At 39.9% G+C, this 1,125,512-nt stretch overlaps 7 protein-coding genes, 4 long non-coding RNA genes, 1 other non-coding gene and 1 pseudogene across 20 annotated transcripts; 6 read left to right on the plus strand and 7 right to left on the minus strand.

Moving 5' to 3' along the window:
• Positions 1-16,900: 16,900 nt before the first annotated feature.
• On the minus strand, positions 16,901-17,398 carry LOC122213115 (annotated as a pseudogene).
• A 48,432-nt stretch (positions 17,399-65,830) lies between these two features.
• On the plus strand, positions 65,831-568,964 carry TAFA1 (TAFA chemokine like family member 1). Its single transcript, XM_042929933.1, has 4 exons — positions 65,831-65,993; positions 450,067-450,207; positions 561,887-562,011; positions 567,790-568,964. Exons 1-4 carry the CDS (start codon positions 65,876-65,878, stop codon positions 567,805-567,807), a joined length of 402 nt encoding a protein of 133 aa, XP_042785867.1. The 5' UTR covers positions 65,831-65,875; the 3' UTR covers positions 567,808-568,964.
• On the minus strand, positions 170,648-176,438 carry LOC122214547. Its single transcript, XR_006199948.1, has 2 exons — positions 176,225-176,438; positions 170,648-170,806 (listed from the first exon to the last, which is right to left on the minus strand). It is a non-coding gene; the product is annotated as an uncharacterized LOC122214547 (long non-coding RNA).
• Positions 186,220-189,589, plus strand: LOC122214546. The gene is made up of 2 exons (XR_006199947.1): positions 186,220-186,790; positions 189,358-189,589. It is a non-coding gene; the product is annotated as an uncharacterized LOC122214546 (long non-coding RNA).
• Positions 568,965-702,591: 133,627 nt separating the features above from the next.
• Positions 702,592-729,912, plus strand: LOC122214550. The gene is made up of 3 exons (XR_006199950.1): positions 702,592-702,668; positions 729,267-729,462; positions 729,824-729,912. It is a non-coding gene; the product is annotated as an uncharacterized LOC122214550 (long non-coding RNA).
• TAFA4 (TAFA chemokine like family member 4) lies at positions 727,600-900,774 on the minus strand. Of its 8 annotated transcripts, none has more exons than XM_042929937.1 (6): positions 900,526-900,774; positions 855,590-855,726; positions 849,103-849,218; positions 753,112-753,267; positions 735,538-735,621; positions 727,600-727,902 (listed from the first exon to the last, which is right to left on the minus strand). In XM_042929937.1, the coding sequence occupies exons 3-6, from the start codon at positions 849,215-849,217 to the stop codon at positions 727,715-727,717; spliced, it is 543 nt and encodes a 180-aa protein (XP_042785871.1). In that variant the 5' UTR covers position 849,218; positions 855,590-855,726; positions 900,526-900,774; the 3' UTR covers positions 727,600-727,714. The 8 variants fall into 8 exon arrangements, with proteins under 8 accessions (XP_042785871.1, XP_042785869.1, XP_042785868.1 ...); XM_042929935.1 differs by lacking the exon at positions 900,526-900,774 and adding an exon at positions 877,601-877,728; XM_042929934.1 differs by lacking the exon at positions 900,526-900,774 and adding an exon at positions 877,561-877,728.
• On the plus strand, positions 851,417-860,405 carry LOC122214549. Its single transcript, XR_006199949.1, has 3 exons — positions 851,417-851,511; positions 857,159-857,292; positions 860,155-860,405. It is a non-coding gene; the product is annotated as an uncharacterized LOC122214549 (long non-coding RNA).
• Positions 900,775-940,135: 39,361 nt separating the features above from the next.
• On the minus strand, positions 940,136-976,179 carry EOGT (EGF domain specific O-linked N-acetylglucosamine transferase). Its single transcript, XM_042929943.1, has 17 exons — positions 976,088-976,179; positions 975,047-975,267; positions 972,241-972,464; positions 970,997-971,097; positions 969,532-969,640; positions 966,465-966,559; positions 966,019-966,123; positions 961,918-962,024; positions 958,590-958,693; positions 952,905-952,997; positions 952,480-952,551; positions 952,247-952,333; positions 951,658-951,726; positions 946,936-946,997; positions 943,910-944,029; positions 941,639-941,741; positions 940,136-941,063 (listed from the first exon to the last, which is right to left on the minus strand). Exons 2-17 carry the CDS (start codon positions 975,054-975,056, stop codon positions 940,917-940,919), a joined length of 1,608 nt encoding a protein of 535 aa, XP_042785877.1. The 5' UTR covers positions 975,057-975,267; positions 976,088-976,179; the 3' UTR covers positions 940,136-940,916.
• An 8,161-nt stretch (positions 976,180-984,340) lies between these two features.
• On the minus strand, positions 984,341-1,017,946 carry TMF1 (TATA element modulatory factor 1). Its single transcript, XM_042929945.1, has 17 exons — positions 1,017,802-1,017,946; positions 1,013,464-1,014,659; positions 1,011,602-1,011,705; positions 1,010,871-1,010,997; positions 1,007,991-1,008,096; positions 998,855-998,997; positions 998,450-998,616; positions 998,006-998,162; positions 994,700-994,792; positions 993,859-994,015; positions 990,278-990,470; positions 989,419-989,488; positions 989,060-989,152; positions 987,336-987,437; positions 986,661-986,813; positions 985,366-985,491; positions 984,341-984,627 (listed from the first exon to the last, which is right to left on the minus strand). Exons 1-17 carry the CDS (start codon positions 1,017,941-1,017,943, stop codon positions 984,484-984,486), a joined length of 3,273 nt encoding a protein of 1,090 aa, XP_042785879.1. The 5' UTR covers positions 1,017,944-1,017,946; the 3' UTR covers positions 984,341-984,483.
• A 2,422-nt stretch (positions 1,017,947-1,020,368) lies between these two features.
• Positions 1,020,369-1,045,122, minus strand: UBA3 (ubiquitin like modifier activating enzyme 3). 2 transcript variants are annotated; one of them, XM_042929946.1, is made up of 18 exons: positions 1,045,057-1,045,122; positions 1,044,829-1,044,870; positions 1,042,862-1,042,982; positions 1,041,487-1,041,567; positions 1,037,722-1,037,804; positions 1,034,773-1,034,853; positions 1,030,911-1,030,954; positions 1,030,501-1,030,565; positions 1,030,043-1,030,198; positions 1,028,985-1,029,087; positions 1,028,702-1,028,815; positions 1,023,478-1,023,531; positions 1,022,682-1,022,718; positions 1,022,514-1,022,595; positions 1,022,078-1,022,178; positions 1,021,882-1,021,945; positions 1,021,687-1,021,741; positions 1,020,369-1,021,158 (listed from the first exon to the last, which is right to left on the minus strand). In XM_042929946.1, the coding sequence occupies exons 1-18, from the start codon at positions 1,045,074-1,045,076 to the stop codon at positions 1,021,073-1,021,075; spliced, it is 1,389 nt and encodes a 462-aa protein (XP_042785880.1). In that variant the 5' UTR covers positions 1,045,077-1,045,122; the 3' UTR covers positions 1,020,369-1,021,072. The 2 variants fall into 2 exon arrangements, with proteins under 2 accessions (XP_042785880.1, XP_042785881.1); XM_042929947.1 differs by lacking the exon at positions 1,044,829-1,044,870 and having other exon boundaries at positions 1,045,057-1,045,118.
• Positions 1,045,123-1,049,151: 4,029 nt separating this feature from the next.
• On the plus strand, positions 1,049,152-1,069,021 carry ARL6IP5 (ADP ribosylation factor like GTPase 6 interacting protein 5). The gene is made up of 3 exons (XM_042929948.1): positions 1,049,152-1,049,649; positions 1,065,068-1,065,285; positions 1,067,398-1,069,021. Exons 1-3 carry the CDS (start codon positions 1,049,474-1,049,476, stop codon positions 1,067,568-1,067,570), a joined length of 567 nt encoding a protein of 188 aa, XP_042785882.1. The 5' UTR covers positions 1,049,152-1,049,473; the 3' UTR covers positions 1,067,571-1,069,021.
• Positions 1,052,476-1,052,579, plus strand: LOC122214674. The gene has a single exon (XR_006200052.1). It is a non-coding gene; the product is annotated as a U6 spliceosomal RNA (small nuclear RNA).
• Positions 1,069,022-1,072,244: 3,223 nt separating the features above from the next.
• Positions 1,072,245-1,086,441, minus strand: LMOD3 (leiomodin 3). Its single transcript, XM_042927533.1, has 4 exons — positions 1,086,312-1,086,441; positions 1,085,530-1,085,853; positions 1,081,218-1,082,630; positions 1,072,245-1,072,548 (listed from the first exon to the last, which is right to left on the minus strand). The coding sequence occupies exons 2-4, from the start codon at positions 1,085,821-1,085,823 to the stop codon at positions 1,072,522-1,072,524; spliced, it is 1,734 nt and encodes a 577-aa protein (XP_042783467.1). The 5' UTR covers positions 1,085,824-1,085,853; positions 1,086,312-1,086,441; the 3' UTR covers positions 1,072,245-1,072,521.
• Positions 1,086,442-1,125,512: the final 39,071 nt, after the last annotated feature.

A 1,125,512-nucleotide genomic window follows, 5' to 3' on the forward strand; every position in this document is an offset into this window, starting at 1 on the left:
ATCCCCCTAATAGGGATGTTCACTCTCACCACTGTTATTCAGCATAGTGTTGGAAGTCCTAGCCTCAGCAATCAGACAGCACAAAGAAATAAAAGGCATCCAAATCAGCAAGGAGGAAGTCAAACTTTCACTCTTTGTAGACGACGTGGTACTCTATGAAGAAAACCCAAAACTCCACCCTCCGCAAAATGCTAGAACTGATAAAGGAATTTAGCAAAGTCACAGGATATGAAATCAACACACAGAGAGTGGTTGCATTTCTGTACACCAAAAATGAAGCAGCAGAAAGAAATTAAGGAATTCTTCCCATTTACAATTGCACCAAAAACCATAATATACCTAGGAATAAACCTAACCAAAGAGGTAAAAGATGTATACACTGAAAACTATTGAAAGCTTATGAAAGAAATTGAAGAGTACACAAATGGAAAAATATTCCATGCTCATGGATTGGAAGAATAAATATTGTTAAAATGTTGACACTACCCAAAGCAATCTACATATTTAATGCAATCCCTATCAAAATAACACCAGCATTCTTCACAGAGCTAGAACAAACAATCCTAAAATTTGTATGGAATGAGAAAAGACCCCAAATAGCCAAAGTAACGTGGAAAAAGAAAACCAAAGCTGGAGGCATCACAATCGCGGACTTCAAGCTATATTACAAAGCTGTAATCATCAAGACAGTGTGGTATTGGCACAAAAACAGACACTCAGATCAATGGAACTGAACAGAGAACCCAGAAATGGACCCACAAATGTATGGCCCATTCATTTTTGACAAAGCAGGAAAGAGTAGCCAGTGGAATAAAGACAGTCTCTTGAACAAATGGTGCTGGGAAAACTAGACAGCGACATGCAGAAAAATGAACCTGGACCACTTTCTTATACCATACACAAAAATAAACTCAAAACGGATGAAAGACCTAAATGTAAGATAGGAAGTCACCAAAATCCTAGAGGAGAAAACAGGCAACAACCTCTCTGACCTCAGCCACAGCAACTTCTTACTTGACATGTCTCCAGAGGCAAGGGAAACAAAAGCAAAAATGAACCATTGGGACCTCATCAAGTTAAAATCTTCTGCACAGCAAAGAAAACAATTAACAAAACTAAAAGGCAACCAATGGAAAAGGAGAAGATATTTGCAAATGACATATCAGATAAAGAGTTAGTATCCAAAATCTATAAAGAACTTATCGAACTCAACACCCAAAAAACATTACAGTGAAAAAAAATGGGCAAAAGACATGAATAGATACTTCTCCAAAGAAGACATTCAGATGGCTAACAGACCCATGAAAAAATGTTCACCATCACTCATCATCAGGGAAATACAAATCAAAACCATAATGAGATATGACCTCAAATGTGTCAGAATGGCTAAAATTAACAACTCAGGAAACGACAGTTGTTGGCAAGGATGTGGAGAAAGGGGAATCCTTTGCACTGTTGGTGGGAATGCAAACTGGTGCATCCACTCTGGAAAATAGTGTGGAGGTTCCTCAAAAAGTTAAAAATATAATTACCCTATAATCCAGCAATTGCACTGCTAGGTATTTGTCCAGAGGATATAGGGGTGCTGTATCAAAGGGGCATGTGCACCCCAATGCTTATAAGTCGCACTGTTGACAACAGCCAAGGTATGGAGAGAGCCCAAATGTCCAAGAACTGACAAATGGGTACAGAAAATGTTATATACATACATGCATACATATAATATTATATAATATAATATGTATATATATATATATATATATATATATATATACCTATACCTATACATACATACATACATACACATAGTGGATTATTACTTGGCAATGAAAAATAATGAAATCTTGTCATTTGTGACAACGTGAATCAACTATAATGCTAAGTGAAGTAAGTCAATTAGAGGAAGATAAATATCATATGATTTTGCTCAAATGTGGAATTTCAGAAAACAGATAACGTAGGGGAAGGGAAGCCAAAATAGATAAAAACAGAGACAAACCATAAGAGACTCTTAAATACAGAGAACAAACTGAGGGTTTCTGGAGAGGTGCTGGATGGGGGGATGAGCATTAAGGAAGGTGCTAGTTGGGATGAGCACTGGCTGTTATATATAAGTGATGAATCACTAAATTCTATTCCTGAAATCATTATTACACTATATATTAACTAACTTGGATCTAAGTTTAAAAAAAATAAAACTTTTTTTTATTTTTTTTATTTTTATTTTTTTTATTCTTTATTTTTTAATATATGAAATTTACTGTCCAATTGGTTTCCATACAACACCCAGTGCTCATCCCAAAAGGTGCCCTCCTCAATACCCATCACCCACCCTCCCCCCTCCCACCCCCCATCAACCCTCAGTTTGTTCTCAGTTTTTAACAGTCTCTTATGCTTTGGCTCTCTCCCACTCTAACCTCTTTTTTTTTTTTTTTCTTCCCCTCCCCCATGGGTTTCTGTTACGTTTCTCAGGATCCACATAAGAGTGAAACCATATGGTATCTGTCTTTCTCTGTATGGCTTATTTCACTTAGCATCACACTCTCCAGTTCCATCCACGTTGCTACAAAAGGCCATATTTCATTCTTTCTCATGGCCACGTAGTATTCCATTGTGTATATAAACCACAATTTCTTTATCCATTCATCAGTTGATGGACATTTAGGCTCTTTCCATAATTTGGCTATTGTTGAGAGTGCTGCTATAAACATTGGGGTACAAGTGCCCCTATGCATCAGTACTCCTGTACCCTTGGATAAATTCCTAGCAGTGTTATTGCTGGGTCATAGGGTAGGTCTATTTTTAATTTTCTGAGGAACCTCCACACTGCTTTCCAGAGCGGCTGCGCCAATTTGCATTCCCACCAACAGTGCAAGAGGGTTCCTGTTTCTCCACATCCTCTCCAGCATCTATAGTCTCCTGATTTGTTCATTTTGGCCACTCTGACTGGCGTGAGGTGATATCTGAGTGTGGTTTTGATTTGTATTTCCCTGAAAACTTTTTTTTAAATAAAAGAATGTTTTTCCAGTTTGAAAAGAAGTATCATTAAACTTTGGTTTGAGAATGCATCACAGTAAATCCATCATTTATTTTCACATTCTTTACCATAAGAATAATAGCTGTCATTTACTGAGCACTTATAATGTGTAAAATACAACACCTAAAGCATTGTATATACATTTATCTTTCATTTTTAACACTACAACATAAGAAACCAATCCCATTTTCCAGACAAATAGACTGAGGTTCATCAGTTGATGGTAAATGGCAGATCCAGCCACTGATTCTAAATTCGTGTGGCTATAAAATTCAGACCTCTGCATAGTACAATGGAGTCCATGTGTGGGATTAATCTTTGTGAATTCATGTCTTGGTGCACTGCACTGGGGCCAGGATTGGAGATAGAAGAGAATGAAAGAGAAAATAATTTAAATAATATGGATAATCCAAGTAGCCATTTTATCCAGTGAATATGTATTCCACAGCAACTCTGAGATGGGCGCTATAAACCTGCTATGACCCAGGTCATTTGAGCTCCCAGATGCCTGTGAGGCTGATGTGTTCCCGATACTTTTGTCTCCTCTTAATAATATGGCTGTGAATGTAAGCTAGCTTCTTTATCTCCTGTTAAATCAAATAAAAAATCATTGAATTGGTAATAGAGGTATCTTGTAGAGACTGTGAGTTGTAATTCCGTCCCTGGTGGACCACACTATTCAGGACCTTTCAAGGATAATTTTGTGTCTACATACTTTTCATTTTAAGAAAAAAATTCTGACATTAAACCTCAAATGGTTGTAAATTCAGTTAACTTTGTCTTATTATCTGGAGGAGTGGATTTTAATGTTTGTGTAATAAAATGCCTTTCTGAAGTGGGATAATAGAATATTTGCTCTGCAATCTTCAGGTGTGTTAATCCAGTTAAAGCCTATTCCAAAAAAAAGGAGGTGGGGGGAGGATATAACTATTCTGCTATAGCAATGCGATGAAAGCCCTACTCAATGCATTTTGTAGAAGTCGATTTTGCTTTGTGTTTTATGAGCCATTAGTTAACTTACCAATAATATTCTGCAGGGAAGGTGAGAGTTGTGTTATGAAGTTCTCTTGGCTGTTGACTGTCATAAAGTTAACATGGTAAACAATATATAAATTGAAGTGAGTAAACACAATTATCACAGCATTTTGCTTTTTAATACTAAATTTTTATTGAAATACAGTTTACATAGAGAAATATACTTGCACATGAAAGTTTACAGCTCAATACATTTTCACAAACTGAACATACCTGTGTGAACAGCATTCACACCCAAGCACATTATAAGACCCTCATGCTTCTTTCCGGACCGATGCCTCCCACCTCCCCAAGTAACCACGAGTCTTGAACAGTGTAGATATTTTTTCTACATCGTATTTTATATAATGGAGCCACATGGCATGTACTTTTTTGTGTGTCTGACTTCTCTTTTTATTTAATTATTTTTATTGAAGTGGAGTTTACATGTAATACTGTATTAATTTCAGATGTACAGCATAGTGATTTGACATTTATAATACATTACAAAATGCTCACCATGATAGGTGTAGTTACCATCTGTCACCATACAAAGTTATTACAGTATTATTGACTAAGTTCCTTTTACTGTATTTTACATTCCCACAACTTGCTTATTTTATAAATAGAAGTTTGTCCTTAGTAATCCCCTTCAACTACTCCGCCCCTCTCCTCACTCTCCTCCTGTCTGGCAACCACCAGTTTGTTCTCTACATTTATGACTATATTTCTGTTTTATTTGTTTTGATTTTTAGATTCTGCATGTAAGTGAAATCATATGGTATTTGTCTTTCTCTGTCTGACTTATTTCACTTTGCATAATACCCACAAGACCCATCTATGTTGTCACAAATGACAAAATCTCATTCTTTTTTATGGCTGAATAATATTCCATTATATATATAATGGACATTCTTCCATTCTTCATCCATTCAACATGTTGCTTCCATATCTTGGCTATTGTGAATAATGCTGTGATGAACATAGAGGTGTATATATCTTTTCAATTGAGTGTTTTTGTTTTCTTCAGATAAATGCCCAGAAATGGAATTACTGGATCATGTAATCTTTTTAGTTTTAATTTTTGGAGGAATCTCCATACCATCTTCCATAGTGGCTGCACTAATTTACAGTCCCAAGAATGATGTGCCAGGGTTCTCTTTTATCCACATCCTCACCAACACTTGTTATTTCTTGTCTTGTTGATTCTAGCCATTCAGTGTGAGATGACATCTCATTGGTTTTGACTTGCTTTTCCCCGATGTTTAGTGATGTTGAAAATCTCTTCATGTGTCTATTGGCGATCTGTATGTCTCCTTTGCAGAAATATCTGTTGAGATCCTCTGCTCCTTTTTTAATCAGGCTTTGTTGTTGTTGTCGTCATCGTTGCTGGATTGTATGAGTTCTTTATATACTTGAGAAATTAACCTCTTACTGAATATATCATTTGTAAATATCTTCTCTCATTTAGTAGGCTGCCTTTTCATTCTGTTGATTTTGTTTTGCTGTGAAAAATCTTTGTAGTTTTATGTAGTCCCAGTAGTTTATTTTTGCTTTTGTTTCCATTTTCAGAAGAGGCAGATTCAGAAAAAGATTGTTAAAGCGTTTGTTCAAGAACTTACTCTTCATGTTCTTTTAAGGAATTTTATGGTTTCAAGTCTTATAGTTAGGTCTTTTTTTAAGTTTTTAATTAAATTCCAGTTAGATAACATACTGTTTAATATTAGCTTCACGTGTACAATATAGTGATTCAACACTTACATACAATATTTGGTACTCATTACAACAAGTGCACTCCTTAATTCCCATCACCTGTTTAACCCATTCCCCTCCCCCACCTCCCCTCTGGTAACCATCAGTTTGTTCTCTATAGTTAGGAAACAAAATGAGCACACATAGGGAAAAAGAGAGAGAGGGGTGCGAACCAAGAAACAGACTCTTAACTATAGTTAGGTCTTTAATACATTTGAGTTTTTTTGTGTATAGTGTCAGATGGGGTTTGGTTTCTTCTTTCGCATGTACTTGTGCAGTTTCCCCGACACCATTTACTGAAGAGACTGTCTTTTTTCCCATTGTATATTCTTGGTTCCTTTAACATAGGTTAATTGACCATATAAGCATGAGTTTATTTTTGGGCTTTCTATTTTATTCCATTAATTTAAGTGTCTATTTTTGTGCCATACTGTACTGTCTTGATTATTATAGGTTTGTAGTATAATTTGAAATCTGAGATTGTGATACCTCCAGCTTTGTTCTTCTTTCTCAAGATTGCTTTGGGTCTTCAAAGACTTTTCTGGTTTCATACAAATTTCAGGATTATTTGTTCTGACTTCTACTCAGCATTGAATTTGTAAATTGATCCATGAGACTTCATACATTGCAGTTGGCTCATTCTCATTGCTGATGAGTGAATATCCATTCCACTAGGATGGACATCTGTGTAGTTTTCAGTTTGGGGCTATGAAAAATAATGCTGCTATGAATGCTCAAATACATGTTGTTTTATAAACATGTGAACATTTTTGTTGCAAATATACCTACGAGTGGAATTTTGGGGTCGTGGACTGTGCATGTTTCATCTGTAGCAGAAAATGCCAGTTTTCACAAGTGGTTGCCACTTTATACTCACATCAGAAATATATGGTGATTCCTATCACTTGGTATTTTCTCTTTCATTTTAGCCAGTATGACTATCTATCTCTTACCTAAAATATTATAATTGAAATTTCCTATGATTAATATGTATAATCAATTGGAAGTTTTCAGGTTAACAATTCCAAGAAGATAATTATTTAGAAACTCCCAAAACTTATTATTTTTATAGGGAAGATGCTGTTTTTAACAGAGTTACATTGAAACTCACCTTCATGAAAACAGAACACAAAAAAATTACAGATCTATTTAACTTAAAAGTGATGGCAGCTGGTTTGTGTTTATTTTTTGGCATTCTTCCTTATCTTATCAAACTATAGGAATGACTAACCCATGCTTTATATTCATTAAAAAAAACTTTTATTGCAACAATCTTTCCTTTTTATCACTGTATTCAATGACTTTCGGTTTTCTTTCCTAAAATATGATCACAGTGTGATGAAAGTTAGGAAACAATCCTTTCAAAGCAGTCTGTGCATTACAATCCTAAGACCAATTCTCTGTAGAAGAAACACCTGCGGTTTCCTTTTCTTAGCATGTGTTTAAGTTTTCCTATACATGTAAGTTCCCCTTTTGCAACTCAAAAAATATAGCATTTCTTAAATAAAAAGTCTCTAGAGAGTGTGTGATTTTTGGAGAATTAAAATTTTTATCAATATTTGATTAGGGAGTTACGATTTATAAAGTCAATAGTAGCATTTTTGTGAATTTCTCAATAAATTATAAATAGATGAGAAGGTTAAAATAATAGAAGTTATAGTAAGGCAGTGTTATTCCACAAAAACAATGGTGGTAAGACTTTAAAAGCTGGTGTTTATCAGTTGTATGTACTGTGTTGCAAAGGGCTTTATAAATCAAGAATAGAGTCATTTTCAGATGATATTCATTATTATTTTTTTTGATTGTATGAGTTGGTTCATTTCTGTAACCTAAATGAAAGGTCACAAGAAGTATTATATCTTGTACAGTTTAATCACTAATTATTTTAAGTATTTCTTTAAAAAGCCAATTAAAAGGAGACTATTCATAGTCATATGCAGGTCATGACTTCTCTGAACAGTATGCTTTAATCTTATGGGTGAATAGAACCTGCTAAGAGCAGAATGTCTTTTAAACATGTAAGCCATCTTTGGGGGAAGACCAAAAAATAAATAAATAAATAACACCCCAAAACAAGACATTACCAAATAATATCAAAAATATTAACATCTCTAAAGAAAATGAAACATCAAATGTAACTTTTCTTAGACGTTACCATATTAACATGTTTAGCATCCTACATGGCATTTAGGTTACCAGTGAATGATAACCAAAAAAAATTTAAAAAAAAACATGTTAAGTGCTGTTATTATTTCTGTTTTTTTTTAAAAAAAATTTTAATGTTTATTTATTTTTGAGACAGAGAGAGACAGAGCATGAACGGGGGAGGGGCAGAGATAGAGGGAGACACAGAATCAGAAGCAGGCTTCAGGCTCTGAGCCATCAGCACAGAGCCCGACACCGGGCTCGAACTCACAGACCGCGAGATCGTGACCTGAGCTGAAGTTGGACGCTTAACCGACTGAGCCACCCAGGCGCCCCTACTTCTGTTTTATAAATAAAGATATTGAAGTACAAAGGAATTAGAACAAGTAACTTACTAAATCCCACAGATAACGGTTTTCCCACGGAGGATTCAAATTATTAAACAATAGCAATGCCTTCTTTTAAATGACCTACATGTGTAGATGAACTCAGTGAAGGCAAAGTGATCAACATAAATGAGGAAAGGGATTGTGATGACAGTAGGAAGATGTTCCAGAAGAAGTGACATCAGCAAAGCTTCCGTTAAAGGGACTCTTGAAGGGTTACTTGGCTGGCTTAGTCTGGTAGAGCATGCAACTCTTGGCTTGATCTTGGGGTTGTGAGTTTGAGCTCCATGTTCGGTGTAGAAATTACTTAAAAATAAAATCTTAAAAAGATTAAAAAAAATAAAGAGACTCTTGGAGATCATTCATGACATTGAAAGCTGAAAGCTTAAGGTGAAAGTGTTGCAAGGTGACTCATATTTAGAAAGGAGTATGAGAATTTGCCAATACATAGGAAAGATGCTAACTCAGTATCATAAGTTCTGTGAGGAGAAGAGGAAGGCAATACAATTTTTTAAATAAATATATAAAACATTTTGTCTTAGCTTAGGCTGCCATAACAAAATACCATAGACTGGGTGGTTTCAACAACAGAAATGTATTTCTCACAGTTCTGGAGGCCAGAAGGTCTATCAAAGTGCTGGCAAGGCAGGTTTAGCTCTGATGCCTCTTGTCCTGTTTTGTGGGTGACCATCATCTTCCATATGCTCACATGAACTCTTGTTTGTGAGCTTGCACACAAGGAAAGAGATAGCTCTCTTCCTCTTAAAGTGGAGTTGTAACCAATCCTAACAGTTTGGGGCCCCACCTAAGCTATCTATTTTAAGGACAGAGATGTATTTATCCATCCACTCCCAGCCCTCAATGGTCAGAAGTAACCCTGTGGACATGAACTACCTCACTCCTCCAGAAAGTAAGTGAGTTCTTGTAGGAAATTTCATCCTATGATGTCTTATAAGTTTTCAGGAAGGAAGCAAGAGGGATGTGAAGTATGGCATAAACTTCACCTTAAAGGAATTCCTGGAGCTATTTAATGACATTGAACATGCAAAGGATAAAATATCAGAAAGGGAGACAACCTTAGAAAGCAATGAGTCACTGTGAGCTTGCACCATCAAAACTTGGAAGAAGCTATCATCATATCAGTGACTGAAGTGAAGGATGAAATAACAAGAATTTAAAGTGCTGTATTCTACACCTATTCTAGGTGTCTCGTATACTATCAAGAGATTACATATGAATATATGTGTATATTGTTTATCTCTAAATTTCATAAGAATAGGACTACCAAAGGTGATTAGATGAGCAGAAGCTGAGATTCCTAGTTTAAGTTTGTGGCCCCTGAAGGGTCTAAAGTCATCCTAGGCTTGTAACATCTCCTGGCTTTCAGCAGAAGTGAAAGCAAATTCTCCATGGTGCAAAGTATCCTCCAGGGGTAGCCACCCAGGTTCCCAATTCATTAAAGTAAATCAGCAGGAGCTCATAAACCACCATGAGTGAGTCAGCAAAAGCAAGCAAGCAATCAAATTTAGATACCTAATTATTTGATCTAGGAATATCATATATAGAATATAAATTACTGTATGAACACATTAAAGAAATGAAAGATGCAATGAAAATGAGCAAGCAACTTCTGAAGTTATCAAGAATAACCAGATATTTGACGAGTCAAAGTCTATTTTTGCATCAAGTATGGCCAGCTTTTTAATATTGGGGCAGTTTTATAAAACAAAGATATGTGGTTCCTATACATAAATATGTATAGAAAAGATTAATGGAAAAACTGTTAGGGGAATGATATCACCAAGATGGCAATATTGTTGTTCCTGGCTTCAGTCTTCCTCACAAAAAGGACAACTACTCAAAAACAAGACACAACTGAAACAGTCTTAACACACAGGAGGTGAAGCTAAATTACCTTATATAACAGAGAGCAAGACAGCCTGTGTTAGAAGGGTAAGAGAAGGAGCTACCTGTTGACCCCATTGCCCCTCCCCTGGCCAGCACAGCACCATATGGAGAGGTCAGTGTCACCAGTGGAAAAAGAGAACCCAGGGAGTATAATCAGTAACTAGCATTTTGAGTTGCTTTGCAGGAGTCCTTGCTCTGGTCTTGCACCACAAGAGTTGCAAGGGTATGTTGCATTGGGAATCAGACTGTGACAGGGAAGAGAGAAGGGGCTTGCAACAAACAGTACAAGGATCTTGGCAGACCAAGTTCATACTGCAGTGTCCAAGTTATAGTCCAAACCAGCAGTTTTGCTGCAAAATCGTTGCATCTGCAAAATGAAGTTGGGATCTCACTTTAACCAGGGAAGTCAGCAGGGTTTAGATGGGCCTGATTTGGATCCTCAAACAAGGAGGTTTGCCAGCCCTAGAGCCCAGTTTGCCCATGTCCAGCAAGAAGCTGAATCCCAGCCCCACACCCTGTGGAAAGTGCATTCTGGCTCCATCTGACTAGAATGACTGGCAACAGCTCCTGGAAGTTGTGTGGCCCAGTGGCACTTGGGCCGAGAGATGAGAAGCCAGAGCAGATTGCTCTAAGGGCAAAGCTAGTGTTAGATGTGGAGATGTTCCATGCTATGCACAAGCAAGGCAATTAATTCAAGGCTTATGCTGAGAGTAACTCAGCCTCTGCCAACTGGAGAGCCTGTCTGGAAACCTGAGAGTAGCCTGGAATGGCCCCTCCTTCTTCCACCCAGGCAAGATATCTGAGACATAGTCCCCACCTGCTGTGGTGTCTTTCACCCTGTCTGACCAGAAGGGTGAATGACAACTCCTGGAAGCTGTGTGACACAATAACACACAAGCTGAGAGAAGGGTGAGCAGAGCTGATAGTGTGCAGAAAAAAGCCAGTGGCCCTGTTTGGCTAGGGAACTTAGGGTGCAGTTTGACTTAAGGCAGCAAACAAAGAGCTTTACCAGCTTTAGAGGGAACATGCCTCAATGTAATAAATATAAATATAATAAAGTCCATGGCTAACATCATACTCAATGGTGAGAGGCTGAAAGCTTTTCCTCTAAGGTCGGGCACAAGACAAATCTGCCTTCTCTTACTCCTTTTCTTTAACATAGTACTAGAAGTCCTAGCTAGAGCAATCAGGTAAGAAAAAAGAATTAAACGTTGTTAGAATTGGAAAGGAAGAAATAATATTTTCTCTATTTACAGATGATACAATTTTGGAAGTAGAAAATCATAAAGACTCAACCAAAAAACTTTTAGTCAATGAATTCTGTCAAGTTGTAGATAAAAAAAAAATCAGTAGTGTTTCCATGTACTAGCGATGAATTTCCTGAATAAGAAATAAATCAATCTCACTTGCAATAGCATCAAAAACAATAAAATATTTGGAAATAAATTTAACTAGGGAAGTGAAAGGTTTCTACTCTGAAGACAGTAAGACATTGATGAAAAAACTGAAGACACAAGTAAATGGAAAGGTGTCTTATGTTAATGGATTAGAAGAATTAATAATGTTAAAATGACATTAGTACGAAAAGCCATCTAGAGATTCACTGCAATCCCTATCAAGTTTCCAGTGACATTTTTTTACGGAAACAGAAAAAAAGAATATAAAGATTTGTATAGAACCACATATGACCCTGAATAGCCAAAGGAATCCTGAGGAAGAAGAACCAAGTAGGAGGCATTATTACTTCCTTATTTCAAGCTATACTATAAACTGTAGTAATCAAAACAGTATGGTATTGTCATAAAAACAGAATTGAGAGCTCAGAAGTAAAGCCACGCATATACAGTCACCTGACAAGGGAGCCAGGAATACTGAATGGAGAAAAGACAGTCTTTTCAATAGTAGGTGTTGGAATAATTGGATATTCATATACAAAAGAATGAAACTGTACCCATATCTTACACCACTCACAAAAATTAACTATGCATTGATTAAAGACTTAAATATATGACCTGAAACCATGAAATTTCTGGAAGAAACATAGGAAGAAAGAAAGAAACATAGGAAGATCCTTGACATGGGTCTTGGTCACGATTTTTTTTTGGATTTGACACCTAAAGCACAAGCAACAAAATAAAAAATAAGCTACATCAAACTAAAAAGCTTCTGCACAGCAAAAGACAACATCAACAAAGTGAGAAGACAACCTATAGGGTGGGTAAAAATACTCACAAACCATAAATCTGAGAAGGGGGTAATATCCAAAATATATAAAGAACTCAAACAAGTAAATAGCAAAAAACAAAAACAAAAAACCAAATAACCTGATTAAAAAATGGACAAAGAAATTGAATAGACATTTCTTCAAAGAAGACATACAAATGACCAATGAGTACATGAAAAGGTGCTCAACATCACTAATCACCAAGGAAATGCAAATCACAATCACAATAAATATCCCCTTACAGTTCTTAGGATGGCTATTACTTAATAAGCAAAAGTAAATGTTGGCAAGGATGTGGAGAAAAGGGAACTCTTGTACAGTGTTGGTGGAACGACAAATTGGTGCAGCCACTATAGAAAGCAGTATAGAAATTACTAAAAAAATATTAAATGTAATTACCATATGGTACAGCAATTTCACTTCCGGTATTCATCCAAAGGAATTGAAATTGGAATCTTTAAAAGATATCCACCCTCCCGTGTTCATTGCAGCATTATTTGCAATTGTCAAGGTGGGGGTGAGGGGCAAACTCAGTGTCCATTAACAGATAAATGGATAAAGAAAATGTGACATGTTCCTACAAAGGAGTACTAGTTAGCCTTAGAAAGAAATCCTGCCAATTGTGACAACATGGATGAAACTTATTTCCTTACATGCTAAGTGAAATAAGTCAGACACAGAAGGCCAACTGCTACATAATACCCCTTACATATGGAATTTAAAATTGTCAAATTCAAGAAAAGCAGAGAGTGGCATGGTGGTTGTCAGGAGCTGGGGGAAGAGGCAAGAAACAGGAGTATTAGTCAATGGAAAATGAAAATTTCCATTGTGCTAAATTAATAGGTGCTAAAGATCTTGAGTACATCACAGTCCCTATAGTTAATGACGCTCTATTGTATAATTAAAAATTTGCTAAGAGAATACATCTTATGTGTAGTGTTTTTGTCACATATAAAACACTGGTAAAGAAGATGGGAAGAAACTTTTGGAAGTGATAGATGTTTCTAGCATAGATTGTAGTTATGGTTTCACAGATGTATACTTACCTACAAACTCATCAAGCTGTATGCTTGAAATATGTAACTTTTTGTAAGTCAGTCATACTTCACTGAAGTGATTTAAAAAATCTTTGTTTAATTTTCCACACTAGTGTGTTTAAGGATAAAACACACATGATTTCAATAAATATCAAATAATCATTTAATACATTCTACCCTCATTTGCAATAAAACTTTTGGCAAACTATGAATAGAAGGAAATTTTTTAATCTCTTAGAGTACAAAAACCCCACAAAAGTCTACAGCAAACATAATTCTTAATTGTAAAACAGTAGAAGCATTAAATTTAAAACTAGGAAACAAGACAAAGGTGTCCAATTTTACTGCTTGTACATAACCTTATCCTGGAGGTCGCAGACAGAGAAGCAAGGAGAGGTAAAGATACGAAGAGTATAAGGGTTGGGTGCCTGGGTGGCTCATTTTGTCAAGCGTCTGACTCTCGATTTCAGCTCAGGTCATGATCTTAGGGTTCGCGAGTTCGAGTGAGCCCCACATTGGGCTCTGCACTGACAGTAACCAGCCTGGTTGGGATTCTCTCTCTCCCTTTCTCTCTCTGCCCCTTTCCTGCTCACACACACACACACACTCTCTCTCTCAAAATAAATAAATAAACATGAAAAAAAAGAATGAAGAGTATAAATGTTGCAGAAGAAACCATGCTGTCATCATTTTTGGCATGTAAATATAATGACAAAATTTAGCAAGGTGGGTATAATACCAACAATAAAAGTTTGCATGTATATACACCAACCAAAAATTTATAAAACATAATTTTGAAAATATTACATTAGCAACAAAGAATGGACGGCACCTAGGAATGAATTCAACAATAAATGTACAAGACTTATCTGGAGAAAATTGAAATGTGTTATTAATTTATTTTAAAATGTAAATAAAAATATATAACTATTTTTATAAATAGATAAGCTTAATATTGTAAAAATGTTAATTCTCCCAAGTGATCTATAGGTTAAATGAAATTTTAATCCAAATCTCAACGGACTTCTAAGAAAAGCTTTACAAGCTTATTTTAAATTTTAATGGAAGATCATATACCCAAGAATAACCAAGAGACTTGTAAAGAAAAAAAAGAGAATTGTGAAAGCATTAACTCTACTAGATAGGAAGAATGATAATAAATTTACAATAATGAGCCTAGAATAGCATGATAGGCAAAGTAACCAATGAATAGACTCAGAAGAGCACGAAAAGAAGCCCAAACTTTTATGGCAATTTCATATATGGTGGAGCCTTTGAAAATTAATGGAGCAAAGATAAACCTTTCAGTTAATGGTGCTGGGACAGTACATTATCCAAACAGAAAAACAAAACAAAACAAAGCAAAGCAAAAACCCAATAATATGGGATTCCTACACATGCCCATAAACAAAATCAGTATTTTATGGATTAAAAACTTAAATGTGGAGGCAGTATTTAAAGTTTTAGAAAATAATATACAGGGTATCTTCATAGCTTTAGGATTTAAAAAAAACATTCTTTTTTTTTTTTTTTTAATGTTTTTATTTATTTTTGAAGGAGAGAGAGAGAGCATGACCGGGGGAGGAGCAGAGAGAGAGGGAGACACAGAATCAGAAACAGGCTCCAGGCTCTAAGCAGTCAGCACAGAGCCCAATGCAGGGCTCGAACCCACAAACTGTGAGATCATGACCTGAGCCGAAGCCAGATGCTCAACTGACTGAGCCACCCAGGCGCCCCTAAAAAAAATTCTTAAAACAAAAGTTGTTAACCATTATATTAGCTTCTCAGGGCTGCTATAAAAAATTACCACATCCTGGGTTGCTTACAGCATAGAAATTTATTTTTTGGCAGTTTTGGAATCTAGAATTTTGAAATCATGATGTCTGTAGGGCCATGTGCCTTCTGAAACTTCTAGGGAAGAATCCTTTCTTGTTCCTTCCAGGTTCTGGTGGTTGCTGGCAATCCTTGATGTTCCTTGGCTTTCCATGGTAGCATTCCAGTGTCTACCTCTGTTGTCATGCAGTCTTCTTCCCTGTGTCTCCTCTCTCTCTGTGTCTAATTGTTCGTTTTATAAGAAAACCAGTGATTTGTTTAGGGCCCATCCTAATCCAGTGTGACCTCATCTTAATTTGATTATATCCAGAAAGACCCTATCTGTAAAGTCACATTCACAGGTTCTTAGTAGACATGAATTTGGGGGGCACTATTCAACTCAGTACAACTATGAAGGAAAAGACTGATAAGTCTTTTGACTATTCACTGTAAAGAGAATGTAGAGACAACACAAAAACTGAGAGAAGGTGTTAGTAATATAAATAATGGACAACTTTATATAATTACACTATATATAATATATAAAGAGCTGATAGGAATCAATAAGAAAGATAAATAACTCAATAGGAAAATTGACTAGGTTCATGATATGCAGTTCACAAAAGGTAAAACATATATAGTAGATTGCCTAATGGAAATGTGCCAAACCTTGTTATTAAGCAGAGAAATTCAAATTAACATCATAATAAAATATTATTTTACTTATGATGATATCTGACAATACCAAATATTCCTAAGAATGTAGCATAATATGAGATACCTAGGAATAAACTTAACCAAAGAGGTGAAAGACCTGTACTCTGAAAACTTTAAAACATTGATAAAAGAAATTGAAGATAACACAAAGAAATGTAAAGACATTTCATGCTCCTGGATTGGAAGAATAAATATTGTTAAAATGGCTGTACTTTCCAAAGCAATCTACAGATTTCATGCAATCCCTGTTAGAACACCAACAGCATTTTTCACTTGACTACAACCAACAATTATAAAATTTGTATGGAACTGCAAAGACCCAATTAGACCAATCTTGAAAAAGAAAAGAAAAGCTGGAGGCATCACACTCCCAGACTTCAAGTTATATTGCAAAACTATAGTAAGCAAAACAGTATGGTACTGGCACAAAAATAGACACATATATCAATGGATCAGAATTAAAAAACCAGAAAAAATACACAATTATATAGTCAGGGGTCTTCCACAAAGCAGGAAAGGATATCCAAGAGGAAAAGAACAGTCCCTTCAACAAATGGTGTTGGAAAAACTGGACAGAAATATGCAAAAGAACGAAACTGGACTACTTTCTTACACCCTACGCAAAAATAATCTCAAGATTATAATCTCAAGATTATAACCACGATGTGGATTAAAGGCCTAAACGTGAAACCTGAAACCATAAACATCTTGGAAGAGAGTACAGTCAGTAATGTTGCTGACATAGCCTGTAGCAACATTTTTCTTTTTTCCTTCTTTCTTTCTTCCTTCCTTCCTTCCTTTTTTTTTTTTTTTTTTTTTGGTTGGTTGTCAAATGATCCTTTATTAAAATATTTTCCTTTTGTCGTTCTTAACTAGGTGGACATTCCACTGCACCATTATTGATGTCATCTATGATGTCATGAGGGTGGCCGCCATCAACATTGTAGCCCATGGACTAGGCGGTCCCCAGAATCTCTATAATGGTTCCAGAGAGTTCCCTGCCTAAAGGTTGATCCCGCATCTGTTGGGCAATGTTGACAGTCTCATCAAAAATGATACTTCCACTGTGTTTAATGTTTTTCTGCTTCTTTCTGTCTCTTGGCAGCTCCTTGAGGGCTTTGATAATCAGGGCAGAGGCAGAAGGTACCACTTCAATCTGGGCCTGTCTGGTTATGAATGGTCGGGTTCACTGTAATTCCCAGACCTTTCCAGTCACCTGTTGCCTTGGCAATGTCATCACCAACATTTTTTGGAGACAGACCCAGTGGCCAATCTTCAGGGCCAGAGCAGACGTGGCACTGAGTTTGCCACCGGTGCACCTCAGGTATATGACTTTGATCTAGTTGGGGTCGAGCTTAGGAGGCATGTGGGAGGTAGTTGGTGCCAGCGGTTGGTGTCAGATGAATCCAGATTTGGGATGATCAAAGACTGTTGCACCGTTGCCTCCTCAAAGCTGAAAGCCAAAAACCTTTTTCTAGATACATCTCATAAGACAAGGAAAATAAAAGCAAAAATAAACATTTGGGACTACATCAAAATAAAAAGCTTCTGCATAGTGAAGGTATAATCAAGAAAATTAAAAGGCAACCACTGAATGGGAGAAGATATTTGTACCTAACATATCTCATAAAGGATTAGTATCCAAAGTGTATAAAGAGCTGATAAAACTCAACTTGAAGAAAACAAATAATCCAATTGTAAAATGGGCAGAAGACATGAAGAGGCAGTTCTCCAAAAACACATCCAGATGGCCGATACACATGAAAAGATGCTCAACATCACTCATCATCAGAGAAATACAAATCAAAACTACAATGAGATATCATCTCACACCAGTCAAAATGGCTAAAATCAAAAACACAAGAGACAAAAAGTGTTGGAGAGGATGTGAATAGGAACTCTCTTACACTGTTGGTAGAAATACAAACTGGTGCAGCTATTATGGAAAACAGTATGGAGTTTCCTGAAAAAGTTAAAAATGGAACTACCCAATGGTGCAGCAGTCAACGATACTGGGTATTTTCCCAAAATATACAAAACACTAGTTCAAAGGGATACATACACCCCAATGTTTATAGCAACATTATCAACAATAGCCAAACTATGGGAACAGCGCAAATCTCCATCAATAAATAAGTGGATTAGGAAGATGTGGTGTGTATGTGTGTGCTTATATACACACACACATATATGTATATATACACAAAGGAATATTATTCAGCCATAAAAAAGTTATGTTGCCATTTGAAATGATCTGAATGGAACTAGAGAGCATAATGTTAAGCAAAATAAGTCAGTCAAAGAAAGACAAATACCATGATATCACTCCTATGTGGCATTTAAGGAAAAAAAGGAAATGACCAAAGGAAAAAAAGGGAGAGGCACGCACAAACCAAAAAACAGATTCTTAATTATAGAGAACAAATGAATGGTGGCCAGATGGGAGTGAAATGGGTGATGGATATTTAGGAGCACAACTCGCTGGGATGAGCACTAGGTGATGCATGGAATTGTGGAATCACTAATTTGTACACCTAAAATTAACACATCACTGTAGGTTAAGGAATAAAGTAAAGTAAAATAAAATAAAATAAAATAAAATAAAATAAATAAAATAAAATGAAATAAAATAAAATGAATGTAACATAATACAAACTTTCATACATTACTAGTGAGATTGTTCACAAAAGCCTTATTTTTAATAGAATGACATTAGAAATAGCCCAGTATTCATTGGTGGGATAATATATATATTGTGATACATTCACGAAATTCACTATTATACAACAATTTAAAACATGAAATAACTATAGGTACACGTGATAGCACAGTTGGGGGTTCAACCAAGCAAAACTATTTGATATATCCGATCAATATAATTTTTTTATAAAACAAGAGAATGATAAATATAAAATTCTAGATAATGGTTACCTTCAGGGAAGAGGGGGAAAGTTGATACAGAAAGGATCACACAAAGATATTGATAATGTTCTCATTCTTGGGTGGTGGGTTCATATGTGTTCATTTTACTAGGTGCCTTGTACAAAGCAAGTATTTCATGATATAAATAAAACAAAATTCATACATTTTTTAAGTGTCATGGTATAGGAACCCGGACATATTCAACACTTTGAAACTAGTCCCATTTTCATTGCAGTGCTGATGGGCCAGGATTTAAGCAGTGATTAGAATGTACTGGCAAATTTTACGGTTCCTGGAGTCCCACTGTCTATCCTGGAATCTTGACTCTGCCATTTACTAGCTGTAGGATTTGGGGGAAGTTTCTTAACTTCTCTTTACCTGCATGTCCTTGTCTTTAAAACGAGGATAAAAATGAGCCTGGCTTCACAGGGTTGCTGTAAAGATTATGTAAAAGAACGGGGTAAAATAAAGCTCTTAGAACACAGTTGCTTGAACACAAAGTTAGTTCCTAGTAAACAGGACCCACAGGGATTAAACCAGAGGCCTGAAATATGATCACACACATGCCCTCTTGCACTTCTTCTGTTGCCATGAGCAGGCCTTACCCATAGGTAGCTGCTTTTCTCCTTGCCTGGACTCCAGAAGAAGCACATGTGAGCCCAACCCACCATAAGAAGAAAGGTCAAGTGGGCCTGCCATCTGAGGCAGAACTACGTGTCTGAGCCCAACCTCCCTGTCTGAGCCCAACGTAGATGAACCAATGCCCACCCACCATGCAGGTTGAGAACTGAGAATAAAAAATCATTTGCAAGGATAGGAGTCTTAGAATATTTTGTTGGCAAAAGTGGTTGATGGACATGTGAGATGCTATTATTATTATAATAGTAATTATTCAAGTAGTTCACTCATATATGAGATACTACGGCTGTAATCATTATTATTATCGGTATTGAACATTTTAAAAGAGAGTTGTTCCTGGGTCTGCAAGGTTTATCTCACTCACATTTTACCTCGTCGGGTTAGACTTAGTGCCTTAAAATACTGGGAATTTTTAGTTTCTGTCTTGAGCGGCTGCCTCAAGGATAAATATCTTGCTCCCATTGACCTCATCCCTCCTCTGGCTCCAGAACACATAGACTTGAGCTGGCTTTGTTTCGGCACGCTGCCGTTGTCAAAAAGACCTGACAATAGAAAAGAGACACACTATCCCTAGTGCGGTAAACAGTCAGCCTTGTAACTAGCTATTTGACATCTCTATTATGAATGTCTCCCTTTATTGTCAGAGCATCCCACAGTTCATAAACCACCCGTGCACAAATCGTCTTATTGATCTACGTTGCAACCTGTCTGGTAGCCAGGGTCAGGATTAGGTTGCCTCCTGCGTAATGAAGAGCTCTAATCTCAGAGCAGTTATAGTGACTTGCCCAAGGCCACAGAGCTTTTAAATGGTACAACTGGACTCAAATCTCAAAGTTCTGATGCCAAATATTGCTTTTCTTTCACTGCTCCATGGATGCCTTTGAATACCTCCAGTTTTCTTGCTTGAGAATATACTTTTCAACAGGTTACATCACCAACAGATTGGGTCATTCTCTTATGTCACACTGGTGCCATGGGAAATGGGCAGTGCATGGATAGCAGCAGACTGGCATTCCTATGTTAGCCCCTGGAAGTCAGACAAACACACAGATTCCAGAACAGTACCTCCTGTGACTCTAATGAGAGAATGCAGAATCAATGCACTATTGCCCTTTTTCATAAACTTATTTGGAAATTAAGGTATCATGTGAGATGAACTGATAAATGAATTTAACATATTTTCTTTAAAACATCCGCACAGGGGCGCCTGGGTGGCTCAGTCGGTTGAGCGTCCGACTTCGGCTCAGGTCACGATCTCATGGTCCGTGAGTTCGAGCCCTGCGTCAGGCTCTGGACTGATGGCTCAGAGCCTGGAGCCTGCTTCCGATTCTGTGTCTCCCTCTCTCTTTGCCCCTCCCCCATTCATGCTCTGCCTCTCTCTGTCTCAAAAATAAATAAATGTTAAAACGTCTGCACAAAGCTTTCCAAGGGACTGCACTATCAGATGTTCTTGTTTTCAAAATTCTTTTCAGTGATGTTACATTATTGTAAATCACACACGTCATTTTTGCCAAGACGGTAAGAGTTTCTAAAATAGTCTCTTGTTGCAGGAAGAGAACTGGGTTCTGTGATTCAATGTTAGGGGGGAAGGCTCAGGCATTTGACCACCTAAATTGCTGTCTCATTTCCACAATTTGCTGGTTGGGTGACTTTGGACAAGTGACAAGATCTCTAGACATAAGGTTTCTCATCTATAAAATGAGACAACTAATAAGACCTTTCTTATAGTTTTTATGAAGACTAAACAAGAATTCATACACAGTGCTTAGAAAAATAACAAACGAGTCAGTGTTCAAATACTAGAAATTTATCATTAATTATTTCTCAGACAGACATTAGCTGGGTGTGACCTTTGGCAAGTGATTTCATCTTTGTCATTTGCTTCGTCTGAGCTGCATATCATATGGATTGCTTTACCTGAGTATTATGCAGTGTTTAAAAGTTTTGATTTGAGTCAGATTGCTTAGGCTTCAGATTCCATGGGCAAGTACCAGAGTATCTCTAGGCTGTGGTGCCCTTTTTTCTTAAACGATGAAAATAAGAGAACCTACCTGATAGGATTGTTCAGAAGATTAAATGAGAAAATTGATGGTCAACACTTAGAATGATGCCTTACATGTGCCATTACTTAAAACATGGTACTGATAATACAACAGTGAGGAAGTTGGAATAAAGGGCTAAAGTTATTATCCTTGTCTCCCTTGGTCTCAAAGAGTTGACTCTCGAAACCAAGCAAGAATACTTTAGAATCAAGACATTGACATCTTTGTGATGGTAGTCACCTGTCCCTGGGTTGTTAGTTTCTGGCTCCTGCTGGGTAGTCCGGCCTGCCCTTGGCTTTGGGCCCTCCCTCCCTAAAGGGGCATGTTTGGGGCTGAGCCAGAGTCCACATACACACGGTGGGTCCCACAGCTCACAGCTGCTGCCAATATGTTGCATAGAACACACTCTCCTTCAGAGGTCCTCTTAGCTGTTATTCCAGAAGTGTTTGGTAGAAGATACCCCTCAAAAATCCCTTCCTCCTACATGAGATTCTCCACTTCTCACAATTCTGGAATGGCCTTTCTGTTCATCCCTCGCCCCAGCCCAGCTACATGTTATCATCTCTGATCCTTTATCCATACCTGGAACACTCTCTCATCTCAGCCTGTAAAAATCCAGGCCTCTCCATCTTTAAAGGGCTAGCTAGAAACATGTTTTTCTTCACAATTAATCAGAAATCCTCCCCTTCATCTAAACTTCTCATCACCCTGAAAAAAAAAATGTGACCCCTCTACTCTGGCCTGTAAGGATCTATGTGATCTTGTGATCTGCTCTTGCCTGCCTCTCTGAGACCGTTTCCTGCTTCTCTGCTTTAGGTGCCCAAGCCTTCTGTCGGTTCCTTTAGGATTCCAAGTTGATTGTCACCTTTTTTTTTTTAATTTTTTTTTAACTTTTTTTTTAATTTATTTTTGAGACAGAGAGAGACAAAGCATGAACGGGGGAGGGTCAGAGAGAGGGAGACACAGAATCTGAAACAGGCTCCAGGCTCTGAGCTGTCAGCACAGACCCCGACGCGGGGCTCGAACTCACGGACCGCGAGATCATGACCTGAGCCGAAGTCGGCCGCTTAACCGACTGAGCCACCCAGGCACCCCAGATTGTCACCTTTTTGTCTTAGTACTCACTGTTCAACTCTGCCTGGAAAGCTTTCTTCCAAAATCGTTTTCTCATCTTTTTTTCCCCCCTCTTCATTTTTAAGCCCTCAAAGAGGCCTTCCCTGAGCACCCAAGAAAAAGCCAAACCAGACCATACAAAAACCCACTTCCATTCCGGTCACTCTTGCACTGGTTCTCAGCTGGAGGTGATTTTGCACCCCTAGGAGATACTTGGCGATGTCTGGAGGCATTGATGGCTGTCATAACTGAGAAGGTGTTATTGGTAGTTCGCGGGTACAAGCCAGGGATGTTACCAAACGATGTACAGCCCAACCCCCACAGCAAACAATTGTCTGGCACAATATATCTGTAGTCCTAAAGGTGCAAAACTGCATCTAACATATAGTCTTGTTTTATTTTCTTGAAGGAATTTGACCCTTTGAAACTCTCACTCACTCCTTTTCCTGGCTTTGCCTACCTCCCGCTTTAGGATGTAGGCTCCGTGAAAGCAGGAATCTTGTCTGTTTTGGTCAATACTGCATCCCCAGGGTCTGGCAGGGTGCCTGACACTTGGTAGAAGCTTGAAAACTATTAGTTGAATTAATAAAACAGTCAGTGAATAAATGTTGGCAGGAACTTTTACCATGCATAGTGCTTACTCACACTGGTTACCAACCAGGTGTTTGTTATCTGTGCTTGTTCTTGAATTACATAGTTGGTGGCAGGGATATGACCTCACAGCGACAAGCATGATGAATAAATGCAGGATGGCCGAAATTAGCTCATTAGAAAGAAGTACCCAAAGTAAGCGTATTTTGCTTTTCCTCTGTGTCTAAGTATCCACGCAGCAATTCTCCATATCATAGGCTGCTGGTTGCCTTACCTGTGTTCTGCTGAGTGCTGCCGGGTTCCTCGTATATTTAATCCTGATTTTGTTTATAACTGTGTTTTTAGCTACCTAACAAATTAATAAAAACCAACATACATTCTCATAATTCCTGGGAACACATTAAAATTCCTAACACTGAACTTTGGTGACCAGGTTAACGAGTCCTTTTCTCCAGACGTTGGAATCTCACCTCCACCCTCTGGCCTACACACCCTACTTCTGTGCATATGCAATGTTTGAAATCCCAAGGACATGTTAATGATTTGGGATTAATTCTAAAGTGTCAGTGGATTAAAATTCCAAAGCGCACTTGTCTGCTCTTTTAAAACCAGGCAGGTGAGTGCAGGCTCAATGAAATGGCAGTGATGTTTCTTTGGTACAGTTCTCCTAAGAACAGAATCGCACACAGTGTGGTGACAACAGGGTCATATGCATGAGCACGGTCCACTTGGGATAGCTTCAGCAATTGTATTTCAAGCATGATAGAATGTAGCATTGGACTTTGCTTGTTGTCATGGAACTAGGGCCTATGAACCCCTTTGTTCAAAAGGAAGTCAGCCAAGGGTATCCACGTAAGGCGTGTTAAGAGCTGACCGTGTCTTTATCATTTCCATGCTTCTCCTATAGCCTCTGTAATCAGAGGACTAGATGCGCTCCTGAATTCATAAAAAGAGGAAGCTGTGCTATGGGTTTAACCCCTTCTTCTGTAAAGGACGGCAGGGATTCCAGAAAACCATGTAGATATTGGGCTTATGAGATCAAGGTTGCTAATTTTGTTGTTTGATTTTTCTATATTTTTGCTAAGTCTTTTTCTGCTTGTACAAAAGGTACGTCATCTTTCTTCTCTGATGGTGAATTTGCTTATTTTTCATCTTGTAGTTGTCATTTTCTACTTTATGTATTTTGAGGTTATGGTTTTAGGTTTATACTAGTTTAGAACTGTCTACCTTTTTAGTGAATTAAATTGTTATTATGGTTAGTATCAAATGATCACTATTGGAATGAATTATTTTTGTCCTAAGGTCTATTTTGTCTGATATGATTACTTCTATACCCATTGTCATTGAGTTACTATTTACCCGGTATGTCCTTTATCTTTTAACCCTTCTGAATCTTTATATTAAGATATATCTCCGGGGGCACCTGGGTGGCTCAGTCGGTTGAGCGTCTGACTTCAGCTCGGGTCATGATCTCACAGTCTGTGAGTTCGAGCCCTGCGTTGGGCTCTGTGCTGACAGCTCAGAGCCCGGGTCCTGTTTCAGATTCCGTGTCTCCCTCTCTCTCTGACCCTCCCCCGTTCATGCTCTGTCTCTCTCTGTCTCAAAAATAAATTAACGTTAAAAAAAATTAAAAAAAAAATGTATCTCCAATAAATGGCAGATGCTGAAGTTGTAAAAAACAGGCAGTTTTGTATAAGTAGACCGCAGAATTTGCTAGAGAGTTAAGCCCGTTTACATTCATGTGATTTCTAGTATATTTGTGTTGATTGCTGTCATCTTATTTATGCTCTGTAGGTCTTGCTTTTCTTTCTCCACCCCCCCCCCTTTTTTCTCTTATTTTAGATTTATGAAATTTTGTTTCCTTAGTTCCATTTTAACCCTTGATTTTTTTGGAACTTCTAGGTCATATATCTATTATTATAGTAATGATCCAAGCTATTATAACATGCCTATCTTAATGACACCCGAAGTTAACCAGTATCTTTATCACACTGCAGAATAATAAGAACTTAGAGCATTTTACTCAGATCATCTCCCTTACAACCTACATATTACCATTTTTTATGTGTGAGTTTTAATCCCTCCCAAATTAGACAATATTATTATATTCTTTACTGTTAGTGATTTTTTATTCACCTTCTTGCAACTCAGCCCTTCCATGTGATAAAATTTTCCTTCTGTTTGATAGACATCTGTTAGAGTTTCTTTTAGTGAGAGTCAGAACCTTCAATAAATCACTCAGTTTTTGTGGTATGACTCTTACTCTCAGGATAGCATGTGTGAGCAAATTCTTGATATTGTTAGTGATTACACCTTGAAGCAAATTTGACTGTATTTCTATTTCACATTTCTGGATGCTATAAATTAAAGGGAATGGAAAGAGCACAAGTGGAGATATTAAAGAAACACAAGCCCAATTATAACCATTAGCTTGATGCGATGTTTTCTTTTTTGCTGATTAAAATTGGTCAAATGAAGAAGATCTTATGGTTTACCCTAATATTCATAGCAATTCATATATAAAGATACAAACACAGAGAATGAGACCCCAAGATTGGCAATAATCTTATTTTAAATATTTTATTTTTTTTTTTAATTTTTTTTTTCAACATTTTTTATTTTTTTTATTTTTGGGACAGAGAGAGACAGAGCATGAACGGGGGAGGGGCAGAGAGAGAGGGAGACACAGAATCGGAAACAGGCTCCAGGCTCCGAGCCATCAGCCCAGAGCCCGACGCGGGGCTCGAACTCACAGACCGCGAGATCGTGACCTGGCTGAAGTCGGACGCTTAACCGACTGCGCCACCCAGGCGCCCCATTTTAAATATTTTATTTGATCCAAACTGCCTTCTTATTGATGGGCTTTAATAAGAAAACATATATTTGAACATGACATTAACTGAAGCTAATAAAAAATTGCTATAGTTTCTTTTATATATTGAGGTTCTACAAAATCTATCATTTGAGAAGACAGTTCCTCTAACTAAATGATACCAGTGATGAAGGATGTATTTTATCATTACACTTGTGATTCTTTACCAGCTTATTATTCTTTGAGACAGAACCTTAAAGGATACTGTTGTTACTTTGTAAATAAAGAGTAGGTTTAAATATTGCCTGCTTTACTGTAACTAATTGAAACAAAGTTTCAGAAAAACTTCTACAAAAATGTAAGTTAATGCAGGCTTTTCTCTCATGGATCTATGCCTGGCATTTCTCTCACCAAAAGGGAAGGTAAATGCAGTTGACATTGTGTCTAAAACTCTTCAATTCCTTGTTAGCATACAATCATGTACTCTTACTGAGGAGAGGATTTGATGTTTGTGATTAAACCAATCTAGGACAAATGAATTGTTACCAATCCGGCTAATGACAATAATTAACTGCTACTTCTTAAAATTTCCCGTTTCCTGATTAAATATAATAGCTCTCTAGTTTACCTGTTTTATTGACACAAGTATTGACGTAATTATTTTTTATAATAATGTAGTCAAAATGATTTTTTTAGCTATATTATACTTTCATTTCATATAACTCCTTATATGAATATATGTATATTCATATATCCTAAATTATAGATATATAAATCACCATTTCCATTAAGTTTCCATGCGTACTTCCTCTATCTTTTGATATATATATTTAGAACTAAAGATCCAATTTTTATGAATAAATAAAAGAAGGGAAACTATTAAGCAAATTCAATCATTATGTAACTGCATGGTAATTCTACTTTTAATAATTTTATAATTGAATGATTCAGCCAAAGCTCTATTCATTAGAATTATTCTTCTTTGGAAGGATTATTTGATATAGATTTTAGTTTAAAAAGAACAATGCTGACATCATCATCATCATTACCACCAACATTATCTCAACAACAATCATAGTCGCTATTCTTTATATCATATTCTTTTTTTTTTAAGTTTATTTATTTTGAGAGAGAGTGTGTGTGCATGCACTCATGAGTGGGGGAGGGGCAGAAGGAGAGGGAGAAAATCTTAAGCCCCGAAGTGGGGCTCGATCTCACAACCCTAGAATCACGGCCTGAGCCAAAATCGAGAGGTGGACACTCAAGCAAATGAGCCACCCACACGCCCCTATATCCTATTCTTTTCTACGAGTTCATTTAAATTATTTCATTTAATTCTCAAAATGTGATGCAGGGAAGTAAATAGAACATGTAATATGTCCCAACTGAGAGATGAGAAAAATGAGTTCTATGTATTTCAAGTGACTCAACGAAGCTAAGACTTGATTCCAGGCCTTCTGTTTCTGCCTAGTGTTCTCCTACTGGATGCAATCCCAATACTTGTGAAACCCAAACCTATCACCTGTACTAAGCAGTGAATTCTATGTAACCTACAGATACCTTCCTGAAACAATTTTTGAATCTCGAAATAGAAGTACATGTATGATTTTTCATAGATTAACCTCTTCTCACACCTTGGATATTAGCTACAGATTTGGATAGACTTAAACCTGTATTGTCTGACCTGGTAGTCACTAGTTACCTATCACTGTTAAGCACTTTAAATGTAGAAAGTCTGAATTGTTTTAAGTATCAAAAACGTGAGATTTCAAAGACTTACTACGACAGAAAGTAAAATATCTCAATAATTTCTAATATTGATTATATGTCAAAATGAAAATATTTTGGATGTAATGTGACTAACATATTACTGACAGTAATTCCACCTGTTTTTAAAAATTCTTTTAAGGTAGTTATTAGAAAATGTATAATAATATATGTGGCCTACATGCACACTTCGCGTTATATTTTTATTGGACAATACTGTTGTAGAGTTTTCAATTTTCTTGGGTATATTCCCCTGATTTTATTCTTTATTTAGTATGTTTTCCCTTTTAAAATGATTTAGACTTTTATGCCAGTATTTAAGGCTCATATTAACATAGTCATCTGTTTATTGCCTATATTTGGCATTCTACACTTTAATCTGGACCGTGTTATGCTATTTAAAAGTTTGTTAAACCTTCCTAAATTTGAAATGACTTTCAAATGAGAATTTCATATGTGTTGTAAAAGTCTAAAGTGTTCTAAAAAAAAAAAAGTATAAAGGTAGAGGGGGAGGGTTAGGTTACAAAGCAGCTTTATCCTATAAAAATAGAACTTAACAATGAAGTAAAATTGTACTGAATAATTACAATGGAAAGTTCTACCTGAGTTTCTTCTCTACTGTAAATGTAAAATATATACTCTCCCTATGTGTACGTATATAATAGATAATATATATATTCAGTTCTTATATTAATTATAATACATGATATATATAACATGTATAATATATATATAATATATAATATATACTGATATTATATTAGAATACACACACATATATGTATATATAACTTTCCCAATTTGTGTGTAAATGTGTGTGTGTACATATATATGTATATATACATGTGTTTTTCAAGGACCAGATGAGTGAATGAACACACAACACTTCAGAACAGTGTCTGCCATAAACAATAAATATTAGCTTTTATTTTGTTACACATTTTGATTGAACAAACCTCACAGATCAACATACCCCCATCTGATCCATGGCACCAAAGAACTTCACAGCTAATATGGGAACAAGTATTAATAAAAAAGAGTTGGAGAAACACATCTAAATACATTATCGTCTTTCCATACCCTGTAGCCTAAATATCTCTTCACTTTTGCAATTGTCTGTTTTTATTTCTGTTGCTTTAAGAATTTCACTACTAAAGGGGAAATAATAGGTTATTATTTAGTCAAACTCTCTTAACAAATGAAGAAGATGACCCCAAAAGAAATTAAAGAACATGTCTTGCACTCAAATCGTTATTTAAGAGATGCAAGAAGCATTTTATAGAGCGATTGCCACAGACTAGGGTTATGTAGAAGCTTTGAAGACATATCTTATTTAATCATCATAACAGACAAGCAAAATAAAGACTGTTACTTCTCCCTTTGCATAGGTTTGAAAATGGGAGCTGGAAGTAATGGAGTCGATTGTCCAAGGTCACACATTAGGGAGAATGGCGGCCAGCGGATAAACCCCAGTTTGATTCCAAATCTTGTGGGCTTGACCTTGTGTTATGCTGCTTTCCTTGTTAGTTGTTTTGTTTGTTAGTTTTTACTTTATGTTATTATTTTATTTTATTTTATTTTATTTGAGAGAGAATGCAGGCATGAGTGGGGGAGGGGCAGAGGGAGAAAGAATCTTAAGAAGGCTCCATTTCCAGCAGGGAGCTGAATGCAGGACTTGATCTCACCACCTGAGCAGGTATCAAGAGTCAGAGGCTTGGGGCGCCTGGGTGGCTCAGTCAGTTAAGCATCTGCCCTCGGCTCAGGTCATGATCTTGTGGTCCGTGAGTTCGAGCCCTGTGTTGGGCTCTGTGCTGACAGCTCAGAGCCTGGAGCCTGCTTCAGATTCTGTGTCTCCCTCTGTCTCTGACCCTCTCCTGTTCATGCTCTGTCTCTCTCTGTCTCAAAAATAAATAAACGTTAAAAAAAGTTTTTTTTAAATAAAAAAAAGAGTCAGATGCTCAACCAACTGAGATACCCAGGCACCCCTGTTTGTTTATTTTTAAAGAAAAATGACAAAACACAGAGATTACAAACTAATGATCCCTGGTCAGTCTTGGGTGGAGGTGAATTTAGGGCATTTGCCCCCTCTAGACTCTCACTGGTGACAAATGACCACACAGAAAGGCGGCAGCCCAAGTTTCATGGTTATGGAGCCCTAAGCAGACACCCCATGGAAACCCTTGATCTTTTCCCTCCAGCGAGAATGAACAAACAGGATGAGGAGTTAACAAGATTATGATGCACAAAAATATATAGACATACTTCCTTGAGGGACATGTAAACTGATGTAAGGAACAAAGAGAGACAGAATGTGAAAACGGTTGTGAAAATGATTTTTTACTTCTTCTCTGTCTAGAGACACCAGAGCTTAGCTTTTATTTTTCAACAGAATCATCAAGTTATAAGAACAAATCTCTGGATCTTCAGTGTAATAGACCCAGTGTTAATAAATTAAAATAATTTTTAAATTGGGTAAAGTCAATCCAGTTAATTTAATTGCTTATTAAAGGAAAACATCAACTTCTCCCTTTATTATTAAACTGTCTTAAAACTTATATTAAGTAATTATCTGAAGTAATATGAGGTCTACCGGACTTAATGATTTGAACAGTCAAATTTGATTAGAAAATGTCATGAATTACTTGAGTCCTTCCAGCCACCACAACTGTTCCACAGATAAACCTCTCAATCCCAAACTGAGGGCGTGGAAGGAAGAATGGAAGATAAGTCGATTCATCCAAAAGTATTCTTCTGCTTGCCTGGATCCAATGAGTACAAAATGAGATAGTTCTAGACAAGTCACATGAGAAGAGGCTACTCCTGGTAAGAATGGGTCTATTAATTTCATATTGCTGTTACACCAAATTGCCACAAACTTAGTTCGTGGTTTAAAACAGTCAAGATTTGTCATTTTAAGGTTCTGTATACCAGAATTCTTACTGGACTTAAAATCCAGGTGTCTGCAGGACTGGGATGCTTCTGGGTACTTTGGAAAATAATCCATTTCCTTGTCTGTCCAGCTTCTAGACCTGCCTGCATTTCTTGGCTTGTGGCCCTGTGCCATTATCGTGAGGGCCAATCATGTAGCATCTTCAAGTCTCCCACTCTCTCTTTCTCTGTCTCCATCTCTGTCTCTCTCTCTTCTGCCTCCCTCTTCCACTTATCAGGACCCTGATACAACCAGCCTTCACCACAGAAATACAATTGCCTCATGCTGTCCCTTTCACCCCTGTGACCAGCCATTCCTTATCGCAGTCTTCCTGCATCCCCTAACATCACGTATTGGTAACCACAGTTGGTTAGCCTGCTTTAATTTAGTGTGTTCTCATTTAGATGAATGACCATTTTATTGTATTCCATTATCACCCAAGAAATCTTATCCACCAGGAAACAGATTTATCCGAGCTGAAATTTGTTTGGTCATCTGATCTTTTGGCTAACCCACACTCTTGTAACGATGGCTTTGTTCATCCCACCCATACCATATAATTTGTACTATTCGTGGAACTATCTGGCTGAATTCTCGGTCTTCATTTTCATTTTGCCACATGTATAGTTGCTTCCAATGTCTGTGTATATAGCGACACATAATAATATCTGGATGTATACAGATGCTCACAATATCTGGGTATGTGGACAGATATGCACAGTATCTGAATATGTATACAGATATACATGTAGAAATTTATATAGTGTATGGAGGTAAATATTTGGCAAAAACACACTCACTTAAGGGAAGACTGATATCCAGTGCTTGTACTGTCTGTTCAGAAAGTTTGGAAGATGAGTTATGTGGAACCAGTTGTGGTAAAATTATGTAGATAGTTGTCTCAAAAGACATGGGTAGACAGAAGACCATGCTGTCTATATAAATACCAAATCTTGGTCTCTGAGACCCAGATAGGTCTCACTGGTAGAAGGTAAATCTTATCACGAGATCTGAAGAATATTTAAACACCAGTGAATCAGCTCCTAGAGGTAAGATCACCAGTAACATCACTACTGGTGAATTAATGGTAGACTCTAGATGTTATTTTACCATGGACATAGTCTCTTAATATAAACCATGTTGTAAAAGAAATAAGCCCATAAGCATTATATTCAGATTCAATAAATAGTAATTTTTTTATGTTCATGTTTGGTAAATAATTTGACAAATCTCCTACCAGAATCCCATGGAATTCCAAATAAATCAGTAGATTTCAGTTTAGCTGTTTAGTACTTGTAATGAATTCTTAATGTCTAACAGCGTCTACTGTTTACATTTGCCTGGGGTCTCTAAAACTTTATGAGATGAAATGATTTTTCTGGTCCGTGGTGTATGGTTGTCATAGAATTAAAGTGTTTCATGAATTTCATATTTGAGCAAATGACTTCCACTCTTCAGTCTCTTATGGGAAAGGAGAAGGAGGTGGAGTTGCCTTTAATGGTCTGCTGTCTTGTCTAGATTGAATTTGTTATGAATCACATGGGTCTCAGTTGTACTCTCATGCGTCCTTAAAACAAACCACAAATTCTATGGGACACATATTTTGTTCTTTGCTGAACACTGAATATATAAATGATGATTTAAGGGGCATGAAACTGAAGTCGGTATAAGGCTACAAACAGTATGTTAATTTTGTTGAGAAACATAAAAGAAAGCTTGTTTTGAATATTCTTAAAAGTTTAATAAGAGTGCCTTTCAAGCCACTATAGAAAAGAGGCTCACAGGAAAATAGATATGGATCCCTTAGCTTTTGCTCAAATGTACCCAGATTTCCAATTATAAAATTCGTGTAAAGTCAATGATTTTCTCCTTTTAGGATCACTTAAAACAAGTGGTAAGAGTTATACTGTTATTTAAATGGGGAACATTCATGTGTCTCGAAAGGATTTCTGTCTAAACCTGGGAGACTGCAAAACTCATGCGTGATTCTATTTGAACACTTTGGGGTATTCATCAGAAGAAATCAAAACAGCAGAGAGGAGTGAGCTGGCTGACTGGCCTCAAGGGAACAGTGGCTCATTAAGCTTTTCTAGAAACTCAGATTAACTAAGTTCATTCAGCCTCCGCTGAGGTCCTATTAGGATTATACTTGGCTCTAGCCACTGGGGATACAGTGCTGGATATGGTAGGCAATGTCCCTGCCTGATGGCATTTATCTTCTTTGGGGTGACAGACAAACTCATAAACAAATTGATATGTAATATATTGTCACAGAGTTATTTATAAGCGCTGTGGGGAAAAATCAAGCAAGGTCAGGGCCCAAAACGATAAAAATGTCACCTAACTGCCCCAGGTTTACTTTTCCTCACAAGGAACTTTATGATTTCTTTTTGCACAGGAATTTAAAGTAGCTTTTAAAAATACACAAGGCTCAGAATAATTCCTTAAATATTTGAGGAAGTTGGGCACGAGGTCAGAAAACTATTACATCCTGGGGTTAAATTAGATCATGGAAATGTAAACCTTATAGTCTGGTACGGTGGCTGCACAGGAGCCATAAACTTGGCACTGAACCTGTTGTTTCAAGCAAAGAGAACTATTCAAGCATTTCCTTAGATTGGCTATCGCCAAAACATGAATACCATCTAGGGGTTCATGTGGACATTTTACCAGCCCAGAAAGACTTTCTGGTATGGAACGGATCCCGTGTCCTAGAGTGGGCGACTCTTTGATAGCCCTCATTGAAAGCCCTCATTGAAAGTAGTTGATCAAAAAAAAAAAAAGAAAAAAGAAAAAAAAGAAAGTAGTTGATCACTTGAGACCAGTTGCCAAGGTGATTAAAGATCACATTATTTCAGCCTGAGTGTTCATTTCTTCTTGGACTTGGGGTATGTATTTGTGCACGGTGTGTGTGTGTATGATGTGGGGGAATGTCTCAGATCTTTCTGAGAATTTAACGAAAGCTATGGACTCTGTGCCCTAAGTATGTCCACCCATAATTTGGCACACAGTATCAGGGCATCAAGGAGTTTCTGAAGACCAAGCCAAAATCATTCCCCTCTCATTATAATATTACGAAAACAGGAAAAGGAGGCTTACTGTCATAGGCTCTGATTAAAAAAAAATTAACATGCAAATATTATTTGGCCAGTTATTAATAGAACCATATACTTTGAAAATTAAGATCTTCTATGGAAAGGTAAGTAAGCAAGACACTGGCATCTCTAACAGTATGTTAACAGGTTGGACAAGCCAACTCTCATATTGCACCTAAGTCCATTGCCATTTATATCTATACTGTCTAGGTGTCTGCTTTTTCTTTTTATTTTATTCACTTTTATATTTTTAAGCAACCTGGAGAAGATTTCTGTGACAGTGTGATATCTGCTTGTCAGTATGATTTCATATCCCAGGAAACGGAATTAACTAGCTAACTAATAGAATAGAACGGAATACAGTTTAACAAAATCCCTCTAGTTTAGCCAAAATTGAAACTCAAATCTCAGAAAGTTCTGTCATGACAGTAAAGAAAAGAACACCAATATAGATGGATAAATCTCTTAATTGCAAAGCATCAGTTTTTAACCCTCAGGTTTGGCATCATTAGCAGGATTTCAAATAATTTCACCGACGGGGACTCATTTGACCAAGTCTACATTTATACACCTCACTTGTCTAAATAAAATCAAATGAATCTGAGTAAAAATGCTCATTGCGACATGGTATAACTTTACCCGTTATTTTTCAGCAGTTCATTTTCTCGTTGCTCTTGTTTTTCCATTTTCTTCCCCTTGGCATTCAAAACCCGTGTTGGAAGACAAAAAAGCAGATCATGGAGGAGTCATTAGTTACCATAAAAGACAAGCAAGGTCTCTGTGTGGGGCACACAAGTCTTTGGTACTCAAGTGTGGTACTGAGTTAACAAACTATAAATGCCTGCTTCTGTTTTAGAGCCCCACAATGGCAGTGCCCAGTAGGAGAGAAAAGTATATTTTCTAAAAGAACATAATTCTATTTAGTGTAAATCTCTCTTCAGGTACACTTGCATAAGTACTTGTTATATGTAAGTGGCTCTTTTGATATACGGTGGGTGTGTTTCTTGAAAGTTCAGTACCCATGAGACGTTTTTAACTCGAGCCCTGTTTTTCCAGATAATTTGAGAAGATGTTCAGAAAAGAAAACTTTTAATTGGTGACTTGCTAGTGGGCTGATCATTGCTTAAGAGAATCATACACTACACTCAAATAAATATATCATTAACGGCTACTAGGTCGGGAATATTTGCTGGGGTTGCCCATGTGTGAAGCAGCATGCGGCAAATCATTGCCCAAGATTCAAGGTCTCTTCCCTCAAGACTGTTCACTTGGGCATGTACTTGGGGCACAGTTAAGTGTTCTGTCCCTTAGTATATTGAAATGTCATGGTTTCATCTTCCCAATCTTTAATTTGCTTATTAGAGCATAGAGTACAAATAGCATGTGTGGCATAGACAAGGATTAAATGAATTGATATATGTAACACACATGGAATACTTCTGTACATAGACGGCACTCGCCACAGCTGGCAATTGTGAAGATCATATGTTTCCTCTCTGGCAAACATATGATGGCAAATTCGTAGATTTCTCTTCGTACCTCCATTCAGTTCTAGCTACTCTGAAGGATAGCATCCTATCTTTCTGATGGATCCCAATTTTGCACACCTGCTTTCACAAGTTTTTTGGGTTTTTTTTTTTTTTTTTGGTTTTGTCTGTTTGGTAGTCAACTGTAATAGTTAACTGTAACTGTAATTGTCGTTGCAAATGTGATGGGTCGTTCCTATGATGTTCTGGGATCCTACCTAAAATGCCTCCAGGATCTCTCTGCTCTTGTGCCTCCAAACTTTTTCCAGATCTATGAACAGTTCTTACTATGCTGGGAAGGTAACGCCCACAGCAAATCTCAACTGCTCCAGGATGAGAGTCTATATAGAAATTTCCCAACCTCTCCACTTTTGGAGAGACCCATTCTGAAACATATTCTACAAGGTTCTCAGTTCCAGGTAGGAATGAGCCTAGTTTCTCATACCCATCTCCAGTAAAATAATGCAGCTTAATTGGCATTTTCTGTCCCCATTCTTCCTGCTTCCTGGGATCATGTCTCAAATAAATTACCTGAGACTTTGTCTCAGGCTGTTTGATGGCAGAATCCAACTTGACATGCAGAATATAGCTTACATTTTCACTCAGGCCATCTCAACTGTAGTCTCCAAAAGTGGTGAAAATTCATCCCCTTATTTTCTTGTGCGCTGCAGTAACAAGGAGAAAAACTGGGGAATCTAATTTTATTTATATAGAAAATCCATAAACTTAAATACCTTTTCTTGAAATTTTTTATGAAGCTCCACATAATAAGTGAATTATCATTAATAAACACGTAGATATGTGAAAGATGCTTACTTCTTAATCTTATTAATCTTTCTTTCAAAGCAAAAGCCATATTTATAATTTTAATTATATCCTCACTTGTCTCTTTGCCAGGTTTGGGAGAGATATTGGGGCAGCTGTGACTTATGACCAATGAGTAATTTCATGTTGAAGCTGTGAATGAACAGAATCTATGGGAGAAATATAAATTGAAGGAAAGGAAAAGAAGATACATTTTCATCCTGTGGCCAGGTTGATTGATCAATCACCCCAACCATGACTTCTGCTGTTCACCATTTGGCCAATTGAACTGAGCAGTAATAGAGCATATCTTGATTTAGGGCTAGACAGTTCAAATCTCAGCTAAGCCTCCTCTACAAAATCAGTTTGTGTTGTTCTGTAGTCATTTTTACATATCCTGTGTCTGTCGTTCTGCCTATCTTTGGCTATTATGAATGCTTTATTTAACTTTTTCCTTGGAGGGGTATGCATGAGATTGGTAGTTATTTTTCAACAAGAAAATAAATTAAGATAAGGACTCATGCAACCTGATCCTCCCTTTATGGAAACTTCCATGCAACAATAATCCCTGAAGGGATGAATCTTAACCAATATGGCTTTCATCGTGCAAACTAACAGCTTGTAGATTGGATTCAGCTGGAAGATTTGTTGGTTCGGCCTGCCCAATGATGGTGATGATTTTAATTTTAATTACTTGTCATTTAAAAATCAAGGCGGTTTTTTTATGCCTATTTTATTTTTAGCTTAGTTTCAGGAGTTAATGGTGTTATATTAGTTTCAGGTGTACAATATACTGATTCAACAGTCCCATTTATTACTTAGTGCTCTTCAAGATGAGTGTACTCCTAATCCCCTTCACCCATTTCAACAATCTGCCCCATGCACCTCCCCTCTGGTAATCATCAGGTTAAATATCAAGGTGTTTTAAACAAAAATGAATATTTAGAGCTTGTAAAGCATTGGGAACTCTAGCAAATCCAAGTCTCTGTGTCTAGTATGGACACATAGGCTGCAGCTCAGTATCAAATATCCTTCATTTTGAGGTCATCATGCGCCTCCCCCATCCCTGCCCCCCGCCAATACATGACCACTTCTTGGTCCTTGACTTTGTTTCCTTTGTTCATTTGCTTCACTCATTTATGCTACCAGCCTATTCTTTGTAAGTTTTGAATTTGGGTCAAAGTTCTTATAACAGAGAGAACACAAATTAAAATAACTTCCCTTTTTTTTTTCTTTTTATTTTATTATTTTTTTTTAACGTTTATTTTTGAGACAGAGAGAGACAGAGCATGAACGGGGGAGAGCAGAGAGAGAGGGAGACACAGAATCGGAAGCAGGCCCCAGGCTCTGGGCCATCAGCCCAGAGCCCGACGTGGGGCTCGAACTCACGGACTGTGAGATCGTGACCTGAGCCAAAGTCGGACACCCAACCGACTGAGCCACCCAGGTGCCCCTTCCCTTTTTTTTTTTAAGCCAAAATAAATCTAGGCTACAATGGTACAGTTTAAATCAGCAAATTCTCCAGCTTACTAGGGCCTTCACGATTTGGTCCAAACTCCCTTAACTTAGTGATATGGACGCTGAAAAACAGAAGTTAATTTCTACCTTAGGGTCACATAGCTAATGATAGAGTATGTCAGCATTCCATTGGTCTAGATAAGACTTTGAGGATGCTTCACTTTTTCTCTTGCAGCAGAAAGGCTATGTCTTTCTCCAGGATTCTGGTTATTTAAAAAGACTTCATTTTTTAAGTCAAGGTCTTTAAAAAAACAATTACAAAATAAAAATGTCTTTCAAACAGTCAAGAAATAAAACCATTATGTTTTGAAGCAGTCTGGGTAGATGTTATGAGCGTCTTGTCAAGATGATAGATCAATAGGAAGGTGAGAGCACACACTGAGTGAAAAAAGAATGTGATAATAGAAATCAAATGCTCTGTAAAGGCTGGATGTATTATTCCTTCTAAATATTACTTTTTGGTCATTATTAACCCTAGTATTTTGTTTCATTCTTCACATTTGAAATTTCTTCCACTGTAAGGTTTAGGCTTTATATAAAAAGATACATATATTCTAATCTATTTTAGGACCTTCTTAAAGGTCATTGTGGGAATGATCTGAGAGCCTTAACAGGACATATGTATTAGAGTCCTCATTAGCTACTCAAGCAAAAACTCTTAAAATTCAAAGAATTCTGGGTTGGTGTTAGGATGGAGGAAAGAGACCTTTTTCTCTTTTAAAAGCAATCCAAGAATTCAAAACTCCAGTGGATGGCCTACAGAGCCCATTAAAAATTTCAAGATGTGACATGGCCTTGATTGCTGAATTGGCTGTGCATGGAGGTGACAAGAGGGAAGGTAGTGCTGCTCAGAGGTAATATAACTCATATTAAATAAGAGTTGTCCTCTAACAATGCCAAGCTCTCAAGGCACCAGGTAACTTAGGTCTCTTAGTTATATATTTATTTTCTGTGGACTAACCCACATGCTCCTGCCCTCTCCAAAAAAACCCTGGGTCATATGTAACACATACTAAGTGATATCTACTTTTATTTTTTTTCAATTTTTTACTTAGATTCTGGTTAGTTAGTATACAGTGAAATATTGGTTTCAGGAGTAGAATTCAGTGATTCATCACTTACATACAACACCCAGTTTGTATTTACTTGCCCTCCTTAATACCCATCACCCATCTAGCCAATCTCCCACCCGCCTCCCTCCATCAATCCTGTTTGTTCTCTTTAAGAGTTGTTCATGGTTTGTTTCCCTCTCTCTCCCCCTTCATATGTTCATCTATTTTGTTTCTTAAATTCCATACATGAGTGACATCTTATGGTATTTATCTTTCTCTGACTGACGTATTTCCCTTAGCATAATATACTCTAGCTCCCTCCACATCATTGCAAATGGCAAAATTTCATTCTTTTTGATGGCTAAGTAGTATGCCATTGTGTGTGTGTGTGTGTGTGTGTGTGTGTGTGTGTGTGTATCTCATATCTTCTTCATCCATTCATCAGTCATTGGATATTTGGGCTCTCTCCATAGCTTGGCTATTGTTGATAATGCTGCTATAAACATTGGGGTGCATGTACCTCTTTGAATCTGTATTTTTCTATCCTTTGGCTAAATACCTAATAGTGCAATTGCTGGATCATAGGGTAGTTCTGTTTTTAACTTTTTGAGGAACCTTCATACTGTTCTCTAGAGTGGTTGCACTATTTTGCATTCCCATCAACAGTATATGAGGGTTTCCCTTTCTCCACATCCTCACCAACACCTGCTCTTTCTTGTGTTGTTAATTTTTCATATCAACTTTTAAATACATGCTTCACATTATTTCAATAATGTCATAACTGGTCTCTCTGCTTCTACCTGTCACCTCTTAGAGCCTATTCCCAACCCACGAACACAGTATCCTGCTAAAATAGAGGTCATATCATGTCACTCCTCTGCTTTGACCTTGTAATAGCTTGTATCTTAACTCAGAACAAAGATCTAAGTCATTATGATGCTCCACAACCATGCTTCTCAAAGATAGTCCCTGGACCAAAAATATCGGCTTCAGAAATGTGTTAGACATGCATATTCTTAGGCTTGACCCCAGATCTACTTATTCAGAAAGTCTGGGGGTCTAGGGGTGGGCCCAGCAATCTATGTTTTAACAAGTCCATCAGGTAATTATGATACCCAGCTAAAGTTTGAACACTACTGTGCTACAAGACTCTATGGTATTTAGAACTCATTACCCTTGGATTTCATTGACTATACCCCCTCTCCTCACCCTACCCCAGCCACTGTGGCCTCCTTGTAGCCACATGAATATACTAAGTCTGCTCCTACTGCTTTGCCTTTGAAGTTTTTGTTCCCTTTCCCCCAGATAGCCACACATGTGGCTTGATCACCAACTTCAAGTCTTTTGATGTCATCCTCACAGTTGAGGGATTCTCCCAGCCCCTCCACTATGTTAGTTTCCTAGGGCTTCCATTACAAAGTGCACACCAGCATGACCTCATCTTAACTAATGACATCTGCAAAGACTATTTCTAAATCATGTCACATTCTGAAATACTGGAGGTTAGGACTTCAGTGTACCTTTGTGATGGGCTGTAATGGAACCCATAAGCACCCTATCCATTAAAAATTGCACCCTGCCCTCATCACTGCCTATCCCACTGCTGTTCTTTGTTTCTTTTCTTGCTGTTTATCACCTCCTAATACACCCTGTGTTTCAGTTGTCTGTTTGGCTCACTACTGGCTCCCTCCTTTGGAATTTAAGTTCTACAAGGTCAAGGATTCTTGTCTGGTTGGTTTGTATCCTCAGAGTATCCACAGCTCTTATACCTGGCACACAGTAGGAACTCAAAAAATATTTTTTTGTATGAATGAAAATGATAGACTATTAAATTTAATTTTTAAGAAGTCTGATGATTTATCTTTAATTTAAAGCACAAAAAAGCAATCTCTGTTTCCCCCCACCCCTTTATCCCTTGGAGGCTAGGTATGGAGAAAATAGTATCAAACTATCATGAGAGGAAATTCATTCTGAAACTAATGGTAAGCTTGTGGGTGGACACAGATTTTTCAATAAGGGGGAAAGATCCAAGGGAAGCTTTGGGGTGGAGATTTTGTTAGGTTAATAAATAAACTGGCAATCACAAACCAGGCAATGGACAGGTATCTGTAGTATAATTGGTGAAAGCAAGACATAGAGTGAAAGTCTCCTACACTGAGGTCTCTTGAAGTCACTAAGCCTCTGTTCATTCATTCACTCATTCATTCCTTCAACAAATACTTGAATATCTAAGCGCCAATCTCTGGGCTCCAAGCATGGCTATAAGACTGGATCTCGGAACTTCTGGAAACTGCACTGTGGTATGGGATCAAACATAAGGGAGAGTATAGTTATACACGTTAGCCTTTTTTATGGGGCAAAGCTTGCATGAACTCTCTTTGTCTCCGCCCCAAAGAAAATCAGTTTCCCTCCACCTGGTCTAGGCACAAAATAATACAGGTGTTTAGTGGCCCGGTGGGAATTCACCAAAATGGAAGCCTGGATTGGAATTTCAAAGATAACACTGCTCTTTTCAGGCCTTATTATTAAACTCATTGCTGAAGCATTCCCTTTGAGCAATGCATTTAAGTGCAGGAGCTGATTAGCGAAGTATGTTAACACGTGAGGCTGTAACCTTACACCTACGTTTGCATTTCTGCTCTGCTGTGTGTGAGCCATTAACTTTGGAAAAGCTACCTAACCTGAGTCTCTGTTTTCTCATCTATCAATGGATCTCACAGTTGTGTGAGATTAATACAGATAAAGACTTTAAGCATTTAGTACAGTGACTGGTCCACCTTAAGCACTCAGTATAAAGGAAAACACAAATCCAGGTGTGGAATTATTTAAGTTTGGAGCATCTCTGCTTCTCTTTGGTGGCATGTGGAAATAAAATGGGGCCATAAAAGCACATTGAGGCAGAGACCTGAAAATGAGAAACACCCGTACAAAACAAAAGATGGACAGTGGTGTCAGGAATGACACAGAAAATTATAAACTTCTCCTAGATTTCATTTTTAGGAGACCATCTGAATTCAATCCGTCATATGAGTTTGGGATGACAAATTTAAGGCAAATTTCATAAAACACTACAGGGAAGTGAACCATAATATCAAAGCATGAGGATTCATCCTGGTATTGTTAAAATTAAGCAGAATGGCTTTGGAGCCTTTCTCTTTAGCAGCTTGCTTAACCATGTTGCTTATAAAAGGCAGCAGTGAATTGAAACTGAACAGTAAACTGTGCTCTCACCATCTGTCTTAAAAGGAATATGACATAGGAGTGACTGTCATTCACACTGTTTGTAAGGCAAAACCACTTCTACGTTTTTCCAGCCTTGAGTTGAACACCCTATACAGAGTTGGAACCAGACAATTAAAAATGCCTCCGAAGGTTATTTCCAGGGCTTACATTTCAATAGGAATTCTTCAACAATGATGTTTAAGCTGTTCAATGATAATTCACGTTACTTTATTAGATTGGGCTAATTAAAACACTGAAGATAACCCACCCTCTGCCATTCTCTCCTGTCCTGTTTTCCCTTCTAATTTCCTCTAAGTGATCATTGAAATTTGGATAGGCTGTGGAGGTGACCTGACCAGTCACTAAATAACCACCATGGTCTTTGCTTTGTTAACCTGGCAGCTTTTAGAAAAACCACATTGGTAGCCACAATCTGGTTTGAACCTAAGAATAATAGCATTGCTTTGAAAATTCAGTACCTAGACAAGCAAAGTATCCTTTTTTAGAGCAATTAGGTCAGTATTCTAGAGACGGAGACAGGGAATGAATGAAAAGCCCAAGGACCCTCCATACTTCTTCACTAGATTCTCCAGCATGCTGTCCCGATAGTTTGCTGGCCCACTTCTGACTAAACATAGAGATCTTTTCTTGCAGGTAAAGCATTTGATATACATTTTTCCTTTCTGGAAACGTGAGCAGTGGCCTTTTTAGGTCAAATATATAGGTCTACATTATGGATGGCCCACAGTGCCTGCTTCTGTAAACTGATTGCTGTTCTGTCCTTGCTTACCCCAGAGCAGAGAAGATGTTCAATCTAAACAGGCATATTTCTGCTAAATGACCTTTGCTCAGCCTTGTGTTCATTATAACTTCACAACATGTCTACAGAATTGGATTAAACTAGGTTCAGTGTCTATTTGGTAATTCCTTGCGCAGCCGATTTTTTTTTTTTAATTTAAAGCAATACTGAAGAACTCTGCTTTACTGCCAATAGCAGGGGGACTGTTTTATGAGGAGACATAATTTGACTTAGAATATTCCCCCTTCTTCTAACAGTGTGCTGTATTTTAATAGCGTTCCCATATATTATGCAAACGAAATGTTTTACAGACTTGTCACAGATGGCAGTTCGAAGTGACTATTGGACGATCACTCCATACCACCCTCTTCTTCAAAACAACAAGCTTGATTTGTCTCCCCGTGGTCCCTAAGTTGAGGAGCATAAGCCACAGAATTAAGAATAAATTCTGAAGAGTTAAGCAGGGGTGGAAAACAGAGTGTTCTTTAAAGAATGACTAGGGAAAAATGCGTTCCGGTGTGGTTCCTGAAGGAGAGAATTTCATGCCTCCACTAATAAGAATTATTATTTTTCACTATATATCATGCATTGTGCTGGGAGAAAGATGGGAGGAGGGGAAGCGAAGTGCTTGAGAGCTCCGGGGGCTGTTGATTTCCCACAAAGTTGAGTGCTTCTCATTAGCAAAACTGTGGGTCACATGTTCTCATTCTAGGCTTCTCTTTTAGGCTTTCCAGAGCAATTTTGGAGCACCTCCAAATGGTGCGTTTTGTGGCATCCATTTTTTTGGCTACAGGTGCCTTTCAAAACTCTGTGTGCAAGCAACTCATGGCCCTCTGACCTCTATTTCCTGAAAGCAAAGTCTTCCCCCCATTTAAAACAAAAATTGCTCCCGTTTCTAAATCTGGTCACCATGAACATTTCCACGGAGTTCAGCTTATCTATTGAATGAGTCACACTTTGTGACTGCGACGTGGCTGAAAGAAATCCAGTTAAACTAACTCAAGTAGAAATGGGGGCTGTGGACAGAACATGGAAATTTCATAGATCTCAGGGATAGGAAATACTGTAATGTCAGGGCCTCATGGAAAATGAAACTGGAAAGTGAGTCTGGATCTAAACAGCTCTGGGAGACTCAGTAGTCAGAACAGAAAATTAATAGACTTCATTCAAATTTGTCATCATTATGCTTTGGCAGTCTTTTATGTGTCCTTAATTTTTGGCCTTGCCACCAACCTATCATGTTTCACAGTCCCAAATCCAAATTTCTTGGAAGCCAATATGTTGGCCTGACTCACCTTTTCTCTTCATTTCCAGATCCGTGGCCAAATTATGGTTGATGCTTATTTGAGTTAGGTGTTTTATTTTCCTGATCCAATCAGATGTGGATGGATTGGGGTACTCTGGAGGGGGAGAATACAGAAAAAGAGTCACATACTGTTGTAATATCAGAGGCTGTGGCCAGTAATAGGTAGTTTGGGAGAAGGGTGTGGGTATATCTTCTAACATAAAGTAGTCACTTTTGTTCCTAGGGACGCTTATGGAATAGACTAATTGTATTTCAGCAAAGGTAGAGTTGTTTGAAAAGGCAAGGTATTTTTCACTTACATCAAAAACATATTAAGTATGCATTTTTATTTTGCTCTGGGTCTGTTCCTTACAGCAATCAAAAAACAAGAGACTTGGTGTGCCTGGGTGGTTCAGTCAGTTGAGCGTCTAACTCTTGATTTTGGCTCAAGTCATGATCCCAGGGTTATTGGATGGAACCCGCATCCAGCTGTGCACTGAGCATGGAGCCTACTCGAGATTCTCTCTCCCTCTCTCTCTCTCTCCCTCCCTCTGCCACTCCTCCACTCACACTCTTTCTGCCATAAATAAATAAATAAATAAATAGATAGATAAAACTTCATACACGCATCCGGTGTGTGTGTGTGTGTGTGTGTGTGTGTGTGTGTGCTTGCATGTACATGTGCTTATATGCATGCACATACAATAAGAACAGAAGAGGAAATAGTATAAACTTTTAACGCCTAGAGAGACCTTACAGATTCTCCGACCCAACTCACACATTTCACAGATGAAGAAATCCAGACTCATAAAGTTTACATGGCTAGCTTAGGGGCACGCAGCTATTATAAGCAGCAGCGAAGAAATCCAGATCTCTTGAGTCCTCATTCAATGAGCTTTATAACCCAGATCTATTATTTTTTTTTGTCTCCAGAAAGGAAGTCTTTATTAATTTAAACAGGCCTAAACATATATCAAACCGTGTCAGTGCATGGTTTGCTTCTTACCTTTCTGGTCCTAGCTCAAAGGTCCCCACCACAATGGACTACCTGACCACTGTCTAAAGTCAGTCCCATTCTTCAACCCTCAGGTTTTCTAGTGTATCATTGTTTTCATAGCTTTATTTCATTTACCCCAGTCTTTAATCACCTCATGTATTTGTTTTCTCATTTTTCTCCTTCATTAAAATAGGAGATTCCACGAAGATAAAGACCATTTCTCTTCTTCGCACCTGTATCCCCAGGCCCTGCAATCCTACCCAGCATTGTAGGCACACATAAATAAGTCACAACTGTATACATTTAATAAATATAAATAATGAAAGAAAGAAATATTAGAGGGAAACACATAGACCCCTTTCAGAGCACATGTACTTCCTAATGATTGAGGTCACACAAAGTTTAATATCCCTACAATATTCCATTTTTCTAAAGGTCTCTACATATTTTTGTGTGCCACATAACAATTTCAATCGGAAACAAAACCTGGAATTCATAGCCAAGGGAGCCAGCAACATCTGACTCAGATGTGACTTTACCTGTGTGGGTGTATTACACATAAACTGTGAGTGTGTGCATGACAGAGTAACTTGGCTTAGAAAGGATGCACCCCAAATAATCTCTTTGTTTGTGAATGTTCCTCTGACTCTCTGACAGTAAGAACTGTTCATTCTTATTTCTGGCTCTTGGCAGCCTACAGATGCTTCCTGTTAGTGCTCCTGGCAGGTTACTGGTGGGGCCTGTTGTTTATTGCCCTATCTATCAAGTCCTATTTATTTTTAAAATAAACTTTAAGTATACTGTAAACTCCCTTCACAAACAGATTTTTCCTCCTCTTTTACACTTGACAAGCCTCTAAAAGGAATAGTAACTCTGTCTCATAAATATTTGAACCCGAACCTTTTAGGAAAGAATTATACTTAAGGCACTCAAGAACAGGAATAGTTTCAGTCTAAAATCTCCCTTACAACTACTCCTTCTCTCTCATTCACTCACTCTCTCCCTATTTCTCTCTCTCTCTTTCTCTCTTGATCACTGTTCTTTTCAAATTATATTACCTCATCCTGATTCTCTACTGACCTTCCCCCTCCTTAGTCATTCCACACTGAGTCCAATTCTCTAGTCAAAAATCACCCTCCATATCTTGCTTAAACATTGATTAAATATTGTAAATTTTCTTAACAAAAAGTTAAAGTGCTTACTATTTCCAAGCTCATTAGGCCTATATCTCTTTCTCAGTCCTCTGTCATGCAACCTATTATTCCTTTCATTGGTAAACTGTACTATTTTCCAGATGAAGCTGATGAGGGAAGATAACGATAAGGTACGACATAAAAGGGCTTGGAATTTAGAGTCCAACTGACTCAGTTCAATACAACCACTACTACTTGTTAGCTCTGACTTTGAAGAAGTCCCTTAACTTCTCTTACTGCGTTTCTTCATTGGAAAGGTGAGAACTAACAACACCTATCTGGGTAAACACTCCCGCCATTCTTTAAATATTTCCACATCTTCTCCTCCTGAGCTCATGGTTGTATTACATTCCACCAATGCTAGTCACAGCTCTACGTCTTCTTTTGGTTAATAAAATCTGAGAAGAAGTGATGTGTTTTACTCACGAATGGAAGCTTGTAGAGTCATTGTGTCATTTGCTATGGTCCCCTAGTTCAATGAGTCAAATATGGAAATGTGTGAAGAAGGAGCCTTTACCATCTGGGGTTTGGCTGTCAGCAATAAGCAGGGTCTTCTGCTGATACGCTTTGGAAATGGGGCATGAGATATTGGGGTTGTTTGTTACTGCAGCAAAACTTATCCTATCCTGACTGATACATTTACTTTGCAAGGTTGTTTGGAGGATGAGTGACAATATACATAAAGTAGCAATGTAATATGCAATCAATGAATGGTAACTGCCATCATCAGTAACATTATTATCATCATTATTCCACTGTTATTTTGTTTGATTTATGTGTTCTTTCTAATTCTGTATTTTGGGTCCCCCCCCATCATCTTATTGTGCTATAAATATGTATTTGTATTTCTGGCAATTCAGTGAATTGTAAGGTCTTTGAAAAGGACAAAGATACTTTATGTGTCCTTGTTCAGGCATTCTCAGTCAGGTATGGCATCTGCACCAATTAAACTCTAACATAGTACTCTAAAAGCAGATATAGACAATACATTAAAAAATGGGTGTATGTGTTTGGCAATAAAACTTAATTTACAAAAACAAGAGACAGACCTTAGTTGGCTGACCCCTGATTTGGACTATTCCTACTCCCCTCCCTCATTCTCCTTTTCCATTTTTCATTCATTTGTCTCTTTCTCATCTGGGTATGACTATATTCCCTGCTGCCACAGGCAGATTTTTTCCTCACTGTCGATGGAAATGGCACCAATAGCCACCAGTCTTTGTCATATGGGAAATAAATCTCTTTCTCCCTAGTGTTCTTCTTGGGTAATACGCCCGGGCTTAGAACAGTCTCTGTTGGCAGGGCATGGGAATTCCTGATTGGTCAGGCCTGAGTCCTATGACTACCCCTATGTTCGGAGAATAGTTGAGGCGCTGTGACTGATGAGCCTTTCAGTAGAACCAAGGTTAGGGATGGGAGAAGGAGTGGCGCTTGGTAGACACAACAGGATGCTCATTACAAGCCTCTTTCCTCCTCCAGATGTAGAGAAGCAGGGAAGAACCAAGTTCAGAGAACCATCCCTAACAGTCCCTTACTGTGTGGTACACTTGATACTATATACCCAGTCCCCATGCTTATTCCTCAAAGACCTCCTGCGTGGTCTGGAAACAAAAGCACTGGTTAGGGTTTCTGTTGGATCGTATGTGAGAAGCAGGAAAGAGAGCAACCAAGGAAGATCTTAAGTGTCTGTCATTAAGTACTTGGGTGAGTAGAGGCACCCTGTATTTGGATGGTTAAAAATCATTCCTCAAACTGTGGGGGGGGGGGGGCAGCAGATGGGGACGCAGTAACATGGATAATCCCCAATTGGCTTGCAAGTATTTTTCTAATCTAAGAAAACTCACAAAACTTTATAAAAGGTAATAAACAAAGCAATAGGATGGTATATGAGTCAGGATTCTCTGGAAGCTCTCCAAATTCCTCTCTGCAACATGGGGGAACATCTGCAAATTCCTAATAGGAGATGCCATAATTAGGGGAAAAAAAACGTATTCCTATTATTCCTGGCCACATAAATTCTACCTAAAAGGCATTACTGGCTACTACAGATGCGTGTTGGGCACTCAAAAACTGAGTCAGTTTGGTACACCAATACCTCCTCTATTTTTACTTGGCTCAGAAAATTTAATGAAATTATACAAATCCCCGAAATCTAATATTTTTATGTGATAAGATTGTGTAAGAGGAGGGGGTGGAAGAGAAGTTTGGAAAATGTGGTGACAGATGGCAAGTGGGCTCAGGCACACAGTGTTCCTATATATAGGGGAGGGGACAATCTGGTTAATCAAGGGGGGGGAACATTTTTAAATTTAGATTCAAGTATTTTATATATTCAGCAACATAATTTACTGAAGCAGCCTAACTGGATAGAACTTTTAAATATTTTTTTTTTTTTTTTGGTTGGGGGTGGGTTGCGTGATACATATTTTCTACAGTTTTACATATTCTTTCATGACGTCTACATTTAAAAATCAGATGGTGTCTACAGGCTTTGAGGGTGTCTTTAAAGAGAGTGCTGAGAATATCTATTTCTAGAGAGAGTTCCTTCCAAGGAAATTTAATGGGATTTTAAAAATTAGGGTCATCACAGCTAATTTAGCAACATTGGAAAATTAAAGTGAGTGCTCACAATGAAGATAACTTTCTACGTCAGTAGAATGAACAATGGATTGGCAATGAGGACACTTGTGATTAAGACCTAAATCTAGGTAAACATAAAGTGAGGTCCTTTGTGTCACTTTGCACAAGTCAGATCAGTGGTTTGGGTCTTAATCTTCTTATTTTTAAAATATGAGTTTGGGGGCGCCTGGGTGGCTCAGTCGGTTGAGCGGCCGACTTCGGCTCAGGTCACGATCTCGCGGTCCGTGAGTTCGAGCCCCGCGTTGGGCTCTGGGCTGATGGCTCGGAGCCTGGAGCCTGCTTCCGATTCTGTGTCTCCCTCTCTCTCTGCCCCTCCCCCGTTCATGCTCTGTCTCTCTCTGTCTCAAAAATAAAAAAAACAAAACAAAACAAAACAAAAAAACCCAAAAAATAAAATATGAGTTTGGATTTAAAAGTCTCTGGGGCATTTTTAGTTTTATGTTTCCATTGTTGTAAGCTGTCTATTAACGCTCTGTTAATTAGGATTGATTCTTTTGGTTGCACGTAACAGAAAGCCCTACTCAAACTGCCTCAAACTATCCCAGGGAAAGTCTAGTATGTGTTGTGTGGACTTGGATGGTTTGATTCAGCGAAGAATATTTTTACCATTAGGCACTTGGCTTTCCATGGCAGCAGCCTCGTGTTAAGGGTGGCAACCTCTTTAGAATGTCCACATGCCTTTAATGACTTTGAGTCAATGACCTGCTTCATTGTTCAGGTCTGGACAAAAAGAGAAAATCATTTCCTGAATCTTAGATGAATGAAGAACTGTTTTTATAAACCTGTCTTTGCGTATCATTGGCACCCATTGACTTCTTTGCTCATCTCTGACCGTGACCGGGGAATCCGACTGCCCTGAGCCATAGGAGAGACTCCTACAACCAGCATTTAGCCCAAGCAAAAGGGTTGTGGCTACTAACCGATTAAAAATCAAGAAGGGAGAATGTAGGTAAGCGGGAAACCATGAAGTTTACTAACCATTTAGTGCTTAGAAAATCTAAGGTTCACATAATCCTCACAGTTAAATAAGAGCTAAGAAAAAAACCCCCAAATTAACAAAATAGAAGTTTATATGGTAACTATTATCATATTAAGCACTTAATAAGCTTTCAATAAAAATGCAGGCATTGGGCTAACCTTAAAGCAGATAAACACAGAGAAGGTACTTCTTAGTTGGCAACTAATTAACAGAAATCGTGGGTATTTCTGGAGTTGCTATAGTGACCAGAGGCCTACTGCAGTAAGTTTTTGTTTCAGTACAGTGGTTTTCAAACTTGGCTGCAAATTGGAACCACTTAGGGAGCTTTGAAAGATACTGTCGCCTGGATCCCAGATCTAGAAATCTTGGCATGATTGATTTGGGGTGGAGGTCTGGACGTTTAGAGTTTTTAAAACTCCCCCAGGTTATTGTAATCCATAGTCAAGATTGGGGACCTCTGGTTTAGGGCATCTAAGTGGGGGCACGCAAAAATGCTTTCTACCCCCTTCAGTCACATCCAAGCTTCCCTTGAACTCCTTTTTATAATTCTCTTTTCCTCTTCTACTCTAAACTAGTAACTACTAGATTCCCCTCTCTAAGCTGGGACTCCCAGAGATACCACATGGTCCCCATTACAGTATGAAAAAACCTGAATGTGAGGGTGGAAACCAAGAGTGGGGAAGGCCTACTGTCAATATGGTGTGTTAGGAGAAAGGGACAAAAGGGTGGATGAGAGAAAACATGAAGTGGTGCAAAAAGCCTTTCTTCCTGGCACTAGGATGTGGTTGGTGATGCACATGTAGGCATTCTCAGACTCAGATTCCCACACAAACACCCATACACATACAGACACATCATCTGAAATTCTTCCCTGCCTCCTCCCTGTGCATCCCACTGCCAACCGCTTGCTCAGAATTTTGCTGCAAATTCGTAAAACCCCTAAAACATGAATAAATGAGAAATGGTTATGTTTATTCATTCACTCACCCTTTCATTTACTCATCTATTCTAGAACTGTTTACTGAGCACCTACTATGTGCCAGGTACATTGCCAAATGGTGAGTGAACAGTGGTAAACAAAACAGAAATGTATAGCATGTACCAAGGCCCTGAATCTGGAAAGTATTTGGAGTGTGTGAGATGGCACAATGATTATCTTGGTCACCCGTTCTGGAGTTCTAGTCCCTGTACCTTGGTCGTTGAGTGAATACTTGCTGAGTGAATGAATGCCTGAATGTATTACTGAGGGAAGACCACAGTGACTGGAGTATGGCGAGGGTAGAAGTGGGTAGGGAGGACTGGGATGATATTCACGTTGGAAATATGGGTATAAATGGCTTACGCTGGGCCTGCAGTCTATGGCTTGAAAACAAAATCTGACATATATTCTGTACATTGGAAAACGAGGGTGTATTTTTTTTTTTTTAACGTTTATTTTATTTTTGAGACAGAGAGAGACAGAGGATGAACGGGGGAGGGGCAGAGAGAGAGGGAGACATAGAATCGGAAGCAGGCTCCAGGCTCTGAGCCATCAGCCCAGAGCCCGACGCGGGGCTCGAACTCGCGGACCACGAGATCATGACCTGAGCTGAAGTCGGACGCTTAACTGACTGAGCCACCCAGGCGCCCCACGAGGGTGTATTTTCAAACAAGAAATGATAAGGACAGGGAAGGCATCTCTGAAACCAGAGGGATTCAAAAAGCGCCAAAGAATAGGATGTAAGAATGTTCCAGAAAGAGGGTACAGGATGTGCAAAAGCTGGGAGCCAAGAAAGGCATAAGAGGTTTGAAGAACAGAAAGGCACTATGTTTACCTGAAGATATAGAGATGAAAGATAGTCTAGTGGACAGACAAGTGAATAAGTAAATATGGCACGGAGCAGAGATGCTGGGGCGAATGCAGCAGGCACTGAATTGCGTAGGGTTGCAGAGGAGGAGTGTCCAGTCTAGACTTGGGAAGCCAAGAAATACTCCATGGAGAATGTAGTACCAAAACCAAATCTACAAAAGTGGGTTGATTTACGAGGTGGAAGGGGAAGAAGAAAGGTACATAGAAATGGAAAGAGGATGGGCGCCTGGGTAGTTCAGTCGGTTGGGCTTCTGACTTCAGCTCAGGTCATGATCTCGCGGTCTGTGAGTTCGAGCCCCACGTCGGGCTCTGTGCTGACCACTCGAGCCTGGAGCCTGCTTCGGATTCTGTATCTCCCTCTCTCTCTGCCTCTCCCCCTCTCATGCTCTGTATCTCTCTCTGTCAAAAATAAATAAACATTTAAAAATAAAATAAAAAAAAAGAAATGGAAAGAGGAACAGGATGTTTCAAACAGAAAACGTTGAATGTACAGAAGCACGGAGATGTAACAAAGTATCTAAAAATTTAGAGCTAAATCTTAGTGACACATATAAATCAAATTTAATTTTAAGAGTTTATGGAGACTTAGAATTTCAGGCACCCTGGTGCACACCCTAACAATCTTTTGAATTAGGTGTCAGTCAGGCAACTGGGGGAAGGTATTTGCATAGGATCTAATGGTGAGTTTGTGGTGTAGCTGAAATCCAGAGTTCATTCTCTTAGCTTTTCTATTATAGTGTGTTACTGACAAAGTCAAAAAATAAAGAAGGAAAAGGAAGGAGGCCCAAAGAATTATGGATTATACATATTATATTATATTATATTATATTATATTATATATGAACACACACACTTCTATTTTTCTGTATTGTTTCTATTTCTGGAAATTATCTTCCCCCATTATTAAAATTCAAACCAGAAGAAAGAGATAATCAGCCATATTGATAATATGACAAAGACCAGAAAGGAAATTGACTTGAAGAGAAGTTAGAGACAAACTTAAGGTGTCAAGAAAACTTAATGGAGTTTAAGCCCACACCAGCCAAAGGTGATTTATGATTGTCTATTGTAGTTTAACCATTGGTATCATGTAAGATCCTATAGAAAAAGAAAAACATTCCTGTTGTTAATTCTTGGGTCTTGCATAGCAGGAAATTTACTGGCACAGGAGTGAGATCAACTACAGTTTACAAGCAACAAATATTTAGGGAAAGGAAAATACTTTAGGTTGGTTATGTAGACTAAGGTCATCTTTAGAGGAATAAGTTAGTGACATTGGAAAATGTGATATATTTCAGAGAAAAAAAGCAAATCATAAAACATATTGTATATTAAAGTACAATTTTTAGAAAAGCAACAAAACCAAGTAGGGATGTTTGGAAAAGTTTATGTACACTTAAATGTAAGTACTGGTAACTTACATGTGATAAATTATAGTTGACTTTAAAAGTTTTCAATTTATTTATTTTTTATTTTTTAACGTTTATTTATTTTTGAGAGACAGAGACAGAGTATGAGAGGGGGAGGGGCAGAGAGCGAGGGAGACACAATATCCAAAGCAGGCTCCAGGCTCTGAGCTGTCGGCCCAGAGTCCAACAAGGGGCTCGAACCCACAACTGCGAGATCATGACCTGAGCATTTCAGGTGCCACAAAAGTGGCAAATAGAAATATTTATTTATCTATTTTTATTTTACTTTATTTATTTTATTTTAATTTTTTTAATGTTTACTTATTTTTGAGAGAGAGATACAGAGTGCGAATGGGGGAGGGGCTGAGAGAGAGGGGACATGCAGAATCCGAAGCAGGCTCCAGGCTCTGAGCTGTCAGCACAGAGCCTGATGCGGGGCTCGAACCCATGAACCACGAGATCATCACCTGAGCCAAAGTTGGATGCTTAACCACCTGACCCACCCACTGGCCCCAAAAGTTTACTATTTAGATCTTTAGTTTTCTACCTTTTAAAATATGAATATATTACTTTCATTAAAAAAAAAAATCACTTATGCTTGGCCAAGTCACCAAACCAGGGCTTAATACCTCACCTAATATCAGTTTTAACCTTTCCCAGAAATGTGGTCTTAACTGAGTCCGGAATTTTCTGGTCAGCACCAAAGAGGTAGTCTGTCAAAGGACACTTCTCCATCCCCACCCCCAAGGAAAATGAGGTAATTTACCTAATAAGACCCCCTGCACTTCCGCAAAGAGAATATGACCTTGCCAGAAACACTCTTTCCTTTTCTTTTGTGAACAACTTCTTTGCCCCACCTTCTTTCTTACAAAATCTTCCATTTTGGACATCTCCTTGGAGCTCCCCTCCGAATCACTTAATAAAACCAATTAGATGTTCAAATTTTTTGTTGTTTAACACTTTATATGTAGGAAAAAAAAATCAAAGTACGTCAGTTCTAAAAATACATATGAAACCATTATTAGCTTTAGTCAACACAATGGTCTATCTTCAATATTCATTTCCTCTTTATCATTATTGTCCTAATTTTCCCTTAAGTACCACACTCACCTCACTCCATGCAACTCTTCTGGCAGAAACTGATTTCTTTCTTGATTTGGGCTTGGAGAGTGTGGTGTGGCTCTAAGCCTAGCAATATGATCTTTTTTCCCTTGGCCAAGCAAGGTACCTGGCTCAAGTCATTGATTACCAGGAGCAGTAAGTGACCCAAGTTAATTTAAAGCCATACGAGAAGTGGTTTGCTAGTGGAAGCTGAAAAAGAAACTTCCTTGCTCATCTGACAGAAATCAAAACAGTTCTTTCTGTTGCCATTATGTGGATGAAGAAGCTCATAACTGAGACAGCTGTGGGCAGCTATGCTTGATCCATTGTGGAGAGCCTGCCGTAGGATGCACTACTGGAAAGACAAGAGAGAGAGTTGAAAATGAGTTAGGTCCTTGAAGTCTTGCTGGAATTACTGAATCAAAGCCACGGAGTTTAGGAGGTGAGCCCCACCTGTGAACTCTCAACCTTTAAGAAATCATTCATTTCTGGGACACCTGGGTGGCTCAGTGGATTAAGTGTCCAACTTCCACTCAGGATCTCATGGTTCATGAATTCGAGCACCGCGGCAGTCTCTCTATTGACAGCTTGGAGCCTGCTTTGGATTCTGTGTCTCCCTCTTTTTCTCTGCCTCTCCCCCACTCAGTCTCTGTCTCTCTCAAAAATAAACGTAACAAAAAAAAATTATAAAAAAGAAGTCATTCATCTTCTTTATTATTCATCGTAGCTTGAATTGTTGTTGTTGTTTTCCATTAACTGAAACCAAGCATATCTTATTTCCTTCTTTCTTTGTTATCCCGGTCCTGAAAGGTTACTATCAGGTAATTCAAGGTCTTCCAGTTTAATAGAAAATTGTTTGATGTTACTGGTTTTATTTTCCTTGACCTAGCTGGCACATTCCAGAACTGTGTTATCCAATACAGTATCCACTAACCATATGTGTCTACTTAAATTGAAATTAATTAAGATTAAATTAAATTAAAAATGCATTGCCTCGGTTGTACCGGCCACATTTCAAGTCCTTAATAGCCACATGTGGATAGTGGCTGCCATCTTGGCTGGCACAGACATAGAACAATTCCAGCATTACAGAGAGTGCTACTGGATAGTGCCTACTAAGAGAGAAAGAGAGACAGTAGATGGTTAGAAAACTTGTGTTCTAACATCACCCAGGCCACTAAACTCACTATATTCCCTTCGGTAAGTAAGCTTCTTCCCTTTGTTACATCTTTTTATTTCCTCTAGAGCAGAGAGGTTGGACTAGGAGGTTTTGGAGGGTGGAGGGATCTCTTCTAGTTTCAATATGATGAAATTCTAAGTGCTTTCTTTTGATTTTTAACATTTGTAGACTTTTCTTTATTCTTCAGGGGTCAGCTGTGCGCTCTGTCATGAGATCATACTTAGAGATCAAATGCTGAGAACGAGGACTGAAAATTCAGGGCAGTTTCATTTCTTTTCTTCTAGCAAAAAAAGGAAAAGAAAAAAAAATCCAACACAGATTTAGTGGCAGGTAAGTATGGGTTTAAACAGCGTATGGGCCAATTTCCTTGACTAAGTGTCATAGCAGTTGACTAACACAAATCAAGGCAGTCATCCTGAATATGTGTCACTTTGTAAAAGCATGCTATTGGCTACCAAGAGAACTAGCAAAAGGTATTGGGGAAGGCACACCATCTACTTATTTAGAGAAAAACAGTTTGTTGTGTATGCTGTCATGATAGTGAACTCATATTTTACTTTTGATTGACTTATTATTATTCATTTGTTTATGCAAACAGTTGAGTGTATACTATAGGCCAGGTACTACATACATGCTCAATTCTGAAGATACAGTGGTAAATAAGATACTGGTTTTCCTTGCTCTCATGGTGACTCTAGGAAAGAGATAAAGCAGATAACAAGCAAGTAATACCAAAAACAGTTATTTACAATGGTGGTTAAGGCTACAGAGATGATACCCTGAGGGCTGCAGGAGCATGTAGCAGAGGGACTGGATCTCTTTTGGAGCAAAAGGCTACCAGGAGGAAGTTTCCCTGTCCCATTCAGGGACCCAAGAGCAAACTGTAGCACGAGTCAAGAGTGAGAGTGCTGTAAGATGAGGCCGGAGATGTAGACCGGGGTAGTGATACAGAGCCTTCTCAACCATGGTCACGAATATGGGCTTTATTTTAGTCTCAATGGAAAACTACCAAAAGGTTTTTAAATACAAGAGTGGAATGATCAACATGCATCTCAAACACATTGCCTCTTACTGCAGAGTGGGGACTGATAGGTGGGAGGAGCACATATATTAGGAAAGTATTATCATAGTTGATGAAAGATGATGGTTGCCTAAACAAGGGTTGGAATGGAGAGGGAGAGAATGGATAGATTTAAGGCATAGACAGAAAGTCAAAGTAATAGGAAATGACACAATGTGGAAGTTCATAGAGAGGGAGATGGGAAAGACAGTCTTCATTTTTGGCTTGAACCATTCATTGGGATTAGGCAACAATGATGATGAATACAACTATGGATGTGTGAGTTTTATGAACCAAAGAAATCATTACTGTTTTTATAATTATCATCAAAGCAGTCATTTTCATGACCTTTATGTGCTTATATGTTCATATTCTTGTAATAAAGAGGCCACTTGGTCTCTAACTCACTAGTTTATTTATTACTTTGATCATAGAGAAGAAAGTGAAGCTGTTGTTTCAACTTTCTCTCTGTTCTAAAAGAAAAATAAAGAGACGAGAAGTAGAAGAACAAAAGAAATGACCTTGTTCTTTCTTTTTCTTCTGCCTGGAAGACAGACAAGATAAGCAATGAGGAATTATAATTGATAAAGTAATTGTAGAGATAGGCTGCTAGAGGTGAAAAATGAGATTCCTACATGAAGGTTATCTTTCCTTCCAGCCTAAGAAAAATTTTGTCTCCCATTTCCCTTTTCTTACAGTTCCTGAAAATTCTGCCTTATGTATCCAGATTCAAATATAGACCTAAGTATCACTAGTTTTATAGGAAATGATTTAGGTTCTGTTCATTCTTTGTTACTATTAATGATGCTTATTCTCTCTTGAGCAGAGTTTGGCTTTTGATTTGTTTCCTTGTTTGCTTTTGTCTTGTTTTTTACCTTGTGGATGCTATAGATTTTTAAGAAACAATTTTCTCTTCTTTACTAGTTGGAAACTTAGAGTCAAAATAATGCTTTTTGTGTATCACTTGACAGTTTACATTTCATGTTCAAACTTTACATCAGGCTCATCTTTGTTTACTTGGTCTTTTATCTTTATTATGCAAAATGTATTGTTTCTTACTAATACTGCTTATCTGTATTTGGTTGATTGGAGCTTAGGTTCTGGGAACTAAAGATAAGTCTGAATCTTAGTTCTTCAATCTTATTAGAGGTGTGATATTAGTTCAAATACTTAACTTCTCTGAAATTTGATTTTCTACCCATAAAATAGAGATCAATAAGATATAGATCTATTCGCAATTTTGTAAGTATTAAATGAGACAGTGAATGTAAAGGCTCAGCCAGGGTTTGGTATATAGAAAGAGTCCCCCCCACCCCACCCCCAGCACCCCCAAATAGGTATTAATAGAATAGCACTGTCATCATTATTATACAAATTTTTTAATGTTTATTTTTGAGAGAGAGAGAGAGGGAGACAGAGCAAGAGTGGGGGGGAGGGGCAGAGAGAGAGAGGGAGACACAGAATGTGAAGCAGGCTCCAGGCTCTGATCTGTCAGCACAGAGCCTGACACAGGGCTTGAACGCACAAACTGTGAGATCGTGACCTGAGCCGAAGTTGGACGCTTAACCAACTGAGCCACCCAGATGCTCCTCATCATTATTATATTATATTTGATTATATTCTTAATTATAATAATATTGTTATTATATATGTCATATATTATATACCATCAATCATCATCAATATTATATATTATCATTATAACTCCTATTCTCTTATTGTGCTTCATTTACTTTCTCTTCATCATCCTTTCCTTCTTCTTAGCTTAAATATATTTTGAATCATGGCAGGTGATAAGAGAAATAAGGCAAGTATATACATGCTATTTAGGTCCCAAAGGTAAGACTGACAACTAGGGATAACTGCTGTGTATCTGGTATAGATAAACATAGGACTGTTTGGTAAACTGGAAAATTTCAGGTGAGTTCTAGAAAAAAAAGTAAAATAACACAAATGATTTATATACACAAATGGAAGAAAGATAACATTATTACTTAGCTAAGGGAAAAGGTATATAGCCTTCTCATGATCATGATTTAAAATAGACATTTTCAGCCACTTGATAGGTAGCCCCAGTGACTATAGAAAAAAAGAAATTGGACTTCAGTGCTACAGAAGGCATATAGTTGAGATAGAAAGTACCATGACAATTGTCCTTTTATCCATGCCTCCATTTTCATTAACCAATTGAAATGAAATAAGAAAAAACATCAGGGTTGGGAAATCACAACCAAAATGTGTTATCTCAAGAAATGCGATTTAAATGGTATACATCTAAGCCACTTTAATTTGCATTGGATTGAAACTTGGCATGTTTCTTAGTCCAGATGTAATTTATTTAAATTCCTTTAGTTGTTTTTCAATTTAGAAATATGCATAGACATAAAATCTTGCCTGTCTCAAATTTTTTTCCTGCACATTTGTGAATTAAAATTAGCCAAATTATTAAGTGGACTGTTCTTAAACTGAAGTATGATGGCTTTTATTTCTAATGCTAAGAAGTAAGAAGTGTGGCAATCAGGGGACTGAGGGATTCTTTCATGGTACTTTATGTCAGGATACAGGAAATAGCCCCTTCAATGGGTTTCCCAGGAAACTTAATAACTAACACAAAGTATAGGTGAGTTTTTTTTTTTTTAAGACTTTTATAATCATTTGGTGAAACAGGGAAGAGTCACACTCCATAGGATATAGTTTTCCACCAAGAAATCCCCTTTGGACATTTCTGTTCTAAGGCCTCTTCCTGAGCCTCTAATATATTTCTGTCTCTGCCTCTCTACCTCCCACCATTTTTTTTTTCTCCCTCCTGGTTTTCTCCTTGTCATATCCTCTATCACTCATCCCTCTGCCCACTGCTTCTTATTATACAGGGCAATTCGCTGAGTATTCTTGGCTATTTAACCATTCTGAGTGTTTTAGCTTTTACCCCCAGTTACTTTCATCGGTCTTTTCCTCTGAATTAAAGTGGATTTCTCCATGGGGCAGATAAATAGGCTAATGAATAGACTTTTCTCTTCTTTACATAAACAAATGTGTATATACATAGATACTATGTTTGAAATGTAGATCTTTAGGAGTTTGGCCTGAATCATGGTTTGAACACGCAGCTACATAGGTATCTTGAATTAATTAAACTGAATGGGCTAAAAAAAATGCTGCTGTAGTCCTTGGCCATTTGTAAATACTGTGCCTGCATAACAAAATGGCTGAGTAGGACACAGCCATGGGCCACATGAACAATCAGTCTATAACTCCTGGTTTCTAAGAATCCTAAGGGATTCCAGCAGCAACAATCAGTGCTTTGGGTTTATCGCTGCTCTGATTAAAAATAATAATAAAAAAACTTAAAGTCTCCAATGGATTTCTATTGCAAGGAGATCTGAAAAGGCAGGAACTTGGTTTGATGTGTGTACTGCTGTCTCCACAGAGCTTAAGGCAGTGTATGGACCATAAAAATTCAGTTAATACATGAATAATGTAAGTTAAAGTCCTCATCAGTCAGAGTAGAGTAGGTTATGCTGCAGTAACAAATAGCCCTCAAATCTCACTTGCTTAAAGAACAAAACATTTCTTATTCACTGTGTATATCCATTTTGGGTTGGTGGGAAAAGGGGAGGGCCTGTGCTCTGTGATCGCTCAAGAATCTAGGCTGAGAGTGTGGCTAGTCCCTGTTCATCAAGCAAAGGCAGATGCTGCTTCAACAAATAAATGTTTCAGCCTCAAAAAGACACCATCAATTCTGCAGATACTTCATTGGCCAGAACTTTATGGCCCACTCAACCATAAAGGAGTTCGGATACTCAGACAGTCCTTGTATGGCCAGAGGGTAGAAAGACCCAACTTCTTTGAAAGGTGTGAGAATAGTTTTGCTATCACAAAAAAGTTGGGATAATGGACTAAATCGCCTTAAATGCCAATATTTGTTGATGCCTATAGTATTAGGACAAATGGTCATTGGCTGCAATACAATGGACTGCAAGGTATTTGGGAGAAAAAACTGGAACTACGTTGATATTCTTGTTCCATCATATACATGTATTGAAAGTCACTTAAGCTTGAAAGAGCAAGTCTTTCTTCCAGTCTTTTTTTGAAAAATTAACAATGCTTATCTGAGTGCCTTGAACATAATCCATTACTATGTCTTTCAAGCTTATTAAACTGAACTAATTTGTAGATAACTATGTTTAGCTTTTATTTAATCCCTAGAAAGGAAGAACATAATGGTTACTTTTTCAAAATGGTAGCCTTTATTAGTAAATGTGAACCTCCTTTTAATTTGAATGCATTAGCATAGCAAAAACAAAACCAAAAAAAAAAAAATCATAGAGACTACCTTACACACATCTATATTTCAAAAGCCTGGAATGTACTCAATATATACGTCTTGAATGAATGAATAATACTTTTTTTGAGACCATCTTAAAGGTAAGGAAATAAGAAAATGTAATGGTTAATTTTGGGGTGTTGTTTTAACCATGAAATATTTTATGAGATGGGTTCTTGAGCCAGATCACTGGAGTTTGAAACCTGCTCTAAGGCTTACTAGCTATATTACCCTGAGCAAGTTTTTAAATCTCCCTGTTCTCCCTCCGGTTACTCATCTTTGAAATGGAGATAAGAATGATAACACTTATCCTATGGAGTTAGTAAAAAGGATTAAGTTATACCTTATAAACAACATCATATAGAGTAATGCTACTCATAGCAAAAGTTTAATGCACATTAGCTGCTGCACTGCCAGTATTATTTTTTCTTGAGATTGCACTATTGGTGTAAAATTTCTGTAGGTGTCACCAACACAACAATCATGAACCACTGAAATGAAACACACACTACTAACTAGAACTTTGGTGTTGTTACATATGTAATGTGCAATGGGAAAGACCAGTGGGGAAGAGCTCCGTGTCTGCAGGGCCTCTCACTCTTTCACTCTGTAACATGAAAAAAGGGGATGGCTTCCAAAATAGCATGGTAGCAGCATTGGCCCTTCTTTTTTTTTTTTTTTTTTAATTTTTTTTTTCAACATTTTTTATTTATTTTTGGGACAGAGAGAGACAGAGCATGAACGGGGGAGGGGCAGAGAGAGAGGGAGACACAGAATCGGAAACAGGCTCCAGGCTCCGAGCCATCAGCCCAGAGCCTGACGCGGGGCTCGAACTCACGGACCGCGAGATCGTGACCTGGCTGAAGTCGGACGCTTAACCGACTGCGCCACCCAGGCGCCCCAGCATTGGCCCTTCTTTATGACACCTGCACAAGGCAAGAGTATTCTGCGGTATTTCCAAAGGTTTGTGAACAAGGAAAATTATGGGAACCACTTTGATTTTCAAAAAAAGATGAAAGACTAAACAGTACTGATGAAATTTTGGGGTGATGGTGGGTGGTCTGGGCCGACAGCCAAGACAGAATTCTTGAAGACGTCTTTGGTACAAAAAGGTGATTTTATTAAAGCACAGGGACAGGACCCGTGGGCAGAAAGAGCTGCACTGGGGTTGTGGCAGGTAAATGATTATATACCCTCAGGTTGGGAGTTAGGGATAGAGTTAAGTCTCTAAGGTATTTTGGAAGCAAGATTTCAAGGACCTTGGGCTAGCTGTTGCTAGGGAAACGCCATTTATTACTGTTGAATACAACCTCAGTCATGAGACCCTTCAGATGTGTTTCGGGGGGCCATAAACTTGGAGTATGATTGCCATCACATATCTCGGGGTAGTTGAGACAAAGGAAGTAGACTTACAGGATCTCGGAGGTTGGGATAATGTTAAGCTAAGATTCCCTTTTGCCCCAAGCAAAGTGTCCTCATCAAGGCAGCTGAGCTCCTAGAGGGAGGTCACTCTCCTGGTGTCAAGGACTTGTCAATGGGCTATAGGCAGTAAAGGAATTCAGTTTTTCATTTGCTGTAGTTTCCCACATTACCATGGCAAGCACTTAAACCCCCTTCCTCTGTTCTTGGGTAGCCAGGAGTGTCTGAGGAATATCACACATGTTCCACCTGGGAGGCAGGGGTGCCAGCCTGTTTTTGCCCTCAGCTTGTCCCATGCTCCCTCATCAGTATGACCTGTAACAGTGGCGACCACATTGGTTTTGTTCTCTGCCTTGTCCAAGTGTCTAACACATAGTAGGTGCTTTATAAGCAATTCATGAAATAACTGAATGAGTATTTCTGAGAATCAGTGCTCATGCAGTCTGTAAGTGAAAACTAGGTCAACTTGCGTGCATCGTTGACGTTCAGGTACAATCACACTATGTTTCCAAAGAAGAGAGTGTCCAAAGCATAGTACTAGAAACAAAATATCCAATTTCTGAGTGTTTTCTCTCCCCACACCAGCATGTTATTAGAGGGAGAGGGAAATTTTTTAAAAAATGCCTTGAGCATATTTATTTGTCATAACCCAGTCTTTGATGCTGAAAATGACATGTTTCTATTTATTAAACATGTTCAAAAACCTCAGAAGGTTTCTATCGGGCTTATGCATATATTGTATTCCAAGTATACCATATTCCCAGATTTAGCTGCCAAAACAATCGACAGACTTAAATTTGTATAAGCCTAACAATATTTTTGGTTAACGTACTGGTTCAAAGAACGTGAAGAGGTAAGAAATGGCTTGCAGTTCACTTTTGCATTTATTGTTACAAGTCTAACCCCCATTAACACTATCAATATTAGCAGAATGCTTTTTCTTTTGTTTCTCCTTCCCTCTTCACTCTTTTGGCAAATGAAAGGCATCAGTAATAGCTCTACATAACATACCAGGCAATACAGTGTTAAAGTGCTGCTTGAGTTGTTGAAGAGTTAGTGGGCAGGCATTACAATTCACTGTAGCTGTAATAGAGGGTAATGTCACTTTAAGACATGTGATACTTTACAGAGGAGGGATGTATCGAAAGAGACTACCAGACTACTGCTACTTACAGCACCGTATAGCAGCCCTGCTCCTGCATTTTGCTGCCTTACTCTGCCCTGAATGCACAGGACCGGGGATGGTCCGTCATTAACTGTAAACTGACTCTCATCAGGAAACTGCACATTATTCCACCATCCCTTCAAAGGTCTCATCAGGCAGAGGTGACGCCAGGAGATGATTTAAAGGTGAAAATGACAAGGTTTCCACCCCTCAAACCTTGGCTCCTTTTCTGACAATACAGTCTGAATGCACCCGATGTCTTCTTTACTGTGGAAATAGCATCGGAAGAAAAAACATATTTTTTAATCCTGATAAAGAAGATTATTGGGAAGCTCTTTTTTTAAAAAAAAGATCTCCAATTGTGCACAGATGGATTTTAGAAAGTGTTAGAGCTTTCCAATGAACACTAATAGAGTACTCTGCTCTTGGCTGGATTTTTCAGGTAAGAAGCCTCTTTAAGGATTTAAGGTTCAGAAAACAGATTTGTAACCTGTTCAGTCATATCTAGGGAACTATGTAAGGCTGGATGCATTATTTTGGTGGAAGACACTTATTAACATGGAGACAAGCTCTTGGTAAGAGTAAGCCATGAGAGTGATAATGCACGAGCCTTGGAAGTGATGCTAAGAATGAAAGAAAGTTAAATTAAAAAAGGAAAAAGAAGGAAAATACTGCAAATGTGAAGTCACAGTAATCTTTTTAAGTGCTAAAATATATGTGGGTGAATAAATGAGCAAGAGAAAGCACAGTCATTGAAAAACTGTTAAGTTTTGATTGTGGTAGGCTTTTTGAAAGTTGAGATGAATTCCTAGTGCATTTTAACTGAAATTCACAAGTAGTCAATGCATGCCACAGTCACCTCTATTTTGTCTTTCTACAATTTGCAGGGTATTTGAAAAAGGCCCCCAAACGCATTCATTTCAAGGTTCACAAAAGGGGTGTTGCTATTTATCTGTGCTGAAGAGAATGCATCTATGTTATATTGATAGTTCTGAAGACAATGAAGCTAAATCTGTTGTCTACAAAAGTAAACAGTGGGCAGTGAAAGTAATTATAAAGTGAATGGTCCATCTGAATCACAGAGTGAGGCATGAAAGGCACCATGCTGTTGCAAATAATGTTTTCCTACTTTGCACTTAATTATGGTTGTCACCATTTGTCTATTATAGTCCTAAACCCTTCTTAAAGACTGCATCTCTCTCCTAAAGCCCATAAATTATCTTCTATTATGTCTGTATATACATGTGTGTGTGTGTGTGTGTGTGTGTGTGTGTGTATCTTTCTGCTTTCTGAACATCAGTTTTTGAAAGAGTGCCAATTTCCGTGAATAAAGAAACCACACTGGGAGGTCACTAGCAGGTTTTAAATGTATAGTTGAAATACTTGTAGTGTGTAATTTGACAGTAGAAAATGTTAAAAAGGAACAATCTGGGTTCCGGAGCTCTAAGAGAAAAGCATACACTTAACTGGATTCTTGTAGAGAAAATGCTTCCATATCACTGGCTGAGTAAGGACGATGCTTCAAGTTTGATTAATTTGGCAATATGAAATGCAGCATAAGGTGTTGTTTGAGAAATTGGACAATATGTAACACAGTTGAGTCTCTGTAGCTCCTAAGATCCTTATAGGTGCAGATAAGACTGTCAAAGTTTCAGCGCCTGAGAAAAGGTACATGTTCATCCATAAATACATACACCACCTGTATATGCATATTCATCAACACTATACAACACATGCCACAATGGGATCTTAGAAGGCAAAGCAATATTGTAAATTATGGCTCGCTCTAGGATAGAAGCATAGATGTTGCATCTGAAACTCATTTTGGCTGAGGACAATTCCTTCTGATTCTAAGTCCAGCCAGAAAGACCGGTTCTATCAGGAGATTACAACATGCCTCTGAGAAATGATTACTTAGTTTAGAAGACAGCAGAATGATTAAAAATTCATGACTGTAGAATTAAAAAAAAAAAAAGAATCCACTCTTTCCTTTCAGGCTTATGTCAGACTTACAATGAAGTTAGAAGGAACAGGAGTCTGCAGCTTTTCACTGCCTGGAATAACTATAGTTTAAAGATCATTGCGCAAAACAGGATGTATAGTCAGGATACTATCTTGCAAACTGCCTAACCCAAAGGCAAAAACTTGAATTTATTTCTGTGTTTTGGCAAGCCTTGGAGTTGGGTTTTGCAGAATTTCAAAAAGAATTCACGATCTCTTGGAGAGAGCTTTCCGTCAGTCCCATTTCATGGCATGACCTCTGCTGGGTTATTAATTCCAGCCAGCAAAGTAGCAAAGGGGACATGACGTCTGAGACCCCCCCCCCCCCTCCTTCTTTCATCATTGGGACTGACTGAGCTGGGGGCTTGAAGCTGGAGGTAATCCTTGCTGTCTCATGTTGTCTTTAGAGAATGGCAATGGTCTCTGCAATGTCCTGGGTCCTGTATTTGTGGATAAGTGCTTGTGCAGTGCTCCTGTGCCATGGAACCCTTCAGCACACCTTCCAGCAGCACCACCTGCACAGACCAGGTAAGTCGGAAGCTGGCTCCAATGCAGCCTCCAGTCTCGCTGCTGTCACCTTAACAGATGGTGGAATGTAAGTGACAGAAAGTGCTATGATGCGGGCAGCTTGCCTCTGAATTCCAAGACATATTGTTGGCTGGATGCTTGTGGGGGGGGGGGGATCCTAAAATGCCTCAGAGGTATTTCTATTAATTTCTCAGGAAAAAAACAAAACAAAACAAAAAAAGGTCTTCGCTGAGATCTCCCTGCCCTCTTCCTCACGCCTTAAAAAGTAGAAGTCATGGTTTTTTGGGGTACTTTGGCCAAGAGCAAAATATTCTGCACAAGGTGGGATAACTTGCAAGACTTGAGGATTTTTTAGAGGCAAAACATGATCTTTGCTACCAATAAAATAATGTGTATATATTCCCGGGATAGCCTATCTAAGTGTAGATACTCTAATGTCGGTGTCTATGCAGCTCAGAATTTTGGGGGGATGTATGTGCCAAAATTAACTTTGGAAGTAGTTTGTCAATGAGAAAGAAATTTAAAAATAACTTACTATTTCTTGTCTGGTTTAATTTGTCTCCTTTCCTTTCTCCCTTCACTTTCTGTTCTTCCAGTTTGTTCGGCGGCTTTTTTTTTTTCTTTCTCTTTCTCTCTCTCTTTCTTGACACTTTCAGGAACACGTTGCCTGTAGCCTGATTTTCCCCCCTATGTTGAATTTTGATTTCCGGACGCATTTTTCTTTCTTTGCCTTTCTGTTTAAAGTACATTTCTCATCCTTCCATGGCCTCACTCTTCAGTCTGGATTTTTTTTTTTTCTCCTTCTTTGCCTTTCTCGTTACTGTCCCCCAGCTCGATTGTCCTTACCCTCCCTGGTTGTCTGAAAAGATTTCTTTCCACATTCTGTTTAATTTCAGCCTTTGCGTTGGTTTACTCCCCCCTCCACCTGCGCCTGTCCCCCCCCCACACTCCTCCCCCCACCCTCATCCCCAAGTCCGGGCTCGGGGGGACTAGTTGCGCGGCAAGCTCCAGATCCTCAGTTCTGAAACGCTCCCAGCCCTCCAGCCCCTCTCCAAATTCTTCCTGGCCTCTTCCCAAACGTTCGGCTCGTTCCAGCTGCGCGGTCCAGCGTCCACGCCTTAGCCTTTCCCTGGCTCCGCGAGCGGCCTGGGCACCAATCCCGGGCTCCGGGGCACAGTCGTCCAGCAACATCTCCCGGGGCGCCGCTTGCTGCCTCCCCGGGCTGATTCCGGGCTGCTGGCAGGAAGGAGCGCGCGAGGGTGCAGCCCTGGGTCCTCCCGCGCGCCCGCACGGGGCTGCAGGGGAGCGCGCGAGCCGCAGGAGCCGGGCCACCAAGGGAGGAGGGGGAGGGGGCGGGGGCGGGGGCGGGGGGAGGGGCTGGGGGCGTCCTGAACCCCGGGCTGCGTCTGGGCCCCAGCCACCCTCACTCCCCACGCCCCGGGTCTGGGAGGGAAGGCGAGCGGGCGCTGGTGCCCCTGCAGGCGTGTATAGAAACCGCTCTGCCGCCCCTGCCGCGCGCTCGCATTTCTGCCTCGTGGGTCCTGAACCCGGAGCGGGGACCGCCACACCCCCAGGCTTCCGCGCCGAGGTGGAGGAAGAACAAACGTAGGTTTTGGAATCTTCAGGTTAGTCAGTTAATCGCCAGTCTGTTGTGGCGAAAATGCCTTTGACTTGTTTCAGCCGTACAAATAACGCGGGAAATCTTCATGCATTGTAATACTGAACAATAAGACTTCCTAACAAACGTAACTGTTGTGAGTGTTTCAGGCACAGTGTCACGTTGTCTTAGTCCCCATGCAAGTAGGTTCTGCACCCCACCGCCCCAAACGTAGCGCTGCCCTCCCCCCCCCCCCCCCATCCTGTTGCCCAGGAGACCGAAGTTCTGAGGGATCTGGTGACTAGTGCGAGAAGGCACAGCCAATAACTGCTAGTGGAAGTCAGGACGGTCTGATGTCACCTCCCTGCCCTGTTTCCCAGGGAGGGGGTAATGCCTCCCAGGGCACAGAATGGCCATGCCAAGTAAGTAGCCTCTTTGAGGAGGTCTGAACGGTTTTCCATAATTTGTGAAAACTTCCAATCTATGTTAATCCCTGGACTCCTTTAAATTGCAAACCCATTTTGAAAGGTGGCTCCCCGCAGAGGCAATCGGTGGTGTCCTTGGTTGGTGTGGAGCTCGGGCCGGTCCTCCTCTCGGTGACATAACATCAGGTGGCATGACCTTGGGAAAGTCACTTTTCTTCTCTGAGCCCAGTTTCCCATTTAGGGGTATTACGGGGGCGTAAATAAAATCGTCTTTGCGGAAGTGCTTTGCAAACCTGTGAAGCTTTTCATAAATATCAGCGATTACTGACGTGTCCCCTTAATGGACTGCAAAGGTACTGGTCAGAAACGCTGAATGAGTCAAGTTTTGCTGTGCACACAGCTAATAATCCACCTGGGACAAAAATCTCGTTTTACTCTTGTGAATGTTTTTTGTTTGTTTTTTTAGCTCTTTGATACCTGGCTAGAATATATCACCAAATGTCATGTGTCTGTTACACTCAGGTTGTATAGTTGTGAAATATAGTACGCTTTGCAATGCACGCTTTCACTTAGACTATCTCTGTTAATCAGTTAATACATGAGGTTTTTTTGGTCAGGTGTTATGGCCATGCTACTTGTAAGTAAATCCTTATGGGGCTTGTTATCAAAATATTATAATCTTAAACTGAGAAACATTAAGTTCTGACTAAAATGAAACTCAGTGTTTGTTTTCTCCACTGTCGACTGATACAAATTGCTTCTCATCATCAATGCGTGGTTGATCCGTGTGTCAAATACCCTAAGAAATTTTAGTGCCCAAACCAGTTTCAACTGAAGTGCTTACACATTTGAGTTCCATTTCAGATTCATTGATGAAATTAAGAAACTATATCTACTCCTTTCTCGATGCAGAAAGATTAAAATGATATCAGAGTGAAAGTCCAATTGTTCTACCTAATAGGTTTATTCAACTTTCTTGGGTTTTCAACAATAGCTGCGAAGATTAAAGCGATAGATCTTGGACATAGCAATATTCTAGATTCTTTCAGTCAGAAATACAATCTCCTTTAATACAATCTGTTTTGATTTTAAGAGTAAATATATGCTTTTTGTGATGAGAGTTGTGATGTTTCCCTTTGTGGGCCTTAAATCTTCAGGGACACTAATGAAATGTGTATGAAAACAAGAGAGAAATCAGGACCGGTTATCTGTGACAATCCACCCCTAAATGAGCAAATAAATAAATAAATAGCTGGATAAATGAGCAAAAAGGAAAAACATAATCTCATTTTCTCAAATCAGTTAAAACAAGTGACATGATGAGAAAAAATGAGACACCAGGCAGACCCTGAGCTTTGCCACATTTGCCTAAGCTTGAAAAATCGCCTCTTTCATAAAGCAGGAGCAGGCGGACACAGCGTGCATACCAAGTATCCGGGAAATGTGAAAAATGACAACTCTTTCCCTCAGAGCCCTGAGTGGGGGAGAGGGAAGGCTTTACAGCTGCCTCCTCACCTGCTTAGGAGCGGCTGGTCCCCCTCTTGCCAGCCTCTTACCGGCAGCCCCTTCGCCATCCCTTACACAGTAAGATTGATGGTCTTCCCATCCTAAGTAGCCAATTTCAGTCTCTCAAGAAATAATCCACTACACTGACAGATGAGTGGAATTTGACGCGACGTTCCCCTTGTCAGACTGTGCCGCACCTGGATGGCACCAGCCGGCCAGGGTCCTGTAGGGGAAATGGTTGGAGATTTGGGCCAATTTCTGCTGTCAAAACATGAAATCGGGACAATGTTTTTGCGAGCCCGTGAATTTGAGATCTGTCTTCTCAGTACAGTGGGTTAGTACACAAACAGAATCAGAGTAGGTTAACTGGAAAACGGGCTGGTTTTAATAGATTTCCCTGTAGACCCAAAGTACTTTCTCTTTTCCGTATTTCTGGTATTAGGAACACACCATTTATTTTCACTTACTAGTTAAGGAGGATTAAAATAGTCAATCAAATGGAAGTGAATTTTAAAAGTACACAAATGTGTGAAATGAGCTGTACGTTAACAGATTTGTAATGTCAATATTTTAATATTTGGTCAAACCAAGTTTTTATTTTGGTAACGATGTCGGAAATTGCCATCATAACTTGAAGAATACCTGTGCCCTTATACACACACACGCACACACACACACACACACACACACACACGCAGACACACGCACACGCACACACACACACATACTTTTATAAAGGAAGACTAAACAACGAAAACCCAAAAGTGGTGTTCTCTTGTTTCGGGTTAAAAAAGACAGCTTCAACTCTTTATGATCGTTAGTGATTGTGTAACAGGTGAAAAAGGATGAATGGTTCGCTAGATGTAACTATCTAAATTTAGAATTAGTTTTTCTCCCTTATGGATATATGAATTATGACAGTAAGTTTAATGGTTACTTAATTTTGAGTGTGTGGGTATGTGTGTGGGGGGTTGTTCTTGAAACTTAATGAAATATGGATCATTTCAAAATACTTTAGTAAGAAAAGATCCTTGGGATTCTTTAGTAATTTAAAATTATAAAGATAAATTACATGAGACAAGAAGTTTTGAGTGCCTAATGAATCATTTATTCTTGAGTCGCTGCTATTGTATTGACAGGTGTATATGGAAATGATATATGAAAAGATTACACTTAATAGAATTGTCTATGTAACTCATACTTGGCCTGATTTAAAACTGTATTAAGCAAAACTGTGTATTTAGAGGTATTCGTTTATGACTTAATGATTACATAGGGAATATCACCATCCATTTAAAAGTGTGGTGTTTTTGGTTAAAATATTAAAAAGCTTTCTCGTATATCTTATACTTGTTTTTACCTTACTATTCAATATTACTTTACTGAAAGTTGCTTAAGGAATATGCATTAGAATACCCTGGCACATTACAATAAAGCATTGTTTTACAATTATAATATAAAAGAAATTGTCAGAACAACAGTGGTTGTGTGTTGGCTTTTTAAGAATTTGTACCACTACTGGATTGCTAAGTGTAGCGAATTGACTTGAGGATTAGAGCAGACAGGTTGTTATTTGGTGTAAGCTCGTTCTAGTGATAATCCATTGATCATCTGATTGATGATATTGACCTTGCCTCAGAGTCAGCTGTGGACATTTGATAAGACTTCAAATTATCCAAACCAACTAGAGATGCAAATAAATATTTCCTGTCAATCTCATGAATTTATAGGAGAATTATTACAGTGCTATATGAATATTGTTATTTATGTGAGCTCGAGCCTATGGCCTCAATTCATAGTTAAGGAAAATAAATATTATACCACACTGAAAACAAGTATTTAGGAGTGGCCCCAAGCACCATTAGAGTTCAGTTGTCAATTTCTTAAAGATCATTTGAGATGACAACTTGAACTTTTTGAAAAACTGTCCCAGTTTTAAGCTGTGTGAAAATCTCAAAGTTTGATTGTATACCTTGGTATACCATTTTTTTGAAAACAATTCGGCAGTGTGTCCCAAAGTGTAAAATGTGCGGATCCTACGTAATTCCATTTTGGTATGCTTATCTAAGAAAACGATTGGACAGGTTTAGAAAAGTGAATGTTAGGATTTTGTTATTTTAACGGCAAGTAGTTGGAGGAGAGTTTTATCTCCGTCAAAAGGAGATTGGTAAAGTAAGTCATTGTACACCTGAACAGTGGGATTCAATGTAGCCACTGCAAACGGTGAGATGGATTTATATGCACTGTTAAGGAAAAATGCCCATGATGTACTGCTGAGTGAAAAAAACAAGGAACGAAATATACAGTTTCAAAACAATTTTGGAAAAAATATTAGCGCAGGCATAAAATAGTGCCAGAAAGTATATAAACATTCCCTATATAGTGTTAGTTAAACCTGGTGTTAGGCTAGGATGACTTAGACTTTTTATTTCCTATACTTACGTGTTTTATGGATTTGTTTTTAATGTGGGTATATGTTACTTTTTTAAAAGAAACTTAAAATATTAGCTGTAGAGAGTTTTATGGTAAAATTAGAAATGTATTGGGGCGCGTAGGTGGCTCAGTTGGTTGAGCATCCTATCTCAGCTCAGGTCACGATCTCATGGGTCATGGGTTCGAGCCCTGCGTGGGGCTCTGTGCTGACGGCTCAGAGCCAGGAGCCTGCTTCAGATTCTGTATCTCCCTCTCTCTCTGCCCCTCCCCTGCTCTGTCTCTCTCTCTCAAAAATAAATAAACATGTTTTTTAATTAAAAAAAAAAGAAATGTACCACACTGATCCTAGTTTAAGGAGAAAGAAAAACAAAATTGTCATGAGGCCCTTTTCCTTTTTAGAGCCTTAATCCAATAAAATGTCTAGGCCAGCATTTTCCAGTTCACAAAATGCTGTACCCTCACGATGCTCCTTGGAAAAAAGCTGTTAAGTGTTGGGGCAGTACTGACTGTCTGGTATGTTCTCCTCTCGGAGATTTGCAGTGCATGTGATGTGTATACAAGTTCTGGAAAGATTTGCAGATAGGAAACTTGATTGTGTTGAACTAAAAATTTCCAAACACTTTTATTTTACTCGGGCAATGTCTCAAGTATCTATCCTTATCACATGCATTGAGAACCGTGACCCGAAATAATTCTAGAAACCTGTGCTATTCATCTTCTTATCTCTCACTTTTAGTAAGGAATTTCACATATAATAGGTGCTCAGAAAATAGTTGTTACGTTATTAAGTGAAGAAGGAATGAATGTTCTGGTAAAATCTGAACCTCTCCCTCATTTGTTACTACTTGTGTGTGAGTGTGTATGTATGGATGGATGTATATGTATATGTGTGCATGTTTGCAATTCAGAGATAACTCAAATGGAGAGTGATGTAAATATTAAACTGTCAGTATAGCATATGCGTGTGTGTGTGTGTATTTACAATATCTTTGTGTAGCTTTTTACTCTATTTAATATTTGACAGCACTTCCATTAATCACAATAATCCAAAGAATATGCTTATGGGTGTAGTACAAAATTAAATCCCTAAGGTTTTCAGTCACAGCATGGGTTTTTTTCCTATAGATTTAGAAAATATTGTAAGTGTGGTCTTCAGGGACTGAAGAGAAACTTCACTTAGCAAATAAGGAAAGGCCTTCTGCTCTCAAATTGTTTGATAGCAAGAGAAAAATTCACTTCATCTTTGTAGCAGGGAGAAAATAACAACAGACAGCAATTTTTCCTTTCTTTGGGGTAGAAAGAAAATGAATTATTTTGTTAACAATTTGTGTAAACTAATTGGATTTTTCTAAAGATAATGTCTTCAAAGCACTTAGGGGACCATGTTGGCGCACTATTTCTTTCTCCTTCCCCCATCTTTATAAAATAAAGGTTCAGAGAAAGAAAAGACAAATGATATAATCACAGCAATTTTCTCTCAGAAGATGGATGGATATGCTGAGTGATGTGGCTATTCATTAAGCAGATTCTTCCTCCATGCAGGGAAGGAGTCAAACCAAATCTCACCCAGAGTCCAGAAGGGAGGAAGAGCCCATCCTCAGCCAAGGTCATTGTTCTGCTGTTGCCATCACCTGTATTTACCTTTACTGTGTCCTGACTAGACCTACTCTTTTAGGCATGCTTCTATTTTACCCAAGAATAAATGCAAGCTGAGTCTGTATACACCCAAAGGAGTGTGTGTGTGTGTGTGTGTGTGTGTGTGTGTGTTTCTCCCGAATGTAGATGAAGAATGGATGGATTGAGTCATAGGCTCTGAAGTGACTACAGTATGTCAGCCCCCAGGTTTAGATGAGCTACCACACAGTAGGAGGAAAAAGCCCTTCAGTGCTCTTGAAATTGATAATATATCTTAGATTAGGGTCAGCAGGCTGGCAGATCATACTTCTCACTGAATAAATGTTGTGTAAATATTCAATAAGTATTTTTTTATCAACTAGGCAAGAACTTTACATCCTTTAAGAATGCGTATACTGGCAGGAAAACACCACATTAAGCCTTTTTTATATGGAATGGTAATGAGAAAGGAGCCTCAGAGTAGGGGTAGGATACTGGAGCATTGAGATCTCCCATAAGTTGTCGATTGCAGGTCTCCAGTAAGAGGGTGGATGGAAACAATGATTTTCGTATTCTGTATAGATGTCCCAAAGAGGCCATCGGTGCATCCTGCAAACATAAAGTATATTCTTGTCCATCATAGATGGACAAGGCGAATACCTTCATAGACCAGTTAACAAAAATGATTGGATCCGCCTAGGGGCCAGACATTACAAAATGGTGACAACCGTAGCAGCTCAAGAGCACGTGTGCATCTAGAGGGCACATTGCATCCTTAGCTATGCCCAAAATGGGCTCAGTGTGACCAGATCATCCGAAAGATCAAGGCACGCTGGGAACTTAGAATCTTATGTGTAATTTCCTTATCTTTTAAATGTCAGGTGGGCCAGACAAAACTTGACTCACGGCTATATCCCACCTGTAGGCTGTTAGTGTCTGACCTCAGACAAGATTATCTCCAGCTCCAACATTTTTTGATTTCTAATGAATTTCTCAAATCCTTTTATGCAAGAAGGGTAGAGAAAGGTGAAGGCAGTGGGGCTAAATGGGGGATTTCTATGCACATCTCTCTTGGCTTGCTTTAAAATCATGCCTGCAGTTTTGGCCTCTCCTGACTTATCCCCAACATGCCTAAAGCGTTGAGTCTCTGGGCATTTTGTATACAGCTACTAACTGGTATCCCTGGGAGTCTGATAAACAAAGAGCATTTATATAATGAAGTCAATGGCCTGAAAAGAGGTCTCCTTTGAATCTTAGCTAAAAATAAATTAATTTTCCTTTGGATTAAAGTTTGGCAGAAGGAATAAACTACAAATGTAATGAAACAGAGGTTAGCATCAGGCAGAGTACTATTGCCTATATAAAATGCTGAATTTTAATACTTTATTAAAGTTTTCAAAATGCAGTCTGCAGTCCACTAGTAGGTTATAAATTTATCTTGAAACTCAGCATTGTTTTGGGGTTTTTTGGTTTGTTTGTTTTTGTGTTTTGCTGTTCTTCTGCTTTTAAGATCTCATGTGCATTCATTTTGTATATGAATAGTCTACTTATTAGTATACCAACTGAATTATCCTTCTATTAGAATGACATGTAACTAAGGTTTACTGAGCTTTCTTAATTCAGTATTCTATTAAGAAAACTGGCTGCCAGCTCTTGGAAACATTGCAAAGTGTCTGCATGCAAATAATTAGAATTCATGCAATTTGGGGAGGGATAATTTGTTACCAGTGTAACTTGAGTGTTGTTTGAGTTGTTAGTGATTTTCAATTGCTGTGGTCTTTGCTTTTTAATTATAAATTAGCGTTGGTTTAGTTTCATCATTATCAATTAAATTTGCTGTGGCCTGTTTCATTAACCGTATAGTCTGTAATGATGCATATTTGCATGTTTTGGATTTTAGACTTACCAAAGAGTAGACTTTAAGACATTCTTGAATTGTGGTTCAGAAATGAATAACGTATATCCATATTTGAAAACACGTAAATGTAATCACTCTCAAACTATTTCTATGGTGACACTTATATAGTGGCATTGTTTAATACTGCCTGTTAACTTCTATAACAATAGTTCTCAAGATAAGTAACATTTTCGGTTTGTTTTTATAACCACAGGACATCATGTTATAACAAATGAGCATGTTAATAGGCTCATCTTATTTTATAAAAATAATTAGTGATTCCTAAGTGTATCTTTCCAAATATTTATTAACTGAGTATTTTCCCACTGGGAAATGGAAACAGGTTGGAATTGGATATTTCATGTTTTTGATGTACTGTGGGCAGGAAAGTCTGAACACGAATATTTAATGAAGAAGTTGTAACTAGAGAAGCCCTATGTATAACTCTGAATTAAGAAATATGTGGCATGGCAAAAAATAAAAATAAAACTGTTTTTTTTTTTCTGAAATAAAATGTTAAGTTATAAGACAAGAGAAGGTGCTATGGAAGCTTCTCAGATGAGGTCTTATTAGGTGAATTGTTTTTGTAGCTTCTTATGTGTTTTCATCTGATGAAAATGCAAGATGCCATGTATCAGACATGTGCTTGAGAAACTAGGTCACTGGGTGAATATTTGTAGGGCAACATTTTTGACAGCTACTCCCAGGATTGTTTAGAAGTAAGAGCAGATTTATGGCATACAAGCTGCCAATCTCCAGCCCTCCATCTATCACAGGCCCAGGTCATCAATCACAGTGATTATTCCCACAGAGCCAGGATGTGATTTCAGAATCTTTCTCAATCTCTTCGCCAAACACCGCCTATCCATTGATGGTCAGTGGTGCGCAAGTTGGGAGTCTTTGTCGATCTCTGTTGTGGGTTAATTGACTGACCATCTCAAGAATCTGTTTCCTATCCAAAAAAAGTACACGCCATGAAACATTTCATTAAAAAATAAGAACGATGAGCCAAATGGAAATTAAATCAAAATCTAAAGAGCTGCATATGTCTCGTAGCTGCTGTTTAAGATAGTGCGGCATTAGATAATTCTCTCGAATAGTGAGAGTTAAACAAAACTCTCTTTTCATTTCCTCTGGAAGTTTTTCATTCCTTTCTCCATTCTTCTGTATCTCTAGGTCTAAGATGCTGAGTGGTTTATGATAATGAGCTCTAATCAAATAGCATGCTGTATGATCAAAAAGCATGAAGCCAATTCTGAGCAGACTGGATTTGGGAAGCTCTCATGGAGGGGGGATTTTGTGTTGGGCTTTGAATGTTGGAAAGGAAGTCAGCTAACAAGAGACGATCGAGGGTAGCCTGTTCAACTAGAAGGAACAGAACAAGTAAACCTGAAGCAGGTAGTGGGGATGTGGTGGGCTAGGGACTTGGATGGATATTGGCCCTAAACTGGTTGGAGAAACTTTGTATTATTCCAATTAAAGGGAAAGCAAGATTTACTTTTTCTTTGTCACCATTTTATATTCTGAGGGCTGCCTTTTCAATGTACACTGATGACCGCAGTTGGAGAGCTAGGTAAGATGGAAGGAAAGAGTCCCAGTATCTACAATTAAGGTCTCTATGGAAAGCAAATCAGTTAACTACGAAAAACCCAGGCACTGCACTCTGGACAGATTCTCTGAGTCCCCATCGTGAGGCCTTTCGCACCTTTGAATTGTTGTTACCTTTGTGTAAGGAAGGCAAAATATGTTACTACGGTTGACTTGAAAAGTCTGGTTGTTATATTAGAGAAAACTGCATATCTCTAAATCAAAATCTGAGGATAAATAATTTTTGATTTTTAACAGACAACCGATGTAATATTCATTTATCTACAAATGTTTGCTGACTGCTTACTAGGTACAGAGCACTATGCTTCCACAGTAACAGTAGTGATGCCGCTTTATTGTCACTGGTTTAACTGTACTTTCCCCACTAGATTGTCAGTTCTGTGAGGGTAGGGAGCCCCCTGCCCCCCGCCCTGGTCTGGCAATGCCTGACACGGTGTCTGCTATGTGGCGAGAGCCAAATAAATAACTGCCGAATGAGTGGATGAATGGATGAATGATGCTAGGAATTTGATGTCTCATTGAATCCTCACAATAAACTTGGGAGGTAGATCATCTTTGCATTGAGCCAATGAAAAATATAAACTGAGATAACTGATTTATTCAAAGCCATGTAGCTTGGGAGGGCAAATTGAGAATGTTTCCAGCCTCTGAATAACAGCCCAGTTTACTGAGTGTTTGCTGTGGGGAGGTCCTGATACGGGCTGATTCTTAGAATATGACATTTGAACTCTGCCCCAACCCTATGTGGTTGGTGCTGTTACCTCCGTTGTACAAAACACTGCAGAATTGTGCATTATAGTTATAAAGCTGAGAGGAAAACTTAGGTTTGCCACTGACTCGCACTCAGGTAGTCTTTCCATCACAGCCAAGTACTGCTATAGCCCTTAGGAATATCAGGAAGTTAGTCCTGGTTAATTTAAATTACAAAACAAATTTCTGTGTTAAGAGCATTAGGGTAGCTAGGTCACTTAATAATTTTGAGTCTTGTGGCTGAGTAATGCTTTAGTCTCAATTTTGCTGTGCAATACCCCTGGCTGAAACCGTGTTCTCTTACTGGGTTAACAGCACCTCATTTTCAAATATTTTTTACAGTCTCCTAGTATTTTGTTTTGTTTTGTTTTTGTTTTTAGATTTTGGAGACCCTTTTTGCGCTCCATGTAGCAAAGCAACAACATAGGATAAATCTACATTTATTAGACTCGGTCTTAGTGTAGATTTTCTGTTTCACTTCAAATGAAGTTGTAAATCATTCACACTGGAAAAGAATTCTCCCTAATGGCAGTTTAACTTTTTGATAAGATTTTTTTTTTGGTATTCATCATATTGAGACTTTATAAATTATCTAGAATATTGTAAAGTGGGCTGACCTTTCTGGTAAGTGGTTTGATCATTTGTAGTAGTGTCTTTTTGCTAAAGTATGAAATTTGCTGTCTTTCACATTAAACTTGCTAGATGCATAGCCCAGTAACATGCTAGGTAGAAATTGCTTATATAATCGAATCTGAAGCCTCCCTTTTATTTTTTTTTTTCAATTTTTTTTTTTTAACATTTATTTATTTTTGAGACAGGGAAAGACAGAGAATGAACTGGGGAGGGTCAGAGAGAGGGAGACACAGAATCCGAAGCAGGCTCCAGGCTCTGAGCTGTCAGCACAGAGCCTGACGCGGGGCTAGAACTCATGGACCGCGACATCATGACCTGAGCCGAAGTGGGACGCTTAACCGACTGAGCCACCCAGGTGCCCCTGAAGCCTCCCTTTTAAATTCCTCTCATCATCAAAATAAATCTTTGTTCCAAAAATATCCCTGTGGCTAGTGATGGCAGATTCCCGATACAAAGCCCACTCTCCTATGGTTATACCATTGAAGGGATTGCTAACCAACCCAGATTCAACCTCTGAATCCTTCCAGGTACAATGCTTCAATCACTGAGTTGTTAAAGGAGATACTGATGATTTCAAAAACAACCACAACCTGGGTGCCCAGGTGGCTCAGTCAGTTAAGTGTCTGACTCCTGATTTTGGCTCAGGTGGCTCCATTGGGCTCCATGCTGACAGCGTGCAGCCTGGGGGATTCTCTGTCTTCCTCTTCCTCTACCCCCCCCCCCCAACCCCCCCAGGCACACACGCGCTGTCTCTCGTGCGCTCCTGCACATGCACTGATGATCTCTCAGAAAAATAAATAAATAAACATTAGAAAAAAACACAACCGCCCCAAAACTATCATCACTTAGCATATATTATGTCACATTCTGTGCAAAGTGCCTTATATGGATTTATCTGTTTAATTTTAAGATGAAACATATTGTCCATTAATGGTCTAGGCTGTCTTTATATGTAATTTAACTCACCTCTCAAGGTGGGCCATGTTATTCATTTATAAATAATGATTGAAATAATTTAAATAGTCAAGGTAATATATAGCACTTGGAAAGGTTCCCACAACAGGGTAAGTCCCCCTTAAGGCAAGTATAGCATCTCCATACATCTTTGAAAATTGGGTAGAAAGTTGACATGCCTGTAGGTGTTTTACCCCACCTCCCCTCTTTGTTACCAGTTACTCTTGGCACAAGGAACCTATAGAGAGAGGAGCAGTTTGGTGTACAAGGTGAACCAAGGTTTTGCATTCCACCTCTATCATTATTATACTATTAGCTCTAAATATGGGCAAATGAGTGTAGCTCTCCTTGCCTCATCCATAAAATGGGGATCCCTGTTTACAAAATCCCCACTTTGCAGGTTTGCATGAAGAATAGAGTGATGTCTATTCTATACGTGCCATACGGTAGGTATCCAGCATATGGTATCTCATTATATTGTCATGTACGTATATGAATGTCAATGCAAAGATGGCCGAGAAGAGCTTGATACTAACACGTACCTTGTACAAAAAAGGATGCCCATAGAAATTTTGCAACTTGAATTTACTTTCATTTTATGATCACACCTGAGTCTTTTGTTAATAAAATCTATATACTTAGCACAGTTTAAAGATAGCGATTTTATAGACAATCTCTATGTAATGGGTAGGCATGGGTGCTAAGTCAGTATGAACAGGTCAGTACTTAATAGCATCCTTCCTTCCAAAGGCATTTCTCTATGTAGTTACTGATGAAGGTGCTTTAATCCATAAGTTTTGGTAGAGTCTGTGTGATGCCAAATAATAGTGAACTTTGGTTAATTAACTTAAACATCTGGCCAATAACTCATTAGTGGCAAATAGTCTAGAAGTCAGCATTGGTGCTTTGTGATTCTCAGAATGCATTATATCCTTATTATAACTCTATTAAAAGAGCCACTAATCAACTGAAATCTGATACTATTTATCTGTGTTTCCTCCAGTGTTTTTTCTTTCCACTATTTGACTTCTTACAATAACCCATCCCTTCTTTTTCATAGACCCCATCAACCAAAGGAAGAAACCCAAGCATATACTGATAAACACATTAGTACCTAAATGGTCATAGGTTTCATTACATTTATGTGTACTCATACATGTACCTCATATTTTCTATCCTGAATACAAAATTATATCTTTGTGTGTTAAGGATTGCCTGAGCATCATTGTATCTCTTATTTTGAGAATTAGCAAAAACAAACCAAAAAAAAAAAAAAGAAGTGCCATGGTTAGTGTTTTATGTTTTAAGACACTAGGGAACCCGAGTTAGCATGAGTGGGTAGCCTATAAGGTTAGAGACATGGATTAAAGATAATATAAGAGGATGATAAATTTGCACTTAGTGTTTCAGAGTCTCTTAAGAACTATACCCACCAGGCGAGAGCTCTCAACTGAAGAGGTCAAAGCCTTACAAAAGCCTTGCTCAGTTATTTGATAAAACTTTATTATCTCCTTTTTACTGTCCTCATTAACATACTTCAAAACTGCTGTTAAGTATTTCTAGCAAGCAGAGCACTGAAGTAATTTTACAGCACTGTAAAGGATTTATTAATTTTAATCTTTTCAGGAGTCTATTTATATTCAATTGTGACATTAATAGGTTGCCAAAACAAACTAGAGTTAATTGTATTTAATTAAATTGTTGAAAACAAGTAAGGGTAGTTTATTATTATTGTAAGCAGAAGGCTCTATTGATGTACTTGTTTGTGTGAGTAAGATCTTGTGGAAAGTTCTTTCTTCTGGGCATGGTATTATTCGGCAACATAAAGCAGCATAAAAATGCTAATTAAAGAGAGTTGTCATTATAATAGAACATTTGGAAGGGAAGCTTCACATAGTATTTGTTATCTTAAATCCATTGTTAGGTAAGAATACTGGCGTTCTGGCCAAGGCAGACATCTCTTTTTACTATGTCCCCTGAGGGGCTCCAAGACCATCTTTCCACCTCCCCTTCCTTCCTTGGAGGAATTGTTTGGTGGTGAGAAGAGTCTAAGATCTGGGTCAAGGCTTCCATGAAAAAAAGGGGCTTCGGATGAGACTTGAAGAAATAAGAAGAAGTGTACCAACAGTTAGGGATGGGGTTTGGGTAGCAAAGAATTCGAGGCAAAGATAACAGCATTGTGAAGGCAGATGCATAATCCGGGGAAGATTGTGCTATCAGGGAAATGGGACTCCTTTGTCATGGATTAATGCATGCAAATACTTTGAAGGCAGCAAGAGACCCAGTGGAAACTTACTTTGGAAGAAAAAATAATAATAATTTAGCCTTAAAAAATTAACTTCTTCATTGTGTCTGATGTATAGATACATTAAATAGATTTTTATTTAGTAGTTACTACGTGCCTGACACTGTGCCAAGAATTCTATTTTATTTCATTAATCTTACACTTATCACTGTGAGATAACTATTCTTGTTGTCTTTTTCCACCAATGAGGGAAATAAAGTTGAGAGAGTTTAAATGACTTGCCCGAAGGGCACTGGTAATAAGTGTGAAGCCAGGATTTGAACTGAGGTAATCTGATTCCAGATCCCACCCTCCTAATGACTATACTACTTGAAATTCTTTGCTTCTGCCACTATTGTTTTCATTGTGATGGACAGTATCTGGAGGAAATCGATGTACCTCACAATAGGCCAGGTGATACTGTGGTAACCAGTCAGCTCCAAATCTCAATCGCACGAAGCAATTTTGTATTTTAGCAAAGTTTATGTCTCACTCGTGCTGCTGTTCCCTGAGGTTGGCTAGAAGCTGTGCTCCATGTTATCTTCAATCCCCAATTAAGAGAAGCATCTATTTGAAATAGTACTGTTATCATGGCGGAAAAAAAAGAGACAAGAGTTTTGGAGGTTAAGATCTACAAATCAAGAGTCCAGCCTGAAAGTGGTGCAGGTCACTTCGGCCCACAAGTCATTGGCCAGTCCTGGTACTGTGACTCATCCTGATGGCTAGGGGCTCCAAGGTGCATCCCTACCACGTGCCCAGAAAGTCAAGAGTGGGCAATGTTGGGTGTATGTAGAGCATGCATGCCAACCATAAGATGCCTTAGTGGTTAGGAGATGATATTTTCTTTGTTGTGGTACTCTTCCACTCCCACATATCCAGTCTTACACATCTTATCTTATTTCACTATTTGGAGAAGGCTCCAGAAACTTCAGTCCTGCAGTCTATAAGCAAGAGGATAATTCAGTGAGGGAGTCAAAAAAAAAAAAAAAAAAGTCAAATCAAAATACAATGTGACACCGAGCATCTAGTTTTGTTTTGTTTGTTTACACATAGCTGACTGTTGAGTAAGTGGGTGTTACCAGCCAGCCCCACAGCGGAGTGAATGTGAAATAAACCTTTGAGACAATGAGAGTTCCTGACCTATTCTTCAGCTCAGTCTCTTTCCCCAAGCAAACACCTAAGGCTCTTGCTTGCTCCTTCTCTCCCCTTCCCTCCCTCCACGCTCTCATTTCGCTCTCATTTGTAGGAATCTAATCTGTGAGCTGATTTTCAGTTTTAAGAATGGTCACCCATGAATAAAAGGTCAAAGCGTTCACTACTACACTATCTGGGATGCTGTTTTTTTCAGATGAAACTTTTCTAGGGCATATTGAGCAAGTGAGTGATATTTTTATATTTTCCTAGGTATGTTTAATTCTTTTTATTTTCGTTTTCAGCACCCTATCTGTTTCTAGTTGTCGGGCAGAGAAATCAGTTATGGATCAAGTGCATCCATTTGTCATGGATTAATGCATATAAATGCTTTTATGACAGCAAAAGACAAAGGCTTGTAAGGGTGGATGCTGACTTTGAAAAGGAAAAATTAATGAAGCTAGGAAACAGTGATAGCAGAGAACATTGCAGTTTTAGGTGCTAAATGACTTATTTTCAAACCCTAGAAGTACAGTAGTGTTATTCCTCTCCCCCTTCCTTTAATAAAGCATTCTCATAATCCATAGTGACCTCAGCTGAAGAAACGTTGTTTTAGGGTGAATTAGGTTTCCTGAGAGCTGTTTTTTTAAGGAACAAGATTTCTCCTGATTAGCCAAAGAAAAAGTCTGTGTTGATGGGAAGAAAAAGCTGTAATTCTCTATTGTGAATCTGAGGGAAGAAAAGAAAAAAATAGGAAGACTAGCTTGGTCCATCATCACTTTATCTGTCCCGATGTCATTAGCAAGTGTTGCTTTCCCATGGATGGTTCAGGAGGACGGTACTCACCCATCTGGGTTAGGTTTGTGAAACTTGGCTTTCATGGCTGACCTCCCACCTCTTAGAAGTGAGATAAAGCTTAGGCAATTATTTTGTCAAGATTTGAAAGGACTTTCTACATTATCTCCTTGCTACACACACACACACACACACACACACACACACACACTCCTTCATGTAGTGTTCAAATATTTTAATATCATACCTAAGTAACTTAAGAGTTGGAAATTACTTTAGCAATCATCCAAACCAAGCTGTCATCAGTCACTTTATTTGCCTCAAAATACCCCCTTCCAAGTGGTTGTTGATTCACTGGTTGGATCTTACCACCATATTGACTTGGGGCATGCTGAACTTGGGACTTGTTCTCTGGCCTAATTAAAATTCTTTCAATCATAAAACAGATCTGCTGCTGTCCCCAGACCTCTTCCATTCATAGTTTTCTTGATCTCAGCTCATAGCAATTCCATCCTGTCTGTTCTTCACATCAAAAATCTTGGAATCTCTCTCAGCTCCCTTTCTCCATATCTCACATTCAATCTCAGCAAAACGATCTCTGCTCATTTCAGAATATATCTAGAATCCAACCACATCTTACCACCTCCATTGTTGCTATCCTGGGGCCAAACCCCTGTTTCTCTGAGGTGAATTGTTTCAGAAACCTATGGTGGTGTTACCGAATCCAATTTCGGCTACCCTCACCAGAAAGATCATTAGTCAAAAGATGAGTTTTGATTGAAAAGGATTGGGAGCTTTATTTAGGAGGCCAGCCACTTGAAGAGAAGGCGACTCTTGTCCAAAGACCAACTCCAAGGTTTCTGCCTGGCTCAGGGGCTTTTAAAGGGATTTAGGGGAGTTAATCAGTAAAGAGAGTGTGGTGACCTTCAGCATTTCTCAATCATGTGCAGACTCGATGGGCATTATCTCAGTGCTCGGGAATTGTGCTAGGGGGTGTGGTTCTTGTTTCTTGATATACAGGAGGACTCTGTTCTATCTACAGAGGAGAGCAAGGTCTATAGATATACTAAGGGAGGTCAGTAAAATCATTTCTTTGACCTAAAAGAAAGAAAAACACTTTGCTAGCAAAAATTGCTGGGCTAATCAGAAAGCCAAGGCCGTGTCAAACAGATTTGCTGGCCTCTGGGGCCTGGGAATTTCTGGTCCTTCACTCCTCAAGGCCAGTGGTCTGCAAATCTCAAAGAAAGTAAATTAGTTCTGTTACAGATCAAGGGCCTTAGGTCAGCAAGTAAGGAGTGTGTTAGCTTGTAGCAAGTTAACCCTTAATGCCAGCCCGAGTGTTGTGGCTGTGGGTCTCTTGCTTTCACCTGTGCTGCCTACAGTATACTCTCCACAGAGAAAGCAAGAATGGGTGGAAAGACTGAAAAGTCAGTCAGATCTTTGACTCATCTCTCCAAGACTCTCACTGGTGTCATATTTCTCTGAGGGTTAGAGTCCATGGCCCTACGCAATGTGCCCTCGTCTTCCCCCATTACCTTGGTGACATCTACTGTGCCTTTGTTCCCTCTCCTGAACGCATATTGCCTCTTTGCTGTCCCTTCAAAGATGCACACTTCCATGTTCATTGGCTCTTATCTGCCTATAGTATGCCTCCCCAGATATCTGCAAGATACACATCCTTGCCCCCTTTCAAGTGTCTGCTCAAATATCACCTCCTCTGGGACCGCTCTCTTGACTACTTTATTTATATTCATTTCACCCTCCTCTGAGATCTTTGGATCCCCTAACTCCATGCTACTTTCTGCAAAAGCATTTGTTGCCTTTCAGCATACTGTGTCGTTCACTTCCCGATTAAATGTAATGTTTGTCTTTCCCCATCAGGATGTAGGTTCCATAAGGGCAGAGATTTTCATCAGGTCTCTTCTCTGGTGTATCACAGGGCACCAGAAGGCTCTTAGGAATTATTTGTTGACTGGGGTGCCTGGGTGGCCCAGTCAATTAAGCGTCTGACTCTTGATTTCAGCTCAGGTTATGATCTCATGGTTCTGAGTTCAAGCCCCACATCAGGCTCTGTGCTGACAACGCTGAGTCTCTTGGGATTCTCTTTCTCCCCCTCTCTCTCTGCCCCTTCCCTGCTGGCATTCTCTCCCTTTCTCTCTATCTCAAAGTAAATGAGTAAAAAAAGAAAAGAAATATTTGTTGACTGACTGACTGAATGAATGAATGAATAGAAGAAATTTTAGGACTTCATGAGATAGAGACCATTTCCTCTTCTCCCCATCAAATGTTACACAATAAATATTCATATCTTTCCCCCACAGCCTTCAGGTCTCCACCAAAAATGAAATTGTTTTCTAGTTTCAATAGTCTCTACCCCTGGCATGACTGTGGGCCATGGCAGTGAGCATGGGGGTTGGCCTGAAGCCAGTAGCCCATGGGAAGACCCTGTGACAATATCCTGAGGAAGTAAGAACTTTCATTACCCTTTTTTTTTTCAAGTCAGGAAAAAGTTCAGAGAGATTATGGAAATTGCCCAGTGTCACACAGCTAGTAAATGACAGAGCTGGGATTCAAATCCAGCCAGTCTGAATCTATAGCTTGTGCTCCTAACCACTGTTTTATCCTCTCCCATGTATGTACCTTGACCCTGGAAAGGGGTACACAGTTATCTTGTGATGTCATTCATAAGGCAAATTAATAACATTCTCAGGCGGCGCCTGGGTGGCTCAGTCGGTCAAGCACCCGACTTCGGCTCAGGTCATGATCTTGTGGTTTGTGAGTTCGAGCCCCACGTTGAGCTCTGTGCTGACAGCTCGGAGCCTGGAGCCTGCATCAGATTCTGTGTCCCCCTCTCTCTCTGCTGCACCCCTGCTTGTGCTCTTTCTCTCTTTGTCGTGCAGAAATGAATAAACATTAAAAAAATTAAAAAAAAATTCTCAGACCCCATAGAAGGCACTTTCTTATATTTCCTCTGAGACATGGAAAGTTTGCTACCTTTTGTGGTAGTGCATTTCAATACTGGAGAAGCTAAAAAATACTAGCTAGATTTCTACCCCCTGATACTTGGTAGAATCCTGAGGAAATTGGGACTGGGGAAGAATATCCAGATTGTTTTAAACCTGATGGTGGGAGCAGAGCAAGCTCATTGTGTCTTCCATAGAAGAGCCTTTCAGATGCAAAGATAACTTAATACGTTTCCCCTTTGGACATCCCTTTTCCAGGCTAGTTGATTGTCACATGAAATGGTTCAGTTGTGGACTGGAACAGGACTATCAATTGTAGAACCCCAATTTTTATTTAAATAGCCCAAGGTCACAATAGTTATTTCAGCATCTCTACCACCCTGCCAACTTAGATTTGAGTTTATCATCAGTAACCCTGCCCCAGGTCCCTTTCACACATGCTGCAGTGAAGACACATCTTCTCAAGTCTCTGTTTTCACAGCTGGCTACATGAACTCAAGTGTGGCCTTTAAATTTGTCCCTGTGACTTTCCATCTTATTAGATTTCAGCCTTTATGTCATGTTACTGGAAACTTTAAACATTCCAGGTCTCCCATCGGATATATTCATTAGACTTACAAGCTTAATGTTTTTGAATGAATAGAGCAATCTATCAATTAAATATTAAAAGTTAATTTCTGAACATGGATGGAGCACTACCACATTCCAGGAATGGTAGTCGTATGCCAACATTGCATCATTTTGTGCATTAAACAAGATCTTGAAGCTTCTTCTTCCATATGTGACCTAAGAGATGGAAATTTCAGGAAAAATATTTGAAGAGATAGTCAACCTCTGATAGTTTGTTTTAGAGAAATGGGATGTCATAGCAATATAATGAGAGGCACATATATAATTTGACATGTTCCAGTAGCCGCATTTTAAAACATTAAAAAAAAAACAGGTGAAATGGATTTTAATAACATTTTTACCCAGCATATCCAAAATATTATTTTATTGGTTTCCTGTAACTGCTGTAACAATTACCACAAACTGGGTTACTTAACACAATAGAAATTTACCATCTCACGGATCTGGAGACCAGATGTTCACAACCCAGGTACATGCAGGGCCACGCTCTGTGGTTTCTCTGGAGAATTTTTTGCCTCTTTCAGCTTCTCCTGGCTGTTGGTGTTCCTTGACTTGTGACCACACCACTCCAATCTTTGTTTCTTTACTGTTACTTCGTCTTCTGCCTGCCAAATCTCTCTTGGCTCCAGTCTTAAAAGGGCACTTGTCGTTGGAATTAGGGCCCACCAGGATAATCCAGGGTACATGCCTCATTTGGAGATCCCCCCACTCCTTTTTTTTCCTCTCAAGATTCTTAATCGCATTTGTTTTGCAGATAAAGTAATATTCACAAATTCTGGGGATGAGGACAGGACCTATCTTTTGAGGAGGGGACATCATTCAGCCCACCTCCATGATCATGCCAGTATGTAATCAATAAAACGAACTGTTAATGAGATCTTTTACATTCTTTTTTTTTCTGTACTAAATTTCTTAAATCTGGTACGCGTTTTATACTTACAGCACATCTCAATTCAGACACCAAATTTTCGTTGGACATTATTGATCTCTATTTAGAGTTTGTAAAATTTAAAGTTGAAAAAAGTTGATTCACATACTTGAGTTCTTCCAAGCATATTTCAAAGTTTTCCGGTGAGAAATCAAATATTAGTTTTAAAATTTGAACTAAACGAAATAAACAAACGAAAAATTTGTTTCCTTACATTTCAAGCTTAGTCGCCAAATGTAGCGAGTGGGTGCTGTGTTGTACATTGCAGTGATAACACTTCAGTTATTACAATTTAATAATACATAATAGTGACATATGCCATTATATATTGCTGACCTTAGCCATAAGTGACATTAAGTGTTGTCATTTGTGGTGCGAGTATTTTTGAGCCCCTAAAGTGTGTCGGGACCTGAGAATATGGTGATAAACAAGATAGACAGGACTCCCTGCCTCTCATGGAGGAATGTGTCTGAACTCATATTGGTGTTCTTCCCTTGCCCGTGCCCCATGAGTCAGATGTTTGTATGGATGATAAATAAGGGAACCGATGAGAAAATACGTCTGAAGACAGTTGTATTTGGCCCAAGAAGCCAGTTTATTTGAAATTTCAGTGCTTAGAACCTCAGCGGAACTTTGATTTTGGGTTTTCATCCAACATGATCTGAATGTCCTTCTGATTTCCTCTAATTAACTTCTCTTCAGGACGTTAACTTGATGTTTTGTAAAATGAAGAAATAAGAGAATATATTTAAAATGTCAAGAGAGTGACTATAACTGGAAATAAAGTGAATAGCATTATTAATAATGGCAAACAGTAATGTCACATCAGTAAAACAAGTTATAAAGACAAAACAAGTTCATACTTTTTTTTTTAAACAGAACACAACTTAATGGAGTCTTAAGCCATATATCTTTTAAATAGTGCATTTTGCCTGAGAGGTTTACCAAATAAGATGCCAATTATTTGCTCTTAATAGCAATCCTAGGCTGAAATGTACCCTTCTTAGGAAGGGAAAGGATGTCCCCTTTTTAGTGGTTTTAAAAAGACCACAAGTCAGCTCATATATTACATTATAGCAGCTTAGATTCAATACCAGAAAGAACTACACCAACAAAAAATACTGTGGCTGTGGAGATGGTTAAGCTACTCAAACGTGCTGCTAATATTGGGCTGGCAAGCATCAGTTCTAATCTTTGGAACTATTTTCTCTACCAGCTCAGAAGTTCCCATCCAGAACCAATGCTCAGCAAATTTTTAAGAAAAACAGCACAAAACAAAACAAAAAACCCCAACCCTTATTTAAAAGTAGAAACTAGCAGGTCTCCGGAATATTTTAATGCAATCATTTTTGGAAGAAGATAAATATTCAGTACAGATTGGGGCCTGCAGTTATCCATGTCGAGAAACTGACGTTGAAGTAATTTTCTAGTGGGATAGCCGGTGACCAATTTCTTGTCCTATCTGATTCTGATTTCATTCCTCCAATATTTACGTGGTGCTGTGCTAGAACTGGTGTGCCATAAAAGAAGATGAGTAAAAGATCTTTTCACCAAAGGTCTTATGATGTAGTGGGCAATGCCTAAAGAATGAACAATAAGATCAGGCAAAGAGAAGTAATTGTTGAATAAAGGTATGAGGAAGAGAGAAGAATAATGACACTACCTGGTGTTGGGGGGAGAGCTCATTCTTGGAGTAGATGCAGTGGAAGTGAGCCAGGAAGAAAGATCACAATAATAATTCCATTTGTCAAGTTGTTAATGTCTGGATGGGCTTGCCATAAATCCCAAAGTCTTGTATAGGGCAACTAATCATTCAAAAGAGTAGTGAATAAATGAGACATGTGATCTGAAAAGTTTTATTGATAAAGACACTTTAGGCGTCATTGTGTAAACATCCATTCCGAATAATGCAGAACGATAGTATTTTTGTGAGAGGGTTGGTTTCGATGACTTGTGTCTTCTGTTAGATTTCCTGTGGACTCTATTTTCAGTTCTAATCTAAATACTGCTTGGGTCATATCCCATTGTGATAAACTACGCCAGAATCCAAGAGCCATGGTGTTCATTCTTAATCTCTAAATTATACCTATTTGTATTTTCTTATAGATTTTCCTTCTCTAAGCTGTAGGGTTTATTTACTCATTGCACACACTAAAAATTGAGTCTTGGTATTTTTCTCTCTCAGAGATTTCATTGTGTTTGGAATCTTAAGCCTCATGCAGGTACCCTTGACATCTTTTCGGATTGATTTTGGGTTTGGGCAGCCTCGTCTTTGTAGAACAAAGCAAGAGCTTCTTCAGTCTGTATCTGAGGTTCACTAGTTGAAGCTCTCAAAATTATTTTGAATTTTTACAGTGCTTGAGAAGGTAAACAAATGCTCTCTCTCTCTCTAGGTGAGCAAGTGCACTAAAATACCAAGAAGAGATATGCATACAGATGTGCTAAAATTATCAAATGGTGGCAGATTTAGTTGACTGTTGTTTTGACCTCTTATTCTTCATCTATCCCTCCTTCTGTCCCTCGCCCCATCGAAGTTGTAGACATGTAGCTCTGCCCCCAAAAACCCATCTCATCCTATGAATACACATAAATGAAATACTAATTCATTGGCAAAAGTTTTAGAAGGTAACATAGGGCTTTGCTGACCTACCTTTGTAGCGCTAAGACAAAAGTAATTGCACCTTATAACATGGAGTGAGACTTCGCTAAAATCCTCCTTTTCGGTGTAGTCTTCCCAATAGTCACCTGTGTCCTTGTCCATGTTTTTCCAAACCCTCCTCTCACCGTCACCTGGTCCGCTTCCCTCCCCACATGTCCCTGTCCTCCCTTGCCTTGCTTCACCTGTCCCAGACTCCTCTGCTATTTTCTTCAGGGAAACCCTAAACCATTTCTCAGGTACAGAAATCTGTTCCTCTTCAGTTTAGCCCTCATACCCTCCTGCCCATTGAAGGAAAAGGATCTTTCTTAGGACCGGCATACCTGAGGACTTGGGGGATGTTAACACTTAATGAATCACTGGCTCTGCTGCACTTCTGTCCTTACCTCTTCACCCTTATTCCTTCTGTCTTCCCATCCAGATTCCTCATTCCATCTCTTGCCCTTTCTGTGTGTGATAGCTTTTCATTTCTCCCAAAACTAAGCCAGAGGAAAGAACATTTATATGTATGATTATATAGTTGACACAAAAAATATGTACTTCATATATAAATATTTATAAATACTAAATATATATACTAATACACATAATTATGTATATGTAATTACATATAATACTAAATGTATATGTATTTGATACTAAATATGCATACTTAACAGTCATTTAGGAAGGTCATGCCTGGTTGTGGAACACTTTTATGATAATGAAAAAGTGACTAAATTGCCTTCAATGTTCGGCAAAAATAGATAACCTCTCTTATAATTTTCCACATTTTCCATTGACCTAGTTGCTGTTTGATTGTATGAAATCGGGGACTCATCCATTTTTCTATGTCTGAGCTTTCATACCCACTTCCTTTCTGCCAACTTGCTCAGCTGTTCCAATCTTCACCTTCTCTCTGTCCTCACAGTTGGGGACTGTACTTTTACTTTCAACACCTGACATATCTGGAACAATCTATCTCAAAGTCATTCAACTTTATATTTTTCCTTTAGGAGCATAGGATTACTCGTGGCTTGTTTTTAATTTTTTTTGTTGTTGTTGTGGCGTGCATGTGTTTTTTTAAGGCATTCACAATGCAAGTATTTAGCTTCTGACATTGATATTGACTTTGCATAATATGTTAAATGTTTCTCTTTTAAAAAAGAACATTCTCCATCCAATTTTAATACTCCGTCTGATAGTATGGTACTTTTGTATGCATATAAGCCAATAGTAAAAAAAAAAATTTTAAATAGGCCTCATTTATTCTTTACTGGAGAAATAATATATTTCCCTGTCAAACAACCTTACAGAACAGGTTTTTTAAAGAATGTTTATTTATTTTGAGAGACAGAGAGAAAGTGTGAGTGGAGGAGGGACACAGAGAGAGAGACACAGAGTCCAAAGTAGGCTCCAGGCTCTGAGCTGTCAGAGCAGAGCCCTACGCATGGCAGGGCTTGAACCCACAAACTGTAAGATCATGACCTGAGCTGAAGTCAGACGCTTAACTGACTGGTTCTTCCAGGCACCCCTGTCAAAAAATCTTTATTAGTGGAGATCTCTACTGGTGTCTAAATGCTAGAAATATAATTTACAATCTCAATGGGGTTAGAGTAGATGGACAAGTAGACATTATGTTTGGGTTTCCAATTGCACCTTTCAGTTTTAAGTTACATGTACTTTTCATATCAACCCTTTAACAGCAAGGTGGGTAGGTAACAGTATCACTATGAACCAAATGAGAAATGACCACACTAACAAGGAGCAAAGCAATGTACTCAGGAGCAAAAACAGTCATTGTGACCTCTCACCTTTGACCTATAAACTAGACACAGTGGTGACTTTTGTAGGTATAGCACTATGTGCTAACCCATACCTCCCTGTAGTGCACATGACCTAATTTATAAATGGAGCCAAGTAAATAGTAGCTTGGATTTGTAGCAGAAATAAGGCCATGTGATTTTAGCATCAAAGACTTACATCCCTTAGAATACTTCCTTCACTTGATATATGATGATATTAATTGTAATAATGATAATCAACTTAAGAGTAGTAATAGTTAATATGCAACATGGATCATGATCATGTTCCGGTATTCTGGGCACTATTCTAATCTCTGTACTTGTGTACATCCATTTAATCTTCACCAATCTTGGTACTTCAAGGCACTCACGTTATTCATCCCATTTGACATAATAGGATCCTGCAACACGGTTTTCCATACCTTGCCCAGCAGCATCACATGCCTAGTAATTGAGGGGTGGGCAGTGGGATTTGAGCCCAAGCAGTTAATCCCAGACCCCCAGCTCTTAAAGATGACCTTGAACTGGCCTATTGCAGAAAGCCTAAAAGGGTTGCTTGACAAAGTTGCTCCTTTCTGCTTTTCGTTCTTGTGTTCCTGGGACTGGAGAAGGAGAAAGTCACTATTATCATTGCATGTCTCTGGTGAGTACAGATGCTTTATGTTCTAGGGTGTAAGGCCCAAAGCACTTCTGTCCCTGTGCACATGACAGCTTGGAGGTGAGAGAAACTGGGAGCACTATAGATTGGTAAAGACAGGAGTACTGGGATGAATGTTTGAACACGTAGGCGGGCAAATATCTGACACTGTCCTAGAAAGGGGAAATAAAAAATCTACACTCCAAAGTAGGTATATCATCTATTCATTATGGTTTACACATCCATCTGTATGGTGGTGCCCAGGTTGGAGGCATCTTAAGGTTTAATCACAAATCCTTTTTCTTTCGATTTGAAGATTATGCCTCTGGGTCAGCCATTCAACATATACAGATAAACCTGCTTATACAGTGGATTTGGGCATTCCCTCTGTTCACAATGACATTAGCTTGACTTGTGTGTGTGTGTGTGTGTGTGTGTGTGTGTGTGTGTGTGTGTGTTTTAATTATAATTCCCTTCTCAGATCTTGTCTCATCTCAGATTTTAAGAAAACAAGCATCCCTTGGTTTTGTCATCTGAACTCAGACTTTTCTTTCCAGAGATTTGTGGTCCAGTCTAGCCTACTTGCCATGTTGAGACATCCTCACTTAGCACAAAGCTTCTATTGCCTTTAGAATCATGCTCCCTGTTCTGAAACCCCAGACTCCCTATGTATGTGATGTCTTTGCAATTTTCCTTGAATGAAGAATTTAATATATTTGGTAAAAAGAACCCCTCCACTGTAATTACATCATTACTACTACTAACTCATTTTATCATTTTATATGTAAGTTTTGTATACCTGTTTACAAGTCCCACCTTCTCTTTCCAAGCATCCCAGTTCCTCTGATTAGAATGACAAAACAAAAACAAAAACAGAAACAAAAACAAAAAAAACCTGGCAACACCACGTGCTGGTGAGGCTGTGAAGCAACTGTATGGCAACGAAAACTGGCACAATTTCTTCAGAAAACGGTTTCACAGTTTTGTACAAAATTAAACGTTCACTTTCTATATGACACAGCAATCTGACTTCTGAGTATTTGCCCAAGAGAGATGAAACTCGTGTTCACACAAAACCCATACTTGAGCACCTCTACAAGTTCTCTTTATAATCATTAACAAGGGAACAATGCTCTAAATGCCCTTTAATGAATGAGACGACACAAACCACACTGTGGTATGTATGCGCAATGACAATAGTATCGTGCATCACGCTAAATGAAGGAAGTAAGACACAAAAGACACCATCCTGTAGGATTCCATTTATAGGACCTCCTGGAAAAGGCAAAATTATAGAGACAGAAAACTGATCACTAGTGTCTGGGGCTAGGGTTGGGGGATAGGGGTGGACCACAAAGTGGCCGCATGAGGAAATTTGGGGGGACTAATGGAAATGTTCTCATATTGTGATAGTGGTGATAGTTACATGACTGTATGAACTTGTCAAAACTAGAACAGTTCGCCCAAAAGGATGAGTTTTACTGAAAGTAAATTTAAAAATAATGAATCAAAGTGTAAAAAGGAAAGCTATCCTGGCGTATTTATAGATTGATAGGATGATTTGTATGACGTCCTGGAGCCTGTCACCTCTTTGTTTGAACCTTCTCTCTTTAAGTTGGGTAAAAATCTATGCGTCTACCAACTGGAGGGTGTGACACTATTTGGTTGTAGCTGACATTCAGGTAGGTAGGGCCTGGTAAATTCCCGCAAGGTCAGGCTAGCTGTACAAGTATTGGTGAAGATGGACCATTTACCTTTATTCTCCTCATCTATCTGCTCTGCCCCCAGATCTTAGCCCTTTTCTCCCAACTAAATGTTAGAGCATGAAGTCTGCTTTGCAGATTTCCAAAAAGGTATTGACTTTTAGGACAATCCTTCTAGTTCCTCAAGGGTTTCCAGAAATCCAGGAAATTATTTCACAAAACCGCGTCTTAGATAAGAAGAACCCAGTCTGTTGCCACTTCAAAATCAACGGGATTTTTATTGCTCTCCTGTCATATTGAATTTCCTCTTTATCTTTTCATTTGTGCAATCATTCATTTATTTACCACTTACCTAGCACCACTAAGTGCCAAGTCCTGGGCCAGGAACTTAGGATGTAGAACCAAGTCCTACCCTCTGGAGTCCATAGTCAGGTGAAGCAGACAGACGTGTAACTGATGGCAGTAAATTGGCATGGAATGGTGAGGGGCAGTGGTTAATTTCTTGCTGGGGGAGGTCAGGGAAGAATGAAAAGAAATCATGGTAGCTACACTCAGTCTTGAATGATGAATACATTTTTTTCCAGGCAGAGAATGATGGGAGAAGGGCACTCCAGGCAGAGAGAAAAGTATGTTCCAGGAAAGGCAAGTTGTGCAGAATTGCTAGACGGTGACATATAAAGGTGCTTGTGTCTGCGGATGACACCAGAGATTTGAGGGCCAAATTTGCAAGGTCTTGGATATTATGCTCAGGAATTCATATTTCAATTTTGCAAGCCTGTGATGATGGGTAACCCACAAGCCACAGGCCCCATATAACTCTATCAAAGCCCACTATCTAGTTTTCTGGTTGAAAGATTAGAGAGCTACCCTCACGGTGCTTTTCACAAACGTCTAGGTATTAACTTTCTCTGTGTAAATGGCAGCTTCAATCTTTTCCAATGACATTCATCTATTCAATAAAGCAGGTAATCCATTTTGGAAGAATATACAATACATGCATGGGATTTGGTAAAACTATTTTCAGTTTTAGTGGGAAAAAACTCAGCCTGTAAATATTCTAATCTTTTCCTGTGGTAGGTGGAAGGGATCCTTTTAAATGGTTTTCAGAGAAGAGACACAGTGAGATTTGCATTTTAGAAAGATCGCCCCAGAGGCAATGTGGAGAGGGAGTCTGTAGCAAGATATATTTTACAGCTCTGGAGTCTCAATTTAAGCAAATCCTTTTTTAAACATCTTATGGCCAGATAGGACAGAGGAAGAAAACATATCCTTGCTGTGTACCATTCTGTGCAAGTAGGCATGCAATCCCCATAAAAATATGTGGTCTCTCTCCTCCTCTCTGACACAGACGAATAAGGAAAAGAAACACAAAGAAAACCACAAAGAACCTTTCCATATAATTGCATAAAAGCCTGATGTCATTTGAATTATTATATTATAAATGACTGTCAACTGATTGTGCCATTAACAGACCACAGGAGCAGCATTAGGAAATTCCAGAGCAATGCTGAATTTTGCCTACAGTATATTTAGCTTAATGTACTCTTGTTTTGCCTTGTGGAATACTTTACCATATTTTATCATAATTTTAAAGACTGTCATTGTCACATTTAAGAACAATAGATCATGGAGTCTGAAAAGTCTTCCTTATGCTTTTTTAATGAGTCACTTTGGGAAGGTGATGGGAAAGAATGGATTTAGAAAATTGAGACAAGTAATTAAAATCTTTTGAAAACCGAAGTTTTGTGTCACATTAATCTTCCCTTAAGGTTGGGAAGGTCTAATTTCAGTACAACCAATAGAGAGTTCTCTACTGAGCTCAGTGTAACAACTTAGGTCATACTTTGCTTTATCAGTCCTCTGTTCTGGACTAGAAGCCCTAGGAGCCCAGGGGCATGTCTCTCTCAGCTGAATGCACAGGATTTGGCACAGAGCATGGATTCCAGCAGAAATACAGTAAGTGGCAATTGCAGGAATGACCGGGATCAAGATGGCTGCAGTACTGACCTAACCACTGAGTGGTTCAAAACACTGATGAGATGAGGAAGGGTAAGCTAGAAACTGATGTAGGTCAGATGGAGATTGCTCAAATAGGAGTTACAAGTCATTTTAGAGGCCGTCTCTTAAAAAAAAAATTAAGAACTACACAACAGTCAATGCTTGCAGGAGAACGTTTACATTAAATGTGGAAAAATAAACACCTCTAGTTTCTTACAGACTTTAACCAAGATGGTTTTGAATGAATGTCACTGCCCTGAGATTGTTACTGTTACCGTTTCATTATATAAGCTCCTATCTTCTTTACACTGACTCAATATATTTCTTTTTGCACTTGTTTTTATGAAAATGAGATACTAGGAGCACAGAGGTGGCTCACACAGTTAAGTGTCTGACTCTTGATTTCACCTCAGGTCATGATCTCGTGGTTTGTGAGACTGAGCCCCGCTTCTGGCTTTGTGCTGACAGTGCAGAGCCTGCTTGGGATTCTCTCTCTCCCTCTGTGCTCCTCCCCCGCTCCCATGGGGACACGGGCCTACGCGCACTCTCTTTCCCTCAAATTAAATAAATAAACTTAAAAAAAAAGAAAATGGGATGCTATTGTACCTACTAGTTTGTGGCCTACTTTTTTCTACTGATTTGTCACAAGTATCTGTATTTTAACTCACATACAACTCATACTGTACAAGATTCTGCGTTAGTGTCTTCCTTCTTCACCAGACTATAAACTCTAGGTGGACAAGAATTATGCCTCCCTTGTCCTCAGCTCTGTAACCACACCCTGCATTGGTTGATTGCTGACTACTCTTTTGTTTGTACTATTTGCATGGTTTCTTACCTTTGGAATATGCCGTCATTCATTTATTTTAATCTTCTATTATTGGTCTTAAAATTGTTTAAATGTTTATTGTAATGTTCTTTTAATGCTTATTTATTTATGTTGAGATAGGGAGAGAGTGGGGGCGGGGCTGGACAGAGATAGAGGGAGAGAGAGCATTCTGAGCAGGCTCCACATTGTCAGCACAGAGACCGATGTGGAGCTTGAACCCAACGACTGTGAGATCATGACCTGAGCCAAGCCGCCTAACCGAGTGAGCCACCCAGGCACCCCTAAATATTTATTTTAATTCCAGTGTAATTAACATACAGTGTAATAGTAATTTCAGGTGTACAATATGGTGATTCAACACTTCCATACATCACCCGGTGCTCATAACAAGTGCCTCCTTAATCCCCATCACCTGTTTCACCCATCCCTCTACCCATTTCCCCTCTGGTAACCACCTGTTTGTTCTCTACAGTTAATAGTCTGTTTCTTGACTGGTGTCTCTCTCTCTCTTACTTTTTACCTTTGCTTGTCTGTTTTCTTCCTTAAATGCCACACACGAGTAGAATCTTACGGTATTTGTCTTTCTCCGTAGAGGCTTAAACTTGTTTCTGAGTCTCAAACTTTTAATGTTTTCCACAGGAGCATAGATGAGTGATTTCACTCCTATCAATATTAGAAATTATGCCTACAAGATAATACATAGATATATTTACCATGTAAAAATGGAAACATTACAAATAAGGCCCAAGTACTCTTTATCAAACACATTTCCTTGAAGGGAGGGTCCTAGTTATTGGTGGATTTGAATTTTTCTCATCATTTTCTCAGCCTTTCCATGATATATATGAATTCATAAAAGTATATACTATCAGTTTGTGTGTATATATTTTATTTAACTTAAACAATGTTATTCTTACTATTCTACATATCTCTGCCCACTCAGTGATTATGTTGGATTTCATCTTACAGATACACAATAATGGGCAATTCATTTTTCTTTCCTCTTCCTCCCCCTCCCCTCCCTCCCCCTCCCCCTCCTCCTCCTCCTCCTCCTTCTTCTTCTTCTTCTTCTTCTCCTTCTTCTTCTTCTTCTTCTTTTAGTGATCTCTACATCCAGTGTGAGGCTTGAACTCATTACCCCAAGATTAAGAGTTGCCTGCTCTGCTGATCAACCCAGCCATCTGCCCCCTCTTTCTAATTATTTTAAACAAGGTTTTGGTGAACAGCTGGATTTCTCCAGATGAAGACCTTGAAACAAGGATTAAGGTCAGATAGTTCACTTGGAGGTGACTGGTGATCTTAGGAGAGACCAGTATGAGAGTGGGGAAATAAGACTGGAAAGGGAGGGGAGCCAACGGTATTGTTCCCATAAGCGTTGCTTGGGATCATTGCTTGGGACAAGTGGGACTCAGTCCCCTTGGGGCCTTCTGGGGGTTGTGTAGAACATGCCTCAGAGAAATCCTATTTGAGGTAGGACTCCACCAACTTCAGTTTATCATTGGCTATGGGTTAATCTCGGAGTACTGACTCCAGAGCACTTCTGACTTGTCCTGTGATTGGGCTGAGCATGCCTTTGCATTCATGTCCACAGCAAGTTCTCAATCTAGTGCTCACCGAAGGAAGCTCTGGGTGTTCGGGAACAGTGTTTTTAGAAAGGATGTGGGCAGGACGTGGAGACCACCTGCTACGGCATCCTTGTGCCACCTTCTTGTGCATTTGTGTTTATGCTTCAATAAGTATTTTTGAGAAACAATGTCAAATTATTCTTTTAACACTTTTACCTGGATCCTGCGTCTTGGTTCTGTGGTTTCTTGTGAAAAACGCTTATTGCAAGGCAACGTTGCTCACCTTCTCTGTGGTTCAGTTCTGCAAAGCTGTTTTTATACCTTTTTAGCTTCCTCTCCTGCTGAGTCAGCCATTCACTTTAATTATCTTGAAACACTCTTTGGCTCTCCTGATACACAACCCAACTCTTTAACATTCTCCCAGGGGAGGTTCATGGCTCCTCTAGGTGGGTTTCAAGTGAATTGAGTCAAGAAACTCAGTCACTGCTTTAATGACTCTGAAGCTGAATGCAACCTGTGTGTCCAAGAAAATGTCTTTTATAGCACTAAGCAGGATGTAATTTTTGCTGGTGTTCCAATGGTGGATGAATGATTTATCCAGAGCTACCACAGCTTTATTTTGAAAACAGTGTTATGCTTTCCTCGTGTCCAGTGGCTCACAAGGTGTGGTCATTATACCCACAGCATCTGTATCACCTGGGAGTTTGTTCAACGTGCACAGTCTTGGACCCTCCCTCCTCCACATCTACCAAGTCAGAATCTCTGGGATGGGACTTAGCGATATGTTTTAACAAGCTTTCCAGGAGATTTTGATGAGCGCGAAAGTTTCAGAACCATGGTTGTTGTCATTTACCATTTACATTTGTCCAAGTGTCTGTGGCAAATTAATTTGTATAAGAGGAAAGTTCATTTTGTTTTCTGAGGAGAATAGCAAATTCCTACCCTTCTTAACAACTTTTTTTCCCCTTTAGTAGCACATCCCTAATGAAGATTCCAGTGTCCTCAACCTCTGCACATTTATGGATTATGCAAATTCAGAAATTATTTTGAAACTCATATTACGTCAATGCCTCTGTTTCTTCCAATACATCAAGGATTATTGCAATCATACAAATTGATTATTTCATGATTATATCTTTTAAAGCATTTTCACAAAATGAATGATAACATTTGCAAGTATTATGGCTGGGAATTAAAAAGGCATGTGCTTCACTATAAAGAAATCTGTAATTCAAAACCAAAAAACTTTTATTCCAGTACCTCTTTCTCCCCTCCATCCTGTGTTGTTGTTCATATTCCCAAAAGTGCCTTGTTGAGGTTCTTTTTACATAAAACATACCCTCTTTGCTTGTGAAAGAATCCGGCTAAAAAATATTGAAACTAACTTACTTGGTTTGCCAAAATTCAGTTTGTCTGCTCTCCAAGAATTTATACATGGGTTAAAGTCAGAGAACACACATATATGCCCTTGAGTTGTCTGGAAACATTTGTAATGAGAACCTGAAGCTGCCCATATAGGTTATTTCATGCATCTTTGCTGTATCCCTGTGAAGTACACATTTTTTGTCTCCCATTTTCCCTATAGGAATAACCTAAGTGTGGGGAGGTCCAGAAAATGAACCTGGATTGAAAAGCTTTGGAACTTAACACTTTGCTGGTTTCATCATTCATTCTTTGAAAAACAGGTGTCGACTGTCTACTGTGTTGGGCATTCTGCTAGGTGCTGGGGCTGTGTGGAGAAATAGGACAGACACAGGCCAGCTCCCAGTCCAAAGTGGGCAAAAAAACCATACTCTCTTCTCTACAGACCAATGTTTTCCCACCATTTTATAAGCACTTAATCCATTGATTCAAAATGCTTCTTATCTAGAAGTTCAACATCTAAAAGATAAAATTTGAGTTACTCTGGTGAAAGGCAGTTCACCTTGGATAGTAAACCCAACTTGTGGTCCATTGAATGCAGGCATGAGTCTGAATCTTCCAGCCCAGCTCTGGATCTTATACGTAGCATGGTTTGAAAACTAATGACCTAGACTGGAGGTTGTAAACATTTATCACAGAGAGGTTTTGCTGGATGCCCTCAGTATTGTAATCATATTGAAAACATTTTAATTACTTGCCAATATTATAAAAATTCAGAAAAAAAGCTAGAGTTGTAGCCTCTCTGAGAGAATTGGCAGATCTGGCTACAGGGAGCCTTCATTTTCCCATGATTGTCTGGAATTCACTACAGACCACACCATCCCCAGTTTTATGGCTGCTCTTCTCTTACTCTATTCTATTTCACCTACTGTGAACCTATGGGATGTTCTGCTTATCGCCTTAACTTCTTGTCTGAGAACCTAAGCAACATGTATTTTTCATGCATGTTTGAGATAGTAATAATCCTTCACGTTGGTATAGTGATTACATTTCTCTGACTTTATGCAGAGCAAATACTGTTTTCAATTTTGATTAATGGGAACATTGATTTTTACATATTTATATTTAAATGGAGTACTAGCTGTACTTGTGCATAACCTAGATATCTGCGTATTTATTTAATCAGCACATCTCTTAGAAGAATACTGTTTTTCTCCTGTTTTACACATGAGAGGCACAGAGGCTGGTGACTCTGGTTCAGGTCCCTGAAACTTCAGGAGTACATTAATTTCCACTTCAGTAACCACTTACATTGTGCTGTTCTGCATTTATGTGTTAACAGGAGAGTGGAGTGTTTTCTGTAAAAACAACCAAACAAAAACAGAAACAAAAAAAACTAGCAGGTTCTGACTTTTGCCAACCAATTGCTGCGTGACTCGGGTATTAACTTGCTGGAAGGGGAAGGTGGTGATGGTGGAAGGTGAGAAGGAACTGATAAAACTGTCTTCTCAAAAGGGGTTGGGTGGTTGGCTCAGTCAGTCAAGTGTCTCCCTCTTGATTTCAGTTCAGGTCATGATCTCACGGTTTTTGAGACTGAACCCTTTGTAGAGCTTCACACTGGATGTGGAGCCTGCTTGGGATTCTCTCTTTCCCCCTCTTTCCACCCCTCCCCTGCTCATACTCTCTCTCTCTTTCGCTGTCTTTGTCTCTCTCTCTCTCTCTCTGTCTCAAAAGAAGTAAATAAATATTTTCTTTGAATTCTCATTTCTCTTCACTTTAGATCTACCCAGGTTCCTCCCCTGAGTCTCTTTGAGTTCTTCTGTTTGGGGTGGGAGAAGTATTTTTAAGAATTGATTGAAAGATTAACTGTCTAAAAGAATTTCCTTCAAAAGTAAAGAACTATCCACGTATATGAGTCAATAGTATTGATTTTCTAAGAAATTACTCATACATTATTATTTTTGGTGAGATGCGTATATATTTATTTCAATGTGTGTTTTGAAAGATAATTAAAAGATTAGCCAAGCCAAAACATACAAATGTCTAGTCTATCTCAGAAACTACTCATTTCCTTTAATAAATATCAGAATTCTTCAAAGTAATTGATATTTCTCTTCCTGGCGAAGAAAAAGCAGAATCCACAACATGAAAAATAAAAATCCAAGTTCATTATTCATAGAATTTTCTATGAGTTCTTTTTCTCTAGCATCTTAAAAGTAAGGCTTGAGTTTTGCTTTTTTCCATGCAAATCCTAAAAAGAAGCTGGGGATGCTTGTAGGATTTAAACATTTTTTTTTCTCTCTTATATTTCTTTTTCTTGGGTCATTCTAATATATGGGCTCTTTGATGGTGTTTGCCAGAGTCAAAAGCTGCCTACGTTGTTGGTGATGGTATTTCTTTTGAAGTACGTTATTTCTACGGGACGCACACAGGGATGCTTCAAGGAAAACTCATTCTCGTTTTCTGATCTAGAACCCCCTTCCCCATCTTTCCAGCCACCCTTTTGACTCAGACATAAAGGTGAGAACATTCATAGCCCTGAATTTTAGGATTCTACTCTTTGATCATGTATAACAAGCATGCCATGCCCTTAGATTTGGATGGGAATCTTTTCTATCATCTTGTTCATTCATTCATCCAATCATTCCTTCAATTTGTTTCTACTTCGGGTGCTCAATGTATTATGTACTCTTCCCTTGTAGCACTAATGTCAGTTATATTTTTGTTTTTGGCTCTTTAAAATTTTTTTTAAATGTTTATTTTTGAGAGAGAGAAGGGGAAAGAGAGAGAGAGAGGGAACAGGGGAGGGGCAGAGAGAGACAAAGAGTCGGAAGCAGGCTCCAGGTTCTGAGCTATCACCACAGAGCCCAATGCAGGACCCACACCCATAACTGTGAGATCATGACCTGAGCCAAAGTCGGCCACTCAACCCACTGAGCCCGGCAGGTACCCTTTTGGCTCTTTAATTCGTATTTTGTTCTTGTCCCCTGCATTGTAAAGTCAACAATGGTAGGGACTTTGTCCTTTCATTGCTCACCATTGAAACCCTAGTTGTCTAGTGAAGTGCTTATTAATATCTGCTGAGTGACTATATGAACGAGCACATTCTGCACTCCCCTTTTCATGGCCCTCCATCTTGCTCAGAGTAAAATCGGAACTTGCTAGAGTGAGCTGAGTGGCCCTGGATAACACAGCCTCTGGTCCTTTCCTGGACCACACGTCCTACTATTTTCCCTTTGCAAACTTCCTTCTGGCTTTGAAATATAGAAATATAGAAATATATCAATATATATAGAAATATAGAAATAGAAATATAATAGAAATATATCAATAGAATAGAAATATAATAGAAATATATCAATAGATATATTGATATTGATAGCTAGATAGGAGATGAAAAGAGAGAGTAAGTATGGTATTTAAGAAAGAACATGGATTTTGGAATTTACAAGTTCAAACCATAGACCAGCCATTTACTGGGTGTTAGACCTTGGGCAAGTTTTAAAATTTTCTGGATCTCATTCCTGATTCTCTAAAATGAGAAATAAGAATACTGTTGCAGATCTTTTGCGAAGATTAGACATAAAATGGCAAAATGCCTGGCATATAGAAGTTCTTGAGATAGTAATCATCATTATCTTATGCATAATTATATCAGTCAGCTACTGCTGTGTAACAAATATCCACTTAATCACAGGGTATAAAGTATTGGCTTCTTCCCCATTCAGGCTTCTTTGGATTAACTGCGGGCACCTTACAACTGATCTTAGCTGGCCTACTTATGCAACCAAGAGTCAGTTGATCTTGGCTGGGAGGCATTCCTCTGAGCTATGGGACCAGCCAGCTCAGATTTATTATGTCTAACACGAGCACTGGAGAGGGGAATGATGGCACAGGTGATTTGTACTTATTATGTATCACATATTGCTTATTCGTCAGCTCATAGGTTGTCTCTTAAGTCTTTTCAACTTTCTAATTATTCATTTTATTATTTTTCCAAGTTTTATTCCATTTTTAAAATGAGGTGCCAAAATTAATAAAGGGGAACATTCTTATGGTGGAGCACACCTTATATCCTACAGAAGATTTCATTCATAGATGATTATCAACTGTAAAGAATCTGCAGTAGTGTTCTGGTGATATTGCCATAAGTTAATTACTAAAGTTTTGGGAATTAGTTTAGTGACAAGTTTTAATTAACTTGTCCCATTGACAGCATATTTTACCTAATAAGTTTACTGTTCCTCTTAGATTTACAGTAATTCCTTCATTTTTCTCTTGTCCCCATTATTTATGTAAGCCATATTCCCATGGGGGATACTCACTTGTGCAACCACGGTGTTGAGTAGCATAGTTATTTTGGCAGTGGTTTTCAGGATTTGAAACAAATCCATATCTTTATTTAGTTTCGGTACTAAACCGAAAAATTGAAATGCGGGTCTAGATATTTTCTTTCGGAATTTGTTGCCTATGATGATAGGTTTATATTTAGGTGACTGACTGCAGAGTGTAAAACAATTCTTCCTCAAAACAAAGACACGGTAAATAGGCCCTTGAAAGTATTGTAGCTTCCTTCATCCCAGAGTTTACTTCTCCTTCAGGTAACTCTAGGGTGTGATATGGGTACTATCATCTCTTTCAGCATAGGAAGCTGGTATAGAAATTCGAAACAACCCTCATCAGATGGTGACGTATACTAACATAAATGAACCCAGGTATGAAATAATTCTGACACAATCTTCCAGGGGAAATAAAACACACAGCAAATATGAGAAAAAAAAGTAAGTTCAAGAAGGGGTTCATCACAAAGAAATAACATAGTCGGCTGAATCTTCATGGAAAGCTACAAGGGAAAAGTTATTTTATATGGGTAGCAGGTACTTTTAAAGAGGACTGAAAACCCTCATCTCGGGAATGCACCAGAATTAACGGTTTCTGTTCTTTCTTTGAAATGCTCTGTGATTTCGCTGGGTTCAAACTGTGGTGGCAGAAACATCCTTTTCTAGTAGCAGCCAACTGAGTTGTTTAAATGATTTGTTTACAAGGAACAGAAACTCACTCAAGTTATATTAAGTTGTGGGGGATAGGGATATATTAGAAAAATTTATATGTTAGGAACAAAAGAACCAGGCTTCAAGAAGACACCAACTACTGGGTGATTCTAGATTTGAAATAGCCCTGCAAAGCTCAGAAACCTAAGATTCTGACTCCAACACTTTATTTCAAAAGAGGGGGACTCAGTTACTAACAGGGTCACTCAGACCATGTGAATGCATTAAGATGGCCAACTGTTTATGAGAGATGATGTTTAGAGCTGGCTTCAGCAGCCATCCTTTGACCGTGAGGCGGAAGCCAAGGTAATTCCAGAGAAATCAACACAGAGCCTAGATATCTTAAAATCATGAAGGTATCAAAACTTTGAACTACCTTCTTTCTTTTCTTCCTACTTTATGAAATACAAGTGCTATTTTTGAGTACTCTGTAACTGCCACAAAGAAGCACTCTGGTACTCTGAAATCAATGATACTGAATAATATAGTAGTTACGATTGTAAGAATGTACTGGGCAAGACAGATACATATGAGGTTTATGAACCTTGGAGATGGTCTTAAGGCAGGGATGCTACCTATAGTTGGCCAGAGTTTTCACTGAGCAATCAATTCGAGGGAGTCCCAATCACATGGTCCACAATGTATAACTATTTGTATTGGCCCTGGCTTATTTCCGCATTTTCTCTTTCTAGCCACTCATCTTCCCATAAATTTCCTTTTTATAACACATAGGTTATGGAAAGAAAAGAAACCCCAAACCTTTGCCTAAAGTGTCTAAGATAGGGGCAAGTCAAGGGTCTCTACTGAAGAAGGACTTTTCCCCTGAGGAGCAGCCTTTATTCAGCCCCTAGGCAGGATGTATGCATGACAGGCAGAGGGATTTCAATGTCTCTCATTATTTGAGGACTGTAGGCTGTGGTTGAGGGATTATGGCCGTGGTAAATCAATCAAATTTTTTTAATCCCTAAGAGAAAAGAGAATGGCAGTCTTTTTCTACACTGAAGAGGAATAGAAACATAATTTGCGTTGGTAGGCCCACACGGATTCTATGTCTCAGTAATGGAATCTGGACAGAGCTTTCATATCTATTAGAAGGCCTGGGGAAATGGGAATTCTGATTGTTTACATGGAGCTTGCGGGAAAATTTTGGGTAAGGCTGGTAATGGAGCACAAGCAAAGGGAGTATATAGATGTGACTTTCTAAGATGTGAAAGAGAAAAAAGTTTGCCTCTGTCCCCTGTCTTGGGTTTTGAGACAGAAATTGACTCTCCCCCGTAGATAGGGAGGGGAGGAAGCTGAGAGAATGCTCTCTCTGTGTGTGTTTTCCCCCTGAAATGACTTCTATTTCTCCCTGAATAAATTCTGGGTGTTCATGATTATGATTATTTATTTTTCCTGAAAAGTAGAGAAAGAATAGCAGAAATATCCAGATGCCCCCAAAATGGCTGTTACTTGGGAGTGCTTTGTTAAAGGGTATGGACTCTGGAGCCAGCTGGACGGCCTGGTTCAAATCCTGACACCACCATTTCCCAGTGTGTGGATTTGGGGTAGTTGCATAACCTCTCTGGGCCTTAGTTTTCTGCTGAGAAAAATGGCATATCTTGATTTTAGTTCCCTCAAATACGGATTCTGACATCGGAATTCAAGTGCAAGTCGTTTATTTGGGAAACGTTTCCAGGAAACATGGGTTGGAAAATGGGGAAGTAAGAGAGGGAGAGGAAAAAGTCAATAAAGGCCGTGTTATTAAACCTACAACTGGGAACTTGGTGTGAGTGTAGAAGAGACCTCAAATTTGTCCCATTCCAGGGAAAAGACTCTCAGAAATGTATCGCTAAGCCTTTGGTGGTTGCTTTTGTATCAGTTATTTCCTGGCACTTCCCACTTTCCCTGTGTTTGGACCAAATGTGCTCCCAAAGCAAGGAAAGAAAAGCCCTCAGTGTGTAGATGTGAAAGCTGTGGGGCTATGGGCTGGGCACTAACAGCATCTGTGATGACACATCCTAATACTTCATTGGGTTACTTGAAGTGAGTTTCCATGTGGTGCTTAGTGGAGTGCCGGGCACATAGTAAGCCCTAGCTCTGAGCTGGGGCCATGCCTATTGTGGTGCTCAAAAGAGCCCTGTGGGTTAGAGCCAGGGCATGGAATTGGGCTGCATTCAAGTTCAGGCTCTACCACCTACCCCTCGGGAAGCCAGATCCTCAGCATCTAAAGCAGGGGTCAGCATCAAAAACAAACTTCTTATGGAAAATCAAGGTAGTAGAGTTTTCATCTTTGTGAGCCCTATGGTGTCTGTCTATACTACTCAACCTGGCTTTCTAGAGTGAAAGCCCCCTTAGAGAAAATGTAAGTGAATGAGCATGGCTGTGTTTCAATAAAACTTGACTTACTAAAACAGGTTATGGGTTGGATCTGACCCCTAGACCATTGTTTCTCCCATAAGCCCAAGTATCTTTTTCCACAGCTGTCTAACGTGTGATAAAGAACAGGGTTGACTTCACAGGAGACCATAGAGTGTGGACATTACAAGTAGTGTCTGTGTCAGCCTGCCTGGTTTTGGACCTCAGCTGGTGTTCTTTCTGCTTTGGTGACTTTATGCAAAGCATTTCTTCTCTCCAGCCCTCGGTTTTCTCATCTGCAGAATGGACATGATAAGAATGTCTGCCTCCTAGGGTTCTTACGGGGGTTAAATGCATTAATCCACATCCAGTTTAGCACAGTGTTTGACAGACAGAACTTAATAGATGTTTCCATTACGTTAATTTTGATTTCTACTACTACTTTGCTTTCTCATTGGAAGATTCCGCTGGAATTCTATTGGGGAAAGATAACATGATAGTTCTTGAGATCCTTGGTAAGATTTGGGTCTGGCACAAATATTTGCCAGTTACATTTGACTAAACTGTTATAACTTCCTAGGCTTAAATCGGTAGTTCTTAAATAGGGGTGACTTGCTTCTCAAGGATTATTTGGCAATATCTAAAGATTTTTTGTTTCTCCTTACTGGGGGAGAGGGGACTCCTTGCACCTTGTAGGTAGGGGCAAGGATACTGCTAACCATTCTACAATGCACAGAATAGTTCTATACAACAAAGATTTATCTGGCCCCAAATGTCACTAGTGCTGAGAGTGAGAAAACCTGGTTTAGATTGGATATGTCACTTCTGAACTTTTACCCTCTAACATTTGGTACTGTGTATGTCACAGTATTTCAGATGATTTTTAAATTGTCATCATGATTTGTCAGCTTCATAGGCTTCAAAAAGATGCATGGGAATATTTTGTCAAGATAAATAGATTTAGGTGTGGAGTGTTATTTTTTGAATGACACTATCATTTAAAAAAAAATATGCCAGGTGCCTGGTTGACAAAACCACATACTTCATTTTCTTCTAAAACAATTTTAACTGTTGAAGAATCTTTCTAACAATACAAATGATGTTCTTTACATTCCTTATCTTTCTATCAATCTAGGACAGCATTTGAGATGATGAAGGGCAGCCTCCCCAATCCATCATCTATGTTGTGATTTAAGGAAGACTTTTCTCCATAAATTACCGAGCTATCTGGCAATGAGAAGAATGCAAGGCTATTATTTATACCTGTTTAACTTCCAATATTATGACAGCATGATTTTTGAAATGGACTGTCCCATTTCAAAATGCTTTCTGTTCTGAATTGCACCACATTGGAGTGATTGTTAATAGCTCTTCACTGTTGAGAAATCACCATGAACTCTTCTTTCTCTTATTTTTTAAGTGTTGAGATCTTCTCTCAACTTGACAGATGAATTTGCTAGAGAATTTGTATTAAAAAAATTGCAGCTCTAAATAGGCCATCTCCATCAATATATCCCTTCTCAATGACAGCCTTTTTTGTTTTGGGGGCTCAGCTTACACCTGAATCTCCCTAGATTTCCATGACTCCTTGGTTCTTCCAATGTCCTTACACTGTTCTTGCATCTTCCCCTGGTCCATGTGGAACCTTTGGGGTATAAAGAAAGGGATCTTTTACTCTGAGGAAATAATCTCCATAAAGCAGGACACAGAGCCTTGATGGGGAGCTCTTGAACTATGCACAGCTTGTATACTCTTACAGGACATTCCTAAAAGTTATATCCTAACCAGACCTGTCCCCTGGCTTTCTCTCCTGTTGCATCATCTCCATTTATTTTATTTATTCATTTATTTGATCATGTATTCATTCAGCCAACAGTTATCTATTGAGTTCCTTCTATGTGCCTGGCACAACAGTGAACAAACAAAGTCTCCTATCAGGTTCTGAATCTTGTGTCTAGCATTACTTAATTTTTGAAGAGGGAAAACCATGACTCCCACACACAGAATGAAAGCACATCAAAGATTTTATTTAACTCTTTAATTAGGGAACCAGTAATATTTGATACTTAGTTTGAATGGGAATTGGATTTACGAAGAATTATCATATCTTTGGCATGCTATTCATTTGCATTGCCATGAGCAGGTAGCTTTTGCCTTGCTCTCTGAAGAATGCATTGATTTCACCAGCACTGTCTATAATTTAACTTTTTCTTCTCAGAGTTGCAAAATAGATTGGTGAAAGACAATGAAAGGTATATACTCCACACAATCGTATTATCCCTGGAGGATCCGTTAGACAGCATCTAGCATTCTACAGCAGTTATTGTGGTTCATTCCAAAGTCTTCACAAATTCTCTCAGACGATTCCTAGCCCAGACAATTTTCAAACATGCAAACATTTCAGATGATGAGGACAGAAGTAAATGACAGAAATAAAGCGACGTGATGTGAAACAGGGTGCTAGGTCGGGGTGGGACCTTATTTAGACCAGAGAGCCAAAGGAAATCCTACTGAGAATTGTTTCAAGTTGCACTCCCAGTAGATTGCCTATTTAAATTTAGACAAATGAGGGGTGCCTGGGTGGCTCAATCGGTTGGGTTTCTGACTTCCGCTCAGGTCGTGATCTCACAGTCCATGAGTTCGAGCCCCGCGTCGGGCTCTGTGCTGACAGATTGGAGCCTGGAGCCTACTTCAGATTTTGTGTCTCCCTCTCTCTCTGCCCCTCCCCTGTTCATTCTCTGTCTCTCTCTGTCTCAAAAATAAATAAAAAACATTAAAAAATTTAAATTAGACAAATGTGATAGTGACTTTATTCTACAAGTGACAGTGTCCACATTTAAGGCATGAGTGTAGGCTGTTAGTAGATTCTTCTGGTACTTTTTCCAATAGCAATGAAAGCAAAATCAGGTCTATCTCCTACTCTCCTCCATCTCTTTGCATTCTTCCTCCCAAACCTCGGTGTCCATATTTTATTTATTTATTTATTTTTATTTAAAAAAAAAATTTTTTTTTTAACATTTATTTATTTTTGAGACAGAGAGAGACAGAGCATGAACGGGGGAGGGTCAGAGAGAGAGGGAGACAGAATCGGAAGCAGGCTCCAGGCTCCGAGCCATCAGCCCAGAGCCCGACGCGGGGCTCAAACCCACGGACCGTGAGATCATGACCTGAGCCGAAGTCGGACGCTTAACCGACTGAGCCACCCAGGCGCCCCTCGGTGTCCATATTTTAATGTATGTATTTGTTTTACTTTCATCCAGTGGAATCTGTCTCTGCCTTTCATTTTGCAGAATTTTATTTTATGGTAATTTGTGTGGTATAGAATTACCCAAATGGCAAATTAAGCTTTCAGCAAAGCAGGGCCACCAAAAATGAGAAGATGTTTTTTTGTTTTTGTTTTTAAGTAGTATAGTTTTTAAAAAGTGGCCATCAGATAAATCCGAACTTTTTCTGGACTTTGTCCATTTGAAGTTTTCGTACGATCTGAATTTTGATTTGCACCAGAGTTTTCAGACTATGGCTTGTATGGTTTGCAAACATCGGCCAGATACAGCCCACTGCCTTTTTTGTTTTTTTTGTAAATAAAATTTGTTCGGTCACAGCTACTCTCATTTGTTTACATGTTCTCTGTGAGTACTTTCCCATTACAACAGCAGAGTTGGCCGACTGGGATGGAGACTCTGTGACCTGCAAAGCTAAAAATAGTCATTATCCAGCCCTTTATGGACAGAGGTTTGCCAGCTCCTGAGTTATATAATTGGTGGGAGTTAATCTTTTCATCCATTCATTTGTTTATTTATTTATTGAACAAATATTTAATAAGTAGTTACTGTGTGCCAGTGTTCTAAGATCTGTAATGACAACATAATGGGAGCCACAATTTTATGATTCAGAAGCATTTAATCTGGCGTAAATGGGGTAGATGTATTTCTTTTTTCCTTCTTTTGACTTTTAAGAGGAGAGATTAAAGAATGTGCTGCAAAATTTTAGTAATGAGATCTTTTCCTCCATGTTTTGGTTTTGGTTCTCCCAAAAGTAGACTCTCAGGTAAGGATTTAAGCGTGGGCATTTTATTTGAGTGGTTGAGGAGTGGGAAGGTAAGAAGGGGAAGGGAAAGCAGTCCATAGAAGATGTATTACTAAGCCACCTACCACAGTGGGTGACTGGAGCTGAATCCCAGGAGGAAACTCAGGGAAATGTGTAAAACACACACCTCAGAAATGGCCCACCTGAGACAAGAGGGTGGAAGGGGCTATTGATGCATTAACTCTCAGGAGTCATTAATAGGTCTGTGTGTGTGTGTGTGTGTGTGTGTGTGTGTGTGTGCACCCGTGCGCTCACAAAAGTGTGAAGTGTGAGGGGGGAGTTTTAATTTCTTGGTGTTTCTGGCTTTCCTCATGTGGGATGTGCCTTGATAGCTACAAATTGCCCCTCATCCAGGGTTTTAGTTTGTTCCCCTCCCTTACCTCACAGTGTAGTCTCCACAAGAGTCACGACCGAGCACGTTTACTCAGTTTCTACAGGTACCGGGTAGCCAGGTCCTAAAGCTCTATTGCCGAATAATTCTTGTCTTCCTGAAGCAAAGTTGGTACTTCTCCAGTGAAACTTCACACTGGGTGCTGACATATGGGAAGGTGAGGGCAGGTCTCGAGGAAAGAAGGCATCATCTTGCAAAGCCTTCTCTCAAGCGAACCTTCTGCTTGCTCTCCAGGCAAGGAGAGAATATTATCTTCTAACCGTGGGGTGTGGGTGATTTCTGTAGTCCCAGAAGTCCAGAGGAGTCTGAGGGTTCAAGTGTCCAGGGTACCTTTACCCAGATGAATCTATCCCATATCTCATGGTCCCCCATTTGCTCAATCAGTTCCTGACTATAACATAGCATGCTTGTTGGGACTGTGACTTAAACAGTCCCTGCAATGATTCTTTCACATCACATCCTAAGCCCTAATTTTCAACATGATCTTCCCTTAACCTGCAGAAGGTGAGTTTCTTTAAATGTTGTTGGAGAGATATTCTGGCTTTCCCACTGTACCATGGTTTGGTGTTCAGGTCACTTGAGCCTCTGCCATTTTCTTTTTTTTTCAGCTCCCTTATGGTACCTGACCCAACTCTTCAACCCCGGGACCCTTCACTGGTCATTGCCGTGATATGTCTCAAATGTTAGAGAGATTGCACAAACTGGTGTGGCCTCTTCTATCTGTCCCATCCCAATTCAACCTCAAGTGACAGTTTTAGTAATTATGACATAGCACACCATTCACCTTGGTACCAACAATGGTGGTTATATTGCCATTCTGCTGGTTTAGCAACAGAAGCCGATTCTAAAGGTTTGTTTCCTAGGATGACTTTGTGTTCCAGTGAGGGTGACAAATTCATCCTGGTTTGCCTACTGCTATCTGTAGTAGCACTGAAAGTTCCATGTCCTGGAAAAAGTCCTCAATTTCAGGTAAATGTGGGATGGTTTTTCCAGGACTTTCTTGGTTTTGACATTGAAAATCCCTTCCCGAAATCCCCTAAATCTTGAGCAAATCGGGATAGTTGGTCACCCTATTTCCAACTGTTTTATTGCTGCAGAGGTGGACCCTGGAGTCCATCCAGATTTGTTCAGAAGGTATAGTGAATAATATGATATGTTGAAGGGAAGACAGCCAATCAAGACAACATTATTAAGCCAGATACCACAGTAAGCAATCAGATCTTACTCTCATGGAAAACTGGAAAGTAGGGCAAAACACATGCACCAGAAATTTCCCAGTAGAGATGTAAGGACCCTGGGAGGTTTGCCTACCAATCCTTCAGAGTCCTTGGGAAGGACTGTTCCTGGAGGGTGTTAAATTCTGGGTACTTCCAGCCTGTTGACCAGGGTCAGAGTGTTCTTGTTATAGTTTCAGAGGCAGAAAAAAAGCTCAGGCTCAGGAATGAAGAGGTTGGCAGCTGGTATTTGACTGGAGACACCGAAAGATCTGGAAGATAAGTGAGGCAATTCGACATTTGGTGTTCTTACCCCTGGCAGTTCTTGGATCCACATATGTTAAGTTGACTTTGTCATAGTTAAAGGGGTGGCTGGGCAAGACTTACAACAGGAGGTTTAATGGGAAAAAGCTACAGGACTCTCTTAGACCTGAGCCACAACTGAAGGGGCATCCTTTCCCAAATCAGAGTCATTGTATAGTCTACAACCCTGAATTGGGAGACAGGGATATAAATCCATAGTTTGCAGATTTGCCACTGTGATAACTCAAATGATGTCTGATGGTTTACAGCTAGAGATGCTCCATTAGCTGTGGCATGTGGTCAAATACCATCCCTTGAAACAATTCCTACACCCATCCAAAGCCAGCCCCCTTGTATTAGTGTTGGAAGAGGTGATACCAGGGTGTTCCTCATTCACTCTGCTGCTGACCTCACATCATTTTATTAGCTTGATGAGTCAACATCAATTTTCCTACCTCTCTCACACATGGATCTTTGTTACAGAAATGATGGTAGGATAGAGTCAATTTACTTCCTTTCCATTTGTATATATTAGAAGCAGTTCTTTAGTTGTAAGGTTATAACTTGGCCATTGGAGCATGTGGAAGGCAAAATAATTGCTCTCCCAAAGATGTTCACATCCTGATTACTGTAACGTATTAATATATTTCCTTATATGGCAAAGGGAAGTCGCAGTTATGATTAAATTAAGGATCTTGACGCAAGGAGATAATCCTGGATTTTTGGGAAGGCTCAATATAATCACAAGTATCCTTGTAAGTGAAAGAGGGAGGCTCCAGTCAGAGTCAGGGAAGGAGATGCAGAGTCAGGGAAGACAGAAGCAGTGGTCAGGCTGATGTGATTGTGGCTTTGAAGATGGAGGAAAGAGCCAGGAACCCAGCAGAGGGGACAGCCTCTTTGAGTAGGAGAAGGCAAAGAATACTCGAGAGCCTCTAGAAGGTGTGCAACCTCACTAACACCCTGAATTCAGCCCCCATTAAGACCATTTCAGACATCTGACTTCCAGAACTGTAAGATAATACGTACATGTGCATTGTTTTGAACAACTAAGTTTGTAGGAGTTCGTTACAACAGCAACAGGAAACTAATGCACAGAGTATAATAGATGACAATGATCTTGGGAGCTAAAGTGGAGGCACTTCTATTTCTGGTGGAAGTCTAGTGTAGATGTTAAAAATTCAAGAAACCGAATTCAAGTTCCATGGCCCTATCACTTAATTGCAGTGACCTTCAGAAAGTGAAGTAGCAACTTTGAACCATGGTTCCCTCATCTGTGAAATAGGCATTGTAATGATATGTCAGGTATAGTGTTGTTATGAGCATTGAACAAGATGATGTATATAATGCATTTAGAGGAGTTCCTGGCATGTAGTAAGAGCTCAAAAGCGTTGGCTATCATTATTGTAATGTAACAGCAATGATCATTATACTTATGATGATCTCACAGTTTACAGAGCTCTTTCAACATATTAGTTTAAACTTAAATCAAGCCTGTGGGGTTGTTTCCCGCTTCTCTCCCTTGCCCTTTACCATATAGATGCATAGGATCTTGGAAGGGATAACGGCTTTGCATAAGGTCTCCAAGTCATTAATAGGTGTGGTTGAGAATGTCTCCTAACCCATTGTTCTTTTCACTTCTGGGTTGAATTTCAGAAGTAAAGGAAAACAAGCTTGGTTAAATAATGGCCCACCCACAGCCCCACGGGTTTACTATCTCAGAATGCACTTGGCTTCTGTTTGTTGAACCGAACTGTGTACTGATATCTAGGTTTTAGGCTTCTAGAAACCTTAGAGTTTGATGACTTTTCAACAAATAGGCTGCAGGAAAAAAAAAAGGCTCATATAATAGTCTCTGCTGCTCTATCTCGGGGTTGAGTCACACTGCCTGGAGAGATGAGGTCCGGTGGCAGAAAAACATCCCAAATTGAGAAGTTTCAGGATCAGAAGCCACGCAGTGATGGCTGAAGATGGAACCAAATTGTGGAGCTGTTCACTATTCGACATGCTAAGTGAGTAATACGTAATTGTCCCTGTCACATTCAGTGTTGAATGGTGGTATCATGGTGCCTCTCTTTCCTGCAACCTCATATTTACTCCAAGAGCTGAGAAAACGTATTGGGGAAAATTCATGCTAATGGCTGGAAGCACGAGACCATGTGATAAGGATTATTGTCCTAGATGCTATTTGTCATAACAGTAATAGCTAACGCTCATTGAGTGTTTGGAAAGTGCCAGGCACTGCTGTAATCCTGCTATATATATAAATACGTTTATTCCTCATAACAACCCTGCAAGGTGGGAACTATTAGTTATCTGATTTTATAGATGAGGGATGGAGGCAGAGAGGCTAAATCACTTGCTTAAGTTCCCTGAGTTAGTAAGTGGCAGAAGTGGGATTTGAACTCCAGTGACCTGGCGCCAAGAGCCCACGTTCCTACTCATTAGTAAGTTACCTTGTAATGTAGACAACAGACATCAGAGAACAGCACACAGCATAGATGAGTTTTGAAAGCAAGAAGGGAGGATGGTGGGTAGAGAGTACAGACCCAGTTAAGGTACCATCAGAGTGTCTCTGATCACTGTGGGAACAAGGGGTGCTCAATATATGTTTGTGCAGTGACAGAAGGGGGCTGGGATGGAGGGAAACGAATTGAAACGAAAGGTCCCCCGGATAATCTTTCTCTATTCCACCATTTAGCCAAGGGCAAGCCCTAACTAAATGAATTAAGATTCAGAGGAAATAGGTCTTTGTTAAAAAAGAAATGTGTTTGTTTGATTTACCGACTCAGTTGGGAATTATTAACCCAAGTGCCATGGTGGAGGAGTGTAATTGTTTTTACTTGTAAGAGCACCTGAGCCTAAATTGCTGGCTGCAAATAAATCTGTTTGTGTGAGGCAATTGGGGGCTCCGTGGGCCTTGTTCCTGGCTTCCTCCCGTTCAGGAGACTAACCTGAGAGAATTTGCTCTGGATACTTAAGACGGTTTGTTCCTTTGGTAATCAGGGCTTGCCCAAGCAAAACTGGGAAGAGAAAGTTTATCCTTGATGCCTCCCTATTGTCCTGTAACCCACATGCTTGCTGCCTCAGAAGTCTACCATTGCAACCGTGTGTGTGTGTGTGTGTGTGTGTGTGTGTGTGTGTGCGCATGTGTGTGCATGCATGCATACAGCAACTTAAATTACCTCAGCCTTCCTTCATCAGGGTTTGTACACCTGCTGCTTGGACTGCATTGTGTATAGACACCGGGTGTACAAATGACCAATGTAGCTTCAAGTTGTTGTTGCCCCCAGGATGGGTGTTTTTATTTCCATAAGACATTATTTGAGGCCATGCTGCCTTGCTTTGAAGGGCTGAAGCCAGAATGGTAGCATTTCAGACAGAGAAACAGGAAGGTGGGAGAATATTCTGGACCAGCAGGTGAGGTTATGGGCCTTTCACAGACATCTATGTGTTGTGTTTTTACGGTGAACTCCCTTTTTGTGTGTGAATAGCATTCCTTTTGTCCCTATGAATGTGGAGACACTGGCTCTCTCTGGGACTGTTCTTGGGCCAGCTGTCTCCGGAGCCCAGTGTCTTTGTCATGATGTCAGGCACGTATGCCTTACAGGAAAGAGAAAAGAGTTGGAGGGGCGGGCTGGAGAGAGACTGTATAATTTTATTGAGCAATATTTCTTCTTTAAATGGGCTCATGGATAATTCAATTAGCTGGCTTTTGATTGCTCTTCTTAGCAGGAAAGCTCCATATAATGAACATGTGGATTCTTCAGGTCCCAATGTCACACACCATCTTGCCAGGATGGATGATTCCACTTGTTCCCTTAGCGCGTTTTGATACAGGTTCAAATTTGTACTGACTACATGTTACTCTAGTGTGCATACACACACACACTCTTTCTCTCTCTCTCTCTGGATTTTTTTTTCCAACTGACAGTTGTAGAAAGTAAATATCTGCTTAAACTGAGCGGACAGTAGCCAGTGAAGAGACAGGGAAACTTCCCAGCAGGAAGCTCTGTGACATGGGATGTGTAACTCCGTCATTCTCATCAGTGCCCTGTGCAGATGGCATATATCCGGTGGCAGAGTTTGAGGACATTTATTAAGGTTGAGAGAGGTTTTTGCAACTTGATTGTCCACATGGCAAATCAAGTAATGAAAGTAAATTTCATTAAAAGGATGGTGCTTGATAAGTTTCTCTGTTCATGTGGACTTTCCATACCAAGAATTCTACATTTGATTCCATTTGTGTGCCTCAAGGAGGGCAGAAAAGGCAGGATAAATCCTGAGAAAAGAGACTGAATAAGTTCAACGTGATGAGCAAGTTTCTTTATGAGAGAAGGCTAGAAAGGCACAGTGGGAGTCAGTGCAGGGATACTGGGTCTGAGTGGAAATGGTGTAGCCATGCACAAAATTAGAAAGGGGCCAGGCATGATAAATGTACACTTGTTTATCACATCCTTGAAAACTGAGGGTTTTGCTCGAAGCTTGAAAGTGGTGATTTAAGACTAGAGTAACGGATGCATTTTGCGCAGGTCATAAGCACTATTGATCATGTGCAGCAGCTTGAAAGAGAAGCAGATTCCAAAGAAGGGCAGATAAGTAAGTGAAGAGTAAAACTGTAGTTGATGATTAAAGGTACATTAAGAACATTCAGGAAACATCTCTATTTTGGAGGATGAAGTCATCTCTCTCCACAAAACACCCTTCACGGAAGGAGGGGGAGGTGGAGGCCCAGCTATAGCAAGATTACTTTCTTTTTATGTTCCCTGGATGGATTACATTTATTCCTCATCAAAATGGCATTTTCCGTTTTATGGGCAAATGTAGAAATGATACCTTAAAGAGTATAGTCTCTCTTCTCATACTCATGGAAGAGGTTCCAATGCTTCCCGCAGACATATAGGAGGTGTATTATTTTGGAAGCTGTCAATGTATCTTTTGCTGCTACATTTCTAACAGTCAAATCCCTTGGCTGACTGTCACTTGTATATTTTTTTCTGTAATAATTTTGTCTTTGTATAGATTGGGTGGTCTCAAGCCAAGAAACATAGGAGGGGCCAGACAGGCGAGTCATAAGGACTGTTGAGATGAATCCAGGGTACTTACTAAGGAAGGGTGAGGACTGTAGCAAACTAGAGATCATATTCCATTGTTAAGGGAGGCTGCTACTACTCAGTTTCAGCCAATAGTTTCCATGTGGGGCTGTAGACCCAAAGTTGTGATCCCACACAAATATTTTCAAGAGATGCCAGAAATATGGTCAAAGTAACAAAGTTTGCTGCCATTTGAAATGATACACAGGCCCTGAAACTCTAATTGTGACTTCTAGAGAATGACTTGTTAAGCGGGTTTAACACCAAATAAATAAACAGCAACAGCAAAGCATCAAGAAAACAAAATACAGGTTCTCGACCAAACCAACTCAAATAAAATCAACAAGTAATTAATGTCTTTCTATATGTGCAGTACTCTAGGGTTTGCCCACTGGAAAATCTAAACCATAAGCCAAAACATGTACTCTTTGTTAGCTACACATGGAGAGTAGGGGCAAATATTTCAGTTTCGAGTAAAAGAGGATGATTCATGGTCATATTTGATTTATTATTTGAAATATGAATATTAGCTGGCGAAGAGCAAAAAATAATAATAATAACGAAGAAGAAGCAGTCCTGAAATGTTGAATGAAGGAAGGGAAAGCCCCATGGTATAAAGAGCTTCTAACACCCTTCCTGGGACAATGGCAACATCACTTCCATTTGAGTAAAGAGCTCGTGAAAACAATTAGTTGAAGGCACTAGTTTTTGAGAGTTTGAAAAGGCAGGCAAAGGAGGATGAGCTTTATCTTCTAGCAGGCGGTTGCCAACTCAAACACCCACAGGAGCCAGGAAGGTAACCAAAAATGACAAAATTATTTTGGAGGTGGGTTGGGCACTGTATCTAGATAAGAAACAGACTTAGGTCCAGTGGATTGTTGCCATGTAGAAATGCAGTGCCAGCCATGCCCATGAGAAGTCTAAAATCTGGGGTTTTATTTGAAACTTACAGTTTTTAAATGTTGGCAGCAAATTCCCATTTAAAAAAAAGTGTGAAGCAAAGCTTATTTGGAAGTTCATATGTAAAATAAACCTAGAGTTGCTGGGCGGGGGTGGGGGGGGGTGTTGGGGGGATGAAGGTTATTCATGCCCTAAGTCCTCAGTCTACATTCTTTCCCTTCTTGAGCCAAGGGTAGTCTCTTGTCCTCAAGCGTATTTTAAATATTACTGCTGTCTATAATGGGAGACCATTGAGGCTAGAATAAACTTGGCATGCGTTATAATTACAAATATGTAAAAAAATGCATGCACATGGACAAGAAGTATAAAATGAAAATAGTTTTTTGTGAGTAAAAAGATGATTTCATTTCAAATGTTTCCTAATTATAGTATAAAATTTAAATTAGGGAAACATTAATTAAAAAATCTTTTTAGAAGTCTAGGAATTGTTGTTCCTCCAAATCAGTAGTTTAAGCCTAAGAGCATTCTCAGTGGGTGGGGGGTACGACCCTGAAAAAAAGCATAATTGCATCTTTATTTTCATTATCCTCGAATTGAAGTGTAGCACTTCCTTCCATTACGAAACGGTTAACAACCCACAGAAGCCTAAGCTGTACCTCTGCAACTTTGTCTCCAATCGAAATCCCAGGTATTTTCAGTGCTGAAATGCAGATGGCTTAACATTTAACTTATTTCTACAGAGACTTTGAAACCACAGTGGTTAGCAGACCCACATTGGATCATGTTCTGTAAAGTATTCATAAAGAAGCACATATATCAACCACTGTGTCACATATCTAAAATATAATATTTCACTATAATTAGTTCCATTTTTAATCCCATATTTTATTTTAAGGATTAAAAAACATTACTGTGAGCAGGAGTTCACTGACTTCACCAAGACTTCCAAAGAGGCTCAGGACATGAGAAAAGTTAAGTAACCCAGCTTTGACGAGCATAACAGTAGATAAAAAGGTGATCTGCTCTGGAGATAGTAGGCTGGCTTTCCTTTCTGTAAGCTTTCCTACCTGGGAGACGGACAACCCTTCCAGGAGAGTTTTCTGTTGCTCCCAGGAATTCAGGAGTAGTTGGGATCATTCACTGTTATGACAGAGAACAAAAATGAATTAAAAAATAAAGATTTTTGAAAAGGTTATGTTACTGAACCAGAGCCTGGGGTTCGCCCAACAATGGAAATTGACAAGGCCATTCTGGAAGTTCCAGGCAAGGCTTCGCTAGGAGTTGTGCTTGAGCACAGCGGAGACAGCACAAAGGGAAATGTCCTCAGGCTGCTTCTCAGGAGCAGGGGTCTGGAGAGGTCCTTAGAGGGATCTCTGAGAGTCCTTAGGCAGGAAAAGGGTGCTGTCTAAACAGGTAGGGACGGGGAGTTCTTTTGTGCTTAGGCATTCAAGCGTCATGCTTCTTCATGCATCACGTGCCTAATTAACATGTTAAATCTCTACCCCTGGGTGTGATTTTCACTGTTATAAAGAGAGAGAAAGTAGGTGAAAGGTCAGCGCTGGGGTCCATCTTGGAGTAGACTGGTTTGGTCTAGCTCTTGCAGCCAAGCTTCCCTTTTGGGTGAATATCCTACTTCCCAGTTCCATGAGATACATGACTTAAGAGGCAGGTGGCTCAGCATTTTCTTCTGTGGACTTAGCCAAGGAGCTCTGGATTCTGTGTTTGGAGGTGAGAGAACCCCACAGTCCCTGCTCTGTCTCAGTTACATTGCAATGTGTAAAACCAGGGTCAGGGACAACTGACAGAACCTTGCCGAGTGGTTGTCTGTAGTGAACCAAAGTGGAGACAGAAAAACATGATGATGTTGGACCTAAAGATGGTCAAGCTGGATCATGAAAAAATGATCTAAGGGTGTATTTTCTTAAAAAGGAAGTAGGGCTTCAATATTCTGAATAGTCGTTGGGGGTGAGAAGGACTCTCTTAGCTCTTTTAGAAAAAGTATCTTCAGAAGCATTTTTTTTCACCTGTGTAGTGATTAAAGACAGAGTTTCTATCTCCCATGGAAATGTACTGACTGTGACCAGATTAGCTCTGAATTTGCTATTATTTAAATGCAGTTTCTTGTATTTATTAAAATGAAGCGACTGTCATATTAAAATTGAAAAGGAGCAGTTGCACATGCAAATTATTTCTAAAGTTCAACCGCTGCTAAATGAGACGCAGTGCTCCTAAACTCAGAAATGCTTAACATAAATTATGACCTAATTAACATTTGCATGGTAATCCGGACTTCCTACAGCTTATTCTGCTAATTAACACATGACAAATGAGCACACATTAATATTTTATTGTAACATAACTTGTCCAAGAAAGCTTCTTAACTCCTTGGAAAACATTGTGTGTGTGTGTGTGTGTGTGTGTGTGTGTGTGTGTGTGTGTGTGTGTTTTCAATTTTTTTTTTTTTTTTGGCCTAAAATGTATCCTATTGTGGCTTATGCTATTATATAATTTTGATGATAAAATTATTTTGTGTTGTAAATTTAATGAGAGACAAAGACGCAAGCTCTAGGGTGTCTTTTTTCTTCATTTAAGTTCTTTTTTCCGTGCTTTTCTGAAAATACCTGCACTTTTGAGAAAAAAAAATTGCCTTGGTATGTACTTCTTGGCTAGTTACCGCTTGCCATGGTTAAGTGTACATTATATGCCCACGATGTCATCTCCTGGAGCTGTGGGGTAGTGAGTAAATCCAGACCCATGGAGTAGAGCAAACAGATTGTAATACTGAGGATTTTGCACTTTGCAAGTGGCTTCCTGTTGGTCATATATCCAATTAGTTTGTGCCGTCGTCTTTCATGTCAGTTGTAACAGCTCTCAATTTAGGGAGATGCTTCTTCCATCTCTACCAGGGACAGGAAGCACATATCAGTGTCCGTTGTAACTTAGATTGTTGTTGGGTGACTGTGTTTCAGTTTTGATGGGCTTTCTTGGCATATTGTAGGGGGTTTGGTTTGTTTTACTTAGGATTTTACAAGAGTGATTGCGAAGTGGCTCCTTACTTGATCACGTAAATCGGAACATGTACTCTCTGAGCTCTGGGAGAAGATTTTCTAAACTAGAACCAGAGCAATTGGCTGTGTTGGGCAATGTCCTATAACGTGGAAGCACGTTATAAGGGCGCCTCATGAGTGATTGGGAGGGTGCCTAGTGTCTTGCCCTCTTTTTTAAAGATGCCATTGGGGTAATTGAGTAACTTTTCCTACTTAATCCTTGAATCCATGGTCTGGTCTCCCAAACCTATTATTCTTCAAATGCTGGGTGTCTTACAGTTCAATTCCCATCCCATGATAACTACCTGGAGTTAGGACAGATCCTATAGGTAACGGCTCAGTCCCACAGGACTGCCTTCACTTCAGACACCAGTCAAAAGTTTCAGGCCTCCTGTACGTCTGATGAACTGGCTACAAATCATGGATTCCTACACCCCCCTCCTATGGCTCCACAATTTGCTAGAATGGCTCACAGAACTCAGCGGAACACTTTGCTTATTGTTACTAGCTTATTATAAAGTGTACAAATAAGCATCTAGGAGAGAGGGTCACAAACACAAGAACTTCTATCCCAATGGAGTTGGGGTGCCCCACGCTCCTGGCACAGGGATGCATTCTGGCACAGGGATGCATTCACCAATCCGAAATCTTTTTAGATCCCACTGTTTAGGGATTTTTATGGAGGTTGCATTACGTAGGCATGATTGAAGAAATTGTTGATGATGGAACTGAACCTCCAGCCCCTCTCTCCTACTTGGAATAGGGAATTGGGGCTGAAAGTTCCAACCTTCTAATCATGCCTTGGTCTTTCTGGTATCCAGCCTCTAATGTAAAGATACCTAGGGGCCCTGAGCCACCAGTAATCGCATTAGTATACGAAAAACACTCATCACATGATATTTCAAGGGTTCAAGGTGCTCTTGTGCTAGGAACCAGGGATGAAGACAAAATATGTATTTGTTATTGTATCACAGTATCATGACTGTTAACTTCCTTCTACTTAGAACTCCCAAAAGAGCCAGTTAAAGTGTTGGAGAATGCAAATTGAATGGAGACATATGTGTGTTCCATTTAATCTATTAATAATATGTACGTATGTGTGTGCGTTTCTATTTGTGTGTAGATGGATATAGATATATATACATATGTACATATGTAAATATATAGGTGCACGTATATGTGTATATCTATGCATCTATCTGTTTATATAAACTGGAAACAATTCAAATGTCCATCAACAGGTACATGGAGAAATAAACTTTAATATTCATACAAAGGAATACTCCTTAGCAATTAAAAGGGTTGAACTGTTGATACATGCAACAATATGGGTGAATCTCAAAATAATTATACCAGATGAAAATGAGCACATACTTTATGATTTTATTTATATAAACTTCTAGAAAATATAAGCCAATCCAAAGTGATAGAAAGTGGGCCAGTGGTTGTATGGGAGGGGGTTGTGGGGAAAGATTTTATTTTATTTTATTTTATTTTTTTCTCAATACATGAAATTTGTTGTCAAATTGGTTTCCATACAACACCCAGTGCTCATCCCAAAAGGTGCCCTCCTCAATACCCATCACCCACCCTCCCCTCCCTCCCACCCCCCATCAACCCTCAGTTTGTTCTCAGTTTTTAACAGTCTCTTATGTGGGGAAAGATTTTTAAAGGGGCAAGAGGAAACTATCTTGATTGTGCTAATGGCTTCACAGGTGTGTACATATATTAAAGTCTATCAAATTGTACACTATTTACAATTTGTTGAAGGTCAGTGGAGCTGTATAGGTGTCTGTGCATTTACATGTGTGTGCACATGTGTTCCCTTTTCTGTAAACAAAGAACATTCACTCCATGGAAGCAAAGGATTTTTTTTTATCACTGCTATTTTCCCATAACTTAGAATTGTTTCTGGCACTTAGTAAGTGCTCAGTAAATATTTGTCTAAAAAAAATAAATTAGGGATGTCTAGGTGGCTCAGTCAGTTGAGCATCCAGCTTCAGCTCAGGTCATGATCTTGCCGTTCACAAGTTCAAACCCCACATTGGGCTCTGTGTTGACTGTTCAGAACCTCCAGAACCTGGAGCCTGCTTTGGATTCTGTCTCCCTCTTTCTCTGCCCCTCCCCTGCTCGTGCTCTCTCTCTCTCTCTCTCTCTCTCTCTCTCAAAGATAAATGAATCTTAAAAAAATAAATAAATGCAAGAAAAGGGTACATAGCTCCGTAGATATAAATCTTCTATTCCTTCTTTTGAATGTGTATTGTGTGAAAATCATTATCATCTTTTTCTTTCTCTCAATATAGTAGGAACATTTCCAGATGGCCCTGGAAAATGTAAAAACACACAAAAAACCCACCCAGGTGACAAAGAACTGAGCACTACCCCAATCACAGAATAAACAGGTAGAAGGAGAATCCAGCTGTAGGTTGAAAGACAAAAGATTAGCCAAATATTTCATGAGAGGAGCTGACCATACAGAGTTAACTTCTAATTTTCAGGAGATGAAGCCTCTGGTCATTTTAGGAGCTATGGTAACATTATAAAAGTCATCAACAGGTAATAGTAAGGGCAAGATATCCTGAGACCAAAATTTGGTGGATTCGGGGCAGAGAGGAAGAGAAAGAAAAGACCAGGGATAGAACTGGAGAGGAACCCCATGATGTCTACAAGGTATATGCCTGTCATGATTCTGGATTTCTATCAGAGTGGAAGAGCGATAGTTTTCCTTGAGACACATGGTCTTAGAGGGAGTTTAAATAAAAATGGTCATTGGGGCGCCTGGGTGGCTCAATTGGATAAGCGTCCGACTTCAGCTCAGGTCATGATCTCACAGTTGGTGGATGCAAGCCCTGCATGGGGCTCCGTGCAGACAGCTTGAAGCCTGGAGCCTGCTTCCGATTCTGTGTCTCCCTCCCTCTCTGCCCCTCCCCTGCTCATGCTTTGTCTCTCTCTGTCTCTCAAAAATAAATAAATGTAAAAAAAAATTTTTTTAAATAAAAATAGTCACTTGTATAGAGTCTTCAATATGGTACCAGGCAAGATGGTCAACTCCACATAGCATAACTGGGAAATAAATGTTCTGGTTAGAGTTGATTTGGGAAGAATGACATAGAACTGTAGCGTAAATTAAAATTGTTTCCATTATACTGGCCGGGATTCAAGCTTGAGAATCTACAATGAGATAATTTTTCCTCAGATTAACCCCAAATCTACTTTCTTGTGACATCTATGTTTGGGTCCTTGTTTTACATTGTATAACCATCCTAAATATGTCTAGGATTTACCTGTTCAATTGGTTTAGACCACCTTAACATTCTTCCTAATTTTCTTTGCGTTCAACATCCCTTTATCTATTCTTCATAACATAATTCATATTTTCTCACCAGCTTTGCTGTTTTTTACCCCACCACCATCATGTACTTCCCCCTTTGCCGTAGAAAATTGACTTTCATCTCAAAGTTAAAAGTCTTTCCCCCTCCCAAACTGAAGGTTCTGTGAGTGTTAAGGGTGTGGCTATCCTGTTCTTATTTGATAAATATCAACATTTATCAAAATGTCTTTCATCTGCTGGGTTCTCAGAAAATAGAATGAATTAACAAGTTGTCACTCTCTTCTGGACACAAAATTGGACCTAATCCTTTAGATATGGACTGTCTTTTGAAGAACACTAACATTTCCCATTTGGGATTTTATATTTCTGTCAATGTAGCCTAAGTTTTTGCTATTTTTTATATCACATTTAAAATTTTATGGCCAATTTACCCACTTCTCATTCACTATTCATTGCCAGCATATACTTGAATTTGTGTCCAATTTCTATTCTTAAACATCTTTTAAATGGGCTGCTCTGAGCCATGTGTCTTGTCTCAGTGTTGTGCAACTGAATTTGGATACTTAAGTACATGGCTTGATAGGTAATACAAGCACTTAGGTTTAGAATCCAGCACATTGCCCAGCACATGGTAGACATTTACATTATTGCAGAGGCAATGGTTTTTGTAAAAATAGTTTTTATTGTGTTATTCTTGTATGTTTGGAATTTGCATCAATATTAATTAAATTGTAAATTATGGTCATCCATTAATGAACTTTCCTTCCTCCCTCCCTCCCTTCCTTCCTTTTTTCCTTTCTTCCCTCCCTCTTTCCTTACTTTGCCCTTCTTTCCTTCCTTCCTTCCTTCCTTCCTTCCTTCCTTCCTTCCTTCCAGCTCATTTAACAAGCATTTTTTGATCGACAGCTCTATGCTACATATTGTGACACAAAGTTGAATGAGGCCCTGGCCCTGCCGTCAAAGAGCTGGCAGAAAGACAGATGCATAAACAATTATGATATAATTAGAAACATAATTCTTCTAATAAAGGAATTAGGAAATGCTCAAACAACAGTGTGAAGATTGGCATGGTTATTCGTTTGTGACCAGCATCGCACTTCCTGTTGCTTCCTCTGATAGTTGGTGTCCTCACATATCTTCAGGCTGCAGCATTGCTTTTGATGCCTAGGAAATACAACTCATTGCAGGTCTCCTGGCTCTGGGCACTGGCTACTAGACATTAGGAACTAACCCATACAGGGGCACCTGGGTGGCTCAGTCAGTTAAGCATCTGACTTCAGCTCAGGTCATGATCTCAGTGTATGTGAGTTTGAGCCCTACATAGCTCTCTGTGCTGACAGCGCAGAGCCTGGAACCTGCTTCAGATTCTGTGTCTCCCTCTCTCTCTGCCCTTCCCCTGCTTGTGCTCTGTCTCTCTGTCTCTCTCTCAAAAAGAAATAAACATTAAAAAAAAAAAGAGAGAACTAACCCATACTGGACAAACACTACTTACTTAAAAATAGTTTCAAATTGACTTTTAGATGCCAGGTAAGCTAAATAACTGGTTTCAATATGTGATGCATATAACATAACAGGACATGGAATGAGATTTGAGGTTGTGCAATACCATGCTGAAGATGTCACTTTGCCCATCAAGGACTTTAATATACTTTTCATGGGTTAAACTATCGTAGATCTTCTTTTCCAGAATCAGACACCTATTTCTAGCACAGACAGATTCCTCTTGTTATGGTATCTGGCTATTTCTGCTGTTCTGAGTCTTGAGACATCACGGTATGACCATGCTGATGATTCTAAGCTTTTAAATCTTTAATCAGTCCAATTCCTGCACTTGGGGTCATGTTACTTAAGTAGGCGCCACTGTTCTCAGGAATAAACCTGCTAAAATAAAAATGTATCTATGTCTTTTCTTCCCCTGTGGTTTACCTAAAACAAACCCCAAAGAACATGGAACTGGAAACCACGAACTTCTTATTTCCTCCAAAATTGGTCATTGTCTGCTTACGAAAGACCCTGTATTATGGTTTGAGTAACATGCTTGCTGTCTCCCTTTTTCTCCCTCATTTCATAGTATATAGAAAAGTTATTTTTATTTATTGTCTTTGGATCAAACAGTAACAAAGAAACCATACGATAATAGTAGCTAACACTCTGAGTGTTCATCAGGTGAGAATCTACAAGCTAAGTACCTTACACACATTATCTGATTTCATCCCCCTCATTGTTATACATAAGAATATACTATGTGTGTTATCTGTAATGCACATTCCTGGCTTTGCCCTTGGAGATTGCAGATCACTAGGTCTGGGTTAGGTGCAGCACTCTGCATTTTTTGGATGGTTTAAAGAAAGGGAGTAACTTGAAACCTGTAGTTTTTAACATACATGCTGGATCATTTCGATGAAGATGTTGCTAAAACTGCCCTTCGGGAAGCAATGGAGCATGGATAATATAACAAATAAATTGCTAGAATGGAAAACAAGAGGCTGGATCTGCCAGTAACTATGTCTTGTTGGTGGGATAGGTAGGGTGATAACTGATAAATCAGGGAAGGCTTCCTAGAAGAGGTGAGGTGAAATGATAAGGACCAGTACTCTGAAGCCAAGCAGCGTGAGTTCCAGCCCAGCTCTGCCACTTGCTAGCTGTTTTACCTTGACTAAGTCACTTAGTCTTCCTGTGCCTTAGTTTCCCCACACGTAAAATGGGAATAGACATAGTACTTGACTCATGTGGCCATTGGAAGAATTGAATGTGTTCACACCTGCAATTTGCTTAGAACAGTGGCTGGCACTTTGTAAGTGATGTTTAGTTATTTGCTCTCGTTGTTTTTTTGCTCTTCAAGGGTATCATCCTTAAGCTGAGGCTTACGGGATACGGAAGAGTCTAGCAGGTGATTACCAGATGTGGTATTAGCAGGTGGCATTCCCAGCAGAGAAACATTATGCACAAAAGCATAGAGATGAGAAACAGCCTCGTGTTGCCCAAGGAGAAAATCTGGGATGCGAGGCCAACGAAGTAGGCAGGGGGTCAGGTCCCAAATGCCCTGGGCTCGTACCATTGATTTTCAAGTGATGGAGAACCTTCACAGGAGTGTCAGAGAGCGGTATTTTTGACAGCACTCTGATGGATCTGCGGAGCTTGGGTTTGAGGGAAATAAGATGACAGGGTGACTAGTTAGGAGGACCTGGGGGGATCCAGGTGACAGAGAAGAGATATAATAGAGACACTAATGAAAAGGTGGAGGGTGAGTATTTTTTAAATATTCGGGAGATAATACAGACAGTTCTTGATTTTATGGGGCCAGGTTAACAAGAAGAGAGGGACAAAAGTCAGGTTTCTGTCTTGGGAATTGGGTGAATTGGCCATGCCCCCGATGGAGATAAAGCATCAGGGAATGTGTGTGCAGATTCAGTGAGTTCAGTTTGGGTTGTGGAGTCTGTGATGGTATGTTGTCCACATAAAGACAAGCATTATCACAGAGCACGTAGGGGCTGGACATGATGCGTGTACAGTTTGAGTCACTGCTTTGGTCTGAAGCTTGGAAGGTGCGACCGGATAGATGCAGATGCTCCGATAAATTGCAGAAAAACCCCCTGCACATATAAAGTATTCAGAGCAGTGCTTTCCTATTGCCGCAGTCTTCAGCAATAATTAGTTTATGTTAGAATACAAAGAACTCCAATGAAATTTTTCTAAAAAGAAACAATATACTCTTTTCCCAGCTCATTAGAAGGATTTCTGAAAAGAAAACACCGCGTTCAGTGACATGCATTCAAATTCTAGACCTCCAAAGGCAATTTCCAGACAGGCCATCCTTGTTCTTGGTTAATTAGAAAGTAAGGAGATAAACCAGCAGAAGAGATCCGTGGTTAGACTTTTCCATTTGTTGTGGGCTTATGGGAGGATCCCTTCTACCTATGGCTTTATTAGAAGAAGAAGGCATGTTTATGGATTCACACAGTATTAGAGTCAGAAGCAGCCTGGTATTATAGTGTGTGTGGAAAAAAAAAAAGTGCTTTCCTGAGGCCGAGTGATCTGCTCCAGATTTCACAGCAAACACATGACAGGACCAGGCACTCGGAACGAAGTCTGCTGGATTGAGGCACTGGGCGTCCTCAGTGTTCCCTACATTATTTTCAGTATTGAAACGCATATATCTTTGCACCCTCCTTAATTCTGTTCCGCCCTTTTTTCTATTTACCTTCCAGCCAAGGAGAGCATCAACTATGAATAAATATAGCCCTGCTGGAGCGGAGTGGACACATTGGCTTGGAAAGCTCTTCTCAGCAAAACATAGTATACTAGTTTGAAACTGTCCCGTAAGGTTTGGTTAGAAAATGCTGTTGGGTTGAAATGTTTCCATATTTAAAAGACAAACGTCACATCCTCCTGCCCATTCTTTTCCTGAAAGTGTATTAATTATGCAAGCGGTAGCAGCAGGAATGGTAGTAGCTATAGTTGCACGGTCATGGTGAAATTAGTAACGATGGTGATGGTAATGGTGAGGATGATGATAGACATTTATTAAGCTCTTTCTGCAGGCCACCTGCCACATGCATAAGAGGCTGTGCCAAGGTATAATTGAAATCTTAACACATTCAGGTTCAAATTCCTGGGATCATATCCCAGTGCAACCATTTTCTAGGTATATGACTTTGAACAATAACTTCAGTTCTCGACATCTCACTTTCCACATCAGTATGGATAACGAAAATAAAAGTGCCTGGTTGAAAGAGATGCGGTAAGACTGAAATGAAAAACACATGTACATGAAACATCTGGCGAAGCTTATAGCCCTAACTCTAACAGGGAGGCATTATTATTGTTCCCATTACACATAGTAGCAAGCTGAGGCTCAGGGAAGTGAAATAATCCACAAGTCTGCCTTATGGTAGAGCAGGAATTCAAATCCGGGTCTGTCTGACTCCCAAGCTTGTTCAAAACCACGACTGCCATTTTCTTTGAATAGATCACTTCAGTTTCAAATCTTGAAAATTACTTGTTAAATCTTGAAGAAGATCTTATTTAGACATCTTTGTGTTGTTATCCAGGACATTTTCAACATTGGAATGTTCCATAGAATGTTCCACTGATGAATCCTCTGGAATGGTTGCAGATGCCTGTTTTAGCTTTAGTGTTTTTCGGATCACAGGTGACTGATTGGTCTTTCTCAGGAAACTGACAGTTGACAAAAGGTGCACATTTAGCATGCAAGACTAGACAAAGTAGAATCACAGAAGATGGATCCAGGCTCAATCAATACTATTATTGGAACAGTATTTAAAACTCTAAATCTGACTGCTTTTTTTTTCTGTATACAGTATTGTGTTGAGACTGGCCACATTGGATCCTGTTTTATACGGGCTGCACAGTTACTCCGTTCCCTACTAATTGGCACTGGGATAAAATTAGCTGCTTTTTGACTTTCCACTGAAGTCTGGGACCCCTGTGACTCTGAATCTTACTCTTAGGCTAATAGACTGTTAGTCAACTTCAGTGAGTTTTCTTCCTCTCTGTTCTCTTTCCATAAACTGATTCAGAAACCAGCTTGTAGTTTGTGATAAGAATATTGAAAAACCTAACTAGGATGTTACATTCGACTCTGCAAAGAAAAGATCACTTCAGTAGAATTATAATGAATTGTTTTCATTTTACACCATTGTAAGTACCAAAGACTTTAACAAGGGGGCTGTTAAAAGTAAATGCTGTTTTATTACACATTGTGAAGAAGCAGCAATTGTGATGTTGTCTAAGTAAGTTAACCTCCTAATCTTTAGACATCTTCCAAGTGTCTCAAGTGGGTGGAATGGTAAAGCCAATGTCAACATAACTGTGACTGGACCAAGACCGTTGTCTCTCATAGAAAAAAAAAATCCCTCTTAATCATCTAACTAAAATCTCCGTTAGCAGAATGACATGATCATTGTAGAAAATGTAAGTTTTTTATTGTGATTCCACTGCCATTTAAATATTCTTGGTGTAAGATGGGTGGAAAGCTAGGACCTGAGCCCAGGTATTTTGACTCTCGGTCCAGTTGTCTTTAGGGATCAGAGTTTGACAAAAGAGAGCAAGACTCCAAAGGAACCCCCACAAAAACCCATAAGTCATAGGAGTCTTTATATTATTCCTATTTCCTAATTAATATATTCCTTATTTTTGTTCCTGATGCAATGTACATACATCTTAAAAAGAGGAGGCCCATCAATACAGCAGTTATAAACCTGAATTTTGCTGTCTCATAAACCTGGGTGCAAGTTCTAACCATGACATTGTCTAGTTTTGTAACATCAGGTACGTTATTAATCTCTTGAAGTCTTATTTTCACATCTATAAACTGGGGCCATTGATAGTGCCTAAACTCTGGCTTGTTTGAGGACTGAAAGATGGAATTCACATGAAGAAATTAAAACAGTCTGAAAGCATACTCTGTGTAGATGATGATGGTGACGATGATGATGATGATGATGATGATGATGGAGATATCCTTTGTATAGTGTGTGCTAATTTATGTCTGCCTTTCCCACTAAGCAGTGAATGCCTTGAAGGTAGGAGTGAATTATATTCATGTGTGTTCTCAGAGACAGTTTTGGCCATCTTGAAGGTATTTAATAAATACAGGACTGAGTTGAATGAATTGGAGTTAAAGAGTAAGCAAGGCATAGCTTGTCCTTACTGACTATGCTGCGATTTGACATTGAGGACATCCCTGCCCTCTTGGGCTTATCCATTTTTTCCATAAAGAAGGGGTAGCCTACCTGCCCTTCAGAGATGCTATAAAAATGCATGTAACACTTAATGCCAAATTGTATCTTAATTTGTGAGGGATTAATATTTAATATTAATGGCATTCATAGCCTACCATTTCATTTTTTTTTTGTAATTGTAAAGTGCTCCAGCATAAAAGAGCCCAAGTGAAAAAGTGTGAAGGCGGTGCCTTATGTCATGCTCAAACCAAATAAGGGAGAGCCTCTCAATTCAGAGGAGGGATCTATCTAGCAAGAAAAAGCATGGTGAGTCATCAGAAAGTTGATTGAGGCACTTAACTGCACCCAGCCCCCAACCCTCACCTATTAATTTCTAAGCAGTTCCACATTTTAGTTGATACGTTTGTCTTTGTTTGAATTCTCTGGATTTTAATTGCCTCTTTTCAATAGGTTTTACGTGAAAATCATTTAAAATAAAATTATACATCAAAAAGACTGGAGGTGAATACCCCAAAATGATCATTATGTGTGAGCGGTGAGATTATAAGTGTTTTCTCTCTTCTTTCTAAATTCAAATTTGCTTTAATTTAGTTTCTGTCAGTGGCATGGAACAGACTTATTCAGACTGGCCCAGTTGTGTGAATGCTTGTGGCCAGTAAGCCAGTGGGGCTTTCTTGAGGACCTGTGCTCAGGCATCATGGGAAATGCAAAGGAAGGAACAGTGTCCCTGCAAACCTCATTAATAGTTCCCTCTTCACTCTGGCAGTTACAGGCTTCAACTGCTTTATTGGGTTTGGCTCTTTTTGGTGTATTTTCTTGCGCCTGGTTCGTTCTCAACTAGACTTCTTTCAATCGTTGCTTACTATCTTTCTCTCTCAGCTTCTACTCTCTCACCATCTCTGCTTTTTCAAAAAGTCAGCTCGTTCACCAAAACACACAGTTTCTTAGGAAGTTGTCAAATATGCCTCTTAAAGGCGATCACAACTCCTGACCCTTATGAGAGACAAAAGATCAACATACTGCTTTCTGCAGAGCTTAGAAGTGAAATTTACTTGTTTTTAGCTTTCATCCACTCCCACGAGCATATCTACCTACTGCAATAATGTAAGTTTCTGTCACATATTTGAAATTCACTGGGACTCCCAGGTCTCTCAGGGACCAGGACAAACGTTGAATACAATGTTAGATATTCTGTAGTTTCAGTAGGTTTTCAACCAATTCCCCCCTACCCATGCAGACTTTGATATTCTAATGAGGGCATATGTATTCTTATGGAGGCTGTGCTTTCACCCAATCTCTTTCCACACTGAATGTGGTGAAGCTGTCACACACCGTACGTCACCACCTGAACAGATGTGTCCAACATGGAAAGCTCTAGCCCCAGGTCTTGATCTTTATTTCAGAAGCTGAGCAATAATTCTGGTATTTGAGAAAACCAACAGCTGATACTTGTTGAAATTCACAATTCTCCCTACTACCCTGAAGGCATTTTCTCTCCTCACAGGAGGCACAGCCCATTTATTTGCAAATACTAAAATGGACAGTCATTAACCGAGACATCTGGAAGTAGAGAATTACCTGATGTGCTGATCTGGTTTGTGGGTAGTCCGGGATGCAAGCCTTTGAAGGTCACTTCCTCTCCTATCCCAAAGTGTTTTATGCTCATAGACACTTCCAGAATATGGCCCAGATTATTGGGGGCACTGATCAGTGACTTCATCTAGGGGCTTGACCAATGTCAGGTGCCCATAACTATGTAGAGCTCCGGGTACGTTTGGAGGTTCTTGGAGATGTGAAGTTTTTTCCTAGGGGTTCCAACACGATTGACTGAGCTTCTTATCTGTCTCTTTGCCTTTTCATTTCAGCAGTGTGAGCTGTATATTTAATATATGTCTTTGGAGGCACGTGGGTGGCTCAGTGGGTTAAGCATCTGACTCTTGGTTTCGGCTCAGGTTATGATCTCATGGTTCATGGATTTAAGCCCTGCATCGGGCTCTGCGCTGGCAGTCCAGGGATTCTGGCTCTCTCTCCCTCTCTCTGCCTCTCTGCTGTGCTCTCTCTCCCTTTCTCTCAACATAAATAAATAAAACTTAAAAACAAATAATATGCTTCTATGGCCGGATTGTCATAGGTGTGTCTGATTAATCATTGCCCGTTAAAACAACATTCTTGCTCATTTTCACCTATTCTTTAGTAACTGCATAAAAAAGCATTCTGACTATAATTTCCCCCTTCTGATTTCAAGATTTTTATCCTGACTTGGTCTTATTTTTTTTATTATTATTCTGTAATGAGAATGTGGAGAAGATGAGAAAACATTATTTATTTCTAATTTACCCTTAAAGAGCGGTGGCAGCCTGATGCCAATAATCATGATTTTGAAGTTGTCAGACTTATTGTGGGGTAAACCCATTTTCCCAGATAGTGGCCTGGTGGAGAGAATTCTTGAATGTTATTAGATAACAAAAGACGTTAGGTAGTCTTCTCTTAAAGGGTTCACAAAAAGAATCTTTCCCCTTGATCAGGACCATTGAGGTTAGCAGGAGATGTTACAGCATAATTTTGCCTGCAAGATCATCGTTTTATCAAAATACAAAGGGTCTTCAACAAGACACCCCACAAATCCCAAGACAATAATTACATCCTTGGAACTGGAAATCTTGCATGTTTGCAGACATTGTAGAGTTTGGCATTTGTGGCTTTTTGCACACTATGAAATATTTATGCATTGTTCAAATAACCCTGCCTAGTTACCATTGGATACCCACTGTTGTGCAGGAATTGCATTTAGAAAGGAATTCAATCTGATTTGCAAAATCCATAAAGCTTTCATACCCAGATACTTCAGTAGAAATCCTTTTTGAGACAATAGCTGAAAATGCTGGGAAATAGATGTTCACTTGGTTTGGAGGGCTTTTTGGTATTGTGTTAATCAAAGAAAATAATTACTCTCAATATTTTGCATTTGCTTCAGAGGACATGAGGTTGCCAATGAAATTTGCCTCTCTGTGCTGGGCATTTTTTAAAACAATGATTGATCGTGTAAGCAATTCATTTTAACACAAAAACATAAAAATACAGATTATTTAATACTATCACCTAGAGAAGGCATTTTAGAAAATACCCTTTTGTATTGTGTTTTGTTTTTCTTTCTTTACTTTTCACCCTTGCTTCCCTCCTTGTCTTCCTCTTTCGTTCTTTCCCTTCTTCCTCTTGCACTCCCTCCCTTTTTCCGCTTCATCCAACCATCCTCATATTCAAAACTTAATATTATACTAAACCTGAACTTTTATAACTTGCTTTTGTAATAAAGCAGCATACTTTGAATGTCTTCCAAGCCAGTAAATACATTTCTAGTTCACGGGAGTTTTATTTTGTTGTATAAATGTGCCATAAATTATATATCGGATCTCTTACTACTAGGCATTTATATTGTTTCTAAGTTTTGTCTATGATAAACATTTCTGTGATAAATGGCTTCCATGCAATCATTTCTTCAATAAATATTTGTTGTGCTAGTACTACGTGCTGGATTCTTTAGCTACAACAATGTTAGACACAACTCGTGTTTCTGTCTTCCTATGCTTCCATGATAAATAAAATAAGGTCGTTTAAATTTAGTTTGGGGAAACAATATTTATTTTTACTGAGACAACCTTTATCATGAGTTAGAAGGTTAATAGTTCTGGTTTTTTATTTTCCAAGGTCATTAAGAGACTTTGTATAAATAACATTGTAATATGGGCTTGGAAATAATAATATGTACTCACAGAGCATCCATAGCCTATCTTAATTTAACTAAAAATAATGTAACAATTGTATTATCCGGCTCTCTTCACAGCCTGAGTCAAAAGGTGGTATCAGGCAAATACGCAGAATTTATCTTTCCATTGATTTTGGTTTTATTGATCACTTGTGGTTTTGACACATACAGAGGTTTCCACTCATAGCCACCAGGTGGGTGGAGACAGTGTGGCATCATGTATAAAGCCCTGGCCAGGAGCCGCGAATTCTCACTATGAAACTGCTTATTAGCTGCTTAACCTTGAAGGTCATCAGATATTCCTGAACTTCAGTTTCCTGCTCTGTAAAATGAGAACATATCACTAAATAATTTCTCAGTTTCTAGCAATCCAGCAATCTTTAGCCTTTGGGTTTTTCGATATTACTGCTGGAAGTTACCACCAAAATGCTCTGAGATCCTAATACGAGTACGGATTCCTTCAATCTGAGCTATGCTAAGAGATAGGGATGACAAAATAATAAATACAATGAGAGTTTTGAGCCAAGGAGTGATTCAACATTTAAAATTTTGAAAGATTAGTATCGCTCTGGGTGTTTGAATAGACTATAGAAAGCCACGTGTGAAAGTGGAAAGACCCATTGGAAAAAGCACTTACGGTTGACAAGGTAGAGATTACAGTGGCATCACCAGAAATGGCAAGAAATAGTCGCATTCTGGCTCTATTTTGAAGGTAGAGTTGATCAGATATGCAGATGGGTAGCATGTAGGGTGAGCAGGAAGGAGATGTTCCCAATGACTCTACAGTTTTTGGCCTGAGCAACTAAAGAGATTCTGGTTGTCAGTCACTGAGATGGGGGATAGTGAGGGAGCAAAGGTTTTCATGGGGCTGGAGGGAAGGGTTGTCAGCATTTTGGTTTTGTATATTCTCTGGGGTGCTTATTAGACATGCCGCTGGAGATGTTCAAGGGGGAAACTAGATATATGGGTCAAAACCTCAAGAGAGAGAGGCCAGCACTGGCAATTTAAATTTGGGGATTATCAGCATTGGCTAAATGCTCTTAATCAAGGCAATGTATCTTGCTGTGCCTCAGCTGAATCATTTGTAAGATGTATATAATGCTTTTTGTAAAGATTAATTGAGGCGATATGAATTTTATGAAGTTTTCAACACATTCTCTGTTGTATAGTAAGTAGATGATAAATATTAGCTCCTTCTCCTAATCGTGATGTTACATGGATGGATCAATTGGCAATGAAGGTATTAGCCAATAAGAACACTTCTAAAATCCAATTAGAGACTTGGAGAAGGTGGAGAAAATGTGTGTTTGTCTAGCTTCTGTGTAGGGTATAGAGGGTAGAGGAGAAAAGGCAGATCCTAAAATTTATTTAGATTAGAGGTTGAATAAATAGGGGCTATTAATTACACTTTTCAGGGAAACCAAGCCATGAATCCCAGGGTCCATATTATTATGGTTGACTGTGCCAACTCTAATCTTTGTGGTTGGAGTGTGGTCCTGACCCTCCTCACCCAGATGGAAGTGTTAACTTGAAAAGCCTTGTATAGTCCTTGACATGCTCAGAGAGAATCCTTTTAATAATTCAGCCATCTGTATTTACATGGTCCCTTGATGTCTGGGCTAGGCCTTGTTAGGAATAAAGGATAAAATATTAAAGAGAGAAATATAAACAATCCTGGCTTGAATTACAATTTCTAGTTAAAAAACATGTTCATGACTCACAGAAGCTATTATATGTGTGATCTCTGAAAATGAAATTGGCTGGCTGACCTCTCAAGAACCCTTCATAAACACTAAGTGAATATTTCACCACAATGACCAAGACTTTGCAGTTGAGATTAGCAACCTGAGCCCATGTACTCACTAAGAATTCCCTCCTTCATTCAATCACAAAGATGTCAAGAGCAATTAATGTGAACCAGACATCCTACTAGCTGAGAATTATAGTATTTTGGGGGTTGTGATGGCAGAAATATCGGTCATTTGTTGATAACTCAAGAGTATGCTCCTCAACACATAAAACAAACAAATCCCTGTAAGATATATGTTTCATTTTTTTAATTAAACCTTTATTTTGAGATTCTTGTAGATGCACATACAGAGAGATCTTTTGTACCCATTACCCACTTTCCCCCAATGGTAATAATCTTGCCAAACTATAGTTATTATCATAGCCAGGATATTGACAATTCATCTTTATATTAAGATTTGGAATCTTAAGATTACATTGAGATTTGAATCATTGGAATTAAAAATGTAAGATTTGAAACTACAACTCTAAAGACATGCAAAGACATCTCAGCTAATGCTATTATCCTGGGTTTTTTTTACCCTATGCTGTTCCCCTCCAACTGTGACCCTATGGGTCTGGATAGATTTCCTATATGCACTCTGGTAGTATTGTGTACTTTGCCTTTTGTAACCCTCAGCTCACTAGTAATCTTTGTTCAGTATCAGCTTTCCTTTGTGACTATAACCTCAGAGGGCAAAAATTACATTTTTCTATTCACTACTGTTTCTATGGCACCTGGCAAAGTTTCTGACACCAGGAGAGGCTGGATGAGTTTCATCTGGATGAGATAATCAATTAACCTACTCAGCAACACGTCATAGAAAACTAGGACATTAGTGGTGATGCTACTGAAAATCAATGTCAGTAAGACCTTTGTTTCTCTGAGCCCAAATCTGTTCTTAGAAGATTTCCATCCCCCAGAAACCAAAATACATATGTGTCCTAACACATGGGAAAAATTCTTACTCTGTTAAAAAATCCGATGTCAGTTAAATATCAATGAGCCAACTACTGAAATGTCTCAAAATCAAGTCTGAAAAAAATGATCTATTCCAGAATGGCTTTCTTGATGAACATTGTTTTGGTTGTCGAATGTTGTTCTGATCAGCTGGACAATTGTAGGTGAATGATTTTCCCGCCTAAATGACAATATAAGTTAATGCTTCTTGAAATCCTCTTTGTGATCATCCAGGATACCCACAGGCTTCCCTCTAGGGATGATGGAACATTGATAATTGGGCATTTTAAAAAGCTTGGCAGGTTCTCTGAAACAAACAGTCTAAGAAAAAAAGTAGACCCTAGTGGTTAGCTCGGCGGGCATATGGTATGTCTTAAAAAACTTTTTGTTGAAAAGTTTTGCTTTTTGAAGTCTGGACTGAGTGGCTGACTTTCTATCCATTCTCATGTCTCCAGTGTTGTGAGCTAGAAGATGTAATGGAATTATTACATGTCTGATTTGAGTGAGACCTTCCAAGACTTCTCAATCCACTGGGTGCTTTCTTCTTTGGCACTGAACAGTCACTTGGGATACAATAATGAATCAGTTAGACATGGTATCTTTCTTTTAGAGCTTATTTCTAATATAAGAAATGGATGAAATATCAAGCAAGCAGACCAATTAATGAACTAATTATCAATTTTGATAAACTACTACAGCTGAGTAAATAAATGACCAAACTGAGCAAGGGAAAAGCAGCACTGAAAATTGGATTTTCTCTGTTGAACATAAGGAATTTCACAGAACATCAGCATCAGGAAGGTCTTTCTTTGACTCTAATTGATCAAGACAGTGACTGTAATCATTTCTGAATACAGACAAAAACATGAAGAAACCACCAAAATGACCAAGTTAATACTCTATATCTCAATTACCTAATCCCAAATTCTAGAAGAAGCCCTTTCTAACAGCCTCCTTACTCAACCCACTTACCCATGTGTTCCCTATGGAGCTGAATTGCTGAGTCAAGGTTTGGAATAAGACCTACTAAGATGTAAATTAGTCAAAGTAACTTGTTACAGAGAAGAAGAAAGTCCTACTCAGAAAGGAAGGCTCTGAGCAGATGGAGATAAACAAATGATTGGAGATGAGGGCTATATTTGTCTAGGTAGACACTATGAAGAATAAGGACCGGCATGGTGAGAGATTTCAACTTATTCAAAGGAAGTTTAGATAGATGAGTGATCTCTTGTAATGCGCAAGAGAAAAAGAAATTGAGTCCTGTTGTGCCAGTCAAGTCTTCCTTCTCTCTGAGGTAAATCTCTCAGGGAGCTTATTAAGTAGTTTTCCTCAAAGAGTTTACAGGTATATCAACAGGCAGAAGAACACTTTTTCCTCTTTCCAAAACAACCAAAAAAGCAAAACAAACAAACAAAGAAAACAACAACTCCCAGCAGTCATAAACAGGAACTCTTAGTATCTGGAGACCTACCCCAATAGCGATGGTACTTCTCAAACGTGCCAAAATAAAACCAGCTGGCCCCATGTGCATATAGGATAATGTGGGATAAATCATAATTGCTGAGTCAGTAGCCCATTTACACAGTGATCAAGATTTACACCGTACAACTCAGCGTTATTGTCTCTAGCTGAACGAGGTTGCCTGGGAATAGCCTGATTGTAGGTATTTCATTCCCTGCTGGTTGTAAACTGTCTCTTTCAAATTAGTTCAGCCTCTTTTGGGTGAGTATTCACGAAGGAATGGTTGAAAGTCCCTTTCATCTATGTTTATTTTCTCTCAAAAGTTTCCCCTGTCCTTCCTGAAAATCCAAGATGGCGTTAGGCATAGATAAAAAGCTTTTCTGTACTCACGGTGATGGAGAAAGGAAAACTGCAGTAAGCATAAGCAGCAAGACTCTTGCCTGGGTTCTTATTTAGCTCCCTTAACATCATTCTTGTTCAGCCACCAAGTTCACAGCTGGTGACGGTAGTCTTTTCACCCAGTGGATCATAGTGGCTGTCCTTTCCACCTCCCGTTTTCCATGCTATAAATTGGTCTCATTTTCTTACTGATGGCTCAGGAGATCCTCTTGCGTCAGTCTCCCTCATTTCAGCTATGAGAAAGACCTTAAAAATTATCCTGGTGTGTCTGTGGCAGGTTCTTGGTTCTTAAATCAAGCAACCCAAGAAATCCTTTCAGATATTTTCTGTATCATAAGTGATCCATGAGGCCACACGGTAGATTCTGGGGAGGTGGCTCAGTCTGATGGAGTCATTTTCTGACTGCCTTTGCCCTGTATCCATTTATAATGTGTGGTGGCTATCCCATATCAGAAGGGTGCATACTGTTAGCAACACTTTCTTGAGTTACAAGTGAAAAGATGCTCACAGCATCCTGTGTCAATATATCTTATGTTTTTATGACTCCTCCTGGAGATTGGTCCCCAGCAGTGGAAAGGGGTTCATGAGAAATAAGAACCCTAGTTTCCGACCTCCCTGGAAGCATTCTCTATTCCCCGCTTAGATGGGAATTTACATTATGTTCTATCCTGAGTTTTGTCTACTGCTGGCAGTCATCAGACTTGTCTCTTGATATGGAAAGGAAGTTTTGAGAATTTTTTTTTTCTTTTTTGACAATGCCTGACTGTCAGAACTATGATCTTGTTATGGACTCAAACTAAGCCTAATTTGACAGTCAATATGGAGCAAGGATTTTGTTATTCTAGGTGATCCCTGCCCTTTCTCTGAGGTGCTGAAACCCTTTAGGGTCAGCGAGGGAGACCAGGGTATGGTGAGTTAAGAGGAATGAAAAGTACATCAGCTGAATATTTTCAAAAACATTATACTTATCCAAACTCTAATTCTATTAAGTTATGATTTCCAACTTCGATGGGTTCATGGGTGGTTAGATCATTCATCTCCTCTGGATCAATGAATCTTTCTTGGACATCCTAAACAATTTGTTTATTTATTCGGTTTATCACTTATTGTCTCACTTCCTCCTTGAGAATATAAGATCCACAAGGGCCTGAAATGGATGATCCGTTGGTGCCGGGAACCTACTAGGGTCTCATAACTGTTTGTTAAATAGGTAAATGATGAATGGATAAAAGAAACAGACTCCCTTATGTCCATTTAGCAACAAATACTAAAAAGAGTCAGGTCTTGCATATAAGTGAGAAAGTATGTTGTCTTAATAATACGCATTAAAGAATGCTTAGAAAGTATCAGACACTGAGGTGACAATGTGGAACAAACAGACACATGTCAGTTCTCATGGAAGGAGAAAAGGGGAAGATTAACTTTTATCTTGTGTCTGCCACTTCCTAGCTATGTGATATTGGGCAAGTTGTTTAACTGCCATGAACCTTAGTATTTTCATCTGTAAAGTGGACATAGGGTTACCTATCCTACAGTGTTGTGCCTGAATCGTAGCTTCCTTCTATTTCCTTCCCCTAGGTATCAGCCTGTAGGGTGATATGAAAAATCAGAGGAAGGAAGGGAGGCAAAAGAAATTGAACAAGGACTCTGGTGCTCAACAATAATTGAAAGTTGCTTTCGCTCTTCCTGGCCATTTTTCTCCAGTTAATGAGGAGTCATCTTGTAGAATAACTCTTGGGAGTCTCAAAGAATTCCTCCAACAGCAGTGTGTGCAAGGCCACCCATCACAGGAAATGGACCGTGACCCTCTCAGAGGCCCTTCACCCCTCAGTAGCTTGGCCTCAGGCAGGCAGCATTCTGGTCCCTCCTCTTCAGGCCAGAGAGATCTGATCGGCTGTTTTCCAAGTTGTGTCTACAGCTCCCCAGACACTCCTGTTCTGCCCACATCGGATACAGCTCTTAGGTTCTGAACTCTTCTGCTTACACATTTTCTCATTTCTCACTTCCCATGAGAAGAAATTCCTGGTTCTTGATACCAATCCAAATGGAAACATGCCTGAGTTTAAGTGACCTTACCATTAATAAAAATTTTTATTAATTCAAAGAGTACTATTCAGAGACATTTTTGCAATGAGATTGCTTGGCCTGGTGCTATCCAGCACTCACACTTGAAGAGCTTTTTATATTAGTCTTGGAACTCCCTGGCTTTTCATATCGTGGGTTTAATGTCTTGTTATTTAATAGCAAGTCCTTCCTTCCCTAGTGGTATGTCTTTACTCCGTGGAGATTTCACCCCCAAGTTTCCATGATAGCTATCCGTAAATATTAAAGAATTTTTAGCTCCCTAGCATCTGGGCTGAGGAAACATTTGTAAACCCTGGTCTCTGACTTACAGTAGATTATCAGGTGATGATGATGATGAGGATGAGGATGATGGGAACAACACAGTACTAACAGGTAACATTTATGGAACACTTACTATGTCTTAGACACTAGGTTAAACACTTGCTGTGCGTTAAGTAGTTCAATCCTGGCAAAATTGCCTATGAATTAGGTACTCTCAGTATCCCCCTTTCACAGATGAAGAAACTGGGCTCAAAGAGAGTAAATGGCTTGCCAAAGGATTAGAGCAGGCCTCAGAGATTTCCTGCCTCTCGCTGTGCTGAAAATGTTTAGGGTACGTTATCTTATTCTGTTCTTGGAGACACTTTGTGAAGGAGGAGCACTAGTTGTGTTTTCCAGCTTTGGAAACTAACTCTCAGGGAGGTTAGGTGACTTCCCTAAGACCACCCAGTTTGTAAAAGGCAGAGCTGGGATTTGGAACAACCAAGCCTCTACTCTTAAATCGCAGATTAGACTATTGTAGGAGTTTGATCTTTAACAAAGACGACACTGTCATTAACATGTCTAAATAATATACAAACATGTGTCCATACCCTACACTTTTGTAATCACAGAATTGTAATCACAAAGCACTTTTATCTAGGATAGACGTGAGAGTTTGGAGAAGTTATTCTGAGAGATAATGGTAAAGAGCCATCAGATGAATTGGAGGGTTTTGAAAACACCTAATTACCATCTAGCAGGTGTCTGCCCCCAGGCACGCTCAGCAGGTAAAATGGTATCTGGGGAACTGATGAATTCTTCTTTCACTACCCGTGCCTTTCTGTCTACACTGTGCTTCTGTGAGCTGAGGGATTCAGTAACAGATGCTCTGAGATTATTCTTATTAAAGTAAAAGGATTGTCTTTTGTCGCCATCGATGCATTTCCCATCCTTGTGTTCACCATGAGCACACCGTAAGAGAAATGATCATCTCATACACAAGCACAGTAGAGATCATAATGGGGGCATAACCCAGGGTTGGGTTTCTCGTGATTATAATTACAGAATCTCAGCTTCATTAACATAGGTTTTTACACATGATGCTTCTTTCTGGTAATAAACCTCATTTGAAATGAACACCTTTAAGCCTCGAGGCCACAACGATTATGTTCAGGTTGAAGAGCAATTAGTTTCTACTTATGTTTGAGTAAACAAAATAAATTATTGCCTGTGTTTGTTTTCCTTCACAATCTGCATTTGATCCTGCGTTCCCTGCATGGCACACCAATACTAAACAGTTCTCATTTGTCCTGAAATAAGCATTGGGTGAAATGTCTTTGTGTATAGCTTGAGCTTGTATTTTGTTGTCTCGCAGCAATTATTCAGTGCTTTGAATCTCAGTAGATTTAATTATCTCATTTATGCAAGAATGAAGGGAGAGGGAGGAAGGCAAACATATCCCCTGTCTTTATGCAGCTTACATTTCGACCAAAGGACAGGGTGGGCTATTTTATCTGTCTTCTTCACTGCTGTGCCCCATGCCTGGGACTTAGTAAATGCTCAGTAAATAGTTGTCTGGTGAGTACCTTCACGGGAACGTGTAGTAAAGGTCTATGATAAAGGGGTAGCCTGAGAGCCATGGAAATGTATGATGCTAGACCACTTTCCCCAGAGGAAGCTCTCCCTGCCATTCTTGACAGCCCCCTGGAAAACAAACCCTCACAGCATGGCAGTCCAGAACATGCCTCCACTGTCAGGTAAATGTGAATCTCTACTCTGTTTCCCTACTTTCTATGCATGAAAGCATTGATAGGTATCTCTCCCAAACCTCAATTTTCTCTTTTGTAAAATGGCAAATGATTCATGTGGATGCTCTTAGTGACTAGCACAGGTTAAGCAGTCAATAGCTATAATTACTATTGACCATGCGAGACTGGTTGGGTTCTCACTGCATAGAATTATGTTATTCCTCTGAAAGGAAACTTTGTGGTGTCTTAACAGAATCATGATGGAAGTCAATAATCGAATGCATCAAATAGAAAAAGGGAGAAAAAAAATCACAACCTCCCAACTTAGACATTTTAAAGTGTGATTATGTTTTATGTGGAACAATTATAAAAACAAAAGCTGATTCTTTAGAGGCAGGAAAAACATGCCATCTGAAAGATTCTATAGAATCTGATGCAAGGAAAATCTGAATGATTTGAGAGCTTAAAACCTTTTCTATAACAGTTTACATTTACATATTTTGCAGATAAAATACATTAGCATAACAATAATATCCATATGAAAAATTGTTTCCAAATCTCAGTTACTATCTGATTTATTCCAATAATTATTATAACAAATTTTCAATAAAGTAAAACATGTTTTATAGAAAAAAAAATAAAGTGTGATTATGTTTTAAACGTTTCTCTTACATCCTTCCAAATGACTAGTGTTTCCTTAAGAAGAGCCAAATTTTCAGGGGCGCCTGAGTGGCCTAGTTGGTTAAATGTCTGACTTCAGCTCAGGTCATGATCTCACGCTTCATGAGTTCAAGCCCCGCATCAGACTCTCCGCGGACAGCTCGGAGCCTGTAGCCTGCTTCGGATTCTGTGTCTCTGTCTCTCTCTGCTTCTACCCTGCTCGCACTGTGTCTCTCTAAAACAAATAAATGCTTAAAAAACTTAAGAAAAAAAAACGAGCAAAATTCTCTAGTACACTGTGCTGCTTCCTCACTCGTGACTTGGAGGTATAGCTACTGGGCCTCTAGGAGTTTCAGCTTCCAAAGCTCTAAAATGAGAAGAATAAAAATAAATTTATAAAGCCATTAACTTCTGGGGCACCTGGGTGGCTCAGTCGGTTAAGTGGCCGACTTCAGCTCAGGTCATGATCTCGCGGTCCGTGGGTTCGAGCCCCGCGTCGGGCTCTGTGCTGACAGCTTGGAGCCTGGAGCCTGCTTCTCTTTCTGTGTCTCTCTCTCTCTCTGCCCCTCCCCGTTTGCGCTCTGTCTCTCTCTGCCTTTCAAAAATGAATAAATGTTAAAAAAAATTTAAAAAAAAAAGAAAGAGTATTTAAAAAAATAAAATAAAATAAAGCCATTAACTTCTATATCTCAGTGCGTTTTTAAGAGACCCGTGTCTGAGTAGGGCCTCTGTCATTAGTCCATCTGTTGACAAATGATTTATGGTCACTAGTTATACCCAGTGCTCCATGCCACTCCTATGATGGCATATCTGCCTTGGAAGAGCACATGGCAGGGAGGTGAGAGAAGACAAGCCCATGCACAAATTATTACATGGGAGGGCAGTTAAATTCTATGCAGGGAGATACCAAGAGCGATGGACATGTGGCAAGAGCGTCTCGACATAGCACGGGACTGTCATGTGCACCAGATGGCTCCGTTGTTTTCTAGTCTCCATTCCAAATGCAGGGTTTGATGCTACTTGTCAGGTTCCATGCTAAACATTCCTTCATAGGTCATCATTCGTCATTCCAAATACCTGTTTACCGACATCGATTTAATAATCCATAAAGGGATATTTCCTGAGCATGGGTTGTGTGTCACGTATGCTGCTCTGAAATCAGTAAGGGGTGAGATTTCATCTCTCTTTTTAAGAAGCTCCCAGGTTAGGAAATGATGTAGGAAAAAATGTAGATCACTGGAGCCTGACTCAGAATATGGTAAAATCATAGACCTGAAACAAAGGCTGGGAAAAAACGTACGCCTGAGTTTTCATCCCTTGCTAGTACCACGTGTTACCATGTGTTTAGTTACCTGCCCCACCAGACACTGGAAGTTCAGCCACTCTTTTGGCTAAGGGAGAGGAGACAGGTGAGTTCCTGAAGGGAGGTGAGAGCTTCGAGGATTTGGATGCCGGGTTCCAGAGATTATCCGGTAGGAAGAGTCTTATCCATTTCTGAAGCAAAAGGGGAAAAGGGGAGCACAAGCAGAACTAGAAAGCAGCCGTGCCCAGGTCTTGTGAGAAGACAGAGACTGAGAAACACAACTGCCAAGAGGTGTTGCTGCTAAGTTCTCCTGGGGTTGGTTTCTCTTGAGGGACTCCAGGCATTTCAGAGTAGAGCCGTGTGAGACTGGCAGCTTCTCCCATCATCCAAGCCTTGAACAGCTCATGTAGCTCTGCCTCTGTGGCCAGTTATTCCTGAAGCATCCCTCCCCAAGTTAACAGATCTCAAAGTGGATGACTCTGAGCTGGACAAACTTGCAGGAGGAGCTAGGCGTGTTAGAGTAGCTAATAGCTTTTTCTCTTCCATTGACTGCATTCCCTATGCTGCACCTTTATTCCCATCACTTATTCATTCCATAACTGGAAGCCTGTATCTTTCACTGCCCTTCATCCATTTTGCCCATCCCCCAACACCTCTTCCCTCTTTGCATTTACAGGTCTGATTCTGCTTTTTGTTTGCTTATTTGTTTGTTTTTTAAATTTCACATATAGGTGAAATCATATGGCTTTTTTCTTTCTCACTCTTATTTCACTTAGCATAATACCATCTAGGTCTATCCATGTTGTTGCAGATGGCAAGATGACATCCTATCTAGAAAAAATATGTTATACACACACACACACACACACACACACACACACCCCACATCTTTATTCATTCATCTATCAGTAAACAAATAAACACTTGCCTTGCTTACATATCTTGGTTATTGCAAATTATGATGCAATAAACATAAAGGTCCATATGTCTATATATCTTTTCAGATTAATGTTTTTGTTTCCTTTGCATAAATACCCAATAGTGGAATTCCTGGTTCATATGGTAGTTTTACGTTTAATGTTTTGGGGAACTTCCATACTGTTTTCCACAGTGGCTACACCAATTTGCATTCCTACTGAAAGATCAGAAGGGTTCCTTTTTCTTCACATTCTCATCAACACGTGTTATTTCTTGTCTTTTTTTATTCTAGCCATTCTGCTAGGTGTAAGGTGATAATCTCATTATGGTTCTGATTTGCATTTCCCTCATGATGAGCGATGCTGAGTATCTTTTCATATGACCGTTGGCCATCTCTTATGTCATCTTTGGAAAAATGTCTATTCAGGTCCTCTGCCCAATTTTTATTTGTATTATTTATTTATTTTTTGATGTTGAGTTGTATAACTAGTTTAAATATTTTGTATATTAATCCCTTATTAGATATATCATTTGCAAATATTTTCTTCCATTCAGTGGATCAAGTTTTTATTTTGTTGACAGTTCCCTTTGATGTTTAAAGCCTTTTATATTGATGTAATCCCAATAGTTTATTTGCTTCTTTTGTTTCCCTTGTGTTAGGGCTAGTAACATTGTGAAATTTCAAGTCTGGAAGTTATCCTGGCTTCAGATGGAAATGCTTCCTTTCTTTCCTTCTGTCTAAATTATTCTAGGTGGAAACATCCAGGTTGGCTTGAACTGTGAGGCTGATGGGGATCTCTTAAAATTGAGAAGGCTGTAAACTCTTCTGTGATCAAAGTTCTCAAACCACTTCCCAATTCTTCAAATACCCTATACCTAGGATTTAAAAGGCTTCTGTTTTGCTGCTATTTAATTATCAACTTCTCAGGTAATGTGGTATGATCATTTTGCAACATCCTGTAGCTCTGCCCTACCATTCAATTATGTATAAAGCAGGATTTTTACACACCCCTAATTAGTAGGAAAACTGGGTAGAGACATTAATGTCACTTAAATAATAATATGTATAGAAAGCTGGTCCTTAAAATATTGCTCCCATATGGAATTGCTATATATACACATAAAATTTTACATGGGGCTGACTTTTGGGCCAGTACTCATTAAAAAACAAGACAAATAGCTTGCTGTTATGTATTATTATCAGTTTCTGGGAACATAGGAAAAGAAGATGTCTAGACTTACACATACTCTCAGTTATTAATCTACTTCAACCACTTGCCTGGCAGAAAGCCTCATTATTTCTCTGATTCTTAGATCTGGTTCATCAACCATTTGTAGTCAATACAACCTTAGACCCAGACCACTGGTCCCACTCTAGGCCTTGAGCTTTAGAGGGAAGCTCTGGCCTCTTCTGGTTGAGCCTCTCCCCATGAGAATCTTTGCGCTAAGGGAACGTGTCCATCCAGAACCCATGCCCCCCACCCACACCATGCTCTGGGTATTTGAGACCCTCAGATTCTTAGCACAAGTGGCCCTGAACCTGTTTTCAAGTTCCTTTTCTCATGAGTTTATTACCTCAAGGTCAGAAAGGAATTCTGGGAGTGTGTGTATATGGGATCACCAAAGAGTAGATATTTCTAAGGTGGAGCTGAAGGGCTTTGTTGTCCAAAATCATGTGCTTAACTCTTCCTAGTACAGACTGGAGTTGGGCGAGGAGAGGCCGGTGGGCTGGGGAGGTGGTCTCCATTTGTGCTCTCGCTTCAGGCCCTGCAAGTGTTGGGGCAGGGTTTGTTGGACCTGTTAGTGCCCCCTCTTTAAAAGGGGGTGCAAGGAAGTTAGCTGCAGGAGAGTAACCTAACATTTTTGAGAAGAAAATGCTAGGGGCTGGGGGAAGGGATGAGTATATTTAAAGGTTTTCTTTAAAGCGATTTTTCCCAAACCCAGAGTTAATAAGTAGAGGGTCAGAATTTGAACCCAGGTCTCTGATTGTCTCTTCCAATTAGCTTAGGGTTCCCACTTCATTTGCATATGCCTTTTGTCAGCCTGATTTACTCATTTTACCGTTCATGTGTCTCCAGTGCTCTATAGAAATTTGAAGACTAATGTTAGACTATCTTGAGTGTATCATTAATCTTTATTCCCCTTACTATTATAATGGTTGCATTCTGGACTCAGTAGCCATCATTATACCAGTCTCCTATTCTGGTCATTAAGAGGTTTGGGAGATTGCTAGCATTTATACTCATATGGTCTACTGTGTTTATTTAGATAACTACCAAAGTCATAAGCTTGCATCAAACAATTCCGAGGACAGTTCCTCATTCAGTTACCTCATTCAGTTGTCTTTATTTTTTTTAAATGCATGGCAAAATACACAATTTTTAAATGAGAAAAAAAATATAAAAATTGTGATATATATTAACAGGAAAAATTCATGACTTTTATACTGCTGTTAAAAATACCACATTCCTGGGATGCATGGGTCGCTCAGTTGGTTAAGCATCTGACTTCTGATCAGGTCATAATCTCATGGGTTGTGAGTTTGAATCCCACATCAGGCTCTGCCTAAGAACACGGAGCCTGCTTCAGATTCTCTGTCCACCCCCCTCTCTGCCCCTCCCCAGCTTTCACTCTCTCAAAAATAAATAAACATTAAAAAAAAAGTCACATTCCTAGAAATCACTTGAAAGGAAATGAATAATCTTTACGTTTCATTTATTTTTACACAAATTGCACTGAAATTTTAAAGAGTTGGAGGAAAGAACTTTAACACTAAATCAGGGGTAGGCAAACTACAGCCTGCAAGCCAAATCTGGCCCAGAAGCTGTTTTTTTTTTTTAAATTTTTTTACTGTTTTTATTTATTTTTGAGACAGAAACAGAGCATGAGCAGGGGAGGGGGCAGAAATAGAGAGGGAGACACAGAATCTGAAGCAGGCTCCAGGCTCTGAGCTGGCAGCACAGAGCCCGACGTGGGGCTCGAACCCACGGACTGTGAGATCGTGACCTGAGCCGAAGTTGGATGCTCAACCGACTGAGCCAACTAGGCGCCCCCAGAAGCTGTTTTTATAAATAAAGTTTTATTGGAAGACACTCAAGCTCATTTGTTTACATATTATCTGTGACTGCTTTTGTGCTGTAACAGCACAGTTGAGTGCTGGTGATTCAGATCATATGACACCGAAAGAGTAAAATATTTACTCTCTGGTCCTTTATAGAAAATGTTTGAGGACTCCTGCTCTGAACAGTTTGTACAGACTGAATTGTTGGTTGATATACACAGTTCAGTAATACTTCAAAGTTACCTAATATTGGAGACTTTCCAAATGGACAAAAAGCACAGCTGTGTCAAAACAGTGTTGGGACTCTGAAATGTTCAGCCTGTTCAAGAAACCCATAATCAAGTATTTACTTTTTCTTCTAAAGCAGAATTAAAATGTAAACTTATTGAAAGTAAACAAACAAACCTCCTCACACCTGTTCCATTTGCAGAGGACAACAAAGGTCCATTTGCAGAGGCCCATCTCTTGTACATAAGGGGCCAAAGTGAGGTTTTCCTACCTTGATCAGATTATTTGGTAGTTTCTTTGCAAGAGGCAGAATTGCCCTTTCATTTGAGCTGCCTTTCTATATAAACCAGGGCTAATTCCCTAAGGCCTACTGGACACGATGTCAGAAACAGGTGCTGATTCAGGAGACCAAGGGCAGTAGGGAATGCAAATGTGACCTGGTGAATTTGGTGGGCCTTACTCAACTAGTTTCAGGCATGTAATATTTTATCCCCAGGTATACCTTTTTTTGCAAGAAGTTAAAAAAAATGCCAAAGGGAAGCCTTTGTGATTAACTTTCACATACAAAATTTACAAAGTAATAAAAATGAAAACAGATTTTTTTTTAAATGTCACTTGAACAATTTGAAATTCATGGGCAAAACCAAAAACTCTACTTGTACCTCACACCATCTACAAAAATTGACTTGAAATATACAGAGACTAAATGTAAAACATACAACTGTAAACTTGTAAGAAAGTGCTTCTAAGGGTCGCCTGGGTAGCTCAGTCGGTTAAGCATCTGACTTTGGCTCAGGTCATGATCTTGCGGTTCCTGAGTTCGAGCCCGCGTTGGGCTCTCTGCTGACAGCTCAGAGCCTGGAGCCTGCTTCACATTCTGTGTCTCCCTCTCTCTATGCCCGTCCCCCACTCACGCTCTGTCTCTCTCTCAAAAATAAATAAACACTAAAAAAAAATGTAAGGGGTGCCTGGGTGGCTCAGTCGGTTGAGCGTCCGGCTTCAGCTCAGGTCATAATCTCATGGTTGGTGAGTTCGAGCCCCGCGTCGGGCTCTGTGCTGACAGCTCAGAGCCTGGAGCCTGCTTCAGATTCTGTGTCTCCCCCTCTCTGAACCCCTCCCATGCTCACGCTCTGTGTCTCTCTGTCTCTCAATAGTAAAGAAACATTTAAAAAAAATAAATAGCTGCATGTGGATGTTGGCTATTGTATTGGACCTCTGAGTTTTAGAAGACATTACAAGAACAAATATTTATAACTGGGGTTAGGCAAAGATATCTTAGATAGGATGAAAAAGCACAAACAAAACAAAAACATGACAAATTGGACTTTATAAAAAGTTTTTAAAAGTTTTGCTTTTTTAAAAGACTGTGGTGAGGGAATGAAAAGACAATTTGCTGGGGGGAAAATATTTACAAGCAATTACCTGATAAAGGGCTTGTAGCCAGAACAGGGAAGAGAAGTCTCAAATTGCAATAATAAGAAAACAAAATGGGCAAATGACTTGAACATATACTTCAATGAAGAGACACAAAGGTAAATAGCACAAGAGAAGGTCTTCCTTAGTAGTCATTAGGGAAAGTAAAAACCACAATGAATAGAATGTAACATGCAAGAGACTTTGAGTGGTTGATGAGGGTTTCTCTCTCTGTCTCTGTCTCTCCGTCATTTAAAAATAAAACTACAAGGCACCTGGGTGGCTCAGTCAGTTGAGCATCTGACTTGGGCGTAGGTCACGACCTCACCATTCCCCGGTTTGTGGGTTCAAGCCCCATGTCGGTCGGGCTTTGTGCTAACAGCATGCAGTCCGCTTCGAATTCTCTGTCTCCCTCTCTCTCTCCCCCTGCCTTGCTCTTTTGTTGTCTCTCAAAAATAAACATTAAAAATTTAAAAAATAGAACTACAAATATGAATTAAGCTAAGTATTTCCCTTGGGACCCTAATCCAAAATACTTTATTCCAATAAAGCTTCACATTGCCCCAATTTTTTGAGCATGAAACTTACTTCTGAATTCCCAGACAGGCTATAATTACAGTTAATCCATTATGTGAGTTTTCAGGGACATGTCATATCTTAGACTAAAAAGCTTGAAATTTTCAATCTTGATCAAGTTCCTAGGAGTGGCTTGATTTCATATGATTTCTGATACTCAGACAATAGCATCAAATAACAAAGTCTAGTTTTAAATCCAAATTTAAAGGGCTAAAGTCTTTTAGCACATAATTTAATGTCTATTCCAATTTCTTTCTTGTGTTTTTATTGATTTTACAGTGGCCTTTGGATGATTCTGCCCTAGTCATCAGGGTACTAATTCTGTTAAACACTTATTAACAATGAAATTACCTATTCATGCCTAACTTTGATGATTCAATGCTAAAATGTATGGGTGGAGAAATACAGAGTTTAACAAGCTGGTAGGATTCTCTTCTAGTCATATTATGTTCCCACATTTCTGAGCAAGGTTTTCAAGGTTTTGGAGTTATTGAAAATAAAATAATCTTTAAAGATAATTATTGTATAACTCTTTAGGACAAATGTGTGAAATAGTGTATAATCGCTTATTATTTCTGTCCTTTTAAGTGTTTATTTTAGGGGCACCTAGGTGTGCGACTCTTGATTTCGGCTCAGGTCATGATTTCGTGGTCATGGATCGAGTCCCACATCCGACTGCATGCTGAGTGTGGAGCCTGTTTAAGATTCCCTGTCTCTCCCCCTCTGCCGCTCTTACCTACTCATGTGCTCTCGCTCTCTCTCTAGAATAAAAAGATAATGATGATAATAAAGTATTTATTTTATATTATAAAATGTCAACTTGCTCAGACAAGGGCTATGAGAGCTATTTTTTAGTGATTTCCAATTGAGCTGACTTGTAATAAGTAATGTGGTTTTTTTTTTTAATTTTTTTTTTAAACGTTTATTTATTTTTGAGACAGAGAGAGACAGAGCATGAACAGGGGAGGGACAGAGAGAGAGGGAGACACAGGATCTGAAACAGGCTCCAGGCTCTGAGCTGTCAGCACAGAGCCCGACGCAGGGCTCGAACTCACAGACCGCGAGATCATGACCTGAGCTGAAGTCGGGCGCTTAACCGGCTGAGCCACCCAGGTGCCCCAGTAATGTGTTTTTTTTTAATGCATCAATAGGTCCTAGACCAAAAAAAAAAAAATAGGCCAAAATATGTTCAAATTAGGTAACTTCGCTTTCCGGAATGTCCAACGTAATAAAGCCAAGATAAAGTAGTGGAAAAAATGTCTGATTTGAGGCTTTTGTATACAGTAAAGTTAAGGATTACAATATGCTCTCTCTATGCTGGCTGCCATACCTACCTGTTGGGCTGGGGATATCACAGTGTTGTTTGGTTAAGGGGTGAGTTTCCTGGCAGAACTTGCCACACTAGACTTGAAGCGAGGAGAGCAAATTGATCTAGACGGCATAGAGCTTTACAAGTGCATTAGTAATTTTTGATACCTTGGGAATAATGTCATTGCTGATTAGATAAAGATGTAAAAACACAGCTACATGCAATGATCAAAAAATCATAGGGTATGGTTTTTAAAATCTGAGTGGGCTTGTTGGGCTTTTGTTATTATTTAAAAAAACATAATACATAAGTAAAATATTAGAACATAGCAGGGATTTGGAAATACAAAATAACAGTCTTTGCTCAATGTCAATTTCACTCTGTAGACACAACTTCTGTCTATATGTGTACATAGAGAGAGGTATTTTAAAAATGAAAGCTTTACCATAGTATACATCTACTTGTACATTTTTTAATGGACAATTTATCATTAACTTTTTCTGGTAAAATCCCTCCAGGTCTACCTCAGGGCAGTGTATAATTAGGCTTTAAGATACAATATAATGTACTTGCCCAGTCTCTCTTAAAGAATATTTAGGTTTTTCATTTTCCCGCTTATTACAGGACACATGTTTGTACCCAATTATTTGCTCACTTAAGTGGAGACTGCTTGTTTGGATATGTTACTAGAAACAGTTTTTTTTTTTTAGTTGAAAAAAATGCTGTTTTCTTGAGAAGGAAACTGGGTGATATCAAAGGAGAGATTTGAAATGAAGGATAAAAGGAAAGAGAATCAGATTGCTGCATGAAGCATGAATTCATAAGACCATGACTGGATTAATGATTTATGTGTGATATCCAGAGCTTTGTGTTTTCAGTTTCAGCAAACGTATTTAAAACTATCTTCTATGTGCCGGCATTGTGCCACATGCTTTTATGTGTAATTTCTTTTTGTTGACTTAGTTTTTCTCATCGATTATGACATTCAAGCAGTCTCCTCTATAAAAAAAAAAAAGAGGCCTTTTCACATTATCTTTGACTGAAATTTGTTGCATGTAATAAAAAGGAAACTTTCAGGGAGTGGTAAATGTTTTGAACAAAATTAATGGAGTAATGCACAAAAGAGTCACTGAAGGAGGAGAACTTTAGCTAGGATGGTAAGGACTTTGTGAAAGAGAGAACTTTCAAGGAGAAATTGAATGGCCAAGAGGAGCCAACCATGAGATATACCAAGGGGGAAAAACCAGTTTTGTTTTTGTTTTTGTTTTCTGATAAAGGAAAATACACAAAGAAACTAAGGAAGGGACTAATTTGGATTATTCATAGATCAAAAATTATTCTAGTATGTCTAGAGAGAAACACAGGGGCCAGACCATGAAAAGAGCATGAGAAGGTGAGAAGGTAAGAAGTTTGAATGTTGGGAAACAACACACTTCAAGTTCAGTGGGAAAGCTATGGGCGGATTAAGCTGGGAGCCTCATAATCTGATTTATGTAATTATGTGACTGGTTTTAATTGTTCAGTGAAATGACTAAAGGAAGCAAAGGTGGAAGCAGGGAGACAAGGTAGGATGATAATTGAGGTCATGCAGTTAGGAGGTGCTGGTGGCATTGAAGGCTGAGAATAGTCATGAGTTACAGATATGTTTTGGAGATAGAATACAGTACTTGCTGTAAAACTGATTGTGGAATACAGTAGATAAAATATGGCCATCTTTCAATCTTAAAAGAGGAGGTTCTCAGACAGATCTGGGCTTCTAGCAGCTCCTAGTACTGAAGAGAGAAAAAAAGCTGGAGTCGAGAACCCATGAGGAGTGGAGTCCATTAAAAAAATCCTTTTTGCTTGGTCTCGAATCCTGAAGGGTGCCATCCTGGGAGTAAAGAGGAGACATAGGGCAGGACATGTAACAGGATAGTAGATTACATTAACAGAAATAGATCAATAATTGCATTAAGTGCCCCAAGTAAAAGCTAATTATATTTCAGATGGCTATTTCACTAAAATAGGCAAAGAAAGTCCATAAAACGCTAACCAAATAAAGCTGGTGTAGCCATATCAATATCAGATAGAGCAACTATAAGGCAAAATTACCAGGGACAAAAGGTGGCATGGCATCATCATAAAACACACAGTTCACCAAGAAGATAGAACAATTCTAAATATGTGTGCACCTAGGAACATGGCTCAAAATATGCAAAGAAAAATGGTTACAGTCGTGAGCGGAAATAATTATACAGTCATAGTGAGTGATTAGAAACTTGTCTCAAATGTGTTTTATTTTTTTCATAATCCTTGTCTTTTTGTTTGTTTTTCATGCTGTTATTCTGGTGAATAAATGGCATTGTTCATCCTGTACCATGCCTATATTCTGTATTTGACTTATTGCTTCTTCATCATGTTGTTTACCTTGTTTTTCTATCCCTCTTTCCCCATCAAGTTGGTAGGTAGTTCTGGAGACTTGATCTGACTTTGGTTCAATTTGTTTTCGACTAGATTTCTTCCTCAGTGGTGCTATATATTTTCTATTGCAACTTTTCCTGAGGCTTATAATTGACCAATGGCTTCTGGTGAATAGTAGAAAATTTTAACACTTCTTGCTCGGTAATTAATATAACAAGCAGATCAAAAATCAGTAAAGATATAGAATATTTTAAAAGTCAGTGGATATGTTTAATGCTATATCCAGTAACTGCAAGAAACATATTTTTTCAGCACATGTAGTGCAGTTGTTAAGACTTACATTATTTTAGATCAAGTAATTCTCAACTAGTTTCAAAAAATTAAACTTTCAGAGTATATGTCCTCTGACTGGAGTTTGATTACTGTAGGATTGAGAACACACAGGTAACTAGAAACTCCCAACTGTTTGAAAATTAAACAATACATTCCTAAATAGTCCATAGTTCATAGAAAAAAATATAATGGAAATTAGAAAATATTTACATTTGAATGACAATGAACCTAGCATCAGAAGTTGTGAGATGCAGCTATAGTCATGCTTTTAGGGAAAAACTAGTCTTCAATGCATGTATCTGAAGGGAAAGTCTTTCTCTGAAGGTCCTTCTCAGAAGTTAAAAAAGGAGGAGAGGGAAGGAACAGAATAAATTCAAAGAAAGTAGAAGAAAGAAATAATAAGGGTAAGAACAGACATTAATAAAATACAAAACAGGGGTGCCTAGGTGGCTTAGTCGGTTAAGTGTCTGACTTTGGCCCAGGTCATGATCCCGCAGTTTGTGAGTTCGAGCCCCACGTCGGGCTCTGTGCTGACAGCTCCGAGCCTGGGGCCTGCTTCGGATTCTGTGTCTCCCTCTCTCTCTGCCCCTCCCCTGCTCATGCTCTGTCTCTCTGCCTATCAAAAATTAATAAAGTGTAAAAGAATAAAAAATTTTATTAAAAAATAAAATACAAAACAATAATAATGAACATTTGTGCAATCAAAAGTTAGTTTTTGAGAAGATTAATAAAATTAATAAGCCTCTAGTGAGCTTAATTTTTAAAGGGGGGAGTAATATCAGGGATAAAAATGAGAACCTAATCATATATCCTACAGCTATAAATTTAAGGGACAGTTTATGAGCTTTGTGCCAATAAACTTGACAATGTAAATAAAATGGAAAACATTCTGTAGAAATACAATTACTTAAAACTGATACAGAATGTTCATACTAAGTATGCATGGTCCTATGGCAATGAAAGAAATTCTATCTGCAGAGAAATAAATTTTGCCAAAAAGACACTTGATGCTTGGGTTGATTTGTCAGTTCAACCATTTAAGGGAGAAGTAACATAATCTTAAACAACTAATCTTAAAATATTAAAAGTTGCCACAATCCCAGTTCATTTTAGGAGGTATGCGTAATTAGTCAAAACTCAAAAAGGGAGTTACAGAAAGTGAAAAATATAGGGCAGTCTCATGTGTAAGTGTAGATGCAGAAATCCTAAACAATGTTAGCAGACTGATATATCCTGCCATGTAGAGGTTATTCAGAAATTTAAAGTTGCTTAACTTTGATAGATTTTAAGTCCGATATAACACATTAACAGAATAAAAGAGGGAAGTCATTTCAGTTAATGCAAAGATGTGACAAAACTATAAGTTATTTCATAGTTTAAAAAACTCTTAGGAAACAACAAAAAGAGTATATAATCTAATATAGTCACCAAAACACAAGTAGATATTATATTTAATGATTAAATGCTGAAAATGTCCTCTTTCAGTTTGTTTTAAATTACTAAGGTGTGGAATAGTTTGTTACTCAGCAACAATTAACTGATGCAGTTAAACAATAGACAAGCAGGCACTGTGCACAAAAGTATATACAAGTGACCAATAAACATCTGAGAAGAAGGTCAATCTTGTTAATCATTAGAGAAATACACAACTACAATGAGACTCCTACCAGAATGGCTAGAATTAAAAGTTAACAATGCCAAGTTTCTGATAAAGATATGAAGCAACTTTAATTTTCATAGGATTCCCGTAGGAATGTAAAATGACACAAACACTTTGATAAACAGATTGAAATCAGCTAACACAGCTGAAAATACAAATACCTTATGGATTAGCAATTTCCGTTTTAGTTACATATTTAAAGGAAACACATGCATCTGTATACTAAGAGACATACACAGGACTTTTCATAGCAGCATTATTTATAAGAGTCTTAAACTGAAAACAACCAGTATCCATCGATTTATAAATGGATAAACAGCGATATATTCATAGAATGGAATATTATACACTTATGAAAAAGAAAACTACAATCAAGAGCAGCAACACGATGTATCACATATGTTGAATATGGCACAGAAATTTATAACGGATATAATTATATCATTGAAATAGGCAAAACTAAACTATAGTATAATTTATAGTTCACTGGAGATAAAAGTATAAAGAGAAGCAAGGAAGCCATGACTATAAAAGTCAGGATTATGGTTACATTTATCAGAGAGGGAGGAGATTTTAAGTGCCAGGGGGCAGCCAGGAGCCTTCTGGAATGCTGGCAAAATTTTATTTGTTGGCCTGGGGGAAGATTACATGAAGGTTTGCTATATGGTAATTTATTAATTACTGCAATTATGTTTTATGCATTTGCAGAAAGCATGTTATACTTCATAATGAAAATGTTAAAGAGACAGTGAGGCATCATGGGAGTTCAATAGCAATTGTGGGCAAAAAAAATAGCAGTGACGATGTTGCTGAAAAGCCAAGCAGTCTGTTACCGTTCCCCCTGCTATGACCACAACTACTTGGTCTATAAAGTAAAAGGCTGGTTGACCAGATCGCTCTGAGTCGTCCTTTAAATGTTGAAGTAAGATGCTGGTACAGCAATTTTGGCACAGAGCCCAAATATTGAGCCCCCGAATTAGCGAGAGATGACATCTGATGGACCAGGTTGAGGTTTTTTACGTGATCTAAGTAGCAACCCACATTAGCTGAGGTAGTTCTTCGAGGCTTTGCTCCCTGATCCCTGGGCAGTTTCGGCCATGCTGGATGTGTGTCCCCGTCTCTCAGTGTTATGGACGTGTCAGCAGAAAACACAGCCGGATGCAAATCAGGAAGTGCCTGTACCTTATCAGTTTTTTCTTATGAGCTGTTGCCATGTCTCATTTTTTTATGACAAGAAGATTGTTTTATTTATCTGATTCAAAGCCCGTTGAGTGTATCTGGGGACGATTTGGAATTGCTTGTAATACTCATGTAACACATGCCCTGTTGTTACCATAAAATATTTCTGGTAAAAACGAAATTCGGGGACAAACTACCCTGTGGTATAGATATGTACAATTATCCTCTGACAAAAATACGTCAGGTTGAAAAAGCCTAAAAGAAGAACATAGAATTCATATCTTGCACGTAATGCAAATGTGTTTAGCTTTCTTACATAAAAGAAGGACGAGTATACCATTTAGCTCTGCTACTTATAATAATGCACATGTGTTGGCCTTTGTGTGTTGAAAAAGCTATTTATTATTTGAACATTGATTCAGCTTATTTCTCTGTTTTTCTCTCAATGTTATTAACAATTAATAACTTATTTGTTAATTAACAATTGTTAATTGTTATTAATAATTGAGTTGTTATCAATAATACTTACAGAAACAAAAGTTGTTTAATCAGAGATCTCACCTGAAGAACTTTTTAAAAGGGATGCTCTTGGGGCCCTGGGTGGCTCAGTCGGTTAAGCATCCGACTTCGGCTCAGGTCATGATCTCACGGTCCGTGGGTTCGAGCCCTGCATCGGGCTCTGTGCTGACAGCTCAGAGCCTGGAGCCTGTTTCAGATTCTGTGTCTCCCTCTCTCTGACCCTCCCCCGTTCATGCTCTCTCTCTCTCTCTGTCTCAAAAATAAATAAATGTTAAAAAAAAAATTAAAAAAAAAGGGACGCTCTGCAAGCTGTATCCTAGAGGTCTGTGGTAGGTCTACTTAATTAAAAGTTTTCCCAGATGAAGCCCCGTAGTCTCAATTTTTGACAAATTTTTCTGCCAATCTGTTGAATTGCCAGATCTTAAAACCTTTAGTTTAGAAGATGTTGGAACATTCTGTCATTAAAGAGCATAATGTCATGTCACTTAATAGCATCTGAATATGTATGTATGTATGTATGCTTTCCCCTTGCCTCTTTACTGGAAGGTAAGCTTCATGAAAATAATATTACCGGGTTTACTTCCATATTATTTTCTAATATATACAACAGAAGTTAGCAACTATGGCTATGGGCCAAATCCAGCCCACCTGCCTATTTTTACAAATAAAGTCATTGGAACACACCATTGCCCATTGGCTTGCATATTATCCATAGCTGCCTTCATGCTACAGTGGCAGGGTTGAAAGGTTGGAGACAGAGACTGTATGGCCTGCAAAACCTGAAATATTTACTATCAGCTCCTTTACAGAAACAGTGGCTGATCCCTGATCTAGAACAATAACTATAATATAGTGGGTTCTCCGTAATTGTTGAATACTGAATGAATGAAATAATCATTTTATTAGTGTCTCTAAGCATTTCTCTTTTGCCCAAATACATTTCTTTTTGCATGTTACCTTTAATTAATTGTTTTATTATACTGTGGTCTGTGTTTGCAAACTTCCTTTCCTCACTGCATTAAGTGCCCTTCATTTTCTCTTGCAGCCAGTCTGGGGTTTTGGTTATGCTAAAGTACAGTGAGGTCTGGGAGTATGAGAATCAAGTTAAGCATAACTTCTCAGGAGCACATTAATTATGTATATGAGATTTGGTCCAGTTCTCATTCTCAGAAAACTGGCAATAATATATCAGATTATGAGTTCAGTGAAAAGCCAAGTTAATAAGGATGGAATGTGGTATATTAGAGTGGATAATATGATTTGTTATAACCCCCAGTTGGATTCCATGGTAGGTTATCAGCATTCAGGGATAAAAGTACATTAGCTTTTAATAGATAGTTAACAGAATGTACAGAGGACTGGTCTCTAAGTTTGTAATCCCATTAGCTCTGTATAAACTTGTGAAGTGGGACCCATCTCCAAGCATTATTTCTCAGCTTTTTCTTTAATAACTGGAAAAAGCTTGGTTACTTGATATTTATAGTTCCTTATAATTCTATTACTTTATAAACACAAAACTTGATAACAAATAACCAGGAAATATAGTAGAATGACTGGTTAATGTAAGGATTCGGTTTTAATAGTTTTCATTACTTCATAATGAAAATTTCCTATCGTCAGAACTAACTTTGATTTTTTTCTTAAGTGACTCGTCAGTTTTTTTTTTTAAGTTTATTTGAGAGAAAGAGAGAGCGTGAGTAGGGGAGGGGCACAGAGAGAGGGAGACAGAGAATCCCAAGCAGGCGCTGAGCTGTCAGCATGGAGCCTGATGCGGGGCTCGATCCCACAAACTGTGAGATCCTGACTGGAGCAGAAATCAAGAGTTTGACACTTAACTACTGCAGCCACCCCGGCTCCCCCAGTTTTTTTAAATTGTGGTAAAATACATATTGTGTAAAATGTACGATCCTAACCACTTTTAAGTGTGCAATTCAGCCAAGGTAACTATGTTCACACTGTTGTACAACCAATCTCCAGAACTTTTTCATCTTTTCCAAACTGAAACTCCATGCCATCAACAGTAATTCAGTATTTCTCTCTCTCCCCCAGCCCCTTTCAGCCATCATCTGCTTACTGTTTCTATGAAGTGGACTGTTCTAGGTACTTTGTATCAGTAGAATCGGACAATGTCTTTTTTGCCGACTTATTTGACTTAGCATAATGTCTTCAAGGTTCATTCATGTTGTAGCAGGTGTCAGACTTTCCTTCCTTTTTGAGCTAAATGGTATTCCATTTTCTGTATATACTACATTTTGTTTATACATTCATCTGTCAATGGATCCTTGGGTTGCTTCCACCTTTTGCTATTATGAAAAACGTTGATATGAACGTGTGTACAATTGTCTCTTTTGAGACCATGCTTTCAGTTCTTTTAGGTATATTATACTCAGAAATGGAATTGCTGAATAATATGGTATTCTGTTTTTAATTTTTCAAAGAACAGCCATACCATTTTCCAAATGATTATACCACTTTGCCTTCCCAGCAACAGTGCACAGAGGTTCTAGTTTTCCTACTATTTTCTGTCTTTTTAAAGAAAAGAGTAACCAGGGGTTCCTGGGTGGCTCAGTTGGTTGAGCATCTGACTCTTGATTTCAGCTGAGGTCATGGATCCCAGGGGCGTGGGATCCAGCGCCCCATCCAGACTCTGCACTGAGCATGGAGCCTGCTTAAGATTCTCTCTCCCCCTCTGCGCCTCCCCTGCATGCACACTCTCTGTGTCTCTCTAAAATAAAAGTTTAAAAATTAAACAAAATAGTGACTGTTCCAATGGATGTGAAGTCATATCTCATTATGGGTTTGATTTGCATTTCCCCAATGAACAGTGAGTGGTGCTGAGCATCTTTTCATGTGCTCATTGGCCATTAGTGCAGCTTCTCTTGAATAGATGATATCTACTCAACTCTCTTGTCCATTTTTTAATTGAGCTGTTTTTCTGTTATTGAGTAGGAGTTCTTTATGTATTTTGGATATTAATCCCTTATCTGATGTATAGTTTGTAAACATTTTCTCCCATTCTGCTGGTTACCTTTTCATTCTATTGACTGTGTCCTTTGATGCACAATTTACACTTTATACGGTCTGATTTATCTATTTTTACTTTTGCTTCCTGTGCTTTGGGTATCCCATCCAAGAAATCATTGCCAAATACAATGTCAAGAAGACTTTCCCTTATGTTTTCTTCTAAGAGCTTTATATCTTTAGCTTGGATGTTTAGGTCTGATACATTTTAAGTTAATTTTTATATATACTATATGGTTAGGATTAAACTTTTGCCTTCTGCCTTCTTTTGCACGTGGATATTCACTTATTTGTTGTAAAGACTGTCCTTTGTGCATTGCAAACTCTTGGTACCCTTGTCCAAAATCATTTGACGATATATGCAAGACTGTTTCTAGGCTCTGTATTCTATTCCATCGGTCTATGTGTCTGATTTGATGCCACTACCAAACCATTTTTTTTAACGTTTATTTATTTTTGAGAAAGGGAGAGAGACAGAGCGTGAGTGGGGGAGGGACAGAGAAAGAGGGAGACACAGAATTGGAAGCAGGCTCCAGGCTCCGAGCGCTCAGCTCAGAGCCCGACGCGGGGCTCGAACTCACAGACTGTGAGATCATGACCTGAGCCCAAGTCGGACGCCCAACCGATGGAGCCACCCAGGCGCCCCCCAAAATCATTTTGATTTCTGTAACTTTGTAATAAGTTTTGAAATTAGAAAAGTGTGGGACATCCAGCTTTATCCTTCTTTTGCAACCTCGTTTTGATATTCAGGGTCACCAACATGGTGTAATATGCATAGTTCCCTTCAATCCTATAAAATACATTTATGTAAACCACAGTTAGAGGTGAAAACAAAGGGAAAAAGTATATCCATATGTAAATGCCCAGTAGGAATTTTCATTCCATTCTTCTTTTAAGAGAACTATGGTATCCTTAACCTCGAGAGTGAGTGGAGAATACTCAAGTGGCCCTTTTTGCTTGCAAACTACACCAGTCAGTTTTCACATTGCCTCCACAGCCTTAACAGTTGTGTCTGGATCTGTTTCCCATCCTGAGAGTTACAGAGATGATATGGCCTCATCTTACCTGTGGTGAGGTTTCTAACTATTGGGTAATGGGCCTTTTGAAGATACCACTCTCCACCTTCAGGTTTCTGTGTGGTGGGTATTTGTTGTAGGCCTACTCTTTTATGAAAATTCATGGAAAAAACTTGTTTTTCCATGAGGCTTTGGGGGTGGTTATTCTAGAACATATGATAAGAGATATCCCCAGAGGACTCAGTTCCCCTAAGAGAATAAAAGGATTATGTGAAGTACTAAAAGTGTTAAAGTATTTTTCTCAAATCCCTATCACCTTTAGGAATATGAAGGTCTGGCTCCATTTTTTATTGTCAAATGCCTGGAAAGTTAATTAAAAGTCATTTAAGAACTTTATATGATTTATATGATTTTAGCTTAGATGGAGCGCTAAATTGCAAATTCAAATCCTGCATGGAGTCAATAGTGTCTTCTTTCTTCCAGTAGCTTTTTTTATTTATTTATTCATTTATTTATTTATTTATTTATTTATTTATTTATTTATTTATTTTTTTGATTGCAGCTTTTTCCTATTACTGAGTCAGCAGTATGGGGATGACAATCCAGGGTGTAAATTTCTCCAAGTCTTAATAAAGAAAAGAATACTGAGTTTCCTTGCTAATAATGTTTCAGCGTGGGCTGAAAAATACTCTTTATAATGCATTTCATCCTAGTTTTTCATAGGACACGATTTGATGTAGAATTTTAAAATATACCCGAATATAGGTACAGAATGTGAATAATAATATCATTATATATATAATACATAATATACATACGTATATATATATATATATATATATATTCCTCAGGATATTCTGGCTAAATCATTATTAAATAATACAAAATATGAATATTTTCCTCTGTTTTTAAAATTCTTGCAGTACTCATTATTCTGTGTCAGTGGATCTTTCACATAATCAAGCTTATTTTTGGCGTTCCAAGAAATTTGAAGTTCACTAACAAGGTTTTTGAAGAACACTATTGAACTGAATGTACAGGCTGTAATTGAATAAGAACAGTATGTGTCTGGGGTGTGAATGAACCAGCTGGGATACTAAGTCCTCCGTGGTGTTCCTAATTCAATCATCATGTGTTTTCCAATTCTCCCACAATGAAGCAGTGCTCATGACTGAGTATAAAAATACTAACATAAATGGACATAATTTATTATTTTGTTCAATATCATACCTTTGTCATCTAGATCAGTTAAAATACATGCACTGTGATTTGTAACAACAAATGATAATCAATTAAAAATGGAGTACCCTTCTTTCCCTCCAGAAGCTTAAGTATGATTTTTGATTGGAATTTTGTACGGGGTCATCATTTGAAAGCATAGAGGAAGGTTAATTGCAGGATGTTTACAAATATATTGTAGTCCTTTGTATCTGATAATAATGGCAGCCAGTGTTTCTAGAGTATTCCATATGTGTGTGCCAAGCACTCTGCTAAGCCTGAGGTATATAGTCCCTTTATATTCACATCTATCTCATAAAGTAGGTGTTCTTTTTATCTCCATTTTAGAAAGAAGAAAGCTGAGGTCTCTAATAAGTCATGTCTCTGGGTTTCAAAGTTCATTTTATCTAACTCCAAATTTTCATGATGTTCTATTCTGTCTGGGTCTCTGATACAACTGTTCATTGTATCATTTAGTTCCAAGGCTTTCTATGTAATCTAACTTTCCTAATGATTTTGAGAATTTCCTTTTCAATTATACAGCCAGTCTTTCATCTCCGCCAAGGCAATGACGCCAATAACTGGGGGAAGTTGTCCCTATAATGTATAGATTTCATCATATTTATAAATACAGTGGCCCAGTGGGAGTTCTGTCTTCTATGCAGTGTAAGTTATAAAAGATTAAATAATCGCATATGTCCCAGGAGAAGTGCAGGTTGGAATGGAATCATAAATGAGGTGACGATAATAGAATGAAAAGGATTATATGGAGCTACACATAATGTGCAGCTTAAGCAATCCACATGACAGGAACACTTACTCCTGTATGAGGAGAGAAAATAAGTTAAATATGAATTTAGGGCCATGTTCTGATGAAAACCAATGTCAAGATAAACCCAGTAGTTTGCCATTGGCATATTTTATGTGTTCATTGTAAAAAGCAAAGCCTGGAAAAAGCAAGTTGCTTAAAATTCCATAAGCAGAACTTGAAATAAATGAGAAATTTATTTATTTTTATATTAAGACTTCAGTTGCTTTTATTCACCTTAACTTACTTCATGGCATTTATGTGTGTGTGTGTGTGTGTGTGTGTGTGTGTGTGTATTTTCATGACTCATTGAAATTTCATGACTCACTGGGTACTGGGGGCTGACCCACTGAAAATAGCAGTAAAGAAAATAACCTTCATTTTTGAAAATACTTCTATAGATTCCTTCCTCCTCCCTTCCTCCGTTCTTCTCCTCCTTCCTTTCCTCCCCACCCTAGATAGCTCTCACGCAAGCGTTTCCTCTTGCCGTAGGAAAATGTGTTATTTTTCTCCCTTGGCAACTCTCCATCATGCTCATTTTCAGGTTCACCTCCTTAGATGCTAAGATGCATTATAAGTGCAGAAAAGTTAAGAAGGTAAGAGGTACTCACCGGGGAAAAAAGTTGACAAGAAGCATAGAAAAAGGGGGCTGCTGCCTTTGGTACCTTTAAAGGTTTGCCAAAGGCTCTACTTCATTTAAATATTTCCCAGAGTGCCTGAGGGATGTTGTCTATTAGGAAGAGATGGGTGAAGGACTCTAAAGGGAAAAATGGGAAGCAGTCGTTTCCTCTTGCACAATTTGCACAAAACCCCTAGAAGAGCCCTTCCTAAGATAATACAGAATTCTTCCTATTGTATACCCAAGACAACATGGTGCATAGTCAGGTATGCAGTGGGACCTCCAGGTCTGGTAAGACTCTTTCAGTTGTCTGAAATGGCAGAGGTCTGTTCTTGAGAATTTCAATTAAATAGTTGGACTTATTTCATTCAGCCTGAGTTCATCTCTTCTCATTTAGCATAGTGGCTTGGTCTGCGATAGGTTTAACAACCAAGTGGTATAACAGTGTGTCCACGGGAATTATTTCTAAATCCGTATAGTTGCTCACCTGATATTTGGTTGTAGGTTTAATAATAGAGTAGTTATTTGTTCGGATACTATGGGCTACCTTTGCTTTCTTAATTAACCAGCTGTACTATGAGAATATCTCTACAACGTTTACACTTTGATAAAGAACGAAACTTATTTTTAAAGTGTGTTTGATTCACTACAGACTTTAGGAATCCCTCAACATATCCCTGTGTGGCCCATAAGGATGCTTAGTAGGTTTTGATGTCCCTGAGACCGTCTGAAACATTAGGTACATATGTGCATTTGTGAGGAAGATATGTTCATAGCATCATGAATTTTTTTAAATTTTATTTATTTATTTTGAGAGAGAGTGAGAGAGAGAGAGCAAGCACTAGTGGAAGAGGGGTGGAGGGAGGAGGTGACAGAGAATCCAAAACAGGCTCCTCACTGTCAGCATAGAGCCCGATGTGGGGTCAAGACCTCATGAACCGTGAGAATATGGCCTGAGGTGAAATCAAGAGTTGGATGCTTAATCAACTGAGCCACTTGGGTGCCCCACATCATGAACTTTTAATTGGAGCCCCAACTCTCTAAGTTAGGAGCATGAGCTCCTTTCATAAAGGGTATATGACAGTGGAGGGAATAAGCATAATAGCCAATGCTTTCCAAGTTTAAGAGACTGTGCTACAGAATTTGTAAATACTATCTAACACGTAAGACACTATTATCATGCCCATATTGTAGGTAAGAAAATCAATGCTTTGGAGAACTTGCGTGAGTCAGATTCAAACTCAGGAAGTCTGAGTTCAGAGCCTGGGCTCCTAGAACCTTTACTAATAAACAAGAGTTTTGGAACCTGCTCTATCCCTACCCATGGAACTTTTGCTCTCTTGGAGCATCTGTAAATATGGGTAAGGGGGTAAGGACAAAGGGTGGGGGGTTGAGGTTGGGGTCATAGTGGATGAGCTCTGTATTTCTTTTCAGTTCTAGAACAGAAACAAACAACTTTCTGCCTCCACCAGGCATCGATTGAGACTCATGATATCTGAAAGCACTTGACTATATAGAAGAAATAGGTGTGAAAAAATGCAGATGATTGGAACGAGGGGCAACGCTCAGGTTCTCCATTAGGCTTCCAGACACAGAATGCTGTAGTGAGTGAAGACTCAAATCTGACTGTGGGTTTCAGTCTTTGCCTTGCATCTCACTGGCATATCTTATAACTTCTTGTAACCTTTGTTGCCTCATCTACATAATGGGGATGATAATAATGGTACCTATGTCATTGAATTAGTGGAGGTTAAATAAAAGAGATGATATATGTAAAGCTCTGAGAGCCTGGTACATAGAGTCATTTGTCCTATTGGTTTTTTGTGTGTTTTTTTTTTGTGTGTGTGCATGTGTATTTTTTGCCATTATCACCATTATTATTATTATTACTACTACTACCATTTTTTGTTGTTTTGAAAATTAACATTTAATATGCTTTAAAAAGGGACAGTGAATCTCATCACCAGAAAAGTTTCTTTGGTCTGTGGCTATGAGCTGAAAGATGTTCTCAGTGTGCTGGAGAGATACAGTCCCTGCCTAAAGATGGGTATAATTGGAGATGTGGAAGCCCTTTGTCTTTTCAAGCTCACAGACAGTATCCTAGCAAAGGGCCTGGAAGCGGGCCCTCATTAAAGCTTCTTAAAGAATGACAGTCACTGGGTTTTGGTGTCTCAAGTTGCGGTTCCCCAATTTACCCTTCATTTTAGCCACAGCTGTGGCGGGCGGTGCCTCAGGGGCTCAGATTCCCTTCATGCTGGCAGCACCTGCCTCAGGGGTGCTCATTGCCTTCCTGCTTTCTGTTTCAAGGTCTTTTCCAGGGAACCCACTCAGCCCGTGTATAACGGTAGCCTGCAAACAACCCTTAGCCAATGGAGACAGTGCTGACTAGTGGGTAAACACTGCAGCCTTCCAACTTTCCTGGTGGACAATTCTAGAAAGTGCCGTGTGTGCTATTCAGAGGCCCCAGTGGGTTCTCAGCAGCCCCTACTGCCTTCAACACAGACTTTCAAAACACTCACTTATATTTGACTTGCTCTTTTATTGTGTCACTCTCCTTCTTCCCTTGTTCTTGTCTCACAGAATTACTTTCACAATAAACTACCTGTACATAAGTCCTTGTCTCAGGCTCTGATTTCTGGGACCCAAACTGAGACACATATGCTGCTCTAAAACTCTAATGCCAAAGCCGGTGCCATTGTGCAAATCTGTAAATTCCATTTCCTTTATTTACTGTTGAGCCCCCAGTGCCTAGCACACTATAGGCACTCAGCCAATGCTAGTTGAATGACTCAATCAGTGAACAAACAAATAAATATGCCTCGTAGACTTTGATAATGAGCACATCAGTTGTGCACTGCTCAATTTTCTTTACTAAGTGCTATACCAGTAACTTGGCAGCTGGTTGTCAGAATCTTCCTTGGAAGGCTCTCATGTCTTGCTTGGTTACTTCCATCTTTAGTCTTGGAGATCATTCAGTTCTCCTCTGTAATCCTGAAGGAAAACAAATAGTGAATTTGATGGCTATGTTTTCAAAAATTATATATTTCCAAACATAAACATGCTTTACATATCAGCAAATATCCATTGATTTTCTGTTATGGGCCCTGTCCCAGGCTGGAATAATAGACAAAGATGGAGCTTATAGATCAAATACAGAGCAAGAGGGAGCTTATAGACAAAATACAGAGTTTATAGGCCAAATGCATAGTCAAGAATACATCATGGGATGATATTTGTACCCTGGGAGGTTATAATGTGAGGCACATCATGTTAGATGGGGGTTCATTTGACTATGCACCTCATTCACTAACAATAATGACCCAGCAATCCTGCCAGCCTGACTTGAGAATGTGGAATGTTCTTCACTGAGTGGTCATGTTCCTGTTTCATTACAGAAGAGCAGTTTGTGTGAACTCTTCAATATAATAGGCTCATAATTTCTGTCTTTCTAAAAAGAGGAAGATGGGAGTTTTAGAGATTTAGTCTGCAGAATCTGATGAACTCAGTATTTTTGAATATTGGTTTAGAATAATGATATTACTACCTACCCTGAAAATATAAAATGTGTACAACAGGGTTTCACTGCAAGAACAGTTAATATAAACTGAAAACTCATGAATGAGCTTTATTAACTGATTTTTGCTATATCAGACCCCAAGCAAAATTCAGCAGTCATATTTCTGAAGATCCTGAGTAGATCTGAGTAGACTCATTTGGTAACTAAAGGGGAGGAGAAATCTTTACAGATAAATATTTAAAAGACGATGAGTCTCATTTAGGGATTAACCAGAAAATATGAAGGCCATTGATAGTGTATGAATGTCAGAAAAGGGATGGAGGGCAGAACATTTGAGTTAAGCTATCTAAATTAGGCAGAAATAGGGGTTGTTAAAGACCACAGCTAGCTGCCACAATGGCTCTTGATTAACTTCCTGTTAGGCTTAAAATTGCTTTTACTTGTAACATGGAAAACATAAGCACAGGTTAAAATGGGCTTGGGAGAAACGAAAGAAGATAAGGAGATATTAAGTGGATCTTGAAGAATCCTTCAACACAGACTTTCAAAAGAATCGGGCTTATAGGTTTGTGTGGACTTTGACATTTTTGTTGCTGCTGACAGTGGTAGTGCTCATGGTGGTGAAGATGGCGGTGCTGCTGGTGGGGATGGTGATTGTAGATTTGTGATGGTGTTGATGATGGTGGTTGTGATGGTGGTGGTGATGACAATTGTGGTCCTGATGGTGGTGGTGATGGTGATGATGGTGGTAATGATGATGGTCATGGAGATGGTGGTGATTGACAGTGGTAATGATGGTGGTGGTGATGGTGATGATGGTGGTAATGATGATGGTCATGGGGATGGTGGTGATTGATGGTGGTAATGATTGTGGTGGTGATGGTGATGATGGTGGTAATGATGGTCATGGCAATGGTGGTGATTGACAGTCATGATTGTGGTGGTGATGGTGATGATGGTGGTAATGATGATGGTTATGGCGATGGTGGTGATTGACAGCGGTAATGATTGTGGTGGTGATGGTGATGATGGTAATGATGATGGTCATGGCAATGGTGGTGATTGATGGTGGTAATGATTGTGGCGGTGATGGTGATGATGGTGGTAATGATGGTCACGGCAATGGTGGTGATTGACAGTCATGATTGTGGTGGTGATGGTGATGATGGTGGTAATGATGATGGTGTTGCTGATAGTGGTGGGAATGGTGGTGATTGATGATAATAGTAATGATTAATGGTGGTGGTGATGGTGATGATGGTGATGGTGATGGTGGTGACAATAATGATAGCGAGTGTTTATGATCCAGGTACCCTACTTTTCCTTTAATGCTCGTAATCAGGTACTGATGTCGTGTAGTTATTATTATTATTATTATTATTATTATTATTCAGGTATTCAACTGAACTAACAGGCTTAGAGAGTTTGCCTTTAGTAGTGGAACCAAGACACAAAGTCAGGCAGGCTGACTCCAGAGGCCGAACACTTTGTTCCACATAGTCGTTATACTAATCTAACATCTTGTTTTCCAATTTAAACTCATCAAGATCAGAGGCCATCCAAATCCAATTCTAAGCAAGACTCTACATCTTTCTGCTAAGAGACGTAAGAGTGTAATGAATAGAAGACTGTGCTCAGATCCTGAAGTTAATGGCTAAGAGGCAGGACTTCAGCCACAACTTTATGAGCCAGGCAACAATTTTATTAAGTAGACAAGCAATTCACAGGGGACTGTGAACAAGATGATATTGTTTTTTAAAGGTCAAAAACTGGATGCTTGTGGATTTAACTAAGGCGAGAATAGGTATGATTTTAAATCAGCAGCTTTATTCATAGTCACAACAGACTCCCTCCACACATATGCACACATGTCATTCCTGGTTGTCTACCACATTCTCATGATCCGTTCTTCCCGTTCTTGTCCCCACCTGCTATTATGTGGGCACGCTCCACGGAGAGAAAATCTGGTACTTAGAGCAATACTTTGGGAATCATTTAGACATCCGGAGCTAAGTCTTTATCTCTCACTAGGTTTCCAATTTTCTTCATATTGCTCAGGCTCAGTGAGTTAACTTTAAACTGAGTGCTCCCAGAAAAAAAAAATAATAGTCTTTTACTCAAAGCTGATTTCTGGAAAAAGATAGTCTCCCTAGATTAAGTGAAAATGTGTAGCTTTTGTGCTTTGTCACTTAAACCTTGACTTTGACATCAGAATAAATCATGCTAATCAAAACTCTGAAAAGTGTGAAGCTCTTCCTCATCTTTTGGCACCCAGAATTCCCGCAGGGGGCCTTTGCCCCTGAAACATCCCAAATTATACATACAAATTAAATATCCTATACAAAATAGTAAGCAAGACTGAATACTTAATAGGGTCTCCCAATGTGCCTGGAGCTGAGCTAAGTACTTTTTTGTCCCATTTCATCCTCATAACAAACCTAAGAGTGGATGGGGGGCATTGTTACTATCTTTCTGGTGCAGAAGAGTTAGCCAGGGCTCAGAGAGGTTAAGCAACTTGCCTAACATCACACAGTTGGTAAGTGGGTAAGCCAGGGTTTAAATAACCCTTGACAGTCTTGCTCTCTGCTGCTCCTTGTGGTTAGAATTGGAACAGGTGCCACACTAGCCAGTTGTGGAATGAATAAGTCACAGGAATAAAAGGCACAGTGTGGGGAATATGGTCAATGATACTGTAATAAAGTTGTATGATGACAGAGGTAGGTGCACTTGTGGTGGGCAGAACGTAACGTGTAGAAACTTGAATCATTATGTTGTACATCTGAAACTACTGTAACATTGTGTGTCACTATACTCTGTTTTTTTTTTTTTGTTTTGTTTTGTTTTGTTTTGTTTTTAATGAGCCTTTGGTATAATGGTTAGAAGTTCCCTTCTTGGTTTCACATTAGTTGGATGTACTGATGTCGGTCACTCAACCCCTTCAAGCCCAGTTCTCTTATCTGTTACGTCGAGATCAATACGGCTACTTCACAGGTTTCGTCTATGGTTTATGGGAGGCTCCATTTCTAAAACGTGTTACCTAGGCATCTCTTTTCTTCTTATTGTGTGATCAATACCTTATGTATTTGGCACCTAGGCAAGATGCTGACTCCCTAACCTGGTAATTCTTCTCCAAAGCCCTGACAATTATAAGTTGTGCAATACATGATCCCTGCTAGCAGATTCTGGATTTTAAAAGGGCTCCTGGTGTCTCAGTAATAGTCTTTTCCATCTCTGTAATACAGTGTTTGCCAAACTGGGTTCCATGGCAGTTGCAACCAGGTGGTCTGAGAGGGGAAAAAAAAAACCTCCTTCTTGAAATAATTTTGAGAAATGCAGTATAATATTGGCCGGTAACATACCCATTAATTCATTAAAGGCTCTGATAAGTCCTGTGATATAGAAGCCTATACCTGTGTCTGACTACGCAGTGTTTATTTTCTTATTTCTTGGGACAAACATGTTTTGGTTTGGGAAATATTGGCCTAGAGCCTTAAAGGCTTTTACTTTATTTGTTATTAATTAGTTAACTTTTCACAACAAACCTTCCAGGTAGCCTGGGACAGACCCTGGGATGTAAAACCCACCGCACCTCAGTTAGTTTAAAGAGTTGGCCAACAACAAAGCAGCCATGCATTCAGGAAGCTGAAGCTGGAAGCAAAACTTCCTAAAATCTCTGCCTTGAGTTAGTTTTGAACATAACCCGTTCTCTTTTTTAATTATATAATTTCAGAAATTTCAGGCACTTGAACAGCTTGCTGCTGACATTTGGAGTAGCGAGGCCTTTGGGTAAAAGCCACAAGTGGTTCTTTCTCCAAGATCAGCTCAAATCCTGCCATTTGTTCCCATGTCTGCCGTTGCCCAGACTCACTTGAACCATACAGGCCTCCACAGCAGCCTCTTAAGTCGTCTCCCTGTTTCTCTTATTCCATTGAATCCAAGCCACAGCAGAGCTTGGGGCTTGCCCTTGCAATGCTCTAAAACCTTCCTTTGTTAGAGTAAAACCTTGAGTTTGTACTCCAGCCTCCAAAGCTCTTCCGATTTGGCTCCTGTCCACTTCAACCTCTCCTGTCTCGGTTTCCCTGTATTGTCATAGTTCTCTTCCCCAAGCACACCAAGTCTTTTCTGCCTCAAGGCCTTTGTACCTCTGTTCCTTTTGCCTCCAAGACTCTCTTTGCACTAGATCTTTGCAGAGATGGTTTCTTCTCATTGTGACTGTCTCAGCCCAAATATTATGCCCCCTGTAAAGCCCTCCCTGTCACCTCTCCAGCTCATCTCCAGCCCATCACCCTGTCCTTTTCCTTCATAACCTGTTATTCTCTTGTTCATTCATTGATGGACTTGTTTGATGTCGGTCTGTCCCAAAGGATGAGCAGCTCCATGAAGGTAGAGACTTTTTCTGAAGATTCACCATTTTATCCCTAGTACCAGCATAATGCCTTAATAAATATTTTAGGAAACCAGTCCATGTGTAATGAATGAGTTGGGGAATTAGGGTCTCCCTGGGTAATTGTTTGCAGCGACATGGGACTGGTTGCACATGTGATCTTTGAAACCATCATGAAGTAGTGGTTATTTATTTATTTGTTTGTTTATACTCATCAGTTATTCCTACAGCTCCTCTTGGGAGATCCCACATTCTCCCACACTCTGGATGATGCATGATGTCATCTCTCTAGAATCACCCCTGGACTCATACTCATTCCCAAAAGGAGAGTCTGGCTCTAAGGTGGCTGTCAGAACTGTTTGAGCTGGCAGTCAGTTGCCTCTATTCTCCCCAGAGGAAGAGCATAGGTGAATTGCCTTCAAGTCCCACCTTTCCAGCACCTTTATGTTTATTTTCAGATTTCTCACCACCATGCTGCTGCCCTTCTTCAATCTGCTGCTGTACTTACTAGTGTTGCTCTGAGGTGGTTTAAGCAAACGTTTTCGCTGTTGCTGTGGACTGTTAAATCCACAGAGCGAATACAGGTTTCAGCTACTGAGCGCAGGTGGGTGTTTGGTGTTTGGGTGTCTTGCTGCAGGGCGTTGGGCTGCATACAACCTTCAGCATTCAACCTCATGTCTTAGAATCACTGTAGCATTGTGGTTCAAGTTCAGTTTGTAAAGCCCCAGGGGCTGGATGGAATGCAAAACTTGGAGGCATTTCTGATGTCATAGTGGTTGGACTGGACTCTTGGAGAGTGTGGGATTGGGGCTGGGCATCAGAATAAGAGTGGACATTCATTGAAATGAATAGTGCAATGGAGACGACTGATTAATTGGATTGGATTAATTAATTGGATTAAAAGGAGATCCCTGATTAATTGATTGGAGTAAAGGCAGAGCTAAAATAAGTGTTGCTATGAGATTGAATTTTGATGGAGTCATACAACCAAGGCCACCAATATTTACTGATTGAGTATATCTCACGAAGCTTATACTATGCCAGGCTTGTTAATCTGTAACCTCATAGAATCTAGCCAACAACCAGATGAGATTTTATTCTTTTATTCATTTACCAGTGGGGGTACTGTGGCTTTAGAGAAGATTAAGCAGCTGTAGAGCAATGCCTTCTAGTTTTACAAAATGTTTGTTTATTTATTTTGAGAGAGAGAAAGTGTGTGTGCATTTGGACAGGGGAGGAGCAGAGAGAGAGCGAGAGAGAGAGAGAGAGAGAGAGAGAGAGAGAGAGAATCCCAAGCAGGCTCTGTGCTGCCAGTGCAGAGTCAGACATGGGGCTCGATCTCACTGACCAAACCATGAGATCATGACCTGAGCCGAAATCAAGAGTCAGACGCTCAAACGACTGAGCCACCCAGGTTTCCCAAGGCATGTGCAAGAGGAGAGAGTAAGTATGCAAACTAGGCACTGGGGGTGGGGGGGAAATTTGGAGATTTCAAAAGCAAATAGATCCAATGGCCTGAAAGGGAACAAGGCCATAGTGAGTCCTTAGAGGGAGAAGGGGGTTCAATCAGGAGACCGACACTCAAGTTGCCTTCAGACTCTTAGTGGGATGAGTTTCTACAAGGACCCCTGATAGGTGTGTGTTTGTGTGCACGTGCATGTGTGTGTGTGTGCGTAAAAAGTCGTTTCTTTGCCAACTATAATTTAAATATCCACATATTTCCTTTGTTAGCCAGTGTCGTTTTGAGAGACAAATTTAATTCTGGGTTGTTGTTTTCTTCAGGTAGATGGTGCTTACTGTCAGTCAGTGTCAGTGGCCTATTGGAATCCATCCAGGGTATATTTTCTTAAAGTATTTAAATTGGGTTTAGCTTTAAAAAAAAAAATGACATCCGGAAAGTTAGACCTTCCTTGGCTCTTTTCTAAAGTATCTACTGGCTTAAGTAAGCAAGTGACTATAGACTCCGCTGTTTATCTGGAAAAGTTCTGGGTATTGGGGGAAGCAAAAAAGGAGATGTAAGCGATAAGGTCTCTAGCCTCCGGGACGCTATCATCGCACTGGGAAGACAAAGGAACGAATTCTGACTCCTTTTTCTTTCTTATTCTAACGCCATGGAGGTTTCAATTGGGCTGGTTTTGACTTTGTATGACAGAAGCCCTAAGTAAAACTGGCTTAAAGAAGATTCACGGTAATTTTCTTTTACATAAACAAGAAACCAGGACTTGAATCACTGTCTTCAGGTTAGTGAAGTCTCTTAACCCCTGGTCTCTATCTTCTGAGTTCCTCTCTGATTATTATGACTTGTCACCCACCTTTCAGCCCTGAGATGGGTGTGCAGGCAGGTGAAAAAGCAAGAAGACACAGACTGGCCAAAGGAGACCCTTTTAGAAAACTTCGCTGCAAACCTTACCCGAAGCTTTTGATTACATGTCACTCACCACACATGTCTGTACAGCAGCCTGGCAAGTGTAGTAGTGAAGCTGGGCATGTTGCCACTTGTTAGCAAAGAGCCGGGGAGAGTAGATTTCAGATGGTCGTCCAGCAGTGTCTGCCATAATGCATCTCCGGGATACCTAGCCCAGGCCAAACAAAGCCTACATCATTTCTTCTCTGATGCTGTCCCAGTCCTCAGTGATGGGGCACGTGCTTTGCGTGGCTGCGGTCCCGCAGCTGAATTTTGTCATTTCCTGATTTTCTGGCAGCATGGAGGAAGAAACACACACTCTGCAGGAGTCTGCAAGACCCAGGTTTGAACCTGCAGCTTGGCCAGAGTATGGAAGAATAGGCCTTGGCAAGTTGCTTAACCGCTCTAAATCACTGTTTTCTTCTCCTCCTCCCTCCCCTCCTCCTCCTTATTCATCATTATTATTATTGTTGTTGTTGTTTATTTATTTATTTTTGAGAGAGAGATCGCAAGCAGGGGAGTGGCAGAGAGAGAGGGAGACACAGAATCCAAAGCAGTCTCCAGGCTCCGAGCTGGCGGCACAGGGCCCGATGAGGGGCTGGAGCTCGTGAACAGTGAGATCATGACCTGAGCCAAAGTCGGTCGCCTAACCGACTGAGCCACCCAGGCGCCCCTAAACCACTATTTTCTTGTTTGTAAACCACCATGGAGTTACTTTGAGGACCAAACACAGTTATGAATATAAAGGATCCAGCCTCGTGCTTGGAACATAATAGATACTTAAGAAATGTCAGTGGTATTTGTTGCATGCTCAAAGCTAGAAGCCGATTCTTGAAGGATTAGATCATGAGGGCTTGCTGAATAGCAGTTTATTTGAACAAGTCTTAACTGAGTCGCAATCACCGTTTCTTTGTTCCTTCCAAAATATCAAGATTCTCTTTCCATTTTACATTGAAACAACCTTAGGTATGATGATAGATGTATATGGTTCCTGCATATTTAGGGTATGTGTGTGTATCTCGTGCCCCCTTAAACATACTTCCTTTCTCTGAAACCTGAGCTGCTATGCTGAGGTCTAATAAAGGAACCTAAATTTACTTACATAGTCTTGAAATAATTTTGGGGGCGCCTGGGTGGCTCAGTGGGTTGGGCGTCTGACTTCGGCTCAGGTCATGATCTCGCGGTCCTTGAGTTCGAGCCCCGCATCGGGCTCTGTGCTGACAGCTCAGAGCCTGGAGCCTGTTTCAGATTCTGTGTCTCCCTCTCTCTCTGACCTTCCCCCATTCATGCTCTGTCTCTCTCTGTCTCAAAAAATGAATAAACGTTAAAAAAAATTTTTTTTAAATAAAAAAAAAAATAATAATAATTTTTAACCAGCAGAGAAAAAGGCTGGACTCCAGAAAGGTAAACTTGTACTTATTCCTCTGATTTGGGCCGATGCCTTTTTTCAAGAAAAAGAGAAGAGTCAAAACTAAAGCAGCTCACAATGGACCTTTATTTCCTTCGCACTGGCAGAGGTCCCAAGTTAGAACTCTATGAGTTGATCCCACTGTAAGTAAACCTGATGCTCTGAAACCAGAGGAAAAGCTTTAAACACAGGATTTTCATTAGGGTTCTCTTAAATACAACAGTGTCTACATGCTTTTGAAATGTGCTTTGATTTAAATACAGACAGCCAGGATGCAGCTCTTCTGGAAAGCCAGGCCCCCCCACGAAGGGACAGAGCCTTTTCTGGAGACCTGCAGAACCCTGTTGTATTTAAATGAGCAGGGGCAGAATCATGATTGCTCTGGGGCTGCGGCAGCATTTCTGCTGACAAGCTGCATGCCACTTTTCTGTAGTGACTATTCTTTACCTGGAACAGCTTCTCCATGGCAACCCCATTCACAGAGTGCATTTGTTACTTCTCTTTTTTTTTTTTTTTAAATGAGCAGGTTGGGAAGGAAACGAAATATATATGTTTTGGGTTCCTAAATGGAGAAAGGGGATGGGGTGAACAACAGACCCTGGGGGAAAAGCAGGGGATTTTTTTTCTTTTTCTTGATTTGTCTCCTTCTTGGGTAGATACAAATCAAAAAGGTGTAATTAAAAAAATCACCTGGTATGTGGGATTCTCTCCTCCTTCAGTGAGCATTCTGATGAGATATAGTGTGGATCAATTAATTTGTTTCTCAGTTGATAGTGAATTTTGGCCCAGTGGTTCGCTGAAATTTCAAAGGGTACTTTCATTCTGCTTTTCACCTGTTTGTTAAGGACCTGCCATCAGCCACTCAGGCCCCAAGGATTTGGCTGAGGGGAAAATCTCATAATAGTGTTTTCAAGGATACAAGTTTTCAAAAGACAAGAGTGAAAGCACCAGAATGATTTTTCCATTATGTCAGGGGTTTATTGTTTCCCAAACTAGTTTCTCAAGGTCTAGAAATAAGAGTACTTCGTAGGAAAATCTTTCCTTTCCCTCATAATACGTTAAGAGACTTCTAGGCACAGAAAGAAACAAAACAAAATAAACAAAAACCCTCAAGCATTCAGTCACTTCACATTGTTTCATATAAATACCTTGTTTTTTTGTTTTCTTCCAAATCTCCTGTTTTTCATTGTCCCTTCAACTTTATGATTAGATGAAGGAGTGAATGTCCTGTCAGATGACATTCAGCCAGAGAGAGTTTGATCTTAAGTCAAGAGGGCGTATCTATCCCACATCACAGCTTGCTTGTGAGTCCCGATAGCCGTAGGAATGCACAGTGGAAAGTCCACAGCACCAGCCCTGTGGCAGACATTCAGTAGTATTGCTAAGTGCTCCATTGTTGTTATTATCAATAGTTGGTTTCCATAATAGTGAGGTTGTACTTAGTTGGGCACTGAATCACTGCAAATTTTTTCAGGTAGAATTAGGATATATTTGACATTGCTAGAAGTTTCTAGGACTGGGGGACTTGACGCTCCAAATGCCATCATCCAAGGGGGAAATTGTGAAGAAAACAAGGATGTGCAAGTTCCTCTGTTCTGTGAATCACTCTCCTTGAGTGTGGCCACGTAGAATCCAATTGTATTTGTCCAATATTTTAGATTTGCACTGGTGTGCCTTTAGAATTCTGGAAACTACCAGCGTATTTTAAGTGTATTTAATGAGTTCCATGGGGAAATGAATTTCTACTACATTGTTGCATCTATCATTATATATATTTATTTATGTTAACACATGCAGATATTGACGTACCAAATACGAGATCAATTAACCTTAGGAATTAATTGTGCATTTAAAGAGCAGTAAGAGGAGAAATATGCACCATTGGAAATTAGAGTTGGGGACTGGTTCTGTAAAGTGAGCACTGTTTCAATAATATGTGGGGATGAATAATTCCCCCTGAAATACCAAAGTGACAATGTACTGTAAGCATTGCTTTCCTCTGCAGAATTTGCCAGGAATTCAGTGGGAGACAAGTGCCATTATGGGGAAATATTGATTCACTGTAGGCACAATGTGTCTTGTTATTATAAAGACAAGAGTCTGTGGTCTTTTGTCAGCTTCTTCTTTTTAAACTAAATGTATGGAATTGTTCATTGTAATTGGGATATTTAGACTGCTTTTTTAAATAGGATGAACGAGAAGGTTTCTGGAACCTCAACAATTTTTTCACAACCAGAACACCCTAAAAAAAAAAGTTGAGTTCCTACAGTGATGCCAGATCTGACTTCCGCATTTTAATAATGCCTGGAATCTGGTGTAGGATTCCCTTCCAATTAACAGCAAGCCTCATTTTACCTGCACTCATCTATTTCTGTCCCAACTCATGTCAACACAGGAAACTGAACATAGAGTGGTTAAGACTACGAGCTCTTCAGCAGTGGCTGGCTCTTCTGTTTATTAGCTGTATGTGATCTTGGACCTACAGCTCATGTTTTCGTATCTGCAAATGAGGATATTAGTGGTACTTAACCCATGGAGCGGTTGTCAGGACTAAATGAAATAAGGCATGTGAAATTCTAAATAAGTCCTTCCTAAACACTAGGTGTCAACCAACACCACTTTCCTGTGCTACCTTGGACTTGGTTTGACTCTTGCATCTCAAACTGCAGTGGATATCGTGTAGTAGATAGGAGCGAGAACAGTCTTGGGCTCCAACCAATCACATTGTCTGTCTATTCACATCTTGAGTGGGAGGGTAATTTGGGGACAACCGCACTTGATGTTAGTCATCACAATTGATTCAAAAGGGGCAGCTGATTTGGGGACCAGTGTTCTTTGCTCATTGCCTATAAAGGTGATACTATCCTAAAGCTTTGAAGGAAGAGGACAGGGTCTCTTTCAGAAGCAGCTGAGTATGTTACTCTTTTACTAGAATATCAAAATGAATTTTCTGTTCCAGAAACTCCTTCCAGATTAAACTACTGCATTTTTTTTTCATTTTTTAAAGTGTATTTATTTACTTTGAGGGGAGGGAGAGAGAAAGAAGAGAGAGAGAATCCCAAGCAGGCTCCATGCTGTCAGCGTGTAGCTCGACTCAGGGCTCCAACTCACAATCCTGAGATCATGACTTGAGCTGAAAACAAGAGTGAACCACCCAGGCGCCTCAGCTTCTGCGTTGATCAAGAATCATACCCTTTTCGGGCTAGTATCCAAAATCTATAAAGAGCTCACCAAACTCCACACCCGAAAATCACATAACCCAGTGAAGAAATGGGCAGAAAACATGAATAGACACTTCTCTAAAGAAGACATCCGGATGGCCAACAGGCACATGAAAAGATGTTCAACGTCGCTCCTTATCAGGGAAATACAAATCAAAACCACACTCAGATATCACCTCACGCCAGTCAGAGTGGCCAAAATGAACAAATCAGGAGACTATAGATGCTGGAGAGGATGTGGAGAAACGGGAACCCTCTTGCACTGTTGGTGGGAATGCAAATTGGTGCAGCCTCTCTGGAAAGCAGTGTGGAGGTTCCTCAAAAAATTAAAAATAGACCTACCCTATGACCCAGCAATAGCACTGCTAGGAATTTATCCAAGGGATACAGGAGTACTGATGCATAGGGGCACTTGTACCCCAATGTTTATAGCGGCACTCTCAACAATAGCCAAATTATGGAAAGAGCCTAAATGTCCATCAACTGATGAATGGATAAAGAAATTGTGGTTTATATACACAATGGAATACTACGTGGCCATGAGAAAGAATGAAATATGGCCTTTTGTAGCAACGTGGATGGAACTGGAGAGTGTGATGCTAAGTGAAATAAGCCATACAGAGAAAGACAGATACCATATGGTTTCACTCTTATGTGGATCCTGAGAAACTTAACAGAAACCCATGGGGGAGGGGAAGGAAAAAAAAAAAAAGAGGTTAGAGTGGAAGAGAGCCAGAGCATAAGAGACTCTTAAAAACTGAGAACAAACTGAAGGTTGATGGGGGGTGGGAGGGAGGGGAGGGTGGGTGATGGGTATTGAGGAGGGCACCTTTTGGGATGAGCACTGGGTGTTGTATGGAAACCAATTTGACAATAAATTTCATATATTAAAAAAAAAAAGAATCATACCCTTTTCTCTTCAGTCGCCTTGAATGATACCCACTACATTTGGATTGCACATTTCTTAGTGGGGGAAGTGCATATATCATTCGTTCTTCCCTCCTCAACCCACGAATGTGTTCTGATTGCCCATAGTAGGCAGACAACCCATGTCTGACCAAAACAGATTAAATCCTTAGCCTTTTACAAGAGTGAAGGGGAAAGATGCATTTTGGTCTGTTGGCCTTGACAGTGAGAGGATATATATTTGGAGCTGTTGGAGTCACCCCTGCAGAAGGCCTTGCTGAGAGCAAAGTCAACACAAAAGGAAGTAAAGCCAAGAGATAGAAACAGAGTCCCCATGATCTCTTTTCATCAGCTAGATACCACTTGGCCTAAAGCTTTGCACTGGGCTTCTCATCTGGAAGGAGAGTCCATTGATGTGTTCCTGTTTATTCCATCAGGCAGTTTTTGTTAACTTTCAATCACCTGCCATTGAAAGAGACCAGTTCAGTGAAGTTTCTCCTCATTCTGAGATATCTACCTTCACAGGTCATTTCTACTTTCTTTGAGCAGTTGGCATTATACGAGATTCCTTCAGTTGTCCCTAAAGAATCTGAGGTCACTGAGCTTACTAACTGTTGAGTTCTGCCGTTCTACCTGTAGATCAATGGGATGCCATAGATCCTGCATGCCATATTGTGAACAAACAAAAAATTTTCCAAGACAAGGAAAACAGAGATTATTTCAAGGATATTCTCTTTTATACATGGGGAAATACTAATAATTAATAGAAAATGTCTTTATATCTCATTCAAGCTTCTCAAAATCTAAAAAGAGAGGTATGATGTCAATCTCCATTGCATATGGGGAACGGCAGAGCTTGGAGAAGTTAGATAAGTTGCCCAAGATCCCATGGTTAATGGCTGCTATATCTGGGATTCAAAACCATATGATCTGATTCGCACATGACATAAAGATGAGCTAGAACCTTGTAACCTTCTTCATGCAGGGGCACCTTTAATCCAGACCACTTGTGCTTTGATGTGCAACCCAGAGCTCTTCCCTCAATTCTGTTTCCATGGTGTGCCCTGCATCGACACTTCTTGAATGTTCTTGCATCTGCTGGGGGTGGGAAGCCTTCTTCTAGACCTCAGCTTCAGATGCTGCCCACCCAACCATCTGTGGCAACAGATTTGTGTGTTATCAATTAAAGTCTAAAGGAAGTTGGTGAAGCCTCCTACTCTAACAGGATGGGCTAAAGCAGTTCCTGTTAAAACAGAAATGGGTTGTGTCTGTGATATTGGTAATTGGTAGCTTTCCAAGAGCACTTTAAATACACCCCATGCCATGAATTGCTCAGCTCTGATTCTCTTTAAGACTTTCCTCTCAGAGGTGGCTTATTTCCAAGAAGTGGACCACTACATAACTAAATAGGGTTGCCCTTGTGGGAAGCAAAGCAACATCCATAATTTGCAGAATTTACCTCTATGATTTTCTCTTTGGGACTCACTTTGGAAACCACAGTTACTTTTTATTGTATAAAATCTTCACACATATGGCACGCCATGCCCCAATTACAGTCACAAAGATTCCTTGGTTTCAACTATTCTGGAAGACTATCCATGTTTTTGAGATGCCTTACCCAGGGAGCACCAAAATATCAAGTACACAAAATAACCAGTAACTTTAAGATAGACCATCTTAGCACATGCCCTTAATTTGGTGAAAATCCACCTAGGTTTTTATATAACCAGATAATTTGATTTTTTACATAGAGACTTTTAAAACATATGAAGCATCTACCAACTGCGATTTTCTGTGGTAGACCCTGGGAGAGTAGAGATTCGCCGTATACGGTTTCTGCCCTCATGGAATTATTGTCCAATAGCTAAGCCCAGCTAGTCAGTAAAGAGTTAAGTCAGTATGACTTAAAAAAAAAGGATTCTGCATATCCTTTAAATGTCTTATGAAGAAATGTGTTTCTGAAGCATAGAACTTTAGCCTACTATGGGTAGGCACTTGTATCAACAAATATTGTGTTACCTATCTTCCCATCCACACTGTGACAGCAATATACAAAGGATGACTGCCCTTCTCTCTTCTGTAAAGTTTCTCCACCTTGGCCTATTCAATTTTGGGGCAGATAATTTTTGGCTGCAGGTCTGTCCTGTCACTGTGGGGTATGTAGCAACATCCTGGGTTCGACCTTCTAGATGCCAGTAGTGAACTCCTCTCCAGTCTTAACAACGAAAAAAGTCTCCAGACATTGTCACGCGTCTCCTGGGTGAATGGGGGGGGGGGGGGGGTGGGGAGGAGAGAAGGCAAAAAATGGTCAGTTGACAGCCAAAACCAAGACAAGATGTGTAAGAGTGGACAGGTGTTTGCAAAGTGTTGATCCACAGAAAAACCTGTCTTCCAGTATTCTGTAAAATAGAATAAACTCGCTCTATCATGGTCCATATTATTGGGGAAAGGTGAATCATTCCTGGAGACAGAGGAATGGATGCACTGACTTCTCAAAATCCCTGCTGACCCTAGAATTCTAGAACACTGTTCATCTGTGACCTGGCCTAATTCCTCTCTCTCCCTGTCCCTGTGGCCTGTACTAATGATAGGGCTTGCCGAGCTGTCGCACTATCCAGAATGCCCTTTATGTCAGCAGGAAACCTGGAGGAGACTTTCTTTTCTTCCTTTTTTTTTTTTTTTTTTTAGTAGGCTTGGCAGAAACATTTTTTTTTTCAAGAGAGAGAGAGAAAAAAATCAAATTTAAGGACTGTGGAAAAATAACTTTCTGTGCTCTTAGGTACCAGAATCGACCATTTGTCAGAACCAAATGTCTGCTAAAGTGTGAAAAATTGTTGGAAGGCATTTTCTAAATTTTGTTATTGTGGTTCTATCAATTCATTTCCATGAGCCCTCTCATTTGTGTCTGTTGGCTGTCCAGGCCAGGCTGGCCAGCTGAGAAGTGGATCTACTGTCTTTTATTCTCAAGGTCCTGACATTCATCTGACGGTTGGGAAGGTGGCTATGCTGTAGTGGAGAGAGCTCAGAGTATGAAAGTTTTAAGACCTGGTTTTGGATCTCACCATCATCACTTCCAGGCTTCAAGATCTCAGGAGAAGTTCTTAAATCCCTGGGACTTACCTTGTCCCTGAACATGTAAGTGGTGAAAGTCTCCACTGGACTATGGTGAGCGTAAAACAAGAGAGTAGCTATTTGAAGATTTTTAAATGCCTATGGAAATTATCTGTTAGTGTGATCAGACGGTGTAATCATGTAGCAAATATTTTTTCATCATTGTCTGCTTATGCAGTGTTTTTCAATTTTAAATTGGGCAAAACCTAGTCCCCTAAGAACACATTCTAGCCATGCCTTTCATATTAACCTCCCTCTTCAGGTATGATCCCTGAACTCTCCTGTAATTTCTCACCTCAATAATCTATCCTACAGATCTTTTTCTTAATTCAGCTTTTCTGTAGTAAGACCGTGGTCTCAGCATTAGATCAAGAGTCTAATCCCACGTATGTTATTATCAATTCTTTGACCTTGAGCATGACATCTTTTATAAACTCATAGCAACCTCTGTTTCATCAAAAATGAGGGCAATAACAGATTATATCTTAGAGTGTTGTCATACTGAGAATATAAAATAAAGACTGTAAAGTGACATCAAGGTGCTAGACCCTATTAAGTTCTCAAAAAGTATTAACAGTTATCGATGAGCTTGACTCAATTAAAGCTCTTTGACAGGACTCATGTATGAAGTCTCTATAATCTACATGGTATGGTGTCAATTTTGAAAATATTTCTTTGGTTGACACAACTCTGGGGGACCGTGTCTCCTTTATGTTCTTTGTGCCTGATGCCCCTGGAGTTGTGCCACCAGAGTCTGAGCTGTCCTTGTCCATCAGTGGAGGGCACAAGGTGTGCTACAGGAAGTCCTCCTGTCGACCCACTGGTGACATCTGCCTCAAAGCCAGAATGATGAAACCTGGGAAGGGGTTGAAAAAATGGTGGATTATAGCAAGGTTTCTTAAGTTTTTTTTTTTTAAATTTTTTTTAACGTTTATTTATTTTTGAGACAGAGAGAGACAGAGCATGAACAGGGGAGGGTCAGAGAGAGAGGGAGACACAGAATCTGAAGCAGGCTCCAGGCTCTGAGCGGTCAGCACAGAGCCTGACGCGGGGCTCGAACTCACGGACCGCGAGATCATGACCTGAGCCGAAGTCGGACGCTCAACCGACTGAGCCACCCAGGCGCCCCAAGGTTTCTTAAGTTTTAACGTGCCTGTGACTTCCCCGGGAATCTTGTCAAAATGCTGATGCTGCTTCCTTGGGTCTGGGATGGGACCTGAGACTCTGCGTTTCTAACCACCTCCCCAGGAGGCGGGTGAGGCTGGTGCAGGGACCTCGCTGTGTCAAGAGGCTCTAGACTAGGAAGGTCGTCTTAATCATATCTTTCTTTGGATGCAGTCTTTCTCTTTAGTAGGTGCCTTGTGGCTCCTGTTGAATTCAGAGCTGATGAAAACATCCCTCCTTCTCTCCTAGAATTCATTAGGTCAGTATGCAACAAGAGTCCCAGGAAATGTTCAACACCGAAAAGACTTTGGAGTGAAATAAGTTTGCCAAACTCTATCAACTATGGTTCCCCATCTTGGAGAGTCACATGATGCGTGAATGTATTAAAAACTCTGAGAAACCCTACTGGGGAAAAAAACAACTAACAAAACCCTTTTACATGGTCAAATGTAGAACTTCCCTTACATATTTTCCAAGTGTCTTTTGACTGGATTCGTTACATCAGATATTTGGGAGGGTGCAACCTTGATATCAATAGTTGTTAAACTCTCTCCAGGAGATGCTGATGTAGAATGGACGTTGGACAACGCTGGACAGGAGGGAGAGATTCTCCTAACAGAGTACATCTGGGGACAGCTCAGAAGTCGAAATAGCGTATCTGCTAACACATTGTGATCAGATGCTAAACGTGATAACTTCTGAAGTGTTAGACCTACCTCTATACGATAGGTTTCTTGTCTAAACAGACTTACATGACTTAAATCAGGCTGGGAACATGGGGACACTGGCACTGACAGATTGGATGGAGAAAGAGCAAGAGGACTTTTAAATACTCCCTAAAGCCTCCGTGCTATTGAATGCATGTCTCTATCTGTGTCTGCTATCGGCCCAGAGCTAAGAATTTCCTTGCAGCCCTTGAAATATTTGAAAGAGAAATGTTTTCCATACCTGCACTGGACATCAGTTCCATGCCTGGCTCTTTCATCCACTTAAAGATGCATTACTCGCAAAGACATTTAGCCCCCCTGGATGTAATATTCCTTGGGTGTCGGATGCCATTTGCATCTACCCTGTCTCCTTCTCAGACCTAGTGTGCAATTGAAATGTGAGCTTGTGTAGAGAACACACTTGGTAAACTGTTCCACCAAATGCATCTAAAATACTACAACCTGCTCTTATTCTGAAAGAAATACGTCCTCTCCCTTGCTGAGCATTAAGTAAAAGGTGTGGTGTCTTTGATTACCTGCTGCAGAAATTTGAGGAAAAGCGGGACCCTTGTGCTCCTGTCAGTGCTGCTTGTATTTGACGGCTGCCCAGTGCCTGGGTGCACAATGGTCCTCTGCGGAAGAGTCAGGAGCAACTTTGTTATCTGGTATGTCTAATTAATTGCTACAGATCAATTTGCTTATCATTTGCTTCTCTTACAGGTTACTTATTTCTGATGAATGGTTATGACCAAAGATGGATCCATATTGTGCTACAAATTTACCCAACCACTGATAAAAATATGACCTTTTTATGACCATTCCAAGGAACACGGCAGTCTGTACCTTGCTGGAAGCCTCGCGTATTTAACCTCCCTCGTCCATGTCATTCCAATGAGCATTTTCTACCTGCTGGGTCCCTCATTAACGCGCAATAAACATCGACACAAGTTCAGATGAGTTTGTCTAAGAAATTGTATGTTGTCATTACTGTGTATTTGCATTGTCCTCTCTTCCTAAATTTCAGTGTAGGAACCAGCATGCAGGCAGACTCGAGACTTAGCATCTGTGAAATGACTGGTACTTGAGAAAGTTCTGGGGAACGTTACAGAGATTTCAGACAAGCCTTTAGTCTCTGTCCCTCAAGCTTCCCAGCTTTGTCTCTGTCAGGTCCCCTGCTGGATCCCTCACAACTCTGGTAACTTTCAAAGCGGCCTCCTTGTTCACCGTCATCAAGCAGCAGAGATATCTGTGTGCCTCTGGCTAGCCCTCTTTGGAGAGGTAAAGCTAGAAGGATGCACAGGCCATCTCTTTACAGGAGAGATTTTTTTTTAAATTTTTTTAACGTTTATTTATTTTTGAGACAGAAACACAGCATGAACAGGGGAGGGTCGGAGAGAGAGGGAGATCCAGAATCTGAAACAGGCTCCAGGCTCTGAGCTGTCAGCACAGAGCCCGACGCAGGGCTCGAACTCATGGACCGCGAGATCATGACCTGAGCGGAAGTCGGACACGTAACCGACTGAGCCACCCAGGCGCCCCGAGATTTTTTTTTAATCAAGAGCAAATTTATTTGAGTCCAAGATGCCTTGTGAAAATCAAATCCCCAACATTACCTGAATCAGAATACCCAAATGGAGAAAAAAAATCTGCTAAATAAAATTAAAAGCTGAAGATGTGGGATTTTTACACAAAATAATTTTTTAATTAACAGTATTCATTTTTTGTGTCCCTTTGAGGTAAAGCTGCTGTTATTACTATGCCTACTACTGGCGGGAAAACCGAGTGCTCATATCTGGAAGTAAACTAGGCAATTCACGTGTGTTATGTCACTTCCTTGTCCTACCAACCATGTGCGATTGGTGATGTTTTTACCCCTATTTTCTGGCTCAGGAAACTGAAGCTTGGAGAAGTTAATAGTTAAGTGTTCACTAAGCTCTTAGTGCCAGCCTTTACTCCATCTTCATGCAGTGTACCTATATTAACTCAATTTTTTTTTACTTTTATTTGCATTTATCTTATGCAGCAATGTACTCCGGGACCTTAAGTTTTTGCGTCTTCAGTTTCTTCTGGGATGTCTTTTTCTTTTGTGCAACCTCCTCTTCCGGTTTAGGAACATTCTGCTCTTTTTCAGTGAGGACCATCTCGGTGTGGCAGGGAGAGCTCATGTGTGGGTTAATCTGACCGTGGACCCTGTAAGTTCTACACCGCATCTTGGGGGATTTGCATGCGTTTTTAAGCATGTGCAGTAAAAATCCAGCACTATTTTTGGGCACTGACCCTGTGTCCTGCCCCACTGTCTGGCCTGGGAGCACCTGTCACCTCTGCCATTGTAGCTTGTAGCAATGGAATGGCCCACATCGCTTCTGCAAAGCGACATCCTTCAGATACTTGGGAGCTTTTCTGATGTGCGTACCTTTGATGGCCTGGGCAGTCGCACATGTGTTCCTAAAGTGAACACGAAGATCGGGACCTCTTGATTTGCATGATTTTGTAGGGTTTTCTGGGTCAAGTGAGTAGCACACTATTTTCAGGGATCACCTCAGGTTGCTTATGGGAAGAGCTATATCAACTCAGTGAACTCAAACTTAATGACCTTGTGAGGTAGGCACTCTTGTCATTCTGTTAATACTCGAAGAGACTGAGGCGTAGCGTTTTTTAAAAACTTAGCTCTCGTTTCTAGACTTGGGTAGCAGTATCTAGACCGGACTCAGCTCATGTGTTTCTGTAGCTAGTGGGTAAGCAAACTTAGGGAATAGTAGGGAGTCAGAAGTCGGAAGCCTAGGAGGTCGAACTCGGGGCTAGGTTGTCTGCAATACTTTGGTCCTTTACCCTGACGTCCAGCTCCACGTAACAGCTGTGATTTATTTCATTTGAGATGCTGCATGAAAAATGAAGCAGAATCTCTAGTGCTGAGAGGCAAATACTGTAATCATCTGCATGACTCGATTCTCTATTCCAGTAATATGAAAATTGTCAATTATGGATGAATTATGGATGCTACAGATCCCTGTAATTTGTGGCTGCAGTTTTGTAAACACGTGCAGCTGCCTTTAATTTTATTTTACCAGTCGTGTAATTCATTAACACACACCTGTAGTTACCAAAGATACAGAAACTAATGGAGCTGGTTTCCAGTTTCCACTGTTCATGTTTTGTACACCTCCTTGTTTAATTAGCACAGAGTGGAGAAATTTGTTCAAAACAGATGCGTCCCAAGAAGGAGCCTAGTGATTATCCTTTAAGAACATACTCGAATTCCCCCCTCGGCCATTGACTTAAATCATTGCTTTATCAGCCCCAAACCAGGCATTTTAGAAAAGGAAAAAAATTGTCGAATTGATTTTTTTTTGCAACTGTTATGGCAGCAAAGGCTAATCATTAAAACATGGATTTTGGAGATAGCCAGTGGAGATCCTTAGAGTCAGAGCCGTGGTTGGTGTTTGCTCCAACATGTCTGTGGGCAAAGGCCAACCAAGTCCTCACCTATGAAACGAGGGAGTGCAACAGTGACTGACAGCGAGTACTTGTTTTAGCCTTCCTCTTGTTCCCCCCCCCCCCAGTGTACTGAAATTGATAGGTTGGGGTGTATATGATTATTACTTCTCCTCACTGTCAATGCTTGCAGAAATATCCAATGTTTTGAATCCTTTTTCCTCCTGCAAAACATCCTCATCTTGCCATTTTTTTAAATGTTTATTTAGTTTTGAGAAAGACAGAGAGAGAGTGTGAGCGGGGGAGGGACAGAGAGAGAGGGAGACACAGAATCCGAAGCAGGCTCCAGGCTCTGAGCTGTCAGCGCAGAGCCTGATGAGCGGCTCGAATTCATGGATCGGGAGATCACGACCCGAGCCAAAGTCAGATGCTCAACCGACTGAGCCACCCAGGCATCCCCTCATCTTGCCATTTAAAAAAAATCTCCACAAAAACCCACAACAATAATATTAATTACTATCGTAAATAATATTGTTATACTAAACAATACTATTGTTATTATAATACTATTATTAATTATAAATAATAATAATGGCTACATTTCAGAGCGTAGATCATATGTCAAGCCTTCTATTAGACATTTACATCATTATTTCACTGGGTCCTCAATATAACCTAACAAGATTGGCTTCATTTTTTCTTTATGTCCTGGGAACTGGAGGCTAAGTGACTCATTAACATGATGGCTCAATCTAATAAATGGGGCTTCTGTGATTTAAACCCAAGATGGCTGGCCCTCCTCCAAAGCCTGTCCTCCATATCTGGATGCCATACAAACTTACATCTTTCAGGTGTCCTCTTTATTCCTTCCACCACATTCACCATTTACATCCCCCCTCGAATACATCCCCACCTGTTACACAAGGGGCAACGTGTTTTGTGATGCTATTTTGGTCCCATCGCCTCATTCACTTTTGTGTCTGGGTAGTTATTATTTAATGTACGGAAGTTTTTGGTGGGAAGAATAAAATCATATTGGCAAGCATAATGCCCTAAGGGTTTTTTGGCCCAATAATAGATAAGATAGATATTTTTTCCCTTACAATTTTCCTGTTCTTTGTAAACCAGAACATTTATCAAGGTGAAAAGTAAAGGCTGCCTCCTTTTTTCTGCACCAAAACTTATATACCCTGTCTCATTTTTACCAGGTCTTATATGCTGCTGAATTCTAAGGAGTAATAACTGGTTTATCTGAGAAGCTAATCCATGCAAATGAATTACCAACAGATACCATTCAATGGAGCCTTTACTGGTATGATAGACTGCGCTAAATTCTTTACAATGATCTTGCAAAGCCCTCTATGATGGCTTTATTATCTTCATTTGTAAACTAGGAAGCAGAAGCAAAGAAAGATTAAGCCATTCGTCCAAGGTATACTTCGTAGGCAGTAGAAACCAGGACTTGAAATTTACATGAATATGACTTGAGTCCCTCAGTTCTGATCTGTGCGTCACAGTAATATTTCTTAAAATGTGGCTACCTGTATCAGAATCATCTAGGCTGCTTGTTGAAAATGCTGAGTTGTGGAATGTTCAAAAGACTTCCTAAATCAGAATCTGCCCATATATGGCTTAGGAATCTACAATTTTTCAAAACGTTCCCAACTCTCCCTGGAACGCATATAAATTTTACTCAGGTAAAAAGCTCATACTTTTTGAAAAGTCCCTTGAAGAGTAACTAGTACCATGGTCACATTGGTACAAGGCAGCAAGTGAGACGATTTTGGACGCCCAGAAGTAAATGATGACTGAATACACCACCTCTATGAAAATCTGATGTTGCCAGTTTAATTCAGTCCCATGGTTTTAGGCTGGATGCTTTTAGAGAACTCCCGTTCAAACGGGATGAAGCATCAAAGGAGATTCATTTGACTATGTGCAATACAGCTACACCCAGGTGCTCAAACATGATCACCAGGAACCCCCTTCTCTCCATGTTTTGGTGCTCCTCTCTTCCTTTTGGCTTCATTCTTAAGTAGCCACTTCCCATCAGTGATGAGGTGGCCCCCCACCACCTCCAGGCTTCTCTTCTGTCAGGTTAGAACTTTGGTGGGAACATAATTCCTCCAAAAACCCTAGGACTTGGGCCCAGATTGCTGCCATAATCTTCCTGAACCAAATAGAAGCTAGGGCATGCCATGCTCCCCAAGTATGGCCAAACTGGATCTTGTACACAGCCCTGAACCTGGGAGAAAGAGGCAGTGAGAGGGGGAATCAGTCGCTCATGAACCAAGTGAGGAAGACTTGGTTCTTAAAGGAAAGTTGGATCTTGCTACTACAAGCAAGAGGCGTAAATGGTGAGCACGAAAATCAATGGATATCCTTCTTACCAATGAATAGATAAAATGAGCTATACTCTGTTCAAAGCTCAGCTGTCATTTTCTCCCAGGTGACTGGGTGTAGCATAATTTTCTCAGCAAATATTTTTAAATGTCACGAAGTCTAACACGATCCGGCGCTGTGTCAGGTACGTCTCCTCATAGATCAATAGTGAACTGTTCACATCAGGCCCAATTAGCATTCTAATAGAATTTATTTCCCAGATGCTTCAAATCACTGGAATGGATAAAATGGTTTATTACAGGTCACAGGACACTTTCAAGGACCAATTAGAAACTGCTGCAGGTTGGGGAGAACGGGAAGGTCATAATTAGAAGCTGAAAACGTGGAAAGATGAGGGGCTGGAGGGAATGAGAACTTTGTTTGCAAAGCCGCAAGATACAGATAGAAATGAGGGTGTTTCTTAGAGTTTGAAAAGCTCATTTACAGCTTTGGAGGGCTTTGAAATTGAGCTCTCGGAGACAAGTCCATTTTGCCTGTTCATACCTGCAGGTATTAGTAGCATCATGCATATTTGCAGATAGGACTTCATAGAGGTGGTTGAGTCAGATGGTGTTGTGATCTATCTGTGGGCACTCTCGTGGTGAGATGACTAAGGGACAGTCACCCCAACCTTGGTGTGTTTCTGGAGAGAACCCTGTCATATGACTTCTTGAGTTGTTATCAGAACAACCCATGGTGTAAACGACTTGCCTTTTGTAACTCTTTTTGCCCATGTATTTCTTAGTTTGCTGCGTGTAAAATCCATCTTTTTGTAATAAAGTTATGCACAAATTCACGTATGACATGTATTTGATTATTTGTCTTAAATCAACTTCAATTCTGTTTTCTATCCTACACCTTTTAGGGCTGATAAAAAATTCTATGTCAGGCATTTTATTTAAAAAATTTTTTTAATGTTGATTTATTTTTGAGACAGAGAGAGACAGAGCATGAACGGGGGAGGGTCAGAAAGAGAGGGAGACACAGAATCTGAAGCAGGCTCCAGGCTCTGAGCTGTCAGCACAGAGCCCGATGTGGGGCTCGAACTCATGGACCATGAGATCATGACCTGAGCTGAAGTCGGACGCTCAACCGACTGAGCCACCCAGGCACCCCCAGACATTTTATTAATAAGAGTATTTAGGGGTGCCTGGGTGGCGCAGTCAGTTAAGTGTCCGACTTCAGCTCAGGTCATGATCTCACGGTTCATAGGTTTGAGCCCCGCATCGGGCTCTGTGCTGACAGCTCAGAGCCTGGAGCTTGCATCGGATTCTGTGTCTCCCTCTCTCTCTGCCCCTCCCCTTCTCACACTCTGTCTCTCTTTCTTCAAAATAAATAAACATTAAAAAAATTTTAAAAAAGAGTATTTAATGCAAGCCATTCTAATAAATGGCATTCAATTTTTGTGGGGTTAATAGCATATAAATTTATCTCTTAGTCTTTTTAAACAATTATTTTTCATTTTGAGAAAGAGAGAGGGCATATGCACGTGCCTGTGTGGGAAGGGGAAGTGGGGAGAGAGAGAGAGGGAGAAAGAGAATCTCAAGTAGGCTTCTCGCTGTCAGCACAGAGCCCAACAAGGAGCTCCATCCCATGAACCGTGAAATTATGATCTGAGTGGAAATCGAGTCAGATGCTTAACCGACTGACCCACCCAGGTGCCGCTCTTAGTCTTTTCATACTCTGATTACATATTTGGCAAGTGACTTTTCATGTGGCAATTCAAGGATTCTCTATCCTTCCATCCATTCTCTAACTGCATCCTATGCATAGAGTCAGCTAATGGGCAAAGACTATGACACATCACCTGAAGGGTTTTAGAGGCCTGGGACTTGTGTACATCACGTCTCCTCATTTTCCATTGGCCACATCTAACTGCGATGACCCACCTTAACCACAAGGAAGGCTGGTAAAGGTAGTTTCTCTGTGTGTTCAAGAAAAGGAAATGGATTTAATAGTATTCACCCACTTCCAACTATATAATCTTCACTCCTCTTGCTTCTAGATTAGAGTAAAATTCTAGGTAACTTGTTGCCAAAGGGGGCCTCATTAGCTTATTAGGATTGCAGCTAACACCCTTCCCATCCTCTTACTCAAACTCATGCCATTTCTTCCAGGCTCATGTTTTTCTTCTTTCCTACCCCTGTGGGGATTCATGCTGAGGCTGGAAACCATGATGTTCTCAGTTCATCTTTCTCAGGGCAGCATATAGCTATCTACCTAATGTTCTTGCTAGTATTCCAGGCTTTGCCAGAGAACACATGTAGATTTCCTTGCTCTGGAGACTCACAGACATCCTTTCTCTTTCCTGGTCTGGGGCTGGTTCTCCTCTCTCTTGCAGAACTTCTGCCATTCTCACAAGACTTCTCAGCCCTCACCTACCCCCACCCGCACCCACTCACCTAGTGCCCTTGGGACATTTAGTTTGACCGATATTTTCAGCCTTACCAAGATTCCTGAAGCGAGAAGCCTTGACGGGCTTGGCTACCATTGTGGAATGAAGACAGGGGAAAATGCCAAGAGAAAAAAATACAAATTATAATTCCAAGAAATTATTTTGCCATGAGTAAATGTTAGCATGTCTTGCTAATGTTTATGCCTATCAGAGCCCTGCCCTATGGCATTTAGTCATTGAAGCAACCCTATGAAACAGGTAACGTTTCTCCTTACTTTAAGATGTGGAAAATGGGATTGGAACAAGTTACATTTCTGGTTGCTGGACACACACCTTATTGGGTATAGTCCATGACAAGAGCCCAGGTACCATAGATACGACCGTATCACACTGTAGTTCCTGGTCAGTGGGGGAGCTATCACTGTGAAAGAGCCTCAGTAGGTTTGCTCATCCCCTGAAATTTGCAAAGGTTAGCAGCCGGTGGTGGCATATCAGCATTTATCAAGCATCAATTTATGCCAGACAGCACATCCATCAATGTGTATACTCTGTTTTGATGAGTTTCTCCAGTGTTAATATTATCCCTATTTTATAGATGAGGAAGCAGGGGTAGAGGTTATCCCTTATCCCGTTGCCTAAGGGCGGAGCCAGAACTCAAACCTTGATCCCTACCGTCCCATAGTCCCTAATCTACTGCACTGCCCTGTACCTCACTGAAGACCATCACAGCACGGCCCAAGGGAGAAGTCACCTCCCTCGCGGTCTGTGAGAGGAACAGCCACACTTCTCAGTCTTGGGCCACAAGCTGGAAATTCACGAATCATTTCGTTAATAATGGGTAAATGGAACAAGTTGGCCATGCACATGACATATGAGGATTGGGTATGATCCACACCTGAAGACAACGCTTACAGAAACCTCATTCCTGGCTCTTTTTCTTTATTTGCTGCAATCCGCTATAGCCCAGTTTCATGAAGTAATTTGGGGGGGGAGCGGGTATTAAGCTTGAACAGCTTAAAGTTATATAATTAATTGCAGTCAGCTTCAGTTACAATTTCTAATTGATCCAAGCATGCCAGCTTAGCACCTGCCTGCAGTCAGGAACACAAAAGCGAGGGCAGCAGGTGGTTGCAGTAATTAGGTTATTGCTTTTTTTCCCCTGCAACTACCTGGCTGCTCTAAACCCCAGGGTCAAGCAGGCTGCGCTCGCCTCCAGGATACCGTTTTGGATGCTGAGTGCTTTTGAAGGAACTAAGATCTGCGGCACAGTAAGCTAGTAGATGGGGATGGGGTAAATAAAGCCTAAGCGCCGGCCTGGTGTCTCTGACACAGAAGCAAAGAAGAGCATCTGGGATCCTGAGTTAAGTCTGGAAGAAGGCAGAGACTGTTAGACCAGCAGCCATGGTACCTTTGAGCGTTTGGCTTTCTGGCTTACTCCCTCTAACCAGAGTCTCTGGGAAACGAGGATGAACATCCAAAGGTAGGCATGCAGTATGAATTTATGAAGTGTTCTCTTAGTGGTCATACTCATTGGATTTGAAATCAGAGTTGCTTTTTTGCTGGCTTGTTTGTTTATTTTCCTCTGGCTTTGCTTCAAGTGTCAGGCTTCAGGTGAATTACGTGATTTCTTAGGCCTCAGTTTCCTCATCGGCAAGATGGCTAACATGCCTGTTGGGCCGACTGAGAAAATGCATCAACATTGCTTATTAAAATGTCTGCCCTGGGGCGCTTGGGTGGCTCAAGTCAGTTAAGCATTGGATTTCAGCTCAGGTCATGATCTGACAGCTCATGGGTTTGAGCCCTGTGTCGGGCTCTGTGCTGACAGCTCAGAGCCTGGAGCCTGCTTTGGATTCTGTGTCTCCCTCTCTCTCTGCCCCTCCCCCTCTCATGCTCTGTCTCTCAAAAATAAACATTAAAAAAATTTTTTTAATTAAAAAAATGTCTGCTCTACACCGAAGTGATTCATTAATGCTAACCTGTTTTATCTGTATTGTATACAAAATAGGAAACAGTTCAGTAACCTACATTTTCAGCTAGGATGATTGACCATGAATAAGCTGTGAAATGATCAATATTATCCTCATTTTCATTTCTACAATAACAGCTATAATCTTTGGAATATGAATAATGTGCCAGAGAAAACCATAAATCCAGTGCTAGCTTTAATTTATGTCCTCCCTCACCTTGAGCCAGATACTAACATACCCATTTTGTAGATGAAACCTGAGGCACAGAGAAATTACTTCCTTCAGATTTTTAGCTAATAAATGAGGGAGATGAGTTAGAACTTGGATATATTAATTCCATCACCCTTTAACCACTGCTATTTTCTGACTTAAGAAACCCTGAGGGAAATGTTCTCAGGTTCTTTTTTGCAATATTAACTAACTCTTCTATTGCACTGTAGGGTTATCTTAGCCTGGTCCTTGCGTTTTAATTCAACTTTATCTCAGAAGCAGTCAGTATGCTATGGAAAACATGCATTCGATGCGTATTCAGAAAGGGCCTGGGAAAGCTGTTGTTTCTTCATCACAGTTATCTTTGTTAGCTTCTTTCTATTTTTGCCTGCTGTCTCTGTGCTTCAAAATGGGTTCTGGAGTTTCCCGTTGAAACTCATTCTGAGGTCAATGTATTCAGTGGCAGATAGGAAACTTCGTGAGGTCCATGATCTTAAACGAGAAAGTAGAGCATTGGCAAGAGGTATTAAAAATAACTGCAATAATAATGATCGCCACTTTATCATGAATATCTGATAAATAAGCCTTATTTTTTTTATTTTTTATTTTTTTATTAAAAAAAATTTTTTTTTAATGTTTATTTATGTTTGAGACAGAGCGAGACAGAGCATGAACAGGGGAGGGTCAGAGAGAGGGAGACACAGAATCTGAAACAGGCTCCAGGCTCTGAGCTGTCAGCACAGTGCCTGACGCGGGGCTTGAACTCATGGACCACGAGATCATGTCCCGAGCTGAAGTCAGCTGCTTAACCAACTGAGCCACCCAGGTGCCCCAATAAGCCTTATTTTTTAACTGGAAACTAATTTCTGCCAAGTGCGGTAGAGAGGAGGGAAAAAGTCTTGCTTGCAAGGCACGGGTAACAAACAGGAGAAAAATACAGTTTGTTTATTTTTAAATACTTTTGAGTCCTTTGGGACCCTTTATCCAATCAATAGAAAGGACAAAGAAAGTCTATGGTCTCATCTCCCAGGTTTTATGTTTCCTATTAATTTAACCAAGATAATAAAAAAAAATCCTATGTGCTGTCTTTAGTCATTTCCAAATAGGGCTGGCATCTTTAGCTTATCTCTGAATACCTGTGACTGCAAATTTCATTTTAGAACTGTCTTTAGCATCCGCCACTGCTAGGCGGATAGCCGCATAATACCTTTGGTTTCCTTACCAACAACCAACCTCCTTGGTTTGAAAGTAGTGTGCTATAGTCATGAAAAACTGTCTTGTGTTTTTTGGCACAAGAAGAGCCACCGTGAGCGCTGGGCGGGTTTCACATTGGGTCTTTTCACTGTGAAATCAGAGCCATTATCTCCACCTTGCACTTAACAAGTTCCAGAGATCAATCAATACCTTTCAGTAAGAATCAGCTGAAATTAAAATCCATGAAGAGGCTTCCCCCAATCCCTTTACAAAATCTACCTTGAAGAGCAACCTGAATATCGAAATCCCAGACAAACCGCTTTGCTGGATCTTTATCCTCCTGACAGCCCAAGATTGATAGGAAATAGGCTTCAGATTTCAGCACGTCTTTTAGGCTGGCATGTGTCTGCCTGAAGTTGCTCTGCAGCATTGTCTGTTCAGAAGTGCCTGCCTACTCTACTGCGGGGTCCAAGTGGAGGTTCTCCCGGCATTCCTTGGGAATCCTCCTTTTTTAAAAAAAATTTTTTAATGTTTATTTATTTTTGAGACAGAGAGAGACAGAGCATGAACAGGGGAGGGGCAGAGAGAGGGAGACACCGAATCTGAAGCAGGCTCCAGGCTCCGAGCTGAGCCCAACTCGGGGCTCAAACTCACAGACTGTGAGATCATGACCTGAGCCGAAGTCAGATGCTTAACCAACTGAGCCACCCAGGCGCCCCTCCCCTTTTCATTAACTGTGCTGTCCTTGAACGTATAACATGTACAGTAGCGTGGCATGGCATCTTGTGCTGGGGTTGATTTCAGATTCAACTTGTAACGTGTAAATCGTATAAATAGCTCATAAAAATGATGCAAATGTGTCTTCAGTGAATCTTGATGACAGAGGTATTAGATACATTGTGGCCCTATTTAATGCCACAATGGAGATGGGTGTGAGGGCTCATAAATCAAAAAGGCCCGCCCAGCCGAGTTGTTAGAGTTAGTGAAGTTTGTTTTCTCTTTGTTCCATTCTGTATAAGATGAAGTCTTTGGCTTGCATATAAAAACTAGAGCATTTAACCCTGGAATGCTACTCTGAGATGAGATGGCCTAAATATGAGAGGACATCCCGAATTTGCAATCAAATTATTTTTTCCCATTTTCTCTTTCATTTGCACACTTATCTTTTTTTTTTTTTTTTGCAAAATAAATACTGTGATTTCATATAATTTAAATAAATGTATGCTGAACCTTCATGTGTTTTGTAGCAGGTCAGGGCATTTTGCATGTAGAGAGGCAAGGAGAGAATCCTGCAGTTGGAACTGGGAATACATGCATCCTTTAGAAGTCAGCCAAGCCGGGTGGTGACAGAAGGGAGAAATTCCAAGCCCCGGGAAAGGGAGTGGGTTTTGTTGTTGTTGTTCAATCACCTAGTCATTCAACAGGCAATTGCTGAGTGCCTCCCCTATGACTAGCCCTGATCTAGAGGCAACAGACACCTCACATTACTTTTGATTGATAAAATACCTCAAGATTACTACCATTAACTTTGTTTTCCTAACTTCAGTACTGAAGGTTCCTCTGCTCTTGTCTGCATGTGTTTCTTGGTGAACTAGATCAGTCTTTTCACATTAGGACTATAATTTTTCCCACCTGAATCAGTAAAAGCTAAGTTTATTTTCTTCTTCCCCTATGGCTCAAAAGTGTGGACTCTATCAGTATTCTGACTATTAAATTACTTCATTTAAGTATATTCTGGTCATTCTCTGGAAGTCCCATTAACTGTGTTTGTACCTATCCGGCATAGCGAAATTCTGAAAACACGCCAAAAGGAATATTTTGAGCCCAGGCGAGAATCAAAAGAAGGAAATATAATATACTCTTGCCTGAATGATTATGTTATCTGGAAAACCTAAAGTGCTTTATAGTGAGCTCTGTGTCCAGACTCAGAATGAGGAATGACAAAATTTTTAGATAAATTGGTTTGTAAAATATTTATGTGCACTTTAGTGGCACAGACAGGAGGTAATCTGTTTTGTATTGAATCAGCTTGGGACAGAAAAAAAAAAAGTACAATGTTAATGAGATTTTTTAAAGCCACTTTTAAATTCATGTTGGCAAAAGACAAATAGTCAAGACTTTTAATTTCTATAAACTTAACGGCTGGAGAACAAATAAAGCTTTATTAACTTAAATAAAAGTAGCTTTTCTTTCAAGGGCATAGCAATTTATTTTTCTTTCTGTGTAATCTTCTGAAGGACTGCTCTCGTCTATGTATTGATCAGCCTTTTCCAGTGCGTTTAGCTGGATTTTAAGTAAGTATTGTTGGTTGGGGAGAAAAAAAAAATGCATAGCATGACTGCAGGTTGATAGAGTGAGCAAACATGTGATGTGGGAGTTAACTGATAAGCATCTTTATACATTACTCTTGCTGTACAACCTTGGGTAGATGACAAAACCATGGGGACCCACTTTCTTAATTACTAAAGTCACAGTGTGAACAAAATGGGTTGCAAGTGAATTCTACCATCACTTCTGTCGCTTTCATTATGGCAGACATCACTAATTCATCCCTGCACCTTCTTTCTCCAGGAAGCCAATCTCAAAATTGTCCTCAATTCAGTATTCTGAACAGCTCATCTCAAGAATTAGTAGCTGCTGTATAAATTTAAATGATTTGCCAATAAACAAGTAGATGATCTCTGGGTTCTATGATGCTGTGTAGAATCATAATTTTTTTTTCCTATGTATTTTCTGTAGTTTGACATTCTGGTAATAAACCTACATTTTACAGCCTGCACATGTTAAGATATGGATAGAACCCGGAAGGGTGAATAGTTACTCGTGGTTATTTGAGGGACAATAAAATTGGAATGAAAGTTTTAACTTTGCCTTGTCCTAAAAATAAATCTGGGAGATAGGGGTGATAGAGCAGTTATAATTGTTAAAATACATTTAACATTGGTCACTGTCAAAGTAAGAATCCTACATGCAGCTCTAATTAAAAACTATGCGCTCTGTTTGAAACCCTACGCATAATAGAGAACATTGTCTAATGTTCAAAAGATTGTGGAGACAAAGAAATCAATCCCCAGGTATATTAGTGTCTTGGTATAATGGTTTTTATTGTATAAACCATACTTTGAGATAAATATTTGTGTTTGTATTAGCAAAGAAAACAACTTGTAATCTTTATAGATCTGGTCCCAGTTTTTTTGGGACCAAAAATGGGGAGTGGGTAGGTGTGTGGGGGGGAGTGGAAATCCCTTAACATCTTACAATGGAAAACTTTAAGCAGCTGCTGACATATCAAAAGGTGCCCCTAGAACTTCCCGAATTCACCGTTATGACCCGGAGGTGAAAGGCACAACCTCCATGTTTAAGGAATCAATAAAATGTTATTTCAGTGCAAAAGCTTGAACTGTACTCTAATGTCAGCACTATTACCTGAGTATTGTATGTGTCTCATCCCCGTTGGATGCTTTTCTATACTGGTGATCTAAATGAAAGAGCCTATTTGTGTACTAAAGAGGAAAAAATTCTCGTCACTTGGCATGGTTCTTCCCCCAAGGCTCTTGAGGAACATGCTTGCTCATTTTCTTGTTCCCCTCATTGTTCAGTGCCTGTCTTTGAGGATTGTCAGGAGAATTCAGGGATTCTAGCAGAATACCTGGCAAGAGTAAGTGCCCAGGAAGTGACACCTGTTATCTTTGTTGTTGATAGTGTTGTTTCCATCTTTTTTTGTGTGTTTTAAATAGAACCTCTATGGGGCGCCTGGGTGGCGCAGTCGGTTAAGCGTCCGACTTCAGCCAGGTCACGATCTCGCGGTCCGTGAGTTCGAGCCCCGCGTCAGGCTCTGGGCTGATGGCTCGGAGCCTGGAGCCTGTTTCCGATTCTGTGTCTCCCTCTCTCTCTGCCCCTCCCCCGTTCATGCTCTGTCTCTCTCTGTCCCAAAAAGAAAAAAAAAAAAAAAAAAAAAAAGTTGAAAAAAAAAATAGAACCTCTATGATGAATATTAGAGGAGTACTTAAATTTAGCTCAATTGAGATTTAATGGCTTCCTTTGGCCCCTGGATCTACCATTTTCTCTAGCCTAGATTGATACCACTTACTAAACAAAATCTGTGATCTTGAGAAACTTATTTAACTCACTGTCTTCAGATGTGAAATGGAATGTGATGGTAGAAGCTACTTGTAAAGTCTTGGGGAGAGTTAGATGATGTGGTCAAGTGTCTCAGCATAAAGTATGTGCTCAATTAGTATTTATTATTACATATCTCCCTTTTATTAGATGAGAAAATTAAGACTGTTGGTAGTTTCCTAGTTGTCAACAAATTTTCGTTCCAACCACACTCACTCTTGCCCTTGTAGTTTCTGTTTTCATACTTGCTTGCTTTTGATGGTTTCTCTGATAACTCTACGGGAGAGACCCTCCACTCACAACCTATTTGTATATATTACTTTTTCACCTACTTTAAAAATAGTTTTTCTTTCCTAATTGTTGTGTATGTCTTAACTAGTTTACAAAATAGCAAAATTTCTTGGGCGCCTGGGGGACTCAGTTGATTAAACCTCCAGCTCTTGATTTCAGCTCAGGTCATGAACTCACAGTTCATGAGTTTGAGCCCCATGTCAGGGTCTGTACTTGTGGAGGCTGTTTGGGATTTTCTCTCTGCCTCTCTCTCTCTCTGCCATCCCCCAGCTCTCTCTCTCTCTCTCTCTCTGTCTCTCTGTCTCTCTCAAAATAAATAGAAAATTTTTTAAGAATTCCAAAATTTCTATAAAAGAGAAAACAGACCTTACCCGTAGGCTGTGTTCAACTTCTAGAGCCTAGCATAGAGATACCCTCCAGGAAAATATATTTTATTTAATTGATACCTCAGAGCCTTTCTACAAACACATAGCCACAAAATCAAAACCACACAGAGGAATAGAACTGTGGTTCTCAACATCGGCATTCTTAAGAATCTTCTATTAGATTACATATCAATGCAAATTCTCATCATTCTTCCTGATTAACTGGGCCTACAGTGAAATCCTGGTAACTTTGTTTAACAACTGCCCTAGAATTAGGAAGTCAAACCCAGTAGCCACTAGCCATACACATGGTTGGTGTTAGTCTATTCAGGCTCCTATGCCAAAGTACTAGACTCCCAAAATACCAGACAGTTCTGAAGTCTCAGAGCACACATGTGGTCAGGTGAGGACCTTCTTCAGGGTCACAGACTTCGTGTGGCTTCACATAGCAGAAGGGAGCTAGGGAATCTCTCTGGAGCCTCTGTTATAAGACACTAATCCTAATTCCTAGGGCTCTACCCTCATGACTTCAGCACCTTTCAAAGACCCCACCTCCTGCTGACATCATCTTTGGATAAACCAACAGACCATAGCATGGTTATTTAAATATTTAAATTAATTACAATGAAATAAAAATTAAAATCCGATTCTTCATACTAGGGAAATCTCAAGCGTTGAACAGCCAGCCACATGTGGCTAGTGACCTATGTAAATGTTTTCATCAGTAAAAAGTTTATTAGAAAGTTCTGCCCGATACTATTTTGATGAACAGGATCCTTCAATAATACATTAAGAAATGTAGGAATAAATGTAGAGCCATGAAAATTTTGTGCTTGTTGACTTCAACTTGAAAAACTATATTTGTATCTTAATAATAGTGGTAAGCATAGCAGCTCCGCAGGTACAACAGCAGAACAAATATTGGAGCTACCATTTTACTGGGTCCATTTTTGGTGCTCTCTGTCAGGTGCATTATATATATTATCTCCTTCAAATCTCAGAGTTCATATAAGTTGATAATATTCCTATTTCATAGGAACTGAAGAAATAAATTGCAGAAAACCTTTCAACTAGCAGGTAGAGACTCAGCTTGAAGCCTGGATCTGATTCTAAGACCAAGACCTACTCTCTCCACTTCATCAGGAGGTTCTACCTATACACATTAAACTGGTTTTAAAGTCTAAAATTGATGCTGTACTTGGAATGTGTTAATTATTCTGGAAAAAGTATGCTAAAGGCTGAGTCAACCTTACGACCCTTGAGGTGAGGCTAAAAACGCTTGATTTCATTGATCTCCCCCAACCTAGGCTAAGTATCTCATTTCTGTATTCCCATAGTCCTCTCTACTTACTTCTATCTTGCGCAATTGACTCCGGGCTGAAATCACTTGCTGTGCTGACTGTACTTCCCTTGTAAATGTTGATGTTCTTGAGGATAGAAGCTGGTTCTTGATCCTCCGGGTATTCCTGTTCCTAGTATAGGGTGGATGCTAAATAAATTTCTGATAGATGAGCTAAATAAAGAGACTTAATTCTTGCCAATAAACTGGAAGATCTACTAGAAAGATGGGAATGACCATGTAAGCAGTGTCTAAATCTGCCAGGGACTGTACTAAAGAACATCCTTCTGGAACAATTTAGGCATACAGAGACTGAATGCAATCTGGAGTTACATAGCTCAAACTCTTAGATCTATAAACTGTATAATCCCTTTTAAATCTCCTGACCTTATCTCCCAATCTTGCATTTATGCAAAAATCTCCTTTCTGCTGACCGCTAGTGAAATGCTTTAGCTGGGTTGCTGATCGTTCTTCTTTTTTATTCTATAACAGATATGCTAATCTCAGGAACGATGCATTTCAGGTCTAGCATCATTAAATTAGTATCCCATTGCCTTGCTGCAATTTACTGCTGAGTCAGCATTTCCAGTACAATCTCTATTTTCCAGGGTTTCTAATTTGGCCATAAAAATTCACTCGGAGTAGAAGCTTGTCATAGGAAGTCCTGCTTCTGAATGGCATTTTTTTTCAAACAGAATCTTAAAATACATCTTTTAATGTAGGTGAACTATTGCAGAGTTTATAGATACTCAAGTGGAATTCTGGAAAGGGCCTTTAAGGCATTGTAACTTGTTCCTCGAAATGTGGACACTTCATCATGGACATGTCATCAGGCAAGGTTTGAATAGATCCCTTTGTCCTGCCTTGGGTAATTGCCCTGGGTATATCGCATAGAACATTTCCAGTTTTTGTGAACTCAGTCAATTCTCCTTTTTGCAGAATTTCTTCTTTTTCATTACATTGTTTCCCCTTTCCATTTGTTTTTGTTCTTAGTTTTTCACCTCATGATCTCATCTACTTATTTTTGCAGTGTGTGTGTGTGTGTGTGTGTGTGTGTGTGTGTGAGATTGTGGTGTAAGAAGTGTCTACATGGGGAAATTGATATCAGTGCTTATGGTTGGCTCTCAAATGTTCACGTAGAATGATCCACTTTGCAGACGGTCTATATTTCTCCTCTGATTTTAATTTCCCCACCCATCTGAAATAAAACAGATTAACTCTTCTCCCCCCACTCCAATGCACCGTTAATGATTGTAAAGGCCTTTGTAGATTCTCTGAGGTATATCATTTTGGGAATGTATTGTATTCTCCAGACTCGATAAAATCTCTTTGAAAGTCATTGACTTAAATGCTGCTCTACATATGCCACTATTTTGAAGTGTATGGGTCCCTTTTCTTCCATTCTATGGATAAGTGAAGAGTAGTTGGTCATACATGAACTCTTCGTACAGTTGTCCATAATGGGTAGTGAAAAGGATCAAGTTCAGGCCACAGTGCAGCAGCCTAAAAGAGAATCTGAACATAGATGAATTCCCAGAAGTTTTGCTATCTTGTGCATGGAGAACCATCAACTGTTGGAATTTTAGAATTTCACCTTCTCCCTGATGAGTGACTCTGAATCAACCAACAATGCTAACGGTGGAAAACATTGGTAAATTTGCAGCAACCTCCCTGGCATAAAGTGGGAACCCCCAACACCCTTTCTGCTATTAGCAAAACTGCCTAATCAGCAACAGTGAGACTCCCACTCCAAGCAGATTCTCTCCACTCCAAGCCTGTCTAAAGTCTTACGTTTAGAACAAGACTTTTTAGGGTAACACTTTGATCTTAAGCTGTCTCAGAATAAATAATTGTACAATTAGGCCAACTAAGCTTTTGAATATAAAGTGCATGGATGTAGCTAAAAAGATAAGCTTAGACTGTTTTATTTATTCAGGAGCATCTGTTCCATGCCAGGTACCTGGCTCTGGTCTAAAGATGCAAAAAGTAAAGAAGATGTGTCCTCTACCCTCAAATTGCCTGCAATCTGTTATGCAAAACGGATTCCTGACTGGTACCCTATAGTGCATTTTAGAATTAAAATAAGGTCTGTTTATTCAGCAAATATTCATTAAGTGTTATCTATGTTCAGGGCACTATTCTAGACTGTGGGAGTAGACTGATGAACTAAAAAGGCAATACCTTGCCCTCCCGTCTCCCAGGAAAGAAGAATGCACCAGTAGTCACCGTGTGTGTGTGTGTGTGTGTGTGTGTGCGCGTGCACTCACGTGTGTTCGGGGGCGGGGTGTGTGTGGCTAGTGACTTGGTTTTGCCCACTGCTATATCCCCTGCATCTAGTACAGTACCCGGTGCATAGTATATACTCAGTAAATATTTGGGAACTTGAATAAAAATAATCATGAGTAAAACAAGGTCACAGGTGCCTCAAAAGGAGAAACCTTCGCATGGCAAAGTGATCATCAGGGACGAAGGAAGGACTGGTTCCTTCTGTCTGCATCAGCTTGAGAAGTCCAGCCTGACCTTGAGTTGTTTGGAGGAGATGGAAGAGTGGAGAAAAGCGAAGCAGCAATGTCAGACGAGGGAGAGAAAAGCTCAAACAAATGTAGATGTGAAAGACCATAAGGCATTCCAGAAATTCACTGCAACCCAAGCTCAGAGACTGGACAGGTGGTTTGGAACTCGACCGTGAAAGTCTTACTTGCCAGGGACAAGGTTGTGTTCTCCCATGGATTAGTGACACCTGAAAATGTTTAAGCAGAGTAGGTCTTGAACCCATCTGCATTTCTGAGTTTCTCCTTTCCTGAGCCACCTCTACCACCATCTTGGGCAGTGTTTTGTCCTTCCTGTTAGTACATTTTCTTCCTCATCTGTCAATCATACGGCTTACCATTCCTTTGAAATTTCGTCAAATCTGTCCTTTATGGTGAACAGAGTTGGATCCTGTGTCTCCTTACTTAGAAAGTCACTAAACAACTTGGCATCTTGAAACCTCTCACAAGGAAGAGCCACCTTCCTGGAGCAGCTAACGGGACGCGTTGCAGAGTGGGTGAGAGACCAACGGTGCAATCAGTAACATAAAGAACGCCAGCAGAATCTGCCTTCTCACATTAAAAATTAACAATTTGCAATCTACAGCAAAGCCTGCCACACTCCTCCCTTGTGAAGCTCATAACGGGAGAAAGCACCCTCCCCAGAGGATAAGAAGGGAACATTTTTATACAGAGGTGCCAATTTAATCATCAGAGGAAAGTTCTGTGTATCAAAGGGAGGGCAGAACTCGCAGGAAGAGGCTGGTGGTTTAATAGCCCATTTGTGAGTCCTGAAATCCCGTTATAGGCTTGTATAAAGGCCAGAGGAAGTACATCCGCCACGAAGCCTTGCGCAGAGTAGACATGCAGTAAATATCTTCTGAATGATAAATAAGACCAAGGATGTAAACTAGCCACCTCTGGCAGATGCCTCAGCAGTAAGAATATTCTTAATATCATTTGCAGAAGCTTTACAGTTTATAAAGGCTTTCATTAACACTGCCATTTTTATCTTCATTACTACCGAGCAGGAGACAAGAATTTTCACCATGATTCACGGGGGTCTTAGGAATGGGAAGGGAACCAGTCAAGGTCACGTGGCTGCTTAGTGCTGTGGTTGGGACATGTACTCACATCTACCGAATCATAATGTAGGATGTTCCTTCTGTGCTCAAAGAGGGTAAGTCCCATACAGTAATGCTCTCATTCTTTAGGTGTGGTCTTAGGCGACTGCTTCAAAATCACCTAGTAGGAGTCAAAATGCAAACTGGAGGCCTTCACCCAATCAAACTCTCTTGAAGTAGGATCCTGGGGGAATCTCTGTTATTAACGGCAGTGCTTCAGAATTCTCACCATTGTTGTCTATTGATTGGTCCTAACAAACTTCTTTCTTTTTTTTTTCCTCTAATTTTATGTCTTTGCAAATACAAGACAAATTTGATTTGTTAAGTTCACTCTGAATCACTACACCTGGCTTTAGGTTGTATTCCTCCCAGCCTGGTGGCATTGGGTGTAACTAAAGATTCTTAAATCTCACAATTTGATGATTTAGGGTGTGCCTATCAAGTCACTTAATGTTGTTAGAGCAGATCATTCCCTGAAGTTCCCAGCATGTTCAGCACGTAATGTAGTAAACCACATAGTCATTCTCTGTTGTATATTAATATATTTGCCAACTTTGGAGCAAATAGTTAAAAACTGTACAACTTTGTATTTCTGGAAAGACTCAATCCTTAATCGCCATCACCTATTTAACCTATCTCCCCACTCGTCTCCCCTCTGGTAACCATCAGTTTGTTCTCTATAGTTAAAAGTCTGTTACTTAGGAGGTGCCTGGGGTGTTCAATCACTTGGCTGTCCAACTCTTGATTTCGGCTCAGGTCACGATCTCAAGGTTTGTGAGTTGAAGCCCCATGTCAGGCTCTGACGCAGTCTTTTGATGTAGTCCCAATAGTTTATTTTTGCTTTTATTTCCCTTGCCTGAGGAGACCTATCCAGAAAAAAAGTTGCTTGTTCTGCCTTCTAGGATTTTTATGGTTTCAGGTCTCTCACTGAGGTCTTTAATTCATCTAGAGTTTATTTTTGTGTATGGTGAATGTGGTCAGCTTTCATTCTTTTGCATATAGCTGCCCAGTTTTCCCAGCACCATTTGTTGAAGACACTGTCTTTATCCCATTGCATATTCTTTACTCCTTTGTTGAAAGTTAATTGACCATATAATGGTGGGTTTATTTCTAGGCTTTCTATTCTGTTTCGTTGATCTCCGTGTCTATTGTTATGCCAGTACTATACTGTTTTGATCACGACAGCTTTGGAATATAACTTGAAGTCTGGAATTGTGATACGTCCAGCTTTGCTTTTCTATTTCAAGATTGCTTTGGCTCCTTGGAGTCTTGTGTGTTTCCATACAAAGTTTATGATTGTTTGTTCTAGTTCTGTGAAAAATGCTGTTGGTATTTTGATAGCGATTGAATTGAATCGGTTGATTGGTTTTGGTAGTATAGACATTTTAACAAGATTTGTTCTTCCAATCCATGAGGGTGAAATGTCTTTAAATTTATTTGGGTCATCTTAAGTTTCTGTCACCAGTGTTTTATAGTCTTTCACCTCTTTGGTTAAGTTTATTCCTCGGGATCTGGTAATTTTTGGCTCTGTTGCAAATGGGATTGTTTCCTTACTTTCTCCTTCTGCTGCTTCATCATTAGTATATAGAAATGCAACAGATTTCTGCACAGAGATTTGATATCTTGTGACTTTACTGAATTTATGTATCAGTTTTAGTTGGATGGGGTATTTCAGGTTTTCTGCAAAATATATCATGTCATCTGCAAAATGGTCTAAGTGTTACTTTTTCCTTACCAGTTTGGATGAGTTTTATTTGTTTTTGTTGTCTAATTGCTGTGGCTAGGACTGAGGGTAGTATGTTGAATAAAAGTGGTGAGAGTAGACATTCTTGTCTTGTTGCTGACTTTAGGGGAAAAGCTCTCCGTTTTTGATGATGTTTGCTGTGGTTTTTTCATATATGGCATTTATTATGTCGAATTATGTTCACTCTAAGCTGACTTTGTTGAGGGTTTTTATCATGAATGGATTGTATGCTTTGTCAAATGCTTTTTCTGTGTCTATTGAAATGATCTTATGGGTTTTATCCTTTCTCTTATTTATGTCATGTATCATGTTAATTGATTTGTGAATATTGAACCACACTTGTACCCCAGGAATAAATCCCACTTGATTGTAGTGAATGATTTTTTTAATGTATTATGGAATTCAGCTTGCTAGTATTTTGTTAAGTATTTTCACATCTATGTTCATCAGGGATATTGTTTGTAGTTCTCTCTCTCTCTCTCTTTTTTTTTTTTTTTTTTTGTGGCATATTTATCCGGTTTTGGTATCAGGGTAATGTTGGCTTCATAGAATGAATTTGGAACTTTTCCTTCCTTTTCTGTTTCTTGGACCATTTTGAGAAGAATAGGTATTAACTCTTCTTTAAATGTTTGGTGGAATTTGTCTGTGAAACCATCTGGTCCTGGAGTTTTGTTTCTTGGGAGGTTTTTGATTTCTGATTGAATTTCTTTGCTAGTTGTCCATCTATTCACATTGTTTTGATTGGTTGTACATGATATCAGGGTAATTTCTATTCCAGGATAGGAATTAAATTCAGAAGACACTGGTTTTTCTTCAAATCCTACGGGCAGTTTATAATTGTGGCCAATAAATTCTGGTATCAAAGGCTTAGCTAAAAATTATTTATGATATTTGAAGTTATTTTACCTACCATGAGCTTGAAAATCTTTTTATAAAAATTTAGTTCAAGTAATCTAAATCTGCTGCTTAAGCCATTCAAGTAAGCGTATTTGGAGAGCCTGGGTGGCTCAGTCAGTTAAATGTCTGACTCTTGGCTTGGGCTCAGGTCCTCATTGCCCCATGTGGGGCTCTGTGCTGACAGCATGGAGACTGCTTGGGGTCCTTTCTCTCCGTCTCTCTGCCCTTCCCTGGGTTTCATGCATACACAAGCTTTCTTTGTCTTTCTCAAAATAGATACATTTAAAACAACATCAACAAAAAACACAAGCATATATATATATATATATATATATATATATATATACATGTATATATATTACATAATATATAAAGTCTGTACCTTAATTCTCAGAGTATACAGTCTTTATTTCATTTATAACATATCACTTATTTGCAGTAGTATTGGTACTGGAATACCTACCTTTTTCTCTGCATTAGATCTGTACTTCATTTTTTTTAATGTTTTTTTGTTTGTTTGTTTTTTTGAGAGAGAGAAAGAGTATGGGTGGTGGAAGGGCAGAGAGAGAGAGAAGGAGACATAGAATCCGAAGCAGGCTCCAGGCTCTGAGCTGTCAGCACGGAGCCTGATGTGGTACTCGAACTCACAGACCATGGGATCATGACCTGAGCCAAAGTCAGATGCTCAACCGACTGAGCCACCCAAGCGCCCCAGATCTGTACTTCCTTAAGGGAAGGGTCATATTTTTAACATCTTATATCTTGCACAAGGTCTTAAGCAAAACAGGTGTTACAACACTGGGCCTCTATCATGTCCTGAAATGATTCGTGTCTCCAAGAATTGGTGCCCTTCTCCTGTTGAATCAGAGTTGACATTGAGTGACCAACAGAATATGCCAAATGTAGTAAATGTAGTGATGTGTGACTTCCAAACCTTGGTCATAAAAGGCCCCGGAGCTTCTTCTTTTCTTGGATCATTCACTCTAGGGGATACCAACTCTCATGTCATGATGACTCTCAAACAACCTTTTGCCCATGTGGAGTGGAACTGAGGCTGCTGAATAAAAACCCAACACAAAGCTACTAGCCTTGTAGTTGAATCACCTTGGAAGTGAGTCTTTTTGACACCGCCATTACCTGACTGCAACAAAACAGAATCCAAGCTGGAATCACCCGACCAAGCAGTCCCAATTTGCTTTACCACAGAAACCACAGACCAATAGTTGCTTGATCACATAGCAACTGAACATCTGTTTAATGGATAGGACTTTTATGGCTAATGGATGATAATCATTGCTTTAAGCCAATAACTTTTGGGTAATTTGTTACTCAACAATAGAAAATAAATACACAGTTTTATGACTAGAGACAAGAGCATGATGTGAAAGATTCAGGTTATTGGACGCATGCCAGTTGCCATAATGATCATAATGTATATCTCATTCTGTTGGTTTATATGAAGATTTTAAGAGAAAAATTAGTTTTTAACTAGGTTTTAGAAGAATAGATTATGGTGGTGAGGTAGAGAAAACAACTCCTACTTGTGGTAAATTCTCAAAAGATTAAACCTTCAGTGGTTGGTCAGAAGGTTTGATATCCTGGTAATGAGAAAGGATGCCAGTTGCAGAAAAGGCAAATTTGGAAATTTAAGAAAGACCTGTCAGGAAGCCCTTCCAAAATGGTGGAATAAGTCCCTGTAAAAATCTGCTCTCTGTAAAAGCAATAACAATTGCAAACATTCTCTAAATCAGCTTGTGTAGGAATTTGGAAGTAAAGTCTTCTAATAATTAATGTAGCATTCATTCAAAGAATGCAGCTGAATGTCAGTAAGAAAAGCAAGCTTTGTGACATCTTAAGTTTTCTTATTCCCATTTCCCTGTCCAGGCAAGGTAGTAGCTGTGGAAACCGATAACCTCGCAACCATGCTATTTGTCAAAACCAACAGTTTGTGAGGCGCTGGGTAGGGCAAAACAGTTTGGGTTCTCTCAACAGCCCGATCCCTGGAGTATTTTCACTATTTTTCTTATCCAGTAGCTCCTTGAAAAAAAACAATTCTTAGGGCTTTCTTTTATGTAGTCTGATGCAGATTTGTCTGTGCAAACAGCCTATCCCGAGTGTTAAAACAGTCAGCTGCAGTGATTTAATCCTGAGGCAGGGATACAAGTGCTGACCAAAAAAATTAAAAGGAAGAACTGAGAAATAAGATGTCCATAGGAACATTTTAAATGCTCCAGCATATTTTAAATACTCGAATAAAAGCCCAGAAGTAACACACATGTTCAGGGCTGTGCCCATGTCAGAAATAAACTGAGAAGGTCCTGAACTGTGTTTTATCTGTGGGTCATATTGAGACTCAGTCCAGGGCAAAAGTGGAAAGCTAATTCAGAGTTGTAAAATGCCAGAACACTGGAGCCATGTCCTAAAACATACAGATACTCAGCAAAGACTGGGATACCTACTGGTTCCAGTTATTTAAGGAAATCGCTAACCATTCACTACCTAACAATTAAGTTCCTCAAGCAGAGATGTGAGTGGCTACATGTACACACAATTCAGACATTACACAATTAGTCTGGAAAATTCACTGAACCATCACCAGTAACAATAGCAAATGTTGTGGAGGTGTGGGAGGCACCGTAAAGCCTCCTCCCCAAAGACGTAGAAGTTCTCATGGTCAGGAGATAGGAATCTGTTCTGTTACCTGAAAAGGAGGAGTTAAATTAGCCAACAGCTGGCTTGGAAGAGATTATCCTGGATTATCTAGTTTCCAATTTAAAGGCTCTTTGAATGTGGAAGAGAGAGGAAGAAGACTTCTTCTCCGAGGGATAAAATGTGGCAAAGATTCAAAGAGCTGCTAATGACTTTGAAGAAGTGATAGGGCCACCAGTAAAAGAATGCAGGCAGTGTCTAGAAACTAGAAAAACCTTAAAAGAAAGAAAACAGATTCAATCACAGAGCCTCCGGTAAGGAATGTTGTCCCCTCCCGCCATCACTTTGGTTTTAGCCTGTTGAGACTCATTTTGGACTTAGGACCTGCAAAGCTGTAAAATGATAAATTTGCATAGTTTTAAATCACTAAATTTGTGGTAACTTGTTTCAGTGGCAAGAGGAAAGTAATATGGGGTCAGGGAGGACATGCTTTTCAGAATTGCAAGATTATATATTTAAAATGACAGGTTACAAAAAAGAGGAAAGCATGTCCCATACCCTGGAAGAAAGCCAGTCAATAGAAACTATCCCAGAGCCAGCACAAATGTCAGACTTCATAGACAAAGACTGTAAGTAAGCTGTTAAAAGCATTGAGTGAGGAAAAAAAAAGCATTGAGTGAACTACATTAAAAGTGTTTAATAAAAGTTATGTCTAAAGATGAGTGAAAAGTTCGAGAAAAATGTCTCACCAAATTGTCAATAAAGAGACATTATAAAAGAAAGAGACAAATAGAAATTCTTTGAGTTCTTGACATAATAAATGCCATATATGAAAAACCCACACCAAACATCATCAGAAACTCAGAGCTTTTCCCCTAAAGTCAGCAAAAAGACAAGAATGTCTACTGTCACCACTTTTATTCAACATACTACCCTCAGTCCTAGCCACAGCAATTAGACAAGCAAAACAAATAAAAGGCATCCAAATTGGTAAGGAAAAAGTAACACTTAGACCATTTTGCAGATGACATGATACATTTTGCAGAAAACCTGAAATACCCCATCCAACTAAAACTGATACATAAATTCAGTAAAGTCACAAGATATCTCTGTGCAGAAATCTGTTGCATTTCTATATACTAATGATGAAGCAGCAGAAGGAGAAATTAAGGAAACAATCTCATTTGCAATGGAACCAAAAATTACAAGATCCCTGGGAATAAACATTTGATCTGGCAGAAGAGAGAACAAAGAAAATTTGAATATAGATCAATTTAGTCCAAGATTTCTACTATAATCTCCCTTCCTCCCTTCCTTTCTTTAAGAATATTCTTTATTTAAGAATAAACCATTCTTAAAAAAGAATGAAGAAAAATGAACAGAACCTCAATCTGTGGGAACCTCATTACATGTACAGATATATAGATAAATGAATTAAGAAAAAGGAGGGAAACAGAAAAAATAGTGAAAAAATGACATAAATATTTTTAAATTTGATTAAAAAAACCTGAATGCCTAACAGGATAAACTCAAAGAGATGCACACCTACACATATGTTCAAGTTGTCAAAATACGAAAATAAATCTTGAAAGCAACAAGGAAAAACAGCTCATCCTGCACAAGCCTCCTCAAAAAGATTAACATCACTTTTCATCAGAAATCATGAAGCCTAGAAGGTAGTAGGGATGTACTCCAAGGAAGAAATAGATAATTCAATAATGATAGACTTCAGTCTTCAATACCACCCTGTCAATAATGGATAGAATAACACAGAAATAGAAAGCTTACAAAATAGATTTAAGAAGTATCTATACAGCACTTCAACCAATAACAGAATGTACATTTTTCTCCCAAGTACATGTGGTACATTGTCCAGGGTAAGCCATATATAAGTCCATAAAACCAGCCTTGATAAATGTAGAAGGATAAAAATCATAAGTTTATTCTCCAACCGTAAGGTGATCAAATTTGAAATAACAGAAGGAAATTGGGGAAATCCACAAATAGGTGAAAATTTAACAACATAGTCATAAATAGTCAAGGTGTCAAAGACGAAAACTGCCAATGTTACACAATACATTGTGGTAAATAAAAATGAAGATATAAAATACTAAAACTTACGGGATGTTACAAAAGCACTTGCTTAGAGGGAAATGTATAGCAATGAATACCTATATTGAAAAAGAAGAAAACATTTAAAACGTACAGCCTAATCTTCCACTTAAGAAACAAGAAAAATAATGCCCACTTTGGCAACACATATATTAGAACACTGCAGAGAGGATGAGCGTGGCCCTGTGCAGGGATGACGTGCAAATTTATGATGTGTTCCATATTTCAAAACAAAACAAGAAAAATAAGCGCAAGTTAAACCGGAAGAAGGAAAGAAGAAAGGAAGGGAGGGAGGAAGGAAGGGAGAAAGAAGGGAGGGAGGGAGTGAGGAAGGAAGGAAGGAAGGGAAGGAGGAAGGATGGGAGGGAGGGAGTGAGGAAGGAAGGAAGGAAGGGAGGAAGGAAGATTATAGTAGAAAAAAATGAAGCAGATAATAGAAAAACATGGGAGAAAATCAAAACTTTGTTTTTTGAAAACACAACAAGATTGACAAAAGTTTACCTAGATTGATCCAGAGAAGGAGAGAAGACTCAAATATCAAATTACTACAATAAGGAGTCACGAAGGGAATATCACTAATGATATTACAGAAATAAAAATACTGAGAAAATAATCTGAGTAATTGTATGCAAACAAAGTAAACAAATTCCTAGAATGAAGTTTCTAAAACTGAAGAAAGAGAAAATGTGACTATACCTGTAACAACCACACATAATACATTAGTAATCAAATAATTTCCTGCAAAGAAAAGCCCAGGCCAAGATGATTTCATTGATGATCTATCAAACCTTAAACAATTAACACCAGTGGTTCACAAAGCCTTCTAAAAAAATAAAAGAGAACATAATGCTTCCCAGCTCATTCTGAGTCTGGTAGTATTCTGGTAACAAAATCAGACAAAGCTCAATATCCCTTATGAATATAGACATATCCTCATACAAAATACTTGTAAGTAGAATCCAGGAATATATGGAAAGGATTATACTCCATCGCAAAGTAGAATGTTTCCCTAGAATGCAAAGTTGGTTTAACATATGAATATCAGTATAATAGACCATATTAATAGACTAATGGAAAACATCACATGACCGTCTCAGTAGATGCAAAAAAAAAAAAAAATTGACAAAAGCCAATAGCCTTTCCAAAACAAACAAACAAACTAAAAACTAGGAATGTAAAGGAATTTTCTAAACCTAATAAATTAGGTCCGCAAAAATCCCACAGCTAATAGCACACTTAACGGTCAAAGAAGAAATGCTTCCTTCTCTAAGATCAGTAACAAAAAAAGGATGTCTGTTCTCACCACTTCTATTCAACATTGTTTTGGAGGTTCTAGTCAGGGAAATTACAAAAGGAAAGGAAATACATGTATCCAAATCGGGCACATTGGGAAGAAGTTAAACTATCTCTATTTACTGATGCCCATGATCTTGATTTAGAAAATCCAGTAGAGTCCACTAAAAATCTTTTAGAATGAATAAATTATTATTAGAACTAATAAATGAGTTTGGCAAAATTCTAGAGTACAAGGTCACTATCAAAAAGTCTCTTCTATGGGGGCAGCTGGGTGGCTCAGTTGGTTAAGCACCCAACTTCAGCTCAGGTCATGATCTCATGGTCCACGGGTTCGAGTCCCACATCAGGCTCTGTGCTGACAGTGTGGACCCTGCTTCAGATTCTCTGTCTTCCTCTCTCTCTCTCTCTCTGCACCTCCCCTTCTCATGCTCACTCTCTCTCTCAAAAATAAACAAAAAAAATTTAAAGTCTATTGTATATTTATATACTAGTAATGGAGACTCTCAAAATTAAGAAGCAATTAAACTTTTATTAGCAACAAAATAAAATAGGAATAAACTTTTAAAAAGTGCAAGACGTATACACTGTAAATTATAAAACATGGCTGAAAAAATTAAATGTCACAGTTAATTTAAAAGATCATATGGTTATGATTGAGTTAATGTTAAGACAAAAATTTGATCCACAGAGTCAATGTAATCTCTGTCAAAATTCCAATTACTTTTTTACATTTTGAAAAGCTGATCTTAAAATTCATATAGAAATGCAAAGAACCTAGAATAGTCAAAACAGGATCATGTGTTTCTGCCATGAGGATGGAAATTATTATTATATATATAACAGAATTTTCATCCTTATGCTATATATATTTTATATATATCCTGTGTGTATGCAATAGTAATGAGAATCCAGAAATAACTCTTACATTACAGTTAACTGATTGTGACAGAGATGCCAACCAAGTTCAGTGGGGAAACAACAGTCTTTTCAACATCTAGATAAGTTAATGCAAAAGAATGAAGTTGGACCCCTACCTCACACCATATGAAAAGATACTTTATAATGGATTACAGAACTAAATGTAATAGCCAAAACTGTAAAACAGTGTGAAGAAAATGGGAGTAAATCTTTGTGACCTTGTATCAGGCAGTAGGTTAGTAGCTAGGACACAGAAAGAACAAGCAATGAAAGAAGAAATGTTGAATTCAATTTTATCAATTATTACTTACCCTTATGAATAAACTTGTATTTCAAGGACACCATCAAGAAGTGAAAATCAAAATCCAGGGGTGCCTGGGTGGCTCAGTCAGTTAAGCATCTGACTTCGGCTCAGGTCATGATCTCGCGGTTCGTGAATTCGAGCCCCGCGTCGGGCTCTGTGCTGACAGCTCAGAGCCTGGATCCTGCTTTGGATTCTGTGTCTCCCTCTCTCTCTGCCCCTCCCCCGCTCACACTCTGTCTCTGTCTTGCAAAAATAAATAAAATGTTAAAAAAAAAAAAAAAGAAAATACAGATCCAGAATGGATGAAAGTATTTTCAGATTACATACTTGATAAATGTATAGTGTCTAGAATATATAAAAAACCCTTTTAACTCAACAATAAAAAAAGTTTTAAAGTGGGCAAAGAATTTGAATAAACATTTCTCCATAGACGACTTAACACATGGCAAATAAGCACATAAAAATATGTTCAAAATAATGAGTAATTCAGGAAATAGAAATAATTACAATGAAATACAATTTCACACCTATTAAGATGATTAAAATAAAAATGATAAAAACAAGAATTAGAAAGGATATAGGGAAACAGGAAGCCTCTTACACCTAGGCATTGCTGATTGGATTGTAAAATGGTGCAGCCACTTAGGACAATAGTTGGGCAATTTTTTGGAAAAAAATTACTGTTACTGAAGTATGACATGTAGTAACCTATTTCAGCTGTACATCAAAATAGTTTGATAATTTTATATAGTATGAAATGATCACCAAAATAACTCCAGTTACCATCTATCACCATACAAAATTCTGATAATGTCACTGACTGTATTCCCTATGTTGTACACATCCCCATGACTTAATTATTTTATAACTATAGGTTTGCACCTCTCTATTCTCTTCACTTATTTTGCCACCTTCCCTATCCCTCCCCACCCTGGTCACCAGGTTTGTATCTTATATCTATTAGTGTATTTCTGTTTTGTTTATTATTGTTTCTTAGGTTCCACATATGAGGTAAATCATATGGTATTATTTTTGTCTGACTTCACCTAGGAAAGTGCTCTCGAGGTTCATCCATGTTATTGCAAATGGCAGCATTACATTTTTTATGGCTGAATAATATTCCCTTGCATATATGTATCCCATATCTTCTTTATCCATTAATTTAGCAATGTACACTTAGGTTGTTTGCATATCTTGGCTATTATAAATAGTTCTGTAATGAACACAGTGGTGTATATATCTCTTGAGATAGATTTTTTTTTGTTTTCTTTGGATTAAAAAAACCATAATCGGAATTGGTAAATCATATTGTAGTTCTGTTTTTAATTTTTTGAAGAATCTTATTTTTCTCCATAGTGCCTGCACCTATTAAACATTCCTACCAACGGTGGATGAGAATTCCCTTTTAATTACATCATCGCTAACATATTATTTTTTTTTCTTTTTGATAATAGACCATCTGATGGGCATGACCTAATATTATGTTGTAGCTTTGATTTGCATTTCATTGATAATTAGTGATATTGAGCATGTTTTCATGTATGCATTGGCCAATCTGCATGTCTTTGGAAAACTGTATATTCAAGTCCTCTGTCCATATTTTATTTTGTATTTTATTTAATTTTTAAAAAATTTTTTAATTTATATGTATATTTATTTTATTTTATTATTTGTGTTTTTGTTATTAAGTTGTATAACTTCTTTATGTATTTTGAATATTAACCTCTTATTTGATGTATGGTTTACAAATATCTTCTCCCATTCACTATGTTGCCTTTTTGTTTTGTTGATAGTTTTCTTGGGTGTGGAGTTGCTTTTTAGTTACATATAATCCCATTTGTTTATATTAGCTTTTGTTGCACTTGCCTGAGGAAAGGGTCCGAATATATATATATATATATATATATATATATATATATATATATATATATTGCTAAGGCTGATGTCCAAGAGCTTTCTGCCTGTATTAGGTGAAAATAAAATCCTTGGATGAATTTCTTCAAACTTGCTGCCCATGTTTTCTTAAAGGAATTTTATGATTTCAGGTATGGTTTCAAGTCTTTAATACCATTTGAATTTATTTTTGTATATGGTGTAAGATAGTGGTCCAATTTCATGCTTTTGCATGTAGTTGTCCAGTGTGTTTATTTCTGGGCTGTCTATTCCATTGATCTATGTGTCTGTTTTTCATATCAGTACCATGCTGTTTTGATTACTATAGCTTTGTAATGTAGACCGAAATCAGGGGGCATGATGCCTCCAGCTTTGTTGTTTCTCAAGATGGCTTTGGCTTATTCAGGGTCATTTGTTGTTCCATAGAAATTTTATAATAGTTCTAGGTCTGTTAAAAATGTCATGGTATTTTGAAAATAATTGCATAGAATATGTAGGATGCTTTAGGTAATATGTACATTTAAAAAATATTCTTCCAGTTCATGAGTATGGTGTATTTTTTCATTTGTGTTGTTTTCTTTCATCAAAGTCTCAGAGTTTTCAGAGTCCTGCATCCCATAGATTTTGGAAAGTTGTGTTTTCATTTTTATTTGTCTCAAGGTACTTTGTGATTTACTCTGCTATATTCATTCACCTGGTTTAGTAGCATGTTGTTTAGTCCCCATGTATTTATTTTTTTTCCAGTTTTCTTCTTGTACTTGATGTCTACTTTTATGCCATTATGGTTGGAAAGGATGCTTGATAAGTTTCAGTTTTCTTTAATTTATTGACTTGTTTTATAGCCTAAGGTGTGATCTGTCCTGGAGAATGTTACATGTATACTTGAAAGAAATGTGTATTCTTCAGTTTTTTGGATGAAATGTACTGTGTATATCTGTTTAGTCCATCTGGTCTGATGTGTTAAGGCCACACACATTTTTTTTTGTTTTTTAAAGGTTTTCATAGACATACACTGATTCTTTTTTTAAATTTTTTTAATGTTTTTATTATTTTTGAAAGAGAGAGACAGAGCATGAGTGGGGGAGGAGCAGAGAGAGAGAGACACACACACACACACAGAATTCAAAGCAGGCTCCAGGCGCTGAGCCATCAGCTAAGAGCCCGATGCGGGGCTCGAACCCACAAACTGTGAGATCATGACCTGAGCTGAAGCCAGACGCTCAACCGACTGAGCCACCCAGGCGCCCCTTTTTAAATTTTTTTTTAATCTTTATTTCTTTTTGAGAGAGAGAGACAGAGTGAGAGCAGGGGAGGAACAGAGAGAGAGGGAGACGCAGAATCCGAAGCAGGCTCCAGGCTCCAAGCTGTCAGCACAGAGCCTGACCCAGGGCTTGAACCCATGAACCGTGAGATCATGACCTGAGCCGAAGTTGGACGCTTAACCAACTGAGCCACCCAGGTGCCCCAAGGCCAATGTTTTCTTACTCATTTTCTGTCTGGGTAATCTATCCACTGATGATAAGTGGGGTATTAAAATCCACTACTATTATTGTATTATTGTAATTTTTACTTAATGTCTGTTAATATACACTTTATATATTTAGGTGTTTATATATTGGGTGCACAAATATCTACAAATGTCCTTTTCTTTATATGACTCCTTTATCATTTGCTATGTCTTCTTTTGTCTTTTGTCACAGTCTTGGTTTCAATGTCTGATTTGATCTGATATGAGTATTGCAACTCCAGCTTTTTTATATTTCTCTTCGCTTGGAATATCTTTACCCATCTCTTCACTTTCAGTCTGTGTGTTCTTTAGATTTGAAGGGAGTCTCTGGTAGACCACATATAGTTGGTCTTGTTTTTTTTTTTCCATTCAGCTAAACTTTGGGAGCAGTCAGTCCATTTGCATTTAAAGTAACTATGAATAGGTATGTATAACTATGAATAGGTATGTAGTATTTTGGACTTGTTTTCTGGTTGCTTTTGTAGCTCTTCTCTGCTACTTTTTTCTCTTGGTCTCTTCCTATGTGGTTTGCTGGTTATCTATAGTATTCTATTTAAGTTCCTTCTGTTAATTTTTGTTTCTATTGTAGATTTTTGGCGTGTGGTAACAATGAGGTGTGTATATATATGATATATATATTATATATATAACATATATATAACATATATATAATATATATATAACATATATATAACATATATAACATAAATATATATATAACATATATATAACATAAACATATATATATATAACATATATATATATATATATAAAACAGTCTATTTTAAGCTTATAGTCACTTAGGTTCAAATACATTCTAAAAGGACTACATTTTTACTTTCTACACACACACACACACACACACACACACACTTTGATATTATTGATGTCAAGTTTTACATCTTGTTGTTTTGTGTATTCCTAAATCGCTTAATGTAGTTTTAGTTGATCTTACTATTTTTGTCTTTTAATCTTCGCACTAGCTTTTTAAGTAGCTAATCCACTACCTTTAGTAGGAAAATACCCTTTCACTTAGGACACTTATATTTTACTTATATTTACCTTCAGTAGTGAGATTTTTTTTCTTTTGTATATTTCCTTATTTCTAGTTTTGGTCTTTTCTTTTTCACCTAAAGACGACCCTTGAACATTTCTTATAATGCCAGTTTAGTGGTGATGAGCTTCTTTAGTTTTTGTCTGGGAAACTCTGTATCTGTCCTTCAGTTCTGAATGATAATCTTGCTGGGTAAAATATTCTTGGATATAAGTTTTTCCTTTCTGGCACTTCAGATATATCCTGCCACTTTATTCTAACCTTACAAAGTTCTGCTGAAAAATCAGCTGATAATCTGATGGGGCTTCCCTTGTATACAACTCTTGGTTTTTCTCTTGCTGCCTTTCAGATTCTCTTTTATTTTTAACTTTTGCCATTTTTTTTAAAAATCATATCTTGGTGTGGATCTCTTACGGTTCATTTGTTTGAGATACTCTCTGCTTTCTGGATCTGGTTGACTGTTTCCTTCTCAAGTTTAGGGTCATATCAGCTCTTATTCCTTCAGATAAATTTTCTGCCTCTTTGTCTTTCTTTTCTCCTTCTAGACCCCTTATAATGTGATTGTTAGTATGCTAGATGTTGTCTGAGAGGTTTCTTAAACTATCCTCAGTTTCAAAAATTGGTTTTTCCTTTTGCTGTTCTGATTGAGTTATTTCCATTAATTTTTCTTCCAGATTGCTGATCCATTTTTCTGTCTTCTCTAATCTGCTGTTGATTCCCTCTTGTGTATTTTTCATTTCAGTAATTGTATTCTGGTTGATTCATTTTTGAATTTTCTAACTTGGGTGAAGTTCTGTGTTCTTTCCATTCTTTTCCCAAGTTCAGTGAGCATCTTTATGGCCATTACTTTCAACTCTTATGTTCATTTCTGTAGTTTCTTCCCACCCGTGAGGTTTTATCTTGTTTCGTGTAGAACATATTCCGCTGTCTCCTCATTCTTTTTGACTTCCTGTGTTTGTTTCTGTGAATGAAGTAGATCAGCTACCTCTCCCAGTCTTGAAGGAGGGGCCTTGTTTGGGAACATCCTCTCTGTAAACTGTGTGATCCTAGAGGTTCTGGGGGCTGGCTGGAGCTAGAGTGGGTGTAGCCTGGGGAGGTCCCAGGATGCATTGCATTGGGGCCGCCGTGGTGGGTCAGCCGGGGCTGGTACAGGTGCTCTCCAGGGGTTCCAGAGTGTGCCGTTCCAGGGCCACACTATCAGGACAGCCGGAACTGAAGAGGGCACAGACTAGGGTTCTTGGGTCTCTATTTGCTGGAGCCACCCTCATGAGATAGCTGGAACTGGAATGGGCATGGTCCAAGATGCACCTAAAGCATACTTTGCTGGAGTCAACTTTGTAGAACAGCTGAAGCTGGAGTGGGCACAGCCTGGTGGGGTCTCTGGGCATGCTTCTCTGGGGCTGCCTTGGTGGGGTCGCTTGATCAGGCATACTTTGCTAGGGTTATCTTAACTGGATGGCTGAAACTGTAGTGGGTTTTGGCTGCAGGAGGTCTTGGGATATGCCATACCAGGGCTGCCTTTCCAGGATGGATGGGCCTGGAGTGGGCATGAGCCAGAGGTTTCCTGAGGTGTGTGTTTTGTGGCTGCCCCAGTGAGACAGCTGGGGCTGGTGTAGGCATGGATGGGAGGGTTCTAGGGGGGTGCTGTATCAGGCCACTTTGGAGGTATAGTTGGGGGGGTGGATATAAAAACTGATGCTTCTCAGTGCCTCTGACCCCAGACAAAGTTCCAGCAGTTACCTGGTCTCTGGCACATGTTCTGAGGTTGGTAAATAGATTTCTTTCACTTACATTCTAGTTGCCCTTTAAAATGCTTCCCCACCCCCACCCCATTCCCTAGGGTGGATAAGTCTGCATACAGGCCCCTCAGTGATACCCCTCCCTACTCTAGGTTGTTGCAATGGAGGTAGGGTTCCTGTTACCATGCCTCCATCTGTCCTACCCTTCACTATGTGGACCCTCTACCATTTGTTGTGCAGAAGTTGTTGAAATCACTGTCACTTGTTCTTCAGGGGCAATTGTTCTATATGTAGGTTTAAATTAGGTGTGTTTGTGGGAGGAGATGAGTTCAGGGTCATCCTACATCACCTTCTTAGACTTGGCCTCTGACATGTTAAACATAGTGTTCCTGTGTGACCCAGCACTTCCACTCCAAGTTGTATACCTAAGAGAACTGAAAGCACATCCTCTGGAAAATCCAGTACACAATGATTTATAGCACCATTATGCATGGTAGCCAAAAGCAGAAACAACTGAAATGTCCATCAACTGCCAAATGTGTAAGTACAATGTGGTTTATACAACGGAATATTATTTGACTATAAAAAGGAATGGAGTGCTGATAAATGCTAGAAATGTATAAACCTTGAAAATAATATGTTACATGAACATAGCCAGTCAAAAATGCCATATAATACAGGATTCAATTTTATGAAATGGCCAGAATAGACAAATCCATAGGGACAGAAAATAGATTAGTACTTTCTAAGGCCTGGAGGTAGGGAAGAGTAAGGGGTGACTGCTACCCTAATTGTTATGGGTTTTTTTTTTTAACTGAGATGGTGACATGTTCTAGAATTAGGTAACAGTGATGTTTGCACAACCCTGTGAATATACTAAATACTGCTGAATTGTGAAATCAAAAGTGTGAATTTTATGGTATTGAACTATATCTTAGTAAAGCTGTAATATATAAAAAAGAAGAACCTTTTAAATTAAGTAACATGTCATTAAAACTATAGTAATTGAGGTTACGGAAGCAGTGTTAATTCAGGAACCAGAACAAAAGCTAGGCAATCCTTGTCCTCAGTGTGTGTGTTGAGAAACGCGCTTCACGTAAAACTCTCAGTAGAGGGGCGCCTGGGTGGCGCAGTCGGTTAAGCGTCCGACTTCAGCCAGGTCACGATCTCGTGGTCCGTGAGTTCGAGCCCCGCGACGATCTCGCGGTCCGTGAGTTCGAGCCCCGCGTCAGGCTCTGGGCTGATGGCTCGGAGCCTGGAGCCTGTTTCCGATTCTGTGTCTCCCTCTCTCTCTGACCCTCCCCCGTTCATGCTCTGTCTCTCTCTGTCCCAAAAATAAATAAAAAACATTGAAAAAAAAAAAAAAAAAAAAACTCTCAGTAGAGATGGTGCAGATTGTAGTAGTAGAGATAGTTATCAATTTGGGCAGCACAGTATCATGGTGGCACTTGGCTGTGGACCAGGAATAAGGAGAACCTAGCTGGAATTCTAGTTCAGGCTTCCGACTGCAAGTGTGTGTGTGTGTGTGTGTGTGTGTGTGTGTGTGTGTGCGCGCGCGCGCTATTTGACAAGTAATTTTATAGTTGTGGAGTAAGATGTGGAGTTTGAGTTAGACCCGAGGTGGAACAGTCTCCCTCAGGGCGCTGTCTTTGGAAATGGTAAAGGGTAGCGCCTGGTGGAGAAACTGAGAGAGGCCAGGAGAGCACAGGGACCCGAACCAGAGCAAATCCTTCTTCATCTGTTTTATACATTGTACATTGTTTTGCTTGGTGAAAAGTTCACAGTCCCCAGGCTAGATGTTTTGGAAGTGTTTTTAAGCTGTGTCACTCCATAGGCTCTGATAGGAATTTCTATTTAAATACGGTCCCCATCTCTTTTCCATACTTTCCCTGAAACCCTTGCACTCTTCCCTTCCACAATAAAATTGCACTGTCCCTGACAGGTAGAGTATAAACTCTCTGAGGTACCACAGACTTTGAATGCATGCAGTTACATTTAGACTGTGTGTGTGCTATATGATTTGTTTTATTCAAGTATAGTTCACATGCAGGGTTAAAATAGTTTCAGGTATACAATATAATGGTTCAATAATTCTATCCATTTCTTAGTGCTTATCGATATAAATGTATTACAGGGATGCTGGGTGGCTCAGTTGGTTAAGCGTCCAACTCTTTTTTTTTAATTCATTTTGAGAGAGAGAGAGAGAGAGAGAGAGCGAGCACAAGTAGGGGAGTGGCAAAGAGAGAGGGAAAGAGAATTGCAAGGAGGCTCCACACTGTTAGCACAGAACCTGATGTGGGGCTTGACCTCACAAACTGTGAGATTGAAATCAAGAGTCAGGTGACTGACTGAGCCAACCAGGTGCCCCTAAGCCTCCAACTCTTAATTTAGGTTCAGGTCATGATTAAGGGGTCTTGAGATCAAGCCCTGCCTCAGGCTCCACACTGCGTGCTTAAGATTCTCTCTTTCTTTCCCCCTCTGCCCCTCCCCCAGTCATGCTCAAACAAACAAACAAATAAACTCTTAATCTCCTTTATATATTTCACCTCTCCTCTCACCACTTCCCTTCTGGCAAGCACCAGTTCCCTGTATTAAGAGACTGCTTTTTGTTTTTTTTTTGGTTCTTTTTTGCTGTTGTTGTTTCTTAAATGGCACATATGATTGACATCACATAGAATCTGTTTTTTCTGACAGACTTATTTCACTCAGTATTATACTTTGTAGGTCCATCCATGTTGTTATAAATGGCAAGATTTCATTCATGTCTATGGCTGAGTAAAACTGCACTGTGTGCACGTGTGTGTGTGTGTGTGTGTGTGTGTGTGTGTGTGTACCACATTTTTATCCATTCATCTATTGATGGACACTTGAGTTGCTTCAATATCTTGGCTATTATAAATAATGCTATAATAAACATAGGGGTATATGTTCCTTATTGAACTTGTGTTTTTGTTTTCTTTGGGTAAATATCCAGTAGTGGAAATACTGGTTTATATGGTAATTCTATTTGTAATTTTTTGACTAACCTGTGTGCTGTTTTCCACAGTGGTTACACCAGTTTGCATTTCCACCAACAGTGTTAAGAGAATTCCTTTTTCTCCACATTATTGACAACACTTGCTATTTCTTGTGTTTTTGATTGTAGCTACTCTGATATGTGTAATGTGATATTTCATTATGGTTTTAATTTGCATTCCTCTGAGGATAAGTGATGATGAGCATCATTTCAGTGTCTTGGTCATCTGTATGTCTTCTTTGGAAAAATGTGTATTCAGATTCTTTGCCCATTTTTAATTAGATTATTTATTTATTTATTTATTTAGTATTGACTTCTTTCAGTTTTTCATATATTTTGGATATTAACCTTTTGTAAGATGTATCATTTACAACTACCTCTCCCATTCAGTAGGTTGCCTTTTTGGTTTTGGGATGGTTGTCTTAACTGTGCAGGATTTTTTATTTCATTATAGTCCCAACAGTTCAATTTTGCTTTTGTTTCCCTTGCCAAAGGAGACATATCCAGAAAACTGTTCCTGTGGCTGATGTCAAAGAGATGACTGCCTACGTTTTCTGCCAGGAATTTTACAGTTTCAGGTCTCCAATTTAATCCATTTTGAGTTTATTTTGTGTATGGTGTAAGAACATGGTCCATTGTCATCATTTCGCATGTTGCTGTCCAGTTTTCCCAGTACCATTTGTTGAAGATACTGGCTTTTTCCTATTGTATACCTTTCCTCATTAATTGACCATGAAAGCGTGGGTTCATTTCTGGACTCTCTTTTCTGTTCTCTTGATTTATGCATCCACTTTTGTGTCAGTTTGCATATTGTTTTGATTATGACAGTTACGTAGGAGGTCTTCAAATCTGGGTTTGTGATACTTCCAGGTAGATTGCTTTTTGGTAGCATGGACTTTTTTTTTTTTTTTTAATTTTTTTTTTAACGTTTATTTATTTTTGAGACAGAGAGAGACAGAGCATGAATGGGGGAGGGTCAGAGAGAGGGAGACACAGAATTGAAATAGGCTCCGGGCTCTGAGCTGTCAGCACAGGGGCCCGATGCGGGGCTCAAACTCACGGACCGCGAGATCCTGACCTGAGCCGAAGTCGGCACTCAACCGACTGAGCCACCCAGGCGCCCCTAGCACGGACTTTTTAACAATACTGGTCCTTCTAAACCCTGACCATGGAATATCTTTCTATTTGTTTGCATAGTCTTCAACTTCTGTCATTAATGTTTTAATAGATTTCAGAGTAACAGATCTTTTACCTCTTCGGTTAAATTAATTCCTCGATATCTTAGGATTTTTTGGTACAATTGTAAATGAGATTGTTTCCTAATTTTTCTTTTGCTACTTTATTATTACTGTATAGAAACGCAACATATTTGTTTATTAATTTTTTATCCTATGATTTTACTCAGTTCATGTATCAACTCTAGTAGTTTTTGGTGGAGTCTTCAGGATTTTTTTTTAATATTCTTTTTTTTTTAAGTAAACTCTACCCCCAATGTGGGGCTCAGACTTACATCCCTGAGATCAAGAGTGGCCAGCTCTACTGACTGAGCCAACCAGCTGCCCCAAGGGGTTTTTTTTATATATAGTAGTGCCATGTCATCTGTAAATAGTGAAAGTTTTACTTCTTCTTTACCAACTTGGATGCCTTTTAATTCTTGTGATTACTGTGGCTAGGACTTGCAGTACTACATTGAATAAAAGTGGTGAGAGTGGACATCCATGTCTTATGTTGGATCTGAGAGGAAAAGCTCTCAGTTTTTCACCATTGAGTATGATGTTAGCTGTGGCTTTTTCATATATGGACTATATTACATTGAGGTATGTTCCCTCTGCCCCTACTTTGTTGACTGTTTTTGTCATGAATAAAGGTACTTTGTCAAATTCATTTTTAAGAATCTACTGAGATGATCATAGAACTTTTATCCTTTCTTTTGTTAGTGTAATACATCATATTGATAGATTTGTGAACCTTGAATTGCCCTTCTGTTCCTGGAATAAACTCACACTTGATAGTGGGAAATCATTTTTTAATGTGTTGTTGGATTTGATATACTAATACTTTGTTCAGTAGTTTTACATCTATGTTCATCAGAGATACTGGCCTATAGTTCTCTTTTTCATAGTGTCTTTTTCTCTTTTGGTATCAAGGTAATGCTGGCCTGTTGGAATGAATTTTAAACTTTTCCTTCATATTCTATTTTTTTTGAGTAGTTGATGAATAGGTATTAACTCTTCTTTATTTATTTTTTCCCAATATATGAAATTTATTGTCAAATTGGTTTCCATACAACACCCAGTGCTCATCCCAAAAGGTGCCCTCCTCAATACCCATCACCCACCCTACCCTCCCTCCCACCCCCCATCAACCCTCAGTTTGTCCTCAGTTTTTAAGAGTCTCTTATGCTTTGGCTTTCTCCCACTCTAACCTCTTTTTTTTTTCCCTTCCCCTCCCCCATGGGTTTCTGTTAAGTTTCTCAGGATCCACATAAGAGTGAAACCAGATGGTATCTGTCTTTCTCTGTATGGCTTATTTCACTTAGCATAACACTCTCCAGTTCCATCCACGGTGCTACAAAGGGCCATATTTCATTCTTTCTCATGGCCACGTAGTACTCCATTGTGTATGTAAACCACAATTTCTTTATCCATTCATCAGTTGATGGACATTTAGGCTCTTTCCATAATTTGGCTCTTGTTGAGAGTGCTGCTATAAACATTGGGGTACAAGTGCCCCTATGCATCAGTACTCCTGTCTCCCTTGGGTAAATTCCTAGCAGTGCTACTGCTGGGTCATAGGGTAGGTCTATTTTTAATTTTTTGAGGAACCTCCACACTGTTTTCCAGAGTGGCTGCACCTATTTGCTTTCGCACCAACAGTGCAAGAGGGTTCCCGTTTCTCCACATCCTCTCCAGCATCTATAGTCTCCTGATTTGTTCATTTTGTCCACTCTGACTGGCGTGAGGTGATATCTGAGTGTAGTTTTGATTTGTATTTCCCTGATGAGGAGCAACATTAAGCATGTTTTCATGTGCCTGTTGGCCATCTGGATGTCTTCTTTAGAGAAGTGTCTATTCATGTTTTCTGCCCATTTCTTCACAGGTTATTTGTTTTTCGGGTGTGGAGTTTGGTGAGCTCTTTATAGATTTTGGATACTAGCCCTTTGTCTGATATGTCATTTGCAAATATCTTTTCCCATTCCATTGGTTGCCTTTTAGTTTTGTTGGTTGTTTCCTTTGCTGTGCAGAAGCTTTTTATCTTCATAAGGTCCCAGTAGTTCATTTTTGCTTTTAATTCCCTTGCCTTTGGGGATGTGTCAAGTAAGAAATTGCTGTGGCTGAGGTCAGAGAGGTCTTTTCCTGCTTTCTCCTCTAGGGTTTGGATGGTTTCCTTTCTCACATTCAGGTCCTTTATCCATTTTGAGTTTATTTTTGTGAATGGTGTGAGGAAGTGGTCTAGTTTCAATCTTCTGCATGTTGCTGTCCAGCTCTCCCAGCACCATTTGTTAAAGAGACTGTCTTTTTTCCATTGGATGTTCTTTCCTGCTTTGTCAAAGATGAGTTGGCCATACGTTTGTGGGTCTAGTTCTGGGTTTCTATTCTATTCCATTGGTCTATGTGTCTGTTTTTGTGCCAATACCATGCTGTCTTGATGATTACAGCTTTGTACTAGAGGCTGAAGTCTGGGATTGTGATGCCTCCCGCTTTGGTCTTCTTCTTCAAAATTACTTTGGCTATTCGGGGTCTTTTGTGGTTCCATATGAATTTTAGGATTGCTTGTTCTAGCTTCGGTAACTCTTCTTTAAAGGTTTAGTAGAATTCACCTGTGAAACTGTTTAGTCCTAGAGTTTTGTTTGTTGGGAGTTATTTTATTACTAAATCAATTTCATCACTAGTAATCAGTCTGTTCCTATTTTTTATTTTTTCCTGATCTGGTTTTATAAGGTTATATGTTTCTAGAATTTATCTATTTCTTCTTTGTTGTTCAATTTGTTGGCATATAATTTTTATAATATCTCATATTCGTTTGTATTTCTGGGATGCTGGTTATTTCCCCTCCACTTTGATTTTCAGTTTTTTATCTTTTTTTCTAATTAAACAAGTGTTTTAATTCTTAATTTTGAGAGAGAGACAGAATGTGAGTTGGGGGCGGGGGAGAGGGAGACACAGAATCTGAAGCAGGCTCCAGGCTCTGAGCTGTCAGCACAGAGCCCAGCGTGGGGCTCAAACCCACAGACTGCAAGATCATGACCTGAGCTGAAGCTGGACACTTAACTGACTGAGTCACCCAGGTACCCCATTAGTTTTTTATCTTCTTTTATGATGAGTTTGGCTGAAGACTTAACAGTTTTGTTGATCTTTCAGAGAATCAGCTCCTGATTTCATTGATCTATTGCTTTTTAGTCTCTAATTTATTTCTGCCATAATCTTTATTTTGTTACTTCTATTGGTTTGAGCTTTGCTTATTCTTCATTTTCTAGCTTCTGTGGGTTTAAAATTAGGTTTTTTATTTGATAATTTTCTTCTTGAGGTAGGTCTGTCTTGCTATAATCTTGCCTTGTAGAACACTTTTTGATGCATCCCAAAGATTTTAGACCTTTTGTATTTTTGTTTATATTTGTTTCCATGTTTCTTGATTGATCAGTTCATCATTTAGTAGCATGTTATTTAGCCCCCATGTATTTGTGTTCTTTGCAGATTTTGCCCTATAATTGGCTTCCAGTTTTATACTGTTGGGGTAAAAAATGATTCGTGATATGATTTGTCTTTTTGAAATTGAGACTTCCTTTGTATCCTAACGTGATCTAATGCTAGAGAATGTTCTATGTACACTTGAGTATTTTGCTCTTTTAGGTTGGAATGTTCTGAATATATCTGTTGGGTGCATCTCTACCACATCTCCAGTGTGTCATTCAAAAACACTGTTTCCTTGCTCATTTTTTCTGTCTGAAAGATCTATTCATTGATGTAGGAGGGTGTTAAAGTCCCTACTATTATTGTATTACTGTCAATTTCTTCCTTTATGTCTCTTAATAGTTGCTTTGTGTATTTGGGTGTTCCCATCCTGGGTGCATAAGTGTATGTAGTTGTTATATCCTCTTGTTTGATTGTTGCCTTTATCGTTAGGTAGTGTCCTTCTTTGTCTCTTCTTACAATCTCTGCTTTAAAGTCTATTTTGTCTGGTACAGCTTTTTGCTTCCATTTGCATGATAAATGTTTTTCCATCCCTTCACTTTCAATCTGCCTGTGTTTTTAGCTGTAATGTGAGTCTCTTGTAGGCAGCATATATATGGGTCTTGCTTTTTTATCTATTCCACCACCCTTTATGTTTTGATGGGAACGTTTAGTCCATTTACATTTAAAGTAATTACTGGCAGGTATGTACCTATTGCCGTTTTGTTACTTATTTATGGTTGTTTTTATAGTTTTTCTCTGCTAGTTTCTTCCCTTGCCCTTATCTTGCGGTTTGTTTGCTTTCCTTAGTGGTATGCTTGGATTCCTTTCTCTTTATTTTTTGCATATCTATTACATATTTTGATTTGTGATTACCATTAGGATCATGTATAACATCTTATGCATGCAGCAGTCTATATTAAGTTGGTGGTCACTTAAGTTTGAGCCCAACATAAAATTACTAATTTTTTACTCCTTCTCACCCACATTTTATGTATATAATATCCTGTTTTACATCCCTTTATTTTTTGAGCCCCTTGACTGATTTTTATAAAATTGATTTTACTGCTTTTGTGTTTTGATCTCTGTACTGGTATTGTAAGTGATAAATCTAATTTTCATGTTTATATGTAGGTGTACATATTGTTTTTCCTTTTCTTTTTTTTTCTTTTCCTTACTCCTGATTGTAGCCTTTTCTTTTCACTCAGAGAAATTTCTTGACTACTCCTTGTAAGGCTGGTTTAATGGTGATGAACTTCTTTAGCTTCTGTTTGTCTGAAAAACTCTTTATCTCTACTTCTATTTGGAATGATAGTCTTGCTGGATAGAGTATTATTGGTTGCAGGTTTTTTTTCCTTTCAGCACTTTGAATATATTATGCCATTCTGTTCTGAGGTTTTTTTGAGGAAAGTTTTTTGAGGAAAAATCAGCTGATACCCTTAAGAGGTTTCCCTTGTTTTCTTTTCTCTTGCTTTCTTAAAAATTTTCCATCATGACTTTTTGCCATTTTAATTGTTATGTATCTTGGTGTGGACCTTCTTGTGTTGATTTTATTGAGAGCTCTCTCAGCCTCCTGGATCTGAAGGTGTGTTTTCTTCACCAGATTAGGGAAGTTTTCCATTATTATTTCTTGAGATTAATTTTCTGCCCCCCTTTTCTCTCTTCTCTCTGGGATCTCTATAATGATATTATGCTTGATGATGTTGCTGAGTTCCCTTAACCTATTCTCACTTTTATTTTTTTTTCTTTTTGCTATTCAGTTTGGTTGTTTTCCATTAATCTGTCTTCCAACTTGCTGATCTAATCTTCTGCCTCTTCTATTCTGATTCCCCTAGTGTATTTTTAATTTTGCTTATTGAGTTCTTTATCTCTGATTGGTTCATTTGTATATTTGTTTTCTCCTTTTTGAAGGTCGGAGGTCCCCCACTCTTTTCTCAAGTCCAGGAAGTATCTTTATGCCCATTACTTTGAATCTTTGATGAGGTATATTGCTCATCTCCATTTCATTAGCTCTTTAGCTGTGATTTGGTCCAATTCTTTCATTTGGGACATATTTCTCTTTCTCCTCATTTTGTCTAATTCTCTGTGTTCATTTTTATGTATTAGGAAAGTCATTTATGTCCCCTGATCTTGAAAGTAATAGCCCTATGGAGAAGAAGTTCTTTGGTGCCCTGTAGTGCAATGTTCCCTGCCCGCCAGAAACAAGCACTTCAAAGGTGTCTTCTTTGCAGGTTGAATGTGCCCTGCTATTGTGGCTGAGCCACATTAGCCTTCTGTCTGTTTGGATGCGATGACCCCTTTGCCTATTATGGCCTGGGTTTGGTCCCTTTGTTGTTAAAGGAATAGTCTGGGGCCATGATGGACTCATAGTTGGGCACTGGACCAGATGCCTGCTCTCAGTCTGTTTCCTGATGTTGTAGGTCCACTGAACTTCAGGGTGCTCTCCCTGCATTGTTGCCTGAGAGGCTTTTGTTGGTGGGTGGGGCCTGCAGAGAAACTAGATGTCTGCCCCCAGTGTGTTTTTTGGGGCTGCAGTATCACTAACCAATGGGGTATCTTCCTTTGCTTTGTCCCTTGAGAGGTTTTGTTGGTGAAAAGAGACAGCAGCCAGGCCAGATGCCTGCCAGGATTTCAAATGCACTAGTTGGCAGGGTACTCTCTCTGTATTGCCAGTTATAATTTTCAGCTGCTGAGACTGCGAGTGTACTGGTGTGTGTGGTTATATTACCTTCTCCTCAGGGCAGGAGTCACTTGGGAGTGGCAGCAGTCCCTGCCAGGGCTGCTTATAATGTAAGACTAGGCAGGAGCCAGTTTGGATGGACTCCTGAGTGGGATGGATTGGATGAGACCATCAACAAGAGAATACAGGATGGGGGCATGCATTGTTAGTAAGAAAGGTGGTGAATGTTCTCGCTGGTTCCTGCAGGTGTCTGAGTATCTAGGCTGGGGAGTGTGGGAGAGATATGGTGCCCAGCAGCTCTTTTGTTCATGGACAAGTCTTCTAAAAATCCCTGCTCCTCCAGCATATATCCTAACATGTGTAAATAAATCTCCTTTATGTAAGCGCAAGGCAATTTTCTTTCCTTTTTTTTAGAGTGAGAGTATGTGTGAAGCAGGGAGTGGAGGAGAGGGGGAGAGAGAAAGAAGCTTAAGCAGGCCTTGCACTCAGTGCAGAGCCTGATGCAGGGATGCATCCATGACCCTGTGATCTTGACCTGGGCTGAAATTGAGTCGGAGACTCAACCAACTGAGCCACCCAGGTGCCCCTCACAGGCACTTTTTAAACCATTTCTATGCTGTATCTCATTGTTGTTATGCATGTTTAAGGTGGTGACTCAGTTTCCTACTGCCCTCTAGCTCTCCCAGAGCCAAGCCCACTGATTTTGAAAGTACCTGGAGTTAAGCCGCACCGTCTAGAAAAAGTGATGAGGTTAAGCCCCATTGTTTTTCAAAACCAAATGTTAAGGGAAATTGTTTTCTCAGTTGAGGCTCTCTATGTCTGGGATGCTTGATATACGGTATGCTCTTGTCCCTTCTCTGTGCATGTGATGTCCATCCCATTTGTCATTTTAGTCTTACTGGAACCTTGGTTCCCGTCTGCATCTCGGCCCTTCCTACACTTTTCAGTATGTCCTCCTCTCCATGATTAACTGAGGAAAGTCTCTTCCACCTGTCCAGGGATCATTTTCTGGGTTGATTGCACTGATGTGGCTGTTTTCTAAGTGTGTCTATGGGACGAGGTGAACTTTGGATTTCCTGCTCATCTTCCCCATGCCTCTGTGTTGCTGTATTATTAACATTTCATGTAATATGTCAGAGTTGTGAATCACACAAGTCATTCAAGAACCACTTTGCAAATACTTGAGTGGCAGCTCACACATAGAAATGTATGCGTTTTCTCAACTTGGAGATGTAATTCATACAATGAATATAACAGAATATATTCATTTCTATAGGGCACTTAAGTGGCCTCTTCACTTTCCTGTGTTGATAAATGTTTGAATTTCCCAGTACATTGGAATAAATGTGCATATTTTGAGTAAATCCTCTAAGTGTAATAGCAGTCTTATGTGTCTATGGTTTTGTTTTGTTTTGTTTCGGAGTAGGAATTGGAATCTGTCATCACACAATGTGGCCTGTTTCCTTTGTGTTGCTTTTTTATACGGACTTTGAGGACTATAGCTTTTGAGCTAACTCTCCTCCTTAGGTTTTCCTTAATGGGAATGCTATATCTTCATGTTGCAAAAGAGCAGTTGGTCATCTTAAGACATCAAGCTTGAAACAAAGAGAACCAGGGAAATAGTGTAGTGTGAGGTTCCTTGTTTTATCTTTACCTAGATTTTAAATACACATTGGTCCATAGATTTATGCAGAAAGTATGTTTTGAAATCATCAAACACTTAAGAAAATTGTGGGATTCAAGTCTCCCTTTCCTATAAGAATACATTGAAAGAATAGATGTAAATCTACAAAGGTTGGTGTTCATGCTCCTTTTTTGTCTTCCTTTCATTAACTTTATTTCTAAGTATTCTTTGCCTAAGTTACCAATATGAAATGTGGTATTTGTCGTTTGTTGTGGTATTTTTAAGCTACTCCCTTCAGTTCCAAAGTCACTGATTTTTCAGAGGCTTTCTGATGTTTTTTTTTTTTTAAAAAAAAAACAGTGCTAGAATGAATAAAGAATGTTTAGATAACAAGTTAAAGGATTTTTTAATTTTTTAAAAATCATATCTTCAACTTGTAAGGAAACACATCTTTCTGGGTGTGAATCTGTTACCCAACATATTTTCAAAGTGATTTTGAATGTTATAAAAAGAGTACAGTGGTAACCCAAATCTCTTTTAGAATTCTATTCCAAATAAATAGTAATATGGACCAGCAGCTTGGGAGAAATGCATAATCCAAGGCCCCACTCCAGATATACCAAATCACAATCTGAATTTTCATTGGATTGCACTGCATAAGCACATTATACTTTGAGAGGCACCGATTTTCATGGAACTGAAAATGGTGGCTGCTATTTTAGTTTGCGAATCGAATTATTGCTTGTTCATGATAATAGAGGAAATAATGTAAACATAAATACAGTTGACAGATAATTTTTTCTCCTTTTTAATCTTGATAAATTTTTAAATTGGGAAGATTTACAGTATTTCAAGTGTCTTCGGTAATAGCAAATGCTATCACCATTGTGATTTCACACACATTAAAATTTACATAATTCATACTTGCGCTAAAAGCTTCTCTCTCTCTCTCTCTCTCTCTCTCTCTCTCTCTCTCACACACACACACACACACACACACACACACACACACTCATACACACATCTACTAATAATCCATTCCAAAAATATCCCCCTAAAGCCTGACCAGTGCGTTTGTACATTTAGACAATGCTCCTTCTGGGATTCCCAGGCTACATAAAGTAGCCAAGGGTTCATTACAACGATGTCACCAGCATAGCGATAATTAAGGCTGTATCAGCAATTTAGGGGTTTATAACTCTGCTGTAAAGTCGTGCTCTGGGATGAAAGTCAGCACAAAAGCTCAACCTGGGAGTAGATTGTTTGCCGGATCTGGGAGGAATGTGGAGGAAAATTGATTTCATTGTTTGTGATTCACTATTACTGCTCATCTGATTCTTGGTGGCATTTGGATTAAGATATTTTATGGACTGGTGATGATGGAGAACTGGTATTTTCACTCACGTCTTCCTAGACCTTACTCAAACTGTAAATATTACAGTCACTCAGAAGGTGCCACTGTTTATATTACACAAATGGGGACAAATATGCATAAGAAAGCCATTAAAAGGGAAAAGGAGTAATTCTAATTAGGCAGAAATGGTCACATATTTCACTGAAGGAGGTTGCAGTGGATTCCTAGGTTGCCTGTATATTTCGACCAGGGAGACACCAAAGTGTGCTCCTGTGAATTTCTCTGGGATGCTTACGTGGTAAATCAATGTTGATGTTTAGAAAAGTTTAGTTCCGGCTCTTTCAGAAAACGAACATTCACATTTGACTTCTCGTAGATGTGGCTGCAGAGCTAGTGGCTGAAGGGAAGCCTTACTAAGTAAAACAATCCTGGAGTTGTCTGCTCTTCCAGCTGCTTTACGGTCACGTTGCTCTTTGGAAGAGAGAAACTTGCCATCCTGAGACTTGTAGCTGTAGTAATCAAGAATATAATAAGACTGAACTCCTATTATAGTCAATTTGTGATTAGATACATTGTCATCTTGGGTACACATTTAAATGTGGTTTTAGGCCGTTATCTAAAATGTAGTCCCCGTATAAATAATTAGGAACTCCTGATTTTCAACAAGGGATTTAATATTAATGGTGTGTGTAATAGTTACAAGCTGGAACTCCTGGGTCAGACAGAACTGGATTCAAACACTGTTACTGCTCCCTTTACTGTCTGTCTGGGCTTTGGGCAAATAACTTCAGACTTTTGAGCTTCTGTTTCTCTTTCTAAAATATCATGGTGATTATAGTAGCTACTTCAGAGGATTATTATAAAAATGAAAAAGATAATCCTGCAAAGCACAGTGTCTGGTATGTGGTAGTTACTACTGTTAAGCAATGCGGTGGCCTAACCAGAAAGGCTTTTCAATTTGTCATTTATTTATTCATTCACTCACTCCTGTGTCACACCTGTCAATTATTTTCATGTGCTGGACCCCCTGATTAGATGTTCGGTACAATGGTGACCAGAATAGGTAGAGTCTCTTGCTCATTTAGTTAACCCTCTGGTGGAAAGGATGCAATCAGATACATGATCATGAATTATAAGAGGTGTTCGGAAAGAAGCAAGCAAAAGTTGAGGTTGGAAATCAACACTGGGGAGAGGGGCATGATAATTAATTTCAGAGCATTCAGAGAAGGTTTCCAGCAAGCATTGTTTATGAACCTAATAACTGAGGAACAAGGAGTATTTGGAAGACCAGCTCAGGGAAAAGTATTCCTATTGGAGAAGCAGAGCTGTGTATGCCTTGATGTAGAAAAAGCTTGGTACGCACGAGGATCTGAAAGAAGGCCCGTGGCTGGACCATAAGGAAGATGAGGTACAATCATTAGATGAGCTTAAAGAAGAAAACAAAAGCTAGGTAGTACTGGGTTTGGTAACCCTTGTGAGAATTTTAGATTCCATTTAGAATGTAGACAGGAGCTCTAGAAGACATCGTGTCGTAAGGTTGAGATTTCAGGAGGTGCTTCAAGTTGCCCTATCAAGTATGCCTTGAAGAAAATCACCAGTGTCTCCCCAGGCTTCCTCCTTACTGATCATAGGGGAAATTTCCAAACTTCCCTATCTGGGGCTATTTTGTAGCTGATACACTTTGGGATGTTAGATGTTTTCATTGTCCATGGATCAGGGAGTGGGGGAAGGAGTGCTCATAAGGCACTTACTTGGTAAATAAGAGTAGCTTTTTATAGCAGAACCACTCACGATTGCATTTACTATTGTTTTGAAACTCACCTCATCATTCATATTTTCGTTAGGTCGTAACTTATTTCCAGAAAAACTATAGTTTCCATCTCCTTATTTTCTTTGCACGAAAACACCACTTCGGGCATTTTTAAAAATTTAAAATTCCAGGACATGTACCAGATCAGCCTATTTCTTTGATTTTTCTCCTCTCTAGGTGGAAACTATTTTTAAGCATCATACAATATGATACTACTACATGACCTTCATAACTTAATTTGAGTGCATAAGGATCACAGACTGAATGTGGGAGTCTCATTCGATTTTTTGTTTCACACTATGGTTTTTCTGCTTTTTTGGTTCATCCCTCTTTTTTCCTCATTTTAGTTTGGCATGTGTTTCTAGAGAAATTGAAGTTGTAAAAACTGAATTGAGGGCTTTCTTTTTTTGCACTCCATGTGTTGCTGAATTATTAAGTAATAATGTAATAACAGGCACTTATCTAGTACTCTATTCAAGGACTTCTTATTTGCAACTCTGTCCCTGGAGAACACTGAAAATGTTTTCTCTGTAAAGTTTCCAAAGTAACACCAACTAATCTTTCTCTTCTTGCTGTACCCCAAAAATGCTGGAGGTTTTTTTTTTTTCATGCATTAGTTATCAACTAAATGAGTTGGATGATATACATCTGTAAAATAGAACATCATCATTTCTCTTGAATTGTGTTTTAAGTCAAGTAAGGCAATCCAGCTTAAATACATGCTCTTCACATTTGGGAGGACGGCCTTCTGTATGTCCCTCATTTACCCCACCCATTCACTTATATGTTTATGTGAATGCAAATAAATCATCAACCATGGATAACCAATATAGGCAAGTCAGCTAGTGCACATCACATTTTGATACCTGGTTAAGATTTGTTCCTGCCTAGAACGGAGAACATAGAGTGTTTTAATTATCACTCTGAGCCTCACTTTGAGCTAGGCAGGTTGTAAGTCGAAATGGCAGAGGAGCCATGTAAGAGATGGCTAGGATACTGAACAAGAACCTATAAGCAAGTTTTCTTTGGCCAACCTGTGTTGTCGCAACACTTGAAATTCAGATAATTTAAGACAGAAACTAGAACTCACAGTGTCCCTTGAAAAATTAGTCAGTTGGCAAAAGGGGGCCCTCATTCCTGCTTGGCCCAAATCAGCAGGAGCTATAGTGTTTTTTCCCCCTCAAAGAGGAGGCACATGCCCCTGGTTTGCCAGGATCTCTGCATTATTTCTCTTAGCACCTGACATGCTTTAGTTGCTTACAGTCCTTGCTGGATCCCTGTAGCCTTTCAAGTGTGTGATCATTGGAACACTAACATCCCTGGGGCGCCTAGGTGTCTCTGTTGGTTGGGTGACTGACTTCAGCTCAGGTCATGATCTCATGTTCCATGAGTTCAAGCCCCGCGATGGGCTCTGTGATGACAGCTCAGCCTGAAGCCTGCTTAGGATTCTGAATCTCTGTCTCTTTGCCCCTCCTGCTGTTGGCACTCTCTCTCTCTCTCTCTCAAAAATACATAAACATTAAAAAAAAGGAAAGAAAGAACACTAACATCACCTATATGGTAGGCAGCTTTTAAATGACCCCCCAATGATAGCCTGCTCCTAGTTGTTAGGACTTTGTGTGATCCCCTCCCTTTGTGGTGGGCTGGAGCTAGTGATTGTCTTCTGAAACACACACACACACACACACACACACACACACACACACACAAATTTGACAAAATTGAAGGGATCTTCTGAGGTAGGTTATTAAAGGATATGACCTCCATCTTGCTGGCATTTTCTGTCTTGCCTTCTTAGCCTGCTTACTTGCATGAAGCAAGCTGCCGGCGTGATGAGACACACTGAGTAGGGAAGCAAGAGTGACCTGTGGCCAAGAGCCAGTTAAGAATTAAGGCCCTCAGTCCAACGCCCCATAAGGAACTGAATCCTGCCAGCAACCACACTGGTGAGTGTGGAAGCAGATCCTTCACTGGTTGAGCCTTAAGATAAAGCCACAACCCTGGCTGATCCCTTGGTTGTAGCCTGAGAGACCCTGAAACAGAGGACCAGATAAGCTATACCCAGATTCCTGACCTCCAGAAACTATGTTGTGTTAAGCTGCTGACATTCAGAGTGATGTGTTAAGCAGCAATAGATAAATATCATATTACTTCAGAGAAAAATGGTGCTTTGAGTAACCCATACAAGAAACTTATCTTGGGGGCACCTGGATGGCTCAGTTGGTTGAGCATGTTGGTTGATTGCAACTCAGGTCATGATCCGAGGATTGTGGGATTGAGCCCCTTCCAGGCTTCGTGCTGAGCGTGAAGTCTGCTTAAGATTCTCTATCTCTCATGGGGCATCTGAGTGGCTCAGTTGGCTAAGTGACTTTGGCACAGATTATGATCTCGCGGTTCAGGTGTTTGAGCCCCATGTCGGGCTCTGTGCTGTCAGCACAGATCCAGCTTCAGATTCTATGTCTGTCTGTCTCTCTCTTTGCCCTTTGCTCTTACCCCACTTGTTTTCTATGTGTGTCTCTCTCTGTCGAAAAAGTAATAAATGTTAAAAAAAAAAAAAGATTCTCTTTGTCTTTCTCCCTCTCACTCTACTCCTCACCCCTGCTTGCACTTTTTCTCTCTCTCAAAAATAATATTAAAGAAAATCTCCTTGTGATTATAAAAATCAAACCAGTGATTTTTTTTAATCTCATAACTATAGTTTTAGCATAATGACTGACATTAGAAGTACTCAGTTGCTATGAAATAAAGGTTGCCAATGGTAAGTTAACTGTCCCATGAGACTGTTACACAGAAATGTCACTTGTATAATATTACATCAGTATTGTTTGAGTAGATTTTCTCTGAAGCCCCTTCAAATGTTCTTCCAAATATTCTGATTATCTCGAATATTCTGTATGTCTCGAATTCAAAAAGGTTGAATACTATTGACTATACTAAGTTCTCAGACTATCAGACTCCTACAGGAGACTCTATGAAACTCCAGACACGTGGATGGGCTCCTCTCAGTAAGCATGGGGTGAAGAGCAGTGGTTACAACTCCCTCATCTGTAGAGTAGGATGAAAGCTAAGTTAAAAAAGAAGCAGGACAGGGCAAAGACCCTGTACTCACTAATCAGAATATGATTCTTTGATAAGAAGCTGTATAACGCTTAGTGGGTTACTCAGTGTCACTGTATAACCCGTAGTGGGTTCCTCTTTGTCAGTTGGAAAACAGGATCCTGTGCATTGCTGTATTCAGAAGCTTTGTAAAAGCCTCCAGATGGCACCAGTAATTGTGTTCCGTTTCGAGATAAAAGTTGATAAGACATGGAGTGCAATGCATGGTACCTTTAGCTTCTGAGATTATAATATTTAGGTTTTAGGGGCTACAAACAGTGCAGTAGTATTTTATTCAAAACTATTTTGACGGGTTAACATACTCAAATACAGACCTGAGAATTCGGAATGATGAATGCTATGTTGTTGCTACAACTTGTACCCCTGTCATGTCTTAATTCTCCTACTTCTGTATCATACTGAATTTTTCAGATTAACCTGAAACATCCTTTTAAAGGGCTTAATGATACTCACACACACATACTTCACTGTGTGTTGTAATGCAATCTCTTGTAGCCCTTATACCATTTCTTGGTATAAACCTTGCACTCCTGTGAACCTTACATAAAACATAGTACTTTATGCATTATATACATTTATTAGCAGGGTGGGCCAATTTATTTTCTTACTTGATAATAAATCCTGTTTTATAAACATTTTCATTTTATGCATCTGATGGTGATAAATATCACTTAGATTTAGTTGAAAATAAAAATTAATATAATTTGTATCTAGGTTCAAGCAGTTAATAGATAACATGTTAATAATGCAAATCATCAAAATCACATTTCTGTTACCTCTTGTATTAATAAACTCTCCTAAGTAATTATCCCATTATAAAGTCCTTGCTGTATTCAATACATTTGACCTGAAGGATGTGTATGTACTTTTATTATCAATCAGTAGCATCACCTGGCCCTTGCTTTTGGTGAAAATGGTAGTCTGAGATAGCTTTCACTCTTCAAAAAGTCCATTGACTAATCTTGCCCAAGTTCACCTTTTAAAGTTTTCCCAGGACCACTCATTGTCCATTAAGCATGCAAAGTAGATCAAAGGTTAATGATGCTTAATTGGGCTTCATTAAATGATAATATAAGATCTCCATCTCCTCATTAGGTTCCAGGATTGGACAGCAATGTCATAACATCAGGAAATAATGAACTAGAAGACATGCATTATCATGCATTAGAACACTCCAGCAACTTATTATGTCTCAGATACATTGTCTCAAGTGAGGTATAAAGTGAGGTGCATATTAATAGCTTGGTCAAGTTCCCATTTTGAGAATGAACTATAGTTTCGATATAATGAAGACTTTCAGATTGGAACTGTTATGATTCGGGAAGAGTCTATTGGATCCTGTTTATGTTTAGTGACTATTTATTAGCTGCCCTCAGCCACGAGAGACAAGGTTGTTTGATCATTCCACCACTTACGCAGTCCACTTAAAACATAGCTTTTTAATCATGCATCACTTTTGAATGTAAGTACTGGCCATTATTTCATTTCCTGTGTGGTGATTCCAAACCCACTTCGGTAATACAAGGGATTAAGATAGCATATTTGCTACTAAGCACATTTTATGTAGATCGGAGTCTGTTCTCTAGTTTTCATTTTGCTCAGAGAATGGGAATCCATGCATACTGAACAGTCATAACTGTAGTTAACATGTCAGGGAGAATGAATACACAAATGTGTAATATAATTCCATGTGCTTCAGAGATAACCACAATGAGGGATAATGAGCTAACCCTGGTCTTCTGTAATGCAGAGCTAATATACTCAAAAAGATACTGTCCTTCATCACAGTTTAATGTAATTTCTCCTAATCCGTAACCTGAACAATAAACTCAAACGTCTTATCCAAACACTAACATTAAGCTCCTTGTCTCCAGGATGTCAATGTGGCATTTTACATTTGTATGCCTCAGAAGGGACCTGGACAGCAAAAAGTACTTCCTGTACCGTGTTCTCCTGGAATTTTTCTATGAATTTCTGTGAATAAGGAATCAAATGACTGAGTTGATGCTAACATTTATAACTCAGATGATTGACAGAAGATGGATATGGTGATGAAATAAATCACTTCTACAAGATAACATGACAGCAATCTCAGCCTAAATCCTACACAAAAGCAAATAACAGATTTGATGGCCTTGCAGGGTTGGAGGCTTAGGAAATTATTAGAACTCCTATTTTGGAAACGCTGTGGCTAGAAGGTATACCAACATATTTTTCACATTTAAGATAAGCTTTGTGCACACACATGTGTGTGTGAGCGTGTGCATAAAAATCACACCGCAATAAAATAAGCTGAAATGTTACAAATGTATTTGGGGGATGTCTTTGCTTCTGTCTCTAAATGGGTACTATTGATTATCTCGACAAAGCAGGTGTTGAATAAATATTGGGTTTGAGTAAATGAGCAAAGATAAACTACTCACTCGTGTGGAATTGTTCTAGCAAAAGAAAGATAATGGGTCCAAAGGATATTGCCTGTCGTACGTACACACTTAGTCTTTCTCAAAGTAATGTATGGACGACTATTTTACTTGTAAAAATGTTGGTTCCTGAACCTAGCGTGATGCAGCAGATTCTCAAAGGTGGAAGCCCGGGGAAGTGTGTTTTACACCAGCGCCCAGGAAATCATTCTGCAATCTTCATTTGAATAACCAGTGGTATAAATTCAATTTCCTGTTTGGGATGCTACTTCCCCCCCACTCATCAACTTGATAAATATTTAACTACAATATGTGATAGGAACTTGGCCCAAATACTTTCTCGCATAGCTGCCAGGCTGTTAGGGATCACAGACAACTGAATACACAGCACACATGCACATAAACTAATCTGTGTTGGAGCAGCAGGAAGGGCACCCCTGAAGACGTAGCATTTGAAGGGCCTTGAAGGCTGTATAGGAGCCAGCCAAGGGCAGGCAAGGAAGGGAAGATACAGAGATGGGAGACTAGCAAATGGAGACAATCCTATGTGTGGGCCCAGAGTCAATAAAACAGGGTGGTTTTGAAACACAGAAAGCGTTAGTGGCTGGAGAATGGAATGGAAGACTGTGGCACAGAAGGGGCTGGATGAAGGTGGAAACTACAGGACAGTATAAACTTGTGCTCAGCCGTCTTCAGTACTTTGATACCGCTTTTATGATTTTGTTCCACTTGAGTACGCTTGCACTGTTAATTCCTGAATATGAGGCTCTGCATCTATTCATTTCTTTCCTTAAATGCATTTGTTTTCGGGACACCTGGGTGGCTCAGATGGTTGAGCATCTGACTTCAGCTCAGGTCATGATCTCGCGGTTCGTGAGTTCAAGCCCCACGTCCGGCTCCGTGCTGACAGCTCGGAGCCTGGAGCCTGCTTCCGATGCTGTGTCTCCCTCTCCCTCTGCTCCTCCCCTGCTCACACTATGTCACTCTTTCAAAAATAAGTAAAGATTAAAAATAAATTAAAAAAAATAAATAAAAACAATCAAATGCCTTTGTTTTAAAGAAAGACTTCACACTGCTATCTAACAGATTTAGGAGGCCACTTTCTAAATGAACCAAACTGAAACAAAATTAGATTGTTAAATGCGAAGTCAGAATTGCTGCCCTCTGAAGATGCTAAGCCTGTTCTTTGTCAAAAAGGGAGGGGAGCCAGTCTTAGGAAGGAGGTAAAGCTAGCCTAGCGCCAGTATGAAACTTTGTGTTATAAGAAAATTGATAAACTTTCTCTTCGTGCAGTCATGGTTATTTAGTGCCTCAGCCATGTACCGCCCCTTTGGAGTACTATCCACAATCATCTTGAGAGTCTTCTATAATACATTTCCCACTCTTTGGGAATAGTTATTTTAAATCATAAAGATTTTGAATTCTGTCCTAAGAGCAATTAGAAACTGTTGGAGGGCTTTTAAAGAGTTCATGGTATGCTTCCCTAACTTGTCCACCGAGTATCCAGAAAAGCCCCAATCCAAAGCAGCAAGTTGAAAATGCCTTTGAGTTCTCGTGTTCTCTTTTTAATATTCAAGTGTGATTTTGCGCTCTCCAGCATAATGCAGCCGCCTCTCATTATAATAATAGACCTTTGGGGTAAAGCTTCTTTGACGAGGATGTGAATGCAGATACTAAGCTTTTGTTTACTTTCTTTCACTGTCCTACCCCTCATCCCTGCCATAGGGACGGGCACATAGTAGTGCACCATAAATGTATGTTAGTAAGTGGACAAATTCCTGGTGTTTGTAGTGTGGCTTCTAGTGGCCTCCAACACATGCATTTTTACAGTTAAAAATCATACACTTAATGCATTTATTTCTTTCTCATACTGAAGGAAAATATGCTTTTGAATTGGCAATTGATTGATATTTCCATGTTTCAGATATGCTTCTAGGAAGTCTGGGGCATCAGTTACTAAGAGAGCAGAGTTCTGCATTCTCATTACTCCATTTAACCAATGCAATTCAGGTTGTATATTTTACATGTTGTACTCTGAGTCAGATCTCCATTGCTGAGAAGAATCCTTGTCTTGTCCCCGCTTGGAGCTAGGAAAGATTGTTGGTTCCTCTGTTGGTGACTCTACCCTTCTATTAACCCTTCTTCATGCAGACACTTAATCTGCTTGGGCTCTTTCCTTCCCTCTTCTCCCCCCCCCCCTTCCCCTTCTCCCTCTCTTTCCCTTTCCCTTTTTCCCTACTTCTCTCCTTGTCTTTCCTGCTGTCTCCAGTTCATTAATTCATTTATCAAATGTAGTGTGTGCCAGAGTTTTTACTAAGTGCTCAGGATATATTGAATTGCATTAAGCTGCTGGGAAAGCTCAAACTTTTGGGAATGGCATGCTAATTTCCCATCTTGCTAGGAATTGGCCCCTTAAAATGACCAGTGTATCTAGTCCATAAAATACACTCCTAAAAATGATCTTTCTTTCCTCTGTGGATAATGAACAGATTTTTGAAAACATGTGGAACTTGTTTAGACAATGACTCAGGCCAGTTTTCCTAGATACCCATCCCATCATTAGGTTATCACTCTGTTTCAGGCCAAACTTTTATGGAAATTAGGAATATCTGTGCAATAATGAAGCCCTGAGTCGCATGCTCAATTCATCTCACTTATCATTTTTGGGTGTGGATAAAAAATAAAACATGAGCGTTGCTTCTTTGTCTACTTTCCCAAATAATTTGAAATCCTTTCCTGTGTATAATAAGCGGCTCTTTAAAGTATCTTCAAAATTTTTATTTATAGAAGTATCACACGCAAAGAGGTGTGCAAATTATCCGTGTAGAGCTTGATGTATCATCACCAAATGAACACATTAGAGCCTTAAGTAAAACATTATCAGTGACTCAGGAGGAGCCTTTCTCATGCCCCTCCTATTTACCTCTACTTCCCACTGAAGGTACGATTCTCACTTACAACCCTACAGACTGGTTTTGTCCATTTGTGAACTTCTGGTGATGGGCTGCTACTCTGTGGTCCTATTTGTGCCGTAGTATGTTTGTGAAATTAACTACGTTAAGTGGTATAGTTCATCACTGCAGGGTAGAATTGCAGGACCATTTTTATAAATCCTCTGTAGTAGTGAATTTCAGTTTGGAGCCATTATAAGTAATGATGCCATGAACTTTTTGTGTTCTGGACGCACGTATTGCCATTGGGTACATACTTAGGTGTGGGATTTGGGGGTCATTCTATGCAAAGCATTTGTTTAGCTTTAGTAGAAAATACCAGTCAGTTTTTCAACATGTTAGACATTTATATTTATGCTAGGAGCAGCATATAACCCTTTGGGCTGGGCATTCTTGCCAGCATTTCATTCTGGGTTCTGCCAGTCTTTTTTTTTTTTTTTTTTTTTTTTTTGCCATTTTGGTGAGTGGTGCGGTGGCGTTTTGCCTTTAATTGCATTTCATTAATTCCTAATGAAGTTGAACTCTTGTTCATGAGTTATTGGCCTTTGGGATATTCTGTTTTGTGAGCTTGCTGTTTCTGTTCACATTTCTTGCCCATTTTCTACCGTATTGTCTAGCTTTGTCTTATTGATTGAGAGCAGTCATTTTATATTCTGCATATAAGACTTTTCTCATCTGTGTTGCATAGTCTGTTCTGTAGATTGCTGTCTCATTGTCTTACGGGTGTTTGCTTGCTTGGTTTTAAACTTAACAGAAAATTTTACCTTTACCACAGTCAAGTCTACTTTTTTGCTTGTTGAAAAATCCTCAGTAACAACCTACAAAATTCCATGCTGCCCAATTTTCCTGAACATTGGTAAGAGCAAGTTTGCAATGTGATTTCCCCTATCAGTGCTCAGTTAATTATTTTAAATAGTCATTTGGCTTTAAGGCATAATTTTTAATGGATTGGAATTGCTCTAAATATTTTTCTATAAAGCCATTGGAAACTAGTATCTGTTATATCTGTGTTAATGTTTACAGAAGCAACACTGGCTCTAGCGGTGAAGTCTTTGTGTTTCCATGAAGTATTAAGTGCTTTAGAGAGAAAGGACAGTAGCTTTTCTTAACTCTTAATTACATTCTTCTTGGCACTGAGGATAGAACCACGGATGAGTAAGGAAAGATGACATTTTGACACTGGCCACCATTTTAAATGATGCTTGTTTCAGTTAATGTTTATTAATCAGTGCAATTTTGATGAAGTGTATTCTTTGTGGCCTGTCATTTCTATTTCCTTAATAGATGAGGGACCAGGTGTGTGCCATGGAATAAGGAGGGCTTATGACCATGTTCAAGTCTTTCTAGATCTAGGCTGTAGTCATCAATTTTGGAGAGTCAGACTCTCAAGTTGGATCACCATGAGTGATTATACTCTCAGGGGCTTGTTTGCACCAGTTGAAATCCATGGAGCATGACCTAAACTCTTGGAATGTAAAATTATGGAATGCAAGTTGTATGAAGGTGTGATCTGTGTCTTGTTCATCATTGTATTCAAATGGCTAGGCACACGGTAGCTGCTCAATAAAAGATGCTTCAGTGAAAGAAGAATTATGTACTGGAAAGTAACTAGCACTGTCTCATCCTTGGCTCTTTTAATTTAGCATTCTCACCCATATGCTATTTTTGGCGGGGTGGGGGTAAGAAATCTAGCCCCAGAAAGTAAATTTGTTTTAAATGTTGCTCCACAATGACCTTTAATATCATCACCCCTGCACCTGTTCTTATTAACTCTATTTCATCCATTCTGGGCTTTATACTCCCAGTTTAAATATCAACTCTGGGTTGGCAACCCATTTCAGTTAGCCTTTTGTATATTTAAATATGGCTGCCCACTCACAGCCTTGCCCCAAACTCTGATTCCATGGCCTCATTGAGAGCTTCTCATTTCTAGCACTCACCCTTTAGAAGTTCACAAACTAAGCCAACAAGAGAAAGAAAACAAAATTACAGAAGCTATGTTTTATATTCAGATAAAAATCGCAATGATGTCTTGTCCACTTAATTATTATGTAGCTGTTCCCTTCATTGAAATTGATCTCTCTAAGCCTCAGTTTCTTCATATCTAAAATGAGAGCAGTAATGAGACCTCCCTCATAGAGAAGCTTTGAATATGAAATGAGACACTGTAGGACAAGGGCCTGGCACAAAGGGAGTTGCCCTAGCTCTTGTTCTTGTCAATTCTGTAATTCTTACTGGCATCATTGGTGTTCTTGGTCATCTGCTGTGGGAGTTTCTCCTGGCATGTGAGTGGACTTTGGAGACCCATTTACAGAAGAGAAGATTGCTCGGTGAGAAAGAATTAGAACAAAGGAAGCTGGTGAAGTTCATAGATGTTTATATCAGGGTCCAGGGACTGGATGAATTCTTCCTCCACTTGAAGGACATTCTGTCAAAAGAACTGCTATTAAGTGGAATCAGCCTGCTCTCTCCTTTGAATGGTGTCAGAGAGATACTAACAAATTCTAATGTTTGTCATTTTTTTTCCCTTTATTATTCATTGTCGGTCACCAAAAGCTTCTTTTATGGCTACATTGTACTGGAGTGAAAGAAATGATTAATTAGATCATAGCTTATCTGAGATTCACTACATTACAGCTTGGCAGTCTTTCTGATAGGGGGAGGCTGGCCTTCCTTTGGATAAGCTTTCGGTGATACCCGCACATCATTAGGAAAGACATTTGCAAATATTTCCTGAAGATTCTGCCACTCAGGCATCTCAACTTGATATTTAGGAGGTTTTTTTTTTTTTTTCCTGGAGACAAAATAGTGAGGTGGGAAAAGTCTGTCACCCTAAGTGAGTTGGAAGGGGTTAGTGAGAACAGAATAGGAAATTCACCACAGGAGCTGTGAATAGATATTTTTGATGTATCTTTTTGAACCAGAGAAATATAAACTTTTTATTTATTCCTAATATAATATGTATCTGGGGCTTCCTCAAACAAGGTAGTATGAACTTTGAGAGACGAGAGTTCAAATACGATAAATAGAGTGTCTGTCCCAAGACACAATTTTTAAAAATTTTTTTTTTAACGTTTATTTATTTTTGAGACAGAGAGACAGAGCATGAACGGGGGAGGGTCAGAGAGAGAGGGAGACACAGAATCGGAAGCAGGCTCCACGCTCTACGCGGTCAGCACAGAGCCCGACGCGGGGCTCAAACTCACGGACCGTGAGATCATGACCTGAGCCGAAGTCGGCCGCCCAACCGACTGAGCCACCCAGGCGCCCCACCAAGACACAATTTTAACAAACACCTCTCACTTCATGTTGACATCCTAGTACTTGTAGGTGTTTCCCCCATATTGCAATCCTCATGTTTTTGAGGTCCTAAATGCTCATCTGCATAGCAGGTTGAATTCAGAAATTTGGATTCAGCCAGTCTGAGATGTGAACTTCAAATATGCCCTAGAGGAAATCGCACGTAAGTGGTCTTGACACTACATTTAGAGAAAAGGCTAGTGAATGTTTTATGACTAATATATAGCGTGTCTATCTTGTTTGTTTTGTTTTGTTCTGTTGTTTTGTTAAACTCAGTGGCAAACACAGTACAACACATTTAATCCATATGATGTACTTTCTCGTTTAATGTCCTTCCTACGGAATCGCCAACAACTCGACAAAGAGCTGAGTACATAGTCAAGGTAGCATGTGTCATTAATTTAGACCTTAAAAGCATTTCCCCAAGACACCTAGGACTGTCATCATGGAAGTATTTATTAATCCTGTTCAAGCAGTGAAAAACCATGGTTATTGTCAAAAGAGAGTGAATTACATTCACGAGTAAATTGGAGTTGAAACTTGTGGCTTCACTAAAGAGGCAAAGCTGAAATTGTACCCAGTTATTCTTGTCTTTGCGTGTTTGTTCATTTGGCTTTGGTGTTGTTACTTGTAGAACTGACAGAGCAAAGTATTTAAGGGAATGCTATAGTTAGGTCAAGTTCCATATTAGTAAGTTGGACTTGATTCATCAGCTCAGCCTAATTCTGTAGTTGCCACAGGTTTTTTTTTTTTTAATTAAGTTTTTTTTTTTTTTTTTTTTTTTTTTTTTTTTATTACAGCGAAGGCCGTAGAATGAAAGCCTACCAAAGCCTCCTTGGCTTAAGGTCCCAACATGACAGGTAAACTTTAGGCCGTGCAGCTTTGAGGCAAATACTCATAGGTCCCTAAGCCAGATGATAATGGGCAATTGGTTTTCACCATGGGCAATTTAGGGGTCCTGATTGATGTAGTCATTATCTAGGACCTGACCTGATGGTATTGGAGTAATCTCCTCAGTCATAGTGAATGAATTACCTGCTTCCTCCTGATTCAACCATTAGGTGAATTCTCAATGCAGGGCTTCCTTCCATGTTTTAGGTTTCTGTCCTTTGCTTTGGTCTCCCTTTTGTTCCCAGAGCCTTGCGTAAATGTGTCATTAGCTTTAATTCTTAAGTATTTGTCTTCTGAGCTATGAGAATTGTGTCGCTCTAGTCCGACAACTTTTGAGTGACTACTCTGTGCCCTATGCGGGGGCTGTAAGGGAATAAGCAACACAGCTTCTATTCTCATGGAGATCACTACAACTAAAAGTAGACAAACACCTTTTAGTTATAAGATGAGTAAGTTCTGATAATCTAATATACAGCACAATGCCTATCGTTAATAACACCATATTGTATACTTGAAATGTTCTGAGAGTATATCTAAAGCATTCTTATCAAAAGAAAAAAACAAAGTAACTTTGTGAGGTGATGGACGTGACTTGATTGTGGGGATCATTTTACAGTGTCCACATATATCACATCATCACTTTGTGCACTTCAAATACATTGCAGTTTTATTTATCAGTTATACTCTGATAAAGCTGGAAAAAAGTAAACAAATGTGACTAAAATTATAATGAATATTTTAGTAGGAAAGTAAAGGAGACTCTAAAAGTGTATAGTGTTGGGCTTTATCTCATCTAAAGGAGTAAAAGATGTAGTCCCGAAGGGCATGATGGATCATGTGAGACCTGAAGCTTGACAAGGAAGTTAACTCAGGGATGGTGGGGCCTATGGTATAGTTGAGCAGAGGAAATAGAGTATAGAAATGTGCCCAGAGAGGTCCAGGATGACTGTAAATCAAACAGGACAAAATACAGTAGAGAATATGAGCCTAGATGATAGGTGGGGGTATACCATTCAGGGCTTCTTAAGCCTCATTAAAGATGCTGAGCTTTACGCCAGGGGGGAATGAGAAGCCGATGAAGTGTTGTTAAGTATGAGGAATCAGCCACAAGACCTATGTCTTACTCCTAAGTAAAAGATAAATGTTAGTGTATGTCAGGATAAGAGAGGATCAGGAAAAGTCTTCATTCAACATATCATGCTATTTTTTTAAAAGATTTTTGAATGTTTGTTTATTTTTGGGAGAGAGTCAGAGCATGAGTGGGGGAGGGGCAGAGAGAGAGGTGTACACAAAGAAACTGAAGCAGGCTCCAGGCTCTGAGCTGTCAGCACAGAGTCTGATGTGGGGCTTGAACTCACGAACATTGAGCTCATGACCTGAGCCAAAGTTGGACACTTAATGGACTGAGCCACCCGGGCACCTTTTATGTACCATGCTTAACTACAGTCCTAGAGGGGTAGGATCTGGTAAGAGAGAGATACCTTATTTTTATTTTTGGTACTTCCCTATTATTCAAACATAAGTTATTTTTGTATTAAAAGTTTTTTTTTTAGTTTCGATAGCATTGATTTCTGCTCTAATCTTTATTATTTCCTGTCTTCTGCTGGTTTGAGGTTTTATTTGCTGTTCTTTTTCTAGCTCTTTAAGGTGTAAGGTTAGTGTGTATATCTGAGACTTTTCGTCCTTCTTTAGGAAGAACTGGATTGCTATATACTTTCCTCTTATGACCGCCTATCCTGCGTCCCAGAGGTTTTGGGTTGTGGTGTTAGCATTTTCATTGGCTTCCATGAACTTTTTAATTTCCTCTTTAACTTCTTAGTTAGGCCATTCATTCTTTAGTAGGATGTTCTTTAGTCTCCAAGTATTTGTTACCTTTCCAAATTTTTTCTTGTGGTTGATTTTGAGTTTCATAGCGTTGTGGTCTGAAAATGTGCATGGTATGAGCTCGATCTTTTTGTACTTGTTGAGGAACAGAGGGTTACTGGAGATGTTGGGGCGGGGGGGTGGGCTAAATGGGTAAGAGGCATTAAGGAATCTACTCCTGAAATTATTGTTGCACTATACGCTAAATAATTTGGATGTAAATTTAAAAAACTTAAAAAAAATTAACAAGGGAAAAAAAGTTTTTTTTAAAGATGTCAAGTTAAAGGAATAGCAAAACATTATGTCCTACCTTAAGTATTTTACTAAAAATGTCAATAAAGGGAACAGCAAGTTAAATAGTATTCTAGAAAGAAAAATTGACCAGAACATTTACCATTGAAACTTAACCAAACATCAAGAAAACAAAAAGCCAGACTATGTCTTCTTCCGATGAGCCTTCTTCCCTCAGCATGAATTGATACTCAACAGTTGCTTGCATTGTCAAGGACAGGGACTTAGGCAGAGTTTTATTTGTTGAGTCTGCTGCATTCTTGAGAGTGTGGCTTTCATTATCATTTGGAAGCCAACATTTTTCCCCAGGCAAAAACATCTCTGAAATGATTATGTGAGTCAATAGGAAAATATGATTTTCCTTACACAAATTCTGTTTTCCCCAAGTTTCTCAGCTTACCTAGGCTTTAGAGCTGGGTTGCAAAAAAAAATAGAATAGATCTCCTCTGTATCTATGGTATATGGTAGCTGTATTAGATTTCTGTTCTTATGCTGTATAACAAGAAATCATCTGAATCCCAGTTTCTCAGTACTGTATATATTTATATATAGGTTCATGGGTTTGCCTTTCAGTGTGATTTAGCTGGTCTTGGCTGAATTTGGATGGGATGGGCTGTATTTCAGGCTTTGTTTCAGATTGACATTGGCTTTGTGTATATTCGTTCTGAGACTTAGGAAAGATGGTTGTCTATCTGGGGTATGTTCTTCCTGTGGCAGAGGGCTAAAGCTCATGGGGCTGGTGGAATCTTGCAATGCCTCTTAAAACCACGGGCTAGAACTGAAATATTATCACTTGTGCCCACTGTAAAGCAAGTGAAATGGTCAAGCTCAAAGTCAATAAGTTAGAGATGCATGTTCTGCTTCTAGTAAGGGGACTCTCTGCCAAGTTATGTGCAAAGGGCATGTACAGTTCTATCAGAGAGAGGAAGTGAAACATTGGGAGCAATAATCAAGCCTACCATGGTGGCTAAAGTATCATTAAATGGGAGTCTCCTTTGTTTTCTCCACTTAGACTATGCCATTGTGCAAATTGGAACTCTTTAACCACTCTGGGGCGGTGGTGGGGGGGGATGATTTGACTAACCAAAGAATTATCTCTACAGATACTCTAATGGCAGACTTGGTGTCAGTTGATTAAACAGTAAATGCTGTGCTATCATTATCAAAGGTAAACTGCATTCAAAAAAATCAGATCATACGACCAAGCAGTATGATTTTTTTTTTTTTGCCACATAATATCCACTTAAGATGTTCTTCAGGGATAAAGGACATTTGTATGCAGTAAATCAGTTAGATATTGTAAAATTAGAAATGAAAGCTGTTTCAAGAGACAAGCTTGTCATTTTTAGCTAATAGAGATAGTTTTTTAAAGCAGGATTGAGGTTGAGTTGGAAGTAATAAAGTAATAAAAACAGAGTAAGAACACAGAATAATAAACAATTCAAAAGTATTACTTTTGAATGGGAAAACATGAGTAGATTTTAGTAGTACTCAATACATTTACTCTTCAGGTTCTCTTTAAGAAAGTAATACTGCTTTTAAAAATGGTAATAAAGTGATTAGAACTAAGAGTCATCTTCTGCGTTAATTAAGCTAAAAAACAAAAACAAAACCAAAAACAAAATAAAAAGGGTAAGTTTTGCTGGGTGTCAGCCATGTATCTCATGTACCTAGACATCCCTTTATTGCATTTTGCAGCTACATTATTTATGTGCAGTGACCTCCAATCATGGCCCAGAGGTTCTGATTATAATTTACAATTCATTGTGCAAAAGGGGAAGTCAGGATGGCAGAGGAAGTAAGAGCCAGACTTTGGAAGCCTCAGTTAAGTTTTGTAACTCTCTGTGCCTCAGATACCTTTTATGTACAGCAGGGATAATAATAGCATTAGGGTCTCAGGGCTCTTAGGAGAATTGACACAATGCCTAGAACACATGTAGAAAATTGTCTAGCACACAGTGTCTCTTAATAAATAAGTGCTTGTTACATAACAGGGCTCTTTAGGTAGAGGATGTACATGGATCCTGAGTGGGAGACATGCTTACATCCTTCCCTTGGGGCAGTGCGTTGAATTGTGGCCCCGCACCCCAAAAAGACACATTGAAGTCCTCACTCCCAGGATCGGTTAAGCGAGATCTTATTAGGAAATAGAGTCTTTGCAGATGAAATCAAATTAAGACGAGGACATACTGGATTTTATTGAGTAAAGAGTATCATAAGGAGAAGATAAGTTGGAGTTAGACGCACACATATGAGGAAGAAGGCCAGAAGACAGAAAGTAGAGGGATGCACCTACAAGCCAGGGAATGACAAGGCTTGTTGGCGACTGCCAGAAGCTAGAAGGAGGCTTACGGGATTCTTCCCTAGAGCCCTCAGAAGGAGCACGGTCCTATCAACAAGTTGATTGCAACGTCTAGCTTCTGGAACTATGAGAGAATGAATTTGTTGTGTTAAGTCACCTCGTATGTGGTCTTCTGTTATGGCAACCCCAGGAAACTACTATGCTAGGTGAACAGCTCGGGGCAGAGTACTTCAGCGTATGAAAACTTCATTTCCTCTGCTTTAAAATGACAGTGACAGCAGTAGCTGTCCCATAGGGTGTAAGGACTTACGTGTAAAGTGCATAATACAGAGACTTGCATATATGACGTATTCATTGCAGGGGTAGGGTTGTCATCGACGTCATCACCAAATAGTGGTGATTGTTTTCTTCCAGATTTCTCAGGAATAGTCACTCCTTGAGTCCAGCCATTCCATGTTCTATAATCCTGCTTCAAGTGGATGTGTTCCCTGTATGCTAATCTATGTCTGGCTTTCATGTGCTTTTTTTAATGTTATCTTGATGGCAAAGGTCATTAGGAAGCAACATTTAAAACAAATTTACTTTCTGGGGCTAGGTTTCTTGTGCCCCCCGCCAAAAAAAAAAAAATGGCAGAGGAGGTCGAGGGTGTGTTCGAAGGGATTGGGGCTGTAGCCTGAAATAGCCCATAGCATTTGAAAATGTTCTTTTGAGCTTCTACCAAATTTATGTGCATTTGCTTAAATATAAATATGGGTGCTTTGAATTACTACTACGTTGCTTACTTTATTTCTAAATTCTCCAGGGGAAAGTTTATGCCCTGAGAGGATACAACATAAGGCTTCTTGTTCCCATTTAGTCCCCCTAGTCCCAGCACACTACTACAAACATGTGGACTTATCAACTTTTAATTAGAGTTTGAGAATTTCTTATGTACAGATGATTACTGTGTCTTAGCTGGAACTTCAGATAAGATCTATCCATTAAAAAAAATTTTTTTTATGTTTATTTTTGACAGAGAGAGAGAGAGAGAGAGAGAGAGAACATGAGTGAGGGAGGGGCAGAGAGAGATGGAGACAGAATTTGAAGCAGGCCCCAGGCTCCTAGCTGTCAACACAGAGCCCTACGTGGGGCTCGAACTCACAGACCGCGAGATCATGACCTGAGCCAAAGTCGGATGCTCAACTGACTGAGCCACCAGGTGCCCCAAGATCTTTCCGTTTTTCAACTTCAGTCCATTTAGGCCAGGGGTCCTCAACCAGAGGTGATTTACCCCCCAGGGAAGATTTGACAATGTCTGGAGGCATTTTTGGTTGTCATAAGGGAGGATACTACTGGAAGTTGTGCGTGGAGGCCAGAGATGGTATACAACATCTTTCTTTGCACAAGCCCCACACGCCATTAAATCCTCAGGTCCCAGATGTCAGTGCCAAGACTGAGAAACCTTGCTCCAAACCATGCCCGGGATGATCACATTGTATTTGACTGTCTCAAACCAGAGAGATTTCTACTTTGCAGTGAGGTCATTACCATATAATACTTGATTATTCCCCCCTCTGGCTCTCCATAGCTTGTTTTGGTGTTGCCTTGAGCTCCTAACACTGCTCCTGGGAAGTAGTAGATGCTCAATAAATGTTTTTTTGATGGAGTCTGCTGTCTTGCACCCAAGTGACTCTGCCCCTCGGGATGAAAAAATATATTTTCTTTCTTCCTGTCATTCAAATAGCACCAGAAAGGCATAGGATTTCAGAAACATTATGATTCTTAGAAGCTGGGTGATGCATCAAAGAGCTGAGGTTTTGGGAAAAAATGATCCTCCGACAAGGGCAAGGTGGAAGCTGGTCAAGAATGAGGGACCTGGCCCTGCCCTTCTCATCCATGGGTGAGCAGCTCTTGCCAGGCCCACATTGCTCTGTTCTCTGTAACTTAGTACTTACGCCTAGGCCCTCAAAATACCCATTTCACATATCAATGGGTAACTTGAGTTTAGTTCATTTTTCTGTGCTTGAGGCCTCGTGGAGCCATTCCCTAATTTTCTCAGCATCCAAGAATGCTTTCATCAGACCCTCAATTCTCTCTGCACACTGCAACTAAAGCTATCATTACATTGTATCAGAATAGCTTTTTGGTACATACCTTTCCCTCTCAACAGTGAACTCCTGAAGGCTTGGTCTTATTTATTTTTGTTCCCCCCAGTGCCTGGAACACGGTAGGTACCTTGCACGCATTTGAACGGGTGAATGAATCTTGGAGGCAATCAATGTATAAATCAATCAGTCAGTTTGGATGATACTTCTGTGGGTCTGCATTTGTATTGACTCATCTGTTTCCCAATGTATAGTCACCATTCTTTTAGCCGAGGAAATGCAGGTCATGTTACTGTAAGGGAAAAAACAAAGGGAGATTTATTCCCTCAAATACTTTGACAGACCTAGAATGTAGTTGCATATGGGAAGCAAAAATGATATGATCAGATTTCCATCTTTTGTCTTTCCTCCTCCTTCTGTTTTCCTGTGTTACATTTCCTGTATGATTGGAACCAGGCGTTCCAATTGCTATTGTCAGCACTGTGTCTCTGTCCATCTTACAGATGGGCCAGAAGGCCACCATCAGTCCCTGCTGAGCAATCATGCCCTGAATCTTCTTGAGAACCTTCCTAGGAAGAACTTTAATTGGTTCAGTGTGGGTCATTTGCCAGCATCTGAACCAATCACTCTGGCCTTACAGGTTGATCCCAACCATAGGACCAAATCTCTGGCTGGGGGAGGTAGAGAAAACTCCAGCCAATGGCATGGACTGGATTTCAGAGACCCAAGAAGGAGTTCATAACTAGGAGAAAGTGTAGAAAGAACTGCTAGCCAAGAAAGCATAGTGGATGCCCAGTATATCAGCTATCATATCACAGATTCACCAAGTGTTGCCTCTCTTTTTCTTCTACAAGGCCTAGAATCAAGCTTTATACCCCAGCTGTAATTGGCGAATATATATAATCACCAACTGAAGAAAATGTGTGATAATTTACTATGTTAGGTGTTGCCAGCACTCTGGTTTATTTAGAATGGTTTGCCAGCACAGTGCGTGAAAAATTCCATAGCCCATAAATAGAACATTTATGCTTGCTAAAATGTTTCCGACTGCATACTGTATGGCTTTTCTTAACAAAAAAAAAAAGGTAAAATTTAGGAGAACTAAGTGGGTATGGTATGGATTGTATGCTTTCATCAGATCAGTTATATCTTTTGGAATTACCTGGCTTTTACCTAGTACATTCTATGACTGTTCAGTCAGAAGGACAAGCTCCTTTGAGGTTGGGGGAACGCAGTGAGCATTGCATCAGGCAACAATCAAAATTCAAGACCATGGTGTCTGTTCTCCATATCAGTGGCAACATCTAATTACACAAAAGGAAATGTCAGTGCCTTTTTTTCTTAATTGCTGGCAAGGTGGTTGTTATTAAATCTAACTTCGGTTGACAGGAACTATTCCAAATTATTTTACACAAATGTACAATCAGACAAGGCATAAATATATCTTTGTCAAAACTGCACGTGAGAGCTCTTGTTTAAAAACTTAACAAATAACTGTACCTTCAGGCTTCGATGGTAAACTTTGTTGCAAACTCACTGAACCCTGAAAGAAAAGTACTTGGAGAACTGAGATCTGTTAAGTTATATATTTTCATTTTTCATTTTTCATTTTTGGTTTAATTGTTCCTGAATATAGTGGCTTGAATGCTTCTGAAACTTGAGTTACATGTGACTGAATACAATGTAACTCAAGTTCTGCTAGAATGTTAGCTCAGTGGGTACAGGAGTTTTTGTCTGTTTTGTTCAGTACTGTATCCTCAGGGCTCGCTTAGCATGTAAAACTTGTCTAATAAATATTCAACAAATGAATGAATAGTGATTAGTCTTTAAAAATCCTCACAATGTAGACCTTAATACTGGACATAGATTTCCTAGAACGCTTCATAACACATACTTTATCTACACATATGTAATGAGCACCTACTTAATTACAGCATAGTGTTCAGTTCTAGAGATTAAATAACAATTTCTGGAGATACTAATCAGAATTCAATCAGCAGCTATTCAAATTATCTTAAGTGAAGAAAGGGAATTTACTGGATTATGTTTTGGAAAGTCCACGAAAGTAAATATGACCTCAGTTATAGCTGGATCCAGAAGTCCTAATGATAAAACCTGGATTCTGTCTCTCTTGTTATATTTTCATCTCTACTTTCTTCTGGGATGGCATAATTCTTTTTTTTTTTTACGTGTATTTATTTTCGATAGAGAGAGAGAGAGACAGAGCACAAGTGGGGGAGGGGCAGAGAGCGAAGGAGACACAGAATCCGAAGCAGGCTACAGGTTCCGAGCTGTCAGCTCAGAGCCAAACACGGGGCTCGAACCCACAAACCGTGAGATCATGTCCTCAGCCGAAGTGGGACACTAAACTGACTGAGCCACCAGGCACCCCTGGTTTGGCATAATTCTTATACATCTCATAGCAAAGATGGTCATGAGAAGGCCAAGTTTCACCTGGCCTTATGGTTAGAGATCCCAGAAAATGAGTCCATTTTTCCGTCCCCCTACATCCATATGAATTAATAAGTGATTCTGATTATCTCTCTTTCATGATACTGCTCATTTCTGAACCAGTAACTGTGTCTCGAGGCGGAGATACCCTGATAGAAGAGCTTAAATCATGCACCATCACAGGGCAGGAAATGCACAACTGGGATTGGCAGCCTCTGGGACTAACATGAAGAGAAAAAGAGGTAGATCCCGCAAATAAGGACCAAATAAAAGCAACAATCCCAGAGCAGTTCAGGACAGATGTCCACCACATTCTCTCTTTGAGGTTTTCTGTATAGAGTTTGATTTCAGTGGTAAACTTTCCCAACTCCCTTATGAGTAAACTGAAATGCTCGGGCAAATGTGATTTGCTCAAGGTCATCCAGTGAGTTAATGACTAATCTATGAGATAACTAAGATCTACAGTTGCCTGGTTGAGAGCCTGTTCCCACTGTATCATTTGGCCTCCCAGATGCCCTATAAACCTACTTCCTTTTTTTCCTTTCACTTCAAGCATAACTTTTCCCATTTAGTAAATCGTATCCTATTATAGAATTATAAAGTAGATTGGCCAATTGCAGTTGCACATGCAGGATAAAACTGACCTTGTATGTAATGTGTGGGGATTCCATAACTTGGGTAAGCCCAAGAAAATGAACCATGACTTAATAACATTGCAGTGTGAGAATTATGTGAAGGAGGATTTTTAACTTATTCTGTAAGATAGGCGTGATTTTTAGACATCACACTCTTCCTGAGATGATTAAAATCAGTTCAATAACAGGAGTTTGTGCTTTATGAGCTGAAACTCTTAGTCGGTAAACCCAATGGAAATCATTGCAAGGATCGGGACTCTGGCTGTGTTCATTTCACAGCCGCTCTTTACACAGCTAGTAGCCACTGCGATATGCTAGACTCGGCCTCAAAGCCTTGAGAAGAGGTAAATGACCATAAGGGACTGTAGGAAATGGAAAAGAACATAGGGCTTGGAGTCCAACAGGGCTTTCTGACTTAGGACAAGGCACACAATCTCCAAGTCCCACTTTCTTTCTTTTTTTTTTTAAATTTTTAATGTTTATTTATTTCTGAGACAGAGAGAGACAGAGCATGAGTGGGGGAGGGGCAGAGAGAGAGGGGGACACAGAATCCGAAGCAGGCTCCAGGCTCCGAGCTGTCAGCCCAGAGCCCGACGCGGGGCTCGAACTCACGGACTGTGAGATCGTGACCTGAGCTGAAGCGGGACGCTCAACCCACTGAGCCACCCAGGCGCCCCCTCCAAGTCCCACTTTCTATATGGGTTAAGAGGTGGATATTTAGAGGTCACATACTAGGCAGGTCCATCAGTAACGGGTAGCTACGTTGCTGTAAGAGGGCAAAGGTGAACTTAGCCTGACATTAGACTCATGGAGACGGGGCAGTGTCCCTAGATAATCTTTTCTTCAAACCACTATATTTATTTGTAACTGATGTGAATTTCCAAAGGAACAGACCATAAGTGAAATACAAATTATCATAAGCTGTGCCCCAGAAACAATAAAATTACTGTTTACCTAAGCATGAATAAAGACAAAAAGAGCAATTATTCCTAGAATTGGTCCTGCTCACACTAACAAGAATATGTTAGGTAGCAAAATACTAACCTGGAGAAAGGGGAAAAGTTAGGTGGTGTTCAGATTTTCTCTTCGGTTAAATCGAGCTTTCTGGAAACATGCAAAAACATTGCATGGTTACAATGCACTGGAATCCTTTTGCAGTGGAATTAAGAAGATAGTCACCCTGATACAGCAACCATATGACTAAGGGCATGGTCTAAAATTTCCTTATCAATCCCCATGTCACATGGAGATTGGGATGATTTCAAGTGTTGTCATTCTTTGTTCTGTGTTTTATTTTAAAACTGCAGATGTACACAGATGTAACCAGCCATCTTTGACTAGTAAAGAAATTTAGAGTAGGTTTTAAATTATGTCTAACATTATGAGATAATAAAGAGATACAGTATATGCTTATTAAGGGAGTAGCATAATGGCTGATTTGAATTTACTTCCCTATCAATGTAGAGAATATGATATTTTCTTAGAAAAAATGCAGTATGACAACCAATGACAGATTAAAGCTAGTTGGCAGTCTTAAAATAAATGTTAGGGCTTCTTCTCTTTTCTATGTCTGTGATTTGTCATGAAATGCTATAAAAATATGTGTTGATAATAAGTTACTCATGTTTTATAAAAATAGAACAATTTCCAGCCCTCTTTCAGTCTCACATAGAAAAATCAACTTAAATTGGCTTAAACAAAAAAAAAGAGGATTTATTGATTCATATATATGGAAAAAAAATAATATGTCTCAGGCATAGTTGGGTCCACTTGTTCAACATCACCATTAAGCATGCTCCTATTTCTAAGCTCTGCTGTTCTCTGAGTTGGTATTGTTGTCTGGTAAGGTCTTTCTGTGTGAAGACAAGAGACCTACCCCCAACCCCCAGTTCCTGCTTTACATTCTGTCACCTTAATTACTTTGAGCCTAAGAAAACTTCTTTTTTTCAAGTGGTTTCAAACTGGGCTATATCAGTCATACTTTAACATCAATAAAATCCATAAATGCTATGTACATAGTATGCGTAGGTAATAGGTTTAAGGTCAAGGACCTTACCTATGGTAAGGACTACCCTGAGTGTTACCAACCTGCCTGATTAATGGTTTTTACAAAACAGGTAGTTTTCAGCCCCATATTAGCAAAAAATGAGGATACTTCTCACTGTTGACGAATACAGGGTGACTTCTTGGTAATCAAGATCCATACATTTATGGTTGTCTAAAACTTTCCTATTCTTAAGGCAGGGGTCCAAGATCCTACACATTGTGCTTTCTTGGGGTTTTCCAAATTAAATGATGTTAAAATGTCACAGTTAATTAAAACAGGTACTATTTCTGTAAACCTTCTGAAAAACTCATAAAAGTGAAAAATATGCCCACATGCTAAAGGGTTGACTGTGCAGAACATCGTTACCGCTTGGATTGCCTCTTTTTCTTGTTGCCCTCCTGAAGTGGCCAACTTCACAGAGTAGACTGTGGTCATGAGCATGTCATGCCAATTCTTGGGGCCCCACTCCAGGCTTGGGATCCATAACTTTGACACTGGGTCCCAGTAATGTCTCTTTAGTTGAGCCATCTATGTGCATCTAGATTCTGATGCACACTAAGGTTTAAGAACTACCAACTGCGAAACCAGCAAGCGATTTGTTGGCACAGTTTTGTAACAACAATTCCATGAAAAGTTTTTGTTCCAACAGTACTAACCCTTGTCGTAGTGGAAGTAATTACTAATCTCTTAACCGTATCCGAGGCATAATGCACGTCTCATTTGGTGATCATCTCTCTCCAATTAGGTGCTTTTATGAGTCCCATTTTATAGAAAATGGAGAGGGGAAAAAAAGTGTCTCTTCAAAGCCATACCTCTAAATAGCAACACTCTGATTTTCTCACCCATCCATCTCATTCTGTCATTTTGGCACTTGGAAAGGTGCTTTCTTCAGGTATCAATGGAATAACAATAGGCTTCATATCCCTTTTAATATCAACCCGGCTTGTTTTTTATTTTTAGTTGTATGGGAAAAGAAAAGGTAAAGTTACTATTGTTAGTTTTAATCTTACAACATTGTCCACGGTAAGACACGATCTGCCAGTCACCGCTGTGGAGAGGATGTGCATGTTGTAAGCTATCCCTTCTGTCTGCCTGGGACCTGTGCACCAGTACAAACCTCGTCATTTCATTTCAGTGCCTTCTGGCATCAGTAGAGCCCCTCATGCATTTAAATGTCGGAGCACACCCTGTGGGTTGGCTCAGTGGTGTAGCCAGCCAGGTTGTTACCGCAAGCAGAGTCTGTGCAGTATATGTGGGCACACTTTTCTCTTGACCCTGAGGCCTCTCTGGGTACACACTTCCAGAGAAGACTCTCTGTGCAGGTGGGGTCCTGCCAGATTTGAGAAAATACCTGAATCCTTTCTGCACCCCGCCTTTAGTAGTCACTGTTAAGTCACTGGTCAGGAGAACCTACTCAAATAATTTGAGTGCTTTCATTTAGGGAATGGCTGGCTCTTGAGATGAACTCAGCCCCAGCAAGGCCACATTCTTGTCTTCAGAATGAAGCTGTTTCAGTTCTCCTGGAACAATACCATAACCACCATCGTTGAGTGGCCCAGGCGGTTCCTCTCCCTGCAGAAAAAAAGAACCAAGGCAGCTCTCCTGGTGGCAGGCATGTGCCTATGCCCATGCTGGCCTTCTGTGCAAGATTCCCTCGAACCTGTATGCCTTTGTTGTAACCAAAGTTAGAAGGTGGCTCCCAAGACCCCCCTCCCCCTTCCTGGTGTCCGTGCCCCGAAGAACCCCTGCTCTTGAGTGTGACTGGGAGTTACCTACTCAGGTGAGTCCTTTAAAAGTGAGCCTAATGATCAGAGTCAGAAAAGTCTGAGAAATGCAAAACTGTAGGCTCACCTCCTCCTTTTTATGCTGTTGAATGGATAGGACCTGAGAGAGAGCTCTGGGTGCTGAGGTCCTCAACCAGCATCTAGAAAAAAAATGGGGAACCCCAGTCATACAGCTGCTAGAAAATGAATTCCGCCAACTTGAGGGTGCGTGGCATCAGATCTTTGCCTAGTCCAGCTCCCAAATGAGGATACAGGCAGCCCGTACCTTGATTTCAGCTGTCAGAGACCCTGAGTAGAGGACCCAGCTGTAACGTGCCAGCCTCCTGACCCACAGACACTGTGAGATGATCAATTTCCGTTGTTGGAGACCACCAACTCTATGGAAAGGCGTTAGGTGGCAATGGAACACAAACAGAGCCTGGAACACGTTTAGCCCTCCATCCGGAATACTCCACCGCGTAGTGGTAATTTCCGAGAACTGTTAGACAAAAACTGGATCATGTGGTTTCATAGCAAACGGAAAGCAGCACAGAAATGCTGTGATTTCTCACCGACAGTTAAGAGGCTGGCATATCATGTAGTTATTGTCCCTTCTGGCTTCTTAACCAGTTGTTCTGCTGTCTCCCACATGCACTATTATATCCTGTGTGTGGTCTCTGCCCATGGACTTCCTGGGTTTTTGGCTTCCAGGGTGTTGACACATTGATTCAGAATTGCTGTAGTATGTTTTCTTTTCGAAATCGCTGAAATATTTTCATTGAATCAATAAATACTGCAACATCCCTAAGGTGTTTTTTGTCTATGTTGTTCATGAGTGCTATATTGGAGAACTGAATATTTCAGTTTTATAATACAGATACAGCTCTAACAAAGAGTGTAAGAGCCACCAAAATTGATAACTAGTGTATCATCAGGTTGAAATGCAGGAATACATAGTCCCAAGTAATAGGCATGATGAAACCTTTAGTGACTGAAATTCTGGGCCTCTTTTAAACTCGCGTACCTCAGTTTTAATTTTTGCCTTAAATGCGTCCTTGAAAGCATCCAAGTTCATCACACATCTGTTTTGTTTTTCATTTTGCTGCCCCGGATCTGTAGAGGGCTTGTGTTTTGAGAGAAAAAGAAAGGGAGAAGATAATTGCAACGATCTCTCCTATTACTATCAGGTCCTATTTTTGAAGAAATTTCTATTATCTAACATGTTCCATTTGTTTTACCTTAGAAGTGTGATTCTGTTACCAGAACTTGAAGAAAGTGAAACTAACTTAGAAGGCTTTGTCACAAGTAGCTTGACTCAACTCAGGAAAACCAGGTTGTCACGAGCCTGAAAAACAGATCAGTGTGGCTAAAGCACAGTGACTGGGGAGGAGAGGAGTATGAGATGAGATTGGAAGGGGAAAAAAAAGGCCAAATAACAGGTGCCTTGTGGGTCATTTCTAAATGCAATGGCAGCCATTGAGCCAATGACAGGTTTTTAGTAGAGAAGCAACATGATGTTCTTTAGGTTTTAGGTTGACCAGTCTTGCCACTGGGTAGAAAATGGATGGACAGTTTCACCTGCTATTATTGTCATTCTTCTTTTTGTTTTCTTTCATTGGTTCTGCGTGTGCACACTCAGCCCCGAGGCTGAAGTAAACATGGAGCCTCTAGATGGGCTTGCAGCCCACTATTCCGGCCAAAGAGGAAGCTGTCATCTTGAGAAGCTCTCAGGATATGCTATAGTGTCTTTCAGTAAACTTTCTCAGGGTTTGACAGACATAACTTCCAAATGGTGGTATTTGTAAAAACGATTTTAGGCAGAGAAAAAATAAAACATAAACCTAGAGATGCTACCATTTTCTTTGCGCTTCAGTACCGCTTGGTACCTGATTCTTTTAGGTGATATGATCAGTTATAATAATTTGTCGTCAGTTAACTAAAAGGCAACTCAGCTAATGTAAGTAGAAAATAAATTTAGTGGATGACCACCAGGAGACTAGGGAAATTGAAGGGAATGTTGGAAAAACAATTTTTAGGGAAAAAAAACAACAACAAAACCCCAAAGAAATCATTAGCTGGCCATGATTTAAGATATAGGATCTAGTTCACACTTTCTTCGGGTTTTCGCTTCCATAATGAATGGATTTCACCACTTTTGTTATTTTCCTTTTTGCTTCATTCTCCTTAACTTTAAAAATTTTGAAAGCTCATTGATGTAGTTTGACACTGTGTACTTGGAAGAAGTAATATTCCAAAAGGAAATCATGGTGTCTTTACTACAAGTGATACTTTCCTTTCTCTTCCTCTGCCTCCAAACTCCCTACAGGGTGAGGCAAAGGAGGATATTGATGTATGAGAGATATTAAATCTTAGGGGAAATTAATCCTGTGGATTCTTCCAATCTCACACCCAACCAGAAAGAAGCCCAACTTACACGTTCAGGGTTATTTGATCAGTAAATTATGAAAAGTCATATACCATGTATTTCTGCATAATAATCTCCAGTTTAAGAATTATACCCATGGTTAATGTGTGAAACCAGAAGGTATGTCTAGCTTAAATATTCTTACCATTGGAGTCAACCAGAAAGTTTTGCTTAAACCTAGAAGAGCCCTTAGCACATTCCTCCAATACTGAATCAGTTCAACCTTGACTTCAATAAAAAAGTACTTGACTTTTGTCCATCCTTGCCTCAGATGGGTATTATTATACATGAAACATATGATTATATAAAAAAAGAGTTAACTTCAAAGTAGTTCATGTTGTTCCCACTGTCAGTTGTGTATGTATGTGTCTACTCTGCTATACCAGTGGGATGTCCTGAAGCTGTTTCTCAGTTGATTCTGACTATCCAAGTCAAACATAATAGCATTGATTTCTTGGATTAGCTTGTTAGAAAGAACAGATCACCTAAGCTATTGGTCTTTTCCTTGGCATACTTTGACAGCTCAGCATTCAATATGGTCCAGATGCTTTTGTCTCTCCTTCTCATTCCTTCCAGTTATTTATAGAATACAGTCAAACATTTTGGAGCAACATAGCTTAGTTACTAAACTGATGAGGAACCAAGCTCTGTAAATAGAAGCTATGATGTTTGGTCACTCTCCTGGCCACATAGGATAAGTACAGCCTTTTGAGTAGTCTTCCAAAATCCTCCCATCCAAACCTTAGGTGCTATGAGATCTTTCCCTTTGCAAGAAATTTGGCATGTTAGAAGGTCTAGCCTTCTAACTGCATGATTTCCATTGGGTAGAAGGGCATTGTGCTTCAGAGCAAAGGTTCTGGGTTCAGAGAGACCCAAATTCAAATCCTGATGCCATTCTGCCTCACTGTGTGACCCTGGGCAAATTAGTTCATTTATTTGGGTCTCCATTTCCTGGTTTTCAAATATAATAAGAATAACTGAGGTTAAGTAATGTAATACGTGTTCAGTTCTTGTTACTGTGTCTAACACACATCGAGAGATCAAAAAATGTTTAAAGTTACCAGCAGCTTCCCTGTCCCCTTATGACATGCTTTGCAGGCTATTCCCAGTCCCCCCATATACGAACTATCTTTGGTGATTCATTGCACTCATAAGAGAATTCTTTGCACCTGTCTTTTAAATAATAAATGCCAAATATTTGCTTTTGAAGGTGATAAGGAAAGAGAGACCCCAAAGAGCAAGTGGGGACTTCTCTACAATCTTAGCTCAAGTGTCTCAATAAGGAAGAAAGTGATAGTTTTGCTTAGAGGTTATGTGTATCTATTGCTGATCTGTGAAATGAAGGGAACTCAGATTTCTGCATTATTTAATCATAGCAACATAAAGTTCCATAAAGCTCCTTTAAATTCAGTGCTACGTTTTTAGGCCAGTATGCCAGAGAGGTTTCACCATGAGTTAGTGTGGTTATAACTGAAATCAAAACCCAAGGTAGTTGGGGCGCCTGGGTGGCTCAACTGGTTAGGCATCGAGCTCTTGATCTCAGCTCAGGTTTGTGAGTTCGAGACCCACCTTGGGCTCTGTGCTGACAGTGAGGAGCCTGCTTGGGATTCTCTGTCTCCCTTTCTCTCTGCCCCTCTTTTCCCACCCCTTAAAATAAATAAATAAAAAAACAAACAAACAAACAAACAAATAAATAAATAAATAAAACTTTAGGTAATAAGCATGCCTAAGAGGAATATTAATAGTAGCAAAAACAAAGTAACAATAATAAATAGAAAGGCAGGTTGTATCCAACATGCCCAGAGTACTTTCTATGCATTATCTCATTTAATCTTCACACAAATGACATAGTTCTGAAAAATCATAAAAGGGGGGGGGGGGGCGTCAGACAACCTAAGTTGACGTACAAGCTATGTGAATTTGGCCCAGTTATTTTTCACTCCCAATTTTGCCATTAAAAAAAAAAGGAGTATATAATTCTTAAAAATTGGAGTGTTGGAGAAAATCTAGGTTGAGTTGGGTTTGATGATAAGTTTTAAGATACAGTGCTAAAAGCGTGGGCCTCCAAAGAAGATACTGATAAATTAGACTTTATTAAAAATAGAATTTTTGCTCTGTGACAGATTTTAAGACTATGGAAAGACAAAACCACAGACCCTGGGAGAAAATGAATGGAAAACAAACACCCAGTGAGGTATAGCAAGCCATTAGAATGGCTTAAATACTAAAAAAACTTGCAAGAGCAGTTGCTGGCAAGGATGTGAAGCAAATAGAATTCTCATTTGTTGCTGGTGGGAGTAAAAATTGGTACAACCACTTTCCAAGACCATTCGACACTTTCTTACAAAGTTGAACATAATCTTACCATATGATCTAGCCATTATTCTCCTAGGTTTTTACCCAACTGATATAAAAGTTGATGTCCACATGGAAACCTGCAGGTAAATGTTTTTAACAGCTTCAGTATGTGAATGCATAAACAAACTATGGCATACCCAGACAGTGGAATATTATGCGGCATAAAAAGGAGTGAGCTTTCTAGTCATGAAAAGACACGGAGCAAACTTCAATGCATATTGCTAAGCCAAAGAAACCATTATGGAAAGGCTACGTGATGCATGATTCCTACTGTGTGGTATTCTAGATCATCTGTGGCCAGATATTCAGAATGGGGCAGGGTTGAATAGATCAAGAGCAGTGGATTTGTTTAAGGCAGTGAAACTATGACGTGTGATACTGTTATTATGGGTACATGACACTATGCATTTGTCAAAATCTATTAAAATTTACACAAAAAAGAATAAACTTTAATGTATGCAAATAAAAAAATCCTTTAGAGGTCAAGGGAATCCCAGATGAATGTAGACTAGGAAAAGAACAACAACAACCAAAAAGAATCTTATTAAAATATAGGAAACAACCTCATTGAAAGGAATAGAGAAAAACAACACTGACAAGTAGTCTTGGAAATGCATGGAGTTTGTAAAACCAGAGGTAAAAGAAATTGCACGTAAACATGCACTGTAGTTGCTAAAGGTGTATCAACACATATGGGTTAAATGTGTATATATTTGGGTTGATAAAAACACACAAATGCCCTTGCTGTAACAATGAGCAGACTTAGCATCCAGATCTTGGTTGCTAATAGTATTACCTAATAAAAGGATCCAGGACTCCTTGCAGAAGTGGCTAATTCAAGGACTAAGGCAGAAAATATACAAGATGAGCCTGGGGCATCTTATAATGCCTGAAAGCAAGGATGTGCACACACACAAAGTAAACACCCCACACTACTAGAGTCAAAGGGACACAGGCACCAACGGAGAGAGCTCCCAGCAAACAAAACCAGAAAAACAAAATAAAGTGGTTGTGGGTTATAACCCAAAGTTTAAGATAAATATCCATGAGTTCATAATGATGTAAACAAATAATTAAACCCACAAATACATGGGAAATAATAGGTCTACCATGTAGAAAACTTCCAAATAATTTGTTTAGATGCTCTCCCTTCAAGGATCTAGGGCACAACTCACTACTCTACGTGTAGGTTGTGAGTAGTGACTTCCTTCTAAAGTGAACAATATGACAATGGGGGATGGGAGGGAAGGGTGACTTGAAAGTGGTAAATTTGACGGACAACACCTCAGCCAGGTGATTAAGGTTAACATGATCAGTGATGCCATTTCGATAGTATGTGCCTTTGATGTAATCAGATGAAAATGACACTGGGGGAAAACTGGTGACTTAGTCATTTGAGCGTATGACTCTTGGTTTCGACTCAGGTCATGATCTTAAGTTTCACAGGATCGAATTCCACATTGGGTTCTGTGCTGACAGTGCACAGACTGCTTGGTATTCTCTGTCTGTGTGTCTGTCTGTCTCAAATAAATAAACTTTAAAAAAAAAGAAAATGACACTTGGGCTCTGTGGTTATCCTCTTTGAAACCCATAACCTCAGTCTAATTATGAGAAAGACATGAGATAAATCTAAATTGAGTGGTGTTCTACAAATTATATGACCAGTACTCCTCAAAACTGTCAAGGTCATCAAAAACAAGGAAAGTCTGACTAAGTGTTGCAGCCAAAAAGAACGTAAGAAGTTAAGATGATCACATATAATGTGTCCTGGGTGGTATGCTAGAACAGAAAAAGGACATTAGGAAAACACTAAGGAAATGTAAATAAACTAGGGCTTCAGTTAATCATGATATGTCAGTATGGAATCCATAATTAAGGCAAGTAATGTAGAATATTCGTAATAGGGGAAACTGGGTGTGGAGTCAGTAGGAGCTCTATATTATCTTCATAGATTTTCTGTGTGTCTAATACTGTTCAAAAAAATTTTTGTTTTAAAACTGGAGAGTTGGTAAAAGTTAAGATCGTGTATATAGTTCACACATTTTATGTGTATTAATTTAGTTCGTTCTTACAACTCTTTGATAAGTGCATTTATCTCTTGTAATGTTCACCATAACCCTTTGCATCACTTCATTTGCATTAGCTTTTATTATTATTATCATTTTTATTTCGAAGGTTATTTAGACTTGAAGACAATGAATATCCTTCAAAGTGGTGGGTGAAGCTCAGAAATGATAAGGCAAATGCTATGTACTTGTATGGCTTTCTAGGAACAGTATCCAAAGCTCCTACCATGTCTTCCGGTCATTATGGCAGATGGATCTTTACACACTAGGTTCCCTGGAGATGTAATCTGCATTCCTCAGTATTTGTTGTTTGCATTTTCCAGCAATGTAAAACTCAATGTAAAACATTCAAGCCTTTCAGGCCCCAACTGTAGAAACTCAATGAAGGGTCTCAAGATTTCCATTTCTATTTAATTACATAGATGTAGCTTTCCGGGTATCTTCTCAACATTGAATGACAGATAGTTTTAAAATACTAATAGTAGTTTAAAATACTAATAGTATAAAGTGCCAGCTGAAAGTGTGTTTCAATATAACTGTATATTTAGGGGGATCAAATGTGACTTCTTAATAGGTTAATTAATGACACTCAGGTTAATTCATGACACTTTTTAGAGGGGAGGATTTTATTCTTGATAGTCCAGATCCCTGGTTTGTGGTGATTATTTCCCAAATTACCACACGTTTGTGGGGAATGACGCTGCCTCTGTCAGTGCAGACCTTGATGTTAGAGTCTGCAGTGGTGCTTATCACTCCCATTGTCTTGAAGTTTTACATCTTAGATCTTTATGTCTTTAAGTTTCATGCCTGGCCCGATTGGTATCCATTTTATGATAGTTAGTAATACTAGCAGCTACCATCAAATGTTGGAAGTACATCCAGATAGAAGAGAGAGAACTTATTCTCTGGAGTGCCAGAAAGTAAAATTTATATAAAGGTTAACATTTACACTGAGCTAAATTTCTCTTGAATTCACCGGAGGAATATGTTGGCTTGTGAGATGGTTAGATCTCTGGCTGTGATCCTTGCTGTAGAGGAGTGTCTGAATTTGGGGTGGACGGAATGAATGGCCCCTTGGATTTCTGTCAAGATTTGAGAGTGTACAGATGTGTTTCTTTGGTACCTTTTAGTTTCTTACCGCCTCTGACCATCACAAATAGAACTTCATCTTCTCAGCTCTGAATGTGAAATCCTTTTGAGTGTCCTTGATAATGCTGAAGGATTTCTAAATAGTACTACTCCATTCCTAAGCATTCTTTTTTTTTTTTTTTGAAATTATTTTAAACCAAGATGTTCTCTAAAAGGATTTATAACTTACCATTAGAAACCTTCTTCATTGCATTTTAGCCCTTTAGGATTTTGTAGGGATTACTAAGGGGATTTCTTTTTATCACTAGGGAAATATGGCTGCAGCTATTATGTCTTAAAAAAATAAATCTTAGGCATAGCCTGACAGTGAGAAATGAATTTACATTCCTCTCCAGAACAGGTTTTCTTATAACACAAAGACATTTTAAAAAGTATTTTAATTTGACAAAACTGTAGTGAAATAAAACCCAGAGGAGTTAAATCCACCTGTGAATGTAGTTTACTAATGCAGACATCATTGAACATCAAAACATAGTTGGGAATGCACAGTATTTAGAAAGTAGTGACTTTCTAGCCCTCTGTCCCTCTTCCTTTTCAGATCTACCAAATGTAACTGCGTGCAAATACAGGTGTCTTTGTAACACCTCACCGTTGCACTGCCTCTAACCCCAGGTCCATGCCATTAGCTTTCTTGCTGGCTATCTACCAGGAGTCACTCTCAGGAGCCCCTCTGTTCTCACACATGGGTGTTTGCTTTCTCCAGGCCTTCCAGAGAGCCCATCACTGATGCTTCACCTTTTAAATGGCCCACCCGATTTGGTCAGGTTCATCCAGAATCTCCTTTATGGTTAACTTAAAGTCAACTGATTGGTAACCTAAGCAAGGGAAAACTATTCTATCGGGGTCACTGGTCCTGCTCACACCAAAATGAGGAGAACCACAGGGTGCCTCCATCAGAGTGTGGGAATCTTGGGAGCCATCTTCAATTCTGCCTGTCGCAGATGGTAACAGTTTTGGCTTAGCATTGGTTTTGAGTTCTGTGGATTTGTTACCACAATACGAGACCTTGTGCATACTGGGCAACAGATAGGAGAGCTACTATAGTCATCAAAGCATGAAGTTTTTGTCTTCCACCATCATTTGTAGATTTAATATCATAAACCAGTTTAGGGTTGGCTGGGAGGCTCAGTCAATTAAGCATCTGACTCTTTTTTTATTTTTATTTTTTTTTCAATATATGAATTTATTGTCAAATTGGTTTCCATACAACACCCAGTGCTCATCCCAAAAGGTGCCCTCCTCAATACCCATCACCCACCCTCCCCTCCCTCCCACCCCCCATCAACCCTCAGTTTGTTCTCAGTTTTTGAGTCTCTTATGCTTTGGCTCTCTTCCACTCTAACCTCTTTTTTTTTTTTCCTTCCCCTCCCCTATGGGTTTCTGTTAAGTTTCTCAAGATCCACATAAGAGTGAAACCATATGGTATCTGTCTTTCTCTGTATGTAAGAATCTGACTCTTGATCTCAGATCAGGTCATGATGTCACAGTTCGTGGGTTCCAGCCCCGTGTCAGGCTTCTTGCTGACAGCGCAGAACCTGCTTGGGATTCTGTCTGTCCCTCTCTCTACCCTTCCCCTGCGCTCTCTCTGTCCCTCTCGCTCACTCTCTGTCTGTCTCTCTCTCTCTCAAAATAAATAAAGAAACTTAAAAAAATCATAAACCAGTTTACAAGTTTTACATAGACCCACTTAATTAGGTGAGTCACAATATGAACTATAGTAGAGCACAAATTAGACCTTAGAAACAAAACATTTTTAATTAGAAAAAAATGCCATTTAGCTTCTAAATTCAGTTTGTTTATTTAGTCAATAAGACAAAATATTACAGGATCACTGGAAAGGATACCCTCAGAGAGTTTGTAGGTTTGGGATATTGTTATACAAATCTTGTCTGCAATACAAATCTGAAAAAAGTCCACGCTCAAGTAAAGTGAGATCTGGCAGATGTTAGATGAAGAAATGATTAATTCAAACTCAGTTAATTCTCACAGATAAAGAATTGCACTCAGGCTTGGAGCAGAGCAGGGTAAGGCATTTAACTCTTGATAAAACCTGAATGTGCAGAAAAGATGTAATTTCTTTAAATAATCTATAACTAATACGCTCTTCTTCCCAAGTCCTTTACCCTGTAATTAGTGAAGGAAAAAATATAACTATGGGTGAATTTCCAGTCAAGATAACAGGTCTGTCTGATCTTTTAGTTCACACAGTCTCTTTAGGAAGTGTTCAGTCTCTTATTCAAGAATGTGCTGGAAAAAAGGTGTTCAGCCTCTGATTTGTACCACTACCCCTGAGATATCCTCCAATATGGCATCTGGGTGTGTGGGTGAAGAGGAATGGCTTTCTCTGTCTCTTGGTGGAGAAGATTTTGAGGTCCTTAGGTCATGGAATTCTCTGGCTCCTGTCTCCTGAGTAATATCCCTTCTTTCTCTCTCTTTAGCTTATACTGCTGGCTTTGGGGGTGGCTGGTGGTATTGTTGACTGGGTCTGTTTTGGCTTCACTGGAGTTAGTGGTGCTCACAGCAGACTTAGACTTAAGTCATCTCCACTGGGAGAGATGCCTGTGACCTCTGCAGACTACCTGTGACCTCCATCAAGACCTGGCTTCAGTGGTTGGCTTATAGCCCTAGTAACAAAGCTGCCTTCCTCCTGCTATAGTGCCCCTGTTGGAAGCCTTCCAGTCATACCCTCAGCAAATTCTAGTCTTAGGTCTATCACACCAGAAACAAGAGTTGGCTCAGGAATGCTAAGCCTCGGGACTTCTGTCTCCATGCTCTTGTGACACACTGTGTCCTCAAACTGACGTGGGAAATGGCTTAGAAAACCATCATGTTCTAGCACCAAGTGCCCTTTTTCATTTGCCCATCTAGTCAACTCCACTCACTGGGCTTTGACCTAGAGTGAAGAAAATCCGGACCGAATTTTACTCCCCTCTTCTTTTTCTCCTTTCCATTATTTCCTTGGGCCTTAAAACAAGGGGTTTGTCCCTATTCCTGTCTGAATCTTCCTTATATGAAACTGTAACATAAAGAGACTAGATTGCCTTTTGATATGTTAAATGAGGAATAAAATAATTTTGATTATATTTTCTCAAGTAAATAGCATGGCTTGTAAAGCAATTGTTTTACAACAACCTTGATTTTTTTTTTACGTGCCAGAAGGAAAATTACCTTTCTTCTCGTCCTGCTTCTGTTCCTACATTCATTTTTTTAACTTCTTAAAAGTGTATTTATTCTTGAGGCGGGGAGGGGCAGAGAGAGAGGAGAGAGAGAGAGAGAGAGAGAGAGACAGACCCAAGCAGGCTCTACACTGTCCATGTGGAACCCAACATGGGGCTTGAACTCAAAAACTGTGAGATTATGACCTGAGTCATGAGTCAGATGCTTAACTGACTGAGGCACCCAGGCACTCCTATTCCTACCTTCCTAATACCCATCCTCTTCTACAGCAAAACAGGTGAATATACTGGAACAATGAGGTAAAAGTAAGAAAGAGTCCATGAAAAGCACCTTAATGGTTTTGAAACTCATTTCAAAGTTTAATTGGTAATTTAATCAGCGAGTAGGTAGGTAGAATAGAAAGAGCAAATATACCGTGGGGAGATTCTTAATGAATATGATACACAAAAACATGATGTGATCGTGCTATTTTCTTTCATCCCTTCTGATACGCCTTTAAAAATCATAATATTTGCAGTATAATTTGAACACACACAAAAATGTTACCTAATATGTGTGGTAGAACAAGAACTCAGAGTGTAGTTGTTGAACATTGAAATATAATAGAGAATGACACCTGGACAGTGCTTTGGGGCCAGCTATGGAGAGTTTATTCCTCAAGATGAATAGCTGCTGGTCTTGAGCAAACCAGAAATCCGCTTTTTCATTTTACTTTCATGGTCTGAATGAGAGTGAGAGGGATCAGAAGAAAGCCTGGCTCATTTAAAGTTTGTGGTTCTGATTTACAGGTGCAATGCCATGTGTCTTTTAGAACCACAGCACAGCTAAGGAATAAAGGTTGATGTGGTTTCTCTTGCCCTTTCCAGCAAACTTTATCTGATGTCATGGAGGAAGAAGTCAGCCTGTAGATAATTGTTCTTTTCACAAGAAAAATTTCATGCCAGATAGGGAAGCACTATGTTGTCCTTTGCGTCTCCTTTTCTGGTCTATCTTTATTTGCAGGGTTTAAAGTAAGGCAATTAGAGTTGGTCTCTTACCTGCTTGCCTCTCTGGCTGACAGCTTCTGAGTTCTAGGAAGAGTGGGGCTGTTTTGCTCCATTTCCATACCCTTTCACCCTTCTAGTTCCTAGCCTAGTTTTTGCTTTTTTTTTTTTTTTTTTTTTATCTTTTTCTACCTGGAGGGGATTCGATATCTATTTGATCAGTTAATTTGGTAGAATTAGCTTCCTGGAGTTTATTTGTGCAGGATCTTTGTTCCCTCTCTGTGCAGCAGATTGAGTGCTCATTCCAATGGAGGAATCATTGTTATGAGTCGTGACTTAAGAATTCTTTTTTTTTTTTTTTTAAATGGGGCATCTAGGTGGCTCAGTTGGTTGAGTGTCCGACTTCAGCTCAGGTTGTGATATCATAGTTCTTGGGTTCAGACCCCAGGTTGGACTCGGTGCTGATAGCTCAGAGCTTGGAGCCTGGAGCCTGCTTCGGATTCTGTGTCTCCCTCACTCTCTGTCCTTCCCCCGCTCACACTCTGTCTCCATCTCTGTCTCTCTGTCTCTCTCTCTCTCTCTCTCTCAAAAATGAGTAAACATTAAAACAATTTTTTAAAGGATTATTTTGAGAGGGCCTATCATTTTTTAAAGCAGAAATCACATTCTATTGAACACCCTTAATTATGACATTTTTCTCATCCTTTGTGACTTCATTTCCCTTTTGAAAGAAAGCAAGTCTTTGAAACCCGCGTTTGGTGGCCAAGTTGGGGGGGATCAGGATGAATGGTTCTCTTTCTGGTGAAGATAATCAGTGTGCTTTCCTTAAGGGCCTATTAAATGATTTTTAAGGCCGTTTCAATGTACTTAAGGGTGAGATAAGTTACCAAGCCTCTCAATATTTCCCCACACCCTTGGAGGGAAATCTCTGCCCATAAACAATCTAGAGTTTCTACTCAAAGTTTTGTTGTTGTTGTTGTTTGTTTGTTTTTTCAATTAATGAGTACTTGCTATGTCTTAGACATCGTGCTAAGTGCTTTGTATGTATTATGTTATTCAGTAGTGTCATCCAGTATTTACAACCAAGGTGACTGAGCTTTAGAAATAAAGCACTTAAGACCCTTGCTAATTTTCTCCAGTGAGTGTGTGTGAGTTACACGTAGATGCACAAAAGTCTCTTATACACGTTTCTTATCATTGCCATGCCTCTGTAATAAAAACCTAAGTCTGCAGAATTTTACCTACAAACGGATGGATAGCATGCAATTCTGGAAAGACCCTCCCAAGTTCCCTAGGTGATATCCCAAATATTTAGCCCTCTAAAAGTTTTCCCCTTGCCTGTTGATGGGATGAAGAAGTTTAGACAAATGGCTGTTATTTTATCAGGAATGTTATTTACCCAGAGCCATGACAAATGCTGGTCAGGGCAAATGTAATTCATGCCACACCTAAAGTTGTTAGCAGTTTTAGACTGAAATCAGTGATTGATCAGAGCTGTCTGGGTTTCACCCTGCTTTATGTTAAGTTCAGCATTTAAAATAGAATGCAAGGCCATACGGCCATGTTTATGTGAATGCCCCAACATCAAATACATTAATTTGCCTAAACCTTAATCCATTGTTTTCTTTGTCCAGAATGCAGTTAATGAGAATAAAATTTATTGAGCACAAATTTTATAGCCATCAACCGTGCGAGTCTTGGCAAACTGCTAGTATTTTGGGTGTATTATGTCTCCCTCCCCGATGAATGTTTTCTGGTTTGCTGCTCACATTCAACATAAAATCTGAAATATTTTGGGAAGGTTGAAATGCACATCCGAATCACCTTCAGTAAATTAAGGTAGATTTAGGCAAATGTAAGACTAGCTCATAAGTAGGAGTTAAGACTGTTACTGGCTCTGAGCCCCCTGCAGGTGGGTGCCTGCCTTGAGGCAGTCAGAACCCCCAGCTTATTTACCTCTCCTTGAAATGTAAGAGGTCACACAATCACCTACTCTTTAGGGTCCAGGCTCTGACAGAGGAAATCCTAAAACCTTAAATACATTTTAATCTTCTTTTTAAAATTGTTGTAATTGAAGCCGAAGGGCTACTAAGTTAACCTTAGCTTCTATAGGAAACCCTTTGGGATTCTACAAATCCAGGAATCAGAGGGGTGTTAAGTTTGAGATGTGAGCTTGTTTCTTGAAAACTCTATGGCCTGTGGCTTTCGATAGGAGGAAAAGTAACAGCATAGTAAAAAACAAAACAAAAAGAAACAAAAACAGATGGGCCATGGGAGTCACTGTCCTGAATGAGGTTCACAGGCTTTTGTTTTGAGCAATTCCCTTCATTGCTCTGGGCCCCAGTTTCCCCACCTTTGAAATGCAACATTTAGCCCATTGATTTCTCTTTTTTTATTGATTTATTTTGAGAGAGAGAGAGAGAGAGAGAGAGAGGGAGAGGGAGAGAGAGAGAGAGAGAGAGAGAGAGAGAATATCCCAAGCAGGCTCCCGATTGTCAGCACAGAGCCGGAAGTGAAGGTCGAACTCATGAACCATGAGATCGTCACCTGAGCTGAAACCAAGAAACAGTCTTTGAATCAACTGAGCTACCCAGGCACCCCTCGCCCAATGATTTCTGAAAGACTTTGAGCTCATACGAGTAGTCAATAATAGAAAGAGGGGATTCCAGACTTGTCGTTTGGAGAAGGGTGTAAGACATTGCTGAGGAGGACGGTGATGCTCTCCTTGGTATTTTGTATTTAAGAAACGCTTTGCCTGTAGCACTGTATTCATTGTTTGGGTGGAATTTATTTCTCTGGGCTTAACTTAGTAGAGTAAGAGGAGACACAACAGGGAAGTTTCGGACAAGCTGTAATGTCTAAGAAGGATCCTCTGCCCATACATACATAGCAACTAAACAGGGTCATCTATTTAAAATACATTTACCCACACCAAAGGAAGCATTGAGAGCAACAGTTGAAATAGATGGCCTTGGAGTTCCTGCCTGTGGTGGCAATATGGTGCCACAGAAGGAGGGCCAGCTGGCGACCTTGAGGTCATGTCTCCTCTACACATGTCTGCGCTCTCTGCCTCAGGGCACGGACCCCAATAATGACGGGACATACGTATTTCCTAAGCAACTACTATGTGCCCGGCTCTGTACCAGGCATCCAGCATGTAGAGCCCAAAACAGCATAATAAGGGAGTAGGATGTGTCCTCAGTGTCTCTGGGTTCAAGTCCTGCCTTTACTTTTACTAACCTTGAGATCTCCAGCACTGTAGTTAATTGTTGTAAACTAAGCCTGACTTCCCGCATCTTGAATTCCTCTTTGTCTGTCTCCCTACCTGCCAACGTGTGGAATCCTGAGCAAGTTTTCAAAAGTCTCTGAGCCTCAGGTAACCCGTGTGTGAAAGGGAAGAGCTAATAATACTTGCATCTCAGAATTGCCGTGAGCATTGCGTAAACATAGTCGCTATGAAAATACTTTGAAAACCATCCAGTATTATGGGAGATACTGTTTGTTCTGGATAAATTTACAGCTTATAGTTGAGACATGACTGGAAAAGTCATTTTGCAAAAACTGTATCACAGCGCTCAATGGGCATGCAGTCATTACAAGAATTGAATTTCGGGTGCCATTTTCAGAGTTCAATTTACATAGGTTCAAAGAAAGACCGATAGAAAAAATGTGATTTATTTTATTTTATTTGGTCTCGAGGTCTACCTTTCCCCACTATTTTTTAGCACTTCTTGATCAGACAATTAAAAACAAAGGGTCAGGGTATACCTCAAAAGGAAATGATTTTGCATCGTAGACAAATGCTTTTCGCTCATCGGCGGAGGCGCTTAGAAGTGTTGGACATGCTTTCATGCCCATTAACAAAGGGAGAGGAAAAACCATATTAGCACAACCACAGGGTTTCTGTCCGTGTTCTGTTTCATGTTCAGATAAATGACTCTCATGCTTCTGAGGGACAGAATTTTTATATGGGCATATGAATTGTCATTTCAAAATGTTTACTCGCCCTCCAGCCCATCCTTGCTTCCCCCATGTATCCCCATTTCTATCATGCTTTCCTGTGAGGTTCTAATATAAGAGACACAGTGGCTTCACAAGAATAAAACTTGCGCTCTATAATCTAGGACCTCAGGGAGCTTGTACTTTATTTTTTTTATTTTTTTTAATTTTTTTTTAAAATTTTTTTTAACGTTTATTTATTTTTGAGACAGAGAGAGACAGAGCATGAATGGGGGAGGGTCAGAGAGAGGGAGACACAGAATTGAAATAGGCTCCAGGCTCTGAGCTGTCAGCACAGGGGCCCCATGCGGGGCTCGAACTCACGGACCGCGAGATCCTGACCTGAGCCGAAGTCGGCGCTCAACCGACTGAGCCACCCAGGCGCCCCAGGGAGCTTGTACTTTAAGTGAGAGTGAAGGTTTAGGCACTGCTTCCCTTGTCCTTTGCCCTCCTCTTCTTCCTGTTAAGTTCCATCGTACAGCACATTTTACAAGATACACTGATGACTATTCAGTTACTTACGACAATCAGTCGACGTGAGATGTAAGCCGTGCATGAAGTACTCTCTTTCTTTTGAAATCTGAAAAACTGAAGCTCAAACATGATTTGCCCCAAGTCACAGAAGCAGTAATTCTCAGACTGGTCACTTCCCGGCTCGGCCCTTCCTGATCCTAATGCTTCCTCATTCCGCCCCACCCGCCACGCACACACGTGGGAAAACCATTCTTGGCAAAGGCAGTGACTGCCAGTGAGCACCATCAGGAAGCAGACTTGACGTTTGGAGGGGCCAAGGGTACCCAGCTTTGTCCTTAGGTGCTGCAGTGCACATGAAGAGCAGCTGATCTGGCCTCTGTCACTTAGAGAACATTTATTATTATGGGGAACCAAGATGCATAGGTGGGGTTGCAAGCCTGGAGTCAACTAGTTATTGTTACTGGTAAAACTTAGTCTTTAAGTGTTTCACACAAAAAAATTTTTTAACAGGAGGCAAATATTTCCACGATGTCTAGCTTATATATGCAAATATTGCATATATCATACGATTGCATGTAATACAGCTAAAATATGCAAATTTGGCATGTTTCATATAGAAAATAGATACTTTGAAAATTGTGGATTAGCTCGTATCCTAGCACTCTCTGTTTAGGTATCATCTAACTGGAGTGAACTAAAAATAAATCATATGTCATTAGATAACCTCACAGTACATCCATTAATTTCCCTTCCTGCTAGAAAGCAATGAAATTGTGGTTGGGGCTGTGTTAAGAACATTACATGAAAAATGAGGAGAGGGAATAAAGACAGATTAGAACATAATTACGGGGGCTGGCGTTCAGCCAGGTCCTTTCAAGCCTGGCCAAGTTGGAGACCGCCTATCTCCAGGAGAACCTGGAACATGAGTACTTCAAACTCAGAAGGCCACCTCCCACATGGCTGGACTCCACACAGCAGTACTGGTGGAGGGGGGTGGTGGAAAGAGTGCATCAGAGAAGACCACCAAATGCAAGGGGGAAAAAATTAAGAGGAAGGCTGGATGGAAATGGAGAAAAAAATAGTGATCACCTCTGTATTATAGAAAAAAGTGATGTGGTTCTATTCCAACTCTGTCAGAGATATTAACTTTCTCTCTACAGATCTGTCTCAAATCCTTAGTGAATTCCCAAACAGGGTGTGAATTTATCACTCAATATTGGGAGCATCTGGGGCTTTTCATTTTATTAAAATGATTCCTTTTTTCCCACCACAGATGCTCCATGGACCAAGGTCTGTACATTATAAGTGAAAAGTGATTCCCCAAAAGGAAATCTTTTATCACTAGCTGTAACTTAGAGTTGAACACATGCTTTATTTTGGACACTGCCTTGCAGAGAAAGCAGCAAAGGGTTGAACTTGGAGACAGGCTGACATGTGCAGAAGCTTCCAGCTTGCAGCTGGACCTCCTGAATGGGAAGATAAACACACCCTCATCCAGCAGGTGTATTTGAGGTTGGCTCATCTGTAAAAATGGAGAAAATAATAGTGACCTGACTGGATAATTATGAAGATAAAAGGAGATCATGCATGTAAAGCATAATCTCATCACCTGATGTGTTGTCAGCCCTCAATAAATATTAACTTGTACTACATCAAGGTTGCCTGATAACCAGACTCAAAAACATTTCTATAGAAAACACGTTATTATTGCTATTATATATTTTCTGTTCTTTATAGCAATACCATATGGCTCTGTACTTACTTAATTTTCTCTGGCTGCCATGGTAAGTAACTGTGTCCATATATACAAGTTTACTTGATTTCAAAGCAGCTTCTTAGTAAGTCATGCTTTGGGAAATAAGTCAAAACCTGAATAAAACCATCTAATGTGATGTCAAACTGGAAAGGGATAAGTGAAGGTTGAAGAAAGGAGGAGATTTGGGGAAAAGAAGATGGAAAAGGGACGCTATGAGGATAAAAGTGAACGGATTGCCCCAAAGAGTGCATTTTGCACAGGACACTTTTCCTCCTCTCTCCTGTGGCCACCTGCTCACTGCCCCCTCCAAATACGGCATCTATCACAACTGTTCAAAAACAGGTAGCTTGATATTCACCAATTCTAGAAATCTTGGCCACTGGCTTTACCTCTTTGAACCAAATAAGCACAATAGTGTTGGCAACATTTTGTGTTACAGTAGATTTGAAAGTCATTCTGAATGTTTCCTTACTGGTTTTCTTCACTGAGAAGGTAACTCAGATTTCCTGTTGCTCTTTCTAATTTTTTTTTTTTTTCAGTGCTCAAGAGCAACAGTTTGATCTATGTGAAATAAACATGTGTAAGAAATCCTTATATGCTAGCTGAAAAAAATGTTAAGTTCTTGCCAGGATATCTTATTCTAAAACAAAAAATACCTGCTGTTCTACAGTCTGAAATATCATCTCTCAACAATTTTTGTGGTTTGTGGTTGCCTTGGGGCAAATACCCCAAAGTAACCAAAGTAATAGCACAAAATATCTTTTTTGTTTTTTTTTTTCCCAAATGCTGCAAAATGCTTTCCTAGGGTAGAAAATGTAGAAACATAGGCTAGAAGTACAGCATGGCCAGACTAATTGTCACCTAGACAGTTGACTTTTTCCCCACAGGTGGAAGGAGACTCCTAAAATTGTGATCATTTGTCATGTGAGTTGCTCCCCAGGTACATTTGTTAGACCAGAATATAGATGGGCTTTCTTTCACGTTGGATCTGTTTCATGTTCGAACTCTTCCACTTACATGTGCATTTTAAAACCCTTTAGGCCTTAGCTTTTTCATCTGTATAAGAGAGGTATTTATAGCACATGCCTCAAACACCTATTTATAAAAACTAAATGTGATAATGTATGTAAAGTCCTTAGGACAGCACACAGCAGATATGGCGGTGGCTTAATAAGTAATTGTTTGAATATCCTTCATTCATTATTTACTGAGAGCCATCTCTAACCACAAGAATCTTAGCATATTTTGTGTATTTTTCTCACAGACGGAAGGGGGTCATTTGTTTATATTTTTTACTTAAATATATGCATGTGTGTTTGTGGATTTACACAGAACTACACTAAGAGGAAGATTCCATGCTTTCCGCCAGGCCTAGAGATACCAACTTTTGTACACATGTATTTTACCTAGCATTTCATTATGAACATTTCAATATCCAGAAACAGAGGAAAATTTAACAATAAACACTCGTTGCCAACATCCAGCTTGCACAGTTAACATTTTATATTTATCGTATATCAACAGATCCATTTGTTCTGGAATCCATTTTATTTTTGCTAACAGTTTTATTGAGATGTGATTTATATGCCTGAAAGTCCACTTGTTTCAAAACACACAATTAAATGATTTTTAGTAAACTGGTAGAGTGTATAACCATCACCATATTCCAATTCCAGAACATTTCCATCATCTTGTAAAAGATTCCTCATATCCGTTGACAGTTACTCCCTCTTCTTACGTTCAGCCCCAGGCAACTTCCAGTCTGTTTTCTGTCTCAATAGATTTGAAAGGGCATAAGTTTTAACCAACATAGCATGGATTCATGGGGTGCTCCTATATTTTGGTTCCCAGGACTACAAAGATTTTTATGAGACTGTCCAAGACCAGAGAGACCTGCTTATTATTTTCATGAGGCAGAGTTTATATGACACAAAAAAATATGTCCCTATAATTTTTGTTATCTTTCTGCTCCCTTCAATTCCTTATACCTAGAGCACGAAATCATTCCCATTTTACAGATACAAATGAGGCAAGAAAGAGGAGAAGGAGGAAAGACTGAAAGTGGCCAGAAACCCCGGAGACCCAGGCTGTTCATCATTTTGCTGATTGCTTTGAGGCTCGCTTTGCTGAATATCTCTGTACCTGCATGGAAGATCCCTAGATGGGGGAATGCACAGATTACCCAGCAGCTGATATTTCTGTGGGTTATCAGCTAGGGTGGTAATTGCTTGAACAGATCCCCCACCATGGCATTTGAGTGTGCAACCCGACAACAGCAATGGCAGGTGTTTGGAAACTGCCTTTGGAATTGGCCTCCTACAGGAAGGAGTTAGATGCTGACTTCGTGGGTGAGGAGGGAAGTCGAAGGCGTTCTCAGAGGGAAGTCGCTTCTGTGGCAGGTTTCCAAGCAAACAGATTGAGCTTTCTTTGACATTAAAATCCCCTGAAGATATAGAAGGGTGGGGAGCGGGCAACTGGAACGCCTCCCTCACACGTGGGGCATCTTTCCTTTCGGGGATAAAATTGTCACTGCCAACCCAATGGAGACGATTTGAGGGTGGTCACATCTGAGTGCAATTGAAGTATAAAAAAGCACCAGTGCTTCCAACACGTTGTACGGCTATAGTTCCCATTTTTCTGTTTCCAAAACAATTGGCCCCAGACCCATTCACAAGTGACACTGTTCTGGGTTCTTTTTTCATGGCTTTCACCTGGCCCATCGAAGTTCTGCTTGGCCTTCTAAGACCGAGTCTTCCCCGCTTAGGTTTTCTCCAAGAGGTTAATGTCTCCCACATTTTATAGTTCTGGGAAACCAAACCAAACCAAAACAAAAACAAAAAGTAAAACTGACAAAAACAGTGTCATTGGCGCTTGCAGTCAATGTACTTAGATTTCCTCCGATGATTCAGTCCCTGCAAAGCAAATGGTTGAGGGCAAAGTGACAGAGCAGGTCACTTTTATTTCAAGCATTGTAGCTTGTGTTGTCTCTTTGGTGCAGCTGGCCTTGAATTTCTCACAGACCAGACTCTCTGCTCCACCCCCGCGTGTGCATACATGTGCGTGTGTGCACATATACACCTTCCTGGGAGTTTTGAAGGTCTTGCTCTAAAAGGGCAATTGCATTTTCATTTCAGTTCAAGGTGAAGGAGCTAGTTGCTGCTTCTGTAAGGATCGTAAGTATTCTGCCTCTAATATTGCTGTTTTCTAGAGAGACTTTGGGTTCTACTCTTTAAGTAGAAATCTTACCCAGATCCAAATAAGTGTATTATTTTGAGTTAAACGCTTATTCCTCCTACATCTTGCCACATTAGTCATGGAAAGCATTTTGGAGATCATCCCCTTACAGACTGGGGCTCTTCAGGAGTAATTACTTTGTCTCTATTATATTGATAGCAGCTCTAACACCTACCAATGATAAAATCCTGGGCATGTTAATTAATGTCTTTGAGCACCAACTGTCTCATCTGTAAATCACATGTAATGATTCAAAGAAATAGGTGTATCAGGAGGGTTACATATTGGCTTATAGGTTGGTACTTAGCCAAAATAAATAGTGCATGCTGGAAATGGAGAACTTTTGTTGATGTCTATCCAACACATCTTTCCATTTTTCCTAGAGAGTCTAGGGAGTCCTTATGATTTAGTTGGTGCTGAACACACCCATTTTCTGTGAATCTGGCCAGTGAAAGCTTCCTGTGACCCTGGTAGTCCATTGAGACTCAGAGCTGGGATGCTCATGTATATGTTGGCAAAGAGAAACTGCCTTTCAGCTGGAATTAAGCTGGGGGGGGGGGGGTATAAATCTGGAGCTTCCAAGAACCACCACTCACATCGAAATTTCTTTTTTTTTTTAACTTTTTTTAAATGCTTATTTATTTTAAGAGAAAGAGAGTGTGAGTGTGTCAAGGGGAGTAGAGAGAGAGAGAGAGAAGGAGAGAGAGAATCTCAAGCAGTTTCCATGCTCAGTGTGGAGTCCAACACAGGGCTGATGGCTCAGAGCCTGGAGCCTGCTTTGGATTCTGTGTCTCCCTCTTTCTCTGACCCTCCCCCATTCATGCTCTGCCTCTCTCTGTCTCAAAAATAAACAAACATTAAAAAAAATCTTAAATAAATAAAGGCTGAACATGTGAAAGTTCATAGTTCAGTAGAGTAGAGCCAAGGGAAAGGATCGCATTATAAAAAAACTTGGGGGGAGGGACATGCCTGAGTGGCTCAATTGGTTGAGCATCTGACTCTTGGTTTTGGCTCACGTCATTGTCTTGAGGTTTGCAAGATCAAGCCCCATGTGGGCTCTGAGCTGGCAGCATGGAGCCTGCATGGGATTCTCTCTCCCCGCTCTTTGCCACCCCCCTCCTCTTTCTCTCTCCCCCTCTCTTTCAAAATAAATATTAATTAAAAAAATAAAAATGGTAATTCTGAACCATCTAATTATTCATATGTCTAATTTCTCAGGGCATACTGACTAATATTCTAAGCTTTTTGTTTAAAACATACACACACAGGGGCGCCTGGGTGGCTCAGTCGGTTGGGCGGCCGACTTCAGCTCAGGTCATGATCTCGTGGTCCGTGAGGTCGAGCCCCGCGTCGGGCTCTGTGCTGATGGCTCAGAGCCTGGAGCCTCTTTCGGATTCTGTGTCTCCCTCTCTCTGACCCTCCCCAGTTTGCTCTGTCTCTCGCTGTCTCAAAAATAAATAAACATTAAAAAAATAAAAATGTTTTAAAACATACACACACATACACACACACACATTAATGAGATTGTTTTAGTTATACGTTTATTTCAATAATTCATACTTTGAAAAATATATTTCCACATACTAGATCCTTCAGAATGAAATTACAAATCACTACCATTTTGCCTGTGTGGTTCAGTCATTTAAGCATCTGACTTCGGCTCAGGTCATGATCTTAAGGTTTGTGAGTTTGAGCCCTGCATCGGGCTCTCTGCTATCAGCACAGGGCCCACCTGGGATCCTCTATTCCCCTCTCTCTCTACACCACCCCTGCTCACTACTGTCTCTCTCTCTCTCTCTCTCTCTCTCAAAAATAAATAAAAACATTTAAAAAAAAAACACAAATTACTACCATTTCTGGAATTAGGAAATGGCATTCCTATGTAGGCGAAATACTGGGCTAAGACCAGTTAAATTCACTCCCTTTCATTATTTGTTAATGGACTCTGTGACTGGGATAATAAAAATAAGATGTGCTGAAAGGAGATATTTATGGCCCCAACTTAGGAGGCAGATAATAACCAAGTACACAATGGGAAAAAATAATTATGGGGTGGAGTTGTTTAAAACACCTCTATTGCACCAGATATTTCAGTTACAGTCTCTTATATTCACAGTGAGTTAATATTATTCATGAGAAATTGTTCCTCTTAAAGTGGATTTTAATTATTCCTGAAACTAAGTGTCAATTAGAACGTCTCTGTTGGGTCACATAAAAATGGCTTCATGAAATGACATCTTCACTGAAACCACTTCATTGAACCTCCTGGCTGAGTTGTGTTGGGAGAGGCAGTACCTTCTCATGATATCATGATTGTGGAATTTGTGGAGGAATATTGATGGCGCATCAATAGGAGCTCATAAAACGTGTGCTGGAATTAATGTGGCTTCAACAGGAATCTCAGAGATGAATTAGCTGCTCTAATCAAAATTAGGCTGTGTTCACTAAACAGTAAACCACTGAATAATTTCACAAGCATATGTTGGCATTGTAAGACACGATGCACAGCGTAGACTATTGATCCTCAAGTAGCTAATAGGCTGTCAGTTGGTTTATTTTAAATGCTACCCACACATCAAGTGCTAATGGATAATTAGGCATGTATATATAAATTCAGGTATTCATCAGTGCAGTCCATGACATTCTGGGAATAACATATCTTTGAGGCAGATTATATCATAATAAATACATAATCTATGTTTTTCTTAGCTTTTTTAAATTAATTTTTTTGAGAGAGAACACGTGTGTGCATGGGGGAGGGGCAGAGGGAGGGAGGGAGGGAGAGAGAGAGAATCCTAAGCAGACTCCACACCCAGTGTGGAGCCCAATGTGGGCCTTGATCTCAGAACCGTGAGCTGAAGTCAAAAGTCCAGGGCTTTACCGACTGAGCCACCCAGGTCCTCCTCTTTTTTTTTTAATTTAAAATTTCTCTTTGTTGTTTTTTTTCAATTACAAATATATTCCTTACTCATTGTAAAAAAATAAATAAATAAAACTATTTCAAAAGATGCTGAATTAGGGTCCAAGCATAAAAGAGAAACCACACAGTAACTGGAACAGAAATTTAACATAAAGATTTATCGTCTACAATAAGGAATTGGAGTACCATGGGATTGGCTACTAAGATTTAAAGAAACCCTAAATATAATTAGAATAGGAGATATAATGAACATTCACTACCCTTAGTGCTGAGACAGAGAACCCTTGGAGAACCTTCCTCCCCCAGGCTGAGATCTAGACCTTTTTGGGTTTCATGAACCATATTAATTTTACCAGCTAATTTGTCCTATTGGTTACATGCACTGGTTAGAGGAGAAATTCAGGATTTGCTATGAAGAGGGACTGGCAACTCAATGCCAAGTCTGGTTATGTGTTTCCTTCAGGTGAATTGTCCAGGATAAAAGCTTTAATTTTCATATGTGTAATACTTGTCTATGACCCATTAATGCAGCTAATTTTTGAAAATTTCACTTTTATGACAATGACAACTTGGTAGGGGGTTGAATGAGACTTTAATCAAACGCTGGCAGAAAGTGACTAAATACCAAAGAAAGAGTGGAATTGTTTTGTGAATTCTTTCCTTTGCCAAATTGATGGTTGATGATTCAATATTTTGTAATATCTTAATGGAAACATGGACACTGCAGACAACCATGATATTAAATCCATTTTTTGGTCTCTCTTCTCTCCATGGCCCCAGTCAATACATACGTAATTTTATAGGGGAAATTCTTCCCTGAAGGAAAACGTTACCTTATTAGTGAATATTTAAATCCATAGCTTAAGACTAGTTTCTTTCAACAGATACTTAAGTTTGAAACATGTGAAAATTAATGGTCTATGGAGTTCTTTGGGGGTCACACCTTTAAAACGTATCCCACTTTTTTATTTAGGCTGATTTCTAAGAAGTTTTCCCAAATGGAAGTTCTTGAGCTAAGTATAGCCTTTTTCATATTAAATTTTTGCTGGAGACTGATTTTAGGAGGCATAGACTGGAACCACCCTAAGAATGTGTATTTATACTTATTTGTGCCAAAACAAACTTTTATAGATAACTCAATTAAATGGGAAGTAAGGAAATCTTCTTAGTTTTCCATTCTTCTTCCTTTACCCCATTTTCCATTTGTCAAGAATGTGGTATTAAGAAGTATCATGAAGAAGAGAGTAGGGGCCAAAAAATTAGTATAGTTTAAGCAAATGTTAGAAGGCTTGTCAATAAGATGTTAGAACTCAGGAGTCTTAAGTCTAAACTCAAATAGTTCCTTACAATTACGTGCTTGGATTTGTTTCTTAATTAGCTGTCTTAAATTTCCAATTTGTGGTAGAACAGTTACCATACTTTCTTCCCTAATGTTTGGGAAGAAGGTATTTTTTTTTTTCCTGTTTGTCACTCTTTACCCAGGAGAGGCACCTGAAATTCTGTGTGAATTACACCTTCTACCCCACTCTAGCTCCAAATAAAAACATTAACCCTGATGATGATGTTGCCAGTATTTAAAGATGGGTCCAAGCCTTTCAGAGAGTTCTCAAGGCACACATAGAAGGGTGTAAGTAGTGTTTAGTGTAACTTCTAATCTCTCAGAGGCTTAGTTGCCAAAACAATTAGCAGCTTTAGTCAAGGGGAAGGAAGCAGTCCATCTGCTTCTTTTGTGCCATTTAGAGCAAACAGCCAACTGATCACTGAATCCCTCAGACAATTAGTCAGAACCATTTGTGGCCCCCATGTCCTCATGAAACCTCATTGACACGTTCATAGATGAGAAGACAGATGGTTTTGTTGTAAATGAACTTGCCTTTTAAATATATAATAGCACCTTATAAATAAATAGTGCTTTACCACTAAAAGGCTTTCTTGTGCATTCTGAAATCTGATGCGCCCAGCAGCTCTTTTGTAAAATGAGTGATTTTACAAATGAGGCAACAGAGAATTAAGGAGCTGAAATGATTGCCCAAGTTCATGGCTGAGCCAGGATTAGAATTTACTGTCTTTTGACTGCCAGTTCGGTGCTCGCTCTACTACACTTTTAGAAACGATGGAGGGAATGGGTTGCTCTTGGATATTTTATGCCGAATGATCTAGGAATACTCCTATCTTATCCTCAAGTAGTCCACCCCACTTTATGGTGTCCCTTTAAGAGACAGATGAACAGGAAAGTTGCTTCAGAACACAATAGCACTTCGTGTGCAGGTGAGCATGTGCAAAATGGCAAGTCAGAAGTCTTAACAATTAAGGGCACCTTAGGGATTTTTCCCTCTCTTTTAAACACAAAGGCAAGTTTCAGACTATTGTGATTGGTCCGCTACATGGGACACCAGAAAGCGAAGCAGAGAGAGTGCCAGAAGATGTATGATTAAGAACATCACCAAAACCTTCCTCTTTTTGTTATCACTCCAGCTGCACAGAGAGAATCAGTACCTTCACACTGTGTCACATTCGTATGACCTTTTACTACACAGCAACCTTGCCCACTGGTAAACAGGGACCATTCTGTGACATAGACATAGTATGTCCTAGAATTTGATGCATTGAATATGTATTACTCTCCTGTGGTAAGCAAGGTAGACAGGGATAAAGAGAGGCAAAATCTTGGTTCTAACATTGTGTTAGAGTTCAATATGGCTTCTGAAACTGCTTTGCATTTTATAAAGAACTTTCTCCAAAGAACTCATGGACAGTGTCTTACTGATTTGGACTACCGGTTGGGGGCGAGGGGGAGTAGATATGCTTCTCTTCCTCAGTCTAGGCTTTGTTGCCCAAAGGCAGAAAGCAACTTAGCCATAAATACAGAATTGTAAGAAATACTAAAGAAGTCTGTGTTTTCACCATATTTATCTCTGCCAAAGAAAGCTTTGAGGCACTAAAATCATCTCTAGTATGGATATTCTCGTATCTTTCTTTGAGAGGGGGGGATACAGATCTCCTCAGATATAAACCATCACAGAATATTTCTGGTTTGCCTATCGGAAATCATAATAAGAAATTTTATGTCTTCACCATGATTAGGTCACTTCTGCGAGGAGTAAAGAAAATGTTGGCATTGCAAAATGATCCTTAGATTTTTCATAAAATTGCTCATTAGAATAGTTATTTCATATAAAAAGTTTTGCTACTTGACCTATTAGAAAGAACACAAAATTGGTAAAGTCTCTTTATTACAGATTTAAATAGAAGTAAAAGAATACAGCAATTACTTGGTGATCTTTTGTGTGTTTTTTTTTTTCTGATACCGTGAGATGGCATAATTATCTTATAGGGATATTTTTGGACAAATATTATGATTCTATGAGATTTTTTTAAGGCTTTCTGGACTCAGAGTGTATTAATGGGAGAAACAATGTTAAGATGTCCATCTCTTCATGACTTTTAAAGAATTTTTTTCAGCTTGTAAATGAATTAATGCCAGAAAGAAATAGAACTTTAGAGCGAGACCCAGAAAATGACTCTAAACTCCAAATAGATGTATTTTTCCAAGGATGTAATAATGCTTTTCCTATAATGGATTGGGGTCAGACGTTGTATCTTAATTTCATCTGATACTTAAACTTCCTCATGGCTCTGTCCTGGTACCAGACCCAACTTTTGACCTCTCACAGGTCAGTTGGGGTGAGGGGCGGGGGGTGGTGGTCAACAGCTCAGTGAATAAATGAATGGGCAGAGGAAAGGGTGTGACAGACACATGTGCATTACACACAATTTATTGCTCGATACCAAGGTTTTATTTTTTTCGTTCCCAGCAGAACCCAGACTCCCCAAAAATGCATTAATCTTGGATCCAGGGCCAAAAGCAAGACCCACAGGAAGCATAGGGTATGAGAAAGACATTTTTTAAAAAATGGCCATTGGAAAATCCGGCAGCTTAGCAAATTATCTGAGTACTGAAAATGTGGATACCATTTTCAAATTTTAGAAATAAAATTTTGGAACCAGAGATTTTGTTTTGCCCCTTTGTCATGTTAATTGTAATTTTTGTTTGTTTGTTTGTTTGTTTTAATCCTAATAGCCCTGGATTTTGGCCTGACCACTTGCTCTGTCTGTGCAGTGATACAGCCTGAGGCTGGGTTATTAGGTTGGCAAGCTGGATGCCATTTAGGGTACCAACTGGAAGCTGGAGTGGGGGGGGATTCTCTTGGCATGAATGAATTTAGGGGAGTCTCTTGGGAAGGTCTAGTCCCTGTCCATACCGTATCTCAAGCATCCGTATGAAGCAATAGATAGGAAGCATTTCTAATAAACTCCTCCGTTCTTGCACATACACAAGAATTTCTAGAGTGCTCACTGTTCCTTTAATAAGTTCCTTTAATTTCTAGAGTGCTCACTGTTTAAATATTCTTAGACACTTCTTTGCAGTTTGTTTATATGGCAAATTCCTCTTTTTCTTAAATATTAAAATAAAGATACATAAAGCAGTCTAAGTTATTACAAGTTCTGAATTAATGGAATCTAAATTAATGAGGTTTTACTGTACATTAAGTATAGTACATCTCCAGCACTTGTACCTAATGAATTTTTGCTCCTAGTAGTTAGGTGTTATTTAATTACAGCTGGAATCTTTAATATCACCTAGTTTAATCACCATATTAAAAACTATTTAGAGAGTTGATTTGCTAACATCACAAATTTAGTTATAGGACCAAAAATGTGATTTCCTTCTCCTATTTCAGTGTGACTGGTCAGAACTAAGTGCAGGCACCTATCGTTACATAAACTGTAAAATTTGATGCGGACTATATAAAACTTATTGCTGTATGTGTTGTATGTAACGCTTAGCATATGAGGATTCTCAAGCAGCGATGTGAGATGTGTGTGCATGTGCAGTGGAGAAAGTATGATGAAATAAATGCTGTTTTCCATCTCTAATTTCCTAGGAAGCATTTTAAATTATTCTCTCTCCCGAACAGCACGGGTACCCGTGAGCTTCGGTGTCACAGTGGAATTTTTCCTAAAGTGCAAGGCTTTGCAAGTGCTTACCTAAAATCCTGAAATCAGCATAGTTTTTGTAACTTTTTATTGTGAGATAATCACAGATTCCAAAGAAGTTGTGACCAAATGTATGGTTTGGGGGTCATCTGTCGCACCCTTCATTCAGCGGCTTCCCCAGTGTTAACCTTGTGTGCAATTAAAGTACCATGGCAATGCTGGTCCAATTCACCGAGCGAATTCACATTTCACCAGTTGACGCCTACACTCATGTGCATGCGTGTGTGCGTGTGTGCATATATGTGAGCACGCCTATATCTATGCAATCTCATCACATGTGTAGCTTCATGGACCACCACGGCAATGAAGATACTTGATTTACTGTCATCACAAGGCTGCTTTGTGCAAACCCTTTATAGCCACACCCATGTGTTTCTCCCATTTCTAGCAGCTCACGACCGCTAATCTGTTCACCATTCTATGATTCCACTAGTCCACAAATACAACATATGTGGAATCATGCAGTATGTCACTTTTCAAGAGGGATGTTTTTCATTTGGTACAACTTCCTTGTGGTTTTTCCAGAGTGCTAGGTGTATCCAGAGTCCACTCATTTTTATTGCCACGTAATCTTCCATGATAGAGATACGCCGCAGTGTGTGTAACCATTTACTGTCTGAAGAACATTTGTGTAGTTTCAGGGTATTGGGTATTGTGAGTAAAGATGCCGTGCACATTCTAAGGAGAATAATTTTTCATTTCTCTGCAGAAAATAACCGATTGTGTGATTTCTGGATCGTATGTGGTAATTCCTTTTTTAGTTTTTAGTGCAACTGCCAAGCTATTTTCTAGAGTGGCTGTACCATTTTATATTCCAGTAGTAATGTGTGAGGGATGCAGTTCCACTGAATCCTCACCAGCATTTGATCTGACGACTATTTTTTATTGTAGCGATTCTGATAGGTGTTCAGCGATACCTTATTGTGGTTTTAATTTGCATTTCCCTAATGGCTAATGATGTTGAACATCTTTTCATGTGCTTAGTTGCCGTAGGTATATCCTCTCCAGTGAACTGTCATGTCGTTTATTCATTTTCTAGTTCCAGTGTTCGTTTTCTAATGTTGAGTTTGAGGCGAACTTGATCTATTGTAGTTTACGCCTGTTATCATATATGTGCTTGGCAAATAGTTTCTTTCAGCCCCTAATCTGTCTTTTCATCTCCTTAATGCTCTTTTGAGGAGCAAAATCCTCTTTTTGCTGAGCAGAAGTTTTTAATTTTGACCAGGTCCACTTTCTCATTTTTCCTTTCATTTACTGTTCTTTTGACATCAAGTCTAAGCACTTTTTGCTTACTCCTGGGTCCTGAAGATTTTCTTGTATTTTTCCCCCTAGACATTTTAGTGTTTTATGGTTTAGATTGAAGTCCATGATCTATTTTTAGTTAAATTTTACAAAAAGTATGAGGTTTATGTTCAGACTCATTTGATTTCCTGTGATGTCCATTGACTCTGGCAATGGTTATCAAAAAGTTACTCCTCATCCACTTCATCACAGCATGATATTTTAAAAGATACATAGTCCTTAAATAAGTTATGTGTCTCCCATAATGATAATTAGAAACTTTTGAGCACTTACTCTGTGCCAGGCATATTTATAAGCATTTTACCTTAATTATTAACTATTATTTTGCATACAAACCTATGTGCGCATTAATATCATGTTCATTTTAGAGCTATGGAAACAAAGTTTGGAAAACATTAACCAATATGACAAGATCGCAAAGATAATGTGATATAAAGAGTTAGAATCCAGGTGTCTCTGATCAAAAACCCATAACATGCTTAGTACTAAAATGTTTGCTCACCAAAGGAAGCTCAGAATCAAGGCTTTTCATCTCTCAAGTCATTATATTGCTCAGTCAGGATCAAAATGACCTCTTTGGCAGAACCTTCAAAATACGTTTCTGCAGATCAAGAAAGCAGCTAGAAGTTTGGAGACCAGTAATGAAATTCAACCAGAAGTTTGCTATTTTATCTATAACCATTTTAGAAAATGAAATGATGTCTTCATCCATAATCATTTTCTTTTTTTTAAACAAATTTTTAATGTTTATTTACTATTTTTGAGAGAGAGAGAGAGAGGCAGAGACAGGGAGACACAGAATGCAAAGCAGCCTCCAGGCTCCTAGCTGTCAGCACAGAGCCCAACACGGGGCTCAAACTCAGGACTGTGAGATCATGACCTGAGCCGAAGTTGGACGCTTAGTTGACTGAGCCACCCAGGCACCCCCAGGATCACTTTCTAAATGATACTCTTTACCCTGCCAATGGTTACAACCAGGGCATCTAACACATTTTTGCTCTTTTTTTACTCAGTTTGTATTTAACAGAAATTCTTCCAGAATCATTCTGATTTTCAACAAAGATCACATAGCTATGGATGACTTTCCTTATTTGAGTCTCTAATTCCTTTTTAAAATCTTGATAGGCTATTTTCCTGGACATTAACCTGTAGTAATGATTTCTTTGTGATTTACATGTTATACCCTCAATTTACATATATTTCTAATGTGCTAGTTTTCATTTCATGGAGGCTTGCTTAGATGTTGCCAATTAAAGCAAAGTGAACAAGAGGGTCACCTAGTGCCATATGTTGCCTGGAAGGGAATTGGCAAGAGTTCTTTTTTGTTTTGTTTTGTTTACCATAGTTCTACTTTTTTTTCATAAACATTTGGTACTTGGTCACCTTTTGCAAATAGAAAATGTTGTGGGTAGAGCAAAAAATCACAAGATGAATCGTTTTGCTTCCTCTACTGGTTACTTGCTGAATGACCTTGAGCAGCCTCCAATTCTAAACCTGCACATCTTATTAGTGTAGATCACAAAGGAAAATAATGCTTTGCTCTTGAGGGTTAGCTTTTATTGTTTTCACTGTTTTGTGCAATGTATCAGCTGGGTGTTTTCAAGCAAGAGTAAGCATGTGGGTCTTTGACAGGAGCCAAGAGAAAGCCTATTGAGGGCAGTCGGCAAGACACAGGCACGGGTAAAAGTTAACATGACGCAGTTTCCAGAAATGGAAGGACCAAGAATCTGTGTGTTTCATTCCCTGCCCCTATCTCCAAAGTCAGCAACAGAGTCTGGCATTCCCCTCTGTCTGCTCTTGGAGTTCCTTTTTCGATACCTCTGTGTGGAGCTTGTAAGGTAGTGGAATCAGTTGAAGTGCCCTGGAATTTGAGTATCTCACACTTATCCTAAGGCAACCACCCAAACCCCAGCCATCTGTTGCCTTCAATGTGCCCAAACCAACCTCGGACGGGGTCCCAACCTTCCCGGGGACACAACATTGGAATAAGAAAAAAAGGGTTTGGGATCCTCTTGGTCAGTCTGTTTTCATTGGTCTCATTGTTTTCTCTCTGTATAATGAGGTAATGACCCCAGCTCTCACTGGTCTGTTGTGAATATGAAATGGGATTATACAGGGAAAGGACTTTGCAAATGGCAGAGTGCCGTCCCCAGTCAAAGGATTGTTACTGTCTCCTAACAGGGAGTGGTACATTGTTCTGCTTCAGCTCACTGACTTGGTTCCACCTTTCACTATAATGCGAGGATTAGCGTACTTGGAAAATGGGCAAGTCTTCACTTTTCCCCCTGGGGAGAAGGATGGGAGAAAGAATAGGTGACTGATGATTCTCAAGGATAACACAGATGAAAACATGGAATGAGAAAAAACAAAGTTAGGGAATTAGGCCACTTGAGTCCCAATATTGGCCCCTGTGCTTATTGAACTTCCTGTTGCCTCAGTTTCTCCGTCAGCTAAATGCCAGAGGATAATGATTCTCGCCTCAGGGGGTTGATGAAATGAAATTATGTCAGATGATGAGCAAAATGCCTGGCACATAATAAACTTCATGACATGAGTTATTGTGTTGCTATTATTAAAACGTCGAACCACCCTACGCACCTCTTACCTGGTTCTGTCTCCCTCCTTCCTTTTCTGGAGTGTGAAAGATGAGTGTAATTAGAAACACAGAGATGTTTGTTGTGTATCGTCGTGAAGAAAGTCCACCTGGAATATCCCCTCCCACACTAACTAAATCTCTGTTTCATATGCATCCTCTGGAGGAGATTCTCTCTTTTGCTAGGAATTGTTTAATTCCTTCTCCTCCTGCTTTGAAGACTCCCCACCCCCACCCTTGCAAAAAAAAAAAACAAAAAAACAAACAAAACAAAACAAAACAAAAAAAAACCAAAAAACAAAAACAAAGGCATGGGAGGATTACTTTTTCTCATTTCACATGTCACCAGAGCTAGCACCTGTCCTAATTCCAGCCCTGGTGAGCTCCAGCAGGCCTCCTCACCTGGCCTCATTTGGAACCTTGTCAATTTCAGGATGGTTTTTGCCTGAAGCCACTTCAAGTCGCTCCCACTACAGGTTTGGCCAGGGGACCTGGAGGTGACAGGCTGGGCAGGATCCGTGCACCCTCGGGCCCGGGATTCTGTAGGGCTGTAAGCAGGGTCCTGTTTGACTCTCTCCCCAAGTGCTGCCCTCATCGTTTTAATTTGTACTTGCTGGATCCTTTCCTTTTTCCACAAATTTCTGATTGCAGCCCTGCATGGGAGAAAGGGATATCATTACGTCTGATTTAAAAAACAAAACAAAACCACCCTCGCAGCAAGGCTTTTGACTCTACCCTGGAATGTGAAGGGGAAATTCTTGCAACTGGGTGATTGAATTAAGTTCTGGTGGGCACCTTGGGCTCTGAGCTCTCTGCAGTGTTTCTGCACTGAGCCCGAATCAATTAGCCTGATCACTCTTTGTCTCCATTTGTGTGGAGAAGCGTAGAAAGTCTGTCGTTGTGAATTATGTAGTGTAACTTTGGAAAGGTGACTTAAATTCTCAGGCTGTGGTTTGTATCCTTGAAAAACTGTAGATCATTTGAATATCAAGGTACTATAGGCTAAAGGGCAGAACTAAGGGTGACCACATCTGGAATACTTAGTTGCAAAAACTGTTACAAAAAAAAAAAAAATCTCATTTTAAGATCCTTTTAAGACCTGGACTTTGAGAATCCGATGAATGTGAGCCTTGAAAACATAACTGGCTTTCAGTGCATGCTTGTCAAAAACAGTGGCTAAAATGATGGTTGTTAGGGTGGCCAATGACCCGGGTGGCAAAGAATTGCATGGAGTGGATCAACAAACAGGATAGAGTTTACTTACTCTCCAAGGGAGGAGAGGGGCCGGACCTCAATATTAGCATGGGACTTTTAAGGGGTTTGAAGGATGTGAGAGGGTTACAGCTATGCCCATAAGGGAGAGTGTGTAGGGAGGGGGTCATCTCTTGGCCAGGTAGAGTAGGAGGTGACGGTTTCCCAGGGGGCCGTCCTGGATGTGGGGTGTGGTCCAGCTGGAGAATAATATGTTTTGTAATTGTGGTCTATTTTCTGAGAATGAGGAGCATCATGACCTAGAAAAACAAAGAGTTAGGGCCAAGTACAGACACCTGTGAGTTTTGTCTGCAAGCTTGGCTGGGGAGGGGGCTTTGACTAGAACACTTTCCGTTGTGAAACACTAAAAATATTCATTGTAATAATCTCTAATAACCATTATGCAGTGGTAATAGTACAAAAAGCTTTATTTGTGAAGTCCGAGTGTGGGGCTACTTGTTTTATAAATCCAAGAAAATCCCAGTTTGGGTCATACACAACCCTAATAAGGACCACTAAGTGCAAACACTTGATAAAGCTCTGTAGTTGCAGATCATTAGTGGAGAGAAGATTTCAATCTGCCTTTAGGCTTGACATTTCTAAATAAAATTAAATTATTGAGAAAAGATTAAGGATGAGATAGATCACTTGGAAAGAACAAAGTTTGTACAATGGCTGAAACCAGACATCAAAGTAAACATCGTACTAAAGTCAGCATGCCTACTGAAGATATCCCCACACAAGCCAGCTGCTTTCAGAAACCCAATTCAAATAGGTTTAAGCACCAAAAAAAAAGTAGTAGTTCAAGTGACTAAAATAATCCAGAAATAAAACCAAATCCAGGAACTCAATGATGTCCTCAGAACTTGGTCTCCCCTAATCCCTGATCCTGCCTGTCTTACCTGAGTTTCACTACTGGGCAGAACCTTCCTGTCAAGTCAAGATATTTCAGGGGTTCCAGGCTTCACATCCACCAGGTCAGAAATTCCACTTGGGGGGCGCCTGGGTGGCTCAGTTGGTTGGGCAGCCGACTTCGGCTCAGGTCATGATCTCGCGGTCCGTGAGTTCAAGGCCCGCGTCGGGCTCTGTGCTGACAGCTCAGAGCCTGGAGCCTGTTTCAGATTCTGTATCTCCCTCTCTCTGACCCTCCCCTGTTCATGCTTTGTCTCTCTCTGTCTCAAAAATAAATAAACGTTAAAAAAAATTTTTTTCAATAAAAAAAAAAAAATTCCACTTGGGAGAAAATGTCTCTCCCAGGTGTATCAGCAGTAGTTCTGAGACTGAGTCTTCTACCTGGTTTGTGTCCCAGGACATCCCTGAGAGGTTCACGATTACCAGGGCTTGATTTTAACATTGCTCCTCCCTTGTATCAAGAGGCATAAGAATACAATAAAGGTGTTTCTCCAGAGGTGCCTGGATGGCTCAGTCGGTAAAGTATCCGACTTGAGCTCAGGTCATGATCTGGGTCCCACGTTTGTGAGTTTGAGTTTGTAGTTTGTGAGTTTGAGTCCTGCGTCGAGCCATGGCTGACAGCTCAGAGCCTGGAGCCTGCTTCAGATTCTGTGTCTCCCTCTCTGTCTGCCCTTCCCCCTGCTCAAGCTCTGTATCTCTGTCTCTCTCTCTGTTTCAAAAATAACTAAACATTAAAAAAATAAATAAAATAAATAAAGGTGCTTCTCCAGAGGAAGTAGAGCTTCTGTTACCAGAAAAAGTAGAATGGTTGCCCAAGAAACATAAACAACATGGTGTCCTGTACCGCCCCCTGCCAAAGCTAAATTTGGAAGGAATGGGATGGAAAACTGAGCACCTCAAGCCCAGGAAGGAGAGAAACACTGAAAAGAGGACATGAGATGGCCTACCTCCCCCGCCCAGTGCCTGAGATCCACTTTACCACTAGACAGAAGGGAGCAGAATAAAGCTAAGGCTGCCCAAGCTACAGAAGGTGCAGCACTGCCCCATCATGAAGCCCCGTCTCAGAGACGTGCTGGTATTTTCTGAGTACTCTCCGGGGCCGGAAGCACAGCCTCCGCTCCAATGTGGGCCCCTAGACTGTGACGTGTGTGTTTCAATTACTTGTCCTCCAAAGGCACATACCTGAAGAACACCGAACAATGAAAAATGGCTCTCTGACCGATAACTTTTTCAGGGTTTTCATCTCCCAAATGTATATCGAGATTATTAATGTGAAGGCACGCAACAAATCCATTCCGGAGAAAAAGTAGTTCAGTGAATAGGCATGCCCTGTCATTACCTATAGTCCTATCCCTGCCTCATGGTTCAATGTGGTGATTCTAATCCACACTCCTCTGCCTGCTAACTGTGTATGTAACCCTGGACAAGAGTGACTCTCAGTTTGCTTGTCTGTCCCATGGGGATAATAATAATACCCCTTGCAGAGGTTTGTTATCTTGATACTGGACAGACAGTAAACACACTTTCTGATTATTGTTCAGGCATGTTGGCATCGTTTGAAAATGGTCTCAGAATTAATCAGACCTCTTTGCTTATAATATCCTGAGAAGGTATGATATACCAATGTTCAGTATTAGGGACCTGAAAACTAGAGCAAGAGTTACATAATTCCTAGTTCAGCCTGGCCTCTGGCTCATATTTTATCCCGAGGGGGGGCCCCTACCTTGTCTATCCAGACTCTCTCAGAATAACCCATAATATTTCCCATGGTCAAGAGACTAGCTCTGTTCCCAAAGCATTCACAGACTTAGCAACAGATTATCTTGTGCCCTTTAAAATCCCCACCTATTATTTCTTTTTCAGGTGGCCAACCCCTAAGGCAAAAGGAAAATGGCTTGAGTGGGGATTCCGACAGGGACTCAGAGAGGAGAAGGAATTTTCTAACCACGTTGGGCAAACTTAAGTAGTCCTTTGGTCATTTTTCCAGCAATTTTCTTTTTCCCTGGAGCCTGACCCTACAAGACAAGGATCTATTTTCAAGTCAGTTACTATTCATAAAGGGCATAATTACACAACAATCAGAAAAAGAACCTTCTTTTCCTTATTATGGTAATGAGGTGGTAATTTTTGAAAGAGCTACAGTACATAAGATATTTGGCATTTGCTTTCTTTTGACTTCTCGCTGCTTTTGGTTTAATACCGCACCATTCCCTTATCTCCAGTTAATTAGCAAAGCAGTGATAAGTGGCAGTTTATAGATTATCTTTAAACAAGAAAACAAAAGAAAACAAAATGTGGCCATTCACTTCTCACTCAGTGCAGGTGATAGACCTTCAAGAGTTTGGGTCCTGACGGTGGGTACAGATTTAGCTGCTCACGATCCTGTTCACAGTCTCAGACACCAAGCTCCAGGACTCATCTCCAGCTCTCTGCCCTGTCTTAATACCTCCTGTCTTTTTCAGCTACTTTTTCTTTAATGTTTGCCGCGGCTATGTGCTAAGTGCTTGACACATATCGTCTCTTTGATCTGCATACTTCTCTGTTAGCAGTTCTCCTGTTCCCTTCCTTTGTGGTTTTCATTCTATCCATTCATAGCCTTCAGTGAGCATTCGCTGAGTGCCCACTCTAGGCCAGGCACTGTTCTAGGTACTGTGGATATAGTGATAAGAAAAGGCAAGGTTTGCCTTCTAGTGGGGGCACGAGATAGTAAATGAAAGACGAGACGGTGGTGGAAGAGAGGGAGTAAAAAAATGAAATCTGAGCAGAGAGCTAAGTAAAGCAACGGTGTGAGTGAGCTCCGGGGAAAGTGTTCCAGGCATAGAAACCATCCTGTGCAAAGGTCCTGTGGAAGAAACAGTGCTTGTGAAGAACAGAGTATGGCCTCTGTGAATGGAATGTGCTGAGAGGGGTAGGAGGGCCAGGGCCTTGGAGGCCAGATAAAGACTCTGGATCTCTTTCTGTGGATAATGGAAAGCCCTATGTGGGTGGAGCCGGGAAGTGAAATGCTTTACCTGCTAGGAAACTGAAAACAAAGGGATAATAAATAACTCACTGATAGGACCCATTTGAGAAGCCCACAGCCAGGGTAAGGCATCTATGCAATTCCAAAGCGTTAATCATTTATAATCACAGCATAGCTTTTTAGTTACTCAGTAGATAATTTCATATATGTGTCCCCTTTTATTGACTTTATTGACAAACTTTGAAATTAACTTCCTTTTCTGTTGACATCCCCTCACTCAAAATCTCAGCTGGCTTATTTCTTATTGTATTCCTTGCTTTCACTTACCCTTAATCCCCTCCTTCAGTCACAGATCCAGTTAATTATCCCCTATAAAATTCACAGGGTGTGGCCCTTCTTTTCCTTCAGTCCCACTATCTTATCGCCTTCCAGCTATGTATGCTCTATCTTCTTGTGATTTCCGGACCCTCAGTGATCTGACAGCAGCCTACCTTTTCAATCCCGTCTCTCCCATATCCTCAACATCTCAGATTGCTCATCTGCAGGTGATATTTTGACCATACATACCTTTTTTTCGAAATGTTTTTTCCATACAAATTAGGATACTAGATTCTCTTCTAGAAAAATCGGAAGTCACAACACCGGACCCATGTCCCCACAGGCTGAAGCTGAGCAGTGGCTGCCCATTTGGTGTGGGGCATGAGCTCTCTGGTTTTCCACAGTCTGTACCACTGTCTATAGTCAGACATCCACAGACATCATATATAACCTGTCTGGTCCTTGTAGGCATGGGCACGGATTTTGGCACTAATGAAGAATGTTAGCTCTTAGGACTTAATGGAGCCAAAATATTGGGTTGACATTCCAGCTCTCTCACTTACTCAACTTAGGATGTTGACTGGTTACTTGAAATTTCTATGGCTGCTCTGCAAAATGGAGGTAACAGTGATACCTATCTCATATCCTTGGCGTGATGATTAAATGAGTTAATACATGCAAAAACATTTAGAACAATGACTGGATGTAGAAAGCACTCAATAAAAGGTGACTTTTAAGGTTGCTGTTTATAATTTCTGCTCTGCATCAGTTAAATTGGTATAGTTTTCAAAGTGAACATGTCTTTTACAGTCTCATCTCCCTGCCAGGCACTATCCTAAGTGCCTATCCTAATCCTCATTCCCAAATTGCCTATCGATCCACTGTGATCACTGATTCCTATTCATCTCTTAAGGTCCACTTCAAATCTTACCCCTTTATGAAGCCTTCACTGGCCACCCTTGCTGGACTTCATTTCTCACTGCTTTCCATTCCTCCAGCTCTGATTTTGTGTGCTATCCCTTGTACATTCATCTACTCGTTGGCATTGCTTTTTAAAAATTTTTTCAAACGTTCATTTATTTTTGAGAGAGAAGAGAGTGAGAGTTGGGGAGGAGCAGATAGAGAGGGAGACAGGGAATTCGAAGCAGGCTCTGTGGCATCAGCACAAAGCCTGACGTGGGGCTCAAACCCATGAACCATGAGATCTTGAGCCAAAGTCAGACATTTCAACCAACTGAGCCATCCCGGCACCCCTGCATTGCTTTTTAGCTATCTTGTGTTGATGTTTTTTCTCTCTCTAGCCAGATAGGAGAATCCTCATAGAGATGCATGGCAGGTGATGATTGGGTCATGTTTCAACCTGCTGGCAGAGAGTTGGCACCAATGCTCTGCAGTATAAAATTTATTTTCTGAGACCTCATGAGGAAAATTTTATCAAGATACTTTTCTTGGCCAACAATACCAAGTTAGAAGGTCATGTTTCTCTCCAGTCAGTGGAAGGTTGGAAAAGGTAGCCAGTTACAAATTGCAAAGTTGTGGAGTTGAAATAGTTTTTCCATCCCTTTGAATGGCGGTTGAGATGGGTGGAAGGTCATGACCGTGTGACACTAATTCCAAGTGGAAGCTCTAAACCTAACCGGCAAATGTATAAAAATGACTAGGGAGTCTGTTTCTTTGGAGTTCTCGAAGTTATATACGAAACTGTATATACACATACAGAAATGACTGTGGCTCATATTGGGCCTTCGTCTTCAAGATGGATAAAAGACACAATATGAGAATTCAAGATATATTAGGTTATGTGATAGAGATAATGCAAATAATTACTGAGAAAGTGTGGAAATCAGTTACATCAAGATTGAGCCATCGAAGATGATTGTTAGTAGAGGTGGAAGATTCAAAGTGTACTTTTTGATAAATGTCAGTGAATTGCTGTGTAAAATTCAGTCAAATCTCAGAAAAAGTTTTTAAACCTGGAAGGAAGATACTTGTGCCATCATTTGCATAAGTCTCTGAAATAAAACACTATTCCATATGCCATCATGGTGGGGAGTAGGGCTATAATTACCAAGGCCATTTTCTAAATACTACTGCTGAAATCCATCCATATGGGAACCAAAGAGATCTTGTGATGGATAGTTATTACCTCTGTGGAGGAAAGCTAAAGATAAGTAGCAATATTACAAATAATCCTGGTTTTTAACAGGGGGTCTACCACAATTAAGTCCTAGTTTTCTGAAAGTGACCTTCTAGAATGTTCATGTCAGACTCTCCCAAGGACCATGGTATCTGCCATGCCGGCAGAAGGGACTAGTGAGATCATTTGATCGATCACAGAGAACCAAATTAATTCTGCTGGCAGCAAACCACACACACAATGCCAGCCTACATCGTGAAAGCAATAGAAAAGGTAATTTGATCCTCTGGCTAAAGCTAGCCCTGGAAGTGGCAGGCACTTGGCCCCACTGAAAAGGTGGGGAGGAAATGAAACTTGTAATGAATTACTTGTCACTCAAAGGTATTTGATTTTACAATAGGAAATAATAACTCCTCCAAAGAGTGACCATTTTGCCAAAAAAGGAAGCAATAAGTCCAATAAGCGCTAGTGAAACAGGTGACGAATATTCATGCATCTTTAGGTCATATGCAACTCCAAACTATTAGATTAAAGTAGGATGATTCAACCTGAGAAGTGTGACTGAGTAAAGAAGGAATAAAGAAACGGTGTGGTTTTCGTATGACCTTCTATTAAATATTGGTTTTGTTCTGTTAGCTTTGACTGACAAATCTACGTGTATAAATCTGGTTTGTGTCTAATTTAGAATAATGTAATCCATTTACATTTATTGGTTTGGTACCGATTGCAAGTAATCATTAAATCTGGGTAATGAAAAACATTGACCAACCCTTTGGTATACCAAAGAAGTATTCAAAATTGAGGACCCTTTAAAAAGTCTTGATGTACAATCAGCAGTCACCAGTCTTTTTCCTTAAATGTGACATTTATTGGGAAGGAAACTTTATATTCCACTTTATTTCTGGTAGTGTGAAGTACCTATTGTCTTGATGTCCATTCATAGGATACCACGATCAATGGCTGCAACATAGGGAAAGACCAAGGGAAAAGTAAATCCCGAGGTAGAGATCTTTACATTTTTTTTTTTTGTTCATTTGCCTGTTTTGTGAGGAATGATAATTTACTTGTTTAAGGGACCCAGAGCTTCTTGGGATTTTCTTTTGTCTAACATGTGTGTAGCAGGGATGATTGGAGGCAGGCTGATAGAAACTGAAAGGCCACTCCAGTTTCTCTGGCTGACAGACAGTTAAAGCTGTCAAAACTGAGGAGGTTTCTGTCTTAACAAACATGTTTTTATTTAAGAGAAAGGGGGTTAATGAATCTATTTACTAATAACTCATCTCGTCAGTGATTCTATTTGGGACTAATTCATTCTTTCAGAACAGTAGCTTTAACTGCTGCAATACGTACTATTTATCAAAGCCAGAAAATTGAATTAAAACATTTGTGGGATATTAGATTCTCATATCAGGCCAGATGGCTAACTCCAGCTACCTTTAAGTTGGGGCATAATAACAGCTTTTTCAGTTGTGGAGTAGAATACAAGAATTTTTATTCTCACTTGGTCTTTCATTCTCACTCGGTCTCAGGAGTTTTTAGGGCATGGTTGCTAAAGCGTTGCCACATTTTAAAAATATACTTCTTTAATTCTTCCTTTAGCCACAGGGAAATGCCAAGTATTCTGTCAAACCCAAACTCCCTTAGCACTGAGATGTGTCAGAGCATGTAGATAAACTGTGAGATCAAGACATTGATTAGGGTACTTAACATTTTTGTACTTTAGTTATCACATCTGTAAAGTGGGGATGATAATTGTACCTATCTCCTCACGTTGTAGTTAAAGTCACATCTTTAAATGATGCTGCACCTGCGGTGTTATTTATGAGCTGTTACTGTGTCCTTAAGAAAATAATGTCTCTGTCCGTTACTTAGCACTCACTGTTAAACGTCTTGAGTGTCTACCATAAAAAATAAAGATAGCATTGAAAGCATTTGTATAATTGTTTTTGAATGTTTTCATGCATATAGTCTTATTTATAAATTCATGTGCATGAACTTGACGTGAAGAATGCTTTTTGGAGACTTTGGAATGTGAGGACAACAAATTTAACTGGAGGGTGAATTACAATGTAAATCAAGCTGGGTATTATGGGAAAAGAGGGTTGTCGGAGTTTTGATGTTTTGTTGATGTGTTTATCGAGTGGGTCCATCCACTTTTCCCTCCCTCTCTCCGCTGCCACTATCTCTGCTCTACCCACATTAACCATATCTCCCAAATGCCTTTGTACCTCCTCTGGTCTGTTTTTCACACTGCAGCCCACCTGATGACTGAGGATTGTCTACCACCTCGTGTCACTCCCAAGCTGAGCATACTCACTTCTTGGACTTGGGGTAAACAGAACGCATCAAGCTCCTGCCTCCTCCCTCTCTCGCTTCATGTCCCGTCCTGCCTCGCTCAGTGCCTTTAACCACACTGTCCTTCCCTCGGTCCTTGAATACATGGAGTATTTTTAGCCACAGTACGTGTGCACATGCTGTTCTCCTATGTGGGACACCTTCCATTTGTACTTCCTACCTCTCGTTCCTGCTCATCCGTCAGATCTCAGCTAAATATAACTTTCCTAGAGAGCACTTCTTTGAAGCCCAGCCACCCTACCCTAGAATTTAAATTAGTCTCCCCATCATTAATCTATTTTTCTGAAAAGCATACTGATCTTTTCCTTTGTATAACTTACTTCCGTTAGTAGTGTTACATTTTTCTCTGTGTTTGTTTAACATCTGTCTTCCCCAGTAGACAATTAACTCTATAAGAACAGGGACTGTGTCTTTTGGTTGGTTGGTTGGTTGGTTGGTTTTTAACATTGTATTTGGATACCCAGGATATTGCCTCAGGCATGATTGGTGCTTAATGAATAGTTGTTGAATCAGTGAATGTGTGGACTAATGAACACCTACTGTGTGCCAAGCCCTGAGCCAAGGGCACAACACTCATGATTTTATTTCCTCATCACAATAACTTTTTGAGTTAATTACCTTTAGAATTGCCATTTTGCAAAAGAAGAAATGATCTATCTTCATAGAGTGGGCATAGAAGGGACGCTTAGCTTCCTGTAAAAGTTGGCTACCCTTCCCCTACAGTATGGGATGAACTTAATGACTTGCTTCCAAAGAATAGAGTATAAATGGTAGGAAAAAAGGTAAAAAACTATTACTGTGTTTACAGTGGCTAAACCTGGAAGGCACTGTCTTAACCAAGTGATCAAGGTAAATATAACCAATGCTAAAGCATTCTTATCATGCACCCCAACATGATGGGATAAGAAAGACACTCCACCTGGTTGATACCCTTCCCCCAAACTCAGAATCTCAACTTAATCAGGAGGAAACATCAAACAAACTCAATTTTAGGGACATTTTACAAAATTCCTCTTCCCAACTCTGAAGATCATGAAAAACCAGGAAAGATAAAGAAACGGTAGAAATCAGAGGAGACAAAGGACACACATATACTAAATAAAATGTGTGATCCTGGGGAAGAAAGGGACACAAGGGAAAAGGCTAGTCAAAGTCAAAGGCAGTTCTGGTTCGGTCAACAGTAATGTACCGTTGTTAATTTTTTAGTTCTAACAAATGAACTGTGATTATATAGGATGTTAATACTAGGCCAAGCTGAATAAAGGATATGCAAGAGCTGTCTGTAGTAGCTTTGCAACTCTCTATTAACCTAAAATAATCCTGGGGCACCTGGGTGGCTCAGTCGGTTGGGCGGCCGACTTCGGCTCAGGTCATGATCTCTCTGTCCGTGAGTTCGAGCCCCACGTCGGGCTCTGTGCTGACAGCTCGGAGCCTGGAGCCTGTTTCAGGTTCTGTGTCTCTCTCTCTCTGACCCTCCCCCATTCATGCTCTGTCTCTCTCTGTCTCAAAAATAAATAAATGTTAAAAAAAATTTTAACCTAAAATAATTCTAAAATTAAAAAAAAAATAACCAAAGTGGGTTAGAAATCAGGACTTGTGTTTAGCTAATATACCCTGGTTGCCTAGCTAGTATACCATGACTTAAGTTGATGCAACATGTTGGTTCTGATTGGTCAGGGCTCCTGTATGGCATGTTGTTGACTATTTTGATTCTTAGGAGTATGTTATATTGTCTCTGTTTAAAAACAAACAAACAAACAAACTTAAAATTGGCTTTCTGTTACAGAGTATTTCCTTTAAAATATTTTGTTTCAGAATAATAAGAAACTGATGTGACTTAGTCATTTTGTTTAACTGAGTGGTTGCCATGGTGAATCTAGCATTCAGTGAATATTTGCAAATCAAAATTTCTGATAATGCTATTCCACAGAACAAGAAATACCAGCTGCGGATGGTGTGATTTCAGAGTCTTGTAATAACTTTGTAAATTGATGCCTAACATTGGAAGCCTTCTCCTCCGATGTCAGGCCATGTTTTGCTTTGGATATCATCAAAGGTATCCTAGCATATTTTCCATGTAAAACACAGTCCAGACACGAGCAGCACCTGGGAGCTTTGTTGAAACTCAAATCCCAGACCCCACCCCACACTCACTGAATAAGAATCTGCAGATTACCAATAAGTTGTGAGGATGTAACGTATAATGTAGCGACGATACACAGTTGATAACACTGCACGTCCAGTTGAAATTTGCTTAAAAGAGTAGTGCTTAGATGTCTCAACCCAGAAAAAAAGTAAAGATTGATGTGTGAGGTGATAGTTATGTTAACCTGCTGGGCTGAGTCCCTTCACAATATATACAAACACCAGACCATCATGTTGGTTGTCCATTTTAAATATCTTATAATTTTATTTGCCAGTTATACCTCAGTAAAGCTGACAAAAGATGGTAAGACTTTATCGATAATTATTAAGAGCTCCTATAATAACATATGGCCCTTGTATAAAATTAGCATGTGTTATGAAAATGTACATAAAAATTGGGGGCATTTTTATATAATATTGAAGTTAGAAATTCTGGGGCTGCTTAACTGGCAATGCAAGAAACATGTTCAATTGAGTATAGTTTCCATCCTTCCAATTTTTATTTTCCCCTCATCATGGTTCTGTTTAACTCGAAAGCTTTTTTTAAAAAAGAATCTCATCAAAAACCCTTTCTGAGCCTCTGTTCACTTAGATCACAATCTCCTATTTAATTTTCCTCAGCCGTTATTAACATGTGTTGATTTCACTCTCTTTGTCTTAATCATTTCTTGCTAGGAAATCTAACCGCAGCATGCTCCCTGTGTATTCCAAAGGGGCCCTGGCCCTGCTGCCTCCAACGTCAACCTAATTTGAGAGGTCTTTTCATGTGAAAATGACTCCCCACCATCAAGGGCAACTCATTCGTTAATTAAAGATGATTTAGCACACTCACCCAGAATCCCACCAAGACCGGCCTATTGACTCCTGGCAAGGTTTGGCCACATCACACTTGATGTTCCCAGTGGGAATTTCTATGAATTCTGAAATGTCGGAAGGATGTTCTGATCTGTCCCTGTAGGGAGAGGAACTTTTCTGGGGCACAGATGCGATGTGAAGCCCGAACTTACTGAGTTCATCTTCAGTCCTTAGAAAGATCACATGAACATGAAAAACACGGCTTCGCAGCCAGTTGGAAGGAGCTGTCTCTGTGAGGCTTGTTCCAGAGCTGGCCCAAGACAGCCAAGTCCCTTCCCTCTGATGGTCTACAAGCGCTGCTGAGTGACAGAGAAGCTAAACCAGCCCTTTAGAAGGGTCTGGACCACCTGGCCCTGACGTGGCTCATTAAGGTGCCAGGCCCAATAGCATTGAGCTATTTCTCCGGGACACTTCACACCTCTCACATGTCATTTTAAAGGGTTTCTACCTTCAAGTAAAAGCTCTGAATATTGAGAAGAAAAAAATTATACAGTCGGTGGAATGCTAACGTCTTGAGTTTCTAAATTGACCGGCGCCATCAGATGAGAGTCCCCAGACGCAGTCAGCAAGTTCTTATTCCTCTTGCACATGCCAAGCTGCTATACTTTAGGGCATAAAACATTTCCTTTGTAGGGAAAAGAAAGCACCCATGATAAGGACAACATTAAAGTAAAGTGGTCACCGCTGGGGCTGAATTGAGACAGAAGTGGAACGTCATCGTGTTCATGGGGCGCGATTTCAGCTACAGCCAGGATGGTCGTTTAAATTTTGACACCATTGGAGTAAGGGTGTCCCTGCCATTGGTGAAGAGTGAAGTTTGATTTGGGGCTTAATGGAATGAGAGGGAGATAGAAAACCTCTTTAATTGGAGAGATCTCTAGGATGTGTGTTGTGGAGTTAAAGGTTTTATAAGGAACATAATTCATGTCCTTTCCTCGAGGAGGAGGTCCGGATAGACTGACCCTAAGTAAATCTCTGCCTCCTTCACTTCCACTGCTAGTGATACTGACATTTGGCTCATTTTCCAAGGTTTACAAAGAGCTTTCACAAACAGAAGTGTGTTGAATCTTTATACCTCTGTGGCGTGCCCGGGATTGCTATTCTCCTTTACCACACTTGTTCCAGGTTTGAAATGCTGCATTTCTAGAACACAGGGCTGTCCGTTCTTGGTTAGGGATTGGGAGCACGGATCATTCCAGGAGACCTAGAGTGGGAAATGTGGTTTCTAGATGCTTGGGGATGTGCAGAGAATAGGAAAGGAAGGCCAGAGAATTGGGCCACCTTTGTCCACCAGCTTATCTGGCTTCTGCAACCATCTTCCCTAGGGGATGCTGCCCAGCTCCCAGGCGTAAGTCTGTGGTTTTAATTGGCTTATTGCCATAATCTGAAGCCATGTGTCCCGCCTGACTGGTTTTTAGTGGGGCACATCCACTCTTGGGTTTAGTCAAGTGAAGGAGGCTTCTGTGGATGAATACACCTAAGTTTCTCCTGTGAATATTCCCGAAGATGCAGGGAGCATTGGGTGCCAGTAAAAACAGATTTCCCAGGGATAGTCTTCCTGCATGCGAATGAGCCTCCTTCCCAGGGGTACATTCACAAAGAGCTGAATTTCTCCTCCGGGTAACCATGTGTTCCCACCCCCTGGTGTAAACTGGGACACTGGGACACATAGACTAAGACTTCTACACCCATACTTTTTACTAAGCAGTTTGCATGTATTATTTTATTCAAACAAAACAATCCTGCGTCAGTTTTAAGGTGGGTAAACTATTGTCGTTTCATATGAGGAATCTGAGCTCCAAAAGCTGAAGTTACTCATACCAGCTTTACCAAAAAATCGAGTCTGAAGGCAAGACTTGAAGCTCAACCGTGGGACTCTAGAGCCTGTGTACCTAGAGGTCTCAAGGATTGTCCCCCTGCTCTAAATGGAAAGCTTTCTGTCACCACCTCCATGTAAGTGAATTTGTGTAGCAAATTTGTGGGGACTCCTCCTCACAAAGGATTCTCGATTACGGCAAGGTTTCTCTGGTAACTCCTGGAAATTTTGTTCTCCACTGCACAGGTTGCTTGAAGGATTTCCTTTCTAATGTTTAAGGGGTGGGGGTGGGGAGATCCAAACCCTTACGTTACTCTTTGTGTATGTAACTTTTCAATCCTGCCTTTTCTTTTCCTCTGAGGGCTATTTCCCTGTCTCCTTCTTGTTTCTTCCAGTAAGCCGTCCGCAGTAGGAAGACTACTGGCATGAGATACATCTCTGCTAGACAATTGTCAGATGTTATTAGGGCTACGAGGTGCTGCTAGGAATACGAACTGGCTAAGATGACTCAGTTCTGGAGTTTTTCACAGTCATGAACTCATTAGAAGGGCTGTGGTCCCTTGCCACTGGCAGTCCAGACAGTGCATTTGGCTTGTTCCTTGTGTTGAAATTTTCTGACTGTGTGGAAAAGGTAAGAGGTGAGACATATTTTCAGCATCATTTTGTCGCTCTCTTTTATGACACCAGCTCCAAAAATAAAGTTCTGAAGTCTTTGACAGCCATTACGTGTCCTTCTTATTTCGAGAAGATGCCTAAAGTTTTGGCACCGAAAGACAATGTTCTAAAAAAAGGACAGCCGGGTCAGGAACATAAGAAAATAAGAGGGGAGAAAACGCCATTTCAGTTTCAACAAGCAGAGATATATTTTAAGGTGTTGCCTTAACTTTGACATTTGGAGGTTTAGCACATCCAAACCAGAGACCAAAACTGCCTGGCCCCGGTGACTCAGTGCACTGTGGTGCTGACAAGTTGAGGGTGGGGGGGTGGGCAGTTCAATTGTCAGCTAAATATTAGAGCTCCTGAGGCATTTTCTTCCTCTGCTACTTGACCTCGCTTTGATGGCCATTATCATCATTGTTCCCCCACACTGGGAGAAAATAGGGCGAAGGAAATGAAAGGTGAAAGGGATAGAAAGGAAAAGAATGAACAGTGGCCAGTGGCCAGACACCCTGATGGGTGGGAGAAGAGGGTCGAAGGGTGGTTTTCTTCCAGAAACCTAAAAATACCCACCTCTTACCTGGTTGACATTTCTACTCTGCTTTCCTTATGCATATGCTGTAGGGGCTGCTATTGTTGCTTCTCTGGCTTGCTCCTTGCCCTTTCCTGCTGTTAGAAAGAAACCAGTCAGTTGAGTAATCATGATAATTGAAAAAGATGTAAACTTTCAGAGTGGCTGACACTAACTCATTACCCTAAGCTGTCTTGCCTGACTGAACTAACATTAATTCTAATCTCCCATTACACCAGGCATGTGAAAGTTTCCAGCTAATGTGAATATTTCTTCCTCCCTTGCTTTCCTTCCCTTCCACTTTCCTCCCTCCCTCCTTCCCTTCCCCCTTCCTTTCTTTTTTTCTTCCACATCTGCCAGCCTTGTTCTCATTGATGCTTATGCGGCTCTTCTAAGGACCACACACTGATAGCTTGGCCCAGACCAGTTGATTGCAAATCTGGCTGTGCATTTGCACCACTTGGCGGTCTTATTGAAATACAGATTTGGATTCTGTAAGTGTAGGATGAGGATGAGGCTGGGGATTCTCCTTTTTATCAGTGTTCCTGGAGATGACCGTGAGGCAGACTCTGGGATTACGCATTGGGAAACTTCAAGACAGGGGTCCACTCGTTTCTAGTGATTTTAGAGGTCACCGATTTTTAACAAAACCAAAGGCCTTGCCAGAACCTGTTCGCTCAGATCTTCATTTGGTGAAATAGTTCCCATCTCAACTCTGGGAAGTCTGATGCCCTTCCCCAGTGCTAAAAGGTTTCCAGGAACCACATCCAAATGTATTCTTCCCCTCTGTTGTGGTACAGAAGTGAAGTGGCTCCAAGACTTCTAGATTCCAGCAGAAGTGGATTTCAGTCTATTCTCTATTGCTTTCTAAGGTTACCTCTCTAAACCCCTGGTTAAAGGAAGTTTGAAAGTAGTAGGTGCCTAGATGGGTTTGTGGATGGCCTCAGTGGAGGGTTAGCAAGCATCAGAACACAGGAGTTCAGATGTAAGTGGTTAATATTTTGAGGTGATTGTTGTCACATTTGGTGTGGGTTTTTAATGTTTATTTATTTTGGAGAGAGAAAGAGAGAGAGAGCAAGGAAGCGAGCAAGCGGGGGAGGGGCAGAGAGAGAGACAGAATCCAAAGCAAACACCAGAGTCTGAGCTGTCAGCACAGAGCCTGACATGGGGCTCGAACCCATGAACCATGAGATCATGACCTGAGCCAATGTTGGAGGCTTAACCAACTGAGCCACCCAGGCGCCCCACATTTGGTGTGTTTGTATTTAGGAAGAAGAGGAGAGACCATTCCAACATTTCTAACATTGTCTGTACTTGGAATTAGGAAGTATTTAGTGTTACTGTATGTGGAAAGTTAGACAATGCTCAGTGTATATACAAGTGTCTTAGTGTTTTCATGCAGCACTGATTTCCCCGTCAGTACAATCATTTGGAACTTGACTCCTGTTGGTACCAAGGGTTTTTCAAGAGGTCAGGGCTATCTGTGGGCCAAGTATGAAAATGCAATCTGGAACTGCCAAATGATTCAACCACAAGTAGGCTTCTCCTTGGCGTGGAGCTTCTAACATTGGTGTTGATCCTTTGGGTGAAGGTTCTAGTGGAAAGGTCAAAAGTAACTATTTCCTGGGAGGTGTGGTAGACTAACCCACCAGCAGCTGTGGGACATATCATAGATTAAACAGTGGAGGAAAGTCAACCCTCAATCAAAATTCATTAGGGAAGCACATGGGAGCCATTTAGCTTATATGAGCCATTTAGAAAATGAGCTCAGAATGATGAGAAAAGAACAGAAAATATTGTTTTTATTGAAGACTTCTTAAAAGCATTGATTTTTGATCTATATGAATCATATGATCTATATGAATTTTGATCTATATTTTGATCTATAAAGACGATATCTCTAATAAAATCAGGGTATTATTTCAAGAAGAAAGAATGGATTATGGGCAGGAAAAAGAACTGATTTCTAAGATCTAAAAGGGAATAAAAGTGATATATTCCTTAAAAAAAAAAAACTTGGGTGAGAGAGAATCCAAGCCTTGACAAGAAAGAGTGCCTGATGTCTGTCAGAGACAAGGTGTTTTTGGCAAATACTTGACAGCTTCCAAAGGGTTAAGAGTTGAGAAGTTGGGGTGGAGGATTATACCTACCAGTATTTTGTCACTTTCCATAGTAGATTTTACTCTTATACTTGTGTGTGTGTGTGTGTGTGTGTGTGTGTGTGTGTATAAATGTATACAATAAGCTTATTCACCTCAGAATTGGGGATGTGATGCCAGCCAGAGGGTTTTACTCAAATGATGGAAATGTGGCTAAATGATTTCCAAGTATATAGCTCTTTGCACTCTGTAACTCTAAGTAGATGCCCAGGGGAAAATTCTCTTTCCCCAATCCTATTGACTTATGGAGATGTATGAGGAGATCCAAGCTCTGAGCACAGTGAAATACGGCTTTGTATTGCATTCGCTTTCTGCCAAGGATAAAAATCACTTTCCGTGAAAAGAGCCTTATTCTCACCAGGTGAAAAGCTGCTTTTTTGTAATAAAGCACAGGACTCTGGAAACCCGTGTCAGCTCCCAGGTGCCACTGGAGTGCCCTTCAAAGAGGGAGGGAAGAGGGGGGCTTGAAACCTTCTGCTTTGGCACCAATATGGCCTCCGATTGTTCTCCTGCTTGGGGACCTGCTTTGCTTGCTAAACCTCGGTTTCCTCATCTCTTCAGTGACTATGATAAAGTAACAGAAAGCATGGGGGTCTAGTCAGATCAAGCCCATTAAACATAAAACACAGGACTTGGCATACGACAAGGACACAAACAATTGGCGATCGGTAAGTATATGACTATTTGGTGTAGTAAATGGACCCTAATAATTCCATGCAAGTTGGGCAAATGGTACCTTCATTCTATTTGGGGGGATTCTGGATTAAAAAACAGACTACGTGTTGAACTAAAAACCTAAGCAGCCGTTTTTTTGTGACACTTATGGGAATGCATCCCTTTTTGCTGTAGTTTCCTCATCTATGAAACAAGAGATTCCAAATACAACCTTTAGGACCCCTTCAGACTTTAAAACTCAGAAGACTCGCAGTAAAAAACTTGTGGTAGCTTTAGTTTTTGTGTACAGTAAGAACGTGGTGAATGTTTTTGAAACAGAGCTAAACTTGACATCAAGCTAAACAATGAGTTGGTAGTGGCTGAAACTGGTAACGTATGAAAATAGCCTTTATTTTAATACTTTCAGCTTCCCACAGTTGGATATGCACTGGGTTGGGAGGTGAGAGCTTTGGATTCAAGTCCCATTCATGCTTTTATCTTACAAGGATGAACTGAGTGCCTGCTCTGTCCTTTGCTCTTTGCTCAGGACAGGGGTTATATTTTAATTGGGGGAAGGGGGTAAAACTATGTGATGGCGAAATAATAACAAATTTTGCTACATGCTATGAAGGAAAGAGAGAGACCAAGAGAAACAGAAATATTACTAATTAAGGCAGCCTTATTTTCCTATAGCAAGGCTTGTAAAAGGAAGTGAGATCTAAGTTGAGATACAGAGTAAAAAGAATTCAACTAGGCAAAGGAGAAAGAGAAGAGCATTCCCAACAGAGGGCAAAAGAAGTGCAAAGGCCCTGAGTTAAGTGCAGTCTGGATATCTTTGAAGAATCGAGCAAGTAGGGCTGAAGCAGGGTTAGTCAGGGAAAAACTGTGTAATTGCAGAAAGGAAGGGGCCATATCATATGTGATCTTGTAGTGTTGACAAGAGCTTGCTTCATTTTTGTTTTTGTTTTTTTGTGCATTGAGACACGGTTGCAAGAAACAAGTTGACTTATCTTTAACACCACTCTTGGTACTGTAGGGAAGGAACAAAAGTTTGGTACAGACGATACCATTTAGAAAGCTGTTAGAGAAATCCCCTAAGGAGACAGGGGCTACACTGGAGGGGGCGGGATGTGTGACAGTGTCACCCACAAGAAGAAACTTGCAGCCTTAGGAGTGTCTATGTCACTTATTTGCATCGCTTTCAATCTCTGGAGCTCCGTTTCACTGTAATAAGGGCATGCAGAATACAATCTCTAAGGACTCTCCTAGATCAACATTTTATTCTAGTTTATAAATATCTCTAAGCCAGATGAACCCTTCTATCAAATCTGTTTGGCTTAGGTCAGATGCGGTGATTTGCTCTGACCAGCTTCCCAGACCTTCCCCAAGGCAACAGTGTGGGAATATTGATGCACCAAAGAATAAGAAATTAGCGTGGATCCTCTTGAGAACTGCGCGGGTTGACTGGCCTCGAAACGGTGTTATTTTCTCTCTTTTCCAGTTGCAATGACTTCAAACAATGGTAACTCGGGTACACAAACAAATGTCCAATTCCAAATGCAGACTATAAAGTTCCTAAATCCAGATTATAGATTAATTAAGTTTCACTCGGGGGTGTTTAGGATGATGGTTTTCATGGAGAGGTGCAAACGAGTAAAAAGAGCTGTGATGGAAGTTTTATTAAATAAAGAATTAGAAAGAGAACACTCTCCACACCTCCTCCAACATTTTCTTTCTGGCGTTCAGATAAAAATGAAGAGCAGAACAGTGCGGGATGCCAATACGTTCAAGAAAAGCCAAAGTTCGTTTCTGCTTGCAGATTCAAATGCTGCCGGCAGATCAATGTGAGCTTCACGGCGCGCTTTGCAAAAATCGTTCTGCAACTAATATCCTCAAGGACAAGACACAGCCTGCTTTGGCTTCTCCAGGAATTGGTCTGGATTGCTGTGGGAGGGAATATTTTGTACTGGGAGGATGTTGAGGGACTGGATAGTTACACTACCCATAAATCACATCATCAGGACCTCACAAGAGCGCAGAGGCTTTTAGTGTTTGCATTTTTCCCCATGGGGCGTGTGTGTCACTAGCCTTAGAAAGTTCAGTTATGGGCTCCTGCTTCAATTCAGTGAGATTATGACCATGTGTGCATGCTCGCTTTCTCTTTTTGTCTTTTTTTTTCTTTCTCTCATTGAGTTCTATTCTCCGGAAGTGATTCTCTTAGCAAAGGACCTTTTTCACAGTTTTGTTAATGTTGCAGAATTAATATTTAGTCCGCATGTAATCTGTGGAAACACCGTGGAGGTGTGTGCCTAAAGTTAGTATTCCTTGAGCAAAGCAGACAAGGTAAGTGTTGTTAAATATTCTATTAGATTTAATTTTTCAAAACCCGTTTTATGATGCTGGATGGAGGAAGTTAATCAGTGTGCATCTGTTGAGCACATAGCCTAAGAACTGGGGTTCTGCCTTGATAGGGCTTGCGGCTAAAAGAGAAGGCAGCCAAAAGAAGCCAATAATTAAAATGTAATAAGTGGGGAGAAACATGGAAGGCAGCCCTTGGTGGATAGTGGAAGAAGTCACATTTAAAGATAACTGCTCAGGGCGCCTGGGTGGCTCAGTCGGTTAAGCGTCCAACTTTGGCTCAGATCGTGATCTCACGGCTCATGAGTTCAAGCCCCGCATCGGGCTCCATGCTGACAGCTGGGAGCCTGGAGCCTGCTTCGGATTCTGTGTGTCCCCTCTCTCTGCCCCTCCTCCGCTCATGCTGTGTCTCTTTCTGAAAGTAAATAGACTTTAAAAAGAAAAGAAAAGAAAGATAACTGCTCAAGAATGAATAGTTACCTGCCAGGGGGAGGTGGGAAGAATTTTAGGCAAATGCTCAAAGACGGTATGTTTTTCTTTTTTTCAATTTATTTATTCGAATACAGTTGATGCAGAAGGTCACGTAAGTTTCAGGTATACGACATAGTGATTGCCCATCTCCGCACACTATGCTATACTCCCCACAAGTGTAGCTACCATCAGTCACCGCAAGATGCTATTACAATATCATTTGACTCTATTCCCTGTGGTGTGCCTTTTACTGCTGTGGGAGGCAGCATGCTCTGATGAAGGAGCACAGCAAGACCAGTGTGGCTAGAAGGGAGAAAGAAGGAAGGCAGGAGGGCTTCAAGTAAGACCACCCATGTCTTCAGATGTTACATCATCCAAGGCCTTGAAGTACTGTGGGACGTTTTTCCAAAAGTCATAAAAAGTCACCATTGGAGAGACAAACACTAGAATTTTAGAGCAGGAATATGGAACGGGGCAATGAGACACAGAAAGCTTAGAGGAGATAGAAGCTAGGATAAACAGGAATATCTCTGGGAAGAGGTGACATTGGAACGGAGACCTGAATGGCGCAAAAGACCCAGCAGAGGAGAGATGGGAAGAAAGGATATTCGTCCAGCGAAAGAGCTAGAAGGTGCAAAGACCAGGAAGCAGGACTGTGGTTTGGGTCTGATGAATAGATAGAAGGCAATGGTTGACTAGGATTTGGACTTGAGTGTGTACTCATTAATCTTAATGCTCGCCAGTGCTGTCACCTGTCTGGGTTTCCTGCTTCCTGAGGTGTGGGGGCTTTTTCTCTTTCACAGAGACCACGTTTCCTCTATTCTGTACTCTCAGTGCCTGCGACAGTGCCTAGGACTCTTTAGACACTCAGCAAACATTTGTTTCACAAAGGAATCTCTCAGATAAAGTGACCATAAATCTAGGGTTAAAATTCTAAAACTAGAAAGAAATCGTTTAAATGTTGACAGTCATTAGCCATTTTGTAGTCTAATACCCCAATGTTTAAAAATCTAGAAATCAAAGCAATCAAATTACCTGGAAGGGTAGATAGAACCTAAGTAACAAGACGGGGAAAAAAATTATATAAATCAGGGTTTCTCAGCCTCAGAACTGTTAATATTTTGGACTGAACAATTCTGTTCAGCTTAGCAGCATTGCTACACCCTGCCCACTAGAAACTGGTAGCACCCCTTCAGTGGTAACAACCCACAGTGACTGCAGATATTGCCATATGGCCCAGTTAAGACAACGGGTATAAAAGTATTAATGCCGGGGCGCCTGGGTGGCTCAGTCTGTTGAGCGTCTGACTTCGGCTCAGGTCATGATCTCACAGCTGGTGAGTTCGAGCCCCGCATCGGGCTCTGTGCTGACAGCTTGGAGCCTGGAGCCTGCTTCGGATTCTGTGTCTCCCTCTCTCTCTCTGCCCCTCCACTGCTCACACACTGTCTCTCTCTCTCTCAAAAAATAAATAAACATTAAAAAAATTTTTTAAAAGAAGTATTAATGCCCTGACACTTGGTAAAATGTTGCAGAATATGTACCACCCGGAGGAGTTTCAACTGATTTGTGTGCAAAGTTTGCTCGAGAGGTAGAAATGTGTCCCCTGAATTGAAATACTGTACATCATGCATATGTTCTTAGCAGCAGCTAAACAAAGATGCTTAATTTTTTTATGATTTTTTATGGTTAGTGTTCAGACATCCATCATTGTAAAAGAAACCACTTTCAAAGTTTTTCTTATAAATATGTAATATAATTGTAGAGTAAACCTCCTTTATCATTCTGATGGGGGATCAGACTAATATTCATCTGGCATATTGAGTTTTATCAGAATTTTATTCTATTTTTTAAGTAGTTTGTTGAGGGAGGGAAAAAGGAGGAAAAAAGTTGACCTGCAATGTGTTGTATTCTGTGGAATAACACAGTTCCACTTTGTCATTAAGCTGTACCATATGGGGGCGCCTGGGTGGCTCAGTCAGTTAAGCGTCTGACTTCGGCTCAGGTCATGATCTCGCGGTTCGTGAGTTCAAGCCCCGCGTCGGGCTCTGTGCTGACAGCTCAGAGCCTGGAGCCTGTTTCAGATTCTGTGCCTCCCTCTCTCTCTCTGACCCTCCCCCATTCATGCTCTGTCTCTCTCTGTCTCAAAAATAAATAAACGTTAAAAAAAATTTTTTTAAAAAAGCTGTACCATACGGTTTTCCCATACAGTTTTAAGAATTTTTAAAAAGAGCTTTTTTCCCTAATCTTAAATATTCAGAGAATATAGGCAAGTATACAGAAGAAAATTAAAATCATCTATAAACCCACAATCTAGAGGTAACTATGTATATTATGCTTTAATAGATTAATTTATTCCCTCATTAAATTATGTGCCAGATATTGTGCTAAGGCTCAAGATTCATGGTGGACCAGATGTACAGGTACCTCTTTAGGGGAAGCCTATTTGCATATATATTAGTATGTATATTCTGCCTCTACTCATACCAGATGTACCTGGACACCTGGGTAGTTAAGGAATGCTTGGCCAGGAACTGTTGGGCTTTAAGTGGCAGAAACCTGAAAAATATTAAATTAATGGCTTTATCTTACTTACATAAAAAGTTTGAACCCTTCAGGGCTGATTCAATGAGTCCACGCTTCCCCTGGGAACCCAGGCTCCTTTGTTTTTCTCTTGTGCTATTGCTAAGCATGGATTCATTGGTCCAAAGCTTACAAAACAGCTGCCCTTTTATTCAGATGTTCATCCAGATTTTGAACTGGAAGAAGGTAAAGGAAAAAATGCAAAAGGAAGGGCCGTGTGAGTCTGATCCTGTAAACAAGCTCTCTCAGAACTTAAGAATTTTCCCAGTGATGTAGATTTCTATCTCTTGCCTAGAACTATCATGTGAATCCAGATGCAAAAGGCGAGAAGAACCCTATGAAATTGTTCAAAGTTAAAAGTGATATAAATCTTTCTAAAAGTAGACATTCTCTTTCCCTAAGATAAGCATCGACTGTTTGGAGTTAAACTTCCATATGCTTGCTTATGTATAGACAAAGAGAGTCACACACATTAAAGTTATTTTTTCTTCCCATTAAAAGGTATGGTAGACCTTTTCTTTTTCTTAACAGTCTATCATTGGCAACCTTTCAGATCAATCTGTTTAGACTTAAACCATTTAGAAATAATAATTGTATTATAGTCCCCACAGTGAATATATTATAATTGTTAAACTTCCCCATCTGAGTAGATACATAGACTTTCTCCAAATTATTGTTAACAAGTAAGGCCACAGTGTATATCTTTGTACTGTATGCATACACAAATGGATGACTTCTTTTGTACATAAGCATTCTAGAAATAGAATTGCTGGGTCAATACATATGAAACATTTTTAAACATTCTAATAATTACTGTCAAGTTGCTTTCTAAAAGGTCATAATCATTTATGCTCCCAACAATATATGAGAATTTCCTTTTCCATATCTGCATCAATGATGGATGTTATCAATATTATTGTTTTATAACAACATAGGCAATAATGTATCACTGGGTGGATTTATTTTGTAGTGTTTTGAGAGAGAGTGAGAGAGAGAGAGAGAGAGTGCATGAAAGAGAGACAGAAGGAGTAGGGGAGAAGGGCAGAGGGAGAGAGAGAATCTCAAGCAGGCTCCACACTGAGACCCAACACGAAGCTCAATCCCACAACCCTGGGATCATGACCTGAGCCAAAACCAAGGGTCAGACACTCAACCGACTGAGCACCCAGGTGCCCCCTGAAACTTTTTATCATGAAGAATATCATGGATACTCAAAAATAGAATGAATAGTACAATAAACTCTCATTGCCCATAATCCTGTTTCAACATTTACCAATATATGGCCAGACTTGTTTTATCTGCATGAGGTTTAATCCTTTGCTTGTTTTTCCTGCCATTTCCCTCTCCACTCTTTATTGTTGTTGTTGTTGTTATTGCTATCCTCGTCATCATTGTTTGGTTGTTCGTCTTTTACTTGTCATCCTAGTACCAATTTTGATTTCTTCACAGTCTTATGTATTTGGTCTTGAAACATCATATCCATGAGTCAAGTTTTCTCTCTATCACAGAGATAATAAATATGTGGCAAGAATCTCATTACCTTTCCCCTTCTGTACCTTGGTAGATATTATTAATTGAGCTATACATCTTTTTGCAGGAAGCCCCAGTGTATCCTTATGACTCTTGAGCAATGGTTCTCAAACTTCAGTATGCATAGCATTACCTGGAGAGCTTGTTAAAAACATGTTCCTAGATCCCTCCTCCATAGATTTTCATTCAGTACATTCGGTGCAGCACCTACGATTCTGGATTTCTAATAACCTGCTAGGCAATGCTGATGGTACCTGTCTATATATTACACATTAACATTTTTCTAGACCAGTGCTTCCATTGCTGCACAAATGAATCACTAGAGATCACGTTCGAATGCAGATTTGTATTCAGTGGGTCTGCTGAATAGCCTGAGATTCAGCCTTTCCAACAAGGTTCCAGTTGTATTGCTGGTCCATGGACCAAATTTCAGTATGTAGATCTTCAGTGGCCACACTGCCATAGAAAGAAGGCTTGTGAAGTTAATCAGCCAGCGATGCCTGACCGAGAAGGAAGGGCTTTCTTGGTTTCAAAGAGTCTTGAATATCACTACACAGACTAAGCCCACACGGGATACAAAATAATGAACTGCGAAACTTTTCTTAGAATTTAGACTTCACGGGCACCTGGGTGGCTCAGTTGGTTAAGTGTCTGACTTTGGCTCAGGTCCTGATCTCGCTGTTTGTGAGTTCCAAACCAGGACTTACAGCTCAAAGCCGGGGGCCTGCTTCAGATTCTGTGTCTCCCCTCTCTCTGCCCCCCTCGCTGTCTCTGTCTCTCAAAAATAAATAAACATTAAAAAAAAATTAGATTCTAGGGCCCTCCAATGAGAAATCCTGATTCATTGAGTTTGGAGTGGAGCCTGGAAATTTATCTTTCAGACAACTCTTTTGTCAATTTGAGGGCACAAGTAAGTGTTGGAGCCACTGCTTTACATGCCACAGATGATGCACAGGTGTTCTTTCTTGGATTCATCTGGTTCCTTTCCAAACCATCCATCTTATCAAGACACACATATTTGCATTGACCTTTTACATGATGCTGCTGCACGCTGTGGGCCATGCAGAGATGAATCAGGAGTTGAATCGGAGATGATCGTATCTCTCTAGATCAGAAAACCTGGTGAAAGATACAGATACAATAACACATAATCTACCTGTATAGGAAGTCAGAGAAGAAAAAGATTGGTTTTCTTTCTCTGCTTTCTCCCTTTTAAAAGTTAAATTTAAACATTTGCTCAATGGGAAACTCCCCGCTCAACAAGAAATCTCACAAAGCCTAAGAATGCCAAGGTGATGGTCCTCCATGTAATCATCATATGGGTTTTGCACATGGGTTATATTGCTGATTATTAGCTACGTTTGTAAGAATAATACAACATGTTGTTCATTACACATTGTATACGACAGGAGGAAGTGAACACCACCTAGAGAACCATAACTTTGTTCATTCTTTGACTTTGGGGGAATTTCAATTTGTAGCCTTAATGAGATACAACTGTAGTTTTTGCATTTTAAGTAATGTGCCAATTGTAGTCTTGCACCGCTTTCTTGTTTTCCTAAATTCTCGTCCTGTATAGCTTTCTATACAGGGTGTAAAAATTATGAAATGCTAATAATGTAAGTGATATGTTTACCATCTGCTGGATGGTGCTATTCACTGTCATTAAGATTCTAAAAGGATTGCTTGAGAAAACAGAATAGTGAAAAGGAAAAAGAACTGTAATCAAGCATAAAAAGACTTATAAAAGAGGGAACTGAGACATCTTTCATCAGTGACCTTTCTAACACTGATATTGGGCCGGGACTGTAATTGTCCATCATTCTTTTCAATGGTCAATACTCCACTCACCACAACTCATTCTTTCAATACCATTGATCCCTTTAACAACCTTGGTTGGCAATCACTCTTTGTAAGTTACACAGTTAGTGGCATTCTTTCTGCCCTGTTTTGTGGTTCACTGTTAAACAGTCTCAACATATATGTGTTGATGAATTCAGCCTAGTAAGTGAATTAGGAAATTCCACAGGTGGTAAAAAAAAAAAAAAAAAAAAAAAGTGGCTTTTAGGCAGGTTATCGTACTCGTTAAAAGGATGCCTAGATATAGACTGTCAGCCTTACGATCATTGCTAGAGATCTCTACCTCCATTTCTAAAGGAATTGAGCACGCCTGTACTTGATTTGGTGATCTGTCCCCTGCTGCACAGTGGGATGGTTAGAAATATTTTGATGCTGTTAGGCAACTTATTTCTTATTCTTTTGGAGTATTCTTAAGGAATAAGAAACCCATATAGTTTCTAATAAAATATTTTATAAGATTTTAGCATTTTCAAGTTTATATACATTGTCCCCTTCAGTTCTTAAAATAGGTCTATATGATAGCCATGATAAATGTTTTATTTGAGGTTTTACAGACGATTAATTTGAATCTTGGGAAGTTTAAAGACAGTGATTACAACCTGGAAGCCTTATGCATTACAAAGAAACTTAAAGTTGCACAAAAAGAAATGATATTATGAGACTAAAACCTTCATTTTCTGACTTAGTACTTTTCCTGTTACACCATTTTGCCCTTGATATTATCTTTATGCCATATTAAAATTTTATTTTTAGTGGTTTCTTTTTTATTTATTTATTTTGTGAGAAACGTGGGGGTGAGAGAGAAGCAGAAAGAGAGGGAGAGAGAGAGTCCCAAGCAGGCTCCACACTGTCTGCACAGAGCCCAATATGGGGCTTGAACTCACCAACTGTAAGATCATGACCCGAACAGAAATTAAGAGTCAGATGCTTAACTGACTGAGCCACCCAAGTGCCCCTATTTTTAGCGAGTTTTGAATAAAAAAATGCTGAAAACATGCTGTAACATGAAGCCCTAGAATCAGTTATTAAGATGTTTTGATTTGGGGAGGGCCCCAATCTCCATATTAAACACTCTAACGAAGCAGATAGCTGCTTCTTTGAAAGGAATTACATTGAATTCTCTTTATTTACAGTACAATAGTGATATAGGTGAATTGCAACCAACTTAAAATTCATATTCAGATTTTTCATTCATCTGGGTCATTGTTCACACAATCTGTCATCAGCTCCAAAATTCAATTAAAGGTATTGGGGCCTTTTATTTGATGTGATAGTTCTGTGGGAGCTGATAAATTTGACTTCTTCCATGAAAAGTTTTTACTCAGGATAATTAAAAGAGTGGATGTGTCTGTGGCACCACCATTCTACTTGTTTGATTTCCATTAGAATAAAATATCAATATATCTGATCCACCCAAGTGGGTGAATTCAGTTTGCTCTCTTTCCTTTCCTCTTCCTAATGGTGATGATCATGGACAGGTCCTGAGAACTTAATGTGAACCAGACACTATTCTGAATAGTATGTGTGTTATCTGTACATAACCCTGCGAACTACCTCATTGGGCAGCTGCAGTCATTGGGCAGTTATTATCCCCATTTTACAGATGAGGAAACTGAGAGTCAGGATAGTTGCATGATTGGTAGAACTGGAATTTATCCACTGGCTCTCCAGATCCAGCACTGATTCTTTTAGAATTGGCCAGATTATGCTGTCTTTCCCGGTATTGTATTTAATTTATTGTCTTTCCTGGTACTATAAAGCAGAGTTGTGGGCATCTCCTTGTACTTAGCAAAGAAGTATCTTTGGGTGGTGGTATCCTGTGAGAACTTCACATCATATGCCTGACATTACTTTGATTCCTTGTCATCCCAATCAACCTAACCACCCCTTCATGCAGCAAGATAATGAAATCTATTCTAAGGGCATTGCCAATGTGTAGGCTACCTCTTTAAGTCTGAAGGTAGCAATTTCTTAGTAACGTAAGATGGCAGGTTATGTCCATCTTAAGGATTGTAGAGCAAAGTCATGGAAACCACAACCAGGTACATAAATGGGGAGCACAGCCAGCCCCCTGGACAGCACCATCACAGCAGCATCAAGGTTGGGACGAGCTGTCCCAAAGCGTGTCATCTTTGAAGAGGAAAATTGTTGGCCTTCATTCTCTCGCGGGTGAAGTATTTGCCTAGTGCACACAGTTTCATGGACAAGCTGTCCGGTCTTTTCTTTCACGAAGTCAGTCTGAAGTATATCAAATTCCCGGTTAACTGATTCTGGCTCTACAGTAGCCAAACCACTGGTCGGCTGATTCATGGAAAGAGCCTTCAACTTTGAGCTTGCAATTAGGTGAATGGGTTCAGTTGGCTGTCCAATATGTACTAGACTTTGGGGCATATATATCAAATTTCTCTGAACCTTGGTTTTATTCATAATGCAATAGGAATAAAAAAAATCATGTTGTATACACAGTTTACCTTTTGGTTGATTTTGGAAGATAAACTTCCTTCCACCTATGATTCTCCTATATTGTAAAATTAATTCTCAGGGCAACAGACAGATGTAATTTATTTTATGATTAGAGAGGATTGATACTTAAATGAGTAAACCCTGCTGTAACTGTTCACCTATAGAGATTTTATAACTACCTTAAAATACAAAAAGGCAGAGAGCCCTGAGTCTGTATCTGATATCTTTTGTTCTTTCTTTTACTCTAATATACCGGTTCTCAAGCTGTAGTATACGTAAGTATTACTGTTGAGGGTTATATACATCAAGCCACTTGGCCCTGCTTTGTGGGATATGCAAAGAATTTTTTATGGTAAGTTATACATACTTTTAATATTATCTCTAAATTTAATAAAATCTCCATCCTCCTTAGAAGATAAAACTCCATGGCATTCCTATATTTCTGGGTGAATTCTGGCCCAGGCATTTACAGTAAAAGCTTCTAAATGCTTCTGAGCCTCAGTTTCATTCTCAGTAAAATGGAATAATAAAACCCACCTTGATATATTTTAGTGATGACTGAATTAGACTTAAGACTATATATACATTAAGGTTCTTGCATATTACAACAATTTTAACAGCAAAGGTCTTGACACATTGTAAATACTTGGCTAATGTCACTTTCCTTCCCAGCTTGCCTCTCCCTACTATAAAGCAGCAATGAGTGTTCATTCCTGGGTTCAAGGGCATGCAGCTGTTTTCGTTTGCTATTAACTTTTATACATTGCATAGGTGCAAATCTTGCAAAATACTCATTTATTGGCTGAATCCTCTTGAATGAATGGTTGAGTAGTTTCACACATCTTGTTAAGGTAGGTAAATGCTGTAAGTTACAAGATGAACATATCAACTTGAACAAGAAGCCAGGACTGAGATTTCTCTGGTTATTCCACATCCACCATGTGGTATTATTTGTAACTGGCCAGGTTGACATGAGACTTTTGATATTGAATCTTCATAGATGCCCACATCAGTCAAAGAATTTTGAAAGAGGAAAAAGTTTGATGAGATTTTAGTCTTTATATATTTTTTCAGCCAACAACCTTAATTACACTTTATTGATGTCAGAAGATACAACTCAGAAGACTGTGTTCCTCTTAAAGTCTAAAAACTTCTGTAAGCTGTTGGATTATTAATTTTTTCCATCACTCTGGGAATTAAAAATAAATGCCAGCACTGTAAATTCATCAGTCACTGCACCAAATTTTTCAGAATGGCCAAAATTTTAAAAATTGATAATAAGTGTTGGTGCAGCTGTGGAGTAACTGGAACGTTCGTATTTTGTTGGTGAGAATGTCAAACGGTAAACCACTTTAGAAAACTGGGAGTCATTAAGAAAACATAGGTCTCCTCTATGACCCAGCTTATGTTCATAAGATACTGAGGTAAATGTCTTCAAAAAGATCGTGCGTGTTTTTAGCACCCTTATTTACAGTAGCAAATACTGGAAACTATCCAAATGTGCATCAGCAGGAGAATGGGTGAATTAGTCATGCTATGTTCATACGATAGAAAACTGCACAGCAATAAAAAAGAATAAACTACAAATACATTGAGAAGCATGGATGAAACTCAAAAACCGTTAAGACTGATAAAAGAAGTGAGGTACAAAAGAGTTCATAATGTATAAATTCCTCAATATGAAGTACAAGGACCAGTCTATGCTGATGGCAGTCAGAATGGTGTTTGCTTCTGGGGGATAGCTGATGACTGGAAAGTGGCACAAGAAGTGTTGGGATGAAAATGATCTAAATATTGATCTGGGTGGTGCCAGTATTCAACACGTGTGTGTGTGTGCGTGTGTGTGTGTGTGTGAAATGTGTGCATATGTGCTTTAAAGATATGTAGATTTTGTCATATCCACATTATGGCTCAAAAAACTCCAAATAACCTGTCTATTGTACTAGAAGAGATTTATTAATATAAGATAGACACAGGAAATTACTGATTTTTTATGAAAAACTTTCTGAATACCCACTTTCTTCAACAAATATGGGACATGAAAAAACGGGGTAAGGGGTAACTATCACAGATTTAAAATTTTTTAATAGGCATATCAGTCAAATGCATTTTATGTGGATTTTGTTTGGATCCTAATATTTAAAAAAACCTGAAGATATTTTTGAGTCATTGGGGGAAAACTGAACATGAGCTAGTTGCTAAATGATATTAGGGGCTTATATCATTAGGGGGGATGATAGTATCATGACTCAAGGTAAAATGGTAAGGTGTCTAGGACTGGCATTAGATATTTCACCCAGTAAAGGGTCAGCAAACAAATGAAACAAGAATAATGCCCAGATGTTGAATTTTAGAAATGAAATCCATTTTTATGACTTAGGTGACCGAAATAAGTAGGGCAAAAACAATAATAAAGTGTTAGGGTGGGATGAGGGGTGAGTTAATGAGTCCATTTAAAAAATTTTTTTTTAATGTTTGTTTTTGAGAGAGAGAGAGAGCGTGCACGTGCGGAAGCGGGGGTGGGGAGGGGCAGAGCGAGAGGGAGACACAGAGTCTGAAGCGGTCTCCAGGCTCTGTGCTGTCACCACAGAGTCGTCAATGACTCAGGACTCGAACTCACATACCGTGAAATCATGACCTGAGCCGAAGTCATGCTTAACTGACTGTGCCACCGAGGCACCCCAATGAGTCCCTTTTTTGAAACAGAGCTTGATGTACCCGTGAGCTGTTCAAGAGGAGCTTGCTGACTCTGTGGGCCAAGAGCTCATCACTGAGGTTGGTCCTGGAGAGAAAGATAAAAGGACCCCCAGTTCTTCAAGTTGCAGCTCTGGGTTTGAAAGAAACCGGATACAGAGAATATTTGGAGCGAACCAAAGAGCTGGCAGAGCCGAAGATGCTTAATATGCAAAGAATAGACAAAGGGAATGGAGAGCCTAGAGCAGGCTAACTGGGATGAATGAGGTGACCCAGGAGGGGAGAAAAAAAAAAGGGCAGAAAGCCCAGGAAATTTAGGAATTGCAGAAAGCATTTTGTGAATTGCAATCAGCAAATAGTTTCTGAGCACGTCCCATCTACCCTCCCCCCCCCCCCCCCCCCCCCCCGAGCATTGAGCAGTGGAGAGGTTGTTGCTGACATCTTCCTGCGGCTGTCCCACTGGACTCTTTGGGGACTAGGGGACAAGCACAAGGTTGCAGTAATGCAGAGCAATCAGAACATGGAGTATTAAACTCTTACCAGAAGGGTGGGCACAAGAGAAAGAAGAGTGAGCCCGTGAGAGACATCTGAAGCACTCTCCACTCCTTATGCTGATAGAACAAGAGGACACCATCTCTCCAGGAGAGCCAGGCACGTGTGTTGGCATCACACTTTTAACAGTGCCATCCTTTACGCTCTGCAATCGGAATAGAGGCTCCCTGCATTTCAAGCAGGGAAACTCCACGGTCACAGGGCCCTGCAGTCAACCATGCTGCCAAGAAAAATGCCAGGAAATAGCCATTTCTCTGGCGTAGAATTAAAAGTGACCCGCTTTCATATTTCCTTGGGCTCTGCACGCCCAAGTGGAGACCCTATTTGCCAAGTCTCAGCCCACGGTTAATTTAGTTCCCTTTTATTTTTCCTTAATCCTTGAATTATCACCTTCGTGAAAAACTGCGTGTGTCATAGAAAAGCTGACACCAGCCAAAGTGGAGTATCGCAGCCCAAATGAGGCTATTATTGCCCTATTACATGGGGAACAGGCTTCCCTTTGCCCTTCATTCATCACCTGCAAACTATGGAAACCTAATCGAGCCGCTTTGTTTTAATGGCAGCTGCTCTGCCCTCCCCCGCACTGGTCTCCCCCCTCTGCTCCATGAGCAAACAGATGAGTTCCATTTGGAGTTAAAGTTATGGTGCGTGAAAATCACAGTGAGGGGCAAGAAGATTTTTTCTTTGCCTTCACGGGACAGGGAGCATCAAGCACTGTTCTCTTTCCCTTGAAGTCTATCCCAGGACACCCGGCTGCTGGGCACCCTGTGAGATCCTTTGCAGACTGGAGGACCTCACCTTTCCATTGTGCCCCCTGCTAAAGGCTTTAAAGATCACTCCTGAGGTTCCTGTGTGCATTTTAAGTGTATGAAAAATATATCTGAGGAAATGATTTTAATAGCGGATGTTTCCTAGCCTGTGTTACACATTATATACACTTCCAATTAGGATTCTTTATTATCCCTCCCTCCACGATGCCCTGAAGTAAGGCCCATTTGTGAAATCTAATTATACATGCATCTTTCCATAGATAAAGGACATTTTTAGACCTCTCAACATGTACACACTTCTTACGTCTGTAAGGTGTTTGTTGGGTAGTAGGTTTTTTGGGGCAGGGGGCTGTTTTTCTGAAAGCCCCCAAATGATTAGTGTCCTTTGATTGATTTTTTTAAACGTCAACGTTCTGAGGACATTGCAAGAGACCACGTAGACTCCTTTTAGTGACGCCCTGTCCTTGGTTTCTGAAAGCTTTTGCTCTCATTTTCCATTACTTTTCTCTCTGGTCATGGATGATCTACCCTCTCCTTGCAGGGTTGAGAGTTCATGGCTGTTTCTAATTCAGAATTAGCAGATAGAGAAAAATATGCTGCTCGAGGTAATAATTCTCCCACATTTGTGGCTGCTCACCTGTCACAGTGTAAAACAGAACGTGGCTCTAGGCCCCCGTGTGATGCCTGACATTGCCACAGGCACAAAAAGAACATTTATTTTTTTAAGCAGCTCTGCTAACATGGAGCTATCCTTGGGCTCATGTTTGTGTTGAATCTAAAGGAGGTGGTGAAGGCAGAAATGAGGCAAATAAAATGCAGATCGGCTGTGGGAAGCTCCCATTTCCTTGGCTCAGCCTACTGGAGGATTGGCCCATGCAAGATTACGAGACGAGAATTCTTTGTGTTTGTAGTCTTCCCTAACCACTATTTTTCATGATGTCTCTTAATCATTTCTCATCCAAGCATTTTTCCCTATCTGCTATCAATGCTAATGTCTCCCCATCCTGGTTTTCAAATTAAATATCGTACTTAAAATATTAATACTGCCTGTTCTTTGATTCTTTGTTTATTCATCTTATGCAAAACGCAAAACGCAACAGCGAGACCCCCCCCCCCCCCCCCCCGTCTATATTAAATGCTAGTGTATGGGCAGACACAATGCCTTATTAATGACTGTTGTATGATATGGAGAGCTAGGGCTTTATATAAGCATGCAATTCTTATTCAAAAATGCTCTGCTGGTACTACCCTGTAGGGAAAAAAAAAATGAAATATGTCTATCTTTTCAAAGAAAAAAATGACTTGTCTTGTAAAGACCATTGTAGAGGTAAGGAAGTATTTCAACCTGGCCAAGTTTCTTGAGTCCCCAAGGAAGTTAGCTCATGTCTTAAAGTATTTGGGTATGCAAATTTTTGTAACATTTATTGAAATGGAAACCACATACTGTAAACCTATAGCTCAGTGAATTAACACAAAGTATATAACCACAGCTGTGGCCAAGAAATAGTATATTTTAAAGGTGTCTTATTCGTGTGCCTAGCCCATATTCTGTTGGGTTGTTTTTGCTTCTTGTATGATTTATAGCTGTTGTTTTCTTTGTAAGGATTAGACATGGATTCTCTGTGTACTCAATGTGCTAATAAAAGCCTACTGTGTAGGCTGAATTTTCACTCTTTTATTCATATCTTTTCATGAATAGAAGTTCTTAATTTTATTGTGGTCTAATTTACAGAATTTTCTGCTATGGCCTGTGTTTTTTGTGTCCGATTGTAAAAATCTCTTTACATGAAGATAGTCTTCACTTTTACTTCCTAGAAGATTTACTGCTTGCCCTTTGGAGTCAGATCTACATTGACTCCAAAACTTATTTTGGGTGTTGATGTGAGAACGATGGGAAACCACTAGAATATTCATAGAAGGGGCTTGGCATGGCTAGTTTTTATTTGATTAAGACCTTTTTTGCCTGCCATATGGAAGATGGACAAGAGACGAAGTAGGGAGAACATTTAGAATATTCTGCTTCAGCAGTTTGGACAAGAAATGGTTATGGCTGAGATTTGGGGGAGTAACAGTGATCATAGAAAGGAATGGTTGGATTTGAGAAATGTTTCAGGAGGTAAGCCTTCAAATTTTATAGATGGGGAGGAGAGGAAAAGAAATTAAGGATGCCTCCTCGGTTCTTGAGCTGCTGGGTGAATGACAGTATTACCGATTATGATTATGCAGACAAAAATTAAAAAAAAAAAAGATTTGTAGGGCAAACTAAAAAAATCATGTTTTATTCAGGTTCAGTTTGAGGTGATTCATCTAAGTGGAAATGAATGAAAGAATGAATGAGTGATCCACTAGACTTGCATATGACAAAATAGAGCACCTAGGTGTTTTGGCCCTATGTTTAGGACTTTTCTCCATTACAGCAATATAATGCACAGAACATTCCATTGAACCTATTACAAAGCATTATAGAAAAACAAAGTAAGATCTTCTGGTCCAGTAACTTTGGATACTTTTTATACTAACTCCCTTGATGGTTTATTATATACATCACTGAAATCTCAGGGCAATTCTGTAAGAAAACAATGCTACTTTTGCTTTATTTAACCCGATATTTCTCAAATTTTTTTCTACAAAAGTGCTTTTTAGGAAGACCTGTTAACATGCCTTGAAACTAGCATTAGTATTCTGTGAAATAATCTTCAGGAAAAGTTATTCATCAGCCTGCTATCGTGTTAACACAAATGCACACACCCTGGAGACTTAATGCTACACTCAAAAATAAGCGAACAGTAAACATTATGCTTGATCAAATTTGTCTATTTCTGCAATCTTATGCAAGTGGCAAAATGTCTTTTAACTGCCCTTTGTGAAGGGCAGTTCCCTTGTGTCATAATAATTGAAAATTAAGAAGTTACGGAGTCATAATTAAATCGTCCCCTTTGAACCTTTGTTGACTAAAGCTGCATATTAACCACATCCCATTCAGACACAAGTAGCAAGAAATATTCTTAACACCAACTGCTACAAGATAACATAACAAGCTTTGACAGCTTCCTAATTACCTGACTATCCAGCAGTTAAAAACACTTTAATACTGTAGCAATTTTCTTCTTTGCACATAAGTCAAAAGGTATATCTAATTTGCTATTTAATTGATATCTATATTGCTGCTCTTAAAAGAATGTACGCTCCCCAGTATGTTTAACTATTAATTTGTAACCTTTGATCTGTATATGAGAAATAATTATAAAAAGAAATTACTCGTGATCAAGCACACTGATGTCAAGCATAGATAAATCTAAAACTGTAACCCAAAATGGAATGAGCCATTTAAAAAAAAAAAAAAAATTTTTCCTGAAGATATAACTCAGTTTCAATTGAATTTCAATTTCGATTATGTGTTATTTTTCACCCAGCTAAGCTTTACTTTTCTGACCTGTAGAATGGGAAGAATAATGATTTTAGGATCATCGTGAACATCAAATAGAAAGGATGCGTATAAAAGGATTAGAGCAGAATCTGGCCCATATAAAATGTTCAAGGAACGTTAGCTCTATCTGTCTCAGTTATAAAGACTTTTCGGTTCGACAGGAGTATGAGCTCAACATGTATTTGTTCAACTGAAATAACATTAAATCACATTGAAATTTCCCTTATGACATTAGTAGACTAACAGATATTTAGAACCAGAGTTATAGACCATAAGATACTATCCCATCTTCGATACAATTGGCCATGTAATTATGAATAGTTACTAGACCTGGAAGATACCTTTGAGAACACTGTTCTAGCATCCATACACAGAGTATACTTTACCTGTCCAGTGCTATGCTAAGCCTTTTACAAGCATGCTCTCAGTTAATCTCCATAACAGCCCTATGAGGTGGGCATTATTGTGGATCCCGTGGTACAAGAAAAACAAAATTAAGCCTAGAGACTGTAAGACCAAAGAGTGAGTAAGCGATGGAGGTAGATTTTGACCGAAGTCTCTTTGCCTGCAGAACCCATACTCTTAACCACTGTAAGCACTACTTTTGAAAGACTCTTATGAAATAAGTCCTTTCCTAAAAGAAGGAATGGAAGCTAGAGGAGGATCCACACGTAAGGTAGGGCATGTTAACACAATATGTCCATTCCCTACAGAAAGAATCTGGATCACGTTTAAAGAATTTTCGTAGTGTTATAACCCAAAGTGTTGTTGGTGTCCCTAAACCCACAAATCCCACTGGTTTGAATGCTTCCTTCCAAATAACCATGTTTGTTTAGAGAATCCTGGGTCCGCTGCTCTACAAGGAATAACAGTTAAAATGCATTCCCTGCCCTTAAAAAGCTGGTAATTGTCTAGTGGGAGATAAGAGAGTGGCAAGTGATAATATTTTTCCTTAAATATATAGGAGCTGGCTGCATGAACCAGGGCACTTCAAACCAGAAGAGAATATAACCACAGGTAAAATAGGGGGCAGCAGAACCATTCTTAAGGGGAGTGAACAAGGAGAATGTGGACATTTGTGGGAAGTGTTTTGGGAAAGGTGGCTCTTCCTCTGGGTGGGATTAGAATAGGTAGACTAACTGGACAGTTTGGCTACTTTGGGACACAAGGAGACGAGTATGGCACGGACTCATCATTTGCTCTGAGCCAACTCAAGGTAGTCAGTCTACTTGGAGGGAGATCCATTAAGATGTGAGAGAAAAAGTAAGTTCCCAGGATAGGAGTTTACATTTGAGGGAAAGCAATCTTTTCGGGATCCTTTAAAAAGTTGCACAATCGCAGGGTGCCTGGGTGGCAGGCATCTAGGTTTAGCATCTGACTTCGGCTCAGGTCATGATCTCACGGTCTGTGAGTTTGCGCCCCGCATCGGGCTCTGTGCTGGCAGCTCAGAGCCTGGAGCTTGTTTCAGGTTCTGTGTCTCTATCTCTCTGTCTCTCTCTCTCTCTCTCTCTCTCTCTCAAAAATAAATAATAAACATTTTTTTAAGCTGAACAATTCCCTTGGCTTGGAACTCTGTAAGGCTTCTAACAATGATTTTAGAAAAATTTCAGAGAAATTTACCTTTCAAAATCTTTAGAACATTATTGCTGTATTTTTACAAACATGGTTTCAACCTCCATTCATGGCTTATACTCTTCTGTTACCATTTTCTCTCCCAGCCACAATAAACCTGGGCACATTTGTAGTTTCTTTCTATATACATTATGCCAAATGTCGTATACTCTTCATGTTCGTATCCCGAGATTAAGAATCCCTCTTAGCAACCTCTTTAGTTTCCTTGATCTTGACTAGAATGTCATGGTTCACAGTATATACTCAGGATCGATGGGTAAGAGCTCAAACCTTGACCTTGTCTTTGATATTTAATCATGGGCAACTGGCCGCTCCTAGTCCCATGGTTCAGGTAAGCATCTACGTCTTTGGGCGTCCGTAAAGGATTAAATGAGATGTTGATTATGACGGGGCACAGCTTGTTGCCTGGCACATGGGTTTAATCAATGTTAACTATTGTTCTCTTCATAAAACGTTTGTAATTACTTAGTATCTAAAGCTTTTCAGTGGAAATGGAAGGCGGGGCAAAGAAGCTAGTCACGAGAGACCAATGAGGGAAACTGAAGATCAATTTCCAGGTTGAGAACTGGGGTGAGAAAGGCCCTTTTCATTTCATTTTTGAGGCCTGCTGGGGGATGCTCCCTCCAGCCCTTTTATAAAGGAGGGCAGGGAGAAAGCAAACCTTGTCAAAAAAACACAAAGAAGCAGAACTTGATCAAAGCAGAGAATCTCTCTGCAACACTATCGAATAAGATTTAGGATTTTTTGTTGTTGTTCATTTGTAGTGAAATGCATTCAGAGAAACATTACCAATCCATTCAGAGAAACTTATTTTATTCTTGCTTAGTTCTTCCCTTATTTTAGGGAATACTTGACACTACCTGTGATGGTCAAAGTATGCAATAAACAACAACAAAAATTCACGTTTTAATACTATACACAATGTTCTCCCAATGCTTCTGGAATTGATAGATAGGACAGTGTAATCCAGAACAACATCAGTCAAATGCAAGCCACATGCTTGACTTTAAATTTTCATGTGGACGCATTTTAAAAAGTTAAAGTGAAATTTATTATATCTCATTTCATCCAGTATATCCAAAGTATCATTTCAATACATACTTAATATACAAATTTGTTAATGAGATGTCTTGCATTCTTATTTTTATACCAAGTCTTGAAATCCTGTGTGTCTGTTACACTTACAATGCATCTGTCTTCTGATGCTAAATTTTCAGTGATAAAAGTAAAATGCCAAAATAATTAGGTTGTGTTTAGAGAAAAAATATTTTATATTATTTTTATTTTTAAATTAAATAAAATTAGCAGCACCTGGGTGGCTTAGTTGGTTAAGGCTCCCAGTCTTGATTTTGGCTCAGGTCATGATCGCAAGGGTTTGTGAGTCTGAGCCCCTCATCGGGCTCCTTGCTGACAGTGGGAAGCCTGCTTGGGATTCTCTCTCGTTCTCTCTCTGCCCCCGCACCTCTCTCTCTCTCTCAATAAATAAACTCAAAAAATTTTTTATAGAAATAATTTGGGGCTCCTGGGTGTCTCAGTGGGTTAAGCGTCCAAACTCTTGATTTCAGCTCAGGTCATTATCTCACAGTTTGTGAGTTCAAGCCCCACATTGGGCTCTGCACTGGCAGTGTGGAATTTTCTCTTTCTGTCTCTCTGTCTGCGCCTCCCCTGATCTCTCTCTATCTATCCAAATAAATAAATGAACTGTAAAAAATAAAAATAAATAAAATTAAAACTCCTTTCCCTGAGTGACATAGCCAATTTTGCCATACATAATAGCCACGGGTGGCTCGTGACTGCCATATTAGAGCATGGGTTTACAGGGAAGAATGTGAATTTACAGTCAGAAGCTCCAGGGGCACCTGGGTGGCTCATTCGGTTAAGTGTCTGACTCTTGGGGCACCTGGGTGGCTCAGTCGGTTGAGCGTCCGACTTCGGCTCAGGTCATGATCTCACGGTTCATGGGTTCAGGCCCCACATTGGGCTCTGTGCTGACAGCTTGGAGCCTGGAGCCTGCTTCGGATTCTGTGTCTCCCTCTCTCTCTGCCCCTCCCCGACTTGCGCTCTGTCTCCCTCTGTCTCAAATATATTTAAACATTAAAAAAAAAAAAATTAAAAAAAAAAGTGTCTGACTCTTGATTTCGGCTCAGGTCATGATCTCCCAGTTTGTGAGATCAAGCCTCACGCCGGACTCTGTGCTGATAGCATGGGGCCTGCTTGGGATTTTCTCTCTCCCTCTCTCAATGCCCCTCCCCTGCTCACACCTCCACATTCTCTCTCTCTCTCTCTCTCTCTCTCTCTCTTAAAATAAATAAATAAATTAAGAAAAAAAATAACTAGAGTCAGAAGCTCTAGATTTGAATCCTGTCTCCCACTTACTCACTGTGTGTCTTTGTACAACTTGCTTAACTTCTCTGAGCCTCACTTTTTTTGCTTTTACAGAGCCCCCTCCCCCAAGTTGTTAAATTTGTTTGTTGTGAGAGTTGAGTAAGATAATGGGCTGTAAAATGAAATGTAAACATAAGGTATTTTAAATTTAATGATAGGGAGGGAGTTAATTTTATAGGGATTTCAAATCAGATTCTACATTTGTGGAGACTGAAACAAATCATCGTCACTATTGCTAATGTTGATTATAAATCCTAAAGGTAGGATTCGGTGGGTTGTTACCTTTTTTAAAGCAGTTCTTTTTTCTGCTTCCTGTTAGCAAATTCAATGCTTTCATCTTGATTTTTAGTTCTCAAGATATAGTTTTTAAATATAAAGGAATACTTCAGAAGTTTCTGAGGAAGAGTGTAAGTGGTAGCATGGTCACAGTGGGGGGTGTGTGTGTGTGTGTGTTTGGAAAAAATACACATCACATTGTTAAACGTATTTACCCCATAGGTAGAGATTCAAAGAGGGGCTTTTCTGTTTTATTTCAAAGTCCTCTGTATTATTTCAGTTTTAAACAAAGAACATACATTATTTCTGTAATAAAAATCAGGACATGAAAAATATCATCTGATATAAAGCAGAAGCCTCTGATTCTACATTCGTAAGAGATCAAATTAATTATCTTTGGCGAATGAACCTTATTAATGTGCATGGGAATCAATGTGGAGAAATCAGTAAATCAGAGTTATTTTATATCATGAAACCCAACACCATAAAGGGGCCCGTGTGAGCTGCAGCCCCACCACAAAATCAGCCCTGGCAGTCGGGATCACGGGCCCTCCTAACTTTTTCCTTGATTCTGTATTTGGCATCCATGTGTGTTGTTCCTGTCTCAAGCATTTTAAAACATGTGTATGTCTCTTTATGGGTATATCCTCTTGAATTTCAGTGTTAGCCTCTCTAGGGGATTATTGCCTGCTTGGTTGAATTGTTCCCCAAAGCCCCCTAAATGAATTTCTGTCACATGTACCTTGAAATCTCTATACAGACCACATAATCGTAAACATTACCTTGGATCTGATGGAAATTCATCTAGATGTTTTCGTGCTATTCAGCCACAGAAAGTTAGAATCCGTTTTATGTATTCAGATTACCCTTGAAGAGAACACAAGGTAACAAGTGATGTGTAAGGGCTCAGAAAGACATCTCCTGAACAATACCTCCTGCATTAGATTTTAGTCGACTTGCTCTTAGGTCTCTGGTAAACACACTTGTCCAGATGGAAGCACTTCCTAATTTAACATACGAGTGACCCACCTGTGTGCCTGTATATTAATATACTTATACTGATTATATTAATAATTACCGAATGCTTACTTTCTTCATTCAGGCTGCTGTAACCGAATACCACAGGCGGGGTACCTTAAATAACAAAACTTTACTTCTCACAGTTGTGGCGGCTGGAAGTCTGAGGTCAGGGTGCAAGCCTGGAGAGCTCCTGGGGAAGGTGCTCTTCCCGGTTTGCAGACGGCCGTATTCTCATTGTGTTCTCCTGTCGTGAGACAGCAGTCTTCTCTCTCGTGTCTATTCAGATAAGGGCACAAATCCTATTTGCAAGGGGTCTACCCTCATGACCTGATTGCCTCCCGAGGGCCCCATCTCCGATTCCATCACGATGGGGATTTAGGCCTCAACATGTAAACTTCAAGGGGATATAAACATCCAGTTTATAGCACTTACTATGTGTACACAGTGTGTTAGGTGCTCAGGATAATGGTGAACAGACACAGATGCTGCCCTTAGGAAGCTTGTTATCACAGGGAGGCCTATTCATCCAATAACCAAATGGAAAAATTTAACCATAGCGAGAAGCAGAGAAAGGTGTCGGAAACAGTGAAACTGGAGGCTTTAGGAAGGAAATAACCTAATTGGAGAAGTCAGGAAGGCCTCTATGGTTGAACTGAGACCCAAAATATGACAAAGTGCTCACTTGACCATAGTAGATAAAAGGAGGGTGGACCCCCCAGGTAGATGGAACAGCATGTGCCAAAGTTCTGAGGTAGAAGATAGCATGGCACATTCAACGAAGACAACGGAAGCCCATGTAGCTGGAGCTTAGAGAAGAAGCAGGAGTATAACACAGGATGACGCAAAAGGGGGGCAGACCTTGCTGGGCTCGGTTGGCTCTATCACAAATGTTGATCTTGAGTCTAAGCCTTTACACCTAATCTCGTCTTTTTTTTTTTTATTAAAAAAAATTTTTAATGTTTATTTATTTTAGAGAGAGAAAGGGAGTGCGAGCAGGGGAGGGGCAAGAGAGAGAGGGAGACACAGAATCGGAAACAGGATCCAGGTTCTGAGCTGTCAGCACAGAGCCCGACGTGTGGCTCAAACCCGTGAACCATGAGATCGTGACCCAAGCCAAAGTCAGACGCTTAAGTGACTGAGCCACCCAGGTGCTCCTCTGATCTTTTTTCTAATACCCATTGTAATAAGGTAATCACTTCGGTTGTTGGGACAACTTAGACTGTCACTAGCCCATCTTCAATTTTTTAAGCAAGCCAAGAATTACCGTGGAACCTTCTCCTTGGGTCTTGAGAACAGCTACTCTCAATTTGGGATCTGCATCTTGAGGCGCTGGTGAGATTTACAGCAAATTAGGTGATAAGACCTCCTTCCCCAATTCCTGGTGATTCTGATTGCATAGACCTAGGGTGGGCACAGCCACCTTTATCTTTTAAACCTTCTCCTAGTCAATCTGATGGTCAACAAAGGCTGGAAATTCAGAATTTCAGTTTTGTGCATCACCTCTTTATTTATTGATGTCAATCTTGGCAGAATAGACGATATTACCAGTCATTTTTGGAAATCAGCTAATGGGGAAGGTTTACAGCAAAATTTTCCTCTTTTTTTTTTAAAGTTTATTTGTTTTGGGGGGGGGTGCACACAAGTGTGAGCAGAAGAGGGCCAGAGAGAGTGGGGAGAAGAGAGGGAGAATTCCCAAGCAGGCTCTGCACTGTCTGAATGGAGCCTAATGAGGGGCTCAGATTCTTGAACCATAAGATCATGACCTGAGCCAAAGTCAAGAGTCAGATTCTTAACCAACCTAGCTACCGATGCGCCCCATAATTTTCCTCCCCTGATGTCAGTGGGCTTTGTGATATTTCAGTATTTGAAGTTTCTGTGGTCATCTATATCAAGAATATTTCTCTACATTCATTTCTGTTCTTTTGCTTTCCTCAAAAAATGCTGATTCTCTTTAAGTTGGTGTTTGCTTTTACTTTGAAACAGAACTCAAGCAGTTCTTATAACAAGCTCAGTAAGTCTAGCATTTTCAGATCGTGCTGTTTTTATCTTGTTTCTCATTCTGTAAGAACTTACTATCATTCAGCTACTTTCTTACAGTCGGTATTATTTATACTTCCTGAACACTTCAGAAGTAAGACAAAGATGTTTCCTCTCAGACTAAATTAGTTCATCGGACCTGGAGATTGCTTTCCCTGTCCTTATCTGTTAGTCTGTTTCCATCCGTTATGTAGACTGAGGTATCTGCTCTTGCTGTAGACTGCCCTGGAGAGCCGGTGCCCACAGTCCACGATAAACAAAGCACAAGCCAATAATACAACTGTCTTGGCCGTGGCCGGAGCTGGACACCAGTTCTGGCAGAGGCACTTAGATACTTCTTGCAGGAATTTGAAACACGGGTCCAACATATCTAATTAGTTAGTTTGGGCTACTTGAAGTGAGAGGCCATGTAGAAATGGGACTGGGTGGGGCTATAAATACCAATGGCCAAATAGTACATATGTCATCTGCTGAGCAGATGTTGGAGGAGCGCAAGTCAAGGGAATGGAATACAATGGAAAGGACAGGAAGGGACAGAAAAGGAGAAATTGAACGGGATTGTAGCAGTGATGGAAAATCTGGGAGCTGAAGAGTGGAATGGATAGAAAGAGCGACAAAAAAACAGAGGAAGGGAGGAAAACACACACACAAAAGGGAGATTGACAGAAAGAAGACTGTAGAAGAGATAATGGGGCAGAGAGACACAGGGGATAGAAACGATGATACAGAGAGAAGTGGGCCAGAGAGAAGGAGATGTGCAGGAGGATGAGGACACAGAGAAATTGCTTTTACTGGGAAGAGTTGTATCCTGCCATGAGTCCTTCCAATTCTCTTTCCTGTCCCTGAATTCACTATCGGATTAGTGGTTAGATCCGCCCCCCTCATTTTTCTTCCAAGTGTTATTTATCTTTTTTCCTTCCCTCTTTCATTAGAAGTTTCATTTGGAAGTTTATTCAGAAGTTTTATTTTATTTCTCTTTTTCATAATGCTGATTCTTTGACATGCCCAGCTAGCTCGGTAACTTGCTTTTTAACTGTGTTTTGAAAGACTTTTAGACTCACATAGTTCCAAAAACAGGACAGAGAATTCTCATTACCCCTTGCCCAACTTCCCCCAGTGATAACCTCTTACGGGGCCATAGCACAATTAGTAAAACCAGGAGCCTGACATTGGTGTAATACTGTTAACCATAGATCTTATTTAGATCTCATGCCCTGCTTTTTTTTTTTTTTAAGTGTATAGGTCAGCGGAATTTTATCACATGTATAGATTTCTATAACCACTACTAAGATCTGTCAAATCTTTTTTAAAGGTAGTACATTCACATGGCTAAAAAATCAAAATGATATTAAAAGGTATTCAATGAAACATTTAAATCCCAACTCTACTTCCCCATTCATCTTGTTTCCTGCCTTATAAATGGTCACCTTCACTAGTCTGTGTTTTCCTTCCATTCATCCTTCTTTAAAATATAAAGCAAAACATTTATTGCAGAGAGAGCAAGAGAAAGAGAGAGTGAACAGCGTAGAGGCAGAGAGAGAGGGAGACACAGAATCTGAGCCAGGCTCCAGGCTCTGAGCTGTCAGCACAGAGCCTGATGTGAGGTTCCAACTCAGAGACCATGAGATCATGAACTGAGCCGAAGTCGGAAGCTCCACCGACTGAGCCACCCAGGTGCCCCAAAATGTATGTATTTTAATGTATATCCTCTTTATATAAAAGGTAAATTATTTATGTAAACTATTCTGCCCCTTGCTGTGTTCACTTAATATATGTTGGAGATCAGTTCATATCCTCACACTGAGAGTTCCTTGCTTCTTTTCAAGTGCACCGTGTCCCATTGTATTAACACTGTACCTTTAATTCACTTACACAATCTCTGAGTGGCTTTCTTTGCCAAAAAACACGCCACAATATATACCACAAAACAAGAGCCTTAGGGTAAGTTCAAGAGAAGCTTGCCAAATGTACACAATAACCTGGGGCCACTCTATCAAAGGCTGAGGGGCAAAGTAGCCACGTGGCTGAGAGCAGAAAAAGTAAAGAAGAATTCAAAGCAGGAGCACACCTCTGCAAGACTGAAAGGATGGATTTTTTTTTAATCAAAGAGAACACCACCTGAACTACTTGAGATAACGGGGTCATCCCTGAATTAAAAACTGACATTGGAGACTCAGCAGCACTCTGCAAATTGTCAGAAGTCTGTCAGATGACGGACAGTGCTTATGTGGAAAAGCAAGAAAGAACATCACCTAACTGTCTCAACCAAGTTGAAAGAAAGATTGCTCTAGAATGATAGCATTAATTAAATGTACATATTTTAGAGATCAACTTTTCTGCTAAGCTTATTCAACTTCATATTCTTAGTTCAGTTTATTCTCCTTCCTTTTGTTAACGACTCATTTGCTTTATGTTTTCTGATAATCAGAAAGGCTTCAGAGTTTGTTCTACACTTTCTTTCAAGTGTGTGTGTGTGTGTGTGTGTGCATAAACACACATGTAAGTCCAGTTAAGACATATTCAATCATCACTACCAGACATCAGATGTTTTCTTTTACATAATTGAAAAGGAGGGGTAAATATTCTGAGTTGGAGTTTGAATGGCCAAGGTAATGATTATCTTAGACTTCCACTCATCAGTAAAAATACTAGAAATACTAGAAAAAAAAAATACTAGAGCACTGAGCCCAGTACTCTTTCACTGCCTTAGAGATTCCAAGAATTCCTCAGAAAAGCCATTAAATTCAGTAAAGAATATTTTAGCGTCTTTTATGCATCAGGCATTAGACATATGTCCAAGGGAGAATTTCCTACTCAAAGAGTCCCCTGGTCTCTCATATAAAAATCTACCACGACTGGGGTGCCTGGCCAGCTCAGTCAATAGAGCGTATAACTCTTGATCTCAGGTTGTGAGTTCAAGCCCAACACTGGATGTAGAACTTAATTTAAAACAAGTGTGTGTGTGTGTGTGTGTGTGTGTGTGTGTGTCAGTAAATATTAGCCACTTCTATTACCAGTACCACTGTGGGAAACAAGTGAGACAGTGAAGGAAAGTAATTTCTCTTTATAAAAAGCTGTACAGGGGGTGCCTGGGTGGCTCAGTCAGTTAAGCGGCTGACTTTGGCCCAGGTCATGATTTCACGTTTCGTGGGTTTGAGCCCCGCATCGGGCTCGGTGCTGACAGCTCAGAGCCTGGAGCCCGTTTCCGATTCTGTGTCTTCCTCTCTCTCTGGATTAACACTCTCTCTCTCTCTCTCTCTCTCTCTCTCTCTCTCTCTCAAAAATAAATAAACATTAAAAAAAAAAGAAAAAAGGCTGTACAGGTATAGACTTTCAGATTGCCAAGTTACCTGCTTCAGAGACATGCATTTGTGTTCCAGCAGGAAGCTCAGTGCTTTTAACCAAATTTATGGACAAAATGGAAATCCTTCCAAATGCTGGCATACTGACAGATGAGATTTTTGAGAAAAGGAGCTTTTGATTGACCTGAACTGAATGCTGAAAAGTTTGCCATTACTCTGTCTAAAGAGGGGACAAGAAAAATGCCTTTTGGTCCAATTCTTCTGGTTATGGGAATTCGGTAGAAGAATTAAAAATATGTCACAAACAGGCAGAATTCTTAAAGGAAGCTACAGGGTTGCTGACATAAATTTGAAAAGCAGTTAAAAAAAAAACCATTCCTACCCCTTACTGAAACTTTATTTAAAAAAAAGCAAAACTAAAACATTTTATTGCCCTGTGTTTCCCTGGATATATACTCACTACAATTTCAAATATGAGGTCTGCACCTGTAATACAGTACTTTCTTAAGAAAGGTAGACATTATATTAGTGGAAAATTAAAGTGTACAGTTTTATCCACAAAAAATAAGGCAGAGCCACTTTGAAATGATAGAAATCGGAAATTGGATACTCAAATATGGCAAAATGAAGGTTTGTAAAAGCATTCTAACCATGTCTTCATCCTATCGCATATTAAAGTAGAAGATATTGGGGGAGCCTGGGTGGCCTCAGTCGGTTAAGAGTCAGACTTCAGCTCAGGTCATGATCTTGCGGTTCATGGGTTCGAGCCCTACGTCAGGCTCTGTGCTGACAGCTCAGAGCCTGGAGCCTGCTTCGGATTCTTTGTCTCCCTCTCTGCCCTTTCCCTGCTCATGCTCTGTCTGTCTCTCTCAAAAAATAAATAAACATTAAAAAAATTTTAAGGAAGCCAAAGTATGGAAGGAGCCCAAATGTCCATTGAGGGATGAGCGGGTAAAGAAAATGTGGTATATATACACAATGGAGTATTACTCAGCAGTCAAAAAGAATGAAATCTTGTCATTTGCAACTACGTGGATGGAACTGGAGGGTATTATGCTAAGTGAAATTGGTCAGTCAGAGAAAGACAAAAATCACATGACTTTACTCATATGAGGACTTTAAGAGACAAAACAGATGAACATAAGGGAAGGGAAACAAAAAAAAAATAAAAACAGGGAGGGGGACAAAACAGAAGAGACTCATAAATATGGATAACAAACAGAGGGTTACTGGAGAGGTTGTGGGAAGGGGGTGGGGTAAATGGGGAAGAGGCATTAAGGAATCTATGCCTGAAATCATTGTTTCACTATATGCTAACCTATTTGGATGTAAATTTTAAAAAATAAAAAATAAAATTAAAAAAATTTTAGTAGAAGATATTCAATAGCTGTGTGATTTAAGTGATAGATACCTGATGTGAGTATACATAAAGGAGAAGTTTGCCTTTAGAATAAACTCTGCAGGGGCACCTGGGTGGCTCAGTCGGTTAAACGTCTGACTTGGGCTCAGGTCATGATCTCACGGTTCGTGGGTTCGAGCCCTGCGTCCGGCTCTGTGCTGACGGCTCGGAGCCTGCTTCGGAGCCTGCTTCGGAGGCTGTGTCTCCCTCTCTCTCTCTCTCTGCCCTCCCCCGCTTGTGCTCAGTCTCTTTCTCAAAAATAAATGAACATTAAAAAAAATTTAAAAAAAAGAATAAACTGCAAAATTCAAATATAGCCAAGTTTTACTTGTAAAATCCCAAGTCAATATAAGCGAATACCTAACCATAGAGAAGAAATCTTTTGAAGTTTTCTTTATATGTGGACCGAGGTAAAAGTTCTTCCTGTTAATCATTTTATCTTTCTGTTACAGCTAATTTTTTCCATATGTAACTCTTTCCTAAATGGTATGAATGAGGGGTGGGATTCAGATCTGCAACATTTCCCATGCCCCCTCCAGATACTGGGATGTGCATATAGGCTGAGGATAATGCCTTGTTCCCAGGATTTGTACTAAGAAAAGGAGTGACAACCATTACTGTGGTACTCAGGAAGTAAGATAAAGCTTGTAAAGCCCTGTTCCACTTTATTCTTTTCAAACAGCCACTGAAATGTAATAGACAGATACTTTATTACGTACAGAGGTCGAAGAGAACCTTGGCAAGCCCACAGTGTTAAAATAGAGAACCAAGAAGGTACATTTCCTTTTGATGCTAATGAGTTATTTGGTTAGTCCGTAAAAGGAAGTAAAAGTGAAGTTATTGTGGGAAAAGTTTGCGAAGGAAGGTTTATTTGGTTGCTTGGTTGGGTAGTTTCATTTGTTTTGTGTGTTTGGCAGGCGAGGCAAAGAGTCATTGGAGTAGATCACATAATTACATAGTTGCTAATCCCTTTGAGGATGTGTCCATTTTGCCCCGCCCCATAGAACACAAAGGAATAAAACTAGAATACAAAAGACTCCATGAGTTCCCTAGGACTGCCAAAACAAAGTATCATAAACTAGGTGGTTTAGCACAACAGAGATTCATTCTCCTTTCTGAAGGCCAGAAATGTCAGCAGAGCCATGCTCCCTCTGAGACTCTGGGTAGCATTTTTTCTTGTCTCTGACTTTCAGCTGTAGCCATCAATTGGTGACACTGCTTGGCATAGAGTAGCATGAGTCCATTCTCTGTCTCTGTCATCACATGGTGGTTTTCCTGTGTGTCTGTTTCTTCTGGCACTTATCTTTTTTAACGTTTATTTGTTTATTTTAAGAGAGAGAGAACATGTGTGCGCATACAGGGGTGTGGGGCAGAAAGAGTGGGAGAGAGAGAATCCCAAACAGGGTCTACACTGTCAGCACAGAGCTCCCTGCAGGGCTTGATCCCGTGAACTGTGAGATCATGACTTGAGCCGAAACCAAGAGTCGTATGCTTAACCAACTGAGCTGCCCAGGTGCCCTTGACTTTCCTCTTTTTATAAGGACACCAGTCATATTGGATTAGAGCCTACTCCAATGGCCTCATCTTTACTTGATTATATCTGCCAAGATGCTATTCCTAAGTAAAGTCACATTCACAAATTCACCACCTGCCAAGAGTTAGGACCTCAGCATATTTTTGGGAGGGGGAGGAGTAGATAGCATCCAACCCCTAACAAAGACTTAGGGAAAAGGGAAATCCCTTGAAAGCATAATTTTCTAAAAGAAAAATAGTAGGCACTTTAGATCCCTGGGAAATATAGAAATCACTAATAAATCCTCTAGCTAGAGCACATAATTACAAGGATTCTTGAGAGGGAGTGTGGTGAGGGAGTAGAAGAAGGTGCCTCATGCTTCTGAAGGGTTTACAAGTATCACCAGTAAAAGAACAGAGGTAAAATTATGAAAATTGACGGGTGTGAGTCGAGTGATTAAGAACGCCAGTAAAGAGCCAGAAAGGCTGATTCACTTGTTGCACCACCACTTACTACCTGTTGGAACTGCAACATGTTAGATAATGTCTCCATGCCTCAGTTTCCTCATATAAATGGAGATAATAATAGCACAAGACAGTTGTGAGTATTAAATTGTAAAGAGAACACCTAGAATAACGTCTTGTGTGAGGCATGGTTTTAATACATTTGGAAACCATGATTTAGGGTAAGCTACTAATTAAAACCCTTTGATTATTGAGTAAGGGAGGTGAGAAAAGAGGGAGCAGTGTGTGATAGGGCACCTGGATGGCACAGATGGTTAAGCTTCTGACTTTTGCTTAGGTCAGGATCTCACAGTTTGTAGGTTCGAGCCCCGTGTCGGGCTGTGTGCTGACAGCTCAGAGCCTGGAGCCTGCTTCAGATTCTGTGTCTCTGCCTATCTCTGCGACTTCCTCCCTCCTTTCTCTCTCTCTCTCAAAAATAAATAAAAATTAAAAAAAAAAAGAGGGAACAGTGTGATTTCATATAGGGACTAGATGCCTGAAGTTGTTCTTGCAGAGAAAATACAAACCAGTGATCTTTAGATTCTAATAAAAAAATCCAACCGTTGAATCATGACTTATACTTAGTGGTTGCTTTTCTTTGAAGTTGTATTACATTGTACCTCATTTTTACTGGGTGTTTTTTTCTTCCCAGTGGATTCAGTGCTTGGAAATCACAAGTAACTATTTGGGTTTGACTTTGCCAAAAATGTAATTAAATAACAATAATTATCAGATTGCTATTACTTTTGAAACATCCAAGAATTAAATACCCCCCAAGTTTGCCTGAGTTTAGTTTTTGAACCTGTAGAAACACTCTTTAACTCAAACATCCTGTGTGTGTGTGTGTGTGTGTGTGTGTGTGTGTGTGTGTGTGTGTGTGTTCAAACGTATATGCTGTCAAAAACATGTTTTGATGGAACAGTTTAAATTTGGTCTCATACAAATTAACAAAATTTCCCCACTGGATAGACCCTGATCTCAGAGGAGCTACAGCTGGTCTCTGGAACCATACTCTGTGAAATCCTGTCCCCCCATCAGTTACCTGTCTGAAATGTCTGAAGGACTAGCAGGTACCTCTGGACCTGGCTGCCCAAGAGGAAGGCCATACCCCCTAGGTTGCTGTCATTCATGCTGAATCTTCAGGGTGTAAGAGACGGGATCTTCCTCTAGAGTATCCACATTCCAGCACCGGCCTCACCCCCATGCTTCCCCAAGAGACCAATTATGGCTTAATTTGCATATGCTCAACCAGTGTCTGCCAAATATTTGCATGCCTTTTTCTGTAAATGTTTGGTGACATTTCAAAGCAGCATTATGTAATGGTTAAGAACGCCATCTTCAGAGCCAGCAATGACTGGTCAAATGCCAGTTCCACCATATGACTTTGGAAAGCCATTTAACTGTTGTGAGGCTTCTGTTTCTTCATTTGTAAAATGCTGATAATAATAGTGTGATTGGGATACTGTATGTTAAATGTTTAACACGCTCCGCAGCACATAGCAGTGTGCCTAATCAACCTTCCCAACTTTAGCTATTATTTTTCATCCCACATTTTCCAAGGCCAAAGTCCATCTTATAATAATGAAAGAAAGTTATTTAGAATATTTATTTATACCTATCTTTATTCAAAAGTTGGGAATTATTTTGGTTAGCTTGATTTAGAAATATTTGTCTAAGCTTGGAATTCAAGATGAAAAAGAAGTTGGACACTTTGAATAATTTTTCTCATTGCCAGTCTAGAGTGGTCTAGTAGGTAAGATAATTGCCAGGTATGTAAATACACGATGGCCACAAATTCTGCAGTTCCAGAAATATATTTAGAACAGTAACATCTATTATATTCAGCAGTAATATTCAACTACCTGTATAAATAATATGACTTTCTAATTTACTCAAATATAATGGATGTATGACTTTGTCCAGTGCTCCTTTGTGGCTTTTGTTGGGAACGCGCCTCCCCTTTTCCTTAAAACAATTTTCATAGTTTACCCTTATTATTTGATGGTTACTTTGTTTCACTGAACAGGGCAAAACACTTGAAAGGATTGGAGATTGGAAGCGTATCCTAGACTCCTTCCTTGTTTTGGCATTTTCATTTCATCCGGGGATTGAGGAATTCATGAGACAGTGGCTACCCCAGGACTGGAAAGACATAGTGAGGGTGAATTCCATGTGAGAAGGTGAGCGTGAGGTCAGGGTTAGAAATTTGTAAAGATGCATAAGAAATGGATGATCATTGCACCAGAGACTCATCATTGCCCTTGTCACTTCATTGGTTTCTAATATGACTATGTTAGCCTTCTTAACTGTTCCAAAATAATTATCTCCCTTAAAGGGAAAGTGCTCGTTTTTAATACTGCCCTCTGTTGAAATTACTTGACCAAGTAGCAAGTATAGTAAGAAGTTAGGTGATCTGAATGGAAATTTCACTTCCTAAATTCAAAATAAGCCCCAAAATGTTGGAGCATTCACCCACTGAAAACCTAGGTTTTACACACCAATCCTAGTGTGTAAATTCAGATGCTCTGGCAAGGCTTCCTACCTTAGGTCATTCTACCACATACACTACTTAATATCCAAAATTGCACCTACTTTATTACATCCTGTCTTCATGAAAATGCTGCCACCCCGTACATGGTCATACTCTAAAGTTACTGGTCATTTTTGTTTGTTGGTTTGGTTTTTTTTTTTATTTTTTTAAATTTTTGTTAATGTATGTTTCTTTTTGAGAGAGAGCCAGAGACAGAGTGTGAGCAAGGGAGGGGCAGAGAGAGAAGGAGATGCAGAATCTGAAGCAGGCTCCAGGCTCTGAGCCATCAGCACAGAGCCCGATGCAGGGCTCATACTCACAAACTGCGAGATCATGACTCCAGCCAAAGTCGGACACTCAACTGACTAAGCCATCCAGGTGCCCCTGTTGGTTTGTTTTTTAAAGAGATACTTGTATTCATTTAATAATAAAAATACTTTTTTACTTTAATTTTTTTCTTTATTCTCCCTCCTGCATTTCCCAGTGAATTTGCTGTTTCCTGCACAGACCACATGAAATGGATAGTATAATAAGTAGAGGCCATCATAACAACGCAGAAAACTTTCTCCTTGGCCAGTGTGTTTATAAAACCTCATCAGCCCCCTAAAATTTAAAAATGGTGGGGTTGTTTCTATCATTGTCCACCGTGGCCTGGGAAACAAGTGATTCCATCAAGAGGATGATGCTCATTTATTTTGAGCATATGCTCATCGATGACCCACACATATATATATATAAAGTGCTGTTAGAGGGGCGCCTGGGTGGCTCAGTCGGCTAAGCGGCCGACTTCAGCACGTGTCGTGATCTCGCGGTCCGTGAGTTCGAGCCCTGTGTCGGGCTCTGTGCTGACAGCTCAGAGCCTGGAGCCTGTTTAAGATTCTGTGTCTCCCTCTCTCTGACCCTCCCCCGTTCATGCTCTGTCTCTCTCTGTCTCAAAAATAAATAAAGGTTAAAAAAAAATTAAAAAAACAAAACAAAAAGAAGTGCTGTTAGAAAGTAGTAAGTAGCCTGAATCATCTCTCTCTCTCTCTTTCTCTCTCTCTTTCTCTCTCTCTCTCTCTCTCTCTCTCTCTCTCTCTCTCACACACACACACACACACACACACACACACACACACACACACACCTGGAAGTAGCAGGTAGTTCAAAAGCACTGGTTGTACTAAAATCAAATAGAAATTAGTACAAATACTCTAGCCTTCATGGCTCTCATGATCTACTTCCTACCTACAACTCTAATTTTTAGCACCTTGCTTCTTCAGTATGTTAAGTGCCATACCAGTTTTTTCCTATCCCTGCAACATGCCCCCTGCTCTAGAGCCTTTGTCTTTGACCTAGAATTACCTTGTCATGAATCTTCACATGGCCAGTTCTTCCTCATCAGTTAGACCTAAGCTCACATCTTAACCAGTTGAAGGTACCCCTTACTCCAGACATTTAACATGCCACAATTTTATTTTATTGTCTTCTTAAGGCTTATCACGCCTAACAGCTTGGTTTGTTACTCATTTTTTCCACTCTACCATAAGCTCTGTGAAAGTGAAAAACATACCATGTCAATGATATCCTCAGTCCCCCACATACCAGGAATATATAGGTGGTGCTCAAAAAATTATTTGTTAAATATAATCACGTAGACTTCAGTAGTAAAATAAATAATCATAGTGTGTACAAAGATACCTAGTATCTTGAAGAGGAAAGGAAGAAAGGCTTTCTATCATTTACTGAGCACCTACTAAAACTAAGGTATTATAACCACTATTATAAGCACTAATGTGCTTAAATTGTCTTACTTAATTCTCATATCGTGAGAATTCACAGCATCACTAAATAACCAAGATGGATTTGAACCCATGTCTATCCTATAACAAAGCATTGTCATTTACCATTAGGCACAAATGTGGAAAGAAACCCAGAATATGTACAACGAAGGGCTCAGAGACCTATTTACCTACCTAACACTTCTCCCTCTGGCCATCAGAAGTGATTACTTGTAAATGCGCACTCCGTGAGATTTATATCATTTAGATTTTTTTGTTGTTGTTAGCAGTGGTAGAAATCTCCACTTAAATCTGCTTGAGTGAAAATATAAAATAAGATAAATAAATGTCTCAGTGCACAAAATTGAGCAGGTTGGAGGGATATCTTTAAAGGAGGCTTGACCTAGTGCTCGTATTATGACAGTAGGAGCCCATTTTTTTTCTTCCCAGTTTCCATACTCTCCTTCCTTGGTGTGCACATGGCAGGTGGGTAGTTCTAGCAGCTACAGACATCATGTATTCTCTTTCATGTCAGTGGGAACAAGGAGGTTTGTTTCCCCAGTAGTCAAAGCGCTGCCAGCCCATATGGTATGTTTGTAAAAATTAGAAAAAGGTACCCCTATCTTGAGGAAATTTCCAAACTTGGTGTATGACTCTATCAGTAATTACGGAAACATAGATGAGGCCCCCTTAAAAACAATGGTAATCATACTACTTAAAATAATAGAATAGGTACATTTTACATCACAAAAATTAAGAATCCAAAGGTATTTCCATGTATTAATTGGCAGAAAACAATTACATGGCGTCCTTTTAGAAAAACAAAATGAAATATTTTCAAAGCCTACCTGCACCAAGGGTATAACTATAGGTTTTGCCGTCTTCATAGTGAAGGTGGAGGCCACAAGTAGTTTTCCTTTTAATTTTGAAAAGCCACGTTCTTGACTGATGACCAGTATTGCCTAAGTTGAATGTATCTTAAATGTTCTAAGATGAAACCACGTGGAAATTTTCCTGGGGAATGAATATTTCATTGCTGAAACAAGAGTTGCATTGTAATATTTGTAATTTTGTATTAAAATTTATTACACATGTAATTTTGTATTATAAATGTTAGAAAACCTATAGCAAATTTACATCATCATCTTCTGATGTCCCCTCAGTACCCCATTCCTTACTTTGTTCCTCAGTCAATTTCAAGTTTATATTTTACACGATTGGAGTAGTTCTTGTTCATTATAATTTTTCAAGTTACATCTCAACTAACAGTCTCATAAACTATTATAAACTTGTATTTGAAAGGTGAATTGGTTAATGTAAAATACAGTGTAGGAAGAAATGTATTCTAAAATATAGTTCTGGGCCATAGAAAGTGAATAATAATGGTATTCATATTTGAAATGAGTCTCATATTTTCTGTGCTGGAGAACTCAATATTAATGCTAAAATATGTTACATTTATGGACCTTAAATTATATGTATTTTTAAAACATCATTTCATTTTTCTTCAAAGAATTTATTATTTCTTTTAGTGCTTTCAAATGCTTTATGCTGAAATTTGGTTGCTCATTGAGTTGTTGATAACATTAATTTTGTTTACAACTTCATGCCAAATTAACACTAATCAAATACATTTGAAAGCAAATAGTTTGGGGATTATAGTATTGTTTTGCATCCCAGAATCTGTCTACTCTGTAAGCTCCTTGCTTAGAATCAGAAATTATTTTTAATGCTGCTTCATTGGCAGAGTGTCTGAATTCTCCAGCTTGCTTATCTTTCATCAGTCAAAGCATAATGATCTATGTATACCCTGGCAGAGCAACAGTCTTTACTTTGGTTTGCTGGAAAATTGTCCTAATCGGCTGATTTTCTTAGAACAAGACATCTTAGTACCATCTGCCCCCCAAATTGTTAAAATAAATATGTAAATCATCTGTGCTGAAGCTAACAAAGTTATAAATAAGAAAAAATGTCATAATAAAGAAGATATATCAATATGAATGGTCACCCCTCAGATCTAATGTCCTTCCTCAGTGTACAACCTGGACAACTGTATACAACTGCCTGGGAAAGAGTGGGAAACAATAACAAAAACATAATATATTCTATTTGATCCTAATAGCCAGCCTTGGGTTATTCGTCTAAATCATTCACTCCACGCATGTGCGTGGTGCATGGACTATTCTCATGTGCCTTCCTTTTACTGTTAGGGACAAAGTTTAAAATCATTCTTAGTAGAAGCCCAAAGGCTAGGAATGGAGGGATGGTTTTGTTTTAAGAAACGGTGTGAATATCAGCCTGCAGAAATAACAAATGTGCTTGGCGTGTTTGATTACCAAGATAAGTAGAAACGTGGAAAGGAATCCGTTTTTTTCCAACATGAAGCAACGCTATAATTTCCACCGCATTATAACTGAGTATCCCTGCCTAGGATTAAAATGACTCCAGTCCTTGGTGTTTATTTGCCTAGGCTTTAGGATCTTGTTCAGTTTGGCGTTGGATTGTTGGTTTTCTTACGACAGCCCGTGAACTATCTTTTGGGAAGACACTACCCTGTGTATTGAACACCTGGTCCAATTAGATAGTGATGGTTGACATGTGGGCGAGTAGGCAACTCTACACTTCTTTGTAAAATTCAAATAGGAACACCTGTTCCTGCTCAGAGAGGAGCTGATCATATGTTGAGAGCTGAGTTTTATGTGGATACTTATCCATAAAGGAAATTAATATCTGCCTTTTGCAGCAGACTTACAGCAAAGTCACACTGTTGACACATAATCATTCCTTCCACTTCTTCGGTCCCCTACACTCCGATTCTCCGGCTCTTAGTGGTCCACAAATTGGTGTCTACAAATAATTCTTCCTCCATTAAAACCACATATCACTGGACAAAATAAAAACGATTGGCAAATTCTTCTCTTGATGGGATTGATTTTTGAGGGAGAAAGCATTGCTCTCCGGTCCACGTGAGTGCGGGCCTGTGCACGCGCACACACACGGTCCCTGTAATGGCCACTGAACGCACTTCCTCGCGGATACTAGTACTGCATTTGTAAATGCATTTAGCAAGAGCTTTTATATCCAAAATCTTAAAAGTTCTTTTTAAAGACATGACCTATAATGAGAGAAGTTCAGCCTCACCCCTTCAGCGTAATGAAACAGGGGAAGCTCTGGCATAGAAGCGATCACAATAATAAGGGAAAGAATATTCGGGTCCAAAATTTGGAAGAGTTGGCTAAAAGGTGACTTCCTCTGGTTAATTTTCATTCTCAGGATAGTTCTTTGCATGCATAATGATGGTAATAGTGATGTACATTACATATATCACTACACATACATCAGTGTTGGATAAAAGAATAAAATATATGAAGAAGGTCATCAGACATGGAAAAAAGCAGCTTTCTTCATTATAAGAAAGGACTGCAGTAAGTAAGACATCATGGAATATTCTTCTCTGGAAATCATGAAAGCCAGACTTCGCAGCCGTTTTCTAAAGCCAGTTAGTTCTGCTCTTCCTGGGGGAGGAAATGCCAACCCACATGTCCTTTCTCTGTTCCACTGAGCAGTAAGATTTTATGATTTCTGATTGGAAAGTGATGGAATAGGAGAGCTGCAGGATTACAGAATTAAGTCATTCCACACAAAACTGTCAGAAACAAGCTTAAATGCTTCCCAGGCTGGTGAACCCATGCTTAATTCTGTCATGTTCCATTGTTGTTATGGAAGACGATCGAGTCCTCTCCCATGGAGCTGAGAAAGGTATTCCTTATATCATAAGAAATAAGAAAGGTGAGCCTTCCTCCTCCGCTGAGCCGTGTGCGGAAAGTACATGAGCTTTGCTGGGACAGGCAAGTTGGTTTTCCCTGAAGCCCTTTGGAATTGAGTTAATGATGAATTCTTATGCTTTAAAACCCTGGTGATTTCTCTCTGAAGATATATGACTCCATTCACTTTACTCTTCTTATGCCATATGTGCACAGCTCTAAAAATCAAAAATTTCCCAAAACTTCCTTAAATAGTTTTACATACAAACTTTCAGCTATCCTAGAATCTGACAAATCAAATCATTGTAATGAACCACAGCAAACAGCTCATGTCGGAACAGCTGTAAGCACAATATGCAAATCGTGTTTACTGGTAGCTTATGCTCCAGAGAAATAATCTTTATATGACTGCTTTATTATTTACAGTAGTTTCGAAATTTAATTTTTGTCAACATTGACAGATGCCATCCATGTTAATACTTGGACGGCTATATATGGAAAAGGCTAAACATATGCAGAGATCTCGTGTTTGTGAGCTGATAATGTGGTTGACAAATGGGTTTAACAATATCCAGTCATTTCTGAGCGGGCCACGGAAATCACCTGAGGTCTGTGGTAACAGTGAGGAGGAAGGTCAGAGGAATATGAATGAAGAAGGAAGAAAGCAGTGACTCTGGAGAGCGGTGCATATAATGAAAGCATGACAGAGGATGATTAATTATATTTCAGAGCCAGATAATTCCCAGAGAATATGTGTGTACGATAAAAAGTTTCTAACCTTTGCAGTTGTAATTAAATGAGGGATTCACTCATCTAAGCGGAGTAAAGACTATTTTGTTCCATTGCCATGCTAATGCACCTATTGAAATGGTTATTTTAAATACGCGTTTTACTGCCTGCTTGTAAAGTTGACAAAGCCGAACAATAGCTGGGAGGTGAGGAAGAGGTTCGCCTTGCTAAATGGTTAAATAAATTACAGTGGCTTAGAAAATTCGCCTGCCCTGCACTACCTCAGAATTTACCCTCATGTGAAAAGGAAACAAAACTAATTATTTACCAGTACTGTTTCCTGTTGCTTTAGATTTAAACCTTTGGCTGATTAATGTGTTTGCAATGTTTGGATTTTTCAGAATGCTCTCCTTTTAGGTGCCTTACTTGCAGTGGCCTGGGGCTTTCTCTCTCTCTCTCTCTCTCGTCTTTTTCTCGGCGTTTCCTTGCAGACAGGCGAAGTAAGGGATCTCGAAAACATTGTAGAACGCTACCGTTTTGTGAGATGGATAGAGAATTTAATTCATCACATTTAATGGGTTTAAATTCATTAAATTCACATTTTTCAAAAAATATTTACGGACCGCTATAGGCGCCTGATGCTACCCTAGGCACTGGGAGGAGTCAATGCCTACAAGTGCCTGGCACATAGTAGGGCCTCAGTAGACATGTGTGGGATGAATCCATGAAGTAGAACTACATTCTAGTGTCTGAATCCGCTGACTTTAGTCAATTCTTGGCCTGCTTTTCTAAAATAAGGAGAGAAAGTAGCGAGAATATAGCTAATGAATGAATGTTTCTCAACTGTTGTGGTAAATGGAAAAATAGTCTTATATGTCCATTATTTCCTTGTACATATTTTCTATTGCATTGTGATAGTAGCATGTGAGGTCCTTGAAAGAGCTGGTGATAGAGCAAAAACTTAAGCTCCATACATAATAACTGCAGAGTCAATAAATTGCTGATGAGTTGTAGAAGGGGATAGCTGAAATTTTGCTAGATAAGGAGTTGATTAATAGGAAAAAGGATTCCAATACTCTGTTTAAAAATTGTTCTTTTCTGGTTAGAGAGAGAGAGATGTCAGAGGTCTAATCACTCATGCTAAATCTCTGGGGATTTTATAGCTCTTCTCAAGCGAAATGGAATAAATTGGTGGAATTGGGAGACCAGCTTAGATGATGGTGCGTTAACAAAGGACTCCCCTGTTACCTGCCACAACCAAAGTTTCTTTCTTAATTAGCTTGCATGCCAGCTGCAGCTTTATTCTATGTTGCTTCCCTCCCAGGACCCAGGGTAAAGAACCAATATCTTTTAAGAATATTTCCAGTCACTGCCCCGGAAGGAAAAGAGACCCAGTGAACTGTGTACCGGTTCTTGAAGTTGCTGTCCGTGAGCGACAGAACACTTGGGTCCACTGTTCATTGATGGATGCAAGTTGTATGGCCACTCCTGAGCTCACCAGGGAGAGGACGTATATTCCTGACCCTGAGATTCCTAGGAATGGAAATTGGAACACCTGATAAACTAATAATCCAATCTATCATAAGTGATTTTGCCAATTTCTCCCCGGCATATAGAGAATGTCTTCATAAGGAGTCTTTACAAGGAATGTCAGGGGTGGAAAGGGAGTGAATTAATGATGAAGTCGTTGAAAACCCCCCGTGGGCTAGAGTGCGACTTGTTTTTTCTCCTCTGGTCCCTTGTACCTAGCATGGTACCTGGAACATGCCAGATGCTCAGTGAGTGTTTGCTGATTACCGGGGCAACTACATTATTTGTGTGAAAAAAGCAAAGTGAAAAGCGAGGCCATTTATTTGAAAAATACGGGGGAGCATACCCTTTAGACTTGTGAAAGTATATTTTCCATTTTTCCTCTCTCTCTCCCTTTCTCTCTCTTTATTTGGTATCTAATTTCAAGCTTGCTCAGGCACATGGACTTGCTGGTGAGCCCTACCTACCCCACGAGGCGCACCAGCTGCCTGCTTCCCCTCCCTGCATTGTGTTAATCTGACTCTCTTACCTTCCTGCTGAGGAGCCGAAACCCACAGAAATAGAGTGAGTGTCATATCTGTGGTCATCTATAGTGTGTTGGTACAAACTTGACAAGAAATCAGCCGTCAAAACCGTCTATCTAATGTTACATTGTCTTGAATTCTAGAGTTATATTTTTCTTCCTCCTTGAGTATTTCAATTGCTTTTTGTTTCCAGTTTCCATTTGAAGCAATAGGACAGGTTGAATATTGTTCTTAAACCGTTTGATACATTTTTTTTTCACATGAAACCTAGTTCTTTTTGCATCTAAAGAATGTATTTTATGATTGCTGAAAAGATTCTAAGGGCTTATGGTCCAGATAGGTCTAGATAGAGAATTAGTTGAATTTAAGCCCTCTTCCCTAAGGATACACCATGTGATACATCTATTAACACAAGGAATGGATCCCAATATTTAAATTCATAGGTAGAAGAAAGAATTCATGACATGAATAAATACCCACTTTTTAAAGGAATTCCTCTAATGCAGATATCTCAGAAGACAGCATTTTATTTGAAGATCACTCTCCTCCCCCTCTTTCCTTCCTACCTACGCATCTTCAACAAACACATCCTTTTCGCTTGAGGTGTCTTGGGTCCCATTAGGCATACAGAAACTGAAATCTGGGTTCACTTTAAGGACATGTAGGAGATAGGTGATAAAAAGACTTAATCCCACAAAGAGATTTGATCCCCGGGTATTACTTCTTCACCAGTAGAATCCATTTCAACGTGCATGGTTTTCAAAGCTGAAAGTTGAGCTAATTCAACACAAGTGGCAGACAGAGCCAGCAGTAGCATAAGTGAGATAACTGTAAATGTCGAGAGCAGAAATTCTCTCCCAGTGGTTAGTTTGCCCCACTCCCCCGGGGACATTTGGAAATGTCTGGAGATGTAATAGTCATGACTGAATGGAGAGGCCACCGCATCTAATGGGTAGAGGCCAGGGACACTGTGAAACATCCTATGTTACAAAGGACAGCCGTCCCTTCAACAATTACCTGGCCTCAAATGTGGACTCTCTGAGGTTGGGCAGCCCTGACCTAGCTGCTCCATCCAAGGTATCCAGGAGGGTAGGTGGCTTATAAAAATGTAGTCATTCTGTCCATTGTCATCACATGGATGGATGCGTACTGGTGATGTCTGTCATTGTTACCAGTAAGGATTTTGACACAGTTAAACTCATTCCGGGCTTTGTCCCTCAGGTAATAATATTTTTTTTTTCACTTTCCCATCTCAAAATTAATTCATCATCCTTGAAATAGAGTGAGAAGGATCTTTTTTTTCTTTATAGTTCAGAAGAGATGTTTCCATATGAGAAGGATTAAATCCTTCATTCTAGTTTAGTATTCCTAGGATGGAAGGAACTAGCTAAGCCATGGTTTGGATCTAATTTATCCTACTGAGCTATTTAAAGTCTTCATTATCATAAAAATAATTGGTATTTTCATAGTAACATTAGAATGGTTGTTAGCTTTGATAAAGCAAGTAATGAGATACCTACTAGAGCAGAGTTGTTTCTAAAATAATGATTTCACCTGAATTTCACCTGAATACTTCATGTCTAATTTGAGAAAATATGTATACTTCATATACATTATAAATAGAAAATATATATTTTACATATACACATATGTAAAAAACAAGCCAACAAACAAACAATAAAGCCTTCATTGTTTGCAATTTAACCATCAGTTTTGCAGTTTGGGCTGGGGGACTGGGGGAAATAATTAACCAAGCCCTTCCTCTTCCTCCCCAAAGTCCCTGTCACTTGAAAGATAATAGAGGTCCTATAAATGAGGACTATAATAATACTTTAGCTTTATTCATGGTAAAGCCAGGTTGGGAACAAGGCTTAGCTAAGTGGCCACAGTATGGCTTTTTTGTATTTTTCCCTCCCCATTGGACTTACCCCATGTGTGGGCCTGGCTTTCTGCCCTCAGACCCACACTTCACCCTTCCCTTGCTCTGCCACGTGCAGCGTGGCTGGCTGCTGCAGGCTGCGTTTCCTTGGTTCCTTTGGCAGCTGGGTTCAGACCATAGTGGGTGCTGATGGGAGGTTGGAAGTTATTAGGAAAGGACAAACGAGTATTCCTCCTTCCTTGCCTCTGTGACGTCCCCAACAGCTCTGTCCCAAAGACACCCTGTGGTTCCACATCCTGCCAGAGAGGCCTGCCATGGTTCCACCTGTCACTGATAGACTCTGAAAGTGAAGCCCCCAGAAAAGCACCTCCTTCTGGTCTCCTTCCGGCCCAGGACCACACTTGGTTCTCTAATACTGCCAAGCCTCATTTCCTCTTTGGCTTCACGCCTTTTCCCTCAGCTCTTATAAGTAGTTTTCTGATGGAAGCCATGTTCTAAAGACTCTCTCACACTTGGACTCCCCTAGAATTCCACACGTCTCTTGCACCCAGAGCTCAAGGTTCTGCCCCAACAGCAGGAACTTGAGAAGAGAAAGTTCACGCCCCGAGAGTAGGTTCTTCCTTGGAGGAGCTACAAGCATTCCTGGTCATTTTTCCCCCCAGGCTTTTTGATCTGGTAAAAATTTCTCTTCCCACCTGGGGAGAGAGAAGACGCTGGGGAGGAGCTGAAGAAAGTCTATCCCATTTAGCTCCCCCTGGAGAATGGGGTAGAAGTTTCCGTGTTTGTTCTACACCGGAGACCATACAGACCAAAGTCATAAGAATGATCTCTAAAGCTAGACCGTCTAGGTTCACACTCACCACCTGCTTCTTGCTGGCTGTTTTATACAGGGAAGCCGACTACTCTGTCTTTACTTGGTCTCAGTATAGAAGATAGGGGATAATAAGGTTACTTCATAAAATTATCATTAGCTCTATGTTGTCTTATGCAAAAAAATTATTAGAACATTGGTTGGCACGTGGAAACCCTCTTATACATGGCTACTATTATTGTCCCTCTGGGTCTGCACATAAAATGGAGGTAAAAATAGCCCCTACATCATAGATTAGTTCAAGATTGAATGGGATAATGCACGTGCCTGGCACATAATGAGTGTTTAGTTACTTTACAATTATTGTCATTTCATCTGGGGGCCAGTATTCCCCCTAATGGTGGAGAGAGAAAAAAAAAGAGGGAAATAAAAGTATATTGGTAAACAAATTGAGATTTTTAAATATTTGAGAACGAAATGTTCAAGATGTTTCTTTTCACTTGTTTCGCTTAAGGGGTAAGAAGATAGCTCCGGTTTGTATAAGAATCATTAGGTAAGGCTGGCATGTAATAATAAAGACTGAAATTTTTAACATGCTAGGGACTTTCAGGAAGCTGCATGTTGTCTGAATATTTGAATGATAGGAAGCCATCGTTCCTCTTAATTGTCTATTCTGTCCTCTCTGCCTACCAGGTCATTCCTTCCCTGACCCTCCCCTTGGCCGTCCTCTCCCCCACTATTTATCCATCTGCATTACCCCCTCCCACCTGGCCTTCTACGATTATACATCTTTCAGCCTATCCTAGGCTCCATCTGGACTTAGAGGCCATGAAAACCGCAGGGGGACCTTGTTTACCATTTTAAAGGAAATAGCCAACTGCAACTCCAAGGTTTTCTGACAGACCCTAAATATGAATAGTCACTTTCTTCTCTCTTTGTTTAATGTCATTCATAACAGACATATTTCCGTCCTAAAATAAATTCCCATGCATTTAGGCTATAGTCTTTCCCTAAAACAGAGAGATCTTTTTCCATAGCCGTGGACACAATGGTTCTCGAACCTCACAGCATACTTTATAAATACAAAGGACAAATTATTCTTAAGGGCAGAGGAGGCTTCTTTTCTAATTTCATGGTTCTGGGGCCAATATGCCAAAAATACCTACGTAAGGGAAAATTTTCTATGATCTGGTATCATAGCTAAGTTTATGGGACGCATTCACATTTTGCTTCGGACTCCATAATTATTGTAACACAAAAATACTAGTTTGACATACTTACTAATTAAATTACTTAGTCAATCTTTAAGTAAAATTAATACTTGAGTAAGATGTGCTGGGTTTATGTCCTTCCTCTTCCTCTCAGAACCATCATCTATCCTTCCAATGACACACACTGTATTCGAGAAATCCAGAGAGCCATTGTTCGTTAATTTGCACAGTCCTGAGATGTCAGTGTAACTGTCTCCCGTTTATTCAGATCCACAGATTTGGAGAGGTGTTGCCACTTGCCCAGTCAGATTCATATAGTAAGAGACAAAGTTTGGGCAAGAGCTAAATGAATTAGGTGAAGTCTAATTTCTCCCGCTACGTCGCACAGCCTCACTGCCTCTAGGAAAATCAAAGCCAGTTGGGGTCCTGGGATCATAAACATAATTCTTGCAAAGGGGTGTCATTGCTTATATTAAAAGATGTTTTGCAAAACAAATTGTACATAAAATCCTCACGTAATTTTGCCAAGCATTGGTCTCACATTAAACCCTGGCTTCAGTGTGACCAGGGCTGCATGTCCCGGATCCAGGTGAACTAACCATATACCGGGGAGGGACGCTATCTCCTCCAGATGAAGGGAATTAGGATTTATGCATCCACCTGTGTAAAGTAATGGCTGCCACCTGCAGACCTACCCAGCTGTGTAAAATTCTCTGAAGTAAATAGACGCAAGTGGCCAGAACTTGGAAACAGGCTGGAGACTCGGCAAATAGGAGCCAACACAACTGCAAAGAAAAAGCGGGGAGAGTTGGAAGCCAAACCAAACAATGTTGACCTTCTACAAAGAGAGGAAGCAAGAGCATCCGAATTAACCACGGGTCGGTGGTTGACAATTTTCTGGCCAAAATGTATTGAATTGCCCATCTTTGTGTCTGTAACTAGATAACTTTGGCCCTCAAAATTAACATTTTTCGAGGCTGAACCGCCCATACTTGTTTGAACCTGGAAGAGGGAAGAAACGCCAACCATCCAAGGATGAAGGTAAGCCTGGTGATAATAATATTTGTTTATTCCTTTAGCCTGTGAGATCAGTTGGAATTCATTTCTTGAGAAATAATTCTCAGAAGCAGAATGTTGTAGAGCATTGTTTACCAAATGCCAGCCTTTGGTGGATTTACTGTGAGGCGAATGAAACTTTAGATCTGGAACCCTCCACCTTGGAGGAACCTTACTGTGTGCGCCATGGGGAGGGGAAGCCAGATTGTCATCAGGAGTCATTTCTGTTTAAGCGTTTCTGATAAAGTGCCTGCAGGGATATCAGAAGAAGGGCCCCTACATCTCTTAAGTCTCCAGGGAGTCTGTATTTCTTTTCTCACTCTCAGTAAACAACTTGTCTGCTTACTGTATTTTTCTTAAATAGCTTGCCCTACCCTCGAACTGTATAAGCTTTAGGCTTCCTGAAACCTAGACCTCTTCCTGGTAGTGCTGGTCCATGACAAATGTATCACTAGTCCAAAATGAAATGAGAAAAATGAGAATAATGTAGAGACTTTTCCATAAAGCTAAACTAATCATATTAATCCTACTTTGGTGAGATTTTTTTTTTTAATGCAGGGAGAAGGAGGAAATATTTCCTTACTGTGTTTTGCTGATAAATGCCCTTTCTTTTAGGAACTTGGCCATAGAGAGTAATTTCTTAAAAATTACCTTCAGGTAATAAAAAAAAAAATTTGGAAATTCTATGTCTATATAGCCTAAGGACATCAAAGAATATCAGAAACACAGCAAGAATACCGGGAACATCTACAAGGCCATGAAAGCAGGGCTCCTTACTGGGAACCACACATGTTGGGAAAGTGTAGGGACCTATAGCAAAACTGTGAGGCAGGGCTTGTCATAAGATGTATCTTGTTAGGTATCTGAGGGACGTTTCTGGTTTTGCTGTGGATTGTGTGCTTTCAGAAAACAGGGGCATTTCAGTGACTGGGTACCATGACAAGTCTTTTAAGTAGGCGAGAAGAACAAATTAGTAAATCAGTAATTAGTAAAGAAACAGCAGTCCCTCATATTAGGCGAAGGTTGCGGGGGGGGGGGGGGGGGGGGGGTCATTTTTTTGTGGCTTGATCATGTTCTTGTTTTTTCTGTGCTCAGATAGGATAAGAGGGTGGTCTCTCTTTCTTCGTCTTCATCAGGGCCACAGAGTAGCCTTAACTGATGTTGGTTGGTGTTTGAGAAATTCTTTGTATTTAGCAGGAAATTACCATGGTCTGTTAGAGCCAGTACTCCACGCTGACAGGAGTATGCCAGTTAGGGGTGTCTGTCTGCCTCTGCCTCTCCCCCTCCTCTCTGTCTCATCTCTCAATATCACAACTATTCATGAAATCCAAGTTTGGGAGCCACTGCAATACAGTCTTGATGAACATGGGTTTGAGTTTCCAGATGTGTGACCCTAGGAAAATAATGGCGCTGGACATCACTGTTAGGAGTTATAGAAGGAAGGGTGAGTTAAACATGCATTAATCCTTGTCAAGTCCTATGGTTAAGAGTGTGGATAAAAGCCACATGAATTAGTTTGAATCTTGTCCCCTGCCTACTCTATGACCTTTTGGGCTGGTTTTTCAGCCTCTTCCTCATCTGGAAACTGCTGAAGATATTAGTATGCATTTCTGAGGATTGTTCTGATAATTTAGGCAATATATGTAAAGATTTTAGAGCAGTGCCTTGCACTAAGTGCTCGGTATTTGTAGCTACCGGTATGATAGTGATGAGAAAGATCACTGTCATTATTGTGTACCTGTTATGTGCCAAATGCTGGGCTTGACATCCTAGTGAATTTCTCTCTGGGAGCTGCAATGGCAGTGAGCTTTGAGAGGAACCAGTTGAGGTTTTAAGATCTGTTGTTGTATGAATAACATGTAGTATTTGACATTTATTGACTTGTCCATCACTTTTTGTGGTTCTCATAGTTCTCTGAGGATCCCAAAAACTCCCCTAAGCTGAATGAGGCCGCTGAGACTTGAAAGAGGTTAAATAATGTACCCAATGACACATGCCTTGCTGGTGATAAAGCACACTTGAACCCACATCCCAAACTCTCAACCTCTCCTCTGGGATCACAGTGCTGTGACACGAAGGGTTCATCATGGGGCAGTAGATAGAATGATATTTTTTGGTCTTAGCTGGTGAAGGGGGTCATTTGAAATAGAGTTAGGACAAGTTAAAATGTTGAGAATCCAAGAAGATGGCTATTCCTACGAAAATAGAAGTGAAGGGCTTAGCAGAGTTTACTGGACTTTGAAGTCCCACATGCTCTTTTCCTGAAGATCCTCTTTTTTTCTTTTTTAAATTTTCACAAGACAGTAAAAGGAGTTGAAATTTTCAGACTGATAAAGAGTACTAAGTTCCCTGTTTGCCGATATTAGTATTGAGTAGAACCAACTTGTGGAGGGTCCCTTGTGTCACATGTGTGTAAAAGTATCTGCAGTTGTTTTCAGTGAGTTTTGACGTCTGCATCCTTTGGGTTGTGTCACTGACAATGACCCAGGGAAATTAAGCCTGGTAAAGGGGAGGGATATAACTGAATAGAATGAGAACCATTGGGAATTTGCTGGGTTCACTAATCATACCTGTTAACACGTATGTGTTTCCCCTTCAAATTATCTGTATATTCACATCAGCCTTGGTTTGATTACCACATTATTTGCATTCACCACATCGTTTCTGCTGATCTGCATAATGCTGCTCCATCTGTGCCACCACTAGCTAACTGCCCCCTCCACATGGCCAGTGCATCATCAGAATTGGATGTTTTGTTTTTAATTTTTTAACATTTATTTATTTTTTGAGAGACAGAGCATGAGCGGGGGGGGGGGCAGAGAAAGAAGGAGTCACAGAGTCCGTAGCAGACTCTAGGCTCTGAGCTGTCAGCACAGAGCCTGATGTGGGATTCGAACTGACAAACCTCAAGACCATGACCTGAGCAGGCCGGACGTTTAACTGACTGAGCCACCCAGGTGCCCCCAGAATCGGATGTTTGATTGGGCACCTGAGTGGCTCAGTCAGTTAATCATCTGACTTGATTTTGGCTCAGGTCATGATCTCATGGTTCTTGAGTTGGAGCCCATATCTGTGCTGACATTGTGGAGCATGTTGGGATCCTCTGTCTCTGTCTCTCTCTCTCTGTCTCTCTGTCTCTCTCTCTCTCTCTCTCTCTCTGCCACTCCCCCACGTATGCTCTCTCTTTCTCAAAATAAATAAAGGTAAAAAAATCTGATGTTTGAAAAGACACGTAAACTTTCACCCTGAAGTAGAAAAGAGTAATCATGGCAAAGTGAAAGCAAATTGGAATGTAAACAGCTCTTATTACTAGATACACACAATGCAGAGATATTTATAAATTGTCTCATTTAATCTTATTACTAGATACACACAATTCGGAGATATTTATAAATTGTCACATTTAATCCTCAAGCCTTTGGGAAGGAGATATTAACATCCCCTTTGAAAAGATGAAGAGATGGGACAGAGAGATGTTTTGTGATAAACCCACAACTATAAAACAGAGTTTGGACATCTTACTTCAAATACAAGGGTCCAACTTCTGGATGCTATGTTGCCCAAACTGCTACCTTTCCCAAGCGTATTTAGATATGAACAGGGAAAGTATTTTATGAATTTTAGGCCTTAAACTTAGAGCTTCAGCAAGAAATACATTTAGAAAAACTTCAAATTAAAATGGATGTACAACTGAGGAGAGGCAATATGAGGTTAAGTATTAGCTATGATATTAAACCAGCTTGGGTTCAAGTGCTGGCTTTACCACTAATTAGCTGTGTGAAACTCTGGCCAAAATATTTAACATCACTAAGCTTTAATTCTCTTTTCAGTAAAATAGAGATACCTACAGTAATTTTACAGCCTTGTTGAAAATATGAGATAGGTTAATTCATATATATCCTTGGCACAGTTCTGGGCACAAAATAAGTACTCACAGAAGGGTATGAGTTGGGGTATTCATTGCTTTGCCTAAAGTTCAGTATCATTTGTTTGTAATTAACTAAAATTCATGAAAATCTTCAGCCTCTCCTTAATGATAGGACTATTCATTGAAGAAGTGTTTTCAAATGGATATCATTTAAAGCAACATGTAGGGCTGCCTTCCTTCACCATCGAACTCCATTAGGAAGAATAATAGGACCAGGGTAATCTAGAAACTAGACATCCTCCAAATCCTTGAGAATTATTACTACAATTTTTTGTAATATGAGTAAAGTTTTAAATGGAGGTATCTGGATATTGAAACAATAACTTGATTACAGGGTACTACTTTGTTAATATGGTAACTTCAAGGGCATCTGAGTTATTGTAGATTATTGATCTATGAATCTGTCATTATAAAAAGATATTATTCTTTGCTGCTGCCTAGGATCTCATTTTCCTCATCTGGCTCAACTGGAAAGCTGTCCTCAACTTCTATATTTTCTACATGTCTAGTTTTCATGAATCAGCTTGTTGGTGATCAACTGGGATTTTGTGCTGCTCTCACAAATGCATTCCCCAGTGTCTGGCCCAGGCTGTGTGGAGTGTTGAAATTACCAATTTCATAAAATTGCTTTTGATGTTGGGTAAGATGCTATTTTTATTGAACACGGCAATTGCCGCCCCAGTTTCAGAAGGACAGTCTCTTCTTCTTGATGATCCTATTTAGTTTCAGATTTGTGTTTGGGGAAAGTAGTTATTACCCAGCTTTGAAGCCCCTTGAGCTGAAATTGCTGGGCAAAGTGTCTGCTGGGCCGGGAAGCTAGTCTAAGCATTTCAGCTATTTCCTGAGAGGTATTAACAAACCCGTGTGGTTGCCCTGTGCACATTTCAAGTTCTGTGGATTATCCTAAATTGTTCAGTGCATTTTCCAGGGACTTACATAAACCAGAAGGCTAATATGAGGCATGGATGCATTACCCAGTTTTCATTGTGCGGTTTACTTTGGAGTTTACTCTGTCTGAACATCAACTTACAGATAACACTTATTCCTGTACGCTCTTTATTTCTTCATTCATTTCGGAGAATAAGCTCTTTATATATAATGAATGTGTACTTAGCATTACAGCTCCAAAGAGGAGAGGCAAATGAAATTGAGCTAGAAACCAGAGCTTAATGGGAGGGAACAGTGGCATGGAAGCAAAGAAGAGAGAGTTGGTGGTAAGCAAAGAGGGGAGATTACATATAATGAAATAAAAACTAAGTAGGAAGGCAAATACAGAATGGCAGGTTAGTCGCAAGGTGTGTGAAAAATAGGGAAAAGAATAACATAATGATGTAGCCAAGTATTCTGATGCTATCTATGCTTTTCATCGTGTCTTTCAAGCTGACTTGGAGAAATAGAACATCATCTTACCTGTGGCCAATCTTAATGACTAAACTACCATGTTTGGTGTCTAGCTTCCAAAGTCTGTCCATCTTGGATCACCTGACATTCTCTGAAGTGATCGAGTCCTCAGACTGGCCAAGCTGGGTCCGGTGCTCATTCCTATGATTCAAGAATCATGGCAGCCTGACTAAACTGCATAAAATGCATTACTTACTGTGTAAAGAATTTCAGTAATCATGTAAGAAGGGACTTTGGAGTGGATATATGCCAGGCCCCCTCTCTCTGTTTTCACTTTCCCTTGATTAAGCCCTATTTTGATTTCATATGCTTGTAATGACCATTTATTGAGCCCTTATAATGCTTCGCATGTGTTAGCACATTTACTCTCCAGAACAATCCCATGAAGTAAGATATGTTATCATTTTCCCCATTTGTAGAAGAGGAAATTAAGGCTTGGAGAAATTAAGTAAATTTTCCAGGGTCACACAACCAGTGATAGAATTGGGATCGGAATCAAGTGTAACTAACTACCACACCTTCTAATCTTGTTTGTTTGTTTTTTCCATTTAACTTTGGAGATTTGTCACTCTGAGATAGAAAATTGAAAGCCTATCTTAGTGGTCTTAGTCTAAGAGGTTCTGACATTTTCTACTTTCAGTAGTTACATGTCTTTTTCCCTTACTAGGTTTAAATCTCTTGAATACAGGGAATTTCATTCATGGTTGTGTGTTTTGTTGTTGTTTTTTCCAGTTTAAAAGTGGTTCCAAAAAAAAAAAAAAGTGGCTCCATATCCTAAAGAATTGAAAACAGGTATTTAAACAAAAACTTGTATAGAAGGTTCATAGCAGCACTATTCACGATAGCTAAAAGGTAGAAAGAAAAATCCAAATGCCCATCAACCGATGAGTATATAAACACAATGTGGTATATCCATTCAACGAAATATTCAACTATAGAAAGAAATGAAGCACTTTTACATGCTACAAGGGGTGCACCTTAAAAACATTATGCTAAGTGAAAGAAGCTAAACACAAAGGCCACGTAGTATATGATTACATATCTAAAAAATAACCAGACCAGGCAATTCATACAGACAGAACATAGCTTAGTGGTTGCCAGGGGCTACAGGGAGAGAGGAATAGAGAATGTCTGCTTGAAGGGCATGGATTTCCTTTGGGGATGATGAATATGTTCTTGAACTAGACTGTGGTGATAGATGCACAACACTGTGAATGTGCAAAATGCCACTGAAGAGTTGTACACTTTAAAGTGGTTGAACTGGTGAATTTGATGCTATGTGAATTTTGCCACAAAAAAATTCCAAGCACAGAGTAGGTATTCAGAAAAATCCCTGCTGAATAAACAAATGAACAGAAACTGGTGAGATTCCAGAACTGTAAAAAAGTTTTGGAGTAACTTGGTCATGAGGACTCTACTCTACTCCGTTGCACAGAAACATGTTCTTTGTGATAAACAGAAGCCAAAGGCACCCATCTTCTAGCATGCGATTAAGAAATGTTTGTAAGACCATTTGCATGTGTTTTCCCCTCTTGATTCTTCAAGTTAGAAGGAGAGAACATTCATACTATTAAGTATAATTCGATGCAGTATAGTCATGCTATATTTCAATTACTTCTTTGCCATGAGATTTGTGAGACAGCTTTGAAACATACTGAAGAAGATTCTTAAGCAGAAGAAGGTCATGATTATTCGAGAATGCAAGATCTTTCAAATGTATCTACATTGGACAGAATTACTTTAAGCATCGTATAAATCAGGATAGACGCTCAGGGCATGTGCATACAAATCCCCTGGTGAATTTGTAAAAACGTAGCTTCTAATTTGGGGCACCGGGGTGGCTCAGTCAGTTGAGCAATCAACTCTTGATTTTGACTCCGGTCATGATCTCACAGTTGGTGAGTTCAAGCCCTAGCCGGCTCTGCGCTGACAGTGCAGAGCCTGCTTGGGATTCTCTCTCTCCCTCTCTCCTTGTTCCTCGCCAGCTTGGGTGCTCTGTTGCTCTCTCTGGGGTCAGGCCTGAGAGTCTGCATTTTTAATCTCCCAGATGACACCACCGCTGCTAGATCATACACCCAGTTTGATTTTTGTGGGAAGAAATTAATTCTGAAACGCCAGTGTTTTGACACTTAGGCTGTAAGTCTTATTTAAATGTCTTACTCATGTTACGTATCTGATGAAGTTTCAGTGAGAAACTTAGCTGTACAGAGTCACTCAGGCACCTACGTCAGTCAAAAATCTGACATCTTGTAGTTGAACCATCTAAAGGATGGGAAAGGTGAGGGTTGGTAATTTGAGCCCTAACAATTAAGTACTTTGACCTCAAGATGTCCCGTGTCTCTTTTAATCATATTTGGTTAGTTAGAACTCATCCTGTGAGCATGCCTAAGTTCAAGGAAGCAGAGAATTATAATCTTTCCATACTCAGAAGTAGAGCAGAATAATATATTAGTGAATCATAGTAACTTGTCATGTTGAGAGCCTGGGCATGGGATTGCATCATGTGAATATACTAGTTATTCACAAGTTTCAGAGGAAATACATTTGCCTTCAGGCTTTAGATACATGCTATTTACAAAAGAGTTTGGAGTGATTTTTCTTTCTCCTCATAGGATAAGCTAATAATTCTTATGGACCGATAGAGTTTGGGAGCCAAAAAGAATTGTAGAAGTTATTTCCAACCCTCTTACTTGTAGAGGCATAAAAAGAAGAGTAATCACTTTTCTTTCCAGAAAAGGAATATTAAGTCTAGAATTCAGTTGTTTTGGCTTATACTTCATGAATTTTTTATGGCACCACTGCCCATTTCTTAGTCTAAATAAATGGCAAATGATGGATGGATCATCCAGAGAGCAGTTTTTCCATATCCACGGGGAACACACATGATCTTATAAAGAATTTTGGCCCCCTTTTAGTTTTAGAACAGTTGAATTAAAATGGAACTTAGATGCTGAATAACTAAAATTTCCAGGCTCTTTCAGTGGTTCTTAGGCACAATTTTTTTTTGGAGGATATCCTAGAAAATTTAAGGATATATGGTTTTAAACCCACACAAATACAGATAATGGCATCAGAAGACACATGATCACGTTCCAAATTTGGCAGGTCATTGAGTCCACTTACTGTAAGAATTTCCATTAATTCTAAAAATGACAGGATAAATAATAGATGATGTCAGTAGCCAGAACAAACACCAAGTTGTCTTTGAATTATTTCCTCAAACAGAAATGCCCTTAGAAAGGAAGAAAGTCACATGATACATTTTGCGGGGAACACGGCAGGGTTAGTTCTAGAAAAGATTTCGTAGTTGCTTTGTCAAGTTTTGATTTGTAACCCTTCCTTGCAATTCCTGAATCCCAGCCCACTGCTTTCAGCATTTGTTGTGCTTCTCTTTCTCCTTAATATGCTGAGTTGGAAAAGCAAGCAATCATTAAGGAAAGGGAGCTTGCAGCCAGGCAGACTTGGGCTTGAAGCCCAGCACCTCCCTTTGCCAGCTGTGTGGCCTCAGGTAAAACATTGAATCTCTCTGATCGTTGGCTTTCTAATCTTACAATAAAGAGCATAATATCTACTCTGCAGGGTAGTTATGACGATTATAAACAAGATATGCAAAGCATCTAGAAGAAGGTCTAGCTCTTTACTGGGTTGTTTAAATGTTGGGTATTATTGTAATGCCATGTGAACTGGGCTCTCAGCCTGAGAGCCTTAGCTGTGACATCCTGCCCTGCCACAACAAAACCTTTGATCTCTTGGTTTCATGCTTTCATGATCTTCCAAACAGACCTCCCTGTTACTACACTTCTCCAGTGCATTTTTGTCGTGCAGAAACCTGGCTTTGCCGTAGAAACCTAGACATTGCCATATCTACTTACGTTTTAAGAAAATCCGGAAATCTGTTTATGTGACGTTTCCTCCCTTTTGGCCCTATCAAGTAAAACAAATCTGTGAAGCAATACAAACACGTGTTTGGCCCATGGGCTACTAGTTTGTGACCTCCTATTAACCTTAATTCAATATTCTTCCAAGGAGATTCCTCACCATATCTGTTTGATGATTACCTGGTATAAATAGGGGAAAAAAGGAGAGTTCCAGCCATCAGTCCAGATGGCTTAACCCCACAGACCACTGAGTCAGGGTTTGAGTATTTGGCCCAATAAAAAATTGAAAGCTTTTCACGTGATTCTGTGCCCTCTAACGTTTAACACCATAGACTGGTTGAAGGTACTACCCTTTGAGAGAAACCATAAGACAGATTCTGGGAGACACAGGGACAGGATAGTGTGGCTCCCAGAGGGATCATTACTATGTAAAGTGATACATGCATCCACCTAAGCTTTACGTTTTTGACTATATATCTATTTTGTCTCTTGCAACTGAAAAAGAGCGCTAGGGCATGTCTGAGACATTGAGTCCCTAACCAATTTCATTAATTCACTGAAGACCACATGGTTGAATTTTCTAACCACTTAGTGGGTTTCTGTCAAATTGGATTAGCCTATGTTCAAGTACAAAGCTGAAGGTTCTTTGGCTTGGAGTTCATTTAATGATGTGAGTATTTGTTTTTGCTGTACAAGCTTATGTTGAAAACTCTCCTCCCTGGTGAGCTCTGGGCTACCTGTTATGGATCTTTAGTGCCTGTTGCTAACAACTCTTGGATAAGGCCATTCCTTAATTTTTACTTATATAATGGAACTCATCCATCACATTTTACAGAGACTTTTTGATATGGTCAGTGCTAAGCAATGTTCAAAAAATAAATTCCTGTTCCAAATCTGTTTAATTCGAAAGCAATTACATTTGGCTGTGTTCTACAGTCAATACTGAATATGTTGTCTTGCAGGTGATTTTGTTTTATTAGTGATTTCTGACTCTCAACCAAAAAAATGCTTTTTCATTTCTCTTCCAGGTTTCAGTTAGTGTTAGTGCTTTTGTCAATAGTAAATGTTCGATAAGTGCTATTAAATAAAAAACAATACTTTCACCTATCAAATTTTCAGCTTTTATTATGTACCAGGTTCTTTGTCAAGCTCTTTACATTTTTTTAACATTTATTCATTTTTGAGAGACAGAGACAGAGCACGAGCAGCAGAGGGGCAGAGAGAGAGGGAGACACAGAATCTGCAGTAGGCTCTAGGCTCTGAGGTGTCAGCACAGAACCTGATGAGGGGCTCGAACCCATGAACAGTGAGATCATGACCTTAGCTGAAGTTGGACACTTAACTGACTGAGCCACCCAGGCATCCAGGATGTCAAGCCCTTTATAATAGATTATTTTATGATGAGAATTCCTAGTTCATCCTCACCAAAAACTTGTGAAATAAATATTATTGTCTTTTTATATATGATAAAACAGAGGCTAGAAGGATGATAGATAATCAAGCCATGAATCAAAATTTTGTTTCCTCATCCCCAAACCTGTACAAAAGGCTGATTTATATAAACTGTCTTAAGGAAAGTTTCAAATAATTTCTGCTTCTGCCTAATGTCTGATAACTATTTTAGTCACCTATTTCTTTTTTTTTTCTTTTTTTTTTTTTAATTTTTTTAACCTTTATTTATTTTTGAGACAGAGAGAGACAGAGCATGAATGGGGGAGGGTCAGAGAGAGGGAGATACAGAATCTGAAACAGGCTCCAGGCTCTGAGCTGTCAGCACAGAGCCTGACGCGGGGCTCGAACTCACAGACTGCGAGATCATGACCTGAGCCGAAGTCGGACGCTTAACCGACTGAGCCACCCAGGCGCCCCATTAGTCACCTATTTCTACCATAGTGCCTCTTACCAAATTATTTCAAAACTCATCAACTTAAAATGAGCATTATTGTTCACTCATGGGTCAGCGGCTTGTCTGAGGTTGGATCTGACTACAGGATGGGTTAATGTCTATTCCATGTTTCTTATCCTGGGGGTCATGCTAAGGAATGGCAGCTTTCTAGGGCATAGTTTCCTCATGGTTGGTGGCAGGAACGGAAGAGAAATGAACAATGGCTCTTGAGCACTTGGGATAGGGCGAGACACATTGTGGGCTCTACCCACATTCTCTATGGCCAATATCATCAGCAGTGTCATGGAACGTACACGGATGTGAAGTCCAAGAGTGTGAATACTGGGAGAGGGGAAGGTATATAAGGAATTACAGCAATGATTAGATACATCAGAACAACTGTTTTCTTTCTCACTGTCAAAGACATGGGATTGGATTCTAATGAGCACAGCATTAAAATCACTGTACTTATCTACAAAGTGTAACAGGATTTTATTCTGTGACTCTTATTAAAGTTATTCTAGGGGCACCTGGGTGGCTCAGTCGATTAAGCGTCTGACTTCAGCTCAGGTCACGATCTCGCGGTCCGTGAGTTCGAGCCCCGCGTCGCGCTCTGGGCTGATGGCTCAGAGCCTGGAGCCTGCTTCCGATTCTGTGTCTCCCTCTCTCTCTGCCCCTCCCCCGTTCGTGCTCTGTCTCTCTCTGTCTCAAAAATAAATAAACGTTACAAAAATTAAAAAAAAAAGTTATTCTATTATTTTATGGTGTTTTTACCACAGAAAACTTATTTATAAAAATGTGGAGAATTGTATTATTAGAGACACAGTCTCAGTCTATGTCATGATTACTGTTTAAAGATGATTATGACAATGTGGATGATAATGGCCAACTAAACTTGACAGAGAAAGTAATTGAAGGTTCAATCATTATGGAAGATATTATATATACATGAGAAATAGGAGATTTGTGTATTAAAAAGGCATTTTATTAAAAGCTCTTTTGATGTTTTATTTTGGTGAAACTAGGATTTATAATCCTCTTGTTCTCAGTAGAATCATATTTTTGCAATGCGTACAGCTCTACTCAGACATTGTCAGTGTTTTTTTAATGTTTATTTTGAGAGAGTGAGAGTGCGTGTGTGTGTGAGAGAGAGAGAGAGAGTTGGCAAGGGCCAGAGAGAGAGGGAGAGAGATCATCCCAAGTAGGTTCTGCAGCACAGAGTCCAATCAGGGCTCAATCCCATGAACTTTGAGATCATGACCTGAGCCAAAATCATGAGTCAGACACTTCACCAACTGGGCCACCCAAGTACACCAGTGAATTTGAACATAGAATCACTGATAGTCCCCTTAATGTAGATTTTTGAGGAAACAAAACGTCAATAAGAATATCTTAACCTACTTTTTTATTCTTCTTTGCAAACTATGACTTACCCTCATGCCTACTCAGTGGTGTTGCTAAACCAGTTCTCCAACAAACAAACAAACAAACAAACAAACAAGGTTTTGATTTGTCGTGTTTGCTAATTTCTGTAACATAAATATTCCCACCATGGCCCCTTTCAGTTTGCCAGTGGCTTGAGAACCAACTCACATAATGCTGCTATTAGCCAGCTCACCTGAACCTCTTCCAATATAAATAATATATAAATAATACTACTTGTTCCATTGAAGTTCCTTATCTCTTTTATTTTCTTGTAATTTTTCTTTCATATTGACTGAATTTGTTCTCATATACCATCAAAACATTGCATGATGGAGGCGCCTGGGTGGCTCAGTTGGTTAAGCATCGGACTTCAGCTCAGGTCATGATCTCGTGGTTCCTGGGTTTGAGCCCCACGTCGGGCTCTGTGCTGACAGCTCACAGCCTGGAGCCTGCCTCGGATTCTGTGTCTCCCTCTGTATCTGCCTCTCCCCCACTCATGCTCTCTATCTCTCTCAAAATAAATAAACATTTTGAAAAAACATTGTGTCATGTGTAAGTGTGAAGATCATTATGAAAAGACTGTGCTTGAAGCCTCAAAACAGGCCTCTGTGTTTCTCTTTTTTTGTTTTTAATGTTGATTTATTTATTGTGAGAGAGAGTGTGAGTGGGGGAGGAGCAGAGAGAGAGGGAGAGAGAGAGAATCCCAAGCTGACAGTGCAGGGTCCATTGCGGGCTCGATCCCATGAACCGTGAGATCATGACTTGGGCTGAAACCAAGAGTCAGACTCTTAATCAACGGAGCCACCCCAGCGCCTCAGGTCCCTGTGTTTTTGATGTACTTACCAATTACGTATTCTACGTTAGAAAGACACATAGAATTACAAGATTTTGTAGCATGCTGTCTGTTACATGTTCCTGGTTTAAGAAAGAAGCTCATGTTTTCTTTGAACTTAAATAGTCAAGGTATCAGTGAACCAAAGAACATACCACCTTTTCTGTCTGCCAGTTCCATCTGAAACGGGCTATGTGAAATCCGGATCAGTAACTGTGGATTGCACTGGGGAATGTAGTCAATATAATAGCTATCTGTGCTGCCTTGCCTCTCTTATTTGAATGGACATGGATTTGAATGGGGAAAAAATAGCCCCCCTTGCCAGGTGTTGAGCAAATTAGTTAAACTAGGTGAAGGGTACCCTTAAAGTGTCTCCCTGTGCCGTCATCTTTCCACAGCCACTGACCCCAGAGTTGAGTGATGACCTCATACTCTGTGTACTGTCCTTCTCTCCTCTTTTTTTTTTTTTTAAACAGTGTTTTATTTATTTATTTTCTAATGTTTATTTATTTTTGAGAGACAGAGAGAGAGAGACAGCGTGTGAGCAGGGGAGGGGCAGAGAGAGAGTGAAAGACACAGAATCTGAAGAGGCTCCAGGCTCTGAGCTGTCAGCACACAGCCCGACGCGGGGCTCGAACTCACAAGCCGTGAGATCATGACCTGAGCCGAAGTCAGACGCTTAACCGACTGAGCCACCCAGGCGCCCCTGTCCTTCTCTCCTCTTTACATGACTATTTCCTTGCACAGAAACAAGAAAGCTCCGTTGCTTCTATCTTAGATATATTAGAGTCCTTGAAGAATTTCTAGCAGTAACCACATATCACTTGTTTTCTCTAATTCACTAATTCATTTATTACTCACCAGTGGCAGGCTATATGCCCTCTTCTATGCTAGGAAAGATGCAAAAGTGAATTAAATCTTTTCAAAACTCAGAATCTAATCAGGAAAACACGAATCTGACCAACACCTGCATGTCTGTACTATCAGGAGGAAAGTGATGAGCACACGATCAATATTTTAGGTCCAGATCAAGTAAACAGAGACTTCCTCAGTGGGGGGTGCTGGGAGCCATTGAAGCCTTTCTAGAAAGAGTTGCATTAATAGTGGGTAAGATGTTACCATATGGAGGTTGAGAAAGGGTGAGATAGTCTTCCATAGTAGAAAGAGTTGGAGAGATGGGGGAATAGAGATGATACACAAAGGTATCCTGCTTATTCAGTTTCCCAGGAGCTTAAAACGGGAAAAGAAGAGACATGGAACAAAAACGTAGCCTTGATAAAAAGGCTTCTGGTACCAAGGTGGTTTGGGAATGAACTTCATTGAGAGCGGATCATTGAGTAGGGGCATATTATGGGAAAGGGATCTTGCTAAAGAAATTATCACCCAGGGGTTACCCCCTTCTCCTAAGGCCAGTCACATGTGTAGATGGATGGATGGAATGTTTGCACCCTTCTGACCAATTCTTCTGGAAGCTGGGTGGCCTCCAAAAGAAATGACAACTGATCCTGACAAAAACAAGGTAAAGGGAAGAAACCCACAAAATGAAGGCTGCCCCTTCCCACCAAGGCCTCAGGGATATGTCAGGGGAATTTGAGATCCAAGCCAGTTTGGAAATTAACTTAAAAAGGTGCTGGAAAACTTTGCCACCTCACTGCAGAACAACAAAGCGGGTGCCCTGTTGACTTTTCTTTTGTTTCTCGTCTCTGATCCTTGCTTAGAACCGAGGAGGATCTTCAATCAGCTCCAACAGGTTGCCAACTTGTTTATTCCCATACGAAGGCAGTCAGAGCTAGTAAAAGTTAGCTAAAACATTAGGTACCATTCAAATATTTTTTTCTCTCTTTTCTTAACTATACAAATCCCGTAGAAAATAAGATTCTCATGTCTTAATTGTGATACCGAAAGTGTCTTTTCTTCTCAGCATGCTTGAGATAGCAAAGTAATTTTCAAGCTGAATGTGATTGTCTCAGACGGTCATGATTCAAATATTTAATCTAAAGAGAAAATTCCCAGAGTGCTTCTCTCATCATTTCTCAGTTCTGTGGAGAATAAAAGCCTCAACTTTATGTGATCTGATATTATTTCCATTATTGGTATTATGCTGTAGGCAAATATCCTTCAAGAAGCAAAGTCTACTTCCCTTGTGCTTAGCACGTTACACATCACAAAGGCCCAATCTGGCCTTTACAATATGAGCTGCTGCTACCTTGTAATCTGTGGAGAATTTAATAACAATAATTTCACTTTATGCAGTGCTGCCTTTAAGATTTAATAGTAGATTCTTCACACATTCCAAGTATCTTTTATCCTTTCAAGTCCTTTTTTTATTCATGGATCAAATTTCCTATAGGCTCGTTGTTTTAACAAAGTGCTATCAGGTGGCTAATGTAGGAGTGGGTGAGAATCTATAGATTGATTACCTCGGGAATTGAATGAAAGAAAGTTACTTAGCAACCCACCGGAGGCGTTTTGAGCTTTCTCATTACCCATAATGAAGAAAAGGTCATGGGTTAACTCTGTTCTCTAAATGGCTGGCATTTTCACGCATCCCAAATAAATAAATGTTACCTCTCAGGCAGTTTTTTTTTTTTTTTTCCAACTGTAGGCTTCCGACCACCTACGTAGAAGTCTCCTGGTGGGAATAAGAATGCAGATTCCTGGGGTACTCCTCATCCCTGATGAGTCAGAATTTCTGGGGATAGCGAACCAATAATTCACATTCAGAAGAAAAGAACCCGTGTGATTCTTTGGCACACGAAAGATGGGGACTCACTGCTGGGTTTGGTAGTTTTACTACTGAATTTTATCCCCACAAATAGTTGTGTATTAGCCTCCCCAGGTTTGTAGGTAAGGGTAATGAGGATGGGCGTGGCTTATGTGTATGGTTCTCACACTGTGTCCTGCTCCATCCTTGAACACTAACTACATTGATTCCACAGAGCTTTGCAGGATGTTTTAAAATTGGGGGAAAGATACAGTGATGCTCAACGTCTCTTGAATAGTGAGCCGGTGCCTAGCTTAAGGTAGTTCGCTCTCAAATTCTGTATCATTTGTACTTTTTGCGACATTTAAAAAAATTTTTTTTATTTTTTATATTTTTTAATGTTTTATTTATTTTTGAGACAGAGCATGAGCATGAGCAGGGGAGGGGCAGAGAGAGAGAGGGAGACACAGAATCCAAAGCAGCCTCCAGGCTCTGAGCTGTCAGCACAGAGCCCGACGCGGGGCTCGAACCCACGAACCGTGAGATCATGACCTGAACCGAAGTCAGACACTTAACCAACTGAGCCACCCAGGCGCCCCTGCGACATATTTTTGAGGATATTTTGTCTTTGTATAGCTGAGTTTCCAGGAGTTGCTATGATACAAAGCATGTCCCAAGAAATAAGAGTGGTGGTGTCTCGGGCGCCTGGGCGGCTCAGTCGGTAAGAGCACCTGACTTCGGCTCGGGTCATGATGTCACGGTTCATGAGTTCAAGCCCCGCAGCCGGCTCTGTGCTGACAGCTCAAAGCCTAGAGCCTGCTTCAGATTCTGTGTCTCCCTTTCTCTCTCTGCTCTTCCCCTGCTCACATTCTCTCTCTCTCTCTCTCTCTCTCTCTCTCTCTCAAAAATAAACATTAAAAAAAAAAAAGAAAAGAAAAAAGAATGGTGGTGTCTAGTCTGATTCTGATGTCTGAGAAGTTGTGCTTCAATATAATATTTTGTCATATATACATTTTTAATACAGTAATAATATTTTGTCATATATACATTTTTATATGTATGTTCTATATTTATAATATTGGATATACTTTAATATAATATTTACATATTCCATTTAATATTATATATTATCTATAAATACAATAAATTTAAATACATCTTATATTTTTATATTTTAATTTCTTTTTTTTAACATTCACTTATTACTGAGAGACAGAGAGATACAGAGCATGAGCATGGGAGGGGCAAAGAGAGGAGGAGACACAGAATCCGAAGCAGGCTCCCAGGCTCTGAGCTGTCAGCACAGAGCCTCATGCGGGGCTTGAACTCACAAACTGGGAGATCATGACCTGAGCCGAAGTCGGACGCCCAACCGACTGAGGCACCCGGGCGCCCTGTATATTTTTATATTTTAAGTCTATTTCTTATTTAGATAAAAAATATATAAGTGTTATATATACGTTTAAATATGTAAATATGTGAAATATGTATATACTATTATGTGGGAAATATACCTTTTATAATATTTAATCTTTCAGGTTATGCGTATTATATTTTCAAATGGCTGCTAAGCTGTTAGGACATAAATATCTATGAAGTGGTTGTACTAACCACTTAATAGCTGGAAAGTTGGGCCTGGCATGAACCGTGAAGAAACCACAGAGACACTGTGGATACCATGTGACCTGACGAGGTTCGGGAACCTCTGATTTAAAGCATGTGTTTGTGGAAATAAAATACGAACCCAAGTCTGCCTGTCTCTACGTGCCATATGTCTTCTACGTGCTTCTCACATCATAACCTCATAAGAGATTTTCAGAGTACATGTGTGCATGTGAGCCAGCTCTTATGGGACAGGATTCTCAGGTCTGAGCCATTAGCGTAAGAGTCCCTCTCCTAGACAAACGGTCAAAGTGAACTGGACAGCATGTAACCTTGACTCCACCCTGACTTTGCTACTAGCTAGCTGTGTGACTTAGGCTAGGTCACTCAACTTCTCTGAATTTCTAGGTTTTAGTTCAGTCTACCACAGCTAATAACAGAGATAAGAAGGATAGGAGGAATAAATACTACAGAGCCTTTGCCTGGCAGGTAGTCTTCCAAGTGCTTTGTGTCCTTATTCTATTTAAATTGTCTGTTTGTTTGTTTGAGAGAGAGAGAGAGAGAGAGAGAGAGAGAGAGAGAGAGAGAGATTGAGAGCAGGAGCCAGGGAGGGGCAGAGAGAAAGGGGTGCAGAGGATCCAAAAAGCAAGTTCTACACTGGCAGCAAGCCCAATGTGTGCCTTGAACTCATGAGTCATGAGATCATGACCTGAGCCGAAGTCAGACTCTCAACTGACTGAGGCAGCCAGGTGTCCTCTATTTAATCCTTAAATATCCCCGAGTTAGGTTATTATCCCTATTGAACAGATATGCAAACTGAGATACTGGGAGGTGAAGGGAACAGAGGCTTTTCAACACCAGAACTTGCATTCTTAATCACTGTCTACAAGAGTGATAAATAAATTGAGTTAAATTCTATTCCAGTCTTTAAAATAAGAAAGTAAAATCAAGTGCCTCATTCATATTTAGATCTTGGGAGACTGATATCAAATGGAGTATTACCAAATATTAACCTACATCCAGGATCTGGAAGAGACCATCCAGACCAACTGTTGACCCCTCAAGACAAGCTATGTCCCACTGAATCTCCAGAGACCTGTCATTGAGGCGGGGGAGGGGGGGGGGGGCAACGGATTGAAATAAAGCGCACAACCAGGGCTGGATGTAACCTCATGGAAGTCTAGGCAAGTAGGCCTAGAAGAAGAAATCTGAACCTGGGACCAGGCAGTTGCTGCTTTGTACTTCCCATCTGCCCTTAGTCTCCTCATCACAGCCTTTCTTTATGTACCAGGATGGATATAGAAAGAGAGCTGCTCTTTTACACAGGAAAATCCTCTGACTCAAGGAAAATAGAAATGGGATTAGCAGCACGCAGAGTGTAAGAAGTCAGAGAAGAACGTGAGAAATCGGCAATATGTTGACATGAATCATAGAATGACATTTCAGCTTGACGAGGAGACCCAGGAGATCATGTTCAAGCATTTCCTTAAGGCAGTGAGATACCATCTTATTCAAATGTTTGCTCTTGCCTGGAAAATACTCTTATAGCTAGAAATTTAAAAAACAAAACAAGGAAACAGGCCTCAGTAAAAAGTGTTGTGTTTACCCGATGATAGCTTTTGAATATTTTTAATGAAGATTCTGGAAAGCCAAAGGTATCCCATTAGAAATTTGTGCAATATTTTGTGTGCATGGGGTGGGGGTGGGGGGACTGGAGGTAAAAAGGGTGAGTCAGAAGATGCACTGAGGATAATTGATCATGAAATGTACATTCTTAGAGACAAAGATGGGAAAGACTGTCAAGAAAGAGCAGCTTGCTAAGTTACATACTGGGCTCTACCAACCAACTAAAAATCTGCTTAGAATTTTTCTAGAGGGAATGGCTGGCTGCTTAGTTGCTGTTCCTTACCAACAGTTTCTCTGGGACCTTACCACCTGCATGTAGATCAAGTTTGTCTAATTAAGAAGCAAAAACATTTAAAGTGCTAGAAGAACGGGTAGCCTACCAAAATAAAATTAAGCTTTGTTTGGGGCTCTTGGGGGCCTCAGTCGGTTAAGCAACTGACTCTGGGTTTCAGCTCAGGTCATGATCTCAAGGTTCATGAGTTTGAGATCTGCATGGGGCTCCATGCAGTGTGGAGCCTACTTGGGATTCTCTCTCTATCCCTGTCTCTCTACCCTTCTCTGGATCAAGCTCATGTGCTCTCTCTCTCTCTCAAAATAAATAAATAAACTTAAAAAAAGTAAGCTTCGCATGTAGATATTAAGCAGGGTATACTGCTTACCTGTCATTTTCCTTCTCTGAATCCAGAATCCCCACTACTCTACTCACAGGGGAACCTCCCAGCATAAATATCTCCAAGTGATAGTACTCACAAGGATTCTTTATTATTTTTATGAAGTCAGCAGAAGGGTTGGTTGCAAATTATCACTAACATTTGTTGAACGTCTATTGTCTGACCATCATTATACACAGTACTTTGTATACATTTTATTTAACTGCCAAAGCTGTGGTGAGAGGTTTCAAGCCACAAAGTAACTACCCAAGTTTAGAATTTCTAACTAGAATTGTTCCATAGTCCTAAATAATGAGCTATACTGGTTTCCCAGTTGTTTCCCTTACATGATATAGAGAAATATATATAGGTTTTATATAAACTTTATTAAAACATATAATATATGTATGTATTTATTATATATTCATGTTTTATTGCATTATATATTATAATTATATTTCATTTAATTATATAATTTATTGTACATACATTTTATATATAAATATGTATAAACAACACATGTTAAAATATTCAGATAATATGTAAATATTAAAATATATTCATATATTTAAGTAAATAAACACACAAAACACATACAAAAACATCAGACACACAAAATAATTACAGAATAATGACAGTATTCTTAATGAGCATTGATGCAAAAATCCTCAACAAAATAACAGCAAACCAAATTCATCAAAATCTTAAAAGAATCATACACTGTGACCAAATGGGATTTATTCCAGGGAAGCAAGAATGATTCAACATCTGTAAATCAATGAAATACATCACACTAATGAAATGAAAGAAGAAAATCATATTATCATCTCAGTAGAGGCAGAAAAAGCATTTGACAAAAGTCAACATCCATTTATGATAAAAACTCTCAACAAAGTGGGTATAAAAGGAGTGTACCTTAACATAATAAAGGCCATTTATGACATGCTAACAGCTAACATCGTTCTCAACAGTTAAAAGCTGAAAGCTTTGTGTATAAGATCAAGAACCAAACACGGATGCCCACCTGTATCTGACATAGTATCAGAGGTCTTAGCCACAGCAATAGCACACAGCAATAAGGCAGGAAAAAGAAATTAAAAGCACCAAAATTTGAAAGGAAGAAATAAAACCATCACTATATTCAGATGACATAATTTTATATACAAAGCATTATAAAGACTCCACCAAAAAAAAAAAAAAAAACTAGAACTAATAAATGAATTTAGTGAATTTGCAAGGAACACAATATAAAAAAAAATGCAGTTTTATTCATTAACAATCAAGTATCAGAGAAACTAACAAAAAATCCCATTTACAATTCTATCAAAAAGAATAAAATATCTAAAAATAAATTTAACCAACAAGGGAAGAGACCTATATGTGGAAAACTCTAAGACACTGATGAAAGAAATTGAACTAGTTAATTGATTGGAAGAATTGATGTTGTTAAAGTGTCTGTATTACCCAAAGAAATCTATGGATTCACTGCAGTCCCTATCAAAACTCCAGTGGCACTTTCACAGAAATGGAAAAAAACAATAATAAAATTTGTACAGAATAACAAAAGGTCTCAAAACTATTTCTCTCACTGAGGAAGAACAAAGTTGGAGGCATCACACTCCCTGATTAAAACTATACTACAAATTTACAGTAATCAAAACAGTATAGTATTGGCATAAAAACAGACACATAAGTCAATGGAAAAGAATAGAAATCCCAGAGGTAAAGCAATGCATATATCGAAATTTATATATTATGACAAAGAAAGCAAGAATATACAATGGGGAGAAGACAGTTTCTTCAATATATGGTGTAGGGAAAACTGCATAGCCACATGCAAAAAAATAAAACTGGACCGCTATTATATACCATACACACAAATTAACTCAAAATGGATTAAAGACTTAAATATAAGACCAGTAACTTAAAACTCCTAGAAGAAAACACAGGTGGTAAGCTCCTTTATAGGGATCTTAGTTTTATGTTTTTGGGTGTGACTAGAGAAGCAAAAAAAAAAAAAAAAAAGCAAATATAAACAAATGGGACTACACCACAATGAAAAAGTTCTGCACACTAAAGGCAACCATCAACAAAAAGGCAGCATATTTAGTGAGAGAAGGTATTTGCAAATCATATATCCAATAAGGAGCTAATATCCAAAATATGAAAAGAACTAATACAACTCGCTAACAAGCAAAAATGGAGAAGAGCACACCCTCTTGCACTGTTGGGGATGGTATAAACAGCTACTGTGGAAGACAGTATGGAATTTCCTCAAAAAAATTAAAAATACAACTACCATATGGACAAGCAATTCCACTCCAAGAACTTATCCTATGAAAACAAAAATACCGATTCGAAAAGATACATGCACTCCCTTGTTCATTGTGGCATTATTTACAATAGTCAAGATATGGAAGTAACCAAAGTGCCCACCAAGAGAGGAATGGATAAGGAAGACGTGATATGTATGAAATAATACCACTGCTCATACATAAAAAAGAATGAAATCTTGCCAAGTGCAACAACTTGGATGGACCTTGAGAGTATTATGCTAAATGAAATAAGGCGGACAGAAAAAGACAAATATTGCACAGTTTCACTTACATGTAGAATCTCAAAACGGAACAAATGAACAAACTTGGGGAAACATTTGGCCAGTAGGACCACAGTTGGCTGATTCTTACCCTAAAATCACTAGCTTTGGGGTGTGTGTGTGTGTGTGTGTGTGTGTGTGTGTGTGTGTGTGAAGGGCCTTACATTTTGTTCATAGTATATTAGCAGTAGTCCGTCAAGATGTGCCTTTTGAAAGGGTCCCTTTTGAGGTAGCCACTGCCGTCCTACTCCGCAACATTGAGATTCCTTCTCTGTAGCTCTCTTTACTTGGAATGGCAGACTAGAAGATTTTCACATGGGGCGTGGTGTGGCATTATGGAAAGGGCACCGAAGTCAGGAAACCTGGGCTCTGTCGTGATGCTCTCACTTGCTAACTCCGTGGTGTTCACTCCTCACAGCTTGTACATCCCCTGTCTGTAAAACAGACATACTCAACAGTGCTATTGGGAAGCTGAAAGTATGAAAAACCAAATATTTTTTATTCCAGCCTATACTTCTTGTATCATCTAGAACAAGGTATTCACTTCTCTAGATCTCACAGTCATTGCGTAGAAGGTGGGATCATGTACCCTGTAAGAATCAAAGAGATAATATATGTACAGTATTCACTATAGAGCTTTGTACATAGAAAGTCCATACCAGCTAGTATTTCTATTTTTCCATATACTTATGGTGATAGACTGCTTCACGAATTCCAAACCATAGTGCAGATTTAGACACAGTATAAGTCTAATTTTTTTCTTATTGATATACTGTGATTGTCTTTTACCATCACATGTATTTGACTTCTTGAATAACAGCTTATTCTATCACAACACATGCTTCTTTGAACTAGAAATTGGGGGAATGGAAACCATTTGCCAGCTACTTACAACTTCTCTTCCTAATTTTATTCCTTGGATGTATTTGAGAGGCTAGAGGAAGGGAAATTTAGGCTGTCTTTTTTTCTGAGCTGTTATTTAACTTTGGCTCCTAAAGCACCAGTGAATTTTAGAGGATTTCCATCTTGCTACTGTTCTGAAATATTTCAACCCATGCTTCTTGATGACCCTTGTTTTCTTCCTTCTCTCTTCTACCCCCAAAACTTCTGAAAGCAATTTTTAAAACTCAACGTGAAATCTAAGAATGAATTACTGCAATCCCCCAACAGCCACAGGGATCACGTTCCTGCATGAAAAGTATAATGGTTGGAAAAACTGTAGTAGAAAAGATCAAGGACTCATATAAAATAGAGGGTAAGGGGAAAGCAATAGGAACAGGTTTTGATAATTTTAAAACACAATTCATAAAAGTTCTAGAAGGCTTTGCTTCTGAAACAACCTGGATTTCTGATGTTAAAACCTTCTTAAAAGGCATGCCAACCTGCTTGTTCTTTATAAGGGACTGATACATTTTTTTTCTTTTGGGAAACTTCTCCTGAATCATTCTCAATGTACTCAAGAAATGTGTTTAATGTCATAAAATTTGAGATAGTATCTCCCACAGTCTGTTATCTAGACTCTACCTTCTCTTTGAGGCATTTAAAAAATGAAATCAGGCTTTATTGTCTTCAAAATCCTTTGTGCTTGTTTTTTTTTTCTTTGTTTCCACCAGCAAAATCTGTTCTAATTGCCATAATGTTCCATCAAATATCACAGTACTTAAGTGCTCATTTTTCTGGACATGATATTCTTTTATGAAAAGGTGTTGCAGAAATAAATACCCCGTCTCTGTTCTGCTTCTGTATATTCATATTCCCGCCCATACAGACAAGAGGAGGGGTAAACAGTAATGATTGTTTAGTTTGTCAACATATCTGTTTTACTTGGATATGCTGTGTTTTTAGAATCTGACCTGGCATTTTAGATTTTCACACATTAACAAATCTTGATTGGGGATCAGGAAACTTAAACTGTAAAGGGCCAGAGAGTAAATATTGTAAGGCTTTGAGGGCCATATATCTCAGTCACAAATGCTTAATTGTCCTTGTAGGGAGAAAGCAGCCACTGGCAATATGTAAAGAAGAGTGTAGCTGTGTTCCAGTAAAACTTTATTTGCAAAGGCAGACGAGGGTTGGATTTGGCTCTCTGGTCCTAGTTAATGTTTATTATTTATTTTTTGAGAGAGAGCAGGGGAAGGGCAGAGAGAGAGGGAGATTGTGGATCTGAAGTGGACTCTGTGCTGGCAGCAGAAATAAGGATGCGGGGCTCAAACTCACAAACCCTGAGATCACAACCGGAGGTGAAGTTGGACGCTTATTCGACTCAGCCACCCAAGCTCCCCGGTTTGTGGAATCTTGATTTCAGTTCTCATCTTCTCTTGAGTGCAGGATGGGCAAGCGAGACCAGAAGATCAGCATCATAAGAATCCAGAGTCAAACAACAACTGTTCTTTTGAGATACAAAATTAGCTATAAATTAGCTACAGCCCCACTATCTCCTGTGAAACTCCCAGCCCAGTCGGCCTGATTCATCAGCGATGCTTCTCTGGCCTCTAGGATTTGGAGTCTGTGACAGGTTTAAGGGATATAAACTCAATCACTCATAGGCAAACATATTGGTATATATATAGCATGCATTATTTTCAAACTCTGGAGAGCCAAACTATGGATGGCAAGACTGCAGTTAAAAAGCAATTTATACATATTCAGTTAGTGATTCAATTGGCTTTGTTTGATAGAGCATTACTTGAGAAGCTGTGGCTATAATCTCTGATTTAGAAGAGCTGAGACTCCAATGTTCTACACAAATTTGGAAAAACAAAATGTCAAGTATTGCGTTATATACCATAAGAGCTAGGTGCTGTTCTCATCTGAATATTTTACACCACTGTGTGGAATCCAATGACAGGACAGGGTTCCTCAAAGTCTGGCCCCTGAACTAGTTGCATCAGAGGGAAAGTAGGAGGGAAGTATACTTATAACTTGGTAGGAACTGCTGATTCTTAGGCCTGCCACAGATTTCCCCCATCAGCCTCTCAGGATCTGCGTATTTAAAAGGCCCCAGTGTGTTTCTTATGTGGGGAGGAATTTGCAGAACTGCAATAAGATCAGAACAGACATAGTACTTCCTGTTTGTTTATTGGATGTGATTTAAATCCCCTTTTAACAGAAAAGCAGCGGGGTGCCTCTTCAGAACAGAGTCAATTACATGTAAGAACATTTATTCCAGGCACAATTAAGCACTGATGAAAGGTTGCTAATCTGTGGCAAAAAGAGTTTTGTGCCGGGTCTTCTAATAACTATCTGTGTGGCCTTGAACCAGCCACTTAACCTCTCTGGCCTCAGTGTTCTACCCGAAGGGCAGAAATGAGAGCATTGCCAAATGACCACTGAGACCCCTTCTAGCTGGCACATTGACTTTAAAATTCTATAGATTTCTTTTTCTGGAGCATGTGGGGCCTATCATATCTTGCTAGTGAGTTAGAAGAAAATCATTCCCTCTTATTAGATGGCTCACCTTTATTCCAGAAGAATGGGGCTTCTCACCCTTGGAGGCACATGGACATTGCATGGGAGCTTTTAAATCCTGATGTCCAGGCTGTGCTCAGATCATCTAAATCCAAATCTCTGGATATGGGACCCTGGCATCTGTATTTTTTCTAAGTTTATTTATTCTGAGAGAGAGAGAGTGAGAATGAGAGAGAGAATGCAAGTGGGGAGGCACAGAGAGAGAGAGAGAGAGAGAGAGAGAGTGAGTTTCCCAAGGAGGCTCCATGCTATCAGAGCGAGCACAGAGCCTGATGCAGGGCTCACACTCACAAACCATGAGATCACAACCTGAGCCCATATCAAGAGTTGGCTGCTTAACCCACTGAAGCACCCAGGTGCCCCAATCAGTATTTCTTATTAAAGCTCCCCAGGTAGTTCTCACGTGCAACCTAAGTTACTGAACATGTAGCCCAAAAGTTACTTGATCTTGAGAGTGACCTGCGTAGCTTGTTAGAAGTGTGGGCTCTCGGGCCCCTGTCTTCAACATTCTAACATTCTCATGCATTGAGCCTGCCATAGGTCCTGGGAATGTGTGTTTTCAATAAGCAAGCTAGGTGAATGTTGTGATCTGGTAAATTTGGCAAAACACCCCCCAGAGATTTGCTTTAGTACATCAATCAGAGTTCAGTGTGGGGGCAGGATTACCAAGAGTCTTAAGGAATAAGGGCTGTAGAATAGGAATAAGGAAATACACTTGAGGGAGAAGCTGGAGAAGTGAGGGTCTGAAGGAATAAGAAGGTGCAAAAAGAAGTCTCTAACCAGCCCTCCCGAAGCTCTGGTGAAGTAGGAGCTTGCGTGGAAATGTGGGAAGGCAGGTGTCCTAGCCCCTGGCGGAGAAGCCCATGGAAGGCTGTTGGCCCAGAGTCTAATGTTGGCCCTGAGGTCACTGGGGATCTGCAGGGTCACCAGCGGGGGAGAGCAAGGAAAACCACGAATCCACGTCTTTCCTTGGCCAGCACTTGAGAATCGCAGGCTTGTGTTGCGCTCAAGTCTGACTCAGTCACAAATCACAGGATCTAGAAAACCCAGCTCCTGTTAGCCAAATTGACCCAGTAATCAACCAGGACCCTTAGAAAATGGCCTCTTTGTCCTCTTAAAACTGTGCGTTTTCACAACTGGGGTTACTCCTCTCTTCTCAGTCCTTAAATTGTACCCACTCTAGTAGAGTCCACTCCACAAATGTGTTGTTCTCCTGTGTTGGAATGGTCCTTTATTCCAGGCTCCGGTTTTTCACTTTTCACTCGTCTCCTGCCTGCCTTACGAAGCTCACCTAAATCTTTTGGCCCATATTTGGACAGGCAAGAAGTCTGTAGTCTGCTTTCATAAGTCCTCTCTGTTCTGTAAGAGTCATGCTGTCAAGATGGACATGCTTACAGGCGTCTCCTTGTTTCTTTACTGAAGACACATCCATCCTCTTGGCCATGTATAGGTGATCCCGGCCTTATGGTTCTCTGCTCCACGCAAGCCCAGAATGCGACTGGTGTGGCATGAGCCTTGTAGGAATAATTCGTACTTGGCGGTTTGAAATTTTCTTGATGCTTTAATGGAGGGGTGTTTCTAAACTAGGTTTATGGATAAGCACATTGTTTGTATTCTTAGCCCACAGTTTGCTGCATAATCTGCCTTTTCATGCAACAGTGGCTTCAGGGAAGTAGGGAACAATAGAAGGAAAACTCTAAATGTTCAGGAAAAGGTGATGGCAAGAAAAATCCAGCCTGAGGCAGAGAGTGGGGGAAGAAAGCCAGTGCGGAAGGAAGGAGAGAAAGCATCTTTATCATTAGCAAGGCAGCACAACATTTCCATCACATAATGTCTTACCATATGTGATGAATTTCACCAGTAGTATCCGTAAGGTTTGCTTTATTCCAAGTGTGGACTGAGAAAGGGAAAGTTCTATTACAATTCCAGAATTTGCCAGTGGCCTGAGCAGTAGGAAATGGGGTTTCTAGACAAAACCCTGCAACTAATGCATGTGACTTGGAGCAAAGTGTTTCTGAACTTCGGGCCTCTGCTTTCTCATCATTAACTATGGTCCTTGGACTGGATTAGTGATGGCATATTAACAGCCCATAGGCTACGTATGTATTTACTGATATTCCAGTTAGGGCCTTTTCCCCCCACTTTTTATTTTATTTTATTTTTTTTATTTTTTTATTTTTATTTTTTTTTATTTATTTTTTTAATATATGAAATTTACTGTCAAATTGGTTTCCATGCAACACCCAGTGCTCATCCCAAAGGTGCCCTCCTCAATACCCATCACCCACCCTGCCCTCCCTCCCACCCCCCATCAACCCTCAGTTTGTTCTCAGTTTTTAACAGTCTCTTATGCTTTGGCTCTCTCCCACTCTAACCTCTTTTTTTTTTTTTTTCCTTCCCCTCCCCCATGGGTTTCTGTTACGTTTCTCAGGATCCACATAAGAGTGAAACCATATGGTATCTGTCTTTCTCTCTATGGCTTATTTCACTTAGCATCACACTCTCCAGTCCCCCCACTTTTTAAAAAAAAGACTAAACTCCAGATTTTTTTCAGATGTCATTTGTTTTTCTTCTAACGTCCTTTCTTTATCTCATGATCCAACCTAGGGTACCACTGTGCATGTAGTACAAGGTATTTTTTAAATTGAATTGTCAGTTCTTGAAAAGTAAAATATTTTACTTAAGAAATCTGGATTTCACACATCCTTTGAAAGCTCAGGGGTTCTAATGACTAGAGTCCTGTGTGCATCACTTCATAAGCTTGCTTATAGCAGCGAAAAGCAACCGAGTCACCAATGACTGCCCTTTTGGATAGGATGTGTGCACCTCACTTTGCCACAGGGTCCTCTCCTCTCTCTACTTCCACCCAGACAATAGGACTAGGTGACAAGCCATTAGCTCGCCTGGCACTTCCCGTGGTAGTGTGGTTGGTCAAGTGACTATGGATCATTCATTGTACAAATACCTCTGTGAACAGTGAGAAACTATAAGGAAACCCAAGAAGACATCATGTTGCAAAGAAAAAACAATGGGCAATAACAAATTTGAGAAAACCAAGATACGTTGAAATAAACAACCCACTTCATTCATTTCCATGAGCTTCCCGGCCTGCGTAGGTATTTTGGGGTGAAACCCTGGGCAAGAGCAGCTTTTCCATTTCCTCCCATTTTGGCCTTTTGACGAAGTGGTGTTGTGCTTAGTACACAGTAATGATTATTATTACCATCATTATGTTATTATCATCCCACTTTGCTGACTCCCAACAGTAGCCTCATAAAAAAAACTCTGATCCCAGAATGCTTTGCAGTTATGCAAAGATTTGTGCATGGTGAAGACTATTAGGGGGAAGTAGCTTGTGGAATTGATTAAGCATACTTTATATAACTCGAGGGAAAAATTAGGACTACATAAGCAAAAGTTAGACAGATGTTATTCCACTACAATGAAGGCCTTTCTTATTTTCAGAGATACAAAGTAACTGAATAGGCTGCTTGTCAGGTGATCAGCACCCTGTCCCTTAGGTTGTTCAAGCAAAGACTAGATGATTGTCTGTCAGGGATGCTGTAGGTCTCTTGTCCAGATATGTAGCCATGAGGTAGTGCATTTAAATTTTTACTTAGGGGTGCCTGGGTGGCTCAGTCGGTTAAGCATCCGACTTCGGCTCAGGTCATGATCTCATGGTCCGTGAGTTCGAGCCCCGCGTCGGGCTCTGTGCTGACAGCTCAGAGCCTGGAGCCTGTTTCAGATTCTGTGTCTCCCTCTCCTCTGGCCCTTCCCTGTTCATGCTCTGTCTCTCTCTGTCTCAAAAATAAATAAGTATTAAAAAAAAAATTTTTTTACTTAAATGAAATGTATAAAACAGCTCCTGAATCACACGATCCACATTTCAAGTGCTAATAGCAATAACCACTAGTGGGTAGTGGCCCTTTCACTGGATAGCACAGGCAGAGAACATTTCCGTTATCACAGAAAGTTCTGGTGAGCAGCACATTGTAGAGGGGTGTCCTGCTCTGGAGTTCTGAATCTGATTACCTGGAAAGGTCAATCCAGGAAGCATGGAACAAATGTAAAGAAGGGACAGAGATACTGAGTATACTGAGTGGCTGGTGCTGAGCCTCAGTTTCCCCAGCTCAATAACTAAAACTTGCCTCAGAGTGTAATTATGAGTATAAATGGATAAAATTCAGGCTCGGCACCTGGCAGAAAGTGGGACATCACACACTTGCTCGGTTCTTTCTTAAGCTGAAGGGAAGGAATTATGTAGAGCCAGCCATCTCCAATAGAGTAGAGCCTCCCTCTTGTCTCAGCTTCCCCCCAAAAAACCAGTAGCTACCATCAGAGAACATATAACCGTGTACCCGACTCTAAGCTAAACTCCTTGCATACAATATCTCATTTAATTCCTGCCACCGTCCTGGGAGTTAAGTACTCACGCTGTCCTCATATTGAGGAAACTGAAGTTTACAGAGTGTGATCTAACCACAGTTATAAAGGGTATGGATACAGAATTCAAACACAGATTCTTTTGACTCAGAATAATTCTAACTTCTAACAGTTAATATATATAGATTACTACCTATGACAGATACTGTGCCAAGAACATTAATACATCATGCCATTTAATTCTTATAGCTGTTTTGTAGGTGAAAATTTTTTGAATATTCAAATGCTTTGTTTTTAACCATTCTTATACAAAACAGACGCAACTTTGTGGACCCAGGTCTCTCTAGTACTAGGTATTTGCTATGTGCCCAGCCTAGCCTCCTTGTTTATAAGATAGATGAGCAGAATCTTTAGGGGTGATGTCCCTGTGGCCTTTGTCACACAAAGATGAAGATAACAGGGTGGCTGCGTGGCTTAGTCAGTTACGTGTCTGATTTCGGCTCAGTTCGTGATCTTGCAGCTCATGAGTTCAAGTCCTGCAAACTCACAACTGGTGAGTTCCAGCCCCACATCAGGCTCTCTGATGTCAGTGCAGACCCTGCTTCAGATTCTCTGTCTCCCTCTCTCTGCGCCCCTCCCCAATTAGCGCTGTCTGTCTCTCTCAAAAATAAATAAACATTTTTTAAAAATACCAATGTTTCTCTCCCCTTCCCAATGATACTATAAGCCTTTAGTAAACAAGAATTATATCTGTAACATTTGTTTCTTCTTTTTCTCTCAGAATTTACGCAACATGCAAGGATTAAACAAGCATTTGCCTAATTATATGGAGCTAAATCTTCTAAAAGGACATACTGACCAAGAAATGTTTCTTATTTAGCAACTTACTTCAGTGAAAACGTACCCATTTTCATGAAACACAACATACTCTCATTATGTATATATTCATTATCACTTGAGCGATTGATAGATGGGTCTTGTCAAGATGGAAAGATCTTCTTTTCTCAGAAAGATAACTGGGACCATAGGGGACGCAAAAAGCATTAGGTTGATATAGGACCCGTCGGTAATTTTTTGTTTTATTTTATTGTTGTTTAATTCCTTAAAAAGCTATGACATTTGTTTGTTTGTTTGTTTAAGACAGTTTTCACTCCTTCTATTGTAAAAGATCTCCCCGACCCTGGTCAGTTTCTCAGCAAGTTTCTCTGCTGAGCCAGTGGGTTAGAAAACTCCAATGAGCTCAACAATTGGTTAAGCAAATGTTTCTGAAGAGGCTGAGGCAGAGGAAGAGAGTAGCTGTTAGCAATTACACGCTTTCCAAGCTTTCTGATTCATTGTTGTGCAAAAAAAAAAAAAAAAAATTAAAGGTGGAATGACCAGGCATTTTTGTGTCCCTGCTGGAGATTTTAATGTTCCTTGGGTTTTGTGGATTTCCATTTCTATTTGTTCTGGTTCCCAAGGAATGCTGAAGAAGATGTTCCATTTTAGTTTAGATTTTTGAATCTTGGAAATTGGAGAGAGGATTTTTCTTTGAGAGATGACAGAATGATATCAGATTATGAAAAGTCTTCAAATATTACATGCAAGTGCTTAGATTTACTTTACATGTTGCTTTATGTGCTTTGTTGCTGTTTTTACAAAAGTATTATAGATTTATTAAATAGACTGTCTTATCAGCAGTTTGTTTGGGTGATATTTTCAAGGAGCCAGCATTCAACAAAGCTGTTTATTCTTACCATGGTAATAAAGCTGGAAGTCGAAGATACCTGTATCCAATCCTATGCCCAGAATTATTAACAGATGTGTGTATTTTCAGACATTTTTCTATACTTATGTGAGCTCTCTGTGTACATAATTTTGGCTTGTTTTTTTTTAAATAGAATCATTCTAGTTCTATATCTTTTTATTTTTTTTTTTTTTTAATTTTTTTTTTTTTAACATTTATTTATTTTTGAGACAGAGAGACAGAGCATGAACAGGGGAGGGGCAGAGAGAGAGGGAGACACAGAATCAGAAGCAGGCTCCAGGCTCCGAGCCATCAGCCCAGAGCCCGACGCGGGGCTCGAACTCACGGACCGCGAGATCGTGACCCGAGCTGAAGTCGGACGCTCAACCGACTGAGCCACCCAGGCGCCCCTCTTTTTATTTTTTTTTAGAGTGAGAGAGTGCACACAAGCAGGAGAGGGGCCTAGGGAGAGGTGGAGAGTGCAGTGGGGGGAGGGCAGAGAGAGAGGGAGAGAGCTAGTGAGGGAGGGGCAGAGAGAGAGAGGGAAGGAGAGAATCGTAAGCAGGCTCCACACTCAACACTGAGCCCCATACAGGGCTCTATCCCACGAGCCTGGGATCATGACCTGAGCTGAAATTAAGAGTTGGGTGCTCGACCAAATGAGCCACCCAGGTGCCCCTAGTTCTATATCTTAATTATCCTTACTTTTGTATCCTGGATATTGTTACATGTTTTCTTATTGAGCTGATAATAATATTCATAATTAAAATGCCAGACACAGCCAATAATTATTAAGGACATGCCATATATCAGGTTCTATACTCTTATATTTACATTAATCATCTCATTAACATTCCAATCCACCTGAGGCATTATCCCAGTTTTATCATTATCTCCATTTTATAGGAAGGGCCCTTGGAGCTTAGACAGGTCCAGTAATTTGCTCAAGGATACATAGCTGATAGCTGATGGACCCTCTCAAACACTATAAAATATGGCTTCACTTCCTAAATGGTTGAATATTAATCACCTGGGTGTCTTGTTATTCACCTACAACTTCTACTGACCCAGTCCCCATTGAGACTGCCCCATCCCCACCCCATGTCCCTAGACAACTCTCTGTCTCCATCACTGCTCTACCCATAGCCCTCAGCTACACGTGCTGCTGATGAATGAATGCTGCCCACCCCTCTTTTTATAGCCTTTGGAATTATAGCCCCTGTGGCCCAAGTTAGTGATATTGTTATGGTTCTTGGATACAGTTGTAGAAAACTCACCACAGCATCATGGAATAGACAATAATCCTTGCACGACTGTTAAAGCTCTTGGCGCCCATCGAGTGATCTGAATTGATTTTCTGTTTCCAGACCTAAATCTACCTTTAACTCAGCCTAAGGCAGAAGTTGCTTTAACATATGGAATTAATTGGGTATTCTCTTCTCTTATGGGTATGGCCAATCCACCACTAAAATATAACTGGGTCTTGCCACTTTAACAGAAAGTCTTTTTCTTGCGTGAATTGGGTTGACAGCATAAACTTGGTGTCCAGTACACAATTTCCTACTCTTGAACCAGACACATATCACATATAAGACGCTTCTCCTGGGGTGCCTGGGTGGCTCAGTCAGTTGAGCGTTCGGCTCAGGTCATGATCTCACAGCTCATGAGTTCGAGCCCCGCGTCTGGCTCTGTGCTGACAGCTCGGATCCTGGAGCCTGCTTTGGATTCTGTGTCTCCCTCTCTCTCTCTGCCCCTAACCGACTTAGGTTCTGTCTCTGTCTCTCTCAAAAATAAATAAACATTAAAAAAATTTTTTTAATAAAAAAAATAAAAATAAAAAATAAGACTCTTCTCCTGAAGATACTTCCTTTTTTGATTTAAGTAGACTTCACGCCCAGTGCAGAGCCCATCATGGTGTCTGAACGCATGATCCTGAGATCAAGACCTTAGGTGAAATCAAGAGTTTGGACACTTAACCAACTGAGCCACCCAGGCACCCTGATAGTTCCTTTTTTGTTGTTCACCTGTTGTGCATGTATGAGAAGTTTTTCCTATATGTTCTGTGGTAAAAGGCAAATATTCTTAAAAGCACGTTTTTCAGAAATTGCCAAAAAGATTCCAGTAGCTCTTGGGTTTTAACATCTGTGGTAGGCAGAATAAAGTCTCCCCCCACAAACTGCTACGTCCTAATCCCTGGAATCTGTGAATATGTTGTTAACTGAGAAAGGGAAACTAAGGTTGCAGATAGAAATAAGGTTGTTAATCTGCTGATTTTAGAGAGATTATCCTGGATTATCTGGGTAGCCGACTATAATCACAGAGGTCCTTCAAAATGGAAAAGGGAGGGAGAAAAGAAGATTTAAGTGATAGGTTGTGAGAAGGACTCAATCTGTCACTGATGGTTTTGACAGCAGAGGAAGGAAGCCATCAACCTTGAGAAGGTGCAAAAGACTAAAGCATGCATTCCCCCCGAGAGGCTCCGGGAGGTAACGCAGCCCGGCCAGCACCTTGATTTTAGCCCAGTGAGACCCATGTTGGACTTCTGAACTACGCAATGTCAGATAATAAATTCGTGTTGTTTTAAACCTCCAACTTTGTGGTAATGTGTTAGAATAGTAATAGGAAAGTAATATAGCCAGTAAATACCCCTTCATAGATTACCAAATCATGGCAGGAGCTCAACTTTGTTTCACTGTCAAACCAGAAGGTTTATTTCATCAAAGGAACTACCTATTTTCATAATGAGCCATTCTGTAGGTTCCATTAGTGGGGACCTTGATAGAAGACATTTCAACAAAACATGGACAAATCGAATGAGAAAACTTAAATCTTTGCTCCCTTATAAAATTTTACATCAAGAGGGCTCACGGGTTTACCGTTCGTGTTGATAGTTGTGTGTGTTTTTCAGACCCCAGTTTATATTTTTCAAAATTGAATCCATGCTGCTGTCGTATTCACAGCCATGCAATACTGGTGTAGATCCTCCCCCAACCCCCTTGAACGATACAAGTAAATAACCAACTTGAGTGGTTCTTCAATTCCATGCTTCCTAATGCTAAATGACATGGCGATTTCATGGAAGAATATTTATTCAACACATCCTCTTGGAGGCCTACAACATCCAGAGAATTCTAACTATATCACTAATAGCAGCCGTTTTGAACAACCAGTTTAACAAATGCAAAGCATTTATGGTTAACAATGTAAATGCTTCGTAGAGCATAGGTGCTTATCCTCTGTGCAAGGCTATTTGCCTAGTTACGGCCATAGTATGTGACATGATATACGTCATGGAGTCCCAGCACTGTTGTTGGCATAACTAATTCAAATTTTCCTCCCAGAGTAGGATGCCAACTTCACTTGTCACCCAACACACATTTACAAACAAAAGGGCCATGGCTGGAAGGAAGGGGCAAAATTCACATTATTCACACTCAATGGCTATGTCACTGAGTGTAAATTTTTAAAATCACAACTGTTCACTCAGTAGGCTGAAAATTTCAAATCAGTATCACTAATATTGTCATAGTTAGTCATTTAAAATACTGTCTGTATATATAAGTATGACATATGCTACTATTTAAATTCACAGCTTGGCCTCATATGAAGACACAACAATGCTAAAATCACTGACTCATATGGAAATGCTTACATTTTGTTCTAAAACAGAGATCACTGTACTATACGTTAGCATGTTGACAACATATTGCCGCCATGAAATAGGCTTTACAGTATCCCAATGAAAACTAAAATTTATGAATATCAGTTATTATTCATTGAATATTAGAGCTAGTGAGAGTCTTTTAAATCAAGAAGTTTAATGTTCACAAGGCATAATATTTCTAGTATTTTCTGCCATGATGACAAAAGTTTGGTATGATTTTAGGCTAAAGAAGTAATAAGATGGAGCACCTGGGTGGCTCAGTCAGTTAAGCGTCTGACTCTGGATTTGGGCTCAGGTGTTGATCTCACCATCACGAGATCGAGCCCCGGGTTGGGCTCCATGCTGAGTGTGGAGATTCTCTCTCTCCCTTTCTGTCTGCCCCTGCCCGGCTGGCACCCACATATGTGCGCTGTCACTCTCTCAAAATAAATAAATAAACGTTAAAAAAAGCAAATATTAAGGCAAAATACAATTTTGGTGGAAACTCAAACTTAATTACTGATATCTGAAGAATGATATCACGGATTTATTCGGGTATTTGAATAATTGTAGACGGGTAGTCAGTCTCCACTGGCTGCCTCCAGTAAGTGTTGAGCAAACATAAACAGATTAAATTGTTGCACAACAGTCTTGGGTAAGACCTAAGAAATGAAAAGAAAGAATCAATGTGTCTGAATATACACTATTTGCAACCTTCAGTGTTGTGTAATTTTGCATATTATTTAATTTATTTGTGATGCAAAAAAAAATGTGTCTTATTATTGTTTTACATGGGAAACTTGGTTTCCAAGAAAGTAACAAATTTCTTTGAGTTACAAAGTTGGTGAGTAGCAGAGTTGGCTAAATCCAAAATCAATTTGGATTAAATAGTATGAGGCAGATAGTACTGTCCCTAGTTGATAGCTGAGAAGACCAAACCTCAGAGAAGCTGAGTGACTTTTCTAAGGTCTCATAGCTAGTACATGGAAGCATGGCATACTCTTGACCTCTAAGCTATATTGTCCTACCGAGAGAGGGCAAAGAAATCTTATGTCTTCCAGACATTTCCTGAGAAACAGTAACTTGAAGGAAACATAAACCAGAAAATACATTTGTAATTTTTAAAATGCCTTCTGCCTGATTTTCTTTGGAAGACCTACCCTCATTCTTATTCTGGTTCTTTTGAAAGCATTGGCTCATTTTCTTGCCTAGAATAACTAATGCAATTCTCCAATGCATCCCCAAAGAAAGGCAACTTCTAGCTTCTTTCCATCTGGGTACCCACACTAAGGTACAGGTACCTCACCGTATTTTTCAAGGTCACAGTGATGCCAGTGCAAGGGTTTTACCTATTTCCCTCCACGCCGCAGACTGTTGGGCATTGGATGGTTTCCATCTTGTTCACCAGGACCTGAGAACTGTTTGCAGTCCATGAACTTGGGGGACTCAAAAGCACGAGTTACCAGAAGTTAGGAATCTTGGAAATGAAGATTGCACAGTGTGTTTAAAAAAAATTGTTCCCAGGAATAAGCTGAGAAATGTACCCAACGGGACTGGGAGGAGGGACAACAGGAAGTAGAATGACCAGTGTAACTGGAGGCGTGGTTACTATTTGCCGCCTCCACTTTAAGTAAATCAGCCCTTAGGACAGAGAGAGCTAGCAATAAGCATATCCTGAGGTGTTTTTCCTTAAATACAGATTCCTGAGCTCCAGCCCAGACTTGCTGAGTCTGGAATTCTGGGAAGTGCCAGGTAATCTGTCTACTTCACAAGCACTCTCAGTGAATCCTGGCACACCAACTTCAGAAACGGTGATTTGTGGCAATTAAGACCCATAGCAGAGCCTAGGTAATGTGTGTGATTCGAAAGGCCTATCTCTAAACTTTAAGAAATTAAGCTACCAAATGACAAGAGCACCTTAAAGGGGAATTTGTAGCAAAGACTTAAAGAGGGTAAGGGTGTTAAAGCTAGGGATGCATTTCAAAAGAAACCTATTTCTAGGAAGATATAATTATCTTATAAGCTGATATGCATGTAACTTTATAACCTCTAAACAAACAAGTTTAGAAACCGAGATACGTACCTAAGAATATCGTAGACTACACATTCTTCGATTCTCTTTTGCCATTGTGGATTTGGGTGCACTTAAGTGAAATAATAACAAAAGTAGCTAGCTATGTGCATGATACTAGTCCAAGGAACTCCCACATGATAATTTTCATATTACCTTTTCAATCTTCATAACAACCTTTTGTATCGTGCTTTCATAGATGAAGAAACTGAGGCACAGGGAATTTAAGGAATTTACCAAAGTTCACACAGAAAGATCCAGGCAGGGATTTGAACCCAGATGTCTAGCTGTGGAGATTCTCTGCTACATAACACTGTTGGTTGGTTGTTTGGTTGGTTGGTTGGTCGGTCGGTCGGTTTGTTGTTTTTTGGATGACAACCAGCTTGTCTATAAAGGAGCTTTTGCCCTTAATGTTGATCATAAAGCTGAAAGACTCTTTTATTAAGCAGTGGGGTGGGAGAGTCATGATCATTGTAGTTGTGTTTGCTGTAGCAGTAACATGCACTAAGCAAGCACTGTGCTTTGCCATTCATATGCTTCACCTCATGAATTGCCCAGTGAAGTAAGTATGCCTTGGTCCTTTTTGCAGATAGGGAAACTGAATTTCTTTCCGAAGTTCCTCATTAACTGCTAAAATGGCATAGATACTGAATGATGAATCCAGGTTTTGAATGTAGGTCTCTCTGGCCGGAAAGCTCGTTTTCTGGACACTGTATTGCCACTTCTTAGGGAATTAGTGTCAGCACTCAGAAGAGTTCAGACCCAAGACAAATGACTTCCAACACAAGGACCATGTCTACTGAAGTCATGTCTGTACCTGAAATTATTTGTGGAACTCACCACTTACAGAGGAAGGCAAGTTTGGATGCTCAAAAAATGGAACGCAGGAAACATTTTGACCATGATAAAGGTGCAGAGGGGGAAGAGGGAACACCGATGTGGAATAAATATCAAGGATGTGAATTACCATGTAGGACATTTCCAGTAAAGATGCATGGGTGTCCTTTCTGGTCTCCCTCTTGAGGTAGTAGCTGAGCCAGAGCCCTGCTTCAGGGTGAGTGAGTGTAATGGTTTGAATCCTGACCTCCAGAAAAGGCAAGAAGCACCACCCTTCGTATGAACAGAGAAGCTCACAGACCTCCTTTAACATCCTTATGCTGAGTCCCTGTTTTCAGACCATTACACAGTATGGTGCTGATTGGTCTTAAGCAGAAAGATCTAAAATGGAGACGGGGACTTCACTGGGTGGAAATGTAATGACACAGGAAGCAGTATAATGTAATGGATACAAATGTGGTTAATCCCTTCCTTAGAACAAGGCAGTGGTGGCAGAATTTCAAAATAGAAGTTTCAAGGCAAGACAGTGCAAACCCAACTTTGAGTTTTGGACAAGTTCCTTAACCTCTCTTAAGCCTAGATTTTCTCTTTTATAAAGTAAGAACAAGAATAGTACTTATCTCAGATTGAGGGGATCAGATGAAATAATTAAGATGAGTTGCTTAGTGTAGGGTTGGACGAATAGTATGTGCTCAATAAATAGGACCCACTGTTATTATTAGATGCAAGATTCAGCATGAAAAACCTGGAAATGTATCCATGCCTCTAAAGCCAGATCATATTCAAAGATGTTTATGTTCTTACCTCTCGTCAATTATTATACCCTGGACATTGACCATGACTCATTCAAAGCTTCAAGAACTCATTGTTTATACCTTTAATTTCTCTTTTTTTCTTTCAAATTTTTACTTAAATTCTGGTTAGTTAACATACAGTGCAATATTGATTTCAGGAGTAGAAGTCAGTGATACATACAACACCCAGTGCTCATCCCAACAAGGGCCCTCCTTAATACCCATCACCCATCTAACCCATCCCCCACCCACCTCCCTCCATCAACCCTCAGTTGGTTCCCTATCTTTAAGAGACTTTTAGGGTTTGTTTCCCTCTCTCTCTTTTTGTCTCCCATATGTTCATCTGTTTTGTTTCTTAAATTCCACACATGAGTGGAATCATGTTTATCTTTTCTGACTGACTTTATTTCACTTCACATAACACACTCTAGCTCCATCCACATTATTGCAAATGGCAATGTTTTATTCTCTTTGTTAGCTGAATAATAGTTTGGCATGTATGTATGTTCCAGTGTGTATGTATACACACACACACACACACACACACACACACACACACACACACATTACATCTTCTTTATCCATTCACCATTCATCAGGCAATGGACATTGGGGCTCTCTCCACAGTTTGGCTATGGTTGATAATGCTGCTGTAAAGTACCAAGTGAGGTTCTATGTCAAAGTGCTTCAGGCTTTGCCACTACAGAGATGGTCAGGTTGTCTATTTTTTAAGTCCCAGCTGAACCTTTAAGGGAACAATTTCTGGCACAGAAATCTCCCAGAGCCTAGTGTTTTCTGGTTCCCCCTTCGGAAATGACAATTCTTGTAAATAATCAGAGCCACTCTTGAGCAATTGCAGTCCATTTAGCAGCCCCTTACTTCACTTGATACAGTTGTTTTAGGAAGCATGCAAGATCTTTAACAGTATTGCAGTGATGGAGTGAAATAGAGCAAAAGGAAACAAAAATTGGATCAAATGACTGTGTAACCCTCTGGTCTAATAACAGCTTACAGCGTCCATCAAAGGTCATATGCCATGATTTTTCTCCATCAAATGGCAAAGGATAAACAAGAACACCACAAGTCACCTGTAAGTGAGGAGACAAAGCTGGAAGAACTGTGTTCATCCAGGTGATGCTCCTAAAATCTGAAGAAGGTCAAGCTGGGATTCCTTGGTCCACCAGCTCAGACACATATAAGAATCACCTGAGAAGCTTTTTAAAAATTACTGTAGCCCAGCCATACCCTAGACAAAATATAAGGCTCTCTCTGGTGGGAACCGTAAATTTGTTTGTTTTAAAGCTCTCCAAGGGGTTCCATTGTGAAGCCAAGCTTAAGAAATGGTGCATAAAAGTTATAATAAGGCAGGGGCACCTGAGTGGCTCGGTCGTTTGGGCATCCGGCCTCTGCTCAGGTCATGGTCTTGCAGTTTGTGGATTCGGACCCCACATCAGGGTCTGTGCTGACAGCTCAGAGCTTGGAGCCTGCTTGGGATTCTGTGTCTCTTTCTCTCTCTGCCCCTCCCCCACTTGTGCTCTGTCTCTCTCTATCAAAAATAAATAAATGTAAAAAAAATTTTTTTAAGTTCTAATAAGGTAGATTGTAGGATAGCAACAGAAAACAAAGGGCAACTGCCTGGGTGGAGGGAGTGGTTCTGTTGTTTGCAAAACTAATGTTCAACATTAATGGCTGACTTAACTGCTGCCTGTATCTGGTGGTGAAGCAAATTAACTCAAATGCAAACAGTGTATTTATATGAACATAGTCCCATACATTTATTTGAATCCCAAGCGGTGCTCTAAAAGCTAATTACAATGAAAAATATGCCATCCTATGTATAAATATACATGCAATTCTGCCAGTTAGTTGCCTGGAATTTTCATTTTGTTCACTCTCCCAAGTGAAAAGCTGGGAATTCTATCCCTCCACCCCGCCCTTGTTAAGTACCAGACAAACTGGGGAGCCTTTGAAAATGTGCCCAACCTCACCATTTTCTCCTCTAGTCTCTTAATCTAACTAAATTTACTGGATGAAACAAACCTAATAGATAGACATTAGCTATTAAACTATTAGCTTTTTTTCTGACAACCCAACCTTCTGAGAGTTTGTAAACAAGACTAGCACTGAGCATCATAGAATTTGGTCTATAAGAATAGATATTTTCCACTTCCCACAATTCAAGGGGGTCTACCAACGACCTTATTACTACACCATGAGATTATTTCTCATGGGCCGTAAAGCCCTGACATCTCTCCATGAAATGTAAAGGTAACACAGTCAAAGGAAAGAGAACCCCATTATACAGAACACTGATAGAAGTGCCTCATAAAGACAGCTGGCATGTCAATCTGACAAGTAACCCCAAACTATCTTGAGATTTTTAGTGTTCTTTGTAATGGAAAATGGAGATTCTAAATTGTCTTCTCTATTCCCTCCTTTGGTTCCTCAGCATCATTTTTAGATTTACTTATTTGCACAAGTGAAAGAGGGAAACAGAACCCCAGTATGTCCCATCTATGCCATGGTGTCTCCACCAACAAACCTTTCACCTAGATCCAAGGGAAATTGGGGACAACAAATCCTTGGGATTGGCTACAGTTTGGGAGCAGAACCTCATCACACATGAATGTATTCTGAATTCGTGGTTTATGCCTATCTTCTATTTTTTCTTCTTTTTATTTCCTCTGTGAGTAACTTCATATTAGAACGAGAACCAGTGTGTGGTGGAGAGTTAAGAAATCATTTAAGGAAAGCATTGGATGAAAATAAAATTTATTGTGTAGGAGATATCATCTCTCTATGGCTATTTTATTAGTTGATATAAACTTGTTTTATCAGATTATATAGCAGAAACTTCACTTCTCCAAAGCAGGTTCTGTGGCTCCAATACTGCTTAGTCAGGAGAAAAACATTCTGGACCATCAGTCTAGTGCATATGTGTGCACACACCCCCCCCCCCTCCCTGCCACACCAAATGAAAATAGAACTAAAGAGTCTAGTACGTAAATAATTTTGTAATGGAAGGCCATGAAACCTGCAACCATTATTCCAGTTGAGATGAGCTTTTGACATATACTTGGATCAGAATATCTTTTATCATGCATGCAAAGATAGAGGTGACATGTTGGCTTGTGTTGCATGTCAATACGTTAATGGTGAAGTTCAACAAAATTGCAAAAAAATAAAGTGCGTTTTTAAATTTTTTGCAAAGAAATCATGTGTGCAGTGAAGGTATATGCCTTTAAACAAATAATTTAAATTAGCAGAATATGGATGAGACCTAGTTTTAAAACTCAGTTGTCAACTGCTTTACGCAGTTGGTTATTAGGCATCTGCAGTCACAGTACAAAGACGATAGTGTCCAGTCTGGTTTCTGAGTGATCTTTCTTCCTTTGCCAATTCTATTTTTATAGCCCTTGTTCCATTTAAATCCTCAATTTCTTAGGGATTTGCCGTCACTCACTCTCACATTGTTTTCAATCTCAATATAAATTGGCTCTGCCTCTTGCGTTGTTTCTACAAATACTCTTCTTGTTAAACAAGAGCTTCTCTTTCTAGGATTCTTATTAAGGATGAACCCATGTCCTTCTCAAAATATTTGCAAGTGCTACACCTTTAAAACCAGGAGAAAGCCTCCCTTAAGACAATAGAGAAGAAAATAAGACCACCCATATGCTTTTAAAACACACAAGAGATTTGATGGCTGAACAAACATTTGTTTTAAATTGCACAACATTCACAAAAAAAGTTTTGTAGCCTGAATTTAACCAAAGTGGAAGAAAGAGCTGAACTTTAGTTGCCAAAAAAAACCAAACTGAATTGCTTACTACTTAAGGAAATAGGTGTTACAAATGAGATGTAGAGTTAATTTTTTTTAAGTGTGTGGGACAACAAAAGCGATGTCAAAACCCTTATAGGTATTAGAAGTTGTCTTCCTGAAGGCACATGGAAGAACCACAACAAAACTCTTAGAAAATTTGAGAATGGCTGATATCCTTGCTGAACCTCCTTCCTCTTTGTGTGTGTTTGTTTTTATTTTTGTTTATTTTTAATTGCCTGTACTCCATAATCACTGGATAAGTTGTGGGGGTGTCAGGGAGATGGTTGGGAGCAGTTAGAAGCGATGCTTACACAGTTCCCCTTATTAAATGTGTTAGGACACCTGCCATTCAGTTCCAGTTTCTAGCCAATGAGTGCACAAACAAGGCAGTCTGGTCCGGCGGAGGGAGAAAAAAAGAAACTCTGCACTTAATTGACTGTCACCATGTGGTTAAATCTTCTGGTATGAAGAAGGTATTTGGGGGTATAATCTTACAGAACACTGATTTTCCTCCCCTCCCACCTCATTCTTTAGCTACCTTTGGTTAGTTATCTTTTCCTTTAAGAGTAAACTAGTATAATCATCTAGCAATCAATGAAGAAAAAGTATGAATAGGTCAAGCAAGCCAGAAACACTTTGTTTTTCTTACTGACTCTTCTCTTAAGGGCAGACTGTCATTTTTTTTCATCTCCCCATCAGGTATCTGTCTGAGCCTTTGTTTCTTCATTGGTAAACTGCAGATAATACTTCTTTCTCGAGGTTTTTGTGAAGCTAAAATGCTTGTAATCCCCTATTCCAGATGTGTAACCTCGATTGCATACAGGATTTAAAAGTAACCAAGTGGGAGATTTAAAAGTAACAGGATTTAAAAGTAACCAAGTAGGAGATTTAAAAGTAACCAAAGCAGCCAATTTGGAGGCAGAAGTGAGCATGGTAAACAGATGAGCAGGGGCTACTTTTTTTTTTTTTTTTTTTTTCAATATATGAAGTTTATTGTCAAATTGGTTTCCATACAACACCCAGTGCTCATCCCAAAAGCTGCCCTCCTCAATACCCATCACCCACCCTCCCCTCCCTCCCACCCCCCATCAACCCTCAGTTTGTTCTCAGTTTTTAAGAGTCTCTTATGCTTTGGCTTTCTCCCACTCTAACCTCTTTTTTTTTTTCCTTCCCCTCCCCCATGGGTTTCTGTTAAGTTTCTCAGGATCCACCTAAGAGTGAAACCATATGGTATCTGTCTTTCTCTGTATGGCTTATTTCACTTAGCATTACACTCTCCAGTTCCATCCACGTTACTACAAAGGGCCATATTTCATTCTTTCTCATGGCCACGTAGTACTCCATTGTGTATATAAACCACAATTTCTTTATCCATTCATCAGTTGATGGACATTTAGGCTCTTTCCGTAATTTGGCTCTTGTTGAGAGTGCTGCTATAAACATTGGGGTACAAGTGAAGCAGGGGCTACTTTTAATTGAAAGTGGGGTACCTAGTCATCCTGGTCCCCAGATCATTATTCCCATGAGGGCACAGAGGCCCACTGTTGTCAAACATTCTGATACTTTGCAGAGAAACTAGAAACCTAGACCCTTTTTTTTTTTAAGTTTATTTATTTTGAGAGACAAAGAGAGTGTGAGCAGGGGAGAGGCAGAGAGAAGGGGAGAGAGGAAATCCCAAACAGGTTTCATGCTCTCAGCACAGAGCCCAACACAGGACTTAAACTCACAAAACCTGAGATCATGATCTGAGCCGAAACCAAGAGTTGGAAGCTTAACCAACTTTAGATAATTAAGAATTACCTAAATTCTTAAGTTATTTTAAGATATCCCTAGGGGCGCCTCGGTGGCTCAGTCGGTTAAGCATCCAACTACGGCTCAGGTCATGGTCTCACAGTTCATGGGTTCAAGCCCCGCATCAGGCTCTGTGCTGATAGCTCAGAGCCTGGTGCCTGCTGTGGATTCTGTATCTCCCTCTCTTGCCCTCCCCCACTCACATTCTGTCCCTTCCCCACTCACACTCTGTCCCTTCCCCACTCACACTCTGTCTCTCTTAAAAATGAATAAACATTTAAAATTTTTTTTAAAGATGTCCCCAAAGGTTGAAAATAAACAATCCAAGAAACCCAGAAATTTGGTGTCATTTGTTTGTTTTTAAAATACACCAGGAATCATGTTGATAGTTTTGTGGTCTGGCCAATGCCAGAAGAACATAACTCTGCACTATTTGGAGCTCGTCTAGAGCCTGGCAGCAACACAATGGTTCATTCTCAGGTGAAGATTGACATGCAAGGAAAGAGCAAGACTGTCATCGAGACTGATCAAGACCCTAATGGAGAATAATCAGTCCCAGAAAGCAACAGCATGGAAGCCCAAACTCTGAGTTAATGAGCACTTTGATGAAGAGAGCCAGGTGGGATGGGACGTGGGCTACCAATCTTTGGTGCTGCTTTGGGCATGTGCTCAAAAATGCCATTTATACTAATTGCTTACCACATGACAAATAGCCTAGTATGGAACTGGCAGACGATAAGAAAATGCAGCGTAGAGAAATTTCAGGGCATAGTACAGTAGAGCCTTGTTTTCAGATAGAAGCAAATGAAAGCTGAACTGCAAAAATACAATTTGGGGAATAAACTGCCAAGATCTGATCCAACAAAAGTTGAATCAATAAAATGAAATAGCACAACCAATCAGATGCGGGGGGTGGGGGGGCGCGAGAAGCCAGCACCAAGGAAATCCGTGATTAGAAGGAAGAACTAAAAGACACCATAGGAATAGCCTCTATGAGACACTAAACCCAGGAATCTGTCGGAAAATACAAAAGTTATTTGCAAAGCCATCCAGGTTTAATTTTTTTTTTCAACGTTTTTTATTTATTTTTGGAACAGAGAGAGACAGAGCATGAACGGGGGAGGGGCAGAGAGAGAGGGAGACACAGAATCGGAAACAGGCTCCAGGCTCCGAGCCATCAGCCCAGAGCCTGACGCGGGGCTCGAACTCACGGAGCGCGAGATCGTGACCTGGCTGAAGTCGGACGCTTAACCGACTGCGCCACCCAGGCGCCCCACGCCATCCAGGTTTATAAAGGAAACCGATGTGCAAGATCCCCAGTCTGTCTGCAGGCAGATCTCACACTGGAGATAGTAATGGATTTACTTGGCCTCAACTTCAGTGGGGAAAAATTTGGTCCCTCAGTATGTAAAGTTCACAGTTAACATATCCTTATAGTTTTAAATTGCAAGTTCCCACTACCATTTACGGAGCGCCGGGTGCTGCTCATGAGGAACGTACAGATCCTATCCTTGAAACTGTGCCCAAGAGAAAATTGTCCAAATGGCTAGCCCCTCTTACACGTGGTTGAAAAATGAGCATTGAGGGTGAAGAAGCATGTTCGTGAGCGTTGCATTTAAAACAATGGCAAACAGGGACCGCTTATGCTCAGACCAGACCTGGTTAGGGATATGTACCTTTATGGGGTCTCTTTAGTGACTCTAATGCCCCCTGAATTGCAAGCCCCAGAAAGACGTGGCCGCCACTTTTATTCACTGATTGGTGCAATTGTAGCCCTTTAACACAGTGGCTGGGACACAGCAGTCACAGCAAAAATACTTGTGGAATAAATGAACAAGTAAATGAAGTAAAAACTGAATTCACTTGCTCGATCTGGTAACTACCATATGATGAATAACTACTCTGTACCTAGCTTTTTTATAATATTACTTATTCTGATACTCTTAAGGGCAGAAAAGAGTATGGTTTTCATTTTACAGATGAGGACACCGAGGTTCAGAAAGAGAGAGGAACTGAATGAAAGTCACATAACTCCCGAGTGGCAGAAGTGAGATTTGAACCCAAAGCCGGTTAATTCTCAAAGCAGACTCCTTTCTGTATTAGTTGTATACAGATAGGCTTAGAGGAGGTGGCTCGAACAATACAAAGAAACAGAAGACTTAAATCCAGGTTATCTCCTTTAACCCGACTGCTCTTTCTATTAGATCACAGTCCCCATACCTGCTTTGTTTTCCTCCAGGAAACCCTGGCAAACAATACGTCTTGGCTTGTTTTGCTCAGCAACCATCAGCATGCTCTGGCTGTGTAATAAATGTTGATGTCAGAGCTACCGTAAGAGACAGAAGTCTTTTCATTTTACATCAAGACACGAGTCACCATCTGGAAGACTAGATATGCCAATCTTAATTTGAGGCCAGATTTTTAAATCTAACTCCAGTGTGAGGGAAATGCTTATCAGCATTCAAACTGGAAACTTGGGTCATTCTGCCTGGCAAACATTCATTTTCTTAGGACCCTTTTTCATAAGTAAAAGCAAATGGATTCTGCAAACAGCTAGAGCCCATTTCTGCATTAGTTCAGACTCTTGTCTGACAGGAATAGAAACCCACTTGAGCAAGAATAAAACAGAGGGAAGGAAATTTATTATAAGGATATGCAGTGTCTCTTCAAACCTGAGGGCAGGAATGCACCTAAGACTCAGAACTAGACCCAAGACAAGGTCACTCTCCTTTCTGAATCTCTCTTCCCTGCAAACTAGCCTTTTCTGCTTCTTAACTCACATGGTAAAACACAGCTATCCATGCATTTCGTGATTAAATTTAGTATTCAGGAGGCCAGCCACGTGTGTGCAGGAATCCCAAATCCCCTTTGGTCCAGCTTGGGTCAGCGGTCGACCCCTGGCCAATCCACCTGAACCAGGAAGCCAGAGGTCACATTTTGCAGATACGGTTGCTTGCACTATAAACATATGGGTGGAGCAGAGCGGTAAGGGGCTAGTTCCTGTACAGAAGAAAGGGGTGATGGGGAGTGGATTCTTAGCAAGTCAGCTACCTTCGGTGGTCCTCCATACTGTTATCTATACACACATGTAAAAGAAAAATGTCTCTACTGTGTATAGTTTCATACAGAGTAGAATTTGAATGGGGATGTTACTGATTGTAAGGGTTTTAAAAGATTAATGTTTCTTATGATAAACTGGCTCTTTGAGCACTCTAGAATTCAGTATGCCTTGATGCATAAAATGACTATTAAGAACCCCACAACCATTCTGTATTATGTCACCACACCCTGACTGTTTCTAAAGATCACCACGACATGCCAGCACCATGTTAAGCATTCACCTTATGGTATGTATTGATGAAACTCATTTACTTCCAGGTCTCCTAGTTGTTCAGTTACTTATTATGCTTTCTTGTGAGATAAATGTCCCCAGCCCTGCCAGGAACTCCAGCTCAGCCTTTTCATATTATCTCAGTGATCTCACGAGCTCTGTCTCTATACATTCTTTATGGATCGCATTACTTTCACTGCCTCTTATCTCCCTGCCTGCAAAATCAGCCTCCAGTGGAAAAGTAAAAGAAAAGCATTCTCTCCAACCACCTTTCTCTCTTGGTGATGGCATCATGGGCTCTCCATAGGCTAATCACATTTCAAAATAATTGTGTTTGGGGATAAATTTATCTGGTGCTGATCTTATCAAACCCAAATCTTTGTAGAAGGAGGTCCTCTTTTGACATGACTGTGCCAGACGTTTTTTTTCAGGGTTCCCACCTGAACGCTAATCCTCTCCCACATAAATAGCTCTCTGGCCTCCTGTTTTTCACTCTGTCTGCTGCTCAGCCGTTGTCACTGAAAGCGACAGCTTTTTTCCAAACAGGCTTCGTTTCCATTGTGCATCCTACTCCAGACAGCGATGTTATCACTTGATGGTGTCTATCAGGACTTTCTATTACCAAGCAAATAATTTCTAAATCTATATCAATTAAAATATGGTTCATTAAAAATCATAGGTGGTGGCTTACCTACATAAACCACATTTGAAATCAACTCAGGGAGTATATATTGCATTTGTTCCATACAAGTCACTGAGTAAAAGGAATGGAGATGAATCACATGCTGTCCCTGACCTTACGCCGATCATGATCTACACATTTTGTATATAAATATGCCCCCATCAACTCACATTGGGGGAAAGTCAATCTCAGATGAATGTATAGATGATTTCCAAGGACCACTATGAATCTTTTTTCCTTGTGTAACTTACGTTCATTAAAAACCAGCATAGTATCCGCTCCTTCATATTTAACATTCTTAGCTAATAGTAATAATGAATTTTTTTTGGCGTTCTCTATATATCATGCGCTGTTCTAACTTTGTATACACAAGTCATTCACGTCTGTGGCCATGTTGGAGACCTTTACTGCAGCCCACTCTTTATTTACACATAGGTAGGAGCACCTGGGTGGCTCAGTCAGTTAATCATCTGCCTCTTGATTTCGGCTCAGGCCACAGTCTCACAGTTCATGGGATTGAGCCCCACATCATTTCTCACTGATGGCACGGAGCCTGCTTGGGATTCTCTCTCTCTGCCCCTCCCCTGCTTATCCTCTTTCTCTCTCACACACATAAATAAACATAATAAAAAATAAATAATGTTTATATATACATATGTAAAGATTTGCCTTATCGCCGCGCACAGTTGAGGATGAGCCCCTGTGTTTATAGTGCCACCCCCGTCCAAAATGAATGAGAATCTCTGAGCAAGCAGCCCAGGCATCTCTATATTTTTAAAGCCTCCTACAGATACTCACCAGTGAGTATTTGAATACCAGTATCTTAATAAGATGATGTTTTCCATTGATCCTTCATTCCATTTCAATTTGTATCTTTTGTTTGTCCTCTGGTCTTAAGCAGGATATGGACCTTTGAGGCCCACGTGCTCCATACCCATCAGTTATATGCCATTCCTGAAAAGGGACACTTCAGGGCAGAGTTTAATTGCCTTAGTATTTTACCTTGGAGTTTAATATCTTGGGATTGTTTCCCAGTACCGGAATTTACTAACTAGGTTTGCTTGGGCAAGATAACCTCTCTCAACCTCAACTTTCTCATCTGTGATAATAATAGAGCCTACCTTACTGGACTAAATGAGATAATGCATGCATCTAGTGTGTTACAAAGAACCGGGAAAGAACTGCCTTTTGCATTGTCCTCTATAGCCTTTTGCTTGTCATTTTGAAACATTTCCAATGACTACAAAACCATATAAATCCTGGTCAACAAGTAACGTTGTTGGTTAACCAAGTTATTTTGTGTTTTTAAATGAATTGTTGATGATGGTATATTGTTTTTATAAGTGAGTATACTCCATAGTAAATTTAAAAAAAAATTTTAATTCATTTTTAAGGAAGAGAGAGTGTGAGTGAGGGAGGGGCAGGGAGAGCAGGAGACAGAGAATCCCAAGCAGGCTCTGTACTGTCAGCGCAGAGCCCAACGTGGGACGCAAACCCACCAACCATGAGATCATGACCGGAGCCAAAATCAAGGGTCAGCGCTTAAGCGACTGAGCCACCCAGGCACCCCACATAATAAATCATTCTTAAAGTTCTCTTTGACCTGAAAAACTTAGATATGCCCTATCCATCTTCATCAGTATCATCATTAGTTCATTTTCATTCACAGAATTTTACAACATTGAGAAAACTTACAGTGACTCATAGGTAGGACATGTTTCCGAGAAAACAAAGAGCAATGGTCAAAATCAAAGATAAAGCTAATAGAAATTCCTCTAGATTCACCACTTGCCTAATATACCTCACAATTATGGAGGATGTATTTCCTCAAAATTCAAATACACTAGAGTTTTGTTTGAACTTTAGTTATAGACTGGCTTTCACCTGGCATATATTTGCATTCTAACGGGTTAGTATGTCGTAGACACTGCCATAGTGAGTGGCTAAGAGGACAGACTCAAAAGCCTGAGGACGTAGGTTCAGATCCTACCTTTTCAGTTTATTAGGTCTGTAACTTTGATCAGGTTATTTAACATCTCTGGGACTGTTTAATTTTCTAAGAATGGACATAGTAATAGTTTCCATTTTATGAAAACTGAATGAGCCAATCCATATGAAACAGTACAATATGTAGCGTATTTTAAACAACTTCTAGTATTTGATATCATTAAGTTTATTTATAATATTGCAATTAAGCATATCTATAAACCATTGCAAATTATAGCCTCCAAGCCAAATTTAGCTCATCTCCTGTTTTTGTCAATAACGTTCTCTTGGAACACAGTCGTGCTCATTATTTGACACATTGTCAGGCTGCTTTTGTGCTACAGTGGCGGTGTTGAGCAGTGGTGAGGAAAGCCACTTGGCCCCTGAAGACTGAACTAGTTACTATCTGGACCTTTACAGGACTAAATTTAATCCCCATAGCATGAAAAATATTTTCTGCCAATAACACTAGGTGGGTACTATCGCTATCCCTATTTTGCATAAGGAGAAGCAAAAATTTAGAATTATTATGTAAAATGCCCAAAGTCACACAACTAGCAAATGGCAAAGAGTGTGGAACTTGAACCACTGTTTTTTTCCTTTATGACTCAAAATCCACATTTCTAACCATATTTCTCAGATTCACTTAGGTCATTCTTTGATGACAAATAGGGCTTGGGTAGCGACTCCTCTTTTACTTTGTTTCTAATCTCAGAAACAAAGATGGTACAAAGAGCGCATGTTTGAAAAGTCCACGTTTGGGCCACCCACCTGCATTTTACCTACACCAAGAACTCAGGCAGGATGATATGCTCGATCTAACTTAACAAGCCTGAACAAAGCTAGCCTGGTGACAGGTGTGTTTTCCTGCCTCCATCTTTGTTGAAAACCATCCTCCTCCTTCCAGGATGGAACACTTGGCCTTCACCAACAGTGTTGCCTCCATAAGGTCAGCTGTGTAGCTAATGAATTAATGTTACAGACTGTGGCTTCCTTTCTTATTGGCCTCTTGGATATCTGCTCTGTAACTACTGTAGTAGGTGTGGAGCTAGTTGAAATACCGAATGTCTGAAGCTTTGCCCCCCCCAGAAGCTTATTTTGTTTGAGAAGGTACCATTTTCCTTTGATTCATTTTTGAAATACGTCATGTGCATAAGAATTAGGTCCAGTGAAAGGTTTCCTGTGAGATCAATTTGCAAGAACCTTTAGTTTAGAAGGAAAGATCATTCTCTAGTGTGTATGTTGGTTTGATATGGAAATACATACACTTGCTCTACATGTAGATTGCTAGTGTGCTCCGAATTTTCTTTGTAAAGTCAGAAATTAAATCCATACACCCTGTGCCTTAATGATCCTTTTTTGGTGTCTGCATATAGACACTTTCTTAAGGATGAAGCCCTTAAGCATGAGAAGAATGTGATGGAATGAATCTGATATCTGAACCTTCAAAAAGCTGTCTTTGTTGTTGGCTGAAGGTGGGATTAAAAATTCTGGTGGCTATAAATCCAGGCATTGTATTTCCAGTGATAATTAGGTTTCTTACAGATTTCATATCCTCTATGCTCGACTCCAAATGGCAGTCTGTAGTCCACTTTGCAATGGGGATCTATTTCACAACATTAAGAAAGACATTGTTAGATTGTCAAGTGGCTTTTGGAATTTTCCATTACATTAAAAACCTCTCCTTAGGATCATTTATTAAAGAAAAATTAGGTTTAAGAAGCCTAATGTGGACTTATTTATGCTTTCTTACATTAAAAAGCACCACCTAGACTTTTTTACATGGTAATTTGTCCCAGTGTACCATGGAAATTTTATGTCTCAGTGAAGAGTCTTGGTACAATTTTACCTTGTGCTCAACCTTCAACAAACATTTACTTAGAAATAGCTCTCTGCCTGGCGTTATGCTGGTGCTGGGGAAACAAAAGAATCAGGGTGTATTAGGTCGATCTCTTTTCTCAGATTTTTCTTTTGTAAGTCTTCTTTCTCCTTTCATGCAGGACATCATTTCTTTGCCATAGTTAAGGATCCCTATACAGGGTCATCAGTAGTAAATGCTTCTTCCAACAGTGACATGAAAACTTTCTCTCTCTCTCTCTCTTTTTTTGTTAGTAGAGAGGCACACGATAGCTTCCTGAGACCTACCTTGCCTTGGAAGGTTATTTCTTATTTTTTTAATATAATTTATTGTCAAATTGGCTTCCATACAACACCCAGTGTTCATCCCAACAAGTGCCCTCCTCAGTGCCCATCACCCACTTTCCCCTCTCCGCCACCCGCTCTGTCAACCCTCAGTTTGTTCTCTGTATTTAAGAGTCTCTTATGGTTTGCCTCCCTCCCGCTCTGTTTGTAACTGGGTTTTTTTTCCCCTTCCCTTCCCCTATGGTCTACTGTTAAGGCAGGATTTCATTCTTTCTCATTGCCAAGTAGCATTCCATTGTATACATAAACCATATCTTTATCCATTCATCAGCTGATGGACATTTAGGCTCTTCCCATAATTTGGCTATTGTTGAAAGCCAACATTGTTGAAAGCATCAGCATTCCTGTATCCCTTGGGTAAATTCCTAGCAGTGCTATTGCTGGGGCATAAGATAATTCTATTTTTAATTTTTTGAGAAACCTCCACGGTGTTTTCCAGAGTGGCTGCGCTAGTTTGCATTCCCACCAACTGTGCAAGAGGGTTCCCATTTCTCCGCATCCTCTCTAGCATCTGTAGCTTCCTGAGTTGTTCATTTTAGCCACTCTGATCAGTGTGAGGTGGTATCTCAGTGTGGCTTTGATATATATTTCCCTGATGATGAGGGACATTGAACATCATTTCATGTGTCTGTTGGCCATCTGGATATCTTCTTTGGAAAAGTGTCTATTCATGTCTTCTCCCATTTGTTCACTGGATTATTTGTTTTATGGGTGTGGAGTTTGGTGAGTTCTTTATAGATTTGGAATACTAGCCCTTTATCCGATATGTCATTTGCAAATATCTTTTCCCATTCCATCAGTTGCCTTTCAGTTTTGTTGTTTCCTTTGCAGTGCAGAAGCTTTTTATCTTGATGAGGTCCCAGTAGTTCATTTTTGCTTTTAATTCCCTTGCCTTTGGAGATGTGTCGAATAAGAAATTGCTGCAGCTGAGGTCAAAGAGGTTGTTGCCTGCTTTCCCCTCAAGGATTTTGATGGTTTCCTGTCTCACATTCAGGTTTTTAATCCATTTTGAGTTTATATTTGTGTACGGTGTAGAAGGTGGTCTAGTTTCATTCTTCTGCATGCTGCTGTCCAGTTCTCCCAGTACCATTTGTTAAAGAGACTGTCTTTTTTCCAGGATACTCTTTCCTGCTTTATCAAAGATTAGTTGGCCATACATATGTGGGTTCAAATCTGGGTTCTCTATTCTAGTCCATTGATCTTTGTGTCCATTTTTGTGCCAATACCATACTGTCTTGATGATTACAGCTTTGTAGTAGAGGCTAAAGTATGGGATTGTGATGGGGAGGTTATGTCTAATATACCCTCCATTCAGCGCTATGTTTTCATGCAAAAACAATGATGATATTATATTCTTTTTGGTATCTAAGTCCTTTCTGGCTATATCATTAAAAGTCATTCATGAGATTCAAGGTAACATTTCCACTTTCCACCAAAGGAACTCACGTTATTTTATAAAAGAGTGTTAATCATTTATCACATTACAAGCATACGCTATATAGTTTGAAGAGGCATATTCAGTATATGAGTACATTGCTATTTTTAGAAATCAAATAAAATTCCTATGTCTTAACTCACATTACCAAAATTAGGGCCAAAGGAATCTTGGCTGGAAGAGATATGCAAAAAAACCCAAAAAACAAACAAACAGAAAACAAAAAACAAAAAAAAAGATTGTTAGAAGAGATTTAGGGAAGCATATGCCATTGAATAAATGCATATTAGCATCACTAGATTTAAATCTTACCTTTATCAAAAGGTAGTATGGATTTAAAGGAAAAAAAATGGCTGACATCACTAAACTAGGTACTAAGCTTTTATTAACGAAACCCACAAGCACATTAGCGATTTTAGTAACCACATCACACAGAGGGCTCATTCAAAATTCACCATCAATTTAAACCTCTCTCTCTTTTTCAAACCACTGCAGTTGCTAAGCCTCTTTTCCATCTATACTTAGGGACTTGTTTCTAATATGTCGTGTCTAACATTTATCTCTCTTGCTTCCTTCTAGCTGCGTTCAGCTCATTATCCCACCTGCAGATTTCTTTTTGGATCTTCCCACCAGTATCTTAATTTGCTCCCCAGAATAAATCCCCATCACCTTCAGACTTAGATAGCATGCCACTGTTCATGGTACCACATTCCTCTGGACCCCTTTGGTCCCATATTCTAAAACTGTACAACTGACAAACAACGACACAAAGCCAAATCAATCTTAAGAAAGACCTGCTCCTTTTTAAAAGTTTGTGGCCATTTGATTTTTTAAAATATAAACGTAGACAGCAAAAGAAGCCTTTCGAATGGTCATTCTAAAGCTTAACAATTAGCCAACAGCGCCATCACAATGGAATATAGATCTCCATGTGATTAGCCATTGATGCTTTAGCTTTACTTCAAAAATCCGTTTTGGAGAAAATTAGGTTGTAATTGTTTGCATTGTTAAGTGATATTTATCTGGGAAACTAGCCCAAGAGAATTATCGTACATCGGTGATTTGGAAAAGGGGTTTTTATTGTGCAAGTTAATAAGCCATAATACAGATCCCTTTATTTGTATTTTTTGCATGATTTTTTCTACAAGGAAAATAAGAAAACTATTCCTGATGATGGACCGAAAGGTGCAAATAACTTTTTAATTAAAAATGAAATTGTGCATTCTGCCAACTAGCGTATAGTCTGTGCTGATAAGGACAATTCTATATTTCCAAAGTTTGGGACTGTAGATAGTACGAGGGAAACAATTTCCCTTCTTCCCTTTCTAGATGTTTTTGGCTGGCCTATTAATTAAATTGACGTAGTACAAATTAATGGAGAAAAACGAGTTGTATTTTGGGTATGCAGGAGCCCCACAAAGATGGGGGAGGCTCAGACACAGTCAGGCAATGGAAGCTTATATGCACACTGAGCTAAGGAGAAGGAGGTCAGGATCTGGGGCTGCAGGGGAGGAGGATAGTGTACAGGAAGACCGGAAGAGCAAACATTTGGTAAACAAATGGTTGCCATGCCATGCAGAGACAAGGGGACACAGAGAGGGATTTGATCTCCAGGCCTTGCTGAGCTTCCCCCAGTTTACCACACCTGACCCATAGTCTGGGTAATTATCCTTGGTGATAGCTGTCTCCCTGGACCTCTAAATTCTTAGAGACAGAAAAGGAGGAAGTAAAATACACTTTGAGTCTTTGGGGCCATGATTGTCTTTAGCTCAGAATAATCCACCTTCTAAAGTGGCACACTTGGATGAGGCTCATTATGAACCCCTTCGGTAGCTATCCTGGAGAATATGTCTGGACAATTTCTACCTTGGATTAAGGAGCTCTGTATGTAGTTGTAAAACTGTCACATACTTTGCTTTGATTTTTCAATTATTCTTTCTAAGCCTAAATATAATAGGTATTTGACAGTGCGTTTTAAGCTCATGTTTGTTTGGGTTTTTTTTTTGTTTTGTTTTGTTTTTGTTTTTGTTTTTGTTTTTTTTGGTGTAGATTTGTTTGTTTTAACCAGAAGAACACATAAAAGCATTCATCAGTTTGGCCTTGTGGTAATTAAAAATATTTTATTCATTTTTTATATCATCTTCGATAACTATAATATTTTCCTATCTATTATGAATAAGGCTGCCTTGAATATCTTTGTGGATACAGCTTTGTAAACTTTTGCAAAGGTAGTGGTAGAAGAAACTTCTAGAATTCATATCACTGGGTCAAAAGCTATGTCCATTTAAATTTTTTTTAATGTTTATTTATTTTTGAGAGAGTGTGAGCAGGGGAGGGATAGAGAGAAAGGGAGACACAGAATCCGAAGCAGGCTCCAGACTCCAAGGTGTCAGCACAGAGCCGACACGGGGTTCAAACCCACAAGCCGTGAGATGATGACCTGGGCCGAAGTTGGGCGTTCAACCCACTGAGCCACCCAGGCGCCCCCAAAGCTATGTCCATTTAAATAGTGGTAAATACTGCCAAATTCTATTCTTTAAAGACGTCTTCTTGATATTTCCTAATCGTGTTTGAGAGTGTCTGTTTCTGCGTGCCCTCATCACCTCTGGATACCAACCATCCCTGTCATTTTTCCCAAACTGATTGGGGAAAATTATTGCTAGATTAACTTCAGTTTTCTTGTTTTAAAGTGAGGGTCTTTGTTTTTGTTCATTTATTTCTTTGTTTATTTTAGAGCAAAAACCCTATTGAGATGGAGATCTTTTAAAATAGGAAAGTCACAGTGTCCAGTGTTTACTTCTTTTTAAATAATTTGTAAAACGGAAACACAATATACATTAAGAAAAGCATACACGTCATGAGTGAGCAACTCAATGAATTTTCATTACCTGAACTCATTCATATTACAATTCACATCAAGAAATAGAACATTGGCAGCAATCCAGAAGTATACTACTGACCCCAAGGTGACTCTTTCCTAATTTCTAACCCCACAGGTTGGTCTTGCCTAAAACAAACAAGCAACAACAACAAAAAACCTTTTTATTTAAATTCATCAGTATACTATATCCTCTTTGATGTCTGGCTGCTTTCATTGACTGTTCGTTACTTCCAGTTTGGGGCTATTATGATTAAACCTCCTATGAGAATTCTGGGACGGTTCTTGCATAAATGCAAGATAAATTCATTATCCTTGGGTATACACCTAGAAGAAGGATGACAGTTTTCCATACAAACTTAAACATTCTTTCATGGTTTTTTTCTAATGTTTATTTTTGAGATAGAGCGGGAGCACGAACAGGGGAGGGGCAAAGAGAGAGCGGCACAGAGGATCCAAAGCAGGCTCTGTGCTGACAGCAGAGAGCCCCATGGGGGGCTCAAACTCATGAGCCGTGAGTTCATGACCTGAGCCGAAGTTAGATGCTTAACTGACTGAGCCACTCAGGTGCCCCTAAACATTCTTTTAAAACACTGCTTCAATCATGTCATTTTGCTCAGGGTCCTTAAAATAAACTGAGAACTTTTTAACATGGGTTTTAAGAATTTCACATCAGGTTATCTTTTGACCACTTTCCTTATTCTCATCTATAAAGCACCTTCCTCTGTGTTGACCTGAGTAATCTTCAGCCATCCCAATTCCTTGCAATTATGCTTACAACAAAGCCTCTTTGAACACTACTTTGCCTGGAAATTTTTCAGCTCTCTTTTGCCCTGTTGGCTGAGAAAATCTTGCTCATCGTTCAGGTTTTAAGTCGTTTAGAAAACTTCCCCTTCCCACCAAACTGGAGTTAGGTCCCCTTTAAGGTGCTTATCAAAATCATAGCATTTACATCACTGAACTGGATTTTTTTTTTTTAATTTTCTTTTTTTTATTTTTTTATTTTATTTTTTTTTTAATTTTTTTTCAACGTTTTTTATTTATTTTTGGGACAGAGAGACACAGAGCATGAACGGGGGAGGGGCAGAGAGAGAGGGAGACACAGAATCGGAAACAGGCTCCAGGCTCCGAGCCATCAGCCCAGAGCCTGACGCGGGGGCTCGAACTCACGGACCGCGAGATCGTGACCTGGCTGAAGTCGGACGCTTAACCGACTGCACCACCCAGGCGCCCCTTTTTTTTTTGAATTTTCTGTCTTTCCCACTGAACTGTAAATACCTTGGGGATATTTACATTGTTGTATCCTTTTGCCTAAGGTAGTGATGACAAACAGTAGGTAGTCTTCAAAATATTTGTTGAATGAATTAATGATTGTGCGAAGGAACAGATAAAAGCCACTCATGATCCTCAGGACCCAAAACCGCTGGCTAAAATAAGGACCCATGAAATCATAATTCTTCTACTTGAGTTTCTAGAAACTCTTCCGTACAATGTGTCTCTTTGTGTACATTCACCTGTCCTTTACCCTCCACTCCGTCATCGCATACTTACCAAACACAACACTGCACAACATAAGTGCTGATGGTTTTAGACCAATGTGAACAGTAACTTTGTATCGCTTCACTACCATGAATATCTGTCTGTATATGGAAAACCTGAGTTCGAGTCCCGGTTCCAAACCTCTCTAACTGTGCGGGGGGGGGGGGGGGGGGGGGGGTAAGCCTTCGTATTTACACAATGGGTAATAACAGAAACTAAGCCTTAAGCTTGTTGTAGGATTAAAAAAACTAAAGTCTGAAAGGTGAAGCCCTGTGATCTACCAATGTTAGCGGTCACGATCGCTCTCACAGCTTGAGGCACACCCTCTGAGATAAAGGAAGAGTGGGACACATCAACCTTTTTTCACTTAGCGGCAAAAATGTTAATTTCTGGGGCGCCTGGATGGCTTAGTTGGTTTAGTGTGTGACTCTTGATTTCGGCTTAGGTCATGATCTCACAGTTTGTGAGTTGAGGCCCCGCGATGGGTTCCGCTCTGACAGTGCACAGCCTGCTTAGGATTCTCTCTCTCCCCCTCTCACTCTGCCCCTCCCCTGCCCTCTCTCTCTCTCCCAAAAAAATTTTTTTGTGTTTTGTTTTTTGTTAATGTTAATTCCTATCTGCCCCTCACTCCACTTATCAAATGCCTAAGGGAAGAGTTGGAGTTTGAATTCAGTGGCATCAGGGTCTGGCAAAGTTTTCCTGTTAAGGGCAGGATAGAACTAATTTATGCTTTGTGGACCAAAAGACAAAACTGAGGGTATTATGCAGGTACTTAAATAACATGGTTGAGAGAAAACAAAGCTCCACAAAATTCTTTTTTTTTTTTAGTTTTTTTAAAACATTTATTTTTGAGAAACAGAGAGAAACAGAGCATGAGCAGGGGAGGGGCAGAGAGACAGAGAGACACAGAATCCGAAGCAGGCTCCAGGTTCCGAGCCATCAGCACAGAGCCTGATACGGGGCTTGAACTCACAAACTGCGAGATCATGACCTGAGCTGAAGTCGGACGCTTAACCGACTGAGCCACCCAGGCGCCCCTCCACAAAAATCTTTCTTGCTGGAATTTAAGATAAAATGACAATCGAGTAGAATTGATTTTCTCTCTAACCTTCCAAGAGAAAGAGCAGGAACGCCCTTCTGCATGCACTAAGCTTGCTCAGTTCAGCGGCTTATGCTTGGGAAGGGGAGAGCTAGAGCCAACAGTGAGTCACCAGGTACGTGGTGCTGACCCTCACCCCTCTTAGGATTGCCAGGAGTGAGCAGGCAAGAGCTAGGGGTCCTGCGTCTCCTCTTCTCCACTTCCTCCTAAATCATGTAGCCCCCATCGCTGTAGGCATCTCTCCAGGATGATGGAGGAGGTAATGATTTTCTTAGGTAATTTTAACCCAGTATTTTTTCTGCCTATTCCTCTCCATGGTCTTTAAAATTAACCCCATTGAGGAGTGCCTGGGTGGCTCAGTCCGTTAAGCATCAAACTCTTCATTTCAGCTCAGGTCATGATCTCATGGTTCGTGGGATCAAGCCCCACATCAGGCTCTGCACTGACAGTATGGAGACTGCTTGGGATTCATTCTCTCTCTCTCTCTCTCTCTCTCTCTCTCTCTCTCTCTCTCTCTCCCCTTTCTCTGCTTGTGCTCTCTCTCTCTCTCAAAAATAAAAAGTAAATGAACTTTAAAATTAACCCCAATGAACAGATGAGGAAACTGACAGTGAGAGAAATTGATCAAGGATTCCAAGGTTAAATTAATACCAGAACTGGGAATAAAACTGCACCCTGAGTGGTCCGAGTCTGTTTCCTTGGCTGCTGTTTTATATTGCTTCCCTAAGCTTTCAAAGTAGATGTGCTGGAAGAAAAAAAAAAAAGTGATGGATTCAGGGATGAGAGATTGGAAGGTGAAAAGTTGTTGGACAGGAAGGAAGCCATTCTAGGTGGACATGAAGGTCTAAGCAAAACCATGGAGTAAAAAGGAGAAAGGCATTCTCTCTGTAAGGCTCTTCCCATGAAGACCTTACATGTTCACAAGTATCCTCAGGTAATAGCATTCCTCCAAATGTCTCTATGCATTATTTTTTTTTAATTTTTAATGTTTATTTATTTTTGACAGAGAGAGAGAGACAGAGCATGAGTGTGGGAGGGACAGAGAGAGAGGGAGACACGGAATTTGAAGCAGGCTCCAGGCTCTGAGCTGTCAGCACAGAGCCCAACGTGGGGCTCGAACTCATGGACTGCAAAATCATGACCTGAGCCGAAATCGAACGCTCAACTGGCTGAGCCACCCAGGTGCCCCTCTATGCATTATTGATGTTAGCGGAAAATTGGTATGAGCCAACTAGGCCTTCTCAGTAGCTAAAATCCCCAATGTAGACCACATTAACCTGAATATAATTTGCTGTGAAGAAGAAAACTTCAGACTTAGGTTGAAATTTATGTACTTTTTGGACAGCTTTCCCTAACGTTATTTCATTACAGTTATTAACTTACTTGACTGTTTCTTAAAAGAACTTAAAACTTCAATAATCATGCTCTGCTTTTTCAAGTGATCACTCACAAATGTTTGCTGTCAAACTGACATCTAACCAAGGAAGAATGGTCATTTCTTTTTACAGGCTTCTCACTGCAGGGTCATTCATTCTTTATGTATGATTTATCTAAACTAGTGCGTTTAATATCTTAAAGAATGCGTTCTTTTACATTATGTATAAAAATATGTCTCTCATTAGTATACATAGCTTAAAAGTCAAAATTGGTCTATTTTGAGGTATTGCTTCTACATTGCTCAAATGACAGTGAATCAATGCATTTGGCCATAAAAATGTTAAGGTAACTTTGTGTTACTTTAGATGGAACTGGTTTATTCATATCAGTCAACATAATTAAAACATCAGAAGGGCTGAGGATTAGGGTGTAGTACAATCTAAGTTAGGCTGTACTGAGCAGTTCAGATTTATTACTCCATTTATTCCTTACAGTTACCTTATGAAGAAGGTGTTCCCCTAACCCCATGTTACACAGCTCAGAGAGATTAGGAAATGGATCTGTTTTACATGATGTATAAGCAGCAAGTTTGGGATTCAAACCCACATTTGGCAGATATTGAGCCCAGGAGGCTTCAAAATCACATGAATGATTTTGCCAATCATTTCATGGCTCTGTTGTTTGGGATTGCTTAACAACATAGCCTCAACCATCCAGTTGACTATGAGTCACTTCAACTGATTCTTGAACTATCAATTGCTAGGGATCGATGTGGTGAGTTATTTGGACTTCACCCGCAGTAAAAGTCACAGAAAATCAGTATCACATTGATTCTTGATCAGTTTCTCTCAGTAAATTTAGAAATATTCAACAATACTTGTAGATGCATAAGCATATGAGTGTAATAAAATTCCAGTCACTTCATAAAAAAGGGTAGAACAATAGCTATAATAATAATAATAATAATAGTAATAATAATAATAGTGGTAACAAAAATGACTACTTACTTTGAATACTTACTAGGTTCCAGGCACTGTGCTTAATGCTTCCTGTGCATTTTTAAATTTAGTCCTCACAAAGACCCTATAAAGTGTAATGTTAGAACCCTAAAACCTTAATTACTGTGGTATTCTAGAAAGATATTTGGCTTTTGCCTCCTGTTTCTGGCACATAGCTTCTGAAACCCTTGGAAATTGCCAAAGTAATAGAGTATCTTTTGTAGATTAAAGAGACGACTGGTGGCTGGGGGTGCTTAGATAGTTTCAAAATGGGGGCTGGTCACCAGAAAGACTGACACATGATTAGAGGGTTGGAAATTTCAACCTTGCTCCCCTACTTCTTGCAGGGAAGAGGGCCTGGAGGCTGAGTTAATCATCCATGGCCATTGACTTTTTCAGTCTTGTGTATGTAATGAAAATTCTATAAAACCCCCTAAATGTAAGGTTTGGAGACCTGAGTTGGTGAGCACATTGAGATGCTGGGCAGGTGGAAGCTCCATTCAAAACACTCCACCCATCCCCCATACCGTGTCCTATGCATGTCTTCCCTGTAGCTATTCCTGACTTGTACCCTTTATAATAAATCAGTAAGTGTAAGTAAACTGCCTTCCTTAGTTCTGCAAACCATTCTAGCTAGTTATTGAACCTGACAAGGGGTCTTGGGAATCCCCACATTTATCACCAAGTCAGACCGAAGTGCATGTGGTTCGGGCACCCCACTTGCGACAGGTGTCTGAAGTGAGGTCATTCTTGTGGGACTGATCCCTTCATTCTGTGGGGTCTGTGCTAACTCCAAGTAGTTAATGTCATAATTTGAATGGGATTGTTGGATATTAGTTTCTGTTGGAGCGTTGGAGGTGTGGTATGAGAAAGAAACCACAGAATTCCCAGTGGCCTACTCATGTACGGTAAAAGGAAAAAGGTATATTAGCACACTTAATAAGTTCAAAGGTAGAGCCAGCAGTATTGAAGCTCAATGTGTCATGAGGGCTTAGTCCTTTGCTATGATTCCTCTCCACTTTTCTCCATGTCAGCTTGGTCTCACACAGAATCTCCCCAAAAGTCAGCCCACAGCTTTAAGCCCAGCAGAAAAGAAAGCTTCTTTTCACATAGTACTTCCATACAGCCCTCATGTTTAAGTTCATTGAACCACCTTAGATCACAACTTATTCTCAAACCAGTCTCCGTGACTGGGATGGACCATGCAGTTTTGCCTATGCTAGGTCACAATTTCACCTTTGGAGACTTTGCTCACCTGCACTACATGGACTGAAACTAGGGTGGGGTGGTCACTCCCCAGATGATTAACTTGTTCATCAGAGAAGAGGAAATGAGTCATAGATTAGCAAGAACAGTGGATTTCAGCTACAGAAAGTGATAGTCTCCACTATCCCCATTTTATAGACAGCTACGTTAAGGTTCAAGAACTTTAGAGTGACATGTCAGTATCTGCCAGTTACTAAGATATAAAGCCAGTATTCCAGCCAGGAAATCTCAGGGTAGTTATAAAACCACAGTGAATTTCTAGGAACTAAGTCTGCAAGTAAAGATTTTCAAAAGGAGCTTGTTGCTCGTGCTTGTAAACTTAAAATAGAACAGAGTTATGTTTGGATTCAGTCAAGTAAAATTACTAACTCTGAACCAGACTCTTAAAGAGCAAAATACATGTTTTCTTATTTGTACAGATCTTATAGATGCTGTTGATTCTTGGAAGATGTCCCTAGTAACTGGAATCAAATGCCAAATGTAGTAGACATTTTTACCTGAAATTGCCTAATCCCTCATCCTTAGTGAGAATATGCACTGGGTAGGTATGAGATGACAGTCACATAGACCCTCCTCAGAGGGTAATGTAAGTAAATACTCCCAAGTTCCCTCAGGTTGTTGGCAGAATTCATCTCCTTGTGGTTGTATGACACCCAGCCAGGGGTTACTCTCAGCTCATCGGGGCCACCTGCAATTCTTTGCCATGTAAACTTTTTCAAAGCTAGCAATGGAGAGAGGGTCTCCCTAATGTCTACTAACAAGATCTTACCTAGAGATAAAGACAGAGATAACCGTGGTGTGGCATCACATCATCCTTGACACATAATGTAACCTAGTTACAAGAGTATCATCCTATTATCTTTCCTGTATTCCATTCTACAGTCTAGGGGACACTCTAGAATCTGTCACTGGCCCATCCTTTCGGCCTTCATTCAACTTGCCCTCACTACCCAAAATGTGTGTTTCCCATCACTGCAAAAACAAGCCGTCCTTGAAGGACCAAGGGCCTGCATCAAATACTTCTACTTCCCCAAGACTTACTTAGTCCATTAGGTTGAAGGAAGTATCTCCTGGTTACTTCGAAACCTCCAGTACCGATCCCTAAACTCTCTGGACATTTATTACTTTTTGTTTTGAAATACTCATTTTTTTTTCCATGTCTAAGCACTCTGACTAGATCTCTGAAGCCGAAGGCCCGCCCTTCCTTTCATTATTCATACATTTGACAAATGTTTATCCAAACCCTAATATGTGACATTGTACCAAAACTACATTAGGTTTCAAGGGACAGAAAACCCCAACCGAATGGTGGGTTAAACAGATTGGCAGGCGGTTTATTTTTTCTCATGCAATAAAAAGTTTGAACGTAGGAAAAAAAAAAAAAAAGTTTGAAAGTAGAGTTTTGGTGACATTGGTTCAGCGGTCCCAAACTCTCAAGATTAAAATCTCTGTGATTCTCTTGGCTTCTTTTTTTTTTTTTTTTTTAAGCGTTGCTTTTTCTCATTGGCACACCATGGCTTCCATAGTTCCAGCGTCAGGCCTGCATTTTGGAGAGGAAGAAACAGAAAATGGTAAATAGGAAGTTAATATGTCTGGAAAACAAAGTTTTCCTAGATAGCCTCACCAGACTTTGATTTATATTCCACTGGCAAGAACTGTGTCGTGTTTCCATCCGTAGCTGAAAGGAGAATGGAAAAATATTTTTGAACGGGTGGGCATTTAGGCACTCAGATCAACATTCTTGGTCTAGCTCTGTGAAAAAGAAGAGAATAAGCGTTGAGTCGGCCACAGTGATTTCCACCCTCAGGCACTGTGCTGGGCATTCAAGGCAACATGATCAATGAAAACAGTTATAGCCCCTGCTTCATATAGCTTTTTTCCTAATTAGAGGACACAGGCAATAATGAAACGTATTTGTTGAACACATGTAAAATTCAGTTGTAATTGTGCTGATGTGAAAAAGGTCACAGGGCTCTGAGCATTGGGAATGGGAGGAGGAGATTCGAAGGACCTAATCAGGGAAGTTAGGAAGGCTTTCCTGAACGAGGAGCCCTTAGGGTGGTTGGTATCTAGTTCAGTTGTAGCACCTAACATAGGGTCCTTCATATAACAAAGCTTATAGCAAAGAAGAAAAAATCACGACACAGAGTCTTTCGATGCCTAGTAGGACTGTACTTCGTGACTCTTTTTATTGCAAGTAGCAAAAAAATCTAATTTCACACTGAGGTTTTTTTTTTTTTTTTTTTAAAAACAGGCATGTATTCATTACGGTTCACCTTCTACCTTCTGGCACCAGGTAACATCAGGTAACATCACACATGTTGTCGAGTAGCACTATGCTTTTCCACTTGGCTTCCCTCTGTGTTGACTCCATTCGTTTGGTGCTTTTGCTCTCATGATAGTAAGGTCGTGGCGAGCTCCAGATTTACAAATTTTCATCAGAAACCCATGGAGGAAAAAAAATATTTTCCCAAGAATAAATATTTTCTAATTGGCTCCCATTGTGTGTGGATTAGGCCAGGCACCCACGCTTGGGGCAATCCCTTGGTCACCAGAAAACGCATGATCCACCTTGCAAGTCCTAAGTCTTGTGCCTTCTCCCGGACGGGGATAGAAGGAGCATCTTCAAAACTCCACGATGTGGGAATGAGGATGAAGACCGTTGGCTTCTCATGGAAAAGCAAGACGCATTCACCAGTGGGAGTGGGAATGTTTGCTGGGCAGGCAGGAGGAACAGGGGACTCCACAGGGTAGAAATGACTAATGGCTTCATTCACTGCCACAGCTAACAAAAATAATAGTAATAACATTAAGAAAAATGCTTATTTTCTAAGTGTTCCTTATTATACCTACCCATACAAATCCGTTCTACACTCCCAGCGTTTTGAAAATGTATCCAGCCTGCTTTACCCAACCCAGAAGGAAAAACTAGCTCTGAGGTTTGAAATTGGTAAGTATGAGATTCCCAGAGGATGGGGTTTTTAGCGGGACTAAAACCCTTCCCTTAGCCCTCAAGTCCACACCGTATGCCCCAGTGCTCACACACTCATGCACACATACTTCCCTCGGTGCTGATGGGCTTAGAGAAGGTCCATTAAGTGAAGCTCATTTCAAGCGCAGATGGTCCCAAGTAGCTTAACGTTTGCCTAGTGGCCAGACTAAGTGATTTCGGATGGCCTTAGACTTCTGATCACATCCATGCAGCCAGGGAGGAAATGAAACCTTGTTTATCATCTTGATAAACAGTCCCTTTCAGTGCCTCTGGACGCTGTATGTAACTCGGTAGAGTCAAATACTATTAAATTGTCATCACTGTCAAAAAGAGAAGTAATAAGTTTTTCTACCTGAGTCATAGTTAATGACTTCTACAATGTGTAACACAAATCAGAGCTTCTGTTTGTCTGCTTTCCCCCAAAATGTGTGTTTTCTGAGATTTCTGGCTGTGAACGTGAGGCACAGTCTCATGATATAAATAAGTATATACTTTTATTATCACCTCTCAGCGAAGCCAATAAAACATCAAGATGACAAGGGCCAGGTTCTTGGCTCAGGTGAGGTATGTGCACGGAGGAAACTAGGAAGCTCTATCTTGTTCTGGTTCTCCCTGGAAAGCGTAGATTTGAAAGACCATATTTCACGGGTGAAAGCCTCGGAGAGTCTGCCTCCCTAGTTACCATTAAACATATTTATAGAAGTCATTTAAACACTCTTAAGGGAGTAATATACTACTTTTACTTTAATCATCTTAAAGAGTAATTTATTAGTCGGATTAGGCCGCATTAAACCACACCAACTCACCACCCCCAAATCTGATTGGCTCATACAACAAAGGTTTATTTGTTCATCTGGCAGCATGCTTGTTGGGTTCAAAAGTGGGGCTGTGTTGATAGACGTCACTCAGGGACTAGCATTGCTGGGGGAGCCACCATCTAAAACCAAGGGCTGGGCAAACTCTGACCCAGACATCCTGTCTGCTTTGTCCTGCCAATGAGCTAAGCATGGCCTTTACCTTTCTAAATGGCTAGAAAACCTCAAAAGGAGAATATTTTGTGACCCATAAATATTGCACGAAACCCATGTTTCAGTTTCTATAAATAAAATTTTTTTGGCATACAGCCACACTCACTGGTGTAAGTATTGTTCGTGGCTACTTGCCTGATAAAATAATAGAGTTTGGTAGGTGCCACAGAGATCAGGTAGCCTACAAAACCAAAAATATTTACTATCTGGACCTTTATAGAAAAAGCGTGCCGACCCCTGACCTAAAATATTTTGGGTTGGGGACACCTGGGTGGCTCATCCGGTTAAGCCTCGGACTCGTGGTTTCACCTCAGGTCATGCTGTCACAGTTTGTGAGTTAAAGCCCCAGGTCGGGCTCTGTGCTGATGGTGCAGAGCCCCCTTGGGCATCTTTCTCCCTCTCTCTCTGCCCCGCCCCCTCTCATGCTGTTTCTGTCTCTCTCAAAATAAATAAATAAACTTAAACTAAAAAAAATATATTTCTGGGGGCGCCTCGGTAGCTCAGTCTGTTAAGCGTCCGACATTGGCTCAGGTCATGATCTCACGGTTCGTGAGTTCGAGCCCCACATTGGGCTCCATGCCGACAGCTCGGAGCCTGGAGCCTGCTTCGGATTCTGTGTCTCCCTCTCTCTCTGCCCCTCGCCTGCTTGCATTCTGTCTCTCTCCATCTCTCTCTCTCAAAAATAAAATAAAACATTAAAAAAAATTTTTTTTTTTATATTTCTGGTTATCACACCAGCAAGAAGAGAGCCTTGGTGAGTCTTGCATAGGGAATTAAAAACTCATCACGGTAGTGATAAGTCACTTTCATTAATACAGAAATAGTCACATGGCCCCACTTCCCACAAGGCGACTAAGAACTATGCATAAGTCCAGGAGGAAGAGAGCCAGAGAGAGTCATTTAGCACTCCTGCTGGCTGCCAGAGCTAAAACTAATAACAGCAAGAATATTAATAGGAGGAAATTGCATTTTTCTCATACTTCAGGCACTGATCCAAGTGTTTTGCCAGTGTTTACTCGCTTCATAGCACTTCACAACAACTTCATCCTGAAAGTACTGTTATCTTCCCCATTTTACAGATGATAAAACTAAGAATGAAAAGCTTAAGTGATATTCCTGAGGTAAATACAGTTAATCAAGGGGGAAGGCAGTATTTCAACCCAGTCAACAGAGCTCTAGAATCCCATCCAAACACTGGACTCTTACCATCGAACCACATGCAAACCCCTGGGACTCATAGAAGTGCCAGTGACTATTTCTGTATTAATGAAAGTACAGTAGAGACAGCTCCCTGACAAAACCCTTAATTGTAAAGTTCAGTAGATGCAAAATGCTACTTTTTGTTTTTGTGGGACGGATTTCCATAACGCCTGATAATTCAGGTAGGATTGTGTGTTGGAGATTCATGTGGTTTTCCTCCAGATACTGAAGGAGGAACTTGTAGTTTAAAATCGCTTTCTGACTCAGCAGGGGGACCCCCTGGTGGGCATCAGACCCTCAAGTAAGATCACTTCTTTCAGAGGAGAGTATTTTACAACCACTTTCTTCCTGGATTAACTCAAGGTGTATCTGTCTTCCTGTCTTTGCTTCTCGGCCATCTCAGGAATGTTGTTGCACGAGCATTTTTGTTGTTAGCGTTGTGTAGCTTGTGGAAGACATGTCAAAGAATACAGTCATGGCTTTGAGGTGATAGATTTGGAGCCATTCTCTTGCCTGCTTTATTTTGTTGACTATGCTTTCATGTTTTCCTAATGGAGTTTATGCATAATTACCACCCATGTTCCTATTAACATCCATCATACTTACCTGTGAAGGATAATGGAAGAATCTCATTTTAAGAGAATAAAACAAGTGTATAACTGTTGTTGGACTTCCACCTCAGAGAGTATTCCTATCTGTATACCATTGAATAAATGCTGGGAAGAAACCCAAATAGAAAGATGAATAAAGACATAGGAGCAGATAAGATTCAATATAGACAACATATCAGACCACCCACCATTGACAGGACATTCTGGAGCCTGCAAGGCAAATTCTTCCATTTTTCACCCTTTCAGAATTCTCTTCCTTTATCAAAATTCTTGTGAGAAGTAACCGCCTCCAGTGTTGTCTTTAAAACTGGGTTTCGTATTTTTATGTTTGTCATAAGAATAATGTTAGCTTTTATTTATAGTATGCTTACTGAGTGCTGTTTGGTATATTAATACACAATTTCTAATTCTCCTAATATCCTGCAGAGTTGGGCATTTTCTTTATGAAGGACCAGAAGTTAGAGATTACGATTTGTTCCTAGTTATCCAGCTAGTAACCCATATTGTGTTATTTGAAATATTTAAATATTAATGTATTCAACCTTTAAGGTCAGTGTTTCACGTAATTTTAGGGGAATTATTATAATATTATAATCAGAGGAGTTGCTCATGTAAAATAAGTTTGACTGTCTGTTTGCTAGAAATTGTTGCCCTATCATTCCCAGCCTGGAAAGCTAGCAATAGAGAAGAAAACCTGGTAACCTACCACCTAGCTGGACTGGTGATTTTGGTTTAGGCAAAGGACTTGGGGGGATCCAAGTGGGATTTAGATGAAGAAAGTTGTACCTTATAGGGGACCAGTGGACATAGCTACTCCTCTAATCCTCATTCCCTTTTAACCCTTGCCTTCATCAAAATAGTGGAGAGGCACTAGGGTGGCTCATTCAATTAAGCATCTGACTCTTGACTTTGGCTCAGGTCATGATCTCACGGTTCATGAGTTCAACCCCATCTTGTGCTCTGCACTGACAGTTCAGAACCTGCTTAGGATTCTTTCTCCCTCTCTCTACCCCTCCCCTGCTCACTCGCTCTCTTGAAATGAGTAAATAAACTTAAAAAATAGTAGAACACAACTTATTTATTTTACATCCTCTGATATCCAAACCACTACTGGGGTTTGCCCTCTCTAATGCTATCCAAGGCATCCCTGCTGGAAAAAGAGTAAAAGTTGTGTAGTATTTAAAGAACACTAATGACTGAAAGGTGTTCTTCTTACAAGCTCGTTGGTACATCTTTGGGTAAAATTTGTTTCCGTGTTGTTAGAGAAGTTCTTAAAAATAATTTTTGCAGTAGAGTTTCATCATATCCTATGTGTAAGCCATTTTCTTCCTTAAAAAAATAAATAAAGGAGAAATCTTGGGGATGGGTGATAAGCGCATTGTGGTATTTCATTACTTTTAGCAATCTTGTTTTAGGGGAATAGCAGGGTCTAAATGTTTCCCAGTGGCCCTGACTGGGAGTAGGGATACAGGTGTGAAGAATGGTCCATGTTAGTGAAATGAGGGAAAAAATGAGAAGGGTCACATTTTTTCTCAGTAATAATCCTGATTCCAATAGTATTATTAAGAGCAGAATGCCTTTCAGAGCTTATTCCTAATGAGGTATTATTATAGCTGCCTATACTTATTTAATTCTTATACTCTCTCATAGTCCTTGGAACAACTCTATGAAATTAATGCTATTATTATCCACATTTTATAGACAAGAACCTTGAGGCATAGCATGCAAAATGATCTGAAGCAGCAGATCCAGGACTTGAATTTTGGCAGCCTAGCTCTAGAATCTGCGATCTTATTCATTATGCTATATTGCCTCAAACAGGGCTTCCCAGCCCAGAATTTGTTCTTTTTTCTTCCATTCATCTGTCTTCTATGTACCCCAGAGCCCTAGGAGGGAGGAGATGGTAATTTGTTTAATCTGAAGCATAAACAAATCAAGCAGCCATTTTGCCCTCCTCGACCAAAACATGCTTAAGGATCCATTAGTGTCTCTCTTGTCAGTGATTTACAGACGAAGACACTTGGAGCTTCCTTCCAGTCTACTGGGTCAATAAAGCATTTTTAACAGAGTCTTAAATATGCATTTCTGACAGCCACTACCATACATTCCAACAGAGCTATTTATAAGGTCTTGATCAAGAAGCCCTATAAAAGTGAATCTCAGAAAAATCTGTGCTTTGTCTCCTACGTAACATCTTTTAAAGAAAGGAACCATTTGCAATGAAATGAAAATGGAAGGATCTGAGTAATTATGTCTGTGTTAACATTCCTTGCTATGTTTTATTCATTTCCTCCAGAAGTTGCCCTCAACTATAAGCAGATATATCCTGGCTTAACTCTTAATGAGGACTAAAGTTTTCTTACAGTTATTATTATTTTTTAAAGTCTGTGTGTTTATTTTGAGAGACAGGGAGAGAGAGGCGAGAGAGTGTGTGCATGCATGCAAGCAGGGGCGGGAGCAGAGAGGGAGAGGGGGAGAATCCCAAGCAGGCTCCACACTGTCAGCACAGAGCCTGATGCAAGGCTTCATCCCACAAACCATGAGATCATGACCTGAGCCGAAATCAAGAGTCAGATGCTTAACCGACTGAGCCACCCAGGTGCCTCTCTTATGATTACTTTTAATTGCAATTTCATTTTCCAGTCATTTTGCTTAGAATAATAAAAAGCTTGTCTTTTGTACGTTTTTGGCATTACCCCAAACCAAAGTTCCAAGTAGATTTTTCTAGAAGGTATATTAGGTCATTTCTTTGCAAAAATTACATCTATCACTCAAGTTTGTTTTCTTAAAAGATCTCATAGTGAATATTCAAATAGGAATAGGTCCCCCAGAGATGGTTAATTTATATTATTCTTTCTTCTTTTCCCTTCTTTTATTTCCTCTTTTTTTACTTTCTCTCTCCCCCTCACTTTTTTCCTTCCTTCCTTTGTTCCCTCCCTCTCTCTTTACTCCCTTCTTTTCTTCCTCCCTCCATTCTTTTTTTCCTTCTTTCTTTCCTTCCTTCCTTCCTTCCTTCCTCCCTTCCTTCCTTCCTTCATCATTCAGTCATTTAGCAAAAGTGATACTATTATTCTAGGCACTAAGGATAAAGAAGTAAACAAGATGTGGTCCCAGCCACGTGGAGTATGTAGCCCAACAGGATAGACACATAGTGAACCAAACATTTTTATTGGGAGATACACTGCAAAGGAGAATTTAGGCTTGCTAAGAGATCATACCATGGGGATCCAAAGCTAGTCTTTGGGGAAGAGATTTATTCAACAAATGTTTACAGACCAAACCTGGACCAGATTCTAAGGCAAATACTAGGGATAGAGTGATAAAAAAGAAAAATTGCTACCCTCACCCTTTATAGGAAAAGCAAGACATCGTTTGAAAATGCCAAAATAATACTTTGTGATATTATTGTGGGAGAATTATGTAAGGTTGTAGAATCATATAGCAGGGGAATCTAACTCACTGTATGGTTCAAGGATACTTAAAGAAGATCCTAATGATGAGTATGGGGGGCAAAAAAAAAAAGAATAAAATAAAAATATAGTACAGGGTTTAGACTTACAGTCTCTCTCTTTTTATTTTTAAGATTATTTTCTTCTCTTGTAACTTTGTACTGTCCCCTAGCATTTCCTTTCCCAGAAAACCCAGTGTTGTGATAATTTTGAATTACTTGGCTATGCTTAGTCATTGACATTAAGCCATCAACACCAAAATATACTAGTGAATGTCAAATTGCCTGGCAGATGAAAAGGATTAGACATAGCATTTTCCGATAAGTGCCCATTCTTAAGTGGCTGACCCAGTTTGTAGCCCAGAGCAATCCAGTTGCTTGGTATGAGCACTGTTAGATGACCATTCCGGGAGCAAACCCTGTTTTATGATGGCAGCCTTCAAGTTTTTAGCCATCTGCTTGCCAGTCATTTCTAACCTCATCATCCCTTTCATTCTTAACATATAATTGTCATCAGTGGGGACTCTTTTTAAGAGAAATGTTACCCTTAGCAATTCATCTTCTTTGTGTTTCCTCACATGTGCAGGGGAAGACAGTGATGTATTGAGCTGGGAAGGAGGGATCATTGCTAGGAGCATATTGGGCTTGGCATTTTTTTCAACTTCTCCAGCTCAGAGAGAGTTGCTGCCGCCAGAAATAATCTTGAAATGCTGTCTTTCCCCCCCGTTTTTGGATATTAGAAACTTTCTCTTCCTGTTAAAAATAGGTTTTGATAATGTACTCAGAGGTCTGACAAACACAAGAGAAAAAGCAGAAGGGAAAGTGGAGAGCTGACCCATAGAGCTTCCCTACAGGGGGCTGCCATTGCCACTGGGGTGAAATGGACAAATGGAGTGAGAAGCAAGGCTCCCATTTAGACAATTTGTGGGAGAGGAAGAACTGAGCAATAGATGTTCATCTAACACATCTAACATTTTGGATTGACCCATGTGAGCCGGGTAATTACTGTATTTACCTTCTAATCTAAAAGAACTATGAGGCCCCTTATGAAGTGCAATTTAGGATATGAGGCTAATTTCTTTTTTTAATTTTTTTAAAGTTTATTTGTTTATTTGAGAGAGAGAGAGAGAGTTGGGAGAGGGAGAGGGAGAGAGAGAGAATACCAAGCAGGCTCTGCACTGCCAGCACAGAGCCAGCCCGATGTGGAGCTCAAACTCATGAACTACGAGTTCATGACCTGAGCCAAAACCAAGAGTCAGACAGTTAACTGACTGAGCCACCCAGGCAAACCATGGCTAACTTCTAATATTGTATCTTAGATGTTTTCCCATGGACAAAGTCAAGTGATGATACAAGTAATAATCTGGAAATTTCTGAAGAGTACAGAAAACCTTCCTAATGTTCTTTGTGCCCCATTCTTTGCTGTTAGCTAATAGGTTACCTCATTGTCTTATGTGCTAGATATACAGATGCTGGGTGAAATCCAGGTAAAAAGCCATTTTCCAGATAATCCATAAGCAAAAAAAAAAAAAGGGAAGTTCAATTTATGGAGCACTTAAATGACTGCTGTGAGCGGCGATAGATCATTTTGAAATCATTTTGACTTGGACTGAGATAGAATTTATGAATGGATTGGCATTGGCACCAAAGAAAAGTCTGAAAGACATTTACATGATAAATATTATCATTATGAGTTTGTAATAACCTTGGCAGTTAGGTTTGAAGTGACAGTTAACTAGATAATCTTTAAATCACAGATAAAATCGATTTAAAGGGACCATTTTCTAGCTTCTGGAAAGGGTTATGACAAATCTTACTCTTCCTTTTCATCATCAGGGACAAACCTGAAGAATATTTTGGTTTGCAGTCCCCTTGTTCAAGCAGCCAGCTTGATAGAAAAATTCTATCCCTATGGTTATAAGAGAAGTTCAGAATTTTATTTCATTTCACAGGATTTGATCAGCTTCTCATTGTGTCTTGGGTAGACCAAAGTAAATGTGGGTTCCTTATATAGCCAAGAAGTAAAAAACACATAGAAATTGGGAGGGGGTAGTTGATCTTACAATCTTACTATACACTACTACACCAAAGGCATCCAAGCTTCTCAAGAAACAGTAAGTTACATATTATTTGGCTGTGTAAAAATTCATGACCGGCTCATACTAATCATTCATTTTGTTCAATCACCCATCTATCCATCCATCCAATAATATTTATCATTTGATATTAGCTTTAGAGGGCTGATCATCAGCTAAACAAAGTTGTTTCCACTTTTTCCTTTGCAGAAGCATTCCTTTAAGGAATGGATTCTTGGGGTGCTTGGGTGGCTCAGTCGATTGTCCAATTTCAGCTCAGGTCATGATCCCAGGCTCATGGGATCTACTCCTATGTCAGGCTCCATGGTGAGCGTGGAGCCTGCTTAAGATTCTCTCTCTCTTTCTCTTTCGCCCTCCTCTGCCCCTCTCCCCCTACCCTGTCTCAAATTTAAAAAATAGATTCTTGTACTCAATGTCAAAAACAACTAGAGGTGCTTCTCATTGTCTCCAGTAGAAGTGAACCCTCTTAAGTAATTCATAGAGCCCCTAAAAGCATAACTTAAAAACTTACAAACAAAAGACTAGAGATACAAGTGAGCCTTTTCCTGTCAAAGATCTAATATTTTTATTTTGTCAACCCAAGTCATTGGACCAGGGTTTCATGGTCTGGATAGATTAACTTGCTCTGGTTGGCTGTGGCCAGGTCAGTCACAAATATAAAACTTTGGAGTCAGGAGATTTGGGTATGACAGGTCCAATAAGACTTTCTGAATTTTAGGGTCCTGTGGGCTCCAGAACCTGGTTGCATATTCCACATTGGCTTACCTAAGCAGTCAGTGTAAAATGAAGCTATAGTTCAAGCTGTCAAGATCAGGTGAGCCTGTTATTTAGAGCAACACCTCTCTGGCTTCCTGTGTGCAAATCCATCATCCATGAGCCTGCGGAAGACGTGGTCTGGGGTCACTGACTTTATACACAAGGTTTTAATGCAAATGGAGCGCTTGTCAATTCCCAGTCTCTGAGTTCTTCTCCCCTTTTCACAGAAATGTCAGCATGTATGCCCGAGTGGGGCTAGCGAAAGAGCACTGCATATGGGGTCAGAAGATCTGGGCTCTGGTCCACACGCGGCCAGATAATAGTTATCTGGGTAGTTAAAACATGGGCCACTTTTTTAGCTGCTCTTGATCTCAGTTGTGTCCCCTGTAAATGGGGGTAATCATAACCTCATTGGGCTCTAATAAGCATAAAGGAAATGGACGATTTATCATGTGTCTATCATGGTGTCAGGAAAATAGTAAGTACTCAAGAAATGGTTAACTCCTATATTCCTATTGTTATCACCTCTACTTATGTGGCTGTGCCATTTGCCTGGTCTAAGTCTGCCTCCTCACTAGAAAATCAGCATAACAATAGTCCTATTTCTATCTGTGAACTACTTTGCAAGTAAATTGAAATATGCACTTAAATGTTTAAGAAGTAGACAATAAGGGTCCTTGTCCTTGAGGATATTATATTCTGAGAGGGTTGGGGGACATATAGACAATAAGGTAAGTAAATAAACTACTGACAGTAATTGAAAGTTACAAATAGTCTGGAGGTGATGAAGATAAGGACATGGAGCAAAATAAAGGAGATAATGAACGCTTTCTAAGAGAATTATGGTTTAAATAGGGTAGTCCAGTGAAACTCTGAAAAAAACGACACTTGAGAAAAGATGTGGAGAGAGTAAGGGAAGGCCCAATAGATTTGCTAAAAGAGTGTCCCAGGTGGGGCATAGTTCAACTTGTCAAGAAGATCAGAGGAGCCTCTTAGAGCAGTGCCTCCCTGAGTTTAGAGTAACCCTCAAAAGGGACCACGCCTACCATTTGGAGGCAACAGCTTGCAAGACCAGTGTCCCTAGAGCAGAGAGATGGAGGGAAGGATAGGAGCAGATGAGGGCAGAATATAATTCGAGGAGGAAGCGTGAGTTGGATACTTAACCTTGATAAGCTTCCTAAACGTAGCTTCAGACTTCCTTCTGCAAGAACTTCCAAAGAATGACAGCTTGTGACAGGATGCAAAAAAGCACCTTTGGGGTCCAGCAGGCCCAAGTCATGCTTGTGTAATTTGGGACATGTTATTCAACCTCTCCGAGTCTCAGCTTTTCATCTCTAAAATAGGGGCAAAACCTGTTATAGTTGCTGCAAGTTTTGTCAGTAATGTGGGTAAAGTGCTGAGGACAGTGCCCAGCATCCATCCAATCAGAATCCAGTCAATGTCAATGAGCACTTAGCTGGTGCAGAACTGTTCCTTTGGCTCATCTACAAGAGTGTTGGGAGAGACTGGCTTTGGGCCTCCAGTGGCCACCTCTCTGTCCACATTATTTAATTCAGGGCAACAATCTGGATGATTTGGCATGTCTGTCACTGCCTTAACTGTAAATCAAATGAGAGTCAAGATCTATCCTAGAAGCTTTTCTATGGCTTATGCTATTTTTATTCATAAATGTTGCTCTAGTCTTCCATTAAAGCCAAGTGGTGACTTAAACATTGGTGGTATTTTCATAAAGTGTAGAACCAGCTATTACCGAATTGACTGAGGGTACTTACAACTGACAATTACAAGTTAAAGCAACCTAATTGCCCTTATCTGGGTGAAAGAATGTAATGTGTGATTAGCCCTATTGTTTCATTAACTCTCATCCCAATGAAGGGCTTGTGGCGACAGTGAGATACTCTTCCCATGATCCAAGTTCAAACCCCCTTATTTCCTGCTCAGAATTTTGTATTGGCCTTATGTTTCTTCTGCTTTGCTACCTTGCACTTCTCCAATTCCTCCCTAACACAGCAGCCAGGATGGTCAGTCACTCTTGAACAATATCTAGATCCTTTCAGTTCTTGGCTTCAAAATCCCCGTTTGTGCTTTGTTCGAACAGAATCACACTGAATACTCTTTCTGGAGAGGGAAGATCTCTCCAGTTTAATCCTATGTCAGGTCCTTAGTTCATCTACCCTAAAATATTTTTTTAATGCCCCGACCAGCTCCTTAGAGAAATGACTGGTTATAGGACTGGGACGGGAAATATACAAGATGAGCCTGAGGCATCGTGTAGAGTCAGAAAGTAAGAAAGTGCTCAAAAAAAAAAAAAGGTGAAGGGCAAGCAACATGGGGAGACAGAACACAACAACCAAATGAAGGGACTGAGAGTGGCCAAAACTGGAGCATTCTGAGCAAGAAAATAAATAACGTAGTGTTGGGTTATAACCCAGTGTGTAAAATAAACATCTTTGAATCCATACTGATATGAATGATTAAGTAAATAGATGAAAAAGAAGAGACAAATCTGTCATGCACAATTCCCCGTAATTTTAGTAGATGCCTCAACCTCACAGAGGTGGAGCCTGACTCTCTACTCCCTAAGTGTGGGCTGTACATAGTGACTTCCTTCCAAAGAGGACAATATGGAAAGGCAAGGAGGAGAGTGATGTTATCTGGAGGGAATCTGACCAGCCCTGCCTTAGCCAGGTGATCAAGGTCAACATCAAGAGTGGTAAGTCATGCTGATAGTATGTGCCCTTTACCTCTGTGGTCTTCCTCCAGAAACACATAACCTCAGTGTAATCATAAAAAAAAAAAAAAGAATCAGATAAATCCCATCTGAGAGACATTTTCCAAAATACCTGAGCAACACTTCTCAAAGCTATCAAAGTCCTCAAAAAGGAAGGACTGTCTGAAACCATGATAGAGAACTATCATAACCAAGAGAAGCCTAAGGAGCTATGACAACTGAATGTAATGTGGCATCTTGGATGGCACCCTGGAACAGAAAAGGACATTAGGTAAAAACTAAGAAAATATGAATATAGCATAGACTTTAATTAATAATAATGTGTCAGTGTTGGTTCATTAATTGTAACAAATACAGCATACTAATATACGATGTTGGCATTAGCAGAATAGAAATAGGAAATAATAGGGTGTGGCATATGGGAACTGGCAGTATTAGCCTAACCAATTTTCTATAAACCTAAGACAATTCTATATTAATTAAAACGTGGTTCTAAAAAAAGGCTGTGACCTTTCACATTAGTGAAATGCTTTCCCTTCATCATAGCCTGCTGAAGTTCTCCCTTTCAACTCACAACTTAAGAAGCCTTTCAATAATTTGGCTGAGTGAAATAAGTCAGTCAGAGAAGGACAGGTACCATATGCTTTCACTCATATGTGGATCTTGAAAAACTTAACAGAAGACCATGGGATAAGGGAAGGGGAAAAAAATAGTTACAAACAGAGAGGGAGGAAGGCAAACTATAAGAGACTCTTAAATACAGAGAACAAACTGAGGGTTGATAGGGGGTTGGGGGAGAGGGGGAAAATGGGTGATGGGCATTAAGGAGGGCACTTGTTGGGATAAGTACTGGATGTTGTATGGAATCAATGAACCATGGGAATCTACCCCAAAAACCAAGAGCACACTTTACACATTGTCTGTTAGCCAATTGGACAACAAATTATCTTTAAAAAATAAAATAAATAAATAAGTAAATATTTTGATACTCAAAAAAAAAAAAAGAAGCCTTTCAAATTCTTCAAAAACAAATGGGTCTCCCCTTTGGCCTATATCCACAGAAATTGCTACTTGCCTTATGGTGTTAATTTTAGGTAATGAACTTCCTTCTTCATTCATTCAACCAACAATTATAGTGTACCTACAGCGCTTGTTGACAGTAAGGCTTACCTGGGCCCTGGCCAAGCTTTCAAATTGCCTGTGGTCACAGACGTCTGGTTACAGTTGTGTGAGACAATGTGTAGGGTGCTAAGAGAATGAGCAGTGGCAGCAGTGAGGACGCTTTCTTAAAGGAACTGACCTTTGCATTTAGTTCAGAGAAGAGTTCATGAGTGAACACATTTGAGTTGTGGGTGGAGGGTGGAAGGATAGGAAGTAGGAGGAAGTATTCTAGGACACACCATCTTTGCACAGTCACTGAGGCAGAAAAGAGGAGGAAATTGCCAAGGAAATATAATATAAATGTGACCAGATATAGTCATAGGTAGCATATACGGACATTCGGCCGTGTGTCAGGCTCAGTGCTCACCCCTCTACGTGTGTTATCTTGGTGTGCACTCATGCAACCCTTTGAGGCAGGTGTTACTATTTTTACCATTTTACAGATGAAGAAACTGAAGCACACAGTAAGAGGCAGAGCTGAGATGCAGACGAAAACTGGCTGGCTCAAAAGCCCAAGCTCTTCCTGCCATTGAGAGGAGGTAGAATTAGTTTCACTTGAACCAGAGATTCTTTTGCTTCTTTCCTATTAAACCAGGGTTTATCAACCTGGGCACTCTTGACATTTTGAGAAAGATAGTTCTTTGGTGTAGGATCTACCCTGTGCATTGTGAGTTGTTTAACAGCATCCATGGCCTTCACCTGCTGGATGTCTGTAGCACCTACCCTCCACCAACAATGACAAATAAAATACCTTCAGACTTTACTAAATATCACTGGTGGAGAGGGCAAATAGCAAAATCACCCCATCCCCAGCCCTGCCTTGAGAATCATTACATTATTTTGTGGGTTCTCAGGGTAGGATGGGGCCATGTCTTAAGTCTTTCCTGACTTCTGTCTTCCTTCCCTCCTCTCCTTCTCTCCAGTGTTTCCTAAGTGCCCCCTGTGTATGGGCTGAACCCATGTCCCTAACAATTTATCACAGAGTGACTTGTATACAGTGGTTGCTTAACAAATACTTGCTGAATTTATGCCAACTGGATCCTAAATGTTACGGGTCCATTCTTGTCAAATAAAGAACATTCTTCGTAACATAAAACTTGATACTGGGGAAGTTAATTTCTGGTTTCCGGGTACTTGGAGTATCTTTAGTGTCCCTGTAGAGCTATCCTACAGGCTGGCAAGACCCACCTGAATGCTCACCAACATTTAGACAGACCCAGCAGTGCACCTGTTAAGAACCTAGTGGAGAGTGACATACATTAGGTTGCCAATAAATGTTGAATGCATGGCTGACCTGTAACAATTAAGTGAAGCCATATGCCTAGCTCTGTAATTTGAGATGCCATTTAAAGCACATACCTATTTTCTCCAGCAATTCTTTCTATCATTTTTTGGATGAGATCTGGATTTGGGAAATGACTCCCCAACTAGATTTTCTATTCAGCCCCCTTGAGAGTAGGCGGGCATTGGGCGGGAGAGCTCATTTCTGGGCAGTTTTCCTGCCACCGCTGGTTCTGTATCACTGGAGTGTCAGTTGCTTGTCATTAAGCGGGAGCTCAGAGAATTCTAAATGGAAAGATAACATAGGATTGAGCTCCCAAAATATAATGCATTTAAATCAGATAGACTCTTTATTTTGTGTTAGCGCCAGGCATTCCCTGGTTCACCGCTTCTCAGCATATACAGCCCGGAATCGTTGCCTCTTGAGCACTATTCATTGGTGGTCTTTGGTGCATTTGAAGTATAGGGCTGTACTACCTGTCTTCTGCAGGACTGCACGTACCTACTATAGAATCTTGTATACATGTGTGTATCGATGTTACAGAGAGAGGGTGAGAGAGAATCCCACAGTAATTATACTTCCTGGAAACTTTTTCTGTAATTTCTCTTACTTTCCCCGACCCCTCCACGTGTACCCCCACAGGCTTTAATGGCCCCTCTAATCAGTGTCCCTCTTCTTTCTGTCTTGCCAGAAGGAGGGACATGTGAAGTGATAGCTGCACACAGATGTTGTAATAAGAATCGAATCGAGGAGCGATCACAAACAGTCAAGTGTTCCTGTCTGCCTGGAAAAGTGGCTGGAACGACAAGAAACAGACCTTCCTGCGTCGATGGTAAGTGGCCAGTTTTACATCTATCCTTAGGTGTTTATGGAGGTGTTCACTGCGCGTAATAAATATTTTTTGTTTCATCTACGGTTCAGGATAACGAACAAGGTGCATCCAAAGAGTTAGACGGCTGTACAAATGCCCGTCCTCAGCAGACTTTGAATTCTTGTTTCTCTGGCTGTGGAATTGTCGCATAGCTCTATTTTAATGTTTTCTTAGAGATCAAGGTACAGTAATTTTTCAAGTCAAGAAATTGGAGGGCCCCATTCATTTCGGAAGTAATTTTAGATGAGGTTATACATAATGATGATGGTGACGATAGTACTAAAGATAACAATACCTAACATTTACTCAATGCAAATATAACGAGCATTTACTATATGCCAGGCACTGCTCTGGGTTTATCACATACATTCGTAAACAGATAGAGATGCTTTGAATGCTTACGATATGCCAAGCAGTGTCTTAAACACTTACCATGCATTATCTTATTTACACCTCCCAATGATCCTATAATAGTTCCCTACTGCTGTGTAACAAATTATCCCCTCAAACTTAGCAGCTTTAAACAGCAAACATTACCTCACAAGTTCTGTGGGTCAGGAATTCAACTGAGCTGTGTGTGACTGGCTCAGGGCATTTCATGTAGTTGCAGTCAAGATCTAAAGGCTTGACTGCTGCTGGAGGAAGGTTTTAAGATGGCTCACTCACAAGACTGTTGGCATGTGAACTCACTTCCTTGCTGTGTGGTCCTCTGCAGAGGAGCTCAGTGTCTCACAACATGGCAAATGGCTTCCTCCAGAGTGAGTAATCCAAGAGAACAATATAGAAGCCACAATAACGTTCTCTTTCATAATCTAACCTCAGAAGTTACCCTTCATTGTTTCTACAATATCATATTGGTTAGTGAAGTCATCTCCATTCAATGTGGGAGTGAACTATCAGGACTTGAAGGCCAGAAGACAGGGATCATTGAGACAGATACATTTTTCCTCCCATTTCAGACATTAAGAAACAGAGGCTTAGAAGGGTTATGTAATGTTCCATTGGTCCCATGGCTGACAAGTTGTAGCTTGACTGACTCTTAAGCCTAGAGTAACTAACTGTAATACCAAGTCTTGGCCACCATCTTTAAAACAACTTTGTATGTCCTAATAGTTGAGCCAAGGCTCACAAGGACCACAAATATCTCTCCCCATCTTTATCTTTCATAATTTTAGAGCCAAGTGTGAGGTGATGTTCAAATTCTTCAGTAAGAAAATCAGGACTCAGAGAAGTGTGTCACCTGCTCAGGGTCACACAACAGCAATTAGACCCTGAATCTCTTGGCTTAGGATCCCTGGTTGTACCTCTAGAATGTAGACAGAGCAGGACACCTTCTAGACTGACTTGTGTTATTTATTTTCATTATTATGTGGTTAGAAAGAGAAACAAACTCAAGCTACACCAAGTAAAGTTGTTTTTTAAGAAAATAGAAGAATCCTGGGGAGCCCAGTTATAGGAAACCTCATGGGATTCAATTCATAAATCCTTCAAGTGGAAGCCATCTTGTTTTCTTTGTTCATGGGACACACATTTTTCTGATCTCTGTTCTCCTCATTTTTCTCTGTGTGAACTGGTTCCCTCTTCCAAGATTTTAGCTCTTGAAGCCCCATAGCTTAGGAGCTGGCGTCAAGTTCTTATTTCCATGGTGCCAACTCTGATCTCATGGGGATCACAATACAGCCCAAAAATATTTGACTCAGTTCCTTTGTTTTAAATGTGTTCTCCAAAAAGACAAAACATACCTGGCTCAGCCTGGGTCACATGTCAACCTTTGCCCAATCAGCCATAGCCAGAGAGCCGTACATGTGGCACGTACAGCTGCCCATCATGTACCAAGCTTTTCTTTTTTCTTTTTTCCAAAGGATGTGGAAAAGCCAAGTTTGGGAATATACTAAGATCAGTAAGTTCTCAATTAAGGCATTTTCAGTGGTCATTTGGCACTATTTGGAGACATTTTTTGGCCTAGACATCTGTTGCAATTATGGGGGTACTATTCACATCTGATGGGTAGAAGTCAGGGATGCTGTGAAACATCTTACAGTGCACAGGCCAGCGCCCACAGCAAAGTATTATCAGGCCCCAGACGTCAATGGAGCTGAGGTTGAAAACCTGCGCTATGATTATTTATTTCTTGTAGATCGCAGTCAACACGGCAAGGTACCTCCAGTGCAGGAAAGGCAAGCAGCTAGTCTAGAAATGCTGCTTTTCTTACTTGCAGGAGGAAACTCTTGGCCCTTGAAGCCAATAAATATTGTAAAACCGTGATAGTTTCTCACATTGTCTGCCAAAGAAAAAAACATCGAGTCTGTTCACTATAAATCTCCATTTTGTTTCCAGTTCATTTTTATCTCTAATGATCTAGAAATAGAATTGCCTTCAGGATTTGGATGTAAGACACAAAGAACAATACATTGTTTATGCTGGCAGAGGGGGAAATGGCATCTGGCCCTAAGTTTCTATGAGAAGTTAAAGCACATGATGGTAATATTTTGTCTGTTGGAACAAGTGTGCTTGACTTTGGAAACTCTGAATCCTTTAAGGTGGTAGGTTCAGGCAAGAGGGCTATTAGTCCCTATCTTCCAAGCAAAAGTCTATAAAATATAGAGTATTCTATAGGATCAAGCTGATGATTTATGTTTTCTAAAGCATTCCACTCTTCCAAAATCCTTGACTCCGTTGGCGTGTCAGAGTAAAGTCTACATGTTACTCTGGTCAACATTGTTTTTATGGGGGCGCCTGGGTGGCTCAGTTGGTTGAGCTTGGTTTCGACCCAGGTTGTGATCTCATGGTTATGAGATTGAGCCCCATGTCAGGCTCTGCACTGAGCCTGGAGTCTGCTTGGGATTCTCTCTCCCTCTGCCCCTCCCCTGCTCCTACTTACTCTCTCTCTCAAGATACATAAGTAGATATTAAAAAATTATTTTTATGAGCCAAATCTCCTCATGCAAATTAAAAATGAAGCATATATATAAACTAATAATCATTCCAGTGTAGTTATTACGATCACGAGCTGTGCCATTAGACAGACATGAGTGGAACTCAGCTACACCAATTACTAATCGAATTACCTTGGGCAAGTCACATACGCTTGTTACTTGTTCCTTAGCTCTGAAATGGAGATGGTAATTGTTTCTACTTCTCTAGTTTGGGATGAGGATTAAGGAAGTCAAGTGTGTTTTGCATAATGTCTGATTCCCATGAAGTGCTTGCAGAATGATGGCATCTGTTTCCTATCTTACTAATAAGTGTGGGTAATACTTGGAAGAACACATTGCTTCACAAAGTTGTGCTTCATTGTAATCAAACACGGTAGCATTTTAGTGCCACCTTTTCCTAAAACTGCTTCTCACTGATTATCCTGGAGTTCACTAATGCTGGTAAGTCATCTTCAGGAATTCAAGTTTATTATAGGAATTCTGAAAACTACAGAAATAATCCATACCTTAAAATCACACAGGATATTATTGCTCAGAGATTATCATTACTTTGCAAGAAAACATGTATATGTCCTCTTTGGCTTAACCCGTTACTAAAAAGAAACTCACGTGGTAGGTATTTTATTGAACTAAAATGTTACAGTGCTTTTTATCAACAGCTTGTTTCCTTTAACATGAGGTGAACGTTTCCCAATTTAAAACATATTCTTCAAAAACATTATTGTTAATAACTACATGGGGCTTCAGAGGTGGATATAAATGATTGATCTATTTCCTCCACTTTGGCATATTTACAATGTTTGGCACACTTCTCTAAGTCTAAAAATGGATGGAAACCAGCTTCTCCCCATAACAGTAGTTGACAACCCATACACCATATTTGTCCTGAATATATTCTGTTGTACATAGTGCATTTCCCATGTAAGCATTCCAATTGCTGTTATTTACTTTCCTCTGAAATTACAGGTCACTTGCCTTCCATAGCATTTTCAAAACCCGACAAACAGCTATGATTTTAAAATAAGCATATATTGTATTATTCAAAATCGGAGACCAGATGATTTAAAATGGGACATACATTTGCAGCGTAATCTTAGCAACTTATTCAAAAGTAGAATATAGGATATTGGGAAAATTTTTCAAATAGTGGCCTTTGAGTTTAAAAAGTATATTCTATCACCTAATAAGTGAAAATACCAAAAGAAACTCTCAACACTAACATTCACTCAATTTTGTGATATGTATAAAGACTTTTTCAAGTGTTATGCTCTTGGATTTGTGCCTAGCACTTTTCTGACCAAATATTAAATCATTACACTCTGATTCACACCCTCTTGTGTCTTGTTAAGTATTCTCTAACCCGAAAGGAAGGCACCTTCCTCACTATCATTGTTAACAATAATAAAAATAATGGCGGGGCACCTGGGTGGCTCAGTTGGTTAAGCATTTGACTCTTGATTTCAGCTCAGGTCATGATCTCAAGGTGGTGAGTTCGAGCCCCTGTTGAGTTCCCTGCTGGGCATGGAGGTTGTTTGGGATATTCTCTCTCTCTCTCTCTCTCTCTCTCTCTCTCTCTCTCTCTCTCTCAAAATAAATAAACATTTAAAAAATTGATGGCTAATATGTTCCTGAAGGCTCACCATGTATGTATGATTCAAGTCGTTCAAGTCTCTGTATTCATTTAACTCTATCCCCAACCCCTGAAAGTGTCTCCTTCTCTTACTTCCCTTTTGCCTGTCAGAAAATTGAGGCACAGAGATTCTGTGACTTGCTAACCATCACGCAGCCAATAGTGGCAGAGCCAGAAATCCATCCCGGGCTGTCTGACTCCAGGGCCCTATTTACCAAATGTGGGCAAACAAGGATGTAACATAAACACACGTTCCCTTCCAAAGCCTTAGAGATACCAAAATCTCTAGATGAGAAGAGGGGGGAAGCCCAACTATGTGCAGACTTTCAGAAACATCCAGTCCTTTGGACCATACCTGCCCCTTCCCTCTCTGTGTCAGAGAGGATTGACAATCCTTTCTAAGGTTGTAGTCATTGAGCAATTAGAAGCATTTTTATAAATAGTGATTTCTGTTCTATGGAATGATTGAAGTGTCATGGAGATGGGGAAGTGGCATAAAATGACTATTTTATGGGGAATTTTTCATGTGGTTTTCTCTCTTTAGGCTTTTATTCTCATGCACTGTAAATGTGAAAAAAATCATTCAAGTACTAGTTTGTAGAGAAGGGTTTTTAATTCTCTGTAGATTTTGGCATCAATCTTATTAAGAAGAGTCTACATGATAAGTTCATAGGCCTTTCCTTTTCATTCACTGTGAATTCTGACCATTTCTATGACTGATTGCTACAAACATTGTCTGCTATTGTCGTCTTTTTATACTGGATACCGGCCAGAAGCGACTAGCTTACATCACAGAACTTCCTAACTTTCACAGCTATGGAAATCCCAGATTTTTTGTTTGTAACTAAGATTTGTGTACAGTTAATGTAATGGAAAAGTAATGATATTCCTGCTTATTTCTGTGAAGACACAAACCCACAATATAAGAAGACATTTTACTGCTGGCTCATCATACATAACCTTTAAGATAAGAGCAAGCAAGAAAGAAAGATACACAAATATTCAGACCCAGAAAAACAGATAGACTTACAGGGAAGGAGACAGACAGTGAGAGAGGACATACAAAGAGGGACAAGGAAAGGGGGAGTCAGAGAAAAAGAGGTGTAAAAGAGACATGAGACAATGAGTGCTTAGAAGGTATATTAAACATCTACCTATGAAATAGCTTTATTCATTTGTCCAAACAATTGTTTGTATTCACTCTCACAGTTATGACTAATTTTAACAAAATGAAATCTACTTGGTAGATTGAGACTTTGAATGTTTTTTTCAAGTTGCATGATAAGAGATTCTGGAACCAGAATATCTGTAAAAATAGCTTCTGGAGATTGCTTCTTTAGAAAAACCATGATAAAAGTTTCTTGACCACATACCAACACATTCCCTAGAGGCAGCCACGGTCGAGAAAAAGGTCTGATAACTGAAGGAAATTTGAAATTCAGCAATAGTTTTCTGTAGAATGTTATGAAATATATATGAGAAATACTGCATATAATAACCCCTTCATAGCCATTCAAAATACGATAGCATATTAAAGGCTCTGAGAAGTTCTGTAGACAAGAAACTTGTTCAACTTTGACCCATTATGTCCCAAACTTCCTTGACTAGAGAACCTTTTTCTTTTCAACACTTATTCATATCCTGTAGACCTAATGTTCCATGAAACAGACTTTGGGCCATGCTGGTATGGACTTTATGGACTATGTTTTTGTTTTTGTTTCCAGGAATTCCTCTTAGGTCTTTTGAGACTAATAATTCCTATGCCAGTAGCTCAGTGTTTTTCCTAAGACTGGCTAACCAAGCATCGCACAACGGGTCTTGGTGGTATGTGATTTATAATATCTCTGTGACATGTCAGGCTCAGCTGCAGTTTGGAAATCATCTAGGGACCTTCCAGAGCAAACATTGTATGAAAAAGCTTAAGCCCTTATTTTTATTCACAAATATTAACCGTTTTCAAGAACAAGGGAAGATGACCTATTTTGGTTCCGCCATTTGTTACTTGTCCACACAATGAAATACGAAGATAATGAATTGCTGTGGTGGATCGGGATGGCACAGCAACAGTCTGTGGTCCCTTCATTACTGTCTCTGTTAGAAACCTGCTTTGTTCTTTCAAGGCAGACTCCAGCTTGTTTAATAGATGGGACGGTGAGCTCAGTTGGCTTCATCAAGAGGCATTTCTGAAGGGAGATCCCACTGTTATTGAAGAGGGTCTACTAAAGGATCATTAGTAAAATTGTGGCACATCTAGGTATAATTTCTGAATTACATACAAATTTGCTTTTGCTCCCCTACTTGGCACCTAGTCCTGCCCAGGTACGTGAGGGATCCAAGCCTCCATTAGCGAGAGGAAGGAGAGAAAGGATATAGAGGAACTGACAAAGCTTTTTGTACCATCTGATAAAAGGTCTGTCCCTGCATTTGTTCCTTTGCATAATAAAGACAACAGAAATTCAGCTTTCAGGTTTTCCCATGCTTCCTTTTTTTTTTTTTTTTAATGTTTATTTGTGTGTGAGAGAGAGAGAGAGAGTGTGACAGAGTGTGAGCAGGGGAGGGACAGAACGAGAGAGGAAGACACAGAATGGGAAGCAAGCTCCAGGCTCTGAGCTGTCAGCACAGTGCCGGATGATGTGGGGTTCGAATCCACAAACGGGAAGGTCGTGACCTGAGCCCAAGTCAGATGTTTAGAGGGAGCCACCCAGGTGCCCCAGATTTTCCCATGCTTCTAAAACTAAGACTGGATGTCATTTTTTTTAAAGCAGCAGTTGCCAAATGGTAGCCCACTGGCAGAAACTACCCTCAGACCTATTCCATAGGTTGGCAGAGTGATGGGGAAACCTGACTGTGTGCCTTTCAAAGGGACACTCCAGTTTTTCCTGTGCCTCTCCACTTTCTATTACACACCTGGCTGTGGCCCTCTGATGTGACCTGCCTGATCCCTGACGATAGGGGAATCCATGCTTCTTGCTGAGAGTCATTTCCCTGCTATTCTCATTAATAAAAAAATTAATTTTCTGGGGAAAAAAAAACCTGCTCTTTGATATCAAAGTGATATACATAACTTGGCATAAATAGAAGTGTACATACACAAAAACAGCAGAGAAAGGAAGAGTAAATCCCCTTCTCCCCTTTCCCATTGAACCTCTCACATCTTAATTGCCAGAAGCATCCACTGTTACCAGCTTTCTGTGCATCCTTAGAGAATATATCCATGCCCCCGCAGGCCTGTGGATAACACATACATACAACCTGATAAATCAGAATGGTGTTATATAACTGAAACATTGTTCTGAATCTGTATTTTTTTAGCATAAGAAAATATCTTCCAATAGTTGTCTTTCAGTGAAAGAATGGGCGGTACACATGGAAAAGATGTTCAGCATCACTCAGTTGAAGAAATGTAAATTAAACTCTGAAATGTAATGTTTCATCAATCAAATAGGCAGAGATAAAAAGTTTGGTGATACCCAGTATTAAGGAAGGAGAGAAAAATTACTTATAAATCATACTCAGTGATAAACAGCTTACAGACTCAATTAGTTAGCCACTTTTCTTTATTTCTTTCACCAGAAGAGAAGATAAATAGGAAATTTGGTAATGAGACTGGATGTTTGGGGAACATAATATGAACTATGTGTGTTTTAACTGTTCATGGTGACTTTATTTAGCAAGAGTTCATGTGTACATCATGCCCTGCATTTCTTCAATAAGGTCAGGTTCATCCATTTGGATATCATCTAAGACATCTTCTAAGGATTTTGATTTCATTTCCATGGGAAAACCATATATGAAAGTATATTTAGAGCATACACCTGGACACAAATGTAGGAAGTCCATTGTAAAGTCCATTAATGTAGCCACTTGGGAGATACAAAATTCTCTGCACAAGTATTTGTAGTGGTGTGTATGTCGTGTGTGTGTGTGTGTGTGTGTGTGTGTGTGTGTGTGTGTGTGTAATCATGGTACAACACCAAATTCTTGTCCCTTATCTAGTTGGAATGTACTTCCTTATACAGAATTCCAAACTCATTAAGAAAATTTCCTGAAAGTAGCTCCAAAGTCATTCATTTCCATTTATCTCCAAAAAGCTTAGATGTTTTCAAATACCTGTTCTTGTCTGATATGAGAGCACTTTTAATCAATTCTTATTTCTTTCAAAAAAGGGGAAAAATGTTGTTCTAAATCTAAGGAGTCAGCTCCTCATCCCTCTCCAGCTGGGCCTCAGCCCAGATAAGGCAAGATTTCAGGGTCCTGTGTTATTAATGTGCTGTCCATATGAATAACGAGCAAACCTTCTGAATTATTTCACACTTCTAGGAAAATCTATAGCCCTGTCCTTCCGCAACAATGCTGGAAGCCGCTCAGGATGTTGGTACATTTCTTTGTGGAGTGTTCAGATATCTTCATCTAAGAATGTGGTAAAACTTATGTCCCCTTCTGAAGCCTGTGCAGAAATTTATGCAGGTGAATAATATTTTGAAAAATTAATGATGTATTCCTCAATACACCCAAGCTAGTGGAATTTTTGAGGGCCTACTTCAAACCCAGACAACAAAACATGAATCACCCACTAACCAGAGAATAGAGGCCCAAATATTTGGTGTTTAAGTTCAAAAGCCATTCCGAGACTCCGATACACAATGGAAGAGTTCATTTATTCCTCCCCCCAAGGTAATATGATGGGTCAGCTCAGGGAGGGAGAAAGAAAGGAACACTTGAGGAGGAAAAATGTGGTCCACTGGAGTAAAGGCTGCCTACCACTACCACCAGAGTTGTGTGTCACCACCTATAGACTCACCTATCCAACCACCAGCCAAGAGAGCACTGTACATGATAACTCAACACACTGTCTTCATATCCTTTTGGTTGCCTTCCTGGGAGACCATCCACAAACGGCAGCTAGCCTGTTGCATCCTGACTCTCCAACAGCAGTCATAACCACCGGAGTCTTAGCCTTCCATACTGCATAGGTGACCTCCAGGATGCTTATGAATTCCCGGAAGTGGAAGGAGGAACTTAGGCTCCTTAATAGGTAGAGTGGACATAGAAAAGAAATTTCATGCACCAACTACCTAAGACTAGATTTCTCACCGAGCTAAGACATTGGTGGAATACTCTTACCTTCCCAACCTACCTACTTCACGTATAATCCCTGATATTATTTGGTACTTTCATCACTGTATCATTTTTTTTTTCATTTTATTTTTTAAGTCATTTCTACACCCAGTGTGGGGCTTAAACTCACAACCCTGAGATCAAGAGTCGCACACTCCACCAAGTGAGCTAGTCAGGCACCTCCCAAGATTGCATTATTTAAACAATTCAATGGAAAATTCAATGGACTCAAATTCAGCTCTAGCTAATATTACTTAGGCTGGTAAAGTGATTGCGTGGTTAACCAGCCACTCCTTCAAAGGAAGGTCCCATTTTTTCAGATTTAGAAGGGCCTGCATGCGCCTCCTCAGAAGGTCTCATTCATCATCTCCTTTGGTGCCTACACACCAGATTTGCTTTCTGCTGGACACCTGTTCTCATCAACACTCTTCAGAGTGCAGGAAACCTAAACACTCTCAGTAGTGGCTCAAGTGAGAAGCCAAGTTATTGTGAGACTCTACAGGAGTCCAAGCGCAGAGATTACTCCATAGCGAGACTCAAGGAAGCTAACACAGAACCAGGACACGTGTGCTTCTCATAGTTCTGTCTCACACATGATGTCACCTTTCGTCTGGGGACCCTTCTGGATATTGGCCTTCTCTTTTCTCTGTGGATGAGGGAGGTTAAGTCTGTCCATGTTAGCTGGAAACAGTCCTGTCAACTGTATGGTCACTAGTTATAGTACTAGTTTAAAACTGCTAGTTATACTGGCTGAAAAGTATCGAGTCCTCCTCTGTGACAGCGCCTGTGTACTACATGTGCAGCCATACCTTACTTTATTGAATGCCACGGATACTCCATTTTTTACGAATTGAAGGTTGGTGGCAACAGCAACTTTTCTCCAACAGCATTTGCTCACTTCATGTCTTTGCATCACGTTTTTTGGTAATTCTTGCAGCATTTCAAACATTTTCATTATCATTACATTTGATGTGATGCTCCGTGATCTTCGAGGTTACTAGTGCTGTTGTTTTGGGGGGCAGCATGAACCACACCTGTTAGATGGTGAACTTAATAAAGGTGTGTGTTCTGACTGCTCCACAGACCAACTCTGCTCTCCCATCTCTCTCCCTCTCCTTGGACCTCCCTGTTACCTAAAATGCAACAATATTGAAATGGGACCAATTAATAATCCTACACTGATCCCTAAGTTTTCATGTGGAAAAAAAAAAGTCACATCTCTCACTTTAAATCAAAAGATAGAAATAATTAGGCTTAGTGAGACATGTCAAAAGATGTGTCAAAAGCCAAGATAGGCAGAAAGCCAGGCCTCTTGCATGAAACAGTTAGTCAGAATGTGAATGCAAAGGAAAAGTTCCTGAAGGAAATTAAAAGTGCTACTCCAGTGAACATATGGGTGATCAAAAAGGGAGACAGCCTTATTGATGATATGGAGAAAGTTTGAGTGGTGTGGATAGAAGATCAAACCAGCCACAACATTCCCTTAAGCCAAAGCATAATCCATAGCAAGGCCCTACCTAACTCTCCTCAATTGTGTAAAGGCTGAGAGAGGTGGGGAAACTTCAGAAAAAAAATATGAAGCAGAGGTTGGTTCATGAAGTTTAATGAAAGAAGCCACCTCCATAACATAAAAATGCCAAGGTGAAGCAAGAAATGCTGATGTAGAAGCTACAGCAAGTTCTCCAGACGTTCTAGCTAGATAACCAGTGAACGTGGCTACACTACACAACATATTTTAAATGCAGATGAAACAGCCTTCTATTAAAAGAAGATGTTGTCTGGGATTCCCATAGCTTGAGAGTAGAAGTCAATACCTGCAAGCTGACACAGTCCTGTTAGGGGCTAATGCAGCTGGCGACTTTAAGTTGAAGCCAGTGTTTGTTTACCATTTCAAAAATCCTATAGGGCCCTTAAGAATTATGCTAAGTCTCTCTACGATCCAGTAATTACACAACTGGGTATTTATGCCAAGAAAACAAAAGCACTGATTTGAAAGGATGGATATGCACCCCTATGTTTATTGCAGCATTATTTACAATCACCGAATTATAGGAGCAGACTAAGTGTCCATAGATAGATGAATGGATAAATAATATATAGATACATAGATATAGATATAGGTGATATAGATGTAGATGATACAGATATAGATATAGATGAATGGAATACTATTCAGCCATAGAAAAGAATAAAATCTTGCCATTTGCAATGACATGAATGGAACTAGAGAGTTTAATGCTAAGTGAAATAAGTCAGAGGAAGACAAATACCATTTGATTTCACTCATATGTGGAATTTAAGAAACAAAACAAATGGGGGAACAAATGAGATAAATCAAGAAATAGACTCATAGACTCTTAACTATAGAGAACAAAATGATGGCCACCAAAGGGGAGGTGGGTGAGAGATGGGTGAAATAGGTGAAGGAGATTAAGAACACACTTATCATGATGAATAGTGAATAATGTATAGAATTGTTGAATCACTATATTGTACACCTGAAACTAATATAACACTGTATGCTAACTGTACTGGAATTAAAATTAAAAACTTAGAAAAAAAAGAATTATGCTAAATCTACTCTCCCTTTGCTCTAGAAATGGAACAGCAAAGCTTGGATGTTAGTACATCTGTTCATCACATAGTTTGACTATTTGAGGCTCACTTTTGAGACCTGCTCATAATGAAAGTTTGTTTTTTTTTCAAAATACTGCTCACCTGATCATCCAAGCTGTGATGTTAATGTAAAATGAGATTAATGTTGTTTTTGTACCTGCTAACACAGTATCCATTCTTCAGACCATGGGTCAAGGAGTAATTTTGACTTTCCAATCTTATCATTTAAGAAATATATTTTGTAAGGTCATAGCTGTCATGGATAGCGATTCCTCTGGTGGATCTGGGCAAAGTAAATTGAAAACCTTCTGGAAATGATTTACCATTTTAAATGCTATTCAGAACATTTGTGATTCAGGGCACCTGTGTGGCTTAGTTGATTAAGAGTCAGGCCCTTTTTTTAATTTTCTTTAATGTTTAGTTATTCATTTTGAGAGAGAGAGAGAGAAAGTGTGAGTGAGGAAGGGACAGAGAAAGAGAGAAGATCCCAAGCAGGCTCAACACTCAGTACAGAGCCCAATGTGGGGCTAGATCCCACAACTGTGAGACCATGACTTGAGCCAAAATCAAGAGTCAGATGCTTAACTGACTGAGTCACTCAGGTACCCCTAAGCATGCAACTCTTGATTTTGGCTCAGGTCATGATCTCATAGTTTGTGAACTCAAGCCCAGTACTGGTCTCTGCACTGACACTGGGTAGCCTACTTAGGATTCTTTCTCTCTCTCCCATTCTCTCTCTGCTCACCCCTTCTCTCTCTTAAAATAAATAAATAATTTTTTTTTAAAAAAGAACATTTGGGGTGCCTGGGTGGCTCAGTCGGTTGAGCGTCCGACTTCAGCTCAGGTCACGATCTCGCGGTCTGTGGGTTCAAGCCCCGCATCAGGCTCTGGGCTGATGGCTCAGAGCCTGGAGCCTGCTTCCGATTCTGTGTCTCCCTCTCTCTCTCTGCCCCTCCCCTGTTCATGCTCTGTCTCTCTCTCTGTCTCAAAAATAAATAAACGTTAAAAAAAATTTTTTTTAAAGAACATTTATAATTCATGGAAAGAGGTCAAAATACCGATATGAATAGGAGTTTGGAAGTTGATTCCAACTGTTATGGACAACTTTGAGAGGTTCAAGTCTTCAATGAAGGAAGTAACTACAGACGTGGTAGAAATAGCAAGAAATTTGGAATTAAAAATGGAGCCTGAACATGGGATGAATTGTTACAATGTCATGAGAACACTTGAGCAGATGAGGAGTTGCTACTTATGAATGAGCAAAAAAGTGTGCATCTTGAGATGGCATCTACTCCTGGTGAAGATGCTGTGAAGGTGGTTGAAATGAGGCAAAGTTTTTAGAATATTACATAAATTTAGAGGCAGGATTTGAGAGAATTGACTCTGATTTTGAAGGAAGTTCTACTGGGCGTGAAATTCCATCAAACAGCATCCCATGCTACGGTGAAAATCACTGCAGCAAATTTCTTGTCATCTTATTTTGAGAAATTGCTGCAACCAACCCACCTTTCAGCAACCACCACCCTGGTCAGTCAGTAGGCATCAACATCGAGCCAAGACCCTCTACCAGCAAAAAGATTACAACTCACTGAAAATTCCAATGATGGTTAGCATTTTTTAGCAATAAAGTATTTTTTTAATTAAGGCATGTACATTGTTCTTTAGACATAATGCTATTTCAGACTTAATAGACTACTGTATAATATAAACATAACTTTTATATGCACTGGGAACCAAAAAAATTAGTTGACTTGCCTTATTGCCACATTTGCTTTATTGTGGTGGTCTGGAACTGTACCTGCAATATTTCTGAAATAGGCCTGTATTAATTTATGTAATTCTTAAAGCAGCAGCCTTATAAGAAAGTTACTATTATTATCCCCAAATTATTGAGGAAGAACCTGATGCCATAGGGAAGTTAAATCATTTCTTCTAAGAATACCAGCAGGAGATCTGGGGCCCCAAATGAGGAACTGCTAGAAATGGTTGTAGAAGATTGTACGAGAAGCATGGATAGCAAAATTTCAGCGTACCTGCTCACTTCTTGTATTCCCTTCCTCAGAGAATGACACCACCATTCAGGCATGCTAGGTCCTTACCTAAGCATCCCCTCAAATAGATACACCATTATCATTCACATCCCATGGTTCTCAGATACTTCAATTTCTCACCATTCTCTGATTTCATTACTGCCATAGACTCTTATGTTGACCCTAATTAATGTTCCTTCAATACCATGCTCTGTATTGTCCAACTCTGAATTTGTCACCCAGCTGGAACTACCAGCTCCAGAGGGCCTCCCTCAAACCACCACACTCAAAACTAATAAATACCCTCCTCCACATCCTTGAAGCATCCTGTACAACATTTACCGTAACTTAACATATTGTACTAGATCCTTTTGTTGACTGTGATTTTCCCTGATAGACTCACCCATTTATTCAACGATTATTTGCAAAGTGTTGATGGCATCCTAGGAATTATGCTAAGCACTTAGTCACATAATGATGAACAAAGCCCTTGCTTTCATGCAGCCTACAGTCCAGCAGGGGAACACATGTTAATCTAATTACATGTTCCAATGTTCAGGTAGACATTACATGTTCAGACAGAAAGAATTCAGTCCTCAGAGAGGGTGTTATAACAAAGAATCTAAAGAAGGCTGGAAAGCTGAGGCTTCCGTGAAGAAGTGAGAGGAATTTGGAGATGGGAGATATGACTCAAGCTAGCTGGGTGAGAAGCTTTCCAGGCAAAGAGCCAGCGTGGGCAATAGCCTTGGATTTTGATCAAGAACTTCAGAGAAAGCCATCGTGGCTGAAACCCAAAGAACAATAAGATCATGTGTGAAAGGAGGCAGAAAAGATAGGTGGGGCTAAATAATACTGTTGTAATTGATCTGTGCCTCTCCAGTTCTTAATATAGTTCTTTTTTGTTTGAGTGTAGTTGACACACAATTTTACATTAGCTTCAGCTGTACAACATAGTGATTCAACAAGTTTATACGTTATCCTAATTGTTAAAACTGAGACGTGCTAATCAAATTCTTAGAGAAGGCAGCGACGAGGAATCTCTTGTGGGAAATTGGATGGTAAGTCAGCCTGGGATTTGGTACATGAGGAGGTGACTCAAGAGGCCTCTACTGCAACCAAAACCTCCTTCTGTAGTGTCTGCCAACAGATTGCAAAACTTCAACACTCACACTTCAAACAATGGCAAAGCATGGCAAATCAAATTGCCTTGTTGATATCGCCGCCTTCCTCACATGCTGTTATCCACATGGTGGCTGTCACCTGAATGTCTCACACTCTGTCCGTTCCCAACCACTCATCCTGCTGAAAGAATCCTCATAACTACCACCAAATCAAGCAAACAAAACCTTCTGATAGAAATTTTAAGTCACTGACTTTCAATTCTATTGTCTGTCATTAGATAACATTTTAACTAGTAGGTTCTTTATGCCTAGAGGGACATTAAGGCAAAAGGTTTATAATTTGGGATATACATAAACGTGGGGGCTAATTACAGGCTCAGGTTAGTTTATTTTCTTTCTGAACACTTGATTGTCTCTGACTCCAGTTCATTTCTTCATGAATTGATAATGCCACGTTCTTTGGAGCCGAAAAAAAAAAAGTCTCCCTAATACCTATACCAAAGAATGTCTGACCCCTGTGTTCTTGAAATCTGGGGTAGTGTTACAAAGCTGTAATCATCAAGACAGCATGGTATTGGCACAAAAACAGACACATAGACCAATGGAATAGAATAGAGACTCCAGAATTGGACCCACAAACGTATGGCCAACTAATCTTTGACAAAGCAGGGAAGAATATCCAATGGAAAAAAGACAGTCTCTTTAACAAATGGTGATGGGAGAACTGGACAGCAACATGCAGAAGAATGAAACTAGACCACTTTCTTACACCATTCACAAAAATAAACTCAAAATGGATAAAGGACCTGTGAGACAGGAAACCATCAAAACCCTAGAGGAGAAAGCAGGAAAAAAACCTCTGTGACCTCAGCCGCAGCAATTTCTTACTTGACACATCTCCAAAGGTAAGGAAATTAAAAGCAAAAATGAACTATTGGGACCTTGTGAAGATAAAAACTTCTGCACTGCAAAGGAAACAATCAACAAACTAAAAGGCAACCAATGGAATGGGAAAAGATATTTGCAAATGACATATCAGACAAAGGCCTAGTATCCAAAATCTATAAAGAACTCACCAAGCTCCACACTCGAAAAACACATAATCCAGTGAAGAAATGGGCAGAAAACATGAACAGATACTTCTCTAAGGAAGACATCCAGTTGGCCAACAGGCACATGAAAAGATGCTCAATGTTGCTCCTCATCAGGGAAATACAAATCAAAACCACACTCAGATGTCACCTCACACCAGTCAGAGTGGCCAAAATGAACAAATCAGGAGACTATCGATGCTGGAGAGGATGTGGAGAAACGGGAACCCTCTTGCACTGTTGGTGGGAATGCAAATTGGTGCAGCCACTCTGGAAAACAGTGTGGAGGTTCCTCAAAAAATTAAAAATAGACCTACCCTATGACCCAGCAGTAGCACTGCTAGGAATTTACCCAAGGGAGACAGGAGTACTGATGCATAGGGGCACTTGTACCCCAGTGTTTAGAGCAACACTCTCAACAAGATCCAAATTATGGAAAGAGCCTAAATGTCCATCAACTGACGAATGGATAAAGAAATTGTGGTTTATATACATAATGGAATACTACGTGGCAATGAAAAAGAATGAAATATGGCCTTTTGTAACAACGTGGATGGAACTGGAGAGTTATGCTAAGTGAAATAAGTCATACAGAGACAGACAGATAGTGTATGTTTTTTACTCTTACGTGGATCCTGAGAAACTTAACAGAAGACCATGGGGGTGGGGAAGGGAGAAAAAAAAAGGTTAGAGAGGGAGGAAGCCAAAGCATAAGAGACTTTTAAAAACTGAGAACAAACTGAGGGTTGATGGGGGGTGGGAAGGAGGGGGTTGGTGGGTGATGGGTATTGAGGAGGGCACCTTTTGGGATGAGCACTGGGTGTTGTATGGAAACCAATTTGGCAATAAATTTCATTTAAAAAAATAATAATAATTAAAAAAATCTGCGGTAGTGTATAAAATTCAAATGGGTACGCAGGCATTAATGAGTCTATTTTGTGAAGGAGATAATGGAGAAATGGTTGTTTCTCACATTACCAAGTCCTGCTCCCTTCAAAATATTCAAGCACATGCATTTGATTAACAATGTAATAAAGCCATACGTATGCTATAAAAATTATTCACTGTACTTAACAGCCCTTGTAGAAAAACTACAATAATAATTACACATATTGTAAATTATTAAGCACTATGTGTCAGGCACCTCCCTGAGAATGTGAGCCATATTTTTACATGTCATTTTACAACATGAAATGGATACTGTTATTATTGTCCCCATTTTATTGATAAGGAAAGTGAGGCTCAGAACAAAAAGGGGCTTGCCAAAGGTCACATGGCTACCCAACTGTAGAGCCAGGATTTAATCCTGGATAGTCGGATAGCAGCGTTCCTCTAAGATGTTCAGACTGTGTTGCTTCCCAGACAGAGAACAAGAAAATTTGTGTGGCAATATAGAATCGCTGCACTTGAAACATGCACAGGCCTGGATTTCCACCCTCGTTTTGCCACTGATTAGTCCACTTTCCTTCAGCATATTATTCTCCTGGAGGCGTAGTCTCCTCATCTGTTAAGCAGAGAATGAAAAAAGTACAATGTCAAAGAGTTGATGAGAGTATCCAATGAGATAATGCACACAGGGGCGCATTATCATAACCGGCTGAGTGGCTCAGTCGGTTAAGCGTCCGACTTCGGCTCAGGTTGTGATCTCGTGGTCCGTGAGTTCGAGCCCCGCGTCGGGCTCTGTGCTGACAGCTCAGAACCTGGAGCCTGCGTCTGATTCTGTGTCCCCCCCTCTCTCTCTGACCCTCCCCCTGTTCATGCTCTGTCTCTCTCTGTCTCAAAAATAAAAAACGTTAAAAAAAAATTAAAAAATAAAAAGATAATGCACACAAACCACAAAATCCCCAGGCATATCGTGAGTCCCCCGTTATATTAACTTTAATAAACTCATGATTATTTTCAGAAAACAATATTAAATTTATATTTTTGTTAATGAGTGTGCATCTAGATTTTGAGATAAGAAACCATGAGTCAGAACTGCGGTTTTGATTGAAATACCAATAGTTATATACCCCCACCTCAGTGGATTACCTCCAACCATAAAACAAGACTTTTAAGCTCCTGCAAATGTGTGTACGGAAACAAAAGAAGGTGAGATAACTAGTTAGGATCCTGTCCTCAGAGAAGCATGAAGAAAGAAAGCAAGTTGATGTGATGCTTGTTTTTCCATTTGGAATGGACTTAACTTTGGCTTTGGTCTTTTCTCAACATTCACAGAAGAGCTGCCTTCTTCTCTTGTCACTAGAGACACTCTCCCTGGGTGAGTTCATTCATTCACTCTCATGGCTTCAAAGACTTAGACGGTTGCTACCTAACCTAATCCATTTTTTCCAAACTCCCGGCCCTTTTATTCAGGCAATTATTAGACACCACCATTTGGATTTCTCAAAGGTACCCAAATTCAATATGCTCAAAATGGAGTACACATTTCTACCAGCATGGTAATGCACACGTTATTCTCACATCAGTGAACAGCACCTGTATTGCAGTGGACTAAATGTTTATGTCCCCCCCAAATTCGTATGTTGACATTTTAAGTCCTGAGATGATGGTCTTAGGAGGTAGGGCCCCTGAAGGTCATGAGGGTGGAGCCTTCACAGTGGGATTAGTGCCCTTATAAAAGAGGCCCCAGAGAGATCCCTCACTCCTGTCAGCAAGCATACAACAAGTTGACCATCCGCAATCCAGTAGAGGGCTCTCGTCAGAACCTGACCATGCTAGCACCCTCATCTTTCACTTACATCCACCACAATCGTGAGAAATAAATCTCTGCTTAAAAGTTACCCAGACTACAGGGACTCCTGGGTGGCTCAGTCGGTTGAGCGTTCGACTTCGGCTTAGGTCGTGATATCATGGTTCATGAGTTCGAGCCTCGCGCCAGGCTCTGTGCTGAGGGCTCTGAGCCTGGAGCCTGCTTTGGATTCTGTGTCTTCCTCTCTCTCTGTTCCTCCCCTGCATGCATTCTGTCTCTCTCTCTCTCTTAAAAATAAAGATTTTTTTTAAAAAAAGTTACTCAAACTATGAAAATTTATTTTAGCAGCCTGTAAGAACTAAGGCATTCATCTATTCCTCATTCAAGCCAGCCTCTCGGGAAACATGTTTGCTTTGTCTCACTTCCTCACGCCCACATCCATTCTACCAGGCATCCTTGATGCTACTGCTTAAACATCTCTCCAATCTTTTCTCTTTTTTCCATCCCTACTTCTAACAACCAGGCTCAGGCCATTGCCATCCTTAGCGTTCATTGCTGAAATGTCTTCTTGTTGCCTGAAGCCTCTCTCATACATGGCCTTCAGTAAGTAATGTAATTCTTCCTGATAGATGCTACCAGGGTGTTTTGTTCTTCCCCTTTTGTAGCACAATTCCCACTTTAAACTACATTTCAATGTTATCTTCACTGCTGTACAACAGATGCTATGCGAATGTCTTGTTCAGGCTATACGTCAGTGCCCAGCTCAATGCCTGGTGTAGACGCTCAAATAATTCATGCCTTTTACACCTAGGCTAGTGGGATCAGACAGATTTGTGTTCCATTCCCCCCTCTACTATGATTCTAAGCCTCAATTTCCACATTCCTGAAAATGGGAATTACAAGAAGACAGCTTCATGGTGAGATCATCAGGATGAATTGAGGAAATGCATGTAGAGCACGTAACATAGAATTAGTTCTCAATAGAGATTGGTTCTAACAATAAAGACCCTCCATTTCTTGTGGACCACCTGTGGGGCTCTCTACTCTTAATATGGAGAAATTAAAGTCGACACAGCAACTTTCAGCCTTACACTTGAGTAGGCGTAGTTTGTACAGAACAGAAGATTCTTTTGGCCTCGTTATTCTGCAACTTCACCTGAAATATTGCACTCCTTTAATTTTTCTCCATGGTGAAAGCAGAGGAAAGATGAATCCTTGTAATTGGTGGGAGCAATCAAAAGTCAGGTGGTTTTTAACTTCATGGAAGGGATAATCACTATCAACAAAACCAAATTGACAATGAACTCTTTTAAATATTTACTCGACCTAAAATAAATAAAATTGGTTTTTACATTGTGTTACTAATACCTGGCTGGTGGTGTGTGTTGTGGTAACTTGGGATGCTTTGCACTAAAATTTAGCTTTTTCAGTAATTAAAGGGCTATAATCTCTGGAAGGTTAGTCTCTCTCTTGCCTTTATACTTGTCTCTGAATGCAACCTCTTCTAGCTAGGCACTTGTATAAGTAACACTCACTGGAAGACAGTGTAAATATTCTCTACTACTTATAAAAAATGTTATATAAACAGATTCATCTATAGAAACTCATCAGATTCTCCACTTAAATGATTGTTTTTTTTAAATTTTTTTAACGTTTATTTATTTTTGAGACAGAGAGAGACAGAGCATGAATGGGGGAGGGTCAGAGAGAGAGGGAGACACAGAATCGGAAGCAGGCTCCAGGCTCTGAGCTGTCAGCGCAGAGCCTGACGCGGGGCTCGAACTCACAGACCGCGAGATCATGACCTGAGCCGAAGTCGGCCGCTTAACCGACTGAGCCACCCAGGCGCCCCAAAATGATTGTTTTAAAGTACATTAAAGAGCTTGACATTACTTAGCCCTTTCTTTGTGTTTATATAATGAGAACTTTTTATTCCATTTTAATGCAAACAAAAAAGACCTCAGACAGAAACATATCCCATCCCTGACTCTTCCTGTGTTCCAATGGAGATAAAACATATATGAGGATGAAGTTTACACAGAACTCTTGATCAAAGGTAGAATTATTCAGTATACTCAACAATTATTCAGGCAGGCAAGCTCTACAAATGGCTTTGTAGCCTACTGACTGGCTGGCTGACTGACAGAATATTGGTATATCTTTTAGAGTTAACATCATTTGTCTGAAACCTGTCATTTTTGATGATTTCATCTTTGAGGATCTAAAGAATTCAAGAGAAAAGTGTTTAATACCACCTCCTGTATAAACCAAAAATGATACATAAAATGGCCCAAGAAAATGCCCACCTCAAAAGATTCACTCCGCAAATACTGACTCATCCTCTCTGATCTTAAGCATCAGGGATAGAGTAACTGATAGGACATTGACCCTGCTTTAATGATTATGGGATCCAGGGGAGACAACAGTAAATGGGTGCTTTCAAAATTGGGTGATTTGTGCTGTGATGGGGATTAGCCCAGGGTGCTCTGAGAGCAGAGGTGAAGGTGCTAACCCAAGCTGGGGAACCCCATCAGAACTGACATTCACACTGAGGCCCTAAGTATCTAGGTAAGATGATGAGAAAGAATGTTTGAGGTAGAAAGAACCATACCTGCAGAAGTCTGGAGTCAAGAAGGTGTCTGATGAATCCAAGGATCTGAAAGCAGTTCAGTGCACCTGGGGAGAGATGAGCATAGGATAGGTGTGAGAAGATGTGAGACCAGAGTGGTCACCAGGGTGAGAGCTCATGCAGCATCCTGGCAGCCATGTTGCAAAAATGGAACTCTGTCCAAAATGGATGGACTCAGGCACTAAAGGATTGTGTGCCCATAAATGACATGGTTGGATTTATCTTGGAGAGTATCATTAGCTAGCAAAGGAATTAACAAGTTGTTTCTCCTATAAGAACTGCTTATAGGAGCTTATATAATGAACTGCTCTTCATTGTACTTGGGCCCATATTTCTAACCGATAGAATAAACCCAAGAAAGGAGTGCCGGAAAGGATGCCGGTCAGTTGTGATATTTGGGTCAAAGCTCGCTCAGCAAAGGTGCATCACAGTTTTGTGGGCAAAAACTCAGGGTGAAGATTGTGGAAGAGGAAGCAAGTTTCAGAGGAAGTCATGGCATTTAATTAGACCTATGACTCAAAAGCCCTGCACTGTGCATATTCAGAAGGTCTAGGATGGGATTCCAAGGTTCTTCAGGAAAACTCTTGGCAGTGTATCAACAGCACTATGGCAAGAGGAGAGTTGATTCCACTGATGTCTTCACCATGGAAGGAAGAGACCTCCCATGCTAGGAAGATTAAAGAACACTATGCATTGCCACTTAGCTACACATTAGAATCACCTGGAGAGGTTCTTAAACTACCAATGTCTTGACCACACCCCTAGGCATTTGTACTTAATTGGGCTAAGGTGGCTCCTGGCCATTTGTATTTCTTAAAAGCTCCACAAGGGATCCTAAATTGTAACTAGATTCAAGAACCAAATGTGTAGTGGCCAAGAGAATGGGCTGGAGACTAAGGTGGTGGGAGTTGGAATTACAGCCCTTTCTGGAAATGGAAGTATTTTTGCTCTTTTTTCATTTGTTTATGCATTAAAGGTGGCCTATATCGCTATATCTGACATAGGAAGACAGATAAAATGTAATGTCAGCATGAAAGGAATATAATTCTTACTCCTCTGCCTTCAGTTTCCTTTCTGTAAAATGGAAAACTAATACTATCTCCCTGGTAGGATCAATGCAAGGACTAAATGAGTTAACAAATAAAGTGATTTACAAATACCTGGCAGATAAGTGCTTGATGAATATAAACTATTTTTCTTAACCCAGATGCATTTAATAAGAGAAATGAGGACAGAGGCGGAAATCACAAGACATGTTCCAAGGGCACCAATTAGTTTGGCTGGTGCCTCAGGGAGTAATAGGGAAAAACATTTAGAAAGGCAAGTTGGGGCCAAATTGCTTTCTTGAGTTCCAGGCTAATGTTCACATTTGAGCAAGTGTTCATTAATTGATCATCTAATAACGTGGTCCCCAAATGTGAGGGAAGCAGGTGTATATTGTACAAAGTAGAATAAATTAAAGGGTCGCCCAGAGTCCATTCCAAAACTTGGACTCTGATATCAGTTTAACACAAATGTGGAACCAACAGATGTCTCTGTGAAAAGCTGAGATTAAATCAGCATAGAGCTTCAAAAATGAACAAGGAGTCACTGGGTATTAATAATCCCCGGTGCTCAGGGAGACAGATGCTCGTCTTTGTGACACCTTGGCTCTCATTCACAGATAGAGCTGACTCCACTTCTGTTGTCCAGATTCAGCCCACTTTATTAGGAACCTCTTAATGGTGCTGAAAGTGGTTTCTCTTCTCTTCATTTTTCATTTATAAATATTCAGAAAAAGATTAAAGGTAACTTGCCGGGATGCAGCCCACACATCAGGGAAAGATAAAATGTAATGTACGCATGAAAGAAGTCAGGATCCAGGGAAAGCAAGCATAGGAGACTTGTGAGGAGGCCAAGAGGGAAGTGAACACATCGAGAGAAGGTCACGGGGGCCTATAAATACGCCAGCAGTGGGCTACAAATTGGCCTTAAGCCTTCTAAGCCTCACAGGCAATGCAAAGAGGGAAACGAGATTGGTTACAAGATTTAGGAGGTTCCCAGCTTAATCCAGGCAATTTCTTAGGAGGGGAACAGCTATTCCTGGCACAATACCAGAGAGCAACCTCTCCAGGTTCAAATAAAGAGGATACCATATAAAATAATGGTATCTACAGCAAACCCCAACACCCTAATAGAGTGCTTAACACAGAGTGTCTGCTAATACATATTTAGTGAGTGAATGGAGGAAGAAAGAAAGGTTGGAGGAGCCTGTACTATATATCACAAAATTCATGGGGTGCTTTGCCAGCATTCCTTAGTGTGGGCTGATGGCCTCCCACGATTCAATAAAAGTAGTTCCAGTGGTTGTGTGTTGCACAATGACCCGGTTCATGCAGCAGTGCTCAGCTAGCCTGACTGAAACCAGAAACAGATTTTAGTTACCTAGGGAAGAGCACGGGTTATCCCACAGGCAAACTTTCCTAAAGACTGCTGCTCTGCACCAGGCATCTGATAAGAATTGAGGGGCAGAATTGTGATGTTAGCATCCTATATAACTCTGGCTTCTTGATCCAGTGGCTGAAATTCACTGCTCACTCACATGAAAACTGATTCATGGGTACGTGCATGGCAGGTGGCTCTCCTCTGTGTGGTGATTCAGGAAACCTCAAATCCTCCTTATTGTAGCTCTGTCATTTACGGCTACTGGGAGCATCTCCATCAAACGGCAGACAGTGGCAAAGACCCATCTACTTCTAAGGCCCAGAAATGGTCACATCCGTTCAACTCACATGGTCTTGGTGAGTGGTCCCACTTCATTGTAAGGAAACTGGAAAATAGAGTTTCTAGCAAGGCAGCCTTTTCTTGGTCACTTCTTTGCTCTATGAAAGAAGAACACTTCCAGAAGAGCTCTGGAAGGCAGCCGGGTGTCTCTTCCACAGTACTCATCTCCAGCCACCAAATATGTCCCCACACAGAGAACAACACCCATCCCCCTCACCAGAAGAGATAGCCAAAGTCCAGAGTCTCCTATATCGGAGTAGTTTCTTCCAGACTAGACGAGACTCATCGTCTGGCCTCCTAGAAACTATAACATGCATGATTTGACCCTCACCCCACCCCACATACCAAATATATGTGTGGAAGCAGGAACAGAAGCAATAAAAAGTGCCCTTCAGAGCAGGAATGAAAGAGAAAGAAACGGAGTCACCATTTCTTCCCAATCTGAAATCCTGCCCAACAGGCATTGTAGGGATCCCTGCTCTAGTGGTCCATGTTCCTCCATGGCCCTCCTCAGTCACATGGCAGGTCCTCCTTGTCCATCATCCCCTGTGGCCTCATCTGAGTAGAGTGCCAGGCAGAGTGGCCCCCTCGGGCTCTACAGTTTTCACGGCATATTTCTTATTCTTAGTAATTTGGGAAACTAAGGGTTGCTTTAAGCTTGGATGGCTAAATACATTTTTTTTTAATTTAAATCTGAGCTTTCTCTTATGGCAACATAGTTCCTTCAAACACTCAGAGGCTCCTGATCTATTTTTCCCTCATAACCTCTGCCTACCAGTAATCATCTCCAGTGTTACTTCTTAGAAAGGGTTCTCAAGTCTGCTTTATTTCTTTGCTCTCTCAGACTTGTGTGACGTGCATTATTTCCACCAGGAGTGGTCACGTGACCATTGCTAAATGGACTGAGTCTGGAAGTACAGTCCTTGTCTGTGCTTTCCAGTAATGATATTACACCATGGAAACATACAACTCTCCAGTGAAGAGTTGGCCATTGAACTGTTCGTCCCTAAGAATATTTGCATGAATGTGAACATTCTACCGTGTCTGTGGAATGTCCATTGCCGCTGCTGCTGTGAGCTCTTCTTGAAATTAAGATGAATCTGTGTTCAGATGCCAGATTTACCCTTTGCAACTCCTGTAATCTCAAGCACTACTCTACTACTTTTAATATCACATTTTGTAATCTATAAAATATTCACAGGGTTGTTATGGGAAGATAAATTTATCTAGTTTTACCAATAACTTTTCGGTAACTTAAAATGTGTGTGAAGAGTTCTCTTGATAATTATAGTCACCCTCTTCATTTAGTTTTTGTCGTAATCCAATGGTAATTAGAAAAGACTTGGACTTGCTGGTATTTAATCTTTACGGCATGCCGTGTGTGTGTGTGTGTGTGTGTGTGTGTGTGTGTGTGTCTCTATATAGACGCACACTGCATTTTGAGCATTTTGTTTACTGCAAAACTAGCTGGTTTACTCAGATACCTGCTTAGCAGATTATGAATAGTCCATTGTCTATTTCTGCCATTTTTAATTTTGCATCTTGGGGAAGTGGTATCAATCACTTCAGAGCAGTTAGAAGAAAGTCTTCTGATTACACCAAACAGCCTATAATTTGATCCCAATTTGTGTGGTGGTTGGATGTGCACCTTTATAGAATTGAGCACTGAAGGATTATCTGCTTTGCGAGATTATTGTTTTAATCAGTCAGCAAATGAACAAATGATCTATGCAATGGAGTATGGGCAAACTAATTTTCTCAGAGGAATTCTCCATGGATAATTTATATTGAACAAATATATAAATACTGATGCAGTTCCAGACATTGAAATTAGCATTCAGCATGAAAATTTTTTGAAATGAGTTCTAGCTGTTAACTTGGTAGGAGGGAATTCTATCTGCCTCAGACATATGGTCCCTTAGGCTAACGCAGGGGTTCTCATGCAGCAGAATTACCTAGAGGGCTTCTTGAAACACAGATTTTTGGACTTCATCTTCAAGATTTCTGATTCTGTACATCTAGGCTCAGAAACGTACATTTTTTAAAAAAAAACCTTCAAGTGATGTTGCTGTTCTTGAGATCTCACTCTGAGAACCACTAGCCTAAAGCAGAGTTCAGTGAACTATGTCTTGCACCTTCAGTCTGACATACCATCTGTTTCAGTAAATAAAGTTTTACTGGAATACAACCATGATCACTTGTTTACTCGCTGTCTGTGGCTACTTTCACACTACAATGGAAGAGATGAATAGTCCTAACAGGGACCATATGGCATGCCAACCCAAAAATATTTAGTATCTGTTACTTTATCTCAAGAATTTGCTGACCCCTGGCTAAAGAATAGGGAAGTAAGTGTGGAAGAGAATGGCAAGAGACCTGGCCCCTTCTCTTCCATCTGTACCTTATATAAGTTCCCTGTATGGCCTCAGAATTTGAATTAGCTATGAGCTCACCAACAGGACAGTAAATTATAAAGACAAATCATTTATATATGCCTGTCATTAAAGAGTGCAAATTAAAAGAAATTGAATTACACACTTCAGTACCCAATTTTTGCCAGATGGGTGGAAGCCTTACATCTAAAAGGAATCACCAGGTCAGCTTTCCTCTTAAACCCTTCACTCTTGGAAAAGACACAGTGGAAGCTTAATCTTTTGAGATGACAGAGGGGCTCAGTGAGTGTGATGAATGGTTCACTGCCATGTCCATTTAATTAGAGAGAACTGCTCATGTGGACCCAAGTCATGAGTCGCGATACAAGGTGTCCACTGGACAGAGCGCATAATCTCCATGCTGTTGCTACTTGGTGAGGTCTTCATTGGAGTCGTCAGAAAAGAAGATCTATAGCCTCGTGCTGACTCCTTGGATCTGATCACTGTGCTTTACTTAGGGCCATCAATTATCTGTCTGTTGCATTTTTGAGTTTGTTCAACAGTAAAGGATGAGCCAAAAGATTCTCTTGGGTTGTATTTGGTCATTTGGGTAAGAAACTTTAAGAGGATTATATGGTATTGGGTTGATATCCTATACTTAAAAAGTGAGGTTAAAAAAAAAAAAGGAAAGTAAATGTGCCATGTGCTGTTCTTACATTGATGCTTATCAGCTCAAGACACATCTTGGCAGCCTCATGATATTCATGGTAGCATTACTTTATTCTATAGAACAAAAAACTGAGCTTTATTTAGAGAGCTGAAAGGACTTTCTCAAGTTTACCCTACTAGTAAAAGCCATAGCCAGGATTGAACTGTGAACTAACAACGAAACTGTCAACTACTCTACTCTGCCCGTGGTAAACTCCCTCCACAAATTTTCTGAATGTGATCATTACATTCATCCATAAGCATCATTTACTTTGGTCTTACCTGTTCCCCCAGTGAGTCACTCGTCTACTCTACAGAAAACAGCCTTGCATCAGGTATCGGTGGCCACAGCTCCTAAACTCTTTAGCTTCTGGTCTGATCATGGACTAAGCCAAAAGAGTCCATCCCAAAGATAGGGACAATACGTAGATAAGTGTAGATGGTAGCTGAAATTTTTTTAAGTGTATGTTTCCACGGAGTAGTGTACCTCAAAATCAGGGGGAAGTACGCCCAGGCCCATAAACTGAATAATCCCGAGGCTGTCAAATAATTTCCACCTCTCAAGTCGCCTCTAATCAATTGTCAGTGGCTGCTGCAGTGCTATACTGAGAAGGATTCTGAAGCTCTGTGCTGCTGTAGAAGGAAAGAACATTATAAATAGTAATCAGAAAAAAATCAACACATACTGCAGGAATTGCCAGGTCCAGAACTGAACACGTTAAAATATCACCTTGGTTAATTTTACACCAGTCCTATAAAATAGGTACATGTGAAGGAACCAAAGCACCGAGTTTAATGATTTACCCCATTCACATTCAGTGTAATTAAGTAGCAGGGCCAGGATACAAGCCCAAGAATCTGTCAATGGTGTGGTCACTTCCTGCTAGAGGGCAGGAGTGTGTGTGACAGACCTTTGCATGCCTGAGGTACTCTCCTAGTGAGGGACAACATAAGAAGATAGTCTCAGAGCTTTTTAATCTGTTTTGTGCAATGGAGGCTTTAACGGTCTTGTCACATCCACAGACCCCTTCCCAGAATAATGTTTTAAATGCATACTACAAATCACATGAGGTAACTAAAAAAGTCAAATATACTGAAATCTACATGTTGAAAGTATTTGTAGAAGTCACTTTGTAAGAGAGTAGTATACATACTCCTTTATTAATGCAGTAAATAACAAGACCCATCAGTGAGTCTAATAGCAGCTATAGTTTGAAATAATGAAGAACATAAACAGAATTTCAAATAATCTGCAACAACTCTGCTGTGGCAGGAAAATCTTGGCGATTTCCATCTGGATGTAGTTGCGTGAACTTCTTGTTCTAGTGTTTGTTACCTTCTTACATAATGGAAGGAGTTGATAAATTTCACTTAAAGGTTAATGAAGGTAAAGACGTAATTTTTGTTCCTGTGAAGGTCACAGACCCTCTTATTTCCGAACACTGAATCTTTGAACTACATTAAAAGTAGTTCTGATGTTGTAAAAGGAAAACTGGATATGGGAGGCAAAAGAAGTAGAATTTAATAACTGTTTTGTAATTATGTAACCTGAATAAGTCTCCTAACCTCTCTGAGTTTCACTTTTTTTCCCACTGTAAAATGGGAACAAACCTCTGTTCTGTGGATGATGTCGATAAAAAATAATAATGTAGCTGGAAATGACCGTTTAAAGCCTTTTCTTAATAAATTCTAAGAGATCTTGATTAGTATTCAAGAAGCCACTTCCCCATTCATACTGGGGAAAAGAACAAACGAACTTTTTTTTACTGAATGCCTCCTGTGTGTCCACACGGGGATAGGGTTCATGCTGCTGAGGTATAAATATGAGTGAGTTGACCACCTTCCTTCAAGACAGTTGGAATCTACTCTGGGGAAGACAGACATATCTCCACAAAATAGTAGGGGAAATGCAGTGATAATGTGACGAGGAGAGAGGAGCCAGGGAAGACCCTCCCCACCCTTCTCGCCTTTGCTGGAAGTGATAACCAAGCCTTAAAGGTTGAATAGAAGTTTGTCAGGCAAAGAAAGAGTTATTGATGTTACAGCTAGAGGGGGCAGCATAATAAGAAATACACAATAAGAAAAGACCTTATGAATGCAGGAAATGAGACTCCTTTTGCCATCTCCAAAGCATGAATTACTAGAGAGGAGAGGGCTTTTGGAGAGATAAGAGGGGAGAAGGAGGCGCCAGAACACAGAAGTTCTTACCTGCTGTGCTAGGTTTCTTGAACAGTATTCTGTAGGGGATGGGAGACCCTAATGTTTTCTGAGTAAGTGATTGATACGATCAGAGATCAGAAAGAGAGTACAAACTGGTGATCTTCTGAAAAAATTGGTATTTGTTTGCCAAGTGTATTGACTTTCTAAAATTCTTCCTATGTTAAAAAATCAGGAGAGGGGCATCTGGGTGGCTCACTTGGTTGGGCATCTGACTTTGGCTCGGGTCATGATCTCATGGTTCATGAGTTCGAGCCCCACAACAGGCTCTCTACTGTCCGTGTGGAGCCTACTTTGGATCCTCTGTCCCCATCTCTCTCTGCCCTTCCCCTGCTCATTCTCTCTCTTTCGCCCTCCCTCTCTCTCTCTCAAAAATAATAAAGAAACATTTTTTAAAAATCATGAGACTACCCTCCTTCCAAAAAATGAAAAGATACAATATCTCTGAATTCATATTGTGCTTGGCATCATTTGGCCATGGCTGACTAGTGACTGTCTCATTTAGACTGGGCAGGAGCTGTGCAGGTGGTCTTGGTCCCACCACTCTTTGTTTCCTTGCCAACTCTGAGCCCAAATAAGTAAGACCATTTATCACCAGGTTTATGGCACTTTTCCTATAGTTAAGAAGTATTTGTCTGCACTCATGTATCTGTTGAAAGTGAAAAAGTGAAAGATACACCAAGTAGACCACATGTTTCAAGAAAAATAAGAGAGACAATATTTTCTGTCTTACTCTAGCATGCTTCACTCACTCACGATACCTGCCCAAAGCTTGACATTTGAATTTGCAGCCTGTCTTGCCATAGACAGTGCGGACTGATGGGCTCCTGGGAGATGGGTTCCAGGAGCAAACCGGAGGCAGGGAAAACAGTGGGGGGTTTCTATGTTCCAGGCAAGGCTGGATAAGAGTGAGGGTTCAAACTATGGAGCTCAGGTTGGAAAGGCGGGGTGGATTCACACGATCCTTAGGGGATGTGATCGAAGGCTTCGTGATTATTGGCTTGGAGGCTATGAGAGCAAAAAAATTACTTTCTCTGGTTTCTGCTTTGTATATGGAAACTGATGGTGGTTCTGTCGACTAAGGGAATAAGAAAGAAAAGGCAGACATAGGGTGAAGATGAGATCAGTTAGGGACATGTTGAGTTGGAGGTAAACTTGGAACACACAACAGCAATGTTGAGCAGAAAGTTGGCTATGTGAGCAGAGAGATCTGGGTGAAAAATTTGGATTTCACTAGTCAGCAGCAGATGGTTGGTAGGTGAAGCCATGTGAGTAAATTCCATCACTCAGGGAGAGCCTGACGTTCAAGAATGGCTCATTGACAGATGCCCAGGGAACAGCACATTTGAGGAAAAGATCCCACAAAATCGCCCTGGAAAAACAAACAGGAATAAAAGGATTCCAGACATAGGGTATTATGGAGGCCAGAGGAATAGATTTTTAAGAAGTGTCCAATGCATTAAGAAGAGAGAATGGCCCATTTGTCTGGGAAATTTGGAGTTCATTGTTCATTTTAGTGAAAGCAAGTTCAGTGAAGTGATAAGGACAATACCAGCTAACAATAATAATTACATAGTACTTACTACATTGCAGGCACAGCCCTAAGAGCTTTCATTTTAACTCTTTTAAAACAAAAACTTATAAGGTACTGTGGCTATCCCCATATTACAGTGAGCCCACTGAGGGGCAGAGGTTACAAAATTTTCACAAGGAAGGACAGCAAGTAAGAGGTAGGGGTAAAGTCTCAAACTCAGGCTGTCTAGCTCCAGAGTCTAGGCTCTGGATTTTAGTACTGTTAGGTTCTGTTTTCACACTGAAATGGGTAAAAAATAGAGTGATCCAGTTTATGCCTATTGTGCCAACATCCTACCTAAAAAGAAGCAGTGTCTAGATTGAGATGATATCTGATCACCCCACTCATGCAGTGAGCAGTCAAAAAATATTATGAGCCTAGACACGTCTTTGAGTCACCATGCGTTACAGATCATATAAGCTCTTGAGAAGCAGTTGTTAAATAAATGCATGAGAGGGGCGCCTGGGTGGCTCAGTCGGTTCGGCGGCCGACTTCGGCTCAGGTCATGATCTCGCGGTCCGTGAGTTCGAGCCCCACGTCGGGCTCTGTGCTGACAGCTCAGAGCCTGGAGCCTGTTTCGGATTCTGTGTCTCCCTTTCTCTCTGCCCCTCCCCCGCTTGTGCTCTGTCTCTCTCTTCTCAAAAATAAACATTAAAAAATTAAAAAAAAATAAAAATAAAAAAAATAAATGCATGAGAAATGTTGAATCTGAGTGGAGGAGTGAAATTGGTACCTAGTATGGTAAAAACTCAAACATATTAATAAAATTTTAAGGAATTTGTCAGTAGAGGAGAAACTTGAGGGAATACAGAAAGACATGTGGTGATGTCTCTAAAGGGAGAAAACGAGATGGTATTGAAGTTACTCCTCTATCACAAAAGATAAAAGCTACTAAGATCTTATCCATTGGGGCACCCGGGTGGCTCAGTCATTTAAGCATCAGACTTGGGCTCAGGTCATGATCTTGCAGTGCGTGGGTTCAAGACCTGCATAGGGCTCCCGTGCTGACAGTGGGGTGCTTGCGTGGGATTCTCTCTCTCTCTCTCTCTCTCTCTCTCTCTCTGCCCTTCCCCACTGTGCTCTCTCTCTCTTTCTCAAAATGAATAATAAATAGACTTACAAAAAAAGACCTTATCCATAAATTCATATCCCTATCATCATCTCTCTCCATCTGGACATTCTTCTATACATTCAACACATATTTATTGACTCCTAATAATGTTCTCAGCACAGAGAGGTTGAAATGGTTTTATTTGTTTTTCGAGTATAATTGACCAACAATATTACATCAGTTTCAGGGGTACAACATAGTGATTCACCAAGTTTATACATTATGCTACGTCCTCCACAAGTGTAGCTGCCACCTGTCACCATACAATGCTGTTACAATACCAATGACTACATTCTTTATGCTGTGGCTTTTATCCCATGACCTATTCATTCCATAATTGGAAACCCATACCTCCTTCTCCCCTTCACCCTGGCAACCATCAATTTGTTCTCTGTATTTATGTCTGATTCTGCTTTTTGTTTTTTCGTTGGGATTTTTTCAGATTCCACACATAAGTGAAATCATATGGTATTTATCTTTCTTAGTCTGACTTATTTTACTTCACATAATACCCTCTAGGTCCATCCATGTTGTCTCAACTGGCAGCATCTCATCCTTTTTTATTGCTGCATAATATTCCATTGTGTGTATATGTGTGTATTTATATACACATATGTGCATATATATATATATATATACTTATGTGTGTATACACATATGTGTATTTATATACACATATGTATAAGTATACACACATATATTTATATACATGTACACACACACATCGTCCTTATCCATTCATCTATTGATGGCCACTTAAGTTACTTCCATAGCTTGACTGTTATAAATAATGTTGCAAAAATCATAGGAGTGGATATATTTTTTTGAATTAGTGTTTTCGTTTTCTTTGGGTAAATACCCAGGAACAAAATTAATGGATCATACAGTATTTCTATTTTTAATTTTTTGAGGAAGCTCCATACTGTTTTCAACAGTGGCTATATGTAGCAACATGGTTCTAGATATGTCTCCTAAGGCAAGGAAAACAAAACAAAAATAAACTACTGGGACTAAGTCAAAATAAAAAGCTTTCGCATGGAGAAGGAAACCATCAACCTACAAAGGCAACCTACTGAATAGGAGAAGATATTTGCAAATGGCATATCTGATAAGGAGTTAGTATCCAAAGTATATAAAGAACTTATACAATTCAACACCAAAAAAGCAGTCTGATTAAAAAATGGGCAGAGGTCCTGACTAGACTTTTTCCAAAGAAAACATAGGGGTTGACCTAAAAAAAAAGGAAAAGGAAAATTCAACATCTAAGGTGGGGAAAATACAGGTGCAGATGTACACAGGCATGAAAAATTTATAAAGACACAGGATGGAAAATTGAGAAGGACCACAATGATGAATTATACTCACTCACTGAGGCAGGGGCCAGAGCCATTTGCTAAGAATGAGTCCTGCAAACTGAAGGAGAGAGGTGGAGTTTCAGAACAGTCAATGACGGTGAGGTAGACAGTCGGCTGATGATAAATACACGGATTAAAGGGCAATTCTGATGGCCTGATTGAGGCTGGAGACCAGGCATTGGATGAGGAAAATCCTGTACCAAAATGAAGACTTGGGATCGGTGTGCCTCGGTCAGAGAGGACGCTCTTGTCTTCCATCAGGGAGGCATTCCTGGACATGTGTGAAATTGATTGTAAATCACTTGTGTTGTTTTCTACATATTGAACATGCCCATTTAACATATTTAATGTGTTTCTGACATTTACAAAGTGTCTAGCAGGCTGTGGGCAATCATTATTTAAAGCATTTTACTAAAAGTACCCCTGAGTAGTTCCTAAACACTGCATTCTTTTTCAATCGATTCTGAATATCCCTGAAGAGGGAATTATAAATGTTGAATACTGTAGTTGTCAATCATGGGCTCATCTCCTCTCCTCTTTGAATGATAATATAAAGTCATTTGAAACACTACATGTAGCCAGACACTCATTTTTCCCCCTCACTGCTATGGCATTGCTTTATTTCACTAAGACTGAAAAACTGGATTAATCTCTAGAGACGTAAGTGTTCGCTAACCTTGAGAGTTACCCGCTCAAGATTTTTGAATTCTTTTTAAGAATGATGGGGTTTGAGTGGGTCAGAGGTGGTGCCCAAAACCCTCTGTCTTGACAAGAGAGCCATTGCAGACTCCTCTCAACCTCATGTAATTTGTGCTGGGGAGTGACAGCTCCTATATTAGGATGTGAAAATGTCTCCAATCAGAAAATGCAGCGTGTTTCAAAAATGACAGAAATAGTGCATGTTATAAATGCAACTCTTCTTCAAGCCACTTCTCACTCCTGTTCTGATAAAAATGCAAGCTGGAGTCCTGTCCTCAGTGACTGAGGTTATTCCGGATGCCCAAAATGAGTGGATGAGGAATGGACTTGAAACAGCAGGTGAGTGGAGGTAGGGAGTGGCAATGGGCATTGTCCGTGCAGAACACAAGTGCAAATCTCTTTGTCCTCAATTATATTTTGATACATTCTCTGCCTAGAATATCAATGCCATCTAATGAGAAAATGTGCAGCGAGGCCATTTGGCAATGGGCAACAGATTTTGTGTAAGCATCTGGCATAGAAGTAATTTGACAAACAGCAATATGCCAAAATTGTGTTAGATAATTTTTAAGGAACTATTTGTCAAGCTGAATACTCATTATTCCTGGGATGTTATTCATCAACCCCATGATTTAAATGACAATTAGATACAAGTCTTTCATTGCAGGGAAGGCTTTCACATTCCCCATAATCTTCTCCATGCTTCTTCATTGATAAAGATGCAACAATTTCAATGCCTTCTTGCCTTGGCACTCTGCTGGAAATCTGAACTGAACTCTGGGGCACATCTGAGTAAATAAAGCGTAAAGAGAAATACTGAAACGAAAAATTAATTCTTTGCACATTCAATGGAAGTAGAAGCAGGTTAACAGATGTTTGTTATCAGTGGGGCACCTAGGGCAACTTGGATATTTATAGCAGTGGCTGCAATTGTGTTGTTAAATGGGCATGAGTCTTCTCCAGCTTCAAATAAGAGATCTCCTATATTCGACCCAATTGTAAAAGAATTGTGCCAGCTTTTCCAGGTTTCCAGCGTTTTCTTCATAAGAAATAAGGTCACCATATATATTTCGTCTCTTAAATGTTCCCTGGCTTGAAACCTTTGTGTGTTTCGTCTATTGTGTTGCATCTATTCTGTTGCTTCTCCTGAACTTGATTCTGTTTACCCCTGGTGGAGAACCCCTTGGTCCCTCCTTATTTCCTCAGTCTGTCATCTCCTACTTGGTCCTGGTGTTCTTCCTCCCCAGTGTTGATCTCGGTGTCGGGTCTTTCAAGCAGTGTTGCTCCGTAACTGAATTTGGCAGCCTCTATCTACATTCCCTCACTGTATGCTATTTGATACAAACCCAAGCTATAGATTGTTAGAGAAGTCCATTGCCTTCAAGCCCATTCCTAAGCTTTTAAGAAGTATTGGAAGTCTTGGGCTGTTTGGACCTTAGGCAAAGCCATTTCATCCATCCACACCTCAGCTCTCAATGACAGTTCTTTGCGACTATTGTTGCTAATCCATAACAGCTGCTGGTTCAGCCCCCTTCTCCTCCTCCTCCTTCTTCTTCTTCCTCTTCTTTTCCTCCTCCTCCTCCTCCTCCTCCTCCTTCTTCTCCTCCCATTCCTCCCCCGCCATCACCTCCTTCTTCTTCTTCTTCTTCTTCTCTTTCTCCTTCTCCCCCTCCCCCTCCTCCTCCTCCTCCTCCTTCTTTTCTCCTTCTCCTTCTCCTCCTCCCCTCCCTCCCCCTCCTCCTTCTTCTTCTCTTTCTCCTTCTCCTCCTCCCCTTCCTCCTCCTCCTCCTTCTTCTTCTCCTCCTCCTCCTCCTCTTTCTCCTTCTTCTTCTTCTCCTTCTTCTTCAAAGCCCCCACACCCACCCCTGTCCTGTAACTCTTCAGGTTGCATAACAGTTACCAAGAATGTCTAGTTAAAATGCTATCTTCCTAACACCACCCCCAGAGATTGTGATTCAGTAGATGGGGGTGGGGGATCCAAAAATCTGCCTTTTTAGCAAAAATCCTGGGTCATTCTGATGAAGTTTTCCTGTGAATCATGCTTTGAAATAATTGACCATATCACTCTTATGTAAGGCAATGAATCCACGAAACATTTTAATCTTTGGTTTTATTGTGTGAATTAGTAGGCAGATATTTGATAATCCATGGTTACAGCTTTGCTTTTCACCAAGATCACTTGTTCACTATTTTATCATTTCTAAGAGCGTTCAGCAAAGTTAAATGGTCTGTCCAATTCAACACCAGGGCATAGGATTTTAATTCTGTTTGTTGTTCACCCCAGTCTTCTTAAGGGTCTCTAAAGATTCTCAACTGGGAATAAATCCTAAGATGGCAACTACTACTGTGACATTCCCAGATGTCTTATGGCCAAATACTCCATATGTAGGTCACTTAGAGTTGCTTGGCTGAGAATCTTGTGTGGTTGGAGTAGATATATTTGGAGAGTTTCTACTTTTTAAAAACTTTCTCACTACTGCTATAGGAAAGGGTAAATCACGTTATATTTAGTAATATCTTCTCAGATAAGTTCTCTGGGATACAGACTCTAAGAGAGATATGCTTGCAGAAGATATATTGAGGAGGCACCTGGGTGGCTCAATTGGTTAAGCAACCGACTTCGGCTCAGGTCACAGTCTCCCAGTCAGTGAGCTCAAGCCCAGCGTCGGGCTTTCTGTTGACAGTTCAGAGCTTGGAGCTTGCTTCAGATTTTGTGTCTCCCTCTGGCTCTGCCCCTCCCCTGCTCATACTCCGTCTCTCTCTCTCTCTCTCTCTCTCTCTCTCTCTCTCAAATAAATAAACATTTAAATTTTTTTTTTTTTAAAAAGAAGTTATATTGAGTAATGGCCCCAGGATCTGCACCTGTGGGAGGGAAGGTACAAGGTAGTCAGGATGACTGAGGCAGGACCAGAGTTGTGATGTAGTCACAGCAAACTCTACAGCCATCACCCCAGGATAGCTCTTCAGGATTTTCTCCCTTAGGCAGGGAGGTAGGCCATTCTCTCCCCACATTTGCTGCTCATTAAATGCAGGGTGACCCCTGGGAGGGATTTGACTTTGGGCAAGGAGGCTCTCTTCAGCTGAAGACAATTCCCAGTGAGCCGTGGCCCCCGCAGGATCTGGGAGAATGAGCCTCTTGGTTGTGAAAGTGGAGATCCACCACAAATATTCCTAGTCTTTAGGATAATAAGCTTCAGCAACATTTAAGAACAAAGACAATAGACAGACTTTAGAATGTTAAGAACCCTTGATAATGTTTAAAAATTCGTATATTTTTACACTTTGATCGGGAGTTCAGAATCCATCTTCTAGAAAGAAATAAGATTTTTAAAGTAGGGTCTAATTTCAAACATGATTTTTTGTTCCCTACTTCTTTTAATGCACTAGGAGAAGTAAGCAATGATTTAGCCTTGAATGTTCATTTTTGAAAAATACAAGTTCAGAGAATTGAATAAATATGACTAAATCCTGGTTCGGAGGACAAAATAAATGGAACTAATACTAGTTTTATGGGAGCTGAATGAAAGTGTTTGCAGTTGATAGAAGGTATTATCTCATCTTGGAAATGAGTGATAAGATCAATACAAAGAAATCTCATTGCTGCTTTTTCCCTAATTCCCTATTTGCCCATATAAGACTTTCATTTTGAGATGCCCCAGTCAAGTGCCCATGAAGTAATATCATCCCTAGTGAAAGAAAAGAAAAGGATAAATAAAAGTAAACTTCTCGTGTGTAATCCAAGATTCCTGAGGCTCTGGAAAACACAGTGAGGCTGTGTTAAAATCATTAACTCTAAAATCAAGCTGTGTTATCAGTATTAGTTTCTTTAGATTCACCCACTAATCACCATTTTGTGGGAAATGAATGCACTGAAGGCCCTTCATTGGGGCTGGAGAGAACACTTGTTCCATCATCTAAAATGGGGGCCTTCTGGTTTTCCCCCAATTTCCAAGTGGGCTCAAAAATTGCTTTTTTAGATATCAGAAGGAAAGGAGGAATGAGGCTTTTTTTTTAATGCTTCCTCTTTCTACAGAAAAAAAAAAAACTTAGCTGGAAACTGCTTAGGGTGGTATTGATTAAAATAAAAGAGGGGAGGAAAAAAAGTGGACATTTTCAAATCTCAGAATTCCAGATTTGGAAGGAAATTTTAGCTCATCCTGCCCCATCCCAGCCCATCTGATGCTTCACATGTTTCCCTTCTTACATCATGGAAGAAATCAATGGAAGGATGATTTTCTTTCTCCCCCTCACCACTCACTCTCTGGGGTCTAGTTTCTCCACGAATAAAGGACTTTTATTTTTCAGTGCTGTTACTCAGATCCAGAGAAGAGACAGACTTTTAGCATAATAAGGTGCAGGGTAGATGCCAGCAGGAGCATAACCATTTAATAAAAGATGTTGAGCTATATTTTTAGAGATTGCATTCAGAGGCAAGATCTCTGTGGGGATGTCTTTCTCTTCTCCACATTCCAGATTCAAAGCATCCCTTGCCCCTTCCCAGGAGTGGAGCCCCAAACACAGAGGATGAATATACACACAGAGATGCCAGTGAAAGGGGAGGCAGGTTGCTGAGTCCCTCTGCCAGAGTTTCTGGCTCTATAGAGCGGGCCTGGGGCCTGAGAATCTCTATGTCTAACAAGTACCCAGGTGGTGCTCATGCTGTTGGTCTGGGAATCACACACGGAAAACCACTATGCTAAAAACTTACAAAAAAATTTTTTTAATATATTGAAGGGCGCCTGTGTGGTTCAGTTAAGCCTCTGACTTCCGCTTAGTCATGATCTTGAGTCCTGGCATCAGGCTTTCTGCTTTCAGCTCAGAACCTGCTTTGGATCCTCTGTCTCCCTTTCTCTCTGCCCCTCCCCCACCCCCGTCTCTCAACAATAAATAAACGTTAAAAATTGTATCTGTATCTGTATACAGATAGATTTAAAAAGAAGAAGATACCTTTAAGTGAAATCTTTCTCCAAACCCCCAAATGTAAAACAGATAAAGATCTGCTCTTAGAGCCCAAGACAGGCAACCGAAAGTGTGCAAATACCTGGCCAGGATACCCTGAAGAGGTCCACACCAGTCGTGCTGCACGTGTATGTGCATAGCCTGAACTGGCCATGTGGCCCAATTTTTTTTTTCCTAGCAGCATCCAATCAACTCTCAGCTTCCCTGGCAGTCCTCACTGAATCCTGGATCTCGGTGGAAGTGCCAACCTGAAGAGGGATTGAAGGCTTGATCCATACATCTCCCTCACTTTATTTCCATCCCCTTTCCGTAACAGTGGTCTCTATGGTTTTTGTGGAAACTCTCATGTTAGAGCACAAGCTAACCACAACATATCATCATAGTGTCGTTGAGAACGAAAACCTATCTCATTTATTATGTTCATCTATTCTCAAGCAGAAGACCGTTGGCCTTGCGGTCCCATTTGCCTTTCTTCCACTGCAATCATGGTATGTCATTTTAGCAGTGCTCTCCTGGGACGCAGGGCAGGACAGTAGATGCGTCCTTCTCTGCTGGTTTTCTGGTTACTCCTGCATGACAGAGAGTACCGTGGGCACTTTTGGTTGTAATGTACAATGGGTTAACACCTTTGGAGGAAAGAAATCATCTCTCCCAGAGCTGTTTTCTGGGTTGCAACGAGGAAGTTCAAGGTAGAGAAAGCGGTAAAATCTTGCTATGTAGAAGAGAGAAAGTTAGTGATTATGAGACATTGATAAGATAGAATATGTTTTGGCTGTTAAAGGCACACTTTTGAAAACCCTGGGAAAATTCTCATTTTAATGGTAGATAAACAGGATCTAACATTTTGGTGTATTTTGAAGTATTCTTGAATACATGTACGTATATACAAAAACAATTTTTAACAAAATATCATTTAAAAGGAAATACTATGTTAAACGAATAGAGAAACGATCATTGGTACATTCTGTGAAAAGTAAGATATTCTAGTGACTTGTGTCTTATTACTACTAGTTTGTCTTAAATGGTATCATGAGGAAAGTCCACTGTCATAAAGTGACTGTTTAAGCTTTAGGTTTATTCTGTATGCTAATATCTTATGATAAATGGAATCATCTCCTTCGAGAGTAACCATGCATTTTTTTTCATATTAAATCATGGCATATGCCCAGAACTTCTTTTCATTTCCTCGCAAGCAAATTAAAATTACAACACACACACATGCACACGCACATGCACACGCGCACGCACGCACACACACACACACACACACACACATATGCATAAGCTCTATTGGTAGAGAAAATTTTACCTTTTGTTATGGGTGTGGCTTATGTAACAGTTAGTGAGTTCCAAAACTGGCAAGCCCTAAGATAGTCAAAACTACTCAAGACGTTTGTTAAATTCAATTTCAGTGATCTCTATAAAAACATAGATTAAATTTTTGTAGGTTTCTGTTGTCACTCTCTCACTTCTTCATATGGTACCTGCTTCTAAGTTCTTTGGTTTCTTGTGATCACTATCATTTTAGCTGAAAGGGCATCAGTGAGTTCTCTAGCACATGCGAGGAGGGCATAGATTTCCATCCAGGGTGACACATTGATTGAGTCAGCCAGTAAATTAACAGCGTCAGAACACCATTAAATTTTAAACTTAATTGGTTTCTTCAGTTAATTTCTATGCATATAATCAATAGATGCCAGAAAAAGTTAAAGGAGTTTTTTAGCAAGTATCTATTTCCTGGAGCATAATGGAAAAACCACTGTTTCATCCCGGAGTTATTACAAACAACTTGCATTTCAAATGCAGTCACTTACAAACCTTTTTTATCACAAGGTTTCATTTTAGTTGGGTTTTTGATTAGCCCTTTTTCTTGACGAGAAAATGAGGATTTTAGTAATATAATCAGTTAGGCTTTCTCCCTGGATCTCCCCCCCAACATGCAGAAAAGGTACCCCTGCCTATTGAATTGTTTTGCTTATTTTCTTTATATTTGTCACTTGTAAACTCTCTTTCCACCCGAGCATTGAATCTGTGTCCTGTGTTCCAGATTTACACAGAAAGGAACACTTCAACATAAAATGCCGAGCACGTCCTCATACCCAAGAATAAGCTTTGCCAGTTGATGTTGGGCATTATTATTGGCTAAAGTTAAAATCTGATAACTTTTTTTGGCAGGATTGACATTTAGTTTTATTTTCCTTGAGCCATTTCTGCTGAATTATGACCATAGCTTAGGAGGCAATTTCATAGCCTCCGAAATAGCCCTCATGAATAAGATACATGTTGTTACTATGTGTGTGTGTGTGTATATATATATGGTTATATATACATATATATGGTTATATATACATATATATGGTTATATATACATATATATGGTTATAGATAGATAGATAGATAGATAGATGGTCAAACATATGGTTTGACACAAATTCATTGATCTATTTATTAAGTGAATGGATAGGCTTATGCTTTCCACATCATTTCATAAATAACAACTGTGCTTTTTCTGACCCTTCACAGATTTGAGTCAGCACACTCTTGATGAGGTAGGATGACATTTCACTTTTGTGGGCAAATGAAATTTGATTTCATGCCATTTCTGTCAGCCAGGTAGGGATGACCTCGAATACCACCACCGTCGCCCAACTTCTTGTCTGTTTGTTGAACACCTTCCATGTACCAGGTACTGACATATTTGCTAGAGCTATGTAGATAAAGAACATGGATGATGCCCCGGCCTGCCTTCCAGTTTGAAGACAGTGGGAGTAAAACACTAAACAAGAAGGAAAAATACATCAATATTTAAATGAGATGATTTCTGATAGTAAAAATAATGAGATGAAAACAAAAGGTAAAGGTACAGAGAGGTGACGCAGAGGGAGCTCCTTTCCCCCGAATGGTCAGAGAAAGTCTCTCAGGGGAGATACATTTGAAGTGAGACCTGAAGGGACCAGAAGGAGCCAGTCAGGTAAAATCTTATGGGGAGTCATGACTCCCAGTCATAGTCTCCAAGGTAGAAATGAGTTCATCCCATTTGTAGAATGCTCAGAAGTCCCTTCTGACTGAACACAGGGAGGGAAGGAGAGAGTGGCATGAGATGTCAGACTGAAGGAAGCCGGGGTCACACGGCATAGGACCTTGTAGAGCACAGTCAGAGGTGTGGATATTTTCATCCACACAGTGGGAAGTTTTCAGTGGGTTTTAAGCAAAGGCAGTAATGTTATACGATTTGTTAAAAAAAAAAAAACCAATGTAGCTAATGTCTGCTGTTTGAGAGTCAGTTGAAGGTAGGGGGATGGATGAAAGGCAGAGCAGTGATGAGATATCCTTTTTGCGTTGCCTCTCAGGTTGTAGTTCTGTATATTTAGAACAAACATGGAGCTATATGACTTGCTAAGTACAAACGTAAAGGAGAAGCTGGGGTGCCTGAGTGGTTTACTTGGTTGAGCCTCTGACTTCTGATCTCAGCTCGTACTTCGTGAGTTTGAGCTCCGCGTGGGGCTCTGTGCTGGTGGTGGTGCAAAGCCACCTTGGGATTCTGTCCCTCTCCTTCTCTCTCTGCCTGTCTTTCTCTCTCCCTCTCTCTCTCCAATACATATATGAACATTAAAAAAAAGTAAAGGAAAAAGTAGATTCTTTAACTGCTGAGGAAGACACTGTTTCCACCTTCTTCCTTAACCTACAGAATCCTAATTTGGGGCAGCGGTTTGCTCAGGGACGGGTAGTCCATTCCTCAGTCCTGCGAGATGTGTCATGATGTCCTAAGCCATACATAATAATCCCAGCCTCCTTTTCTAATGATTGGTTTAGAAGAGGGTATGTTTAGAAGAGGTTTAGAAGAGGTTTTCTTATAGATAATGAAGGAGAAAGTTTTCGGTGGAGTGGGGTGGGAGGGAAGAAGAGCAGAGAGCTTCATAAGCTGCCATAAGGAATTTTGCTTCCCAATAAAAAGAGAGATAATGGGAGGCCCCTGCCTCTTTATGCCATAAATATTAAGTATTAAGGATTACTGCCATTACAGAAGCCATCTTATAAGTATACAGGGACCAAATCCAATGTGCAGGGGATCACAGATCAGAAAGAAAGAGCCTGAGACTATGGAGCATCAAAATTGTGGAACCATCCATGTCTAGACACTTCTAGTTGTCTTTTATGCTTAAGCCAGTTTTGATTTGGGTGTTCTATTATTTACAGCCAAATACATTCTAATTGGTATATGTGTGTATAAATTTGCTGAGCCCTATCGTGGACAGTAAAATGAGGAGTAAAGTCCCAAAGAGCAATGATTTAAACAACATAGCAGTCAGTTTCTCAGTTAAAGTCTAGATGCAGATATTCCAGGACTAGAATGGGTCTTTAATTTTATTCTTCTACTACCGGAGAACCCATTTCCAAAGTAACATTTTAGGACAAGTACCTGCTCAAGCTCCAGCTACCAAGTCCATTTTCCAACGAGCAGGAAAGAGGAAAGAGAAGGATAAGGCCTTTCCTTTCAAGGACAGCCGTTTCCACCAACATCACTTTTGCCCTTGGTCACATGAGTTCTCTTAGCTACAAAAGAGGCTGGAAAATGCCTTTTGGCTTAAGAACTGTGAATCCAGTGAAAACTTGGAGAACCAGTTACCAAAGGAAGAAGGTAACATATGGGGGGGGGGGGGAGCAGAGATGGGGGCAGTCTCTCTGGCACAGACTGTTGTATTGGCAGATTGGCAATTATTGGCGTACTGAGAACTGATCGTATTGTGTATTGCCCTGGTAATAGCTACCATCTACTGAGTGTGTCAGGCTCTGCATTTGAACTGCCTGCCAAACATTCCACTTCTTGCTCTGCGTCGGGTCATATTGTCGATTTATGCACTTCCTGCTACCCTAGAGCTTGGGAAAGGCATAAGTGAGGTGACGTGCTTCACGTCTCAGCAAAGCATTACTTACTGATGCAAAACTGTGCAGAGTTTCTCCACTGCCACAGTAGCGGGTGTTCCAGAGCATGTCTTCTCTCTTGGTCTCATTCCCAAACTGCGAACGACAATGAGATGGAGCGGACAGCCCAGCCAACCTGCAGGGGACACACAAGTGGGAAAAGAAAACTGTGTTTTAAGCTCCTGAAATTTGGATATTGTTTTCATGGTGTAACCCAGGAAGCTTAACTGATGTATGTGTATTCTCTTCCATTCTAATAGCACTGAAATGTAACTTTTGCCATTTCTCCTTTCATATGGTTAGAGAAGGTAGGAAGGTAGATAACATGTGAACGGCCCACAACTTGAAACATTCGATCTTTTTTAGGTATGAGAATCTGAGTCTTTCTCATTCTCTGTACTCCATTACAAATGTTTAACTGTTTATCCTAATGATGAATACTTTTGAAGAAACTATATTTATATTTTTCAAGGCTTTCGGGACCCTCATAGCCATGATTTCACCAGTTTTCTTTTTTTTTTTTAATTTTTTTAACGTTTTATTTATTTTTGAGACAGGGAGAGACAGAGCATGAACAGGGGAGAGTCAGACAGAGAGAGACACAGAATCTGAAACAGGCTCCAGGCTCTGAGCTGTCAGCACAGAGCCCGACGCGGGGCTCGAACGCACGGACCGAGAGATCATGACCTGAGCCGAAGTCGGCCACTTAACCGACTGAGCCACCCAGGCGCCCCTCACCAGTTTTCTTTAAACACTAGGTCTCTGACCATTGAACACTCACACTAAGACCATGCTTATGAGTGGGTAAATATCTCAAAACCTAGTCTCCCTCTCTCTCTCCCCCTTCCTCCCTCCCCCACCTGTCCCTCCCTCTCAAAAATAAACATTAAAAAATTCAAAACCTAGAGATGTTCATAAACCTTATATACATTATAGGAAAGATTTAATAAGTAGTCTGTATCTTTTGAAAATCAAAGATAACTGTACCCCTTAGTATGATGTCAGGGAGACTTTACCCAATACCTATTAAATTCTTTTAAAGGTCTTTCAGTGTCACAGGCCATTTCCACTTTTTGATGGCCCTGATACATAAAAAAAGTCAAGCAATGTTAAAACAGAGTTTCAAAACTTATAAAATGTTTGAAGACTTGTATTTAACAAGTTTTAGCTTTTGATGCAAAATGAAAGAAACATAGTATTATTGTTATTCACACCTTAATAATAGGAAATATAAAAAATATTAATTCATAGTACCTAAACCAGGAAGGTAGTGATCTAGAGACAGCATAGAAGTTTAACTATGTATGACATATACTTTCCTGTATTCCTACATTGTGCCTCTGTTACTTTGTGTATAAAACTCTTTGAAGATATTTTCGTAAGTCTAAATTGCACTTCTTTGTATTTATGAGACATGAGCCAAATTCCACCAGCAGCCCCTCAATGACAGGCTTTGCTTGTTGCATTTTCAAGGCTGAGCACCTCTGCTGCTAGGTTGAGCCAAAACAGGAAGAAGGAGATGAAACTCAAATTAGTCACATTGACCACTTGATATCCATTCCTGTCAAGGGTTTGGCCTAAGAGGGCACTGAAGCTATTGGGTAAAATGAAGTTTTTAAATTATCAGTAGATTTCAATTATAGTATTTGTGCTCTCCTAGACCTCTATTACCACCAATGGTTGAGAGTTGGCAATATTGTTGAGATTTATGATGCTTCTTCAGTGGTTAGCTACATCCAGCTTGAAGCTCACGTTATCAACACTTTTCTATTATCTTCAAATCTGGTTTCTAAGAAAGACATATGTTTGCTGCCTGCATGACTTTAAGAACTGCTAACTCATCAATAGGTATATCATTTTTAGTAAGGAATGAATTCCACGAAGTGTCAAATTATTTCTTGTCAAAGTGGTTGATCCACTGGAAAGTCACAGAAGAAAAAAAAGAAGAAGAAATGAGCAGTATGTCCCAGCAGCTCAAATTGAAGCTCTTTTCCAATCACTTGTTTAGGTCAGAGCTAGAAAAGGCTTAAAAAGTTGGAGAAAAGAATGCATTTATTTTGTTTTGTTACAGTATTGTTGAATGTTAAAAGATGGAATTTGAAAGAAACAGTCAGTTGTTCTTCAAATGGAAAGGAGGCATGTTAACAATGGAAAAACCATAATTCGTTCATCATCTCTTGCTAGCTTTTAAGTCTGGTTCTCTTGTTTTTTTCTTTTGAAAAGTCAGAGAGATGTTCGGTCGGACATTGGGAACTTCACTGGCTGTCTTCCAGGGGCATTTCCTCTTTCCTACTGGGCCAGGTGTTAAATAACTTGGGTTCAAATTCTGGTTCTGATACTTTTTAGTTATATAACCTTGGGCCATTGACTTATACTATCAAAGCTTCAGTTTTCTTGCCTGGAAAATAGAAATAGATAATAACAGCACCTATATATAATAATAGCACCTATGGGTTGGAACTTTAAAACTACACATAAAGTCCTTATGGTAATGGAACTAAATGTTCAGTTTCTTGACTGTGGTAGTGGATACATGAGCCTGTAACATGTGCTGAAATTGTTTAGGACTAAATGCACACACGCAGACACACACATACACACACACACACACACACACACACACACACACACAAATACAAGTAAAACTGTAAAACTCTGAATAAAATTAGTAGATTGTATTAATATCCATTTCCTTGTTATGATATTTTACCATATTTTGGCAAAATGTTACTATTAGAGTAAACCAAGTAATGAGCTCTCTCTATGTTATTTTTTATAATTATCTTAACTTAGAAATAATAAAATGCATATAAAGCAACTAACTTAGTGCCTGGGACATCATAAGTCCCCAGTGAATGATAGCGATTTTTAAACCAAGTGCCCACTTACCTAATGAATTACTTTGACCAATAAAATTTGCTTCTTATGTGGAACACAACATAAAAAATGAAGAATGGCATATCAGTCAAGCTTTCAACAGAAAATAGAAGCCACTCTAGATATTTTGATGAGGTTTTTATTTTCAGAAGATCCCACAGATGATAAAGCAAACCACCGTCCATTATTTCAGCTACCTGGGAATCCTCAGTAGCCCAGGAAAGCTGTTGACCTGAACTGGCTGAAACTTCCACTAGAGAACAATGGCTTTGATTTCTCATCCACCTTCCAAAACTCACTCAAATGCCTCTCATTGACTGTATCTAACCAGAAAACATAGAAATGGGATTCTAATTCTCAGCTTCTTCCCAGTGACAAAGAGGGGATATAGAAGGAAATGATGAAAATGATAATGATCATCCCAAGACAATGATAATGACAATGAGGATGAGGATGATTGTAACATGAGTCTGTGACAGAAAATCCAGGACAGATAGAAAATGAAGAATTTTCTGTAATCTCTGGATGTATAAATTGCTAAGTGGATTTTTTCTTAACTTGCCCGTCTCTTTTTGTGTTTAGCATTTATTACCAGACACTAAAGACCTAGTGGTCTTATTTGTGGATGACATTGTTTCCATAATGAAACTTGCCACCAGGTAGCAACAGCCTCACCTGTTGGATTTGCCTCCTTCTCAACTAGAATTGACCAAAGGTGGAATGATTACTTGAGATAAGGAGCATCATCTCTGCAATCTGTCTGCCATGGTAGGCCGGGCCAAGTAGCTCCAGACTTCCAGATTCCTACAAGTACAGAAAAACTCTAGAGTGACCCTCTCGACTGAGGTTAGCATACTCATTCCCAACCCCACTCCCTCTCTCACATAATTTGTTATTGTTGTTGTTTATCTTCCTTGAACTTATTACAATCTCTAATCATTTTATTTATTTACTTGTGTGCTTATTTATTCTGTATCTCCTCTCCCTTAGTATGTAATCTCCACAAGGGCTATAGCCTTTTTTAATTTGTTATGCTTTAATGAGCCAGCGCATAAGAGTTCTGAAACATGGGAAGAGTGAGATCAATATTGAATGAAGAAAGGCTTCAGGGAGAAAGTCACCATGAGCAAAGTGGATTAGCTTATGACTTATGACATGGTGCCTTGCCACCTAAATGAATAAAAGGCAAGGTTTCATTATAAGTCTTGACTATAATTTAAATGCCAAAACATTTCCTAGGCACTTGACATAGATAGGTATTTTATAATATCATAACACTATTATGAAGGCATTATAGATGGTAGATAGATAGTAAAACAAAGGGTAGAGAGATTAAGTGACTAAACCAGGTTTCTCAAATTGTTCAAGACACAAGTGCACCTGTTTCTGGACATGTGTCTTTACCACTGTTTCAGGCTATGTCACTTCTCTAAAGGGGATAGGAACAGGGATTACAATAGGAATGAAGCACTGTCCGCTCATCCGTTTGAGAATCTGAGGTTTTTCCTCAGGCTTGATTTCTACATCTATGCCGCATTACTCAAAACTATGGTGAGTTGACTGTACCATCCATGGGGGCAAGCCAGAGCTATCCAGCTGTCAGAATTTATCTACATCCAGAAGCTTTAGAACTTGTTTGGTAGAAGCCACCAGAGTAAAGCTCAGTAAGGTATGGACCCACTGTGTAGCCTTTGGTCTCTAGTGATCAAAGAGCTAAATGCAGCTTTCAGAGAGCACGGTGGTCAAGAGAGCCAACTTTCCATGGATGTATCATGGGTTTGACACTCTTAGCTTCATAAATCCTTGAAAATTGTTTCCCTAACTATATTCCCAATCATTTCTGTTACTTTTCCACAGAAATAAAATTTGACAAGGCTCATACATAGAAAGGCATAGAAGAGATTAACACAAAAGGACCCAAATAAATCATCAGTAGGATAAGGTCTCTAGCAGAAGTGAAAAAATAGTGTAAGAAGGAGAAATAATGAAAGTGGCAGAGATAACTTTGATTCCTGAGACAAAGTTCTTGCTTATCACATTAGTGTAGCTTTGTTTCTTCACTATATGACTGTTTTTCCTCTTGAATATCAGAAATGTGAAGTGTTTCTCAGAGCTGAGATGAGATCTGCTGAACTGATTAGCTAAGGTCCTACTTCCTTATCAAAGAAGCTCTGTTCCTTTGAATTTACCATTGATGTTGAAATCAAAAATCCATCTTGCTCAAGGTCAGATGTGAAAAGGTTCTGTCGCCACCCTTTGGAGCAACTTTTTAAATGTTTGGATTCTCATTTTGAAGAGCTTGACTTTCAGCTGTTAAGTCTGAGATAGTCACCATGGTCTCCAGAAACCAGCCGCCATTTAACATAGTGAGAAAGTGCTTGGTATCTGTCCTGCCTGGCATAGAGGCTATGAAAGAGAAGCATGGAACTCAACTAGTCTTTAAAAATACAGATACCGGGCACTGAAGAATTTGAGGTGACATACAATCTGTGAAGAATTCGGGTTTAACCATTTAAAATTTATACCTATCCTCCATTCACTGCCTGTTTGAAAGTATGGAGTAAGAAAGAATATTTTCATATGATTAAGGAAACCCAATAAATAGCATTTTTCTGTTAGGATGGCTTCATAGTTAGACACCTGTTGATTATGCACTGATGAGGTTACAGTATCTGATGTGAACTAGGACCTCACCTAAATTAACCCCAAGTGGATTATTTCCTAACATCTGTCTTTTCAAGCTCATAGGAATTTTTTCCCAGGATCACGTATTTTAAAAAGGAGATGTAAAACACAGTAACCTGAAAAAAGTTCTACCAGTGCTATAGTTATTAGAATTTTCAATATTGGTGATACAATGAAACAGGTAAAGTCTATCATGATAGCTATTGATTTTGTTGTTGTCTTTGTCAGTATATAACTTACATACTGAAAATTCCTGGAAATTTATAGCAAGTAAACTTACCCATGTATCCAGCACATGATGAAGAAACAGATATTATCAGCATTCAAGAAGCCCCTTTGTATTTCCTTCTACCTCCTACTTTCCCTCCCAGATATTAAGTATCCTGACTTCCAACACTATATATTAGTTTTCTAACTTCTTTTGAATGAATGAACACATTTGAACTTCTTTTGGTCAATGAAATTATATACTATTTATTCCTTTGTGTCTGATTTCTTTTATTTTTGTTTTTTAATGTCTCTTTATTTATTTTGAGAAAGAGAGACAGAGAGAAAGTGTGAGTGGGGGAGGGACAGGGAGAGAGAGGGAGAAAGAATCCCAAGCAGGTTCCATGCTCAGTGAGGAGTCCAGTGTGGGGCTCCATGTCGCAACCATGAGATCATGACTTGAGCCAATATCAAGAGTCGGTAGGGGGCGTCTGGGTGGCTCGGTTAAGTGTCCGACTTCGGCTCAGGTCATGACCTCCCGGTTGGTGAGTTTGAGCCCCGCATTGGGCTCTGCGCTGACAGCTCAGAGCCCGGAGCTTGCTTCAGATTCTGTCTCCCTCTCTCTCTGCTCCTCCCCTCCTTGCACTCTGTCTCTCTTTCTTTCTCCAAAATAAATAAACATTCAAGAAAAAAGAAAAAAAAGAGTCAGTAGCTTAACTTACTGAGCCACCCAGAAGCCCTGGTCTGTTTTTTAAACCTAGTTTGTGGGCAGGATCCATCCATCCATATCATTGTTTACAATAATTGTTTCTTCTTTTTAATTGCTGTATGGTATTTCACAGAACGAACATACCACATTGTATTGATTTATTCTACTTTTGATGTGTATTGAAGTAGCTTCTGGTTTGGGACTATTTCAAATAGTACATTTATAGACATTGTTACATACCTCTTTTGGCACACATATGTGACTATCTCTGTTGGATATAAACCTAAGAGTAGTATTTCTGGGTGAAAGAACATGCATATTTTCAGCTTCAGAAGATACCATCCGATAATTTTCCAAAGATGTTTTATCAACATATACCCTTACCCACAGTGTGTGAGAGTTCAGATTGCTCCATATATTTGCTAACACTTCGTATTATCAGGTTTTGCGGGGATGAGATGTTAAATCATATTGTTGATGTATCCTTGCCATTTTAATTTGAGTTTTAGAATTTGAGTTTAGAATGAAGGGTATGGATCATCAGTAACATGGAAACAGTTGTGCTAATGGCTTGGGGATCCTTCATCTGTTCCCAAGAGACTTAGATCTGGTGTATTATTCATAGAAAAAGGAGGCAATTTTTAAAGCACAGAATTTCAGAATTAGGAAGACTTCTGGGGATTAAGACTGAGGTTGCTCCTTGGAGAAAAATGAGCAGACACATTCCCTGTGATTCCTAAATTCTCACAGATGTCAGCCTTCGCATTTCCTGTCCCATTAGGTACTTCCAACTTGGCCACTATCTTTGTTTAACAAATTGGAACATGGGGTGGCAAGTTGACAGAAGAACTGAGAATTCTCAGCAATGTTTACATCATGTGCTCAGGACACCTGTGCATATTTAGTTGTTCTGTTCAGTTCCTCAGCAAGAAAGTCAATGGGTTCTCCCTAAATGAGAGATCCTGCAAGCCTCTCAGCAATCTGAGAGAAAAAATTCTAGTTACTTCTATGACATGAAGGGGAAGTAAAAAAAAAAAAAAGAAAAGAAAAAAAATTATTTTCAGTGAGGTTTAGAGTCTGAGAAACTTGAAACTCTTTTTCAATGAATATTTATCCACCTTCCATAAGAAGCTAAAAGCTGAAATAATCATTCTTCCCTTGAATTCTGGAATCACATCTGTGCTATGGTAGTTTATAAGCTATGGGAAGTGATGAATAAACATAAGTTTATGTAGATTGAACCTATCAATGCTAGGATTATTTTATTTTAAGTGGTCCTCAGTTTCTGTTCCACTTTGAAGCAACCAGCCCTTTTTTTCATTTACATAAGGACAACCTGAGCTCTAACATGTAACTGCACAGTGATTAAAATGTATTATTTAAATGAGTGACTGTTTTCCTGAAAAATGCATAAATGTGTTATGTATGCAAATACCAAACTCTAGTTCTACATTATAAGAGAAAAAGAAAATTCCAAAGAGAAAATTAATTTTATGATATATTTAAATACATATTCCTTCATAGTGATCATATATGCATTAATATGTGGTATATGTATATATATGTATATAAATATATATATGAATATATATTGCTATATGCTAAAAAAGCTCCATACACACAGATATACTTATGTGCTGATGTATATTTATATGAATGCATATATTTCTATTCCCTATAATAGAGAGCACAAGTTGGGGAGAGGCAGAGAGAGACAGGGAGACAGAATCCAAAGCAGGCTTCAGGCTCCGAGCTGTCAGCACAGAGCCCGATGCAGGGCTCAAACCCAAGAACTGTGAGATCAAGATCTGAACTGAAATCAGACACTTAACCTACTGAACCACCCAGGTGCCCCTAGATCTTAGTTTTTCAATGTCCTCAATGAGAATTCTCCAAGAGTTTCAGTAATCAATATCAGTACATCTCTCTTATTTTTTTAAATGGCTACATAAGTTGCCAGTACAGCCATCTCCCATAGTTCAGCTGAACTCTCTCTTCTTCTTTTTTTTTTTTTTGTTTTAATGTTTATATATTATTGAGAGACAGAGAGACACAGATCGTGAGCAGGGGAGGGGTAGAGAGAGGGAAGACACAGAATCTGAAGTAGGCTCCAGGCTCTGAGCTGTCAACACGGAGCCTGATGCGGGGCTCGAACTCACAAACTCTGAGATCATGACCTGAGCCGAAGTCAGTTGCCTAACCAACTGAGCCACCCAGGCGCCCCCGAACTCTCTCTTCTTGGTGGACATTTTGGTTCTTTGCTATTGTGTTTTGTTTTGTTTTTTTCTGTTAAAACAGTGCTGGACTCTCTCCATAGTTTTGCTATTGTTGATAATGCTGCTGTAAACATTGAGGTGCATGTATCCCTTCAAATCTGTATTTTTGTATCCTTTGGGTAAATACCTAATAGTGACACAAACACACACACACACACACACACACACACACACACACACACACACACACACACAATGGGATATTACTCACCCATCAAGAAGAATGAAGTTTTGCCATTTACAATGACATGGATGAACCTAGAATGTATTATACTAAGCAAAATAAGTCAATCAGGGAAACACAAATATCATATGATTTCACTCATATGAGGAATTTAAGAAACAAAACAGATGAATATATGGGAAGGGGGGAGAATGGAAGAAAGGGAAACAAACCTCAAGCGACTCTTAATGATAGAGAACAAATGAGGGTTGATGGAAGGAGGTGATGGGGGATGGGCTAGAGGGGTGATGGGTATTAAGGAGGGCACTTGTGATGAGCACTGGGTGTTGTATGTAAGTGATGAATCACTGAATTCTTTTTTTATTTTATTTTTTAATAATTTTTTAATGTTTATTTATTTTGAGACAGAGTGTGTGTACCTGAGCAGGGGAGGGGCGGAGAGAGAGAGAGAGAGAGAGAGAGAGAGAGAGAGAGAGAGAATCCCAAGTAGGCTTCTGGCTGTCAGGCAGAGCCAGACACAAGGCTCTATGTCACAAACTGTGGGATCATGACCTGTGCTGAAATCAAGAGTCAGCCACTTAACCAACTGAGTCACCCAGGCACCCCCAAATTCTACTTCTGAAACCAAGATTGCAATGTATATTACCCAACTAAAATGTAAATTTAAAAAAACAGTGCTGGAATGGACATCCATATTTAATATCTTTATATAACACGAGACTGTATTTGTAGGATACATTCTGGAAAATCGACATGCTCTATCAGAGGGGTTACATAAATTTTGAAAATATTTCCAGGCTTTTTGCTTGTCTCTGCAGTTAGGCATGATATCAACTCCACTCAAATCATAGGAATCAAGAGCAGGGAAAGTATTGTCATGACCACAGGAAGGAGTAACGGATGCTTTATAGGTCAACAATAATAACAACAACAACAAAACAGCATGTGTATACCTGCATGCATTGATATTCACAAGTAGACACATACACAAACTCATAGACACACATCTCCACTTTAGAGAGAAGTCCATAAATTATTATTTGCCTCATTTTCAGCTATGACATTAGCTAACATGATTTGAAACAAGTCTTTCACTTCTCTGGCCTTGGATTATCTCATTTGCAAATTAAGATACATGGCTTTCAAAATGTGATTTGGATACCACCAACATCAGCATCACCTGGAAAGTTGTTAGAAAGGTAAATTCTCAAGGTTTGCTCAGAAGCAGCTGAGTCAAAAACTCTAGAGGTGGGGCCCAATAACCTGTTTTCACAAAATCCTCCAGGTTATTCCTAAGAATGCTGAAGTTTCAGAACCATTCACCTCAATGATCTGGAATATCCCTACCAACTCATATGTTCTATGAAACTCTCAAATCCTCAAGACCCTAGGTATCTATCTCATTGCTTCCTTTTAGATTGTGAGGTTTTTGAGAGAAAGAAGGAGGCCAGAAATACAATTAATGGTAAGTGTTGCTTCTTGTAGCAAATAATGAGAGCATATTATTATAAGAATACCTCATCATCTTGGCTACCTTATCAACAATTATCTTTTGAACTTAAATGGCTGAATTCTAATATCTCTCTGATTACTAGATCTGATATTTACTCAGACTCTGTGACAACAAAGCATGAGCTCTTTATTCAACTCATGAGCATTACCTGAATTCTGACTTTGCCCGGTGCCATCAGGGAAATCTCCTGAAATCTTATGATGACAGTAGACCTTTGGGAGTCTATAAACAGTGGATGTTTTAATCTGTTAGTTTTCTGAAGAGTATTGCTATAAACAAGCGATGACTTCCTGTAATTATTAAAAGTAATTATAAACCCTAAATCGCAAAGTCACTTATTTGGGAACATGAAAGAGTTTTAGAAAAATTGTTCACTTTACATACCTCTTTTCACTTTATTGGTAATGCGGCCTTTAGTGGTAGGTATTTATTCATACCTAGATTCTGCCTTAATTCACTGCATATCTTGAACTGCTTGCTTAACATTATTGAAAATCTTTCCTTAGCTCTAAAAGTAGAATATTACTTACCTTACAGGGTACTGAGAGGCTTTAATTTGTTAATTTCTATAAAGTAGATAGCATAGGGTTTAGCACAGAAGCAAGTATCAGTAAAAAGCAGCTTTTTAAATTGGTCTAAGCTTTGGATCAATAATTTAGGAATTTGCTTCTAGATGAGTGATACAGAGAGAGAATTTCTAGACATCAGGTTCCTTCACCTTTTTCCCTACTGCCATGGCCCAGCCCCTCCTGCCATCCCTCTTCAGTTCACTCCAAAACATAGTAAGGACCTTGTAGCTTCAGTGTTTCCACATTTACCCTATAAGTCATTACCAGAGTAATCGTCCTTTGTATACTTATTCCTTACTCAAGAAAACAGTGGATAAAGTACATATTAATAAACATTTGCTCAGCATGTATTGGGTTCCTCCTTTATACCAGGTACTGTGTTTGGATACTATGGATACAAAAAGCAAAGTCCTGTCTCAAGAAGCTGAAGCCTCTGCAGGAGAGAGGCAAGTTAACCACTTATTACCATGTGGTCTAAGCAGTGCTGAGGTAGGGAAAATCCCAGGATCATGGGAGACCAGAATGGGTACAGGACTCAGCTGGAACAGTGGTGAAGGGATCAGTGAAGACTCCCAAAAGAAGATGTTGGCCTTTCCATCAAGACTTAATGGACATGGCAGTGAAACATCCATGATTTTTTTTTTAACGTTTATTTATTTTTGAGACAGAGAGAGACAGAGCATGAACGGGGGAGGGTCAGAGAGAGAGGGAGACACAGAATCTGAAACAGGCTCCAGGCTCTGAGAGGTCAGCACAGAGCCCGACGCGGGGCTCGAACTCACGGACCACGAGATCATGACCTGAGCCAAAGTCGGAGGCTTAACTGACTGAGCCACCCAGGTACCCCGAAACATCCATGATTTTTGCTACACGGTTTTCATTTCCTGATTCTCCTGGTTACAAGGTCCTAATTTTCTTGAGAAGATCACCTTCCCTACCTTCAGTTCTGCCTTCTTTTTTCTTTAATTTTTTTTGATGTTTATTTACTTTTGAGAGAGTGTGGGGGAGGGGCAGAGAGAGAGAGAGGGAGCCACAGAATACCAAGTGGGCTCCAGGCTCTGCACTGTCAGCACAGAGCCTGATGAGGGGCTCAAACCCACAAACCACGAGATCATGACCTGAGCCAAAGTCGGACATTTAATGGAATGAGCCACACAGGCGCCGCACTTCTGCCTTGTACTAGAACTGATGGCGTACCTCATTCACCACGCTGACAACTAGCCTAGATCTGAGCTCATTAAAGCAACACATTCGTTGGCCAGGGTGATGGATTCACGCAGGAACAGATGGTCCAATTGGAACCATTCAGTAACAGTCTCCCTGAGAACCTCTAGAACCTTAGGGTTGAGGGAGCTTTTGAAAGCCTTCTGCATCTGGAGCCAAAACAGAGGAGGAAGAAGAGAGCAATGGAGAGAAAGAAACCTGTGGACATCATTTAAATCCCGGAATAAAGTTAGTCCTATTTGTGTATTGCTTAATTCATAGAATCACTGAATTTAACTTCTTTCTTAAACTAGGTGGGGTCATTTCTGTTGTCTCTTGCAACCAACATAGGGTTTTGCCAGATATAGGGAAGAGAGATGTTTCCAGACTAGAAAACAAGTGCCGAAGTAAGCCCCTGAGAGAAGATGGTGCCAGCAGACGTCATCATGTAGTGTGGCTTGGCTGCAGCATCGAATGGGACAGAGGAAATGACTTGAGAAGATATTGGTGAGACAGACGAAGCTCGATTCATAAAGGATCTCATATAACTTTATATATGTATAAGAGGTTGGCACACTTTTCTATAAAGGATCAGGTAGTAAATATTTTCAGCTTTGTGGGCCAAGAGGTCACAATTCATAAAGGATCTCATATAACTTTATATATGTATAAGAGGTTGGCACACTTTTCTATAAAGGATCAGGTAGTAAATATTTTCAGCTTTGTGGGCCAAGAGGTCACATATGCTCTCTTTCAAAAATATCCGACTCCACACTTACAACACGGAGGCAACCCAATATACCATAAGGAAACAAATGAACGTGGCTGGGTTTGTGGGCTATACCAAATGGGACGCATGGGGAGACTGATCTATTTTATAATATATGTATCATAATGGTTCTGTCCAATAGAAATACGTGCGTCACACATGTGATTTTAAATTTTCTAGCAGTTACAAGCAAAAAAAAATGTAAAAAGACACAGGTGAAATTAACTTCAGTAATATCTTTCTTTAATCCAAAGGCATCCAGGATATTTTAACTTCAAAGTGTAATCAATATAAAGAATATCCGTGAGATATTTTACAATGCGTTTTACATGTTTGTACGAAGTTTCTGAAATATAGAGTACATTTTCCACTTATAGCATATCTCAGTTGGAAGCAGCCACATTTCCAGGGTTTGATAGCCACTTGTGTTTCATGGCTACCATGTTGGACATTGTAGTTCTAAAGCACCCTCTGCTGTGTAGAGAATGGATTTCCCATAGTAAGAATGTAAACAAGGGAATGAGCTAAGAGGCCCTAGCAGTGGTCTAGAGGAAAGGAGATGGTCCTGGGTAATAGAAGCAGAAAGAGATTAATTTGGAATGTGTTGGGGAGATAAGATCTAATGAATTGGATTTGAGAAATGCAGAGACGAATCAAAGAGGATTTCTACAGGTTGGCATAAACAGCTGGGTTGTTGTTTCCATTTGCTGCATGAACAAAGCCTAGGAGAGAACTAAGCTAGGCAGAAGCAAAATGAGGAATTGGGTTTAGATACATTAAGTTCAAGATGCCTATTAAGCATCCAAGAAAGCAGTTAAACAGAGTGGTGCGGTCCCAAGGATCCATCATTAATCTTATAGGCAGAGATAGTTTTTCATATTTCAAAATCTTTGAAAAAGCAAGTTTTAATCTACATATGCTTGGCCCACATTCTCCCCTTCTCCCTTCTCCTCCTCCTGTTTCGGAAGAGATTGATTTCACTTTGCATGAGATGGTACAGTATTTTCCATTTAAATAGAAACCTCAAATAAATTGGATTTAAAAACTTCTCGGGGAAAAAGGAAACAATTTGCTTGCTGGGGTTTAATTCCAAGGCAAGAATCATAACCAAGGCTATTTTAAGTCATCTCTTGATTACCTTCCATGGCGGCACATGCTCTTGAAAAGGTAGGGGGATTACTCGAATTTCAAAGAGGTGGATGTGGCCATATCTACACAGATGAAGAAGCCACAAAAGGGCTCATTGGTTGCAGTCCCCAGCACTCAAGCCTTTAGCGCTTCTAATCCACCCAGAACAAATGACTGTCCTTTTTTCTTCTTAATAATTTCCACAGCTACAGGCTAAAAAATCTCTCTGGTAGTCAATGCCAGTACTTTGTCACACACAAGCCACATGGGGGAGACGGGTAAATGCTGCCAACTCGCCAACTGGCTTTACCAGATGTTTGATTCCAGCCAGTTGGTTTTGAAATAACTACTTGTAAGAGACAATGCATTGGACTTACCCACAATGGGGCGCATAGCAAAGCATTTAACAATGGTGAACTCTCAGCTCTGTGAAATGAACCCTTTTTTGATGTTGTCAGCATAGCAATAATCCTTATAAAAAGGCAATCATTGAGTTAATTTTCCAGATGTCTTGATATCGTGGGCATTTGAACAACTGAGTTACCTATTTCTCATCTCTCTACGTGGCATTTAATCATCATGACCAATACTCATGCACTCTTTGGGGGACAAATTGGCATGTGCTGTTGGTAGGCTTCTTTTTGAAAGCATTTAATACTAAATATGAGTTTATTGTGATGATTTTTTTCCAGTAAGTTTGGACAATAAGCCAAGGACAAAATGAAATAAAATATAAGAAAGTACAGCCCTTTGGGATCAATTAACCCAAGCAAGGGCATTCTTAAACTTCTGAAAAGATGAAAATATTAGGATGGGTCAGAGTGTTTGAAAACTTCAGAATTTAATTGCAAATAAGAGAGAATGTCAATTGCTCAGATATGTGACCTAAATCCAAAATATTATAAGGTCAGAAAAGGTTTGGGGAAACTTGGTAGTTCTCACCAGCAAAGTACACATGGTTCTAATTACAGTGAGAAACCAGCAACATGGGCTTTAACCATGATATGAATTTCTTTCATTGTTTAAAACCTCTGGGTTTGACAAAAGAAAAAATAACCATGTTTGTGATTTTCGTTTTTCACAGCCAGTTAATTAGGCTTTGTTATAAATTGTGGCATGTTGGTAAAGGTGGATGTGTGTTGCTATAAATGTTGAAACTCCTGTCAGCATCAAACTGTTTGCTCTACCCAAAAAGGTAATGTGATAGAAATTAATCTTATTGAAATGCTTAGGGTCTTGTGGATGTTTTTACCTTTGCTTTTCATTGGTGCGTATTGGAGAACTTCCACATAGAAGAAATGTAGCACAGATTTCCTCTTCGTAGAGTCCCTCCACCATAGTCAATCGGTGATCAGTAGAGAGGGATATAAGCATATTTCAACACATTCCAGTACTATAGATGGATGGCAGTATTTGTGGCTTTTAAGAATAAACACTTTAGAGTCCCGTCCAGTCCCACATCCAGATACTGTGCTTGATCTTGAGCAAATTCCTTGAATTCCCTGGGCTTCATTTTTTTTCTATCTGTATAATGGCAATAAAATGCCTCCATCACAGGACCTTGTAAAGATTAAATGAGATATTCTTTATTTATTTATTCACTGATGGACAACTTTGGTTGTTTTCAGATCTTGGCTATTGTGAATGATGCTGCAATGAAGATAAAAAGGCAGATATCTTTTTAATATCCTGTCTCATTTCCTTTGGATATATACTCAGAAGTGGAATTGCTGGATTATATTGTAGTTTTATTTCTGAGGAAGCTTCATACTGTTTTCCATAGTCACTGCACCAATTTGGGCACTGCACCACCAACATTTCATGGGGATTCCCTTTTCTCTACATCCTCACCAACTGTTGTTACTTTTTGTCTTTTTGATAATAGCCATTCTAACTGGTATAAAATGATGTCTTATGGTTTTGATTTGCCTTTCCGTGATGATTAGTGTTATCGAGCAACTTTCCATGTGTCTGTTGGGCAACTGTATGTCTTCTTTGGAAAACTGTTTATTCAGCTCCTCTGCCCATTTTTTAAATTAGAATATTATTCAGCCGTAAAAAAAAGAAGGAAATCCTATGGGTGGACCTAGAAGACATTACACTAAGTGAGAGAAGTTAGAGTAAGATGAATACCATATGATTTCACTTATATGTGGAATCTTAAAAAGCTAAACTCATAGAAACAGAGTAGAAATGTGAGAGAATGGGGGAGATGCTGATTATTGGGTACAGTCTTGGCGGTTAGAAGATGTATACATTCTGAGGATCTAATGCACAGTGTTGATTATGGAAAGCTGCTAAGAGATTTATCACAAATTATAAATGAATAAAAATAATGAAATAACCAATGTGATGGAGCATACCCTCAGGTTATGTGTTCTTATTTATTTAGTCTGCATATAAGCGCTTCTGTGCTAATGTATTATGAACACATAGACAAAAACTTGAGCATACACACACACACACACACACACACACACACACACACACACACACATGATATTAGAGGATGAGATGTTTTCTGTTCTATATATTGCACCTGTAGAGACTGGTCCATGTGAGTCCCCAGTTATAATTGTGTTGCTCCAGAAAAGGCTAAAGGCTTTGTAAAAACTCCCTTCCCTCCTGTGATTGAGCCTTGATAAATTAAGAACCATCATCTTTTTCTGGCCCTATTCTATTTCCATCAGTGGCCTTTCCTGCATCAAGCCTTTTCCAGAACACTCAGTGCAGGTTCCTATGTCCCTGAAGCTTCCTTTTGTGAAAGTTAAGGCAGCAAAACCCAGGGAAGTCAGACTACAGAGAGAATTTCTGAGTGAATTGCTTCTCTGATAGTCTGCATAGCCTCCTTTCTTCTTGAGTTCATCTGATCTCTCCATGAATGAAAGAAGAAACCAATGAATGAATCAGAAAAGAGTGTTTGTTCAAGTTCTCTGTTGTTTCACTGTGGACTCTCATTCTCGATTTTATTCAGGGATGACTTTTCAATCATGAAGTTTCAAGATAAGTGACTTTGGAGTTTGAACCATAGTTTGCTTGGAATTGTTTCCATATTTATTTTGTAGAAAACACAGAAGATCAGAAAGGAAAGACAACATTTTGGGATTTTTGTTGTTGTTAGAAGGAAAGCCTTAAAAAACAGTCTTGTGAGAATGCATTTCCATCTTCAAGCTCTGGGTGAACTGAGCCTTAAAAAGAAAGCCCTTGAGGGGCACCTAGGTGGCTCAGTTAGTTGAGCATCTGACTCTTGATTTCCACTCAGGTCATGATCTCATGGTTCGTGACACAGAGCCTTGCATCTGGCTCTGCACTGACAGCACAGAGCCTGCTTGGGGTTCTCTCTTTCCCTCTTTCTCTGCCCCTCCCCTGCTTGTGGTTCTCTCTCTCTCTCTCTCTCTCTCTCTCAAAATAAATACACATTTTTTTAAAAGCCCCGATTTAGCATGTAAGAGTAGTACTTTCCATGTTATAGCTTGTTCATAAGGTTGAGCTGGGGAAGTTTTTGGACATAGATTTCTTGGTTTTATCCCAGATCTACTGAATGTAATTTCTAGGGAAAATAACTGGGAATTTTTTTTGTTTTTGACAAATACATCAGGTAATTTTTATGATCAGGCATATTTGGATACTGAGTGATTGGAAAGTTTAAAACAGATTTAAGGATAATGAACAATATTGCTAATTGCATATTGTAGATATGTGATATTTTCCTAAACTGAGCAACATTCTTTGGAGGCATCAAGCACAGAGGAATGAGACAATATCTGAAATTGATGTTGACTCTTCCCAAAAGCACCCAGTGAAGTCAAATATGGTGTAATAATGGTTGAGAGCTCATACTTAAGAATCTGATGAACCAGGATTCCATATTAGCTTCTGATTTTACTTGCCATGTAATTATTTGTGGGTTTAGCCTTTCTAAGCTTGAGTTTCCTGAAAATTAGGACTGATATTATAAAGCTTTCAGGGTTGGTGGTAAGTGTTAACTCTAACACCACATCTGGTATAAATTTCAGACCTGTCACTTACTACCTTGGTGATCAAGACTTTGACCTTGATTATTCTCAGTTCTCTCCTCTATGAAACAGAGTCAATGATAAAAATTATCTGCATCCTAGTGTGTGAGTCTCTTCTTTCTTCGTAGAATAACTCACATTTTATGCTGAATATCAAATAGCACTGCTAAAAAATATATAGCCAAGTGTGACCCTTGCAATGTAAGTTTTAGATTTTAGAAAATTATCCCAGAGAACTTTTCTCCCTTGCCACATTTGCTGCTGGAAAACAGATGTGAAGGCACCAATGGTCATCTTGGATCATGCAATGATCTTGAAAATAGGAATTACTCACAATGATTAAATTCCTAATGATAATACACAAATCTTGTGGTAATGCCTTCTAAGTCATCTTTCCTACAAGAAGCCTAAACTTTTTAAGCCTCTGTTGCAACTACTCTAGCATTTGAATGCAATTCCTACTGATATTTTCCCTCATTCAGTCACTGTAAGGATAAAATTAGATAAAGCATGTGAAACGTGTTTAACAATGCCTGGCACATAGAACATGCTTTAAAAAAAAAGTGATAATTTTTATTTAAACTGGGCTTGGATTCCTTAGTACTTTCCAAAAAGATCATGTTGATTCTCTGGACTGTGGACAATGCGGTTTTCAATGAGGTTAAGTGATAGCCGGGGTGAAAACCAAGGGAACACAGCAGAAACTCCCTTAACTGACCTCTAACCAACACACCAGGTGAACTCATACTCTCCATTCTTTCTATAAAAATGCCACCAAAAACTTTTGGCTGGCTAATAGGCCACTTCCTCGTTTATTTGAATACTTGTGTTTTCGCCGATTGAGTTGCATACGTAGCAAGATTCATTGTTTCCAAACTTGTTCATGCATATTTTATTTGCTATTGAAATAATAATTTAATTAAATATCATATAAGTTAATGAAATATGGGATGGAAAAAAAAGATTTAAATGCTTTAGAAAGTTTAAATAAAAAAGAAACATTGCCCTTTTGCAGGTGGGAAAAATTGCTTCAAAAAGTATTCATGGGAAGTATTCTCTGCTCTGCTTTAAGTTCCCACTTTAAATAAAACAAAACCTGGCGTTAAAGATAATGCATAATAAATGTAGTTTATGCAAGGATGACAACTTGGAACCTCAAAATCTGGATTCTTACTCTAAGAAAAGTTCTTGGCCTTAAATTTTTAAATTGGCAAATAAGTGTACATTTGGCTATGTTAAGTTACACTGAAATGTATATAAGGTATATGTATCAACTTGTCACTTATTGTTTTAACTGAATTTTTCGACTAATTTACTTACTACCATTCTCAGTCCTTTTGGATTAGGGGGCACATTTTCCACCCTGTCCACAGTCTACCCTGCTGCAGGCATAGCCCAAGGACAAATATCTAAAGCAAGGCAGGGTTGATTGTAAGGGTACAAAAAGATACACGCCTCTCTGGCTCCCATGTGGATCCAGAAAGAAAGGAAACTGAGGAAGGAATTTACATTAAAGTCAGTTAGGCAACTCCAGACTTCCCTCACAGACTTAAAGGGAAAAATGATCTATGTGGACATTGATTTAAGAGGCGTCCTTTGAAGTGCTCTTGTTTGTTTTGTAGGATTTTCCCAATTGCCTCTTGAAACACAATGATACTGAACCTTCTTTTTCTCAAGCAAAACAACAGCAACAAAAAAAGAATAAGAAAAGAAAGAAAGAAAAAAGAAAAAGGCAAAGAGCAGATCTTTTCAAATCAGATATCACTGTGTTTATGTTTTGTCTAACGTATGCCTAAAGTTGTTTTCCCATGAGAATTTGAAGGAGTGTATATGGCAAGGGCTGCCTTCTTAGTCTGCATGTTCAAGGTTAAAGAGTACCAGGAATGAATAAATTATGGGGAAAGATAGCATGTTAAGGTAGACAGTTTCCAAGGTGGCCTTCAGCTGTTTCTTCTCTCTGTGTGCATATTTGCTGCTCTCTATGTTGAGTGACTGAGTCTAATTCCTTACCCCTTGAACCCTGGATATTCTTCATGTTTGCTTGACCAATAGAATGTGAGAGGAGTCACATTCTGAACTTCCAGGTCACATGAAGCTTTGCATCTTGCTCTGGTATCATGGAGCACTCCTACTGGGATGATCCCTATCAAAACTCAGCTCTAGTGCTGCAAAAAGCTCCATGCCTCATGGAGCGGTCCTCCAGTCAACAGTCTCAAAGAGCACCTAGCCAACAGCAGCAACAGTCTTTGTTCCCGCAGGTACGCCATCTTGGATATCCAAACCTCTCATACCTGTAGATGACCAAAGACCCCAATTGACAACTGATTGCAGTTTCATGAAAGATCCCAAGCAAGAACCTCAAATCTGAGCCATTCAACCCACAAAATTGAGATATCGTATTGTTGTTTTCAGCTACTAAAATTTAAGTGGTAGATAACTATAAGAGATGTTGTCAAGCATAGTGGTTGAGAGCATGCAATCTGAAGGTCAGGACTGGGTTGGTATGTATCCTGACTTGGTCTTTATTATCTACACAAAGGTAGAAAATACTTACTGCTTCTGTGACTCATTTTCTTCATTTCTTCATTTCTATGGTATGGGTCATAGTATTAACTAATTCATGGGATGGTCCTGAAGACCACATATGATTATGCTGCATATAATAAACATGGCATATAGTAATGCACGAACATCATCGTCATCATCTTCTCAATTATCTTTACAGTTACCACCATTGCTACCACTACTATTAACATTGTTATTGTTTCTCACCAGCTTAGAGAGAGAGATTTCTGACTTGGTCTTCATGAAAATCCAAATGAAAAAACAAAACCAAAAACCACCACTTTGCAGTGCCTTGTACATAGCAAATATTTGGCACATATTAGCTGTTAATAATACCACTTTTTTCTGATTGTCAATGTTCTTGGGTAAACTTTTATAGTGCTCTATCAACTATTCAAAATTTCAAGATATGTTTTGGACCCTTTCTCATCTCGAAGTGGTTGCTAGAAGTCACAATATTTCAATGATTTAACATAGGTCCACTAGCACATTCAATAACGACTTATGGAGTGTCAGGAATATGACAGACCTTATTATGGGTACAGGGGATTTGGCAAGGAAGGCAGGCATATATTAAACAAGAAGTTGTAAGGGTATAATGACAGTTTTAAAGAAAGAAAAGCAAGGCAAAGCTATGTGCATATAAATTAGAGGAATCCAAGGCGATCTGGGATTGAGAGGTCTCAAGAAAGTGCTTTCTGGACAAGTTGATACCAAAAAGGAGGATGAGTGGACGTGTAAGAGCAAGTAAAAGTGACACAGTTGGGTGGGTGGCAGTGGGGGGTGGTAGTGTGTCCAACACAAGTGTCAGCCTGAGCAAATGTCCTGAGCTAGGAAAGAGCATGGTTCCCCCAGGAAATGAAAGTAGACAGAGCGGGGCTGGCTATCGTGAAAAAAAAGCTTGAGAGAAGCCTGGAAAAATAAGCAGACCCCTCAGTAAGTACTTTCCACACTCAGATGAGGATTTTTACTTTTTCCTAAGGATATATGGAATTACAGTGAAGGTTTTAAAAAATAAAATGACAGTATGGTGGGTTTGTTTGTGGAGATGGCTGTAACTGCTGTGTGTGGAAAGGATGGGATGAGTGTGTGTGTTAGAGGAAATAACTGTAGCCCAGAAGGAAAGGGATGGTTTGGACTATACGTAGTGGTGGCCTGGATGAAGAGCAATACTCAGCGGTACCCTGCCATTGGATAATTATCCCCAGTTGGTATGAATGAACTGAATTTTTCCAAAGGATCTACTTGATGATATTCTAGAGAGCATCACCTATCAGGGGTTCTGATGGCTTATCTCTGGCTTGGTGGTCAAGTATGTTCCTCATCAAGAGTGGCTTAAAGTTCAGTCCTCGGTGTTGTGAAATGGTTAAGAGATTCGGTGTTAGAGTTTGAATTCTGACTCAGCACTTACTGGTTATTGTAGGACCTTGGAAGAATCACTTCTCTGTACCCCCTGTTTCGTCATCTGTAAGATGGGCCTAAGAACACGGTCACCTTCATGCAGTGAGGATTAGAAATAGGGAAAATATTCGTGATGGAAACTGGAATGGAGAGAGGCCTTAATGATAATAATTATTATTATTTTATAATCATCCATTCCACACGTATGTATTGAACCAGGCACTGGGATTCAAAGATAAATTAGTGAATGTCCCCACTCTCACAGATACTTATAATCTGCAGGTGTTGGGTTATAAATCACATGGATAAATGGGTGCTGTGAGCCATGAACAGTGCTACGTCTGTGCAAATGTAAATACCAAACCACAAATTTTACTGAGGCTAGATGGGCCCAAGAAGCTGCATGTCTCGAAAGTGGAGTTTATTATTTTAAGAAAACAAGGCCAAGGTGACCCCTGATTGAAAACGTGGTAGTTACAGAGCCCAAGATGTCACTGGAAATGCAAGACAGCTTGAGGATGCAAAGATCATTTTCTTTTGAAAGCTGATTCAAGCAGAGGATTTTAAAAAACCTATTTTGGATCATAAAAATGCCTCCAGAAGTTTTTTGGTGGCTTTTTTTTTTGAGAGAAAACTATTTTAGTGGCCACCACGTAGAAGGAAACATTTGAAGTAGTCCCTATGTCTGGAGGATCAGCTGCCAGGGTGATTGACTTTGAAACTGTCTTCAGGGACTTTCATGAGTACAGGAGATATTTTTTAACACTTACTGGGAAATAGAGCCTTGAAAACCTGTCTCCACCAAACGGGATTTTTGACATGTATTGGCTGGAGCCTAGGAGTAAATTTTCCCTCTCCTACTTTTGCAACCGTCTTTTGCCTTTATCTTGATAGAAGTCAAAATGGTCAGCTTCTTGTCACTAAAGTGGAACTGTAGAAATTATCGAAGAGATACATTATCCCTCAACCCTCATAAAGAAGCCTGGGTATTAAAATATTGTTGGAGATCCAGGCAGAATTTTTATTTATATTAAGCAACTCATTTTATTTGTCAGGGCCAAACTGACAGGAATGACAATTATCTGGGGCAGTATTTTCCATGAAAACTCTTTATATGTTAATTCAACAAAAAAAACACTTACTGTTTATTGAAGCATTCAGATCGTTCTAAATATGTTTTAGCAATGGCATGACTTAACTGAAATTTGAATTCTCGGGAGGGACGGTATTTTTGCTTTTTGTTCTTGTGTATCGTTTAGGAGTCTTAGGTGGCTCTGTCACACAGTGGATAGTGCATTGGACTTATATGGTTTAGGAGTCCTTTTTTTCTAAGAATATGCAATACAAACTAAATTCTTGAATTCACATTTTAAATTTACAACATAAGAACCTTTAACCTACCATAAAAATGTAAGTGTAGTAATAGATTTTAAAGTTCTAATAGAAGTAAGGTAGTATTTGGGAAAACCCCATTATTTTCCTAGTTGGGGAAATGAATATATGAATAAGGGAGGTGGTTATGTCACAGTTAATCAAAGTGAAAGGTTACAAAATTTATATTTGTCAGGATTCTCTTGGTGACAAGTGACAGAAAGCCTAAACTGGCTTTTTTTTCTTTGAAGGAGCAGAAGGAATTTTTTTTGGCTTACATATAAGTGATGTCCAGTGGTGAAAACTTACTAGCTGGGGAAGCAGGTAAAACACAAGTACACAGTAACAAAGAAACTGCAGGTTTCATCAAGGTATGGTCACAGATGATGTCATCATGCTCAGTTTCTGTCCACTTCTTGGTCGAATCTTCCAATATGTTACCTTCCTTCCTAGGCCCTTTGAAACGGCTCCAGACATCTCCAGCCTCACACTTTTCTGGGTTTCTGGGGGAAGCGAGTCTCTTCATAAAAGTCTTGGGATAAGCTTAGTTTGGACTGATGAGTTTGGCTTAAGTCATGTTGTGTTCTAAGCCTTGGTGTTTCCATCACCCAGGACTTTTTAATTGTTTCTTTTTTATAACCAATCTGTCATGGAGCAATAATTTTGTGAAATACAATTAAAAATGAATTAACATAAAAATGAAAGAAAAAAATGGACTTACAAAATACAAGCCCAAATTATTATTAAATTTCATAGACATCAGATTACTCTGTCAAATTAATATCAAATTTTCTAACCACTTACTCTTAATTTCTGTACTTACGTTGTTGCAGGCCCATAACAATCACACTTTGAAGGAGCAGTACTCTAAGCCAGGGGTCAGGAAACTATAACCTACATACCAAGTCTTCACCTCTACCAGCTGTTAATAAAGTTTTATTGGAACATAGTCATGCCCATTTGTTTACATATTGAATAGGTTGCTTTCATCATATAATAACAGAGTTGAGTAGTTGGAGGAAGACTGTTGCCTTCAAGATGGAAATATTTACTGTCTAGACCTTTACAGAATAAAGTTTGTCAGTTCCTACATTAAACAATCACTGTGACCAGAAGACCATGGTTTATGATTGGATGAGCAAAAGTAATACGCACAACTCATGAAGCATATGCGTGCACGGTAAAATGGGGTGATTTTCCAATGGAAATTGAAATTCAGTTACAAGAAGAAAGGGAACAATATTCTTGGAAGCTAAGAACCTTCATGTACAAAATTTAGATCTTTCTACTTTTCTTTTCCTCTTTCCTTGATTCTACTTCAAATTGAATTATTATACAAAATGAATGCACAGTCAAAACATGCCTTAGGTGAAGTCGGGCCATAACCAAGACTGGATAGAATTTGTTATCTCAAATCCTATGAGAAATGAAGAGGAAGAAAATATGCAAAATAATAAATAAATAATTTTAAAATGGTATAATAACAAGAGAATTGATGATATCTACCATGATAGTATATAAAGTGATCATACTTACAATTATTTAACTCTAATTATCAGAAATGAAAATGAAAACTATTTGGAGATTATATTTGTTTGGAAAATATTTAATAAATACATACCATGAATACCTAAAACACTGTGCTAGACATTGGTCTTTTCAAGAGACTTGGAGGGAGGAGCAAAACTGTAATCAGTGGGTAATTAAATAAAATAACTGCAGATTATAATTTGGCTATCATTTGACCTAACCAAAAGGAGTAGGAATAGAGATCAATAATGGGGAATCTCCTTTAGCAAGGAAGACATCTGTGAGAAAGTGGCACGGAATCCAGGCTCCCCCAAAGGGGAGCAAATAGCCAAAAGAAATATAGTGTACATTTTCAAAAAAGGGAAAAGCAGTTGCCAAGTCTCTGCAGCAGGGAAATCTTGATCTGTTCTAAGAAAAAAAAGTGTGGTTGACATCGACTAAACAAGAATAAAAATAGTCCAAAAACCTTTGGCATATTTTAGAGGCTAAATCATTCCGGCAGTGTCTTAGTGCTTGCACATTCTCTACTGAATAGTAAAGTGGAAAGATACTGAAGGATAGTAAGCAGGTGGATGGTATGGCTTTGATTTATTTTTTTTAATATCAGTTTTGCTGCTATGTATTGAATGAGTAATAGTAATGATGATAATATTCGACTCCTATTAAGGGCAATGTTCTAAGCAATTTAAATGTGTTAAATGCCTTGATCCTCACAGCAAGCCTGTTATGAATTCCATTTTATAGATAATGATTATAATTACTGTTCTTATTGTCTGCTAGGAAAAATAAATTTGGGTCTTCTTGTGCTTTAAAATACATAGAAACAAGGACTGTCATCAAACACAAAATACTTGTTAATGGAACGTAGCTACAATGTCCAAATATCCTGATTTATGATAATTAGTACTAATCATTTCAGACAATTGATGGATTACTAAACATTGAGTAACTGGATAGGAACTGAACATATTACTGAAACACAGATGAAAATAGACAATCCTAGGCAAGTAGATATAATCTCTACGGTACCAATATAACAGATTATGGAGAATTATTTTTTAAATGTTTATTTATTTGGGGGAGAGAGGGGCCGAGAGAGAGGGGGAGAGAGAATCCCAAGCAGGCTCCATGCTGTCAGCACAGAGCCCAACAAGAGGCTCATTCTCACGAAATGTGAGATTATGACCTGAGCTGAAATCAAAAGTTGGATGCTTAACCAACGAGCCACCCAGGTGCCCCAGACTATGGAGAATTACATTTACTTCAGAGAGGACCCAGTTCCCATTGCCTGCATGCTTCTCCCTCCCTGACTTTGCCACTTGTACTTGGATTTGCCTTATTCACCTTCATCCTTGCAAATCAAACACCTCCTTATTCGTGCTGTCAGAAATATCACATGCAGAAAGCTATGATGTTGTCGGAACAAGTCTTGACCAAAGCATAAGACTCAAATTCAAGCCTCAAAATCATTCCAAGATCTAAAAGAATTGAAGATTTATATTCAACTTGAAGCCCTTACATGAATGTGTCTAATAACAATATTCATAGTAGCCAAAAGGTTGGAAAACCAAATGTCCATAATTAGATAAATAGGTAAGCAAAATGTGATATAGTCATACAATAGAATATTATTCAGCCAAAAATAAGGAATGAAGTACTACTCTGTGCTACAAGATACATGAACTTTGAAAACGTTATACTAGATTGCCCAGTTTGTTGGCATATAATTGCTCATAATATCCTCTTATTATTGTTTGTATTTCTGCAGTGTTGGTTGTGATCTCTCCTCTTCCATTTGTGATTTTATTTATTTGGGTCCTTTCCTTTTTCTTTTTGATCAACCTGGCTAGGAGTTTATCACTTTTGTTAATTCTTTCTAAGAACCAGCTCCTGTTTTCATTGATCTGTTCTACTGTGTTTTTTATTTTGATATCATTGATTTTGGCTCTAATCTCTTATTTTCCTTCTTCTACTGTCTTAGGGCTTTATTTGCTGTTCTTTCTCCAGATCTTTTAGGTGTAAGGTTATGTTGTGTATTTGAGACTTTCTTCCCTCTTTAGGAAGGTCTGGGTTGCTATATACTTCCCTCTTATGACTGTCTTTGCTGCATCCCAGAGGTTTTGGCTGTTGTGTTTTCATTTTTATTGGCTTCCATGTTCTTTTTAAGTTCTTCTTTAGTTTCTTAGTTAACCCATTCATTCTTTAGTAGGATGTTCTTTAATCTCAAAGTATTCATGGTCTTTCCAGATTTTTTTCTTATGGCTGATTTTGAGTTTCATAGCATTGTGGTCTGAAAATATGCAAGATATGGTCTTGATCTTTTTGTACTTGTTGAAGGCTAATTTGTGACCTAGTATATGATCTATTCTGGAGAATGTTCCGTGTGCATTCGAGAAGAATGTGTATTCTTCTTAAGGATGAAATGTTCTCAATATATCTGTTAAGTCCATCTGGTCTAGTATGGCATTCAGAGCCATTGTTGCTTATTGATTTTCTGTTTAGATGATCTGTCCACTGCTGGAAGTGGGTATTGTGAACAATTATATGCCAACAGATTGGGCAATCTGGAAGAAATGAACAAATTCCTAGAAACATATAAACTACCAAAACTGAAACAGGGAGAAATAGAAAATTTGAACAGACCCATGACCAGTAAAGAAATTGGATTAGTAATAAAAAATCTCCAACAAACAAGAGTCCCGGGTCAGATGGCTTCCCAGGGGAATTCTACCAAACATTTAAAGAAGAGTTAACACCTATTCTTTTGAAGCTGTTCCAAAAAATAGAAATGGAAGGAAAACTTCCAAACTCATTCTGCAAAGCCAACATTACCTTGATTCCCAAACCAGACAAAGACCCCAGTAAAAAGAACTACATACCAATTTCCCTGATGAACATGGATGCAAAATTTCTCAACAAGATACTAGCAAACTGTATCCCACAATACACTAAAAGAATTATTCACCACGAGCAAATGGGATTCATTCCTGGAATGCAGGGTTCATTCAAATTCTACAAATCAATCAATGTGATACATTGCATTAATAAAAGAAAGGATAAGAACCACATGATCCTCTCAATAGATGCAGAGAAAGCATTTGACAAAATGCAGCATCCTTCCTTGATAAAAACCCTCAAGAAAGTGGGGATAGAAGGATCATACTTCAAGATCATAAAAGCTGTATATGAAAGACCCACCACTAATATCATCCTCAATGGGGAAAAACTGAGATCTTTCCCCCTAAGGTCAAGAACATGACAAGGATATCCACTCTCACCACTGTTGTTCAACATACGGTTGGAAGTCCTAACCTCAGCAATCAAACACAAAGAAATAAAAGGCATCCAAATTGCTAGAACTGATACATAGGGTATAAAATCATTGTATAGAAATTGGTTACATTTCTATACACTAGTAATGAAATAGAAGAAAGAGAAATCAAGGAATCAATCCCATGTACAATTGCACCAAAAACCATAAAATACTTAGTAATACACCTAACCAAAGGCGTAAAAAATCCATACACTGAAAACTATAGAAAACTTATAAAAGAAATTGAAGAAGATACAAAAAAAAATGGAAAAACATTCCATGCTCCTGGACTGGAAGAACAAATATTGTTAAAATATCAATACTACCCAAAGCAATCTACATATTCAGTGCAGTTGCTACCAAAATAACAGCAGCATTCTTCACAGAGATAGAGCAAACAATCCTAAAATTTGTATGGAACCAGAAAAGATCCCTAATAGCCAAAACAATCCTGAAAAAGAAAACCAAAGCTGGAGGAAGTACAATTCCAGACTTCGAGCTGTATTGCAAAGCAGTAATCATCAAGACAGTACGGTACTGTCTTGAGAATTGACACATAGATCAATGGGACAGAATAGAGAACCCAAAAATGGACCTACAAATGTATGGCCAACTAATCTTTGACAAAGTAGGAAAGAATATCCAATGGAATAAAGACAGTCTCTTCACCAAATGGTGTTGGGAAAACTAAACAGCGACATGCAGAGGAATGAACCTGAACCATACGCAATGAACCTTGACCTACACCATACACAAAAGTAAACTCAAAATGAATGAAAAACCTAAACTTAATACAGGAAGCCATCAAAACCCTAGAGAAAACAGGCAACAACATCTTTGACCTCAGCCACAGCAACTTCTTACTTGACAAGTCTCCAGAGGGAAGGAAAACAAAAGCAAAAATGAACTATTGGGATCTCATCAAGATAGAAAGGAAACAATCAGCAAAACTAAAAGGCAACCCATGGAATGGGAGAAGATATTTGCAAATGACATATCAGATAAAGAGTTAGTATTCAAAATCTATAAAGAACTTATCAAACTCAACACCCAAAAAACAAATAATCCACTGAAGAAATGGGCAAAAGACATGAATAGAAACTTCCAAATAAGACATCCAGATGGCCAGCAGACACATGAAAAAATTCTTAACATCACTCATCATCAGGGAACTTGAAATCAAAATCACAATGAGATACCAATTCACACCAGTCAGCATGGCTAAGATTAACAACTCAGGCAACAACAGATGTTGGGAAGGATACAGAGAAAGAGGAACTGCTTTGCACTGGTGGTGGGGATGCAAACTGGTATAGCCACTCTGGAAAATATTATGGAGGTTCCTCAAAAAGTTAAAAATAGAACTACCCTATGACCCAGCAATTGCGCTACTAGGTATTTGTCCAGTAGATACAGGAATGCTGATTTGACGGGATACAGGCATCCCAATGTTTATAGCAGCACTATTAACAATAACCAAATTATGGAAAGAGCCTAAATGTCCATTGACTGATGAATGGATAAAGAAGATGTGGTATGTGTATGTATGTGTACACACACACACACACACACACACACACACAGAGGCAAGGAAAACAAAAGCAAAAATGAACTTTTGGGACCTCATCAAGATAAAAAGCTTCTGCACAGTGAAGGAAACAATCAGCAATATATATATCATATATATAAACAATCAGTATACACACACACACACACACACACCACACACAATAGAGTATTACTTGGCGATCAAAAAGAATGAAATCTTGCCATTTGCAACAAGGTGGATGGAACTAGATGTGTTATGGTAAGTGAAATAAGTTAGAGGAAAACAAATATCATATGACTTCACTCATATGTGGAATTTAAGATATAAAACAGATGAACCTAGGGGAAGAGAAGCAAAAAAAAAAAAAAAGATAAAAACAGGGAGGGAAACAAACCATAAGATACTCTTAAATACAGAGAACAAACTGAGGGTTGCTGGTGTAGTGTTGGGTGGGAGGATGGGCTAAAAGTGTGAGGGGCATTAAGGAGGACACTTGTTGGGATGAACACTGGGTATTATACATAAGTGATGAATCACTAAATTCGATTCCTGAAATCATTACACTATATGTTAACTAGCTTGGATTTAAATTGAAACGAAGGAAGGAAGGAAGGAAGGAAGGAAGGAAGGAAGGAAGGAAGGAATTCAGAAAGAAATGAAGAAAGAAAGAACATTATAGTAGGGGCACCATGGTGGCTCAGTCAGTTAAGTGTCAGACTTGATTTTGGCTCAGGTCATGATCTCATGGTTTGTGGGTTCAAGCAATATGTCAGGCTTTGCGCTGACAGTGCAGAACCTGCTTGGTATTCTCTCTCTCCCCTTACCCCACTCACACTATCTCTGTATCTCAAAATAAATAAATGAACATAGAGAAGGAAGGGAAGGGAAGGGAAGGGAAGGGAAGGGAAGGGAAGGGAAGGGAAGGGAAGGGAAGGGAAGGGAAGGGAAGGGGAAGGAAGAGATTATACTATATAAAAGAGCCAGAAATAAAAGGGCATATATTGTATATACATTTGTATAAAATGGCTGGAATAGGCGAGTCCTTAGAAACAGGAAGCATACTAGTGGTTACCAGGGGCTGTGGAAAGAGGGAAATGGGGAGTGATGCTTAGTGGGCACAAGGTTTCCTTTTGGGACCATGAGAATGTTCTGGAACTTGATAGTGGTGATACATATACCTTGTGAGTGCCCTAAAACCCACTGAAATTTTACTCTTTAAAATAGTTAAAATGGTTTAGTTATGTGAATTTTGCCTTCACAGCTTTTTATCAATTTTTCCAAGAATCGTTCCTGATAGGAATGCCTTTCTGGTAAAAAGCGAGTATGTGTCCATTTCCCCAGAATGAGGCCTCATTTTCTGATAACACATATCTTGGAAAGGAAGCCAGTGAAACAGCCCTGATGGATTCGTTTTTGTATTTGAACTAAGTGCTCACTGCTGACAGAAGGATTAACTAGTTGGTGATGGCGATGATCCATGGCCATGGTAGTCATCATCATCATTATACCATCATCACCATATAATCGGGATAAATTTGGTAATCAGAGAAGAAAATTAATCCGGTAGATAGAAAACTCATTTTTCGTGCATAATTGACTGGTGTTTTATAAAAGATTACATATTTGAAGTATAAACTTGAGATGAAGGGACAAGGAAAAGATAAATAACCACATGTGAATCTCATTTGTGTACAACTAAATAAAAAGAAAAGGGTAGATCTTGCCAGCCATGGAATTTGTACATGCCTTTTGTCTACTGTAGGCATTTTTCTGTAACAATGTTTCCTGTACAACCAAGTTTGTCTTGCCCAGCTCACCAGGTTGAGCCAGAGGGCTCACTAGGCCTTTGCTTTGGTAACCAGTAGGGCTTTTTTTGCTGCCCCCCAAACCTGAGTTGCTCAAAGCACAAACTCTTCAGAGTGGCTGTGTCGATTTGCCTGCCATAGCCTTGTGAGGGACCTCCTTTGACTTGAGTTGTGTTCCTGGAGCATCTTAACCAAGCTTGTCACTAGGATCCAGTCATGACAGCCAATTTTTCCTGCACTTTCCACCACTAGGTCTTTGAGCTGACTTGATTAGTTTTGCTTGAGCCATACAAGAACACAATCACAAAAGCCCTGCACCTATCCCTGCCATGCGACCATATATCAAGTGGCCTCAGATATGACTCCATCTCTTTCAAAGAAAAAGGAAATCTGTCAAATCTATATTGTGGTTATCAGTCCTTTTCTTCGCCCTTTACTACAAATTTCCCTTCCAGCCTCAAAACATTTGAGGTAATGAGCTTTAAAATGTTCCCCATCTGCATTAATAAAAACATCACTGACCACAAAATCTCTCCAATGGTAGCAAAGCCAAAGGACAGTAGTTTCAACCTTGTGCTGTGGTACACAGCTGTACCACCATCCCTTCAAAGAATCAAAATATGGTCAAGAAATGAATATTATTCCTGCTAAAACTAAAGTGATCAACTCAAAAACAAAGGTTATGACACAAGGCTGTCAGATTGTAAAATTTGTGGGTTTCGTGGAATGGTAAGGAGAGAGTATATCTTGCTGCAAGTAAAAGAAACGTGGCATTTGGCTAAACAAGGAACCAAAGGCCAAATGTGTTTACTAGAACGTGGAAGAGTACCTCCTATGTACGGAAAAGAGCAGAGTCAGGGCAGCAAATGCTTCTACTCAAACAGTGACAAGGTTTTGGAGGGTGCCCCAGTAGGTAGTGGTGGAAATTGCAGAGGCAGTGACAGTTTAATCCTTTAAAGTGTTAAACCACTGTGTTTAAAAGTGTTTTGCAAACACAGCACATTAAGAACCATGGTCCAGGATATAGTCATACGTGATGCAACCTGTATTCTTCCAACACCTTCTCCTTTTGTCTTGTAACAGGTTTTCTCACACATGACATTTTCCTATAACTTTACAATCACATTAATAATCTTATAATCACACCCTTCAATGTAAGATTCTCATTACCAATTCGCCACCACCTTGTATTATTTTTCTGTGTCTGCATAACAAATTACAAATCGAGTGACTCAACACACGTACATCAACTCAGTTTCTGGATGTCAGGAGTTCAGCCATGGCTTAGCTGGGTCTTCTGTTCAGTGTCTACCAGTCTGCTTTCAAAGTCAGTTTAGGCTACATTCTCAACTAGAGGCTCAATTAGGAAGCATCCAGTTTCACGCTTATTCAGGCAGTTTCTAGAATTTATTTCCTTGCAGCTGTCTGATTGAGGGCCCTGGCTTCTTACTGGATGCCAGATGGAACCTCCCCTCAGATCCTGGAAGCTCCTTATAATTCCCTGTCCCATGGCCCTCTCCATCGACAGTTCACACATGATGGCTTCCTTCTTCAAGTCCAGCAAGAGAATCTCTCTCTGGGCTATGAAGATAGAATCTTATATAATGAAACATAATTATGGAAGTGACATCCTCATCTCTTCTGCCATATTCTTTTTTTTAAGTTTATTTATTTTGAGGGAGAGAGAGAGCACATGAGCAGAGGAGGGGCAGAGAGAGAGAGTGAGAGAGAGAGAGAGAGAGAATCCCAAGCCGGATCCACACTGTCAGTGCAAAGCGTGACGTGGGTCTCGATCTCATGAATTGTGAGATCATGACCTGAGCTGAAATCAAGTTGGATGCTTAATTGACTGAGCCACCCAGGCTCCCCTTCCATATTCTGTTTTCTAAAATGCATTTACAGGTGCTGCTCATAAAATGCAGAGGGGATTGAAAGAGGACACAAATAATTAGCAGTCACCTTAGCATGTGTCCCCTGTGCACCATACATATAGCAAATATGCCTTATCAATTTATACTCCAAGGTAGTTTCCAATATCTGAGAGTTGGTGTAAACCTTATTTAGGCATAATACGTATTGATCTCTATATGGAGCTGCATTGGTCTGTATTTGGTTGTGATCTGACTGGCTCACTGAGGCCCATTAATTCAGGGTGAAATAACTGTCCTTGTATTGACAAAATGTTTCATATGTAAAATATTTGTCATGGAAGTTAATTTTTCAGGTTGCCCTAATTTAATACCTAACAGTGATCACTGCAATGAATTTGACAGAGGAAATATTCCTGAAAATGTCTTTCATTTTGGAAAGATTTAAATATAGCCATTCATTTCACTTAAATCATTCCCAAAAGCAGCCATCCTGCAAATGAATCAGAAACCTGTATTCCTATGGCATTACAGTATCCCACATTATTTTTTTCCGGGATGGAAGGTGTTTATTATGGCCACAAGCGAGGCCTGTGTTCCAGGAAGGGTCTTGGATATTTGAAGTTCTAGCCCATGCATAGCAAATCCATAGCTTTCATGATGCCTTCCTGCCACCCATGGGAGACACTGATAATCAGAGCACTCTTTCTTCTCAAGTTTAGACCCTGCTTTATAATCTTCAAAATTGTACCCTAAGCAGCCACTATCAATGACTGGATTGGCACTTGAGTTAAAGCCTGTTGGCCCTCCTTGGTCTGGACAGCCACCTAACTTACCTTACCATAGAACCACCTTTGGGTCCCCAAAATGAACTAAAGATGAGATAATCTGCTAAAAAACAAATAGTAACAATAGACTGATGAAGAACAGTGGTGTAATGGGTTGAGGGAAGAAAGCCTGCTATTGGTGCTACTGAGATAAAGTAGAAAGATGGTTTTATTGAAATATTATTTATATGGAAAAAGTGAGATATATGAGTATGCTTTGAAAATTATGATCTCTGATTATTTGGTAGTCAGATCTGAGCAAACAAGTTCAATTAAAACTAGGAGCTAGAATTCTTCTGCTCTTCTCCCCTTCAACGTACCCTCTGACTATAGTTAACATTCAGCTGGGCTTTGCTGAGAAATACAAGATCTAATAAGAAACACAGGGGTCCTTCTAAGTGGGCCTTACAAAGTTTTTGAACTCTAAAATTGTTACATTTTCCATAAGACTAGATTAACTCTTGAGAAGCATTTTGATGTGGTAAAGATAACTGTAGACCAAATACCTAGATATCTTAGCATATCTCACTCTGCGACCTTATATGAACCTCTTAACTCCCTTAACCCATTTTCTTCATAGGAAAAATGGCCAAATACTTGGACTGGCCACTTAAACAAAGAAATTATTTCTTACAGTTCTGGAGGCTGGAAGTCCAAGGTGAATGTTCTTATTTCTGGTAGGGTCTCTCTTCTTGACTTGTGAATGGTTACCTTCTCATTATGCCTCACATGGTCTTTTTTTTTTTTTTTTTTTTTTTTGGTGTGTACATGGAAGTGGAGGGTGGGGAAGAAAGTGAGCTCTCTGATGTCACTTATAAGAATATTAATCCTATCATATCAGGGCCCCATCCTTATGACTTCATTTAGCCTTAATTACTTCAAGTATAGCCATGCTGGGGGTCAAGGCTCCACCTATAAATTTGGGAGGACACCAAAATTGAGTACACAACAACATAGAAAAATGCCCACTGTCCAGAAAGACATCTTGGGTTTGCCTTTATATCTTTTGTAGCATATCTTGAGCTTTCACTGGGTGTCAGCCTCTTCGTTGTTTCAGTTAATCTTCATAGCAACCCTATTTGGTAGATATTGTCATTTTGCTTACTTTCTAGATGCTTGAAAAAGTCAAGCATTTGGCCCAGTGACCATGTGACTTGTGATGGAACCATTCATTCAAGACAATTTTTGTTCCTTTGTGCCAGGAACAGTCCTAAGCACCTAAGGTGCATTCATGAATAAAACAGAAAGAGATCTCTGCCTTTGAAAACTTTGCATTCCAACGGTGGGAATTAGATAGACAGACAGACAGACAGACAGGGAGAGAAGAGAAGAGAAGAGAAGAGAAGAGAAGAGAAGAGAAGAGAAGAGAAGAGGAGAGAAGAGGAGAGAACGGTAATATTTTAAATTAGGAAATTATAAGTTAATGAAAAAACAGGATGGGTGATGTTGGGTCCCAAATGCTTGGAGAAAGGGAGATAAGTAATAACATTAAATAAAATGATACACATAGAGCTCACAGAGCAAGTTAGAGTCAAATAAGTACCAGAAGAAGATGTCGGAGTTGTCCAAGCAAAGCCATGGGATGGGACAAGAGAAGCAGCAGAAAAAGCAAGAGCAGAGGCCGGAAGGCAGGAGCATGGTGGGGGTGTCAGCAGTGAGGTCAAGAATCAAATACTAGTCTGTCCAATTGGCTAATGACTGGCAGATAGGCCTCTAGGTATTGATGTGTTTCTGTTAATCTCTTCATACAAAAAGAACTATTTATTGAACATCTGGTATGTGTTAGGCACGGTCCTAGGTGACTTATATATACTCTTATGTTTAACTGTCACAAACAAATTACACAAGGAGTCTGAGGAAAGCCTGTATCGTGTGGTCCAGCGTGAAAAGAAAGAACACAAGTTAATCAAGCATTGTCAATATACGTGGCCTTGCTAGAGTTCATTTCATATTCACTCTACCCTTCAGGAAGGTAGAGAAAAAGACAGTTATACATTTAACTGAAGGACACTGGCCAGATTTTTTTCATGATCCTAGGCAGGTGTACCTGGCAGCCCTGTCTCTTGAAACCCCACATTCCATTCTTTGCTGGGTTAAGCCATTATCAAGACAAAGTGAGTATGGGGGCGCCTGGGTGGCTCAGTCGGTTAAGCGGCCGACTTCAGCTCAGGTCACGATCTCACGGTCCATGAGTTTGAGCCCCGCGTCGGGCTCTGGGCTGATGGCTCAGAGCCTGGAGCCTGCTTCCGATTCTGTGTCTCCCTCTCTCTCTGCCCCTCCCCTGTTCATGCTCTGTCTCTCTCTGTCTCAAAAATAAATAAAACGTTAAAAAAAAATTAAAAAAAAAAAAAGACAAAGTGAGTATGTTCTTAGTTTTATATGAACAAAAAGGGATTCAAAGAATTAACCAAATTTCAATTTAAATCGCGTAAAATTTAGATATGCTTATGGGCAAGGACTAATAGAGATCATGAAAAATGGGAGACTTTTTAAAAAATCACTGTTGTCATCCTAATTGTTTTTAAAACCCAAAGCCCCGTGAAAGGGTGACACATCTCATCCTTTTCAGCCATTTCCACATGCATGTAATTTACTGGTTCATTCCTCTTCAGAGAATGACACACAGCTACACGAGGAAAAGCAAAGGAAGGTTCTCAGAATGTGAACACTGCCGAGGAGGCAGAGGACAGAGGATAAACCAAAGGGAAATAGGATGTGTAAAGGAAGGATAAAATGAGGCTGAAAGGAACAACACCATTTTGTCAAGGCACCTGGCTCCACAACTAGTCCCTTTCTGGACTTAAGGGGGAAAGACCCACATTATATGTAACTTTGAGTCCCCATTATGTCAGGATAAAGTCCAATGCCATTATCATGCCTTACAAGACTTTTAATGATCTGGCCCCATCTTTTTGTTTCATGCTTCCTGTAGTATTCAGGCATTTGCAAAATTTGATCCCTCTGCCTCTGGTGCTCTTTCTTTTTCTGTTTTGCATCGCTCACAAAAATCTTCCTTATTTACCCTCTGAGGCTGAGTCTGGCGTCTCTCACCTGTGCTGCCTTAATATCCACTGCTTACCCTACAATAGACTTGTTACCCAAAATCACAACTGCCCATTGACTTGACTGTCACATCTACTGCCTTCTGAGCAACAAAGGAAAAGATCGAACAGTGCTTTGGCCAGCCTTGCATCCCAGTGCTTAGTTAGCACTTTGCCTAGTACTGGTAGACTGCCAGGCGATCAAGTGATCACCTCCTCCACTCGCCACCCCTACACACTGTCATAAACAGATACATACGTACATAGCCCTCTTTGATATTTTCCCTTCCACTCACGGGTCCTAAAGTGAAAAGTCACCCCCAGTCTTACACCTTGAGCTGTAGGAGGAAGCACAGTTTAACCCTCCTCTCTCATGAAGAATAGCTTACCTGTTAACCCAGAGAGCCACCTCTGGTCAAAGTGGTCCAATATCACATTTCCCAGTTTTGTGTCTCAGGGCAAAAGCCCTCAGCCACCTATGCTCCCAACTGTCCCTAAGATATTATCAAAATGTATATTACATTTAAAATTTAGAATTTACATCCTTTTTCTAATGTTTATTTTTGAGAGAGGGAGGGAGGGAGGGAGGAAGGGAGGGAAGCAGGAGCGAGGCTTGAGCTAAAATAGGACTAAGCCACCCAGGTGCCCCTAGAGTTCACATACTTCTTAAGGTAAAGAAATGGAGACTCACAAAAGTTGAGGAAGTCAAACAAGGTGACATGGTTCATTAACGACACAGTGCAGATGTACACTAGGGAATTCTGACTTTCAATTCACTGTTCTTTCCGCTGTAACATTTTGCATAGAGAAAAAAATGAATAAAACAAAAATAAAAATGCAGGAAAGTGACAGATATATTGGGTTCTGCAAAAGAGTAAAGGGAAGTAATAGGCAAGTTATTACTCTTCTTTGCCTATCAGGTAAATAGAAGTTACAAATTTGCTCCCAGATGTAAATCAGCTTATTATGATACATACGATTTTATACCTTTTGATTTCAGTATGGACTTGTTTATTCAGAAGAACAAGAGAAGGTCAAGTATCTAGTGTATTGATTTTCCAGGCATATATTAAGAGGACTCAAATGCAAATACGTATCTCTCCACACTGTGTTAGCTATTTTCTGAAAGCAGGAGTGGGGGTGGGGTGGGGAGAAACCTCATTAGATCTTTTATAATCTTATTTCATTTGCTTTGTATATTGAAGATTACACCCATTGCTGTTTATTTTAAATAAACATATAGTATAAATATCTGGGTAGCAGTAAATATGGAAATAAGGCTCAGCCTCTTGCTATGATGAATTTAAACATGAAGTAATGGGTATGAAAACAAATGTGAAAATAATACTGTTAGCAAATGCATTTGTCATAAATGTTACTAACGTAATTATCTCTGTAGCTTCGGTAGGTTGCTAATCACATATTTCTAGGGGAAGACAAGATGAAATAACTTATTCCTTCTAGAACTCAGAAATACACTAGAAAAGGTAGTAATTGTTCTTATATCAAAACAGTAAACCCTGAGTTAATTGAATGGAGAGAATGGGGTGTGAGCTGGATAAATATCATGAGTTTTTCACGCTATAAAATGATTCTGAGGAATTCTTTACTTAAGCTAAGAAGGGGAATATCCATAATTACTCAGTAAAAAGAAATACCTACTTTTAAATTGCAAAAGAATACTATTAGTTAAATTCAGATTAATATTCACGAGCCTTACAATCCTTTAACGTTTTCCTGGTGGTCTTAGTCACCACAGAAAAACTGAATTTGTTGAAATCCTTTGTCTTTGCTACAGTTCTTAATATAGCTTACTTATTCAAATTAAAACCAATATATCATTGTAGAGTAACAGTAGACAATAATAAATATATAAGTGATATCCAATATTAAGTTGAGCACTTATATATCAGGAATGGCTCTGAGTGATACAAGTGATGATGGCAGCCATCACCATCATCAATAACACATGCTGAATTTATAGGTGGCAGGCCCTCTTCTAACTTCTGTATTAACTGTATTAACTGTTTAATACATACTCATCCCATCAATGCTACCAGATAGGAAAATTATGATTGTCCCTGTCTGATGACAGCAGGCACCAAGGTTTATAGAAGTCACCCAATGTAATCAAAGTTACAAGAACCTTAGCCTCACTGACTCCCCAGTTAAAGTTCTCAACCAATTCATGCGCTGAAGGACTACCAGTCTTTATAAACTTCATTCTGTTTCTCTCATCACTTAGCAGACTTAGATTTATTGCCCATAATATAGAACTTAGGCACTTCCAAAAAAACTTACTGTTTAGAAAATATCATGAACTTTTCAAAGTTGAGACCATTTTATCAACATGAGAAATCATGAGCAGCCAGCTTAAGAAAATATACTTTTAAAAAATTAGATATGAGTGTCATTAACTCTCTACGATTTTCTTTACCCACCCACAGAAGTACAGATGTAATCCTATAACCCCCCCATCATGCATGTGTATTTATTGAAGGCTATGTAATGGCCTGTAGGGTGTCCAGGGCTAGAAGATTCAGCTAATAGTTTTTATTCCATCTGTGTACCAGATACAATACTAAGATTATGATATCTCATTAAATTAGCACATTGCTATTAAGTGAGTTCTTTCATTTAAAAAAAAAAAAGCTATGGTTGGCCAAGGGTCAAAAACTTGACCAAGGTCCGATTAGCTAATAATTGACTTAACTGGGATTTAAAGCAAATACATTAAAAAGAGTGTTTTATTTGGTGTGAGAGCTTGTGATCTTGACTGTTGACAATAAAATCTTGACAGGTGCCTAAGAAAAAAAGTTTAACTTTCTGAGAGCTTTGTCAGTATTAAACTTTGTACATTTTTCAAAGCACCTGTGTTCTCTCCTGTAATTTCAATAACAACTGTGTAAAGTGAGTGGTATACCCACGTTACAGATGAGAATCTGAGATTTAATGACATGACATGATTGGCTAACGTTCTCATCTACACTAGTGTTCTCTATGAGATCAGAACTCAAGTCTTAAATTCCATTCCACTGTACATCACTCAAGAGGTGCCTCCAGAGTGGTGAACACAAAACATGAAAGGGATGTGGAGAACAAAGCTGCTAACTCCTTTAGGAGTAGTGTGGGTACTGCTGGTGAAGGGGTAGGCGGGCTTATGCCAGATGATGGTTAATAATGCAGGGCAGATGTTATGTCAGGTATATTAAGAGCAGTTGTATCCAACAGAACTTTATGTAGTGAGAAATGTTCTCTTCTTCACTGTCCAGTAGGGGAACCACAGCCACATATGGTTATTAAATACTTGAAATGTACCTAGTGTGATTAAGGAGTTAAATTTTAATTGCATTTAATTTTAATTTGAGTAGTCACATGTAGCTGGTGTCTGCCCTATTTGACAATACTAGCCCTGGACTCTTAGCATCAACCTTAGGAGTCGTATCTATCTTTTCTGCTGACACAAATCATTGCCTCTTTCATAAAGAGAGGTGCAGCCAAGTAAGTCCCCCCAACTGTGAGCCCTAAACATGGTTTTATTTGCCTATTTCAAATTGCCTGTAAAAGCCCTAACTCCTTTCATTAAAAACCTTGTTAAGATGAGGAATAAAACAGGTGTTATTCCTATTTTACAAAGAAGGAAAATGGAACTCCAGCCATCCAAGTAACTTGCCCATTGAGACATGAGCTAATGGTTTTGACCATTACACTATTCTGCTTGTTTATATTTTTCCCAGCTTTTGTTAGACATACAATTAGAAAGATAAAAATGGTCTTTGGACTGAGAGCCCTCCTCTTTGGGTTTGGCAAAATATTTTTAGACGTATCTTCAGTTTGCCCCTCCTACTTCTTTTCGTGTGACTTCACTGTTAAAACAGTGCCTTTGATATTCACTTAAAATATGCACATGTATACAAATATATGTATAGGGATCCTTGATTTTATTGTTTGTAAATCTTTCCTTCTCGTTCACCTTTCTCCCCCCTAGTATAGCTTTTCTTGGTTGAATTCTCCTTTAGTGGTGAGAAAAAAATTCAACTAATTTGGACAAAATTTTATTTTCCCATGAAATGAAAGGCCAGTGCTATGACGGTTTTCAGATATCACTACCCCTCTCTCCATCTTCCTTCTGTTTTCTTCTATACTGACCTCAATCTCAAACAAGCTCTGTTCTAGTAATAAAAGAAAAAAAATGCTACCAGCAGGCCCAATTTCATATCTTACAAGACCATCACCTGATAATGAAAAGAAAGCATCTTTTTCCCAATTGCATTAGCAAAACTCCTGTAATGAATATCACTGATTGACTCAGGTCACAAGCTCATCTTTGAACTAATCACTGTGGCCAAAGAGATTGTTTTCATTTTTAGCTGCTGCATAATTACCCCCAAACGAAGTGGCTTAAAATAGTAATCATTTAATTACATGTTACTATTTTATTCGTCAGTAATTTGGATACGTGTCTGTAGGTTGATTCTTCTGTCCCACATGACATAACCAGAAGTCACCCCATGGTGTTTAGTTGGTGACTGAGCTGGGCTGATCAGAAAGTCAAAAATGGCTCATTTACAGGCTTAAAGTGGATGGCTGGAAGGATGGATTCAGCTTATCTACATTCTTTTCAGCATGGTAATCTCAGGGTAGCTGAACTTCTAACAAGCATTTACAGAGAGAGGATTCCAAGAAGCATGGGTGGAATCTACAAGGCTTTTTATGACCTAACTTAAGAAATCCTAGAATACACTTCTGCTGCTTTCTGTTGGTCAAGCACGTTACTCAGGCCAACTCAGTTTCAGCAGGAGGGAAATGATACTTTACTTTTCAATAAGAGGAGTGGCTATTTTTTTTCCTGCAGTCATTAAGCTACATGCATATGGAATGATCTGATTGGACGAGCCTAGTCATATGCCCTCTCTGTTGCCAAAGGATGGACCCCTCCACCTCCATGCAAAGCATCCGACTGACATTGTGACAAGAGTAGTTCCCCAAAGGAAAATGAGGGTATTTTTGCCAGAAGACAAGGAAGCAGATGCTAGGTACATAGAAACAACAAGCTACGTTACAAATTGATCTTGGCATCACCAAATCTGTGATTCCAACAGCTTTGTGGGGAAAAAAATATGCCAAAAAAAAAAAAATACATCAGGCTCATAAAAGCTTCAGTTTTATCCTCACTCAGCCACTAATTAGCTTGGGCTAATTATTTAAAATCTGAACCTTACCTTCCTTATCTGTAAAATGTGGATAATAATAGCCATCCTAGGGTTTGCTGTGAGCATTAATGAAGTACTGTACATAAAGTACTTGAGGTTTGTTCAAAAACGTTATCCCCTTCTTTTTCTTTCCTAGATAAACATCCTAAACTGTAGCCATGAGCTTCTCTTGAAACGAACATCCCCTTTGACAGTGGCATGGAATGTAGTATCCTAGGGAGTGTGAAGTGTGCAGAAACTAGGCATTGTTTACAGGCTGTGCTGGCCATCAGTTCCCCAAATCCATTTCACAGTGTTCACCTTGATCAATACAAGCAGATACAGTCTGGTCTCTGTTCATCTCTCTCCTATTTTATCTTCAGAATTCATCTCTCTCACAATCCTGAGCATTCAAGGCCATTGGTGTTTTAAGGAATGTTGGAGGCTGTTCAACCCATCTTAATAATGAAATTTAGGGCTGAATTTACCTTTTCTCTTTTATTGGTCATCACTGATAAAACTTGATTGCTTAATATTTTTTCCTGGACATTCAGGTCCTGGAAACTGTCTTCCAAATTCAGTGATTAAATGTGTCTTAAAATACCAGACCGATGACTTCTCAGTCTGGTGCTTTTCATCATGAAGACACAGCTAAAACTGAACTGTCCTTCAAGAAATGTCAGCCTTGGATTATACATTTTTTTTTTTAGTGTGAACGCCAACCGAAAATCTTAAGCTACTTAGGTTGCAGCTGTTTTCGTATTTTACAGCCCCATTTATTTATCTCTTCAATTAATGTGTCTAGTTCTTGGATTTGATCTCAATTAAAAGTGCTCTTGGGTTGAAAGCAATCGGGATATTGTGTGACAATTAAGGATAGAACTAATTCATGCTACCTCCTCCCGTTCTCCATGAGGTAAGCAAAAAGATCAAGAGAGCCGTAACAAGAGAGAGAGGTTGTTTTATTGTGTCTTACATCTTTAAAGAGAAGATCTCAGCTTGGTACTATCCTGTCTTTAACATCTCTCTAAAATTTACTCATTGCCAATTTTTAAAAACAAATTGAGGACTTCACCTTAGGACAACAGTATCTAACTAGATTTAGTAACCTTATTTTGTATTGTTTTTTATTTAGACCTTACAGCAAACACCCATTTTCCATTTATAACAAGGAAATAAAGTTCCCTTTTTGTATAAATTTAAGTAAAAGAAGCTATTTCTAGAAGTGACACTCTGTGGCCTAAAACTCAGGTGAAGCTCTTTGTACAGCTTCTGTTGCCCTGGCTCCTTGTTTATAGGCCAAGCATCCCAAGTTTGTCTTGCAGCCTGGGTGCAGGGAATGCTGTGGAAGCCTGCGATCCGAGGAAAGATACAAGGATCTTCTAGGTTACCTCTGATGGAGATCTGAACAGAAGGAAACATTCAGGGAGGCCACACTGCTTGCTTCTGTCAAATGAATTAATTCATGCCTAGAACCATCTACTAAATTGCACCTTCCAAATGCAGAACTGTGGCACAAGAGGAGAAATCCGTCTGACAGAGAAACGGTATCACCTGAGAGGACAGAGCTGGCACTGGACCAAAAGTGATGGTTTCCATTATAATCATGGTATCTTTGATTTGTCACATCAATTGCATTTGTCTAGTTAATTAAGAAGACTGTGATCATATTTCACAATACCTAAAGTACATCCAGCCTCACTTGCCCTCACTCACTCATAAACACACACTAGTGGTCCACAAATGCTGAACCACTCACTAATAGTTCTGGGAATACAATTTTCTAACTCACACGTCTGGGTTGTGCACAGCATTACCTCCACTCAGATGATGCTTCTCCACTTTGCTCTTTTGCAAATCACTATTCATCCTTGAGCACTTATCTCTGACATCATTTCTCTGACCTTTAATTGGCTCTGGAAAAGGTGGCTTGGGCTGATTCACACTTCTGCCTCTTACTAGCGGTGCGAGCATGGACAAGTTATGTAACCTCCCTTTGCTTCAATTTCCTCCTCCCTAAAATGGGCTAATAATGGTGCTCACATTCCAGAATTTTTATAAGGATTAAATTATAGAATCAATACAATTCAATGAGCTCAGTGCCTGGTGCTCAATAGGTGTTATGATTTCAAAGTGTTATTTATTTTATCAACCCACTGACCACATTGATTGATTAAATGATATTTTATTAAACCGAAAGCTCCTTAGGCTTAGGGTATATGTGGACTGAAATTTATTCAGTTTGTCCTTAGCCCCAACATAGTACAGAAATTCAGTACATTTATGTTTAATAGACTTGCATCCGGATGAACTCAGCTGATGCTTTCTTGTATAATAGTAATTAAAAGTAAGGTTTGTATTGGGCATTGATCTGGGGTTTTATGTGTATTGATCCCTTCAATTCTACAATCTTTTAATTTAAGTCCTATTATTATCTCCATCTCAGATATTAAAAAAAAACCGAGGCAGAAAGAAGTTAACGCCTTTCCCAACATCATACAATAGAGCCAGGATTTAAAGCAGGGGAATCAGACTTCAAAGATTTCACTTTTAACAGTCACACTTCAATGATTTTGCTGCTCAAGAAATTTATGTAACAGGTATAAGTCTGTGTGGATATGTGTACTAGATTGTTTTTAGTTTATTTCAGATGATAAGCTTTTCAGTATAATTCACAATATTACCACCATTTGCATCAAACCAGGTACTATTTATATTAATCTGGTATGTTCCGTTTGTTAGTTACAAAAGCACCAAACTGAGCAAAACAAGAAATTCCGTGGCTTGCTACTGAAAAGTCCAAATGCCAAATGAGGCACATCTGGACTCAGACCATCCGGTAGAGCTCAAGACTCGGTCTCTTGGTCACCAACTCTTGGCAGTGATTTCCTGTGTTTTGTCTTTGTTCTCAAACAGGACTATTTTATGTGGGGTCCTGGACACCAGATTTTTGATTTACGGGGTTAGCAAACTCATGGGAAAGAGACATTCTTTAAGAGCCCATCAAAGGTTCAGCACCAAGTCATGGGGTAGTTTCATTTACATCTGAACCAATCACTGAGGCACAGGGGAAGGAATATGCAGAGGTTGGGACTAGGACCCATGACCATATGAATTAAGAGAATGAGAGAAGCTTGTTTCTCCCAAGGTAAACTCAATGGGTAAACTCAGTGGGGGAAATGGAATTATTGTTGGAGAGGCCAAAATAGCAGACAAGAACAACACTGGATTCAGATTAATTTTTCTTTTTCCATGAGGCCTGCTCCTTGGTTCTTTACATGATGACAACTTTTGCAATGAATATAAATAAGGCTATATTTGATTTTGATTATCAGTAATTTGTCTTGAACTCCCAAATAGTAGAAGGTGACACGTGTGTCTATATTTTTCAAGCTGTTGAGCTTCTTGGTCTAAATTACAATCTAGAAAGGGGCTAATTAGAAGATTACTGATGATTGCCTTATAGTTTTGTATCAGCTACATTCTGTAGCATGAAACATCTCAGAAATAAATTCATATTAGGCTGTGTGTGTATTATGGAAAAAATTCTATAATACAAAGCAGTATGCCTTTACTCAGAATTTCATGTTAATCCATGTTGCACTGGTGATTGTTTTTTTCTTTAAGAAAAGTTGTCATCTCAGAAAGTGAAATAAAAATGGTTTTTTGAGCTTGGCACTTGGGTTAGAGCCAACTTAAAAAACTCAGAGCATAAAATAAGAAAAAAAATTTCTTCAGACCTGTCTTCTCCCAAAATCATATCAATTCAAAAATATTTTCAGACCCTGTTCCCATGGCTCAGATTCAGGTAGAGATAGATTTCAGTCTGCTACAGCTAAGACAGAAAATGATTTTAAACCAACAAATAAATACTAGGAGTTTCTTTAGTTGCTATTCCCCCCCCCCCTTTTTTTTTTGAGGGCTGATTTTCAGCCCTTTTCCAATTTCTTTCTTGTGCTACAGCAAGCTTCAGAAGAAAATTTCACCAAGAGAGCAATTTCTAAATACTCTCTTCTTCTTGCCCAGATAGTGCCAGAGACATGTAAGTGAATCTTAATAGTTTAGTAAAATTGAATGTGGCTTCTCTGGACCATAATAGTTAGTGTGACTCCATCGTGAGCGTATCTGGATTGTAATTAAGAAAGCTCAACATTGCCACTGACACTGAAGTGCTCTGGGAAAATGCCTCATTTACATAGAGCTATGCCAGCTCTCTATCTTCTGCATCTGGTGCGTGGTGAAGGATGATGTGATTGTACATGCAAAATAGGGAGACACATAATGAGGACCGAAAGCCACTCTCAGGATTGTCTATAGGTCAATTGAATTTCTGAGTTTTAATGCCAAAAAGGAAATTGTTCTTCAGCTGTTGTGAATATCTAGTACCTGTGGCTAGAAATGGCAATGTTCTGGTCTGGTGCAAAGAAACTACTGCATTCGTTCATTCATTCATCTATCCATTCATTCAGTTAGTCCACAAGTATTTATTGAATACCTTCACTGTTACTTAGGATTGTGTTAGGAAGCAAGTACCAGATGCCCAGTTGGAGTAGCTTGAATAATATGAATTGCTTTTTCTTGTATGACAAGAAATCCAGAGGTATTGGCTGGTGGTGTTCGTTCACTGGTGACGTCAGTACCAGGAGCAGTTTCCTGCTGTGATAGCTACTGAAGTTACAGCTGTCACAATAAGTGTTCAAGACAGCAAGCGGGAGGATTGAGGACAGGCCAGCAGTGACTTTGTGGAGCTAGAGTCAAGGATGATCTCATTCCTACATCTGCTGGTTAGTAGGCTAGTTAATCCAGGAAGGCCTCAGGTGGAATAGTCTACCTTTCATCATGGTCAGCAGGGGGTTCCAAAGAGCAGCAAACCCAGACATAAGCGCTTTCAGCCTCTTCCTGGGCCACGTTGGCTAATTTTTAATTGGCCAAACAAATCAAATGACCAAACCCAGATAGAAGGACTGAAGAAATAGACTCCATTTTTTTTAAGTTTTAATTCAAATTCCAGTTCATTAGTATATAGTGTTATATTAGTTTCCAGGGTAGAATATAGTGATTCCACGCTTCCCTACAATACCCAGTGCTCATCTCAAGTGCACTCCTTAATCCCCATCACCTATTTCACCCATCCCCCCCAACCCCCCCCCCCCCCCCACCAGACTCCACGTCTCCATGGGAGGAGAGGCAATGTCACATTGCAAAGCTCTGGACAGAGAGAAAGATTCTGTGGCCATTACTGTGATCAGGAGAGAGGATATTAGTATCACCTGACATAAAGAGATGCTAAATAGAAAAATTAAAAATGAATCCGCATGACTAAGTTCCTAGCACAACCAGTGCCACCATCTGTACCTTCTTCACAGATGCTCAGCCCTCAGATTGAACTTTGGGTTTACAATGCATCCCGCTTCCAATTTAGCTAAATTTACAGATTTTTAAATCACAAAAGAAGATATGTGCCTCAAGGCACGAACTAGAATTCTGAACTTTTTGCAAATGGCTGCATCTGAAACATTGTTATATTTACGTTACTGGTTTCCTTTGATTTTCTAGCTTTTCTGACGCTGTCATGAACATGAAGTAAATCAGTTGCAAAGTGTTGGGGCTCCTGAGTTCAGTCTGTTAAGCGTCAAACAGTTTTGGCTCAGGTCATGATCTCACGTTTGTGAGTTTGAGCCCTATGCCAGCCTCTGCCCTGGCAGTGAGGAGCCTGTTTGGGATTCTCTCTCTCTGCCCCTCCCCCCACTCATGCTCTGTCTCTCTCCCTCTTTCTTTCTTTAAAGAAATAGATAATTTTTTTTAAAAAAACACTGCGAAGTGCCAGGGCACCTGGATGGCTCAGTTGGTTAAGTGTCTGACTTCAGGTCATGATCTTGCAGCTCATGAGTTCAAGCCCTGCATCGGGCTCTGTGCTGACAGCTCAGAGCCTGGAGCCTGCTTCATATTCTGTGTCTCCCTCTCTCTCTGTCCCTCCCCCATTCATGCTCTGTCTCTCTCTCTCTCCCTCAAAATAAATAAACATTAAAAAAATTGTTTTTAATTGTGAAATGCCAGTATAGTGAGCTTTCTTTTCCCATATATGTTAGCATTTCCTAAAAGCTTATTCTGATTGTTTAAAAAATGTGTCTGATTTTTTATCAAAGTATAATTGACATACAGTATCCTATTAGATTCAAGTGTACATTATAGTGATTCAATATTTTCATACATTATAAAATGATCCCCATAATTAAGTCTAGTTATCATCTGTCACCATACAAAGTTGTGACAATATTATTGACTATATTTCCTATGCTGTACATTACCTGACTTATTTATTGTACAACTGAAAGCTTGTACCACTCAATTCCCTTTACCCATTTTGCCACCACCCCCCCTCCATCTCTTTCCCACTGGTAACCAGCTGTGTGTTTCCTGTATCTAGGTGTCTGTTTCTGTCTTGTGTTTTTGTTTGGTTTAGATTTTAGATTTAAGTGAAATCATGTAGTATTTGTCTTTCTCTACCTGACTTATTTCCCTTAGCATAGTACCCTCCCTGTCCATCCATGGAATTGTCAATGGCAAGATTTCATTCTTTGTTATGACTAATATTCCATAGTATATATACCACATCTTTATTCGTTTATCCATCAGTGAACATTTAAGTTGCTTTTATATCTTCGTTATTATAAAGAATGCTGCAATAAACATAGGGGTGCATACATTTCCTCAAATCAGTGTTTTCTTTTCTTTCTTTTCTGGTGTGTGTGTGTGTGTGTGTGTGTGTGTGTGTAAACACCCAGAAGTAGAATTGCTGAATTATATGGTAGTTCTCATTTTTAATTTTTTGACGAATCTCCATACTGTTTTCACAGTCACTGCACCAATTTATATTCCCACCAGCAGTGCACTAGGGTACTTTTTCTCTACATCCTTGCCAGAGCTTGTTGTTTCTTATCTTTGGAGACTGGCCATTCTTACTTGTGTGAGGTGATTTCTCATTGAGGTTTTCATTTGCATTTCCCTGAAGCTTAATAATGTTGAGCATCTTTCCTGTGCTTATTGGCCATCTGTAGTCTTCTTTGGAAAAATGTCTATTCAAGCCTTCTGCCCATTTTTTAATTGGGTTGTTTGTTGGGGGGGGGGGTTGATATTAAGTTATATAAGTTTTTTTATGTATTTTGGATACTAACTCCTTATTAGATGTATAATTTGTGAATATTAACTCCCATTCAGTACATTACCTTCTTGCTGATGGTTTTCTTTGCTTATATGGAAGTTTTTTAGTTCAATTAGTCCCATTTGTTTATTTTAGCTTTCAGTTGCCCTTGCCTGAGATGACTGATCCAAAAAAATTATTGCTCAGAATCCTACCAAAGCACTTACTACCTGTTATCTTCCAGGATTTTTATGGTTTTAGGTCATATGTTCAAAAGGCTTTAAACCCTTTCGAATTATTTTTAATGTTTATTTATTTTTGAAAGAAAGAGAGACAGAGTGCAAGCACAGGAGGGACAAAGAGAGAGGGAGACTCAGAATCTGAAACATATTCCAGGCTCTGAGCTGTCAGCACAAAACCCAATGCAGGGCTCGAACCTGGCTGAGTCACCCAGGTGCCCCCCTTTTTGAATTTTTTATGTATGGTATAAGATAGTGGTCCAGTTTCATTCTTTTTCATGTAGCTGTCCAGTTTTCTCACCACCATTTTTTTTAAGAGACTGCCTTTTCTGCATTGTATAATCTAGCATCCTTTATCATAGATTAAGTGACCATATATTCGTGAGTTTATATATGGGTTCTCAGACCTATGTATCTGTTTACATGCTGTACCATACTGTTTTGATTACTGCAGCTTTGTAGTATAATTTGAAGGGAGCATGATACCTCAAGTTTTGTTCTTCTTCCTCAAGATGCCTTTGGCTATTCTTGGTCTTCTGTGGTTCCATACAAATTTTAGGATTCTTTGTTATAGATCTGAGAAAAATGCTATTGGTTTTTTGTTAGGGATAGCATTAAATCTATAGAATGCTTTGGTTAGTATGGCCCTTTTGACAATATTAATTCTTCCCATCCATGACCACAGTCTATCTTTCCATTTATTTGTGTTGCTTTCAATTTCTTTCGTCAGTATCTTAGCGTTTTCAGAGAACAGGTCTCATACCTCCTTGGTCACGTGTTTTCCAAGGTATTTTATTCTTTTTGATGCAATTGTAAATAAGATTTTTTTTCTTAATTTTTCTTTCTGATAGCTATTTATTAGTGTATGGAGACACACTGGTATATGTATGTCAATTTTGTATCTTGTTACTTTACTGAATTCATTTATTAGTACTAATAGATTGTTGGTAGAATCTTGGGCTTTCTATATAAAGGGTTATGTCATCTGCAAATAGTAACAGTTTTACTTCTTCCTTTCTAATTTGGTAACATTTTTTAAAGTTTATTTATTTTTGAGAGAGAGAGAGAGAGAGAGAGAGAGCACACGTGCACAAGTGGGAGAGGGGCAAAGAGAGAGGAAAAGAGAGAATCCCAAGCAGGCTCTGTGCTGTTAGTTGTTAGCATGGAGTCTGATATGGGGTTTATTCTCAGGAACCCTGAGATTATGACCTGAGCCAAAATCAAATGTCAGATGCGTAACCAACTGAGCCACCTAGGCACCCCCCCCAATTTGGCGACTTTTATGTCTTTTTCTTGCCTAGTTTCTCTGTCTAGGACTTCCAGTACTATGTTGAATACAAGTGGCTAGATTGGGCCTCCTTGTCTTATTCCCAGTCTTAAAGAAAAAGATTTTGGCTTTTCACAATTGACTATGAAGTTAGCTGTGAGTTTCTCACATATGGTCTTTGTTATGTTGAGGTACATTCCTTCTATACCCACTTCCTTGAGAGTTTTTACCATAAATGTACGTTGAATTTTGTTGAATAGTTTTTCCTGCATCTGTTGAGATGATTAAATGATTGTTATCCTTTATTTTGTTAATAGAGTGTATCATGTTGATGGAGCCATATTCGCATCCCTGGAATAAATCCCACTTGGTCATGTTGTATGATCCTTTTCATTTATTATTGAATTTGGCTTGCTACTATTTTGTTGAGGAATTTTGGATCTGCTGCATAGTGGCCTATGATTTTCTTTTGTGTGTGTTTCTTTGTCTGGTTGTGATATCAGGCTAACACTGGCTTCATAAAAAGAGTTTGGAAGTATTCCTTCCTCTTTAATTTTTTGGGGAGGATAATTTGAGAAGAATCAGTAGTGACTTTTATGCAACTGTTTAGTAGAATTTACCTGTGAACCATCTGGTCCTGGACATTTGTTTTGGGGGAGTTTTGAAATTACTGATTCGATTTCATTATTTGTAATCTGTCTATTCAAATATCTTTTTCTTCATCATTCAGTTTTGGCTTGTGTGTATCTAGAAACATTCCTTTTTTGAGGTTTTCCAGTGTGTTGGCTTATAATTTTTCATAACAATCTCCTATAATCCTTTGTATTTCTGTGGTATCAGTTGTAACTACTCCTCATCATTTCTGATTTTATTAATTTAGGCCTTCTCTTTTTTTCCTGATGAGTCAGAGTAGAGGTTTACTTATTTTGTTAACTTTTCAGAGCCAGCTTTTAGTTCCATTAATCTTCTCTATTGCTTTTTTTCTCTATTTATTTTAATTTCTGTCCTGATCTTTATTATTTCCTTCCTCCTACTTTGACTTTTGTTTGTTCTTTTTCTAGTTCCTATATGTGTAAATTTAGATTGTTTACTTGGGATTTCTCTTATTCTTGATGTGGACCTATATTGCTTTGAATTTCCCTTTTAGAATTTTCCCTTTTTTGCTGCATCCCACACATTTTGGAAAGCTGTGGTTCCATTGTCATTTATTTCAAGGTAATTTTTTATCTCCTCTTTGATTTCTTCAATAACCCATTGGTTGTTCAGTAACATGCTGTTTAGTCTCCATGTGATTGTGTTTTTTCCATCATTCTTCTTATAGTTGATTTCCAGTTTCATACTGTCACGATCAGAAATGACACTGGATATTATTTTAATTTTTTGAAGTTGAGACTTGTTTTGTGGCCTAACATGATCTGTCTTGTAGAATCTTCCATGTGCATTTGAGAAGAATGTGTATTCTGCAGTTTGGGGATAGAACATTCCATATATATCTATCAAGTCCATCTGGTCTCATGTGTTTTTTAAGGCCAATGTTTCCTTATTTATTTTCTGTCTGGATGATGTATCCATTCATGTGAGTGGGTTGTTAAAGTCTCCACTATTATTGTATTACTATCAATTTGCCCCCTTATGTCTGCTCATACTTGCTTTATATATTTAGGTGCTCCTGTGTTGGTTATATAAATATTTACAAATGTTACATCTTTTTCATGAATTGACCTCTTTACTGTTTTGTAATGCCTTTCTTTGTCTTTTGTTACAGTCTTTGTCTTAAAGTCTATTTTTCTGATGTCAATAGTGCTACTCAGGCTTTCTTTTTGTTTTCATTTGTATAGGATATAATTTTCCATCCTTTCACTATCAATCTGTGTGTGTCTTTAGATCTAAAGTAAGTCTCTTGTAGACAGCATATAAATTAGCCTTTTTTTTAATTCATTCAGTCACCATATGTTTTTTGATTGGAGCATTTAGTCCATTTATTTTTAAAGTAATTATTGATAGGTATATACTTATGGTTATTTTATTAATATTGTTTTCTGGCTGTCTTTGTAGTTTTTCTCCGTTCCTTTCTTCTTTTCTTGGTCTCTTCCCTTGTGATTTGATATTTTTCTTTAGTTTTGTGTTTGTATTCATTTCTTTTTATTACCTGTGTGGCTAGTGTAGGGTTTTGATTGTGGTTACCTGAGGTTCATATATATTGACCTGTATATATATAGCAGTCTATTTTAAACTGATAGTTGCTTAAGTTTAAACACGTTGTAAAACCACAACATAACTACATGCGGGTGTAGCAAATTTTGTATTTTAACCTTTATCCCAACTTTTTAAGTAGCTGACTCAGTACCTTTACTATATATCTGCCTGTATTAGTAAGATTTTTTTTCTTTGATGTTTTCTTATTTTTAGTTAATTGTCGTTTCTGCTTAAAGAAGACCCTTTAACATGTAAGTCTGGTTTAGTGATGAACTTTAGTTTTTACTTGTCTGGGGAACTCTTTGTCTCTCCTTTAATTTTGAATGATAACTTTGCCAGGTAGTGTATTCTTGGTTGTAAGTTTTTCCCTCTCAGTGCTTTAAATATACCATGCCGGTCCCTTCTGGACTGCAAAATTTCTGCTGAAAATTCTGCTGGTAGTCTTATGGGATTTCCCTTATATGCGACTATTTGTTTTACTCTTGCTGCCTTTAAGGTTCTTTCTTTATCTTTAAATTTTGCCATTTTTATTATAATGTGTCTTGATATGGATCTATTTAGATTTTCTTGTTTGAGACTCCGTATTTTCTGGACCTGGATGTCTGTTTCCTTCCTCAAGTTAGACAAATTTCAGCCATTATTTCTTAAAATAAGGTTTCTGCCCCTTTCTCTTTTTCTTTTCATCTGAGACCCCTAAAAAGTGGATGGTAATACCCTTGATGTTGTCTCAGGGGTCCCTTAAACTAACTGCATTTTTCACAACTCTTTTTATCTTTTTGCTGTTCTGATTGGATGATTTTTTCTTACCTTGTCTTCCAGATTGTTGATCCATTCTTCTGTATCATCTAATCTCTTGTTGATTCTCTCTAGCATATATATATATATATGTATACATATGTGTATATACATATGTATACACATATATATACATATATACATACATATACATATATATATACATATATACATACATATACATATATGTATACATATGTATATATATATTTTTTTATTTCACTGGCAATATTCTTCAACTCTGGTTCTCTCATATTGTTTAACTCTTTATTGAAGTTCCCATTGTGTTCTCCACTCTTTGGGGAGTCCAGTGAGCATCCTTATGACCCTGACTTTGAATTCTCTGTCAGGTAAATTACTTCTGATTCATTATGGTTTTCTTCTGGAGTTTTATCTTGTTCTTTCACTTGAAACATACTTCTCTGTCTCCTCATTTTGTTTGACTTCTATTTGTTTCTCTTAGTTACATGAAACAACTACCTCTCCCTGTCTTGAAGGAGTGGCCTCATGTAGGAACCTCCACTATGTAGATTTCATGTGCTGACAGCTTTGACAGACCTCCTGGAGCTGGAGCAGGTGTGGGCCAGGGAAGTCCCAAGGTGCACCACACCAGGGCCACCCTGGTGGGTGGCTGAAGCTCCTGTGGGTGTCGAAATGGGTCCTGGGACAGGATACAACAGAGCAACTCTGGTGGGACATTTGGAGGCAGAACAGGTGTGGGCCAGGAGATTCCCCGGGCTTTCCACGCCAGTGGCACCTTGGTAGAATGGCTGGAGCTGGGGTGAGCTGGGGACTTGGGGCTCTCTGGTTTGCCTTGGAAGGCTGGCTAGGGTACCAAGACCCATGCTATCAAGGCAGAGGGGAAACGTAGAAAGTGGAGTTTGCCAGTGCCTCCCCCTCCAGAGAGAGTTCTAGCAGTTCCCCACCTTTGGGCAGTCTAAGGCTAATAAATGGATTGCCTTCACCTATAATCCAGCTGCCTTTGAAACTATTTTTTTTCCATTGTGTCCCAGGGCAGGCCAGTCAGTGCACTGGCCTCTCAGTGATACCCTTTCCTAGCTTAGATCATCATAGTGGGAGTGGGATTCCCATCATTACCATGTCTCTATCTATCCTGCCCTCCTCTATGTGGTGCCTCTATTGTTTGTGTGCAAAAGCTGTTCCGTCAGCCCTCGATTCTTCTTCAGGAGGAACTGCAGCATATGTAGGTTTAGATTTGGCGTGCCCGTGGAAGGAGGTGAGTTCTGGGTCTTCGTATTCTGCCATCTCGGTCACAACTTCAAAGCGTTTGGTATTACTGCAACTAAATGTTTAGGAATCGGGACCTTAAGATTTCTTATTTCCTCTTCTACTTTAAAACTCATATGTGACAGCTCTGGTTTGCTTTTGTGTCACTCAGACTGCCTATATCAAGTGGTGCTAAGCATAGAGTAGACAGCCTATAAATATTTTCTGATAAGGGAAGTTGAATTCTTCCAAACCATTCAGACAACTCCACACAAACAACCATGCTAGCTGTGTGGTATCTGTAGAGGAAAATAAGACATTGATTCTTATTTTCCAGTTCTCAAGGGGTTGGCAAATGAACGCACATGCTAAAGAGGTTTGGGGCAGTTCTTCTAAATTACAAAAATATTCAGTTATCAAATTATTTTGCCATTTCAAACACATACACAAGAATCACATTAGATCCGAGAGTGTTCTATGATCAAAGTTTACACATTTCATCCTCACATGAAAGGTAGGTTATGTTTTCTGAAGTTAAATTAATTATAATACACCTGAAGGTATCAGAGTCTCCCACAGAGACTGCATGAGCATAATCGCATTAGAGCATATTGTTCTCTTACTTTAGCATATATCTATGAGACAGGCAGAGAAAGCATGGAGAGCCACAGGCTTTTCATCCAGGACTCACCCCTCCCAAGGTTTCCATGTTCTCAGTTGTAATTTACTCAACCACCCATGACATCCTAATAAAATAAGAGAAACAATGTGTCTTGTTCAATTCCCCATGATTTAGCTTCTAAGGCAATAGGTGAGTTCAGGGTTAGAGACACCTCTCTCCTACTTGCTATCAATTTTTATAGATCTGAAGAGACCTAAGAGGTTTTATGTGCCCTGTCCTTTTTCCCTTGTCTGAAGTCTCCATCATTGCCAAGAGCATCTCCCTGGGAGTTTGAACTTTCCTTTAATCTAATCCATTTAGAAAATGACTCACAATTTATTGAATAAAGTAGAGAAAATTGATACCTTTTCATTAGGCTGACAAAGTCTTTTTCACTGTTGGCATCTGAAATGTGTTTTCTATTTAAATTTTATTTATATCAATCTTCTCTAGTGGGAGCAAGATTAAAATGAAAGACCTTACAATCGGCGTACAACTTTCCCATTACTGCCAAGATCGCAAGCCCTAGTTTTGCAAAGGGACTTGATGCCAAGAATTTTCTGGGAATAATTTAATATTTGGGATCAGTTGCAAAGTGGAATCAACCAAAAGTGATATGTTAATGTATTAATAACAGTAAAAGTGGTTACTTTACATACAAAAAGAGGAAAATGCACTTAACTGACATTATTTTATTATGGTAAATCTGTAGCAATTTTAGTAAAAACTGTATTATAGAATTTAATAATGACCTCACAAAGTACTTTTCCAAATTGGGAAAATACTTGTATACAAATATATTCCTCCAGTGAGCCATTTCTATTGGAAGAACACAGAGAGCTAGCACTCAAAAGATCTATACATGTGCATGTGGCTTAAAAGTTGCATATATATCTTTTTTATTCTGATTTTCACTTTGACTTAAAATACAGAGACATTTTGGAGTTCTTCCCCACAACCACATCCAGCGCCCCCGTTCTGTTACCATGAAAGTAAAAGGATCAGACAGCAACAGTGACCACAGGGAAGCCAAATTTCAAAGGGACCAACATAAATGCCTATTTTATTCTGAAATAGCAAGGTTCTCCACCTGAGTTTGCTAAGCCTAAGGTGTACGTGTGTAGTAAAGACATCCCATTTTTCAGGGACTTCCAAGAAATATCAAATTATAGGTGTGCCTAGGTGGCTCAGTCGGTTAAGCGTCTGACTTTGGCTCAGGTCATGATCTCATGGTTCGTGAGTTCGAGCCCCGCATCGGGCTCTGTGCTGACAGCTCCGAGCCTGGAGCCTGCTTTGGATTCTGTGTCTCCCTCTCTCTCTGCCCCTCCCCCGTTCATGCTCTGTGTCTGTCCATCTCAAAAATAAATAGACGTTAAAAAAAATATTTTTAAAGAAATATCAAATTACACTAAGGAATGCAAATTTTTTTGTTGTTCTTTTTTTGTATTGGTGTAGAGCCTTCATTGTTTGACCTCATTAGTCTCTCCTCACTTGTTATAGCCCTCTTGGTTAGGTTTCTTTAAGGACAAATTGAGGCTTTGTTGTCATTGTTGCTATTCTACTATTTTAGGTCTATTCTATAGATAGTCAACATGGAATATGAAGACTGACAGTAGGCTGCGTTCACTAGCTAGCTAAGAATGTGTTTCTGTACCCCCAAAAGATAAGTAAATGCTTATCTTCACTAAATACTTCACTAAAATCGTTAAGAATTCTAATCTGGTTGATACAGCCCTGCAGAGAAATGGGTACTTATGGTGAGAAACAGTGTTAGTACAGTTTCTCTGAAGGACAACTTGACAATTTATGTATCACAAGTGCTGAACATTTTTTTTTTTACCTCGGGACTCAGAAACTCCACTTCTTGGAATTTTCCCTAGGCAAATAATTAAATATATTTGCAAAGATATATGCGCAAGGGTGTTGATATAAGCATCTTTACTAATAGCAAACGGTCAACCAACCAACAACAAAAAAAGAAAAATTTCTAACACTGAGGGATTGGTTAAATAAGATGCACCCCTACTAAGGAGTATTATGTGGGCCTTAAAATAATGCATTTCATTTTTCTAGACATAGGAAACTGTTTATGATTCCATGGTTAGGTGTTGAAGAAGGGTGGCAGGCAGTATGTGTGGAATGATCTTACTTTTATTAATAAAATTATCCTAGTTAGTATATCATTTATTCAACCATTTAAAAAATACATATTGATGACCTGTTCTGTGACAAATATCCAGGTAAAGTAAACATGTCATGTGAATGCAGGGAGTAATGAGGAAAATCAAAGCAGGCGATAAGGGGAAAGAGTCAGGGTCAAGCGAGTGTGGATTATTTTAGGTAAATTATCAAGAGAGGCCACTCTAAAACAAAACAAACAAAACAAAACACAACACAGTTGAATTGTGGCTTATGAATGGGGGTTAATGGCAGTTTGGGGAGAACATTCCCTGGACAGAGGGTAAGCCAAATCAGAAAAGAGATTTACAGATTTGCAAAAGAGGTAGAGGGGCAGAGAGATTGATACAGATGGAGGGTGGGGGTGGGGCTGGTAGAAAAATACATGGTTGGAGAGAGAGGAAGAGCCAAGTAACATGGGACTTTGAAGGGCAGAGTAAGCAATGTGGAATTTATTCCTTGTGCTGGAAACCTTTGGAGAGTGTTAAGCAGAGGAATGATAGGAAATGATTTGCATTTTAAAAGATCACGCTGGATGCTGTGTCAAGAATAATCAGAGAGAAATTCTGGAAAAAACATACCCATATGTAGCAGTCTACTTCTGCCTAATGTGATAATGTTTATTTTCCTTTTGCTAATTATCTGTATGCTTTGAATTTTAGAAAAGAATATCTATTACTTTTAAAATTAGGGAGGAAAGTGGTGCCTGGGTGGCTCAGTTGATTGAGCATCTGACTTTGGCTCAGGTCATGACGTCTTTGTTGGTGAGTTCAAACCCCACACCCAACTCGCTACTGTCCCTCAGCATGGAGCCCGCTATGGATCCTCTGTCCCCCTTTCTCTGCCCCTCCCACTCGTGCTCCCTCTCAAAAATATTTAAAAAACTAGGAAAAGCAAAGGTTTCTATGGTTGGCAAAAACAAGAACATCAGAATGCGTGTGCCTCCACAGAATTACACATCACACTTTACCATAAACCTCAGAGTTGCTCTTAAATGTTTTAAACATATAATGTTAAGTTTGAGAACACAGGAATGTTCAGTAGAAAATTTATTTAATAACCATGATTCTTTGCGCTCCTTCTTAAACTTATATTTAAAGTTAGGTAGACACACAAATGAAAAAACAGAGCTAGAGTTAATTTTACAATAAAACCACTGATTTAGTGAAAGCCTACCACCCTCCAGTGTTTGATTTATAAGTGAACGCAAGGATAGAATCATCATGTAGAGAAAGTGCAGGCCAAGCCGGGAACTCCAGCCTTGGTGTCTGTAGCCCACAAAGAAGAATATCAGTACTGGCAAGAATTAGGAGCACTCCCTTGAGTGGACAAAAAAGTCTCTGCGTATTCCTTGTTACCAGAGCCGATAGTTTTTTTCAAAGCAGTACGAACTGCACCCCTACGGTCTGATAAGACAGCTTGGAACAGCCCAGGACAAGTAAAAGATTTCTTTACATTTTGTGTTTTATCTTGAAATTCCCCTGAAGCTAGGCGTCTGCCTCACAACATGTATAATTGTTTGCTTTACTATGGAAACAACTTTGCTGATGACTTAGTTATTAAATTACTTCATCAAGGAAGACCTTTATTTGTTTTTTTTTTGGTGAGCATAGTGCCCATTCCCTACCTCCCTTTCATGTGGCTGCCATCACTTTGTAGGTCTTTTTCTGACTTTTTGTTGTTGTTGTTTGTTTATTCATTTGTTTGTTTAGATGCCACATATGAGTGAAATCATATGGTATTTGTCTTTCTTAGTCTGACTTAATTCCCTGAGCATAATACTCTCTAGGTCCATCCATGTTGTTGGGAATGTCAAGATCTTACTCCTTTTATTGCTGTATAAAACTGAATGAGAGAAGATATTGGAACTGATATAGCTAATAAGGGGTTAATATCCAAAATATATAAAAAGCTGACTCAGCTCAACACTCAAAAACCAAACAATCTCATTGAAAAGTGGCAGAGGACTCAAAAAGATATGTTTCCAAAAAAGACATATGGATGCAAACAGACACATGAAAAGATACTCAACATCACTCATCATCAGGGAAATGCAGATGAAAATCACAATGAGATATCACCTCACACCTGTCAGAAAGGTTTTTTTAAAAAAAAAAGAAAGAACAAGTATTGTCAAAGATGTGGAGAAGAAGGAACCATCATGCACGGTTGATGGGAATGTAAATTGATACAGCTACTGTGGAAAAGAGTATGGAGGTTCCCACACAATGATCGAATAATTCCACTACTGGATATTTACCCAAAGAAAATGATAACACTAATTTGAAAAGATATATGCACCCCTATGTTTAATGAGGATTTTTCTTACTACCATCACCCTGACAGTCCAAATCAGATCCACTCATTAGTTTCCCTAGTACCTTTTTCATAATTTGTCACTCTGTATTATCCCACCATTATATTTAGTGTCTATCCCCCACAACAGACTGTAAGCCACTTTAGGGTAGGCTAGGAAATGTGTCTGTCTTATGTCTGCTTATGTCATTCACAGCAGTCAATGAATAACTTTTGAATGAATAAAAGATCATTTTTGTCTTCAAACACCTTCAAGGAAGATAAAATTGCCCCAGTTTGAAAAACCCTGGAATAGAATTTGTAGAAGGAAAGCAATGCTCATCACTCGTCATTAATTTCCTGTGTGCCTCTGAAATATGTTGTAGATGCTACTAATAAATACAGTCTAATTAGTAAAAAACTGGATATAAGCATCCCACAATTCATACAAGCTTCCGTTAAAGATCAGGCATTAACTCTCTGTGAAGGTAATTGGATGGATGCATACATAGCTCGATAAGGACACATGGATAAATAACAGTAATAACTGCCATCTGTTGCATATAAAGTTTATTATGTGTTACACCGAGATCCTGATCTCTAAAATTTACTGTAACCAGTTGTGATTTTGTTTAAGTGCTTTTATAACTCAATAACCTGACACTTGACCTAAGAGACTTTCCAAAGCCATGCTGTCCAGAAGTGGTGGCGTTAGTTAGGATTCACACCCAGGTCCCTCTGTCACACACCCAAGAGCTTAGAGTCTTAACCATTACATGATGTGTCTGCCCTGGAGCTTATCCTTAAATGTGGGCTCACAGGAAAGAGGGAGTTGGGCATGGCTGCAGGCGACAGTATTCAATGCCTTTAACTTTCTGTTTACTTTGATAAAGACAGTAACACAGAGGGAGCCACTGCAGGTCTTTTGAAGAAGAGCATTGTAGCAGCTGTTCCAACAACCTGTGCAAAATGGAAGGCGGGAGGGCTGTCCCAGCCTTCTAATGGAGTTCCAGCCATTGCCTAAATTGCATGACAGGTTGCACAAAAATGAGCCTGGAAATTTGTCTTGATTGATGTACTTATAACGTACTTCTGGGAACATGAATACAATCATATGTTCAACCATTTAATTTATGCTCAAACTCTCATAAGTCATAGAAGCAAGCTGGGTGTTTGGCATAATACCGAAGAACAATGGTTTACTCTCTCACTTTGTGAAGAACTGTGTTTCTGTTTTGGAGTGATTTTATTCTTTAGAATCATAAAAATCATGATGCCGATGATAATAATAGCTAATATTTATCAAACATTTATTGAATGCCAGATACGCTGCTAAGTGCTTTGAATGCATTTTCTCATGGCATTGTCACCATCCTTTGATAGAAGCATGATTTTTTTTCTTTTTCTCTTTCATTTTTTTTATTCATTCAATCATAAATTGCAAACCTGCCTTGAGTTACCGTGTGCCATTCAAAGATGAATGTGATATGATCCCTGCCCTCAAGAAGCACACTGCCTGGTGAATAGACAGGCACACGAGCTAATAATTCAAGTGCGGTGTGGTTAAGGTTATGGCTAACATAGTTGAGTTATTGCCATATGGTTTCCTCAGTTGTTCCTAACATCGCTTTCAGCTCTGCCCTTCTTCACGGTTCTGGAGGAGGCATCCAAAATCAAGACCTATCCCTTCTGTTTGAATGCACCTGTGCTCATGTGGCATTTCAGCTACTTTCTTCTTCCTCCTTCCATCTTGTACATCACTGCCAAATCCATTTTCCCCCAGTCACCCGTTAATCATGTCTTCCCTTTGCTCACAGAATCTAGAATATTCAGTGACTTACCATTCCTTTGAGGGGGGAGGGAAGCCTGAGCTTCATGCTTTCAAGAACTTCCACAATCTTATTAAGATTTTCCCTTCCCGCTCCCAGCGTGAGCCTATTCTTCCTGCACAATAACGTGCTTCCTGCCAGAGGAGCACTTTGCTCATTTGTACCTCCTTACCATAATACATGCCAAAATGCCAATAGTGCCCACAGAGAGAGAAACCTTGAGCTAAGTCATAAGCTCTCAGGGCAGGAACTATGTCATGTTCATCATTTTATCCATGTCACTAAGCCACATAGTCCTTTGGCTGCAGAAAGTGCCCAAAGAACACTTACTAAATTGAGACCCAAACATTGTTTATTGGAACGATGAAAAGGGACTTTGGCTCTTTAATAAGATAATGTATATTTGCTGTATTTATTAACTCCACTGCTTCTCAGTACCTTGTTCTCTTTACGTGGTAAGATACCACAAAGTAAACAACAATAACAGCAACAGAAGGACTTCTCTATTTAAGACTTCTCACTGAAAATTGGATTGAGTCTCCTTTTACAGTCTCTCTTTTTTGCTCTGCAGCAATATGATGATATAAGGATGAAATCAAAACTCATGATTAAAGTAGCTTTAGTAATTTTAAGAATCTTTCAAGGAAAATGAACATTCTTGACAAAGTTGAAGATCAGATATTTTCCTGAACATGATACAGTAAGAGAGCGAATTCCAAACCCCAGGGTTAAAAGGGACCTTTAAGAGCCTCTTTCCTAATCATCATAGATAAGAGAGAGTTGGTTTTTGCAGCTGATATTTAATTAACTCTGTTCTTCTAGGGGATAAAAAGTCCTCACAGAAGTTATATGTCTACCTCACAAGTTTCTTGTGGCTTCAAAAATTATTCACTACTGAGACTTTCTGTTAAAATGCTGTAAGTAATAAAATCAAGCAATATGGAGCTCTGTCTAGGAAGAAACAAATATGATATAAACTAGCTATTATGCAACTCATTTTTATGTTAATTTTATGAGAAACTACATGTTTTGTATTTTCCTCAAGCGTTTGTATTTATATGAAATTTTTTTCAATAATAAGACATCAGAGAGAATTCATTCATTCACTCAGCAATCACATGTTTAGTAAGAGTTCTCTGAATCCTGAACACAAAACTATCATAAGTTAGCACTATAATGATGAAAAACAAGGATTTTGTCATTAACCAGGCCTGCACGTAGTGTTAATTCCTACACTTCCTACCTGTGTAAGCTTGGCCAAGTTTTTTAACTTCTCTGAGCTTCATTTTTTTTTTTTCATCCATACAATGGGTTCATAATAATACCCACCGTTAGGATTGCTCTGAAGATTAAGATAATACATTTAAAATTTTTTTTTAACATTTATTTATTTTTGAGAAACAGAGAGAGGCAGAGTGTGAGCAGGGGAGGGGCAGAGAGAGAGGGAGACACAGAATTCGAAGCAGGCTGCAGGCTCCAAGCTGTCAGCACAGAGCCTGACACAGGCCCGAAGTCACAAATCGTGAGATCATGACCTGAGCCAAGTCGGTCACTCAGCTCAACCTAATGAGCCACCCACGTGCCCCTAAGATCATACATTTTGAAGTACCTAACACAGAAACCCAGAAGAGGCCATCAAAAATGTCCATTATCGGGGCACCTGGGTGGCTTGGTCGGTTAAGCGTCCGACTTCGGCTCAGGTCGTGATCTCACGGTCCGTGAGTTCGAGCCCCGCGTCGGGCTCTGTGCTGACCGCTCGGAGCCTGGAGCCTGTTTCAGATTCTGTGTCTCCCTCTCTCTCTGCTCCTCCCCTGTTCATGCTCTGTCTCTCTCTGTCTCAAAAATAAATAACGTTAAAAAAAAAAAAAAGATTTAAAAAAATGTCCATTATCATTTTTATTATTGCACTGACCATTGTAATTCAAGATATTTAGAATTATTTGTGCCTGCATTTTTCTTATAGATATCTCCATAAGAAAAATTATAAAGCCAGTTAAGTTGCATTAATATTGCATTTATTGATTAAATCTAATCGATCATTCCTCTTTCAATGATCTGAAGGTTTTAGGTGACTTCCAGTATGGGAGGAGAGAGCACAATTTGTAAATCCTCTCTGTGAATTTTTTTTTAAAATATTGCAGGAAATATGAGTATATGAAAAAATTAGGGGAAAAGACTATAGTTTGACCTAGAAGATGATGTGAAAGATATTAAAATGACCATGTAATGCATAAATCAAAAGCAAAATCAGTCTAATAGCATCTTTAGAAAAGCAACCCTGGAAGAATGAACTAGATCCCAATAAACCAGAGGGTAACGTCAAAGCATCCAACTCTGTTAAGGAGAAGCAAGTGTAATAGGAATTTTTAGAGATTACAGGCCAGTCTGGGGATGTTTTTATTCTTAGAAAGGCTTTCCTTTTTCCCTTTGAGTCAGTGGACCTTTACTCCCTTGAATTAAAGGTGATCTGTGGGTTTTGAGATGCATTCTTTTTCCTATTGTCTACATTTTCATTTAGAAGACATTAATGCTTAAGAGACAGAAACTGCTTTGTTAGCTAACAACAGAGTAGGTCAGCTCTGAGAGGGCAGAGAGCAACCTCAAGAAGAAGGAACAGCGTCCTTTAGAAGAAAGTTAGAGATGCTAAAGTTGACCCCACTGGCAGTTGTTCATTATTTGTGTGCCTCTGTGGGGAAAAAAAAAAAGTCACAAACCCTAAATGGAAGACTGTCTGGAAAGGCAATTTCCCCTCGGAGCTAAGATCAGAGGCTTTCCATTCTTGTTGATGTCGATTCAGGGCAGCAATAGTGAAATATTAGGTGGGATTTCAGGGGACAAGTGTGGCAAATGTCACCAGCCTGTTGCTGCCTGAGTGCTAACCGAAAGGACGCTTCCGATTCTAGGCTCTCAATAAACACTGCCAAACCCTGGCTTTTATCTTAGGTTACTGGAAGCTTTGCAGTTTATTTTTGTTCCCTTTTCAACGCTACATGTGTTTTTCTTGCTGCCAAAGTACAGGCTTCTCTCATTTAACATCGTCACCTATTAATTCACCTAAATAAGGTCTCTTTTACCTGTGACTGGAATCTTCCCTTATTCCACATGCTCATAGAGAACCCTGCTATTGAAAAGAAAGAAGCTCTTAGCTCTCATAATCATTTTGTACCCTGTGGAGAATTTGTGTCTTCTGTTACTACTCCATGTTTTACCAAAATATCACGTTGTCTTGCATACGGATGGACTATTTAGGAGATTTTACTTCCTATACTTGCGTGCTATATTCCAATGGAGATGCATTTTATGTGGTTCATTCTGGTCCGCACATAAGGTATAAATCAAGCAGAGGCAAAATTACCCTTGAAAAATTCCTTAAATTGACCCGATAATGGAGTAGACATGATTTTGCATATAAGATCAAATTTTGCAATCCATACGCTGGATTCCAGAGGAAGGAAAGTCCAAAGTAAGGGTCTTGTAGAAAGAAGAAAGCTTGAATATGGGCAGACGTCCCCATGTCTGTTTAAAAACCATTCTGTGTTTAAATTAACAATCTAATCCCTCTCTCCGACTGGGGACTTATAATGTACTCCTGCTTTGCTTCGGGATTTACTTCATTCCATTTTAATAAGAATCCTCTGTGATGTTAACAGATGTCATCTGGCCTCTTTGTCATTGTGAGAAGGAAACATCAAGGTGGGGACTCCCCTCCGGCAGGTGTAAGAGGCTGAAGGCGAGTATCTCTAGAACTAGGGTTCTAGTCCAGTGTGAAAACAGGCAATCAGAAAGCACGACACAAGAACCACTGGCAGACGTTTTGAGAATTTCGAATGGCAGAAATAATTCTTCGCTCATGAAGGCAGTAAGGAAGATGTGGAGCTCCTTGACTTGGGTGGAGTGCATCCAGTCGCTATTTTATAAAATCTTAAAACAAAAACCAGACTGTGCTATAAATACATCCACTCAGTTCATCGCCAGCTTCCTGTTGTGGTCATCTCTGATATCACCCTGCAAAATAGGGCTTTTTTATCAGAGGCTCAACTTTGGAAAGTTCGACCCACCTCATATCAAACATCAACAGGAAATGCAGCTGACATGAATATACCTGTGATGGTAAACAAATACTTCTATTTATTAATAACCCTTAGTTTTTATTTTGCAGATTTTCTTTTATGGTTCCAGTCATTTCATTTTTTTTTTCCTGTGGGTAGGCCTTTGAAATTCTCAAAGAAGGCCCGAGGCTGGGGGATGAACCCTAATGCCGGGTGGGTAAACTGGCCTTTCTGAAGGAATAGCTCTATCATTCTGAAGGGCAGTTACTACTTTTGTCCCCTTCCCTGAAAAGGAAGAGTAAAAGGTCCTCGGTTTGTGAAAACATAAAGTTTTCTCCAGAAAGTATACCTCCCAATGCATAGCTTTTCATCTTTCAGGGTGCGAGGGTGATTTCTGACAAACTGTTGCTTGATAAAACCATGAAATTAGAAAATCAGATTTGCTCTGTAAGACCGGTAAATGAAAATATTACTTTTCTTCATAGCGAATTCTTAGCCGGCCCTAGAAGGTTCAAGAGAAAGTAGCGTGCTTCAAAGAGAATGAACACCTAGAGGGTCACGTCACCGGTGCCCACGTTGTTTGGATGGATTGCAAACACACTTGTTTCCTGTTTTTGCACAGCCTCCATAGTGATTGGGAAATGGTGGTGTGAGATGGAGCCTTGTCTAGAAGGAGAAGAGTGTAAAACACTACCTGATAATTCCGGTTGGATGTGCGCTACAGGCAATAAAATTAAGACCACAAGAGTAAGTGTATTTCTTTCAAATATCTCATGCATGTTACCAACCATACTGTGTTGCCTTTGAGTTGCACAACAGCATCCAGGGAAGCTTTTGAACAGGAGATAAGAAGACCTTTTCCCTGACAGAAAACGTTCTTAACTGTTCATATCAGTGTCCATCCAGCAACAAGAAGTTAGACATGGAACTTGACTTTTCCCTGCTGAGCAGTTTAGCGTTTGTGTGACTGGGTCGCAAATAAAGCTGGATTAGCATAGCCAAAAGGAAGAAGAACGGTAAAGCAATTAGTCGCATAATTCAGCCAAGTACTACGGTGCTCAAAATAGATAATAAAATAAGAGTCCTGCCTAATTTGTCCAGATGGTTTGCGGAAGAGGGCTGCGTTTAAGTACAGCCATTTTCTACATGTTCTTTAAAAGAATTATTTGATGATCTTTTAAATGAGTGAAAAGTTTTTGTGATGTGAATTATCATTCCTTGGTTTCTGTGGTAAAATAAGGAGCTATCTTCAAAATACATAACAACCTATATGGTGAGGCCATCCAACCCATGAGAATTGATATCATGTTGCCAGAGCAGTTTGGAAAAGCCCAGGTAGGATAGCCATTGGCCCTGTAGATAATAGATCATGGGAAAGTATGGGAGTCCTAAAGAGGGCAGGGTAGAAAGTGTAGCTCAGAGCACTTAAGACAGTATTTATTCAAATGTAGTACAATATTTTAATTACATAATTACAATCATGTCAATATTTTAATAACTAGCGTGGTTTTATGTATATATATCATGTGGCTCTCAGCCCTGTTGTGTGTACATGTGTTTTAATGTACTGGGTATTGTTGAAAGCCAGATCCACCAGTTATAAATCCCAACATGCTGAACTTGTAGCCTTCCAAAAGGGTGACTCAAATTTCAAAGGTCATCTCTAATTCCCACCCCTATATAATGAGTCTTAAATTGATCTTTTTTCTCAGCATTATCTTCTCAAGAAATAACATTGGTACTGGCAGCCTCGTGATACAGAAAACATAATATCTTATAAAACATATCTTTCATACATAAGATAAGTGGAGACTCTTCTGCATATCCAATTTCATTGCCTATATTGACTGCATTAAGCAGTAAATTGTTATACCTCATTGGCTTGTGGCCAAGAGAGGTTCCTGAACCGTCCTAGCTTGTTAACATGCATTCATGCACCTGAGATGCTCAGCTTGGATTATCATATTTCACTTCAAAGAAACAGCCTCAGGAGAGATTATTCAAAAATGAACCCAGTTCATGACACTTACCTCCAGAAACCATCTTCATTAACTGATGGAGAGTGGATTTCATATTTCCCTTTGGTTACATTTTGCCTGAAACTAATTTTACGAAACAATCTGAAGACGCCCTTCCAAGTCAGTTTTCAGATACTCTGAATTATCATCAGTACGATTGGAATTCGATCACCATTGTTTAAAACAGGTTGCTGATGTATTTTCTGCCAAAACTCTATTTCCTCTTCCAAATGATAACTGATCTCCCTTTATTGAATATAAACCCTGCTCTTATGGTTCCTCCAGACCTGAAACTCAGTCAAGAATAAGAATACAAGTCAAATTACTTCAGGATTTGAGTATGTGAGATTCCAAGGGTACCAACTAGGAGACTCTTTGGAAAATAGAATATAAATAAACAAAACACAGAAATTGTTAATGCTACTTTTTATGACTATGTAACACTCTTTTTTTTTGGCCTCTGTAGGGTATATTTTAAAACACTGTGAATACATCCTAGACATTTTCTTTCCTCACAGAAGTACAGTGCAGGTCTGATCACAATAATAGAGGCTGGAGCACAGCCTCTGTGTTTGCTACTGTCCTGGGTGGGCTGAATGCAACCCGACAGTTGAGTGTACAAGAGAAATAAATCGCCCATGCAGTTGGTTTGAAAGCAGAGGATGTACCTGTTCTGATATGTGCATCCATTTCAAGCGAGGAAATAAGAGGTTGCTCTACAGTCGTGTGAGCAACACATCACTCAACTAATAAATCTCAACTCTGTCTTTAGAGAAGGAAAAGAAAACACTAAGCTGTACTTTTTACACCTTGAGAGGACTCAGACATTACTACTGACTTAAATTTTCTCCCCACTTCCTTACAAAGAAATTCACAGTGAAATAAGCAGTTTTAAACACAAAGGCACCAATTAACTTCAGCTGATACATACAGGAGCTTTCCATTCTGTACAAATGGCAGACCAACACCAGTCCTTAGATTATAGGCTCCAAAATAGGTTTTATATTAATTTTTCTAGTATGCCCCATGTGTTTTTCCCTGTCACAGTATAAATATGCCTGTACACTTCAAGTATTGACTCTGGCAGTTTAACTTTCAAAACAGTTGAATAAACAGATGCACTTTAATTGTGAGTCATAGGTTTTCAATGTTCTACTCTTATTTAAGAGGTAATCTTTAGGATAAAAAATTCAAGTTCTTCTCAAAGAGGAAAAATTTTTTTAAATCACCTCTTTGGTTCTTACATATAAGACTGATTCAAAGAGAGTGGTCTCAGTAAAAAACAAAACAAAAAAACAAAACAAAACAAAAAAAAAAAACACAGAAGAAACATCCCCAGATTGTTAATGGCAACTGCGAGTTTCCGTCATACTGTTATTTTTTAAAAGTAACGCCAATATGAAGATATTGCAAGATAGAGTCCTAAGATGTCATTTTCCCTATATAGGTTTTTTCAAAACCTTCCTATTATGAATTACTTCCCAAATAATCACCCTGAGTCAAAATTCTCAGCAGTCTGTGCAATGTAGATAAACAAAAGATGTTTCAAAGTGTGATCTAATTCAAAGTTGCATGGTGCTCATTTTTTAAGGCTGGTGGAGAGTAGAAATTCATTGTTTGATTTAAAGGACCAGGCACCCCAGAATATGAACTAGCCAGGACAACAGGCCACAGTCTGAAGGAGAACCTTGGGGAAACTAGATCTGGGTGACAATATAACCTACAGAAGGAAGGAGAAAAGATAAGTAGAATGAGGCACAGGCTTCCCTTTCAGGAGACTGGAGAGAATAAGTCTTAGGAAAGAGGAAGCTTCCTGAATGTCATTTTACGGAGAGAAGGTAGTCACCCTTGAGAAGTTTTCCAAAACCCAGCATGGGGTACAATAAAGCTGGTGCCAGAAACCCTCCTGGGAAGAAGCCTGGTACATCTGGGTGAAGTTTCATGGCTAGATTTTAAACTACACCTGCTCGACCATTGCTTCAATTGTTTCGTTGAATTATTTTGTTGGTAGTTTGTGGCAAGACAAACCAATCCAGATATTCACAAGAGGTAGTTTCCTATGGTTTTACATAAATATTGGTTTATTTTTTTTCTTTAAACGTAACATAAGTTTGAGGGGCCCCTGGTAGCTCAGGTCATGGGATCCAGCCCCATGTCAGCCTCCACGCAGGGCGTGGAGCCTGCTTTAGACTCTCTCTCTCTCTCCTTCTGCCCCTGTCCCCTGCTCGCATGTTCTCTCCCTCAAAAGTAGAAATAAAAATAAAAACATTTCTGAAAACAAACCAAAAAAATGCATAAGTTTGAAAGTTGGGGGCGCTGTTGGGAAATTGGCTCTACAGATTTTGGATTTGCCACTCTCCATAATCAGATGAGCTAATTCCCTATAATCAATATTATATTTAATGTATATGAAATAATAATACATAATATGCTATAATATAGTACATATTTAAAAAAAATAAGCTGGGGATGCTGTATCTAATGCATTCAGGAAGAAATGTATATACTCTGTGCATTCAAGAATAATGCTTTAATTTATAAAGACAGACTTGCCCCAGAGGAAATAAGTTGTTTGACAATGCTGTAATAATTCACATATAAAAAGGGAACATTGGCTTTGGGGGACATAACAAGGCAGGGAATGAAATGAGGAGAAAACCAAAGTCACTAGGAAGGCAAAATTAACAGGTTAAAATAGTAGAACATAATCTGGTATAATACCTGGGAAATTATCAAGCAACTTTGGATTTCCTTCAACCCAATATGTTAGTGTCTTTCAGACTCCTGGGAAAATGAGCAGTTAGATATACACAACATAGAGTCAAGTTCCATTCCCTAAAAGGCCGTGTTAGACTGCCCATCTCACCACAATGGCTGTCCAGCCAAATTGATGTTTCACACAAATGCACTACTGTCATTTGCCCACACTCACCTGGGCCCATCCTCCTAACGGTGACTCTGACCTCACATAACTCCATCCATTCTCATCAGCCAGTGTTTTTTATATTACAGAAGGGCAAACTTCCAGCTGTGACACATCCCAGCTTCATCACTCAAAATTCCATCAGGTGTCAAGGGTTATAAAAGCCTTTACTATCCTGATGTTCAGACCATTTTGTATGAACTAGCTTTAAGAGAGAAGGGTAGGAGGGAGAGTGTGGATTTGGAAATTTCCAGAAGGAAAAACAAATCAATTTATGCCGTCACAATTGCCCCTGGGTCCAAGTGAACTCATCCATTTCTTTGGCCAATAAATATATTTAAGCCTCTGCTCTGTAAAGTTAATGTGTGAAGGTCTTGGGTTGTGATGACCAACCTCCTGTTCTTACATGGAGGATAGGGCCTAAGGTTGGGTAGTGCGGGGTAGAGATGGTAAGTTGATAGAGATAAAAGAAAGACAACCCATTTCAGTTTTATAAATGTCACTTTCTCCCTCCTTTTGGTGAAAAATAAGACAGTGGAAACAGGAGGTGATACACATTACCAGAATGTAGGAAACCAAGGTTTGGAAGAATCTGTCATTTCTAAGGAGAGGATAAAAAAAATAATAAGTGTGTGAAGATTTCTTACACATGCTGCCCATGGCACAACCAACTTTTGAAAGGCAACTTTATTACTATTCCTATCCAACCTTAAAATCTTTTAATGGACTCCACCCCTGGACCCAGAACACTCAATTTCTAAGACTATAAAGAACCAAGAGATTATGAAGAAAAATGCCTATTCCTAGAACTCTAAAGTAGAACCTTCAACTCTATTAGAATCATCATTTCTGCCCTAAACCAGTGACACTCTGTGCATGTATCCTGTTGAATGTTAGAGTCTTTGGGCCATATTCAAATAGATTAAATGGCATCATTCGTTATAGGAGTATGCTCTTGGTTACTCTTGAATACTATGTCACTGAGAGGGAGAGTTCCTCAACCTGCAAAGCCCTCCTGTGTTCCTAAGAAAATGTGTTCGAACCTTGGCAGTGACTTTACCTTATGGTCACCCCTCTACCTGTCACAGCAAGGCAGCTTGACAAGGTCATGGAATGACCTACTCAGTTCAAATTCTCATCAGACATAGAACTAACTACATAATTTGAAGGGCCCAGTACAAAAATGAAAACATGGCGTCTCTAGTTTAAAAATTAGTAATAATTTCAAGACTTCAATAGAAGATCATTAAATGGAGTGTGGGGCCCTTTCCAGCACAGGGCTCTGTGCAACTGCATATGTGACATGCTCATGAAGCCAATCATCGTTATTCATTGCTCCAAGAGTCCATTTCCTCGGTTGTGGCAAAATAACTTTAATGAACTGATAAAAATATGATGGCCTGTCAGTGTGCTTTTTTATCACCATTTGAGAACTACGGTTGTAGACTAACATTTTTGGCTTCAGATCACTTGAAAGAAGCCACATACTAAAAATTCAAGATGTCCTCATTTTCTGCCTAGTCACCTTTCTTTATGCCATTTTGTTCTTTTCTCCCTGAAATTTCTTTCTGTCTTTGGTTTCAGATTCACCCAAGAACCTAATGGAAGCATTTGTTATAGTAGCAAAGGAAAACCACCTCTGCAGAAAATACATTTTAAGAATTTAAAACATCTTACACATTACAAGCCAAATGGATTTCTTATTTGCACTTTGACTGGTTACCAGAAAATCACAGTGCTTTTACTGTGTGTCATGAAGTATCCTATAGTGAGAAGACCCTGCATTTTTGGCAACACCATGGAAAGTGGGTTTAAAAAAAGGGTTTTCTCCATGAAAATTTTTGGGATTACGAAGAACGATCAACTATCTTCTAATTTGGATCTATAGTTACTTTGTACCATTTTAAATATATGTATATATATAATATTTTGAAATATTATATATTCTCTTCAAGAAATGAACAATACCACAGTTTGAGGCGGCTGGTGTACCTCTTTGAGTTTGGATGTCTTGTTTTGTTTTGTTGCATTTCTTTTTCTCTTGGCGAGGAAGACATGTGCCCTTCGGAAATTTCAACATGGCACTCACGCTGGAAGGCCAGCTACAGGTGGACTCCTGGAATCTGAGGCATCGTAACAATACTGAATCGAGAGCTTCCTTCTGTTTCTACCAGATGGCCCAAGGAAGCACATCGTCCTGTTTTATTGCTTTCTACCCTGTGCAATATTAGCATGCAAGCTTGGCTTACATAACCATACTTTATATTCAATTGATATATAATAACCATCCTAACCTCTTCCAGGAAAGTATTTTTAGAACTACTAGCTTTTCCACAGATAAGAAAAATAAGAATTCTTGAGGGAGATGCTCCACCGTGCTATTAAGACTCTGGCAAAATTATGGTAGAATACGGATCCCTGTATTAATAAGTTCTGTAAATACAATGTCTTAAGGCTTTGTATAGCTGTCCTAGACTGCAGAAATGTCCTCCAATGAAATCCAAAGTCTGGCATCATTAAGTACATAGTGCTGTAGCAACAAGTCTTATCATGGTACCTCTTTCTATGTTTGATTTGCTTTTTTCATGAGTATTCAAATCTCTTCTGGTGAGATAGGAAGACCATTAAAGCAATTAGGTTTCAAAATGATCTATGTGACCAAATGCTGGACAGCCCTATTAAAGTGGTAAATAACTTCTTTCTAAACCTACTTGTCCTCTTTATTTGCCATTTATTTTTCCTGAGTCAGTTTTAGCCAAATCCACAGAACACCCTGCTTAGAGACTCGTAGTCACCCAGAATTTTTCCATGACGTCTTTGCTACAATCACAGCCAATATTTCCAACCCCAGTATTCTGAAAATCAGAAATTCATTACTATGACTGCTGTGTTCTCAGCCAGCAAGATTAAATGTCAAATCCCATTATTGGGTTTCTGTACTGGTCACTTGGACAATACATATGGGGCTCCCATCCCGAAAAAAGAAATTCTTGTCCATCTTCTCTTTCTAAAAGTTACTCAGATAATGATTATAAAAAGGAAATAACTACTTGTTATCTACCTGGGATAGTGTAATAGTATTATACATTCCTGTTGCTTAACCTATCATATTGCAAGGATATCTACTTTTTCTCCAAAGCCTTCCCTCTAGAATACATGTTTTAGGGCTTCGTATTAGATCACCAGCACATTTGGCCGCCTAGTTTGGAGTTTTAAAGTTAAACCTCAGGTAATATCCAGAGGCTCCTTAATGTCTACCAGTATAACTTGAAGTCTGATTGAATATGTAGATACTCTAATCAGATAGATGGGTTCTCCATCTTGAATGCCTATAAAAGCATCCAGAAATGGAAATGGAATCCTAACTACAAAATCTAGGCTTTCCAAATACTTTCACAAATATTTGCCAGAAGATAGCATAAGATTCAAACAACCAAATCACAGTCTCTTGAATTTATGGTCCCTTTCCGTGTACCGAGTAGTATATTGGCAATCGACTTTCACCTGTAATTTTCAGAGTAACAACTGAGATCCTAAATGCAAAGAGTGACCTAGAACGGTACATCCCAAGATGGGGAGGAAAAAACCTCCCTAATCAAATATATTGGGGGAACATTTTTAATAAAATAAACAGACATATTTACTGAGGAAATTTTCAGAATCTTTAATGCACAAAAAGTGTTCTATGTCTTCAGGAAAGACTAAAACACGGGGAGCAAAGTAAAAATCTTCCCAAATCCAGGCATGTTAGGTGGATACTTGACTAATGGACAGCACATCCCTGCCTAGTAAGAAGGTACAAGAAATTATTTCTCTGTGAGGATATATTCACTGCCTTGTTACATCTTCAATTTTTTCCAAGAGCACCAGCAATCTGGATTTTTATGTAACATCTCCTAACATTCTTAAATAAGAGGAACTAATCTGAGATGTTTGCTATTAAAAACTCTGCAAGCATTGTTATTGCCCCAAATTCCGTGATCATGTAGTCTTTTCTATGAGATTACTGTTTCCTGGAATACCCTGTTAACAGCATTGGTCCTGAATGGAAACTCAATGTGAAGTTTGGCCTCGCGCATACAGACCCTTCTCATAATTTACGATATGAGGAACTCACAGCTTCTCCTCTTCTGTAACCAGAGCCTGTAAGTCAATGAAAGAATTAGTCTAGAGGCCCACATCTGTCAGTTCATTTCGTAGTGGTTACTTGATGCATTAGCCTCCCTTGGAAAGGCCTGGAAGAAGAGAGAAGGAGAAAAAAAGACCACATCAGAATCAGGCAACCGTCCCGTAAAACCGTGCAAATATTTGTAAATGTCATCAAATTCAATTTGGATTTATCAAGTCCCTTATACAAATGTGTGAACCGTCACGATGTGTTTAAATTGGACCCACCCCAGTTAGGGGGGGATTCAGTAGCTACCCCATGCCTACATGTGTGGTTTAAAAACTTTTATCATGTATTGCTGGTAATAAAGAGCTCAGTGTGGTATGACTAATAATGATTTTGAGCTTGTGCACCAAGGATGATGAATAATGTCATAACATAATTAGAGCAAATGGAAAGGGTTTCATCCAGACCCCGTTTCTTGGTAAAAAAGAAAATATGGCTCATTTCATAAGACAGATTTGCCAGTTAGGTAGAGCTTATTTGTTGACTTTTTTTGCCTGATTAGATTTATCTATTAATGGATTTGGCAAGCACACCGAGAAGTTTTGCTACTTGGCTCTATTCCATTATCGAATGATGAAGAATGTTTTCACCAACACACAATCCAACATCCTTTTTCTGGTGAAATCCAGTGTAACTTTCACAAAACAGTATGGTGATTTTATACTGCGGCATCTTATGCTACCTTGTCATTGTCACTGATATAAGTTATGAAAGGTATAAAAATTGTTTACATGAGGAGATCCACACATTCCTCACGTGGGATATGCACTGCGTCCCAGGAGGTTAAATAGCATGCCATAATATGAGTTTTTCTTTTAATTAAGCTTGACACTTTCATTTCAAGATCTCTTAAGGTTTCCTTGACAAAGAAATGTACCGTATTCCTTTTAACGAGCTGTCTGTCTTCTAAATAAAAGGTTTAGTGTCTAGCAAATTCTAGGGCTAACCCACCTCCATCTAGTTTATAAATGTGAGAAAATAAGATAAAAGATGTACTAAGGAAAGGGAGGACTCAGGACTAATGGCAGCAGTGATCGAATCAGATATCCTAGTGCCCGTGGACCTCAGACAAACTGTTTAAAATAGACTCACGTTCACACTTAAAAGTAAATTAAGAAGAAAGACACACGTGTGCACGCGCACACACACACACACACACACACACACCCATCTCATGTTAAAGATTTAAAACTTTTAGGGGCACCTGGGTGGCTCAGTCAGTTAAGTGTCTGACTTCAGCTCAGGTCATGATCTCACACTTTGTGAGTTCGAGCCCCGCGTCGGGCTCTGTGCTGAAAGCTCAGAGCCTGGACCCTGCTTTGGATTCTGTGTCTCCCTCTCTCTCTGTCCCTCCCCAGCTCACACTCTGTCTCTCCTTCAAAACTAAAATCAATTAAATATTTTTTTTTAAGATTTAAAACTTTTAGGTTGAATAAGCCAGGTGTTTTTTTTTCCTTTGTAAAACTTCTCAGAGGCATATCAATGGAAGCATGGCATGCTCACATCATTGGTCAGTGAATGGCTCTCATCTGTCTGTTTGTTATTTAATTTGTTTCACTTTTTTGAAAAGTGCTAAGCCCTCCTTTATTTGTTTTGGCAGCTAGTTGCATTATTTTTAAAAATAATAATAGCCAATCCTTACACAGGAAAGCCAGGACCCCAGACATAACTGACTATATTTATAGACTAGGCACTGTATCTGTAGCCCTAATTCCCACCTGTTGAGAGGCGCTAACCCAAGAATAGGCTCGCATGAATGTGCTGAGGAAAACCTGAGGCCAGACTTGCCGTAAGTCAGTGGTTGTCAACCGTTTCGCCAAGTTACATGGATGCGTGGTCATACCTCATGAAGTGGGCTGGAAGTGGCTTCTTAGTATTAATTAATAAAGTCTGCAACTATGTCTTGGAAGGAATTATAATTATCTCAAAGGTAGTTCTCAAACAAGGCCTACGAGGCATATGTGCCTACGGGAGCTAGTCAGGAAACACAAGTTAATTAAAAGGGTCACCTGTTCATGCGTAGGGCCACAGTGACGAGACTGGCGATGAGACACCACGGTTCCAGCAGCCAGCATTTGGTCCCAGACTATTGTTGCCACGCAGCAGTAGAGAGCCGGGGTGGCCCAGTTCTTCTGTTTGTTGTTGTTTTGCGAAAATCCAGAAACTCAGAGGCCTGTATAAATTCTCTAAATTTCAGTATTTATAACACATTGGATTTCCATTAAAAGAAAGTGGCTGAAGACTCTGTTCTGTCCATGAAATAACAGTCTGCAAATCTGGCCTAAAATTACGTGATTCCCATGGATTTGCATTATCATGTGCCTCCTCCGGTGGCAGAGAAAGCAACGGAGATAGAGCTTGTTTGAAGATCATTGCGCTTAACTTGCCGACTGTTTTACTTTTCTACAGAAAATACTGTGGGTGCAGCAATAGAGACCAACTATCCTTGATCGGGATCATGCCGTGGTCACACAAAGAGGTCATCTGCTGTCTAGAATGGAATAAATTGATTAATCTGTAGATTTCAGCTTGGGGGCCACGAGCTGGTGCGGGAGTAAACTTTAGGGACTGGAAGAGGGCAGTGCAAGTTCAGCAGATCCCAGCTGCTGGAGGTAAGAGATGTGAGAAGCTTGTGCGTTTAATTTGAAGAACGTTACAAATTGGGTGCCCAGTCAGAATGGCCTCTTCTCTCTGCTTCCGTGTTCCACATACCGCTGCCACACATGTGGGTTCTTGAGTTCTTTGCCCCTGATCTGGATCCTCCCCCAGATTTAGAAACTCTCAAGGTTTCTTGCCCCTCCCACCTGCCGCTCACTTCAGCATGGCTACTTTTCTCCTCTCTTTCACATTTCAGGCTGATAGGGCACTGTTTTTGGGGGGAAAAAAAGGCCTAAAATGTAAGCCAGAAAAGTCCCCCCCAAAGATTTAAGTCCTTGTTCTCCACTTACAACCTAGAAAATCCTATACCCTCTCTCTCTGAGTTTTCATGTCTATAAAGCAGAGACTGTGCACAAAGTTTAAAGGTTATGGGAGGATCAGGGAAATAGAGAAGATGGAAATGTTTTATAAATGGAAATCAGTACGTAAGCATGATTGTTTTGTTGTTCTTTCAGATTCCTATGATTATGTGTCACCTAGATGCTACCTGTGTCAATGCTAGCCCCACTCAAGGTAAACCAAAGAACAAACTTAGGTAAAACAGCCAAAATGTTATTTCATATTCTCTTTCTAGAAAGTTAAATGTCTAGACTGATCTTGCTCCACTTTGTAGGATTTGCCATTTGCCCATTACCACTGGCTGCTGTCTTTAAACCACTGGAAAATGTCAATGTAACTTACTCTCGAGCAATGCCATTGATACAAGCAAGCAATTGCGGGTTGGAGAAGGCACCTTGCTGGTGTCCAGAATGTTTATCCAGTTGATAACGATCTGAGCCATCTGGTACATAAGACAGTTTTCAGCAACTACACACGATGTTATTACCTGGCTACTTTTTTCCCACATCCAGCCTCTTGTCCCTCGGGCTAACTGTCCAAGAAGGTTCCCATAAAACCCTTGTTACTGCAGAGGTATGACCTTTCATTGTCCACTCTTACAGCTACTAAACTGGTAAAGATTGCTTTCAGTCAGTCGTCATTCAGTTAGCAAGTGTCTGTTGAGTAGTTACTGCATGTCAGGCACAATACTAGATACTGGAGATAACTTCAGAATTTACATTATTCTAGGGGAAGCAAACCAAAAATGAACAAATAATCATAAATCATGATAAAATAAATGCAAAAGGAGCCGAGAAAGTAAATAATGGGAAGGAAACATGAACTTTAGGAAGAAGGGTAGTGAGGGAGCCTCTCTTCAAGGAGGTGAAATTTAGGCTAAGAACTAGAGGGTAGCAGGCAACAGCCATGCTGTTGAGGACATGAAGAGGACAGGAAGTGAGCAGATTAGTATGTACCAAGGCCTTAGCCACGGAGGACTTCATTGTATTTGCAAAACTGAGATAAAGTCTCTTTCAGTTTGCTGTCACAGAAGTAGTTAAAGCAAAGTGACCTGAGTTTGGGGAGGTAAACTTGGAGTCAGAGAATGAGGCTATACAGAGTTTGAGTTTAATCTATATTGTGCCAGGAAGAGATGTTAGTAAAAAGGTTTTTAACCACGGAGTGGCACAATCTCATTTATACTTACACTAGACATTATTAGTGTCCATCCATATCGTCTCCTTGGTCCCATACACATGCATGGTAGACCAGATGTATCAGGCAAGAAGGAGAGCAACCATCAACCATTGGCAGATGGGACTCGATGTACAAATCTCCCAGTTTTCTCTCTCGCAGGTGGCACGACTCAGAGTCATATTCTCTATCGTGACCTGTGACCATTGAGCATTTGAAATGTGTCAACTGTGACATAAGAAATTACTTCAATTTTTATTTAATTTTAGTAATTAAATAGCCAGCTGTGGCTAATGGCTATTGTATTGGACAACCAAGTGGGATTGATCCCCAGCTGCCCCAAACCTGCTCATAAAGATGCATTTAATTGGGTTCCTCTCATTTCCTGTCTCGCTGCCTCATTTCCTTGCCAGTGCTGCGTACTTTCATCTCTCATCTATACTATTTGCACTGAAATCTCTGTCTCCCAGCCTTCCTATGGAGAGACCCACCTAAGGCAATCTTAAAGTGACCACTGTAGTCCAAAAAGGGAAAAAGATGGGAAGGGCACACAAGTGGAACTGGAGGTACCGGTAAGGAGGTTTTTATACTATTTAGTAAACATATATGAAGAATTTTCCTGTCAAAACCGGGGGCAAATCAACGAGCCATGCTTTTCCTTTTATGGAGAAGCTAAGAGCTTGCATTCACATCTCAACTACATCTGTAGATTCCATTTAATAGGCTTAGTTATCCAAGGCCATCTTGATTAGCCAATAAGGCTGTGCCACATCTCATAAAAGTGAATCATAGTGAGAAAGCTTTTAGTCCCTTGTGATTCAACCTAGCCTCATCATCAATGAGCAAAGTTTCAAGTGAATTATTAACGAGAAAATTTCAAATCTGTCTCTAATCCTGGTATTTTCTTTCACCAAATGGTAAAACAAGTATGGCATTCTAGAAAATGCAGTGAAGAACCCAAATCTCTAGGCCTAACTTAAGGAATCATTTACACTTCTTGAAGGGGTTCTCAGAAATGACATCCTGTGCAGGCAATGCCAAATCATCCCAACAGGAGAAAATGTTACCCTAAAGTTCCAGTGTGGAATTTTAAAGCACGTAAGTGAAAAATTGGTACAGTCACATAATCAGTAAAGATTATATGTATGCAAGAGTGACAGAGACCTCTAAGAATATCGTTACAAAGGTAAATGAATTTACGACTAAAATTGACTTCCAGGAATAGTAAGATCATGCTAAAAAAACTTCTTGTAGCTATGTTCAAAGCAAATGGGACAAATCTACTGCCTAAAGCCAGGAAGGTGATAGAAATTCAGATTTTTCTCAGGCCAACTATTTTGTTTCTATTTTCTTTTTTGTCAGTAAAATTATCTTCTGCCTAAAACATCTGAAAGGAATATATTGTTAAGAGAGAAACTCAAGATAGAAGAAATTTGTGGGGGCGGTTTCCCTTTTTTTTTCTTTTCCAATTTTCGTTTAAATTCTAGTTAGTTGACCTACAGTGCAATATTGGTTTCAGGAGTAGAATTCAGTAATTCATCGCTTACATACAACACCTGGTGCTCGTCACACCAAATCCCCTCTTTAATACCCATCACCATCTAGCCCATCCCCCACCCATCTCCCTCCATCCACCGTCAGTTTGTTCTCTATCTCTAAGAGTCTCTTGTGGTTTGTTTCCCTCTTTATTTTTCCCCCCTCCCGTATGTTCATCTGTTTTATTTCTTAAATTCCACACATGAGTGAAATCATATATTTGTCTTTCTCTGACTGACTTATTTTGCTTTAGCATAATACACTCTAGTCCATCCATATCACTGCAAATAGCACGATCTCACTCCTTTTGATGGCTGACTAATATAATGTATATATCACATAGAAGAAGTGGTTTGTAAGACAGCATCTAGCTCTCCTCAATGATTCAAGCACCCTGTGCAGTGATGGGGGGAGGGGGGAAGCCCTGCTTTGTACTATCCATTGATTTCTGCGCTGTAAATACTCGCATCATGGCCGATTTCAAGCTACGAATGTGAAGTAGGGAAGAGATGTGTGTGATTGACCCCCACAAGCCAGTAAGAGCCAGCTCCAGTGTATAACCACCTGTGTGAAAAAAAATCACAAAACCATCAAAAAATGACCACTCCTGACGGGGAATTTTGACATATCTGGAAAAGACACCTGAAGTCTAATATTGGTTAAGTATAGCTACAATTGTTAAAAAAGAGGAAGTGAATTTTTAAAATTATAGACCAGTGCCCCTGAAGCCAGCCCAGGGCAAGATGCTGCAGTAGATCATTTAAGGAATTTTTGTGAATAATTGGGAAAATAGTGATCACCAGGAGCCAACTTGTGTTCACTGAGAAGAAAAAAGTCATGCCAGACACCTTTTTTTCATTGGCCTATTTTCTTTAACTAGTCCGGAAGACTTTAAGAAATTGATGAATATGGGGGCGCGTGGGTGGCTCAGTCGGTTAAGCATTTGACTTCAGCGCAGGTCATGATCTCATGGCTTGTGAGTTCAAGCCCCACATCAGGCTTTGTGCTGACAGCTCAGAGCCCGGAGCCTGCTTCGAATTCTGTGTCTCTGTCTGTCTCTAACCCTTCCCTCCTCATGGTCTGTCTCTCTGTCTGTCTCTCTCTGTCTCTCTGAGAAATAAATAAGCATTAAAAAATAAGAAAATAAAAGAAATTGATGAATATGATATGTCTAGACTTTAGCAAGGTAGGTGTCCTTGGCCAAAGACTGGCAAACTATGGCCCTTACAGTAAACCTGTCCTGCTGTCTGTTTTTATAAATAAAGCTCTATTGTGACACAGCCAATTGTTTACATATTGGCTATAGCTGCACTTGCACTATAACAGCCGTTGGATAATGGCTACAGCAGAGATCTGATGGCTCAGAAAGCCTAAAATATTTAGCAGTGGGTCCTTTATAAAGCTTGCTGACCCCTGGTCTATTATGGAAAAGGCTGGATGATACTAAAAATTCGTGTGGGCGGGACACCTGGGTGGCTCAGTCGGTGAGCGTCCAGCTTCGGCTCTGGTCATGATATCACGGTTCGTGGGTTGGAGCTCCGCATCGGGCTCTGTGCTGACAGCTCAGAGCCTGGAGCCTGCTTCACATTCTGTGTCCCCCTCTCTCTCTGCCCCTCCCCTGCTCACGCTCTGTCTCTCTCTGTCTCTCAAAAATAAATGAATTTTAAAAAATTTAAAAGAAAATTGTGTGGGCTCATAACCGTAATGAATAGCCATATTCAAATGTTTCTAAATCATGGAATGATCGTATTCTGGAGGAAGGTTCCTAGTAGCAGAAACCTGAGTTCTGTCCTGGCTGTGTCCAGTGCCTTGTCTTATTACTAACCATGTGAAAGAGGGTATTCACATCGTATGCAGACAAATCTTGGAGATGGTCTATAGTCAAAGTGGTCATTCAGAATATAAGATGGTGAAATCAAGTTCAACCAAACAGGCAGGCAGAAGAAAGTAGTTTTGATGGTTATGAATAGTTGAAGGACATGATGTTTAGATTTGTGAAAAAGAATAAACAGATCAAGAAGGAGAAGGATATTTAAGGATATTTAAATATTGGAGGTTTTGTCGTTTAGAAGAGGGACTAAATTAGTTTTCTAAAGAGTGTATGGAATTTATAACTAAATATATTTCAGTTAAGGTAAGAACAATGTACCCAATAGGCTTTTCATAGGAGTTAGTGATTTTCTTGTTGTGAATGGTGTTCACACAGAAGAGAACTCTTAGGGGTCCTTTAGGAGGATTCATGCCTACACAACTTTGTACTTCCCAGAATTTGTGATGTGCTGAGCCTGATTTCTTACCAGTAGAGTAGAATAAAATTAGAGATAATTTGTACTATCAGATTCTTATGGTGCAAGACATTCTTAAACCCTGAAGAGCAACTGAATCCGCCTGTATCCAAGTTGCCTCGTTCAGATGTCCAGATATCCCTTAACTGACCCAGAAGTATTTATTGTTCACCGGCCATCAGTTTCTTCAAAGCAAGTTAGCCACACCTGGAGCAAGCCAGCTCCATTGCTCATCAGCCAGTTACAGCAATAATGAGATGATGACGGGAGTGACTTGGGGTCACAGGAATTTTACAGGAAACCGGCAGCCCTATGTTATGGAGATGGGACAAAAGATTTCCGGGATGTTTGATCAGGTATAACTTCAACTGCAAGGATGAACCAGTCAGAAGTTTGATAACAGGGAAGCAGCCCAAAAACACATAGGTCAAAACCCAAATGGCTGAAGGCAGGACTTGGTTCAAAAATGTAAAACCGAACACATCACTAAATATTTTACCCAGGGATGTCTCCACTACCTTTCCAATGGTTTATCAGATTATAGTTATCATTAAAGTTATAGTTATCATTAAAGACAGTAACATATAATTAGTGGGATACTCCATAAATGAAAATTCACCTGGACCAAAACCTCAACTCTATTTCACTTTCCTGTCTTAACATGCCCATTATGATCTCAGCATTGTTTCCAGGCATATCTAAATAAAAGACCACCAGATATTCCTTTGCCCTGGGAGAAAGTTTTGTAAGGGGAGAAAATTGTTGAATGGAAACACTCAGAGGTGCCACGTTCATTGTAAATTAATTTTTTATTGTGGTACATTTACCCCGACTTCAACAACAAAGTGCCAAATACTAGTGCTGAACAATGCCTGCCTGCATGCAAATGCCATCAAAGAAATGTGTGGCCTATGTCAGAGGAACATCGCCCTACAAAATAATCTCTTTATAATCCTGCCCTAATGCGGTGATTGTCAACCCTGAAACCTTTTGACATCACGTAAGCCTCCTGTAATGAAATTCATGGATAATACAACTTCTCTATACATGTGTTTCCAAAAACTTAATGTAGTTTGCAAGTATAATATAAAAGAGAAATGCAAGAAAATTGATGTATAATAAAAATAATATTTATTTTGACGTGTAGGTGCTCTGGCACATAATGTCAGAAAACGTAATGAAAAACTTAGAGACTTGAGCACATATACAATGACTAAGTTTAGATTTAGGAGAAGTAAAATTTATTCAGATACTGCTGATGTATTATATTTTAAATTACAGATTAAGAAAAATTTTGTGAGTGCGTGTACAAATGCTTTAAGGTATAGACAAAGTATTACAGAGAAAGACAGATACCGTATGTTTTCACTCTTACGTGGATCCTGAAAAACTTAACAGAAGACCGTGGGGGAGGAGAAGGAAAAAAAAATTAGAGAGGGAGAGAGTCAAACCATAAGAGACTCTTAAAAACTGAGAATAAACTGAGGGTTGATGGGGGGTGGGAGGGAGGAGAAAGTGGGTGATGGGCATTGAGGAGGGCACCTGTTGGGATGAGCATTGGGTGTTGTTTGGAAGCCAATTTGACAATAAATTTCATGTAAAAAAAAAAAGAAAAGAAAAAGAAAATATAGACAAAGTAACAGAGAAGGTGCGTTTACCTAAAGCCAACAATGCAGCATCTGTAAATAAAAACTGAAAGAGTTAGGTTTATTGTTGACTCAAATCCACAATCCATGTTCCTATTGCTAATGTGCTGTTTCTAAAATGGTGACTAATTCTTGGTAAAGTTCAGGACAAAGAAGGACAGTCTTTCCCCATGTACATGTTAGCCATGTTCCTGAGTAATTTTACTATATCAAAGTCATGCCAGCACGAATGCCCATCGACTGATGAACAGATTAAACAAAATGTGAAAGAAACCAGACACAAGAGGTCACATATTATATGATCCCATTTAAATGAAATGTTCAGAATAGGCAAGTAGATTGGTTGGTTTCCGGGAGCTGGAGGGAAGGGGGAATGGGAGAGTGACAGCTAGTTGTTGTTTGGGACTAACGGAAATGGTCTGGAATTAGATAATGGTGATGCACAACCTTTCTTTTCCCTTTTCTTTTTTTTTCCCCTTTTCTGTTTTGTTTTGGTTTGGTTTTGGTTTTGGTTTTGGTTTTTGGTTTTTGTTTTGTTAAGTATAGTTGGCCCACAATGTTCCGTTAGTTTCAGGTGTACAACATAGTGATTCAACATCTTGATATATTATGCTCCATTTGCCACAAGTGTAGTTGCCATCTAGATAGACAACCTTTTGAATATACTAAAAACCATTGATTTGTATGCTACTTTAAAGGGTGAACTTAGGCGTGCCCGGATAGCTCAGTTGGTTAAGCATCTGACATTGGCTCAGGTCATGATCTTGTGATTCATGGGTTCTAGCCCCGTGTCGGGCTCTGTGCTGACAGTTCAGAGCCTGGAGCCTGCTTCAGATTCTCTCTCTGCTCCTCTCCTGCTTGTGCGCTCTCTCTCTCTCTCTCTCTCTCTCAAAAATAAATAAATCAAAGGAGGAAGGGTGAATTTTATGGAACGTTAATTATGCCTCGGTTTTTTAAAAAACATGCAAAATTTCTCTTTTGTGTCTGAGTTCACTTCTGGGCTCAGATCACTTAAAACAGGTTTTCACTTACACCAACGTTCACTGTGACATTAATTATTCTTTGGGACAATGACTCTGCCTTGAGCAGCATTATGTCGCGTACTTCAGGCATACAGCATCTTTTTCTTCTCACCACATAGCAGTAGCAGCCCATAACCCCTGTAGCAACAATTAATCGTTGCACAAATTTCCACATGGCCCATAGGGTAAGGTTTTGCTCTTGTTAAGAACTATAGTCATAACAGCATGCAAAAATAATTAAGACGTATCAATACTTGGCACTGTACTTTGCTGGATTTCCATCTGACAGTCAGCCCTTACCACCCCTGAGGGATTTCAAGGACCTGTTCAAGCTGTGTCTGTTGGTTCCTTCATCTGCCTTTCCCTCCCCATCCAATTTTTAAGACAGCAATGCAGAATATATTCTTATCCCGTGATCCATGAGATGATTGCAGGTTTCTGTTTGGATTTTTTCCAAAATAAAAATTATTAAGATGTGCGGTATTCCTCAGAATTACAGCCTCTCTTAAGATTCAATAATGATATGTTTCTTAGAAGGAGCTTAACAACTTTATAGTTCAGTAGTGCTTTGAGGTAGAGGGTGCATTAAAAAAAACACACACAAAGCTTCCAAACTATTTAGGATTTTTTTTAATGTTTCTCAAAGCTTTTTCATTCTTGCTTGGGTTTTTTTTTTTTTTTCTTTTTTCATTTAAAACAGCAGTTAAGAGAGCCTCAAGGCATGGGAAGGGCTTCAAATGTGAAACTTAGTAACTGACTGATGGCTTGCAGGGTTGAAGCTGCACTGTGGGCTGCTTGGCATCACAAAAAGCAACTAAGAATCTTTTCAGTTTTTCTTTTAATGAATCGTTCCCTTCCAAATGCTGAAGGCTTCAAACCAAGATCTAAGTCATTGATTCCTAAACCAAGTTTTGGTGCACACAAAGATGTCTCTAATGGCTTCAAAGAGAGTCTAAAAGTCTCAAAATACTTTATTTTTATTTATAGTCTTTTTCAAAATAGAATATGCCCTGAGAGTAACTTAGAAAAGATGGATAATGCAACTCAGACTTTCTCAAAAATACTATCTCGGCCTGCTGGTCACTGGCCAACATCACTGGGAGCATGCTTTCTGCAGCCTCCTGTGGATGATTGCCATTTGTGGGATGGGATTTTGATGAAATAATTATTCAGCTTAAACATTGACTATAGTTCCAAAGAGAGGAGAAAAGAAGGCATTGATTTCAAAATGTCATTCTCTTCCTAAACACCACAGAGTATTTTTTTATGTTTATTTATTTATTTTGAAGGGTGGTGGACAGAGAGAGAGGGAGAGTGAGAATCCCAAGGGGGTCTCTGCTCAGCACGGAGCCCCACGTGGGGCTTGACCATGACCGTAAGATCGTGGCCTGAGGCTAAACCAAGAGATGATTGCTTAACCGACAAACCAGGTGCACCAACTGAGGATTTTTAAATCCCAGAGAAGAATTAGAGAGAGATCTTATATTTTTCATGATAATTCCATTTGGCCTCCAACATAAACACTGCAAATTCTACAACTGGATATAAAAACTCTTTGTGTCAAATATTGTAGTCTAAACATAAAATTAATGATCTCTTTGAATAAGGTGAACCCTACATTTCAAATTGCTCACATTTCACATTTATTCCAGATTGCATGTAAAAAGCATAATAGATTTGGGTCAGATCAAACACATTATTAAAAAAACTCAAGACCGGCTAAAAGTCTCTCAGGGACAGCCTTTCAATTAGCCGGGAAACAGTGGTCATTACGTTGGTTTTCTACCTTCTGAAGTATTTAACAGATGTCAGTGACATTTGACATGTGTGCATATGTAAGACATGGATTTGACAGAGGGGGCTTTGAATTTCTATGAAATTTCAGGGTTGGCAACTCAAAGCCTCGTTTAAGCGTTTAATAGAAAAGTGAGTCTTTGGGGCCCTCATTCTACCCTCTCTGCTCAGAGAACTTCCAGCTCTAAGGCCAAAGTTCCTGAACACACATGAGGACGTATAGGTCCATTACTTGTTCCATGTTGGAGCAATTGTTTTTTTCTTTTTTAACTTTTTATTATAGCAAATTTCAAGCATAAAACAAAAGTGGATGATATAGTATAATGAACACTTGTTTACCCAAAACCCAGCTGAAACAAATGGTAGTACGTAGCCCAACTTTTTTTATTCTCCACATGCCCACCAACATCCCCCACCCCAGATTATTTTGAAGCAACTCTTATCATCTCAACTGTACATCTTTCAGGCTATAAAGGTAAGGCACCTTTTAAGAAAACATAATCACGATATGATTACCAAAACTAATAAACAATTAATGAATCATTAATATCACCAAATGCCAGATCAGTGCTATTTGTGCTCTTCTGATTATCTTATGATTTTTCAGTAAGTTGCAAGATCCAAATATGGATGCAAGTTCCATATGCAACAATGGATTGATATGTTTCCTAAATCTTGCAGGTTTCCCTTCTATCTTGCTTGGTTTTTTCCATCTGAAAAAAAAAATTGAAACAGTCAGTTGCCTCTGTCCTGTAGAATTTTCCCAAAGTCTTCACTTTGTGGATTAGATCTCCATAGTATTGTTTAAAACAATCCTGTCCCTTGAATTTCCTATATATCAGTAATGAGATCAAGAGGTTGGATGAGATTCATGTTGTATTTTTTTGTTCTTTCTTCAGGTAAGACTTCTCCAACAAAGATTTATACTTTCATCAGGAGGCACATAATGTCTGGTTGCCTCTTTTTGTGATGTCATTGATCATCAGTGATTGATTACCAGTCATTGATGATCACTGCTCAGATTCACTGATTTCTTAGAAGTTAGAAATAGTGATATTTTGGGGACGCCTGAGTGGCTCAGTCAGTTGGTTGTCTGACTTCAGCTCAAATCATGATCTCATGGCTCGTGAGTTCAAGCCCCACATAGTGCTCTGTGCTGATAGCTCAGAGCCTGGAGCCTGCTTTGGATTCTGTGTCTCCCTTTCTCTCTGCCCCTCCCCCACTCATGCCCCCCCCCCCTTGCTCTCTCTCTCTCTCTCTCTCCTTCAAAAATAAATATTGAACAAATTTTTAAAAAAAGAAATAGTGATATTTTTAATTCTCTCATTCCTTCTTTGTTTATTAACTGGAATACTTGTCTAAAAAGGAAATTTTCTCCTCATCATTATCTAGAGGTACAGATTTTATAAGAAGGCATAATAAATGCTTGCTTCTCTTCATTTGTCAGCTTTCAAAATATTGAGATGTTTCATCAGCATCCTCCAAAGTAATCAGTGACTTTTTTAGTATTGTTGTGACTTTGTGGAGGTCAATATATTTGATGTCTTTTGTTTCTTTGCATGTCTCATCCTTACTGAAGCTCAAATTGCCCCCTCTTCTGCCGTTTGAAACTTATTGAGGGCTTTCCAGGGACTTTTGAAGGCAAATCAGAAAGGAATTTCAGTAGGAATTGCAAGGGCTTCCTGAGCAGCGATTAAGAGCCCCTTCCCTCTTGTTGGGGTGCCTGGGGTCTCAGTCGGTTAAGTGTCTGACTTCAGCTCAGGACATGATCTCACGGTTTGTGAGTTTGAGCCCTGCATTGGGCTCTGTGCTGACAGGTCAGAGCCTGGAGCCTGCTTCACATTCTATGTGTCTCTCTTTCTCTCTCTTAGTCCCCAACTTGCTCTCGCTCTCTCTCTCTGTCTCAGAAATAATTAATGAATAAACTTTAAAGAGAGAGAGAGAGTTCCCTTTGTAGAGTGCTTTACAAAGTGCTAACACTCTTTTGTCTCATTTGGACTCACCCATCATTTTAGCAGTGTTGGGTTTGGGTTCTCAGACAGTACCTGATGGTACCCATGTTGAATAGTAGAGGACACATAGCCCAGATGAATGAAACAACTCTGCCAGGGTAAACAAGCCTCCTTGATTGTGGAGCTGTGATGAATATCAGATCTTCTGATATCAGGGCTCTTAACACTGTGTCTTAATAAAGCTAAACCCTATTTATCCTTCTTATGGTTGTTCCCATCCCAGTCTTGAGAACAACCTTAGACACCTTCTAAGATACTTGATGACACAAGTGTGTGATTAAATCCACAGTTACCCGTTCCCACAGAACATTGGAATGTTAGGGGCCAACATAGTGAATTATACCATGTTCTATTTTCTCTTGATGAGATTCACAGTCCATGAAGTTCATCAAAAAGTCCATATCCCAGGATGAAGGAATATTGAGAAAGTGTTGCCGAGTAAGCACTTTGTAAAGAATGAACCTTTTTTTAACAAGTCCTTCTAAGTTGAGCAGGGGTAGGGAGAAGTTGGAGTTACAAGAGGAAACTCAAAAAAAAAAAAAAAAAAAGAATTTCAGGTTGGACTAGCTTTTCCTGGGAAAGGATGAAGCCTTGTGATAGGTATCTTACTACTGTCAAGCATTTTGCTGTAACCTGGGAAACTGGATCATTTTCCTGCTGCCTAGAGATCTGACATAAGCATATTTTCTTAAGCATGTTTCAAGTCGATTAGCTTCAACCGTAGTGTTTTAAATGGTCTAATGATCTCCAACCATTAGTGTTTTTGTCCATTACAGGTTGGGAGTAAATGGGAATTTGCTGAAAATTCGGGCGCGGGTTTTGTTCTCCTAGGTAATAAGATAAAATAAAATTTTCTTAATGACTCTTTAAGCAGTTGACTGAAAAAAACAATAACTGTGACTCAAATTAATATGAAGGCAAAGGCTTTCAGCTAAAGAACAACCATAGATGTTACTAACCTCCTAACATCTTTCCTTCTGTGTTCTCTGTTACTGAAATTTCTATGTTCTCAGAGATGAGCAGGGCCCTCCGGGTTGCTCAATGGATTATGCAGAAGTAAGTGGATGCCACAACAATATGAAACGTCTGAATGAAAAGCTCAGAATGAAATCAGTCTGCTTCTAACAGATGTCTAGGTATACAAGTTTCTTAAACCAATAGTTAAATCATGGGTTAGCAATCTTTTTTTGTGTAGACGGTCGGGAAGTAATTGTTTTAGACTTTGCAGGGGACTACTGAACCTGCCATCACCACTTGCAAGAAAGCATAGACAGTACATATACAAATGGATAGGGCTGTATTCTGATGTAATTTATTTACAAAGTTATTTGCAAGAGCAAGTAACAGGCTAGATTTGGTGTTTGAGCCATAGTTTGCACACCTCCAACATAGACGGGGACAGAATATTTTGCTTTCATGTGAGAATTTGACACTTAGTGGCAGATGTGAGAGGAAGGGTATGGATTATAGAATATTGTTGTTGTTGTTGTTGTTGTTATATTTATTTATTTTTATTGTAAAACTGTTTTAAAGATAGTGTGGCTCTGGTAGAAGGTCACAGATCAAATTTCTGCACGGTGAAAACTTTCAGTTACATGAGAGATGTACGTGTGTATAAGATTTTGGAAGTGGTGAGGTTAGAGTTCAGCAGAAAGAACCTGCCCTCCCAACATAAAGGGATCCTGGTACTCCCATGTGGAAATGTCCAGTGTCTCCATCTCCTCTAATGATGCGATGAAATCTCCCTATTTTTAAAGATTGGGAAATAATTGAAAAGTGTTTAAGACAATGCACAGGAAAACCAAAACAAATCTCAAGGTGTCCAGAAAAGTATCCATCAAGTACACAGTAGGTTCTCAATAAACATATGTTAGAAAGGAAGAGGAAAGGGAATAAGGGAAAGAGAGAGGGATGGAGGCAGAGAGGCTGAGAGGAAACCAAAAAGAAAAGGTCAAAGTCAAAAAAAAAAAAAAAAGGAAAAAGAAGCAAATGGTCAAAGTCGTTCCATAAACCACCAGTTTTCAAACTCCAAGCAAAAGACTACATCTGTTCATTCAGCACTGCTCTCATGATGTGGTATGTATTAGAAGAGAGGAGATGTTCTGTATTTATTCAGCCAAAATGATACGTGCCATTTGCAACCTACCAGAAATGAAACAAAGTGAAGACCAAGGCCCTGGAGAAAGAAATCTTGATTTTCATTCAAGCCCCCCCATCGTGGAAGGCAAGCAGTGCTCATGTCCAGCCTCACTGCATGAGCAGTAGCGATCCCTCCCTCACTGTATGTGGTAACATCTGGGAGCTTTGTAAGGATGCCAGTGCACGCTCTCAGAGCTTCTGAGATTCTGATTTAATGGGTCCAGTGTGAAGCCCAAGGCCTTGATGTTTTTTGCTTCTTAGTTCTCTCCATGCTATCGTAAAACACAGCCAGACACGGAACCACTAACCTCAACATGAAGGACATAGGTGGTGATGATATTAGGATGATATTTAGATTTACGAAGAATAGACAATAAAGAATTGTTTCAGATGGCCATTGAGTGATGTCTCCAATAACTCATGCAATGTTGCATTGACTCATCCCGCTAGTTGAACGGTTCACACAATAACTCTCCCTAATCTTGCCCCAAACTACCACCTGACCCATGTCTTAGACCAGGGGTTGGCAAACTTAGTTCGCTGTCTGCTTTTGTATAGCCTGTGAACTAAGAATGGTTTTTATGTATTTAAATGACTGAAAAAGAATGTTAAGAAATAATATTGGTGGCAAATCAAAATGATAAGAAACTCAAATCCCAGTGCCTATAAATAAAGTTTTATCGGAAGCTAGCCATGCCTGTTCATTCATACGTAGTCTGTGGTTGCTTTTATACTACAATGGAGGAGTGAATAATTGCAAAGGGAATGTGTGGCCTACAAAGCCCAAAATGTTTACTGTCTGACCCTTTACAGAAAAACGTTGCTGACCCATGTCTGGGAGGGTGTAGACCCTTTTATTTGCAGAGACTGACAAATATAATGAACAATTACAAAGCCTGTGTGCTAACCCAACAAATGATTATGTCCCCCTCGTGTCACAGGCTCCTTCCATGGGGCACTGAGATTCTGAATCGTTGGACCCTTTGGGCAGTCTGGAGATGTCTGTCAACTCTTTTCCAGCATCATAGTTTTCAAATGCATAAAATAAAATACACAGGATTTAAAGAAAATTATATTAAAATTCAGTTATCAAAATATTCTTTAATGTGATATAGTAATATCTGTGCCTCTTTATTAAAGCATTAAATAATAAAATCTCACGGCAGGTTTATTAACTATCATAACTGTAAAGCAGTGGTAAGTGTAAAATATTTTGAAATACCTGTAACTGTAATGTGACATGAAATACCTGTGATTTCTCTAGGTAACAAAGTCGGAGGTAGGGCTTAAACCACTGTGGTTATTTGCCCACATTCATAATAGAAGAAGATGCTAAATTTAAGTTCGAGTTTGATGCAAATAAAGATTAATGCTTTTCTAACCACGCAGAGTTTCATGAAAACAAAGATATGATGTTCTTCTAACCAGGTTAGTGGACTCCTCGAACTTTATTCATAGGCCAGCATTCATGGACTCAAGGCTAAAAATTCGTGAGAGTCTCTGTCACTTCTGGGCCCATGGACACTTGCCTTTGAGCCTCCGCTTCCCATCAGTAGACAGAGAAGAGAGAGGACCATTCTGGAATTGTTAAGGGACAGCCCTGGAAGTGGTAATACAGTACAAGAGCCCACATTCCATTAAGTAGAAATCCAGGTTATGGCCCTACATAACTGCAAGGGAGCCTGGGAAATGCAGTCCACTGTGTGCCTGGGAAGGCTGAGAGACCCACATGGTGAACCTCTGGCTCGTCTCACCACAGACTTCTCTCCAGAGCACTACACAGAATGCCTGTGGAAGCGGCATTGGTCTGCTTTGACTGCCATAACAAAACACCACAGACTGAGTAGCTTAAATAAGAGAAATTTGTTTTCTTCCAGTTCTGGAGGCCGGAACGCCAGGATCAAGCTGCTACCAATTCGACTCCTGGGGAGGGCCCACCTTGTAACTCATAGATGACTGCCTTCTCACTGCGTACTGTGGAGAGAGAGAGTGAGCTCTCTGGTGTCACTTCTTGTAAGGATGATAATCCTGTGGGATCAGGGCCCACCTCTTATGACCTTCTATAAACTTAATTACTCCTTATACTCCATTACACCGTGTCTCCAAATGCAGCCACACTGGGGGTTAGTCCTTTAACAAATGAATTTGGGGAGAACACGTATCAGTCCACAGCAGAAGCCATGTGTCAAGTTCCTCTCTAAGACTTGGAGAAAGGAGGATGTTTTTTTCAGAGACTTACTGGTTGCTTGATCCTAATATGGTAAACAGCTCCACATTTTTCCATTTTCATGTTTTATCCCAAAGCAACAGAGCATTACATTAATTGACTTGTCTTATTAATTCAATAAGCCGCTTCCAGGGTGAAATGCTTAGCTATGCTTGTTTGTTTTGGGTCCTTTTTGGTCGTTGGGAGAAAGCTTCAAGGCTCGAATCAGTCAGCTGTTTTTCACAGTCACTGAAAATTTTTTACGCACCGGTGAAGATTTGCCGCATTTGGAATTACTACAAACTGCTAGTTTCTCATTATATTATAATTTAATTCACACTTTTTGGGACGATAAGAAAATATTAGGTAGTTCACATATTATAGTCGGATATTTGCTCACGGATAGTTAATACTGTATTTTAACATTTATTTTCAATGGCATTCAGTGCAGTAAATTTGACAGCATCAGTTAAAGCCGAAAGAAACTCTTGTGTGATGATGGTCATTCTAGCCTAAAACAGTGAAATGTGGACCTCAATCAAATACTTTTTTGAAAATAAAATTAGGAAATCAACTGAGTAGTGAAAACTTCCTGCAAACAAAGTGGGGGTGGGGGGTGTAAATCTAGATATTTAATGATCAGATCCTTACATTTATACACCTTAAACTGACACACTGTTTTTTGTCATTTGTATCTCAATAATGCTGAGAGAAAATCTAGATATTTAAGAGACAAAAATCTTACAGGATTAAAATCATTCCTGATAGCGACTTTTAAAGGACTCCCCAGCCTTGTACTGTTGGTTTTCTTTTTCACAAAATCCTTCGGTATGGCACCAGAACAGTACAGATGGGTGCCTAATGTGTGTTTTTAATGAGATTTATGTTGATGATGATAAATATGCTATTTTGTGAAACCACATGGGATAGGTACTAAAGCATGGTGAAGGGATGTTTTAAACAATTGTTAGCAATTTAGATACTAATCTCAAGGACAATTTGAAATTTACATTATTAATATGAAAATAGCATTTTAAAGCAAGAGCATAGTCTCCTTTCTCCACAAGGACACAGACGTGCATGTTTTTTTTTTTTCCTTCTTTGCAAAGAGGCCATTGAACAACAGGTTTTTAGCAAAAATCCAAGAAGGTTTAAAGTGCTTATTCTAAAAACTGTCTAATATGTTGAGCCTGCAAAGCAGCTCATACTTAGAAAAGTGGGTTTAATATGAATAAATATTCGTGGCCCAGTGCCCACTTAAGCCTGGAATAAAATGTGAAGTAACCAAATATTATTTTAAGCTTTCCTCTGGTGTATTATAGCAGAACCTGATACAAATCAAAGATGAATGCATTAGGTAAAAGGGTTTTTATTGCAAAGAATTGACTTTTTAACAGGTTTTCCTGTAGTAATATTAAGAAACTGATAATGATGAAAATGTAAAATTAGTAGCTTATGTGATCTTTTTCAGGGCGTGCTCTGTTAGCTCTGGGACTTCAGAAACAACTTCCTTGCTTCCACATAAAACATAGCCAAAAGACTGGGAGCACATGAATCCATGCATTCATCTGTTCCTTTGAATATTTAATTATTCATTCATTTAAAATCCATTTGGTTATTCAGCAAATGATCTTGAATACCTACTATGCGCCAGGCTTTTTCCCATTTATTTATTTTATCACATATTATTTTTTGCCCATGCATTTCAGGAATACGTTCCCTGAGGGAAAAAAAAGCAATTCAAACAATAGCAAGCATACAAAGGAAAAAAAATCTAAACTCTCACTTCACTCTTCCCAATGCCTTCACCATAACTAACCAAGCCCCAGATTAGGAGTCAACAGGCAGTGAGCCCACAGGCTAGATTTTATTTTTGTACATTCCATGAGCTAAGAATCTTTTTACATTTTGAAAGGGTTATTTAAAAATAAAAACATGAATAATATGTAGCAGCAACTGTTTTAGGGCCTGCAAAGCCTAAAATATTTCCAGTCTGGTCCTTTAGAGACAAAAAATGTTCAACTACTGGCATAGACTTCCAGACCTTTTGCTAGGTATGTATCTATGTCTGTACATATATAAACACACAAAAAGACAGAAATCTACAGTGTTGCATATTTTTATTTGTCCATGGCTGTGCAACTTCCTTTTTTTGTTGTTGTTTTCTGCTTTATAGTGTATCTTGAAGATTGTTCTGTGTCAATATGTTTGCCTCAATTTCTTCTTTTTTAACTTCTAATAGCATTTCATACACGTTGTGTATTCCCTGCTTCTAGAAAGCCATTGCCCTCTCTTCCATTGGGAGCAACGTTTCTCTGAAAAGGCTCCCCGATGCATCTTCATTTTAGCCCTCAACCACACGTCCCTGTCGTCCATTTTAAATATGCATCCTTTCATTTATTCATTCTACAAAACTTTTTTTGATACCTACCCTATGTTGGGTACTCGTCAAGCCCCTAAGGACTCAATAGTGAAATAAACAGATCAAACTTCCTGCCTCAGAAAGCATACGTTCTACTAGAAGGAACGGAACCAGTTGGTGAAATAAAATACAAGGCAAGGAAGGACAAGATGAAATGTTAGAGGATGGGGCTTGAAATTGAGATCAAGTGGTCCTAGATGGCCTCCGTGAGAAAGTGACTCTTGAGAACAGACCCTTAGAAAATGAGGGTGCTATGAAGGACAATATCTGAAGGGAGGCATTTTGGACAGAAGGAGCAATGAGTAAAAAGGCCCTGAGGTGGGCTGATGTGTGGTGAATCTGAGGAAGATCAAAGATAGCAGGAAGATCAGAAGGGCAGAAGCAAAGTGAACGAAGAAGAGAGAGGTAGCAATGACATCAGAAAGGTCATAAGGACCTGTATTGTGTGGGACTTCTGGGCTATAGTAAGGACTTGGGCTTTTAATCTAAGTAAGATGGGAACCATGGTAGGGTATTGGGCACAAGAGTGACATGGTCTAATTTTCTTTTAATAAAATAATTCTGGTTGCTTCTTGAAAACAAATTGTAGAGGTGGAAATACAAATATAGAAGCCGCTGGACCAGTTAGGAGACTATGATCACAATCTAGGCGAGATATAATGGCAGCCCAGAATGGGGGTAGAAGTGAGGGTGTATTGTGGAGTGAATGTTTATATCCTCCTAAATTCATAGGTTGAAATTTTTTTTTTTTGAAAGAGAGAGAGGCGGAGGGGAGAGAGAGAATGAGTGGGGGAGGGACAGAGAGAGAAAGAGCAAGAATCCCAAGCACGCTCTGCATTGGCAGAGCCCGTTGCAGGGCTCAAACTCACAGAGCTTGAGATCATGACTTGAGCCAAGACCAAAGTCGGATGCTTAACTGACTGAGCCACCCTGGCACCCCCATATTTTGAAATCTTAACCCCCAATATGATGGTATTTGGCCTTTGGGAGGTAATTAGGGTTAGATGAGGTCATGAGGGTGAGGGGCTCATGATGAGATTAATGTCCTTATATAAAGAGGAGGAGATTCAGGATCTCTCTCTCCCTGCTCTCCACCATCTGAGATTCAATGAGAAGACAGCCATGTGCAACTTAGGGAGAGGACCTTCACCAAGCACCAGATCTGCTGGCACCTTGATCTTGGACTTCCCAGCCTCCAGAGCTGTGAGAAATAAATGTTTATTGTTTAAGCCCCTCAGTCTATGACATTTCATTACAGCAGCCTGAACTGATTGAGACAAGGTGGTAAGAAATGGATGCTTTAAACAGCCAGAAGAAGGGAAAACCAGCTTTGAGACTCTAGTACCTTGATCAGTAGGTAAATCCCTCTCATTCCAAAAATGATGACCTTGTGTTATAGGACAAAACTTCAGATTTCAAGGAAAGGCCAGGGTCAGCCTAGAAAATAAATCTTAATGTCTGAGATCACATCTTATATGGGCTACACATCCTTAAAGTTAGGGTTTATTAGTTATTTTAAGATCAAGGCCATGTTCTCATTAAGTGTCATTGTAGAAGATTAGTTGTAGGGTCTGTTGTGAAACCAGTCAACCTGAGAGAAGGCAACAAGGTTTCTCTTTGCAACTGTTCCAAGAGAGAATGTAATAATATGTGCAATTGCTTTAAAACTGAAATATGGAAAGAGTCTGACTGTAGGCCAAAGTACATGGAAGTTCCCAGAAAGTAGGTGAATGAGGACAGTAAACTCTTTGTCACCAAGTATTTCTTAGGATGAACTATTGGCTCAATAAGAGAGAAGAGAAGGGCACCTCGGTGGCTCAGTCACTTAATTGGTGACTCTTGATTTTGGTTCAGGTCATGATCTCACAGTTCATAAGATCAAGCCCCACATCGGGCTCTGCGCTGACAGTGTGGAGCCTGCTTAGGATTCTCTCTCCCTCTCTCTCTCTGCCCCTCCCACATGTATGCTTGCCCCCTCCCAAAATAAATAAACATTTAAAAAAATAAGAGAGAAGAGAGACTTATTATGTCTTTTATTTTTTTTATTTTTATTTTTTTTAAATTTTTTTAACATTTATTTATTTTTGAGACAGAGAGAGACAGAGCATGAATGGGGGAGGGGCAGAGAGAGAGGGAGACACAGAATCGGAAGCAGGCTCCAGGCTCTGAGCCATCAGCCCAGAGCCTGACGCGGGGCTCGAACTCACGGATTGCGAGATCGTGACCTGAGCTGAAGTCGGACGCTCAACCGACTGATCCACCCAGGCGCCCCTATTATGTCTTTTAATGAGAGACCACTGCCTGATTCTCTACAAGTGGAAGGAGATGCCACCAAGGAGCTAAGTATCCATCCTGGTGTGATACACAGGCTATCACATGGCTTCTTCCAGCACTTTCACTACTCTAGGGACTTGGGAGTCATTTCTAATTGTTAAACTAAGACTCATTTTTACCCACAGTGTTGTAGATACCTCACTTTTGCCCTTCTTTACCTACTTTTCACCACATCTCTGCCTCCAGGCTGACCTTTAGGTATGACGTCACAGGTTTCCGTATTTCCCGCCTGTCATTTTGTTCAACCAGCAGGGGACTGTTAGTCAGGAGAACACTGAGGTCAGGGAATAATCCCTGCAGGAGTGCATGGGATATAACGGACCAAACATCACCTGTTTGCTAACCCTGAACTAGAGAAGCTACAATTTCCTATCTCTTAAAATCCATAATTTCATATTTCTCCTTTCTCTCTATTCCTCCTTTTTGACTTACCTTACTTATTTTGGTATTATGAACCACAAGCGTCTTCCTTTGCCTTTCAAGCTGCTCTTCAGTTTCATTCGGCCTTAAGTTTGCAACGTCAGATTCCACACTGCCCTTTCTCGATCCCACTCTCTGGGTTTTGGGTGCATTTGGTGTTTAAAGGTATGTCACTGAGGCTGGCCGAGCTCTCCGTAACAATCCCTAATAAAGGACATCTCATATGACTCCTCTACCTGAGCTACCTTCCATCCATCTCCTTCTCACCCATTCCACATAAGGAAAGGTATTCAATTGCTATCACAGCATCTTCTGTACCCAGAAAGGCAGCTATGGTCTCTGATGCAGTTTCAGAAAGCAAAAACTGATTATATTTATTTCCTTTACCAAGACAAACAGCTGTCTCTTTCACCGGCAACAGTTATGATAGGGTTCACTTCTACCCGATGAATTTAATTGGCTATATTTCTAGAATGCCAGCATCAGCAGTGCTTCACTGGTTCATCAATAGCTGTTATTTCATCTGCCGAACACAGAGAAGGGCATAAATCCATAGCCATAAAGATGTTCAGTGGTTAAACAGTCTCTAGCATACACGAGGGCTAGATTGAAGAGTGAGCTCATAGAGAAACTATTATACTGGAAACTGGCTCTGGTATGGATCTCCAAAGAATGAGGTCAGATAGCTACAAGTGAGGGTCCTTCATGGAGGCCTATTTTAGTTTTCAAAGACCCAAGGATTTCCTCAAAAGAGGGCTTTACTTATGAGATTGCGCCGGAAAGATAGAAGTGAAAAACCACCCAGCAGGTAAAACGACAGCCTTTGGCATCTGAATGGCTTGGACTTGAATTCTCTCTTGAATTGCTTCCTGGGTAACACTAGGCAAGTCACTTAACTTTCTGAGCGTACGTGTTTCCCTTGTCTATTGATGTTAATGATTTGCCAAGTTATAGGGTTATTGGGATCCTTAAATAACTTTGGTAAGTAATTAGCATAGTGCCTGGCATAAAGTAAGTACTCAAGAAATACTTGGATTTTGATGGTTATGATGACAGTAATTATCATCATTATTTGTCAAACTGCGGGGCATTTTGCATTCTTATTTCCCTCAAACAGATCTTCTCTCCCTCTCTTTCTTCCTCTTTTATGAATATAGATATATAGATATATTGTAGCAATACATATATATTATCACCAACAAAAGAGTTCTCTCTCTAAATACCCAAGTTCATCAAGGCCCTCCCTCCCTTAAAGATCACTCTGCATGGGGACCTGTTTGGCTCAGTCTGTTAAGCATCAGACTTCAGCTCAGGTCATGATACTTTGGCTCGAGTCATGACCTCACGGTTCGTGAGTGCTCAGGTTGCGTTTTATATTAAGTGTATTCCATTACCAGGACCATGGGCAGGAGCTGCTGACAAGATTCGCTGCAGAGTTGTGTGATTTAATACAAAGTTCTTGGTTAAGGAAGTATGACAAGTTGAATCTGCTAATTTAATCGCCATTTGTTCACGTGCTCCTCCTCACATGAAGGTCTCTGCAAAAGAACAGAAAAGGAGACAAAAGAGTTGAGAATAATGTTTCTTCATGTGCTGTCTTGGAACCTAAGAGACAACATCTTGAAGTCAGAGTGGTTACTGTGTAGCTCAAAGGTTAGCAAATTTTTTTCTGCAAATGTCATGTCCTAGTTCAGGCTGCGATAACAAAATACCATAGACTGGTGGCTTATAAACAACAGGTATTTATTTGTCACAGTTTGGGAGGCAAGAAATCTAAGCTCAGGGTGCCAGCAATGGTAGAATGAGGGCTCTCTTCAAGATGGCAGACATCTTCTTTTATCTTATCTAGCTGAAGGGGCTAGGAAGCTCCCTGGGACTTCTTTTATAAGGGAATTGGGATTTCAACAGGTGAATATTGGGGAAGCACCAATATTCAGACTATAGCAGGCCAGATAGTAAATGTTTTAGGTTTTGTGAGCAATAAAATCTCAGCTGCAACTACTCAATGCCACTGTTATAGCTTGAAAATGGCCATAGGCAATACATAAACAAAGGGGTGTGCCTAGGTTCCAATAAAACTTTACTTACATACAACAGTGAGCAGCTAGACTCAGCCCAACCTCTAATCGAGTTTATCTGTGCCAAAGCAAGTCTACCTTCCGACTAGATATGACACCTGGGACATAAAATGTGGAGATACAAATGGACTTTCCTATTGGATATAGCCAACATAAGTAATAGTGGTCATTCTTGGTTTTATTTTCTGGGTTACTTAGGATCTATTTCCCTTCGCGTCATTTGGGAACCACTGTCACCCGACCCTCTGTTCACGTGCTTTTGCTTTGTCTGGGCTTCTGGCTCCATGAGTAGGGAATGTGACCAAAATCTAACCAATGAACACACCAATTCCCCAAGCCACAGTGACTGGCGCAGGGATGGGGCGTGGTCCCAAACTGTCCAACCGGGGTAAGGTTTGTGATATGTGCAATCAGAAAGAATCCCCCAGAAGCACGTCTAGAGATTAGGACTTGAGTATAAATCGTTTACCTGACAAATGATCTCAGGAAATATTGGTTGACATTATCAGGTAAATTATAAGGGAGGGGAATTGGAGCTTCATCTTGGGGGACGAGGAGTCAGTGTAGAACAGGAGCCGCCAGAGGGGTGCACATTTATCCCGGTCAGTCACTGGTAAAGGGCTGCTCCTGGGCATGTTCATCCCTCCTACCTCTGGCCCACCCTGAGTACAAGCAGAGTAGAAGTTTTAGTCACCAAAGGGTAACATCAAGCAAAGAGATACAGATGCTAGAATTTGGAAGTTAGATCCTGCTGTCCTGAAATAAGACCTAAGGAGGATATGGGTAAGGCACCTTTAGCTTTTGCTACCACGGAATGTTGTTAGTCTCCCTATTAGGGTTCTGAAGAAAGTGGGGCTTATTTGACTCAGTTTGAGCCCTTGCATTATACTACGCCTGAAATCACCCCACAGGCATTTTCGTTATGGGAGCCCAAAAATTTCCTTTTCACTTAAACCAGATTGAGTTAAGTTTCTTACCATATGAATCAACAAGGACTAAAAATGGGAAGTTAGAATTCTTTTTCCACTCATAGTGATTCATCTTAAAATCTGATAAATATTTTGAGGCATAGAGAATTCCAAAAGGATAATAGGTATGGATATAGATATTATCTATTATTATAGATACAGATCATATGTATCATATGATATCATCTATATGTCTGTCTATACTTCTATGTAGGAGTCTGAAACTGCATTCAGGGGAAAGGTTCATAAATATGTTGGTGTTTGAATAGTACACAAAGTCACCAGATCCCCACAACCCGTCCATCCACCCACAAAATACAAGCCCAGGAATATCCGCTTCCATGAAAAGAAGTAAGTGTGCAAAATTGTCCAGGAGACTTCCTGGAGCTATTTAATAAGAGGCAGATATCTATTCCTCATAACAACTTCTTTTGGTCCACAATCTCTGTGCTTGTGGTTTATCTCTCTTTTTCATTCTTTCCACTCTTATTTGCTAAAAGGAATTAAAGGATTAGAGCTGAGATGATCTGGACAAATAGAAGAGGATCAGAAGATAATAAGAACAGGAAAACCAAATGTAGTCATTTCAGGGAAAGTCAGGGAGTCAAGGAAGTAAGCAGAGGACAACACATGCTTATAAGTGCAAGAGAAGGGTCGGAAAAAAGATTAAAAGAAATTTTTTGTAATGCCTAAAGCATACACTGTGTTCTCGGATGAAGGGAATCTATTTCTGTTATATTTTTGCGCAGGCTGCTATTTCATTCTATGTGATTCTGGGCTGATCCACACGTACACAAGCTAAATAAGCGTGTGAAACCCTATGGCATCTGTGACCCATGTGGTCAGTCTATGGTATCTCATTCGGGAGGCATAGTTCAATAGCCCCGCTATAGATTAAGATGGACTCCATTTGCCTATTTAATATTTCTGTTGAATATCTTCTGTGCCAGCTGTGTTCATGCCACTAGTGATTCAACAGTGAACAAACTAAACAAAAAGTATTTTCTCATTGATTTTACACTGAGGGGAGGAAAACATATGTCAATCAAAATAAAATGTGTGACAAGTTAGATGAAAAGCGATATGGAAAAAAGTGCAGCAAAAGACGATTGGGAGCACTGGGAGCAGAGAGCTTCCTTGAGATGATGACTTTTGTCCCAAAGTATGAAGGAAGCCAGGAGAGAGGCAGTTGTCTGAGGAAAGAACATTCCGGGTAAGGAGAACAGCAAGTGTAAAGGCCTGAGGTGGGAGAATGCTAGGCCTTTCTTAGAATTACAAGGAGGCCCATAAGAGACTAGAGCCAGGATCAGCAAACTTTGTGTGAGAAGACAAGATAGTAAAAGATTTCAGCTTTGGGGTCCATACAGTCTCCATAACAACCACTCAGCTCTGCCACTGTGGTGCGAAGGCTGCTACAGACAACAGGCCATCAGTTACTGACCTCTGGTCTAAAAGAATGAGCAGGTGTAGTGATATCTGAATGTGTAGGGTCTTATATATCATTGCAACAACTTTGGATGTTACTTTGCATACCAGTCGGCGTTCCCCAGCGAAACAGAACCAACAGGATGTGTGTATGTGTGTGTGTGCGTGTGTGTGTGCATGTGTGTGTGTGGGGAGAGATGGAGAGAGAGATTATAAGGAATTGGCTCACACGATTATAGAGGCTGACCAGTACCGAGATGTGCAGTTGCCAAGCTAGAGACCCAGAAGAGCTGATGGTATAGTTCTACTCTGAAGACCAGTAGGCTCAAAATCCAGTATTCTGAGCTATTCATGCCTTCAACTGATTATATGAGGCCCACCCACATTAGGAAAGGAGATCTGGTTTCCCCAGTCTACCAATTTATATGTTAAACCCTCAAAAATGCCCTCACAGAAACACCCAGAATTATATTTGACCAATATATGTGGGTACACTGTAGCCCAGTCAAGTGGACACATAGAATTAATCATCACCATCACATTGTATATGGGATAGAGGGCTGTTAAAGGATTTGGGCAGTGTAATGGCATGATTTTATTACATGGTAGCCGTATCACTCTAGCTGGTGTGTTGGGCAGACCTAGGGCAACCAACCAGGAGGCTATGTCGATATTTTAGGCAAGAGATAATAGTGGTTTGAACAGGGTGGTAGCAGTGTAGGTGGTGAGAAGTAATCAGATTGGTTTTTGACGGTAGCCCTTACTGAATTGACTGATTATGTGATACGAGTGTGTGAGAAGACTCCAGTAGGGTGGGCTCTCAGACTTTGTCCTGAGCAATTTTAAAGGATCACAGTGTCCTCAGCTGCGATAGGAAAGATGATAAGAAAAGCTGGTTTGGGGAAAAGATTAGGAATTCAGTTTTGAACAGGCGATGTTAAAATGCTGGTTAGGTATCCAAGTGGCAAAGTAGATGTAATGATCTGTATGTTTGTGTGTCCCCTCCCACCATCACCACCCCTGCCAAATTCTCATTCTGAAATTCTCACCCCTAATTTGATGGTATTAGGAGTTAGGGTTTCTGGCAGGTGCTTAGGTCGTGAGGGCGGAGCCCTCATGAATGGGATTTAGTTCTCTTACAAGATAGACCCATAGAGACCCCTCACTCGTTCTGCCATGTGGGAATTCAGCAAGAATGCACTAGCTGTGAACCAGGAAGAGGGCGCTCGGCAGAAAGCGACCGTGCTGGCCCCTTGATCTTAGACTTCCAGCCTCCAGAACTGTAGGAACTATTGCTTTTATAAGCAACCTGGTCTGTAGTATCTTGTTATAGCAGTCTGAATGGATGAAGAGAGTCGAGCAGGCAGGGGTGTGTACTTGTTTGAAGTTCAAAGGGAAAAGTCCCTCCTTACCTGAATTCATGAGATAATTCGAGAGATCCAATTGAAAAGTTTCAACATTTACTATATCCCCTTTCCTCTTCTCTCCACATGCTGAAGACTCTTTGGAGCCCTTGTTTGCCCACTGTCCACCCCTGCCCCATCCTCTACATGCCCATCATCCCCTCTTCTCCATGGCTTCATTGTGAAGATGTAATGAACCTCTCTACTGTACCAGTTGAAGTCTTACTCTACCAATGCCCTTCTGGGTCTGCCTTTCTCTGCCATTTATTGGATCTGTCTCCTTGCATCTGCTGGCTGGGGAAAGGCAAGGAATGGATTACAAAGTAGGGGGATGAAGAGAGAATTTGGGCTGAAAATTGCCCTTTCTTTTCAGGGGTCTATGAAAACAGGATGTAGGGACCTCCTATGATAAACAATAGCAACAAAAATATGTGTGTATGCATATCAGTCATAATTGGCTAATGTTCATTATCTCAATGCTAATTTAATAGAATCATAGAATTCTAGAATTTTATCAACTCTGGAAGTTCAAAGATCATTTTGTCCCACCCTGTCTTTTCTAAATGAAGAAACCAAGATCAATAGCAGTGAACTAACTTGGCTGAGCTTCACTTTTTCTCAGAAAGCTATTCTTCTATGAATTACCATATCAGTATAATTCTTATAAAGAGGTGAGTCTAATTCACATAATTTATGGAACGTCTAAGACATGTAGCTTTTTGAAAACAGTGTTATGAAAAGTGCTTTCTATTCACCATTTCACTGAATCCTCATAACTCTTTGAGGTAAATTATCCCACTTTTACAAATGATTACCCAGAAGGCTCAAAGAGGTTCAATGTTTGGCCTTTCACCTGGCTGGGCAGTGATGGAGCCAGGACTAGAAACTTGTCTTAGTCCAGTGTCTTTCCCTGCACAGAAGTACCCTTCAATCATGGATCATTGTATGTGTTGCGCTGAGGGTAAGGGCTAAGGATGATCCACATTAGATGGTAATTTGGTCTCTCTCAATCTGTTTCAATCTGCTAAGGACATATCTGGGTGTCCCAGAGATTGACCTGGCATACTTCATAAGCTTTGACTTTCTCTGAATGACCTGGCTTTGTCTTCATGAATAGTGTTGTTCTTTTATCAGTTTGTTTGCAAGTGTTGGCAGGTCGTATAAGTGGGTATGGGATCTGTTCTAAAGACAGAGAGAAAGTATGCACATAAGAGAGAACGTGCACGCTCTATTAGGCCACAGCGTTACAACGTGAAAATCTATGACAAATGTGACTTTGACACGAACAGGTGTTAGGAAGTTGTGATAACCAAACAGAAGGCAGTAATCTTTGCTGATTCTAAACTAACTGTACTGAAATCAAGAGAAGACACAAACAAGCCACAAGTCCATTCCTCTTACCATGTACTGTGTTGTATTTTCTGGCCACATAATGTCTCCCAGGGTGGATTCTAAAATATCCTCATATAGAAGAGGGTAGGAGAGGAGTCTTAGTTCTTCTTACTAAGGAGAATTTGCTAGGAGAAAAGAGGGAAAGGTACCAGAGCTTTCTCCAGGGATGCAAACTTTTATTTTTAATTTAGCAGATGCTAACCTCATGTTTTCATTTATTGCTCCTTCTGTTTTATGTGCTCTACTTTAAAAACTCTTCCTCCTTTTGTCAATTATATCTCATTCTTCAAGACAAGCATCCAGGCAAGGAAAATGTGTGCAAATACAAAAAGAATCTTTTCACCAGCCTGATGTCTTCATGTTGGTTGGAACAGTGTGTGGCACCCAAAGATTGTGTCCCCACCTTTCCAATATTTTCACTTGGAAGGTTTAGATAAAGAGAAGGCAGTAATTGTCAAGATAACGCTTCTGGGTGTCTCATCCTTGACACTCTTGACATTTTCAACGAGATCGTTCTTTGTCGCGGGGCCGTCCTGTGCATCACACCATGTTTAGCAGCATCCCCGGCCTCTATATACTAGATGCCAGTAGCACCCGCCCCCACCCCGCCCCACCCCCGTCATGAGAATTAAAAATGTTTCTGGAGAAATGGCTGATTCTGTGGCTGGGGTAAGAATACATAAGATGAGCCTAGGGCATCTCACGGTATCAAAAAAAAAAAAAAAGGAAGTTACAAAAACACACACATACAAAATCAAGGATGGGGGGATGTCAAAGGGACCCCAGTAACCAAACGAAGAGCCCTCAATGGCCAAACCTGGGGACAATTTGAGCAACAAAATAAAGTAGCATTGGATTTTAACCCCAAGTATAAAATATATGTTCAGGAGTTTATACTGATCTAAATAAATTATCGAACAATTAAATGGGATAATAACATCTTCCCTACAGAAGAATTCGAAGTGATTTATGTAGATACTTGCCTCCAAGGAGGTGGTATTTAGCTCCACACTCATCAAGTATGGGCTGCATGTAGTGACTTCCTTCTGAAAATTACAGTGTGGGTGATTTAAAAAGTGACTTTATAGTGAAGAAACCTGACAAACACTACTCAGCCAGGTGATCAAGGTGAACATCAACAGTGATAAGTCATGTTGACACGATGTACCCTTGATATAATGTGATGAAAATCACCCTTTACTTCTGTGATCTTCCTTCCAAAACCTATAACCCTGTTCTACTCATCAAACACAGACTAGTCCAAAATGAGGGATGTCCTACAAAATATCTGACCAGCACTCTTCAAAATTGTCAAGGTTATCAAAAACGAAGAAAGTCCGAGAAACTGTCACAGCCAAGAGGAAACTAACAACTCCGATGATTAAACCTTGCATGGTACCCTGGATGGGATCCTCGAACAGAAAAGAGACATCACATAACAGCAGATGAAATTTGAAGAAGGTTCAGACTTTATTTAATGATGTATTGATATTGGCTCTCAATTGTTACAAATGTACTATGTAAATGATTAGCACAAGAGATGTTTTTAAGAGGAGAAGCTCAATATGAGGTATATGGAAACTCACTACCTTCAGATCTTTTCTGTAACTGTGAAACTATTGTAAAATAAAAAAGCTAATTTAAAACAGTGTTTCTGGATTTTGGCAAATGTCCCCTTGGAAGAGAAATCAACCCCAACTGAGAACCATTGCTGTAGAATATCTGGGTTCAAGTCCTACCTCGAGCACTTTCTAGCTGTGTGGCCTTGGGAAAATTTCTTAGCATCTCTGAGCCTCCAGAAAATGGGAATAATCACAATACTACCTTAGAAGATTGGTATGAGGATCAAGTAATGCAACATTGCAGGCTGGCACTTAACAAATACTTGATAAATTTCAGCCATGATAACACTATGGGCGATCATTATTAGCAATTCACCTTGTGTGAGTGGTGCACCACTAACATGTTCCTATTTGTTTCTAGCCCATCAGCCTCCAGGAAAATAAAATGATTTTGAGTGCAATCTGGGATTAGACAAATCTCCTCTCTTGCCTTGAGGAAAAGAATGTGCCTTTTGGACAATGACAGACCTCCCTGAACCTGCAGGCTTTCTCAGGAAAAGCCCAAACAGTGATGGACAGCAGCATTTCCTGCCCTAATATTGAGGCCGCCCAGGCAGCCTGCATGAGATTTACTTTGGTAAGACTCATATATTGAATCTCAGGGTGAGAAATGCAGCACGATGGCAGGAAGATGAAGCTGCCTGTCTGGCTGGAGACCAAGGGTAGGGGGAGCGAGAAGGGAGGACATCAAGACATCACCGTGTAAGGAGCCAGCCCCTGATGCTAGATCTGTTCAGGTGAACCATCCCTGGGGAACATTTCCAAACTACCTTTTGACTGCTCAATACTGGTGCCTTTTAAGTCATTTAAACCTTACTTTACATGTCCTGGCTTCAAAACTAGTTAGATGTAATCACCTATGCTGTTGGAGAGCTTAAGGCTAAAACAAAAAGGACAGGTGCCTGGGTGACTCAGCCGGTTGAGTGTCTGACTTCGGCTCAGGTCATGATCTCACGGTTCATGAGTTCAAGCCCTGCATTCGGCTCTGTACTGACAGTTTAGAGCCTGGAGTCTGCTTTGGATTCTGTCTCCCTCCCTGCCCTTCCCCCATTCTCTCCCCCCCCTCCCACTCGCTCTCTCTTTCTCAAAAATAAACATTAAAAAACATTAAAAAACATTAAAAGAGGGTCGCCTGGGTAGCTCAGTCGGTTGGGCGTCCGACTTCGGCTCAGGTCATGATCTCGCGGTCTGTGAGTTCGAGCCCCGCGTCAGGCTTTGTGCTGACAGCTCAGAGCCTGGAGCCTGTCTCAGATTCTGTGTCTCCCTCTCTCTGACCCTCCCCCGTTCACGCTCTGTCTCTCTCTGTCTCTAAAATAAATAAACGTTAAAAAAAAATTTTAAAAAAACATTAAAAGAAAAAGGAGAAATACATACAATTTCAATAGGACAGGGACGGAAAGAGGCTGAAGGCTATCACTCCAGCCCCTTGTCATAACTGTGGCCAAAATGAAGAGTTCAGCATCAGGCAGGGCCATGCAGCTTTTCACTTCCATGTTGCTATAGAAAAGTATAATCTTTGAAGTCAGATTAACTTGTATTTTAACTTCTCCAGCATGACTTTCCAGCTGGGTTATCTGTGGGCCAGGCTACCCTACCTCTCTGAGCCTCCATTTCTTCATCTATAAGAGGGGGATAACTGTGGAGCCTAGATGAAAAGATTTTTGAAGCTTTTTTTTTTTTTTAATGTTTATTTATTTATTTTGAGAGAAAGAGAGCATGAGTGGAGACAGGGAACAGAGAGAGGGCGAGAGAGAATCCCAAGCTGGCTCTGCACTGTCAGCACAGAGCCTGATGTAGGGCTTGAGCTCACGAAGTAAGATCATGACCTGAGCTGAAATCAAGAATCAGCACTTAACCGACTGAGCCATGCAGGCACCCCAAGCATAAATGAGAGGATTTTTATAAAATAAAACCAAGAGGTCCAAATACTAACAGCGGTCAATGAGAAGATGATAATCCTGGATGGGCTGATCTTGGAGAATGGTACCTTCCTGGAGTTCAGGGACACAGGGACAACATACTATATCTCCTAAGAGATTCTGAGTTCTCTCCAGCAAGGGACCATTTGGACCCCTTATGGCCTTTGAAATGAGGTCAGGAATGTTGATGTCATAGAATGAAATCTGTTCGATCACCTATTTCCTGTGTTGGTTACTGAGGAATAATTGGAAAGGCCAAGGGATTCAAAAATTTCAGTCCATGCAGTCTTTGCAGGGAGAATGTCCTGGAAAGCAGGCCAGCTCCGAAAGAGATGACATGTAGGGTTTCAGGGGGATCAGCTATGTGCTGTTGCGTTAACTAAGGTCCAGCTTCTTGGACCTTGACCCTTCTCTTAGATCTTGACCTCTGAAATCCTGATTTGAACCCATTTTCTAGAATTTGGCTTCATTCATTCAGGAAATAATTGTAAAGTGCTTGCTGTGTGCCTAGGCACTGAGGATACTTTAGTGAAAACAAGCAAGTTGCCAGCTGGATTCTAAAGGCAGGAAGCCCACAATATGCAAGATAAGAAACAAACAAATGAATAATGAAGACATCCTGGATGACGAGTTCTATAAAGAAAATAAATCAGGGCCACTTGAGTGGCTCAGTCAGTTAAGCGTCGGACTCTTGATCTCAGCTAAGGTCTTGATCTCAGCTAAGGTCTTAATCTCAGAGTCATGAGTTCAAGCCCTGCTTTGGGCTCCACACTGAGAGTGAAGCCTACGTGAACATCAATCAATCAAACAGGGTCAGGGAACACGAAGTGACTAGATTTGAGGCAAACCCCAGCCAGGGTTGAGGAAAGCATCTCTGGGGAGATGACATTGGAAATGAGCCCTCAGGGAAAAGAAAGAGCCAAATGCACAAAGATTTGTAGGATTATTCAGGCAGAGCTGGTAGCCTGAACTAAGGGTATCCTTGATTGCTTCTTGCTTTTGACTTACGTGTGTCTTACCCAGAGCTGATAATCTAACTTCTTTCTACTTAGGAAAGTATTTTAGACTCTTCTTGAGTATGCCATTCATTTACTTGTTCATGCATTCCCTTTTGCACCTAATTACTTATGAGGCTCCTACTACTTGCCAGATACTAGGAATAACTAACGAAGACAACAGACATGAATATTTCCTCGTGGAAATTGTGCAGATATAATCCTCCAAGTATTTCAACTAATGCACCAGCTGGTAGTACTGTCTCAGAAGGATCCTTCAGAGCTTGTCTCTTTAGGGAGTCAGCCCGTTGCTGGTAGATAGAACCTCAAAACTGGATTGCAGATGGATGTTGTGGAAACACCGGACTTTAGAATCAGAAAGAACTTGATTACAAATCCCAGGGCTGCCCGCAACCAGCTGTGAGACCTTGGCAAAATCACTTAACCTCTCCGAGCCTTAGTTTTTTCATCTTTAAAATGACTTGATTTTATGAAACTCAGCTGTAATATCTAGTAGGCTCTTCATATATGATTAAGGTGACATTTTGACCCATTTTTGTTGTCTTTCTGAGTACGTAAACTGTAGTTGTTTTCCTGAGGAGAGTAAAGCTGTGTAACCTACGTCAAGGAGTAACAGAGGTTTTTAAGGTCTACCTAGTTTAATCTGATTTACACAAAGGCAATAAATATCATATTCCCTTATAATCCAAAGGGTGTGTTTTGCCCACAGTTACCGATTTCCAGATTAACACATTCATTCTCAACATAGCTTATTACATAAGCAGCCCCTTTCCTGAGACCTGGATTCTCCAGTTGCCTATACAATAATGTTAGTTAAATAATTATCCATTGTTTGCTTGGATGGGGTGTAGAAAAAGGCTATTCTTTTCTGTGGGAAAATGGAATTGATCACTGTTGAATAATGCCATACTCACTGTTCTCTACCAAATATGGAAACTAGCAGCTGCTGCATAATGTTACCCCCCAGCATTAAACTACTGCTCAAAGAAGTTTAGCTCTAAATATGAAAAAAAAAAAAAAAAAAAAAAAAAAAGACATTCCCATCTCTCACACTTCCTGCATCTACCAGGGCTCTCCAAGAGCTAGTTGAGGGGAGAGCTTCAGGGGAGAATTAGCGCTTCGGGGAGAATTAGCTATTGGGTTTTGCAATCACCTCCTAGAATCAGGATCAGTGAAGGAAAATAGAGAGGTGTTGTATGAAGGTCAGTTTCTGGCTACGTCATGCACCAGCCCGTAACTGGCAGCAGGAGCTACTGCTGATTTGTACCGAGGCCCCAGGAGTTACTCAGCTGTATTAAACTATTAGGGGGAAGAATGAAAATCGAAATAGATCGCATCCATTTGACATGGGCTGCTCGAAATGCGTTCACTGGGAGTGTTAAATTCAATATAGATGACAAGGTCGGATGAGATCCACTGCCTTATTCCAAGCAGATTAACGTTCAAGTGCTCACCACAGGATATTACTGCACACTTCATTAGATTATACTTCTAACCTGAAACAATAACTGTTAAATTCCAAACTACATCTGAGTCTTGGAGATCGTGCCTCAGAGATACCTTAACCTTGGGAAGGGTAGCTGAATGGGAATTGATTTGTCACCTTCTAAAACTTGCTAGAGCTAAGAGTTCACAGTTTGACACTCAGATGGCATATTCTGAATTCTGCAGTCGTTGAAACTTAACTGGAGACTTGTATAGTCCTGTGCCTGGCCAAAACTGCTGCAGCCCCTTAAAATATTACATTAGAATCACACTCACAAATAGGACACTGCCCTTGCTACAGAAGGTGGTTTACGTTAAAATTATGTCTGCTTTGTGACCCTGAGGCCAAATTTGTCCTCAGCTAACTTTGGCCAAAATTCATTTTTACCTGCACCATTTTGAGGTCATAAAGTTTAACCTGACCAGTGAGAATATAACCACAAATTTTCAACCCTTTCAATTCTATGTTTCACCTTCACCTTTATGCTGCCTTGTTCTTACAGGCTGGGGGATTGTGTCCCTTAATCAATCTTGTGCTTTCTTAAAGTGACAATATTTTACCTAGACGTTATTTTTCACCTACCTAATCCTACAAGGTATTATCTATCTTCTGGACAAAAGAAATGTTTTCATGATTGCAAGCAGTGCTCAGTCTTTGCTTCAGAGAATGAATTTGTTCACTCATTTAATAAACATTAGTTGAGGATCTGCTGTTTCCAGGCATTAATTGAGGGCCTAGGGCTACAGTGATAATATTGAAGGGATCTTTGGAGCTCACATACTACTGGAAATGAGAAACAATAAATACATAAACAAAACATCTAATTTCAGGTAATGGTTTAAACAGTAAGTTAAAGAAATAGAGCATACGAGTGGACAGGGTGACCATTGAATGACTTTCTAAGAGGCGGCATTTATGCACAGATCTAAAAAGATTGGGGGGAAGAATATTCCAGGAAGATGAAACAGTAAAGGCAAGCCTTTGGAGGGAGGATCAAGTTTGGTTGATTAGAACAGCAAGAAGAGCCCAATGCAAAAAGATGACAGGCCATAGGTGGGCGGGGGCCAGATGATGTGACACCTTATTGCCAAAGGGTCAGGAGTTTGGGCTTTGTTTTCTGAGTGACAGAAAACCATCCTGGGATTTTAATAGGAGAAGGATATGATCACATTGAAGCTTTATATGATTAATTGGGCTCATCTGTAGTGACTAGATCTACAGCTTTTTGTTCAATGATAACAGCTTGATAGTAACAGTTTTGGTAATTAGATAGTTCTGAGTTCAAATCCCAGCTTTATCATGTACTAGCTCATCCTGGACAAGTGAATTTCTCACTTTAAACCATTAAGGGCAAAATGGGCATAAGAATATCTGCCTTCTTGTATAAGATCATATACATGTATAATATATAGTAAATCTATAATATATGGTAAAGGTTATTTATTCATTGACTAATTTATTCGTTTGTCTAGTCAGCCAGTAGGAATTCAGTCACTAGTATTCTGTTCTTTCAAAGTCCTGCATGTAGCAATTTTTTATTAGCTTCATTTTATTATTCATTATTTTTAGGGCATTTGATTCCCCATCATCACTCTATCTTTTTAATATGGGAGGTTCCAATCTTGCCACTGAGATATTTTTGTGCTTCCTCAAATCCCACAGCCCTCCTGAGAACCTGGAACATTAGATCCCAGATTTCCATTCACTGGGTTAATACTGAGCTTCTCTCCCTACAGCATTTTTTAAAAAAATTTTTACTGTATATTTATTTTTGAGAGACAGAGTGTGAGTGGGGTAGGAGCAGAGAGAGAGGGAGACACAGAATCCAAAGCAGGCTCCAGGCTCTGAGCTATCAGCACAGGGGCTTGAATTCAAGAACCGTGAGATCATGACCTGAGCTGAAGTCGGATGCTTACCGACTGAGCCACCCAGGCCCCCCTCTCCCTACAGCGTTTAAAGGATAGGGTTTTGTGGTGGTAAGTTAGTGATTCTCTACCTTCATAATAACAGAAATTTTGGCCACACATTAAAGCCCTTAAGAGATTGAAAGCAACAATAAATCAGTCTGTAATAATTATGGTACAATTCTATTACAATGGGATGATACCACATAGTACACATGAAAAAAAAATCATCTTATCATCTTCGTTGATTGTCTTTCAACACAATGCAGACTGTGTAGACTGTTTTAGACAACGAACGGTTTACTTTCCTAAGTTCCCCTAACATACCCACAAGGCAGAGCTCTTGAGTATTCCAAGAAACCCGACTCTTTCTTCATGCTGACTTGATATCATGATTAGCCTCTTCTTAATGTCAACATTTCTCTGCTCTACAGGGCTTCCTAAGTCTCATTCTGCACAACCCTATATCAGACAGAAATTATAATAATATGTACTCTCAGTTGAAAAAGAAATTAATTGGACACATTCATCAAAATTAGAAAGCAAACATGCAAAGGATTCATGGCACTCCAGTAACATTGTGACGTTCCTTTTGAGAATCACTAAAATAAGAATTGTCACCGGACTCCTGATTTTCATCTCAAACAGCAATAACCGCTCCTGGGATAATACCACATAGACTCTGATATTGTCAGCCCACAAAACTCCCAGCCTGGCATTTGATCAAAATTTTGCAAAGTCAAATAAAGCTCTGTTATTTCCTGAAAGTTGTCTATGTCCTAAGTCATTGCATCTAGACAAGTGTGTAAGTTATGAAAAGATTTCTCAGAATGATACTTCTTACAAATTCAGAATAATAAACACATTCCAGAGCCCTAATGCTCAGAGCATGGCAAAATAAAGTATGAGTTGAGAGGTCCTATGAACAGTGCTTCCAGACACTACTTTGTTCTTCCAGTGAAAATCCTGACAGTATGTTCAGCAAATGTTTCCTGAAGTGACCATGAAGCCAGAATGTAAGATAACAAGGCAATGCAGAAATGAGGAGCTGCTGATTTTTAGCAGTCACATTGATCGGAGTTCTTGTATTTAGATATCCATTTTTGTTCTCCTGTCAAAGTCACTTAAAAGTACCATTACAGTATTCTTCCTTCTCCAGTCATCTTGAGAAGAACTTAATATAACATGTTCTGAGAAATCCTTCTTTGTCCTTCTATAGGATGTACTTTCTGAGAGTTGTTTTCATTTAAGTAGCAAGGAAAGCATTTACTGAGACATTATTATAACAAATACTTCACCCACATTATCTTATATTTCTTCTCAATAATCCTATGAAGTAGATACCATTTTTGGATCCACTTTATAAGTAAAGAAACTGAGGCAAAGAAAGGTTAAGTAACTTGTCTCAGGTTACCACTGCTCTATTTTGGGGCTAAGGATTAGGTCATAGAAATCAAGGATTGAGCTTTCCACAGTTTGACTGGTGAACCTTTATTCGATGTTCACCTATGTGCCATATACTAGCTCTAGGGAAATCAATCATAGCCACCAGAGCCTGGATCTGGCAACAGAAATAAAGCCTGATAGGAAAATCAAGTCACTTCCTTGGAAAGGGGTGCTTAATTAGCCGCCTGAAGGAGAATTTAACTCACCAAGCAAGATTTGGTCCTTTTAGCCTCCAGAACCCTTCCTCCCATGGTGTAGCTGGACTTCCTCACTTGGGGTCACATTCATTATTGATTGCAAATCATGTGGCCTGTTTTGATAATAGGCAGTTAGTGACAATACAAGCATAAACTTGAACTGTACTTTCAAGGTTGAAAAGAGCATGCTCTAGGTAGCTCCTGCCCTTTCCTCCAGGACCACAGAACAAACTGAGCCGAACCCCAAGCCTAGAGCCATGTATAGCTGACCCATAGCTGAACGCAGAGCTGCCCAGAGGATTACAGCCTAGAACCTGAGTCACTGACCCAAGTGCCTGATAATACATAATTGTAATTTTCAATTACTGAGCTCAGAGTTCATTTGTTATATGGTATTATTGTGGCCATAGCCGACTAATACAACATCACAGACACAAACTAGAAGTTTTTTCTTAGTTTTCATGCAAATTCTTTGGCAGTGTTTCAGCATTCTCCTGAACTTGCTGGGTCACTTAACCACAGTGCTAACAATTTCTCTACTTGCCAGTAAAATTCCAGGTTCTGGGAGGTTTGGCCCAGTGATTCATGGTATTGGTCCATCGTTCAGTTCAAAGGGAATGTCATTGTGTTAAGGCAGAAATTATGACTGATCAAAAATAACCTTGAAAAGGTTATAGATTATCCCAAAGTTCAGGTCTGTGATTTTGTGTACATCCTTCTATCATTCTATGCCCATCAGAGTTTGAGAAGCCCTGAAAGAAGAAACAAGAGGGAAGTCCCTATGTAGATACCTGGACATTTGAACGTTTCAGCATGTAACATAACTAGAAAATCTTTAGCAGAAAGTGAGATATGTGGAAAACCTATAACATGCCCCTGATTGTTCAGAGTTTATGCCACTTTCCCATTAAAACTCTCTAACATTCACCTAGTAGAGATGATACAGTAGAATCTGGATGTCAGGGGCTGGTGGGGTTGGGAAACTTTTAGGTCTATATTCATCTTGTAGATTAAATGCACTCGTGCTCCATCTCCAACATAATTTCTCTTTTACCTGATAAACCCCTAGAAACTTCAAAGAGTAAATAAACTAATTTCCTTTCATATTTCCTACACCCCAGCACCGTCTTCAGTCCTCCATCTCAGGTACTGTGTCGGGGCTAGGAGTGTAGACGCCTTAAAGGGATACGTAGAGTCTTAAACTTCGTCTCAACCTACAGAAGTGCAGTACCTAGAAATTCTCTCCTCAAGCGTATGGAATGACCATCCACATAAACCAGTCAATAAATAAAATAAACTGTCCCTGGGGCGCCTGGGTGGCTCAGTCGGTTAAGCGCCCGACTTCGGCTCAGGTGGTGATCTCACGGTCTGTGGGTTCAAGCCCCGCCTCAGGCTCTGTGCCGACAGCTCAGAGCCTGGAGCCTGTTTCAGATTCTGTGTCTCCCTCTCTCTGACCCTCCCCCGTTCATGCTCTGTCTCTGTCTCACAAATAAATAAAGGTTAAAAAAATTTTTTTTAATAAATAAATAAACTGTCCCCAGCAAACATCTGGCAAATTTGAAATGGGGCCCCCTGTGGCTTGATGTCATGACAGTATGATGCTTTAATCTTCACAGCAGAGGGACGATACAGTGAATTTCTCCTAAAGCCACACTTATTCCATTTAAAGGACATTTTACTGAAGTTCTATCCTTCCTACTTTTTGTCATCCAAGTGTCTTTCTTCAAGAGAAGCCTGGTGAGAACAGATGGTAGTGTGTGTTTGTATTTGCACATGTATATGTGCTGTGTGTGCAAATGTGATGGATTTCTTTATGACCGACTTTGATGCGTGGAAAGCTGTGTCAAAAATGTATCTTGATCATTTACTTGTTTGAGAAATTCAAACACCTTGCAAGCTTTGACTTAGACTGTTAAAAGGTGTAGGCCAATCAGTTAGCCAGGGGAACTCGAAGGAACTTTCCAGTGGAAGCCACTATCCCCAGAAATATCCAGAAGGTACTAGGGGAAAAAAGTCCTTCAAAGGAAACGATAATTCGTTTAACTTGCAACCTCTCATCTACTTTATCTTAGGAGGCGGGGATGCAGAGACCATAACAGCTTTATAGCTGAAGGAATTAAGTCTCAGAGTGGTTACCTCCTACCTCAGTGCCAGAGTTAGAATTTGAAAGCAGACCTTCTAGCCAAGTAAACGATCTTTCCACTTGAGTGCACTCATATCCACTCTAGCAAACTTCAGGGGTCAACATTTTTATTGGCCGGAAGATGCTTGCCTTCACGGTGTGAGTTTCTCCTGCCTAAGATCATGCTTTTGTCTGGGATGCAATTAATAAGGATTCTATTTTTAACTTTGGAATATACCCATTTCTGCCTCCCATCACTCTTCCTCTCTTTCAAAGCACTCTTCCTGTCTTTCAAAAGCCACCTCCTTGATGAAGCCTTTTGGGAGTCTGTCACTGCCGCCTAATTAGATATACTTCATCTCTGCCGTAAGGCCCTCTTGGGCTTTGTGTTTCCCCTTTGGGTATATATCCACCTGCTACTAGTTTGCAGACATCACCAGGATGCTCTTTACCTTTTGTACCACCCCTCTTTCCTTTTGCCAACACCTCAAAATTCAGATTATTGTTAGCTTTAAACAGAAAAAATAAAATCGAAGCTCTCATTCTCTCATCAAAAAAGAATCACTCTGTTAGCCCGGAGCCAACTCCATCTCCCTCACATAAGCCTTGGAAATCAGGAGAGCTAGAAAGAGAAGGCCATCATTTGCAAGTCCTTGAGACCCTCCTTGGCACTCCATCGTGTGATGAAATGTGAAACCCTGGGCTGTAGACCCTGATGGACTTGGCTTTGACGCCCAGCTCTTATCACCCAAGCCGCATAACTTTGGGTAAATCACTTAACCTCCCCTTCCCTCCATTTTCTCATCTGTGGAAATCTTAACATGGTTTTTGAAAGGAGTAAACAAGGCATGGTACCTGACATGTAATAGACACTCAGTTAAATGGTAGTTGTTTTGTTACTGTCGTTGCTTCTCTTTTTGCTGCGGTTCTTACTAAGATAGGCAACCACACTACCCTTTGGGGAAATACTGGCTCCTATCTCTTCTGCCCCTTACAGTCACAGCCATCCCTGCCTTATCCTCTTTCCAGCTCACTCAAGGAGGCCACCAGCAGGTTTCCTGGTGCAATAGATCAGTAGTGAGTGCTGGAACCAGAATGTTAATTTAGCCTAGCCTTTATTCCAGCCTTCCCACCAGCCTGCCTTCCAGAGAGATGAACTGGAGCAGAAAAAAGGAGGCAGTGTTTTTTTCTTTACAATACGTACCAAAGGGAATTTTTTTTTTTAGTCTTTAATGAACGTTGAACTCTACCTCAAGCTCAAAGTGAGTCTCAGCAACAGAAATCATTCATGGGAAGGATGGGAAGGCTCCTGGACATCAAAGCCAAACCAAACTACAGCCGGTCCCCCTACAACTCTTTCCAGAATGGGAAAGCGGTGGTGGACAAGCTGGAGTATTGGAACATAGGGTGGGGACCAGGGTGGATAACCACCCTGGCATTCAAATAGCATTGACAGGTTGAAATCAAGAAATTCCAACCTAAGACAAACACACTGCCGCGGAGGTAACTTTTCATACTTCAGACTCCTTGTCATCCTCATGTGAAACCTGCAAGCCCATGTTAAGAGATGGTTGCCTGGAAATCGGAAGTGTTCAAGATGATGAATAAAGTTACCTTACAATGAAGTCTCTGAGCCAAGGCTGGCATCTTTTTCTTCCTGTTTAGTTTATCTTGTAGGCGTGTTAAGAATGGATCGCTCGCTCTCGAGTGTAGCTTATTATTTGGGTGGTTATGCAGAGTTGCTATTTTGGACTGCCTCTGAGTTTCTGGCTTTCTGATGGGAAGTTTAATAGCTCATTAAGTGGCATACCTACTCATTTTTCCCAACCTTACCTTCTGCTGTTTTAATGTGCCCCGAAGAATTTAGAGATGTATCCTCAATTTAACAAATAATGCTGGATAATGAGTTGTGCCCTGCCCAAACCACAGCAAAGGGTTTTTTAAATGTGTAATATAAACTCAGTTCATAAGAAGTATGTGAACTATTATTGAAACAGTGCCACATAGTCCAGACCTTTCTTATATGCCTGATCTCATTTAATTTTTATAAGGTAGAAAGTATCCATCATCCACTGAAAAATAGCTTTTTAGTTTCTACTAAGTACTAGGCATTGCATTAGCATCCTGGGTTGAGATGGTGTCATTTCTCTCTTCATTCCAGACGAGGAGTCTGGCTTCAGGGATATCAAGTGACTTTGCCAAGGTCACAAGTGAATGAGCACAACTATTAGGTCCTCCGATTGCAAATCCCATGTTGATTTCCACAGAAGAAACTTCTAGCTGAGGGGGGCCTTGGAGATTACACAATTCAGTGTTTTTACTTTGTACATGAGAAAAATAAGCATTCTGCCCAAGGTTACACTTTACAAAGAGTTGAATGCGAATGGGAACCCATGTCCCTCAGCACCTAGTACACTGCTCTTACCCACAAGAATAATTTAAGATTTACTGTGTGTTTTTAGGTCATTTCTCAAACCCACGTTCTTCACCGGAGGACATGTTCTAAAATTCTTTCTCTAATTCACACCCCTCAGAGGGCCTGATCTTACAATATAGAGGAAAGCAAGGGAATAGATGATAATGGATAATGATGATAAACATTAATAGGAAGTACCTTCTTATTTTATCCCAATGCAGATCTTAATAACTAATAGATCTGATCCACCCAAAGGTATGAGTGGTTAAAGGACCTCTGTGCAAAGAAGTATTCACAAGCTTGTTATAGAAGGCCTGGCACACAGAAGCCACTTAATCCACATTTTAGGGAGGGAGGGAAAGAACAAAGGAGAGAAAACAGGACAGAGGGAGGAACAGAGGAGGGAGGGAGGAAGAAAGGGGGGGGAAGGGGAGAGGCTAGGATTTTTTTTCTATCTTATTAACTTCTTTTCCCCCAGTGCCCAGCATAGAAGAGATAATTAGCAAATAATTATCAAATGAGTGAATGAAACACTGTGGCCAGACTTGTGTCCAAGTTGACTTCAGGCACTTGAGTCAGTGTGGAAGCTTCTTGAAGAAGGTGATGAGCATGACCCAGCTAGTGACCCCCGTTGGTCCCTTGGCATCGCCTTTTGTCTCTCTTCTGTTTGCCTGCAGTCAGAGGCAGCTTCTCAAAATGCAGATTGGATTATTAGGTGTCCCAGTGCACACAGAAGAAAATGCAGACTCCATAAGAGGTCCTGCAGTTGCCGTAAGGTGAGCTTGCTCGGCTCATTGGTCCCACATCATCGTAATGCCCGCATTGCCTCCCTCACAGCCATCTGGCCACACTGGCCCCCTGTCAGTTCTGGGATGCACCAGCTCTTTCCTGCCTTGGGGCCTCAGGATACACCTTTCTTTCTTCCTGGACTGGTCTGGACATCCTTTTACCTAGCAAACGCTTCCTCATCCTTCAAGAGCTCAGGAGAAATGAGCAGAGCAGCTCATCTTTTCAACAGCTTTCTGATTCCCTTCTCAACCAGGTCCTTCTTCCTTTACCGCCCGTCTCCCCTGTATCACACCTATATCAACTTGCCATCACATATTTATTTGTGTGGTTGGCTATTTAATAAGTTCCATTGTATGAGGGAGCATATGTATTCTTTTCACCACTATGTCCTGGCACGTGGTAGTGATGTGACAAAGATCCGTTAGATGAACACATTAATGGCCTGCTAAATCCTTGCAAATCTCGTGCGACTAAATGTGTTAGGTCTAGCCTGCATTTAGATCTCTGAAAACCAGGCGCTTGTCTTATTCATCTTTGTTTCTCCCACAGTACTTCACAGGGGTCCCCGACACGAAGCAAATGTTCAATAATGTTTATAGAAGAACACTCCCATAAAGGAATAGAATTCAGGATTATTACTGATACCAAGGAACAGCTATTCTGCAGAGGCTGCTAAGGTCCTCAATCCAACAAGAATAATTCTCCATCTCCCTGCCTGCCTCGTTAAGCAAGCTAATGTGCCTCTGTAGCTGTGCTGAGTCTTCATTTATGTTGAAAGCTGTGTTTGTGAACGTTATTTTAATTCAGGTGTCATTGGTTTAGAAAAGCTCTTACTAGCCCCTGCGCAGGCGTCTGCAAAAATATCAGCAATCGAACTGATGACAGTTATAAATCTAGACTTTTCAATGGAATAGTGGGATACAGGAATCGTGGTAACATCCTGGAGATATCAGGGCAATATTTGCACCAGACGATCCTACCTACCTTCCCAATCATCTCTCCACAAAAAAAAAAAAAAAAAGAGTTTAAGGGAATTGCACCTACAAGGGGTAGAAGTGAGGGAAAGCAAAGTACCAATGGACTGTTAAGTGGATCCGTGGCTACCACCCTACCCTTACCACCCTCTGGCAAGCCGAGCTAAAGCTTGGGGATGTCCTTGTTTGTGGTCTGTAGACCAGCGGCATCTGCATCACTAGAGAGCCTGTTAGAAATGCAGAATGTCTGCCCTCCCCCAAAACTACCGAATCAGAATCTAAATGTTAACAAGATTCCTCCAGTGACTGTGTGTACCTTTGTCTTAGAAATAAGATAAAGAAGAGAGAAAAGCAGAGAGAGAGAGAGAGAGAGAGCGCTATATACAACTGCTGTGTCTAATGTGTGCGCACGTGCCACTGGCTCCTGTCTCATCAGTGTCACGGAGAAAGAGACAATTAGGTTGGCAAAACTTGGAATTTGTTCTTCCAGTGTGGTGTACTCAATGTCATGAGAGTCAAGCAAAGTCCCCATCCCAGGCTGACTCAGAGAGACAGGCTTTCACGAGTATTTTACAAACTCCCAAATGATACCCGGTGACAAACTCGCTCCCACTAATTCCTTCAGCCAAAGACCATAAATGCCCGTGTCTCTGAGACAGAATGGGAGGAGGTGGAGGTGTGAGGAAGCTTGTCACTTCATATTTCAAAGATACAAGAATAAACTCCTTGGAACCCAATAACAGAATTTCAAAAATATAAATCCCTAGGCAAGAAAACTTACTTTTAGTCACCTTTCACATCTATACCCTTGTTGACACTGGGATATAACTGATTCTCCGAACTGAAAGTCTGAATGAAGGGGAAAATCACACTCAATTATCTGGGAGGAAAAGAAAGACAAGAAAATTCGTGCTCTTATCTGACTATCCACAGGGATCCAGTTTTGTAGATGTGAGACAGATATTAGGGGAAGAATTCTAGGTATCAAATGTGCGTTAGTTCATTCAAAGTCTATTTTAACACCGAACTTTCTTAAAGAGTTTTGACTCTGTCCCTAAATACCATATTTTTAATCTCTTGATTTGCAGTGACTCCATCCACTAGTAAATTTTCCCTAAGGCATCCTAGAATCTGACCAATAGAATTAGTATCCCCTTTTCTTGGGAGAGGCAACAAAAATGATACTGAAGAGAACTAATAAGCGCTGGAAGCCTTAAGGCAGGCTTAAAGGGGAAAATGAATTTGAAGAGGCACTGCAGTGTATGCGTGTGTATGCGTGTGTGTGTGTGTATAGATTTACACAAGAGACTGAGGGATAGGGAAGTATCTATAGATCTCAGACACCAGAGAATTCCTTCTGAGTTCGTGTCACAGCATTAAATCTGCCCCAAGCAGAGAAGAAGATAGTGTCTTCTAGATATATTTCCATTGGGTAGTAAATATTTATCACCTTCCCAGTATATTTTCTTCACTCCCATCTGAGTGAGGAGCTGCCCCGATGGATGCTTATACTTCGATACATAAATTCCCATTATCCTAATTAGCATGGTTTCACCTTCTATTGAGGTTTTCAAGATGGGATCTTAAGTGCTGATTTGGAACCTCAAGGAGCAGTAACCACATTAAACATGGAGTTGTTTTTCTTGTCAGTTAACCTGTGAGATATTTAAATCCTAAAAAAAGAAAAAAGAAACTGTGAATTTTAATCTCATAGTATTGCTAGTACATATGCAGCACCAGAAATAAGACAATAACTTATTTAAAAGAAATGTGATTGACAGTAGATTTAAATATCCTCTGCCCACACTTTGCTAGGTTGGCCAGTCCACATGGGGGTATACGGAATAAAGATTGTCTTAACAAAAGCTATGGGTTTTTGTTACTTAGAAAATTTGTAATTATGCTTTTACAGTGATCAGAAATAGTATTTTCTTAAATTATTGCCAGAATCTCCCTCCAAAGCAGGCAGAAAAAAATGTGATTAATTTTGTTTGCAAATGAGGAATTTGAGCTTAGTGGGATTAAGTGATTACCCAAAGTAGCATATCTGAGATTATAACCCAGATCTCCTGACTCTTATGTATGCCTGTGTTATTTTCCTTCTATCAAATCACCTCATCTGCTTTGAGGACAGGAGCATTTCTCTGAATTCCCTATCATGTGCTGTTGTGAGCCATGACAGACAAAACACTGCGCAATGCACGTGAAGTTTTGCAATAGGTAAAAAATTACAGCTCTGTAAATTATCTTCTATATTTTACCTGTTCTTCCTTAATAACAAGTGGGAGGGTTTTTAGAAGGGAATGCACAGACATCAAAAGGGACAAAGTTGGTGGACCACATGTGGCCAGATTTTTAATGGCCTGGCTTCTCTTCAAGGTGCTAATCTGTGATGCTTGGTGATGTCGGCAAAAGGAGCTCTGGGCCACGTTTCGTGCAGAGTCTGGAGTTTCAGTCTATTTTCATTTCATCTCGTCATTGTATAAGCATGTTCTAAGTGACTACTATACATCGTAGCAATAAATCAGAGACAAACCTGGCTCCCAAGGAGGTGTCTAAAGAGGCAAGTACCTAGGTTCCAAAGATGGAGGCTCCAAAGATGGAAGGCGTTTCATACAGGTTTGGGGGAATAGGTATGTAGCGTTTGTTTTGAAGGTTGAAGCCTTCTGTGTGAAAGAACAATGTTCATGCAAAGACATGGAGATGAGAAATCTTGTGAGCAATCATGTTCAGCTGGAGAGTTAAATAAAATATGATAGTCAAAGGTGTGGGTAAGAGTTGAACTTGTGCAGAGCCCTTTTGAAGCTTTGAGCTTTCTGGGGTGCCTGGGTGGCTCAGTCGGTTAAGCATCCAACTCTTGGTTTCAGGTCACGATCTCGTGGTTCTTCAAGTGTTGGAGCCCCACAGCAGGCTGTGCCGCTGACAGTGCAGAGCCTGCTTGGGATTCTCTCTCTCCCCTTCCCTCTCTGCTCCTCCCCTACTCTTGCCCTCACAAGCTCGCACTCTCTCTCTCTCAAAATAAATAAATAAAAACATTTAAAAATTTTTTTCAAACTTTGAGCTTTCCAAGAATGCCATTTTTGGTAAACTAGTTTTATATGAAACTATTTTCTGCATAATACTGTATTTCTTTGAGGTGCTGTCAGTCCGATCCTCTCCTGCTTCTGGTGAAATAGTGGGGTATAGTGACGAGGACTTGGGAAGAGAAAGACCCAGCTTTATATTATGACTCTGTTGCTTCTGTTTGACTTTGGATAAGTCACCTAACTTCACTACAACTGTTTCCTGTTTGGGCAATAATAATAATAATAATGTATTATTGGGGTGCCTGGGTCGTTCAGTCGGTTGAGCATCCGACTTCAGCTCAGGTTATGATCTCATGGTTCATGGGTTTGAGCCCCACGTCAAGCTCTGTGCTGACAGCTCAGAGCCTGGAGCCTGCTTCAGACTCTGTGTCTCTCTCGCTCTCTGCCCCTCCCCCACTCACATTCTGTCTCTGTCTCTCAAAAATGAATAAATGTTTAGAAAAATTTTTTTAAATAATAATGTATTATTTAGTCAAATTATATTAACCTTCTCATACCTACAAAAAACTAGGATGGTATTATCACCTTAATAAGGTTGTGATGAGAATTCTACTAGATAATGTGGCTACACCTTGCCATATATTGCCAACATTCAAGATAGTCACTGCCCTGGATTCCACAGCAGCCTTCTATCTATGCCCTGGGATTTGATAGATTGGAATTTTCCCTTTGCACAGTACAGCACTATTCGTTTTATACACCGCCATTTGGATTATTTAAAAAGTAATTTAGAGTGTATTTGAGTTCTCTTGAGACTGTCAATGTGGTTTACCAGGTTTAAACATTCTTTAATCCTAGTATTCAAGAAAGCCTTCTGAAGAGATGTGTGCATGTATGTATAGCAGGATAAGATAAAGTTGAAATGGGTATCTCCATTCCCTCCTCTCTTCTCCTACCCTGACCCCAAGATAGAACACACTCAAGGTAAACAAGGTCTGAGGTTCCTCCCCCTAGAAATTGGTTTCACTTGTAGAAAATGCTGTATTAATGACACTTTCTGAGCCATTGACTGGGGCCCCCATCTTTACCAGTCCAGGGAGAGCCAGAGAGGTAGCATTGGTTTTTAGAGCCCCACCCTAATGACTGGCTATAATGGCAGAGAGGCAGCCACAGTCTGTTTCAGAACTCACAACTTTTAGGGTGCCTCTCCCTTTTACTTTTCATCAGAAAAAGCCAGCTTTTCAAAAGTCCCTCCCCCAAGGCGATACATCATAATCTGAGGGACTTATCTCTTAGGAGATTTATTCTTCCTTAGACTCAGGCAGCAGACAAGGGAAATACTAATGCATCAACTATTTTAGCTTAATTAGGGAGACATATTTAATAAATCACAGTATTTGTCTGGCTGTTTCCTGTTGACCACTACAAAGCTGTAGACTGATTCGTAATCTTGAACTAAAATACACTTGCTGCCCCTACATGGCACGTTAGCACCAAGCTGGCTTATTATTCCAGCTGTCAAGGTTAGATAAGCACAAACAACTTGAAGAATTATCTCCTACACACTTTCTATCTGTCTTAAGAGCAGCATTCCTTTCAAGTGAGTTCTACAGAGACAGTCATGGTCCTAAGCTGGGGCAACAGCATTCATTGCCAAAGTGTATTTCTTTGTTCTTGGAATCACCCTCTGTGAAGCACATACTGGCACTCTATCACTTGTTCAACAAATTATATCATGTTACTACTCTGTGCCAAGCACTATGTTAGGATATTGCAATAAATAAAAATATATATACATATATAAATCTCTTCATTCGGGCAAGCTCACAGCCTAGTTAGAAAGAGAAAAAAAATATATTGGGATCCATTGTTATATTGGGTTAAAAACAAAGAAAAATTAAATTAATAAAACAGTAAGTGGAAGCAGGAAGTGTTGAGGAATAAGGTTGGGAGTTGTAGTTGCATGTGTGGTGGTCACGGAAGGCCAGTCGGAGATCGAAACATTTGAATAATGACTTCAAGGATGTGAGGAGGTGAGCCATGCAGACACCCAGGAAGAACAACACAGGTAGAGGAGTTAAGAAATGCAAAGGTCCTGAAGTAGGAGCATGCTTGTTGAGTTCGAGAAACAGAGGGAGGGCTGTCTTGCTGGGAAAGAATGAGTGAGTTATAGAGAACGAGAAGATAGATGAGGTTACACGAGGCGTTAGGGTCAGACAATGTAGGGCTTTGAGAGTCATCAAGGGGACTTTGCAGTTTTCTCTGGATGACATGGGAGCCACTGAAAGGTTTTGAGCAGAAGAGTGACATGACGGGTCTTACACTTTTAAGAGTCTCACTCTGGCTCCTGCATGTTCATTTAACAAACACTTAGTGAGCATATACTTACTGTCAGTCTTGAGGCCAGGTACTGGGGACACAAAATTGAGCACAATCTAGTCCCTTCTTTCAATTCACAGACTGCAGCAGCTATTTGTACAGGTTGCTATGAAAATGAGTAAATGTCCTATTAAATTCAGTCCATGGGCAAAGACCACGGGTTGTAAGTGAGGCTGTAATTTTTTTCCACTGCTGAGTGCCTCCCCATTCCTATATATTGCCTTCTGTTTGCTTGGTGGCAAACACATTTTTCACAGTCTCATCCATTACTTTCTCTAATCTGACTAATAACTCCTTTCTTAAAGCTGAACAAAGACTGGTATGTATTCAGCTAACAGTGTGGTGTAGCAAGATACATTTAATCAGATTTCAAAAAGCTAGTTTCTCTCTGTAAGAAAAATGCAAATTATCCAAAGGAGCCTTATCACTGTTTGCAACTGTGGGTTGCATTATTGAGAAGTAAGCAAGTAAGAAGTGCTAAAATAATTTCCTCTCCCCACCCACCCTATTGGCAGTTATATCACTTTATGTGAGTCCTGAGGCAGAATAAATATTGCCAGTCCAATATAGGGGTAAATTATCTGGCATAAGACCTCAAAACCAGATTTTCTAGTAACTTCCATGTTAAGAAAGTCACTTCTTGCTATTGCTTACCATTGATGTGTCTGTGACATAGTTTACAAATTCTTGTTCACCAGGAGAGAAATAAAGGAGTATGTTCTTCACACCTGGTGTATTAGTCAGCTTTTGCTGCATGACAAGCTACCACAACATCTCAGTGGCACACTGAAATCAGCAATTATCTCTTGTTCAAATTTTGGCAGGTCACCTGATGTGCTCTGCTTCAGGCAATGGGTTGAGCTAAATTCTGTCAAGGCCCAGACTGGAGAACTAAGGCGTGTTCTCACTGTAGAAGCCACAAGCTCCCAGAGTGTATTCAGTTAAATGTTGGCCTCCAAAATGGAATGTTCTGTCCTGACCCTTGAACTTATCAAGGTGACCTTACTTGGAAAAAGTATCTTTGCTGATGTAATTAAGGTGCTCAAGATAAGATGATTTGTAATCCCAATGAGCCCTAAATCCAGTGACCCAATGTCCTTATAAGAAGCAGAAGACACAGACAAAGAAGAGAAGGTCACGTGAAGATAAGAGAACACGGAGTGAATCAGACACAAACAAGGAGCGCCTGGGGCCACAAGAAGCTGAAAGAGGCAAGGAAGCATTTTCCTTTAGAGTCTTGACCGGGAGCGTAGCTAGCCCTGCTGACACCGTTATTGTAGACTTCTGGCCTCCAGAACAGTGAAAGAAAAATTTTATTTTAAGCCACTTGGTTTGTGGCAATTTGTTACAGCAACTGCAGAAAACTAATACACAAAGCAATGTGTAGAAACATACAGAATCTTATGGTATAGGCTTGGAATTCACACACTGTCCCATCTCACTTTCCATTAGCCAAAGGAAGTTATCATATCAAACCCAAAATTAACAGGGCTGGGAAGTATACTCCTCCCATGGAGGTCGGGGAGAAGTGAAAGCAAATGATTTCTTTTGCCTAATAACAACCTAATTTACCGTACTCTGTCTTCTTTCTTTGCTAGTATTTGCACACCAGATCTTCCTTCTAAACCTAGGACTCCAGGAGATAATCGAGAACTTACCCTTGGACTACTGGACAGAGTAAAAGCTGTTCCAGGATAAAAAGGACTATAAATGAATCATAGAAAATGCAGTGGATGTGAGCTAGGTCCCCAAGGAGAAGATGGTAAAGATCTCTAAGCCTCAACCAGCCCCCCATCACCGCATGGGTTCCAATACTACAGATACAAAGGGCCCTCCATGCAAATGCATCTTTTTGTTGTTACCTATAGAGTTTGCCCTAAACCATTATGCACTCTGACCCTAAGCTAATATATGTTGAAAGGCCTTCTTTTTTACTTCTTTCCTTTCAGTACATCTTTTTTAGAGTGGGCCTTGGACCACTTGTATCAAAACTCCTTAGTATGCTTTTTACATATGCACATCCTTGGGTCTCACCTCTCAGCCAGTGAATTAAAACCTAGGGCATTTTAATGCACATTGCATAGAATTTTGATTTCACAGTAAAATGTAAGCACCTCTGTTGCTTCTCCCATGCTTGTACTAAATTGCACCCATCACCAGCACCCATCAGCAGCCGTAAGTGGTGCTCTACCCTCTGGAGATATGGGGGCAACATCCTAAGCCTCCATGGTAGGAAATGTCTTTGACCTGTAGTATTTTCTCTCTAAAGCTCATGAATATTTAGTCTTCTGTACTACCGTATATTTGACCCAAGGAACACAAATATTTTCTCCTTCTGCAGCTGAGAAAGATAGATTTTGGAGACATTATGTAGCTCGCCCCAGTTCAAGAACTTTAGGCCTCAGTCCCATGCCACACGCTGATTTTGCTTGGCCTTCCCAGAATTCCCCTGGCTGAGGATTAGGGTAAAATCTCCTGACCTCTTGTAAAACCATGAAAATCACCTGAATCATCCCCCTGACAGGAGGGGACTCTGGAGAAATAGTGGGACTCTTCAGTTTGGCCCTTGGGCATCCTCTTGCCTTGTCTCACCTGTGCATTACTTACCTGCGCATTTTCCTCACATTATTTACCCATTCTTTTGTTTTGACACAAACCTAAGCATCCGGTGGAGGAAAAAACAGTATATACTATGTTTGGGGTGATAAAGCAATGAGGAAAATTAGGCAAAATGAGGAAAGAGCGGTAAGGTTGGAGCTGCTTTAAATAGAGTAGTTAGGGAAGGCTTTTCTGATAGATACATTTGAGCAGAAACCTGAAGAAGTAAGAAGAGAACCATGGGGATAACCAGGGGACAAGGTTTCCAGCCAGAGGGATGAGTAAGCCCAAAAGAAGAGCAAAGAAGTCAGGGTGGGCAAGAGACATAGCAGATGGGACCTGAGAAAATGGGGAAGGTGGTGGGTAGGTCACAGAGGGTTCTATATAGACCACAGCACGGAGTCTAGATTTCATTCTCTATTGGGAAGCCACTGGAGGGCAGAAGAAGGTCAGAGACATGATAGTGCTAAGCTCTGACAGGAATCCCTGAGACTGCAGCGTGGAGAATGAACTGCAAATGAAAATAGGGAAACCAGGAGGAAATTAGAGGTTAGTGGAAATGATATATTTTTTCCCATTGTATTTCAAGGACACCCCCTCCCCCAAACTCTGTGCAGGGACCCAAGTTAAGAATTGATGACTTAAAATGCTATTGCATTATTCCAGGTAGGAGATAGTGATAATTTAGATTATGATAAACTTGATGGGATTTGAGGGGGTGGGTCAGTGAGGGAAACCGCATTCATTCTAATGCATAGTGGCTACTTTTTTAGATCAAACAACCAGGGCATGGCCTGTCTATGCAATTCCTTTGCATTCCTATTATTTATTGAGCATGTGTGGCTTTAAGGTCATGAAGGAGGCACTTTTACTCAGTGAGGTAGGGGAGATTTTATACCAACACTCATACACAGGGTGGTCTAGTGAGCTAATCGTGCCCTGAAGTCACATCTGATTCCTCTCCCACTATCTCCACAGTGCCTCCAACTGTTGTGAAATTGATTTGAAGTAGAATTTAGACCTTTCAAAACTGTGTTTGCTCTTCCCATTGAATGGGAGTGGTGGAGTGCATTCTCAGCGGATACCAGTGCATAGACAACTAGCAAAGGTTAATTACATTTTGGCCAAGCCAGGTTCAGCAGCAAAGAGGGCTGTAATAGTGTTGCAGTTGATTAGTGATGTCTGTCATGTCCATGAGCACCGCATTTCCCCTATGCTAATGATGGGGAGTTGAAGATGTTGGGAAATGCTGCCTTGAGAGAATTTAGGGGGTAGGTCTAATTGTGACAGGGGACAATGATCCCCATAAATGGGGAAATGGTAGTGTGAGTTTGCCCAGTAATTTATTTGTATGTTCACCCTATCTCAAATCTTATATAAAAACATAGTGTATTGTGCTCTTTGATAACAACCCACCTTGGTTTTGTTTTGAGAAAAAAATGTATGCTTATTCCAACTCTCTTACCTGCAAACTTTGTGTGCCTGGGGATTTAAATGTGACTGAGAAGAAGGCAATTTTCTTTGCTATCTACTGAGCCATTGGTGATTTTCGTTATAAAATGTCATTCTCTCCACCAAGTGTCTACTTGCTACAATTTAAAATGGGTAAGTGATCCACAGTGAGGGAGAAAAAAAGGCCAAGATCTATTGGAAAGGCCGACAGAGCCTTAACAATAGCCTTGCTGCCCAACGTCACTACTGTAGTTTATAAATAATTCATTGATCACATGGCTTTGAATAGTTCTATCAAACTCCAGTATAAGGGGTGGTAAATTACTCTTCAACACAGTCATTTGTTTTAATCCGTGAAAAGTAGTGTGCATCAGTACCATGGCAAATAAGAATTGAAAGTCTAGCCAGGAAATCTGTTAGAAGAGTTTTGTAGATCAAAATCTGTGCCATACTTTATGAAACTGCCTCTCTTAGTGCTACCCCTGCATGGAGTCACTGTCCTTGTTAATTAATAAATAGGTTTGGCAGTCAACTCAGAAGTGGTTCTGAAATTCTTTATCAGTCTCCATGAAATGTTTTCACACACAAAAAAAAAAAACTAGCAAAAACATAGTTAAACCAGAATGTATAGAAAGCCAACTCTTAACTCTATGAGGAGTTCTATTATCATACTTGGTTTGGTGTGTGAATCTGTTTTCTCATCTGGCCACTAAAGAAATAAAAATATAATCACACGTAGGTCGATAGGTAGGTAGGTAGGTAGGTAGGTAGATAGATAATGGATAGAGAAGTGATAAAGCTTGGAGGGAGAAAATATTCTGTAAATCCTTTAAAAACTAGCACTAAGATACAGCATGCAGAATATCTCAAAGATTCATGTTAGTGATTCTGTTGGTCTCACTTTTAAACAAGCAAGATGAGTAAAGTTAGAGCAAAGTCCTAGAAAATCAGACGAGCAAAATTATTTCCTCCCAGTCATACCCAAACATCCACACAGGCAGACACCAAATCAATGAGAGCACTTTATATTGGCATCACTGAAGGGTGCCAATTTAGCATAATGGGCATGAATTACAAGAAGCTGAAAAGTAAGTGGAAGTAAAGAGACACTACTTTCTGTCCTAAGTGTTTGCCCTTATATAACTCTTAGAATTTCAAGTGCATTTTCTTTGTGCCAAAACCAGTATGAGCATTGAGTCTCTTATTTCCTAGAATCCTCATCATGTTGGAGGCAGCACCATAGTGTACTTGGACCATCAGATTTTAATGAAAAAGATCCAAGCTATAATCTGGCTTAGCTATTGTGTAATTTCAAATGAGTCACTCTCCTGTCCTGAAAATGAGGTGATTGGAACAGAGAATTTGCTGGATGCATTTAAACTCTGAGCACAAGGAGATAAGCTGGGGTTAAGAGGATAAGTTTTGGCAGGTAGGCCAAACCTCCCACTTAAATATGTTTGTCTATGAAGTTTCTTCACTTCTTTGGTCTCAGTTTTCTCATCTGCAAAATGGGCTTGATAATGGCCATTTTGAAAGATAATGTCTCGCTCTCAAGGAGAGAGTTGAGATGAATAACCCTGAAACATACAGTCCGTAAATACTAGCTGGTTTCCTTGGATTGTTTTGTAACAATGACTGGTTTAAATTTTTTTAAGCCAAAGGATGTTGTGGGAGAGAAATGAAGGAGAAGACAAGCCGCAAGAAAAGGAGGCTGTGCAGTGGTGACTCCCAGTCGTGCCATGTGGTAGCCCATGTCGTCGTCCACATAACCTCAGGCCATGTTGGGAGATCACAGAATACAGTTAAACCATAGTACCAAGTCCCTTTCGTGATGCTATTCTTCAGGTTTTTAGTAACGGCAGAGTGAAGGTGGGGAAAGAGCAGGAATAAACAGCAAAAAATAGCATCTCTTTTGATAGACATAGAGAGTGGCATAAAAGCTTGTTATTTGTTAAACTTTTACAAAATAAAACGTATTGATCAGGAACATGTCTACTCTCCATTTCATTTCTGACTTCTGCAGTCATGTGTCTGAGGCCTTGACACATTGTGAGGTGACAGAAATACCCACAAATTTCACTGGAACACAAATGCGCTATGTGTGGGCTTCTGAGACCTGTCCCCACAGGCACTCATTCCTATTTCTTGACTTTAGCAGACAACCCGAATGTCCCGGATGAGGAAGCGAATCCCAGGGGAGAAGAGGACAGGCCAAGTTTTCTAAAAGCAGATTATAAAATTTGAAATTGGCGTCTTGGGCCCACATGTTATGGAATACTAAAGTCTGTGCCTTGAATTAAGGGTCTCTTACCTGTTCCATGAGGCGCTTGTGTTTTCAAGAGGAGTTGTAGGTAGAAAATTAAATGGAGGTGAAACATGAATGCAGGATTTTTTCGAGATGTGTCGCTTTGAAGAAAAGTAGTTTTGTTGCTTGGGCCCGTGAGGAATTTACTTCGGTATATAGAGTCAGGTTTACTTCAACCACTGTGACAGATCTATCTATCTGGTTTTTACATAATCTTGAATAGCGTAATGCCTGGATATAAGGCAAGATATCTGCCTCAAAATTCATCGTTCAGAAAATAGGGACTCACCTCACACACAAGTCTTTACAGACTTACTCAATTACTTTATTCTCAACAACTACGTAGAAATTTGGAAAAAAACCTAGCCTGAAAGACTCTCAATCCATTCTAGTTTGAGATACTTACAGAGACCCCTGTACAGAATTAATTTCTTACACTTAGTTTCTGCTGGTCTTTGTGTAGAGATTCATTATTTCTGGAGATACGAGCCTCACAATTTCAGCGTTTCATTGTCATAATTGTGCCTTTGAAAAATCTCTTTAAAATAAAATAAAGTGGGTAGCGGCTTTGGGGAGATCACCATTGTAATCATCGTAGAGTGAATGCATCGGGGTCCTGATGTTATGCAAAAAATACTCGTAGCCGGGGATAAAATGCCAACAATTAGCAAAATGCCTGTATTCACAATGCGCTGCTTGTTTAAAACTCAGAGGTGGTCTGCTCTACAAAATGGTTAGGTAGAACCCAACGTGGTTCTAGTGATGACAAAGACTTCCTTCCAGTCAGAGATACCTCCAATTGTCAGTGCCTTCATGGTTTGCTCAGCTGCACAGAGCTGCCCCATCTGAGAGTACACCCTTCTGAGGGAAGCCCACATTCAGTGATGGGTGAAGAGGGAGCAGAAAGGCCTGGCCCAAGAAGGCACAACTCTAATGGGTCGTTTGCAATCCAGAACTCTCCAGGGAGTAAGCCAACATTTTGTTGGGTCCTTTCTGTACTCGATCTTGCTTCTCTCCCCCTCTCTACCTTCCTATCCACAAGATGCTTATCCCTACTAAATACCTGCTCACCAAACTCTGTCTCCACATTTATTTCCAGAGAACCCAACCTGCATATGCATGTTTGAAGGCAGAGAGGGAAGAAAATTAAGAGTTCTGTTTTAAACAGAAAGTGTGTCAGTTATCCGTTCGTTAGACAGCTAAAGAGAGATGTCAAGGAAGCCATTGTATGTATGAGCCTAGAGCTCAGGGGAAAGGTCAGGAATGGAGATGCAAATTGGGAGAAAACCACTCATAGGTGGTATTTAAAGCCATGGGACTGAATGAGAGCTCTTGCTGAGCAAGTATAGATGGGGAAGAGATCTAAGGACTGAGTCCCAACATTTAGAGGTCAGAAAGAAGAGAATCCAACCAAGACTGAAAAGAAGAGCTAGTGAAATAGAAGAAACACCAGGTGTGTTTGGTACTCTGGAAACCCAGCAAAGAAAGAGTTTCAAAGAAGCAATTAGCCATGTCAATGTGCTGCGAGGTTGAGTAAGATGAGGACAGAGAGAATTGTTTTGGCAACACGGAGTCATTGCAGATTTAACAAGAATGATTCAGTGGAGTGGTCCAGATAAAAAGCCTGATTGGAGTGTTTGCAAGACAGATTGAGCTAAAGAGGGGAAAAGAGGAGTATGAAGAATTCTTCAGTTTCACTATGAGAGGGGAAGGGAAGAAATGGGGTTGTAACTGGAGGGAGAAATAGGGGTGGAGGAAACCCCTTTAAGGAGGGAAATCATTTCGGTATGGTTATCAACTGATTGATATGATCCTGTAGAGAAAGAACAAATAATGACACCAGAGGGAAAGAGGAAGACTGCAGGATAAAGTCCCAGAGTGGGTGAGAAGGAAAGTCATCCAGTGCATGGTGGCAGGACCAGAAGGGATAGATGATGCCATGTATCAGGAGCAAAAGAAAAGAAATGGGTACAGATGCTGGTGGGTGGTAGATTTGGTGATGGAAACATGAGAAAATTGTTTTCTGATTGCTCCGGTGTTCTCAACGAAATAAGAAGGAAAGTCATTATCTGCGTGGGAAAACAGAGCTTGACTTTCTGCCAGTAGCATAATCTTCTACTCCTTTGTAGTCATCCTCCTGCCTGACCTCTCCTCTCAATGTGTGTGCATTTTGAAATGCTTCTGACCGACCGTGTCTCCCTTTCCTTCTGTTTGCCAATAGCCATATCCCCCTGGTTCTCTGTCCGAGTCTCCCTGATCCCTTTCGTGTTGTTCTTTTTTTTTTTTTTTTTTTTTTTTTTTTTGCGACCTCATTCTCTTAGCAACATGGCGTGACTCACATCCATGCCCGTTTCTTTACACCTGGGTCTGTCTCCCTTCAACTCTATGGCCCATCAATTTAGCTCCTTCTACCATTTGCCAGGGTGGGTTTTTTCTTGTGCTTTTGTCAGGCTGTACTCGTTACTAGCCAAGATGTGCCTCCCTGTGCAAATCCCAGAACCTGTGGAAGACAAAAAAGAAGTTGCTTCCAAATGGGAATGTTTAGATATAAAAATAATTCGTTCAGCTCTTTGAAAATGTCTGAGCCACTGGAAGCCATGGGTATTCACTTCAGTTAGTTTCTCAGAGATTCTGAACTGCCTGAATCCTGAGATAATCTCAGTACTAGAACAGGTCCACAGTCATTACCCACTGAACATTCATCCTATGACTCTCTGTACAAAAAAAGGATCCCACTGTCACCAGGGAGACTTCAGAGATCCTCAGTGCTCCTCACATGCCAGGAAGAGTCCAGGCTTCAGACTCAGACTTCCAGGCTTTGAATCTTGGCTCCACCCCTCTTACCAGTTATGTGGGTCGTCCTACCATCCTGTGCCTCCGTTCTATCATCTCCAAAATGAGGAGAGGAACACATTCAACTTCACAGAGTTGTTGTGTCAACCAAGTACATTAGTGTGCCTAACATTTTTGACACATCTTCTGGAAAGTTTTTAGTCAATAGTCGCTGCTGATTTCATGTCAAAGGCCTGAGAAATGTTATTGAGATTAAATCTTTAGCTTTGTTTAACTTTCTTCTTGTTACACTTATTTGGCCGTAAGAACCCTTTTTAAACTTTTTTCCACAGAATTCACTACTAGTGTATGTACTTATTTGCTAAAGCTATGGTAACAAAGTAACACAAGCTGGATATCAAAAAACTCAGAAATTTATTCTCCTATAGTCTAGAAGCTAGAAGACCAAAATCTATGTGACAGCAGGGCTATACTCTCTGACGCCATTGGAGAATTAGAGTGACCTTGCCTTTTCCTGTCCTCCATAACTGCCAGCAATCCTTTGTGTACCTTGACTTTGTGGCTATGTAATTCAACTCTGCCTCATTCTTCACACGGCCTTCTTCCCTGTGGCTCTTTTGGTCTTCAGCTCGCTTTCTCTTTCTAAGGACACCAAGTCATTTGATTTCAAGTTCACCCTAATCCAGTGTGACCTCATCTTAACTTGACTACATCCTCTGCAAAGACTACTTCCAAATAAGGGCATATTCACAAGCACCAGGGGTTAAGACTGGGACATATCTTTTCAAGAAGCACAGTTCAACCCACAACAGTATGTATGAGACAAACATGTCCAATCATACTTTATTGGCCAAATCACTTCCCACCCGTAAACACTGATCTAACTCAGTATTGTTTAATGTCTGGCTCAGTGATTGGCACCTTTTGTGAACTGCCTGACTAGGTCTAAGATGAAGTAAATATAGAAATAGAGAGTAAGTTTTAAATACGTCCAGAGTAATTTTACACTGCCATGCCACTCAAGCCTGTGCTCACTGAACTTAGCCTCTTTTAAAGGAAATAGGCTAGTTTGCATGTTGTCTAGCTCATCTGGTGAGTCACTCATGGCATGAGCCCTATATTGGTCATACCATGGATTGCAAAGTTTTAAAAGTTTTGCTCACTACAAATCCATTGAGATCCACTGATGTAGCTCACAGGCTGGGAACGGAAGAAAAGTTTTTTACTTTTCCATAGTTAGTTACATAAACCCCATTCACCATTCCAACCCTGGGGTCCTAAACAAAAGATTGTTATTTCTGCCAACTTATTGTTCTAGCTAATTCAAAAATCTCCCTTTTTCTTTTGAAGAACACAATCTAAAATAAACTTTCTGTAAAGCCTTCCAGGGGACAGAGTTTGTTCGTTGTTTGCAAATAACTTTGCAATTCTGTAGACATGGGTTTCTTTGTTTCAAGACATAAACCATATCAATTAGGAGCATTTTAAATGCCTTTGGTGACATAAAAGAAGTTGTTCTTCTAAAAGTGAAATATGGAGTTCATTACGTTTCTTTGTTATTTCTGCCTACTGAACACATTTGCTATTGATGATACTTTGTGTTTTCCAGCACTTTCAACTTCGCCTTCCAAATATTTATGCATTACAGCAAAGATATTAACTCTGCAAAAAAAAATCGCTATTAAATGATAGTGAGTTAATCTGAGGGGAAGAAAAGGAGCAACATCAAATTCTAATACTAACTTGCTTCTTTAGGGATGGTTGTATATTGGAGTCAAGTTTGGATTACAATTTTTGTTTGCATTATTGTCATTTTTTTTTTTGGTTTGGCTTTTAACAAAAAGTGTTTTCACTAAATATTGGCTACAAATAAATATGTAGATCAAAAAGTACAAAATGATGTGCCATGAACGATATTACTATTCTACTCTATACCCCTAGTCCCCTAACTCTTACTCCAGAGGCATTCTCTGTTAGGAGTTTGTTAGGTGTCCCCTCAAACAACCTCCAGGCACATATGTGTATATAAGCACAGGTATTATGTATATCCATAAAATCAATACACATGAGAGCATACTGTGCCTACCTTTCATCCCCTAGTGGCTGAGAGTTTATCTTGGATATAGTTTCATATGATACAGTGGAACTCTTCTAAGATGACCACAGTGACCCCCTCCTAATTGTATAGTCCCATCCCACATTGAATAGGGCTGACATGTGTTCAAATAGGACACTGCAGAAGGAATGAAGTATGATTTCCAAAACTAGGTCATGAAAAGCATTGTGGTTTCCTCCTTGTTCCTTCTTGGATCACTCTTGGGTCACTCACCCTAGAGGAAGCCAACTGCCATATTGGGAGAGTCCTCAAGTAGCCCTATGGAGGGGCAAAGAACTGAGGCATCTTGCCAATACAGTGTGAGCAAGTCACTTTGGAAATGGATCTTCCAGTCCAAGTAAGGCTTTCATTCAACATCTTACAACCTCATGAGAGACTTTGAGTCTGAATCATCCAGCTAACCTGCTCCCAAATTCATGATCAACAGATACTGGGAGATCATTAACATTTGTTTCTTCAAAGCCACTAAGTTCGGGGATAATTTTAGATAACTAAAACATACCATCATATGTCATTTCTGTTAGTTATTGCAAAGGCTAATAAAGAAACAACAATCCTAAAATACAATGACTTAAATAAGTATAAGTTTATTATGCTTCCCATAAAATAGTTTGGAGATGTGAGGCCCAGGCTGGTAGGGAAGCTGTGCTCCACGCGGTCTTTCGGGGACCCAGGTTCCTCCTATCTTGTTGTTCTCTTACCCCTAGGGTCCTGTCATCATCTGTAAGATCAAAGCTGGGTTGCTATCCTATCTATACTCCAACTTGCAGAAAGGAAAAAAAAAAAAAAAAAAAAAACAAGAAAAAGCAAGTTTCCTATAAAGTGAGAGCTGAATCCACGTCATTTGGGGAGCACGTAATCACATGGCTACCCCTAATTTCAAGGAAATCTGGGAAATGATTTCTCTAGCTGACCAGCCATGTAGCCAACAAAAGCAGAAAACAGATGTTAGGAGGACCACCATTCTTCTCCAGGTTTGTAGTATTCCTTTGTTTAGATGTACAGACTTTTATTTAGTTTATCACTAAATGATGGTCACGAGACATAGGGCTACTTAGGCCAGTGTAGCAGGCTGGTCTGAGAGTGAACAGTCCGCAGAAGAAAAGTCAACCTCACACTACAGCTGTGAGAACTCTACACAACGTGCTTCGGAAGTGCTCAGTGTGAATGCTCATGGTCCTGGACATAAGAAAGTGATGACTCATACTTGGGCACAGAAATGCAAACTTTTACCAGGAGTACAAAGTGAAACAGTCAAAGCAACCAGTGCCACAATTTCTCAATGAATGTCCATTTCACCCCAAATCTGTTAGGTGTGTAAACTCCAGAATCTGTCTCTCTACAATCATGGTTCTCAACGTGTGGCCCTTGGAAAAAACACCATCAGCACCTCCTGCACACTTAGAAATACACATTCTTAGGCCCATCCCAGACATACGGGATCAGAGACTCTGGGGGTGTGGCCTAGCCAACTGGTGTTTTAACAAATGCCGGAAAAGGATTTGTTACTTGTTAATATTTGACAGCCACCAATCTAAGACCAAAAGCAGCACGTGCCACTTAGTAGCTACATGACTTTAGGCAAGTAACCTAAACCCTTCGCCTTAATTTCTCCATCTGGGAAATGGTGACGGTAATAGTGTTTATCACTGTTAAAATGAGCATGGAAAGAGCTAACATGCATAAAGTACTTTTAAAAAATGCCTTGCATTTAGTGAGCACTCAAAAATATACTAAATGTAATTGTTGCTCTTGTTATCTTTATTTTACTGACCTGTTATTTTACCAGTTTGTGGTCGAAAATGCAAATGAAATGACTCAGTCACAAGACTTCCTACTGAGAAAATGTCTTTTTTCCCTTCCTGGGGCTGTTCCCCTCCATAATCATTCCAAGGTCCCAGGAATGCTTTCTAAGATCTGGTAGACACCGACCCCGGCAGCTGCCAAAAGATCGGCCGAACCCTTTCTGTACAGAAAAGAGTGTCAACCAGAAACCCAAGTCTAGCCAAAATGGCCAAATAGTCTTAAACGTTTTTCATTTGGGGTTCTCATTTTTATCAAGCAATATGTTACTTGATATTGTGCTGGGGAATCAGGAATGATGTCGAGAATTCCCAATACTGGTCTGGGTCTGCCTAAGAGACCTAGAAACTGGGTGACATAAGGGACAAAAGCCTGACTCTCTGTAAGAAGCCGTATGTATGAGGACTTCTGTGCCTGAGCTATTTCTCCCCGGGCCCCCTCCCAAGAAGCCGACCCTACTTAGGTGCAATGAACAAAGCTGACCTTAGGTGAAATGAGCCGCAATCCTTTCCTTTACCAAAGCATTGTCTTGAGTGGAGCATTTTCCCTGTTGTCTAGACAATGGATCAAAGGTCTGTGGACCCCACCCTGAGCTACATGATAAGGATACTTATTGCCTAAATAATCGCCTGGGACTGAGAAATGGGTTCTCTAGAGACCCCAGTCATCATTAGGGCTAATGGTAACAGCTTTAAGACTTTGAGATTTTTTGGCAGGCTTAAAAATTGGTCACACTGCCAGTTTTTAGGGTCTCTCTTTTTCTTTGCAATATAATATTGTATTAGTTTTAGTTGTACAACACAGTGAGTTGATACATGTGTATGTTGTAAAATGATCACCACAGAAAGTACAGTTAACATCCACCAGCACTCAGTTTTTGTTTTTATTTATTTATTTATTTATTTATTTATTTATTTATGTATCCACATCTGGCGTGGAGCCCAACATGGGGCTTGAACTCAAAACCCTGAGGCCAAGACCTGAGCTGAGATCAAGAGTCAGATGCTTAACTGACTGAGTCACCCAAACGTCCTTGATATTTTTTTTTCTTATTTCTTGTGACAAGAGCCTTCAAGATCTACTCTCTTAGTAACTTTCAAATGTACAGTACAGTATTAACTGTAGTCACCATGTTGGGCATTGCATCCCCTGCACTTCCTTATCTCGTAACTGGAAACTGGTATCTTCTGACTATAAGATCTCTTTCTTCCTTAGTGCTATCAAGCCATGTCAGCAGGAAGAGATAACGTTTGTCTTGAACACCGGATACCTACCTAATAAGAGAAAATGGGGCCGAACCCCGCGCAAGCATGGCTAAGTATTCTGAGGAGTCAGGCTACCTCCTGAAGGAGTTCCTGTTCTGAAATTGCCTGCATGGCCAGGACTAGCTCTGACCTCAGCCCTGGCTTTATCGAGGGATCTCACGTATTATAAAATTGTGACAATATGTTGTTTATCTCTCCAGTATCTATCTCCACTCCACCCCATGAAAGGTCAGGTCCCTGGTTTTTCTTTGGGGGATTCCTCCTCAGTCCTTCTCAGCCATGTGTTTCAGGTGGGGTTCACTTCCCACTTATATTTCCAGAGTTTCTGATTAGCCTAGCCAACCTCCATCCCCAAGGGATTGGCTCAAAAACAAGCACCTGAACAGATCAGAACCAAGAAGATCCACGGAACATTGTGGAGAAAGAGATGGTGTTCCCAGGGATGAGGAACTCTGGCTTTCTCAGCCTTATAATGGTTTTTTTTTTAATCTTTATTTTTTTTTTTAAAGTTTATTTATTTTTGAGACAGAGAGAGACAGAGCATGAATGGGGGAGGGTCAGAGAGAGAGGGAGACACAGAATCAGAAGCAGGTTCCAGGCTCTGAGCCATCAGCCCAGAGCCCGACGTGGGGCTCGAACTCACAGACCGTGAGATAGTGACCTGAGCTGAAGTCGGATGTTTAACCAACTGAGCCACCCAGGCGCCCCTTTAATCTTTATTTTTGAGAGAGAGAGAGAGAGAGAGAGAGAGAGACAGAGTGCGAGTGGGGGAGGGGCAGAGAGGGAGACACAGAATCCGAAGCAGGCTCCAGACTCTGAGCTGTCAGCACAGAGCCCAACGGGCCCCGCCCTCCCCCTCCCTCCCTCCCCCGGCCCTCCTCCCCCCTCCCTCCCCCCTCCCCCCCCCCCCCCCCAACTCATGAACTGCGAGATCATGACCTGAACCGAAGTCAGATGCCTAACCGACCTAGCCACCCGGGTCTCCTGGCTTTCTCACCCTTATAAAGCGAGGTCTGAGGAAATAGAATCTAGCACTTCTACAGAAATACTGATGCCATTACAATGAGGAATTGCTAAAGGCAAGTGCAGAGGCTAAGATGAAGGAAATTCTGCAGATGGCAGAGAGAGGAGAGCCATTTGGGTGTTGGTGATATTGTGTATGCCTTTGAATGAAACCTCCATGAAATATACTAGTGTCTAGATCAGTGGTTTCCAGTGTGTGGTCTCTGGACCAACAGAGCCAGCATTAGCTTGCGACTTAGAAATGCAAACTGCTGTGTCCCCAGTTTAGACTTCCTGAGCGTGGGTGGGGCCCTGCAGTTTCCATTGTCATAGCCCTCTGGGTGATTTGATACACACTAAAGTTTGAGAAGTGCTGCTCTTGAGTGATCCAGAGAACGGATAGAAAATCAGCTGGGATAACTCAAGTATAATTATGCTCAAGTTTTCAGTGCCACAAATGAATCTGTACCTTTCTTAGGAAAGTCTCTAGAAATTTGGCTTCTATATTCAGCTATATTCAGCTATATCTTTTTGTTCTAATAGTGGAAAATCAAATGAGCTGCCTCCTAAACTTTTCAAAACATACTGGAGTTATATGATATTTGTTCCTCAGGTTGTCTTTGTGAAGGACAGAGATTCGCCAAGGGTGTTTTGTGTACAAACTCCTTATTGTACAGATGAGAAAACAATGTGCTGTCCCTTATACTTCCCGGCTAGCTAAAATTCTTCCGATCTGGCCCTTTCCACCACCTTCAGCTCTGTGTGTGGCTGAGTAATTAAACCAGTAGGTGATGGCGTCAGCCCAACCTGGGTTTGAATTCTGACTGTGCCCACATGGGCACATTCAAGCTTTTGAGTCTCAGTTTCCTCATCTGTGAAATGGGAAAACCGGTTCTACTTTCTTTAGCTGGCTCGCGTGAGGATTCAGTGAGAATTAGTACGGGAAGGGCCACACCCTTGGTGAATGCTCAGTAAATGGTATCCACTTAGCATAGTATTGTCAAATCCATCACTGCCCCTGTGCTGTAAAATGCAGTGGCTCCCTGCACACCAGATGGCACTGAGCCAAGGAGTGTTCTCTAGGACAAGCAGGAGTGTTCTCTAGGACAAGCAGCGTCTCTGTTGGGCACTGAGTAATCCAACCCACTGATTTCCTGGGACCCTCTGAATTCTCCCAGCCAATCACCCTACTCAATGGGCTCTAATCAGCATTATAATGTAATCTCTCCCTTCAGCTTCCTACCAGAAGCAGTGTTCCTAAACCACATCCCCATTTAAGACCTTTCTTCTTAAGGGAGTGAGGCAGCTGCTGATGAGAAGCTGTGTCAAGTGCCATCAAGACAACGAAAACGTTCGGTTATTCTTACTAAAGAACCAGTCTGCTTGAATCAGCGGGCGCCTCGCTTCTTTTCATGATGCTGGATTCATGGCCGCTCCACACTGAGGGAGCCAGTTTATTAATGATTTTGACTCCCTGCCTTCTCTGGGCCATCCAGATGGTGTGCTGCCCTGGAAAGGGAGGGACAACACTAAGCCCAGTAATATTTTTATAATCTCATTTATCTTGTCTAGTTCGGGATAATTTAACTGACCTTTCGGCATGGCCATGACTTTAATGACATGCGAGGGGCATTTTGATGACACATTTTAGATGGAGCAGCATCTTACAGCCAAATGAATAAAATGGAGCTGTGTTTAATAAGTGCCTGGGTTCAAACCCCGGCTTTACCATTTAATATCTGTATTTTTTGAGCAGAATTTTTAGCCATTTGGTACCTCAGTTTATCTACCTTTGGAATGGGAATAATTGAAATTACACATAGGATAATGATTAAGTTATGGTCTATAAAACCCTTCCATAAGTAAAAATAAAGAATGATAAATAATATTTGCCATTCACTAAGAACTTACCACGTGCCAGACTTTATGCTAAGTACTTTACATGTAACATCTAAATTTATCCCAACCGTCAATCAGTGAAGTATAATAGTACAATGGTAATAATAAATCAAAGTGATGGTATCGTTAATAATAATGGCAGCAGTAATAATAATAATATATGCACTAGGCACTACAGTACTATGCCTAATCTCAGCGAACCTCATTATGGGGTTCTATTACAGTTTCCATTCTGGAGATGGGTAAACTGAGAGACAGAAAGGGAAGTATCTTGCCCAAAGCCACGTAACTAGTAAGTAGCAGAGTTGGAATTGAAATTACATCCTCCCTGACTACAGATCCCAAGATCTCAACTGCTCACCACTTCAAAACCACATAAATATTGCATCATAAAATGAAGATGTCAATGTTCAAATTTCCTAGAAGCAGGGAATGGATCAAAAATGTCAATACTATTTTTTTTTCTCCAGGCAAAATTATACCAAATGGGAGACAGATGAATGGAATGGAGAATTGTAAAAGCTCCCACTTGGCTGTGTGGCCAGCCCTGTGTGCTCCATGAAAATGAGAGATTATTTCCAACATGAAAAATGACTCCATTAAGTAACCAGTTTTAAAAAGTGTAAAGTCAGCACCTTCTAGAAGATACTCAGTTGTGTAATAAAAAAAAAAAAAAAGGTGTAGGCTTTTATAGCATCCAATTATGGGACAAGTGAGTTACATTTAAAGGTGTTTAAAAAATGTGAACAGAGGAGTATGAACAGTTGTAACTGGTCTGCATATTAAGCTCTTTCCAAGGCCATGGGGGATGTGGGGGAGTGTGCAACTGAGGCAAACTTGGTAAGGCTGAATGGAAGCAGTGGGTCCATGACCAGAGACAGAGAGAGTGAGGATTGTAGGCATCACTCATCCACCACCCACTATGCTCCTGTGTGAAGTCCTTCCACCATTTTTGGTGGCCCTTCCTATGGTGTTTTCATTGGAACCCTTATTAGCCCCATTTTACAAATAAGGAAACTGAAACAAAGACTAGTAAATGACTTTTCCAAGGTCCTACTTCCTGGTCAGGGGCCACACCGGGGTTCATACTGATGTTTGTGTACTTGAGAGCTACTGTGCTTTCTACCATGTCATATTGCCTCTTTAAGAAGAGACCCCAAGAGAAATTCTAGGATTTGAAAGCTTAGTTTTTGGAGGCAATGACTTTATTTTTCTTTGCACAGTGTCACGTTTATTTATACACAATTTTATAGATGGGGACAAATTGAAGACTCACTATTATAGAAATGCCTATGATAACACAGCCTGATGAGAAAGATTAAGGCATTCCTTCTGGGTCCTGAGTTCAAGAGAAGCATTTGTGTATTTATCTTTATATCCTAACATTTTATGCCAAGGTAGTATAGAGTACATGCTCTATAAACGTTTACTCAGTTGTCTGGAATTTTATTCTTCTAGTTCCCAAACGACTCAAGTGAAGGCAAACATGATTTAAGTTCCTTGAACCCTTGCAGGATGCCTGGCTTTTCTCCAGTACCCGTTTTTGCCCTCCAAAGCACAGTGATAAGCATGTAGATGCTCCAGTCCACGCAGTTAATACAGACGCTACAGGCAGTTCTGTTATGGTAAGCTTCAAGTTCAGTATCTGCCTTTTGGGAGGCCATGAAGTACTGAGTTGAATATTGACACCCACCTAGATTAAAATAGTAGCTGTGTTCTTGAAATTTTGATTCTTGAATTTTGATTCAGTGATAGAATAAAGAATACTAGAGATTCAAATTTTAAAAAGAAGACTCTATTTACTATAAATCTCTATGCGGAAAGAAGAAATGATGCAAGTCCCAAGAATGGTTCAATTCTCCTATCTTCTTGAAATCTTGAAGTTATAATCATTATTGTATTCAGTCTTATGTGCCATTAGTTTAGGAGCTTGAACAAGTGGCCAGCAGCTTCTTTAAAAGAATTGTCTTTCGTGTGTTGGTAGGGATGTTGTTGTTTTGATTTGTTTTTCTAGAACTGCTTTTTATTTTTCTGTAGTCTCAGGATTCTAGTAATGTATGTGCATTTGGGGCAGAGGTATCTCAGAACTTAGGGGTAGCCTACAGGTACTTGTATCAAAGGAATGGAACCATGATAGGAGAAATAACGGTTACCCAAAGACATCCGTCTCCTAATCCCCAAAACCTGTGAATGTGTTGCCTTTATATGGCAAAGGAGATTTTGCAGATATTGTTAAGGGTCTAGAAGTGGGAACATGTTCGTGGATTATCCAGTGAGCTCAGCGTAATCACAAGAATCTTTCCAAGATGGAGGTAGGGTGTTCTAAGGAGTCAGAGAAGGAGAGAGAATAATGGAGCAGAGGTCAGAGAGAAGGGATTGCTCACTTTTAAGGTAGAAGAGAGCCACAAACCAAGGAAAGCACGTATCCTCTAGAAGCTGAAACAGGCAAGGAATTAATTCTCCTCCTAGAGTCTCCAGAAGGGACATAGTGAGACTGCTGACCTCCCAAAGTGGAACATAAGGCATTTGTATTTTTTAAGCCACCTTGCATGTGGTCATTCACTACAGAAGCCATTGGAAACTAATACAAGGACTACATTCCTTACCAGCAGCATCTGCAAAAGAGAAAGTTGTTTCCTGTTTGAGCTTAAGAAAATAGCCTATCCAACAAGAAATCCAAGGGTCATTTTGGCTACTTATGATTTACCGTAAGGTTTCTCAGCCTCAGCACTATTAACATTTTGGCTGGATGATCCCTTGTTGAGGAGGATGCCCTGACCATTGTGGGATGCTTAGCAGCATCCTTGCCTTCTACCTACTGGTGGCCAGTGGTACCCTTCTCTTCAGTTGTGACAAATCAAAAATATCTCCAGACATTACCAAATGTCTGCTGGGGGAAGGAAGGTGACAAAATTTCCCCCAGGCTGAGAACCACTATTCTAGCTTAAGTATATGCTCTTTAACTATATAATTTCTGATGACAGGGAGCAGACCATCTTTCTTCCATGATCATAGTTCATAAAGTAGCCAAACCCTGAGACACACAAAATAATGCTTTATTCAGAATCTTTTTGCCACTCAATTACAAGGCAAAAAATCCTTGCCTCTGGACTAGATGGAATAATCTCATGGCTTGTACCAAGCGATCAGACAGGATTTATTTGCGGATAAAACTCAGCTGATAACCCAAGGCAAGTTATTAATCTACTCAGCTCAGCCAGCTAACACCTTAAGGCTGTTACTCTCAGTAGATGCCAAATAAAATGTTTTATCAAAATGAGTGGGGTGGCACTGTACCCCCCCTTTTTATTTGGGAAAGTTAATTGAGAATCCAACTCATAACTGTTACTGGTTCAAAAATCCCAAATTGTATTGGAATGAAATATGGTAAAGCCTGAGTAAAAGAATCAAAGTGATTCCTCTGACTCTAAGATGTGTGCATTATTGAACACAGAAGCAAAAGTGGCCTCTACAAACCCAGTTCTCCCTTCTCTGCATTAACATGCCTGCTAAAGGATGCCCGATGTCAGAAGAGTATGAGAGAGAGAGAGAGAGAGACTCTATCTCATTTTCCAAAAGCAGTTCCTATTGTGGCGTAGATAGGTTTAGCAGAGAGATATGGCAGGAAGTCAGAACTGAGGAAAGGAATATGAGAATAAATAACTCTATGAGTTAAGTTCAGCTAGAATGGAAGATAGGATGATGTTATACACTGAGTGCTTCTGCCCCCGCAGAATTCATTTGTTGAAGCTCTAACCCCCATTGTGATGGTTTTTAGAGATGGAGCCTCTGGGAGGTAATTAAGTTTAGATGAGGTCATGAGAGCAGAGGCCCCTGCTGAGACTAGTGTCCTTATAAGAAGAAGAGAGCAGAGCTCTTGCTCTCTCTCCAACATGCAAGGACACAGCAATGAGGTGACTGTCTACAAGCCAAGAAGAGAGTCCTCCCCAAGAAACCAACCATGTTGTCACGCTGATCTTAAACTTCCAGACTCCTGAACTGTAAGAAATACATATCTATTGCGTAAGCCACCAAATCCATGGTGTTTTGTCACAGCAGTGTGAGCGCTAAGACAGACAAGCAGTAGAACCACAGAAATTGTATCAAGGGCTAGAAAGATAACACATTTGAGGCTCTGGGAGTGACCCCCACCATCACCACCAACCATCGAGACCTCTGGCTTATTAATTAATGTTGTGAATTATGTAAACATAAAAGTAATGTGCTAGGTTGAAGGCAAGGGCTAGATTCTCCCACTAGCTGTATGATTGTGGACAGGCCTCTTTGTTGCTTTACGTTTTGGCTTCCGTATTAAAATGTGGCTAACAACACCTGCCTTGAAAGAACATCATGAGAAGAGAGTGAAATCATATATATGCAAGGGCTCAGTATGTGGCAGGTACTCGGTAAAGGTTAGGGGGCTCCCCTCCCATGCGGACATATCCTGGTCAATTTAAAACAGGTCAAACCTAAATGAGCTGGGTTTTGCCAACCTGTGAGTGTGAATGAAGGTATGTGAACATTTATGCGCGGTGTGGATAATTACCAATTCTTGTGCACTCAGGGATGAAGGGCAGTCCTTGTAAGGGTTTCCTTAGGGTGGATATCTGCAAAATATCTGCAAACTGGTTTTTGTAAACCCGTCTTCTAGCCCCCATTCTTCTGGAAATTGTACCTAGGTTCTCTGTGGAAAGTCACCTCTTTCTCACTCTTCATTTACGGGTTTTAGTGCAAGGTGACAACACCCTGTCCCATTCACACACACACACACACGCACACACACGCACCTGTCTCCAGAAAAGAGCACTTCCTTTGTCTGGGCAGGGAGTTTCATTACCCACCCAGACCAGAGTGAATCAATCTCAGGAATACTGTGAGCATATTAGGGAGGAAAAGGGGGACAATAAAGCAGAGCTGAAAGATGGAGAGAGACGGATAACAACAGGTCCCCTGGATACAGCCATTCCTGAAGCTCTCCGCTCCTTTGACTTCCCAGAAGTCAATTTATGTTTATGCCAGAATGAATTCAGTATCCCTACAGAGAGACGCCTGACGAATTTGCTCTCCCACAAATACTTCAGGATTTCGCCTTGGGGTGAAATTACCTGTGGTTCATGAGTTAGCTTTCTTAGCCGAACTGATATTGTAGCTGCAGTTCAAAGGCTCCTGGATCCGCCCCAGGACTAATTGGTTGGGAATGTGTAGTGATAGCCAAGCTGCCACCACCAACTTAGTAGCCTGACCACAGCTACTGTCTCAGTGCCGGTTGTAAGGAGGTTTTCACTGTCAGCCTCCTCTGCCCCAATCATCCAGAGACTACGAAAGCTAAACCATTCCTTTCTGAGAGACAAGGAGCATTCTCTTCGTGATGCTCGCTGAGTAAGGGACATAAAAATAACAATTTTATTTAACAACAAACGTTCTAGCTGTTATTTTCTGCCCAAAGTCCCCAACACATGAACCATTCAGGGCTAGTGTTCTCCACTCTGCTCCAACCATGTTCTCTTCCAGAAAGCCTAGCTGACACTTTTACTGAACTAGAGTTTGAGAGGTTTTTCTAACCGGGGAGGTAAAAGAGACAGAAAACAATAGATAAGAAAAGAAAGCAAGGAAAGCTGAAATAGAAGTGTGAGGTTCGAATAAGGTGCTGTCATGATTTGTGATAAATACGGCAACACAGCATTTAGAAAGGAGAGGCACTAATGAGAGGTTTCATTTTATTCGCGAATTTTTCCTGATGTGAAAAATGGAACTTTTTCCTGCTGCTTAACTGCCAAACAAACTCTGAAAAACATATCCAGAGGAATAATGAATCACTTGGATACTGACCCAGCCCATGACATTAAAGATGAGTGCAGATATTTAGGAACTGGCAACACCTGGGTACTCGATTGACATACCAAGCTGGCCTTTTTGTATCTGCAGTCTGTGTGTACCTTTCCATGAGCAGATACCCTTCTCTGAATTACACAGAGTGAATCCTACTGTGCCGTTTTGACCATGTTCCTTACTCAGGTACCATTTTTGTTAATTTCAAGTCAAAAATATCCTTCGAAAAGGTGGAGAGTGCCAGAAGGAAAGAATTTAAAGATGGGTAAGAGTAAGACGCTTTAGTAACTCTCTGTTTAAATAACTCCAGCAACGTTACTACTCTGTCACTTTTATACCAGTAGAAACTCGGAGTTTGAAGTGCTACTTTTGAAATAAAATTATAAAGAGGTTTTGGTAATTAAACACACTCTTTTCTCTTAACCCCTACTAGTCTTGAAATCACTCACCTGGTAAGGAATCTGCCGTGTCTCAAAACTAGACTGAAGGTTCTAAGTGCTCTAGATCTCTCTCTCTCTCTCTCTCTCTCTCTCTCTCTGGGTCCCTTTCTGCTTTTACCAAGGCTTCGTCCAAAGGCTTCAAAGCTAATGCTCTTCCTTCCTCCAAGCTAAGTGGAAATTGTGGCCTCCATCAGCCTATGTCTCTTGAAATGTGTATGTCCCAAGTTCAAGAAAAAAAGTTTGGGACAAACAGAGTAGATTACTTTTGTGTCTCATTTCCAAACCCCAAGAGGATATGGTGGCCAAAACCGGGCCAGGTGTCCAACTCTGGTCCAATCACCTCATGCAGAGAGGCGACACCATGAAATGCAAACATCATCATGAATAACCACAGGGCTATTTTGGAAGTAAGTCAGAATCACAGATGATAGCTTTTAAAAAACCGTGCCCGTCATTTCAAATTCAAACCAAAGCCCCCCTCCCCCCCAATCCCTCTGTCTGCTATGCTCTCCTGCCATCATTAGCTAATTACAGCTGTGGAGCCTGCCCTCCAAATCCGAGCCTGGAGAAAGCCTGGTTCCCTTTAAGTGGAGCTCAGCCAGCAGTTGCTTTCTCCAATGCAAATTTCCTACAAACAGGCCCTGCAACTTAAAAGGAATCTTTAAACCCCATTAAATAACACAGTTCCTTAGCAGGAATATCTCCTGGGAAGGGATGTCTTCTGTTCAAATGCTATGTTATGACAAGCATGACAGGCTTGATGGGGATCTGTTCTGACTCATGACATCGCTTAAATTAGGTTAGGTAGAATGTGTGTAGGCATTCTAAGAAAAGCTCCTCGGGGCCCCAGCCCTATTATTTTTGTTAATAGCTCTGAATTATGAGCTTTTCCAAGGGACGATAAACCCGGTTTCCACACTAGGTACATCATGGGATGTATGTAATGCATGAAGACTTATCAGCAAAGCCAGTTGGCGTGCACACATTTAATACTAATTTACTGTTGTATTTCTTCTCCTCTCTCTCCCCTTCCACTAGGCCAGAGTTGGCTTGCCTTACCACTGGAACTTTAATTTCTCACAAATGTTACAAGGCTTTCTCCTGTTTCCAATTTAATTTTCACCCCAGGGGAGAGACCTGCGGTATCTTCTCATCCCTACCATATGCCTCAAACTTGATTCACAGTCCGCTTTTGGTTGGGGGTGGGGGCAGGGTCAGAGGCTCACCTTGCATGTGATTATTATTGATAATTGTCAAAGATATAAAAACATTGGCTCCTTGGTCTCATTTACTGCATCTTATCACTTTTTGGCTGTAATGTAAATCTACCTTTTTATTTAACATTCAATGAAATTTGAGTCAGGTCTTCCTTGGTTGCAAGTTGCTAGAACTTTCTGTCTCTCCTTTTCTTGGCTCTGTCTTCGTATGCTGCAAAGACACCTGACGGTTACAGTAGCCATGTTCCCAGCTGCAAGCCGGCAGAATTTTCCAAGAAATCCAACAAAAATCCCATACTTGCTTTTGCCCCGGTTTCAATCACTGTGGTCAAGAGAACAAACACTCCGATTAGCCAAGCCGAGTTCCCAGGTCAGCCCTTGGAGCCGGAGGGTGAGGTCAACCCTACTTGAACTATAGGGAGTGATGTAAAAGGTGAGCCGGTGCTCCAAAGGCAAAATCAAGATGCTGCCATAAGAAGAAAGGGGAGTGTATGCTGGGCAGCATAAACCCAAAGTTTATTTGCATTCTGCATCTGTCATCTCAGGCTGCCATACAGAATACCGCTGACTGGGGAGCTTAAACACCAAACACTTAATTTTATTTGCTCACAGTTCTGCAGGCTGGAAGTCAAGATCAAACTGCTGGAAGTGTTAGGGGTTCCCCGGGTGGCTCAGACGATTGGACATCAAACTTCAGCTCAGGTCGTAATCTCACAGTTTGTGGGTTTGAGCCCCACATCAGGCTCTGTGCCGACGGCATGGAGCCTAGAGCCTGCTTTGGATTCTGGGTCTCCCTCTCTCTCTCTCTGCCCCTGCCCCATTGGCGCTCTGTCTCCGACTCTCAGAAATTAATAAACGTTAAAAAAAATTTTTTTTAAAGAAAGTGCTGAAAGGGTTAGTTTCTGATGAGGCCTCTACTCCTGGCTTACGGAGGACCACTTTTTCCCTGTGTCTTCACGTGGCCTTTCCTCTGTACTGACACACTGTTGGTGTCTCTTCTTCTTCTTATAAGGGAATCCCATCTGTTCTGCTGGATTAGAGCCCCACCCTTATGACTTCATTTCACCTAAACTACCTCCTTACAGCCCTATCTGCAAATGCAGCCACATCATGTGTTAGGGCATTTGACGTATGATATTCGAGAGGGACGATTCAGTCCATAACATGATCCAAACAGAATGAATAGTTGTGATAATCAAGATCATACAGTTAAAAACAGGGCTGAGGCTGGAAGTCAGATAACTCCTCCTAAAGCAATGTTCCCTTTGCCTGATTGCCCTTTGGTCTCTCTCTCTGTAAATCTCTGCCACGCTTCTTGTTGGGAGCTAGGGATCAGAAATTGTGCAAGTGAACAGCCCAGGATATGAAACTAGGTTAGTCCAAGGTTAACCTCACCACTATTAACTTTTTTGGCTCAGATAATTATTGATGATTGGGAGCCTTCCTGTGCATTGTAGGATGTCTACAAGGGTCCCTAGCCTCTATTCATTAGATGCCAGTAGTACTCCGTATGGACGAGTAAAATGGCTCTAGACATTGTCCGATGGAGAGCACACAACCCTGGATCAGAATCATTGGCCTATTCAAGCCTTTTGAGTGACTACCTCCCCCTGGCTTACTACCAAAGAGCCATTCAGAATTCTGTAGCTCTAGCTCTTTAACCTTCTTCAAATCATCGCTGTCAGAAATCACTGTGAATAAGAATCAGTTCGATTCGGGGCGCCTGGGTGGCTCAGTTGGTTGAGCGTCCAACTTTGGCTCAGGTCATGATCTCACGGTCCGTGAGTTCGAGCCCTGTGTCGGGCTCTGTGCTGACAGCTCACAGCCTGGAGCCTGCTTCAGATTCTGTGTCTCCCTCTCTCTCTGACCCTCCCCCGTTCATGCTGTGTCTCTCTCTGTCTCAAAAATAAATAAACATTAAAAAAAAAATCAGTTCCATTCTTGGGCCCTACCCACAGAGACTGTAATTAAATAGTTAGGTATGGAGTCAAATGTATTGCATGTTTTATAAGTACCTTGTGACCAGTTCCTTAGAGTACCAGCGGTCATCTTGCCACTAACTCCTTTATTCAAGATCTACCGAGCGTGTGCTGTGCCAGGAATTGTTCTAGGGGCACCTAGGTGGCTCAGTCTGGTAAGCACCAGACTCTGGACTTCAGCTCAGGTCATGATTTCACGATTCATGAGTCTGCGCCCCCCACATTGGGCTCTGTGCTGACAGTGTAGAGCCCACTTGGGATTCTCTCTCCCTCTCTCTGCCCCTCCTCTGCTGGTACAAGCTTGCGTTCTCTCTGTCTGTCTGTCTGTCTCTCTCACTCTCTCTTTCTCTCAAAAATAAATAAATAAAAATTTTAGAAATAATAATTGTTTTAAAAGGTAGAATACAGTATCACTTCCTTCAACTGGCTTTCATTCCACCAAAGGAGATAAGCAATAAACACCATAACAAATAAATAATTAATAATAAAATGTAAGTGATGTCGAGAAAAACCAAACCTAATTGTTGGGGGTGGTAGCGGGGCAGTCCCAGGTGCGGAGATGAAAAGTATATTTGTAAATAGAATAGACAGGGTGACCAAAATGAGAGAGTGATATTTAAGCAGGTACAGGGAGAATGTAAGGAAGTATGCCAGCATGCAACTGAAGGAAGAGCATATCAGAGGGAGAGTCATCAGTGCAAAGGCCCTGAGGTGGGTGTGTGCCTGATTTATTCAAGGTGGACTAAGAAGATGACATGGCTGAGGCAGAGTAGAGGGGATGAGGGTTGAGAGTAAATGGTGAGAGGCAGTGATATGACATAAGACATCGCATAAAATTACAGGGACTTCATATAACGGGAAGCCATGAACACGTCTTGAGCACAAGCATGGCACGGTTTGACTTTTACTGCTGGGTTATCATATTGCATGGGAGGCAAAGATGGGAAAAGGGAGACTAAGTTAGGAGGTCACCGGAAGTAGTTGCAAGGAATTCACCGGTGAGATTACAGAGTGGCTTCAACACAGTGCTATGGAGAAAAGCGTGGAAAAGAATGGTTGAATAAGCTCGAGGTCAAAGTGAAGACCATTAGCCTAAACTGTTCTTAGGGGAGGTTCGCTAAAGGAGAGGAGGAAAATGAGGCTCTGGGAGAAAGAAGGGATGGAATGGGGACTGTTGTAAGGCTGGAGAGACGTCTGTGCTTTCACACAGCTGGGAACAATCTTGCAGACAGGGGAGAATTGATGACGTGGGAGGGAGAGGGGTGGTTTGAGCAGGAGAGAGAAGGAGGGTGGGCACAAGGTAAGGTAATGCCCTCGGAGAGGAGCAGAGGTGGTTTACCGGCAGGGACAAGAAGGGAGACAGAGCCTGTGGAAAGGTGAGTTGATGCGGACATGGGAGATTGTGGAAGTTCTCGTGTTATTGCTTGAATTTTCTCAAAGAAGGAAACGGCAAGCTGGTCAGCTAAGAATGTTGAGCAGAAGGAGATGTTAGCATTTTGAGAAGGGAGGAGGTGTCAGGAGACAACCGGGGGAGGGAACCAAGGTACTCACGCCAGGAAGCATGGCTTACCACCAGACGATGGGTCAAGGTATAAGCAAAAGATCAAGTCATTTGCTTCTGTGTTTTGGGGGGGCGGGCAGAGGGGACAGGACAACATCTCCAGTACTGGGCTTTTTTTTTTTTTTTTTTTGAGAAATGTGCTCAGGACACAGCAAGGAATTCACTGCGTCTTGGCAGCCTAAGAAAATGGCAGGGAGGCAAACCCTGGCAGTGGTCATGGGAGGTGGGAAGCACCTGAGAAAAATGTCCTGCTGTGCTCTTTGGTGTAAATTTGATAGCGGCCTTGGGCTGGTTCCTCATCCTCTGGTAAATAAGGTTTCCTTCTCACCTACACACTGCCAAGGGAGGGTGGGGGCAGGGGGTAGCCTTGAGAAGGTATTTGAAAGCCCCTGAATTCTTTGGAGAACAGATGCTGTAAATCGTACCAGCGGTGTTGGAGAAACGTGTCTTTTAAAGTGAGGACGCTTGTAATCTAGTGGTCAATATGTGTTGAATAATAGATAGGTGACTATCTTTTCGGCAAGTAAAATTAGATGGAAATGCATTTTTCCCAAGTTAAAATTTTCAGAAGAGAACTGAGCCAACAGCTCCTCTCCATCCTTGCATAAACAAAGGCCCAACAGGATCAATTAAGCTCATTTGTTGACTCATCCTATTAACATGCCTCCAGGCCTCGAGGAAAAGAGGAGCCCAAAATGCATTGTACTCAAGGAGAAACTTGACGGATGGAAATAGATCAGCAAACCAAATTGGGTCTGGGAAGCACGATGGGAGATGGGGAAAGGCTTCATTTGAAAATCATATAAAACTTATGCTAAAGGGAGCTGATCGTATCTCTCTATGTGTTGGCTTCCGTGCAGTGCCGTAAAAAAGTGCTCTTCCTTCCTCACACTTTATAATGTATGTGTTCAGATTAGCATTGTTTCCTTCCCTGCAGTTGACTTTGAAGCTTCGTATTTATTCTTGTGGTGTTCACATGAGCTACTGTCATAACCTGCACCTGCCAGTATTAGTCCATCTCCTGCTGGGGGGATTTGACTTTCACGAGAGGCTACCAGTTGTTCAGAATCAAAGCTAACAAATAACATGGCTGATCAGATAGGAGATGTGGGTTTTTAAAGAGGAGAGGTCTGATTTTCTCATACAGTATATAAACGAAACCAATAGGCTGTTTACCAAGTTGGGATGTGATAGAAAGTTGTCACCAGAATATAAGTGTAGCCTCCTACGTCTAGATTTTCCTGTCTTTAGAAATAGCTTTGTATCTTTTTTCTGCATATTATTTAAAATTTATACAGGCAAAAATAAAGATCGAGTTTAATCCACTGCCAAGAGGTAGTGGTTTTATATATATATATATATATATATATATATATATATATATATATATACACATACAATTTTTGTTGTTAACACAGAGTTTGAAATGAGGGCCCCTGGGTGGCTCAGTCGGTTAAGCGTCTGACTTTGGCTCACGTCATGATCTTACCATCCGTGAGTTCGAGCCCCAACGTCGAGCTCTATGCTGACAGCTCAGAGCTTGGAGCCTGCTTCGGATTCTTTGTCTTCCTCTCTTTGTCCTTCCCTCACTCGCACTGTTTATCTCTCTCTCTCCCTCCCTCTCAAAAGTAAATAAACATTAAAAAAAAAAAGTAATTAAAAAAAAGAAATGAGTTGTCTTTTGTAAGTGGGATTATGATAATTTATCCTGTCATTTACATAAAATGAGTGTCATTTTGTGTCACATATAGAATTACACATCATTTTTAATGGCTTTGCAGTACTGCGCTGTAGAGAAGTCTCATAATTAATGTAGCCAGCCCCCTCCTGATGGGCTTGTAAGTGGTATCCAACTGTTTGCTATTATAAACAGTACTAGGAACATTGCTGTCATCGACAATGCTGTTACTTACAAACAGGCCAGAACTTGTCCTTCCTACTCTCAAATCCTCCCTTAGTCTTTCTTCTTGAAGGAACATGTTCTTAAAGGATGGTTAACTTACGGGGTTTCCATAGTCCTCACTCTTTGGACCTCAAAGTTCAAATACAAATGGCTTATTTCATGGTCAGCGTTGGTGTGGACATGGGGGGAGGGGAGGTTCCTGATCTCAACATTGCCCTATTGGCCAGCAGACAACAAATTCAATTAACACCTGTTGGCTTGAGCCACAGCTCTAGCTAGCTGCCCCCATGGGAACCCAGAGGACACATCTGAACATTCAGTTCCGGGTCCCTGTGTGGGGCCATGCTGCTCTGGGCTAATGTAATACAGTGATAGAGTTCATCTGAGAAGGAATAGAGGAAACTGCTTACATGTTACCTAATCCATTCCTGGCATTCAACAAACTAGATGGCCCAGTTCCAGGAAGGTGGGGCCATCTGGCCACGGTGTCGAGTAGCACATCACTGAACTGGAGACGAGGACTCACGCCTTGAGTGGTCTTCCTGCCTTTAGTGAGCACATCAGACAAACCCTAAGCCTCCGTTTGGGAACGTGAAACTAAATTCCTACCTCATCGGATGGTTTGAAGCTTATGGACTGTAGAGAGGTCTCAGTAGAGTTATTTTCTGGCAGCAGTGGAGGAGCGGTAGGAAAAATATTAGTTAGGGTTGTTGTCATACCTTGTTCCAGACGCGGGCATGCGTAGGAATAGCACTTGCCATGATTGGCTAGTAACAGCAGGGGTAGGACAAAAGTTTGCAGTTGAGATGCGTATTGTCTTGTGGTCTGTGTCTGTTGGTGACATTGTTATAGCAGTAACTGCTGTTGTGGTAGAAATCTGAGCAGAACTCAGGCTGGATTTCTCTATTATTTCTTTCATTTTACCTGTCTTACTGAAGTTCCCAAGTCATTATTTTGAACCCCAAGCGAAACGCAGAATTCCATCTGAGCTACGTACCCACGTGTGCTTCCATGAGGCCATTAATCCTCACTTTTCCCTTTGTTGGAGGAGAGCACAAAATCACACCTCCTTGTACTTCAAACTGTAATTGTCAGTTGCCTGAGGGAGATTCAAAAGTTTGGTTTGAAGCTGTACGAGTGGCCATGTGTTTAAAGAATAAGGTGAAAATGGTGTTTAGGACGCTGATCTTTTACATTTCATTTTTCTGCTTGCTTTCTTGACAAAGTGAGTTCCTTTTACAAAGTGTGTGTGTGGCTTTAAATTTTTAAAGGGTAGGGGAATAAAATAAATGTGTCCCTATATAGGCAATCGATTATAATTCTCATGAATATAACAAGTGGATCACACTCAAGGTTACACTTTGAAGCCTTGTATATGGATTTATTCCTTGACTCCCCACTGACTTAATAGGAATCACACTGATCAATTACAACACATAACATTTTTTTTTTTAAATTAAGGGCCAGACATCTGCTAGGGGTGCTCAAAATCAAATTAATTTTTTTTTCTTACGAGCATACTCAGATAAGCATTCGGAAGGAGAAAGTAATTATCTAATCCTACAAGAAGGCTCACAGAACTCTAGTACAACCCTTTGATTGGGTGCTTCCTCCACTTCATCTGCAGTGATTCAGCATCCCAAATGGTTTAAAGCAATACCACCAATGTTGGGCCCATGTTTATTGTGCGCCACACAGTGTGTGAGGGCTTTCCCCTTCTACCGGTGCCTCAGTCTAGGACAGTAGTTTGAAGCTGGGCCTCGTTTGGCCCCCATGAGATAAATGGTAATGTCTGGTGACATTTGGGGTTGTTACGACTGGAGGGAGTGCTACTGGCATCCAGTGGGAATGAGTAAGGGTTGTTTCTAAACATCCTATCATGCTCAGGACAGTGCCCGCAACAAAGAGTTATTTGGCCCGGAATCAGTTACACTGAGGTTGAGAAACTCTGGATTAGTATTTCTTTTCATCCAACAGTTGATTCCTTTACTCATCCATCAAATGTTTGTTGAGTAGCTACTATGTGTCATGCTCTGTACTAGCTGCTGAAGATATCCAGAGGTGCTGTCTCCGCAAGAAGACATTTGGAGTGCATGTACGGTTTTTCAAAGGTAGCTCGGGTGTCATCTGTGTTATAAATAGCTGGACTGACTTTCAAAATGCAGAGTTCTGGGTACTACCCTGCCGATTCTCATCTCTTAGGTTAGGATGCATGAAATTGCAGAAGCAAGAGGCACCTGGGGGGCTCACTCAGTTAAGCATCTGACTCTTGATTTTGGCTCAGGTCATGATCTCACAGTTCTTGAGATCGAGAGCCACATTGGGCTCTGCTCTGACAGCACAGAGGCTGCTTGGGATTCTCTCTCTCTCTCTTTCTCTCTCTCTCTCTGCCCCTCCCTGCTTTCTCCCCGTCCCTCTCTCGCCCTCAAAATACATAAACATTTAAAATTTTTAAAAAATGCAAGAGGTGGTACTCTTTTCTCACCCCATTTTAAAGTTTATGAACTTCAGCTATTGAAAATGTAACACATGTATCCATGCCGTATAAACATTGATACAATGAAATGTAAAGAATGATATGGAATATTTGAAAAGTTAAAAATAAATACAGGGCGCCTGGGTGACTCAGTCGGTTGGGTGTCCGGCTTTGGCTTAGGTCATGATATCATGAGTTCGAGTCCCTCGCGTGGCTCTGTGCTGATAGCTCAGAGCCTGGAGCCTGCTTGGGATATTCTTTCTTTCTCTCTGTTTCTCTCTTTCTCTCTTTGTCTCACAAATAAACAAACATTAAAAAGTTAAAAAAATAAATAAAATACACAAAATAAATCTACTTTCATTCCACCAAGCTTCCTAAATGTTAAATTATTTAACACCCACAGTAACCCGTTTGAGTAAATGTTGCTCATATTCATACCATTTTCAGATCAGCAGCATCGAGATCCACTTACCTAGGGAACTGACACCCAGAAGAGCTGAAAAATCTGAGCACAGTCACGCAGCTAGGATGTGGCAAAGCCAGGACTCAAACCGCCCAGGGACTACAATAGTCACACTGGGCTGCATATGTTTGTCCCATCAAGTTCCCCTGGTCCCTTCCCTTCTCCCTTTGACCAGCTGTCCAGCAGCATCCCATCCGCAGACCCCTCCCCAGCCCTATGCCAGCTACTTACACTCAGCAACCCAGAGTCAGGATCTTTATCTGAATAATAGATTTCTAGTCCATTTGTTGTAAGTGGCGATAAATTAATACTTATCAATGTTTGTAAAAGGAGAAATTATGGCTCTTGACAATTCTGGATTATCTTAAGAGGATATAACCGACAGAAAGGCTCAGAGCCAGTTAGGAACATGAGAAGGCACAGACAGAGACGAGAAAGTGCCCCAAACAATACATGATTCTGATGCTCAAAAAGTTTGAGGCTCACTTTTCCTGGACGAGAGAGGAACATGCAACCAGGAAAATTACGGTGTAACCAGCCAAATGTGAAAATCGATAGATAAATAAAATGCCTATTTACATTCTATTTAGCTTTCAAATCTCAATTCTTTGTACTCTGTGAAGCATTTTTGGCTGCTTCGGAATGCAATGACTTTCTAAGATATTCGTAAAATGAAACTATTCTCAAATTGTTTTTTAGTGTAAGTAAGGTTTTTCCTTTTTTGTCAGGTAACATCCTTTTGAGAATCATGGTTTTGTATTTCCCAGAGTGACTACACTGATTTACTGAGGCTCACTCAACCAGTAATTGTGGGTCATTTGACTACTGAAAGAAGTTTACTGATTTTGTCAAGGTACGGGGGGGAAGAAATCAAGATAGAACTTAACAAATTATTTTCTAAACACCAAAGTAAATTGTAGGTTGGTGTCTATCTAAAACCTGAGTCCACCTGGCCCAACCCCCTCAAGGCAATTAGCTCAATTGTAATATTTAAGAAGTCCTTTTTTATTTTTCAAGATTTTAGTTTTAAGTCATCTCTGCACCCAGGGTGGGGCTCGACCTCACAACCTCAAAATCAAGACTCACATGCTTCACCAACTGAGTCAGCCCAGCACCCCAAGAAGTCCTTTTATTTGGGTAGATTTTTCTTCTTTTCAGGATCTATAAACCAAAAATAGCAGAACCAAGGCACCTGAGTAGCTCAGTCAGGCGAGCATCTAACTTCCAATCCAGTCACAATCTTGCGGTGCATGAGTTCCAGCCTGGCACTGGGCTCTGTGCTGTCAGTGCAAAGCCGACTTCAGATCTTTTGTCCCTCTTTTCCTCTGCCCCTCCCCTGCATGCACAATCTCTCTCAAAAATAAACATTTTTTAAAAGTTAAAAAAAAATAGAACCAATCAACACTCTCTTCAGTGGAAGATTGATTACTCTCTGTCAATCTTGTCTTTACCCGTCATGGCGAAGATACCAGCTACTCAGAGCTCCCCTCTCTGTCACTGTCATCTGTGGTCCGATGGTGAACCTTCCTGAGCTGTCCCTGAGAAGCAGAGGACACCTGGCTTCTAGGGGACCCATCCCTGCCTATGGTTTCTCCAGGTAATTCCAGTCAGTTACTTCTTAAATTTGGAGAATTAGCTTTGGTGTTCAAAATGGCTCCTGAGCCCCCAGGGGTACCTTCCCCAAACCTATCATTGGGTTGGTCTGGGAGCTGGCCGTGCATCCTTTTAATCAATCACCTTTAACTGCAAAGAGAGCATGAGAGATTGGCAACAGCTGAGATTGACTACCGCCCTTGTAAACTTTGCCCACGTGACCTTAGAGAGCCCAAGGAGGCGCCCTGAGTTTAAAGTCAAAGAATAGACATCTTGGGAAACACATCCATGTTCTGAAATCCTGCTCCATAATCACTTGCCCTTTATCAGGTATCATTTTGGTTACAGGTCCACTCATTAGTGTACAAGTTGGGGTGAACACTCTATCCTGGGCCCTGAGAACAGTCATGCTGAAGCTCGTGTTTGGATATGTGTGTGTTTGTAATGTTAGCAGTCTGCAAAGCCTCTCCCACGTAGGACACAGTGGATATCAAAATGATCTTCGCCCATCCTACAGAAAAATGTTTGCCAAGAAAATGCCTTGTCTTACGAGAGACTCACACAGGTCCTTGTGGCCCCTGTCTGCTTAAAGCCTCGACAGAAAAAAAAAAAACTGAGTTGTTTTGGAGTTGCCTCGGTGATTTGCACAGATCAATTTTACCCTGGTCAATTTTGTTTCTCACACAAACACTTCAAAAGCCAGTTAGGCGGTGATTCTGTTATCTGATCCATACAGGGTCAGGGGCAATAATTGACTCATTGTAGCCCTAGAACGAATTTTGGGAGGTAGCCTATAAATACGAGTGATAGCAGAAGAAGATAACGTAGATCACAAGAAAAAAAAAGTGCTGTGACCAGGTATGGTGACAGATGTTGAGTAGAATTTTGGGAGGTAGCCTATAAATACGAGTGATAGCAGAAGAAGATAACGTAGATCACAAGAAAAAAAAAGTGCTGTGACCAGGTATGGTGACAGATGTTGCGTAGACTTACTATGGTGATCATTTGCAATGTATACAAATATTGATCCCATTGTTGTACACCTGCAACTAACACAATGTTATATATCAATTACACCTCAATTTTAATTTTTTTTCAACGTTTTTTATTTATTTTTGGGACAGAGAGAGACAGAGCATGAACGGGGGAGGGGCAGAGAGAGAGGGAGACACAGAATCGGAAACAGGCTCCAGGCTCCGAGCCATCAGCCCAGAGCCTGACGCGGGGCTCGAACTCACGGACCGCGAGATCGTGACCTGGCTGAAGTCGGACGCTTAACCGACTGCGCCACCCAGGCGCCCCTTCACCTCAATTTTAAAGGGAAGACATGTAAGGTACTATTTTAGAATAACAGAATATTTTACAATGTTTCAGGTTTTTGCCTACTGCACAAACAACCCTAATTCAGCTCTCAAACTGTGTTACAACTTCATCCACCACCATCAACCAAGCCCCTATTCCCAGCGCAATACACATGTATAAGATTGGGGCTCAAAGTATGCAAATTTGTTGCAAATCAAACAGTTGTGCGTGTGGTACCCTTGCAAATAGGGATCCAACCAGTTAACAATTTCCGTTTTATGAACTGCCTACAGCTCCCGTTCTCAGAACTGATGAGACGTTTAGACACTAATACACTTTTTCTCATAGTAATGAGGTAAAAAATGGGAAGTGATAGAAAAGGCAAGCTTTTAGTACAAATTTATTTCCAACACCTTGGTCAGGCTTTGAAATGTTATTTTTAAAGATAGGCAGTCAGAGTGCATGGTTTGGAAAAGGGCAGATAATTTTCCAAGGTAAATATACGCCACTATTTCCCTTCCTTGCCCACCATAGCAACCAAATAGCAACACTTTCCTCTGGAGGTGGCCAGTGAATCCAACAGGAATGACAAACAGAAAATGACTCCATTCAGTATTTTGTTATTGACAGTGATCCATAGAATCAGATACATGAGTGGTGTTACGAGCTATTCTTTAGAAGGCAAACATAAATGTTAACTCCCGGTAAACAAGTTAGAGAGCAAGATGCACGATACATCAGGCAAAGCCACAGGAGAGAAATCAAATTGGACGTTGTCTAGGGTCTCCTTGACAGTGTAGAGGTTTTGCTAAAAATGAGACAACACTTAAAAAAAAAAAGTCCTTTAAGGCAATAAAGCAAACTTGGGGCTTTGTGTTGGCAAATGTTTATTTCAGCGTCCCAAACACTGCCCAGATGTCCATGTTGCTATATCGGGTAAAACCTTGCTTGAAACTGTCAGGCAGACAGAAATATCTTGAGGTTCCTTCTAGACCAGTGAGAGCTCCAGCTGACCTAACCCAGACACAGGAGAAGGGCTTAGGAGTGGCTTCTGGTCTTCCAAAGCAGCAAGAATTGAGCTATTTTTCTCAAGCTTCTCCAGTACACTTCTCTCACTTCATCTTTACCTTCCTGAGATTTCTCACTTTTACCACCTTTCCTTATTTGCTATTTATACTCAGGAGGTTCTAAGCAATCACGGAATAACTGTCAAGCAAGAGGAGATGAAACCGTGCAAATCGCCATCCAGGGGCTAAAGTATAAAAATGGTATTTCTGAGAAAAATGTGCAAAGCTTTTGCACAGATGGAATATTACTTTTTATGCATCAAGATGTCAGGCAAATCAGGATCGAGCGAAAGGAAATGTCTTTGAAATAACAGTATTTGTGATTTATTCTCATCTCCTGTATTTCAAGCTAATTATCTTTGAGGTAAAAATCTAAAAAGACTTAATCTGTTTTTGAAGTTCAGCCCCATCAAATTAGTTGGAATATATATGTAGCTTCGTGTTGGTGGGAGTAGGATCCAGCAATTATTTCAAAATTAATCGCAACTGCCTTTGTTAATATTTTACTTTGTGACAAACTTCACCATTTACTGATTCCTCCGGTGCTTATAATTGTTCTGTCTAATGAACCAGCTTGCAAGCTAGGAAGCTAGTCACCTCAATTTAAGATCAGGAGAGGGAAATGGATACTTTATCTTAATGGAGTCCTTTTTAGGTAAAATGTGTAATGGATGCAAAATGTCCTCAGTGTATAGACAGTTATTCAGGCATTAAATGGTCGTGGCTGAAAGTTGAGCTCTGGAATTAGTTACACCTGAAGTATAGTACAAGTTCTGCGCTTCGGTTTATTATTTGAGCAGGTTTCTTATCCCCACCAGCCTGTTCTTTGATCAGTAAAATGGGAATAATAAAGGCTTTCTCATGGAATTGTTGTAGGTAATAATTAAGTTCCTGGCATAGAAGAAGCAAGCTTTTATTGCTATCGTTCTCTTATTTCACGAATATTTTCCCTCTGATAGAAGAAATTACGGAACACTTTCAGACTACGTAAGGTATAATATATATGTTTATTCCATATGTACCTAGAAGATGAGGGATTATGTTCCTCTTTGCCGATGAGAATGAGTAAAAGCAAGAATGCCCACAGCCTCACCACGACTATGTGGTCAAATCAGGATTTGAACTCCAGTTGTTGGATATTGAACCTCTGGGCTCTTATCCAGTACCATGCACTAATGTGTGCCCAGTGGCTTGTTCTGAAATGAGGCATTGACGGGGATTGAAGAAAACAGGGCTGTGAGAGGCTCCGTACCTTTCACAAGACCTCCCAATGACAGCACTGAAACTGAGGCCAGCCTTCTGATTCCTGCCAGTGGAGTTCCCAGGTCTTCTCAACCAGGTCTTGGAGTTTGGAATGCCCACAGTGCAGTATTTTTTCAATGCCCCTTGTCATTTATATAAGCCTACTCAAGCATTTAATTGCCGTTCCTATAATTGGGAGTAATTTCTACTCTTTAGAGGATAAGCCACGCTTTTCTAAGTGATGTTCTTTCTTCTATGAACTCAACATAATGGCTCTCTGTATTTTTAAAAAATACCTGTCAGAAGTTTGCATCAATGGAAATTGAAATTGCTTCCCTTGAAAGAGCTGTCTCCTTGAAAAGCACTAGAAATTGAGAGGGATTGTCTCAAAAGCCATCCCTGGGTCTTCTACCTAGGCATTTCGAAAATACCTGCTCTTTGGTCTCAAGAGTCTAAGAAAGCAAATTTCATCCAGACATGCTCTTCGTTTATTGCTGTTCTAAATGTATATTTCTTTGTGTTAGTCTATTGCACAGATAGGCGCTTTTTCTCAAATGTTGTTTGTGATTTGCTTATTTTCTTGGCTTAGTATTACAGTATCTACCTACAGTTAGGGTTTTGTTCCTTTGTGACATTTTTCCTGATTGTTCATAAGATGCTTTTTTTTAGAGAGAGAGAGAGGGACTTAAGCAGGATACCGTTCAGCACAGAGCCCAACACGGGGCTTGATCCCACAACCCTGGGATCATGACCTGAGCTGAAATCAAGAGTCTGATGCTCAACCAACTGAGCCACCCAGCTGCCCCTAAGATGGATTTTAATTTCCTAAAATTCAAAAGATGTCACTGGGTAAGCCTAGACATTTAGCCCTTTTCATTAATATTTTCTTACAACTTTTCTTAAAGACAGAAGAATTGACCATTCTGTACTTTTCTTCGTTACTTACTCATTCTGTTCTGACAATTCTCTTGTCTTTCAGGGATTCCTTGTATGTATTTCTTCACGTTTCCAACCTTCTGTCCCTTTATTTTTATCTGTTTGTTTTGCCTGAATTCTGAATGTATTTATTGAATTGATTTCCTAGATACTTGATCATAGATCTACTGTCTTCCTTACTGTTTAATACACTTTTGTATAAAATAACTTTTATAAACACTACATATTTCATTAAGGAACAATCCAAAAGTACAAGAAAAGAAAAAAGAAAGTACTCATGTGAAGGCACATAGAGATCATTGTTACTGTCGGTATGCATTTTTCCCAACTCTAAATATTTCTTCTATTTGAGAAATATTCCTTTTCAGATTTTGTATACATAGGTGATCACTTGCATAACATTTATCTTGTTTTATAAGTGTGCCCATATTACTTGCTACCTGATTTTTTAGCTTAACATAGAGAGGAAAACGTACCCTGATGATGTGTATAAATTAATTCATCATTGTTAATAGCTTCATATTAATCTAATTATATGAATGTTCCATAATTTCATTATCTATTATGCAATTAATATTTACCATTTTGCCAGGATTTTACTATTATTCACAGTGGTATGGTATATGTAACTTTACATATCTTCACAGAGTTACACATTTGATCCTTAAGATCACCTTACAGAGGTGAAAATGCTAAATCCACTCCACATTTAAAATTTTGTTATCTCTTGTGGAGAAAGAGGGATACTTTTATACTGTTTGTGGGAATGCAAACTGGTGCAGCCACTCTGCAAAAATGGTATGGAGGTTCCTCAAAAAGTTAAAAATAGAGCTACCCTATGACCCAGCAGTTGCACTAATAGCAATTTATTCAAAGGATACAAAAATGCTGATTCAGAGGGACATATGCATCCCAGTATTTATAGCAGCACTATCAACAATAGCCAAAGTATGCAAAGAGCCCAAATATCCATCAACACAATGAAGTACTACTCACCAGTGAAAAGGAATGAAACGTTGCATTTGCAACAACATGGATGGAACTGGAGGGTATTATGCCAAGCAAAATAAGGCAGTCGGAGAAAGACAGTTAGCATATGTTTTCACTCATGTATGGAATTTAAGAAATACAACAGATGAACCTAGGGGAAGGGAAGCAAAAATAAAATAAAAACAGAGAGGGAGACAAAGCATGAGAGACTTACATACAGAGAAGAAACTGAAGGTTGCTGGAGGGAGGAGGTTGGGGGTGGGTGTTAGAAGGGGGATGGACATTAAGGAGGGCACTTTTCAGGATGGGCACTGGGTATCATATGTAAGGGATGAATCACTGAGTTCTACTCGTGAAGCCAAGACTACACTGTATGTTAAGTAATCTGAAAATAAATTAATAATGAAAAAAGAATCTTGATATCCTTGCCATCATGATCTCGAGAAAGTAACAATTTAAGTACCCACCAGCTTACCAGTTTGTGAGAGAGCCCATCTCTTTTTCCCTTCTCCATTCCTGAGCATTTTTGGCAGCCCAAATCCTTTCCCATCGATAGGAAAAACAAACTTATTACTTAATTTGTATTTCTTTCATTATTGGTAAGCTTAAATATGTTGTTGCGGGTGACTATTTGTATTTTTTGTAACTTTTGGTCTCATACCTTTGTGCATTTTGTTATTAGGAGGCTGCTCTTTATTTTGATTATTTACTGTTCTTCATGTTTAAGAATATTAATACATAGTGGTAATATGTTACAATAATTTCTCTAGGTTCTTCTTTCTCTTTTAACTTTATGTGTGTCATACCATTTGCTATATCAAAAATTTTTAATTAAAATACACTATAACCAAAAATCCTTTTCCTCAAAATTTCTAGGCTTATTTTTATTCCAAGAAAGACCTTCCATTACCAACACTAGGAATATATTTTCATACATTTTCTCCTAGAAATTATATAATCTTTAATTCTTTAACTCAGATGTAATTAATGCTTTTCTTTATTCTTTGTTACTTAAAACAACATAGATTTATGAAGCATACAGTTATATGGGTGGAAAATTGACATGGGCTGCATGAGGCTAAAATCAAATTTTGTCAGGGCTCAAAGGGATAATCTCTTTCCTTGTGCATTTGGGCTGTTGGCAGAGTTCAGTTCCTTGAAATTCTGAGATTGAAATCCCAATTTCTTTGCTGACTGTCAGCTCAGGATCATTCTTAGCTTCTAGAGTCCACCCACATGCCTTGGCTAGGACCTGCTTCTCCTGTCTTCAAAGCCAGCAGTGATTTTTACATTTCAACGTCCTCTCTATTCTTCCATGGTGTATGGTTAACTTAGACTTTTCCCCCAAATAGATAGCTATTCTAAATTTGAAACACTAAATCTGTCCTATACCAAATTGTCAAATGTATGTGGCTCTCCTAAATCATTTCTTCTGTTTTATTAAGGCTTTTTTATCTACTTGTTACATAACATGTTCATTTATGGTGTTCTAATAAATTATTTCCGACACGACTAACATTGTGCTATTTAATATTTAGCGTTTTGTTTACTTTCATAAAATGATGTAAGATGTACATGATCCCTTCCTATTGCCTCTCAGACATCATCTGTTACTTTTCTTCCCCTTAGTGCTCATTCCACTGCAGTCAGGCTTCCCCCTGCTCTCTCTAGTGGTCCCTACTCTCATTCCTGCCTTAGAGCCTTGGCATTAATTGATCCTTCCATCTGGGATGTTCCTCCCATCAGATATCATCATGGCTCCCTCCTTCACTTGCTGCAGATTTCTGCTGAAATGTGCCTCTTCAATAAGGGTGGAGCCAACCACCCCTCCACCCCCATTTAAAATTGCAACTCACCGCTCATGTGCCTGTTCCTACATTGTTGATCTCTCTTTTACTATGTTCATTGCCTCCTAATCTACAGTATTTACTAGAATTTTGTCGAAGCCCTATCTTGCCTGGCTAGAATATAATCTCCACAAAGGCAGGAACCTTTGCCTGTTTTATTCTTTAATGAATTCAGGCAAGAAGAATGACTGGCATAATCATTTGATGAATGAATACGTGCATGACAAAATAGTTTTTCTAGTTCAAAGGCATGCTTTTCTGATTTTATTGGAGACTAAGTATTCTTACAGTGGCAAATGTTTCATCTAGGGAAACTTGATGATTGGCTTCTTCACATTTTTCAGTGATTTTCAATAATTGGTTCTTTATTTAGCTCACCTAAAGGATGCAGGTGACTCTTATTCCTAACAGTGACTCACAGCAGCTGTGTTTCCCTTCAGTGGGGCCTGTCATAATTGTGTACGGTGAATTGTTTAGAAGAATAATGATGTTGGGGAGTTGTCGTATGCCAACTTTTGTAAAGAAGAACACTTGATTTTTTGGTATATTTATCTTGTCTCCAACCACACAATTCAAATCTGTGTCTATTATAATAATTTTTCAGTTTATCATCTATTTTAGAATAGAAAAAAATACTGCCTAAACATTACCTTCTTTACTAGAATATTTATGTTTTGTTTTGTTTTGGGGTTTGGTTTTTTTTTTTTTTTTGCCTATTCATTGGCAAAGATATCCAATATAACTGAGTGAAAGCAATAATACCAGGCATCAGTAAACTTTTTCCTAACTTGAATGGCTGTACTTTTTGTATTTCCCTATGGAAATAAAAGAAAGAAAGAAAAAAAAAAAAGATGACTGCTTTCTGGGGCACCTGGGTGGCTCAGTTGGTTAAGCACCCAACTCTTGATTTCAGCTCAGGTCATGATCTCACACTTTGAGTTTGAGCCCCACATTGGGCTCCACACTGACAGTGCAGAGCCTGCTTGGGATTCTCCCTTCCTCTGTCTCTCTGACTTTTTTAACATAATTTTTACATAATATACATATTATCTATGGATGATTTTGTGCTATATTGGCAGAGTTGAGTACTTGTAGTAACACACATGGATTTTCTCACAAAGCCTAAAAGATTTGCTTTCTAGACCTTGAAGGAGATTGGGCTGTTAGTTTTTGGTACTCTTGTCCGTCAGGTCTTGAATCAGTATTGTTACTTTGGTAAAAATAAGTTGGGAAGGTTTTCATCCTGGGACTGACATAACAGATTACCACAGAGTGGTTGGCTAAAACTGCAGAAATTTTCTTCTCTTTTCTTTTTTCTTTGCTTTTCTTTTCTCTTCTTTTCTTTCTTAAGGTTCTCAAAGCCAAGACCAAGGTGAGGCCAAACAGGTTTCTGATAAGAGATTCCCTTACAGATGGCCACCTTCTTGCTGTGTTCACTTGGCTGGGAGAGAGAGCAAAAAAGCTTTCTGATGTCTCTTGTTGTAAAGTCATGGCCTCTATCAGATTGGGGCCTACTTTTATGAACTTATGTAACCCTTTTTACCTCCTAAATGTTCTATCTCCAAATACATTCACTTTGGAGGTTAAGAATTTGAGGGGGTTTACAAGTCAACCTGTAACACCATCTTTTTCTGTGCTATGAAAAATACAAAAATATTAAATAACTTTATAGACTCACCAACAAAGTTTTTTCTCGTGCTTTTTTTTTTTTTTTTTTTGGAAGACATAGATCTTTGGTACTCTTTTCAATTAAACTTGTGGATATGCTGATTTGGAATCCATTTTGTTAAGTATTTCTGTAAATAATCAACTATTCAACTTAGATTTTTAAATGGACAAACTTTACCTGGAATTGTTTTGTTATTAAAAAAAAAATCTTCCAGGAATGACTATTAACTGTTATTCTTTCCAAAGTTGTTCTTTTTCTTTTTTTTTTTTCTTTTAATTCAAATCAGTGAAAATCTGATCTATTTTATTGGTACTTTTACATATCTTGTTCTTGCAGATATCTTTCATTTCCCTTTTTGCTTTCAAATCTATTAATTTTTGCCTTAATCTTAATTCTTTCAGATTTCTTGTTAGTTACTTTATTCCTTTTATATTATTGAACTGAATGTTTTTTTGATGCTGTGTTTTTTCTCAGTGGAACTATTAAAGAGTGGGAATTTTTTTCAAGTTTTTTTTTTGCTACATCCTATACACTTTAATAAATACAAGTGTCATTGACAATACTTTCCAAAAGTGTGTAATTTCACTCTTTGTTTCCTCTTTCACCTACGAATCATTAGAATGTTGAATATCCAGTTGGTTAAACTTTTATTGTGTTATACTCCTATATTCCTTGTAGTGTTTCTGCTTTAGGAACATTTTTGAGATTTTCTATTGACTTTTTTATTCTCGTATCTTCCCTTTTTTCTAGGCAGTTTGCACGTCTACCTGGACAGTGAGTTTTTCCATCCCTCAGTCCAAATATCTTCTTGCTATGATGGCTACTAGTAGAATTGTGACAGGATAGCTTTACAGCTGTTTAATTTTTTGTCTCTGGTTGTGGCTGAACCAGTGAGGGAAACAGGTATATGAAATATGCAGAAATATTTAGACATATAGTATCAATAGAATATGTTTACCAACCCAAATTATTCCTTTGTATGCAACCCTTAGGCCTCTGCAAGTCCTCATTTTACTCCAAGGTGTGGCATCATATGGGTTCCTCCACCTTCAATTACTGGCGATAATAATTCTTGGTAATAAGAATCTGATTTGCGCTAATTTTGATTTTTTTCTCCTTGCCCATGACTTTCCCTTTTAATCATTATCATTTCCTTTATCACTGTCATTAAGTATGAGCCCTATCAAAGGTAACTGACAATGAAATATGCACTCTAGTTTTATTGAAACTCTATATTTAGTCAAGTTGCAGACCTGACTTCTCTCCTTTTTCCCATCATTTAAAATATGTGGAAATTCTCTTGTCATTATCTCCCTTTTTTCCCTCCTTCTCCATAACCTCTCATCTTTTTGGAATTTGTCACTAATTTGAAATTAAACTGTTAATTTGGAAATAATTATGGATTCACATGCAGTTGTAAGTAATCATGCAGAGTCTCTTGGTATAATTACCCTGTTTCCGTCAATAGTAACATCTTGCAATTCATTTTTTTCCTACAAAATTGGCCTTCTCCCAAAAGGACAATAAATATACACTTTTTAAAATGTTTATTTATTTTTGAGAGAGCGACAGAGCATGAGTGGGAGAGGGGCAGAGAGGGAAGGAGACACAGAATCCAAAGCAGGCTCCAGGCTCTGAGCTCTGAGCTGTCAGCACAGAGCCCAACATGGGGCTTGAACCCACGAACCATGAGATCATGACCTCAGCCAAAGTTGGATGCTTAAGTGACTGAGCCACCCAGGTGCCCAATAAATTTACACTTTTAATCAACATTTCATACGTAATACCCTTTATCTTTTATTCATTTCTCAAATTTTATCTCTTTTTCTAAACGTCTGTGTATTTTTATATTGTTAGCTATTTTTCTCTCAAAAATAGTAAAGACAAATTTTAAATAAAATTTTCATTGAGATAATTGTAGATAACTGAATCTACAGTTCTCTGTATAAGAATTAATGCAGGATTCTCATGTACCCTTTTCTCCCATTGGTAGCCTTTTTTTGCAAAACTGTAGTATAATTTCACAACCAGAATATTGACATTGAAACAACCCACTACATTTATTCAGATTCCCTTACTTTTACATGTATGTGTGTGTGTGTGTGTGTGTGTGCGTGCGTGTGTGCGTGCGTGTGTGTGTGTTTCTATATAGTTTTACCAAATGGATATGTATGTGTATCTGCCATGACAGTCAAAATAATGAACACTTAAAGGGTACGTAGGTGGCCCAGTCAGTTAAGCATCCAACTCTTGATCTCAGCTCAGTCTTGATCTCAGGGTTTGTAAATTTGAGGCCCACATCAGGCTCTGCACTTACTGCATGGAGCTTGGTTGGAATTCTCTCTTTCTCAAAATAAATAAATAAACTTTAAAAATTAATAAAAAAATAATCAACAGTTTGAACATTATAGGGGCGCCTGGGTGGCTCAGTCGGTTAAGCGTCCGACTTCAGCTCAGGTCACGATCTCGCCGTCCGTGAGTTCGAGCCCCGCGTCGGGCTCTGGGCTGATGACTCAGAGCCTGGAGCTTGCTTCCGATTCTGTGTCTCCCTCTCTCTCTGCCCCTCCCCCGTTCATGCTGTGTCTCTCTCTGTCTCAAAAATAAATAAACGTTGAAAAAAAAATTTTAAAAAAAATGAACATTATGAGGTTCACCCAGGTTGACCTTTTATGACGATACCCATCTCCCTCCCCACCTTCAACATCCCTAACAGCACAAAACCTTGAATTTGCTCTCCAATTCTAAAAATTTTGACATTAACATATACTACATAAGTAGAATCATATAGTATTGGATTTTTAGAATTGGCTTTTTTTACTCAGCATAATCCAATCCAGGTATTGTGAATATCAGTAATTTGTTCTTTTTTGTTACTGAGTAGTATTCCATGGCATTTCTGTACCACACTTTGTTTAACCATTCTTTTGTTGAAGATCATCTGCAGTGTTTCTAGTTGGGGCTCCTGTGAAAATGGCTACAAGCACTCATGTACAGGCTTTTGTGTGAACCTGCATTTAATTTTTCTGGGATAAATTTCCAAGTATACTTGTTGAGTCAAACGGTAATTGCATATTGGAGGGTTTGGTTTTGTTTTGTTTTTTTGCCGGTTTGTTTTATATGTTTTAGAGAGAGAGTGCATGAGTAGGGAAGAGGGGCAGAGGGAGAGACAGAGAGAGAGAAAGAGAGATTCAAGTAGGCTCCATGCTTAGCACAGAGCCCAACATGGGGCTCAATCCCACAACCCTGGGATCATGACCTGATCCAGAATCAAGAGTCTGACGCTCAGCTCTCTGAGCCAGCTAGGTATCCCTATATGTTGGGTTTTATTTAAAATAAATAAATAAATAAATAAATAAATAAATAAATAAATAAATAAGTAAGTAAGTAAGTAAGTAAGTAAGTAAGTAAGTAAAAACTACATAAATGCTTCCTGAAATAGCTGTACCATTTTACATTCTCACCAGCTTGTATGAATGATCCACTCTCTCTCCATCCTCACCGACATTTGGTATAATCACTATTTTTTATTTTATCCATTCTGATAGGCTGATAGTGACAGCTCATGGTCATTTTAATTTACATTTCCCTGGTGGCTAATGATGTTGAACATCTTTTCATGTGCTTATGTGCTATCTCTATATCTTCTTTAGTGAAATGTCTCTTTATGTCTTTTGCCCATTTTCTACTTGGTGTGTTTGCTTTTCATTGTTGAGTTTTGAAAATTTTTTTAATAGATCCTAAACTCTAGGCCTTTGTCATATGGATCATTAGCACATATTTTCTCCCAGTGTATAGGTTGTCTTTTTATCCTTTTCACAGGGGCTTTTTTGACTTTTGATGAAGTAAGTCTAATTTATGTATCCTCTTAGAAATTGTTTTTGATGTCAAGTTGAAAAGTTCTTTGCATAGCTCTATATTGCAAAGATTTTTCACCTATGTCTTTTTTAAGTTTTATAGTTTTACACATTAAAGTCTGTGATCCATCTTGAGTTAATTTTTATATAAAACATGAGGTTTAAATTGAGGTTTTTTTTGTTTAAGGATGCCCAGTTGCTCCAGCACTATTTGTTGAAAGGCCAACATTCTTCCATCGAATCACTTTGAAACCTATGTTCAAAACCACTTGTCTGTACTTGCAAAGGGGTATTTGGAATTTCTCTTTTTTATTCCATTGATATATGTGTCTAGCCCTTTGTGAAACCATATACTTTTTATTACTCTCACCATGTAATGAGCTTTAATATCAGAGTGATTCCTCCTACTTTATACTTCTTTTTCAAAATTGTTTAAAATTCTAGTTTCTTTAACTTTCTCTACAAATTTCACAAGGGTGTTGTCTGGGTCTACAAAATCATTTCTGGGATTTTGACAGAAATTACATTAAATGTATAGATCAATTTGAGAATGATAGATGGTATTGCTATTCTATTGAACTTCCCAATCCATTAACATGGTATGTCTCTGTATTTATTTAGATCTTCTTTATTTCACCAATACTTTGTTATTTTCAGCCTACAAATCCTGTACATGTTTGGTTAGATTTATACCTAAGTATTTTTTTTCTTACTTTTATTTCTTTGTTTCTTTTTTGCTACTGTTAATAGTATTGTATTTTTAATTCCACTTTCTACACATTTATTTTTAGTATTGAAAAATGCAACTGATTTTTGAGACACCTGAGTGTCAGTTAAATATTCAATTCTTGAGCTCAGCTCAGGTTTTGATCGTTAGGTTGTGAGTTCAGACCCCACATTAGGCTCCACACTTGGCATGGAGCCTACTTAAAAGAAAAAGAAAATGAAACTGATTTTTGTGTGTTGATCTTCTATACCTTAGCCTTGATGAAGGCAATTATTAATTATAGCCCTGATTTTTTGCTGTTGTACATTACTTGGTTTCCTATATAGACTATCATGTCATCTGCAATAACGATAATTTTGTATCTTCATTTACCATATATATGCCTTTTATTTCTTTTTCTTGCCTATTGCAGTGGCTTCAGTTTTCAGTACTAGGTTGAATGAGTGGTGATAGCAGAAAATCTTGCTTGTTTTCTGATATTAGAAAGACAAGGTGGACAGAATTAAGTACGACACTAGTTGTAATTTTTTTGTGGATGTGCTTTATCACTTAAAGCAATTCCTTTCTATGCCTAACTTGCTGAGTGTTGTTATCACAATAACTATTGGGTTTTGCCAAATGTTGCTTCTGTCAAATAGTATGAATTTTCTTCTTTAGCTTATTGATATGGTAGATTGTATTGATTTTTTCAAGTCTTCAACAATCCTTGCATACCTGAAATAATTCTAAATTACTCACGGTGTATAATTTTTTAAGACATTTTGGATCAATTTGTTAATATTAGAGATTTTTTTAACCTAAGTTCTTGAGAGATACTGGTTTGCATTTTTCTGTATTTGTACTACTGTTGTCTGGCTTTAATATCCAAGATAACACTGGCCTCATAGAATGAGACTTCTATTTTCTGAAAGTATTGTATAAAATTGTTGATTTTTTTTTTTAATCTCTGGATAAATTCCCTAGGGAAACAATGTAGGTCCAGAAATTTCATTTTGGGGAGTTTTTACAGTACACATCGAACTTGTTTAAGAAGTATATAGCTCTCCAGAATTTCTGTTTCTTCTAGATTAAGTTTGGGTAGTTTGTGATTTGTGAGAAAGTGAGCCCTTTCTTTTAAATTGTCAAATTTATGAGCATAAAATTGTTGATAATATCTCTTTGTTAAATTTTTAATGACTGCAGGATCTGCAGTGAAATTGCCTATTTCTTTTCTGATATTATTGTGCCCTCTTCCCTTTTATTTTTGTCAGTCTTATGAGGGGTTTATCAATTTTAATGATTTTTTTCCCAAAGAACCAGCTTGATTGATTCAGATTGATTTATTTTGTATTATTTTTGTATTTTCACTTCCATTTGACTTCTATTCTTACTGTTTCCTTCCTTCTGCTTGCTTTGAGTTTGTTTAGTTCTTCTTTTTCTAGCTTTTGAGGTATGTAATTAGATTATTGATTTGAGACCTTTCCTCATTTCTTGTGTACCCACTTGGTGCTAAAAATTTCCCCCTAAGCACTGGTTTAGTTGTATATCACATACTTTGATATATTAAATTTTGATATTAACTCATTTGGCTGTAATTTTTAATTTCCTTTGAGACTTTCTGATCCACACATTATTTAGAAATGTGTTGATTGATTTTTACATATTTAGAGGTCTTACTATTGTCTTTCTGTTAATGATTTTCTGCTGTGAGCCCATTATGGACAGAAAGCACACTCTATATGATTTAAAATTTTTCAAAATTGTAGAAGTTTGTTTATGGTTCAGGTTATGGTGTATCTCCATGAATTCTCCATGGAACTTGAAAACATAGATGGTCTGCTGATGTTGGGTGAAATGTTCTATTTGTGTCATTAGATCATATTGGTTGATTATGTTTTTCAAATCCTCTATATTTTTGTTGATTTTCTGTCTAGTAATCCTTTCAGTTCTTGAGAGAGGAATGTTGACGTGTCCAAATATAATGTTAATATGTCTTTTTCCCTTTCAGTCCTATCAGTTACTGTTTCAAGTATTTTGAGGCATGTCGCAGACTGTGAGTCTGGAGTTCTCTCTTGTCCCGCAAGAGAGTGGATGCAGAAATTGAATACAAGAGAGGCTAATGTCCAGGAGGAGACAAGAGCCCCGAGTAAGGGTCTTCACTCTGCATTTATTAGGATCAGAAGGCTTACAAATGTGATGGATGTGCAGAAAGAGACAATGAAACAGTGATCATTAACTTATGTGTGTGAGAGAAAGGGGGTTTTGAAGATATGCCAAGTTAGGGGTTTGGGTCAATACAAAACAAAATCCCAGCGCCAAGCAGATAGCTGTTTAGGCAGGTATCAGGAGCCTTGTCTGTTTATCTTAACTTGCCTAGGAGATAAGACAGAGAAAGTTACCTCAGGGTCAACAAGGCTTTTTTTTTTTTTTTTTTTTTTTTTTTTTTTTTTTTTTGTCTAATTAGCTCTGGGCAGTTTCACCCTGCTGTGGCTGTCTTGCGCTGTTTACCTATTTTCAGACATTTTCGTCCTGTGGAAGTGGCTTCCCGCCCTACACTTTGTTGTACGCTCAGTGTTTTCATCCTGTTTACCTGTTCTCAGATGCTTTGATCCTGTGGAAGTGGCTTCCCACTCTACGCTTTGTTCTGTGCTGGGGTCATTTTCACCCTGTGGCTGCTTTCTGCTTTAAGCCTTGTTAACCCATTGGTGCAAGCTCAGGGAATTCCTAAACTAACTCCCCACAGAGGCACTGTTTGTCTGGTGCATAAATAGTTAGGATTGTTATATCGTCCTGGTGGATTAATCCTTTTCTCATTTTGCAATATCCCTCTTTGCCTCTAGTAATTTTCTTTGTGCTAAATTCTACAGTATCAGTTATTAATATAGCCACAATACTTCTTGTAAAATCTTGCGGGTTATATCTTTTTCTATCCTTTTCTTTTCAACCTAACTATGTCATTGAATTTGGGTTTCTTACAACATATAATTGAACCATGTAGCTTTAAAATGTACTCTGCCGTTCTGTCTTTTCATTGTTATATTCAGACTATTTGCATTTAAAGTAATAATTGATTTGCTAACACTTAAGCCTGCCATTCTATTATTTGTTTTATATTTTTCTCTTCTTCCATTTCTTGGTTTCTCTTTTCTTGCCTTCTCTGGGTTACTGAACATTTTCTATTTAAATTTCATCTTGATTCACTTATAGTGCTTTTGAGTATATCTCTTTATGTAATTTTTGTAGCGGCCAAGTATTCCAATTGCATTCTGTGAGTTATCAAAGTCTACGACTATGAACATTTTACCACTGCATGTGAATTGTGGAAAACTCACTTCCATTTAGGTCCTTGTCCCTTCCTGTTTTTAACTATCATTGTTAGATCAGATGACGTCATAATTTTTGTTGCAATATTCAAATTTGATTTATACCACTAATTAGAAAAAGAGCATGTATTATATGTACCTTTACTTCTGCTTTTAACATTATTAATAGTCTTCCTTCACTTTGTAAGATTTTTTATTTTCAAATGTTATATTTAAAGAACTTCCTTTAGCCAGTCTTTAAAGATACTTACTATAGTGGAATCTTCTTTGCCTGTGGGGGATAGTCCTTCCCAAGCTGAATGCTTATGGCGGCTGAATTCCTCTTCCCAGTCTGGCTGGAGTTTTGGCAGAGAAAAGAGATCTCCAGCTCAGTGGGAAAGAAAAGCAATTCCCCTGGACACTTGTTGATAGGGATCCCAGTTGGCTCTACCTTACTAAGGGTACTGGAATCTCCTGATGTGGTCAGAGAGATTCCCTTTGAATCCAGGAGACAGTGAACCTACCTGGCTCCCTTCGGTTGCCAGATTGGTTGTCACACAAACATTCTAGTGCTTCCAATAGCAGGCACAGGCACCACAATTGACACCAGTCACCAAATTAGTGCCAGACACTGAGAGCTCCTGGATCCATAGTTCTTGCTGCCACCACCTGTCGCACAAGGATTTCTGCAGTTTTGACTTCATCATGGAACCAGTTTGTCATTCAAAGTGGAAAAGCGTGTGGTTAGGGGATTTATATGCTGGGCTAAACCGAGGTCATAGGCCCATTCCCTGGCTACCAGAGAGAATGTTTTGTAGTAGAAAAGGAGCTCTGTTTTACCAAGCGGAGGAATTTCCGAAACTTAGAAAAGGGATTTACTTATTTGTAGCCACATTACTCACAAATATCTGTCAAAATACTACCCTACTCTGGAATACAGTACTTAGATTAAAAAACATTCTGAGTTAGTTTTAAACTATCATTGTTGAAGTAAATTTATATACAATACAACGCCCCTATTTAAAGCGTACACTCTGGTGAGATTTGACAACTCCATGACCCATGTAATGACCAAGACCATCAAGCTAAAAGCTATTTCCTTTACCTCAAAATGTTTCTGTCCCTTTGCAGTCAACCCCCACCTCTTTAAACAGTCATTTGTGTTTTCTGTCACCGTTAAAACTATCTTTCCAAAAATGTTCATGCAAAAAATTTTCATACATATCAAGTGTTGGCGGAAATACAGAGCAGCTAGAATTCTGAAATATTTCTTAGGGAAAAGCAAAGTGGTAAAATCACTTGGGAAAACAGTTGAGCATTGTCTTACAAAGACGAATATATACACACCATATGAGGCAGCAATTCCGTTCCTAGTTGTTTACCCAAGAAAAAATGAAAATATATAGTCATACACTTATACATCAATATGCATAGTTTTATTCACTGTTATCCCCAAACTTTGAAATAATACATTGTCTAACAACAGAAAAAATGGATCAAAGATTGTGGAATGAATGGATGGATAGAAAACAGATACACACACAGTGGAATACTGCTCAGCAATAAAATGGTACCAAATAATAATGCGTGGCTGCAACATGGAGACATCTTACAAATATTGTACTAATACAACCTAGACTCAAAGGACTGCATTTTGATTGAGGTTGACTGCATCTATTGATTTGTTTGCTAAGAATTGATATCTTAAGGTTCTGAGTCTTGTCTAATTTTAATAAACATATCTCCATGTGTTTCACGGTTTTTTGATGCTACAGTAAATGGTATTTTAAAATTTTATATTTAATTATTTCTAGCTTTTAAATTGAAATACATTTCATTTTTGTACATTGACCTTGTTTCTGGATCTTGTGAACTTGTTAAATTTACTTGCTAGTTTTAGTAACTTTATTTAGATTCTTTAGAATTTTCTACACACTCGATCATGTGATCTGCCAATAGACATTTTTACTTGTTCTTTTTTGATATCTATGGCTTTTATTCTATTTTCTAGCTTTATATAGCTTTGGCTATGACCTCTACTACAATATTTAATTAAATGTTGAAAGGAGTCATCTTTTTCTTTTTGCAAATTTATTTTTTTTAATCTTCTTAATATTTATTTTATTCTTGAGAGAGAGACAGCATATGAACGAAAGAGGAGTAGAGAGAGAGGGAAACAAGGAATTCGAAGCAGGCTCCAGGCTCCAAGCTGCCAGCACAGAGTCCGAAACAGGGCTCAAACCCATGAACCATGAGATCATGACCCGAGCTGAAGTCAGACGCTCAACTGACGGAGCCACCCAGGTGCCCCTCTTTTTGCAAATTTAAAGGAGCATTAAGTTTTTTTACCTTTAGATGAGATTATTAGCTATGTTTTTTAATTTACTTATATATATTGGGGTAAAATATACAGAATTTATCATTTTAACCATTTATGTGTATAGTTCAATGACATGAAATATATTTATAATGTTGAATAATCATCACTTCTATTTATATTCAGAACTTCATCGCAAACCCTGTACCCATCAAACAATTATTCCTCATTTTCCATCCCCTCTGGACATTTATATCCTCTTTTCTACCTTCTGTTACTTTGAATGTGCTTATCCTGGGTAGCTTACATAAGTAGAAACTTAAAATATTTGTTCTTATAGGTCTAGATTATGTCATTTAGCATAATGTTTTCAAGGGTCATCTGCACTGTAGTATATATCAGAATTTCATTTGTTCTTCTTTAGCTGAAATATTCTATTGTATGCATATTCTACATATTGTTTGTCCATTCTTCCACTGATGCACAGTTGGGTTGTTTCCAGCTTTTGGCTTTTGCCAAGAAAAAAAAAAAGCCTGCTATAACCATAAATGTATAAATAACTGTTCAGTTCCCTGTTTCCAATTCTTTCGGGGATATAGGAATAGAATTGCCATATCATATGATAATTCTATGGCAATAGAATAGAATGTTTAATTTTTCTCAGAACCACCAAACTACATAGATTTTGGATACCAACCCTTTATGTGATATGTCATTTGCAAATAGCATCTCCCATTCTGTCAGTTACCTTTCAGTTTCATTGATTGTTTCTTTCTCCATGCAGAAGCTTTTTATCTTGATGAGGTCCCAATAATTCATTTTTGCTTTCGTTTCCCTTGTCTCCAGAGATGTGTTGAGTAAAAAGTTGCTGTGGCCAAAGTCAATGAGATTGTTCTTGTTTGCTCCTCTAGGATTTTGATGGTTTCCTCTCTTACATTTAGGTTTTTTCATCCATTTTGAGTTATTTTTGTGTATGGTATAAGAAAATGGTCCAGTTTCATTCTTCAACATGTCACTGTCCAGTTTTCCCAGCACCATTTTTTGAAGAAACTATCATTTTTTCATTGAATATTCTTTCATCCTTTGTCAAAGATTAGTTGGCCATACGTTTGTGAGTCCATTTCTGGGTTGTCTATTCTGTTCCATTGATTCGAGTGTCTGTTTTTGTGCCAGCACCATAGTGTCTTGATGATTACAGCTTTGTAATACAGCTTGAAGTCCAGAAATTGTGGTACCTCCAGGATAGGTTTTTTTTTCAGGATTGCTTTGGCAATTCGGGGTCTTTTCTGATTCCATACAGATTTTAGGATTGTTTGTTTCTAGCTCTGTGAGGAATGCTGGTGTTATTTTGATAGCTATTGCATTGAATATGTAGATTGCTTTGGGTAGTATTGACATTTTAACAAAATTTGTTCTTCCAATCCATGAGCATGAATGTTTTCCTTTTGTGTGTGTGTGTCTTGTTCATTTTCTTTCATAAGCTTTCTATAGTTTTTAGTGTATAGATTCTTAACCTCTTTGGTTAGGTTTATTCCTGGGTATTTTATGGGTTTTGGTGTGATTTTAAACGGAATCAATCCCTTGATTTCTCTTTCTTCTGCTTCATATTGTTGTGTAGACATGCAGCCTATTTCTGTGCATTGATTTTTATGTCCTGCAACTTTGCTGAATACAAGGATCAGTTCTGGCAGTTTTTTTGTGGAAAACTTTGGGTTTTCCACATAGAGTATCATGTTGTCTGCAAAGAGTGAAAGTTTGACTTCCTCCTTACTGATTTGGATGCCTTTTATTTCTTTGTGTTGTCTGATTGCTGAGGCTAGGATTTCCAATACTGTGTTGAATAACAGTTGATAACCTATGTCTTTTGATTGGATCATTTCGTCCATTTAGAGAGAATAATGGTAGATAATAATTTAGCACCATTGGGTTGCCTGTTGAGTTGGTGTTTCTAGTGATGTTCCCTGTTCCTTTCTAAAGTTTGTTGCTTGTTTTGTCTTTGCTCCAGTCAAAGCGTCCCCCTTAAAATTTCTTGCAGGTCTGGTTTAGTGGTCATGAACTCTTTTTTTGTTTGTTTGTTTGTCTGGGTATCTTTTTATCTCTCCTTCTATTTTGAATGACAGCCTTGCTGGGAAAGAATTCTTAGCTGTATATTTTTCGAGTTCAGCACTTTGAATATATCCCACCACTCCGTTCTGGCCTGCCAAGTTTCTGTGGTCTGCTGCAAACCTGATTTGTCTTCCTTTTTAGGTTAAGGACTTTTTTCCCCTTGCCGCTTTCATAATTCTTTCCTTGTCTGTTTATTTTGTGAATTTGACTATGATATGCCTTGTTGATGGTCAGTTTTTGTTGAATCTAATGGGAGTTCACTGTGCCTCTTGGATTTTGATGTCTGTGTCCTTCCTCAGATTAGGAAAGTTTTCTACTATAATTTGCTCACATAAACCCTCTGCCCCTTTTTCTCTCTCTTCATCTTCTGGGACTCCTATAATTTGGATGTTGCCCCTTTTTAATAAGTCACTGAGTTCTGTAAGTCTTGTATCATGATCTTTTGCCTTAACTTCCCTCTTTTTTCTGCTTCATTATTCTCCATAATTTTATGTTCTAAACCACTGATTCGCTGTTCTGCTTCATCTCCTTGCCATTGTGGTATCCATTCGAGATTGCATCTCAGTTATACCATTTTTAATTTTGTCCTGATTAGATTTTAATTCTTTCGTCTCTGCAGAGAGGGATTCTAAGCTTTTTTCAGCCCCAGCTAGTATTATTAGTATCATGGTTCTAAGTTCTAGTTTAGACATCTTGCTTATATCTGTGTTGATTAAATCCCTGGCTGTTGTTTCTTCCTATTCTTTCTTCTGGGGTGAATTCCTTCTTTTTTGTCATTTTGGAGGGGAAAAAATAATAAAATAAAAAATAAAAATTAATTAATTAAAAACAACAAAAAATTGAATAAAGGAAGCTAGATTCTAGGTGTGTTTTGGTTTGCTTATTGAAAGAAGCTTGAAAGAGGAAAAAAGGGAAAGAAAAGTAGAAGGTAAGAAAAAATTTAAAAATTAAAAATACATACAGAATAAAATGAAATAAAGAAAATGAAATAGAATTTAAAATTTTTAAATAAAAAATAAAGTAAAAAAAATTAATTTTTCTCTTTCTGTATCCAACAATGAGGAACAACAACAAAAAAAAGACAAGGGGGAAAAGGAAGGAAAAAAAGAAACCGATTTACACAAAAACAGAAGCAAAGAAAACGAACAGATAAATGAACCAGCAAACAGAATGAAACCTGAATGAAGTTATATCCGGTTTTCCCTATGACTGAAACTGTGAAGCCTCCCATAATCCATACACTAAGCAGATGGAGTGACTTGTGCTAGTCTTCTAGGTGATGTGCTTGGAGGGCACAGTTGGGCAGGGCATGGTGTAATGGCTCTGTTCTCCACTAGGTGGCACTGCTTAACTTACTGGAGTGAATCAGTGTGGCACGCATGTATGTGTGTGGCAGAGGTGGAAATGGCTTCACCCAGCTCCCTAGGCTCTAGCACAGGAAATTCAGGCTCTCACCCCTCCAGATACTTTCAGGAGAGTGCCTCTGTCCACTACCACCTCTACCCTGTACATCCAAGCTGCCTGCCTCCTGGGCAGGAACTCCCTCCAGAGTTTGATCTCAGATGGGGTTGTGTCAGAACCCTATGCTTCAGAGACCCCTGTGGTTTGGACCTGTGTCAACCTTCTGGGGGAGGGTCTTGCTGAGCAATGGCCAGGTGCTGGCCAGAAACCATTTGCCCCAGAAAACATTGGTGGGATTGCATAGTGGCAGAGGTTCAGAGATTATGACAAACAACAACACACAGCCAGCACCAGTTTTCACTGCATTCTGGTGTCTTTGTCCCAATACCAACAAATGGGGCCGCTCTCCAGGGTCCATGGGGACCTCTGCCTATGGGGAGGCCATATGGCCTCTACCAAATGCACTCCAGGAAGGGGAACCACTTCTCCCCATGTGGCACATGGACCCATCAGACCCCGCTGCCTGCTTCTGGGGATTGGCCCTGCTCCCTCACCAGAGCACCGCCAGGCACTGATCTCCAGAACTTAAGACTCTGCCCTCCACTCTTCATAGAATCCTGGTGGTATTGAAACCCTCCCCTTTCTTTCCATCAGTGGTTTTGGGGAACAGATTTCTCATTCAGTATCCTGTGAGTGTTTTCACTCTTTCTCTTTATCTCCAGGTACTTTCAGGAGAGTGCTTTCCTTGCACTCCCAGTGCACCGCTCTCCTTCTTTCTCTTTTTCTGTCTTCTCTGCGTAAAAACAACTCAGTACCCTCTGCAGCTTTTCTCTCCCTCAGTTCACCTCTCCTCATGGTATGCCTGCAGATTTCTGTGGCTCAGGTAATGCAGATTGTTGTGTTAATCCTCAGATCAATTTCCTGGGTGTTCAAAATGGTTTGGTGCTGATCTAGCTGCGTTTCAGGGATGAGACAAGCTCACGGTCTCCAGTTGCTCTGCCATCTTAACTTAATCTCAAGATTATCATTTTTAACGTCAATTCCATTTTTTATTATTTGAATATAGTATAAAAAACTTTTTTCCCCTCCTATGGATCTCAGTTTTCTTGCTGTGGCAATTAGATTCTACTCTTCTGTTACGTAGCAAACATTTAATAATGACCAACAGTTCCTTGTTCATTTGCTCCTTTTTTCATTTTATTCAATCTTTTTCATCCTTTTTCTTTCTTGTATTCATTTACCAAACATTGTCAGGGTCCCTGATAGGCAGCATAATGGAACTGAAGAGTGATTGCCTTTCGGCCAGACTGCATGGGTTCAAATCCAAGCCCAGTCACTTAGTACCTGATTGCTTTAGGTAAGTCACTTTACTTCTCTGACAGGAGGTTTCTCAATTATAACATGCTGGGGGCGCCTGGGTGGCTCAGTTGGTTAAGCAACCACCTCTAGGTTTTGGCTCAGGTTATAATCTCACAGTTCATGAGTTTGAGCCCCACGTCGGGCTCCATGCTGACAGCTCAGAGCTCGCTTGGGATTCTCTCTCTGCCTCTCCCCTGCTCATGTGCACACACGTACTTTCTCTCACTCTCTCAAAATAAATAAACTTGAAACAATTATAACATGATATTTGATGCTATATTGACCTCCTATATAGTTCTGAGAATGGAATAGGAGGTAACTAATACTATTAACCATTTTGAACAGTGGCTCACACATTTTAAGAACCATGTATGTAAGCACAAGTTACTATCATCAATGTGTGCCACCTCGTAAAAGTCCAGCAGAGAAGACCGGCATTAGACAAGTTTGTATAATTATGCTAAGTATTACAAAAGGACACATTCTGAGAGACAAACCAGTAAATAAGATGTGCTTGTTGCCCTCAAGTAGCTCACAGTCTATTAGGGGAGAAAGACCTTAAAATAAATAATCCTAGTACCACGAGCTAAATGCTAACAGGAATTAGGTTCAAAACGATGCAGCACAGAGTAAAAATAGACTGACTGATCATGGTGGTTTATAGAGGCAGGATTCTCTGAGCTGAGTCTGGAGGGGTGACTTCTTGTTTTTCACTTCCATCATTTGATCACGTGTATAAATTCACAGAAGGCATTTAACCTCCGTTGTCAAAAGAAAACGCCTTGCATTTTCACAAGTTCATTAGCGGTTGATTTGGACTCCCTAGTTGTGTTCTGGAAGGAAAGCAAGCTCCAAGAGTTTTCAGTTCCTGATAGTTAGAATGGAGGCATGGGGGAGATATTTCAGCAAGCAAGGGATTATCTTTCACAATAGATGTGCCAATTCAGTGCAGGAATTAAGTTTTTCAGTGGTGGGTGCCTAATTGTCAAGCCAGAAACCAAATACAGTAAGAATGAAACAGTTCACAGTTTGACCCGATGAAATAGAAAGGCTTTTCCTTACAGTGACAAAGAAGTAGTGACGTCAGCTGTGCGCACAAGCCAGCTGTTGACAGAGAATAAATTTAAGTTGGATGGAAAATATCCTTGTTTTTAGAACGGGAAGGAATGGTGTGATGAATCAGTTTGACAGAATTATTACTCAGTTATATTATCCAGTGTGAACATAATGTTGAGGTGACTGTGTGTTTCTAATCCTTTTTTTTCTGGTGATAAAAAAACTATACTTAAAACAATCTTTACTCAATCCCTAGATCTGCTGAATTAACAATTACATTTTACTTGGTGAAAGCAATTTGACTAAATGCTCTCCTTTGTCCTGGAGAAAATATGACCGTGAAATAGAAAGCTTCCTAAAAGTCACTTGCCCCAGTCTTTGTCCTCTTTTCATATCATAACTAATAAGTTAATTAGCAGCAGCCAACTCTACACATAGAAGGAATAGAAACAAATAGAAGGAATGCCTACTAACAAAAGGTATAAAATCTCATTGAAAACTTGTGATACAGTGTATCTTTAGCGCTGTTTCATCATTCAATTAATGCTGATGAGGATTTCACTTACTTTTCCCCACCTTGTCATTGGAAAGTCAAGATGTTTGCAAATCCAGATTAATGACTACAGCATTTAGATACACCTGCTCAGAAATCTATTTGCATTAGTGTATTCTGATAGGTGGAAAGTATTGTGTATTTAACTCCTATTGTATATGTTTCTCTTCAATTTATAACAAAAAAAAAGATGCAGTGAAGGACATGCTTATTCTATAATGTTTTGTGTTTTCATTTATTTTGTCACCTCATTTCCAAATTAGTTATACTGCCAGCTTTGCCATGATTTGTAGTTTTAACTTCTTTGTGTTTGGATGGTATATTTCTGTCTCCACGAAAATACTCTGATTAATGTAGGGTGATGTGTTTCAAAATCAAAATCCCGCGTTCTTTGTAAGTATTGAATACACTAAAGACATTTTTAACACAACTGCTGCTTGGGACAAATACAACTTTCCTTCAAGGCAATTCTGAGTGATAAAATAAATGGTACATGTATATAATTTGTCAAACTATATCACCAGTAAATCCTGTGTGTATGTGATGTCTCTTTCACCCTCAGGAAACTGAAAAAGAAAGGTTTTGTCCAGCAGTTCTCAGCCGTGGGTGATATTTCCCCAGAGGATTTAGCAATATCTAGAGACCCTTGTATCACAGCTCAGGAGTGGACACTAACTAAGGGTATCCAGCGGGTAGAGAGGCCAGGGATGCACTCAGCATTCTGTGATGCACAAGACAGCACGAATCTCTCTGGCTTGATCTAGCTGGATCAATTTCCCGAGCAATCGCAGTGGTTGAGCTGATCCAAGTGTACCTGTTATTATGTGTGTGCATGCGTACCTACACACACTCACTTTGTGAACTCAAATATAAAGACTGTCTCTTGCGCCTACATCTTGACAGCCTGAAAGGTGCCATAATTATTCTGACTTGCTGACAGCACGTCCCTGCCGTGGTCGGTTCGTTGTGGCTTTTTCTTGAACCCATTGAGAGGCACAATGGGGAACGGGAGAAGCTAAACGGCACCACTGTGAGTAGGCGCTTGCTCTCCAAGCTAGCCGTGATTCTTGCCAAACCTAAGCTGTGTGCCCTAGCTTTGAACACCCTTTTCACTGTGGTTCCTGTGGAGATGAGTGGTTGTGCGTTCCCTTTCAAGAGATCTGCTTTCTGTAGCCTGCCATTCCCAACGGCGTGCAGGACGGAGAAAATGATACTGAACTTTACAGATTCAGTAATTCTGTGTTGCAGAGACTAATCCTGCAGACCGTGGCAGGCACGTCTTCCTTTCCACGTACAGCGTATTTGTATCTTGCTTTCAAAAGCACCAAGGGAGCTTGTAAGGTGTTACAGTCTGGGCGCTTAGGGAAGAAAAAAACACCAGCAGAAAGGAAGAGCTGTTGTGTGGTTGCCTGTACTCACTCAAACACCTTAATTTCTGCTCCCGGGTGTCAATCAGTCAACATATAATTACCAAGTATTTGCAGCATGCAAAGCATTCATGTGGAACTGTTAAGAGGGGAAAAAAGACCTCCTGTTTTCTGAATTCCTAAAAAAAAAAAAAAAAAAAAATAGGGGATAGGTGAAATGATGGCACATATGAGTGAATTCAAGGAAGGATAAGATTCATAACCAATGAAGGTAATGATACGATGCTAAAGATCACAAGAGGGGCTAATACATGAGCATCTTGCCTCCACTCCCCACTCCCACGCTTGAGGCAGACATGAGTTGTGCCCTTCTTTGCTGCTGTAGCCAGACATAGACTCAGAAATCGTTTCAACACAGCAATGCAAGTGGCCATAACCACTCAGTGGGAGATGGTATCTGAGTTGAAGTCTATTTGCCATCCTGGGACCGTGGATTCTAAGTCACCGTGGTTTGGATAGAATAGACTAACGGGTAGATGCGATTTTGATAGTGAGCGTATTTTTGATCTGGCCCTGACACCATTAAAATCATCGTGTTAGGAAAGTATTTAGAGAAGATTTCAAACGCATGTGAGCTGGAATATGGGGCTTCATTAAAATAAGTGGAACAGTCAGAGAAGCTGCTGGTTTGTGGAAAAGAGAGAAAAATGTCGTCTTAGAATTATGTACCATTACATCTCTCATATTCTCCACATTCTGGAATTTCCCTCCATTTCAGTTTCTCACTTTTTCACTTCTTCCCCCTTGCCTGTCCTCACATTTTTCCTACCCTCTTTCTGACATCACCCATGTCTGACACTGAGAATAATGAAAATAGGAGTATATGAATAAAGGCAGAAGCCTCTCCTTGCCTTCCTGAAATGGTTTTGTAATTTATTACCAGTTTCAGCTTCTGCAAATGCAATTTTTTACCAGCTCGAGTGATTTTAGGTCTCAGTTCGTTGATAATAATTATAATGGTGGTAAATATTCATAGCTACCATTTAGTGGGTGCACCCCATATGCTGGATATACATGCATAATTTCATTTCTTCTTCAGAACAACTCTTTGAGAATAGATATTATTAACATCCTCCGTTTGCAAAAGAGATTTAGTTAGGTAACTTGCCCAACACTACCCAGCTAGGAGAAACCATGGAGCTGCTTGGCGCTGAAGTCCAAACTATTAAAAATAATGCTTTGGGGCACCTGGGTGGCCCAGTCAGATGAACGGCTGACTTCGTCTCAGGTCATGATCTCGTGGTTCATGAGTTCAAGCCCCACATCGGGCTCTGTGCTGACAGCTCAGAGCATAGAGCCTGCTTCAGATTCTGTGTCTCCTTCTGTCTCTGCCCCTCTCCAGCTCACATTCTTTCTCTCCCTCAAAGATAAATAAACATTAAATAATAATAATAATGCTTTTTCACACCAGTGAAGAAAAGTTATTAAAATAAATGATTTATCGGGATGAGAAATACAGATGTATTTAAGAAACAGTGAGAAATTGAAGTCCTTTGTGTATGTTTATGGTAACGTATGGAAATAATGTATGACAGGGGAGAGAGAGAGCGAGGGAGATGGAGAGGGAGGGAGAGAGAGAATATGCGTGTCACTATTCATGTCCTCCTCAGAGTTCTAAAGGGGGGAAAAAAAGCCATAAAATCTGCTGGATGAAGGAAACACTAGGGTGTCCCTGTCTGGATCAGTGTGGGAAACACCTACCTGACAATTAGGAGATGAATATACATCCGGGGAGAAGTGAGCTCGTTTAGCGCCAGAGTCCATTATCTGTGTGGGTACATTATTATTTCTGAAAAGCTCTGTTCCAGACATGATCCTGGCCACCTATCCTTTCTCTTCCAAAGGCTGTGAAAGACACGGTATCCATCTGTTTTTGTGTCATAGTTGTGGCTCATTAAATACCTCCTGCAGGAGACGTACACATACCTTCCTTTCCCTCTGTGCGAGAATGAACGAGAACGAACGTGCAGGTAAGGAAAAGTCACTCAACACCTTCCCCGGCAATCATGGACTTGTTAGTAGATACTGCTTGTCAAGCTTTCCTCAGTCACTGCCAAGACACTCTGTCACAGTTTGAACGACTCTGTGAGCCCTTCTGATGTCTGGAAGTAGAACGCTCATACTGTCAGGAGGGTTTACTCTGTCAACAGGACAGCTACATTACCAAGTCTAATTGCACACATTTTTTTTTTTTTTTAAAAGGAAATGTCCGCATCACGTGCTGGACATAGAAGTCAAAGTATAGCAGAAAAGAAAGGCTTTTGGTGAAGTAACGTCAGTTGCCTTTTACCATCAGCTTATAGCTTAATTCAAGTACTAAGTTGTTGTGAAGACAGTGGGTCAAGAATCCTTCTTCTGGACTCGTGGGGGAATATAATCCTTCTCGTCCAGCTCCAGCCAGATTCTGTTTGGGGGCCATTCCCATTGCTTTAATTAGGGGAAATTTTTGATGTTGTAAATTCATAGTATGTCACTCTTAATTTCTGTACAATCCATCACACTCTGAGCCTGTGTGTGGCAGCCCTTTTTAATAAAGGATTTTGCAGAGCACCTGCTGCGGCAAAAACATTTTATCATCTTTGCTAGCTCCAGGAGTTCGAGCATTATGTCATGTTTGACTCCAAAAAATATATATATATTATTATAAGCCCGGGAATTAGAAACCCAACAATGGAACTAGCTGATTGCAATTGCCCATGAAGCTATCACATTTTGAAGAATAAAACTTGGTAAGTTTTCATTTTAATCAAAAATTATAACAGGACCAGGGGTGCTTGTCTGAAACGAATAATTTCCCCATTTCTGGATGCTATCGGATAATGGCTCTCTCATCCATGAATTAATTATAAAACTAGCAATACTCTAAGAATATCAGATTGTATCCCCACACTTTCTTTTAATGATAACTTTATGTTTCATCAACTCAGAGCTTAAGGGATAGTAGTGAAGAGCCTTCAAGAGCCAATTTTTAAAAACATCTCACCAGCTGTCACACCTGGAAAGATCATCAAGGGCTTGCTATGTCCCCAGCATCATCCTCATATAATTGGCTCATTGAAGCATCTCAAATTATTAGAATAACTTTTAGGGAAAAACTTTTCTAATAATAGACTTCAAGAAGCATATTGGGCCACCTGGGAGGCTCAGTCAGTTGAGCGTCTGGCTTCGGCTCTGGTCATAATCTCTCATTTCATGGGTTCGAGCCCTGCATTGGGCTCTGTGCTGACAGCTCAGAGCCTGGAGCCTGCTTCAGATTCTCTGCCTCCCTCTCTCTTTGCCCCTCCCCTGCTCATGCCCTCTCTCACTCTGTCTCTCTCTCTCTCTCTAAAATGAATAAACGTTAAAAAATTTTTTTTAAAGAAGCATGTGTAAAATTGCCCCCACTCTTTCCCAGCTGAGTAACATCATCCGTAGCATCTCAGCCCAATTCCACAACTTTTAGGTGTTTTTATTTGTTTGTTTTGTCTTATTTTTCACTTGATCCAGTGGTGTCTTTAGGATTGTACCAAGATTCAGTCCCGGTTGTTTTTGAATGTTATTCTTATCTTTTTTTTTTTTTTTTTTTTTTTTTTTTTAATATATGAAATTTACTGTCAAATTGGTTTCCATACAACACCCAGTGCTCATCCCAAAAGGTGCCCTCCTCAATACCCATCACCCACCCTGCCCTCCCTCCCACCCCCCATCAACCCTCAGTTTGTTCTCAGTTTTTAACAGTCTCTTATGCTTTGGCTCTCTCCCACTCTAACCTCTTTTTTTTTTTTTTTTTTTTTTTTTTTTTTTTTCCTTCCCCTCCCCCATGGGTTTCTGTTATGTTTCTCAGGATCCACATAAGAGTGAAACCATATGGTATCTGTCTTTCTCTGTATGGCTTATTTCACTTAGCATCACACTCTCCAGTTCCATCCATGTTGCTACAAAAGGCCATATTTCATTTTTTCTCATTGCCACGTAGTATTCCATTGTGTATATAAACCACAATTTCTTTATCCATTCATCAGTTGATGGACATTTAGGCTCTTTCCATAATTTGGCTATTGTTGAGAGTGCCGCTATAAACATTGGGGTACAGGTGCCCCTATGCATCAGTACTCCTGTATCCCTTGGATAAATTCCTAGCAGTGCTATTGCTGGGTCATAGGGTAGGTCTATTTTTAATTTTCTGAGGAACCTCCACACTGCTTTCCAGAGCGGCTGCACCAATTTGCATTCCCACCAACAGTGCAAGAGGGTTCCTGTTTCTCCACATCCTCTCCAGCATCTATAGTCTCCTGATTTCTTCATTTTGGCCACTCTGACTGGCGTGAGGTGGTATCTGAGTGTGGTTTTGATTTGTATTTCCCTGATAAGGAGCAACGTTGAACATCTTTTCATGTGCCTGTTGGCCATCCGGATGTCTTCTTTAGAGAAGTGTCTATTCATGTTTTCTGCCCATTTCTTCACTGGGTTATTTGTTTTTCGGGTGTGGAGTTTGATGAGCTCTTTATAGATTTTGGATACTAGCCCTTTGTCCGATGTGTCATTTGCAAATATCTTTTCCCATTCCGTTGGTTGCCTTTTAGTTTTGTTGGTTGTTTCCTTTGCTGTGCAGAAGCTTTTTATCTTCATAAGGTCCCAGTAATTCACTTTTGCTTTTAATTCCCTTGCCTTTGGGGATGTGCCGAGTAAGAGATTGCTACGGCTGAGGTCAGAGAGGTCTTTTCCTGCTTTCTCCTCTAAGGTTTTGATGGTTTCCTGTCTCACATTCAGGTCCTTTATCCATTTTGAGTTTATTTTTGTGAATGGTGTGAGAAAGTGGTCTAGTTTCAACCTTCTGCATGTTGCTGTCCAGTTCTCCCAGCACCATTTGTTAAAGAGACTGTCTTTTTTCCATTGGATGTTCTTTCCTGCTTTGTCAAAGATGAGTTGGCCATACGTTTGTGGGTCTAGTTCTGGGGTTTCTATTCTATTCCATTGGTCTATGTGTCTGTTTTTATGCCAATACCATGCTGTCTTGATGATGACAGCTTTGTAGTACAGGCTAAAGTCTGGGATTGTGATGCCTCCTGCTTTGGTCTTCTTCTTCAAAATTACTTCGGCTATTCGGGGCCTTTTGTGGTTCCATATGAATTTTAGGATTGCTTGTTCTAGTTTCGAGAAGAATGCTGGTGCAATTTTGATTGGGATTGCATTGAATGTGTAGATAGCTTTGGGTAGTATTGACATTTTGACAATATTTATTCTTCCAATCCATGAGCAGGGAATGTCTTTCCATTTCTTTATATCTTCTTCAATTACCTGCATAAGCTTTCTATAGTTTTCAGCATACAGATCTTTTACATCTTTGGTTAGATTTATTCCTAGGTATTTTATGCTTCTTGGTGCAATTGTGAATGGGATCAGTTTCTTTATTTGTCTTTCTGTTGCTTCATTGTTAGTGTATAAGAATGCAACTGATTTCTGTACGTTGATTTTGTATCCTGCAACTTTGCTGAATTCATGTATCAGTTCTAGCAGACTTTTGGTGGAGTCTGTCGGATTTTCCATGTATAATATCATGTCATCTGCAAAAAGCGAAAGCTTGACTTCATCTTTGCCAATTTTGATGCCTTTGATTTCCTTTTGTTGTCTGATTGCTGATGCTAGAACTTCCAGCACTATATTAAACAACAGCGGTGACAGTGGGCATCCCTGTCGTGTTCCTGATCTCAGGGAAAAAGCTCTCAGTTTTTCCCCGTTGAGGATGATGTTAGCTGTGGGCTTTTCATAAATGGCCTTTATGATCTTTAAGTATGTTCCTTCTATCCCGACTTTCTCAAGGGTTTTTATTAAGAAAGGGTGCTGGATTTTGTCAAAGGCCTTTTCTGCATCGATTGACAGGATCATATGGTTCTTCTCTTTTTTTTTGTTAATGTGATGTATCACGTTGATCGATTTGCGAATGTTGAACCAGCCCTGCATCCCAGGAATGAATCCTACTTGATCATGGTGAATAATTCTTTTTATATGCTGTTGAATTCGATTTGCTAGTATCTTATTAAGAATTTTTGCATCCATATTCATCAGGGATATTGGCCTGTAGTTCTCTTTTTTTACTGGGTCTCTGTCTGGTTTAGGAATCAAAGTAATACTGGCTTCATAGAATGAGTCTGGAAGTTTTCCTTCCCTTTCTATTTCTTGGAATAGCTTGAGAAGGATAGGTATTATCTCTGCTTTAAATGTCTGGTAGAACTCCCCTGGGAAGCCATCTGGTCCTGGACTCTTATTTGTTGGGAGATTTTTGATAACCGATTCAATTTCTTCGCTGGTTATGGGTCTGTTCAAGCTTTCTATTTCCTCCTGATTGAGTTTTGGAAGCGTGTGGGTGTTTAGAAATTTGTCCATTTCTTCCAGGTTGTCCAATTTGCTGGCATATAATTTTTCATAGTATTCCCTGATAATTGTTTGTATCTCTGAGGGATTGGTTGTAATCATTCCATTTTCATTCATGATTTTATCTATTTGGGTCATCTCCCTTTTCTTTTTGAGAAGCCTGGCTAGAGGTTTGTCAATTTTGTTTATTTTTTCAAAAAACCAACTCTTGGTTTCGTTGATCTGCTCTACAGTTTTTTTAGATTCTATATTGTTTATTTCTGCTCTGATCTTTATTATTTCTCTTCTTCTGCTGGGTTTAGGCTGCCTTTGCTGTTCTGCTTCTATTTCCTTTAGGTGTGCTGTTAGATTTTGTATTTGGGATTTTTCTTGTTTCTTGAGATAGGCCTGGATTGCAATGTATTTTCCTCTCAGGACTGCCTTCGCTGCATCCCAAAGCGTTTGGATTGTTGTATTTTCATTTTCGTTTGTTTCCATATATATTTTAATTTCTTCTCTAATTGCCTGGTTGACCCACTCATTCGTTAGTAGGGTGTTCTTTAACCTCCATGCTTTTGGAGGTTTTCCAGACTTTTTCCTGTGGTTGATTTCAAGCTTCATAGCATTGTGGTCTGAAAGTATGCATGGTATAATTTCAATTCCTGTAAACTTATGAAGGGCTGTTTTGTGACCCAGTATATGATCTATCTTGGAGAATGTTCCATGTGCACTCGAGAAGAAAGTATATTCTGTTGCTTTGGGATGCAGAGTTCTAAATATATCTGTCAAGTCCATCTGATCCAATGTATCATTCAGGGCCCTTGTTTCTTTATTGACTGTGTGTCTAGATGATCTATCCATTTCTGTAAGTGGGGTGTTAAAGTCCCCTGCAATGATCACATTCTTATCAATAAGGTTGCTTATGTTTATGAGTAATTGTTTTATATATCTGGGGGCTCGGGTATTTGGCGCATAGACATTTATAATAGTTAGCTCTTCCTGGTGGATAGACCCTGTGATTATTATATAATGCCCTTCTTCATCTCTTGTTACAGCCTTTAATTTAAAGTCTAGTTTGTCTGATATAAGTATGGCTACTCCAGCTTTCTTTTGGCTTCCAGGAGCATGATAAATAGTTCTCCATCCCCTCACTCTCAATCTAAAGGTGTCCTCAGATCTAAAATGAGTCTCTTGTAGGCAGCAAATAGATGGGTCTTGTTTTTTTATCCATTCTGATACCCTATGTCTTTTAGTTGGCGCATTTAATCCATTTACATTCAGTGTTATTATAGAAAGATATGGGTTTAGAGTCATTGTGATGTCTGTATGTTTTATGCTTGTAGTGATGTCTCTGGTACTTTGTCTCACAGGATCCCCCTTAGGATCTCTTGTAGGGCTGGTTTCGTGGTGACAAATTCCTTCAGTTTTTGTTTGTTTGGGAAGACCTTTATCTCTCCTTCTATTCTAAATGACAGACTTGCTGGATAAAGGATTCTCGGCTGCATATTTTTTCTGTTTAGCACACTGTAGATATCGTGCCAAGCCTTTCTGGCCTGCCAAGTTTCAAAGGAGAGATCAGTCACGAGTCTTATAGGTCTCCCTTTATATGTGAGGGCACGTTTATCCCTTGCTGCTTTCAGAATTTTCTCTTTATCCTTGTATTTTGCCAGTTTCACTATGATATGTCGTGCAGAAGATCGATTCAAGTTACGTCTGAAGGGAGTTCTCTGTGCCTCTTGGATTTCAATGCGTTTTTCCTTCCCCAGTTCAGGGAAGTTCTCAGCTATAATTTGTTCAAGTACCCCTTCAGCACCTTTCCCTCTCTCTTCCTCCTCTGGGATACCAATTATGCGTATATTATTTTTTTTTAGTGTATCACTTAGTTCTCTAATTTTCCCCTCATACTCCTGGATTTTTTTTATCTCTCTTTCTTTCAGCTTCCTCTTTCTCCATAACTTTATCTTCTAGTTCACCTATTCTCTCCTCTGCCTCTTCAAGCCGAGCCATCGTGGTTTCCATTTTGTTTTGCATTTCGTTTAAAGCGTTTTTCAGCTCCTCGTGACTGTTCCTTAGTCCCTTGATCTTTGTGGCAAGAGATTCTCTGCTGTCCTGTATACTGTTTTCAAGCCCAGTGATTAATTTTATGACTATTACTCTAAATTCACTTTCTGTTATATTATTTAAATCCTTTTTGATCAGTTCATTAGCTGTTGTTATTTCCTGGAGATTCTTCTGAGGGGAATTCTTCCGTTTGGTCATTTTGGAGAGTCCCTGGCATGGTGAGGACCTGCAGTGCACTTCCCCTGTGCTGTGGTGTATAACTGGAGTTAGTGGGCGGGGCCGCAGTCCGACCCGATGTCTGCCCCCAGCCTACCGCTGGGGCCACAGTCAGACTGGTGTGTGCCTTCTCTTCCCCTCTCCTAGGAGCGGGATTCACTGTGGGGTGGCGTGTCCCGTCTGGGCTACTTGCACACTGCCAGGCTTGTGTTGCTGGGGATCTGGCGTATTAGCTGGGGTGGGTAGGCAAGGTGCACGGGGGCTGGAGGGGCAGGCTTAGCTCGCTTCTCCTTAGGTGATCCACTTCAGGAGGAGCCCTGTGGCAGCGGGAGGGAGTCAGATCCGCTGCCGGAGGTTTGGCTCCGCAGAAGCACAGAGTTGGGTGTTTGCGCGGAGCGAGCAAGTTCCCTGGCAGGAACTGGTTCCCTTTGGGATTTTGGCTGGGGAATGGGCGGGGGAGATGGCGCTGGCGCCTTTGTTCCCCGCCAAGCTGAGCTCTGCCGTCCGGGGGCTCAGCAGCTCTCCCTCCCTTTGTCCTCCAGCCTTCCCACTTTCTGAGCAGAGCTGTTAGCTTATGACCTCCCAGACGCTAAGTCGCGCTTGCTGTCGGAACACAGTCTGTCCGGCCCCTCCGCTTTTGCCAGCCAGACTCGGGGGCTCTGCTTGGCCGGCGAGCCGCCCCTCCGCCCCGGCTCCCTCCCGCCAGTCCGTGGAGCGCGCACCGCCTCGCCGCCCTTCCTACCCTCTTCCGTGGGCCTCTAGTCTGCGCTTGACTCCGGAGACTCCCTTCTGCTAATCCTCTGGCGGTTTTCTGGGTTCTTTAGGCAGGTGTAGGTGGAATCTAAGTGATCGGCAGGATGCGCTGTGAGCCCCGCGTCCTCCTACGCCGCCATCTTCCGGAACCCCCCCAATGTTATTCTTATCTTTTCTCCCTTTTGCCCCATTGTGTCCAATCCTGAGTCTCACCAACCTTCAGAAAGAATCTCCTGTCTCCACCCTGTCCCCACCCCATGAGCAAAGTAGTTCAGTCACTCACAAGCTTTAGAAGTGACTTTCCTGGAGGACTGCTGATTCCAAGGAGAGGAGGTACCTCTCACCAGTCACCCACTGGGAGAAATAGAGGCAGTAGCTCTTCCTACTGTACTTCTCTTAATGCGATGACAAGGCTGAGTGGGGGAGATGGGGCTAGTTAATGGCGCCCTTGAGCAAGTGCTCCAGGAAAGTAGCTGCCCTCTTCATTCTGACTTTGGAACATCCTGTATTTCTCCACTCTTCTTCAGCTGTGGGCTGAAGACACAATTCTGTAACCAAAAGGACATCCTCCTGGGTACCAATCATCATCCAGGTTCTTTACACATGTTCTCCTCAGCAAATCACTGATGATGTTCCGAAGTAGGTTTGTCATTTCCATTTGAAGGATGTGGTGGTTTGTGAAGGTGGCATACTAAGGTGGTTAAATTGGCAAGGCAATATCAGTCATGGGCTCAAGTTATAGGTTCTGTAGATTTTAACTGTTCACTAGATCTAAGGGTCAGATGCAAGTTTGGCATCTACCGTTGACCTTCTCATGTTTTGTGTACCAATTCTTAGTTGTTACTACTTCTCTCCTGGTCTCTCCCTTGTCTGAAGCTTCATCGCATAAACCATACTACCCCAGAGATCTGGTTACTTCTCAGATTTAAACGTTTGCTAATGCTGTTCACTACTCTTCAAAGCTCTTCCATCCCCCTTCTTTAGCCACTTACCTCAGATGACATTCAATCATTAAGCTACTTAGCAAGTACTTAGTGATGACTTTTAGCAGTTAGGATAGGCTGGGAAACAAGCTGCAGAAACAAACCTGCAATACAAGTTGCTGATAACACAGGTTATTTTACACTCGTATAATCCGTGTATCTTAGGTGGCTGATGGCTGTGCTTCATACTTTCTTCAGTTAGAGGCACAGAGTCTCCAGCATCTACAGCAGCTCTGTCCGGTAGATCTTTATATGGTGAAGGAAATGGTCAATGTCAGCACTGCCAAAATGGTACCCACTACTCACAGGTTGCACATGAATACTTGAAATGTGGTGAATGTGACCAAGGAACTAAATTTGTGTTTTTATTTACTTTCAATGAATTTAAATTTTAATAGCCACATTTGGCCACTGGTCACTGTAGTATAGAATACAGGTCCAGAATATCATGTGTGGCTAGGAGTGGGAGAAACATGGACACTCACATAGTAGTCTTTCGATTCTTCTACTCAGAAGTAATAATCATCATGCCCTTTTGCATTCAGTCAGCCAAAGTAAGTCCCATGTTTGCCTCTAGCTTCCAGGGACCCCAAAGAGCTATTCCCCCTCGTGCTCTTTGGAAGAGAGAAAAAAAACTATCAGTGAGTAGCTCTAATGAATTGCATAGCACCGGTGTTTAGCAATCTGGATATTCAGTGCAAAATGAAATCCATATGTGCCTTGCCCTCATGGAGTGTACAATTTAATGAGGCAGGGAGGATGGCGATGATTAAAAATACACAAATACACAGTTACATGTCCTTGGGACAGAATAACTAATTGTAAATAAATACTTGTAATTTATATAGGGTAGGAGGAAGGTCTTCTTTGAAAAAGTAACCTGAGCAATGAGTATAAAGTTCTTCAGAGTGTGGTGAAGAATGTCAGACACAGCATGTGTGAAGGCTCTAGATTTAAAAAGTGGTTGGTGGTACCCTCTCAGAAGTGAAGGAAGGCTTATGAGGCTGGAGTGTAAGCCTAGGGAGGAAATGGCACCGTGAACGTGGAAAGAGCAAGGGCATGTCATACACGGTGTTGTAAGCTGAGACTTTTGTCAGGAGGAAAGACATTAAGGAGTTTCCTGCAAGGAAAGACATGATCTGCTGTACAGTTTTGAAAGGTCACTTGAGCTGCTCTTTGGACAGTGGGTGTAGAGAGGGACCAGAGAAAAGAAGTGGGAAAGCCCATTGTGTTGGTTAATTTTATTTGTCAATCTTACTGGGCTAAAGGACATCCAGATAGCAGGTAATACATTTCTGGGTGTGTCTTTGACGTTTCCAGGACACGTTAGCACTTGAATCAGTAGAATGAATAAAGATTGCCCTCACCACTATGGGTGGGCATCATCCAATCTGTTAAAGGAGCTGAATAGAACAAAGAAGTGGAGGAAGAGCAGACTGCTTTCTGTTTGAGCTAAGACCTTGATCTTCTCCTGCCTTGCAACATCGCTTTGGGCTCTGAAAGTCACAGACTAAATAACACCATTGGCTTTCTGGTTCTCCAGCTTGCAGAGAACAGAGGGTTCCCTAGGGAACCCTAAGAAATCCCTCCTCGAGAAAGGATTCTGGATTAGTTATCTGTTGCTATGTAGCAAAAAAGATGGAAACATAGGGTTTTAAACAACGCTCATCTATGATCTCAGTTCCAGTGAGTCAAGAGTCCCTGCATGGCTTAACTGAGGCCCCAGCTCACGGTCTAACAAAACTTCAATTCACGTGTTGGCCAGTCTGTATCTTCTAGAAATCGGAGTCCTCTTGCAACCTCATGTGGTTGTTAGCAAAATTCATTTCTTTGTAATTGTAGAACTGAGATCCCCATTTAGCTGGGGGTGATTCTGAATGCCTGCAGTCCTTGCTATGTGGCCCTCTCACAAAGTGCCGTCTTGTTTCTTCAAGGTGAGCTTGAGAATAAATCTCTTCAAAACAGTCCACTCTTGTACCTAATTAAGTCAGGCCCACCCAGGATAATCTCCCTTTGGATTAATTCATAACCAATAGAATTGGAGTCTTAATTACATCTGCAAAATTTCTTTACCCGACATGTAATCTATTTTTAAATTGTTTAAATTAAATTTTAGTTAATATACAGTGTAATATTGGTTTCAGAAGTAGAATTCAGTGATTCATCATTTACATACAACACCTAGTGCTCATCCCAACAAGCGCCTGCCTTGATATCCATCCCCCCTCTAGCCCGTCGCCCACCCACCTCTCCTCCATCAACCCTCAATTTGTTCTCTATCCTTAAGAGTCTCTGGTGGTTTGTTTCCTTTTCTTTTTTTCTGGTATACGATTTAATCATAGGAGCGATGTCCTGTCATAGTCACAGGGCCTGTTGATACACAAGGGAAGAGAATTACACAGGGTGTGTTCACCAGGAAGCAGAAATCTTGGGGTGGAGGGGGGGCACCTACACAGCGTTTAGCCCCCCAGAACCTCCCGCTACAGTTGCCTGTAGGTAAGGGAAAAGGGGGCAAGAAGTAGGCAGCTATTGCCTCCCAAGAACCAGTTCATTCATGTGGGTCTATCATTTTGGGGCAACTTCATTTGATCACCTGTTCACTTCTGACAGACTAATTTAGCCTGCCCAGATTCACAAGAGACTGCTCAGAATGCCAGAATGACATCACTATCATTTAGCACACGGTGTAGCTGCCAAGCAAACAAGAACAGGTGTGTTGCCCGAAGAAACTACAGAAAGTGCTTAAAGAGATTTGGGAATCAGAGAGACAACGTTGAAATATGTCAAGTTCTTTGCGCTCAGATTTAGTTTCTTCATCTTTAGAATAAGGGTCATTTAAATCACTACGTGGCATCATCCGTGAGGAATAAATGAGATAAGATGTGTCAAACCCTTACCACTGGACCAGGTGCCAGAGAAGCTTGCAACAACCATTATCCTCTTATCCTCCTCACCAGACACAGCCAAAGCCAGATAAGTACTTGTTGCTGTAACGCAGTTGAAGGCCGGCAGCTTGGGATGCTGTCCAGGTTTCATCCCAGGAGGGGTTCCAGAGCCGAAGCGAACAAGCTCACTGGCATGTCACTAAGCCATTGTGGGCCATCATTTCCAAGTCTGTTAAACCAAGATAACTTCCCCCTCTGTCCCCTTTCACTGATGAAGTTTGTGGCAGCAACTCAAAGGCTCCTGGGGAAAAAAAAACTCTCTATGGGATAATCAAAAAGTGATAAATACCGTGCATCATGTCTCTTGTTTCCTCCCACAGTATAAAGGTATTCTTGCAGCTCTAACATGTCTTGGTGACAGAGCCTTCCTGAGCAATCTATCATTCCATTACTTTATAGCTGGGATTTGATTATTTATTCATTTGGACTCTGCTTCATGCCGCTGAGCAGCAAGTAATCAATTAGCACTCAATTTTCCTGTTGTCACACCTGTATGTTGGAATGGGCACAGTTTCCCTGCCCTGCATCTCTGAAACCCCTGGAGTATTCTGGGAATCTTGAAATCTCAATACTTGCCAAATATGTTCAAACACAAAGTTTCATGCCTTCTCAGCTAAATACGGTATACCTCAGTTTGCCCTTTGGTAATTGATTTGCAGGGGTTTACTCTGAACACAGATGCAACTCATTCAAATCCATGCATAAGGATGGAGAATATAGGATGAGAATATTATGTTGTCTCAGATTGATTATATATCAAATGTCGATATTCAAGATGCTACTAATGTAGACATGGCTGGTAAAACAAAGAAACAAACAAACAAACACAGGAACGCATTTTCATATCCACGTTTCAGAACTGAAGACATTAAAGAAGGAAGAATTGTTTCTTGCAAATAAACTCATTACAAGTTGGTCAATTATGTTCTCTGAGTAAAGTGCATAAAATCAAATTATGTGCTGGAATTATGCAGAGGAAATAGTCCAAAAGAGTACAGAGAATAGTATTGATAAACATACCCTGTTAATAAATCACACTTCCAAAAAGCAATCATCTGGGCCGGGGTTGGTAAACGTGGTCCAGTCCACTGACTGTTTTTGTAAATAAAGTTTCACTGGAACATAGTCACACTCATTTGCTTTCATGTTTTCTGTGGCTGCTATCTCACTTCAAAAGCAGCATTGAGTAGTTGTGACAGAGACTGTATGTCCTGCAGAAACCTAAAACAGTATTTGGCCCTTTACTGAAAATGTTTTCTGGCCACCGATCAAGAACATTCGTTATTCAATTACTTTTGTTACATACGAAATATATTTAGAATATTGCTTTATCTATAGTTGAGCCCCAAAAGAGTCAATTCACATAGGAAGTGTGTCAACAGGAGGCAGGTGCACCTAACAAGAGAGTCCCAAGATATATTAAGCCAAAATTGGCGAATTGAAGGACCAAATATAATTCAACAACAATAGTTGGAGACTTAAATACCCTACTTTCAATAATGGAGAAAACAACTAGAAGCTGAACAAGGAAATAGAAGAATGGAACAACACTATGAATCAACCAAACTAATACACATCTATAGAACACTCTACCCAACAACAGAATACACTTAAAGTGTACATGAAGACACCTTCAGTGTAGATTATATGCTAGGCAATAAAATAAGTCTTGAAAATGTTAAAAGAATTAAAATCATGTAAGCCATGTTCCCTAACTGCAACTGAAGGAAATTACAAATCATTAGCAGAAGGAAATTTGGGGGGGGGGGGGGGGGGGGGGGGAAACGTGTATATTAAGAAGCATGCTTCTAAATAACTCAGAGATCAGAGATGAAACCACAAGGGAAATTGGAAACTAGTTTGAGGTGAATGAAAATGAAAGCAAAGCATACCAAAACTTGGTACAACTAACAGAGTGATTAGAGGAAAATTATTAGCTGTAAACACCTATGTTAAAAAAAAATCTTGGGGCCCCTGGGTGGCTCAGTCGGTTAAGCGGCCGACTTCAGCTCAGGTCATGATCTCGCGGTCCGTGAGTTTGAGCCCCGCGTCGGGCTCTGTGCTGACAGCTCGGAGCCTGGAGCCTGCTTCGCATTCTGTGTCTCCCTCTCTCTGACCCTCCCCCATTCATGCTCTGTCTCTCTCTGTCTCAAAAATAAATAAACGTTAAAAAAAAATCTCAAATTAGTAAGCCAAACTTATACCTTAAGATATGAAAAAAAGAACAAATTAAGCCTTATACAACCAGAGGAAAGGAAACAATAAATATGAGAGCCAAAACAAATGAAATAGACAGTAGGAAAAAAAATAGAGGAAATCAATAAAACTAAAAGTTAATTCTTTGGAAAGTCAACAAAGTTGATAAATCTTTAAACTGACCAAGAAAAAAAAGACTATTAAAAATTATCACAAAAGGAAGGAACATTACTATAAACTTTATGGAAATAAAAAGAATTAGAACAGAATATTATGAACTTTTATATGCCAATGTATTAGATAGCTTACATTATATAGAAAAATTCCTGGAAAGAAACATTTTAGTGGAATTAACTGAAGAAAAAATAGAATATAGACCTCATTAGGTCTATAACAAGCAAAGAGATGTAGTGTTCAGGAACACTTTCGACAATAAAACGCCAAGATGCAAATGACTTCACTGGTGAATACTATCAAAGGATTAAGAATAATTAACACTAAAACTTCTTAAAATCTTCCCATAAATAGGAAAGAAGGAAACACTTCCCAACTCCTTCTATCAGGTGAGAATTATCCTGATACCCAAATTAAGCAAAAATATCACAGGAAATTAAAACTACAGATCAAAGTCTCTTAAGAGTATTGATGGAAAAATCTCTTAAAAGCTTTAACCACCCAAATCCACCAATACATAAAAACAGTTACATATGATGACCCAGAAAGATTCATTCCAGGAATGCAAGATTGGTATAGCATATGAGAATCATTGTAATTCACCACATTAATAGAAGAAATGACAAAAACACATGATTATCTGAATATAAAAAGAGAAAGCACTTGATAAAGTCCAACATCAGTTCATGATCAAAAAACTAATAACATACTAAAAATAGAAGGAAACTTCCTCAACCTGTTTAAGGACACACTTGAAAAATCCATAACTAACACATACTCAATGTTAAAACTATGAAAGATTTTTCACTAAGATCAGGAATAAGATGTACATGCCTACTCTTGCCACTTCTATTCAACAATGTCTTAGAGATTTTAGCCAGAGTAATTAGGCAAGAAAATAAAAATAAAATGTAACCAGATTGAAAAGAAGGAAGTAAAATTACCTCTATTGTCAGGTAGCATGCTCTTGTATAATGAAAATTTTAAGACATCCACCAAAATAAAGTATTAAAGCTAATAAATTAATGAAGGTTTCAGGTTACATGATCAGGATTAAAAAGTCAATTGTACTTCTATACTTCAGTCATGAGAAATAAAAAATTAAAACAATTCCATTTTCAACCGTATCAAAATGAATACTTAGGAGTAAATGTAACAAAAGTAGCATAAGGTTTTTACACTGAAAACTACACAATATCATTGAGAGACTTAATATTGTTAACACATACCAATGCTCTCCAAATTGATATACTGATCCCATGCATTCTCTGTCAAAATTGAAGCTGACTATTGTACAAAAATGTGTAGGCTGGCCCAAAAACTCGTAAGAAAATACGAAAGACCTCCCATAATCTATCTTGAAAAAGAAGAGAATTATAAGACTCACATTTGCAAATTTAAAAACTTCATACCAAGCTACAGTAATCAAGGCATTGTAGTGTTGCTATAAAGACAGACATAGAGAGGGGCGCCCAGGTGGCTCAGTCAGTTGAGCGTCTGACTTCGGCTCAGGTCACCATCTCGCGGTACGTGAGTTCTAGCCCTGCATCGGGCTCTGTGCTAACAGCTCAGAGCCTGGAGCCTGCTTCAGATTCTGTGTCTCCCTCTCTCTGCCCCTCCCCCACTCATCTTCTCTCTCTCTCTCCGTCAAAAATAAATAAACCTTAAAAAAAAAAAAAGACATAAAGATCAATGGAATAGAATTGTGGAACCAGAAGAAAAAACAAATTTATGGTCAACTTATTTTCAGCAACTACGACAAGGCAATTCAGTGGGGAAAGAACAAACTTTTCAAAAATAAGTGGTGAGACAATTGGATATCCATAAGCAAAAACAAGAAAGGTTGCACACCTTGTGTAATGGTTTGAATTAGGATTCCCAAAGGTATCGGTTTCTGTCCTCTGGGATCTGTAAATGTTGCTTGATTTGGAAAAAGGGTCTTTGCAAATGTGATTACATTAAGAATTTTGAGATGTGGAGATGATTCCAGATTATCAGGATGGGCCCACAATGCAATCAGAAGTATCCTTTATAAGGAGGAAACAGAGACTCCACACAGAGGAATTGAAGGCATGTGATCACAAAGGTAGAGAATGGACTGATGTAGTCCTAAGCCAAGGAATGTCAGCAGCATTCCAGAAGCTAGAAGAGGTAATAATAAATTTTCCCCTTGGCCTTCTGGAGGGAACACAATGCTGCTGACACCTTGCTTGTGGCCCAGTGAAATGAATTTCAGACATCTGGACTCAAAAACTGTGAGATAATGAATTTCTGTTGTTTTAAGCCAATTATTAAAAAGCCATATGAACCTAGTATGTCTACCTCACATCATATATAAAAATTAGCTTAAAATGTAACAAAGACTAAAATTCAAGTGTCCAAATTATTTATTTTTTAACACTTAAGTATAAATTTTAGTGACCTTTGATTAGATAGTGGTTTCTTAGGCAAGATATCTAAAGCACAATGAATAAAAGAAAAAATAAAATTGATCAAAATTAAAAATTTTGTGCATCCAGCAAAGGAAACAGTCAACAAAACTAAAAGGCAACCAATGAATGGTAGAAAATATTTGCAAATGATATATCAGATAAAGGGTTAGTATCAAAAATCCATAAAGAACTTACCAAACTCAACACCCAGGAAACAAATAATCCAGTGGAGAAATGGGCAAAAGATGTGAATAGACATTTTTCCAAAGAAGACATCCAGAATTTCCACATGAAAAAATGCTCAGCATCACTCATCATCAGGGAAATACAAATCAAAACCACACTGAGATATCACCTCAAACAGGTCAGAATGGCTAAAATGAACACCTCAGACAAAAACGGATATTGGCAAGGATGTGGAGAAAGGGCAATCTCTTGCACTGTTGGTGGGAATGCACACTGGTGCAGCAGCCACCCTGGAAAATAGTATGGAGGTTCCTCAAAAAATTAAAAATAGAATTTCCCTACAACCCAGTACCTGCACTACTAGGAATTTATCCAAAGGATACAGGAGTGCCAATTCAAAGGGGCACATGCACCCCAATGTTTATAGCAGCACTATCAACAATAGCCAAAGTATGGAAAGAGCCCAAATGTCCATCACCTGATGAATGGATTAAGAAGATGTGGTGTATGTGTGTATGTATGTATGTACAATGGAATATTAACAATGAAAAAGAATGAAATCTTGCCATTTGTAACAACGTAGAAGGGACTGGAGGGTATTGTGCTAAGCAAAACAAGTCAGTCACAGAAAGACAGATTACATGATTTCACTTATATGTAGAATTTGAGAAACTTAACAGACTATCATAGTGGAAGGAAAGGAAAAATAAGATAAAAAAAAGGGAGGCAAACCATAAAAGGCTCCTAAATACAGAGAGCAAACAGTTGATGGGGGTGGGGAAAATGAGTGATGGGCATTAAGGAAGGCACTTGTTGGGATGAGCCCTGGCTGTTAGATGTAAGTGATGAATCACTGAATTCTACTCCTAAAGGCAAGACTACACTATATGTTCACTAACTTAAGAATAATTTTTTAAAAAATATATCATAGGACACTGTCAGGAGTACATAAAGACAACCTACAAAATGGGAGAATGTATTTGCAAATTATTTATCTGATTAGGATCCAGTATCCAAACATATAAAGAACTCCTATATTCCATTAATAAAATACAATCCAATTTTAAAATAGGTCATGACTTGGAAAGGTGTGTATCCAAAGAAATTATACAAAAAGCCAAAAAACACGTGAAAAGGTAATCACATCATTAGTCGACAGAGAAATAAAAATAAATAGGGAAATGAAAATAATACCAGTAGGTGATGTGATAACACTTAACACTCCTTAGGATTACTGTAATTTTTTTTTTTAAATGGAAAATGAGAATGTAGAGAAATTGGAACCCACACACATCACCAATCGGAATGTAAAATGCAGCCACTTTGGAAAACACTTCGACAATCTCTCAAAAAGTTGAAAATAGAGTTACTATATGACCCAGCAGTTCTACTAGTAGATCTATACCCAAGAGAATTGTAAACATATTTCCACAAAAACACACATAAACAAATGTTTATAGCAGCGTTATTCCTAATAGTTAAAAAGTAGGAACAAACAAAATGCCCATCAACCACTGAATGAATAAATAAAACCTGGTCTGTGCATATAATAGAATATCAATCAGCTATAAAGTGTTGATATATGCTACAACACGGGTGAGCCTAAAAATTATGCTAAGTTAGATAACCCAGACCCAAAGGAAAACATATTCCATGATTCCACATATATGAGATATTCAAATAGGCAAATATAGAGAGACAGTAGATCAATGAAGGGCTTTGGGGAGAAAGGAATGTGGAGTGGGAGGAATGGGTATGAGATTTCATTCTGGAGTGATAAAATTGTTTTGAAATTGTACAGTGTTGGTGTCTATAAAACTTTTTGAATATACTAATAATTCACTGAATGGTACACTTGAAAAGCATAGATTTTACAGTATGTGAGTTATAGCTCTATAGAAAACAAAACAAGGAGGTGAAGTAGGTTGTTCATCAGTAGACACAAATCATCATTATCCATATATGTCCAAGACAGAACAGTTCACCAAAATTTCCCCTTTTCTCCTTTGTCCTAAATATTTTTCCTCTTGGCTACCCACCAGGTTAAAGTCCTTTGGGAAACTTACACTTCTGGGAACATGGAATATATGTACCTTTCATTATTTCTCCCACTAAGTGCAAGTAAAATCTCTGGACAAATATAACAGAAGTCTAAAAGGTGGAAACAAGAAGGTAGACTAGGTAGGAAACCTAGGATCCAGGGAACAATATGATACGGAATTACCTGGGCTTTCTTTCTGCCTCACTTCTGTCTCAGACTGGGTGCTGGAGAAACCAGTGACCTGGCAACACCAATGTGCATAGACCAGAAAATCTCAAGGCCCACATGGTTTTACTAGAGAAGTCTGTCTAACATTTACAGCATAATTAATACCAACTGTAAACAGTGTCTCCCAGAAAACAGAAGAGGAGGGAGCATTTCCCAATTCATTCTGTATAGCTGCTATTATTCTAATACTAAACCAGGCAAAGGCCATACAAAAAAGGAAAACTGTGCACCAACATCCCTCATGAATATAAATATAGAAATAACTAACAAAATTCTTATAAATACAACCGAGTAATATACGAAAAGAAATATACACCATGACCAAGGAAGGTTTATTCCAGGGATGCAAAGTTATGATATTCAGATATCAAGTGATATAACTCACTATATAAGAGGCTAAAGAAGACAAAAGACAAAGATCATATCATTCGATGTAGGAAAAAGCATTTGACAACATTCAGTACCTATTTGTGATAAAAACTCTGAGAAAAAAAGAAATAGAGATGAATTTCTTCAAATGGATAAACAATACCTACGACAGCCCTGAAGCTAACATTTTACTTTATGGTAAAAGACTAAATGCTTCTCCCCTAAGATCAAGAACAAATCAAGGATGCCTGCTCTCACCACTCTTATTCTACATGGTACTGGAAGTTTTAACTAGCACAATGAGGAAAGAAAAGAAAAGGCACATGATCAGAAAGGAAGAAATAAAACACACTTTTTTCAGATGGCCTGAAGTTTTATACAAAAAAAATCCCAAAGAATATATAAAAAGAAGAAAAAAAAAACCTCCTGGAACTTTGAAGTTAAAAGGGAAAAGTATTTGTATATACTAGCAATGAACACATGGAAAATGAAATTTAAAAAATAAATGCTATTTACATTTATTCCAAAAATATGAAATACTTAGTTGCAGATCTACCAAAACCTATGTAGGACTTACATGCTGAAAATTGCACAGTACTGATGGAATAAAATTCAAAGATGTAAAGAAGTGAAGAGATATTCCATGTTCATGTTCATGAATTGGAAGTCTCCAATTAGTAAAATTCTCCATAAATTAATAAAGAGATTTAATGCAATCATATTTTTCATTAAAAAACATTTTTTTAATGTTTATTTATTTTTGAAGGAGAGACAGTGTGCAAGTAGGGGAGAGGAAGAGGGAGACACAGAATCCAAAGCAGGCTCCAGACTCTGAGCTGTCAACACAGCCTGACATGGGACTAGAACCCACAAGTTGCAAGATCATGACCTGAGCCAAAGCTGGATGCTTCACCAACTGAGCCACCCGGGCACCACAATTATATTTTTCTATGTAAGCAAGACTACTCTAAAATTTATTTGGAAAGACAGTGGAACTAAAATACCTAAAAATAATTCTGAAAAATAAGAATAAAGTCAGAGGAGTCACTTTATCAATTTTAAGATTTATTATATACTAATCATGACTGTATATTTGGTGGAGGGATAGACACATAGATAAATGAAACAAGATAGAGAATCCAGAAATAGATTCATACAAGTATGGCCAAGTGATTTTTGACAATAGTGCAAAAGCAATTTTTTTAGTATTATTTTGTTTGTTTCAGATTTGTATTTAAATTCTAGTTAGCTAACAGTGTCATATTGGTTGCAGGAGTACAATTTAGTGATTCATCACTTACATATAACACCCAGTGCTCATCCCAGCAAGTGCCTTTGTTGATACACATTACCCATTTAGCCCATCACCCATTTAGTCCATCCCCGCCCACCTCCCTCCATCAAACCTTAGGTTTGCTATAGATATAGATATAGAATCTCTTATGGTTTGCTTCCCTCTCTGTTTTTTTCCTGATTCCCCTATGTTCATCTGTTTTGTTTCTTACATTCTACATATGAGTGAAATCATATGGTATTTGTCTTCCTCTGACTTACTTCACTTAGCATAGTATACTCTAGCTCCATCCACATCGTTGCAAATGGCAAGATGTCATTCTTTTTGATGGCTGAGTAATATTCCATTATGTATATATACCATATATATTTACATATATGAGACACATCTTCTTTATCCATTCACCAATTGGTGGACATTTGACATTTGGGCTCTTTCCATAGTTTGGCTACTGTTGATAACACTGTTATAAACATCAGGGTGCATGCACCCCTTCAAATGAGTATTGTTATATCTTTGGGGTAAATACCTATTAGTGTAATTGCTGGCTTATAGGGTATTTTTCTTCTTCTTTTTTTTTTAATAGAATTTATTGTCAAGTTAGGTAATATACAGTGTATATAGTATGTTCTTGGTTTTGGGGGTGGATTCCCATGATCCATCACATACAATACCCAGTGTTCATCCCAACAAGTGCCCTCCTCAGTGCCCATCACCCATTTTTCCCTCTCCCCCGCACCACCCCCATCAATTCTCAGTTTTTCCCCATATTTAAGAGTGTCTTATGTTTTGCCTTCCTCTTTGTTTGACACCATTTTCCCCCTCCCTTCCCCCATAGTCTTCTGGTAAGTTTCTGTTTCTTCTGTTTCTTCTGTTAAGTTTCTTCTGTTAAGTTTCTCAAGATTCACATATGAGTGAAAACATGGTATTTGTCTTTCTCTGACTTACTTCACTTAGCATGATACTCTCCAGGTTGATCCACAAGGTTGCAATGGCAGGATTTCATTCTCATTACCAAATAGTATTCCATTGTACATATAAACCACATCTTCTTTATCCATTCATCAGCTGATGGACATTTAAGCTCTTTCCATAATTTGGCTATTGTTGAAAGCGCTGCTATAAACATTGAGGTGCACGTGCCCCTATGCATCAACACTCCTGTATCCTTTGGCTAAATTCCTAGCAGTAGTATTGCTGGGTCATAGGGTAGTTCCATTTTTAATTTTTTGAGGAACCTCCACAGTGTTTTCCAGAGTGGCTGTACCAGTTTGCATTCCCACCAACAGTGCAAGAGGGTTCCCATTTCTCCACATCCTCACCAGCATCTGTTGTTGCCTGAGTTGTTAATGTTAGCCACTCTGACCACTATGAGGTGGTATCTCAGTGTGGTTTTGATTTGTATTTCCCTGATGATGGGTGACATTGAGCATCTTTTCATTTGTCTGTTGGCCATCTGGATGTCTTCTTTGGAAAACTATCTATTCATGTCTTCTTCCTGGATCTCTGCACTGGATTGTTTGATTTTTGGGTGTTGAGTTTGGTAAGTTCTTTATAGACTTAGGATACTAACCCTTTATCTGATAGGTCATTTGCAAATATCTTTTCCCATTCCATTGGTTGCCTTTTAGTTTTGTTGATTGTTTCCTTTGCAGTGCAGAAGCTTTTTATTTTGATGAGGTCCCAATAGTTAATTTTTGCTTTTGGAGATGTGTTGAGCACGAAATCAGTGCAGCTGAGGTCAAAGAGGTCGCTGCCACTTTTCTCCTCTATGGTTTTGATGGTTTCCTGTGTTACACTTAGGTCTTTCATCCATTTTGAGTTTATTTTTGTGTATGGTATAAGAAAGTGGTCCAGTTTCATTCTTCTGCATGTTGCTGTCCAGTTCTCACAGCACTATTTGCTAAAGAGACTTTTTTCCATTGGATACTCTTTCCTGCTTAGCACCAAAGCAATTTAGTAGAGAAAATGTAGTCTTTACAACAAATAGTGCTGGAGCAAGTGGACATCCATGTGGGGGTGGGGGGGGTGGGAATGAACTTTGGCCTAAACTCCACTTGTAGGAAAGATAACTGAAAATGGATCATAGATTTAAGTGTAAAATGAAAAACTATAAAATTTACCAAAAAAATTACACCTAAAAAGAAAAACAAAGATAAACTTACAGAAGACAACAACAGAGTAAATCTTTAGGACCAACAGCTTAATGAAAGGCTGTTAGGATACTAAAAACATGACCATCCACAAAATAACTGATAAATTGGACCTTGTTAAAATTGAAAACTTTTACTCTTCAAAATAACCAGTTCAGAAAAGGCTAGCTACAGACTGGGAGAAAATAGGTACAAACTACATATCTGACAAAGGATTTGTATCTACAATATGGAAGAAACTCACAAAACTCCTGATTAAAAACAAACACTGGTAAAGTATTGGTGAGGATGTTGAAAGACCAGTCCACGCATACATTACTAGTGGAATGTAAAATGGTAGAGCCACTCTTGAAAAATAATTTGGCAGTTTCTTAAAAAAAAACAACAACAACAATAAAAAAAAAAAACAACCACATACATTTATCATAAGACCCAGCAATTGCACTCCTGGGCATTTGTCACAGAGAAATGAAAACCTAATGTTCACACCAAAAATTTGTATATAATTGTTCATAGCAACTTTATTTATAATGTCTAAAAGCTGGAAACAATCAAAATATGCCTTAGTTGGTAAATGGCTAATCTAATTGTGGTCCATTCATACCATGGAATACTACTCACCAATTAAAAAGAACAAGCCATTGACATGTATAACCTGGATGGATCTCAAGGGCATTGAGCTGCCTTTTTATAGAGATGGAAAATAGTGGTGATCAAGGGTTAGGAATGGTGGGTGGGGGTGGTCGGGTGTGACTTAAAAGGGTAACATGAAGGAGATCTTGGTGGTAATGCAATAATTTTATGTCTAAAACTGCACATACGCATTGTACCAGTGTTGGATTCCTGGTGTTGACACTATGCTGTAATTAGGTCCGATGGAACCAGTGGGTGATCTTGGTGAAAGAGACAAGAGACCATCTCTCTGTATAATAATCCCTGCAAGTCCTATTTCTAAATACAAACTTAAAAAGTAAATCTGAGGGGAACCATTCACCCTGGTGGGCCTAGATTTTCAACATGCCATTTTGCTAACAAGTCTGTTATTTAAAGAGTCAAGTTTCCTGAGAATGATCTGCCTACCTTTCAAAGCATCTTAGATTCTAATGGACAAATTAACTACATGTCTCTGTCAGTGTCTTGGGACTGTCTGGACGACTAAATTTCAGATACAATTGGAGGATGAAACTGCAGGAAAATTGAACCTGAGGTGCTTTAGTATCTTAACCTCCCATTAGATGAACTCTGAATTATTCTGAGCGATTGAATCAATGTGTCTCTTGAATACATCTGATGTATAGAGGCATCTCTAGCAATTGATCTGTACCACACCACAGCTCTTTCAATGATCAGGAAAAAAAAAAAACAGAAGAAAACTTTTTGTTTCTTGATTCTTCCCCCTTTTTAACTGAACCAAAGGGTTATTATAGCTTTTACATGTTGAGTGAAAAACTAAAGCAGGGCTCAAACATCACATATGATCAAAGGTTTAATTATGTCATTAGGCACTTTTACCAACAAAGGCTTTCCTTTGATTCAATAAATCAACATCCACTATGGTCCCTCCATGGGGACCATAGAGATTGGTTTTATAATTTGTCTTTCCTGCTATCTGCATTTTATTCCAAATGCAGTCATTAGCACTGATTTGATATTGCTCGTGATAACACAATACTTGCTATCTTTCTGACAAAGAGAACTTTTTAGACAGAAACTTAAAGGGAATTCTCTTTTGTTAGATTGTGACAAAGTAGAATGAGGATACTTATTGAAAAATATATGTGGCTTCACTGGAGACCAAATGAAGATATGCCTCTTCTTCTCTCAGGCCTTAATTTCATCATTGTTCTTCTGGACTAAGTGGCCCAGATTGAAGAGATACCTTTCTCTAACCTGAAGAAACCTTGGACTGGCCAAGGAAATCTTGTGTTTTTTGCCAGAGGCATTTGGTTATCACATGCAGAGCTGCATAACCAGAAGAGATTTCCCCCCAGGCCCTGCCTACTCTTCCTTTTAGCCATGAAAACAACCTCTTCCTATCTAATAGCATCCTGTGGGCTCCTGTTTTCTGCTGAGACAGCGTCTTGGCAATTGGGATGAAGTTCCATTAAACTCCAAGGCACGTACTTCCTTATTTTACCAGTCTTGCTGACTGTACTTCGCGTAATGTCTTTTTACTAAAATCAATTAGTGTCTTATCAAATTTTTAGTTAAGTAATTCTCATTTAAATTTATTTACTTTCTAAGAACTCAAATTCCCAGTTCTGGACAGTCTTATGTAATTACAAAATTAATTATAGCATTAGGCTCCAAATCTCTTTCCTTTTGATTTTTAGTATCACCACCCTGATATAGCTTCGTTTTTACATTGCCTTCTCTGGGGGTACTTGAAGCCTTTGAAGCCATGAGAATGAGTTGGGGTTTCTGACATTATTATTCACTAACATTGACTCAAATTACAGTCCTCTGAAAAAGGTTAGTAGGAACATGACAGGCTCTGATACTTAACATCTCTGAGTATTCACAGTGGCTTTTCAGTTTTTTTCTAAGACTTATTCTGTTCATCTGCCTCAGTCATTGTGGGTGCTTGTTAACATCAGTTTCCTTTCTTTTTCTAGCAATTTCTGTACAATGGATCCAAAGATTTCTAGACTTGTATCAAAACCTAGAATCTGGAGGATCAGACAGAAAGGCAATAGATGAATTCCGACGGCTACACAACACTCCAAACATTCTGATAGATGACATCTCTGGGTTGGTGGGACTTTTATAAGAGATCAAGTCGAAAGAGTGATCATCTTAGAGAGTTTTGACACTTAAACAAGATGTCACTTCTAGCTATCTGGATTCTCTTCCTTGCTGTGGAATAATAATTCAGTTTAAGTTAGAATGACCAAGGGAGCCAAGGGAATATCTGAAGGGAGCCCAGTTGGAGATTAAACATGTTAGCGAACCTGTCTCAAAAAAGGACATTGAGAAAGAAGAAGTTAAAACTACACAATGTCCTCCCTCGTAACATTTTATATATGAGATCTATGTGTATATTTTAACTGAATGGGATTATACAAGAAATAAATCAGTACTCTTTTAATGGTTCTATAATACTTTATTGCTTCGAGATATGATAACATATTTAGCCACACCTCCTTACAATACGGTTTTATTTTGAAATATTTTAAGACTCACAAGAAGTTAGAAAATGAGTAGTTTACGTGTACCTTATGCACAGTGTTGAAACCAGAATATTGATGGTGGTACAATTTGTCCTTATTTATTCATGGGTTATTTGTGAATTTGTCTACTTGCTAAAATTTATTTGTAACCCCAAAATCAATACTCAGAGAGCTTTCACAGTCATTTGGACATGTGCCTACATAGAGCAATAAAAATTTGGGTCATCCAATACAAATGTCTGCAGTTGATGTTAAATACAGGGACACTGCCTTTTTGTTTCAGCTCCCATAGTGTAAATGAGATTCTTTAGGCAGTCTCCTTAGCTCCACATTCTCTTGCATTTCTGAGCTTTTTGTGGTCACTGCACCATTTGAGATGGACTCCAAGGGTAGTGCTGAGTGCTGGCTAGTGTTTCTAAGCATAAGAAGGCTGCAATTTACCCTGGAGAAAATACACGTGTTAAATAAGCTTTGTTCCATCATGAGTTTTAGGGCTTTTGTCCAGGAGTTCAATGTTAGTCAACATTATTGTATTAGATAAGGTGTCTTTAAACAGAAACACATATAAAATAAGGTACTCTGTTGATTGGTTGATGAAAATGTGACCAGAGGCCTGCAGGAACAGAAGCTTGTATAAGCTATAGGAACAATGATTCAGTATTCATTAATTTAGTGCTCATGGTGACTTTATAGATAATAACTACCATGAATAACAATAATCACCTGTACAATGCTGGTGAGGATGTTGAGTAACTGGATCCCTCACACATTGCTGTTGGAATGTAAAATGGTACCACAATTCTGAAAACATTTGGCAATCTTTCTTATAAACATACACTTACCATACAACCCACTAACTGTATTCCTGGGTCTTTATCCCGGAGAAGTGAAAACTTAAGTTTGTACATGCATCCTCGAATTTGTAGGTTTATATGTTTTGCCAAATTTGGGAGGTCTTTAGCCACTTTTTTGAGCACCATAGTCTTTCTCCTCTCCTTGTGGGGCTTTGAGGAGATGATTATTAAATCTCATTATTTTATCACAGGCCCCTGAGGCTCAGTTTATTTCAGTCTGTTTCCTTTCTGTGGCTCAGACCGGGTGATTTTGATTGGTCTCTCTGCGTGTTTACTGATTTCTTTTTCCTATCTCATTTCATTTCTGCTATGAAACCCATCCATGGAAGTTTTTTTTTAAATTTCACTTACTGTACTTTTCAGTTCTAAAATTTCAGTTTAGTTCTGGGGCACCTGGGTGGTTCGGTCAGTTAAACATCCAACTTAGGCCCAGGTCATGATCTCAACATTCATGGGTTCAAGCCCCATGTTGGGCTCTGTGCTGACAGCTCAGAGCCTGGAGCCTCCTTTGGACTCTTTGTCCCTCTCTCTCCCTGCCCTTCCCTGCCCTCCCTGCCCTCCCTGCCCTCCCTCCCTCTCTCCTCTCTCTCTCTCTCAAAAATAAGCATTAAAAAATTATAAAATTTCCATTTAGTTCTTCTTTACATCTTCCATTTTGTTGTTGAGATAGTCTATTTTTTGTTTCAAGAGTGTCATAATTGCCTCTTGGACCATTTTTATGGCACTTGCTAGAAAATCCTTGTCTGAAAATTGCAGCAACTTTGTCATTGTTGGCATCTGCTAATGATAGTTTCTTATTTGAGTTAAGATTTTCCTGTTACTGATGAGTAACTTTGGTCTGAATCCTGGACATTTTGAATATTATGTTATCAAACTCTAGGTCCCATTTAAATCTTCTGGGTGATGGGTATTGAGGAGGGCACCTTTTGGGATGAGCACTGGGTGTTGTATGTAAACCAATTTGACAATAAATTTCATATATTGAAAAAAAAATTTAAAAAAAATCTTCGGTTTTGATGGCTGGTCAACCTATTACATTCAAAATGTATGTCTTGGGTCACTCTTGTGGGTGGTGGTTCAAATGTCAATTTAGCTATAAAGCCTTTGCAGGGCTATTTCCTTCTATTTTACTTATATGTTGATGACAAAATGTCATCAACTGTAGTATTCTCAGCCCTGGGTGGGGATGTGTATGGCTGCACATGGTTCGTACCGGTGCTCACTCAAGATAGGTAGATAGGAATAGGGCACCTAACTGGCTCAATTAAGCATCTGACTCTTGATTTCAGCTCAGGTCATGATCTAGTGGTTGGTAAGTTTGAGCCCTGCATCAGGCTCTGCATTGACAGTGTGGAGCCTGCTTGAGACCCTTCTCTCTCCCCCTGTCTCTCTGCCCCTCCCCCACTCTTGCTCAAATACACACTCTCTCTCTCAAAATAAATCAATCAACTTTTTAAAAAAGGTAGATAGGATTAAAGATCTATGCATTGTGGAATTGCTCCCTTCCCAGCTGTTTGCACAAAAAGAAGGTAAGTTTTTTAGGGGGCCTATTTTTGTCTGACCTCTTTGGCATTTCTGGGTTGAAGGCCTCTCCAGTGCCTCAGGACACACAGGACACAAGGAAGGAAGGGAGACAGGAAGGAAGCAAATGAGGGAGAAGGGAACGAGAGGAAAAAGGGAAACAAAGGAAGTAAAGGAACCCAGTACCTCACTGTTAGGTTGTTCTTGGAGTCCCAATGTGCCTAGCAGGTCTGACCTTCCTCTATCTTTGAGTGCTCTGCTAAGTGACTTATGTGTTTTGTCCAGGGATTTTTGTTGCAATTTGCAGAAGTAAAATGGAATGCATCTTGCCCAGAACCAAAAGTATAGCTCCGTTTGGTAATTATGTAGGATTTCTGATTTTTGCTGTTAGGAACAATTCTGTGACATATTCTTGCTCATGCCACTTGGCCTTTTGATGCCTTAAATTCCTCTAAGTAGAAATCTTGAGTCAAGAGGTATTATACCACTAGGCCTCTTGATATGCAATATGTACAGTATATCACTGCACCCCTGCAACCCTTGTTAAATGTTCTTTCTTTTTAATATTGTCCAAACTGATACATGAAAGGCTGTTGAGTCTCAACTATTTATCAAAAATTGCAAACCATTGTCATTTTAGTATTTCTTTTATGAATTATTATACTGTCTATTAACTTCACTCTTCAGGTGTTCATATTTTGCTTCCTGGTTTGCAAAAATTTCTATGTATGGCTACTAACATTTTGCCTGACATATAAGCTTAAATAGGATTTCTAGTCTGAGTTTTAGATTGGTTTACAGAATTCTGCCATGTGAAAGATTTGTCTTTTTATGTAGTCAAATCTATCAGTTTTTACAAGTATTTTCCTATTGAAAATGGATAGCTTCCAGGCCCTACCCTGAGCCTGAAAAAACCTTTTTCCCACCTCTCACCCCTTCTTGCATTTGAGATGTCAGGAGGGAAAAGAGAAATGAATATAGCTCTTTAAACCACCAGAAGAATGGAGTAACAAGTGAGGAAGACCTTCTACACTACTTTTTTGTCTAACCAGAAGTGAAATAAGAGCCTTCCAAAAACACACTCAAATTTCTATTTTCCTCTCACCACAGCCCAAGTGCCTACATCACCAGAACAGTCATCTGTACTGATTTTCGACAAAGTCCCTTTCCCTTGAGAATGTCAGACACAGCATGTTTTAGAGATCCCCTTCCCTATTGCCATTCTTTGTGCTCTACTGGCGAATCAGGAAAGACAGTGATTGCGATAGCATATGGCGGCATCCAATACCAGTTTTTCTGATTGTGACAGTTTCAAGAGTTGTCACTAACTTTTTCTCAAGCTGAGACTTGATGGTTTTACTCCAGTTTCTTTACTGTGGCATTAAGAATCTGTTTCAGTCCTCTGTGAGATATACAGCACTCATAAATATTTAAATATTCCAAAGTATTGTCCTGATTCCTATTTCAACCCATGCCCCCACTGAGCTGACCTAAGCATTCTGCTCTATTGATTTGTGTGTGAGAGAGTTTGAGAGAAAAATGATGGATTATTTTTTATGTTTTCTTTTCAGTTACTGCAATGCTAAAATTGCAAGGACATGATTTTATTTTCTATGATGTCTGTGAATGGTCTATAAAACACCAAATGTTGAACTTAATATATGTAACAAAGTAAGGGTGAAGATGCAATTCAAAAAGAGGGCAGAGAAGTTCCGAGACCCGAGCTGAACTACCGAGAGTAGGATTTAGAATTTGGAAGTAGAAGACCAAAGTTCATTTGCTTGCTTCCATTCCTTGATCGTTAATTACAGTTATTCAATTAATAATTCAGTGTCCTGAACTATTTTGATAACGCCTCATTAAGGGGATCAAAGCTGATAATTAAAGGATGGGTCAGAGACCCTATCCACAGAGAGCAAAGGCCCAAATGAGCAACATGAAAGAAGCATCATTTCACATTCCCAACATGTGAGCAGGCTATGAATATTGATAGCACCAAAAAGGAGAGAAAGGGACTAAAGTCTGGGCTTGCAGAGGTCTGCTTTGTTCACAGTCCAAAATCAATACCACAAAGACTGCCCAACATGCTTCAGTAACTGTTCATCAATTATTTACAGAGCTCTTTTGTTCAAACTTTGTGTTTACAAGATTACTGGAAGATGAACTTGAAAGAACGCTGTTTGTATGTATGGGCTGTATTTGCCATCTCAGGTGGCAGATTCAAATCAAGGTACCTGTGTGCCACATCCTTCTGCCTAGCAGTGCTTCAGCTTCTACCAGAGTAGTACTACAGGTCCAAGACATTGACCTGTCCACGAAGAAAGCACAAGTGTTTTCCATATCCTACCTAATTGACAGCCAAGGTCAAGGGAAAGCAATGCTTTGAATTGTTTTCCACATTTGTCCTTGATCTGCTTTCTCAAAGTTCCAACGGACTTGGAAACAAAGGGAACACACTTGAACATCTATTCTTACTTGGTCCTAATTTTCTGTTGGTTATGTCTGCTTAAACGTTAGGTTCCTTGAACCTTGAAGTGAGGGCTGGCTGTTTCAGTCTTTTTTTGTATGAGGCCACTATGTGGGCTAAAAATTACTCATAAAAGAGAAACACCTTCATCAAGAACTATTTGTTAATCAACATGCTAAGCATGTTGTGATACGAAATGCTTTTTAACATTTCCTGTGAGGTGTGTTTATTATTATAACCATTTTATAGGTAAAGAAATTGAAACTTAAAATAGCTGAAAAAGGTAAATAGCAGAGTTGATAATCAAACTTTGTTTTGTTTGCCTTCAGCACCTGAACTCTTTGCCATTATCTTGTACAACATGTTGGAATGAACTCCTTAAAAAACAAACAAAACAAACAAAAAACCAAAAAAATCATGTTCTTCCTTTGTATTGAACAGGAACTAAGAAATGTTTCTGTAAAGGTCCAAAGACCAAGTATTTTAGGCTTTGTGTACCATGGTTGTCTGTAACAACCATGTGACTCTGCTGTTTTAGTGCAAAAACAGCCAGAGATGATACATGAACAAATGTCATGGCTGTGTTCCAATAAATCTTTATTTACAACAATAGCCATGCTGATTTTGACCCTATAGGCTGCAGTTGCCCAACCCCTACAGAAGAATCCACATGCTTTTAGGTACAACCCTTAATAATGCCTGGCCTATTTCACGAACACCCTAAATGGTAAAGTTAGTTAGCGTTGGATTCATCACCAGTCAGTGAGTCCTTAATAGCGCATGACAAAGATTTTTGTGCAGAAATTTCTTCCAATCTTGAGAAACTTGTCTGTGAACTAGTCATTTTGGTAAGGTTGTTTCCATTGACACTTTCAGGAGTCAATACCCAGTCTGTGCATCAACAATTTTTTTTTTCCAGAAATTCCTTAGTATGGGCAACAATTCAGCTGAGGGAAGCAGACCAAGTCATGGGGTTGGATTAAGTAGGGAGCACATGTCAAAGGGGCCACTGTCTTCATCCATCCGACAGCTGTGGAGGAGTAGGGACTCAGTGCTACTGCATCATCTTGAGAAAAAACCTTGGGAAGCCATGAAACATGCTGGGGCTACAGATACCTGCCTGCCTGCAGCCTCTGACTAAAGATTACATGGAGAAGGGTGGTTTTCTGCCAGTTTACACAGTGGTATCTATAAAATTCTAGCTGGTTATAGTCTAAGTCCAACTACTGGATAGTAGTTGGAAGTTTTCAGTTTTTGTTCTATATTACCTAAGTCTCATAGTGTCCCTTCAATAAGTAAAAGAGACCACAGTCACTGTTTTAAACTCAAGTAGACATTTGCTAATGAATATTTCACCCTATTTTATTTTAATAATTTTAATCAAAGTACAGTTGACATACAATAGCCTGTGTTTCAGGTGTGTATCATTGTAATTCAATATTGTTAGAAGTTGCAAAATGATCCCCATGATAATTCTAGTTACCACGTGTCACCATACAAAGTGAGTATGATCTTATTGACTATATACATGACTTCCTTTAAATTAAAAGTGGAAGCTTCTACTCCTTAATCCCCTTCACCTATTTTGCCAACCTCTCAATCCCTCCACCCCTCTGGTAGCCAACAGTTTATTTCCTACGAGTCTGTTTCTGTTTTGTTTTATTTGTTCACTTGTTTTTTAGAATGAACATGGATGTGAAATCATGATACTTATTTTTTTCTGACTTATTTCACTTAGCCTAATACCTTCTAGGTTAATCCGTGGTGTCACAAATGGCAAGATTTCATTTTTTTTCATGGCTGAGTAATATTGTATACAAGCATACCACATCTTCTTTATCCACTCATGTATCCGTGGACAGTCCGGTTGGTTCCATATTTCGGCTATTGTAATGCTGCAATGAACAAAGTGGTGCACATATCTCTTCTTCTGTTTTCATTTTCTTTGAAAAAATACTTAGAAGTGGATTGCTGGATTATATGGTAGTTCTGTTTTTAATTTTTTGGTAAACCACCATACTATTTTCCATAGTGGGTGTACCAATTCGCATTCCCACCAACAGTGCACAAGGGTTCTCTTTTTTCCACGTCCTCACCAACAGTTGTTATTTTTTTTATCATTATTTTGAGAAAGACAGAGCGCTAGCTTGGGAGGGGCAGAGAGAATCCTAAACAGGCTCCGTACTGTCAGTGCAGAACCCGATGTGGGGCTGGAACTCACAAACCATGAGATCATGACCTGAGCTGAAAGCAACAGTCAGACACTTAACCGACTGAGTCACCCAGGTGCCCCTCTTGTCTTCTGGATAATAGCCATTTGACAGGTATGAGATGATATCTCCTTGTGCCTTCCATTGCATACCCCTGATAATGATTCATGTTGAGGTTCATGTGCTTGTTGGCCATCTGTATGTCATCTATTCAGGTCGTCTGCTCTTTTTTAAATTGGATTATTTGTATTTCTGCTATTAAGTTGTCTGAGTTCCTTATTTCTTAAGGATAGTAACCCTTTATCAGACTTGTGGTTTGCAAATATTGTCTCCTATTCTGTAGGTTGTCCTTCCATTTTCTTGATGGTTTCCTTTGCTGTGCAAAAGCTTCATATATTTTTATATATATTTTAGCTTTTGTTGTCCTTGCTTGAAGCAACTGGTCCAAAAACATATTAGTAAGACTAATGTCAAACAACTTACTGCTTGTGTTTTCTTCTAGAATTTTCATGGTTTCATAAAATTCTTGGTTTCTTATATTTGTCTTTAATCCATTTTGATTTTATTTTTGTATAATGGTATAAAATAGTAGTCTAGTTTTATTCTTTTGCATGTAGCTGTCCAATTTTCCCAGCACCACTTATTGAAGAGACTGTCTTTTCTCCATTGTATATCCTTGCCTCCTTTGTCATTCTTGATCATACATATATTGAGGTCTTTTGGTAGAGAGAGGGGGACTCCATTCTATTCCATTGACCTACATGTCTATTTTAATGTCCACACCACACTGTTTTGATCGCTATAGCTTTGTAATATAGTTTGAAATCAGGGAGCATGGTACCTTAAGCTTAGTTCTTTCTCAAAATTGTTTTGCTATCAGGGTCCTTAGTGATTCTGTACAAATTTTAGCATTCTTTGTTCCAGTTTTGTGAAAAAAAAAATCATTGGGACTTTGATAGGGATTGTATTGGGTCATATGGACATTTAATAATATTAATTCTTCCAATTCATGAGCACAGATTATTGTTCCATTTGTGTCATTTTCAATTTCTTTCATTAATGTCTTAGAGTTTTCAGAGTACAGTTTCTGAACCTCCTTGGTTAAATTTATTCCTAGGTATTTTGTTTGTTGTGATCCAATTGTAAGTGGTATTTTTTTTAAGCTTCCTGTTTCATTATTAGTGTATTTAAACAAAACCTATTTCTGTATGTTACTTTGTATCTGATCACTTCACACAATTCATTTATTCTGATTGTTTTTTGGTGAAGCCTTTCGGGTTTTTTAATAAATAGTATCATGGCATCTGCAGACACCTTTACTACTTTCTTTCTGATTTGGGTGCTTCCTTTTTCTTATTTCCATGGCAAAAACTTCTAATTATATATTGAATAAAAATGGCAAGAGTGGATATGCTTTTCTTGTTCCTGATCCTAGAGAAAAGCTTCAGCTTTTTACCATTAAGTATGATGTTAGCTGTCAATTTTCACATATGACCTTTATTATTGAGCCAAATTTCTTCCTTACCTGCTTTGTTGAATTCTGTTAAACGCTTTTTAGATGATCAATTGATTGGTATCCTTTGCTTCATTAATGTGGTGTATCATGCTAATTGATTTTCACACATTGAATCATTCTTGCATCACTGGAATAAATCCCACTTGATTATGGTGTATCATCCTGTCAGTGCATTTCGAATTCAGTTTGTTTAATATTATGTTGAGGATTTTTCCATCTTTGTTCATCAGGGATTTTGGTCTGTGATTTTCTTTTCTTGGAGTGTCATTGTCTGGATTTGGTATCAGGAAATGCTGGCCTCATTACATGAATTTGGAAACATTCTTTTCTCTCAAATTTTTGAAAAAAATGACGATAGATATTAAGTCTTCTTTAAATATTTGGTAGAACTCAACTGTACTAGACTTTGGGTTTTAGCAAGTTCTTAAATTGCTAATTGAATGGCTTTAAATATTTGGTAGAACTCAACTGGTAGTGGACATTGGTTTTGAGGAGTTCTTAAATTACTAATTCAATTTCATTACCTGTAATCAATCTGTTCAGAGTTTTCATGATTCAGTCTTGGAAAGTTGTATGTTTCAAGGAATTTGTCTATTTCTTCTAGGTTTTTCAGTTTATGGCAAAAAATTGTAGTAATCTCTTTCACTCTTTTTATCTGTGGTGGTAGTTGCGACTTCTCTTTCATTTCTGAAATATCTTGGCCCTCAACCTTTTTTTTTTTTCCTCTTGATTAGTCTGGCTAGAGGTTTATTCATTTTGTATATCTTTTCAAAGAACCCATTTGGTCTGTTGATCTTTTCTTAGTATGTTTTTGGTCTCTTTCACTTATTCTCATTTTGATCTTTATTATTTCCTTCCTTCTACTAACTTAGGCTTTTGTTTCCTCTTTTTCTAGTTCTTTTAGGTATAAAGTTAGATTGTTTATTTGGGATTTTTCTTGTTTGTTGAGGTACACCTGCATCACTATGAACTTCTCTCTTAGAATTGCTTATGCTGTATCCCATACACTTAAGAAAGCCGTGTTTCCATTTTTAGTTGTGTCAAGTTATTTTTTAATTTCCTCTTTGATTTCTTCATTGACCTTTTGGTTGTTTAATAACATATTAGTGTCCATGTGTTTGTGCGTTTTCCCCACTTTTTCTTGTTGTAATTGATTTCTAGTTTCATACAAACTAAAAAAGTGATTAGAATAAGTGACCTTTTTTTAAATCTTAAATTCATTGAGAGTTGTTTTGTGGTGTAATATGCACTCTGTCCTGGAGAATGTCCATATGCACTCGAATAGAATGTGTCTTCTGCTGTTTGGGGATGGAATGTTCTATATATATCTATTAAGTCCATCTGATCTAAAGTATCAATGAAGGCCAATGTTTCCTTATTGATTCTGTCTAGATGATCTCTACATCGAAGTAAGTGGAGTGTTAAAGTCCCTTACTATTCCTTTATTACTCTCAATTTCTCCCTTTATGTCTGTTAACATTTGCTTTTTATATTTAAAATATGTATTATGTTGGGTACATAAATATATAAATGTTATATCCTTTTCTTGGTTTGACTCCTTTATCATTATGTATTGCCCTTCTTTGTCTTTTGTTACGGTTTTTGTTTTAAACTCTGCTTTGTCTGATAGAAGTATTGCTACTCTAGCTTTCTTTCTATTTCCCTTTCCTTGGAATCCCTTATCCGTCTTTTTACTTTGAGTCTGTGTATGTCTGTAAATCTGAAGTGAGTCTCTTGTAGGCAGCATATTGATAGGTTTTGTTTTGATTTTATCCATTTTGCCACTTCATGCCTTTTGATTGGAGCATTTAGCCCATTTATTTTAAAGTAATTATTAAAAGGTATATACTTATTGATATTTTGTTAGTTGTTTTCTGGTTGTTTTTGCAGTTCTTCCTTTCTTCTTTCAATCTCTTCCCTTGGGATTTGATGGTATTTAAAAAAAATTTTAATGTTTTATTTTATCTTGTGAGAGAGAGAGAGAGAGAGAGAGAGAGACAGAGCATGAGCAGGGGAGGAGCAGAGAGAAAGAGGGACAGAGAATCCGAAGCAGGCTCCAGGCTCTGAGCTGTCAGCACAGAGCCCGACGTGGGGCTCGAACCCACAAACTGTCAGATCATGACCTGAGCAGAAGTCGGACGCTCAACCAACTCAGCCACCCAGGCGCCCCTGATGGTATTTTTTAGTGTTATGTTTGGGTTCCTTTCTCTTTATATTTTGTATATCTACTGTAGGTGTTTGGCCTGTGGCTATCATGAGGAACATAGATAGTGATTTACATATGTAGCAGTCTATTTTAAGCTGGTAGTTGCTTAAGTTCTAATTTATTTTAATACCCCACATTTTTTTTTGAGAGATTGCAAGCATGGGAGGGGCAGAGACAGAGAAGGACAGAGGATCGGAAGTGGGCTCTGCAATGCCAGCAGTGAGCCAGATGTGAGGCTTGAACTCATGAACTGCAAGATCATGACCTGAGCCAAAGTCAGACACTTAACCAACTGAGCTACCTAGGTGTCCCAATACTCCACATTTTTAATCTCTCTACTTTGATGTCTTATTTTACTTCATTTATTTTGTATATCCCTTAACTATTTATTGTTAGAGTTGGTTTTAACTTTTTGTCTTTTAACCTTTATACTAACTTTTCAAGGGACTGACATACTGTTTACTATATATTTCATTTTACCATTGAGATATTTTTCTTTTATGTATTTTCTAATTTCTAGTTAAGTCTTTTCCTGCTTAAAGAAGACCCTTTAACATTTGTCATAAAGCTGGTTTGGTTCTCTGGGAAACTCTTTATCTCACCTTAAATTCTGAATGATAAATTTTACCAGGTGGAGTATTCTTGGTTTTAAGTTTTCCCTTTCAGCACTTTGAATGTAGTATGCCACTTCTTTCTGGCCTCAAAGTTTCCACTGAAAAATCAGCTGATAGTCTGACAAGGTTTCCTTTATATGCAACTATTTGTTTTTCTCTTGCTGTGTTAAGGTTTTCTCTTTAACTTTTGCTTTTATATTATGTTTTGGTTTGGATCTCTTTGGGTTCTTCTTTGAGACTGCTTTCTGGACCCAGATGTTGGTTTCCTTCCCCAGGTTAGCGAACTTTTCACCCATTATTTCTTCAAAAAAAGGTTTTTAGTCCCTTTATCTCTATTCTTCTGCCGGGATCAATATAATGTAAATGTTAATATGCTGGATGTTGTCCCAGAGGTCCAACTAGTCTCATTTTTTAATTCTTTTAGGTCTTCTGACTGGGTAATTTCCAATGTTCTCTCTTCCAGATTACTGACCTTTATCATCTAATCTGTAGTTGATTCCCTCTAGTATATTTTTCATATCAAGTTATTATGTTCTTCAACTTTGTGACTTGTTACATTCTTATACTAACAGTCTTTCACTCTGTTCTTCCATTCTTCTCTGGAGTTGTGTGTTGAATGGGCATCTTTATGACCATTACTTTGAATTCTTTATCAGGTAAATTACTTACCTCTGTTTCATGAGAGTTTTGGGGGGCAGGGGTTATATTGTTCTTTGGCTTATAATGTATTCCTCAGTCTCATTTTTTTTTTAACTTTCTGTGTTTGTATCTGTGAACACTTATTATGGAGAACACCTATCTCTCCCAATCTTGAAAGAGTCACCTTGCATTGGAGCATCCCCAGTGTAGATGCTGTCTGTGCCTGGTGGCTTTGAGCAGTCTAAGCTGAATCAGGTGCAGGCCGGAGGGCTCCAGGTGGTGCTGCACCAGGGCCACCCTGGCAGGATAACTGCAGCTGGAGTGGACATGGACCACAAGGTCCCAGGGTGCTGTAAACTGGATCAACCTTGGCAGGACAGCTGGAACTATAACCATGGGCTGGGCTTCTCAGGGCATGTCCCTGGAGGGATAGCTGGAACTGAAGCAGAAGTGGGCACTCTGCCTGATGGCTCTTTGATGGGGCCACCCTTGAAGGATGGCTCAAGTGGTGCAGGCCTGAGGGGGTTCTTGGGTGTTCTGTGCTAGGGCTGCCCTGGCAGGATGGCTGGTTTGAGCACAGGCCAGGGGAGGCCCAGAGCATACACTGAGGCCACCTTGGTGGAATGGGTGGTGCAGGCTCAGGGTACTATGAAGGTAGGGGGTTACATAAACAGTAGTGCCTGGTGGCACCTAAAACCTCAGAGTTCCCACACTCTGGTTTATGCTGTAGGGTTGTAAATGGCTTTCCTTCACTTCCAGTGTAGTTGCATTTTAAATGGCAGTGCCTGGGGCAGGTGAGTGTGTGTACAGGTCTCTCAGTGATAGCCCTCCCTAGTGCAGATCATCACATCAGGGCTGGTGTTCCCATCATTACCATGTATCCATCTGTCCTAGCCTACTTTATGTGGTCCCCCTGTCATTGCTTATGCCAAAGCTGTTCAATGAACCTTTGGTTCTTCTTCAGTAGAAATTGCTCTATATTTAGTTGTAGATGTGGTGTGTCCATAGGAAGAAGTGAGTTCTGAGACTTCTTAGGCTTAAAGGACCATCTCCTTGCACCCAATTCAAAAATGCCAGCAGTACGATTTTTCATCAGTGTACTGGCACATTATAAGACTGTGGCAAACAGTGTGGTGCTGGACCCTGATAAACTAGGTCAGCTACTAGCCAGATTCTAAGACTCACCCATGTCCCTGACACCCTAGGACACAGGGTTAGTATGTTATCTGAAAAGCTCTCATAAAATTTCTAGTAGTAACTATGTGAGTGTGGGTAAGTTTAATTTTATTGGGTCTTAAATTCCATACAATGGGAATATTCATAAAGACCTGCCAAGTTGAAAAGAAAAAATGGATTTGTGTGTATAAAGGTAGATGATTTGGGGGTCTTGGGAAGGTTCTTTAACTGTTTGTTGAATTTAGCTTATGAATGGAGTTCTACCTGTATAGAGTTGAGGTCCATACACTTCAGAGCCACACATCTGGATCTGAAGAAGAGCTATAAAATCTAGGAGGTTGCTGCTGCCTTTGCAGAGTCAAAGGCTAAGTCTACAACCTTGCAGGGCAGCTTCACGTTTTTAGATCTAAGAATTGAAAGTCTGCAGGTGTTGAGATCACAAGTGCCACAATCAGAGGGCTTAATGCTGCCATTAATCATGTTCTCACAACTCCATCAATAGTTTTCTATGTATTCTAGGATTCAAAGCAAACCTATCTTATGCACCTCCTTATAGGAATGGTATAGGGCTGATAACATTAAAATGCTTCTCCAAGTAGGCTTCATTTCAGGACTAACTTTTGAACTCAATAAAAAGTACACTTTGAAGCAATAATGGATGAGAATGGCAGCTCTAATACCCACCATTTTCCCTAATGGACCATTTATTCCCCCCCAAAGTAGTAGAAATGTATCTCAAGGTGAAGCAGTGTCATTTGTACTTGATCTTATTTGGTGGACAAGATCAGATGTGTGTGCAAAAGACACATTCTTTCACGTGCCATAAAATTGACTTTTTAAACTCTCTGTTCTTACCGTCGAGGGTCCTATACTAAAGGCAGCAGAGAATGCCTAAAACATCATGTGGGGCCCTACACTTAATCAAATTTCCCTAGGTTTTAAATGATCTTGAATGCTACGTGTATAGGTCTCAAGTTTGCCATACAGTTGACACGCCCACAATTAAATGTAATTTTAAGTGATTTTTCACATTTGCATTTAAGGCAATAAAATCACAAAAATTTATGTGCCATCAGCAGAGTGACTTTTTTACTTACTCGTAGGACAGTAATAATTCTGGTAAGCATCCAAATTCAAAGTTAGCCAACAAGTGCATGTCAGCCATTTCCATTCTTTTTGCAAGACTAAAATAGACATACTTGTTGCCCCTATAAATGTTATAGTACTGTTTTCCCCAATGACTGTGAAAGGACAAGGATAATTAATAGTGCAGAAAGGATGTTTTTGGCATTTCTTTATAAAATCTATCAGTTATTACAGTAGTAGGTGTTTCAATGACATTATGCATTTAAAATCTGGGTCACTTTTCATCTGTAATATATTTCTCCATGACAGCATCTGAGACTGTGCAGACACACGTCTGCTGCAAAATCATTAAACCAAGAGAAAATGACTCAGATTTTACTTACATTTAAAAAAATAACAAATGAGAAAAGTGCTAAGTGAATAAATCATTTACAGTCTAAAAATCAAACATTTCAAGACTTCTAAGGGTTAACAAAATATTTTAAGTGACATAAACTGGATCTCAGAAATCACCCTTGATCTAAACAGAGACTGTTTCAGATTTTAAATAATTTACTTCTATGACTATACCTTAAGCCATAAAAATCCCCACAGGTGTTATTTCTTTTGTGAATATGTCATGATCAAGCTTTGGTTATAAAATATTGGAGCTGATACACTTCCTTAGCACTCAGTAAAATGGTGTACTGATGTTAAAATGTTATTTTATTTCTGCTACCCTGACAACAGAACTTAAAGTGCAAACATTTAAACGCTCTAAAGCAAAAATACAAATGCACACACAAGAACCCCACCAAGTCTATTCATTAAGATTTAGAAAATAAATTTTCTTCCCTTATCAGAGTTTTCATTGATCTACACCTGCAAATATGTTTTGCCAAAGCATTTTGATACTTAGACCCCTTTGAAACCACTTTAATGCAAGGACTAAAGGAAAAGTTCAAAAGAAGACCGGAATAAGAACCCTGTGAACCCGTCCACGCTCCTTTGTGAAGGCAGAAAGAAACAGAAGACCCAGTGAAGATCCACTTTGAAGTCTCTGCTTTGTTCCTCCAGGGTTTCTTGGAGGTTTGGTCCTTGGGATCCAGATAGGATGTGAATTGTGTGGCAGCCCGTGGCTATAATTCAATGTAATAAAATCATGAAGCCGAGAGGGCTGGGACAGTTAAGTGAATGACACTCCGTACAGCATACTTATACAAATGTGATGTTGCTGAAATCCAAGACGATTTTCCACAAACCAGCCAGGATGGTAATCCAAATAGGAGACTTCTGCATCCTGTTGCTCCTCCCACGTTAAGCACATCTGTCTTTGCTACCGTGTTACCTAAAACAAGTAAGTGAGCATTCAGTATCTCAGCCCCACCAAAAAAGGTCCCTTCTACTACCAGACCCGTAAGTCCCTGTCTATGTCATTTGTGCACCGTTTGGCACATTGTTCCTTTATTTGTAACCCACCTCACCAAATCACCTGTTCAAATCCTTTACATTTCTTACTTTCAGGTTGCAAAGAAAACATGCACAAAGACTTGCACAACACGACATTATGTACCTTAGCTTGGTATTTTTTAGAGTTATCAAAACCCCATCAGATTAGGTACATTCATTGCCCATCAAGTTAACTCATGCATGTTGAGGATGCTTTCTTGAAGGCACTAAATTTTTTCAAATGAATGCCAGTTAAGATCCATGTATGTCAAGATCAAAATGCTACCTTTGTTACTTTTTAATGTAGTTAACTTTTATTTTAAAAAATAGGTTATTTTAGAAAACTGCCATAATGACTGCAAACAGATCTTCATTAAGAAGTTTACTATTTTCTCTACTTTTAAATACTTAGAATAAATCAGCAGTTTCTATAGTTTTATTTGGTAATGTATTTTATAGGTTAGATAATCCATACACAAGCTAGAGGGAAAAAAAACCAAAAGCTTAAGATGTGAACCTGCCTATAACATAAAAAGATATTACTTGATGACAGAGTCATCCTGCCTGGTCTTTAGACCCAATCAATTATTTATTCAAACCTCAGATTTGCTGTCAATTGACATAAAGCCTTTATTTTATACATTTTACAAAAGAGTTGCTCTTTTGTTTGTGCTGGGAATACTAGAGCAAACACAACAAAAACCTGTCCTCATGGAGTTTATCTACAATAGGGCTAGCATACTTTTTCTATAAAGGACCAGATAGTAAATACATTCACCTTGGTAGGCCATATAGTCATTGTCACAACTACTTAACTCAGCCTTTATAGCACAAAAGGAGCATAGACAAGACAGCAATGTAAACTAATGGGCACTGTTTTATCCCAATAAAATTTGAGCTGTAGACACTGAAGTTAGGATTTCATGTAATTTTCATGTTATGAATTTTTTTTTCCTTTTGTTTCCAACCATTTAAAAGTGTACAGAGCATTCTTAGCTCACAGACCTTAGGAAAACAGGCCAAAGGCTGGATGTGGCTTGCAAGCCACAGCTTAGTGATTCTTATTCTAGAAGAAAGGGATGGATGAAGAGACAAAGGATATGTCAGAACGTGATATACGCTAGGGAGGAAAAAAAAGATACTAAGGCCTGGTGGGTAGAAGTCTTGAGATTTCTAGAGGATTGCCAGATGAGGAGAATCTGGAGTGATGAGAGGGAGTCCTGACTACCTAGGGGGAAAAACTAAGGCCTTTCTCCACCTCAGGTACAAAAGTGAGACAAGGGGTGCATGGCTGGACTGTCAACTTAAGAGGATCAGTTTGGTAGAAGTGCTGAAAGGCAAAGCCAACAGGACAAAGGAGGGAGAGAATGAGGATTCAGGAACTACTCCAGAGTCTTAATCTTGAACACCGGTCTTTTTCTGATGGGGAGGAATATCACTGCCTGAGCTTCTTCGGCTGGTAAATGTTTAAGTAGCATCTTCTCCCTTCATTTATAGTGAAGAGTGAGTGAACCGTGAATGCCATGACCCGGTGCTTGTCCTGTGATTAACCTCATGAAATGGTGGCTACTGCCACATTAGCTCTTTCTGGATCTAAGTACAGATGGAGGATGTAATTCTCAATGCATCTTATTTAAGGAAGCTTCCTTTCCATGCCCAGCTCATTTTGGAGCCAATCTCAAGTTGAATGACAGGATTCTTTAGCATTTATTTTCCTGTAAAGTTTTCATTTTGCTAATTGCATATGTAAGGTTCATTGTCACTTTGAAATTCGGTGGATACCACACTGCTAACATGCCAATATTAGCTCTACTCCACAGGGATCAGGAAAGACAAGACCTCAGGGGAAAGGAACCATCTCAGCTGGAACTTAAAAGACAACTAGAATTTTAGAAAAGAGAAGTGATGAATGAGGTAGCAGTGGGGGTATGGAAATACATGGTCTATTGGGGGAGTCACATTTAGGGGTTGACCTCAAGATGCTTACACTCTATTTTCTGTTACCCATGGGGATCCATTGATGGTCTCTCACCAAGGAGAAACCTGGGCAAGGAATTTACCCTGGAAACACAGAAAACAGCACTACAGCAAAAACAGAGCAGGTGTGGGGCCTGGTTAAATGACAATCAACGGATGAAGCACTTTTTAAGAATGGTTTGCCCCATCCCAGACTTACTATACCAGACTATCCAAGGAGTGTGGCTCAAAACAGTAGGTACAAGGACCCCCCTAGGATGAGTTTTCTGAAGCTACTGTTACCATTAAATAATTATTATAATAATGCAGCAAAAGAGAATGAAGATGATTCATAGCGGTAGCCTAAGAAACAGAGAAAGGTACCATTCACAGGGTGTTTTCAGGCAGATACCATAAGAACGGGTCATCTTAGATCTTAAGGGTAAGAGATGGTATAGCCGAGAAAGCCTCATTTAACTCTTCTCTCTCCTTTTCTAATATGAAATACTAGAAGCATGCAGAGAATGCAAACTTAGAAGAAGTAAATGCAGTAAGAGAATCAGGTAGGATGCTTACCAAGAGCTACCGGAAAAAAATACATTTGGATCCAGTTAATTCTTTGCTATGGGGGACCCCTCCTATGCATTTTAAGATTTTTACAACCTGTCTGGCCTCTACCCACAAGATGTCTGAACAACCCCCATTCCCACAACGTGTGGCATCTAAAAATGACCCTTGATGGAAAAACTGCCCCCGGTTGAGAACTGCTCCAAAGGCATAGCTCTTTACCCTTAGATGTTGGAAAAATAAAACCTTAAACATCTAAAATTTCTTGAAATTCAGTACGATTTATTTCCATTTTCAAACATCAAATAGCCCTGGACAGTGGCTGGCTTTCGTGCTGAAACAACATTGTGTGCAATTGTTCGGAGCTTTAACACGAACGACTCCAAATGAAGACGAGGAAAACTGAGGCAGAATGACAGTGAAAGTTGTATTTTTTCCACAAGAACTAGTAGGTGAATGCTCTCTGCGAACACCAAGAGCTATCCAGGCACAATAAACTCACTGCCGACCTTTTACACCTGGAACAGACAGCATGGCTTCCTAGGAAACTGTCCCCCTCGTTTTCTGATCTTCATCTAAATCTGTTAATCTCTCAACTTGACTGCTCTCTTCATATTTGCATTTAAATGAAAAATAAAATTCTGACATAGGTCTCTACTGCAGATCATCTTACTTTTTAGCCTTTCCACGTGTTGATGTTGGTGTGCAGGAATTGTTTAAGGAAAATGAAAACTACTTTGTCACACAGTTAATATCCCCCCTAGAACTGTAATCCCTCAACCATTGTAGGACCGCTGTCTCACTTATGGGTAAGGTTAGTATCTATTTTATGAAAAAGAGAATCTCGGGGCACCAAGTTCTTCCCAGAAGCCAGTCACACCTCCACAAATGAATTTGCTCTGTGTTCATAAGAACCATAAAAGACATAAAATGTTTTATGCAGTTCAAGCCACAATGAGTTGGATTAATAAAGGAAACAAAGTTTTACTACTTTGAGATTATTCTCAAGTGGCATATCACTAAAAAAAAAAAAAAAAAAGCAGCTAAGTATCATTATGGCTTAGGGAACTGTATTGTGTTTCTACAACTTTTAGAAGTTCCAAATGAAATGTCACTACCGTTGAGGTTTTAGCTAGAGCAAACTTATATTCCCAGCAGACAGAGCCAAAATGCCCCTAAAGGTCTGCTTCCTGCAAATGCTCTAACTGCACACAAATAGAGAGGGAGCCTCCCCAGCAAGAGACTACTTAGACACATTCTTTTCCGGAACATAGTTGGCTTGTGTTCATGGTCTTGTTTTATATTCACATATAAGAATCAATACAAGAATAATCTTCTAAATGTTATTTCTTTGTTCACAAGAAATAGGATAAGAAGACATTTTTATCATTGATGGATCTAATATGCTAGCTCCTTGGAAGCTCCAACATTTTTATTCAGGAAGGGAAGGGGGAAAAGGGGCTGAAAAGGGCCAGGGTGGGGGGAAGGATAGTGGAATTATTTTAAGGCAGGGTTTGCTTAGCAAGCACACTTGGGTTTATATAGATTGGAAGTTAATTAGAAATGATGGGGAATGCTAGCCTCTTTCGTCCACCAACAAGGGACTCCATGAACGTCCACTGCTGTGGATATAAAAGCATACACAGGCATACCTCAGAGATACAGCAGGTTCGGCTCCAGACCACCCCAGTAAAGCAAGTATTGCCATAAAGCAAATAGCACAACAAAATGAGTATCACAAGAAAGCATGCCAAATTAATTTTTTGGTTTCCCAGTGCATGTAAGAGTTATGTTTACACTACAGTGTAGTCTGTTAAGTGTGCAACATTTGGTCTAAAAAAGCAATGTACCAGCCTTAGTTTAAAAATACTTCATTGCTAAAAAATGCTATCATCTGAGCTTTCAGCCAGTCATAATCTTTTTAACCGTGGAGGGCCTTGCCTCTGTGTTGATGGCACTGACTAATCAGGGTGGCGGTTGCTAAGGGTTGGGGTGACATTGACTGACTCTTCCTTTCATGAAGGCTTTCTCTAGAGCACGCCATGCTGTTTGATAGCATTTTACCCACAAAACTTCTTTCAACATGGGAGTGAATCCTCTAAAACCCTGCCATTGCCTTTCTCAACTAAGTTGATGTCATATTCTAAGTCTTTTGTTGTTAGGTCAACAATCTTCAGAGCATCTTCGTTAGGAGTAGGTTCCATCTCAAGAAACTACCTTCTTTGCTACACCATAAGAAGCACGTCTTCATCTCTTAAGATTTCTCATGACATGGCAGCAATTCAGTCCCATCTTCAGGCTCCATTTCTAATTCTTTTGCTGTTTCTGCCACATCCACAGTTAGTTCCTCCACTGAAGACTTGAATACCCCAAAGCTGTCCATGTGTGTTAAAAGCAACTTCTTCCAAATTCCTGTTAATTCTGACCTCTTTCCAGGAATGAGAAATGTTCTTCATGGCATCTAGAATGCCCAGATCAATCACAGGAATCACTACCTGTGGCAGCTATAGCCTGATGAAAGTCAAAATAACATCCATTCTGTAGCCCATGGATCAAGAAGTCATTTTAGCAGGCATGAAAACAACATTAATCTCATTATCTATCTCCATCAGAGCTCTTGGGTGACGAGGTAGATTGTTCTGAAAGGAATCTTTTTTATAAGCAAGAGGTCTCAATAATGGGTTTTAAATATTCAGTAAACCAACTTGTAAACTGAGGGACTGTCATCTAGGCTTTGTTCCACTTGTAGAGCAGACAGAGTAGATTGAGCCTAATTTTTAAGGACCCTAGGAGTTTTTGGAATGGCAAATGAGTCCTGTCTGTAGCCTAAAGTTACCAGCTGCATTAGCCCCCTAACAAGACAGTCAGCCTGTCTAGGCATTGACTTCTCCTCTCTAGCTATGAAAGTTCTAGATGGCATCTTCTTTCACTAGAAGGCTGTTTGGTCTACAATGAAAATCGGCTGTTTTGAGTAGCCACCTTCATTGTCTTAGCTAGAACTTCTAGATAAGTTGCTGCTTCACCTTGCACTTGTATGTTATGGAGATGGCTTCTTTGCTAAACCTCATTGACCAATATCTGCTAGCTGCAGACTTTTCTTCTGTACCTTCATAGAATTAAAGAGTTAGGACCTTGGTCAGGATCAGACTTTGGTTTAAGGGAATATTGTGGCTAGATGGAGGTTTTATTCAGACCACTAAAACTTTCTCCATGGAAGGGGTTCACTGGAGTAGATTTTTTAAATGTCCTTCATGAGTTTTGCCTTTGTATTCACAGTTTGGCTACCTGTGTCAGGCCTCCCGACTAAGCTTAATCACTTCTAGTTTCTGACTTACAGTCAGAAACATGTGATTCTTCCCCTCACTGGAACACTTAGAGGCCCATGTAGGGTTATTAATTGGCCCACTTTCAATATTGTTGTGTGTCGGGAAATAAGGAGGCCCAAGGAGAGGAAGCGAGGGGAACTGAACGCACAAAGGGGTGCCACCCTAAACTTACAATAGTACCATCAGTGATCACTGATAACCATAGCAAATAATGAAAGGATTTGAAATACTGTGAGAATTACCAAAATGTGACACAGGGACACCAAGTGAGCCAGTGCTATTGGAAAAAATGATGCCAACAGACTTACTTGACACGAGGTTGTCACAAATCTTCAATTTGTACAAACAACAACAAACCATAAAAACAGTATGTGCAAAGCACAATAAAATGAGATATGCCTTTATCAGGTCATTCAGTCACCTTTATATTACTAACAAAAGTTGACAATTATACTACTGCTGATCTTGTATTTGATGCCAGCTAAAATTTATCTTTATAGTTGTTTATAAATGTTATCATTGTTCTAAATTTATTCTTTCATTAGAATGACCAATGTTATTACTTTTTTTTCAATTTTATTACTTTCTCTTCAAAAAACTTATTGGGACTATGAAGGTAACTGAAAATTGACATGAGCCCTGACTTCACATGTCTGTTCTTAGAACACTCTAGGTACTAAAAACCTAACTATACCTTTCCATGGAAAGTATAACCATAGTAAATGTTGAAAGATAGAGGAGACATGGATCCCGTCAGTGAAGGATTCTAAATAAATAATGGTTAAGGAGTAAAGAGGGGGGGAAGCACATTCCATGAAGAACACCTTTCTCTGCAATTGCAAAGGCACCATGGTAAGAGGTACTAACAGAAGACTGAAACCAACAAACAAACAAAAGAATGATGGGATGTGACTTCCCAGGTTATTTATTAAGACCCAGATAGGCAGGCAGACTAGCTAGGAATATCTGCATTTCACAAATGTGATTGTGGTCCTCATATGGAGAATGACCTAAAAAGGGAGCATGAGTGGATGTGAGGCATCAACATGAGACACAGTGGGGACAGGACCACTGTTGTAAGGATGGTGACCAATGCTCAAGGAGGGAGATGGAAATAACAAGCCCAGGGACCAGTAACAGACTGGACATAGAGAGGTAAGGAAGAAGTAAGATTTTGGGCTCAAGAACTGGGTAGACACTGGTAGACTTCTGAAAGTGTGGGGACTAGAAAGCACATCCTTGGAAGAGACAACTCTTGACTTAAATCCAAATGTTACATAAGTCTTACTCCTCACAGGAAGTATCCCTCCTTGAGCAAATCATCTGGATGTGGAATCTCACCATGCTGTTTGGATATTGCTGGCTGTCGACTCTGATTCCTTTATTTTAAAGTGGGCTCCCGAAGGAGCTGCAATGAATTGAGTGACTCATCCAGCAAGTCCCTGCTCCATACGATCTGACATAAAGGGTGATATTAGGCAATGGGCTTTTCAAAAGGCCAAAGTAATGGGATGGTACCAGCCAAGGAGGTTTATCAACATAAAATAGCGTCGCTGGTGGTGCCAGGATAAACTGAAGGGGGGACACCACATAGTTAATAACCTGGGGAAGTTGTAAATGAGAGTTGTGTTTGTCTATACTTGCCTTTGTAGTTTTGACTTTATTGCCACTGCTACAGGACCAACCTGAGTAATCTGGAAGCACTTTACAATCCTCTCCTTCCAAGCAAGGATTCATGTGGCACCACCATTTCTGAATCACGATGGAAGCTGGAAAACAAAGGCCAAACAGTGTTTGTGAAGGTGTTTCTTCCTCCAAATAGGGACAACATAAAGCTCAGATGGATCAGTATACAGATTTCAGACTGTAAATAAGAACTATTTCAACGTAAGTCAATTTAAAGACTGCGTTCAGCCACATGCTCTAGAAAACAGTGAGATCCCAAGCTTTACAACATGCCTGGGTATGAATTTGGCTGTGCTTTTTTTTTTCCCGCCCATGACCTTAGGCTATTTAACTCCTCCTGGACTCAGTTTCTTCATCTGTAACATGGGGATAAAAATAGAACCTCACCACAGATGTCAAGAAGATAAAGGTAATCCACAGCAAAGTCTTGGCTAACCATGGACCAGTCACTGGGTTGTCAGAAAATGTTAGCTACTGGTGTGGTCATCATTTTGTAGGTTACAACAGTGTATGTTGAGCTGGCAAAGTCAGTACATTTGACGGGCTTTGTTGCCAGTGGCACAGATTAAAAACAGTAAATGTTTCCATCACAGAGGGGTTCATCTCTCCATGCCAGTCCAGCAAGTGGTAGAATAACTCCTTAAACTCAACAGCTGGAAGCCAAGTAAAAGTTGGCGAGCCTGGTACTCCCTCACATGCCCACATTCTAGGCTTGTTCTCTCACCTGGAAATTCTCTTTCCTCCTTACCCCATCATCCCTGCTGACATCTACCAGTAAGAATTCTCCAGGTGTGGACGCAGACTACGAGAAGTTAAGGAAACTCCATCAACTTGGCCAGGTATTCTCACAGAGTCAAAGGACAAAAGGGAATGTGATTCATATTTAAAGGTGGGCCCAGCCAGAAGGCTGGTACCGATCAGAGATCTAGGGCTGCAGGTACGGTGTGTGGATTAAGGGAGATGGGGTGGCTGAGCCCTGTTTCTCTCTTGTTTTTAATTTTTTCTAAGTTTGTTTATTTTTGAGAGAGACAGTGTGAGTGGAGGAGGGGTGGAGAGAGAGAATCCCAAGCAGGCTCCATGCTGCCACCGCAGAGCCTGATGCAAGGCTGGAACTCATGAAACTGTGAGATCGTAACCTGAGCTGAAACCAAGAGTCAGATCCTTAACTGACAGAGCCACCCAGGCACGCAGAGCTCAGTTTTTCTGTTGAAATAGCAGCACTAAGGTAAAAAAAAAAAAAATACCTCAATGGATGTGACTTAAACTACCATGTCTTGGGAAGTCTGAACTCAACTTCAAGCAAATCTTGAGAATTCCTAATAGCTAGTTTTTACTGAGGGCCAGGCATCCTGCTAAATGTATTTCCTTCATTTTATGGAGAAGAAAAGGCTGAGGCTCAAAGTCACACTGGGCAAACAACACTGGAACAGAGGCATTCGACCACTGGAGCCCCCTCATCAACCCTTGTTGTATTCATACCCCTCCCTCACACCAGCGAGCTGTAGTAGAAACAACTAGAGGTATAGAGGCAGTAAACAAAAGTAGATAATACAGCAAGCTCATGCATTAAAAACTCTTCTCCTGTCAGGCAACAGCACTATGGCAGGATTAGGGCACAGGACCATTTCATTATCAGCTGAAATGGCCAGACATTGTGTTTACTCTACACGAAACCACCATTCCTTATTCTGGCCCAATACTGTGCTACTGTCAGATTAGAGTCCCATTAAAACCAATAATCCCTAAATGAGGCACAATTGTGATCTAGAAAAACCATATGTTAGAAGGTGCCAACACTGAGAAAGGAATATAGCTCTATGGGTTACTTATTTTGGCAGAAATTGCCAATGAACTTGAGTAGACAGAGATAGTAGGGTGAAGTTGGAGAAAGCTGTATGCTCTTCAGTCACAAATATTATAGAAGTCTCACCTTAAAACTGAGTGGAGCTTTGTTATTTTCAAAGCCCCTTTCTATACCGTTCCTCTTATGATTGTCCCAACAACCTTCAGCAGCAGGAAGCAGAGGCAGATGGTTCCGGAAATAAAAACAAGAGCCTTCCACAAAGCGAGTAAAATGAGGGAGGAGGTAGGAGAACCTAGGCTTCTTCCTCTTGATCTGCAAGTCTTTCGACTGTACCACAATTTACAATAATAGTTTAGGTTACCATAGGCTACACAAAGTTTGACCAGATTCAATGTGCTGACCAGTCCTTCATTATTTTCTGAATACCTCAGGTTGGTCCCAAGTGGATATAAAGGTAAATAAGAGATGGTTCCCAACCCTCAATTTGAAAATTCCATCTGCAGGACTGCAAAAGTTATATAAATGTTGACAGAGCTTAGTTATATTTACACAGAGTTACAGCTGAATTTAAAATACTTTTTTTTATCTTTAAAACAGTTTTCTTAGGCAGATTCTCTGCCACTCAGCAGTGGCAACCTGACAGGTGTCAGGGCTTCATGGAGGATTCCAAAGAGGCTCAGACAGATGACAAGTGATCTGCGGAAGTGAAGACACTTGGCGCTTTGAGACAGGGAGTGGCCCACCAGAAAGCCAGGAGGAGGTCCATGTGGCAGCAGTGAGGGGTCAGCAGAAAAGCAAAGGACAGTCAGCTGAGCAAGGTGGTCTGAGAAGCAACCTTCAGGGGCTCTTAATGTCAATTCCAGATTAGACTTGATTTCTCAAGCAGAAGGGAGCGATGGAAAGTTTCTAGTAAGGTGGTTCCACAACCAAGGGAAAACTGTGTGCCCAGGAGAGCTAGTCTGGCACGTGATAAACCATTGGGGACAAAAAGGAGTCTGAAAGAGACCAAGTGAGGCATAAGTTGAGAAATCTGGGTGTAAATTCCCTACAGAGGAAATAATTTGATTCTTTCTATCTCAACTTCACAGCAGAGAAATACAAGCCCTTATTGGCCTCATGGGGTCCCAAGATAATTCTGATGCCAAATCTAGAAAAGGAGCTTGAGGGGATTTTAAAAAATGCCAATTCTTAACTATAGAAAAGAGTAAAATAGTTTCAGAATACTTTAAAAACGTAAATTTATTTAAATAAAATAACAGCATGGAAGATCGAGCTCTTGTGAAATTATTTACCAGTTTTCTTTCATTTAACTGGAAAATGTGATTTTTCTGAAGACAGATTCACAGTAGGTTCCTTAAAATAGACTTTAAATTTCAGGATAGGTTGCTATTTGCTTAAAAAAAAATCATTTTCATATCTTAGTGAATACGTGGGACCCTACAAGTGTGTTAAAGACTTACTTAACAACAAATGCTCTTTCAGAAAGGAAACCTTCACGAGAAGCACCACAGTAGCCACAAGAAAAGTTTCCAGTTCCTTTATGGGTTAAAGACTGACTAAAGAACTCACAGCTAAAGTGAGGACCATTTAAGGGTTTCACCCACCAGTGAATAAGGTGATTAAAAAGTCCAGAAGTCCGGGCATCTGGGTGTCTCAGTGGGTTGAGCATCCAACTTCAGCTCAGGTCATGATCTCACAGCTCATGGCTTCAAGCCCCCTGTCCGGCTATGTGCTGACAGCTCAGAGCCTGGAGCCTACCTGGGATTCTGTGGCTCCCTCTGCCCCTCCCCCTGCTGGTGCTCTGTCTCTCTCTCAAAAATAAACAAACATTAAAAAAAATCTTTAGAAAAAAGCCCAGAAGGTCAAGCTCTGAGTGCGTACTGAGCTCAGCTTTGGGTAGAAACAAAGGACCCAGGAGCAGGATTTTGTTAAAATAACTCTTGAGAACATCTGCCCACTTAACTGAGCCTTGTCTCCATAGGAAAATAAGTTTGTAGGAGGTCTCTATTTTATCCTGTTATAAAATTTCATAATGAGAAAGTGTCTTGTCACTTCTATTTTTAAAATAAAATTCTTTAGAAAGCCCCATGCCTTCCTGACTTATGAAAATACAAAACATCCCTATCTTCAAGCTGCCAACCTGTAATGAATTTCTAGTTTTATGCAGAAAGAAGACAAAAAAAAAAAAAAAAACCCAAAACAAAACAAAAAACCCTAAAGCTCTGCTTTTATGGTAGTGACTAGTGTTTTCTGTAATGCTGTTTTCTAGGTGAAAATATAATGGGACCAATTAGCTATTTCGTTCCTGGTACATTTTCCGTCCTCTCTGTTGCATAAAGTAGATTGAGATTTTTTTCTATTCCTTGTCCCAATTAAATATTACTCCATGACATAAAACACAATGTGTATTCATATAGCTATTTACGTAAACCCACCTTTGAATAAGACTACCAACAAACAGGCTCACTTCTCAGGAGGTGGTCTTCCATTTTTTGTCTTAGTTCAGTTGTATTTACACCCAGTTAAGCTTTTCTAAAGAAAAGGACACTTTGACGCTGAAACTACAGACAGAAAGGTGAAGAACACATCTTCCTAGAATATGGATGTCTTAAAAATAGAAACGATCACAAAAATATGCTCTGAGTGTCTAATATACTTAGCTACTTTGTTCTTAACATTGTCATTTCAAGATGCTCTTGGCGAATTAACCTTAAAGAAAGATTTATTAACTTTAAGCCGTTGGTTAACTTTAAACGTAGGCAGGTGGGAAGACCTGCCAATTTAGATTTGTTATTTCAAGAAAAGAAGCCATTCCAACCTGACCCAGGTAACATGCAAAAAGGCAGTCCTAAGAACACGATTTTTTGTTCAAGAACCTTTCACTTGTTCACACACTTCACACATAACAAGGTACTGTTTTTTCCGCAAAGTACACAGAGTACTGACTGAAGCTGTGGATAAATATGTACAGAACGATCTTTTGGGATCTAGGTTTGTCTTCTAAACTACGTGCAAGCTCACACAGTACAACCATGTACAGCAGGGACCTGCCTCTAAGGCAGAGTTACTTGATCGTAGCCCTTTAGAGGCCCCATAATTCTCGATTGTATGGGGTATACATGCAAATGATAACACTGTCACCAGCATCCCTGACTTCAACCCACGAGATGCCAGTAGCACCCTCTCCCCCAGTATACAACCCAAAGTGTTTCCAGACATCATCAAATATCCCTAGGATGGCCAAAATCACCCCTGGTTAAGAAACATTGATCGAGGGGGGGCGCCTGGGTGGGTCGGTCAGTTAAAGGTCTCTTTCTCACCATTGGTTGAGTGTGAGCCCTGCAAGGGTCTCTGCACTGACAGTGCAGAGCCTGCTTGGGATTGTCTCTCCCCTTCTCTGCCCCTCCCCCACTTGCACACACTCTCTCTCAAAAATAAAGGGGCACCTGGGTGGTTCAGTCAGCTAAGCATCCAATTTCAGCTCAGGTCATCATGCTGTGGTCCACCGTCCACGGGTTCGAGCCCCAGTCCAGTTCTGTGCAGACAGCTCGGAGTCTGGAGCCTGCTTCGGATTGTGTCTCCCTCTCTCTGCCCGCCCACCCAACTTGCACGGTTTCTCTCTCTTGCAAAATAATAAACATGAAAAAAAAATTTTTTAACTCTGGTTACAGAGATGTACTCAGCCCATGATGAGAAGCTGAGCTAGTTCATGAGACTTCATTAAAGCTTTGGCTGGTGAAAATAATCCCAATGCATGGTAAATACAATGCCACCTCTACTCCTTATCTTCCCTCCTGCCTCCACTGTGGCCAATCCCCCAAGACGAAAATCTGCATCATCTCTCTCTGAATCTGTTTCTCTGGCTCACTCTCACTGCTCTCTCTCCCACACACAAATCCTGGCTACTCCAGGGCTCACCCTGAAACGTATGCTGACAACCTATCTGACCCGTCAAATTCAGAGATCACATCGTTCCTTTTCAGGAATTTTAGGGTATTTGAGATCAACCTTGCTCCTTGAATATAAATTCGCCAAAGGCAGGAATTAAATCCTAAAATTTGAGTTGATGGCAGGTCTCTAATAGCAAAGGCTCTGCCTGCATCTCCAGCCTCAACTATGACCACCTCAGAGCCCAAACGAGCTACTTCTACTACACCACTTAGTTCCCCTCCTGCCTGGTGAAATCAGACCCAGTGCTTCTCACTGGATGTCATCCCTGACCCCACATCTGCTTACTCTTCAAGTACCTTATTTCCTAGAGTTTGTCTCTCTTTCCCCATAAACTGAGCTCCTTGAAAGCAGGGCCAGGGTCCCATTAACATGCTATTCCCCAGCACCTAGGACATGCCAGGCGCAATGTGCTAAGTTAAAATACAATGAACCAACGTATGCAGGGTGCACATCCTTCCAACCTCCCCCAGTGCTTCTGTAAAGTACACCTTGTTGTCATTTACCCTACCGCCACTGGGAAAAACTCAGAAACCCACTTTGTCTTTTAGGTGGCATCATGGAACACAGCCAGTCACAAAACCTTGTGAAATCACATCCTGAAGACAGACTCTGTAACTTATCACACAGTCCATAAAGCCACGCAAGTTGTCTACAATATGAACAGGAATTCTAGGCCTTAACTAAGTAATCTGTGACATCTCAGAAAACAAACTGGGGCATCAGAAGAAGAAAAAAAATAGCTGCCTCCCATTTCTCAGCTTTTATTAGTCTTTTTTAAACCCAATGTTTAGAAAGCATTCACTCTGACAAAATAAATGATGCTTCACCATAGTACACATTTATCCCGTTTTATCATAAAGCATTCAGCATTATCTCTGTACAGTGGTATTTTGATAAATGTGAAGAATACAGTTCCCATCATTAAACAGCTTCGTATATTTGGCAGTTGAAGATTCAAATGGAAACATGCTCACCAACCACATAGTTGTTTGCTGTAGGAACCAAGTAGCCTTGGCTATAATCAAGTAATTTCCCACCCCTCTGCCCAAATCCCCAATGTGTGGGACAGACACATTTCAACAATGCAGGATTTTATAAGTTAATTATAACTAAGAAAAAAAAGGACTTATTGGAGGAAAAACAACAGCTAATTTTTCTCCCTTTTTAACTAATAAAAGCTATGATTTTATGGAAAAGCAAAGGAAACACAAGGTAAGTATCTGTGCTCTAGATTAACAGAAATGCGTAAGGAGATTCTACTTTCTATGTCAACATTAATGCCCTGCTCCAATGTCTTCTCGCTTTTGTTTTAATTTAAATGTAAATTCAAGTGAATTTTATATTTTAGATCCTCTCCACATTCTTATTGACAAATATGAAAAGAGGGACGGATCAGCAGAGACTAGGTCTTCCACAAACCAACTAGCAGCATGATCCTGCATAATTATTGTGGGATAAAGATTATTATGGGATAAAGCTAAAAGCCCTAATGGAAGCATTCAAATAATGAATAGAAGATCAGGGGGATATGAAAACAGACACATATTCTAACTAGAGCCTAAACTACGACTTCCAACATCTCCTCTGTGACTTTGATCCAATAAACATTTATTGAACACTGACTGTTTGCCAGGCTAGGCTAGGTGCAGGGGACACAAATATTAACACACAATCATAATCCTATCCTTCAGAATTTGGTTATTCTCTGGATACAAATGTTGTATTCATGAGCTACATATGTACATACAGCTAATCCTGCAATGTTCAATACAGAAGCTTCTAGTTACAAGTTCCAATTTAAATTTAAATCCATACCAGTAACATCTCAAATGCTCAATAGCCACATGTGGTTAGTGGTTACCAATGTTAGTGGACATACGTGCATCAACACATCTAGCTGAGATATAGAGAAAGAATATATACATCATCACAGAATGTTCTACTGAACCAACTCTGCTCAGACACCAAATAATTGATCTCTATTACTTACTTATCGTATGACACCAAGGAAATCATTTAATTAGCATATAAGTCTCTTTGTCTTGACACAGACACAACTAAAATGTCCTGCAGTAGATGAACAGCTAAACAAATTATTACCCAGCCATTCAATGAAATGCTAATCAAGCGAGTAAAAAAAAAAGAAAAAAGGCAAAACAAAACAAAAAACAGGTCAATAGGTACCAGCACACAAAGATCTCATCAACATAATAATGATAACAGGTTGGATTAAGAAGTACACAATATTGGTGGAGGGACCAAGATGGCAGAACAGCATGGAAGGTTTTTTTTTTGTTTTTGGGTTTGTTTTTTTTTTTGCATCTCTCATCCATGAAATATAGCCAGATCAACACTAAACCACCTTGCACACCTAGAAAACTGATTTGAAGATTAACACAATATGCACAACCTGAACCACAGAACTCAGCAGGTATACGGCACAGAGAGGTGAACTGGGGGAGAGAGAAGCCACAGAGGGCAGGGAGCTGCTTTTGCTTGCAGAGAGAGGACAGAGGTGGGTGGGGAGAGTACAGGAAAAGCATCTGGAGAGAAAGTGGAAAGTGGAAAAGTGGAAACAGCCACAGGGACTGAACAAAAAAGGGAGAAAGGAGAGGGTTTAAATTCTATTACGACTCTATAAACAAGGGGAGTGCAGAGTCTGAAACTCTGCAGCTCTATACCTAGCAGGACTCTGGTGGGAAGGGCAAATCCCCAGGGGCAGAGAGTGAGGTCTGAGGGGTCCTTGGGCCACAGAGGGAAAGGTGGTTCCCCTGCTGGGAGGACATTTGGTAGAGGCTGTGCAGCTACTCCACAGGCAAAGGTCCCAGCAGACCCCAAAGAACAACCACATTCGCTGGTGCTGGAACAAGGACATTAAGGGTGAAGCCTGGCGCCAGATGTGTGTTGTGATTTTCCATAATCCCTGAAACACTGCTACACAATTGTGTGAATTTTTTCTGGGGTGGGCTGGCACCCAGCCACAGTCTCTGGGCATCGGCAGCAGCACGTCATGTAGTGTGGCTGGCACCTGGCCGTTGCTCAGTGAGACCCTCCCCCAGAAGGTCTGAGTGGGTCAAACTGCAGTTTCTCAGAAGTGAAGGGTTGGGAAACAAAGCTGCATCTGAGATACAACTCAGGAGGTAGGTACCGCCTGGCAGCCTAACAGCTTGGTCACGGACAACGTAAAAGTGGGGAGTGGATGGAAGCCAGAGACAAAGGATGGGTGTGCGATTGCTGATCAGGCAGAACAGAGTTCTGATACTAGAGACTGGGTAGCTGGGTGACACCCTTTTCACCCCTCCTGCACCTGCGCATACAGCCCTACAAGAACCACCACAATACACCCCATGAGCTAAGCAGCACCATCTAGTGGAGAATGGAGCCATTACACTAAGCCCTGGCCAACTGGGCCATCCTCACTCTTCAGGAATACCACAAATCTCTCTGCCTGCTTAATTTATGCACTATAAAGTGCTTCATAGTTTGACTTCTAGGGGAAACCTGTGTAATTACAATCGTATTTCAGTCTGTACACTGATCCATCTATACAATTTTTTTTCTTTTTCTTGAATACAGAGAAATAAAAAATATTTTTATTTTGTATTTTTATTAAAAATATTTTTAATTTTTTCCACTATATATTTTACTTTTTTGTAAATTTTTCAAATTATATTTTACTTCCATCATTTCATTTTATTCTATTTCACTGTATTCATTTTTTTTTTCAAAATTTTAAACGTTTTCCTTTTTTTTTTTCCTTTCTTATCTCTTTTTTCTCTAACCTATTAAGCTCCTTTCAACACCCACACCAAAACACACCTAGGATCTGGCATCATTTATTTGATCTGTGTGTGTTGTTTTTAATTTTTAAATTTCAATTTTTTTACCTTATTAATTCCGTTTCTTCTTTCAAAATGACAAAACGAAGGAATTCACCACAAAAGAAACAGCAGGAAGAAATGACAGACTGGGACTTAACACAGATACAAGCAATATCTTGAATTCTGAATTCTGAATCACGATATTAAGACTACTAACTAGGTTTGAAAATATATTAGAATCCCTTTCTGTGGAGATAAAAGAAGTAAAAGCTAGTCCAGATGAATTAATAAAAGCTATAACTGAGCTGCAATCTCAAAGGGATGCCATGGCAGCAAGAATGGATGAGGCAGAGCAGCGAATCAGCAATACAGAGGACAAACTTATGGAGAATAACGAAGCAGAAAAAAAAAGAGGGAAAGTAGCAAAAGAGACAATTTAAGAATTAGGGAAACCAATGACTCATTTAAAAGGAACAACATCAGAATCATAGGGGTCCCAGAAGATGAAGACAGAGAAAAAGGGTTAGAAGGGTATTGTGACCAAATCACAGCAGAAAACTTTCCTAACCTGGGGAAAGACACAGACATCAAAAAGACACAGATTCAACAAAAACTGACCATCAACAAGACATATCATAGTCAAATTCACAAAATACTCAGGCAAGGAAAGAATCATGAAAGCAGCAAGGGAAAAAAGTCCTTAACTCACAAGGGAAGACAGATCAGGTTTGAAGCAGACCTATCCACAAAAACTTGGCAGGCCAGAAAGGAGTGGCAGGATATATTTAATGTGCTGTATCGGGAAAATATGCAGCCAAGAATGTTTTATCCCGCAAGACTGTCATTCAAAGTAGAAGGTGAGATTAAAAGTTCCCCAGACAAAAATTAAAGGAGTTCGTGACTACTAAACCAGCCCTGAAAGAAATTTAAGGGGGACTCTCTGAGGAAAGAAAAGATGGGAGGGAAAAAAAAAAGACCAAAAGCAACAAAAACTAGAAAGGACCACCAGAAACTCCAGCTCTGCAGGCAACATAATGGCAACAAATTCATATCTTTCAGTACTCACTATAAATGTCAATGGACTAAACACTCCAATCAAAAGACATATGGTAACAGAATGGATGAGAACACAAGATCTATCTATATGCTGTTTACAAGAGACCCACTTGGGACCTAAAGACACCTTCAGATTGCAAGTAAGGGGATGGAGAACCATCTACCATGCTAATAGTTGACAAAAGAAAGCTGGAGTAGCCATACTTATATCAGACAATCCAGATCTTAAAATAAAGGCTGCAACAATAGATGAAGAAGGGCATTATATCATAATTAAGGGGTCTGTCCATCAAGAAGATCTAACAATTGTAAAAATTTATGCCTCCAACGTGAGAGCATCCAAATATATAAATCAATTAATCATGAACATAAAGAAACTCATTGGCAATAATACCATAATAGTAGGGGACTTCAACACCCCACTTACAACACTGGACAGATCATCTAAACAGAAAATCAACAAGGAAACAATGGATTTGAATGACACACTGGACCAGATGGACTTAACAGATATATTCAGAACACTTCATCCTAAAGCAGCAGAATATACATTCTTCTCCAGTGTGCATGGAACGTTCTCCAGAATAGATCACACTGGGACACACATCAGCCCTCAACAAGTACAAAAAGATCAAGATTATCCCATGCATATTTTCAGACCACAACGCTATGAAACTCAAAATCAACCACAAGAAAAAATATGGAAATATAACAAATACTTGGAGACTAAAGACCATCCTACTGAAGAATGAATGGGCTAACCACGAAGTTAAAGAGGAAATTAAAAAGTACATGGAAGGCAATGAAAATGATAACACCACAGCCCAAAACCTCTGGGATGCAGCAAAGGTGGTGATAAAAGGAAAATATATAGCCATCCAGGCCTTCCTGAAGAACAAAGAAATGTCTCAGATACACAACCTAATCTTACATCTTAAAGAGTTGGGAAATAAACAGCAAATAAAACCCCAAACCAGCAGAAGACAGGAAATAGTAAAGATTAGAGCAGAAATCAAAGCTAACAAACCCCCCCCAAAAAAACAGTAGAACAGATCAATGAAACCAGAAGCCAATTCTTTGAAAGAATTAACAAAATTGATAAACCACTTGCCAGTTTGATCAAAAATAAAGAGGAAAGGAACCAAATAAATAAAATCAAGAATGAAAGAGGAGAGATCACAACCAACACAGCAGAAATACAAATAATAATAAGAGAATATTATCAGCAATTATATGCCAGTAAAATAGGCAATCTGGAAGAAATGGACAAATTTCTAGAAACATATAAACTACCAAAAATGAAACAGGAAGAAATAGAAAATTTGAACAAACCCAAAACCAGTAAAGAAATTGAATCAGCAATCAAAAATCTCCCAAAAAACAAGAGTCCGGGGCCAAGATGCCTTTCCAGGGGAATTCTACCAAACATTTAAAGAGGCTGTTAAGAAGCTCTTTTGAAGCTGTTCTGAAAAAATAGAAATGGAAGGAAAACATCCAAACTCTTTCTATGAAGCCAGCATTACCTTGATTCCAAGACCATACAAAGACCCCACTAAAAAAGGAGAACTATATACCAATTTCCCTGATGAACATGGATGCAAAAATGCTCAACAAGATATTAGCCAATCGGATCCAACAATACGTTAAAAAATTATTCACCATGACCAAGTGGGATTTTTACCTGGGATCCAAGGCTGGTTCAATACTTGCAAAATAATCAATGTGATTCATCACATCAATAAAAGAAAGGACAAGAACCACATTATCTTCTCAATCGATGCAAAGAAAGCATTTGACAAAATACAGCATCTTTTCTTGATAAAAACCCTCAAGAAAGTAGGGATAGAAGAATCATACCTCAAGATCATAAAAACCATCTACGAAAGATCCAATGCTAATATTATCCTCAATGGGGAAAAGCTGAGAGCTTTCCCCTCCAAGGTCAGGAACAAGACAGGGATGTCCACTCTCGCCACTGTTATTCAACATAGTACTGGAAATCTTAGTGTCAGCAATCAGACAACACAAAGAAATAAAAGGCATCCAAATCGGCCAAGAGGAGGTCAAATTTTCACTCTTCTCAGATGACATATGATATTCTGTATGGAAAACCCAAAATATTCCACCAAAAAAACTGCTAGAATTGATTCATGAATTCAGCAAAGTCACAGGATATAAAATCAATGCACAGAAATCAGACGCATTTCTATATACCAATAATGAAGCAACAAAAAGAGAAATCAAGGAATCAATCCCGTTTACAATTGCACAAAAACCCATAAAATGTCTAGGAATAAACCTAACCAAAGAGGTGAAAAATCTATACACTGAAAACTATAGAAAGCTTATGAAAGAAATTGAAGAAGACAGAAGAAAGCAGAAAAATATTCAATGCTCCTGAATAGGAAGAACAAATATTGTTAAAATGTCAATACTACCCAAAGCAATATACATATTCAATGCAATACTATCAAAATACCACCAACATTCTTCACAGAGCTAGAAACACAATCCTAAAATTTGTATGGAACCAGAAAAGACCCCAAATAGCCGAAGCAATCCTGAAAAAGAAAACCAAAGCTGGAGGCATGACAATCCCAGACTTCAAACTGTATTACAAAGCTGTAATCATCAAGACCATCAAGACAGTATGGTACTGGCACAATAAAAGACACTCAGATCAGTTGAACAGAATAGAGAACCCAGAAAGGGACCCACAAATGCATAGCTAACTAATCTGACAAAGTAGGAAAGAATATCCAATGGAATAAAGACAGTCTCTTCAGCAAGTGGTGCTGGGAAAACTGGACAGTGACATGCAGAAGAATGAACCTGGAACACTTTCTTACACCATAGACAAGAATAAACTCAAAATCGATGAAAGACCTAAATATAAGACAGGAAGCCATCACAATCCTCGAGGAGAAAGCAGAGAAAAACCTCTTTGACCTTGACTGCAGCAACTTTTTTCTCAACACGTCTCTGGAGGCAAGGGAAACAAAAGCAAAAATGAACTATTGGGACCTCATCAAAATAAAGCTTCTGCACAGCGAAGGAAACAATCAGCAAAACTAAAAGGCAACTGATGGAATGGGACAAGATATTTTCAAACGACATTATCAGATAAAGGGTTAGTATCCAAAATGTATAAAGAACTTATCAAACTCAACACCCCCAAAAACAAATCATCCAGTGAAGAAATGGGCAAAAGACATGAAAAGACACTTCTCCAAAGAAGACATCCAGATGGCCAACTAACACATGAAAAAATGCTCAGCATCACTAAGGAAATACAAATCAAAACCACAATGAGATACCACCTCACACCGTCAGAGTGGCTAACATTAACAACTCAGGCAATGACAGATGTTGGTGAGGATGCAGAGAAAGAGGATCGCTTTTGCATTTTTGGTGGCAATGCAAGCTGGTGCAGCCCCTCTGGAAAAAACTATGGAACTTACTCAAAAAATTAAAAATAGAACTACCCTCCAACCCAGCAATTGGACTACTAGGTATTTATCCAAGGGATACGGGTATGATATTTCAAAGGGGCACATGCACCCCAATATTTATAGCAGCACTATCAACAATAGCCAAAGTATGGAAAGAGCCCAATGTCCATCGATGGATGAATGGATAAAGAAGATGTGGTGTGTGTGTGTGTGTATGTGTGTGTGTGTGTGACACACACACACACACATACACACACACACACACACACAAACACTGGAGTATTACTCGGCAATCAAAAAGAATGAAATCTTGCTGTTTGCAGCTATGTGGATTCAACTAGAGGGTATTATGCTAAGCAAAATTAGTCATAGAAACACAAGTATCATAGGACTTCACTCATACGAGGACTTTAAGATAAAAAAGAGATGAACCTAATGGAAGGGAAGCAAAAATAATACAAAAACAGGGAGGGGGACAAAACATATGAGACTCTTAAATATGGAGAACAAACAGAGGGTTGCTGGAGGGGTTGCAGGAGGGGGGATGGGCTAAATGGGTAAGGGGCATTAAGGAATCTACTCCTGAAATCACTGTTGTACTATATGCTAACTTGGATGTAAATTAAAAAACACACACACACACACACACACACACACACACACAATATGATACCATTTGGGTAAAACATGCATTCATACTGCAATATACCACTTTTTCTGGAGAACTATCTCAAATACACAAACAGGCCAAAAAAAAAATGTATTGACCAAACAGATAAATGCAGTTATTCTTACAGTGGTGGCCAACAGGGATTTGGCCCAAATAATAAATGTATATAAAAAGTAAAATAAGCTACTGCAGAATAAGGTATTAATATTTTCTTTAGCAAGGGAAAGATATTAAATATGATTGCCACCCTAACTGTATTTTCCAGATCCTGATGCTTTGAGAGAAATGTAGAAGACTTCTTATATCTAAAGATTCTATGCTGGATAGAATAGAGTTTATGCTATAATTCAAAATTCTTGAAGTTTAAAATCCACACAGTAAACAAACACATTCATTTGAAAACAATCTATGATTACTGAAAATGATTATGTTCTCCATTGTGCCCAAATCATTCATGCACCAGCCAATGCGAGAGTGTGTAGAAAGAAGAAAGAGAGACAGTTCCCATCTTCAAGCAACCTAGAGATTAATGGGAACGCACACATTCGGATCTGAAAACATAACGGGATACATGTCATGAACTAGATATACAGGGAGACACCAGAGCATACAGGAGATAAGGAAGGAAAGGAGGAATTAAGTAGACAGAATGTGTGTTGTGGGGAAGAAGGCAATGATCCAGGCCAAGGATACAGGTACAAGTGCAGGATAAAAGGGAACATAAAGTAAGGCACCTAGAGGCACAGTTGGTTAAGCATCCAACTTTGGTTCAGTTCATGATCTCAGAGTTTGTGAGTTTGAGCCCTATATCAGGCTCTCTGCTGTCAGCACAGAGCCCACTTCGGATCCTCTGTCCTCCTCTCTCCCTGTCCCTTCCCCACCCACCCCCTCAAAAATAAAAAGGGAACATAAAGGACCCCACTTGGATGTGGGTAGTATAGTTGAAAGAGAGGAGGGAGACAGAGCCAGACTACACCAGGCTTCAAAAGCCAGGGTAAAGAATTTGGATTTTATTTTAAAGATACTGGGAGGTCATGCAAATGTGGTTTTAAACACAGGACTGACATGATAAGTTCTGTTTTTGCAGAAGGATCTTCTGACTGCAGGGAGGAAAATGGGAGATAGGAGTAGTAAGCTTGTCAAAATGTAATCTGGGCTCCTACACTGTGGAGGTGACAGTGGCACAGAGAATTGGAGACAAAACAGGTATGGTTTGGATTCAATTGATGGAGAAAATAAATATGTTCAGCTGTCCCGTCTGGAGAGAGAGGAACTTTGCAAATTTCTTTTAAGTGACTCTTGTTTTAATGCTAACCATCTTCTTTTATAGATTACAATCCTTTATCTGTTATCCCCAAATCCAAAAAGCTCTGAAAATGGACAGGAGTTCTGTACAATGGCAACAAAACCTGATTTGAATTAACAGGAGGTTGGTCATCTTGCCCTATCCTGTTCCGAAAGAATATTCTATATACTGCACTGTAGAAATACTAGCATCTGTGAATATGGGGTACAACTGGAAAAGACAGTAGGTTCGTTAGGTAACAGATGCTGTATGTACCATGCTGCCTTTAAAAAATCTGAATTCAGCAACACATTTGGCCCCAGGGTTTCTATGAAGAATTGCAGATGGTAAGTTGGCCATATTCACTTTCCAGATTTAACGGTCGCTGAGATCATGCTGATACCCAACTCTAGTGACCATACAGACCATAAATTTGTACCTGTGTTTGGTAGGCGAGGTGGGATATAGGAAAGTCAATTATTATTCTTGATTGTGTGATTCTGGAGTAAAGAATGCATATGTGCATTTTAATGGCTGACCTTTAGACACGCATCAAGTAAGAGTAGAAGCATTCACTTTCAGGGAGTTTTCTTGCCACTATAGATCAAGTGCTACAAGGCTTAACCTCATGTATCCATTCCCCTGGGGAATGATACTTGTTTCTAACAAGCTGTCTGCTAGAAGCGGCCAGAGGCATCAAAAGGAATCAATCCCAGGCCTCTATCAACATTCATTCATTTTTTAAAAATATTCATTGGCACAGCACTCTGCTAGGGGATTTGGAGACAATAAATGACATGTGATTCCAAACTTTTCTCAAGGAAGTTGTTCCAAAGAAGATGTTTCATAAATGTTTGTTAAAATAGTAAACTAGATATAAAGAGAATGTAAGTCTGTAACATTAAATATGAGTTGAGAAAATCAGGGTGCTAATCGCTTTGGAATTGAGAGCTTGAGATCAGGGAGAAAATTGTGTCTAGGGAAGCAACTGCTTTTTTTTTTTTTTTAATATATATATTTTTTAATGTTTATTTACTTGTGAGAGAAAGAGATAGAGAGAGAGGCATGAGCAGGGGAGGGGCAGAGATGGAGACACAGAATCCGAAGCAGGCTCCAGGCTCTGAGCTGTCAGCACAGAGCCTGACGCGGGGCTCGAACTCACAAACCATGAGGTCATGACCTGAGCTGAAGTCAGACGGTCAACCGACTGAGCCACCCAGGTGCCCCAGGAAGCAACTGCTTTGATGCACACGATTTGGATAGACAGTTGGGGAAAAAAAAAAAAATCAAAGCCTATCTCCTTGATTGTCCAGTAACAGAATTCCCTACTAGTACCTCTTGGGAAATATCATTAATTAACTTCCCTTATCCACCAAGCAATTTGTGGAGTTACAATTATGTTCATTTTCAGAGCAGCACTAACCTAGAATCAGCCTCATATTCCTTGAGTTGCAACGACTGTAAAGCAAGGAGGTTCTTGGTAGTTTTAGGCACTTTTTGCAGGATTGGAGAAAATGGACCAGAAAGGTCTTACCTTCAACGCAAGAAGGCTGAGCCCGAGTTGTGCCAGCAACCTGTCCTGGGAAGCAGGAACACTTGACTGTTTGCGATCGCTCTTCTATGCGGTTCTTATTACAGCACCTGTGCACAGCGACCACCTCACAGGTCCCTTGCTTGATTTGGTGGTGACCTGATGGATAAAGGGGGAGAAAAACAAACCCGGCGCTGTGAGGAAAAAATGAAGCTACCACACAGACGAATGATGCCATGACTACATTTTCTAACTTCCTGTTCTATGCTTAGGAATCTTTATAACTTTTCCCTTTCATATAATTTCAAATATATATAAAGGTGGTATGAATAATGCAAAAAAAAAAAAAAAAAACTCCTATGAACCTGTGGTAGTCAGAAATTCAGCCCCCAGGACCTTCAACTCCTAGTATCACAGCCACAGCTAAATTATGCTATTTACATGGCAAAAGAGATTTTGCAGATATAATTTAAATCACTAACTGGTTAGCGGCACCTGGGTGGTGCAGTCTGTTAAGTGTCCAACTCTTGAACTTGGCTCAGATCATGATCCCGGTCAGTGCGTTCAAGCCTCCCATTGGGCTCTGCACCGATGGCTCAGAACCTGCTTGGGATTCTGTCTCTCCCTCTCTCTGCTCTTCTCCCACTTGCACATGTGCGCTCTCTCCCTTCTCCCCCTCAAAAATAAACATTTAAAAATTAAAAAAAAATTTTTTTAACATTTATTTCTGAGAGACAGAGCATGAGCATGAGCATGAGCATGAGCATGAGCAGGAGAGGGGCAGAGAGAGAGGGAGACACAAAATCCAAAGCAGGCTCCAGGCTCTGAGCTCCAGGCTCTCAGCACAGAGCCCAATGTGGGGCTCGAACTCACCAGTGGTGAGATCATGACCTGAGCCAAAGTCAGACACTTAACAGACTGAGCCACCCAGGCGCCCCTAAATTTTTTTTTTAAATCACTAACTGGTTGGTCTTAAGAGAAGGAAATTATCCTGGATTGTCCAGATAGGGCTGATGTGATCACGTGAGCCCACAAAAGCAGACAAATGAAGCAGAAGGGGAAGTCAGATTGAAAACAGAAACACTCAAATCACCACTGCTGGCTTAAAGACAGAGGGGTCAAAAGGCAAGGAAATGGTGACTTCAGTCCTACAACCACAAGGAACTGAGTTCGGACAACAAACTGAATACATGTGGAAGCAGATTCTTCCCCAGAGCCTCCATAAGTAAAGCGGTCCTGCTGATACTTTGATTTTAACCCAGAGGTCAGACTCTGAGCAGAGGAACCAGCTAGTGTGCCAAACTTCTGTCCTACAGAAATAAGCCCCTAAACTTGTGGTCACTGGTCACAGCAGCAATAGCAGAATAATATAAGACCTTATGTGTAGGTTCACCATTGTTAACATGCAACCCTATTTGCCTTGGCATTGCCTCTCTTTCATGTATCTTTCTGAACCATTTGAGAGTCAGTTGCAGATACGATACCCCTTCACCCTTAAATAACACCTGAGAGTGTGTTTTCTAAGAACAAAGACATTCTCTTACATAATTATCAAAATGAGGACATTTGACGCTGATACAATGCTATTACATAATGCTATTATATAATCTACAGGTTTTCCAGATGTCCTAATAATGTCCTTTATAGCCATTATTCCCCTTGTTCAGGATCCAACCCAGGGACCTATGATGTATTTCGTTCTCACATTTCTTTAGCCTTCTTTAATCAGCTAATACTTTTCAGCCTTTATCTTTCCTAACCTTGACATTTTTAAAGAATACATGCCAGTTATTTTGTAGACTGTCCCGCAATGGTTCTTATGGCCCTGGTCAAGTCTTCAAAGATTCCAACCCCAGCTGACAGCTAACTGCAATCAGACAACCCTGAAGCCGGACCACCCAGTGAAGTCACACTCACATTTCTGATGATGAGAGAAGAGACTGTATGAAATAATATTTGTGGGTTGTTTTATGCTTCTAGGGTTTAGGCTAATTTGTTACAGAGCAATAGATAACTAATACACTAATTCTGGCTATACCAGGATTGGATAGACTTACCTCTGCTCTGATAAAAACAATGTAAACAAGATTGTGGAGGCAATGTTTAGAAATTATTAATAAAAGACAACCTTTTCAAGCCCCCTTGAGCACTCTCAATTTTCACACGTACTATTTACATATAAATTGTTCCATGAATTACAAGCAATCTCATCTACTCATTAAAACAGGTTTCCCCAAAGACTGTCAGGGGCTAATGCTCTGCTTGGTTTCTGTTGTTTGGTACATGGCCTTCAAATCACAAAACTAGTTTAAAAATCTGAATTAGGCAATGTTTTTAATCGATCAAGTTAGCCCTTCCACAAAACAACCTCTATATTATTCTGACAAGTTTCTCACCCTTCCTCTGCATACTGTGCTGTCGGTGGAAGCAAACTTCAAAATTACTGGCAAGAACAAATACTAAGGCAAAGTTTCATTTGTAAAACACATAAAAGCAGAACCAGTTCCCAGAGAATCAAACCACCATCATGAGAGAGAGTTTTCAATCTACTACAGAAGAAAACATCAAGTGATTACAACTATAAACCTAATTAAACGTATACAACAAGAATGCAGATTTCCCACAGGTAGTTATACACAAACTGTAAAAATTAAGTAAAAATAAATCGTAATTACAATGTGAGGAAAGTAGCATGGGAATTTAGTGCTGAGTAAGCAGAAAAGTAAGGACTTTGAAGAGTTCATGAGGAGATCCTGTCTCTGGTTTCCAATTGCAAGCAAACACAGTCAGGTCAAACATTCCATGAATGGCTAGCCATGTAGTTGGGGGGGGGCCAAGGTGAATTTATCCTCAGTCCTCCAACAGTGTCTTCCCCTCCCTGTTGGCCACTGTTGCCATTTGCTCAGCTGCCACAACAAAGTACCACAGGCTGGGTGGCTTAAGTAACAGATCAAGATGCTGGCCAATTCAGTTCCTGGTGAGAGCTTTCTTCCTGGCTTCCGGCAACCAGCTGCCTTCTTACTATGCACTCATGCAGCAAAGACAGTGCTCGGCTGTCTCTTCCTTTTTTTTTTCCTTCCCATGAAAACACCAACTCTCCCTTATGACCTCACTTAACCTTTATTATCTCCTGATAGACTCTGTCTCCAAATATAGTCACATTTGGGCATTAGTGCTTCGACATATGAATTGGGTGGGGGGGGGGGGGACACAAATATTCCATCTATATAACAGCCATCATGCATTAATTAGATTTTTTTAAAGTTTATTTATTTATTTTAAGAGAGAGAGAGAGTGAGAGTGAGCATGAGCAGGGGAAGGGAAGAGAGACAATCCCAAGCAGGCTCCGCTCTGTCAGTGCAGAGTCCCATGCAGGGCTCGATCTCACAAACCGTGAGAGCATGATCTGAGCTGCTATCAAGAGTCAGAGGCTTAACTGACTGAGCCACCCAGGCGCCCCACAGTAATTAGATTTTAAATGACCCTAGAGAGTCATGAAGATAGCACTTAACCTCCTTAAGAAAATAAAGGAAATGTGTTTTAGCAACTTAAAATAGTTGAGAAGTGATTGGACATTTACTAATATTATAGTTGCTTAGAATTTTGCTGCTAGTTAGATAGCCATCCACGAATACAAACAGATTTTTTTTTTCCTTTTCACAAACTTGTCTCTGAATAATCAGCTTGCTGGTCTAGGATTTTATTCACATATACAGACCACTGACTATTGTACTTCATTGATTTTTAAGATACATATTTTTCTCATCTTTAACATTTCAGGAGCTATCACAACTGATAGCATCTTATCACTGTAATTGGCAATGCTTTTCTTTCTTAGAAATACACAAAACAGCAGTCTGTCTCACAATCGATGGTCTTAGATTTGATAAAATAGGGTAGTTTGCAGGCACTGTTTTAAATTCTTTAGAAATACTTTCCTATGTAATCTTACAAAAATGCTATGATGTGGGTCCTATTTTCATTCCTTTTGCACGTTTAACAGAATGTACAAACATTAATTTGCCCAAGGTCACACAACTAGAAATTGAAAAATAGAGAGACATAAACCCAGGCAGTGTCTGGACTGTCAAAGTGTGCAGGGGAAAGGTAGTAGCTGTAGTAACTACTATTTCACTAAGTGGAGCCAAAACGGCATCTCCACCTCAGCCAATCACAAGAAATGGCTCAGTCTCCCACTGAAAACATCTTTCCTCCATGAGGACGGTGTCTGCGGGACTCTATACAGTCACTAGGTCTAGTCGTCTGTGTACTGATAACACTGGACTGTGGTCTTTGAGTAAGAATAGCCCTCATTTCTTTATAACCTACAGTTTCTGGTGGAGGCGGTAAGTCTTCAGAAACGAGTTCTTAAAAGTGCTTAAGGAACGAGAGCAGAAGACAGGAATCCATTGTGGGCTGCAATGCACAAAAACCACAGATCGTACTTGCTTGAGCAGTTCATCTTGTATTAGCCAGGGCTCTAAGAAACTGGCTCACGTGCTTATGGAAGCTGAAAATTCCTAAGATCTTTAGGGTAAAGGCACTAAGATGGAGATTCCCGGGAGCCAAAAGTTCAGTTCAAGTCTGAGTCCAAGGGCTTGATGAGACCCAGGAGAACCCATGTTGGCATTCCAGCTCAACGAATGGAAGGCTCAAAACTCAGCAAGAGCTGATGTTTCAGCTCGCAATGGCAGGAAAAGATTAATGTCCCAATCCACAGTCAGGAATAATTCCCTCTTATTCAGGGGAAAATCAGCCTTTTTGTTCTACTTAGGCCTTCAACTGATTGGATAAGGCCCACCCACATTAAGGAGGGAAATCTTTACTCAATCTATCAATTTGAATGCAAAACTCCTCCAAAACATCCTCAAAAAACACACAAAATAAAGTGTGACCAAGTACCTGGGCACCCCATGGCCCAGTCAAGTAGTTATATAAAATAAGCCACCATAAACATCACACAACTATGTAGTGTAGTCCTGTTACTTGGGGGGAAAAATGAAAGCTTTTAAAACAGACAAGAAATTTTCATGGTAAACTCACTTTTCTAGAAAAGTACAGGAGGGATGCCTTGCACAATAAGATTGGTACCAACGAGTGGCCACTACCAATAAATTCACTTAAAGATACATCTCCCTCTTCAGCAACAGGAAACATTTTGGTTGGGGATCCATCTTGAAAACTAAAGTAAATATGTATACATAAGAGAGGTTGCAGCTGAAACTTTTCATATGGGATTTACCTTACTGTTTCAAGGTATGAACTAGGACAGGTAAGACTAAGTTATCCAGGAGTAGAGCTGTTCTCTGAAGAAAAACTGGCTGAAGAAAAAACAAAACTCTATCCTCTTGATGCTGTCTCTTAATCCCTGTGAGCTGCTAGGCCATTTCCCTGCCAGTTTTGTCTGGGTAGGTAGAAGGGAAGATATTTATTTCTATTTATTTAACCAACACTTGGATACAATATGCTACAGACTAGACACTGTTCTCAGTGCTCTTGAAGACATATCTTCTAAATGTGGAAAATTGACATTGTTCCTTGATGCCTTTCCACACTTCTGACCTTGCAACCAGGTGGGGTAGGCATACTTTCTTTTTTGGGGGGAAAATAAAAGGTGACTTAAGATATTAGCAAGACTCTAAAATCTAAGATACACAATTCTTCATTCACCTGAAGTTAATGTGGACATCATCTAAAGTATTATGATCATTCTTAAAACATTAATTTACTACTACGCAATTGCTAGAGAAGATGGATTAAACTTATCTGGAGAGTAAACTGTTTAAATGCTTATCTTTTTTTGCTTATTAACTATGCTTTTTAGAGACGTTGCGAACAACAAAGGAAATGTTCATTTGTCTCAATGCAGTGAAAGCCCTTCCACTGTTCAGGAGAGAAACTACAAAACTTCATTTGCAACAGAAGTTCTTTCACTGAAACTATTTGAAAGCCAACAGAGACACAGGAGGCATCAGATGAGAGTGATGTGCTTCCTGCTATTATTTCCCTTGGATCCTTTTCCTTTTGTTCAAATCCCTTTTCCCCCTTCCTTCTCCTGCCTAGCACAAGAACATACACCCTTAAAAGGAAGCCTCACACTCCAGTGATCTTCTTAGAAGGCATTTATTTGAGTGTGGTTTTCTCTGTGGCATTCTCATCCTTTCTCTCCACGAAAGCACGACAGAGGAAAGAGAATGCTGAAAAGAATTCATGAAAAGAAAGCAGACAACGAGGCATCTCCTACATTTCTCAACTTTCTCCCCCTATGCCTGCCCCAGGTTGGCTTTCAGTCACAAAGGGATATGTCATAGTACCGATGTAAAACAATGGTAGCCATGGGACTAGCTGGGCAAGTTTGGTAACTTACTTGTGGAGACAAGTATCTTCTGAGCTCACACTAGGCATCAGGCCCCCTGCTGGCAATGACGATAGAACAATAAAGAAGCCACATGGCCTGTGGTCTTAACAAGTAGAGAGACTTGAAGAAAATATCTCACAAGACTCCCAAGGAGGAAATGGCCTTCTCCTTAGCTTCTGGTAACGACAGAGGGAGCCATGGCCTTGCAGTCAGAATTGCTGAGCTAGGATGCTACCTTGCAGACTTGGGTAATTCCAAGGAGGCTCTCACTCTCATTTTCTCAGACACAAGGAATTTATTATCTACATCACATGATGGTTATAAATCTTAAACTGCTTAATGAACATAGTGAACTACTTGAAAAACCATGGATGTTGAATAAATGACTTGTTTTTGTTGACACATTTATTCAATAAATATTTGTTGAGCATTTACTCCGTGCTGGCACATGCAAACAATGCTGAACAAAACAGGCCCCCAAATATCCTCTTCCTCAAGGACTTTTCATATTTTAGTAATGAAAGAAACACAAAGCAGGAAAGATACAATTTAAAATGGGGAGGGCCTCAGAAACTAACATTTGAGCGAGAAATTAAAGCAGTAAGAGAGTAAGTCCTGAAGATATCAGAGGGAAAGAGGCCCTTAAAGCTAGAGCTATGTGAGAGAAGGAAAAATTAATAGTAGATGCCAGAGAAATAATGGAGGGTGAATGGGCAGATTATAGAGGGCCTCATGGGTCACTGGGGGCTTGGGCTTTTACTTATAATGGGGTGGGAAGTCGCTGGAGATTATGAACTTAGAATGACCTGATCAGACATATATTTTGTAAAGATCTACTATGAGCAGAAGAGTAAGGATGAAAGCAGGGACATAGCACCTGCCCATAGTAATCCAAGGAGAGGTGATAATAGCTTGGACCATCATAGCAGTGGAAATGATAAGAAAATGTCAGGTTCTGGATTTATTTCGAAAGTAGAAGGGACAGGATTTGTTGATGGCTTAAATTTAAGATGTGAGAGGAAGAGAGGAGTCAATGCTGACTCCAAAATTATAGACCTGAACAATAAGAATAGTGGGTTGTCCCTTAAATTAATGAGTGAAAAACTAGGAGCTTGGTTATTAAGTTTTAAATGCCAATTAGATATTTAACTGAGGAAGGTCAAATAGGCAGTAAGACATTTGAGTCTGGAATTCAAGAGAGAAGTCTGGTTTTCAGATGGACAGTTACTTACCACTGGAATATAGGATGGTATTTAAAGTCATGGCACACTGGATAAAATCTCCAAAAGAGTAATTGTAGCCAGAGGGAAAAAAAAAAAATTATTTATGTGTTGAGTTTGGAAGAAAAGAAAAAATAGCCAGTGGCCTTAAAAGAACCAAAAGTGAATGCATAAGGTCAAAGAGGTGGGTTCAAGATGGTAACAGAGCAAGATCTTGAACTCACCTCCTCTCACAGACTCAGCAAATCTACAACTACGTATGGAATAATTCCCTCTAAAGGGGCCTGAAAAATCACTTTAGAGAACGTCCACAACAAAGGGTAAAAGGACAGCATTGAGACAGGAAGAGGCAGAGACATGAACTCACCAGGAAAAAAATCATCCCAGCCTCAGTGCCTCACAACCAGAAGACATTACAATGGTACAGAACTTTTCCTTGAGAAGCAAGGGATTCGATCTCCACATCAGACACCAACCCTGCGCAGGATAGACAAGCCCCCAAATACCAGGCTTTGAAAACTGATGAGGATTATGCTCAGGAGAACTATCAAACTGTGGGGACTGGAAACACTGTGTAAAGGGGCTCATGTGCACAATCACTTGACCTAGAAACCAGCTCAATAATACCAATCTGAAAAGCACATACACCCTAGACAACAGAGATCCACTTACCAATTGTACAGTGTCTGTTACAAAGGCAGCAGACAGCAGAGACTCTCCACAGAAAATAAGACACTGGTGGGAGCCATTTTTGTGATCTCAGTCTACCTTATTGATACTGGCACCGAATGGGTGTCATTTTAGAATTCTCCCCCTAACCTGCTAGCACCAGTGGGTAGTACCACTGAGAACTCTGCCCACAAATGCACAGAAGCAGTTGCTGATGAACCCCAACCTTGGACCAGGGGCCAGACCCACCCACCTAACATAGGAGGACCAAAATATTACAGCAAATATTAACAGGCATAAAGAGAAAAAATAGGCAGTAATATAATAGTAGTTGAGAATGTGAACACCTCACTTACATCAATGCACAGATCATCCAGACAAAAAATCAGGAGGGAAACATTAGCCTTAAATGACACATCAGAACAGATGGACTTAGCAGATATATACAGAATCATCTATAGAAAAGCAGCAGAATACACATTCTACTCAAGTGCCCATGGAACATTCTCCAAGATACATTCCATTTCAGGCCACAGAATAAGTCTCAATAATTCAAGAAAACTGAAATAATTTCAAGCATCTTATTTAACCACAATGGTATGAAACTAGAAATTAAATACAAAAATAAAACTGGAAAAAACACCAAAACATGGAGATTAAACAACATGCTGCTGAAAAATCAGCGGGTCTTTGGACAAAAAATAAATTAAAAAAATACCTAGAGACAACTGAAAACAAAAATATGATAAAACAAAATCTACAGGATGCAGCAAAAGTGGTTTCTAAGAGGGAAGTTCATAGCAATGCAGGCCTACCTTAAGAAATAAGAAAAATATCAAATAAAAAATCTCCCTTTACATGTAAAGGACCTAGACAAAAAAGAATAGGTAAAGCCCCAAATTAGTAGAGGGATGGAAATAATAAAGATCAAAGTGAAGAGAAATGAAATTGAGACTAAAAAGATAAATTATATTAAAAAAAATAAATTATTGTCAAGTTAGCTAACATACAGGGTATAGTGTGCTCTTGGCTTTGGGAGTAAATTTCCATGATTCATCACTTACATACAACACCCAGTGCTCTCCCACCATTTGCTCTCCTCAATCCCCATCACCCATTCCCCCCCCCCGCCACACCTCCCATCAACCCTCAGTTTGTTCTCTGTATTTAAGAGTCTCATGATTTGCCTCCCTCTCTGTTTGAAACTATTAAAAAGATAATTTAAAAGATCAGTGAAACTAAGCTGGTTCATTGACAAACACATAGACAAACCAACCTAAATAAATAAATAAATAAATAAATAAATAAATAAATAAATAAAATAGAGGACTCAAATAAATAAAATTTGAAATGAAAGAGGCAAAGTTATAACTGATAGCATAGAAATAAAAGTATCAAGAGACTACTACAAACAATTATATGCCTTCAAACTGGATAACCAAGAACAAATGGATAAATTCCAAGAAACATACAATCTTCCAAGACTGATTCAGGAACAAACAGAAAATCTGAAAGGACCATTTACTAGTAAGGATATTAAAATACTAATCAAATACCTCCCAACCAACAACAGACCAGGACTAGATGTCTTCAATGGTAAGTTCTACCATCCATCCAAAAAAGAATTAATACCTATCCATCTCAAACTCTTCCAAAAACTAACAGTGGGTAAAACTTCCAAACACATTTTATGAGGCCAGCAATACCATGATACCAAAACCAAACAAGGATACCACACTCACAAAAATTACAGGCCAATATTCTTGATGTATATGGATGCAAAAATCCTCACCAAATTACTAGAATGCTTAATTCAACAAAACATTAAAAGTATCATACATAACAATCAAGTGGGATTTATTCCAGAGAGCAGGGAAGGTTCAACATCTGCAAATCAATCTACATAATATATCACATTAATAAAATGAAAGATAAAACTATACAATCATCTCCCAAGATACAGAAAAGCACTTAACAAAATTCAACATCCGTTTATGATATAAAGTCTCAACCAAATGGGCTTAGAGGGGATATACATCAACATAATAAAAGCCATATATAACAATCCTACAGCTAACCTCAACTCAATGATGAAAAGATGAAAGCCTTTCCTCAAAAATCCAGAAGACAAGGATGCCTACTTTTCCACTTTTATTCAACCCAGTACTGTAAATTCTAGCTACAGTGATTAGGCAAGAAAAATAAATAAGAAGCATCCAAATCAGAAAGGAAAAAAGAAAACCATTTGCAAATGACATACTATATTTAGAAAACACCAAAAAACTACTGGGGTAAATGAATTCATTGAATTCACAAGATACAAAATCAATATACAGAAATTTGGGCATTCCTATCCACTAAAAAACAAACAACTAGCAGAAAGAAATTAAGAAAACAATACCATTTACAATTGTATCAAAAAAGAGTATAATTCCTAAGAACAAATTTAACCAAGGAGACAATGGCATTTTTCACAGAAGCAGAACAAATTATTCTAAAATTTGTATGGAACTACCAAAGACCTCAAGCAGCCAAAGCAACCTGGAGAAAGAAGACCAAAACTGGAGGTATCAGGCTCCCTGATTTTAAACTACACTACAAAGCTATACTAACCAAAGCAGTATGGTATTGGCAACAGAAACAAATGATCAACAGAACAGAACTGAAAGCCAATAAAAACACAAACATATATAGGGACAATCTATAAGAAGGAGCCAAGAACATACAAGGAAGAAAAGTCGGTTCAATAAATGGTGTTGGAAAAACTGACACAAATGCAAGAATGAAAGTAGACCGTATTTACATCATACACAAAATTAATTTAAAATAGATGGACTTGAATGGAAGACTCGAAACCATAAAATTCTTGTAAGAAAAAATGGGCAGTAAATTCATCAGTCTCAGCAACATCTTTGTGACTCCAAAGGCAAGGAGAAAATAAACAAATGAGACCACATCAAATAAACAGCTTCTGCATAGCAGAGTAGACCATCATTAAATGTTAAGGCAATCTAAAGGAATGTGCAAAGATATCTGCAAACTGTCTACGTGATCAGGTGCAAATATGCAAAATATATAAAGAGCTCCTAGGGCTCAACAACAACAAAAATAAAAACACTTAAAAAACGGGCAGAGGATTGGAGTATACATTTCTTCAAAGAAGATATACAGATTGCCAACAGACACATGAAAAGATGCTCAACATCACTAATTCTTAGGTAAATGCAAACGAAAACAGAGTAAGGTAACACCTTATACCTGTCCGGGTAGCTCTTATCAAAAAGACAAGGAATAACGAGTTTAACAAGGCAAGGATGTGGAAAAAAAGAAAACCTTCATACACTGTTGGTCACATTGTAAACTGGCATAGTCACTATCTAAAACAGTGTGCAAATTTCTCAAAAAATTAAGAATACAACTAACATATGACCCAGCTATTCCATCTCTGGATATTTATCCAAATAATACAAACATACTTAAGTCAAAAAGATATATGTACCCTTTTGTTCGCTGCAGCATTTATTTAAAATAGTCAAGATATGGAAACAAACTAAGTATCCATCAATAAATGAATAAAGATGTGAACACACAGACACAGCAACATGCAGGGAATACTGAGCCAGAAAAAATGAAATCTTGTCATTTGGACAATATAGATGGGCTTCTGAGGGTATTATGCTAAATGCACTAAGTCAGACACAGAAAGACAAATACTGTATGATTCCATTCACCTGTGGAATGTAAAAAACAAAATAGATAAACAAACCAGAAACAGACTCATGGAAACATCAAATAAACTACAGGTTACTCAAGGTGGAAGGTATTAGAGGGCAGGTGACATAAATAGGTGAAGGGGATTAAGAACTAATATATGAGTCACAGGGATATAATACACATCATGGGGAATATAGGCAGTAATCCTAGAATAATTTTTGTATGATGACAGATGGTAACAACTTGTCATGGGGATCATTACATCATGTATAAAAATATCAAATCACTATGGTGTGAAACTAAAACTCTAACAATACTGTATGTCAAATACACACAAGTGCAAATACACACATGTCAACACACACACACACACACACACACACACACACACACACAATAGCTCCCACTTTAATTATAATACAAAAGCTGGCTTTAATTAACAACACATAACTTTTCAATGTTACGTTGAAATACCACTTAACATTTTAGTGGAACGAATCTTCCATTATTTCACAAGCAGTCCATCAAACTGTCTGTACACCCCCCATCCCCAAATTCACTTGTTGAAGCCCTAAACTCCAAGTGACCACAGTTGTAGATAAGGCCTTTTCAAGGTAATTAAGGTTAAGTGAGATCTTAAGGGCAGGGCCCTAATCCAGCAAGACTGGTGTCCCTTCTCTCCATACAGGCACAGTGGGAAGGCTACATGACGTCACAGTGAGAAGGTAGCCATCTGCACACCAGGAATCAAGTCTCCACCAGGATATGAATTTGCTAACACATGGATGTTGGACTTCTAGCTTCTAAAGCTATGAGAAAATAACTTTCTGATGTTTAAGCCACCTGATCTCTCCTTTTTTGTAATGGCAGGCCAAGGTGACTAATATACACTGTTACTTATTAATTCTAACTTTAGAGAATGAGTAAAGGTGACATACTTCAGATCAAGGGGTATCGCACTAATAACATGACTGGGCAAAACAAATCTTTGGGGATCACTCATGTTTCTGAAAAAGTCTCTCTCCATGTGTGCATGGGTACAGGTGTGTGTCCGTGAAACTGCTTTTACCATTCATTACAGAGTATTGGGAAATATCAAGTAAAAGGCATGATTTTTGTCTTTACCTGCTGGTGGTCTGGATTCTGCCTGCCTTAGTTTACAGCAACAAAGACTACTACAATGCCAAATTGTACTGGAGAATGGTCTGGTCCTTTGGAAATATACGTAGCTTGCCACTTACTTATAAACAATTCAGAAAAAAAATGGCAAGATAGGCAGACAGATTTTTAACTGGTAGTTCCAATATGATAGGGTATAATGTGATAACTCTTGTAAGAGATATAAAGATGTTCATTCTACTTTCCTTCCAACCCTTCTTTAGGTTTTCTAACTGTGCAAATATGAAATTGGGGGGTGTAGATGGAGGCAAGCTAACATTACAAGAAATAACTAGAAGGCATTATAGAGCTATAGACCCCAGATGCCTGTTTAAAAAACCAATCTGCCATCTCTCTACTTCTGTGAGGTTTCCAACAAGGGGCTTCACTTCTCTTTGCCTTGGTTTCCATATCTGCAAAATAATAAACCTTCAGAGGTTTGATGTGAGCATAAAGCTAATATAGAGAGTACCACATGGCATATAGTAGCTGCTCAATAAATATTAGTAATACTAGTAATAATAATACACTACATACTATCATAACTATTATTACTCTATTATTAGAAACTATTAATTTTTTTAATGTTTATTTATTTATTTTGAGAGAGAATGAGCAAGTAGTGGAAGAGCTAAGAGAGGAAGAGAGTGAATCCCAAGCAGTGCAGAGCCCGATGTGGGGCTTGATCCCACGACCCTGGGATCATGACCTAGGGTCAAGAGTTGAACATTCAACCAATTGCACCACCCAGACGTCCCTATTATAAACTATTTAAACAATTAGTAAACTGGGAAGATCTAGGAAGAAATACAAAAAACTAGATTCAATTCATTTTCCAAAAAATTATACTTCTCACAATAAGGAAAAAGTAAATGCCTTCTCAGAGCAAGAAATCAGCATTGCAAAGGCCCCTTAGCCAACTGATATTCATTGTTTCTGAGATAGGAGATAGTCAGCCATCTTTGTTTTAATTTTTTCCAGCATGGCACATGAATCCATTTACTTCCCCCCAAGTTTTCATCCAGTACCTCCTCAAACCCTGAGCTGTCCGATCAAAAACCAGGTGATAACAAACTTAGGCATTTCCAATGATGTGAGTCTTGACTCCTATCCATCCTGGACACGCCAGTTCCTATTTCTCTGGCTCCTGGTTTTACTACTGCCTAATACTTTTACTGGTTTCAAAATCAGCAGGATCACCAGGGGACAGGAAATCAAATGAAGTGCCTCCCCATGCCAGTGGATGAGACTGAGCACCCTTCCTCTGAAAGGGGAACATAACTGCAGAGACATAGAAGAGACTGCCAAAAGCCTCTCCAGGTAGAGGCAACTGATGAAGCAGAGAGCCCACATTACACTTTACCCATGCCTCCCCTCTGAGTCCCAGTCTGCCTCCCCCTCTTTCCTAGCACACAAAAAAAGGAGGGGGACAATTAAATGTAAGGTTTATTTGAAAAACAAAAAGAAGGACAAGTGAAATTGCTGTGTTCAAAGAACATGTTTAAAAAGCGATACGTACAAAATAAAAGCAAATGAGAATTAAAGATAAAATAAACAAGGCTTGTTTTAGTCCCTGCAAATCCCTTTCAATATCTGCATTTGTGATTTCAGTAACATTTCATACATAGCTGGATAGATTTATTTGTTCTACTAAATTTGTATGCACAACCATCTCAGTAGACAAAAATAAATGTATGCACATATAATGTAGAAATTGGCGATACGCTTCTATTTGTACATTTAAAATACAAAAAGTATATATGTATTTTTAACATTCTCCCTTAGGAAATTTTGTTCTATTTTACTTTCTAATGGAAATAGACTCTAGCAAGAAACTGCATAATGTTTTTCATCATACCCTAAACAATATTTTAGGTGTTACTTAAACACTCTCTTATAACTATGATTTTTCTTGACATATTATACATGGTACAAAGTACCTAAGTCTAGAATTCAAACAGAAAATTACCCTGACGTGGCATTATCAATGTGTCTTTAACAGCACATAGCAGAACCAATTTTCAAGAGATGTTGTAATTTCTAAATTCCAGTTAAAGATGGTTGAAGAACCAGCTTTGTTCGTCTCTCTTTCCTAAGACTTCACTAAAACTCCAATAAAGGAAGACAAAAGATCCAAACTCACTAAAGCAAAGAGAGCAAAGTGGAGGTACCAACAGCCGAGACACCTTTAATAGTCTCTGGGAAGATGGAAAGTAGGTGGATTAGGAGTAAGTGACAGAGACACAGAGAAGTGGATACTGAGGGAACGAGACAGATTCAATTCCAAGGCCCTCAATGGGTCCTTCAAGGCATGGGGCTGAAAGCATCAGTATACTCAAAATTAAAATCTACTAGTCACTAAATCCTATCTATATTCAGAGATGTCACCATTCCCTAAGAAAGCACAGCTGACCTTTGAACAACACAGGTTTGACAGTACGGGTCCACGCATGCCTGGATTTTGTTCGATAAATATAGTATGGTACTGTAAATGTATTTTCTCTTATGATTTTGTTAGTAAGATTTTCTTTTCTCTTGCTTCCTTTATTGTAACAATGCAATATATAATATGGAGAACATACAATATAAGTGGGTTTTTTTTTAAATATTTATTTGTTTTGAGAGAGCATGAGCAGGGGAGGGGCAGAGAGAGAGGGAGAGAGAGAATCCCAAGCAGGCGCAGCGCTGTCAGCATAGAGCCAGATGCAGGTCTCAATCCCAGGAACCATGAGATCATGACCTGAGGCAAAATCAAGAGTCAGACACTTAATGGACTGAGCCACACAGGTGCCCCCAAAATGTGTTAATTGACTATGTTATCAGTAAGGCTTCCAGTCAACAGTAGGCTATTAGTAGTTAAGGTTTTGTGGGAGTTAAAAGTTATACATGGCACAGGGGTTGGTGCTAACTTTTGCACTGTTCAAGAAAGAGTACAACATTTGGAGAAATTTTCTAATATGAAAAAGATTAAAATAAACAAAGTGAGAAAATAAAACTAGAGGATAGAGAATTAATGCAAGGAACAGACAAAGACCTAAGAGTGCTAACAGTGATTGTAGGACTCAAAAAAAAAAAAAAAAAAAAAAAAAAAGGAGGAGGAAGAGAAGGAAGAAAAGGAGATGATGAACTTTTACTGTGTGTCATTATACATGTATGTGTATATACACATACACCTATATATTTGCCTTTATACATATCCCCTTATTAGTTTCATATATAACTTTATCAATTCCCATAGTTATGGAATACACACACACACACACACACACACACACACACACATTAAATCTTTGACAATAGGTAAAATAGGGGAATAACACAGTTTCACAAAATCATCCATCAAATATTCAAAATACAAAATGAAACCACATTTCAAATCCCCATAATAGGTTACTGAAAACCATACGATAATAATGTCAGCAAAAAGAAAACACCATTAAGAATTTTTTAATAGCAAAATCAAGAGTTCTCCCCCAAGAAAATCTCTCAGATTTCAAAAAACATAAAGAGATGTAAAGAATGAAACCAAACAGGAAATACTTCGAGAAACAATCCAGATGGCCCAAAATCCTATTCTAGAGATAGAGAACAACAAAAGCACAAAGCATGGTGAGAATATCACCAAAGAAAAAACACATGTCCAAGATCAGAACAATGAGTAACTTCAATCCAGTTTGCAGAAACACAGCATGAAGAGCAGACCAACACCACAATACACATAATCAAGAAACAAACTTTTTAGGATAACAACAACAAAAACATACCCCCAAAAAAGGTAAAAACTTGGAGATGCCAGTGTAGGAAATATTAATAGAGAGAAAAGGAAACAAAACCATGTTATTAGGCTTCTCAAAACCACCACAGTATGCTAAATATCAATGGAGTCATGCTTTCCAAATTCTAAAGGAAAATTTCTATATCCAACCAAACTATCAATAAAGTGTGAAACAAAACATTTTTCAGGCATTGCTTCAAAACTTTTATTTTCATGAACCCAACTATTTAAGAACTTAGAGGAGGATATGCTACAGCAAAATAAAGGAGCACAGTGAGAAAGAGAGAGATATGGGAAAACAAGAAATTCAATCTAAAAGATCAGTGAAACAAAACCACAGGGTCAGTGTTTCAGCTAGCCAGAATGGATAATTCTGGAACAAGCCCAAAAAACATATATACATGCAAATAAAAGTTAGGAACAGTGAAACTGTCCAAGAAAAGCAATGTAATCTTTTACCTGTCGTAACAGAAGATTAATAATGTCTAAAATTGATGAATCAAGAAATCACAGTATATGCCTATGTTTAGAAACATGGTACAAATAAAAATCTAAGATATAAAAAAATAGTTTCAGCTGGAAAGAATTGGAAATACAGTGAGAGGAGGGAGTTTATTTTCAATAATATACCAATCTTAATTTGGTAAATTTAATCGTAACCAGCCAGATGATTTTCAAAGCCATCCTATCTTATATTCATAGCTGAAATCTTTACAGGCATGCATATATATATATGGATATATATATATCCATATATATATATGTTGATATGCATATATATGTGTTGATACGCGTGCACGTGCACACACACACATATGTATATATGTGTGTGTGTGTGTGTGTATATATATATATATTCATATACACATAACACAGATGTATGCACACATAAGAAGTGGCTCCTTTGCAGTGGTAACTATGCCTAAGTATAGTTTGCTATTTTAAGTAAGTTTTTTTTCTATGACACTAAGGTTCAAGTAAAAAAAAAAAATCTATCTTTATGTGCTACATTTTTCAGATATACTTAAGTAGTCACACAAGAGCACCGTAATTCCTTACAAGAATATTGGCTAAAAACTCTTTTTAAAACTTCCAAGACAAAAGGGGTAATCTCAATGAAGGATGGGCTTATGATAGTTAATTTTTTTCCTGAGCACCTTCTCTTAGACTATAAGCTTCATGAAGGCAGAGAATACAACTTGTATTCATGATTAGATCCCCACAATAAACATTCAATAAATTCTTTTGGAATTAAAGAATTAGGCCTGTTAGTCCTCTTTTTTCATATACAGCCCACATTAATACTAGAAGACAACAGCTGCATCAAAGGTCCATCAATAGCATGTGAACTCGAGCCAGTAAAACCTTAATACCACAGAAAACCAAGGAAGATTTCCCTGCAGGAGACTGTATGCTCATCCTCTGGGCTAGTTGGGAGCTCAGACTCATTAAAAGAAGAAGAGGAAGAGGAAGAGGAAAAGGAAGAGGAAGAGGAAGAGAAAGAGGAAGAGAAAGAGGAAGAGAAAGAGGAAGGAGGGGGGGAAGGGGGGGAAGGAGGAGGAGGAATTCAAATATAATCCTATTCACATGCCAAACCTTGTTTTTCCTAGATTTTTATCAGTTAGTTCATTTTTACTTTTCGGTTTTGTTTTGTTTGCTTTTGATAAAACTCTTGAGATAAACACATTAAAAAATGCCTCCCTCCTAAAAACATGATGGCCTTAAGAATGATGCCCAAAGAGGGGTAAAAATAGAGTTTCTTGTGTGGGTTATACAATTTAAATGCTGTAAGGACAGTAAAGTTTTTGAGTATCCAGGACAAGTGGGTGATAACATGTTTTGAACTGCCAGAAACAAATCTAGTACAATATACCACTGCTGATAATAGTGATCATCTCTGAAAAATGACACCAAGGAAGACAATTTTTGGAATAAACAAGAATTGATTTTATAATTAAAGAAAAGAAAAGCACTATAAAAATAGGAGTAAATAAAGCAGATGTTCTCTTAACCAATGTTCTGCAACAGCAGTTTTCAAAGGAGGTTATGCCAACTTCTAGAAATACAGAAAGATTTCTGAAGAGGTACACTCACAATTAAGAAAACTGGTTTCCAGCTAATTCTCCATACATGGTTATTTTACCTAAACATATAGGATGTGCTCGGATGGAAGCATAAATATGCCTGCTCTCCAGTCCCGGCTCGCTTTCTCTCATTTTATGAAGAGAAACTTTTGTGCAACCCATATTTCGCTGTGGTGCTAGGAATAAATATTTCTGGGTTAATACCCCAAAAAAGAAGAGTTTGAAATTTGGTGTCACAGAAGGCATCCTCCCCAACTTTCATCTCATTAAGAGATGAAATCCCAAAACAATTTTACTAATGAGGAAGAATTTTAGATGTCAACCTAAAGGCTTCACAAGGGTCTCAGAACCACCCTCTACTTTTCCAAAGAATCTCCAATTCCAAAGTGACAAATAGGCAAGCTTTACACAAACAAGACCATATGGAATTCAGAACATTAGATCCATGCTGAAAGAAATAACCTTCATATGACAAATCAATTGATTGGGAAATGAGTGCACATTTACAGACACTAAGTTCAAACAAAATATTTAAGGCAAGTTTTATCTTTTTTTTAAAAAATAACGCCTTCTCTAAAGGATTTTTTCAGTTAACCAGGCAACTACTGCTCTCTATCACCTAGATGAGAGCATCTACTAAAAGAAAAGGTGGCAGTTAATTGCAACAGTCATTCCTAAAAGAGGACATATTATCCCCTATAACATTAGGTGTTCTGTTTCTACCCTAACTAGGGTGTACTGCAATACTACAGTGTAATCCTCAAGCTACCTAGAATTACCGCAGTTTCAGAGATTAAGGGTTACATCCTCGACAAGACTGCTCCCACTTCAGATGCCAAGTCACCTGCAGTTCTGACCACCTTGGCTACACATTCAGGGGTTCCCACAAGCTCATCAGCTTTGATAAGTCACTAGAACAGCTCACACAACTCAAGGAAACACTACACTTATATTTTTATTAAGGATATACACAGGGTAAGGTCTGGAAGGGTCCTGGACACAGAGCTCCCATGCCCCCTTCCCTTGGATTAAATGCATGTCATTCTCCTAGCGTATGGAGGTTTTGTTTACCAACCTTAAGGTCAATGGAACTTGTGCCCAAAGATTTTACAGAACTACCATTACATAGTCGTGACTGATTAAGTCACTGGCCACGTGATTGAACTCAGTCTCCAGCCCTCCTCCTCCACCCAGAGGTTGGAAGGCTGCAAGTTCCTAATGTCTAATCACAGCTGGGTCTTTCTTGTGGCCATCCCCTACCTCCCCATCCAAAGCTATCTAGGGACCCAGCCTGAGTCCCTGCATTAGCTGCATTAGCATGACTACATTAGCATGACGAAGGGGCTTCATTAGCATGACAAAGACAGTACTATCCACTCAAGAAATTTCAAAGTTTTTTAAAGTACTTGCCAGAAAGGGGCAAACACCAGAAATGTTCTTTATTATATCACAAGAGATAAATCAAAATTGTGGAAAGATTTTGGGCACCTGGGTGGCTCAGTTGGTTAAGCGCCAACTTCGGCTCGGGTCATGATCTCGTGGTGAGCTCAAGCCCCAAGATGGGCTCTGTGCTGACAGCTCAGAGCCTGAAGCCTGCTTCGGATTCTTTGTCTCCCTCTCTCTCTGCCTCTATCCCACTTACACTCTCTCTCTCACTCAAAAATAAATAAACATTAAAAAATTGTGAAAAGATTTTGTTAAATTTTTAATGAACTTTTGGGTTGAGAGAACCAAGAGCAGGGCAGCTTAAAGAGAGGTAAGAACAAGAACAATCCTGGGATCTTACAATGATAAAAAGCAGAACTGTGCTGCCATTGTGGGTGGGGAGAGAGGAGATGGGTAGGAAACCAACTCCCTCCCACACTGCCTTCCCTCTATAGATGCGAGGGCAAGTTCAGCCACCAAGGAGGGAGAGGAAGAAGAAAAAGCATTGAAAAGGCCCTGTCCTTGAAGCTCAGACATACAGGGTTGCCTAAAACTGATACTGGAAGAGAAGAGCCATCAACATCCCTGCTTCCTTCACAAGACTTGCACTGAAAAAAGAGCACTATCAGTCTACCACTGGGGAAAGGACAAAAGCAACGAGAAAGACCACCTCTACACGGGTCCAACACTAAGCACAAGGTAGTACCAGTCCACTACTGAAGGGATGGGAAAGCTGTGGGGGCACTGAGGGTAATAAGGGCAAGAACAACATCAAAACAAATTCAGCTTAACTACAGACTAGACTGACTTAACTCATGGCCTCATGGAAGAAAAGAGATGGGCCTATTCCTGATCGTAAATAATATTTATCTCAGTTTCCTCTTCCATGCACACTGTCTTGCATTAAATGACAATTATGAGACATACACAAGAAACCAAGAAAAAAATGACCCAGAAAACAATCGAACACCGGTTTTAAAGTATTGAAGGAAAAAACCTGCCAACCCAGAAATTTATGTTCAAAAATGAAGGCAAAATACAACAGGAAAATTAAAGTATAATTCCAAAAACTATTCAAAATGGCAGGAATGGGAGGATGAAGGGACAAAAAAAAGCAACAAGCAAAATAAATAAATAAACCAGTAGTCTCAAATCCAAACATATAAATTATTATAGTAAATAATAATGGACTATAGAATTCAGTTGAAAGGCAGAGACTGTCAGAATAGACAAAACAAAAACCTAACCCAAATATATGCTAGCTACAGGGTATACACTTTAATTATTTTTTAATTTTAATTTTTTTCAGGATACACACTTTTGAAACAGAGAGGTGAAAAGTAAATGAATGGAAGAAAGATATACTATGCAAGAGCAAGCACAAAAAGAATAAAATAGCTGTATTAGGAGTAGACAGAATATATTTCAAGATACAATGCACTACGATGGATAAAGATGAACAGTTCATTAGAATAAAAAGGTCAGTTTAACAGAAAGATATAGACATCATTACACTATATACAATACACTACACTACATTACACTATATACAATAGAGCTTAACACTACACTACACTACACTACATTACACTATATACAATAGAGCTTAAAAATACATAAAGCGAAATGATTGATTTAAAGGGAAAATGAAAGGAGGGCTCAAGGTGTCAGCCAGAAGACCCTGAACTCCTCTCCTCTCATGAACACAATAAATTTACAGCTTACTTACACCAGGCACCCCAATCTCCGGGGGCCAGCAACAGAAAGATAAGTACCCAAAATATATGGCTTTGAAAATTAATGGGGAATAAGACGAGGAGGATAACAGAATTACAGGTAATGGAGATCTCAGTCTTAACAAGCTTATGCACAAACCCACTCACCCTGATATCCAGGGCAAAAATAAAAGTTTGAAAGTACCTAGACCAATAGAGAACACAACTTATTAATTCCAAAGCAGCTATTAGAGAGGCAAGAACCTGCAGAGACTCCACCTAGGAAGGAAGTGTGGGTAGAGGCTATTTTTGCAAAATCATCCTAACTTGCTGGTGACAGAGCTGATAGGTGCCATTTTTGGTGTCCTCCTTCTAAATTGCTAGTACCATATGGTGTCCTTTCCATACCCACACCCTACCCACCACCTACAGTTCAGAGTTGCAAAAAGGCTGAGCAAAAACACCCCAGCACTGGGGCACCTGAGTGGCTCAGTCAGTTGGGCATCCGACTTTGGCTCAGGTCATGATCTCACAGTTTGTGGGTTCGAGCCTATGTCAGGCTCTGTGCTGACAGCTCAGAGCCTGGAGCCTACTTGGATTCTGTGTCTTCCCCTCTCTCTGCCAATCTCCCACTCATGGTCGGTTTGCCTCTCAAAAATAAATAAATGTTAAAAAAAATTTTTTTTTAAAACAAAAACACCCCAGCACTGCCCAACCCTTGCAAATACTGGGCCACAGCTCTATCAGGCAAACAACCTGATCCTGCCCTTCTAGTCCAGAACTGGGAACGGCAAGCACCCTGAGCCCTACCCACCCCAGTCAGCAGCAGCCAAGTGAAACCAGGCCAGGCAAGTATCCCAGTCCCACCCTCCCCAGGCAATGGATGGGGACACACATGGACCAAGGAGTGCCCCAAGCCTCACTCATCCAGCTATGAAACTGAGCCACCAAAGGGCCCGAAGCCGTGACATCCCAGTACTGCAGATAACCAACAACTGGGCGCAGCAACTGCCCTGAGCAGAGCCCATCCCACAGAAAGATCAACTCCAAAGCAGGAAGAGTAAGCACCTTGAACCCCATCCTCCCTATGTAGTAGCCAATCCTCAACAGTCCCAGTAAGTTCCTGGAGCTCCACCAACCCCACCAGAAACTAAAGCGCAACCAGCAGGGTAAGTGCCCCAACGAATGACCTTCCCAAGCAGCAAAGGAGTGCCCCAGTGCTGCTGACCCCCACACAGAGACTGAGCCACAACCAGGATGGGCAATCAACTCTAACACAGCTCAAACCACTCAGTAACCAAACAGCAACCTGTTACAAATTAATACCCAGAGCCCGGTCCTTCCCTTACAGAAGCCAAGGCCCAAACACAACACAATTCACAGGAAAGACACCACAGAGTGCCAGACTCTGATGGAGAAGAGAGACTGCACTCTGGGCCACAAGGAATAGCTCCTACAGAAGATGAGTTATGCAAGACTGAGGGAGGTAGCTATTTAGCTTAACATATACAGATTAACAAAGAGAGACAGGCAAAATGAGGAGAGAGAGGAATATGCTCCAAACCAAAGAAGAAGGCATAGCCACTGAAAAAAAATTAGTAAAGTTCATTTATGAGTAAAGTTCATTATGTAGAGAATACATAAAAAAAAAAATAGTAAAATGTATCACCAAAAATATTAAAATGTAAAGTTTTGGACTGTGTTCAAATTTAAGTTATTATTAATTCAAAAGAGACTGTTACATCCATATAACCTATTTTATGTAAACTGAAGAGTAACCAGAGCACCTGGGTGGTTCAGTCGGCTGAATATCTAACTTAGGCTCAGGTCATGAGTCATGGCTCATGAGTTCAAGCCCCACATTAGGCTCTCTGCTGTCAGCACAGAATCCACTTTGGATCCTCTGTCCCCCTCTCCTTCTGCACCTCCCCCACCCAAGCACATTCTATCCCTCAAAAATAAATGCACATTTAAAAAAAAGAGTAACCACAAAGAAAAAAAATCTTACAGTAAATACACAAAAGGAGCCAAGAATCTAAACAAAACACTAAAGAAAACATTCAAAGAACAAAAGAAACAAAGAAAGGAACAAAGAACTAAAACAACAGCCAGAAATAAATGAACAAAATGGCAGTAAGTACATACGTATCAATTATTACTTTAAATGTAAATGGACTAAATGCTCCAATTAAAAGACACAGCGTGGTTGAATGAATTCAAACAAGCAAACAAACAAACAAACAAACAACAGTTTTTTTCTATGTGCTGCCTACAAAAGACTCACTTCAAACCTAAAGACACGGATGGAATTTAAAGGGTTAGAAAAAAAATGTATCAGGCAAATAGAAATAAAAACAAAACTGGGGAATAATACTTGTATCAGAAAAAATAAACTTTAAAAGAAACTGTTACCAAAAAAAAAAAAACAACAACAACAACAAAGAAGAGCATTACAAAATGATAGGGGCTCAATTTAACAAGAATATGTAACATTTGTCAATATTTATACATCCAACACGAGAGCACCTAAATATACAAACCAAATTCTAACGAAAGTAAAGGGAGAAACAGACAGTAATACAATAATAGCACAGGACTTTAATATACCACTTCCATCAATGAACAGATCATTCAAACAGAAAATCAATATGGAAACATTAGCTTTAAATATCACATTAGCCCAGCTGAACTTAACAGATATATGCAGATACATACAGAATACTCCATCCAAAAAAGGCAGAATACACATTATTTACATTCTCCAGGATAGATTACATATTTGGCCATAAAACAAGTCTCAATGAATTCAAGAAGACTGAAATATTTCAAAGCATTTTTTCTTCCCACAAGGGGACTGAACGACAAATCAACTGTGGGAAGAAAGCTGGAAAAAACAAACAAAAAAAAAAATTAAAAAACATAAAAATGTGGAGATTGAACAACATGCTCTTAAACAACCAGTGAGTCAATGAAGACATCAAAGAGGACAACAAAAAAATATCTTGAGACAAGTGAAAATTGAAAGGCAAAGTTCTAAAACTGTTGAGAGAGCAAAAGCAATTCTAAGAAGTTTACAGCACTACAGGCTTACTTCAAGAAACAAGAAAAACCTCAGATAAACAATCTAACTTTACATTTAAAGAAAACAGAAAAAGACAAAAATGTCCCAAGTTAGAAGAAAGGATAAAAAAGATCAGAGTAGAAATAAATGAAATAGAGACTGGAAAAAGACAAAGGATCTAAGAGTATTAAGAGCAGGTACCCTGAAAAGATAAACAAAATTGACAAACCTTTGGCCCAACTCATCAAGAAAAAGAAAGAGGGAGCCCAAATAAAATCAGAAATGAAAGAGGAGAAATTTTAACCAATGCAACAGAAATACAAAGGGTCAGAAGAGAATACTGTGAACAATTAGCATATACAGAAATAAATACTGTGCAACAAATTAGACAGCCTAGAAGAAATGGACATATTCCTTGAAACACACACCCTTACAAGACTGAGACAGAAATAACAGATTAATTACTAGTAATGAATTAAATCAGTAATTAAAAAAAAAATTCCCAACAAACCAAAGTCCAGTGTCAGATGACTTCACAAGCAAATTCTACAAAATATTTAAAAACTTAATACCTATCCTCAAGTTATTCCCAAAAATTGAAGAGGAAGGAATAATTCCAACCTCTTTTTACAAGGTTAGCATTACCCTGATAACAAAATCAAAGTTGGTTTAGAGGGAACACACCTCAACATAATAAAGGACATACATGAAAAACCCACAGCTAACATCACATTCAAAGCTGAAGAGCTAAAAGCTTTTCCTCTAAGATCAGGAACAAAGCAAGGATACCCACTCTTACCATTTACAGTCAACATAGTATCGGAAGTGTTAGCCACATAAATAAGAGGAAAACAGAGGCATCCAAATTGGTGAAGAAGAAGTAAAATTGTCACTATGTGCAGGTGGCATACCACATATAGAAAACCATAGACTCCAGAAAGAAACAGAGAGAGAGAGAGAGAGAGAGAGAGAGAGAGAGAGAGAGAGAGAGAGAGAAAGAAAGAAAGAAAGAAAGAAAGAAAGAAAATATTAGAATAAATGGATTCAGTCAAGCTGCAAGGTACAAAATTCACACACAGCAATCTGTGATGTTTTTATATACTGATAATGAAGTAGCAGACAGAGAAATTAAGAAAACACTCCCATTTACAAGTGCAACAAAAAGAATAAAATACCTAGAAATATATTTAACAGAGGAGGTAAAAGACCTGTACTTTAAAAACTATTTCACACTAATGACAGAAATTAAAGATAACACAAATAAACAGAAAAATACCCTGTGTTCATGGATTGGAAAAATTAATACTGTTACATGTTACCCAAAGCAATGTAATCCCTATGAAATCCCAAAAGCATTTTCACAGAACTGGAACAAATTATCCTAAAACTTGTATGGAACCACAAAAGACCCCGAAGAGCCAAAGAAATCCTGAGAAAGAACAAAGCTGGCAGTATAGTGCTCCCTGATTTTAAACTACACTACGAAGCTACAGTTAAAGAAAAAAACAAACAGTATGGTACTGGCACAAAAAACAGACACAAAGATCAATGGAACTGAATAGAGAGCCCAAATATAAATCCATGTTTATGTGGTCAGTTAATCTATAAAACAGGAGGCAAGAAGAATCAGTGTAGAAAAAGACAATTGCTTCAACAAATGGTGTTGGGAAAACTGGACAGCCACATGCAAAAGAATGTAAGTGGACCACTTTCTTACACTGTACACAAAAATAAACTCAAAATGGATAAAAGACTTAAATGTAAAACCTAAAACCATACAACTCTTTCAAGAATACACAGGCACTAAGCCCTCTGACATCAGTCTAAGGGGTATTTTTTTTGGAATATTTCTTCTCTGGCAAAGGCACCAGCAGAAAGAAATAGGACTGCAACAAACTACCAACTTTTTGTACAGTGAAGGAAACCATCAACAAAACAGAAAGGTATTTTAGAAAAGTAGGAGAAGATAGCTCCAAACAATATATCCACTAAATATCTAAAATATATCAAGAATGCACACAACTCACAAAAAACAACCCAATAAAAAAAAAAAAAATGGGCAGATGATCTAAATAGACATTTTTCCAAAGAAGACATACAGATGGCCAACAGCACATGAAAAGACACTCAACATCATTAATCATCAGGGAAATGTAAATCAAAACCATAAGGAGACACCACCTTATACCTCTCAGGATGATTATGATCAAAAAGATAAGAAATAACAAGGTTGGCAAGAATGTGAAGAAAAGGGAACACTTTTGCACTGTTGGTGGGAATGCAAACTGGTGCGGTCATTATGGGAAAATATGGAGCCTGGAGACTCCTCAAAAATTGAAAAATAGAACATATGATCCAGTAATTCCACTTCTGAATATCTATCTAAAGAAAAGAAAAATGTCTACTTGAGCAGATATATACACCTATATTCACTGAAAGATCATTATTTACAATAGCCAAGATAAGGACACCCAAGTGTCCACAAAAGATGAGTGAATAAATGAATAAAAAAACTGTAGTATTTGTATACAACACAGTATTACTTAGCCAGAAGAAAAGAACAAAATCTTGTCATTTGTAACAAGGATGAACTTTTAAGGGTATTGTGATAAGTAAAATGAGTCAGACAGAAAAAGAAAAATACCGTATGATTTCACTTGTATGTGGAATCTAAAAGGCAAAACAAATAAAGGAACAAAATTCATCAATGCAGAGAACAGAGTGGTGGTTGCCAGAGGGAAAGGGGGTTGATGGTGGATAACAAGGGAGGAAAGGGGTCAAGAGGTACAAACGTCCAGTCATAAAATGAATGGGTAATGAGGATGTAATGCACAGCATGGTGACTGGTTAGCAATGTTGTATTGTACATTATGTAGCTTTATAAGGTGTTGGAAACTAAACTTACTGTGATCACTGCAGTATACACAAATATTGAATCATTCCGTTGTACACTTGAAAGCAATACCAGTATGTTTCAAAGAAGAAAATATCACAACTTGGATTTAGCAGTGGATACTTAGATATGTTTAAGACATTAAAAGTACAAGCAAGAAAACAAAATTAGATAAACTCAACTTCATTAGAATTAAAAACTTTTGCCCAAAAGACACTGTTTAAGGAGTGCCTGGGTGGATAAGTTGAGCTTCCAATTCTTCATTTTGGCTCAGATCATGATCTCACAGTTCCTAAGTCTAAGCTCCCCACCGTGAGTGCAGAGTCTGCTTAGGATTCTCTCTCTCCCTCTCTCTTTGCCCCTTACCCCACTTGCATGCTCTCTCTCTCTCTTTCTCTCTCTCAATAAGTGAATAAACTTTTTAAAAAAGACACTGTTTAAGAAAAGAAGAAATTTTAATACACGGTGTAGGAAAAATAATTTGTAAAACTCACCTAATAAAGGACTTGTATCCAGAATATAAAGAACTCTTGTAACTCAGTAAGAGAACAAACTAATGGATATATAGCTCCTTCTCCAATAACATTCAACAACATCAACATATACTAGAGAAATGCAATTTGCAACTTTAATAAGGTGCAGTAGGTGCCTATTAAAATAATTATAATCATAAAACTGACAAAACCAAATCTGATGAGAACGTAGACAAATTGGAATTCTCATACACTGCTGGTGGGAATGCAAAATTGTATAGACACTTATGAAAGCAAATTTGCAGTTTATTACAATGTTAACCAGGCAACTACCATACAACCCAGTAACCCATTTCCCAAGGGAAATGACAACTTATTTCCCCAGATGGACTTGTATGTAAACACTGGTTATAACAGCTTTTTTCTTAATGGGCAAAAACTGGAAACATCCCAGGGCACATGGGTGGCTCAGCTGGTTAAGCATCCAACTCTTGATTTCAGCTCAGGTCACGATCTTACAGTTGTGAGCTCAAGTCCACGTCCAGCTCTGCAGTGAGTGTGGAGCCTGCTTGGTATTCTCTCTTTCTCCCTCTCTTTCTGCCTATTCCCTGATCATGTGTATGTGCACATGTTCTCTCTCAAAATAAATACACATTAAAAAAAATAACAAAAATTAAAAGCTAGAAACATCCCAGTGTCCATCACTTGGTGAATAGAAAAGCAAATTATGGGAAATCCATACAAGTGAATACTACTCCACGGTAGAAATGAACAAATAACTGTCATACACAACAATGTGGAAGATTCTCAAATGAATTATGGTAACTGAAAGAAGCCAATATATTGTATCATTGTATTTATATCTCAATCAAGAAAACAGAGAAATCATAAGGAAAGAAATCAGATCAGTGGTTGCCAGGAGCTGGGTATTAAGGAACAGGAAGGCAAACATACCCAAGGCAACTTTCAGGAATGATGGAAATTTTCTGTAGTTTGATTGTGATTATTACACCTACTTGTATGTATTTATCAAAATTAATCAAATGTATGCACTTAAAAGTGGTCCTTTTTCTTACTGAAGTATAGTTGATATGTAATATTATCTCAGTTTCAGGTATCCAACATACTGATTTGACAATTATATACATTACAAAATGATCACCACAATAACTATAGTTACAACCTCTCACCAAAGTTCATCACAATGTTGACTATATTCCCTATGCTATACATTAAATCCCCGAGTTACATATTTTATAACTAGAAGTTTATGCCACTTAATCCTCTACATCTATTTTCACCATCCCCACAACCCCCTCCCCTCTGGCAGTCACCACTTTCTTCTCTGTATTTATGAATCTGTTTCTGGTTTTTTGTTTGTCTGTATGTTTTGTTTCTTATATTCCACATTTGTTTTTATCTGACTTATTTCACTTGGCACAATACCCTCTAGGTCCGTACCTGCTTTTGTTAGTAGCAAGATTTCATTTTTTTTTTCTTTATGGCTGCGTAATTTTCCATTGTGAATATACACACCTTCTTTATCCATTTATCTTTTGATGGACACTTAAGTTGCTTCCATACCTTGGCTATTATTAACAATGCTGCAGTAAACATAAGAGTGCATATATATTTTTGATTTAGTGTTCTTGTTTTCTTTGAGGAAAGATGGAGAAGTAGAATTAATGATATTTCAATTTTCAATTTTTGAGGAGTCGCCATACTGTGTTCTATAATGACTGTACCAACATGTATTCCTTGCCAACAATGCATGAGGATTCCAAAAGAGATGATTTTTGCATATGTAAATTATGTCTTTAAAAAACTGCCATTTTTTCATTTTTATTTATTTATTTTTATTTCTTAATTTACATCCAAGTTAGCATATAGTATAATAACGATTTCAGGAGTAGAATACAGTGTTTCATCCCCTACATACAATACCCAGTGCTCATCCCAACAAGTGTCTTCCTTAATGCCCTTTGTCTATTTAGTCATCCCTCTACCCACAACCTCTCCAGCAGCCCTCAGTTCTCTAAATTTAAGAGTCTCCTATGTTTTGTCCCCCTCTCTGTTTTTATATTATTTTTGCTTCCCTTCCCTTATGTTCACCTGTTTTGTATCTTAAATTCCACATATGAGTGAATGCATATGATATTTGTCTTTCTCTGGCTAATTTCGCTTAACATAATACCCTCTAGTTCCATCCATGTTGTTGCCAACAGCAAGATTTCATTCTTTCCAATTGCTGAGTAATACTCCATTGTATATATATACCACATCTTCTTTATCCATTCATCCATCGATGGGCATTTGGGCTCCTTCCATTCTTTAGCTGTTGTCAATAGCGTGCTATAAACACTGGAATGCATGTGCCCCATTGAAACAGCACACCTGTATCCTTTGGATAAATACCTAGTAGTGCAATTGCTCGGTGGTAGGGTAGTTCTATTTTTATTTTTTTGAGGAAACTCCACACTGTTTTCCAGAGTGGCTACACCAGTTTGCATTCCCACCAGCAATGCAAAAGAATTCCCCCTTCTCTGCATCCTCACCAATATCTGTTGTTCCCTGAGTTGTTAATTTTAGCCATTCTGACTGGTGTGAGGTGGTATCTCTTTGTGGTTTTGATTTGTCTTTCTCTGATGATGAATGCTGTTGAGCATTTTTTCATGGGTCTGCTAGCCACCTGGATGTCTTCTTTGAAAAAGTATTCATGTCTTTTGCCCATTTCTCTACTGGATTATTTGTTTTTGGGATGCTGAGTTTGATAATTTCTTTATAGATTTTAAATACTAACCCTTTATCGGATATGTCACTTGTAAAAATACCTTTTCCCATTCCATGGGTTGTCTTTTAGATTTGCTGACTGTTTCCTTTGTGGTGCAGAAGCTTTGTATCTTGATGAGATCCCAATAGTTCATAGTTGCTTTTGTTTCTCTTGACTCCCAAGAAGTGTTGAGTAAGAAGTTGCTGTAGCCGAGGTCAAAGAGGTTTTTGCCTATTTTCTACTCTAGGATTTTGATGGCTTCCTGTCTTACATTTAGGTCTTTCATCCATATTGAGTTTATTTTTCTGTATGATGTTAGAAAGTGGTCCAGGTTCATTCTTTTGCATGTTGCTGTCCAGTTTTCCCAACACCATTTGCTGAAGAGACTGTCTTTATTCCAATGGATATTCTTTCCTGCATTGTCAAAAGATTATTTGGCCATACATTTGTGGGTCCATTTCTGGGTTCTCTATTCTGTTCCATTGATCTGAGTGTCCGTTTTTGTGCCAGTACCATACTGTCTTGATGATTACAGCTTTGTAATACAGCTTGAAGTCTGGGATTATGATGCCTCCAGCTTTGGTTTTCTTTTTCAGGATTGCTTTGGCTACTCTGGGTCTTCTCTGGTTCCATACAAATTTTATTGTTTGTTCTAGCTCTGTGAACAATGTCGGTGTTATTGTGATAGGGATTTTATTAAATATGTAGATTGCTTCGGGTAGTATCAACATTTTAACAATATTTGTTCTTCCAATCCATGAGTATGGAATATTTTTCCATTTTTTTGGTGTGTCTTCTTCAATTTCTTTCATAAGCTTTCTATAGTTTTCAGTGTATAGATTTTCCACCTCTTTGGTTAGGTTTATTCCTAGGTATTTTATGGGTTTAGGTGCAATTATAAATGGGATCGATTCCTCGATTTCTCTGTTGCTTCATCAATGGTGTATAGAAATGCAACCGATTTCTGTGCATTGATTTTATATCTTGCCACTTTGCTGAATTTGTGGATCAGTTCCAGCAGTTTTTTGGTGGAATCTTTTGGGTTTTCCATATAGACTATCATGTCGTCTGCAAACAGTGAAATTTTGACTTCCTCCTTGCTGATTTGGATGCCTTTGTTCCTTTTTTAGGAAGGTGTGGATTGCTATACACTTCCCTCTTATGACTGCCTTCTGCTGCATCCCAGAGGTGTGGGGCTGTGGTGTTATTATTTTCATTGGTTTCCATGTACTTTTTAATTTTGTCTTTAACTTCTTGGTTATCATTCTTTAGTAGGATAATCTTTACTCTCCAAGTATTTGTTGTCTTTCCACATTTTTTCTTGTGGTTGATTTCAAATTTCATAGCATTGTGGTCTGAAAATATGCACGGTATGATCTCAATCTTTTTGTACTTATTGAGGGATGATGTGTACCCCAGTATGTGATCTATTCTGGAGAACGTTCCATGCACACTGGAGAAGAATGTATATTCTGCTGCTTTAGGATGAAGTGTTCTGAATATATCTGTTAAGTCCATCTGGTCCAGTGTGTCATTCAAAGCCATTGTTTCCTTGTTGATTTTCTGTTTAGATGATCTGCCCAATGCTGTAAGTGGGGTGTTGGAGTCCCCTACTCTTATGGTATTATTGCCAATGAGTTTCTTTATGGTCATGATTAATTGATTTATATATTTGGATGCTCTCACGTTGGGGACATAAATGTTTACAATTGTTACATCTTCTTGATGGACAGACCCCTTAATTATGATATAATGCCCTTCTTCATCTATTGTTACAGTCTTTATTTTAAAATCTAGATTGTCTGATATAAGTATGGCTACTCCAGCTTTCTTTTGGCAACCATTCACATGACAGATGATTCTAAAACCCCTTACTTTCAATCTGAAGGTGTCTTTGGGTCTGATATCCATTCTGTTACCCTATGTCTTTTGATTGGAGCATTTAGAGAATACTGAAAGAAATGAACTTATTGCCATTGTGTTGCCTGTAGAGTTGGAGTTTCTAATGGTGTTCTCGGGTCCTTTCTAGGCTTTGTTGCTTTGGGTCTTTTTGTTTTGTTTCATCCTTTCTCCCCTCAGAGAGTCTCCCTTAAAATTTCCTGCAGGGCTAGTTTAGTGGTTACAAACTCGTTTAGGTTTTGTCTAGGAAACTCTTTATATCTCCTTCTATTATGAATGATAGCCTTGCTGGATAAAGAATTCCTGGCTGCATATTTTTCCACTTTGGCATGTTGAATATATCCTGCCACTCCTTTCTGGCCTGCCAAGTTTCTGTGGGTAGGACTGCTGCGAACCTTATCCGTCTTCCCTTATAGGTTACGCATCTGTAATTCAAATGAAATTACATCCAGTTTCCCCTAGAAGTCAAACAATGAAGCACTTTATAGCCTGTACACTAAGCAGAGGGAGAGACTTGTGGCGGTCCTCTAAGGCTTGGCTGGCACAGTTGGGATGGGGCTTGATGTAACGGCTCTGTTCTCCACTAGGTGGCACTGCTTATCTCACTGGGGTGGATCCGTGTGGCCCACACACAGGTCTACGCACATGCATGGGAGAGGTGAAAATGGCGTCACTCAGCTTCCCAGTCTCTAGCATCAGAACTCTGTGCTCTCGCCAACAGGCAATCATGCATCCTTCGTCTACAGCTTCCGTCCACTCCCTGCTTCTGCAGTGTCTGAGACCAAGCCATCAGCCTGCCAAGTGGCACCTCCCTCCCGAATTGTATGTCACATGGGGCTGTGTTTCCCAACCCCTCACTTCTGAGGACCCTGCAGCTTGAACCTACTCCAACCCTCTGGGGGAGGGTCTCCCCAAGCAATGGCCGAGGGTCAGCCCAACCCCAGGAACGCACAACCGCGCTGCCGCAGAGGCCTGGAGACTGTGCCCAGGTGCCAGCCTGCCCCAGAAAAATTTTCCATGATTGTGTAGCAGCAGCAGTTCAGGGACTATGGTAAATCACAACACACATGTGGTGCCAGGCTTTGCTGCACCCTAGCGTCCTTGTTCCCACACCAGCAAACACAGCTGTAATCTGGGGTCCGCTGGGACCTTTGCCTTTGGGGAGGCTGCATGGCCTCTACCAAATGTCCTCCCAGCAGGGGAACCACCTCTCCCCACGTGACCCGAGGACTCCTCAGACCTCCCTGTCTGCTCCTGGGGATACGCCCTTCCTACCAGAGCACTGCCAGGTATTGAGCTGCAGAGTTTCCGATTCTGTGCTCCCCTATTAATAGAGTCCTAATGGTATTGAAACCCTCTTCTTTCTCCTTTTTCCCTTTCTTGTTCAGTTCCTTGTGGGCGTTTCCACTCTTTCTCTCCAGCTGCTTTCAGGGGGAGTGCTTTTCCTATACTCTCTCCCATCTCTGTCCTCTCTCCACAAACAAAAACAGCTCCCTACTCCCCGTGGCTTCTCTCTCCCCTAGTTCACCTGTCCGTGCTGCATACCTGCTGAGTCATGTGGCTCACAACTAACTGTTGTGTTAGTCCTCAGATCAATTTTGTAGGTGTGCAAAATGGTTTGGTGCTTCCATGCTGCTCCCCCATATTGGCCCCTCCCCCCCAAAACCTCCGACCTGCCTTTTTTTATTTTTTTTTCAACATTTATTTACTTTTGAGACAGAGAGAGACAGAGCATGAACGGGGGAGGGTCAGAGAGAGGGAGACACAGAATCTGAAATAGGCTCCAGGCTCTGAGCTGTCAGCACAGAGCCCGACGCGGGGCTCGAACTCACGGACCGCGAGATCATGACCTGAGCCGAAGTCGGCCGCTTAACCGACTGAGCCACCCAGGCACCCCGACCTGCCTTTTTTTAAATGCAGGATGTGTAACACTGTAATTGGTCTTCAAATACTATAACTACATCCCTAGCAATAAACCAAAACAAAGGTGGACAGTGTCAGAATCAGACAAACATAGACAAAAAGTTCTAACCAGCTTAGGAGCTTCAGTGCTGTGCCCCAAGTCCAAACAGGAGAGGCCCATCTACCACTTCCTAGGAGTGTTCTTAGATAAACAACAACAAAGGATCCTTGCAAGCACTGAGGATTTTCCTTCTAAAATAAAATACAAAGAGGCTGGTGATGCAAAAAAGGTGCTGGATCTGTTTCAGAGCTCCCCACCTAGTTCTCTGACACCCCAGATGATTCCAGAATTTGCAAGATGAAATAAACTTTGAAAAAACAATTCTCTCTCTTCCTCTTTCTCCCTCTCTCCCTGACTCACTCACACTCACACTCACACTCACACACAGAAAAAAAAGTTAGAAAGAACACATACCAAATACAACAAAAGTGGTTGTCACTAAATAACAAGATTACGGAGATGTTAATTTTGTTTCACTTGTCAGATTTTCCTGAGTTATTCTTATAATGATCCTGTTTGCTCTTGCAATAATGAAAAAAAGGTCAAAACACAAATGATAAATTAGAAAAATATTTGTAACAGGACAGATGGAACTATGTTCTTCAATATGTCAAAAATGCTTACAATCAGTAACAAAAGATTATGGAGTATCCAAAGAATCACAAATAGACCAGACATAGAAATAAAATACAAACTGCTTCTAACCATATGAAAAGATGTTCAACCTCACTAATAATTTAAAATGTGCAAATTAAACCAACCTAGACTGGCAATTTAAAGTTTCAGGATTTAGGGGCACCTGAGTGGCTCAGTGGGTTAAGCATCCGACTTCGGCTCAGGTCATGATCTCACAGTTTGTAGGTTCAAGCCCCGCATCAGGCTCTGTGCTGACAGCTCGGAGCCTGGAGCCTGCTTCGGATTCTGTGTCTCCCTCTCTCTCTGCTCCTCCCCATCTCGTGCTCTGTCTCTCTCTCAAAAATAAACACTAAAAAAAAAGTTTTAGAATCTACATAGAGTCATTGTGAGGGATGACACAATCTTTTGTGTAAATTGTTACATTGTGTAAATATTGTAACAATGTATTTAGGACACTTTTAGAAATATGCATCAAAATTTTGAATGCACATACCCAATAATTCAGCAATTCTAATTCTAGGGATTTGTGTTTGTCTAGGTACAGAAATATTTGTAATATCTACACAGCATCATGTATCAGGCTCTTCAGTACCAAAAAGCATAAACAAACTTAATGTCCATCAATAGGGGACTAGTTAAGCAAATTATGTTAAGTCCACACAATACAGGAGAGAGATCTGCAGGGATTTCTATCACACATGTTCAATTTCCACAATTAAATTAATAAGTCAAGTTTCAGGACAGTATGGAGACCATTCTCCTCCTGTGTTTAAAAAAAAGAAAAAAGGAGACACAAGTGTAAACATGCATGGACAGTTATTGGAAGAAACACAAGAAAATGGTTAACTCTGGCTACCTCTAGGTAGAAAAACTTTTGTACATCCTTTGCACTGTTTCAAATTTTACCATGTACATGTATTAACTTTTATAACCACTTAACCTTGAATAATAACATACCGTACCTTGGTTTTCTACTTTGTAAAATGGTAATACGTGTCCAGCTCATCTCAGAAGGTAATTGTGAAAACTTAATGAGGAAATACAGATGCATGGAGGTGATTTGTAACCTTTAGAGAATGTTGCATAAACTGCATTAAAGTCATATATTATTGCTAATCATGATTTTTTCTAAGCTAGAGGTAATCATTTTATGGCCCAGGATTTACATGATATAGATTTAAGAAAATTTAATTTAAGGTGAAAAGATAAATGAGAAATAAATGCTAAGAAAATAGCTATAAAATGTACTAGCGGAAGGATTTTGTATTGTTTTGCTTTTAAGGACAGAGTAGAAAAATTAAAAGGGTCAAGGAAAACATACAAATACTCATGCAAAAGGCTTTTTGAAAAATCTCTGTGCTAAATAAAAATTTCATCTCTAACATTTTTGAGGTCCTTAAAAATGAAGAGAAAAACATCACATGAAGTTCCACAGGAGCCTCGTAATTACAGGAGAGTCAGTCGAGGCCAAGGTGATCCAAAGAGAAATATGTTCCCTCCATGCTGAGTGAATTTTAAACAGGTGTTTGCAGGTATCAATAAAGCTAATGTTAAGAGGAAATAGAAAAACAACGAGACCTCAGAGTATTCAGCAGAGACTAAAATTGCAACAAACTAACCCCCTACACTCACTATTAAAAGCTCATTAACTCCCAGCTGTTCATCCATTAGGCTGAGAAGAAGAAAAAGCGCATGCCCTAGCTGTCACATATTTATACCAGAGGTTTTCATCTCATAAAAAGGAGAGAGAGGGAAGATAAGGAGAAGATAACAATCATAATTATCTCACCAGGCTGTGGAGAAAGCTGTGCTAAGTACAATAAACCTCTCAGGCAATAAAGTCAGATAATGTCCAAAGTCTGTCATGTAAAGAAGAAGAGCAGAAGTTGGATGATGCCCACTGGCATCACGGGTCTCGTCCTTGAGCCTTTCAGAAACCAGATCCCCATGACTTACCCCAACAGGTCACATCTAATCTGTACTACAAGCAGAAATACCTGCAAATGAAGTATTTTTCACCAAGCTATTCACTATGGGACACAGTCTTTGACTACAACATTAAATTAAAAGAGGGCACAGGAACACAAATCAAATTTAAAGCAATCTGTCCTTAAAGAGGGATGGAATGGAGCTGCTTCTTGTTGATAAGGCTTCTAGGCCAGGGCTCAAAATCTGGTAACTTGTAAAATGATTCCAGCCCACAGGTATTGTGTTTGGCTCAAGGATCCTAAAGGAATTTAATTTCTTAGTTGTCAATATTTAAAAGTCAAGAGATTTAATTCAATGGTCTATCTCCAGCTTGCCTGACAAAATTGGAAGACTGCAATGCTAGGCCTACATTTGCCTATTTCAATTAGAAACAAGTCTTAAGTGTTTGAGGTTTTTTGACCCTTGTTATAGTCCCAGAAGCAGAAAGACTTAAAAATAAACCTTCTGTATATAAATGTCATGCTATGGTGTAACAGATGGATCCTTTTTCCCAGCTCTTTTTCACTATGTAGCCTCTCTATGAACCTAGCCTCACCTATCTGGCTGAATGCCTACATTTCTTCTCTCTCACCACCTGGCCACCTTGCTCCTCCTCAAACATGACAGTCACCTTCTGAGTCAGGACATCTGCACTTGCTGTTCCCTCACCTGGAACATTCTTCCCCCCAGAATTCATCAGTACTGGCTCCTTCACCTGATTCAAGTCTTTACTCCCACATTGCCTTCCAAGAGAGGTCATCCTTGACAACCCAATTTAAAAGTCCAACTCTGATCCCAGCTTTATTTCTTCCTGGAGAACTCATGACACATGCCATAGTTTATTTGCTTATTTATTGTCTATTTTCTCCCACCTATGATGTTAGCCTCAAGAGGGCAATTTTTTTTTCTTTTGTCTACTGCTCTATCATCAATTGTCTGGTGAATAACAGTGCCTGGCACATAGAAAGCACTGAAAGAAAACAGTCATTCAATGAATTAAATGTTTCTCCTCAGAAAACAAAAAGCACACACTTAACACATACACGTATGTAATAATGAAACCATGATTACTCCACACCTCTAAAATGAGAGTACAATGTATCATAGCCCTAAAAGAAATGCTAAAGGATATTTTTCATGCTGAAGGGAAATCCTAACAGAAAGAAATTTGCAACTTTATCAATAAAGGAAGAGCAATTTAAGTGGTAAATAATTACATACATATTGTCTATTTTTCTCCTCTTACATTAAAGAAAATGTGTATGGCTATTGAAGGCAAAAATTATCACATTACTTGGTGGGGTTTTTAATGTACACATCTATAATACATTTGGCAGCTATAATATAAAGGAAGGAGGATAAACAGATTTATATGCTTGAAGGCTTCTATATTTTGCTCAGTGAGTCCAAATAGCAACTTTAAAGTAGATTGTGAAAGATTAGATATGTGTATTTTAAGCCCTAATTTTTTAATCAACCATTAAAAAAAAATAATAATACAAAGAGATAGAACCAAAAAGATGATAACAAAGTATCAAAATTCACTCAACCCAAAAGAATAAAGGAGAACAGAGGAGGAAAAAGTAGTAACCTACCAAAAACAAAAAATAAACAAAACAAAAAAAAAAAAACCCAAATAATTAAATGATAGACTTAAGTCCAAATATATCATCACATTAAATGTAAATGATCTAAGCAACTAATTCAAAGACAGAGATTATCAGATTGAATAAAATAACAATACTTGTAGTTTAATGCAGTAAGAACCCTTCATATGCTAAGGGAAAAGGACGTGCTAAGTATACTCAGCTGACGTGCGTTACACAGTCAATTCTGAGATGGAAGTTCACCGTCCCATTCATAGGGAGATGGAAATCCCCTGAATCCCCTAGTACAAATGACCTTAAATTAGACATGAGTCTGGAAGCACTGCAACCAGGGAACAAATTGTTACAATGCCAAAGAAGTAAAGTAAAATGGCTGCAACCATTGGATCTGCAAACTTGGGGCAAAGTGGGGAGAGTATAAGCCAGAAATAGCAATAAATTTAAAGGATCTCTCCCACCTTTTGTACAAGTTTAGCATTAAGAAACTAAGAAAGCAAGACTCAGGAACCCTACTCTGGCAAGTTTTGGCTCTAATATCCATGCCCACTACCAACAAACACACTGATTTACTTTTAAGTATTTATGGGCAAAGCCAATGTGGGTATTAGCTTAGTAGGAGAGTAAGTCAGGTGTGTAACAGATGGAGACTGTTATCAGAGACATGTGACTCAAAGAGGAAGGAACATGGTAAAACAAGGTCATTGTGGCTGGAGGCATCTCGGTACTATGGACTGATCTTAGGCCACAGGGTCCAATAAAGGGCTCCACCCTAAAGACCTGACTATACATGGCCCAAGGGCCACTGGTCACAATGGTCTTGCTCTCTGTTCAATCAAAGTGTTACAGGTTGAGTTGTGTCCTCCAAAAAGATATATTGAAGTCAGTACCTAAGAATGTGTGCTTGTTTGGAAATAAGACCTTTGCAGATATAATCAAGTTAAGATCAAGTCTAATCTAAAAGACCCGTGTCCTTACAAGAGGAGGAAAATGCCAAGTGAAGACAGACACACAGAGTGTAACAATGGAGGGCAAGACTGCAGTTATCCAAGGAACACTTGGGGCTATCAGAAGCTGAAGAGGCAAGGAATGATCCTCTCCAAGAGCCTTCAGAGGGAGTATGGCCCTATGAACAAGCTGATTTTGGACTTCTAGCCTCCAGAACTGTGAGAGAAAAACTTTCTGTTATTGGCAGCCATCTAGTTTATGGTACTTTGTTAGGGCAGTCCTAGGAAACTAATACCGCAAAGGGCGACATTTCTCTTTGGAATATATAATCACTTCAAGAAGAAAAGATAAGGTTTTGTTTCCATTAGAAGAACACCCAAGAAATAAATCATTCCCTGCCTCTCACCTTTGTCTGATGCAGGCATCTCAGGGTTTTTAAAAGCCTAGGAAGTAAATGAGAAGAACAGCCATATAACCTAAATAGGTACAAAAACAAATGGAAAGTCCTGTATCTGAGGTAGTGGCAGCTTCTCAGCTCTGCATATACTAAACTTCTGTTAGAAACAAGAAATTAAGATTCTGATGTGTATATTTTCAGACAGTGAAACACTGTGCAGGCTGAATACAGCACCTATTTGGGCCAAACACGGCCCACAAGCTATGAGCCTACAATCCCTTCTGTCAATCACACCCTGTACCCCAAGGCAGAGACTAAGATTCTAACAAAACCCTGGAACTGGCAGAAAAGTCATAGTACTTTCAATACTTAAGAACCTACCCGTGGATTTCACTAGTTGTCTGGACTTTTTGAAGTTATTAAACACTCTTAATTTTTCTTAGAAACATCCCATCAATATCCATCCTTGCAAGCTCATTTCACTCATAAAATGAAATGCTGGACTGATACCACATTATTAAATAGTACTTACGAAGGTTACGAGGTTAATGGACAAAAAACCCTTAACTCATCATCATTAGTAGAGGGAAACTATAAATTATTAATCTTATTTCTGTTTTTTGATTGAGAACATTAGCTATGATTACATATATGGACTCACCCACTGACAATCATTTTTTCAATCAATGAGTTGAGGGAATTTTTCTAAGAGAGAACTGAAATTTCAAAGTTGATGGCACATATCCTGATGTCGTGGTCTGGTACATGGCCTGGATATCAAGATTTTTAAAAGCTCACCAGATGGTCCTAGTATGGAGCAAAGTTTGCAAACTTGTACAACAGAAAATAGAATGAAAGACTTTTTCTAACACTTGGGTAGTATTTGTTTCAAATTCAAATTATAATGTACTTATACCCCAAAGATAATCTCCTCAAAGCTTTCAACTTCTCAGGAAAACAATCAGATTGATTTATGCTGTCTCTTGCGCTGTTTTAGCTGATAAAAAAAAAAATCTTCTGGGTTACTAAATTGGTCTAAAGTTTCCCATGTCATTGTGTAATTATTTTTCTTTGCACAGGCAATAATTTCTATCTTAGGTGTTTTCAAATTAACCAGATTAAAAGAATACCAATTAACTGTGCACAATATGTGTTCAGAGGATGGATACAACTTTGCTTCTACTCCTAATGAAACTGAGACCTTTCATCTCAAATTCAAGCAGAATCTCAAACACTAAAATGAAATGAGTTTGATATTTTCCTATTTCTATTAAATTGATGGCCATCTACACACAGGTAAAAAGCCTCCTCATTCTCTTCATTATCCCTGTACAGCTGCACTACTGCTTCTGGGAGATCAACGGGTTATAGTGTCTCTTAAGAGTGGGATTACATCTTTCCTATATTTCTGCTGTTGTTATTCTTGACTTCGCAAAGCATCTCAAACTTTGGCAGGCAAATACAGGCAGTTTATCTCTCTCTCATTTGAGGGAAGTGGAAACCAACTTATCCAAATCCTACACTGGGAGATAGATCTGCGGATGAGATTATGTGATTCAATTCAGAAAAAGACACATTCCCCCAACACTTACTAAAAAAAAAAAAAAAAAAAAAAAAAAGTATTATTTTTAAATTCCACTAAGCGGATTGTGTAATTAAGGAATACTGGGCCAGTAACTGCACCAAGATGATCATCGGTCTACTGAAAAACGCCCTCTGTTTTAATTGCTCTCTTGTCATTCGTTTCAGGGTTTGGTTTTGCAGCAAACTGTTTCAGATAAGCAATCCTATTTGGTGGTTTGTAGCTAGGCAGCCCAATTCGGAAATCCAACTGCCACTTATACAATGATTAGTCATAAAGCTAAATGGCAAAAATGGCATGTTAATTTTGAGCTGATATTTGAGCAAGAGAACATTAAAAACATTTAGCATAAGCCAAAATGCTCTCTACTGTAAGAGTTAGCTGAACTTCATGAAGAGTAACAGTTACAATCTTTCGCAAAAGGAAAGAGACTTTGAGCCAGTTCTTTAAAAAAGGGAGCTGCCATTTTTATTGCCGTGCTTGAGTTGTGGATTTTAAAAACTGCATCACGCATGCAAGTTTAATTCACTCTTGTAACAATGAATCAAATGTAGGCATAGACAGAGGGATTCCAAATCAGATAAAATGAAATTCAGAAAACGCCATCTCTTTACCTGCCGATCTATAAAATAACTCAAGATGTAGCCTGTGTTTAATGGCATAATCAAAAAATGTGTCAGGACACTGGAATTGCAAAGCTGCTTCACTTTACACCCTGTCCCCGATGACTCATTTAAAAGTGGGCAGGTTGTCAGAATCGATGGGACATAAACACCTTTCATTCCCTGAGGAGCTGCTAGGATCCTGACCCGTGCCACCCCCTATTTTTTTAAACTCCTCTCTTTGGAATACAAGGTTTTCTTAAAAATTCTAGTATCTTTCACCAAGCTTTGGTAGGCCTATGATTATTTATTTTGTCATTGATGAGAATATGGAACTCATGTTATAAGGAGTCAATGACCATGAATATAAGCTAAGGGGATTAATTTGCTTCATTTTCTTTACCCTCTATTTGCCCTTTGTTTTCCACCCTGGCTGTTCTCACTTCTTCCTTGGTCATTTTAAAAGCCATAGGTTAATATAAACATGGCCGTATGTTACTCATGTTAAATATATGCTGTTAATACAGAGTAACCAAAAATGACTTTAAAGACCCTCATTGTCAGTTAATACAAGTAACAGGGACAGCTCTGGTCTTCAGATGATTTTCTCCTTTCCCGCCCTGCCCAGATGACCACAGGTCTGCTCTCCAGCTTTGTTAACCCTTCCAAATCACTTCTTTCCATTTTCCTTGGCTCCCTCCTTCCTTCACACTTCTTTCAAAATGCCACACTAAGTATTGATCTCAATAGTAAATAGCTTAGGCCTCTCTGCAAATATCAGTGCCAAGAATATCTGTCAATCATGGCAGGTGGAGGGCGAGGGGTTGGTATATACACTCCACACTGCAGAAAGCATGATGCAACCCCATTAATGAATGTGACCCAGCAATTCTGATTCCCTTCATTATTATTAATAATCACCCACTTAACACCACCAAGGCAAAGAGTAGTTGAAATTGGCTCCATCATAACACAAAGATGAAAAACAATACAGTTACTGCAGAATTAAGGGCAGATACAGTTGAAAAAACATACTCTACTAAGAGTTATAAAGCCTAAACTAAGCCTTTGCTTTTGAATCATGTTTATGCTTCACTAGCAAAATCACCATTAATTTTGAAACCTTACATTGCTATAATTGCTTTACTAGCATTGAAAGACATACTTGGGTTTTCACAGTGATTCACTCAAGAACCACAGGTAAGAAAAAGAATAAGCATAAACACACTTTTCCGGCACAAGTGTTTCTTTGGATGTGTAGGTTACTGAGGAATTACAACAAGGAGCTGAAGGTAGTGAACTTACAGCAGAAGCTGGTTTTCTGATGTGCTTTTGCATCTCTATTTTAGAGAATAAAGACAGGTGTGTCAGTCCACGAACTACAAAATAAATTCCAAAGGCTCCCTTTTTCAACAATAGGTATTTGAAGCCTACTGTGCATCAGATGCTGTTTTAACACTCGGGATATAGCTCTGAGCAACAAAGACCTGGTCCCCATCCCCACGGAGCACACAATCTTTTCTACTCCATTCACTGGATGAATCTGACAGTAACAAGAGACATCACACCACTGTGTATTGTCAGTAGAACTACAAACCATTTTTACCAATGTGCATACACACTTCAAGGGCTGAGGCCAAATAGTAAGGCCTCAACACATGAGACTATCAAATGCATCATGGCGGAAAGAACCAGGGTATGCAGATTCTATTTTTCGGGGGGGGGGGGGGGGGCTTTATGAAATAGGGAAGTTTTGAGCAAGGTTTATTGGGAAGGAAATGAACATGGAATACTATTCTGTGTGTGGCAAATTGGTGCTGTGATTTAGTCAAACTCAGGTGGCAAAATTGACAAGAGAATAATTTTACTTAACTGGGACAACAAATAAGTTGACCATGGTATTAGGCAATCGTTTCCTCTACTTCATGACACTCTCTGTCCTACGTGTATATTCTGGTAGGGAGATTACATGCACACACAAGCCAATCATGCTCACTCTTCCACACTCGGTCACCAGACCTGACAATACTATTTCCCAGCTACCTCCTAAATCCATCATGACAGACTGCAAAATTGGCCACAGATTTCTCCCCTCCTTTTATTTATGCCCTTGCAATGGACTTTGTAGCTTCTCCCAGCAAGAGGTATCTGTTTCTATCTCTGAATCCAGGATACATACCTATGACTTACTTTGGCCAGTGGGACATTAGCAAGCATTTGAGTGGGACTTGCACATTGAGACTTGCCTTCTTGCTGTTCTTTTAACACAGTCAACATGTGAACAAGTCCAGCCGCCCTATTATCACTCAAAGCCAACCAACCTCAGACATCTACGTGGAGCCATCCTGATCATTCAGCCCCTAGGAGACCTGCTAAATGACCACAGACACACAAGCAGGTGAACACACAGGCACCCCAATCATACTCTGTTGAGCCTGGCACAAACCAAGACAACTGCCAAGAATTTCAGGCTAAACAACGGCTGTTGTTTTAAGCCGTATGTTTTGAGGCAAAAGCTTCTACATTGACTTACTCATCTCCTTACTCGGCCATCATAATTTCTCGCCTACAGTATTGTCTTCCATTTTGCCCTCTCCAACCATTCTCCGTGATATGGCCAGAACAATCTTTCAAACTATACAAATGAATGTGTATTATATAAACTACATGTATATGAGGCAACTGTCTGGGTCAGTCAGTGGAACGTGCAACTCTTGATCTCGAGGTTGTGAGTTCAAGCTCTACACTGGATGTAGAGATTGCTTACAAATAAAATCTTAAAAAATAGATACATATACACACATACACATATACAATATATGTATGTATTTGATGAACAGAATTGTGTGTTGCAAATGTTTAACAACCATCTCAGAGGCAGGAAAGGTGGATGATTTGTGGCATTTGCTAATTTCCATGGTGTAACCAGTCCTCCATGGTGGATTTCAAGCTACCAGGGTTTAAAAATTTGTTTGCCAAAGTCTTACAAAGTGAATCACCAGTTTTCAAAGCCAGTATACACCCCGGTCTTGTACAACACTCACTCTTCCCTCCTTAAAAAAAAAAAGACATTTTTTAAGTAGGCTTCATGCCCAGCGCAAAGCCCAATGTAAGCTTGAACTCATGACTCTGAGTTCAAGACCTGAGCTGAGATCAAGAGTGAGAGTCAGACGCCTGGGGTGCCTGGGTGACTCAGTCGCTTAAGCGTTCCACTCCCAATTTCAGCTCAGGTCATGATCTCACAGTTTCATGAGTTTGAGCCCTGCATCAGGCTCTGCACTGACAGCACAGAGCCTGCTTGAGATTCTCCCTCTCTTTCTGCCCCTCCTCTACTTGCATCTCAGTCTCTCAAAATAAAAAAAAAAAAAGAACAAAAAAACCCACACAATATGTCAAAATTCAATGGTTTACTCCATTCCTTTAAAAAAAAAAGTCAAGCGTTTAACTGACTGAGCCATCCAGGTGCACGCTCTTTAAAACTTTTAATGGATAAAATCCAAAATCCACAGATTACAATTCTTAGCTACCCGAACAAATTCATGTGTCCTGGAAATCACAAAATAGACAGAGAAACACTTCAGTCAGAATTTTATTTTGCCCATACAATTAAATTTTAATCTACTGCCAACATTTTTAATTCCCCAAGTATGAAATGAGAAACTCTTGAAAAACCAGACAATCTAGCATCGTAGATTGGAGCTCAGAGGACAAAGACACTTGACACCGGTTTGAGTGTTTTGATTCATAATCCCTGCCCCCACAGCTTGTACCAATTCTGGCTCACTTCTTGTTATTATGCATCCTCCTAGACACAGGAGTTTGAATATGGTGTATAAAACTTTCTGAGCCTTTCTACATCCTTCAATAGGCAATATTCCATTCAGCTTATTCTAAATTCTCCACACTTATGTGTAGGTAATTCCAGGACTGATGTTAAAATAACACCTCCTCATGGAAGACCTTGCAGAACCCCCTGACTAAACGTTCCTGTTACACTCTCCCATTCCTTCTTTATTGTTAACATTCATCGTGCTTACAGCGACCTGTGAAATGCCAGTGTCCCCCTCTACATTTTAAGTCCCTCAGAGCAATGATCAACACTTCAGTACTCAGCACACATGGTCTGAGAGACAAATATACTTTAAATGTTCATTAAGTAAAAGAATAGATTCCACAGATAATCAGATAAACATGATTTTGTGCAGAGATTCCCACAGGAAGCGCTTGGAAAAGAGGTAAAAAAAAATTAGCTAGACATTCAAGAATAGCTGTAGATACAAAAAGCAGAGAGGGCAGAAAGCATTCTAGATGGGAACAGCTTCTACAGTTGTGAGCTTTGGACCGCCCAGCATCTCAATGCCAGTAACAGCCTGATCTTCCTTTAGTGAAAGACCCTTCCTTTCCCAGGCTCAACCTGGTGACTCAGGTAGGATCCTACCTTCCAGCTCCATGTACAGACCTTATGACCCAGATCTAAGAGGTCAGTGCCTTGCATTTAGCCAAGTTCATGACTCAGTCCTACCTAAAGCAGGCCCAGTTAGAGCTAACCTGGTCTTACACCCAACTGATGAGTTTATTGCTCTGTCCCAGAACACTGAAACTCCTAAGGACAGAAGGTTTGAGCTACTGCTGTCATCTTGCCACCACATGGAAAAAGAATATAAAGGTAAAATCCACAGGAGAGCAGAGGCAAAAAACAGACAAAAAGTGAATCCTGGAGCTCTTGTTGGAAGGTCAGTCAGGCTATAATGACAGCAAGCTCTGCCTTCACAAGGGTACCTTCCATCCATGATTTGTTGTTGGCTTCAGACACATTGGATAAGTTACTGCCACTTGGAAAGAAAGCTAAGTAAAAAAAGGATCCTTATGACCAATGTTATAAAAGCTCAAGACCCTGAATAAACCACATGCTCATTGCAGGGGGTTTATAGTCAATGATTAGGGGATGAGGCTGAAAAAGAAAAAAAAAAAATGGCCAAACTATAGACAAAGACCTGATTATAGGAATCAGACACCTTACTAGTTCCAAAAAGAAGGGTGCTACACAGTATTTTTAAAATATCTATATACAGAATAAAATTGTATATTGCCTTTTTCAGAAAAGCAAAAATAAAATGGAAGTCACACAAAGTAAAATAGGACCAAGAAAAATCATAAAATATATAAGTATCAGCAAATTTATTGTAATTAAGTTTAAATAGGAGCTGAGCTGGGGCGCCTGGGTGACTCAGTCAGTTGAGCATCCAACTCTTGGTTTTGGCTCAGGTCATGATCTCGTGGTTTGTGGGTTTGAGCCCCACATCGGGCTGCCAGTCAAGAGCCTGCTTGGGATGCTCTCTCTCTGTCCCTCCCCAACTCCCACTCACTCTCTCTCTCTCTCTCTCTTTCTCTCAAAATAAATAAATAAACTTTAATAAATAAATAAATAAGTAAATAAATAAATAAATAAATAGGAGCTGAGATTCCTGGTAATCAGGGTAAACGTTTATGTTCTAGACAACAGGGAACCATCCATCAAAGGATTTTTGAACAGAGACACGTTAGGAATACTTGGTAGGCAGAATAAAACCAAACCTTCCCCTTGCCCCACTCCACCCAACAAATGTCCACATCCTAATTCTCAGAGCCTGTGAATAGGTAACCTTACCTGGCCAAGGGACTTTGCATGTGTGAATAAGTATCTTGAAATGGGGAGAAAGGTCTGGATTATTCTGGTGGGCTCAATAGGGTCACAGAGTCATTCTAAGAGGGAGGCAGGAAGCTGAGAGTCAGAGAGAAGGCGATGTGACAAGGGAAGAAGAGGCAGAAGAGGCCAAGTCATGAGAGGCCATGGCCAAGGAATGAGACAGAGAAAGGACAAAGAAACAGATTTACCTCCCAAGCCTCCAGAAACAACCAGCCCTGACAACACCTTGATTTTAGGACCTCTTATCTCCAGAACTGTGAAATGATACATGTGTGTTGTTTGGAGCAATTATGTTTGTGGTATAAAGCCAGTGGTCTTACAGACACTCTATCCTGGCATCACAGAGCCAAGCTTTTCAAAACAGAAGGAAGCACGGAGTGATTCTTGCACAGCCCAGCAGTTCTGCCGATAGGAAAAAATGGAGCCACAGAGCGGCTAGGCAACCTGCCCAACCTCAGAAAGAGTGACTTCCCTGCCTCGATGTTCACACTCCCCTCCAACAGGTGTGCCCCATGCTTGTTTCTCAGCTCTCCAAGGCCTGGCACCAGAATGGGGAGGCTGCCTTTTGAAGAATTTCATTAAGGTGCGTTTGAAAGCTTGTCAAAACTTAAAGAGCAGAAGAAAAGCAAGTTCTTCTGCCAGGTACATATTCCACAAATTTAATGAGAACCAGAGCGCATGAAAAAAATGTGTTGGAATCATCATTAATGAGACGTGGAATTGAAAAGAGGCTAAGGAGAGGGCAAAGTTATAAGATCAAAAACAGGGGACATCAGCTTTGTCACCAAAGCCATAGGTATGTGGCAGGCATCCGAGGGGAAGAGCACAGATGCCTACCTTTTGACAGCTGCAAAGCTAATTGGGCTTTCACGTGTTGAATGGCCACTGCAGCCTGGCACAAACGAGCCCACCATTAATTTGGGTGGCCACTCTCTTAGGATGCCAGAGTTGCACAGCCAGAACTGTCATGCATTTAAGTTCCAGAAAAGGTCACCCATCATCCCAGGGTCATTAATTTTACTTTTATGGAGACAGTACATGAAAATGGTATTTATTAATCATTTATTTTTTTAATCATGGGACATGTCGATTTCCAGGTGAAACACACACCCATATCCCTCTCAACCAAAATATTAAGAAGACTTACTGTTTTGCTGAAGCACCCCTGTTTTATTGTGTCAATTTATCTAATTGACCATCACCTTGTAGTTATGAATGAGCTCTGGAATCCCTATGAATTTTGCTGCAGTGTTTTGGGCAATATACACGTACAGGTTGGAAACCAATTAAATCTCTTTTCCACTAATAGTTGTTTGTGGCTTATGTGAAAAGTATATTAAGAAGCTTCTTAGAATCTTAGATTAACAAGCTTCTTAGTTCTTTATACTTCTCCATTCACAGCACAAGCTATGGTGGTGCTTTGCTTGCTATAAGTATCTGGTGATAGCAACAAGAATGTGGCCCCTAAAACCATTTTTACCTCCCACCCATCTATCACACCAATTCAATTAGGTCAAGTCTTAATTCCATGATCCAGACCAGAAGTTGGCAACCTTTTTCTCAAAAGACCAAACAGTAAATATTTAGACTTGGAGGGCCAAGAAGCAGGATAAAGGATATTTCCATGCCTAAATAATCATTTAAATTGACCTTTTAAAAATGTAAAGTATGAGGGGGCCTGGGTGGCTCAGTCGGTTAAGCATCTGCCTTTGGCTCAGTTCATGATCTCACCAGATGAGTTTGAGCCCCGCGTCAGGCTCTATGCTGACAGCTCAGAGCCTGGAGCCTGCTTTAGACATTTACGTACAAGAGATTTTTCAAAATGACAGGAGGGAGATTACACTGTATTCTTACCCTGTTACAGAATGATAATAGCGGTATTAAGCAACAGAGAAAACTATTCTAATGGATATCACCAGTTAGCTAACTTTTATAGGCACTTTTTCCTTCTCTAATTGACATTTTATAAATGGAAGCTGCTTCGTAAGTGTTCCATTTTGATTTGTACCAATCTATTGACATTGCACATGAACTGGAAGAAAATATGGAGCCTTCTGCTTCAAGTATCTTAATTTACATGCTAACTAGAAGGTCAAAATGAATCTTTGTCATGTTTAGAGCCCTGAACATTGGCCCAGAAATAAAAGGCAGCCTGGTGATTCTTTTTTTTTTTCTTTTGCTGGCAGGAAGGAAAATCTTTTTTTAAAAAAAGGAGCAATTGATAACAATGGAGGTTTAGGACGACAAAATCTAGTGCATTAGAAAATAAATACTGTGGAAACTGCTTTGGTACAATGAGTATGACTGTGTTTCAGTTGAAAATTGTCCTTCATTCCAATAGCAGCGGAGCAGCAGATGGCCTGAAGTTACCATAAATATGGAAGCTCTAGAAGTACTCTGCTTTGAAGAGCAGCCAAAACACAACAATGTTGAACAACACAGAGCACACAGAGAACCGTCTGACACATGCAGAAGAATGAGAATCCCTTCTCCACAGCATAAGATTTCTAAGCACAGTAGAACACCCAAGACATCACCCAGCTTTTCCATGCAGCAGTGACGCATGTGGAAGCCCCATTCTTAAAGGTTACATGACAAGGAAGTTAGCCTTTCTTTCTTTCAATTAAATTACCACATTTTCGCAGTACAGAACCGGAAAGAGAATTTCAAGGGCTTTCTTTGGCAACTTGCTGTCAAAATCCCCTCTTACTCTTAAGATGAAAAGCTGTACAACGCAATGGACAATTCTAATGGGTTGGTTTGCTTTAGCTTATGTGTAACTTTCCACCATTCTCTAGATACTGTGACTTTTTTCCTTGCTTGTATCTACCTAACTGAATACCTGAAATGCCATTCAAAAAGTTCTTCATTGCTGAAATTACAAAGGGAGCTCATTTTCTTTTTTTTCTTTTTTTTTTTTTAACGTTTATTTATTTTTGAGACAGAGAGAGGCAGAGCATGAACGGGGGAGGGGCAGAGAGAAAGGGAGACACAGAATCGGAAGCAGGCTCCAGGCTCTGAGCCATCAGCCCAGAGCCCGACGCGGGGCTCGAACTCACGGACCACGAGATCGTGACCTGAGCTGAAGTCGGACGCTTAACCGACTGAGCCACCCAGGCGCCCCAGGGAGCTCATTTTCTATGTACTGCAGCTACTGTCGCAATATTCTGTAGTTACCAGGCTTCAGCAAATAAATACATGTGAGATCCACATCCATCTACTTGTTAATGCCTACTATTTACTGTACTAAATAACTAGAGATACAGAAATGCATAACTTAGAACAATACTCCTTTCCCTGTGTTTCTAGAGAATTGGTTTGAAACTGCTATCTTCTGAACGGTAAAAGGAGGAGTGCAACATCCCTGATCCGTAACTCCGTCCTGGGCAAGGTTGATTTGTTCACAAGTGCCACGTTGATGTGACCATCACCCATTCAAGGGGTATGACGAAGGCCGAGACCTGCCATGATGATTTATGTGGAAAAAGAGTGACTGGCAACTACTCTGCCAAGGGTGAGTCCCAAGAAGAAGACTAGGGTGGGGAGGGAAGCATCAACAAGTCTGGCTGGGCTGGAGGTCTGAACCTCAGTCTCTAACCCTATTTTACTGATGTTTTGATTTTTCTCTTGTTTTCTCTTGTTTTTCATTAGGTTCAGTAAGTGGAAAAAAGAGGGATAGGACTCATTGTATCAACAGATAAGATGCCTGCCCTCAAGAAGCTGAGAGCCTTTACTTTTTGGTGTTTTGTAAACATTATTTATATATTTAGACCATGAGTAGAAAACAACGTCTAGCCCACTTCTTCAAGAAACATGAATTCAATGTATCCCTTTGAAGAAACTACTGACCCATATTTCAAGGCACCTAAAAATGTAGTCTCTGGATAAGTCAATACATAAAGGGCATTAGGTACATATAAGATAATATAATTATTTGAAAACAACTCACAAACAACCAATCGGGTACACGGTATCTTGAATTTGGATGACTGTAAGTACATGATAACATTTTGAACATTGCAGAAAAGCAATATGCCAGTGACCTGGACAGTATTTTATTTTACAGTTTATGCCCTGGCAATCAGGGGGCAGAGAAAAACACTTCCACTGAAGTCTGTGACACAGTATTTTCTTTCTAAGAGAAAAATGGCTTTCCTCAAATTCACTAGTCAGTAGCAGACACTATTCTACTGGTTCTCACGCACTATAATTGTCTGATTTAAAAACTGTCAAAGGCATCAAATAAGAAAATATTTTACTTTAAGTGACATTTCTAAGGAAGGACAAATAAGCCCTAACCATTTACTTTGCCAGTCTTATTTATCTAAAGCATGTATTATATACGGTGGTTAAGCTTTTATTATAAAAAGCTTACCACCCAGGACTTGGCCAAGAAGATATAAGCTTTACATGTAGGATTTGGCCAAGAATGCACAGACTGATGATATACAAGTGTCATAAAGAGTTGTTTAATGAATGCTAGCAAGTGCCAGAAACTATTCTAGAAGCTGCGAATAGAAGAGTGAATAAAATCACTCTACAACTACTTTAGCGAGGGACAAGAAATGCTGAGTACATCAGACATGTCAATCACAACATCTACTGACTTGCTCTCTCTGCTCACATTCAATGCTCGATCATCTTGTGCCTCATTTCCTACAACCGAATGGTCTAGCGTAGCTAATCCATAGGCTGTCTAGTGACTAAGACCTTTGGTCTGACATTAAAAAAACACCAGATGGAGTTGATCTCCTTCCACTCCCGAACTTGAACAAAGGACTGCCAAGAGATAAGGTAGTTAGCAAGGGCACTTGAAGCCAGGAGTTCATGAAGGCTGTCTTTCTGTAAGGAGGACAGCAAGGCCTTGTTAAAGGCAAATGCTAGCTAACGTTACAGCACAGCAGAAACAGGGAGCAAGCAGAAGCAATGACGAAGAGCAGTAATCCCCAACTCAGAGCCAGACTGCCCACACATAGACATTTTGGAAATATATAGGGCAGTTCAGGTCGTCTCAGGAATTGGGTGGACAAGGGCATCTTGCAGTACTCCTGAAGTCTTGCACAGTGAAGAACTCTCGAGAGATCTACTTGAGTTTTAATATCCTGCAGTACCTTCATCTACATTGCATATAAAGGTGGAGTGCACTAACAAGTAAATGTAGGGAGGACCGTTTTGTTTTGTCCGGAGCTTTGCAAAGAGACGCTCACCATTTCAGGTAGACCTACCACCCACACAGGACTGCTTTGTGTCACGTTCTCCAACCTAATACACCTCTGCTGGTTTGCGTCTGAAGCTGTTACATTCAGAGATTCCACAGAGTGTTAAAGTATCTGATAACATCATGCCCTCTGATGCTGTCAGGCCTGAGCATTTACATATTGAATACAGATCATTCTATTCCTTTTGGTTTCTCCTTCATAATAGGGTAAGGCATAGTACTAGAGAGTTTTTCTTTAGTTGTGTGTATAAGTAGATTGTACTCTTGGTGAACTTTGGCTTACGTCAGTAAAGGAGGTACTGAAAAATATTTCTTGGAAAAAAAAAAAGAATTGAGATGGGGTTGAAACCAGTCAGAACAGAGGAGGAGGAACATACAGGAGAAAGGGAGTGTTCTAAGACACAGGCACTCACATCCATGAGCAAGCCTCTAAAAATGGCCCTTTCAAGGCTTCCAGCTGGCCCTGGACCTTCAACTCCCCCACCCAGGTCAGGCCATTGCAAATACCTCTTGCCCCCTGTCCCATGACCCTAATATTTATCCAGCCACCATAACAATCATCCTAAAATGATCATTACTAATGTCTTTCCAAAGTTCCAAGTTATCTTAAAGTGTTCACAATCTAGACCCAACAAATCTTCCTAAAATAACTTATTGCCTACTCAAGCCCTCTCAATGAGCCACCCTAATCTACACTTTTCCCTAAATAGATCACAAGCTGTCTCAAAACCCATCTTCATACCTTCTGGTTTCCCTATGGCAAAGCCTATTCTCAGCTAATTCTAAACCCTTTATCTTTCCCTTATGTTTCAATACAAATCCCATATACAGAAGTCGTAAGTGATCATTTGTCTTCTAAATATCTAGAGGGAGCCACGAGGTATGACACAGCAGGCCAAATAGGGTATGTGACAGTACAATAACAACCTGCCCTCAAATCTCATGGGCTTACAACAATAGTTTCCTTCTCACTTATGTTAAACATCCGATGTAGATCAACAATGCTTCTGTTCCAGGTCATTCATTTTCATTCTAGAACACAAATTAAGGGAGCAGCCTTTATCTTAAACATGGCTGCTCTTCATGACAGAGAGAACAAAGAACATGGGAATTCTTTTTTTTTTTATTTATTTTTTAACGTTTATTTATTTTTGAGAAGAGAGAGACAGAGCATGAGTGGGGGAGGAGAGAGAAAGAGGGAAACACAGAATCTGAAACAGGCTCCAGACTCTGAGCTGTCAGCACAGAGCCCGATGCGGGGCTCGAACTCACGGACCGCGAGATCATGACCTGAGCCGAAGTTGGACGCTTAACCGACTGAGCCACCCAGGCACCCCTAGAACATGGGAATTCTTAATAATTCTTAAGATTTTTACTCAGAAGGTGCATGTCACTTCAACTCAGATTTCACTGGCTAAAAGCAAACCATATGACCAAACATGATGTCATAGACGCAGGGAAGGAAAGGGCAACAAATAGTTTCAAAGAATATTAAAATCTTTAATAAGTGAATCAGCTTACATAGTGAACACTTCCTAGCAATACTTTCATACCTCTAGTTTACAGGGTTCATGCTCAGCAACAAGTCATTCATTGGTACTCTATTCTAATAGGATGATAGCAGTGGGTTTGAACATGTTTAATTAATTTTTTTAAGTTTATTTATTTGAGAGAGAGAGCATGAGTAGGGGCAGAGAGAGAGGAATAGAGAATCCCAAGCAGGCTCCACACCATAAGCATAGAGCCTGCTATGGGGGGTCGAACTCATGAACTGTGAGACCATGACCTGAGCTGAAATCAAGAGTTGGATGCTTAACCAATGGAGCCACCCAGGGGCCCCAGATTTGAACATTTAAAGTGTAAGTCGAAGCCCTGAAAGAACAGTGATCAATATAAATCAAAACCAATAATATCTCTTGGATCGCCATTTTGTGAATTTAGTTAACCAATGCAATTAAGTTCTACTACAATAAAATACGGTAGACATGAATTTATAGTGCACTTTAACAGTATGGAGATTATAGTTATTTGTCTAGAAACATGATTTGTTACCAATATCATATGGCTGGGTGGGGGTTTTTTTTGCATTTTTAAAATATACAAATTTATAATAGGGAGATAGAAAATACTACAGTCTTACTACATGCAAAAAGTTAGGAAAAATGAAATCCTCCACAATTAAACAAAATGTGAAAAACTTCATTTCAAAGTGAGTAAGCCATGGAAACTACAAACTGGTCATGCTATGCCACAGGAAGGTGTCCATATAGCTGGAATGCGGACGCCCAGTGACTTCGTTAGTACCGTGGAAACCGATTCTGCCAATTATCTTACTCACTATTGTGCTGTTGTTTTAACAGTCACCACTTACAAATTATCTTTAGTTCTATAATAATGTCATCCATACATTCAATGATGCTGAAAAACGTGGCCAAACATCCATAACTTTTGAACCACCTCCAAAATATATACCAAGCTCTTAATTTAGGAACTCAGAGCTATTAGAGGTAATAATACGGAGGAAATGAACACAGCATCAAGGAAACAATAAGATATGATAGCTGTAGATTTATGAGCCATGAAGTTAACTTTGTTTTTCTGGTTCTTTTTTCTCCAGGAGAAAACAAGTCCTCAAAGATACACGAATTATGAATTACACGAGTTCTTACTTATCACTCCAACAATAAACCCCACTGCCCCCCTCAATTTTAAGTCTTGCCACAAAGAGTAAGGCCATGAGGGCCCATTCACAATAACTACGCTTCTTTCAGGTGTTTTGCCCATATCCAACTTCTTATCCAAAAGAAAAATGAGAAAATATTGACATGCTTAAACCACGATAAGTACCTAACAGCACTCTGTCTTCTATTTAAAGACATACATGGCTGTCAAATCCATCACTTACAGAGATATTTGCGAGTGCTCCTCCAGTAAATCTGCAATGAAAACCGCATGTAGAAAACCTCTACTGGTATTAATTTTTGCAATCCTACTGAGCCTCATGTTAACAAAATAAAAATGTATTATGCTCACTCTATTTTTGTGGCAGGTGTGGAAAGCTTTGAAAAGCTACTTGTTTACTTGTGGCTGGCATAGCTGTCTTTCTAAATTATCCAGTGAAAACAAATACTGACTTTTGAAAAAAAAAATGTAATCCCGAGGATGAGTAGGATGTAAAACACTGAATCGAGTCAATGTCACTAACATCTCATGCCTACTACGCGCAAAGCAATGTGCCAGATGTAAGCCTAAAATTCTCACCCAAGGAGCTATTTAATATGCTATCAAATAAGCGATTCTCTTATGAATTCCAGCTGAAGCTCATCTGCGTATACCTCTCAGGGACAACCATCAGCACCATTTACTGGACCTTCTTATTCATTCTCAGTCAAGAAAATATTGCTAGCCACTGCTACTTATCCAAAATACCTCTAAGAGACTTCACTGAAAATCTTGCTGCATGTTTCATTCCTTTTGCAGTGTTTAAAGCTTTGCTAATATGGAATTAATATCACACTCACCTCTTTAACCCTACTGTAAAACTGTTTATTCACTAGCTCTTCTCTCCTGGTACATTAGTTTTGTTCCAATAATGTTTCAAAACCATGAGGCCTACATCAACTCACACGGATTTACCAGAATTGCATTCACCTTTTCTAAATGAAGGAATGCACTCATTTCCTAGTCCTCACAGACTTACCACCTCTTCAACCCCAGAGAATATATAGAAGATATTCACTGGCTTTTAAGTATGAGAACCCTGGGGTTTCAGGGCTCCTGGGTGGCTCAGGTGGTTAAGCATCCAACTCTTGATTTCGGCTCAGGTCGCAATCTCACAGTTCATGAGTTCAAGCCCACATTGGGCTCTGTGCTGTCAGTATAGAACCTGCTTGGGATATTCTCTCTCCCCCTCTCCCGCTCACTCTAATAAACTTAAAAAGAGAGAGAGAGAGAGAGAGAGAGAGAGAGAGAGAGAGAGAGAGAGAGAGAGAGAGATCCTGGGGTTTCATCATACTTCCTGTTGTCTTTTCGTAATGCCCCTGCCAGGGATGCATACCTGAGGTCCTCGGGCATCAAGGGGCCCACAGTCAAAACTTGTGGGGGAGGGGATACAGGGAAAGTGAAGTTAAATGGGGAAAACAAGTTATATCTTTATTCCCCTGACCTCCCACTGAACCCAGCAGTTCCTTCAATGATGAATATAGTCAATGAAATCCAATACTATCAGCTGTACCTGAGATTTTGTCACCCAAACAATCGTGGATATTTTCATCTCACATTTCAGTTGTGTCAGACGTGCTAAAAAGTCCTTTCTGTTCACTTCTGCTTCAAAATTACAGTAGTTATTAGGCCTGCTACATGATCTTTTTAAGTGTGTTACTAAAGTTCAAATATCAGCTTAACTCTCAGTTGTTTTGATATTTGATAACTGTATTTCAGTATAATGGGTTTTCTTAGTTGTAGTATTGAACTTTATTTTATGAATTAAAAACATAATAAATTTCCTGGGGGCACCTGGCTGGCTCAGTCGGTACAGCACGCAACTCTCGATCTAGGAGTCATGAGTTCAAGCCCCACACTGGGCCTAGAGCTTCCTTTAAAAAAAATAAAATCAGGATTTAAAAAAAATGGTGAAGATGGTAAGTGGTATGTGTTTAAAAAAAAAAAAAAAACAACAACATAATGGGTTTCCTTTGTTGTAGTAATGATTTTAATTTTGTCAACTAAAACCACAATCCAGGGGTCCCTGGGGGGCTTGGTGGGTTGAGCATCTGGCTTCGGCTCAGGTCATGAGCTGTGAGTTCAAGCCCCTGAGTTCGAGCCCCGCGTCAGGCTCTGTGCTTAGAGCCTGCTTCAGATTCTGTGTCTCCCTCTCTCTCTCTCTGCCCCCATCCCCACCGCTCACGCTGTCTCTATCTTCTTTCTCTTTCTCCCAAAAGTAAACGTCTAAAAAATTGTTTAAAAAAACAAACATAATCCATACGTAACTCTTTTCTGACAAAAAGAGTTCATGACTCGGAGGATGAATGCTGGTGGTGTGGTTCAGGGACAGTGCCCAGGACCAGTGAGGAAGCTAAGGCCTGGAGAGACTAAGTGGCTACTCTAAGTTATTCCCAAAAAAAGTGACAACGACAACAAAGATCATTTTTTTAATACTTAACTGTATCTCTTTCCTATTACTGTTGTAACAAATTACTTCAAATTCAGTGGCTTAAAACAATACCAACATTATTTTTATCGTTCTGCATGTTGGAAGTCCAAAACAGGTGTAATTGCATTATAATCCGCATTGACAGGGCCACATTCCTTCTGGAGGCTCCAGGGAGAAGCTATTTCTTTGCCTTTCCCAGATTCTACGAGATGCCCGCACTGCTTGGTTCCTGGCTCATTCATCTCCACAACTAGCAACCACATCACTCTACCTCTAACTAACATCTCATCTCTTTCTGACTCTGACACCCCTACACCCCGACTCCCTTTTACTCAAAAGGACCCTTGTGATTACATGGGGCCTACCTGACTCATCCAGGACCATCTCCATACCTCAAACACTTAACTTTTTTTTTTTTAATTTTTTTTTTTAACGTTTATTTATTTTTTGAGACAGAGAGCGACAAAGCATGAATGGGGGAGGGTCAGAGATAGGGAGATACAGAATCTGAAACAGGCTCCAGGCTCCAAGCTGTCAGCACAGAGCCCGACGCGGGGCTGGAACTCACGGACCGCGAGATCATGACCTGAGCCGAAGTCGGCCGCTCAACCGAATGAGCCACCCAGGCGCCCCTCAAACACTTAACTTTTAATCATATCTGCAGTGTCCCTTGTGTCATGTAAAATAACCCATTCACAGGTTCCAGGGATTCAGATATGGATCTCTTTGGGAAACCTTACTCTGCCCACCATTCTAACCATATTTCTTAATTATGTTTAGCATGACAAAACAATCCAATGAGTTTGAAAATATCATCTTCAGTGTAACAGAGGAGAATTTTGAGGTTTTAAGTTCGGAGTTCAAGGTCACATGGCCAGCAAGGGGCACAACCAGGATTTGCTCCTCTTAGCCACCAGAGCTCCCTTGGGACACCTACCATGAAGGAGCTGCTTTACCTGTTTGGTATTTCCCTGTCCTTTTTCCTCCAGACTTGCTGCCCTATCTTTTCTAGACCCGCTCTCACTTACTCTTGAACAAAGAGTTTTAATGCTTTCCTTCAGGGATTTTGAGAGCCTAGTGCTGTCACTGCCATGACCCCGGTCAGTTTAGAATTTTATTTTTATTTATCCAGTATTAACCTTACCTTAAATGACATACTTCAGAGGAGGGGAAAGCAAAAAGGAGAGGCTCACTTAGCAGCTTCTTTATCCCCACCGTAACTCGTAAGAATGAAAACACAACCTTTGAAGGGAAAGCCTTTTGCTACCTGTGAGTCCTGTTCAGGATATCTCAGGTCCATTCAATGACCATTTCTGCCCTTCTGTGCAAGGCTTTCTTTTGCATTCTATGGGCAACACAGTGAAGTATCCATCCCTGCTCTCAAACAGTTGACAACCTAAGGGATGTGAGAGGGAGTAAGCAGAAATCAACAGTGCAAACCTGTTGGACGGGGAGGGACACGGTCAGTAACCCAGGCTGGTGGTCAACATCACGAAGAGGCCTTTAGTAAGAAATCAAACCAGAAGGACCTTCAGGACAGGCAGGGAGCTCTGCAAGAAAAGAGGGTTCTGAAGGGTGAGAGAGTGCTGCTGGACAGAAACAGAGCACAGAGGCCAGGAATCATGGCAGAGTTGAGGGAAGTTTATTTGAGCTAAAGAGAAGAGGTAAGATAGCAACAGGACACTGGCCTGGAATCAGAAAGCCTACTTTTTGAGGAGCCAGTTCTGCCACTATGTGCGTAACCACAATTACTTGACCATGCCAAGTTTTCTTGTCCATAAAAAAAAGGATAAGAAGAAGGTTAATTCAGAGGCGTGTTATGCAGATAAATAAAATGATGTAAAACCACCCGCCACAGTGTTTATCTGCATTTGAGGGTACAGTCGCAGTAAAGAAGCACTACCTGGAAAGGAAGGGGAAGAGGAGACAGACATAGTGCAGATGGTCCCCGACTCACGATGGTTGGACTTAACGAGTTTGTGACTTGGAGATGATGCAGCAGCGGTACACATTCAGGAGAAACCATACGGAATTATCGAATCTGGATCTTTTCCCAGGCTAGCAATATATGAGAGAATGCTCTCTGGTGCTGCTGGGAAGTGGCAGCCACCGCTCCAGTCGGCCACGCATTCCCGAGGGTCACCACCAACACATTTCCAACCATTCTGTACCCACAGAGTCATTTGGTTTTTCACTTTCAGAACAGTACTCAATAAATCACATGGGATACTCAACACTTGATTCCAAAATAGGCTTTGTGTTACTTGATTTGGCTCAACTGTAGGTTAATTTAAGTTCTCTGAGCACATTTAAGGGAGGCAAGGCTAAGCTATGATATTCAGAAGGCTACGTCTATTAAGTACCTGTTTGGTTTATGCTATTATTTTCAACTTATCATGGGTTTATCAGGACGTAACCCGATCATAAATCAAGGAAGATCTGTACAGTATCATCAATGGTCTGAGGAGGCTCAAGAATAATGAAAACACATTCCTTGTAAACATTCGATACTTGTCTACTCCAACCTTTCTTACCCGGTAATGTTATGAGGACAACCAGATGTAAGATAAAATTAGAGGTCGTGTACTATTTCAGATTTCCATTTTAAAGGAAGTTACCTGTTGCTCCAAAGACTTTGGAATAATAACAGATTCAGCATATGTAATACACAGACACAGAGCCTAGGATTTTCCATGACTGCAACATAACTTCATATGAAATATAGCACCCAAGGTTATATTAGCATGTCTGTCTAGGAAGCCGCAGTAAAAAAACCAACCAAACAAACAAACAAAAACATCAGTGTAAAGATTATCGTGAGTATCAAAAGCATTCAGGTTAGTCGTGAAATAGAACTAGAAGAAATAGAACTAGTAGAAATAGAAGTGAAATCAAGAACTTTTCCTAAAAATACGTCTGTTAAGAATGAACACTCCACAAACTTTTTTTATTTAAATTGTGTGTAAATATTTAATTTGGAGGAACTATTTTTCTTAATTCTTTTATAAACTTTGAATGAAAGTTTCCCTTAACTGAGATCCACTCCTAAAATGTCATCAACAATGATAAAAACCAAACATTTTCGGGTCTACAGTTGAAAAAAATATAAAATCTAACCGCTTTCAAAGTTCCTGTCTTTACAAAACAGAGGAATAAAAGTCTAGTGTCAAATGCATACCAAGGTATTCCCATGGTGAGCCGGGAGATCTACGGTAAAGTGGCAGCCTCAAGTCTAAGCTGCCTCACGTACATAACAATGATAAAAATGTGGCGATTACCTGAAACATTTATTGTAAAGTTTCGAACACTCTGTTACATGGCTAGCGGAGACATTCATTCCCCATTTCATATACCTCATTAGCCAGGGTAACACTCACCCTGGCTTCTCTCCCCAAGTTGGAAGAACCCCTCTATAGAAAGGAGAAACAAAGACTTACATAATTGGTGGATTGGCAAGTGTAGGCAGAAGGAAGTGGCCATTCCAAGGTCCATCTGTGGTATGAGCCCTTTTATAATCTGCTTACCTGAACGGACACTAACATTCTGATCTGCTTGGTTCTGTGTAGTAAGGAACCTACACCAACCATGCGTGGTAAAGAAGCCATCTCATTTAAGACTAAAGTATGGGCAAGTCCCCTTTGCCATAAACCCAAGGCTACATTCTCTAATCTTGCCGTTATTGGCAGTAACGTTGAAATTTCAATTCTCCACCTGTTTGATTTTTATCACTTGGTTCTGAATTCAGACACGTGGTAAAGAACGTTCTCTACCTCAACTAATAGGCACATAACACTAATACCTATTACTAGCATCATCACCTAAATCTTCCTGAGGTTCACTACCTTATATCCAAGCGCCTTCTTGACAACTTCGTGTGAGTAGCTAATAAGCATTTCAACTCAACATATCCCACATCCACTTGCACTCCACACACACACACCTGCTCCTCCCATACACTTCCTCATCTCAGAAATAGTACCCCCTTCCTTCTGGCTGATCAAGCCAAAAATATTGGCATCATCCTTGATCCCTCTCATTCTCTCTCAATCCACATTCCATCTGTCAGCCAAGTCGTGTTGGCTCCATTTCACAACATTTTCAGAGTCTACTCCATTCTTGCCACCTCTCCTGCTACCACCCTCATCCAAGGCACTACTGTTTCTTGCCAGAAATTATTTCAACAGCCTCCTAAGTGGCCTCCATGCTTCTGTTCACTCCTTCCTAGTTTCAACACCCCAACAGAGTGATTCTTCTAAACTGCAAGTCAGGCAATGTCTCCCCCTGCTCAAAACTCACCAAGCTCTTGCAGCTCATTCAGGGTAGAAACCAAAGTCTTCACAGGGGCCCACAAAGCCCAATATGGTCTACAGCCCCACTCCCTGCAGTACTCACTCCACTTAACTCCCTGATCTGACCACCTACTTTCCTCACAGCCTTGGCACTCGCTCTGCCCTCCGCCTAGAACACTTGCTTCCCGTTATTCTCAGGTCTTTGTCTAAATGGCACCTCCCAGGAAAGCCTTTCCCGATGACCCTTTCTGAACAGCCACATCACCCACACCCACCCTGCTCCTCCAGTCCCTTGACTCTATTATTTTTCTCCTTAGAACGCATCACCATCTGATATTTGTTTTTCTGTTTATCGTGTATCTCCACTCATTAGCATTAAAAGTTCGTTGAAGACAAAGACTTTGTTTCCCTGAAATGAGAACTCTGGCTGATACAGTTAATAATACCCAGATATTTGTTAAAGGAGTAAATGAGTGAGGTGAAGGCACAGGATACAAACAAAGGTCTTTCTTCCTTGCCTGCGGCTTCTAGAAGACTTGATAATAATAACTATCTTGAAAAAATAAGCCCCAAACTGCAAAGTTGCAATTTCTCCAACTAAGGTAAACTCGTGAAGTTAGCCGCTCAAGCGCAGCACAGAGAGAGTATTTTTGTGGGAAATCTCACTACAAAGCTCCGATGTCGCGTGGCTGTCTTGCAAAGGTACAAAGTTGGCTTGCAGGTGACATAATTAGGTCACTGGGGGCAGGAATTGCTTAGAAATGATAAAGAAATCCGTATGTCTCCTCAAGTCAGTCTCCCGGTCGCTTCTACAGCTGCGCCTTTCCTCTTCCCTCCTCAGGAACAAAAGCCAGACTCTCAGCCATTCCACACCATCTTTACTCTAGTACATTCCACTTCAGGGCGGCCATTTTATTCGTCTTTGCACACCCCTCTTTAAAATCACTTGGGATTCTTCAAGCACGCCTACAAAATTGCCCTTCCCTTTGAGTCAGAAGAACCCTGTGCAAATCACGGTGTATTTTCCAATAATATGCAATATAGTTACCAAAAAGAAACCCATTCCAGCAAGATCTGGATGTTTTATTCTTAATACCTTATTAAGTGCTCTAAAATGAGAAACTACAGAGAAGAAAGAAGAAATGGGTGTACGGCCCTCCATCAAAGCCTCTTACCTCTTCTGATTGTTGGCATGAGAATGGACTACTATGTTTTGTAGGAACACCCCCATCACAAGAGGATGGGGGTTTTGTCTCAAATCTCTTGCCCCAGAAATAATCCTGATTCCTCCATCCACCAGGATGTTTTGTCAAAACACAACTTTATTCCCAATACTGAGAAGAAATTGAAGGCTCAAAATTAAAAGGGGCTCATATCTATTTAAGCCGCAGGGAACAATTTAGGTCCCTGCAAATGGTACTTAACAAATTTAAATCAACTGCTACATATGAAACAGCCTGAGTATCAAGAAGCTTGAGAACCAAGGAGCCTCTATGTACAAAAATCTGGATTCTAGGACTGACACTTACACAGCAATTCATCGACTGAATTACTTTACCTTTAAAATCAGTTTCTATAGGGCACCTGGGTGGCTCAGCAGGTTAAGCATCTGACTCTTGATTTTGGCTGAGGTCATGATCTCATGGTTCCTGAGTTCAAGCCCCACATAGGGCTCTGCACTGAGAGTGGGGAGCCTGTTGAAGATTCTCTCTCTCTGCCCCTCCCACCTGCTCTCTCTTTCTCTCTCTCTCTCTCTCACTCAAAATAAACTTAAAAAAATAAAAACACCAACGTTAGAAGTGGCAAATCATAAACTAGTCGTTCATTCAATAAATGTCTATTGAGCACCTACTATGTTACAGGTACCCTTCTAGGCAGGGAAGAGAGAACAAAACAAAAAAATTCCTGCCCTGATGGAGTTTACTTTCTACTAGTCCTTCAAAAAGAAAAGTTATTTCCAAAGCAAAAGTCATTGCTAGTATGGAACTCACTTTGTATGGAAGAAAAAAAACACTCAAATTGGAATCCAGAGGTCAGGGTTCAAGATTTCACCATGTCGACTGCTTGCTGTGCTTCCTTGAGAAAGCTCCTTAATTAACTTTCCAGCTCTTTAGTTTTGTGTATTATATCAGGATGCAAAGGATGAAAGAAAGCACCTAGCAAATTACCTGGCATATGGAAGGTGTTCAAAATTTCTAAAGAACAGTGGTCATAATCGGTATGATTCTCCAACCCAGGGCTGGAAAATTTTATGACCCTGAGGCCAAATCCAACTGGCCACGTGTTTTTGTAAACAAAGTTTTATTAGGACACAGACACACCCATTCATTTATGCATAATTTGTGGCTGCTTTCACATGACAACACCAGATCTGAGTAGTTGTGACAGAGGCTGTATGACTCACAAGGCCTAATACATTCACTCTCTGACCCTTTGGAGAAAAAAAAATTGCCAACTCCTGGTGCAATCCCAGAGTTACACTAAATGATCCAAGAACAGGTACCAAGAGCATCTCCCAGTAGCGGGTTTGAAGAGTAGAATCCGAGGCCTGAGCCCATCCACATTTTAGCAAGATCTCCAAGTGTGATTCATTCGACACGGAAGGTTGGGAAACCCAGCTGGGGAGTGAGCCCATGATAATACATGCATTCTTGCTCTCCAATGACTGGGTACATTCCAACTTTCTCCTTCCTACTTCTCCAGCCAAGAGATGAATTAAGACCAATGATTTTATACCTTAGTGAACATCAGAATCACACATATAGCTTGGTGAAAATATAAACTCCTGAGGCCTCACTCTAGTGATTCTGATTCAATGAGCCTGACATGGGGTCAAACAATTCACAATTTTTAAACTATCACCCCCTGAAGATATTCAGACACAAGGGATCCTGGAACATCACTTTGGAAACATTGAAAAGTATGCTTTTATATCCTATAGAATTGGGGCACAAATCAAAAGCATCATTTGTGTCGAGTGCTATTAACATTTTTCTTATAATACTGAAAATGTCACCGGGAAATTTGTTAGTAGTTTATCACAAAGTGATGACTCCACAGCTGTACATGGGTTAAGTGCTGTAACTCTGAGCTACAAAAAATACTTTACCAGAATTACTGTTTTCAGTGACAAGAATCCATTTTTATATCTTCATGACCTTAATCAAGGAACTTTACTGAACACCAGAGGTTTATAAGGCATCACTGTAGGTAGACGGAGAGTCCAACACTGAGTGATCCATGTAACATTCATTCATTGCCCAAATATTTGTCCAGAGCCTGTTCCACAGCCAGGCACTGTTTTTTAAGGCTTTGAGGGCCCCCTATTATTTCTTCAAGTTTTAACACCCCCCCCCCCTTTTAACCCTTTAAAATGTAAAAATCATTCTTGGTTCTCATGCAATACCAGAACTAGCTATGGGCCAGATTGGGCCACTGGGTTACAGTTTACGGATCCCTTCTCTAGGTGATAGGACTACGGCAGTGAATAAAAACAGACAAGAGCCCCTGCCCACTGAGAGACCATACTCTAGCAGGACACATGTAGTAAACAAATACAGTAAAATGTAGAGAGCAATTAAGTTCTATGAAGACAAATAATGAGATAAAGAGTGACAGCAGAAGAGGACTTTTCATAGAGGGTGGCCAAGGAAGCTTACATGTAAGCAGAATTCTGAATGAAACAGAGAAATGAATATTCCTCTCGCAGATACAGCATAGCCTGCCAAAGTTAAATTATCATCATGGGTCCCTCCATGCTGTTGCAAATGGCAAGATCGCATTCTTTGTTATGGCTAATACTCCATTTTATATAAATACCACATCTTCTTTATCCACTCATCTATCAGTGGGCACCTGGGCTGCTCCCGTATCTTGGCTTTTGTAAATCTTGCTGCGGTAAACAAGGGCACAAAGAGGGTATAATGCTAAGTGAATTAAGTCAGAGAAAGGCAAACACCACATGATTTTACTCATATGTGGAATTTAAGAAACAAAATAAATGGGAGTGCCTGGATAACTCAGTCAGTTAAGCTTCCAACTCTAGCTTTCTGCTCCAGTCATGATCTCATGATTCATGGGTTTGAGCCCTGTGTCAGGCTCTGTGCTGAAACTGCGGAGCCTGTTTGGGATTCTCTCTCTCCCTGTCTCTCTGCCCCTCCCCTGCTTGTGCTCTAGCTGTCTCTCAAAATAAACAAACTTAAAAAAAAAAAAAAAAAGGAAAAAAAGAGACAAAAACCAGACTCTTAAACACAGAGAACAAATTGGTGGTTGTCAAAGGGGAGATGGATGGGGCCTGAGGAAATAGATAATGGGGATCAAAACTTCACTTCTTTCTTTTTAATTTTTTAAATTTACATCCACGTTAGTTAGCCTTTAGTGCAACAATGGTTTCACTTCTCTTGATGAGCACTGAGAAAGGTACAGAATTGTTGAATCACTATTGTACACCTGAAACCAATATAACATTGTATATTAATCTCCCTGGAATTTAAAAATACAAATAAATAAAACACAGGCTTTGAGAAAGAAAGAAAAAAAAAAAAAAAACCATGATCACCGTGGTGAATAATGCAAACACCATAAGGAAACATAGGAAACAATGTCCAAAACAAACACAAGTCATTAATAAAAATGGCTTCAGGCCACAAATATTAATGGTCAAGACAGAAGTGAAAATTTTACTACATGATGTAAATGCAAATATTTTAAACAGGTCCCAGAAAACTCCGCACCAACTCAAGCTTCATTAACACTCCAATGCAATTCACAACCTTTTCATATTGAAAAATGTTCCCCTGCCTCTTAAAAAATCATTTTAATGCCTTCTTTCCCTGACATATGGCCTGCCACTCTGCCTTCCAACCTCACATTAATCCATTAGAAGCATTAAGTTTGAGATCAGCCAATCCTCACTACCAAAGTCTGATGCAAAAGAGTATCTGGTCTTTGGATTTACAGTTAAGGCAGGGGGGTGGGGGGGGGGGGGGAATCTAAGGACACCAACTCTGTAAACTGATGATCATAGAGACCATCAGCGACAGCCACAGAGGTGCTGGGATGTGAGGAAAATGGAAGAGAACCGTGATGGGTCCACCATGAAAACCAAGCTGTGCCCACAAATTTAATATTCTATAGGCAGAAAGCTAGAGGAAGAAATAACTTTATTAGACTCTGCAGTTTACCTCCTTTCATTTCTGATAGAAGCTGTGAAAGGACAAGATCTTTTCTCCAAAGAGACGCTTTGCTCCCATAGGCTAAACTCTCAAGAAAAGATAGAGATTGTGAGACAAAAGGACCCTGTGGCAAATGTGGGCTGTATCAGGAAACCCCCTGGGACGGAACTTATTCTCACCACTTACAGGTTGCAGAAAGACCATTTGTAAGCCTAGGTAAGTAATCTCTCCAAGAAATGCTCCAGAGATATAAAACACATGGCTTTTAAAAATAAAATTCTTTAATTCTGTTTCCTTTAATACCCAAAGACAGGAGCTAAAGAAGTCAGCTGATGACCTTGTCACATACCCAGTGTGGTCATGGAGAAGGGAAAACCGAGTCCTGGCCCTTCCCCACGGTTCCACAGGTTATTAGCAAACACCCTTCCTGCATGAGGAGGCTTTCATGGTTTCCCTCTGGGAGACACCATACCTGCCAAACCCTTCACCAACCATGGCTAGACTGACCAACAATTGCCATTCTTTATGTTTGTTTATTTTTTGAGAGAGAGACACAGTAGGAGTCGGGGGAGAGGGGGGAGGGCAAAGAGAGGGAGATGGGAGACCCAGAATCCAAAGCAGACTCCAGTCTCTGAGCTGTCAGCACAGACCCCAACACGGGGCTCACACCCACGAACCACGAGATCGTGACCTGAGCCGAAGTCAGACGCTTAACCAAATGAGCCACCCAGGTGCCCCAACATTGCCATTCTTGCTTCAGTTACTATTATCTCCTAAAATACTGAACTAAGTGGAGTTTCTTTCTAATCCTGGGCTTGCCCTGTCTCACATTCTGCACCTCTGCTGTCAAGACAGTAACGCTGTTATTACGTGCAAAAATCTAACACCATTCAAAGGCTTCCTTTTTACAAGTCTAAACAGAAGGTTACCTTAAAGAATAACACACACACACACACACACACACACACACACGCAACTTTTAATCTGCATTAAGTCTCTGTGGTTCCACAATAGTCTCGCTTTGTTCTTGCCTCTCTTTCCTGACAGCACAAGGCTATCAGCCCCTGAGCTAAATCACAAGGCATGACTATCACCCTCCACAATTCATGCACTGTCACCTTCAATTGATCTACTAGAGGGGCGTGAGAGCGTCTCAAAGGCTACCAGTTCCACCTTGGTAGATTTGTGCACAATCAGGTATGAAATCACTTGGTCATAAAATCCACATTAATATCCCAGATACATAACATATTTTGGAAACATTTGCCACCTTTGTATGCAGTTCCTGTCTTGAACTTGTCCTCCACAGGTTAAGCGAAACATATTCATAATTCACTCACCAAGTATTTTTTTTAACGTTTATTTTAGGGGCACCTGGGTGGCTCAGTAAGTGTCTGACTTCAGGTCAGGTCATGAAACTCATGGAACACAGGTTTGGACCCCACACAGGGCTCTCTGCTGTCAGCGCCGAGCCCACTTCGGATCCTCTGTCTCCCTTTCTCTCTGCCCCTCCCCCACTTAAGCTCTCTCTCAAAAATAAATATTAAAAAAAAAGAAATGTTTATTTTATTTATCGGGGGGAAGGAGCAGAGAGGAAGAGAGCGAACCCCAAGCAGGCTCTGCACTGTCCACGCAAAGCCTGACGTGCGGCTCGATCTCACAAATGGCACTCACCAAGTATTTTTAAGTCCCCGCCTTGTGTCAAAAATTAATGCTAGGAATTTCTCTAGGAAAGCTAAAGACTACCGCTACTAATACCTACTCCTTTTATAGCACTATGCCAACTTCCTATGCAATAATGTATTCCATCTTCACATCTACCCTAAAAGGTAGATGTTATTATCAGCCCCATTTTATCGTTGAGGAAAGGGAGACAAACGAGTCTTAGTTTCCACAGCCATTCAGTGGCAGAACCAAAATTTGAACACAGCCAGTCTGGCTCCAGTGCCTGCACCATTAACCGCCACCTTGCAACACCTGTGGGTATCGGACTTCTCCATCTGTAACTGGAACACACACAAAATGAACCTGTCCAGCACTTTCCGAGGCTCTACCCTGCAGGGAACTCCTGAGGCAGATAAAGCATGGAAGACAATGAGTCGGACAGCATCCTCTCTCTGCTGTTAGCCCTCTCTCTGCAAATAAAAATCATGGTCTCCGCTTGTAGTCTCTAGTCCTGTGGGCATGAAATTTAACTGGAGTTTCCTGTGACCCGTGTAAGGTCTTCAGTCAGTAAGGCGGAAAATGTAACGGTCTTTTTGTCCTACTATTCGGCCTCTCCGTGGACCATGGTTGGTCAACTCACCTTGGTGGCAATGGATCCATGAACGTGGATTAAAGGTAAATAGGGGCTAGCCTATTCTGTCCTACTTCCTCATCCCCTCAATGATCCCTCTGCCCTTTTAACAGCTCCCACATCCAGGGCCAGCGGCTCAGGGAATACTATCTATTACTACCTCCAGAGGCAGTGAAGCCTGCATGACACCCCTCCCTACCCCGAGACAGAGGTCCTAGCCCCCGTACCACATTCTTAGGCATGACTGCCTTAGGGTGGGAACATGCACAGTTCGCAGTACGTGGAATGTGGCACACTGTCTCTTTTCTATTGCGTAAGCTCACCTAACAAAAACCAACTGGATTCACTGGAACAGTTTGTCAGGGAGAATGCCAACTAAAAAAAAAAAAAAAAACAAAACCAAAAAACGCCTAGGGAAAAATAAAATAAAAACAGTCCTCTAAAAGTTCTCCCTTAAATAAATTTCCTACCTCTAGCACAAGCTATCCTTCCAGGGAAAAGGAGCAATAAAAACTCCAGCTGATGAACATAATGCAACATAGTTTTTCCATTATTTATCTTTATTTAGCTATTCGAGTAGGAGTCTCACTTAAAAATCCATATTTCCCTCTTCTCAGATTTCTTACGTTCTTTTTGCTCAATCGATTGATCTGAAATGTGACGGTAACTCGGTGTGACATTATTAAAGATAGCCACAAATGCTTTGACACTCAGCTGAGGGAGAGATGGGGTGGGTGTCCCCTCCCTTTGAATATGAATGTGCTGTGTGACCACTGCAAATATTAGAATATTCAGAAATCACACTGAGCCGATTTCTGGGCCCAGGCCTCCAAAGACTGACAACTCCTACTCCATAGCTTTTGGAAAGCGTGTTCTTGAGCCCTGAGCCAGTATTAAGAGGTTCAATAATGCTGCTAGAGAGACCGTTTGGAGAGACCTGAAACTACATGCAAAGAAACACAGCTGAGTTCAGGCTTCCCACGCCAGCCAAAGTGGCATAAACCTCAGTGAAGCTACCTTAAATCCCTCACACTAGCCCAGATGTCATCTCAATGCCACTAAGCAACCCAATCCACGTGGAGAACCACCCCCTCGCTAAGTGTGCCATATTCCTGATCTGTAATCACGACCTAATAAAATGCTATTTGAAATCATTGCGTTTTGGGAGTCATCTCTTACAAGCTTCAAATAATAACCAGTCCTGCCTCAAAACCCCAACTTTTAATCACATTGTCTCACTCACCATCTTCTCTCCCCAAGGATCCACTATTGAACAGTTTATTTGCCATTCCTCAACAGGTTCATCTATTTGCACTGCCCTCCCCATACTTCAGTCTCTCTAAAGGGCCTTTGGCTTGCTGGTTGCCATTTACCAAGATGCCACAAAATTGCCACTTTCCCCGTAGAGCAACCAGCATCTTTGCCCTCCTCTTCAAATTCCATCTGGTCACCAAAGGCTCTTATACCTTCAAATAAATGCAACACGCTATACTAAACACTTAGGCGTAAGCTACTAATTGGATTATCTAATTTCAAAATTTACTGATATGGTCTAGTAGGTATGGAAGATCAAAGGTAGGCAAGACTAGAGGGGGGAAACAACCTGGGGGAGAGATAAATGGGACTGGAACCTGGATGGTGGCAGCAGAAATGGAGACAGTTTCAAGGGCAGGATTAAGGTCAAACCTCTAGGACTGGGTTGAGCAAAGTTGAGCACACCTCAGAACGACCTTCTTAAAAATTCAGCTTCCTAGGTTCAGACCAAGAGACACTAACTGAGTAGATCTGAGTGGGAGCCCAGGAACATGTGTTTTAATAGCTTCTGATTCTGATGCAAGCGGCCACAGACCACTCTTTGAGAGGCCCTACTTGGGGTCTTAGCACATGATGAGCGAGAAACATGAGAAGACATGATGAATCAGCACGAATTCTTCAGTCTCAAGACATACAAGGCCAAGACAGAAAACGGGAGATCAGGAGGAGCTCATTTGCAGGGAGATGACTGTTTCAAGCCCATTAGTGTTAGGAAGAACCAGGCATCTTACTAACTGCATTCAGGAGTTTGGGAGGAAAAACTGGACCCAGCCCCTTCCTTCTCCTTTGGGACTTCCATGCCCGCAGGACACTTGTATTTGGCCAGCTCTGAGCCACGTGAGGGCCACTTCTGTGCAACTGACCTATGGTTGTCCACGTCTGCCAGCAATAGAATACAGAAGTCCATCTAATTCCAAGGAGAAGCATTACCAAGCCCCACTGGCTACAGAATTGAACTGAAGTGAATTGAAATGGCCAAGCTTCAGCTCGGCATAAAAGTCAATGCACACCCACGACCAATTTCTTTTCAGATTCACTAGGCCTGAATCCTTACTCATTGAAATTCACTAACCAAGTTCCCAAACATTATCAGACCACCCTCAGTTTAGCACTGTCACCCACCAAAAGGAAAGTAAACTACCAAGACTGAGCCCTCAGCTCTCATGAGCTCTGGGGTCAGGGGGGAAAATCCCTCATCTCATATTCATGATCAGACTAGATAATCCTTTTGGATCTAAAAACCCTCTGTGTTTCCCCTACAGTGTTCTGAAATAATTCCTCCTTAATAAACTCAGCTCCCTTCAAAGGAAAACTGAGGGTTCTTAAACCAGAATTGCAAAAGTTCAGTTGTGATTCACTTGAATCTTTTGCAAGAACATGGTAATAATGTACAAAGCAATGTCATTTCTGAATAAGTAAATTATACTTTAATTTATAATGTCAAATAGATATAAAGTTGGAGTGTCACAATGTTTACATATTTATTAGCCTTAATTATTATTATTATTATTATCTACTACAGAACTAAGGGGGAAAAAAACACATTTTTCCCCTGCTTGTGTTCTAAAAATAACTCAAGTGTTAACAGATATGAGTCAGTTGTGTTTTTAATATGAGAAAGTGTGACTCTTTAACATTCATCTTCCTTCTATTAACTTCAAGCTTATTTTAATGTTTTAAATGCATGATTTACCATTTATTAATTCCACCTTACCTCCTCTCTGCCTACTAGAAGGAACTTGTTCTTAAAATCCAAGTAAGTCCCAACTGTCCTGTGACGTGGGGTGGGACTGGGACCTCTAACTTTTTGTACAATGCAATCAGCACCCCTCTATATTTTCCTATACTCTCTAACTCATCTGTTTTCCGTGATATGGCCCTTTATTAATTATTCACTTCAATGCAATAAATATTTATTGAAGGCCTACTCTAGACAAAGACAGCACAGCCAAGCAGGTAATGGATGGAAAAATGCCCAAGTCTGAGGCATTCTGGATCCTCTACTTACTACGTGCGTGACTTTGGGCTAGCTGCTTAACTGCTGTGCCTCAGTTTCCCTATCTGTACAAACAGAGCTAACAGTATAATATACAACACTGCCTCAAGCGTAGCAGGCCTCAGTAAGTATTAGCTTTGACTGCTAACACTATTTCTAAGCATATTCCTGGGCTCAGGGAAGATGGAAATAAACAGGGTACAGTGACCGTTTCATATTTTAGAACTCACTCCCCGATTTAACAAATACTAACTGAACACCTGCTATGTACCAGACACTATTCAGAGGATATCATTGTGAAACCTCTTTCAATGAGAGAGAAAAACAAACGAAAGTCTACTAGGATGTCAGATAATTGTGAGTTCCACAAAGAATTATAAAGCAGGATAAAGGGTGAGAGAGTAATATGGTGGGACAGGGGGCACCTGAAGAGACAGCACTGAAGCAAAGTCCTCAGTGAAATACGGGAGTGAACATGAAAGAGAGTTCAAGGCAGAGAGAACACAAGTCTGAGATGAGAGCAATTCTTTTAAGAACAGCAAGGAGGCCAGTGTGGCTGCAGCAAAGTCAGTAAGGAAGACAATGGCAAGAGATGATTGTCAGGGATCGATCTAATGAGGGCCTTGGAGGTCACGGGAAGGGCTACGGGCTTTATTCTAAGGTCACTGGAAACCACTATATGGTTACAAGTAGGGAAGTGACATGATGTGCAGTGTGGAGAATATACTAGAATCACATGGATTTTCACTAATTTTCAACATGCTATCCATTCACTAGTTGCTCTTGTGAGTTCTCGCAGCTCCTTGTGGGCAGACACCAAGTCCTGCAATTCTTGGAATCTCACCCAGCCTCCCTGGAGCAAGGAACAGATATATGATCAAAGCTTTCTGACTGAATGAATGATCTCTGCTTCTCATTTGACTCCATTAAAAAAAAAAAAAAATCACCAAGTATCTTCTAATAAGCTCTTTTCTCGGGTTTTGTTTTGTTGGTTTTTTTGGGGGGCGGGGGGGGAAGCTGGTTTGTTTCCTTTCCTATCCACCTTTCAAAGAAAAGTGAATAACAATTTCTCCTCCACAGAAGTCCACATTCCAACAACCTCAAGCAGCTGGAGCACAGCCCTGAAAGAACACAAAACATTCTATGGAGCTCTGCAAGAACTGGTCATAACTCGTGGCACCGGGGTGGCTCAGTCAGTTAAGTGTCTGACTTCGGCTCAGGTCATGATCTCACTGCTCATGGGTTTGAGCCCCAAGTCAGGCTCTGTGCTAGCAGCTCAGAGCCTGGAGCCTGCTTCCGATTCTGTCTCTCTGTCTCTCTGTTTCTTTCTCTCTCTGCCCCTCCCCCACTCGCACTCTGTCCCTCTCTCAAAAATAACCATTAAAAAAAGAAAAAAGAATCAGTCATAACTTCCCAACACACTCTTACTTAACCTATAATCCTAACCCTTGGTCTCAAATGCACAGCAGAATAAAAATTCTAATACAGGATGGTGGAGTTCTTAGGGACCAGAATATTGACCGTGATAACAGATCATTATATGGAAGTTAAAAAAAAAAATCTAAATCACAAACTATGCAGAGTGCTACTACAAAACTCAAAACTAAACGCTTCTAAAGTAGTTGACACCAAAGAGTTCACTTACATTCTATATCTTTTAATTTACAAAAAGTAAACAGTAAAATAGAAATCTAGATTCGTCGAATTCAAGCCAAGTTTCGGTATACAGTAGGTGAAGATTGATTTGCTCTTGTACTTTGTATATAATGAGAAGAAAATTTGATTTCTGTAATGAAGCCCAATAAATTGCTGACATTATAAACTGCCAAGTAGGGGAAATGAAGTTGCAGAAGATTATTTAGAGTAGGTGTCATTTAGGTTAGGGGAAAAAAAGAGCAAGGGTTTTGTATGTACTTACACATGTACCTAAACATCCTGAAAAAGAATGGGTGGATAAGCAGACAGTGGTAAGTACCAACCCAACATCCCTTTGCCCCATCTTCCTTACCATCAGCAAAATGACTGGGTTCCAAAGTGGTCACGTGACAACGTTGTGACCAATGAATGCAAGCACATTGTACTGGACACATTTTCCAGAAAACCTATTGCACTCCTGACAAAGAGGATGGAAGTCAGGTGCCATGTACATGTTTCCCTTTGCCCTTTCCTGTTTTTCCTGCCCGAAATGAACACGAGCTATCTAGGATTAGAGCGGCCACCTTGCCACCATAACCACAAAAGTCACACAATAAGGACAGTGAGGCAGAAAGGAAAAAAAATACCTGGATTTTTAAACAGTGTACCACTCTGGACTATCCACCTCTAGGTTCCTCGTTAAGGGGGAAAAAAGTAAGTTGATTTGGTTACATTTAGTTGATTATGTGCAGGTGAACACAATCCAAACTGATTAATACACCAAACTAACAGCTCTGGTTAGCTCTGAGGTCAAAACTGGGTAGGGGCACATGGGCAAAGAGGCCTGGAAGCTCTGATTTTATCTTTCTGAATGTTTTAAAAGAACATTGCTTTATTATTTGTGTCCACTTAGAAAAAAAAGAGAAAAGAGGATCATTCTAAGAGCCCATAGATAATATTGCACAAAGGAATGGGTGAGCATGTTGGCTTACACAATGTCCCTCTCCAAAGATTAATACGTTCCCAAACACACCTAACTTGTCTGACTATTCCATTCTTCCAGAGTCTTATGGAAGCTTCTCTTGACCTAGATTTCAACCCACTAAGCAGCCTCTTGGGGTAACAAACTTTATAAGCTCCATATGTAGCAGTAACCTTCACATGATTTTTAAATTAACTCCTAAGAGTAGTCTCAGGTAGGAATCCTGAGCTGCAAACTAGGTATTATGATTCCCCTTCTACTAGGACTAATCGATACTAGGAAAGGCACTCACCCCAAGATACGGTTTTCAGCACTCCTACAGACGGAATAAATAATAATTACACCTCAGGTCACTGAAAGGATCTGAGCCTCACCACAAACATGAGGGGATAACAACACAGACTTCCAGGACCAGGGTGGAAGTCAAATGGGATGTGCGTACGGTGGATGATTTGGCTCAGCTCCGGTTAATAACATCGTAATAATTACTACTGTCAACTAAACTCATCACCATGTACATAACATTCTTCTTGAATTAAACTTAAATTCCCAGAGCATTCTTATAATCAGCTTCCATGCACCTGTTCCAGGTTCCAAATGTGGCAATCAGATTCCCTGTCACAATGGCATTCAATGATTTCTCCCACTTCACGCAAAGTGTCCACATGTTGCCACATAGCTACTTCTGAAAGCTCAAAGATATACTGGTGGCACAATTGTTAAGTGATACAGTACATCTAAAAGACAAAGTCCCTCTCAATAAAGGAACATCATGGCCTGTCAATTTGCTAAGCACATTAAGCATACAGAGAGCATTGCACAGATGGAAAAACAATGCCTGTACCCTAAACTATGGGACTAATTTGGAAAGAGGGTTAAAAAGGAAATAATGTTAGATGTTAGCTAACAAGAACCCATGGATGTCAACCTTTAACCACTCAGGTAATGCTCTTAATTGCCATCAAAATGATTTCAAATCATTGAAATGGAAAATGGTTTTTACATCCTATGACTGCTTTCCTAATGTATCGTTACCTAAAAATAAGTTATGTAGAAGTACACTGTGAAACATAAATGCATATACACTTATTTATATATATAACCATACTTAAATATATTTACATATACATATATATGTATGTATATGTATATATATAGTAAAATGTTAATTCTCCTTGTTAGAGCTCCAAAGACAAAAACCACTCAGAAATAGCACTTAGTTTTAGCACCAAAAAGCCCCTGAAACCAACATTTTTTTAAAGGGGGAGTGGGGCAGGAAAAAGCCGTATTATCTGAAGCAATACAATATATTAAGCTCTGACTCTAGTCAAGAGAGGAGGTAAGGACTAGAGCAGACCCATTTATCTCCATCTCATTCCATCATCCAGTCATGTAAATCTGATTTCTGATTCTCCATCTGCTTATCAAACATCAAGTATCACGACAAGACGCTGTCTTCACTGAGAGTGATCCTGTTTTTCCTCCCCTCTGTGGACTGTCGGATCCTGCTCACTTTATCAATCAGTATGGCATTATCTCTAAGTCCTCACGTGGAGCAAGGAAGCCATCGCATAAAGCCACCTGTTCCTGTATGAGGAACAAGGCTCGCCCACAGATAATACTTCATGGAAATGCTTGCCATCCCTTACACATGCACCATCCCCTTAAGTCTCAGTGCTTGGAAGGCTATCAGGAACAGCAAAACGTCCATCCGCTTTCACAATATCCTTCTTGTAGTTATGCTACAGTGAAATTATAATACTATCAATCTAGTAACCCATCATTTTAAGGAACGCCTGTGGGAAGCACAAGTATTACTTCTTGACTTTCTTAGTTGATGGGAAAAGAGAAATTATGTTTTTTATTTATCCATTAAGTCTTCTTTTTCAACGAAATTGTACATAAAAATATTTGATGGGTTAGCGGGAACTATTCTAAGTGGTGTGGGTGTGTCTGAGTGTCAGTGTTTAATGGACACACATCCACACAGATCCAAGTGGAATCCTCACAGCAACTTTACAAGGTACATACAATTGCTATTTCATTTGACTGAGCACACTAGTGTTCAGAGAGGTTAAGTAATCTGCTTAAGGTCACACAGCTCATCTTGAAGAAACCGGCATTTATTTCCACACGGTTTTGATCCTGGAGCCGAAACTCTTAACCAATGGGCTATGAATGACGACAACGCATGCAACCTGAAATAAAAATCTTCTAGTTATTTTTATCTTTATTCTTGAACATGTGAATCAAGGCTCTCAGACTCAGTTGCTGATACTGCAGGGTCAAGAAAGTCAACATAAATGAGGGAAGCAGGTGGCATAGAAAATGAAAAATGCCCCAAAGGCTGGGGCAGCTAGCAGTCAGCTACAGCAAACTGTTACAAAGAAGAAACAAAAATCTAGTGTTTCCCGAAATCTGAATTTTTATGTCAAATCCTGTGATTTTCAAAAAATGCAACCGATAAAAAAAAAAAAAACACTTTTAAATATAATCTGGGCCAAACAAAACATTATGTGGTCCACCACTTTGAAACCTCTGCTTCCAACGATAACTTAACCAAATTTTGGTGGGGGAAAAATACATCCAACCACTGGCAATAAATAATTGGTGATGTTCACATTTCCTAGCAAATATCTGATATCTGTTTAACTCTGGAAAACGTGAATCCCTCCTTCCTCCTGAGACAGTTAACTAAACTTGTTTCTTAATTCATGTCTTCCTGCTGCAAAGTTTTCCTTTGCTCAGGTAGAAAATGACCTTGCTGCTTCTATTTATTATTTAACAGAACTCAGTCTCAAAATCCCTGTCATAATCCATAATAAAATAGAGAGCGCAAAACTTAATCGGCTGTAAATGTACAGTAGTTAGCATTCACCGCAAAATGCTAATAATATTTCGAGAATGCCATTTCTCTTCCTGGCCTTTGGACCAAATTGGTTAATGGGCTGAGACCGGGAAATAATGGAAATGATTTAGGCAGAGAACTTCCCAACCATGCGCCAACCTTGAACTGCACTGCATCCAAGCAGGAAAGCAGCGCCGAGGTGGTAGCCTATCACACAGGTTTGGCGATGAGAGTTCACCAATCCATGTGGACACCTGTCACTCTGACAAAAGGACCATCTAATATTTCAGTCCCAAGCAGCCACTGCCCACTTTGTAGACACTCCTAGCACCTGATTTTCTTAGAATACTACACAATTAAAACTGAATGTCTACTGGGTGTGCAGAATGTTTAAATCCGGTGGTTGCCAAGGGTTTTCTAAAAGGTAGTTCTAGTCCATTTAGGTCTCTAACCCAATATGCTAATCACGTACACTCATCACTGGGCTGTGACCCTGAAACGGATCAAGGGAAGCCCAGAAATTATTTTTCCACAATCTTTGCCTTCAAATTCCTCCCTTTCAAAGAAGACATCTCATCCACAGCCTCTGGGACTAGAAAGGAGAATGGCCACCGTGGCCTGCCACCAATTAATATTTTGTAATGTGGCATCTGCACCCCACACATACACAACCCAGCAATTCCTCCCAGCCGTCCATATATCCCAGGGAAATTTCTGAACAGGTCCATACAGGGACACATACATGGATCACCAACGCACTTTTGTTGGTGTTCTTCTGGTTTGGCTCTGGGATAGTGGAGAACTGGAGCAACCCAATGTCCACTGCGAAGAGAATGAAGTCACCTGTGGAGGGTGTCCGCTCGCTATGGGATGTTCGCAACAATTCGAATCTTGGGTCTGTTCTTTACTCACTCTCAGGAACTAACTCGGGAAAATCTTTCCCACTCACATCCTGAAAAGCCAAGATGACAAGCCCTGAGAAATTTTACTTTACATGAGAAAATAGCCTATTGTATTCAATATTCGCTCCATTTTTTAAAACAAATCATATTGTGCCAGGTACCCTGTGAAACAAAAATAAGATACCCGTGCCCATCCTTTCAGAATTCTTTGCCTTGGAAAGGAGAAAGACACAAATCCTTTTCATGTCCAGTGATAAAGACCGCAAAAGACGTGCACACCCATGCAATGAAAAACACTGAACGCACTGCCACCACCACAGGAAGCCGGGAGATGGAAGGACACGCTGCTCTAGGCAGCCATGCAGGGGCGTGAGCCCACCTCCCCTGGGCTCAGCTCTACACCCTCTGCGGCAAGGCCATGGTCCTGCAAGTTTTCAAGCATTCCCTTATTTCTCTCTCCACAAATGGGCAGGAAGGGACACTAGGAATCACCAGAAAACCAAGCCACCTGTGACCTGGTGTCTTGACTCCCACCTGCTGGAACTGCAAATTGAGAACACAAATGGGAGCCGTGGAGATTCAACTTACTGGATACCTGATGAGGGCCAATAAACTCCACCGATGTCCCCCCAAATGGGTCACACACAAGCTCCATGTGCCAATATTGCAGTATGGCACCGGAGCTTTCCCCTAGCATGGTGCTGACTGATGTATCCCCTACGGCCTTTCCCAGCTGGTCCAAGAGTAAGCTTATCTTTGCTGACACCTGAGGTGGTGACAGGCCAGCCTGCCACACAACCATCAAGTAATTGCCCTGGAGGGAAACAGCTCTCCGTGGATGCCACTAGTTGCCTGTGTTTCCAGCACCCCTTACCAAGACCCTGGGCTTGTTAACAAGGGCAGGGAGACAAGGATGTGGCTGTAAACACAGCAAATCTTCCTCTTTTTCAGGCCACGGTGAAACCTGCAAACTTCCTCTCAAAACAAATACTGGAAATGGATAAAATAAAATTCATGGGATTGCAAAGTAAAATAGCCACATTTTTAAACAGTGTTTAGGACACATGCACACCCACATGTCGCTGTTAGTAAAAATAGGCATAGAGTGGCACACGGACCACACGACAGTCATTACAAGGATGTTTATTTTTACCCTAAATAACCTGTTGATTAACGTGTTCCTGAGGGTTTCCAAACTAGTACATATTATTACACAATATTCATAGAGATTCTAATTCTATCCTTCAGGAACGCTCAAGCTACAAATATCTTCTAATTGTGAAATGCATCACTCTATCTGCCACACATGCCCCCTTATGAGCCATCAGCAACGTGGATCAAGCAGGATAAGGGACACTGTCAGGGGCCAGGGAGCAGAATGCAGGTATTTAGTCATCCTGGATTGGAACCATCTGAACTGGCATCTCAGCGATGATGAAACCCACTGGCCACAACTGCTGACCTATCTGTGACCACGCCCTCACTACAGCTCAATGCTCACGAGCACCTTAGCAATAGATCATTGAGCTGGAGGGTTCAAGCTACATTGAGTGTGAATACATTTTACTCCTAAAAATAAAGGTCACAATCTACTTCCAATGAGACGGTAGGTGCATTGTTGCACTCTGACTACAAAAAGGCACCCATGACAAAGCATTAATAGAAAATCAAAGCCCTTTTAAGTCAATTTCTTTTTTCTCCATTAAAATGCCATCAGCACACGCTTGAAAAATGAGATACGTACAGATGGGGGACATCTATCTAATGTTGTAATTGCTACCAAGATGGATAGAAGGACCCATAAGAATCTGCCCCTCTCCTAGTCAGATCTACACATTGTCAATTTAAAAACTCATCTAACTTCTGTGTTTTACAGCTGTAGAAACTGAGGCCAAGAAATTCAGAAATTTATCATAGTAATATTTCATGGTCTACAAAACTAGTTACTGTCTAAACCTGGAAGAAAGGTGGGTCTCCTGGCAGGCGTTCTCAGGCATTAGAACTACACAGATGTAATTTAAAATATTTTTATCCAAAAAGTTGTATGGTTTAAATTATGACACCATTATTTTAACTTACTAATTCAGACTAATTAGAGTGGTCATATCAGTCTGGCTTATTAACATGCCTAAGTAATTTAAAAATAAATCTATGATTTTATTATTTTCAAGTACTGTCAGCAACTTCACCTAGGTAACAAGAGGAGAATTTATAATTGGCAATATTTTTATTTTACCTGCTAAAAATGCATTAGGTGCATTATTTACAAAAATTAACTCCACATGAATCACAGACCTAAATGTAAAGCCTAAAGCTAAAACATTTTCTAGAAAACAACCTCTGTGACCTTGGGTTAGAGACAACCATTCCTAAGACATCAAAAACGCAATACAGAAAAGCACACACTGGGAAAGTGGACTTCATCAAAACGACAAAAAAAAATATGCTCTTCAAAAGACACCACTAAGAGGATGAACCAACTGACAGAAATTATTTGCAATTTACTTACCTGGTGAAGGAATTATATCAAGGATACATAAAAAACTCTCAAAACTCAGTATGCAAAACAAACGCTACTTTTGAAAAAGGGCCAAATTACTGGAATCCACACTTCGCCACAGATACACACAGCAATGGAAATCAGGTGCGACATCATCAGTCATTAGGGAAAAGCAAATGAGAACCACCGTAGGGTATCACTGCACACTTAGTGAAAAGCCCACCAATAAAAACACAGAGCCTACCAGGCGTGCACAACAACATGAGGCACTGAGACTCTCATTCACTGCTGGTGGGAGTGGGGGGCTGGTCCAACCACTTTGGAAAACAGTTTGACAATTTCTTAAAATGTCAAACATACATCCACCACACGAACCAATCATTGTGCTCCCTGGTATTTGCTTAAGAGTAATGAAAGCTTAGGTCCACATAAGCTCTTGTACAAAATGTTCATAAGGCCTCTCTCTGAAATGGCCCAAACTGCAAAACACCCCAAATGTCCATCAACAGGTGAATGGATAAACAGTGTGTGGCCAACAATGGAATTACTCAGCAATTTTTTTAAATGAGCTGATACACACGACATCACGGAAGAATCATAGAACAATTATGCACACGGAGGGGCACCTGGATGGCTCAGTCAGTTAAGCGTCTGACTTCAGCTCAGGTCATGATCTCGCGGTTCGTTTGTTGGAGCCCCCCCATGGGGCTTCTCTGCTGTCAGCACAAAGCCCACCTCAGATCCTCTGTCCCTCTCTCTCTGTCCCTCCCCTGCGCATGCATGCACCCTCTCAAAAAATAAGTAAACTTAAAACAATTCTGCCCAAAGAAATCAAAGAAGAAAAAAATATATACTGCATGATTCCACTTAAACACAATTCTACAAAATGCAAACTCATCTCTAATGACAGAAAGATCAGTAGTTTACCTAGGGATGGTGGGGGCGGGGGCAAGAGGTACCGGTTATCATGAGGGGCAAACCTCTTTCAGGGGTGACACATATATTCATCATTTTGATCATGCAGATGGTTTCATGATGTACATATATGTGCTAAAACTTAACGAACTTGGATGTCTGGGTGGCTCGGTCGGTTGAGCATTTGCCTCTTGATTTTGGCTCCAGTCATGAGCTCGTGGTCCGGAGATGGAGCCCTATGTGGGGCTGTGCACTGGGTATGGAGTCTGCTTAAGGTTCTCTCCCCCCCCCCCACCCCTCCCCAGCTCACACGCATGCAGCGCGCGCGCTCTCTCTCTCTCTCAAAAAAGAGAAAACTTATCAAATTATACACTTTTAAATGTGCCATTCGCGGTACGTCAGTTACACTTCAATAAAGCTGTTAAGAAGAAATGCAATTAAAAGAAGGGCTTTACATTCCAACATAAGACCAAAACTCTTTATATGAACTATTTAATTTAAAACCTCACAAAAACACTTTGAAATGTGGCACGTTGCTAGGCCCATTTCCAGGAAAAAGAAACTGAGGCTCCAAGAGAATGAATAACTTTGCTATTCAGGAACTCACATAGCTAGGACTTTACAGAGCAAAGGCACAAGCATTTTGATTTCACGTTAAATAAATGCTTCCAAAGAACTTGACAATTTTTTAAGATAACTTCAACAGCTCCCAGGCAAATATATTTACACTATTTATTTGCTTAGCAAATCTCTTTTCATAGACAGCACATGGGTAAATGTCATCCCTATCATTCCAGGATAATCACAAGCTCTAAAATTAATAGGGTTCAAATTAAGGTTTCAGTGACTCAGAAACAATCCAGGTTCTGACGTGTGACACACCCCCTGAGAGTTGCAAGTGAGGCTCACTGTAAAATAAATTCAACATCAGCACAACACAGGGTGGAAAGGACAGGCTAATAACCTTCTTGCTCCCACCTGGAGAGATCAAACCCCTGAATTTTTCTCCAGGAGCAGACACACATGCACACACACACACACACCTGGCAACCAAACGCTGATCTAGCCATTCTGTGGATGTTTCAAATTTCTAGGTGGTGCCCTAAAAGTACACTAACTAGGAAAATAGTAAGCTGCCCTCTCTCTTTACATACAGGCGTTATTTCCTACAGGATACGACGGGCCAGCAACAGCTTAAGCCCATGTAATACTGCCAACTGGAATTCCCCATCGTCCGCTGGTCAACACTACTTGGAAGTCTTTAGGATGACACTGCAGGACATCTGGCGAAGGGGTAGAGAAAACAGAAACATATTCACTTCCCTGACTCAAATCTACCCAGGCTCTCAAAGCTCCTGTTGGAAGAAGTGCCTTCCACCATCCCTTGCAAATGCTTTCCAAACAACAACTTCCGTGATTGTGCTTCATTTGGAGGAAGAAGACACACAACTCTGTTCTCCTTCATCCATCACCAAGTTCAGGTTGCTCAAGTCCTCCACCCCCAGACTTCAGGTATTTATTTCTAGTCCTTTAGCAGGTAGCAAAGGTCAGTGACGAACCAGAAAAAAATTACCTGCTTCTAGTAACACTATGGATACTCCCATTTTATTCATTTCATGCTCATAATATCTTTTTCCTGAAACAAAGTTCTCTATTATTTTCCCTTCTGACCTTGAGACCCCATAACTCACATCAAACAGGTAAGAAACAGGAAACGCAATTGGAGACGTCACCACCTTCAAGCTCTCCTAGTCTTGTTTAAATGGGTTACAGTTCTCACCTGATTTCCAACATTCCCTAAAACAGAAACACTGATGGCACATGACATTAGGAGTGAAATTGGGTTTTTTAAATTTTTTTAATGTTTATTTATCTTTGAGAGAGATGGAGAAACAGTGTGAACAGGGGAGGGGCGGAGAGAGGGAGGGAGGGAGAGAGGGGGAGAGAGAGAGAAAGAGAGAGAGAGAGGGAGAGAGAGAGAGAGAGAGAGAGAGAGAGAGAGAATGAATGAATCCCAAGCAGGCTTCAGGCTCTGAGCTGTCGGCACAGAGCCCAAAGCGGGGCTCAAACTCACAAACTGTGAGATCATGACCTGAGCAGAAGTCAGACGCTCAGCCGACTGAGCCACCCAGGCGCCCCAGAGTGAAATTTTTTTTAACTCTGTATACACACATAGCCTTCTCATAAACAATCAATCATTTCTAGTAGCTTTTTGAACATCTCTTCAATAACATTATTTCCAGTGTGCTATTGTGAGACCACCATATGGGGCAAAATATTTCAAGCATCCAAACTACACCTAAGAAAACACAAAACCTTTTTCTTCCTGTCCCATCTCTACCCTTCCTGACTCTTTTTACCAATGATTTCATTTTCTTTATATGGGACAAAAGATTCTGATTTCCTTATATAGCACTGACATCCAGAGGAGATACTGACCTATAGCTTTTAAACCCCAAATTGTAGGCTTTGTTTAGATGAGTTTAACTGCATGGCTTGAAAGAGGAAAGAGGAACTTTCTTCTCAAGGGTGAGGAGAATCTTTTTCCTAACTACCCAGAGAACTCTTCAAAGGCGGGATCTTTGCCTGCTCTGCCTCAAAGACTCAAAAGGGGGCAGAAGGAAAAGTCTGCTTTGCCAAGTAGGGTGACTCCCCAGCTCATTTAAGGAACTGAAATCCTTTTCTCTCCAGTCAGTGAAACAACCCTTCCTTCCCTCGAAAAACGATGTGAAGCCTGCTCATTTGTCAGGCATTTTGCAAGGCTGACCTTGCCGACAGCACTGGGACTTGAACTTAGAGCTGAGGACGTCAGAAGAAGCCGGAGATTAACACCTCGTGTAATCTGTTCCTTTCCCTTCATATTAAATGCCAAGGTTCTGAAAAGCCCATCAAGATGGCACTGGAGGAAAACAATGTAGGGTACAAGGTAGGTGAATGGACGCTAGAGGCTTTCGGCATCCAGGAATGACCGTGCTGGTGCAAAATGAGTATTTATTCACAGTCCTTCCGAAAAGTGGAGATGGAAGTCACCTTTTTAGAGGCAAAATATCCCTCTATCAGCCCAGCTGTGGCACATTAAGGCTAAAATGGAGACACAACAGGCCTGGATGAAACCAGAGCTTGGTAAGAGCAAGAGTCTCCCTTTGTTTTTCCTCCCAAATCAGTGATTCTCATCTCTGGCCCCAGGCCTGAACACTCACCAGGTAGCTATTAGCTAATACAGTTGCCTGGGCTCCACCTGGCAAGATTCAGACGCAACGCAACTGTGGTGAAAAGCCTCTGCCTTTGATCGTGTAATAGCTCCTCAGAGAGAGAATTAAGTAGGCATCATCATACAGACACCCTTATCAATCACCGCCCAAACAGAGGCTTTTTGACCATTCCACAATCCTTCTTCTTGTTGATAAAACAAAGGATTTGCCTGTGGAGCTGCATCCATAAAGAAACCATTTGCTGGAGGTGGGGCAGGAGGAGGACAGGGAAATTATGGAAGAAACCGTACTGAAACTGCATCATCAGATTGCACCTGAGGGGGTAAATGCCCAGTATTGGTCAAAAGAAGCTGTCCGTGGAGTAACTTCAAGACTTACTGGCTGGAGCCATCACACACACACACACACACACACACACACACACTCACTCTATCTCAAATTATTTTGAGACTTCACTCTTCCTAAAAGTACTCTCTTGCAAAGAATGGTCACATAGGCAGTGATGAGGAAATGGAACGATCTTCCCCACTCTTTATGAACAGAGGTCACAAACCCCACTTACCTAGCATCTTCCATAAACCTAGAAGTAGTCATGGGGGGAGGGGGGGAAACTAAATACAACATAAAAACAAATTACGTAAAACACAGATAAAACATTGTGCCCTACAAGTGACCCATGAAAATGCAAATAACTCATAATTCTCATCTTTCAGGAAGTATTGTTCAGACCCAATGTGTTAGCTTGTGCTATTTATCACAATACATGTGGCTATGGAGCACTTGAAATATGGCCAGGGCCACAAGTAGAAATAATATTTTGGATATATTAGGTTACATAAAACGTATTCATAAAATTAATTTCACCTATTTCGCTTAACTTTTTAACACGGTTATAGAACATTTAAAATTACATATGCAGCTCTCATATTTCTACTGGACCACCATGCAGTAGACCAGGCTTGCTTTCTGCTATTGAGCTCTTCTGAGCCTTGCCTGCCCCCTAGTGTCAGAACTCCGGCAACACACGCAAATCATTTTCCAAACATCTGTATCAGTACTATTCATTTTAGTCTGCAAAGTAAACAATAGTAGCTTACATATGCAGCTTTATTATTTGCAGTTTTCACAAGTAAGTTGCATTTGAGCCTCATCAAAATAACTCCTGTAGTAGAAGTTGCATTCCCCACTTAGTTATTATCTTGGAAAGAAAGACATTTCTTACAGAAAATTAGGGCCAAATTAGTCATTCCAATCAAAAGTACCTGCAGAGTTCCTGTAAAATTTCAGCCATTATAGGAGCCAGAAACATGAGCTCAAACTTAGATTCAATAACTACCCTTCGATTTATCCTAAGTTAAAAATAACACAAGGCACCTGTAGGGGCTAAGGGCTGGCCACCCCCAAGATGGGCCACGTTGGCATAAAGGTTATTTTGAGTTGAAAGCAATCAAGACCCAGTGGATTAAGTAAAGCTCTTTAACTCCCCATGAAAACTGTGTAAAACGATTTTTGATAGAAGACCTGCTCCAGGAAGAGAGCTATCACCAGAAGTAACTATGTTATGATATAAACCAGGTATGGTAGAGAGGAGGAATAGGCCTGGTCCACGAACATTGTCTATGACCCACTGTTCCTGAGTATCCCGGCAAATATCTGTTTACCGTACATTTACTGCTTCATTCTTCCTAAGGATTGCATTCCTTCTCTTTGAAGGCCCAGACCCCTACCCACTTCTTAGTTCAGAATGATGGACATACCTCATTTTGCCTGGCTTTGTAACTTCCATGTCTGTATGGATTCCCCATACATAGCCTATTAAATTTTATTTTCTCCTGTTTATCTGTCTCGTGTCAGTATGATTCTTAATCCAGCTAGAAGGACCTTGAGGGGACCAGATATTCTTGCTCCCTGACACACCAAATCACAGAACCACAACATTCAAATTTTCATCATCATTTATAATACGGAAAACAGGACACCTAAATTACCATAAATTTCGACAGTACAGATAGCTATAAAATAGAATACATTTAAAAGGAGAAGGCAGGTTGCAATAAAGACAACTAACATTCATTGAGCACTAACTGTGGAACACAATTCTTAGCACTTTCGAGACGTGAATACAGGCATACCTCGGAGATACTGCAGGGGCAGTTCTAGACCACTGCAATAAAGTCAACGACACAATAAAGACAAAAGGATTTTGTTTCCCAGTGCATATAAAAATTATGCGTACAATACACTATAGTCTATGAAGGGCACATTATCATTAGATCTAAAAAACAATGTACATACCTTAAAAATACTTTATTACAAAAATTGCTAACCATCATCCAGGCTTTCAGTGAGTCATAATCACTGATTGACTGCAGATCACCATAATACAATAATGACATGGTTTTAAATATTGCAAGAATTACCCAAATGCGACACAAAGATGTGACATGAGCCAATGCTATTGCAAAAATGGTGCCAGTACACTTCCTTGCACAAGATTACGACAGACGTTCAATTGGAAAGAAAAGATAAAAAGAAAGAAAAGGAACGAAGAAAAAACAATTCAGTAAAGCACAAGAAAACCAAGTATAATCAAACAGGGTATGCCTGTGGTGGACCCCTAGTTACAAACCTAACGGGACTCTTTTTTTTATATTTTATTATCTCCACTTTACAGAGGAGACTAAGTCCCAAACGGAATTGATAATCCGCCCAAGTACAGAAGGGGGAACCAAGCACACGTGAAACTCCCACAGCTCACTGCACCACGAACAGTACAATCCCTTGTATCTGACCCAGGCATTTCATGTCTTCTGCCAGCACCCAGGAAACTGTGACTGGCGGACTCATTAGCTGGCAAGTAGGGGGAGATCTCAGACCTGTCACAATTCTCATCACCCGACCAGCTTCCAGCACCTCCAGTTCACTCTGTCCCCAGCTTCCTGCAGCCTTGTTAGAAATTCCTTTTTTCCTGCTTTCTTCAAGTTGAGCCGAAACGTCAGTCTTCATAAAGCAATGCTCTTCATCACGGTCAGCCTTTTAGAACCATGAAAAACAAGACTTTTTCTCTTGTACATGATAAAGCTTTGACCTCCCAAGGCACTGATCTATCTCCTTGTACCGACACAATTCCCAGCCGTTCCTCAAAGATGAAAGTTTCCACACTGGCTCTCATTCTGGATGCCTCTAAATACATACATAGCTACCATTTATGGAGTGTTTACTATGTGCTAATCCATCTGCCTACTTTTTCTCATTCTGTCATCCCCATAACCTCGTAAGGTAAATACATAGAACGTTCCATTTTCACAGACGATGAAGTAGGTTCAGAATGGTTAAGTGGTCTTGACAAAGCCACACAGCCATACGTGCAGAATCAGGATTACATTTGACTTGAGAGTCCAAATACTTGGTTCCCTTTATGGCTTCATTCTCACGTGTGTTCCAATTAGTCAGGGCCTATTTACACCTGGACAGAGTATAGCACATAGGAGGCTTTACACCAAAGCAGATTATATTAAATAGCAGCTAAGCACCACAGCATCTGCTGTCATTTAAAACCCCAAAACAGGTCATACTTAAAGCTCCCTGGGGAAACAGAGCCACTGAAATGAATCTGCAAATCAGCAGCACCTACGTTCCTAACTGTCTGTTACATCAGAAAAGAAGCGATGATGTTACATCAGAGAAGAAGCATCCAACTTCTAAGGGGAATTTTAAATTTCTTTGAAGTGTCCAATTTCTCCTAGGAATAAATCTCAAGGTCGTAGGGTGTTTATCATCCCAAACTCATCATGTCTACACTGGACGAAACTTTTGCAAATCTCCCCCCAGTACTAATTCCACAAGCTTCTCAAGTTTCTGAAGCTGGCAGCACCTTTCCACCATGTTGTCTGCTGCCCTCTTGCGGGGAAATGGTGCTACTGACAGGAAAAAAAGAGGAAAAAGAAGAAAAAGACAAATCGCTAGTTGAAGAAATAACAGAGTTAACTCTGACTTCTTTTAAAAGAAACTGACCTAGCAGTTGACCCTTTCACCTTTTCTATTGCTTGAGGCTACACAAGTCCATGTGGTCTCACACTCCATCATTACATCAAGTAAGACCTTAAAAAACAAAGAAGGATGGTCTTTTGTGTTTTCTAATTCCTTAGAAACACCACTTGTGGACTTCTGTCCATGAATGCCATGTGCCTTAAAGAAAGACTCCCACCACCTATCCTAGGAAAAGTAGGTGGGGTTTTATTAGGTTTGGCTTCTTAATGCTTGAACTGAAATGAAAACCGCAAGCCACACCTAACACCTCATCTTGCAAAAGTGGGGTGAGTCGCACCTTCTTCCCCACCATCTTAGAGAGTCGTTGTAAGAACTCTCCTTGTTTAGGGGCGCCTGGGCGGTTCAGTCGGTTAAGCATCTGACTTCGACTCAGGTCACAATCTCGTGGTTCGTGAACTCGAGCCCCACGTCGGGCTCTGTGCTGACAGTTCAGAGCCTGGGGCTGCTTCGGACTCTGTGTCTCCCTCTCTCTGCCCCTCCTGCACTCATGCTCTCTCAAAAATAAACATTAAAAAAATGTTAAAACAAAAGAACTCTCCTTGTTTATACGCAACCATCAATGAGCCACTCTCCTAATCCAAGCCATTAAAAGCATCCAATAAACTTCTAACTAGGGTTTCCTGGGGCCACAGCTCCTTTAATTGGCCAGCACCAAACAAAAAGCCCTTGGGACAGTGTCAGGAGTCCTTCTGGACACTCAGGCACAGGCTTCTGCAGTTAACCCTCTGCGGCTTGTTCCTGCTCTGGAGCTGCCTACATCCAGAGCGGAGTAAAAATCTGACTAGAGCTTCTCAGCCTCTCAGTACAGACAGCCTCCCCCACCCCCACCCCACTCCTGTTGATTCTGACTCCGAGTTTTCTATCAGCGGAGCTCTTATGCTAGGAAGAAAACCACAGACTTGCTTCTCCTGAAGGTCATTAGTGAAAATTTCTACCAGTCCCCAACCCCTCTCCATCACACACACACACACACACACACACACACACACACACACACACACAGCCTCACTGGAATGGGAGGGAAAAGGGAGAACAGTGAAGGGATGAGGTAGGGGATTATCAAAGTGCCCAGTCTACAAAAAGCTTTTGCAAATCAATGAGTAAACAATCATGAGAGCCAAAAGAAAAGTGGATAAAGAATACAGTAGCTCAAATAAAAACAAACAGTTCACCAGCACACCGAGTTGTCAGTCAAAAACAGATGCAAGCCCATACAACCCACAAGTTGGCAAAAAATTAAGACCTGATAGCACCAATGGGGCACCTGGGTGGCTCAGTTGGTTAAGCAACTGACTTCGGCTCAGGTCATGATCTCGCAGTTTGTGAGTTCAAGCCCCGCATCGGGCTCTGTGCTGAGAGCCTGGAGCCTGCTTCTGATTCTGTGTCTCCCCCTCTCTCTACCACTCACGTGCTCATGCTCTGTGACTCTCTGTCAATAATAAATAAATGTTAAAAAAAAAAAAAAAAAACTTGAAGCACCAAGTGTTGACAAGGTTTTGGGGAAACGGGCATGATCACTCAATTAATGTTAGTGGAAGTATAAATAAGTCCAAAAGTTTCGAAGAGCGCTTAGGCACTACTAAAACATTAACGTGCTGGGTCAGAAGCTGAATACTCACCAAAATTCAGGTTCTGCTAATCTCCCTGCACAGCTAAAGTGTTTCCCAGTTGCTCTGCAGTAAGGTGTGGTTATGGGCCTCTGGTATACACACATACTGGTATACACATTCTTTTTTTTCCGGAAGGATAGTTGTTAATGATTAATTTTATGTATCAGCTGGATTGGGCCATGGGATGCCCAGATACCTGACTAAACATTATTTCTGGGCGTGTCTTGAAGCATATGGGTGGCTCAGTCGGGTAAGCCCCCAACTCTCGATTTCGGGCCAGGTCATGGTCTCATGGTTGGTGAGATCGAGAAAGAGTTAGCCTCCATGATGACAGCATAGACCCTACTTGGGATTTTCTCTCTTTCTCTCTCTGCCCCTCCCCCACTTGCTCTAGCCAATGGCAGGACGGTGCAAGTGATGCAGCCCTCGTCTAGGCCACCCCATTAACACCTCTCAGGTGAATTTTCCCTGCACATCTCCCTTCCCAGGTGACTGGAATAGAGGCCACTCTAGGACAACCGGGGATGCCACAGGTTGAAAATGATAGTACTTCCATCCACTGTCGGTTCCAAAGAGACTGCAGTACAGAATGATCACCCGGCTGACGTAGTTACCTCCTACCCCCAAGACTTATAAGCAAAAACCAAACTTCCATTTGTTGAGCCATTCTGTGTACTTGGTCTTTTGGTTACAGCAATTAGGCTACTCTCACTAATGCATTTACATGCACTTTAACTCAATATCTCACTACTAGGAATTCATCTGAAGTTGGAACATACACAGTTGTATAAATATGGTAAGAAGCCAAGCGTCCACAAAATTGGGAGTGGTCAAATCATTTATGGCACATCCATACCATAGAGGACTAAGCAGTGTGACAGAGAGTAACAGATCTATAAGCACTCACATAAAAAAATCTACAAACTCTGTTGTTAAATGGGAAAAAAAAATCAAAACAAGGAGCACAATAATGTGTAAGTGCATACACACATACTGGTATACACATTCTTTTTTTTCCGGAAGGATAGTTGTTAATGATTAATTTTATGTATCAGCTGGATTGGGCCATGGGATGCCCAGATACCTGATTAAACATTATTTCTGGGTGTGTCTTGAAGCACATGGGGTGGCTCAGATGGGTAAGCCCCCAACTCTCGATTTCGGGCCAGGTCATGGTCTCATGGTTGGTCTCGTGGTTGGGCTCCATGATGACAGCACAGAGCCTACTTGGGATTTTCTCTCTTTCTCTCTCTCTCTCTGCCCCTCCCCCACTTGCTTACACTCACTCACTCTCTCTCAAAATAAATAGTTTTTAAAAAATATTATTTCTGGGTGTGTCTGTAAAGGTGTTTCTGGAAGCAATTAGCGTTTAAATTGGTGGACTGAGTAGATGCCACTGCCCAATGTGTCAGAGCCTCATCCAATCCCTCCACCTTGCAAATTACAGATCATGAAACATCTCAGCCTACACAGTTATGTGAGCCAATACGTCATAAGAAATCTCTTTCTATATCTAACACACACACACACACACACACACACACACACACAGTAAAAGAATAAGAGAACAGAGCCCCCTTCAGGAGGGAACCAGTCCTGGCTCCTTTGATGGTTGTTTAGACAAGTGGTGAGAGGGATTTAAATCACAAAGATGAAGGAAGCCCCCAAAAGCCAAGAAGCACGTGCTGAGAATCCAAATAAAATCACCTAGGAATGAAAATTTCATTTCCTTAGCAGAATTTGCCAAGGCTTTGCTCTGACTTCTTGCTGTCCTGATTGCTGTTGAGTCTTTGCTCATATGGAAGATCCTGTCCCTACTTCTTGTGTATATAATTCTAATCTTAATTTATATCTATCCCTATGGTTGCACCTTTTCTAAATTCAAAGACATGAGGATTGCCACATGGATAAAAACTGAAGGTTCCGTCACATCCTGTGTTTCCTTCAACTTTTAATCACTTTCCAACACAATGCTGCAAGCTGAGTTCCTGGATGTCTGGAAATCTGTTCTTGATAACCTGCCCCACTGAAAGGTTTGCCTGACTGCTACCCTCTCAACCTCCACCCAAGAAAAGAGATACGAATTAAACAGATAAGACTAATGACTTCACACACTCTATCCCTGAGAACAAGCTCATCAAAAGACACACAGTGCAATGACCAGCTAGCTGTAGGCACTTCACAGCAGCCAAATGGTATTGATTTTATGCTGATTCATTAAAATTTCAATTATTTTTCCCTTCTTCTCTGAACTCTCGCTTGAGAAGGGAAAATTGAGTCGTGAGAGATTTTTAAACTCATCTGAAGCCTAAAATTATGTCTTAACCTTTAAATACCAGAATAACAGAGTGGAAAGCACAACCAGTTACACATCTGAAGGTAGGGATATCTGATAAACTCTACACACAAGACCTGTGGGAGAGAATTCATGATTCTGACCTATACCTGGTTTAAGGGTTCAATATTCACTTTTTCACCAAGCCGTCAAAGCAAGCCTGGCATTGCCATGCCTCAAACTATGGAAGCAAAGACAGTAAATTAATTACCTGGCAATAAGTCCACAAACGTGAATTACTCAGGAAAACACAATTCACTGTGGGCTTTCCAAGTATGTACCACTTTCAATGTAGATGTAACAAGGAAAGGGGAATGGGGGCAAACACACACACACACATGCACCTGCACAACCACACACAGATACTTAACTGATTATTTTCATCTTTTTTTAGAAATAAGCAAAGTATAGACCAGGATCTCACTAGAAATTATGAGGATGATACTCTAAAACTTTAGACACGTCTTATTTTAGGTCCCATACAAAAGCTACCACTGCTTTTTTCTTTCCTTTCTTCTTCATTTTTTTAAACCCTTCACCATCGTTTCTCCACACATGTTGAAAAGGTCTTAGATTATCTGAAAGCTTCGCTCCAGCCCTGGAAGTGTTTAAGTTTACCAATAAAGATGTTCTGCCTTCAAAGGAAGCTACAGCAGTAATACATGCACAAAGAAAGTGCTGCTGGCTCTCTGGGATTCTTTGAGAAAAACCACTGTAAGAATGGAAATGTACTCAAGAAAGGAAAAGGAACAAACCTGGAAAACATCTTTAAAAAATGTCTGCAGCAACATTCTTTAAACACCACACCACTGAACTGCTTTGCTCTGATTATTTCATGCTTTCTCCCGTTATTTATACACCATCAAAAGCTCTTGTCAATTACCTGTGTCTCAAACATGGAGTCTGACGTTTGCAAGGGTTTTATTAATTGATCTCAGTGGCATATCATGAGCTTAAAGGGCTTACCTGCGTGTCCCCGGAGGTGCTGGCTCGAGGCGGACATCAGCTTACAGCACACCATTAACACATAGGCCAGAAAGAGCCAGTGTGACAGTAACACTGACTTAGCATAGACTCTCATCCTGGAGAGAAAGCAGGACACAAAGTCAGCGAGAGCTCAGTGAGGTGAGGCCCTGGGGCAAACATGCCAACAGGCTCTGGGGGAAACTGGGAGAAAGCTGCAGGACATATTCAGTGCTGGACTTCTTCTCCCCCCAAGGAAAGTGAAGGCCAATTACATCTGATTTGCACCCAGTATTAACTCAATGTGCAATGAACACTTTTTGTAATTATGAGTTTTCATGTTAGCAATGTGCTTCAGTGAGAAGTCTATTTAGGGCCACCTGGGTGGCCCAGTCGGTTAAGTGGCTGACTTCAGCTCAGGCCATGATCTCACGGCGTATGGGTTCGAGCCCTGCATCAGTCTCTGTGCTGGCAGCTCAGAGCCTGGAGCCTGCTCCAGATTCTGGCTCTCCTGCTCTCTCTTCCCCATCCCCACCCAGCTTGTGCTCTGTCTTGCAAAAATAACCATTTTTAAAAAAAATTCTTACAACTGCTAAGTCTATTTATGAAGCCCCAGTGTATAGCTTGACTTGTCCTGATAGAACATGGGGGTATGTATACTATTTTATATCATGAAATGAGAAAGTTACATACTTAAAGGTGGATTCAAATAAAATAGCCACGGTTTCTGCATTTCAAAGAAACCACAGAAATTGTCACACTCAGCCTGAGAGTTCTCTCCTGGCTACATACTATATATACATATTAATATATGATTATCAGCCTCAAAGTTTGGTGGGAATATGGGCAAGAATAGGTAAATATAAAATAAAAACAGATGAGAAGATAAAGAAGATGTGGTATATATGTATGATGGCATATTATTCAGCCATGAAAAAATGGAATCCTGTCATTTGCAACAATTCGGATCGATTTTGAGGGCATTAGGCTAAGGGAAACAAGTCACACAGGAAAAGACCAATCCTATTTGATAACACTTATATATGGAATCTAAAAAAGCCACTCAGAGAAACATTGTAGTTAGCAAAGGTTGGGAGGGCAGAAAAATGGGGGTGATATTGTTCAAATGGTACGATTTTTCAGCTACAAGATTAATAAGTTCAGGGGCCTAAGGTATAGCATGGTGGTTACAGCTAACGATAATTTATCATATACTTAAACGTTGCTAAGAGTAGATCTTAAATGTTCTCATTACAAAAAAGAATACATGACAGGATGGAGATGGTAGCCAATACTATGGTGGTCACCATTTTGCAATTTATATATATTTATCAAATCATCACATTGTATACCTTAAACACATACCGGGTTACGTATCAATTATATTTCAATAAAGCTGGGAAGATAAACCTAGGTTCATATGAATGGACAGTATCAAAACAGTTGCTCAACGACAAGTTCATGTGGATGTGGGGGAAAAGGGCAGAGAGAGAGAGAGAGAGAGAGAGAGAGAGAATATCTTAAGAGGCTCCACACTCAGCACAGAGCCCAACACAAGGCTCAATCCCACGACCCTGGGACCCTGGGATCATGACCAGAAGCTAAATCAAGAGTGTAATGCTCAACCAAATGAGCCACCCAGGTGTCCCATCCCCCAATTTTCTTTTTAATTGAAGGATGGTTGACATCTCCCTAATTTCCTGCCCTTTTTGACATGACATTAGATAGAACGTGATCGACTTGTTTCCAATTTTTTTAATTAACTTTTTCAAGCAAAAGTCAGAGAGGTTGGCATGTGAAACTCCAGTGGTATTAGGCACATGAGTCATGTTGTCCCTGATATAATTCACTAGAGTGGATCAAAGGAATCCCCTTCATATATGTAGTTCATGTATCAACACTCACGGACAGACAGTAAAGACAGGCCCATGGGCTTGGCTTCCGTTTTGCCTCACTAGAGATGAAATTTCTGAAGCTCTGGAAGGAAGGGTCGAGATCCCATGACCACCAGCATCACCTCAGCCAGAGCCCCGAGTCTGTGCTTGAGGGAAAGCACCGCCTTGGGCACCTAGCATCCAAATCATACTCCAGAGAACAGGTTCTACCCCCACCCTTCTCTCTTGGCGTCTCCCAGTTCAGCCACACAGATCTTGTTGAAAAGGTATCATCCTCCTCATTGACAGGAGACACCATCTGCCTTTGAAGCAGCCAGGGGAAGACAAGGTTCCAGTATCATCTTTGAACAACTCGGCATTAAAAAGGCACCAAGTGTTGACTTTCTTTTGCCTGTCGCCTTGGAAATCCTGAGCATTCTAAACTAACATGGGGACATCAAGTCTCTCTGCTGTAAAGGCCCTACACATGCCTTCATTTCTCAAAGCCCCATCTCCTATCTCTCCCATCTGTTTATTGGTAAGTGTTCCAGTCAACAATAGGCTCTTTTTTTTTTAAATGTTTTATTACTTATGTTAGAGAGAGAGAGAGAGAGAGAGAGAGAGAGGGAGGGAGGGAGGGAGAGAGAGCGCACGAACAGGGGAGGGGCAGAGAGAGAGAGGGACAGGGGAGGGGCAGAGAGAGAGAGGGAGACACAGATTCCAAAGCAGGCTCCAGGCTCTGAGCTGTCGGCACAGGGCCTAACACGGAGCTTGAACTCACAAGCTGTGAGATCATGACCTGAGCTGAGGTCGGATTGTTAACCAACTGAGCCAGCCAGGTGCCCCAGTCAACAGCAAGCTCTTAGTAGTTAAGTTTTGGAGGACTCAAGTGCCCCAACCCTCGTGTTGTTCAAGAATCAACTGTAATTAATTATAGTATCATTTTAGGGAATTGATTATTAATTTATTACTAACTGGCGAAAGCATGTAGTTTCAAAATTCCGTATTTGTGGAATTTGTGGGCAAAGTGCTCTGTCCCAACCCATCGTGTTTTAAAATTCCAGTTGTGGGGTGCCTGGAGGGCTTAGTCAGTTGAGTGTCTGACTTTGGCTCAGGTCATGATCTTGTGGTTGACAAGTTTCAGCCCCGTGTCGAGCTCCATGCTGACAGCTCAGAGCCTGGAGCCTGCTTCAGATTCTGTGTCTCCCTCTCTCTCTGCCCCTCCGCTGCTCATCCTCTGTCTCTGTCTCTCAAAAAATAAATAAATGTTTAAAAAAAATTTTTTAATAAAAAAATAAAATACAATAAACATTAAATTTTTTTTTAAATTCCAGTTGTTAACTCCAATATTAGTTATTGACCTAATTGTTACAAAAGCTCTAACCCAAGTGTCAAAAATTCAAATGCCGGGGCGCCTGGGTGGCGCAGTCGGTTAAGCGTCCGACTTCAGTCAGGTCACGATCTCGAGGTCCGTGAGTTCGAGCCCCGCGTCGGGCTCTGGGCTGATGGCTCGGAGCCTGGAGCCTGTTTCCGATTCTGTGTCTCCCTCTCCCTCTGCCCCTCCCCCGTTCATGCTCTGTCTCTCTCTGTCCCAAAAATAAATAAAAAAAAAATGATGAAAAAAAAATTCAAATGCCTGCAAGTGAGGGCATAGGCTGGCGAGACCCGAGGCACTGGGAGTGGCAGGGAGTGGGGAGGCCTAGCTAGGGACAGCGGCTGCCACCCCGGACTGTTACTGTAGCCCAGGAATGTGAGCCCAGGGAGGCCAGGACTAACTTTTCAAGAGAAAATGGACTCTGGTATGCGATAAGCACGTTTTACATGTTGGCAACTAACTCCATTTGTCTTATTTTAAACACAGAGTGCAGAACAGACCAAGTAAAACACACTTGCAGGCTGGATCAGGCACTTTGGCTTCCAGCTGGCAGCAATTAGTGACCCCAAAAGGGAGAATTTTAAGGAATCAGATAAATGGGGTATTAGTGTTCTGTTTCTGCATAACAAACTGCTACACTCTGCAGTTTAAAATGACACTGGACCTATTATCTCACAGGGCACTTAAGTCAGAAGTCTGGCACATTCTAGCCAGGTCCTCGGCCCAGGGACTCACAGGACAGAAATCAAAATGTCCTCTGGGCATGTCCTCACCTAGAGGCTCAACTGGGGAAAGCATGATGTCCAAGCAACTGCGTGTTATCAGCAAAATCCATTTCCTTAGGCTCATATAATTGAGATCCTTGTGTTCTTGCTAACAGCCAGGACCTGCTCTCAACTCTGAGGAAAATGTTACACAAAGGGAACGTGCTCTCCCTCACTATCCTTTCCTTCTGCTGGCATTCCTCAGAGGTACCAGACTGACCTGAAGACCAGAATCCCCCCCTGCCCAGTCCATGTATCCACGATCCATTCTCTGAGATGTGAGGCACATTGCTGAGAACTTCAAGTATGAACAGCTCTCTCTCCTTGTAAATAAACCCATCAAAGTCAACCTGGTTCTGAAACTCACCTTCTTATTCTTTTTTTTTTCTTTAATTTTAATGTTTATTTATTTTTGAGAGAGAGAAAGAGACAGAGTGTGAGCAGGGGAGGGGCAGAGAGAGAGAGGGAGACACAGAATCCCAAGCAGGCTCCAGGCTCTGAGCGGTCAGCACAGAGCCCAACGCAGGGCTCAAACTCATAAACTGTGAGATCAGGAACTGAGTTGAAGTGGGACACTTAACCGACTGAGCCACCCAGGCACCCCACCTCCCTACCTTCTTATTCTTAATCCAATTTCCAGATGCCCATTGGCTTCTTAATTCTTTACCTTCCACTCAGTACCATTAAAGACTTTTCTTCGGCTTTGTGGCTTGGCTCCCCTGTCTCTAACCACTAAGTCCCACCCAATTTAGTCTCCAAATTCAGATTGGGTCTTTCAGGTGAACTATAACCTCTCCTACCTAATGTACAAGTGAAATCTGGTTTCCATCTGTTTATCAGTCTCTTTATCACCTAAACTTGTCTGAATGGATCTTACCAAATTTGGAGAGTATATTTGAGATTCTCTGAGTATCAAGGTTGGGAATTGCTTGAGCAGAGAATTAATTGACGGGTGCTCTAGGGTTATCACCTACGGAGAAGGAAGGCAAGGGAGGGGAGAAAGCAGGACAGTAGGAGAAAAAGGCCTCAGATAACCCAATAGAGAATTCCACAGCTGAGATGCCCATTCTCAGTGGTCCCAAGTTGGCAAGGGCCACACCTTTTCCATGTTGATCCATCACTGGATATGAGCCGCCCCTAAAAAGGGGGGTAATTTTAGGCAAGGGGGCTCTTTGAATTGAGGATAATTCAAAGAAGCTGTAGGCCACCTTCCGCAGCACTCCCAACAGTGAGGGAATAAATCCTTCATTCCTAAAGGGGGATCTGGGCAGGGCATTGTAGTGTCCACTACTGTCCGTCTTCAAACAGAAGACAGCACATGCAATACACCTCATTTACTTTGTGGGGCTGGGGAGTCATCCTCAAGAGAAGACTCATCCTCAGAGGTATAAAGAGACCACACCATGCTTGTTAAAATGTCACAGGAAGTGGTTTCATACATGAAGCCTCTCCCTGCCAGAGCCTGTTTTGACCTAAGATCCATTCTCTTCCCTTCCCCTGGGTCACTCCTACCGGATTCGATTTCCAGGCCCCTGAATCAGCTGGCTTTAACCAATAGGAGATGGTACCTAGAGCCTGGAGAATGAAAGAAAAAGGATAGGGGTATTTCTCCCCACCTTCTCCAATTTGGGAAGGATCTATGGAGGGGTCATTTCTCCTCCATGGTGCCAGTTCCTGCCAGAAGGCCCATTATGGTTCTAGCTCCCACCGAGGGTCCCTTCCCCCAGGTGCTGGCAAACACAACTTCCTTCCCGTTCTACAAGCCTTGGATGGTAGTAGCTTCCCACTGTTCCCTATCCCTGGACTGCCTCCACACCTTCTGCTTGACTTCTCTGACTCCCCCTTTATATATATTCCCTGAATTCAATTCCCCGTGTCCAACATTATCAGAATGCCTTTTCTGTTTACCTGGTTGGATCCCAACAAACCCCAACGCCAAAGCCTCAAGGGCACCCATTCCAATCCTAGGGGATGATCCCTGATCCATTTTCTTATAAGGACAACTCTATGTATCAGGTTCCTGGGAGACGTTTGGGTGCCTAGAACAGGTATTTACTTAACAACAGCTGTTGCTGTCTGGAAAAAGGCCTGGGGATGAGTGAGCATTCAACAGTCTTTATTTTAGTCAATAAACCAGACCCCCAGTAAAAAGATTTCTGACCTACTACACGTACCATAATATTTCAACTTCAATTTCTTCCACATTGAACATTTTGTTCAAAAGTATAACAAAATTGGCTTATCTTTAAAATTTCGCCTGTCACCCTACCAAGTAGCCAAGACACTGCTTTACAGACGGAAATGGTTTCAAAAATGAGAGCTAAAATTTGAAAAACTTGGATTCCCAAAATACCCAAAAATTCAAATGTAAAAGAAACCTTTTATAAAGGATCATCAACTCTAAGATACTCCGTTTTGCTAAATCCTCAATGCTTCATAAAGAAACCATCTCTAGGTGTCTGTTAAAATCATTTTACCTTGGTGACTTCACAAGATATGGTTCCAGTCAAACACAATTATTTCAAGATGAATTTCAGACCAACTCCAAATTCCCATTTGTAGCTATCGCCAACAATTTCTGCAGTTCCAAAAAATTATCTTAGCTTGGGAAGACCTATTTAAGAAACAAAAAAGATGGCAAGGCATTAGCATTCTGATGTTGAAAGGATACAGATTTCCGGTAGCAAAATACTGTTTTTTACAGTGAAATCTGCAGTTGCAGGACTGTGGTAGGCAACGGAATGCATCTATATTTGTAAAGTGTCCTAACACACAAGGGGGGAAGGATACAGAATCCTACACTCACTAGCCACAGATGTGGTTAACAGAACACAATTTTAAAGGAAAAGTTCTCTCAGCAGCAAAGGCATTCAAAATTTAATGGAGGATCCCAAACCATTCATGATGCAAAATTCCATTCTCCCCATTTTTTAACATTGGAATGAAAATGAAGTGGGAGATTGCCCATTCCAAGAGTTCCACAACTTGCCCAAGCTCACAGCGCAGTGGAAAAGCCAGCACGTCCATCAACTGATGAATGGATAAAGAAATTGTGGTTTATATACACAACGGAATACTATGTGGCAATGAGAAAGAATGAAATATAGCCTTTTGTAGCAACGTGGATGGAACTGGAGAGTGTTATGCTAAGTGAAATAAGTCATACAGAGAAAGACAGATACCATATGTTTTCACTCTTATGTGGATCCTGAGAAACAAAACATAAGAGACTCTTAAAAACTCAGAACAAACTGAGGGTTGATGGGGGCTGGGAAGGAGGGGGTTGGTGGGTGATGGGTATTGGGAGGGCACCTATTGGGATGAGCACTGGGTGTTGTATGGAAATCAATTTGACAATTAATTTCTTATTAAAAAAAAATACCAAAAAAAAAAAAAAAAAAAGGAAAGAAAGAAAAGCCAGGAAGGAGGAAGAGGGTAAATGTCTTTCCAAAATAAACCATTACACCAAAATACAAAGAACACTTGTTAATTCCCTAATTGACATCCAACACGGTCCTTTAATGCACAGACCTCAAAGGACTTTTCTACTCAGTGAAACATTTTTGCAAGGATTCAGATGATCCCAAACCAAAGACATGTCAAAGGGGCGGGGGGGAAATGGACCTTGAAACTACGCCATTTTTTTTTAAGCTTATTTATTTATTTTGAGAGAGAGAGCGAGTACAGGAGAGGGGCAGAGTGAGAGGGAGAATCTCAAGCAGGATCCACACTGTCAGCACAGATCCCAAAACCGATCAGTCCCACGAACCATGAGATCATGACCTGAGCTAAAATCAACAGTCGGAAGCTCAACCAAGTAAGCCACCCAGGCGCCCCAAAACTACACCATATTTAACATTGCTAAGTTAAAGGCATCCCTCCCAGTGGTGGAGAAAAGAGAAAAATGACGATGTGCATCAGTAAATATTACAGTTGCAAACATGAGATAAAAATGTTCACTGCAACACAGTCTAGTTACTTTAGAATCACACTGAACCTATTACAAACCTGCCACAAAGCACAACTGAGCCTTTTCTCTTCTTTAGACGCCCCTAAAGGTAATTACATGTTTGACTGAAGAACACAGACCCACCCCTTTGGGGCTTAAGGAAAGAGAGTCGGCCTTGAGTGAACAGCTCAACAAGAGGAAAGAGACTTTGAATAACTGCACAAATATAAGGTATTTGGGGGAAAAAATACTGGAAACTGTTCATGTCCCACATCCTCCAACTTTATTAAGTATGTTTGTCCTGATGTCCACCCAAGGGCACAGTGTGACCTTCTGTTATCGGAAAGAAATACACAGTATAATTTATCAGAATCCATCATAATGAACTTCCCACATATTGGAAACCAAAATGACCTTTCCTAGCTAATATTTATCTTGTTTTCTTCACACAAAAGGAACCACTGGGGATTCTTCTTTTCAATTCATTAAAAAATGGACCCATCAGTGAAAAGAAATGTGATCTCATCGTTCGTATGCCAGACAAGGAGCCAGGAGTTTAATTTTAGGCTGGACAGTAACTCATTCGGTCAGATTTTCCCAGGGTGTACCCTAGGCGCTGGCTTCAAAGGATTAACTCTTTCTTGTCACTTCCAAACTCGAGTGCAATCAAGAGCATGAATAATTTCGCACATGGCACCAAAAGCATTTACTTCTAGTCATTTCTTTTCTCTGTTGTTTTCCAGCCATAGTACAGTCCTTTCTACCCATCTGCTTCCAAACGTGTTTGTTTTTAAAGAGATTCCATGTTTTCCATGATGAAAGACACTGCCCATGTCTTGACTTAAAAAAAAAAAAAAAAAGTTTTCGTGCGCCCCATCATTCTCAGAATGAACTTAAAACACTTGGCATTTAGATGTCGGGTACATTTTTAATCTTTTCCCTCATGTGTTAGTACTGCGTAGGGATAGTCACTCTCTTCCAACAAAGGAGCAGAGAGTGCCTGTTTATGTTTCCTGGTACCAAGAAACTTGGAGGTTTCCAGCCACAGGAGACCATTCTTCAGATGTTTAATTTATTTCTGTTGTACACAGGAAAAAATTCTGCCTACACTTGATTTCTTATCAAGGAAATAGTGAGGTTTTTTTCCCTTTCTCTTTTCTCTGGATCTATTTGCCCCCACCATGAGTAGGGCGAATTCCCTAAGGGGATTATTCTTTTGAAATAGTCATTTACTTGTAGATAAGCAGCCTCAGAATATCTGTGTTGGTTTTGCTGCACCCGCCTCACTCCACACATGTCAATCTGGATAGCATCAAGTTCCTTCTCAGCTTTCCAGTCTACAAATTTACAGGGATGATATATCACAGTTCCTTTTAGAATTGGAAGACACAATGACCTTACAGCAAGATCTAATCACGACGCAAAATCAGACTAACTCAAATTTGAGGGACACGCTAAAATGTAATTGCTTTTGAAAGTATCAAGGTCATGAAAGACCAAAAAAAAAAAAAAAAAAAAAAATTCTAAGGAATTGTTTCAAATAAAGGAGAGACACATGGCAACAAAATGCAATTCTGATGGTGCACTGACTGGATCTTGGGACCAGAAACACACACATACACACACAAAGCTATCCTCAGGATGAAGTGCCTACACACACATACACACAACATACACACATACTGCTATAAATGACATTATTGCGACAATTAACAATTTCTAAACGTAGCCTGCAGATTAGAGGGTTGTAGCAACCTTAAGTTTCCTGATTTTGATCATACTGTAAATAAGAAAGAGAATGTCATTACTAAAAAAATACACCTTGGGGCGCCTGGGTGGCTCAGTCGGTTAAGCGTCCGACTTCAGCTCAGGTCACAATCTCGCGGTCCGTGAGTTCGAGCCCCGCGTTGGGCTCTGGGCTGATGGCTCAGAGCCTGGAGCCTGCTTCCGATTCTGTGTTTCCCTCTCTCTCTGCCCCTCCCCCGTTCATGCTCTGTCTCTCTCTGTCTCAAAAATAAATAAACGTTAAAAAAAATAATAATAAAAAGATTAAATTATATTAAAAAATACACCTTAAAATATTGAAGAATAAAAAGCAAATGCCTCTACCTCATTTTCAAATGATGCTGGGAGGGAGGGGGAAGGAGGGGAGGGCAAAGGAAGGGAGACACAGAAGACTGAATGAATATAAAAAATAATGAGCATAATGTAAGCAATTGGTGAATCCGGGTAAAGGGCATATAGGCATTCTTTGTACTATTCTTTCAACTTTTCATTAAGTCAGAAATGATGTCAAGATAAGAAGTTACATGTCTTTATACGTATATACAATTTATTGTCAAATTGGTTTCCATACAACACCCAGCGCTCATCCCAACAGGTGCCTTCCTCAATGCCCATAGCCCACAAAAAGTGACATATCTAATTAAAAGCCTTCCATTCATAAGATATACAAAAGTGGTTTAGAATTCATTACCAATCCTAAACAACACGGAGAGTTGGTAGTTGTAATGTTCTGGTTAATTCAATTCTCTGAGCATCCACTCAAGCCCCCACAGAAGCACTCACATAGTGCCAGTCCCTATGTTAAAGCACTTTAAAATATTTGTAGGATTGGAGCATCAGGGTGGCTCAGTTGGTTAACCGTCCAACTTTGGCTCAGGTCATGATCTCACAGTTGGTGAGTTCAAGCCCCACGTCAGGCCCTGTGCTGACAGCTCAGAGCCTGGAGCCTGCTTTGGATTCTGTGTCTCCCTCTCTCTCTCTGCCCCTCCCCTGCTCACTCTGTCACTCTCTCTCTCTCTCTCTCTCTCTCTCTCGAAAATAAATAAACATTAAAAAAAATTTTAAACAAATAAAATATTAGTAGGATTTATTTATATCCTGATACACAGATGAGGAAAGTAAGGCATAAAGACAGTAAGTGATTTGCCCAAGGTCACCCAGCCAACAAGCAGCTACGTTAGGATTCAAATTCAAGCCATCTGGTACCAAGGCACCTACTGTTCCAGTTCCTGTGAAATTATTTCCAAAAAGTATTAGTCTCTTTTCATGCTTTAGTAAATAGACTGAAAATAAATCTATCTTCTTTAGGGACTCAAGACCTTGATCAGCATCCTAAAGATGAGAATTCTGCCTGGAAAAATGTGTGTAGGCAACTGGACTAAATGTGCAAGCAGATCCAGGCTTGGAGCCAAAGGTGTTTGCTATTAACCCCTAAATAAATGTTGCTTCATCTCGGAAAAGCTGCGAAAAAACAGGGATTCAGAATTGCTGCAGGCTTCTGATTTGCTGCAGATTTATTAAAGTCTTATGTCATTTTCCAAATTAAGACCAAACATGCAAGAATTCTAAAGTCCTTGAATGCTTAAGCTGCCATTTTTCAAACAGATGGGAGACAACCACACTGGAGATCACAACTTGTCTAAAACATTGCAGAGAAAATACACCAGAGCCAGAACATACCGCATGAAGGCTAAATTACTTTTGTGGATTTCAATGAAGGAATTCGGCATTGAAACAAAACCAAAGGAAAAAAAAGAGGATTTTTGTCTATGCACCCTCCCAGACTCATTTCCTGACAAACTCCAATTTGGAAGCATTTCTGCAACAACACAGCAGAGCAGATTCTCGCTTAATAACAAAGCAAACAGGGGGCACCTGGATGGCTCAGTTGGTTAAGCAACTCACTCTTGATTTCAGCTCAAGTCACGATCACAGAGTCATGGGATCGAGCCCCATGTCGGCTTCACGCTAAGCGCGGAGCCTGTTTTGGATTCTCTCTCCCCCCTTGCCCCTCTCCCCTGTTGACTCTCACTCTCTGTCTCTAAAATAAAAAAATAATAATAATAATTAAATTTAAAAAAATAATAAAGCAAATGGTCCCAAACGGCACTGCCCTTTCCCGCCTGGCCAATGGTGAGTGTTACAAGTTCTGCCTTGCATCACCTGCACAGTGGCCACTTTCTAATAACTGGCTATTTCCAGACTCACCGTCAGTTCGTCTGACCTCCCAGGGTGGGATCTACTAGGAGGGCCTGGCAACTCTGGTTCTCAGTCCCCGCCCCCGCCCCCCCCCCCCCCCCCCCCCCCCGCATCAGGGAACAGGTTAGCATAATTCTCCCAACAACTGATAAAAGAGGTGACACCCTTAAAAGTTTGGATGTTGTAATAAATCATTTTACCACACTAATTTCTACTCAATCAAGACAGCAGATGATGTAAATGACAAATGCATCATAAATTAGCAACCTGGGTTTAGGGAGTTAAAAAAAGGGGGGGGGAACAGGTTCGTGAGTGGAAAACATGAGAAAAGATGATCCCACTAAGGGATGTCTTGTCTGATAAACAATGGAAATTTTGAAATGGAAGTTGCCTACATAAATTCATTCATCATTTCTTCAGACAGAAATGAGGAAAGATGTTTCCATTTCCAGTTGCTTAAATAACAAAACCGCACTGAATTGTCTTCTGGAAATTTTAAAGCAGCTTTCCACAAAAATACATAAAAGCCGATGTAAACCTTCTCTTCACAAATTTATTCTGAAACAAGTATTAATGAGTTTCCTATTTTTAAGAGTGTGCTGATGAAGGTAAATGTATCTAATAGGTTATTGATGCTTACATGAATATATTTCAAACATGGATACATGGCCGATGCCTCCACTGGGCTATCATTTATAATTATCACACGATGCATGGAATTACTTAGTAATTTAGAGCATGTTCACCGTCATATGTTAGAGTGGGCACGTTTTTTCTGCCAGAATGTGGTATATACATGTCATAAATTGCTTTTTTATTGCCTGCTTAAAAACATCTATGAAGAATTTACTACTGAGCCATTTTAGAACATATTAAAGCATGTTGTAAATGAGCCATTAAAGACAATAACTGTGTCTATTAAATATTAAACATTTTATAAATGGCATTTTAATTTCAAGTGTTAGCAGTACTATCTCATCTAAATTAGCTGGTGGAGAGTTCTTTAAAAAGGCTCTTCCAGTTGGCGATGATTTAAATAAATTAAACAGACATGCTGTGTTTTTATAAGGTTCACACACTGTCATTTTAAGAACCGAGAAATTCCTTAAAACCACACAGCATCCTTACTTAAGGGCAGTGACACAATCCTTTCTAGTAGAATTATGAGCAAACAGTGCATTTTGTTAATGAAGAAAAATCCAGCCTTCCAGTGACCACGAGAAGCACAAAAGCAATCATCACTAAGTGACAATGGTTGCATCCAGAGCCGGTATACAGTAAACGCAGAAAACAAACTGGCAAGTTACATGAAATGAAATGCACTCACCGAATTCAGGAACACCCAGCGTGACTCTACAGCTTGTTGTCCGAGGGAAATCGCCCACGTCTGGGGCTGAACCAATGGGAACAGTAATGGCAATTTAGCCATAAATCTCTCAAGGCCTAATTATCCTTACTGCAGAGGGTTTATTTCTTTTAATTAGACCAGTTTTTTAATTGGAAATTTTCCTCTCATTTCTCATTTTTCAAATCATCAAAACAGAGCGTCCAAGGATTTTAACATAATAAATAACCAACATAATATGTGAAGGCTACCCACAAGTTGCCAAGCACTTGAATTTTTACCATAGAAGTTTTTATGTGATGTGATCTAATGTCTACATAAAGAATATTCGTAAGGTAAGTTGTACATAAAGATGGGTAACAGTGCCTCTACTATGTTAACAATTGCACTCCTGGCTGGGGCATGGGGTTACAGGTTGGGGATGGGGGTGGGGGTCACGGTCTGTTCACTTACAACCAGAATAAACCTCTTGAGGGGAAGGATGATATTGTATTTCTCCTGTACCCTAATCTCTACCATAATGTCCTGTGCATCATGGGTGTTAAATATGCTCTGTTAAACAAATGAATAAATGTAAGTCTTTAGTTTCACTCCCAAATGAACGGTCATCTAACTTCTATGACCCTAAATGAACCTGTGAACTAATAGAGTTCAACTAGAAGACCCGCCAAGGTGACTTCCGTATGTGAAAATGACTCACAGAGCATTCTAGGTGAAACACAGTATGATTCTGATATAGATAACATGCAGTTCATGGACATATATACACAGTAAACTCAGCCGTGACAGAATTAATGGCAAGGCAATGCCCACTGCCGACAATATTGGCCATTTTAATCTATTAGTGGGACAAATGCTTCTTAAGAGCTTAATCTAAACCTTTATTAAATTTCAACCTAAAAATCATCTTATGTTTGCCAACAGTGCCCTCCTGTGGCAAAAAATAAAAAGTCTCTTGACAGTGCTAATGTTAACTGACCCACATTTTTGTTAAATAAGTAGATGTTTTAATTTTTTAATAAAGCCATATTTATAAACAGAATATAAGATATCCTTAAATAAACATAAGATTCTACATATTTTATTTTTTTAACATTTTTATTGATTTTTGAGAGACAGAAAGAGACAGAGCACGAGTGGGGAAGGCACAGAGAGGGAGACACAGAATCCGAAGCGGGTGCCAGGCTCTGAGCTGTCAGCACAGAGCCCAAAGCAGGGCTGGAACCCACGAATCATGAGATCATGACCTGAGCCGGAAGTCGGAGCTTAACCGACTGAGCCACCCAGGCACCCCAACCAGCACTTCTGATCAACTCTCCCGCAGCAGGCCATGTGTTGGGCACTGTGCACAGAGGATGGCTAAGGCCCTGGAGCTAGTGTTCCAGCATGGGAGACAGACAAACAGGCAAACGAGCGTGAATAAGGTAACTGTGGACTGGAGTAAGTATAACCAAGAACACAAAAGCGAACAGTGTGACAGAGACTGGCTGGGCTTGGAGGATGCACAGCTACCTGGACTGGGTACCCAGAGAAGGCCTGCTGAGAAGGGGACTCTGATACAATGGTGAGCGACAAAATGTGGGCTTCAAGCGCATACTACATAGAGAACCAGCATGCGCTTGCAGGAACCACCAGCCAAAATAAAACTGCTGTAGTCAGCAGCAGAGCAGCAGTCGGAGTGGCGGGAATGGGGGGGGGGGGGTAATAAGCTAGGGGAGGGAGGAGTTGGAGATGATATCACAGAAGTCCCGGGGGCAAATGATGAGGGAGATTGTAAATCATAGTGTGGAGCTGGGATTTGATTCCACACATGCGATGTGAGAGTTTTAAACAGGACAGGAAAAGGAGACGGGTTAGGGAAAAGAGCCCTCCAGCTGCTGGGTAGAGACTGCACCCTGTGGTGGGGGGTGGGGAGGATGCTGAGAGACTACTGTAGGAATCCAAGCAAGAGAGGGTAACGGCTTGAAGCAGGATGGTGAAAAAAGAGCCAAAGAAAAACTCATGTTCTGAAGCCTAAGGCAGCAACTGCATACAGCAGGCTACCAATAAATGTTTGCGAACCAATGAGCTGGTGCCTAAGGGAGCAAGGGGGGTAAACTCCCCTTTCCCCTTCATTAATTCTCTCTAGGGCTGGTGTCTATCTTACCTGTGGGTCCAAGAAAATTACTGCCTTATCTATACCCTCAAGTGAAGAAAAACTAGCAAAACATTTTATTCACTGCTTGTCTGTCACACATGAAGGTCTCAACCTAGAAGTGCAAGAGAACGAATCTAGGCTTGAAATTAATGTAACGTGGTGTGGCGAGGACACTTCAACTTAAAAAGAGAGAGAGAGAGACAAAGAATGAATTTGTCCAGCTATCTTGAGAATAGAGCACCAATGAAGTCAGGCCTCTTTCAGAAGAAGTCCTCTCACACATAACACCGGGTTACCTCAGGCACTCCGTGTGGAGGCAAACTAATGAACTAACTTGCAAGGTCGAAGTCTCGGGTCTTAGTACCAAGAACACTGGTTCTTATCTTACGGACATTGCACACCCAAGAGTGTATTCTATTTCACTCTTCCCTTTAGCTAACTAGGAAGCTCCGAGCCAAATTTATAGCCTACCCTCAATAAGCAAATAGAACTCTTCACCATGCGTTTTATATGCCTAATTTATACTTAGTTTTATCTTCCCTTTATCTTTCACTTCACTCAATATTTTTAAAGACGTTCTCAAATCTGTTTTGATGGGGACAGATACAAATACATGAGTATTATGAACAAGACCACCTTATCTAATATGCCTTAACGGATCCAAAGTTCAACTCGCCCTGTCTCTATGTCCACTCCCCTTTTGCCTACCCATGCCGCTCACCAGACCAGAACTCAAAATTCCCACCTTGTGACAGTCACCTAAGGGTAAAACATTATTTCCCTAGAATAAAATGAAAAACGTAACCCAGACCACATGATACAAGAATTAACAGGCAATGAATCACAATGCAATTCAAGGATGGGTTTCCTGGTAGATTGTAAGTCATTAGGGAAGGGGTCAAAGGACTTTTAGGGTCTGGTTTATGTGAGGCCCAAAGTCTATTGCATGTAATATAGGGAAGTAAGCAGTCAGGGGACCTGGAAGAAGACAAGGGGCAAGGGATGGGATGGCAAGGGACCCCAAGGGCATATGTTTTACAGCTTTAAGAAAAGATCAGCCTTGGCTCACAGTGATTCATAACCAATCATGCCATATGAAATTAAGATAGGCATTGTGTGATCTGAGAATCTAGAAGAATGTTCATGGGCCCTGGAAAGCAATGGAAAGCCACATCCGATTGCTTTGTATCTAAACTCAGGAGAAGACAACCGAAGAATCTGGCATCGTGGTAATAACCTAACAGATGGATACCCAGGGCCCAACATTGGACCCGTCGGTTCACTTCTCATCTCATTTACTCCTCGAAATGATCTGAGAACGCGGTTCTGTTTTATTTTGTTTTCAATCCGTACAAAAGAGAAATCATTCCACTTACTTACCCAATAGCACAAGACAAGGAAATGGGGGACTCGGGATTCCAAACTAGGCTGAGAGAGTCCACCCTCTGGGAGGAAAGGGGCGTTTAAAACAGAAAAGTCTGGAGAAACCAGAGAGGGGGGCTGGACGTAGTAAATGCTCAGTCAAGACTGCAGACTGCGGTGTGCACCATACACAAAGTCCCACTCAGAAGGCCTCCCATCCGAGGATGGAGGTGATGACAAGGACGGAGCCCTCCTAACACCCGGCCGCAGCTGAGGAAGGAACCCATCACATAAATTCCTGCCACATGTCTACTTTCTCATGTGTGAACACTAGGAAACACCTATCCAGTATTTCAGTGAACATGTCTCAGTACATCTCAGTAGATGAGACGGGCTCTGCGAGTACAAGGCACACTGGGCCTGAGTACAAAAGAAAGACCCGCCCCACCAATCATCTTTAAGACTCATTACACGCGGATATGGAAACAGTGTAGACATGAGGGTTAAACAAAATATATTATGAAAGTGAGAAACAAAATGCAGGCCTATCAGTAACACCGTAAGTTGTGATTCATAGACAACAATACACTCCCGATTATTTTTTTTCTCTTCATTTGGAAAGAACCTGTGGCACTCACAGCAATTTTCTTAATCTCCTCCTGATTTGATAGCATCGACTCAGACAAAGGCCTGTGAGGCCATTCTTCTGTATTCAAGACTCCCCCCCCCAAAAAAAACAAAAACAAAAACAAAACCAGCTAATATTTATAACGCGTTACAACCAGAAACTGAGTTTTAAGAAATTTCTATGCCGAGTCCACATTTTCACACAAGAATTCACTAGTCATGTTTCTTTGGGGCATCAGGGAAATATTCTGGCAGCAAGTAGGCCCATATAAGGAAATATAAGGAAATCATGGGGTCATGATCTCGTAATTCCAGCACAGAAAAGATGTGCTACAAACTTGACAAGACTTCTAAAGCAGAAAAACACAAGAGGCTGGCAACAATAACCTCTTATTCTTAGGAGTTTATGCCCTCAAGGTAATAAATGCAGCATTCATCCCCAAAAGGAAGAAATGAATATAAAAACTAAGATTGTCACAATCTGCTGCATAACATAAAAATACATAAGATGTAGATTTAGCTTTGTCACCTACGGGACCTTTAACCTTTCATTAAAATAACAGAGTCCCCTGAAACCCCGTCCGTCCGTTGTAACCAGTTCCAAAGTACTTTTGTAAACAGGGGCCAGAGGGAGCAGAAACAATGAAATTCCAATATGACCCAGCTCTTTTTTCCAGTCCTTCATAGGCTTCCTGCCTCAGGACCTCTGCACATGTCATTCCTTTTGTTCATAGACAAACATATTGTTCTGTCCTTCTCCACTTAGTTACTTCCTGCTTCATCTTCATTTCTCAGGACAACCACCCTGATGGAGGCACTTTCCTAATTACTAAATAAAATCTCTAAATTTTAGCCTTTTCTTCTTGATTATTCAGAATTGCATTGTTATACTCACGGGAGTCTCACCCATAAGACTGGAAGTTCCATGTAGGCAAGAGATAGGTTTCTTCTCTCAGCACTGAATCTCATCTCTAGCCCTTGCTACTGGACCTGGCATGTACCAAGCATTCAACAAATATCTGTTGAATCAATAAATGAATCTGAAAACCTAAACTGAAGCAGGATATCCAGCCTCCTTTCCCCAACAAATCTGGGTTTTCAATCACAGTACTCACCGTGTGGCAAAATTTTTAACCAGAGACACTTTTTTAGGTGTGGAAGCAACTGGAACTACGGCTTTCCCTGAGAACATCCCAGCCCCCACCAAACCTCTTATGAGATTCATGGCAATATCGTTTGTTGTGTTGTTCGGCCGCCCATGGCTCACTCAAGCCACACCAGGTAAAGTTTCTGCTTCCTGGGACTTAGAATTGAAACCAAGATGGGGCTCCTGGAGGGCTCAGTCGGTTAAGTGTCCAACTCTTGGCTTCAGCTTAGGTCATGATCGCACACTTTGTGAGTTCAAGCCCCGCGTCAGAAGCTGATAGTGCAGGGCCTGCTGGGGATTCTCTCTCCCTCTCTCTCTGCCCCTCCCTGGCTTGCTCTCTCGCTCTCAAAATAAATAAACTTTAAAAAAAAGAAAGAAACGGAGAGATAGCTAGTCATTTGAGACTAAGCTAATGAAGGGGAGAAACATAAATTTGGGAGTTGTGGAGTGGCCATCTTTCTCTCAGTACATGTAGAGGCACCAAAAAAAAAAAAAAAAAGGCAAGCCAATCTGCACAGACACAAGATTGACACAGATACTCAAAGAGCAGAAATGAGATACAAGAGTCTGATCCAGGTTCCAGAAGGTTGTTCTATTTGTAGCTTTTCCTTGGTCTCTCTTCATTCCATAAGAACTCCTAAGAATTTTTTTTAATAGTAATTTTCACCTTTGGTCTAGCTGGAGTGATTTTTTTTTTTTTTTTTGGTTGAATCCAAATAGAATTACCCCCGTTTCATTGATGGGGAAACTGAGACCCAAGATGTTAGCTTCCCTAGGTTACAAAGCTAATTGGTGGTACAGGCAGGCCTCATACTCACACCTTCTAACGTAAGAGTAACTCCGTCTGCCCTGTCCAAGTGACAGCTTCTAGCCACGTGAGCCATTAAACTGAAATGAACTTACATGAAATAAAATTTTAAACTGAGTTCATCAGTGGCACTAGCCACATTTCAACTGCTCAACAGCTCCACCTGGCGAATGGTATATTAAAGAGCACAGCTATAGAACATGTCCATCACTGCAGAAAGTTCTATGGGAGAGCACTGGATCCATGAAGGGTCAGTCCCCTTCATCTGAAAAACCTAAAATGAACTCGAGAAACAGGAAATGGCAACTCAGAATCAACAACCCACACAGGAAGGAAAAAAACTTACACAAATCTGTCAGTAATATCCTCAGAGGGATAAGAGGGTCTGTAACCAAGAAACAAGATCAAGGGTTTATTTTAAAAACAAAAGAGGGAGCACCTGACTGGTTAAGTCAGAAGAGCAAACAATTCCCGATCTCGGGGTCATGAGTTTGAGCCCCACGCTGGCTGTAGAGATTACTTAAGTAAATAAATATTTAAGAAAAAAAAGAAATATTCAGGGAACAAACCAGAAAATCAGTAGAAGGAAGATGACGACATTTCCCAAAAAGTAAAGCAAAAAGAAATGGAGGGGAGCTAGGAGAGAAACATAAGAAAATTAGAGTGCCAGACAAGGAAGTCCAGTACCTGAGTATTAAGAGTTCCGCTAAAAACAAAGAGAAAATGCAAGGGTGGGGAGGGGGGAATAATCAAAGAAAAAATTTTATTCACAGGAATGAAGGATACAAGTGTCCAGATTGAAAGGGTTTAGTACCCGGCACAACAACATACACCAGAACGTTGGAGACAAAAAGAAGATCCTTAAAGGTTCCAGGATCCAGGATTTTATCAAGGATAAAAAACAGGTCAAATGCAAAAGAACCCATCTCCCAAGGTATTTACTGCTCAAGCATACCTTCTAAGAAAGCAAATGGAAGGGGTGCTCACCAAATAAAGGAATAAGCTAAGAAAGTCTTCCTATGCAGGATTCAGGAAACATGATATCCAGCACCGGTGCAAAAGAATGCAAGCCGTTTTAACAAAAAGACCCAAAAATTCAATGGCTCAAACATAATAAAAGTTCATTTCTCACCAAGAAAGTAAAGTAAAATAAACTGCAGAAGCTCCCTTCAGCCGATACACTAAATGCAGTGGAAGACACTGGAACATCAACAGGTCTTGCCAACCCACGACATGGGCTCTCATTCCCAATGCGTCACATCTGTTCAACAGGCAAATCATCGGACCTCCCTGAACCTCAAGTTCTTCATCTTAAAAATGGATTTTAGAGTTTACTTTTTTTTTTAAGTTTATTTATTCTTGAGAGACAGAGCATGAGCAGGGAAGGGACAGAGAGAGAGGAGGAGACACAGAATCTGAAGATGGCTCCATGCTCTGAGCTGTCAGCACAGAGCCCGACGCGGGGCTCTAACTCACGAACCGCGAGATCATGACCTGAACTGAAGCCGGACGCTTAACCGACTGAGCCACCCAGGCACCCCAAAAATGGATTTTAAAATAGCTACTTGGGCTACTGTAAAGTTGAAATGAGGCATGGTATAGGGAAAGGCTGAGTAAACTGCAACCATGCTAATGTGAGTTGTTGTAATGAGTAATAACAGCTCACTGTGACTTCCAGAACCCCTATAAATGCCCCATGTTGCCCTAAAGCTTTCCTCTCCATGAATTCATTTAATCCTTCCCACAATTTGAGGCAAGTGCTATCTTTATCCCCAAAGAGGAGGAATTTGGAAGCAGGGCATCCAAATGTAACTTGCTCAAGTTCAGCTACCAAGTGGCAGAGCTGGGATATGGACCCAGGTCCCAGACTCTGCCCTCCTAACCACTGTGCAACACTGTCTTTCCAATGTCTACAAATGAGTGTTCAAGCCTCCCTTTTCTCCTACCCCTACCACACCTTTTTTTCAACCAATACCTGGATCGTTCACTTTGTGGATACACACTCTCGGGCTTTCGCTCCGAACATTTTCCCCTTGTGTGCATATATTTTCGTGTATGGGTATGAAACCTTCCTGGACATGAAACCACTTGATGTCAAAACCGAAATCAGCCTTGTTCACTCCACAGCGTTATGCAAAGTAGTAATCAGCAAATGGATCCTGCCTGAGAAAACCTGACAAACCAAGTTAGTAAAACCACATTCCAAAGTATTTTCAATCTAATAAGTAATTTCAGACATCATTGGTTCTCCCGATCAATGGCTATTTCTATAACAGATGAAACCAAAAAAAAAAAAAAAAAAAAAAAAAGCAGACACAGGAATCCCTCGAAGTAGCATCCCAGGGTCGTGGCTCTCGTCATTAACATGGGTCTGACCTATAATGATGGCAGGTACAGTGCTGGCAACACTTTCCTTCAACCAACACTTGCCGAGCATCTCCCATGAGGAGACAGTAGAGCAGACAGTCACCAGTGGCCTAGCCAAACAGGAGCTTTAGCACAGGCCGTAAAGCAAACTGTCAATCGTGGAAATGGGGGTTCTGAATCTGGGGTCCTTGGGTAGAATTCAAGGGTCCATGAACTGGGATGCAGAAAAACAATGACATCTTTATTTGCACTAACCTCTATTTGAAACTCAGCATTTCCTTCAATTATCAAAGTCAGCAACAAACGACACAAGTTTATAACAGTTCCTATGACTTGGTCACAAAGAGAAACCACAGGTATTTTCAAGTTACATTACAGTTTGTGGTGCATACCTCAGAATATGTATCCATCACCACTCCACAATTATGTAGTTAATGGATCCGCCTGTAGAGCATGCTGTTTAATGCATTAATACAAAAGTGCACGCTCTTGATCACAAATTGCCTTAATGTTTTGGTCACTACATATTTTTTTTTTGAGAGAGAGACCGAGTGTGAGCAGGGGAGGGGCAGAGAGAGAAAGATGGAGAGACAGAGAATCCCAAGCAGGCTCCACTTGTCAGCACAGAACCTGATGTGTGGCTCGTCCTCATGAACCATGAGATCATGACCTGAGCCGAAATCAAGAGTGGGATGCTTAACTGACTGAGCCACCCAGGCACCCCTGACCACTACATTTCAGTATAGCTGGCTTCCTTTGTAATTGTATAAACTTTCTTTCATGTGTTTTAAGGTATTATTCTGAGACAGGATCTACTGGCCTCACCAAACCTCCAAAAGTAAATACGGCACAGAAAAAGTTAAAGAATCTACCTCCCAAGACGTGGCAAAACATGTGATACAATATCACAGCTACCTTCTCCCTCCTTCCCCTTCCCACCCTAAGGAAGCTGAACCCAGCACCCATCAATTCTGCCAGTACTGACACCACAAGTTGGAAAGAAAACTCACAGATGATGCAGCTGACTTCTGTGTAAGGCATAAACCAGTCACAAAAGCACCAGGCGAGAGTTGCAGAATGAGTTTTCCAAGGTTGAAAAAAAAAAAAAAAACAATTTGCCCTGTATAGAAAGTACCATCGTTTCAAGTACTTCTTGCAACCACTATTTGTAATGTATTCCAACTTGCAAGTGTAGAAATGGCCTCATTATCCCCACAGAGGTCCTTCAGAAAGTCTATTTCAAAGCAAGCACATTTGAAAGTTAGCCCGCAATCTAAAAGCCAGAGCTATAAATACGCATGGCCTGGGAAAGAAAGCAAGAGCAAGCTGGATTCCATGATTGCATCTTCAAGGAAGAAACTGGCAGAGCTGGAGGCCAGCAGATTGCTCAGTGAGCAGCTGAGAGGAAAGGGAGATGAACTGTCAAAGATCTTTAGGGTAACAAGTGTCAGAAGTCCAAGGGCAAAGAGACCCCTGTCACCCTGAAAGAGATAAAATACACATGCAAGCAAACACTAACAAAGAGGTTCATAAAAGCTTTCCCGATTTATATCGCAAGTGCCTGTGCAGGCTGTGACAGAAGGCAGGGGACAAGGAAGTGAAGTTATCGATATGAATGGGGTCTCGGGGTGAGAGCCCCCCGCCCAAGCAGAGCCCAAGACAAGGACATGAGGTGCATGACTGAGGTTGCTGCCATGTATGGTGGCAGGCAGATTCCATAGGGCCTCCCCAGAATTGTAGAGAACGGCTCCCAGAATCGTCCGTTGCTGAAAGCATCTCTCCACTGGGTTTTCATCAGAGGTATTACCTCCCATTTTCGTGCGGGCCGCCTTGGCTTGTACACACTGCATCGGAGAAGGCCCTGTGAGGAAGGTAGAAGGATACATGACAAACACAAGGGACAGAACGTGAGCAGCTTGGGCTGCTCATTCAAGTTGCTACCTTGTGTTATTTCCCTCAGCTCCCCAGAAGTTCACCTCTGGACTTGCTCAGAATGGTCCTCTGCAGCTGCTGGGGGATGAGGAATATGTCATAAGATACCAGAGGTATCTGCTACCCACGGCAAATGGGGAATGTGAGCTTTTTCTTCCAGAGCAGCTTTTCCTGCACTGAATTTCAAAATTCATTCACTCACCAAATATATCTGAGCCCCCACTATGTGACAGGCACTGCCTCAAGGGATGGGGACAAGCAGCGAAGGGGACACGTGAGGTCTCTGCCTTGTATTCTGCTATCAGCCATCTGAAAAAGGAGTATTCCAGACATTGATTAAAAAAAAAAAAAAAAAAAAAAAAAAGATGACAGCAGAAAGTGGCAAGGAATGGGGAGAGGGCAGAGAGGATAATTTAGCAAGGGCAGTCGAAACTTGTTGGAGTTAGAGACTAAAAGATGAGAGAAGCCAGCTGTGGGACAGGTGGAAGAAGGACTTTGAAACAAAGGGAACAGCATGTTCAAAGGCCCTGAGGTACAAAGAGACCAGCTAGAGCACCAGTGAGAACAGTCTCCCCTAGGGTGGGTGCAAGAGGGCTTTTATTAGCAGCAGTTCTCATTGGTCAGAGAGAGAAAGCGCACTGTGGAAATTCATTTTCAGATAATGATAAATTCTGAAAAGTATACAGAGTCCTGTCTTCAAGTGGATTTCCAACCAAACCAAAGGATTTCTTTTCCTGCTTTTTTGTTTTGTTTTGTTTTCATTTTTATTTGTTTGTTTGCTTGGTTTTGGTTTTTTGGGTTTTTTTTGTTTGTTTGTTTTTTTTGGGTTTTTTTGCTTTCCACGTTTTCACCCACAGATCACTGAACTGGGGAGGTTCCCAGGGTTAACGAGGCTTGAACCCAAAGGAAAACTCCCCAACTGCCTGTAGTCCCAGGGCATTTGGAAAGGAGAAAACAAAACTAAACCATAAAGTAATTTCACATCTGAGGGAGAAAAGGTAAGGAGCAAGTGGCAGGAGGCACAGGTGAACAGTGTCCTGTGCACAAAGGCCAGCTAAGGAAGCGGGGTGCAGCCTCGGGGCTCCTCAAAAAGGTGAAGGGTCCTTCCTCAAAATGGCAAAGCTTGTTCTGCATCCCCGCTCCTTTCTCATGTCATGGGCGATGATACATTGATTGGCACAACAGAAAATCAGGTATCGATTTCATATATCCCTCCCTGGACATCAGAATTGAGAATCTTACCAGCTGACTGCCCTCTAATTTCAATTATTTGAGGCCTCTCAGGCTTGAGAGTCTCAGTCCACAAATAATAATCACTGCTATCAGAAACCTTTTATTTAGCACTAACTAGTTGCCAAATGTTATGCTGAAAACTTGTTGTATATATTAACTCATTCAAGTCTGCACAGCTTTCCGAGGCACGGACCTTATTAGAGGAAATTCAAACACAGCAAGGTTAATACTTTGGCCAAGGTCATAAAGCTGGTAAGTGGGGAAGCCAGGATTTGAACCAGCAAGGGTCTCACTCCAGAGTCCTTCTCTTAATACAAGCTCTAAGGGCTTTGTTAAATCCGTGTTAACCGCACAGCTGACTTGCCGTGGTGATGGTGTCGTGAAGGTTGGAAGCCTGCCTGGAAAAGAGAGCCCACATCTCGCACACAACTCCTGCCATCTGAAAACCAGTTTCCACAGTATGTTACATCCATCATGAAAGGGTCTCAGTAAAAATGATTTTAGCCAAGAGAGAGAAAAAAAGGAAAGAAGGTTTAGAGAAATTGATCCTCCAGTAATACCCAAAGTAGTCGAAGAAATTAACGCCCATTGTCCAAATAGAAGGTGGAGGCAAAGATATGCACCAACTGTCATTCTCAAGATAATAGCTTTCTATCTAGCTGGCTCCTGGAAAGTCACCTGCTTTGGAGAATGCCTCGATCCTCAAATGAAAAATCTTCCAGCTTCTGATACGAGTGTCAAGAAGGCAAAAGGCTGGAATGAGCTGAGCCCAGTTGAAGGCAAAAGGCTGGAATGAGCTGAGCCCAGCAGAAAACGCACAGAACTACAAAAGGGCTATTTTTGTCACGCTCAGGGCAAGGAGAACAACAAGACATGGGTCTCTTGCTTGGAGACAGTGGCATGATGCTAACGGGTGACAGCGAGTGGAATTACTCAACCTCCAGTCTATGCCTGTGTTCTGTTAAGAAGGATGAGATGCTTTCCATAAGGGGTAGAGGGAACACAGGTTAGAGGTAAGTGCGGTCCAAAATAGGTGTTGCGATTGTCAGAGTGCCTGCCCTCTCTAAATGAGTCCAAGGATCCTCGCCCTGATGAATTAAATCCCATACCTCTGATGGCATGGGATGTGAGGTGGCAAAAATATTACTGGCAAACTGAAAAATCTGGGAAACAGGAGACGTACCAGCAAATGAAAAGGAGTGAAAACAGAGGTTCTGCCAATCACGTTATCAGTAAGCATGGGCCAACCTCACAAAAAACACTTAGAATGCCATTATTAACATGCGTGGCCAGGAGCAGCAAGGATTCCTTGGAATCTGTATGGATTCAACAAGGAATAACCCATGCCAGGCAATGCTCATTCCCTTTTTCATACTCATAGCAGTTGACGATCAAAGGCTGTTATGATCACCAATTCCAGAATTCAGCAACATGTTCTAAGTTTTTCATAAAACTCCAAGCAAAACTATAAAGAAATATAGTCCAGACATAATGAAAATAAATAGGCTGAATAACCCATCAAAAGTTTTCCTTGCTGCTGATTAATTACATCTATGTCAATTCAGAGTGTATTCTCTAGAGGAATGGCACTGGACTCCGTCCAGGGCCCCCATCCTGGTCATCTTCTTATCATTAATTTAGATGCTGACATTGCCAGCATCCCACTCAAATTTGGGGATGATCTGAACCCAGGAAGAAAAACAACAGTTTTGATATGTCAAAAGCAAAACTGAAAAAACTCCAGTAAGGTGCCCAATCCATTGAAAGCTAAGAGAGTTAAATTCTCTGGAGGCAAATGCAGGTTATGAAGGTTGGGGCTAAAAACCTAAGTAGAAAGCAGAGGATGGAAGAAACACCGCTCTCATGTAGCACATGGAGGAAAAATTGCTCAGAGATATCTCAAATGACTTTGAATTTAAAATGCTGAATTTAAACCAGGGAATACAATATGGCTACTAAAAATGTTATTTTGATATTACGTTTCATTAATGAAAGTATATTACTTACAACTAGAGAAGGGTAATTCGGTTATACTCTGAATTAGACCAGAATGAAAGATCTCACATTATTCAGTCCAATTTAAGATTCAGTTCTGTCCCATAGCACTTCTGCCGCGATGAAATGTTCTGTATCTCCAATGCAACAGTCATCCCCATATGTGGCTACTGAGCTCTCGATATGTGGCTAATATGGCTGAGGAACTGAATTTTTAGTTTCATGTCACTCTAATCAATTTAAATTTATGTAGCTGCTTATGGCTCATAGCTACTGTATTGGGCTGCACGGCTCCAGACCAAGCCATACGCCAAATGGTGAAGAAAGCCGGGAGGAGAGCAAGCCTGAAAAAAAAAAAGACTCGGGGAGACAAAATGGCAACAGTATTTACTATCTGAAGTGCTGTCTTGTGGAAAAAGGGTTAGAAATATTCTTTGGAGCCCACTGAACAGAACTAGGACTTAGAGAAATTAGTGTAAAATTAAAAAACAATCGTGGCTGTGTAGAAATAAGTGTTTAATAATGACAGTGTCAGTTCCGTAAAGCAAGACCATAGCCTACCCCGTAGCAGAGTGCCTGGCACTGAGGAGACCCTCAAGAAATACTTCCATTTAATAAGTAAATGAATTGGGGCACCTAGGTGGTTCTGTTGGTTAAGCATCTAACTCTTGATTTCAGTTCAGGTCATGATCTCCCAATTTGTGAATTCGAGCCCCACACTGGGCTCTGCACTGACAGCACAGAGCCTGCTTGGGATCCTCTGTCTCTCCTCTCCTCTCCTCTTTCTCTCTCGCTCAAAATAATTAAACTTAAACATATATATATATGTGTGTGTGTGTGTGTGTGTGTGTGTGTATGTTTATATGTGTGTGTGTACATACATATATATATACATACAAGGGGGGCGCCTGGGTGGCTCAGTCAGTTGAGCGTCCGACTTCAGTTCAGGTCATGATCTCGCGGTCCGTGAGTTCAAGCCCCACATCGGGCTCTGTGCTGACAGCTCAGAGCCTGAAGCCTGTTTCAGATTCTGTGTCTCCCTCTCTCTCTGACTCTCCCCATTCATGCTCTGTCTCTCTCTGTCTCAAAAATAAATAAACGTAAAAAAATAAAATAAAAATTAAAAAATACATATATATATTAAGTGAGTGAACCAATCAATGAAATAGGAACCTGTCCAAATGGAATACAAATGTGTCAAGACACAACGAATTCCCCAGTGTGTGGGAGTCCCCAAGTAGCTGGCTGACCACTGGCCGGGACAGGCACCCACCAAAAGGCTGCTGGACTAGATCGCCTTCAGCGTCCTTCCAAATCTGCTCACAGCCTCACATCTGCTATCAATGGGATGGGATTCAAACCCTGACACTCACTATTTCTGTGATGATACATCTACTGCTGCATAACAGATTAACTACATACTTGACAACTTCGCACAGCACAGAACGCATTTATTATCTCACACTTTCTGTAGACCGGGAATCTGGGCACAACTTAGCTGTGTGCTTCCTCAGGGTCTCATGAAGCTGCATGCAAGGTGTCAGCCAGGGCCAGGTTCTCACCTGAAGGTTCAACTGGAGAAGACCCCACTTTCCCACTCACGTGGATGTTGGCAACACTGTCCTTCATCCTTGAGGTTGCAGGACTGAAAGCTTCAAGGCTTTTTGCTGGCTCTCAGTTCCTAGAGGTCATCTGCATTTCTTTGCTACATGGGCTTTCCCAAGATGCCTGCTTACATCTCCAAGCTACCAAAGAGAATCTCTAGGGCAAGGCTACTAGCAACCAGAGTTTACATATGTAACAATCATAGCTATGACATCCCATCACCTCTGCTGTATTCCACTGGTTAGAAGCAAGTCAGATCCTGGCCCACAAAGGTGTGAACTCTAGGAGGCAGGGATCACACAAGGCTACCTACCGCAGTGTCTGACAGTGACCTTGGCAAGTCAGCACACTCCAGCTTCTCCTCCATAGAAATGAGGCACTAATAGGGGCACCTGGGTGACTCAGTTGGTTAAGCATCGGACTCTTAATTTTGGCTCAGGTCATGATCTCACGGTTTGTGAACTGGAGCCCCATGTTGGGCTCTGTGCTAACAGCACGGAGCCTGCTTGGGATTCTCTCTCTCTCCCTCTCTCTCTCTGCTCCTCCCCTGCTTGCTCTCGCTCTCACTCTCTCTCTCAAAATAAATACATAAACTTTAAAAAGAAAGAAAGAAAGAAAGAAAGAAAGAACGCACTAATAGCACAATGGAGTCATTATTGGCACATTTAATATACAAACTCACTTTAGAATGTAACCAGGGTCAAGTTTGTCTCCAAAGCAGTGTTTAAACGTCACAACAACAGATTTCATAGAATAGATTTAGGTTAAAGAGATTTAAGATTAAAAGAGAAGTAAGCCAACCCTTTAAGCCAGAGAAATACTTAAGAATTCTCAACTCATCACCCATCTATGGAAGTTTGGTAGTTACAAGCAGAATTCATTCAACATTCATTTATTCAATGCATTTGAACACCCAGACTTCTGCATTCCCTTTGTTCCTTCCTGTGGACTAGCTCAGCAGTTCTCAAACGTAAGGTATAAGAACTCTTGTACAGGGTTGTACCCAAAAATATTTTATGGGATGTTTCAGGAAAGAATTCTGACTATACACGATTTTTCTTTTAGACACTTAATTCAGCACGAAATCCCATGGGCAGTCTGACTCCATTGTCCCAACCTCATAAGCTTGTCCTGATAAAACATCATTAAAAGGGTGACACAATGTTTGGTACTTAATTAAGTGTTCGATAAATATCAGCTCCTATCTCCTATTAAATTACTAAACACACACAAAAAAGATTTGATGATAGATTGTGCCTGGAATATTTGCTCATTTCGATGTCACTTTCCCCAAAACAGGGTTAGGCTCTGTATCTTTCTCTTCTGTGGAATTTACATTTCAATAACTGTAGCCACAAAACATGTTAAGCGCCCGGTCACATTCTGGGCAGCTTGCTGCTAAAACTGAAGACGCTGCTGACGTTCAAGAAGAGAGCAATTATGCCAAGCTGATCGATAAAACGAACTGTAAAGATTAATCCTCCATAATCCATTTTTTTCCTATAGAGGACTGAGCACTGCGATTTCTCACTCCTCTACCCTATGTCTCTATCATCTTCTCAGAAGACAAGGACAAAACACAGACAATTAAAAGGTGCTTTCCAATGAGACCCAAATGTTCTTCCCTACAAGATTTACACTCCCTGCAGATGTGGACTGCGAGGGTAAAGAGAAAGGGGACGATAACAGAGACATCGTCTTGGGCACTGTGCTGGACAAGGTCCCCATGCTAGCTCATTTGTATCACACATCCTTCCTAACTGATGGGTATGATCGACTCTGTTTTACATATGGAGAAACAGAAGCTCCGGGAAAGGTTACCCGGTTTGCCCAAAGCCACACACACACACACACACACACACACACACACACACCCCCAACATGGAATTGGAAGCTAGACCCTCAGAAGAGGATCCCCTAATATACAGCATCTCTCCAGCATAGCAGAATCACCAAAGCCAATCAACAAATATTTGAAAGTATATGTCCTGGGCACTGGACGGCTTATAAATAAGCCAGAGCACCAATAAGCAGGAAAGACACAAAAATACAAATTCACTTGTAATTTTGGAGTAGCAGGTAGGGGACAGGGAAAGAAGATTGTTTAATTTATACCAGTATGTCAGAAAAGGTTAGACAGAAAAATAAAAAGCCATAAAGCCTCCAGGAAAGCTTACGTGTATGTTGTGATGTATGTGTCAGCAGGTGGGGCTGTCTTGGCTCAAAACACTTATTAGTAGTAATATGTTTCTTGCCCACACAGAGGGCTCTGGCGCCCAGATCATCAGCCCAAGTGGTGTGAAATCATTTCAATTCTCCGCACCTCACCTCTGAGGCATCACCCCTCCCCTAAGCCCCCTTGGATCAATGTTTCATCCGCTACGTTCGAGCGAATCACTGATCCTACCCCTTCATTCTTTGAGTCTAGGCTCACAGAATATTTCCCGCACCTTTATTCCATTATTTCCATTCTATTATTTTCCCCCTTGTCTGTTTCCCACTTCCCAAGACATTAAAGGGAAGCCCGCCCCTAAAGGGTGTATAAGCAATTTCCTTTCCTAACACCTGGCAGGGCCCCTTTAATCATGAAACATCAGGAAAAACCTGCAAACCAAAATCTCCCTTCCATTTTTACCAGTCCCATCGAAGCTGGGTCTTTTTATTTGCCTGCAGACACTACATCAAAAGAAGGGGGCGGGGGGGGGGGGTACTGGTTGATTAAAAGACTGCCATAGCTCAAGGACACAACCAAAATGTTAGATGCCTGACTTAACTACTGGCCACTAATTAAATGCAAAACAGTAGCATTAATGCAAAAGGGGATGAGCAACACTATATTGGGCTTTTCTTTTTTTCCGAACAGGGAACACCCCTGGTTTTCCCCCCCACCCCCACTCCATCCCTCTGCATTTTCAAAGTGCCGGGGACCAGAAGAGAAACCAAGCAGCATACCGTTAATCAACTCTTCCTCATCTGCATGTGACGCTGCATTCAGAGAGAATCAATGACGGGTGTAGCTGAAAACCAGGCGGACCAAGGTGCTGTTGGCTCCCACTCAAGTGCTCCTGGATTTCTGGCTGTTCTCTTAAGCCCCAAGAGATCAAACTCGGTTCTTCTGCTTCAGCCAGAAAATTGCAAAGTCCTAAGACTACTCTCCCTGGGCTTCAGAAAACCACTAGAGATTAACAAAATGAAAAGAAAAGATGCTGAGTTCTCTGATATTTTCCTCTGGGTGTTTGTTAAACCACTTGGGGATCTCACTTTAGGGGTTCACGGCATTTACACAGGTTCCTAATGCAGGTGGCTGTTGAGAAAGCACGACTGAAGGCATTGGGGGAAGGAATCCTGCCCCCAAATATTTCCCCAGCCAGGTTATCTTGCTAGAGATCAATGCTTGGGGTTATTAAGGAATTGTATGTCCTGGAGGAATTAACATGGGAAGACTTTAGGCTACTCAGTCTTTCACTAAAATGCCCTAATGACTATCCTTTTGAATAACACCAACGAAACTAAATAATAATAAATACAGTGGGGGCTTATATTTAATGAAAACTTCCTGCGTGTCAAACACTGTGCTGTGTGCTGTGCGGGTATTTCCTATCCAATTCACACCTGATATTTTCTTTTTAAAGATGAGGACACCTGATTAACATTATTTGCCCAGGGTTGCACAGAGTCAGGACTGAAGCCAAGATTGAAATCCAGGTAGAGGGACGGTAGAGCACGGTTTTCTGAAGGCCACCTAGTTCTGCCCCATTCACACCTAGTGGCTGGTTGGGGTTGCAAAATAAAGCTAACCACCAGGGAGCAGAAAAGAGGGCATAGGGGAGGCAGCATGGCCAGCTGGAACACCAAAGAGCCCAGGAAGAGGGGGGAAAGACGTCCTGGAAGGGACAGGGAAAGGCTGCCAAAGACAAAGCTTGTTTTATTTAGCAGAATGGTTATGAGCAGAGCCTTTGAAGGCAGGCCACCTGGGTTCAAATTCCAGCTCAAATCACTAGCTGCTAGCGTTCAATTTATAGTGCTGTTCCTTGCTGCCTCTCTGTCGGGCACAAGGTCCTGCAGAAGGGTAACCATTTGGAGAAATCAATGTTACTAATCTGATCAATGTTGGAAAGACATTCTCAATTAGAGACGGAGAAAGACAGAAAGAGAGAGACGGGGAGAAATTCAAGCTCTGAGCTACTAGTTGAGTGATGCTGACAAGAGGCTCCACACTCTCTTTTCCAGTTTCCTCCTCTGTAGAATGAAGACAATAGTCCTACTCACCCCAATTAAATGGGCTAATATGTTCAAACGATTTGGAATAGTGCTTGGCACACGACAAGCGCTACATAAGTGTTTTAACTATTTAACAATTCTGGCAAGAACAACCCGGGCTCAAACATTAGTCTGAAAAAAAAAAAAAAGCTATGCAAAAGAAACAACCATTGTATGTCCACTGAAACCACGTATGAGAGTGTTCATAGGTTCATAGCAGCCAAAACCTAGAAAAAATTCAAATGTTTAATACCGGGATGGATAAGTATAGAGTGGTCTATCTGTACGATGAAATACTACACAGCAGTGAAAAACTGTTATGTGCAAGATCAGACATCATATTGCCCAGAAAACTCAGGAAAGAGTACACACACAAGTTCCCACATATATGAAGCCATAGTAGAAGGAAAGCTAAGAGAGAGATTCATGGTCACCTAAGTGGGGTGGGTATAAGGGACCCATTCTGCATTCTGAATAGCAGTTTTGTGGGCGTGCTGCATATATGTGCATATTCACACGGCTAAGATTTGGGTACTTTATTATAAGTTACACCTCAAGTTTCAAAAATGAACAAAAGCCACTGGGTCAGTATGGTACATGTGATTACACGTACAAAGTTAAGTTTTTTGTTTTAATAATAGTTTCAAACATTATTTAAGCACTGAGGCATTTAGCCTGTGTTTCATTAATTGAAAGATTAAACTCGTTATTTCACTGTCTTGTTAAATGAGACTGAATATAAGTCTATTTCAATAAAAATATGGGAAAATTTGGGGAAAAAAACATGAAGGCAATGTGCAAATGACTGAAACTTAGAAATTCAGAAATCACCAGATTATGAGGCAGCTATGGATGGGAGTCAAATGGGCCTTTATTCTAGTCCAAGGGTGGAAGGACTGAATCAGCCTGTTCCTATACAACCTATAAACTAAGAATGGTTTTTGCATTTTTAAATAGCATGGGTGGGGGAGGAGGAATCAAAATGATATTTCTTGACATTCCAATTTCGGGACTCCTGGGTGGCTCAGTCAGTTGAGCATTTGACTCTTGATTTCGGCTCAGGTCCTGATCCCAGGGTTCCTGAGATCCCTGCTCACTGAGGTGTTCGCAAGTAACCACCATAATTAGCTCCTTTGCTCCAGAGTCTGACTTTATAAAGCTCACGGGACATGTGCAAGCCCTGAGTTCTGACCCAGTGGCAATCAGAGCACCATCGGAAGTTGCTTCCACAAGACAATGCAGAAAACAAACCGTCGCGAGGGAACTGATGGGTTTCTCGTAATACATTATAAAATTTTCCCTTTTTTTTTTTTTCTGGAATGTTACTGAGCCCTCAGGTTAGTTCCTGCTTAAAAACCAACCCACTTTAGGGTCTTCTTCTGTTTTCAAGGCATTGGTGCATCTTCATTTTTTTTTAATATTTACGTATTTATTTTGAGGCGGGGGGGAGCAGAGAGAGAGAGAGGGAGAGAGAATCCCAAGCAGAGTCCGACCTATCAGCGTAGAGTCCGACATGGGGCTCAATCCTACCAACCACAAAATCATGACCTGAGCCGAAATCAAGAGTCGGATGCTTAACCAGCTGAGCCACCCAGGTGCCCCAGCATTATCGTATCTTCAGAGCATCAGCACTTAAGGCTATTGATGGAAATGTGCCAAAAGAAAATAATTGGGAGTGCCAATTGGCTGATAAGAGAATTTGACTGTCAAACAGTGATGGAAGATGAATTTTCCTACCTCTGAACGTTCAATAGACTATCTCTTCCACATGGAATATACTTCCTCCTATCTTCAGTGTAGCTACCAGACTGAAAGTTCCCTGAATATGAAAACCGTATTGGAATCAAGAATGGTACCCTGCTCACCATCTTATGCAAAATGGGCATTTGAGAAATACATGGAAGAAGGAAGAAACAGGAAGTTCTAGTCCTCATTCAATACATATGGTACTGATTAAGACACACTGAGTTTATGTGCTCATTTCCTCAGGTTTTAAGTGACTCTCTATCTCTGCAAAAGCAATAACTATTTTTGACAGACAAGTTCAAAATCAAAACCTACCGCCGTGAATGTGTACTTTTGGAAATAGGGTAAATATCTTACAGTTGTGAGAAGTTGTTTCGTATAGAATGCTGTTTAAGAAAAGGTGTGAGGTTCCTACTGGCTCTAATGTTAATCATTTATGATATACTGTGGTTCAGAGCTCAGCAACTGGAATCATTTCAGGCAGTAAATATACATTTCCTGTCAAAACACATCAAATGGGTAAGACTTCAATCTATTGGAGAATGAGTTGTAACTAACTTCAATATTGGCAATTTGGAGAATGCTCTGATGGCTTTTAATAGCTGTGGCAGTTTTCTCTTCACTTCTTGCCCCCAAACCACAGGGGATCTCTGTCTGACCCTCCCCAGAAATGGTTCTCAGTATCTATGTAGTATGGGAGGGATGTAAAATGCACCCCTCCAGATCCAAATCTGCCGTGGAGCGTGTCTGTTCCCATCACTCAGATCTTCCAGAACTAAAGCTATGTCTACACATAACTTGAAAGAGCATTCTGGATTTATGAGCTATAAATCCTTCTACCATGTTATGAACTCATTAAGGGTGAGGTGTTAACCTTCTGCCTGTACCATTTCACTTCACTACATGTAATGATGACGTAGAAAATAAAGGCTTCAACACAAAATGACTTGCTCTTTTACAAAAATTAAGTCCCCTGGTACGCAGGCCAAGGCAGGTACTTTAGCACCATACAATCGCCAAGGCCTCCTGCTGCTTTTATCTGTTTTGCCTTCTTCCCACCTGTCTTTCTTCCTCAAGGTCACCTCACGGACCAAGACGGCTGCTCGGGCACCAACTATCACATGACATTCCAGTACTTAACATATCCCCAAAGGGCTCCACTCTCAATGTTAGGAAGACTCCCACAGAAATACCACGTGTCATTTCTACATGTGTCTCACATGGCCACCCTACTGCCAGAAAGATTGTGAAACAGTCATGATTCTGTACAGCATGTGCCTAGCTAGAAATCAGAGCGCCATTAGGAAGGAATGGGTGGAAATGGATATTATGTAGGCAACAAGCATCTCTTCCACAACCCTGTATTGTATGTATACAGATGGACCATCGAAGACCAAATAAAAGAAAGAAATGTAGATTCTCCAATATGGCGCCTCTTGTCACCTCACGGAACCTCCCAGGAGATTCCATTCTATCATCCTGGAGGCCAACACTCACCCATAGATGTGAATATTCTCAGACTGGACATTTCTTCTCGGATTGGTCAGTAGTGCATATTCCCTCATCATGTTAACAAAGTAGCAAATTTCACAGGTAAACAGCACCTCAACTCTACTTATTGTGACACCAACGTGTTCTATGGTTTGAGTTTTCAGGTTTTGTCTCCTGTGAAATTTAATTATAAAACCGTGTGTGTTTCTATCTCATCCAAACCCAAGAGCAAGATCACAGTCTTACTCCCCTGTGTGTCAACATGGCAGGACTGAAAGCTGAGAGAAGTGATGGCATTGACCAAGGATCAGATGGAAAGGGAGAAGCCCAAACTCTGAATTCCACAGCTCTGCGTTTTCACACCAGTGCCCAGCCGTATGGAAGATCACTACAGCTTGGCAGAGGCAATGTGGCTTTTGGCAGGACTTCAGGAATAATGACAGTGTGCATTTATACACTAAGCTGCAGTTTTCAAAGCATTTCCACATAGTCAGCAATTGGAAACACCCACCAATGCTTTATAGGAGGCCAGATTGCTGTTGCTCTGAGTAGGTAAGGGATTTATGGCCTTGAGGTAACATTCATGATTTAAAGAATAAGGAGCCAGCCAAAAAAGAAAAGGAAACAAACAGGATGCAAGTTCCAAGGAAAGGAACGTCAAGTACAAAGCCATTGAGGAAGAAATGAGTCTAGGCATTCTAGGAAATGAGAGATGGCCAAAGTGGTTTTAGGGGAATAAGCAAGGGGAAGGTGTCTCAGATGACATCAGAAAATTGAGACACTGGCAACTGACATCTTTTGGCCCTACTTCTACACAACTGCTACTTTTCCTACAACCACATGCATTTTCTTTCTTTTTTTAATTGTTTTAACATGTATTTATTTTTAAGAGAGAGAGAGACAGTGCATGAGCAGGGGAGGGGCAGAGAGAGAGGGAGATCAAGAAAACCAAGCAGGCTCTGCACTGTCAGCACAGAGGCTGATGTGGGGCTCAAACTCACAAAACGTGAGACCAAGACCTGAGCTGAAATTAAGAGTCAGACTCTTAACTGAGCCACCCAGGTGCCCCACTTCTTTTTTCTAAAGCAGGCTCCATGCCCAACATGGGGCTCAAACTCACAACCCCAACATCAAGAATTGCATACTCTATCGACTGAGCCAGCCAGGAGCCCAAACAAAATCCATTTTCAACATGGAAATGTTATCTATCTTCTGTCTGTCTCCACCTCCACTCAAATTCCTTCTCTAACTTTCAAGAAAGAGAAGGTATCTTTTAATAGCAACATATGCTATTCATTTTCAAATATCTACAAAGTTTCAGAATTATAAAACTCCATTTGCTTTAAAAGCAAATTTTCCACAAGCTTTCTCTGTGCTTTCAAATTTTATCTCAATATGTGTATTTTTTAAAAGAAGATATACATACAAATACACAGGATCCTATTGCTTATCTATCCAGAGTAAACCTACAAAACATCCCTCTGCAAGGAGAGAATTCCAAACCCCTGCTATAGTATTTACACCTAGTAGGCCCTCAATTTCACTGGCTCCTTTGGCCTATCACTTAGAAGGTCCCGTGTTTCAAACAGTTAGAGGGAGAAAAAATTTTTTAATATCTTGGCATCCATCAACCAGCATTTTCAAGGGCATGAGAACTGCAGCGCCCAAGGAGCTGTCTAAGGTGCTTAAGGTTAATGGCTGTATTTACATAGCCATCAATTCACTTTACAAAGAACTGCCCTGGTAGAATGATACAGCTCCCATCAGGAAGCCCAGCCCTGGCAGAGCAGACAGGAGTCTGAAGGAGGGAAGGAAAACGCCTGATAAATCTTAACGACTCCGTCCTGTTTTCATTAGATTATTTATCTCCCTCTTTTCAGTTAAAAAGTCTTGATCCTCTTGTTGAACAAAACAGACTACACTTCCATCACTTGATGAGTCACTTACTAAAACATTTTGACAGTAAAATAGTAGCTGTACCCCTTCTGAGGGAGGTATACCTATACATGCACTGTCCAAAAAGGCAGCCACTAGACATGAGCAGCTATTTAAATAATGCTAAATTAATTGAAAATAAATAAAATTTAAAATTCAGTTCCTCCTCGACAACAGCCGCATTTCAAGTGCTCAACAGTCAGTCACATGTGGCTCAGTGGCTGCTGTTAGTGGAGGACACGGATTTTAGAATATTCTCTTTCATGGCAGGAAGTTCTACTGAAACTTTTGTCCGGTCTGTAATGTAAAAGGCTTGACCTGTAGGGAACAACTAAATAAAATGCAGTACGTTCCTAATGAAAGTTAGTTAAAGAAAGGGACAAGAGCTATGGGTCACTCTCCAAGACAATGGTAAGGGAACAATGCAAATTATTGAAACAGATGTATATAAATTACTATTTAAGTGAAAAAATTCTACACAATACTACACAATACGACCTATTTAGTAAACATATGTAAATTAAATAATATAAATAGAAAAGTTTAAATATATTTTGATGTTTCCACATTATACTTTTGAAATAAACGCAAATGCTCCCTACTTTTACTGACCAGTGAGCGCTGACAGATGAACTGCAAATGGTTAGGGAGAATCTACCAGCATACCATCAGGCCACTCTCCCTCCTCACGTTGGGATTTCACTGAGACATAACGTATTGTACATATATGCAGAAAGAGATTAGCCAAATTCTTAACAGTTGGTGGGGAGAGAGCTTTAGAAATGGGTTGGAGGAGTCGTTAAAGGTGATCTTTACTTTTTATCTTACTGCAATTTTACTTTTATTTTTTTTACAACTTGCATGTCACCAGCAGGGCTTCCACAAGGTCACTGGTTGCTTATTATCACTGGTGGAATCACTGTCCATATGATACAAAACTAGCGGCTGTAACTACACTGCCAATTCCCAGCCAACAGAGAATTCCATCCACACTCTCTAGGTTCTATAGTAAATAAAATGCCATGCTTTTTTTTAACTGGATATTTGTTCTTTAAAAAAAAAAAAAAGATTAGGGCAGATGAGGGCAAGTTTGTTGTTTGGATGCTTCTGCCGTTTTGTCTTCCATGTAAACTAACTTCTGCCGTGCCCTAGTCTGCCACTCAACCTGGAAGCCTCATCTTCGAACTGTCTGGAGTTGAGAACTAGAGGGGGACAGAGGGCAAAATGGCAGGCAGCCAGGGAGGAGAGCTATAGCATCTTGACAGTTGGGCAAAGATGACCAAAGTGAAAACATGCCAAAGGGACAACAGTGACTGATGGGTCCCAAGGAAATGTTAGTACAACATACACAACACACCACAGCCTTCGAGAGAACACCAAAGTTCCGCAAACCAGCCATGTAATTAAAACACAGCTCTGGAGACAGAGGAGGTTAAACGACTCTGACCCAGCCCATCCACTCTTCTTGGTGGCTGCCAGTTCCAACCTTCCTGCCAACACCCACACATTTCTATACGTCAGACTATCTCTAAAATAATCTCCCAAAACCCCAACTTAAAAAAAAAAATGAATAAGGATTTAAGCAATCAAATTCTTCAACATTTGTTTCTCATTCAGGAGACTGTAGTTTGCAAACTTCAAGTTCTCGTTAATAGTGCAAGACATAGTAAAATCTACTGAAAGCTTTTCATTTAACCAAACATGGACAGTAATTTATTCCTCCAAGTGGTAAGAGAATGCACCAAGCCAGGCATCTGCGCAAAAACTTTCCATACCCCCTTCAGTCCTATAACTCTATCTACAATTCCATCTTCTGGTCCTAACTAAATCTTCAATTATTCCCAGAATGGATGAAATCTTAAATCCACATCAGCTTTTAACATCTGCTGAGTCTTAACTATACAGGAACCAAAACGAAATTCCTGTATGTCACCTGCCGATAGGATTACAATTTAAATCAGACTCAAAGGATATGAAAATAGAAGGCACATTTTTTTTTCCTGATCAGTATAGACATCAGCCAGATGACAGAAGTAGGTGATATGCTGGTTACATGCTACATACAGCAAAACAGCCTCAATACCCATTCACACAACTGTACGATTCTTATTCTAAAAGGCCTCAACTACAGGGGCGCCTGGGTGGCTCAGTCCGTTAAGTATGCGACTTTGGCTCAGGTCATGATCTCACAATTGGTGAGTTCAAGCTCTCCATCAGGCTCTGTGCTGACAGCTCAGAGCCTGGAGCCTGCTTCCAATGCTGTGTCTTCCTCTCTCTCTCTCTCTCTCTCTCTCTCTCTCTCTGTGCCTCTCCCGTTCGTGCTCTGTCTCTGTCTCTCAAAAATAAATAAACATTAGAAGTCCTCAACTACAGAAAATACATCTTATACTCTAAAAGGAACTTATGGACATTATCAAAATCAGTGTCTCATATGTGTAACACTGATCCAACCAATATCTAATTTGTATTTTGGCCTCAGTAATCTATATTGATCTTCAGAATTATACTAGTTAGACAAACTTAACCAGTGTATCACAAAATGAGAAGCTCACAACCTAATCAAAATAACCCTGTTCTATGAAAATCTCCATATTAAATTTTTTACCTCTGAAAGATGAACTGGAGAAGGGTAAAGCACAAGCCTGTCAGCATCAACGCTCTGTGGGACTCGTTGGAATGCAAATTCTCAGGCTCCGCCCTAGACTTACTGAACCAGTAGCTCTGAGGGTGAGCCCTGGGAATCTGTGTTTGAACAAAATTCTCCTTATACACTAGTCTACGTGAAAACACGGAACTGCAGGAGAAAAAGGAGCCCCTGCACAATGTTGGTGAGAGTATAAATTGGTACAGCTTCTGCGGAAAACAGTATAAAGGTTCCTCAAAAAATTAAACATAGAAATACCATACAATCCGGTAATTCCATGACTGGGTATTTACCCAAAAAAACCAAAAATACTAATTCAAAAATATATATGCACCTCTATGTTTAATGTCCATTGAAGCATTATTTACAATAGCCAAGATATGGAAGCAACCCAAGCGTCCATCAATAGAAGGATGAATAAAGAAGGAATAAAGATGTCTGTCTCTCTCTCTCTCTCTCTCACACAATGAAATATTACTCAGCCATAAAAAAAAAAAAAAAAGAATGAGATCTTGCCATTTGTGACAACACAGATGGACCTAAAAGGGTATTATGCTAAGTGAAGTAAGTCAGACAGAGAAAGACAAATGCCATATGATTTCACTTATACGTGGAATCTAAAAAACAAACAAACAAAAAGCAGAAAGAGATCCCTAAATACCAAGAGCAAAGTGATGACTGCCAGAGGGTAGGGGGGCTTGGGGGATGGGCAAAATGGATGAAGGGGAGTGGGAAATCCAGGCTTCCAGTTTTGTAAGGAGTAAGTCATGGGGTAAAAGATACAGCATAGGGAATATAGTCAACGCTACTGTAACTGTTTTATATTAACAGAGGGTAGCTACACCTGTGATGAGCATAGCGTAAGGCATAGACTTATTAAATCACTACGTCATACACCTAAAACCAATGTAACATTGTGTGTCTATTATACTTTAATAAAAAGAATTGCAGTAAGATTAGAATTGGGATACTGGCATACCAAACAAGATTGATAACATGAAATAGATTTCTTAAATCCAGTATGTTCAGAGGACAAAAAAAATTGCCATCAGCATAAACCCTATATTCTCTCCTTGTTACTTACTTCTAAGTAAATGAGGACTTTGAAACTTGTATATGGATGTAGTCAACTGCTTGTAAGTTCATGTCTATTTATGCTATGGTTCAGAAATATTTGCACATCAAACTAGAAACGGAGTTTACACTTGGGATCATGAATCTTTTGTAAATGTGAAGAGAGTAAATTTGGAACCAAAATGTCTTGAAGAAACAGAGCTTTCTAGGAATTCTGCCAGTCCTTTTTCTCAGGGTGACCTTAACTTTCAGACTTGAGTATTTTCCTTCTCTGATTAATACTTCCGTAGGATGATTAGTGTACTTTGTTTGAGTATATATCCAGACAAGCTGACTTTTCCCCTGTTACCAGGAACCTACAGCTTGCCTCTCCATCCTAAAGGGTAACCCACTATGCAAGACCAGTATCAACAGCCACGTTTACTGGTTCTCTGCTCCCTCTACTCACCCACAAAGGACGTAGGGCTGATAGGTTCCAAACACTGCCATTTTCCTTTTAAACAATACAGAAACCTTGCAAATGAACTGCACACATCTGACTTAGGATTCCCAGGAGGACACCCCTAGACACAGACTTATTTCTAGGCCTTTAGAATCAAATTAGAATACCCCATCAGACACCTATTTGTGCAAACGTTAATTTCAAGTGTATTTAAATGCCTTAGCGTCTTGCTTTTTGCTCATCACATCAAGCAGAGCTGCTTGGACTGTGTAATCACAATAATGAATAAACATGGGGTGCTTATAAAGGACTCGGGAACCACAAAACTGATCAATTGTTAATTCTATAAAGTGACAAAACGTGCCTTCTTTTGCAAGAGCTCCATTTACCTGTATTTTTGGTGGGGAAGACGCCAATGTCTTCTGCCTACTGTCTCCGTAAAATAAAAATGCAATCATCACTCAGATCCTACCTAAGGCTTATCTTGATCTCCATTATTTCCTTGTACTGTCTATATCCATGGCTACCCCCACCTCCAACGAAAAACAAAAACTGGCATGGCATTTTAAAAACCCTGAGCTGCATGGTTATTAATCGCCAGAGGGGTTGAGGCAGCACTAATATGAACAGCCAAAATAACCACAGTAGATATTTATCGGCCTCTTATTATTTTGATCAAACACCAATTTCACAATGAGCGTGACTCACAGAACACCGCAGTTCAATCAAATTCCTTAGTGTGGTAAGATCAGGACTTTCAGAGCTTCTTCTTGCAATCAACACATTTGTTATTTATCTCCTAGACCCCCACCACACCCAGGCCATGCACAGGAGGTGTTCAGGTCATCTTTCTTGAAGTGAAAAAATGAATCACCTAGAAAGAGCTTTGGCTCTCCCACACTGCCTGGGTTCACGCCGTGGCTCTGCCACAAGCTTCCTGTGTGGTTTCGTCCAACATACTTCACTTTCCTAGTGCACAGAAGGGAGATGATGACGCTCTCTACCATGGAGGGCTTGGGAGAGAATTAAATGAGATAGTGCGTAAAAATGTTCAGTGCAGTAAAATGATACTGCCTCTATGAAAACCAATACTGACGGATCCTCAAAAACTAAAGAATAGAATTACATGATCCGCCAATTCCATTTCTGAATATACACGCAAAAGAAATGAACACAGAGACTCAGAAAAATATCTGCAGAGCCATGTCCATGGGAGCGTTATTCACAGAGGCCGAAAGGTAGCAGTGACCCACACATCCATCAATGGGTGAATGAACAAAAGGTGATGTTTCCCAGCCTTAAAAAGGAATGAAATTCCAACACACATTACAACATGGATGAACCTTGAAGACACTATGCGAAGTGAAGTAAGTCAGGCCCAAAAAGACAAATACATGATTCTCCTTCAGTGAGGTACCTGGGGCAGTTAAACTCCTAGAGATAGGAAGTAGAATGTACCTGCTAGGGGCTGAGAGGAGAGAGCTGGGGAGCCACTATTTAAGGGGCACAGAGTTTCAGTTTTACGGGACGAAAAGAGTTCCGGGGATGGACGGTGGGGACAGCTGTAAAACAATGCGTATGTTTAATACCATCGGACTACACGCTCCAAAATGGTTAAGCAGGGGGCGCCTGGGTGGCTCAGTCGGTTAAGCGTCCGACTTCAGCTCAGGTCACGATCTCATGGTCCGTGAGTTCGAGCCCCGCATCGGGCTCTGGGCTGATGGCTCAGAGCCTGGAGCATGCTTCCAATTCTGTGTCTCCCTCTCTCTCTGCCCCTCCCCCGTTCATGCTCTGTCTCTCTCTGTCTCAAAAATAAATAAACGTTAAAAAAAAATTTTTAAAAAAAATGGTTAAGCAGCAGGACGCCTGGCTGACTCAGGCAGTAGAACATACGACTCTTGATCTCGGGGTCATGAGTTCAAGCTCTGCGTTAGGGGTAGAGATTAAACATAAAACCTTAATAAAAAGAAAAAAATTAAAATGGTAAAGTAGGTGAACTGATGTAATTTGTATTTAAGCACAATTTGTTAAATGTTTACTTATTTTAGAGAGAGAGCGACAGGCTGTGAGCAGGGGAGGGGCAGAGAGAGAGAGGGAGACACAGAATCCGAAGCAGGCTCCAGGCTCTGTCAGCACAGAGCCCAACACAGGGCTCGAACTCACGAACCACGAGATCATAACCTGAGCCAAAGTCAGATGCTTAACTGACTGCGCCACCTAGGCGTCCCAATTTTAGCACAATTTCTTAAAACAGTGCAGTACCCAGCAACATCCTTATTCAACAAATGATAGCTATTGTAGCTACTATCATTTTTTGAAAGGTCAACAAAGCAAATATTTGACAAACATTCCCTAACGTAGCGGTGGCAAATACCAGCAGAAAACTTTAGCAAAAGAGACATTTGTTATCTAACGTCCAATTCCATTCAAATGCCTCCTTGCCCACTCTCACCCACCCCTACACTAGCTGGTACCACGTGGCTTTGCTGGGGAGGTTTAAATGTTAACCAGTTCATTTCCCAAATCCTCTCAGCCGAGGTGAGTGGAAATTCAGCACACAAGGAGACTGAGACTGGTACCAGGGGACAGATTCATAGCCATCCCCCAGCTTGCTTAATGGAGCTCCATGCTCCCGAGCAGATCCAAGGGTCTGCAAAGAGCAGGACAGAGGGTGAAGATGTGAGTTTTATCCTGGGAGGACTGGGTCCATGGTAACCAATTTTATGGCTCTTTTGATTTGTGTCCGTGGATGTGTGTGTGTGTGTGTGTGTGTGTGTGTGTGTGTCGAGAAGGAATTAATCCAAAAATATAGATGAAGAAAGCTGTGTGTCTCCGATGTGAAGCCGGGTTGCATAATCAGTTCTGAAAGCAGAGAAAAGGTAACAGATGTTTACATTACAATCTGGCTGCTTCTGCAAGAGCTGCCAAATGATTTAAATAGTCACGGAGATTGCAGGCCCCAGTGAATTGTTGCCCCCACTGGTACATGCAGAGAATTCACCCCAATAATATATTTTGGGACTGCCTTAATTAAACGCCCCACTGTATAAAAAATTTCTGGCTTACAAACTACTTAAAATATTAAACTGAGGGGTGCCTGGGTGGCTCAGTCGGTTAAGTGACCACCTTCAACTCAGGTCATGCATGATCTTGTGGTTCGTGGGTTCGAGCCCTGCGTCAAGCTCTGTGCTGACAGCTCGGAGCCTGAAGCCTGCTTCAGACTCTGTGTCTCCCTCTCTTTCTGCCCTCCCTCATTTACGCTCACGCGCCCTCTCCCTCTTTCTCTTTCAAAGGTGAATAAATGTTAAAAAAAAATTTTTTAATCTTAAACTAGACACCAATTAAAAAAAAAATTTGAACAGAAGGACTTTTTCCAACACTCACATTATGAAACTTGCTGTCTCTGACAAAGAGGAATGCATTATAAAGAAACTCAAAATTGCTTTCTGACTCGGAGTGTTTTATGACCAGGAGGAAGACGAAATTTTACATAGAAAAACACATAGCCATGAAAAAGAATGTCCTCTAGCTCTCTTCACTGAATTGTCATCCTTCCCAGAATGGTTCCAGAGTATATCTGAGTCTTACACGAATGCAGATAAACAGCCATCACTGCACAGAAAGTCTTCCTAATCAAGGGCATTTCACCTGACTGCATGGATGTCAACAGTCTCTTTCCCCCGCCATGGTTTCACCAAAGGCCTGCCAGTGGCCCTTTGCCAAGTACAGATTATATGATATATGGCCTCATTTATCTAAAATGATTTGGTCTAAACGTCTATATGTGGATAAAGGCACAAGGAAGGAAATGGAAATAGGTTTATTGAAATATGAAAAGGTATTTTCTCGATGGCAAAACTGGGTTCATTTTTCACTTTCCTTTTTATACTCTCTTACAGTATTTGAATTTTCTACCCCAAACACACATTATCTTTACAATTAAAGAAATCGAAAAGACATCTTCAAACCAGAAGGCTTGAGCAACAGCAAGAATCCTAGCTTCTGCATTAGACACCTCAGACCTCAGTTCCCTGCCCGAAATAGGGAGCTAGGGACATTGGATAAGACCTGGTCTGGGCCCCAAAACTTGACCTGGATCAGTGTTTCTCCATCTCAGCACTACCAACATTTTGAGCCAGAGAGTTCTTTGTTGTGGGAGTGCCCCATTCATTAGCAGAAGTTTAGCAGCACCCCAGGCTTCTACCTGCTAGAGACCTATCTAATTTGGTTGTAGTAACCAAAAATGTCTCCAGACCTTGGCAAATGTCCCTGATGGAGCAGAATTGCCCCCAGTTGAGAACCACTGCCCTAGATGGTCTTTAAGTTTCTTCCTTCCTGGAAACTTTCTTGGATTATTTTAGACTCTGTGCCTAAAGTCTCAGTTTTAGGACCAGTGATGCACAGGGAAGTGCCCACAATATACCAAAGTCTCATCGATGTTTTCATGATTCATTAAGCAAAAGAAATAAAACTGAATTTTCAGAGAATACTTTGGGACATGTGGCATAAATATGAAACAGAATTCAAGCAGGTGCAATTGTCATTTAAAAAACTAATAATAACTGGCTTTGGACAGTTCCACCTTTAGTTAAGACAAGTAAAATGCTATAGAAATGTTCAATTGCTTTCTAATTTGAAATGAACTTACAGCACTAAAAAAAATCAAAATAGACTACTGTTTTCTGCAATGCCATATTTTTATTAAAAAAGAAGAAAAAGCCTAGGGGGTGCCTGGGTGGCTCACCTGATTAAGTATCTGACTTCTGGTCTCAGCTCTGGTCATGATCTCACGGTTCGTGGGCTGAAGCCTTGTGTCCAGCTCTGTACTGTCAGTGCAGAGCCTGCTTGGGGTTCTGTCTCTCCCTCCCTCTGCCCCTCCCCTGCTTGCTCTCTCTCTAAATAAATAAATAGACTTCAAAAAATAAAAAATAAAAATAAATATTTGTAAAGGCCTACTGTTTTTTTTCTATTTTATAAGAAATACTATGGAGCACCTGGGTGGCTCAGTCAGTTGAGCATCCAACTTCAGCTCAGGTCATGGTCTTGCGGTTCGTGGGTTCAAGCCCCACATCAGGCTCTGTGCTAACAAACAGCTCAGAGCCTGGAGCCTGCTTCAGATTCTGTGTCTCCCTCTCTCTTTCTCCCTCCCCTGCTCATGCTCTGCCTCTCTCTGTCTCTCAAAAATAAATAAATGTTAAAAAAAAAAAAAAGAAAAATACTCGAGTGTCTTTCTAAAGGAGATATTTTATTCTTCTGCATGAGCAATACTACAATCTTATGAAAGGAGACAAATTAGCCACATCTTTACTATCTATCTTCCTAAACACAGCATATTTTTATTTGCCATTTCATTAGCATTTTATTAACAAGAACTCCCTAATATCTGACACCACCATACTTTTGAATTAAAATTATTTATGCTCATGCTAATGACTTGCTTGCTACTTGTAAGATCCTGACACCTTTTGAATTAAAAAGAGTGACAAAAAAAATATTCAACACGGTTTTAGATTCATGATTCTTTGAAAATCAGTAGTTCATCCATATAGAGAAAGCCATTTATTAACCAGGATGTTTCATTACCATCAACATTCTACACCTGACACACATTAAGTGTTCCACAAATGCAGAACACCATTATCATTACTCACAACCATGCCAGAAAACAGAGTTTTATTCCAAATAACCAGTTTGGTTTTACAGCAACTAAAAAGCACAAACTATGAAAGAGGAGACTATCACTCAATAAATTAATATTCTGAGTTTTCAAGCCTTGTATCATGCCTCGTCGTCATTTTAACATCTGTGTCTTATTATGTGCTCAAATAGGTCCAAATTGAGTCACGCTACCCCATCTTCTTCCACTGCCACCTCCCCTTAAATGTCTCTTTTGTAACCGCAGATACCATGACAGCTACTTGAAAGTGGCCCAAGCTTGCAGCTGTCAAATTCTTGAGCTGGGCTCAACCAGCATAACATTCTAACAAACTGATCCTTGAAAGCGAAAGAAGGGGACATGATTGGGCTCTGCAGACACAGCGGAAATGAGGGGTCCTTCCACCATCCCCACACCACCCTGCAGGCCTTTATTGGAAAAGTCAGGAAAGGACACTGGGCCGGAAGTTAGGACCCTAGTTCTTTTTACACCGTAGTGGACTGAAGTCATAACACCTTCTAGCCCTGATCTTTTAGAACACTAAACTCTTGAAGTATTCTCCAGATTTAAAATTCTGTGAGCTTTTGGGTCTTTCTTTAAACCAGATGGTGCAATTAAATTTATGTTTGAAAGTAAAAAAAAAAAAAAAAAAAGCACAAGAGCCCTTTTAACTGACTTTATGGAAGAAATGGGATTTAGTTTGAATAGTAACTCTAAAGCAGGAAGAGTTACTTCTTTTTCTAATAGATATCAGAAAGATGGAAAGCCAAAGTTAATTACAAAGTGTAATTCAAGCCTATGTCTGTAAGCAAGGACTTCAAGGAAGGAAGTGAGCTTTTTCTAGTAATGTTTTCAAAACAAGTATTTATGAAGTGATTAATGTGGCCAAGATCACTTCACCAATCCCTTTGTGGACATCCTTTCCCTACTGCCTGTCCCTCACCCTCAATCCTGTATCTCCCTAACAAATTAGGATAAAGTACGCTGTATGATCTCCCAGTCATCCAGGATTGGCTTCAGGACTTGAAGTCATTTTGCTAATCTTAGCAGATGTATTTATCCAACACCGGATGAAATGCACACACGTACACAAATAAGTCCATCATCTAGATGTTGGATAGATGTTCCGTCTATCTTGAGGAGAAAAAAAAAATCTCAGCAGGCTAGGCCAGTTACCATGATGTCTCTCCATTACTGTAAAGAAATTAGAGCCAAAATATAGGGTAAAAACTCCCAAGGAGGAAAAAGGCAGAAGGGGGGAAAAACATACTTCTCTGCAAATTGTAAAGAGATCTATAAACTGCAGTCTTAATTTTATTAAGCTAAGCTTCTTAGTATAGAAATCCCCAAAACTCTCCAACTGGGCAGCTAATTGAGTTAGGAAGAGCCAAAATGACGTCCCTCTTTCTCTTATTCATCACAGGCGATGTACAAACGCTTGCTCAATATGATAATGTGACTCTTGTCAATGCACGTTCAAATCAGATAGAGGATTGGCTAGTGATGATGTCATCCCCATGGGTTAATCCCCAGTGAATGCAGTTTTAATATCATATGCATCAACACAACATTTACATAACAAAGTATTATATTAAGTGTAACAATAAACGGAGGTACAGATAAAAGCAGCTATTAGAGAAAGGTTACGTGACACTGAAAAGGAGGTGGGGGGACAAAGACTTTTTTTTTTAGATTAAATGGAACTAGGTCATCAAACAATACACATCTCTAAAAAAAGCAAAAAATAAATATTGAAATTCAAGTGACCTAGAACATTCTAGCACTAGAAATATGAAAATGTTGCTTCCAATGAAAAATATTCAGTAATTAAGTAAAAACATTTATAAGTTGTGTGTGTGTGTGTGAGAGAGAAAGAGAAGTTTTAAAAAATTAAAGTCATTCAAAAATAAGTGAACAAGCAAGTATTGCTTTTCTGTGAACAGCAACTTTATCAGGGAAAATTGGCCAAGTCAAATCGTGACTTAAAACCTTACAGTAAATTTTAAAGCGTCAAAGGGTAGTTAAGATGCCACGGAGGGAAGAGAGAAAAGTCACGCAAAGCAGAACAATGAGACAGAACTGAGGGAGGAAACCTTGAAATACAGCTTTATGAGAATATTGATCAAGTAATGTCCACATATATGAAGAAAGCTTTTTGCACAAATGAGCAATGCCTCCTCACGCGGTCAGTTTGGGAGGACATAAGTCATTATTAGTCATGATGATTCTGAAAACTGTCTCTTGCTGCCTTATTAAGATCTGTATTTCCAATCCAAAGGAAGTGTTAGGCTTGCACACTGATTTATGACTACAAACTTAGCAGAAATGCCTCTCACTGTAAAGCCCACAGGGAGCTGTTGAATTTTTTAAGTCATACATCTGTTCAAGAATGACCAAGTGTAAAACACTGATTATATTGTGATTGGGCAAGTGTGGGTGTCTGGGTGTGCAGGTTTAATTTTCAGGTTGGTGTGGATAATCCCTATACCAAGGGTATTAGAGAAAGAAGCCGACCAAGGCTTTGAACACACCGATCCCCACACACCGGGATTGCCTGTCACATCACATCAACCTTGCTAGTCTTGGAGGGACGGCCATAGAAAAGTTAAAGGGGAAAAGAGTACAGGGATGCAGATGCTTCACCAAGGGGGGTCCTTAAATCCGGGTTGGGGGCAGGGGAGGGGTGGAGTTTGGGCACTTGAGTAGGTCTCAGTGAGTCCATGAATCTGTACGTGTACATCTTGCTGCGAGTTGCCTCATGACTTGCCTAAGGCTGTCACTGGCATCCGTGGAACCCCCAGACGTTAAAAAATACTGATTCAGAAGAAAATACTGATTCAGGAGAAAATCCAGTGGCACCGTGTCTAGCTTCAGCTGCCTCCATAGATGTGGGATATCCGGCTTTTCACTTTTCATCCTTCCCAAGCCATGAGTTTAGGGTTAAATATGCTCTCCCTTCCAGGAGCGGATTGACAGGGCAAATGATGCAAGACAACGTTTAAAAAAGTGGGGAAGCAATGCAGACACTGCCCTGGTGGCTAATCCGAGGTGCCTAAGGCGGGAAGGGACGGAACTTCCAGACCCGCTCTTAGTGCTTCCACATGGGCGGGAAGCTTAGCGCTTCAGCCGGAAGACGCGTGCCAGGTGCACGCTGAGTCCTTCCAGCAAAAGCCTCACAGCCAAGATTTCAGGTGTAGGCTAACCAGCTCTCTCCCGTTGGCTCCTATAAGGATCCCGGCTCAGACCCAAGGGTTGAAGCCCAATGCCGGCTTCTGCAAAACAATTGCTCACCACGAGTTCGCCCTCGCCCTCTTCATACCGATCCGTAAGTGGCCTTTCCCGCACCCAAGGAGCTCCCTGGGGATCTCTGAGTGGCAGACACGAACCCTGAAGTTGCAAGATGCAGCTGCCCAGCCCCAGCCATGCATCCTCTCACTCAGGAGCGCGGCTTCCAACTTCGAGGTGCACGGCAAGCACCGCACAGGAGGTCACTCCCGCACTCAAGAGCATCGGGGTTGGGGGCGGGGGGCGACGAGGTGCTGCCCGGAGCCGAGCCAAGCCAGTATCAGCCCGAGAGGCAGCTGTTACCCACGAGACAGAGACTGAGCACTGGATCCAGAGCCACCCCAACCCCACCTTCCCGCCCTGTCCTTTCAGCTCCCAAACCTTCTTACTTGACTAGAGCCGCAGCCAAGTCCGGCGGCCGGGCCCAGGACGAGGCACGGATCTCCGCACAGAAGCCGGAGGACGCTCACCGCGCCACTTCCCCGCGGGCGCCCAGGGAGTGGCCCAGCACCTCCGCAGGCTGTCCGTGAAAGTTCCCACGTCTCTCCGAAGACAAGTCCGAAACTGCCGCAGAAAAGCAGCGACCGTAGAAGCGCGGGCGCGACTCCCCTCCTGGGGTCCGGCAGCAGCCGCACGCCGGCTCGGTGCGCCCCGTCCGGGCCTCGCGCAGAGAGCAGTGCAGGGCGGAGCCGGCAGGCGCGCGGGCCGGGAGGGGCCGACCCACCGCGGGCCGCGCTGATTGGCCGGGCCGGCGGCCGCCCCTTCCCCCGCCGGGCCCGGTGGTCCACGTGGGCCGGCCCTCGTCCCGCCCCGGCCCCGTACCGCCCCCGACTCGCCTCCGCTCGGCTCGCAGCGCCTCTCCTGAGCGCCTCGCTGTGGCCACCGCTCCGCGGGTGCCGGGAAAGGTATTCTTTCCGAATACCTGGAGCCGCGTGAGCCCTCCATGAGGGAGAAGAATTTAGGGTTCGGCTCCCAATGCAAAACAATCCCCACGCACGGTATCTGCGTCCGAAGACCCGAAACACTTCGCAGACAGGCTTCCTTGGCGGCCCAGAGCGTAGCGCAGGCATCACTAATCCGGCTTCTTATGTAACTTGCTTGCGTGGGAGAGGAGGAAAATCCGCGCACATGTCAATAACGGAATACTTTGTTATTTTAAAAATTACAAAAGTACGACTAAGACTTCTTTGACTCGCACTCCGTGCTGAACCTTCCCCGACTGAAGTAACGCTAACAATCTGTCACATGTCAATAGTATTCGTTTTACAGAGATCCTCATTGGATCTCCATTTTGTAGGCAAGAAAACTGAGGCGCCAACAGGTTAAATAACTTGCTCAAGATTACGGCTAATCAGTGGTAACTGTGTAATTTGAACCCAAGGAGTCTGGTTGCAGAGTCCACGTTCTTTAATATTCGAAGTGTAATCCAGAAGAGGCATCCCCAGAGACTTTGTTAGAAATGCAGACTTTGAGACCCCACACTGGAATCAGAAACTTCATTTTAACAAGATCCCCGGGTGGTTAGTTTATGCAAAAGTTTGAGAGGCACTGCTCTCTACCACTATCCTGTTCACTGTCATTGGTTTGCCTTACTCTGCACTGATATGAAATAATGCGCTCTCCTGCCTCTACCCCCATCCTGCACTTCAAAGTGTATTTGCCCTTCTCTGAGCCTACTGCTTGAGCCAATGTATCGAAGCCTTCCTGCCTCCCTTCCCCCTACCTCTGTTCTTTGCACACGTGTACCCCATAACATATTATTTTGCATATCATTTAACACTTTCAACACTTTGTTCTTATCAAAATCAGGGCTCTGGGCCAAAGACAATCATGTTACAAAGTAGTCACCAGTCTTAGAGGGAATTCAAGCATCAGAGACAGGGGCTTCATCTCTGAAGTGTGTCTTTGTGCTAAGATTCTAGGGAGAATGAGGGCAGGTGCAAGGAAAACCTATAAGTACATGCCAGGAGATGTCATACCTCTCTCCTGAGACCATTCATTCATTCATTCATTCACTCAAAGCAATTGAGGGTCAACTGTGTATCAGGCACTGTAAACAGGTGCTGGTATCTGCAGAAATAAAACAGTAAAAACTCCTCCTATGGAGTTTACCTTCTAGTGAAGGGAAGCAGGCAACAAATGATAAATAAGTAAAGTACAGATGAGTAGAAGGTATGTTACAGAGAGAAATTAAGTGTAGAAAGGGAGAAGAGTGCTAGAGCTGGGGCTATTGAATGGAGTGGTCAGGCTAGTTGTCACCTGAACTTTGGAACAAAGACTTGGAAGGGCTGAGGGAGCAGGTCATTTAGAAGAACTCCACATTCATTCATTCACCAAATATTTATTGATTTAGCACGTTATGTCAAGCGTGGTTATGCCATGCATCTGAGTGTTCACTTAAGCTCTGCTCTTTTCAGATCTCCAAGTCTCCCTAGACTGAAGTTTACCTGTCCTTCGGGGGGGGGGGGGGGGGGCAGGCAGGGAGGGGGGAATGTAAGCAATTGTGTGGCTCTACCTAATACCATATTCTCCCATCTTGGGTGTTCAACATTGTTAGGGGTTTAATTGTGTCCCTCAAATTCATATGTTGATATCCTAACCCCTAGTATGTTGGAATGTGACCTTATTTGAAGACAGAGTCTTTACAGAGGTCATTAGGGTAGACCCCAAACCAATGTGACTAGCATCCTTATAAAAACGAAAACTCTGAAGACAGAGGCACAAGGAGAATGTCACGTGAAGATGAAGGCGGAGATCGGAGTGATGCATCTACAAGGCTAGGAATGCCAAAGATTGCAGACAAACCATGCAAAGAGGAAAGAGGCATAGAACAGACTCTCTCTCTCTCTCTCTCTCTCTCTCTCTCTCTCTCTCAGCCCTCAGAAGGAACCAACCCTACCAGCTTCTTAATTTCAGATTTGGCCCCCTAATTTGTAGTGCTTTGCTAGAGCAGCCCTACCAAATGAATAAAAGTATGATTCTTAGGCAAGATGGTACAGTTAGGTACCATCTTCAATTTTCCAATGTCTTTTGGCAAGAACCCAAAATGGTCTGATCAATTGAGATTTACTAACCAAATCAGAAGAAAAGGCAAATTATGTTTAAAAACAAAAAGCCAGGGGCACCTGGGTGGCTCAGTTGGTTGAGGGTCCAAACTCTTGATTTCAGATCAGGTCATGATCCCAGGGTCATGGGATTGAGCCCAGTGTTGGGCTCTGTGCTAAGCGTGGAGCCTGCTTAATATTCTCTCTCTCTCTCTCTCTCTCTCTCTCTCTCTCTCTCTCTCTCTCTCCCCCCATGTACTCCTCTCGCATGCTCTCTTTCTAAAATTAATATATATATATATATATATATATATATATATATATATATAGCAAAAAAAATAAAAACAAAATGCCAAATGAGCCCCAATTATTCGATTATTTTTACATCATCTATTTATTGAATGCCTGCTGTGCACCAGGTTCTGCGATATGATGACAAGGCAAATGTAGGCCCTGCTTTCATGTGACCTGTGTGTCTTGTTACAGGAAGAGTTGGACAGTGAGCAAATCATCAAATATATGAACAAGGTAATTTCAGAACCGAGTAAGGGCTTAAAAGAAGACTAGAGGATTAAAAGAATGGAGGATGGGTTTAATTTAGATTGGCTGCCCAGGGAAGGTCTCCACGAGGTGGTGACATATAAGCTAAGACCTCAGTGACAGATAGCCATCCAAGCAAAGAGCTGGCAGAAACTGCTCTAGGCAAAGAGAACAATCCCTCTTGGAAAAGAAATATCTCTGCCATGCATTCCATAACACTCTTTCTTTCGCTCTTTACCACCCATTGTGCCTCCTTTGAGGTAGTACAAAATCAATTAATGCCTGTCTCATAAAAATAGGGTCAAACTCTTTATCTTCTTAAGTAAGAACCTGTGAAGGCTGTACACATGCAGTTTTACACGCATGAGCAGCCTCACAAAACACCCTTTGACGTGGTTCTGTATTTGTGGATGGTGATAGCACATGACTGAGACACTGTTTATTTTCCTTACCTGTAGCATCTGTTGGACACGCCCTGGTGCTTAAGCAACAGGCTGATAACTGTGCCTGAGAAGGAACATTCCAACTCTCTTAGGCCCACTTACAAAATCCTCATATTATCAAGTGAAGCTTCAGTTTTAAAATTTTGCAATGCTCATGTATTTTGAACGTCATCTTTACTTGGGAGATTAGTAAGAACACTAACGTTAATCCGGCGGACTTCACATGGATTGTTATCCTCACAACCCTATGAGATAGGTTCTCTTATTTATAACACCCATTTCACAGATGGGAAAACTGAGGCTCAAAAAAGACTAAATAATGCACCCAGAGTTAAGACCACTATTGGAGAGCCGACTTAGACCTTGAGCCGGTCTCTTTCACTCTGAGGCTTATGTCAGGATGGGCCAGCCCAAAGCAAAAAGCATGTGTGTTTTCCTTTGCATTTGCCTTTGAAATTTTCAAAGCACTGTTTTCTAACTTTTTTTTTTTAACCCCAGCCCTCTAGCTTTCAAGTTCACTCTTCTAGGCAGATATTTGTTTTGCTTTCCTTCACTTCAAACTGGGAACTGCAAGAACTTTGATAAATGAAATGACTGATATATATTTTGTTTTCAGCCTGTTTTTCAGCATCCTCTGAGGAAACAGGAGTCAAGCTCCTTGAGCTCAGCCTGCCTTGTCAGACATCCGTGCCTCATACACGGACACTCTCCACCACAAAGGGGGGCCCCTCCCCTCACTCGGATACTAAAGACCAGACACCCATGCCAAACCAAATGCCCTACACGATGCGCTATGCCAGCTCTGGCCCTCTTTACACAGATACTAATAGGTCCTCCTGCCTGAGAGTGAACATCTAAAAATGGCTTCAGCTGATCTTTGTGAATCACTTTCTATTCTAGTAGCTTCCCTACAGTCTTGGCCAGGGAAAAAGCCCGGGAAATTTGCAACGGTGAAAAGATGTGAGGTATCTCTCCTTGGATCCTGGATTCCCCCACCTCGCTTAGGAAGTGGGCAGCCGTTTTAGCTGTTAAATGACTTCCTGCCTGGGATGGCTTGGTCAGGCTTGCTTTAAACTTCTGGAACCCAGACAAGGTATCTGGCCATTCGCTTTGGAAGGCTCAGGTGGGTTTCACTCTCCTTCCATTCACTGACCACAAATGCTTCAATAATTTATGCCCTGGAAAAGAAGAGCACTTCAGGGAAAATTAGCATAAGAAGGATTTATGGAACCACAGTGGGAGGGCATTTTTAGAGATCACACAAGAGCTGTTGCATGGAGCAGTATGAGCCAGTTCCAAGCAGGACCAGCCTCAGAAAGAATCATCAAAGAAATAATACTCCTCTGGTACTCTCTTTTTCCCATCCCTTCCACCCACTGTCTCCCAATGTGGCTTCACAGAAGACCACTACTGTCATTCATTAATTTATGTTTTCATTGATTCTTTTATGAAGTCATTTAACATTTTTGTTTGTCAAATTTGCACATCCATGTTCACAGCAGTATGAGACAAACAGCCAAAAGATAGGAACAACTCAAGTGTCCTTGAATGGATAAACACAATGTGCTCTGCACATACAGTATCATATTATCTGGCCTTTAAAAAGAAGGATATTCTGATACATGCTAGAAGAAGGATGAACATCGAAGACACGCTAACTGGACCAAGCCAGTGAAAAAAAAGACATCTACTGTATAATTCCTCTTTATGGTGCATCTACATAAGTCAAATTTGTACAGAGAGGGTAGAATGATAGTTGCAAAGGATGGAGACAGGAGAAAATGGGCAGTTTAGTGTTTACTGGGCATAGAGTTTCAGTTTTGCTAGATGAGAAGGGTTTCCAGAGATGGATACTGGTGATGGTTATGGAACAACACAAATGTACTTAACACCATGGAACCGTACCCCTACAAATGGTTAGGTGGTAAACTTTATATGTATTTTACCACATTAGTTAGTTTTTTAAACTAACATTCTTCTAAATCAATCAAGAGTGACAAAATTGTAAAGCTTGAAATGTGAGACATAAGTCAATTTTGTTTTATTTTTTTGAATGTTTATTTTTGAAAGAGAGAGAGAGAGAGAGTGAGGGGTGGGGAGGGGCAGAGAGAGAGGGAGACAGAGAATCCGAAGCAGGCTCCAGGCTCTGAGCTGTCAGCACAGAGCCTGATGCAGGGCTCGAACTCACGGACTGCGAGATCACGACCTAAGATGAAGATGGACGCTTAACTGAGCCACCCAGGCGGCCCAGATGTAATTCAATTTGTATCAGAGCTTACTAGACTTAGACTAAACACATTTTCATGTAAACAAAAAAAAATTGTTTAATTTTGTTTGTATATGCTAGACATAGTAATAGGCACTTGAGATTCAGTTGTAAAAGACATTCATAATCCCTCAGAACTTAACAAAAACATAGCATGACGACCTAGATAGAATCCTCATTCAGTTTATACTTTCTTCCTCCAACAAACATGGAGTCCCGTTGAAATTTTTAAAAATAGGAGAGACTCTGTTGACAGAAATGCAGAAATGCTTGACCAGTGATAGGCTAATAAGAATACTATTCTGAGGGAAAACAGGGTTTGTAGTCACATTTGTATCCCACCACGGGCCTAGCTGGGCCTTTCTAACTCTGTACTCTTTGGGACAGCCATCCCACATCACAAAGAGTGATTATATGTACTAAGAATCCCTTCCTTCCCTGTTCACCAACTCAGCTTGCTCTGAAAAGACTCAATCTAGATGAGGATGTTGGTCAAGAGACAAAGGTCATCAAGTATTTTTGGAACTTGGGTTCTGAGGAAGCTGAGCTTGTATCATGCAAGTGGATATTATGGCAAACTTAGGGTGGAAATAGTAACCACTTTTCCGGTCCATAACTGATATTTACTCTCCTAGACTTATAGTGGAAAGTTTTGGAGAAAGCAGAAAAATAAGTATGGGGTTTTATTCCAACTTTCTTTCCATCTGCTCTATTTTTATACCAGCAACAAAAACCACCTGCCATTCGACTTTTATTTTTGGACTTGAATATTTCACCTCTACCTTGAAATGACGTTATTTAGTCAAAGGTCATAAATGTTAAAGTAGGATTTAAGAGGCTTCACTTGGACATCTGACATTTGGAATACTCTTGATCAGGGACTTACCCACCAGGGAGGCCAAATCTATCAGTGGACCTCAAGTCCCATGGATTTCAAACAAGTTGCCGTACTAAACATTTGCCTCACTGCCAAACACCCCCATCTGAGGAAGCATCCTAGGCAGAATCCTTGATTGCCAGTGACAGAAACTCAACACAAACAAATAGGCAAAAAGAGGCTACTGCTTGCGTAACTGAGATGCTCTAGAAATGTAACTAGATACTGGTATTCAAGGGAGGGCATGAATGTGTAAGTATTTCTTCTCCATCTCTTGGCTGTGTTCTTTTGTTTGCATTGGACTCATTCTCTCTTACTAAGAGGAGGTTTCTTCCAAGAGGCAGGAAAGATGATCTTCAAAAACTCCAAGCCATCTCCTTCCAGCCATATGACCTTAGATGCAAAAAGAATTCTCCTCTCACTTCAAATTAAAGAAATGTAGGCCAGGTTGTTTTACAAGCACCTCCTCATGCCCACACTGGGTATAAGAGGTGAATAGCAGTCACACTATAATCACACAGTTACATTCCTCCAAAAGAAGGAGTGTTGGACAATAACTAATGTCCATGCCAGGAGTGTGCCACATACAATGCCCTGATTGACCAACCCATACGACAATAGCTAATTAGATTAGTTTAGGCTCCGGAACCTAAAACTGTCCATCCATCCACTATTTCTGACTTGCGTGGTCTGGCTGGAAAAATGGCATGAACCAATCACACTTTCCTCCCTGGAATTTGAAAATGGAAGCTCAAGAAACTGAGCCATTGATTTGGGGCAGCTGAACTAAATTACATGACAAATACTTATGGGTAATGTGCAACTGAAGTTATAAAGAAGCCAACCTACATAACTGGAGATCAAAGAAGAGACAAACATTGACGCTGAGACCATATCACCTCTGAAAGAGAGGTTCAGGGACTTGCTGGCTCAGTTTACTGGGAGTCTTCATTAGATGGTCTTCACTCTCTCCACTTTACAGATGAAATATTGAGGTTCAGAGAACTTATCTGGTCTTTCTTAATGTGATGTTTCAAGCTAGAAAGTCTCTGAGTCAAGAATACACTTTCCCCCTACTGCAAGAGGCCTCAGAACCTTGAGTAGCATTGAAAGAGCTGTACTGGCTGCACACATTTGGAAATCATCTATCTACTTAGACTCCTAGAGGCATTCCCTAAAGCCGTGGAAGGGCGTGAGGCTGCCAAGTGAAGGATCACAGGTAGGGAATAGCAGTGATATTCCTCATTTATCAGTGCTCACTCTCAGCAAGACTCCACACATTATGTACTCTCTCAGCAAAAGGGAGGTTGGGGCAGAATTTGTGGAGATAACAGTGATCATGCTTCTAGGTGCCACAACATGAAACAAACTTCAACTTGTTTTGTAGGACTTGGTGATTTTCCTCCCATGCTTATGCTGCATATACTCCCATTTTATCCAGCCTGAAAACTTCAAGAGAATCTCCCTTTTACACATGAATTTATAAATAAATCTTGCAAATTAGCACAGGCATACAGAGCCAGGCTGAAGAAAATGAGACAGAGCATATCAAAAAGTGGGTGTCAGGTTGAATATGGCAACCCCCAAGGCGACACCTCCACCCAGTCATGATAAACAAGGTTCCACACTGAGTTGATTCTGCCCCTGGTGAATTCAGAACATTCTAACATTTTAATAAGATTTTTAAGAGCAACAAATAAAAAGTAACATATGATTCATCATGTCAGCACTTTATTCTGTAACATTAGCACACACTGACATAAATTTTAAGGAGTAAATACATGTGCTGAGATGATTTTTTAAATATTCCCTTGTACTTCCTTTTAGTCCATGACCCTACTTTCCATCCTCACCCGCAACAAATTCAAGCAGCTAGACAGTATGCTTACAACCCTAGGGAAAAATGTACCAAAGCAAAACTCGGAGAACAAAGACACACAGCCATGGCTTATGAGTTTCAAAATAGGCCGCTGAAACCCATGCTGGAGATAATAGTTTTGAAAGGGTTTCTGAGCGCCAGAAGCCAAATTTTTGAATATCAAAAAGCCACAGCATATCTCGAACAATAGATTGGGAAAAATAGCCTCCCCTCTAGCTTTCAGACAAGGCAAGATTCCATAGGCTGGATGGAAGAGAAGATCTGATGAAAAGAAGAAAGTAAGAGGCCAGTGAGCATTACCTACAGAGACCACCATGGACAGCTCTCCTGGGTCATGTGAGATCAACAACAGAAGTCTGACCTAGGATGGATGTGCACAGGGCTTCTCAACCTTGGTGCTGTTGACATTTTGGCCAGATAATCATTTTGGCCGGGGACCGCCCTGGGCATCGCAGGATGTTTAACAGGATCGCTGGCCTGTACCTACTAGATGTCAAGAGTACCCCTAAGTCATGACAGCCAAAAATAACTTCAGATATTTCCAAATATTCACTGGGATGGAGGGTGAAGAAGGGAAGGTGGAGAGAAAATGCCCAGGTTGAGAATCAAGATGGGAAGAGGGAAAGAGGGAAAGAGAAAGAGAGATTACACAAATATCTCTTTCTAATGAAAAGTTATATGTTCTTTATATAGCAAACTTTAAGAACACAAAAATCACCCCCCAAAAAATCATCTATATTCTACCCACTCAGAAATAATCATTGTTAATGTTTTATCTGCACACATTTTTTCCTATATATGTATTTTATTTTCACAAAGCCAAAGATTGGGGCCATATAACCATAGGTTATACAGTTTTGTAACCTGCCATTTTTTTACTTCACAACATGTTGTGGATTTTCATGAAGATACAGTATTCCTCAATATAGCCATAACATAATTTAATTAGCCAATCCCCTATTGCTGGACATTCAGGTTACTCCCAATATTTCGCCATTACTGGTAATGCTCTGATGAACATTACATATTCCTTTGACTGTTTTCTTAGGATGAATTCCTAAGGAATGTTCTTAGATAAAACTGATATTTGGGGGCTGTTTCTATAACATTTGCACTTTCATTGGTTTAAGCCATAGTTTGCTGATTTTAAAATATACCTTCTATTTCTCTAGTGTTTCTTACTCCCCCACAGAGCTTTCCACTTTGTCAAGTATGCAGGGCAGCTACAAATTGTCCCTTTTTACCGAGAAGAAAACAAGTGATCCCAGAAGTTAAATGACTTGCCCATGGCAACACAATTATGTCGCACCAGAAGACTAAAACCCATCTCCCCTGAGTCACCTGGGCTTTTGGCTAATCGTGCTCACACTGGTACCATATTTGCTGCCAAAATTGAAATAATTCAGAGAAGATGAGTATGTCCCATGCTCATGGATGATGTGCAAGTTTGTGGGCACTAAGATGTTAGGATAACTCTTGGTTATGAGTCCTGTCTCCAAGTGCTATTTGTGTACATTCCAGAGATCCCCAAACATAGTCCAAGGCCATGAGACCTCGGATGAGTGAATCTACCACTCTCCATGCAAAATTCCACAACCAATCTCCTCTCCAAATGCTGACTTAGAGGGATAATATTTTAAAATGCTAATTCCAACATCTGCTGCCATCTTATCCCTAAAGCCAAATTAAGTCGGTACAGTCTGCTTTTACTTCCGGTTACACTCTAACACAGATTTATTACCAATTAATTTCTTGTCGAGGAAAAACAACCCCGTCATAAGTATTTTAGATAACAACATCTAAGTATTTTATATTGCTTTAAGTCTGAAAAGTTAGAATAGAGATTGCATCCAATGTTCATTACCTCTTAATGTTTGCATTCTTTTTCATGTTTTGATTCACCAAGAAAAAATGAAAATGCTACCCGCTGCTTAGCCATTTTTTAGGTTTAATGAGATTAAATAAATTCTGAGGGGGAAAGGAGTACCGCTTAATAATGTTTTAAGTGGTTTGTGGAAACATTCCCTCTACCATGGGCACAATTTTAAACCCAAGCCAACTTCTGCAGTGCTACTGAAAGCTAATGAATGCCTTAATAATATGCAGAGGAAAAAAGCGATGAGTTGATTAGATACAGAAATATCCTAGACCTCTGATTAGGAAAACAACTCCATTGTACTTAGAGACAGAGCTCATAACAAAGAATTACCCGAACATCCCAGCGATCCATTTCACGATCCATTAATAATAAGTGATCTTCCTGGCAGCATACGTTGAGGTAACTGACACTCACTGATTTGAGGGCAGACTTCAAAGCTCCAGATAAACCTTGAGCCAATTTCTCCCGGTCCTAATATTACTCAAAAACTGAGCACAGTTTAGAAGATCATATAACTTTTCCATTTCCTAGAACCCAGTTGATTCCAATCCCTCCTCCAGTTAATTAAAATTCCTTTGCAAGTTGGCAGGTTTTTAATAAAGTATTTGACAGATTCATCTAGAAATGTTACTTTACTTTTCCTGATTGTCTACCTAGTCTTTGGAACTGTTATGTATGTGCATGTCTTTCTCTGTGTATAAGATTATTACCTTCAAACATACTTGCTTCCTAATAGTTGAACATCCAACTGTGTAAATGTACATCACATAAAACTGAAATACACAGTTTCTTAGAATCTGGCAAATTCTGAGATACTTGTTACTTGATCCTTGGGGCCCCAAGCAAAGGGATATGTTAGATGTAACACTGCTTGGGTAAAGGAGGCAAATATCAAGTGGCAGGAGCCACTTGAACAAATATACCATTAAAACCTCTCACAGAATGTGAAGAAGCCATAGACAGGAAAACACAGGCAAAGAAACAATAAAAAGAAGTACAAGCTACAATATGGATGAACCTTGTGAACATTAAGCTTCATTTCATTATTAAATGAAAGAATCCATGGGGCGCCTGGATGGCTCAGTCGGTTGAGCATCCAACTTTGGCTCAGGTCATGGTGTCGCAGTTCGTGAGTTCGAGTCCCACATCAGGCTCTGTGCTAACAAACAGCTCAGAGCCTGGAGCCTGCTTCAGATTCTGTGTCTCCCTCTCTCTCTCTCTCCCCCTCCCCTGCTCATGCTCTGTCTCTGTCTCTCAAAAATAAATAAATGTTAAAAAAAATTTTTTTTTAAATGAAAGAATCCAGTCACAAAAGACTTCATATTGTATGATTACATTTACCTAAAATGTCCAGAACAGGCAAATCCATAAAGAGAGAAAGTAGACTAATAGCCATGAGCTGGGAAAGGGGGACCAGGGCTTGACTGCTGAACGGGTGTAGGGTTTCTTCTGGGGGGGAATAAAATGTTCTAATATTAGGTAGTGGTGCTGACCACACAACACTGTCAACATACTAAAACCACTGAACTGTGTGCTCTAAAGAGGTTAATTTTATGACAAGTGAATTATATCTCAATAAGGCTTAAAAAAAACAAAACAGGCAGAGACAGAAAGGAGTCAGAAGAAAAGAATGAAGAGCCTGAGGTGCGGGGGCTTTAGTTACTAAGAGAAGCATCTTTTCTCCTTGGTCTAACTTGACTGATGAAGTTTCCAGGCAACTCTGATATAACTAATTAAAATATATATATATATTTTTAAGCAAGATAAAATCAACCCTGGATCTGTGCTCACCTCAACCACGTAGATTCAGCAAACATTTCCCAAACTATGTGCTAGCCACTTAAAATATAAAGAGATTGCTGCCCTTTTGGAGTCACAATCTTTCAACCAGAAAATAAAATATCTTTTAAAATAAAAGAAGAGGGGTACCTGGCTGGCTCAGTCAGTAGAGCACACATCTCTTGATCTTAGGGTTTTAAGTTCAAGCCCCATGTTGGGTGTAGAGGTTACTTAAAATCTTTAAAAATAAAATAATAACACTGTATACACTGTATGTTGGCTAACTTGCAATAAATTATATTAAAAAGAAGAATAAAATAAAATAAAGGAAGAGAGTACAAAGGTTTGAATGATTCTCTTTGGGTGTGGAATCATGAGTATTTTCTTTTTTCTAGTGCTCTAGAATATAATGACTTTATAGTACAGAGAGGGAAATGAATTTTTTATATAAAAAAAGGAAAAGGTATTGGAGAAAAAATACAGTAAGTGCTATATTAAAGCTCTGGAAGCAAACGGGAAGGAGAAAGGAGTTGAATATCAGGAGGTCAGAGAAAGCTTGACAATTATTTGATACTAGCCCCAAGAGTTAGGAATCTTGGGCTTGAAAAAGTCTAAGGATGTTCCTCCATTCTTCATTCCTGATCTGAAGGACATGATAAAGGTCAGGTCCTTCAGCCTACCAGAGTGAGCCTCAAGGCTCACCAGCTCCCCACCCCTTCCCCATGCCCCCTCTGGGAGAAGTGAGGGGCTGTAGCTCTCAGCCCAGGAAATATTGTCCTACCATCCGCCCACCTCCACTCATGGGTTAGACCTGCCTTTGTTTCAATAGGGCAGGAATCTTGTTAACAGATAGGAATCATTAGGAAGGCATTCACTTCTGGATCTGGGCCAGCGGGTGCCACTTCAGACTCTTCTGTTGTTGCCAAAGCACATAACACAATAAGACAGTTGCTCTATTGGTTTGCTGCAGAAGTAAACGCGGAAAGCTTTGCTATTAATGCACACACAGTGTGTGGCAACAGGTAGAGGAAAGCCTCTGTCCATTCAGTTACTCTGCGGGAGAGATGGTTGCCTTTTCAAAGCTGATGCATCCAGTTCATTTATTATTATGAACTGTTTGCATTGCCACAATTCTGACCCCATCATCCTTTATCTTGTTCTTGTGGTTACCCCAGCCTTCTCTGATGGAACCAAAGAAGATGGCAAAAACCACACCAGCTCAAACCCATGGTCCACCCATCCCTGCATTCTGAGTGCAACAGGGGAAGGGAGCCTATTATTAAAAAAGAGGATGGGCTTTGGGTTTGAATTCTAGCTCCATCAACTCATCAGCTAATTGACTTTGGGAAAGTTATTCCAGCTCTCTGGTGCTTCATATCCTCCTCTATAAAATGGGCATAATTAGTAGTGCTCTCATAGGGTGGTGGTGAGGACTATTTCAAATCAAATACACACAATCTCCTGGCACTAATTAGTACTGAATAAATTTGAGGTCATTTTCATTACTTCTCTTAACAGGAGACTTTCTAGAGCAGCATTCCCCAAGGTTTAGAGACATTATCTATGTATTCTATCATTTTCCTCTTGATTGATTTAGCTAATGAAGATATGTTTATGTATATATAAATGTATACAATATATATATAGGTGTGTATACATATATGTGTATCTATAGAGCCTTCACTTTATTGGGGCTATCCTGGTTGCAAGGGATAGAATTTCAATTTGACTGGCTTAGAACCCCTCCAAAAATTTAGGAAACATTTATTGATTCACATATATGAAATCTTGAGTGGCAACTGACCTTCAAGCACAGCTGCATGCAGATAGCCAAATAATACCATCGCAAATTGGTCTCCCTTCATGTTTTAATCTTTGGTTTTCTGTGTGTGGTAAAATTAACCAATATACATAAAGTACTTAGAATAGTGCTTGTCTCACAATAAGCACTAGGTACATATTACTACTATCCTACTTTTACAGATCAAGAAACTGAGGCACAGGGAGGTGGTATAGGTGTTTGATATCCCAGCAGGCCAGGCAGTTTCAAAAGACTTTTCTTGACCACTTCTCTCAACTGTCTCCTCAGTGGGACAGAACAGGAGGTTGAGCCCTGATTGTGAAGGGGTGGAAAACATAAGACCTAAAAGACAGATGCTTCCAAAATAAAGCAAATGAGCAGGAAAGGTTGGGTCACTTGCCACTCGATAGGGTACTATCCTTTCAAATCTGTGTGTTTTCTTTTGAAGCAGAAAATAAGTTCCTCCTTTTTTAACTCATGCAGAGATCCTATTAATCCTACACAAAGACGGTAGTTACACTCACTTAAAAAGTCTAGAGGCAGGAGGGGTTGGAATAGGAGTCCTAGTAGCTGTTACTCTTTGTTGACAACCCCATCTCCCATCCCCAAACCATTTTCTGCTCTTGTCTGCTGCTCTGCGCCCTACAAGCTCACCTACATGGAATGACCCTCTGAACTTCTCCCCCCTGCCCCAGCTTCTGGGTGGGTTTGGCCACTGGTCACCTGCCTTTGTGAATTCAGGCCCAAAGGGAGTGGTAATTCCCATAGTTGTTAGTCCTTGGGTGCTTCGCCTGGTAGGTTTTCTGACCCCAAACAGCACCTTTGCACAGAGCCCCCTTTGTTTCATTATCTTCAGTTGAAATCTTTGAATTTGTCATTGGTCTGTAGGTCCACATGAGGACTTTTGCGGGCCCTTGGCATTGCTATTTTCATGAACACTTTCCTCTACGAAAAACTATTTAAAATGATATTTTATGACTGCGTTGGTAAAAAGATGAATGTAATCCAGGTTGCATTATATCTACTTTTTCTCTTCTGACTTTATTTATTTATTTACTTATTTATTTATTTATTTATTTATTTATTTGTGGAGAGAGAGAGCACATGCACACACATGCACCAGCAGGGGAGAAGCAGAGGGAGAAGCAGAGGGAGAAGCAGAGGGAGAGGGAGAGGGAGAGGGAGAGGGAGAGGGAGAGGGAGAGGGAGAGGGAGAGGGAGAGAGAGAATCCTAAGCAGGCTCCACGCTCAGCGTGGAGCCCAATTCAGGGCTTGACCCCAAGGCCCTGGGATCATGACCTGAGCAGAAATCAAGAGTCAGACGCTCAACTGACTGAGCCACCCAGGTGCCCTTTTCTTCTGATTTTAAAAGAAAGTAGAACATTTTCATGGGCTCCTAAAAGTGTCATGGGCCCTAGGCATTGTACCTGCTACTCAAAATGGAGAAGTCAGCCCTGCTTGTTTTCTGCCAGCACTATGACAGATGCTGTCCCTGCTACCTGCATACCTAACAGACAAAACATAGAAACTTCTAGAAAGGTGGGGTGCTATCAAGTTAAGATCATGATCCTCAGGTCAGATTTCCCAAACAGCCTGTTTCCATTACAGTGGACCCGGCATCGGCATCCTTGCCCTTAAAGTAGATCCTGTTTCCAAGTCACAGCTATGATGACAAGATAATAAAGGAAGAAAAATGGAGTATCTAGTGTTAAATTCATGCCCAATTCATTTACTACTCGCCACACTCCAGGGGCTGATGGCACAACAATCACATTCTTCGTTAATAACACTCACTTTCCCCTATGTAAATAGATCACTTCATAGCTGAGAAAGAGGGAACCTTTTCTATATATTCTCAGATCACAGTTTTGCTTCCAGGATTGGAAAGCAACTTAGCATTTTTTGTTTTGTTTTTAAATGAGAACCGAGCGTGTTTTGAGGATGAATACTGCCTTTAATTGGCAATCTGTTAAGTATTGACGATCTTGAAGGTTATATTCAGGATTTTACTTGCTCAGCCAGCTCTCCGTCTGTGAGCATCTCGGAGACCAGGCGGAAGGAAGTGGACAATGTGAAGCCATCCTGGGAAAAAGACAAGCTAGGCAGCAGAAGTATTTTTAAATGGAAAACAAACAGTTATTGATTTTCTTTTGGAGTTTCACGCCTCACACCCTACACAATGCAGACCAGATTCACAATGCACTTCAGATTCTCTCTTTGCCTTTTTTGAATCTTCAGTTCTCATTTCAAGGTAATGGCAGATTTAAATCTCTAAGCCCCTGGATCCCTCTGATTCCCCTTCCCAGTCTATTCTTTGACTGACTGGAGGAGGGGGGAGGTCCCTAAAAGGACAGAGGAAGCTGAAAATCTGCCCCTCAGCATCCTGAATATCAACCATAAAACTAATGAACTGTGGCAACTGAATTGTCTAAGTTCATTCCAAATTATGTCTCAGTAAAGTTCATCTTTGTTTCCAATTATCATCCTGGAATCATAAATGTCGAATCTGAGGTACAGCTTCTCAGCTCTGTGAATCTTGTTTGTATTCTTACTGTTAAGGCCATGATAGGTGAAGGCCCACTTCACCGGATATTTAGGGCAATGGATCCTCTCTTGACAACAACAACAAAAACAAATTCTTTCATCTTTTAAGAAATTAAATCTGAAAGGTCTCTGAAAAAATAAACGTCCTGATTCAGTGAATCTGAATTTTGACAGGTTCATGAGGATAGTGTTTTTAAATGTATCTCCCTTACCTATTCATAACCCAGTTATAAATCATGTTTATTTTACGTCTTTTTTTCTTCATCCTCTTATGACTATAAAACATTTACTCTGACAAGTTTATAAAGAATATTGAGGTTGATACTTGCTGGTCTTAGTGGAAATTAATCAAAATCCATCTGTTCCCTTCTCGGCCTGGACAATTTCATTACCACTAAACCAGGGATTATAGGATTCTTACATCTTCTTTTTTTCCAACACAGTTCAGTTGATTTAGAAACAATGATTAAAGCTGCTTACTTTAAGGAAGATTGTTTCCAATCTTGCCTTCTTGCAAGGCAGAGAAAGATGAAAGCATCTTGATCCTGAAATATTTATATCTAAGACTGGAAATCTGTATCGGAGGCATGATGAACGATTGCAACCAAAGATTTTTTATTTTAAAGTCATATTTCTTATCTCCACACTTCACTTTCCTTACAAGCTACAGGAAAAAGGCACTAAGTGCATTCACTGCCCCCTCTCCCAGGTAAATTTTCCACCTTTATTTAATTGTAATTCCAGTGTGGCATAATAAAGAGACTCAAAGATAAAGATTACCTTTCTGACACTGACTATTTATAGGGATAAATATCAGTTATCCTTATGTGGCCTTAGAATGACTGCTTTGAAAGGAATGCAGAACACAAATTGGAATGAATTTAAGCCTCCCGCAAGGAGATACCTTGATCTGGGATTCAAGAAATCTAAAGAATTAGAAGTGATTACTAGAGAGTCATTCTGGGTTTACCCAGCCTCAGAAAGGTGCTATAATTAACTGTTCTTACTCTTAAAAAAATATCTGGCTTCCATACTTTTCCCCCTTTAAGGTCCTTTAAATGGAAGTAAAAATGCTCAGACCTTAAGTATACCATTGGATAAGCTTTGACAAATGCATCTATTCATAGAACCATCACTCCAATCAAGATCTAGAACATTCTATACTCTTAATTATTTTTGGTGTGGCTGTTGTTAATAAAATGGAAATTATTATAGCCCTCTTCTACTAGGAATGAACGCCCCTCTAAATCCCAAAAGGAATAAAATAAAACGAAAGACCTGTTAGCTGGGTTCCCTATGGACCAAATGCTTCTTTGAAACCATTCCATAGCCAGGGCCTTTTAACAGCATAACAGAAAAATGAACTGATCTTGACCGGCAGGCAGAGGGGATGGCGTCATGACCCAAACATCAGATTAGAAACACAATGATTCCCTGGGACTGGATGCTAAATCCTGGCAGACAACGCAGCCTTTTCATCTTCTGAAATGGATAAATTGAATGAAGCTTGGCCAATTCTGGGCCAGACTGTTGGATCAAATTCTGTTTTGTTTTGTTTTGTTTTTTAATTTTTTTTATTTTGTAAAGTTCCTAACTGTTCTACATAGACATTAAAACTTCAATTACAGCAAACCCAGAGATGGCCCTTCCGTCCTTGACATGTCCTCCTTCCTCACGTGTTCTTGTGTGGCATGAAAACAGTTACCCAACTATATTCCCGGCCTTCAGGATCCTGCACCTCAGGGCTGCTTCCTTGCATGGCAAGAATCCTGCAGAATAAAAGGAGAATTACAAACGTTCATCCTTGGAAATCTTGAAGGGAATATATACCTACCCTAAGGAGTGCAAACTGCTCTCCGTTTCATTCAGTAATTGCTTCCAGGGGATCTAAGTACAAAAAATAAAGGATGAACGGACTGAAGAGTATAATAAAAAAAAGCTGCATTGTGGGGAGTCGCTTCTATTGGTTTGTTTTTTAAACGAGGAGTTCTGGGGCGCCAGGGTGGCTCAGTCGGTTAAGCGTCCGACTTCAGCCCAGGTCGCTCGGTTTGATCTCACGGTTTGCGAGTTCGAGCCCTGCATCGGGCTCTGTGTTGACAGCTCGGAGCCTGGAGCTTGCTTCGCATTCTGCGTCTCCCCGTCTCTCTGACCCTCCCCAGCTCATGCTCACACTCTATCTCTGTCAAAAAGAAATAAACCTCAAGTGAGGAGTTCTGTACTGCCAAGTCCTATTGTCACCGTACTGCGGTACCACAGAAGAGCCAAGACTCTGAAGCCAGACTCTGAGTTCAAATCCTGACTTGGACACATATTTGATATGTTACTAAACAAACCACTTACTTCCTGGTACTTCCATCTCACCTCTGTAAAATGGGGACAGTAATAATACCTAGCTCAGGGCCAGCTAACTTTTTCTAAGAGCCACATACTAAATCCTTTAAGCTTTGTGGGCCACCCAGTCTCAGTCCCAACTGCTCAGCTCCATCATTGTAGCATAAAAACAACAACAGGCAGTATGTAAATTAATGGGTGTGGCCCTGTCCCGGTAAAACTTTAAGAACCCTGTAATTTGAATCTTATATAATTTTTTATAATACTTTATATATATATATATATATATACTTTCCATATATATAGATATATATACACTTTCCATATATATATGTATATATATACTTGCCATATATATAGATAGATAGATATGTATATATATATATACTTTCCATATGTATATATACATATATATATGACTTTCTTTTTTTAAAGATTTTATTTTTAAGTAATCTCTACACAAAAGTGGGGCTTGAACTCACCACCCCATGATCAAGAGTCATATGCTCCCCTGACTGAGCCAGCCAGGTGCCCCAAGGCTATTTATTTATTTATTTGGGCAGTGTCATGTTTACAACAAAATTGAGAGGAAGGTACAGAGATTTCCCAAATACCTCCACCCTTCGCACATATATAGCCTTCTCCATTATCATCACCACTCACCAGAACGATGTGCTTTCGTTTTGGTCTTGTTTGTTTGTTTGTTTCTTACCAAGGATGAACCTACATTAACATATCATAATCATTCAGAGTCTAATTTACCTTACTGTTCACTCTTGGTGTTGTACATTCTATGGGTTTGGACAAATGTATGACATATACCTATCATTATAATATCATACAGAGTATCTTTACTGCCCTAAAAATCCTCTGTGTTCTACCTATTCATCCCCCCACAATCTGCGATAGCTGATCTTACTGTGTCCATAGTTTTGCCTTTTCCATAAAGTCATGTAGTTGGAATCATACAGTCTGTAGCTTTTCAGACTGGCTTCTTAGTACTATGCATTTAGAGTTCTTCTGTGTCTTTTCATGGCTTGATAGCTCATTTTCAAAAGTGCCAAATAATATTCCATTGTCTGGTTCTTCCATAGTTTACGTATCCATCCTCCTGCTGAAGAACATCTCGGTTGCTTCCAAGTTTTGGCAAATTAATCATAAAGCTACTCTAAACATCTTTGTGTAGATTTTTGTGTGGACATAGGTTTTCAGCTACTTTGGGTAAATACCAAGGAGTACAGTTGCTTGATCTTTTGGTAAGAGTATGGTTAGTTTTTTAAGAAATACCCAAACTGTCTTCCAAAGTGACTACACCACTGTGCATTCCCACCATCAAAGTAGGAGAGTTCTCTTGATCCACAACTTTGAAGGCATTTGGCGTTTGTCAGTGTTCTGGATTTTGGCCATTCTAACGTGTATGTAGTGGTATCTCGTTGTTGTTTTAATTTGCATTTCTCTGACAACCTCTAATGCGGAGCATCTTCTCAGAGCTTTATTTGCCATCTATCTTGGGTGATGTTTCCGTTAAGGTCCTTGGCCCATTTTTCGATCATGTTGTTTATTTCCTTCTTGTTAATTGTAAGAGTTCTTTGTATATGTGGGTAACAGTCCTTTATCAGATGGGTCTTTTGCTGAATCTCATGTAATTGTCAAGAAATATTCTTCTTCTTTTGATGTTATTTTTCAACTCTTAGAAACTATAAACAACATTCTTAGCTCACAGGCTGTAAAAAACAGGCAGCAGCCAAATTTGGCCCACTGTACATAGTTCCTGAATTAGCTCACAAGGTCAAGTATTAACACATGCAAAGCTCTTAAACCAGTGCTTGACACATCATAAGCACCACATCCATGTTACTATTATCTAGTGGAAGGTGATGACTGCTACTCTCTCCAGGGGTCTGGTATTAGTATGATTTCCCAGAAAGTTGACTTTATGGGTTTTTAGTTTTGAGAAAACGAGATAGAGGTCCTCAGAGAGAAAATGATCTTAGTGTCTTCCTCCAATATCTAAAAAAATATAGTGAACACTGCCTCCAGATATGGATCCAACATACAGAGTGCGCCATTGTATAGATCCCATCACTTGGGGAATGATTTTTTAAAGCCATTGCTGTCCATTTTTGCACATTAAATCCCACAAAGAGATTTATTTACAACATTAAATCATTTCCTTGCTGCCTGGCTACATTTTTAACTATTAAAATATTCATCACACACTCTAAGAACCCAATGCCAAGTGTTTTATGACCTCTTAAAGGATGACTTCTTTAAAAAAAAAATCACCTTCAAATGTGGATGTCAGCTTCTGAATGAGTCTAATAAAGAGTGGCCCACTATCACATATCAAAGGGAATAAACAAGAGCCATTGTCCTGGAAAACACCACCAGGGATGAGCTGATTAAACAGAAATGTATGTGATGCATAAAGGTTGTGGGCTCGGGAGGTGGGGATGAAAAGTGGGGAAGAGTGTGAGGCAAAATTAGTTTGCTCCCCAGTATGAGAAACAAACTAAATTGTCTACAACAATGGTTCCCAGCAACAGTCAGTTTGGGCCCCAAGGATACGTTTGGCAATAGCCATAGACATTTTTGGTTGCCACAGCTGAGTTGAGGGGTGAGAGTTGCTACTGGCATCTAATGGGTAGAAGCCAGAGAGGCAGCTAAATAGCCTACAATCTACAGCACAGTCCTACACAATAAAGAATTCTTTGGCTCCCAATGGCCTTGTCTGCAAGAGCCACCCTAACTGACCCCAACCCCACACCTGACTTTGTCTTGCTTTTTCTTTGAGTTGGATATGATAGGCGGGTGTCAAACAACTAAACATAAACCCTGGACAGCATCCTTCCCGATGTTTCTATTCAGGACCCCGATTCCATTTGAACTCTACCTCCCTCCACTTTTTCAAAAGCATCGTGATGGAAAAATTGCAAGATTGGTGTTCATTTAAATTACACAAATTAATTCAATTACCCTGAAGAAAACTGGTACCAGATCACCAGATTGCTGAGCAACTGATGCTAATTTGGTAATTCAATTTACTAAAGAGGTAATGTGACAAATGTGTAAAAGCTAGTCATCTGTAGCTAGCACCAAGCCATCCAAGGCGGTCAGTACCTGCTGTGTATCAATTTGGATCCATTTCTACTCCTTGTTCTCAACCAAAATGAATCTGCTCGATTTCTTTAAGTAAATAAGGCCCTTTTTAGAGCAACACATGGTGAAAGAAGAGGTAAAAATGAACTTCTGTCCTTTCACAAAGACTCAAAATGCTAAAATACTAAATCAGCAGGGAGAACTGATAAAAAGCTTCCAAATCAGTTTACGAAGACTCAAAGTAATTCTGATTGATCCAATGTAACTTGAAATTGTAAGTACATCAATTAACTTTGTATATTTAACGCTGTTTTAAAAAACACTTGTAATATCAGTTTAAAACTTTTTATTTTTTTAGGGGTGCCCGGATGGCTCAGTCAGTTGAGCGCCTGACTTCGGCTCAGGTCATGATCTCACGGCTCTGGCTCGTGAGTTCGAGCCCCACGTGGGGTTCTGTATTGACAGCTCAGAGCCTGGAGTCTGCTTCAGATTCTGTGTCCCTCCCTCTCTCTGCCCCTCCCTCACTCATGCTCCATCTCTCTCTCTCTCTCTCTCAAGAATAAATAAAACATTAAAAAAATTTTTTAAACATTTTTTAATATATTTATTTATTTAAGTAATCTCTACACCCAACCTGGGGCTCAAACTCATGACCTCAAGATTAAGAATTACACGCTTGTCTGACTAAGTCATCCAGGCACCTCTAAAACTTATTTTTACAATAAAATTATATTTAAGCTGTATTTGTAGAGTGCTTTAAACTCTATTTAAATTCATCTGTATTTGGAGAGTGGTTCACAATTTGTGGAATGCACTCATATACATTATCTCTCTTGAGTCCTAAAACAACTCTAAGAAGGAATAGCAGATATTTTCATCCTCGATTTACAGATGCAAATATAGGTTTTGGTCCAACATATGGGTCTCTTTGACTTAAGAGAACATTCAACTGATGACACCGTGTTTTTCCAAAATCTTATTAGGAGGGAATATGACAGAGACAATGGTTTAGATTCCTTAGTGCTAAATAAACAACCCAAAACTCAGTAACTTAAAACAACAAACCTTTCATTGTATCTCACAATTTAGTGGGACAGGAATTCAGGCAGAGCTGAGCTGAGTAATTCTGCTCCACATTAATCTGACTGGGATCACATGGGTCACTCTGTGGTATTCAGCTGGTGTCTGGTGTGGAGGGTCCAGAATAGCTTCACTCACATGCCTTGGTGGAGGCCAGCTGGAAGGTTGGGCTCAGCCCGGTCCCTCCTTTTCCACGCTGTCTCAAGGTCTCTCCAGAAGGGTAGTAAGACTTCCTACATGGTGTCCAAGAGCACATATTCTGAAAGACAGGAATTGGAAGCTGCTGATCTTTCAGTGTGTGGGCCAAGACACTGGCACAGGGTTACATCCACCATAATTAATTGTTCAAAGTGGTCACAGAGACCACCCAGACTTAAAACATGAGGGGAATCAATGGGAGGAAGAGATCCCATCTCTAGAAGGAAAGACTGTCAAAAAGTCTGTGGCCATCTTCAGTCTGCCATGAGATCTTGAGACTCTCTTCCAACTTAAATGTTTAAAGATGGCCCAATGACTCTGACACCTTCCCTGACAGTAGGAGCTATTCTCCTCAAAGAAACTAATTCTATCCGGTGAAATTGCAAATCCTAGAGGGCTGAAGTAAGCGGGGCTCAGCACCCGTGTGTTCACCTGTAGTGTCCACTGACTGACAACTGTCTGATCTTATCCATTCCAATGGTGTCAACCATCATTTCCATGCCAGTGGCATCTACTTTCCTAGGCTCCCAGACTCCTGCATCCAACAGGTACCTCCAGTGGATAACTCTCAGTCACCTCAGTTCTAACACAAAATGGAACTCGCTGCCTTTCCTCTAAAGCCTGCCTCTCTCCCTCCTTCCCTTTGCTGTGATACAGCCATGTACCTTTTCTTCCATATCCGCACCGAGTCTTGATGTCTCCTTCACACTCATACTCTGCATTAAATTGATAATCATGGCCTAGAGATGCTAACTCCTAACATCCACCCAAATCTCTCCATCCTCACTGCCCGCTGTCCTCAGTCATGCGTCTTCTACAATCTTCTACTTCCTCTGCTTCCTGTCCTGCTTCCATGCAATCCAGAGTGACCTTTCTAAAGGTCCAGATATGATTATGTCACTTCCCATTGTAGCTGGGAGGCACACTGTTGAGAATAAAATCCAAATTCTTTAATGTGATTTACAAATTTTGTTCTTATATGATTTGATTTGAAGACACAAATGCTCTCCTGCCTCAGATTTCTCTCTCTCTGACATTACCACTAAAACATCTATATTATCCATTCCTTTCAGTCATGGCATCTGAAGTCCCTGTTAATTGCAAATAGATACTGAGAGGAGTAGCCACAATTAATACCTCATCAGCCATGAAGTCCTTTACTGAGGTGCATTCATCAAAGTATTTCTGTGGCCTGATTTCATAAAACATTCTGTACTGTGAAATTATCCTATATGCCACTTTTATTAGATTAAAAAATTAGATAGTGATTGATATTAATAGAAAGAAAAAGAAAGAAAGAAAGAAAGAAAGAAAGAAAGAAAGAAAGAAAGAAACCAATGAATGGAATGGTGGAAAAAGCCACTTTAGATGCAAAATTTCAAAATCATTTGGTAAATCAGCTAACTGTCCTCATTTGATAAGGTTACCATAGCTGGAAACGAATCGAATTCCCCAAAAAATAAATTCCAAGAGATGACTTACATGCATTGGTCACAGATAAATTTGCAGAATCGATCATTTCCGGATATTAGGGACACATTAAGCAAGACTCAAAACTTGTTTCCATATTTAGCTCAACTTCTGTATTATAATAGTATTTATTACTATGATAGGATTTGACCTTTAATGAACTTTAACATTTTTGAAACTCAAGTTCTCTGTGTCCTCCTTGTCCATCTTCCATTGATATTCTGCTTCTCCAAGTTCCTATCCTATTGGCAAGAAATGGAACATAGACAGTGGCCAGCGTCAAAACACTCATAGCCCCACCCTCCCACATGCCTGGGCTCCTGGCTATTTCTGCTGATGTACCTTCCTCAAATATCTCTAGCTCTACTCATTTATTTCTGATGCACCTGTCACCTTTCCCATCTTCTTCTTCCCCAGCAGCCTTACGTCTTATTACTTAACTTTCCAAAGCCCCCATATATCATTCTCCTCTAAAATCTGAATTTCAGTGATGATAATGGAAATGATGATTAGTCAACATTCTTTTTGCATCACTTTGATGTTATCTTGAACCATCTCCTCTAACCCTCACAATAACACTATATACCTAAGTATTGTTAGTGTCTCTTTTACAGAACAGGAAACTGAGGCTCAGAGAAGTTAAGTGATTTTGCTAAGGTCGTACAATTTATTGATATTTTACAAAGAGATTCTAACAATGCTGAAGCAAAAATTTAAATCATCTTTTTGTACACTAAAATTTTCATGAGTAAAATGATATGATGTCAAAGATTTGCTTCAAGATAATCTGAGGCAGAGGGAGTGATGTGTGGATGAAAAAAGAGTCTCCATGAATTGACGATTTTTATAAGTAGATGATGGGTACACAGATGTTCATGGTACTACTCATTCTACTTTTGTGTATGTTTGAAACTTACCAAATAAAAAAGTGGGTTTTTTTTTTACCGTCATTTTTTTCAGACAATTACAAATAGCCCAAGCCTATGGATCATTATAGCCTTTCCGTGTTTACAGATAATTTCAAAATGTTCCATTATGCATCCAGGCTTATAAACACCTAATGTCGGGATATGGGGTAAACACTCCAGCTTTAGATACAAATGTCTCATCTTTGTCACCCAAGTTTATTTTTTTTCCTAGATCTCGGTAATATGCATTGCATACTTGCCTTAATGGAAGAAACAATTACCAGAGCACTGTTTCCGACTGCATAGTGTTATCTTTTAATTAACCTGGGTAGCCTTTTTTTTACTTAACCTAGTTTGAAAACTGACAGCCAATTGGGCTGTCTAAATAATGGTCTCTGCTGTTCCTTTATTGGGTCTTTTCAATCAAAACAACAGTTCCCTGTGTAGGGTCCGGCTCTGCAGACCCGGTGATACTTTCTATTCTGTTATGATCCTTGTCACAGACATCAGTACAGCAACCTGTCTTGCTAACCAGACTGCTTAGAATTGTTTCAATACATGAAACACAGATTGATCCAATATGTCATCTTCTCTCAAGGTATTCCGAACTCTACCTTGGGGGAGCCTGGGTAGCTCAGTTGGTTAAGCATCCAGCTCTTGGTTTTGGCTCAGGTCGTGATCTCATGGGTCATGAGTTCGCGCGCTACGTCAGTCTCTGCACTGACAGCACAGAGCCTGCTTGGGATTCTGCCTCCCTCGCTCTCACTGCTCCTCCCCTGCTTGTTCTCTAGCTCTCTCTCAAAATAAATAAAAATAAACTTTAAATTTTTTTTTTAAAAATTAAACCCTTCCACCAACTTACAATGCCCAGTGTTGTGAGTATGTGAGGTGGCTGGATTCTTGCTTATCTGCCCGAGGGTTGGATGAAAAGTACCATATTTCTGGGTAGAAATGTATCAGGATGAAATCAGTTTTCTACAAGTGTGCACGCCCTGGGACCCACCAGTGTCACATCTAGGAATTTATCCTAAGGAAGCAATTGTACAGATGCACAAAGATGTATGTGTAAGGATGTTCGAGGCATGGCATTTCTTCCTTAACAATAATAAGTAGTTGGAAAAAGCTCAACAGTCCAGCAATATGAGATTGGCTTGATGAAATTATCTGCAAACATCACAAATGTGGATGTAAATATTTTTATGGTAATGAGGAGGTACCATTAAATCCTGTTGGCAAATAGCAGGTTATCCAGAAATATGCACAGTAGGAATACATATAAAGCCTGGCGTGAAAAAAGTTGTACCTATATACATATACACATGCGTGTCAAATCTGTATGTACGTGTTTGAGGGAGTGTGGGGGATATTCACAACCACATCTGACTTGATAAATATGGTTTCCTTCACATGATTTCTTTTCACTTCTCTATATCTTCAGGTATTTCTACAGTGAACGTAGTACCTACCGAAGACATTTTAGAGGAAACAAAAATAACAGACAAAACCTATTCTGTCTAAATGTGTTTCAAGTGTTGAGATAAAAGGAAAATGAAAAAAACCTGGAGAAGATGTAAAAAACCTTTTGGGAGCATTGTTTCAATAGAGAAAAGCCTTTCAGCATTAATTATTGAATAGAAATGATGGAAAAGGTAACAGGTAAAGGAATAGAGAAGAGGTAAGAGTCAGTCTGCAACTGGTAACAATATTCCAACCTGAGGCTGAGAGCTCTGAGGTGTGGGACCCCAGACCAGTGACATTCCCTCCCTGTCTTGGAATGCCAAGTTCCCTCCCTGTCTTGGAATGCCACAGCTTTTTGGAATTCCTATATAGTGCCAGGCGTTATTCCCTGACCCTTACAGCAACCCCTGAAGGTGGGTCTTCCTAAGGGTTGGCCCAGAGGTTTTATGCCTTGCCCAAAGTCAGAGCTACATCCTAGAGCTGAGGTTGTGAGTCCAGATGTGCCCTTTACTACGAAGCTTCAGGGACTCTCTATTACAAAAAGAGGGCCCCACGAAAACTAAGAGAGAGGCATTGTCACTGTTGTGTTAGTGACTAGGATAGGACCTTGGTAATACCTGGATAGAATTCTCTGAAGAGAAATGGGGTCAAGCTGAGTTGGCCAGGCAGCGATGAGAGGACTCTTAGGAACCAGAACTGAGCCTTTGTGACTGTAAATTATTCAGGCTAGATGTTTACAGTGAGCAGCTTACCTTCAGGCCAATATTAACTTCCGTTCCTATTACTATCAGATTAATTGCATTGTTGCTTTTTCTAAATACGCTACAAATCAGGAAACGTCTAATTCAGCAGTTAGTCATTAAAGTAGCAGTGAATCTGCAACTGTTATCTGATGCTCATCTATAAAATAATGCAAAAATCCAGGATTGGCTTTGCTTGGGTTTTTTTGGTATGATAAACAGAGCATTAATAATAAGTAACTGGGATATTGTTTCTAAGTTGGAAAGTGAAAAATTCTTCAGACAACAAAAGAAATCAGGGCAAATAGACAACAGAGGATTGAACAAACAAGGGTAAATTTGCATTTTTAATAATGGATCCATAGAGTACATAGAAACTACAGTTGCAAATACTTCCATTTCAAGGTTAAAAAAACTAGAAAATATGTAAGTACTATGTATGTCAGGATGTTCATGTACAAAGATGAGACAGAGTTAAAGGGGATTTATTATTATCTCACAAATTTCAAATAGCAATGTACTAAAAAGTCATATTTCCTGGGTAGTTCAGAGACTATATAAAAATATGCACATATCCATATCCATATGTATAATAGTCTTCATTTTTCATTGTTCCCCATGATCTCATGCCTTTACATTCAGCTAATATCAAGTACTGTTTTACAGCTGATCGATAAAACACAGTTTACATCAAATGACCAGAGAGTTGTCAATTTTTAAAAATCCCGGCCTCTCTTGTGAATTGCTAACTTCAAAGACATGCATTAAGATTATTAAGCAAGTAATGATTGATTTATTACATAACATTACGAAATGTTTTCTTTGAAGCACAAATTAAAAGGTCATGGACGCCCAGATTTTTCTTCAGGTTGATAGTTAAAATGCAGAATAGATCATATTGCCGGCCGTGAAGGACGCATGAAGGGGATGTGAAGTAACTCTCCTTTCCAGGCAATATTTTAATGAAATGCGTAATATTCTGCAGTGGATTAATGAGGCTGTTCTCTATTTTCAAACAACGGGGAGACAATTAAGACCCAATCCTGGGAACAAATTGGTGTCGCTGTTATTTTCTGATGGTATTTAAAATGACCATTGCTGCAGCAACAGGGCATTATTTAACAGAATGGAAAATAACCATTTACATCCAGCAATTCGGCAGAGATATTCAAGAGAAAAAAAAAAATGTATGTGGCAGCTGCTGTTCCTAGAAATAAAGCTGACATTTTCAGATGAAAGCAATTTGACCAGCTAAAACCTAAACATGCTTTGTGCCGTGTTCAGAAGTCACCCAAAATGCTGCCAACACGCTAACACCCTCCATAAAGCCAGCGAGCTGTGCAATTTCTCACCCTGGTTTCAGAACACTCGGAGAAGAGATGGGTAGGGATCTTTGAAGAGGAAGGACTTCAGAACGAACAGAATTAATTAGCCACATGAGTATAAGAAAAGCCATACATCAAGTGTGGAAAAGTCATCTACATATGGAGATTCACTGGGAAAAACTGGTCTTCCAGCCAGACTCGAAGTCCAATCCAAGCCTACTCTCAACACCTGTGTGTCCTAAATAATCAGCAACGATATTGCTCAGTAAGCTTGCATACAATACAAACAGAACAATAAATTATGTATTTTCCCAGGGCAGTGTTATAGAAAATGAGGATGAAATTTCAGTGAAATTCCACAGGTGGCCAATGAGAATAAAGTATTTTTCCTGCCTAAAGAGTCACGTAAAGTCAGCGAGCTTTTCTTACACTTTCGCGACTGGTAATTGTATGTTTACCTCAGTATTTTCCCTGAGGAACATTCTTTCTAATTCTACCTCTTAAAGCTTTGGTCTTCCCTTCCCAGGTCGCAAAGCTATTTTGCTTGCTATTTTAGATAACTTCTATAATTTAGTTCTGCCCCCCCCCCTCGCCGAAGAAGTCTACATGGCCAAACTGATGGTCTGAAACGATAGGTTTAAAGAATAATTCATTATACTATCAAGATCTTGGCATGCCAATTGCTGAAAAGACTATTTTGAGCTGTCAGATCTAAAGCACATATTTTTTCATTGACTGGCATGCCAAGTGCTTGATGGAATAATGAATTGTTCCCACTGACATCACCATCTCACACAACCCTTGGGCCCTGCAGCATTTTTGAGGGTGATGAATAACGCGGCTCTCTTTCCCTCGTGTATAAAACTAGGAGGGTGAGGTCAGGTATAGGGACTTGCTGAAAAAGGGGGTGGGGTTTAAGAATGGGGTGGGGGTTGGGACGCCTGGATGGCATAGTCGGTGAAGCGTCAGACTTCAGCTCAGGTCATGATCTCACGGTCCGTGAGTTCGAGCCCCGCGTCGGGCTCTGTGCTGACAGCTCCAAGCCTGGAGCCTGCTTCGGAGTCTGTGTCCCCCTCTCTCTCTGCCCCTCCCCTGCTCGTGCTCTCTCTCTCTCTCAAAAATAAACATTAAAATAAATAAATAAAAGAAGGGGGTGAGGGTCAAGGGTACCATAAAGGTCAGCCACAACGGTGGTACCTGTTATACACTTAAGAACTAAAAATACACACGAGCTCACATTTTGACATGATCGCCACCCAAACACCACCGTCCAAGTATTCCGCTTTCTCACTTGGGAAGCGTTTGGGTTTGTTTTTTTTTTTTTTTTTTTTTTTTCCTGAGACTGGGAAGCTATTTGTGGCCACTGCATGCGACTCAGAAACTCAACTGCTCTGACTCAGAGACAAGAAAGGCATAAAGGCTATGATGTCACTCATATTTCACTAAAAGAAAAAAAAAACCCAAAACAAATGAAAAACAAACAAAAAGCAGAAACAGGTCCATAAATACAGGGAAGAAACTCCTGTCTGCCAGCGGGGAAGGAGGTGGGGGGGGGGGGACGGGCAACATGGGTGAAGGGAGAAGGAGGCAGAGGCTTCCAGTTATGGGATGACAAAGTCACAAGGATAAAGGGCACAGCATAGGGAATAGAGTCGGTGATGCTGTAATAGGATATGATGACAGATGGTTGCTACACCTGTGGTGAGCGGAGTATAACGTATAGAGACGCGGAATCGCTATGTTGCACACCTGCAACTAATGCAACCTTGTGTGCCAACTATGCTCCAAAAAACCATTCTTTTTTTTTAAAGAAGTCTCCCAGATAAAAGGCACAGAGCATGGTCTTTAGCAAGGGTCAGATCCATATTCCCAAGTTCACTCTGCTCCTCAGACACCCTCATCCCCCACGGCGTCTCTAGGGCGGCCCGAATGTGCCCGGCAAACTTGCCAGGGGCTGTGAAGGGCCCGATCCACAAAATGCTGAAGGCCGACGGAAGGTCACCATCCAGAGCATCCCTGAAAGCACCAGGCGCCTCCCACCCGCGTAAAGAACTTATCTCCCTGATTTAAAAGGCAGGCTTGGCCCTTCATTGAAACCAACCTCTGGCTCCCGGTCAGCGGTCTCTTCTACCACATGCCCTGGGCAAAAAGCAGTAACACCTGCTTCAAGCACGTCCCTCCTCCTCTACTGAGCAGCAATCCGTTTTATTTATTTTACCCAACTCGCACCCCACCTCCCCCTCCAAAACAGCTTTGGTTCCCCCCCATCCCAGTAGTCAATTGCCTACCAACAATGGAAAACTGAAGTCTCAGCCCCTCCTTAAACACATTAGCAAGTGAATGATTTCCCCCCCCCCGCCCCGCCCCCTCGGGACAAAGACCAGGAGCGCTTTGTAAAAAACCTGGAGGAGGAGGCCCTCCTTTCACAGCCCCGGAGTGGCCTGGCGGCCTTACAGAACCGAACCGTGGGTTTACGTAAGTGCACACATTTGCATAGTTCCACATACCGTTTGCCATTTTATCGCAGACTCACCGAGGCAGCGGAAGCAGTTACCAGTTACGACGTGGCGTCCGAACTCCTCACTTCCCAGCTGGCGGCGCTGAGGCCTGGAGCCCGCGGGCGGGCGGGGAGGTCGTCAGGTGAAGCTGACGAACCCCCTCAGTGGGAAGCCGCGTTCAAGGCCTGCAGGCTTGGGACCTCCGCCACAGCGGGTGCGTGTTTGGCCCTGCGGACTCCCGCTGGCCTCCTCCCCCACATTCGCTCTCCCGGGGGCCTTCCAGGGTTGCAGACGTCGGGGCCCGCTCTCCCGGGGCATTTCAGAGGCAAGTGGTCACAACACGGGATACACGACCCCGGCTTCCTGTGTGTCTGTATCTTCTTCCGCCTCTTCACCTGCCTCTTCGCCTCCCTCCTCATCTCCCTATTTGTTGAGGCCTCACCTTGTGCAGATACTGTGTTGCTGCACTTCCTTCCTCCCCTCGGCTATAGCACATTCCTGCCCTTCAGGGCACTGACCTCAGTATAAGGCAAATACCCTCACCTGATTCATATCAGCCTCCCCATCCCTTCACCCCTTGCTTGCCCAGCAAAGTACCTTGCATGTACAATGACCTCACAGTAACTTTGAGGTTGGTTCGCAACCTCAGTAGCCCCCTTTGACAGATGGGAAAACTGAGGCTCTGTGAGTGTAAGTGACTTGCCTAGGTCACCCAGGCAGTAAGTGGCAGAGCAGGGTATGCTTGTAATTTTCGCTGTTCACACTGCCTGTCATCACGTTGTTTTTGTTGTTGTTGTTGTTGTTATTGTTGTTTAACGCTGATTCATTTTTGAGAGACAGAGACTGAGTATGGGCAGAGAGCGAGGGAGACACAGAATCTGAAGCAGGCTCCAGGCTCTGAGCTGTCAGCACGGAGCCCGATGCGGGGCTCGAACTCACAAACTGCGAGATCATGACCTGAGCCGAAGTTGGACGCTTAACCGACTGAGCCACCCAAGGCGCCCCCCATCTTGTTTTTTTTTTTTTAAGGTTTATTTATTTTGAGAAAGAGAGCATGCATCGTGGGGGGAGGGGCAGAGAGAGAGAGAGAGAGAGAGAGCGCGCGCGCAGGTATGTGGGGTGGGCCTCGATCTCAAAAACCTTGAGATCCTGACCTGAGCCAAAACCAAGAATTAGGCGTGTAACCAACTGAGCCACCCAGGTGCCCCTGTCATTACGGTTCTGCAAAGCCCCCCCAATTTCTTGTGAGACATCATGTACCCACACTGGCCAAATGTCATTACCCTACAGAAGACCTTCCATGGGTCTCAGGAAGTCTCAGTGGGCAAAGCAGACGTTATCCGCAGGCGACTACGGCTTCCCTTCCAAGAGATGGCCACGGCCTAACGCTGGGTAAATCCAAAATCTGCTCTGTGCCTTACCAGCATGGGTGAGCCCTTGGAACAGGACGCTGTATGTTAGTCACCAACCAGTCAGAACTTTTTTGCGGGATTCCTGGCTGACGGGAGCAATTTACTTTCCACCAAGAAAGCACACTTTTAAATGCAAATATTGATAGAAGGAGGAGGAGGAAGAGGAAGGAGAAGAAGAAAAATGACAGGAGTGGAACACATCGTTCCCAGCTGTTGGTCCTTTTCACTGGTGTACAAGCAGAGCTGTGAAAGAACGGGCACCTTTTCCTGCCTATTACTTTTATGCCCTTGTCCTCCAGATTTATCGCTCCCACCAAGTCACCGCCACCGTAAGACAGCGGTCTTTTCAATAGACCGCTATTTGAATTGCAAAAACCCGACTCTCCAGGAACATATAATCTAGCACAAAGTAAAATGATAGTATTACAAAGCGATTTCCGAAAGGCGATTTATTTGCATAGACCTACCTGCCAGGCTGGACCAAGGGTCCGTCTCCGCCCACGCTTCGGGTTTGGGGACCGTGCTGTGAGATGCTCCATCATCACACCTTGCTTTTAATTTCACAGAAAAGCAGATGTGGTGATGTCGGTGTCAACCAGAGGAGGAAAACCTCCCGGTCCCGTTTCCACAGAGTGAACCATAAACACTTGCAAAAGCAACCTGTGTAAACTCTCTCCCTGATGTTGCTGACTATCCCCTGCATTTTTGAAAAATGACACATAGACAAAGATGTTTCTCTAGAGGATTTACATTTGTCTGTCAGCGTAGAATTACTCTTACTGTGAGGTGGGGCTTTATTGCCTTCCTCCTCGTTTTCCACCTGCCTCGAGAGTTGGAAGGGTTGGTATGTGCGTGTTTCCTTAGTTCTTCCTTTTTCCACCTCCCGCTACCTCCTTTGGAGCTGGCTTTCAAACATTAATCTTGCCATCTCCCAGCCTCTCCGTAGGTCAGTTCAATATGCATCCAGTACTAACCTCATCTGACTCTAGTCCCTGGCTCTAGTTACTTGCCCAAATCACGTTAGCTACGGGTTTGCCCCTGGGACTTGGCAACACCCACCGTTAGCTGCGTCTCCCATTTGCTGATTCCTCGTCCAATTGCCTCCTATCACACCGGCCCGGTTTCTCTGGCACCTTTATTTAATACTCCACCCGGCTTAGATTTCCACCCAAAACGGTAGGCACTTCAACAGAACTGTGTCCTTAGAATCTTTCCAGATTATTTCCGAAAACTCCAATTGCTTCTCCGTATATTTGTCCGGCTGATTGACCTCAACACAAGAAGGGACAACACGTCAGCGCAACTGGATGGCATTAAAGTTGGAGTAGGAAGACCTGGGTCCAAGTCCTTTAACCTCTGTTCGCTTCCATCACCAGGGGGTAGGGTGGGGAGAACAATACGTAGAGTGCAAGCATGGCTGTATCATGTAGGTTCTTTCAGACCGTCAGGAAGAGAGATCATCCAATTCGTGACCTAATGTCGAAGTGGCCTCGTGGGTAACTGAAAAGTGGCTTCGGGAACCACGCAGCGACTCAGATCTGGTGTCTTGGTACCAGGGAATTGGCATTCTCTTTGTCCCGAATGTCCCCTCTGAATGGCTGGGTTGTTTGTTTACCCTTTATCTTGCAGCCTCCTGACTGGACAGACTTTCGCTCAGCTATTGATCCCTGGTCCAATCCACTGTGATCAGGTAGTACAACTCATTCAACTCACAAACATGGTGCAACTGACCAAAGCAACTTCATCCCCAAAGCACTGCCCAGTACCCTTTCTCCAGAAGGGCCCTGTGGCCGTAGCAAGTGCTTCCAGGTGCCTGGAGAGGGATTCTTGCAATGCTGACCCTCATACTCCTTGAGAAAAAGATCCAGTGGGCAAATAAGGTTGAAACAGTGAAATATTACCTCTTCCTGTTTAGCTATATTCACAACGCACATGAGCGTATCCAAGGCATGGAGACGCCCTGCAATAAACAATTCTGTTAAGGCTTGTGGCGACATTAACCAAGCAAGCCATTTTTTTGTGTCTGGGGAGAGGCCTGGAAATCAGAATACAAGTGCTCCCCAGATACTAGAGCTTTAAATAACAATAGTTCCATATGTCATAGCACAATCATTGCACTTAATGAACGTATCCTATGGTGCCAGGGACTACACAAGTGTGCCTGTGTTTTTAAAATTGTATCCTTAAATCTGCTCTGCCTGATAGGTATTACCACCAATTTATAAGTAAGAAAACTGAAGCGCCATGCAGCTGGGCAACAAGGCCGTGAACACGCAGCTTTTGTTGTCGCAAGGTGGAAAAGGCAGGGTCTTCTGACTTCTGTGCCTGCATTCTTTGGTCTACACAACTTGCCTCTTCCAGGAGCCCACCTTTCTGTTACCGGTCTGTTACCAGTGCCTGTTACTGGTTGGCAGTCAACAAACCATTGTGGAACGAACAAATGCCATGAAGGACCTCCAAGGTCCCTCTCAGCAAAAACATGCAAAAATTCTGCAATTCAAGGTTGCTAAGAATACATGATACTAAACACTTTGAGAACCACATTAGGTCACGTCAGGACTCGACTGTCAACACTCTTCAATTTATGCTTTAAGCACTTGTCTTCCATGTCTAGGTTTCAGTGAACTCCTGTGCTTACAGTCTGGTTCTGCTCAAACTAAGTCATAACAACAATTGTATATGTGATAACACCCATAAAGCCTTTCTAAGAAAGGAATTAGCTCCTAATAAGAATCGAAGAGCTAATGTGCCAGCTACAGGTCCTTAAATAGACCTCCCATTCCAAGTAAATTCCTCTGCACATCACTGAGAATGCATTCCACTAAATAGTGTTTGTCACTAGACATTGTCTTTCCAGGGCCAAATGCTTTTCACGCAAGTTAAGAGTGATTACACAGGACTAAGCTATTGGCTGCAACTAAGAAATTCCACACTTAGGTGTGAAACCGTCTGCGAAAGTTCCCGCTTTCCCTCAAATCAGGAATGAAACAAATCGAGGCTCCTGGCTGGCTCGGTCCGCTAGGGCTCTGACTTCGGCTCAGGTCATGATCTCACAGTTCGTGGGTTTGAGCCCCATGTCGGGCTCTGTGACAGCTCAGAGCCTGAAACCTGCTTCTGATTCTGTGTCTCTCTCTCTGCCCCTACCCCACTCGTGCTCTCTCTCTCTCTCTCTCTCTCTCTCTCGCACGCGCTGTCAAAAATAAATATTAAAAAAAAAACACAAAGGAATGAAACAAATGTATCCATATGCAGAAACAAGGTCTTACTTTGTCACTCAGGTGTCTGGAATCTATGTTATAATGGTATGAAAACGCCGGGCCTCAGGCCACACAGAGACCACTTGGAAGGGCTTGACTGCCACCGCGTGGTCAATGCATGCGTTACCGTCCCAAAGCGAGGGCTGACGCGGTCTATGCGCTGCTCTAAGCCACTTCTTTTATGACAAGAATGCTTATGACACCTTTTGACATGCCCCAATAAGCTAAAAGAGAAGAAAGGTGTTAAAATGTCTGTCAACAGTCCTTGGATGGGAATAGGTTGTTTTAAACAACTGGTTGCTCTAAGGCAATAATACCTGAGATGATTTTAAATGCTCCTAGTTTTGAAAAAGCACGTATTTTTCAAATTCTCTCTCCATTGGCTGTTTCAAAGAAAACGATTCTGTAATTGCAAGAAAGGGCCTAAATCCAGAACTATTTTCTCGATTCTCTATTTTCCCAGCTAATTTTTCTCTTTTTTCCCTCCCTCCCTTCCTATTTTCCTTCCTTCATTACCTGTAAACTTTCTTGTTTAAATTCCTTCATAAATGAAGCCCAGTATCCAATCTATCTGTTACTTCCTAGCTGTGTGGCTTTAAGTAAGTTCCTTTACCCCTCTGCTCTCTTTAAACATCTAAAGAATGGTTTTTACATTTCTAAAAACTTGAGGGGGAACCAACAAATAATAAGATGGGGCAGAGAAGACATATGGTCCACACAGCCTTCTACAATATGAAATACACAACATACACATCTCCATCTCAGAGTCTGTTTCCCAGAGAACAGACCTTAAGACATCCCTCTGCAGTCTACTCCTATCATCATCGCTAGAGTTACCCTGTTCAAGGCAAGATCATTACTCCTGTTTGCAACTCAGCAACTCCCCTTTTATCAGAAACAAAGGATGGGAGCCTTGCCACTTGCACCCCAGTCCCAGAACCTCTCTGACTTCATCTCCTACTCCTCTGCCCCTCAATCACTCCAGCTGCACTGGCTTCCTTGTGTCTCCTCAAACTTGCCAGGCATGCTCCTGCCTCAGGGCCTTTGCACGTACTCTTTTGGCTTCCTGGAATGCTCTTGGCCCAGTTATCTCCCTGCATTGCTTCCCGGGTCACCTATTCCAAATCGGAAGGCCTTCCCTGACCCTCCACTTAAGTGTACCAGACTCTCCCTCCCCCAAGAAATCTACATCCCTTGCCCCTCCCGGCTTTAGTTTTCTCCGTAGCGTGTATCACCATCTGGCACACAGTGTAATTTCACTTATTTATATTGTTTACTGTCTGTCTCCTCCACCGGAACGTAAGCTCCATGAGGGCAAGGACATTTTTCTGTTCTTTTCCCAGAACCTAAAACAGTAACTGGTACATGGTAGTTACTCGGTATTTGCTGAACAAGCAAAGCAAGTGAAAGGACGGAAGCTTATGGATGTGGGGCCAGAAGAACTGTGATCTTTAGGGAAGTCCTCTCCCTTAAACAGCGTCTGATTTTCCTCACGTGAGAAATGGGAATAATTCTTCTGTCATTTTTGTAAAACTTATGCAATACATTTGGGAAAGCATCGTAGAATCATCTGCTAAATAAACGTAAGGCATAATTTTTGCTTAAACCGAATTCCTCATCAGTGAGCTACTTATTTTTATAATCTAGAGCCACCAGATTGCCAAAAAGTAAGGGTGGGTGTAGCATTAAGACGCAGAAAACCTTAAAAATTGTTCTGGTATTCAAATAAAATATAAAACGATTTATTTCAAAGCCATACCCAAAATGTACAAACAATGAAATCTGTTTTCAAGACTTAATTTTCAAAAGCACTCCTTACATTTAAATTTTATAACCATTTGGTCTTTTGCTCCCATAGAAAAAGTCTGACAAAAGTTAATTCCATAAAGTGTTACATGTACTCGTGTTTATATAAAAGCATTCTCTCTATAAATGTAAAATATTTAAATATAATAGTTGCATTATGAAAATGTCCTCAATTTCTGGAATTCTTGCTAGTCTGTAGAATTGTATTTCTACACACTTCTTAAAATGAGGTAAGCTCAACGCTGACATTTTTTTCAGATACTTTTTTTAGAAGTTTATACTGCTCTGATTAAAAGTATAATGCTGCCTTTAAATTTCTTTTATTAAATTTTTTTTTTTTTTACGTTTATTTATTTTTGAGACAGAGAGAGACAGCATGAGCGGAGGAGGGTCAGAGAGAGGGAGACACAGAATCGGAAGCAGGCTCCAGGCTCTGAGCCATCAGCCCAGAGCCCGACGCGGGGCTCGAACTCACGGACCGCGAGATCGTGACCTGAGCTGAAGTCGGACGCTCAACCGACTGAGCCAACCCAGGCGCCCCTAAATTTCTTTTAAAGTGAAATCTTTTCCCAGGAGTGACTCTATTCTGCACGAAGCACAGCCATACCACTCACTTAAATATTCATGTGTTGTGATTCTTTTTACACAATTTTCACATCGAAATCAAAAGTATTACTATAGTCCTTCACTACTTTCTTTACAGAGATTTTAATAAATATCCCTAAACTCTGGAAGACTGTTCATAAACCTTTAAAGCAGGGGTCAGCAAACTTGTTCTGTAAAGGTCCATATAAAAAAATATTTTGGGTTTCTCAAGTTACTACTCTGTTGCCTACTCTTTTTTTTTTTTTTACAATGCTAAAATGTTTTTTTAAAAAAATCTTCAGCCCTGTTAATCATCTACTTTAAAAAATAGAAGTCATTCATCTCTAAATTAGATTTCTCAAGTGTTAATAAAATGTAAACTTCACATTTCGCAGTAAATTAAATCCATGGTTTCTGACCCCTGGATTGAAAGTTCATAAACAGTAAGAAATTAATCCCAGAGAGTGGGACTGCATTTCAGATATTCTTTTTAATCAACAGCACTTTCTCATGGGCTGCTTTTTCATTTTGAAATGGAGAATTCACATGTGTCTTTACTTTTTTTTTTTTTTTTTTTGGTTTTTGTTTTTGATAGGGAAAAAGTCTCTTCATGTAGCTAATCTGGAGTCTGCAAGCTCAAAGGGAAACACTCCCGTGCAAAAGGAGACAGAAGCATCACACAGGCGTGTGCAGTCACGAATACCTGCACCGAAACCACCATGTGATACAGAAATTCAACCTAACTGCTCTCCAGGGCTAAGAAGGAATTAGTGGCCACCAGCTAGAAGGTATCCAAAGCAGTCCTAACGGATGGTCTAATTTATTTTTATCATATGTAGTTGGTGCATTTGGGGAAAACATGATTTGCATATGAAATATGGGAATATTAATTGATGCAACGGCATGGTTTATTGAGGTTCTTGGTGCATGTAGCCTGGAGTTTATTAAAAAGATAGAGCAGAGAATTCTGTGGGAGATACTTTGGACTCTGAGAGAGTAAAACAGACCTGGGTAGAACATTGTTTGATCTCTGACATGGAGTAGGCTACCTATAGCCTGGTGCTGAGAATCACAACGGTGTGTGTGTGTGTGTAGTATGTTGTTTTCCTTTCCTACCACAAAGTGTCGTGAACAGATTTTGGCAAATAAAAAAAGCTGCTGTGAATTTACTTAAATATATCAGAAACACATTGGAAGCCACTAGAATTATAATCCCATTGTCATCTGCAAAAACATTTACAAATTCTAAAGCCAAAAAGGTTGACAACTTTGGTATACCTAAGAAACTCAAATACATCAGCGAGCCCATGCCTTATTTTTAAACTATAAAAAGTAAAGTTTTCAGTGCAAAAATAGTATCTTGATAAATAGCTATGACACGAAAATCATGGGAAACAGTTAAAGACTCTAAAACATGTAAGTAATATCCTGAAGGCATGTTTTGGTCCAGAAAAGGTAATTTGGGGTTAGGAGATAACTAGTTGTTTTACTTATTTAACTGTGAGAGCCTGGGTGGTGGAATGTTTAAACAAACAGACTTTTATAAACAGACTTGGCACATTTATAGCTCATCACGTTTTTTCTTAAACGGCCATTTCGGGTGTTGTAATACGTGGTCTGCCGCCTGAAGGACAAGGTACATGAATTCTTCTACATCGAAAGAGTAGTTGGTAAACTTTGGATGTTCCCCCAGAGTCGGGTGGTGGCCCTGCAAAAACAAACAATCACAGAGCTGTAAGTCACTAATGACATGGTTTTCGGAATAGGAACATAATTATTTTACTTTGGCCAAGGCAACCATTTTAATTTATGCTCTGCATCAGAAACTGGCAATTTTTTTTCAGTACAGAGCCGGGTAACACATCTTTCCAGCTCTGTGGGCCAAACAGTATCTGTTACAATTACTCAACTCCACCAGTGAAATGCACAAGCAGCCAAAGATGACATGGAAACAGAGAAGCGAGACTGTCCCAATAAAACTTTATTTATAAAAACAGGGGGTGGGCTAGATTTGGCCCCAGCAGTCTATAGTTTGCTGATCTCTCCTGTATATAATTTAAAAGATCTTTCGAGGCTCAAATTTCACAAAGTTGTCTTCTCAACATAAAGATAGGGAGTGATTAATTTCCCTTCTCCCAACTTGCAAATATAAAATACAACTCACTATTTTCGGAGGACAGTTTATCTCTGGACTGAAGTTTAAGGACAGTTTTTCATATTAATCAGACACTTTAAACCAATTAAAATGAAAAAAAAGAGGTGAGTTTTGTCACTGAACTTTACCTTATCCTGAGGAAAGACTTTATTCTGCCTTCGCCAAGTGATGTAATGGATCCCTCTGAGCCTGGCCAGGTCTAAGTAGCAGCGCTCATCTCCACAGTTGTACCTAAGGGCACAAGGGCACCCACACATGAGACTTGTGTCCAGGCGTTTTGCCAAATCAACACCTGTCTGGGGAATAACACACCTCCCAAATATGTTCCTGCAAAAGGTCGTGCAAACAGTACACAAGATTGATGGAGATTATTTTTTAAATATCTTCATAAGTGAACTACTTTAACTTTATTTTTAAATTTTTTATACATTTATTTTTGAGAGACATAGAGAGACAGAGCACAAGTTGGGGAGCGGCAGAGAGAGAAGGAGACACAGAATCCGAAGCAGGCTCCAGGCTCCAAGCTGTCAGCACAGAGCCCGACGGGGGCTCGAACTCACTAACTGAAATCATGACCTGAGCCGAAGTCGGACGTTCAACCGACTGAGCTACCCAGGTGCCCCTTAACTTTAAAATATCCAAAGAGGATCAAGGAATGCAGGGAACTAAAGTCTATCAAGAGGGCCGACTGACTGTGGACTTGATATTATCTCCTAATATCCAGTCTACACACATGGAAGTGGACTTAGGGGAGTAACACATCCAAGGGCACATAGCTAGGGAAGCAGAAATGGAAACCTAGTCAGCTGAGCAACAAGGCCTGCCTGAGCACTATCAACCACCTCTTCCTTTCTTCTTTCTCTCCCTCTCTTTGGGAGAAATGAAGCATTCAGATAGAATCCATAATTATCTGGCTATTTCTCTAATGTATCTGTATTTCAAATATTTTTGCAAACTGTTGGAACTTCACAATTTTTTTTCCTAGATGGTCTCTCATTCAAATACTGAATGAAGTGGTTTTTAAAGTGAAACCATAACATCTAGGTATACAGACACAAAGAGCGAAATGGGGGAACAGTAGCCACTGTTGGCATGCCCAGAACTAAAGATGGGGCGTGGTGTCTACAGCAGAATCACTAAGGGGGAGAACGCCATGTCTCTATCATCGCCCACCCAGTTAGAGGAGCACCCCAGGAAAATCACTGTCCTCTTGAGGCCTCGCTTTCCCTGAGTATAGAATCAGTGAGCAGCAGGCAACATGGTAGGCCTGTGCTTTGGAGCTGTGCTCTTCATGAGACAAACAGGTGCTTGAACTCGCTCTCTTTTTAACTGTGGTAGAAAACACTTAACATGGAATTTACCATCATAACCATTTTTAAGCACACAGCTCAGTAGTGCTAAGTGCACTCACTCACACGATGCAACCATTCTCCAGAAATTCCCCATCTTGCAAATCTGAAACGTGACTCCATTCAATACGAACTCTTCATTTTTCTCTCCCCTGTGGGCTCCAGGCAACCACCATTCTACTCTGTCTCTGTGAATGTCACTACTCTGGGTACCTCACATAAGTGAAATCACACCATATGTGTCCTTCAGGGAGTGGTTTATTTAGCTGAACATAATGTCCTCAAGGATCATCCGTGTTGTAACACGTGACAGGATTTCCTTCTTTTTAAAGGCTGAGTAATGCTCTACTGGAGATATACAGATATACCCACATTTCCACATTTTGTTTATGCATTCATCCGCTGATGGACGTTTCGGTGGCTTCCACATCTTGGCTGCCGTGAATAAGGGTGCCATGAACACAGGTATGCAGTATACAGGTTCCTTTTTATCAGCATGATGGCAAAGAGTGTAGAGAGATGGTCCCAGTCTGAGAAGGACACAGCAACGAGCTTTCAGGAAGGAAGTCACAGACTCCCATTTCCCACATCATACCGAGATGGAGAGAGAAAGATTGTTTGCTTGCTAACTGTAATGGCAGCTACAGACTTCACATATTTAGTTTTAGGTCTGTTTTCTCTCTAGATGCCTGTATGATGTGACTTTCTGGTAATGATTAAGTATTCTGCCTTTTGGGGGCATCTGGGTAGCTCAGTCTTTGAGTGTCCGACTTCAGCCCAGGTCATGATCTCGAGATCCGTGGGTGCAAGCCTTGTGTTAGGCACAGTGCTGACAGTTTGGAGCCTGGAGCCTGCTTCGGATTTTGGGTCTCCCTCTCTCTCTGCCCCTCCCCAACCCACGTTCTGTCTCTCTTGCTCTCAAAAATAAATAAACATAAAAAATTTTTTTAAAAAAGTATTCCACCTTTTGAAGCTCTGAATGGCAGTCTCAGCCATGCACAAAAAGCATTATTTGTGGCCTCAGTGTACAAGTTGTCTCCAAACACTTACAGTTCAAAGACAGCAGCCCAGTCTGGAAGGAAGAGTAAATGGGTAAGACCAGCTCCATGCATTCCGATAAATATGTCCGTGTTATGACTGATCCTCAGCTGATCTAAAAACCCAAGTTCCCTGTGAACACATAGAACAAAAGAAGACAGAGGGGAGAAGAGAGAGACTGTTGGGTTGAGTTAGCTCCTGACTCATGGTAACAGTATTCATACAAGTGCCTTTCCCAATTTAAATCACATGCCACTATGGCTTTTTGCCAAGTCCAAGCCTACTCCAATAATTAATAAGTTAATTATTTAGTAATTTAACATTGTTTTCTAAGTAAGCTCACTTAAAAAAAAAAAAAACTTAAATGTATTTTTTTTTTAAAGATTTTATTTTTAAGTAATCTCTATACAACGTGGGGCTCAAACTCACAACCCTGAGATCAAGAGCCGTCAGCTGTCCCTACCGAGCCAGGCAGGAGCCCCTAAGTGCATTTATTTTAGAAGGAAACTTTGAGAGCTGTCTTAAATGAAAAACCAGTAGTGCATGACAAACAAAACTGTAAAGACGGATACAATCAAATGAAAAAGTTTCAAATCTAGGTAGGTACTATTGAAGGAAGAGCTGTGAGCCGAAGGCCTGCTCTTTCTTTAAGAAAAAAGGAAATTAGCAGGCACTACAGAGATGTTATGTTATACTAGCATCAAGCTGAAAACTAGTTCCTTAAGATAACAAAAGGACGTTTTTTTGTAAAATAAATTCTCCTTGTGAGACTGGAGTTCATTCAATGCCATCTGGGTATACCTAAAATTATCTCAGATACCACGAGGGCATTGTCCTGCCTTTGCAACAGACTAATCCTCAAATTTTATGCACATCAAGATCGTTAAAGTGTCCTTGGAATTCCAGACCCTAAAAGATATGCAAACTCTGAACTGAAAGTCAGTGCCAATAAAGTCCACTGAAGTGAGGCTACAGTAAGTATAACATTCTGAATATACATAATGGAATTAGACCTCCCATTCCCTCTTACCCAAAGTAAAAAAAAAAAAAAAGAAAGGAAGAAAAAATTACCAAGATTATTTTGGATTTAAGAAGAGAATGTGAAATCCCAGCTTCTCCTCTTTATTATTTTATTTTTATTTTTATTTTTCCAGCTTCTCCTCTTTAAAGAGCTTCCTCTCGAAGTAAATGAAAACCCCACATTCCACACAGAGAAAGAAGCCAAGGGCACCATGCGTGTGCTTCACACGAGGTACACGTGCCTCAGTTTCTCAAGGAATGCCAACTGATGCCACAGGAAGGGTGCGTATTTGCCCAGGTAGGAATGACCCTGGAGTCAGCCGGTGTGGAAAATGTCTGAGGATAAGGAGGCAAAGCTCCATCTATTATGTTAGTAACGCTTCCCTCAGATTGGCAATGTCTGAATTTACTGCCGTTCCTCCTTCAGCTGGGAAACCTGCACGGGGCACGGTTTCTTAAAAGCCAGTCAACAACGGAGCCTCCCCAGTTCCTGCAGCCTGACGTCCGGCCCTCTTCTTCCTTCCTGTGGCAATGATGGTAGTCACCACTGCACAGTGTAATTTGTAAAACAGTAATAGTTTTGCCAACTTCGTAAGACCAGAGGGAGAACTGAGATAAAGCAAGCGAAGCATAACAGTAAGTCTCAACAAATCGTAGCTGTTCTTAAGATTGCTGTGTATTTGTATTCATTGTCTACGGTGCTGAAGACAAGAGCCATGCCATCCTCCATATCTGGATTCCTATTTCAAAGGCTGTGCCCAGCTCATGGCAGACACACCATAAAGATTCATTGTATCAGTGAACGCATGCATGGTGAATAAGGTGTGGAAATCCCATGCTCACTGGTAAGTTTGTTTTTTTTTTTAAAGTAGTCTCCTCCACACCCAACATGGAGCTTGAGCTCAACGACCTGGAAGTCAAGAGTCACATGCTCTACCGACTGAGCCAGACAGATGCGCCTCTTACTGGCTTCTAACCTATTATAGACATTCATATGCTGGTATACGTATGCTTTTTTTTTTTTTTTTTAACATAGAAACTCTTTATAGTGTTTAATTTGGAAAACAAGACAGTGACTGTGAGTGGGGCAAATGGAGGAGAGTTTTCACCTTTCCTTTTGCGCTTTTTTCAATACTGCTTGACTTTTCCAACCAGGAACATCTATTTTACAGCATCATTGTTTTTTCTATCAACAGGGATTACCTAGACAGTAAATGCGAGGCATATTGTGTCTTTCTAAGCCTTTTACTTCTGTTGGAATTTTAAAAGAAGTATAAATACTTTTTAATATTTTTTAGAAAACTCATATTATTCTACGACACTCAAATTATTCCCATATAACTAATTTTAGGTCAAGAGTTGAAATGTGGCAACTAGAAGGACACATGAGGCCAGTAATATTTTTTAAATTCAGAATTAGTTGCCAACTTTTAAAAATCCAGAAATGTCAGGGGCGCCTGAGTGGCTCAGTAGGCTAAGCATCCGACTTCAGCTAAGGTCATGATCTCATAGTTTGTGGGTTCAAGAACCGCATCAGGCTCTGTGCTGACAGCTTGGAGCCTGGAGCCTGCTTTGGCTTCTCTGTCTCCCTCTCTCTCTCTCTGCCCCACCCTCACTCACACTCTGTCCCTCTCTCTCTCTCTCAAAAATAAACATTTAAAATAATAATAATAATAATAATAATAATAATAATAATAATAATAATAAATAAAAACACAGAAATTTCAAATGAGAATCTCGGTTCCTCACTTCTCTTGAAAAATGAGATGGGGTTGAAATATTGGACCCCACAGAGCTGAAAAGTGACTGCCCCTGTGCCCTGGTGCAACCCCTATCACCACCAGGGGCCCTCTCCTGCCCTGGGGCCCTTCCCTGCTGGCTACACTCACTGATGCTTCTGCCTGTCCCTCCCTGGTCTATCAGCGCCAAAAGCTACCATTTGAAAAAATCCTTCGACCCCTGTTAATGCATCCAAGCCAAAGATGACAGTGTCTGCTCAAGGGTGAGGTATCACTTACTTATACTTGTAATCGACAATCCGAACCTCAAGTGTAGATACTGTCTTCAGTGCATTTACCAGCTAGGGAAAAAACAGAAACATTTAGAATTTCTTTTTTTCTTTTTCTTCTGTTTTATTTTCCTCTGAGTCTTAAAATTTCTGTTTTTCATACAAAATACTTTTCAGGTATTACATATCATTCAGGTTTAGTGTTTTAACCCTTAACTGAATTCAAATGCAGATTTCACCCCTTGGTCACATTGTTCTACCACCCTAAAATCCTGCTGTGCTGGGTTGTCATTGGGCTGAGAGCGGAAAATTCATGAGAGGGGGGCACCTGGGTGTCTCAGTAGGTTAAGTGTCCGACTTTGGTTCAGGTCCTGATCTCACAGTTTGTGAGTTTGAGCCCTCATCAGGCTGTGTGCTGACAGCTCAGAGCCTGGAGTCTGCTTTGGATTCTGTGTCTCCCTCTCTCTCTGCCCCTCCCCTGCTCGCACTCTGTCTCTCTCTCTCTCTTTCTCAAAAATAAATACAAAACGTTAAAAAAAAAAAATTCATGAGAGCAAAGTGGCACAGAAGCCAGTAGGCGTTAACGGCCATGGTTACTACTTGCTAGTTATTCCTTCAATTTCTCAATGTGTATTTGCTGGGCACCTACCTTGTTCCAGGTTTTATGTTAAGAGTTTTCTCCCTACCCATTATCTCACTTCAGACAAACCACTTGTGTTTTGGACCTTATCTTCTGAAAACGCTAAATTCTTGGCAGAAAAATGTTTTCAATACTTCTACACAGAAAAAACAATTATTCTCTTAGCAAACAAAGTAACAAAGCACGATTAACCTATTACCAGAAACACAGCCATGGTTCTCTGTCCCTCACAATTAAGCCATCTTGAACCGACCTATGACAGCAATGGTAACCAAAGTATCCCTTCAATTGTGCTGGCATTGCTCGGTACTTTGGTGAATGTCACTTAATCCTCATACAGTCTCATACTGAGTAAATATTTTTATGCCTATTTTTATTAAAGATTTTATTTTTTTAATGTTTATTTATTTGAAAGAGAGAGAGCGAGCGAGCATGTGAGCTCAAGTGGGAGAGAGGGAGAGACAGATAAAGAGAAAGAATGCCAAGCAGGTTCCACTTGGCACAGAGCCTGATGTGGGGCTTGATGTCACGAACCTTGAGATCATGACATGAGCCGAAATCAAAAGCTGGATGCTTAACCGAGTCACCCTGGCACCCCAAAGATTTTATTTTTAATTAATTTCTACATCCAGCATGGGGCCCAAACTTAGAACCCTGAGATTAAGGGTCTACCGACCAAGCCAGCCAGGTGCTCCCGTATGCCTATTTTTAAATGATACAACAGAGGCTGAAAGATGTTAAGGACCTTTCCCAGAATCTCCCAGCTAGCAAATGGCACAGCCAAAACTAAATCTAGGTCATCTGACCCCCAAACCTGTGTTCTCAGCCAGTACCCTGTACTCTCCCATGTATTAAAAGCAACAGACAGGGATTTACATCCAGTCCCCACCCCCGTTAAGCACGCACACACACACATAGAATGGAAGTTTCTCTCTCTAGACAGCTCCTGAACTCCCATAAATATGCTGCTTATGTCAAGGAGCTGAAGGAGGGAGGATAGATTAGAATCCGTTTTTCAGGAGGGAATTAATCCCAGGGCGTGAGCCCGGGTCCCGTAATAAGATGTGTCCACATAAAACATATCACTTGTTTCAGAGGGTCCCCTGGCAAACAGGCTCTTGTTCACAATTTCTAGTCACACCATGGAGGTGGCCAGAGCTCTCTCGACCTTGAGGTTGGGCAGGACTGCAGGAACCACCATCCAATGAGAGCATGGGGGGTTTTATTATGTATTCACGAATCAAGGTAGAGTCGAACGTGCTTTCTTCTCTGCTTGGTAGCTACCTTCTCAAGTGATGCCAATTACTGAGACAAAAGCAGCCAGTGGGTGCTCGTTGGCTTAGAGTTCAGATCTGAACTTCCAGATCTCACCTCTGGGCAACATGGTGCAGGCGATCTGTGTGACCGGATGTGAACATGTCGGCGGCTGACCGGCAGCACCCAGCACCACCCCTTTCCACTGGATGGATGATGTTCCTTCGCCAGCCTTCCCGACACGGCCTCCTGTCACATCTATTTGTGTTAGAGCAGTGGCAGTCTCTGGTTCAGAAGTAGGCTCAGACTCTGACCACCTCAGCTCACCCCCGCCTCCATTATTCTGCTCACCAGCTGCGTGACCTCAAGCATGTTTTTTTTTTATCGCTTAAGCCTCAGTGTTCTTTTCTAAAACAGAGGATAATAACAAAATATGTACCTCACAAGTTTGCGGGAAGCAATGGGGAACATAGAGTAATATTCTTGGCATATAATTAGCACTCAATATGTGTTACCTCTACCAATATATACTACTGGTCTGCCTGTCCATAAGGGTTCTATCCATCAACCCCAACATGGTATCAGATAGATTTGCATTTCCGGGTCTTTAAAACACACACACACACACACACACACACACACACACACACTGCTCATTTCTTCCACCCACAACTTACAATCAATGTCTCATTACAGCGTATGTTCATAATCCATATGGATCTCAAGACACTAATTGCATAATTTTGATCAGCCTGTTAGGCATCCAAACTAATTTGTGTAAAACATTTTACCCATCCAAACCTGCCCCCATCCCCCTCCTACTGAGCTTTTCCCACCTCAGTTCCACTGACCTGATCAAGCTAAAAGCCCGGGAGTTCACCCTTGATCCTCAGTACCTGGCCTAACTGAACAAGCACCTACATATTCAGCCAGGAAGTATCCCAGACTCGACCTCCGAGACAGATCTTAAATCCATTTATTTTGTCATCTCTGCTATCATCACCTTCGTCCAAACTCTTCCCAGGGTCACAGTGACAGCATGAATGATACCCCCTGTTCCTACTCTTGCAGCCAAAGTGGTTTACAAATAAATGAATAAGCCAGTTCGTGTCTCTGCCTGTGTATTCGTTTTCTATTAGCTGCTACAACAAATTACCACAGACTCTATAGCTCACGGCAACACAACTGACCCACTCAATGTTGTGCAGGACAGCAGTCCAACAGTGAGACAGATGGCTGTCTGCAGGGCTGTGCTCCTTCTGGAGGCTCTAGGAGAGAATTCGTTTCCACCTTCTAGGAGCCATTGCATTCCTTGGCTCGGGGCCTCTTCCTCCATATTCAAGGCCAGGGATGTGGCATCCCTCTGGCCTGCTTCTGTCCTCATGACTCCCTTCTGGATTCTGTCTCCTTCTTCCACTTTCAAGGACGTGCAGAACTAAAATGTGCTTAGTCAGAAGAATCCAGCTAAGCAGAGAGCTTTCAGGCAGAGGCAATGGTTCTCTGGTGGAGAATGCTTAAAGCCCATTTGTGATTCCATCAGGCCCTGCTGGATAATTCAGGGTAATCTCCCCACTTTCAGGCCAGCTGACAAGCGACCTTAATTTCACCTACAAACTCAGCATCCCTCTGCCACGTAACCTAATCTTGTCACAGGTTCTAGGGATTCGGATGGGGGCATCTTCTGGAGGAGGCCTGGTATTCTGCCTACCTCACCCTGCCCAAAACTTCACGGTGGTTTCTCCCACACCAGAATAGAACCTGCTCGTTTTCTCAGCTAGGTCTATGAGGCTGAGAGGATATGGGACCTCCCTACCCCCTGCCCAACTTCTCTGACCTCTTCTAGGGTCGCCCCCACCTTTCCTGCTGTGCTACAGCCGCCTGGTGATCTCTCCATTCCTGGAGCACCTGAAGCCTGGACATCACAGGCCATCTGCTTCTGCCTGGGAGGCTCTCTCCTTGGCTGGCTTCTTAGCGATCAGGTCTCTGCCCAACAGCACCTCTTCAGGTATCTCACCTGACTGCTTCCCCTTCCTCCTGCATCTCTGGCCCCTCTACCCCATCACCTTGTTTTACTTCCTTTGTGGCACTTACTACTACCTGAAATCACCTTACTTAGGGACTTGTTTACTTATTTCTTGTCTGTCTCACCCAGAGAGCATAAGTTCCGTGAGGGCAGGGATCTCACTTGTCTTGTCCTCTACGGTAGCTCCAGGGCCTAGTATACAGCCCAACACATAGCAGGTGCTCAAGACATTTTTGTGGACTCAGTCATACTATTGTGAGAACACCTGCCAACCAGGGTGTTATAGGCAAGGGCCTTGCACGGTGATCTTATCTCAGTTAAATATAATTTAAGAGCTGATGCTGTCAAAATAAAGTACAAAACCTAAAGGTGAGTAATTTCCAGGACACACAGTCATGAAAAGAATGGAGACTCTTCTAACTTAGTCTGCCTCTGGATGCCACAGTATTGCCACGCTCCATCAATCATCTCTCAAAAGATACTCTTGCATTTTTGCCGCTAGTTTGTACAGAGGCAGAATGTCTGGCAATCTATGGCAGTAAAGGCAGGACACAAGAGATAGTTTCTGCCTCTGTTTCCACTCTGAGTTGTGGCAGGTGAACGTTTACAGTAAGGCGAAGCTAGTTTGGGCAACTGGTGGTTTGCTGACCCCCAGTAGGAGTCTAGTAGATGAACTGGGCATAGCCATCAAACTTTGCTAAAAGCTAATAATTTCCAATCAAAGCATGTAGTGCAATGTGAAAAAAATTAAGCACATGAGTTACAGGAAGTTAAATTCAACATGATGGTATTAAAAATGCATACCAAAAACTAACCTCGTTTTGGTTTAGAATTTTCCGGTACTCTGTACTCCGTGCAAGAATGGTGACTCGGATTCTTCCATCCTGTCATCAAAAGGAAAAGGCAAAATAATGCTGTATATGCCTGCACAGATGAATGAATACTAGAACCTAAAATGTGATTTTCACAAAGCGATGAAACTCAATCAGGATATATTTAGGGAACGAGTACTTGTTTAGCCTGATTCCTTCAGACTTCCCTCAGGAAATAACACTGCATCCATTTTAGCCACAGAAGACAAAACTTGTTTACTACACTTCTGTTTGATTGGCTGGGTGGAATTTTTAGCAGGGGTTTGTGGGTTAGGTGGGGACTGGGGGAAGAGCAAGGAGATATGGAGAAAGACAGGAGAAAGAGAATGGAGAAAAAAGTACATTCTTCCACTGTCCCTTATTTATCTGTCATAGGCTGGTGACGTTTGATTTTGGATCACTCACTCCAGGCAAGAAATTATTAACCCCAGAAAACACTGTCTTCCGCTGGTTTCTTTTTCTGCAAAGGTGCCATTGGTTTTTATTTTGGGTGAAGTCAGGCCCAAGTCAGAACCTATAATGTACTCCTTACCTTGGGGCCCTCCTGTGTGATGTTCAGTCTGTGCAGCACATGCTGGGAAAATGCCCTGAATAATCCCGTGTTCTGACAGCCAGATATCTAACATGAAAACAATAATTCATGTTACAATGAGCCATTCTGCCGTACTATTTAGGATGTTCTCAAGTTACAAATAAACGTTTATCTTAAAATCTATCCAGAATAAGTGTATAAATATGAATATTAACACCCGTTGACATGCTTACCAAAGGGGTATTATAGAACAGCCCGTATCGCATCCGGGGGAGTAGGGAAAAAATAGCTTCTTTAAAACACACCTAAGAATGAAGGTATTGTACAAGGTAAGAGAACACAATCTGCACACTCCACACCAAAATAGTACTTAAAATTACAGAAAACAAATTTTAATTAATCTCTTTTTTGCATTAAAATATTTTGAACAGCAAACTATTTCACTCAAGTGAAAATCATAATTTTGGAAAAGTTAAAGGGAAAAGTTTTTTAATGCTACCTAGTTAAAAACAATTATTCTAGTCATAAAAAAAAAAGCAACTACGAAGTCAAAAATCAATGGTAATAGCTAATAGAAACTCGTATTAAATATTTATTCGATGAGTGAGTCATCTGTAATGACTGTTATTTAGAGACATTTCAGGAAAGTTTCCAGTACCCTTTTGGAATCATAAGTTTTCAAATGTATAACATCATAATCCGTAAATGCTCTCCATGTGTCAGAGAATAGGTCACCATATCCATAGGAGCTCTGAAAGTGAAAACAAAATAGGTTAGGGCCATGGAAGGATGCAATATGGCTTTTTAAAAATGCAACAAAATACTCGAATAAGCTTGTTAGTCTTAAGAACTAATGATGCTAAACCAGCTCAAAAAATCCATAGAAGAAACACGGATTTTCATCTTGGGCCTGAGCAAATACCTAATTTGATGGAATGTCATCAAAAATAATCACCACAAGGGGCACCTGGGTAGCTCAGTCAGTTAAGGGTCCGACTTCAGCTCAGGTCATGATCTCACAATTCTGTGAGTTCGAGCCCTGCACCGGGCTCTGTGCTGACAGCTCAGAGCCTGGAGCCTGCTTAGGATTCTGTGTCTCCCTTTCTCTCTGCCCCTCTCCCGCATGTGCTCTCTTTCACTCTCAAAAATAAAATAAGCATTAAAAATTTTTATTTAAAAAAGAAGTAATCACCACAATTATACTCTTAGTCTGCCGAAAACATTTGGTTTTTCTACCCTATCTGTTCTTATACTCACATCTCTGAATGGTAGTTGGTGTGGGGTTTTTTCCCTGTGAGTCTTCTATCCAAATCACAGACATACGACACCATTTGTACACACTAGGGTAGCTCAGTAAGCAAAAACCATCAGGGTAAATGGAATACACTTCTGAAGAAATTTCAAAGCAAGAAAATGCTTTGGAAGTCCTAACATTAAACTATGATGAATGCTTTTCTTTTCTTTTTTTTTTTTTTTTTTTAATGTTTATTTTTGAGAGAGAGAGACAGATAGAGGGGAAGGGGTAAAGAGAGACACACAGATTCTGAAGCAGGCTCCAGGCTCCAAGCTGACAGCACAGAGCCTGACACGGGGCTCGAACACACAAAGTGCAAGATCGTGACCTGAGCTGAAGTCAGACACTTAACCGAATGAGCCACCCAGGCACCCCACCCCGATGAGCGTTTTTCTAAGAAATGATCTCCTCATTGACCAAAGAGTAACATGTGACAATTCCCCATTAACATTAAGAGTAATAATAATTATAATAGCATCTTGCATATTTCCTACATCTCAGGCATGCTTTTAAGCACTTAAAATTATTAACACCCCACAAACTTAATAAGCTAGGGGATACCATTATCCCCATTTTACAGATGAGGAAACAGAGAAACAAATTTAAGTAGTTTGCATAAATGGCAGTGCTGGTATGTTTGCAGGGTTGAGATTAACCAGTCGGTTTGCTTCCAGATTCCAAGCTTTTAACCTCTGCACACAATTGCCTCTCAGAGGGAAATAGGTCTTTCTAGTACATTTACCAAATGCATTCCATTTTTGCAAAGTAGAAATTAATTACATGCTCCCTCAGCTAAAGGAAGGAGATCAGTTTCTTTAAAAATGGTATAACTTAGATTGAAAAATTCAGCCAAAAGAAATAAGAACTATGTATTGTAGGATTAGATGCAAGGTCTACAGTTGGTTATACATTATGCTCATGTCTTTTTATCATTATAGCAATTCTTTTTTCAGATTTTGAAATTTTTATGTTGCACATATTAGAGTTATTTCAAAGTTATTGAGAACTGTTAGATGTAGTGATAAAAAAAAATTTTCCCCTTCGATGTTTCTCCAATGCCATTCTAATAAAGGCCCTTCTCAACACCATCAAAAATGAAATGTCCCTATTCTGGCTCAATAATAAATAAAGGGCAATTAAAAGAGTGATTCGAGACAGTTTCTTGAGATAAAATACTTCAGATAAAATAAGATACCTTTGAAAGGAAAATTTAATAATAAAATACAGCAATCCTGACTTTTCAGGGAAATCATGTATTATTCAGTAACGACCACCTCCAAAAGGTTCTTTTCCACATCCCTCAACTTCAAATTATCTGCCACAGGGGAAGGACTTCTTTCTAGTCTCAGGTTGAAGAACATTTGGATATTCTTGAAGATGCCATAAAATTTCCTCCTGTGTATGTCTCCAATTTAAACATGCACATAACCTATGACTTAGAAAGTCTACTTACAGGAATACATCCTACAGAAAAGCTGGGATGAGTGTATAAAGGCCCATGTATGTGGGAAGGATGTTCAATGCGTTTCAGTAAGTAGCAAAAAAAAAAAAATGGCAACACATGAAATATGATTGGGGGGTGGCAGGACATGATACATGCACTGAGGCATGTGTTGGATATCCCTAGCATCTACCAAATATCATGTAACCATACACACAAAAAAATAATAATAACCCTAAATGTACCCACTGGGAAAGATGCCCCTGATATAATACTAAGCTAGGATATGAGAGAGTATATTTTCTCTAAGGATATAAACAAACACACCCCTACATAAATTTTATTATATCCTTATACAGATCCTTACATAGATTTTGTATGAGGATATCTTCATATTTGCTAAAGTCAAGTCTTATAAGGGACTCCCACATGTTAACTGCAGTTTGTTACTGTTGAGGGAAATGAACTTGGAGAAGAAGAAGAAGGGGAAGAGACCTTTTTCTTTCTTTCTTTCTTTCTTTCTTTCTTTCTTTCTTTCTTTCTTTCTTTCTTTTTCTTTTTCTTTCTTTCTTTTTTACATTCCCATGACTTAATTCATTTTATTTTTTAATGTTTATTTATTTTAGGAGAGAGAAAATATGCAAGCAGGGAGGGGGCAGAGAGAGAGGAGCACAGAGTATCCAAAGCCACTAACTGCTGCAGTGTGGGGCTTGAACTCATGAACCATGAGATCACGACCTGAGCCAAAGCCGGATGCTTAACCCCAAAAGAGGGAGGTAATAGGAGGGTGGTGACCCTGCTCAGCTAGATGCATCCTGCCCCTCCCTGCCACTCGTGGTCAGCCTGCCCTGACATCACGTGCCCAGTTACCAGTTAAGTGAGTAACCTGGGACTTCATGGTGGCCGTGCATCCTATTTACACTCTCCAGAAGGTGCAGAGAAGGGGAGGGCTATAGAAGGTGCTCAGTTTAACTCAGTCCACTTGAGGAAAACATGGAAAAGCATGCAACAAGATATAAGGAAGCTTCTGGAAAGTGTCTAGAAAACTTTCCGTCAACTTAATAGGATGTGCAGGGGACTATAGGGAGGAGACAGGGCACTGTGGTTTCAGTGCACAGGATGGGGTCCAACTGCCTGGCCTGGAACCCTGACTCCACCCCTCGCTGACTGTGCTCTCTTAGAACACCCGCCTGCTGCTCACAGCTTCAGCTTCCTCATCTGTAAACCAAGTTCATAAAAATCCTACTCCCTGGAGGGTTCTAAGCATTCAATGATATAACATAGGGTGTAATTTTTTTTTTTAAAAAAAGGCACAACAAGGGGCTCCTGGGTGGCTCAATTAAGGTCAGACTTTGGCTCAAGTCATGATCTCACGGTTCGTGGGTTCGAGCTCCATGTCAGGGTCTATGTGGACATCTTGAAACCTGGAGCCTGCTTTGGAGTCTGTGTCTCCCTCTCTCTCGGCCTCTCCCCACTCACTTGCTCTCACTTTCTCTCTCTCTCTCTCTCTCAAAAATAAATAAATGTTAAAAAATTTCTTTTTTTAAAGGCACAACAACCCTGAGTTAATCATCAGGGCTTCTGAGAGCTGGTGACGGTGGCCTAGAAGCACTGACAGAAAAGAGAAAGGAACTGTTGCGTCCTTTGCTCACAAAAACAGTTTCAAGAAATGAAACTGTCATGGTAGCAAAACTGGAACTCAAGAGGGAATACTTGAGTTGCAAAGTATTGCAAAAAAGAAAAAAAAGTACTTGCAAAGAAGAAAATCAAAAGACTGCATTATTCACATGCGAATAATTATCAACCAATTCTCCCCAGACTTCAAATCAAACTACAAGTCTATGGAGCAGTGATAAAGGAAACCTTTCTATGCAGCTCCACTATGAGCCTCGTATCTGTGAAAACAAAACACTTCCCCAAATCCTGCACGAGAATCTAACCTTCATTTAACTGTCTGGCTCTTCTCTCTGGAAATGAAGATGGCAGGGGCCAACTGTGTTTCTAAGTAACACTGCTTGTGATTTTTCTAAAAATTTTTTTTAATTTTTTTTTTTTTTTTCAGAGAGAGAGAGAGAGAGAGCATGCGTGTGAGCACACATGAGCCGGGGAGTGGTAGAGGGAGAGGGAAAGAGAGAATCCTATGCAGGCTATAAGCCCAGCGTGGAGCCCAACACAGGGCTTGATCCCACGAACCTGTGAGATCACGACTTGAGCCAAAATCAAGAGTCAGAAGCTCAACTGACTGAGCCACCCAGGCGCCCCTGTTTGCGATTTAAAAAGAGGTTTGACGGGTACAATGTGTCTGGACTGGGAAAGGGCACGATGACTCTTGGAGCTGGCTGTCTCTTCTGGGGATCCTGGGGGCTCTACCAACACAGCTGGCGCAGGAGATAGTGGCCTCTGTGGGACATGAAGTGTCTGTACCTGCCCTAGGAAGATCCCCGCCCCTTGCACCTGAGCTATGCTGTTCAGGCTTCTGGAAGGACTCTCCCTGGAAGAAATGCCTGAAGTTGCCCTGCCTGCAAGAATGTTCTCAACAGACTGTGCCAAGAGGGGGTCTACGAGCATCTTGTGAGTTGGAATGTCTAGGTGAACTTTAATGACCTCTTAGTGGCAGCCTCTCATGTGCACCATAAACCACTTGTCCTCCCTATCATTGCCATGGTCATAGTCAACACACAGAGCACACAACACACAGAGCCAGGCACTGTGACTCTTCGCATACTGTATGGTTCATCCATGATACTGAGGGAGATACCAGAATTATCCCATTTCCCAGCTGAGTGTACTGGGACAACTCTGGGGTTACCTTGGTAGGCAGGGGGCTAGATAAGGGAAGAAGGAGAAGGGAAAAAAAGACCGTGCTAATATACCTAAGACTTGCCCTGGGTAGTGACCTGATACAGCACAATCTGGCATCAGTCAAGTAGGAAAGGGAAGCTACAGTTAAGCAAAGGTAGGTGGTAATTACAGGAGGCCACACGGTGAAACAGAGGCCAGATCTCCCCATGGGAGTCAGGTGGGAGGTCACAGAGGTTAAGCAAAGGACAGTCTTCACATGTCTCTCTCAAAGAAACACTGAGCACAAGTCTCTGGGGCTTCACCTGCCCAGAGGGGGAAAGAAATCTTCCACGGCTTCACTCCAAAATTCAAAGAACAAAGATATATACGCGCAAATGCATACATACCCATATGTATGCATACATGTAAATGCATATGCACAGACACATTCACACCCATCTGCATCGGTGTGTACATGTGTGTATATTTAAATGTGTGTGGGTTAGAAAACTCCATTTCACCACATCACATTTCACACATTTACTGAGGCAGGCAAAGCTGAAGCAAAGGGGGCACCTGGGTGGCTCAGTCGGTTAAGCTTCCGACTTCGGCTCATGTCACGATCTCGTAATTTGTGAGTTCGGGCCCTGCGTCGGGCTCTGTGCTGACAGCTCGGAGCCTAGAGCCTGCTTCAGATTCTGTGTCTTTCTCTCTCTCTGTCCCTCCCACGCTCATGCTCTGGCTCTCTCTGTCTCTCAATAATAAATAAACGTTAAAAAAAATTTTTTTTGAAAAAAAGCTGAAGCCAAGAACATGTTCTTACTTACGGTGTCCCACATCACGATGTACACATCTGTACTGAATGAATTATTAACGTGCTGAGTAATATAAAGATTGATAAAATCACAGAAGTGGTGATACATGTTAACACCTGGTATTGGAAAAAAAGAAATTGATGTTAATTAACCCCAAAGAGCAAAGGATTAAACATTTTTTATTCACCCCACCTATTTACAGTGTGATAGACTTTTAGCTGAAAATAATTGGGAGAAAAACATAAGAGTTTTTCCAAACACGAAAGGATCTGTACTTGGGAAGTCCTCAATTAACTGATGATTGGGTTCAAAAAATCACTTTAAAATTGTCCATTTAGAAATCAGGAATGCATTTTCCCCTGTATACACTAAGTAACCAATGAACAGTAAATTCCAAGAAAAAAATAAGAGAAGTCTATTTAGCTCAAAATGCAGAACTGTAAGTCCAAAAAGAGTAATTTTATTTTTTATGATCATTTATTTTTTTAAATCAATCAAGCAATATGTATTTACCATAGAAGTATGGACAATGATGGCACTTTTAACATTTTGGTATTTTTCATTCCTTTTTAATCGCTATTTATAGCATTGCTTCTTGGGAAAATATTAACCAACTACCATTTGAAAGGGCTGAGTGTCTCATGTTCTAATAGAAACAGCATGAACTTTGGAGTCTGAAGAACCATGTTGAATCCCAGCTCAGCCATTCAGGAGCAAGGTTTTCACAAGAGGTGATAAAGTCCCCACGCTTTAGCTTCTCTAGGAGAAATAGGAAATCCTTATACTTAGGTGCCAGCTTTGTTAGGAGGAATGCAAAGAAAATGTACCTAAAAGTATCTGGCCCTGTGCCTGGCACAGAGGGAAACTGTAATGAAGACAACCTGGATGCTGCCGGGTCAAACAGGGGCGAAGGGAGTGTGTGTGCAGCTATTTCTAAATTTGTAAGTCGGTCATTAAAAAGAAACCAAACATGCACTCTTTCGACTTAGGTATGCAGGACCCAGTATCCAAACTGGCAACGTGCAAATCTAAAGGGGACGAAATTCCAAGAACTGACATTCAAAACATGCACTTTGGGGCGCCTGGGTGGTTCAGTGGGTTAAGTGTCCGCCTTTGGCTCAGATCATGATCTCACGGTTCGTGGGTTTGAGCCCCACGTCGGACTCTGTGCTGCCAGCTCAGAGCCTGGAGCCTGCTTTGGATTCTTGTGTCTCCCTCTCTCTCTGCCCCTCCCCTGCTGGCATTCTGTCTCTCTCTCAAAAATAAGCAAACATTAAAAAAAAAATTTTAAACATGCATTTGAAAAGAAAAACAGTGACTCTGAAAAGCAGAAATCATAAAATATTCTGACTTCATTCCCACGGTGAATAATGTTGTGTGCCAGAAAATAAGAGTAAAAAATACTCTGTTTATAGAAGTCAGGTCATTATGCTGTACATCTTAAAGTTATACAGTGCTCTATGTCAATTACATCTCAATAAAACAAAGAGAAAAAATTATTTTTAGACTGGTAACTAATTATTTTTTTTAATTTTTTTAATGTTTATTTATTTTTTGAGAGAGAAACGGAGTGTGAGCTGGGGAGGGGCAGAGAGAGAGGGAGACACAGAATCTGAAGCAGGCTCCAGGCTCTGAGCTGTCAGCACAGAGCCCGATGCGGGGCTTGAACCCACAAACTGTGAGATCATGACAAAGTCAGACACCCAACCAAGTGAACTACCTACCCAGGCTCCCCTAGACTGCAATCTTAGATGAGTATTTGGAAAGACTCCTTTATGTATTCAGAACAATTTGGCAAAGAGCACATTTTCAAATTACTAAGAAAAAGAAGGTTCTATGACAACACATCCTTATTTCCAGATGAGCGCACAGCACACATTAGCTCCCCCGTGGATCATCCGGCAAGTTTGTAACAGGTACTGAGGGACGCAGCACAGACCAGTGTGGCCAAGGAAGGAGAAAACATGGGTCCCATTCTCAAGAAATGTGCCCCCGAATGAGTCGTGTTCTGTAAAATGCTCATTCTCTGATGGTAAGAGTCAATGTGAAAAGGGAAACAGGATGAGGGTGTAGTCAGAAGAAAAAGAGTTACAAACATAGGAAAAGAAACAGCCCGGGGCTACGCTAGCCTATTATTCCTACTTTACCCATTTTACCGCCTGAGTAGGGGCATCCATTTAACAGCTCATACATATCCACCTCTTTTCAGGCAGATCACAGAGTTTTCTTTGCCCCTTTTCAATTTGCATATTTAAAACAAGAGTCAGGACCTCGAACACAGCATTCTTACTTGCTCTCATTCCAAAATCCACAACGGGTCTGATTTCTGAACCTAATGCTTTGTTATATAAGAATTACAGCTTCAGAAAACAGAAGCATTAAAAATATGATCAACACATTATAGTAATTCTGAAATATTTGTGACAGAGAGCTCTCTATATTTCACTGGAAGCCCGGCCCCTCATGCATTTTGATATGGCATGGCAGAATAACCTTTATGTCTTTTAAAATCTGTTTTTTATTTATTTTGAGAAAGAGAGAGCAAGTGGTGAGGAGCAGAGAGAGAGGGAGAGACAGAATCCCAAGCAGGGTCCATGCCGTCAACACAGAGCCCGATGTGGGGCTTGAACTCAAGAACTGCGAAATCATGACCTGAGCAGAAGAGTCGGACACTTAACTGACTGAGCCACCCAGGCACTCCATGATCTTTTTCTCTCATAATAAGACACATAATATAGCACGATCCACGTTTCTCCTCTCTGGGACAACTGGTTCACAAAGTTAAAGCTGTCCTTGAAAGTTGAGAGTCAGAAGCTATAGGTACAAATGGGAAAATAATGTAACTAACTTTTTGCCCCTAATAATACACTGCACTGCTAACTTCAGAGGAATTTTCATTTCCCTTCAGTCATGGAAAGGATTTTAGAAAGTCTGCCAGAAGAGCAAGGGCATTCCTCTCCTACCCACAATATATACATGGCTTTTCCTTTTAAATTTTTTCTAAGGAAGCACAACACAAATCAAGTTATTGCAGAAACCAGATGGGGTAAATTTAGCTACAGAAGGTGTCCATAGACCCTTTTTCTCTCATCTTTTGATTCTGATAGAGTCATCTGATACGAATGTCCAGGTCTCCACTAAAATACCGAAAGTATCATATAATGGGAAGTTCAAACTAGCTCCCTTCTTCAGAGAAGGAACCCATGTCAAAAAGCAAACCCACTATTTAATGTCACACAGCCTCCCAGAAAGTCACAGGAAATCACTACATACACATATCAAAGAAGGAGCAATGCCTTATTCACTGATAAATAAATAACAGGCAAGTTTAACGTCTCACCTGCATCCAGTTTCATGAAGTAGGTTGGTTTTTCAATAACAACATCACATTCAGCAGCTTCTATGGGTCTGAAGGAGAGCTGAGTATAGCTTTGTAGCTCAGCAAACCTGGAATTAAGAGTTGGGAGATAGTTTCAAACGGATCCTCCTGAACTTCCTACTATAATACTGTAACTCAGGATGTGCTCATTAGGGGGACTTTACTTCTAGAATATGCTCTTATGAAGACAAGTGGAACTTCTCAAACTTACTAACATTTATATAACTTGATAATGACTTTAAGATTGAGACAAGGAAGAAAGATGACAGCTTCATGTACAAGATGAAGCAGGAATTTTCCAGACAAAAAAGAAATCTACACAATGCATTGGCTAAATAATCTACCAGTAAAGTGGGAAGATTCAAAAAGCTTTCTTGTGATCTTGTGGTAGACTTTAGGATTCTAAGACAGATGGCATTCCAAAAATTATTGACTGCCTCAGAAACACAGCAGACAGCTAAGCCTCCCGTTAGAAAGTAAAGCCTTTTTCTCAGAAAATGTCTTTGGAGACCATATGGCACAGTTTTCTTCCCTACAAAAGAAGATAATCACGGGCATGTTCCAAAAGATAATTAACCTAAAGATTGTAACTCTTCATCTTTGAGACAACTGATGTAAAACAAATATCAAACAAATCCTGTTAAAATACACACAATGCCGAATTATTGTGGTGATTTCAAAAATAGGTCCACAAGTTCTCTGATACTTCTCCCTTCAAGAGGTAGAGATTAACTCCCTCCCCTTAAGTGTGGGCCTGACTTGGTGATTTACTTCCAATGAACAGAATATGGCAGAAATGATGGTATATGACTTCTGAGATTAGAGTACACAAAGACTGAAGCCTCTATCCTAGGGCACGTGCTTAGTCTCTCTCTCTCTCCGTCTCTCAGAGCCGGCTACCATGCTGTGAGTAGCACTAAGGGAGAGGTCCATGTGGCAAAAACATGGCACCAGACACAGAGAAAGTGTAACTTACCACAACATGAGGGAGCCTAGAAGCAGAGTCTCCAAGCCAACTTGAGCCTAGGGATGGCTAAGCCTTTGTCAACAGCTGAACTGCAACCTTGTGAGAGATCCTGAGCCAGAACCAGCCAGCTAAGCTGCCTCCAAATCCTGACCATCAGAAACTTCATGAGATAATAAAGTTTGTTGTCTTAAACTGTAAAATCTTGGAGTAGTTTGTTATCAAATAGATAATGAATGAAAATATACCCTAGTGCATATTTGGGAGTAATTTGTTACATGGCAATAAATTACTAATATAAATACACCAGAGGGAACTACCACCATGTGAAATCAGATATCAAAACATACTAGGTAATCAAACAGCTCACTGCAGCAGAGGAACTCCTACTGCAAAACTCACATTAAGTGTTGAAAAGAAAAAAGAGGCCCAAAATGGAGTCACTTGTGCTAAGCCCACATCACCAAACTGAAGCTTAATGCCTAACCTAATTACACTTTCCAACTTCTCTAGGAATGGAGTCTTAAGCAGCCAGTCCATAATTTTCTGGTCAGCACCAACAAGGCCATCTACCACACAGAGTCCACCTCCCCCACAGGAAGATGAAGGGATCTGCTCTTTTCTTGTCCCTGCCCCCTTCTGCCTATAAAAGCAGAAGCATTTTGTACAGCTTCTTGGAGCTCTTCTCTGTTTGCTAGATGGGATGCTGCCCAATTCATGAATCGCCGAATAAAGCCAACTAGGATCTTCAAAGTTACTCAGGTGAATTTTGATTTTTAACCTCAGTTAAGGAAGATACTGCATTGCGGATTGTAAAATGCCCTATAAATGTATGGCGGATTATTATCCTGAAGGATTTGCTGAGCATGAATGTTTGGCCTCAAAAATTAACACTAAATAAGACTATCCTATGTGACTTGTGATATTGTGATTTATAATAAGATATATACATATTTGGTCTTCATCCCCATTTCTGGCCAAGGGAGAAAGCCCTTGGAATTTCAAAGCCAGGAAAGTGTCTTTTGTTACACTAATGAGGCACTTTTCGACCTCCCTAAGGTTGGGGGCTGGCTGCCAGACGAATCACCACATCACCCAATCAGAATCACCATTATTAGAGGGTTGGACCTTTCAGTCCCACCCCCACACCTTAGGGGAATAAAGAAGGGCTGGAGTTTGAATCAACTGTCATGGAGGTAATGAAGCCTCCATGAAAACCTAACAGGAGAGGACTTGGAAGGTTTCTGGGTTGGGGAACACGTGGGGTGCCTGGAGAAGGCACAGAAGCTCTGGGCCCCTTCCCCACACCTTGCTCTATGCAACTCTTCCATCTGGGTGTTCCTGAGCTACATCCTTCTAGAAGAAACTGGTAGTCTACTAAGCAAAATATTTCTCTAGGTTACTTGAGCCACTCTAGCAAAATCTAACCCAATCTACAGCCGATGGATCAGTCAGAAGCACAGGTGATCCCCTGGGCTTGTAACTGGGGTCTAAAATGGGGCGGGGGGACAGTCTTGTGGGACTGAGCTCTTAACCTATGTGGGATCTGATGTTGTCTCTGGGTAGATGGTGTCAGAATTGAGTTGAATTGTAGGACAGCCAGCTGTTGTTGGACAATTGCTCGGTGGCACGTGGAAAATGTAACATATACGCTGGAACTGAGTGCTCAGCTAGACTAAAGGGGTAGCACGGGAGTTTCTTTGAGATGACAGAACAGTTCTGTGTCCTGATTGTGTTAGTGGTTGCATGCACACAGACGTATGATATAAATTTCACAGAATTATGCATCCAAAAATAAAAAATAAAAAAGAGTGCATGCAAGCACTGGTGAAATTCAACTATGTTTACTTAATATTATTGCAACAATGTCAATTTCCTGGTTTTGATCATTGTGGTTATGTTAGATGTCATCATTAGAGGAAGCTGGGATAGGGGTAGAATGGGAACTCCTTGCGCTGTCTAAACTTCTGGAAGTCTACAATTATTTCCAAATAAAAAGTTTTAAAAAAAAGTTTTTTTAAAGTACCCTAATTTGTTAATTTCTAGATATAGTCAATTAGACCAAAGAATTAGTAAAAATGTTTTAGGAGCACCTGGGTGGCTCAGTCGGTTGAGCATCCGACTCTTGATTTCGGCTCAGGTCATGATCTCATGGTTCCTGGGTTCAAGCCCCACAATGAGCTCTGCACTGACAGTGCAGAGCCTCCTTGGGATTCTCTCTCTCCTCTCTCTGCCCCTCCCCTGCTCATACTGCCGCGCTCTCTCTTTCTTTCTTTGTCTCTCAAAGTAGATAAATAAACTTCAGAAATATGTTTTAAATCAAAATATTTTCTCCAGTTTATATAAAGTTCAAAAAGCTGATCAGAAGTGTTGAAAGTCAGGGCAGGGTTTCCCTTTGAAGAGGAGTCTTGGGTACTGGTGATGGTCTATGTTTCACCAGGGTAAGAGTTATACAGCTAGGTTCACTTCTTCATCATCCAAACTGTACCCTCCTCTATATGATTGTTACGTACTTCATTAAATACTTAATTCTTTAAAAAATGTGTTCCCCTGGGGCCCCTGGAAGGTAAGGTGGTGAGTGTCTGACTTCGGCTTAGGTCATGATGCCATATTTCATGGGTTCGAGCCCCGCGTCGAGCTCTGTGCTGATAGCTCGGAGCCTGGAACCTGCTTTGGATTTTGTGTGTGTGTCCCTCTCTCTCTGGCTCTCCCCCACTCACACTCTGTCTCTATCTCTCAAAAATGAATAAATGTAAAAAGAAAAAAAATTTTTAAAGATAAAAAATGTGTTCTCCGAACACATGCACAATTATGAAGAGTTAATAAAATTTCATTTTTGAACAGATTTTTTTTCTTTCATTGGCAGTCAGTAAATCGTGTATCATACTTCCTAATATTTTATAAACATATATTTAATTCAAATACAACTGACAGATTCACTCTGTAGCCATCACTCCCTGGAGGCTCATGCCAAATTCTCTACAAATAAAGTAACATTTTCCATTTAAAAGTCCCTTCCAAGGTCTGCAAGTGCCAGAAATAAAAGCAAATATTTTAGAAATATATATATATACGTATATATATATTTTAAATCTTACCAGGACTGCAGAGGGCTTTTGCGCTGACCTTGAGACATCAATGTATGAATGTCAAGCGTACAGTGTCCTCCAATTTCACCACTCTGGAAAAAATCTTCCTTAAATCTGGTGGATGACAAAAAATTAAGCGGAGTTTGAAAAATTTTATCACTGTTCAAGCACACAGGATGTAACTAATGTGGTTTACAAAATCCGTTCCTCGTTAGAATTTAACTCTTTAAAACAGAATGCTTCGAACATAAACAAAAGTAGCAGAATGGTAAAGAAACCTGATGGACCCATAATCCAGCTTCACAATGATCAGCTTGTGGCTTGACTGGGCTTCCATCCTCCACCCATTCCCTGACCTCATCGCCATATTACTATGAAGCAAGTCCAAGCCATATCCCTGGACCTGGAAATATTTCCAAATTTCTATTCGATTTTAACATCAACCATTGAAATACCTGTCATGGTCTCTCTTGATGTTTCTTAAATCAAGATAGAGATTGGTTGCTCTGCAGTACTGAAGATAACGGGAACATACCAGACTTGAGTCATTCTGAAACAAGGTGGAGAAGAAAGAAAAAAATAACTCCAGGTATTAACATTTAGAGGACACACTCAGCCTCGCTAGACAGATTGACAGGATGTACATGTTCGGGCTGAAACCACACCACGTGATGAGAACAGTTTCTGAAAGCCTGCTTCTGTTGATGCATTTTTCTCCTCCCCAGCAGACTCTGGTCAAGCATAGTTTTGCCAGTGTGCACACTTTTAGGTTACTGGGAAAACTCCCAAATGTTCTATTTATATCATCTCAAATTTTAAGGCCAAGAGCTTTATGTGTGGTTTTGCTGTGCTCTAAAAAAAAAAAAAAAAAAAAAAAAAAAAAAAAAAAAAAGCTCTTAGAGCCATCAGTATCTCACAGCTATGAGAAAAAGCATTTTTCAAAGCCAAGCCAAATGCAACAAAGAAGAATGCACACATTAAGAGACATTAAAGTGAAGGCTGGAAGGGCAGTTGCCAATTTTAATAAGAGGTGCTTTCTACAAACTACAAAACTTCTCAGAGTCTCTCTTTCAACAGCAGTAAAAGGGCAATGTTTTTTAAATCACTGTAATAAAAGAGCAAAAGAGTCAACTACCAGAGCCTGTTTTTTTTTGTTTTTTTTTTAACCAACCTGGTTTGTGCTGAAATAGGGACAGTTTCAAAAACTGTTACCTGCTCTGGATTTTATTTATGGATTTAAATGCCATCTTATTGTTTTCCCGTAATTCCCAATGAACACAAGGCCTTAACCTTAACCCACATGGTGTTTTGGAATCCATAGTTGGTAAGAGATCATATTCTGATTGCACAAAATGTGTCACTGTAGATCTTGTCCAGGAAAGCATTCTACAAACTGCCTTGGAGGAGGTGTGTGAGGTGTGGAATGGCTCTCCCTTTGTGCCCGCCACAAGAACATCTGGGCTCCAGCCAAACTATGTGGCATACACAAAACAATGTCTTGTAAGGGTGTCAGCAGCAGTGCAGGTTAAAGCCACAAATTCCTCCTTCGGGGTTCATCCACCTCCCTACAATTGCTTCAAGTTCTATTACGTGGTATCTCCAAAAGCGCCACAGAGCACATATTCCACTTCTTAATGAAAGTGAATTAAGAATTTTTTTAAAATTTTCTAGATTGCCTGGAGATAACAGAGACCCCTGAGAGGTCAGAGACATGGCCAGGGTTCAAGAACCCTGGCAGATAGGAGACCTTAATAATAAGTGCTTACATTATCAACAATAGCCAAAGTATGAAAAGAGCCCAAATGGCCATCGATGGATGAATGGATGAAGAAGATGTGGTAGATATATACAATGGAGTATTACTCGGCAATCAAAAAGAATGAAATCTTGTCATTTGCACCTACGTGGATGGAACTGGAGGATATTATGCTAAGTGAAATTAGTCAGTCAGAGAAAGACAAAAATCATATGACTTCACTCATATGAGGACTTTAAGAGACAAAACAGATGAACATAAGGGAAGGGAAATAAAAATAATATAAAAACAGGGAGGGGAACAAAACATAAGAGACTCTTAAATATGGAGAACAAACAGAAGGTTACTGGAGGGGTTGTGGGAGGGGGGATGGGCCAAAGGGGTAAGGGGTATGAAGGAATCTAGCCCTGAAATCATTGTTGCACTATATGCTAACTTGGATGTAAATTTAAAAAGTAATAATAAAATAAAATAAAAATAAGAAAAAAATAAAAAAATAATAATCAGTGCTTACAGGGGTGCCCAGGTGGCTCAGTAGGTTAAGCGTCTAACTCTCCATCTCAGCTCAGGTCATGGTTTTGCACTTCGTGAGTGCCAGCCCTGCACTGGGCTCTACGCTGATGGTGCAGAGCCTGCTTGGGATTCTGTCTCTCCTTCTCTCTGCCCCTCCCTCGTTTGCGTTCCTTCTCTCTCTCTCTTTCCCAAAATAAATAAATAAATTTAGAATAATAGTAAGTGCTTATAAGCCATGAACCTTTAAAAACTAACCCTGAGCCCTTTGCTGGAAACCCAGTCCCACACTGAGCATTTTTACAAGCAGAATTCCATTTCATCCCCACCATAAGCTATGACACAGGCATGGCTTGAAAGGAAAAGAAACTGAAACATGGCAAGGTTGGGTGCTCTAAGAATCAGGTTTTGAACCCTGCCCTGTGGAGACTGCTCTTCTCCTGACCACCCAGAACTGGCTCTTAGCAACGTGCATGGCTGACCCACTGAGGGCAGTGCACGGTTGAAAGCACACAGAAAGAGATCTGTATCTGAGTTCTAGACGTACAAGTCTACAAGCGTGGTCCTGGAGAAGCTGCTTAACCTCTCTGAGGACTTTTTTTTTCTCTCTGGTCAAATGGCATCAGTAATCCCTGCCCTGTCTATCTGCTCTAAGGCTTGCGAAAGTCAAGCTAGCTGACAAGGAGAAAAGCCTTTCGCAAACCATCAAGTCCTAAACAAACACAGAGCAGTATGGTGGGGGTGTATCATCCGTCCCAAACGACTTGCGAGGGAATCTGGAAAGAAGCAATTTATCTTCTTTAGCCTATGTTGGGGGAAAATTCTAAACCTAGTTATATTTTAACTGTCTCAAAATATGACCTTCTGAGATATGTGTGAAAATGAGGACATGGCTTCCAAATGACACAGAACAACTTGTTTTAGAAGTTAAATAAAAGTTGAAGCCAGGGCGCCTGGGTGGCTCAGTCGGTTAAGCGTCCGACTTAGGCTCAGGTCATGATCTCATGGTTCCTGGGATCGAGCCCCTTGTTGGGCTCTGTGCTGACAGCTCAGAGCCTGAAGCCTGCTTCAGATTCTGTGTCTCCTTCTCTCTCTGCCCCTGCCCCACTCACTCTCTCTCTCTCAAAAAATAAATAAACATAAACAAATTTTTTCAAGTTGAAGCCAATAAATAAGTGAGTAAGGATTCCTCTCATGGAGCCTTGCTTTTACATGAAAACCCAAACACTAATGAGTATTTGAAAATAAACACGCACCGTTTCCTCAGGCTGGCAGAGCACGTGAAGTTCTTCCAGTCGCTCTCCGGCATATCCAAAGTCAGCTTGTTTCCAGAATATGTCCTGGGCTGATTCAAGGGTATCTGTCCTATTCGCAATCACAAAGATGCCATTATTTTTCTCTTTTTCACTTTTCTGAGCCTTGAGTTTCTTTTCTAAAGATGAAATTGCTAAAAGTTTGCCATTAATTTTTTTAAACTATCATAATCTTCCTGAAACTCCTTTGAGACATCAAGATACCAAAATAAGTTACTTACAGACTTACTTTCTTTTACTAAAAATACACAACAGAAATTTATTAAGTTAGGGTCATCTGGAACTCAAGAAAACGAGCTGCTAATTACTGTATTTTCTTTAGCTGGTATGCACTGGTGCCCCAGCAGCACTTGAGATCCTCTAAGTGTCTCTAAAACATAAAACGTGTACTTTTAGCCTGGTCTCCCTTTCTCAGATGTTGAGAGATGACTCTAGCCTTTCCTGTGAAGAAAACAAATCTTTAAAGAACTTTCACTCTTACATCTTATAATACATATTCATGTAATAAAAATCATTAGAATAAATCCTAAGAATGGCAGCCTCAAAGTTCTTAACAACAATGGTCTTTAATCACCACTCCCCCAACACCACGTCCATCTGTGCCCCAACTAAAGTGTAGGCTTTACCTACTGTATATACTTCACACTCTCCTCCACACTCAAGAGGGAGCCATCAGGGGTGCCTGGGTTGCTCAGTCGGTTAAATGCTGACTTCGGCTCAGGTCATGATCTCATGGTCCGTGAGTTCGAGCCCCTCGTCGGGCTCTGTGCTGACAGCTCAGAGCCTGGAGCCTGTTTCAGATTCTGTGTCTCCCTCTCTCTGACCCTCCCCTGTTCATGCTCTGTCTCTCCCTGTCTCAAAAATAAATAAAAACGTTTAAAAAAAAATTTTTTTTTAAAAAAGAGGGAGCCATCAATTTATCTTTTTTTTTAGTGTTTGTTGGGGTAAAATATTTTCTAGTGATCCATACTGTTTTTCCCTCTTGGTAGAGGTAAAAAGACATATTCCTGCACAGGGTGGCAAGAAGGAGGGGAGGCAAGTCAACTTGAATTCATCACTGTATAAGCAAATTAATATCTAAAAGAATTACTATCTAAAACCAAAAGAGTTTGTCTGGGAAGTGGGGCATCAGCATACAATGCAGAGAAGGATAATATAAAGGGGAGGGGGGAGTGCCCGGGTGGCTCAGTCGGTTAAGTGTCCGACTTTGGCTCAGGTCATCATCTCACAGTTTGTGAGTTTGAGCCCCACATCGGGCTCTGTGCTGACGGTGTGGAGTGTGCTTGGGATCCTCTGTCTCCCTCTCTCTCTGTGCACCACCACACATGCCCTCTCTCTGTCAAAAATAAATAGACATTAAAAAAAGATAAGAATTTAAAGGAGAGGAGGATTCCATCTAGAAGCTTACCATCCCATGTCGACGTAGGTACAAAGAGGGTAGCCAAACCTGAACTCTGGTTTGCAGGATTTCTCATAACCCCAGCAGAACTTTAGATTCTCTAAGTGTTTCTAAAAAAACAAACGTGTACTTTTAGACTAGTCTCCCTTTTTCGGACATTGAGAGACGACTCTAGTTTTTTCTGTGAAGAAAACAAATCTTTACAGAACTTTCACTCTTACATCTTATAATACATATTCATGTAATAAAAATCATTAGAATAAATCCTAAGAATGGCAGTCTCAAAGTTCTTAACAACAATGGTATTTAATCACCACTCCCCCAACACCATGTCCGTCTGTGACCCAACCCAAGTGTAGGCTTTACCTACATTCCCAAAGACCACTTGCATTGGAACTTCCTCAAGTAGCCTAATGAAACTGCCTTTCTCAGTGCTCAAAGCGATTCTAAAAGCAGTCCCCAAAGAGTCACAAAATGAAATTTCTATGATCAAAAGAACCACAAATTAGATGGATCAGCAACTTTACTCATCAATCAAGATAAGGAGAGACGCCACAAGACGCCACAAGACGGGACAGTTCTGCAGTCCTGGGGGGACCCAGCAGCTCCTGTTGGCCAGAAAGCTTAGTCCGCTTGTCTGCAAGGCCCAGAAGCAAGACTGGTCTCATTCCCAGGTCTGCCTGTCCATGTGCTTCCTGTGTGGGCTCCATGGGAAAGGAAGCGTTTCACAAGGCCCAGCTTTGATCTCTGCGACCTGACCTCGTGAGACGTCTTAATGGGCTCCAATTTGAGGCCTTTCCAACAACCTTAAAACAGAAGGAAGGCCATAGTAACAGTCATAATTAGGTGGAGACAGAGGCGGAGGTGTTATTACCGAAATTAAATGCTAAGAGACCTTCTCAAGAGCAGTTTAAGAAAGAAGAGGTGTGAAGTTCTTCGGTTGCTTTTACCTAGACCTTTTGTCCGAAATCTAATTTACTTTGTTTACAGAGAATACCAATAGTATCGGCCGCCTATTTATTTCATTAGTGATTTAGCTTTTAAATTTTATTAGTGATTTCGACTTTAAATCTCACTCTCATGAATGGGGTATCATTTTAAAAAGCAAAGTTTAGTCACTTAGCAGCACTAGATGAAATGCAAACAGTCTTACTACTACCTTACAGAATGCAGCCATCAAGTTCAGGTTATAAAACAGGACTAAAATCCTTTTAAAAAGAACTAAGAGGAGAAAAAACAAGACGAATACCTACCTTATAAGGACAATGGGAGTCTTTCTTACAGACCATGGCAATGTGCCTATTATTGTGCAAAAAGAAGGGAATGTGTTCCTGGGGCAAGCGAATGCTGGCGTAGTTAAACAGAGGTTCGCCTGGAATGCCATCAGCCTTGGGAGAAGCCTCCTCTTGGCCACTCAGTGAAACACCATGAAGCAATACTCCAAGAATAAGCAGCATTAACATAGCAACCTCCAAACCTAGAGATCCAATTGGAAAGGTTTTTGTTAAGGCCTATCCTTTAAAGGTCAAAGAGATCAAGAGCTAAATATAAAGACACCGAACTCTACTGAGTAACATTCCCTCTATTTGACATTTATTATGCACCTGTTCTGTGCCAGGCACTGTGTTAGGGGCTACCCCGTACACAGGCTTGAACAAAACAGGAAAGGCTCCTGCTCTGTTGGAGCTTATAACCTTTTTCAGACTTTTCAGTAGAGAGCCAGATAGTGAATATTTTTGGCTTGGGAGGTCCTACAATCTCTGAGGTACTACGCCACAGTACCTTTGCTATGAAAGAACCCACAGCCCATCCTAAAGAATAGGGGTGGTTGTGTTCTAATAAAACTTTATTTGTGAAAACGGGATGAAGGATTCGATGTGACCCCACTCACATATTACTGATGCTAGAAAGTAGGTAATATGATAGATAACACGGCATGGTGGTTAAGAATATGAACTTTGAGACTAGACCAATTGGGTTTGAATCCAGCTACAGTTTCCTGGCTGTATGATCTTGAGCTATTTAATCTCTCTGTGCTTCAGCTTTTCCAACTGTAAAATGGAAATAATAATAAACCTTCCTCATAGGGCTGTTGTGACTTAAACATTGGTAAAATGTTTAGATGTACCTGGCACATTAAATGCTATATAGGTGTTTATGAAATAAATGTTTAAAGCCATGTGGTATGGTGGGGGGAAGGAACAGGTCGCTAAATAATATTTGAGCTTAGACCTGAATTTTGAGCAAGGAAATCATGCCAGGGAGAGAGAAGAAAAGAAAATGCAAAAGCTCTGAGGATATGTGTATCTGCTGAATAAAAACTAATAATCATGGGATGCCTGAGTGGCTCACACAGTTGAGTGTTCTGACTCTTGGTTTCAGCTCAGGTCATAATCCCAAAATGGTGGGATTGAGCCCCGCATCAAGCTCCACACTGAGAATGGAGCCTGCTTAGATTTTCTCTCTCTTCCTCTGCCCCTCTATCCCTCTTGCACTCTCTGTCTCTGAAATTAAAAAAAAAACAAAAACCACACCTAATAATCACAATTGTATATGGGTTCATACTATGTGTCAGGTACTGTTCAAAGTACCAAGGATGTAGCAATGAAGATGTGGTCTAAAACCCCTTACCCTCGTGAAGCTTACATTCTAGTGGGTGTCATAATGATCTATGATAATAGTAACTACAACTTAGAAAACTCCAGGAGGGAAATTCAGGCAGTCTGTCTCAGAGACTGTGCCATTACTCTGTCCCCATCTTGCATCAGCAAGATGAAAACAGACGATAACCATCATGGGACCTTACTACATGTCTATCTCACCCCACAAGGATTAAATCTCAGGGACTAGAATTCTCCTATGTATCCAGACCATAATGATACCATTTCTTCACTTTAGCAGTATATTTTGCTCTGTGAAAAAAAAAAAAAAGGGCTCTTCCCACTGAATGATAGGGCTATATTACACGTAACTACTCCCCAGCAAGATCCACAGTCATCAGGGCATGTTGGAAAACCCAGCTTTCAGAATCAGCCTTCATTGACCCTGGGTCACAAGGACGGGGCCTTTAGGAACAAACTTCAATGTTCAATCCAGCTTCAAGTTCCAAGGCCAAGGCTTCATAACAAAGAGTGTGGACAGTAAAAAGGAATCCTTTTCCCCTCTGGAGTAGTAAATATGGTGGGTTCTTTCGTGGCTCTGAAGAATATACTGTTACCTGTTATAAAGTGACCTGAATTAATATTGTTAGTTATGACTTTTATACAACAGTGAGTTGATAGCAATTTTACAAAATTTAAAAATACATATTAATACTAACAGTGTACTTATCAGGGAAATATTGACCTCTTGAATTCTCAGAACCACACAGAAGCTTTTGTCATGCTTTAGGTATCTGAAATCTGTCAGAAATGAAACATATTACCTTAAAAGAATGCTAACGTAAACCTTATCATATAGGTGATATTTTGGATTCAAGGAAATATTAAGAGAGAAAACAACGTAGTGAGATAACGTCTCAGTGGAAGGCCAAGCATTTAGTGAGACACTCCGTAAGCAAAGAGCCTGACTCAGTGAGTTTTCTTTTCCCTAATGAACACCATGCTGCTAAAAGCAAAGTCAAAGACACCATCTTCAACACTCTAACTTTAACCAGATTCTAATGGTAAGCAGAAGGACACAGCCTGCTTTATACAGTCACCAACTGGTACAGGCCAAAGGGACACTTTGTAGATTAACCATTTCCTAGAGGCAAACAATGTTCCTGGTTCTGACCCTATTCATTCTGCGCACTGAATCATACTGCTACTTGAACCTTACTATTTACTACTCCGGGCCTTACCTTTCAAAAGGCAGGATGGCCTATTTTTTGGCTAATCCCTTCCAGTGATGAAGTCATTGCTATGACTAAGTCCTGACCTTCCGGTGTTCAGGTCCACTGTCCTTGACTGAGCTCTAGCCAAAACTAAACCCACTGATCCATGCAGAAGGAGTAACTTAAGTCATGGGAAAAATCTGAAGTCTCAGACCAGAAAGCAGGCTTTTGCAAAGGGCACGTACCCACTTGCATACGCTAGAAGGGGGTGGCTGCTGGAGCATGAAAGCACAACCCCGGGGCCTGGCAGAAAGCCTGTCCGAACGCGGTCGTCTTGCAAGGTCCCCCAGGGCAGGGTGTCTGCACTTCTCCAGCAGATGAAAGCTTCAGCGCTGCGCTACTTGCCTTCAGCGCAATGCAACTGGCTCCCTCCTCTTCTGTATTCCTGGACCGGATTTCCTCAGGCCTAAAAGGTGGAGGAGGGGCAAAAAAAAAAAAAAAAAAAGTAAGAGCATGAAAGACGATGAGAGGCTAAAGCCCGAGGCTGACAGGGACCACAGTGGGTGACACAGTGGGCAGTGCCTTGTGACAGAGCTTGGGCAGTCTAAAGAAGGCAGTGGACACACGAAAAGTTGAAAGCGTCTGAGGCTCACAAGGACTCCTAAATGGCTCGGCCCCCACTGGGGCCACAGGTCCCACGGTGGGTATAGGCAAGGGGGTCGGAGAGGGCTCGGCGGCTGCCTGAGATGCCCAGGGGAGGTCCACCAGCTGTGCGCGAGAACGGGAAGCGGCGCGGCGGCGGGGTCCGCGGCGGGCGCGCTTCCGCAGCCACCCCGCCGCGCTCCGGACCCACTCCGCGCTCCGGACCCACTCCGCGCTCCGCACCCACGCCGCCACCTCCCGGACGCGGGGATCCCCGCACGTCGCCCGCCACCCAGCACCGCACCCCCGCTCCACCCGGCCCCCGGCGTGCCGGGGAGGGGCCCGGGGAAGCGGCTTCGCCCCGGTCTGGGACCCCGACCCACGGGGCGCGGGCGGGGAAGAAGGGCATCCTTCCCCGTGGCCGGCGGGCTCCTGGGAGCCCCGCGCGCCGCTGCAGGCACCGTGAAGGGGCCGAGCGCCCGCCTCTCCGGCCCGCAGGCGGCGAAGGCGCCGGCGGAGTCCGCGGAGAGGCTGCAGCCCGCGGGCAAGGCGCGCCGGGCGCCCCGGCGGGAGAGGCGCGCGCAGCACGGCGGCCGCGGGAGGGCGGCGGGTAAGGGCTCCGCGGATCGCCGAGCGAGTCCCACCTGGAGCCGGGGGAGCCGGGGCTGCGGAGGAGGAGGAGGAGGAGACGGCCGCCGTTCGGGGGCACGGAGTCGTCATAACCGGCTACTGCGGCTCACCGGAAACCTCGGGCGCCGGAGCCGGGCCAGGGGGCGCCAGGGAGCCGCCGGGACAGCGAGACGGCCTGCGCCGGGAGGCGGGCCCGAGCCCCGCAGTGGGGCAGGGGCAGGAGCCGGGGCCGGGCGCGCGCCCGTGGGACGCACGGCAGCGGGGCGGGGGCTCGGTCTGCGCTGCCCCTCGCTACCGGGCGGAGAGGGAGAGCCTCTGAGCCGGCCCCGCGAGCTGAGCCGGAGAGCGAAGCGGGGTCTCGAAGCTGCACCGGCCCCCTCGGGGGGAGGCGATAAGGCGCTCGGAGGACACGGCACACCTGACTCTCCCGGTCTTCATTCTGGTTGCGTCTTCCTGACGCGGGTGGTTACCGTCTGGTTCATTAGAGAAGTTGCCGCCTTCACTTTGCAACGTGAGCGCCAACGGAGTTGGCGGCACCTTCTGGCGGCGGGGATTCCGGGATACTTGCTTCTCTCCGTACTTGGGGGCAACTCGCCAAGTTCAAATGCTCTTCTGCGGAGTTGAAGTTTGATCCTTGGATTATTTTATAATTATTTGAATTCCTTTATAATTATATGGGTTATTTTATCATAATTATTTGAATGTCCATCCCCCACACTGTCTTCACTTTGGACACCTTGGGTTCTAGAATGCTATCTCGTATAGCATAGGAGCATTACGGACTCAACTTGAACTGATTAACTAAAGGTTGATGCCATCAAAATAAACTTACGCTCACAGAGTCACCACTATTCCTATGACCTTAAAGAAACACGACAGTTTATTTCCAAAGGTTTACATGCTTTTTAAATACTTTTTGAAGATGCTGTTATGAGAAGTATTACTAGTTATCTGCTAAATTAGGAATGTTGTCTGGATTTTCCCCCCAAATAACAACACCGCTAAAACACAGAGTAACTTGACATGTGCCAGGCATAATCCTAAAGCACTTCACAGTATCAAGTCATTTACTCTTCATGTTAAAGACTGCCTTTAAGGGAACTACTGCTCTCTAATTTCATACTTTGCCCACCCCATACCAATAAAGGCAGTAATTTTTAAAAGTGCTTCTAAGCTTACTTGTCACCATCCCATTTTTGTCATGTACAGAAAATGGAGCTTTCCTGTTAGGTATTCAAAATGAGTTGTAATCATTTAAAATAAATTTTTCTCACTAAGCCATGTGACATATATTTATATTTATTATATAGTTTTTAAACATAATACCTGAGAAAAGTTTCTAAAAATAAGTTAATCTCATTGCAAGGACATACAAGTCAATTAAATTGGTGTCACATACACATGGTACTATTTTAAATGGCTAAATATTAAGTTGTGGTCATTCAGGCTCAGAGGAAACAAGATAGGATAGAGCTTTAAGAACGGGAGAGTGATTCTGCAGCAGCTATTTGTAACATAGAATTTCTACCCAAAATACCAATCTTAAATTTTTCAAAAAATGTTTATTTATTTCTGAGACAGAGAGAGACAGAGCATGAGGTGGGGAGGGGTAGAGAGAGAGGGAGACACAGAATCGGAAGCAGGCTCCCGGCTCTGAGCCATCAGCGCAGAGCCCAAAGTGGGGCTCAAACTCACAAACCGTGAAATCGTGACCTGAGCCGAAGTCGGTCGCTCAACTGACTGAGCCACCCAGGAGCCCCCCCAATCTTAAAATTTAATTTTGAACTTTCTTTAAGTGGACATTAAAATAAACTCAAATGTCCATTAATGTTGGAATGACTACATTGTGGTATATCCACACAAGGTACTATGCAGGTGTAAAAAATTAAAAAAAAGAAACGAGAAATATCTTTATACACTGCAGGGTGTATTGAGCGGGGAAAAGATGGTAATATACTATTATTTATCCAGGAAAGAGGATATATATGTTATTTTACAAATAGCATAACATTTAAAATGATTATCTATAGGGGGGAAGAGGGAATATGGGTATAGGGACAAAGAAAATAACTTCCCTAGATGTACATTATATAGAAGTGGCTTTAGAATCATGTGAATATTTTACATTATGAAACAAAATTAAATTTTTTAAAAGTAATCCTTCAAAATTACAAATAAAATGAAACTAAGTGCATTTAAACACTGTCCAGTTGTGCTGTAGTCCACAAGGAAGGAACTATCCCAAGTGACTTTGAAACATAGTACATCCCAGTAGATGTACCCTCAGGATTAAAAGAATTTTAAAATCATAAACTGTTTTCATGAACCCAATTGTTGGTGGGAATATTGGTTAGGAAAAACCAAATAGAAATAATTAAGACAGTATCTTGGAAGGTGAATTTTTTGACATGTGGTATAGATGTAAGCCTGATAAGGTTATATAAAAATCCTGTAGTTACGAATTTGGAGGTGATAATATAAGTTAACATACTTTATTACTAAAAACAAATCTCTCCTCCATCATCCATTGAAAAGGCCTATAAACAACCAACTCTGTAGCAAGAAGCACCTGTTGTACCCAGAATGTGATCTCTGCAAACCTCTTCTCATTAAAAGGAACATGGGTTCCAAAGAAAGAAAAATGGATCATCTTAGATGTGGGGCAGGAAATGTACAAGAAGCTGAAAGATCTTACATGAGGGGGCAGGGAAGTAATTAAAGTTTATAAGGGCCATATCAAAAAGACTCGGGAACCAATTTAAAAAGGCTCCCTCTGGCCAAAGACAGAAGAATTTAAATCATCAATAAAGGTAACTGTAATGGATTAAAGCATCTATAAATATTATACTCAAAAAGTTCCAACCAATCAACCAAATACATCAGCCAAAACCTCACTGTTCATCTCTGATGGCAGAAGGGAACCAACTCTTCATGTGAAAACTGGTAAATGAAGTAAACAAATCAAACATATTTATCCCATATTTCCTATGAGTCATGCATGATGCACGTAATCAAATGATGAGGTACTTTTTACAGAAACTTTCCATACTTAAATATGATAATCAAATCATATGTCTGAAATTTGCTTCAAAATAGTGTGGATTGAGGGGCCCCTGGGTGGCTCAGTTGATTAAGCGTCCGACTTCAGCTCAGGTCATGATCTCGCGGTTTGGGAGTTCGTGCCCCGTGTGGGTCTGTGCTGACAGTTGAAAGCCTGGAGCCTGCTTCAGATTCTGTGTCTCCCTCTCTCTCTGTCCCTCCCCTGCTCACTGTCTCTGTCGCTCTCAAAAATAAACATTAAAAAAATTTTTTTAAAGTGTGGATTGAGATGAAGCACACATGGACTATAAATGAAACAAAATGGGCCATGAACTGTTGAACCCTGTTAAAGAGTATGTTAGCGAGTGTATGGGGATTCATAATCTGTTCTCTCATTTGTACAGGTTTGAAATTTTATATAATTTTTATAGTGCATTGCAATTTTATTATATGTTTTAAGCTTGCTACACACATAGTGACACTTGGCTGGCTCATAGTGTCAGCAAAATGCTGAACTATCAGCATATAGCTGATTGGCTCTCTGATACATCCAGCTGCTTTAAACTGTAATTCAAAGGCTGAAGTTTTAAGTGAATAAGTTTTGACAAACGTTGGTCTTATGCTAAAGTGATCTATATGCTTATGGGTTTACAGAAAAGGAGCAAGACACTGCACTTAATGGTTCAGAGCATGCTCTGGAGCCGAACAGCACAAATGAGAACCCCATCATTGCCACTTACTTGCCATATGACCCTAAGCAAGTAGACCATTCTTCATTTTAAAAATGGACCATTTGCAACTCCGTGGATGGGACTGGAGGATATTATGCTAAGTGAAATTAGTCAGAGAAAGACAAATATCATATGACTTCACTCATATGAGGACTTTAAGAGACAAAACAGATGAACATAAGCAAAGGGAAACAAAAATAATATAAAAACAGGGAGGGGGACAAAACAGAAGTAGACTCATAAATATGGAGAACAAACTGAGGGTTACTGGAGGGATTGTGGGGGGGGGGATGGGCTAAATGGATAAGGGGCATCAAGGAATCTACTCCTGAAATCATTGTTGCACTATATGCTAATTTGAATGTAAATTTAAAAAAATAAAATAAAAATAAATGGAAATAATGGTGTGGACTTTAAAGGCTGATCTGAAGGTAAGAGTGCAGGTAGGTATACAATCCCTCTTCCAAAATCCTTGGAACCATATGTGTTCCTGAATTTTTTTTGTAAAGAATAGGTTGTTGCACAGTTTACTACTTAACACCTTCAGTGTGCCCTGGGTTAACACCCCATAATCCCACACAGTTCTGCAGAAAATATATGATTACTCACATCGAATGAGATAAAGCCTCTAAATAGCCCCATGTCAGTAAAGGTCAGGCTTTACCACCAAAGCAGATCTGGTAATAAACTTATAAAAATACCAATTAGTTTTCGGAGTTTTCTAGACTTCAAAACAGTGGATAAGGGATTATGAGCACATTTCAGTTAATTCTTTCCACAGTAACAAAGTAAGTAAGCACGGTGTTTGCTATAATCAACATGACCACAGATTTGTAAACAGTATGTATTTTTTAAAATGAAGATTGAAATTTCAGGAGACAAATGGGCATGGTGTTGTATAAAACTGAAAGAACACCTCTGTTCGTCACTACATGTAAAAGCAACAAGAGAGCTCAATATTAAGCAAACAGCAACACCTCTTAATACCCCTTGCTTAGTATTATTTGAAGTTTCTAAATTTAAATTTAGCTTAGTTAGAAGCAGGGCAGAATGGGGAATAAATTCTGGATAGCACCAATAGCAAATTCTCTGTGTCGCAATCGTGGACCACTGAAGAATTTGGGGCTTTTTATTTGTTTTGAGAAGTATTTAGTATTAAGAAGAAAAAACCACTAATTTCCCTTCTGTCTTATTAAAAGATCTTGATTTGCTAAAGGTAGAACGGATAGATGTTAGGGCAAAAGCTTGTATTTCTAAGGATCAAAGTTGCAAAGTTCAATAGTACAAACAGTATGAACTCAGGGTAGGTAACTCAGGAAGACAGGACAATATTTTATCTACTATTATTTCAATACATAACTGTTGTAAGACTTTTAGAAGAATATCCCGACAGTGTGATTTTTAAAAGACTAATCACCCTTACAGTAATTTAGTGGCAAAAGGAAATTCTCAGAATTGTTTTCCAAAAACATATCTTCGTTAGAAAAACTATCCTTAATACTATTAACAGTCTTCACAATGTAAGTTACAGAAAAGTTGGGCTTATCCTCATTTTAAAATATGTATTTTAGGGGTACTTAGGTGACTCAGTCAGTTAAGTGTCTGACTCTTGGTTTTGGCCAGGTTATGACCTCAAGGTTCAGGAGTTCAAGCCCCAAGTCAGCTCCACACTGACAGCCCTGAACCTGCTTGGGATTCTGCCTCCCTCTCTCTCTCTGCCCCTCCCCCGCTCACTCTCTCTGTCTCAAAAGAGATAAAAATAAACTTAAAAAAAAAAATGAACTCCAAAGTTATACAAGTTATATTATCTTCATAAAACAAAACTATTAGTCATTGTCCAGTCTAAATTATGTTAACAATGAAATACATTATTAATATTTTAAAATCTTTATTAAAATCAGATCCATGCTTATTTACATTACCTTTCATTTAGAATTAAATATTATGTCAATCTGTAGTTTAAATCATACTTTTAGCCCTTTACAAAATATGAAATTAAAGTTACAGTGTAAAACTGAATGAAATACGGGTGATTAGATTTTTAAAGGAAAATAAAAAAATTATAATACACTAGAAAAAAATGTATATATACTAGACAAATAGTAAAACAAGATAAAGATATCTATAGTCACTTTCTTTTTTTTCTTGTGGATATTTTCTAAATACTACAAATCATATACTTTTAATACACATCTGCATAAATTTTCAATTAAGAAATCAAATGCCAATTGAGGGATCATGCGAAAAGAAAATTCACTTAATTAACTCCAAAAACTCATGTTTCCCCAGGTCAGAAGTTACTCATATTCAGAATACCTCAAATCATAATACAGATACATTCGGTACATTCCCATATGCTAAGGAGTATACAACTGGAACTTCTCAAAAAAGAGGAAATGAAAAAGAAAGAAATGGTAGTCTCAATTTAGCTTCCCAGGAGTTGGAAAAACACCTAGTCTGTATTCAGCTGTCTACATATCAACAAGGTTCACACCTCTTCTACTCTTTTTTTATATTGTTGAAATTATTATCATTTGTAATATCTATTTTCTTTCAAGATTAGAAACATCTGATTGCAAACTATTATAAACATTACCTTACTAGAATATGGATGGAGAAGTTTTAATGACACACAGCAAAATACAGCAACCAAAATTCTATAGGTGTTCTGCCACTTAGTGGAATTTTTCAAGAAACTCATTCCCTACACCTTCTCAAACTTATAAAAATGTACTGAGAGATCTAAGTGTATAATAAAATACGTATGACTATTTGTTATTAATTTTTGGGTAAAGAACATAGGGTAATATACAGCCAAGGCTTTAAATAAATGCTTATCATTTATGAGTTAAATAAATTGAAAACACTTTTAAAATTTTAAGTTGAATTGATTTTATTAATGTTATTAATAAGAAGAAAAGAGAATGTTTACTATTTTGAAATTGAAAGGTATAGGTTTTATTTCAATCTTTTCTCCACAACTGAAGACTTTATTTTCTCACTAATAGATATTTTAAAAGAATAGTTTCGTAATTTCTAAACTTCTAGTTTCAAATGCTTGACAGAATTTTGCAACTTAAGTTTCCTATATTTTCTAATTCTGTACATTTTTTTATTGCTATCAGTCTTGTCATTCCTTGTCAGCCCCTGAATAAAAAAAAAAAAAAAAAAAAAAAAAAAATCCAAGCTGACAAAAAGCTATTACACTGCTTCTTACCACTAATATATAGAAAATTAATTTTATGAGTTTGGTTCACACTGAAAGAGTATTTATTAGTGCTACAAATCAGAGATCCATGACAGAAACACTGTCTGGAATACAAAAAGAATAAAAATGAGGTCACTTGAATTGCCCTGAAAAGCATTCCAAATTCTTCAACATGGCTTGCTTGTAGCTATACTCCCAAGTTCTAGTGTTTAAAATTAAACTAAATTTTAAATGCGAGTTTTTATTCCCACCTAAAGGCAGCTAAATGACTTTGAGTAATAAAATGTATCAAAATATATCACAAATCTAAAACACAGCCTAGTTAACTTTTAAACAAAATAACATTTGAAAGAAAGCATAGCTGTTTTTAAAGCTTTTTCCAGACTATTTTTGTGTTTAAATTAAGTTTTGAGGAAAAGTAAAATGATAAATTACACAGAACTGCAAAATGCCAAATTTAAATTAACTCCTATAACTTCTCTATTTTGTTATGAATATTCTGTAATATCAAACATTGATTTTTAATGTGCCAAAAAATAAGGCTTTACAAAATGTGAACAATTAATTTTTAAGAGAAAATTATGTTATTATTTTATCACTTTTGATTCATTTTATAGGGTAGTAAAACAATACTTCTTCAAAATCACTTAAATGTCACTGATACCATCAAAAAATCATTGTAAGTAAAATTTTTCCACTATCCAATCATGCCTATATAACTAACTGAATAGGTATAGCTTTTACCAGAGAGGTAAACTTTGCACAGACTTAATTATAGAATTGGGTGAAATAATTTCACGGGCCACAAAAATTTTTAAGTTTAAATCATTCACCCTTTAAACTTCAGACAGTGTCAGCGTGACTTCTACTTAAAAAAAAAAAAAATTAGCTCAAAATTTAGTAATTGCAGGTTTAATTTTTTTTTTTTTTACCTGAAGACTAAATGTTCATTTTCAGCAATTAATAATTAGACATATTGAATTGTGGAAGATTTCAAAGTTTCAGTATGTTAATACCACTCTTTAAATGTCCTTAATATATACAAACACATATAAATTAGAGACACAATTATATATTTACAATACCACATATGAACACCGTATGAACACCATTCTCTTTCCCTAACCATATTGATATGAGGAAAAGTAGTTAATCTCTGTGCTTTCAAGACAAAAAAAAAAAAAAAAGAAAGAAAAAAAAAAGGGTGCTTTAAAAAATAAATCTTTAAAGAATAGTTTCAAAAATAAAGTTCAAATATTGCACAAAATAATTTAATTGCAATTATTACTATATACTATAAAACAAATTTTTTTCAGTTTTTGAACTCTACAGTAAATTCCACTTTCTAATTCTATAAAAGAATTTATTGGAAGTCTACATTTTAGATATTAAATGTTTACATTCAGTTTGATGGGAATGTAATTTTTAGAAGTTAACTGAGTCTTTGTCTTAAAAGTTCATCTATTTGAGTCTTATACATATTTTTTACATCTTCAAGATCTAATCGAAGTTCTTCTGCCTCTTCTGCTTTCTCTCCATACATCTGCAGAATAGTGTTGTATCTCTGATCCAAATCCTACAAAAAATGTGTTCACAATTTTTAAAATAACTTTATAAAACATCTTTAATATTATATTTTTATTATAAACGAGTCACCAGTTGACCAGTAAACACATTACAATCTAAATAAAGGTATATAGTCATCTCTTATAAAAATTAAACTGATACTCCAACCCATTGGAATAAACAGCAAGTAAAGGAATTAAAAAAAGGAAAGAAAAAAACCTAAGCCAAATGGCTATCAATTTTGCCATATATCTCCACCATTCTATAATTCTCCCTATATAAAGCTTAATCTGTCTTTTCTCCCATTAACACACATGTGATTTTAGTCTTTCTGGTTCATTGCAGTTTAATTATTACCTGGCATTTACCCCACAAAAAAAGCTGAAAGAAAATATATTCTCATATATGGCTTAACTGTGACTCCTTATGCCAAATATGCAAATAGCAATGATACATATAACATCAATGAACAAAATACTAGTAAGATCTTATAAAAGAGCTGTATTATAAATGAGCCATGGTCAAATAAAATCTAGTTATTTTCCTATATTAGGGCTACACGATTATGAGAAATACTTTGTGTAATGTGACAAGCTGTAAGATTCTTTAAACTTTACTGAAATATTAATACCAGTGTTTAAACAAATCATTAACTTATACATACGCATTTTATGTAAGCTAAAAATATGAGATTTAGTACAACTGGATAAAAATATCTTAGACTTATCCCTAAGTGAAGAATACTTACTCTTAGCTGAGTTCGAAGTTTGGGTATCTCCTTCACTTTCTCTTCAAGTTCATCATTTTGATTAGTTAATTTAACGAGCTCTTCAGCCATTATTGAGCGGGTTTTTTCTAGATTGCCAATTTCCAGCTGAGAAACATCACCAGAAACAAATTTAAATAAATACACATCTTGTCTAATAGTCCCACTAATATAAACAAATTCAATATTATTTTTGAAAAAATAGACATGTCAACAAATAACCATGAAATAACTCTTTCTTAAGGAAATGGTGGCAAAAATAAGGCTTTCTGCTTTCCTCAGAGGTAACCATTTACAGGGCTTACTATGAAAGAAAAAGAACTAAAGAAAATTCACTCTGTTTGAAATATGCAGCCCTATACTTTATTTTTCTCTAGAAAAGCAGCATGTATTTCAGTTATTCTAAATTACTACAGAAACTCAGAGAAATAAAAACATACTTTAATGTAGGCCCAGCTTTGCAGGTCATATTGAAAGAATCTATCATCACTACCAAAGAACTTAATATGGGCCCTCAAGCATAACACACTGGGCTACCCAAATATAACATGTATTAAAATTATTCTGATTTTTCCCCCCAATTCAAACACTTCTTCTTTAATGGAGTAATATTTTCAACTACCTTTCAATATACCTAAAGTATATAATGAAAATAAAAGAGGAAAGATTTACTTCTGAGTGTATTAAGTTTAACACTGAAATCAGACACATCTCTCACCATATTAAATTTTTAAAAAGCAAGGTAAGATGGGAGGGTGCTCCTTCCCTACTCATGAGGTTTCCTTTCATGTGCAGGTGTTATAGTTCTCATCACGCTCATATTCTCAACTCCTTCCTCACAAGGGGGAGCAATTAAACTAAATGGTAAATTTGGGAAGAATAAAATGGCGATGTTCAGATAAGCAACTTCCCCTCTTTTTAATGTTTGGAAAAAGGTGCCTGCAGGGAGCTCTCTGCTCTCCTAGATGCTTCCAAGTCTTAGCTACAGCAAGCTACAGCACAGGGGGAGGCCCACTACGGTCCAGCACTGCCTGTGCTATGTGGAGCAGGTCAGCATTCCTAATTCTGGCAGTCCATTAGCAGGCTCATTTGGCTCTTATCCTTGGCTAATTTCTCCAGTCTGTATCATAAATATATGTGATACGTTTTAAACTTCATATGCAACCATTTCACTTTATTTCTCAATTTGCTTAGACTTGAGGTGGAAATGAAGGGTGCTATTTATTGGGCCCCAAAATTTCAGTGACTCCAGTAGCACATTTAATTTTTTCCAATACCTGTAAATGAGTAATTTCTCCTTCCCTTAGCTTTAGCTGAGACTGTAGATTTTCAATAATGCTGGATCCTGCTCCCATTCTTACAGCATCATAAAGATTGTTTCCATTTGCTGATACAGACATTGGTCCAAATGAATGATCATGAGGCTCATCCTATATTAAACAAACCATATACAGTTATTTAGTTACTACAGACTGAGTTCCAAAACAAAATGGTTGTTAATTCTTGCTTTAAAATGTCTGTAACTTTTTCAAAGGCAGAAAATCATCTACAGTTCCTCAGTCCAATTAGCACTTCTTCAAGAATATTCACATGAGTTGCCTATGGAATGGCAAGGTCATAGTTGATAGCCAAAATGCTACCTGAATTTCCTTTACCATCATTCAGTTTATTTTTTTAAATTGTATTATTTCTTTTGAGAGGGGGAGGGGGAGAGGGGAAGGGAGAGAGACAGAGAGACAGAGACAGAGAAAGCTGGGGGAGAGCCAGAGAGACAGAGTCCCAAAGAGCCTCCACAGTGTCAGTGTGGAGCTCACGTGGGGCTCAAACCCACAAACTCTGAGATCACGACCTGAGTCAAAACTAAGAATTGGACGCCCAACCAACTGAGCCACCCAGGAATCCCATCATCGTTCAGTTTAACAACTAGGCACAAGTAAGAAATAAAATACCACCTGAGACAGAAAAGATGTCTGTAGCCCTGCCATATCAACTCCACTTATTGAACTTGATCGTGACATTGTGGGAGTGCTAGAAACAGAAAATGGCTTCCGTTCCTTAGGGAGTAAAAAAAAAAAAAAAAATTCAGATCACATTAAAGACTAAAATGGTAAAAAAAACCAGTAAACTTTTTTAGGATAAATGACAACAAAGACTCATTCGTAGTTCCTCAAAAAATGTTACAGATAGGATATCTGAAGTCTTTAGTAAAGGCACAAATACTTAGTAACTTAAAAACTAGACAGACTTGGTCAAATCATCTAAGGAACCATTTATATTACAATATAATTTACTTTTAATGGAATGAGAATGTTTTTGTTCTAGCAAGTATATGAACTAGCTTCTTCATATGATTATACATTATGTGTATAACATAACCACCAATTAAACCTAATTCTTTAGAATCAGGTTGCTAATGAGTGTTACAAACCACAAATTTTCTGGCTTATCCATTTTATTTTAATGTTTATTTATTTATTTTGACAGAGAAACAGAGGGAGAGTGCAAGCAGGGAAGGGGCAGTGAAAGAGGGAGAGTAAGAATCTCAAGCAGGCTCTATGTTGTCAGCGCAGAGCCCAATGCAAGGCTCAAACTCACGACTGGGGTTAAGACCATGACCCAAGCCGAAATCAGGAGTCAGTCGCTCAAATGAATGAGTCACCCAGTTCCTCCCCATTTTATTTTTATTATTTATTTTTTAAAATTCCAAATAAATTTGGGGCGCCTGGGTGGCTCAGTTGGTTAAGCGTCCGACTTTGGCTCGGGTCATGATCTCACGGTTTGAGAGTTTGAGCCTCATGTCGGGCTCTGTGCTGACATCTCAGAGCCTGGAGCCTTCTTCAGATTCCCTCTCTCTCTTCCTCTCTCTCTCTCTCTCTGCTCCTCCCCCACTCATATTCTGTCTCTCTCTCTCTCTCTCAAAAACAAACATAAAAAAAAAAAATTTGAAATAAATAAATAAATAAATAGAATTCCAAATAAATTCAAAAGGTAATCTCCATATACATGTAGGTAGTTTTAACATATCATGCTATCTATCAAGTATAGTCTAATCCTATACAGGAAACTCATTTTAAAAAATTACTTTCATTAACCAGAAATAAAGAGAATAAACTAGTTTTATTCCCACAGTGCCTAGGGGCCAAACGAGGTATATTAGTTTCAGTGAGAGAACACAAAATTCACTTAAAAATGGGCAAGAGGTTCTGTGATTCAAATCCTAGAAATAACAGATCTCTTTGGATAAACTCAAGTTACTTTGGATCTACCCTGACAGGCTACTGAATGTTAGAATTTATCACTCTATTGATGTTAGACATTAGAAATGGTATTTATGAAGGATAACTAAAATTATCTAACAATGTTTGTTTTTTTTTTTTTTTTTTTAATTTTTTTTTTTTTTCAACGTTTTTTTATTTATTTTTGGGACAGAGAGAGACAGAGCATGAACAGGGGAGGGGCAGAGAGAGAGGGAGACACAGAATCGGAAACAGGCTCCAGGCTCCGAGCCATCAGCCCAGAGCCTGACGCGGGGCTCGAACTCACGGACCGCGAGATCGTGACCTGGCTGAAGTCGGACGCTTAACCGACTGCGCCACCCAGGCGCCCCTAACAATGTTTAATAACAACAGCACTAACTGGTTACACCAAAAACAAAACAAAAACCAAAATTCAATACCTTTTCTTTTACTGCTTCTTGGGTGAAAACTGCTTTCTTCCTTTCTTGTTCAACTTTCATTTTCTCCATTTCTAACTGACTATTCAGTAGTGTCTGATGGAGAAAAATATAGTTAGGTAATTTCTGTGAAGCTAAATCATCATTAGCCAACTTTAAAGTCAAGAACATAAAACATATATTCCCATTTGTTTTACTACTAAAGACCAAGTTCCAAAAGTAGTCTTATCACCCATTTCATCATGGCATCTCATTAGTTCATTACCATCCCCAACCATTCTCGGGTGGAAGCCCTAGAGGTGAGCAAACATTGTTTTTTTCCTTTTTTTTTTTTTTTTTTTTGAGCAAACAATGTTAAATACCTTTTCTTTCCTTGTTTCTTCAAGTGTTCTTACATATTCATCTTTTAGGTTTTCTAATTCAACCTGGTACCTAGTAAGCCAGAGAGAAGCAAACAAAAAAAAGGAGATGATAGTACAGATTACTGAAAACTCACTACTTTATTAACTCTTTAATAGTAATTTGTATTTCCAGCTTGATTTCCCAACCATATTTTCCAGATGATGTGGGTTTTACATTCAGAAGCTAAGCTACTACTTTTGTGCATTTTAGTGTATTGCTGCTCTATGCTAGGATTTAATTTAAAAAAAAAAGAATTGTGAATACCACCAGTCTATAACAGGTTCAGATTCTGCAAAAGCTTGTTAGGGAGTTCTTTGAAAATGTTTATAGAAGTTCAGGTATTTTATTTCATAAATCATTTTTACTTCACCACTTTTTTCTAATTAAAATCTCTAAGGAAAAAAGAGAGTAAAACCACACTAATCACAGTCTTAATAAAAATTCAGAGAGATGGCTTTTACAGCTTATGGTTCCAAAGAAGCCAGACATTTATTTAGAAAGACTGGAACACTGCTAAGACCCTTGTAAAATATCAAACTATAAAAATAACTCCAATGAGTGGTCTCCAAACTATTTTGTACTTACAGATTCCTTTAAAAAACCCGATTAATGAATCCTTCCCCTGGAAAATGCAAATACATACAGAACATGCCACACAATTTCATGAACCTATCTATGTAAAGTTCAGTGAATATCCAAACCACCTGGCTATAATATTCTATTACTAATGATTCTGACTTGAAACACTTTAACATTCTTTTTTTACATGCTTTAATATGGCACAAAATACCAAGAATGACACTCAAGAAACATGCTCACCTACTATTTTCATCCTCCAGTTTTCTTAGCTTATTTTTCTCTGATTCTAGCTGGGCCTGAAATCTACTATTTTCCTGCCTTAAGAGAGAATTCTGTGACTCCATGGAGGACATTTGAATTTTGTTGGCAAGGAGTTCTTCTGTAGCTGCACGTTCTCTTTCAACTGCTGCTGCCAACAAGGTCTGGGATTCACCTGATTGTAGGGTAAAAAAGAAAAATCACATATATCCAAGAGGCCAAAATATCAAGTAGATTCTGACTTCAAACTGTTAATGATTCAAGGAGCCATATTGAAATCAGTTTATTGCCAAAAGCAGGACTGCCTCCAACAGACAAAAGAACAAATTTCAGCTTCTGCTTTATTACTTTTTCCCAAAATCTTTTAATTTGTATGTGGAGTCACATATTTTAAAGTATCAACAAATGGTGCTGGAGCAACTGGATATCCACAGGCAAAAAGGAAAAAAAAAGGAACCTCAAACTAAACTTCTACCATAAATGAAAATTAACTCAAAATGGATCATAAACTTAAATGTAAAACAAAACTGTAAAACAATAAAAAAAAAACCACAGGAGAAATCTTCAGCATCTAGGGACAGGCAAGGAATATTTGTTAGACACCAAAAGCAGAGCCATTAAAGAAAAACAGATAAATTGGACACCTTCAAAATTTTAAACTTTTGCTTTTGCGAATAGGATAAAAAGACAAGCTACAGAGTTGGAGGGAAAAATGCAAAACACATCATCTAAGTCTAGTGTCTAGAATATATAAAAAAAGTCTCAAAACTCAGTAGCGAAAATAAATACAATCCAGTTCGAAAATGGGCAAGACATTAAAAGTTATTTCACTCAAGAGGCTATAGAAATGAAAAATAAGCACATGAAATAATATTCAACATTAGTCATCAGGGAAATGAAAATGAAAATCACAGTCAGATATCACTACACACCTGTATGAACCACTATTAAGAAAAAACAGGGAAAAGACAATATCCTTGCTGGCAAGGATATGGAGCGACTAGATTCCTGTCACATCTACAGCCACTTTGGAAAAACAGTTTGGCATTTTTTTAAAAAACTAAACGTACAACTACCCACACAACCCAGTAAGTGAACACTTAAGCATTCACCAGAGAAATGAAAACATGTTCACTCTAAAACCTGGACAAGAATGTTCACCAGAGCTTTATTTGTGTGAAAAAATCTAGAATGAGCCCAGATATCCTTCATTAGGTAAATGGTTAAAGAAAATGCGCTATGCACATACCATGGAAACACAATGAGCAATGAAAAGACTAAATCACTGATACACACAGTAACTTAAACAAACTTCCCGGGAATTATGCTGCAAGAGAAAAAAAAAAAAAAGCCAATCCCAAATTGTCACACAGTATGTAATTCTATTGCTGTAACATTTTGAAATTCCATAATTTTAGACAGAGGACAGATTAGTGATTGCCAAGATTTGAGACAGGTGAGAAAGGCCACGAGGATGGCAAAGTGAGGTTTTAAAAGGGCAACGTAAAGGGTCTTTGTGGTGCCAGAAGTGTTCAACATCTTGAGTGCAGGGATGGGGACATGAACCCACACAAATGACAAAATTGTGCAGTACTTAATACAGACACACACAAATGAGTACCATTAAAACTGGGAAAATCTGATTAAAATCAGTAGATTGTATCAAGTCAACGTAATGGTTGTGATATTATACTTTAATTTTGCAGTGTTAACATTTGGGGATGTTGGATAAAGCATGCAAAGTACCAACTGTATTATTTCTTATAACTGCAAGTGAATCTACAATTATCTAGATAAAAATTTTCAATTAAAAAAAGATTAGTGCATATAACTCTTAAGATTTAACCAAAAATTCTACTTCTCCCCCCCACCAAAATACACTTAACACCATCTCTATTTTTCACTTTATATTGTTACATACTGTATCTGTGCTATTTTCTTTTTTTTTTTTTTTTAATTTGAGAGAGAGAGAGTGAGAGGGGTAGATGGGCTGAGGGAGAGAGAGAGAGAACCTTAAGCAAGCTCCAAGCTCAGTGCAGAGCCGGTCATGGGGCTCGATCCCACAACCCTGGGATCATGACCTGAGCTAAAATCAAGAGTTGGATGCTCAACCAGTTGAGCCACCAAGGTGGCCCTCTGTGCTCCTATTAAAAATACTATTTACGGGGCGTCTGGGTGGCTCAGTCGGTTAAGCGACCGACTTTGGCTCAGGTCACGATCTGATGGTCCGTGAGTTCGAGCCCCACATCGGGCTCTGTGCTGACAGCTCAAAGCCTGGAGCCTGCTTCGGATTCTGTGTCTCCCTCTCTCTCTCTGCTCCTCCCCCGTTCATGTTCTGTCTCTCTCTGTCTCAAAAATAAATAAACATTTAAAAAAAAAAATACTATTTACTACACCTGTCCCTTGGCTTTGCCTACATTCCAGCACAATACCACATACCCTCGAGTGTATGTAGACTCCAGTTTAAAAACCACAAAAATAACAGCTTCTACTTTTCATTTATTGCAAAATAATTATTCTTTTCATGAGGTGTCATTTTCAGATGTCTTATTTTCATAACAAATGGGTCTCAATAACAATTGATGGACCCCAAAACTTATACCTACAAATTACACAACATGTAAGGGTTTATTAAGTTCACTGATTGTTCAAGCAGATGAATCTTTTTCCAGACATCATCTCACATGGAACTCAAAAAAAAAAAAAAAAAAAAAAAAAAAAAAGACAAAGGAGGAACTACTCCCATTACAGCAGCCTAGAGAGATACATCGAGCACCTCTCATTTATAGAGCTTCCCTCTCACCATGACAGCTAGTCCTAAGACATCTAAGGGATCTAGCAAATACTGTTTGAAAACCACTAATCTAGTTTACCCCTCATGGCTTACAAGGACACCCATTCAGGCCTGCTTTTATCACTAGACCACAGTGTCTCACATGACATTTATATTTAGGCACAGAATGGACACATGAATTTTTCATGAACTTGCCAGCTTCTGGGATATCTAATATATGTATATGTATATACATGTACATATATATGCATTTGTACTAGTCTATGCTTGCATAAACATCTTAGAATAATTTTCTTAATAACATCACAGAAGGGCAACCTGGGGCATTTCTATAAAAAAGACTCTAAAGACTCCGCATCATCTGTCTAGTAGAGTTTGATCGGGATCCTCCTTAGGTCTATCTCTGCTCCTGGAATTCTACCAACAACTAGAATCCTGATTTCTACATCCTACATTATTGTAGACAAGCTAGAAAGGGGTCAGATTTAGCAAGAGACAAGGAAAAAAATGAGTGCAGCAGTCTGTAAAAATGAAAGGATGGCATGCTAGTATTTGGGACAGTATCTGACACACTGTGTAAGGGAAAACAAGTGGTTTGAAAGGGTCAATTAGGATATTAGAAAATAAATGTAAAAAAAGAGAAGAGGTAAAAATCTACAACTTAGACATAAGATATAACTATCAGATCAAGAATTTCAATTTTATGCCATTATTCTAATTCTATAAACAAGCTTCTACACTGAGCTTAAGAACTAAAGAAATCAGTTACCAAGCCTATCAGAAAGATTCTTCTCTAACTTCTCCCACGATGATGTCTGGGACCCTAGAGTTGCTTGCAAATTTTCTATCTGTCGAAGCAATGGTCTTGTTGTTGATGAAACACTTTGACTCAGCTCTTGGTTTCGATTCTCTGCTTCCTGAAGTCTCTGAATGGTGAAATTCTTAAGTCATTACCACTAACAGCAATAAAAGCTCTAAAAACACTAGCAAACAAACTTTATGAGAGATTTCTGGAAAATATTGTTTTCCCAAGAAAAAATTATTTACATTATTTTCCAATTATTCAATCTTTAAATTAGAGTTACGAAGCATAACAGTATGTAAATAAGTGCTTCTTTATAAGGTTTTCAAACATAAAGATAGCTTTTGATTACCTGAAGGTAAAAGAGACTATCATCCAAACCTCCCAGCAATTGTCTCATCACCCAAATATTTCTAAGTATTTATAAAAACAGAAAGATCAATCTGAGTTGCATTTTCTCTCCCTTTTCCCATTCATGTTCGCTTATTGAAAATTAACAGAGTGGTCTCCTATCTACCTAACAGTAATCAAAGACTGATAATAATAAACTAGTTATAACAAATGAAAAGACAATACTGAGAAATAAATCTATCACAAATTATTTTCCATAAAAAAACCTAGGGCTTTTCATGTTTATTTTTTTTAAGGTGCCCCCTCTGATTTTATTCATATAAGGCACAAAACAATACAGCAAATGCTAAGTATGGTAGTAATCATCTCAATTCCATGAACAGTATCCCCACCGAGCCATTTTTTATTTCTAGGAAAACACATCTTGGATTTGTGTTTAGGAAAACTGTGACAGTACCTGCTGGAGTTCACTGATCTCATGGCGTAAATAATCCTCTCTTCTGGCAGCTGCTTGCTCTGCACGTTGCAGTGCCAGCCTGAGGTCTCCCACCTGTATGAGAACCCGTACACACTAGCACAGACGGTAACAAAACATTACCCACAACTTCCTACCTGCATACTGTGTTGTGCACACTTGCTGTTTATGTAGAATACTTCTACTATCCAATGAGCTTTTTCACATGATTAGCACACATCCCATTCATCAAGCAATTCTAAACTGTATGTGTACCCAATATATACTTAGAAAACCACTGTTAGGCCCAAAAAAAAAAAAAAAAAACAACAAAAAAACAGTATATAAACAGGTACAAGGCACAGCCACTGTACAATACAGAAGGAGAGACAATGCATCTATAAATATTCGCAATGTAAAGCAGAATGTGATAGCTATAAAAGCAAGCTGCTATTCCTAATACACAACTGCTGCAGATGTAAACTGCTACAGTGTTTCTGTAAAACATTATGAAAACATGTTTAAAGGATCATAAAATTTTTCACCTTTTTCCCTTGGTCATCCTAGTCTTGAGAATTGACTCAACAAAAGCAGATATAAATATAATAGATACCCCCCCCCCTTTGCTGTTAGCTAGACTAGCAAAAATAGACAAAACAGGAAATATTCCACATATCCATCAGTAATCTATTTTTGCAAAGTTTGATACATGAATATAATATTCCCATTAAAAATTATGATGAATGTGGGCGCCAGGGTGGTTCAGTCAGTTAAGCATCCGACTCTTGATTCTGGCCCAGGTCATGATCTCACAGTTCCATGAGACTGAGCTTGTGTCAGGCTCTGAGCTGACAGCATACATTCTCTCTGCCTCTTTCCCACATACGTGTGTGGGCATACTCTCTCTCTCTCTAAATAAATAAACTTAAAAAAATTATGATGAATGTGAAGAATATGTAAAAATTTATAATTAAATCTTAAATGAAAAAACTAATATATATGGTATCAAATACTTAAAAATACATAGAAAGGTAAGAAGAAGTTAATACACAAAACTGACGTTACTTATAAAAGGTGATAATTTTATAAATAGTACCACCATATGCTCTCTGTCTCCCATTCCCCTACTTTTTGTTATTATGCTAGTGTATATGCAGAGGTATATAGGTAAATTTATAGACCTGTATATTTTCTTTCATTTACAAACAGAAACACTGAAAAAACAAACCAAACACTAGTAAAATGGCTACTTATAGGCAAAGAAAGGGAACGGGGAGGAGCTAAGTTGGAAGCAAATGTTGTCTCAATATACAGTTATATAGTTCTCACTTTGGAATCATGTAAATGTTCTACATATTTATGTAAAATTAAATCAAAATTGCACTGCGGTCAATGAGGAAAGAATGGTCTTTTCAATAAATGGTCCTGTGACAGCTGGACATCCATGTGTGCAAAAAACCTAAATGCAAGAGCTAAAACTATAAAATTCTTAGAAGGAAACAGGGGAACACCTGCATGACCTTGGACTAAGCAATGGTGTCTTAAATACGATGCCCGAAGCACAGGCAACAAAAGAAAAAATAAAGAAGATGGACTTCACCAAAATTAAAAAAACCTATACATCAAAGGACACTATTGAGAAAATGAAAGACAACCTAAAAAATGGGAAAAAATATTTGCAAATCCTACCTTTGATAAAGACCTAATATGCAGAACACATAAACAACTCTCACAACTCAACAATTTAAAAATGAGCAAAGGATATGAGTGTTTGAATAAATTTCTCCAAAGATGCAAAAATATATATATGGCCAGTAAGCACATAAAAAGATGCTCAACATCATTAGTCATTAAGGAAATATAAACAAATACACCACAATCAGATACCATTTCATACCCACTAAAAGAGCTATTAAAAAAAAAAAAGGGGCGCCTGGATGGCTCAGGTCATCATCTCGCGGTCCGTGAGTTCGAGCCCCGCGTCGGGCTCTGTGCTGACAGCTCAGAGCCTGGAGCCTGTTTCAGATTCTGTGTCTCCTTCTCTCTCTGACCCTCCCCCGTTCATGCTCTGTCTCTCTCTGTCTCAAAAATAAACGTTAAAAAAAAAATTATTTAAAAAAAAAAAAAAAAGAAGGTAACAAACACTGGCAAAAGATAGAAACTAAAACCCTCACATATTGCTGATGAGAATGTAAAATGGTGTAGGTGTTGTGGAAAGTCTGGCAGCTCTTCACAAAGTTATATATAGGATTACCAAACTAACCTAAGGATATATGTCAAAGAGAATTTTTTTTAATAATTTTTTTTAATGTTTATTTATTTTTGAGAAAGAGAGCACAGGGAATGAAGCCATCAGAGACAGAGGGAGACAGAGAATCCAAAGCAGGCTTCAGGCTCTGAGCTGTCAGCACAGAGCCCGACACGGGCCTTAAACCCATGAACTGCAAGATCATGACCTGAGCCGAAGTTGGACGCTTAACCGAATAAGCCACCCAGGTGCCCTATGTCTAAGAAAATTTAAAATAAATGTTTACACAAAAATATGTACATGAATGTTTATAGTAGTATTATTTGTAATAACCAAAAGTGAAAATAACCCAAGTATCCATCAACTGATGATTTTGTAAGACAAAGCCTGACAAATTTTGGTTTTCCTCCCTTATCTGAACTGTATGGACTCCCCCAGTTGTTATGAATAAGCTCAGGAGTTATATGGATTCTCCTAAAATTATACACAATGTCTAGTATTTATCTGCATAGGTGCAGTAACACAGTCTTTGCCTTTCACAATATTCTGTAGTAAGTCTGAAATTCACCAAAAATAAGCAGTACTAGAATAACAGAGGTATCACTTTAACAATGGTTTAAAAAAACACACAATGTTAAAAAAAAAAAAATTAAAAAAAAAAAAAAGGGGGGGCGCTTGGGTGGCTCAGTCGGTTAAGTGTCCGACTTCGGCTCAGGTCATGATCTCACAGTCCGTGGGTTCAAGCCCCACGTCTGGCTCTGTGCTGACAGCTCAGAGCCTGGAGCCTGTTTCAGATTCTGTGTCTCCCTCTTTCTCTGACCCTCCCCTGTTCATGCTCTCTGTCTCAAAAATAAATAAATGTTAAAAAAAAAATTAAAAAAAAACAACACACAAGACTGGCACAATACAGTACTCTTAGAAAAAAGTGTCCAACAAGATTAGAAACAAAATATAACACCTGTACCCCTACATAAAATTTGACTCAAACCAGCTAATGTATTCTTTAATTTGTAAAAGCACAAAGTTTTTAAAGACTAATTTAATTATTATCTCTTGCTTACTTGAATCGCTAACGTTTCTTGCTGCTGACGGGCTTCTTCTTGGGCCTTCTCTAGTGCTGCAGAAAGTTCTTCTTTGGCTTTCATTTCACGACTCAGAGCAGCTTCCTGTGCCTCGCTATCTTTTGCAGCATTGGCTTTGTGGAGATCAGTAAGTTCTCTTAAAAAATTGGATTGATAATTTTTATTTAAAATAATTACATGACCAAGTTAAGGAAGTTTGCATATAGATTTCCCTAGGAACTACACAAGAAGGGAGAGTTCACCCCATAATAAACACTGACCACAGTAAGGACTCTCTGTTGAACTTGCTCTGACCAATTACAAGTCCATATATAGCCAAGTTTATAAATATTGTTAGTGATCAAATAACAGAAGAAGTATTTCTTCAACATCCTATTCTGATAATTGGTTTTAAACGAGTTGTATATTTGTTCATTTTCTTACTTGTATGCACTATCCAGAGCAGCTTGAATACTTCGGTTCTTTTCTTCAAGTTCATCCATGTCTACCTGAAGTCGGCCAAGATCCTTCTCTTGGCGTTCTACCACAGAATTTAGTTTTTTAATGTTTTCTCTATGTTGTTTCTCAACCTCTTCTTTGCCATCAAGGACCTATAAAACAGACAAAAGTATTTTTCAATTAATAACACCATGGTAAATAATTGTATTCCAGGAATCTTGAGTGTTACAGTAATGAAGAAAAATCTTAACTATCATCTATTAAATTGCTTGACAAATTCTTCCCATGATATATCCCAATAAATTATTCTAAATGTTTTATAAACCATGGCTAATTGTTCATATAGGAAGCAATAACAATATATATATTTAGATAATAGTTAATATTCACCTGTTTTAAATGTTGCAACTCTTCTTCTAGCTCTTTAACTTTTTTGTTCAGTTTTGCAATAATATTTTCATTTTCTTTGTCTTTAGCTCTTAATTTCTTAATAATGTTAGAATTATGCAGCTGCTGTTTTGAAAGTTTTTCTCCTAGCGATGGCAAAAAAAAAAAAAAATTTCAAATAATGATTCCTTAAGAATCTGGATAGTGTGTTGGATCTAACCAGTGACATAAAATGATAGAGTATTTTTAAAATCACAATATTATAACCATGAACATTAAACTGATTTGGACAAGAACCATCAATAAATGCTAAAATTACTAGATGGAAGGGTGATAGGTAACAGAATATTCTTAGCCTTAAGAAATCATTCCCACAGGCAAACCATAAGAGACTCTTACATAACAGAGAACAAACTGAGGGTTGCTAGCAGGGAGGTAAATGGGGGGAAGGGCTAAATGGGTGATGGGCATTAAGGACAGCACTTGTTGGGATGAGCACTGGGTGTTATATGTAAGTAATGAATCACTGGGTTCTACCCCTGAAACCAATACTACAATGTATGTTAACTAACTTTAATTTAAATAAATAAATTTTTTAAAATTCATTCCCATGTATTGCTTACGAATTACAAATGGAAAAATCTACTTATAATACAATGGAGAAATCTGGCTATTACCATCTTAACCATTTAGTTAGTCACCAGTGATCTTTCTTACCAGAAATTTTATCTGAATCTAATCATGAGAAGGACAAATTCCTGAACATGGGGCATACTATAGGAAAACTGGCCTGGATTCTACGAAGTCTTTAAAGTCATGAAGAGAGACCTATCGCTAGACTGATGAAAGACCAAAAAGACATAATGGCCAAATGCAATACACAAACTTTGACTGGATCTTGGGGCAGGACAAATATCAGGTATAAAAGTCCTTTTTAGAGACAATGGGATGATAAAATATATGTTGGAGTATACTTCTGAATAAATACTGATTTTTTTAGGTATGGTTATGATGTTGTGCTTGTGAAGCAAAATGTACTTGCTACTGGGAAATGGAGACTCATGAATTTAGGAGCGGACTACATATTCAATGCAATATCTAACAAAAGTCCAATGGCACATTTCACAAGTTTTTTAAAAATCCTAAAATTCATATGGAACCACAGAAGACCTCAAATAGCCAAAGGAATCCTGAGCAAGAACAAAGCTGAAAGTATCATATTTCCTCATTTTAAGACACGATACAAAGCTAGAGTTATCAAAACAGTATGGTACTAGCATAAAAACAGTAGACCAGGGGCGCCTGGGTGACTCGGTCGGTTCAGCATCCGACTTCGGCTCAGGTCATGATCTCACGGTCCGTGAGTTCGAGCCCCGCATCGGGCTCTGTGCTGACAGCTCAGAGCCTGGAGCCCGTTTTGGATTCTGTGTCTCCCTCTCTCTCTCTGCCCCTCTCCTGTTCATGCTCTCTCTCTGTCTCAAAAATAAATAAACGTTAAAAAAAAAAACAAAAACATAGACCAGCAGAGCAAAACAGCCTAGAAAATCCACACAGAATTCAGAAATACATTTAGAGCCAAGTGATCTTCAAAAAAAGAGACCAAGAACACACTATGGGGAAAGGGAAGTCTCATCAATAAATTATACCAGGAAAACTGAATAATCATAGGCAGAATGAAATAGGACCACACACCAAATACAAAAGTCAACTCAAAATAAACACTTAATATACCTGAAAGTGTAAAATTACTAGGGAAAAAAAAACTTCTGACATTGGTATTGGCAATGATTTTTTGGGTATGGATTCCAAAAGCATAGACTACAAAAGCAAAAATAGACAACTGGGATTACATCAAACTAAAAACTACTGCATAGCAAAGGAAACAAATCAACAGACTGAAGAGATAATCTGCAGAATGGAGGAAAATATTTGCAAGCCATGTATTTGATAAGGGATTAATATCCAAAATAAACAAAGAACTCCAATAACTCAACAGCAAAAAAACAAGCCAATTAAGAAATGGGTAAAAGATGTGAGGGGCTCCTGGGTGGCTCAGTCGGCTAAGTGTCTAGCTTCAGCTCAGGTCATGATCTCACGGTTGGTGAGTTCGAGCCCCACTGGGGGTCTGTGCTGACAGCTCAGAGCCTGGAGCATGCTTTGGATTCTGTGTCTCCTTCTCTCTCTCTGCCCCTCCCCCACTCACTCTCTGTCTCTCACAAATGAATAAACATTAAAAAAAAATTTCTTTTTAAAAAAAAAGATGTGAATAGACTTTCTCAAAAGAAGACAAAGAACGGCCAGTAAGGATACAAAAAGGTGCTCAATATCACTAATCATCAGAAAAATGCATATCAAAACTATATGAGATATCACCTCACAACTGTGAGGATACCTATTATCAACAAGACAAAAGATAAGAATTGGCAAGGATGTAGTGAAAAGGGAACCTTGGTATATACTATTGGCAGAAGTGTAAACTGGTACAGCCATTATGGAAAACAGCATGGAGATTCCCAAAAAATTAAAGATAGAACTACTATATGATCCAACAGTCCCACTTCTAGGTATACATCCAAAGGAAATAAAATCAGTACCTCAGAGACATGTGCATTTCCATGTGTACTGCAGCATTATTCACAAAAGTCAAGTTATGCAAATAACCTAAGTGTCCATCAATGGATAAATGGATAAAGAAAATGTGGTGTGCACAGAAATGCAAAGAATTTTAAGAGAATACTATGATGATTATATATGTGAACTGGACAACCTAGAAAAAAAATGGATAAATTCCTAGAAACAATCTCCCAGAACTAAATCAGAAAGAACAAGAAAATTTGAACAGATCGATTACTAGTAACAAAATTGAATCAGTAATCAAGACTCCTCATCTCAAACAAAAGCCCAGGATCAGATGGCTTCACAGGTGAATTCTACCATTTAAAGAAGAGTTAATACCTATTCTTCTCAAACTGGTCCACAAATAGAAAAAAACTTTTTCCAATTTATCCTATAAGACTAGTATTGCCCTGACACCAAAACCAAAGACCCTTAAAAAAAGAAAGACAATGAGAGGCCAATACCCCTGATAAACACAGGTGTAAAAATACTCAAGAAAATATTAGCAAACTGAATTCAACAATACATTAAAAGGATCATTCACCACGATCAAGTGAGATTTATTCCAAGGACACAAACGTGGTTCAATATTTGCAAATCAATCAACATGAAATATCACATTAATAAAAGGATAAAAACCATAAGTCAACTCAATAGAAGCAGAAAAAGCATTTTTATATAAAATACTGTATCTGGGCATGATAAAAATTTCAAAGTGGGCTAGAAGGGAACATAACATAATAAAGGCAACACAGAAAAAATTCTTAGCTTAACATCATATTTGATGGTAAAATACTGCAAGCTTTTCATCTAAGACCAGGAAGAAGACAAAGATGTGCACTCTAACCTCTTTAATATAATATTGTAGTGAAGACCAACTACAGCAAATGGACAAGAAAAATAAGTAAAAGGCACCCAAAGTAGTAAGGAAGAAGTAAAATTGTCACTATTTAGAGATGATATAATACCATAGCTAGAAAAGCTGAAGACTCCATCCAAAGAACTATTAGAGTAAGTGAATTCAGTAAAATTCCAGGATACAAAATATACAGAAGTCTGTTGCATTTCCATATGCTAATAATAAAGTAGTAGGAAGTACAATTAAGAAATAATCCCATTTACAAGTGCACCAATAAAATAAAATAAAATACTTAGGAATAAATTTAACCAAGAAAATCAAAGACCTATACTCTGATACTAATGAAAAAAATTGAAAACAACACAAATGGAGAGATATACCATGCTCATGAACTGGAAGAATTAATATTGTTAAAATGTCCATACTACCCAAAGCAATCTACAGATTCAATGCAATCCCTATCAAAATACCAAGAGCATTTTTCACACAACTAGAAGCAGTAAGCCTAGGGGCGCCTGGGTGGCGCAGTCGGTTAAGCGTCCGACTTCAGCCAGGTCACGATCTCGCGGTCCGTGAGTTCGAGCCCCACGTCAGGCTCTGGGCTGATGGCTCAGAGCCTGGAGCCTGTTTCCGATTCTGTGTCTCCCTCTCTCTCTGCCCCTCCCCCGTTCATGCTCTGTCTCTCTCTGTCCCAAAAATAAATAAAAAACGTTGAAAAAAAAATTAAAAAAAAAAAAAAAGAAGCAGTAAGCCTAAAATTTGTATGCAAACACAAAGACCCCAAATAGCCAAAGCAATCTTGAGAAAGAAAAACAAAGCTTGAAAGTATCATAATCCTAGATTACAGCTACAGTAATCAAAATAGTAGGATACTGGCACAAAAACAGACACATAGATCAATAAAACAGGATAGAGAGCCCAGAAATAAACCCATACTTATACGGTCAAATAACTGAGGACAAAGGAGTCAAGAATACATAACGGGGAAAAGATATTCTTTTCGTTAAGTGGTGTTGGGAAAACTGGACAGCTACATGAACAAGAATGAAACCGGACCACTTTCTTACACCATACACAAAAATAAATTCAAAATGGATTAAAGACCGAAATGTGAGATGTGAAATTATAAAACTCTTAAAAGAAAACATAGGCAGCAGGGCCCCTGGGTGGCTCAGTTGGTTAAGCATCCGACTTCGGTTAAACATCCGAGTTCAGCTCAAGTCATGATCTCATGGTTCGTGGGTTCGAGTCCCACATTGGGTTCTGTGCTGACAGCTCAGAGACCGGAGCCTGCTTCGGATTCTGCGTCTCCTGCGCTCTCTGCCCCTCCCCCGCACGCGCGCACGCGCACACACACACACACACACACACACACACACTCTCCCTACTCTCTCTCTCTCAAAAATAAACAAACATTAAAAAAAAATTTTTTTTAAGAAAGAAAACACAAGCAGTAATCCCCTGAACATCAGCCTTAGAATGTATTTATGAATATGTCTCCTCAGGCAAGAAAAACAAAAGCAAAAATAAACTATTGGGACTACAACAAAATAAAAACCTTTTGTACAGCAAAGGAAACCATCAACAAAACAAGAAGACAGTCTACTGAATTGAAGACATATTTTAATGACATAGCCAATAAGAGGTGAATGTCCAAAATATATAAAGAACTCATACAATTCAACCCTTCCCCCAAAAGCAATCTGATTAAAAAAATGGAAAAAGGACATGAATAAACATTTTTCCAAAGAAGACATATAGAGGGCCGACCAAAACGTAAAAAGGTCACTAACCATCACTAATCATCATTACTAATCATCAGGGAAATGCAAATGAAAACCACCATGAGATATTACCGCACACGTCAGAATGGCTGTTATCGAAAAGACAAGAAATTTTAAGTATTAAAAACTCCAGTAACATGGAGCTTCTCCAAAAATTTAAAAGCAGAAATACGATGTGTTCCAGCAATCCCCCTACAAGGTATCTATCCAAAGAAAAAGAAAACACTAATTCCAAGAAATATAATGCTCTATGTATATTGCAGCATTATTTACAACAGCCAAGATACGGAAACAATCTAAGCATACAATGATAAATGGACAAAGCAAATACGGTGTGTGTGTATATACACACATACATACAATGGAATACTACTCAGCCATAATAAAGAATGAGATTTTGCCGTTTTTGACAACATAGATGGACCTAGAAGGTATTATGCTAAGTGAAATAAATCAGAAAAAGAAAGGGATATACCATATGATTTCACTAATATGTGGAATCTAAAACACAAAACAAACAAGAAAATAAAAACACACTCTTAAATACAGAAAAAAATGGTGGTTGCCAAAGGTGACATGGGGAGAGTGTGAGGGGTGAAATAGGTGAAGAGGATTAAAAGGTGCAAATTTCCAGTTATAAAATAAGTCACAGGGATAAAAATTACAATACAGTATATATAGTCAATAATATAGTAATAATATTGTATGGTGACTGTATTCATGGTGAGCACTGAATAATATACAGAATTTTTGAATCACTATGCAGCTTGTACCCCTGGAATATAACATTGTATGCAATTATACTTCAATAAAAAATATTGTATATACAAATGTGTAATTTATTTTTGCTATCTAAAATTGTGAATATTTTCCCAATCCATTAAAAATTCTAAAAAAGAAGGGGTGTCTGGATGGCTCAGTTGGTTAAGCATCCAACTTCAGCTCTGGTCATGATCTCATGGTTTGTAGGCTCGAGCCCCACATCGGGTTCTATGCTGACAGCTCGGAGCCTGGAGCCTGCTTTAGATTCTGTGTCTCCCTCTCTCTCTGCTCCTCCCCCACTGTACTCTGTCTCTCTCTCAAAAATAAATAAACATTAAAAAAATTTAAAAATTTTTAAAAAAGAAAGAAGTAGCATACTATATATTATTTAGCCTTGAAAAAGGAAATCATTTGTAAGATTTCCTGCCATTTGTAAGAACATGGATGAACCTGGAGGCTGAAATAAGTCAGATTCAGATACTACATACATGATCTCACTCTGATGTGGAATATAAAACAGTTGAATTTATAGAAGTACAGAGCACAATGCTAGTTACCAGGGGAAATATGGAGATAAAGGGGACCAAGTTTCAGTTACAGAGGTAAGTTCTTGTAAAAAAAAAAAAAAAGTTAAGTACATGAGGTGATTGATATGTTAATTAGCTTGACTGTGGTAAACATTTCACAATATATATGTTATCCAAAAAAAATCACATTGTGCACCTTAAATATATACAATTTTTATTAGCCAATTATACCTCAATAAAACTGAGGAAAAAAAGAATTTATGAGTGGACTCCTATCTGTCGCCTACATTCAAATGCTTTGGCAAAAGGGAAGTATATGTGTGTGCAGAAAGCTATGAATCAGGTGTGCCCAAATGTTAATAAATGACGAAGTGAAGTAATAATGTAATCTGTTATTTACTGTAGTGTGCTTTCAGCTTTGAGTCTTTCAGCTTTTTAGCTGTGAATTTAAAAATACTTCTGGAAGATACAGAAGCAGTGAATAAATGATCCCATATGAAATCATTCTATTTTCAGTATAAAGAATTTCATTAAGCAAAAGAAAACATCAACCCACCCCCTCACTAAATTAATAAAACCCAAACAGTGACATCTGATAGAAATATTTTTATTTTTTTAGAGAGAGAGAGAAAACAAACAGGGGAGGGTGTGGAAGAAAGAGAATCTTAAGCAGGCTCCATGATCAACATAGAGCCCAACGCAGGACTCAATCCCACAAACCTAAGATCACGACCTGAGCTGAAATCAAGAGTCAGACACTCAACCAACTGAGCCACCCAAATGCCCCTTGATATAAATACTTAAGATAATTTTTTAAAATTATGAAACCATGCACACAGCCTTTCCCTCAATCTCTAGTGCTGTAATAAAGGCAGTTCATGACCTCAAGATGAGTTGACATAATGATTATGTGATTTATCAATTCTCCATTTTCTATTGTAGTGCTTAGACTGTGTTTTACAATTATCTGAGTACTTTTAGTTCCTTTTCACTGAACTGTAAGCTCCTAAAGGATAGGGAGCATGTCAAATGTATTACTATACTAAATATAGTATCTGACACACTGTTAAATATTAGTTGAATAAATGAAAAATAAAAACTGGATAAAACTAATTTTTTGAAATGAAGTGATTGTTCCATGTTGTTTACAAGCCCTCTGGAAACCCTCTTAAGTTCAATGATTTAAGTACAGAAATGTTCATCCCACCATTTACAATATTAACATTTTAGAAATAAATACACAATATGAGGAAAACAGTAAAATAAATAGTGGTATATATAGCCATATAATGGACTTTAAACTTTTTTTTTTTTTTTTTTTAAAGTTTATTTGAGGGAGAAAAAGGGGCAGAGAGAGGAGAGAAAGAATCCCAAGCAGGGTTTGCACTATCAGTGTGGAACCCGACACAAGGCTCGAATTCACAAACTATGAGATCATGACCTGAGCCAAAGTGAAGAGTTGGATGCTTAACCAACTGAACCACCCAGGTGCCCCTAGAAGGGACTTTAATACGGTCATTAATAATGCTAGCAAAATTATTTAGTAGCAGGGGAATTGTAAAAGAAGGAAAATTACAAATAAAGTATGTGACCTTAATTATGCTTAACAATGTATTAAAAATGCACTAAAAAAGGACTAGAAGAAATTAACAGTTTCTTGTAAAAGTCGATTAGGATGTATTTTTTCTTCCTACACCTACCAAAACTTAAAAAAATTCTGCAAGTAGCAAGTCTAATTTTACAACTAGGAAAATTTTAATTAAGAGGAGAAGAGGGGTGCCTGGGTGGCTCTGTAGGTTGAGTCTACAACTCTTGGTTTAGGCTCAGGTCATGATCTTGCAGCTTCGTGGGATGGAGTCATGCATGGGACTCTGTGCTGGCAGCATGGAGCCTACTTGGGTTTTGCTTGCGCACGCGCTCTCTCTCTCTGCCCCTCCCCCACTTGCTCTCTCTCTCTCTCTCTCTCTCAAAAATAAAATACAAATATATAAATTAAAGAGGAAAAAAAATTCATTTAATCCCCTTTTCAAAAACTACCTCTTTCCTATGAAATTACATAAAGAAATTAGTCCAGTGTCAATTTGTAATAACTTATCTAATGAAAAATATTTATTTCTATAACCCTGCTAATAAGTTTTTTCATAGAGTACTTAATAACTGAAAAATTAAAATAAGAATATAATGAAAAATTCACTATCAAATGCCCAAATAATATGATGATACCAGAGAGTACCCAAGCTAGAGATTGAGATACTATATAAACTCCAAAATAATAACCTCAAATATCTTGGTTTAAATGACAGGCTGTAAAATCTGTTAAAAACTTTTTTATGGAAGCACAAACATTTATTTTTCAGCAAGTTATTTTAGCAAGTACGTGTATGTAGTATAAAAGGCTACATGCAAATGTCTCTGCCTCTATACATATTACTCCCCAGTTTTCCATCAATTATCACCTACCATTTCTGAGGTTTAAGCACAAAGCCTTCTTGCTTCCAATATTTTTTACTGGGAAGCAGTAGCTAATCATGTGGCAAGCATTTTTCCTGTGTTGACAGTATTTTTCATAATCAACTAAATATTTTACATACCTTCTTCCATTAACCCTCGGATCTGCTCATCTTTCTCTTTCAAAAGTTCTGAAGTTTCACTACTATTTAATCTAGTAGCAAGTTCTTCTTTTATACTTTTGATTTCCTAATTAAAAAAAAAAAAAAAAAGGAATGTGAATACCATAACGAATTACTTTCATTCTGGGCATATTTTTCAATTTTTTCCATATTCAAAGTCAATAATCAAATTCTCAATAAAGATCCTTAAGTTGTATTGTTAACCTGTGTTTACTACCTCAGTTAATTAAGTAAACAGCTTTGAAACAACATAAAAAACCTGAATTCAGAAATAAAGAGGTTTTAATATGGTAATACAAGTATACACATTTTCTTCAGATCAAGTATTTTATTTGGAACATTTCAAACAATACATGTCTCCATTTTTCATTTTATTCCCATTCCTCATCTAAAACTTGCTGCACTTGCTAGTGCATTGTGAAATGAATAAAAGCATGATTATATAAGGTTCAGTCTACTTTAAAGCAGAGATTCAGCAGAAATATGTCAAGACAGTTATCCTTTAAAACCACAATGGAGAAGTATGGTGATGTGAAAAGTGCTCAGGATTTAAAATTTGGTTTTAAGCAATAATCTGAAAGAACAGCTAAAAACAACTAACATCAGGTATTTAAACTATGCTTTGTATCCATTATAATTTTATTTTCACAACAATCCTATGAAGGAGGTACTTTAACTACACAATTAAAGACTGAATAAACTTTGAAGGTCAGAGACCTACTAAGTGATGGGAGTTTAACTTGAAAACCAGGTTTATGAGTACCCAAAGCCCATACACTGAGCCATCCACAACATTACTCTGCATCTTCCAACTGTCAAAACTTGATTCATCCATCAAGGCCCAATAAGACCATCCTGCCTTCCATGAAACTTTCCTCAATTCCCCTGGTCAGAATTCATCCTCTATGATACCATTCCAAACTGCTTATTCGTCTTGATCTGTAATTTACTTCATTCTGCCTTGTACTATATAGGTGTTGACATTATCTATCTTCCATCACTAGAAAAGCAAACTCTTAAGGTTAATCCAATTTGCTTTGAATTTCCTGTGGATCCCAACTTCATATGTACTAGTACACGTAAAAAAACTTAGGGTTCAAGCTTTTTCCACCTATAGTTAATAATTTGGGTCTATTTTAGATCTATAATTCAAATTACATTACAGAAAATAAACATTACGTTACTTAAAATCTAATTTCTCAATTAAACTTGTCCAGACGGAATACAGTAGGGACAAGAAGAGGTAAACTGGTTAGGTAGTCTGAGGTTATTGTTAGTGTCTGAAATGAGCTAGCTAATTAAAGCAAACAAGCAAAGGAAGTATATGACTTATTTCTCCTCTTTAACAGTATACCAAAAAATAAAGATTAACATTAACACTGGTCAAGAAGACCAACCTGAGAAGGGCAAATGCTGAGAGACGTTATTAATAATAGTTTAGATAGAATTACTAACCTTAGTTGGTTACCAATTTCTGAAATACCCAATTGCTACAAATTATAAGAATTAGAACAATGGTTCCCAACCAGGAGTGATCTTGCTCCCAAGGGGACATTTGGCAATGTCTGCCAACATTTTTAATTATCACAACTCGAGGAATGGGGTGGTGGGTGCAGAGTGGGAGATAGGGAGATAACGCTGACAGTGGTGTCTTGTAGGTAGGGGCCCAGATAGTGGTAAACATCTCACAATGCAGAGTACAATCCCATACAACATAAAATTATGCAGCCCAAAATGTGAAACGTGCTAAGAAATCCTATATTAGAATAAATCAATGTTATGTCTCACAAGACTTGCTAACGATGACAATATTTTATTTTACTTAAATATTTGTTTATTTTGAGAGAGAGAGCAAGCAGGGGAGGAGGAGAGAGATAGGGAGAAAGAGAATCTCAAGCAGGCCTCACACCATCAGTGTGGAGCATGATGAGGGGCTTGAACTCACAATCCTGTGAGATCATGACCTGAGCCAAAATCAGGAGTCAGGCGTTTAACCAACTGAGCCGCTCAAGTGACCCTACAATTTTTTATTTTAAAATCACTCTGACTTGAAAAGGTATATATAATATGTTTGAAGTGGCTGGAAAGTAACAAATGAAGGTAATAATACTTCAAAAAAATGTATACAGTGTCATTTAGATCTTTTTAAAGTTTATTTTATTTATTTATTTATTTAGTATGAGTGGAAGAGGTGGAGGGAGAGAGAGGGGGAGAGAATCCCAAGCTCAGCACAGAGCCTCACGTGGGGCTGGAACTCACAAACCATGCAATCATGACCTGAACAGAAACCAAGAGTCAGAGGCTTAAGCCACCCAGGTGCCCCAAGTGCCATTTAGATTTAATTGTTATTTATTTTGACAAAATTTTCATTTATGAAACTACTCTAATGATCCTTGCTATGTATCTTACAAGGACTTATAGATAAATTATATAAATATATGCTTAGTTTTTTTTTAAAGTTTCAAAAATCTAAGTCTAAAGGTATTAAATAAAAGTTTATAATTTAAGTGTTAATATACTATATGGTATCCTTTTTATTTTTGAGAAAGAAAGAGTTGTTTGAGAGAGCACACAAGTGGGGGAGAGGGGCAGAGGGAGAGAATCTTAAGCAGGCTCCACGGCCAGCACAGGGCCCCATGTGGGGCTCCATCTGATGACCCTGAGTTCATGACCTGAGCTGAAATCAAGAGTCAGAAGTTCAACCAACTGAGCCACCCAGGCGCCCCTACTGTATGGTATCCTTTAATCTTACTTTTTTTCCATACCAAAATATTATGAACACATTCCTCAAAATCTATGTCTGTATAGAACTTAAGTAATATTATTTTTAATTTCCATTACCTTTTTAGCAGCATCTCTCTCTTTACAGGCTAGCTGAACTTTCTTTTCTGCTTCTGCAATTCTTTGAGTAAATTCATCTTTCAAGGAAGAAATGCTGCTGCTTTCTTCTTTCACTCTAAACATTTCACTAAATTAAAAATAATAGAGAGAGGTACTTGTTTACATGTTCCTAGGGTAACAAGAGGAGTTCAGCTTGCAAAAGGAAAATAACATTGTCTTCAACACATAACTTACTAAAATTGGTTAGTTTTATGCCTGTTAACATTTAAAAGAAAAATTACAGGCTTAATTTATTTTAAAACACCTCAATGACAACCAATTAGAAATCGAAAATGTCACCCCTATTTGGTGTATAAAAATAACAGTAAAATATTTAAATTTTGAATCTGTGTTACATTTTATGAATCACCTCCTTAAAGGAAACAAATATTGTCGGGGTTTTTTTTTGATATCATAGTTTTCTTTAAATATATGTTTTAAATATCTAATAACTAAAAGGAAAAAGGTTTTTTGTTTTGTTTTTGCAAAACACCTCTCTTCAAATGCCAAAGGTAATATGGTACAGATAATTTGAGGAAAAAATCTCTACATTTATAACTGAAATGCTATTCCATTTTCAATTATTGTAAACAAGTTAGATTTTAGACATTTTAGTTTTAAAAAAATTCTTAAATAATAACCATTTGGGCCTCTACAAAACATACAATTATTGACATTTGTAAAATACTTACTCTTTCAGATTATCATAGGCTTCTTCTAGAAGTGCTTTTTCTTTACTAAGAGATAATAACTGAGCCTCCCTTTTATCCAGTTTCTCATTCAGAAATTCGACTCTCTGAATAAGAAGAATACACAAAGTCAAACATTTAACTGAAAAGACCATTTTTACATGCAAGTGATGAATTGTAAAGGTAATCTAATCAATATAGTAACTAAAACAGCATTACCTCATAAAAAGACTTAGCAACAATGAGAACATAGGGGATTCAGAACAAGAACTCATACATAGCTGGTAGAAGAGTATAAATCAGTACAACCACATAGTTGGCGGGAGTATAAATTAGTAAACCACTTTAATATCTAGTTGAAAATCTACACACCATTGAACGCAGAAAATTATTTTAGATATACTTTAGAGGAGAAAACTCCTGCATCACTATACAAGGATATTTACAGCAGTTTGTTATAGTAAAATCTAAAAAAAGGTTTGCATGTCCAACAAAAGTGGAATGACAAAGAAAATTTTTAAAAAGATCACAGGGGCTTCAAAGCCTTTAGTAATATCCTGTATCTTCGCTGGGTAGTAGATACGCAAGTGTCCCTTTTTCCATATTATTCTTTAATCCAAATATGTAGCATGTAACTATTTTTAGTATGATACATTGCATTCAAAAAATAAAAACATTTAAAAAAAATTCATATGCATGTAACTTTAAAATCTCCAGGATGTATCAGTATAAAGCTAAACAAAAAGGAAGGATAACAGTATCTTACTCCTTAGGCCTCGCTGAAGCAGTGAAAAACTTGTGTATGAGGGGAGGAATGATGCTGTTTGCACTTAAAAAAAAAAAAAAAAAAGTCTTACCTGATTGAGGTTTACATTAATTTAGATATCACTTACCTTCTGAAAGTAGCTCAAAAATATCTTATTGATACGAAACAGTGCTGATATCAGCAATTCAAAGTGCTATTTATTATAGCTATAGCATGGCATTTTTGTGTGTGTGAATAATATTAAACCTAGGTAACAGAATCTGGAACTTTTTTTTTTTTTACATTAAATAATTCAATACATGGCACTTACAGGACATTTCTTCAAGACATTCTATATCTCAGAGGAGTCTATTAAAGATGCCAAATCCAACTCAATTTCTATATCTAAAAATCATAGGAAAAATCAAAACCGTGACTTAATGTTAAAGAATTTACACCACTTTCCTTTTATATGTATTAGATAGAAGCAATTTGTCATTCCTAAGCAATGCCTTTGTTCTTGGACATTTCCCATTCTTATTCATGTTAAGAGAGCTAGCAGGGAAACATCAAAATAACATAAAAGAGAAAACAAACAAGTAATTAGTAACAACAGAAACACATCAATAATTAAAGACTAAATTTTTCATTTAAGATTTGCTACAAATAATGTGAACATGCAAAACAAATTTTGACATAAAAAACCCATATAGTGTTTATATTCGTTTCAGCACCTTTACCTGCAAAGGCTTTGAAGACGTATGTTACCATAAGCCAATCCTTTGCAAAATGACAAATGAGCACAGCATACAAGAACTGTAAGGTGAAAGGACTCAAAAGTAACGACGCGAGATAACCTTTTCATTCTTAGTTATGCTGAAATATCAACTTATGTTATCACAGATGTCTCAGAGGAATTTCAAGTAATTTAATATCAATAATTCAATTTTAAAATCCTTAATGCCACACCTAAAGGCCAAAATGCTTTTCTTTTTTAATCAGCAGAAATCACTATGCAATATGGAATGTTAAAAATAAACAATGAAAATATAAATAAATAAACAATGATTTCATTTCTGAAAAGCATATCCAAAAATCCCCTTGCAGTTTCTAGATTTACCTTGCAAACATCTTCCTTCTCAGAATGTGCTTCTGGCTTACTTTCAGCAGTTTCGTGCGGCTCGGCCACTTTGTCTGAGACAGTATGTCCTTCACTTACTGGTGTAGAAGAAACCAAGATATCAGGCTGTTCACAATTAACAGGTGTTGCACTTCGTCCACTTTCTTCCATTTCCGTTTCTTCAGTGGGTACAATTAATGTTTCATTTACTTCTTCTTCAGATTTTCCTTCAACAGATTCAATTACTTTAGTCTTTGGAGTTGAAGGATTAACTATAATAGGTACTAAAGCATATCCCTTGCCTGACAGTTCATCATCTGAATTGATTTCACTTACACTACGACTATCTAATGACTGCACACTAAACGAGTCTATTCTTTCAAAAGCATCAGATGAACAGCAACTCTCAGTGAGTTTCTGGAAATCATCTAAACGATTATATTCAGGACAAGCAGATGCTGAGAGAAGCTGAAAAGATGTCTGCATCAAGTGAAGACTTGATTTTGAATCTGTAGTCTCTTGTCTCGAACTTGCTGAGCTCTCACTTATTACACTTTCATGATCTAAGACTTCAATGTCACTGGTGGTAGAAGTACCAGACGAGAAGGTACTAACTGGAGGAGAAGGTGTGTTACTCTGTCTGTCTTCATGTTTTTGTTCCTTAGGTTCCAAAGCCACGTCCTTTGTTTCTGCAGTTGACATATTAGGTATGTTTTCCCTAGTTGTTTTCACATTAATTACATTTTCGGATACCTTCAAACGTACAGTTGATACCTTCATATCAGATTCTTTATTAACAGTTTCTTCATGCTTGCCCTCAGTTTTTGGCGACAGAGTATCTACTGCCAGAGTTTCCCCTGACACACATGGAGTAGAGTCTTTCACTTTTGACTCAGTTGTTTCCGAGGTTCTTGACTGTCCAGTGGGCAAGGATTCCTGTAAAGTGCTTTTTACTTCTTCTTCTGGTCGTTGTGATTTAGCTGGTGGTTTTGATACCACTGGACTCTTCTGAATGGTCTGGACATCCGTTGAAGAGAGAAAGGCACTAAAGAAATTTTCAGATTCATCCACCACAGTTCTCCGAACTGGCTTTGTTATTGCTTTAGGAGAGGCTACAGGCTGACTCTGAGGTTCACTGTTTGATTTTAACCCCCAGGTTGAAGTATCCCATCCTCCACTGACAGGGGGACTTATTCCTTTGACGACAAAAAAAAAAAAAAAAAAAAAAAAAAAAAAAAAAAAAATATATATATATATATATATATATATATATATATACACACACACACACATACATACATATATATATGTTACAAAAGAAAAAATATATTCGTTTTATGTTAATATTACAATCGTCATAAGTCAATACACAGTTTAAAAACAGGAAACCTATAGAATACGACCTATAACTTGCACCTATTAGGCTACCTGCTTATTATATGATTAATTAGTTCACTGTTGAACTTTAGGCCTTAAAGAAGAAAACTGGTATGGATCTGTCCAAACTAGGAACCAGGAACAAAGGTAAGAGATCAAAATGGGCCTGGCCTACCAGAAGCAAATATGTTACTCCCTCCCACAACAAATTAAGAAAGTAATGGTATATGTTACATAACATGCTCAGTCTAAGATACACATCTCACAACATGTTGTGATGCATCTCACAACAAGAGGCAGTACCCTCACTTACAGATCGTGTGCAGTCACAGCAAACTAACCTGACCTTCTGTTCAGTTTCTTAGTAATTATTCTCGTCATAACATCAGTAATAAAACATAGTTACGAGCCGGAAAGAGGGTAACACTCAAAAACTGAACCCAACATACTGGCAACAAATGTCCTTTTCCAAAGATCAAAGTAAACTGATGGGAACAGTAACTTCTAAAGGACACATTCATTTTCATGCACTTAATGACAAGTTCATTCTCCAAGAGTCATTATCCAAACCCACTCTATGAGAAAGTTTTGTTCCCTTCCTAAATTACAAATTATGTCAGCAATTAGAAGGTCATATGAAATTCACGGGTGCCTGGCTGGCTCAGTCACTGGAGCATGTACCTCTTGGCCTCAAGGTTGTGGGTTCAAGCTCCATGTTGGGTAGAGATTACTTAAAAATAAAATCTAGGGGCACCTGGGTGGCTCATTCAGTTGAGCATCTGACTTCGGCTTGGGTCATGATCCAGCAGTATGTGAGTTCTAGCCCCACGTAGGGCTCTGTGCTGACAGCTCAGAACCTGGAGCCTCCTTCGCATTCTGTGTCTCCTCCTCTCTCTGCCCCTCCCATGCTCAAGCTCTGTCTCTGTCTCTCAATAATAAATAAACATTAAAAAAAAATTTTTTTAACAAAATAAAATATAAAATTTTAAAAAAGTGCTATGAATTTCAAAGATGGGCATTTTTTAAGAATTATTATGTTTTTATACCGATGGTAGTTTACACTAGGCCTTTTTCAAAACACCAAAGAGAAAATAACTATCTTCTGGGTAAAAAAGGTAATTCAGTCACAGAAACACATGATACTAAAAAACCCAATGATAAACAAAAAAATGGCCTATTTGCTAAAATATTAAAGCATTTCTTTAAAAAAAATTTCCTTTTCTAAACTCAAAAGTGGCTGAGCAGAATCATCACAAATTCTGCACAATTACGTAGATAGGGACGGGAGCACCTGGTTAGCTCAGTCAGTTAAGCCTCTGACTGTTCATCTCAGCTCAGGTCTTGATTTCAGGGTCCTGAGTTCAAGCGCAGTGTTGGGCTTCATGCCCAGAGTGAAGGCTACTTTAACAAAAGCAAGCAAACAAACAAACAAGCTGGTGGGGCGAGAACAAGCACCTAAAAGCTCCTAAAAACCACCTAGCCCTTTATTAAAGTCTATTCTATAATATGACTTGAGAAGTATGTAGAACACTTCGGTTTGGGGGCACAGTTGTGTTATCTATTGGTTCAGTATATAAAAACAATGAGAAAAGGAGAAAACCAGAAGAACAAATGAACAAGCAAGATTAAGTCCGCTAATTAGCTGAATTTAGCAGGTCTCCTTAATGAATGACAGAAGTCAAATGTCCCGCTTGAAGAAACTGAAGAATGTTTTACACAAATCCCAAGGTTATGTGATAACTCCCTCAACTGCTCCATTCTAAAGGCTGGTCACCTTCGAGGGAGGCAATGTAGAACATAGGCGATCAATAAATACTCAGTAAGTAAATATTTCATTAATCTGTCTATTCTGGATAAACTCTCTTAAAAAAATTATATACATGACTCAAGCCCCAAACTTCAAAAAACGAGCATCCTTATGTTTAAAATTTATATGCTGTCTCCTCTAGGTTTAGTAATTCAAAATGTGGGGTATCTAAGAAAAAGGAAGCTCAGCTACTCCCACAAGGTCACCATAGCATCTTGTAAAAAGTACTAAGATCCTGACACACAGGCCTGGGCCAAAAATATCTTAAAATGAAGTACCTCAAACTTAGGTCCTTTTCAAAGATGTAAAATTTAAAACAAGAAACCAGACAGAAGTAGTCAAGAATAACTTCCTTATTTTTTGCACACAGATTCAGAGCTCCCAAATAGACAAATTTTTACCCCTCGCACTAAAATGCTCAACTGTTTCCTTAGGCTTAGAGCCAAAGCAAGTAAAGATCCCTGAAAAGATCGGGCTCCAGGAAACCGCCAGAGAGAGACGCAGCTCTCTGAAAACACAACGTGATGCAACCCCAAACTCCTGGGCCGGGTTCCACGGGTGGTATCTCCAACATATTCCACCCCTCACCTGCGGGATGGCCCAGAGGAAGTTACTCGGCCTCGATTTCCCCTTCTGTAAAACGGCGACAACAAGGAACCTAACTCGAGGAGCTGTCTGGGAGATGAGAAAGCCATAAAAAAGCACATTCCGCGCTGCCGAGCACGGAGCGCTCGTTAAGCGTTGGGCACGGTGCCTCCCGTCCCTGCTGATTTCCTACACGTCGCGGCTCCCCAGTGCCCGGAGCGCGGAGCAATCCCAGTTTTCTGGACTGCTCGTGCTTGCAGCTAGCTACGTCGAACGAGGGCGGGGAACAAGCCCAACAAATCGCCACCCGCGCCTCCGAGGCCGGCAGGACCCGCACCCGGGGCCCCAGGCACGGAAGAACCGGGGCTGGGATCTCCCTCCGGAAAACAACAAAGACCCACTTGGAGGCAAACGAGCATTCGTGGACGGGCTAGGGAGAGAGAACTCGCTCAGAACGCCGTCAGCGGGGAAGGAGCGCTGCCTACACCTCTTCGTCCGTTCGCCTGCCACAGGAGAGATGCCTCCGCGAGCCCAGGCCCCCCGGGACCCCCCGCCCCTCTCTCCCTTACCCGGCTCTCCGTACGGAATGGTCTCGGCCCAGGCGCTCGGCTCCTCTTCCTGGATATCCAGGACCCTGTCGATAGACTTCTGGGCCTGGGACAGGGCCTGCTTCGCGAAGCTGGAAAGCTGGGAGGCGTTGAACCAACTCATCTCCCCTCCTCAGCCGGCAGTGGCGGCGGCAGCACCAAGCGGGAAGGCGGAGGGCCAGGCCGACCAGCCTGAGGCCCGGGGAGGGGTGCTGCGGAACGGCCTCGCCCCCTTCCCCAAACGGCGGGCCCGGTCAGCGGCGGGCCATGACTCTGACAATCCCCCCCGAGCCCGGGATGTTACCCTCGGCCCTTCGCGCACAGCTGAGACGAAAAGGCCCAAGCCGCGCATGCGCGGGCTCCTTCCACGTACACAACCACCAAATCCGGGAGCCCAGAGTTCCGTCAATAGACGGAAGAAAAAGAGGAACTTAGACGTCACATCCGGTACCCGAAGCTTCCCTTTAGTTACGGAGAACGCGGAAAGGCGCAAATCCTAAGCCACCAGCAGCTCTGTGGCTGCCAGCAGAGGTAGCTTCTTCCGGGAGGAAATGCTACTTTTCACGTGGCTTCACTCCTAGAAAATAGCTCAGGTACTAAAAGCGTCTTGCCAGTAAGGGTTGCAAACAGGGGCTCCTGAGTGGCTCAGTAGGTTGAGCAACCAACTTCTGTTCAGGTCATGATCTCTAGGCTAGTGGGTTCCAGACCTGCCCCGGGGCGCTGTGCTGACATTTCAGAGCCTGGAGCCCGCTTTGGATTCTGTATCTCTGTATCTCTCTCTCTCTCGCTCGCTCTCTCTCTCTCTCTCTCTCTCTCTCTCTCTCTCTGTCCCTCCCGCGCTTGCGCTGTCTCTCAAGGATGAATAAGCCGTTAAAAACAAAAAACAAAAAACAAAAAACTGCAAACAAAACTTTGGCTCTCGCCTTTCTATTAGCGCTTTGTCTCAGATATTTAATCAGTCCTGTGTTAAACTGGACCTGAGAAACCCTGGGTTTGGGTTTGCCTGAAAATACTGGATTTTGTATAAAAGGCCTGGTCCAGCCCACCTGATGATCTAAGTAAAAAGCTGTCATCTGAAGGTGTTACAAGTCTGAATTTCTGAGGCACAACTTCCCCTTCACAAGTACGCACTTCGCCCCATTCAAAACAAACCTGAAAAGCACTAAAACTATTACTCTATTAACGTGTGTTGTGCATACTATTTAAAATACAACTTTTTCTGCATTCACTCTTCAAACATTTCGTTATGAGAAAAAAATGAAACTGGTGGCCTACCTAATCCGGTCAGTGGCTAAGGGATTTAGACTCCATAATGTTAAACGCAAAATTCTGTCAACATTTGAAGCCAGATTCCATAGAAAAATTCCGATTTCCAGATGACTTTGAAAAATATGGATACCAAGAGTGAACAGTCAGCTGAGGTACTTGCCACTTTACAAAAGTAATTTTCACTCCAATTTGCCACAAATCTATTAAACCTCTTCTATCTCCCTGCTGTGGTTATTTAGGTTTCCCGCCTTTATTTTATCCCACTGCAAGCAACTATGTCCTAAAGCCATTTTTTTAAATTTAAAACAAAATTAAACTTTGCCCTTGAAAAGTTATTTATGATTTTCCAATAGTTTCATCTAACCAGTAAAAATTTACATGTTAAAACTCGTAATATTTAGTGATCTACACAAGTAGTACTAAATAATTCAGGTAACTAACTTAAAACAGCTTAAACAAGTAGACTGAGAAGGAGGTTGGGGGCAGACTGGTGTTGGAATCGCTGTTCCAAGATTTCGAATTGTACAATTTGGGATAAATGATGTAAACTTTCTAAAAGGATTGAGCTCTCTGATGTAGATATTAACACCTTCTCACACAAGGCTACTCTGACAATTATTAGAGCACCCGTGTAAAGGAGGTGCTAAATGTTAGTCCCTTCATATTCCGAAATTCAAACTTTATCTGTAACTTTCTAAATTTTTAAAAAAATGTTTATTTCTGCCAGCACAGAGCCCGATGTGGGGCTCAAACTCAGGAACCTTGAGATCATGACCTGAGCCGAAATTAGATGCTTTAACTGACTGAGCCACCCAAGTACCCCTGAATCTGTAACTTTTTAAGTACCTATAACTATGTATCTCATTATATGATTTTATAATGAAACAAACGTTGGTATGGAGCTAAAAAGAATAAATAAAAATTTAACCTAGTGACATGTAATCATAAAGCTTTTGAATAGAACACTGCCATCTAAGTGAAAAACACATAGTGCATGTTCCCACATTGAGACACTAAAACTAATTTTTCAATACTTACACTTAATTTTGTCTAAAGGCCTAATTTTTTAGGGAAGAAAAGGGCATTTTAAGGACAATATAAAAAGATTCCATTTCATTACATTATTATGTGAGAGCAAATTAAATCAGTAGCTATTTCTTGTGGTACCATAAAAGTTTTGTATTAGTAATCCTGCTACACATTTAAAAATTATTGCAATGTACATCACTATGGAACTTACTATCCTTAATATACCTTAAAAATTTTCAGTGAGAAAAGTAGACAATATATGATTTTATTAATAAATAGTGTGAAAGCATCAGTGATAACTGTTTGAACATTAGATTCTTTTAAACATCCATGTCTTGGCTTTAATATTGTGCATATTGGCCTCTATGGCACTACAAGTAAACATGAAAATAGTTCCCATTTCCATGCACAGGTATTCAGCTATAACACCATTTACAAATTATTATGGACACGGTAACCTTTGCAATAATTAATATTCATTTGGACAACCACAATTAAATGAATATTAAATCAAGCAAGAAGTAGGCTATGTTCAATATGCTCTAGATGTCAGGTTGTAATGTTTAATGTTATTTAAAACTTTATTTTCTAATTTTCTTTAAAGGGGTATCTTTTCTATATGGGGGTGCTCAAATGAAAAATGAGGAATGCGTTCTGTGACCATAATAACAGAAGTCACGCATCAGAGTGTTTGCCTCCTCCTCTAAAGAAATACATTTGCTCATTATCTCTCTCTCCAGATATCATTTGCCATATTATTAATGAAAATGCTTACAAATACCAACCCCAAAATTCTGTCTTCAAGGTAAGTTAAAAATTTAAAAAAAGAGTGGTTCTTTATATAAAAAAGTCAAATTCTAGCAACACTAACGCTAAAAATGACATTAAATTTCTTAGCATACATGTAATATATAATATTTCCATCAGTTTTCTATTATGTGCAGATTTATTTTCCTTAAGTAAAATGAAGTTTGAATAGTACAGTCTGTGGTGTGGTGACATCAGCAACTGCCAGTTCTTGCCCATCAACGAGTCCCAATTCTATAATAGAAAAAGTGTAATTAACCCAAGCAAAAAAATCTCAACAGAAGCAAAACACACACACACACACAAAGTACACATTTAAGGTCTAGATAAACATCAAAATCCAATTCTCTTTAATCAAGGTGATACTATCTTTGATTTCTTCGAGTTTTTTTAATATTCTACTGAAAGAACAATTCTATTATCATTTCTAAAGATATAATTATAATGAAATCATCATTTAAAGGCATTACCTAGAATAAGGATTCATTACTTTTACCAAGAGAAAAAAAGAAGAAAATGATTAGTAAATATATTCATTCAAAATAGCTTTCAGGACACTTGGGTGGTTCAGTTGGTTAAGCAACAGACTCTTGATTTAGTTTCAGGTCATCTCATAGTTGTAAGTTTGAGCCCATCGGGCTCTGTGCTGACAGCACGGAGCCTGCTTCAGATTTTCTCTCTCCCTCTCTCTCTGTCCCTCCCCTGCTCATGCATTCTCTCTCAAAATAAATAAACATTTTCTTTTTTTAATCTTTAAAATACCTTTCAATGTCTTGGAGAGATTTGGCCTTGTTCGTTCTTCAATAGAAGTTACTGACTAGAAAACAAAATTATTTTAATGTAAAGCACATTAAATGAAATTGAACTTGTAATATAATGAGAAAAAAGACTTGTAATATAGTTTTGTGAAAAACAAAAAAACAAAACAAAACAAAAAAACAACCAAACACTGATTACCTGTAAGTAAAGTGTTCTATTTCTTCCCTCTAATGTAGCTGTGATGGCTGGAGATTTCATCTGCCTAAATTATGATAGGGAAAACAAAATAAAATTAAAAAATCAAAGATCACTTCTTAAAAAACAATTCTAGTTTTTAAAGTTTTAAAATCAGAAAAATTATTTCTATAATAAAACAAAAATCCAGAACACTTACAGAGATGCGCTATTGGTTAAATAATCCAAAACCTCCTGCAATTTAGCAGATGGAGAAAACTGAATATTTTGAGGAAGCTGGCTACATGCTGGGCAGTTCTCCTAAACACATAAAACACAATATATAATAGTGGCATACCCACCAATAATAGTCTATAAATATGAAATGAAAATCAACTTGTTTTATAATATTTCCTACAAATAAATTTTCATGCTTTAAAATCTGTTTTTCATAATAGACCTGTTTTCCTAAATTATTTTGCTACACAGTATTTATTCTGGGCTACACTGCAAAAGATATATAGTAAGTAGGTTTCTGGAAGTTAAAGAATACATAGGATGTGGGCAATTTCACTCATATTTCTAACCAGTAATTAATACGTAAAAATCAAACTATGCATGATCAAACAAGTTTTCATTAGTGTAATAGTACTTACCTTTCTCTCTGCTTCAAATGTATACGTGTACAGTCCATCTACATCATTGAATACCAAGTAATTATTAAGAGGAATATATGCACTGTAATGAAAAAATGTTCATCTTTATACAATTGAGCCAAATCAAAATACAGATTTACATAGATATTAAAAAATGAAATCCATTACCTTGTGGCTATTTTAAAAACCTCAGTGGCACACACAGCTGAAGAGGGGAGAAAATAAAGGTGCCTCAACTCAATGAAAATTAGACATTTAAAATTATAAGTTTTCTAAAAAGTCAGTTATAAATCAGAACAGATAAACATTTAAGGCTATTGATTAAAAAACAGATAAATATAGATATGTACATACACACTCTTTAAAACACTGAGAAAGTAACAAATTGTATATTTGTTTTATATAATCCAAGTAAGAGAGTAGCATTGCATGTTTTCCTTCCTCTTCTTTAGATTAATGAGCAATCTGTTACACTGATTAAAGGGAAAGGTATATAGGGGGCCTGGGTGGCTCAGTCGGTTGAGCGTCCAACTTAGGCTCAGGTCATGATCTCAAAGCTCGTGAATTCGAGCCCCGCGTCGGGCTCTGTGCTGACAGCTCAGAGCCCGGAGCCTGCTTTAGATTCTGTGTGTCCCTCTCTCTCTGCCTCTAACCCACTCGCATTCTGTCTCTGTCTCTCTCAAAAATAAATTAACATTAAAAAAAATAATAAAATTTAAAAAAAAAAGGAAAGGTATATAACATCCCCTTACAACAGAGCACTTTATGACATAATTTAAAACAAAATATATACAGATCCAATAGCTTGTTCTTTTTTGCTGTTTTGTTACACCCTCCCCACCTAAGAAGATACCAAATTTCTAAAATACTAGTTTTCTGAAATCAAGTAGCTGCAATAATGTCAATTTAATGAATCAAAACTAAAGGAAAGAAAACAAAATTAAGTATGGCCATTTTCCCCTACCTGCAATGACTGCATTTGTAGAAGCTACTGCAGGAATGATTCGTTTTACAACTCCTGAAAAATATATTGATTAAAAGACGGTCATTTCTTCTAAAAAGTGTCTTAGACAATCTGATTATTAAATATCATTTTCCACAACTTGATTTTTCAGGCGTTCAAGTCAGAAAATAGACTTAAGTTTAACAATGAAATGATCTTCTTTCACATTCCCATCACTTTGTTGTATGTTCAGAATCTTAAACCAGTTACAGTATCAAAGAAAACTCTTTACTAAGCTTCAAATAAAAAAGACACAATATAATACAGCTCACAATTAGAGTGTTTATTGTATTTCAGGTACAGTATGAAGATTAAGATACAACAGAATTTTCATAACATCCTTGTTATTAGTCTTATCACTCTGATTTTAAAGGTAAGGAAAATGAAGTTGAGACAAATATCCACAACTATACATCTAATAAAGTGATAGGAGTGGCATATGAACCTATATCTGCTCCCCAGTGCATAATCTTAACTGCTACAGTTTACTATACTATCCTCAGTGAAGTGTGAATAAAGTATAAAGAACAAGAGTTAACTAATTTTTCCTCATACAATAGTTTTATTGATTCCCCGAAACTTACAACAAACAGAGAAACTGCCCCTCGTCGTCTCATTTCCCTCTATAATATGGACTATGCAAAATATTTAACTGTACTCTATTTCTATCTCATGTTTTGCATATCAGTATTCACAGATTAGGAATGAACAAAGCCCCACCCTCTACCATTTTTTTAAGTACAAAATAAATATTCCCTAACTATATCTGAATTGTTCATTTTGGAACACAAAAACTTCAGAAAAAAGTAGCCATATTATCTTGGGAGTTGAGGGAGAATTTAAAAATGTGTTCCCAGACTTTAGGTGCAGGCAGGTTTCAAAAAACTGAGAAAAAGGCCAAACAATCTAAGAAGACATGGAGCAAAGACAGTGAAAAAGTTTGGAAACCTGTTTTAAAAAGTTAATTCTGGGGGCACCTGGGTGGCTCAATCAGTTAAGTGACCAACTCTTGGTTTCAGCGCAGGTCATGATCTCACGGTTTGTGAGACTGAGCCCCACATCAGGTTCTATACTGACAGTGTAAAGCCTGCTTGGGATCTGATGTCTCCTCTCTCTCTGCCCCTCCCTGACTCACACGTTCTCCCCATCACTCTCAAAATAAATAAACAGCTAAACTTAGGGTGCCTGGGTGGCTCAGCTAGTTAAGCGACTGACTCTTAGTTTTGATTCAGGTCATGATCTCATGGTTCATGAGTTCAAGCCCCACAGCAGGCTCTGTGCTGTGACCGCAGAGCCTGCTTGGGGTTCTCTCTCTCTCCCTCTCTGCCTCTCCTGTGCTCTTTCTCTCTCATTCAGAATAAATAAACTTTTAAAAAGAAATAAATTTAAAATTAATTAATTTTTAAAAAGCTAACTCTGACTGTATGAATACATATAATTTCAGAGAAGGGGAAGTAGGGAGGAACTAACTTCATGATGGTTAAACTAGAAGCTCTCCAGTGAACCACATACAGCAGGATGTACTGAAAGGAAGAACAGGTAGTCACAGTGAGGAATGTAAGACACATTGCCCAATAAGAGCCAAAATGATAAAGACTTCTCATCGCCCACTCCTCACTTCTTGTCCCCACCCCCTTTACTTCCAATTTTGATTCTGTACTTTGTCAAGGCTCTCAATCATCAGGCTCAAAAGCACACACCAAGCCTTGCTAAATATGGAAGGATGAAAGAGGCTGCATATTGAAATGAGTTTACAGTTCCTGATCAGGACAAAATTAAGTCATTTAATTCAAACTGTTGCCAAATGTGCACTATATGCCAGACACCATTCTACGTGAGTAGCAGTGAAAACATGTATTTGCTTTTACAGAGTTTCCTTCTGCTTTCATATACTGAAGAGCTTTATGAAGAAAGTAAAACAAGGTATATGGTAGAGTTGACAATGGTGGAAGAGGTCCATTAAAGTAGATGATCAGGGATGACCTCCTCAGGAAGGTCATTAATTTGAGCTGAAACCTAAAGCATAAGAAAGATCTAGCTATGTAATGACCTGTGGAAAGAGCATTTTCATAAATAGTAAGGGCAAAGGCTCCAGGGCAAGGATGTATCAAAGTGTTAAGTATGAAATATTCTTTGCATAGGAAAACAAGACTACCATTATTTCTGAGAAATTATATGAACATTGATAGTGAATGGCTCCGAGGTCATTATCAGTTGAATGATGGAGTAAACCGGTTAAGTTGGTACCTGAGGGATAAGCAGCCAACCCTAAGGAGATCCAAAGAAGAACATTCCTGGTATAATAATCAGGAGTATTAAAAAAAAAAAAAAAAAAGAAAAAAGAATTAGGAGTATTAAAGCTCCAGGGTGGGAATGAGTTGGGTGTGTTCAAGAACACAAAGCAGGGACGCCTGGGGGGCTCAGGTGAAGATCTCATGGTTCGTGGGTTCGAGCCCCATGTCAGGCTCTGTACTGATAGCTGAGAGCCAGGAGGCAGCTTCAGATTCTGTGTCTTCCTCTCTCTCTGCCCCTCCCACCACATGCACTTTGTCTCTGTTTCTCAAAAATAAATGTTAAAAAAATTTTTTTAAAAAGAACACAAAGCAGGTTGGAATGGTTAGAGTAGGGGGAGTACAGGAAGCACTAAGGAGCATGTAATAGAATTTTTAAATGACATTACCAGGACCTCAGTAAATACAAGGAAATAATCACAGAAGAGAAACAGATTTTCAAAAAGATGGCAAAGCCTTTTTTCTAGTGAACTAAGTGATGAACTTGGAACAAAATTCTGGAAGGATGAACTGTGAGTACCTACATTAGGAAGCAGTGATCACTAGACCGGGCATTAAGATTGTTCACTGAGTTAAGTCATGTTGGACTCAGTTACTGTGATAAGTAACTAGGTAACCCAGGGAAACATGGAAGATAGTATATCCAGGATTCGGCAGAGCAGTTGGAAAGGTCTTTCATGACATCCTTGTGAATAAGACAAAGAAATAACAAGTACTCAAGAAAGCCTGATCAAAAGAATGAGATAAACCTAAAAGGGCCTAACCAGAAGTATGATTCAAATGTCTGTTCTCAGCTACTTGAGCCTTGTTAAAAACAATTTTTTTTTTAAATTTACATCCAAGTCAGTTAGCATATAGCCCAATGATTTTAGTAGATTCCAGTGATTCATCCCCTACGTATAACACCCAGTGCTCATTCCAACAAGTGTCTTCCTTAATGTCCCGTACCCATTTAACACATCCCCCCACCCACAACCCCTCCTGCAACCCTCAGTTTGTTCTGTGCATTTAAGAGCGTCTTATGTTTTGTCCCCCCTCCCTGTTATTTTTGCTTCCCTTCCCTTATGTTCATCTGTTTCGTATCTTAAAGTCCTCTTACGAGTGAAGTCATATATTTGTCTTTCTCTAATTTCACTTAGCATAATACCCTCTACTTCCATCCACATTGCTGCAAATGGCAAGATTTCATTCTTTCTGATTGCCGAGTAATACTCCATCGTATAATATATACCACATGTGCTTTATCCATTCATCTGTTGATGGACATTTGGGCTCTTTCCATACTTGGCTATTGTCAACAGTGCTGCTATAAACATTGGGGTCCATGTGCTCCTTTGAAACAGCACACGTGTATCCCTTGGATAAATACCTAGTAGCGCAATGCATTGCTGGGTCGTAGGGCAGTTCTATTTTTAACTTTTTCAGGAAACTCCATACTGTTTTCCAGAGTGGCTGCACCAGTTTGCATTCCAACCAGCAGTGCAAAAGAGATCCTCTTTCTCTGCATCCTTGCCAACATCTGTTGTCTGAGTTGTTAATCTGACCCATTCTGACAGGTGTGAGGTGGTATCTCATTGTGGTTTTGATTTGTATTTCCCTGATGATGGGTAATGTTGAGCATTTTTTCATGTGTCTTTTAGCCACCTGGATGTCTTAAGTCTTGTAAAAATTTTTAACTATTTGGAAAAGAGATAGAGAATGATTATCAAAACAACAGATGAAAAGATGCTGGAAAAAAAGAGACAACCTGGCAGGCATAAAAGCACATATAGAGAGGTAACAGCAGGTTTAAGAATAAACTTGTAAAGGGGTGCCTGGGTGGCTCAGTAGATTAAGCACCTGACTTCAGCTCAGGTCATTATCTCACGGTTCGTGAGCTTGAGCCCCATGTCAGGCTCTGTGCTGACAGCTCAGAGCCTGGAGCCTACCTCAGATTCTGTGTCTCTCTCTCCCTATCTGCTCTTCCCCTGCTCATGCTCTCTCTTTCAAAAATAAATAAACATTAAGAAAATTTTTTAAAGAATAAACTTGTAAAGACCTACACTTGTGTATTATAAAAGACAAAACTACCCCAAAAAACTGCCAAACCTATAGTAGGAAGATGGGGCTTAGCAACTGCATGTAGGAAAACTTTCAGATTTTAGTAGACAGTAACCTTAAAGAACCAGAAGTATACCATCAACATAAATAACAAGCAAAGAAATAACAAAAAACCCTGCTCTCCTCTAAGACTGCACCAATTATCACAAGTTTATTTTAAGACCAAACCTAGAATGCTGCATTCTACCCTAGATAGTTAAGAGAAATATGGACAACTGGAACATGGTTAGAAAAAAACAACATGATGGGAACTTAACATCAGGCAACATGTCAAAGCTTTGAAGGAACTAGAAAGGCTGATGACAGTGATTTGCAGGCAATATGATAACTGTTGTCAATATGTTAAAGGCTATTACTCAAAAGGGAATTGATTTATCTATGGTGTATGCTGGGGCAATGCTCAGACCAAACTAAAGATGGAGATTTCTGCTCAATACACAAAATAATTGTCTTGACAGTCTTATCCAAATGTGAAATAGATGGTCCCAGGACGTGACACATTCCTCTTCAGTGAAAGATAAAATGAATGGTTCAAATTGGATGATTCAGGGCCTCTTCCAATTCCAGTAAGATTTTATTAAATTCCTCTAGCTAATAAGTAGTATGGATTCTGTCAAACTCTGTTCCTTCCAACCAAATTTGGGACACCTGGAAACTATTATTTCCATGGTACTTTGAGCCGCAAATGGCTGGTACTATCTGAAATCATTTATCCGTTATTTCTTTCAGAGCATTCCAACCCTTGAAAATGGGATCATCCCCAGGTTATAATTCATGACAATTCACTGACTTACCTTGAGTGAGTCTATAGGTAACACCCCTAATATTATATTGTGATGCTCTCTCGAGGGATTTTTGGAAAATCCACTGAATATGATCAGGATCATCTCCATCTAATGGAACTCCTTCTGTTAGTGGGAAAAAAAAAAAGAAAGAAAAGAAAAAGAAAAAATAAGCAGGAGAGGAAGACAGAAACATGTAAACTTAAATCAACTTGTTTTTAATGTAATTACACAAACGGATAATATAAACAAATATATCTTACATAATTCCGGATTATGAAATTCAGTTTATTACCTCCAAAAGGCTGCTCCTTAGGCCACTGTAATATCCTTACATACTCAATACAGTGTTCTGGTAGCCTGGGCATAGATGCAATGGTGCACATGGGAAAATTAACCTGAAAGCACAGTTTACCTTTTTTAGTGGATTTTAAACAATGAATTATTTTAAAATGTAACTTCTAATTAGGACTGCTCCCTAAAAGTAGATAGTAGGTTTTAATTCATCTTAGCTTTCCTCTTATAAAAACAAAACATTTTATACCACTAATAATTCTAAAACTAAAAGAGCATCTGAATCACCTGCCTTAGATTCATCTTCCTGTAACAATAGGTTTGCCCTACATGTACAAAATTTAAGCTTTGTTAGATCATGAGAAGAAAAGTGCCAAATAATTTCTCAAATATGAGCACTTCATTATGTTTGCATATTTAAATATGACGGTATAAAACAAACCAAAACAAAAGCAAATTCACAGAGTTAAATCAATCCCAAGTAAACACTAATAAAATTATTTCTTTTTGTTTTTTAACCTTTATTTTAAGTAGGCTCTACACCCAACATGGGGCTGGAACTCACGGCCCTGAGATCAAGAGTCACAGGCTCTGCTGACTGTCAGCCAGGTGCCCCTAAAATCATTTTTACTTTTAAATCAAAATTCTAACTGTTCCTTAAAGTGGGTATGTAGCTTAAAGAGGCCCATCTTTGGAAGGATCATTCTCATCCCTGGTATCTTTATTTCCCCAGAACAATCACAGGCAAAAACCAAAGAAAACACAGTATAGCTCTATCCCAACATATAACTTTGGAATTGGCCCTTGATCCCTACTCTCCAAAAGAAAAAATGAATACAAAGGAATTATGAAAAGAGAATAGTATCAAACTGTGATATTTGGTTCCTATGTTTCTAGAAATAGACCATAATTTCTTATCTTTCTTCTTAGCATGATTTCTAAAATATGGTCACCCGTAATTAAAAATCCTAAATACTGAACTAGATTTAATAATTAATCCTAACTCTACCCCCCAAGAGACTCTAACACAAATGCAAATGCAGGTGCTTTTTTGATTACCTGTGGAGGATACAGTTCTAGTGTGCATTCAATACAAGCAGTCATTCCAGGCAGAATCACCCTGGCATTTCCTTTAAAACCTTCTGTCCCCCCATCTATCAAAGGGACAATGGAGCTTGGATCTAATACGCCATCTTCATAATTTAGAAGAGATATCTAGGAAAATTATTTGAAGGTAGGAGAGGGGAATAACAATTAAAAAAAAAGATAACATGCTGTCAAGTAATTTCACAAGTCAATCACATTACTGAGCACTAGATTATCAAATCAAGGGATTATGATATTAGCAATTTATATTCTCACCTGAAAATTAATGACTGGCAATAAATAATGAAGCACAACTACTTGAGTGAAAATTAAAATGATTTTTCAAAAATATGATATGGTATTCTAATTTTTGGTATGTTCGAAGCAGCAGCAAGAACTTCCAAGAATCATAACAACACTAAAGTTTTTACCAGCATGCCATTTATCCATCTTCTGGCTATGATAGAGTCCAGTCCACATACAATTATATGAAATTCTATGGAAGAAAAAGCAAGTTTAGCTTTTAAAAATGCCATTGCACAAAATAATTCACACTTTCTAAGAAACAATAAAGCCCCGCCTTTTATTACAACACAAACACACACAGCTCCTAATTCTTGAGTCATCTTTACTCAAGACAACAAATAAAAATGCAGCTAATGATATCAACTAAGAATTACAACAGTGGCATTCTCTGTTCAGTCAACCTTACTGAAAAGCAAACACCAAGAGATGAAAACAAATGAAGAAACAGCCCTCAAATAGCTAGCAACCTTCAAATAGATAGCAATAAAATACAGGAAGAATTTAGTGAGAATTTAATTTCAAGTGGACAACTTACGTCGATAGAAAGTGTCATTAAAATCTTGAATCTTGTTGAAATGTCTGGATATAAGTAAAGGAACTTAAGCTGTTAAGTTTTTAATTTATAAAGTGAATTTAACAATGCCATAAGGAACAAATTATAAATGTATTTAACAAGACATAAGTCTTCAATGTTCCGGGGAATGTGACAAAATGAACACAATCCTAATTCATGACAACACCTCTTTTCTAAACACTCCTCTCCTTAACTACTTAGTTCTCTCATCTCTGAACTCCCATATTATATTTATATCTCTGTTATACTCTCTACTAGACTTCAGTTTTAATATCAAACCATACATCCTGGGAAAGCAGACTGTGTGTTTTAGCCCCAAACACACCATTAGCCCTAAGCAAAGAGGCAATATGGATTTTAGTGAAGGAAACACGCATTACAGTTCCCATTGAGGCACACGATTACAAGACTTAGGACAAATGAACACCTTGTACACCTTGAATTTATACGAAGTTATATATCAAACATTTTCCATTAAAAATAGGAATTACTGCTGCGAAGCTAATTTTAAAAAACCAGGTTTCCAATAGCTTTTTCAGGTACTAATGTGATTTGTTATTTTGGGAGTAAGTGGGGCGGGCGGGGGGGGTGGGGAACAAATCCTTGTTCTTCTCTCATTTAAGTCAGTTTTCCAAGTCTCTCTCTTTTTTACCCTACAAAATTCTATCAGCAGTCTTTCCCTGTCTGGATGCTGCAAAGAGAACCCCATTCAAAAATGGCTGTTGGTGTTAATCAATCATAGTAGGTAGCATTTTAACAGCACACGTGTACAAAATATTTTAATTTTTCTAACGGAGCAATTTTCTATTTAATAATATATATTATACTTCTCTAAATTATAATAATCCATCATATATTTTTAAAAAGCAAAATGGAGAAAAACGGGACAATATAAATTATGTTTGTCCTAGATTTTTTATTCTGGACTATAAAAGCTATAAAAAACAAATTCAATTCTAGCCCTCACCCATTCAGGCCTCTATTCCTTCTGAATGCTCGGCAAACAGGAGGCATAAACTGCAGCTAGCACGGGGAGGTCATAAGAGAACCAGAGCACACACTGGAGAAACAGCAATAGGGGGACCCAGGATCCACACTAAGAAATTCTATGCCCTAGATTTCTACAAAATACTCAAAGTTCACAGATCTAACAGTATGCATATTCTTCTTCATCCTTTTCCCTACAGGGGCCTGTATTTGCCTTTTTAAACTTTTTATTTTGAAATACTACAGATCCACAGAATGTTGCAAAGCTAGTACAAAGAGGTCCCGTGTTTTTCATCCAGTTTCCCCTAGTGGTTACCTCTTAGAGACTATAGCATAGTATCCAAACCAAAAACACGACATTGATAAAAATGAGTATGTACAGCTGTCATTCAAACACGTGTAGATTTGTGGAACCGCCACCATAAAGACATGTGACTATTCCATCAAGGCAACGCTCTACCTCCTGCTAACCCTTTAGAGTCACTCCAATCCGTGTCTAATCCCTGGCAATCAGGAATTTGTTCTTCATTTCTGTAGTTTTGTCATTTGAAGAATGTTATTTAAATGGAAACATACAATATATGATGTTTTGAGATTGGCATGTTTCATTCACCATGTCTTTTTTTTTTTTTTTTTTTTGAGAGAAGGTGCGCATGAGAGAGCAGGGGAGAGGCAGAGAGAGGGAGAGAGAGAATTCCAAGCAGGCTCCTTGCTGTCAGCACAGAGCCTGACACAGGGCTTGATCTCACAAACTGCGAGATCATGAGCTGAACTGAAATCAGGAGTTGATGCTCAACCAAGCCTCCAGGTGCCCCTCAGCATACTGCCTTTGATATCCACCTAACTTGTTGCATGTTTCCTTAGTTCCTTTTTATTGCTCAGTATTACTCCACGGCATGGTCATGCCAGTATTAACAATTCACCTAGTGACAGATGTTTGGATTGTTTCCAGTTTTTGGAGACTGCAGATAAAGATGCTATGAACATTCGAGAATAATTTTTATGTAGACCTAAGTATTTGTCTCTCTAGAGTAAATGCCGAGGAATGAAATTACTGAGTTATACAGAAAGTATATATTCACATTTTTAAGAAACAGCCTATTTTCCAGATGGCTATACCATTTTACATTTCCCACCAGCAATGTATCTGTGACCCAATTTTTCTGTAGCTTTGCCAGGATTTGATTTTATTATTTTCTCCTTTAGCTATGTCAAGTATGTAGTAATATTTCATTGTGGTCATAATTTGGATTTCTCTTATAGCTAGCAACGATGAACATACTCTCATGTGCTTTTTGAACTATCTTCTTTAGTTAAATGTCCCTTCACATTTTTTGTCCATTTCCTAATTGCATTGTTTTCTTACTGCTCAATTTTCAGAGTTCTTTATTTATTCTGGACAAGTCCTTTGTCAGATACCTACTTCATAATTATATCCCATTCTCATAATTACATCTCATTTTCTTAACAGGGCCCTTCACAAAACAAAGTTTTTAATTTTGATATAGTTCAAATTTTTTTCTTTTATGGATCACACTTTTTTGATGTGGTCTAAGGCCTCTTCACCAAGTCCTACATCACAAAGATTTTCTCGTACACGGACGGCCATCAAAGTTTTAGTTTACATTGTATACTTAAACCTATGATGCATCTTGAGTTATTTTTTTTTTCAATTTTGAGGTTTGAGTTGAGATTCATTTTTTTTGCATACGGTTATCAAGTCTCCACAATTTGTTGAAAAGATTATCCTTTCCTCCACTGAACTAGTTTTGCACTTTTGTCAAATACCAATTGGCCGTATTTGCCTCTGGCTATTACTGGTTTCTGTGTTCTACTAACGTGTGTCTCTCTCTGCTAACACCACAAAGTCTTGATTATTGTAGCTGTATTAAGTCTTGAAATGATACAGTGATTCCTCACACTGTATTCTTTCTCAAAATTGTTTTAAGTGTCCCGTCACCTGTGCATATACATTTTAGAATCTCATCTGTATCAACAACGAAATCCAACAATACAGGATTTTGATAGAAATTGTATTAAACTTGTGTACATATGTAGGGTGACATGACACCCTTACTCTGTCAAATCACCCAAGTCTTGAAAAAGGAACACCTTTCCTTTCATTTAGACCTTTGATTTCTTTCATCAGCATTTTGCAGTATTCAGCATATAAGTCACATACTTATTTTATTAGATTTATACCTAAGTATTTCTTCTTTTTTTTGAGTGGCTGTAAATGGTATTCACTGTATTTTAAATTTCACTTTCTACATTTTCACTGCTAGTATAGAGAAACAGATTTGGTTTTTTTGTTCATTTTGTATCCTGTGGCATTTCTCAAATAGCAAAGCTCACCTCCTGAATTTCTATAAAATACTGAACAGTCCCCAAACCTACAGAACACTACTTTTTTAAAAGATATTTCTTCTAAGAATGAATTTACTCTGACACACCTTCCATTTGGTTAATAATACAGTAACTGTCTATTCAGCCTGCTACTCTAGGGAGATATAAACATTAACTATAGCCAGACAAGGACTTACAGTCTAGCAAAAGAGATATGTAATTCAAACTGAAATCAAGGGCAATAATGCAAAATAAACAATGGCGCTGGCTGTGAAAGCTTAATTTAAAAATTAGGGCAAAAAATATTTATATAACCTTAAAGAAAAGATTGGAAGCAATATAAAACAAAACGTCACCAGCAGATACCTCAGTAATAAACTTACTGCTGATTTTTTTTTTTTTTTGCTTATCTGTATTCTCTATGTTAAACATCTCTTTTATAATAAAAAACAAATGCTTTTGAAAGTTAACCTTTTTGTCAAAAGGATACGGAACTACATTGCAATTAGGAACTCTGTCATTAAGAAATTCTGCAGCAACTTCAGCCTTAGGTCTTCCAACATCTTTAGGCCTACAGGAAAAATTATATTTAAATTATCATTCATCATATAAATCTAGATGATCTGTATAATTTACTTTCAGACATAAAAAATATTCATGGTGAGTTTATTTAGAGGATATTTAGAAGGAATACTTTTATCGAAGTACTTTTTGATGAGTGATTAGGCATTCAACACTAACACCAAATGGCAACACTTGCTGATGTTCCAAATTGTATTTACAATACAACTGTAAAATTGTAAAATTCACAAGCACTGACAAGTCTAATCAAATATTTCTTAAATGAAAATAGAAAGTGTTTGTTTTTTATTTTTGTTTTTTCCATATAAAGCATAACAATGGCATGTTTCCTGGCCACTTTTCACTCTGGCATTTCCTAATGTAAAATATTATCCCACACTCAGAGCATTCCAAATCTGCCCTGAACCCCAGAACCTCAAGGTGCTACTATGGAGGTGGTGGCTGAAATATACATGAGATTTATTCTGGGGATACAAGAACCTTCGTTTATCCCCTTCTTCCCATGTGTGCTGATTAAATAGGAAATTTTATGTCCCATAAGAAGTCATATGCATGTGTTCGAAGAAGAGACAATGCCAAAGCCATTATCTAAAATTGCAAATATTGCCAACATTTTTAAGAAGCTAAAAACAGAAGACCTAAAAAGGTAACTCCTAGTTAAGAACCATAGCTATAGATACAAAAGGACACAAAGAATTCTCTCTTCTAATCTCAGTACGAATGGTATTTTCTTTCTACTTCCTTATTCTCCTCAAAGACATAAATCACTTCTTCCTTATTCTCCTCAAAGACATAAATCACTCCCTCACACATGCATATGTGTGATGCATGCATATGCATATAGTAAGAGCTTTGTTGCTACTTTTTCACAACATATTTTTCATTATACACAGAGATCTATCATACCCATTAGACTATGAACACCTGGAAGAAAGAGACCATATTCTTATATCTTTGTATTCCTTCATATATAAGCACAGAATACTTTAAAAATAAACGAAAATTTAAAAATCAATGTTCCTAATAAAAATTACTTTTTATTACTTACTTTTTAGAAGTCTAAATTTTTCATGTTTATTTATTTTTGAGAGAGAACACAAGTGGGGGAGGGACAGAGAAAGAGAGTGAGAGAAAAAGTCCTAAGCAGACTCCATGCTGACCCCAATGGAGGGCTCAATCTCACAAACCCTAACATCATGACCTGAGCCCAAATCAAGAGTCAGACGCTTAGCTGACTGCGCCACCCAGGTGCCCCTAAAATGGGAATTTTAAAGAAAAATAATTTAACAGGTCAATTTTTTTCCTCTCCAATAAAGCAGTGTGCTTTTCTTGATTCAAAACTTCTAATAAGAGTTTTATTCTGACTTTGTCCTAGAACTAGACTGTACAAATCAAGGAACCTGATTTCAGTACTGTATTCAACTACTCAGGACAGAGTTCTTTAGATAAAAGGGATAAAGGAAACTTGATTCTTTAATGTTGTGGATTATATGCACTTCCACAGTAGAACCCAAATAAAAAAACTCCTAGACAGTTTCTGTAGAAACTGCTAATTTACCTTTCCAGAATTAGGGGATCAGATCGCTCCACCTAAAAACTGCCCTCTGAACAAAAAGGCTTTATACAGTTACCAACTTTGCAGGACACCCTGGCCTAATTGCTTATTCTGGAAAACAATGACCTGCCCTGAGGGCTGCTCTGAGATTAAAGGAGGTAATATAAAGACTTTAGAAAGTGTTTACTACATCTTAAGTACTCAACAAATGTTAACTATCATTATGATTTTCAATCATTATTTTAGCTACAAACTAAAGGTCATGACCTATCATCATTAACCAATGAATTCAATGGGATCTTTCTTAGAGCATTCATGTACTAAGAATGTGTCACACGGGAAGGATCCACAAAGTTTTCTGTGAAGAAGGATAATTTCAAGGGCTAAATAAACAAAAAGATAAGGCCTAAATGTTAAATGTACAGTTCACATCGCAATTACAGCACTTCCTTAACTTGACTTTAACCCATCCCTCAATCTCTTTAATATCTTCCACAAAGAGAGAGGTTTTAGGCCTATCCAAAAATTTAATTTTACCTTCTCTGCTAACCTAACCTTATACGGCATATCTACAACTATTTGAGTACTCTCTGCTAGTAATCTAATCCCTAGAAAGAAAAATAAAAAGTCCTTATCTCTCCATATGTATAATTTTTTGATCAATGATACTTCTATCTAAGCTAATCAAATCTCTAAATGCTACATAGTAAAACTGACTAATGAATCTTTCCTCAGGACTGCATATATGGCCTACTTCCAGTTTTTAAAGTCATTTCTAACAATCCATTTCTAGACGCTTTCTGTATTTCATGTTTGTCGAAGGTAATTATCCCTTTGTTCCTGGATCTTCTCTCCTTAACTGTCCATTTTCTTTTTCTTTCTATTAACAAAGTTCCAACTCTGTCACAACTTCATTGCCCCAGAGTCACCATACAACTCTTGGCTTATAAATTCCCACCAATGTATGTCATTAGGGCCTAATATTCTGGCTACTATTCTCTCATGAAATCAACAGGAGGAAAAAGGCTGCACTCCACGTCTTCAGAACACAATCACCTCCCGAATCACATAAACCATTTGGAAATCTCTTAAAAAAACACAACAAAATCATGTATTTGTTTACAAAACTAGTTTCACCAGAATGCTCAAATTTTCTTGCAAAATTTTACCTAAAAAGGGAGTGGTAGTTATTTTTTAAATAAAATGAGTGTGACCCTCTCATAGTTTTTAAAGATGATTAAACTGTAATGTACTCAAGTTCAAGTGATTATCAGCATTTTAAACTAAGATCTTAAAACTTACCTAAATAAAAACTGCCTATTTAGATTGGAAACATCTATTGTGTCCATGTCTATAACATGAATCTGTCTAAAACCAGACAATGCCTGTGGGAATAAAAAAAATCCAATTAAGCAGAAGTTTCCTCACATTTGAAATTTTAAGATTTGTTTTCATGTAGTTCTAAATTTATAAATGCTCAATAATAAATTCTACATAATTGTATTCAGTGGTTAAAGAGTCTTACAAGGTACATAAAACTCAGAGTTCTTGTAAAGGTCAAAAATGTGTAACTACTCAACTTTAAATAGTCTGCAACCAAAAGAGAACAACTCGACATTTCTGCAGCGGTTTTATAATCCCGTAAACACATTTGTAAAGTTTGTTGCTTTGCTGCTGTTGCCAGCTATTTTAATTTTACTAGTCTTACTAATTAACTGAATTTGCTGTTCTTTTTCAGAATATTGTTAATAATATTCCTACAAGCTTTATCTTAGTTTACATAACATTAAGTATGTCGTGCTTCAGAAATAACTATTACATAGTTACATATTACCAACACACATACGTACACAGCACATGTAAAAGGAGTGTCCTTGAAGTATTGAGTCAAGAACAAGCCATCAAAAAAGCTAAGGAAAAGCAACAAATGGTTGCATTTCAATAAGGCCACATATTCTAACAGTACAACCACTGCTCAAATTTATCAGCAGAAGCAACAGAACGAAAAAAAACCAAGTCTCAATGATTAACCATGCTTTTCTGGTCTTGGTCAGTGAAATAGATTAAATCAGGTGTCAATAATTCTCCTACTTTTGGGCCCCTCCTTAGATAGCAAGATGTCCTCCAGGGCTGTCCATACTTGCTTTCTCATATTCCTGTCTCACACTTATACTAAACAAGCTTTCACTACCACCACTTCACAGAAAACTGCCCTTGTCAAGGTAACCAGTGACTCCTATGTCGCTACCTCCAATGACAATTTTCAGTCTCTCTAATCATACCCACCTGAGATATGTGACAGGGTATGAACCAATTCCTCCTCTTTAAAATACGTTCTCCACTTGGTTGCTACACTCATGAGAAATTTGAACACTAAAAATTGGTTTCCAGTTCATCTCACTCAGGAGCTTTCCCCCTACTTTACTGGCCAGAAGGTGGAGTGCCCTTGTGCTTACTTCTCGTTAGTGCTTGTGATCCCAGGCAATTTTGGAAGATAAAGCATCATCTGACAGACCTGTCAAACTTAACAGTTTCCAAAACCAAACTCATTCATCCTTGCTCACCAACACCACTAAATCTATTCTTTTCCCAGTGTCTTCCATTTCAGTGAATGCAAACTCCATCCTCCCAGGAGAAAAGCTTTTCATGTCATCCTTCACTCTCCTTTACTCATGTCCCCAAACTAATCCACTAGCAAACCCTGTTGACTCCAATCTCAAAACATGTTCATCATCCTGACCACCTCTTACCACTTCCAATGCTACCATCTTGTTCCAAGTCATTGTCATCTCTTGCCTAGGTGACTCCAACAACCTTCTAACCAGCCTCTCAGCTTCCTGCTCTGTTCTTCCTTGAGCTTTTTTCTCTGTATATCAGACACAGTGAACCAGGTTAAAAGTCAGATTAAGTCAACTCATCTGCTTAAATCCATCCAATGACTTCCTGACGCACAGTAAGAGGCAAAGTTCTTACAGTAGCCTGTAAAGCCTTTTGTAATATTCACTCTGAGCTCCTCCACCTCCCACTACCTCTCTGATACCCTATGGGAAAATGCTCCCCCTTTTCCACTTCTGATTTAGCTATAATGACCTCCTGGCTGTCCTAAAAAGTAACGGTCATGCTCCCACTTGACAGATTTTGCACCAAATGTTCTCTCTGCCTAAAGAATTCTTGCTCACCCCTTTGCTCAAATAACACCTTTTTGTAAACCACTTCCATTCTCACCAGGCTATCTACCAAGCTATCAATCTTGCATTCCTCCTTTCCCCACAGCTTTTATTACCATCTGATATATTATGTATTTTACTTGTCTTTTTCCTTCCGCTAAAACATAGGCCCCACAAATACAAACACCCGTCAGTACTATTCAAGGCTGTATCTTTAGCTTCCAAAATGATGCCTGGCATATGAGGGTGAAGAGGTTAAATAACTATTGATCAATCATTAATATTAATGTCATAGCCTTTTTTTTAGAATGAGTCTTTAGAAGGCTTATAGTCAATTCAAAAAACCATGTATACCTCTTAGGTATTTATGTCTGAAATAAGCAAAGCAACAAGTGGTAATCTAAAAGCTTTAGTTTTCTTCTATTAAGAGGTTATTACAACAATAAATTACAAGGCATCAAAGTTGTTTGGTGACTTCCTTAGATCTAATCTCCAATTAATTTACATTTAAAATTACCATATGTCACATTTGCAGGTAATAGCTTCATTAGAGAAAAAGTTAAGCATTAGGAGATTTTTGCATACAATGCCTACCAAAACCACTACCCATCCTCCATAAATCCTTCCTTTCTAGAACTCCTTGGTACTGCAATAGGGTTTTTATGTTTAAGAAAGTACTGTCATTTTGGCACCACATCACATAGTACATCATACATAATTCTATTTATTTTGTGTACGACTTGTACCTCCAATGAAATTTCAAATTCATTAGGGACATAGACCATGATGACCCACAATCCCTTCAGAACTGAGCACAGGAGTAAGTACCATGAAGCGCATTAAGTTTCTGCAGTGCCACTAGGAGTGACATTAGTGTTTTCTTAGCAAAATGTATATGGCTGTTTACATTTAAACTGTAGCTCCAAGACCAACTTTTTAAGTCCTTCATTTGGCCAGTGAATGTGACTTTACTCATTGTCTAAGAGTTTGTTCTAGCACTTCCAATTTTTGACACACCAACGAACACCTGACACACAACACCTTTAAATCAATTCTTCCCCTCACCATTTTTGTTAAATAAGCCAATAAGGCCTTATAAAAAGCTACTTTGTGGTTATTAAAAGTCAACAAAACTCTCAAGTCACATATTATGGATTTCAAACCAGTATACAGAAATAGCTTCACTACAGAGTACCCTCTTTTAAGATGATACTGTGAAAACAAATTGACAAAAAAAAAAAAAAAAAAAAGGCTTAGCTCTCTGAAATTTCATGAGTTTACTATTTTATGGCCATCACAAATTACTGTTTGATTAAGTCCTGTAATGACCTAACGGCTCAGTGAAAAGCACACTTGACTAAGATTTAATGACCTGGATTAGGTTCCAAGCACATCACTATTCTTCAGAAAAACTTGGGCAATTCATTTAACATCTCTGAACCTCAGTTCTCCCTATATGTAAAATGGGACAATATCCTATCCACCTAATTGGGTTATTTTGAGGAAAAGAAGAAATAATTCTTTGAAATTACATGTTAAAATAGGAATTACCAGTTTTGTTATTTACTTCACTGAAATTAATGACTGCTATGCAAGAGGAAGCACAAAGATTTGTTTAATAAAGACCAGAGAAGAAAACAGAAGAATTTCTATCAATGACTTTACAGTTGAAAACTTTAGACTGTAAAAAGTTCCACAGTTATATCATCATTTTAATTACTATCTCTAATCTGACCTGCTAAATTTATCTAACAAAGTCTCAGGAGAAAAGATTAACAATTATAATAAAGAAATTTTCTAGTAATAGAACAGAAAAAGATAAAGGACTAATTATCACAAGGAGGAAAAAAATACATTATATATATATATACATATATACATACATATATGTATAAATTACCAGATTTTTCAGGAGCTCACATCCTAAGCCGCCAGCTCCAATGACTAGAACTTTACATGTATCTAACAAAAACTGGAGAGACTGTAAAGAATGAAAAGGCATTATTAAAATCTGGTTGATAATAACTGTAAGTACCATCAATAAAGCAATCGCCATAAAAGTTTCTAATGTTTCCGTGAAAAAAGCAACTGAAGATAAAGAGCAGACTTTGTATTCAATGAATTATTTTAAATTTATGAACAAGGTAGAACCAGAAATTCTATAATCCCAATGATTTCAGCGGGTTTCAATTTTAGTGTTTTTAAATTCATTTTCATTTTATGAAATTAAAAGTTCATGTCCAACAAGAAAAACTACTATACCTAGTTAATTAAGACTCATCTTTTTTTTTTTTTTGAACTCTGAAAGGGGATGGAAAACAGCAAATTTACTTATTTAACTGACTTCCTAAGAAGAGAAAAGTTTGTAAAAACTTTAACAGAGGATCAAGCACTGCACAAGGTGTTTAAAGGTCTTAAAAAGATAAGAACAACAATAATGGTATTTATAAAACAAGAGAAAACAGAAAGAAAAAAATGGATAAAACTCTTAGAAAATTGTACATCAGCAGAAATACAATTTAAAACAATCATTTAACACCAGTATCTTAAATTATCAGGCAAAAAAATAAAAGGTAGATTATCCAAAGAAATTCAAAATACTTGCAATTCTGTCTAAGATGAAAGGAGAGAAAATTTATACTGAAACCCAAGAGTTGTACCTTAATTTTAGGAATAGCATAATATTTCTATTTCAACAACATCTCTTTATAAACACAAAGGACATAAAAACTAACTATAAAGAAGATATTCTCTACCTTGTATTAAAAAATAAGTTGTATCTAATTGAATACTTGCCTTAAGTTAAACACTCCCAGTCCAAAATTCTATTCCTCTATTATAGAGCAGTCATAATTTTTAACATGCAATTATACTCAATTCTAAGATGCGCATTTCAACTAAATTTCAAAATTTAAGCAAGTACATGTATATCTCTATCAAATTTAATTCCTCAGAGTAGGACTAAAATGGGGAATGTGTCTCAGAAGTCATTTTAAACTGTAATTTTAAGTGAAGTATAACTTAGAATCTTAATTCAGATTATAAAGTTATTTTATTCTTGAGAATTTTCAACACATTACATGAGAAATGTGAAAACTACTAAATATTTGTCATTCAAATAAAATCAGTTGCAAATATTCAATTTAGTATTTCAAGATAACTTACACAATTGTATTAGTATTTTTTTATTAAAGAGCAAATTAGAAAGAAAGCATTTTATTATTTTTGAAACATAAAACTATTAGAGGAGTTACTTAAAAATAAACGTTTCTCACTTCAGTGCTCGGTTCGAAATCAGGGTGTGTGAAGGGTCCAGATCGCTCGAGGAACTTCTTTACATGGTTCCAGCGACCTTCCCAGTCTCCAGTGTCCCCACACCCACCATCAACAGCCATTCTGCACAGAACACAGTAAATTCAGCTGCAAAGATCAGTAGGAAAAAGCCACACCTACAACTATTATGGTTTCCCCAAATGAAAAAGTAACTACACCAGACCTGCTCAAATAAAAAGGGAAGTATCAGTATCATTAGGCTTATGCTTTTAAATTTTCCCTTGGCTATTATATAGTTTATTTCAAGTTAGGAACAGCACGTTTGACGAAATATATCATTCTACGTGCTTCTGGGATCCTAAAGTAAACCAAGATCAAATTTGGGATTTTGGTCAATTGGTGAGAAATGGGCTTTTCTACATTTGGAATTTATAAAAGATTACTGCAAACCCCTCAAGTCTGTTCCATCAACACAATTATACCAGGAAAATGAAAAACAAAAAACAAAAAAACACCACTTTCAGATGTGTGATGCTCCAAATCTAATATAATTCATGTGTCATTTCCAAGTTTGAAAGATGTCATTTAATGATTATTTCTGATGACAGGAACTGTTACACATTTTTCTCTGAAAGAGGTCCCAATTTTCAAGAAAGAATCTCTTAACTATGAGGTGTTGTTTCCACTCAACACAAAAAAAGTTTGGGGTTACAACTACACTACAGATATGCATTACTATCTAAAAACTTTTTAGAACATACAACTGAGTAGAGAGGGACTCCTCTAACAAAATACAAAATGTATTTCCTATTCTATGCAAGATACATGTTTGGTTCTGATTATTTTTAATTTTCAAATTTCCTATAAACCCACAGTTGCTACCTTCAAATGTATTAGTAATACCCAATTTTTACGAAGGGACAAATAAGTACTGCCTAACAATAAAGCCCACAGGTTTTGATGTCACATTTCAGCTGGGTCTGGTTCCACAACATTGTGACCTTCAGCAGATTACTTAACAGCCATAAACCTCATGTGTAGGTGGTAGCTACATCTTAAGGTCAGAACGAGGATAAAGAGATAATCCACATATAGGACTTAGTAAAATGCATGGCATATAGTAAGCATTCAATTCTTAACTGTCATTTTAAACAAAAGTGGAAAGGAAATGAAAGATGGGAAGGAATGTGAAATTAAGCTGGATATTCCAGTCCAACTGCAATTGCAATTAAACTCTCCGAAGGAGATTCGTAGAGACTCTGAAGCACTGCTACCGGGAACTGGCACAGAAATTACGAACTCACCACACCCACTGCAAGAGTACGTTCCTCCCCTCCCGTGTAGGGAGATGAAACATTAAGTGGTGTGGGCCAGGGTGGAAAACATTTTGTTTAAATCTGTCTCATCAGCACAGAATTAAGTATCTGATAAAAACTTATCCGGGGAAAATAAGCTCTTTGGAATCAACGCTCTCCTTTTAGAACCAATTATTCTGCAAAAATGATTGAAGTGCTTACTGCAATACCTTATGCATAAAGTTCTCATAAAAAGTTTGCAATTAATACTACTGTCTCAGTATTTACGAAAGGCCAAACAGGCCTACGGTCCGTTTCACGTGTTTAAGAAAGATTCCCTTTTCACAAGGTCACGGCTTTGACAATTGGGGTGGAGGAGGGGTTGGGGCTCAAGGGTCCTTCAGCAAGACTTTTGGTCAAGTACCACCCCGGCGGGCCGGTGCAGGACCTGCTGCGGTAGACCCCGGGCCCGGCGCCCGCCCGAGACTGAGACGAGGAGCGGCCCGCCAGGCCCCTGGGGCTGCGGGATGGGGGTCAGGGGATGAGGCCGCGCGGCCTGCGCTCCGGGTGCCCCCCTCCCAGCCCCCCGGGCCCGCTGCGGCTGGTCCCCTAGGCCTGGGGTCGGGGGAGGCGGGGGTCCCCGGAGAGGGCCCCGGCCTCCCGGCAGCACTAACTTCTCAGCCAGCAGCTCCTCTATTCTCCTTCTTTTCTTCTCCCTAAAAGAAAGAGAGAATAAAAGAAGGGTCAGCATCACGCTACACATTGGGCGCCGCGAGGGGATGGGGGGGCGAGGGGACGGGGCGGGGGGCTGGGGGACCCCGGGTGGCGGCGGTGACCGCCCACCGCCGCGCTCTCTCACAACCCAGCCCGGCCCGGCACGCCTGCTGAGCCCGAGTACTTACGGCTCCTCGCCATCCGCCATATTGTTCTCCGCCTCTTCCCAGGTGCCCTCACGGCGGGCGGGGCGGAGGGGCGGGACGACGCGAAGGGGCGGGGTCAACGCGGTCGAAAGAAATGGGGCGGAAAGGGGCAATGGGGCGGAAAGGGGCAATGGGGCGGAAAGGGGCAATGGGGCGGAAAGGGGCACTGGGGCGGGGCCAGAGGAAGGGGTGGGGCTGACTGCGCGGAGGCTACGATGGGTTTTAAAGCCTTTTCTTGTAATTATAATCTTGATTAACTACACTTAATTACATAAATCTTACCCAGTGTGTAATGTTATGCTGAGTAAAAATATACATATAATACATTATATGTTTGTACAATTTATGTTAATAAACAATTATATAAAATGGTATATTCTATGAAAAAACTCTTTGAAAGAGCCATCTTCATACGCCTGACCTTTTCCCTGACGCAAAGCATCGGAGTAATTTTCACTTTTTACTTTTCAGGAAACATTTTTGCATAAGGGTACTCACTGTAAGAATAAAACGTATCTAAATCGGTTTATAGTGGTGGGATGGAGAGATTATTTTCTTCCTTTGTGAATATCAGTGGTAATCTTTTAATGTCACATCATTCTGTCAGATAAGAAGTTAAGCGGCAATGGAACTGAATTGAAAAAAAACTTTTTTGGGGGGAAAAATATATATTTAGACAAAAGAAAAGTACAAAGGAAAAAAACCACAAAATTAATGAATACTTTAGAACACCCATAATCTCATCACCTGAAGATAAACGGTAATAAAATTTGGGGCTATTTTCTTCCACAGTCGGACATACACTGATAGATGGATAGATACATTTGTGTGTGTGTGTGTGTGTGTGTGTGTGTGTGTGCGCGCGCGCGCACGCGTGTGTGTGCACGCACATGTGTGTTTGAATGAATACAAAAAGATTATATTAAAATATACATATATGTATGTATATATACATACATATATGTATCCTTTCTTGGAGCGGGAGGTTGGAAAAATGAGATATAGACTCAGGAATACAGTTTAAATCCTTAACTCTCAGGGTGCCTGGGTGGCTCAGTCAATTGAGCTCAAGTCATAATCTCAGGGTTCTAAGGTCCAACCCTGCCTTGGGCTCTGTGCTGACAGCTCAGAGCCTGGATCCTGCTTTGGATTGTGTCCCCCCTCTCTCTGCCTCTTCCCTGCTTGTACTCTATTTCTCTGTCAAAAATAAATAAACATTAAAAAAATAATAAATCCTTAACTCTTCACTTATGAACTATGAGACCTTCGGCACTTCTGGGTCTTTATTTGTAAAATATTTACTTTGTAAGACTGAGAATTGAATAAAACACAATGGTTCTCAAAATATAATCTCTGATCAGCCATATTAGCATCACTTGGGAATTTGTTACAAATGCAAGTTCTCACACCCACCCCCAACCTTCTGCAAGGCCCTGAATGATTCTATTCAAAATAAAGTTTGAGAACTACTGACGTGGAATACATATAGCCTAATGGGTACTCAGTAAATGTAGCTGCTGTTAATAAATCATGATACTGTCTCCTCTTTGTCCTTTATTATTCCCCAATCAGGTTGAGTTTAATAGCATTCATTGAGCTGAAAATTAGTGCCAGGCAGTAAATGGGAGAGGACAGAGTTCACAGTCCACAGTCAGTAGCAGGAGATACCAGCCACTTTCCCAGGTCAGGTGTCTCAACATCAACCCAGAAAGCTCTTTTTTTCCCCCTCCAGACTACTCTACAGGTAGAAACCACTGAGATTAAACCGGTGCTTTTCAAAACAGGCTCATGTGGGCTGGACCCTGGCAATGCTACTTTCAGGAGATCTTTTGATTAGTGGCAGCAAGCACCACAGCCCCCTCAGATAATCGAAACCAACAGGTGCCTTGGAAATCACCTAGTCCAAACCTACCTATTTCACAGGGAGGAAGCTGAGGTCCAGGAACAGGGTGCTGCTGGATGGAGAAGAGGTCTGCAGAGGCATCTAGCCCGGCATCTGTGTGCCTTGGATCTAACACCTAGACTCCTGTGGTGGTGTTTTGGTACATGACACCAGGCACTCCCACTGGCTCAGACTGACCAATTAGAGACAGCCAGCAATGAAAGTAACAGACATGCAACAGATTTTTTTCATTGGAATGGAATATATCATAAACTATTAGACTATCCACTGTGGTTTGTATACAGACAGATAAATATTCAGGTGGCCCTGTCTAGAAGCATAAGTGTGGACATAAGAGCCCCAGGAAAACCTTTACATTGAATTTGACCCCCTGAATGAAAAGTGGCAAAAAGCTGCTACTAATAGCATTTCAAATAGTACCTGACATAAATTAAGGATTCCACATCTGTCCATTTTTATTTGAAATGATTTTGACAAAGGTAGAAATGTGTAGTGGAAAAAAAAATCATATGCAGCCAGAGAGAGAAGCATGATTAATATTTTATGAGAGAGGGAAAAGGAAATCATGGTAAATACAGTAATATCCAGCTTTTTTTGTTGTTGTTTATTTTTAAACCTCTTTGGAGGTTTAAACAAACAAATTCATTCTTTTTTTAAAGTAAGCTCCATGCTTGGGGCGCCGGGGTGGCTCAGTCGGTTAAGAGTCCGACTTCGGCTCAGGTCATGGTCTCACGGTTCGTGAGTTTGAGCCCCGCGTCGTCTGTCGTCGGGCTCTGTGCTGACAGCTTAGAGCCTGGAGCCTGCTTCGGATTCTGTGCCTCCCTCGTTCTCTGCCCCTCCCCCACTCGCACTGTGTCTCTTTCTCTCTCTCTCAAAAATAAATAAACCTTAAAAAATTAAAAAAAAATAAATAAAGTAAGCTCCATGCCCAATGTCGAGGGCGGGGGGGAGGGGGTTGAACTAAAGACCCTGAGATTAAGAGTCACACACTCCACCAACTGAGTCAGCCAGGTGCCCCTAAACAAATAAATAAATATATGCTGAACAAACGTTTACTGCATATCAATTGCCTGTGATCAATGAGGAATCATACTATTACTAAAAGACATGTGACAGCTTATGATCATGCAGTCCTGAGCAGTTGGAAGGGTCTTGGTCACAGCTCCAAATGCTCACTGATCTCTCCAACAGGTGCAGGGTCCTAATGGGGCTGGTATGCTGGTCACGACCAAGATCATTTTTTCAGCTAGCCCACAGTGCTGCCTCTTGAAATTCTTAAGCCCCAGGGAATTCCTCCACACCCTCCTACTTCCTGTAACTGATCACCAAGGTCTGGCACATCTCTAGGGTGCACTCCTCTTACTGTAATATATTTAAGTTAGTTTCCACTGCATTGCAAGATCCCTGAAGGCAGGGCAAGGCTGAATTCTTCTTACCTTTTTAAAAATCCCCCACAGTGTTTTTATAGTGCCTTGAAAGGACTTAAAATTTATCTGTTGGCATCCTACTGAAGTTTTCAAACTTTTAGTGCCCTATCAAGCCTACTCAGATACAGCCACACCAATAAAACTGCAAGATAGAGAAAAATCAGAGGATGTTCATAATAAAGCACTGAGAATAAATCAGGTTAAAGCACTATTAATACCATACATATGAATCATGGACTGTGCTATTAATAACAATAGCAGTAATATCTAATTGTAAGCGATTACTGTACACTATTGGTCACTGCAGACCATTGTTTGCTTTCAAATGTGAATGACCTCCCAGCTCAAGGCTGATGTGACTCGAGTGACTGCAGTATCAGAATAGCACAGAAGTTCAATAATTTTGTCCAGAAAAGACAGAGTTGCAGGAGAGAGAGAGAGAAGTGAAAAAACAAGCCAGCCTTTCCATTCTACACGTCCTTCTTTCCCATTTTGCCAATCTGATTTCACTCAGTGACTCATGGTGAAACAGAAAGCATGAGAATTGCATTCAGATGTGCAGAGGTTAGTAACTAGTTAGTTTTCAAAAACAGCTCATCTTCAGTAACACTATAGTTGCCTTCCATTCCATTTCTCTTAGACTGGCATCTGAACAGCTGCAAAAAATTTCCTTAAAGTCTAGAACATTCTTAGGTTAAAGACTCAAAAGGGATATTTTAAAGGAGGCTGTGTGTATTCGGACTGGTAGGGAAGTCATTGCCATCTCGCTTCAGCCTGGGGACTTCCGCTGGTTTCTTTCTATCATTTCATCCCTATTTTGCACTCTGCCCCTGGCTCTGCCGCGAGACCCCACTTTTCCTTTAACCACCAACCTCTTAGAGCCAATCAAGAAGTAAAGAAGAGGAAAAACGCCCGCCCGCTCCCAATTTCTTTCGTTCCGCTGCTCACCAACCTCAGAGCCGACTGAGCCAGAGAGGCTGTCAACTCCAACCCAGCTCAGCTGATCGGTTGCCGCTGCCGCCGCCGCCAGATTCCAGAGGGGGAAGAACAAGAAGCTGAGAGACCAGACATGGACGTGAATTTCGCTCCGCTCCGTGCCTGGGACGATTTCTTCCCTGGCTCTGACCGCTTTGCCCGGCCGGACTTCAGGGACATTTCCAAATGGAACAACCGCGTGGTGAGCAACCTGCTCTATTATCAGACCAACTACCTGGTGGTGGCTGCCATGATGATTTCCGTTGTGGGGTAAGTGGGGTCCCCCTCCGGGGCACCGATCGAGGGCGGTACTGTGGGGCTCCGGTGCACAAGATCCCTGGATGTGGAAAAGCTCTCCACACCCAGCCTCCGCCCTGGCAAGTGCAAGCGGTCAAGCCAGTGGAAACTTGTCAGGGCGAGGCCGCAGCCGTCTTGTGGTCCCCTTTTCCATCCCGCGCCTCGGGCCCATAAGTGGGGGGATTCCTAGGGGTGAGGACATTTTGCCAGCTTCGGACAAGAAAAATGACTTTTTTTTTTTCCTCTCTGTACCCTGATTAGGCACTTGCTGAAGGAGATGTTCGCAGTGCCCCTGTCTTGTAAAAATAAGAAAGAGGGAGGTGGTGAAACCCTATCCTGGGGCTGGAGGGAATGGGCGCCGCCCTGGGAGACTTGGGCGACGGGGTGTGGATCCGGATTCTGCATTCTGGGGTGTTAGTGTAAAAAGGGTACCAAAGAAGGGACGTGTTTTGTCGATCTCTCTGCGTAGTGCCCGCCACACTGTACAAGGAATCTGAGCTTGGGAGCAAGAGGGTGGGTGTTCCCTGGTGACGCATCTCCCGGTGTGGGGTGACGGCTGCGCTGACCCCAGGAATGGGGTTCTCTTGCTTTTTCATCCAGGAGCTGTCAGGTGTGGTCACTCTTGCTGCTTTCACTTCCTGGTGTCGGTGTATTCAAGGCCTTTTCAGTGCCTGATCTGAAAGTGTTCTGTGTTACATAGGATTCCACCGCTTCCAGCAGACGCACCTGCTTTACTAGAAACCACATTTTCTTGTAGTTTACCCCTTAAGAAATGCTTCTCTTACTTTTGGAGGATGGTGATATTCTAGATCTGACTGATTCTACGCCCCTTTAAAGAAAGAGGCAGCCTCAGACTTTATCAAGGAACGCGCTTGCCATTACAGAGGGGAAGTGCAAGCTGGCCTGGGAGAAAGAGGAGAGAGCCAAACTTGGAGGGGGTGGGAAAGGCCAAAGAGGGTGGTTTCTTGAGTTGCTTTGCTGGTCTTTGGCTTATTGAGTCACTTCTCTGTGCCAGGCTCGGAACACAACAAGATCAATCAGACATGAATTCTAGCCGATGGACAGGTGGCAGTTGTTGAGAAGCCAGCCGTAGGACCAAGTACCCAGCACAGAGGAGAGAGAGAGTTCGCAGTTTCCAGATGTGGTTCAGAGTAGTTGCCCCCATGCGGAAGAGAACGCTCATTGGTGGGATTTGGTAGACAGTGACACAGGCCCTCATTCTGTGTTGCTTGAGGAATCACCAACTCTGAGAATGGCTTAGTGTGTGGAGGGCACAGGTTCTCAGCCCTCTTTGAGGGAGGGTGGCTGCCAAGAGGCCTGAGGCAGCTGCCTCCAGAACCTTCCCCTAACCTTATGCTTGAGGCTCCTTTGCCAGAATGCTAAAAAATGTCTTTAAAACAAAAACCAAATAGTACATAGGATTGTATCCGTTGGTTTGCTTTCTTTTTCTTTGCTCCCTCTTGGGAAAGAAGCAATCCAGACATTTTGTCTGGTGATCTAGAGGTGAGGCTTTTTTGAGGTAGCCCCCAAACTTTGTTAATCGGGCAAAGTTTGACCCAGACTCATCAAATGTTCAAAGAAAACTGTTGCTTTTCAGAGAGGTGTACTGCCCAGACCAGACACAGGCTTTGATGGAATCCATTTTTCACTGTGAAGGTCAGGGTCCAGCCCCCTGGCTAAATATAGCTCCCTCATTATGGTGCCTTAGCCTACTAATTCAGGCAGTTTGGAGTGTTGGCCTTCCCATTCTCTTTTTCAAATAGGATATGTTGGTTGGCAGTGACATTTTTGAAGATAAAAGTGAAAAAGAGCCATCTTTATTTTTTATTGACCTTATTTTTAAAGCCATACAAAAGATGCAGGCCAGAAGTAAATTGTTTCGAAAATTACATGCGTGTAAAATAGGAGATTTCCTCCATACTGCAGTAAAAATTTGGTATATGATCCTTGACTGTTTTCTGTGTCCACAAACACACATTCGGTAATTTTTCCACAAATGACTTTTTTCTTTCTTTATAATCTAATAACAACAAAAGCAACCATTTATCGAGGTCTCCGTGTACCAGGTACTTTGTTCAGTAATTTACCTGTATTATTTTGTACAACCCAATGAGGTGAGATGACATGATATTATTATCGTTGTTATTATTGTTGCTGAGGCTCAAAGAGTATAAATGACTTGCTTAAAGTCACAGACCCAGTCTTGTGCTCTTAACTACTATGCCATCTTCTTATGAGTCATGAGGTTTAGAATTATAATCTCTTAAACCTGGAAGAAACCAAGTATCTTCAGGGTCAGAGAGCTTAGTTGATTTTGGAACATTTCTCATTCTAAAGAGAACTCTCCTCTCTTGATGATGTCAGTAGATGGGTGGGTCAGAGCAGTATTAGAAGCTGTTTATCTGGATCCTCTACAGGCGTCTGATAGTTTCCTATGACATCTTGGTACAGTGTGTGTGAAAATGTCACCTGGGTGTTTACTGGATAAAGAACCGTGTTCAAAGGGTGTTCTGTCCCCTAAGAGTAAGGAGGGGCCTCAGGGCATTGTTAGAAGGCTCCAGCCTCAACTGTGAATGCTCCTGTGTTGAAAACTGGCTTGGGTGAGGATGGAGAGAGCCCGTTCTTGCGGATTGCAGAAAGGAAGAAGGAAAACCAAACACCTATCATCTAGCTCCAAAGAAGACACAAAGGGCTACCTTGGTAAAAATGGACAGTAAGAGGGATTAGGATAGAGATAAATCTGTACATGAGGGCTGATCAGGCAGGGCCTCATAATCCATGGGTAGAAGTTTGGTCTTCATGCTCAGTTCAGCAACATATATACTAAAATGGGAATGATATATAGATTAGCATAGCTCCTGTGCAAGGACAACGTGCAAATTTGTTAAGTGTTCCATATGAAAAAAAAAAAAAAAAAAATAAGGTCGGTCTTCATTCTAAAAGCATGGTTTACCAGGCATGTGACTTCCTCTCAGTAGATCTACTCTAGCACTAAACTAGCACATTAGTTTTGAGTAAGTTTCTTAGCTAACAGCCCTTGTTGAAGGCGTCCTATCTCCTGGCTCTTCAAATAGTAGAAAGTAGCGGTTAAGAGTGCAAGCAACAGAGCCAGATTAAGTGAATTTTAAATCCCAGCTGCCAGTCATTAGCTCTGTAAGCGTGGACTTGAACTACGCCTGGTCCTCAGCCTCCTCCTCTATAAATGAGACTAATTATAATACCTGCCCTCATAGAGCTTCTATGAAGATTACCTGAGTTAATACAAACAAGGTTCTTAGAATAGTGTCCGGCTCTTAGTTTTTGTTCCACAAGTGTTACTTATTATTTTTTTCATCATTTGGTATGGAGATTACTGAAACACGTAGACAGCACCTTTACCCCAGCAGCTGTATCCACCCAAGCTCCAGCTGCCAACTTACCTACTCCTGCTTCTCCTTCAAGATGCAGGGTTGGTACCATCTCTTTGAGGAAATATTTTCCCTTTTCCCCTCACTCTCTTATGTTAATTGGGCCACACACCTGTGCCTTTATCTTTCCTGGTAGTTACCTCACAGGCTTTTAAGTTGTCTGTTTCCTTGTCTCTACTCTGGACTATAAATTCCTTGAGGTCAGAGACCGTGGGTTTAGTGTGTGATTATTTCTTCTTTTTCTTGTTGTGGTTATCATTATTTTTATTCGCTGTATCCCTGAGGCCTACTATATAGCAGATGCTTAGTTGGTGAATGCAAATGTAAATAAATGAACAGAAGGCCTCAACGTAATCACGGGGGCAGGTTTTAACCTACCTAATGGAACAAATTATTTTGAAGCACACAGCAGCACGTTAGTACATAGCAAGGAGATGCTCCTAAAGTGATTCCAACTGGGTCGTTGCTGACAGCACTTGCTACCCGTTGGTCAGGATTACTGTCGTGTAAAACATTCAATTTAGAAAAGATCAGAAGTCAAGCTCTTCACTAATTCCTATTGCCCTTGTCGAATTTCGGTGAAATACTCTCCCGCAAGTTTTCTCAACATCAGCACTGTGACAATTTGGATCATATAATTCTGTGTTGTAGAGAGCTGTCCTGTGTATTGTAGGACAGTTAGCAACATCCCTGCTGTCTACCTTTTTTTTTTTTTTTTTTAATTTTTTAATATATGAAATTTACTGTCAAATTGGTTTCCATACAACACCCAGTGCTCATCCCAAAAGGTGCCCTCCTCAATACCCATCACCCACCCTGCCCTCCCTTCTGCTGTCTACCTTCTGAATGACACTAGCAACCAGGCTCTCAGCTGTGACAGTCACAAATGCCTCCAGACACTCCAGGTGTCCCCTGGGGGTCAAAATCAGCCCTGGTTGAAATCACAGGGGTGGTAACCTTGGCCTTGAACTACACCTGCTCAAGTTTCTGTGGCCAGGAAAATCATGATAATTTAGTGATCACCTTCACTAAATAAGTTGGTTTATAACAAGTTACAAAAACAGAGTTCTTGGCAGTTACTTAGCAAAACAGTTTGGTTTTAGCTCCCAGCTTCTGACTTTTCAAACCTAAGAATGGAGCAGATTTGAAACTTACACGGCTTTGATGATTATCCTTGATTTATTAAATTTGTTATGCTATCATTCTTTTATTAATCTGCCTGGAAGACTGTACTGATTCCACCGACTCAGACTTTTTATTTTTTGACAGAATTCTGGCAGTTGCTTTTTTAGTTTTCTGCTCAAAAGTTCACTTGCTCTGGAATTCCTATAAAATAGGAATTGTATGACTTTAGTTAATATAAAGTACATTAAGACCTAGCAAGTGATAACAATTCAACATTAGCTGCTGTTATTATATTAAATTCTAGGTTACAGGTATACTTGAAATTCTAACAACTTGTGTATTCTCTTAGAAGTATTAGAGGATGAATACACTTCAGTGGTTTTGACATAATTGCAACTTGTGCTTCTTGTAAACACTTGGGTTGCTTTCCTTGAAGACTTCAGTTTCCTTTTGAGATTCAGGCATCACTTCAGAAGAGGTTAAAAGGAATAGCATAAATAACAAGCTGGGAAATGTGTGTTTTGCTGAAAGTGGCTTTGCATTTTTAAAATCAAGATTGAAGAGGACCTAACTTACCGTCTCCATCCTTGACACGATACATCTTGGCACTAAGTATTCTTTTTTTAAGTAATCTCTATGCTCAAGATGGGGCTCAAACTCACAATCCCAAGATCAAGAGTCAAGTGCTCCACTGACAGAGCCAGCCAGGAACCCCTAGATACTCTTCTTACCTCACACACAGCAATACAAGTCTCTGCCTCTATTTTCAAAGTGAAACGCAAAGGCAACACCTAACTACACTTGAAGTTTAAATGCTCAGTATGGGATACAGTCTGATTGTGGATGGAAATTGCTTTGTGCTTAATAGAATGCCAAAAGAGTGGAGCTGGAGAAATCTAAATCTGTTCCGGGCCATGGAACAGCAGCATCTCTCACTCTGGGAGTTTGGAAATGCAGAATTTCAGGCCTCTTCCCAGCTGCTGGGACCTACTGAATCAGAGCCAGCTTTTCGACAAGACTCCCAGATGATTCATAGGCACATTAAAATTTAAGAAGCACTGGTCTGGTCTGGTTCAAAAGAAACATTGAGAAAATTTAAATAAATGTACCCATATGTGCAGGTGTTAACTTCAGAAATTCTACATATATCATTTTTGGAATGGTCCAGGATCTTAACTCCCCAAGTAGTTTCTGATATACATCCCCAAGTGGAAGTTGAGAAGTAATGATCCCATCGAACCCCCAATTTCACCAATGTAAAGGCTGGAGTTCGTGTGGCTACTTAGAACCAAAAACTGCTATTAAATAGTAGCTTCTTTTATTGATATGAAGTACTTTTTTTGTTAAATCATCCTGCAAATATTCTGCATCTCCTATTTAACCTAATTCATCTGAACAGCTGACTCTCATACACTTGTAATTATTGGCCTGTCTTATTCTCACAAATTCCCCCCTGCCATCGGGACTCTTATTTCCTGGCATGGCATCAGAAGCGCCAACCACACACAGAATATTCAAACATATAAATGACTCCAGTGCATCTGTAGCCAACAGGCTCATTTATTTTCATTTGTGTACGTTCAGGCCTCCCCTTTAAGACAGCACCGTGTAGCCGCTGAACAAATGAGCCTGTATTTTCTTGAAGCACCTCTCCACCATGTGGCCTGTGGAGGTGTTACCAGAGGGTGAAACCTGCAGCTGCCACTTTATGCTACCCGTTGTTTGAAATGGCAAGGGATTTCTGGAAGGCTGGTACTTCTGTTTGAAAAGAGCATTGCTTTAATCTCTTCGGAATGAGTGTGGTCCTATAATACGTTCTAAGCCTTCTGGCTACAGCCTTTGGTATTAAAAAATGGTCAGATGGATTATACCTTTCAATGCTGCAAGGATGAAAACCCCAAGTTTCTAGATGGTAAGGGAAGATCAGGGTAAGAGAGCCCTGGGATGCTCCGAGTTGGAATGTATTAAAACATTTGTAGATGAAATCAATTGCAGTGCTTTTATGCCAAAACCTAGTGGAAAGGTTTTTGAGATTAATCAGCTTCAACACCAATGCTACAATATTACTCTTATTTTTGTTGTTTTATCCATTCACTCCACAGAGTATGAAGCATTTACTGACTTCTCAGGCACTGTGCTAGGAGATACAGTGCAGAATAAGAATCTGTGATCCCTACCTTCATCATGCGTAGTATCTAGAGGCTGCAAGATGAAACTACACACATAATAATTAATATTTATACAAGCATAGCAAGTGTGCAGAAATACCTACACAAACATATTCTTTCCTTTTTTTTTTTTTTCTTTTTTTAATGTTTATTTTTGAGAGAGCACGAGTGGGAGAGGGACAGAGAGAGATAGGGAGACACAGAATCCGAAGCAGGCTCCAGGCTGTCAGCACAGAGCCCGACCCGGGGCTCGAACTCACAAACTGCGAGATCATGACCTGAGCTGAAGTCAGAAGCTTAACCTCCTGAGCCACCGAGGTGCCCCAAACAGATTCTTTTCAACCCGACTTATCTCATTTCTCCTGTACATTATGATGCCAAATTTCAAAACTCAGGTATTAAAAATGGGAAAGGCATTGAGTATGTAGACAGAGGAAAGGGTAATTATAATTTTCTCTTCCTCACCTGAAGCTGACATGTCTTTTACTCAGTTCAACGAATATTTACTGAGCACCTACTCTGTGTCATACAGTGTCTAGGCCCTGAGGATATGAGCAGGAATACAACTCCACCCTGCCTTCCTAATCCTCCCAGAATTCATCTTCTCCTGCTCTCCCATACCTCTTTATCTACACTTGAGGTATGCACATGCAATGTTGGCATGTCTTTCCCTGACGGGTGATGTGCTTCTTATGAGTACAGAACTTTACAAGGTCTGTCAACACCCAATAAAATTTTAATCTCAAAATTCTTCATCTAATAAGGGTTGTCTTTCATTAAATCCTTGGACACCATTTATGCAACCTTGTTCTTGGCTTCTCCCCACACACTTTTTAAAAAAAACACTCCCACCACCATCAGTCGGGGGTTGGTTGTTTCTGTCTCCTTTCCTACTTTAGGATTTACAGTGATTCTGGATAAGTGTGCAAATAAGCATATTTGGGATTTCTGGCCCCTTTTGTAGAAGGCAAAAGCTCTCAATCTACTTAGTAGGGGCCAAGACCTCTGTATAAGAAATTGAGTTCTAAAAGATGAACTTGACCTATCCACTTAATACCAAATTTGTGCAGCACTATTGGGAATTTCTTATTGTTTTTCTTTTGGGCAAATGAATTCTCTCCTTTATCACTCAGCTTCAGAGTACATACCCGTAAGATCCTCCTCTGTCTGTTGCGTTGGGCTTGTTCTCTTACTTCAGAGAACACTTTCAAGCCTGTGATCTTGGACAAAAGCTGCAGGCTGCCTCTCTGTTCTGCAAGTGTTTACCATAAATAGGATTTCTCACCCTGCTCTTAGATGGAGCCTTCACTAATGGGGACACCGAGATGGCAGAAAGTCCATCCGGAGTGGGAAACTGAGGCTTTGGTTCCTGCTTCTACTTATCTGCTTCAGTGTGCCGGAGTGTGGCTCGTCCCTCAGAGAAACAGAAGGGAAGGCAGAAATTGGGTGTTGGTGGGAGGTGGACAGGAGCCTACTTGTAAGATGGAAGATTATGTGTCACCAGGGTCATTTGCATTTGCCCAACCCCAGCCTCCTCAGCCAGGGCTGTAAGAACCTGCCATGTGAAGGCGATTTAGTTTACTTTACTAAAAGGATTCAGAAAGAACAGTTTGTAAACAAATATCTTTCTACTGCAGCTTAAAAGCATTATTTGTTGTGAGGGTAACCATAGGTTCCTAATTGCTGAAAGCAATGATTAGTATACACGAGAGCCCATTATACTATTCTCTTTACCGTTGTATATGTTAGAAATTTGCCGTGATGCAACGTTTAAAAGGGATTAGTGGCCATCTAATCAGAGCCTTGTACGCTGTTATTTGAAGCTGCATCACTGAGGGAAGTATGAGATGTATGGCTTCTAAACCAGGCCCAATTTATTGTTTATTAAAAATAAAATAAGCCATTAGCTTCATAAACACAAAAGAAAACATGGAGGTTCATAAGATATGTCTTATTGTGAATACTTTTTTTTTTTTAATTTTTTTTCAACGTTTTTTATTTATTTTTGGGACAGAGAGAGACAGAGCATGAACGGGGGAGGGGCAGAGAGAGAGGGAGACACAGAATCGGAAACAGGCTCCAGGCTCCAAGCCATCAGCCCAGAGCCTGACGCGGGGCTCGAACTCACGGACCGCGAGATCGTGACCTGGCTGAAGTCGGACGCTTAACCGACTGCGCCACCCAGGCACCCCTTATTGTAAATACTTTTGACATGCCAACTGCTGCAAAGAGGATGGATCATTTGGACGTGAATGTTTAGTTTCATGTTGCCAAGTACCCAGGATGCAATAGCTATACATCCACAGCAAGAATGCAATAAATACTATGGGTCTTCCTACTTCAATTGGTTAAGAAAATCTCAACGTTAGGTTACTACGCCCTTTCTGTGACAAAAGAGACAGGCTCCCATCCCACTTTCAGTGCCCTGAAGGCTCCTTTGCCTGGTGATTATTAGGCCTAGGCGACACTGATCGTGTTGACTCCAAACTGATTTGTACCTTTCCATTTATACTTTATAGTCAGAAATATTTCCTGCCAAGATGGAAGCCAGATAGGGAAGCTAAAGCAACCATTGGAGACCCTCGGGGTGATCAGAGGAGTCACAGAGCAAGAGGGGCGTATATAGACAGGTGTGCAGGAGTACAAGTCTCCCTCTGCGCCACCCCACTCTCCCTCCTGGCCCCCAGCCGTACTCGTGGCAAGACTTACCAAGTTCCTCCTGCTGGCCAGCCAAAGGGCCCTGTCACCCCATCCGAACATGTCATGATCATTAGAACTCCCATCTGCACGGGCATTCACATAAAGTTTCCTGTTTTTCTTTTTCCTCTGTTTGTTTCATCACAACTCTGTGAAGGTACAAAGACAGGGACTATTTCTCCAGTAATACTTAGTGTACAATGAGAGTAAGAGTGATTCGTCCAAGACAAATCTCCCATCGCTTCACTCGTGGCCATGGAAAGTTCCTGGGCTTCTTTTAAATAACATGAAAGTACGCTAGATCCTTACTTACCTTTCTTCTTTCTTTCAACAAACACGTATTGAATACCTACTGTATGCCAGGCCCTGTACCAGGTGCCAGGGAGACAACGTTACAGTCCCGGCCCTTAGAGAGCTTCATCTCTAGTGCGAGACAGACATTCATCCAACACGCAGTCAGGTAAATGTAAAACCACCTCTGTGATCAGGGCAATGAAAGTGAGGCCTATGGTGCTATCATGTGGTCAGCGAGATGGATTAGGCTGGGAGTTGAAGGCAGTAGGAGTGACTCAGGCAAAGAATGGCTTGTGTGCAGGCCTGTGGGGGCCAGACCCGGGGCGAGTTCGAGAAACCCCAGAGGACGGGGTGTGGAATCAGGAGGCCGTGTACGAGGAGAGCACAGGCCGGGCTACCAGCCCTTGGTCCCCTCATACTCATTATTAAAAACACCCCTTACTCCTGGCAGATGCAGTCTAAGCTAGATTGTGTAGTGAGTGAACTGTGGCCTGGACTGGCGCCCCCCCCCCCCCCCCCCCCGCTTACCTCAGCTGGGCCTCCGCCTCTGTGTGCTGGGTTCAAACTACACAACTGTGTGTAGCAGCCCTGGAGGTACAGGCAGGCAGGAGCCAGACCCTGTGGGGCCTTGGAGAATGTGTAACGAATTGTGTTTTTATTCTAAGAGCAAGGAGAAGCAAGAGAATGGATGGGTGGATTCATATCTGCAGTGACTCTTCTGGCTGTTTCAGGACCACAGCAAAACATGACCAATTTAGAGAGAGCCACTGTGAGTAAATTGTTCCCTCCCTTTCTTGGTGAGTCAGGCTTCCTCAGGAACCAAACTACAAAAATAGCTTTTTGGGTTAGAAAATTGGAACTCGATGTGAAGCTTCTTCCCCTGCCCGGAAAGTGTTTCACTGCCTTTTTGACTCTTGTTGGCATTGTAGTGTGACAGGAGTCACCAGGTGTGCCCTTGACTTGATCTGAGAACCTCTGTTTTGGTAAACTTTTATCGCCAACTCTATAGTTGATGGGTTTGAGGACGTACTTACTAACCTGTCCGTTCGTTAGCTTGTTTATATGTAGAATGAGATGCATTTTTCAAGATGTGTCCTAGCTCTGAAGTTCTGTGACTAGCCAAGATTTTTCTTCCCCCTTCAGGGACTTGTGCTAAAACCATAGCTATAGCTACCTGATTCATGTTGGTACATTGAGGACATGTGTCCACATCTGCTTACAGCAACCTTCCTTCAGAGAGAAGTGAGAATGCCACGGGATTTCCCAGAACGATGCTTCATTGCTGACCCCAACTGGAAGAATACTGAGAAGGCAGGGGGGAGGTTCCTGAAGCTGCTCAACAATGCACAACGGGTTATAGTATGAATTGCTGTCACACTTACATCAGCTGGCACCCTTTTCTCTCCCCTAGACCCCTAGAAATAGGTTTCTTCGCTTCTCTGGGCCTTGGTTTATTCATCTGTGCAACGGGACTGAACTGATTTATTTTTGAACGCGCTGCTACAGGATTCTGTGATGGGATTGTAAACCTCTTTACAACCGTGGATGTTTCCACTAGAATTTTTAACCATTACATTTATTTATTTATTTACTGACTTACTTATGGAATAGGATGTGTATGCATATAGGTATATATTTTTATCCCACAAGAGGAAAACATACTGAATGCTTTTGACTTGTTAAACTAGGTCCCATTTCCACCAAGGACAGAAAGTTACATTTGTCCTCTCCCTTTGTCCTCTCCACTCCTCTCTGTCCTTCTCCCTCCCTTCTACCGCTCTGCCTTCCTTCCTCCCTCCCTTCCTCCTTCAGGGATTACCTGTAAGTGAAACTCCACCATCAGAGCCCAGTGGCAGTTGTGCCCATGAAAGCTGGGGTAGCATATTTATGGAAGTTTTTTTTCCTAAAGGTTCTTGGGCTTTCTTGTGGGTCGCTGTGACTAAGAGCCCCGCTGTTGACTAAAAGCTTTGCTCATCTCAGAGAAGAACTGGCTCCCCAGTTCCTGCACTCATTGGAAAATGAAATTAAACTCTAGAGGGTGGTGTAGGTGTTTTATTTTCCTCCAAGTGCAGGGAGGCGCCAAGGCATTGGAGCGGTACAAATTTTACTCTTTGTTAGAATGGAATGGCACTTCAGAAGAAGGGGGGAAATCGTTTCTGCTCCGAGTAACTTTGTTCATTTTTTTTCCAGCTTGGAAACTTGGTTACTTTCTAATTATAGACTGTGTGGCTGGGCGTGTTGTAAGCTAAAACCAGTTCTATAGGGCTCTGTGCTCTGTTCTTTTCCCTTGACTATGAAGAACAGGAACAGGTGACAAGCAGATTTGGAATTGCTTGAGTCAGGCCTGGATTTTTTGTTGTTCTTTGTCCTGGGTTTTATTTAGACATTCAGCATAGATGCCTATTTTACTTCAACAGAGAAAAATAGACAAAGCTTGGCATACTCTTGATTTTATGCTTCACCTCATGAATCATTTTAATAGGTGTTCTGTAAAGAACTGAGTAGGATACCTTTGCTACTTTGCTACCAACCATCCAACCATCCATCTTTTATTTGCACTTTATGCAAAGTGTTTCCTTTAACTTGAACCCTCCACTGTAGTTTTTTGAGTTAATGTAGATCTTTGCTTTTCTTTACAGCTGAAAAATATTTGGGTGAAACTAATAAACAAATGGGGGTAAGCTACCCATGATGCTACTACCCCTGTATAACCAATGTAGTCTTTCAGGATAATTTCTTCTGGAATCTCTTGAGAGCTAGGAATGAGATTTATTAATCGGTGACAGTTCCTGGGCCTCTCCACTCCATTTCCTCACTGCCTGCTGAAAAAGATTTTATTTTTGTCCTAATTCTTCCTTTCTCCAGGCCTATAATTGTCTTTCCCAGATTCTGGGCTTAAATCAGTGGATAGGGCATAACCCAGATAAAATTTTAAAAGAGAGAAAAGTACAGAGTGACTTGTGGCCCCCAGATGATAAAGAAGTGATGAAAGACAGACAGAATAGTTCATGTTCTGGGTACTGGAAAAGCCTGGAGGAGTGGGGTGGTGAACCCTGGCCAGAAGAAGATCTGCAGAATGAGTAGGGAACCAAGGTTTGGGTCGGAGAAGGAACAGCTTCGCTATGAAGTATGAATTGAAATTGCATTCATGTTATTGGAGAGATGACGGAAGTAAAGATAGGCTGTTGTAGCAAGCCTGTGCCAAGCCTGGGTTGGGATCAGGGAGCAGTTGCTTTTATATTTTTATATTTTCCTTTGTTGCATGTTCATTTTATTTCTAATTACAAAATAATATACTAATTGTGAAGCTTTCTACTTCTGAGCTATACTATATGTATATACATACATACATATATATACATATATATATATATACACACATATATATGTATATATATCACATGTATATATCTATATATGTATATATATCTATCACATGTATATATCTATCTCCACCTAACAGAATTACAGTTGCTTTTGCCCACTCAATATATTATTAGTGTCTTCTTTTATTATTAAGTATTTAAAATAGCTGTATATACCACCTCTAGGCAATTGTTGGCCATACACGTTATTTCTAAAACTTTTTAATCATATGCCACTCATGTGAATATTGTTACAACTCAATCTTGGCATTTTTGTTTATTTCTGTAGACTCTATTCTGAGGAAGAGATTTATGGCCTGTAGGAGGATAAGTATTTGCAAAAGTTTTGAATGAAATAAGCAACTTACTATTATGGGATTTAACTTTAAATTATGTACTCCTATACTACTCTTACCATTGTTTAATAGCATGCATTTTAATAGACCTTCTTAACTTTTCCAAAGCACTTTCACATTGATTATACCCCCAATTTCACCCATTAAGGCATGTGATACTTTTATCTGAAACTATTTCAGATAGCTTTTATGTTTCAGAAGGTAGAATCAGAGCTACAATTTAAAGGGATTAAAAAAAAAGAGAAGAATCTTAGTTGTCCTGAATATGAATCCTGCTCTGAGTATGAATCCTTCGTCTGTTTTATTTCAGTGAAAGTAAGCTCTTGGCTTCACTTTCCATTGCCCCGTTTGCTTCTGTCCCTCATCTCCAAATCTGTCATGTTGATATTCAGAGCATGATGAAAACACACTGACCCTCATTGTCCTTCCCAAGTAAAATACGCATCAAGCCTATTGTGAGGGTAAGAAGTTAGTACCTCATGGGACTTGCTGATCACAAATGTCACATTCAGTGTTCTGTATTCACTGTGGGTTTGGTTAAGAGTGGGGGCTGTAACACCCAGTCATTCTCTTATGAAATACTGGATCTAAGTTTTCTTCTTTATTATCAACAGTAATGTAACCTTTGACTCCTGTAACAATGAAGCCAGAGGCTCTGTGCTTGGAAATCTCCATTGATAACCCATCCCCTAATGATACTCTCAGCCCTTTTAAAGAATTATAATGGATTCTCTCTGCCAAGAGTCATATACTCAAATGCCTCCATGGGCCAGGCAGGTTATGTAAGAGAGAATGCAGAGCAGCTGTTAGAAAAACAACGATCAATGGCAGCTCAATGGGGGCCTCTGTGTCAGAGATGCAGAAGATGGTGGGAGGACAAGAGCTAATTGGAGAGCATTTGTTCTATCTGAAAGAGAAGGTGCTCCAGCCAGTGGCTGACATGTGGAAAAGTGGGCCTACTGTTGTTAAATTTTCTTGTTTATAGGAGAAGTTAGAAATCACAAGTTTTATGGACTTTCTAAACAGCGCGATTCAAATAAAAGTTCTGTAAACACCATCCAATGCAAACACATATGTGACAGTAGGCTGGATCTGGCCCACGGAGGCCGTCACATGACTTGCATCTGTTGTGGCAACTCCTATGAGGATTTGAATAAGCCTGCAGAGCTCAGAAAATATGTGAGCACTGTACTGGATGTGCACCAGAGCCCAGGAGATAATGAAAGTGAAACAGCCCCTTCAAAAGAGGCGGTCTCGGGGCGCCTGGGTGGTTCAGTCGGTTAAGCCTCCGACTTCAGCTCAGGTCACGATCTCGCGGTCCGTGAGTTCGAGCCCCGCGTCGGGCTCTGGGCTGATGGCTCAGAGCATGGAGCCTGCTTCCGATTCTGTGTCTCCCTCTCTCTCTGCCCCTCCCCCGTTCATGCTCTCTCTCTGTCTCAAAAATAAATAAACATTTAAAAAAAAAAAAAAAGAGGTGGTCTCTTTTAAATTTTAAAAGGCCTTTTATCTCTTCGCTACCATTACTATAAGAATGAGGACCACTCTCGGCCATAGGACTGTTGACATTTCAGAAAATGTCAACATCACGCTGCAGGGACATACAGTGTCCTCAGACTTATCTGTGATATTTTACAGATGCAATAAAAGCCATGTATGGATTTGGGGCCGGCGGGGGGTGGGGGGGCAGTCTTTGAAAATTGTGGACCTCTAATGAGACGGACTGACCGCTTTGGTGGGAGTCAAACTACCCAAGTGTGAATCTTGGCTCCACCGTTTTCTCACCTCTGTGCCTCACTTTCTTCATTTGAGAAATAAATTAATAGCATCTGCCTCATCGGGTTATGAGGATTAAATGAGCCAGTTTAGATAGAATGCCGAGTAAGTACTCAACACCTGATTTGCTCTTCCTTACCTTTCTGATCTTCCCTTCCTGCTCCCACTACTGCTGACCCAGGCTCCCTCATTTTTTCGCATTCCAGGTTCCTGAGCCCCTTCAACATGATCCTTGGAGGCATTGTAGTGGTGCTGGTGTTCACGGGGTTTGTGTGGGCAGCACACAACAAAGACATCCTCCGCCGGATGAAGAAGCAGTACCCCACAGCATTTGTCATGGTGGTCATGTTGGCCAGCTACTTCCTCATATCCATGTTCGGGGGAGTCATGGTCTTTGTGTTTGGCATCACTTTTCCTTTGTTGCGTAAGTGAACCTCAGTCTTCTTGTGCCTTAAACAAAAAAATGTAGGAGCAATTGTTCATTGGGAATATCCTACCCTGTTTCTTCCACATGTTGACATGTCTGCAAAATTACCCCAAGTTTCTGAAACAGCAGATCAAGGCTAATGGTGCAGTAAGTCCATAGATTTATGTCTACTGGGTGCCTGCTCTGTGCCAGACACTCTTCTGGGGCTACAACAATAAACAAAAGAAGTACAAATCCCAAGTCGCACAACAAGAAAGTTGTACAGCCTCCACTGGCCTCCAGATTGGTCTGATATTCAAGTCTGTTCTCAATCTTTAAGTGCCATTCATACTGATGCATTCATACTGATGCATTCATACTGATGCAAGAATGAATGTATTTCATTGGGAAGTAAACTAGTTACTCTCTAGTTACTCAGTATATCGTGTTTAGTGTCCAACTTTCCTAAGTCTGTAAGAATAATTGGCCCAGAATATAGTTACCAAGTACTCCAGTTCTGGTGAAGAGAACTAGATATTTTCTAAATTTTACATGCATTGTTTGCTGAGATCCCAAACACTCGAAACCTGAAATAGAAAACAGATATAGTTCCAGTCTCATCAGCAGAAATCTACTTAAAATTCAATTATATTAAGTGACAAGAACAGTCTTTTAACTTAGTAATAGCATTTCACATGTGTATTTTTTCCATTAAATAAAATCAGTTGCTTGTTTGGGGATATGTGAGATTAAGCCCAGAATATTTATAGATGGATCCCACACCTTATTGGAAAAAATATTTCAATCAGCAAAGTCAAGACTTTTAAAAATATTCCTCACATTTACCCTATATACTAGAGGCTCAGTATTTCAAAGATTCTGCTTTGACACACAGCTTGTTAACTTCAGTGCCTTTCTACATCAGGGCCTGAGACAGGCCAGTGTAATGAAATGTATCATAGGTAGAGATCAAGGGTCTAGATTTTTCTTCCTAGACATGCTGGAAACCAGCCGTGTGCTTTGGACCAGGTATCCTATATGGGCTGTAGTTCACTCATCTATAAAATAAGGAAGTTAGACAAGATTAGTGACTCCCAGACCTTGATGATTTTGAGAATCATGTAGGACACTTGTAAAAAGCACAAATTTCCCAGCCATATCCCTTAGAGATCTTGAGTCTGTGAGTTGACAGTGCTCCTCCCCAAAACCTGTATTTTTAAGAAGCTCGTCAAATGTTTCCAATGGCCAGTCTAGATTGGGAGCCTCCAGATAAAATGCACACCAGTGTTTCTTAAAATGATGGTCCAAGATCACCTATATGAGATTCATCCAGAGTGAATATTAGCATTTTACATTGTGGAAACCTACCTCAGTCTTACTGGTCTGAATTTTGGGTGGTGGAGACCTAGGATTTGCCTATGTAACAGCTCTGCAGGCAATTTATATGTACACAGCAGTTTGAAAAATCGCTCCTGGTAGATCACGTGGGATGCCTATTTAAAATACAGATCCCAGGCCCATCCCTCTAAGGTTCTGGTTCAGGAGGTCCAGGAGAGGGACCAGGGAATGTTTCTCAATAAACAACATGAGTAATTCTAAATGATCAAGCAAATTCAGGAAACTTTAGGGTACCTGACATGTGTAAAACCTTTAGTTTTTATCTATACATCTATATCCATCACTTTGGAAAAATGCCTCAGGAGGTGCCTCCAAGGAGGACTTCACCTGATCATCCCTGATAATCCCTGAATTGAGCATGAATTCCTTTCTCGAAAACTTTGTGTAAGGTTTTTATGTAAGTTGGAATCACACTGATTCACTTTGAATTTCAAGCCATTTAAGTGGCAGCTAAAAAGGTAACAATATGGACGTGAAAAAGAGAAGGTGTGGTTGGCAGATGACGGTCCTGCCTGCTGTGTTTTCCTTCACACACAAAGAACACTTAATATATGACTTAAACAGCTTTATATCAAGTCCAAGGATCCATGTGAGGACTTGGGTAAATTGGAGAACCAGACTGGACTACAGCTAACCGTGGCAGTTGACCCAAAGTGTGAAGATGGGGAGCCTAAGGCTGCAATGGGCAAAGAGCCGTTGCTTCCGTGCTAACCATGTTTCTCTTTTCTGTAGTGATGTTCATCCACGCGTCATTGAGACTTCGGAACCTCAAGAACAAACTGGAGAATAAAATGGAGGGAATAGGCCTGAAGAGGACACCAATGGGCATTGTCCTAGATGCCCTAGAACAGCAGGAAGAAAATGTCTCCAAATTCGCTGACTATATCAGCAAAGTGAAGGAATAAATATAAGGGCTGCCACGGACATCCAGGTGTGGTTTGTCCTTATGCAGACCTAGTTTCCATTTGTGTTCTTGAAATAGGAGGTGCCTGTACCACCCAAGTATCTCTGGCAGCATGCATGTATAGGCCAAGCTGTTAACATCTCTGATGTGACAGAGGGAAGCCCTCAGAAACTGAAAGAATCTACCCTCCTATTATGCCTGAAGTTTCAAGTGTGTTTATGCAACTGATAGGAAATGGATCACACTTACTTCTTTAGAGAAATAAAAAGAATTATGGATTGTACAGCAACAGTACTGTTAACTTGTAGGAAAAAAAATAATTGTAAAGTATCAAGGCAATATGAGTAAATGAAAAAAGACTGTTAAAATAGATGTCATGTGTTAGCCTGTTTTAAGCACCACCCTCCTCCCCGCCCCACCCGCATCATTCTCCTCCAAAAATATTCCCTGGCACTGTAATATGTGGAGTCTAATTTAGTTTAGCTTTTATTATTCTTCTTTTAAAATCAAAGATGATCTGTATCACTTTACCACCCGTTTGACGTGCAGTGAAAACTGGATAAACCAGTTGTTTTTATTTTGTTTACAAATAGAAAGATTGCTGTTTAGGAGATATTTTGTCAAGTTTTTACAAATTTTTAAAATGCTAGTAATGCCTTTTCACTAGCAGGTATTTGTTGCAAATTAAATGTCATCTTCTTTAAGGAGGTTAGAGCTACGGAACCTGTATTATTCTTGACAGTCTTGTTAAAAAAAGCAACAACAAAAAAATAAAACTTGAGTTCTGTTTATATTGCATATTTCTTGTTGTTATGGCAAGAAGGTGTCCAAGATAATGTTTCTTGTATTTTTTTCACTGTTTAGCTTTTAACTGGAACATTGAGAAGGAAGGAAATCAATGTGCATTTTATTAATTCCTTAGGGGCACAAAGAGAACAATAATGGCTAATCTTTTGAAATCTGAAAAGCATCTTTAGATGACCAAGCAAAAAGACATGAACGTGGGCGTGATCAGCGGCTTCTGCAAATCATGAAAATTTTAGATAGCAATTGTTACGACCACATGTTTTTACAGATAGGCATTAGAATTACGACAGCATGAGTTTATATATCCTTTTACTTTCTTCCTTTTATTTCTCATGTATTTAGAAATAGGTTATACAAAAATGTTTTGCTTGCCAATTGGGTGATTTCATAGATGAGTAGAAAACACTTGGGTTTCCCTAACACTGAATTATGAAGACAACTGGAGTGGTACTTACCGGAGAGACTCTCTGTACATCCTAAGATAAGAAGCAACTGCATATGCCATTCCCATCTTTCTTGCGTTTTTATTCCTCAGCCAACCTGCAGCCATCATCTCTAGCACAGCGTTACCACCGTGACTTCACAGCCACGGTCTAGAGTTTGTACCCTTACCCAAATATGGAGAATAAAATTTATCAAAGATTTTCTGTGTGTGAGAGACGTTGTTTATTAATGCACATCTGTGCTAAATATCTGGGAGACTCGGTGACAACCCTTTAAACAACGAGGATGTGCTATACTGCACGACCCGCTCTGCTCGTGTTTCAAATACACTAGGTCCCCCCACCACACGTCAGTTACCTGCTGTCAGCCTCAGTCCAGAAGCAGATGATTCTCCTTGTGACACATCGTCAGGAGGTCCACAGTAGCTAAACACTACACATCAGAGCACCTACAACATTCCCTCACTTCATCTCATCGTGTAGAATATTTCTCATCCCACGTCATCACAGAGGGATGAGTATGTACAATAAGGTAATTTTGATAGACTGCATTCACGTAACTTTTATTACAGCATCATTGTTCTAGTTTATGATTTTGTAGTTAATCTCTGTGCCTGGTTTAGAAGCTAAACATTCTCCTAGTATGTACAGGAGAAAAACAGTATATATAGGGGGTTCTGTACTATCTGCGGTTTCAGGCATCCAAGGGGGGTCTTAGGACATATCCCCACTGGATTAGGTGGGGACTATGGTACTGTTTAATAAAACTTTAACATTTTATTAATTTCCAGCTGAATAACATTGAATTCCAATGGGATCCTGTTCTAAACCTGACACACTTTAGCCCCTTCCACTTTCTACATGAATTCTGTAGAAAGAATGCAATCTATTTGGAAAAAGTGACAACTTAAATAAAAACTATACTCATTATAATTACTAACGGTTGGTGGTCAATTCTAGAATAATAACGATATACACATGTAGCATGTAAGTGCTATATATTATTGCATTTTAAAAACAAATTAAAGGGGTGCCTGGGTGGCTCAGTCGGTTAAGCGTCCGACTTTGGCTCAGGTCATGATCTCACAGTCCGTGAGTTCGAGCCCCGGGTCGGGCTCTGTGCTGACAGCTCGAAGCCTGGAGCCTGCTTTGGATTCTGTGTCTCCCTCTCTCTCTGACCCTCCCCCTTTCATGCTCTGTCTCTCTCTGTCTCAAAAATAAATAAAACGTTAAAAAAAATAAAATAAAAACAAGTTAAGTGGTACCTGGCTGGCTCTGTTGGTAGACCATGCCACTCTTGATCTCAAGGTTGTGAGTTCGAGCCCGACATTGGGTGGAGAGATTATTTAAAAATAAAATTTTAGAAATTGAAAAAAACCCAGTTTCAAGTGATGTTACATCTTAGGAGGGTTACTTATCTATGTGCATACCTTCCAGAGGACACTGAAGAAGTTAAAATCTTCACCTAATTTTTAGGGTAGGAGTCGGTTGATGGAAAAAGCGTAAGTAAGCTGCTTTACCTGTCTCTTGACAAAATCTGTGCACTGAAGCAGTAAGCTATGAATTTGAATCCTCTTTTCCCTTGGCACATCTAAGAATAAATACCTCTTTTAGGACTATTAGCACTCGTTTAAATTCCTGACTTTATTAATACTGTGGCTATACAAACAAAGGCACCAGGCTTTCAAGAGCTTCAACTACTAACAGTAAGCTTTTAAACATGTTTAGAGCACTTTGCCCAACAGCATTTAGCCTCTCAATGTAGAATATGCTAGACACAAAGTTTTATTTACAGTAGCCCTTTCTTAACCTGCTTTGCATGCAAGGATGTTTTATAGAAACAGTAACATTGGAGGAAAAAACCTCTCAGCCACTGGCTATTGTAAAACCTGATTGAAACTACAGCTATTCAAATGTGGATACTTTTGCACACACTAAACTATCTTTAAAAAATGTAAACACCATATTTCTTTCCCATGGCCTGTCCTTCTAAATAATGTTATTTTTTAACTTTCCCAATTAGGCCTATTCTCTCCTAGCCTGTTTTGCTTGTTATGTACCACCTATGATTATATAAAAGGAGAAAGAAGGCAGGCACAACTAACTATTCACTTGGGTAAAGAAGAGAGTAAAGGCATCAATGTGTGGTTTTCTAATTTCTAATGTTCACACCACTTCTATATAAAAGAGTCTAAGGGTGCCTGGGTGGCTCAGTTGTTTGAGGGTCTGACTTCAGCTCAGGTAACGATCTCATGGTTGGTGGGTTTAAGCCCTGCATGGGGATCTGTGCTCACAGCTCAGAGCCTGGAGCATGCTTCGGGTTCTGTGTCTCCATCTCTCTCTGCCCCTCCCCCCCCACCTTCAAAAAATAAAAAAACATTAAAAAATGTTTTGAAGTCAGATTCTATGCATCTAGTGACTAGAATGGATAATTAAGGGCTCTAGAAACTTGGAAAGAGGAAAGAACACTGGGTTTGGAGTTGTCTGGAAGATTTTTATGGAGGATTATGACCTGATCTGGTCTTTAAAGATGGGTAGGCCTTTTGTAATGGAGAGCAGGAGGGAAGTGTTTTGAAGGTGTTCTACAGAAGGGCTAACAAGAGCAAAGGCATAGGCTGTGCATGAGGATGTCTTATCAAGAGGAGCATAAAGAATCTGTGGCAAATATGACTAAATCGGAAACAGACAGTGGAGGGCCTTGACTAATACAGTAAGAAATTAAAAGCTAACCCTGTAGCAAATTTCCTTTAGAAGATTTTTGAGGAGAGCAACAAGATCAAATTAGATGCATAGACTAAACACATATATGTGTGTGTATATATGTATATGTTTTATATATATTAGCTAAAACTAAAAATTTATCAATCATTATTTATACAAAACTTTTAACAAAACAAAACTAACATGTTCTCTGCCTTTCTCCCTCTACATATGGAAACAGGGAAGTATACGCGTGTATGAGTATGTATGTATATTTATGTGTGTGTATACATACACGGTTTGTTTTTCCCATTACTTTTCCTGGAAACACTATTTTCTCCATGTCCTATGCCTTAACTGCTCTGCTCCTCACAGATAAACACACACACACACACACACACACACACACCCCTTTCTGAAGTACGATCCACCAGGGGAATGACCAAGAGAGCAAGCTAAACAGGGCTGGGGACTGAAAATCCTCACATGATTCTCCAGAGAAGAGCTCATTCACCCCATTCTTCCATTTCAAAGCATCAGCAGGTCCTGGAGCCCAATTCACCCTTCACATATCCAGAGAGTGAAACATGATTTGTGCCCTTTAAGATACCATGCAATGAATTACAGCAGGAGATGGAGGGAGAAATACTTAACACTTCTATAGTATTTATTGTTATTTTCCAGAAGAAAGCAAAACAAACGTTTACGAAAACAAAAATCTCTTTGAAACTTCTGTTGCTGGAAGCGTGACTGCATTTTTATCTCAGTCACACAAACTGATTGGACATAGAGAATGGTGTCCCAGAATAGTAATTTTCTTATCTCCTCCTCCCTTTTCAGCCCCTATTTTGCCTCTGCATTTACAAAATGCTCCTATCAGATGTCAGCCCATTCCCGCTTCCACCACCTGGCTCCAGAAGTATGCTGCTCAAAGAGTCTCCGAACTCTGATACGAGAGTCATTATCTCAAATCCTTGCTCTTCTAGATGATTCTGTTGCCACTTATGCCAGCTCTTTTGGCAGTTGCACCTGTGGGTTGAAGTAGTTGAAGAAAAGAGAAAAAAAATTAATCTTGGAAATTCAAGAGTTTTACAGCAAAAATGACAAAAACTTACTATGTGTCTGAAAAGTTACAGAATGGATGAGAAATTGGGGCCAGAGAGCCACTCAGATTATAATAAAACAACAGTAACAACCACAATCACCATTCAGTGGGCATTTACTGATACCAGGGACTGATCTAAGGGCTTGAAGTACATGGTGAAGCATATTATAAAAACAAAAGGGCAGATGTTGGAATCCGCCTGGTTCAAATCCTGATACTGGGACTCCTAGCTGTGTGGTGCTAAACATCCGTTTTCTCCACTGTAAAATGACAGTAACAGTATGTGTCTAACAGACAAGGCTATTAGATGAAGGGATATAATACAAGCTAGTAGTCAAGATCAACACTTCAAAAGCAAGGCTTTCATACAATAGCCTTGTAAGGAGGGAACAGGCTCAGAGAGGAGAAACAATTTGCCCCGCAGCTAGTAAGTGACAGAGCAGGATTTGAATCGAGATCTGCCTGATATCAGTACCCAAGCCTTAACCACAAAAAAATACCACCACAAAAGTATAAAACATATATTCTTTTAAAAACTGATCTTTCTGGGGCGCCTGGATGGCTCAGTCAGTTAGGCATCCGGCTTTGGCTCAGGTCATGATCTTGCGGTTCACAGGTTCAAGCCCTGCATCGGGCTCTGTGCTGACAGCTTACAGCCTGGAGCCTGGAGCCTGCTTCAGATTCTGTGTCTCCCTCTCTCTCTGCCCCTACGCCACTGGCACTCTGTCTCTGTCTCTCTCTCAAAAATAAATAACATTTAAAAAAATTTAATAAAAAATAATAAAAACTGGTCTTTCCTTCTTGAAATGCATTTCTAATTTGAAGCTCAATTAAATTTTAAAAATAAAACATCACTGGGAGAAGCCCTAAGGCAAAAAAAAAAAAAAATTACAAAAGAGTAGCAAAAGTCTGACTGCTATTTTAGTTTTGCTTCATAGGAACAACTTAAATACAAGGCAAGTTGTTAAACAGTTTCAAGTGGTGTTACATCTTAGGAGGGTGACTTACCTCGCATGCATGTACCTTCCAGAGGACACTCAGAGTTTGTACAATAATGACTAAGAATGTTCCTCCTCCTATTCCCCATGTCCACCTGCCAGCGTGATGAGCCATCTTGGCCATCTGCTATGGCCCCTCCTACAGGCAGTTCTCTGCCCATGACCTTTGGCTGGAAATTTCCCAACATCCTGCCTCCTGGGGAGACTTCTGATGGGTTGCTTCTGCCTGCCCAGCCTTCAAACCAAGGGGTTCTCCATGTGCTTTGGCCCTCTCCCTCCTGGTGTCAGACTTTCAGGATGCGACAGTTGTGACAGCACTTTGGTAGGGCTCAACCATGGAGACACCGACAGTAAACACCAGTGAGCAGAAAATGCACTGCCCAGTATTTAAAGTGACTACAAAGTTGCAACAAATAACTAGAACAGTGTGTTCTTTGTATTGTTGAATGGAAAAAAATCATTTTACATAATGTTATTATTTACATAATGTTATGCATGGGAGGGTTCCAAATTAATAAAAATATTTTAAAAAGCAGAATGTGGCACTGGCCCAACAGAGTAAACCCAGATACATATTGATATATTTAAAATATGACCACGTTGGCAATTCACTGTGAAAAAGAATGAGTCATTGGTTAGCTGTCATTGGTCAGCTCTTTGGAAAAGAAATAACAAAGGAGGCTTTTTGCTCTCTATTTACTTCTAAAATTTAACCCTTTAACTCATCTGTAATATGGAATCTTTTTTTAAAACCAAAAACTACATGGGCACCTGGGTGGCTCAGTCGGTTAAGTGTCTGACTTTGACTCAGGGCATGATCTTGCCGTCTATGGGTTCAAGCCCTGCGTCAGCTCTGTGCTGACAGCTCAGAGCCTGGAGCCCACTTCAGAATGTGTGTCTCCCTCTCTCTTTGCCACCCCCCCCCCATCTCACACGCGCACGTGCTCTCTCTCTCTCCCTCAAAAATAAACATTAGAAAATTTAAAAAAAATCAACTACAAATGCAGGAATAAAAGATGGGCAAGTATCTTAGTAATCTCCAAAAGAAGCCATTTCTAAGCAGAACACAAAAGACAGAAACTGTAAAGGAAAAGATAGCTAGCCTTGCTGTTATAAATACCTAAAACTTACAAACACATGAGAATCAGCGTGTAGTACTGTTAGGGGTCCTGTTCCCCCCTTTACTTGTTGGTTAAAACTAGTTTAAGAAAAGTATGTGTGGAGAGTATTACATAAGGCACACACATACATACACTCACAGAGACTGGGCCGGGAAGAGAAGATCCATCTCAGTAGGGGTTATTTAACTTGGCATATGGATGTGAATTCCTGCTCTCAGTCAACAACTCAGTGGGTATCCAGGACAGAGAAGAGGAAAGGCTAGTTTGAGGAATTCACAGTCCCCTAGGAGACCTATACTGTACCTTAGGAGGGCTGAACCTGAAGCAGAATGTGGGAGATTCAGTAAGAGAGGTGCAGATTAAGGAGAATGGAAATAGAAAGGGAAAGTATTCACTACTGGTAACTTGTTTGGTTTCTTTTGTTGTAAGAAGTCGTATTTGAGTCAAGCCTGTTGGGATAGATTTCAACAGATAGAAATAGAATTAAAGGTCATTTGAGTAGAGGGTATAGAGGCAAGGAAGGAAGTTCCTTTAGGGGAACTGTTAAAAGATGTGGTTTGTCGTGGAGGTCACGGAGTTGTGACCATCAAAGTGTGGCGTCCAAAAAAGTAGCATCGGCATCGCCAAGGAAGTTTACAGAAATGCAAATTCTCAGGCACCATCTAAAACCTATGGAATGGGGAATTCCAGAGGTGGGCTCAGCAATCCGTATTTAGCCTTCTAGGTGATTCTGATGCATGCTAAATTTTAACAATCACTATCACAGACTTCAGAAACGTTGTATACCATAGATTCTTTTCTTTTTTTTTTTTTTACCTTTTTTTTTTTAACGTTTTTATTTATTTTTGAGACAGAGAGAGACAGAGCATGAACGGGGGAGGGTCAGAGAGAGAGGGAGACACAGAATCTGAAACAGGCTCCAGGCTCTGAGCGGTCAGCACAGAGCCCGACGCGGGGCTTGAACTCACGGACCGTGAGATCATGACCTGAGCCGAAGTCGGCTGCTTAACCGACTGAGCCACCCAGGCCCATAGATTCTTTTCTACACTAGGTATTAGGAAATGGCAGCTCTTAGACTAAGTAATTCTGTAAGCATAGGCTCTTTCTAGGGGAGTTTGAGATGTGACATAGCTTTTTCGTATAGAGAGATATCCTCTAAAGGAGCAAAAACAATAAGGCAGGAAAAAAGTTGTTGAAGATAATGCTGGGGGCTCTAGACCTGAACTCGTGAGAGAAGGAAGAGAGCATGGAACACTGGGAACCAGAAACACAAGTAGATCTAAACTCAAGAGCTTGGCTTGGGGACAAATTGAACGAAGTAGTCAAGAAAACCCCAGTGATCTAAGGGGAAAGAGAGATCCAGGGAGTGTCCCAGATTATGTGACAATTGAAACAAAGGGAAAAGATAAAAATAGGAAGGAGAAAATTGTGAAAGGAGAGAATCCAGAAATCCTAAAGAGAAAAAAGATCTTGTTAATGAGGCAAAGAAGAAATGGCTAGAAATAAAGATAAAGACTGAAGAGTCTATAATGTTGCATCTTATAATCACAACTGCCAATGCGTCATTGAGACTTTTGGCTAACAAAGGCTGCTTAGGATATTATTAAAGTGAAGTCTTTCCGAAGGAGAAATTTAGCTGTGTTTTTAGGCAATTGAGTGGAAGCAATCCAGAAATACATAGGTGAGCCCAAAGTGAAACTGAGTCAATGTTAAAACACCTTTTTTTTTTTTTTTAAAGTTTATTTATTTTTGAGACAGAGAGAGACAGAGCATGAATGGGGGAGGGACAGAGAGAGAGGGAAACACAGAATGGGAAGCAGGCTCCAGGGTCTGAGCCATCAGCCCAGAGCCCGACGCGGGGCTCGAACTCACGGGACCGTGAGATCGTGACCTGAGCTGAAGTCGGACGCTTAACCGACTGAGCCACCCAGGCGCCCCTAAAACGCCTTTTCTGATTGGCACTGAAGCTTGTGTAAGATATAAATGCATTTAGCCTCGGTGAATTAAATTGTTGTCGCAGATGGAATTTTATTTCAGGGAGAAGTACAAAGACCCATCTGGGATGGTAGGCAGTGAGTGGTCCACAAAGTTTTCAAGATGAAAAAAAAAAAAAAAATCACACATTTGCCAGGGAAGGATAAGCCTGTATAAGCCTAACATCTTTGTTTTGGGCTGGTATCACACTGACTAGTTATTAACTTATAGGGAAAGGAATTAGTGATTATCTAATAAATTCACTTTGCTAGACAAGACAGAGAGTTTAAAAGCACAGCTAAAAACAAGAAGAGAAGAACCTAAAAAACTCTACTGGAGCCAACTAAGTCATGCAAATGAGTGGAACAGGCCAGGTATTAGGCGGTAGGGAATGGTGGAGACAGAAAGACTCAAGAGTCCATCATCTATCTCAAGGGAGAAGCCAATCCCAGATCCACCTGATTAGTACATGCAAATGCGAGCCCACTGTGGCCAGATCTGAGGCTTCCAGGGGTGCCAGATGTCTCGATGTTATTGCGTGGTATTTTAAATTTTGTACAACAATACTCAAGCCAAACAATATAGGCCTGGAGCCTTGGCTGACAATCTGTCAGTTCTCCATCCCTGGCCCACAGAATACATACATTCCTCTTAAGCTGAATTAAATGGGCGGCTTCTTGGAGGAGGTAGCATTTAAGCCGAGCAAGTGTACAGGTTTTCTTTTATTCTTTGCTAGCAACTTCATTTCAAAGTTCCCAGGCCAGAAGCCAGCATGGGGACAGAATAGGCATTGAAATGAAAAAATACGATTAAAAAATACAAACTGACTACTTGATGAGATCTCCTCTGGCAAATGCAAAAAGAGGATTTCCAAGTCCACGAGAGGAAAAGAGCTAGTCTTGTTTTTCCGTTTCAAGTTTCCTAAATAATAATACTAAATAATTTGTACATATGCTTTTGGACACTCAAGATTCCAGTGAGGAACATGGGGGGAAAAAATCACATTTCAAAATTATTCTTTCATCTTAACCTATTTGAAAACCCAGGGGTTTGGAGGGCATCTCTATCTACCAACGCAAGCGTGGGGAGAAAAACCTAAAAACCTTTAGTTTAAGCTCTCCAAAATGAATGCTGTGATGTCTCCTTTGGCTGGCTAAAAAGATCCCTTTCTGCTCAGATTTTGTGATACCATCACCAGGGGCGTTTTCAGTGACATTTCCACAGTCCCCAGACCAGAAAGCGTCTTGCATGCCATGATGTTTTACAATAGCTGGTTGCACATACAAGCACGAACACACCATGGCCTTGAACCCTATTAGCACTTCCATTAACTACATGGGCTGGCTGGGTTAGTAGAGCATGCGACTCTTGATCTCTGGGTCGCAAGTTCAAGCCCCACACTGGGTGGGGAGCCTACTTTAAACAAAAAACTGTTTGGGCATGCTTGGCTGGCTCAGCGGGGATAGCAAGCAACTCTTGATCTCGAGTTCATGGGCCCAAGCCCCACATTGGGTGTAGATTACCTAAATGAAACTTAATAAATAGAGTAGCTTTTGAAGAATGTCAAAGTTGACAAAATGTGATGGGTATGTACCAGTTCTTTGCACTATTTTTGAACTTCCGCAAGCCTAAAATGATTTCAAAATAACAAGAATAGCTTTTAAGATCACGCTATGATTCATCATGAAAGCAGAGATTTATCGTGCATGTAGCAAAGCACAAAATTTGATCAGCGGGGAGCAAAGGGACATTAGTGGAGTGAAGATTTGTCAGTGGAATGATGCATTTTCACATTTTTGCAGAGCATTTTCCAGGACTATGTGGATGAAGTTGCGTGACATTCTGTATCTTAAATATATGCAAAGAGATACCTATTGCTGGCCAAACCAGGCAGCGGAAAGCAGGCGGAATTGCCAATCCGTTGGAGCAGATAAAAGACATTTCCAAGCAGAGGCCAACGTGCAAGGGCATCATTCAAAAATCATGTCAGAGTTTACTTTGAAGCATGTTTCCTTCTCAGTGGACCGTAAAAACAAAACACAGCTTAAAACTGGTAACTTCCTAGAATCGATCAAAAGGGGAAAGTGTAGTACTTAGCAGGGTGTTGCGCTTTTATAAGTATCCTTGGGAATTTATTTTATTGCCCTCTGTTCTGGAATCTGAACTCAGAGTTGGATTGGTTTCAGCTGACCAAAAGGCAGAGTGTCCTGACTATGGAAATTACAAAACCAAGACCCTAAGATCCATGAGGCCAAGACTGCACCTGTCTTATTCACCACAGTATTCCTGACCCCTCGGATGGTGCCTGACATGTAAAAAGCACTATGTAAATATGTGTAGCATTAATGAATAAGTGAATGGGTAGAATGAAACAGACTCTAGGAAAAGCAGACTTGCTCACTACAACACTCCCTGGGAAGGCAGGGAATTGGGTCAGATGATCATCGGAACTTGTTTATCTCTTCTACTCTGAATCCACAGGCCACCTCTAATGTATATTGTAAAAAGACTTCCCTTCACTCTTTTTAGACTGTTATTTTCTGATGGTACAGCCTCCCAGGCAGCTCCCAGATGCTTTACCAATGATTGGTTGCACAGTAACAGAGCTAGTTTCTCTCAAAACAACAGCCCAATCCACCCCCTACAGAGGTCTGGCTGCCGGGGAGAGGAGCAGGTGCAGCAAGTCTTGATGTGGTACCCAAGGGCAGGCAAAGAACTCTTGCCTGACCTCATGGGACCTCTAGTGTTCTCACCCTGGCTTCTTCCCTAGGAAGAACCAGAATCCTACCACACAGAGGAAAGTCATCTTTGATTTGGAGGAATGGAATGTTGTCAATTCTGCATTACTAGCAGATGGGAAAAAGGAACATACATATGTAGAACACATCTTGAAAAAATTGAGGCTCCCTATGATGAAATCATGTACAGACTATTCTGGCTGAATTACACACTAGGATTTAAAACTGGGGCACCTGGGTGGCTCAGTCGGTGAAGCGACCGATTTAAGTTCACGTCATGATCTCACGGTTTGTGAGTTCGAGCCCCATGTTGGGCTCTGTGCTGACAGCTCAGAGCCTGGAGCACATTTCTGATTCTGTGTCTTCCTCTCCCTCTGCCCCTCCCCCACCCACACTCTGCCTCTTTCCTTCAAAAATAAACAAACATTAAAAAAAAAAGAAAAATTTTTAAATAATACAGTTAATTATCAGCTACCCGTGACCTTGGGACACACACCTCTCAGATTCCATAAATGCTATCATAGTAATGACCAAAAAAAATTATTGCCTCAACTTGACCTGCAAGGAATAAAATACTTTCATGTATCAGCAGCAGCAATAGTGAATCATTGTAAATATTAAAACTGAAATAGTTAAAACTCCGTTAACTCATGGAGACACTAACTTGAAGTTTGCCATTTGTCTGGCTGTCTAAAAAGTGAAGAATATATAAATGCAATTGTACGTAGTCTCTCTTCATCTACTAAAAAAGTACCAATTGGGGCGCCTGGGTGGCTCAGTCGGTTAAGCGTCCGACTTCAGCTCAGGTCACGATCTCGCGGTCCGTGAGTTCGAGCCCCGCGTCGGGCTCTGGGCTGATGGCTCAGAGCCTGGAGCCTGCTTCCGATTCTGTGTCTCCCTCTCTCTCTGACCCTCCCCCGTTCATGCTCTGTCTCTCTTTGTCTCAAAAATAAATAAACGTTAAAAAAAAAATTAAAAAAAAAAAGTACCAACTATCTTTAAACATTGTGGAAGCCCTCAGTTATTTACAAATAAGGGGCCTGATTTAGGCTTCATTCTTACTTATTCCTGCAACAGGTTCCTCAAGATCTCTGAAGGTCCACTTTATGGCTGGGGCAAATAAAAGCTTCATCCTCAACTTGGAACTGGGAATCCGCGTCAATTCTACCACTTTCTACCTGTATCTCCTATACTTGGTATTTAACTTCTCTAAGCCTCAGTTTCTTTTTAATAACATGTGGAGACTAATAACACCTTATAGGGTTGCTAGCCCTATAAGATAATTCATATCATCAATCTGGCCCATAGTAAGTACCTAATAAATGTTAGCTGTTAGTATTATTATTACTAAGGTGTACAGATGTATGTATGCCCAAGAGGACAGCTAGTAATTTAGGTCCACTGGTAATGTTGATGGGCTTCTTCCAGTTGGTCACACTTATGAGAATGTCCTCGCATTAAAACAAGCAAGGAGGGGCGCCTGGGTGGCTCAGTCGGTTAAGTGTTTGACTTTGGCTCAGGTCATGATCTCATGTTTCATGAGTTTGAGCCCCACATTGGGCTATGTGCTGGCAGCTCAGAGCCTGGAGCCTGCTTCGGATTCTGCGTCTCCCTCTCTCCCTGCCCCTCCCCTCCCCTACTCACACTCTGTCTCTCTCTCAAAAATAAACAAACATTAAAAACAAAAACAAAAACGAGCAGGGAATAGAGGTGGGATACACTGGCTGGTGCTTGCTCCCCATTTCTCTTTCCCTCTACTTACGGGTTTAAGGTAGGCGACATTGCTGTGACGAATGTCATTCAAGAGCTGATCTCTGGGAGTGATTTCCACCAACGGGGGCGGCCTATTTCTCGGCACTGGCTTCAGTGTTCTGATGACGTCTTTGAGGTTGGTTTTCTCGGGGGGTTCTCTGGCCTCTGGCATCCGAGATTTGCGCTGGATTCTCTTCAGCTTCACCACCCGGAAGGAGTCAGGGTCCGTCCTGTACTTCGGAAGTTGTGATGGCTTCTTCATCATTTCGTTCTGCCAACTGAAGGGGACTGCCTGGGGGTTGGGAGGCTGAGGAGGAGGTTGGAGGAACTCCTGCATCCTGGCATCCGGCATGGGTCCTCCCAACTTCTCCCACATTCCAGGCGGTAGCCCCAACCCGTTCTCCAGCATGGCTATCAACTTCCTCTGCTCTTTCAGTTGCTGTTGTTTTTGTTCCTCTTGTCTCTTCTGCCTTTGTTTATCCTGATTCCTGGTGAGCAGGTTGGTTACCACCATTCTGGGGCCCGGGAGCTCAAAATGGTAGCCCATCTTCAGGAGGGTGGTGTTGGCCTTCAACAGTCTGGATATTTCCATTTCGGCATGGTGGCCCAGCATGTGCCTTTGATTGTGAAACCGAAGTTCAGTGAGCGTCTCGTTGAACTGGAGACACCTCATGATGGCCACAATTCCTTTACCTGTGATGAAGTTGGACTCGATGTTGAGAGTGGTGATGCTCCTATTTTCCCGCAACATGTTAGCCAAGGCAAACGCGGTGTTCTCATCGGCGCCCACATTTGCTAAACTGAAGGTTTTGACATGTTTGTTTTTCTTCATTGCGTTGACAAAGTCCAGTAACATTTCCTTGGGGATGTTTTCAATGTTGTTCAAATTGAGCTCCTTCATATCGGGATCATTCTGTCTAACTCTCCTCAAGCTCCCATCCAGGTCCGTCTGGTTTCCTGAAGGCCTTGCACTTACCTTTAAAAAACTGGTGTCTAGAGCTAACTTCTTAGGATCTAATTTTGATACTTTCTTCTCGCTCTTTTCTTGGACCTCTGGCCTGTCTTTCTGTTCTTCGAATGCTTTCTTAGCTACTTGGGGGGAGCTGCTCTCACCGTTTTTGATTTGCTCCTTTCCCTCACCTTCCTCTCCTCTTTGCGGCTTTTTATCTTCCCTGCCATCTTCATCCTCATCATCGTCATCCTCATCGTCATCATCGTCATCATCCTCATCATCTTCATCATCTTCATCATCTTCATCTCCTTCATCTTCTTCACCATCTTCCTCATCTGGTTCTTGGACATTGTCGCTGCCTTTCGATTCTCTTTTATTGGCTGTGATTTCATTGTTGAGCTTTTCTTTTAAATAGTGGGACACGTGTCTATTACCTGTGCCTCCTTCTTCATGCTGCTCTTGAATGTCCACCTAAAAGAGAGTTTTAGGAGGGTTAGAACACAGGGCAGTGGAGAGATATGAAGCAGAGCAGTAGCTACTAGAAATAAGAAAAAGGTTTATTATGAAGTGGGGAAAAAAAACCAAAGGAACTGTATGTATAGCATTCCGTTTGTATGTGTATACGTATATAAACACATATACAACATATCAAGTTTATAAAATATTGGGAAAAAAAAGTCTCTTGTAATGTTTACCAAATTAGTAGTTATCTCTTAGAAAGAGAGCTAACTGGGAAGGGAAGAGCACCTGGCTGGTTCATCAAGGGGGGGGGGGGGGTGGTGTACAGGACTCCTGACTTCAGAGTTGTGAGTTCAAGCCCCACATTGGATGTAGAGATTACTTAAACAATAAAATATTTTTTAATGTTTTTATTTTATTTTTGAAAAAGAAAGAGGACTAGCAGGGGAGGGGCAGAGAGAGAGGGAGACACAGAATCTGAAGCAGGCTCCAGGCTCTGAGCTGTCTGCACAGAGCCTGATGTGGGGCTCGAACCCATGACCCGTGAGATCATGACCTGAGCTAATGTCGGACACCTAACCAGCTGAGCCACCCAGGTACCCCAAACAATAAAATCTTAAAAAAAAAGAAAAAGATAAAGAAGAAGAAGAAGAAAAAGAAAAAGAAAAAGAAAAAGAAAAAGAAAAAGAAAAAGAAAAAGAAAAAGATAACTGGGGAAGGGACACATGGGTGTCTCAGTTGGTTAAGCGTCCAACTTTGGCTCAGGTCATGATCTCGTGGTTTGTGAGTTCAAGCCCTGCGTCAAGCTCTGTGCTGACAGCTCAGAGCCTGGAGCCTGCTCCGGACTCTGTCTCCCTTTCTCTCTGCCCCTCCCCAACTCACACTCTGTCTCTGTTTCTCTCAAAAATAAATAAACATTTAAAAAAATTTTTAAAAAGATAACTGGGGAAGGGAAGCATTTGGGGGATTTTTACTTTTTACATTCTATAATTCTCAAGTGTTTGAGTGGTTTCCTTTTTAAAACAAAGTATGCATACTCATTTTGTAAGCAAATATAACCTAAATAAAGATGAATTTTTATAGCCATACTACACATACAAACACACATTTTTTTCGGTTGTGTTTATCTCATCCCATATATTAAACTGAAACCTAATTTTGTTTTCAGATTCTGTATTGTTTTTTAAAATGGTATTCAATTCTGGAAGTGACCCAAAAATGATTTGCTGTGAAAACCTCACAGGCTTATCTATCAATACATTGAACTCTTGGTTTTATATATAGCTGAATAGGCATTTTTGTACTCATAGTCCTGGGTTACAGGATAATTTACCTATTGCCTTCAACAAAATTTGCATTCCTTAAATTCTTGCTAACCTAATATAATGTGTACATCACATACTTATCCTGAAAATGTAACATATTGTGGGGAAAATGAGAGCACCTTGGTATTTTGAAATATATCAAAGACCTAGACTTGGGTTTTTGGTTTTTTGTTTTTTTTCTTTTTTGGTCTCCTCAGCTCTGTAACTGCCCTGGCTACTCCAAGGACAGGCTTGCTAGTCAGTTTCTTTTGAAACAATGTATCTAGAGGCAGAGCCAGCTACAAAAGAGGGCTGGATTATTTAGATATTTAGCAACAATTGCTTAATGTAGAAAAGAAAATGGCAGCCTTTAATCAATAATGTTTATTAGATTCTTGCCCAACAATCAGGGTGCTTTCCTATACCACATGTGTAACTCGTTGGTGTCATTTCAAAAGCTCATGTAGCATTTTCAAGCAGTAACTTTCTTATCGCTTCTAACATTGTTGGTTGGAAGTCACAACTGACAACAGTTATCCTAAAACCACTTAAAGCCTTCACCACTGCATTTGTCATCTTTCCCAGGAGGGGGAGCCAATCATCAAGCTGTTTAAATTATACCAAGGGAACAAAGTGTTCAAAGTACTCAATTATTTTTCTTTTTCTGAAATTCACATTCACACAGAATTGTCTTCTAGTACAGTTGTAAAATATCTGGAGATTATACCTGAAACTGGAATCTGATCAAGCAAGCAATTTATTTTCTTAAGTTTAGTACATGTTTAAACTCTCCTAACCATGAAGATAGTTTATAACTTTCCTTAATTACAGCCTGCATAAGAGCAATGAGACAAGATATCTATATAAGCAGGCATAACAAAAAGAGACTTTACCTGCGGGGATCTCTGTCTTCTTCTTTCTATGTCATTTGTAAGTGGAATATTTTAAAAAGTATGCTAATATACAATCGTCTCATAGATTCAACCATAAATTCTAGTTTTCATATAAAGAACATATTTAAGAAAGAACCATCCTTAAAACAACTCTTTCATAGCTATCAGTCTCTAAACTTATTACTGATAGCCAATAAGCTGTGTTAATATTGAATTTTTAGTTATTTAACTTGGTTAACTGTAAGTTGTGTGGTGGGTCTTCAGAGGGGTTTAAGACCTTGGCCGTTGTACGTGAAATACTGCATATGAATGCATATGCAGAAGAAGGGGTACAGAGTTTTCACCAGCTTCTTAAAACAGCTTGTGAGCCAAAAAAAAAAAAAGAGTCAAGGACAAATGCTTCTGGGTTATGAGTTAATTCATTAAGTATCATGTCTGCAGAATACAGACTTTCCTACACGGTGAACCCCATAGTAATTTTTTTAAAAAAAAGAGACATTGACAAGCAATTACCACTTTTTCTTCCCAATTCTACCATGTAAGTGTTTCAGGAAGTTTCAATCTGGCATATGATTAAACATTATGGATTTAACCTAGAAGAGGCAACACAACAAGAGAAAAACATGGAGTCTTGAGAAATGACAGTTGCAACATGGACACCTGTCGCTCAGGCCCAGGCAGCCGTTTCTCTGTTGTACACAAATCCCTGGTTACCTGGGATGGCACAAAGGTGACAGGGACACGTTCGTCTTCCAGCATGCGTCTCGATGCCTTTTGCCAATACATATAATCCATAAGAGATTTATGGTCAAAGTTTCCCGTGGGTGGCTTGTCCGTCTGATCCTTCTGAATCATTCCCACAGGAAGCCTGGGGTCAGGGGCCATGACTTCCATTTCCGACTGCAGTTTCTTTAGCTCTTCAGGGGACAAGTTAGCCAAGATTTCATCTTCATCAATCTCCTCATCAAACAGTTCCTCTTGATCTGAATTCCTGCTGTGTTCTGACATGATTGTTTTTCTCGATATTTCTCTGTGTTACTAGAGAAGGAGAAATAACCAAAGACTCTCAAAATCATCGACTCTCAAGGAGTTCCCCCAGTGAACAAGCAATCCAGGTTAACGCTGCTTTGAGAGATTTTTTTCCCCCCTGAGAATCCCAGCAGCGTGTGCTGAGCAGCTAGGGGTGACTGGAGCTAAGCTTATGCCGTATCTATATTAAGCAGGGCTTGACTGGATAGGGTCAGTTTATGGAACTACTCAGCCGCTCTCATTTTGGCAACTTGAGTCAGCTGTGCAAATCCATCTGACATTTCAGTGCAGCTGCTTAGGTTTGCCAGTGAGTAACCGGTCTAGACAACCTCTACAGGAATCAAATTAGCGCTCTTCCCGTGTGCTCTTACACGGTCATAGCCAAACGCACGCCAGCCCATAAACACATACCCCAACCCCACAGGGGGACACCGCTTCTTTGTATTTAGAGGATGAAAGCAACTTACAGTATTTTGGAAGGAAGATCCAACCAGCGACTTGAGTTCTGTTGAAGTGAAAAGTTCACTTGAAGGTGGAACGGGAGCTCTCAGGGTTTCCCTCTTCGCTACAGTGTGACTCTGGATGCAACCCTGCACACAGAGAAGAGGTCTGGCTGTGTTCCTCGTTCCCTGCGTAAGCTGAACCTTCGCAAGCTGTCCTTGTTTGCATCTAGATCCTGTGATCAAACAGATGGGGGCAACCAGCACTTGAATTTCCACCTCTAAGTGAGGAGTTTAATATTTTACATGATTTGTTTTTCTTACTAAGTATCCATCAAGCCGGGATAAATTAAAGTGGATCACAAATGAAAGACAAAGCAAAACAGACAAAAAGCAAAAACAACACCCAAACCATTCCAGTACTGGAAGAAACGATGAAACGATTTTTTGTTTTTAAATCTCAGAGGGCAATATGGCAATAGTTACCCAAATGACAAATGCACATTTTTTTGACTCGGCAATTCCACTCTTGGGAGTTGTATCCTACACATAGACTGTAGATGTGGGTGAAGTGACAGGTGCACAGACTTACTTAATATAGCAAAGTACAGAACTTTTGTATACTGTTATTTGTATGATAAAGGGTAAAAAAAATGTATGCATACATACACATTTTATCACCATAACAGATCCTTGGAAAGATACACAAGAAACCATTACCCTCCATACTTTTGGAGAGAGGAGCTCCTTGCCTGGGAGACAGGGCTAGGAAAGACTTTGCTACTGTATACCCTTCTATAATCGCCAACTTTGGGACTTTATGAATGGAATCCTTAGTCAAGCATTTAATGCTTATTTTAATGCTTATTTGTTGCTTATTTGTGCATTTATTGTACAAAAGTTAAGATGACACAGGGAAGTATAAAGAAAATAAAAATTTCCCCTTAGGGCATCACTAAGAGCTACCACTATTAACATTTGGTTCATCATCCCACTCCTTTCTTCCAGGCATATGAACTAAATAATCTTTTGTCATCTTTTTTTTTTTTTAACCTACAAAATCAGGATTTCTTCCATAGGATTTTTTCTACTACTATCACTACTTTATTTATCTATTTATGTATTTAGTGCATGGGAGTGGGAGAGAGGGCCAGAGGGAGAGAATCTTAAGCAGGCTCCATGCCCAATAGGAGGCTCAATCCCACAACCCTGGGATCATGACCGGAGACGAAATCAAGACTCAGATGCTCAACTGACTGAACCACCTACATGCCACCATAATTTTGAATAGCAGTCTGTTAAGACTTTTTATATGGATATACCATACTTTATGTAACCTATCCCCACCTGTCGAATATTTGGGCTGTTTTTTCTTTTTCAAGTTTATTTATTTATTTTTGAGAGAGAGCGAGCACAAGCAGGGGAGGAGCAGAGAGAGACACACAAACAGAATCTGAAACAGGCTCCAGGCTCTGAGCTATCAGCACAGAGCCTGGCGCAGGGCTGGAACCCATGAATCATGAGATCACGACCTGAGCTTACATTGGGCACTTAACCGATCGAGCCACCCAGGCACCACTGTTTGAATTGTTTTCAGTGCTCACAGCACAGGAGTTCTTTAGTAAACATCTCATATAGTTAAATCATTACACACATGTAAGTTTATTTCTTTAGGATAAAGTGAATCCATTCTAAGAAATGAAATGGCTGGGTCCAAGAATACGAAGAAATGAAAGGCTTTTCGTATGACTAAGTGATCTGCTCAATAATTTGTCAAATTATCTCCAGTACATATATATATTCCATTATTTGCCAGCTATATATATTACTATTCTAATATATCATTTATAGATATTAGATTTATAATATATATGATTATTCTTTAAAAATTTTTTTTTAATTTTTTAATTTTTTTTTCAATATATGAAGTTTATTGTCAAATGGTTTCCATACAACACCCAGTGCTCATCCCAAAAGGTGCCCTCCTCAATACCCATCACCCACCCTCCCTTCCCTCCCACCCCCCATCAACCCTCATTTTGTTCCAGTTTTTAAGAGTCTCTTATGCTTTGGCTCTCTCCCACTCTAACCTCTTTTTAAAAAAAAAAAATTTTTTTAACCTTTATTTATTTTTGAGACAGAGAGAGACAGAGCACGAACGGGGGAGGGTCAGAGAGAGAGGGAGGCACAGAATCCGAAACAGGCTCCAGGCTCTGAGCTGTCAGCCCAGAGCCTGACGCGGGGCTCAAACCCACGGACCGCGAGATTATGACCTGAGCTGCAGTCGGACACTCAACCGACTGAGCCACCCAGGCGCCCCTGCTTAAATATTCTTAAATATAAATATATATATTTATCATATTTCTAAATCTTGATTTTTGGCATGTTTCATGTATATAATATACATACACAGACATATACATATATACACATATACACACACATATACAACTATTTAACAAAACATATGCAAAAAAGGCAAACATGAGAAGTTTTAAATGGATGTTCTAATGTTTTCTTCCCATCCCAGGGATTTATTTTGAAACCCCCAAGGTTGAGAAGCTTTTCATAGACGTGGCTATATTATTCCCAAGAAAGGTATTACCAATTTACTGGAATGATCACTTGTAAAGTCAAGAACACAGGCACATAGTGGCAACACACTGTTGGCCTCTTGCCTGCAGGTCTTCCCATCATCCCTATAAAAGGGACAAATACAGTTAGCTTAAGTGGGCAGCGAAGTAGACCAGCTTCCACATAACTGATTTGCAAACCATTGTTTCATAGACTTAGTTTGACAGTGGTCTAAAGACACTTGACCCAGAAGAGTTTTGTGCTCAAGGAAGTTTGGGAAACGTGAAATTCTGCTTTTGCCTTTTACAGATTTGTACAGCACACGGGTTTTTGAAGCCTTGGAGAAATCACGCACAAAATAAACCAACTTGTTTAACCCAGTATTTCCCAACCTAATTCATGCTACCACCCCAAGAATCATTTATTAATATCCTGTGCAAATAACTTTCTAAAATGCATACTTTGGGGAATACTGGTCTAAATATGAAAGAGGAAGATCTGGCAACAGCCGGCTGGATTCACATTCCAGCTGAACTCTTTAGTAACGATGTGCTCTTGGACAACTTACTTAGCCCAATTGCCTCATCATATAAAAAGGATCTGAGGGGCATCTGGGTGGCTCAGTTGGTTGAGTTCCAACTCTTGGTTTTGGCTCAGATCATGATCTCGCGGTCCATGAGATCAAGCCCAGCGTGGGGCTCTGAGCTGATGGCACAGAGCCTGCTTGGGATTCTCTCTCTCCTCTCTCCCTCTCTGCCCTTCCCTTCTGCTCGCTTGTGTGCTGTCACTCTCTGTCTCTCTCAAAATAAATAAATAAACATTAAGAAAAGGATCTGAAAATAGTTAACATATGCAATTATTGAGAGAAACAAATGAGATTAAATACGGATATGTAAATTAAGTAGGATTGTCCATGGTACAGAGCAAGCCCTCAACAAGTGTTAAATATTACTAGTCTCATCTTTCATGGATCACCACAGAAACATTTAAAGAAAAACAAAGGCAATTATAAGTTTAATCCATTTTATAAACCACTTCAGTGACAGAAACCATTATATTAATGGCAATAAACAAAAGGGCTTTAAAACATCTTGTTGCTTTTACAGAAAGCAAAGGGCTTTTAGATGGGATTGTGTATAAGGAAAATAGAAAAACACCATCTGCATGTAAATATAAAGCTCTCCCAAGGAAAACGATCTGAAATTGTGGCTTATAAGCTCTCAGATGGAAATTCCGTTCTGGTGACCAAACGTTTTTGATGATCAAAAGCAGATTTAGGAACTGCTGTAAAGGGTACTGTTTCAGCTACCTTCAGTCTTGCTGAATGAGTTTAGGAAGTGAGTACGTCTTTCCCAGCTGCTTCCAGGGTGCATTTTACTCACATGCTGACTGAGAGGGTTTCGCTGGTGTAATTAGCCTCATTTGACACACAGATGATTTAGCCGTGCTTTCTCTTAATGATGTGGCGCGGCTGCCACCTCAGCAGCTTCTCACATCAGAATCCAACCACCATACCAAAAGCGAGCAGCCAGCTGTGCCACAACTCAGTTTTATCGTCAGGTAGGGCATCGGAGATCAGAATCTCTGGCAGAGGTTATTAACTGCACTGACGCCCTGTGGCCCGCAGAGAAGCTACTGATTCAGACTTCTCTGGTTTGGGTTCAGGAATCTGTATTTTTTGAAAGCTCTCCAGGTGAATGTGATGTGTCAATAAGCCTGGGAATCACGGTGCTATTGCAAGCCACCCATTTTACAGATCAGGCTCAGAGAGCTTAAGGAACTGCATTCGATGAAGTTCACAACGCGCTACCCCAAAACACAGCACCTGGGAACATGGAATAGTTTAACCTGAAGGTGCTTGCGAAAAGGCAGGGATAGGAGGGACTCTCTGACCTCCTCCCTGCCCCCAACAGGTCAGAAGTCCCTCCCATGAGAGGTGATCTCCCTTTACCCAAAGGGAAGGAGCACCCTTATCTCAGAAGACAGAAGGACTCCAAGAGGAATCCAAACTGACAAGACTTGCTAGATTTCCCCCAGTTTACTACCTTGAGCTCATATCCTTTTGTCGGGTGCTGTTTTTCCATCATTTTCTACTTTTCATTAAACTTAACATAAAATCACTCAGGTTTAATGTTTCTTGGGGTCTTCATTTCCGTTTGTAGGCTCGTCATGTAAAACTTACATTCAGTACATTTGTATGCTTTTCTTTTGTTAATCTGTCTTTTGTCAGTTTACAAGGTTGTAGCTGGAGAACCTTGAAAGTAGGAAGAAAATATTTTTTTCCTCACTTACACTAGTCATGTCGGCTCTATGCTTCAGTTTTCTCTCTCTCTCTCTCTCTCTTTTTTAATGTTTTTTATTTATTGTAGAGAGAGAGAGAGAGAGAGAGCGCGCGCGCGCGTGCGCGCAGAGCGTGCCCACAAGTGGGGGAGGGGCAGAGAGAGAGGGAGACACAGAATCCGAAGCAGGCTCCAGGCTCCGAGCTGTCAGCACGGAGCCCGATGTGCGGCTCGAACTCACGGAGCCATGAGATCATGACCTGAGCGGAAGTTGGATGCTTAACCAACTGAGCCACCCAGGGGCCACTGTGCTTCAGTTATTTCATCTGTAAAAGTGGGATAATATAAGGTACCTACTTTAGGATTTTTGAAAAACCTGAAAGACACAATCCGTGGTAAACACTTAACATTAGTTATGATTACATTTTCACAAATAAATTGTATGGATTTTTTTTCTGCCTAGAAAGTGCCCAATCCCTAAGAACTATTGTTCAAGACTGAGAAATAAATGGCTTTCAGTTTTATTCTTTCCAAACAGTATATAGAATACATGTAAAAGAAAGATGTAGGGGTGTCGGGATGGCTTAGTTAAGTGTCTGACAGTGGATCTCACTGTTTGTGGGTTCGAGCCCCGCATGGCTCTGTGCTGACAGCTCAGAGCCTGGAGCCTGCTTCGGATTCTGTGTCTCCCTCTCTCTCTCTGTCCTTCCCCTGTTTGTGCTTGCTCTCTTGCTCTCTATCCCTCTCTCAAAAATAAATGAAAATATTAAATAATTAAAAAAAAAAAGAAAGATGTAAAGCTGGATACATTTATGAAAAGTCCTGATGGTAAGAGGAAGCACTTGCTCTGATCCATTTATTTTTCCATCCCACATTCATTGGGGATGGGGAACACCGTGGATAAGGCTCATCCTCCCACAGCCCCAGGCCCTAGGTGTTAACGAACCTGACTTCTATAAATGGTTTCCAAATGTTACTAAATAAATCAGTTCTGTCCTGTTTGTGGCATGCTATTCTCTTGTGCAATTTCATCTGGATCGCCAACATTCTGCTCGCTGGCTGCAAATTGCCCGAAGATTTTGCGAGTGCGAAATAAATGGCTAGCTCTCTCCTCAAATTGGCCTGACTCACGGTTGCATTGCCTCAGGATGGACTCAGATTTGGGAGGCCCTTGTTTCTCTACAGCCAAAATACCCAACCTGTCTTGATTTTTACCAGGCCCCAGAGTTGCTCGAGTTACGGGAGGGTATTTACTATTTTATCTTAATTGTTTTTAGAAGCCATCTCAAAATTGTGAAATTAAATTCATCGGATTTCGGTTTAATTTCAGTGATGACTTAATTCTATCTCTGAAGGGTGTGTGGACATGATTCATACTAATACTGCAAGATGGATACTTTTGTGAATCTCATTTTACGAATATTGAAACCGAGGCATAGGCACTTGAGCTAAAGACTGACTGCCTCTCAACTCGGGGCTCTTAAGCAGTGTCCTCTGGTACTCTGTTACTTCCTTATTCAGTCCCGCAGAAGTGACATCTCATGGTAGACTGCAGTCACACAGCACAGACAGCAATTGTTCTGCTAGTTGGTGCAACTTAAAAATGGTGACCACTGGTCCGTTCCAAGTCATATAACCATCAACCCAAACACTCATTCAGAATGTTGACTTTGTAAGGATTCCTGGATCAAATTGGTCTGGAGAAGGCTGGGTTAAAGAAAGCTAGAGAGATTACTTAGCCCCAAAGTTGTTCCCTAATGGGAATTGTGAATCTCTCGACTGAGAAGGTATTTGTCTTTTCTGAACTGATGCCCACAAAAAACTTTTTAGCACAGGACGTATTATAAGAGTAATGTTCCTCAGAATTCATTTTGTGACATGTTGATCTAACCAGGTCACATAAAAGAAAGAAAACAGGATATACGTGTTTCCATAGGAAAACAGGCCGGAAAAAAATTCTTTAAAATGTTTCAACTCCAAGGGGAGGCATTACCAATGCTTTTTATTTTCATTTTTTTAAAAATATCTATTTTTGAGACAGAAATAGAGTGCACACATGCTAGAGCACACAGGCACTTGAGCAGGAGAGGGGCAGAGACAGAGGGAGAGAGAGAATCCCAAGCCGACTGTGTGCTGACTCTGGGCTCAATCCCAGGAACTGTGAGATGATGAAATGAGCCGAAATCAAGAGTCGGAAGCTTAACCGTCTGAGCCCCCCAGGTGCCCATGTTTCATTTTTTGATCCAGCCTTTTCCACATTTCCAGAATAACAAATAAATGGCTGCGTTTACATTTTTTTTTTTCAACGTTTTTTATTTATTTTTGGGACAGAGAGAGACAGAGCATGAACGGGGGAGGGGCAGAGAGAGAGGGAGACACAGAATCGGAAACAGGCTCCAGGCTCCGAGCCATCAGCCCAGAGCCTGACGCGGGGCTCGAACTCAGGGACCGCGAGATCGTGACCTGGCTGAAGTCGGACGCTTAACCGACTGCGCCACCCAGGCGCCCCGCTGCGTTTACATTTTAAACACAGGGAATAACCCCAGATAATCTTTAAGTCAGTTTCAGAACAACTGCCTTAGTCTTCTAATTTGGGCCATGAGTATCCTTCTAAAACAGGGAAAAAATAAATTCAGGTCTGATCAGACATGCAGAACAAAATACTTTAACCCTTCAATCATCAGTGTCTTTTAAAACAACCCATTCATACTTTTCTATGGCATGTGTAAATGCAACAGGCAATGTCAAGATTTTCTTTTTGGATGCTTCACCAACATGACATTCCCCAACTCCTTTGATTAAAGTCCACATTCTCAAAGGCAGAGTTACTAAAAAAAAAAAAAATTAAAAACTGAGAGCAAGCTCAAGATTTCTTTTGGGTTGTTTTGTTTTTTAGAGTGAGAGAGAGTGCAAGCAGTAGAGGGAGAGAGACAGAATCTTAAGCAGGCTGTATGCCCACCACAGCCTGCGTAGGACTCAGTCTCGTGACTCTGAGATCATGACCTGAGCCAAAACCAAGAGTCAGTCACTTGACCCACTAAGCCACCCAGGGGCCCCAGGCTTAAGATTTCTTGATAGATGTCTACAACACATTTTGCCGTAAAAAGATTTCTCCAATCAAGCTGCAGACTCACAATGCAGATTTAAGTACATTCACGCATTCACGTACATTCACCAAGCAAGGGTGATTGTGCCACATTGTGACTGTACGTAATGCCACTGAACGATATACTTAAAATGGCTAATCTGGTAAATTTTATGTTACGTGTACTTTCCCAAATAAACAAAAATTAAGAATAGTGCAATACATTTAGGTAGCATATTTTATTTTGAAAGATCCTTACAACTTTCGATATTTAAAAATGTGTTCACAAAATTTATTACAGTGACCTGGAAACAACCTAAATGCCCAGCAATGGGGAACTAATTAAACTATATCCTATTCCTACCACTTAATACCACAAAACCTGTTTTAAAAATTGATATAAAGCTGTTTTACTATGGAATCTTGTCTACAGTTTATCGCGTGAAAATGCCTAATATTAAGTGGAATAATTTTTTAAATTTAAAAAGCATGTAAATATAATCCACATATATTTTATATATAAACATAGAAAAAAGCCTGGCAGAATCTATACCAATATGAAATGGGGATCCTTTTTTTCTTCTTTAAACATTTCCAAATTAGGGGCACCTGGGAGGCTCAGATGGTTAAACATCTGACTCTTGATGTTGGCTCAGGTCATGATCTCGCTATTTATGAGATCGAGCCCTGTGTTCAACTGTGCCCGGTTTTGTGCCGACAGCACGGACCCTGCTTGGGATTTTCTCTCCGTCTCTCTCTGTTCCTCCCCTGCTTTGGCTCCCCCCTCTCTCCCTAAATAAATGAATAAACTTAAATAAAATAAACATGCCCAAATTATTTGAATATTTTGCAAGGATACATGTATTTTTATGATTAGAAAAACAGTAAACCCTATTTTAATGATATCCTGATAGGGGTCAATTTTTATCACTAAAATGTAGACTATTCTGTGAGAATGCAAGCTGGTGCAGCCACTCTGGAAAACAGTATGGAGGTTCCTCAAAAAACTAAAAATACAACTACCTCACGACCCAGCAATTGCACTACTAGGCATTTATATAAGGGATACAGGTGTGCTGTTTCGAAGGGACACATGCACCCCCCATGTTTATAGCAGCACTATCAACAATAGCCAAAGTATGGAAAGAGCCCAAATGTCCATCGATGGATGAATGGATAAAGAAGATGTGGTATATATATATATATACAATGGAGTATTATTCGGCAATCAAAAAGAATGAAATCTTGCTATTTGCAGCTACGTGGATGGAACTGGAGGGTATTATGCTAAGTGAAATTAGTCAGAGAAAGATAAAAATCATATGACTTCACTCATATGAGGACTTTAAGAGACAAAATGGGTGAACATAGGGAAGGGAAACAAAAATAATATAAAAACAGGGAGGGGGACAAAACAGAAGAGACTCATAAATATGGAGAACAAACTGAGTTACTGGAGGGGTTGTGGGAGGGGGGATGGGCTAAATGGGTAAGGGGCACTAAGGAATCTACTCCTGAAATTATTGTTGCACTATATGCTAACTAATTTGTATGTAAATTAAAAAAAATTAAATTAAATTAAAAAAATAAAAAAAAATGTAGACTATTCTATACAGGCCTGATCATGGAAGGGCTAGCATGCCCCCTGTTTTACTATGTTTAAGTGAAAACTTAAGAGTGGGTTATACCTGGAACTGATAGAACATTCTAGATTAATTATACTTACATAAAAAAAATAAAGTGTAAAAAAAGAATGGAGGCAATATTTTTTAAGGGGAAGACAATAAGTACATGGGTCAGGGAGTCAAATTATAGGGGGGGAACCTCAGCAAAATCAGTATTTTGAAAATTTGTTCACTACAGATTAAGTTAATTTATAGATTTTGACAAACTTTTAAAATAATTCTATTTAATATGTTTAGAGAAAGAAAATAGAACTTTTTTTCAAAATAATTATAAATTATCAAACAATAAAATATAAAAAATAAAAATCTTGGAAATAAATAATATGGTTATGGGAATAAACCATACAATGAGTAGGATAAAGCCGACCTGGACACAGAGTGCATTTTTGAATGGGAACATAGAACTGACATGTTCAGAGTATGGTAGGATTACAGAAGAGCTAAGGTACAGAGGATGATTCTAAGGCTCCCACATTTGTTTAACAGAAATTCCAGAATAAAACAGTGGAGAGAATGATGAAGAAGCAGCATCTGAAAGAAAATTATCGCTAATTTTCCAGAATTGAAGAAAGACTTACATCCTCTGCATAAAAGTGTTTTCTGAATACTGAGCAAAATAGGTTTTGAAGCATTTAAAACCATCTGCAATTTTAAAACATCTGCATCTGGCCATACTTAGACAACTAGTAAAACTAGAGAACTCCAAAGAAGCCACGAGAGAGAAAAGTCATTATCTACAGAATAACAAAGACTCAGAGTGACAGTAGACATCTTAGTCATACTAATGGGTGCAAAAAGTCAATAGAATAATATCAAAAGATAAACAGGCAAGAGAGAAGCACCAAATTCAGGGGAGTGGCTGTCCTTGGGCAGAGAGAGAGAGGAGTGAAAAGGAAAGGTAACCTGGGACCTCAATGCCAACTATGATGTGTGACTTGTTCAAAAAATACTTGAAGCAATGTTGATGGGCATGGAAAATGGCGCAGCCTCTATGGAACACAGAATGGCGGTTTCTCAACACATGAGAAATGGAATTACCATATGATCCAGCAACCCCACTTTTGGATGTATACGCAGAACTGAAAACAGGATCTCAAAGTGTTATTTGCACATCAGTGTTTATGGCAGGCATATTCACAATAGCCCAAAGGAGGCTATTGAGCCAGCCCAAATGTCTATCAACAGGTAAGTAGATGAGCAAAAGGTGGTATATACATCTAATGGAATATTATTCAGCCAAAAAGAAGGAAAGTCATGTCCCGCAACATAGATAAAACTTGAAAACATTATGCTGAGTGAAAAAAAGCCAGTCACAAAAAAACCCAAATACTGTATGATTGCACTTATAGGAGGCATCTTCAGTGGTCATATTCATAGAGTCAGCAGGTAAAATGGTCGTTGCCAGCGACTGGGGAGAGCAGGAAGTGGGGAGCTATTTGGTGGATACTGAGTTCCAGTTTTGTAAGATGAAAAACTCTGGAGATGGCCACACAAATATGTTAAAATACTTAACACTACTGAATGCACACTTTAAAATGAATAAGGTGATAAAAAATGATTAAGGTCATAAATTTTAGGTTATGTGCTTATTACCACAATTTAAAAATTATCTGAAAAAACGTTGAGTGAAAAATATGTAAAGCAAGTAACTTGATGATAAAGATGTGCCCACTATTGTTTATTAAGTAAGAAAATATTTGCAAGTGAGATATCTGATAAAGGTTTAGTATCCAAAATATATAAAGAACCTATACAATTCAACACCCAAAAATGAATAATCCAAGTAAAAAATGGGCAGGCAACATGAATAGATATTTTTCCAAAGAAGACATCTAGATGGCCAACAGACACATGAAAGGATGCTCAACATCACTCATCATCAGGGAAATGTAAATAAAACTACAGGAAGATACCACCCTACACCTTTCAGAATGGCTAAATGCAACAACACAGGAAACAACAAATGTTGGTGAGTAAGAAGAGAAAGGGCAAGCTTCTTGGACTGCTGGTGGGAATGCAAACCGGTGCAGCCACTGGCAAAAACAATATGAAGCTTCCTCAAAAAGTTCCAAATCCAACTACCCTATGATCCAGCAATTGAATTTCTAGGTATTTACCCAAAGGATACAAAAATACTAACTCAAATGGATACATGCACCCCGATGTTTATAGCAGCATTAACTACAACAGCCCAATTATAGACTCAGCCCTAGTTTCCAGTGCCTGATGAACGGATAAAGAAGATGTGGCATATACCTACAATGGAATATTATTCCATGATTAGAATTGTAAGCCATAAAAAAGAAAACTTGCCATTTGCAACCATGTGGATACAGCTAAAGCGTAGTATGCTAAGTGAAATAAGTTAGAGAAACACAAACACCATACGATTTCACTCACATGTGGAATTTAAAAGACAAGACAAATGAGCAAAGGTTAAAAAAGAGAGAGAGAGAGAGAGAGAGAGACAGAGACGGAGGCAAACCAAGAAACAGACTCTTGACGATAGGGAACAAACTGATGGTTAGCAGAGGAGAAGTGGTTGAGGGATTGGGTGAAATAGGTGACGAAGATTAAAGAGTGTGGTGATGAGCACGGGGTACTCTATGGAAGTGTGGAATCACTATAGTGTACACATGAAACTAATATTACACTGTATCTTAACTACCTGAAATTTAAATACAAGTGGAAAGAAATGAAGATCGTTTGGAATCTCACATAAACATATCCAATACAGGAAGAAAAAAAAGATCCTATTTCTTTTTTTCTGCATTTTACAAAATAAAAAGTCACTTGTTTAAAAAGTTGAGGGTATTAAGTCTACCAGAAGAATGGATAAACAAATTGTGGTGTAAACATAGATACAAAGGAAGACCACAAAACAATAAAAATCCACTGCTGATTGACATAGCAACAGGACCGAATTTCAAGAACATCAGTGGGGCAGCTGGTGGCTCAGTTGGTTAGGCATCTGGCTCTTGGTTTTGGCTCAGGTCACGATCTTAACGGTTTGTGGGATGAAACCCCAAGTCAGGCTCGGTGCTGACAGCGTGAGCCTGCTTGGGATTCTCTCTCTCTCTCTCTCTCTCTGTTTCTGTCCCTCCCTAGCTCAAGTGCATGCGTGAGCATTCTCTCTCTCTCAAAATAAATAAATAAATAAAAAAAAAAAAGAACATCAGGTGAGCAAAAGAAGCCAGATACCAAAGAATACATGAGATAAGATTATATTTTAAAAAGATCAAAAACTAGTAAAGCAAACCTTTGGAGACAGAAATCAAAAGAGCATTTGCTTTTGGAGGGTGGGGATTGACCAGCAAGTTGGCACTAGGGGAGTTTCTGGGGTGACAGCTTTATCTTGACTGCATTGTTGCCGACACTGGGGAATACATTTGTCACAGCTCACCAATTTGTACATCTAAGATCTAAGCGTTTCACTCAATGCTCATTTCACCTCAATATATGAATAAATAAAACTTTAAACAAAAGGTGAAGCCAGGCCATTTACACGTGGAGAAAAGAACCGCAACATTGGTGGCATCAAACGCCTGAGGATACGAGACAAAGGGCACTGGGGTTGATTGAAATGCAAGGAGAAATTTAGAGATCACAATTCTGTTACTCAAGAAGCATCCAGGACATTGGAGAAAAGGCCAGAGCTTCAAGAAACTTTAGAAGCATAACCTGAAACCACGGTCAGTGTCTCCACAATTTTACCAAATCTTACTAAGGTACAAACAAGCCTCCTCTTCCATGACTCTCCAAAGAAAGGGCTAAAGAATATGGTCATTGGAGAAAATTAATTTTTTTTCTCGCTTAAAATTAAATTGATTTTAATTATATAAATCATACACATGTATTAGAGAAAAAAATGGAACTACAGATCAACAGAAATAAAAGATTGAAATAATAGAAAACTACTCTTAACATATCGTGTGTGTGTGTGTGTGTGTGTTTGAAATGCTGTAACTTTTTCTGTTAATATTGTTTTGTATCTCAGGGTCCGTGGGTGGTTCAGTCAGTTGAGTGTCCCGCTTTGTCTCAGGTCATGATGTCACAGTTTGTGGGTCTGAGTCCTGCGTCAGGCTTTTCGCTGACAACATGGAGCCTGCTTTGGATTCTCTCTCTCCCTCTCTTTCTATCCCTCCCCTGTTCATGCTCGGTTTCAAAAAGAGATAAACATTTAAAAAAATGTTTCCTATCTTTTTGGCCATGTAAGTGAGATTCTGTAAATCCCACTTTGCAAAAACCTGTGGCTTTCTTTATTGGGGAGAACCCAACAGTTTGATCATGTAATTAATCATATTTGCCCCTACACTCACTGTGTGTTCTTAAAGTGTTTTTCTCAGTTTATTTTTTTTAATGGGTCTATTGTCCTCTAAGAGAAATTAAGTTTGTCTTTCAAATGTTACCATTAATACTTGGAATGTATACTCTACTTTCAAAGTAGTGGTATTTTTCCACGAATGATTTCTTCCTACAAATATAAAAACACCATTACGTATACTTGTGTATGAAATGTGACTATAAATAGCTATAAAACATGATTTTTTGAATGAACATGCTAACGTTTACAAGTCCAAATGAGAATTTTCTTATCTACAGTCTTTTCGGTAGGATGTATACTTATTTAAACGGTTCTGCCATTCATCCAAGCATCTCTGCAATGTCTCTTTGAGAGCAACCATTAACCTATGGTGGCTTCTGTTAAATATTTTCAATTTGACTATTCTCCATTAGAATACAAGCGATGTAAAATCAGGGACTATGTCTGTTTCATCTGCTTTGCTATCCCCACTGCCTAGCTCAGAACTGGTATGTTGAATGAATGGTAACGAATTTTCATTGATTGAGGGTTGCTTGATTGCCGCAATAATATATAGTCTCCTAAGAGGACCCCTCCCCTCCCCTCCCCTCTCTTTTCTCAGTGAGGTTGGAGATTAATGAGTAAGGGCAAGAGTGATAGGAGTGGGTCTGGGGAAGTAGGCAGGGGTCAGGTAACATCTAGATGGTAAAGGGTTCACATTTTATTCTAAATGCAAATGGGAGCCACTGCAAGAGAAGTGCAAGGGAATAAGATGATTTGTGTCTTTAGAAGATCCTTCTGAATACACAAGGAGAATAGATTTTTATGGGGGCAAAAGTGGAAGCAGGGAGATATTGAAAAAGCTGCTGCAGAAACCCATAAGGGAGAAGATGGCAGTGTGAGCCAGAGAGGCCATCGTATCAGTGGTGAGAAGTGAATGGTTTCTGAACGCATTTCGGGGGGAGATCAGACAGGGCTGCAGGGATCTAGTCAGCAGGAACGAAGCAGCAGTGCCTTTCATGTGCCTTTATGCAGACAAGAATCCCTACCATTTCAGTCTTCTGATTTCTCAGCTTAAGATGAAAATTCCAGAGAATGGGCATGTGATTATCTTAGCTTAGACGCCATGGGGAGGGTGGGGCACCTTGACCGGGCACTCCACAAAAAGTCACATCCAGTGAGGAAAAGGATGTTGCCCCAAGAATTACTGGTGTGCTGCTATCTGGAGAAGAAGAAATAGTGGCTGGATTGGCAAAAATACAATAGACATCCCCTACATGTGGTGCTAGATTTATAACCACATCAATGATTCTTCGCTGAGCAAAGTCATAGCATGTTACTGCACATATTAATACTAGTTAATAAAGAAAGCAGCAGTGCAAGACCCAAGTAAAATACCCGTGTAAACAACTTTGGACATTAATGTTTTTCTCTCACACCTGTGCTTCCTCCCAAGTCAACTTCAAAGTGGCAAGAATGTGCTAACTTTTAAAATTTTGAGTCCCTTCCGTTGCATTTGAAAACATTCTAGTAGGCGTTCCAGAATTCAGATGAAAACTACAGGTTCAATGATAAAATCCTGTTTTCTTTAGAGCACACCAGCGGTTGCTTTCTCCATCTCATTCTATTTCCATAGCCAGCCTTATACATGACACTTTCTATTATGCCAGCTAACACAAGGTGGAGACAGCTGTAAAGTAGAAAAAACAATTAGTTGGGTATCTAAAGGCTGCAGCTTATCTCTTATAAGCTCTTTCCCACGGGCAAATCATTTACCCTTTTTTTTTTTTAAAGTTTATTTACTTAGTTTGAGAGAGAGAGAGAGAGAGACCAAGTATGTGAGCAGAGGAGGGGCAGAGAGGGAGGGAGAAAGAGAGAATCCCAAGGAGGATCCACACTGCCAATGCAAAGCCTGATGCAGGGCTTGAACCCATGAACTGTGAGATCATGGTTTGAGCCAAAATCAAGAATCAGATGCTTAATCGACTGCACAATCTGGGTGTCCCTTGCTTTTTCTCCTTAAGTGAAGTTTTTTTTCCATCTGTTAAATGTTATCAAATGTGTACAAGTAACAGGTTGCAGATGAAAGGCATGTAGAAAATTGTGAAGAACTATACGCATGTCAATTACGATTAATGCAGATTATTTCAAAATCAGGAATCCTAACCTCTTCGAATTTCCTATCAAGTTCTCTGTCTTACTCTTCCTCATTTACATATTTGACCTGCAATACATTCTGTGACCTATTTTCTGAGTTTCCCTCAATCTAAAAAAAAAACAAAAAAAACCCAACAAACCAGCTTCATTATCCTCTCTTCAAAGAACCTGAATCTGTTCCTCTGTCTGTGTAGGATGCTTCCTCTTTGGATCCTCAGCTACCTGTGCTACCCCTATCAGAACACGTGTTGCACTGTACTCTTTCAAGGACGCAAGGTTCTCTGTTATTAACTCTATTTCTCCATGCATTAATTCCTCCATTTCATGATTTCGTCTTCCTCTCCTGTTAGTTTTCTCATCTGTTCAGTGTTTTGTGTGTGTGTGTGTGCTCATCTTTATATTTGAGATACGCTGTTACCTCTCATGAATGCTAACATCTGCTACTGCAGTCTGACCAGAGGGATTACCAGTAAGGGGCTGGGAAGCTGCTGGGCAGGATATGCCAGTAGTTAGTTAACCAAACTAATGTTTTCCATTAACCTATTTTTTTCTCTTTCTTTGCTGTGTAAAAGGGAGAGGACATTCTAACATCAAAAAGATAACTATTAGTAAGATGATATAAAATTTACTTTGTGAATGAAATAATTTTGTATAGCAACAGAGGGTAACTAGACCTCTGAAGGTGATAATTTCATAAGGTATAAAATATGGAATGAGTATGTTATACACATGAAACCAATATTGTACGTGAATTATAATTCAATTTAAAAAAGCAAAAAGAATAAAGGTTTACTTGGTTGTTTGTTGCATTCCTTTTTTTTCCTTTGCATTCTTTTTAACGTAAGATATGCCAAAGTCTCATGCATCAGAAAGCTTTGTAAGAACAAGGGCTATCAGCGTTCTTTATGTATTTCCATTGTTCAGTGCACACACAAAGTTATCAAGGATTTTGTCTGAGTGAACTAAGAAGTGAAACTATGAGCCACTTACGTGGTTGGGGAGGAAAGGAAGATACATATAATGTTTATCAAAAGTATCACAAGTGCTTACCAATAACAATTTCCTAAATTTATGAGGTCAATAGGAACACAAAGAAAGCCACAACTCATATGTCCCCCTCTCTGGCTTGACGTTTGGACCAGACCTTTCTTTCAGAGTCTCTGGTGTGGAACAGAGCTTACACAAGGGAATTTTGCCTCCCACTCTCTCAGGGCACAGATATCATCACCTTGCAATTGTATGCAGCCTGGAGAGAAACCAGAGTGTCAGCTTGCATAGCAAGGCTGTTGGAGGTTGTGTGACAACTTTGAAAACACTTGAACCAATTGTAGTTCAAAAGAGCCAACTATACTGTAGTATAGCTCAAGCTGTGACTCAAAGTCCCAATCAATTCTCCTTGGTGAGCGGTTATGATTTGAGACCAAGCGTGGAATTAGAGGTGCGAGAGTGCCACAGATGACCAGAAGCGAGTCAGGTGCTGTTTTCCCGGTTTTTAAGGCACAGCCGATACCCAGGATAATTTCAGAGCTCTTTGGCTTCACTGGTTCATATTCCATTCCTCAGTAAACCATTTTCACTGGGCCATGAAATCTTTTTAGCAATACAGTTCTTACTGTCTACAGAATTCCCTATTTGAAAACACATGTTTTCTTCCACGAGCTCAGATAAATTTAACCCATCCACAAAGGAGAAACAGCCACCCACCTATTAGGAGAATTACAACTGGGCACTGATTTGTGGTCTCCCGACCACCACCATTGTTTTTAGTCACAGTGAGGTTGGCTCCCTAATCCTATGACCAATGTCATTCCTTACATACTTCACATGCTTTGTGGGTTCTACTTTTAAGTTAACGAAAGTGTCACATGCTAAATGCTTTAAAACAAATTTCACACCATTGGCTTCAGTTTTTCCCCTGATAAACAACACCAAGTGATCGATTTAGCCATTGCTCACTGTCTTTGGTTGCCAGACAGTCCTTGACTTGGCTCAGCCAATGTTTCCATGTAACACAAACGAGCATCACTTCAGAAAATACTTGTAGGTATGATGGAGGCTTCTAAAATTGAAAAAAATATTTCTCTGCCTCTGCCCAACTGCAATCCACTGAAATGCAATCTGGGGATTATAGAGGGTCAGATGGTGTCTTTACGCTAACAACCACCCAGAAATTGAAGGCATAAAAGGGCAAGTCTCTGGGAAAGAGGCAAGGCTACCGGCACATGGTTTTTGAATGTTTAATGTTAATGGAGGCATTCATTTCAGCAGAGAAATCATTCTGTTGTAGTGTTTAAAAAAATAATTGTGAGGCTTTTTATATGTCATGGCATGTGTAATTTCTATTACCAAGATTTTCCCTTTTTTTCCCAAAATGAATGTTTTAAGAATGAAGAGATAGAATGTTTTCAAAGTTTCAGGAAAAAATAGAACTAAGGTAATCAGTAGTATATTTTGATCTAAAAGAAATGTATTTCTTGCATTGATCTTGATAGATTTCCCATCTTTCTTGGCATCAAAATATATTTAAAAAACTTAAACACCTCATGAGAGCTCCAAATACATGTGTACAAAATGCTCATTAATTAGTTATTTAAAATACAAATTTAATTAGTGCTAAGTTAGTTTAGTAAACAACAAAACTACCCAACTGCTACCAAGACATCTGAATAGCCTGCCAAGGCCATGTGAGGGCATGACCCAGCAGAAAATTACAACTACTCCCACTGGCTGAGGCTTATGTTACAGATCAGGATGACAAATACATGGCACTTGTATTGCCACTCCCCTATGTCACGTCCATGGCAGACATTGCTAACTGATCATGGCACTCCCTCTAAGCCCAGAAACAACCTCAGAAACCTTCCCAGAGCCCCAACCAGACAGCCATTATCAGTGTGGTGTCTGAGATGATATCTATATTCAGCCCCTAATTAAAACCATTTATTGGGTCAGATGGCTGAATAGGGTGTCCCTCACTTGTATCCCCCCCTTCAACAATAATCTTTTGGCACTTTCATCCATGGATGAAAGATACTTTGAAATCCAGGTAGGAGATTGTGAGCAACCCCTATCCCATACACACACCATGCAGTCCAGGACTGAGTAGAGCAGGTTCACATCTGGTTCCCAGACCTGGTATTGGCTGCAAACCCAGAAACAGCTCCATAATCTCAAGAACTTAGCCACAGCCCCATGTGACTATTGTCCTGTCACCAGCACTGTATACCAAGAGGCCCAGAAGAAGTAATGCCCCTCTATATGTCAGGTAATAGGTATACAAATCTTAGTCCAAGTTATGGACTCTGAAATGGACCCAGAATTGGCTCTGTCCCATCTCAGCTGCACTCTGGGAGGCCCTGGAGATAAGTCTGCCAAAGTTTGGTAGATTCTGAAAGGGCCATGAAACTGAGATCCCAGCCTGTCTCAGCCATAGTCCATGAGCAGGTCTGCTGGCACAGGGACCCCGCTGGAGACATTCCTACATGTGTTACTGGAGGTCCTGGAAGAGCCCTATACTTGGCTCTAGCCCATCCCCCAACTACAGTCTTCCAGAAGTCAAAATGAACTATAAGAGACAAATCGGTCACAATATAGTGATAAAGGTATTGACTCATCAGGAGGATATAACAATTGTAAACATATATGCACCCAGCATTGGAGCACCTAAATATTTAAAGCAAATATTAACAGAACTGAAGGAAGAAGTAGACAGCAATATAATAATAGCAGAGGACTTCAATGCCCCACTTTCAAAATTGGAAAGATCATCCAAACAGTAAATTAATAAGGAAATTGCAAACCTCAATTACACTATAGACCAAATGGACCTAAGAGACATATATGGAACATTCAACAGCACCAGAATACACATTTTTCTCAATCACACATGGAACTTTCTACAGGACAGATCATAGGTTGGCCCACAAAACAAGTCTTAACGAATTTAAGAAAACTGAAACCATGTCAACTGTCTTTTCTGACAACAATGGTGTGAAATCAGAAATCAGTAACACAGGGGAAAACTGAAAACTTCACAAATACATGTAAAGTACACAACACGCTCCAGAACCACCAATGGGTCAAAGGAGAAATCAAAAGGGAAATCAGAAAGTATCTTGAGACAATTAAAAATGTGACTCCTGAACTCAGGGTCGTGAGTTCAAGCCCCACGTTGGGTGTAGAGCTTACAAGAAAGAAAGAAAGAAAGAAAGAAAGAAAGAAAGAAAGAAAGAAAGAAAGAAAGAAAAGAAAAGAAAAGAGAGAAAGAGAAAGAAAGAGAGAGAGAGATGGAGAGAGAGAGAGAGAGAGAGAGAGAGAGAGAGAGAAAGAAAAAGAAAACACAGTATATTTAAACTTATGGGATGCAGCGAAAGCAGTTCTAAGAGGGATACTGGTAACAGTAAATGCCCATATTAAGACAAAAAGTGATCTCAAATAACCTAACTTTACATCTCACTGAATTAGAAAAAGAACACACTAAGCCCAAAGTTAGCAAAAGGATGGTAATAATAAAGATTAGAGCAGAAATAAATGAAATAAAGACTAGAATGACAATAGGAAAAAAAAAATCAATAAAACTAAGGGTTGTTTTTTTGTAAAGGTAAATGATATTGACAAATCTTTATCTTATTTATTTATTCTTAAGAGAGGGAGGGAGAGAGCGTGGGCGCATCAAAATTGAAAAAGAAGTAAAATTATCTCCATGTGCAGATGATCTGATTTTATATATAGAAAATCCTAAGCATTCCACAAAAACAGTTACATGATACAAAATTAACATACAGATATCAGTTGTGATTCTATACAGAAACAATGAAATATCTAAAAAAAATAAAGAAAACAATCTCATTTATCATAGCGTCAAAACTATAAAGTTCTTAGGAATAAAGTTAACCAAGGATGTGAAAAATCTCTTCACTGAAAACTGTAACATACTAACAAAAGAAACTGAAGAAGACACAAATAAATGGAAAGATAGCTCATGTTTGTGGATCAGAAGAATATTGTTAAAATATTTATACTATCCAAAGTCATCAATAGGTTTAATACAATCCCTATCAAAATCCCAATGGCATTTTTTACAGGTATAGAAAAAGACAATCCCAAAATTCAGATGGAACTACAAAAATCCTTGAATAGGCAAAGCAATCTTGAAAAAGAACAAAGCTGGAGTAAACATACTTTCTGATTTTGAGCTATACAAAACAGTAATCAAAATGGTTGTTACTGATGTAAAAATAAATTAGTATATTACTGGCATAAAAATAAACACATAGACCAATGGAACAGAATTGAGAGCTCATGAAAAAACCCCATCTGCATACGGTCAACTAATACTTGACAAGGGGCTAATATTCAATGGGAGAAAGACAGTCTCCTCAAGAAATAGTGTGGGGAAACTAGATAGTCCCATGCAAAAGAATTAAAGTGGACTCCTATCTTACACCATTCAAAAAAATTAAAAAAGATTGAAGAGTTAAATATAAGACCTGAAACTGTAAAGTTCCTAGAAGAAAACACAAGCTCCTTGACATAGTCTTGGTAACAATTTTTGGATATGACACCAAAAGTCCAAGTAACAAATGTAAAAACAAGTTGGACGACATCAAACGAAAAGCTTCTACACAACACAAGAAGTAACAAACAAAATAACGAGGCTAACTACAAAACATGAGAAAATATTTGCAACCATAAAAGGTTGATATCCAAAATATATAAGGAACACATACAACTCAAGACAAAGAAAACCCACAAATAATCCAATGAAAAAATGGGCACGAGACCTGAATGGGCATTTTTCCAAAGAAGACCTACAAATGGCCAACAGGTACATGAAAAGACTCTCAACATCACTAGTTATCAGGGAAATGCCTATCAAAACCACCTGTTAGTATGGCTATTACAAAAAAGACAAGAGATAAACAAATACTGGCAAAAATTGGGAAAAAGGAACCCCTGTGCACTGTTGATGGGAATATAAATTGGTACAGCCACTACAGAGAACAGTATGGAAGTTTCTCAAAAAATTAAAAATAGGGGGCAGCTTCTGGCTCAGTTGGTAGAGCATGCAATTCTTGATCTCAGAGTTGTGGGTTTGAGTTGTGGAGTTGTGGGTTAGAGTCCCATGCTGGGTACAAAGATTACTTAATATCTTAAAAAAAAAAAAAAAGAAACTACCATATGATCCAGCAATCCCATGTCTGGGTATATAGCTAAAAGAATTTAAAGAATTTAAATCAGGATCTCAAAGGGATATCTGCACCATCTGCAGCATTATTCACAATAGCCAAACATGGAAACAACCTAAGTGACTATCTGTGGATAAACAGTTAAAGAAAATATGGCCTAAATACAATATTATTCAGTCATAAAAAGAAGGAAATCCAGCCATTTGTGACAATGTAGATGGACCGTGAGGACATTACACTGCAAAGTAAACCAGAGAAAGACAAACTTATTTCTTATTTCACTTATTCCTAAAACAAACAAAGGGGCTCATGGGTGGTTCAGTCAGTTAAACATCTGACTCTTGGTTCGACAATGTAGATGGACCGTGAGGACATTACACTGCAAAGTAAACCAGAGAAAGACAAACTTATTTCTTATTTCACTTATTCCTAAAACAAACAAAGGGGCTCATGGGTGGTTCAGTCAGTTAAACATCTGACTCTTGGTTCGACTCAGGCCATGATATCACAGTTCATGAGTTTGAGCCCTGTATCGGGTTCAGCCCTCAGAGCGTGGAGCCAGCTTGGGATTCTCTCTCTCTCTCTCTCTCTCTCACTCTCTCTCTCTCTCCTTTCTCTCTGATGTTCCCCCCCTCTCTGTCTCTCAGAAATAATAAAGTTAAAAAAAATCAATCAAATAAAAAACAAACAACAAAGCCAAACTCATAGAAATAGAGTAGAATCGTGGTTTCCAGGGGCTGGGGAAAGGGAAAATGGAGAGATGTTGATCAAATGGTACAAGTGATAAGATGAATAAATTCTAGGAATTTAATGTATAGCATTGTGACTCTAGTTAACAATACCATATTTTATACCTGAAAATTACTGAGACTAGATCTTAAATGTTTTCCCCCAATCAAAAAAAATTATAATTATGTGAAGTGATGGATGTGATAACTAACCTTATTGTGGTAATCATTTAACTTAAAAAATGCTACATTTCAATTATATCTCAATAAAACTGAAAAAAACCAACCCACATTTATCCAGAAGTTAGGTTTTGTTCTTGCAAGTACCCTTAGGTATTTGGGGGACGATTTACTTCTTCTCCCTTTCCGTGCTCTCATCCATGGAGCATATAGAGATGTTGATGCAAAAATAAAAGCCAAGTGCAAGATTGTTCAATGCTTGCTAAGAGTAACACACCCTAATGCAAAGTGCTGGACCTGGCCATGTTCAAGGATGAAGTGAGACTCCTACTTCTTATTTTCTCTTGCAGAATCTATTTCTCGGGACCCACCTAAAGCGTGGGCATAAAGGCGCGAGATGGAGAGATCAAGAGGACCGTCAAAGAGAAGGAAAGAATGAATAGGGCAGGTCAAGCTCTAAGAGGGGCCTGAGTATACCATGTCTATTAAAACAATTTTTTTAGAGGGCGCCTGGGTGGCTCAGTCAGTTTCACCTCAGGTCATGATCTCGCAGTTTGTGGGTTCAAGCCCCATGTCAGGCTCTGTGCTGACAGCTAGGAGCCTGCTTCAGATTCTTTGCCTCCCTCTCTGTCTCTGCCCTTCATCGACTCTTGCGCATGCACGCTCTCTCTCTCTCCCCAAAATGAATAAATATTAAAAAAATTGAAATGTTTATTCACTTTGGAGAGAGAGAGAGAGAGAGAGAGACAGACAGACAGACAGACACACCATGTGTGAGCAGGGGAGGAGCAGAGAGAGTCCGAAGCAGGCTCTGCCCTGCCAGCGCAAAGCCCCACCTGATGTTGAAACTCATGAACCGCAAGATCCTGACCCGAGCCCGAGTCAGACACTCAACCGACTAAGCCACCCAGGCTCCCCTACCAAATACATTTTTAGTAAATGGGACATAGTTTTACCACCACCACCACCACCACAAAAAACCCTGTAATATCTAAAATTAAAATGTAACTGTACATACTATATTTTTATTTGCTAAATCTGATCATTCTAACTTGGACACCTTGCTCCCTGGGCAAAATTGAGGGTTTCAGTATAGAAGAAGGGCGATACAAATATTGAGTATGGGATGTACGACATCTGCCACAGATAAATACTATTATGCCCACCTTACAGATCAGAAGCTAAGGCTTAGAGAAAAGGAGGAATAAAGTTAATAACGAGTAAGGGCTAAAGTTGGATTTGATTCCAGTGTCCACAAACCCAGTGTCATTTAGCCATTATGTTATTGGCCACTGTGACTTGAGAAGTTTCAGAAAGCAACAGAGAGGTCAGGTTAAGGGCTGTTTAACATAGTGGCCAACTCGCCAGTGAAATGTGGCCCCAAAGGAAGTAACATTGTCACCAATCAAATTAACAGCTCCTCCTCTTAGAGCAGTGGGTCTCTACTGAAGGGGGACTGTGTCTCCGCAAGGGACATTTCGTCATGTTTAGAGACCCTTTTAGTTGCCACAACTGGGGAGGGCATGCTACTGGCCTCTAGAGCATAGAGGAGTGGGATAGTGCTAAATGTCCTACATTGCACAAAACAGCCCCTGCTCCAGAAGCATCTAGACCAAAACGTCAGTACTGTGGAGGTTGGCAAATTCTGTCCTGGAGGAAAGAATTATGAGCATACTCCCTACCACAAACCCCCCAAATGCACAGAGGGAGCTTGGACAAAGACCCAAGCATGAGAAATCCCCTATATCTAGGTCTTAGAGTAGACTCAGTCACATGCTATTTTCCTTCCCACATTTGCATATTTTAACTTTTCCTATGACACAGGAGTAAAAGAATATTCCAGGAGAAGATGTCCTATAGCCAGAGAGACCAAGCCCTATAAAGGGATTTTAGAATTTACAATTGTGAGAACAGCTATTGGCACCATCGTGAAACTATTTGCTTAAAACAAATTGCAGTATGTACCCAAAAGATTTAACATCGTTTAACTCTTCACTAAAGCCAAGCATAAGTAGAAGTAAATATGCTACTTAAAACCATATTTATAAAACCAAATAGAGACTCTACTTAGGTTCTGTGGCCCACCTGCCCTACCTCTGTCCTCTATATGGGGAATGAATCTAGAACATTAGGGTATACACAAATTTGATCCTCCCAGATTGGCTTTGTTTTGGATTGAGGAACAGCCTGTGTCAAGGAAAGATTATTGATGTGTTGATTCATAGATCGATCTAAATTAATGTATGTATCCCCTTTCATAGATTATCTCCAAAGAAGGCTAACATTTGCTTTATTAATGTGGCTAATGGATGACAGAGAGCAGAGAGCTAGAGTTAGGCTATTTTTCTACTTGTTAAAAATATATTGTTGATCAGAATCTAGGCACTGTGAGTTTTGAACTCACAGTTTCTTTCTCTTGGAGGGTTTATCCGATTACCTTGTTAGTCTTATGGGATGGTAACTTTTGATACTGACCGAACAAAGACACCAGGCTAAAGGTGTCTCTATCCCTTGAGATTCTTGGTAGATCTCCAGCCCAAACCTTCTTGCTCTGTTGAGACCTTGCCAGATCTACAGTATTTAACAAGCCAATAGCTTTTGCAGGCTTGATTGGACTTTCACTGTTAGTCTAGCATTATTTACTCAACAAATCTATACATTACCATTTGATTATGGAAGTGCTTATGTTAGCTGGAACCAGAATTTTAAACTTATTAAAGACGTGAATTCCAAGAGCCTTTTCCAAATGGGGTTCTAGCCAAGGGCTATTGGTTTCTTAAGAAACCAAAGGACATGGTTGCATAGAGAGAGCTCATTTCTAAAGTGGTCCAGTGGCAGTAATCCCAGGGAGAGGAACCAATGTGTATAGATCACCTACTCTGTTAGGTACTATACATTTCCTATCCACTTCTATCAAAACAAACCAACTTCTTCATTCCCATTGGAGAGATGAGGAAAATGATGTTGAGTATGTAACCTAATAAAGCATCAGCTTATTTATCTATAGGATGGGAGTAATGGTAGTACCCACCTCATGTATATATTGTGAGGATTGAATGGGAACCTAACTATAAGACAAAAGCATTAACTGTTGTTAGGTCTTAGTGACCCCAAAGCCTTTGTTCTTCCCACTATGCCATAAGACTGCCAAATAACAGGAATCCCGTTTTTTATCCATTTATTTACATGTAATCTTAGGGATGGCTCAGATACACATTGGACTTTCCTTAATCCCCAAGTTTAATTTATTTTTTAATTTCTAGAACCCTCCCTCTGGCAGAGACCTCAAAATAGAAGGGGAAAAAATCTTAGACCAAGCAAGATGTGCATGCTATTCCCTAATCTTAAGGTATTCTTTCCTTCAGAGTTTTAGAAAATCATGATTGTTTAGTCTGTCGTGCTTGGACTACAGCAAGACAAAGGAGCCATTATAGTTAGGCTGATTCTGTAGATACAGTACCTGGACAAGAATCCATTATTGGCTGGTGCCTTGTAACTATAATACCACAAACAGTTTGCTGTTGACTCTGTTCTAGAATGGCTACTCCCAGTGTTGCCGGATGCTGAATATTACAAAAAGGATATGCTGCCTTTAAAAAAGTTAACAAGATGATAGTAATCTTCGACACACACACACACACACACACACACACACACAAATACAGAGTCACAAGACTCTGGGAGTCAGAAGACTTCCTCCAGGAAGCCTTCCTTGACTCCACTCTGCACCCAATTGTGTTGGTTGCCCACACCCAATTCCTTATGGGCCCCTGATCATATCATTTTGCATACTATTACAATCACCTATGAAATTGACTGACTCCCTGATTTGACTGCAAACTTCCAGGGGATGGAGTCCATGTCTGAGACTCTGGTATTCCTATCACCTGGCACATTACAGGTAATAATTTGATAAATTAATAATTTATAAATAATTCACTTAATAAAGAAATGAAAAGCATGTGAAAAACTAAGGAAATAAGAATGAACACATAGTGTATTTGGCATTGGAGAGAATGAAGAGAGTTTTGAATATGGGAGATGGTGGTCCTTGGATTTAGTAAGCAGTGAGGGTAGCTAGAATATAGAACCTTAAGTATGCAGACCTCATAATGTGGACAGAACCATTTTTTCCCCACATTTTTTACTGTTGTAAAACATGTATTATATAAAACTTGTGCTAAGCATATACAATTCAGGGGCATTAATTGCATTCACCAGCATATATTTCCAAAACTATTCAAGCCAAATAGAATCTCGGTAACCTTTAAGCAAGAAGTCCTGATTCTCTTCTTCCCCTGGCCCCTGGCGACTTGTCATCTACTTCCTGTCTCTATGCAGTTGCCTATTCTAGACATTTCCTAGTGGAATCATACAGTATTTGTCTTTTTGTGTCTGGCTTATTTTACTTAGCAAAACACTTCCAAGGTTTATTCACAACACGGCAGGAGGACAATTTTTAAGCAGAGGAGTTGAAGAGAGACAGCAATATCTTGTAAAGACAGCGTGAGAAGGCGCATATCCATACATTTAAGTGGTGAGAAACCTAAACATTTCACAAGTGTGTCACCAAATCTTGATCAATATATAGAATTCAAGTTTGCTCGGACTGAGGGCACACATAGTTTAACACACACAGTGAAACCTGTCAGACAGTGACACCTGTTACAATGACATGGCCAATGTGCAATACAATGGGGAGAAAGGACAGGAGTAGTGGACATCATGTTGGAAAGCAAGCCAAGGGTGTGCTAACTGTGGATGCTTTGGGGTATGAGCACCACTGTGCTCTAGCAGTGGTTATGGACTAAATACTGCTGGCTTGTTTACTAACTTGTATAGCCTTTAATACTTTTTAGTGGCTGCCCAAAATGCTAGAATTTGAGAGTGTGCTATGTATACAAAAAATACGTGATCCAACATAGAGTCATAATGTGCCCCCATTTAATTTGTGAAAAGTCAACTCTACATGCCCAGGAGAGACAGAGACAGAGCGGGGAAGAGAGAAAAAAGGGAAAACAATTTTAAATTACGCAAGTGACTGATTGCCATTTCCCTCAATGGGCTTATGCTCCAGAACGGATAGAAGCTGGGAGATACACATCTCTTTTTTCCGTTTCCATAGTGTGATCTTCCTGTTGAGATTGTGAGTCCAAAGTTTAAAAGTAAGTACTTTTCATCCAATGCCATCATGCAAGAGAAGCTACTATTTCTCTTCATCTGTGGCTCAAGTGAAGAAATATCAGTGTTTTCAAAATCAGCCCCCTTGGGACTTGCTGCAAGGGGGTGTATCACTTTTTAATGTGGCACATCTCCAATACATTTTCTGGCATATTTTGACCAGACACAAGTTTCGCCTTATGGGCTGACTTTGGAACCTAATGTCTCTTCCACTTCTAGGTTCATTCATCTTCATGACAGGATATGGTGGAAAAGCCCTAATATCCTGCAAGGTTTCTTGAATATAGTGGGCAGTGCCATTGAGATGTGGGGGTTTCAGGTAGCAGAAATGAACTAGAGCTTGTTTACTAACTTGTATAGCCTTTACTACTTTTTAGAGCTAGCTCAGGCTTAAAAAAGGTAAGGCATTAGTTGAGAGTATTTTATAAAGGTGTGGATTTGTACATGCAGGCATGAACATGCAAAGGTCACAGAAATGCCTTCCGAGAGGATAGCAGGCTTTCCTCTAAGTGTGTCTCAAGCTGTAATGTGCACCTTATTAAAAATGCATCCTTATTCAGTAGGTCTAGGCTGGGGCCTGAGATTGTGTATTGTGTAACAAGCTTCCAGGTAATGTTCACACAGCTGTTCCTCTGACAGCAATTTTAGTAGAAAAATTCAAATGTCAACTATCAAATTTTGACACCATCTGGTCTCTGACGTTTTCACTTCCTAGATTCAAACTCCCAAGAGAGGGTGTGAATGCCCTAGCTTAGGGAGTCAGGTCATGAAATAGCAAAAACACCACCACCAGCAGCACACAATGAATGTTTACTCCGAGCCTGTCACTGTGCTATACAATTTATAAGTATCATCTTTAATCTGCACACCAGCCTTTGGAAGAGAGGGAACAAAAACAGATTCTTAGACAAGCCCAGTGACTTTTTCAAGGTCACAGAGATAGCAGGTGTCAGAGCTGGGCTTTGAACTCACACTGCCTGTCTGTGGAGCCCCCATCTCTAATTAAGGTTTAGCAGAGGAGCTGGGATCCCTCGTGATAAGGAGGGAGGGTAGATCCCAGAGGAAGAATCACAGTCACCTGGACAGTTGCACCCTCTAAGATTTAATATATTGGTACTACATTAGTATTTATGAATCATTATCAAGGTGGAGACCAGTTCCATTACTGGAGTTTTAGTAATTTTCCAATAAATTCCACAACCTTTTCCACTCAAGTTCAGAAAAAGGACACCAGTGTCATATAAGAAAGCAAGGTATACATGTATATATAACAGATAAAAGCTGGTTTGGAGGGGACAGTTTAAGATGGCACCATCTCGCTACTTAAAGTGTGGTCCGGGGACAAGAAACAAAGGCATGCCCTGGGAATGTGTTACAAACGCAAGTTGTCAGACTCTGGGCCTCAGAGCTCGAGACAATCAGAACCTGCACGTTAAGGAAGGTCCCAGGGGTGCATAGAGTTCGGATCAGCCCTACCAACCCTACCTGAAGTTCCACAAGCAGGTCTGGACAGTCACGGTCTGTCTCACGGTGATCTAGCCCAGAGAAACTGTGTGCTATGGCTACCCCATGGCCGGACAACTGGCCAAATACCCCCTTCCAAGAGACAGGCAGGCACACTGAAAAAGGAGGAAGGTGATTCCCAGATGAAGGGAACACGCAGGGGAGGGGCCAGCCATAGCTCACTTGTTCTCGTGTCTCACGATGCATAGGAGCATCAGCTGACAATTTAGAACAAACAACCATTGGGTTCACCTTCAGGTGTTCTGATTTAGGTGGTTCATTCCTCCTCAGTCTTCAATGTGCCTAAGCATCAGTTAAGGATCTCATGCAAATGCAGATTCTGATTCAGTAGGTCAGTGCTGATCAATAATCTGTTCTCAGCTGTCCATATCCTGACTTGGTTGAGTTATCTTTACTTCAATATCATTATTCAGGGCAATTTTGAAAAAGAATTTACCTCCCCAAATCCTCTCAAGAATCTGCTGAGACTGTTAAAATGTTAAAACAGCTAGAGCTTGTTAGTCTATAATTTTGTCTTATCTGAACCTGGAAAACATGTCCCGCAGAGTCAAGTGATTTTTCTTCTTCATTTGATATTTGTTATGGGTTGAATTTGCCTCTCCCCAAAAAGATATGTGGAGTTGTAATACTCAGTACCTGAGAAGGTAGCCTTACTTGGAAATTGAGTCTTTCTTTAGAGATGTGAAGTCGAGTTTAGACGGGCCCTGTACTGATATGACTAGTGTCCTTATAAAAAACGGCAATTTGGGGGCACCTAGGCAGTTCAGTCCGATATCGGCTCAGGTTATGATTTAGTGGTTCAAGGGTTTGCATCCCACATCAGGCTCTGTGCTGACAGCTCGGAGCCTGGAGCCTGCTTCAGATTCTGTGCCTCCCTCTCTCTCTGCCCCTCCCCTGCTCACACTCTGTCTCTCTCAAGAATAAATAAAAAACATTAAAAAATTTGAAGTAAAGGGTCAATTTGGACACGGGGACATGCAGACAGGGAGAACGCCATATGAAGATGGGGGTAGAAGACACGGTGATGTGTCTACAAGCCACAAAATGCTGAAGATTGATAGCAAACTTCCAGAAACCAGGTGAGAGGCATGAAACAGACTCCCCCTCCCAGCCTCCGCAGGAACCAGCTCTGCCATCACCCTATCTGGACTCCAGAAAGCTGAGGCAACACATTTCTGTTATTTAAATCACAGTTTGTGGTTCTTTATTTATGCAGCCCTAGAAAAACTACCATGCAATTCCACAAGCACTTGCTAGACAAAGAATTGGTTTCGGATTCTAAATGGAACACATATTTAAATAAGACATGGTCCCTGTTCTCTGAGAGCTCACAGACTAATGGCACACACACACACACACACACGCGCACACACACACACACACACACACACACACACACACACCTGGTATCAATCTGGGAGGGATCTAAGAAATTTTCACTGAATAGGTAGGGTGTGAATTAGAAACTAAAATGTTCAAGTCATGCCATTGCCTAAAAATCCATTGACAGGTTTTAATGATTCACTCTTACATAATTAAAAACCTAATAATTCAAATAGTGCTTAAAGATCAGGTTAGCCTTGAAATATTTTTCTCCTTCATCTGCATGCAGTTGCATTATTAGAAGAAATAATTTCTGACAATGTATTCAATTTACTGAGCTCTAAGGGGCTGAAATTTGCTAATGGTTCAGCTCCAGGTGGGTAACATCATTGCCTTTTTTTTTTTAAGAACGAATTTCATCCATTCTCAATCATCTTCATTGCGCTGTGAATGGAAGCAAATCATTAGGGTTCAGAATATTATTCTGCCAAGGAAATAACTTATGTTGCCTGGAGCCAGAGATCTCAAAATAATAAATAACATTTGTAGGACATGCAACAAAGAATGCCTAAAGCAGTTTCTTTATTTTATTTCAACTCAGGCTTGTAATTTCTCATCGCAGAACATCTCAGTAAAGACCAAAAGAAGGGCTTTGTAAGGCCAGATGAGGCTCCAATTGTACCTTTGCCTTTAAGCCTAAAACACTAAGCCAGTTTTCTATTTTATTGGGGGAAGAGGGCTTGTAACTCTACAAAAGCCATTCCTGATCTGGGCTCGGTACAGAAATGGCAGGATTAACCCAGCAGATCTCTTCCATTTTGAAGTTGTGAGCTCTATTTATTAAAATGTCTGGTCTCTTTGGTGATTGGTGGGGGAGGAGAGCTGCCAGATAAAATAAAGGAAACGAAATGGAACATACACATACTAAAAATTATTTGCGATTTAGCTCAACTTCAGATTTAACTGGACACCCTTTTATTTGTTCAATCTGGCAACTCTAAACACAGCACAAGTGAAATTACACCGTGGGGTGGAGAGCCTTGAGCCCGGCATCACTTCTTGAATGGAAAGTATGAACAACATAGAAAAGGCAAGACACGAGCTTTAGAATCATTCAAATCTGGGGGATATTTCTGGTCCTGTACCTGATTATGTGGCTCTGGGCAATGTACCTGAGCAGTCCCTCTGGGTTTCTATTTTCTCATCTGTAAAATGGGTATATATAACACTTGCCTCTTCTGCTTGTCAGGATTAAGTTCTAGCCCAGTTCAGTGTAGCGCAGAGCAATGATGGAGGCTGAGGAAAAAGGTATAACCAGGAATCCTGAACCTGCCTTTATTTAAAATTTTAATATTTTGTTCGTCACGATTTTCTTTGCCTAAGTTTTTATTTTAAAAAAGACTGCTTTAAAATATTGTTTACCTTGTCAGCTGGGTTTTCTTTTTTCTTTTTTTAAAGTTTATTTATTCACTGAGAGGGAGAGAGAGAGAGAGAGAGAGAGAGAGAGAGAGAGAATCCCAAGCAGGCTCTGCACTGTCAGATGAAGTTGGATGCTTAACTGACTGAGGCATCCAGGTGCCTCTCAGCTTAACTTTTTTTTTTTTTTAAACGTTTATTTATTTTTGAGACAGAAAGAGACAGAGCGTGAACAGGGGAGGAGCATAGAGAGAGGGAGACACAGAATCTGAAACAGGCTCCAGGCTCTGAGCTGTCAGCACAGAGCCTGACACGGGGCTCGAACTCACAGACCGTGAGATCGTGACCTGAGCCAAAGTTGGACGCTTAACCGACTGAGTCACCCAGGCGCCCCTCTCAGCTTGACTTTTTAAGCCCCTTTATATTTTTCACCTGAGAAGGAAGCTCATCGCATCACACTGATCCTGGTCCTGGCACTCAGTGCCTATTAAATATTACTATTTAGTATTTTAATTGTATTAACATTTAAATTTAATAATAACATTAAATATTATTAATAACACCTCTCTTATATTACACTTCCTTGTAGTGTCACATTAGAAACAGTAATGACAAGAAGCACTTATAAGAGCTTATTATGTCCCCAGCACTGTGCTAACCTCCTTAAGTGCATACTTTTATTGAACTCTTACAATACTATGAGATTGTTAAAATTACTATTATCTCTTTTACAGAAAAGTGAAATTTTAAAAAATTTAAACAATTTCCCCAAGAAGACAGAGCTAACAAATCAAGGCTTTGGACTTTCAAAATTGATTTTTTTTTTTTCTTCCTTGTAGGGCTACTGAAATTTGTACACATAGGATTTGAATTCATTATCACATAGCGGTCCATCAGAAACCTCCTGCCTGTGATAACCCAAGAAGGCCTCTAGGTGTCCTCGTTGACCAATTTTATAAAAGCCGGACTTGCAGGCCAGAGAAAAGCACTTTTTAGGAAAGGTGTTTCTCAGCCAGGCTCTTCAGAAGAACTTCCATACATTTTGTGCATGTTTTCAGACCAAATTAGGTGTGCTCTAGAAGGTGCCTGGTCTGAAGAAAAACTCCGGATTGAGCAGGGCAAACCTCTTCATGGACCCAGAGAGTGTGATATTTACCTTTCTGGAGAACCAGCTTCAAGAACTTCTCAGGTGTCTGTTATTGTCCTACCTGCCAGTGGGCGGTGGCCTGTGTATCTATGGTACATACTCTGAATTTCATGATTTCGTTTGGTGTTGCTTAGAGATTTTTTTTCCAGGATGCCCTAAATGTATCTCCTTTTTTTTTTTTTTTTCAAGTTAATGACAAAAATTTGGCAGTTACAGCTGTTTTTCGTACTTAGCCTAGCACCTTGATTTTCCTTTGTTGAATCTGGCCACTCCTCTGCATTCTTCTGCACAGAAAAAGGCAGGTGTCATCTTGAAGCCAGCAGCCGGAGCCAAGCCCAGAGTGAAATAAGAGAGGCCTCTAGGGTACCCACTTTAAGGAGGCTCTCACTCTCAGGCTCTTGCAAGTGCCTCTTGCCCTAGTTCAGGCCTTGCAGGAGAGCTCTGGCCCCCAGGTCTGGAAAACACCTGCTTGACTCCGTGGGTTAAATAAGCCTTGGTGCCTCCTCCATCCATGGCAGCTTCCAGAGTGACGCACATTCATTCTTTGCAAAGGTTCTGTTCTATGCATTTGTGAATTGCAGTCCAGGCCTGGGAACCTTCTACATATGCAACTTGGGTAAAGCACTTAACCTCCCTGAGCTTTTGTTTGGGATTAACATTTGCAAATTTGCTGTAAGGATTCAACAGGAAAAAAATATTCCAGTCTTCCAGTAGGTCCCTGACAGTGCCTGAGATGTAATCGGCTCTCCACAATGATGAATATTTTCAAGAGTGTTGTCATTTCAGTGGCTAAACGAAGGCAGTACCAATCCTCAGAAACCCCAACTTTCTAGATCTCATGTAAAATTAAACATCACCTTTTTCTTCCAGGAAATAATGTATCTCACAAAGCACCTGCCAGAGACTAGATGTTATACCTCTCCGTTTACATGCAATATCTTGTTCAGCCCACAAATATCCTTGTGTGATGGGTACTAGCGGGGAAACTGAGGCCAGGGAGGTTAGAAAACTTATTCTAGATCATACGACCAGTAAGTGCTGAGGCTGGGATTGATTTCAAGCCCGCCGCCTGTCTCCAGGTCTGCCTGACTTCAAAGCCCATGCACTTAACCACTGCTTTATGAAGATGGTGATGTCTACCCTGACACCCAGTATCTTCTGATAATTGAAGTGCTGTGGAGAATGCCCTTCCCAGTCTCTGGGAAATTTGCCTGATGAGATCTTTCTCACTCTGACTTCCCAGTCTTTAATCTCCTTATGGAGCCAATCTCTTTCGAAATGAGGAGAGGACAACGTAAAACATGGTTTTCTAGGGAAAGTTAAGCATTCGTTTTGCAAGGGAGCAGGGGTGATAGGCTGCACTGGCTAGTTTAATTCACTGTTCACAACCTTTTGAGTACATTCCTCAAATGCATTGGCTCTTTTCCTCCATCTTTTTGCGAAGAGAATTTTCCCCCCCGTTGGCCATTCATTAGCAACATCTTGAAGCTACATTCCAATCAGAAGTGTCTGAAGCACTTATCTTGAAAACCCACACCCTGCAGCCTGCCCTGGACTGTCTTTTTGGCCATTTTCTTCTTGCTGATCAGATGTCCACCCCTCCCCTTGACCTTTGCTCCTTCTTCCTTCTAGGGCAGCTCTTTTGTTTGTTCCTTCGTCTTTTCATTTTCTTTGGTTTCCATTTGAGAGAGGTGCTTGATGAGCAATTACTTTTTATAATGGCATGGTTAATAAAGAACATGAGGTCTGGACTCAGACAAACAGGTTTGAATTTTGGTTTTACAACTTACTTACTGCGTGGCCATGTAACTGAGGTCAGAGGTAACCTTTCTGAGCTGCTTTCTTTACATTCTTTTCTGGGATAAGACCACCTTTGTCACAGAGTTGTAGGAAGGATTAAATCAAATGACAGCACTTTTAGCCCGGTTGTTGGGACTATAGCAAGAGCTCAAAAATGGCAGCGTTCTTTCTACTTTCCTGTTTCTTCAATCCTGGAATACATCCTCCTGTTCTTTTAGTTTCTGAAACTAAGCTGGTTTTAGCTTTAGGACTTTGGCAAATGCCATGCTGACATTCTCTTAAGCCTGGAAGAGCTTCTTTCCCTTCGTGTTTAACTGGACCTTCTCTTACCAACCCCCATGTCTGGGCTGAAGCATCACTGCCCCAAATGCCCCACTGTGTCCCAGCAACCTTTGGTATTTTCTACGTCCTTTCTTTTCTCACCACACTTGGCTTTCATAAGACAAGTTACTCACATTGGTCACTTCTGTTTCTCCCTCCTTGATTGGACTGTTGGCTTCAGGAAAACATTCTATCCTCACCACCTATGACAATGACTGACATATAGTTGATGTTCTAATATTTGCTGCATGTATGGTTTTTCAAATCACATACCATCTCTCCCCCACCATCAAGAAACAGTCATCTCCTATACTTTTCCCTTTGGACTCTTCAAAATGAGACATCTCTGCTGAAACACTGGAAGGCAGCACCCATAAAGTGGATTTAACACCTTTTCTCAGGTGAGATGCCCAGGGTTTCTCAATGGGGTCACTTTGGGCGGTTTGGATAGAACCACTGTTTGTTGTGTGGGACCATCCCATATCTTATAGCTGTTTAATGTCCATAGTCCCTAAATGCCAGTAGTATTTCCAAATCATTGGGGGATCCAAAGTGTAGCAACACATTTCCAAATGCCCCGCAGCAGGTGGTACAGCCCCAGTTGAAAATCACAGAACTTTTAAACCTTTGGGACTTCGAAAGTGTAACAAGCATTTAAGGAGAGATCATTATCTAAAACTCAGCAGTTAGGTCAGCTTCCACCCCCATTTCCCTGGTCCCAATACACTCTTATCGTCAAGACAGCTACTATTCAAAAGCAAAACAAAAGGGAGAAAACGTGTTTGTGTGTGTGCTAACCTTAAGAATCAGCTAAGTATTGGAGTGCCTGGGTGGCTCAGTTGGTTAACTGTCCAACCCCTGATTTTGGTTCAAGTAATGATCTCATGGTCATGGTATGGAGCCCCATGTTGGGCTCTGTGCTGGGCTTGGAGCCTGCTTAAGATTCTCTCCGTCTCCCTCTCCCTCTCTCTCTTTCTCCCTCTACCCCTTTCCTGCTTGTGCTTTCTCTCTCTCAAAGAGATAGACATATAGATAGATAGATAGATAGAAGATAAATAAATGTTAAAAGAATCAGCTAAGTATTACCAAAATAAATCTTGTTGCATATTTCCTATTTTCTTTTGCAGGGAGATAGATTCATGAATCATCAAAAGTAGAAGAGGTTGGAAGTATTAGAAGGATTTTTTGGGACTGGGCTCAGATTCTAAGAGGAGACTAATCCCTGATTCGCTCTTTCCAAGGAGAATCAAGAGTAAAAACTCACAAGCACATACAGCTGATAGAGGTCTATTCAGAAAGGAGTTCTTGGGGTTATGTTAGAAGAGCATATAAACGTCATATTATCATACTGTCCTGAACCATCAGAAATGGGGAAAGATCAATAGATATTTTCAGTGCTACTGATCAATATTTAGTTCATTATGGTTACCTGTGATTATAACAAGTATATTCACTGGTGTGAGACATTTTATTGACTTGAAAAGAATTTAACAAATGTACTTGGTCCACTGATGAGCTCACACAGCAATAAATAATGCAGTCCAGTAGGCTGCAAGCCTGGGTAGTAACCCAGAGAAGGGTTATCTTCATCTGTGTTCAGACCGAGACTTGCCTCTGCCTTTTTGCCACTGGTAATGGGAAAAAAACCAACAAAACAAAACAAAACAAAACAACCAGTAACAGCTGAGCTTAGCATGTGTTCACTCCATTTTCATTAACATATTTAAAAAAAATCTTGTTTGTTCCCCTGACTGTATAGAAATTGTTCATGGAACAAGGCTGCAGTAGTTAGGATTTAGTGTTTGCCAAGTCAAGATCTATCTCTTGCTTTTCTCTTAAGAGCTGCATGACTTTTGACAAATTACTTGACCTTCCCAATTTTCAAATTCAGTGCCATGGAGATAATAGCAAGTCACTGGGCTGTTGTGGGGATTAAAGCAGTAGGTACACATGCGAAGCATTTTAGCACACCAGCCTGGCACACATTGAACTAGAATTCTATGAATGTCAACTCCTTTTTGCAGCAGGACATGCTTTTCTTTCTGCTGTTCCAGGGTTGGCGCAAAAATGGGGGTAGAGAGGAGGCAGAAAAGTCCCATAAGGATCCAGAGGAGGGGACTGGACTAGAATAGGAAACATGAGAAACACAGGAGACAAGGGGCTTGACACACTTTGAGCCGAAAGAGGAGTCGAGTTCTGTATCCTTTTCTGGGCTCTGTGTATATGTTAAATCTTTTTTCTCACTGAAAATAAACTGCATCCCCATGCCCTGTGAGGTAACAGGGGGCAACGAATGACTTTCCTTATGACTGTGAATGGATAGGGCACCTCCCGTGACAGAACTCCAGGTTAATGGTGCTCAAAGGGCAGTCTAGATACACCTACCACGGTGAATGTTGAGTCACCATATATAATTGCTGAGTTAACATACTGTACACCTGAAACTAACAACACACTGTAGATTAACTATACTTCAATTAAAAAAGTAGGTAGTGGGGCGCCTGGGTGGCTCGATCGGTTGAGCATCCAGCCCTTGATTTTGGCTCAGGTCATGATTCCAGGGTTGTAGGCTTGAGTCCTGCATCCAGCTCCACGCTGCACATGGAGTTTGCTTGGGATTTTCTCTCTCCCCGCGCCCCCTTCCACTCTCACTGTCTCTCTCTAAGGTACTTTTTTTTTTTTTTTTCCAACGTTTTTAATTTATTTTTGGGACAGAGAGAGACAGAGCATGAACGGGGGAGGGGCAGAGAGGGGCAGAGAGAGAGGGAGACACAGAATCGGAAACAGGCTCCAGGCTCCGAGCCATCAGCCCAGAGCCTGACGCGGGGCTCGAACTCACGGACCGCGAGATCGTGACCTGGCTGAAGTCGGACGCTTAACCGACTGCGCCACCCAGGCGCCCCTCTAAGGTACTTTTTTAAAAGGGTAGTTAAGAAGCTCTGTTCCTGGAATGTAGATCAAGGTAAGTACAGAAAGTTACGAGTCTGCGTTTAGAAACTGTGATCGCAACTTGACAGAGTAGTTTTTTTTTTTTTAATGTTTATTTATTTTGACAGAGAGAGAGAGAGAGAGTGAGCAGGGGAGGAGAGGGAGAGAATCCCAAGCAGGCTCTGAGCGAACAGCTCAGATCTTAACCAACCATGATATCATGACCTGAGCTGAAATCAAGAGTCAGATGCTTAACTGAGCCACCCAGGTGCCCTGCAACTTGACAGAATCGTTTTGTCTGATGAATGTAATAATGAGCAGGAGGAATGTGTATTTTTGTGTCTATTTTTTTCCACATCTCTAGGAATTCATTTTTTCAGTTAACTTTTTTCCTTAGTAATTCATTTTT

Source organism: Panthera leo, chromosome A2 (assembly GCF_018350215.1).
Source record: "Panthera leo isolate Ple1 chromosome A2, P.leo_Ple1_pat1.1, whole genome shotgun sequence".
NCBI lineage: Eukaryota > Metazoa > Chordata > Mammalia > Carnivora > Felidae > Panthera > Panthera leo.

Coding starts and splice junctions, on each gene's coding strand:
- TAFA1 (XM_042929933.1), top strand. CDS start 65,876: ATGGCAATGGTCTCTGCAATGTCCTGGGTCCTGTATTTGTGGATAAGT. Junction 65,994..450,066: donor GCACCACCTGCACAGACCAG/GTAAGTCGGAAG, acceptor CTGTCTTGCCAG/AAGGAGGGACATGTGAAGTG. Junction 450,208..561,886: donor CAGACCTTCCTGCGTCGATG/GTAAGTGGCCAG, acceptor GTTTTTGCACAG/CCTCCATAGTGATTGGGAAA.
- TAFA4 (XM_042929937.1), bottom strand. CDS start 849,217: ATGAGAGTCTATGCTAAGTCAGTGTTACTGTCACACTGGCTCTTTCTG. Junction 753,268..849,102: donor GCACCTCCGGGGACACGCAG/GTAAGCCCTTTA, acceptor TTTATCCATCAG/GTCACCACCAAATCAAGCAA. Junction 735,622..753,111: donor TCAGCCTTCTTGCGTTGAAG/GTAAGACCTTTC, acceptor TTTGTTTTCCAG/CTTCCATCGTGATTCAGAAA.
- LMOD3 (XM_042927533.1), bottom strand. CDS start 1,085,823: ATGTCAGAACACAGCAGGAATTCAGATCAAGAGGAACTGTTTGATGAG. Junction 1,082,631..1,085,529: donor TCACCTTTGTGCCATCCCAG/GTAACCAGGGAT, acceptor ACTCTCTTTTAG/GTGGACATTCAAGAGCAGCA. Junction 1,072,549..1,081,217: donor ATGTCGCCTACCTTAAACCC/GTAAGTAGAGGG, acceptor TTCAACCCACAG/GTGCAACTGCCAAAAGAGCT.
- TMF1 (XM_042929945.1), bottom strand. CDS start 1,017,943: ATGAGTTGGTTCAACGCCTCCCAGCTTTCCAGCTTCGCGAAGCAGGCC. Junction 994,793..998,005: donor AAGAAACGTTAGCGATTCAA/GTAAGCAAGAGA, acceptor GTTCTCATACAG/GTGGGAGACCTCAGGCTGGC. Junction 987,438..989,059: donor AAGAAGCAGTAAAAGAAAAG/GTATTGAATTTT, acceptor TTACTCCCTAAG/GAACGGAAGCCATTTTCTGT.
- ARL6IP5 (XM_042929948.1), top strand. CDS start 1,049,474: ATGGACGTGAATTTCGCTCCGCTCCGTGCCTGGGACGATTTCTTCCCT. Junction 1,049,650..1,065,067: donor ATGATGATTTCCGTTGTGGG/GTAAGTGGGGTC, acceptor TTCGCATTCCAG/GTTCCTGAGCCCCTTCAACA. Junction 1,065,286..1,067,397: donor CATCACTTTTCCTTTGTTGC/GTAAGTGAACCT, acceptor TCTTTTCTGTAG/TGATGTTCATCCACGCGTCA.
- UBA3 (XM_042929946.1), bottom strand. CDS start 1,045,076: ATGGCGGATGGCGAGGAGCC. Junction 1,029,088..1,030,042: donor TAGAACTGTATCCTCCACAG/GTAATCAAAAAA, acceptor CTGTGCTTTCAG/GTTAATTTTCCCATGTGCAC. Junction 1,021,946..1,022,077: donor TTAACCAATAGCGCATCTCT/GTAAGTGTTCTG, acceptor ATCATAATTTAG/GCAGATGAAATCTCCAGCCA.
- EOGT (XM_042929943.1), bottom strand. Junction 958,694..961,917: donor CTTCATGAAACTGGATGCAG/GTGAGACGTTAA, acceptor TTCCAATACCAG/GTGTTAACATGTATCACCAC. Junction 946,998..951,657: donor AAATTCTAAACCAAAACGAG/GTTAGTTTTTGG, acceptor TTTTTTCCCTAG/CTGGTAAATGCACTGAAGAC.